The sequence below is a fragment of the Mus caroli genome, unplaced genomic scaffold, assembly GCF_978045245.1.
Source record: "Mus caroli unplaced genomic scaffold, Mus_caroli_1 scaffold_6, whole genome shotgun sequence".
In the NCBI taxonomy this organism is placed as follows: Eukaryota; Metazoa; Chordata; class Mammalia; order Rodentia; family Muridae; genus Mus; species Mus caroli.
Window position 1 is genome coordinate 9459342 of NW_028227261.1, and position 1013592 is coordinate 10472933.

A 1013592-nucleotide genomic window follows, 5' to 3' on the forward strand; every position below is an offset into this window, starting at 1 on the left:
TATGTGAGAGAGAGAGAGAGAGAGAGAGAGAGAGAGAGAGAGAGAGAGAGAGAGAGAGAGAGAGAGAGAGAGAGAGTCATTCTATAAATTGTTACTCTAGGAAATCCAGACTAATATAACAATATTCCTTCTTAAATGCACACACACAAGTACACACTTTTTTTTCCTTTTCTCCTGAAAAATCGCCTGGAGATGCTAGGAAGGAAACTTGTTTAGAATCAGTTTCATGTGCTACTTTCGGGATTGACTTTCTCAGCTTTTACCCTGAGACTGTCTTCTACATGTTTGGCTTGTTCCCGGAAGCAGGTGATGATGTAAGCTGTTGCTAAGTCACTGTTGCTAGGCTCCCAGGAGGAGCCGAGTGGAATTGTCTGTAAGCCAATAAAGGTCACTCATACCTACTCCAGAATAAACTATCTCTTATTCCCTTTAAGATTAGAGCTGTGGTTTTTGCATTGACAATTATGGGTTCTGAGAATGATCTTTCTTTTGGAGGAATCACACGAATGGAAGCCAGGTTCCAGCAAGGACCCATTCTTGGAGTCCAGACAGCCTGATGTTACCTTCTCCGCTGATGTTGGTAAGTACTTCCTGGGTCTCCAGACCTCCGTTGGTTTGGTTGACTATCCATTTTGGAGTTTCTGAGCTGGTTAAGTAGGACTCCCTTTAGATCTGCTCTCTAAGCATGGGGTTTAATGGATCTAGTTTGTTTATTTGCTTTGAAATGTTTGCTCTAGAAAAACTGTTCTAGACATTTAGTTTGGCTTGTTTACTTGCTTGCTTTTGAATCTCCAGAGACAGTTTAGATTCTGGCTGTTTAACTCATTTTTCAGATTTTGTTTGCTTTTGGAACTTTAAAGACATTTTGGTTTTTAAAAAATTTGTCTTAGTTTTCTTTGTCTTTGACATGCATTGATTCATTGTCTTTTGGCCTTTGTCTCCTGACTCTCCTCTTCAAATGCATAGGGATGTGTTTGGAGATGAAACTGCTGTCTGGTACTCCAGTGGCTTATGCGTGATAGTTGCTGACTAACTTGCAAGTATTTGAACAAATGGAAAGATCTAAAGACAATATAAACTTTTACTACCTCCAAACTGGTATATCTCCTGTGCTTAACAATGCCCTAAGGCATTGGTTCTCAACCTGGGGGTCACAACACCTTTGGGTCCCATGTCAGATGTTCTGCATATCCAATATTTACATTATGAATTAAAATCAAAGCAGAATTACAGCTATAAAGTAGCAATGACATAATTTTATGGCTAGGGGGTCTGTCTTAGTCAAGGTTTCTATTCCTGCACGAACATCATGACCAAGAAGCAAGTTGGGGAGGAAAGGGTTTATTCAGCTTACACTTCCATACTGCTGTTCATCACCAAGGAAGTCAGGACTGGAATTCAAGCAGGTCAGGAAGCAGGAGCTGATGCAGAGGCCATGGAGGGACTGCTTCCCCTGGCTTGCTCAGCCTGCTCTCTTATAGAACCAAGAGTACCAGCCCAGAGATGGTACCACCCACAAGGGACCCTCCTGCCTTGATCACTAATTGAGAAAATGCCCCACAGCTGGATCTCATGAAGGCATTTCCCCAACTGAAGCTCCTTTCTTTGTGATAACTCCAGCCTGTGTCAAGTTGACACAAAACTGGCCAGTACAGGGTCACCACATGTGAAACTATATTAAAAGGTCACAGTATTAGGAAGTTTGAGATCCACTGCCCAAAGATTAAAATTTTTAAAGATAAAATAGGAAACATTCTTTAATTAAAATGTGAAACTGGGTGGGCTGCCTTGTCTAGCCTCAATAGGAGAAGACACACTTAGGCCTCCTGCAATTTGATCTGCCAAGGGAGTTGATATCCACAGGAGGCCTCCCCTTCACTGAGGAGAAAGGAAGAGGGTACTGGGGAGAAGGGAGGTGAGGCAGAGGGACTGGGAAAGAAGAGAGAGAGAAAGCTATGATTGGGATGTAAAGTAAATATTAATTAATGAAATATGTAAGTGAACCATAAAAAACTAATAAAATTGGTAATTCATTACAATAAAGAACTCTTTTAAAACTCCATGTGGATTAAGTTATATGCTAAAATAAAAATAATATCTAAAAATGTTTCATTTATACCAAAACTAAGGACAGAATCTACAATACATTCTCATTCTTGACTCTCTCTCTCTCTTTCTTTTTTTCTTTCTTTCTTTCTTTCTTTCTTTCTTTCTTTCTTTCTTTCTTTCTTTCTTTCTTCCTTCCTTCCTTCCTTCCTTCCTTCCTTCCTTCCTTCCTTCCTTCCTTCTTCCCTCCCTCCCTCCCTCCCTCCGTTCCTTCCTTTCTTTTCCTCTCTCTTTCTTATAAAATCTGACACCCCCCCCCCCCCGCCATGTAACTGGTGTGGCAGATACAAGGACATTATAAAGAGACTGTCTGTCAATATGATAATTAGACTGTTGAAAGAATAAAAACTTGCTAAGAATAAAGGAGTTTCCTGTGACTCTCATGTTCAGGGAAAGAAAGAGCAGCAACCAGAGAGTAAACTTGTCTCCCAGAAAGAGACTTCACACAATTCTAGTATCTTGTCAGGCCACAATGGAGGATGAGACTAAAACCTAGACAAGGAAGAGTCAAAGATGGGAGTGACTAGAACTGCTTAGCTGTGGGAATCCTTAGCCCTCTCTTTAAATTGTATGCTCACTTCAGGACCCTAAAAATGGACTTGAAGGGTGTGTTAGACTACTTTGTCCCTCTTCCCAAAGAGACTCCATTGAGTAGATCTCCTTTTTCTGCTTTCCATTTTGAATTTTGGCTCTTTTTATTGGCTTTTTGAGAAGTGGCTGAACCAACCTCCGACTTGGTCACAAGTTGCAATCTCCAAGTGTCACCAGATGCTAACTCAGACCCACTCACAGTGTACAGCCTTTATAGACTTTATTCAAGCTATCTGGGACCATACCCAAGAATCTGGGGATCTAGGTGTGCCAAACCTCAAGAGAGAGCAGGCTGGCCAGCTGGCAGGCCTACCTCCCCAGCTGGGAACCCTCATGTCTCCTGTCTCCTCCCATAGTGCTTCGTCCCTCTCCTCCTTGTTCTCCTCTCTCCTCTTTTCTCTACCCACAATCAGGAAACTCAAAACCTGCCTACCTCTAATCCCTCCAGTAATTGACTGTAGCCATTTTTACTTAGCCAATAGTTTTAAATTCAGAAACAAGGTTTGCACAAGGCCCAGACCTTCAGGTACAGAATTTAGTATTAAATACATAGTAACAGACCAAACATCAAGAGAGAGCAGGAGAGCTGATTCTGCCCCTTGCCAGCTGCAGCACTGGGTGAGCTAGCCAGGGCAGTGCTGGAGAGCTCACCCTGGTGGTGTGGGTGCAGGAGAGCTGGCAGGCTGACTAACTCAGCTATCCCCTAGGTTCAGATCCAGGGCTTTGAGTTGGGCCACTCCAACATCTACCTCACCTCTGAACTGCTGGAGCGTGTGAAAGGGCTGGTCCTGTAGATCAAAGCTATAGCTTACACAATGAGATGTTTTCTATGCTGTATTTATTATTATTATTATTATTTTATTTTATTTTACGGAGGAGGTTGCAAGGGCAGAAAGAAGATATGAAGAGATGGGGAGATGAGTGGAATTGGGGTACATGATGAAATTCACAAAGAATCAATAAAAAGTTTTTAAAAATAATAATAATATATTTGGAAATGTTAAATGTTTCATAAACCTTAAAATGCTTATTGTTTTAAAAATAACATTTGGGCTGGAGAGATGGCTCAGTGGGTAAGAGCACCCGACTGCTCTTCCGAAGGTCCAGAGTTCAAATCCCAGCAACCACATGGTGGCTCACAACCATCTGTAATAAGATCTGACTCCCTCTTCTGGTATGCCTGAAGACAACTACAGTGTACTTACATATAATAAATAAATAAATAAATAAATCTTTTAAAAATAAATAAATAAAAAATAACATTTAAAAAAACTTTAAAAAAGAAGTGGGAGAAAAGAAAAAATAACATTTGTTGGGTCTAGATTTCATTAAGCTATAAAAGTTAATATCATATACATAAAATTGATCAGATTTCCTTCGAAAACAGAATCTAAATATACCTACTAGTTCATCTCATATATATATAAAGAATAACAAAAATTCATATTATTTCTTCAAAATACTCTTGTTTATTTTTTAAGTCTAAGTTTGTTTAATGAATGCTACAACGTTGAGCCAGAGGATTCTCACTCCCATCTGTCTATGCTTTTGACCATTATACACAGCTATCTTGCCTTGAGGACATTGTGGCAGTTTTGCATCATTCATAAATTGTTTTGATGGTTATCCCAGTGATGACTTATCTTATTTCTTTTTTTAAAAAAGATTTACTTATTTATTATATGTAAGTACACTGTAGCTGTCTTTGGACACTCCAAAAGAGGGCATCAGATCTCATTATGGATGGTTGTGAGCCACCATGTGGTTGCTGGGATTTGAACTCAGGACCTTTGGAAGAGCAGTTAGAGCTCTTAACTGTTGAGCCATCTCACCAGCCACCCTTATTGTTTCTTTAACGTTCTAAGTCACTTTTCTACATTTAATATAAAAAGAATAATTGAGTAGGCCAAACTATTCTTAGTATAAAACTGTTAAGTGTATTTATGTTTGTATGTATGTGTTTTTATTTGCTTTTGTACTGGACCATCTATAAATTAATAGATTTACATGTTTACTGAAGATATCTATTTTGTTTCCTTTTCACAATGAGGATTATAGGAAATGTAATACAAACAAATAATAATGTTGAAATTTTTTCTTTCTTTTTTTTTTGGTGGTTTTGATTTTTTTTTTTTTTTTGAGATAGTTTCTGGGATTCTGCCTTCTGGGTGCTAGAATTAAAGCCATGCACCATGGCTGACCACCCAGCTATTAAATGTCTATTATGTATATATATATATATATATATATGGTTATATGTTTTGTTGTTGTTTTCATAATACATGTTGACATAAAACCCAGAGTACTCATCTTAAAGGGACCACATCTTAGAGGGGGACGATTAATATAAGTTTTTAAATTAAAACATTTTCAAGTCTGCTTTTAGGGTAAGATATACATACTCACACAGTACTGGTCTAGATGCTATCTGTTTGATCCTTATCCCACTTCTGGCCTTTATTGCTTGAGGATATACATTAACTTGACCCATATTTCTTGCGGACATACATTAACTTTAAGAGATGGTTGCTCCTTCTGTAGGATATGATGTTCCTGTGCACTCCCTTGAAATACTAAACTCTATACCAAAGATTAAAAGTATGATTTATGCCTGTGCTTTTGTACACATATCACATATATGGGAATATACATATGAATATGAACACTTTGAAGATGTTTATGTGTTTCTTCTTATTACTTCTGCCTCTTTAAAATCAAATGAATGGATTTTTCAAGAACTATGTAAGAGATAACTCTAAATAACTTTTTAAATTATCATTTAAGAACCTACTTTAAGGCTTATACAGATATTTTAGAGTTTTACAGATGATTAATATATTGCAACATAATGATATATTTTTAAATATTAGTTATCCTTGTTATTAGCTTAAAAATGAATAATTAAGTCAAACTCTATCCTGATCTGGATGTCTTATCATACTTTGTTACCTCTTAAGTACAATAAAAGTAAATGCTGTTTCTAACAACAAAACTCCATGTCATCCTACACTGCATAATGGCTTAAATTTTAACACATACTTAATTTAAATTTGGTCACAAAACTACTAATGTATTTTAACTACTTATAACTATTAGATATCTAAAACACCATGTTTTATGTGTTTAGATAAAGCCTCTTGGTCTTCCTTTTTTTTTTTTTTTTTTTTTTTTTTTTGGTTTTTCGAGACAGGGTTTCTCTGTGTAGCCCTGGCTGTCCTGGAACTCACTTTGTAGACCAGGCTGGCCTCGAACTCAGAAATCCGCCTGCCTCTGCCTCCCGAGTGCTGGGATTAAAGGCGTGCGCCACCACGCCCGGCTGGTCTTCCATTTTTTTTTCTTTTTTTATGTTTTTTTAATTGGGTATTTATTCCATTTACACTTCCAATGCTATCCCAAAAGTCCCCCACACGCTCCCCCACCCACTCTCCCACCCATCCACTCCCACTTCTTGGCCCTGTCTTTCCCCTGAACTGAGGCATATAAAGTTTGCATGACCAATGGGCCTCTCTTTCCACTGATGGCCTACTAGGCCATCATCTGATTCATATGCAGGTAGAGACATAAACTCCAGGGGGGTAGGGGTACTGGTTAGTTCATATTGTTGTTCCACCTATAGGATTGCAGATCCCTTTAGCTCCTTGGGTACTTTCTCTAGCTCCACCATTGGGGGCCCTGTGATCCATCCAATAGCTGACAGTGGGCATCCACTTCTGTGTTTGCTAGGCCCTGGCATAGTCTCACAAGAGATAGCTCAATCTGGGTCCTTTCAGCAAAATCTTGCTAGTGTATGCAATGGTGTCAGCCATTGGAAGCTGATTATAGGATGGAACCCGGATATGGCAGTCTCTAGATGGTCCATCCTTTCATCTCAGCTCCAAACTTTACCTCTGTAAATCCTTCCATGGGTGTTTTGTTCCCAATTCTAAGAAGGGGCAAAGTGTCCACACTTTGGTCTTCATTCTTGAGTTTCATGTGTTTAGCAAATTGTATCTTATATCTTGGGTATCCTAAGTTTCTGGGCTAATATCCACCTATCAGTGAGTACATATTGTGTGAGTTCCTTTGTGATTGGGTTACCTCACTCAGGATGATACCCTCCAGGTCCATCCATTTGCCTAGGAATTTCATAAATTCCTTCTTTTTAATAGCTGAGTAGTACTCCATTGTGTAAATGTACCACATTTTCTGTATCTATTCCTCTGTTGTGGGGCATCTGGGTTCTTTCCAGCTTCTGGCTATTATAAATAAGGCTGCTATGAACATAGTGGAGCATGTGTTCTTCTTACTGGTTGGGACATCTTCTGGATATATTCCCAGGAGAGGTATTGCAGGATCCTCTGGTACTACTATGTCCAATTTTCTGAGGAGCCGCCAGACTGATTTCCAGAGTGGTTGTACCAGCTTGCAATCCCACCAAAAATGAAGGAGTGTTCCTCTTTCTCCACATCCTCGCCAGCATCTGCTGTCACCTGAATTTTTGATCTTAGCCATTCTGACTGGTGTGAGGTGGAATCTCAGGGTTTTTGGATTTGCATTTCCCTGATGATTAAGGATGTTGGATATTTTTTCAGGTGCTTCTCAGCCATTTGGTATTCCTCAGGTGAGAATTCTTTGTTCAGTTCTGAGCTCATTTTTTTTTAAAATATTTTTATTACATATTTTCCTCAGTTACATTTCCAATACTATCCCAAAAGTCCCCCATAGCGCCCCCCACTTCCCTACCCACCCATTCCCATTCTTTTGGCCCTGGCATTCCCCTATATTGGGGCATATAAAGTTTGCAAGTCCAATGGGCCTCTCTTTCCATTGATGGCCGACTAGGCCATCTTTCGATACATATGCAGCTAGAGACAAGAGCTCCAGGGTTCTGGTTAGTACATCATGTTGTTCCAACAATAGGGTTGCAGATCCCTTTAGCTCCTTGGGTACTTTCTCTAGCTTCTCCATTGGGAGCCCTGTGATACATCCAATAGCTGACTGTGAACATCCACTCCTGTGTTTGCTAGGCCCCGGCATCGTCTCACAAGAGACAGCTATATTTGGGTCCTTTCAGCAAAATCTTGCTAGTGTATGCAATGGTGTCAGCGTTTAGAAGCTGATTATGGGACGGATCCCTGGATACAGCAGTCTCTAAATGTTCCATCCTTTCATCACAGCTACGAACTTTGTCTCTGTAACTCCTTCCCTGGGTGTTTTGTTCCCAATTCTAAGAAGGTGCACAGTGTCCACACTTTGGTCTTCATTCTTCTTGAGTTTCATGCGTTTATCAAATTGTATCTTATATCTTGGGTATCCTAAGTTTTGGGCTAATATCCACTTATCAATGAATACATATTGTGTGAGTTCTTTTGTGATTGTGTTACTTCACTCAAGATGATGCCCTCCAGGTCCATCCATTTGGCTAGGAATTTCATAAATTCATTCTTTTTAATAGCTGAGTAGTACTCCATTGTGTAAATGTACCATAATTTCTGTATCCATTCCTCTGTTGAGGGACATCTGGGTTCTTTCCAGCTTCTGGCTATTATAAATAGGGCTGCTATGAACATAGTGGAGCATGTGTCCTTTTTACCGGTTGGGACATCTTCTGGATATATGCCCAGGAGAGGTATTGCTGGATCCTCCGGTAGTACTATGTCCAATTTTCTGAGGAACCGCCAGACTGATTTCCAGAGTGGTTGTACAAGCTTGCAATCCCACCAACAATGGAGGAGTGTTCCTCTTTCTCCACATCCTCGCCAGCATCTGCTGTCACCTGAATTTTTGATCTTAGCCATTCTGACTGGTGTGAGGTGGAATCTCAGGGTTGTTTTGATTTGCATTTCCCTGATGATTAAGGATGTTGAACATTTTTTCAGGTGCTTCTCTGCCATTCGGTATTCCTCAGGTGAGAATTCTTTGTTCAGTTCTGAGCCCCATTTTTTAATGGGGTTATTTGACTTTCTGGAGTCCACCTTCTTGAGTTCTTTATATATATTGGATATTAGTCCCTTATCTGATTTAGGATAGGTGAAGATCCTTTCCCAATCTGTTGGTGGTTTTTTTGTCTTATTGATGGTGTCTTTAGCCTTGCAGAAGCTTTGTAGTTTCATGAGGTCCCACTTGTCAATTCTCGATCTTACAGCACAAGCCATTACTGTTCTATTCAGGAATTTTTCCCCCTGTGCCCATATCTTCAAGGCTTTTCCCCACTTTCTCCTCTATAAGTTTCAGTGTCTCTGGTTTTATGTGAAGTTCCTTGATCCACTTAGACTTGACCTTAGTACAAGGAGATAGGAATGGATCGATTCGCATTCTTCTACATGTTAACAACCAGTTGTGCCAGCACCATTTGTTGAAAATGCTGTCTTTCTTCCACTGGATGTTTTTAGCTCCCTTGTCGAAGATCAAGTGACCATAGGTGTGTGGGTTCATTTCTGGGTCTTCAATTCTATTCCATTGGTCTATTTGTCTGTCACTATACCAGTACCATGCAGTTTTTATCACAATTGCTCTGTAGTAGAGCTTTAGGTCCGGCATGGTGATTCCACCAGAGGTTCTTTTATCCTTGAGAAGAGTTTTTGCTATCCTAGGTTTTTTGTTATTCCAGATGAATTTGCAGATTGCACTTTCTAATTCATTGAAGAATTGATTTGGAATTTTGATGGGGATTGCATTGAATCTGTAGATTGCTTTTGGCAAGATAGCCATTTTTACAATGTTGATCCTGCCAATCCATGAGCATGGGAGATCTTTCCATCTTCTGAGATCTTCTATAATTTCTTTCTTCAGAGACTTGAAGTTTTTATTATACAGATCTTTCACTTCCTTAGTTAGAGTCACGCCAAGATATTTTATATTATTTGTGACTATTGAGAAGGGTGTTGTTTCCCTAATTTCTTTCTCAGCCTGTTTATTCTTTGTGTAGAGAAAGGCCATTGATTTGTTTGAGTTAATTTTATATCCAGCTACTTCACCGAAGCTGTTTATCAGGCTTAGGAGTTCTCTGGTGGAATTTTTAGGGTCACTTATATATACTATCATATCATCTGCAAAAAGTGATATTTTGACTTCATCTTTTCCAATTTGTATCCCTTTGATCTCCTTTTGTTGTCGAATTGCTCTGGCTAGGACTTCAAGTACAATGTTGAATAGGTATGGAGAAAGTGGACAGCCTTGTCTAGTCCCTGATTTTAGAGGGATTGCTTCAAGCTTCTCACCATTTACTTTGATGTTGGCTACTGTTTTGCTGTAGATTGCTTTTATCATGTTTAGGTATGGGCCTTGAATTCCTGATCTTTCCAAGACTTTTATCATGAATGGGTGTTGGATCTTGTCAAATGCTTTTTCCGCATCTAACGAGATGACCATGTGGTTTTTGTCTTTGAGTTTGTTTATATACTGGATTACGTTGATGGATTTCCGTATATTGAACCATCCCTGCATCCCTGGGATGAAACCTACTTGGTCAGGATGGATGATTGTTTTGATGTGTTCTTGGATTCGGTTAGCAAGAACTTTATTGAGGATTTTTGCATCAATATTCATAAGGGATATTGGTCTGAAGTTTTCTATCTTTGTTGGGTCTTTTTGTGGTTTAGGTATCAGAGTAATTGTGGCTTCATAGAATGAGTTGGGTAGAGTACCTTCTGTTTCTATTTTGTGGAATAGTTTGTGAAGAACTGGGATTAGATCTTCTTTGAAGGTCTGATAGAACTCTGTACTAAACCCATCTGGTCCTGGGCTTTTTTTAGTTGGGAGACTATTAATGACTGCTTCTATTTCTTTGGGGGATATAGGGCTGTTTAGATCATTAACCTGATCTTGATTCAACTTTGGTACCTGGTATCTGTCTAGGAACTTCTCCATTTCATCCAGGTTCTCCAGTTTTGTTGAGTATAGCCTTTGGTAGAAGGATCTGATGGTGTTTTGGATGTCTTCAGGATCTGTTGTTATGTCTCCTTTTTCATTTCTGATTTTGTTAATTAGGATGCTTTCCCTGTGCCCTCTAGTGAGTCTGGCTAAGGGTTTATCTATCTTGTTGATTTTCTCAAAGAACCAGCTCCTTGATTGGTTGATTCTTTGAATACTTTTTCTTGTTTCCACTTGGTTGATTTCACCCCTGAGTTTGATTATTTCCTGCCGTCTACTCCTCTTGGGTGAATTTGCTTCCTTTTGTTCTAGTGCTTTTAGGTGTGTTGTCAAGCTGCTAATGTGTGCTCTCTCTAGTTTCTTTTTGGAGGCACTCAGAGCTATGAGTTTTCCTCTTAGAAATGCTTTCATTGCGTCCCATAAGTTTGGGTATGTTGTGGCTTCATTTTCATTGAACTCTAAAAAGTCCTTAATTTCTTTCTTTATTCCTTCCTTGACCAAGGTATCATTGAGAAGAGTGTTGTTCAGTTTTCACGTGAAGGTTGGCTTCTATTATTTATTTTGTTATTGAAGATCAGCCTTAGTCCATGGTGATCTGATAGGATGCATGGGACAATTTCAATATTTTTATATCTGTTGAGGCCTGCTTTGTGACCAATTATGTGGTCAATTTTGGAGAAGGTACCATGAGGTGCTGAGAAGAAGGTATATCCTTTTGTTTTAGGATAGAATGTTCTGTAGATATCTGCCAGATCCATTTGATTCATAATTTCTCTTAGTTTCACTGTGTCCCTGTTTAGTTTCTGTTTCCATGATCTGTCCATTGGTGAAAGTGGTGTGTTGAAGTCTCCCACTATTATTGTATGAGGTGCAATGTGTGCTTTGAGCTTTACTAAAGTTTCTTTAATGAATGTGGCTGCCTTTGTATTTGGAGCATAGATATTCAGGATTGATAGTTCCTCTTGGAGGATTTTACCTTTGATGAGTATGAAGTGTCCCTCCCTGTCTTTTTTAATGACTTTGGGTTGGAAGTCAATCTTATCAGATATTAGAATGGCTACTCCAGCTTGTTTCTTCATGCCATTTGCTTGGAAAATTGTTTTCCAGCCTTTCATTCTGAGGTAGTGTCTATCCTTTTCTCTGAGATGAGTTTCCTGTAAGCAGCAAAATGTTGGGTCTTGTTTGTGTAGCCAGTTTGTTAGTCTATGTCTTTTTATTGGGGAGTTGAGTCCATTGATATTAAGAGATATTAAGGAAAAGTAATTGTTGTTTCCTGTTATTTTTGTTGTTAAAGTTGGCATTTTGTTCTTGTGGCTGTCTTCTTTTAGGTTTGTTGAGGGATTACCTTCTTGTTGTTTCTAGGGCGTGGTTCCTGTCCTTGTATTGGTTTTTTTCTGTTATTATCCTTTGAAGGGCTGGATTCGTGGAGAGATAATGTGTGAATTTGGTTTTGTCATGGAATACTTTGGTTTCTCCATCTATGTTTATTGAGAGTTTGGCTGGGTATAGTAGCCTGGGCTGGAATTTGTGTTCTTTTAGTGTCTGTATAACATCCGTCCAGGATCTTCTGGCTTTCATAGTCTCTGGTGAAAAATCTGGTGTAATTCTGATAGGCTTGCCTTTATATGTTACTTGGCCTTTTTCTCTTACTGCTTTTAGTATTCTATCTTTATTTAGAGCATTTGTTGCTCTGATTATTATGTGTCGGGAGGTATTTCTTTTCTGGTCCAGTCTATTTGGAGTTCTGTAGGCTTCTTGTATGTTCATGGGCATCTCTTTCTTTAGATTTGGGAAGTTTTCTTCTATAATTTTGTTGAAGATGTTTGCTGGTCCTTTGAGTTGAAAATCTTCATTCTCATCCACTCCTATTATCCGTAGGTTTGGTCTTCTCATTGTGTCCTGTATTTCTTGGATGTTTTGAGTTAGGATCTTTTTGCATTTTACATTTTCCTTGATTGTTGTGCCGATGTTCTCTATGGAATCTTCTGCACCTGAGATTCTCTCTTCCATCTCTTGTATTCTGTTGCTGATGCTCGTATCTATGGTTCCAGATTTCTTTCCTAGGGTTTCTATCTCCAGTGTTGCCTCATTTTGTGTTTTCTTTATTGTGTCTACTTCCCTTTTTAGGTCTAGTATGGTTTTGTTCATTTCCATCATCTGTTTGGATGTGTTTTCCTGTTTTTCTGTAAGGACTTCTACCTGTTTGATTATGTTATCGTGTTTTTCTTTAAGGATTTGTAACTCTTTAGCAGTGTTCTCCTGCAATTCTTTAAGGGATTTTTGTGCTTCCTCTTTATTGTCTTCTGCCTGTTTAGCAGTGTTCTCTTGCATTTCTTTAAGTGTGTTATTAAAGTCCTTCTTGAAGTCCTCTATCATCATCAGGAGATATGCTTTTAAATCCGTGTCTAGCTTTTCCGGTGTGTTGGGGTGCCCTGGACTGGGCGAAGTGGGGGTGCTGGGTTCTGATGATGGTGAGTGGTCTTGGTTTCTGTTAGTAAGATTATTACGTTTACCTTTCGCCATCTGGTAATCTCTGGGGTTAGTTGTTATCGTTGTCACTGTTTAAAGATTGGAGCAGAAGCTGTGTTCCACTCACCAGCAGTCTCTAAATCGTGCGGCGGGGGTCGTGGGTAGCTGACGGTACCCCGGTGCTGGTCCAGCCGGAAGAGGCCTGTGGTCCTACTCAGGCCGTTTTTCTGCTTCCCTAACTAATGCAGTCTCTGGTCCCGCGTGCAATTGGATTGGAGCAGAAGCTGTGTTCCACTCTCCAGAAGTCTTAAGATCCTGTGGTGGGTGTTGTGGGTAGCTGGTGAGTGTCAGCCGACCCTGCGCCCCAGCTGCCCCGGTGCTTTTCTGACCGGAAGAGGGTTGTGGCCCTATGTAGGCCGGATTTCTCTCTCCCCAACCAGAGCAGTCTCAGGTCCCGCGTGATTGGACTGGAGCAGAAGCTGTGTTCCACTCACCAGCAGTCCCAAAATCCTGCGGCGGGGGTCGTGGGTAGCTGGCGGGTGTCAGGCAACCCTGCGCTCCCGCTACCCCGGCGCTGATCCGGCCAGATGAGGCCTGTGGCCCTACTCAGGCCGGTTTCTGCTTCCCTAACTAATGCAGTCTCAGGTCCCGTGCAATTGGATTGGAGCAGAAGCTGTGCTACCCTCACCAGAAGTCTTAAGATCCTGTGGCGGGTGTTGTGGGTAGCTGGCGAGTGTCAGCAGACCCTGCGCCCCAGCTGCCCCGGTGCTTTTCTGACCGGAAGAGGGTTGTGGCCCTATGTAGGCCGGATTTCTCTCTCCCCAACCAGAGCAGTCTCAGGTCCCGCGTGATTGGACTGGAGCAGAAGCTGTGTTCCACTCACCAGCAGTCCCAAAATTCTGCGGCGGGGGTCGTGGGTAGCTGGCGGGTGTCAGGCAACCCTGCGCACCCGCTACTCCGGCCTGGTCTTCCATTTTTAATTAACTCATTAAAATTGTTTTCTAAATTTCATGATAACAAGAAGAATGTTAAGACTGATGTATATTGTAAAAAATTATTTAAAAACTGGATATATTTGTTAATAAGTTAAAAGTAATATAGTGCTTCTGGTTTCCATCTGCTCCTGGAGCTGACCCTGTGCCACAGCTCTCCAAACCCAAATTCCTCTGGGAGAGAGCTGGTCTTCCAGGAGTGCTGACACACCTGAGAGCACAGGTAAGACCACCACTTCTGCTCAAATACCCAGCCCAAGAGGGATCCTCCTGGAGCCCTCAGGGCACAGGAACTGAGGAGCAGCCTGAGACCAGATGCTTCTAGAATCTATCTGCACCCAGAGCTGACCTTGTGACACAGCTCTCCATACCCAAATCCCACCAGGAGAGAACTGGTCTCCCAGGAGTGCTGACACACAGGCTTACAGGAGGGACAAGCCACAGTCAGAGACAGAAAGGCCAGAAAACACCACAGAAAACCAGATGGCAAGATGCAGGCACAAGAATATAAGCAACAGAAACCAAGGCTACTTGGCATCATCAGAACCCAGTTCTTCCATCTCCCAGCATCTCCCAGATGCTGGCGATCATGTGGAGAAAGAAAAACACTCCTCCATTGCTGCTGGGATTGCAAGCTGGTACAACCACTCTGGATATCAGTCTGGAAGTTCCTCAGAAAATTGGACATAGTGCTACCTGAGGACTCAGCTATACCACTCCTGGGCATATATTCAGAATATGCTTCAAGGTTTAATAAGGACACATGCTCTACTATGTTCATAGCAGCCATATTTATAATAACCAGCAGCTGAAAACAACCTAGATGTCCCTCACCTCAACAGAGGAATGGATACAAAAAATGTGGTACATTTATACAATGGAGTACTACTCAGCTATGAAAAGCAATGTCTTCACAGAATTAACAGGCAAATGGATAGATCTAGAAAATATAATCCTGAGTGAGGTAACTCAGTCACTAACGAACACACATGGTATCTACTCACTGATAAGTGGATATTAGGCAAAGATTGTGGAATACCCATGATACAACTCACATGAAGTTCAAGAGGAAGGAAGGCCAAAGAGTGGATGCTTCAGTCCTATTTAGAAGAAGGAACAATATAATCAAGGGACATAGAGAGTGGGAAGAACTTGGGAGGAAGAGAAGAGAGGGAGGGGAAAAGAGGTGAAGAATCAGGTATGGGAGGAGATGGAGAAGATGTACAGAGGGTCAAGAAATTGAACAGAAGTATGTAGCAATGGGGGGTGGGGAACTGGAGGTTAGCAACTAGAAAGTTCCAGATGCCAGGAAAGCAAGAGCCTCCCAGAACCCCAAGGGAATGATTTTAGCTGAAATACCCCACAAAGGAGGGGGAGAACCTGTAGGTCAAAACATATCCAGAGGTTAGGCAAGCCCCCCCCTCCCGCCCCCAGTTGAGGGATGGGGCCACCCACCCATCTCCATAATTTTAATCCAGAATTGCTCCTGTCTAAAGGAAATACAGGGACAAAGAGCAGAACAGAGACTAAAGGAAAGGCCATCCAGAGGCTGCCCCACCTGGGGATCCATCCCACATGCAGACAACAAACCCAGACACTATTAGCTGATGCCAAGAAGTGCTTGCTGACAGAAGCCTGATACAGCAATCTCCTGAGAGGCTCTGCCAGATCATGACCAATAGAGATGCAGGTGCTTGCAGTCAACCATCAAACTGAACACAGGGACCCAAATGGAGGAGTTAGGGGAAGGGCTGAAAGAGCTGAAGGGACTTTATCTGACATCAGTGTGAGGGGAGGCCCTTGGTCCTGTGATGGCTTGATATCCTAGTGTAGAGGAATGCTAGGGTGGTTAGGTGGGATTGGGGGGGGCACCCTCATAGGAGAAGGGTTGGGGTGGGGATAGGGGAGTTTCAGCGGGGAAACCAGGAAAGGGGATAACATTTGAAATGTAAACAAATAAAATATCCAATTAAAAAAAAAGAAAAAAGAAAAGTCTTTTCTAAGCATGTCATAAGATAAAGGTGGAATACTCCATGGAAAATTAGGGACAATTTGAAAACCTTCGAGAAATGCCCTATAACATTCAGGGCAAAAGTGTCAATACTCATATATATATATATATATATATATATATATATATATATATGAAAATCAATTGGGAAAAATCAATATAAAGAAAACCCAGTAGAAAGTACTATGGTAAAGATAAAATAAACAATACATTTACACTTATCATTACCAGTAACACAGGGAATAAAACTGAAATATTAAGAATAAAATATCCGTTTTTTTTTTTCCTTTCCAGCAGTGCACAATAGCAAGGGGGTTTCTCTCATTACTACACAATTTCTTTATTAAGCTGATCCCTGGTCAACACCTACCCGACAGTGGATCTCTTCACTGACAGCTTGCTGCTTCTTATTTGATCTCTTAACATCAAGAAATTCCACCAGTGGCCGGATGGTTATTCCCTACATGAAAATATGTACATAAGTAAAGGTTAAAATATCCGTTTTCTATATAAAAAAAATATAGAGGTTGTAAAATTTAATTTAATCTAAAACCCTAAGATAAATTTAATGCTTGATTTTTGCATCCATATTCTTAAATATTAATTTGTTCTTAGTAAGATTTACCAAAAACAAAAGAACTTTAAAAACTTTTATTTTATCCTTTTACTAAATGGTCATTTAACACCTGTGTCTCAAGTTAGCTTTTCTTATCCAAATTATACAGAAGTCATCAGTCTAAAAGTCTAATAGCAATATTCACAATGTTTTATAACTTAAGTAGTGATGTTTCTTGATTTAATTAGTATCTAAGCTGTCCTATAATACAATTAGCTAAGATTTAAAAGTTAAACAATTTGTATCTTACTAATAAGAAAGGGGGAAGGATAATGCTACACTGACTTCTCCCAAAGTCCTTTTCTAAACATTTAAATGTGTTAGTTCATATATTACAAATAATTATAAATACAGGGGAAATACAAAGTCAATCTGGTTACAAAGTTTGGTTTTAGACATGTTTCCTTTTTGACCTTCACTCCATTTTATCAAACTGTGTTGTTGATTACTTAATTTAGCTATAGTCATCTTAGCTCACATGTTATGTCAGGTACAGAGAGTATAAAAAATAACTCATGTGCGGATCCTGAAAGAATGGATTGATATGATCCAGGATTTTGTTTCTTAATGGCCTTTGCCAGCTATTCTCTCTCCTGAAAATGCTGTCCTGCCCGCTATTCAGCCTCATCTACATCAGGTCCTATGAATGAGATTCCTAGTTGTGAGGGAACTTATGATATTTAATAAATAACATGTGGCATCGCTCCTGACCAAAATGTGATGCTTTGTAGACAAGGGAATTGTGAATGACAACTCCTGAGAGGAGGCTGTGTCTGAGCAGACCGATTAGATCTGCAATACCATGGAGAGAGAGGAATGGTGCAGGCTAATTACCTTGTCTTGGGCAAGTTTTAGCGAGCCCTCCTCCCAGTAGCCATACCTTACCCACCTCTGTGTCCGAGCTAACATTCTGTGACTAATAGATAAAACCCTTTTGAAATTTACTAACTTAGCAGACTCCTAGCTTCTACCAACCCCAAAGCTACAAATGTCATCCAATTTAATTTGCCTTGATTTTGACTTTCTTTGTTCTGTAAAACTGTGAAATTGCTTTCACATTAGGACATAGAGTCTGGGGTAACTTCAATCTGTGTTCCTGGACAATGGTCACTTGAAATGGCTTCAGAATAAACTGTCCTCTTATTTCCTTAAAGATGAGAGCTGTAGTGTTTTTGCTTTACCATTTTCTCATTATCTGTGAATTTCATTTTTTGAATTGAAGAGATAAGAACTCAGGGGTCGCTGGGCGTGGTGGCGCACGCCTTTAGTCCCAGCACTCGGGAGGCAGAGGCAGGCGGATTTCTGAGTTCGGGGCCAGCCTGGTCTACAAAGTGAGTGCCAGGACAGCCAGGGCTACACAGAGAAACCCTGTCTCGAAAAAAAAAAAAAAAAAAAAAAAAAAAAGAACTCAGGGGTCACTGACTTAGTGGAAGTTTTTTGTGACCATGGGTGTCTGAGACCTTAAATCCTGAATTGAAGTCCATCTGAGGAAAGCTTGCTTCTATCAAACTCAAAGTGTATCTATCCACTTTTCTGAATCAGCAGCAAGCTTCAGCCTTTTCCTACCTCAACATGAGATCCTGGGGGAGATTCCATTTCCTTGATAACCATTTCTTCAATAGTCTGGTATTGAAGATACCTAGAATAGGACGTGTGTTTCTCTGTAGAAGATCTTTGCTTCTTCCAGGACTGCCACACTGCTGCGTGCTCCCAGACAAAATGCTCGCTCTTTCCTTCTTCCTTCCTTTCTTCCTTCCTTCCTTTCTTCCTTTCTTTCTTTCTTTCTTTCTTTCTTTCTTTCTTTCTTTCTTTCTTTCTTTCTTTCTTTCTTTCTTTCTTTCTTCCTTCCTTCCTTCCTTCCTTCCTTCCTTCCTTTCTTTCTTTCCTTTTTTCTTTCTTTCCTTCATTCTTTCTTTATTTCTTTCTTTCCTTTTTTCTTTCTTTTTTTCGTTCTTTCTTTCCTTTCTTTCTTTCTTTCTCTCTCTCTCTCTCTCTTTCTTCTTCTTTTTTTTTTTTTTAGATTTTTAGAGACAGGGTTTCTCTGTGTAGTGCTGGCTGTCCTGGAACTCACTCTGCAGACCAAGCTGGCCTCGAACTCAGAAATCTGTCTGTCTCTGTCACACAAGTGCTGGGATTAAAGGTGTGTGCCACCACTGCCCATCTAGTTTTTCTTCCTTTCTTCCTTCCTTCCTTCCTTCCTTCCTTCCTTCCTTCCTTCCTTCCTTCCTTCCTTCCTTTCCTTCTCTCTCTCTCTCTTTCTTTTAAAATACATTTTTACTTATTGATTCTGTGTGCATATGTATTGGTGTGCACACACTATAATGCATGAGTGGAGTCAGAGAACAACTTGCGAGAGTCAGATCTTTTTCCACCATCTGGGTTCTAGGTATGGAAATTTAGTCATGTAGCATGAACCTTGAACCTTGGTCAAAGTCCACTGAGCCATCTCATCAGCTCCCCGTCTTTTAAAATAAATATTTTTAATTAATTAATTTATTAGGGGTGTGTGTGTGTGTGTGTGTGTGTGTGTGTGTGTTAGAGCACATGCACACATCTGTGCTTGCACCATCCATGTGTTGAGGTCAGAACATAACATTTAGGAGATCTCCCTTTACATAGCTTGAGGCAGGGTTTCTCTTGTTTCTTCTTATATACAATGCTTGATTTGTATTAAACTTGTCTGAAAGGTTTGGGGTTTGGAATGTAAGGGGGCCACTAAGGGAGATTGTCCTTGGTATAAGAGACTTATTTGAAGAATTATTAATTACATGGGTAGGAAGACAAAACATCAGCATGGCAGAAGTTCTGAGCAAGCTCCTTGCCCCAGACACACACACACAGCATGGGTGGGTTCTATGAGAGTTCAGGATCATGAAGCAGAACTGGAGTCCCTTCTTATAGGTCTCAGTGGAAGGGACAGGTCTCATGTCATATGCTTAATGAGTCATCCTCAGTGTGAGCCAAGCTGTCCTTGATTCCCAGGTCACAAGGGAGGTGGCCCTGCGTTCTGGAGAAGGATTGCATGACTCTGAGAATGCTGAAGGGGAAAAGAACATCTAGTTGAGGTGGATCCATTATACCCGTAGCCCTCTGATGTCCTAGGTGTCTGGTAACCTTGGGGAAGTGTAAATGACACTTGCCATTCTCCTGACAGTGGGCACCTGGGAAGTCTGCTACAGGATTAGAGGATTAGAGAGTCATTGACAGCTGTGGCTGTAAGGAGGAAGCTTCTGCCTGTAAGCACAATTAGCTTATACTTATAAAGCTAGCATTGTCTCCATGCAGAAGGGACGTTCTTTGATGCCCAGCGAGTAGTTTCCTTCAGCTCACTTGGTAACCTAGTGGTTTGTGTAAGGATATACTGTTAGATCCCAGCCTCTCTGGACTCCTCTCACAGATACTGACAGTCAGGCTTCTGGTACTTTGTGTGTCACTTGCTAACAGGCTCACTTGGGAAGTGCAACTACACCAAAGACTTGTCACAGTTTGTTCTCCACCCCTTCCTCTGCTTCCTGCCTGGGAATCTGAGAGCCTGACTGTAGACTCTTGTTGTGAGCCCCACTGTATGGGAAGAGGCTTCCTCTTCTGTGCTTAGGGCTCTTATTCTATGAGGTCACTAGTGTTTGAGACCCAAACTCTTCTGAGAGCCCTTGGCATTCTGCTGCTCCTGTCTGTGTGTTCACGGCACGAATAACTCTCATAATAAACTCCTCAGTCCCCAGTCATCGATCTGTGTCCCCTGGAATCACCAACCTCAAATCCAAAACCTATCAGTTTGTGGACTTGGTGGGGAGAAGTGTACAGAGGCGGTAGGATTTGGTCATAAAGATGACATAGTATTAAAGCTGACCACAGAGACTTGGTTAAGGCTTTTTAACTGCATTGAACATTTTTTCCTTTGCTTTGGATTATGTATAGTTTTGATGCTGTAACCAGGAATGCCTGGCAGGAAGAGAATACTTTAAAGACACTTGTGCCTGTCCTTTTGGCTGTCAGACTATTGAAACAATAGCCACGAAGAAATTATAATTTACCTAAGAATCTCTCATGCTGGGAGAAAGAAAAAGGTGAGAGGAAGCCAGGAAGACATTTCAGCTTGACAAAGAACTATCCCCTTGAGCAAGATTTACAACTTCTCAGATGACCCACCAGAAAGCTTAGATCTCAGACAGCAGTGATTGGCCAGACCATTAGGAACCTGAAGCTTGAGTGGGGGAGATCAGGGGGAGTGCGGGGGGCGGGGGGAGTAGCAGGGTGTGTGTGTGTGTGTGTGTGTGTGTGTGTGTGTGTGGTGTCCCGTCCATCCGTCTATGGATTTCTTTGCCCTTCATTCTACGGTATGATTGATTCTCCTTTGCTTTTTTACGTTAGGTTTTTAAATATAGACTTCCTAAGAATGAATAGCTGACCGTCAGTGCAGAGGCTCTGGCCCTAACTGTGATAACAATGCGAGGCCAGATTAAGCAGCTTAGTGGTTGTAGTGAATGACCTTTGGCTTTCTGTACCGCCGCTATAAAACATTCTGTTTATTCTATGAAAAGAAACCGTTATCTCTTTCCTCCCCCCACAGTCTGAGGTATGTAAGTAACTTCAGACATTTCAGAATTCTGTCATCACAGTTTAGGAAAGGACAGTGTGGCATCGCATATTACACATACAGCTCGCCTTTCCTCTTTAAATCCCCGGTGGGCCTTGCAGTGAAACCTAACTCTGGTTTTGCTTTGGTTTTTGTTAGCTTCCTTTTCAAGTGTATCTTCTTCCTGCTTACTTTTTTTTTTTTTTTTTTTTTTTTAAGGAAGCTCCTGCGAAAGGAGAACCCCCTTCCATAGGACTAAGAGACAAGAAGTTTACTCAGGGATAGGGGCGGGGACGGGGAAGCACTGCTAAAATAGGTTTACTTTCTCGGTTCTAAAATACAGTTGCTGTTAAGGCTAAAGATGCTGCTGCCCAGAGCACAAGATATACAAAGATCTCTCTGTCTGGATTTCCTCTTTTCCAGTCTCCTTGCCAGCAACTCCAGAAAAAAACTTCAAAGCTGATAAGAGGGTTTAGGTTGTCTTGAGTTGAAACCCACATTTCTTTCTTGATTCAGGATAACCAGCTAACGACTATGGTCATCCTGAAATTAATTGAGGATATTCATTAATTTCCTAGAAGCTAGATTTTTGGAAAGTCTTGATTTTGCCTGTCTCTTGAGGCAAAACTTATCAACTTTGGGGATTGATAAATCTTCTGTCTTCCTCGTCCTCTCCCTGCTTTTTCTCAACTCCCCCGCAAGCAAGAGTGGACACACTCTTAGGGTGGCTTTTGTGGCAGGCATGGATCCTAGCTGAGCTCTTTCTCCAGTGTACATCATTGCTGCATCTCACTGAGGCCTGAACAGTTCTCCTTTTAACACCTCATCCATCACACATAGCTGAGGAACTTAGGAATGTCATGCAAACGACGTACCTCTTAGCTCTTCTCCCAGACCTGTCTTGTTTTTATATCTTCATGCTAAATGGAGGGGTTTTTTTTGTTTTGTTTTGTTTTGTTTTGACTTATGCATTGACAAATGTGCGATTAGATCTGTACTTTCTACACTTTACTGTGTGAATGAGTCACTGGAGGATCTTATTAACATATAGGATGAGAGTATGGGGGTTTAAAAGTAGTCAGAATGTGTTGCATGCATTCATGTAATCAGCAAAGAATGAATTTAACTAGTTAAAGAAATAAGAACAAGAACTGGAGATGTAACTCAGTAGTTGGTCACTTGCCTAGTATATTTAAGGCTCTGGGTTCATTCACAGTGCCACAAGGAACTGGAAATTAAAAACCCTGCTATTACCCTGAGATTCTATTTTTTTAAATTAGTTTATTTTGTTTTAAAGACATGGTCTCACTGTGTAGCCTTGGTTGGTCTCCACCTGGCTATGTAGACCAGGCTGGCCTCAAACTTGATCTGCTTATCCCCACCTCTTGATGCTAGGATTAAAGTCATGCACCACTGCATTTGACTTAGAATTTTTAAATTTTATCAGGGGTTGAAATCAAATTCAAATTGTGATAGGCTAGCCAGTATCCTACCTCTAAGCTGTATCCCTAGCCCTCAGATTCTGCTTTTTAACAACCTACAAGTTTGTATTCCAGCCTTGAGTAAGTAACAAGTGCTTACGTAACTCTCTAGAGATTTTGCTTTTTAAGAATGGGCTGGAAGGTACAGATGGGACTGGATTTGGCTGAGCGCACGATTAAAGAGCTGAGGAAAACAAAATCAAACAACATCCCTGCCCTGGTTGTCTTTCATTCTGATGTGTTGTCTTTAAATTTAGAAGTTTTTCTCAAGGAGTTCCTAGATGCTGTAAGCCAGGTTAGGGTGTAGGTGTCTCCTTTACTGCATGTTCGTTCATCTTTGAGCAAAGCCCTTTCTTTCTTCTCCACACATCACACATTTATTTACCAGCCCATTCTGCTTTTATTTCACAACACCAGAGAGGAGTGGTGAGAACAGAAGCTACATGCTCAGAAGTCTGAAATAGCTTCTGTTAGATCTTTTACAGGTTTCCCAGCATCCATGACATAGGCAGAGGTACTCTTTACTCTCCAGGTCAGTCGGGCTATGACTCTGGTACTCTTTTTGGCACTGGTGATAGAAGACAGAACCAGAAATCCCTACTTGTTTGGAACGTACCTCATAGATAGATAGATAATAAAGAAGAGGAAAATAAATGTATGAAACAGTGTATAAAAGTTATTCAGGGAGGCAAAAAGGAGGTTTAACAACAAAGTGTTACGGACAGCTATTAGAAGGCAGTCTGAAGAGACAGAGAGAGAGGCAGGCAGTGGAGAAAGGCATGGGTGAAGCAGAAGACCAGTGTGGATGGAGTAATCACTTTATGGTTCCCACAGCTGGGCATTTGTATTCAATAGTTACTGCTGGCTTAAGGCAACAGCTTACACTGCAGTTTAATGGCACCCTCCACAGGCCCATTCACTGTTCTATGAAGTCAGCTTTTTCATCATAATAGGGGTATGTAGTGAATTTTGGGAACATGTGGGTATTTCCAAACCTCATATGCTGTATATATATGCCTGTGGTGAGAAGCAACGTTATGTCAAATACACGACAATATCCTTGTTCTTGTTGCAAGGAAGTGATGTGCAGTGTGATGCTAGATAAAGTATTCTTTAGTGTCATGAACATAATGCAGAGGGTCTGCAGGCCAGACAATTAAACTTCCACCATGAGTGTGAGATTATCCTTGGAAGGATTAAGTTGATCTTCCTTGGATTGGAAAAGTGTACATTTATTGAAGCTAGGGGGACACCTGGTCATCCTGGGTAATTGTATCACAACAATTGCTTAGCATTGGCTTTGGCTGTTGGTAGACTGGGGACACCACAAGAGTGATAGGCAGAGCACCCTGGAAAAGTGAAAAGCATGTTTTAAGTGCAACTGTGTTATCCTTGTACGCTGCCAGAGCCAATTTGTGACATGGAACCATTGATGGACTCTGAGAAAGTCTGGAGAAAAATGTTATGGGCATTCCCAGAGTCAGTTATCTTAGCCATCTGATATTTTTAAATCTCCATAATGGTGTGCTTCAGTGGACATACAAATATCCTTATATTCTGTGTCAGTTGTCAGATTTTCAGTTAGGAATATTTGTTAGGTTAGTGGCTGCATACTGGGTACTAGATGCTATGTTGTCTATACTAAAAATCTTAGTCTTGTGCTGCCTTGGAGATTGGCATTTCAATCTGATTGAGGCTGTAATGATCTAGCAATCTACTTTGTTTTTGTTTCCTCTAAGGAGATGACTTAAATAGGAATTAGGGGAAGGTTCTGGTTATCCTCTCTATTTTTGGAATTAATCTCTGCACTTCTCTTAGGGACACAGTACAGGCTGAGCATCCCTTGATCCAAAATAGTTGGGGCCATAAGTGATTCAGACTTGAGAATGTGTGCATGTATTCCTTAAACTCTGAGGATCAGACCCAAATCTAAGTGCAAAACCTGTTCACACTTCCTTATTCACATACACTTTGCAGTACAGTCTGCAGGGAACTGTACCTGCATTTTTACTGTGATGTGTCACAGAAGGCCACTTGTGCAATGTTCAACATTTTGTTACTCCAAATGTTTCAGACTATGGAATACTTCAGTTTGGGGGCTTTTGGATTTGGGGTTCATACTTGCATTGTTTCTGTGTTCTTGGGTGTAGAAGGGCATGTTCAAGAGAACCCCGTTTAATGCTTGCTCCCATCACAGCTGCCACTCTGCAAGGCCTGCAACCTACATGCTCCTCTGCAAGGCTCAGTCTTTGAATAGTTTCAAGTCAGGCGGACAATTTTAGAGGCCATATCTAATAACCCCTGTAAGTGTGGACTCTTTCCTTGACCAAGAGTCGCCCTGAGTAGATCTCGTTGGGGCAGCATTATCCAACGTGTATTTCTAGACCAGCACTAATTGACAAACTTAGGGTGATTATTACTGGGTATTAATTGCAAATCCACAGACATTATCCTAATCCTATTAAATCAGAATCCTGGAGAGCGGTTTCCTAAATCAGTATTTTCCTTATGGCTCTGTGAGGGGTGGTGTTGCTGCACTTGAACCAGGGTTGTGAGGATGTCTTCCTACTGACCTACACCCTGCTGTTGAGCTAATATACCCTGAGAATTGACATTTACTGAGGCTCACCACATGTAACTATTGATAAATACTTGTTTCTATCAGTAGTTCTCAACCAGGATCAATTGTGCTTCTTATGTAAGATTATTAAATAAAACATACTTTTAAAATATAAGTATCTCCTGTATAATAATTTTTTTTTTTTTGGTTTTTCGAGACAGGGTTTCTCTGTGTAGCCCTGGCTCTGTATAATAATTTTAATCTAAGACTCAGGTTCCATTTGTGTCTGTTAATAATCCCCCCCCTCCCCGCCTGCAAGCAATCCTAATTAAATAAATACAGTGGGACACATATACACCACACGCGCATGCACGCACACACACACACACACATACACAAAAAAATAACCAGAAGGGGGAAGATAAAATTTAGTGGAGGGTGGGAGGAAAGGAGGATAATGAGGAGAAAGATAAAAAAGTATATTTTATATGTGTGTGTGTTCAAAATTGAAAAATAAAAAGAATCACTATAGAAAAAGAAAAATGAAAAACTTCCAATATATGCTCCTCAGAGGGCTCTAAGTCTCTCTCTGCATGGACTTAGTGCTGAGTATTGGGTATAAGGCATGCTTTGACCCCCTAAGTTTCTGCTTCCCTGTGTATGTCATGAGGATCTCAGGCCCATGATTATTGTGCTCTTGCCATAGAGTACAACAACGGGTCAGAGAAGTCTGGTTACCTCTCATCCCTCTAGCTTACCCTGGAAATTGTATCACATTCTCTCTAACAGTCAAGCTGTACCTGCTGGCCTTTGAGGTCACTGCTGTTGCCCTGAGGTTAGGGTATCCATTTCCACATCAATCACACCTACCATTCTGTCTGACCTACAGAGTTCTTCAGATCTAAGTCATCTATTATTATGTCTTCTTTGTGTCTGGCTCACCAAAGCATTTATTAGATGTGAGCCATAGCTACCAGTTTTAAAATATGTATGTATGTATGTATGTATGTATGTATGTATGTATGTGTATATGTGTCTGTCCAAGTGTATGCATTCTTATTGTAAGTACACACATTTATCTACATACATGAAGGCCAGAAGAGAGAGTCATCATACCCACCTTTATTACTCTGTGCCTACTTCTTTGAACCAGGGTCTCTGCCTGAATGTGAAACTCATTTTCTTGGTAGGATGGATGCAATCCCCAGTCATTCTCTTGTCTCTGGCCCGTCTCAGAGTGGGGGTTACAGGCATACATGAGACGTCCAACTTGTAACATAGATGCTGCAATTCAAACTCTGACTTTCATGATTACACAGCAAGCACTCTTAACAGCTGATCCAGTTCTCTAGTTCCAATCTATTCATTTTTAAACATTTATTTGGTTAGGGGTGCATGCAATGATACTATAGAGCATGTGTAGAGGTCAGAGAACAACTTGGAGAAGTTGATTCTCCCCTTCCACCATGTGGGTCCTAGTGATTGATCTTTGGTCATTGTGCTTAACAGCAAGTGTCTTTACCTTCTATGCCACCTGCTAACTCTCATCAGTGAAGTTTTAATGTACTGATGGAAGTATTATCCCAGAGAGTCAAGTTAAAGATGGACATGCCCCATCCCCTGACTGAACATAATGGGCCCATTATTTCTATAAATGTTGCTATCTTTTGTCTAAATTTTGTTAGAGATTTTCTGATTTTTCAATTGCAGACTCTAGAATTTTATCAGCTATCCTTCTCAAACTGTTACTGCCACCTTCATTATTCCACCAACATGCTATATTCTAAATCCTTGGGAATTGTGATCTCATCAATGACTTTGATTTAATTTCTTTGGGTGATTGGGATTCCAAGGCTGGCCTTAAACTTGCTGTTCATCTGACTCAGCCTCCTTAGCGGTGGGATTACAGATATGAGAGGCCATACTTAGCTTTGATGATTACAATGCCCAAGAGCCACACATCCCCAGCTCTTCCTAAATTGACAACTCCTAAAGCAGCATGGTTTTAGGATGAGATCCCTCTCTCTGGAGGAGGCCCAAGTTACTGTCTCTGACCGTTAGTCCACATATCTATTGCTGCCTACAAAACCATCTCACATTTAAGTCAGCAATTTATTACTAATCTCTTTGTTTGAGTAGAGTGGGTTTGAAAGAGAACCCAAGGACAAGACTAGAGAGCTGATGGAATTTGTGGGATTTTTGAAGAGTGTTGTTGTAAAAGAGAGCAGAGCAATAGAACAATTGGAAGGAAATGTGGGATTAAGAGAACAATTGAAAAAACTGAAAATAAAAAAAAGAGAGAGAACGACTGAAGATGGGGTAAATAAATAGCAGCATGTTTATGCTGTGCCAAGTGATCCGGAAGACTTCATATTTATAAGACGACACAGAGGAGAAAGAGGAAAGGGCTGTCACTGAGCAAGGAAAGAAATGGGATTTGATACAAAGCAGCTGCCCTGGCCTTTACTTAGAAAGGTAGACTGTTCCTCTCATTACAATAAAGTGGGCACTGCCAGTAATCTCAAAGTTCCCCTTTGCTTCAATTTTCTCAGTAAAGCAGGAAATGATATTATCACTAGAGAATGATACACACATGTGCATGGGGGGGGGGCGAATATGATTGGGAGAATGAATGAATGAATGAATCAGATGACGATTGAAATAGAAAAATAAGGACAAGGACAGGAGTGGTGTGACATATAGCAAGACTTTCTCTTTCTCCCTCCCCCCCCCCACAGAGAGAGAGAGAGAGAGAGAGAGAGAGAGAGAGAGAGAGAGAGAGAGAGAGAGAGAGAGAGAGAGAGCAAAAGGCTAAGGCTAGCCGCCATACAGTATCAGCTGGATACCAGTGAGACATCAGAATTCTTGACCCTGAATTTAAAATCAGATGAGTCATTATTCTTATATGTTTCCCCCAGTATCATGCAGGATGGAAAAAAATAGAGAAGTTAGAGTTAGTGGGTTTTGTCTAGAGTCTGCCTAGGTAAAAGAGGGAGTTTAGGTGCTCTCGGAGGTGTGAATATAACAAAAGATTGTGGACTGTCAGCAGGCGTGGGAACATGGGAACTAAAGAAGGCCACACAGGATGCAGCACAGTGAGGGAGTGGTGTGCAGCTTCTGGAGGGGCCTCGAGGAAGAATTGGGTTACTAATGGTGTCTTGAAAGGGAGAGAAATTGGGGTGGCAACCCCCAAGACATTACCTGGGAGAACTTTGCAGAAGCAGGGAAGAGTGTTGGGAAGGTCATCTGCGTACTGAGTTACTGAGATCTGAGACAAAAGGCATGCTGGACAGTGTCAAAGATGGCAGTGGTGGTGAGACTCCGATAGTGACAACATTTAAGGATGTGGAATTCAAAGCTGAGGTTTAGTGAGGACTGTTAGATGGTCCACTTTGGAATGTTAATAGTTTATGTTACTTTCTCCTCTAGGAATAAGCAATATCAGAATGTGAATGTCCTAATGCTTTTAGGAAAACTTGTTTGTGTAAAGATGTTTCATGCTTTAATCACCAGAGGGTGCCAGAGTCAAGCAAATGATTTTTCTTCTCTTCATATGTGTATACAATATAGGTTGAGTATATACATACTCTACTGGGCCCCCCTCCAGCCCCTTGAGAACTCACCCCCAGCACATTTTCCCCTCAACTTCATGTCATAAACACACACACACACACACACGAGCACACAAACACACACTTCTGAAACAAATATCCAATTAGTGCTGCTTGTATGTATTTGGGTACTTTTAGTTTTCATCTGTAGCTGAGATAATCTTCAAGTAGTGGAAGGAGGCACTATTTATATTGGAGAGGGGAAATGTGTAAGTGAGAATTTGCCACATAAACTAGGACATGTGTTCTTCTCTCCATACAAATCTCCAACTTCTTATATTTTTGTTTGTAAACCTAGTCTTTAGAGGCTCGGCCATGTCTCCAGCTCCAAAGCTCTAATTCCTATAATTAAAATGAAAACAGGAGAAAGTGGACAAACTGACCTTCACCTTGATGGTGGGGAAACCCTCTCCTCTTTACTCCACCTCCCTAACTATATTTACTGCCCACTTCATGTTTCCCTTTGATATAATGGGACAATGTTTCAAATAAGAGAATTGTTGCATTCAGAAAAGTAGGTAGGGCTTCCAAAACTAGCCTGAAGTATTCTTTAAATTCTAACAGCTTTGGTTTTTGTCGTCTATGGCAGTTCTTCTTAACTTGTCTTAGTTTTAGATATGCCTTTCATGCTAAGTACATTGAAACCCATATGTCCAGACCCCTTTGGAGTGGTGGGGGGTGAGGGGGCTCCTGCCTGGCACTTCTGTAGGTCAGAGGACAACTCTAAGGTATAGATTCTCTTCCTTCCACCTTGTGAGATCCACAGATCAAACTCAGATTGCCAGTCCTGTGACTGTTTGCCTCTACTGGCTGAGTTATCTCAAGACTCCCAAATGATTTTTCTATTTAAGTATTTCTGTTAAATTTTTTATCTTTTAATTAGCCAAAACATTCTCATTCTCTTTCTGTGTCTCTATCCCTCTGTCTGTCTCTGTCTGTCTGTCTGCCTGTCTCTGTCTCTGTCTCTGTCTCTGTCTCTGTCTCTGTCTCTGTCTCTGTCTCTGTCTCTCTCTCTCTCTCTCTCTCTCTCTCCTGAATAAGGAGAAAGCAAGCTAGGCATCAGCATCCATCTCTTTCTGCTTCCTGGATGCAGATGCAGTGTGATCTGCTGTCAAATGTCCCGGCTGCCAAAACTGCCTCTCCATAATGCAATATGCCCTCAAGCTCAGAGACAAATAAACCCTTTCTTCCTAAAGTTTCCTTTGTTAAAGTATTTTATCACAATGTAAGAGAAGTAGCTAATACATATTTTTTTATTTCAAGCAGAGGATATTTAGTTTGTGTGTGATTTAACATTTTAAACGTTTGAAGACCTTCACACGGTGTCACTTATGAGCAGTGTTTAGATTTTCAGAACAGACATGTTTCAGAGATAAAGGACTTATCACCAAGGCAGAAACGCAGGCAACCCTTTCAGTCCTCTTAAAACCCAGGCAAAAAGGCATGTATAATTAGTGAAAATAGCAAATACCAGAAGTTACTGTTTTGCCCTTAAGTTATCTGTGGCAAAGCTGTACTGCTATATTCTCTCATCTTCTCCTTCTCCCTCTCCTCCTCTAACTCCCCCACTCTCCTGCCCCCACTGCATGAGAACACTTGCCATTTGCTTCAGTAAACTAGCTTTGCTTACACTTTTACTTTATTTTTATTTTTATTTTCACTTTATTTTATTAGGCAAGAACACTATGGTACTGGAAACACAAATACCGTGTGGCCCACAGTCTTTCCACAGAATTGGTCAGTATGTGTACCGTTTGTTTCTCTCCACATCCTTAATTTTGCTCTTTCTTTTCTGTAAGGTCTGCCTTTATTTGTTACTTGACCTTTTTCCCTTACAAGTTTTAATATTCTTTCTTTGTTTTATGCATTTGATGTTTTAATTATTATGTGACAGGAGGAATTTCTTTTCTGGTCCAATCTATTTGGAGTTCTGTAGGCTTCTTGTATGTTCATCAGCATCTCTTTCTTTAGGTTAGAGAACTTTTCTTCTATAATTTTATTGAAGATACTTATTGGCTCTTTTAGTTGGGAATCTTCACTCTCTTCTTTACTTATTATCTTTAGGTTTAGTCTTCTCATTGTGTCCTGGATTTCCTGGATGTTTTGGGTTAGGAGCTTTTTGCATTTTGCATTGTCTCTGACTGTTGTGTCAATGTTTTCTATGGTATCTTCTGCACCTGAGATTCTCTCTTCTATCTCTTGTATTCTGTTGGTGATGCTTGCATCTATGACACCTGATCTCTTTCCTAGGTTTTCTAACTCCAGGGTTGTCTCCCTTTGTGCTTTCTTTATTTTTCTATTTTCATTTTTAGATCCTGGATGGTTTTTTTCATTTCCTTCGTCTGTTTGGTTGTGTTTTTCTGTAATTCTTTAAGGGATTTTTGTGTTTCCTCTTTAAGGGCTTCTAGCTGTTTACCCATGTTCTCCTGTATTTCTTTAAGGGAGTTATCTATGTCCTTCTTAAAGTCCTCTCTCCGCATCATGAGAAGTAATTTTAGATCAGAATCTTGCCTTTCCAGTGTGATGGTGTATCCAGGACTAGCTATAGTGGGAGAATTGGGTTCTAATGATGCTGAGTAACTTTGGTTCCTGTTGCTTATACTTTGAGATTTTTAAATTGACTCCAGACTATTTAAAATTAAGGTTTAGCTCAAAGAACATAACAGAAAACAATGTCTGTTTTCTTCTGCAGCTTTGATAGGTTAAATTTGTAGCTACGCTTGTTTCACCAATCGTATTTAAATTTGGTAGAGTGGAGGAGTTTGTATGGAAGTAAGTTTGATAAGAAGTCCCAAGTTGTTGCAGTATGTGCCAGTTAAATGCAAAATATGATTGCACGTTCCATGAAATCAGAAAGATAAGTTGGGCTTGAACAATGCTGGTGGGTCACTGAAGGTGGGCTTAGCTTTCTTATGGTTGCTTCCTCCTTGGCCAGAAGCTCTTTGCTTTTTCCTGAGGCACATCCAGTAGCAGGGACACAAAAGGAAATGTCCAAAGAATCCCTGGAGTTCCCTTTTCTTCAGCTTGCACTGGCAGAAAACCTGAAAACCTTCTCGCTTCTCTAAAGTATAATTACCAAAGACGTTTCAATTTGATTTCTTTAAAAATCATTTAAGGGCTGGAGAGGTGGCTCAGTGGTTAAGAGCACTGGCTGCTCTTCCAGAGGTCCTGAGTTCAATTCCCAGCAAGCACATGGTGGCTCACAACCATCTGTAATGGGATCTGATGCCCTTTTCTGGTGTGTCTGAAGACAGCTATAGTGTACTCATATAAATAAAAATAAATAAATCTTTTAAAAAAATCATTTAAAAGTCTTCACAAAACACCAGCAGGGTACAATGTTTGACTTCACCAACATGTACATTTTCCCAATGGCTATCTGAATTCATGACTCTCAAACGCTTTATTTGGTAAAGTCAAGATTCTAATCTTAAACATTAAATGATATTTATGCCAAGTATATTTTTAGTTATAGTTTCTTTTCTCTCTTCAAACAGAAGAGACCAAACTTTCAACCACTCTTCCTAAATGCACACTGATTCCAATCCAGTTGCTGTTAAAAATAACTAAAAATATAAGTAACACATACACACACACTAATTTTAAAAACTACACCTCTTCTGCTTGCATAAAGATAATATTATCTTTTGCTTATGTTCAACAGTCTCATCATTCCTCCCCTACAATGTTCATGGGGACCTAGAGTCTGCTAAGAATATTCTTTCCTCAAAACTGACTATAGAGTTCCAAGTCTACAACCAGCCTATATACCTAAGGTTAAAAGATTATCATGAAACAAAAATTGGAAAGCTTATAAAAGCCAGAGAGTCAGAATGTCTGATGTGAGATTGTGCTTACTACATGTTACAGCAGTGGTTATCAACCTGTTGGTCACGACCTCTTTGGGGGCAATCCTTTCACAGGTGTTGCCTAAAGCCATCATAAAACACAGATATGTACATTACAGTTCATAACAGTAGCAAAATTGCAGTTATGAAGAAGCAACAAAAACAATTTTATGGTTAGAGATCACCACAACCATATTGAAGAACTGCAACAATAGGAGGGGTAAAAATTACTGTTTGAGATATATACCAAGGTCTTTGAAACAGGGCTTACTTAGGAAAATTGCCTCAGACAAACCTACTCTGTTAATTTTTTTCCTACACTCTAAGGTACTAACATTTTTAAACATAAAATCAAGCCTTTTTTAGTACTCAAATAACTGATATAAGGTAAGCAAATCGAAGGCATATCAGTGTAGTGGCACACACCTCTAACGTCCATTTTTAAGAAGTAGAGGCAGAAACATCAGGTTATTCATTGGCAGCCTGAGACAAAGACCATCTCAAAATAAATGATTAAATTAGTTAGTCAATAAAAACTAAAATAAATAAATTATAAATATGGTTAATCTAAGTTCTCAGTGTCCTACACTAGTATAGCATATGATACCATTCCTGGATAGAAGTGAATGGTTACTCACTTCAGATAGAGAGCTAATGACAGAACAAACTGAAGATGTCACCAAAATTTAACTTGGTGAACCACTGAGTTTACTGAGGTTGCTTACAGAAATATGGATGAGGGGTTACTTACAGGGCAGAAATGACTCGAAGACAACCATTTCTCCAAAATATCATCCCTCATGGAATCTGGAAAATTCTAGTGTACTGCATAGCCTAAAGGTAGGTCTGTATGTCAGAGAGTATCCTTTCCTGCTATATCAGTTGGTCTAAGCCTCTTCCAGATGGCTCAGTTTATATGAGAGTCTTTTAAGCAGCTTGATTTGTTTCTGTGTCTCTCAGGTGGCCTGGCTGGTCTGTGAGTGTCTCTCAGCAGTTTTTAGTGCTTCTATATGCTTCAAGAGGGTGGGGCCTTGTGTGTCTAGTTAGTTTCAGGGACTTCCTGAAACCTATTGTTTATGTCCTGGGCTTAATGAGCTTTCCTGCAGGATGGAAGTTTTTGACCTTCCTTGAGAATATCTGTGTCTTAGTGAGGGTCCTTCTAAGATTGAAGTGACTATGATTAATTCTAAATCTTCCTAGAATGAAAATTGCTTCTCCATTTCAGAAACTGTATGTTACCACTGAGACTTTTGACATCTGGCTTAGAAGCTGACTGAGCTAGTATGGCTTTTCTTACTCTAACCTCAACTTGTGCTTATGAGCAGTGCAATAGTGCTAGGTTTATGGTACATCCCATCTAAATGTGATTGCTGACCAAAGACTACAATTTATTCTCCATTAGTTACTATTAAAGTCTCATTTTCCCCCATGAGAAAATAAATTCTACTGTTATTTTGTGTAAATGTTGACCATCCCCAACAGATTTATCATTTATTTGGGAAACAAGAGTCTTTTTCAGAATTTTCATGTGCAAATTCTGAAAACATCAAAGCTTCTGGGTGATTCTTTCTGAAACCCTCAACCCTGCCAACACTGCTTTAACATTTATGGTCCTCTCAGGGTCTTAGGCCCAGAGACTATAAGAACAACCTCTAGTTCCTAAAGGGCAAGAAAGCACTGTTAACCTTCTAGAGTTTCTCTGAACTTCTAGACCTCGTTGATAAAGATTCTAGTTACCATGTACAAAGGAAAATCCAGAGAAGCAGTGAGAAATTGTATTCTGGGGCTTAGGCACCTCTGCATCCATTTGCTTATGTGCATCATTACACTAAACGTAAGGATTCCAGCCAGAGTTCTGGAAGTTTAGGGGTACCACAGTCTGACTCCAAGACATGGCCTCTGAATAGGCATCTGCACAAGCTGGTTCAGCCATGATGCTGGGAGCAAATGTGTAGGATGCATGGCTGATATGTTCAGGCCTCCTCTTCTCCAGAAATCATTTTATCTAGGGGGCCAGAAAGCCCCATGGAAGACCTGAAGCACAGGCAGGTATCTTTCACCTGTCCCTGACAAGCATCCCCACCACATTTCTGTTTGAAACTCTCATCTAGTTTATTCTGTACTTTGTGGCACCAAAGTGCATGAAAACTCACCTCCTAGAATCGAAATGGCTGACACTTCTTGGTATTTCATGTAACAAACACCACCTTCTTCCTGGCCAAAGAACAGACATTGTGAACCAGTGTTAAGCCTTCCATCTTTCATCTCCTTCCTTGTTTTGTAGTCTTGCCCAGTGTCTGTATTGCACGACTTTTGTACATAAATGTTATCTGATTCTTAGGCAGTCCTTGAGAGTCTAGAAGAGGTGTCTAGGACTTTACCTTAAGTAGGGTTGGTGTTATAAGACTGAGATTTCCTCGATGAAGGGAAGATAGGTGTAAGGGAAGTGGAAGGCAGGTGCAGGATCTGTGATACTTTGGTGATTTGCAGAGGATGGGTGGAGTCACTAGTGCATCTGGTGTCTGTTCATTGCTTAGGGCTGTCCTCCAGTCATAGCAATGGGTAGAGTTGACAAGAAGGAGTTGAGGTGGGAATCTAATTTTCCCAGATATGGATGGGACAAGGGTACTAGGTAGCGGTGGATAGAGTTAGTGGTTCAAATTGAACCTCCCTGTGTGATAGGGAGGCAGAAAGGGACTTAGGAAGATAGGCTGGGCATGTGTTCCTTGGCAGGTCACAGGAATGGGAAGAGCTGCTGGTGTGATTCTAGTAACATCCCTGGAAAGAAGCAGTTCTCAGGTGGTGGGGATGGGTATAACTGGTATCATGAGTCTGGTGTCTAGCTAGATAAGGTACCAGGCTCCCACAGAATGGAGGAGTGGAGCTGGTGGGGTTCATGGATTTAGTGTAGGGGGTGTCTGGGTGCCTTGTCTAGGGATGGGCAAGAAAGAACAGAGCAAGGCAAAGTTGATTAACAAAAGTGCAATTATATTACATATATTAAATAGGTGACGTATAAAAGAAAACTGGGTGGGTGTATAGTGTCTGATATAGTCTTCTCCTTGGCATGAGTGCCAGGTCTGCCTCAATATGGCCCTTTACATACAGACGTGCAAGTGCTGTGCCAGCCTCTATGCCATCCAGCCTATGGCACAGACTGATTTCTGCCTCACAGAACACACATGGCAAGCCTATGGAAGTCAGAAAACTGATGGGGGTTGGTTTTCTCCTTTCACTATGAGGTTCCCAGGGATTAAACTCAGATCTACAAGCTTGGCAGCAAGCACCTTTACCCACTGAGCTATTTCATCAGCCTGTTTTTATGTCTTTGATACAGTGCCTCACATACCTTGGCTGACCTCAAACTTGTTATATAACTCAAAGTGACCTTGAGCTCTTGATTTTTCTGCCTCTGTCCACCAAGGTTTATGCTATCACACTGAGTTTATGCGGAGCTGGCAGTTGAACTCATGCTGGGCAAGTTCTATACCAGATGAGCTACACCCTAGCCTGCCCTAGTTCTAAATGCTAATTTCTATTCTCAACAAAGCAGAAAAACACTTATTTTGATGTCTAAATCAATTCCTGATAAGGTGTTGATTAATCAGAAGTACTTTGTCCTTGATATACTTACAAATCAATCTAGGTAAAAGGCTGAGCCTCACAAAGCAAGTCCAGAAAGTGATTTAAGTATACTTGGGCTAATTAGGTTCATGGTTGCCAACTGGTCATAACTAAGGTCATAGGAAATTAAGGTTGAATCACAGTGGTAATTAGTTGGTTTCATGTGGTACACTCCTAAGAGACACTCATGTTCTCTACACAATCTCTTCCAGGTAACAGTAAAAAAGAGTAGACATGATTGGTAATGACAAATACTTGTATCATCTGTTTCTCCCTAGGAAAAATGTCTTTGGTACCAGGAAATGTCATAGCTCCCCAGTATCTCAAACACTGGTAATTGGGATTAATATTAACTGAAACCATCCAGAAGGTGATTATTCTTTGCTAGGAGTTCTATGCTAGCACAGAACTTCTAAATAGTTATGTTGTGTTTCATAAAACAGCAGTATAATGGGGCAGGACAGAGTACCATGTTGGCCTAGCCAAGGCGTTTCCCTGAAGAATCACCACCATGTGACAGGCCTAGTATAAAAGGAAATTTATTGGGTGAAGGGAAGGGGACTGGAAAATGGGAAGAGGCAGAGAAAGGAGGGGGGACAGAGTAGGATAGAAAGAGAACAGAAAGAAGAGAGGAAGAAGCTGGCCAGGGACACATGGGGAAGAGAGAGAAATGGATATGAGAGCTGGAGTAGCCTAGCAGTTCAGTCCTTATACTTGGCTCCCACCTAGAAGGCAACTATGCAAGCTGTTGCTAGGTAGTTATTGGGCAGAGCCTAGAGGAATTGCCAACAAGTTATTTTCACAAAATACTTGGAGATGAATACTTTGATAGGATAGAAAGTTTGAATAATTTTTAGTCACCTCCACATTAGTAAAACCCAAAGGAGTATTCAAACTCAGAAGTCTTTGAGCTGATCACACACTATCTCAACTCTGTAGTTTCTGTATAAACAAAAAAAAAATAAAAAAATAAAAAATCCCTTTGTGTTAGTACATTATTTTTTTAAAAAATGTTATTTTTAAATTATTTTTAAATCATGTGTCTGTATGGATATGTACTAGTGTACATGTGTGTCCACAATGGTCAGAGGCATCAGACCCCTTGGAGCTGGAGTTAGAGATGCTTGCAAACGTCCTAATGTGGGTGCTGGAAGCCAAACTAGGCTACTTTGCAAGAGCTCTAAGTATACTCTTTATTCAGATAGGGTATTGCAAAATAACTGTAAATCTTTTAATTGTGGTTAAGGCCAACTAATAAAGGTAACTGTGATACTTTTCAATAAAGTGTTATCATGTAAGGATCACTATGTAGCTCAGGCTGGTCCTAAACTCAGGGATTGGTTTACCTCTGCCTCCTCTGCCAACCTCTGGTGGAATTAAAGATGTGTGCCACTATGCCTGGTTTATATGAGAATTTCTGTATAAAGAGATCCTTTTAGGATATAAAAAGGCAGGTTATTTTCACCTAAGAATTTGAGACCAGTCTCGGAAGGATAGCAAGTTATATTGTAATCAGTAACATAAAGTATCTTAAAGTCCGTATGGACTGTCAGAACCCATATCACCCACCATCACTGTTCCTCTTCTTCATTTATTCATTTATTCAAAGTATTCAAGTATTTTGTGAAAATAACTTGTTGGCAATTCCTCTAGCCCCTGCCCAATAACTACCTAGACTCAGGAGCTGACTATGCCCCCAAACATTCATCTTAGAAATTATTTAAACAGAAAAACAAGCAAAGAAACAACAACAACAAAAACAATGAGCATCTGTGCCAAGATTTAGCTACAATTTTCCACCATTCAGCATCATTTACTCTTTTGTGGTTAGGAATCATCATTATGTTTTGACAAACAAAAAGAAAGAAAGAAAGAAAGAAAGAAAGAAAGAAAGAGAGAGAGAGAGAGAGAGAGAGAGAGAGAGAGAGAGAGAAAGAAAGAAAGAAAGAAAGAAAGAAAGAAAGAAAGAAAGAAAGAAAGAAAGAAAGAAAGAAAGAAAGAAAGAAAGAACAACCCTGAGATTCCACCTCACACCAGTCAGAATGGCTAAGATCAAAAATTCAGGTGACAGCAGATGCTGGCAAGGATGTGGAGAAAGAGGAACACTCCTCCATTGTTGGTGGGATTGCAAGCTTGTACAACCACTCTGGAAATCAGTCTGGCGGTTCCTCAGAAAATTGGACATAGTACTACCGGAGGACCCAGCAATACCTCTCCTGGGCATATATCCAGAAGATGTCCCAACCGGTAAAAAGGACACATGCTCCACTATGTTCATAGCAGCCCTATTTATAATAGCCAGAAGCTGGAAAGAACCCAGATGTCCCTCAACAGAGGAATGGATACAGAAATTATGGTACATTTACACAATGGAGTACTACTCAGCTATTAAAAAGAATGAATTTATGAAATTCCTAGCCAAATGGATGGACCTGGAGGGCATCATCTTGAGTGAAGTAACACAATCACAAAAGAACTCACACAATATGTATTCACTGATAAGTGGATATTAGCCCAAAACTTAGGATACCCAAGATATAAGATACAATTTGCTAAACGCATGAAACTCAAGAAGAATGAAGACCAAAGTGTGGACACTGTGCCCCTTCTTAGAATTGGGAACAAAACACCCAGGGAAGGAGTTACAGAGACAAAGTTCGTAGCTGTGATGAAAGGATGGACCATTTAGAGACTGCCTTATCCAGGGATCCATCCCATAAGCAGCTTCTAAACGCTGACACCATTGCATACACTAGCAAGATTTCGCTGAAAGGACCCAAATATAGCTGTCTCTTGTGAGACGATGTCGGGGCCTTGCAAACACAGGAGTGGATGTTCACAGTCAGCCATTGGATGTATCACAGGGCTCCCAATGGAGAAGCTAGAGAAAGTACCCAAGGAGCTAAAGGGATCTGCAACCCTATTGTTGGAACAACACGATGTACTAACCAGAACCCCGGAGCTCTTGTCTCTAGCTGCATATATATCGAAAGATGGCCTAGTCGGCCATCAATGGAAAGAGAGGCCCATTGGACTTGCAAACTTTATATGCCCCAATTTAGGGGAATGCCAGGGCCAGAGGAATGGGAATGGGTGGGTAGGGAAGTGGGGGGCGCTATGGGGGACTTTTGGGATAGCATTGGAAATGTAATTGAGGAAAATATGTAATAAAAATATTAAAAAAAAAGAAAGAAAGAAAGAAAGAAAGAAAGAAAGAAAGAAAGAAAGGGAGAAAGAAAGAAAGAAAGAAAGAAAGAAAGAAAGAAAGAAAGGAGGAAGAAAGGAAAGGAAGCAAGGAAAGGAAGAAAGAAAGAAAGAAAGAAAGAAAGAAAGAAAGAAAGAAAGAAAGAAAAAAAGAAAGAAAGAAAGAAAGGAAGGAAGGAAGGAAGGAAGGAAGGAAGGAAGAAAGAAAGAAAGAAAGAAAGAAAGAAAGAAAGGAAGGAAGGAAGGAAGGAAGGAAGGAAGGAAGGAAGGAAGGAAGGAAGAAAGAAAGAAAGAAAGAAAGAAAGAAAGAAAGAAAGAAAGAAAGAAAGAAAGAAAGAAAGAAAGAAAGAAAGGGAAAGTTGGTGGGCCATTTTAGATAGGTTGAAAGTCCCCTAGAGCCTTCTACCTCTCTTTGTAGATTTTGAATTTACTTTCACCTTATGATGAAAATGAAGTCTGGCCAGGCGTGGTGGCGCACGCCTTTAATCCCAGCACTCGGGAGGCAGAGGCAGGCGGATTTCTGAGTTCGAGGCCAGCCTGGTCTACAATGTGAGTGCCAGGACAGCCAGAGCTACACAGAGAAACCCTGTCTCGAAAAACCAAAAAAAAAAAAAAAAAAAAGAAAAAAAAAAAAAAAGAAAATGAAGTCTGAAAACAGCTTCTGTCATTGACAGGTCAGGTTTTGCTGCCCAATTCAAGTAAATAGCATGCTTTATGTGCACTCTTCTCCAGCTTTGGTTGTGTTGGCAGTACTTAAGGTACTTAAGCCTCATTTGATCTGTGCAGTACTATCTCCATGCCTCCTTAAGGTCTACTCTTAATTCTGCTCTCATCATTCCTTTCTAACTTACCATTACAGACTCCAGATAAATCACTCATTTTTTTCTTTTATTTTTAACTAACTAACTAACTAACTTATTTATTTATTTATTTATTATTACACTCCATAATTTATCCCCCCCCCATCCCATACCACCTCCCCACCTCCTGTCTCCATGTGATGTCTCCACCCTCCATGCCACCTGACCTCTAAACTCCCTGGGGCCTCCAGTCTCTTAAGGGTTAGGTGCATCATCTCTGAATGAACACAGAACTGGCAGTCTTCTGCTGTATGTGTCTTGGTGGACTCATATCAGCTGATATATGCTTCCTGTTTAGTGGTCTAGTGTTTGAGAGATCTCAAGGGTCCAAATTAATTGATCCTGCTGGTCCTCCTACAGGGTCACCCTCCTCCTCAGCTTCTTTCAGTCTTTCCCTAAATCAACAACAGGGATCAGCTGCTTCTGTTCATTGGTTGGGTGCAACTCTCTGCCTCTGATTCTTTCAGCTGCTTCTTGGATCTTCTGGAGTGCAGTTATTCGAGGTCCTTTTTTTTGAGCGTTCCACAGCCTCAGTAATAGTGTCAGGCCTTGGGACTTGCCCTTGAGCTAGATCCCTCTTTGGGTCTGTCACAGGACCTTCTTTTTTTTGTCAGGCTCCTCTCCATTTTTAACCCTGTCATTCTTTCATACAGGAACAATTACAGGTCAGAGTAATAACTGAGGGAGGCACCCCCTTCCTCATTTGATGCCCTGTCTTCCTGCTGGAGGTGGGCTCTGTAAGTGCCCCCCCCCCCCACTGTCCACTTTTCCTCCCAGGTCCCTCCCTTACCCCCTGCCTTGTGGTTGCTTTCTTTTCTCCCAAGTGTGACTGAGACTTCCTCACTTGGCCACTTCAGCTTGTTGACCTTTTTGAGTTCTGTGGAGTGTAACATGGAAATTCTGTACTTTTTTTTTCTAATGTCCACTTATTAGTGAGTACATACCATGCATGTCATTATAGGTCTAAGGTACCTCACTCAGGATGATATTTTCTGGTTCCATCCATTTGCCTGCAGAAATCAGGATATCCTCATTCTTAATAGCTGAGTAGTATTCCATTGTGTAAATGAATGACATTTTCTGTATCCATTCTTCTGTCAGGGGACATCTAGGTTGTTTTAAGGTTCTGGCTATCATACAAAAGGCCATTATAAACATAGGGAACACAGGCCCCTGTGACATGGTGGGGCATCTTTTGGGTATATGCCCAAGAGTGGTGTAGCTGAGTCTTCAGGTGGATCTATTTCCAATTTTCTGAGGAAGCTCCAGATTGATTTCCAGAGTGGTTCTAACCAATTTTCAATCCCACTAGCAATGGAGGAGGGTCTTTTTTCTCGACATCCTCTCCAACATGTGTTGTGACCTGAAGTTTTGATCTATTCATTCTGATTGATGTAAGGTGGAATCTTAGGGTCATTTTGATTTGCATTTCTCTGATCACTAAGGACTTTGAAAATTTCCTTAGGTGCTTCTCAGCCATTCAAGATTCCTCAGTTATGAAAACTCTGTTTAGTTCTATACCCCAATTTTTGATTGGGTTGTTTTTTTTTTTTTTTTTTTTTTTTTTTTTTTTTTTTTTTTTGGTTTTTTTGGTGAATAACTTCTTGAGGTATTTATATATTTTGAATCTTAGCTCTCTATTTATGTAGGGTTAATGAAAAAAAAATTCCCAATCTGCAGTTGGCCGATTTGTCTTACTGACTATTCCCTTTGCCTTACAGAAGCTTTCCAGTTTTATGAGGTCCCTTTTATCAATTCTTGATATTATAGCTTGAGCTATTGGACTTCTGTTTAGGAAATTTACCCCTGTGCCAATAAATTCAAGGATCTTTCCCACATTCTTATCTATTATTTTCAATGTATCTGGTTTTATGCTGTGGTCATGATAAACTTGGACTTGAGCTTTATGCAAGGTGACAAATATTGGTCTATTTTTATTCTTCTACATACAGACAGCCAGTTAGACCAGCACTATTTATTGAAGATGCTTTCCTTTTTTCCATTGTAATTTTTGGCATCTTTGTCAAAGATCAAGTGTCCATAAGTGTGTGGTTTTATATCTGGGTCTTCAATTCTATTCCATTGATCAACATGCCTGTCTCTGTAACAATACCATGGAGTTTTTTTTTAATCACTATTGCTCTGTAGTAAAGCTTGATGTCAGGGATGGTGATTGCTCAAGCTGTCTCACCCAAGAGGAAGAGAAGGCAGGAAATAGTCAAACTCAGGGCAGAAATCAACCAAAGAGAAACAAAGAAAACAATGCAAAGAATCAGAAAACCGAAAGCTGGTACTTTGAGAGAATCAACAAGATTGATAAATCCCTAGCCAAACTATCTAAACAGGCCCATACTGCACAAGGAAATAGAAGAAGTTATTAAAATCCTCCCACCCAAGAGGCAGTATCCAAATTACCAAAATCAGAAATGAAAAGGGAGACATAACAACACAAATGGAGGCAATTCAAAAAAATCTTCAGATCCTATTATAAAAGCCTATACTCAACAAAACTAGAAAATCTAGATGAAATGGGTGGTTTTCTAGACAGATGACACATACCAAAGTTAAATCAAGGGCAGGTAAACTATCTAAACAGGCCCATACTGTACAAGGAAATACAAGTCATTAAAATCCTCCCACCCCAAAAAAGCCCAGGGTTAGATGGATTCAGTACAAAATTCTATTAGACCTTCAAAGAAGACCTGATACCAATTTTCTCAAACTATTCCATAAATCAGAAAGAGAAGGAACACTACCTAACTCATTTTATGAAGCCACAATTACTCTGACATGTAAACCACACAAGGACCTAACCAAAAATGAGAACTTTATAACAATCTTGCTTATGATTATCAATGCAAAAATACTCAATAAAATTCTTGCAACTGAATCCAAGAACATATCAAAACCATCATTCAACATGATTATGTAGGCTTCATCCCAGGGATGCAAGGTTGTTTCAATATATGAAAATCCATCAATGTAATCCACTATGTAAACAAACTCAAAGAAAAAAATCACATTATCATCTTCTTATATGCAGAAAAAGCATTTGACAAAATACAATACCCCTTCATGTTAAAAGTATGGGAGATATCAGGAATTCAAGGCCCATACCTAATCAGAGTAAAAGCAATTTACTGTAAACCAACAGCCAATATCAAATTAAATAGAGACATACTTGAAGCAAACCCACTGAAATTGGGGATAAGATATAGATGTCCACTCTCCCCATACCTATTCAATATAGTACTTGAACTGTTAGCTAGAATAATAACACAACAAAAAGAGATCAAGAGAATTCAAATTGACAAAGAAGAAATAAGGTTATCACTAATGGCATATGGTATGATGGTATACATAAGCGACCCCAACATTTATATCAGAGAACTCCCCCAGCTGATAACTCACTTCAGCAAAGTGGCTGTGTATAAAATTAACTCAAATAAATTAGTAGCCTTCCTTTATACAAATGATAAACAGACTGAGAAAGAAATTAGGGGAACAACTCCCTTCACAATAGCTACAAATAATATAAATTATCTTGCAGAAACTCTAACCAAACAAATGAAAGACCTGTATGACAGTAACTTCAAGTCTCTCAAGAAAGAAATTGAAGGTTCTATGCCCTAGTATAGGGGAATACCAAGGCCAGGAATGGGAGTGGGTGGGTTGGGGAGAAGGGGGAGGGGGAAAGGGATAGGGGATTTTCACAGGGGGAACTAGGAAAGGAGATAACATTTAAAATGTAAATAAAGAAAATATCTAATAAAAAAAGAATAAATACAAAAAAGGAGAAAGAAATTGAAGAATATCTCAGAGAATTGAGAGATCTCTGATGTTCATGGATTGGCAGAATTAACATAGTAAAAATGGCCATCCTACCAAAGGCAATCTATAGATTCAATGTAATCCCCATCAAAATCCTAACACATTTCTTCAAATATATGGAAGGAGCAGGTCTCAAAATCATTTGGAAAGGTGAAAAATCCAGAATAGCGAAAATAATTCTTAACAATAAATCATTCAAATGTAACCATTAGGATTTACTTTTGAGAATGGACACGTGCCATTGACATTTGTCACTTAGTATAAATTTTCTGATAGTTCCATACATTTTCTTGCCAATTTTCTCATTTCAGTTTTCTTTGTAGCTAAATAAAATTCCACTTGGAAGTGCATTACTTTTTCATTAGCCATGTTTCATTCGATAGATCCCAATTCTGGCTGGTCATTGCACCTCCTTTCCCTCAGTCTCTTCTCTATTTTTGTCTCTTCTGTTCTTTTACAGAAACTATTTTGGGTCAGAATCTTTGACTGTTGGATGGCAATCCCATAAGTCCACTTGATGCTGTCTTTCTACTGGAGATGGACTATTTGAGTTTCCTCTACCCACTGTACAGTATTTCATCTAAGGTCTCTCCCTTTGATTTTTGAGATTCTCTCACCTCCAAGGTCTTCAGAACACCCTAGAGGCTCCTTTCTGGCTACCGGAGATGGCCTCTTAAGATATCATATCCCCAAAGAAGTGTCACAGCTAAAGTCACCTCCACTGATTCTTGGGGGCCTTCCTTATACTAGGTCTCTGTCTCATCCTGAACATGCCCCACACCTCCTCACCATAGTCAGTTGCAGATTTCCATTCATTTTCATGGACATCTGGCCATCTCTTCTGTCTTTCCAAACACCTGATTATGATTTGCCCTCCCCAACCCCTCTCCATCCCAGCTCCCTTCCTCCATCTTCCTCTTATGACTATTTTATTCCTCTTTCTAAGTGAGATTCAAACTTCTTCCCTTGGTCCTTCCTTCTTGTTTAGTTTCTTTGGGTCTATGGAATGTAACATGTTACCTGTATTTTTTTTTGGCTAATATCCACTTTTAAGTGAGTACATGTCATCCATGTTGTTTTTGGACTAAGTTACCTCACTCAGGATGATATTCTCAAATTACATCCATTTACCTGCAAAATTCGTGATGTCTGGGTTATTAGTAGCTGAATAGTATCCCATTGTGTAGATGTACCACATTCTCCTTATCTACTCTTCAGTGAGAGACATCTTTCTAGTTTCTGCCTATTATGAATAAAGCTTCTATGACATAGTGTAGCAAGTGTTTTGTGGGATATTGGAGCATCATTTGGGTATATGCCCATTAGTGGTATAGCTGGGTCTTTAGGTAGAACTTCTTCCGTTTTTCTGCGAACACACACACACACACACACACAATTGATTTTCCAAGTGGTTGAATAAATTTTCACTGCCACCAGCAATAAAAGAGTTGTTCCCCTTGCTCCACATCCTCAGCAGCATATTCTAACTTTTTTATCTTAGCCATTCTGATGGGTGTAAGATGGAGGCTGAAAAGGACTTGCTTTTGACAAAAATGTCAAACCCAAACAATGGGAAAAGAAAGTATCTTCAAAAAATGGTGCTGACCTTAATATAAAGCTGGATATACTAAGTCTAACGGAAAAGAATGTGGGGAATAAGCCGGGCGTGGTGGCGCACGCCTTTAATCCCAGCACTCGGGAGGCAGAGGCAGGCGGATTTCTGAGTTCGAGGCCAGCCTGGTCTACAAAGTGAGCTCCAGGACAGCCAGAGCTATAAAGAGAAACCCTGTCTCGAAAAACCAAAAAAAAAAAAAAAAGAATGTGGGGAATAATCTTGAACTCATGGGTATAGGGTATAGGAGACAACTTTCTGAACAGAACACCAATGGCTCAGGTTGTAAGACAAACTATTAATAAGTGGGAACCTTTGAAGCTGAAAGGCTTCTGTAAGGCAACTATATTGTAAATAAGACAAAACAACAGATAACAGAATGGGAAAAGACCTTCACCAACCCTACATATGACAGTGGTCTACTATCCAAAATATATAAAGTACTCGAGAAGTCAGCCACCAACAAACCAAATAACCCAATTTTTAAAATGTGATATAGAGCTAAACAGAATTCTCAACAGAGGTACAACAGTGCACCCATGAGGAGGACCCAGCTCTGCTGTGCTCATGCCATTGGGATTACCTCACTTGCAAGCCCCATATGCAGGGACAGCTCTACTGTGCTGTGAGATGCAGGGCCTGCTGTCTCAGCTGCTAGGAAGGTGAGGATCAGAATCAGCTCTGCTGCTCTCATGACTCCCTTGAAGCCAACTCATCTGCCCCCAGCTAGAATCAAGGGACAGTCTCCTGCCACCTTCTGATCCACCTTCCTTTTATCTGCCCAGTTATCAGCTCTCCTTTATTTTATAAATTTAGGTGGGGAGCTGGTTTACAAGAAATCACCTGAGTGCAGACTCATTCCTTGTTCACAACCACTCACAGGAGAATGGAATTAACATCAAATATAATTAGCTCCGGGGCTATTCATAACATTTCCCCCCTTCTGTCCAATTAAAAGACTATTTTATCTCATATATAATTGAACATAACTATTATTATTTTGTAATTTATAAAGTACTAGAGACCTAACACCCAGTCCATCATCTTTGTTAATTAAACAGAACCTCTGTCATGGATCTTTACTTAAAAGACTTATAATTCTACATCTGGATATATCTTGGCTTATATATCTTGGCTTTATATCTTCTACATCATATATATCTTGGCATATATATATATGAATGCCATCTTAAAACCATCCTCTCAGAACTGTTCCTCTCAAAGTAAAAAACCTGGGTTGGCTAGGAGACTACACAGTTTTTCAACTCCATCAGAAATCCAAGAATGACTGATATTAACTGAAAATATAAAGAAAGCCTAACACAGCTTCCAAAACTTAGCCAATTTACAGAGATCACGGATCACTTGGACAGTCCCTTACTTCAACATGTTGGAGCATTAGTATTTAGCTTATTGCCCAGGGTCATCTGACAGACTTAGAGAAACAGAAATATTTTTTTAAATATTTTTTATTAGATATTTTCCTCGTTTACATTTCCAATGCTATCCCAAAATTCCCCCAAACACTCTCCCCGAGAAACAGAAATATTAAGGAGTAGCTTACTAAGGGGACCCACTTAGTCAACTCAGGTAGCTTATTAGAAAGCTCACTTGAGAAACAGATCCGGATTAAGGGTTGGAGGCGGGTCCTGGGCACTAGCGGTTCCGACCCCGCACCCCGCCCTGCGCGCCGCACCCGAGTGGCCCCCAGCTGAGCGGGCCCCCACTTCTCGGCCCGACCCAGACCCTTCTGCGCCTCCCTTGGCCTTTGTCCGGCGCCAGGAGGCCGGCCCCGCGCTCCCTGCCGGCCGCCGGTGCCCGGGCCCGCGTCAGCCTCCTGGCTCCGTACGCGAGGTCGGGGATCTGCGGCCTCCGTGGCCCCCCTCCCCAGCCCGCCCTGTCGTGGAGGCGGGCGGGCGGCGGCTGCCAGGGCGGGGTTTACGGCGCTCAGGAGAGGCCCCGGCTCCGCCTCGGGCCTGCCCAGGGGGAGAACGGAGCGGTTGGCAGCCGGGTCGGGTCGGGGCCCCTCCCGAGAGGAGAGTGGAGCGGCAGTGGCAGCAGAAATGATGGAAGAACTGCATAGCCTGGACCCACGAAGGCAGGAATTACCAGAGGCCAGGTTCACTGGAGTTGGTGTGAGTAAGGGACCACTCAACAGTGAGTCTTCCAAGCAGAGTTTGTGCAGCGTGGGGTCCTTGAGTGATAAAGAAGTAGAGACTCCTGAGAAAAAGCAGAATGACCAGCGAAATCGGAAAAGGAATGCTGAGCCATGACACTAGCCAAGGGAAAGGCACTTCTAGGGGGACATAAACTTAGTGATTCCTTTGAGTTTGCTGGGGGAAGCGGGCCAGGAACCAGCCCTGGCAGAAGAGTTCCACCAGTTGCATGATCCTCAGAGCAACATTCCTTATCCAATCCCTTACCGCGTCGAGAACAGCCTCTGTATGGTTTAGATGGCAGTGCAGCAAAGGAGGCCTCAGAAGAGCAGTCTGCTCTGCCCACCCTCATGTCAGTGATGTTAGCAAAACTGCGACTTGACACAGAGCAGTTGGCGCCACAGGGAGCTGGCCTCTGCTTCACTTTCATCTCTGCTCAACAAAATAGTCCTTCTTCTATGGGTTCCAGTGTTTGAAAGTGTCCTGTGATTGTGGAAGCTGCAATGATGATACTTTCTTTTTGTTGTTTTGTTTTTTGAGACAGGTTTTTGTTTGTTTGTTTGTTTGTTTCTTTGGTTTTTTGGTTTTTTGAGACAGGGTTTCTCTGTGTAGCCCTGGCTGTCCTGGAACTCACTTTGTAGACCAGGCTGGCCTCGGACTCAGAAATTCCCCTGCTTCTGCCTCCCAAGTGCTGGGATTGAAGGCGTGTGCCACCATTCCCAGCGATGATAATGTCTTTTCTCCATCACATGTTTATTATTGTGTGAAATGTTCAGAGGATTGGCACACCATCACAGAGCATAGATTACTATTGCATCCATACACCTTTGGCATCTCTGGCCTATGGAGACCCTTTGAGAATGGATTTTGCCTATATGCGTCTATGTTTCCCTGCCTTCAGAGGTCTGATTCTTGGGATTTTTGTGAATATCACAGCACCTTCCATTTGGAAAGCCAGTAAGCACCCTCTCATCTACATTCTGCCCATTTCTCTCATCTTCTCTTTCCTTGGCTTCATGATATTCACAGGCCATTCAAACTCAGTCATTTTTATCGTGAGGCAAACCATGTTCATAGGTGCATAGACTGGGATTTTTTTCCCTTAAACTTTTGGCCAAGTAGATCTTGGTCCTGGATTTCAGAGTGGTTTTGTTTTTTTTTTTTTTGTTATTGTTTTGGGTTTTTTTTTGAGACAGGGTTTCTCCTTATACCCTGGCTGTCTTGGACCTTACTTTGTAGACCAGGTTGGCCTCAAACTCAGAAATCTGCCTGCCTCTGCTTCCTGAGTGCTGGGATTAAAAGGCATGCGCCAATATGCCTGGCTCAGAGTGTTCTTTTACTGAAATTTATTCACAGCATGAACATCATCATTAATAGTTCATGTGTAGGCATTAATAGTTGTACCTCACAAATTATAGTCTCAAATTTCGGGTCGTTTCTGCATTTTTCTGTGAAACATTTTGCTGCCTTCTGGTAAAGTATATTCTCTATAGGTCATTATAAATGAAAAACATCAAAAAGCTAAAATTTCAAAGGGAAGAAATTTTGTGCTCTAAACTGAGTTCATTAGTCAGAATGAAATACTATGATTGATGTTTACTGGTTAGGTGATATAAGTATGAGGGTCTCTGCAAATACTAGGTCTGGTAGAATAACAAGTCGTGAGACCAAAAGAAATCTAGTTCAATACCACTCTATAAATATTTCTACACTGGTTGTGGTTGTTTTGTGGGTTATTGCCAATGAAATTCTAGCAGCACTCAGGGAAAATCTTTCCCAGTGAATATGTGAACAGTTCTGAAGTAAAAGGTCTCCTGATAGTCAGAAGCCATGATATACCACAATGTCCCATGGAACAATGAACCACACACAAGAAATTTATTGGGAAAACACTACAGGGAGGCTGCCTATGTTCAGGTGAGAAGCCCAAGAGAAATGAGTGGGAGGCAGGCTTTGCATAGTTTAATTTTTTGGGGTGGGTGTGGGGGAAGGATTTTCAGAATTGGAAATAGCTTTGGTTGGAGATTGCCTGGATTTTATGTTCTGAATTTGAGTAAACTAAGGAGTTTCTGAGTTATTAAAACTGGGAAGTAAACTATAAGTTTTCCCGGTAGACTCAGTTGCCAATGCTGAGTGAAATTTCAAGATTCTGATCTCAGGGTTGTTTATTTTAGGAACAAGTAAGCACAGTATAATTTTGGAAAGAAATTTTTTGGTAATAATTGTGTCAATTGTCTGTATACAATGAAGATGAATGTGTGGCTACTTCAAAGGTCTTTTGCAAAGTACATGTGAGTCTTTCTTTAAAGTTGGATTCTAAAACTAAAGAGCCTAGAGGAGGATCAAGCATACAGTGTAGAGGACACCAAGCTGTAAAGTACATGTCCTATATCCCCCAAGGATGGTTTGTACTGCTGGAGAAACAATGATCTAGGATGATTGTCTGGGACAATTTAATAGTCTGGGACTTCCAGGTGTGGTCTGCCACTACAATCTACCACAGGTCACCAAGCTGCTTACTACATCCACTCTTTTACTTCTGGTTAAAAAAAAAAAAAGTGTACTTCTCTTGCACTGAAGAGAAAACGCTGTGGTTTTACATTCCTGGCTAACTTAGAGCTCATTCTTGACCATAATTTCCTTTTGCCCTCTACAGAAAAAATATATTTTATGGTTGTTTCTAGTTCGTAGGATGTTAATGTTGTGTTAGTGTAAATGGAAAGACAGTCAAAAGATGTTTTCTAGAATATAAATTATGTTGTTGAGATATACAAAGTGTGATTACATTGCTTGACTCTATAGACATAAAACTTGCAAGTGTTGCTGGCATAATCCCAGCAATTAGAACACTGTGGCAGGTGTATTCCTCTTCATTTGAGGTCAGACTACTCTACATCAAAGTGACATTCCAACCTGTGGGCCCCAATTTCCTCTTCTGGCCTGCTTGGATTCTCCACATGTATTGAGGTGAATTTCCTAACCTTTTCAGTGGTGTGTCTGTATTTTCAAATTTTTATTGGCAGAGAACTAAGTGCTAGCTAGCAGGATCTTGATATTGTCATTTCTATGGCCCATCACCAGCTTTACATTTGTAAATACTCCTCTCACCCCTGCTGAGATACTTGAAAGGCAAGCAGCTCTCTATGCCTTGAGGCAATCCAGAGAAGTTCTGGTGATGTTTCACACCTGATTGCTTCTAAGAAAAAACCTGACATCCAATTCCTGGGACAAGAATTGGAGGGCTGAATTTCTGGATATTAAAAGAGATGTAGAGAGGAGAATGCAGATGTAGGAGATTTAGTGGGAGACAGAGAAGAGAACAGCCAAATGAGAACAGAGCAGGAGAGAGGTTAAGTGGTATCTATGTATGAGGTCATAGGCTTGAATTGTCTTAAATCTAAATGATAGCTGGGAGACTGCTCCAATGAAAGTTTTATGCTTCACACTATATAGAAACCTTGTAATTATTTATAACACTGGTGTGTCCACAAACACTCCCAATATACTCATGTCCACACACACTTGTGTATATAGATATATAACATTTAACCAGAGTGCTTTTGGTATTTAAGTCAAATTAGACATAGATTGGTTATTCCCAGTAAATTCATGACATCATTGCCCTAAGCATATTTTGCTGGAAGGAAAAATTGTAGATCAACATCTTTTTGGTTGGTTCTGTGTATATATTTCACCTTCTGTACATTTTAAAGCACCTTCCAGAAGGAGGACACTGGAACATAAAAGTCAATGTTCTTGACACCAGTTTGACCTTTTCATATACAGTGTTTTGTGTCAGCCCTGTCTTTAGCAATGAAGACTTATTGTCAGTTTGTGAAAAGCAACCCCTTTTGTTGTCAGTGGCCAGCATTCTTTGGATATTTTTATGAAACCACTTTGGCTAGCAACTTTCTTGATGTAACACAGTGGAAAAGACAAGATCAACTGGAACTCCATCTCTTTCAGAATTCAGAGACTTCATTTGAAACACCTTCATACACTTATAATCAGCTGGTACTTTAAAAAATTTTTTTTGTTTTGTTTTGTTTTGTGAACATCTTACTAAGACTACAACCAGCAGGACTCCATGGAGTCTTGCTCCATGGTGCTTTCCTATGCATTGGCAGAACCATACGTGTGACAATGTATTATATAAAACATATTACCTTGTAATAGATGGGGAATTTTCCTGGACCTCACAACCAGAATTAAGGCAACTTGAAGAAATTTAAGATTTAAAGCTGTGATCCTACTGTTTATTCAACTTGAGGGTTTAGCCCACATTTCAAAGAACAACGTAAAAACTAACATTGTTCTCTTTGGACTTCTCTTGATATCAACTTTTGAAACCTAACTTGATGCATAGATACAATGGTAATTTATGTACTTTTTCAAGTCCTGCTCAGAAACTGCATGAGTGTCATTTGATGTAAGAATGAAATACAGAGGCTTAAAACATAGTTCAAAAATGCATATATAGTTATGGGTCTTGGTTGATAAAAGTCATGTTTATAAATGTCTGTTGTCTTGACCACTTGGAGCCAGTTACCTAATCCTTTATAAAATATTACTATTCACTATCCCATTCTTTCCCCATGTGATGGTTCCCTTGATGTTCTAGAAGCACTCCAAAGCTTTCTCTCAAGGCCAGTCAGAGAGATACAAACAGACAACAGATTACACAGATAGACACAAACATGGAGACAAAAGGCAGACAGAAAGGGAGAGCTACACAAGCAGCATTCAGGAAGTTACAGATTTAAACTAACTGAACAGACACACAGAGGATGGAAGCACAGGGAACATGAAGTAGAGAATTCAACTTTGTACTCACACTCAGTTTAATGCCTCTGAGGAAAAGGCTTTCATTTCTTTCCTTAACTCAACTCAGATGCATTATTAATCACCAGTATGTTTAATCTATTCACATATGAGGAATCAATTAGCTTGTGACTTTTTTTTTAGTATAAGTACAATATGGGAAAAACTATAATTCACCCCAATGGGAAACAAGTAGCCCTGTCAACTGAAAGGGGTACAGAACCCCGTTCTTTAAAGTTAGACCCCCAGGTTTGGGCTTGTGCTTCTGAGCTCTCACCTCCATGCTGAGCTAGAATCCATTTTAACCTCTCATAATCATCACAACAGGTTTTGAACCTATGAGGTCACATGAGAATTCTGGAACTCATTACAATCATGAAAAGAGTTGACTTCCTAGCAATAGTCTAATGAGACTTGGGTAAATCTCGAGTCTCCTTTCCCCCACTTATACTGACATGCATGGGTGTCATAGAGTGTTACAGGGAACAATCTAACCAGGTATGAATAAACAGTGCAGTATGTATTTTAATTTTGTTCCTGTTTTCTTTCTTTCTTTCTTTCTCTCTCTCCCTCTCTCTCTCTCTCTTGCGCTCTCTCTCTCTCTCTTTCTTCCTTCTTACTTTCTTTCCTTACTTTTTTTTTGACAATGATCAGGACAGTTTCTGAAGGAGTTTCCCTTTATTGCCTCATCCTTCAAGCAGTAAATAATATTGTGCCTTGACCTAACATCATTTTAATTCACCATTTTCTTTGATTGAGGCACCCACCTCCTCTACTTTTTCTTTAAGTCTGATAATCTGTCTCCCACAGGTTCTCTATGTATCATTTTTATTTGCCTCACTGCATTTTCTCTTCAGGTTTTTTTTTTTTTTTTTTTTTTTTTTGGCATTTCTAAGCACCTATTGAATCAATTTTAATATTTTATATTGTCCTTATTTCCTTCAGGCATCTGGTATTATTTTCTTGCCCAAGATTCATTTTGTTCCTGTCTGAGTGGATTCACATGGTTTACAAACTTTAATGTCCTTGATCATGACTGTGGGTTTTCCACTTTGTCTTGGATATCACATAAATTGTGCTCCTTATTGGATACCTCTATGGTTTGTGGTTTGAGCCAAGGACATTTTATCTACGTTTTTGTTTGTTTTGGGTATCTGTTCTGAGCATCAGAATTCAAAGGGACTGCTTAATTTTGTGCATTTTTAGCCCAGAAGGCTACACTCACAATATGAGAAGTTAGACAGGATCCATTGTATCTGAAGGGTTCAGAACCCAGGTGCAGTGTCCTACTACATCCAGCTCTGGTCTAGTCTGGCAGCAACTTTGTGAAGAAGCTGTGCAGAGTAGGCCCTGGGAAGTTGTGTGGAAGGCAGCCTGCAACAGAGTTGGAGGAGTGGTTCCTGATGGGGAGTGTGTGATTCCTGCACGATTAGATGAGTTTAAGAAAAAGAAAAATTAAAAGCAAAGGAACAAGCAAGCAAGCAAGCAAGCAAAAATCCAAAACAACAAAAATTGCCGTGAAGAAGTGGGAAGCTAATTAATTAAAGGGTCCATAAGTAGGTGGGCTTAGAAGAATTCCAGGAAGCTGTTGAATTTTGGGCGGGTCCAAAAGGCGGGGCTAGGCAGAAAGAAGGGAACTTCCGCGGTTTCACCTTTCTTCTTGCACCTTGGTTGCCTCGTGGTCAGGAAGTCCTGGCGGGAGACTAGTGCCTAGTATTTGCGGTACCTGAAAACTTTCTTAAGCAGCAGTTGTTTTGCTGGCCTCGTAGGACATTCAGGAGCTGGTCCTGTCACCTTCCAGGTCAGAGGAGCTGTTGGACTGGGAAACGGGCAGGAGCTTGGCAGGGGTGTGGAGCAGGGGTGCATTTTCTGCCGCCATTCTCACAATTCAGTATTTGCGGACTGGAAAACTTCCTTAAGCTGCAGTTGCCCCTCCTAGGACATTCAGCAGCTGGTCCTGTCACCTTCCAGGTCAGAGGAGCTGTTGGACTGGGAAATGGGCAGGAGCAGGGCAGGGGTGTGGAGCAAGGGTTCATTTTCTGCTGCAACTCTCACAATTCTGTTGTGGCTATCTTACCATTGTCAGGAAGTTTGAGATCCTGTGAATTGGGTTCATGGTCATGCTTTACTCAATCTTATGGTTGCCAGAATATTTTTCTAAAATATCCTCGGAGATCCTTGGCTGCATCTGGAGTTTGTACACCGGGAGGTTTGCCTTTGCAAAAGCCTTTATAAAGCTCCTGTAATCCAATTTCTGTTTTATGGTTAGCATAACTTTGGGGCATTGAGTCAGAAAGATCTTATTATTAAGCCTGTCCCTAAAGGCCTACTTTTTGTTTTTATGTTTCACTTTTTAACTGTCATGTCACTGTACATATTAATATTAACCTAGCAAAGTTATAGTCTCCGTTAGTTTAACACTGAGGTATATGCAGTCTTTGATGTAAATACAGCATTGAGAAATGTGTCTTCATAGGCTCAGTTATTAATGTTACACGTTAGGTTTGAATAAAACATGAAGACAGGATTACAGCAAGGTACAGCTGAGGAGAAGATACATAGTAGGTTCTGTCAACCCTGAGTGTTGCCAGAGAAAAACTAATTGTACCATGTGGGCAAGTTTTATAAAATAATACATCCTGACCAAGAGATGGATTTGGTCACATGCTACAGGCTGTTTAATAGGCCACTGTAGTTTCCCATGAGGCTTTATTATTTTCCTAAGACATGCAACTTGCAGCAATGCACAAAGATACCTGGTTCTTGTGCTGGTGGTGCAGTTAATTTTTGCCATTTCAGTCTGAGGGAGAAAGCATTCAGAGATATCTGGCTGGTTCCAAACTGCACCAGGCCGTCAGGTGGGGGGAGGGGAATTGAGGATGATATGGAGGATAGAGGGGCAGGCCAAGAAATAACCAGGAGCCAAGAAAACACCTACCTAACAATGACTTTATTGATATGTTAACAGACACCCCAGTTAGCCATTCCTCCTGAATTTCTTTGAATCCTTCCAAGGTTCTGCCCAGCATGCTGTGAGAGATTGATTTCAGGCAAAGATATTTTTATAAGTGGAAAACTTACTATGGATTAAGACAAAATTAGACCTTTTGAGTAATTCAATTGCTCACTTACATAAGAAAAATGACTCCTTGCTTCATGAAAAGCCCACGCACACTCATGGTTTGTTGAGTTCTACACTGTGGACTTCTTGCAGGTGTGGGAATGCTTAGACCCTGCACTCAGGGCTTTTTTTCACAGACCTCTTGTTGGAGAAGTCCAACTGTCTGGATTGTGTGGATTAGAATAGTTTACTTCCAGTCTTCCCTGATCCTCTTCTGTGTTGCTTGGAAAATGACTCTGTATGTGTGTTAACTGTGTGACTGACTTACACATCTCTAGGGTAAACTGAAATACTCAGAGAAAAAGAGACATTTTCATAATTTCTTCTCTTTCCTTCATGTTTATCCTTTTATCTGGTATTGACATCTCTCATTTGTGTTCCATGAAATGTTCCAGGTTCATTCTGAATAATATTTTCCCATTTTCAGGTATTCATATGCTCAGCCAAATGTGCATAAGTGTAAATCAACACTAAGAGCACAGGATGTTTAAGGTCAAGGAGATTCTCACAAAGGATCCAGGTATGTTAGAGGTATTGAATGGGGTGGAGTGGGGCTCACCTGTGAGTAGAAAGAGGACATGAATTTGATTTTACCAGATTCTATATCCTTAATGATTCTGGAAAAGAATAATATTAGATGTGATGATATGGATTTCCCATGGTAGGCAGTGCAGTCAGTTGTCACTTGATGTTAATTTAATTAATTTTGATGCTGGAAAATTGCTGTTGCCTATTGTAATCCCTTTTCTTTTACCCAGATTGAAAGCATCATTAGGCTATGGTTGTGACAAGGGCAATTTATACATAGAGCAAATGTCAACAGTAGATTCTCTCCTAGGGCCTGTGACCTTCCTTATGAATTTTCAGGCTAATTTTTACTGTAACCTACTTATTTTTTTTCTTGTGGAGCTTGAACCAGAAAACCTTCTGTTACCCACAGATAGTCTTGCCACTGTCATAAAAATTTCCATGACTTGTCTGACAGATTCAGATTGTAGCAAGCAGGTTGCAAACCTGAGTATGATATTGATAACTCTGTTTCCTGCCCCACTTTGCGTAGCAGTTTTTCTCACTATGAAAGTTCCCAGCAGGGTGTGTAAGATGTCTGCTGAGAGTGAATGGTCTGATATGAGGTGGTTTTCTCCAGATGGTCTACTTGCTTTTTGAATCACCTATTCTGTCCACTCTAAATGTTTTCCTGTCCTTGACCTGTGTTCTTATTGATGTTCTGTGTTGCATTAATCCACATTAGAGTGGAATAATTATTGTTGACCTTCTCTGTCCTGTTTGCTTTAGTTTTGAGTCTGCTTGCCTTATTTCTGAGGTATGTTTCTTGTATTCTTGAGAGCTTTTATACTGAGCAGTGTCTACTTTTTACCACAGGGCTGTATAAGTAAGTTTCATTCTCCTACTGTCATTTTAATTTGGGAGGATTCCTGCCTATATGTATTAACCTAGGCCTAGTCATGTAAGCTTCTACTCTCCATACAGTATTATCTAGGCCTGGTGTGTTTTCAGCCTCTGAAATTTGCTGCTGAATAAGCTCCCCCTTTCTTATTCCTTCTCAATGCTTACCTGGCTGATTCAATTCTGTTTTTCCAGTTCACTCCTCTCCCAGCTGAGTTCTTCTCTCAGACACTGAATTGTTCCACTAGGCCTTAAATTAACTGTCAAAATCTTTTGTAATCCTCTGGTTCCTTCTCTTTCTCCTGCTCATTCTGTCTTTGCCCATGCCTAGCATGTTCTATCTTCAATCTGACTCTGTAAAACTCTCCCAGTAAAACTGTGTCCTTCTCCCTCTCTGTGGTTCTACTCTCTCAACTGTACTGTACTGCAGCCCATGCACTCTACTGTATTCCTTTATTATTCTCTTCTTTGGTTAATGTCTTTCTCTGTCTCAAGTAGCTTCTCTTTCCTCTCTCATTATAGCAAAGTTGGACATATCCTATTCTGTCAGATCTTTCTCTAATATTCCATATTTTCTGTCCTTCAATTAGACATTGCTTTCAAACATGGGTGTGTTCTTCTATACATAAACTGTACTTTTGTTATTTTGGATTAAAGTGAATACTAAGGTCTTGCCTGTACTAAAACCAGAGCGATTAATGTTGTGTGCCTTGGGCAGAACTGCACCCAAAGTCACAACAGGTTCAAGTATCCCTACCCAGTGTGATGTCAGTTTAGTTCTGTATAATTTCTTCTTCTGAAATGAAAACTAAGATCCACATATACTACTCTTCAGTATGTTGATATCTGTTTCATTTTTTCTGACTTCTACTTGGGGTTTTATTATAATGTTCTTTGAAGATCGGTCGATGACATTCTGTTCCTTGTGAGATTATATTCCTTAGGATTTTTAATCTGGGAGATTTTGCTGGCAGTTTAGGTGGCAAAGTATGTTTACTTTGTTCTCAATTCCTTGTGTGGGATAGAGCTTTAATGTGTTGTATATGAGAAATACTTACTAGTTCCCTTGTGTTTGTTCATTCTTAGCCAAAAATTTCTTATTTCCTATGACCTCATGAAAAATTATGTGTTATTTTGTGCATACTTTCATCAGTTCATTTTCTAAGTAGTTTTTTTGTTTGTTTGGTTGGTTTCTTTTTGTTGTTGTTGTTGTTTGGTTTACGAGACAGGGTTTTTTTGTGCAGTCCTGGCTATCCTGGAACTCACTTCATAGACCAGGCTGGCCTCAAACTCAGAAATCCACCTACCTCTGCCTCCCAAGTGCTGGAATTAAAGGCAGGCTCCACCACTGCCCAGCTCTAAGCAGGTTTTTGACTAAAAAACATGTCCTAATGAATTACTACATTCAAATTTACTTTATATACTGTCAATGCTAGTAGCCACTTACTTTGGATTGCCAGTTATTTTCTCTCAGGGCTTGAAAAATATTATTCCATTCACTCCTGCTTTTAACCTATGTATAACTATTTATTACTAATGTATGCTACTGTAATGTCACCACACTGATGGTAAGGGACAGGACAAGACAATAGGAAAAGAGATGTACATGTTATAGCACTTAGATGTGACAAAAGCCAGATACATCTAGGAGTAGAGGAAGCCAATCTGTAATAGCCTTCCCTAGGGAATGCTAAGCTAGAATGCTATGATCTTCTTCTACATAAGAATCCCAGTGTCTGAACACACTACCCATTACTATTATAGTTTGTCCACTTTCAAAATATTGGGATGAAACAAGTGATAGTAAAAATTGACTGCAAGGCTTATAAGGACAGAATTGAGTCTCTTTAGAGTCAGATATGTACTTGAAGAAATGCCAGTGTCAAGTTTTAAAGTCAAAGTCCTACTGTTCTTATTGACTTCTTGGTGGATGTAATACCATGGGTTATTCTTTCCATTTTAGAATGAGCTCTTGTTCAGTCTCCATAAGATGAAATTTGTACTTTTCCTGTTATACACACAGACAAAAATAATTCCACGAAATACCTTCATTCCATGTATTTACTGTTATTGAAACTAAAGCCTAACATATATCAATTGTGCAGGAATTTAAGATCTGTTGCTGAAATGTTGACATTACTTACCCTTTATGTCACAGGCAAGATTCATAAAGTGACATGCTTTGTAAAAATGTCCTGATTATTCCCTGAATATTTATGCATTCCTATGCCCAGTTTTCCTAGCCCATTTGATGTTGTCTTCAAATGCCTGGGTCATAGAGATTTACATATTATAAATTTATGACAGCATTATATTTTTTCCCTATATCTACATTTCTGTTCTACAGAAAGTCCTTTTACCACTCAATTTTCCATCACATGAGTTAGGGATTATCCTCATTTCTTTCATGCATATTACAGCTGTTAGAATATTTACAGGGAAACATTCTGGTAGAGTATTTGTACTATCCATTTTCTTTGCTAATGGAGGTATTTCAAAGCTCCTAAAGTTTTCTTTAATCTGTGCTATTTAAATCTCCTGGTGCTAGCATTTTCAGGTGAATGGCCTTTGTAGGAAATTAGTGTGGAGGCTTTGCACATCCTTGTCTCTCTCTGCTTAGTAGGATAGAAGGATGGCAAATGTCTTCAGTTTTTGTAGTGATAGGTTTAGGATGATGGCTACTATGTTTATTAGACTCAGTGATGGTCTTTCTTTCTTTTTTTTTTTTTTTTTAAGATTTGTTTCTTTTATGTATGTGAGTACACTGTCTCTGTCTTCAGACACACCAGAAGAGGACATCAGATCCCATTAAAGATGGTTATGAACCATGTGGTTGCTGAGAATTGAACTCAGGACCTCTGAGTGATGTTCTTTGTCTTCCACATTCTTCAGAGCTTTCATAGTGATCCACTGTGATATTTTGTCCTAGGCCTTTCTTCGATATATTGACATGGTTGAGAGCCTTCTCCCACTGATTGTATGTACATTGTGCCTTGGGTTATTTGGTTTGTGCTTCTTGAAACAGTCTTGCATCTATGGCATGAAATCAAGTTGAGTTCATTTTCTATATCCATTAGAGAGAATTTTTTTATTATTTTATTCATGCATATTTTTATGGTCATTTGCTTTTGCATCCCGGTACAGACACCTTTGTGTGATGACTGCACAACTTTCCCTTTCTTTCTGTATTCTGCAATATTCTCTGTGCAAGATGATTGAGGGATTTTTTTTTTTTTTAGATTTTTATTTATTTATTATATGTAAGTACACTGTAGCTGTCTTCAGACACTCCAGAAGAGGGAGTCAGATCTTATTACAGATGGTTGTGAGCCACCATGTGGTTGCTGGGATTTGAACTCCGGACCTTCGGAAGAGCAGTCAGGTGCTCTTACCCACTGAGCCATCTCTCCAGCCCCCGGTTGAGGGATTTTCTAACAAAATTTGTGAATTCGGTTCTGCATCTATTTAGTCTCAGACAGTGTTAGAAGACACCCTGCAGGCCTTGATTTCCATACGTGCTTAATGCCTGGCCTAGTGTTAGGACATAGAAAGTTTTCTTGTTCACTTGTTCCTAGGATATCATTTTTTCCCTGGTTAGTTCTCATTAATTGTGTATGACTTTCTATGGTACTCCATCATCTGCTATTTCCCAGTTTCAATATAAACTAATGAGGCAGGGGCATCAAAAGAGACCACCTGTATACCTGTTAAAAGCTAAGAGAAATATTTGACATGAGAGAACTATAAGGTCAATGTAATACAAAAACATGCTGAATATTTGCTTATACCATGGTCATGACAACTTTGTGTAGTAATAGTATCTTGATGTTCAGAATGAGTTCTTATGTTTTTATTCATGCATAAATATGTTTGTGTGTATGTATGTATATATGTATATATGTGTATATATATATATATATATATATATATATATATATATATATATGCATTAGTATTTATTTCAGGACACCCTGTCATACATTCTTACTTTCTTTCTTTTTTTTTTTTTTCCTTTTTCTTGGTTTTTTGAGATAGACATTCTTACTTTCATTTGGAACTACAACATAGTTACCAGATAGAATCTTTGTCTGTATTCCAAGACAACAGGGCACATATAGTACATAGATACACTGTATCTGCCTGGGAGAATGAAATGGAATCTCATCATAGGGTTAGGTGTGGTATTCTAGTAAGATGTCTAATGAAACACTATTCAACTGTAGGCATCATTCATGGTAGGCACTAGCCATTTGCCCTTGACTCTAGTCCCAGGAAGATAAGTTCTCAGTAACAACCCTGATAATAGTGTTTTACAGCCTGGATGCATATGCTCTGTGTTTATACCAGGTGCCCACTGAAGTCAGAAAGAGTCCTCAGATTATACTTATATTCCTTACTACACTAAATATGTCACTCCATGCTCTCATGTCTGTAGAAGTGTTGACAAGATTCTTTGTATCATTTTGCTTTTAATGTCCTTTTATGTGGTTTATTATTGTCTATTACGTAGTTGTAGTAATTTCATTTTTGTATTTTTCAAACCCTGTTGTGAAACTTCAAGAAGAGTTCCAATATTTGAAACTGGGAAAAAAAAAAAAAAGAATGAGTTCTTCTCTGGTTAAAACTCCAGGTCAGTGTGCTGTCCACATTTCTTTGAAAATTCCTTTTTCACTCAAACCATTTTGAGTTTGAAGATCCACAAGTCTCAAAGATAATCTATTGTAAATAATGCTCAAAAAATTTATTGATTGCTAATTTCTACTTTGGATGGAGTTGTGTCCTTTTATATTAGTATGGAAGGAAGTTCTCATGTGTCACTTAATTAGCATTGCAGTCCCTGTGCTCAGTCTGATGGTTATCTGCAAGCACCACAAATGGATTTGTATTGGTCAGACTGTGGCATAGCCTCAGGGGATAGCTATACCAGGCTCCTGTCAGCAAGTGCTTCTTGGCATCTGCAATAGTGTCTGGGGTTGGTGTCTGAAGATGGGATCCCTAGGTGGGGCAGTCTCTGGATGGCCATTTCTTCAGTTTCTGATCCATTCTTTGTCCCTGCATTTCCTTTAGAAAGGAACCATTCTGGGTTAAAAATCTTGAGATGGGTGTGTGGCCCCATTCTTCAACTGTGGTCCTTGCCTATGCACTGGATATGGTCTCTACAGGTTCAGTCCCCAATTTGTTGGGTATTTCAGCTAATGTCATCACAGTTGGGTCCTGGGGAACTCTTGCTTTCTTGACATCTGGGACTTTCTAGTGGCTACAGCCAGTTCCACACCCTGCAGTGCTACACACCTCCATTCAATTTTCTGAAATCTCAGTACTTCTCCCCTGTCTCCTCCAACTCCTGATTCGCCTCTCCCCCCCCCATTCCCCCTCCCTCTCAGGTCCCTCCCTCCCTTTACTTTCCTTCATAATTTTTCTCCTAAGTAAGACTGAAGCTTCCACAGTCCTTCTTGTTAGCCTTCATACGGTCTGTGAGTTGTATCTTGGGTATTCCAAGCTTTGGGGCTAATATCCACTTATCAGTGACTGCATACAATGTGTATCCTTCTTAGGATGATATTTTCTAGTTCCGTCCACTTGCCTGCAAATTTTATGAAGTCATTGTTTTTAATAGCTGTGTGGTACCCCTTTGTGTAAATGTACCACATTATCTATATCAATTCCCGTGTTAAAGGACATCTGGGTTGTTTCCAGCTCTTGGCTTTTATAAATAAGTCTCCTATGAACATAATAGAGCATGTGTACTTGTTATATGTTGGAGCATCTTTTGGATATTTGCTCATGAATGGTATAGCTGGGTCCTCAAGTAGACTATTTCCAGTTTTCTGAGGAACCACCTGAGTCGTCATACCAGCTTGCAATCAATCCCACCAGCAATGGGTTATCTTCCCCTTTCTCCACATCCTAACCAGCATCTGTTGTTACCTGAGTTTTTTTTTTTTATCTATTTGCATTTCCCTGACGACAAAGAATGTCATTTCTTTAGGTGCTTCTCAGCCATTCAAGATTCCTCAGTTGAGAAAGCTTTGTTTATCTATATACCCTATTCTTTTTTTACATTTTTTAAAATATATTTTTATTAGATATTTTCTTCATTTACATTTCAAATGCTATCCCCTTTCCTAGTTTCTTCTCCGAAAATCCCGTATTCCCTTCCCCCTCCGCCTGCTCCGCAAGCCACCCACTCCCTCCCTTTGCAAGAACAAGGGCCTCTCCTCCCATTGATGGCCAACTAGGCCATCACTGTAACATATACAGGTAGAGACACGAGTACAACCTTTGACTGGTGGTTTAGTCCTGGGGAGCTCTGTGGGTACTGGTTAGTTCATATTGTTGTTCCTCCTATAGGGCTGCAGACCCCTTCAGCTCCTTGGGTGCTTTCTCTAGCTCCTTCATTGGGGACACTGTGCTCCATCCAATTGATGACTGTGAACATCCACTTCTGTATTTGCCAGGCACTGGCATATCCTCACAGAGGACAGCTGTATCAGGGTCCTGCCAGCAAACTCTTGTTGACATCTGCAATAGTGTCTGGGTGTGGTGGTTGTTTTGGGGATGGATCCCCGGGTGGGGCAGTCTCTGGTTGGTCCTTCCTTCAGTCTCAGCTCCAAACTTTGTCTCTGTAACTCCTTCCATGGATATTTTGTACCTCCTTCTAAGAAGGATCTAAGTATCCACACTTGGGTCTTCCCTCTTTTTGTGTTTCACGTGCTTTGCAGATTGTATCTTGGATATTCTAAGTTTCTGGGATAATATCTGCTTATCAGTGAGTGCATATCATGTGTGTTTTTTTGTGAATGGATTATCTCACTCAGGATGATATGCTCCAGATGCACCTATGTACCTAAGTATTCCATGAATTCATTCTTTTTTTTGTTTTGTTTTTGGTGATTTTGTTTGATTGTTTGTTGTTTCGAGACAGGGTTTCTCTGTATAGTCCTGGCTTGTCCTAGAACTCATTCTGAAGGCCAGGCTGGCCTCAAACTCAGAAATCCGCCTGCCTCTGCCTCCCAAGTGCTGGGATTAAAGGCGTGCGCCACTATGCCAGGAAATTCATTCTTTTTAATTGCTGAGTAGTCCCCTATCTGATTTAGGGTTGTTACAGATCTTTTCCCAATATGTTGCTGGTCTTTTTGACTTATGGACAGTGTATTTTGCCTTATAGAAGCTTTGCAATTCTATGAGGTCCCATTTGTTAATTCTTGACCTTACAGCACAAGCCATTGCTGTTCTGTTTAGGAATTTTTCCCCTGTGCCCATATCTTCGAGGCTTTTCCCTACTTTCTCCTTTTAATTTCAGTGTCTCTGGTCTTTTTTTTTTTTTTTTAATTAGGTATTTTCCTAGTTTACATTTCCAATGCTATCCCAAAAGTCCCCCGTACCCACCCCCCCAATCCCCTACCCACCCGCTCCCCCTTTTTGGCCCTAGCGTTCCCCTGTACTGGGGCATATAAAGTTTGCAAGTCCAAAGGGCTTCTCTTTCCAGTGATGGCTGACTAGGCCATCTTTTGATACATATGCAGCTAGAGAAGAGAGCTCCGGGGTACTGGTTAGTTCATATTGTTGTTCCACCTATAGGGTTGCAGTTCCCTTTAGCCCCTTGGGTACTTTCTCTGGCTCCTCCATTGGGGGCTGTGTGACCCATCCAATAGCTGACTGTGAACATCCACTTCTGTGTTTGCTAGGCCCCCGGCATAGTCTCACAAGAGACAGCTATATCTGGGTCCTTGCAGCAAAATCTTGCTAGTGTATGCAATGGTGTCAGCGTTTGGCAGCTGATTATGGGATGGGTCCCTGGATATGGCAATCACTAGATGGTCCACCCTTTCGTCACAGCTCCAAATTTTGTCTCTGTAACTCCTTCCATGGGTGTTTTGTTCCCATTTCTAGGAAGGGGCAAAGTGTCCACACTTTGGTCTTCATTCTTCTTGAGTTTCATGCGTTTAGCAAATTGTATCTTATATCATGTTTATCCTAAGTTTCTGGGCTAATAGCCACTTATCAGTGAGTACATATTGTGCGAGTTTCTTTGTGATTGCGTTACCTCCTCACTCAGGATGATGTCCATCCATTTGCCTAGGAATTTCATAAATTCATTATTTTTAATAGCTGAGTAGTACTCCATTGTGTAAATGTACCACATTTTCTGTATCCATTCCTCTGTTGAGGGGCATCTGGGTTCTTTCCAGCTTTTGGCTATTATAAATAAGGCTGCTATGAACATAGTGGAGCATGTGTCCTTCTTACCAGTTGGCACATCTTCTGGATATATGCCCAGGAGAGGTATTGCGGGATCCTCTGGTAGTACTATGTCCAATTTTCTTAGGAACCGCCAGACTGATTTCCAGAGTGGTTGTACAAGCTTGCAATCCCACCAACAATGGAGGAGTGTTCCTCTTTCTCCACATCCTCGCCAGCATCTGCTGTCACCTGAATTTTTGATCTTAGCCATTCTGACTGGTGTGAGGTGGAATCTCAGGGTTGTTTTGATTTGCATTTCCCTGATGATTAAGGATGTTGAACATTTTTTCAGGTGCTTCTCTGCCATTCGGTATTCCTCAGGTGAGAATTCTTTGTTCAGCTCTGAGCCCCATTTTTTAATGGGGTTATTTGATTTTCTGGAGTCCACCTTCTTGAGTTCTTTATATATATTGGATATTAGTCCCCTATCTGATTTAGGATAGGTAAAGATCCTTTCCCAATCTGTTGGTGGTCTTTTTGTCTTATTGACGGTGTCTTTTGCCTTGCAGAAGCTTTGCAATTTTATGAGGTCCCATTTATCGATTCTCGATCTTACAGCACAAGCCATTGCTGTTCTATTCAGGAATTTTCCCCCTGTACCCATATCTTCGAGGCTTTTCCCTACTTTCTCCTCTTAATTTCAGTGTCTCTGGTCTTATGTGGAGGTCTTTGATCCACTTAGACTTGAGCTTTGTACAAGGAGATAAGAATGGATTAATTCGTATTCTTCTACATGATAACCACCAGTTGTGCAGGCACCATTTGTTCAAAATGCTGTCTTTTTCCCACTGGATGGTTTTAGCTCCCTTGTCAAAGATCAAGTGACCATTGGTGTGTCGGTTCATTTCTGGGTCTTCAATTCTATTCCATTGATCTCCCTATCTGTCGCTGTACCAGGACCATCCAGTTTTTATCACAAGTGCACTGTTGTATAACTTTACATCAGGCATGGTGATTCCACCAGAGGTTCTTTTACCATTGAGAAGAATTTCTGCTATCCTTGTTTTGTTTTTTGTTTTTTTTTTTTTTTGTTATTCCAGATGAATTTGCAAATTGCCCTTTCTAATTAGTTGAAGAACTGAGTTGGAATTTTGATGGGGATTGCATTGAATCTGTAGATTGCTTTTGGCAAGATAGCCATTTTTACTATATTGATCCTGCCAATCCATGAACATGGGAGATCTTTCCATCTTCTGAGATCTTCTTTGATTTTTTTCCTCAGAGATTTGAAGTTCTTATCATACAGATCTTTTGCTTCCTTAGTTAGAGTCACACCAAGGTATTTTATATTATTTGTGACTATTGTGAAAGGTGTTGTTTTCCTAATTTCTTTCTCAGCCTGTTTAGCCTTTGTGTAGAGAAAGGCCATTGATTTGTTTGAGTTAATTTTATATTCAGCTACTGCACTGAAGCTGTTTATCAGGTTTAGGAGTTCTGGTGGAATTTTTAGGATCACTTATATATACCATCATATCATCTGCAAATAGTGATATTTTGACTACTTCCTTTCCAATTTGTATCCCCTTGACCTCCTTTTGTTGTCTAATTGCTCTGGCTAGGCCTCCTAGTAATACATTGAATGGGTAGGGAGAAAGTGGGCAGCTTTGTCTAGTCCCTGATTTTAGTGGGATTGGTTCCAGCTTCTCTCCATTTACTTTGATGTTGGCTACTGGTTTGCCGTATATTGCTTTTATTATGTTTAGGTATGGGCCTTGAATTCCTGATCTTTCCAAGCCTTTTATCATGAATGGGTGTTGGATTTTGTCAAATGCTTTCTCAGCATCTAACAAGATGATCATGTGGTTTTTGTCTTTGAGTTTGTTTATGAAGTGGACTATGTTGATGGATTTCCGTATATTAAACCATCCCTGCATCCCTGGAATCAAGCCTACTTGATCATGAGTGATGATTGTTTTGATGTGTTCTTGGATTCTTTTAGTGAGAATTTTATTGAGTATTTTTGAGTCGATATTCATAAAGGAAATTGGTCTGAAGTTCTCTGTCTTTGTTGGGTCTTTATGTGGTTTAGGTATCAGAGTAATTGTAGCCTCCTAGAATGAATTGAGTAAAGTATCTTCTGTTTCTATTTAGTTGAATAGTTTGAGGAGAACTGGAATTAGGTCTTCTTTGAAGGTCTGTTAGAAATTCTGCACTAAGCGCATCTGGACCTGGGTTTTTTTTGGTTGGGAGACTTTTAATGACTGCTTTTATTTCTTTAGGGGTTATGGGATTGCTTATATGATCCTGATTTAACTTTGGTACCTGGTATCTGTCAAGAAGATTGTCCATTTCATCCAGGTTTTCCAGTTTTGTTGACTATAGGATTTTGTAGTAGGATGATTTTTTGGATTTCTTTGGTTTCTGTTGTTATGTCTCCCTTTTCGTTTCTGATTTTGTTAATTTGGTTACTGTCTCTGTGGTGTCTTGTTAGTCTCACTAAGGGTTTATTTATCTTGTTGATTTTTTTTTCAAAGAATCAGCTCCTGTTCTGAGTTTGAGTAAACTAAGGAATTTTTGAGTTATTAAAACTGGCAAGTTAACTCTAAATTTTCCCTGTAGACTCAGTGGTTGAGGCTGAGTGAGACTTTAAGATTCTGATCCCAGGGTTCTTTATTTTAGGATTACTTAAGTATAATTTTGGAAAGAAATTTCTTGGTAATAATTGTCTTAGTCCTCTGTGCACAATGAAGATGAAGGTGTGACTACCTCAAAAGTCTTTTGCAAAGTACATGTGTTTCTTTCTTAAAGTTGGATTCTAAAAATAAGGGCCTAGAGGAGGATCAAGTATACAGTGTAGAGGACACCAAGCTGTAAGGTACATGTCCTATATCCCCCAAGGATGGTTTGTACTGATGGAGAAACAATGACCTAGGATTGTTGTCTGGGACAATTTCATAGTCTGGGACTTTCAGGTGTGGTCTGGCACTACAACTACCACAGGTCACCAAGCTGCTTACTACATCCATTCCTTCACTTCTGGTAAAACAAACAAACAAACAAACAAACAAACAAAAAAACAAGTGTACTTCTCTTGCACTGAAGAGCAAACTCTGTGGTTTTACATTCCTGGTTACCCTAGAGCTTATTTTTATTTATTTATTTATTCATTTATTTATTTAGTTTTTTCGAGATAGGGTTTCTCTGTATAGCCCTGGTTGTCCTGGAACTCACTTTGTAGACCAGGCTGGCCTCGAACTGAGAAATCCGCCTGCCTCTGCCTCCCAAGTGCTGGGATTAAAGGTGTCTGCCACCAAGCCCGGCCTAGAACTTATTTTTGACCATAATTTCCTTTTGTTCTCTACAGAAAAAAAACATTTTATGGATGTATCTAGGTCTTAGGATGTTAATGTTGTATTAGTGTAAATGGAAAGACAATCAAAACATGTTTTCTAGAATATCAATTGTGTTGTTGAGATATACAAAGTGTGATTACATTGTTTGACTTTATAGACATAAAACATGCAAGTGCTGCTGGCATAATTCCAGCCATAAAAAAGCTGTGGCAGTTGTAACCCTAACTCATGTCCACACACACTTGTGTATATAGATATATAACATTTAACCAGAGTGGTTTTGGTATTTAAGTCAAATTAGACATTGATTGTTTATTCCCAGTAAATTCATGACCTCATTGCCTTAAGCATATTTTCTGGGAAGGAAAAATTATAGATAAACGTCTTTTTGGTTGGTTTTGGTATAAATTTTACTTTGTGTACCTTTCAAAGCACCTTCCATAATGAGGACAGTGGAATATAAGAGTCAATGTTCTTACAGGCACCAGTTTGACCTTTTCATATACAGTGTTTGTGTCAGCCCTGTCTTTAGCAATGAAGACTTATTGTCAGTTTGTAAAAAGCAACCCCTTTTGTTGTCAGTGGTCTGCATTCTTTGGGTATTTTTATGAAACCACTTTGGCTAGCAACTTTCTTGATGTAACACAGTGGAAAAGACAAGATCAACTAGAACTCCATCTCTTTCAGTATTCAAAGACTTCATTTAAACCATCTTCATACACTTATAAAGTGGTACTTTTCAAAAAAAATTTTTTTTTTGCAAACATCTTACTAAGAATGTATCCCTCAGAACTCAGTGGAGTCTTGCTCCATGGTCCTTTCCTATGCATTGGCAGAACCGTGAGTGTGACAATATATTATATAAAAGATCTTACCTTCTAATAGATGGAGAATTTTCCTGGACCTCACAGCCAGTTACCGAATCCTTTATAAAACTCTGTTAAAGATTACTGTTCACTATCCCATTCTTTACCCATGTGATGGTTCCCTTAATGTTCTAGAAATATTCCAAAGCTCTTTCTTATGGCCAGCCAGAGAGATACAAACAGACAACAGATTACACAGATAGACACAAACATGGATGCAAAAGGCAGACAGAAAGGGAGATATACACAAGGCAGCCTTCAGGAAGTTACAGATTTACAGACACACAGAGGATGGAAGGCACAGGGAACATGAAGTAGAGAATTCAACTTTGGACTCACACTGAATTAAATGCTCTGAGGGAAAGGCTTTAATTTCTTCCTTAACTCAACTCAGATGCATTATTAATCACCAGTATGTTTATTTAATCTATTCACATATGAAGATTCAATTAACTTGTGACATATTTTTTTGCATAAGTACAATATGGGAAAAACTAAAAGTCACCACAATGGGAAACTAGTAGCTCTGCCATCTGAAAGGTGTCCAATGGGCACAGAACCCTGTTCTTTAAAGACAGAACCCCAGGTCTGGGCTTGTGCTTCTGAGCTCTCACCTCCATGCTGAGCTAGAATCCATCTTAACCTCTCAGGATCATCACAACAGGTTTTGAACCCTGGAGGTTACATGAGAATCCTGGAACTCATTACAATCATGAAAAGAGTTGACTTCCTAGCAATAGTCTAATGAGACTTGGGTAAATCTCGAGTCTTCTTTCCCCAGCTTATGCTGATATGCGTGGGTGTCATAGAGTGTTACAGTGAATAATCAGGAAACCATTTATCAACAAAAAGTGCAGTATGTATTGTAATTTTGTTCTAGTTTTTCTTTCTTTCCTTCTTACTTTCTTTCTTTTCTTCTTTTTTTTTTTTACTTTTTTGACAAAAAACTAGACAGTTTTCCAAAGGAGTTTCTCTTAATTGCCTCACCCTTCAAGCAGTAAATAATATTGTGCCTTGACTTCACATCATTTTAATTCACCATTTTCTTTGACTGAGGCACCCTCCTCCTCTACCTTTTCTTCAAGTCTGATAATCTGTTTCGCACAGGTTCTCTATGTTTTTTGTTGTTGTTGTTGTTTTTTTTTTTTTTTTTACCTCACTGCATTTTCTTTTCAGGTTTGCCTCCACTATCTCAATTCTGTTGTGGATATCTTACCATTATCAGGAAGTTTGAGATCCTGTGAATTGGGTTCATGGTGATGTTTTAATTTATTTTATGGTTGCCAGTATATATGTGTGTGTGTTTGTGTGTGTGTGTGTATAATATATATATATATATATATGTATATGTATGTATATATATATATATATATATATATATATAATATTATTATTCATTTAAATAACTCCGTAGATCCTTGGCCGTCTCTGGAGTTTGTGTACCGGGATGGTTGTCTTTGCAAAAGCCTTAATAGAGCTCCTTGAATTCAAATTCATTCATGCTTTCTTAACTCGCCTGTTCCTCCATTTGCCATTTCATTTCCCTTTCTCCAGGGAACAGAATAGGCATCCCGAGAGAGCTTTGTAGATATTGGTCATATGGGGGACCAGTGCAGATTTGTTCGAATTAGAAAATATTCTTCATAAAGTACCGTCATGTGGCTGTAAATATTAACATTAACTAGCAAAGTTATAGTCTCCGTTAGTTTAACACTGAGGTATATGCAGTCTTTGATGTAAATACAGCATTGAGAAATGTGTCTTCATAGGCTCAGTTATTAATGTTACACGTTAGGTTTGAATAAAACATGAAGACAGGATTACAGCAAGGTACAGCTGAGGAGAAGATACATAGTAGGTTCTGTCAACCCTGAGTGTCGCCAGAGAAAAACTAATTGTACCATGTGGGCAAGTTTTATAAAATAATACATCCTGACCAAGAGATGGATTTGGTCACATGCTACAGGCAGTTTTAGGCCATTGTATTTTCCTGTGAGGCTTTATCATTTTTCTAAGACATAAACCTGCAGCAATGCACGAAGATACCTGGTTTTTGTGCTGGTGGTACAGTTAATTTTTGGCTTTTCAGTCTGAGGGAGAAAGCATTCAGAGATATCTGGTTGGTTCCAAACTGCACCAGGCCATCAGGTGGGGTTGAGGGAAACTGAGGATGAGATGGAGGATAGAGGGGCAGGCCAAGAGATAAGCAGGAGCCAAGAAAGCACCTACCAAAATCCCTATCGTCATTGATATGTTAACAGGCAGCCCAGTTAGCCATTCCTCCTGAATTTCTTTGAATCCTTCCAAGGTTTAGCCCAGCATGTGTGAGAGGATAATTTCAAGCCAAGATACTTTAATAAGTGGGAAGCTTACTGTGGATTAAGACAAAATTAGACAGTACCTTTGGAATAATTATGAATGCTCACTTACCTAAGAAAAATGACTCCCTGCTTCATGAAAAGCAGTCTGCCCATGCACATTCATGGTTTGTTGAGTTCTGCACTGTGGACTTCTTATGGGTATGGTAAGGCTTAGACCCTGCACTCAGGAGTTTTTTCAGAGATCTCTTGTTGGAGAAGTTCAACAGTTTGGATCCTGCATGTCACAGTGGTTTTCTTACATTCTTCCGTGTTCCGCAGTGTTTTTGGGAAAAGGAATCTGTATGTGTGCTAACTGTGTGACTGACTCTCACATCTCTAGGGTAAACTGAAATCCTCAGGGAAAAAGAGACATTCTCATGACATCTTCTCTTTCCTTCATGTTTATCCTTTTGCCTGGTATTGTCTTCTTTCATTTTTTTCACATGAAAAGTTCCAGGTTCTTTTTGAACGATATTTTCCCATTTTCAGGTCTCCATTTCTCAGCCAAATCTGCATAACTATAAATCAAATCTAAGCCCTAAGATGTAAAGGCCAAGGAGACTCTATTGAAGCATCCAGGTGTGTTAGAGGCTTTGAACAAGGAGTGGGGTGGGGCTCACCTGCCAGTACAAAGAGGACATGAATTTGATTTTGCCAGATTCTATTTCATTAATGATTCTGGGAAATTTCACTAAGAATATTAGATGTGATGATATGGATTTTGCATGATAGGCAGTGCTGTCAGCTGTCACTTCATGTCAATATTTAATTAATTTTGATGCTGGGAAATTGCTGTTGCCCATTGAAAACAAAGTTTCTTTTACCCAGACTGAAATCAGCATCAGTTAATATGTTTGAAAAGGGCCATTTACACATGAAGCAGATGTCAGTCCTGGATTCCCTCCCAGGGCCTGTGACCTTCCATATTGGATTTTAGCCAGATTCTCAGTTTAGTCTATGTATGTTTTTCCTGAGGGGCTGGCCTCAGCTTGAACAGGAAAGCCTTTTGTTACCCACAGATAGTCTTGCCACTATGATATTAGAGGCCAAACCTTGCCTAGTAGATTGAGATTGTAGCACACAGGATACAAAATCTGGGTATGGCCTTTGATAACTCTGCCTCCTGCCCCAGTTTGCATAGCAGTTTCTGGACACTGAATGCTACCACCAGAGAGTCCATCCACAGTATTTGTTGGCAGAGTGGATGGTCTGATCTGAGTTGTACTTCAGAAGATGCACTTGCTTTCTGAATCACATCTTCGGTCCAGTCTACACGATTTTAAGTCCTTGAATTGTGTTCACAGTGATGCAGTTTGTTGAATTTGGCTTGCTGACAGGAGGCTGATATAGCTGTGTCCTGAGAGGCTCTATTAGTGCCTGACAAATACAGAAGTGGGTGCTCACAGTCATCCTTTGGACAGTGTACACGGTCCCCAATGAAAGAGCTAGAGAAAGTACCCAAAGACCTGATGGGGTTTACAGCCCCATAGTAGGAACAACAATAGGAACTAACCAGTATCCCTAGAGCTCCCTGAAACTAAACCACCAACCGAAAACAAACAAACAAAAAAATAAACCAAAAAACAAACGAAAACAAAACATATGGTGGGACTCATGGCTCTAGCTGCATATGTAGCTGATGATGGCCTAGTTGCTCATCAATGGTAGGAGAGGCCCTTGGTCCAGTGAAAGTTACATGCCAGAGTATAGGGGAACACAAGGGCCAGGAAGCAGGAGAGGGTGGGTTGTTTGGCAGGGGGAGGGGGGAGAAGATAGGGGATTTTTGAAGAGGAAACCAGGAAAGGGGTTAACATTTGAAATGTAAATAAAGAAAATATCTAATATAAAATGAAAAAAAAAAAGAATGGAATAATGTCTTTTCTGCCTTTTCTGGACTGTTTGGTTTAGTTTCAGGTCTATTTCCATTTGTTTTTTGAGGTGTGTTTCTTCTTTTCTTACATTCTAGAAAGCTTTTATTGTCAGTGGTATTAGATTTTCCACAGGATTCTAAAAGTAACTTGTATTCTCCTATTATAATTGTTGTCTGGGGGGCTCACTGCCTCTGTCTATTTATCTTGGCCTAGTCCTGGAAGCCTCTAGCCGCTAAAGAATCGTAGAGTGTTTTCACCCTCAGAAATTTCCTCCTGAATAAGCTCCCCCTTTGTTCATTTCAAATCTTTTTTTTTTTTTTTTTGGTTTTCGAGACAGGGTTTCTCTGTGTAGAGTCCTGGGTGCCCTACAACTCACTCTGTAGACCAGGCTGGCCTCGAACTCAGAAATATGCTGGGATTAAAGGCATGCGCCACCACATACATTGTTAGACAGGTTGGTATTACAGCACAAGGGTCAGCATCTAGGGAGAACCATTAATGACACCTTACACCCATCAGCCTACAGAGCCCCTTTTAGCAGTTTGTATGCTAAACCAGCATATCCAAGATCCTTTTAGACACTGAGTGGTCTTCTCAGTTATCAGATTATTCTTTAGGAATGTATAAAACCAAATGATATATCTTTTTATATTTTTCTTGTATTCTATAGCGTGTTAAGCATTTTATCAGATTGGATTATTTTCTTGGGATAGTTGCAGGTCTTGATTTAAAGAATTATCTTTCTTGTATTTTGAGAAAACTTGCCTTCCTCATATCCTTATTTGATCATTGGAAATATTCTAAGACTTACTTGCTCTTTGGAAGCACTGCTGTACTGTGATCAATTAACACGGAGGCTCTGTACATCCTTGTTTGTCTTCTGAGTAGAGTAAAATGATGACAGCTGTCTTCAGTTTGTGCAGTGATAGGCTTAGGATGTTGGCTATTATCCTCATTAGACTCAGTAATGTTCCTTCTGTTCCACATTCTTCAGAGCTTGCATAGTGATCCACTGTGAAATTTTGCTGTAGGCCTTTCATAGATATATTGACATATATCTATCAGTGAGCTTTCTCCCACTGATTGTACATAATTTATGCCTTGAGTTGTTTGGTTTGTGCTTGTTGAAACAGTTTTGAGTCTCTGGCATGAAATCAAGTTGAGTTTACTTTCTGAATCTATTAGAGAGAAACTTTTTAAATGTTGCACTGGTGTACCCATACTGTTATTATTTTCTGTGTGCATGTTTTCATGATCATTTGCTTTTGGACCCAGGTAAGGTCAGCTTTGTGTGATGACTGTACCATATTCTCCTTCTTTCTGTATTATGCACTGTTTTCTCTGTAAATTTTTTGTGGGATTTTTCAGAAGAAATTTGTGAATTTGGTGCAGCATTTGATTGTTCCTGAGAAAGTGCTAGAAGGAACACTGAGAGCCTGGGTTTCTGCTCTTGATTATTCCCTGGCCTAGTGTTTATTGTTCCTAGGAAATCAATATTTTACTTGTCAATTCTCATTAATTTTCTATCACTTTCTATGGCACTCGATCATCTGCTTTTTTTCTCATTGTCAATCTATATTTCTGAGGCTGGGGCATTAAAAGAGATTATTCATATGCCTGTTAAATGCCAAGAGAAATATTTGATATGAGAGAAATATAAGGTCAATGAAATACATAAAAGCACTTAATATTTGCTGATATCATGGTCATGACAACTTTCTTCAGTAATAGTATCTACATGTTCAAATGAATTCTTATGTTTGCATTTATGCATAAACATATGTATGTATGTGTGCATATATGTGTTTGTATGTGTATTGGAATGTATGCTAGGAGACCATTATCACGCATTCTTTCTTTCATGTGAACCTATCAGAGTGGTGGCCAGAGATGAAATCTGTAACAGCTAGGCTCTGAAGAGTGTCATTGCATTCACATTTATTACTGATTGGCAACCTGAGAACTGCCTGGAACAATGCCTCAATGCAGATACATGGTTGTTCAGACAGATGTTCCAACTTTGATAGTATTTTAACAGATTTGATATAATGAGGGAATTATTCCAAATGCATTACCCTCAAATGACTCATTTTGTGCATGTGTGTATATATATATATATATATATATATATGTTCTCCCTTGCAGCCACCAGTGAGTTTCTACAATTTCTCCTTCTTGATTTTTTATGTCAATATATTTTATGCAATATGCTCTCAGCATAAAATGTATTCATAGTAACACTATTCATAAAATTGCATATAGAAGTTGTATACAAGTCAAGTGTCATTTTTACACTAAAGACACTTACCTTGAGTTTTTAAATAAAGTTTCTAAAATTTTCTCTGCACCCCATCCCATCCCTCCTCTCCACACCTCCAAGAGGATGTCCCCACACCTCACCATTCCACCAGGCCTCCCCAATCCCTGGCACTTCTAGTCTCTGGAGGGTTAGGTGCATCTTCCTTCACTGAGGTCAGACCAGGCAGTCATCCACTGTTTATTTGTCATGGTCATCATGTCAGCTGCTGTTTGCTGCCTGGTTGTTGGCCCCTTTTCTGAGAGATCTTGGGGGGGGGGGTCCAGTTCAGTTGAGACTGCTGGCATATGGATGGGGCCACCTTCCTCCTCAGCTCCTTCTGACTTTCCCCAATTCAACCACCGGGGTCATTGGTTTCCTTCCATTGGTTGGATGCTAGAATCTGCGTCTGACTCAGCTGCTTGTTGGACCTCTTAGAGGGCAGCCATGCCAGGCTCCTGTCTATAAGCACACCACAGTATGAGTAACAGTGTCACTGCCCTTTGCCTCCCCTTGATATGGATCCTAATTTGGGCCTGTCCATCGGCTTCCTTTGTCTCATGTTCTTCTTCAGTTTTGTCCCTGGAGATCCTTCAAACAGGAACAATTCTGGATCAGAGATTTTGTGTATAAGATTGCAACTCCATCACTCCACTTGATGCCTGTCCCTCCACTGGAGGTGGACTCTACAAGTTCCCCCTCTCCACTGTAGAGCACTTTATCCAAGATCTCTCCCTTTGAGTCCTGGAAGTCTCTCACCGCCTAGGTCTTTGGAACATGCAAAATGGACCTCCATAGCCTACCTCCTGAGGCTGTCTATTTCCATTTTTTCTACTGGTTCTCAGGGCTTCAGTCCTCCCCTGTCCCTCACAATGCCTGATCATGTTTCCCCTTCCCCTCTCTGTTCCTGCTTCCACTCAGTTCTCTCTCCCTTCTTCCCCCATAACTGCTTTCTTCTGTCTCCCAAGTGGGATTGAGACATCCTCACTTGGAACCTTGAGCTTTTTAACCCTCTTTAGTCATTTATGTTTTATTATATACTTTTTTTGGCTGATATCCATTTATTAGTGCGTACATACTATCCATGTCCTTTTTGGGTGTGAGTTACCTCACTCAGGATGGAATTTTCTAGTTCAATCCATTTTCCTCCAAAGCTCCTGATGTCGTTGTTCTTAATAGATGAATAATACTCCATTGTGTAAATGAACCATATTTCAGTATCGATTCTTCCATTGTGGGGCATCTGGGTTGTTTCCAGATCCTGGCTATCACAAGTAAGGCCACTCTGAACATAATGGAATACAAGCCCCTTGTGAGAAACCACATGTGCAGTTGCAGGGTGGTATTGGCTACCTCTGGCCACCATGGATACATAGGCAGTAAAGTTTTTTTGCCATGATGAGGTTTTGAGAATTAACCAATCAGGTGAGAGACAAGTTAACCAATCAGATGAGAGACAAGTTAACCAATCAGATGTAGACATGCAAATGAGGTGGTAAGCATAACCCATGCATAACCAATCAGGGTGTGAGACACGCCTCTCCTAGGCCTATATAAGCAGCACCAGTTCTGGGCTTGGGGTCACTTCGCCTCTGTAATCAAGTTCTCCCAATAAATGTGTGTGGAAGGATCCTGTTGCAGCATCATTATTGCTGGCCAGTCAGGGCGCACACAAGAGCCCCTGTGTCATGGTGCGGCATCTTTTGTGTATATGCCCAAGAGTGGTATAGCTGGGTTTTAAGGTATATCTATTTCTAATTTTTCTGAGGAATCTCCAGATTGATTTCCAGAATAGTTGATCAGTTTTCAATTCCTCCAGGAGTGGTCCTCTTTCTCTACATCCTGGCCAGCATGTGCTGTCACCTGAGCTTTTTATATTAGCCATTCTGATTGGTGGAAGGTGGAATCTCAGTGTTGCTTTGATGTATATGTTTCTGATCACTAAACACTTTTTTTTTTTTTTTTGTTTTTCGAGACAGGGTTTCTCTGTATAGCCCTGGCTGTCCTGGAACTCACTTTGTAGACCAGGCTGGCCTCGAACTCAGAAATCCGCCTGCCTTTGCCTCCCGAGTGCTGGGATTAAAGGCGTGCGCCACCACACCCGGCTTTTTTCTTTTTTTTTTTTTTTTTTTTTTTGGCACTAAACACTTTAAACATTTCTTTTGAAGTTTCTCAACCTTCCACAGTTGCTTCATTGTGAATTGTCTGTATAGGTATCTACCCCATTTTTTGATTGGGATGTTTGGTTTCTTGGTGGTTAGCTTCTTGCATCCTTTATATATATTGGATATTAGCCTTCTATCAAGTGTGGGGATAGAGAAGTTTTTTTTTCCCCTCAATCTGTAGGTTGCCACTTTGTCCTATTTGCTATGTCCTTTGCCTGACAAAAGCTTTCTAGTTTCATGAGGTCCCATTTGTCAATTTGTGAACTTAGAGCCTGAGCCATTTGAGTTCTTTTTAGGACATTTCCCCCTGTGAAAGTCAGTTTAGGGCTGTTTCCCACTTTATCTTCTGTTTCCTTGATTGTATCTTGTTTTATGTTGAGTTCCTTGATGCACTTGAACTTGAGCTTTGTGCAAGGTGACAAATGTGGATCTATTTTCATTTTTCTACATACAGACTGCCAGTTAGACCAGCACTGGTGATTGAAGATGTTTTCTTTTTTCCATTATATATTTTTGGCTTCTTTGTCAAAGATCAATTGTCTGTAAGTGTGTGGTTTAATTTCTGGGCCTTCAGTTCTAGCCCATTGATCAATCTGTCTGTCTCTATTCCAATACCATGCAGTTTTTATCACTATTGCTCTGTAGTAACACTTGAGGTCAGGGATGGTGATTCCTTGTCGAGAATAGTTTTAGCTATTCAGGGTTTTTTGCTTTTCTAGATGAATTTGAGAATTTTTCTACAACTTTGAACAATTGTGTTGGAATTTGGATGGAGATTTCATTAAATCTGTAGATGGCTTTTGGTAGGATGGCCATTTTTACTATGCTAGTTGTACCAGTCCTTCACCATGGGATATCTCTCCATTTTCTCCATTTTTTGTAACTTTTATAAAAAGAAATGAAGTACACTGATTTTTAAACATAGCAGCTCCTATGTAGTTTGCTTGTGTGTGCTTTCTGGTTGCTAAATCTAGATATAGAGGCTAGTTTTAAGTGAGAAATTAGCTTTCTGTTTTTCAGCTCCTTCACAGACTAAGTTTGGCTGTCTTGGAAATATCTTTGTGGATAGATCTTATACACATAGGTGTGTACTGCTCTGTCTCCTGAATCCTGGAGTTAAAGATGTGTCCCATGATACCTGGACCTAACGTTTTCTTCACTAGAACTTGATCTGTTCCAGGCTGTTCTTGGACTTTGAAACCTGCCTGCATTTTCAAACTCAAACCAGAAACTTAACTGGGTGAAATTTTGTCTGAGATCATCACTCTTTCACTTCCTGGTACTCCTTTATTCCTCACACCATGAGCCTTGTTCTTTTAAACCATCCCTTTCCGTTTACTGACTCATTTGTGTAGCTACCTCTGTAATTTTAGGTACTTGGACCCCTTATACAAATCATATTGCATGCTTATAGTTTGCATAGTTGAGAATTTTTGTGCAGTGGGTGCGGGGAATTAAAGGGGATCCCACGTCCCACCAGAGCTCCAGTGCTGTGGGCAAGTGGACAGCAATCTCCTTGAGGCCCAGGTGGGTGTCTGGCTGTGGGAAGCTATGGATCTCCAGTCCACAGGGGTAGAGAGGTTGCAGTTTGTGGTCTCTGGGCCTCACAGAGGCCACAGACCACAGGTCCTCAGTCATGGACATCCCAGATGTCACTGTATGTTGTGGAAGAGCTGAGAACAAAGTGAGGGCCCTGGGAGCAACTCGGTCAGTCCTGGAGCTGAAGGGAGAAGGGACCAGGGGGATAAGGCACTCTGTGGCTCCCAGGATGTGAGAGTCTTTGGTCTACTCTGGTGACTAGAAATGCTGAGAGTCTTTGGTGCTGGAGGTGACATGTGGCTTTTTAGGGTCAGGTTTATTCCATCAGTGAAGAACAGCGGGCTTTGATGAGTGGAGAGATAGTTCCTGGTTTTAAGGTGTTTATTGTAGAAAGTCAGAGAGAGGGAGAGGCATAGGGAAGTAGAAGCCAGCCATGGCCATGTGGAGAGAGGGAGGAAAGGATAGGGAGGAGGAGAACTAGAGATGAGAATAAGAGATTTAAGAGCTTAAGAGAGAGAGGAGGGGCCAAACATCCCCTTTTATAGTGGGCTGGGTTACCTAGCCCTTGCAGCATTACTGCAGGGAGGAGCTGGTAACTGTGAGGTTGGAGTCTAGCCAGAATGCCAGGAGCTTGGGACATTGTCAACGTGACAGATAGTCACATGATTATTTAGTTGTGGGGCTCTGTTCTGTCCCTTGTAGAGTTGTAGCTCACTGTTCTGTCCCTTGTAGTGTTTTCTACTGGGTCTCCAAAGTAAGCTTTGCTCAACTAAAACAAAGGCTGCCTTTCACAGTCCCACAGAGAAATCCTCTAAAGAATGGTTCTTACATTAAATTATATATTCTTCAACTCATGTTTTCATAGTTCTTTCCCACAGCCTTAAAGTCTGTCCTGAAGGTCATAACATTACCATTTTCCTGAGGAATATCTGACACATTGTTGCTTCATGGAATCTTACTGTTTCTGGTCATGTAGACATAAACCTTGGCAGGGAGAACATTCCACTTAGGAGTAACTTGTAATACAGTGTCTATGTTACCATTTGAGCAAGCCTTATGCCTACAGCAGCCATCAGCGCTGGATAAGTCACATATAGTATTGACTCTGCTCCCTTCTATTGCTATCCCAGACCTGGAAGACAGACTTTTTTCTTTAAAGTTTTATTTAACTATAGGCATGTTATTCTCTATGTTTTTATTTTCACTGAATGCCTATATGAAACCAATGGAACCATGAAGTAATCACAAAATGCATCACACAAGATTCAGGTAAAAATCATACCTTATTTTGTGTGTAGAAAGAAAGAATTAGTCTGTATTTCTTTTCATGAACAGCAAGTGCCCTTTACCCCTGAGTCATTTCTCTAGCCAGAGGTTTACATTTCTGCTACAGTTTCATGATAGAGTCTGAATATAACCCTGAGTTCTATTTTTGGAAAAATAAAGGAAGAATCATAAATGATAGTAATCTTTGCCACCCATAATCATGGTAGATGAATGAGCACAAATAATAAAGATAAGAATAGTAATGAAGTTAAAGAATCATAAAAGCATTTGGTCCTTGCAGTCTATAATCATGTTAGATGAGTGATCTCAAATAATAAAGCAAAGAATATTGCTGAAGTCAAAAGATTCAGACTTTAAGTTGGACAGTAATAGATTTATCTGCAGTAATGTATCCACAATTAATGAAGAATTACTATAATTCTTATGCAACTTAAAACATTCCTTTCCATTGTAAAAAATTATTTTACTTTTTCATTTTGTTGTTACATGTAACATTTATTTAATCGGGTTCTCTTAACTATTCTGAAGGGAAACCACTGTGGAATTTATGAAATTATTATCTGTATTTGTTTTGTCATGTATAAGAAAATGGTAAATGACAATAAGGCTACCTAATGCTAATTTTTTGTTTCACTAAATATTCTCAAACTAAATCTATAGTACATATTTTAATTCTTCGTGAAAAGATTTTCTTTTAAGTTATTCTTGTGTTTTACATTCCATACTCTATTTTCTTGTTCTAGAAAGGATGCAGCATTGTATATAGGCCTTAGGATCTCAAGTGAGCATTTTAGACTAAAGTCTGGCTGTTGACACCCAACTGCATACAGGATAGGAACAGGGTCTCCATTTGAGCAAAGCTGACAGGTTTTAGAATTTGTTAGCACAGTTTCACTTACCATCAGTTACCATCTGAGATGTGATACTGGGATCAACAAAGTATTCTTAAAGATACATTCCTGCATCCAGACCGCAAATGTATACTTTATTATGTCTCAATATTTGTTGACTGTAATATGATGTTTATTTCATTTCAGATTGAGGATTCCTTAGAATTTTATATCTCTTGGTTCACTGTCCACAGCCTGCATTATCATAATTATTTCCTTAGTCAATTGCAGGAGTTCTGTTTTCTATCATTCAGTTTGTTCCTGTCCTCTTTGAGTTCCTGTGCTTGTTTCCTCTTTATGTACTTTGACCTCATTGAATGGTGTTTGAATTGTATTTTGAGTTCTGTCTCTTGAGTTTGTTTCATAATTCATTTTGCCATGATGAGCATTGGTATCACATTAGTGATTTGGGGTAGGGAAATTCTATCAACATTATCAAATTGCTTGAGTTCCAGCCTGTATTTTTTTATTCTGTGTGGCATTTGGTCAGGTGGATTTCCATGAGATGTTATGCTTAAGCTTTGATAATCTAGGATGGAGGGCAAGAACTAGTTTGCAGCTTCCTACTAGATTCATCTAAGTTCTGGGCAGGTAGCACTCAAGTGGTGTGGTCTAGAACAGATCCAGAGCATCCTGACAGCTATGTGTATGTCTTCGTTGTACTAATTTGAAGGTTTGGTCAGTATGTGAAGTGTAAATTTGGTTAGGGAAATTTCCTATCTTGTGTAGAGTTAGAGATGAAGCATCCCCTCAAGCACAGACACTGTGGGTTGGGCTGTGGAGTCCCCATCCTCTCAAAGGCTTGAGGGAGTTAAAAAGAACCTCTCTCGAGAACCTCCAGTACCCTCATGATCTGCTTCTGCTTCCAGAGTGCACGGATTAAAGCCCCGAGTCTCTATGTCCAGCTTTTGTATTCATCACCAGGATTCCTTATCAAACCCTATGCATATGTGTAGGCTGTGTGTGAATGAATTTCATTTTAGGTAGATTACAATGAGATTCTGAAAGTATAAAGAACATTTCAAGGAAGCTATCTTTTTTTTTTTTCCTTCATGTGTGTTCTTTCAGAAGTTATTAGGCTCCTTTCCTTATTCCATAATTAATTCAGAAACTGAGTAAAGTACAGTATTGTCACCATGAACTTAAAGTTTCTCTATGCTCTTGAGTTTTGAGTGATCTTTGATTAGAAAGGTGTCTTGCTTTATCCAAGGTAAAATGGTACCTAGATATCAGTCTTAGCTGCATCACTAGCAAGGCTAGCTGGGACCATCTGCCACTTAGGCAGAGCCACCTGCTGTGCTGCTTCTCATTACTCTCCATTGACTACCTGCTACCTGCCTGAGGCTGAACAGGTTCTCTGAGATCTCCCAGAGTTAGCTACAAACTGTGATTTTCAAGGGTTCCTACTAAAAGGCTGATCTGACAACTTCAAAGGAACTTTGTGTGGCTGGGAATGGGCCTCCCCTCTTCTTTATAAAGCATGTTTGCCAACATTAAAGTTGAATCTTGATCAGAATACTGTCTTGACTCCATTATTTCTCTCCCCACCTAGATTCCCTCTTCCAGTTCCAAGATGCCTTCCTTTAGCTGTATTATTGCTCTAGCTCTAACTTGATATAGCATATTGAAGAGATATGGGAAAAGTGGGCAGCCTTGTCCCCAATTTTAGTGGAAATGCTTTAATTTTCTTTATGTTTAATTTGGTACTTGGTAAGGGTTGCTGTATATAACCCATATTGTGTTTAGATATGATCACTCTATCCCTTCTCTCTCCAAGACTTATGAAAAAGGGGTGTTGCATTTTCTCAAACATAATTTTGGCATAAAGTGAGATACTTATGTGAGGTTTTACTTTCCGTGTTTTAAATGGTGTATTATTGTTTTGGCTATTCCTGGCTGTCAACTTGACTACATATAAAATGACTACAATCCAGAAATAGAGGGAATACCCATGATCCAGATCTGAGTCTGTAAGGCACAGGCATCTGACCTGGAACTTGGCATGGAATGACGCATGCTTTTGATCTAGGTCTTGAGGCATGGTGGCCATGAGAAGCTTAGGTGTCAGGAGCCATCAAAGGACAAGTTAATATGTCCTACTATCAGAGGACAAACTGGTGATTTTCCTGAGATTACTTTACTTTAGGCTAGCAAAATTATGAAAGAGCTTCAGTAGGCAAGGTACTGGAGAAAATCACTTTAGGAAAGATTTCTGCTCTTAATGTGCTTTTCCTGTCACTATTAAACATATATAAAAACCACTAGGAATGCTGAACTACAAGATGAACTAACTTGTAGTGATACACTAAAGATATGTAGATGGTTTCTTTATCCTATACAATAATGATCCAAAAGAATTCCTAAGTTGATGTTAATTACTAAGCTTTTTTAATAATAAAATTAATACCATTCTGATAGTCAGAACTGCAGTGAATACTCTGCTATCCTTTAGTCTCACTTCGGAGATAGAAACCAGACATTCTTCAGCTCAGAGGTTGTAAAAGCATTAGTTAGAGGTCATAAAAAGGGAATGAATGATTTATTATAGGTACAAGAACAGAAGAAATAAGATTGGCTAGATTTATATTTGCAAAACTTTACTAATAACTTACTATTTTTAACCCTCTGTGAACCTGTGGACCTGTGATAGGTGAGGAATGTATAACCGTGTAATTACTCTTAATGAATATGCATGTTAACATTCAGTGTTTGAAACTTCTTATTCGATTTATGATTTGAATTCATGCGTAAACTTGTGATCATTTTTTACCATGTGGTCATGTACTCTGGAAGATGTATAAGGGCTGAGGATAAAGTGAGGAGCACACATTTCCCTTGTTCAGCTCAAGATCATACGGCTTTCCCCCCTTTTCTTAGAGAGCTTTCATAGAAAAAATTTACAACTTAGAAATAAACATTAAAATCACTTTTCAAAGTGTCCCCTTTCTTTCCTCCAAATCAAGTAGCAGGCTGTAAGTTTGTGCGCTGCAATTCATGGGAGAAAGCACAGAGGCTGCATTACTTACAATCCTGCTGTTAGGCTACAGGTGGTAATTGCCTAATTGCCTAAGCCAGTAGCTTTTTTACTCTCAGAATAAACAAAAAAAATTATGCCTTTTTAGAAATTATCATCAGGATTCAGTATAGTTAGAAAGTTAAGAGTTTCTGGGAGCCATCATTCTTTGAAGTCACAGCTGAATTCTGTGGTCTGTGTCTCATTTCAAACACTCCAGACTGGGAGCCTCCCAAGAGGCCCCTCATATCCAAATGACCAGAGCAGACCTTTGGGTCCCTACCTGTGGCATGGCCCATCGCACAGGCTCAGGTTGTGGGACAGCTTTTCCTAGCCTCAGCTGATCCGTGTGTCCTTCTCCAAGGCTCGGATTTATATAAGAAAGCATACAGATGCTCAATTTCTTTCACAAAATCACCATGTAACTCGAGGTATCCAGACATGTAAAAGAGAAAATGATTCAGCGTAAGGTCCAGACTAAGGAAGGAGTTCTCTGTAATACTTGTGTAGCCTGAAGGAAGCCATGAGTTCAATCTGCTGCACTCTTAAACCCTGTGTGTCAGCAGAAGGCTATAACCTAGCACTTAGGGAAGTGAGGCAGCAGGATCAGAAGTTAACCTCAGTGAGACACTGAGTCTAAATTCAACCAGGGCTGCTTAAGAAATCCTATCAAAAATGGAACTAGGCAGGCATGGTGATATACAACTTTATCCAGTTCTGGGGAGCTAGAGAAAGGTAGATCTCTGTGAATTCAAGATCAACCTGGTTTACATAGGGAGTTCCATACAAGACTCCACAGTGAGACTCTGTCTCTAAATTGAAAAATAAATAAATAAATAAGCCAAGTTATGTCACATAGCTTCAATCTCAGTTCTGAGGCAGAAGAGGGAGGTTGTCCTAGAACTTTCTGTGCAGACAGGACTTGCCTTGAATTTACAGATATCCCCTCTCTAATTGCATTCTGATTTATAAGAATGCAACACTCTGCCTAGCTTACTCTCTTAGCTCTTTGGGCCTCTAGGATGCTAAAAAGGTTCTTAACTCTGGGGATGCTGAACCCACAAGATAGGAGTCCCCAATCTTACAATGGAAAACTGGAAAACCATTCTAATCTAGCTTGTGAGAAAACACTCCAGAGTGTCATCTACCCAACAAGAGGATGCCTTCCTGTGCCAGGTAGTACACAGAGAGTAATGCATTAATAGGTTTCATCACTTTTCATGAACACTCAATGATATTTTTTACCTTATTGAGCAGACATTATATCCAATACAACCATCACAGTAAAGGCTGATCACTCCTTATCTGAAAATTCAGATTCCAATACATCCTCAAATTTAAAATTCTTACATTACCACAGTGATGCCATCAGCAAAAAAGGTCTGTGGTCTTATGTGATCTCAGTTTTTATTGTCACCTTAACTAAATTTAGAGTCACCTAGGGAACATGATTCTAGACATGTCTATAAGCACATTTCCTCAGAGCTTCAGCTGAGAATGGAATACACAACCTGGATGTGTGCAGCACCAAATAGTGGACTGTGGACCTGGGCCACATAACAAGTAGAAAGCAAGCTGAGCACCACCATGCATCTCTCCTGCTGCTGTAGTGCAGACACAATGTGAACATTCACATTCATGCCATACTTTCCTTGCAAGTCAGGCTTGTATTTCTCTGGATCCAAGAGCCTGTCCTCTTAAAGAAATCCTTGTTTAAGTTGTTTTTGTCAGGACTCTATTCTGTCTGTCTTCTGTCTGTCTATATGTTATTTATCTATCATTCTAGTTGAATGAGTATATGGGCATGAGATTGGAGGTCAAAGAATAACTTGCAGGATGTGCCTCTATGCTTCCACTGAGAGGATCCATGCAATAGAACTCAGGTCACCAGGATTGTGCAGCAAGCACTTTTAGCTGAAGAGCCATTTTATTGGCTCCTGTGTTAGGCTCTCTACCCCATGTATGCATGTGTACAAACACATAAGAATCATGTGTTTGAATTTGTTCCTCATGCAAAGATGTCTCATTATATATGTAAATGTTTGAAAATACTAAACACTAAAGTAGATCTAGTCTCAAGCAGTTCAGACCAGCGACAGTGGTCCTGAAGTAGCTTCCATTGGCCTATGTATGCTATGCCACAACACCAAAAAGTGCAATGATTACCCAACAGAAATCTTACTGCTCCTAGTTCTGTAGGCTGATGTTCACTGTCAGGCACTGTTGGTCTGCCTTCTGAAGGTCTCTTCCTTCTCTTCTAGATAGCCACCCTCTCACAATTGCTGTCTGCTTGTACTTTGATGGAGTCCCCTATTTAGAAGAACAGCAATGTTACTGGAGTAGGGCCAGACTTTTATCTGCTTACCTTCCTAAAAGTCTTGGCCTCCAGACACAGCCATGTGCTGTGGAGTTTAGACCTGGACACACAGGTTGGAGGTAATGGGGGTTATATACAGTTCAAGCTGTGCTGCTCTCTCTTCTCTGCAGGGTGTGGTTCTGATGCGTTGTTTGGGAATCTGCTTGTAAGCACAGTTCCTGTTACCTAGTTAGTTTTTAATCAATCAATGAGGATGCTAACTGCTAATGGCTAAGAAGAGGTGGGAATTCTAGGTTTCCATAGGCAGGCTAAGAGATGCAAGAGGAGCAAAGCAGATTCACCATGCTTTAAAGTGAACAACCAGCCATGAGATGTTACACTTGATCTTAGCCAAAAGGCCGAGAAGCGACACCAATTCTGGCTTGATTCCTCATTGTTAATTCTGGACAGAGAGCACAGGTCAGGCCCCAGCAAGGATATCAAGAGGACAAACCCTTTAGACACTCCAGGAATAAAATCTGCAGCACCCAGTGTTGCTGTGGCCATAGACAGTTGAAGTGAATTACGGCTCTTCAGTTAGTGGCCCTCTTGTAATTCTAAACAGTGACTGTAATATCCACTTCACCTCTCACTGGCATTGACATAGATGATGAAAGCCAGCTCCAGATATCACACAAATATACTCAAGGTCACAATCTGAAACCACTCTGAGGTCTCTCTGTTTAGGCTGAAATGCTCAGAGCAAGATAACAGCCAGGCAGATGAGGATATTAGATGATTGACCTAAAATGTGAATTCCTAGAACATCACAGTATCCCAGATCACTTGTTGCAGAAGACGTACATAATGTTGCAATCCATGCTACATAATGAACTCGGAAGACACATGAAGCAAACCTTCAAAGAAAACATATAGAAATAATCTGGTGATGTGGCACACAGCACAACTTTAATCCAAGCTCTTGAGAGGGTAAGGCAGGAGGATCTGGATGTCAAGTTCAATAGTGGCTTCTACAAATAAAAGAATAGAAAATAAAATAAATGAAATAAATGTTGGTTCAACAAAATATCAACTAACCTGTCCTACAATGGAATATTATCCAACTTCCAAATATGCAAGAAGTTGTGAGTAAATAATGTGTATTCCAGTCTTATTGTTATCTAGTCTCCCTCCCTGCCTCTATGTTTAATAAACTTATTTTCTTTTAGGAAATATAATTATTAAGGAAATTCTCACATATTATACTATGGATGAAAGTTATCGACAGTATATCCAGTGAACTAAGCCTATGAATGAAGTATAGATGTGGCTAGACAGTGCTGGATTTTGCATAACCTGGATTATGAATGATTGTGAGCCACCACCTTGGTACTTTGAACAGAATTCTGGCCCTGGAGAAGAAGTTAGCACTCCTCCCCACATCAGCACCTCTCTAAACCCAAGTCAGAAGAAAATGCTTCTTAAATAAGAGGTGTAATACTGAATAGCGACACGTACTTGGAATTTGAAGGCCATAGCGAGGCTGCCTGCCATGTGCTTGCCTGCCACAGCGTGGAGAATCCAAGGGAGGTCTGAGAAGATGAGCAGAGCAGAGATCTAGGAAGTCACATAGAAAACTCAAAATGATACATTAGTAGGTGAAGTTTCGAAAGCGCTGATCAGTCAGAAACTTGTGGTGTGAGGTCAGGATGAGACCATGACCAGAGTACAGTGCAGGGTGTGGGTTGAACAGTGCAGCTCAGAGTCTGAGAGGATTCAGGGAAAGGTAGGACATATTTTTATAGGATTCATCCTTGATGCTAATAAGTGAGAGGAAGAATGGACAGCAAGAGAGAAGTTGCAAATTTTATAATTGTACTAAGGAAATTTTAGATGTAAAAAATGTAGAAATTAGATGTAAAAAAATGTAGATGTAGAAATTTTAGATGTAAAAATGGGAAAATTCAAGGCATAGCTTGACTTATTAGGTTCATGAGGCTCCCATTTACAAATATAGGAAGAGGGGCTACACTGAGGATGGGGGTTACAAATGAGGACCTAGGCTATTGGTGTATGATTAAGACACTTTCAATATTCCATTTACTTATATATCTTGGTGACTAATTTTTTGTATATTTTATTTTTTTATATTTCAAATGTTATCCTCTTTTCCGGTTCCCCTCCAGAAACCCCCATCACTTCCCTCCTGCTTCTATGAGGGTCCTCCCACATGCCCCCACCTACTCCTGTCTCCATTCCCTGGCATTAATGTACACTGGGCCATCAAGTCTACACAGGACCTAGGACCTCTCCTCCCAGCCATGCCCAACATGACCATCTTCTGTTGCATATGTAGCTGGGGACATGGGTTGCTCCATTTGTACTCTTTGGTTGGTGATTTAGTCCTTGGGAGCTCTGGTGTGTCTGGTTGTTTGATATTTTTGTTCTCCCTATAGGGTTGCAAACCTTTTCAGATCCTTCAGTCCTTTCTCTAACTTCTCCCATATGGACCCTGTGCTCAGTCCATTGGTTGGCTGCAAGCATCTGCCTTTGTACTTTTTAGGCACTGGCAGAGCCTCTCAGGAGACATCTATATCAGGCTCCTGTCAGCAAGCACTAATTGTCATCCACAATAGTGTCTGGGATTGGTGTCTGTATATGGGATGAATTCCCAGGCAGAGCAGTCTCTGGATGGCCTTCAGCATCTGCTTCACACTTTGTTTCCATATTTCTCTTAGACAGGAGAGTGGGGTAAAACAAATTTAATATTTGGGGTTGTGAGGTCTGATCCTAAGAGGACTTACATATCACATGTAATTAATTGGAAGACATATGTGATAAAATGAACTCTAGTGTGAGTTTTCACTGTAGTTCATATAATTCTTGGGTTTCTTTGTTGTGCTTTTATTGTCATTTTAGATATGGTCTCACTAAGAAGTATGTCTGGACAGACACTTGTTATATAGACCGGGCTGGTCTTCAACTAAGAGTCATCTACCTACATGTGCTATTAGTAGTGCTGGGACCAAACGCAAGTGTACCCACCACAGGTTTCCATCTTATTTTACAAAGGTCTCCCTAAATATTCTGTGCTAGCTAGGAAATGAAGACCCCTATGACTCAGCCGAGATACCAAGTGTGAGTGGCCACCTACTCTGTGCCTTTAATTTTATTTTTTTTTTAAACAGGATCTTATTAGGTTTGCCTTATCAAGGGTTGTTGGTGGAGTAATGTGCTACCAACCACTCTCAAACAGAGTAGATGAGATGAGTGGCCTGTTCTCCCATTCTGTTCTCAGTGTTGTTCTTGAAGCCCAGGTGAAGAGGAATGTTAATTTATACAAAGGCCTGAGGAGAGATGACTCAATCACTTAGAGCTGTGGATATTTTTGTAGAGAACCTGTGTTTGATGACCAATACCTACAAGGCATCCAATGCTGTATTATGACAGAGCAAGCAAGACAATGTCTTCAGTCCTCTATCTTGTGTTGTTGTTAAGGCCATTTCAGGTTTAATTTGAATTTGATCTTCTTGATGAATCCTATGGAAATTACTAAAGTTCATTTCTAGAAACCCAAGTTCAAGATATCCTAGATGACTTATCTCAGCCTGTTTGTGCTGGAATCCCCTCTGGCTAACTGCTTATCTTAGATTGTATCAGACACTACTTGCTTCTGTGAGGCTCCCACTTCAGCTGCCTCTTGTGAAAATCTGGTGCTCAGGAAACTCAGTGCCCTTGCTAGCTTAGCCCCCTTACCTAGGATAATGTTTAAGAAGCAATTATTGTGTACAGTTGTCTCCCTATAGGGGTCTGTATGGTTTTTTCAATTTTTTATTAGATGTTTTCTTCATTTACATCTCAAATGCTATTCTGAAAGTCCCCTATACTCTCCTCCAATCCTGCTCCCCTACCCACCCACTTCCAGTTTTTGGCCCTAGCGTTCCCCTGTGCTGGGGCATATAAAGTTTGGAAGACCAAGTTGGCCATCATTGGGAAGAGAGGTCTGTATGTTAACCCTGATATTTGCTATAATAATCTACCTCTACCATTTTGGACCTATTTTAATCCAAGCATGCATTAAATATTAAATACTGATCAAGAGGTGGACCGATGTTAGGAAAATCTCTCCAATTTTCAAGGAAGAATGGACTCAGTCTCATGTTATAGCCGTTTTTTTGTTTTGTTTTGTTTTGTTTTGTTTTAAGTGTTAAAATCAATGAGGCGACCACATGTTCACAGGAGCCTATTTTATTCCTAAAGGACTACACTTCCCAGCATTTGAAGAAGTTATGTGCTTCCTGGGCTGAGGAGGCTTCCAGATTAATTTTGAGTATTATAGATGCAAACTATGTATCTTGATTTCAGGTGGAAGAAGGGGAAGTGCAAACTTGGTGTTCTGAGACTCCCTTAGGTAAGCTTCCAGACTGTACATGGTGAGTACAGGGTCATTGCCCACATCTGGGTGGAGCCGGCTGCTAAGTCTCTGGAGCTGGTGTGGTGTGGAACTGGGTGGTAAGTAGTAGACCGATCTGGCACCTTGTGCAGTCTTATTTAGTTGTACTTATTCCCTGGACCAGACAACCCCGATTTACAACAAGCCAGTAGGCCAACCCCCATTGATAGTTTCTGTGTACTCTGCTGGTGAAATGAACCAATTCAAGAAAGATTAGATTATATTAAGTGCCAGTTCATTTGGAAGCTGCTCTTGGATGAGTTCACTGGCCCCAAGCACCGAGTTAAGGGAATTCCCAAGGTGTGAGGGGGCACAGAAAGGGGGAAGAGAAAGAGAAGAATCAGGCATGTACAGAGAGAGAAGGCAGAAAGAGGGCAAGAGAGAGAGCCTCACAGACAGACACAGAGAGAGACAAAGATGGAGAGACTGACAGAGAAGATTTATTCAATCAGTGTGTAGAGGAATATTAAGCCAGAACAGCAGATATGGCTAGCCTGCAATAGTTCAGGAAGAATTAGAAAAGGTGATATTCTAAGCCTACATAAAATTGTACAGAGACTAGAAACATCCATGATTATGCTAGGTAAGCAGACTGTGGCCATATGCTTCAGAGAAGACAAATACCTCAGGTTAATAAGATTACGTAGACAGAGCTCCTTCTCTAAAGCAAGGAATATGCTTGGGAAAGGTGGTTTTGGTCTGGAGGCAGGACCTTCCGGGAAAGGTTGTGTCCAATCTTGAGAAGCCAACTCTTGCCACCACGTGGGGCTGTGGTTATTAGTCCCAAGTCCACTGTTGGCTTGTTCCGTAATGTTCCTGACATATCCTGTGTTCCCTGCGAACAGCATGGTTTTGATAGACCCTCCGGAGTTTGTTCCATTGTATGACAGTTTCGCTGACTTCACAGAAGTGTCCCCTCTCTTTACCTGTTTCCTCTGTAAGTAGTATACTAGATGCTATTCTTACGAAGCTTACTGCATGATTTGTAGCTGTGCAAGACTCATGTTGCAAGATATCTGATCATGCTCTGAACCCTGAATGTAACAAGATTAAATAAACCATGGGTCAAGAAGTGCCAGAAGCAACCAGCTGACAGGAAGGGAACCTAGGATTATTAAGTAAAAGTCACAGAGAGTAAGAGGGAATTGGGAGCAAAGACAGGGAGATGCACAGGAAGTAGCATTTAGGTACATTCAGTTTGGAGGATGTCATTTGAGAAGATGTGGCAGAAAGAGTTTCCTTCTGGGATTTCACATGAAGAGAAAGGTGATCAGGTACTTTCTCTGCCTCTCTGAGCTAGCAGGCTTCCACCCAGCATCTGGCTCCTGACACTTTCTTGACCAAATTGAATGATTTAGACTTTATTAAAAACAACAGACATCTCAACTGCAGCTTTTATGCTTTCCTTGCTGTTCCATAAAGACTGCAAAGATTTTTCTTAAAGTCAGCTAGAAAGATAGAAATAGGCATCAGAGAGACACATACAGAGTATATACATAGACACACACAGAGAGAGAGAGAGAGAGAGACAGAGACAGAGACAGAGACAGAGAAGACATATACACAGAGAGAGATGCAGAAAGCAGCCTTGGGGTAGTCACACATTCAAACTCATACAACAAACAGACAGGGTGGAATGTACAGGGAACATGAAGTAGAAGTTTCCAATTTAGATGTACTCTTTGTTCAATACCTCTGAGGGAAAGGCTTTCATTTCTTTCCTTAACTCATCTCAGATTCATTATTAATCATCAATGGGTTTAATCTATTCTAATAGGCAGCGTCTATTAGCTGGTGCCATCTTTTTTTTTTTTTTGCATAAGCTTAATGTGGGAAAGTATATAATTCACCATGATGGAAAGCAAGGAGCCCTGCCATCTGAACAATGTCCAAGGTCTCAGAATCATGTACTTTAAGGACAGACCCCCAGGTCTGGGCTTGTATTTCTGGGCTCTCACCTCCATAATGAGCTGGAATCTATTTCAAGCTGTCAAAATCATCACAACAGTTTTTGATCCTCAGAAGTCTTCTGAGACACCTGGGCCTCATTATAATCATGAAAAGAGTTGATTTCCTAGCTAGAATCTCTAAAGAGACTTGGGTAATTCTGGAGACTTCTTCCTCTGCTAATGCAGATGTGCATGTATGTACACTGGGAATTATAGAGCACAATCAGGAATATATTTATGAGCAAATTTTTAAACAGTATCTATTATAGTCCTAAGTCTAGTTGTTGTCTCCTTGTTTGTTTTTAATAAAATCTGGACAGTGTTCCCAAGGTGTTTCTCTATTTTACTCCCCACACATTACAAGCAGGATATGATATTGTGCCATATCCAACATTATTTCACTTCATCATTTTCTTTGACTGAGGTGTTCCAGCAACTCTACAATGTGTTCAAGCCTGATATTTTGTTTCCCACTGGCACTCTTGGTTATTATTTTTACCAAGAGTAAAAATATATATATATTTTTATTTTTAAAAATAAAATATATATATTTTTACTCTTGGTTTTATTTTAGAGAGTACCTATTATTATTTTTCTTTGACTCACAGCATTTTTCATTTCTCTTTTCATTTCATTTTTGTGGGTATTTCTAACTACTCATTAAACTCAATTTTCATATCCGAAGTTGTCTTCATTTCCTTCAGGCATCTGCTATTATTTCTTGTCCATGGATCATTTTGTTCCTGACCTCTCTGAGTTGATTGACATGCATCTCCTGATCCTCACTCTGAGTTTTCAGCTCTGTATCTTGGATATCATATAAATTGCTCTCCTTAGGGGATATATACTATACTTTGAGAGTAGGACATTTTAACATCATAATTTAGAGGAACTATTTTCTTTTTTGAGTTTTTGGCCCAGGAGTCTGGTATTGCAACATGAGAAGTTAGTCAGCATAACTTGGTTTTGAATGGCCCAGAACCCAGGTGCAGTGTCCTACTACATCCAGTTCTGGTCTAGAATTGCAGCAATCTTGTGGGGAAGCTGTGTAGTGTAGGCCCTGGGCATCCTGACAGCTGCAGTTGTGTTGAAGGCACCCTGCAACAGAGTTGGTGGAGTGGTATCTGAGGGGAGGGAGGGCCTGCTTGCCTGATTAGATGCATTTAGGAAAACAACAAAAACAAGCAATGAAGTAAGCAAGCCAGAAAAACCAACCAACCAAACAAACAAACAAAAACAGCTGAGAGGTACTGGGAAGTTAATTCATTAAAAGGGTCCTAAGTCGGTGGGTTTAAAAGAAACATGTAGCAGGAAGCTGCTGTATATTGTGTGGAAGCAGAAGGACTTGTCCCAAGGAACTAGGCCATAGTAACAGGAAATCCCACCACTCCTGCATTCTCTGCATATTCTGGATGTCCTTGTGGTCAGGAAGTCTTGGGGGTGGGGGTGGGGGTGGAGACTAGAGCCAAGTATTAGGGAAACTCAAAAACTTCTTTAGGCTACAGTTGCTGTGTGGGCTTTCTGGGAGAGTCACCAGTGGTACGTCTGTCCTGGAACCTGCCATGTAAGAGGAACTGGCAGGAGTAAAGCAGGTGTGTGGGGCAGGGGTGATTTTCTGCAGCCACTCTCACTATTCTGTTGTGAATATCTTATAATTGTCAGGAAGTTTGAGATCCTATTGAGGTATCAAAATGGAAGCCCGTACATGTAATTTTAGACAAAAAAAAAAAAAAAAAAAAAAAAAAAATCGGGTCTCAAGGTTACACATTTCCAGCCAGCTGCAGCTGCTGAGAGTTACTAGCACTACTACATTTTTTTTTCTGCCTTCTTTCCCCTGAAGAGATAAAATTCCTGGTCGGTCACCTAACGTGCTGCATCAGGGAAGGTTTGCATACCAAGCTGGAATATACACTGGTGTGAAATGCTTCAGAGTTGAGTCCTGGTGGTCTTTGTGGTTTCAATATCTGGGCATAACACTATGAACTGGGGTTCATTGTAATGTTTTAATGACTTTTATGGATTTCAGAATATTCTTCTAAAACAACATTGTAGATCCTATGCAGTATCTCTAGTTTGTACATGGAGATTATCTTTGGTAAAGCCTTAAAGAGCTCTTCAAATTCAAATTCATCCATTCTTTCTTAACACTTGTATTCCTCCATTTGCCATTTTAAGAGAGTACCTATTTGCCAGGACAATGAATTCATATGCCTCCTCAGAGAGCTTTGTAGATATTAATCATATGAAGATACAGTGCAGGTTTGATTAGATTAGAAAATGTATATTATAAAGCACCATCATATGGATTGTGACTTAATGTTTACTGTGTGAAGTTATATTCTCCATTAAACATGAAGATAGGATAGCAGTAAGATATCGCTGAGGAGAAGATCTATTGTAGGTTCTGTTAATCCTGAACATCACCAGAGAAAAACCAACTACAGCATGTGGGCAAGATTTATTAAATATTACATCCTGAGAAAAATATTGACTTTGGACACATGCTACAGGGAGTTTTAAAGATAATCACATAGTTCATTGTAGTTTCCCATCAGTCTTTATGATTTTCCTTTGTCTTGCACATGGCAGCATTCCAGTAAAGTACCTGGTTCGTGGGCAAGTGGTGCTTATTGGTTAATTTGGGGCTTTACAGTCTGAGGGAGAAAAGAGCCAGAGGTATCTGGCTGGGTGTAGACATAACCTGCCCATGAGAAGAGGGGAAGGGGTATAGAGGATGTGAAGAGGGGATAGAGGCCTGGGCAAAAGAGGAACCAGGAGCCAAGAAACCACCTAGCCAACAATGTCTACATGGATATGTTAATAGGCACACCAGTTATCCCTTTGTTCTGAGTTTCTCTGAGACCTAACAAGGTCCTGACCTGCCCTTGTTGCAAAAATATTTTGTTGGAGTTCATGTGCTTAGATTCTGTGGGTCAGAATAGATTTCTTGCAGTCTTCCTTGCTCCTCTTCAGGGTTCCTGGGCAAAGGACTCTGAATGTGTGTGAACTGTGTGAAGGAGTCTCTCATTTCATAGAGAAACTGTAATCTTCAGAGAAAAAGAGACATTTTCTCTGGTATCTTCCCTTTCTTTCCTTCATTTATATCCTTTTGCCGGGTGTTGGCATTTTGATTTTTGACTTATGAAAAGTTCCAAATTCGTTGCGACCACAGTTTTCCCACATTGATATCTCCCTCTGCTTAGCTTAATCTGTTCACACTTAAATCTAAGTAAGAGACCTGGATGGTAAAGAACAAACGATTCAGATGGGATAGAGGGATTCAACAAGGGGTGTGGTAGGTCCTGATGTGTTTATGAAAAGATAAAGAGAGAAATAATATGTTCTATGAGGCTGTGGTGAGGTATGGGGGAAGGGGGTGCCTCAGAGGGCCCATGCCAAGGCATCCCTTTCCCCTGAGGGACCAGCCACAGGATGGTATACTATAGAATAGAGTTTATTCATGGCATTGGGGGGGGGTGGGTGGAGTTAATAGGGTAGTAGAGGCAGAGAACCACAGAGAAAGGGAGAGAGTAGAGAAGTAGAGGCTGGCCATCAACACATGGAGAGAGAGGGAAGGGAAGGTTTAAGGAAAGAGCCCAACAGGGCAATAGAGAAGCAGAGGGAAGCAAGAGATCAAGAGAGCAAGGATGAGGCAAGCAGCTCTTTTTATAGTGGATCAGGCCTACCACTGTTGCCAGTTAACTATGGGGAGGAGCATACCTGGATTTTGGGCGCTGGGAATGGGGAAGCGGGGGGGGGAGTGGGAGAAAACCTTCATCCCACCAGAGTTCTGTTTCTCTGGGCAAGAGTCTGGCTGTGGGAAGCCACAGAATGTCAGCTCACCCGGGTTGGGGCGGTGGCAGGGAAGGTGGGGGGAGTACAAGGGGCAGTCCTAAGTCTCTGGGCCTCATGGAGGCCAGGTTCTCAGTCTCCGACATCCCAGACACCATTGGAGATCACAGAAGAGCTGAGAACAAATGCCCCCCCCCAACCCCCTATCGGCTTGGACAGCCCTTGGGCAGAAGGGAGAGGAGGGCAGGGGGAGAGGGTCACTGGGTGGTTCTCATGCTGGCAAGAGACTTTGGTCTGGTCCATTGCTGGAGCACAGGAAGGCCTTCCAGCTGGAGGTTAGACAGGGCTATTTAGAGGAAAGCCTATCCTATTTTTTAAACATGGAGGACCTTGATGAACAGAGACAGTCTATAGTTTTAGAGCTTTATTGTAGAAAGGCAGAAAGAGAGAATGTAGAAAGAGAGAAAGAGGCTGGCCATGGTCATGTGGAGAGAGGGGGGCACAGAAAGAGAGTAGGACAGCTAGAGATGAGATTAAGAAAGGTAAGAGCTTAAAGAGAGAGAGGAGGGACCAAGCAGCCCCTTTTATAGTGGTCTGGGCTATATGCTGTTGTCAGGTAACTGTGGGGAGGAGCATACCTGACTATAGCCAGGTAACTGTCGGGGTAGAGTTTAGCCAGAATGCCAGGAGCTTGGGACATTGTCTGTGTGACTTATAGTCACAGAAATACGGAGTTGGGGGCTCTGTGGTGTCACGCACCTGTCTTTGGGAATGTGTCACACTGTTCCATCCCTTGTAGAGTTTATTTACTGGGTCACCTGAGCAAGCCTCAATCAACCAAAATAGGCTGCCTTCCATAACCCCACACCTGCCTGTTGCCAGGTAACTATGGGGGTGGAATTTAGACAGAATGCTCACATTCCCCCATTTTCATTTAATTAAAAAAGAAGAAATTAGAAAGAGGTGATGGTAAAGCAGCAATAGGGTCGTCCTAATATCTGACTACTTCCTTCTGGTTTGGGGACGGCAGATCTCTAGGGAACCTAGACGAGTGGGTATGTAGAGTATTTGTCCAGTCTTAGGAGAGTTGGATGTTTCCTGCTGTCCAGAGCTTGTGAAGCTATGTAAGCATAGGTCAGAAGGAAAATATTCAGTAGATCCATCTGTGTCTGTGACAGGAGACTGGAACATCTGGAGGTTGCTTTTCTGGAGCTGTCCTGGACATGGTAAGTGCCTGGACTTGACAAAATGTTGAAACATATTATTGTAAGTAGAGAATAAGATTAAGTGCTTTTGAGAGAAAGAAAAAAATTTTTCTCTTAAGATGTATATTTGAAACCCAGAGGAATCCTACCCTTTCATATAGGTAGTAAGTGGGAAATTTGGTCAAATTTTCTTCCTGGTTAGAGTCTATTTGGTCCATGAGAGGTAGATCTGAATGGGTTTCCTGTAGCTTATAAGTTTACAAAAGAGATAACAATATGAGGTGACAACACTGACCCTTCCGGTCCACTCCAGCACCCGGGTTTCTTGCCCGAGTAGTCTCCAGACCCCCTCAAGGACCCCCACAGGATCCCCCACGGGATCTTAAGACCTCTGGTGAGTGGAACACAACTTCTGCCAACAGGCAGGTTCGAACACCAGATATCTGGGCACCTTCCCTGCAAGAGGAGAGCTTGCCTGCAGAGAGTACTCTGACCAATAAAACTAAGGAGAGAGCTAGTCTCCCAGGTCTGTTGATAGAGGCTAACATAATAACCCGAGGAACAAGCTCTAACCAGAGACAACTATACCAACTAGCTCCAGAGATTACCAGATGGTGAAAGGCAAACATAAGAATCATATTAACAGAAATTAAGACCACTCACCATCATCAGAACGCAGCACTCCCACCCCACCTAGTCCTGGGCACCCCATCACACCCGAAAAGCTAGACCCGGATTTAAAGCATATCTTATGATGATGGTAGAGGACATCAAGAAGGATGTTAATAACTCACTTAAAGAAATACAGGAGAACACAGCTAAACAGGGAGAAGACCTTAAAGAGGAAACACAAAAATCCCTTAAAGAATTGCAGGAAAACAGGACCAAACAGGTGATGGAATTGAATAAAACCATCCAAGACCTAAAAAGGGAAGTAGATACAATAAAAAAAAAACCAAAGTGAGGCAACGCTGGAGATAGAAACCCTAGGAAAGAAATGTGGAACCATAGATGCGAGCATCAGCAACAGAATACAAGAGATGGAAGAGAGAATCTCAGGTGCAGAAGATTCCATAGAGAACATCGGCACAACAATCAAAGAAAATACAAAACACGAAAAGATCCTAACTCAAAACATCTAGGAAATCCAGGACACAATGAGAAGACCAAACCTATGGATAATAGTAGATGAGAATGAAGATTTTCAACTTAAAGGGACAGTAAATATCTTCAACAAAATTATAGAAGAAAGCTTCCCAAACCTAAAGAATGACATGCCCATGAACATACAAGAAGCCTACAGAACTCCAAATAGACTGGACCAGAAAAGAAATTCCTCCCGACACATAATAATAAGAACAACAAATGCACTAAATAAAGAGAGACTATTAAAAGCAGTAAGGGAGAAATGTCAAGTAACATATAAAGGCAGGCCTATCAGAATTACACCAGACTTTTCACCAGAGAGTATGAAAGCCAGAAGAGCCTCGACAGATGTTATACAGACACTAAGAGAACACAAATGCCATCCCAGGCTACTATACCCAGCCAAACTCTCAATTACCATAGATGGAGAAACCAAAGTATTCCACGACAATACCAAATTCACACATTATCTTTTCACGAATCCAGCCCTTCAAAGGATAATAACAGAAAAAAAACCAATACAAGGACAGAAATCACGCCCTAGAAAAAGCAAGAAAGTAATCCCTCAACAAACCAAAAAGAAGACAGCCACAAGAACAGAATGCCAACTCTAACAATAAAAATAAAAGGAAGCAACAATTACTTTTCCTTAATATCTCTTAATATCAATGGACTCAATTCCCCCAAAAAAGACATAGACTAACAGACTGGCTACACAAACAGGACCCAACATTCTGCTGCTTATAGGAAACCCATCTCAGGGAAAAAGACAGACACTACCTCAGAGTGAAAGGCTGGAAAACAATTTTCCAAGCAAATGGTCTGAAGAAACAAGCTGGAGTAGCCATTCTAATATCAAATAAAATTGACTTCCAACCCAAAGTTATCAAAAAAGACAAGGAGGGACACTTCATATTCATCAAAGGTAAAATCCTCCAAGAGGATCTCTCAATTCTGAATATCTACGCTCCAAATGCAAGGGCAGCCACATTCATTAAAGCCACTTTAGTAAAGCTCAAAGCACACATTGTACCTCACACAATAATAGTGGGAGACTTCAACACACCACTTTCATCCATGGACAGATCGTGGAAACAGAAACTAAACAGGGACACAGTGAAACTAACAGAAGTGATGAAACATATGGACTTAACAGATATCTACAGAACATTTTATCCTATCAGCACCTCACGGGACTTTCTCCAAAATTGACCATATAATCGGTCACAAAACAGGCCTCAATAGATACAAAAATATTGAAATTGACCCGTGCATCCTATCAGACCACCATGGACTAAGGCTGATCTTCAATAACAACATAAATAATGGAAAGCCAACATTCAGGTAGAAACTTAACAACACTCTTTTCAATGATAACTTGGTCAAGGAAGTAATAAAGAAAGAAATTAAAGACTTTTTAAGAGTTTAATGAAAATGAAACCACAACATACCCAAACCTATGGGACACAATGAAAGCATTTCTAAGAGGGAAACTCATAGCTCTGAGTGCCTCCAAAAAGAAACTAGAGAGAGCACACACTAGGAGCTTGACAACACACATAAAACTAGAAAAAAAGGAAGAAAATTCACCCAAGAGGAGTAGACGGCAGGAAAAAATCAAGCTCAGGGGCGAAATCAACCAAGTGGAATCAAGAAGAACTAAGAATAGTTCTTTGAGAAAATCAACAGGATAGATAAACCCTTAGCTAGACACACTAGAGGGCACAGGGACAGCATCCTAATTAACAAAATCAGAAATGAAAAGGGAGACATAACAACAGATCCTGAAGTAATCCAAAACACCATCAGATCCTTCTACAAAAGGCTATACTCAACAAAACTGGAAAGCCTGGACAAAATGGACGATTTCTAGACAGATACCAGGTACCAAAGTTAAATCAGGATCAAGTTAACGATCTAAACAGGCCCATATCCCCTAAAGGAATAGAAGCAGTCATTAATAGTCTCCCAACCAAAAAAAGCCTAGGACCAGATGGGTTTAATGCAGAGTTCTATCAGACCTTCAAAGAAGATCTAATTCCAGTTCTGCACAAACTATTCCACAAAATAGAAGTAGAAGGTACTCTACCCAACTCATTCTATGAAGCCACAATTACTCTGATACCTAAACCACAGAAAGATCCAACAAAGATAAAGAACTTAAGACCAATTTCCTTTATGAATATCCATGCAAAAATACTCAATAAAATTCTCACTAACTGAATAAAGAACACATCAAAACAATCATCCATCCTGACCAAGTAGGTTTTATTCCAGGGATGCAGGGATGGTTTAATATACGGAAATCCATCAACATAATCCATTATATAAACAAACTCAAAGACAAAAACTACATGATCATCTCCTTAGACGCAGAAAAAGCATTCGACACTATCTAATACCCATTCATGATAAAAGTCTTGGAAAGATCAGGATTTCAAGGCCCATACCTAAACATGATAAAAGCAATCTACAGCAAACCAGTAGCCAAAATCAAAGTAAATGTTGAGAAGCTAGAAGCAATCCCACTAAAATCAGGGACTAGACATGGCTGCCCACTTTGTCCCTACATATTCAACGTTATACTTGAAGTCCTAGCCAAAGCAATTCAACAACAAAAGGAGATCAAGGTGATACAAATTGGAGAAGAAGTCAAAATATCACTTTTTGCAGATGATATGATAGTATATATAAGTGACCCTAAAAATTACACCAGAGAACTCCTAAACCTGATAAACAGTTTCGGTGAAGTAGCTGGATATAAAATTAACTCAAAAAAGTCAATGGCCTTTCTCCACACAAAGAATAAACAGGCTGAGAAAAAAATTAGGGAAACAACACCCTTCTCAATAGTCACAAATAATATAAAATATCTTGGCGTGACTCTAACTAAGGACGTGAAAGATCTCTATGATAAGAACTTCAAGTCTCTGAAGAAAGAAATTAAAGAAGATCTCAGAAGATGGAAAGATTTCCCATGCTCATGGATTGGCAGGATCAACATTGTAAAAATGGCTATCTTGCCAAAGCAATCTACAGATTCAATGCAATCCCCATCAAAATTCCAACTCAATTCTTCAACGAATTAGAAAGAGTAATCTGCAAATTCTTCTGGAATAACAAAAAACCTAGGATAGCAAAAACTCTTCTCAAGGATAAAAGAACCTCTGGTGGAATCACCATGCCTGACCTAAAGCTTTAATACAGAGCAATTGTGATAAAAACTGCATGGTACTGGTATAGTGACAGACAAGTAGACCAATGGAATAGAATTGAAGACCCAGAAATGAACCCACACACCTATGGTCACTTGATCTTCGACAAGGGAGCTAAAAACATCCAGTGGAAGAAAGACAGCATTTTCAACAAATGGTGCTGGCACAACTGGTGGTTATCATGTAGAAGAATGTGAATTGATCCATTCCTATCTCCTTGTATTAAGGTCAAATCTAAGTGGATCAAGGAACTTCACATAAAACCAGAGACAGTGAAACTTAGAGAGGAGAAAGGGGGGAAATATATGGGCACATATGGGCACAGGGGAAAAATTCCTGAATAAAACGGCAATGGCTTGTGCTGTAAGATCGAGAATTGACAAATGGGACCTCATGAAACTGCAAAGCTTCTGCAAGGCAAAAGACACTGTCAATAAAACAAAAAGGCCACCAACAGATTGGGAAAGTATCTTTACCTATCCTAAATCAGATAGGGGACTAATATCCAATATATATAAAGAACTCAAGAAGGTGGATTCCAGAAAATCAAATAACCCCATTAAAACATGGGCCTCAGAGCTAAACAAAGAATTCTCACCTGAGGAATACTGAATGGCTGAGAAGCACCTGAAAAAATGTTCAGCATCCTTAATCATCAGAGAAATGCAAATCAAAACAATCCTGAGATTCCATCTCACACCAGTCAGAATGTCTAAGATCAAAAATTCAGGTGACAGCAGATGCTGGCGAGGATGTGGAGAAAGAGGAACACTCCTCCATTGTTGGTGGGATTGCAAGCTTGTACAACCACCAATTTTCTGAGGATCTGGAAATCAGTCTGGCAGATCCTCAGAAAATTGGACATGGTACTACTGGAGGATCCCACAATACCTCTCCTAGGCATATATCCAGAAGATGTCCCAACCGGTAAGAAGGACACATGCACCACTAAGTTCATAACAGCCTTATTTATAATAGCCAGAAGCTGGAAAGAACCCAGATGCCCCTCAACAGAGGAATGGATACAGAAAATGTGGTACATTTACACAATGGAGTACTACTCAGCTATTAAAAGGAATGAATTTATGAAATTCCTAGGCAAATAGTTGGACCTGGAGGGCATCATCCTGAGTGAGGTAACACAATCACAAAAGAGCTGAAATGATATGTACTCACAGATAAGTGGATATAAACCCAGAAACTTAGTATACCCAAGATATAAGATACAATTTCCAAAACACATGAAACTGAAGAAGAACGAAGACCAAAGTGTGGACACTTTGCCCCTTCTTAGAATTGGGAACAATCACCCATGGAAGGAGTTACAGAGACAAAGTTTCGAGCTGATACAAAGGGATGGACCATCTAGAGACTGCCATATCCAGGGATCCATCCCATAATCAGCCTCCAAATGCTGTCACCATTGCATACACTAGCAAGATTTTGTTGAAAGGACCCTGATATAGCTGTCTCTTGTGAGACTATACAGGGGCCTAGCAAACACATAAGTGGATGCTCACAGTCAGCTATTGGATGGATCACAGGGCCCCCAATGGAGATGCTAGAGAAAATATCCAAGGAGCTAAAGAGATCTGCAACCCTGTAGGTGCAACAACATTATGAACTAACCAGTATCCCGGAGCTCTTGACTCTTGCATATGTATCAAAAGATGGCCTAGTCAGCCATCACTGGAAAGAGAGGCCCATTGGACATGCAAACTTTATATGCCCCAGTACAGGGGAACGCCAGGGCCAAAAAGTTGGAATGGGTGGGTAGGGGAGTGGGCGGGGAGCATATGGAGGACTTTTGGGATATCATTGCAAATGTAATTGAGGAAAATAAGTAATAAAAAAATATTAAAAAAAAAACACGGACTGTCTTTAAGATGAGCATTTTCGGGGGCAGAAGAAACAATAATTTGTGATGAAAAAGTTGGGTCATATAGTGGAATGTTTCATTAGAGTTAGAACAAGAATAATATTAGGACAGTGACTTATCAAGAAGAGGAATGTAAGGTAGTAACAGATGACATCTGTGAAAGCTTTTTCTAGCTGTCAAGGTATAGTTAGCTGTCAATTTAGTCAGAAGTCTGGGGAAGAATAAATAATAGTCTAGCAGTCATATATTGTTTAAAAACTGACAGAGTCCACTAGCCAATAGTTACCTGTGGTCTCCATGGCAACTTGGGCAGTCTGTCTTTCAAGCACAGAAGACACAGGGCTTTTCTTCTCTGTGTAATGGATACATGTCACATGAGAAATGGCTTTTCTTGATTTAGACAATGTAAGTCATTTGACTCAGGGTATCCAGTTTTGTCCACTGTGTTTTTCAGTGATTATCATATCACAGTCCATGCAGTATCTTGTAGCTGTGTCCACATCTTCTGTGACCTCGTGGGAGAAACTGTTAGAGGCCTTGGGAATTCTGTCATAAACTTAATGATTAGCAGGCTTCTGACATGATTGAGGGCTCTATCAGTTGGTTATAACCGAATAGAATTTAATGGCAGTAGGAAAAATCATCATCTTCCAAGACAGGCTGGGAAGGAGACTCTTAAGTCACTTTGACAGGCTGTGTAAGGAGAGAAAAGTACCTTTTGTATTAGTAACGAAACACGTGTCTAGGAACAGAATAAGAGCTGACAGCAGTGGGTTGAGATTGAATTGTGCTGCCAGGCAAGCCGTGGGAATGGCTTGTCTGTAGAGTGAGGGTCTGGCTGGCACACACCTGTAGTGGGAGTGGAACCTGAAGCAGCTGAAGTAGCATGGTTTCTATCCCAGCAACATGCATGCTGTTCTTGTGGAGTAACTAGCCTTCACTTTATTTATCCTGGGCAGAGAGGGTATGAGAGAAAGAGGTGTGGCCTCCCTTCCCCCAGCCTGAAACCTGCCTGCTCAAGGGTGGAGCTACCGGCTCATTCGTCCTGCCACGCCTACCTACTGCTGGAACCTGCCTCTGCTGCCTGGAGTCACACACGTGTTCGTCCTGCTACTGGACCCTGAGTTACTTGGCGGGAAATTGGGTTCCCTCCCCCTTCCTTTATAAACTGAGTGTCTGGAAATATTAAATTGAGTCTTGATCAGAGTCTTGTCTTGACTCCATTGTTTCTTCCGCCCGTCTAGTTACCTCTCTTTCAGCCTGAACTGCCATTCTCAGTGAACCGTTCGTGTTGTGGACCGCGGGCGGGCCGCAACAGTTGGCGCCCGAACAGGGACCTGAAGAATGGCAGCGGGATGTTAAGAGAAACGACTGCTGTGTGGAGCTCCACAAGAAAGGAAAGGATCTTCGTATTGGAGGAGCATCGGGAGCAACGGACAGGTACACATGCTAGCGCTAGCCTAAAAAATTTCAGTTTTGTAAAGTGTTGCTGAGGATGCGGTAGGATACGAATCAAGTTTGAACCAGTGCTGACCCAACACTGGTTCTGCTTGGGGTCAGCAGTTTCGTTAATCGGAACTAGATAGGGAGACAGGCGGTGTGCCGCAGTTTTTTAGAAAACTGCTTAGGTGGAAGAAAGAAGGGTTCAAAATCATGGATCAGGCGATTGTTTTTAGTTTTCAGGAGTTGCTTAAGGAAAAAGGAGTAAGGCTTGAAGTACAATTAGTAAGAAATTTTTTAGATAAGATAGATAGATGTTGTCCATGGTTCAAAGAAGAAGAAACGATAGATTGTGGAACCTGGGAAAAAGTTGGTGAGGCCCTGAAGCGAGTTAAAGTTTGAGATTAAGCTTCAGAGGCTGAGTCTCTTAAGATATTTCTAGTTTAGATAATGATAAATGTGGTTCCTATCCTAAATAGTAAAATTTAAGATAAGATATAAAGCAATGCCTCTTTATTAAAGCGTTAAAGCTTGCTTTAATAGGTATTCATAGGTATTAATTGATATCCAAACTTCGTAATATGATAGTAATGCTTCTAATATTGATTTTAACAGTGATAAATTGTTTTAAACATAGGTTTTGCTTTCCCAAAGTTGTAGATATTATCCTAACCTTGCACAAAAACTTAAAAATTATGGTTAAAACTGCCATTGTTCCATTAACTGCAGCTTGCAGTTTGATTGCAAATTTAAGATTAATGCTCAGATTAAAAAGTATTTTACCTTTGAGTCAATACAGGGCTCTGGGCAGTCCCAGAGCGGCTTGTGGCCCTTTCTTTTGTTTTGCAAACAATGCCTAAAAAAGTTTTTCCCTGTGTTCAAGAAAATTTCTTTTTAACAGTGTTACAGATCTATTCAGATGTTTAAAATAATGCTTAAATTCAAAGATTTTTGCTTCTAGTAAACTGGTAATCACTAAAAAAATTTTGCCTCTACGTATGGCTAATATAGCTTTACATTATGTAAGAAAAATGTTTATTGTTTCTGCTTCTTTACAAGAAGCCAAAAGTTTTAATCTTTCAGTATATATTGTTTCCTAAGTGGAAAGTATTTTATTAACTAATGCTTCTCAAGGGAAGTTTACCTTAAATCCTTGCTCTCACCCAAAAGATTCAGAGACAGTATCCTTTTGTTATTTGGTGTTTTGGTTTGCTGCAAAAGGTTTTACAAAAAATAAAAAAAAGCTTTTATAATTGTTGTTAATTGGTAATTGAAAATTAGTTGTGCCGAAGACAATTCTTTGGCCAGAAAAAACATTATTGTAAAGTCATTTTTCTCATCCTCCCAGCCGATCGTTAGCCCACGTGGGCCCAACTAGCTGCTGTGGAGCGGAGTCTTAAGACACACAGTTGCCCCTATTCCAGCACAAATAATCTGGTTGTGTGCTGTAGATGGTGTTTTAAAATGCTGAACAATCAAACCTTAATTTATATATTAATAGTCAATGCTATATCTCTGAGCTCATAATTACTTAAAATTGTTCGTCCCTCAGATACTATTAATTCTCAAATTTACAATTGCTTATACATATTTCTAGTTAATAAATAAATAAATTATGCACGTGTGACTCTTAATAACTTTTCTAGCCTTCTAGTTACAACCGTTCCTTAAGAAAAATAATTAAAAGTGCAATTAGTCACTGCCCCTTTACAGCCAAATATTTAAAATGTTTTGTCCAAAAAGTTATTAATTCAAAAGGTTAGATATTGTAAAATTTTAAACTTTAACCTCTTAAAAGACAAAAGAGAAAAATTGTATCCCCATATATACTATTTAGTGCATTTCCATGCACACTATTTAAAACATATCTTTATTTTCAAAATTTGAGATTAAAATGTCAAATTTAATAAATGCTTTTTAGTATCTTAAAAGGATCTACTTATTGGCTTATAAATTGATCCTAAAACAGCTACCTTATTAGGAAAGAGAAAAACAAGTTCTCTCCACAGAACTCTACAGAAGCATATTAATAATTCGTGTGCCGAGCCAACAGGTAAGTTAACTCAGTGTCCTGATTAAAAGGACTAAAAGATTAAATTCATGTTTTAGATCCATCCTTGCTTGTCATTTTTCCAGTTTAGACTAGCTTCTAGCCTTTTAACTTTATGGCAATAGTACATCAGAGACTGTATATTCAGACTTAGTAAAATTAGTCATTTAATAGAGTCATAATGATTTTTCACTCTTCTTCAGTGTGACCAGCCATTCTAACTCAATCTTAGACTGGTCTAATATTCAGTTCAATTATTAGAGATTCCTATATTCTAATTTACCTAGCAAAGTTAATTCAGAGCATATCCCCCAAAGTCACCAAAGGCTCATCTTGCCTTTACCTTATTTGTCCTAAACTTTTTGCAAACTGACATTAAAGGTCAGTCTGCAGCGGAACGCCACTGGCACCCAGTTACTTCTAATTCTTATGCATTGGTAAAATGGAAGGACGCCCTGACTAATAAATGGAAGGGTCCAGATCCAGTTCTAATCTGGGGAAGAGGCTCGGTTTGTGTTTTTTCACGAGATGAAGATGAAGCACGGTGGCTACCAGAGAGATTAATTCGTCAGGTAAACACAGATTCTGTCTCTCCTTATAAGTATCACCTTGAGGACTAAAATTCCTCTTTTGCTTAAAATTCAGCTGGAAACTGAAGCTCCTAAAAAAAAGCTGTTTTCCTGCTACTCTCTGAGCCGGCTCCCCCTACAAGAGGCCGGAGATTAACTTTAGCTTTACAATTTGCATCTAAATAAAGTACCTTGACTTCTCCAAACAGAAAATTTACATTGCTACACTCTCATTGTTTAGAATTCTTCCTTCTCTCAAGCAGGTCAATCTACATTCTCCGGTTCTCCGCCCCGCCCCTAAGAGCAAACAGGTGGTTCTGCTAATCTCCCTTCCAGGGACATCCCAGCATGTGGCTTTTCAGTCTAAGATAAGATCTAGATTTACCAGGAGAGCTAGGGAAGTAGAAATTTCATATATATTTACAAAGATTAGTTCTTATTTTGATAGATATAGGCTTAGTCCCTTAGCTGGCCTCTGGCTTTTCACCCTTGCTGTTACTGCACGGTGTCCTTAGTTCCTCAGGCTACTGGGAATAACAGAGATGAAGAGGAAAGACTTTCAGCTCCTATTTTAACCAAAATTAATGGTGTTAATACTGACATAATTCTTGTTTAGGCCTTGCTAAATCTGAGGTTGACAAGTCTCATATAGAGACCTCGCAATAACTCAGAATTGCGCTACTGATTCATAATCATATGAATACGGTATGGGTACCGCTTGGCGCAGGAAATTACTGCGGAGGGAAGGTCCAGTTTGACCGTTTCTGAGTTCCCTGTGCGACACACCTGATTTGAAGGAGGTTGGTATCCGATTCCAGCTAAAAACCAAAAATACTTAAGGCTCTGCCTCCCCTCCCCAAAAGATACCAAGAGCCACAGATGTGAGTCGTTACAATGCTCACGGGAGGAATCAGGCCAATGTCCACCCAAGTCAAGGTTAAAGGCCCACTCATCTACGGATGATAAAATCATTTGATCACCTCTGTTAAGCATTGCCTATTTAAACTTAATTAATAGGGGGGAGAGAGATTGGAGACCTTGCTGTCGTAAGGGCAAGCCCTTCACTGCCTCCCACCCAAATAAAAAAGCCAATTGGCCTTGTACTAGGAGCCAGCCAGTCTTAACCCCTTCTCCCTGTCCCCCTGCCTTTCACCCAAAATTGTGGATAATTATCAGCTCAGTGTTATTCCAAAAATCGTTTAGCTAAACTCAGCCAGGGTTTCAACGCCCTACTTAAAATGCAAACAGGTAGCTACCTATTCAGCACTAATTAGCATTATAAAGTCAGAGCCTACAGCCCAGTGCTGCTATTCAGTCAGTGCTTTAAAGACAGCCTTAGCCAGATACAGTTTACCATTAGAATAGTTAGGGAATCCCACGGAAATAGGTTTTTTCTTTAGCCCTAGGAACTCAGGCAGAACTATTGAACATAGATAATTTTTCTGCCACAGGCCACCCCCTTTTTTTATTTTTGTTTTGTTATCTAATGGGGGGAAATGTGGCCTCCCTTCCCCCAGCCTGGAACCTGCCTGCTCAAGGGTGGAGCTACCGGCTCATTCGTCCTGCCACGCCTACCTACTGCTGGAACCTGCCTCTGCTGCCTGGAGTCACACACGTGTTCGTCCTGCTACTGGACCCTGAGTTACTTGGCGGGAAATTGGGTTCCCTCCCCCTTCCTTTATAAACTGAGTGTCTGGAAATATTAAATTGAGTCTTGATCAGAGTCTTGTCTTGACTCCATTGTTTCTTCCGCCCGTCTAGTTACCTCTCTTTCAGCCTGAACTGCCATTCTCAGTTGAACCGTTCGTGTTGTGGACCGCGGGCGGGCCGCAACAAGAGGGAGGGAGGGAGGGAGGGAGGGAGGGAGGGAGGGAGGGAGGGAGGGGCTCCCTCACATGCACAGGTGCAGGCAGCCAAGACCTGTGTGGGAGAGAGCATGTGGGAAAGCAAGTCTCAGGCAGGATCTCTTGCAGGATGCAAGTGGCATTGCCAGACCTGCTTTCAGGAGAACCAGCTGAAGAGTGTCTGCAGCAGGCGACAAATAAGGGAGGGGGAGGGGAAAGTCTATACTCTGGGTCACTGGCAGTCAGCAAAAGCCAGACCCATGGGTGAGACACATGGGGACTGGGGATTAATGCTCGGAGCCACTGCTCCTGAGCCACTGAGATAAGTTCTCCAGGCCTGACTCGGAATTCTCGGCCAAAGGAAAGTGTCTCAGAAGTTAAGAGGAAAGTCTCTCGCAAGGGAATAAGTCCTAGAATGAGGATCATGGTAGCACAGGGTTAGCTCCAAGTTCAAGAACTCTTTGGTAGGTCCATGAGGTCATTTACTCTGACCAATGGGGGATGGGGTTTCCCAGGACGGGGCTAGGGAGTGTTGGTCTAGATGCAAACCTACAGAGTTTCTAAATCCCAGTCCTGGTACCACATGATATGTTTATAAAAAGATAAAGAGAGAAAGAATAGGTTCTATGGGTGTGTGTGAGGTATGGGGGAAGGGGGTTTCTCAGTGGGCCTATGCCAAGGCATCCCTTTCCCGTGAGGGACCAGCCACATGATGGTATAGTATAGAACAGAGTTTATTCAGGGCATGGGGAGGGGAGTTAAGAGGGTAGTAGAGGCAGAGATACACAGAGAGAGAGGGAAAGTAGAGTAGAGGCCAGCCATGAACATGTGGAGAGAGGGTGAAGGGAATGGGGAAGGGAGGTGGGATGGAAGAGCCCAAGAGGGCAAGAGAGAAGCAAGAGATCAAGAGAGCAAACAAGGTGCAAGCAGCCCCTTTTGCAGCGGGCCAGGTCTACCTGACTGTTGCCAGATAAATGTGAGGGTGGAGTTTAGACGGAATACTAACAGGTTTCCACTGTCAGTAGAAAGAGGACATGAACTTGGTCTAGGCAGATTCTAATTCAATAATGATTCTAGAAAATTTCGCTTTGAATAATATTAAATGTGATAATATCGACTTCCTGTTAGAGGCAGTACAGTCACCAATGAGTTGATTGCAATTTTCGATTAGTATTGAGTCTCTGAAATAACTGTTGCCCATTGACAATAGTTTCTTTTACCCATACTGAATGCAGCATCAGGATATATGTGTGACAAGGCTCAGGTTTATACATGTAGCAAATGTCAGTGGTAGTTTCCCTCACAGGGCCTGTGTCCTTCCTTATTGAATTTTAGCCAGATTCTCAGTTTAGTCTAAGCAATTTTTCCTGAGGAGCGGGCCTCAGCTTGAACAGGAAAGCCTTTTGTTATCCACAGATAGTCTTGCCACTATGATACTAGTGGCCATGCCTTGCCTGGCAGATTGAGATTGTAGCATACAGGATGCAAATCTGCATATGGCCTTTGATAACTCTGTCTCCTGCCCCAGACACTATGAATGATACTACCAGGCAGTCCAAGATATTTGATGGCAGAGTGAACTGTGTGATCTGAGGGGTTTTTGTTTGTTTGTTTTTTTCAAAAGCTGCACTTGCTTTCTGAATCACATATTCTCTCCACTCTAAATGTTTTCATGTCCTTCAATTGTGTTCTCAGTGGTGCTCGGTGTAGAGTTAGGCCTTATTAGAATGGAAACTCACTGTTGACCTTTTCTGTACTGTTTGCTTTATTTTTGTGTCTGTAGATCTTTATTTTTCTGAGGTATGTTTCTGCTTTTCTTACATTCTTGAGAGGTTTTATACTGAGCAATGTCTAATTTTTACCACAGAGCTATAAAAGTACCTTTTATTCTCATAATGCAATTGTTGTCTGGGAGGATTACTGCCTTTGCCTGTTAAGCTAGGCCTAGTCCTGGAAGCCTCTCATCTCCCTCCCTACAATCTTATCTAGACCTAGAGTGTTTTCAGCCTCTGAAATTTTGCTGCTGAATAAGCTTCCCCTTTCTTGTTCCTTCTCAACTCTTTCTCTTCTTTTTTTTATTAGATATTTTCTTCACTTACATTTCAAATGCTATCCCCTTTCCTAGTTTCCCCCATGAAAATCCACTATACCCTCACCCCTCATCCTGCTCCCCAACCCACCCACTCCTGCTTCCTGGCCTGCCTCAGACAGCACAGTAGGAATTCCACCTAAGTGGTCAGGAACCCAAGGTGACTGGAACCAGGTTGTGAATAGGATCGGCATGACAGACAGACAGGCACTCAGTGGTGAAGCTGCTGCTGCTGCTGCAGCAAAATCTTTACTTCGGGGTTCAGATTATATACACAATCAAGAAGAAACAATTTCCTTTGGCAAATCACACATCTTAGTTCCTCTTTAAACCTAACACAAATATAGCTTACTAGGAAATTAAATCACCCCTCGGCGCCTGCCTGTGGTTTTGCTGCCAGACTGAACTTTCATGTTGACTTAAGGCTCTCATAACCTTTTATTTAGTACTCTAATAATCTCATTCAACAACACATGCGCTCTCAATCTAAACTGTGTAATATTTCTTGCTTATTTTTTTTATTCCCAAATACGAAATACGTCTACTCCTGACCATCTAGAAGTATCTCCAAATGATAGGAAAACATACACCTGCCATCTCAAGGTCCACTGTTGCTCATCTGTTTAGGCACACCATGGAGCCCTACTTCTTATTTTCCATAGACTTAATTCTGAATATCTCATTTTCTTCCCATTTTTCACAGTCCATCTGGCTAACAAGCTACAGCTGGGGTAGCCTCACTAATCACAGACTTAGGTTTCTTCAAAAGAATCATATTGGCAGAAGCGGCCAGCCTGAATAAATCAGGATGGCCTGAATAAAAGTTCCCATCTTTATCTTTATGATACCAAATAGGACTGACCTAAGGAATTGCTTCCTTAGGAATTATAAATCATTACAATCATTTACTCCAGGTTCTCTGTTGATTATTCTATGAGTCAGCATTTTAAAACCTTAGAACCTTTACTCCTAGAAAAGAAAAACAGGACATTTGTTATTGTTTGTTTGTTTTGTTTTGTTTTTAAACATGACAGCTCCTATATATGTTGCTTAGATGCACTTTCTGGACATAGAGATTATTTTATTATTACTCTTCTCTTTTTCTTTCTTCCTTCTCTTCTTTCTTTCTCTCTCTCTCTTTCTCATTCTTTCATTCTTTCTTCCTTCCTTCCTTCCTTCCTTCCTTCCTTCCTTCCTTCCTTCCTTCATTTCATTTTATCCACACTTGTGATTTTATTCCCCTCCCGGTCCATCCTCTGACTCTTCCACCTCCCACACTTCCTGCCCACCTCTATGTCTCCATAAGGATGTCCCCTCCTCCTCCCCACCTGACCAGACCTCTAAACGTCCTGGAGCCTCCAATCTCTCCAGGGGTTAGATGCATGCTCCCTGATTGAACCCAGACCCAGCATTCTTCCACTGCATATGTGCTAGGGGCCTCTTATCAGCAGGTGCATGCTTCCTGGTTGATGATCGAGTGTCTGAGAGATCTTGGGGGTACAGGTTAATTGAGACTGCTGGTCCTCCTACAGGGTGCCCTTCTTCCTCAGCTTCTTCCAGCTTTCCCCTAACTCAACCACAGGGGCCAGGAGCTTCTGTCCATTTGTTGAGTGCAAACATCTGTATCCAACTGCTCTTTGGTGTTTCAGAAGACGGTCATGATAGTCTTTGTGATTGCTCCATAGCCTCAGGTATAATGTTAGGCCTAGGGGCTTCCCCTTGAATGGTGACAAGTTTGGGGGGAATTATAATCTGATACTGGGTGGGGAAAGAGGACTGAAGCCCTAAGGGCCAGCAGAAAGAATGGAAACAGGCAACTTTGGAACTGTTTGGCAACTTTGGGATCCTACTTTGGGCCTGTTATTGGACCTTCTTTTCCTCAGGCTCTTCTCCATTTCCATCAGTGTAATTCTTTCAGACAGAAACAATTATGGGTCAGAATTTTGACTGTGGGATAGCAACCCCATCCCTCACTCAATGCCCTGTCTCTCTGCCCGAGGAGGGCTCCAAAAGTTCTTTCCTGCCACTGTAGGGCATTTAATCCTTCCTTTTGGGTTTCTAGAGTATCTCACCTCCCAGGTCTCTAGTACATTCTGGAGGGTCCCCCAACCTCCTACTTTCCAAGGTTGCCTGTTTCCATTCTTTCTGCTGGCCCTCAGGGCTTCAGTCCTCTTCCCCCACCCAATATCAGATTATAATTTCCCCCAACCCTGTCACCTTTCTCTCCCATGTCACTCTCTCCCTCCCTCCTCACTTTGGCCCTTCATCTTGTTGACCTTTTTGAGTTTTCTGTGGGCTGTATCTTGGGTATTCTGGACATTTTTATGACTGATATCCACTTATTAGTGAGTATACACTATATATATTAGTGAGTCTATGCATGTCCTTTTGGATCTAAATTACCTCACTCAGGATGATAATGTATAGTTCCATCCATTTGCCTAAAATACGTAGGATGTCCTCATTCATTCATGTTAGATGAATGAGCTGAAATAATTAAGAAAAGAATAGGGATGAAGTCAGAGCACCTTAGATGATTCTTTTTTGTGTAATCTATAATCATGTTAGATCAATGAGCTCAAATAATAAAGAAAAGAATATTGCTGAAGTCAAAAGTTTCATATTTTCAGTTGTTCCAGTAATAGATTCATGGGTAATAATATATCCATAATTAATGAAGTGTTAGTATGATTCTTATACATCTTAATATGGTCATTTCCATTATTAAAATAATTCTACTTTATCTTTTTTTTCCCCATATGTCATTTAGTTATACACGTATGTCTAACCATTCTGAAGGAAAACAGCTGTGTAGTTTATGAAATTATTATCTGTATTGATTTTGTCATGGTCAAAAACATTACATTATATTAATGCTACCTAATGCTAACTTTTTATTTATATCATTAAATATTCTCAAATTAATTCTTCATTAAATAATCATTTAACTCTTCTTCATGTAAATATTCTTTTTTTTTTTTTTTTTTTTTTTTGGTTTTTCGAGGCAGGGTTTCTCTGTATAGCCTTGGCTGTACTGGAACTCACTTTGTAGACCAGGCCGGCCATGGAATTAAGAAATCCGCCTGCCTATGCCTTCTGAGTGTTGGGACTAAAGGTGTGCGCCACCACGCCCAGCCATATAAATATTCTTATAAAATCATATCACAAGGTATTTCATTCTATGTCTTGTTTGTATACATTGACTTTAAACTTCCTAACTGCTACAATAGAAAGAAACGTATTTCTTTTAAGTCATTCTTGTATTTGGTGTTCTAACTCTCTTTCTTCTAGAAAGGATGCTCCATTGTATATAGGTTTTACAATCCAAACTGAGCATCTTAGACTAGCTGTTGACACCCAACTTCAGACAAGAGAGATACAGGGTTCCTATCTGGGCAAAACTGACAGTTGTAGAATTTGGAAGCACAGTTTACATTTTACTATCTGTAAACTAGATGTAACACTGGGATTGTTCTTATTTTCAAAAAAGTATTCATAAAGTTATATTCCTGCATCTAGACCTCAAATATATACATTGCAATGTCTAAATGTATGCTGTGAGTCTGAGCCCATTAAGTCATCTACCTTTTACTGGGAGAAGACAACCCAATATGACTATGATAATTTTAGATGATACCATTTCTTAAAATGGCCTCATAGTTCCCATGACCTAACATACTTCCTGTTCTTGATTAGGTTTCAGAATATGACATGAATTCTCTCTCTGAAAGGCAACCTTAAATCCAATCAGAATATGTTTTACTGTAATTGGTTTTGGTCGCCTGCTTTCATAAAGCACCATGTTCAAGAAAATAGAAGAAAAAAGATTACTTGGTATATTGCTTCCAAAGGATAACCATCAACCATGGCAGGCAGGACAGATAAAACATAGCCATGTTGTTGAAGTAGAAAGGTGAAAGATCACATCCCCAACCCCAGTCATTAAAGAGGAAGAGAGAATTAAGATGGCTTGGATCTATTCTTTATTCTCATAGCCAACCCCCTTAATTCAGTGATATTCCAACAACTAAATTCCTCAAAACATTATGACCCACTGAGGATCCAACTTTAAAAGTATTATACAATAGGAGATTTATTCATTCATACCTATATAATCAGTCTTCTAATATCCTTGTACTTTTTAAACGGATTTTGACATCAATATAGAAAACAAAGCTCTAATTTCTTGTATGGGTTTTCTGTTTGTTTGTTTGTTTGTTTGTTTGTAAAACAGGGTCCCACACTCTAGTCCTGATTTTCATGTGTCTTGATATAGAGACCAGAATGGCTTTTAGGTCACATAAATCTGCCTGACTGAGCCCCCTCACAGCTATCATGAAAGACCTTTCATTAACAGGCTGACTTTTTTTTTTTTTTTTTTTTTTGTCTGAATGCTGTATCTTCATATATTGGCCACTGAGTTACCACCAGGCTTACAGAGTTCATTTCTTGTTTAATTTCAGAGTGAGCATTCCTTAGATTTTTATATCTCTGGATAAGATGTTCACTTCCTGCATATGTATAATTATTCTCTTACCCACTTGTAGGAATTCTCTGGAATTTCATTAAGTTTGTTTCTGCCTTCTTTGAATTCCTGTGCTTGTTCCCTCTTTATGTCATTTGTCCACATTGAATGGTGTTCAGATTATATTTTGACTTTTGCCTCTTGAGTTTGTTTCATAATTCATTAGTCATGAGAATTGGTATTGTGTTAGTGATTTGTGGTAGGGAAATTTTATTAACATTGTCAAATTGCTTTAGCTCTAGCGCCTTAATTTTCTTTTGCTGTGTGTCATTTAGGTCAGGTGACAGGGATTTCCATATCAGGTGTTGTGAATAAACTTTGAGAATCTAGGGTGGTGGGCTGGAACTAGGTTACAGTTACAGTCTAAATATATCATTACTTACTTTCATAACTGCACATTGTCAAGATTCCTGGTATCATTTTGCTTTTAATGTTTTTTTTTTATGTATATAATGTAGTTTAGCATTGTCTGTAATGGAGTTGTATTTATTTCGTCTTTGAATCATTCAGACCTTGATGTGAAATTTCAAGAAGAATTCAATCTTTGTTCTTCACAGAGACCCTGGGAGAAGGACAACAACAAGAATGAGTGAGTCTCTGGTAAATACACCACAGGTCAGTGTCCTTTCCACATTTCTTTTTTAAAAAATCTCTTTTTATTCAAGTCATCCAAAAGTTTTAATCTCTATATGTGGAATGGTATCTAAAGGACTTATTTTCTATGATCTATATCTTTTGTAATAATGAGAATTTAATGTTTTTCCCTTTCATGCATATAATGGCTTTATATTTTAACTTGATTTTTATATTGTGAGGATACATAATTCCCTTGGACTAGAGACCTGCATGTCTCAAATAGGATCTATTAGAATGATGCTCAAAGAACAGATTGATGGATATTTTCTACGTTGAATAAATTCTGTCCTTTTGTATTAGTGTTAAGTAAGGTCTCTTGTGCCACATACATTGCATTTCAGGGATGGTCAGGTTTTTAGCTTGTGAATGAGGGTATAGAAATAAGTATAAATTCACATCACTAAAGAAGATATAAAAGAGTAGATTTTGTAGAAGGTAAAATTAAAAGAGACCCACTGTCTTGGATCCTAATAATAAAGATATTATTAGCTCCCTATGGTCACAGATAATGGAAGAACAATCTCTTTCTTTTACCATTATTGTGATTGTGAGCTGATACAGACTTCGGTATTCTCACAACTCTTTTTTCACACCTCATGTCACACAGTAATCACAGTTGACACCTGAAATCTATTTGTCTCAAGAGAGACACTGTCCCTGTGGAAAATTCACAGTATAGAAATAGTTATTTACCTCTCTTTTTGGTTTCAGAAATAAATTTAAGTCCTGTTTTTTTAACCTTGGTATTTCATCACATGAACTATATTAGTAAAATTTTTCTAGTGAGGATAGCTATGGTGTTGTGCCTAAACCATAAATTTACAAATATAAATGAATGTCCTTTCTTATTTATTGTCTCTTTTTCATTAGAAGGGAAAGGCTTTAAACAGTCTATGCTAATCCTCTTCAGCCAAGCTTGCATTACATAGGGAAAACTGAAGGGTTGTGGCAATGTTTCTATTTTTCATTACGATTCTATTTTCATTAAGTACATAAGTTTATATCTGAATGTTTTTATGTACACTGAATGATTCATTATGCCCCTAAAACCATGAGTACAGCACCAACCCCTGGGGACTGAATTCAGACATAATAATAATGAGCTGCAATATATTTTGAGAGAATTAGATTAGTTTTTAAAGTAGAAACAGCAAGTACCTTTACCCTTTAGTCATTTGTTCATGGCATAGGTTTACATTTTTGAGGCGTATTTGCAATAAAGACAATATATAGTCTGTATATTATAATTTTTGATTAAGGAAGAGTGTTAGATCACACTTCTCTATGAAAAGTGCAATTCGTATATACAGATGGTCAAGTTCTGAAGAAAAATAGTTATAATTTGAAGAATGAAATTTTCAGTTAATACAATGAGGAATAATTCTTTACATTTTAATAAACATTTAGTATAATTCTCCCTCATTTTTAAAAACAAAATTTGATCAGAAGATAATTGTACTTCATTGGAATGCACTGCCATATATGATATTTCCTTATCCATACATATCTAATCATTTTTTAGTGAATGACCATTAATGATATTGTAATTATGCATATTGATTATGCCAACATATGTAAAATGTCAAATAATTTTTAATGCTCTCTAATACTGTTTTTTTTTATTTTGTGGTTTTGAATATATTCTCATAAAATAATTTTCAAAAGCATTTCATTTTCTGTGTCATGTGGAACGTTCAGTGCATGCCGTGATGTTACAGTTCTATTGTGTTTAAAGAAAAAACTTTGTCATTTAGTGTATCCATTATTTCTGCATTTTGTATTCTACCTGTTTTTTCTAGAATGTGTGTAGCATTGAACTTAGGTGTCAGATTGTCAAATGGACATGTTGTAATAGAGATGTGAGACACAGCTGCACAGAAGACTAAGCTAGAGTCCATATTTGAACAAAGTGGACATTGTAAAATTTGAAAGCATGTATTTTTATCATAACGACTATCTCTAGTGGGACACTGGGATTCTGTTTGATATCACCCCATATTTCATAAAGGTACATTACTTCATCTAGACATCAAAAGTACATGTTATATTCTATAAATGTTTACTGATTTTGAAATTATATCATGCATTCTCAGAGAAAAAGAAATATAAGGAAGTCTATTAGTAGTTTCGAATGTTTCTTTGAATAAAGTTCAAGTTCATTTTTCATCAATGTATGTTGCTTACATTTACCTGAATGTATGCATCCATATATGCTATGTGGTCCTCTTGTCAGTAGTGTTCAGAAGAGATCTTGGATTTTAAAGAACTGGGTTTAACAATCTACTGCTTAGTGCCACGTGGGTGCTGGAATCAAATTTCATAATAGATGGTATTAAAAGACAGTATACAGTTCAAGCTGCACACTAAAATTTTTGAAAAGAGTGATGGTGGTAAATGTTTCATTTGCTGTGAAGGTCTCAGTAAATCACAGAAAATTCTTGAAGATGAGATCCTGTCTTTTTTCTTTTTTTCTTTCTTCCTTTTTCCTTTTTTTTTTTTTTTAAATTAGAGAGCCTTTCTAACTGTGAGCATTATCGTAAGTCATTCTATAGATGGTCAGTGTAAGAGCAGCAATTCATATCTTTAGACATTAACACTTTTAGAAAACAATTATCCTTCAACCTCATCTGCATCAAGAAAAGGTATCTTGCCGGGCGTGGTGGCGCACGCCTTTAATCCCAGCACTCGGGAGGCAGAGGCAGGCGGATTTCTGAGTTCGAGGCCAGCCTGGTCTACAAAGTGAGTGCCAGGACAGCCAGGGCTACACATAGAAACCCTGTCTCGAAAAACCAAAAAAAACAAAAAACAAAAAAACAAAACTCCCCTTACAACATCTTCTCTTACTACAGCTAGCTTCTACTTACTGCAAGGCCTAAAAAACAAAACTCCTATCCTCCCGCCCACCACCCCACCTCATCCAATCAGAATTCACACACGCTCAGGTCAGGCACCAATAGGCTGACAGGTCCGAATCACAAGGAATAGTTCAGCCTGGCAGGCAGCCCACGCATGCAGCCTCACTGTGCATGCTCAGGCAAGGCAGTGAACAACTTGGCCCATGCGGCCACACCCGCTTCCCACAGAAAAGCTTTTGTTTGTTTGTTTGTTTGTTTGTTTGTTTGTTTGTTTTTTGAGACAGGGTGTCTCTGTAGACCTGTCTGTCCTGGAACTCACTCTGTAGAGCAGACTGGCCTTGAACTCAGAAATCCACCTGCCTGCACCTCCCAATTGCTGGGATTAAAGGCGTGTACCACCACAACTGGCTGAGAAGTATTTTTGTCCAGTATCAAATAGGTAGTTTTCCATTACAGGGTCTGTTAACCTTCAAGGACGTGGCCTTGGACTTCTCACTGGAGGAATGGGAATGTCTCAGTTTTGCTCAGAGGACATTGTACATGGATGTGATGTTGGAGAATTACAATAATCTGTTGTTTGTGGGTAAGAATGAAGTTCTAGTTGAATTCCTGTTTCTTTCTTTGAGTTTTCCTACTATGTGTTTATTTAAATGCTCTGAAATGTCCAGAGACTCCTGAATGAGGGAAATTCTAGTTAAAATTATAAAATTTTCATTGTGTTTCCTTTATATTTCTCTGCTTTCTTTGGAAAAGGAACCAGTGCTATATTCTCTGAGATCACTCCTTATCTCTTATCTAGCTTCAGTGAACTTAAAAATGTTCAATTAAAAATTTAAATATCCAGAACAAGAAATTACATTTCTACACATAAAATAGTTGGAATTGTAAAAATGTTACTATTGCTTTAAAATGTTCCCTTATTTATGAATCTAAAAATATACAAGGTTTCAAGTGGATATAGAGCTGTTGGTTTAGCCAATTTTTTTTATTTTTAACTTTTTGACATTTGATCTTTGTGTTTAGATCTGGGACAACATAATCTTTATCCTAGTGTTTTGGATGTTGAAGCAAATCTATTTAGTGATTTCCCTGAGGCTATCGGTTATATCATAAATTTGTACCTGACCAAGTTTATACCTGATTCAGTGTTACTCTGAATAAAATTATAACCACAAAATTATAGATATATTGTTTAGAATTCTACTTTCGGGAAATTCACTACAGATGGATCATTTATTTGCCCCAGCTTACGCAAAGTACAATTTTCTTTTTTATTTGTCATTTTATTTATTTACATGTCAAATGTTATGCCCCTTCTTCATTTCCTGTCTGGAAACTCTATATCCCACCCCTCCCCCCCAGCATTTATGATGATGTCCCCCACCAATCCACCTACTCCCACCTCATGCCCCTAGGATTCTCCTATGCTGGGATACTGAACCTTCAGAGTACCAAGGGACTCCCCTCCTGTTGATTCCATATAAAAAAATCCTCTGCTATATATAAAGCTGGAGCCATTTGTACTTCCATGTGTACACTTTGGTTGGTGATTTGCCCCTTCGGAGCTTTGTGTGGTCTTGTTGTTTGATATTGTTGTTCCTCCTACACAGTTGCAAAGCCCTTCAGCTTCTTCAGTCCTTCCGTTAACTCCTTCATGTAGCCCCCGTCCTCAGTCTAATGTTTGGCTGCAAGGATCTGCATCTTTTTGGTCCAGTCTCTGGATGTCGTTACCTTCAGCCTCTTTTCCATTCTTTGTCCCTCTTTTTCCTTAAGACAGGAGCAATTCTGGGTTATTATATTTGAGGTGGGTATGATGTCCAATTTGAAACTGAAATTTAACAGGTTATTATCATTTCCAGTCATTTGATAGAGACCATATTTGAGGTTCTTCTGAGGATACATGTAATGATTCAAAAAAAAAAAAAAAGAGAAAAACCTCTCTTGAGAGTACGAATCCATGAGATCACTGATTATTGAATTCCTTACTCCTTGTATAAATAATTCATGTCACTTCTAATTGCCCCTCCCCACTTTTTTTCAGAAAATCATTGCATATGTGGAAAGTATGAGAAGGTCTTGGATCAAGATAGCCAGTACATTGTCCATGAGCACATGAATATTCAAGAGAAGTCTTCTAAATGGAACAAGCTTAGCAATGTGATTCTTGAATCCCCTCAATATACATCTTACAAAACTAATCACACCTCTGATGCTCTTCAATTCTCGAACCAAAAAAGACTTAAGCCCAGGAACACTAAAGAAGTTTGCAAATACAATGACGCTGTAAACAGTGTAACTTTGTTTTCTACCATTAGTCTCAATCAAGGAATCCACATGCAGAAGAAAAAACACAACCGAAATGCAGACTCTGAGAAGGTTTTTATTTCTAAACATAAAGTCATGGTGAAACGAAACAATACTGGAGTGAACCCTTACAAATGCAGTGAATTTGACAAATATCTTACCCAGAGAGACAAACTTCAAAGTCAGCAGAGAATTTATCATGAAAAGAAACCTTACAGAAGTAGTAAAAGTGAAAAATGGTTTACCCATCAGATTTATCTTAGTATCCATCAGGGAATTCATGCAGAAGAGAAACCTTACAAATGTAGTGAATGTGACAAATGCTTTACCCAAAAATCTCATCTTAATATACATCAGAGAATTCATACAGGAGAGAAACCTTACAAATGTAGTGAATGTGACAAATGCTTTACCCAAAAATACCATCTTAATATTCATCAGAGAATTCATAAAGGAGAGAAACCTTACAAATGCAGTGAATGTGACAAATGCTTTACTGAAAAAGGCAGTCTGAGATTTCATCAGAGAAATCATACAGGAGAGAAACCTTACAAATGCAGTGAATGTGACAAATGCTTTACTAGAAAAGGCAGTCTGAGAATTCATCAGAGAATTCATACAGGAGAGAAACCTTACAAATGTAGTGAATGTGAAAAATGCTTTACCCAAAAATACCATCTTAATATTCATCAGAGAATTCATACAGGAGAGAAACCTTACAAATGCAGTGAATGTGACAAATGCTTTACTGAAAAAGGCAATCTGAGAATTCATCAGAGAATTCATACAGGAGAGAAACTTTACAAATGCAGTGAATGTGACAAATGCTTTATTACAAAAGGCAATCTGAGAATTCATCAGAGAATTCATACAGGAGAGAAACCTTACAAATGCAGTGAATGTGACAAATGCTTTACTTTCCAAGTCAGTCTGAGAATTCATCAGAGAATTCATACAGGAGAGAAACCTTACAAATGTAGTGAATGTGACAAAGGCTTTACTGAAAAAGGCTGTCTGAGAATTCATCAGAGAATTCATACAGGTGAGATACCTTACAAATAGTTTGCATGTGACAAATACAGTACTCACAATGTTAGTCTGAGAAATCATCAGTTATTTCATACAGTAGAGAATATTTATAAATGAAGTGAATGAGACAATCCTTTACCAAGATATATCATCTTAAAATTCATTAGAGAATACTTACAGAAGAGAAACTTTTCAATTATATTGTAGGTATGAATCCTTTACTCTTGGCCTATTTCCTAGAATATTAACAGTGAATACTTACAGGCTAGAAACTTAACTCATGCATTGTATGAAGAAATATCTTTGAGTTCATTTCAGGTCAAAGAGAATATCTAAGAACTTTTTAGGGGAAAGTATTTCTGTTCGGGGGAAAAAGTGGTCTGTGGTTTTATTCACGGTGTATTCTTGACAACACTTGAGGCCCCACAATAGAGAATTAGTATTATTATGAAAATCTGGTGAAAACTTTCATGCAATGTTTAAATCTTAAATAATGTCAACTATTTATCTTGAAGAAACTCTGAAAATGTGAAAATATAGAAAGCTTTTCATGACACCTTTTTACTTGTTCACCCTTGAATGTTACAACATGAAGACAAGTTAGGAAGTCAGAAAATTGTATTGTGTAACACATTGAGACAAAAATAATCCATTTCAAAAGGAAACTATTTAAGTTCTTTAATGCAATTCTCAAAATATCTAATAAAACTGGTAAGATTCTGTATATTTAATTCAAATGAGTCAATTGAGAAAAATTATACTTAAAAGAATACCTGGCAAACTGAGCCACCCAGACAGCATATTCTTTATCCTATAAATATGCTTGCAGATGTGAAGTGTGCTTCGAGTATCCAGTAATTATAATTCTTCTCAAATGCTTGTTTCACATTAATAGGATAACAAGTGACTCTGAGTCTCTTGTGATCTGGTCAACAACTCCTTTACTATTGTCCTGTAACTAACTCCAATAAAGATGAAATATTCAACATGTTTGCTTTGCTTGTTTTCAATTTGCACTTGGGATACTCAGATGAATATATGTTGCATCTTCCCAGGAAATGCCCCACATAAAACATATGCAGAAGTCATGAATATTTTTGCAAACCTGTATCATAAAGTTAATAGTAGTGATTTTCAAATGGTGGATAAAAATCCCATTGGGATATAATGACCCTGTCACAGTGGTTGCTTAAAAGTATAGGAAAACACATATTTCCAATTGTCTTAAAACTGAGAAATCATTCATTGAACTGCAGGGTCGTCTGCCCACCTAAGAATAATTTGAATTCAATGTCAGTGTTTAGCATTTAAAAAGTTAGAAACACTGTTTTACATATGGTGATTTGTGTTAACTAAAATAGGTAAGATTCAGTTCAATGTTCCAGGCAAGTATTACTAGGTTAAGATAAAAAGAAACAAGCCTGGCGTGGTGGCACACGCCTTTAATCCCAGCACTCGGGAGACAGAGGCAGGCGGATTCCTGAGTTTGAGGCCAGCCTGGTCTACAAAGTGAGCTCTATGACAGCCAGGGCTATACAGAGAAACCCTGTCTCGAAAAACCAAAAAAAAAAAAAAAGATAAAAAGAAACAGAAAATATGTAGAAGCTTTCAGAGCCTCAGCAAGAAGTCTGCTCTCTCTTTACTTCAAAGAAGTATGAGAGAAAAATCTACAAAAATATATGAAAACATGGCTTCATAATAAAACGAAACAAAATATGTAAAAGCTTTTAGAGCGTCAAGAAGTCTGCTCTCTCTCTTGAGTTCAAAGAACTATGAGAGAAAAATGTACAAAAATAAATGAAAACATGGCTTCATAAATTTCATGGATAGCTATCCAGACTTTGCTGTGTCCGGATGGTTCTGAAGTCATTATTTCCCATTTATTGAACGAATAGTTCTCTGAAAAATGCTGACAGTTGACACATATTACAAGACATTGTGGTGTCTGGTCCTGTTGTGCCTTAATACTCCACTCTACCATAAGGAATAAAATAGATTTCCATTCTTTTCTTAAATCATCTACAGAATGTTAATATTTTGCACATCTCAGAATATACATTCTGAAGAAAAACAACAGCTTTTGTAATATTAATAGCGAAGTCATTAACATATGCTGCAGTGTGTATCCTTTGCACTAAGGACACAGAAGCAATTGCTGTTACCGTAATAGCAGGACAGCCATTCCTGCTAAAATCATGCCTATGGGCCTTTTAGAGCGCAACAACAATTCTGTGGTTGCATGCTCAAGAATTGCTAGACCTTTATCATCATACCAATCCTTAGTTAAATTAACTGGTAAATAAACATAATCAGGTTGCTTAACAATCAAAACATTTCTTAAGGTATAATTAACACAATTATTTATTTGGCAATTAGTACAGTTAACAGTATTATTATCTATCAATAAATTCCCACTCAAAGAGGCCTATGGTTCTGGAACACACGCACGTACAAAAACTTCAGTCTTATTTTGTTCGTCCTGAAATGTCATGATATTCCGGATAGGAATCCAGGTGATGTTAATTCTTTTAACTGTTATCATCCCAAGGGCTGCAATAGCTTTTCATAATGAAGAAAAATAAGTTTCATTATTTTTTGTCCAAATTAATAGGAAGATGATTAGTACAATCCAAAATATTCCAATCACACAGGGTGGTATTAGAGCAAAGGCATGAAATTGTAATATATGTCCATCAGAATACTCTCCTAAATATTTGGTTTTATTGACATAAACAGTAATATCTACAATCTCATCCCAAGTGACGGGATGAATTATAGGTGGATTTGGAACATACGCCCAATAAACTTATGCAGAGCAGCCGCGATATAACATCCAGATAATGCTAATCAACAGGGCAGTCAGCTGCATTTGATCCTGTGCTATCATAGACGTTATCATTCGAGGTTGCTGGCAGTAGCGTTGAAAGGAAAGACGAAACATCTGTCTTTTTAATTTTCCCATCTTGGTTTTCGGCATGGCACACACACTGGGTTGGCAACCAAGGAGGGGAAGGTGCGTCTGATGGGGAAACTAAAACATACCCACGGCCCCATAAAAAAAAAAAAAGTACAGGATCTGGGCCGTGTAATGAGCCGTCCATCGGATCTTTCCAATAGACTAAAGGTTTTGCTTTGTCTTCGGAATGCCAATGCCTGTCAGCTGCAGACAACACATCAGCATCCAAAGTTAAAAAATTTAAAGTAAACAACATATGAGTTAGATGAATTTTATAGGCAGCCGGCGGGCGCGACCCAGCTTCACTCTCGCGGTTCCCGGGGAGGAGCGTGTACCACCAGAGCACGGGGGAGCCAGCAGTCCTGCCGCCCGTGCCTGGGCGACCCCGCGGGGCTGAGACAACGCAGCCTGAGCGCACACCGGGCCTTGACCCAGAGCTCAGAGCTGGGAGCGCAGGCCCCACCCATCCAGACCGCAGCCTTGGCCGAGACCGAGGAGTAGAGACTGGACAACTTCTTCCCCAAGAGGGACAAGAAGAAGAAGGAACGGAGCAGTCGGGAGGCCAACGCTGCGAGCAGCACGGGCGGGAGCAGCGTGGCAGGGGGCTACAGGCGATGACGGGAGCTCGGTCTCAGGTGCCAGGTTGGGCCACTTAGGGAGCCCGGGCTCTGGTGCTAGGTCTGGAGACAGCAGTAGCACGGGCCATAAGGAAGGGCCATAAGGAAGGGCCATAAGGAAGGATGAAAATGAGTGGAAAGAATTTGAGCAAGGAGAGGTTGATTACAGCCGATTAAGAGTTCAGGCAATGCAAATGAGTGAAAAACAAGATGATGATAACGAGAAGAGAGAAGATCCAGGAGATAATTGTGAAGAAGGTAGAGGTGGCAGTGGAGCAGAAAAATCTCCAGGTCCCTGGAATAAAACCATTCAGGTACAAGCGCCTCCTGCTCCAGTAACAGTTACAGAAACCCCGGAGCCAGCAATGCCCAGGGGTGTATTTAGGCCTCCTGAGGCAAGGCTAACCACAACAAGGAAAACACCACAGGACCACCGGAAATATACAGTGACACACAGTTCCCATCCCTGAAGTCCACTGCCAAGCATGTAGAGAGCCGGAAGTATAAAGAAATGGAGAAGAGCTTTGAAGTAGTAAGACACAAAAATAGAGATAGGGAGGAGGTTTCAAAAAACCAGGCCCTTAAACTTCAGCTAGACCACCAGTATGCTGTGCTTGAGAATCAGAAGTACAGCCACACACAGTACAGCTAAGGAATGGTCTTTGCTCAGCCTTCCAAGGCAACTAGACCACAGCTAACCACCAAGAACAGCCATTCATCGTTTTGATTTCTGGATCTACAGTGACTGACTGAAGACCTCAAGTCCAGTGACTGTCCCTGTTGCATTATGGAAGTTTAAGAGTCACAACTGATCTTGATGTGTGTTGGATTTAGGGGTGTTTCATTGTCTTAAGTATTTGTGAATTAGATTCAACAGTGTTTCCATAGAGGAAATAAAAAGGAAAGGATATGGCTTCTCCTAAGTATGGTGAAGTAGAATGTTTCTTATCAAAAGAAAGAGAATAGCTGGACACAGGAACAGTCTACAATGGACAGAACCATGAGCCTCATGAGGAGAGGGAGGAGGCAAAGCCAGACCAAGAGGCCAGGAGGGTAAATGATCAGTAAAAAAGACCAGGTAGCCAAATGCATGCATTACATGAGGAAGAGCAGCTGGGAGGACATTTGCCCAGCCTCTGTGCTAGGGGTCTGGAAAGGACAGCAATGCACTGTAATAGGTAGGGATAGAGGACTGTTGGAGAACCTGGAACCAAGGACTGATTTGATTTGTTAATTAGGCACCTTGGCCTTTTGTTCCAGGGTTTAATATTCAAGATTAGGGAGGACTGAAGAGATTGAAATGATTTAATTGTAATCTCAAAAGTTATTTTAACAAAATGAACTAGTTCTTTTATTTCTTCTCTGCCTAAGTTATCAATGGAGGTAGAAGGAGGGAGGCACTTAAGTGGGAGAAGTGAGAGGGAGGGAAAAAGGGGAGCAGGATGAGTTATGGGTGGGAGACAAGAGAGAGCCCAGAGGGCCAGAAGAATGAATGGAAATATGGAGCAGTAGAATTTGGAGATTGGAGAGAAACCTCTAGAAAGTCTTATAGACCTGGTGTGTGAGAGACTTCCTAGATCATGCCATGTCTCCATATTGATGATAATGGACTGAACCTGTTAGCCATCCCCATTGAAATGTTCTTTTGTCCTTATAAGAGTTGCCTTGGTCACCTTTCTGTTCACAACAGTAAAACCTATGACAGCAATTCTTAATTATAGAGCTTGATGAAAGGCTGAGCTACAAGAGATGTTGCTCTAAACAGACACATGTATGAAAGTAGCTGATCAAAGGAATGAATTTTTTCATGACTGGGAAACATTAGGAATAGATACAAGTAAAAGGTCAAATCAGAGATGCATAAAGATAACAAAATTGAAAGATCAATACCAAGACAATATAATTGAAAAATCCCCAAGGTACAACAACTTAGTTTTGGTAGGAACTTTTCCCTCAAGAATTTGAGAAGTTTAATCATGAGAAAAAGCAATGTAATTGTAACAGGGGGCACAGACTGGGATTAAGGTGAACTGAGCCACCACAGCTTATCTCAGAAACATTTTTGGTTTTTGTTTTTGTTTTTTTGTTTTTTGAGACAGGGTTTCTCTGTGTAGCCCTGGCTATCCTGGAACTCATTCTGTAAACCAGGTAGGCCTCGAACTCAGAAATCTACCTGCCTCTGCCTCCCGAGTGCTGGGATTAAAGGCGTGTGCCACCATGCCTGGCAAATTTTATTTCATTTTTTTTATGAGTACACTGAAGCTGTCTTCAGACACACCGGAAGAGGGCATCAGATCCCATTACAGATGGTTGTGAGTCACCATGTGGTTGCTGGGAGTTGAACTCGGGACCTCTGGAAGAGCAGTCTGTGCTCTTAACCACTGAGCCATCTCTCCAGCCCCCCCAAAAACATTTTTGTAAATATTTATTTTTTTAAAGGGGCTGCAGATGAAGCTGATGGAAATAATATACGTTGCCAGAGTGAAATCACTCCATACACAAGCATAAGATGAATTAAGAAAAGTTGCTTTAGGGATTGTGTGCATTCATGACAGGCTAATTATCAGACTAATCAGCCTAGCATAAATCTGAATTCAACATATGCTGTCAGTCTTAAGTTTCTTTTAGGTTGAGTTCCCAGATTATGCTTTGAACAAGTTAAATATGGACTGGAGACTGCATATGTAGGATCTTAGGTAGATGGAAGGTTTACATAGTACAGATATTATAAGATTCATTTCTTACATAACCATTTTCCTAAAAAAAACCCCACAAAGATAACAGTATATAATTTTCATTTGTACCTAAGATTTATTATTTAAATTGTTTTCTTTTCCTCCATGTTGGGATGACCATATGTTTGTAAAAAAGACAATATTTTGATGTAATTCCTAACCATTTTTTGAACATCTGTTAGAAGGCTCAGAGTGAAATTTCTATAGGGTGCAAATCGAACAACCTGACCTTGATCACTATATAATAAATGTCCATATTTCCTCCCATGAATATTTTGTTCCCCAATCTAGGTAGGACTAAAGTATCCACACTTTGATCTCCCTTATTCTTTTTTTTTTTTTTTTTTTTTTTTGGTTTCTCGAGACAGGGTTTCTCTGTATAGCCCTGGCTGTCCTGGAACTCACTTTGTAGACCAGGCTGGCCTCGAACTCAGAAATTCGCCTGCCTCTGCCTCCCGAGTGCTGGGATTAAAGGCGTGCACCACCACGCCCGGCTGATCTTCCTTATTCTTGAGCCTCATGTGTACTTCAAATTATATCTTGGTTATTCTGAGCTGTGGAGCAGAGAATGACAGAAAAGCCATCCAGACACTGACCCACCTGGGAATCCATCCCATATACAGACATGAAACCCAGATACTAATGTGGATGCCAAGAAGTGCTTGCTGAGAGTAGCCTGATATATCTCTCTCCTGAGAGGCTCTGCCAAAGCCTGACAAATATGGAGGTGGATGCTTGAAGCCACCCATTGGACTGAGCTTGGGTTCCTGATGGAGGAGCTAGAGACAAGACTCAAGGAGCTGAAGGGGTTTGCAACCCATAGGAAGAACAACAATATCAACCAACCAGACACCCCAGAGCTTACAGGGACTAAACCACCATCCAAAGAGTACACATGGAAGGATCCAAGGCTCCATCTGCCTACATAGCAGAGGATGGCCTTATCAGGTATCAATGAGAGGAGAGGCCTTTGGTCATGGGAAGGCTCCATACCCCAGTGTAGGGGAATGTCAGGGTGGGGAGGCAGGAGTAGGTGTGTGTGGGAGCACCTGTACAGAAGCACAGGGAGGGAGGATGGGATAGGGGGCTTCCAGAGGTGAAAACCAGGAAAGGGGATTACATGAAATATAAATAAATAAAATATCAGCATCAACCAACTTTAGCCACTGTGAAAATTCTCTGGCAATTATTTGCGGTTCTGAGAACGAAACAACTATTTAGACTTAAGTATGAACTAATACACTTGAAAAATATATTTGAAGCATAAAAAAATATCCAAAGTAGATTCCACAAAGTTGTGTTCCAATTTGCACATATCTCTCCTGGCCTAAATCCTTGTAAAAATACACACATACACCACACACACACACACACTTACTCATGAATGCATTCATTCCTGTTAATGTTTCTTAAAGCCTAGCTACAGAATTTCTCTTCAGCATGAATTTGTTCATGTAACAGATACCAAGCAACAAGGCTTCAAGTCAGAAAAGTCAATCCTTCCTCAAGAGTAGCATCATAATTTTTGAATAGATTGTTGACCCTTATCAGACTCCTTTCTTCAGAATCAATAGTCTTGTGTGACTGGATATAAGTGTGTTACATAAGAATACTAGCAAATCCTTTATAGACATATATTCCCCTCAGTATGCATTTTTTCAGATGCTCAAAACTACAGTACTATGCAAAATATCTAAGAGGTTCATTATGCACTAAAGTTTGTACTCTTGTGTAAAGGTATCAGGAGGTACAATTCAGGTACAGGTTCAGCTCTTTATTGGACAAGTTAACAGAATCTGTGTAGTAAAAAAAGACCAAAGCCCCTGTCATCTTCGGACTCCTTGGACTCTTCCTTCTTTGCTTCCACTTTCTTCTCCTCAGCTGGGGTGGCAGCAGTGGATGGAGCAGGAACACCAGAAGGTGCCGCTCCAGCAGCTGGAGTGGGCCCAGCAGCCCCAACATTGCAGATTAGGCTACCAGTGTTGACATTGGCCAGAGCCTTTGCAAATGAGCCAGGCCAGAAAGGTTCAATGCTGACACCATCTGCTTTAATGAGGGCATTGATCTTCACTTCCGTGACCATGACCTCATTGTCCTGCAGGATGAGGGCAGAGTAGATGCAGGCGAGCTCAGAGCCGGACACCATGTTATGGACTGCTGGCACGGTGCTAGTCGTTGGATGAAGTGATGTCCTCACCCCAGTGTGGCATTAGCAAACTGAACACATTAACAGGGTTTGTCTGTAGACATCCCAATGGCTATCTTAGGAAGCTGACAGTGACCTATGGGGACCTGTGCTGTCCCATGCCCATGTATGCTTCACCCGTGCAGTGCCTTCCTGGCTGTGTTAAATCACCAGTGCTGTGGACTAGACTCAGCCCCTCAACTCGCAGGGGCCCCTTAAGTGTTGGGAGAATCAGGGTCCTGGTACACAGGCATGAAGGAGTCAGCGGGGTGACAAACAGATGTAAACATAAGAAAGTGTTGATCTGAATGTAATTTCTCAAAGGAAGCATCAGACTTATGATACAGAAGAAAATAAGGAAGTTACGTCACACATCACCCAAGGTACGTTGAGGTTACCCGACGCTTAATGACTCTTTACACAAAGCAGAAGAATGCATACATAAAGACTGAGAGGAACTAAGTAATGTAACAACTGAGACAAAGTCATCTCTATCTAAGGTCAGCTATATACCTAAAAGCCAGTTGTGAGGTCATTATGTTCCCAGGGCAAGTCGTTTCTTGCCCAAGCCATAGTTCTAATTCTGATTTATTGTTTAGCCCACCACCAGCCAGCTCTTAGTAAATACCTAACTATGCTAAGCTTCTGGGCTGGTGAAAGTATGTGCTAGGGAGTTCTGCTCTAGGTAACCTTCTCATGAATAATGCAATACTCTAGTTCCTCCTTAAACCATGTATTAGTCAGGGTTCTCTAGAGTCACAGAACTTATGGATAGTCTCTATATAGTAAAAGAATTTATTGATGACTTACAGTCGGCAGCCCAATTCCCAACAATGGTTCAGTTGCAGCTGTGAATGGAAGTCCAAGGATCTAGCAGTTACTCAGTCTCACACAGCAAGCAGGCGAAGGAGCAAGAGCTAGACTCCCTTCTTCCAATGTCCTTATATTGTCTCCAGCAGAAGGTGTAGCCCAGATTAAAGGTGTGTTCCACCACACCTTTAATCCCAGATGAAAGGTGTAGCCCAGATTAAATCTCCTTAAACTCGGAGATTTAATCTTCTGGAATCCATAGCCACTATGTCTCAAGATCTCCATACCAAGATCCAGATAAGGATCTCCAAGCCTCCAGATAAAGGTCACTGGTGAGCCTTCCAATTCTGGATTGTAGTTCATTCCAAATATAGTCAAGTTGACAACCAAGAATAGCCACTACAATCCACCCCTTGTCAACTTGACACAAATAATATCCCATGTTTACATGAAACAATAACAAGGTTGTGAATACGCCTAACATGATATAACTATCCCTCGTACAATCGCAAACGCATTTGTAAATTTACAATGGGGCATTCATATTACTTTATAATCCTCGTTTCTGCAACTGGTTACGTGGCCTTAATTGGTATTTATAACTACCTTCCTCTACTACCCATTCTGTATTTCCTTCACCTTCGGCCAGCACCTCAGCAGGTCTTGGCTCTTTTCCTGGAGGGTTGACCCATACCTTCATTCCTGATGGGTCTGCGTCCTTTGTCATCCTGCTTGGATTAGGCTGTTGTAGTTTCCCATTGACTTTAATCACAGGACATGGTAGTACTAGGAGACGCCCTAAGGGATCTCCTACACTCCAGACATAATCTTGCTTACCTCCATTGTGAAGAGGTAATCCAATTTCCCCATGGTAATCTGGATCTATCACTCCTCCTAACACGGTTATTCCTTTTTTAGCCTGTTGGTTTAAGGGCATTAGAAGCCCAAAATGACCAGGGGGAAGTCTGAGCTTCCAGTTCAATGGAATGTTTGTTGTAGCTCCTGGTAGGAGCACTCCCCTCTCTGGAGCCAAAACTTCTAGGCCAGCAGAACCTAGAGTTATGGGGACAGGAAGCAAAAATTTTCCTAGAGGGTCACTAGGAGTGATAGTAAGTGGAACTATTCCCTTTTCCACCCCTTGATTCCTGGACCCATGAATCCTAGCTATGGGTGAAACTGTACCATATATCGAGCGCTGATTCAAAGCATATACTGCCTTCTGAAGAACTCTACCCCAGCCTTCCAAGCTTTTACCACTTAATTGGCGCTGTAACTGTGTCTTCAAAAGGCCATTCCATCTCTCTATCAGGCCAGCTGCTTCAGGATGATGGGGAATGTGGTAAGACCAGTGAATTCCATGATCGTGGGCCCACTGTCGTACTTCTCTGGCTGTGAAATGAGTTCCTTGGTCAGAAGCAATACTGTGTGGAATACCATGACGATAGATAAGGCATTCTGTCAGTCCATGAATGGTGGTTTTAGCAGAGGCATTACGTGCAGGAAAGGCAAATCCATAACCAGAATAAGTATCTACTCCAGTAAGAACAAAACGCTGTCCTTTCCATGAAGGAAGGGGTCCAATGTAGTCAACCTGCCACCAGGTTGCTGGCTGGTCACCTCGAGGAATGGTGCCATATCTGGGGCTCAGTGTTGGTTTCTGCTGTTGGCAGATCTGGCAATCAGCAGCAGCTGTAGCCAGGTCAGCCTTGGTGAGTGGAAGCCCGTGTTGCTGAGCCCAAGCATAACCTCCATCTCGACCACCATGGCCACTTTGTTCATGTGCCCATTGAGCAATGACAGGGATGGCTGGGGAGAGAGGCTGACTGTCCACAGAACGGGTCATCTTATCCACTTGATTATTGAACTCCTCCTCGGCTGAAGTCACCTTTTGGTGAGCATTTACATGGGACACAAATATCTTCACATCCTTTGCCCATTTGGAGAGATCTATCCACATACTTCTTCCCCAGATGTCTTTTTCACCAATTTTCCAATTGTGATCTTTCCAAGTCCCTGACCATCCAGCCAATCCATTGGCTACAGCCCATGAGTCAGTGAATAATCGTACATCTGGCCATTTCTTCTTGCAAACAAACTGTAATACCATGTGTACTGCCCGAAGTTCTGCCCACTGTGAAGATTTTCCTTCACCTGTGTCTTTCAGAGTTGTCCCAGAAAGGGGTTGTAATGCTGCAGCTGTCCACTTCTGGGTGGTGCCTGCATAACGTGCAGAGCCATCAGTAAACCAGGCCCTAGTCTTTTCCTCTTCGGTCAGTTGATCATAGGGAACACCCCATGAGGCTATAGGCGCATGCTTGGCAGCAGATGGCATTGTAACAGGAGTAGAAACCATAGGCATTTGAGCAACTTCTTCATGTAACTTGCTTGTGCCTTCAGGACCTGCTCTGGCCCTATCACGTATATACCACTTCCATTTGATAATAGACTGCTGCTGTGCGCGTCCCACTTTATGACTTGCAGGGTCTGATAGTACCCAGCTCATAATGGGTAATTCAGGTCGCATAGTAACTTGGTGTCCTATTGTCAAACGTTCAGTTTCCACTAAGGCCCAATAGCAGGCCAAGAGCTGTTTTTCAAAGGGAGAATAGTTGTCTGCAGATGATGGTAGAGCTTTGCTCCAAAATCCCAAAGGTCTTTTCTGTGATTCACCTACAGGGGCCTGCCAGAGGCTCCAAACAGCATCTCTATCAGCCACAGACACCTCAAGTACCATCGGGTCTGCTGGGTCATATGGTCCAAGTGGTAGAGCAGCCTGCACAGCAGCCTGGACCTGTTGAAGGGCCTTCTCCTGTTCCAGGCCCCACACAAAGCTAGCAGCTTTCCGAGTCACTTGGTAAATAGGCCTAAGTAACACACCCAAGTGAGGGATGTGTTGTCTCCAGAATCCAAATAGACCCACTAAACGTTGTGCTTCTTTCTTGGTTGTAGGAGGGGCCAGGTGCAATAACTTATCTTTCACCTTAGAAGGAATATCTCTGCATGCCCCACACCACTGGACTCCTAAGAATTTCACTGAGGTAGATGGTCCTTGAATTTTGGTTGGATTTATTTCCCATCCTCTGATACGCATATGTGTTACCAATGAGTTCAAAGTGGTTGCTACTTCCCGCTCACTTGGTCCAATCAGCATAATGTCATCAATATAGTGCACCAATGTGATATTTTGTGGAATATCCAAACGATCAAGATCCCTTCTAACTAAATTATGACACAGGGCAGGAGAGTTAATATATCCTTGAGGCAAAACTGTGAAGGTATACTGTTGGCCTTGCCAACTGAAAGCAAATTGCTTCTGGTGGTCCTTATGGACAGGTACTGAGAAGAAGGCATTTGCCAGATCAATAGCCGCATACCAGGTGCCAGGAGATGTGTTAATTTGCTCAAGTAACGAAACTACATCTGGTACAGCAGCTGCAATTGGAGTTACTACCTGATTTAGTTTTCGATAATCAACTGTCATTCTCCATGATCCATCTGTTTTCTGCACTGGCCAGATAGGAGAGTTAAATGGAGATGTAGTGGGAACCACCACCCCTGCATCTTTCAAGTCCTTGATAGTGGCAGTAATTTCTGCAATGCCTCCAGGAATACGATACTGTTTTTGATTCACTATTTTCTTTGGCAGAGGCAACTCTAAAGGCTTCCATTTTGCCTTTCCAACCATAATAGCCCCCACTCTACAGTTCAGGGAACCAATATGAGAATTCTGCCAGTTTCTGAGTATATCTATCCCAATTATACATTCTGGAACTGGGGAAATCACCACAGAATGTGTCCGGGGACCTACTGGACCTACTGTAAGTCGGACATCAGTCAAAACTCCATTAATCACCTGCCCTCCATAGGCCCCTACTTTAACTGGAGGGCCACAATGTTTCTTGGGATCTCCTGGGATGAGTGTCAACCCAGAACCAGTATCCAGCAGACCCCGAAAAGTCTGATTATTTCCTTTTCCCCAGTGTACAGTTACCCTTGTAAAAGGCCGTAGGTCCCTCTGGGGAAGAACTGGAGAAAGGGTAACAGCAAAACCTTTGGGTGTCTTATCAGGATCCTTCCTCAGGGGAACCTGGCCACCCCTTCATTCAAGGGGTTCCGGATCTGCAAACTGGCTCAAGTCTGGAAATTGATTCACTGGCCGAGATTGCTGTTTACCACGATCTAATGTAGCCTTTCTTTCATTTGTTTGAGAATTTTTTTGCTTATACAAATCAAACAAATATGCAGTAGGCTTCTTATGTATTTCATTCCTGGAAACACCATGATTGACTAGCCAGTACCAAAGGTCCAAGCGAGTCATGCCATTATAAATTTCACCTCTCCTGTGCTGACCGTTACTGGGTCTGTCATTATAAACATTCTTTTGCCTACGCTGTCCATTATAATAACTAGGATCACCTTGTCTCCGGAGATTCAATGCTGCCACCTGGCCCTTGTTACCTCGGAATCCAACTAAACCCAGTGAATTTAATTCATCTAATTGAGCAGAAGCATCTCCAATGCTAAGATCTGGCACAAGGAAAAGGGAAAGAACAAAACCCTTCAAATGTGCTGGTGCCCCTCTCACCAATTTGCATCTTATAGAGCTGGTGAAGGGCATATCTTCTGGACCTTCCCATTGTGGACAATTAGGCTTTACACAATATATCCACTCTAGCATTGCAATTTCCCTAAGTCTTAAAATCCCTTCATCAACACTAAGCCATGGAATATCAGGCATCTCCAAGTCATTTCCAGTAGGCCATCTTTTGATAAACACCTCAGCCAACCATTCAAACAAACTTTTGACACCTTTTTTAACCATGCGAGCTTCCGTATTAAACCTAGAATCTCTACTCAGAGGGCCCATATCAATAAACTCAGCCTGCTCTAGTTTTATGTTCCTTCCACCCTTATCCCACACCCTTAAAATCCATTCCCACACATATTCACCATGTTGCTGTTTGAATGAATTAGCAAACTCATTAAGCTCCTTAGTAGTGTAGCGAATTTCCTCATGGACTACACTTTCTACCTCCCCTCTAGGAGCCTGTTTTGCTTTGAGTCTGGTTACAGGTCTAGAAGAAACTATTGGTGGGCCTTGAGAAACATCAGTAGTGAAAGTCATTGCTGGTTTATCAGACTCTGCAAAATTAATTTCCTCATGTTTGGAAGGCATTATTTCAAGGGGTGGGGCTGAGGGTACTACTTCCTCAGGTGGGGCAAACCCTTGAGAATCTGAAGATTCAAAATTCTCAGCTTCAACATGGTCTTCCCACACATCCCCGTCCCAAGTTATAGGATCCCATTCTTTGCCAATTAGTGCCCTTACTTTAACTGTCGACACATTCTGAGGCTGAGACTTAAATTTTCGCTGTAGTTCAGCCAACCTTACAATGAGGGTTTCAGTTTGATTTTCTGCAACTTGAGCTCTATTGCTGCAAGAGAGAAGATTCTCTTCAAGGACACACTTAGCAACTTTTAGATCGTTTACTTGTGTCTGGAGCCTTTCGATTTTATCACACAACTCCTTCCTTTCATTCATCATTTTTTCCCCAGATACTAAGAGCAGCCAGCCAGTAAAATCATTTTCTGATTTTTTCCCCATCTTGTAGAAAGCTTTGTGCACTGAATCACCTAATTCATTAAGAAAATCAAGGGCATTAGCTTCTTTAAGTTTGAAATATAGTTTCAACCATGGGTCTTCAAAATTCTCTGAGCTCCCAGGAGGGAGAGAATCTGGAGAGGTTTCAGTAGTTGAAAGTGCTGGTGACTCAACAAGCCAATTCCAGTATTTTAAAAGATTCATCCTTGTACTTCTGTTACTCTAGAACCACTCCTGGTACCAAATTCTGTATTAGTCAGGGTTCTCTAGAGTCACAGAACTTATGGATAGTCTCTATATAGTAAAAGAATTTATTGATGACTTACAGTCGGCAGCCCAATTCCCAACAATGGTTCAGTTGCAGCTGTGAATGGAAGTCCAAGGATCTAGCAGTTACTCAGTCTCACACAGCAAGCAGGCGAAGGAGCAAGAGCTAGACTCCCTTCTTCCAATGTCCTTATATTGTCTCCAGCAGAAGGTGTATCCCAGATTAAAGGTGTGTTCCACCACACCTTTAATCCCAGATGAAAGGTGTAGCCCAGATTAAATCTCCTTAAACTCGGAGATTTAATCTTCTGGAATCCATAGCCACTATGTCTCAAGATCTCCATACCAAGATCCAGATAAGGATCTCCAAGCCTCCAGATAAAGGTCACTGGTGAGCCTTCCAATTCTGGATTGTAGTTCATTCCAAATATAGTCAAGTTGACAACCAAGAATAGCCACTACAAACCACATCCCTACCTACTTCCTAAACCATTGTAAATTCTTGTAAATGTGAGTGACTGGGCTCTTATTCTAAAAGTGATTTTTGTTGGGGACTTTCTTCTATTAAGTAATGTAGTCTGCCATATATAACTATAATAAGAATTCTAAACTTAATTTGCTAAGCTTGCCCTGAGATTTCTAACTCTATTTAGTAGATAGTAATGCCTGATTTCTTTCACTATCTCTTTTTCAAAACTGGAGGCAATCTGTCTTAATCTGTAACATTCTTATGAAATCCCAAGTCCAGGGTCGGCTCAAGGGCTGGCTAGGACATTGGTGAAGGCCAGGAAGCAAAGTTCAACCTAATTTAGGTATTTGACAAATAATTCCTTGGAGGCACTGATAATAAAGCAGTACTGAAAGAAAGCACACAGACCCATTCACCTATAAACACAAGTTTATAGGAACATCATGCTATGTGATGCCAAGGCTCCAGGAGACTAAGTTTCCATGAAACTTTTTGCCTCAGGAATTCATCCAGCTTTTGGGCTTGCCACACAGAATTCACTGGAGTGGCTCTGGCATACCAGCACCTGGATCTGTAAGGTTCTGCAAAGAAAGGCTTTCCACGTTCACTCTTCTGCCTCACCAGTCTTGATTTCTGAACTTATAAATTTGACCATAAGGTACTTGTGAAGTGAAAGATGTTTAATGGAACAGAAGAATGAGGGCTGGTGATGACTCAAAAGTTAATAGCAGGAGTGGGTGTCGGGGGGTGGGTGTGCAAGGGACATAGCTCAGCGCTTAAGAGTGCTGACTGCTCTTCCAAAAATCCTGAGTTCAATTCCCAGGAACCATATGGTGGCTCACCACCATCTGTAATGGGATCCAATGCCCTCTTCAGGTGTGTCTGAAGAGAGCTACAGTGTACTCATATACATAAATACAAAATTTTAAAAAAAAAAAAGTTAAGAGCACTGGCCTGCTCTTGCAGAAGTCTCAAAATTGATTCCAAGCATCAACATGGTGGCTCCCAAACATCTGCAGGGACCTGATTCCCTCTCCTAACTTCTGAGGGCACCAGAAAACAAGTCGTGTACATATATGCAGGTTGGCAAAATGTTCACACTTGACAATAGACCAGAGAAAGAAATTTGAAAATGGCCAGAAACATAATAATGACACTATTATAATAAATCTTGAAAAATAATAAAGGCTTAGAGGGGAGTCATCACTTCAGGCTCATTTATGAAAGGGGTTACCTGCAGCAGATACCCTCAACAAACTCCGTGGCATATTTCTTACATCACACCAAGAAAACAATACCAGACGTGGCCATGTGTCCCCTAAGAGTTTCACATTGGGCATCAGGGACAGAATGCTCAATACCACAAATGTGTCTGCTTCAGAGCTCTGTCAAGTGAGCTCAGTCGGCGCTTACCTACACACACATCCCATGAGGGATGGGAACACAAAGCAGACTGTTCTCAACTTTGAAATGTCATGTCTTGGAGAGCTGCAGCCAGAGAGCCTGGTTCAAAGGCAACATACTTAGTAAAGCTTGTGGTCTTAGACAAACTCATCCACATACACAAACTCTCCTTCCACATACATGTATGGAGTACTGGTGTGTCCCAAGCACTGAACTAGCCAGGGCACTAGGGAGAGAAATGGTCAAGATCACCATTCCCAAAAGCACGCAGCTGACATGCTCTCTGAAATAGTTTCCCCACCAGGGATGTTATGGTGAGACAAGAAGCCAAGGACAGGTGGCCATAAGGAGCCCAGGAGAAGTTGGGACACTGTCAGTTCACTGAGAGTGAGCTACTGCCACTTCACAAGCCATCTCCAATCTTGTCACCACAGCAGACTCAGTACCATTGCAAAAACAACCTCAGAATAAGTCTCTAGAAAAAGCCTTGCTCAACCCCAAAATATTCTGAAGTGTGAGGGAATTGAATAACAACTTATGTAAGTAGACATATATTTCCCACAGAATATTAAATTTAAGGACATACATTAACATTTTTAAAAATTACATTTATTGTTGGGTATAGTGGCTCATGTCTTTAATGCCAGCACACAAGAGGCAGAGGCAGGTGGATTTCTGAGTTCCAGGCCAGCCTTGTCCATAGAGTTCTAGGACAGCCAGGGCTAAGTAGTAAGATGCTGTCTTGAAAAAAATAATCAAAACAAAACAAAAAAATAACTGAATTTTGAAAAATCTATTTGTGGAGGGGGAACACAGCTTACAGGAGGCCATTTTTTCCTTCCTCCTGGGATCAGGGATCCAGCTGGGGAGTAGGTGCCTTTACCTACCAAACCATCTTGCTGGTTCAGGAAAACATATTTTTAAACATGCTATATATGATTTCACTGTATACATGGAAACAGCAGACATTCCATACAAGACTCTGAACCAAGCACTGCTTTAATCCTTTGGATGATGTTTTTATTTTGTTTTTATTTTAATTTTTATTACTGAGGGTGGGGCTTAGGGTGGAGCTTGCAACCCACAGCCTTATGCATGGTAGACAGGTGCTCTACCACTGAGCAACATCCCCAGTCTTCAAGAGTGAATTTAAGCTCTTCAACTCATATAGACAAACAAATATGCCCAAGCCTTAGGAAGGGCATTGGAATTCTTCTCTTTACAGATGATTAAACTGAGGGGTAAAGCTGACCTTGGTGGTGCACATCTTTAATCCCAGTGCTCAGGTGGAGGGTGCATCTTTGAGTTCAAGTCCATCCTGGTATACAGGGTGAATTCCTGGACAGTCAGGGCTACACAGAGAAATCACGTCTCAAAAAACAAAACAAAAATACTTCATTTTTATTTGTGTGATGTTTCTTTGCATATAAGTCAGTGTACCATATGCATGCCTGGGACTCACAGAGGCTGAAAGAGAGCATCAGTTTCCTAGGAACTGCAGTCATAGTTGGTGGTCATGAGCCACTATGTGTGTACCTGAGAACAACCTTTGGTCCCCTGAAGAGCAGCCAGTGCTCTTAACCTCCAAGTCATCTATCCAGATCCTAGTTCCTCTCTTTAAAATGTAGCTGGCAAAAGGCATCCTTGCTTCACGTGGTGGAGACTTAAATAAACTTTTTATTTCTAAAGCATTTTGAAAAGTGCCTGGCCTCTCTTCTTGATGCTCAGGAGCAAATGCATTATTAGCTGTGAGGTGGGTTCTGATCACTGCATACTGTACAGAGCTGGTGCTTTGTAAATCAAAGCTGGGGGCAGTGACCCCAGAATCCTGGACCACAGTCATTCTTTGCCTCCTTTGTGTTTCAAGAGAGGGTCTTATGCAGCTCAGGCTGGTCTTCCTTAAACTGACTATGTTACAGAGGATGAGCCTGACTGTTTAATCCCTCTGCTTCTACCTCACAAATGCTGAGGAGACTAAAAGCGTGTACCTCCTCAACATGTGATATGCGTCTGAGCTCCGAACAAGGTTTGTGGTGCCAGACTAGCACATTCCCAGCCTGAGTTACTACTTTCCTTTTAAACATTTATCTTATTTTATTGAAAACATTATTTTTTTGTATAAGGTTGTTTTCACCTACATGTGTATCTGTGCCCCATCACATACATGCCTGGTGCCCTCAGAGGTCAGAAGAGGGCATTGTACTTCCTGGAATTGGAGTTTCAGTTCTGATCCACCATGTGAGTCCTGGGAGTTGAACCCTGGTCCTCCACAAGGGCAGCAGAGTGTTTTTAATTACTGAGCTGCCTCCCCAAGCCTCTAAATCACTTCTTAAAATGCAGGAATGTATATAAACCCACTGGTAACATATCCTTGGCAACCTCACTAAAATGTGATATAGCTCCAAATGTCACATGGGATGAGCAATGATAAATACTTACAAAGTTTAAAAAAAAAAAAAGAAAAAGACTGGTGCTGGACACTTAGAGCTAGCTTCAAAGCACAAGGCCCTCTCCTATCCTCTGCAGCTACCTGCACTTGTGTGTGTGTGTGTGTGTGTGTGGCCTTCTTACTGTGTATGCATGTTCATATGTGTGTGGTATATGTGTGTGCACTTTCATGTGTATGTGCAGTGTGTACAGTGTATGTTTGCAGTGTATTAGTGTTGTGGTGTGCATGTGTGCAGTGTATGTTTCTGTGTATATGAATAATAAGTGCAGCATGTATGTGTGTATGTGTACACACATGTATTTGTCTCTAGGTGTGTAACAAAGGTAACAAAAATAAATCTTTTTAAAAAATGAGTTGGGCTGGAAATATGGCTTAGCAGGTGGGAGCACTGACTGTTCTTCAAGAGGTTCTGAGTTGAATTCCCAGCAACCACATGGTGGATCACAACTATTTCTTTTGGGATCTGACATCCTCTTATCATGTGTCTAAAGAGAGTGACTTTGTACACACATACATAAAAGACATAAAATTTTTAAAAATTAGTGAAAATAAATCCTATCTCAAAACTAAAATGTTGTTTTGGGCTGGTGAATGTTTCCGTTGGTAAAGAACCTGGCAAAACCTGACTGCCTGAGGTTTGGATTCTTAGAACCTGCATAAAAAATTCAGGCTAGAGGGATGGCCCACTGGTTATGAGTACCTGTTTCTCCTGCAGAGAACCTGGGTCGACTGTCTGCACTCACATGACTGTTCACAACAGAGGATCTGATGGCCTCTTCTGACCTCCTAACACACTTGCACACATGCAGGTAAAACACATTAATAAACTTCAAAAACCTAAAAAAAAAAAAGAAAGACAGAAAAATTTAAAACCTGGACACACCCACATGCATGTGTGTGTGTGTTATCCCAGTGTTTACTCTCACTCTGGGACTGAGAAAGCACAGCCCTCCAGCAGTCAGGGCAGATCTGACTGGCAAATACCACTAAATTTCAGTGATGTAGGAAAATCACCACATGATCAAAATCTATGACACTGTCCTAAAGTGTTTTTCTTTTTAAAGATCCAGGGTTCACTCATAAAATAACTCATATCAAACATTTAATAACTTCATTAAGCCAGACATTGTGGTGCATGTCTGTCGCCTCAGCCCTCAGAATCCTGAAGCAGGAGGATGACAAGTTTGATGCCAGCTAGTATTAACATAGCAAAAACTTTCTCTAACAAACAAGGTTCTGAAGAGATGACTCAGTGGTTAGAGCACTGGCTGATTTCCCAGAGGACCGGAGTTTGGTTCCCAGCACCCACAAATTCATGCATAAGTATTAACTCCAGTTCCAGGGAATCTAGTGCCCTCTTCTGGTCTCTGTAGGTACTGCATGCACATGGTGCAAGGGGCACATGCAGGCAAAACACCCAAACCCACAAAAAGGGGGAGAAAAAAGTAAATTTATTAAATTGGGCATGGTGGTATGTGCCTGTAAAAAATAAACAAATTCAAATTGACAATGTGTTCAGCATGCAAAGTATACTCCTTAAATAACGTAACACCATACATGATTTTAAACCACAGAGAGACTGGAGAGACAGCTCAGTGTTTAAGAGCACTTGCTGATTTTCTAAAGGACCTGGGTTCGATTCCCAGTATCCACACAGCTCTGGCTCCAAGGGATATGGTGCTCTATTCTGACCTTTGTGGACACCAGAGATTGTCATGGGGCACGTACACAAAATAAAGCTATAGAAAAATATTCAGCTAAATAAAGTTTGAAGATTGAAAAAAAAAGTATATCAAGGCCAAAAGTTATTCCCCCACAAAGACTGCTCAAAGTTTCTGTAAACTGTGCAGGTGAACGTAAGGAACTAAGAGTTGCTGGAGTGACATGAAACAGGCATTTGAACACCCAGACAGAACAGGCAGAACACTGGTCCCCAGACCCACCACATTAACTGTATCCTGAACAGTGTTCACTTAGTCCATGCGTGCTCCATCTCTGCTGTGTGTGTCTAGACAGTATCTGCCTATCTGCACAAGGCACAGCACATAATGATGCAATTAGGTTAAGTATTTCTCCCTTTGACCAGTAACTTGGCTTACTGTCAGCTACCTCGATTATTACAAGAAGAACATGTGCCTGGAGCCACAAAATCTCTAGACTACCAGAACACTTCCTGAGAGGTCCAGTCATCCAGCCAGACTTAAGTTGCTCCCTCTCCAGGCCAGGCTTGTGGACAGTGCACAGCTTGGCCTGCATACCTGCAAAGCACAGCAGTGAAACTTTATCCAGTTCAATGATGTGTGTGGTGTGTGTGGTGGTGGTGGTGGTGGTGGGAGGTCCACCAGCACCATGTTATCCTTCTTGGTGACTCTCCCGTGGTAGGTGGGCTCGAGCCATGGCTTGTGCTTGTTAACTGGTAGGAGAAAAAGGGAAGCAACAGTAACATGCAGATAACTACGTCAGCATTCTTCTGCCTTTGAAGACGATCATGTGTCATCTAGCTTCCACACAAGTGCACATGCACACAGGAAAGCAAAGCCAGAGGTACATAAATCAAAGAGAGCAAAGAGACTGATCATCTGAAAAGGGTGAACTGTGGTTTGATTATGGGAGTGCCCCATGTAAAATCTAACCCAGATCATGAAGACAGAAATTGACTCCTTCCCTCCACAAGAGACTCCTGCAACATGAGCTCTGACAGAGAGACCTCAGGAGGGTATTCATTCCCACCCTCTGTCCCCATGGAGGCAGAATGGGATGGCACAATAGCAGGGATGCCTGAGGGCATTGATGGAATCCAGTAAAGCTCACAGCAGCAAGGGCCAACCTTCATCAAAGGGTTCATGGAACAGAAGACACCTCTACTATGCAATTGGAGATGGGCAAGTCACCCACTGCTGAGATCCTAGTATATTTTATATGAACCACATTAAGAAGGAATTGGGGACAACTCGGGGGATCAGCTCGTGGCAAACTGCTCACAAACAATGAAGACTCAGACACATCTCACCAAGCTCCAGTTTTAGGGTTCTCTCTGTCTCTCTCTTTGTCTCTGTCTCTGTCTTTTTCTCTGTCTCTGTCTGTCTCTTTCCAAGCTAAAAAGTCTAGGCTGGTTTCAAATTTAACCTTCCTGCTTCTGCCTCCCAAACTTCTGGAATCACAGCTGCACACCACTGAACCCCACTTCAGTCTTTCATTTTACAAAGCAAACTATTAATTCAGCTTGCAACTAATAGCAACATTTGATTCAAACTTGTATTAATGCTTTGTTTTGCTAATAAAATTACAAGTATAATAAAATAAAATTGAATTTTATTCCTACATTTGAATCCACAAGACTCTTAGTTTAACAAGATGTCACCTTGTTTTTTCCAGAACCACAGGGATATAAAATAGTAAGCATAGTGAAGTGTGGGGCAGCTGCACTGTCCTAACACAGAATGGGCAGGCTCACTATAACAGAACAGCTACAGCTGAAAATGGTTAACACATTTCAGAAGAGAAAATAACTTTATGGCAATTTATTCTACCGCCATTCCAGTATTCTAATTTTATAATTCACAATTTCTCAATTGCTCCTTTAAGCTAGCAGTATAAGGAGAGATATCGCCATTTCCAGAGGCTGAACTTTTCAATAATTAATGAATGATATTTTTAGTATTTCTTCACATTGCCTGACGTGGTGGCGCACACCTTTAATCCCATCACTCAGGTGGCAGAGGGAGGCGGATTTCTGAGTTCAAGGCCAGCCTGGTCTACAAAGTGAGTTCCAGGACAGCCAGGGCTATACAGAGAAACCCTGTCTGGAAAAACCACATAAAAAAATTCTTCACATTCTATTTGCATTATGAAACACTTATAGAAAGAAGCGACTGATGTTTCTGTAATCATCCTCTCTAAAACCACCGGAAGATTATGGGCGGAAAGTCAAGGACTCTCTCGGGCATCTTGAAGCCCTAGTGCAGCACTCCATTGCATGCCAGAACATCAAAGCCAGCTACATACATAACAGCAAACCTCGGGATCACACCTGTTAGAGTGTGGGTTTTCTGGGGTTACTTTCAGGCAAAAATGATCTTTCTTACTGCAGATCGTAATGATTAGCAACTTTTAGAATCTATGAATGCCAGGCAGCAGTGTTCCATGACTTAATTCCAATGCTGTGAGACAGAGGCAGGTGGATTTCTTAGTTTGAGGCCAGCCTGGTCTTCTGAGCAAGTTCTAAGATAGCCAGGGCCATTCAAGAAAAGCTTGTCTCAGAAAAACAAGAACAATCAGTAAGAACAGTGAAGCTCAGGGTTAACTTCAGGTAGGAAAGTTTATCCCAGCACATCCTAATTCTGTGGGTAAAGAAGGCTGTTCTTCTGCCCAAGTCACATGACCAAGAGATTCTGCCTGGTTATTTTCAGATCCACTATGTGCCACAGAACCCGACACCAATCATACTCGACAAGTCTTCTGCAGTTTTATATCTTTTACGTGAAGAATTCCATCGGCTGAAAGAGAGAATTTGACATATGCTTCCTATATCAGAATACGTATGGTGGCCATACTGTAAGTTTCAACCATCTTTTTTTTTTTTTTTAAGGTTTATGTAAGTACACTGTAGCTGTCCTCAGACACTCCAGAAGAGGTCATCAGATTTCATTACGGATGGTTGTAAGCCACCATGTGGTTGCTGGGATTTGAACTCGGAACATTCGGAAGAGCAGTCGCGCTCTTAACGACTGAGCCATCTCCCCAACCCAAGTTTCAACCATCTTTAAGGCATTTCAAATATAAATGAACCTATAAAATCCCAAGACAAACTGAATCTTGGTCCATCAAAAGGCTCTGCAATCCTGAGATACCGCCATGAGGGGGCAGCAGGTGCTCGGGTTGGGATGTGTGAAATTATGTTTTGATTAAAAAATAACCTCTAGCCCACTCCCTGGCTACTAAAGGTATATCAGCAGCCCACATTGAGATGCTCGGGGTGGAAAAGTACCTGCGACTATGTTCTCTATGTCACATGCCCACAGTCTTCTGCAAATTCAGGAGACAGAAGTAAGAAGATCACAAGTTCCAGGGCAGTGAGGGCTTTGTAGTAAGACTAGTCAAAAATAAGTGAGTACATGTAAAGTCCCTAGCTGACTCTTTCATTCCCCAAATACACTGGAACAGGGCAGGGGCTGGAGAGTCAGCTCAGCGGTTAGGAGCATTTGCTGTTCTTGCAGAGGACCTAGGTTTAGTTCTCAGCACCCACATTGTGGCTCATCCTCTGCGTGGGCACCAGGCACACACATGGTGTGCAGAATGCATGCAGGCAGCACACACACACACACACACATACACACACACACACACACACACATATATATATAAATCCAAAAACAAAGCTGAACACTAAAATAGTTGGTACAGTTTAGAGAGCTAGTGTCCCTTTAAGGCCTGGACGCTCTAACTTGCTCAGCAGCCTGTGGTATCATTGGGAGGTGGCAGAACCTTCAGGAGTTGGGACCGGATGGTAATTTGGTTGGGGGTGTGTTCTCAAACAGAATGGTGACCCCACTCGCTCTGTGTTCTCACTGTTTCCTCTCTGCTTCCCAACCCGAGTGTGTCAGGGGTCACTTCAAATATCCTGCTGATATATCAGTTATTTACAGTAAAATTCATAACAAACAGTAAATTACAGTTATGAGGGAGTAACTAAAGTTTTATGGCTGTAAGTCACCACACCATAAGGAACTGTATTAAAAGGTGACAGCATTAGGAAGATTGAAACCTGTCCTTGTAATGTCTTTCCAGCAAAACACACTCGGACAACCTGATCCTTCTACGGCAAAGCTTTTATTGCTTCATCATAAGGAAGACCTGATCCCAGAAAATGGAACTGCTTAAATACCCCTCCGTGTGACGTGTCAGCTCCTGATTAGCTGCTCACTCATCACCCCACTGCTATGCCCTGAGATGGGCAGTGACATGGCACGAATTTACTCCTGCACCTGCGCACATTACTTGTTTACCAGTTAGGCACTGCGGAAGCCAGCTCCATCTTGTAATGGCGATTGCTCACGGCTCTCCACATCTCCCCCTTTTTATTTTATTAAAATGCAAGCCACTCTTTAATGGATGAAGATAGAGGTCGAATCCCTAGTGTGCAGAAATAGGGGCCATGTACAGGATTGGCTCTTAGGCTCACAGGTTTTTACCCAGAGCAACCCTGACCTGCTCCCATGCAGTTTTTCCTAGGGGAGGGACACTTGGACACTCAACCCTCATGCAAATCGACTTGTCTTCTAGGAGTGCCCAAACCTCTGAGCGACTCCTATGCGGTGCTTAGCCCAACAATCCATAAGAGTTAAAGACCTACTCACTCGTTCCTGTGCAATGAGTCTAGCTTCTAGGGGTGCAAGAGCTGAGTATGGCCTAGGGCGAGCTTTAATTGTTGAGTCTCTCATTTTCCGCAGAACCGAGGAGTGCAAGAGCAGAGAACTCAGATGCCAATTAAGTCTTAAGCATGGATAGCCAAATTTCAGGGGAGGCCCCTTGTTCAATGGCTGCAAGTGCTTGAGCAATAACGACCTTGTCACGGTTTTGTTGGGTTCTGAGCTTACAAACCAACCAGAGCATGAACACAAGCCCACAGCAGATGGCAGCAGCAAATAAAACTACCCCCACCCATTCCTTAAAATAAGAAAATGCAGATGAAATCCAGGAGGAGAGACCCTCTGTCAATGACAGATCCACTCGCGTCGAGTTGATCCTTAGAACGGCCTCTCTCAGGGCCTCAAGGGTCTCATCGAACCCTTCGGACCAAATTCCTGCAAGATATAAAGAAAGCTGTCTAGACAGATTAGCTACATGAGTAAATTTTTCATATTGAACACTGGAAATGCACAGAGCACCCAATTTTCTTTCACAGCCCAACTGGGCCAACTGGTATAGAACACTTATTTGTTCCTCAACCAGATCAAGGCGCTGATTCAAAATCATCAGCCCTCCCTTCAGCTGGGCACTAGCACCTGCCTCATTACTTAGAATCCATTGATAATATGGCCAAATATTTTCTTTTTCTGTAGCATCTCCTTTATCATTCATTACAGCAAAATCTAATGAAGGTGACAAAACAAAACCCTTTGCTATTTACTTCCAAGGAAAAATTTTTTGATTGATAAGGTGAAAAAACTATAGGAAATGCAAGGTCCAGATGACACCAAGGCATGCTGCCTATAGCAGTAGTATTGTCAACAGGCCATCGTGATCTTTTGGGAATAGTCACATTTCCCTTTATCATGATAGTGGTGATGTTTATAGGTGAAGTTATATTATTTCCAACATCACTTGAGCCTGATTGTGCTCCTTGAGCAATTTGCGTTAAAACATTAAATAACACTCCAGAGCTCACTTTATTTTGGCTAATGAAATCTGTCCAATTAGAGATAATCTTTTTCTTTAAAAATATTCAGTTGTCAAAAACAAAGGCAAGGTAGAAGAATTGGAATGTGCTGGTAAAGGTACCAGCCATGATCTTATTATGGCCCACAAAGGTATACTTATCCCTGTCTCAATCACCAGGAGTAAGAATAACAGGATCATCTTGAGATTCATCTTTCTCTTTCACGGTCATTGTTAGTCGCATCAGAACCCAAAGTGGATTATCTTCACCCTGTGGAAAAAACACAAATAGCTCCCCGGGATCTGATTAAGATAGGGTCCAGGCCATACCATTTATTATCAAGGACATTCTTCCACTTGACCATTTCATTGAGCGGTTGAGGCCATTGTCCGTGCCTTTCAGCTGGGGATCTCCCAGCATTATCCAGTTTTAGGAAATTAAGAGTAAATATTATAAGGGATAGAGCCATCTTTGGCGTCATAGCCTCTATCCCCCCCCTTTTGTTTTTGTTTTTTAAAGAAGTTTTAATTCTCCTCGTTACCTAATGACCAGTTTGAGATAGAGGCTTTCATATACATTCCGTGTCCTCCCCAGGACATAGCCTGTGGGAGTCGGTTGCCTTGATGCCAGGTGTAGGTCATGAATGTTTCTGACTAACAAGAACAGAACATTTGTTTCTAGGGTGGCTTTTCAGCTCAGTCATATATACTATTTAGATTTACAAAATAAACAGCTAGGACTTATCTGTTTAGTCTTTTTTTGCCAGTGGCTAATTTCAGCTTAGGAATGTCTCCCTTGAATAGGAGCCAGGTAATGATGTATGTGCTCTAATATGTTGAATATAAAAAGGGTGTTCACGCATCAAATGAGGTGGTTACTGAGGTAACCATCACAGACCTGAGGGCTGGCAGTCCTAAGACACACATGAATAAAAAAATAAACATTAAGAAGACTTAAGCCAAAAAAAAAAAAAGACTTAAGCCAGGTGTTACTCATGATGATATTTCAAATCCATGTATTTATATGCATGGCTCATGTAATGTTTTTAATTAAACAAATGTAGAGATGGTTGATAATGTCACCTGAGGTCTCTAATACTGGAAGGAGGCAGATAGTTCAGTAGGTAACACCACTGCTCTACAAGCACAAGGTCCTGAGGAAAATAGCTGTGTATGGTGGAGAGCACCTGGCTCCACAGCAATAGGAATCCCTGTAGCTTATTAACCAACTATCTGAACTATCTCCAGATTCAGAGAAGGACCCTGTCACATAAGGAGGAGAGTGATAGGTAAAGGCATCTGACATCAGCATCTGGCCTCCCTCAGCCACACATAGCTGCCCATGTGCACATGCTACACACAGAGGTGGGAGATCTGAAGTGCTCAAGTGAGTGTATTGCAGATGATGGCCATGGTGTTGGCCACTGAGGATATTGAGAATAATGCCAGACATGGGCATTATTCATTGTCTCTAAGATAAAGCCTACATGATCTAAGTATTAACATGAGAAGCTCATGGAAGTCTAAGGCTCGCCTAAAAAGCCTGCATAGATCATGAGAGGGTTTAGAGACCTCATAGGGGCTACGCTTACCATAAGCCCAGTCTGGAGTCCAGACGCCTGGGGCATGGTCTGTGCCAGACAAACACATCACCAGTCTTGGACAGGTTGATGTAATTTTCCATGACCCACCTTTATAGTGATCTTGCTCTCCTTTAAAAATAAGGTTAATTTCAATATGACATTTACTTTATGATGGAATCCATTCCTTAAGGAAGAAGAGGCAAGTTCTTCTCAGGAGGTGGTGGGAAGGAGACCTGCCTCTCAGGAAGGTTATAGACTCTCAACTTCCACCACTCTGCTTGGTAAAAGAAAAAGTTCCCCCCAAAAATCATCCAAATTTGCCATGGTTCTGGGTTTTAACACACAGATAAGTATGTCTAAACACACTTGAAGGCCGCTCAAGGGAAATGAATGGCTTATTTCCCTCTCCAGTGGCATGAGTGACACTGGGGGTGAGGTGAACAACATCTAGACAGCCCAGAGTGAGTAAAGACACCCTCCCACCCATGTATGACTCAGTGGACCAGGGAGTCTGTGGAGTTACTCATGGGAGCACGGTGACTCAAAAGCAGCTTCAGCATAGAAAACCCCACCTCAGGGCCAGTGAGGATTCCTAAAGGCTACATGCCTGGAGCTCTCTTCTGGACTTTCATGGGGCTCAGCACAGCATGAAGGCTAATTCTGATTGTCTAGCTGATTGGATCTGGAATTAACTATGAAACACAGAAGTGTTTCTAGGGTGGATGAAGATTCCAGGAGCAGACAGAAGTTCAAGGCAAATATACTGCTGTTTGTTTGCCTAACTTCATTCCTTCCTGGTGAGTGTGCCTATCCCATTTCTTTGAGAAGCCCAGTTTTTCAGCCTTTCAGAATGGGCTGAAGTCAGATACTCTCCAGGATTGCCCAAGGCCTTCCACACCAGATTGGAACTGCTAAGGCATCCAGCATCATGGATAGAGGAACCACTGGGTCCATATCATGGAAGTCAATGCAACCTGTCTTCCTTATCATATATATTATCTTTCAGATCCTCTCCTAAAGAACCCTGACTAACACATGTGTTTATTGTGTGTACTCCTGGAGGGCAGGTGTTCCTGTCTCTGTCTCCCATGTAGGGAGCTGGTATGACTGGGTAGAACCTCCATCTCTGAACTTCTCTGATGCTCTCTTCCAGAGAAACAAATGCCACTATCCTTGAAGCAGACAAGACACTATGACATGACAGAGTAGGCAGCTGCCCTTTAAGATGCAATTTCAGCTACCCCAGAAAAAACACACCTCCACTTCCCACAGCTCCCATACCTACACCTCCAACATCAAAACCTCCCACAACTTCTACTCCTATCTATCCCATGTCTCTACCACCCACACCTCCATCTCCCACACCTTGGTGACCTCCTACAGTCACTTTGGTTCCAGAGCAAGAGGTCAGGTTCCATTTGCAAATCTGACCTGCTTGTAGAGGTGCTCTCCACCTTAGTGTCCCCAGACTGGAAATGCTGGTGACATCTACTCTAACTCCCTTTCTGGAAAATGAGATGGTGGTATTCAGGGTCCCTGCTCCTGGGTTACAATCTCCTCCTTCACCTCTTCCTCCTCCTCTACCTCCTCCTCTTCCTCATGTTTTTCTGTCCTCCTTTTAACTCAAAAGAGATGGAAGACTGACAAGGAGCAAATGAGTCAGAAATAAGGAAGCAGAAAAAGAGAATGATGTTGCCAACTTATCATTCAGAGGTGCTCTCTGAGACGGAGAATCAGAGCAACCCCATCAATCACACAGCAGACGCCCTTGCAGGCAACCTGTGGTGTCAGCCATTGCATGAGCAATTGGGGCTACCTGCTAGCCACCACAGAGGAAGGAGGCTGTGTAGACACAAAAAAAGGGACAATTAGCCCAGAGGTTAGAGAGGACACTGAGAACCTGCTTTGTTGCACAGGTTGGACTCCCTATGAGTCCTACTTGGGCCAGACTCAAAACAGGAAAGAGATGAGGCCAGTAGGCACTCAGTGTGGAACCTGTACCCCTTTGCCACACTGAGGGTGTGAGGGAAACATGAGCTCATCTGACTGGATGGAACCCTAACACACAGCATCTCAGCCAAGGCTCTGCAAGGCGAGTGCATCCTACATGGATGGATATAAGATTGGGAGAGCATGTGAGACATTTTTCCCCTCATATTTTTATTTCTTTTTGCTAGTTTTTTCTTTTCTTTTCTTTTTTTTCTTTTTTTTTTTTTTTTTGGTTTTTTAAGACAAGGTTTCTCTGTATAGTCCTGGCTGTCCTGGAACTCACTCTGTAGAACAGTCATGCCTCGAAGTCAGAAATCTGCCTACCCCTGCCTCCCAAGTGCTGGGATTAAAATCGTGTGCCACCACTGCCTAGCCTATATTTTTATTTCATACTTTAAACTTTACTTTATCATAATTTTGATGTATAGATTATCACTGCACATTAAGTTGTGATTTTTTAATCTCCTTGGGGATTGGTTTTTCTTCATGTACACATAAATTCTTTGCAGAGTCCTGTAAGTATATGAACAGAGCTTCTTCCAGAAAAACATCCAGTCATTTTTATTATCCAGTTAGTAGGTCTGTATTTTATTAGGGGCTAGAAAAGTTTAAAAAATGTACTCATTTATTGGTCTATAAAGTATTATAAGGAAATGAATAATTATAATTTTATTTTGTAATTTGATGTCTATATCTGTTAAGGTTTGATGAGCCTATTCTACAATAGGATGTACCTGTGTATTATAGGGGATGTCAATGGAATATGAGAAACTAAGAGTCAAACACAAAATTTATACGCCTTTTAAGTTTAAACAATGGTATTTTCTGATTTTGAGCCCTTGGCATTATAAACTAATGAAACAAATACTGTATCATATCTTTGAAAGTTTCCCCAGGTTAGGCCAAGGCATAAATAACAATGAGAATTAAGCATACATACATACAGGCATAAAGGCAAACTTTCGAAAAGACAGGACATGTGTAACATTTGTCTGTTTTAAATCCCAGGGATATAGGCTCATCAGGGGTTAACTACCCAAGCTGAGCTAACAGCTTTGCAGGAATGCAGGAGCAGTTTTCTGAGTGCAATGGTGATTTGTAATATAAGATCTTGCTAAGTTACCTTCATAGCAAAATCAACAAGCTGTTGTTAAAAAATTAACTAATCCTTATCTTCATGAATATGACCAAGAAGCATAGAATGAAGTTGAACATGTCCATTAGAGAAAGGCAATTTTTAAATTGAAGCAAGACTTGTAATTCTGAAAGTTGGGGCTAAAATAGTAAAATACCTGTTATACAGTTTAAAAAAGGGGGCTTGTCCTTCATATATAAAAGACAATGTATCTCAGCTGCATCATGGTCAGGAAGTGGTAGTGGGAGAGTAGTCTGGAGTATGTGTGGTACCTCCTTAAGCTGCAGTTGCTGTGCCTTACTCACAGAACATTCAGCAGCTGGTCCTTTCAACTTCAAGGTGAGAGCAGCTGTTGGGCTGGGAAATGTGCAGGAGAAGAACAGGGGTGTGGGCAGGGGTGTATTTTCTCCTGCCACTCTCACAATTCTGTCATGAATATCTTACAATTTGGGGGAAGTTTGAGATACTATGAACCTAGGGTTTTTGGTGCTGTTTTAATTAATTTTATAATTTCCAGAATATTATTCTAAAATAACCTCTTAGATCCTTAGAAGTATCTGTATTTGTACACAGGAATTCTCTATGCTAAAGCCTCAATAAAGCTCCTTGAACTCAAATTCTCCCATCTTTCTTATCTCCCCGTTTTTCTGTTTGCTATTTCATTTCCCTTTCTCCAGGGGACTGAATAGGCATTTCAAGAGAGCTTGTTAGATATTAGTCATATGAGGGATCATTGCAGATTTGATTGAATTAGAAAATGTAGGTTATAAAGCACCATCATATGACTGTAAATATTAACATTTACTGGATAAAGTTACACTCTCCATTAATTTCTCCATTAATATACTGAGGTATATGCAGGCTTTGATCTAAATACACCATTCATAATATGTCTTCACAGGCTTAGATATTAATATTACATCTTAGGTTTGAATGAAAATGAAAACAAGATTGCTGCAAATTATGACTGAGAAGAACATATATTGTAGGTTCTGTTAACCCAGGGTATCACCAGAGAAAAACCAATTCCACCATGTGGGAAGCTTTATTAATATTTATATCGTGACTAAGATACGGACTTTTATCACATGATACAGGGGGCTGCATAGGGCACTGTAATTTCCTATGAGGCTTTATTAGTTTCCTAAGACTTGCAGCCTGCAGAATTCCAAGAAGTTACCTGTTCTTCTGCTGGTGGTGCTTAGAGGTTAATTTTTGGCATTTCAGTCTGAGAGAGAAAGCAGTCTGAGTTCTCTGGTTGGATCCAGAATCAGGAGCCAAGAAAGCACCTAGGCAACAATGTCTGCATTGATATGTTCATAGGCACCCCTGAAAGACCCCCGGAGGGAGACCCTCACTCAAGTCTCGGGACAGCCGCGAACCCAAGAAGACACTGAGACCGAACTCAAGATGTAGAGAGTAAGATTTAATAAAGCAGCAACAAGGAAAGCACATAGACCAGAGCTCTGGGGTCGAAACTCATACACCAAGCATGGTGTAGAGGAGAATCGACGACAGCCCAGAATTTTCACAGGCTTATATAGGAAAAAGCCGGGGGGGGGGGAGCAGGGTAGGAAAAGTACAAGTTTACATAACTAAGGGGTTTTGCCAAGGGTTTTTCCAAGGGACTTTCCAAGGGGCTTTACGTAACCAAGGGGTCGTGTCCTATTTTTTGGCAATGTACCCGATATTCTGGGGTTGTTCCAGGAGGCCCTTATCTCAAAAATGTTCTTGAGGTTGTTCCAGGAAGCCCTTATCTAAAAAATGTTCTTGGAACAGTCCTCAGTTGGGAGGGGGTAGGACTTTGGGTTGAAAAGTTCAGGAATGTATTCTGGGGTGAAGAGTTCAGGAGTGTTCCAGGAATTCTCCAGATGGGAGGGGTCGAACTCTGAGGTGAAGGGTTCAGGTGGTCAGTAATTTTCCTCTTTCATTCCCCACTCCTTTTTGTAAGTAGCTCTAATCTTAGAGCGAGTTCTCGGCCTCCTGGAGGACCTGATATTGTTGCCTTAGTACCATAACCTGCACTGCATTTATTCTTTCTCTAATAAAAGCAACTAACTTATTGAGGATGCAGGGGCCAAAAGTAAGCAAAAGCATAAGTGTAATTAAGGGTCCTGCTATGGTGGAGAGGAGAGTGGTGAGCCAAGGGGACTTATTAAACCAGCTTTCGAACCATCCTTGTTGGCTTTCTCTCTCTCTTTTACGTGTATCTAGGCGTTCTCTGAGTTTGGCCATAGAATCTTTGATTACTCCTGAATGGTCAACATAAAAACAACATTCTTCTTTTAGGGCAGCACAGAGTCCTCCTTCTTTAAGGAATAATAAGTCTAATCCCCTCCTATTTTGCAGCACTACTTCAGACAGGGAAGTTAAAGATTCTTCTAAGTTAGTTATAGACTGTTCTATAGTTTTAAGATCAACATCCATAGCCGCACGTAGTTCTTCATAGTATTGGGGGGCCTTAATTAAGGCAGAGGTTCCTGTACCTACTCCAGCCGCTACTCCTAATCCTAAAAGTACTGCCAAAGTTAAAGTAATGGGTTCTCTTTTCCAGCGGACCCGGTGATCAAATTTGTCTAAAAAGGAGCTATCATCATGATACAGGAGTCTAGGAATAAGTTGAACCAAAATGCAGAAATCTTTGGAACTATTAAAAACAGACATAGACACACAAGGAGTGAGACCTGTGTTGCAAGCCCATACTGTGTCTATGGGGGGCACTAGATACTGACCATCTTTGTTAGACTGGATGTTCTGGGTCTGATTACAGAGGTGCCGTTTATCCTGAGGTGCTTGGCCTAAACAAAGCCCACTCCCTGAAACTGCTGCTAGAGTCAATTTTCTGTTTTCTCCCCAAAGGCATTGAGAATGATCTGAAGTAGTATTATAAGTCCTGATCTGAGCAATTCTTTCATAATAAGGGGGCCTAGAGGCATAGCATAACCAACATGATTGAGTCATATTAGGATTAGTCCTGTTTAAAACCAAAAAAGCTCCTTGGATTAAACTGACCAGACGGCTCTCTGTATCTAGGGGCAGTGGGGTAGCTAAGGTTGACACTATGAAGGGAGTATGAGTCCCTAGGGAGGGTCCCACTGTGTTGGGCTGTGGAGTTGGTAGAGTTGGTACGGCCGGGACTTTTGGGGGAGCCTGTGCGACTGGGGGGTCCTGTTCCATAAGGACCTTGTTGGGCCCTATGGGTGTTACCGCCAATTCTTTTACTGTCAGTCTGATTGTAAAAATGAACCCATGGTCTCTTGGTGTAATATATACTCGCCAACCCCACCTATTTCCTTTTAGCCAACTCAAACGATGTTGTTTCCCTTTTTCAGTGAATTTTATAAGTAGGGGGTTGCAGTATTTACCTTTGCATGGTCCTGGGGGGCTGTTTTTGAAAGCGCACCCACTATCTAGATATTTATAGGGGTTTCTTTCTCCTTGGTTTGACTTGTCATAACCACTACCTCGTTTTACAGTGATTAGGTCCCAGTCAGAGGAAGGCTTCCAGTAGGCATCCCCTGTCGTTTCACATGTCCATTTACCACAAAAGTAATCTGATACCCCTCCACACTCCTGTTGAAGCCTTCCGCTCCGACCCTGACCGGGGCAAACATAAAATTGTGCAGCTCTAAGATTAGCTCGGTAGAACTGCCCCGAACATCCATACGAGTTCCCTATCCCGTTCGGGACACACTGCTGTTCAGAGGGTGGGTTACTAAGATCGGTATGATCGGGGAGGTCCCAATTGGGAGATCCTGCCACTAACTTACAGATGTCAGGTGTGAGATCAGGCCACCAAGTCCAAGGGGGATGGACTGCAGTGGCTGCCCATACAATGTTTCCCTCCTCATTAAGCACTTCCCAGGACTGTTGAATTGGAGCATGAGGGTTGTGGTTCCCTAGGCTTAGGGTGGCACCCGCGACACAAGCGAAGTTTAAGAGGATTGTCAGTAGTTGCCACCGTCCAGTTGTCTTCATGGTCGCCTTTTTCCTGGCTAGGAGCCTTCTTGACGTGGGAGGCATGGATCCAGGCGGCGATTCCGTCTACCTTTACTGCTGTGGGAGTTGTTAACAGCACCAGATATGGTCCTTTCCACCGAGGCTCGAGAGTGCCAGTGCGATGTCGTCTGACAAGGACCGAATCTCCAACTTGGAACCCGTGGGGCACTGCTGTAGTCCCCAGTGTATAAGCTTCTTTGATCTGGTCCCAGATCTGTGTTCTGATAACTTCTAAGGCCTTTAAATGGGTAAACAGAGCAGAGGGTGAGGAAGAGTCAGCACAGGGATCCAATATCCCGCCAGACTCGGTCAAGGGGGGTGGTCCCCCATGTAGAATTTCATAGGGGGTAAGACCGAAACGTCCAGGTGTGTTTCGGACCCTAAGAAGCGCAAAGGGAAGGAGGGTCACCCAGTCTTTACCGCCAGTCTCAATAGCTAATTTAGTTAGGGTCTCTTTTAGAGTCCTGTTCATTCTTTCTACCTATCCTGAGCTTTGGGGTCTATAAGCACAGTGTAATTTCCAATCAGTCCCCAATTGTGTGGCCAATCCCTGACTTACCTGGGCAACAAATGCGGGCCCGTTGTCTGAGCCAATTACCTTGGGGATCTCACACCGGGGTAAGATTTCTTCAAGGATCTTCTTGGTTACTACCTGAGCAGTTTCAGACTTAGTGGGAAAAGCCTCTACCCATCCGGAAAAGGTGTCTATAAATACCAACAGGTACTTGTTACCATACATTCCTGGTTTAATTTCAGTGAAATCCACTTCCCAGTAAACTCCGGGGAGATCGTTGTCTCTTTCCTTGTTCTTTGTAAGGTCGAGCAGCATTGGTGAGAGCACAAGCCTTGCAGGAGTCAATTACCTGCTGTACCACTGAATTGAGTTTCAAAATATAATAATCGGAACCCTTGATCAGCTGTAGGAGTTTATCAGATCCCAGATGAGTCAGTTGATGTAATTTTTGGACATAGTCTCTTCCTTCTTTTGTAGGTAAAATAATGCGCCCATCTACAGTCCGCGCTAGCCCCCTAAAATTGAATTCTTGCGCCTGTTTGCGACAAACCATGGAATCTAATAGTTTAAAATCTTCATCAGAGTAAGTATAGTTAGGACTGGTTGCCGGTGAGGGCTCTGGCAGGGGCCTGCCTTTTTCTACCATGATTGTTACCCCCTGAGCTGCCTGCTTTGCTGCTACATCAGCCATGTGGTTTCCTCGGGCCACAGGATCCTGTCCTTTTTGGTGGCCCGGACAATGAATAATAGCCACTTTCTTTGGCATATGTATAGCCTCTAGGAGGGCCAGAATTTCTTCTTTGTTTTTAATGTCTTTTCCTGTTGAGGTAAGTAGTCCCCTCTGTTGGTAGATGGCCCCATGGATATGGGCTGTAGCGAAAGCATAGTGGCTGTCAGTGTAAATGTTGATCGCCTTACCTTCAGCCAGCCGCAGGGCTTGGGTTAGCGCCAGGAGTTCAGCCTTCTGAGCCGAAGTTCCTTCTGGAAGGCCACTCGCCCAAATTACCTGTTTTCCATCTACCACTGCCGCTCCTGCTCTTCTTTTTCCCTCCACCACAAAACTGCTACCATCTGTGTACCAGGCAGGCACACCTGGCCAAGGCTGATCAGTCAGATCTTTCCTCGTTCCAGTTTCTTCAGCCAGGACATCAGCACATTGATGTACAGGAGTGGAGTCATCCGCCAAGGGGAGGAGGGTGGCAGGATTGAGGATGGCAGGTGGAGCAAAAGTTACTCGATCATTTAGCAACAAGCTCTGGTAGTGGGTCATCCGGGCATTAGTCATCCACCGGTCAGGGGGCTGTCGTACAATACCCTCCAGAGCATGGGGGGCGATTATAGTCACATGCTGGCCCAGAGTAAGCTTGTCAGCGTCTTTAACAAGCAGGGCTACTGCAGCAATGGCTTTTAGGCAGGAGGGCCAACCGCTGGCGACTGGGTCAAGCTTTTTAGATAGGTAGGCCACTGGCCGCTTCCAGGGCCCCAGAGTCTGAGTCAAGACCCCGCGGGCTATTCCAGCCCGCTCATCAACATATAGAGTAAAAGGCTTAGTCAAATCTGGCAAGGCCAGAGCGGGGGCTGCAAGCAAGGCTGCCTTAATGTTGTCAAAGGCTTTTTGGTGTTCCTCAGTCCAGGTGAATGGGACTTTTTCTTTAGTAAGTGGATATAGAGGGGCCGCCAGTGTTGCAAACCCTGGTATCCAGAGTCTGCAAAAGCCCACCGTCCCCAGAAACTCACGTACTTGGCGCGGGGTGGTAGGGGTTGGGATCAGCATCACAGTCTTTTTTCTGGCCTCGGTGAGCCACCGCTTTCCTTCTCGAAGGGTGTATCCTAGGTAGGTCACCTCAGTGCGACATAGCTGAGCTTTCTTGGCCGATACCCGGTACCCCAACTCACCTAGTTCATTCAGGAGCTTCTTGGTTCCTTCAAGGCACAGTTCCTGAGTTGAGGCTGCAACCAGTAAGTCATCTACATACTGTAAGAGAGAAATCTGAGGGTTTTGTGCTCTAAAAGGTGCAAGGTCTACCTATCTTAAATCAGATAAGGGACTAAAAAAAAAAAAAAGGCGCAAGGTCACGGTGGAGCGCTTCATCAAAAAGAGTAGGGGAGTTCTTGAATCCTTGGGGCAACCTCGTCCAGGTTAGCTGGCCCGTATATCCTCCTTCTGGGTCTCTCCACTCGAAAGCGAACAGTGGCTGGCTATTAGGGTGTAGTCGAAGGCAGAAAAAGGCATCTTTTAAATCTAAGACAGTGTACCAAGTCCTCTCTGGCGGGAGGGAACTTAGTAGGTTGTAAGGATTTGGAACGGTAGGGTGAATGTCCTGCACCCTCTTGTTAACTTCTCTCAAATCTTGCACTGGTCGATAATCATTAGTCCCAGGCTTCCGTACTGGCAAGAGAGGTGTGTTCCAAGGGGATTGGCAAGGCACTAGAATTCCTTGCTCTATAGTCTCTGAATATGTGGCCGGATGCCTTCTTTAGCTTCCTTACTCATGGGGTACTGTCTGACCGAGACGGGGGTGGCATCGGCTTTTAACTCTACCACGACCGGTGGTATTTGTTTAGCTAATCCCATCCCTGCCTGCTCAGCCCAGACTTCATAAAAAGCGGATAGCCATTCAGGGTCTGGCAATTGTTTGGGACCCTGCTCATGGAGGCGATACTCTTCTTCTAAATTTAGAACCAAACACGCTATAGGGGTCTCTCCCCAGGTAACTTCTGGTCCCTTTGAAGTGAACTGAACTTGAGCTTTAAGTTTGGTCAACAAGTCTCGTCCCAGAAGGGGCGCAGGGCACTCAGGAATCACAAGAAAAGAGTGAGTTACTTGACTTTTTCCTATTTTTAAAACTCGCTTAGTGGTCCAGGGGTAAAATTTACTGCCAGTGGCTCCCGTCACCATAGTCTTCTTACTTCCTAATTGTCCTAACGGTTTAGTCAAGACTGAATGCTCTGCTCCTGTGTCTATTAAAAAATTAACAGGAGTCCCCTCCACAGAAAGTGTTACCCTAGGCTCAGGGAGGGGGTCCGAGCCCCGACTCCCCTAGTCTTCTTTCATAGTCAGCACCTTGGGTCCTCTTGGCTTTCTTTTGGGGCAATTTCTGGCTCAATGTCCTTTCTCTTTACAGTATGCACACTGGTCTTTTTCAAGTTGAAGTTTCTGTTCTCCTGGAGGTCTTCTTGCCCTGTTGCCCAGGTACCCTGACTGTTCTTTTTCTGCCCTTTTTTCACCTACCACTATGGCCAAAATTCTAGTTAGTTTTCTCTCTTGGCGGCGATCACGCCGATTCTCTCTCGCTTCGATCTCTCTCTTTTCTCTCTCTTGCTTTTCTTCCTCTGTCTCCCTCTTGTGCTACACTTTTTCAGCTTCCTTTACTAGATCCTGTAAAGTATAATCTTGGAGCCCTTCTAGTCTCTGTAACCTTTTCTTGATATCAGAGGCGGACTGACCAATAAAAGCCATAGCCACGGCCGCTTTTTGGCCCTCTGAAGAGGGGTCAAACGGTGTATACCTCCTGTAAGCCTCCATCAGTCGTTCTAAGAAAACGGAGGGCGGCTCTACTGGACCCTGAAGGACCTCTCTTACCTTGGCCAAATTGGTGGGTCGCCGTGCCCCGCCACTAGAGTCCGGTGGTAGACCGTGAGACGCTCCCTACCTTCCGCAGTGTTGTAGTCCCAATTAGGACGGGTCAAGGGGAAGGATTCATCTATAAGATTGGGGAGATTAGTGGGGGTCCCGTCTTGTCCCAGGACGTTCTTCCTGGCTTCCAGCAGGATCCTTTCTCTTTCCTCCGTGGTGAAGAAGACCTGCAAAAGTTGCTGGCAATCATCCCAAGTGGGTTGATGGGAGAACATAAGTGATTCAAGGAGCCCAATAAGCCCAGAGGGGTTTTCTGAGAAAGGAGAGTGGTTAGTTTTCCAATTATATAAATCAGAAGAGGAAAAAGGCCAGTACTGCAGAGGAATGAGATCATTAGGTCCCGGCGCTGGCCCCCCACATGTGCTCTAAGTGGCAAGGCGACTGTTGAATCCGGCCCCCCTTCCTCCCCAGGGCTTCGGCCTCGGCGGCTCCTAGTCCCCCCCGCCGGTCCCTGAGCCCCTCTCACTATTGGTCCCTGTGGCGGGGCGGCCGCAGGCAACTGCTGGGGCAGGGGGTAAGGAGGAGGTTGGGAGTCCATCCAGAGGAGGTCGTCAACCTCTGGATAAATCTTGGGGGGTGCTGAGGGACTGGATTTTCCGGCTGCATCGGACTGGACGACCGCGACCGTCAGTTTTGAAGGATTTGGAATCCAAGGCTTGACCCATGGAGGTGGGAACTGAACAAGATTCTGCCAAGTCACAATGTAGGGGATCTGATCAGGGTGACCTCCTTCTTCCTGAAAAACAATTTGCCTGACGGCGGCAATTAGTGACAAGTCAAAAGCACCTTCTGGTGGCCAGCCCACTCCAAATGTCGGCCACTCAGAGGTGCAGAAGGTCTGCCAAGGACCTTTTCTAACCTCCACCGACTGGTTGTGAGCTCTGGCTCTCACCTCTCCCCAATGCTCCAGAGTTAGAGACAGGGGAGAGGAGGCAGATTGTCCCATTTCTAGAATAATAGCAGACACAACAAGAGCGGACACGAGACTGAGACAAAAAAGAAACCAAAAACGGCGGCGACTTCGCGTCGACCACAGGCAGCTTACAGAATCAGATGGCCTTTCAAAGGCCGACAGATTGAGACCTTCCTGGCCTCCAGAGGGGTCCACCAGGCGTCCCTGGTCCTCCCCTGTTCCTCCTGGGACGTCTCCCAGGGCGAGCGGACGGTGGACACCTGGACACGTCTATCCTTATCCACCCCGCGCCCCCTCCCGGAGCGCGGTCTCACTGTGCACACTGAGCACTGAGCATCTGCAAAACCGAAACTGCGATCGCACCAGATACAGAATCAGATGGCCTCTCAAAGGCCTACAGATTGAGACCTTCCTGGCCTCTAGAAACAGAACACAGACACCAGACCAAGACAGAACAGAAAATCTTACCTTTAAGTGGGTCTAGGACCTCTGGGTGGTCGCGCAAATCCCGGACGAGCCCCCAAATGAAAGACCCCCCGGAGGGAGACCCTCACTCAAGTCTCGGGACAGCCGCGAACCCAAGAAGACACTGAGACCGAACTCAAGATGTAGAGAGTAAGATTTAATAAAGCAGCAACAAGGAAAGCACATAGACCAGAGCTCTGGGGTCGAAACTCATACACCAAGCATGGTGTAGAGGAGAATCGACGACAGCCCAGAATTTTCACAGGCTTATATAGGAAAAAGCCGAGGGGAGAGCAGGGTAGGAAAAGTACAAGTTTACATAACTAAGGGGTTTTGCCAAGGGTTTTTCCAAGGGACTTTCCAAGGGGCTTTACGTAACCAAGGGGTCGTGTCCTATTTTTTGGCAATGTACCGGATATTCTGGGGTTGTTCCAGGAGGCCCTTATCTCAAAAATGTTCTTGAGGTTGTTCCAGGAAGCCCTTATCTAAAAAATGTTCTTGGAACAGTCCTCAGTTGGGAGGGGGTAGGACTTTGGGTTGAAAAGTTCAGGAGTCTACGGCCATACCACCCTGAACGCGCCCGATCTCGTCTGATCTCGGAAGCTAAGCAGGGTCGGGCCTGGTTAGTACTTGGATGGGAGACCGCCTGGGAATACCGGGTGCTGTAGGCTTTAAAAAAAAAAAAAGAAAAGAAAAGTTCAGGAATGTATTCTGGGGTGAAGAGTTCAGGAGTGTTCCGGGAATTCTCCAGATGGGAGGGGTCGAACTCTGAGGTGAAGGGTTCAGGTGGTCAGTAATTTTCCTCTTTCACCCCAGATAGCTTTTCCTCTTGAATTTCTTTGAATACTTCCAAAGTTCAGCCCAGCATGCTTTGAGAGAATGATATCAGGCTAAAATATTTTTACATGTAGACAACTTCCTGTAGATTAAGACAGAATTAGATAGCATTTTTGAATACTTTTGATTGCTCAGTTACATGAGAAAAATGGCTCCTTAGTTCATGAAATGCACTCTGCCTATGCACATTCATGTTTTGTTGAATTCTGCAAAGTGGACTTCTTGCAGGTGTGGGAATGCTTAGACCCTGCACTCAGGGCCTTTTTCAGAGACCTCTTGTTGGAGAAGATCTACGGTCTGCATTCTTTTTTTTTTTTTCAATTTTTATTAGATATTTTCTTCATTTACATTTCAAATGCTATCCTGAAAGTCCCTTATACCCTCCCCCTGCCCTGCTCCCCTACCTGCCCATTCCTACTTCTTGGCCCTGGTGTTCCCCTGTACTGGGGCATATAAAGTTTGCAAGACCAAGGTGCCTCTCTTCCCAATGATGGCAGACTGGGCCATCTTCTGCTACATATGCAGCTAGAGACAAGAGCTCTGGAGGTACTGGTTAGTTCATGTTGTTGTTCCACCTATAGGGTTGCAGACCCCTTCAGTGCCTTGGGTACTTTCTTTACCTCCTCCATTGGGGGCCCTGTGTTCCATCCAATAGATGACTGTGAGCATCCGCTTCTGTATTTGCCAGGCACTGCCATAGCCTCACAAGAGTACTTTCAGCAAAATCTTGCTGGTGTATGCAATAGAGTCTGCATTTGATGCCTGATTATGGGATGGATCCCCGGGCAGGACAGTCTCTGGATGATCCATCCTTTAGTCTCAGCTCCAAACTCTTTCTCTTTAACTCCTTCCACGGTTATTTTGTTCCCTATTCTAAGAAGAAATGAAGCATCCACACATTGGTCTTTCTTCTTCTTGATTTTCTTGTGTTTTGCAAATTGTATCTTGGGTATTCTAATTTTCTGGGCTAATATTGACTTATCAGTGTGTACATATCAAGTGAGTTCTTTGTGATGGGGTTACCTCATTCAGGATGATGTCCTCCAGATTCATCCATTTACCTAAGTATTTCATAAATTCATTGTTTTTAATAGCTGAGTAGCACTCCATTGTGTAAATGTACCACATTTTCTGTATCCATTCCTCTGTCAAGGAACATCTGGGTTCTTTCCAGCTTCTGGCTATAAAAAATTAGGCTAGTATGAACATAGTGGAGCATGTGTCCTTTTTACCAGTTGGAACATCTTCTGTGTATATGCCCAGGAGAGGTATTGCTGGATCTTCTGGTAGTACTATGTACAATTTTCTGAGGAACTGCCAGACTAATTTCCAGGGTGGTTGTACAAGCTTGCAATTTCACAAGCAATGGAGGAGTGTTCCTCTTTCTCTACATTCTCTCCAGTATCTGCTGTCACCTGAATTTTTGATCTTAGCCATTCTGACCGGTGTGAGGTGGAATCTCTGGGTTGTTTTGATTTGCATTTCCCTGATGATTAAGGGTGTTGAACAGTTTTTCAGGTGCTTCTAAACCATTCAGGTTAGGAAGTTGTTCCCTGATCCAAAAAGTTCAAACCTACTCTCCACTTTTTGTTCCATTATATTAAGTATGTCTGGATTTATAATGAGGTCTTTGCTTCACTTGGACTTGAGTATTGTGCAGAGTGTTAAATATGAATCTATATGCTTTTTCCTACATGATGACATCCAGTTAGACCAGCATCACTCATAGAAGATGTTCTCCCCTTTCCATTGTATAGTTTTAGCTTCTTTGCCAAAATTTAAGTGTCTGTAGGTGTGTGGGTCTATTTTTGGAATTCCATTAATCCACCTACTTATTTCTATAACAGTACCATACAAATTTTTATTATTATTTTCTTGCCATACATCTTTAAGTTACAGAAATTGATAGCTCCAGAATTTCTTTTTTGTTGTTCAAGAATATTTTATCTATCCTGTGGGGTTGTTTTGTTTTGTTTGCTGTTCCATACAATGTTGAGAATATTTCTTTCAAGATCTGTGAAGATTTGTGCTAAAATTTTGATGAGAATAGTACTGAATGTCTAGATTCCTTTTTGGTACGATGGACATATTCATTATGTTAATCCTATTGATACATGAACAAGGGAGATCTTTCCACGTTCTGATATCTTCCTGTTTCTTTCTTAAGATACTTTAAGTTCTTCTCCTACAGGTTTTCACTTGCTTGTTTAGAGGTAACTGAAGATATTTTCTTTTGTTTGTGGCTAAAGTGGAGGGTTCTGTTTCCATAACTTCTTTTTCAACCCTTTTCATCAATTGTGAATAGGAGGGCTAAGGCTTTCTTTAAGTCAATTGTGTATGCAGACACTTTGCTAAAATGTTTATCAACTGTAATTTTCTGGTAGAATTTTTTGGTTCACTTATATACATTATCATATCATCTGAATTTCTTCTTTTCCAAATTGTAACCCTTGATCTAATATTTCTAGTACTCTACTGAAGAGATGAGGGGAGAGTGGACAGCTTTTTCTTGTCCCTGATTTTAATGGAAATGCTTAAAATTTCTGTCTATTTAGTTTGATTTGGGGTATTAGATTGCTGAACATTGCCTATATTTTGTTTATGTATACCCCTTGCATTCTGTCCCTCCAAACTTATCATAAAGGGGGGTTGAATTTTCCAAACACATTTTTGGTGTCTGGTGAGATATTTATGTGGGGCTTTTCTTTCACTTTTTTTTCCTATGGTGCATTATTGTGATTGCTTATCCTGGTTGTCAACTTGACTAAACCTGGAATGCACTACCATCAATAAATAGAGGGACTACCTGTGATCGAGATCTGCGGCTTTAAGAAACCGGCTTCTGCCTTCCATCTGGACATCCTTGAGGCCATAGAGGCCATGAGATGGTTAGGCATAGATAACATTGTATATATCTTTAATTTCAGGAGACTAAGGCAAACAGAACTCTGAGATCAAGGCCAGCCCGGTACAGATCAAATTCCAAAGCAAGTCATGGTTGTATACACCATTAATGTAGAGCATACCATCTACTGAAGGCCTGCATAAAGCTGATGAAAGAAGGATGTCTCATTCTTCTTCACCTGCTTGCACTTACTTGCCAGCACCTCTGTTGGAACTTACTTCTTCAGGAATCCTGGTTATACAGAAAACCAAGCAAGACATGTAGCATCATGGGACTGCGCTAGATTCTTGGACTTCTTGTTCACTGGTTTCCATTGTTGGGCTTGTTGGACTGTAGACTGCAAGTTATTAGTATAAACTCTCTTAATATGTAGAGATATTCCATAAGTTCTGTGACTCCAGAAAACCATGAGTAATACAATTATGTTGGTATATTTTTTAAAAGATTAACTTACTTATTGTGTATAATTTTCTGCCTGCGTATATGTCTACACACCACAAGAGAATGCGGAAACACATTATAGATAGTTATGAGCCACCATGTGTGCATTGAACTGAGGATCTCTGGGAGATCAGTCAGTCCTCTTAACCCTCTGAGACATCTCTAGAGCCCTGTGGATTTTTATATATTGAACCATCCCTGCATTCCTGGAAATATTGGCATTAGTTCTTCTTTGATATTCGGTTAGAATTGTGCACTAAAATCATCTAGCCCAGGACATTTCTCTTTTGGTTCGGAGTCTATTAATGACTACTTCTATTCCATTCTATTCCATTAGGGGTTATAAGATAATTCAGATATTTTTCCTTTTCTTGATTAAACTTTGGTAATTGTTGATGTCTAGAAAGTCATCCATTTCCTTCCCAATTTTGTGGAGTATAGGTTTTTCAAGAAAGACATAATTATTTTTTGAACTTCCTCACTGTCCATAGTTATGTCTCTTTTTCAATTTCCAATTTTCTTAATTTGGATACTTTTTTTTTTTAAATTGACTTTTAGTTAGTTTGGCTAAGGGTTTGTGTAAGTTGTTGATTTTTTTTCAAAGAACCATCTCATGGTTTCCTTGATTCTATCTGTTGTTCTTTGTTTCTTTCTCACTACTTTTTTTTTTGCTTTCATTCATTTTATTAATTAACTATTTCATGTATTTTTATTCCAAATATTGGCCCCTCTTCTTAGTCGCCCTTCCATGAATTCTACACTACATAACCTCTAGCCTTTGCTTCTGAGAGTGCTCATCCACCGATCCACCCACTCCTACCTCACACTACTAGCATGCTACATCACTGTGGCATCAAGTATTGAGCCCTCTTTTTTATTTCTTAGTTAGTTTTACAGGCATTTTATAGGCCATTGTAGTTTCCTATGAGGCTTTATTATTTTCCTAAGACATGCAACCTGCAGCACTTCAAGAAGATACCTGGTTCTTGTGCTGGTGGTGAGGTTAATTTTTGTCATTTCAGTCTGAGGGAGAAAACATTCAGAGATATCTGGTTGGGTCCAGACTGAACCAGGCTATCAGGTGGTGGGAGAGGAATTGAGGATGTGATGGAGGATAGTGGGGCAGGTCAAGAGATAACCAGCAGCCCAGAAAGCACCTATCCAACTGTGACTTCATTGATATGTTAACTGGTACCCCAGGTAGCCATTCTTCCTGAATTTCTTTGAATTTTTCCAAGGTTCAGCCCAGCATGCTGTGTGGTGTTGCTTTCAGAAATAGATATTTTAATAAGTGGAAAATTTACTATGGTTTTTTTGTTGTTGGTGTTTTTGTTTGTTTTTTTGTTTTTTGATTATTATTATTATTATTTTTTTTTTGAGACAGGGTTTTCTGTGTAGCCCTGGCTGTCCTGGAACTCACTTTGTAGACCAGGCGGGCCTCGAACTCAGAAATCTGCCTGCCTCTGCCTCCCAAGTGCTGTGATTAAAGGCGTGCACCACCACTGCCCAGCTTTTACTATGGATTAAGACAAAATTAGACAGCATCTTTTGAATAATTTTGAGCACTGATTTACTGGACTACTGTCTGGATTCTGGATCAGAATAATTTTCTTCCAGTCCTCCCTCCTCCTCTTCTGTGTTGCTTGGAAAAAGACTCTGTTTGTGTGTTAACTGTGTGGCTGACTCTCACATCTGTGGGTAACAGAAGGTTTTCTGTTTCAAGCTCCATAGGAAAAAAATCCATAGATTACAGTGAAAATCTGCCTACAAATCCAGTAAGCAAGGTCACAGGCCCTAGGAGGGAATCTACTGCTGACATTTGCTTTATGTATAAATTGCCCTTGTCACACCCATAGCCTGATGCTGCTTTCAATCTGGATAAAAGAAATTTTGATTTCAATGGGCAACAGCAATTTCAGAAAAATAATAATAAAAATTTGTATGGTACTGGTATAGAAAGAAATAAGTAGGGCTGGCGAGATGGCTCAGTGGGTAAGAGCACCCGACTGCTCTTCCGAAGGTCCAGAGTTCAAATCCCAGCAACCACATGGTGGCTCACAACCATCCGTAACGAGATCTGACGCCCTCTTCTGGTGTATCTGAAGACAGCTACAGTGAATTTACATATAATCAATAAATAAATCTTTAAAAAAAAAAAAGAAATAAGTAGGTAGATTAATGGAATTCAATTGGAGACCCAAAAATAGACCCACACACCTACGGACACTTAAATTTTGGCAAAGAAGCGAAAACTATACAATGGAAAGGGGAGAACATGTTCTATGAATGATGCTGGTCTAACTGGATGTCATCATGTAGAAAAAAGCATATAGATCCATATTTAACACTCTGCATAATACTCAAGTTCAAATGAAGCAAAGACCTCATTATAAATCCAGACATACTTAATCTAATGGAACAAAAAGTGGAGAATAGCTTTGAACGTGTTGGATCAGGAAACAACTTCCTAACTGAATGGTTGAGAAGCATCTGAAAAAATGTTCAACATCCTTAATCATCAGGGAAATGCAAATCAAAACAACCCTGAAATTCTACCTCACACTATTCAGAATGGCTAAGATCAAAAATTCAGGTGGCAGCAGATGCTGGAGAGAATGAAGAGAAAGAGGAACACTCCTCAATTGCTGGTGAAATTGCAAGCCTGTACAACGACCCTGGAAATTAGTCTGGCGGTTCCTCAGAAAATTCTACATAGTACTACCAGAAGATCCAGCAATACCTCTCCTGGGCATATACCCAGAAGATGTTCCAACTGGTAAAAAGGACACATGCTCCACTATGTTCATAGAAGCCTAATTTTTAATAGCCAGAAGCTGGAAAGAACCCAGATGTCCCTCAACAGAGAAATGGATACAGAAAATGTGGTACATTTACACAATGGAGTGCTACTCAGCTATTAAAAACAATGAATTTATGAAATTCTTAGGTAAATGGATGTATCTGGAGGACATCATCCTGAGCGAGGTAACCCAATCACAAAAGAACTCACTTGCTATGCACTCACTGATAAGTCAATATTAGCCCAGAAACTTAGAATACCCAGATACAATTTGCAAAACACAAGAAAATCAAGAAGAAGAAAGACCAATGTGTGGATACTTTTTCCTTCTTAGAATAAGGAACAAAATACCCGTAGAAGGAGTTAAAGAGAAAGCGTTTGGAGCTGAGACTAAAGGATGGACCATTCAGAGATTGCCCCATCCGGGGATCCATCCCATAATCAGCCACCAAACGCAGACACTATTGCATACACCAGCAAGATTTTGCTGAAAGGACCCTGATATAGCTGTCTCTTGTGAGGCTATGTCAGTGCCTGGCAAATACAGAAGTGGATGCTCACAGTCATCTATTGGATGGAACACAGGGCCCCCAATGGAGGAGGTAGAGAAAGTACCCAAGGAGCTGAAGGGGTCTGCAACGCTATACGTGGAACAACGGCATGAACTAACCAGTACCTCCAGAGCTCGTGTCTCTAGCTGCATATGTAGCAGAAGATGGCCCAGTCAGCCATCACTGGGAAGAGAGGCCCCTTGGTCTTGCAAACTTTATATGCCCCAGTACAGAGGAACACCAGGGCCAAGAAGTGGGAATGGGTGGGTAGGGGAGCACGGCGGGGGTGGGGGGAGGGTATAAGGGAATTTCAGGATAGCATTTGAAATGTAAATGGAGAAAATATCTAATAAAAATTGAAAAAATAAAGATACAGACAGTTGATCTTCTCCAACAAGAGGTCTCTGAAAAAGGCCCTGAGTGCAGGGTCTAAGCATTCCCACACCTGCAAGAAGTCCACAGTGCAGAACTCAACAAAACATGAATGTGCATAGGCAGAGTGCTTTTCATGAACTAAGGAGCCATTTTTCTCATGTAAGTGAGCAATCAAAATTATTCCAAAATGCTATCTAATTCTGTCTTAATCTACAGGAAGTTGTCTACATATAATAATATTTTAGCCTGATATCATTCTCTCAAAGCATGCTGGGCTGAACTTTGGAAGTATTCAAAGCAATTCAGGAGGAAAAGTTAACTGGGGTGCCTATTAACATCAATGCAGACATTGTTGCCTAGGTGCTTTCTTGGGTCCTGATTCTCCTTTGGCCAGCCCCTCTATCCTCCTTTCTTATTGTCAATACCCCTCACTCACATACCATGGCCTGGTTCAGTCTGGATCCAACCAGAGAACTCAGACTGCTTTCTCCCTCAGACTGAAATGCCAAAAATTAACCTCTAAGCACCACCAGCCTAAGAAACAGGAAACTTCTTGGAATGCTGCAGGCTGCAAGTCTTAGGAAACTAATAAAGCCTCATAGGAAATTACAATGCCCTATACAGCCCCTGTATCATGTGAGGAAAGTCCATCTCTTAGTCAGGATATAAATACTTAATAAAGCTTGCCAAATGGTGGAATTGGATTTTCTCTGGTCTTTTCTTTAAACTCATCAAATTATGCAGGGATCCCACACTCCCCAATCAGGAACCACTCCTCCAACTCTGTTGCAGCCTGTCTTCCACATAACTTCCCAGGACCTACTCTGCACAGCTTCCCCACAAGGTTCCTGCTAGACTAGACAAGAACTGGATATACTAGGACACTGAGATCTGAACCCTTCAGATACAACTAATCCTGTCTAACTTCTCATATTGGTGAGTCTAGCAATCTGGGCTAAAAATGCACACAATTAATCCTTCTGAATTCTGATGCTCAGAACAGATATCCAAAACAAACAGAAACTATGATAAAATGTCCTTGGCTCAAACCACAAACCATATATGTATTCTATAAGGAACACAGTTTACATGATATCCAAGATAAAAATTGAAAATCCATAGTAATGACCAAGGAGATTAAAGTTTGTAAACCATGTAAATCCACTCAGACAGGAACAAAATGAATCATGGGCAAGAAAATAACACCAGATGCCTGAAGGAAATGAGGATACTATAAAATATTAAAATTGAGTTCAATAGGTGCTTAGAAATGCAAAAAAAAAAAAAAAAAAGCTGTGTATGGTGTCACATGCAAGGGGATTTCTGAGTTCGAGGCCAACCTGGTCTACTGAGTGAGTTCCCAAAAGCCAGGGCTATACAGAGCAACCCTGTGTCAAAAAACCAAAAAAAGAAAAAAAAAATAGAACCTGAAAATAAAATGCAGTAAGGCAAATAAAAATAATACAGAGAGAACCTGTGGGAGACAAATTATAAGTCTTGGACAAAATTAACATGATGTTAGGTCAAGGCACAGTATTATTTACTGCTTGAAGGATCAGGTACTAAAGAGAAACTCCTTTGGAAAATTGTCTAGATTTTTGTCAAAAAAGAAAAAGAAAAAAAAGAAAAGAAAAGAAAAGAAAAGAAAGAAAGTATGAAGGAAAGAAGGAAAGAAAACTAGAACAAAATCACAATACATACTGCACTTTGTTCATAAATGGTTTCCTTATTGTTCACTGTAACACTCTATGTACACCCATGCATGTCAGCATAAGCTGGCAAAAGAAGACTCGAGATTTACCCAGGTCTCATTAGACTATTGCTAGGAAGTCAGCTCTTTTTATGATTATAATGAGTTCCAGGATTCTCATGTAACCTCCAGGGTTTAAAATCTGTTGTAATGATTGTGAGAGGTTAAAATGGATTCTAGCTAAGCATGGAGGTGAGAGCTCAGAAGCACAAGTCCAGATCTGCGGGTCTGTCTTTAAAGAACAGGGTTCTGTGCTCATGGACACATTTCAAATGGCAGGGCTCCTTGTTTCCCATTGTGGTGACTTTTAGTTTTTCCCATATTGTACTTATGCAAAAAAAATTTTTACAAGTTAATTGATCCTTCATATGTGACTAGATTAAATAAGCATACTGGTGATTAATAATGCATCTGAGTTGAGTTAAGGAAGAAATTAAAGCCTTTCCCTCAGAGCATTTAACTAAGTGTGAGTCCAAAGTTGAATTCTCTACTTCATGTTCCCTGTGCCTTCTATCCTTTGTGTGTCTGTTCAGTTAGTTTAAATCTTTAACTTCCTGAAGGCTGCCTCATGCATCTCTCCCTTTCTATTTGCCTTTTGTCTCCATGTGTTTGAAAATTTAAGTTTGACCCCCTAGACCAAGTTGGAGCCAAGAAAGAAAAATAGGTGGTCCCTGAAGCACCCTATTCCGAGAATGGCTGACCTCAGAACAGGTAATTACACAAGCCGGTTCAGTGATTTTGTTCCAGGGCCTGACTGATCACAAAAGTTAGATTAAAATCTTGAGAACCTCAATACCTGTGGAGAATCCATGCAGGCCAGAAGAGGAAATTGTGACCCAAAGGTTGGAATGTCACTTTGATGTATACTAGTCTGACTTCAAATGTAGAGGAATACACCTGCCACAGTGTTCTGATTGCTGGGATTATGTCAGCAACACTTGCATGTTTTATGTCTATGAAGTCAAACAATGTAATCACACTCTGTATATCTCAACAACATAATTTATATTCTAGAAAACATCTTTTGATTGTCTTTCTATTTACACTAACACAACATTAACATCCTAAGAAGTAGAAACATCCATAAAATATATTTTTTCTGTAGAGGGCAAAAGGAAATTGTGGTCAAAAATAAGCTCTAGGGTAACCAGGAATGTAAAACCACAGGGTTTTCTCTACAGTGCAAGAAAAAGTACACATTTTTTTTTTTTTACCAGAAGTGAAGGAATGGATATAGTAAGCAGGTTGGTGACCTGTGGTGGATGTAGTGCCAGACCATATCTGAAAGTCCCAGACTATTAAATTGTCCCAGACAATCTTCCCTAGGTCATTGTTTCTCCATCAGTACAAACCATCCTTGGGGGACATGGGACATGTGCCTTACAGCTTGGTGTCCTCTACACTGTATGCTTGATCCTCCTCTAGGCCCTTACTTTTAGAATCCAACTTTAAGAAAGAAACACCTGTACTTTGCAAAAGACTTTTGAGGTAGCCACACCTTCATCTTCACTGTGCACAGATGATTGAGACAATTATTACCAAGAAATTTCATTTTGAAATTATACTGTGCTTACTTCTTCCTAAAATAAACCATCCTTGGATCAGAATCCTGAAGCTTCCGTCAGCATTGGCCACTGAGTCTACAGGGAAAATGTATAGTTTACTTCCCAGTTTTAATAATTCAGAAACTCCTTAGTTTACTCAAACTCAGAACATAAAACCTTAGCAATATCCAACCAGAGATATTTCCAATCCTGAAAATCCTTTACTCCCCATCCCCCTCCCCCAAATGCCTCCCACTCATTTCTCTTCTGCTTCTCACCTGAGCAGAGGCAGTTTCCCTCCAGTGTTATCCCATTAAACCTCTGTGTGTGGTAAAATGTTCCATGGGGCATTGTGGTATATCATGACTTCTGACTGCCAGGAGACCTTTTACTTCAGAGCTATTCACATATTCACTGGGATAGATTTTCCCTGAGTGCTGCAAGAATTTCATTGACAATAACCCACAACACACCCACAACCAGTGCTGAAATACTTATAGAGTGGTATTGAACTAGATTTCTTTTGGTCTCATGGATTGTTATTCTAGCAGACCTAGGGTTTGCAGAGACTGCCATGCTTGTATCACCTAACCAGTAAACATCAATCATAGTCTTTCATTCTGACTAATGAACTCAGTTTTGAGCACAAAATTTCTTCCCCTTTGAAATTTTAGCTATTTGATGTTTTTCATTTATAATGACCCATAGAGAATATACTTTATCAGCAGCCAGCAAAATGTGTCACAGAAAAATACAGAAAAAACAGAAATTTGAGAATAGAATTTGGGAGATACAAGTACTAATGCCTACACATGAAATATTAATGATGATGTTCATAGTGTGAATAAATTTAAGTAAAAGAACACTCTGAAATTGAGAACCATGGTCAATTTGGCCAAAAGTTTGGGGAAAAATATCCTAGTCTATGCACCTACAAACATGGTTTGCTTTGCTATAAAACTGACTGAGTGTGAATGGCCTGTGAATATCATGGAGCCAAAGAAAGAGAAGATGAGGGAAATGCACAGAATGTAGGTGAGAGTGTGCTTACTGGTTTCCAAATGGAAGGTGCTGGGTGATTCACAAAAATCCCAAGAATCAGACCTCTGAAGGCAGGGAAACAGATTTCACAGGTAATAGCCATTCTCAAATGGTCTCCATAGGCCAGAGATGTCACAGGTGTATGGACGCAGTAGTAATCTATGCTCTGTGATGGTGTACCAGGCCTCTGGACACTTCACACACTAATACCCATGTGATAGAGAAAAGAAAGTATCATCACAGGGAGTGGAGGCCCGCGCCTGTAATCCCAACACTTGGGAGGCAGAGGCAGGCGAATCTCTGAGTTCAAGGCCAACCTGGTCTACAGAGTGAGTTCCAGGATTGCCAAGGCTACATAGAGAAACCCTATCTCAAACAAACAAACAACAACAACAACAACAACAACAAAAACCAAAACAGAAAAAAAGGAGGAGGAGCAAGAGCAGGAGGAGGAAGAGAAAGAGCAGCAGCAGGAGGAGGAGGAGGAAGAGGAGGAGGAGGAGGAAAGTATCATCATTGTAGCTTCCACAATCACAGGACACTTTCAGACACAGGTGGGAGATGCTTTGCAACATCCACATCCTCTGCAGCTGAGGATGTAACTGAAGTCACTGTGGTACAGCAACAACTCTAATTCAAAATGTCCATCCCTTTCACTGATTAAAAACTAAGAGATGTATATGTTTAAACTTTATTTACCTATGTGTAAATGTTGCTATGTTATTAATGTTGCTAGAAAAACACATTTCTTTGAATATTTTGGATAATTGAATGGGGTATGCCTTTCAGTCAATCACAGTTCTACTGACTCTGGAAGACTAATAGCTCATTGCTGTCAAAGTAGAACACCTGAAGATCTATGGCCTGTTTGAAAAGTTTTGACAAAACTGTCTGGTCAATATACCAAGCCAGCTCACAAGAAGCTGGGGCAGAAAGTGGATACTTTTGTGCCAGGACATCTGGACATACAGAAGTGTAATCTTGCAATAAACAAAAATTAGTTGTGAAATGGGGTGAGGCAGAGCATTGTTCAGATAGACAGGTTGAAAGCAGGAAGAGGGAGGATTACTTGTTGGGTGGTGGACCACAAACTAATTCAGAGCACCCATAGAAAAGAATCCATAAGATCCTGGCAGCCCAGGAAAAATAATCTATGTCAGCTTCCTGTGCAGAACATGAAAGCCAGGATCCTCCAGCACCATCACAAGACACTTGCTAAGAAGGTGTGTGACTGCTTTAGAAGGCTCAGTTTAATGAAGAATGGATTCCTATTTCCTATCCATATAATTTCATTGGAGCACAGGCTGTATGCTAGCCAGTCAGGACAGGAAGGATCAATGGGAACAGGTGTTTGAGAACTGGTTTTGATACTGTTGCTAGTATTAGAGGCTGTGATGTACAGCAGCTAACATCAGTAGTGGTAAGGTTGTTGTGACCTTTCTGTGGTTAGGGAGTTTAACAATTTTCTTTCCCCTTCCATAGGTACCATTGCATACCTGGAAGGAGTGAAGAATCTGAGACACAAGGAAAGCTCTGCAGTTGTTGTCCTAGCATTCCCACAGCAACTGAGGCAACTTACTCTGGATGTGGAACTCAGTTCTGACTTCTTGTTTTTAAAGAGACAGCTGCTAATTTATAGTAGTTGTTCATTATTTTGATGAAAGATAGATAGATAGATAGATAGATAGATAGATAGATAGATAGATAGATATTCACATTAAAATGTTCAGGCAAATAGATGTACCTAGAAAAAAATTATCTACTTAGGTAAACCAGACACAGGTGGAGAAATATGGAATATATTCACTTATGTGTGGATATTAGCCACTGCTAAAACAATGAACTTGATATTCATAGGCCCATTTTATTCAGAGATATTAAGTATAGAAGAGTTGACTTCAGAGCACACAGTGGCACCCAGATTCCCTGGTGGAAGTAAGTAAAATAGATTCCATGGATGGACTGGAGGCAGATGGGGATGTGAATGGGAAAATGAGGTAGAGAGTGGGAGGGAAGTTAAGGTTGAAGGAGAAAATGCTGAGAGACAGTTGGAATTGAGAGGGGCATTTGAGTAATGATATGGAAAACTACAGTGGTACATACTTCTTAAATGCTATAAAGACAATCAAAATTCAGTAACCTACTAATCTACAACAGAAGTCCCAACTGACCTGGTATTTGCTTCAAATGAGCTTTCTAGTACACTACCTGAGTTTTATTTAATTGAGTTTTTGGCTAAGTGGGTCCCTTGGATCCATAAGCAATCTAGACACTTGATAAGATAACTCTTTTTTCTGTAGAAATTGAGAGCAGTTCTCCATTACCACGCATGCCATCCAGAGAACTCACTGGACGTGGAGAAGTTGAACCTTCCTGACTATATAATATTGTCTTTGTTATGAGAAGTTACTAAACAGGGTAACAAAAGAGAAATGTGAAAATCAACTTAGCTGCCTTCCAAGTGCTGGGATTAAAGGCATGTGTCACCACTGCCTGGCTCAAAAAAGAATTTTTATTGAAGAGAAGTACTACAAATATAAGCAATGTTGTTAGCACCAGGTGCATCTGTGGACAGCTAGAAGTGTCTTTACAGTCAGGTTTTCGACCCAGTGAAGAGGCTCCTCATCTCTAGGCAACAGCACTGCTCCTGCATCTGTTGTCATGGCACACACCATGGCATCACTCCCCTTTCACATGCCTCCCATCCTCATGTACTGAATAAAAGAGTCTTCCCTTGTCCCATAGCCCTTCTTCTTCTTACCTCTCACTCCCTCTCAGAGGCTGCTTCTGCCAATAAAACCTCCCCCGTGAGACCTGAGGCTTGGTGTGATTTGTCCGGGAGTTTGTCTGCCTTCTCTAAAAAATATGAAGAAGCCCTTTCTTTCACACAAATAATATCTCAGAATATATAAAAATTGAATATAGGAGAGAAACCCTATGAATAAGCCATGTGATAAAGCCATCCAATGTTTTAAGTCATGAGAACAACAATACTGCAGAGAAATCCTGTTAAATGTATTCAGTTTGGTGACTTGCCTGCTCCCTTGAGTTCTGGGGGAAAAAAATGCTTGGCAGTCGGAAAATATGCATAACAGCCATGGCCAACTGAAAATAATGGCATAGGCTCAGGAAACATGAACCATTCCCAGGTCATGGTGCTCCTTTTGGATGGGTGTTCCTTCCTTGTAGTTAGACCACATGCTATAAACCAATCAGCTTAAAGGCCAATATTCCTTTATACTCTTACCCAATCACATAATGTTAAAGCTTGGAAAATCCCCCTTATGTTTTTCTTTTTGTCTTTTTCTTTTTTCTCCTTTATAAATGCCATTACCCAAGGGATCACTCTCCTATCTGGTTGTATCAGGTAGGTTTGTGGCCTAAGCTGGAGCTTCAATAAAAAACTCTCATGCATCAGAGTTGTGATTCCTGGTGGTCTCTTTGGGGAATTTGAGATCTGGGCACAGTTGCACATTCAGCCTTTTACAAAAATGTTTCTGTGACATTCTGTCTTCACACAGGTCACCTTGATGACAGTCTGTTGTTCCCCAAGGTAATGGTTTTGATTTTTTTCCTGATTAAACTAATTCTTTAGTTAAAAGGCTATACCACAACATAGTTTTAAAACTGCACATTACAGTTGTGTAATTGTTTCCTGCACCCTACTGAGACCCTTGGGGTGGTGGAAAGAAGGCACAGAATCAAAGAAACAGATTCTGGGAATCAGGCAAGTGGCAAATACAGACTCCTTCATTGCAAGTACTGCACAAACTATTATACTCCCATCTAAGCCTGATCAAACATCGGGCATCTTGAGCCGTGATGGCAGTTAAAAAAATTAGCTAATGAATGTTGTTATCAAAGGCATTTAGAAACTATCTAGGCTATCTATAAACAAGATACAGCAGAGGTTGACAATTTAGCTCTACATCAAGGAGACACTACTGATAAGACACCAACAGCCTTACCATGGAGGTGGTTGAATGACCCACCCATTTGGATTGATTGTATATGACAACTGAAAACCAACAGGCATTAGAACAGCTAGTCCAAGAGCAGCTGGTTGCTCAGCCTATAGAGTAATCCACCAGACCTTGGAATTCTCAGGCAGTTGTCATTTAAAAATATCTGGAAAATGGAGGTTGTTGAGAGGTCTCAGAGCAATTAAAAAGGTTATTCAGCCAATGAGATCCTTGCAGCCAGGAATCCCATTGCATTCTCCTGGAAAGAATGTTTGATGAAATTAAAAAAAAAAAAATCTCGCCTTGCTGGGGATTGCAAATTGCCCCCGAAAAAGATACAAAGAGTGGATTCTATTAATTATCTAGGATACAGAATAAGTCTGCAAAAGGTTAGGCCACAAAAGGTGCAAATCAGGAAAAACCAATTGAGGACTCTTAATGATTTTCAGAAGTTATTAGGAGATATTAACTGGCTGTGGCTTCCAATTGGCTTGGCCACTCAAGATCTAAGCAATTTGTTTCAAATTTATTACAAGGTGATAGAGATATAAATAGCCTGAAGAAATTAACAGCCAAGGATGAGAAGGACTTAGCTCAGGTAGAAAGGAAATTGCAGGATACACAACTAGTTTGTATTGTTCCAAAATGGCCTGCATCTTAGTTATCTTACCTTCTACTCACTCCCCTACAGGAATTTTCATGCAGAGGGAAGATTATGTATTAGAGTGGAAATTCTTAGCACATAAACAGAGTAGGAAATTAAAAACCTACAAGGAGATGGTCTCTGAATTGTCACTAAAAAGTAAAACGAGACTTCAAAAATTAGTTGGGATGAATCCAACTGAATCGTGGTACCTTTTTTTAATGCAGAGATGACTCATTATGGATAAAACATGAACGTTGGTAAAAAGTATGCAGTAATTTCTTGGAGAAATTAACAACAGACACCCTAAAAGCAAGTGACTTTTATAAAATGAACTACTTGGATTTTCCCTCATATTGTAAAAGCAATTCCAATATCTGGAGCCGCTACATTTTACACTGAGGCTAATAAATAAGAAAAGGCAGAAGATTTAAGTAAGGTGACTGATTGTTCCTAGAAATCAGTTCAAAAATCTTAATTATGTGAAATATTCATGGTGTTCTCAGATTTTCAAGAGTCTTAATATAGTAACTGATTCTCAATATACAGAAAGGGTTGTACACATAGAGACTGCTAATCTTATTTAGGATGATTCTGAATTGACTTCACTATTTATTCAGCTACAACAAATTATCAGAAATAAGAGTAATTGACTATATATAAGACATATAAGATCCCATACAGGTCTGCCAGGCTCTCTGGCACAGGGTAATAATGAAATTGACCAGTTATTTATAGGAAGTGTACTCAGGGCTTTGGAATTTCATTAAACAACAACAACAATACCATTTTAACAGCAAAGGTTTCAAGAAAGTATTCTCTATCACAAGAAAAGGCAGTCTCTTCCAAACGCTGATACCATTGCACACATAGCAAGATTTTGCTGAAAGGACCCAGATAGAGCTCTCTCTTGTGAGACTATGCCGGGGCCTAGCAAACACAGAAGTGGATGCTCACAGTCAGCTATTGGATGGATCACAGGGCCCCCAGTGGAGAAGCTAGAGAAAGTACCCAAGGAGCTAAAGGGGTCTGCAACCCTATAGGTGGAACAACAATATGATCTAACCAGTACCCCTGAGCTCTTGACTCTAGCTGCATATGTATCAAAAGATGGCCTAGTCGGCCATCACTGGAAAGAGAGGCCCATTGGTCATGCAAACTTTATATGCCCCAGTACAGGGGAATGCCAGGGCCAAAAAGTGGGAGTGGGTGGGTAGGGGAGTGGGGGGGACTGTATGGGGGACTTTTGGGATAGCATTGGAAATGTAAATGAGGAAAATACCTAATCAAAATATGGAAAAAAAAGTAAAAAGAAAAAAAGAAAAGGCAGTCTCTGCTTCTGTGTCTCTTTCATGTTGTATTAGAAGTTCTAGCTCAGCCGGGCGTGGTGGCGCATGCCTTTAATCCCAGCACTCGGGAGGCAGAGGCAGGTGGATTTCTGAGTTCGAGGCCAGCCTGGTCTACAAAGTGAGTTCCAGGACAGCCAGGACTATACAGAGAAACCCTGTCTCGAAAAAAAAAAACCAAAAAAAAAAAAAAAAAAAAAAAGAAGTTCTAGCTCAAGCAATAAGGCAACTAAAAGAAATCAAGGGGATACAATTTGGAAAGAAAGAAATAGTGAGTTTTCTATTTTTGGCTAATATGATAGTATATATAAGTGAGCCCAAAAAATCCTTCCAGAAATTACATTGATAAACTTTGTAGCAAAGTGTCTGCATACACAATTGACTTGAAGAAATCATTAGCTCTGCCCTACACAAAGTGATAAACAAGCTGAAAAGAAGTTAGGGAAACAGAACACATTATATTAGCCACAAACAAAATAAAATACATTCATCTACCTCTAACTAAGCAAGTAAAAAAGTGAAAGACAAGAAATTCAAGTATCTTAAGAAAGAAACAGAAAGCTCCCAGAAGGTGGAAAAATCACCCTTGCTCATGTATAAATGGAATAGGCACATGAATATGTCCATCTTACCAAAAAGCAATATAGAGATTCAGGGCAATTCCCATCAAAATTCCAGAAAAAAATTTCACAGAACTTTAAAGAAAAAATTCTCAACTTCATATGGAAAAAAAAAAAAAAACCACAGGATAGATAAAATATTCATCAACAACAACAACAACAAAACTTCTGGAGGTATCAATATCTGTAACTTTAAGCTGTACAGCAGAAAAATAGTAATAAAAATTTGCACAGTACTGGTATAGAACTAGATAGGTGAACCAATGGAATTCAATAGAACATCCAATAATAAACACAGTCACCTACAGGTACTTAAATTTTGACAAAGAAGCTAAAACCATACAATGAAAGTGGAGAGCATCTTCTATGAATGATTCTGGTCTAACTGGATGTCTTCATGTTGGAAATGCATATAGATCCATATTTATCCCCCTGCATATCACTCAAGTCCAAATGAATCAAAGACCTCATTATAAATCTATACATACTTAATCTAATACAACAAAAAGTGGGGAATAGCCTTGAACTCATTGGAATAGGAAACAACTTCCTAAACAGAACACTCATGGCTCTGAAACTAACGTCAAGAATTTTTAATAAAAGGAACCTCATGAATGTGAAACGCTTCTGTAAGTCGAAAGACACCGTCTTCAGGATCCCTATAGATTAGGCAAAGATCTTCACTACTTCTACATCGAATAGATAAGGATTCCTGCTACTAAGTAGAATGAGGGGAGACTTGTGTTAGAGGTTACTGAGAGAAGAGGAAGGGCTGATATTGTAATCTAATGTGAATAAATAACTTCAATCTAAAAGATACACATGAAGAATAGGAAGACATTCATTGACATGGAAAACAGAATAGAAACATGACATGTGAATATGCACATACTACTTGCAACATGGAATGAGGAGTGTCTAAAAAAAAAAGAAAGATGAATTGTCCTACTTTTACAATAAATTACAATTATAACAAATAGCGTGTAGTATGTTTATTAACATACATAGAGATATGAATAAAATGGTGATATCGTCATTCATATGCACAGTTCAGTAAATTATAAACCCCACCTAATATTTATTCTTATATAGAAAGTCAATTACATGGTCATTAGGAAAATCTTGAAAATAATAAATGTTGAATAGGAAAGTAATATTTAAAATAGTTTCATACAGAATTGATTATAGGGACAGAACAAAAATGAGCCATATTTTTTCCATATATTTTCAACGATATTTTTTTAAAATTTTAGCTGAGGTTTACCTCTTTACAGAGCATACGTATATACGCTCAGTACTGTTGCTATCTGGACTCAGATAAAGGCATCAGATGTCCCAAACTGACATTTAGGGTGATTGTCAGTTACCATGGGGGTTAGGTATTGAACCAGTTTTCTATTTAAAAGAAAGCAACTCTATTAACTGGTACATCATCACAACAGCCCTCCAAGAGAATATGCCCATGTCAATCCTAGTCTCCTGGAGCCTGATCGTCCCTTTCTCAAAACCTGAAGAATACCTGGAACTTTGTGATAGTCTCCTTTCACTGCACCTGCCAAGGTTCTTATTCAAGAAAACAAACCAAAACCAATCAACAAGCCGGGCGGTGGTGGTGCACGCCTTTAATACCAGCACTTGAGAGGCAGAGGCAGTCAGATTTCTGAGTTCAAGGCCAGCCTGGTCTACAAAGTGATTTCTAGGACAGCTAGGCCTATACAGAGAAACCCTGACTCGAAGAAAAGTAAAAATAAATAAATAAAAAAATAAAACAAAATAAACAACAACAAAAAAACAACAACAACAACAAAACCCCAATCAACAACACACCACCTTAGCCATGTGTGCATGTGTAACCTCCTTCAGCCTAGGCAGGCTGGTTCAGACTGTTTACCACTGAGGCAGGGCCACCTGCTGTGCTGCTTCTCCACTCTACTAGTTTCCTTTGATGTGACACTGTGAGGCTGAACAGGTTCTCCAAGATTTTCTGGAGTTAACTGCAAACTGTGAAATTGGTGAATTTCTGCTAAAAGGCTGTTTTGACAACTTCACATCTCTACATCAAGAAACTTGGCATCACTGGGGATGGGTTTCTCTCTTTATAAGCGCAGACTTTTTTATTAAACATTCGAACCTTGAGCAGACTAGCATGTCTTGGTTCCATTATTTCTCAACCCGCCTAGGTTCCCTCTTCTCTTTCAGCTCCAGGTTGCCTCCCAGGCTCGAACCTGGACATGAGAGCCACAGGCCAGCCCCAACATGCATGAGAACAATGCATTTTTGGATGGAGACAAAAGACAGAATTTTTCAAATAGTTACCTGATTAGTATTATTTAAAAATTCACATGTATTGTTATATTAATTATAATGTTTCTTCAAACTATAAAACATTCTGACCTATTATCATCACACAGGATCATACCTAGGGTATTTTTTTTCACAAGTTAAGGTATAACATTAATAAATCAGAATATGAGAACAAATTAATGAATGCTGTATTTATATCACACAGTTCATATATTTCAGGTTCAATATTAATACAGAGTGTTTTGTTGGTTAATAAATATTTATATAATGATAAATATAAAGACAGCTAAAACTTAAAAAAAAATTGCTAAAATATTGTTTAAGATTCAATCAAAACTCCAGTGGTCCGTATGGGACGAATATCTAAAAAGCTCCCAGTGGATGTATAATCTCCAATGGCAAAGAATCTGACTAGCACAGTGATTAAATAGCAGAGTTAAAAACCATGGGTGGATGTGAATTCTATCAGCTTTGAACCTGCCACCAAAGAAATATATCCATGTTTACAACTGACCAGTCCATCCTCTAAGAAAGTATTACATAAGAATCCAGGCAAGCCGGGAGTGGTGGCGCACGCCTTTAATCCCAGCACTCGGGAGGCAGAGGCAGGCGGATTTCTGAGTTCGAGGCCAGCCTGGTCTACAAAGTGAGTGCCAGGACAGCCAGGGCTACACAGAGAAACCCTGTCTCGAAAAACCAAAAAAAAAAAAAAAAAAAAAAAAAGAATCCAGGCAACAATAAGATGAATAAAAAAAAAAAAAAATCAGGATACACCACAATTACATGGTCAGCAATTTAACAACACAGTTATGAAATGCACACTAGGATTTGAGGATCAGTGCTCTTATGAGCAGCAGAGTAAGGGATTTCAATCATTCTCCAGTTTCTGTCCGTCCACTAGCCTAGCAGCTTCTGTGACCTTGGAGTGTCCAAGTCTTCTGGTTTGCAGTTCCTGCCACTGCTCTGGTGACTGAAAATTTCCCCAAGGCGTAACTAGGGGACAACTGCAGAGGAAGGGAATTTTCACATGGCTGTGTAGACCCCAGGAAGTATTCTCTAGTCCTAGTTCCACACCATGCAGCTCCAAACTCCTACTGACAGGGATGGGCTGATGATCCCACTCTCTTCCTTCAGGCCCTCAGTCCCTCTTCTGAGTTCTCCTGTAACAAAATCAATTTCAACCAAGGAATAACTCTACCTGCTCCATGTGTTTCCCATCCCCAGGCTGTTGTCCTGAAGCTGAAGAGAAGTTTCCTTTCCCTGCAAGGTACTGACATAGACCTAGTGGGTTCCTTAAAATCTAGACGCTGGAAGTTCTAGAAATGCCCATCAGGCTCCTATAGTGTGGCTCTTATTATTTACCTTACAATGCTCTTCCACAAATAGTTAATGTTCCAAGTCCAGTGAGCTTCTGTCTCCATGTTCTTCAAACATGGTATGGCTAATTATACCAAGCCAAGGACTTGCATCTTTATCAATATACACATGCTATCTTCCACAAAACTCAGAGTCTACCTGGACCTATTTTGTCAACCATCACCATATGCTTGCAGTACCATAGATAAGAAGTGTGTGTATAAATGGTTATAGAATGAATATTGTGTGAGGGGTACAAGGTAAGATGTGTCTTCATTGTGTACTTCTAGAAATTTTTCCATGAACCTGGAAGTCACTTCAGATCTGGGTGACTCTGAGTTTCTCTCAGTCATTAAGCAGTGAGGCCTAAATCCACTGAACATGTGCAATGCGAATCAAGAGACTGTCCAACTGGTTGCAATTTCCAGACTAGTAAGAGCTACTCAAGCCACCTAATTTTCATTTGCCTGGTATGTGAGTTTCAACATCCCTGATGAAGCAATTGGCAGATACTAATGATCATCTGAAATCAAGGGCCAGTATCCTTGAAATCTATGAAGCCATGCTTTCATGTATTTTTCTATATTTTTCTCTCATACTTCCTTGAATTCAAGAATTATTTCTGAGGCTCTGAGGGCATCTACATATTTCCTTTTTTGAGCCTTTTTATCTTAACCTAGTAATACTTGCCTGGAACATTGAACTGAATTTTACCTATTTCAGTTAACACAAATCACCATATGTAAAACAGTGTTTCTAACTCTTTTAATGCTAAACACAGACATTGAATTCAAATTATTTTTAGGTGGGCAGACTACCCTGCAGTTCAATGAATGATTTCTCAGTTTTAAGACAATTGGAAAAATGTGTTTTCCTATGCTTTTAAGCAACCACTATGACAGGGTCATTACATCCCAAAGAGATTGTCATCCACCAGTTGAAAATCATTACTATTAACTTTATGATATAGATTTGCAAAAATATTCATGACTTCTCCATATGTTTTATGTGAGGCATTTCCTGGGAAGATGCTACATATATTCATCTGAGTATCCCAAGTGCAAGTTAAAAACAACCAAAGCAAACTTGTAGATTCTTTCAGCTTTATTGGAGTTAGTTACAGGACAATAGGAAAGGAGTTGTTGACCAGATCACAAGAAACTCAGAGTCACTTGTTATCCTAACAAGCATTTGAGAAGAATTATGATTACTGGATACTCGAAGCACACTTCACATCTATAAGCATATTTATAGGATAAAGAATATGCAGTCTGAGTGGCTCAGTTTGCCAGATACTCTTTTAAGTATAACTTTTCTTAATTTTTTTTTTTGGTTTTTTTTTTTTTTTTTTTCTTTTTCGAGACAGGGTTTCTCTGGGTAGCCCTGGCTGTCCTGGAACTCACTCTGTAGACCAGGCTGGCCTCGAACTCAGAAATCCTCCTGCCTCTGCCTCCCGAGTGCTGGGATTAAAGGCGTGCGCCACCACGCCCGGCTCAGTATAAGTTTTCTTAATTGGATCATTTAAATTAAATATACAGAATGTTATCAGTTTTACTAGATATTTTGAGGATTGCATTAAATACCTTACATAGTTTCCTTTTTGTAATGGATTATTTCTGTCTCAATGAAAGTGTTACACAATACTATCTTCTGACTTCCAACTTGTCTTCATCTTGTAATATTTGAGGGTGAACAAGTAAAAAAAAAACTTGTGTCATGAAAAGCTTTCTACATTTTCACATGTTCAGAGTTTCCCCCTGCATAAATAGTTGACATTATCTAAGATTTGAACATTGCATGAAAGTTTTCATAAGATTTTCATAATCATACTAATTCTCTAGTGTGGAGCCTCAAGTGTTGTCAAGAATACACCGTGAATAAAACATATGCCACATTTTCCCCAACAGAAATACTTTCCCTTAAAAAGTTCTTAGATGTTCTCTCTATCCTGAAGTGAAGTCAAAGATATTTCTTCATACAATGCATGCGTTAATTTTCTAGCCTGTAAGTATTCACTGTTACAGTCTAGGAACTAGGCCAAAAGGAAAGGATTAATACCTACAATATATTTGAAAAGTTTGTCTTCTCTAAGTATTCTCTAATGAATTTTAAGATGATGTATCTTGGTAAAGGATTGTCTCGTTCACTTCATTTATAAATATTCTCTACTATATGAAAAAATTCATGATTTCTCAGACTGACATTGTGAGTACTGTATTTGTCACATACAAACTATTTGTAAGGTTTCTCTCCTGTATGAATTTTCTGATGATATTTAAGATGGGATTTTTTGGTAAAGCATTTGTCACATTCACTGCATTTGTAAGGTTTCTCTCCTGTATGAATTCTCTGATGAGTTCTCAGACTGCCTTTTTCAGTAAAGCATTTGTCACATTCACTGCATTTATAAGGTTTCTCTCCTGTATGAATTCTCTGATGAATCCTCAGACTGCCTTTCAAAGTAAAGGATTTGTCACATTCACTGCATTTGTAAGGTTTCTCTCCTGCATGAATTCTCTGATGAGTTCTCAGACTGCCTTTTACAGTAAAGCATTTGTCACATTCACTGCATTTGTAAGGTTTCTCTCCTGTATGAATTCTCTGATGAATCCTCAGACTGCCTTTCAAAGTAAAGGATTTGTCACATTCACTGCATTTATAAGGTTTCTCTCCTGTATGAATTCTCTGATGAGATCTCAAAATAAATTTCTGGGTAAAGCATTTGTCACATTCACTGCATTTGTAAGGTTTCTCTCCTGTATGAATTCTCTGATGAATTCTCAGATGGCCTTTTTCAGTGAAAGATTTGTCACATTCACTGCATTTGTAAGGTTTCTCTCCTGTATGAATTTTCTGATGAATTCTCAGACTGCCTTTTCTAGTAAAGCATTTGTCACATTCACGGCATTTGTAAGGTTTCTCTCCTGTATGATTTCTCTGATGAAATCTCAGATTGCCTTTTTCAGTAAAGCATTTGTCACATTCACTGCATTTGTAAGGTTTCTCTCCTTTATGAATTCTCTGATGAATATTAAGATGGTATTTTTGGGTAAAGCATTTGTCACATTCACTACATTTGTAAGGTTTCTCTCCTTTATGAATTCTCTGATGAATATTAACATAGTATTTTTGGGTAAAGCATTTGTCACATTCACTACATTTGTAAGGTTTCTCTCCTGTATGAATTCTCTGATGAATTCTCAGATTGCCTTTTACAGTAAAGCATTTGTCACACTCAATGCATTTGTAAGGTTTCTCTCCTGTATGAATTCTCTGATGAATTCTCTGATGGCCTTTTATAGTAAAGCATTTGTCACATTCACTGCATTTGTAAGGCTTCTTTCCTGTATGAATTCTCTTATGCCTTCTCAGACTGTATTTGTCAATAAAGCATTTGTCACATTCACTACATTTGTAAGGTTTCTCTCCTGTATGACTTCTCTGATGAGTTCTCAGACTGCCTTTTTCAGTAAAGCATTTGTCACATTCATCGCATTGGTAAGGTTTCTCTTCTGTATGAATTCTCTGATGATATCTCAAAATACATTTTTGGGTAAAGCATTTGTCACATTCACTGCATTCGTAAGGTTTCTCTCCTGTATGAATTCTCTGATGAATTCTCAGCCTGCCTTTTTCGGTAAAGCATTTGTCACATTCACTGCATTTGTAAGGTTTCTCTCCTGTATGAATTCTCTGATGCCTTCTCAGTTTGCCTTTTTCAGTAAAGCATTTGTCACATTCACTGCATTTATAAGGTTTCTTTCCTGTATGAATTCTCTGATGAATATTAAGATGGGATATTTGAGTAAAGCATTTGTCACATTCACTACATTTGTAAGGTTTCTCTCCTTTATGAATTCTCTGATGAATTCTCAGACTGCCTTTTTTAGTAAAGCATTTGTCACATTCACTGCATTTGTAAGGTTTCTCTCCTGTATGAATTCTCTGATGAATTCTCAGACTGCCTTTTTCGGTAAAGCATTTGTCACATTCACTGCATTTGTAAGGTTTCTCTCCTGCATGAATTTTCTGATGAATATTAAGATAGGATTTTTGGGAAAAGCATTTGTCCCATTCAGTACATTTGTGAGGTGTATAATAGGAGGATTCTAGAATCACACTGCTAAGCTTGTTCCATTTAGAAGACTTCTCTTGAATATTCATGTGTTCAAGAACAATGTACTGGCTGTCTTGATCCATGACCTTCTCATACTTTCCATGTATGCAATGATTTTCTGAAAAAAAAAAAAAAACAAAAAAAAAACAACGAATGAAAAATAAAGGCAATTAGAGTTGACATGAATTACTTATATGAGGAGTAAGGGACTCAATAATCAGTGATCTCATGGATTCCTACTCTCAAGAGAGGTTTTCCTCTCTCTCTCTCTCTCTCTCTCTCTCTCTCTCTCTCTCGAATCATTACATGTATCCTAAGAAGAACCCCAAATATGATTTATATCAAATGTCTGGAAATGATAATAGCCTGCTAAATGTTATTTTCAAATTGGACAGCATACCCTCCTCAAATATAATGACCCAGAATTGCTCCTGTCTTAAGGAAAAAGAGGGATAAAGAATGGAAAAGAGACTGAAGGGAAGGCCATGTGGATATCTCAGAGCATTTACATAAACACATAGTAGGAAAACTCAAAGAAAGAAACGGGAATTCTACAAGAAGTTCATTCTTACCCACAAACAACAGATTGTTGTAATTCTCCAACATCACATCCATGTACAATGACCTCTGAGCAAAACTGAGACATTCCCATTCCTCCAGTGAGAAGTCCAAGGCCACGTCCTTGAAGGTTAACAGACCCTGGAATAGAAAACTACCTATCTGATACTGGACAAAAATACTTTTTTACTTTACAAAAAAACTAATTAAGATACCCTTTTGGGGGGCTGGTGAGATGGCTCAGCGGTTAAGAGCACTGACTGCTTTTCCAAAGGTCATGAGTTCAAATCCCTGTAACCACATGGTGGCTCACTACCATCTGTAACTAGATCTAACACCCTCTTCTGGAGTGTCTGAAGACAGCTACAGTGTACTTACATATAATAAATAAATAAATCTTAAGAAAGGAAAAGAAAAGAAAAGAAAAGAAAAGAAAAGAAAAGAAAAGAAAAGAAAAGAAAAGAAAAGAAAAGATATCCTTTTTGGGGCTGGAGAGATGGCTCAGTGGTTAAGAGTCCCGCCTGCTCTTACAAAGGTCCTGAGTTCAAATCTCAGCAAATACATGGTGGCTCACAACCATCCATAATGAGATCCTATGCCCTCGTCTGGTGCATCTGAATAAAGCTACAGTGTATTTAGATATAATAATAAATAAATTTTTAAAAAGATATCCTTTTTGATGCAGATTAGGAAGGAAAATATGAAGAACAAATGTTTTCTAAAAGTGCTATGGAAATGTGTCTATAGATACGAATTGCTGCTCTTCCATAGACAATCTATAGAATGACTTACTAAAATGCTCACATTTAGAAAGGCTCTCTAATTAAGAAAAGAAAAAAAAAGAAAAAGAAAAAAGAAAAAAGAAAGGCTCTTGTCTTCATGAATTTTCTGTGATTTACTGAGACCTTCACAGCACATGAAAGATTTGCCACCATCATTCTTTTCAAAACTTTTGATGTGCAGTTTGGATGATATACTGTCTTTTAATGTCATCTATTATGAAATTTGACTCCCAGCACCACGTGGCACTAAGCAGTAGATTGTTAAACCCAGTTTGTTAAAAATCCAATGATCTTTTCTGAACACTACTGACAGGAGAAATACATAGCACATATGCATACATTCAGGCAAATGTAAGCAACGTATATTGAAGAGAAATTAACTTTATTCAAAGAAACTTTCTAGACTACTAATAAACTTCCTTATATTTCTTTATCTCTGAGAATGCATGATATAATTTCAAAAGCAGTAAGCATTTATAGAATATAACATGTACTTTTGATGTCTAGATGCAGTAATGTAGCTTTATGATATATGGATTGATATTAAACAGAATCTCAGTGTCCCATTAGAGATAGTCAAGTTATGATAAAAAAAATATGCTTTCAAATTTTACAATGTCCACTTTATTCAAATATGGACACCAGCTTAGTCTTATGTGCAGCTGTATCTCACGTCTGTATTACAATATGTCCATTTGACAATCTGAGGTCTAAGTTCAATGCTACACACGTTCTAGAAGAAACAGGTAGAATACAAAATGCAGAAATAATAGATGGACTAAATGACTAAGCTTTTTCATTAAGCACAATAGAACTGCATCATACACTGAACGTTCCATGACACAGAAAATCAAATGGTTTTGGAAATTATTTTATGAAAATATATTCAAAATCATAAAATAGAAAAAAAAACAGTATTAGGGAGCTTTAAAATTATTTAACATTTTACATATGTTGGCATAATCAAATTGCATAATAACAATTTCAATAATACCATATGGTCTTTCACTATAAAATGATTAGATATGTATGTATAAGCACATAACATATGTGACAATGCATTCCAATGAAGTATAATCATTTCTTGATCAAATTGTGTTTTTAAATTCAGGGAGAATTATACTAAATATTCATTAAAATTTAATGACTTATTCATCACTGTATTAACTTAACTGAAAATTTCAATCTTCTAATTATATTTTTTTCTTCAGAATTTAGCCATATGTATATAAGAATTGCATCTTTCATAGAGAAGTATGATTTGTAATTCTACCTTTGTTTATCAAAAATTATAATATACAGACTATATATTGTCTTTATTGCAAATATGCCTTTTTTTTGAGAAAAATGTAACCCTGCGACATGAACAAATAATTAAAGGGTAAAGGGTACTTGCTGTTTCTACTTTAAAAACTAATCTAATTCTCTCTAAATATATTGCAGCTCACTATTATGCCTTAATTCAGTCCCAAAGCGTTTGGGGCTGTACTCATGGTTTTAGGGGCATAATGTATCATTCAGTGTAAATAAAAAACATTCAGATATACACTTATGTACTTAAAGAAGATAGTATTGTAATGAAAAATCGAAACATTGCCACAACCCTTCAGTTTTCCCTATGTAATGCACAGCTTGGCTGAAGCAGATTAGCATAGATTATATCAAGCCTTTCACTTCTAAAGAAAAATAGACAAAAAATAAGAAAGGACATTCCTACCCGGCATGGTGGCACGCGCCTTTAATCTCAGCACTCGGGAGGTACCCAGGCAGGGGGATTTCTGAGTTCGAGGCCAGCCTGGTCTACAGAGTGAGTTCCAAGACAGCCAAGGCTACACAGAGAAACCCTGTCTCGAAAAAAAAAAAAAAAGAAAAAAAAAAGAAAGGACATTCATTTATGTTTGTAAATTGATGGTTTATGTACAGCACCATAGCTATCCTCTCTAGAAAATTTTACTAATATAGTTCATGTGATAAAATACAAAGATGAAGAAAATGGGACTTAAAGTTATTTCTGAAACCAAAAAGAAAGGAAAATAACAATTTCTATATTGAGAATTTTCCACAGGGACAGTGTCTCTCTTGAGACAAATAGATTTCAGGTGTCAACTGTGATTACTGAGTGACATGAGGTGTGAAAAAAGAGTTGTGAGAATACTGAAGTCTGTATCAGCTCACAATCACAGTAATGGTAAAAGAAAGACATTTTCCTTCCATCATCTGTGACCCTAGGGAGCTAATAATATATTTACTATTAGGATTCAAAACAGTGGATCTCTTATAATTTTACCTTCTACAAATTCTACTCTTTCATATCTTCTTTAGTGATGTGAATTTCTATATCCTCATTCACAAGCTAGAAACCTGACCTTCCCTGAAATGCCATTTATGTAGCACAAGAGACCTTACTTCACACTAATACAAAAGGACAGAACTTAATCAACATAGAAAATATCCATCAATATGTTCTTTGAGCATCATTCCAATAGATCCTTTTTGAAACATGCAGGTATCTAGTCCAAGGGAATTATATGTCCTCACAATATAAAATCAAGTTAAAATATAAAGATGATGTATACATGAAAGACCAGAACATTAAATTTTCACTATTACAGAAGAAAATAAAGATCGTAAAAAATAAACCCTTTAGATAATATTCCATATGTGGAGAATAAAACATTTGGATGATTTGAATAAAAAGTTGTTTTTTTTTTTTTTTAAAAAGAAATGTGGAAAGGACACTGACCTGTGGCATGTTTAGCAGAGACACACTCATTCTTTTTGTTGAACTTCTCCCAGGTTCTGTCTGAAGAACAAAGATTGAATTCTTCTTGAAATTTCATATCAAGAATTGAACGATTCAAAGATGAAATAAATACAACTCCATTACAGAAAATGCTAAACCATATTTTTAAAAAATTAAATGCAAAATGATACCAGGAATCTTGACAACGTTTGTACAGCCATGAAAGCAAGTAATGATATATTTAGAGTGTACCTGTAACCTAGTTCCTGCCCACCAACCTAGATTCTCAAAGCTTATTCATAACACCTAATATGGAAATCCCTGCCACCTGACCTAAATGACACATAGTAAAAGAAAATTGAGAGCCTGTAGCTAAAGCAATATGACAATGTTAATAAAATTTCCCTACCCAAATCACTAATACAATAGCAATACTCATGACAAAATGAATTATGAAACAAACTCAAGAGACAGAAGTCAAAATATACTCTGAACACCATTCAGTGTGGTCAAATGACATAAAGAGGGACCAAGCACAGGAACTCAAAGAAGGCAGAAACAAACTTAATGAAAGACCAGAGAACTCCTATGAGTGGCTAAAGGAATATTTATGATAATGCAGGATGTGAACATTGTATCCAGAGGTATAAAAATCTAAGGCATGCTCAATCTGAAATGAAACAGGAAATGAACTCTGTAAGCCTAATGGTAACTCAGTAGAGGGCCAATATATGAAGATACAGCATTCAAACAAACAAACAAAAAATCAGCCTGTCAATGAAACTGAAGGAGCTGGCTCAGTCGAGGAAGTCATACATCACAGAGAGGAACAAAATACTTGTTGCATGTCAGCAGAGATATTGAAAAATAAAAGTTTAATTCAAGCCTGATACAGTGGGGTAGGTCTTTCATCCTAGCTGTCAGGAGGCTCGAGCAATCAGATTTATGTGACCTAAAAGCCATTCTGGTCTCTATATCAGGACACATGAAAGTTAGGACTAGAGTGTGGGACCCTGTTTTACAAACAAACAGGAAACCCAAACAAAAAATGAGAACTTTGTTTTCTACATTCATATCAAAATCAATTTAACAAGTACAAGGATATTAGAAGACTGATTATATAGGTATGAATGAATAAATCTCCTATTGGATAATATTTTTAAAGTCGAATCCTCAGTTGGTCGCAATGTTTAGAGGAATTTAGTTGTTGGAACATTGCTGAAAAAAGTATAACACTGGGGGTTGGCTATGAGAAAAGAGAATAGATCCAAGCCATCTTAATTCTCTCTTCCTCTTTAGTGACTGGGGTTGAGGATGTGATCTTTCACCTTTCTATTTCAACAACATGGCAATGTTCTATCTGTCCTCCCTGCCATGGTTGATGGCTATCTTCTGGAAGCATGACCCAAAGTAGTCTTTTTCTTCTATTAGTTTCCTTGAACATGGTGCTTTATGAAAGCAGGCGACAAGAACCAATTACAGTAAAAGATATTCTGACTGGATTTAAGGTTGCCTTTCAGAGAGAGAATTCATGTCATATTCTGAAACCTAATCAAGAACAGGATGTATGTTAGGTCATGGGAACTATGAGGCCATTTTAAGAAATGATATCATCTAAAATCATCATAGTCTATCTATATTGTGTTCTCTCCTCTCAGTAAAAGTACATGACATAATGGTCTCACAGCATACATTTAGTTATTGTAATGTATACATTTGAGGTCTAGATGCAGGAATTTTTTTTTTCCTTTTGTTTTTCGAGACAGGGTTTCTCTGTGTAGCCTTGGCTGTCCTGGAACTCACTCTATAGAACAGGCTGGCCTCGAACTCAGAAATCTACCTGCCTCTGCCTCCCAAGTGCTGGGATTAAAGGTGTGTGCCACCATGCCCAGCAGGAATATATTTTTAAGAACAGTTTTTTGATAACAAGAATGATCCAAGTGACACATCTCAGATAGTAAAGTCATGTTTAGTAAAACTACCCTTCCAAATTCTACAGGGGTCAGTTTTGCTCAAATATGAACCCTGTAACTATATTGTCTACAATTGGGTGTCAACAGCCTGACTCTAGTCTAAAATACTCAGTTGGGATTGTAATGTTTCTACTATTCTAGAACAAAGAAATAGAGTATGGAAGACCAAATACAAGAATGACTTAAAGGCCAAAAGTAGTGGCACAGCCCTTTAATCCTCTAGCACTTGGGAGGCAGAGGCAGGCAGATTTCTAAGTTCAAGGCCAGCCTGGTCTACAGAGTGAGTTCCAGGACAGCCAGGCCTATACAGAGAAACACTGTCTTTAAAAGAAAAGAAAAGAAAACAAAACAAAAACCAACAACAAAAAAAGAATAGGATACAGAGACAAAGTATTCTCAACTGAGGAATCTTGAATGGCTGAGAAGCACCTAAAGAAATGACATTCTTAGTCATCAGGGAAATGCAAATAGATCAAAACTCAGGTAACAGTAGATGCTGGTTAGGATGTGGAGAAAGGGGAAGATAATGCTGCTCCATTGCTGGTGGGATTTGTTGCAAGCTGGTATGACCACTCTGGAAAACAGTCTGGTGGTTCCTCAGAAAATTGGAAATAGTCTACTTGAGGATCCAGCTATACCAATCATAAGCATATATCCAAAAGATGATCCAACATATGACAAGTATGCATGCTCCAATATGTTCAAAGGAGATTTCTTTATAATAGCCAGGAGCTGGAAACAACCCAGATGTCCTTTAACACGGGAATTGATACAGATAATGTGGTACATTTACAGAAAGGGGTACCACTCAGCTATTTAAAAAAAAATGACTTCATTAAATTTGTAGGCAGGTGGACGGAACTAGAAAATGTCATCCTAAGAAGGATACACATTGTATGCAGTCACTGATAAGTGGATATTAGCCCCAAAGCTTGGAATACCCAAGATACAACTCACAGACAATATGAAACCATATGAAACTTAACAAGGACTGTGGATGCTTCAGTCTTACTTAGGAGAAAAATTATAAAGGGAAGTAAAGGGAGGGAGGGACGGGGATGGGGAGGAGGGGACAGAAATGGGGTGGAGGGAGTATCAGGAGTGGGAGGAGACAGGGGAGAAGTACAGAGAGTCAGAAAATTGAATGGAGGTGTGTAGCACTGCGGGGTGTGGAACTGGGTGTAGCCAATAGAAAGTCCCAGATGCCAGGAAAGCAAGAGTTCCCCAGGACCCAAGTGTGATGACATTAGCTGAAATACCCAACAAAGGGGGTTCTGAACCTGTAGAGACCATATCCAGTGCATAGGCAAGGACCACAGTTGAAGAAAAGGGCCATCCACCCATCTCAAGATTTTTAACCCAGAATGGTTCCTTTCTAAAGGAAATGCAGGGACAAAGAATGGATCAGAAACTGAAGAAATGGCCATCAAGAGACTGCCCCACCTATGGATCCATCCAATCTTCAGACACCAACCCCAGACACTATTACAGATGCCAAGATGCACTTGCTGATAGGAGCCTGGTAGAGCTATCCCCTGAGGCTATGCCACAGTCTGACCAATACAAATGCATTTGTGGTGCTTGCAAATAACCATCAGACTGAGCACAGGAACCCCAAAGCAAATTAAGTTACACATGAGACCTTCCTTCCACACTAATATAAAAGGACAAAACTCAATCCAAAGTGGAAATTCGTAATCGATATATTTTTTGAGCATCATTTACAATAGATTACCTTTGAGATTTGCAGGTCTTCAGTCCATGGAAATTGCACAGAAAATATAATGGTATTATATATGTGAAAAGACCAAACTGTTAAATACTCCTCATCCCAGAAGAAAATGAAGAGCATAGAAAAAAATCCTTATAGATAACATGACCACATGTAGATTACAGAACTATGGAATGGTTTGAATGAAAACGGAGTTTTCAAAGAAATGTGGACAGCACACTGACCTGTGGAGTGTTTACGAGAGAACTCATTCTTTTTCTTTTTCCTCTCCCAGTTTCAAATATTGGAACTCTTCTTGAAGTTTCACAACAGGGTTTGAAAAATACAAAAATGAAATTACTACAACTACGTAATAGACAATAATAAACCACATAAAAGGACATTAAATGCAAGATGATACAAAGAATCTTGTCGACACTTCTACAGACATGAGAGCATGGAGTGACATATTTAGTGTAGTAAGGAATATAAGTATAATCTGAGGACTCTTTCTGACTTCAGTGGGCACCTGGCATAAACACAAAGCATATGCATCCAGGCTGTAAAACACTATTATCAGGGTTGTTATTGAGAACTTATCTTCCTGGGACTAGAGTCGAGGACAAATGGCTAGTTCCTACCATGAATGATGCCTAGAGTTGAATGGTGTTTCATTAGACATCATACTAGAATACAATACCTAATCCTTTGAGGAGATTACATTTCATTCTCCCAGGTAGATACAGTATATCTATGTTCTATGTGTGTCCTGTTGTCTTGGTGCCTCATTAGTTTACATTGAAACTGGGGCATAGCAGATGATGGAATGCTGTAGAAAGTCATACACAATTAATGGGAACTAACAGGGAAAACAATGATATCCTAGGAAGAAGTGAACAAGAAAACTGTCTATGTCCTAACACTAGGCAGGCATTAAGCAAGTGTGGAAACCCAGACCTGCAGAGTGTCTTCTAACACTGTCTGAGAACTAAATAGGTGCAGCACTGAATTCACAAATTTTGTTAGAAAATCCCACAATCATCTTACACAGAGAATATTACAGAATACAGAAAGAAAGGGAATGTGGTGCAGTCATCACACAAAGCTGTCTGTACCGGGATGCAAAAGCAAATGACCATAGAAATATGCATGAATAAAATAATAAAATTCTCTATAATGGATATAGAAAATGAACTCCACTTGATTTCATGCCATAGATGCAATACTGTTTCAAGAAGCACAAACCAAATAACTCAAGGCACAAAGTACATACAATCAGTGAGAGAAGGCTCTCAATCATGTCATTATATCTACAAAAGGCCTACAAAATATCATAGTGGATCACTATGAAAGCTCTGAAGAATGTGGAAGAGAAAGAACATCACTCAGAGGTCCTGAGTTCAATTCCCAGCAACCACATGGTGGTTCATAAACATCTTTAATGGGATCTTATGTCCTCTTTTGGTGTGTCTGAAGACAGTGACAGTGCACACACATACATGAAATAAATAAATCTTTTTTTTAAAAAAGAGCAAGAAAATCACTGAGTCTAATGAACATCATAGCCATCATCCTAATTCTATCACTACAGAAACTGAAGACATCTATCATCATTCTATCCTACTAACTAGAGAGACAAGGATGTGCAAAGCCTCCACACTAATTTTGTACAAACACCATTCACCTGAAAATGCTAGCACCAGGAGAATTAGATAGCAGAGATTAAAGAAATCTTTAGGGGCTTTGTAATATCTGCAATAGCAAAGAAACCAGATAATACAAATACTCTACCAGAATGTTTCCCTGTAAATATTCTAACAGCTGTAATATGCATAAAAAATGTAGATAATCCCTAATTCATGTGATGGAAAATTGAGTGGTAAGAAGAATTTATGTACAACAGAAATGTAGATACGGAGAAAAATATAATGCTGTCCTAAATTCACAATATGTAAATCTCTACAACCCAGGCATTTGAAGACAACATCAAGTGGGCTAGAAAAAGTAGGCATAGGAATGCATAAATATTCAGGGAATAATCAGGACATTTTTGCAGAGCATGTCACTTTATGAATCCTGCCTGTGACATACAGGCTGAGTATTGTCAACTTTACAGCAACAGATCCTAAATTTCTGCCCCAGTAAGAGATGTTGGGCCTTAGTTTCAACAATAATAAAAACATGGAATGAATGTATATCATGGAATTATTTAGTCTATGTGTATAACAGGAAAAGTACATCTTCCATCTCATGGAGACTGAACAAGAGCTCATTCTAGGATGGAAAGAATAACCCATGGTTTCACAGCCACCAAGAAGTTGATAGGAACACTAAGGCTTTGACTTTAAAACTTGACACTGGCATTTCCTCAAATTCACATCTGATTCTGAACAGTCTTTATTCTGTCCTTATCAGCCTTCCAGTCCATTTTTACTATCACTTCTTTCATCCCAATATTTTGAAAGTGGACAAACTATAATAGTAATGTGTAGTGTGTTCAGACCCTGGGACTCTTGAGTACAAGAACATAGCATTCTAGCTTAGCATTCCCTAGGGAAGGCTATTACAGATTGGCTTTCTCTACTCCCAGATGTTTCTGGCTTTTGTCACATCGAAGTGCTATAACAATGTACATCTCTTTTCTTATCGTCTTGTCCTGTCCATTACAATCAATGTTGCAATATTACAGTAGCATACAATACTAATAAATATTTACACATAGATTAGAATCAAGAGTGAATGGAATAATATTTTTCAAGCCCTGAGAGAAAATAACTGGCAATCCAAAGTAAGTGACTACTAGTATTGACAGTATATAAAGTAAATTTGAATGTAGTAATTCATTAGGACATGTTTTTTAGTCAAAAACCTACTTAGAGCCGGGCAGTGGTGGAGCACGCCTTTAATCCCAGCATTTGGGAGGTAGAGGTAGGTGGATTTCTGAGTTTGAGGCCAGCCTGGTCTATGGAGTGAGTTCCAGGACAGCCAGGACTGCAGAGAAACCCTGTCTCATAAAACCAAACAACAACAGCAAAAAGAAACCAAACAAACAAACAAACAAAAAACCTACTTAGAAAATGAACTGATGAAATTATGCACAAAAGAATAAGGCATCCAGGCATGGTGGCACTCACTGTTAATCTCAGCCCTTGGGAGGCAGAGGCAGGCGGATTTCTAAATTCAAGGTCAGCCTGGTCTTCCCAGGACAGCCAGGGCTACGCAGAAAAACCCTGTCTCAAAAACAAAAACAAAAACATAACAAAACAATACAAAAAAAAATAATGCAGACATTTTTCATGAGGTCATAGGAAATAAGAAATTTCTTGGTAAGAATGAATAAATAGAAGGGAACTAGTAAGTATTCCTCATATACAACACAGTAAAGCTCTATCCCACACACAGAATTGAGAACAAAGTGAACCATGCTTTACCACCTACACTGCCAGCAAAATCTTCCAGATTAAAAATCCTAAGGAACATAATCTCATAAAGAACAGAATGTCATCAACCGATCTTCAAAGGACATTATAATAAAGTCCCTAGTAGAAGTCAGAAAAAATGAAACAGATATATTCATACTGAAGAGTAGTATATGTGGATCTTGGTTTTAATTTAAGAAAGAAGAAATTGTATAGAACTAAACTGACATCACACTGGGTAGTATTCACTTTAATCCAAAATAACAAAAGTACAGTTTATATATAGAAGAACAAACACACCCATGTTTGAAAGCAATGTCTAATTGAATGACAGAAAATATGGAATATCAGAGAAAGATCTGACAGACTAGGATATGCCCAACTTTGCTGTAATGAGAGTGCAAAGAGAAGTTACTTGAGACAGAGAAAGACAGTACAGGAAGAAGAGAATAATAAAGGAATACAGTAGAGTGCATGGGCTGCAGTTGAGAGAGTAGAGCCACAGAGAGGGAGAAGGACACAGTTTTACTGGGAGAGTTTTACAGAGGCAGATTGAAGATAGAACATGCTAGGCATGGGCAAAGACAGAATGAGCAGGAGAAAGAGGAGCCAAAGGATTACAAAAATTTTCAACAGTTAATTTAAGGCCTAGTGGAACAATTCTGGGTCTGAGAGAACTCAGCTGGGAAAGGAGTGTGAGGTGGAAAAACAGAATTGAATCAGCCAGGTAAGCATTGAGAAGGAATAAGAAAGGGGGAGCTTATTCAGCAGCAAATTTCAGAGGCTGAAAACACACCAGGCCTAGATAATACTGTATGGAGAGTAGAAGCTTACATGACTAGGCCTAGGTTAATAGATGTACGCAGGAATCCTCCCAAATTACAGTGATGGTAGGAAAATGAAACTTACTTATACAGCCCTGTGGTAAAAAGTAGACACTGCTCAGTATAAAAGCTCTCAAGAATATAAGAAACATACCTCAGAAATAAGGCAAGCAGACTCAAAACTAAAGCAAACAGGACAGAGAAGGTCAACAATAATTATTCCACTCTAATTGGGACTAATGCAACCCAGAACATCAATAAGAACACAGGTCAAGGACAGGAAAACATTTAGAGTGGAGAGAATACGTGATTCAGAAAGCAAGTAGACCTTCTGGAGAAAACCACCTCATATCAGACCATTCACTCTCAGCAGACATCTTACAAACCGTGGCGGTAATTTTCAAAGTAACAAAAACTGCTAGGCAAATTGGGGCAGGAAGCAGAGTTATCAATATCATACTCAGGTTTGCAACCTGCTTTCTACAATCGGAATCTGCCAGACAAGACATGGAAATTTTTATGATACTAGCAAGAATATCTGTGGGTAATATAAGGTTTTATGGTTCAAGGTCCACAAGAAAAAAAAATACATAGGATACAGTGAAAATCTGCCTGAAAATTCATAAGGAAGGTCACAGGCCCTAGGAGAGAATCTACTGCTGACATTTGCTCTATGTATAAATTGCCCTTGTCACAACCATAGCCTAATGATGCTTTCAATCTGGGTAAAAGCAACTTTGATTACAATGGGCAACAGCAATTTCCCAGCATCAAAATTAATTAAATATTGACATCAAGTGAAGCCTGACAGCACTGCCAACCATGGGAAATCCATATCATCACATCTAATACTATTCTTTTCCAGAATCATTAAGGAAATAGAATCTGGCAAAATCAAATTCATGTCCTCTTTCTACTCACAGGTGAGCCCCACTCCACCCCATGTTCAATACCTCTAACATACCTGGATCCTTTGTGAGAGTCTCCTTGACCTTAACCATCCGGTGCTCTTAGTGTTGATTTACACTTATGCACATTTGGCTGAGCATATGAATACCTGAAAATGGGAAAATATTATTCAGAATGAACCTGGAACTTTTCATGAAACACAAATGAGAGATGTCAATACCAGATAAAAGGATAAACATGAGGGAAAGAGAAGAAATTATGAAAATGTCTCTTTTTCTCTGAGTATTTCAGTTTCCCCTAGAGATGTGCAAGTCAGTCACACAGTTAACACACATACAGAGTCATTTTCCAAGCAACACAGAAGAGGATCAGGGAAGACTGGAAGTAAACTATTCTAATCCACACAATCCAGACAGTTGGACTTCTCCAACAAGAGGTCTGTGAAAAAAAGCCCTGAGTGCAGGTTCTAAGCATTCCCACACCTGCAAAAAGTCCACAGTGTAGAACCAACAAACCATGAGTGTGCGTGGGCTTTTCATGAAGCAAGGAGTCATTTTTCTTATGTAAGTGAGCAATTGTAATTACTCAAAAGGTCTGTCTAATTTTGTCTTAATCCATAGTAAGTTTTCCACTTATAAAAATATCTTTGCCTGAAATCAATCTCTCACAGCATGCTGGGCAGAACCTTGGAAGGATTCAAAGAAATTCAGGAGGAATGGCTAACTGGGGTGTCTGTTAACATATCAATAAAGTCATAGTTAGGTAGGTGTTTTCTTGGCTCCTGGTTATTTCTTGACCTGCCCCTCTATCCTCCATATCATCCTCAATTCCCCTCCCCCCACCTGATGGCCTGGTGCAGTTTGGAACCAGCCAGATATCTCTGAATGCTTTCTCCCTCAGACTGAAATGCCAAAAATTAACTGCACCACCAGCACAAGAACCAGGTATCTTTGTGCATTGCTGCAAGTTGCATGTCTTAGGAAAATAATAAAGCCTCATGGGAAACTACAGTGGCGTATTAAACAGCCTGTAGCATGTGACCAAATTCATCTCTTGGTCAGGATGTATTATTTTATAAAACTTGCCCACATGGTACAATTAGTTTTTCTCTGGCGACACTCAGGGTTGACAGAACCTACTATGTATCTTCTCCTCAGCTGTACCTTGCTGCAATCCTGTCTTCATGTTTTATTCAAACCTAACGTGTAACATTAATAACTGAGCCTATGAAGACACATTTCTCAATGCTGTATTTACATCAAAGACTGCATATACCTCAGTGTTAAACTAACGGAGACTATAACTTTGCTAGGTTAATATTAATATGTACAGTGACATGACAGTTAAAAAGTGAAACATAAAAACAAAAAGTAGGCCTTTAGGGACAGGCTTAATAATAAGATCTTTGTGACTCAATGCCCCAAAGTTATGCTAACCATAAAACAGAAATTGGATTACAGGAGCTTTATAAAGGCTTTTGCAAAGGCAAACCTCCCGGTGTACAAACTCCAGATGCAGCCAAGGATCTCCGAGGATATTTTAGAAAAATATTCTGGCAACCATAAGATTGAGTAAAGCATTACCATGAACCCAATTCACAGGATCTCAAACTTCCTGATAATGGTAAGATAGCCACAACAGAATTGTGAGAGTTGCGGCAGGAAATGAACCCTTGCTCCACACCCCTGCCCTACTCCTGCCCATTTCCCAGTCCAACAGCTCCTCTGACCTGGAAGGTGACAGGACCAGCTGCTGAATGTCCTAGGAGGGGCAACTGCAGCTTAAGGAAGTTTTCCGGTCCGCAAATACTGAATTGTGAGAATGGCGGCAGAAAATGCACCCCTGCTCCACACCGCTGCCAAGCTCCTGCCCGTTTCCCAGTCCAACAGCTCCTCTGACCTGGAAGGTGACAGGACCAGCTCCCAAATGTCCTACGAGGCCAGCAAAACAACTGCTGCTTAAGAAAGTTTTCAGGTACCGCAAATACTAGGCACTAGTCTCCCGCCAGGACTTCCTGACCACGAGGCAGCCAAGAGGATTAAACCGCGGAACTTCCCTTCTTTTTGCCTAGCCCCGCCTTTTGGACCCGCCCAAAATTCAACAGCTTCCTGGAATTCTTCTAAGCCCACCTACTTATGGACCCTTTAATTAATTACCTTCCCACTTCTTCAAGGCAATTTTTGTTGTTTTGGATTTTTGCTTGCTTGCTTCCTTGCTTGCTTCCTTGCTTGTTCCTTTGCTTTTAATTTTTCTTTTTCTTAAACTCATCACACACTCCCCATCAGGAACCACTCCTCCAACTCTGTTGCAGGCTGCCTGCCACACAACTTCCCAGGACCTATTCTGCACAGATTCTTCACAAAGTTGCTGCCAGACTAGACCAGAGCTGGATGTAGTAGGACACTGCATCTGGGTTCTGAACCCTTCAGATACAATGGATCCTGTCTAACTTCTCATATTGTGCGTGTAGCCCTCTGGGCTATAAATGCACAAAATTAAGCAGTCCCTTTGAATTCTGATGCTCAGAACAGATACCCAAAACAAACAAAAACGTAGATAAAATGTCCTTGGCTCAAACCACAAACCATAAAGGTATCCAATAAGGAGCACAATTTATGTGATATCCAAGACAAAGTGGAAAACCCACAGTCATGATCAAGGACATTAAAGTTTGTAAACCATGTGAATCCACTCAGACAGGAACAAAATGAATCTTGGGCAAGAAAATAATACCAGATGCCTGAAGGAAATAAGGACAATATAAAATATTAAAATTAAGTTCAATAGGTGCTTAGAAATGCCAAAAAAAAAAAAAATCCTGAAGAGAAAATGCAGTGAGGAAAATAAAAACGATACATAGAGAACCTGTGGGAGAGAGATTATCAGACTTAAAGAAAAAGTAGAGGAGGTGGATGCCTCAATCAAAGAAAATGGTGAATTAAAATGATGTTAGGTCAAGGCACAATATTATTTACTGCTTGAAGGATGAGGCAATAAAGAGAAACTCCTTCAGAAAACTGTCCTGATCGTTGTCAAAAAAAAAAAAGTAAGGACAGGAAGTAAGAAAGAAGAAAGAGAGAGAGAGAGCAAGAGAGAGAGAGAGAAAGAAAGAAAGAAAGAAAGAAAGAAAGAAAGAAAGAAAGAAAGAAAGAAAGAAAGAAAACGGGAACAAAATTACAATACATATGCACTGTTTATTCATACATAGTTAGATTGTTCCCTGTAACACTCTATGACACCCATGCATGTCAGTATAAGTGGGGGAAAGGAGACTCGAGATTTACCCAAGTCTCATTAGACTATTGCTAGGAAGTCAACTCTTTTCATGATTATAATGAGTTCCAGAATTCTCATGTGACCTCATAGGTTCAAAACCTGTTGTGATGATTATGAGAGGTTAAAATGGATTCTAGCTCAGCATGGAGGAGAGCTCAGAAGCACAAGCCCAAACCTGGGGTCTGACTTTAAAGAACAGGGTTCTGTACCCATGGACACCTTTCAGATGACAGGGCTACTTGTTTCCCATTGGGGTGAATTTTAGTTTTTCCCATATTGTAGTTCTGCTAAAAAAAAAGTCACAAGCTAATTGATTCCTCATATGTGAATAGATTAAACATACTGGTGATTAATAATGCATCTGTGTTGAGTTAAGGAAAGAAATGAAAGCCTTTTCCTCAGAGGCATTTAACTGAGTGTGAGTACAAAGTTGAATTCTCTACTTCATGTTCCCTGTGCTTCCATCCTCTGTGTGTCTGTTCAGTTAGTTTAAATCTGTAACTTCCTGAATGCTGCTTGTGTAGCTCTCCCTTTCTGTCTGCCTTTTGTCTCCATGTTTGTGTCTATCTGTGTAATCTGTTGTCTGTTTGTATCTCTCTGACTGGCCTTGAGAGAAAGCTTTGGAGTGCTTCTAGAACATCAAGGGAACCATCACATGGGGAAAGAATGGGATAGTGAATAGTAATATTTTATAAAGGATTAGGTAACTGGCTCCAAGTGGTCAAGTGGTCAAGACAACAGACATTTATAAACATGACTTTTGTCAACCAAAACCCATAACTGTATATGCATTTTTGAACTATGTTTTAAGCCTCTGTATTTCATTCTTTCATCAAATGACACTCATGCAGTTTCTGAGCAGGACTTGAAAAAGTACATAAATTACCATTGTATCTATGCATCAAGTTAGGTTTTAAAAGTTGATATCAAGAGAAGTCCAAAGAGAATAATGTTAGTTTTTACGTTGTTCTTTGAAAAGTGGGCTAAACCCTCAAGTTGAATAAACAGTAGGATCACAGCTTTAAATCTTAAATTTCTTCAAGTTGCCTTAATTCTGGTTGTGAGGTCCAGGAAAATTCCCCATCTATTACAAGGTAAGATGTTTTATATAATACATTGTCACACATATGGTTCTGCCAATGCATAGGAAAGCACCATGGAGCATGGACCCCATGGAGTCCTGCTGGATGTAGTCTTAGTAAGATGTTCACAAAACAAAACAAAACAAAAAAAATTTTTTTAAAGTACCAGCTAATTATAAGTGTATGAAGGTGTTTCAAATGAAGTCTCTGAATTCTGAAAGAGATGGAGTTCCAGTTGATCTTGTCTTTTCCACTGTGTTACATCAAGAAAGTTGCTAGCCAAAGTGGTTTCATAAAAATATCCAAAGAATGCTGGCCACTGACAACAAAAGGGGTTGCTTTTCACAAACTGACAATAAGTCTTCATTGCTAAAGACAGGGCTGACACAAAACACTGTATATAAAAAGGTCAAACTGGTGTCAAGAACATTGACTTTTATGTTCCAGTGTCCTCCTTCTGGAAGGTGTTTTGAAACGTACAGAAGGTGAAATACATACACAGAACCAACCAAAAAGACGTTGATCTACAATTTTTCCTTCCAGCAAAATATGCTTAGGGCAATGATGTCATGAATTTACTGGGAATAACCAATCTATGTCTAATTTGACTTAAATACCAAAAGCACTCTGGTTAAATGCTATATATCTATATACACAAGTGTGTGTGGACATGCGTATATTGGGAGTGTTTGTGGACACAGCAGTGTTATAAATAATTACAAGGTTTCTATATAGTGTAAAGCATAAAACTTTCATTGGAGCAGTCTCCCAGCTATCATTTAGATTTAAGACAATTCAAGCCTATGACCTCATACATAGATACCACTTAACCTCTCTCCTGCTCCGTTCTCATCTATCTGTTCTCTTCTCTGTCTCCCACTAAATCTCCTACATCTGCATTCTCCTCTCTACATCTCTTTTAATATCCAGAAATTCAGCCCTCCAATTCTTGTCCCAGGAATTGGATGTCAGGTTTTTTCTTCAAAGCAATCAGGTGTGAAACATCACCAGAACTTCTCTGCCTCAAGCAGCCTTGAGGCAATCCAGAGAGCTGCTTACCATTCAAGTATGTCAGCAGGGGTGAGAGGAGTATTTACAAATGTAAAGCTGGTGATGGACCATAGAAATGACAATATCAAGATCCTGCTAGCACTTAGTTCTCTGCCAATAAAAATTTGAAAATACAGACACACCCACTGAAAAGGTTAGGAAATTCACCTCAATACATGTGGAGAATCCAAGCAGGCCAGAAGAGGAAATTGGGGCCCACAGGTTGGAATGTCACTTTGATGTAGAGTAGTCTGACCTCAAATGAAGAGGAATACACCTGCCACAGTGTTCTGATTGCTGGAATTATGTCAGCAACACTTGCAAGTTTTATGTCTATAGAGTCAAGCAATGTAATCACACTTTGTATATCTCCACAACATAATTTATATTCTAGAAAACATCTTTTGACTGTCTTTCCATTTACACTAACACAACATTAACATCCTACGAACTAGAAACAACCATAAAATATATTTTTTCTGTAGAGGGCAAAGGAAATTATGGTCAAGAATAAGCTCTAAGTTAACCAGGAATGTAAAACCACAGCGTTTTCTCTTCAGTGCAAGAGAAGTACACTTTTTTTTTTTTTAACCAGAAGTAAAAGAGTGGATGTAGTAAGCAGGTTGGTGACCTGTGGTAGATTGTAGTGGCAGACCACACCTGGAAGCCCCAGACTATTAAATTGTCCCAGACAATCATCCTAGATCATTGTTTCTCCAGCAGTACAAACCATCCTTGGGGGATATAGGACATGTACCTTACAGCTTGGTGTCCTCTACACTGTATGCTTGATCCTCCTCTAGGCTCTTTAGTTTTAGAATCCAACTTTAAAGAAAGACTCACATGTACTTTGCAAAAGACCTTTGAAGTAGCCACACATTCATCTTCATTGTATATAGACAATTGAGACAATTATTACCAAAAAATTTCTTTCCAAAATTATACTGTGCTTACTTGTTCCTAAAATAAACAACCCTGAGATCAGAATCTTGAAATTTCACTCAGCATTGGCAACTGAGTCTACCGGGAAAACTTATAGTTTACTTCCCAGTTTTAATAACTCAGAAACTCCTTATTTTACTCAAATTCAGAACATAAAATCCAGGCAATCTCCAACCAGTGCTATTTCCAATTCTGAAAATCCTTCCCCCACACCCACCCCCAAAAATTAAACTATGCAAAGCCTGCCTCCCACTCATTTCTCTTGGGCTTCTCACCTGAACAGAGGCAGCCTCCTTGTAGTGTTTTCCCAATAAATTTCTTGTGTGTGGTTCATTGTTCCATGGGACGTTGTGGTATATCATGGCTTCTGTCTGTCAGGAGACCTTTTACTTCAAAACTGTTCACATATTCACTGGGAAAGATTTTCCCTGATTGCTGCTAGAATTTCATTGGCAATAACCCACAAAACAACCACAACCAGTGTAGAAATATTTATAGAGTGGTATTGAACTAGATTTCTTTTGGTCTCATGGCTTGTTATTCTACCAGACCTAGTATTTGCAGAGACCCTCATACTTATATCACCTAACCAGTAAACATCAATCATAGTCTTTCATTCTGACTAATGAACTCAGTTTAGAGCACAAAATTTCTTCCCTTTGAAATTTTAGCTTTTTGATGTTTTTCATTTATAATGACCTATAGAGAATATACTTTACCAGAAGGCAGCAAAATGTTTCACAGAAAAATGCAGAAACGACCAGAAATTTGAGACTATAATTTGTGAGGTACAACTATTAATGCCTACACATGAACTATTAATGATGATGTTCATGCTGTGAATAAATTTCAGTAAAAGAACACTCTGAGCCAGGCATGTTGGCCCATGACTTTTAATCCCATCACTCAGGAAGCAGAGGCAGGCGGATTTCTGAGTTTGAGGCCAACCTGGTCTACAAAGTAAGGTCCAAGACAGCCAGGGCTATAAAGAGAAACCCTGTTTCAAAAAAAAAAAAAAACAATAACAAACAAACAAACAAAAAATAACCAAAAAACAAAACCACTCTGAAATCCAGAACCAAGATCTACTTGGCCAAAAGTTTAACGGAAAAAAATCCCAGTCTATGGTTTGCCTCATGATAAAAATGACCGAGTTTGAATGGCCTGTGAATATCATGAAGCCAAGGAAAGAGAAGATGAGAGAAATGGGCAGAATGTAGATGAGAGGGTACTTACTGGCTTTCCAAATGGAAGGTGCTGTGTTATTCACAAAAATCCCAAGAATCAGACCTCTGAAGGCAGGGAAACATAGACGCATATAGGCAAAATCCATTCTCAAAGGGTCTCCATAGGCCAGAGATGTCAAAGGTGTATGGATGCAATAGTAATCTATGCTCTGTGATGGTGTGCCAATCCTCTGAACACTTCACGCAATAATAAGCATGTGATGGAGAAAAGACATTATCATCGCTGGGAATGGTGGCACACGCCTTCAATCCCAGCACTTGGGAGGCAGAAGCAGGGGAATTTATGAGTCCTAGGCCAGCCTGGTCTACAAAGTGAGTTCCAGGACAGCCAGGGCTTTACAGAGAAACCCTGTCTCAAAAAACCAAAAAACCAAAGAAACAAACAAACAAACACACAAAAAACCTGTCTCAAAAAACAAAGAACAACAAAACAACAAAAAGAAAGTATCATCATTGCAGCTTCCACAATCACAGGACACTTTCAAACACTGGAACCCATAGAAGAAGGACTATTTTGTTGAGCAGAGATGAAAGTGAAGCAGAGGCCAGCTCCCTGTGGTGCCAACTGCTCTGTGTCAAGTCTCTGTTTTACTAACATCACTGACATGAGGGTGGGCAGAGCAGACTGCTCTTCTGAGGCCTCCTTTGCTGCACTGCCATCTAAACCATACAGAGGCTGTTCTACTCCACGCGGTAAGGGATTGGATAAGGAATGTTGCTCTGAGGATCATGCATCTGGTGGAACTCTTCTGCCAGGGCTGGTTCCTGGCCCGCTTCCCCCAGCAAACTCAAAGGAATCACTAAGTTTATGTCCCCCTAGAAGTGCCTTTCCCTTGGCTAGTGTCATGGCTCAGCTTTCCTTTTCCGATTTCGCTGGTCATTCTGCTTTTTCTCAGGAGTCTCTACTTCTTTTTCACTCAAGGACCCCACGCTGCACAAACTCTGCTTGGAAGACTCACTGTTGAGTGGTCCCTTACTCACACCAACTCCAGTGAACCTGGCCTCTAGTAATTCCTGCCTTCGTGGGTCCAGGCTATGCAGTTCTTCCATCATTTCTGCCGCCGCTGCCGCTCCACTCTCCTCTCGGGAGGGGCCCCGACCCGACCCGGCTGCCGACCGCTCCGTTCTCCCCCTTTGGCAGGCCCGGGGCGGAGCCGGGGCCTCTCCTGAGCACCGCAAACCCCGCCCTGGCAGCCGCCGCCCCGCCGGGCTCCACGACAGGGCGGGCTGGAGAGGGGGGCCACGGAGGCCGCAGATCCCCGAGCTCGCGTACGGAGCCAGGAGGCTGACGCGGGCCCGGGCACCGTCGGCCGCCAGGGAGCGCGGGGCCGGGCTCCTGGCGCCGGACAAAGGCCAAGGGAGGCGCAGAAGGGTCTGGGTCGGGCCGAGAAGTGGGGGCCCGCTTGGCTGGGGGCCACTCGGATTCGGCGCAGAGGGCGGGATAGGGGTGCGGGGTCGGAACCGCTCGTGCCCAGGACCCGCCTCCAACCCTTAATCCGGATCCGTTCCTCAAGTGAGCTTTCTAGTAAACTACCTGAGTTGGCTAAGTGGGTCCCCTTAGTAAGCTACTCCTTAATATTTCTGTTTCTCGGGGAGAGGGTATGGGGGACTTTTGGGATAGCATTGGAAATGTAAACGAGGAAAATATCTAATAAAAAATATTAAAAAAAATATTTCTGTTTCTCTAAGTCTGTCAGATGACCCTGGGCAATAAGCTAAATACAAATGCTCCAACATGTTGAAGTAAGGGACTGTCCAAGTGATCTGTGATCTCTGTAAATTGGCTAAGTTTTGGAAGCTGTGTTAGGCTTTCTTTATATTTTCAGTTAATATCAGTCATTCTTGGATTTCTGATGGGGTTGAAAATCTGCGTAGTCTCCTAGCCAACCCAGGTTTTTTACTTTGAGAAGAACAGTTCTGAGAGGATGGTTTTAAGATGGCATTCATATATATATGCCAAGATATATATGATGTAGAAGATATAAAGCCAAGATATATAAGCCAAGATATATCCAGATGTAGAATTATAAGTCTTTTAAGTAAAGATCCATGACAGAGGTTCTGTTTAATTAACAAAGATGATGGACTGGGTGTTAGGTCTCTAGTACTTTATAAATTACAAAATAATAATAGTTATGTTCAATTATATATGAGATAAAATAGTCTTTTAATTGGACAGAAGGGGGAAATGTTATGAATAGCCCGGGAGCTAATTATATTTGATGTTAATTCCATTCTCCTGTGAGTGGTTGTGAACAAGGACTGAGTCTGCACTCAGGTGATTTCTTGTAAACCAGCTCCCCACCTAAATTTATAAAATAAAGGAGAGCTGATAACTGGGCAGATAAAGGGAAGGTGGGTCAGAAGGTGGCAGGAGACTGTGCCTTGATTCTACCTGGGGGCAGATGAGTTGGCTTCAAGGGAGTCATGAGAGCAGCAGAGCTGATTCTGATCCTCACCTTCCTAGCAGCTGAGACAGCAGGCCCTGCATCTCACAGCACAGTAGAGCTGTCCCTGCATATGGGGCTTGCAAGTGAGGTAATCCCAATGGCATGAGCACAGCAGAGCTGGGTCCTCCTCATGGGTGCACTGTTGTACCTCTGTTGAGAATTCTGTTTAGTTCTGTATCACATTTTTAAATTGGGTTATTTGGTTTGTTGGTGGCTGACTTCTCGAGTACTTTATATATTTTGGATAGTAGCCCACTGTCATATGTAGGGTTGGTGAAGGTCTTTTCCCATTCTGTTATCTGTTGTTTTGTCTTATTTACAATATAGTTGCCTTACAGAAGCCTTTCAGCTTCAAAGGTTCCCACTTATTAATAGTTTGTCTTACAACCTGAGCCATTGGTGTTCTGTTCAGAAAGTTGTCTCCTATACCCATGAGTTCAAGATTATTCCCCACATTCTTTTCCGTTAGACTTAGTATATCCAGCTTTATATTAAGGTCTTTGATCCCCTTGGATTTGAATTTTGTGCATGGTGGCAGATATGTATCTATTTACATTCTTCCAAATGTTGACATTCAATTAAGTCAGCACCATTTTTTGAAGATACTTTCTTTTTCCATTGTTTGGGTTTGACATTTTTGTCAAAAGCAAGTCCTTTTCAGCCTCCATCTTACACCCATCAGAATGGCTAAGATAAAAAAAGTTAGAATATGCTGCTGAGGATGTGGAGCAAGGGGAACAACTCTTTCATTGCTGGTGGCAGTGAAAATTTATTCAACCACTTGGAAAATCAATTGTGTGTGTGTCTGTGTCTGTGTGTGTGGTGTGTGTGTGTGTGTGTGTGTGTGTGTGTGTGTGTGTGTGTTTGCAGAAAAACGGAAGAAGTTCTACCTAAAGACCCAGCTATACCACTAATGGGCATATGCCCAAATGATGCTCCAATATCCCACAAAACACTTGCTAGACTATGTTCATAGAAGCTTTATTCATAATAGGCAGAACTGGAAAGATGTCTCTCACTGAAGAGTAGATAAGGAGAATGTGGTACATTTACACAATGGAATACTATTCAGCTACTAATAACCAAGACATCATGAATTTTGCAGGGAAATGGATGTAACTTGAGAATATCATCCTGAGTGAGGTAACTTAGTCCAAAAACAACATGGATGACATATACTCACTTAAAAGTGGATATTAGCCAAAAAAAAAAAATACAGGTAACATGTTACATTCCATAGACACAAAGAAACTAAATACGAAGGAAGGACCAAGGGAAGAAGTTTGAATCTCACTTAGAAAGAGGAATAAAATAGTCATAAGAGGAAGATGGAGGAAGGGAGCTGGGATGGAGAGGGGTTGGGGAGGGCAATTCATAATCAGGTGTTTGGAAAGACAGAAGAGATGGCCAGATGTCCATGAAAATGAATGGAAATCTGCAACTGACTATGGTGAGGAGGTGTGGGGCATGTTCAGGATGAGACAGAGACTATAAGGAAGTATAAGGAAGGCTCTCAAGAATCAGTGGAGGTGACTTTAGCTGTGACTTGCTTCTTTGGGGATATGATTTCTTAAGAGGCCATCTCCTGTAGCCAGAAAGGAGCCTCTAGGGTGCTCTCACCTTGGAGGTGAGAGAATCTCAAAAATCAAAGGGAAAGACCTTAGATAAAATACTGTACAGTGAGTGGGTAGAGGAAATTCAAATAGTCCATCTCCAGTAGAAAGACAGCATCAAGTGGACAGACGGGATTGCCATCCAACAGTCAAAGATTCTGACCCAAAATAGTTTCTGTAAAAGAACAGAAGAGACAAAAATAGAGAAGAGACTGAGGGAAAGGAGGTGCAATGACCAGCCATAATTGGGATCTATCGAATGAAACATGTCTAATGAAAAAGTAATGCACTTCCAAGTGGAATTTTATTTAGCTACAAAGAAAACTGAAATGAGAAAATTGGCAAGAAAATGTATGGAACTATCAGAAAATTTATACTAAGTGACAAATATCAATGGCACGTGTCCATTCTCAAAAGTAAATCCTAATGGTTACATTTGAATGATTTATTGTTAAGAACTGTTTTCACTATTCTGGATTTTTCACCTTTCCAAATGATTTTGAGACCTGCTCCTTCCATATATTTGAAGAAATGTGTTAGGATTTTGATGGGGATTACATTGAATCTATAGATTGCCTTTGGTAGGATGGCCATTTTTACTATGTTAATTCTGCCAATCCATGAACATCAGAGATCTCTCAATTCTCTGAGATATTCTTCAATTTCTTTCTCCTTTTTTGTATTTATTCTTTTTTTATTAGATATTTTCTTTATTTACATTTTTAATGTTATCTCCTTTCCTAGTTCCCCCTGAGAAAATCCATTATCCCTTTCCTCCTCCCCCTGCTCCCCAACCCACCCACTCCCCTTCCTGGCCCTGATATTCCCCTATACTAGGGCATAGAACCTTCAATTTCTTTCTTGAGAGACTTGAAGTTACTGTCACACAGGTCTTTCACTTGTTTGGTTAGAGTTTCTGCAAGATAATTTATATTATTTGTAGCTATTGTGAAGGGAGTTGTTCCCCTAATTTCTTTCTCAGTCTGTTTATCATTTGTATAAAGGAAGGCTACTGATTTATTTGAGTTAATATTTTACACAGCCACTTTGCTGAAGTGAGTTATCAGCTGGGGGAGTTCTCTGATATAAATGTTGGGGCCGTTTATGTATACTATCATATCATATGCCATTAGTGATAGCCTTATTTCTTCTTTGTCAATTTGTATTCTCTTGATCTCTTTTTGTTGTGTTATTATTCTAGCTAACACTTCAAGTACTATATTGAATAGATATGGGGAGAGTGGACATCTATATCTTATCCCTGATTTCAGTGGGTTTGCTTCAAGCATGTCTATTTAATTTAATATTGGCTGTTGGTTTACAGTAAATTGCTTTTACTCTGTTTAGGGATGGGCCTTGAATTCCTGATATCTCCCATACTTTTAACATGAAGGGATATTGTATTTTGTCAAATGCTTTTTCTGCATGTAAGGAGACGATAATGTGATTTTTTTTCTTTGAGTTTGTTTACATAGTGGGTTACATTGATGGATTTTCGTATATTGAAACAACCTTGCATCCCTGGGATGAAGCCTACTTAATCATGTTGAATGATGGTTTTGATATGTTCTTGGATTCAGTTGCAAGAATTTTATTGAGTATTTTTGCATTGATAATCAAAAGCAAGATTGTTATAAAGTTCTCATTTTTAGTTAGGTCCTTCTGTGGTTTACGTGTCAGAGTAATTGTGGCTTCATAAAATGAGTTAGGTAGTGTTCCTTCTCTTTCTGATTTATGGAATAGTTTGAGAAAATTGGTATCAGGTCTTCTTTGAAGGTCTAATAGAATTTTGTACTGAATCCATGTAACCCTGGGCTTTTGGGGGGTGGGAGGATTTTAATGACTTGTATTTCCTTATGCAGTATGGGCCTGTGTAGATAGTTTACCTGCTCTTGATTTAACTTTGGTATGTGTCATCTGTCTAGAAAACCATCCATTTCATCTAGATTTTCTAGTTTTGTTGAGTATAGGCTTTTATAATAGGATCTGAAGATTTTTTTGAATTGCCTCCATTTGTGTTGTTATGTCTCCCTTTTCATTTCTGATTTTGGTAATTTGGATACTGCCTCTTGGGTGGGAGGATTTTAATAACTTCTTCTATTTCCTTGTGCAGTATGGGCCTGTTTAGACAGTTTTGGCTAGGGATTTATCAATCTTGTTGATTCTCTCAAAGTGCCAGCTTTTGGTTTTCTGATTCTTTGCATTGTTTTCTTTGTTTCTTTTTGGTTGATTTCTGCCCTGAGTTTGACTATTTCCTGCCTTCTATTCCTCTTGGGTGAGACAGCTTGAGCAATCACCATCCCTGACATCAAGCTTTACTACAGAGCAATAGTGATAAAAAAAACTGCATGGTATTGTTACAGAGACAGGCATGTTGATCAATGGAATAGAATTGAAGACCCAGAAATAAAACCACACACTTATGGATACTTGATCTTTGACAAAGATGCCAAAATTACAATGGAAAAAGGAAAGCATCTTCAATAAATAGTGCTGGTCTAACTGGCTGTCTGTATGTAGAAGAATAAAAATAGACCAATATTTGTCAACTCGCATAAAGCTCAAGTCCAAGTTTATCAAGACCACAGCATAAAACCAGATACACTGAAAATAATAGATAAGAATGTGGGAAAGATCCTTGAATTTATTGACACAGGGGTAAATTTCCTAAACAGAAGTCCAATAGCTCAAGCTATAATATCAAGAATTGATAAAAGGGACCTCATAAAACTGGAAAGCTTCTGTAAGGCAAAGGGAATAGTCAGTCAGACAAATCGGCCAAATACAGATTGGGAATTTTTTTTTCACTAACCCTACATCCAATAAAGAGCTAAGATTCAAAGCATATAAATACCTCAAGAAGTTAATCTCCAACCAAACAAACAACCCAATCAAAAATTGGGGTATAGAACTAAACAGAGTTTTCACAACTGAGGAATCTCGAATGGCTGAGAAGCACCTAAGGAAATTTTCAAAGTCCTTAGTGATCAGAGAAATGCAAATCAAAATGACCCTAAGATTCCACCTTATACCAATCAGAATGACTAAGATCAAAACTTAAGTTAACAACACATGTTGGAGAGGATGATGAGAAAGAAGACCCTCCTAGATTGCTAGTGGGAAAGAAAGAAAGAAGGAAAGAGCGAGGTTTTTGTCTGGGAGCACGCAGCAGTGTGGCAGTCCTGGAAGAAGCAAAGTTCTACAGAGAAACACACGTCCTATTCTAGGTATCTTCAATACCAGACTATTGAAGAAATGGTTATCAAGGAAATGGAATCTCCCCCAGGATCTCATGTTGAGGTAGGAAAAGGCTGAAGCTTGCTGCTGATTCAGAAAAGTGGATAGATACACTTTGAGTTTGATAGAAGCAAGCTTTCCTCAGATGGACTTCAATTCAGGATTTAAGGTCTCAGATACCCATGGTCACACAAAACTTCCACTAAGTCAGTGGCCCCTGAGTTCTTATCTCTTTAATTCAAAAAATGAAATTCACAGATAATGAGAAAATGGTAAAGCAAAAACACCACAGCTCTCATATTAAAGGAAATAAGAGGACAGTTTATTCTGAAGCCATTTCAAGTGACCATTGTCCAGGAACACAGATTGAAGTTACCCCAGACTCTATGTCCCAATATGGAAGCAATTTCACAGTTTTACAGAACAAAGAAAGTCAAAATCAAGGCAAATTTAGTTGGATGACATTTGTAGCTTTGGGGTTGGTAGAAGCTAGGAGTCTGCTAAGTTAGTAAATTTCAAAAGGTTTTTATCTATTAGTCACAGAATGTTAGTTCTGACACAGAGGTGGTTAAGGTATGGCTACTGGGAGGAGGGCTCGCTAAAACTTGCCCAAGACAAGGTAATTAGCCTGCACCATTCCACTCTCTCCATGGTATTGCAGATCTAATCGGTCTGTTCAGACACAGCCTCCTCTCAGGAGTTGTCATTCACAATTCCCTTGTCTACAAAGCATCACATTTTGGTCAGAAGTGATGCCACATGTTATTTATTAAATATCATAAGTTCCCTCACAACTAGGAAGCTCATTCATAGGACCTGATGTAGATGAGGCTGAATAGTGGGCAGGACAGCATCTTCAGGAGAGAGAATAGCTGGTAAAGGCTATTAAGAAACAAAATCCTAAATCATATCAATCCATTCGTTCAGGATCCCCACCTGAATTATTTTTTTTATACTCTCTGTACCTGACATAACATGTGAGCTAAGATGACTATACCTAAATTAAGTAATCAACAACACAGTTTGATAAAATGGAGTGAAGGTCAAAAAGGAAACATGTCTAGAGGCAGGTGGATTTCTGAGTTCGAGGCCAGCCTGGTCTACAAAGTGAGTGCCAGGACAGCCAGGGCTATACAGAGAAACCCTGTCTCGAAAAACCAAAAAAAAAAAAAAAAAAAAAAGGAAACATGTCTAAAACCAAACTTTGTAACCAGATTGACTTTGTATTTCCCCTGTATTTATAATTATTGTAATATATGAACTAACATTTAAATGGTTAGAAAGGGACTTTGGGAGAAGTCAGTGCAGCATTATCCTTCCCCCTTTCTTATTAGTAAGATACAAATTGTTTAACTTTTTAATCTTAGCTAATTGTATTATAGGACTGCTAAGATACTAATTAAATCAAGAAACATCACTACTTAAGTTATAAAACATTGTGAAGGGCTGGTGAGATGGCTCAGTGGGTAAGAGCACCTGACTGCTCTTCCAAAGGTCCGGAGTTCAAATCCCAGCAACCACATGGTGGCTCACAACCATCTGTAACAAGATCTGACTTCCTCTTCTGGAGTATCTGAAGACAGCTACAGTGTACTTACATATAATAAATAAATAAATCTTAAAAAAAAAAGAAGTTTTATAAAAAAAAAGAACATTGTGAATATTTCTACTAGACTTTTAGACTGATGTCTTCTGTATAATTTGGATAAGAAAAGCTAACTTGAGACACAGATTTTAAGTGACCATTTAGTAAAAGGGTAAAATAAAAGTTTTTAAATTTCTTTTGTTTTTGGTAAATATTACTAAGAACAAATTAATATTTAAGAATATGGATGCAAAAAATCAAGCATTAACTTTATCTTAGAGTTTTGGATTAAATTAAATTTTACAACCTCTATATTATTTTTACATAGAAAATGGATATTTAATTCTTAATATTTCAGTTTTATTCCCTGTGTTACTGGTAATGATAAGCAGAAATGTATTGTTTATTTTATCTTTACCATAGTACGTTCTACTGGGTTTTCTTTATATCGATTTTTCCCTATTGATTTTCTTATATATATATATATATAGGAGTATTGACACTTTTGCTATGAATGTTGTAGGGCATTTCTCCAAGGTTTTCAAATTGTCCCTAATTTTTCATGGAGTGTTCCACCTTTATCTTATGACATGCTTAGAAAAGACTTTTCTTTTTTCTTTTTTTTATTGGATATTTTATTTGTTTACATTTCAAATGTTATCCCCTTTCCTGGTTTCCCCACTGAAACTCCCCTATCCCCACCCCAACCCTTCTCCTATGAGGCTACCCCCCCAATACCACCACCCTAGCATTCCTCTACCCTAGGGCATCAAGCCATCTCAGGACCAAGGGCCTCCCCTCACATTGATGTCAGATAAAGTCCCTTCAGCTCCTTCAGTCCTTCCCCTAACTCCTCCACTGGGGTCGTGTGTTCAGTCCGATGGTTGACTGCAAGCATCCGCATCTCTATTGGTCATGATCTGGCAGAGCCTCTCAGGAGATTGCTGTATCAGGCTCCTGTCAGCAAGCACTTCTTGGCATCAGCAATAGTGTCTGGGTTTGTTGTCTACATGTGGGATGGATCCCCAGGTGGGGCTGCCTCTGGATGGCCTTTCCTTTAGTCTCTATTCTGCTCTTTGTCCCTGTATTTCCTTTAGACAGGAGCAATTCTGGATTAAAATTTGGGAGATGGGTGGGTGGCCCCATCACTCAACCGGGGGTGGGATGGGGTGGGGCTTGCCTAACCTCTGGATATGTTTTGACCTACAGGTTCTCCCCCTCCTTTGTGGGGTATTTCACCTAAAATCATTCCCTTGGGGTTCTGGGTGGCTCTTGCTTTCCTGGCATCTGGAACTTTCTAGTTGCTAACCCCCAGTTCCCCACCCCCCATTGCTACATACTTCTGTTCAATTTCCTGACCCTCTGTACATCTTCTCCATCTCCTCCCATACCTGATTCTTCACCTCTTTTCCCCTCCCTCTCTTCTCTTCCTCCCAAGTTCTTCCCACTCTCTATGTCCCTTGATTATATTGTTCCTTCTTCTAAATAGGACTGAAGCATCCACTCTTTGGCCTTCCTTCCTCTTGAACTTCATGTGAGTTGTATCATGGGTATTCCACAATCTTTGCCTAATATCCACTTATCAGTGAGTAGATACCATGTGTGTTCGTTTGTGACTGAGTTACCTCACCCAGGATTATATTTTCTAGATCTATCCATTTGCCTGTTAATTCTGTGAAGACATTGCTTTTCATAGCTGAGTAGTACTCCATTGTATAAATGTACCACATTTTTTTTTGTATCCATTCCTCTGTTGAGGGACATCTAGGTTGTTTTCAGCTGCTGGTTATTATAAATATGGCTGCTATGAACATAGTAGAGCATGTGTCCTTATTAAACCTTGGAGCATATTCTGGATATATGCCCATGAGTGGTATAGCTGGGTCCTCAGGTAGCACTATGTCCAATTTTCTGAGGAACTTCCAGACTGATATCCAGAGTGGTTGTACCAGCTTGCAATCCCAGCAGCAACGGAGGAGTGTTTTTCTTTCTCCACATGATCGCCAGCATCTGCTGTCACTTGAGCTTTTCACCTTAGCCATTCTGACTGGTGTGAGGTCAGTTGTTTTGATTTACATAAGCCTGACAATTAGTGATCTTGAACATTTCTTTAGGTGCTTCTCAGCCATTCGTGTTTCCTCCGTTGAGAATTCTCTGTTTAGTTCTATTCCCCTCCCCCCCCTTTTTTTGATAGGGTTATTTGGCTCTCTGGAGGAGTAACCAGTCTGAGTCTTTTTATTGGGGAATGGAGTCATTGATGTTAAGAGATATTAAGGAGTGGTGATTGTTGCTACCAGTTGTTTTTGTTGATAGAGGTGGAATTATGTTTGTATGGCTAACTTCTTTTGGGCTTGTTGAAAGATGATTACTTTCTTGCTATTTCTAGGGTGGAGTTTCCCTTATTGTGTTGAAGTTTTCCATCTTCTACCTGTTGTAGGGCTGGATTTGTGGAGAGATATTATGTAAATTTGGTTTTGTCATGGAGTATCTTGGTTTCTCCATCTATGATAATTGAGAGTTTTGCTGGCTATATTAGCCTGGGCTGGCATTGTTCTTCTCTCAGGGTTTGTATGACATTGGCCCAGGATCTTCTAGTTTTCATAGTCTGGTGAGAAGTCTGGTGCAATTCTGATAGGTCTGCCTTTATATGTTACTTGACCTTTTCCTCTTACTGCTTTAATATTCTTTCTTTGTTTAGTGCATTTTGTGTTTTGACTATTAAGTGACAGGAAGAATTTCTTTTCTGGTCCAACCTATTTGGAGTTCTGTAGACTTCTTGTATGTTCATGGGTATCTCTTTCTTTAGGTTATGGAAATTTTCTTCTATAATGTTGTTGAAGATATTTACTGGCCCTTTATGTTGGGAATCTCCACTCTCTTCTATACCTATTATCCCTAAGTTTGGTGTTCTCATTGTATCCTGGATTTCCTGGGGTTGTTTTTTGGTTAGGAGCTCTTTGCTTTTTGCATTGTCTCTGACTCTTGTGTCCATGTTTTCTGTGGTATCTTCTGCACCTGAGATTCTCTCTTCTATCTCTTGTATTCTATTGGTGATGCTTGCATCTATGACTCCTGATCTCTTTCCTAGGTTTTTTGTCTCCAAGTTTGTATTCCTTTGTGATTTCTTTATTGTTTCTACTTCCATTTTTAGATCCTGGATGATTTTGTTCAATTCCTTTGCTTGTTTGGTTGTATTTACCTGTAATTCCTTAAGGGATTTTTGTGTTTCCTCTTGAAGGGCTTCTGGCTGTTTATCTGAGTTCTCCTGTATTTCTTTAAGTGAGTTATTTATGTTCTTCTTAAATTCCTTTATCATCACCATGAGAAGTGATTTTAAACAGAGTCTTACTTTTCCTGTGTGTTGGGGTATCCAAGGCTTGCTGTGATGGGAGAACTGGGTTCCGATGATGCCAAGTAGCCTTGGTTACTGTTGCTTATATTCTTGTGCCTGCCTATTGCCATCTCGTTTTCTGTGGTGTTTTCTGGTCTTTCTGTCTCTAACTGTGGCTTGTCCCTCCTGTAAGCCTGTTTGTCAGCACTCCTGGGAGACTGGTTCTCTCCTGGTGGGATTTGGGTATGGAGAGCTGTGGCTCAAGGTCAGCTCCAGATGCATATAGATTCTAGAAGCATCTGGTCTCAGGCTGCTCCTCTGTTCCTGTGCCCTGAGGGCTCCAGGAGGATCCCTCTTGGGCTGGGTATTTGAGCAGAAGTGGTGGTCTTACCTGTGCTCTCAGGTGTGTCAGCACTCCTGGAAGACCAGCTCTCTCCCAGAGGAATTTGGGTTTGGAGAGCTGTGGCACAGAGTCAGCTCCAGGAGCAGATGGAAACCAGAAGCTCTATGTTATTTTTAACTTATTAACAAATATATCCAGTTTTTAAATAATTTTTTACAATATACATCAGTTTTAACATTCTTCTTGCTATCATGAAATTTAGAAAACAATTTTAATGTGTTAATTAAAAATGGAAGACCAAGAGACTTTATCTAAAACACATAAAATATGGTGATTTAGATATCTAATAGTTATAAGTAGTTAGAATACATTAGTAGTTTTGTGACCAAATTTAAATTAAGTATGTGTTAAAATTTAAGCCATTATGCAGTGTAAGAGGACATGGAGTTTTGTTGTTAGAAACAGCATTTACTTTTATTGTACTTAAGAGGTAACAAAGTATGATAAGACATCCAGATCAGGATAGAGTTTGACTTAATTATTCATTTTAAGCTAATAACAAGGATCACTAATTTTTAAAAATATATCATTATGTTGCAATACATTAATAATCTGTAAAGTCTAAAATATCTGTATAAGCCTTAAAGTAGGTTCTTAAATGATAATTTAAAAAGTTATTTAGAGTTATCTCTTACATAGTTCTTGAAAAGCCCATTCGTTTGACTTTAAAGAGGCAGAAGTAGTAAGAAGAAACACATAAACATCTTCAAAGCGTTCATATTCATATGTCTATTCCCACATATGTGATATGTATACAAAAGCACAGGCATAAATCATACTTTTAATCTTTGCAATAGAGTTTAGTATTTCAAGGGAGTGCACAGGAGGATCATATCCTACAGAAGGAGCAACCATCTCTTAAAGTTAATGTATGGCCTCAAGAAATATGGGTCAAGGTAATGTATATCCTCAAGCCATCCAGGCCAGAAGTGGAATAAGGATCAAAGAGATAGCATCTAGACCAGTACAGTGCCAGTATGTATATCTTACCCTAAAAGCAGATTTGAAAATGTTTTATTTAAAAACTCATATTAATCATCCCCCTTTAAGATGTGGTCCCTTTAAGATGAGTACTCTGGGTTTTATGTTGACATGTATTATGAAAACAACAACAAAACATATAACCATATATATATTCATACATAATAGACATTTAATAGCTGGGTGGTTAGTCATGGTGCATGGCTTTAATTCCAGCACCCAGAAGGCAGAGTCCCAGAAACTATCACAAAAAAAAAAAAAAAATCAAAACCACCAAAAAAAAGAAAGACAAAATTTATTTGTTTGTATTACATTTCCTATAATCCTCATTGTGAAAAGGAAACAAAATAGAGATCTTCAGTAAACATATAAATCTATTAATTTATAGATGGTCCAGTACAAAAACAAACAAACAAGCAAACAAAAACAGATACATACAAACATAAATACACTTAACAGTTTTATACTAACAATAGTTTGGCCTACTCAATTATTCTTTTTATATTAAATGTAGAAAAGTGACTTAGACCATTAAAGAAACAATAAGGGTGGCTGGTGAGATGGCTCAACAGTTAAGAGCTCTAACTGCTCTTCCAAAGGTCCTGAGTTCAAATCCCAGCAACCACATGGTGGCTCACAACCATCCATAATGAGATCTGATGCCCTCTTTTGGAGTGTCCAAAGACAGCTACAGTGTACTTACATATAATAAATAACTAAATCTTTATAAAAAAAACAAGAAGAAAAAACAAACAAACAAACAAAAAAAAACAAGAAATAAGATAAGTCATCACTGGGATAACCATCAAAACAATTTATGAATGATGCAAAACTGCCACAATGTCCTCAAGGCAAGATAGCTGTGTATAATGGTCAAAAGCATAGACAGATGGGAGTGAGAATCCTCTGGCTCAAAGTTGTAGCATTCATTAAACAAACTTAGACTTAAAAAATAAACAAGAGTATTTTGAAGAAATAATATGAATTTTATGTTATTCTTTATATATATATGAGATGAAATAGTATGTATATTTAGATTCTGTTTTGGAAGGAAATCCTGATCAATATTATGTATATGACATTAACTTTTATAGCTTAATGAAATCTAGACCCAACAAATGTTATTTTTTCTTTTCTCCCACTTCTTTTTTTAAAGTTTTTTTTAAATGTTATTTTTTAAAACAATAAGCATTTTAAGGTTTATGAAACATTTAACATTTCCAAATATATTATTATTGTTTTAAAAAACTTTTTGATTCTTTGTGAATTTCATCATGTACCCCAATTCCACTCATCTCCCCATCTCTTCATATCTGCTTTCTGCCCTTGCAACCTCCTCCCTAAAATAAAATAATAATAATAATAATAATAATAATAATAATAATAAATACAGCATAGAAAACATCTCATTGTGTAAGCTATAGCTTTGATCTACAGGACCAGCCCTTTCACAGGCTCCAGCTGTTCAGAGGTGAGGTAGATGTTGGAGTGGCCCAACTCAAAGCCCTGGATCTGAACCTAGGGGATAGCTGAGTTAGTCAGCCTGCCAGCTCTCCTGCACCCACACCACCAGGGTGAGCTCTCCAGCACTGCCCTGGCTAGCTCACCCAGTGCTGCAGCTGGCAAGGGGCAGAATCAGCTCTCCTGCTCTCTCTTGAGGTTTGGTCTGTTACTATGTATTTAATACTAAATTCTGTACCTGAAGGTGTGGGCCTTGTGCAAACCTTGTTTCTGAATTTAAAACTATTGGCTAAGTAAAAATGGCTACAGTCAATTACTGGAGGGATTAGAGGTAGGCAGGTTTTGAGTTTCCTGACTGGGGGTAGAGAAATGAGGAGAGAGGAGAACAAGGAGGAGAGGGAGGAAGCACTATGGGAGGAGACAGGAGACATGAGCACAGGGCCAGGAGAAACAGCAAGTGTTTGGGGAACCCCACTGGGGAGGTAGGCAGGCCAGCCAGCCAGCCTTTAGGAAAGTAGATTGGGAGTTATAACCTAGTAATTGTCAAAACCAAATAAGATAACCAAAGTCTGAATCTCGTTCTTTGTAAACTACTCAGGCATAAGTTTAAATTGGTTTAAATACAGCTCTCCTGTCCTCCAAGCAGGTTCACCTGCACTGCTACCCCAGTGCCAGATCAAACTGTGCTGCCCAGGTGAGGTACTGGGTCCGCTCTCCCGAGTGCTTCAGCCAGTGAAGGACAGGGCCAGTTCTCCTGCTCTCATGACCCTGGAGCCACCTCTCTCCATTTCTGAAGGTAGTGAGGGGCAAAGGGAGCGAGGGCATCTTCCTAGTACAAGCAGAAGCAAGCTCTCCCACACTCACGCCCTCGGGGCTGGCTCACCCATACCATGCCACCAGGGCCAGCTCTTGTTTTGCTGGCCAGATGAGGTGCAGGGCTGCTCTCCAGAGTGCTGCCACAGGTAGGAAGTGGGCCCAGTGAGAGGTGGGGCCAGCTCTGAAAACCCCTGGACATCAGTGTGCTCCCAGGCAGAGGCACAGACCAGGGACATTCACATGGTTTTTCAAATATCGATACAGAATCCTGCTGTTGGCGTGGCCATGGACGCAGACCCTCGTGTCTCCAGTTCTACCTCTCTTCACAATGCTCAAAATGTTCTGCTTCTCTTTCTCTACCATCTCTCCACTACATACTTGTACATTGTACTGGCTTCCTCTGAAGTAGGTCCAAGAAGCTGGGGGGCCTCTATGTGTCTACAGCCAGCCAATGTTGTGTGGCTGTGGGCTGGCCTCTGGGTGCCCTCCATTCATCTGTGCCAATGAGTATCGTGGAAGTGGGCAGGACTCTGGGTGTCCTTGGCCCACAAAGCACGGTGTGACCTAGCAGCAGGCAGGTCCCCAAAGATATTATTTTAATGGGTTTAATGGGTTTTTAAAGTACCGAAATATATACAGTAGTATTTTATAAGTGCTTGATATATGATTGCTTGATATATATGATCACACTATTTAAATTTGTGAATATGCATGTGTATTTTAATTGGGCATGAGAAAAGCAATTTTATCACATTAGGAAAATAAATTTTTAAAAAGGAGAACTGAAATGGACAGTTTGTCAAAACAAAAACAAAAACAACTTTTTAACACAAACAACATATGAAAACAACCAAAAACACACTAAAACACTTGTCATGGATACACATGACACAATGACATGAAGCTAGGTACACCCAGTTCAGAAAAAAAAAGTAGAAAGTTTATCTCTGTTTCTTTGAGATGTGAGAGAGGCTTAATAACAGAAGATCAAAAGGTAAAGCTTGTCATGAAGACGAAAGGTAGTTCCTCTCTCTCTCTCTCTCTCTCTCTCTCTCTCTCTCTCTCTCTCTCTCTCTCTCTCTCTCTCTCTCTCTCTTCCCCTTCTTCCTCTTCATTCGCTCCTTCCTTTTGGTATGTATGTGTACCTGTGTGTGTGCCTGTATGTATGCATGAGTTCGTGTGTGTGTGTGTGTGTGTGCATTCATGTGCTTATGTGTATGTAGCTTAAAATGCAGAGGTGTTATCAAATTGTGTGACTGAATAAGAGAGTGCAGAGAGAGGTTCCTCCATCTTTTATTCTTACTGAGGCCATCCCAGGTTTAACATCTGATCTCTTTGATGGAGAATCCCATAGAAGACTACCCAGTCTATTCAAGGAACCAAAGGTCAGGCTACCCGAGCTAACTTATCCTTGGAACCTCCTCCAGCTAACCGTTCATCTTAGCTGCCTGTTTGTGAGCAACCCCCTCCTGCTGGCTAATGCTTATATTAACTTCTGTTAAAACTGCTCAGATTCAATAATTTACTCTGCAAAGCCCACCCTGCAGCTCCTGAGCAAAATTCCTAGACAGGTCTCTGCCATTAGAAACCTGGGTTCTGGACACTTGGTGGCACACCTAGATCCCCAAATTCTTGGGTATGGTCCCAGATAGCTTGAATAAAGTCTATAAAGGCTGTACACTGTGTCTGAGTGGGTCTGAGTTAGTGTCTGGTGACACTTGGAGATCGCAACTTGTGACCAAGTTGGAGGTTGGTGTAGCCACTTCTCAAAAAGCCAATAAAAAGAGCCAAAATAAAAAATGGAAAGTAGAAAAGGGAGATCTACTCAATGGAGCCACTTTGGGAAGAGGGACAAAGTAGTCTAACACACCCCTCAAGTCCGTTTTTAGGGTCCTGAAGTGAGCATACAATTTAAAGAGAGGGCTAAGGATTTCCACAGCTAAGCAGTTCTAGTCACTCCCATCTTTGACTCTTCCTTGTCTAGGTTTTAGTCTCATCCTCCATTGTGGCCTGACAAGATACTAGAATTGTGTGAAGTCTCTTTCTGGGAGACAAGTTTACTCTCTGGTTGCTGCTCTTTCTTTCCCTGAAGATGAGAGTCACAGGAAACTCCTTTATTCTTAGCAAGTTTTTATTCTTTCAACAGTCTAATTATCATATTGACAGACAGTCTCTTTATAATGTCCTTGTATCTGCCACACCAGTTACATGGCAGGGTGTGTGTGTGTGTGTGTGTGTCAGATTTTATAAGAAAGAGAGAGGAAAAGAAAGAAAGGAAGGAAGGGAGGAAGGAAGGAAGGCAGGGAGGGAGGGAGGGAGGAAGGGAGGGAGGGAGGGAGGGAGGGAAGAAGGAAGGAAGGAAGGAAGGAAGGAAGGAAGGAAGAAAGAAAGAAAGAAAGAAAGAAAGAAAGAAAGAAAGAACGAACGAACGAAAGAAAGAAAGAAAGAAAGAGAGAGTCAAGAATGAGAATGTATTGTAGATTCTGTCCTTAGTTTTGGTATAAATGAAACATTTTTAGATATTATTTTTATTTTAGCATATAACTTAATCCACATGGAGTTTTAAAAGAGTTCTTTATTGTAATGAATTACCAATTTTATTAGTTTTTTATGGTTCACTTACATTTTTCATTAATTAATATTTACTTTACATCCCAATCATAGCTTTCTCTCCCTCTTCTCTCCTAGTCCCTCTGCCTCACCTCCCTTCTCCCCAGTACCCTCTCCCTTTCTCCTCAGTGAAGGGGAGGCCTCCTGTGGATATCAACTCCCTTGGCAGATCAAATTGCAGGAGGCCTAACTGTGTCTTCTCCTATTGAGGCTAGACAAGGCAGCCCACCCAGTTTCACATTTTAATTAAAGAATGTTTCCTATTTTATCTTTAAAAATTTTAATCCTTTGGGCAGTGGATCTCAACCTTCCTAATATTGTGACCTTTTAATATAGTTTCACATGTGGTGACCCTGTACTGGCCAGTTTTGTGTCAACTTGACACAGGCTGGAGTTATCACAAAGAAAGGAGCTTCAGTTGGGGAAATGCCTTCATGAGATCCAGCTGTGGGGCATTTTCTCAATTAGTGATCAAGGTGGGAGTGCCCCTTGTGGGTGGTACCATCTCTGGGCTGGTAGTCTTGGTTCTATAAGAGAGCAGGCTGAGCAAGCCAGGGGAAGCAGTACCTCCATGGACTCTGCATCAGCTCCTGCTTCCTGACCTGCTTGAATTCCAGTCCTGACTTCCTTGGTGATGAACAGCAGTATGGAAGTGTAAGCTGAATAAACCCTTTCCTCCCCAACTTGCTTCTTGGTCATGATGTTTGTGCAGGAATAGAAACCTTGACTAAGACAGACCCCCTAGCCATAAAATTATGTCATTGCTACTTTATAGCTATAATTCTGCTTTGATTTTAATTCATAATGTAAATATTGGATATGCAGAACATCTGACATGGGACCCAAAGGTGTTGTGACCCCCAGGTTGAGAACCAATGCCTTAGGGCATTGTTAAGCACAGGAGATATACCAGTTTGGAGGTAGCAAAAGTTTATATTGTCTTTAGATCTTTCCATTTGTTCAAATACTTGCAAGTTAGTCAGCAACTATCACGCATAAGCCACTGGAGTACCAGACAGCAGTTTCATCTCCAAACACATCCCTATGCATTTGAAGAGGAGAGTCAGGAGACAAAGGCCAAAAGACAATGAATCAATGCATGTCAAAGACAAAGAAAACTAAGACAAACTTTTTAAAAACCAAAATGTCTTTAAAGTTCCAAAAGCAAACAAAATCTGAAAAATGAGTTAAACAGCCAGAATCTAAACTGTCTCTGGAGATTCAAAAGCAAGCAAGTAAACAAGCCAAACTAAATGTCTAGAACAGTTTTTCTAGAGCAAACATTTCAAAGCAAATAAACAAACTAGATCCATTAAATCCCATACTTAGAGAGCAGATCTAAAGGGGGTCCTACTTAACCAGCTCAGAAACTCCAAAATGGATAGTCAACCAAACCAACGGATGTCTGGAGACCCAGGAAGTGCTTACCAACATCAGCGGAGAAGGTAACATCAGGCTGTCTGGACTCCAAGAATGGGTCCTTGCTGGAACCTGGCTTCCATTCGTGTGATTCCTCCAAAAGAAAGATCATTCTCAGAACCCAGATTGGGATCCCTAATTGTCAATGCAAAAACCACAGCTCTAATCTTAAAGGGAATAAGAGATAGTTTATTCTGGAGTAGGTATGAGTGACCTTTATTGGCTTACAGACAATTCCACTCGGCTCCTCCTGGGAGCCTAGCAACAGTGACTTAGCAACAGCTTACATCATCACCTGCTTCCTGGAACAAGCCAGGTGCCTCAGCTTATAAGAAGACTGCTACCCCACACTCTCTCTCCTTCACTCTCTCTTTCTTGTCCCCACATGTTCCTGGCTTGCCTCTCCCTCTTCTCCTCTTTTTATCTTTCTCCCCTCCTTTTTCTGCCCCTTTCCAGCCCTCCCCCTGCCCCTAACAGATCTTCTTTATAGGAGGCCTGTTGGATGGTGTGATTCCTCAGAGGGATACCTTGTCTAGGCTCACTAACTGTCCCGTCACCGCCACCACAATCATACCGCAGTATGAAACATAACAACTGTGGTGGTTTGAATATGCTTGTCCTAGGGAGTGGCACTGTTAGGAGGTATGGCTTTGTTGGAGGAAGTGTGTCACTGTGGGGGTGGACAATGAGACCCTCCTCCTAGCTGCCTGGGAGACAGTCTCTCCTGGATGCAGTCAGTTCAAGATGCAGAACTCTCAGTTCCTTCTCCAGCACCTTGTCTGCCTGGATTCTGCCGTGCTACCTGCTGTGATGATAATGGACTGAACCTCTGAAACTGTAAGCTACCCCCAATCAAATGTTTGTCTTTATAAGAGTGGCTTTGGTCATGGTGTCTCTTTACAGCAATGGAAACCCTAACTAAGAAAACACAGCTCAGGAACACAGAATTAGGTTAATCAGGGCACGTTTAAAATACATTGTCTATAAGCCTTAGATGCTGTTTGGTGACACTCCTTAGCTTTGGGGTTGATAGGTGCTAGTGGTTTGCTAAATTAGTAAACTCTAAAGTGTTTTTATCTCTTAGTCACAGGGCATTAATTCAGACGCAGAGGTAGACAAAGGGTGTCTGTTTTGGAAGCTAGAACTAGCTCAACATAAGCTAATTACCCTTTGGGACTGGAACATTCCAATCTTCCCTCAGTACTAAAATTCTAGTCAGTCAATCTCTGGAGACACAGCTGCTAAAGTTAACATTCACAGGATGAAGTTTATTGGTTCACCCAGTTTCTGGAGCATCCTTATATATGTACAAACATGTAGAAGACAGTCTCAGGGTAAAAGCTGAGAAAGTCAATCCTGAAAGTAAAACATGAAACTGATTCTAAACAAGTTTCCTTCCTAGCATCTCCAGGCGATTTTTCAGGAGAAAAGAAAAAAAAAGTGTGTATTTGTGTGTGTGTGTGTGAGCATTTAAGAAGGAATATTGTTATATTAGTCTGGATTTCCTAGAGTAACAATTTATAGAATGACTCTCTCTCTCTCTCTCTCTCTCTCTCTCTCTCTCTCTCTCTCTCTCACACACACACACACACACACACACACACACGATTTATTAGAAGGACTGACAGGTTGTAGTCCATCTAGCCCAACAATGGCTCTATGTGTATGTCTGTATACTGAAGGTCTAAGAATTCAGTAGTTGTTCAGTCCATGAGACTGGATATCTCAGCTGGTCCTCAGTATATACCATAATCCTGAAGAAGTGGGCTCTAATGCCAATGAAGGAGTGGATTTGCAAGGAAGGGATGTAAGAAACAGGGATACATACGTACATACATACATAAATATATACAGAGAGAGAGAGAGAAAGAGAGAATGCTTCCTTCTTCTATGTCCTTTATACAGACTGTCAACAGAAGGTGTGGTCTAAATTAAAGGTGGGTCTTTCCACCACAAAGATTTGACCTTCTCACTTCAAATGACCCAATTAAGCAAAACAAAACGAGACAAAACAAAACAAAGCAAAGCAAAACAAAACAAAAATCCCTCTCAATTGTATCCAGACATTTTGAGTTTTAGTTAATTCCAGATGTAGACAGGTTGATAACCAAGAATAACCATCACAGAAGGTGTTCAAAAGGAAGGAAATATTTAAAGATAAACCACATTCTGGTATTCTAGCCAGTTTTATGGTAATAATTACTAACTTGCAAGTATTTGGGAAAACTGGAGAAACATTTACTCCTCCAAACTGTCTTACTATACTTGCTAAAGAAAGCCGTGCTTATTTATTTTTCATAATATACTTAGTACCAAATTGGCTTATAAGTAAGTGCTCATGTAAACTAAAGTTGTAAACTTGACCCAGATTTATTTTGGCTCCTAATAAAACTGAAATTTAAAAGAACAAAATAATGGTAAATGAGAAAAAGTCTATTTAATTAACGCAACCACATAGGTAAAATAGAGACAGCTAATGGCTCTAAATCTCTTTGGGGAACAATTAACTTGAGTTTTTAAGTTAGAATTTTAAATCTACTTTTAGGGACAAGATATACATACTCACATAGTTCTGGTCTAGATGCTATCTCCTTGATCCTTATTTTAGTTCTGGTTCTACCACATGGCTCAAATTGCTTGAGACATATATGAACTTTAAGAGGTGGTTGCTCCTGCTGCAGGATATATTCTTCCTATGAACAATTGCACTTCCTTGAAATAGTAAACTCTACTCCAAAGGTCAAGAAGACAATTTATGTCTGTGCTTTTGTATATGTTTCATATGTGTGTGAACGTGTATGTGAATACAAACATTAAATTATTCTAAGAAAAATTTTTACCTAACAGTTTTTTTAAGACCCTGATTTTAACAATGCCAATATAAATGCCACCTCTTGAGTATTTTTTTAATTGTCATTTCAAAAACCTACTTGGAGGCTTACTAATACATCTTTAGAGTTTAAATAAGCTTAATGTTAAGTAGCCTAATTAACCCCACAATGATATATTTAAAATTTTTTCTCCTGTTTTTAGGTTAAAAGTGAAAATGATAGTCATAAATGATAAACTTTATCCTACTTTGGATGCTTTATAAACACTAATAAAAGCAAATACTTTTTCTAATAAAAAGTGTTTCAAGGTACTAATCATAATAATTGAAACATTTAACAAGTAATTAACTTAAATTTATTTAAGAAAACAAAAACTACAAATATAATTTACCTGTGTTTATAATTGTTACATATCTAAGATATGATGTGTGTGTGTGTGTGTGTGTGTGTATGTGTGTGTATGTGGTTTAGAAAAAGCCCCCTGAACTTTCATTTTTAAATGACCTTATTAAAATTGTTATCTGCATTTTACTGTTTTGGTATATGGATTTTAAAAACCTATGATTAAGTTTTAGGGTTTTTTCCCCTTCATTGGACAAAGCCTTTTCTTTTTGGAGGGTCACTGGTTTAACAACAACAAACAACAACAACAACAAGATCTGTTTAGAGAATGATACATACGGTAAATGACAGTTTCTGAAAAAAGGTCTGTGTCTGGCTATGAATGACAAATTCCTGAAAAAGTCTGGATTTGCAGAGAAACTGATGTTCCAATTGAAATTTCAATACTGTGGAGAGACTGGAATCTTGCAGTTTTACAGGCTATTTATCTGAGATAGTTTTAGCCTTCCTGAAGAGCCTTCTGTTGCCCTACTCAGACTCTGACATCTTTTGATTATAAATAAGACCGTTTAAAATTATTGACTTAGTATATCATTAGCTCCCACCAACCCCAGAACTAAGCGTGATATCAGATAGCATCTTGGCCTGTAGATTAAGCTCCCCCATCTCCTTGTACCTGCCTCTTTGAACCCACTAATGTGTTTTAAACTTGCTTTGATGTATGACTGTCTTTGTCTTGTAAAACTATAAAAATGTCATGAAACTACTTCTCCATTGGAACAGTTTGTAATGACACAGATATGTTCTCTGGAGACACAGCCACTCAAATGGATCCAAAATAAATTATTACTTATTCCTTTTAAGATAAGAGCTGTAGGGTCTTATAAAAAATTATTTTATGTATATAAGTACACTGTAGCTGTCTTCAGACACACAGAAGAAGGCATCAGATCCTATTACAGATGGCTGTAAGCCACCATGTGGTTGCTAGGAATTGAACTCAGAACCTTTGGAAGAGCAGTCAGTGCTCTTAACCGCTGAGCCATTTCTATAGCTGTAGTTTTTATGTCAACACTACTTAGAAAACTCCTCGTGAATTAAACTTGTAAAACTTGTTTTAATGGACAAATATTTAAATTTGTTTATAAGACTTGGTCTATTAAATAAACTAATAATGTAAACTAATATTGTAAATGACTTTTAACTTTGGTTACTAAAATTCAAAATTACCTACAGAGTCTTTCTCAAAGGGAGGGAGGGAGGGGGAAGTGGGATGGGGGACAAGGCAGGGAGGCAGGGTGGACAAGAATTCATTACTTAAAAGAAAAATAAAATCACACAGAAGATTAATTCTTATTAAAAGAACTGGAGTGTATCCAGATAATTTTAACCCATTTCCTAGAAGACAGTGAGCTTTCTCTCATTGTCTGAGAGCACAGGCATGTGAACTTAAAGTAGCTGGATGGTACTCCTCTTAGCTGACAATTGAGTACCCCAAGAACCAAATGTTTCTCTCAATGTTTATATTTCTTAGATTTTCTTGCGCGCGTCCGACTCGACCAGCAAGAACGACACGGCACACAAGTAGGATCCTTCTGCAGCCAAGCTTTAATGCATCTTGAGAGGGAGAGCATAAGCTTACACACGGATGCGAAGACTCTGAGGAACCCAGCCCTGTGCCTTATATAGAATTTTTGTCCCGCCTCTGACGTGGCGCATCCTCACAGGGCCATTTCCAAACGGACAAGATAACGTACTTAACGGATGTATGTCCTCGCGGACAGGGACTATCCAGAGACATGTGCAGTAAGCCTTTTTACTTGTTCAAACACCCAGCTCATGTGCCATCTTGTAATGGCGAATGTGGGAGCGGCTTTCCACATCTCCTCCTTTTGTTTTAATTTTAAGGCCACCCAAGCAATCGAGAGTGAGGGTGGAGGTCAAATTCCCAGTGTGCAAGATAGGTCTTACACAGGGTCCTCCTCTTAGACTCTTCGCCCAGAGGAACCCTGGCCTGACCCTATGTCGTTTTTCCTGGGAGAAGGAAACTTGGACATATAACCTTCGTATAGATGACACGCCCTCCTGGAAGAGGTTTTAACAGCCGCTTTGCCCCTTCCACTGCAGTGCTTAGCCTCGCAACTCTCCTTGGGCTGCTGAAGCGCACTCACTCTGTCCTGTGCAATGAGACTAGCCTCGTGGGGTGCAAGAGCTGAGTGGCCAGCGACCTTTTACTATACATACTGGGTCCAAGTTCGGCTCCACACTTCTCTAGAAGGTCCCCATCCAAGCCTCATAAGATATGGTAATAGTATCTTTCTTTCTTTCCTGACAAATCTTGAAATTTTGAATGCCCTGTGAGTATTGGCCACGCTCAACCACCGGGACAATCCTATTCAATCCACCCTGCCTCCCACAATCCCTTTCTTCGTTTTTCCTGTCTTCATTCTGAGGTAATTCCAGGTTTCTGCAGCCTCAAGCAATTTCGCAATCAATGCTGGTTATTCTTAATATCCTCTCTCTCATAGGCAGCAATCCTATTTTAGCAACAAATAAAACAGCATCATTTAAAGGCGTTCATACATAGCCATTATCTCAAGCACTTGTACACGTTCCCACAGGAGAGACACCACCTTTTTAAACAGGCAAGATCCTATCATAAGTATCAAAAGAAGCATCACAACTGATCCCACGAGTGTGGAAATCAAAGTTGTCATCCAGGGGGACTGACTGAACCAGCCCTCAAACCATCCTTTATCGGCATCAAAGATTTTTTGTCTCTGTGCAAGGCGAGTTCTCAATTTTGCCATGCTGTATCGCACTAATCCGGTCTTATCAACCCAGAAACAGCATTCTTCTTTTAGGGTGGCACACTTCCAAAGAGGATAAACTCGTCTCTCAATTAGTAATTGATTTTTCAATTTCCTTTATATCCTCATGCATAGCTTGTTGCAAAATTTTGAGCTGATGAATATTATTAAGCGCTACCGCCCCTGTGCCTATACCAGCAGTGATGCCGCCTGTGGCCAGGCCTCCCAATAACACCGCTAAGGTAATAGAAGCGGGATCTCTCTTAAGACGTCGGGGGGCCGGCATTCTCATAGGCTTCCACAACATGACTTATGGGATGATAAATAATCCTAGGCCATAGGGTTACCATAACACAAAGAATACTGGTAAAATTTAAGGTAGCAAGGGAAACGCAGGGGGTAAGGCCAGCACTACAGGCCCAATAAGTCCCTTCTGGCGGGACAAGATAGCCAGAGGACTGGGAATGAGAAGATATATTTGTATAACTTCTACTTATAGAAAAAATGGCGACCGGATCATGACCGGTACGGTACAATCTCAGACCCCAACTTTTTGGGCCATCCCAGTTAGCTTTCTTTCCTGCCTCAGTAAAGGTAATTACCAATGGATTACATCGGCCCCCAGGGGTGGCTCCGATATGGCTAGTTTTTAAAGAATCATAGCAGGGGCCACAATCAACCCTCCTTCCATCCTTCGTGCATTTCCATTTTCCTCTCCCCCCATAAGTATAGCCAGGTGTATTTCCTCTCTTAACAGTAATGAAATCCCATGTAGATGAGGGATTCCAATAAGCATGCCCCGTGGTCTCACACCCCCATACTTTACTATAGCCCTCTGCCGGACCCCCACAATGAGGTGACACCTTATGACCAGGGCAAACATAGATGTCAAATTCTCTGGTAAATTCTCTTTGATTAATATATTGGCATCCATAATCTCCAGATGGATCATGATCAGAGGGATCCCATTCATTACCAACCAGATCACACAAATCTACATAAAGGGTTGGAAAAGCCTCTTTTAGGGCACCCTGCAAAACAGTCTTATTAGCAACAACTCCTGTTAACAAATTAGAACTAGTCCAAGTCACATTATAGATCTGATGTGGGTTACTCCCTGATCTTTGAGTTCCTCCCAGTGTCATCATTTCCAGAAGTAGGATCATCCATGTCCAGCTCCGTCACAATGGGTTCTTCTACCGCCTGATGGATTGTTCTCGTAAGGCGGGCAGGGATCCAAAAAGGATTGGCTTCATCCTGTGGAAAGACACATACGGCTCCCCTGGATCTGATCAATATGGGATCCGGGCCCTTCCATTTGTTATTCAAAACATCTTTCCATTTAACCCTTTCTTTGGGCCTATCTGGCTCTGAGTAATGACGTTCAGCCGCAGTATGGCCATGAGCATCAAGATTTAAAAAATTGAGTGTAAAGAGTGCCATAGACACAGACACTCTTGGTACTCGGGGTAGAGCCTCCTCGACTCCCCCTTTCTGTTTTATTAGATAGGATTTGAGGGTGCGGTGCGCCCGCTCAACAATACCCTGTCCTTGAGGGTTGTATGGAAGTCCAGTCAAGTGGGTCACGTCCATCTGACGGCAGAACTGTTGGAATTTTTGAGATGTATAAGCTGGACCATTATCAGTCTTGAGGAGTTTGGGTTTCCCCCAAGCACTCCGTGCCTCAAAGCAATGTTGAATCACATGTGAGGCCTTTTCTCCAGTTAGGGGAGAAGCAGACATGATACCCGAGCACGTGTCAATGGACACGTGGAGGTACTGAAGTTTGCCAAAGGAGGGGACATGGGTAACGTCCATCTGCCAGACCTGTAGGGGTCGAATGCCACGTGGGTTAATTCCTACGTGGGGTTCTGGCAGAAACTCACAACAGTTTTGACACTGAATGACAATGTCACGGGCCTCCTTTCTTGTCAAGGAGAAGCGACGACGCAGAGTTTCAGCCGTCACATGAAATTTGTTGTGAAACCTCCTGGCAGTTTCTATTGGAGACGATAAGGCTGCAGCCACCATTTTTGTAGCTTTGTCTGCCATATCATTTCCCTGAGCCATGGGCCCAGGCAGGCCCGAGTGGGCCCTGACATGAGTAATATAGACTGGAAATTTTCTGGCTAATAGGACTAGCTGTATTTGCTGAAAAATATGGGCAACCTTGCTAGATGACCTAATCACCCCAGCCACTTCTAAAAGATTTACAGCATTAACCACATAATGAGAGTCAGACACAATATTAAGGGCTCCTGAAAAGGTTTTTAAAACCTCCAGGACCACAAGACACTCCACTACTTGAGGAGAATTCTCACCAAACTGTTTAGAGGTGACCTCCCCATTGTGGACATAGGCACTTATGCCGGTTTTTGACCCATCAGTATATACCACGGCCCCATCTTCAAGTGGGGATTTAGATGTCACACGTGGAAACACAACAGGCTGATTCTGGGCAAACTGTAAGATGGGATGCTTGGGATAATGATTATCTATCTGTCCTTCAAAGGAGGTAACCAAGACTGCCCAGTCATCGGAGGTGGCTGCCAGAGTTTGAACTTGTACAGCGGTGTAAGGCACAATTAAGGTATCTGGGTTTTTTCCAAAGTGGGTAATAGCTGCTTTCAGGCCCCTAAGGGCAAGCTGTGCAACTGCATTAGGATACCATTCTATTATTTTAGCAGGGGAAGCATTTGGGTGGACCCACAGTAGAGGTCCACCCTGCCATAAAACTGCAGTCGGCAATTGGGTTGTCTTAAAAACACACAAATCAAAAGGTTGAGTATCATTAATGCGATGCAATTGGGCCTCCTGCAAAGCCCCCTCAACTGCTCGCAACGCCTGGTCAGCAGCTGGAGTAAGGGCTCTAGGGGAGGAAATATGAGAATCCCCTTCCAATATTTCAAATAAAGGTTTCAACTCCGCCGAGGGGATTTTCAAAAAGGGTCTAAGCCAATTAATATCTCCCAGCAACTTTTGAAAATCATTTAAAGTATGAAGATGGTCCCTCCGTATTTCTATTTTCTGGGGTGCAATCCTGTCTGGGGTAATTTTCGACCCTAGAAACTGTCCTGTATCAGAAACCTGCACCTTTTCTGCAGCTATTTGCAAACCCCACCGTTGAAGAGTGTCCAACAAACAGGGGTATGCCCTTTTTAATAGGCTCAGGTCTTTGTGACACAAAAGAACATCATCCATATAATGTATTAAAATTAAAGAAGGAAATTGTTCCTTTATTGGGCTAAGAGCCCTTTGTACATAAAGCTGACACATGGTGGGACTATTGGACATGCCCTGGGGCAAAACTTTCCATTGATATCTTCTATCTGGTTCCATATGATTGAATGAGGGAACTGTGAAGGCAAAACGAGGCCTATCCTCAGGGCATAATGGTATAAAAAAAAAGCAATCCTTAATATCTATAATAATTAAATTCCATTTTCGCGGCAGGGCAGATAACACCGGCAAACCACGTTGCACGGGGCCAAATAACTTCATTTGTGCATTAATGGCCCTTAAGTCATGAAGCAACCTCCATTTTCCAGATTTCTTTTTAATAACAAATATGGGAGTATTCCAAGGAGAGACAGATGGCTCGATGTGTCCTAAATTTAACTGTTCTTTTATTAATTGTGTTACTGCCTCTAATTTTTCAGAGGATAAAGGCCACTGAGGAACCCACACCGGGTCCTCTGTTTTCCATGGTATAGGTTGTGCTATCTCAGCGGCCCCTAGGAAAAACCCAGTCCCTGTTTTTTATAATTTTCCTTTGGTGCAATAGGCGTTATTCGTCCCTGTCCTTGTGCACCCAGTCCCTCCCCATCTCTATAACCCATCTTGGTCATGATATGCTTTGCTCTATCTGAATAGTTGCCTTCTAAGGAAACTGTCTCATTAGACAAGACGAGACTCATGTGCTGCATGATATCCCTTCCCCAGAGGTTAACCGGGAGCGGGAGCACATAGGGTACAAATTTTCCCTGCTGACCTTCGGGGGATCTCCAGGTTAAAGCAACAGAACTTATAGTGGGACAGGATTGGTATCCCAGACCTTGTAACGAATGAGATGATTCTGTGGTGGGCCAAGTTTTGGGCCACCAATGTGTGGAAATTATACTTTTGTCTGCTCCGGTATCTAGAATGCCCTCGAATTCTTTCCCATTTATCTTAAGGCGGAGCTTAGGTCTGCTATTTAATGATACCACTAAGTAGGCCGAATCACTTCCGGAGGAACCCATTTTCTTCACATCCTGTCCCACAGGCTCCTCTCTGGCGTTATCAGGGAGGAGCAATAGCTGGGCAATCCTGTCCCCTTTGTTAATAGAGAAGACTCCCCGAGGGCTGGAACATAGGACTTGAATCTCAGGAGAGTGTTGGCGATCCACCACTCCTGGGTGTACCACCAAGCCTTGTAAGGTGAGCGAACCTCGACCAAGAATAAGGCCCATGGTCCCCGGGGGCAAAGATAATACAGACTCCACCGGGACCGGTTGAATGTTCATTTGGGGCATTAGTAGGAAGTCGGTGGCGGCACGCAGGTCCACCCTTGAGGGTCTTCCTGGGCCTCCTCTCTGGTTGCTTCCTGGGTCCTGACAAATCGGTTCCCATATCTTTGGGGGCCCTGGGACCGGGGGCCCGGTTTCCCGTTTTTTGTTACACGAGGAAACTCTTTAGTATCATTAGCCTCCTGTGGTGCAAGTAGCCTGCCATTGATATCTCTGACAGACCGACATTGATCTGCCCTATGATAACCCTTACCGCACTTGGTGCATAGGGTAAGGACCCTCCTCTCACGAGGAGGGGCCCTGCAGTCTCTTTTGAGATGGCCAGGCTTGCCACAATTATAACATGTTTTATGTCCCTTTTGTCTTGTTGCTTGCTTTTGCGACTGAAGAATTGCAGCCGCCAGGCCTGCATTAGTAAGGGGTCCCCCCAACTCACGACAAACTCTAAGCCAATCCTGTAAGCCTTTGCTCTTTCTAGGGGCTATAGCTGCTCGGCACTCCTGTGTGGCTTGTTCAAAAATTAACTGTTCTATTAAGGGGTTTGCGGCCTCAGAGTCCCCAAAAATTCTCTCAGCCGCTTCTGTCATTCTTGCCACAAAATTGGAGAAGGGCTCTTGGGGGCCCTGAATAATTTTTGATAATTGTTGATTGGCCTCACCCTTGTTTGATAGAGCTTTCCATGCCCTAATAGCAGAATGTGCAACTTGCGCATAAGCTCCCCATGCATAGTTGTTTTGATCAGCCGCATACAGGCCTTGCCCTGTTAACAGGTCGAAGGTCCAATCGCGTTGCTCTGGGGTGAGTGCTGCCGCATTAAACCTAGCTAGATTTTGGGCTGCCTCATGCCATAGGGCTTTCCATTCCATATACTGTCCCATGGTTGGTAAAACAGCTTTGGTAATCATCTGCCAATCTGAAGGAGTGAGCGGATTTATGGCCAATCTATCTAGTTGCATCAATGTAAAGCTCCCCGTCACCCCATATTTCCTTACCGACTCCGCAAGTTCCTTAATTTGATTATATTCTATGGGTGCATAAACCCTACCTCCTTCCCCATTATCGAAAACGGGGAAGGCTTGTGTCACTTTATGGCGGGTTTTTTCAGAAAGAAGTGAAGAAGATGCGGGTCGTGCCCCATAAGGGGGTGGGGCAGTAGGGGTAAGCTGCATGCGTTGTTGGAGTGGGGGCTGTTTTTTATTTTTATACCTTGGGATCCTTTCATCAGGGTGATACCTCTCTTCTTCATATCTAGCTGCAGCTTCCTCTAAGTCCTCTTCCTCAGAGGAGTCAAGTTCGTCGCTTGAACTTGAGCTAATTTTCAGTTCTTGAAGTTCCCTTACTGGGTAGATACTCTCCCCTTTTTTCTTATTATTAGAAGGGTGATCCAACCTTATAGGTTGACCAGGCTTCTCTCCCCCTTTTTTACCTTTTCCGGGGGGTCCCTTTTCTCTTTTCTTGGATATCCCTTTTGTATGTGCTCGAGCACCCAACCTCTCACTCCGCTCGGTTTCTGACATGCTATCTTGGACTGATTCTAACGTGTGCTGGCCTTCCTGTCTTACTGAACCGCAGGTTTCATCCTCTAGACAGTTGTTAACCATCTTCCAAATGGCCTTGGTCCCAGGGTGAAGATCGTCCTCTAACAGTTTTCTATCTAGATCTTTTCCCAATTTTTTCCACGAGGCGCGGGAAAGTGATCCGGAGCAGGCGTACCATGGCGCCACACGGTCAACTTCCTTCACAAAATTTTTAAGTGTGCGGGGTGCAATCTTAATGTCCCTTTGTTTAAGAAGGTTATCAAGGGCTTGAACCACAGATTGGGACGAACCCATTGTAGATGGTGCCTGCGGTTTATCTACACCCGACTTACGTAGCACGGCAGATTTCTACCTCCTCGCGGCTTATCTACGTCCGTCTGACAGGAGATCTGACAGGAGATTTGACAGGAGATTTGACAGGAGATCAACGGCCGAAATGTCAACGGTCGCAGGGCCGCTTATCTACATCGGACTTATCCGCAACCCTCAACAATACAACACCAGGAAGAAAAGGAAGAAGACTCCGATCACTAACACCGATCACTAACACCGCCGCCTCGGGCAAACCCTCCCAAGGTGGAGACAGTTGAAGACCAAGATTAGAAAAAAATCCGACACACCTCTCCGGGCGGAGTCCACTGCAGTTCTGAATCCACCTCAACGCTGAGGGGTCTCCGGTGGTGCGAACGATGTCTCGAAGTCCCGGGTTTTCGGCACCACTTCTTGCGCGCGTCCGACTCGACCAGCAAGAACGACACGGCACACAAGTAGGATCCTTCTGCAGCCAAGCTTTAATGCATCTTGAGAGGGAGAGCATAAGCTTACACACGGATGCGAAGACTCTGAGGAACCCAGCCCTGTGCCTTATATAGAATTTTTGTCCCGCCTCTGACGTGGCGCATCCTCACAGGGCCATTTCCAAACGGACAAGATAACGTACTTAACGGATGTATGTCCTCGCGGACAGGGACTATCCAGAGACATGTGCAGTAAGCCTTTTTACTTGTTCAAACACCCAGCTCATGTGCCATCTTGTAATGGCGAATGTGGGAGCGGCTTTCCACAAGATTTAATTTTTTTATGATATTTAGTTGTTCCACCAATATATCTTTAAGTGATAAAATAATCTTGGTCTTAGAGAAGTTACAAGTGAAGATATAATGTCCTTTCATTTAATTATGCCTTGTAGCTATGACTGCTAACTTACCCTAAGCCCATACGTTATTCCAAATCTAACATTTAAGAGATCCAAGGTTTTTACTGTCCTATATACACTCATTACACAGTATAGTTTGGATAAAATTTTAAAATCTAGTTTTTAAATATAACTTTAATTCTCTTTACTCTAGCTGTAGATAACCAAAGGTTTAGAATTAGACAAAAGATAGCAATCTTAAATAACAACCCCTATGTTGATTTATACATTAAGTATTGATGTTTCTAGTTTTAACTATTATCTAAAAAGTTCTATAGTGCAATTATCCAGCCTTTTAAAAAATCATTAAAGAATGTTTGTATTTTACAAATAAAAAGGGAAGACAATACTAAAGTGATTGGAGGTGTCATTTCCAGCCACTTAAATATGAGTAAGATAGCTCATACAGTACAAATAACTATAAACACAGGGAAATATAGTCAATCTAGGTAAATATGTACATTTTGGTTATTTTAAATACATCTTTCCTTCATTTGTTAGCTTCGCTCCATTAGGTCAAATTGTGTCTTTAATTATTTGATTGTAGATATAGTCATCCCAGTTCATGTGCTATGTCAGATAAAGAGCATAAGAAAATCATTCAGATCTGCATCATGAGCAGATGGTTTAACATCATCCAGGATTTTGTTTCTTAGTGGCCTTTACCTGTTACAGGATATTTGATTATTGTATGTAGAAATGCTAATTATTAGCAAGATGTCAAAGCTTAAATAGGTATAGCATTATTCAGTTGCTGTTAGGTGTGTTCTGAAGAGATGCAGTTTAGGCGTGCCTCTAAAAGCCTCCATAGATAAGAATGCTAAGGCATGGAAAGTCCCTGTCCATGTTAAGGCAAGTTGCTTGGGAGAAGGCTTGTGTTTCTTGATGTATGACCCCTGACAAAGTCAGCTGGGTGCTCTAGAGCTAACCCGCCATAAACTTGAAATGACTTAGCCACTACTGACTTGGCTTGGAGACTCCCCATCCCCATCCAAGGGTGTAGGGGAGGAGGCAGAGACTTCTTTTATATGTAATTGGACCTTTCATAGTCTGTCTGTCTGTCTGTCTGTCTGTCTCTCTCTCTCTCTCAGAAAAGAGCAACAGAAAAGCAGCTGGCAGGACACAGGCAAAGCACTATTCTAACAAAGAGAACTGAGGAGCCCTTTTGGGTTTGGAGGAGCTCAAGAGAAAGGTAGACTATAGGATAAGGATTGTAAATAGATATTTTGTATGTAATTAAGAAAAGAAAGTTAGCCGGGCGTGGTGGCGCACGCCTTTAATCCCAGCCCTCGGGAGGCAGAGGCAGGCGGATTTCTGAGTTCGAGGCCAGCCTGGTCTACAAAGTGAGTTCCAGGACAGCCAGGGCTATACAGAAAAACCCTGTCTCGAAAAACCAAAAAAAAAAAAAAAAAAAAAAAAAAAAAAAAAAAAAACAGAAAAGAAAGTTACCTTGCTGAGCCTGCTTTATCCTCAGTTTACACTTCTCCTGTCTTTATTGGTATTAATATCAGATAATTTAAAAGGTTACATTACCTATTACCTATTCTTCTTTCCAGAAGATGCTGTCTTGCTCTACTCAGCCTCTACATCAGATCCTAGCAATGAGTTGCTTAGCTATGTGGGAACTTATGATATTTAATAAATAATATGTGACCCCACTCAAAAAATATTTGGTTGGCTAACAAAGAGGACTGCAAAGGAGAGTTTCCAAAAAGCAGCTTTATTTGCAGAAACTGAGTGACTAGAATTTCAGCACTGTGGAAAGACTGGAATGTGGTAGGTCCAGAAGCTAAATACCTTATCTTGGGCAAGTATTAGTCTTGCCATGGTGTCAGAACTAACACCCTGTGTCTAATGGATAAATATTTATTAATTTACCAGACTGCAAGCTTCTACCAACCTCAAAACTAAGCAGGTTATTCAATAGTATCTTGGGCCTATAAAAAAGATTCCTCAATTTCTATGTACCTACTCCTCTGCTATAACTCCACGGTATTTTAAACTTGCTTTGATTTATGACTTTTTGTTCTATAAAGCTATAATACTTCATGAAACTGTTTCTACATTTGAACATGAATTTGAGGTAAAGTCTGTGTTCCTAGGCCATGGTCACCCAAAATGATTTCAGAAAAACTGTCTTTTATTCCCTTAAGGTTAGAGATGTGGTTTTGAGTCAACACTTTTAACCCAAGAAAGAGGAACATTTCTCCAGTTTCCCTATAAGGCCATTGATCATCATGAGGTATTCTCTCAGACACCTCCACATTAATGGTTGAAAGTAACAAAAGCCTCTCATCTTCAGTGTCTTTCTGATCAGATGCTCATAAATTTCCTATGCTAATGGCCCTGCCCCTTGCTGGCTTCAGCATCTGGGAGAGCAGACCCCGCACCTTGCCTGGGGCAGTGTCTTAGAGCTGGCCCTGGTAGACAAGTTAGTAAGCCTCTAGTCCTCTAGTCCTGTAGCATTCCAATCTCTCCAGAGTATTGGAGTTCTGATATGTCAACCCCTTTCTGTAAGCAATCGTCCTTTTTTGGAGGGGGCTGGGAGTGTTGGTTTTTTTGAGACAGGAATTCTCTGTGTAACCCTGGCTTTCCTGGAACAGGTTCTATAGATGGAGCTGGCATTAAACTCAGAGATCCTCTTGCCTTTGCTTCCCGAATACTCAGTTTAAAGAGGTCTGCCACCACATCCAGGCTCCATCAGTCTTTTCAGGAGCTCTTGTTCACAGGAAGAAAAGTTTAAAAAGGCGTTTGTTGTCAGTTTATAGATGTGAGCTTTAGAGAACGAAGCAAGAGGTCTTGAGAAGCAGGGCACCAGCAAACTGCTGGCCTAGGGTCTTTGTGTAAGACTCATGGCAGGAACTGAAGTGGGGCAATGAGGAGGGGGTGGGTTGGCCACTCCAGTTGTCCCAATCATGACCCTGTCCTATTCTACCTTTTAGTCATGTTCTCATATATAGATTGCAAATATGTTCATTTGAGGGAAGAAAGCAATCAAGAAAGCAGAAATCCTTTCTTAAATCCCTGTCTTCTGGCCCAGGCATTGCCTTTCAGCTGCAGTGTTGAAATTAAGCCAAACATGGTGTCTTGTATATAGCAGCAGTTTCTTGCCCAGAAAAAAAAAATCAGATGAAGAAATGGTTGTTCCTATAATAGTTTATATGAAATTAATCATCATGTCTAAGATTCCTTGAATTGATGAGAGAGAGAGAGAGAGGGAGTGGAAGAGAGAGAGAGACAGACATACAGAGACAGACAGACAGACAGACAGACAGAGAGACATAGAGAGACAGACAGACAGAGAGACTGAGAGAGACAGAGAGGGACAGAGATAGAGACAGAGATAGACAGAGACAGAGACAGAGAGGCAGACAGAGAGGGGAGAGGCTTTCGTTGAGTTTCTGTTGCATCTTGGAGATGAAAGGGTTTACTTCATCTGACAGATTCCAGTCTATCACTGAGGGAAGCCAAGGCCAGACCTTAAGGTAGGAGCTTGAAGCAGACGCCACCAAGGAATGCTGCTTGCTGGTTTGCTCCCAGGCCTGCTGAGCTACCCTTTTATAAAACCCAGGTCATAGTACTTCAAATGGTGGGCCTGGGCCTCCTATGTCAACCAGTAATAAAGACAATGCCCCAAATATGCCACAAGCCAATCTGTATAGGCAAATTCTCAATTTATATTCATACTTCCAAGGTGACTGTAGCCTATGTCAAGTTGACAATAAAAACTAGACAGTATACTAATCATTTTCTCCTTTTATTAAAAATACATTTTTCTTACATAATATATCCTGATTATAATTTCTCCTCCCTCTACTCCTCTCAGTTTCTCCCCACCTCCCTTACCATCCACATTCCTTTTTGTCTTTTTTTTTTTTTTTTTTTTTTTGGTTTTGGTTTTGGTTTTTGAGACAGGGTTTCTCTGTGTAGCCCTGGCCGTCCTGGAACTCACTCTGTAGACCAGGCTGGCCTCGAACTCAGAAATCTGCCTGCCTCTGCCTCCCGAGGGCTGGGATTAAAGGCGTGCGCCACCATGCCCGGCCTCCTTTTTGTCTTTTAACAGATAACAGTCGTCTAAAGGGTAATAATATTGTACTGCATTGTATTGCATTGTATTGTACTGTACTGTATTGTATTGTATTATTTTAATGATAAAACAAGACTAATGGATAAGAATAGGACAAAACAAACAAGCCAAAAGAAAAAAAATGAGACCAAGAAAAGGCATAGCACAAGAAATAGATATATACACATCACATACTCAGGAATCCCATAAAAACACTAAGCTGGAAGTCATAATATATGCATAAAAGGACCTAGAGAAGAAACATGGAAAGGCTCCAATACAACTTTATGAGACAAGGAACCTCCAAAGATGCCTTTGAATTTGTTTTCTGCTGGTCATTTACTCCTGGGCATGCAGATTACTCTCAAAGAGTAGTTTGTTTCCCCAGTGATATTCCCTTGGGGAAAAAACCAAACTTTCATTTTAAAGTGGTTATCAACTGGAGGTTGCTAGTAGTGGCTTAGGAATGGGGTCATGTGTTCACTTTCTTTTCAGCTCTAGGACCAAATCTGGTACAGACCTCTGCAGGCCCTGTGCATGCTGCCTCAGTTTCTCTGAGTTCATATGTGTGCAGACATTGTTAGTTTACAGGGTCTTGTTTTCTCAATGTCCCTTACCTCCTCTGTCTCTGTCTTTTTCTCTCTTTTGAAAGATTTATTTATTTATTTAATGTTTGTGAATACTCTTTAGCTGTCTTCAGACACATCAGAAGAGGGCATTGGATTCCACTACAGATGGTTGTGAGCCACCATGTAGTTGCTGGGAATTGAACTCAGGATCTTTGGAAGAGCAGTCAGTGCTCTTAACTGCTGTGCCATCTCTCCAGTAGTCCCCCTCTGTTTCTCTTCTTTCTTTCTTTCTTTCTTTCTTTCTTTCTTTCTTTCTTTCGTTCTTTCGTTCTTTCGTTCTTTCGTTCTTTCGTTCTTTCGTTCTTTCGTTCTTTCTTTCTTTCTTTCTTTCTTTCTTTCTTTCTTTCTTTCTTTTTGTAATACAAACATAGACTCTATTAAATGCTGCTCAATCCCCAGTGAAGATCTCTCATTATAAAACAGTTTTCCATACAACTGCAAGGCAAGTGGCTGGAATGGTACTGGTAACAATAAGTGTGAAAAATACCTGACAGGTAAAAACAGACAAAGCTTCTACATAGTCAACTCTGAGGACACCTGCTGCAGTTCCTTTAAATAAAGCCAGGCAGTGATAGCTAGCAGTCTGCATCACACTGTGGGAGGGACTCAGAGCTCCACCCTGCAGGCAGGCAGGCCTGGGGACTAGCAGGGTGAGGACTGGGAAGGCCCTGCCTCCAGCCTTGGAGGAGAGGAATGAAGGAGGCGAGCCTTGGGTCCACCCGTGGCCTGTGCTGCTCCACACAAGCTCCAGGGTGCTGCTGCTGAAGCGGGGATTTGGGAACATCAGAATTTTGGCTTACTTTCCCCCCAACTTTAATACTTTGTGCTTCAGAAGCCTGGAAATGTCAGATGTTGTAAAACCCAGAGTATGGCAGTGTCTTTAATGAGGCTGGGCTCTTGTCCCCTGCCCACACCTCTCTAGGAGAGGTGAGGGAAGGGCAACACCTCTGCTTATCTTACGAGACTCTTTCCTCAACTACTCTCAAGGTGTGCAGCACCAAGGTGTGCAGCACGGTGAAAACACATGATAAAGGAAGTGTGCAGAGGAGGGCTTCATCTGTGTGTGCAGCACAACTGGGCTCAGGTCGCAACACACGCTTGCCACTCCCACGATCACCTCTCTCAACAGAGACAGTGACACAATCCATGATTAGACAGAGTTTACAATATACTGTGGCCGTGATACAGCACAGGGCTATGTTTTAGTCCATAATTGTTTTGCTTTTACGCTTGCCAGGAAAAACTGGCCTCCTAATTATATTATACTGATGAGGTCTGCTCTGAAGTTTTTATATATTCCAAAAAAAAAAAAAATGTACAAAACTACCAACCAGCAGGGGGAGCTGATCTTTATTTGGCACTGGTACTGCTGCAAATACTGTGCATGTTGTAAGCATTATTCTGTTTCTCTAGAGCCTTCTTCAGCTGCAGCTCTTCTAGTTTTTTCCATAACTCTTCCCGTTCCAGTTCTTTCTTCTCTTGTGGGAAGCCACATATGCCATTACAAGGTGGTGCTAGCTACCACTGGCTACTGCGCATAAGTCTGGGTAAACAACCAATGTGTAAAAGTTTTTCACCAAGTCACTGCCTGGCCCTGGGCATGATAATGAGGCTCAGGTGAGGTACTGAGAGAGAATCACCAATCAGATGAGAGACATGCAAATGAGGTATGATAATGAGGTTCTGTGAGGTACTAAGAGAGTATAACCAATCAGATGAGAGACATGCAAATGAGGTATGATAATGAGGCTCTGTGAGGTACTAAGAGAGTATAACCAATCAGATGAGGGACATGCAAATGAGGTAGAATGCATAACCAATCCGGGTGTGAGACACGCCTCTCCTAGACCTATATAAGTAGCACCAGTTCTGGGCTCTGGGTCTTCTTGCCTATGCAGTCAATGCTCTCCAAATAAACGTGTTGCAGAAGGATCCTGTTGTGGCCTCTGCTTTGCTGGCGAGTAGGGCGCTCACATTCTCTCTCTGTCTTTCGGCTTTGGCTTTGTAGGAACTAGTAACGTCGTCAAAAAGCTTGCCTTTCATCTCCATGAGGGTTTTCAGCACATTACACACCAGTGCTACAATAGGCTGATTCCAGTGTTCTTTGGACATTTTATACAAGCTGGCAAACATGATTGGTAGGATTTTATCAATATTTTCTTCAATCAAACTAAGAATATATTCATTATTCCAGAAGTACAGTGCTCTTTCTGCAACCTGGAAATGAGAGCTGGAGACACATTTGGATATCTGCTTAAAAAGCGGCTCTTCAATTTTTTGAATTGTGTTGGTTCAATGACATCTAAGATATCTTCAATTTCTCCTAAAACATCACCTCTTTTTGACTTCATGTTTTTGGCCAAAATTTCAGCAGTCCTCTGATTACCGGCTCTGTCAGCGTTGTGTCTTTCTCCAGGAACTGCACAACACAGTACGCCAGCTGTGCGTGAAACAAGGCCAATCCTTTTGCAGTATGCATAGGAATAAGAACCTTCATTAGAAACTGCTTATGCTCTGCTTTCACTGGCAATGCAAAGCCATTGATGATACTTTCCAATATTTCAAGGAGCTCAGCCACACCATTGAAATGTTCCGTTTCATATATAAACTTGAGGATAATGTTGTTAATCTGCTTTCTGATGAAAGCTCTCAGGCCAAGGAACTTGCCATAAATCCGATGCAGGATGGGTCTTCAGGAAGTCTCGCTCCCGTGGCTCTTCACTATCAAAAAGCTCCAGGAGCTGTTGGACAAACTTCTGATCAATGTATCACTTTGCAATGCTGGGCTGGAAATCAACACTCTCCAAGAATCTTAAGAAGAATTCATACACCAAGCTGTATGTGAGGCCAAGAGGCCTCAAGTGTGGGGTCATCATTTAAAGTGGCATCTTTGAGCTGGGGCAGGGGGTGCAGCTCCGCCTGGCTGCCCTGGCTGCGGAACTGTGATGAGCCCTGAGAGCGCTTCTGCCTCTGCGCCTTGCGCACCGATTTCCGGGTGAAGCTGTCCACTTTCTCCAAGGCCGAGATAGTGGCGCAGGCAACAGGTGCGGGCGGCGACCGCTACGACATCTCGGCAACCCAGGGGCAATCGGCGGAGGACGGGCACAGCAGGCCTGCGCCCCTGTGTCCCGGGCCCCGGCCGCGCCGCGCTCGTGGTCCGCGAGCTGCTCCTCACCGGACTGCGCCTCACTGCCGCATCCCCGCGCCGCAAGGCCGCCTCCCGGGGCTGGCGGAGGGGAGGGCGGGGGCGCGCGGGCCGCACAAGTTACTGACGCCGGGCGACGAGGGCGGGCGGAGGCGAGCCCGAAGTGACGACCGCTGGGACGAGCGCGCGGGTGCGGACGCCGGGCGCGCCTCACGGCCCCTTAGCGCGCGGAGTCCAAGGTCTTCAGCAGCTGCCGCCCGCGCTGTCCGCCGGGCCGGGAGCCTCCTCCCGGGGCTCTTCCATCGCGGGTCCGCCCGAGCTGCCGCCGAGAGCTCGTTCTCCTGTCAGCGATGGCCCCTCATCGCCCGGGGTGGCCACCCGCACCCCGATCCTTGGATCCATGGAGCGTTGCCCTTGCTCAGCCTCCCGCGCTCACCTGCCGCCCACGGAGCACGCCCGGGAAGCAACTGCTACAACTTGAGAGGGTGGCTGGCTCGGGCGGGGGGGGGGGGGGGGGGGGGAGGGGGGACTCTGTGCGCGTGCGTGCGCGCTCCCGCGGCCCGAAGGTCCTCGCGGGGGGGGTGGGGGTGGGTGGAGGAAGGCGTTGACTGACAACTTCTGCAGGGTCCCACTAGCCTCCCGAGTCTCCAGGCGCCCCCCTCTGTTTCTTAAACTCTTGCTGTCTCCTCTTTCATGGGGTTTCCTAGTGGACTGTCAGTCAAAGAAGATATTGCTTGGTAATTCCTACAAGTTTTGTGTCACCATTTTACTAGCATATCTTGTAAGCAGGGTACCTTTGTAGACAGTGGTGCCGTGGCTGGGTTGATGCTTACAAATCTCTTTTGACAGATTATAGAGTACTTTCCTGTAGTATAGATGCTGTGTTGATTTGAATATGCTTGGTTCATAGGAAATGGCACTATTAGGAGTTGTGGCCTTGTTGGAGGAAGTGTGTCACTGTGTAGGTGGGCTTTGAGGTCTCCTCCTATGCTCAGGCTCTATCCAGTATGAATGAGACCTGGCTGCCTGCATAGAAGAGTTTCCTTCTGGCTGTTTTTTGGATCAAAATGTAGAATTCTCAGTTCCTTCTTCAGCACCATGTTTGCCTGCAGGCTGCCATGCTTCCTGCCATGGTGATAATGGACTAAACCTCTGTATTTAAATTAAATGTTTTTTTAATTAATAAGACCCAATTAAATGTTTTCCTTGATAAGTCTTGGTCATGGTGTCTCTTTATAGCAATAAAACCTTAACTAAGACAAATGTCAAAAAGTGTAGAAGGTCTTTAAGATCATGCAGTAGTCAAAATTAGGGACATGATACTCAGGGGTCAGTTAGTTTTGGATCCTGTTCTTTTTGTATTGGGTTGTTTTTTGTTTGTTTGTTTACCAGTTGTTATTATCTGTTGAGATGAGTTGGGATCTCGCTGACCATATCACTTTAGAAGCACTGAAGCCATTTCTCCATGTTGACTATCCCCTTTGGAGAATGAATGTTGAATAGAGTCAAACATCAGGGTTTCCACAGCTTCTCTGACCAAGGAGACAGAGCTGCAGGACCTTAGGAGAGATTCCTCATGATTTCCTGGGACCTGGTTGACCTTGCAAGGCAAAGATCAGAATACAGTGACTTCCATTTAGTTCTGCTGTCCACATTGGTACAGACCTCCCTCTTAGTTACTTTTGGTTGCTGTAATAAAAGACCATGACAAAGACAACTTACAGAAAAAGAGTTTATTTTGTTTTATGGTCCAGAACGGTAATGTGATGCTTCAAATGAAAATGGCCCACATAGGCTCATCTATTTGAATGTTTGGTCTCCAGTTTACAGAACTATTTGGGGGGACTAGGAGGTATGGTCACTGGAGGTGTGTCACTAGGGTTAGCCTTTCAAGTATTAAAAGCCCACACTATCATAGTTAGCCCCCCTTCTCTCTGCTTCATGCTGGTGAATAAGGATATAAACTCTCAGCTACTGCTCCAGTGCCATGTTTGCCTGCTGCTGCTGTGTTCTGCACCATGATGGTCATGGACTCACCCTCTGAAACTGTAAGCTCCCAATAAGCTCTCTTATTAGTTGCCTTGGTCATGGTGTGTTTTCACAGCAATAGAAAAGTAACTAAGAAAGTTAAATGTTCATATGATGGTGACAGGCAGGGCAGCAGGAGCAGGAAGCAGAGAGCTAATATCTTGAACAACTGCAAGCACAAAACAGTGAGTGAACCATAAGTAACATGGAAATTTTAAACACTCATATTCTGCCTCCCATGTCATATCTTAGAACTCCCCAAACAGAATCAGTAACCGAGAGTATCCAAACATTTGAGCCTGTGGGGGACACTGCTATTCAAACTACTGTATTCCACTTCCTGGCCATATCATAATATTTTCTAGGAGAAGAACGTTCCTCAACACTTTTTGTTTCACAAGTTGTATGCTTAGCTAAGTGGGATTTTGCTCTGAGGACAGCCTTCCCTTTGTTCCAGGGCAGAGCAGGGGCTTATTTATTTATTTGTTTGTTTATTCATTTCTTATTTTAGGTGCATGGGTGTTTTGCCTGCATATATATCCGTGTGAAGGTGTTAGAGTTACAGTTTGGGAGCTTCCATGTGGTTGGTGAGAATTGAACCCCAGTCCTTTGAAGGACATCCAGTGCTCTTAACGGCTGAGCCATCTCACCAGCCCCAGAGATGCTCTTGTTAATAGCACTTATGCTCAGCTCTTGGCTGTAATGCTTAGTTCAGTGGTGATCATGTTCTCTTCAAAACTACATTTGTATTTCCTTTTATTCCACTTGCTCCTTTTCATTTATTGCTAATAATATCCATATTGCAGACTAAATATTATGCTTTCTTAAATTGTTTCCATAAAAAAAAAATAGTGTGTTACTTTAAATTTACTCTCAGACAATTTTTAGGAAAAGTGCAAAAGGCAGCCAAATTCTTTGCCAATCTCACAGGTGTTGTCTCTAGCTCTGCTGCTGAACTTGTTCCCTCTGAAACCTCATTGGGCCTCCATAATCCACATTGCTACCAATATTACTGTCTTTCTGTTTCCTATAAGGATGGCCCAATAACCACTGCTTACATCATTCAACTGCTTTTATTTTCCACAGTTCCAAAATTTCTTCATTCCTCCAGAACCTAATATGGTTAGGTTCACTACAGCAACAATCGATTCTCTGGGTTGAATTCCTATATTATATTTCTGTAATCATTTAAAAACTATTTCTTAACAAAATCGGGATTTACTTTAAATGTTTAGTTTTACTTAAGCTTTACCTAAATGGAATACTAAAGTTAAAAATAAAAGATTGATGTAGCCTTCTGGATGTTGAATAAACAGATTTGGAGGCTGTAAGAGTTTGAATGAGGATGGCCTCTGTAGATCAGAGGTTTGAACACTTGGTTCAAACACATGCCACACCATGACTGTGGCAACTTATACAAAAACAAATAAATGTTTATTTTGGCTTATTGCCCTCAAGTTTGGAGTTCATAATGGTGCGGATGGCATGGCAGCAGCAGGAAGAGGACCATGCACATCTTGAACTGCAACACAAAGCCAAGTGTGGCATGGAATCTTTAAAATCTCAAATCCCTCTCCAGTCTATAGTAACACATTTCCTCCCACAAGGTCGCCATTCCCAAACCTTCCCAAACAGCATCACCAACTGGAGACCAAGTGTTGGAACATCCTTGTTAAGCTTAAACAGAGGTCATCCTTGTTCAAACTATTAAAGCCTCCAAGCATGTCTACTCAACACTGAGAACATCAGTTACATCGATCTTGTACTTTCTAACTGTAGTGTAACATTTGGATAAAGCTTAAGTAGAACCAAACATTTCAAGTAAATCCTGATTTTGTTAAGAAATAGTTTTTCATTATCTTGATTAGACAGTTTTTAAATTTTTAAATCCTTGTAAATGTTTGTAATTGTATCCTTGTAAAAGAATAGATCATAAGAGAAATATACTGATTTAAATAGAACTTTGTTATTAATAAGTTCAGCTTTGATCTCAGAAAATATTATACATACCATATGTTTCATTATTTATATACCTCATGTAACTTACTAAGACCTTCCATGACGTCTTTAGGCTTCCTAGCTTTTTGATTTTGGACGAACACTTACCATATGAGAAATTGAAGGAGCTAGAGGCAGGTGAATTTCTGAGTTCAAGGCCAGCCTGGTCTACAGAGTGAGTTCTAGGACATCCAAGACTACACAGAGAAACCCTGTCTCAAAAACAAACAAACAAACAAACAAACAAACAACAACAACCCCCCCAATTTTATACTTATATACTTTTAAACATTTTCTTCTCTTATTTATTGGCAATATAAGCCATGATTTTCTAAATGAAAAGAGTTGATACAATATAGGAAACATGTAATATAATATAATATAATATAATATAATATAATATAATATAATATAATATAATATCAATACATATTTCCATGTCTGCAATTGAAAGGTCAAACATGCAATATTTGTTCAGTCCCTGAGAGTAGATGTCTCTGCAGTCTCAATCTAGTGCTGGAATCCCAGGGAGGTCCTACAGAGCTGCCAGTTTTCAGTCTGCTCTGGAATCCCAAAGAAGTAGGTTCTAAAACCGGAGACTGAATGGCTCAGGAACAGGATAGATAAACTTGCCAGTGAAAGTGAAGGCCGGCAGGAAAGAGGCAAAGCTTCCCACTTCCATGTTTTAATATGAGCTACCACCAGAAGGTTTATGGTAGGTCTTCTGAATTCAAGTTGTCTGATTAAGGAAATCCCTCGTCGGAATCTTGAATTTTAGTTGCTTTCAGATGCAGTCACATTGACATCAAAGATTAGACTTCATGCCAGGCTTGAGTTTAAAAAAAAAAATAGTGAGAAATGTGGAATAGCCAGGAAAATCAATAGAGCTGAGAATCAGCAGTAGCATACACTCCTCAATTCAAGAACTACTTTGGTTTGTAAGAACCAATTGAAAGCTTCCTGGGAACTAGCATCCTATTCCAGATATACCTTAATGGCAAGGACTCAACTTCCTGACAGGCAAGGTTAGTCCCTCAAAGGATCTAAATCTGGAGAAGTCAAGCTTTACTTTTAAAAAAATGTATTCCTTGACATAACAAAAATAGGATTGTCTATTTCAGATATGGCATCATTTTTTTTTTTCTGTAAGGATTTGGAGCTATCAAGTGCAGTTCCAAAAAGAAAAAAACTGTCTATTCTGACCTATGACTGATAGATAATCCCCTAAATTTCCCTTAGAGCACAGGAGACATATTAAGTAAAATAATCCATCAAAATCAGAAGCCCTATGCTAAATGTAGTGGTTGAAAAAGAAAGGCCTGATAGGCTCTTAGATTTGAATATTTAATCACCAGGCAGTGGCATTATCTGAAAGGCTTAGGAGGGTGGCTTTGTTGGAGAAAGTGTATTATTGGAGATAGGCTTTGATGTTTTAAAAAAACCTAAGGAAGGCCCATTGGCTCTGTCTACCTACTGCCTGCAGAACTGGATATGGAACTCTCAGCTACCATGTTTGCCTGTATGCCACCAGAATCTCTACCATGATAATGTACAAAACCTCTATCTCATTGATTTTCCCAAAGAACCAGTTTCGGGTTTTGTAGATTCTTTGTATAGTTCTTTTTGTTTCTACTTGGTTGATTTTAGCCCTGAATTTGATTATTTCCTGCCTTCTACTCCTCTTGGGTGTATTTGCTTCTTTTTGTTCTAGAACTTTCAGGTGTGCTGTTAAGCTACTAGTGCATGCTCTCTCCAGTTTCTTTTTGGAGGCACTCAGAGCTATGAGTTTTCTTCTTACAACTGCTTTCATTGTGTCCCATAAGTTTTGGGTATGTTGTACCTTCATTTTCATTAAATTGTAAAGTCTTCAATTTCTTTCTTTATTTCTTTCTTGACCAAGTTATCACTGAGTAGAATGTTGTTCAGCTTCTACATGTATGTGGGCTTTCTGTTGTTTTTGTAGCTACTAAAGACCAGCCTTCGTCCATAGTGATCTGATAGGATGCAGGGGATTATTTCAATCTTCTTGGATCTGTTGAGGCCTGTTTTGTGACCGATTATATGGTCATTTATGGAGAAGGTACCATGAGGTGCTGAGGAGAAGGTATATCCTTTTGTTTTAGGATAAAATGTTCTATAGATATCTGTTAAATCCATTTGGTTTATAACTTCTGTTAGTTTCACTGTGTATCTGTTTAGTTTGTGTTTCCATGATCTGCCCATTGCTGAGAGGGGGGTGTTGAAGTCTCCCACTATTATTGTGTGAGGTGTAATGTGTGCTTTAGTAAAGTTTATTTTATGAATGTGAGTGCCCTTGCATTTGAAGCATAGATGTTCAGAATTGAGAGTTCATCTTGGTAGATTTTTCCTTTGACAAGTATGAAGTATCCTTCCTTATCTTTTTTGATAACTTTTGGTTGAAAGTTGATTTTATTTGATATTAGAATGGCTACTCCAACTTGTTTCTTGGGGCCATTTGCTTAGAAATTTGTCTTCCAGCCCTTAACTCTGAGCAAGCATCTGTCTTTGACACTGAGGTGACTTTCCTGTATGCAGCAAAATATTGGGTCCTGTTTACATATCCAGTCTGTTATTCTATGTCTTATATTGGGAAGTTGAGTCCAATAATGTCAAGAGATATTAAGGAAAAGTGCTTGTTGCTTCCTGTTATTTTTAATATTATTTTTTTTGTGTTTGTGTGGCTATCTTCTTATGGGTTTGTTGAAAGGTTGCTTTCTTACTTTTTCTAGGGTGTAGTTTCCCTTCTTGTGTTGGAGTTTTCAATCTTTTATCCTTTGTAGGGCTGGATTTGTGGAAAGGTATTGTGTACATTTGTTTTTGTCATGAAATATCTTGGTTTCTCCACCTATGGTAATTGAGAGTTTTGCTGGGCATAGTAGCCTGGGTTGGTATTTCTGTTCTCTTAGGGACTGTATGACATCGGCCCAGAATATTCTAGCTTTCATAGTCTCTGGTGAGAAGTCTGGTGTAATTCTGATACATCTGCCTTTATGTTACTTGACCTTTTTCCCTTACTGGTTTTAATATTATTTCTTGGTTTTGTACATTTGGTGTTTTGACTATTATGTGATGGGAATTTCTTTTCTGGTTCAATCTATTTGGAGTTCTGTAGGCTTCTTGTATGTTCATGGGCATACATGTCCCTTTCTTTAGGCTAGGGAAGTTTTCTTCTATAATTTTATTGAAGATATTTACTGGCCCTTTAATTTGGAACTCTTCACTCTCTTCTATACCTATTATCCTTAGGTTTGGTCTTTTCATTGTTTCCTGGGTTTCCAGGATGTTTAGTGTTAGCAGCTTTTTGCTTTTTGCATTTTCTTTTCCAGTTGTGTCAATGTTTTCTATGGTGTCTTCTACACCTGAGATTCTCTCTTCTATTCTGTTGGTGATGCTTGTATCTATGACTCCTGATCTCTTTCCTAGGTTTTCTAACTCCAAGGTTATCTCCCTTTGTGATTTCTTTATTGTTTCTATTTCCATTTTTAATCCTGGATGGTTTTGTTCAATCCCTTCCCCTGTTTGGTTGTGTTTTCCTGCTATCTTTAAAGAGAATTTTGTGTTTTTTCTTTACGAGCTTCTACCTGCTAACCTGTGTTCTTCTGTATGTCTTTAAGGTAGTTATTTATATCCTTCTTACAGTCCTCTATCATCATCATGAGATGTGATTTTAAACAGAGTCTTGCTTTTCCTGTGTGTTGGGGTATTCATGGCTCACTGTGGTAGGAGAACTAGGTTCTAATTATGCCAAGTAGCCTTGGTTTTCTGTTGCTTATGTCCTTGCCCTTGCCTCTTGCCATCTGGTTATCTCTAGTGTTAGCTGGTCTTTCTGTCTCTGACTGTGTCTTGTCCCTCCTGCAAGCCTGTGTAACTCCTGGGAGACTAGTTCTCTCTGGGAAAAATTTGGGTAATTGGGGCTATGGCACAGGGTCAGCTCTGGGATGCAGAAGGATCCTGTCCCAGGCTGTGCCTTGGTTCCTGTGTCCTGATCGCTCTGGGTGGGTCGCTCTTGGGCCAGGATTTTGAGCAGACGTTGTGGTCTTCCCTGTGCTCACAGGTGCATTGGCGCTCCTGGGAGTTCAGTTCTTTCCTGACAGTATTTGGGTATGGATCACTGTGGCACAGGATCAGCTCCCAGTGCAGATGGAAACTGGAAGGATCCTGTCCCCGGCTGTTCCTCGGATCCTGTGTCATGAGGGCTCTGGGCTGGTCCCTCTGAGCATAAGTGGTGGTCTTACTTGTGCTCACAGGTGTTTCCACACTCCTGAAAGACCAGTGTTTTCCTGGAGGTATTTGGCTATGGAGCGCTATTGCATCCCTTACATCTTTTAAGATCACCATGGATTAAAGCCTAACTTCAACAACAATAGAAACAACAGAAAATCTACAAATTCATGGAAACTGAATAACTCTCTACTGAATGATTACTGGGTCAAGGAAGAAATAAAGAAGTAAAGTAAATACTTTCTAGAATTTAATGAAAATGAGGGCACAGCATATCCAAACTTATAGAGAGCAATGCTAAGAGGAAAGTTCATAGCACTAAATGCTTTCATTTAAAAAGTGGAGAAAGCTCAACTAACAGTGGCAAACCTGAAAGCTGAAAGCTTTAGAAGAAAAAGAAGCAAACACACTAAAGAGGAGTAGAAGACAAGAAATAATCAAACTCAGGGCTGAAATCAATCAATTAGTAGCAAAGAATCAACAAAGAAAAGAAAAGTAACAAAGAATCTACATAACTAAGAGATGATTCTTTGAGAAAAATCAACAAGATAGATAAACTCTTAGCCAAACCAACTGTAAGGCAGAGAAGAAACAGTATCCAAATTATCAAGATCAGAAATGAAAAGGGAGATATAACAACAGAAACTGAGGAAATTAAAAAAAAAAAAAAAAAAAAAAAAAAAAAAAAAACACCACAAGGTTCAAAAGCCTGTACTCCACAAAACTGGAAAATCTAAATGAAATGGATGATTTTCTAGACAGGTACCATTTACCAAAGTTAAATCAAGATCAGATAAACTAACCAGTCCTATAAGCCCTAAGGAAATATAAACAGTCATTAAAAGTTCCACAAGAAAAATAAAAAAATCCCAGGGTTATAGGGTTTTAGCACAGAATTTTACCAGAATTTCAAAGAAGAGCTAATACCAATTCTCCTCAAACAATTCTACAACATGGAAACAAAAGGAACATGGCCAAATTCATTCTATGAGGCAACAGTCACACTGATACCTAAAGCACACAGACTCAATAAAGAAAATTTCAGACCAATTTCTTTTATGAACATGGATGCAATAACTGAAAGAAAAAAATCATGTGATCATCTCATTAGATGCTGAAAAAGGCTGTGACAAAATATAACACCCCTTCATGTTAAAAGTCTTGGAGAGATCATGAACACAAGATATATACTGAAACATAATAAAAGCAAGACACAGAGCTGGAGGGATGGCTTAGTGGTTAAGACCACCGGCTGCTCTTCTGAAGGTCATGAGTTCAAATCCCAGCAACCACATGGTGGCTCACAACCATCCGTAATGAGATCTGACACCCTCTTCTGGTGCATCTGAAGACAGCTACAGTGTACTTAGATATAATAATAAATAAATCTGAAAAAAAAAGCAAGACACAGCAAGCCAATAGCTAATATCAAATTAAATGGAGAAAACCTTAACGCAATCCCACTAAAATCAGGGACAAGACAAGGCTGCCCACTCACTATCTATTCAATATAGTATTTGATGTTCTAGCTAGAGCAATAAGACAACAAAAATAGATCAAGGGAATATAAATCAGAAAGAAAGAAGCCAAAGTATCATTATTCACTGACGATATGATAGTGTACATAAGCACATCCAACCCCTGCCCACTGAAGTACCAGGGAACTTCTTCAGCTGATAAATACCTTCAGCAAAGGGGCTAGATACAAAATACAAAGAAATCAGTAGAGGTCTATTATACAAATGACAAAAAGTCTGAGAAAGAAATTAGGAAAACAACACCTTTCACAATGGCCACAACTAATATAAACTATCTTTGTGTAACTCTAACCAAGTAAGTGGAAGACCTGTAGAAAAAGAACTTAAAGTTTCTGAAGAAACTTTGTAAAATAGTAAAATGAGCTTCTTGCCAAAAGCAATCTACAGATTCAATGCAATTCCCATCAATTTCAACACAATTTTTTTACAGTCCTTGAAATAGCAATTCTCAACTTTGTATGGAAAAATAAAAAACCCAGGACAGCTAAAACAATATTGAATAATAAAATAACCACCACCCCTGATCTCAAGCTGTACTACAAAGCAATTGTGATAAAAAAAAAAAAAAAAACCTGTAAGGTATTAGTACAGAGACAGACAGGTTGATTAATGGAATCGTATCAAAGACCAGAAATAAACTCACACACCTATGGACACCTGATTTTTGAAAAGGAAGCCAAAACTATGTAATGGATAAGAGAAAGTATCAACAAATCGTGCTCGTCTAACTGAGTGTCTGCATGTAGAAGAATGCAAATAGATCCATATTTATCACCTTACGCAAAACTCAAGTCCAAGTGGATCAAGAATCTCAATGGAAAACAGGATACACTAAATCAAATAGAAGAGAAAGTCGGAAATAGCATTTAACAAACTGGTCAGGAGACTACTTCCTCAACGGAATACTAGTTGCTCAGGCTCCAAGATCAACAATTGATAAATGGGAACTCGTGAAACTGAAAATCTTCTGTAAAGCCTACAGATTGGAAAAAGATCTTTACTAACAGATGTCTGACAGAGGGCTAATATCTAAAATATATAAGAAACTCAAGAAGTTATACTGTAACAAATCAACCCAATTTAAAAATAGAATACAGATCTAAACAGAATTTTCAACAGGGAAATCTTGGATGGACAAGAAGCACCTAAAGAAAAGTTCAACATCCTTAGTCCTCAAGGAAATGCAAATCAAATGACACCAAGATTCTATCTTACAGCAATTGGAATGACTGAGTTCTAAAACTCAAGTGATATCACATGCTAGCAAGGATTTAAAGAAATTGGAACACTCATTTATTGTTGGTGGGAATGCAAACTTGTATAACGACTCTGGAAATCAATCTGGCAGTGGAAGTAGTTCTACCTCAAGACCCAGCTATATGGCTCCTGGGCATTTACTCAAAAGATGATCCCCCATACCACAAGGACATATGCTCTATGATGTTCATAGCAGCTTTATTAGTAATATCCAGAAACTGGAAACAACCCAGATGTCCCTAAAACACCGAGTGGATAAAGAAAATGTGGTTATTTCCACAACTGAATACTACTCTACTATTAAAAACAAGGACATCATGAATTTTTAATGAATAGAACTAAAAAAATATTATCCTGAGTGACCTAGTTTTCCAGACCCAGAAGAACATACATGGTATGTACTTACTAATAATTGTATATTAGCCATAAAGTACAGGATACTCAGGATATACCCCACAGACCCAAAGAAGCTAAACAAGAAGGAAGGCCCATGTGAGGATGCCTGAATCTCAGAATGGGGAATAAAATAGTTATAGGAGGCAGAGGAAGGGAGGGAACTTCGGGGTGGTTTTGCAGGGAAATGGGAGGGTCAGGATTAAGTGTAGGGAGAGACAGGAGAGAGGGCCAGAACATCCAGAGAATGACTTGAAATCTGCAGCTGCCAGTAGTAGAGACTGGAGATTGGGCAGAATCTCAAGGATGAGCCAGAGACCTGGGATAGTAGACGCTCCCAGGAGTTAGTCAGATGACCTTAGTTTAGAAGTATAACAATGGGTATATGGCAGGACCCCCAGTGGAGGGGTAAGGGTACCAACCCACCAAATTTATCCAGTTTACAAGAAATGCAGGGACAAAGATGGAGCAGAGATTGAGGAAATAGTCAACCAATAACTGGCCCAGCTTGAGCCCCATCCATGGGCAAGCACCAGTCCCTGATACTATTAATGATAGTCTGCTATTCTTGCAGATAGGAACCTGGCATAACTGTCCTCTGAGAGGCTCTACGTAGCAGTGGACTAAAACAGATGCAGATACCAACAGCCAAATATTGGACAGAGGTCAGGAACTTTTATGGAAGAGTTGGGGAAGGATTGAAGGTCCTGAAGGGGATAGGAACTCCACAGGAAGAAAAACAGCAAACTAACTTAGACTCTTAGGAGCTTTCAAAGACTGAACCACTAACCAGAGTATACACCGGCGAGACCAAGTCCCCCAGAACCCATACACACACATGTAACAGATGTCTCCATGTGGGTTTCCGAACAACTAGAGCAGAGGCTGTCCCTAAATCTGTTGTCTGGCCTCAGTGTGAGAGGATGAGCCTAACTCTGCAGAGTGGGAGGATACTCAGGGAATGGGGGGCACCCTCTCAAAGGAGAAGGGGAAGGGGCATGAGGGGAGTGACCTTATGGGGGAGGGACTAGGAAGAGGGGACATTTATTGGGATGTAAATTTTTAAAAAAGATATGCATTTACTTTATCACATGACTATAGGAACATCCAGAATACATTTCATAAATATGGTCACCCTTCTTTTTTTTTAATTCGATATTTTCTTTATATACATTTCAAATTTCAAATGCTATCCCAAAAGTTCCCTATACCCTCTCCCTGCCCTGCTCCCCTACCCACCCACTCCTGCTTCTTGTCCCTGGCATTCCCCTATACTGGGGCATATAAAGTTTGCAATACCAAGGGGCTTCTCTTCCCAGTGATGGCCGACTAGGCGATCTTCTGCTACATATGCAGCTAGAGACACAAGCTCTGGGGGTACTTGTTAGTTCATATTGTTGTTCCTCCTATAGGGTTGCAGACCCCTTCAGCTCCTTGTGTACTTTCTCAAGCTCCTTCATTAGGGGCCCTGTGTTCCATCACATTGTGAGCATCCACTTCTGTATTTGCCAGGCACTGGCATAGCCTCATACGAGACAGCTATTCGAGGATCCCTTCATCAAAATCTTGCTGGCATATGCAATAGTATCTGGGTTTGGTGGCTGATTATGGGACGGATCCCCAGGTAGGGTAGTCTCTGGGTAGTCCATCCTCTCATCTTAGCTCCAAACTTTGTCTCGGTAGCCTTCTTCTAAGAAGATGGTCATCCTTCTTCTTAATAAAAGAACACCTGAGTTAGGTTAGCATGCATGTAACAGAAGACATGTGTGCATGGAGCAGGGGCAGGTGGTTGGAAATATATGTCTAAAATAGCTAAGCAGTGAGTCAGAAAGAAACAAGGAATCATCCACGAGAATGAGTTCCATACCATAAAGAACATGAAGATAATCCAAGGCAATGGAAACACTGAAGGAAATGAGGAGGAATAGGAAATATACCCAGTACTTTGCACTGCTCTACTGGGGCATCATGGGGAATGGTGACAGAGCAGAGAGGGTGGGGTGGAGGGAGGCATTGCATATATACTCCATAGTTTGCTCTTATCGCTACTAAAGGGAGGCAGGGATGGGCGAAAATAGGAACCTTTTCCCTCCTTCACAGGAGACAGAGTCAGTTCAAAAGGCTTATATGCCTGAGACAAGACAGAGTGATAAAGCCTGGAGATTGAATCCTCCTAGAGAAAGCTTATTCAGAGAGTATTCACTGTAGGTTTGATCCACCAGCAAGTGCTTACCCACCTAAAGTCCTGGAACAAGATCACCTGCTATATCCCCTGAGAAACGTTTTAATGTCCCTTTATGGTTGTACATGTTACTGGAGAAACTGAGTTTCTTTTCAAAGTTCTTAGTCTTGTTAATAAAGTGAATTAAAAGTGGACTTGTTAGGAAAAGAAAGGGCCCTTTATTAGATCTTGAGAGAAAAATAACAATCAAGCAAGTTGCAAATCTTAGCAGTTGCCAGGGAGAGGGAGATTGAGAGAAAGTCATACCTTTCAAATTAAGCAAGGATGTCAGCAAGCAGCTGCATGGCTGAAGATCAGGTGGGGATTCAGAAGATTTAGAAAGCTCAATGTAGAAGAATGAAAATAGATCCATACTTACTACTTTTCACAAAACTCAACTCCAAATGATTCAAAGACTTTAACATAAAACTAGTTACACTGGGCTGGTGAGATGGCTCAGCGGTTAACAGTGCTGACTGCTCTTCCAAAGGTCCTGAGTTCAAATCCCAGCAACCAAATGGTGGCTCACAACCATCCATAACGAAATCTGATGCCCTCTTCTGGAGTGTCTGAAGACAGCTACAGTATCCTTACATATAATAAATAAATAAATAAATGAATAAATAAATGAATAAATATTTAAAAAAAACTAGTTACACTGAACCTAATAAAAGAGAAAATGGGGACTACCCTTAAAGTCATTGGCACAGTAGAAGTCTATCTGACCAGAACACCATTAGTTTAGGCTCTAAGATCAAGAATTAATAAACAGGACCTCAAAAAATTGAAAACTTTCTGTAAGACAAGGGCACCATCAATCACACCATGTAACAGCCTACATAATGGGAAAAGATTTTTTTTTTAACCAATTCCACATCCAATAGAGGGCTAGTATCTAAAATATATAAAGTAAAATACAAATAAACCAATTAAAAAATGAGAAACAGATCTAAACAGAATTCTCAATAGAGAGATCTCAGATGGTTGAGAAACACCTAAAGAAATGTTCATCATCCTTAGCCATTAAAGAACAAACACAAAACTAATTTAAAATTCTGTCTTAGACTTGTCAGAATGGTTAAGATTAATAACACAAGTGAGAGCATATGATGGCAGAGATGTGGCACAAGAGAAACTTGGAGGAGCCTCCATTGCTGGTGGAGTGCACACTTGCACAGCCATTACGGAAATCAATACGTGGGGTTCCTCTGAAAGATGGGAATCTATCTCAAGACCCAGCTATACCACTCTCAGCCACATACCCAAAGGACACTTCATCCTACCACAAGGACACTTGCTCAACCATTTTCATTGTATCTTTATTCATAATAGCCAGAAAATGGAGATAACCTAGATGTCAACAGATGAATGGATAAAGAAAATATGGTACATTTATACAATAGAGTATTATTCAACTGTTAAAAATGACATCATGAAGTTTGTAAGCAAATAGATAGAACTTGAAAAAAGTCATTCAGAGTGAAGTTACTCAGACCCAGAAAGATAAATATGGTATGTATTTGCTTATATGTAAATATTAGCCATCAAATAAATGCTAATCATAGACCCAGAGAGGAATGTGGGGTTTGAGGAGGGGAAATGGGGTTGAGGAAAGGAATCCAGTGAAAGACAGCTAGAATTGGCAGGCATTTGAGGGACAGTATGGGAACCCAGTTCAGTGACTTTCTAAAATATATGAAGGCCATCCTAAAAAAGTTCCCAAATGATGAGGGAAAAGGAGACTCAACTAGCCATGTCTTGACACCAAATGAAGCTTCCAGTTCTGGGAATGCATCCTGTTGAGTTGTTGGCCAAAAGGGTCCTACAGAAATTCCCAAATAACCCTGGGTGTTGCCAAGACAGTAGGTTGCTCTCTGCAAACTGACAGCAAGCCCTATTGCTGAAGACAACACCTACACAACTCATTAAACTTGGAGAGGGTGAGCTGGTGCCTGCATAGAACCATCGCTCTTAAATTCTAGTGTCTTTGGTGAGAATATATGAGACAAAGTATATTTTTAATAAAAGGGGGTGTTGAGATGAGAAAGTAAGAGAGCGAGAGCTTACACACATGCAAGAGACAGAGACAGAGAGAGAGAGAGAGAGAGAGAGAGAGAGAGAGAGAGAGAGAGAGAGAGAGAGAACCCAGAGTCTCTGGAAAAGCATACTTAAACTTTTGGACAATATCTGAAAGACAGTTACTCAAAAAAAAAAAAAAAAGGAAAAAGAAATGTTGACCCAGATATTAGATAACCTGGACAGTGTTGCCCAGAGGGAAGCTGCATAATGACTATAGGAAGGGAAGGTAACTACTTATGTCATTAAGAGGATAATTACTCCTCCCCTTTCCCAAGCATGTCTTCACATGAATCAGATATTCTGTGGAGAGGACTCCATGCCAGACGCTTGACAGTGAATTAACTCTTAAGGGAGGGAAGAATATTATGTTTCACTCATGGGTCACTTGAGAACGTTACATCTCCATTTAGAGCCATAGGTATTCCACACTTTTGACTAGGATGTCTAAGGAAGACTGGTTATGGTGTTGATCTTTCCAGTTTACCAGGGAAATAGGAGGAAGGGTCCAAAGCCTGTGGGGAGGGGTCTCTCCTCAACAACCGCCCAGGCTCCTAATCCCAGTCTAGCTACTGAATAATGCCAACCAGAAAGAGATTTCACATTGGTCACACATAGGTCTGACAGCTTATCTCAGATGACCTTGCAGGAGACATGGGAGCTGGAATAATGATGTGTGGAATCACAGAACTGAATGTGTGTGTGCAATATGTATGTATGCATGCATGCATGAATGTACGCATGTATGTATATCTCAAGATCTAGAAGGTATTCATATGGTGTGTGGACTCCTGAATTTGTTCCCTTCCCAATGTGTCTAGTTGAATAAATCCCTTTTCTCTGATTTTCACTAGTGCATGCGCCTGTAGTTGGTATACTGAGGACTGGCATGCAAATCTTGCTTTTTAAGGCTGCTAGGGCCCAGGTTTGTACCTTAAACTCTGTTAACATCAGAAGCAGTGCCACGGCAGGGCAATCAGGTCTGTAAACAGTGCAAGTTTATGGAATTTCACAATGCTTCATTGCTAGATATCTCAGACATTGCACTAAAGGGAAAAAAAAAATCACCAAACAGGAAAGTAAAAATTGTCAATATTAAAAAAAAAAAAAAATCCCCAGTGTAACCTGGCATTGTGGTGCAAGCTACTTAGGAATCTGAAGCAGGTCTGTGAGCTACCAGGCCTAGGTCTTTTTTGCTAAGAAAGCAAAAAGCGGTGAAATTAGTGGTTTATCTTAACACACAGCTTCAAGCTGACTTATAAAGAAAAACAAACAAAACTGACCCTTTATCCTTTCTCTATATGTTGAAGATCAACCATCAAGGCCACATCACTTTCTGATTCTGGAACTAACTAAACCAAATACAGCAAACCCTGTAGGAGTGGGGTGTAGTATAGCCCAGGGATTAGAGCACTTGCCTAACATGGAAAAACTCTAGAGTTGGCCTCCACTAAATAGACTTATATATTTTTTTAAAAAATGTACTGTTTTTGTTTTTGTTATGTGACCCAGGATGGCTTCAAATCCAGTAAGTTTCTATGTTAGCTTTGTAAGTGCTTTACAGGCATGGATCACCAAAGTAGGCTTTCTTCAAAGGGGTTTGTTGTTGTTTTGTTTTGTTTTGAAGTTATAATTTTATTATAATATTTTCCCTTTCTATTTCTACCTCCAAACTCTCCCATATTGCCTTCCAACTTCCTACTTGCCTTCAAATTCATAGCCTCTTTGTTTTCCAACTGTTGCTGTATTCATGTAAGTACACATACATACATATCTATGTCTATCCCTATATCATCTCTCTATCTATATATTTGTGTGTGTGTACACACACACACACACACACACACACACACACACGCTACCTGTATATATGTTTTCAGTTTAGAACCAGATTAGCATTTGGGGTGCTCTTGCCTGGAAAAGACAACCTCCCCAACTCCTGACTCACCTGCTATTGAATCCTGAATCACCCCCTAAACTGTATATAAACCGTATCCAGTTGACTGTAGCACTCAGTGTTGAAGCCTCATGGGTTTTTTCGTCTCCATCCTGTTTGGCATGTTTGTTCGTGTCATCCTGGTTTGGTTCCAATTTGGAGAGTCATGTTGATGAGATTATAGGTGTAGATTCTCATGTTACTAGGAGACACAATCTCATAGCAAACTCCCTGACCTTTCTTCTGTAGTGTTTCCTAAACTTTCAGATTGGGAACATTTTGTAGGTGTATCCAATGAGACAAGGCTCCACAACTCTGGGTTTTGATAGGTTGTGTTTTAATTGTGGCAGTGTCTGTATGTTGCAAAAAGAAGTTTCTCTAATGAGGGTGAAAATAAATGTTCATAAACTGTTAGAGATTATGCTGGTTTAGTAAATCTTTGGTTGTATAGATTATCCTCTGGTAACCAGTACTTTACTAGCACTAAGGTGTTAGTTAATTTCCAGCACCAACATGGCCTCCTTGATGAGCAAGTCCTAAATCAAATTAGAGAGCTGTTGGCTACCACCAAGCTATGTGTGGCACTACTTCACCATTGCAGTTATCATGCTATGCTGGTTGTTTATGTGGTTCATAGGTGTCATGGCTGGGAAGGACAATTGGTTGCCTCCATCCTTTGGAAGCTTGTATGATGACTTCTGATGTCATGAAAGCTAGTCCTCAGAGAGGAGACTTTCAGGTCAGTTTCAACTCAGGGGCCTCTGAACCCTGTTTCTCATGTACATGGTGTCTTCATCAAGGTATTTAAATAAAAAAATTCTAATTTGTTATTATTTTGTGTTCTTTGCAGTTGTTTTATTTTTGGGTTCAGCATTTCAGTATGGGTCCCAGACTGCCTTCAAACACAGTAGCTTTCTACCTCTCCCTTGGAAGTACTAGCATTGCTGGCATGTTCCACAAACTTTGGGATTTCTTTGAAGTTTTCAAAGCCGAACATCAGAACTGAACAGGAGGCACTGGGATGTTTTCCTTTTTAACTCTGAGACTAATTGTGTTTGAAGTGGTAGACAAGCTGCTTGAGGGCAGAAAATGAGCGTTGGTGTTACAAGTGGTTGGACTTTGAAACATCAAGGTCACCATGTAGTTTCTGATTCATGTCCAGAATCAGCATGATAGAAAACGGAGTGTACCAGGAGGGCAATTACTCCTTGGTGCTGTGTTCGTTTTGATTACTGTCTCATGGGACTGAAGATATAAATTAGAATATACTATTTTGTATATTTACTTAACAATGCGTTCAAATGTTTGTGTATACCTCTTGTGGCAGAGAAAGTGGTATAAATTAAGGAGCAATTTAAAAATAGTAAAGATGACAGATAGGGGTGTGACCTAGTGCTAGAACTCCTGTCTAACATGTTGGGACTCTAAGTTATATCCCTAGCACTACCAACAAACCAACGAAATCAAATGTAAAAATGAGAATTAATCAGTTACCTAACAGCTAGAATGCATTGTAAATTGGCACACAGTATTATTACAATGGTTAATCTTCATTGTCTACCTGATTGGTTTTAGAATCATCGTGGAGACAAAGTATGTTTATGTGGAGCAATGGGCTGCACATAGACAGCCTGGTCTCCAGTCGAGCATAGGTCTTGAACCCCGGGTAGTGATTTCTACCTATATGGGACGGAAGGCATTCGATCATGTCTTCTGGACCCTCGGCTCCTATCAAAGTTACCACCTCCACAGCCCCCACAAGAGAGGTGTGTGGCTATCAGTCATTTAGGAGCACCACCAAGCCTTCCCACATGCAAATAAGGTTTCCCCCAAACTCTCAGTCCAACCCAATGAGAGGTACCTGCTGTCTAAGCCTGAATCACCCCCAAAACAGCATATAAATTCTATCCAGGAAATTAAAGGTGAGCGAGAACTACTCTGTCCCCTGAGTTTTTTGTTCCAAAAGCTGTAACACTTGAGAAGAGATTTTCTCTCCAGAAGAAGATCTCCCTGAGGTCCTTCCACAGGCCTCACTGGTTTGGCTTCTCGTAGGCTCAGCCAGACAAGACTCAGTGCATGGCCAGCTTGGAGTTACTGAGCGACCTGGAAGAAAAGGCAGAGACTTCATCTCCCTGCCTGCACTCACTTCCCTTCACAGGAACCCTCGCAGCAGGACTGGCCAGAGATCTCTGTGGAAAACCTCTGGTACCCAGGCCCACATGTTTAGGTTTGTCTGGATAGGTTAAATGAGAAGAGAAGACCTAGCTTGAGTGTGGGCAGTCCTGGGCTGGGGCTCCAGGACGAACAAAAAGGAGAAAGTGGGCAGAGCAGCAGCATTCATCTTCTGGCTGTGGCTGTAATGTGATGTAACGTGCCTTTCTTTCCCTGAAATGATGGACTGTATTTTTTAAGGTATATGTGAGAATAACAGCAATAATCATAATATGAGAAAAATGCTTTTTCTTTAAAAGTTGTTTATCAGATATTTGGTCATAGAAATAGGAAAAGATACTATTGCAATATGAGTGATCCAAATTAACAAGTAGGCAGGCATGGTGGTACTCATTCTGTAATGCCAAAGAGTAGGAGGGTTAGGCAGGGGGATTGAAGGCTTAGAGCTAGTTTGTTCTCAATAGCAAGTTCTGAGCAGATCAGACTACATGGCAAGACGTTTTCTAATATAATTATAAGAACAAAAATCAGTCTTTTTTTATATTGGTGCGTGCTCTCTCTCTCTCTCTAATATTTACTATGACTAATATAGTTATATAATAATATACAATACATAATACATAATATATCATATACAACAGATAACATATAGCATATATACCATAATATATATGATATATAATATAAAATATATAACATGTAATATATAAAATAATATAATAATTAATATACTTGATAATATGATATAGAATGTAGAATAGAATATAAAATACAGTGTTACTAGTAAGAGTTACTATAACTAATATAATTATATTAATTACATATATATGTTATATTAGACAAAGGACACTACAGTGATAAATAACCTGAATGCATTTTTGTCTCTTTGAAATGCAATAGAAGTAGGTGTGAATATTCAGAGATTGGAAACTCATTTGTGAAACATAAACAGGGGTGTCACAGATATTACTAGATCCCCCATTCTGTACAGTTAGTATAGCTCACAGAATGCTAAGCCAGTGAGAGAGAGGTATGAAAAGAGGAAATTGAGTCAATCAAAGAAACAGATAAAAACAAAAGCAAAATTGAAATAAAGGAAGGGGGGCATGGAGAGAAACATTTATCACCAAGAAAACAGGATCGGAAGAAAAGAGGGATTCTGTTTGTTTCTTTTGAGATAGAGACTTTCACTGATCTGGAACTTGGTGTGTAGGTTAGGGGCTGATGAACAGGTGCCAAGGATCTGCCTGAGGTTGTTAATATGACCCCAGGCCCTCACGTTTATAAAGAAAGCACTTTACCAACTCCTCATCCCCCATCAAAAGAAGGGCCAAGGAGCATGCTCGGTGATATGGGGTGGGAATGAGGCAGTTATGGATATATGACTGAGTAATCTGACTTTATACTTTAAAGCACTATGTGCGTTACTCTTATGTAGACATGCCATCTCCTAAGAAGATAAGTTCCCATTGTCCTTTAAGACAGTAACAAGCAATTCCCACTTCCTGGCCCTGGCATTCCCCTGTACTGGGGCATATAATCTTCACAAGACCAAGAGCCTCTTCTCCCACTGGTGGACTACCAGGCCATCTTGAGGGAGTGTTAGATGAATAATTCCATTGACTGAAGCACTGTAGACTGTCAAGGCCATCAGGTTGGAGTGAGGAAGCCTGGTTCTGAAGCCAACAAAAAAGAGATCAGATGCTCCTCCTAGGTCTCTGTATCTTCATGCCTTGGTCTATTTCTCACTGTCCTGAGAAATCTGAGCTCAACATGAACAGCTCCTGGAACCACATAGCTGAAAACCTTGTGTCCTTCACTGTATGGCAACTTCTGACCAGCTACTAGTCTCAGATGCAATGAGAAGTCACTTTGTCTTTTATCTAGACTTGGTTTGGCCCTAAGTTGCTCCTGAGTCCTACTGACTTAGAGAAATACTTAAGGAAGAGAAAGAGGATTAAAAGTTCTTTCATCTGTATCGGAACCTTCAGAACAAGTGAGAGTCAGCAGAACCTTTGTGTGTGATAGGGTAGGCAATGAGGTTGCTAAGGCAGCTGCTTGAATGTGTGACCTGGTGTTTGTCTTATGCACGGAACACTCACTGAACAGTGCAGCTAGCCACAGGTGGACAAGCCAGGAGAGAACGAAAGACTTGGGGCTAGAAAGGAGAGGGACAGCATTCTAGAGTCAGGAGAGCTATGAGACTGTCTCCCCCTTCTCCCTGCCTGTGTTTGGCTGGGCTCTTCTTAGTCCTTCACATGCTCCATGATTTCTCAAATATGCTTCCATCATGCTGCAAATTTATTAATGCTTATTCTAATTATTATATTAATTAAATGAGGCCAGAGGTGGCCTGGGTCATAGTAGACTGTCCATCTCCTGATTATGCACTTCTAAGGGTGAAAATGTGTGGCAAAGAGGTGCTTTCCCCAAATCCAATTCAAAGTGTTATAAAAATGTAAGAAGTCAGCCAGCTAGCCAGCCAGTCAATTAGTCCTCTGAGGCTATGCTTCGATTGCTACAATACCATTCTGAAACAACCTCATACCTTCTCTACAGTCATGGGCAGAACTTTATGTCTTCTTTTTCTCTTTATGATGATCATTAGGAGTCTCCTAAAAACTAGCTCTGGATGTCCAGTGTGAAGAAGGGACAGGTGGGACAGCAGTTATCCTCATTTTTGCCACTGAACATCTGTGTGATGTCAACAAGTCACAAAGCCTTCCTAGGCTTTAACTTTCTCATTTGAAGAGTGAAGAGGAAGATGGATGGATGATTCTGTGCATCTCAGGAGCAGTACTCTCCTAGGCTCCTTGATGGCTTTGAGCAGACTTCTGCTGAGACCCAGCTCTGGGATGTCACCTAAATTGTGACCTTTCAGGACACTAGCACTGCAGCCAACCAACAGTGGATAGAGGGTGGGAAGAGGAGTCTACCCCACTAGGCTGCTGTTCTGCAACTCGCAGTTTTGAGATCCAGAGTGTGCATCAAGAGTTGTCTGAGCCATATGCTCCAAATGGTCTCAGCAAATTTGATCCCAGCACTAGGGCTTAAGAAGATGCTTCTATCAAGGCCAGGTCCAACCAGGGGTTTTAAAGCAGGGAGGGACCTGAGAGACAGACGTGTAAAGCAGGAGTTGGTGTCCCTGGGAGGACATTAGCAATCTGACCAGTTCCCAGACTGGAAGTGGTCACGTGGCTCTTGGCTTATTACCAAAGTCAGGAAGGACATTCTTTTCCATGAGGCAGAAGACTCCTGGGAGGTGGAGACTTTCAGAGGCAGCTCTTTCTTTGCTATTTGTGTGCATGATTTCTCTTTCAGAAATGCCAGGAGGCTTCATGTACGGCTTGGCTTGATAAGCCATGTTAGAATGAGAGGAATTAGAAACGCTCGCCATTGTCACTATGCCATCATTATTATGGTAATGCAATCAGTAAAATATATCTGCCTCTTGAGGTCTAGTGTAATTGGATTCTGCTGAATTGATGCAATTAAAAGAATTAGGGAGCCCATTAGGTGATTTATGTTTTCTATAAAAAATTTCTCTAGTCTAACACTCCACCTCCTGGAGAAACACTACATAGTATTTAAGACTCCAGATAGTTTAAAAACTAAGAAGACTGTCTAGCATCAACAAATCTGTAAAATTAAAAAAATAAATATCCATAAATGAGAGGAGAAATTCTTACTTTATAGTTGATTTAGTAGCATTTCCTTAATAGCATTAGCTTCAAAGACGTGTGTAGCATGAATGTGCCAAACATTACATAATTGCAAAGAAATTAGTCAGAAAAAAAAATGAATGCCTTTAGGTTTGTGTCTTTGACTTACAAACGAAAATTCAGAAGCTATTTACAGAGTTTGAAGCAATGATGTCTGGACCAGTGTCTAGTATATTTAATATTATTTCTTAGAATTTAAATTAACTTAAATAGCTATTGACTGAAGTCATCATACATAAGAAGCATTTTAGACAGTGACTGACATAAGCATCAATGAATTAATTTCTGTCCTGTTTTCCCTGAAGAGCTCAAGGCAAAACCCGTTTTGATGACTTGGGAATAAAAACAAATGTATGAGGGGAAAGGAAACTCAGAAGAGGAATAAAATCTAAAATCAGGTGGTGTGGCTTATGAAAACTGGTACTAGTAGATATACCATTTGTACTGGCTGGTTTTATGTGTCAACTTGACACAAGCTGAAGTTATCACAGAGAAAGGAGCTTCAGTTGAGGAAATGCCTCCATGAGATCCAGCTATGGGGCATTTTCTCAATTAGTGATCAAGAGGAAAGGCCCCTTGTGGGTGGTGCCATCTCTGGGTCTTAGGTTCTATAAGAGAGCAGGCTGAGCAAGCCAGGGGAAGCGAGTAAAGAACATCCCTCCATGGGCTCTGAATCAGCTCCTGCTTCCTGACCTGCTTGAGTTCCAGTCCTGATATCCTTTGGTGATGAACAGCAATGTGGAAAGTGTAAGCTGAATAAACCCTTTCTCCCCAACTTGCTTCTTGGTCATGATGTTTTGTTCAGGAATAGAAACCCTGACTAAGACAGAGTGTTTCAGTGTATCTCTTCCCACACATTGCTAAGGCCACAGAAGTTCTCAAGATGGATCAGTAGATGGCTATAAGGCAGACACTGAGTGGCTTTTGGAGCTCTACAGGGATCCTCTTGGCACAGTAAGGACTTTCTGCCTGAGAGAAAGTGTACTTCTGGGGTGATGAGTCTTGGAACTCACTTTCTGTGAGGAGGAATACTGTCTTTTCTTTCTATACTACCTTTTAGCTTTTCTTCCATCTTCCCTCAGGGAAGGCAGGGCTGTTCTAATCATTGAAGGGCAACTGTGTTATATCCTATGATAGGGGACAGCTGGAGGCACGTCTTTCTAGCACCTATGGGTGCAATTCCTATGCACAATTTTTTCTTTGTTGTTCGAAATGCTTCTAAAATCTGCCTTCCTCTTCTAAGTTCATGGCTCTTTCAGGGTTCTCATAGCCATCATGCCTCCCCGACTTCACTGGAACTGTATTCTGTTCTGGGGGAGATTCCCCACCCGCTGCCCTAACAGTAGGACTTGACTACAGCCCATTTCTCATGTTCTTCTTCCCCACCATGGAATGAGCACTGGATCCAAGCCAGGCTCAAATGGATTCTCTGGAGGGTTAAAATAAGAACCAAGAAAATAGGACCCCCTTTTTTTCTGGTAGAAAAATTGGAGAGGCATGAGTCCACGGCTCTACCGCCAACTCTAACCTATAATACATGAAAGATGGCACATGGGTTAACCTAGACCTCATTGAGAGGTACAACAGCAGAGAGATGAGGAAGGATAGAGTAGGTATGGCTAAGGAAAGTTGGGAAGAGAGAAAAAGAAAGGAGGGAGGAAAAAATAATTAGGGAGACCCAATGACATTTCGATAATTTTAATCTTCCTAAGTGTCTTAGTCAGTGTTCTATTGCTGTGAAGAAACACCAATATCATAACAATTCTTAAAAAGGAAAGCATTTAATTGTGGCTGGCTTACAGTTTTAGAGGTTTAGTTCATTGTCATCATGGCTAGGAAGCATGGTAGCCTGTGCAAAGACATTGTGGTACGGGAAAAATGAGAGTTCTATATTCAGATCCACAAGCATCGGGAAAATAGAGTCACTGGGCCTGGCTTGGGCTTCTGAAACTCTAAAGTCCACCCCTAGTGACACACTTCCTCCAGCAAGGCCATACCTCCGAATCTCTTTAAGTAGTGACACTCCCTAATGACCAAGCATTCAAATATTTGAGCCTTGTGGGGGCCATTCCTATTCAAATTACCATACAGTTTTGGTTTTTTCTCTTAAGTTCTATAATTCTACAATATAGTCTAGAAATCTCTATCCAGTGGATTAATTCTGAACTGAGTTTTCTTTTCATTTACAGTCTAAAGAACCTAGAACAAGAGAACTGAACTCTGCCTACCATTTCAGTATTCTGGTTTCCCTGTGTTTTCAGCTGCACAGACATGGCTGGCTCTCAGAGTCCCAGGAACCTCAGGTTCTTATGCTGCCTGAGACTGTCCCTTTTCAGGCTAATCTCTAATTCACTGTTGCAGTATTAGACTAACTATAAACGTAGTAGGAATTGGTTAGTCTTTGTACTGTTCTTATAGCTAGTTGTTTAGCTCTACAATTGCTAGGATCTTATAACAGAGAAGTGGCAAGATAAACCACTTTCTTTTTTAAATTGTTTATTTATTATTATTGTTGTTATTGATTTTTTTTTGTTTCTTCAAGACAGGGTTTCTCTGTGTAGCCTTGGCTATTCTGAGATTTGCTGCATATACCAGGTTGTCCTCAAACTCAAAAGGTCTGCTTGTCTCTGATTTGGGATTAAAGGTATGTGCTGCCATGTCCTGGCTGCTTTTTTTTTTGGGGGGGGGGTTGGTTTTGGTTTGTTTGTTGTTGTTTTGTTTGTTTTGTTTTTGTTTCTGTTTTTGTTTTGATTTTCAAGACAGGAGTTCTCTGTGTAGCCCTAGCTGTCCTGGAATTCACTCTGTAGAACAGGTTGGCCTTGAACTCAGAAATCCGCCTACCTCTGCCTCCCAAGTGCTGGGATTAAAGGTATGCGCCACCACTGCCCAGCTACGACTGTATTTTTATTTCATTCAGAGACAACAACATTTTAAGTTTCCACCAAGAATAGGCATGTAGCAATGTTTTAACTTTGCTTTTACAGTTTGGCTGACAATTGTTATTTTTGTTTTCTGATAATAGCCATTTTTATTTTATTATTATTTTTTTAATTAGGTATTTACTTCATTTACATTTCCAATGCTACCCCAAAAGTCCCCCAAACCGTTCCACCCCACTCCCACTTCTTGGCCCTAGTGTTCCCCTGTACTGAGGCATATAAAGTTTGCAAGACCAATGGGCCTCTCTTTCCACTGATGACTGACTAGGTCATCTTCTGATACATATGCAGCTGGAGACATGAGCTCCAGGGGGTACTGGTTAGATCATATTGTTGTTCCACCTATAGGGTTGCAGACCCCTTTAGCTCCTTGGGTACTTTCTCTAGCTCCTCCATTGGGGGCCCTGTGATCCATCCAATAGCTGACAGTGAGCATCCACTTCTGTGTTTGCTAGGCCCCGGCAAAGTCTCACAAGAGACAGCTATATCTGGGTCCTTTCAGCAAAATCTTGCTAGTATATGCAGTGGTGTCAGCGTTTGGAAGCTGATTATGGGATGGATACCCGGATATCCATCTCTATATGGTCCATCCTTTCGTCTAAGCTCTGAACTTTGTCTCTGTAACTCCTTCCATGGGTGTTTTGTTCCCAGTTCTAAGAAGGGGTGGATTGTCCACACTTTGGTCTTCGTTCTTCTTGAGTGTCATATGTTTCGCAAATTGTATGTTATATCTTGGGTATCCTAAGTTTCTGGGCTAATATCCACTTATCAGTGAGTACATATTGTGTGAGTTCTTTTGTGATTGGGTTACCTCACTCAGGATGATGCCCTCCAGGTCCATCCATTTGCCTAGGAATTTCATAATTCATTCTTTTTAATAGCTGAATAGTACTCCGTTGTGTAAATGTACCACATTTTCTGTATACATTCCTCTGTTGAGGGGCATCTGAGTTCTTTCCAGCTTCTGGCTATTACAAATAAGGCTGCTATGAACATAGTTGAGCATGTGTCCTTCTTACCGGTTGGAACATCTTCTGGATATATGCCCAGGAGAGGTATTGTGGGATCCTCCGGTAGTACTATGTCCAATTTTCTGAGGAACCGCCAGACTGATTTCCAGAGTGGTTGTCCAAGCTTGCAATTCCACCAAAAGTAGAGGAGTGTTCCTCTTTCTCCACATCCTCGCCAGCATCTGCTGTCACCTAAATTTTTGATCTTAGCCATTCGGGCTGGTGTGAGGTGGAATCTCAGGGTTGTTTTGATTTGCATTTCCCTGATGATTAAGGATGCTGAACATTTTTTCAGGTGCTTCTCACTGGCTGCTTACTTTAAAAATTATATATCTATGTATATATTTGAATGTGGGCTTGTGCACTTAAGTACCCAAGAAGGCCAAAAGAGAGCATTGAATCTCCTGGAGCTGTTTAGATGGTTGTGAGCCATGCCATGTGGTTGCTGTGGTTAAAACTCAGGTCCCCTGTAAGAGCAGCGAGTGATCTTAGCCACTGAGCCATTTCTCTAGTATATAAGCTAAGTCATTTTCTTTAACAAATGTGATGGATTGGGTAGTTTAAAATAAGAGAAAAATTAATTACATGTATTATGTATGTATGGTTACAGTTGGAGTCAGAGACAAGGGGCAGACGATGGCATCCTGTGGGCTGAGGGGCAGCAATAAACCATGATGGCAATAGAGGATCTGAGATGATGAGGACAGACACTTGAGCTGAGGAAGCAGTGCTATCCACTGTCTTCCTCCTCTCAAGGATGTAGGTAATGTGGGAAGATGGAGGGCTGACAGCAGATGCTTGTAGGTGATTCCCAGGGAAGTGTCTGAGAAACACGTTCGGCTACTTTCCCAAAGCTAAGTGTTTCCAAAGATGCTTGAAACAGTTGTGTAGAGAACAGGATGGACCAAACTAGGAGATGACTGAGCAACTGATGTCCCTTGTGATTCTCAGAGTGCCATGAGGTGAGCCCTCTGTGACATCACAGGGTAAATCCCTGCCTTAGTAATAGCAGAGTGCTTAGCCTGAGGATAACTCAGAGTCTAGCAAGGAGGGCTGGGATTCCCACTGAGCACGTGTGTCTGCCTAGACTTGGGCTGTTTTCTGGGATGGACTACCTGAAATTCATCACGTGAGTAGCTCACTCAGTGCGAGGCACTTCTTCACTGGGGTCTTAAGTGGGGGAGGCAGAAATAGGGAGAGGGACTTAAAGTGTTTCTGATTGAAGACAGCTCTAAGACTGTCTTCAAGAGAGCTAAGGGGAGCTAGAAACAGATCAGAAGTCTCACAGTAGTGGGAATGGCCACTCAAGACTGTAGGAAGAAGAACCCCTCACTCACCAGGAGGAGAGGCCTTGGAAAGAAGCCATATATATATATGGACATGGACTTGAGCCCCCAGCCTAGACCAGGAAGGAGGGAACAGTGCTTTTGCCACACCCATATTTGACCATCACACATAGCTTGTCCAGGGAAGGAGGCAGAGCATCCCTGACACTGGTATCTGATCTTCCCTGGTGACTTCAGTCCCTGGCAGTAGCAATCTTTGCATGTGTACTCAGAGAGCTGCCACAATATGAGTCAAACATCAATGCCAGTATCATGGGAAACGCCATGACAGCACCTTCCTCTCTCATTCTATACTTAAATACATGTTTTCATTTTGTAGGTGTGTTGTATACGTTTTTACGTATGTGCTCATGTCTGCAGGTCCACATCCATATGTGTGAAAGTGCATGAGGAGGACATGGAATGATGCCACATATCTTGCTACAAATAAGTATAAACAGTTGCTGTAAGTATCAGAAAGGTGTGTGTGTGTGTGTGTGTGTGTGTGTGTGTGTATGTGTGTGTGTGTGTGTGTCTGTGTGTCTGTGCATATGCGCATGCTAAAGAACTTGCCAAACAAGTACTCAGACAACACCTACAGCTCACCAGTTGTAGTTACACAAGTCAGGGTACTTTATGTTAAGAGAGAAAGCACGGTCGTTCCTCATGTTACATCTAGGCACATGGGAAGAAGCTGGAGAGAGGTATGGTCAGCCTCTGTTACCTCATATAGCCTGTTGCCATGGTTAAAGGCTGTGGTATTGGTGTGAGGGAGCTCAGAGATGGGATGGGATCTGGAAGGAACTGAAGGTTTGTTGGGCTGTATGTTGGGAGAAATATATACAGATCCCCATGATGAAGTCCTGACTAAACCTCATTGTGCTGTACTGGGAGATAGGAGTGAGGAAGTGTATGAAGCCTAATGTGGTCCTTGAAGTGACCTTTAGCAGGGCCTGTGCTAAAGCAGTAGAAACTGTTGCAGTATCAGCAGGGTGTGTGTGTGTGTGTGTGTGTGTGTGTGTGTGTGCATATGCACATGCTAAAGAACTTGCCAAACAAGTACTCAGGGAGACAACACCTACAACTCACCAGAAATAAGCCTAGGGAATGGTCACACCCAGCTTGTACCACATGAAAAGACTCTAGGTTCCAGACTAGTGCAGGATGAAGCTCGGATGTTGTGCCCTAAGCCATGGACAACTATCAGCTATGGCAGTCCATTGTGTCCAGGGTCCTACTCTAGGCTTCTGAAAGGACTTTGCTTCTTCACAGTAATAATCTTGTCTTGTATGTCCAGGGGTTGTCTCCAGCATGACCGAAAGCAGGTACTCAACAGGTGTGGGAACTAAAAGAGAGGCTGGGGAAGGGGGGGAGGGAGGATAGCCCACGTCCCGCCAGAGTTCTACCTATGCTCTGGGCAGGCAGACATGGGAGGGCTGCCAGACACTTTCCACTCGGCCCCAGGTGGGCATTTAAGCCACTGACCCCACTCAATAGGGGGTGGACAAGGGGCAGCCCCCAACAAGGGGCCCTGGAGTAACACCCTGTAGCCCCGGGGTTATGGGAGTGAGGGCTGAGGGAGAGAGGTTCCCACACAGGTGAGAGTCTGTGCAGCGGGCCTTGATGAGCAGAGACAGTCTATGGTTTAAGACCTTTATTATAGAAAGGCAAGGAGAAAGGATAGAAGGTAAAAGAGAGAGAGACCGGCCATGGTCAAGAGGAGACAAAGGGGGAAAGGGAGATAGAGAAGAAAGTCTAGAGAGTAAGAGGGAGAGAGACAAAGAGAGAGGAAAGAAGAGAGGAGAGTAAGGAGATTAAGAGCAAGAGGAGTCAGAGAGTGAGGAGGGGTCAAACAGCCCTTTTTATGGTATGCTGTTATCTTTACTGTTGCTAGGTAACTGGGGATGAGTCTAGCCTGAAGGTTAGAAGCTTGGAACATTGCCTATATGACTACTAACCATGCTTCTCCTGTGTGGGCTGAGGGGACGGTAACTTTGACATGAGCCAGAGTTCCAGGAGACATGAGAGAATTCCCTCCATCCCATGTAGGTGAATTATCACCACCGGGTCCCAGAGTTCAGACCTCAGCTTGACTGGAGACCAGACTGTTTGTGTATAGCCCATCGTCCCACAAACAGGATATATTATTCCAGCACTCTTCCTAACCCTACACACTATACATAATTATGTTTAAATTGTATGTTAGTGTGCATGGTCTGGAAGTGTATATACAGGAGTACATGTGCCTTCAGGTATAAAGGCATGCAGGAAAGAGCAGGAGCAAGGACCTGAATGGCAGTCACAAGGGCTCTGTGAAGTTCTTGAGGTGTTCCTTATTTGACACAACAGGAGTTCTGTTAAGCCAGAACAGCAGTAAATACAAGGGTGCCTGTCATGCTATATATAGTCTCAACGAGAAGACACCATACACGTGCCAGGAAGGGAGGCCTCTGGAAGAAACTGTCAAGTCAGTACCTGCTTTTAAGACTCAAAACTCACGCTCATAAGTGATCAACTACTTACATTGCCCCCTATGCCATTATTTCAGGGAACATATGTTACACAGGTCCATAAGGAAGTGCTTTCCAGGACCTTCTCTGTGTTTTCTTTCAAACATGTAAACCTTCCTAGAAATCTTTATTTTCAACTCATAGGCCATTTCCTGCATGGCCACAGACATTGATATCACATCCCTTCTTCATCTACTTAACATATTTATATTTATGTCTGTTAATGTATTTGTGAATGAGTCTGTGTGTGTGTGTGTGTGTGTGTGTGCGTGTGTGTAGGATCATATCAGTTGTTTCTTTAGTGACATTCTCAGAAGTCATCAACTATCATGATGAGGCCCAGGAGGGAAACTTCCTGAAATGCTGCTTTCTGGGAAATCCTATTACAAGCTGTGTTTAATGGTGGTGAAGAGACAGGCTAGAGGCCAAAATTTCAATCAATTTGATACCAGTCCAAAAGGCACCTGTGTACCTGGACACCCTTTGAGCTTTCCTAAACAGAGTGAGGCTTGGCCTCTGTGACCTCACAGAAGGGTTCACTGTCATGGTTATGGGTGTACCCTAGTTCTGAGGGCAGCAGAGTCCAATGCCTTAGGGGTTTCTGGACTGTTTAGATAGTTTACCTCATCTTGATTTAACTGGACACAATATATCTATCTAGAATATCATCTGTTTCTTCTAGATTGCTGCAGTGTTGTTGAGTATATGCTTTTCTAGTAAGATCAGATGACCCTGAGATTCTACCATACACCAATTAGAATTGCAAAGATCAAGAACTCAAGTGACAACACATGGTGACAAGGGTGTGGAGAAAGAGTTACACTCCACTATTGCTTCTGGGATTGCAAACTGGTACAACCACTCTGGAAATCAATCTGGCAGTACCTCAGAAAATTGGAAATAATTCTACATGAAGACCCAGATATTCCACTACTGGGCATATACACAAAAGAAGATACACAATAACACAAGGACACATGCTCCACTATGTCCATAACTGCCATATTTGTATTAGCCAAAATCTGGAAACAACCAGATGTTCTTCAACCAAGGAATGGATGTAGAAAAAATGTGGTTCAATAACACAATGGAATACTGCTCATCTATTAAAACTGAGAACATCATGAAATTTGCAGGCAAATGGAGAGAACTAGAAAATGTCATCCTGAGTGAGGAACCCAGGCTCAAAAGGACATACATGTTATGTCCTCATTGATAAGTAGTTATTTGGCAAAAAGATCAGAATACCATTATACACAACTCACAGACCACATAAAATTTAATTAGAAGGAATGCCAAATTGTGGATACTTCAATTCCACATAGAAGGAGAAACAAAATAATCCCAGGAGGCAGAAGAAGGGAGGGATGTGGATAAAAGAGGGAGAATCAGGGACAATCGGGGGCAGGATCAGGTATGTGGGGAGACAGGAGAGAAGGCCAGAGGGCCTGGAGTATTAATAGAAACATACAACAGTGTGGGAATGAAGAGCAGGGCAAATATCTAGATAGTCCCAGACAAGATGGATGTGGAAGTCTCCCAAACCTCATTGGGGATGACCTTAGCCGAAATGTTCAAGAGTGGGTAGACGGAACCTAAATAGAATATCTCCAGTAGAAAGCATGGCCCCTATTTGAGGCATGGGGGCACCCGACCATCTTCAAAATTTGGACCCAGAATTGTTCATATCTAATTGTATGTAGTGACAAAAGTGGAGCAGAGACTGAAGAAAATGCCATCCACTGCCTTGATCAATCCATCCTATGGGCAGGAAAAAAAAAAAAAAACACCTTGACACTATTACTGAAGCCATGTTGTGCTCAGAAAGAGCCTGACATGACTGTCCACTGACAGACTCTATCAGGAGCTTATTGACACTGTTGCAGATACGTAGAGGCAACCACTGAGCTGAAGTCCAGGAGTGTTTTGTTGTTTAAGCCATATTTATACAACCACAACTTAAAGACAGGTAAAACTGAAAAGAAATTGCTAAAATATTGCTTGAGATTCAATCAAAATTCAAATAGTCCTTAAGAGAATAATATTTAAAGACATCATGGGAATGCATAATCTCCAATAATCTTGACTAGGAAAGTGATACAATAGAAGAGTTAGAAACCATGGATGGATGTGAATAATACCAGCTTTGTTCCAACCACCAGGGAAATATAACCATGATAAAAAAAAAATGAAAAAAAAAAAAAAAAAAAAGACAAGTTCATCCTCTTAGAAATTACTCTGGAAATATCCACACAATAGGATAAATGAAAAATATCAGGACAAGTCAAGCATACACAGTCAGCAATTTACCAACACAGTTAAGAAATGCCCAGTAGAATTTGAGGGTCAGAGTTCTTATGAGCAGCAGAGAAAGTGGACTCAATCGTGGTGCAATGCCTTTCTGCCCACTAGCCTAGCAATTCCTTTGACCTGGGAGTTTCCATGACTTCTTGGTTGCAGTTCCTGCCACTGCTCTAGTGACTGAAAAAAATTCCTAAGGCCTAAACTGGCAACAGTGCAGATGAAGGGAATTTTTACATTGTTGTGAGACCCATGGCAGTGTGCTCTACTCCTAGTTCCACACCTTGCAGCTTGCAGACTCCTGACAAGGAGGGGATTCTGATCCCACTCCATTTCCTTCAGTCCCTCAGTTTCTCTGAGGAATCCTCCTGTTAAAAAAGCAGTTTCAATCAAGAAATGATTCTTCCCACCTACTCCTAATGTTTCCCATCCCCATGTTCTCCCACCAGTTGTCCTGCTGCTAAAGAGATATTTTCTTTCCATGCAAGGTACTGCCCTAGTCCTGCTGGGTTACTAAAATTGTAGCCACTGGAAGGTCTTCTGGGAATGTCCATTAGTCTTCTGTAGTGTGGCTCTAATTGTGTATCTTACAATGCTCATCCACAAATAGTGAATGTTTCCAAATTTGGTGAGCCTGTTTTCTTGGTCTTCAAACATGATATTATTAATTTCCCTAAGCCAATGACTTTCATCTTTTTCAATCTGCACATGTCTTCTACATAATTCCAACAGTGAGTCTACCTGAACCTATGTTGTACACCCTCACCATATTCTTGTTGTACCATAGACAAGAAGCAGGTGTATAAATGTTTATAGAATGAAGACAATCATATTGTATGAGGGGCAAAAGGTAAGTTGTGTATTTGCTGTGCACAATTTGGAACTTTACACTGACACTGGAAATATCTGAAGATTTGGGATAAGGATCTCTAAGGCATCAGGCAGTGGGGCCTAGAATCATGCAACATAAGAAACGGGAATATCCAGAGATTGTCCAGGTGGTTGTAATTTCCTGACTGTTAAGGGCTATTTCAGAAGCCTAAATTTAAATTGCCTGGTGTGTGAGCATCAGCATCCCTGATGCAGCACTTGATAGAAAATACCAATGATCATTTGAAAACAAGGGCCTCTAAAGTGTCTATTAGTAGTTTGATCCTACTAAGGAAGAGGTCAACAATTTCCAATACTAAGAATAACATATTGTTTTCACTAAGTTTCTCAAAAGTTGAGAATTTCCCTTATTTTTTTTAAATCAAGGAAAAATGTGTAGTGATATAGATTTGTTCAACAATTTCCACTACTGAGAATAACATAGTTATCACTAAGTTTCTCACAAGTTGAAATTTGTCCTTATTATGTTTAGATCAAGGAAAATGTGTAGTGATAATAGATTTGTTCATTTTAACATATGACATTTTCTTAGATCCTAATTTTCTGAGTCTTCCTGAATTTACTATAAATGTTCTAATAAAATGCTTTTGCTTGGCATAAATATTTTTCATCTTTTTTCAGTATTTCCAAATGTATTTCCTGGAGGTTTGGATTTCTAAACTGTGCATGAGATTTTACCTCATCTACCATACAAAGGGTACTTCTTTTAAGATTTACAGATTCATGCTATTTGTATGGATAAACTCACATATGAAATAAAAAGGAGATTAATACCTTAATAGTGAGTTGTTGTATTTTTCTCCAAAATGTACATTCTAAGGTGTGTAAAATGTGAGCATCTCCTAAATGATTTAGGACAAGAATGGAAATCTTAGTCAGTCCTTGAGGTAGAGTGGAGTATGAGGAACAATAGGACAGGACACCATAATGACTTGTTATACGTGTCCCTGGAGAGAGCTTTGGAGTTGTGCAGGGACATAGCACAGTCAGGATGGATATCCCTGAAAACTATGAAGCTATATTTTCATTTATTTTTGGTAGTATTTTATCTCATATTCCCTTGAGTCAAGAGAGAGAGAAAGAGAGAGAGAGAGAGAGAGAGAGAGAGAGAGAGTAGAGAGAGAGTGCAGACTTACTGTTGAGGTTCTAAATGCCTTTACATGTTTTTTGTTTCCTGTTTTGTTGTTTGGTTTTGTTTTTTTGTTGTTGTCTTTGATTGTTTGTTTGTTTTAATAAACCTAGTACTGATTGCGCAGTAAGCCTGGAATATTGCATAGAATCTTCCGTTTTAAGTTAACACAAATCATCATCTCTAATACACTGTTGTTAAATTTTCTAATGCTAAACACTTATATACAATTCATATTATTCATTTGTGGGTCAAGGTTGTTATTGACCAGCTGAAAATCACAAGTATTAAGTTTAAGTTACAGGTTTACAGAAAATATTCATGACTTCAGCAAATACTTTATGAGAAATAGTTCCAGCGATGATGCAACATTTATTCATCTAATTATCGTAAGTGCAAACTGAAAACAGCCAAGTCAACCTTATTAAAATATTCAGCTTTATTTACAGGGCAATGAGGAAGGAGATGTTGACAGAGCATAAGGGACTCATAGTCAGTTACTATCCTGAAACGTGAAACCAATAAATCATTTGTCACATTGACGTGATAAGAATAATGAATACTGGATACTCAAAGCACACTTCACATCTGTAGGTATATTATAGGATTAAGAACATGCAGTCATGGTGGCTCAGATTGTCAAATATACTATCAAGTATAATTTGTGTCAATTTCTTCATTTGAATTAAATATACAACATGCTGCCAGTTTTATTAGATATTTTGAAGGCAATAGTACACTCTTTATTTAGTTTCCTTTTGGAATGGATCATTTCTATCTCCATGAATTGTTGCACAACATCATATTCTTCTGGCTTTCACACCTGACTTCATCATATAATATTTGAGGGTGAACAAGTAAAAGTTTAATGAAAATATTTCTTCATTATCATATATTCAGTTACTGCCAGCTTCATAATTGACATTATCTAAGATTTGAACATTGCATGAAGGTTCTCAAAAGTTTTCAGATTCATAATATTTCTCTAGTGTGGAGCACTAACTGTTGAAAAGAATATTACCCGTGTGAAACATATGCCACATTTCCCCAGGAGAACTATTTTTCCCATAAAATTTTTTTTTACATATTTTTTCTGCACTGAAATGAAGTCAAAGATATTTCAGCATTTATTTTATTTGTTAAGATTCTTGCCTATATACATTATCTGTTACATTCTAAGAGATAGGCCAAAATAAAGGATTCAAACAGTCAATGTATTTGAAAAATTTCCCTTTTGGAAGAATTCTCCAATGAATTTTAAGATGATATTTCTTGTTAAAGGATTATCTCATTCATTTCATTTATAATGTTGCTCTACTGTTTGAAATATCTGTTGATTTGTCAGACTGATGTTGTGGGTACTGCATTTATCACGTACAAAATACTTGTAAGGTTTTTTTCAAAATTTATAAATTATCTGATTCTCAGTCTGCCTTTATTAGTAAAGCATTTATCACATTCACTGCATTTTTGTAAGTTTTCTCTACTGTATGAATTCTCTGATGCATTCTCAGACTCAGTTTGTGGGAAAATCATTTGTCACATTGACTGCATTTGTAAGGTTTCTTTAATGTATGAATTCTGTGATTAAAAACAAGATAGGATTTCTGGGCAAACCATTTGTCACATTCAATACATTTGTAAGAATTCTCCCCTGTATGAGTTCTCTGATGCCTTCTCAGATTGACTTTCTCAGTAAAGCATTTGTCAAATTCACTACATTTGTAAGGTTTCTCTCCTGTATGAATTCTCTGATGAGTACTAAGATGTGATTTTCAGGTAAATCATTTGTCACATTCATTACATTTGTAAGGTTTCTCTCCTGTATGAATTCTCTGATGCCTTCTCAGACTGTGTTTTCCAGTAAAGCATTTGTCACATTCACTGCATTTGTAAGGTTTCTCTCCTGTATGAATTCTCTGATGCCTTCTCAGTTTGCCTTTTTCAGTAAAGCATTTGTCGCATTCATTGCATTTGTAAGGTTTCTCTCCTGAATGAATTTTCTGATGAATACTAAGACGGCATTGTTGGGTAAAGCATTTGTCACATTCACTGCATTTGTACGGTTTCTCTCCTGTATGAATTCTCTGATGAATACTGATATGATTTTTGGGTAAAGCATTTGTCACATTCACTGCATTTATAAGGTTTCTCTCCTGTAAGAATTCTCTGATGCCTTCGCAGACCGAAATTGTCAGTAAAACATTTGTCACATTCACTACATTTGTAAGGTTTCTCTCCTGAATGAATTCTACGATGAATACTAAGATGGGATGGTTGGGTAAACCATTTGTCACACTCACTGCATTTGTACGGTTTCTCTCCTGTATGAATTCTCTGATGAACTCTCAGACTGCCTTTGTCAGTAAAGCATTTGTCGCATTCACTACATTTGTAAGGTTTCTCTCCTGAATGAATTCTACGATGAATACTAAGATGGGATGGTTGGGTAAACCATTTGTCACACTCACTGCATTTGTACGGTTTCTCTCCTGTATGAATTCTCTGATGAACTCTCAGACTGCCTTTGTCAGTAAAGCATTTGTCGCATTCACTACATTTGTAAGGTTTCTCTCCTGAATGAATTCTACGATGAATACTAAGATGGGATGGTTGGGTAAACCATTTGTCACACTCACTGCATTTGTACGGTTTCTCTCCTGTATGAATTCTCTGATGAACTCTCAGACTGCCTTTGTCAGTAAAGCATTTGTCGCATTCACTACATTTGTAAGGTTTCTCTCCTGAATGAATTCTACGATGAATACTAAGAGGGAATGGTTGGGTAAAGCATTTGTCACACTCACTGCATTTGTACGGTTTCTCTCCTGTATGAATTCTCTGATGAGCTCTCAGATAGCCTTTGTCAGTAAAGCATTTGTCACACTCACTGCATTTGTAAGGTTTCTCTCCTGTATGAATTCTCTGATGAACTCTCAGACTGCCTTTGTCAGTAAAGCATTTGTCGCATTCACTACATTTGTAAGGTTTCTCTCCTGAATGAATTCTATGATGAATACTAAGATGGCAAGGTTGGGTAAAGCATTTGTCACTTTCACTATATTTGTAAGATTTCTTTCCTGGATAAATTCTGTGCTGACTTTGAAGACTGACACTCTGAGTAAAGCATTTGTCAAATTCACCACTAGTGTAAGTGTTCATTTCACTTTTGTTTTGTCTCACAACGGGTTTATGTTTAGAAACCAAAACCTCATCAAGATTTTTATTTCTGTTGTGTTCTTTCTTCTCTATGTGGGTTCCTTGATTGAGACTAATGATAGAAGACCCCTTTAAACAGTCTACACAGTCTTTATATGTGCAAACTTCTTTAGTGGTCCCAGTTTTATGTCTTTTTAGGTTTGAGGATTGGAGAGTGGCATCTCTTTGCTTAGTGTTATAAGGTGTACTTTCGGAGGATTCATGAATCACATTTCTAAGCTCATTACATTTAGAAAACTTCTTTCGGATATGCCCATGCTCATTGACAATGTGCTGTATGTCTTGATCCAAGACTGACTCATTTTTTCCACAGATGCGTTGATTTTCTGAAAAAAGTGGGAATTAGGGATAATAGGGATTACTTATATGAGGAGTAAGTATGATTCAATAATCAGTGTTCTAATGTATTCATACTCTCAAGAGAGGTTTCTCCTTTTTTTTTTTTTTTTAATCATTGCATGGATCCTCAGATGTCCCTCAAATCTGATATATATCAAATGTCAAGAATTGATAATAGTCTTCTAAGTGTTACTTTAAAATGGTAACAGCAACCCATATAAAAAAGGTTAACGCAGAATTGCTCCTATCTAAAGGAAATGCAGGGGTAAAGAGTGGAGCAGAGACTGAAGGAAAGGCCATCCAGAGACTGCCCCACCTGGGGATTAATCCCATCTATAGACATCAAACAGTGATATTATGGCTGATGCCGTAAAATGCTTCTTAACTGAAACGTGATATAGCTGACTCCTGGAGAGGCTCTGCCAGAACCTGACCAAAATAAATGCAGATGCTTGCAGCCAACCATCAGATGGAGCAGAGTGACCCCAAAGTAAAGTTATGTGAAGGACTGAAGGAGCTGAAGGTGTTTACAACCTCATAGAAAGAACAACAATATCAACCAACCAGATACCCCAAAGCACTCAAGAACTAAACAACCTGCCAAAGACTACACATGGAGTGGCCAATGGCTCCAGCAGCTTACATAATACAGCATCGCCTTATCTGTCATCAATTGGAAGAGAGGCCTTTGGACCTCTAAAGGCTAGATGCCCCAGCATAGAAGAATCCTAGGGCAGTGAAGCTGTTGTGGATGGGTGAAGCACCCTCATACAAGCATGGAGTAGGGTGGATAGAATAAGTGGTTTGTAGAAGGGGAACTGCAAGGGGTATATCATTTGTAATGTAATAATTAAAATAACATTTAAGAAAAAAATATTGTACTTTGCAGAAACTAGGATATGTAAGTGATCCATCTGTAATGAAATGTCAGAAAGTAGATCTCTGAACAATACAGCTCTAATTTTAAAGTTACAATAGGTTTCAGAGTGATACTTTATAGCTTTGGTCAGGTATGAATTTATGATGCAAATGAAATTGTCCTTAGAAACCACTATATAGTCCTGTTTCAACATCCAAAATGTTAGGATAAAGATCCGGTTGTCCCAGAACAAAACACAGAGACCAAATGTCAAACAGATAATAATAATAATAATAATAATAATAATAATAATAATAATAAAATCTCCACACAAACAATATATCCACTTGAAATCTTGTGCATTTTTTAAAATCATAAGTAAGAGAATAGTATAAAGCAGTGGTAAGAATAAAATACTCCAATTATTATATGTATAAAAATACAATTCCTTATTCTGATTGCTTAATTTTTCTTGAAAGTGAAAGTCTTGACTGGAGCTAGATAAGTGGGGAGGAGAGACCTCAGAGAATAGAGCACTGGTTACTTTCCCAAAGTAATCAGAGAAATGTAAATGAAACAATGAAAATTATGATTTTTACTATAATTTCCCTCATTTGGGGGGTCTCTAGATATTTCAGAGAGTTTATATAAACACAAAGTAGGAAAATTCAAAGAAAGAATCAGGAATTCAACAAGAAGTGCATTCTTACCAACAAATAACAGATTGTTGTAATTCTCCAACATTACTTCCATGTACAATGTCCTCTGAGCTAAATTGAGACATTCCCATTCCTCCAATGAAAAGTTCAAAGCCACATCGTTGAAGGTTAACAGATCCTGTAACAGAAAACTTCTTAGGTGCTATGGACAAAATTGCTTTCGTATGTTAAAAAGGAACTAATTAAGATACACCTTGTGATATAAATGAGGCAAGAAGATATTGATCGACAAATGTATTCTAAAAGTTCATGGAGTTGTGTCTGAAGATATGAATTATTGCGTTACCACAGACAACCTATAGAATGATTTAGCGTACTGCTTGCATTAAAAAAGGCTCTCATATTCTTCAATTTTCTTTGGTTACTGAGACCTTAGTGGCAGCAAATGAAAGGTTTGCTACCATAACCTTGTTCAAAAGTATTGTGGGCAGTTTGGAATGTATCATATCTTTTCAAGTCCTCTATTATGAAAATTGTTTCCCGGGCTGGTGAGATGGTTCAGTGGGTAAGAGCACCCGACTGCTCTTCCAAAGGTTCAGAGTTCAAATCCCAGCAACCACATGGTGGATCACAACCATCCGTAACGAGATCTGACTCCCTCTTCTGGAGTGTCTGAAGACAGCTACAGTGTACTTACTATAATAAATAAATAAATAAATAAATGAATAAATAAATAAGTCTTAAAAAAAAAAAGAAATTTGTTTCCCAGCACTCACATGGCACTAAATAGTAGATGGTTAAAACCAATCCTTTAAAAATCCAGTGATCTCTACTGAGTACTACATAGCACATATGCATACATTCCGGCAAATGTAACCAACATATATTGAAGAAAAACAAACTTTAACTTTAATAACAGATAAATTCTATAATACTCATAGACTTTTTTAGATTTATCTTTCTCTGAGAATGATTGATATAACAATGTCAAAATCAGTAAACATTTACAGAATATAAGATGTACATTTGATGTCTAGATGCCATAATGTACATTTATAAAAGATAGGCTGATATAAAAAAGAATCATAGATCATCAATTATGATGACAAAAAATATGTTTTCAAATTTTACAATATCTACCTTTATCAAATATGGAGACTAGCTGAGTCCTTGTGCAGCTGTGTCTTCCATGACTGTAGTATATCATATCTATTTGACAATCTGATGCCTAACTACAAAGCTACATCCTTTCTAGAGCAAACAGGTAGAATCAGAATATGAAATGCAGAATTAATGGATGGACTGAATGTCAGAGGTTTTGTGTTAAACAACATAAAACTGCAACAACAGAGCACTGAACATTCTGTATGACACAGAGAACCAAATGCTTTGGGAAGTTATTTTTGGAAAATATATTCAAAACCATAAAGTAGAAAAACCAGTATTTGTGAGCATTAAAATCACTTCATACTTTATGTAAGTTGGCATGAGCAATACACAGCATAACAATTTCATAACTGCCATATGGCCTTTCACTGAAGAATGATTAGTTATGGGTGTGTAAGCAAATGTCATAGGTGGCAATGCATTCCAATGAACTACAATCATTTTCTTTGCTCAAATTGTGTTTTCAAATTGATGAAGAATTATTCTAACTCTTCATGAATATTAAATAACTGAAATTTTTAATCCCCCAATTTTAACTTTCTTTTCGTCAGAATTTGACCATTTGTGTATCAGAATTTGAGATTGCATAGAGAAGTATGATTTACATTTCTTGCTTTGTTTATCAAAAACTAAAATACACAGGTTATATACTGTCTATTGTACAAATGAGCCTCAAATTATAAACCTAGGGCATGAAAAAAAAAATACCAAGATGTAAAGGTACTTGCTGTTTCTGTATAGAAACCTAATTTAATTCTCTCTCTCTCTCTCTCTCTCTCTATATATATATATATATATATATATATATATATAGATAGATAGATAGATACTGTCCCTGTGACATGTTTATTTTCCTTTTGTTTTTGTACCAGTCCTTAGAAGTAGTGTAAGTCCTGGGGTCTTGACCTTTGTAGTTCATCACATGAAATACATTTGAAACATTTTTCTAGAGAGGATAGCCTTGGTGCTGTGCATAAACCATCAATTTTCAAGTGTAAGTGAATGTCCTTTCTATTTTTTGTTTCCTTTTCTTTAGAAGGAAGACAGGTTGATATACCCTATGTTATTCCTCTTCAGCCAAGCAATGCATTACATAGGGAAAGCTGAAGGGCTGTGGCAATGTTTCTATTTTTATTGCAATACTATTTTCTGTAGGTATATACATGTTCATCTGAATGTTTTTATGTGTATAGAATTGCACATTCTGCCCGTAAAACATTGAGTTCAGCACCAAACCTTGGAGACTGAAGTCAGGTATAATAGTGAGCTGCAATATATTTTGAGAGAGCCGGGCGTGGTGACGCACGCCTTTAATCCTCTGCCTCCCTCGGGAGGCAGAGGCAGGTGAATTTCTGAGTACGAGGCCAGCCTGGTCTACAGAGTGAGTTCCAGGACATCCAGGGCTACACAGAGAAACCCTATCTTGAAAAAAAAAAAAGAAAAGAAAATTCAAGACGGTGGGCCTCATATAATTTTATGCGACTACAAATTCTACTCTTCCATATATTGCTTAGTGATGTGAGTTTCTACATATTTACATATCCACATTCATAAGCTTGTGTCTGAAAACCTGACCATTCCTGTATTGCAATTTATGTGGGACAAGAGACTTTACTTCCAGACTAATATAACTTTATCCAACGTAGGAAATAGTCATCAATATATTTTTTGAGCATCATTTCCAATAGATGCTCTTTGAGACATGCAGTTTGATCGTAATTATATGTCTTCACAGTATATAAACCAGTGAAAATATAAAGCTATTATATACGTGAGAAACCAAATACTTAAATTTTCATTATCACTCAGGAAAATGAAGAGCATAGAAAATAATCCCCTTAGATAATATTCAACATACAGATAATAAAACTCTTGAATGTTCTTAATGTAAAAGGGATTTTAAAAAGATATGAAGACAGGATACTGACCTGTGGAGGGTTTACCAGAGAGGCACTCATTCTTTTAGTTGTTCTTCTCCCAGATCCTTGGTGAGGAGCAAACATTCAAATTCTTCTTAAATTTCACATCAAGGATTAAATAATGAAATAAATTAAATGCCATTAGAGACCATGCTAAACCACATTAAAAAAATAAAGCAAAGTAATACCAGGGCTCTTGCCAATGTTTCTACCGACATGATACATTTTGACTGATAAAGAATATGAGTATAATCTGAGGATGATTTCTAATTTCAGGAGTCGTCAGGCACAAACACAGAGCACATGGATACCTGCTATAAAGTACTGATACTCAGGGTTATTAGTGAAAACTTATATTTCTGGACTAGAGTCAAAGACTAAGGGCTAGTAGATGCCAATTAATGAGAATTGATGAGGAAAATTAGGATTTCTTAGAAAAAAACTTTCTAGGTAGTGACACTAGGCCACGTAATAGAAAATGTTGACACCCAGGTCCTAAGTGTTTCTTCAAACACTGCATGAAAACTAAATAGATGTATCTCAGAATTCACAAGTTGATTTAGAAAATCCCACAATAATCTTGCAAAGAGACTAAACTATTGCAGAAGACAGAAAAGGGGGTATATTGTACAGTCATCACAAAAAGCTGGCTTTATTTGGTTCCAAAACAAATGACCATAAAATATGTACAAAGGAAAAAGTAACAGTCAAGGTGCATCAATGTCCATGGAAAAAAGAATCTTTCGGGTGGATGCAGAAAGTGAACTCTACTTGATTTCATGCCAGAGATGCAAGACTATTCCAACAGGCATAAACAAAACAAGTCATAGCACAATGTATGTACAGTGAGAGAAGGCTCGTAACCATGAAGATACAGTTACAAAAAGCCTGGGGAAAAATATCACAGTGGATCACCTTGAAAGCTCTGGGTATTGTGAGAACAAAAGGAATATTCCTCAGTCTAAGGAAGATAATAGCCAACATCCTACATCTCTCGCTACAAAAGATAAAGACAGCTGTCATCATTCTACTCCTTTTTTCAGAAAAGAGACCAGGATGTGCAAAGCCACCACACTACCTTTTCACAGTGCAGTAGTGCTTACAAATAATACCTGGAAGATTTTCAATGTGTCAAATAAGGATACAGAGAAGGTACGTTTTCTCAAATTACAAGAAACATAATTCTTCAACTCAAGAACTACAAATATTTAAAGAGAACACTTCAATCTGATAATACACTTAATAAGCTACTGAAAATACAAGAAAATATCACTTGGCTTTATATTTTCATGGAGAATAATCTGATATATCAGAAGACTCCTCATTGTCTAAAAAGGACTTGGACATGCTGCTGTGGCATACAACCTAATAAAAGACCTCTCTTGTCTGCTAGGTGTAAGGAGTCATCATTCGCTCTCCCTACACGCTGATCTTTGTGCTGAAATACCAATCTGTCTGGCAATGTATATCTACCAGTGTACCCATGGTTTTAAATGCTTCCTCCATGAAGTCATGAGGAAAATACAGCTTCTACGTTAAAACTTGAAACTGACATTTCCTCAAATACACACCTTTTTCTGAATAGGCATAATTCTTCACTTTTTAGCCTTCCAGATAAGTTTACTATGACTTGTTACATCAAATATTTTTAAAGCAGACAAAGGTCAAATAGCTATATGAGGTGGTCACACAAGGCCATAACATTCTCATCTAGTGTTCATGAGGAATGTCTCTATACATTTGGTTTCTTCAGCTCCCAGATGTACCCCCAGCTATTGTCACATCTACGTGATATAACCATGTGCATCTTATTCCAGTTGTCTTGTCCTATCCCTTATCACCAAAATAGGCTACATTGTGATACCATACAGTAGTAATAAATACTTATTCATTGATTAAATCCCTTAACACCAAAATAGGCTACATTGTGATACCATACAGTAGTAATAAATACTTACTGATTAAAATCAATGGAGCAGGGAATTATATTTTTTCAAGCCCTGAATGAAAACACCTGCAAAATCTGTTACTTTCTGGAAAAGTGGCTACTCATATTGACAGTGTTTAAGGAACATATGAATGTAGTAAATTATTAAAGACTAGTTCTTAAGTCAGCTATCTTAGATAATAAATATATGAAAATATGAACAAAGGAAGTAGATAATGAAGTTTGTATGAAGGCAGAAGAAATAAGAGAGTTCTTGTGAGGAATAAATCAATATAAGAGAACTCATGTACAACACAGGAAAACTATGTACCACAGAAGTAACAGAGAACAATGTGAAACATATATACTACCCACAATACAAGAAAAATGTTTTAGAGTAAAGTCCTAAGGAATAAAATCTCAGAAATATCATTACTTCATCCAGCAATCTTCTGAAAACTTCACTATAAAATCCATATTACAAGTCATATTAGATGAAACATATCTATATAATGGAGAGTATTAATTGTGAATCCTGGTTTTCTGTTCAAGAAAAAGAAACTGTGCAGAACCAAACAGACAGCATAACAAGACAAAGGTTCACAGTCTTCTCAATTGAACTTAATATATTTCTAATCTACCTACAGGGGATGGAGTGAGGATTACTGTTTAGGAGCACTGTGTCTTCCAGGTGACTGGAGTCTCATAACAACACACAAATGGCAGCTCTCAAGCCAGAGTATTCAATGCCTTCTTCCATACTCTGCAGACCCAGCCCCTGTGTGATTCACCAACATGCATGCAGACTAATCACTCATATACATGAAAGAACAAGAAAACAAAACAAATGAAAACAAGACAACTGGCTATAGACATTTGAGAAACACAAAGAAAACAGAAACAATTTTAGAAAAGGAAGAAATTTAATTTAAATTTTTCAATAATGGTGTGTTGCATAAATAAACAAAATGCACAAGCAGAATCTTTGTTCTTGGCAAATTCTTTTGATATTGAAGAACTCATGATTTAAAATTCTGAATTGCACATGGGAGGCAGAGGAAGGCAGATTTCTGAGTTTGAGGCCAGCCTGGTCTAGAAAGTGAGTTTCAGGACAGCCAGGGCTACACAGAGAAACCCTGTCTTGAAACAAACAAACAAGCAAAGAAAAGCCGGGCATAGTGACTTTAATCCCAGCTCTCGGGAGGCAGAGGCAGGCAGATTTCTAAGTTCGAGGCAAGCATGGTCCACAAAGTGAGTTATAGCACAACCAGGGCTATACAGTGAAACTTTGTCTAGAAAAAAAAAATTCTGAATCACTATATATATATATATATATATATATATATATATATATATATATATACACACACACACACACACACATATGAATCACTAAATATATACATATATATGTATACACATACATATGAATGATAATCTTCAGAAAGTACCTGCATTTTTAACAAAGTACAGGTCTCAGTAGATAAAGAGAAAAAAAAAGAGAGAGAATGCTACAAACAGTTTCCTAAGGATGATACAATTAAGACTGATATTTAGGTAGCATTTTAGGTTGGATAACATGAGACCCACTTCCAATCAGAGCTCACTCAAAACTCAGAGGCATAGAGAAACGTTAAGTTCATGGTGACAGTATTTTACCCTGATCAGTTCCTGAATTAATCATGGAACAAAAATGAAAGGAACCTAACAACTTCCAAAAGGACATGCATGAAGAAATAAAACCATAGCTTCCTTGAAATCTTCTTTATATTTTCAGCATTTCACTGTAAGCTCTCTAACACAAAATTCATTCACAGACAGCCTGCACATATGAGCAAAGTTTGATAAGGAATCCTGGCAGTGAATACAAAACTGGGCATAGAGACTCTGGGTTTTATTCCCTGCACTCTGGAGACAGAGGCACAGCTTGTGGATACTGGAGGTTCCTTAGGAGAGACTCTTTTTTAAGTCCCTCAAGACTTTGAGGGCATGGGGACTCCACAAGCACAACCCAAAATGTCTGTGTTTAAGGTTATGTTTCATCTCTAACTCTGCCCAGACTAGGAAATTCAACAAACCAATTTTACACAGCACACCCAGACCTATTCTTCCCACTCAGCTCAAGCAGACTTCCAAATAGCTGCCAGGATGTTCAAGGCCTGTTCTACACCAACGCATGTTTGCTACCTGCATAGAACAGAACTGGACTTAGTAAGAAGCTGTAAAAAAGTTCCTGTCCACCATATTAGATTTTCAATGATTAACCATAACATCTCAGATGGATATCCCTGCCAACTGACCTAATGCCACACAGCAAAAGGAAACTTAGAGGCTGGAACTAAAGCAATTTGACAATGGTAATAGAACTTACCTACCCCAAATCAAAAATGCAATACCGTTGCTCATGACAAGAAGAATGATGAAACAAACTCAAGAGACAGAAGAAAAAATACAATTTGAACACCATTCAATGAGGTCAATGGACATAAAGAGGAAACAAGCACAGGAACTCAAAGAGGACAGGAACTAACTGAATGAAAGACAAGAGAAGTCCTGCAAGTGGCTAAGGAAATAATTTTGATAATGCAGGATGTTAACATTGCACCCAGTCATATAAACATCTAAGGAATCCTCAATATGAATGAAATGAGAAATGAACTCTAAGCAGGATGGTAACTCAATGGAGGGCCAATTCACAAAGATAGAGCATGCAGAAGACAAACATCAATGTTCCAATGGAAGCTGAAAGAGCTGCCTCAGTCAATCAAGTAAGTTAGGTGACACAAATGAACAAAATTCTTGTTGCATGTTAGCAGAAATATTAAAAGATAAATGTTTGATTAAAGCCTAATATAGTGGGGAAGGTCTTTCATCCTAGCACTCAGGGTGCTCAGGCAGGCAAATTTATGTGAGCTAGAAGCCATTCTTGTCTCTATATCAGGATACATGAGAGTCAAGTCTGAAGAGTGAGATTCTGTCTCACAAACAAACACACTAACTAACTAACCAAACAGGAAACCCAAACGAGAAATTAAAGTTATATTTACTATGTTGATATCAAAACTGGCTAAAATGTGAGAGAATGTTAGAAGACTGCTGATATAGTTCTGAATGAATATGTCTCACTTTTGAAGTTGGAACCCCAATTGGTCACAATGTTTTCAAAAATTTAGTTGTGGAACCTTACTGAATAAAGAATGACACTGGTGGTAGGCTCTGAGAAAAAGAGTAGACCAAAGCCATCTTAGTTCTCTCTTCCTCCTTAATGACTGGAGGTGAGGATGTGATCTCTCAGCTGTCTATTTCAAAAACATGGTTATTTGCTGTCAGGCCTTCTTACCATGGTGGATAGTTATCCTCTGGAAGCATTACCCAACGTGGTCTTTTTCTTCAATTACTTTCCTTGATCATGGTGCTTTAGGAAAGCAGCAGATGAAAATATAGAAAAACATATTATGATTGGATTTAAGGTTCCCTTTTAGAGGAAAAAACAAATCATGTCATATTCTGAAAGCTAATCAAGAACAGAATATATGTTAGGTCATAAGAATTATAAGGCCATTTTAAGAAATGATATCATCTAAAATCATCATAATCTATATTGTGTCTCTACTTTTAGTGAAAAGTAGGTGACATAATGGCCTCACATTCAGCAAATATTGAGATATAATAAAGTACACATTTGAGGTCTGGATGCAGGAATATCTTTAAAAACACTTAATAGACATCTTTAAGAAGACTTTTTTAATAACAATATTGATCACAGTATCACATCTCAGATCATAAATGATGGTGACTAAAAATATCTACAACTGTCAGCTTTGATCAAATGTGGACCCTGTATCTATCCTGTATGCAGTTGGGTGTCAACAGTCAGACTCTAGTCTCAAATGCTCAGTTGAGATTTGAAGGCCTATATACAATGCTGTATCCTTTCTAGACCAAAGAAATAGAGTATGGGGGTCAAAATTCAAGGATTACTTAAAAGAAATAATTTTCTTTCTATCTAAGCAGATAAAAACTGTAAAATCAGAGTATAAAATGGCCATTAGAAGCAAGACATAGAATAATATACCTTGTGATACAATTCCATAAGCATATTTTCATGAAGAATTGAAATATGTATTGAAGAATTAATTTGAGAATATTTAGTGAAATAAATAAAAATATTAAGCCGGTCATGGTGGCTCATGCCTTTAATTTCAGCACTCAGGAGGCAGAGGCAGGAAGATTTCTGAGTTGGAGGCCAGCCTGGTCTACAGAGTGAGTTACAGGACAGCCAGGGCTATACAGAAAAACCCTATCTCAAAAAAACAAACAAGAGGCAGAGGCAGGCGGATTTCTGAGTTCGAGGCCAGCCTGGTCTACAAAGTGAGTTCCAGGACAACCAGAGCTATACAGAGAAACCCTGTCTCAAAAAACCAAAAAAAAAAAAAAACAAACAAACAAAAACAAAAAACAAACAAAAAAAAAAACAAAACATTTTTGTAGCATTAATATTATGCACCATTTTCTAATACATGACAAAAGTAAAACAGATAATAATTTCGTAAATTCCACACGTGTTTACCTTCAGAATACTTAGAAGTATACGAGTAAATAAATGGGTTATGTGACAACACAATGGTAATATAGAGTGCTGTTTTATAATGGAAAGGAACGTTTTAGGTTGTATAATTATTATACTAATTATTCATTAATTATGGATACATTATTGTTCATAAATCTATGACTGTCCAACTTGAAGTCTAGGTCTTTTGACTCCAGAATTATTCTTTGCTTTATCATTTGAGCTTACTCATCTAACATTATTATAGGCTACAAGGATCAGAACCATTTATGATTCTTTGACTTGATCACTATTCTTATCTTTATTATTTGAGCTCATTCATCTAACATGATTATGGATGGCACAGATTACTATTATTTCTGACTCTTCCTTCATTTTTTAATAAAAAATAGAACTCAGGGTTATATTCAGGTTCTATCATAAAACTGTAGCAGAAATGTAAACCTCTGGGCTGGAGAGATGACTCAGGGGTAAAGGGCACTTGCTGTTCATGAAAAGAAACACAGACTAATTCTTTCTTTCTACACACAAAACAAGGTATGATTTTTGTCTGAATCCTGTGTGATGCATTTTGTGATGACTTCTGGGCTCCACTGGTCTCATATAGGCATGCAGAAGAACACACCTATAGTTAAATAAAAGTTTAAAGAAATAAATAAAAGTCTGTCTGCCAGGTCTGTCATAGAAATCGAATGGAGTAGGTTCAACAGTAAAAGTCTGACGGCCAGGTCTGTCATAGAAATCGAATGGAGTAGGTTCAACAGTATGTGAGATTTCTCAGGTTCAGATGGCTCCTGTAGGCATAAGGCTTGTACTCCCTGCCTATGTTATTGGGGAATGTTCTCCCTGCCAAGGGAGATTCCATGAAGCAAAAATTTGTCTGTTATTCCTCAGAAAAACGGTAATGCTATGGCCTTCAGGTCAGCCCTTAAGGCTGTGGGAAAGAACTATGAAAACATGAGTTGAAGATTATATAATTTAAAATAAAAGCTATTCTTTAGAGCTTTTCTCTGTGGGACTGTGAAAGGCAGCCTGTGTTCTAATTGAGCAAAGCTTACTTTGGAGACCCAGTAGAAAACTCTACAAGGGATAGAACAGTGAGCTACGTTCCCAGACACAGGTGTCTGACAACACGGAACCCACAACTCAATAATCCTGTGACTATCTGTCATATTGACAATGTCCCAAGTCCCTGGCATTCTGGCTAAACTGCACCCTCACAGTTACCTGACAATAGCCAAGTATGCTCCTCCCCACAGTATACTGCAACAGCTAGGTAGGTAACCCAGCCCGCTATAAAAGGGGCTGTTTGGCCCCTCCTCTCTCTCTCCTTAAGCTCTTAAATCTCTTAATTCTCATCTCTAGCTCTCCTCCTCCCTATCCTCTCCTCCATCTCTCCACATGGCCATGGCTGGCTTCTATTTCCCTACTCTTCTTCCTCTTTCTGACTTTCTACAGTAAACACTTTAAAACCAGGGACCATCTCTCTGCTCATCAAGACCCGCTGTTCTTCAATGATTGGAATAGGCCTGACCCTAAAGAGCCACGTGTCACCTCCAGCAGCAAAGCCTCTCAGTGTTTCCAGTCACCAGACCAGACTAAAGACTCTCACATCCTAGGAAACACTGAGTGCCTTATACCCCTGCTCCCTTCTCCCTTCAGCCCCCAGGATGACCCAGTTATCCCCAGGGCCCTCACTTCGTTCTCAGCTCTTCCACAACATACAGTGACATCTGGGATGTCCATGACAGAGGTCCTGTTGTCTGTGGCTTCTGTGAGGCCCAGAGACAACAAACTGCTCCCTCTCTACCCCTGCAGACTGGAGACCCATGGCTTCCCACAACCAGACACCCAACTGGGCCTCATAGAGAGTGCTGTCCACTTGCCCAGAGCACTGGAGCTCTGGTGAGACAGGGGATTCCCCTTTAATTCCCTGCACCCACTGCCCAACATTCCTCAACTATGCAAAATATGAACATGCAATATGATGTGTATAAGGGGCTCCAAGTACCTAAAATTACAGAGGTAGCTACACTAATGAGTCAGTAAAGGGGAAGGGATGGTTTAAAAAACAAGACTCATGGTGTGAGGAATAAAGGAGTACCAGGAAGTGAGAGAGTGATGATCTCAGACAAAATTTGACCCACTTAAGATTCTGGTTTGAGTTTGAAAATGCAGGCAAGTTTCAAAGTCCAAGAACAACCTAGAACAGATCAAGTTCTAATGAGGAAAATGTTAGGTCCAGGTATCATGGGACACATCTTTAACACCAGGATTCAGGAGATAGAGCAAGACACACCTATGTGTACAAGATCTATCCACAGAGATATTTCCAGGCAGCCAAATTTAGTCTGTGAAGGAGTTGAAAAACAGAAAGGTAATTTCTCACTTAAAACTAGCCTCTATATCTAGATTTAGCAACCAGAAAGCACACACAAGCAAACTACATAGGAGCTGCTATGTTTAAAAAACAGTGCACTTCATTTCTTTTTATAACGTTACAGGTTACTACAGAGCAATAGTGATAAAAACTGCATGTACTGGTACAGAGACAGACAGATTGATCAATGGATAGAACTTAAGGCCCAGAAATTAAACCACACACTTACAGACAATTGATCTTTGACAAAGAAGCCAAAAATATATAATGGAAAAAAGAAATCATCTTCAATAAACAGTGCTGGTCTAACAAGCAGTCTGTATGTAGAAAAATGAAAATAGATCCACATTTGTCACCTTGCACAAAGCTCAAGTTCAAGTGGATCAAGGAACTCAACATAAAACAAGATGCAATCAAGGAAATAGAAGATAAAGGTGGGGGGTGACTGGAGAGATGGCTCGGAAGTTAAGAGCACTGCTCTTCCAAAGGCCCTGAATTCAAATCCCAGCAACCACATGGTGGCTCACAACCACCCATAATGAGATCTGACGCCCTCTTCTGGTGTATCTGAAGATAGCTACAGTGTACTTAGATATAATAAATAAAATCTTAAAAAAAAAAAAGAAAAAATGGGAAAGAGCCTCAAACTTACTGTCACAGGAGGAAATTTCCAAAAAGAACTCCAATGGCTCAGGCTCTAAGATCACGAATTGACAAATGGGACCTCATGAAACTAGAAAGCTTTTGTAAGTCAAAGTTCATAGTAAATAGGACAAAGTGGCAACCTACAGATTGGGAAAAAATTCTTCTCTATCCCCACACTTGATACAGGGCTAATATCCAATATATATAAAGGACTCAAGAAGCTAACCACCAAGAAACCAAACAACCCAATCAAATAAAGGGGTAGATACCTAAACAGAGAATCCACAATGGAGCAACTGTGGAAGGCTGAGAAACTTCAAAAGCAATATTCAAAGTCCTTAGTGATCAGAAAAATATAAATCAAAGCAACACTGAGATTCCACCTTCCACCAATCACAATGGCTAAGATCAAAAACTCGGGTGACAGGCTGGCGAGATGGCTCAGTGGTTAAGAATGCCGACTGCACTTCCGAAGGTCCCGAGTTCAAATCCCAGCAACCACATGGTGGCTCACAACCATCCTTAATGAAATCTGATGCCCTTTTCTGGAGTATCTGAGGACATCTACAGTGTACTTACATATAATAAATAAATAAATCTTAAACAAAAAACAAAAAACTCGGGTGACAGCACATGCTGGCCAGGATGTGGAGAAAGAGGACCAATCCTCCATTGCTTGTGGAATTGCAAACTGGTCAACTATTCTGGAAATCCATCTGGAAATTCCTCAGAAAATTGGAAATAGATATACCTTAAAACCCAGCTATACCACTCTTAGGTATATACACAAAAGATGCTCCACCATGACATAGAGGCTTCTGTTCCACTATGTTCAGAATGGCCTTATTTGTGATAGCCAGGAGCTGGAAACAACCCATATGCTCCACAATGGAAGAATCGATACTTAAACATGATTCATTCACACAAAGGAATATTATTCATCTATTAAGAACAATGACATCAGGAGGTTTGGAGGAAAATGGATTGAACTAGAAAATTCCATCCTGAGTGAGGTAACTCAGAACCAAAAAGGACATGCATAGTATGTACACACTAATAAATGGATATAAGCCAAAAAAAAGTATATAATACAACGTAAATAATTAAAAAGGGTTAAATGCTCAAGGAACCTAGTGAGGATGTCTCAATCCCACTTGGGAGAGAAGAAAGCAGTCATGGGGGAAGAAGAAGGGAGGGACCTGATTGGGAGCAGGGACAGAGAGGGGAAGGGGAAACATGATAAGGCATTATTAGGTATGGGGGGAGGACAGAAGCCCCGAGAACCAGTTTAAAAAAATGGAAATAGACAGCCTCAGGAGGTAGGCTGTGGAGGTCCATGTCACATGTTCCAAAGACCTAGGAGGTGAGAGACTCCCAGGACTCAAAGGGAGAGACCTTGGATAAAGTGCTCTACAGTGGAGAGGGGGAACTTGTAGAGTCCACCTCCAGTGGAGGGACAGGCATCAAGTGGAGTGATGGAGTTGCAATCCTATACACAAAACCTCTGATCCAGAATTGTTCCGGTTTGAAGGATATCCAGGGACAAAACTGCAGAAGTACATGAGAGAAAGGAGGTCCATGGACAGGCCCAAATAAGGATCCATATCAAGGGGGAGGCAAAGGGCAGTGACACTGTTATTCATACTGTGGTGTGCTTATAGACAGGAGCTTGGCATGGCTGCCCTCTAAGAGGTTCAACAATCAGGTGAGTCAGATGCAGATTCTAGCACCCAACCAATGGATGGAAGCCAATGACCCCTGTGGTTGAATTGGGGAAAGGCCAGAAGAAGCTGAGGAGGAGGGTGGCCCCATCCATATGCCAGCAGTCTCAACTGAACTGGACCCCCCCAAGATCTCTCAGAAAAGGGCCCAACAACCGGGACATATACAGCAGCTGATATGATGACCATGATAAATAAACAGTGGGTGACTGCCTGGTCTGACCTCAGTGAAAGAAGATGCACCTAACCCTCCAGAGACTTGAAGTGCCAGGGATTGGGGAAGCCTGGTGGAATGGTGAGGTGTGGGGACATCCTCTTGGTAGGGTGGGGAGGAGGGATGGGATGGGGTGCAGAGAAAATTTTAGAAACTTTACTTTAAAAATCAAGTTAAGGGTCTTTAGTGTAAAAATGACAATTGACTTGTATATAACTCCTATATGCAATTTTATGAATAGTGTTACTATGAATATATTTTATGCTGAGAGCATATTGCATAAAATATATTGACATACAAAATCACAGAGGAGACATGGTAGAAACTCACTGATGGCTGCCAGGGAGAATATATATACACAGGGATAAAATGAATCATTTGAGGGTAATGTCCTTGGAACGATTCCTTCATTATACCAATCTGTTAAAATATTATCACAGTTGGAACATCTTACTGAATAAGCATGGATCTGCATTGTGGCATTGTTCCAGGTAGTTCTCAGGTTCCCAATCAGTAATAAATATGAATACAATGACAATCTTCGGAGCCTAGCTGTTACAGATTTCATCTCTGGCCACCACTCTTGTAGGTAGGTTCACATGAAAGACAGAAAGTGTGATAATGGTCTCCTGGCATACATACCAATACACATACAAACACATGTATGCACAAATACATAAATATGTTTATGCATTAATAAAAGCATAAGAATTCACTTGGGCCGGGCATGGTAGCACACGCCTTTAATCCCAGCACTCTGGAGGCAGAGGCAGAGGCAGGTGGATCTCTGAGTTCAAGACCAGCCTGGTCTACAGAGTGAGTTCCAGAACAGCCAGGCCTACACAGTGAAACCCTGTCTCGATAAACTAAAAAAAAAAAAAAAAAAAAAAAAAAAAGAATTCATTCTGAACATGGAGATACTATTACAGAAGAAAGTTGTCATGACCATGATATCAGCAAATATTTAGTGCTTTTTATGTATTTCATTGACCTTATATTTCTCTCATGTCAAATATTTCTCTTGGCATTTAACAGGTGTATGAATGATCTCTTTCAACGCCCCGGCCTCAGAAGTATAGATTGACGATGAGAAAAAGCAGATTACCGAGTACCATGGAATGTCAGAAAATGAATGAGAATTGACAAGGGAAATATTGATTTCCTAGGAACAATAAACACTAGGCCAGGGAATAATCAAGAGCAGAAACCTAGGCTCTCAGTGTTCCTTCTAGCACTTTCTCAGGAACAATCAAATGCTGCACCAAATTCACAAATTTCTTCTGAAAAATCCCACAAGAAATTTGACCAGAAAGTGCAGAACACAGAAAGTAGGGGAATATGGTACAGCCATCACACAAAGCTGACCTTACCTGGGTCCAAAAGCAAATGACCACGAAAACATGCACACAGAAAATAATAACAGTATGGGTGCGCCAGTGTAAGTTTTAAAATGTTTCTCTCTAACAGATGCAGAAAGTTAACTCAACTTGATTTCATGACAGTGACTCAAAACTGTTTCAACAAGCACAAACCAAACAACTCAAGGCATAAATTATGTACAATCAGTGGGAGAAAGCTCACTGATAGATATATGTCAATATAGCTATGAAAGGCCTAGGGCAAAATATCACAGTGGATCACTATGAAAGCTCTGAAGAATGTGGAACAGAAGGAACATTACTGAGTCTAATGAGGATAATAGCCAACATCCTAAGCCTATCATTACACACACTGAAGACAGCTGTCATCATTCTACTCTACTCAGTAGACAAACAAGGATGTGCAAAGCCTCCACAATAACTTATCACAGTACAGCAGTGCTTGCACAGAGCAAGTAAGACTTAGAATGTTTTCAGTGTTCAAATAAGGATATGAGGAAGACAATTTTTCTCAAATTTCAAGATATATAATTCTTCAACTCAAGACATGCAAGTATCCCAAGAAAATAATCCAATCTGATAAAACACTTAACATGCTATAGAATAATACAAGAAAAATACAAAAAAATATATGATTTGGATTTATACATTCCTAAAGAATAATCTGATAAGTGAGAAGACCACTCAGTGCCTAAAAGGATCTTGGATGTGCTGGTTTAGCATACAAACTGCTAAAGGGGGCTCTGTAGGTTGATGGGTGTAAATTGTCATTATGGTTCTCCCTAGATGCTGACCTTTGTGCTGTAATACCAACCTATCAATGTATGTTGACCAGCGCAGTAGTGACAGGTAGGTAACAGAAACTTTACTGGTTTGAACTGAGGTCAACCTACAAAGGAAATACAGACATGGCACTGGAAGCTGGTCAAAAGTTGCTCTAAAGATCACAGTCTGAAAAGTGAATTTATAACTGACATACTGCTATATGTAGAAATACGGAAACATTTAAGTTGTTGGTGCTTTCAGCCTAAGTCAGACAAACATGGTTTGTAAAGGAAAACTGCCAATTCAGAGAGAGCTGAATAAAAAGCCAGCAGTGGGGTAAAGGAAAGACTGTAAAAGAAGGAGGAAGTGGAGTTATAGAAACCCATGCTGTCATTTACCATGGAACATGGAATTATGAATATATGACAGCATGGATACCCATCTAAAACCTTCTTCAGAACATACATGAAACACAAGGATAGGATGAAAACATGAATAACAAGGGGTGAGACAGGGATAGAAGAGATGGTAACTGTGTAAGCACTCTGGGACACTTCATGTGCAAAGGCCATTCACCTGAAAAAGCAAGCACTAGGAGATTTAGTTAGCACAGATTAGAGTAAACTCTAGGAACTCTGTAATATCTGCAAAACCAAAGAAACCAGGTAATGCAAATCCTCTACCAGAATGTTGCTCTGTGAATATTCTAACAATTGTAATATGCATGAAATGAGTATAATCCCTAATTCGTGTGATGGAAAATTTACTGACAACAGGAATTTCTGTAAAACAGAAATTGGAGATGCAGGGAAAATTACATTGCTGTCATAAATTTACAATACTCAAAACTTGATGCCCTGGGCATTTGCAGACAGCATCAAGTGTGTAATAAAAATGGGCATAGGAACACATGAATTTTCAGGGAGAAATGAGGACATTTTTCAAAGTATGTCACTTCATGACTCTTACCTGTGACATACAGGCTGAGTATCGTTGTCATTTCAACCAACAACAGACCATAAATTCCTGCTCCAGTGACAGATGCTGTACTTTAAATTCAAAGGAAGAAATACATAAAATAAATGTGTGTCCTGGAATTGTTTTGTCTAATTGTATAACAGGAAAAGCACATCTTCCATTTCATGGAGACTGAACAAGAGCTCATTCTAGAATGGGAAGAATAACCCATGGAATACCTACTTCCACCATGAAGTCAATATGAACACTAGGGCTTCGACTTTAAATCTTGCAACTGACTTTTCCTCAAATACATACCTGATTCTGAATAGACACAATTCCACACGCTTGAGCCTTCCAGTCAGTTTACTATCACTTGTTTCTTCACAACCTTTCTTTTTTTTTTGGTTGGTTTTTTTCGAGACAGGGTTTCTCTGTGTAGCCCTGGCTGTCCTGGAACTCACTCTGTAGACCAGGCTGGGCTCGAACTCAGAAATCCGCCTGCCTCTGCCTCCTGAGTGCTGGGATTAAAGGCATGCACCACCACGCCCGGCTTTCACAACCTTTTCAAAGTAGATAAATTCAAATAGCAACATGCAGTGTTCAGACATTGGGACTCTTGAGTACTAGAAGGCCATAGCATTCTAGTCTAGCATTTCCTAGGAAAGTCTCTTAAATATTGGATTCCTGTACTCCCACTTGTATCTTCCTATTGTCACATCTAAGTGCTGTAACAATGTTTATCTCTTTAAAGCTGTCTTTTCCTATCCCTTACCATTAAAAGAGATGATTATATTAGCATACAGTAGTACTAAATATTTATCCATACATTAAAATCAGAAGAACATGGAATCATATTTTTCAAGCCCTGAGAGAAAATAACTGGCAACTTTAATGTGAAATCCAGAAAAGTGGCTACAAGTATTGACAGTGTAAAACATACATTTGAACATAGTAATATATTAAGACACCTTTTTTACTCAAAAAACTACATAGAAAATAAACTAATGAAAATATGCACAAAAGAATAAGACATAAAATTTTCATGAGAACTTAGGAAATAAGACATTTATTGTGAAGAATGAATGAATGAATATAAGAAAAGTAGGAAATATTCCTCATGTACAACATAGTAAAGCTCTCTCCCATACAAGGAATGGAGAACAATATGAACCAGATTTTGCCACTCACAATGCCCGCAAACCTTCTAGATCGCATATGCTAAGGAATGCAATCTCACAAAGAACAGATTTTCATTGACCTATCATCAAAGAAGTTCACAATAAAAATCTTAGTAAAAGTCAGAATAGATAACACAGCTATCTACATAATTAAGTCTATTATTTGTGAATCTTGGTTTTCAGTCCAGGAAGAAGAAGAATGCCAAACGAAAATGACATCATATTGTATAGGGATATTCAAGGCTGTTCCGACTTAGGGTGTGGTCCAGCACAAGGCACACAACTTTCCTCACTGTGGTTGGAATACAAGCAAGCCTTTAGGATTCGCTTCAATCCCAAACAACAAAAGTACATTTACTAAGAAGAAGGAGGTTCACATTTTTAAAGTATTATCAAATTGAATGGCAGAACATGTGAAATATTAGAGAAAGATCTTAGAGAACAGGATATGTCCAACACTCCTGAGGTGAGAGAGGAGGGGTAAGCTACTTGAGGAAGAGAAAGACCGTACAGGAAAAAGAGAATGGTAACGGAATACAGTAGAATGTATGGGCAGCAGTACAGTACAGTTGAGAGAGTACAGCCACAGAGAAGGAGAAGGACACAGTTTTACTGGGAGAGTTTTACAGACTCAGGCTGAAGAGAGAACATGCTAGGCACAGGTAAAGACAGAATGAGCAGGAGAAAGAGAAGGAGCCAGAAGATTTAAAAAAGATTGCTACAGTTAATTTAAGGCCAAGCAGAGCAATTCTGTGTCTGCGAGAAGAACCAGGCTGAATGAGTCACCTGGGAGAGTAGTTTGAGCCTGAACAGTGAGTTGAACCAGACAGTTAAGAGTTGAAATGAAGCCGGGCGTGGTGGCGCACGCCTTTAATCCCAGCACTCGGGAGGCAGAGGCAGGCGGATTTCTGAGTTCGAGGCCAGCCTGGTCTACAAAGTGAGTGCCAGGACAGCCAGGGCTACACAGAGAAACCCTGTCTCGAAAAACCAAAAAAAAAAAAAAGAGTTGAAATGAGGTCAGGCAGTGGTGGCACATGCCTTTAATCCCAGCATATTTCTGAGTTCGAGGGCAGCCTGGTCTGCAGAATGAGTTCCAGGGCACCCAGGACTCTACACAGAGAAACCCTGTCTCGAAACCAAAACAAAAAACAAAAAAACAAAAAAAACAAGAGTTGAAATGAACAAACAAAGGGGAGCTTATTCAGCAGGAAATTTCTGAGGGTGAAAACACTCTATGACCAGATAAGATTGTTTAGGGGCTAGAGGCTTCTAGGACTAGGCCAAGGTAAGTAGACGGAGGCAGTAAGCCTCCCAGACTACAATTATAATAGGAAAATACAAGTTACTTTTAAGGTCCTGTGGAAAATCTAATACCACTCACTATAAAAGCTTTCTAGAATGTAAGAAGAGAAGAAACACACCTCAGAAAACAAATGGAAAGAGACTTGAAACTAAACCAAACAGTCCAGAAAAGGCAGGAAAGTCATTATTCCATCCTTTTTTTTTCCATTTTGTATTAGATATTTTCTTTATTTACATTTCAAATGTTAATCCCTTTCCTAGTATCCTCTCCAAAAATCCTCTATCCTCTCCCCCTCCCCATTCTAAAGAACCCATCCTCTCCTGTTTCCTGGCCCTAGTGTTCCCCTATACTCTGGCATAGAACTTTCACAGGTCCAAGGGCCTCTCCTCCCATTGATGATCGACTAGGCCATCATCACCTACATATGCAGCTAGAGCCATGAGTCCCACAATATGTTTTGGGTTTTTTTGTTGTTGTTGTTTTTTGGGTTTTGGTTTTTTGTTTTGTTTTGTTTTTCGGTTGGTGGTTTAGTTTCAGGGAGCTCTAGGGATACTGGTTAGTTCCTATTGTTGTTCCTACTATGGGGCTGTAAACCCCATCAGGTCTCTGGGTAATTTCTCTAGCTCTTTCATTGGGGACCCTCTACACTGTCCAATGGATGACTGTGAGAACCCACTTCTGTATTTGTCAGGCACTAATAGAGCCTCTCAGGAGACAGCTATATCAGCCTCCTGTCAGCAAGCTCTTGTTGGTATCCCCAATATAATAAGGCCAAATTCAACCAACTGCATCAGTGTGAACACAATTCAAGGACTTAAAATCATGTAGATTGGACCGAAGATGTGATTCAGAAAGCAAGTGCATCTTCTGGAGAAGAACAACTCAGATCAGACCATTCACTCTGTCAACAAATACTGTGGATGGACTCTCTGGTGGTAGCAATCAGTGTCCAGAAACTGCTATGCAAACTGGGGCAGGAGGCAGAGTTATCAATGGCCATACCCAGATTTGTATCCTGTATGCTACAATCTCAGTCTGCCAGGCAAGGCATGGCCTTCAGTATCATAGTGGCAAGACTATCTGTGTGTAACAAAAGGCTTTCCTGTTCAAGCTGAGGCTGGCTCCTCAGGAAAAACATACATAGACTAAACAGAGAATCTGGCTAAAATCCAATAAGGAAGGTCACAGGCCCCGGGAGGGAATCCAGGATTGATATCTGCTTCATGTGTAAATGGCCCTTTTCAAACACATTAACTGATGCTGATTTCAGTCTGAGTAAAAGAAACTTTGAGAGCCGGGCGTGGTGGCCCACGCCTTTAATCCCAGCACTCGGGAGGCAGAGGCAGACGGATTTCCGAGTTCGAGGCCAGCCTGGTCTACAAAGTGAGTTCCAGGACAGCCAGGGCTACACAGAGAAACCCTGTCTCAAAAAACCAAAAAAAAAAAAAAAAAAAAAAAAAAAGAAACTTTGATTTCAATGAGCAACAGCAATTTCCCAGCATCAAAATTAATTAAATATTGACACGAAGTGACAGCTGACAGCACTGCCTACCATGGGAAATCCATATCATCACATCAAATATTCTTAGTGAAATCTTTCACTAAGACGAATCACTGAATGCTGTATTTACATCAAAGAGTGCATATGCCTCAGTGTGAAACTAATGGAGACTATAACTTTGCTAGGTTAATGTTAATATTTACAGCCGTGGACTAGAGAGATGGCTTAGTGGTTAAGAGCACTGACTGCTCTTCCGAAGGTCCTGAGTTCAAATCCCAGCAACCACATGGTGGCTCACAACCATCCATAATGAGATCTGATGCCCTCTTCTGGTGCATCTGAAGACAGCTACAGTGTACTTGGATATAATGAATAAATTTAAAAAAAAAAAAAAAAAGGGCTGGTGAGATGGCTCAGTGGGTAAGAGCACCCGACTGCTCTTCCGAAGGTCCAGAGTTCAAATCCCAGCAACCACATGGTGGCTCACATCCATCCGTAACGAGATCTGACGCCCTCTTCTGCTGAGTGTCTGAAAGATAGCTACAGTGTACTTGCATATAATAAATGAATAAATCTTTAAAAAAATATTTACAGCCATATGATGGTGCTTTATAACTTAAATTTTCTCATTCAATCAAATCTCCACTGATTGCCATATGGCAAATATCTACAAAGCTCTCTAAGGATGCCTACTCAGTTCCCTGAAGAAAGGGAAATGAAATGGCCATTGGAGGAACGGGGGAGTTAAGAAAGCATGAACGAATTTGAATTACAGGAGCTTTATAAAGGCTTTTGCAAAGACAAACCTCCCAGTATACAAACTCCAGATGCAGCCAAGGATCTACAGGGATACTTTAGAAAAATATTTTGGCAACCAGAAAATTGATTAAAACATCACCATGAACCCAATTCACAGGATCTCAAACTTCCTGACAATGGTAAGATATCCACAACAAAATTGTGAGAGTAGCGACAGAAAATGCACCCCTGCTCCACAAGCCTGCCCTGCTCCTGCCCATTTCCCAGTCCAACAGCTCCTCTGACCTGGAAGGCGACAGGACCAGCTGCTGAATATCCTAGGAGGCCAGCACAGCAACTGCAGCTTAAGGAAGTTTTCAGGTTCCCCACACACTAGGCACTAGTCTGCCTCTAGGACTTCCTGACCACGAGGCAGCCAAGGTACAAGGAGAATGCTGAAAAGGCGGGACTTCCTGTCATTTCTGCCTGGCTCCTCAGAGCCCCTCCTTCTGAACCCACCCAATATTCAGCAGCTTCCTGCAATTCTTCTAAGCCCACCTACTTCAGAACCTTTTAATTAATTAGCTTCCCAGTTCTTCACAGCAATTTTTATTGTTTTGGATTTTTGCTTGCTTGCTTGCTTACTGAATTCATTGATTGATTGGTTGATTCTTCGTTTTTATTTTGTCTTTTTCTTAAACTTATTTAATCATGCATGAAGCCCACCCTCCCCAGCAGGAACCACTCCTCCAACTCTGTTGCAGGCTGCCTTTCACACAACTTCTCTGGACCTACTCTGCACAGCTTCCCCACAATGTTGCTGCCAGAAAAGACAAGAGCTGGATGTACTAAGACACTGCACGTGAGTTCTGAAAGTTTTACAGTATCAGAGTGAAGAGAGAACATGCTAGGAACAGGTAAAGACAGAATTAGCAGGAGAAAGAGAAGGAGCCAGAAGATGAGAAAAGATTTCTACAGTTAATTTAAGGCCAAGTGGAACAATCCAGTGTCTGAGAGAAGAACTCAGCTTGGAGAGGAGTTTGAGCTGGAAAAACCGAGTTGAATCAGCTAGTTAAGCATTGAGAAGGAATAAGAAAGGGGGAGCTTGCCAGGCTTGGTGGCACACGCCTTTAATCCCAGCACTTGGGAGGCAGAGGCAGATGGATTTCTGAGTTCGAGGCCAGCCTGGTCTACAGAGTGAGTTCCAGGACAGCCAGGGCTACACTGAGAAGCCCTGTCTCGAAAAACCAAAAAGAAAGAAAGAAAGAAAGAAAGAAAGAAAGAAAGAAAGAAAGAAAGAAAGAAAGAAAGAAAGAAAGAAAGAAAGAAAGAAAGAAAGGGAGAGAGAGAGAGAGAGAGAGAAAGGCGGAGCTTATTCAGCAGCAACTTTCAGAGGCTGAAAACACACTAGGCCTAGATAATACTGTATGGAGACTAGAAGCTTACATGACTAGACCTAGGTTAATAGATGTAGGCAGGAATCCTCTCAAATTACACTGACAATAGGAGAATGAAACTTACTTATACAGCCCTGTGGTAAAAAGTAGACACTGCTCAGTATGAAAGCTCTCAAGAATAGAAGAGAAGAAACATACCTCAGAAATAAGGCAAACAGACTCAAAACTAAAGCAACCAGTACAGAGAAGGTCAAAAATAATTATTCCACTCTAATGTGGATTAATGCAACACAGAACATCAATAAGAACACAGGTCAAGGACAGGAAAACATTTAGAGTGGACAGAATAGGTGATTCAGAAAGCAAGTACACCTTCTGGAGAAAACCACCTCATATCAGACACTGTCAGCAGACATCTTAGACACCCTGGTGGTAACTTCCATAGTGACAAAAACTGCAAGGCAAATTGGGGCAGGAAGCAGAGTTATCAATGTCTTACTCAGGTTTGCAACCTACTTGCTGCAATCTGAATCTGCCAGACAAGGCATGGAAATTTTTATGATACTGGCAAGACTATCTGTGGGTAACAGGTTTTCTGTTTCAAGTTCCACAGGAAAAAAAATTCATAGATTACAGTGAAAATCTGCCTAAAAATCCAGTAATGAAGGTCACTGGCCCTAGGAGGGAATCTACTGATGATATTTGCTTTATGTATAAATTGCCCTTGTCACACCCATAGCCTGATGCTGCTTTCAATCTGGGTAAAAGAAACTTTGATTTCAATGGGCAGCAGCAATTTCCCAGGATCAAAATTAATTAAATATTGACATCAAGTGACAGCTGACAGCACTGCCTTCCATGGTAAATCCATATCATCACATCAAATATTATTCTTTTCCAGAAATCATTAAGGAAATAGAATCTGGCAAAATCAAATTCATGTCCTCTTTGTACTGGCAGGTGAGCCCCACTCCACCCCTTGTTCAATACCTCTAACATACCTGGATCCTTTGTGAAAGTCTCCTTGACCTTAACGATCCAGTGCTCTTAGTGTTAATTTACAGTTATGGAGATTTGACTGAGCATATGGAGACCTGGAAATGAGAAAATATAGTTTAGAATGAACATGGAACTGTTCATGGAACAAAAATGAAAGACGTCAATGCCCGAGAAAAGGATAAATATGAAGGAAAGAGAAGATATCATGAGAATACCTATTTTTCTCCGAGTATTCCAGTTTACCCTAAAGATGTGAGAGTCAGTCACACAGTTAACACACAAACAGAGTCTTTTTCCAAGCAACACAGAAGAGGAGGAGGGAAGACTGGAAGAAAATTATCCTGATCCAGAATCCAGACAGTAATCCAGTAAGTAAGTGATCAAGATTATTCAAAAGATGTTGTCTAATTTTGTCTTATTCCATAGTAAAAGCCTGGCGGTGGCACGCCTTTAATCCCAGCACTTGGGAGGCAGAGGCAGGCAGATTTCTGAGTTCGAGGCCAGCCTGGTCTACAAAGTGAGTTCCAGGACAGCCAGGGCTACACAGAGAAACCCTGTCTCGAAAAAAATCAAAAACAAAAAGAAAAAGAATCCATAGTAAATTTTCCACTCATTAAAATATCTATTCCTGAAAGCATCACTGCAGAGCATGCTGGGCTGAACCTTGGAAAAATTCAAAGAAATTCAGGAAGAATGGCTACCTGGGGTACCTGTTAACATATCAATTAAGTCATAGTTGGATAGGTGCTTTCTTGGCTGCTGGTAATCTCTTGACCTGCCCCTCTATCCTCCAACACATCCTCAATTCCCCTCCCTCCACCTGATAGCCTGGTTCAGTCTCAACCCAACCAGATATCTCTGAATGCTTTCTTCCTCAGACTGAAACATCAAAAATTAACCTCACCACCAGCCCAAGAACCAGGTATCTTCTTGAAGTGCTGCAGGTTGCATGTCTTAGGAAAATAATAAAGCCTCATAGGAAACTACAGTTGCCTATAAAATGCCTGTAGCATTTGACCAAAGTCTATCTCTTGGTCGCGATGTATTATTTGATAAAGCTGGCCCACATGGTGGAATTGGTTTTTCTCTGGTGACACTCAGGGTTAACAGAACCTACTATATATCTTCAAGTCTGATAATCTGTCTCACACACATTCTCTATGAATGATTATTATTTACCTTACTGCATTTTCTTTTCAGGGTCTTCTTTCTTTTCTTTTCTTTTGTATTTATAACCACCTACTGAATTCAATTTTCATATCCTATGTTATCCTCATTTCCTTAAGGAAATTTCTCCTCACAAGTACCTTGCTGCAATCCTGTCTTCATGTTTTATTCAAACCTAAGGTATGACATTAATAACAAAGCATACGGAGACACATTTCTCAATGATGTATTTACATCAAAGTATGCATATACCTCTGTGTTCAGCTAACGGAGACTATAACTTTGCTTGGTTAATGTTAATATTTACAGCCATATGATGGTGCTTTATAAGGAATATTTTCTAATTCGATCAAATCTGTACTTGTCCCCATATGACAAATACCTACAAAGCTCTCTCCGGATGCCTACTCAGTTCCCTGGAGAAAGGGAAATAAAATGGCAAATGGAGGAACAGGGGAGTTAAGAAAGCATGAACGAATTTGAATTCGAGGAGCTTTATTAAGGCCTTTGCAAAGACAACCCTCCCAGTATACAAAGTCCAGAGAGGGCCAAGGATCTACAGGGTTGTTTTAGAAAAATATTCTGGCAACCATAAAATTAAAACATCACCATAAACTCAATTCACAGGAACTCAAACTTCCTGATAATGGTAAGATATCCACAACAGAATTGTAAGGGTGGCAACAGAAAATGCACCCCTGCTCCACACGCCTGTCCCGCTCCTACCCATTTCCCAGCCCAACAGCACCTCTGATCTGGCAGGTGACAGGACCAGCTGCTGAATATCCTAGGGGGCCAGCACAGCAACTGCAGCTTAAGGAAGTTTTCAAGTTCTGCAAACACTAGACACTAGTCTCCTTCCATGACTTCCTGACCACGAGGCAGCCGAGATACATTGAGAATGCTGGAATGGCGGAAATTCCAGTCACTTCCTCTTGGTTCCTCAGAGCCACTCCTTCTGGACACGCCCAATACTCAGCAGCTTCCTGCTGTTCTTCTAAGCCCACCTCCTTCAGGAATTTTTAATTAATTAGCTTCCCAGTTCTTCAGAGCAATTTTTGTTGGTTTGGACTTTTGCCTCCTTGCTTGCTTATTTAATTCATTGATTGATTTTTTGATTGATTGATTCTTTGTTTTTATTTTGTCTTTTTCTTAAACTTAACTAATCATGCAGGAGGCCCACCCTCACCATCAGGAACCACTCCTCCAACTCTGTTGTGGAAACACAACTTCTCAGGACCTACTCCGCTCAGCTTCCCACAAGGTTGCTGCCAGGCTAGACCAGAATTGAATGTAGTAGGACACTGCACCTGGGTTCTGAATCCTTCAGATACAATAGATCCTGCCTAACTTCTCACATTATGAGTCTAGTCTAAAAATGCACACAATTAAGCAGTCCCTCTGAATTCTTATGCTCAATACCCAAAACAAAGTAAAACTAAGATAAAATGTCTTTGGCTCAAAGTATCAACTGTGTATGTATCTTATAAGGAGAGCAATTTACATGATATCCTAGGTAAAGAATTGAAAACCCAGAGTCATGATCAAAGAGATCAAAGTGTGTAAGCCACGTAAATCAACTGAAAGAGGACAGGAACAAAATGATTCGTGGGCAAGAGAATAATAGCAAAAGCCTGAAGGCAAGGAGGACAACATAGGATATGAAAATTGAGTTCAATATGTGCTTAGAAATAAACAAGGAAAAGAGCCTAAAAGAAAATGCAGTAAGACAAATAATAATAACTCATAGAGAACGAGTGAGAGACAGATTATTAGACTTGGACAAAAGGTAGAGGAGCTGGATACCTTAGTCAAAGAAAATGATGAATTAAAATGATGTCAGCTTTAGGCACAATATTATTTACTGCTTGAAGGGTGAGGCAATAAAGAAAAATTTCTTTGAATAAGCGTCTAGATTTTTGTCAAAAGAAAGAATAAAGAAAGGAAAGAAGGAAGGGAGGAAGAGAGGAAGGAAGGAAGGAAGGAAGGAAGGAAGGAAGGAAGGAAGGAAGGAAGGAAGGAAAGAAGGAAGGAAGGAAATAGAAAAAGACCTACAATACATACTGCACTATTTAGCCATTTGTTCATAGAAGATTCCCTGACTGTGCTCTATAATACTCTATGTACACCCATGCATATCTTCATAGGCTGGGAAAAGAAGACTCAAGAATTACCAAAGTCCCCTTAGAGAATATGGTATGAGGTCAACTCTTTTCATAAAAGTAATGAGTTCCAGGATTTTCTTGTGACTTCTGAGGTTCAAACACTTTGTGTTGACAGTGAGAGTTAAAATGGATTCTAGGCCAGCATGGAAGTGAGAGCTCAGAAGCACAAGCCCAGACCTGATGGTCTTTCTTTAGAGAACAGGGTTCTGAGCCCGTGGACACCTTCCAGAATGCAGGGCTACTTGTTACCCATTGTGGTGAGTTTTATATTTTCCCATATTGTGCTTATGCAAAAAAAAAAGAGAGAGAGAGAGAAAAATTATGTCACAAGTTAATTGATTCTGCATATGTGAACAGATTAAATACACTGGTAATTAATAATGCATCTGAGTTAAGGAAAGAATCAATAGCCTTTCCCTCAGAGGTAATTTAACTAACTGTGAATCCAAAGTTGTATTCTCTACCTCCTCTTATCAGAGCCTTCCATCCTGTGTGTCTATTCAGTTAATTTAAATCTGTAACTTGATGAATACTGCCTTGTGTATCTCTCTCTTCGTGTGTGTCTGCCTTCTGTCTCCATGTTTGTGTCTATCTGTGTACTTTGTGTGTATGTCTGTTGGCTTTTGTATCTCCATTGCTGGTCTTAAGAAAGACCTTTGCAATATTTTCAGGAACATCAAGAAAACCCCATTATGTGGGGAAGGAATGGTATAGTATACAGAAATCTTTAACAGAGTTTTAAAAAAGGATGAGGTAACTGGCTCCAAGTGATTACAGACATCACCGTTTATCAATCAGTACACATAATGGTATATTCATTTTGGAAAGTTATGCTAAGCCTCTGCATTTCATGCTTTCAGCAAATGACACTCAGGCAGTTTCTGAACATGCCTTGAAAAAGTACATAAATTACCATTGTATCAATAAATCATCATTGCACCAATGCATCACGTTTGGTTTTAAAAGTTGATAACAAGAGAAATACAAGGAAAATAACGTTTGTTTTTACATAGTTCTTTGAAAAAAATGCTAAAACCATAAAGTTGAATACACAGTAGAACTGGAGTTTTAAATCTTAAATTTCTTCAAGTTGCATTAACTCTGGTTGTAAGGTCCAAGAAAATCACCATCTATTAGAAGGTAAGAACTTTTGTACACTGCATTGCCACACTTGTGGCTCTGCCAATGCATAGAAAAGCACCATGGTACAAGACTCCATGGACTTTGGCTGGCTGTATTCTTAATAAGATGTTTGGAATTAAAAAAAAAAAAAAAAAAACACGAATCAGCTTATAAGTGTATGAAAGTGATTCTAATGAAGTCTATGAATTCTGACAGAGATGGAGCTCCAGTTGATCTTGTCTTTTCCACTGGGTTTTATCAACTGAGTTGTTCTACAAAGTGGTTTCATAAATATAAGCAAACACTGCAGGGCATTGACAATAAAGGTGTTGCTTTTTTAGAAACTGAAAATAAGTCTTCATTGTTAACAAGCAGACTCACACAACTCATTGTGTATGAAGAGGTCAAGCTGGTGCCTCCAAGAACTTTGGCTCTTATGTTCCACAGTCCTCATTATGAAAAGAGCTTTGCAAGGTACAAAAAGTGAAATATTATACACAGAACAAACAAAAAAAAATTGATCTAAAATTTGTCCTTCCTCCAAAATATGTCCTTCCTCCAAAATATGTCCTTCCTCCAAAATATATATATATATATATATATATATATATATATGCACATTGCATATGTACGTGAGTGTAATGGGAGTACTTGTGCACACACCAGTGTTATAAATTATGTGAAGGAGTTTTCTATATAATTTAAAGCATAGGCCTTTCATTGGAGCAGTCTACCAACGATCATTTAAATTTCAGACTATTCAAGCCTATGACCTCATGTGTAGCTTGCTCTTAACCTCTCTGTTCCTGTTCCGACTTATCTGTTCTCTTCTCTGTCTCACACTAAATCTGTTCCACCTGCTTTTTCTTCCCTACATCACTTTTTCCATCCAGAAATTCCACCCTCCAATTCATGTCCCAGGAATTGAATGTTAGGTTTTTTCTTACAAGCAATCAGGTTTGAGACATCTCCAGAATTCTGTGGAATACCTATAGGCATAGAGAGCTGCCTGCCATTAAAATATCTCAGCAGGTGTGGAGACAAGTATTTACAAATGTAAGCCTGGTGATGGGCTATAGAAATGACAATAACAAGATCCTGCTAGCACTTAGTTCTCTACCAATATAGCAGTAAACATTTAAAAATACACAGACACACCTGCATAAAAGTTTGGAAAATTAACTTCAACCCATGTGAAGAGTTCAGAAAGGCCAAAAGAGGAAATTGGGGCCCACAGGGTGGAAAGTCACTTTGACATAGAATAGTCTGGCCTCAAATAAAGAATAATACACCTACCCCAATGTTCTGATTGCTGGGATTATGCCAGCAGCACTTGCATGTTTGATGTCTATAGAGTCAAGCAATGTAATCACACTTTGTATACCTGAACAACATAATTTATATTCTTTAAAAATATTTGACTGGGCTGGTGAGATGGCTCAGTGGGTAAGAGCACCCGACTGCTCTTCCGAAGGTCAGGAGTTCAAATCCCAGCAACCACATGGTGGCTCACAACCATCCGTAACGAGATCTGACTCCCTCTTCTGGAGTGTCTGAAGACAGCTACAGTGTACTTACATATAATAATAAATAAATAAATCTTTAAAAAAAAATATTTCACTATCTTTCTATTTACTCTAACACAACATTAACATCTTAAGAACTAGAAACATCCATAAAATATATTTTTTCTGTAGAGAGCAAAAGGACCTTGTGGTCAAAAATAAGCTCTAAGTTAACCAGGAATATAAAACCCCAGAGTTCTCTCTTCAGGGGAAGAGAAGTACACTTTTTTTCTGACCAGAAGTGAGGGAATGTAGGTAGCAAGTAGCATGGTGAGCTGTGCTAGATGTAGTGCCAAAAAACACCTGAAGGTCCCAAACTATGAAATTGTCCCAGTCAATCTTCCCTTGATCATTGTTTCTCAGGCAATACAAACCAGCCTTGCAGGAGATGTGACATGTACCTTGTAGCTTGGTGTCCTCAACACTGTATGCTTGATCCTCCTCTAGGCCCTTTAGTTTTAGAATCCAACTTTAAGAAAGACTCACATGTACTTTGCAAAAGACTTTTGAGGTAGTCACACTTTCATCTTCACTGTGCACAGAGGATTGAGACAATTATTACCAAGAACTTTCTTTCCAAAATTATACTGTGCTTAATTATTCCTAAAAATAAGCCACCCTGGGGTCAGAATCTAAAGTTACACTCAACATTGTCTACAGGGAGAATGGATAGCATACTTACTGGTTTTAACTACTCAGAAATCCCTGAGTTTGCTCAAGCTCAGGACACAAAATACCAGCAATCTCCAACCACAGATATTTCCAATCCTGAAAATCCATCACCTACAACTAAACCCTATACAAAGCCTGCCTCCCACTCATTTCTCTTCTGCTTACCACCTGAGCAGGGGCAGGCTCTCTCCAGTGTTCTTCCCAGTCATTATCTTGTGTGTGGTTAATTGTCCCATGGGGCTTTGTAGTTTATCTTGACTTTTGAGTACCAGGAGACTTTTTACTTCAGATGTTAACACAGGTAATGGGAAAGATTTTCTCTGTGTGCTGTAGGAATTTCATTGGCTATAACCCACAACCAGTGCTGAAATAATTACAGAGTGGTATTGAACTAGATTTCTTTTTTGTCTCATGGGTTGTTACTCTACCAGAACTAGTGTTTGCAGAGACTCCCACATTTTTTTTTGTTTGTTTGTTTTTGTTTTTGTTTTTCGAGACAGGGTTTCTCTTTATAGCTCTGGCTGTCCTGGAGCTCACTTTGTAGACCAGACTGGCCTCGAACTCAGAAATCCGCCTGCCTCTGCCTCCCGAGTGCTGGGATTAAAGGCGTGCGCCACCACACCCGGCTGAGACTCCCACATTTATATCACCTATCCAGTAAACATCAATCGTAGGCTTTCATTCTGACTAATGAACTCACAGCTGAGTCAAAAAACTTCTTCCCCTTTGAAATGTTAGCTTCTTGATATCTTCACTTATAACGACCCATAGAAAATATACTTTATCAGCACCCAGCAAAATGCTTCAAACAAAGTTGCCCAAATATATACCAGAAATTTGCAACTAGAATTTGTGATGTACAAATACTAATGCCTGCACCAGTTCTTTTGAAATATATTATAACTTTTACCTTGGATTTTGGGGGGCAGATTTGTTAATTAGTGAGTCTATGGATTTTTTTTGTTTGTTTTTTGTTTGTTTGTTTGTTTTCCTACTGAGAGACAGAAAGGGGTTTGATCCAGAACAAAGGAAAAGTAGACAGGAACTGAGAAGAGTAGAGGGAATGAAAACTCTTCAAGATATATTGGATGAGAAAACAATCTTCATCATTTTGGATAGATTCTTAGTGATGTTTTCTGGATTCAGTATTTGAGTATTGTGTTGAATATTTTGCATCAATGCACAAGGGTAATTGTTCTGAAAGTGTTCACAATGACATGAGCATACTTCAGCCTCTCAAACTAGGATTGTGAGAGTTACTAATGTGCAAAACATGATTTTGCAACAGTACTGCGTGAGTCACAAGGGTTACAAATATTAAATTTTGCACATGAGGAGCATTCCACCTCTGTTAAGGAGTCTGTTTGTTGTTGTTATTGAAACTCATTTTATCAATGCTGTATATTTTTTTTTAAAGATTTATTTATTTATTATATGTAAGTACACTGTAGCTGTCTTCAGACACTCCAGAAGAGGGCGCCAGATCTCGTTACGGATGGTTGTTAGCCACCATGTGGTTGCTGGGATTTGAACTCTGGACCTTTGGAAGAGCAGTCGGGTGCTCTTACCCACTGAGCCATCTCACCAGCCCCTCAATGCTGCATATTAATGGAAGTTTGCATAAAACATTTGAGCTTCCTTTAAGTCGACATTCCCAAGGAAAAGAGAATGTGTTCATCTGCATCTGCCTTTGCATTTCCCTCAGACAAATGTCCTACAAGATTAGACTGGGACACAATATGAAAAAAAAAAAAAAACTGGTCTCTAGAGTCTACAAAAAGAAAAGAATTCACACTAAAGCCAAACCGTATAAAAGTAATCAATGCATGTGGAGAGCTGTGCTGTGAGCAATCGCCATTATAAGATGGTGCTGGCTTCCACTGCGCCTAACTAGTAAACAAGCCTTATGCGCAAGTGCAAGAGTGAATTCACGCCTAGTCACTGCCCATTTCAGGGAGTAGTAATGGGGTGATGGGCTAGCAATGAATCAGGAGCTGTCACGCCACATCAGGTGCTGAAGCGTCACGCTGCGGGCTATATAAGCAGCGCCATTTTCTGGGTTCGGGGTCTTCCTCCTGAGAAGTAAGCAATAAAGCCTTTTGCTGCAGAAGATTCCGGTTGTCCTGAGTGTGTTCTTGCCGGCGGGGACAAAAGCTCAGGATAAATGCAGTAAAGCCTTTTCATGTCACTATCACAAAAATGTCATAAAAGAGCTTATATTGAAGAGAAATCCTACAAATAAAAGCAATGTGCATCAGGTGCATCTGTGGACAGCTAGAAGTGTCTTTACAGCCATCTTCTAGACCCAGTGAGGACACTCCTCATCTGTAGGCAACAACACTTCCTCTGCATCTGTTAACATGGCACCACTTCTCTTTCACATGCTTCCCATTCTCATGGACTGAATAAAAGAGTGTTCCCTCGTCGCACAGACACTTCTGTTCTTCTGACCTCTCACCATTCTCAGAGGCTGCTTCTGCCAATAAATCCTCCCACATGGCACCTGAAGCTTGGTGTGATATGTCCGGGATTTTGCCTGCCTGTTCTAACAAATATGAAGAAATGATTTCTGTTACCCTTGTGACTCATGCAGTATTGTTTCTGTTACACTAACAAATTCATGATAAAGAAAAATTCTGTAAGTAAGCTTTTAGATGCCTTAACAGGAATGAATGCATTCACAAGTAAATGTACGAAGAACTCACACAAGAGAAAAACACTATTCATGTGACCTTTTGATGAAGACTAAACATCATAGTTGTCTCTCGTGATCATTAATAGTTGTGGGAGTTTGTATTTTGAAATATTTGAAGCCGATTTTAAAGTTTAACGTATATGAGGGAAATTAATTCACAAAACTTTATTAGGCCATTGTTATATTTCTTCTGTGGATCTTGGTCATCTTCTTTTGCATTTTCACTTGGTGATCCCCGGCCCCAATGTATAGCATGCATGCTGATCATCTCTGTCATCCACTGTTTATTTAAATATCAGACTGTGTATACTCATACTTTCCAAGTAAGGTGTTTGTGAAGGGTGTTGTGTGGTTGTTCCTGGTTTTGTTTTTCAGATTTTCACAAAATCCCTAGAGATGATGCTTGCTATCCAGGCTGATTTGGATGTCAATCATTAGGCAAGGCTACCTTTGAACTCTATTTTCATGTGTCAGCCTCCTGAGTACATGTCCAATGGTAGAAGATGTAACCCTAACATTTACCGTTTTGTCAACATATTTAACAATGTTAATGTTCAGATGTTTAATAGAAGAGAATATCAAAAACATTAAATAGCTCATCAATCAGAGATGGAACCAAGGAGAATAATCAGCAATCAACTGCATATTTCACAATATACCTCACTTGCTATGGCTATGTGAATATTATTTGATACTTCATGTTTCTTCATGTTCCCATTAGTTATGTTTTGGCACTGCATCTTCAAATCGTGACTTCTAAGGGAATTATCTAGAGATGGTAGATACTGTAACAGCAATAAAATTAAAAGGAAACATTTATGGGGTGTGTGTGTGTGTGTGTGTGTGCCCGCGTGCAAGTGTATGCGTTTGTATGGTATTAATACAGTGATTTTGGCCATTAGTGATATAAGAGAGAGAGAGAGAGAGAGAGGTAGAGAGAGAGGTAGAGAGACACAGAGAGACAGAGAGACAGAGAGAGAGAAAGACAGAGAGACAGAGATACTCATATTTTTACAGTGATTTACGCCATAACTGATACATGCAGATTGGAAGACAACTTTGTGCAGTCTACATTGGACATTTTGTTAAAGATTTATTCATTTTATGTATATGAAAACACTATAGCTCTCTTTAGACACACCAGAAGAGGGCATCAAATCCCATTACAGATGGTTGTGAGCCACCATGTGGTTGCTGGGAACTGAACTCATAACCTCAGGAGGAGTATTCAATGTTCTTACCCACAGAGCCATAACTCTAGCCCCTGCATATTTTTTACATATTGATCAAGGTCAGTCAGCTTTCTAGCTTTGCATCCTACAGAAATTTCACACTGAGCCTTCTCACAGATGCTCAAACAAGCTTAGTCTTTACATCAATAAATAATGTCTTCTTTCTCCTTGGAAAGATATTGTCATTTCAAGATGTACTAAAAGAACAATTTGAATAATAAATCTTATTTGAAAATAAGATTGTTTCTCTGTATAGCACTGGCTGTCCTAGAACTCACTCTGTGGAACAGGCTGTCCTCAAACTCAGAAATCCACTGCCTCTGCCTCCCAAGGGCTGGGATGAAAGGTACGTGTCACCACTACCTGGCTTATTTTAATTTTTGATAGCACAATAGGAGTCAGAGTTTTTTGGCCCCACCTCAGATGTCCTTCCATATGGTTGATTATGTGTGTCTTATTTTTGAGCTGCCAAAAAGTTTCTTACCCTTCATTGACTACCAGCCCTGAAAGGACAGCCATCCCAGAGGGCATATCAGGGTGTAAGGAGGGAACCTAAACAGAACCCTGAGAATTTCTATGAGCTAAGCTATAATAGCCTCTCTGGGTAGGCCTTAGTCTAGATACTCAAAAACCATCAGTAGTTGAAGCATACCTATGCAAATAGAGCATTGCCAAGAGATGTGTTGTACAAGACACTTAAGCAATACTAATTATTATTCTTATTATTATCATTATTCCCATTATAGCATAAGATACCATCCAGGATGTGTCAAAAGACCTTTTTAAGTTGTCCCAAACTTTTCCAATGAACCCCATATCAAAAGCAAGAATGGAAACCCTGCTCTCATTGAGCAAGGATATACTTTTTCTGAGAGTACTGAATCATTTAAGACTATGTTAGCTCCTTGCTGAAATGGGACAGTTTGTTCATAGGCCTGGGAAATATTTTGTACTTAATAGTGTATAAAGCAAATGGTATGAATACAGGGATCACAGACAAGTAGAGACTTATCTCCTACAAGTGCAGCCTCCTCACGCAAAAGTTCTGAGGAGGAGCAGGGTTCGTCCCTTTTCTACTTTTCCCTGGATGGTTGGGTGTCCCATACTGCCATTCATCCTGGTGTTGTGGATTCCTGGGGAAAAACACAAACATATCCTCAGCCCTGTGTCAGCAAGGGAACAGGTGACTGACATTATGAGGTTAGGGTACCACTCCACTATACTAATGGAAGGGGGTTTTGCTGGGTAGGAAAGCCCAATGTTTATAGACAGGGTTTAGTCCCTGATCATCAAAGCTGAGGAATTTTAGGAGAAACAAAGCCTCTACCTGAGTAAGTTAAGGATCACATTTGGACTCAGGGGAATGAGGCCCTGCATAGACAGCAGTCCTTACAATTGTGGGTGATCCCCTTTTAAAGCCTCGGGTCAGGTCCTGTGGGCCTAAAGAGGTAGCTGCAAGGCAGGAGATTGTTGGAGCCCGACCAGAGGAGGCTGCGAAATTGAGGAAAGATTCTTAAGTGTGGGAAGGCAGAATTATCCCTGGCACAAAGTTCATGCCATGCATCCTGTGGAGGTCGGAGGCTTGCAGTTAATACCAAGCATTCAGATGCCTTCAAATGATTTCACTCATTCTCATCACCATCCAATGAGTCTGCCAAGGCTAAGATGGCTGGAGAAGAGGCAGTTATGGACACATATACACTTGCCTATTTCTAACAATATTTATTGTGAGTAGCAACAACTTCCTCTATGGAAAAAATTAAATTAGTAATGATGTCAAAAGAATCAGAACTAAAGAGGTGGTGGGGAACTATACCATAATGCCACACCCACTCCAGTAAAAACTGCATGACAGGCCCAAAAGCTTGGCCTCAGTCCTGAGGCATATTGTTTCAAGGAAACTTGTCTCTTGGAACGATTCTGGCATCCCATAAACAGATTTGTTTCAGATTCATCCTTGTAATAGTTGGTGAATGGTTCTGTGTGCTTTCTTTCAGTATTGTTCTATTATAGGTGCCTCCACGGAATGATTTCTCAAATACTTAATTAGGTTGAACTCTGCGTCCTGGCCTTCATCAATGTCCTAGGCAGTCCTTGAGCCTACACTGGGCTTGGAATTTAGTAACTATGACCTATACAGAAGAATTGACTCCAGTATTGAAAGAGAGATATTGAAAGAAATAAAGCATTACTATCTACTATATGTAGAGTTAGGGATTTCAGAGCAAGCTTAACAAAGTAAGTTTAGAATTCTTATTATAGTTATGTATGGCAGACTACATTACTTAATAGAAGAAAGTCCCCCACAAAATCACTTAGAATAACAGCCAAGTCACTCCCATATTCAGGAATTTACAATGGTTTAGGAAGAAGATCCTGCTGTGGTTTTAGGAGGAACTAGAGTATTCATGAGAACATTAGCTAGACCAGAATTCCCTAGCACATACTTTCACTAGCCCAGAGGAATAACATAGCTAGGTATTTACTAAGAGCTGGTAGGTGGTGGGATAAACAATAAATCAGAATTAGAACTATGGCTTGCACATGAAAGCCCTTGCCCCAGGAGTGTAATGACTTCACACCTGGCTTCTAAGAATATAGCTGACCTTAGATAGAGCTGACTTTGTCTCAGTTGTTACATTGCCTAGATCCTGCCAGTCTTTATGTATACATTCTTCTGTTTTGTGTAAAGAGTCATTAAGAATAGAGTAACCTCAATGTACCGTGAGTGATGTGTCACCTCACTTCCTTTTTTTCTTCTGTATTATAAGGCTGACGCTCACTTTGAGAACTTACATTCAGATCAACACTCCCTTGTACTCTTGTCTGATTGACACTCAACACCGACTCCTTGCCACCTGAATACTGAAACTTTGATTCTCCTGCCGGTTGAGGGACCACCTGAGTTCAGTCTGTGTCACCCGAATTCACCATGAATTTCTTGGCTTGAAAGAAAACCCTCATCCATGTATCAGGGTCTCAAATGTTCTCAGAACAAAATGTATGGGGATAGAACTCCTGCCTCAGTCCAGGTTTCCAGAACAGAGAAACTTATATTCATGCCACTGATGAAAAGGAAGAACCTAAGGGATTTTATTTGGGGAGACTAACACAATCAACAAGCTAGATGCTATATACACCTGATGTTTATGTCTCTGTATATAGAGACAGCTCTGGAACTGGCTTTGACTAAAATGTCTATACACACCCAATAACCCTTACTGGGTACAAAATTCTCATGACTTTTTACATACCATCCTTTAAGATGGCATGAATGGACATGTATATTGTAGTTTGACTATGTGGTCAAACTAATCTCTGAAGAAAGGCAGTTGTCTTCCTTTATTGATCTTAACTAATCAGTCTGTGCACCCTGCATGCTCCATATGAACGTCTTTCCAGAATTATATGTTGCTTGTAAGTTTTGTATAGTGCAGGATGAAAGAAGAGAAAGACAGCACTGATAAGATCCACACTCCAGGATGCTGAGATTATGCAACCTTCCATTCTGTCTCCTTGTTTGATTCTACCTCAAGTACATTGAAGCTGTTTCTTCTAAATAGTTGTTTCCAAAACTTTTCAAGAATATCTAGATCACCTGTTCAGCCTTTCAGAATGCCATAGTCAAGATTTCATCTAAGCGATGAACTTTCTCAGCACATAATGCCTGGAAGGCAAATGACACTAACTAGTCCTCCTTTGACCAAACCAATTTTCCTGTTTTGTCCCTTCAGCCCACAGAAGGGATTTTTTCACCTCAATGCAGCTATAAGCAGACAAAAGAAGATCATCGTATCAGATCTTATGTTGTGGTGGATGGTTCTGGTTATTTTATGAATCATAGATATGTTATCATTTTTAGGAATATTTTACAAATATTGTAGATTTAGACAGGGAGGGAGCTAGAGAGCTTAGACTCAGGGACGTCTATCTTTCCTTTCCCCTTCTCTATCCTTCCTTCTTTGTAAATAAAAGTGGTAGGGAAGATAAAGATGGGATATAGTAATATAGAAATTAGAATACTAGACAAATAAGAATAGGTTGTCAACTTTACTCTTAAAAACACTGCATGGCCATATCTTACAGTGATAGAAATCCTTATAATTGATGTAGTATTGAACTTATAATTTCTTACATTTCTACAGAATTTATTTCAATACAGTTAAGGTTTTCAATGGTATGAAATTCATAGATTAATGTAAAAATTGGGAGTAATATTATTGTTATTAGATAGGATTTGTACCCATGTAACACGTTTAAGAATACAAAGCTTAGACTGGGTCCTTCTATGTCTGCTATTACAAACTATTTTTAGATGATTGAAAATACAAGTTAAGGGTCAGGTAACAGAATCATAGTCCTGAGTTAATTATAAAGGTTTTTTTGAGATATTTCAATCAGAAATGGTTGAGAGTTGTCAAGCTTAACAGTTCAGATATACTTTGCATAGATAAATAGTTTTCAAGGCATCAGAATCCCACAGAATACGACAATAAGGCAATTTCATTTTTAAATATCATTTGACTAGACACATGTCTGCTCCTGACAACATCCCATTCTTTGTATAAACATGAAATGCACAACTGTGGAGTTGCTCCAGTTGTGGTGAGATAGCCACCAGAGAAGAATTGCCTCACTTCATCTACAGACAGAAGTCCCATCCGGGAAAAGGACATACTATGTTGAAGAGCAACTAATAAATCTGCCAAGACAGGATAAGCAGTCCTTCAAAATTCTGCTTTACAAAGTTCTGACAGATGATCCTGGCCAGAAGGCTGAAGACTGATGCTCCCCCATTTTGAGGAATGAGGGACTGTCCAGGTTGTCAACTGTGTCCACAGTTTGGTTGGGTTTTGGAAGCTATGTTTTATGCTTCCTATATTTTCAGGTAATATTTAGGACATGCTTGGATTTCTTTCTTACAGGTGCTGAAGACTTGTTGTACACTCATAGCTAACTCAAGATGTTTAGCATTGACTGACATGATATATATTTGAGAGGATGGTTTTCAGATACAAGTTAAAACCAGGAAATAATTCAGGTATAGAATTGTAAGCCTTTCAAGTTAGGATAGATGGTAGAGCTTTATCTAAATGGAGAAGATGGATGGTCTGGGTGTTTAGGGTACTTTTACTTTTAAATTTTCATAATTAAAGAGTTGTGCTCAATTTATATGTGAGAGAAAAGATCCTTTTAGTTGAACAAAAGGGATTGAACACAATGTGGATTGCCCTGGTGCTATTTTTACTTTAATGCTTATTCTGCTTCCTCAAGAGGGGCTGCCCCAATGAACAGTAGAATATACTTATGTAATTTCATGTGAACCTTCACTCCATTTTAATTGATTGCATAAAGGCCAGAGTTTGTGATTGGGCAATAGAAGGGGAATGTGGGGCTGGAGATTTTAGAGAGGGAAAGACAGAAAAAGAAGGGGCAGACAAGGAGATGAAGGAGGCAGGGGAAGTTAGAGGAAGAAAGGGTGGAAGAAAGATGGAGAAGAACACATGGACCTGAGAAGCCACAGATAGCAAGGGGTCTAAAAGCTGGAGAATACAATAGTGTAGTGGAATATCTGCCCAAGTCATGCAGGTTTTAAATATTGTAACTGAGTTCTGTGTTATTTGCTGGGCTATTGGTGTTGGAGTTTTACTGAAACAAGTCCTTAGTACCATCTCCGGAATGGTCAGTCCTAATGGGGAGATGCCAGGAGGAATGAAAATAAAACAGAATGTATGAGACAAATGACATTAAGAAATAAAAAAGAGGGCTCCATACTTGATGCCCCAGTGATGTAGCATGCTAGTAGTATGAGGTAGGAGTGGGTGGATCGGTGGGTGAGCACTCTCAGATGCAAAGGCTAGGGTTTATGTAGTGTAGAATTCATGGAATGGGGTCTAAGAAGAGGGGCCAATATTTGGAATGTAAATACATGAAATAGTTAATTAATAAAATGAATGAAAGCAAAAAAAAAAAAAAAAACAGTAGCGAAAAAGAAACAAAGAACAACAGAAAGAATCAAGGAAACCACGAGCTGGTTCTTTGGAAAAAAAAAAAAAAAATCAACAACTTACACAAACCCTTAGCCAAACTAACTAAAAGTCAGAGAGACAGTATCCAATTTAAGACAATTGGAAATTGAAAAACAGACATATCTATGGACAGTGAGGAAGTTCAAAAAATAATTATGTCTTTCTTGAAAAACCTATATTCCACAAAATTGGGAAGGAAATGGATGACTTTCTAGACATATAACAATTACCAAAGCTTAATCAAGAAAAGGTAAAATACCTGAATTAACTTATAACCCCTAATGCAATAGAAGAAGTCATAAATAGTCTCCGAACCAAAAGAGAAATGTCCTGGGCTAGATGATTTTAGTGCACAATTATAACCGACTGTCAAAGAAGAACTAATACCAATATTTCCAGGAATGCAGGGGTGGATCAATATATAAAAATCCACAGGGCTCGAGAGATAGCTCAGAGGGTTAAGAGAACTGACTGCTCTCCCAGAGATCCTCAGTTCAATTCCCAGGAAACAATGGGTCATAACCATCTATAATGTGATCTGGCACCCTCTTGTGGTATGCAGGCATATATGCAGACAGAAAACTATACACAATAAATAAGTTAATCTTTTTAGAAAATATACCAACATAATTGTATTACTCATGGTTTTCTGTAGTCACAGAACTTATGGAATATCTCTATATATCAAGAGAGTTTATACTAATAACTTGCAGTCTACAGTCCAACAAGCCCTACAATGGAAATCAGTGAACAAGAAGTACAAGAATTTAGCGCAGTCCCATGATGCTATATGTCTTGCCTGGTCTTCTGAATAACCAGGATTCCTGAAGAAGTAAGTTCCAACAGATGTGCTGGCAAGTAAGTGCAAGCAGGTGAAGAAGAGTGAGACATCCTTCTTTCATCAGCTTTATGCAGGCCTCCAGCAGAAGGTATGCTCTACATTAATGGTGTATACAACCATGACTTGCTTTGTAATTTGATCTGTGTCAGGCTGGCCTTGATCTCAGAGTTCTCCTTGCCCTAATCTCCTGAAATTAAAGACATATACAATGTTATCTAAGCCTAACCATCTCATGGCCTCTATGGCCTCAAAGTCCAAATAAAAGTGTTTTCATCCCATTTCACGATGGAAGGCAGAAGCCTGTTTTTTAAAGCCACAGATCTTGATCACAGGTATTCCCTCTATTTATCGATGGTAGTGCATTCCAGGTTGAGTCAAGTGGACAACCATGATAAGCAATCACAATAATGCATCATAGGAAAAAAAAAAGTGAAAGAAAAACACCACATAAATATCTCACCAGACGCCAAAAATGTGTCTGGAAAATTCAACACCCCTTTATGATAAGTTTGGAGGGACAGAACGCAACAGGTATACCTAGACAAAATATAGGCAATGTTTAGCAATCTAATACCCAAAATCAAACTAAATAGAGAGAAATTTCAAGCATTTCCATTAAAATCAGGGACAAGAAAAGGCTGTCCACTCTCCCCTCATCTCTTCAGTAGAGTACTAGAAATATTAGCTCAAGCAATAAAGCAGCTTAAGAGATCAAGGGGATACAATTTGGAAAAGAAGAAATTCAGATGATATGATAGTGTATATAAGTGAGCCAAAAAATTCTACCAGAAAATTACAGTTGATAAACATTTTAGCGAAGTGTCTGCATACACAATTAACTTAAAGAAAGCCTTAGCCCTCCTAAACACAATTAATTAAAAGGGTTGAAAAAGAAGTTATGGAAACAGAACCCTCCACTTTAGCCAAAAACAAAAGAAAATATCCTCAGTTACCTCTAAACAAGCAAGTGAAAACCTGTATGAGAAGAACTTAAAGTATCTTAAAAAAGAAACAGGAGCCGGGCGTGGTGGCGCACACCTTTAATCCCAGCACTCGGGAGGCAGAGGCAGGCGGATTTCTGAGTTCAAGGCCAGCCTGGTCTACAAAGTGAGTTCCAGGACAGCCAGGGCTACACAGAGAAACCCTGTCTCAAAAAACCAAAAAAAAAAAAAAAAAAAAAAAAGAAACAGGAAGATATCAGAACGTGGAAAGATCTCCTTGTTCATGTATCAATAGGATTAACATAATGAATATGTCCATCTTACCAAAAAGCAATCTAGACATTCAGTACAATTCTCATCAAAATTTTAGCACAAATCTTCACATATCTTGAAAGAAATATTCTCAAAGTTGTATGGCACAACAAAGAAAACAAAAACAAAAACAAAAACAAAAAAAAACCCCACAGGATAGATAAAATATTCTTGAAGAACAAAAAAGAAATTCTGGAGCTTTCAATTTCTGTAACTTAAAGCTGTATGGCAGAAAAATAGTAATAAAATTTGTATGATACTGGTATAGAAATAAGTAGGTGGATTAGTGGAATTCAATAGGAGACCCAAAAATAGATCCACACACCTACGGACACTTAAATTTTGGCAAAGAAGCTAAAACTATACAACGGAAAAGGGAGAACATCTTCTATGAATGATGCTGGTCTACCTGGATGTCAGCAAGTAGAAAAAAGCATATAGATCCGTATTTACCACTCTGCATAATACTCAAGTCCAAGTGAAGCAAAGACCTCATTATAAATCCAGAAATACTTAATCTAATGGAACAAAAAGGGGAGAATAGCTTTGAATTTGTTGGATCAGGAAACAACTTCCTAAACTGAATGGTTGAGAAGCACCTGAAAAAATGTTCAACATCCTTAATCCTCAGGGAAATGCAAATCAAAACAACCCTGAAACTCCACCTCACACCAGTCAGAATGGCTAAGATCAAAAATTCAGGTGAAAGCAGATGCTGGCAAGAATGTAGAGAAAGAGGAACACTCCTCCATTGACGGTGAAATTGCAAGTTTGTACAACCACTCTGGAAATTAGTCTGGTGGTTCCTCAGAAAATTGTACACAGTACTACCAGAAGATCCAGCAATACCTCTCCTGGGCATATACCCACAAGATAGTCCAACTGGTAAAGAGGACCCATGTTCCACTATGTTCATAGCAGCCTATGACATGTTCCACTATGTTTAATAGCCATAAGCTGAAAGGACCCAGATGTCCCTCAACAGAGGAATGGATACAGAAAATGTGGTACATTTACAAGATGGAGTGCTACTCACCTATTAAAAACAATGAATTTATGAAATTCTTAGGTAAATGGATGTATCAGAAAAATATCATCCTGAGTGAGGTAACCCCATCACAAAAGAAGTCACTTGAGGTGCTGGTGAGATGGCTTAGTGGGTAAGAGCACTGACTGCTCTTCGGAAGGTCCTGAGTTCAAATCCCAGCAACCACATCGTGACTCACAACCATTTGTAATGAGATCTGACACCCTCTTCTGGTATGTCTGAAGACAACAACAGTGTACTTAATTATAATAATTAAATCTCTTTTTTAAAAAGTTATTGCCGGACGTGGTGGCCCACACCTTTAATCCCAGCACTCGGGAGGCAGAGGCAGGCGGATTTCTGAGTTCGAGGCTAGCCTGGTCTACAAAGTGAGTGCCAGGACAGCCAGGGCTACACAGAGAAACCCTGTCTCAACCCCCCCCCCAAAAAAAGTTATTAAACTATCTCAAGATGATTTAAAAAAAAAAAAACAACTCACTTGATATGCACTCACTGATAAGTCAATATTAGCCCAGAAACTTAGAATACCCAAGATACAATTTGCAAAACACAAGAAAATCAAGAAAAAGAAAGACTAACACGTGGATACTTCATTCCTTCTTAGAATAAGAAAGAAAATACCCGTGGAAGGAGTTAAAGAGAAAGAGTTTGGAGCTGAGACAAAAGGATGGACCATTCAGAGATTGCCCCATCTGGGGATCCATCCCATAATCAGCCACCAAACAAAGACACTATTGCATATGCCAGCAAGATTTTGCTGAAAGAACCCTGATATAGCTGTCTCTTTTGAGGCTATGGCAGTGCCTGGCAAATACAGAAGTGCGTGCTCACAGTCATCTATTGGATGGAACACAGGGCCCCCCATGGAGGAGGTAGAGAAAGTACCCAAGGAGCTGAAGGGGTCTGCAACCCTATAGGTGGAACAACAACATGAACTAACCAGTAACCCCAGAGCTTGTGCCTCTAGCTGCATATGTAGCAGAAGACGGCCTAGTCGGCCATCATTGGGAAGCGAGGCACCTTGATTGGTCTTGCAAACTTTATATGCCCCAGTACAGGGGAACACCAGGGCCAAGAACACCAGGGAATGGGTGAGTAGGGGAGAAGGGGGGCGGGAGGGTATAAGGGACTTTCGGGATTGCATTTGAAATGTAAATGAAGAAAATATCTAATAAAAATTGAAAAAGAAAAGAATGCAGACAGTTGATCTTCTCCAACAAGAGGTCTCTGAAAAAGACCCTGAGTGCAGGGTCTAAGCATTCCCACATCTGCAAGAAGTTCACATTGCAGAATTCAACAAAACATGAATGTGCATAGGCAGAGTGCTTTTCATGAACTAAGGAGCAATTTTTCTCATGTAAGTGAGCAATCAAAATTATTTTAAAATGCTATCTAATTCTGTCTTAACCTACAGGAAGTTGTCTACATGTAAAAATATTTTAGCCTGATATCATTCTCTCAAAGCATGCTGGGCTGAACTTTGGAAGTATTCAAAGAAATTCAGGAAGAAAAGCTATCTGGGGTGCCTGTTCACATATCAATGCAGACATTGTTGCCTAGGTGCTTTCTTGGCTCCTGATTCTCCTTTGGCCAGCCCCTCTATCCTCCTTTCTTATTGTCAATACCCCTCACTCACATACCATGGTCTGGTTCAGTCTGGATCCAACCAGAGAACTTAGACTGCTTTCTCCCTCAGACTGAAATGCCAAAAATTAACCTCTAAGCACCACCAGCCTAAGAAACAGGAAAGTTCTTGGAATGCTGCATATTGCAAGTCTTAGGAAAATAATAAAGCCTTGAAAAAGTAAAACGGAAAAACAAAATTCTAGGCCTTTAGGCCCAGGCTTGGGAATGTGACCTTTGTGACTCAATGCTCCAAGGTATGCTAATCATAAAACAGATAGCGACATTCCTCCACCCACCTGCTTCCTGGGTTCAAAGAGTGTTCATTCGAAGAATGTGCTATTGTTAGGGGCTCTTAGAAACTGTCTTAAAAGTTAACCTGAACAATTACCAGGTATTCCTTGTGACACTTGTGACTTTGCACTTCCTTGTGACTCTTAACTAGTATCTTTGGTATCTTCCAACAACGCCCTCCCCACTTCCTTGAGTTGTGGTTTCTTCCTTTAAATACCCCCTTATCCAGCTACTCGGGGTGCCACAGTCCTCTACCCCTGCGTGGCGTATGACTGTGAACCCGAGAGAGCTCTTGAATAAAAATCCTCTTGCAGTTTGCAGCAAGACCATTTCTTGTGGGTGATTTTGGGGTGTCGCCTCTCTTGAGTCAGAACGTGGGGGAGTCCTCACGTTGTGGGCCTTTCAGCCTCATAGGAAATTACAACGCCCTATACAACCCCCTGTAGCCTGTGATGAAAGTCCATATCTTAGTCACAATATAAATATTAATGAAGTTTGTCACATGGTGGAATTGGTTTTGCTCTGGTGATACTCTGGGTTAACAGAACATACAATATATGTTCTTCTCAGTCATAATTTGCAGCAATCTTGTTTTCATTTTCATTCAAACCTAAGATGTAACATTAATATCTAAATCTGTGAAGACGTATTCTGAATGGTGTATTTACATCAAGGCCTGCGTATACCTCAGTGTAAAATTAATGGAGAGTGTAACTTTATTCAGTAAATGTTAATATTTACAGTCATATGATGGTACTTTATAACCTACATGTTCTAATTCAATCAAATCTGCAATGGTCCCTCATATGACTAATATCTAAAAAGCTCTCTTGGGATGCCTATTCAGTCCCCTGGAGAAAAGGAAATGAAATAGCAAAAGGAGAAACAGGGGAGTTAAGAAAGATGGGAGAATTTGAGTTCAAGGAGCTTTATTAAGGCTTTAGCAAAGAGAACTCCTGTGTACAAAATACAGATACTGCCAAGGATCTAAGAGGTTATTTTAGAAAAATATTCTGGAAATTATAAAATTAATTAAAACATCACCCAAAACCCCAGGTTCATAGTATCTCAAACTTCCCAAAAATGGTAAGATATCCTCAACAGAATTGTGAGAGTAGTAGCAGAAAATGCACCCCTGACCACACCCCTGTTCTGCTTCTGCCCATTTCCCAGCCCAACAGCTGCTCTGACCTTGAAGTTGAAAGGACCAGCTGCTGAGTGTTCTGTGAGTAAGGCACAGCAACTGCAGCTTAAGGAGGTACCACAAATACTCCAGACTACTCTCCCACTACCACTTCCTGACCATGATGCAGCTGAGATACATTGTCTTTTATATATGAAGGACAAGCCCCCTTTAAAAAAAACTGTATAAGGGGCTGGTGAGATGGCTCAGTGGGTAAGAGCACCCAACTGCTCTTCCGAAGGTCCAGAGTTCAAATCCCAGCAACCACATGGTGGCTCACAACCATCCGTAACGAGATCTGGTGCCCTCTTCTGGAGTGTCTGAAGACAGCTACAGTGTACTTACATATAATAAATAAATAAACCTTTAAAAAAAAAAACCAAAAAACTGTATAACAGGTATTTTACAACTTTAGCCCCACCTTTCAGAATTACAAGCCTTGCTTCAATTTAGAAATTGCCTTTCCTCTAATGGACATGTTCAAGTTCATTCTATGCTTCTTGGTCACATACATGAAGGTAAGGATTAGTTTAATTTTTTAACAACAGCTTGTTGCTTTTCCTATGAAGATAACTTAGCAAGATCTTACATTACAAATCACCATTGCACTCAGAAAACTGCTCCTGCATTCCTGCAAATCTGTTAGCTCAGCTTGGGTAGTTAACCCCTGATGAGCCTATATCCTTGTGATTTAAAACAGACAAATGTTACACATGTCCTGTCTTTGGAAAGTTTGCTTTTATTCCTGTATGGATGTACACTGAATTCTCATTGTTATTTATGTCTTTGCCTAACCTGGGGAAACTTTCAAAGATATGATACAGTATTTGTTTCATTAGTTTATAATGCCAAGACCTCAAAATCAAAAAATACCATTGTTTAAACTTAAAAGGTGTATTAAAATTGGTGTTCGACTCTTAGTTTCTCATATTCCACTGACATCCCCTATAATTCACAGGAACAGACTATTGTAGAATGAGCTCATCAAACCTTAACAGATATAGACATCAAATTACAAAATAAAATTATAATTATTGATCTCCTTATAATACTTCATATAACAATAAATGAGTACATTTTTTAAACTATTCAAGCCCCTAATATAATAAAGACCTACTAACTGGATAATAAAAATGACTGGATATTTTTCTGGGAGAACCTCTGTTCATATACTTACAGGACTCTGCAAAGAATTTGTGTGTACATGAGGAAAAACCAGTCCCCAAGGAGATTATTAAATAGAAATATAGGCTGGGCAATGGTGACACACGCCTTTAATCCCAGCACTTGGGAGGCAGAGGTAGGCAGATTTCTGAGTTCAAGGCATGCCTGTTCTACAGAGTGAATTCCACGACAGCCAGGGCTATACAGAGAAACCTTGTCTTGAAAAATCAAAAACCAAAAAAAGGAAAATAGAAATAAAAATATGAGGAGGAAAAACGTCTCACATGCTTGCCCAATTTTATATCCATCCATCTAGGATGCACTCGCCTTGCAGAGCCATGGCTGAGATACTGTGTGTTAGGGCTCCATCCAGTCAGATGAGCTCATTTTTCCCTCCCACCCTCAGTGTGGCAAAGGGGTACAGCCTCCAGACTGAGTGTCTACTGGCTTCATCTCTCTCCTGATTTGAGTCTGGCCCAAGTAGAACTCACAGGGAGTCCAACCTGTGCAACAAAGCAGGTTCTGAGTGTCCTCTCTAACCTCGGGGCTAATTGTCCCCCTTTTTTTGTGTCTACACAGCTTCCTTCCTCTGTGGTGGCTAGCAGGTAGCCATAGGCTCCTGGTCCAATTGCTCATGCAATGGCTGACACCACAGATCGCCTGCAAAGGCGTCTGCTCTGTGATTGATGGGGTTGCTCTGATTCTCGGTCTCAGAGAGCACCTCTGAATAATAAGTTGGCAACATCATTCTCTTTCTGCTTCCTTATTTCTGACTCATTGGCTCCTTGTCAGTCATCCATCTCTTTTGAGTTGAAAGGAGAACAGAGAAACATGAGGAAGAGGAAGAGGAGGTGGAGGAGGAGGAGAAGGCTGTAATCCAGGAGCAGGGACCCTGAGTACCACCTTCTCATTTTCCAGAGAGGGAGTTAGAGTAGCTGTCACCAGCATTTCCAGTCTGGGGACACTAAGGTGGAGAGCATCTCTACAAGCAGGTCAGATTTGCAAATGGAACCAGAACTCTTGCTCTGGAACCATAGTGACTGTAGGAGGTCACCGAGGTGTGGGAGGTGAAGGTGTGCGTGGTAGAAACATGGGATATACAGGAGTGGAAGTTGTGGGAGGTTTTGATGTTGGAGGTGTAGGTATGGGAGCTGTGGGAAGTAGAGGTGTGTTCTTTCTGGGTAGCTGAAATTGCATCTTAAAGGGCAGCTACCTACTCTGTCATGTAATACTGTCTTGTCTGGATAAAGAAACTTTGATTACAATGGGCAACAGCAATTTCCCAGCATCAAAATTCATTAAATATTGACATCAAGTGACGACTGACAGCACTGCCAACCATGGGAAATCCATATCATCACATCTAATATTATTCTTTTCCAGAATCAATAAGGAAATAGAATCTGGAAAAATCAAATTCATATCCTCTTTCTACTAACAGGTGATCCCCACTCTACCCCTTGTTCAATACCTCTAACATACCTGGATCCTTTGTGAGAGTCTCCTTGACCTTAACCATCCAGTGCTCTTAGTGTTGATTTACAGTTATGCACATTTGGCTGAGCATATGAATACCTGAAAATGGGAAAATATTATTCAGAATGAACCTGCAACGTTTCTTGGAACACAAATGAGAGATATCAATACCTGATAAAAGGATAAACATGAGGGAAAGAGGAGAAATTATGAAAATGTCTCTTTTTCTCTGAGTATTTCAGTTTACCCTAGAGATGTGCAAGTCAGTCACACAGTTAACACACATGCAGAGTCCTTTTCCAAGTAACAAAGAAGAAAAGCAGGGAAGAATGGAAGAAAATTATTCTGATCCACACAATCCAGACAGTTGGACTTCACCAACAAGAGGTCTGTGAAAAAAAGCCCTGAGTGCAGGGTCTAAGCATTCCCACACCTGCAAGTCCACAGTGCAGAACTCATCAGACCATGAGTGTGCGTGGGCTTTTCATGAATCAAGGAGTCATTTTTCTTATGTAAGTGAGCAATCATAATTACTCAAAAGGTGCTGTCTAATTTTGTTTTACACCGTAGTAAGTTTTCTACTTATTAAAATACCTGAAATCATTCTCTCACAGCATGCTGGTCTGAACCTTGGAAGGATTCAAAGAAATTCAGGAGGAATGGCTGACTGGGGTGCCTGTTAACATATCAATGACGTCAGAGTTGGGTAGGTGTTTTCTTGGCTCCTGGTTATCTCTTGGCCTGCCCCTCTATCCTCCATCTCACCCTCAATTCCCCTCCCCCACCTGATGGCCTTGTTCAGTTTGGAACCAGCCAGATATCTCTGAATGCTTTCTCCCTTAGACTGAAATGCCAAAAATTAACCCAACCACCAGCACAAGAACCAGGTATCTTCTTGCATTACTGCAGGTTGCATGTCTTAGGAAAATAATAAAGCCTCATAGGAAACTACAGTGGCCTATAAAATGCCTGTAGCATGTGACCAAATCCATCTCTTGGTCAGAATGTATTATTTTATAAAACTTGCCCACATGGTACAAATTAGTTTTTCTCTGCGGACACTCAGGGTTGACAGAACCTACTATGTATCTTCTCCTCAGCTGTACCTTGCTGCAATCCTGTCTTCATGTTTTATTCAAACCTAAGGTGTAACATTAATAACTAAGCCTATGAAGACACATTTCTCAATTCTGTATTTACATCAAAGACTACATATACCTCAGTGTTAAACTAACGGAGATTATAACTTTCCTATGTTAATATTAATATTTACAGCCACATGACAGTTAAAAAGTGAAACATAAAAACAAAAACTAGGCCTTTAGGCCCAGGCTTAAGAATAAGGCCTTTGTGACTCAATGCCCCAAGGTATGCTAATCATTAAACAGATAGTGACATTCCTCCACCCACCTGCTTCCTGGGTGTTCATACAAAGAAAGTCACAGTGACCCACCCTGACCACTCCTGGAACCCACTATGCAAACGCGCTATTGTTATTGATGCTCATAGACAGCAGTCTTGACTTTCCCCTTAACTGGTACTTTTGGTATTTTCCAACAACGCCCTCCCCACCCCCTTGACTTGTGGTTTCTTCCTTTAAATACCCCCTTACCCAGCTACTCTGCACACCACAGTCCTCTAGCCCTGCATGGTGTATGAATGTGGGCCCGAGAGCTCTCTTGAAATAAAAGTCCTCTTGCAATTTGCATCAATACCGTTTCTCACGAGTGATTTGGGGTGTTGCCTCTCCTGAGTCAGAACGTGGGAGAGTCCTCACGTTTTGGGTCTTTCAACGGTACTTTATAGCGAATATTTTCTAATTCAATCAAATCTGCACTGTTCCCCATATGACCAATATCTACAATGGTCTCTCAGGATGCCTACTCAATTCCCTGGAGAAAGGGGAATGAAATGGCAAATGGAGGAACAGGGGAGTTAAGAAATCATGAATGAATTTGAATTCGAGGAGCTTTATTAAGGCTTTTGCAAAGACAACCATCCCGGTAGACAAACTCCAGAGACGGCCAAGGATCTACGGGGTTATTTAAAAAAAAAAGAAAAAGAAAAAAAAAGAGAAAAAAAGATTCTGACAACCATAAAATTAATTTAAACATCACCATGAAACCAAGTCACAGAATCTCAAACTTCCTGATAACGGTAAGATACCACAACAAAATTTTGAGAGTGGAGTCTGAAAATGCACCCCTGCTCCACACGCCTGCCCTACTCCTGCTCATTTCCCAGTACAGCAGCTCCTCTGACCTGGAAGGTGACAGGACCAGCAGATGAATGTCCTAGGAGGCCAGTACAGCAACTGCAGCTTAAGGAAGTTTTCAGGTTCCGCAAACACTGAATTGTGAGAATGTCGACAGAAAATGCACCCCTGCTCCACACGCCTGCCCATTAACCAGTACAACAGCTCCTCTGACCTGGAAGGTGACAGGACCAGCTGCTCAATGTTCTAGGAGGCCAACGTAACCACTGCTGCATAAGAAAGTTTTCAGGTTCCGCAAATACTAGGCACTAGTTTCCTCCATGACTTCCTGACCACGAGGCAGCCTAGATCCAAGGAGAATGATGAAACCGCGGAATTTCCCTTCACTTCTGCCTAGCCCCGCCTTCTGGACCCGCCCAATATTCAGCAGCTTCCTGCAGTTCTTCTAAGCCCGCCTACTTCGGCACCTTTTAATTAGTTAGCTTCCCAATTCTTCACAGCAATGTGAAGGTTTGGATTTTTGCTTGCTTGCTTGCCTCCTTGCTTGCTTGCTTGCTTGCTTGCTTGCTTGTTCCTCTGCTTTTAATTTGTCTTTTTCTGAAACTCATCTAATCATGCAGGAATCACACATTTCCCATCAGAAACCACTCCTCCAACTCTGTTGCAAGCTGCCTTCCACAAAACTTCCCAGGACCTACTCTGCACAGCTTCCCCACTAGGTTGCTGCCAGACTAGACCAGAACTGGATGTAGTAAGACACTGCACCTGGGTTATTAACCCTTCAGATACAATGGATCCTGTCTAACTTCTCATATTGTGAGTCCAGTCCTCTGGGCTAAAAATGCACACAATTAAGCAATCCCTCTGAATTCTGATGCTCAGAACAGATACCGAAAACAAACAGAAACTTAGATAAAATGTCCTTGGCTCAAACCGCAAACCATATAGGTATCCTATAAGGAGCACAATTTATGTGATATCCAAGACAAAGAATTGAAAACCCACAGTCATGATCAAGGACATTAAAGTTTGTAAACCATGTAAATCCACTCAGACAGGAACAAAATAAATCATGGGCAAGAAAATAATACCAGATGCCTAAGGAAATAAGGACAATATAAAATATTAAAATTGAGTTCAATAGGTGCTTAGAAATGCAAAAAAAAAAAAAAAAAATCCTGAAGAGAAAAATGCAGTAAGGCAAATAAAAATGATACATAGAGAACCTGTGGGAGACAGATTATCAGACATAAAGAAAAAGTAGAGGAGGTGGATGCCTCAATCAAAGAAAATGATGAATTAAAATGATGTTAGGTCAAGACACAATATTATTTACTGCTTGAAGGGTGAGGCAATAAAGAGAAACTCCTTTGGAAAACTGTCTTGATCTTTGTCAAAAAAAAAAAAAGGAAGGAAAGGAAGTAAGAAGGAGAGAAAGAAAGAAAGAAAGAAAGAAAGAAAGAAAGAAAGAAAGAAAGAAAGAAAGAAAGAAAGAAAGAAAGGAAGAAAGGAAGAAAGGATGAAAGAAAGGATGAAAGAAAGGATGAAAGAAAGAAAACTAGAATAAAATTACAATACATACTGCACTGTTTGTTCATAAATGGTTTCCTGATTGTTCACTGTAACACTCTATGTACACCCATGCATGTCAGCATAAGCTGGGGAAAGGAGACCCAAGAGCTACCCAAGTCTCATTAGACTATTGCTAGGAAGTCAACTCTTTTCATGATTGTAATGAGTTCCAGGATTCTCATGTGACCTCATAGGTTCAAAACCTGTTGTGATGATTATGAGAGGTTAAAATGGAATCTAGCTCAGCATGGAGGTGAGAGCTCAGAAGCACAAGCCCAGACCTGGGGGTCTCTCTTTAAAGAACAGGGTTCAGTGCCTATTGGACATCTTTCAGATGGCAGGGCTACTTGTTTCCCATTGTAGTAAGTTTTAGTTTTCCCCATATTGTACTTATGCAAAAACAAACAAACAAACAAAAAAAAAAACCAAAAACTACGTCACAAGTTAATTGAATCTTCATATGTGAATAGATTAAACATACTGGTGATTAATAATGCATCTGTGTTGAGATAAGGAAAGAAATACAAGCCTTTCCCTCAGAGCATTTAACTAAGTGTGAGTACAAAGTTGAATTCTCTACTTCATGTTCCCTGTGCCTTCCATCCTCTGTGTGTCTGTTCAGTTAGTTTAAATCTGTAACTTCCTGAAGGCTGCTTTTATAGCTCTCCCTTTCTGTCTGCCTTTTGTTTCCATGTTTGTGTTTATCTGTGTAATCTGTTGTCTATTTGTATCTCTCTGACTAGCCTTAAGAGAGAGCTTTGGAGTGTTTCTAAATCATCAAGGGAAACATCACATGGGGAAAGAATGGGATAGTGAAAGGATTAGGTAACTAGCTTCAAGGGGCCAAGTGATCAAGACAACAATATTTATAAACATGACTTTTTATCAACCAATACCCATAACTGTATATGGATTTTTGAACTATGCTTTAAGCCTCTGCATTTCATGCTTTCATCAAATGACACTCATGCAGTTTCTGGGCAGGACTTGAAAAAGTACATAAATTACCATTGTATCTATGCATCAAGTTAGGTTTTAAAAGTTGATATCATGAGAAGTCCCAGGAAAATAATGTAAGTTTTTATACTGTTCTTTGAAAAGTGTGCTAAACCCTCAATTGAGTAAACAGGATCACAGCGCTAAATCTTAAATTTTTCAAGACACATTAATTCTGGTTGTGAGGTCCAGGAAAATTCCCCATCTATTAGAAGGTAAGATTTTTTTTTATATAATACATTGTCACACTTATGGTTTTGCCAATGCATAGGAAAGCACCATGGATCAAGACTCCATGGAGTTATGCTGGATGTAGTCTTAGTAATATATCCCCCACCCCAAAATTTTTTTTAATGTACCAGCTTATAAGTGTATGAAGGTTTTTCTTTTTCTTTTTTTTTTTTTTTTTTTTCTTTTTGGTTTTTCAAGACAGGGTTTCGCTGTGTAGCCCTGGCTGTCCTGGAACTCACTCTGTAGACCAGGCTGACCTCGAACTCAGAAATCCGCCTGCCTCTGCCTCCCGAGTGCTGGGATTAAAGGCATGCGCCACCACGCCCAGCTTGAAGGTTTTTCAAATGAAATCTCTGAATTCTGAAAGAGATGGAGTTCCAGTTTATCTTGTCTTTTCCACTGTGTTACATCAAGAAAGTTGCTAGCCAAAGTGGTTTCATAAAAATACCCAAAGAATGCTGGCCACTGACAACAAAAGGGGTTGCTTTTCACAAACTGACAATAAGTCTTCATTGCTAAAGACAGGGCTGACACAAAACACTGTATATGAAAAGGTCAAACTGATGCCTGCAAGAACATTGACTCTTATGTTCCAGTGTCCTCCTTATGGAAGGTGCTTTGAAAGGTACATAAAATGAAATATATACACAGAACCAACCAAAAAGATGTTGATCTATAATTTTTTTCTTCCCCCAAAATATGCTAAGGGCAGTGATGTCATGAATTTACTGGGAATAACCAATCATTGTCTAATTTGACTTAAATACCAAAAGCACTCTGGTTAAATGTTATATATCTATATACACAAGTGTGTGTGGACATGAGTATATTGGGAGTGTTTGTGGACACACCAGTGTTATAAATAATGAGAAGGAGGTTTCTATATAGTGTAAAGCATAAAACTTTCATTGGAGCAGTCTCCCAGCTATCATTTAGATTTAAGACAATTCAAGCCTATGACCTCATACATAGATACCTCTTAACCTCTCTCCTGCTCCGTTCTCATCTATCTGTTCTCTTCTCTGTCTCCCACTAAATCTCCTACATCTACATTCTCCTCTCTACATCTCTTTTAATATCCAGAAATTCAGCCCTCCAATTCTTGTCCCAGGAATTGGTTGTCAGGTTTTTTTCTTACAAGCAATGAGGTGTGAGACATCAGGAGAACTTCTCTAGATAGCCTTTAGGCATAGAGAGCTGCTTGTCATTCAAGTATCTCAGCAGGGGTGAGAGGAGTATTTACAAATGTAAAGCTCATGATGGTCCATAGAAATGTCAATATCAATATCCTGCTACCAGACGGGCATGGTTGGCTCATGCCTTTAATCCCAGCATTCGGGAGGCGGATTTCTGAGTTCGAGGCCAGCCTGGTCTACAGAGTGAGTTCCAGGACAGCCAGGGCTATACAGAGAAACCCTGTCTCGAAAAACCAAAAAAAAAAAAAAAAAAAAAAAAAAAAATCCTGCTAGCACTCAGTTCTCTGCCAATAAAAATTTGAAAATACAGACATACCCACTGAAAAGGTTAGGAAATTCACCTCAATACATGTGGAGAATCCAAGCAGGCCAGAAGAGGAAATTGGGGCCCACAGGTTGGATTGTCACTTTGATGTAGACTAGTCTGACCTCAAATGAAGAGGAATACACCTGCCACAGTGTTCTGATTGCTGGGATTATGCCAGCAGCACTTGCAAGTTTTATGTCTATAGAGTCAAGCAATGTAATCACACTTTGTATATCTCCACAACATAATTTATATTCTAGAAAACATCTTTTGACTGTCTTTCCATTTACACCAACACAACATTAACATCCAAAGAACTAGATACATCCATAAAATTTTTTTTTTTCCTGTAGAGAACAAAAGGAAATTGTGGTCAAAAATAAACTCTAGGGTAACCAGGAATGTAAAATCACAGAGTTTGCTCTTCAGTGCAAGAGAAGTACACTTGTTTTTTTGTTTGTTTGTTTGTTTGTTTGTTTACCAGAAGTGAAGGGATGGATGCAGTAAGCAGCTTGGTGACCTGTGGTAGTTGAAGTGCAGGACCACACCTGAAAGTCCCAGACTATTAAATTGTCCCAGACAACAATCCTAGGTCATTGTTTCTCCATCAGTACAAACCATCCTTGGGGGACATGGGACATGTGCCTTACAGCTTGGTGTCCTCTACACTGTATGCTGGATCCTCCTCTAGGCCCTTATTTTTAGAATCCAACTTTAAGAAAGAAACACCTGTACTTTGCAAAAGATTTTTGAGGTAGTCACACCTTCATCTTCATTGTGCACAGAGGACTAAGACAATTATTACCAAGAAATTTCTTTCCAAAATTATACTTAAGTAATCCTAAAATAAACAACCCTGGGATCAGAATCTTTTTTTTTTTTTTTTTTTTTGGTTTTTCGAGACAGGGTTTCTCTGTGTAGCCCTGGCTGTCCTGGAACTCACTTTGTAGACCAGGCTGGCCTCGAACTCAGAAATCCGCCTGCCTCTGCCTCCCGAGTGCTGGGATTAAAGGCGTGCGCCACCACGCCCGGCAAGATTTATTTATTTATTATATGTAAGTACACTGTAGCTGTCTTCAGACACTCCAGAAGAGGGCGCCAGATCTCGTTACGGATGGTTGTGAGCCACCATGTGGTTGCTGGGATTTGAACTCTGGACCTTCGAAAGAGCAGTCGGGTGTGCTCTTACCCATTGAGCCATCTCACCAGCCCGGGATCAGAATCTTGAAGTTTCCCTCAGCCTCAACCACTGAGTCTACAGGGAAAATTTAGAGTTTACCTGCCAGTTTTAATAACTCAAAAATTCCTTAGTTTACTCAAACTCAGAACATTAAATCCCAGCAATCTCCAACCAGAGATATTTCTAATCCTGAAAATCCTACCCCGTCCCCTCCCCCGCCCCCCCGCCCCCCGCCCCCCCACAAAATACCCTAAGCAAAGCATGCTTCCCTTTCAGATTTCTTCTGCTTCTCACCCGAGCAGAGGCAGTCTCCCTCCAGTGTTTTTCCCATTAAATCTCTTCTGTGTGGTTAATTGTTCCATGGGGCATTGTGGTATATCATGACTTCTGACTGCCAGGAGACCTTTTACTTCAGAGCTGTTCACATATTCACTGGGATAGATTTTCCCTGAGTGCTGCAAGAATTTCATTGGCAATAACCCACAACACACCCACAACCAGTGCTGAAATACTTATAGAGTGGTATTGAACTAGATTTCTTTTTTTTTTTTTTTTTTTTTTTTTGGTTTTTCGAGACAGGGTTTCTCTGTGTAGCCCTGGCTGTCCTGGAACTCACTTTGTAGACCAGGCTGGCCTCGAACTCAGAAATCCGCCTGCCTCTGCCTCCCGAGTGCTGGGATTAAAGGCGTGTGCTACCACAACCAGCTTTGAACTAGATTTCTTTTGGTCTCAGTCCTAGTGTTTGCAGAAACCCCCATACTTTTATCACCTAACCAATAAACATCAATCATAGTCTTTCATTCTGACTAATAAACTCAGTGGTGAGCACAAAATTTCTTCCCTTTGAAATTTTAGCTTTTTGATGTTTTTCATTTATAATGACCCATACAGAATATACTTTATCAGCAGTCAGCAAAATGTTTCACAGAAAAATACAAAAAAGAAAAGACCAGAAATTAGAGACCAGAATTTTTGAGATACAAATTCTAATGCCTACACATGAAGTATTAATAATGATGTTCATAGTGTGAATAAATATCAGTAAAAGAACACTCTTGACATCCAGAACCACAGACAATTTGGCCAAAAGATTAGGAAAAAAATCCCAGTCTATGCACCTACAAACATGGTTTGGCTCACGATAAAAGTGACTGAGTTTGAATGGCCTGTGAATGTCAAGGAGCCGAGGAAACAGAAGATGAGGAAAATGCGCAGAATGTAGGTGAGAGGGTGTTTACTGGCTTTCCAAATGGAAGGTGCTGGGTGATTCACAAAAATCCCAAGAATCAGTTCTCTGAAGGCAGGGAAACATAGATACACACAGTCAAGCGCCATTCTCAAAGGGTCTCCATAGGCCAGAGATGTCACAGATATATGGACACAGTAGTAATCTATGCTCTGTGATGGTGTGCCAGTCACTAATACATATGTGATGGAGAAGAAAGTATCATCATTGCAGCTTCCACAATCACAGGTCATAGGTGACTTCAGACATAGGCGAGAATCGCTATACAACATCCACATCCTTTACAGCTGAGGATGGAACAGAGGTCACTGTGGTACAGCAGCAATTCTAATTCAAAGTGCCCATCCCATTCATTGATTAAAAACTAAGATATGTTATTAATGTTGCTAGAAAAAAGAATGCTTCTTTGAGCATTCTGGACAACTGAATAGGGTATGCCTCCCAGTCAATCACAGTTCTACTGACTCTGGAAGGCCAATAGCTCATTGCTCTCACAGTAGAACACCTGAAGAGGTATGACCTGTATGAAAAGTTTTGCCAAAACTGTCTGGTCAATATACCAAGCCAGCTCACGAGAAGCCGGGGTAGAAAGTGGATAATTTTGTGTCAGGACATCTGGACATACAGAAGTGTAATCTTGCAATGAACAAGAATTAGTTGTGAAATGGGGTGAGGCAGAGCATGGTTCAGATAGACAGGTTGGAAGCAGGAAGGGAAAGGATTAATTCTCTGGTGGTGGAACACAAGCTACTCATCTTCAGGGCACCCATAGAAAGGAATCCATATGATCCTGGCAGCCCAGGAAAAATAACCTATGTCAGCTTCCTGTGCAGAACATGAAAGCCAGGATCCTCCAGCACCATCACAAGACACTTGCTAAGACGGTGCATGACTGCTTTAGAAAGCTGAATTTAATGAAGAATGGATTCCTGTTTCATATCTATATGATTTCAGACAAGCACAGGCTGTATGCTAGACAGTCAGGACAGGAAGGGTCAATGGAAACAGGTGTTTGAGAACTGGTTTTGATACTGTTGCTAGTATTACAGGCTGTGATGTACAGCAGTTAACATCAGTAGTGGTAAGGTTGTTGTGACCTTTGTGTGGTTAGGGAGTTTAACAATTTCCTTTCCCCTTTCATAGGTACCATTGGATACCTGGAGGGAATGAAGAATCTGAGAAACAAGGAAAGCCCTGCAGTTTTTGTCCTAGCATTCCCACAGCAACTGAGGCCACTTACTCTGGATGTGGAACTCAGTTCTGACTTCTCTGTTTTTAGAAAGACAGCTACTAGTTAATAGCAGCTGTTCATTATTTTGATGAAAGATAGATAGATAGATAGATAGATAGATAGATAGATAGATAGATATTCACATTAAAAATGTTCAGGCAAGCCAGACTGTGGTGGTGCACACCTTTAATCCCAGCACTTGGGGGGAGGCAGAGGCAGGCAGATTTCTGAGTTCAAGGCCAGCTTGGTCTACAAAGTGAGTTCCAGGACAGCCAGGACTATACAGAGAAAACCTGTCTTGAAAGACAATACAAAACAAAACAAAACAAAGCAAAACAAAAATCTTCAGGCAAACAGATGTACCTAGAAAAAAATTATCTACTGACGTAAGCAAGACACAGGTGGAGAAATATGGAATATATTCACTTATGTGTGGATATTAGCCAATGCTAAAATAATAAACTGGCAAATCATAGGCCCATTGTATTCAGAGATATTACGTATAGAAGAGTTGACTTCAGAGCACACAGTGACACACAGATTCCCTGGTGGAAGTAAATAAAATAGATTTCATGGATGGACTGGAGGCAGATGGGGATGTGAATGGGTAAATGAGGTAGAAAGTGGGAGGGAAGTTAAGGTTGAAGGAGAAAATGCTGAGAGACAGTTGGAATTGAGAAGGGCATTTGAGTGATGATATGGAAATGTACAGTGGTATATACTTCCTAAATGCTATAAAGACAATCAAAATTCAGTGACCTACTAATGGGGGTGAAGAAGACCCAACTGACCTGGTATTTGCTTCAAATGAGCTTTCTAGTACATTACCTGAGGGTTTTGTTTGTTTGTTTGTTTTGGTTTTGGTTTTTCGAGGCAGAGTTTCTCTGTGTAATCCTGGCTGTCCTGGAACTTACTCTGTAGATCAGGCTGGCCTCGAACTCAGAGATCCGACTGCCTCTGCCTCCCAAGTGCTGAGATTAAAGACATGTGCCACCAGTGCACGGCACTACCTGAGTTTTATTGAATTGAGTTGTTGGCTAAGTGTGTCCCTTGGATCCCTAAGCAACCTAGGCACTTGCTAAGATAACTCTTTGTTCTGTTAAAATTGAGAGCAGCTAGCCGGGTATGGTGGCAAACGCCTTTAATCCCAGCACTTGGGAGGCAGAGGCTGGCGGGTTTCTGAGTTCGAGGCCAGCCTGGTCTACAAAGTGAGTTCCAGGACAGCCAGGGCTACACAGAAAAACCCTGTCTCGAAAAAACAAAAAAAAAAAAACAAAAAAAAAAAAATGAGAGCAGTTCTCCATTACCAAGCATATCATCCAGAGAACTCAATGGAAATGGAGAAGTTGAACCTTCCTCCCTATATAATATTGTCTTTGTTATGTGAAGTTACCAAACAGGCTAACAACGAGAAACGTGAAAAGCAACCTAGCCTCAAAACCTTTGGCTAAAATCTTGTCTACCTGCCAGATATGCTAGGGGAATGATGGCACAAACCATGCAAGAAAAGCTAACCAATGTCTCTTTTGACTTAAATCCTACTCTGCAAGCTGAAACTCATACCCAATTCTGTATGAGTAGCTAGGAACCACACAGTAGATAAAATAAAGACCCAGGGGAAAAACACACATTACCACTCAAGGAAAAATATCAATAATGTGATCGCTGATGATATTATGTTATACTCAAGACCAGTGTCTTAATCTGTCACCATCCAAGACGCTTCCTCCTGCGTCAGGCAGGAAGAGATGCAGACACCTACCCACAGATGTTAAGTAAAGACAAGAGTCATTAGAACACAGACCTTTAAATCAGACATCCCCAAAAATAGGTCAGGCAACTGCATGTGAGAAAGAGTGAAATAGCCACATGGCATAAGAGACCCAAGGAGAAAAGGCTATCTGAATCAAATGAACCAGGTTCATGTGAACTTACAGAGAATAAAGCAATAAGCATAGGGTCTGTATAGGTTTGAGCCTTGTCCTCTGGCATATAGTATAACTTTTACCTTAGTTTTTGGAGCAGATTTGTCAATGAGTGGGTCTCTGAGGTTTTCCTCCTGAGAGACAGAAAGGGCTTTGATGCAGAAAGGATGGAAAGTGGGGAGGATCTGAGAGGAGTGGAGGGAATGGAAACTCTCTAAGATATATGGGATGAGAAAAAAGAATCATTATTTTGGATGGGTTTTTAGTGATATTTTTTGGACTCAGTACTTAGGTAATTTATTGATTATGTTTGTATCAATGTCCATAAGGGAAATTTTTCTGAAAGTGTCCACAATGACATGAACATACTTCAGCCTCTCAAAATAGGGTCATGAGTATTATCAATGCATCAAACATGATTTTGCAGCAATACTGCATGAATCACAATGGTCACAAATATTAAATTTTACACATGAAGGGCATTCCTCAGCTGCTAATCGAGTCTGTTTGTTATTATCAATGTTGTTGTTGTTACTGAAAAAACATTTTATCAATACTGCATTTTAATTAAAGCTTACATGAAATTATTGTGGTTCCTTTAGGTTGATATTTTCTGGTAAAAGAGACTGTGTTAAACTGTATCTGCCTTTGCATCTCTCTCAGACAATTGTCCTAGAAGATTAGATTGTGACACAATATGGAAAAAATAAACTGGTCTCTAGAGTCTTCAAAAAGAAAACAATTCATACTGAAGACACACCCTATAAAAGTAATCAATGCGGTAAAACCTTTGCATGTCACTATGATCTAAATGTCAAAAAAGAATTTATACTGAAGAGAAATCCTACAAATGTAAACAATGTTGTTAGCACCAGGTGCATCTGTGGACATCTAGAAGTGTCTTTACATTCAGGTTTCTGACCCAGTGAAGAGGGTCCTCATCTGAATGCAACAGCATTGCTCCTGCATCTGTTGCCATGGCACCACTCCCCTTTCACATGCTTCCCATCCTCATGGACTGAATAAAAGAGTCTTCCCCTGTCCCAAAGCCCCTTCTCTTCTTCTCACCTCTCACCACCTCTCAGAGGCTGCTTCTGCTAATAAAACCTCCCACATGAGACCTGAGGCTTGGTGTGATTTGTCTGGGATTTTGCCTGCCTGTTCTAACAAATACGAAGAAGCCTCTGCACAAAAATAACATCTCAGCATATATAAAAATGCATATTGGAGAGAAACCCTATGAATCAGCAATGTGATAAACCCTTCAAATGTTGTTAGAAATCATGAGAAAAGCAATACTGCAGAGAAATCCTGTTAATGTATTCAGTTTGGTAATGTATTGCACTTCCTGGTACCTTTATTCAAGAGTACAAACTTTAATGTGTAATGAATCTGTTAGAGATTTTGCATATCCCTGAAGTATGGAGGATCTGAAAAAATTCACACTGTAGCAAAGAAATGTCTATAAAAGATTTGGTAATATCTTAAGATAACATAGTTACATCCAGTCACACAAAATTATTGATTCTGGAGAAAAAAATGTCTGATAAGTGTCAACAATCTATTCAAATATTATGATGTCACTCTAGATTTTGTTTGCACTTGCAAACTCATAGAAAAAAACACCCTAGGAATTTAAACAAGAAGGTAACACTTTTAGGTTTTACAATAGTCTTCAATTACATGAAATAACTCATCCATGTGTGAAGCTTTATGCATTTAGAGTATTTTCTGTTGCAGTGATAAGACTCAATGTCTAACGCAACATATAATAGTGTTTGCCTTCTTGCTGAAATTCCTAGGGCGTTTTTCCAAATGAGTTTGCAGGTGCAAACAAAATCAAGAGTGAGATCATAATATTTGAATAGATTGCTGTTTCTTATAAACTTTTTTTTCTCCAGAATCAATAATTTTGTGTGACTGGATTTAACTATGTTACCTTAAGATATTACCAAATCCTTGGCTTAGTGTTGAGAGGAATATATAGTCACCAAGAAGGTCACATCACAAGTGTCATATAGCAGCTAAAACAGGATCGTCAGAGATGATATGCAAACCTAAAAAATGAAGCAGAGAGTGGGACCTGGAAATGGTGTATGGATATAAAACCTCAAGCCCACTCCAAGTGATATATTGCATCCAGCAAGACAGTATTTCCTAAATCTTACCAAATGATACTACCAACAATGAAGGATTGACTTTTCTGACTTGAAGCCCACTTGCTTGGTTTCTGTTACATGAACAAATTCATGATGAAGAAAAATTCTATAGGTAGACCCCTTGATGTCTTAACAAGAAAGAATGTATTCACCACAAGTAAATGTAGGAAAGAGCTCACACAAGAGAAAAACACTATTCATGTGACCTTTTGATACAGACTTTAAAGATCACAGTTGTCTTTAATTTCCAGAAAAAATATCTTGCTCCTTGTTTTTGTCAACATGGCTTTGAAGGAAGAATATGGTTTACCATGTTCACTCAGTGTAGTGAAGGTGATCACCATTTGTTGTGGGAGTTTGTACTTTGAAATATTTGAAGTAGATATTAAAGTTTAATGTATAGAAGATAATCTATTCACAAATCTTTATTAGGCCATTATATGCATTCTATGAATTTTGGTTATCTTCTTTTGTATTTTCACTTGGAGATCTGTATTTTTTGCTGCAATGTATAGCATGGATGCTGATCATCTATGTAGTCCATTGTTTATTTAAATATCAGACTGTATAAACTAATACTTTTCAAGTAAGGGTTTTTGTGAAGTCTGTTGTGTAGTTGTTCTTGAAAGTAAATTCTTTCTGTGGCTAGAGTTGGTTGCTGCTGAACCTGATGTCCTTAGCTCAGAATCGTTGAGACCCACATTACTCCTTCAAACTTTTCTCTTTTATTGACACTTGGGCTGTGGCATGTGGATACTCACACACCAGCACATAAATAAAAAAAAAATTAACCCAAATATGGCCAAATGATTTCACTTGAAACAAAACATGCCATGGTTTTCATCTCTAGAACTCACATAGTATAGGCAGACAATAGACACCAATGAGTTTTTCCTCTCACTGCCACATACACAACATGGAACAGGTATATAAATAAACAGTTCAAACACTTTTAATTTTTGTTTTTTAATTATTTCATACATTTTTCATGTATACAACGTTCTGACTGCAGCAGGTACGAGTGCATGGACAGAAAAGGGCAGCAGAACTCAGTACAGATGATTATGAGCCATCATGTGGATAACTGTTTATCTTAGCTTCTATTAGAGAATGCTTGCTTCTGTGAGGACCCCACTTCAGCTGCCTGATGGGAAAAAGTGGTCCTCTGGACACCCATGGAGCCTGGCAGCTCAAGTCAGTTCTCCAGTATTTGGCTTGAAGAGCAAATTTAGGGTAGAGATACCGCGGTAAGGGTGTCTATATGTCAATCCTGATTTTTACCAGAAAACCAACTGACCAATTTGGGCCATATATAAAGTAATCATTTGTTATATATTAAATACAGACCAAGAGATGGAACTTCATCAGGAAAATTCCCGAGAATTTCCAGTTGGAAGGGGCCAGTCACATATGCAGGGGCATATATATAAAAAATGAATTATGTCACCATATTTACCCATTAGGCTTTCTTATTTCCACAGAACTACAAATCTCAACATTCCCACCAGTAACCTGGTTCCCGGGGATCTGAACTATATAAGGTAATTTTGGGAATTACATATACAACTTCTCTATTTTGATTTCAGGAGGAAGAAGCAGAAGTGCCTACTGAGTGCTGTCAGTAGAGCTCAGGCAATCTCAGAAGTAGCAAGCAACATGTTGAGCCCAGGGTGACTGCCCACAATAGGGAGGAGAAGGCAGCTTAAGAGCTGGAGGTTGTGTATTGGGTCCACCCTGGGTGTAGGTGGTAAGTGGAAGCCAGATGTGGTCTCCTAAGAGATGTTTTGTTTTGTTTTGTTTTGTTTTGTTTTGTTCTGGTCATTCCCTGGAATCAAAGGTAGGCTCTGCAGGGCGGCATAGGCACAGAACATTTGGAGCAGGTGGTTTTATAGAAAATTCCTTGGTAGGATGCAAAATTTAGAGAACCGTGGTATTTCTAACTATCTTCTACAAGTTGTGCCCATAGTATTTTACATTTAGGAGTAAGATCCTTTTGTAGTTAATTTGGTGGAGGTTGCAAAAAGGTATCTCATGAGTTGGATAACACTCAAATAATAAGTGTGATGTCCAAGAGTACAATTGATTTGTAAAGGTTTTACAAATGCTTAGATAATAGTTGCTGGCTCCTTGTCAGCAGTTCCAGGGAGAGGAGAGAGGTCCTGCTTCTGCAGGGGCTGAAACCAGGGCCAAAATGGAATCCAACAGTGACAACACGTAGAATGTAGTAGAGGGAGGACTACCTATAAAACACCACACAGATAAGTAGTATGCTAATCAGGCCTGGTAGATATTAGAATGCTGAAATACACAGTGGTTCACCAGAATTCTCACAAAATTTGACTCCAACCAATAACAAATGAGACAGCCCTGATTTATATCCAGACACTAGAGCCATCACCATATCAAAAACCAGGCCTCTAAATAGCTGCTCAAGGGGGCAAAACAGGGTCACACCCAACATTAGGCCTGCTATGCCATAATGGTCCAATTTTCCTCTTAAGAAAATCATAGTCTGCCACAAGAGCGACTATATGCTGTTGTCAAGTATTTGCAAAGGAAAAGCACCATTCAGGTGAGGTCTAGCCTGATCAAACAAGGCTTTCCATGAGGCTCTCACACATGGAGCATGACTTAGCTCATTTTCAACCCAAGAATATGCTTGGCTGAGCCAGTAGCAGCATGGGGCCTAAGCCTTATGGGCACTCACTAAGGACCCAATGTATTGACAATAAAATAGAACTCAGTTGCAGGATATTTGATCACATAGGGAAACTAGCGATTATGATCTAGTGTGGCTCAGCCCTTAGCACATGCCTTCAATCCTGCCTGGATTATAGATTTGCCCTTTGTACACAAGGAATGTCAAGTTAGATTGGAAAAAGAAGCACCCAAGTTTGAAAGTGATGCTTAATTTAGTGGCAGATATAGTGACAAATCAGAGAGAGATTTTACAGAATTGGATATGCTCAACTGTCCAGAAAAGACAGAGGAAAGGAAAATTACTTCATGGAGAACAGTACAGAGAAAGGGGCAGTTTTCCCAGGAGAGTTTTACAGAGACAGGTAGAAGAGGGGACAAGCTAGACACAGGTGAAGACAGAACAAGCCAGAGAATGATAAGTCAATAGAAGATTGGAACATATTGCCAGAGTTCTTATGAGGCCAAGCAGAGTGATGGAAATCAAAGCTGAGAGAAGCCAATTTGAATTCCATCATTAGAGAGGAGTTTGAGCCTGAACAGCTGGGTTGAACCTTGGAAGGATTCAAAGAAATTCAGGAGGAATGGATAACTGGTGTGCCTATTAACATATCAATGTAGACATTGTTGTCTAGGTGCTTTCTTGGATCTTGATTCTCCTTTGGCCAGTCCTTCTATCCTCCCTTTTCATCCCCAATACCCCTCACCCACATCTCATGGCCTGGTTCAGTCTGGCCCCAACCAGAGAACTCTGACTGCTTTCTCCCTCAGACTGAAATGCCAAAAATTAACCTCTAGCACCACCAGCCCAAGAAACAGGTGTCTTCTTGGAATGCTGCATGTTGCAAGTCTTAGGAAAATGATAAATCCTCATAGCCTATACAACCCTCTGTAGCATGTGACCCAAGTCCATCTCTTAGTCAGAATGTAATATCTAATAAAGCTTGCCCACATGGTGGAATTCGTTTTTCTATGGCAATTCTCTGGTTAAACAGAACCGACAATATATCTTCTCCTCAGCCATACTGTGCAGCAATCTTGTCTTTGTTTTCCATTCAAACCTAAGGTGTAACATTAATACCTAAGCCTATGAAGACACATTTTGAATGGTGTATTTACAACAAAGCCTGCATATACCTCAGTGTAAAATTAATAGAGACTGTAATTTTACTCAGTAAATGTTAATATTTACAGCCATTTGATGGTGCTTTATAACCTACATTTTCTAATTCGGTGAAATCTGCAATGGTCCCTCATATAACTAATATCTACAAAGCTCTTTTGGAATGTCTATTCAGTCCCCTGTTAAAAGGGAAATGAAGTAGCAAACAGAGAAACAGGGGAGTTAAGAAACATGGGAGAATTTGAGTTCAAGGAGCTTTATTGAGGCTTTAGCAAAGAGAACTCCTGTGTACAAACTACAGATACTGCCAAGAATCTAAGAGGTTATTTAGAAAAATATTCTGGCAAGTATAAAATTAATTCAAGCATCAGCAAAGCCCCCAGGTTCATAGAATCTCAAACTTCCTAAAAATGGTAAGATACCCATAACAGAATTGTGAGTGTGGCAGGAGAAACTGCACCCCTGCTCCACACCCCTGCTCTGCTCCTGCCCATTTCCCATCCCAACAGCTCTACTGACCTTGAAAGTGAAAGGACCAGCTGCTGAATGCTCTGGGAGTAAGGCACAGCAGCTGCAGCTTAAGGAGGTACCTCAAATACTCTCCGAATACAACTTCCTGAACACTAGGCATCTGAGATACATTGTGTTTTAAATATGAAGGACAAGCCCCCTTTTAAAAACTGTGGAACAGATATTTTACAATTTTCAGAACCCCAACTTACAGAATTGCAAGTCTCACTTCAGATTAGAAATTGTCTTTTCTCTACTGGATATGTGCAAGGTCATTCTATGCTTCCTGATCAGATACATGAAGGTAAGGATTAGTTTAATTTCTTAACAAAAGCTTGTTGCTTTTCCTATGAAGATAACTTAGCAAGATCTTACATTACAAATCACCATTGCACTCAGAAAACTGCTCCTGCATTCCTGCAAAGCTGTTAGCTCAGCTTGGGTAGTTAACCCCTGATGAGCCTATATCCCTGTGATTTAAAACAGACAAATGTTACACATGTCCTGTCTTTGGAAAGTTTGCTTTTATTCCTGTATGGATGTACACTGAATTCTCATTGTTATTTATGTCTTTGCCTAACCTGGGGAAACTTTCAAAGATATGATACAGTATTTGTTTTATTAGTTTATAATGCCAAGACCTCAAAATCAAAAAATACCATTGTTTAAACTTAAAAGGCATATTAAAATTGGTGTTTGACTCTTAGTTTCCCAAATTCCACTGACATCCCATATAATTCACAGGGACTGGCTATTGTAGAATGAGCTCATCAAACCTTAAAAGACATAGACATCTAAATTACAAAGTAAAATTATAATTATTGATCTCCCTATAATACTTTATATAACAATAAATAAGTCAATTTTTTAAACTTTTCTAGCCCCTAATAAAATAAAGACCTATTAACTATTAATAAAAATGACTGATGTTTTTCTGGCAGAAGCTCTGTTTATATATTTACAGGACTCTGCAAAGAATTTGTATGTACATGAAGAACAACTTGTCCTCAAGAAGATTAAAATCACAACTTAATATTCAGTGATAACCTATACATCAATATTAGGATAAAGTAAAGTTTAAAGTATGAAATAAAAATATAAGCAGAAAAAAAATCTCACATGCTCTCTCAATTTATATCTAACCATCTAGGATGCACTCGCCTTGCAGAGCCACAGCTGGGATACAGAGTGTTAGGGCTCCATCTTCTCAGATGAAGTCATGCTTCCATCCCACCTCAGTGTCCTCTCTGACCATTGGGCTAAATGTCCCTTTTTTTGTGTGTACACAGCAGTCTCCTTCCTCTGTGGTAGCTAGCTGGTAGCCTGAGGCTCCTGGACTGCTTGCTTACACAATGGCTGTTGGCTGACACCACAGATCTCCTGCCCAGGTATCTGTTGTGTGAATGATAGGGTTGCTCTTATTCTCTGTCTCAGAAAGCACCTTTGAATAATAACTTAGTAAAATCGTTCTCTTTTTCTGCTTCCATATCTCTGACTCATTTGCCCTTTGTAAGTCATCCATCTCTTTTGGGTTAAAAGGAGGATGGAGAAACATGGGAGGAGGAGGGAGGAGGAAGAGGGAGGAGGAGGAGGAGGTTGTACGCAAGGAGGGACCCTGTGTACCACCTTCTCTTATTCGAGAGAGTGAGTTAGAGTAGCTGTCCCCAACATTTACAGTCTGGGGACAGAAAGGTGGAGATCACCTCTGCAAGCAGGTCAGATTTGCAAATGGAACCAGACCTCTTGCTCTGGAACCAAAGTGACTATGGGAGGTTACCAAGGTGTGGGAGGTAGAGGTGTGGATGGTAGAGACATGAGAGATACAGGAATGGAAGTTGTGGGAGGTTTTGGAGTGGGAGGCATAGGTATGGGAGCTGTGGGAGGTAGAGGTGTGTTACTTCTGGGGAGGCTGAATTTGCATCTTAAAGGGCAGCTGCCTACTCTGTCATGTCATACTTTCTTGTCTGATTCAAGGATAGTGGCATTTGTTTCTCTGGAAGAGAGCATCAGAGAAGTTCAGAGATGGAGGTTTCAGCCAGTCATACCAGCTCCCTACATGGGAGACAGAGACAGGAACACCTGCCCTCCAGGATTTCACACAATAACACATGTGTTAGTCAGGGTTCTTTAGGAGAGGATCTGAGACAGAATACATATGATAAGGAAGACAGGTTGCATTGACTTCCATGATATGGACCCAGTGGTTCCTCTATCCATGATGCTGGATGCCTTAGCAGTTCCAATCTGGTGTGGAAGGCCTTGGGCATTCCTGGAGAGTATCTGACTTCAGCCCATTCTGAAAGGCTGAAAAACTGGGCTTCTCAAAGGAATGGGATAGGCACACTCACCAACAAGGAATGAAGGTAGGCAAACAAATAGCAGTATATTTGCCTTGAACTTCTGTTTGCTTTAGGAATCTTCATCCACCCTAGAAACACCTCTATAGACCCACACAGAGGTGTGTCTCATAGTTAATTCCAGATCCAACCAACTAGAAAATCAGAATTAGCCTTTATGCTGTGCTGAGCCCCCTCCAAGCCCAGAAAAGAGCTCCAGGCACATAGCCTTTAGGGATCCTCACTGACCCTGGGGTGGGGTTTTCTATGGTGAAGCAGCTTTTGAGTCACCGTGCTCCCATGAGTAACCCCAAAAACTCCCTGGTCCACTGAGTCTTACCTGGGTGGGAGGGTGTCTTTGTTCTGTTGGTGGTACTCTTTATGGGCTGTCTAGACATTGTTCATCTCTCCCCAGGAGTCACCCAGTAGCAGTGATGACTTCATGCCACTGGAGAGGGAAATAAGCCAATCACTTCCCGTGAACGGCCTTCAAGTGTGTTTAGACAAACTTATCTGTGTGTTAAAACTCAGATCCAGGCAAATTTGGATGTTTTTTGGGGGAACTTTTTCTTTTAACAAGCAGAGTGGTGAAAGTTGGGAGTCTGGAAGCTTCCCTGAGAGACAGGTCTCCTTCCCACCACCTCCTGCTGTGAACTTGCCTCCTCTGCCTTAATGAATGGATTCCATCATAAAGTAAATGTCTCTTATGTCTCCTTGAAATTAACCTTATTTTTAAAGGAGAGCAAGATCACTATAAATGTGGGTCATGAAAAGTTACATCAACCTGTCTGAGACTGGTGATGTGTTTGTATGGCACAGACCATGCCCCAGGCGTCTGGACTCCAGACTGGGCTTATGCTAAGCTTAGTCCGTATGAGGTCTCTAAGCCCTCTCATGATCTATGCAGGCTTTTTAGGCGAGCCTTAGACTTCTATGAGCTTCTCATGTTAATACTTAGATCATGTAGGCCTGGGCCTAGAGATAATGAATAATGCCCATGTCTGGCATTATTCCCAATGCACTGGGTGATCAACCCCATCGCCATTATCTGAAATACACTCACTTGAGCACTTGAGATCTCCCACCTCTGTGTGTAGCATGTGCACATGGGCAGCTATGTGTGGCTGAGGGAGGCCAGATGCTGATGTCAGATGCCTTTCCCTATCACTCTCCTCCTTATGTGACAGGGTCCTTCTCTGAATCTGGAGACAGTTCAGTTAGTTGGTCAATAAGCTCCATGGATTCCCAGTGTACTGGGGGTGTGGGGGGGGGAGGTGCACCCCACCATACATAGCTATTTTCCTCAGATCCTTGTGCTTGTGAAAGATCCTGAGAGAGAGTGAAATATTATTTAAGCCTCTAGACCTGTGTCCAAAATAGGCCTCACTAATGGCAGGGAGTAGAACTTGCCCCATTGTTCCAGGATGCCATGTGTTTGCGGTTTTTGCCTTTCTAAAGGTTTTTGCCTTTCTCTTGCAGTTTGCATCAAGACCATTTCTAATGAGTGATTTGGGGTGTCACCTATCCTGAGTCAGAACGTGGGGAGTCTTCATATTGTTGGTCTTTCACTTGTACAGCAGTGACATTACCTACTGAGCTATCTCCCTCCTTCCAGTATTAGAGATCTCAGGTGACATTACCAATCATCTCTACATTTGTTTATTTAAAAAGTATTACATGAGCCATGCATAAATACATGGATTTAAAATATCATCATGAGAAACGCTTGGCTTAAGTCTTCTTAATGTTTTGTTTTGTTTTTGTTTTTGTTTTTGTTTTATTCATGTGTGTCTTAGGGCTGCCAGCCCTCAGGTCTGTGGTGGTTACCGAGGTAACCACCGCATCACTCACTCCCAGCACTGCTTAGCATCCTGAGACCCTGGGTACCAAAACACCTCTGCAGAAAAAAAAAGAAGGAAAAAATCTGGCACCCTTCCCTCTTTACCCCACTCCATGCAGTTCCACCAGGCTGAGCAGAATTCGGCCACTACCCCATCCATTCCTACCCCAGGGCTCCTGCTTCTTCTGACCTCCTGCTCTTTGTAATGTTTTAGTTCTGGCGTGGCAGTATTTGCCTTTAATCCCAGCATTCACTGTGTTGTGCCATTCTGACTGGCCTGGAGCTCATGATCAGATCAGGCAAGCTACAAACCCACAGTAAGTGCTTCTCTGGAGGGAGAGATCTTGCTTTGCTCTGCTTGACCTTGGTATTGGAGTGGTCACGTTTGTGTTGGCAGCTGCCTATGTGTGTTGGTCCTCACTGTGAAGTAACACTCACTGTGTGCAGGCTCACTACCACACTGGTGGCAGAGACACTGATGAGCAGAGCTCACGTGGATTGGAGTGCATTTGGAGTTGATGTTTGGGTTCTACCCAGGTGTTCTGAGAGCCCAGCACCTAGTAGCTTTCCTTCTGCACAGGAGGTAGAAGATTGCCTGCAGCACACAGCTATGAGAAATTAAGGATCTCTGACACTCAGCTGGCTAGGGGCCCACAAGGTCTGAACTGGACAGAATTTATACATGGAGACAATACTAAGTCTGAGAGTCTTTTAATTTTTCCTTACTTTATATTTTTAAAAAAGAATTATTTATATATTTTTATGTATATGAGTACACTGTTGCTGTCTTCAGACACTCCAGAAGAGGGCATCGCATCCCATTACAGATGGTGGAATTGACATCAGGACCTCTCGAAGAGCAGTCAGTGTTCTTACCTGCTGAGCTATCTCTCCAGCCCATTGTCTTTTTTATTTTATTTTATTTTATTTTATTTTATTTTATTTTTTGGTTTTTCGAGACAGGGTTTCTCTGTATAGCCCTGGCTGTCCTGGAGTTCACTTTGTAGACCAGGCTGGCCTTGAACTCAGAAATCTGCCTGCCTCTGCCTCCCAAGTGCTGGGATTAAAGGCGTGCGCCATCTTTTTTATTTTTACATTTTATAGTTACGGTTATTATTGGTGTGTGTGTGTGCAAGTGCATGTGAGTACGCACCCCATTGTGCATATGGAGGTCAAAGGATAGCTTGCTGGGATTTGTCCCCTCCTCCACTGTGGGTTCCTGGGCTGAGACTCAGGCTGTCAGGCTTGGCAGCAAGTGCTTCTATCTGCTAAACTATGTTGGTGGCCTGAGAATGTCTCTTCTTTTTAAAGGTTTGTTTTTTATTATTTTAAACTATGTCTCTGTGTGTTTTTGTATGTGGGTCTGTGTTGGGACAGAAAATGCTTCAAACCAAATTTCGGTCCTCTGCAAAAGCAATACTTGAACCTTATGGCTGAGCCATCTCCAGCCCCAAGAGTGGGCCTTTCCAGTTTGGATCTCTGCAGACATCCTTCTGCTTTCCTTTTTTTAAAATTTTTTTTAAAGATTTATTTATTCATTATATGTAAGTACACTATAGTTGTCTTCAGACACTTGAGAAGAGAGAGGCAGATTTCGTTATGGATGGTTGTGAGCCATGATGTGGTTGCTGGGATTTGAACTCAGTATCTTTGGAGGAGCAGTCAGTGCTCTTAACCACTAAAGCATCTCTCCAGCCCCCTTCTGTCAGGTTTCTGTTGCTGTGAAAAGTATGTGAGAAAATCACCCTAAATGAGGAAAGGTGCACTGGCATATAGGTTCAGAGTTGCGGTCTGCCGTCCATTGGCTCTTCTTTCTGAGCCTTGCTGATTATATCACTGCCTAGGGCCTGTCCTGGAGGCTGTTGACCTTCTAGGGCTGTGGTTTTCAATCTTCTTAATGCTGTCACCCTTTAATACAGTTCCTCATGGTTTGGTAACTTACAGCCATAAAACTTCAGTTGCTCCCTCATAACTGTAACTTTACTGTTTGTTATGAACCGTACTGTAAATAACTGATACATCAGCAGCATATCTGAAGTGACCCCCCCTCACACACGGGTTGGAAAACAGAGAGGAAACAGTGAGGACACAGAGGGAGTGGGGCCACCATTCTGTTTGAGAACACACCCCCAAATTACCATCCAGTCCCAACTCCTGAAGGTTTTGCCACCTCCCAATGATACCACAGGCTGATGAGCAAGTTAGAGCATCCAGACCTTAAGGGGATACTCGCTCTCCAAACAGTACCAACCTGTTTTAGTGTTCAGCTTTGTTTTTGGATTTATATATTTGTGTGTTTGTGTGTGTGCTGCCTGCATGCATTCTGCACACCATGTGTGTGCCTGGTGCCCACGCAGAGGATGAGCCACCATGTGGGTGCTGAGAACTAACTAAACCTAGGTCTTCTGCAAGAACAGCAAATGCTCCTAACCACTGAGCTGACTCTCCAGCCCCTGCCCTGTTCCAGTGTATTTTGGGCAATAAAGAGTCAGCTAGAGACCTTACATGTACTCACTTGTTTTTGACTAGACTTGCTTTAAAGCCCTTGCTGCCCTGAAACTTGTGATCCTCTTGCCTCTGCCTCCTGAGATTGCAGAAGATTGTGGGCATGTGACGCTATGCCTAAATAGGAATTTAGAACATATTTACTGGTACTTTTCCACCCTTAGCATCTCAACTGGGGCTGCTGATACTCCTTTAGGAGCCAGGGGGTGGGCTACAGGTTATTTTTTAATCAAAGCATAATATCAAGCATGCACACACAAGCACCTGCTGCCCCCTGGTGGCAGTATCCCAGGATTGCAGAGCCTTTAGATGGACCAAGATTCAGTTTGTCTTGGATTTTATAGGTTCACTTATAGTCGAAATGCATTAAAGATGGTTGAAACTTACAGTATGGTCAGCATAGGTATTCTGATACAGGAAGCACTGTCAATGTCTTTATTTCAGCCGATGGATTCCTACACATAAAAGGTATAAAGGGGAAGAAGAAGGAAGACATGTCGTGAGTGATTGGTGTCAGGCTCTGTGGCACATTGTGGATCTGAAAATAACCTGTCAGAATCTCTTGCTTGTGTGACTTGGGCAGAAGAACAGCCTTCTTCAGCCCACAAAACTAGGATGTGCTGGGATAAACTTTCCTATTTGAAGTTAACCCTGATGTTCACTGTTCTTGCTGATTGTTTTTTGTTTTTCTGAGACAAGGTTTTCTTGAGTGACCCTGGCTATATTAGAACTTGTTCTGTAGACCAGGCCACAAGTATTGAGATTAAGGCATGCACCACTGCCGCCTGGCATTCATAGATTCTAAAATCAAGTTTCTAATCATTAAGATCTGTAGTCACAAAGATCATTTTTGCCTGAGAGTAAACCCAGAAAACCCACACTCTAACAGGTGTGATCGCTAGGTGTGCTGTTAGGAATGCAGCTGGCTTTGATGTTCTGGCATGCAGTGGAGTGAGGCCCTAGGGCTTTGAGATGGCCAATGTGGTCCTTGACTTTCAGCCCATAATCTTCTGGTGGTTGGAGAGAGGATGATTACAGAAATATCACACTTGTTTCTATAAATGTTTCATAATGTAAATTGAATGTGATGAGATATTAAAATATACTTCATTAATTATTGAAAAGTTCAGCCTCTGGAAATGGCAATATCTCTCCTTATACTGCCAGCTTAAAGGAAAAATTGAGAAATTGTGAATTACAAAATTGGAATCCCAGAATGGTGGTGAAATGAATTGCCATAAAGTTATTTTCTGCTCTGAAATTTGTTAACCATTTTCAGCTGTAGCCTTTCTGTTACAGTGAGCCTGCCCATTCTGTTTTAGGACAGTGCAGGTGCCCCACAATTCACTATGCTTACTATTTTTATATCCTTGTGATTCTGGAAAAAACAAGGTGACTTAATGTTAAACTAAGAGTCTTATGGACTCAAATGTTGGACTAAAATTCAGTTTTATTTTATTATGCTTGTAATTTTATTAGCAAAACAAAGCATCGATACAAGTTTGTATCAAATGTTGCTATTAGTTACAAGCCGAACTAATAGTTTGCCTTGTAAAATGAAAGACTGGAGTGGGTTTCCGTGGTGTGCAGCTGAGATCCCAGCAGTTTGGAAGGCAGAAGCAGGAAGGTTAAATTTGAAGCCAGCCTAGGGTTTTTACCTTGGAGAGAGAGAGAGAGAGAGAGAGAGAGAGACAGAGAGAGAGAGAGAGAGAGAGAGAGAGACAGAGAGACAGAGACAGACAGAGACAGACAGAGAGAGACAGACAGACAGACAGACAGAGACACAGAGAGAGACAGAGAGAGACAGAGACAGAAAGAGAGAGACACACAGAGAGACAGAGATAGAGACAAACAGACAGAGAGAGACAGAGAGAGACAGAGAGAACCCTAAAACTAGAGCATGGTGAGATGTGTCTGAGTCTTCATTGTTTGTGAGCAGTTTGCCTCGGGTTAATCCCCTGAGTTGTCCCAGCTTCCTTCTTAGTGTGGTTCATATAAAATATACTGGGGTCTCAGCAGTGGATGAGTTGCCCATCTCCCATTGCATATTTGAGGTGCCTTCTGTTCCATGAACCCTTTGATGAAGACGGGCCCTTGCTGCTGTGAGATTTACCAGATTCTGTCAATGCCCTCAGGCATCCCTGCTACTGTGCCATCCCATTCTGCCTCCATGGGGACAGAGGGTGGGAATGATGACCCTCCTGAGGTCGCTCTGTCAGAGCTCATGTTTCAGGAGTCTCTTGTGGAGGGAAGGAGTCAATTTCTGTATTCATGATCTGGGTTAGATTTTACATGATTCACTCCCATAATCAAACCACAGTTTGCCCTTTTCAGATGATCAGTCTCTTTGCTCTCCTTGATTTATGTGCCTGGCTTTGCTTTCCTGTAAGTGTGTGCACTTGTGCAGAAGCCAGATAACACATGATCATCTTCAAAGGCAGCAGAACACTGAAGCAGCGATTTCAATCTTACTGTTTTTTCCCTTTTTCTCCCAATAGAGTTAACAAGCATTAGCCATGGCTCAAGCCCACCTACCACGGGAGAGTCACCAAGAAGGATAACATGGTGCTGGTGGACCTCCCACCACCACCACCACCACCACACACACACCATCGCACTGGATAAAGTTTCACAGCTGTGGTTTGCAGGTTCGCAGGCCAAGCTGTGCACTGTCCACAAGCCTGGCCTGGAGAGGGAACAACTTAAGTCTGGATGGATGACTAGACCTCTCAGGAAGTGTTCTGGTAGCCTAGAGCTGTTGTGGCTCCAGGCACCACATGTTCTTCTTGTAGTAGTTGAGGTAGCTGAAAGTAAGCCATGTTTCTGGTCAAAGGGAGAAATGCTTTAGCTAATTGCATCATTATGTGCTCTGCCTTGTGTGGATAGGCAGATACTGTCTAGACACACACAGCACAGACTGAGCACACATAGACTACATGAACACTGCTCAGGACAGAGTGGTGTGGTGAGCTTGGGGACCCGGGATCTGCCTGTTCACTTACGTCCGGGTATTCAAATGCCTGTTTCACATCACTCCGACAACTCTTAGTTCCTTCCATTCACCTGAACAGACTTTAGAAACATTGAGCAGTCTTTGTGGGGTAATAACTTTTGGCCTAGATTTACTTTTTTTTTTCAATCTTTAAATTTTATTTAGCTAAATCTTTTTCTATAGTTTTATTTTGCATATGTGCACCGTGTGAATGTCTGATGTCCACAGAGGTCAGAAGAGAGCATCATATCCCTTGGAGCCAGAGCTGTGTGGATACTGGGAGTCAAACCCAGGTCCTTTGCAAAGGCAGCAAATGCTCTTAAACATTGAGCTGTCTCTCCAGTCTCTCATTTTGTGGTTTAAAATCAGGTATGGTGTTGCGTTATGTAAGAAGTATACATTGCATGCTGAACACATTGTCAGTTTGTATTTGTTTATATTTTACAGACATGTACCACCATGCCCAATTTAATGAATTTACTTTTATTTTCCTTTTTGTGTGTATGGGTGTTTTGCCTGCATGTGCCTGTGCACCATGTGTGCATGCAGTACTCACAGAGACCAGAAGAGGGCACCAGATTCCGTGGAACTGTGCATGACCTTGTGGGTGCTAGGAACCAAACCCAGGTCCTCTGGTAAATCAGCCAGTGCTCTAACCAGAGTCATATCCTCAGATCCTTGTTTTTTAAGTGAAAGTTTTTGCTATGTTAATGCTAGCTGGCATCAAACTTGTCATCCTCTTGCCTCAGCCTTCTTAATAAAGTTATTAAAAGTTTAATATGAGTTATTTTATAAAATTGCATCCTACATCTTTGCAAAGAAAACCCCTTTAGAACAGTGTCATAGATTTTGATCATATGGTGATTTTCCTACATCACTGAAATTTAGTGGTGTTTGCCATGCAGATCTGCCCTGACTGCTGGAGGGCTGTGCTTTCTCAGTCCCAGAGTGAGAGTAAACACTGGGATAACACACACACACACACACATGCGTGTGGCTGTGTCCAGGTTTTAAATTTTTCTTTAATTTTTTTCTTTTGTTTTTTTAAAGTTTATGAATGTGTTTTACCTGTACGTGTGCAGGTGTGTTAGGAGGTTAGAAGAGGCCATCAGGTCCCCTGTTCTGAACAGTCACGTGAGTGCAGAGAGTCCACCCAGGTTCTCTGCAGGAGCAACAGGTACTCTTAACCCGTGGGCCATCTCTCCAGCGTGGGTCCAGCCTTTTATGTAGGTTCTGGGAATCTGAACCTCAGGCAGTTAGGTTTTGCCAGGCTCTTTACCAATAGAACCATTCCCCAGCCCAAAAGAAAACTTTTTAGTTTTGAGATAGGATTTATTTTCACTTAGTTTTTTAAAGATTACTTTATTTTATGTATGTGTGTATACTGTCACTCTCTTCAGATACACCATAAGAAGATATCAGGTCCCATTACAGATGGTTATGAGCCACCATACGGTTGCTGGGACTTGAATTCAGAATCTCTTGAAGAACTGTCAGAGGTCCCACCCACTGAGCCATATCTCCAGCCCAACTCATTGTTTAAAAAGATTTATTTATTTATTTATTTATTTATTTATTTTTTTGGTTTTTTTTTCGAGACAGGGTTTCTCTGTGTAGCCCTGGCTGTCCTGGCACTCACTTTGTAGACCAGGCTGGCCTCGAACTCAGAAATCCGCCTGCCTCTGCCTCCCAAGTGCTGGGATTAAAGGCGTGCGCCACCACGCCCGGCTAAAAGATTTATTTTTGTTACCTTTGTTATACACACAGGGATACATACACGTGTGAATGCATACAGACACACAAGCTGCACATAATATACATACACACACAAACATACATGCACACATGCACACCACACTGCTAATACACATGCAAACATACACTGTACACACTGCACATACACATGTAAGTGCACACACATATGCCACACACATACGAACATGCATACACAGTACGAATGCCACACACACACACACACACACACACACACACACACACAAACACACACAAGTGCAGGTAGCTGCAGAAGCCAGAAGAGGACCTTGTGCTTTGAAGCTAGCTCTAAGTGTCCCACTCCAGTCTTTTTTTTTTTTTTTTGTAAGTATTTATCATTGCTCCTCCTGTGTGACATTTAGAGCTACATCACAGTTTTAATGAGGTTGCCGAGGATATGTTGCCAGTGGGTTTATATACATTTCTGCATTTTAAGAAGTGATTTAGAGGCTTGGGGAGATAGCTCAGTAATTAAAAACACACTGCTGCCCTTGTGGAGGACCAGGGTTCAACTCCCAGGACACATAGGGTAGATCAGAATTGAAACTCTAGTTCTAGGAAGTACAATGCCCTCTTCTGACCTCTGTGGGCACCAGGCATGCATGTGGTGGGGCACAAACACACATGTAGGCGAAAACACCCGTATACATAAAAATAAAATGTTTTGAATAAATTAAGAATAAACCCTTAAAAGGAGAGTAGTAACTCAGGCTGGGAATGTGCTAGTCTGTCACCACAAACCTTATGTTCAGAGCTCAGAGCCATGTCACGCTTTTAGTCCCTTCAGCATTTGTGAGGTGGAAGCAGAGGGATTAAACAGTCAGGCTCATCCTCTGTAACATAGTCAGTTTGAGGAAAACCAGCCTGAGCTACATGAGACCCTCTCTTAAAACACGAGGAGGCCAAAAATGACTGGTCCAGGATTCTGGGATCACTGCCCCCAGCCTTGATTTACAAAGCACTAGGTGTGTGCAGTCTGTGGTGCTCAGAACCCACCTCACAGCTAATAATGCATTTGCTCCTGAGCATCAAGAAGAGACGCCAGGTACTTTTCCAAATGCTTTAGAAATAAAAATTTGTATTTAATTCCCCACCACTCAAAGTAAGGAAGCTTTCTGCTAGCCCCATTTTAAAGAGAGGAACCAGGAACTGGAGTGATGCCTTGGTGGTTAAGAGCACTGGCTGGTGTATGCAATGGTGTCAGCATTTGGAAGCTGATTATGGGATGGATACACTAGCAAGATTTTGCTGAAAGAACCCAGATATAGCTGTCTCTTGTGAGACTATGCCGGGACCTAGCAAACACAGAAGTGGTTGCTCACAGTCAGCTATTAGATGAATCACAGGGCCCCCAGTGGAGGAGCTAGAGAAAGTACCGAAAGAGATAAAGGGATCTGCAATCCTGTAAGTGGAACAACAATATGAACTAACCAGTACAGGGGAACGCCAGGGCCAAGAAGTGGGAGTGGGTGGGTGGGGGAGTGGGTAGGGGAGCGTGTGGGGGACTTTTGGGATAGCATTGGAAATGTAAATGAAATAAATACCAAAAAAATTATTACAATTAAAATACGACCTCTTTTGAAAAAAAAAAAAAAAGAGCACTGGCTGCTCTTCAGGGGACAAAAGTTTGTTCTCAGGTACACACATACATAGTGTCTCATGACCACCAACTATAACTGCAGTTTCCAGGGATCTGATGCTCTCTTTCAGCCTCTGTGAGTACCAGGCACGCATAAGGTACACTGATATATGTGCAAAGAAACATCACACATAAATAAAAATAAAGAAGTTTTTTCATTTTGTTTTTTGAGACAGGGTTTCAAAAACCCTGTGTAGCCCTGACTGTCCCGGCACTCACTCTGTAGACCAGGCTTGCCTTGAACTCAGAGATTCACCTGCCACATGAGCACTAGGATTAAAGGCGTGCACTCCCACGGCCAGATTTACTCCTCAGTGTCATCATCTGTAAACACAAGAATTTCAATGCCCTTCCTAAGGCTTGGGCATATTTGTTTGTCTATATGAGTTGAAGAGCTTAAGTTTACTCTTGAAGACTGGGGATGTTGCTCAGTGGTAGAGCACCTGTCTACCATGCATAAGGCTGTGGGTTGCAAGCTACACCCCAAGCCCCACCCTCAGTAATAATAATTAAAATAAACACAAAATAAAAATATCATCCAAAGGAGTAAAGCAGTGCTTGGTTCAGAGTCTTGTATGGAATGTCTGCTGTTTCCATGTAAACAGTGGAATTATATGTAGCATGTTTAAAAATATGTTTTCCTGACCCAGCAAGATGGTTTGGTGGGTAAAGGTACCTACTCCCCAGCTGGATCCCTGATCCCTGGAGGAAGGAAAAATGGCCTCCTGTAAGCTTTGTCCCCCCTCCAAAAATAGATTTTTAAAAATTCAGTTTAGGTTTGTTTCGTTTTGATTTTTTTTTTTTTTCAAGTCAGGGTCTTACGACTTAGCCCTGGTTGTCCTAGAACTCTATAGACCAGACCGGCCTCAAACTCAGAAATCCACCTGCCTCTGCCTCTTGTGTGCTGGCATTAAAGACATGAGCCACTATACCCAACAATAAATGCAATTTTTAAAAATGTTAATGTATGTCCTTAAATTTAATATTCTGTGGGAAATATGTGTCTACTTACATAAGTTGTTATTCAATTCCCTCACACTTCAGATTATTTTTTGTTGAGCAAGGCTTATTCTGGAGACATATTCTGAGGTTGTTTTTGCAATGGTACTGAGTCTGCTGTGGTGACAAGATTGGAGATGGCTTGTGAGGTGGCAGTAGCTCACTCTCAGTGAACTGACAGTGTCCCAACTTGTCCTGGGCTCTTTATGGCCACCTGTCCTTGGCTTCTTGTCTCACTATAACATCCCTGGTGGGGAAACTAGTTCAGAACATGTCAGCTGCCTGCTGTGAGGAATGGTGATCTTGTCCACTTCTATCCCTAGTGCCTTGGCTAATTCAGTGCTTGGGACACACCAGTACTACATACATGGATGCAGAAGGACAGATGAGTTTGTCTAAGACCACAGGCTTTACTAAGTATGTTGCGTTTGAACCAGGCTCTCTGGCTACAGCTCTCCAAGAGGTGAGATTTCAAAGTTGAGAACAGTCTGCTTTGTGTTCCCATCCCTCATGGGATGTGTGTGTAGGTAAGCGCTGACCGAGCTCACTTGACAGAGCTCTGAAGCAGACACATTTGTGGTATTGAGCATTTTGTCCCTGATGCCAAATGTCAGACTCTTAGGGGACACATGGCCAAGTCTTGATTGTTTTCTTGGTGTGATGTAAGAAAATGTACCAGGGAGTTTGTTGAGGGTATCTGCTGCAGGTATCCCCCTTCATAGATGAGCCTGAAGCGGTGACTCCCCTCTCAGCGTTTATTCTTATATATTTCAAGATTTATTATTATTAGTGTTATTATTATGTTTCTGGCCACTTTCAAATCTCTTTCTCTGGTCTATTTTCAAGTGTGAACATTTTGCCTACCTGCATATATGAACACCATTTGGTGTCTGGTGCCCTCAGTGGTTACGAGAGGGTATCAGGTACCTGCAGATGCTTGGGAGCCACCATGATGATGCTTGGAATCAATTTTGAGTCTTTTGCAAGAGCCGGCCAGTGCTCTTAACTTTTTTTTTTTAATTTTGTATATATGTATATGAGTACATTGTAGCTCTCTTCAGACACACCAGAAGAGGGCATCGGATCCCATTTACAGATGGTTGTGAGCCACCATGTAGTTGCTGGGAATTGAACTCCGGATCTCTGGAAGAGCAGTCAACACTCTTAACTGCTGAGCTATCTCCCCAGCACCCCACACCCCACCCCTGCTCTTAACTTCCGAGTCATTGCCAGCCCACATTCTTCTGTTCAATTAAACATCTTTTACTTCACAAGTAGCTTATGGTCAAATTTATAAGTTCAGAAGTCATGGCTGGTGAGGCAGAAGAGGGAATGTGGAAAGCCTTTCTTTCAGAGCCTTACAAACCTAGGTGCTGGTGTGCCATAGCCACTCCAGTAAAGTCTCTGTGGCAAGCCCAAAAGCTTGGGAAAAGTCCTAAGGCAAAAAGTTTCATGGAAACTTAGTCTCCTGGAGCCTTGGCATCCCATAGCATGAATGTTCTAAACTTGTCCTTGTGTTGATAGGTGAATGGATCTATGTGCTTTCTTTCAGTATTGTTTTATTATCAGTGCCTCCAAGGAATGATTTGTCAAATACCTAAATTAGCTTGAACTTTGCTTCCTGGCCTTCACCAATGTCCTAGCCAGCCCTTGAGCAGGCCCTGGGCTTGGAATTTCATAAGAATGTTACCGATTAAGAGGAATTACCTCCAGTATTGAAAAAGAGTGAACGAAATCAAGCATTACTATCTACTACATAGAGTTAGAAATCTCAGGGCAAACTTAGCAAAGTAATTTAGAATTCTTATTATAATTATATATGGCAGACTACATTACTTAATAGAAGAAAGTCCCTGACAAAATCACTTAGAATAACAGCCCAGTCATTCACATATACAGGAATTTACAATGGTTTAGGAAGTAGGTAGGGATGAGGTTTAAGGAGGAAGTAGAATATTGCATTATTCATGAGAAGGTTAGCTAGAGCAGAACTCCCTAGCACATACTTTCACTAACCCAGAAGCATAGCATAGTTAGGTATTTACTAAGAGCTGGCTGGTGGTGGGCTAAACAATAAATCAGAATTAGAACTATGGCTTGGGCAAGAAAGTACTTGCCCTGGGAACATAACGACCTCACGCCTGGCTTTTAGGAATATAGCTGACCTTAGATAGAGATGACTTTGTCTCAGTTGTTACATTACTTAGTTCCTCTCAGTCTTTATGTATGCATTCTTCTGTTTTGTGTAAAGAGTCATTAAGCATCGGGTAACCTCAACGTACCTTGGGTGATGTGTCACCTAACTTCCTTATTTTCTTCTGTATCATAAGTCTGATGTTTCCTTTGAGAAATTACATTCAGATCAACACTCTTTTATGTTTGCATCTGTTTGTCACCCTGCTGACTCCTTCATGCCTGTGTACCAGGACCCTGATTCTCCAGACAGTTAAGGGGCCCCTGAGAGTTGAGGGTCTGACTGAATCTAGTCCACAGCACTGGTGATTTAACACAGCCAGGAAGGCACTGTATGGAAGAAGCATACATGGGCATGGGGCAGAACAGGTCCCTATAGGTCACTGTCACCTTACTAAGATAGCCATTGGGATGTCTACAGAGAAACCCTGCTAATGTGTTCAGTTTGCTAATGCTGCATTGGGGTGAGGCCCTCACTTCATCCGGTGACTGGCACCGTGCCAGCAGTCCACAACATGGTGTCCATCTCCGAGCTTGCCTGCATCTACTCTGCCCTCACCCTGCAAGACAACAAGGTGATGGTCATGGAAGTTAAGATCAATACCCTCATTAAAGCAGCGGTTGTCAGCATTGAACCTTTCTGGCCTGGCTCGTCTGCAAAGGCTCTGGCCAATGTCAACATTGGTAGCCTCATCTGCAATGTTGAGGCTGATGGGCCTGCTCCAGCTCCTGGAGCTGCACCTTCTGGTGGTCCTGCTCCATCCACTGCTGCCGCCCCAGCTGAAGAGAGGAAAGTGGAAGCAAAGAAGGAAGAATCCGAGGAGTCCGAAGACGACAGGGGCTTTGGTCTTTTTGACTAAACTGCTTTTGTTAACTTATCCAATAAAGAGCTGAACCTGTACCTGAATTGTACCTCCTGATACCTTTACACAAGAGTACAAACTTTAGTGCATAATGAACCTGTTAGATATTTTGCATATTACTGTAGTATTGAGCATCTGAAAAAAATGCATACTGAGTGGAATACATGTCTATAAAGGATTTGCTAGTATTCTTATGTAACACACTTATATCCAGTCACACAAGATTATTGATTCTGAAGAAACGAGTCTGATAAGGGTCAACAATCTATTCAAAAATTATGATGCCACTCGTGAGGAAGGATTGACTTTTCTGACTTGAAGCCTTGTTGCTTGGTATCTGTTATATGAATAAATTCATGCTGAAGAGAAATTTTGTAGATAGGCTTTAAGAAACCTTAATAGGAATGAATGTATTCATGAGTGTGTGTGTGTGTGTGTGTGTGTGTGTGTGTGTGTGTGTATTTTCACAAGGATTTAGGCCAGGAGAGATATGTGCAAATTGGAACACAACTTTGTGGAATCTACTTTGGACATTTTTTTATGCTTCAATTATATTTTTATGCATCAAATATATTTTTCAAGTGTATTAGTTCATACTTAAGTCTAAATAGTTGTTTCATTCTCAGAACCACAAATGAATGCCAGAGAATTTTCACAGTGGCTAAAGTTGTTTGACGCTGATATTTTATTAATTTATATTTCATGTAATCCCCTTTCCTGGTTTGTCCCTCTGGAAGCCCTGTATTCCATCCTCCCTCCCTGTGCTTCTGTACAGGTGCTCCCACACACACCTACTCCTACCTCCCAACCCTGACATTCCCCTGCACTGGGGTATGGAGCCTTCCCATGACCAAGGGCCTCTCCTCTCATTGATATCTGATAAGGACATCCTCTGCTACGTAGGCAGATGTAGCCTTGGATCCTTCAGTTCCTTGAGTCTTTTCTCCAGCTCCTCCATTGGGAACACAAGCTCATTCCAACTCCAGTGGAGTCTGTGTAGCAATGAAAGAAAAATTCATTGAATGGCTACCAGACCCGAGGTTTGTGCTCTGTGGAGCTAGGCCTCCTGGAAGTCCCTGGCAGTCTGCCTGTCCCTCCCATGTCCCCTTCTGGGATGACAAAGAATGTCCTTGGCATGCTTGCCTGGATGGCAGTTGCTGATACAAAGAACTTTGTGATTTGGAAAGATGTATCTTTAGATGTTTTAGGAATTGAAAATACTAGCCAGGAAACTGTGCTGGGTGCTTCGACCACAGTGTCCACAACCATGGCGCCAGTGTCTGTAGCAAAAATAGATGAGAGCCTGACTCAATTTGCCCGCAATGTCATCCCACCAGAGACTTTGTCTGAAGCAGCACAATTGATTTTGCAGATCTTGCAAAGAGAAAACATGATTTTGGGCACTGACATTAATTTAATACAACAATTAGAATTAGGCATTAATAAACTTGTCAGAAGTAAAAGAGAGGGGGCTGGTGAGATGGCTCAGTGGGTAAGAGCACCCGACTGCTCTTCCGAAGGTCAGGAGTTCAAATCCCAGCAACCACATGGTGGCTCACAACCATCCTTAACAAGATCTGACTCCCTCTTCTGGAGTGTCTGAAGACAGCTACAGTGTACTTACATATAATAAATAAATAAATCTTTAAAAAAAAAAAAAAAGAAGTAAAAGAGAAACTATACAGGACGAAGAAATCCAGAATTTACAGGAATTAGGATTAACAGTGAAGAGGGGGAATTAAGTCAGTTCTAGGGAAGCTGAGTAGAGGATGGTGGGAAGAACCTAGATATCGTGGCCCTTATAAGTTTAACCCAACAGATACTCCACTTCTCTGGACTGGAAGTTAAGATAAGAACGTAGTCAGATGGATTGTGAAAAAGGGGAAGAAAATGACATATTCAGAATTAAGTCTATGGGAAAGAATAAGAAGAAGTAGGGCTCCTTGGTGTGCCTAACAGATGAGCAACAGTGGACCTTGAGATGGCAGGTGTATGTTTTCCTATCATTTGGAGATACTTCTAGATGGTCAGGAGTAGACATATTTGGGAATAAAAGAAATAAGCAAGAAATATTACAAAGTTTAGATTAACAATGCATGTGTTGTTGAATGAGATTATTAGAGTAGTAAATAAAAGGTTATGAGAGCCTTGAGTCAATATGAAAGTTCAGTCTGGCAGCAAAACCACAGGCGAGTGCCGAGGGGTGATTTAATTTCCTAGTAAGCTATATTTGTGTTAGGTTTAAAGAAGAACTACGGGGGCTGGTGAGATGGCTCAGTGGGTAAGAGCACCCGACTGCTCTTCTGAAGGTCCAGAGTTCAAATCCCAGCAACCACATGGTGGCTCACAACCATCCGCAACGAGATCTGGCACCCTCTTCTGGAGTGTCTGAAGACAGCTACAGTGTACTTGCATATAATAAATAAATAAATCTTAAAAAAAAAAAAAAAAAAAGAAGAAGAAGAAGAACTACGATGTGTGATTTGCCAAGAGAAAATTGTTTCTTCTTGATTGTGTATATAATCTGAACCCTGAAGTAAAGATTTTGTAGCAGCAGCAGCAGCTTCACCAATGAGTGCCTGTCTGTCTGTCATGCCGATCCTATTCCCAACCTGGTTCCAATCACCTTGGGTTCCTGACCACTTAGGTGGAATTCCTACTGTGCTGTCTGAGGCAGGCCAGGAAGCAGGAGTGGGTGGGTTGGGGAGCAGGATGAAGGGTGAGGGTATAGTGGATTTCCATGGGGGAAACTAGGAAAGGGGATAGCATTTGAAATGTAAGTGAAGAAAATATCTAATAAAAAAAAGAAGAGAAAGAGTTGAGAAGGAACAAGAAAGGGGGAGCTTATTCAACAGCAAATTTCAGAGGCTGAAAACACTCTAGGTCTAGATAAGATTGTAGGGAGGGAGATGAGAGGCTTCCAGGACTAGGCCTAGCTTAACAGGCAAAGGCAGTAATCCTCCCAGACAACAATTGCATTATGAGAATAAAAGGTACATTTATAGCTCTGTGGTAAAAATTAGACATTGCTCAGTATAAAACCTCTCAAGAATGTAAGAAAAGCAGAAACATACCTCAGAAAAATGAAGATCTACAGACACAAAAAACCCCTCAGATCACACAGTTCACTCTGCCATCAAATATCTTGGACTCCCTGGTGGTAGCATTCATAGTGTCTGGGGCAGGAGGCAGAGTTATCAAAGGCCATATGCAGATTTGCATCCTGTGTGCTACAATCTCAATCTGCCAGGCAAGGCATGGCCACTAGTATCATAGTGGCAAGACTATCTGTGGATAACAAAAGGCTTTCCTCTTCAAGCTGAGGCCCGCTCCTCAGGAAAAATTGCTTAGACTAAACTGAGAATCTGGCTAAAATCCACTAAGGAAGGACACAGGCCCTGTGAGGGAAACTACCACTGACATTTGCTACCTGTATAAACCTGAGCCTTGTCACACATATAGCCTGAGGCTGCTTTCAGTATGGGTAAAAGAAACTATTGTCAATGGGCAACAGTTATTTCAGAAACTCAAAACTAATCAAATATTGCAATCAACTCATTGGTATCTGTACTGCCTCTAACAGGAAATTGAAATTACCACATTTAATATTATTCAAAGTGAAATTTTCTAGAATCATTATTGAAATAGAATCTGTCTAAACCAAATTCATGTCCTCTTTCTACTGACAGTGGAGAACTGTTAGTAGTCTGTCTAAACTCCACCCTCACATTTATCTGGCAACAGTCAGGTAGGCCTGGCCCGCTGCAAAAGGGGCTGCTTGCACCATCCTTGGTCTCTTGATCTCTTGCTTCTCTCTTGCCCTCTTGGGCTCTTCCTTCCCCCGTCCCTTCCCCATTCCCTTCCCCTTTCTTCACATGTTCATGGCTGGCCTCTACTTCTCTACTTTCTCCCTTTCTCTGTATTTCTCTACCTCTACTACTTTCTTAACTCCCCTCCCCATGCCCTGAATAAACTCTGTTCTATACTATACCATCATGTGGCTGGTCCCTCAGGGGAAAGGGATGTCTAGGCATAGGCCCATTGAGACACCCCCTTCTCCCATACCTCACACACACCCATAGAACCTATTCTTTCTCTCTTTATCTTTTTATAAACACATCATGTGGTACCAGGACTGGGATTTAGAAACTCTGTAGGTTTGCATCTAGACCAACACTCCCTAGCCCCGTCCTGGGAAACCCCATCCCCCATTGGTCAGAGTAAATGACCTCATGGACCTACCAAAGAGTTCTTGAACTTGGAGCTAACCCTGTGCTACCATGATCCTCATTCTAGGACTTATTCCCTTGCGTGAGACTTTCCTCTTAACTTCTGAGACACTTACTTTCCTTTGGCTGAAAATTCCAAGTCAGGCCTGGACAACTTATCTCAGTGGCTCAGGAGCACTGGCTCCAAGCATTAATCCCCAGTCCCCATGTGTCTCACCCATGGGTCTGTCTTTTGCTGACTGCCAGTGACCCAGAGCATAGACTTTCCCCTCCACCTCCCTTATTTGGGGCCTGCTGCAGCCACTCTTAAGCTGGTTCTCCTGAAAGCAGGTCTGGCAAAGCCCCTTGCATCCTTCCAGAGATCCTGCCTGAGACTTGCTTTCCCACATGCTCTCTCCCACACAGGTCTTGGCTGCCTGCACCTGTGCATGTGAGAAAGCCCCTCCCTCCCTCTTTCTCTCATACCCTCTCTGCCTAGGATATATAAAGTGAAGGCTAGTGACTCCACAAGAATAGCATGCATGTTGCTAGGATACAAAACATGCTACTTCAGGTGTTTCACGTTCCACTCCCACTACAGGTGTGTGCCAGCCAGTCCCTCACTCTACAGACAAGCCATTCCCACGGCTTGCCTGGCAGCACAATTCAATCTCAACCCACTGCTGTCAGCTCTTATTCTGTTCCTAGACACGTGTTTCGTTACTAATACAAAAGGTACTTTTCTCTCCTTACACAACCTGTCAAAGTGACTTAAGAGTCTCCTTCCCAGCCTGTCTTGGAAGATGATGATTTTTCCTACTGCCATTAAATTCTATTTGGTTATAACCAATTGATAGAGCCCTCAATCATGTCAGAAGCCTGCTAATCATTAAGTTTATGACAGAATTCCCAAGGCCTCTAACAGTTTCTCCCACGAGGTCACAGAAGTTGGTGACACAGCTACAAGATACTGCACGGATATGATAATCACTGAAAAACACAGTGGACAAAACTGGATACCCTGAGTCACATGACTTACATTGTCTAAATCAAGAAAAGCTGTTTCTCATGTGACATTTATCCATTCCAGAGAGAAGAAAAGCCCTGTGTCTTCTGTGCTTGAAAGATAGACTGCCCAAGTTGCCATGGAGACCACAGGGAACTATTGGCTAGTGTATGACTGCTAGAGTATTGTTTATTCTTCCCCAGACTTCTGACTACATTGACAGCTAAGATAACTATACCTTGACAGCTAGAAAAAGCTTTCACAGATGTCATCCGTTACTACCTTACCTACCTCTTCTTGACAGGACACTGTCCTAATATTATTCTTGTTCTAACTCTAATGAAACATTCCACTATATGACCCAACTTTTTCATCACAAATTATTGTTTCTTCTGCCCCGAAAATGCTCATCTTAAAAACTGTCCGTGTTGTTAACTCATATTGTTATCTCTTTTGCAAACTTATAAATTACAGGAAACCCATTCAGATCTACCTCTCATGGACCAAATAGACACTACCCAGATAAGAAAATCTGACCAAATTTCCCACTTACTACCTATTTCAAAGGGTGGGATTCCTCTGGGTTTCAAATATACATCTTAAGAGAAATTTTTTCTTTCTCTCAAAAGCACTTCATCTTATTCTCTACTTACAATAATGTGTTTCAACATTTTCTCAAGTCCAGGCACTTACCATGTCCAGGACAGCTCCTGAGAAGCAACCTCCAGATGCTCCAGTCTCCTGTCACAGACACAGATGGATCTACTGGATATTTTCCTTCTGACCTAGGCTTACATAGCTTCACAAGCTCTGGACAGCAGGAAACATCCAACTCTCCTAAGACTGGACAAATACTCCACATACCCACTTGTCTAGGTTCCCTAGAGATCTGCCGTCCCCAAACCAGCCGGAAGTAGTCAGATATTACGATGACCCTATTGCTGCTTTACCATCACCTCTTTCTAATTTCTTCTTCTTTAATTAAACCAAAATGGGGGAATGTAAGCATTCTGTCTAAATTCCACCCCCACAGTTACCTGGCAACAGGCAGGTGTGGGGCTGTGGAAGGCAGCCTATTTTGGTTTATTGAGGCTTGCTCAGGTGACCCAGTAAATAAACTCTACAAGGGATGGAACAGTGAGCCACTTTCCCAGAGAAAGGTGCCTGACACCACAGTGCCCCCAACTCCATAATTCTGAGACTATAAGTCACACAGACAATGTCCCAAGCTCCTGGCATTCTGGCTAGACTCCACCCCGACAGTTTCCTGGCTATGGTCAGGTATGTTCCTCCCCACAGTTACCTGACAACAACATATAGCCTAGCTCACTGTAAAAGGGACTACTTAGCCCCTCCTCTCTCTCTTTAAGCTCTTACCTTTCTTAATCTCATCTCTAGCTGTCCTACTCTCTTTCTGTGCCCCGCTCTCTCCACATGACCATGGCCAGCCTCTCTCTCTCTCTTTCTACCTTCCTACAATAAAGCTCTAAAACTAGAGACTGTCTCTGTTCATCAAGGCCCTCCATGCTTAAAAAATAGGATAGGCTTTCTTAATCCCAGCACTCGGGAGGCAGAGGCAGGCGGATTTCTGAGTTTGAGGCCAGCCTGGTCTACAAAGTGAGTTCCAGGACAGCCAGGGCTATACAGAGAAACCCTGTCTCAAAAAAACAAACAAAAAAAAAAAAACCAAAAAAAAAAAAAAAAATAGGCTTTCCTCTAAATAGCCCTGTCTAACCTCCAGCTGGAAGGCCTTCCTGTGCTGCCATGGACCAGACCAAAGTCTCTTGCCAGCATGGGAACCACCCAGTGACCTCTCCCCCTGCCCTCCTCTCCCTTCTGCCCAAGGGCTGTCCAAGCCGACGGGGGCTGAGGGGGGGGGGATTTTGTGCTCAGCTCTTCTATGATCTCCAATGGTGTCTGGGTTGTTGGAGACTGAGAACCTGGCCTCCATGAGGCCCAGAGACTTAGGACTGCCCCTTGTACTCCCTCCACCTTCCCTGCCACCGCCACACCCCGGGCGAGCTGACATCCCGTGGCTTCCCACAGCCAGACTCTTGCCTAGAGAAACAGAACTCTGGTGAGATGAAGTTTTTTTTTCTCCCCCCCCCCCCTTTTCCCCATGCCCAGTGCCCAAAATCCAGGTAGCTCCTCCCCATAGTTACCTGGCAACAATGGTAGGCCTGACCCACTATAAAAAGGGCTGCTTGCCTCATCCTTGCTCTCTTGATCTCTTGCTCTCTTGCTTCCCTCTGCTACTCTATTGCCCTGTTGGGCTCTTTCCTTAAACCTTCCCTTCACCAATCCCTTCCCTCTCTCTCCATGTGTTGATGGCCAGCCTCTAGTGGCTGGTCCTTCAGGGGAAAGGGGTAGGAAGCCGTGATAATACGTGCCTTCACTAGATGCCAATAAAGCTCCATTGTGCGCATGTGCCGGAGCAAATGCCCACCAAGTCACTAGTCCGTCCCCGGGGACATTTGAGACTGTGGGTGGAACCGCCAGTAGTATTAACACGTCACACCTGTGGGTATATATAGCAACACGTTTCTATCCTTCTTTGTTCTACCTCACGATTATGAATAAAGTGTAACCACGAAAGGTCTTGACTTGTGTCCTGTGTGCGTTCCTGCGGGACGGGAATAACCCAGGACAGAAAGGGATGCCTTGGCATGGGCCCTCTGAGGCACCCCCTTCCTCCATACTTCACCACAGCCTCATAGAACATATTCTTTCTCTCTTTATCTTTTCATAAACACATCAGGACCCACCCCACCCCTTGTTAAATCCCTCTATCACATCTGAATCGTTTGTTCTTTACCATCCAGGGCTCGCTCTTAAATTTAAGTGTGAGCAGATTAAGCTAAGCAGAGGGAGACCTGAATGTGGGAAAACTATGGTCGCAAAGAATGTGGAACTTTTCATAAGTCAAAATCAAAATGCCAACACCTGGCAAAAGGATATAAATGAAGGAAAGGGAAGATACCACAGAAAATGTCTCTTTTTCTCTGAAAATTTCAGTTTCTCTATGAAATGTGAGACTCCTTCACACAGTTCACACACATTCAGAGTCCTTTGCCCAGGAACCCTGAAGAGGAGCAAGGAAGACTGCAAAAAATCTATTCTGACTCACAGAATCTAAGCACATGAACTCCAACAAGACCTCTTTGCAACCAGGGCAGGTCAGGACCTTGTTAGGTCTCAGAGAAACTCAGAACAAAAGGACAACTGGTGTGCCTATTAACATAGCCATGTGGACATTGTTGGCTAGGTGGTTTCTTGGCTCCTGGTTCCTCTTTTGCCCAGGCCTCTATCCTCTCTTCACTTCCTCCATACCCCTTCCCCTCTGCTCATGGGCTGGTTATGTCTACACCCAGCCAGATAGCTCTGGCTCTTTTCTCCCTCAGAATGTAAAGCCTCAAATTAACCAATAAGCAACACTTGCCCACGAACCAGGTACTTTACTGGAATGCTGCCATGTGCAAGACAAAGGAAAATCATAAAGACTCATGGGAAACTACAATGAACTATGTGATTATCTTTAAAACTCCCTGTAGCATGTGTCCAAAGTCTGTCTTTTCTCAGGATGTAATATTTAATAAATCTTGCCCACATGCTGTAGTTGGTTTTTCTCTGGTGATGTTCAGGGTTAACAGAACCTACAATAGATCTTCTCCTCAGCGATACCTTACTGCTATCCTATCTTCATGTTCAATGGAGAATTTAACTTCACACAGTACATTTTAATAGCCACAATCCATATGATGGTGCTTTATAATGTAAACTTTCTAATCCAATCAAACCTACACTGTATCTTCATATGATTAATATCTACAAAGCTCTCTGAGGAGGCATATAAATTCATTGTCCTGGCAAATAGGTACTCTCTTAAAATGGCAAATGGAGGAATACAGGTGTTAAGAAAGAATGGATGAATTTGAATTCGGAGAGCTCTTTAAGGCTTTACCAAAGAGAATCTCCATGTACAAACTACAGATACTGCATAGGATCTACAATGTTGTTTTAGAAGAATGTTCTGGAACCCATAAAAGTCATTAAAACATTACAATGAAACCCAGTTCATAGTGTTATGCCCAGATATTGAAACCACAAAGACCACCAGGACTCAACTCTGAAGCATTTCACACCAGTGTATATTCCAGCTTGGTATGCAAACCTTCCCTGATGCAGCACGTTAGGTGACTGACCAGGAATTTTATCTCTTCAGGGGAAAGAAGGCAGAAAAAAAAATGTAGTAGTACTAGTAACTCCCAGCAGCTGCACCTGGCTGGATATGTCTAACCTTGAGACCCGATTTTTTTTTTTCTTGTTTTGGTTGTTTCTTGTTCTTGTTTTTCGCTTGTTTTGGTTGTTTTCCTAAATGCACCTAATCAGGCAAGTAGGCCCTCCCTCCCCTCAAATACCACTCCACCAACTCTGTTGCAGGGTGCCTTCCACACAACTGCAGCTGTCAGGATGCCCAGGGCCTACACTACACAGCTTCCCCACAAGATTGCTGCCATTCCAGACCAGAACTGGATGTAGTAGGACACTGCACCTGGGTTCTGGGCCATTCAAACCAAATTATGTTGACTAACTTCTCATGTTGCAATACCGGACTCCTGGGCCAAAAACTTAAAATTATGATGTTAAAATGTCCTACTCTCAAAGTATAGTATATATTCCCTAAGGAGAGCAATTTATATGATATCCAAGATACAGAACTGAAAACTCAGAGTGAGGATCAGGAGATGCATGTCAATCAACTCAGAGAGGACAGGAACAAAATGATTCATGGACAAGAAATAATAGCAGATGCCTGAAGGAAATGAAGACAACTCAGGATATGAAAATTGAGTTCAATAAGTAGCTAGAAATACCCACAAAAATGAAATGAAAAAAGAAATGAAAAATGCTGTGAGTCAAAGAAAAATAATACCAAGAGTTCCTGTGGGAAACAAAATATCAGGCTTGAACACATTGTAGAGTTGCTGGAACACCTCAGTCAAAGAAAATGATGAAGTGAAATAATGTTGGATATGGCACAATATCATATCCTGCTTGTAATGTGTGGGGAGTAAAATAGAGAAACACCTTGGGAACACTGTCCAGATTTTATTAAAAACAAACAAGGAGACAACAACTAGACTTAGGACTATAATAGATACTGTTTAAAAAATTGCTCATAAATATATTCCTGATTGTGCTCTATAATTCTCAATGTACATTCATGCACATCTGCATAAGCAGAGGAAGAAGTCTCCAGAATTACCCAAGTCTCTTTAGAGATTCTAGCTAGGAAATCAACTCTTTTCACGATTATAATGAGGCACAGGTGTCTCAGAAGACTTCTGAGGATCAAAAACTGTTGTCATGATTTTGACAGGTTGAAATAGATTCCAGCTCATTATGGAGGTGAGAGCTCAGAAACACAAGCCCAGACCTGGGGGTCTGTCCTTAAAGTACATGATTCTGAGCCCTTGGACAACGTTCACATGGCAGGGCTCCTTGCTTTCCATCATGGTGAATTATATACTTTCCCACATTAAGCTTATGCAAAAAAAAAAAAAAAATGATGGCACCAGCTAATAGATACTGCCTATGAGAATAGATTAAACACATTGATGATTAATAATGAATCTGAGATGAGTTAAGGAAAGAAATGAAAGCCTTTCCCTCAGAGGTATTGAACAAAGAGTACATCTAAATTGGAAACTTCTACTTCATGTTCCCTGTACATTCCACCCTGTCTGTTTGTTGTATGAGTTTGAATGTGTGACTACCTCAAGGCTGCTTTCTGAATCTCTCTCTGTGTATATGTCTTCTCTCTCTCTCTCTCTCTCTCTCTCTCTCTCTCTCTCTCTCTCTGTGTGTGTGTGTGTGTGTGTGTCTATGTATATACTCTGTATGTGTCTCTCTCATACCTATTTCTGTCTTTCTAGCTGACTTTAAGAAAAATCAGTCTTTATGGAACAGCAAGGAAAGTATCACGTGGGAAAGGAATGGGATACTGTACAGAGAAATCTCTAAAGGGTTATGTGACTGCCTTCAACTGATCAAGATAGCAGACACTTACAAACATCACTGTTTATCAACCAATATCCATAACAGCATATTATTTTAGAAGGATGATTTAAGCATCTAGATTTGACGCTTTCAGCAAATGATATACATGCAAATCCTGGTTAGCCCACTTAGAAAATTATATAAATTAAGGTTATAGCTATGCATTAATTTAGATTTTAAAAGATGATAATATGAGATGTCCAGATAAATAATTTTGCCTTTGTAATTGTTCTTTGAAAATTATTTTAAACAATCAAGTTGAGTACTAGACTGTAGGATAGCATGTTTAAAGCTTAAAATTTCTCACGCTATATTAAATATGGCTGTAAGCTTAAGCAAAAGCACCAGTTTATTACAATGCAAGATCTACTTGTGTATATATGGACTACAGAAGGCAATTCCAACCACTTAGGCAGATGGGAGATTCCCACAGCAAAGATATTTCCAGAATCACTTCATAAGTACAACAATGTTCTAAACATCAGATAATTCTTCAGTGACAGGCTCCTAAGCAGAAAGTCCCAGAAGATGAGAAAATTAGCAAAAGTCGAAGATGGAAAATATAAAAGCTGCAGTTGAGATGTCTGTTGTTTTTAATAAATTGTAAATCATTCGATTTGGTCAAGGAAGTGTCAGGAGCCAGATGCTGGGTGGAAGCCGGGTAGCGCAGAGAGGCAGAGAAAGTACCTGATCACCTTTCTCTTCATGTGAAATCCCAGAAGGAATCTCTTTCTGCCACACCTTCTCAAATGACATCCTCCAAACTGAATGTACCTAAATGCTGCTTCCTGTGCATCTCTCTGTCTTTGCTCCCAATTCCCTTTTACTCTCTGTGACTTTTACTTAATAATCCTAGGTTCCCTTCCTGTCAGCTGGTTGCTTCTGGCACTTCTTGACCCATGGTTTATTTAATCTTGTTACACACAGAGTTCAGAGCATGATCAGATATCTTGCAACATGAGTCTTGCACAAGCTACATATCATGCAGTAAGCTTCATAAGAATAGCATCTTGTATACTACTTACAGAGGAAACAGGTAAAGAGAGGGGACACTTCTGTGAAGTCAGCGCAACTGTCATACAATGGAACAAACTCCGGAGGGTCTATCAAAACCATGCTGTTCGCAGGGAACACAGGATATGTCAGGAACATTACGGAACAAGCCAACAGTGGACTTGGGACTAATAACCACAGCCCCACGTGGTGGCAAGAGTTGGCTTCTCAAGATTGGACACAACCTTTCCCCGAAGGTCCTGGCTCCAGACCATAACCACCTTTCCCAAGCATATTCATTGCTTTAGAGAAGGAGCTCTGTCTACGTAATTTTATTAACCTGAGGTATTTGTCTTCTCTGAAGCATATGGCCACAGTCTGTTTACCTAGCATAATCATGGAAGTTTCCAGTCTCTGTACAATTTTATGTAGGCTTAGAATATCACCTTTTCTAATTCTTCCTGAACTCTTGCAGGCTGGCCATATCTGCTGTTCTGGCTTAATATTCCTCTGCACACTGATTGAATAAATCTTCTCTGTCAGTCTCTCCATCTTTGTCTCTCTTTGTGTCTCTGTGAGTCTCTCTCTCTTGCCCTCTTTCTCCCTTCTCTCTCTGTACATGCCTGATTCTTCTCTTTCTCTTCCCCCTTTCTGTGCCCCCTCACACCTTGGGACTTCCTTTAACTCGGTGCTTGGGGCCAGTGAACTCATGCAAGAGCAGCTTCCAAATGAACTGGCACTTAATATAATCTAATCTTTCTTGAATTGGTTCATTTCACCAGCAGAGTACACAGAAACTATCAATGGGGATTGGCCTACTGGCTTGTTGTAAATCGGGGTTGTCTGGTCCTGGGAATAAGTACAACTAAATAAGACTGCACAGGGTGCCAGATCGGTCTACTCCTTACCACCCAGATCCACACCACACCAGCTCCAGAGACTTAGCAGCCGGCTCCACCCAGATGTGGGCAATGACCCTGTACTCACCATCTAGCAGTCTGGAAGCTTACCTAAGGGAGTCTCAGAACACCAAGTTTGCACTTCCCCTTCTTCCACCTGAAATCAAGATACATAGTTTGCATCTGTAATACTCAAAATTAATCTGGAAGCCTCCTCAGCCCAGGAAGCACATAAGTTCTTCAAATGCTGGGAAGTGTAGTCCTTTAGGAATAAAATAGGCTCCTGTGAACATGTGGTCGCCTAATTGATTTTAACACTTAAAACAAAACAAAACAAAACAAAACAAAAAAACGGGTATAACATGAGACTGAGTCCATTCTTCCTTGAAAATTGGAGAGATTTTCCTAACATCGGTCCACCTCTTGATCAGTATTTAATATTTAATGCATGCTTGGATTAAAATAGGTCCAAAATGGTAGAGGTAAATTATTATAGCAAATATCAGGGTTAACATACAGACCTCTCTTCCCAATGATGGCCAATTTGGTCTTCCAAACTTTATATGCCCCAGTACAGGGGAACGCCAGGGCCAAAAACTGGAAGTGGGTGGGTAGGGGAGCAGGATTGGAGGAGAGTATAGGGGACTTTCAGGATAGCATTTGAGATGTAAATGAAGAAAACATCTAATAAAAAATTGAAAAAACCATACAGACCTCTATAGGGAGACAACTGTACACAATAATTGCTTCTTAAACATTATCCTAGGTAAGGGGGCTAAGCTAGCAAGGGCACTGAGTTTCCTGAGCACCAGATTTTCACAAGAGGCAGCTGAAGTGGGAGCCTCACAGAAGCAAGTAGTGTCTGATACAATCTAAGATAAGCAGTTAGCCAGAGGGGATTCCAGCACAAACAGGCTGAGATAAGTCATCTAGGATATCTTGAACTTGGGTTTCTAGAAATGAAGTTTAGTAATTTCCATAGGATTCATCAAGAAGATCAAATTCAAATTAAACCTGAAATGGCCTTAGCAACAACACAAGATGGAGGACTGAAGGCATTGTCTTGCTTGCTCTGTCATAATACAGCATTGGATGCCTTATAGGTATTGGTCATCAAACACAGGTTCTCTACAAAAATATCCACAGCTCTAAGTGATTGAGTCATCTCTCCTCAGGCCTTTGTATAAATTAACATTCCTCTTCACCTGGGCTTCAAGAACAACACTGAGAACAGAATGGGAGAACAGGCCACTCATCTCATCTACTCTGTTTGAGAGTGGTTGGTAGCACATTACTCCACCAACAACCCTTGATAAGGCAAACCTAATAAGATCCTGTTTAAAAAAAAAAATAAAATTAAAGGTACAGAGTAGGCGGCCACTCACACTTGGTATCTCGGCTGAGTCATGGGGGTCTTCATTTCCTAGCTAGCACAGAATATTTAGGGAGACCTATGTAAAATAAGATGGAAACCTGTGGTGGGTACACTTGTGTTTGGTCCCAGCACTACTAGTAGCACATGTAGGTAGATGACTCTTAGTTGAAGACCAGCCCGGTCTATATAACAAGTGTCTGTCCAGACATACTTCTTAGTGAGACCATATCTAAAATGACAATAAAAGCACAACAAAGAAACCCAAGAATTATATGAACTACAGTGAAAACTCACACTAGAGTTCATTTTATCACATATGTCTTCCAATTAATTACATGTGATATGTAAGCCCTCTTAGGATCAGACCTCACAACCCCAAAGATTAAATTTGTTTTACCCCACTCTCCTGTCTAAGGGAAATATGGAAACAAAGTGTGGAGCAGATGCTGAAGGCCATCCAGAGACTGCTCTGCCTGGGGATTCATCCCATATACAAACACCAATCCCAGACACTATTGTGGATGACAATTAGTGCTTGCTGACAGGAGCCTGATATAGATGTCTCCTGAGAGGCTCTGCCAGTGCCTAAAAAGTACAAAGGCAGATGCTTGCAGCCAACCAATGGACTGAGCACAGGGTCCATATGGGAGAAGTTAGAGAAAGGACTGAAGGAGCTGAAAAGGTTTGCAACCCTATAGGGAGAACAAAAATATCAAACAACCAGACACACCAGAGCTCCCAAGGACTAAATCACCAACCAAAGAGTACAAATGGAGCAACCCATGTCCCCAGCTACATATGTAACAGAGGATGGTCATGTTGGGCATGGCTGGGAGGAGAGGTCCTAGGTCCTGTGTAGACTTGATGGCCCAGTGTACATTAATGCCAGAGAAGGGAGACAGGAGTAGGTGGGGGCATGTGGGAGCACCCTCATAGAAGCAGGAGGGAAGTGATAGGGGGTTTCTGGAGGGGAACCGGGAAAGGGGATAACATTTGAAATATAAATAAAATATACAAAAAATTAGTCACCAAGATAAATAAGTAAAATGGAATATTGAAAGTGTCTTAATCATACACCAATAGCCTAGGTCCTCATTTGTAACCCCCATCCTCAGTGTAGCCCCTCTTCCTATCTTTGTAAATGGGAGCCTCATGAACCTAATAAGTCAAGCTATGCCTTGAATTTGCCCCTTTTTACATCTAAAATTTCTACATCTACAGTTTTTACATCTAATTTCTACATTTTTTACATCTAAAATTTCCTTAGTACAATTATAAAATTTACAACTTCTCTCTTGCTGTCCATGCTTCCTCTCACTTATTAGCATCAAGGATGAATCCTATAAAAATATGTCCTACCTTTCCCTGAATCCTCTCAGACTCTGAGCTGCACTGTTCAACCCACACCCTGCCCTGTACTCTGGTCATGGTCTCATCCTGACCTCACACCACAAGTTTCTGACTGATCAGCGCTTTCGAAACTTCACCTACTGATGTATCATTTTGAGTTTTCTATGTGACTTCCTAGATCTCTGCTCTGCTCATCTTCTCAGACCTCCCTTGGATTCTCCACGCTGTGGCAGGCAAGCACATGGCAGGCAGCCTCGCTATGGCCTTCAAATTCCAAGTACGTGTCGCTATTCAGTATTACACCTCTTACTTGAGAAGCATTTTCTTCTGACTTGGGTTTAGAGAGGTGCTGATGTGGGAAGAGTGCTAACTTCTTCTCCAGGGCCAGAATTCTGTTCAAAGTACCAAGGTGGTGGCTCACAATCATTCACAATCCAGGTTATGCAAAATCCAGCACTGTCTAGCCACATCTATACTTCATTCATAGGCTTAGTTCACTGGATATACTGTCAATAACTTTCATCCATAGTATAATGTGTGAGAATTTCCTTAATAATTATATTTCCTAAAAGAAAATAAGTTTATTAAACATAGAGGCAGGGAGGGAGACTAGATAACAATAAGACTGGAATACACATTATTTACTCACAACTTCTTGCATATTTGGAAGCTGGATAATATTCCATTGTAGGACAGGTTAGTTGATATTTTGTTGAACCAACATTTATTTCATTTCATTTATTTTATTTTCTATTCTTTTATTTGTAGAAGCCACTGTTGAACTTGACATCCAGATCCTCCTGCCTTACCCTCTCAAGTGCTGGGATTAAAGTTGTGCTGTGTGCCACATCACTAGATTATTTCTATATGTTTTCTTTGAAGGTTTGCTTCGTGTGTATTCCGAGTTCATTATGTAGCATGGACTGCAACATCATGTACGTATTCTGCAACAAGTGATCTGGGATACTGTGATGTTCTAGGAATTCACATTTTAGGTCAATCATCTAATGTCCTCATCTGCCTGGCTGTTATCTTGCTCTGAGCATTTCAGCCTAAACAGAGAGACCTCAGAGTGGTTTCAGATTGTGACTTTGAGTATATTTGTGTGATATCTGGAGCTGGCTTTCATCATCTATGTCAATGCCAGTAAGAGGTGAAGTGGATATTACAGTCACTGTTTAGAATTACAAGAGGGCCACTAACTGAAGAGCCATAATTCACTTCAACTGTCTATGGCCACAGCCACACTGGGTGCTGCAGATTTTATTCCTGGAGTGTCTAAAGGGTTTGTCTTCTTGATATCCTTGCTGGGGCCTGACCTGTGCTCTCTGTCCAGAATTAACAATGAGGAATCAAGCCAGAATTGCTGTCGCTTCTCGGCCTTTTGGCTAAGATCAAGTGTAACATCTCATGGCTGGTTGTTCACTTTAAAGCATGGTGAATCTGCTTTCCTCCTCTTGCATCTCTTAGCCTGCCTATGGAAACCTAGAATTCCCACCTCTTCTTAGCCATTAGCAGTTAGCATCCTCATTGATTGATTAAAAACTAACTAGGTAACACGAACTTCTGTGCTCACAAGCAGATTCCCAAACAACGCATCAGAACCACACCCTGCAGAGAAGAGAGAGCAGCACAGCTTGAACTGTATATAACCCCCATTACCTCCAACCTGTGTGTCCATGTCTAAACTCCACAGCACATGGCTGTGTCTGGAGGCCAAGACTTTTAGGAAGGTAAGCAGATAAAAGTCTGGCCCTACTCCATTAACATTGCTGTTCTTCTAAATAGGGAACTCCATCAAAGTACAAGCAGACAGCAATTGTGAGAGGGTGGCTATCTAGAAGAGAAGGAAGAGACCTTCAGAAACCAGACCAACAGTGCCTGACAGTGGACATCAGCCTACAGAACTAGGAGCAGTTAAGATTTCTGTTGGGTAATCATTGCACTTTTTGGTGTTGTGGCATAGCATACATAGACCAATGGAAGCTACTTCAGGACCACTGTCGCTGGTCTGAACTGCTTGAGACTAGATCTACTTTAGTGTTTAGTATTTTCAAACATTTACATATATAATGAGACATCTTTGCATGAGGAACAAATTCAAACACATGATTCTTATGTGTTTGTACACATGCATACATGGGGTAGAGAGCCTAACACAAGAGCCAATAAAATGGCTCTTCAGCTAAAAGTGCTTGCTGCACAATCCTGGTGACCTGAGTTCTATTGCACGGACCCTCTCAGTGGAAGCATAGGGGCACATCCTGCAAGTTATTCTCTGACCTCCAATCTCATGCCCATATTCTCATTCAACTAGAATGATAGATAAATAACATACAGACAGACAGCAGACAGACAGAATAGAGTCCTGACAAAAACAACTTAAACAAGGATTTCTTTAAGAGGACAGGCTCTTGGATCCAGAGAAATACAAGCCTGACTTAAGGAAAGTACGGCATGAATGTGAATGGTCACATGGTGTCTGCACTACAGCAGCAGGAGAGATGCACGGTGGTGCTCAGCTTACTTTCCACTTGTTACGTGGCCCAGGTCCACAGTCCACTATTTGGTGCTGCACACATCCAGGTTGTGTATTCCATTCTCAGCTGAAGTTCTGAGGAAATGTGCTCATAGACATGTCTAGAATCATGTTCCCTAGGTGACTCTAAATTTAGTTAAGGTGACAATAAAAACTGAGATCACATAAGACCACAGACTTTTCTTGCTGATGGTATCACTGTGGTAATGTAAGAATTTTAAATTTGAGGATGTATTGGAATCTGAATTTTCAGATAAGGAGTGATCAGCCTTTACTGTGATGGTTGTCATGGATATAATGTCTGCTCAATAAGGTAAAAAATATCATTGAGTGTTCATGAAAAGTGATGAAACCTATTAATGCATTACTATCTGTGTACTACCTGGCACAGGAAGGCATCCTCTTGTTGGGTAGATGATACTCTGGAGCGTTTTCTCACAAGCTAGATTAGAATGGTTTTCCAGTTTTCCATTGTAAGACTGGGAACTCCTATCTTGTGGGTTCAGCATCCCCAGAGTTAAGAACCTTTTTAGCATCCTAGAGGCCTAAAGAGCTAAGAGAGTAAGCTAGGCAGAGTGTTGCATTCTTATAAATCAGAATGGAATTAGAGAGGGGATGTCTGTAAATTCAAGGCAAGTCTTGTCTGCACAGAAAGTTCTAAGACAACCTCCCTCTTCTGCCTCAGAACTGAGATTGAAGCTATGTGACATAACTTGGCTTATTTATTCTTTTTTTTTTTTTCAATTTAGAGACAGAGTCTCACTGTGGAGTCTTGTCTGGAACTCCCTATGTAAACCAGGTTGATCTTGAATTCACAGAGATCTACCTTTCTCTAGCTCCCCAGAACTGGATAAAGTTGTATATCACCATGCCTGCCTAGTTCCATTTTTGATAGGATTTCTTAAGCAGCTATGGTTGAATTTAGACTCAGCGTCTCACTGAGGTTAACTTCTGATCCTGCTGCCTCACTTCCCTAAGTGCTAGGTTATAGCCTTCTGCTGACACACAGGGTTTAAGAGTGCAGCAGATTGAACTCATGGCTTCCTTCAGGCTACACAAGTATTACAGAGAACTCCTTCCTTAGTCTGGACCTTACGCTGAATCATTTTCTCTTTTACATGTCTGGATACCTCGAGTTACATGGTGATTTTGTGAAAGAAATTGAGCATCTGTATGCTTTCTTATATAAATCCGAGCCTTGGAGAAGGACACACGGATCAGCTGAGGCTAGGAAAAGCTGTCCCACAACCTGAGCCTGTGCGATGGGCCACACCACAGGTAGGGACCCAAAGGTCTGCTCTGGTCATTTGGATATGAGGGCCTCTTGGGAGGCTCCCAGTCTGGAGTGTTTGAAATGAGACACAGACCAGAGAATTCAGCTGTGACTTCAAAGAATGATGGCTCCCAGAAACTCTAACTTTCTAACTATACTGAATCCTGATGATAATTTCTAAAAAGGCATAATTTTTTTTTTTATTCTAAGAGTAAAAACTACTGGCTTAGGCAATTACCACCTGTAGCCTAACAGCAGGATTGTAAGTAACTCAGCCTCTGTGCTTTCTCCCATGAATTGCAGCGCACAAACTTACAGCCTGCTGCTTGATTTGGAGGAAAGAAAGGGGACACTTTGAAAAGTGATTTTAATGTTTATTTCTAATTTGTAAATATTTTCTATGAAAGCTCTCTAAGAAAAGGGGGGAAAGCCTTATGATCTTGAGCTGAACAAGGGAAATGTGTGCTCCTCACTTTATCCTCAGCCCTTATACATCTTCCAGAATACATGACCACATGGTAAAAAATGATCACAAGTTTACACATAAATTCAAATCATAAATCGAATAAGAAGTTTCAAACACTGAATGTTAACATGCATATTCATTAAGAGTAATTACAGGGTTATACATTCCTCACCTATCACAGGTCCACAGGTTCACAGAGGGTTAAAAATAGTAAGTTATTAGTAAAGTTTTGCAAATATCAATCTAGCCAATCTTATTTCTTCTATTCTTATACCTATAATAAATCATTCATTCCCTTTTTATGACCTTTAACTAATGCTTTTACAACCTCTGAGCTGAAGAATGTCTGGTTTCTATCTCCGAAGTGAGACTAAAGGATAGCAGAGTTTTCACTGCAGTTCTGACTATCAGAACGGTATTAATTTTATTATTAAAAGAGCTTAGTAATTAACATCAACTTAGGAATTCTTTTGGATCATTGTTGTATAGGATAAAGAAACCATCTACATATCTTTAGTGTATCACTACAAGTTAGTTCATCTTGTAGTTCTGCAGAGATCTGCTCAACCTTGTGAACTGATTCCTAGTGGTTTTTATATATGTTTAATAGTGACAGGAAAAGCACATTAAGAGCAGAAATCTTTCCTAAAGTGATTTTCTCCAGTACCTTGCCTACTGAAGCTCTTTCATAATTTTGCTAGCCTAAAGTGAAGTAATCTCAGGAAAATCACCAGTTTGTCCTCTGATAGTAGGACATATTAACTTGTCCTTTGATGGCTCCTGACACCTAAGCTTCTCATGGCCACCATGCCTCAAGACCTAGATCAAAAGCATGCGTCATTCCATGCCAAGTTCCAGGTCAGATGCCTGTGCCTTACAGACTCAGATCTGGATCATGGGTATTCCCTCTATTTCTGGATTGTAGTCATTTTATATGTAGTCAAGTTGACAGCCAGGAATAGCCAAAACAATAATACACCATTTAAAACACGGAAAGTAAAACCTCACATAAGTATCTCACTTTATGCCAAAATTATGTTTGACAAAATGCAACACCCCTTTTTCTAAGTCTTGTACCAAATTAGACATAAAGAAAATTAAAGCATTTCCACTAAAATTTGGGACAAGGCTGCCCACTTTTCCCATATCTCTTCAATATGCTATGTAAAGTTCTAGCTAGAGCAATAATACAGCTAAAGGAAGGCATCTTGGAACTGGAAGAGAAGAGGGAATCTAGGCGGGGAGAGAAATAATGGAGTCAAGACAGTATTCTGATCAAGATTCAACTTTAATGTCTGCACACATGCTTTATAAAGAAGAGGGGAGGCCCATTCCCAGCCATGCAAAGTTCCTTTGAAGTTGTCAGATCAGCCTTTTAGTAGGAACCCTTGAAAATCACAGTTTGTAGCTAACTCTGGGAGATCTCAGAGAACCTGTTCAGCCTCAGGCAGGTAGCAGATAGTCAATGGAGAGTGATGAGAAGCAGCACAGCAGGTGGCTCTGCCTAAGTGGCAGATGGTCCCAGCCAGCCTTGCTAGTGATGCAGCTAAGACTGATATCTAGGTACCATTTTACCTTGGATAAAGCAAGACACCTTTTTAATCAAAGATCACTCAAAACTCAAGAGCATAGAGAAACTTCAAGTTCATGGTGACAATACTGTACTTTACTCAGTTTCTGAATTAATTATGGAATAAGGAAAGGAGCCTAATAACTTCTGAAAGAACACACATGAAGGAAAAAAAAAAGATAGCTTCCTTGAAATGTTCTTTATACTTTCAGAATCTCATTGTAATCTACCTAAAATGAAATTCATTCACACACAGCCTACACATATGCATATGGTTTGATAAGGAATCCTGGTGATGAATACAAAAGCTGGACATAGAGACTCAGGGCTTTAATCTGTGCACTCTGGAAGCAGAAGCAGATCATGAGGGTACTGGAGGTTCTCCAGAGAGGTTCTTTTTAACTCCCTCAAGCCTTTGAGAGGATGGGGACTCCACAGCCCAACCTAAAGTGTCTGTGCTTGAGGGGATGCTTCATCTCTAACTCTACACAAGATAGGAAATTTCCCTAACCAAATTTACACTTCACATACTGACCAAACCTTCAAATTAGTACAATGAAGACATACACATAGCTGTCAGGATGCTCTGGATCTGTTCTAGACCACACCACTTGAGTGCTACCTGCCCAGAACTTAGCTGAATCTAGTAGGAAGCTGCAAACTACCCTCCATCCTAGATTATCAAAGCTTAAGCATAACATCTCATGGAAATCCACCTAACCAAATGCCACACAGAATAAAAAAATACAGGCTGGAACTCAAGCAATTTGATAATGTTGATAGAATTTCCCTACCCCAAATCACTAATGTGATACCAATGCTCATCATGGCAAAATGAATTATGAAACAAACTCAAGAGACAGAACTCAAAATACAATTCAAACACCATTCAATGAGGTCAAAGTACATAAAGAGGAAACAAGCACAGGAACTCAAAGAGGACAGGAACAAACTGAATGATAGAAAACAGAACTCCTGCAATTGACTAAGGAAATAATTATGATAATGCAGGCTGTGGACAGTGAACCAAGAGATATAAAATTCTAAGGAATCCTCAATCTGAAATGAAATAAACATCATATTACAGTCAACAAATATTGAGACATAATAAAGTATACATTTGCGGTCTGGATGCAGGAATGTATCTTTAAGAATACTTTGTTGATCCCAGTATCACATCTCAGATGGTAACTGATGGTAAGTGAAACTGTGCTAACAAATTCTAAAACCTGTCAGCTTTGCTCAAATGGAGACCCTGTTCCTATCCTGTATGCAGTTGGGTGTCAACAGCCAGACTTTAGTCTAAAATGCTCACTTGAGATCCTAAGGCCTATATACAATGCTGCATCCTTTCTAGAACAAGAAAATAGAGTATGGAATGTAAAACACAAGAATAACTTAAAAGAAAATCTTTTCATGAAGAATTAAAATATGTACTATAGATTTAGTTTGAGAATATTTAGTGAAATAAAAAATTAGCATTAGGTAGCCTTATTGTCATGTACCATTTTCTTATTCATGACAAAACCAATACAGATAATAATTTCATAAATTCCACAGTGGTTTCCCTTCAGAATAGTTAAGAGAACCCGATTAAATAAATGTTACATGTAACAACAAAATGAAAAAGTAAAATACTTTTTTACAATGGAAAGGAATGTTTTAAGTTGCATAAGAATTATAGTAATTCTTCATTAATTGTGGATACATTACTGCACATAAATCTATTACTGTCCAACTTAAAGTCTGAATCTTTTGACTTCAGCAATATTCTTTGCTTTATTATTTGAGATCACTCATCTAACATGATTATAGACTGCAAGGACCAAATGCTTTTATGATTCTTTAACTTCATTACTATTCTTATCTTTATTATTTGTGTTCATTCATCTACCATGATTATGGGTGGCAAAGATTACTATCATTTATGATTCTTCCTTTATTTTTCCAAAAATAGAACTCAGGGTTATATTCAGACTCTATCATGAAACTGTAGCAGAAATGTAAACCTCTGGGCTAGAGAAATGACTCAGGGGTAAAGGGCACTTGCTGTTCATGAAAAGAAACACAGACTAATTCTTTCTTTCTACACACAAAATAAGGTATGATTTTTACCTGAATCTTGTGGGATGCATTTTGTGATTACTTCATGGTTCCATTGGTTTCATATAGGCATTCAGTGAAAATAAAAACATAGAGAATAACATGCCTATAGTTAAATAAAACTTTAAAGAAAAAAGTCTGTCTTCCAGGTCTGGGATAGCAATAGAAGGGAGCAGGGTCAATACTATATGTGACTTATCCAGCGCTGATGGCTGCTGTAGGCATAAGGCTTGCTCAAATGGTAACATAGACACTGTATTACAAGTTACTCCTAAGTGGAATGTTCTCCCTGCCAAGGTTTATGTCTACATGACCAGAAACAGTAAGATTCCATGAAGCAACAATGTGTCAGATATTCCTCAGGAAAATGGTAATGTTATGACCTTCAGGACAGACTTTAAGGCTGTGGGAAAGAACTATGAAAACATGAGTTGAAGAATATATAATTTAATGTAAGAACCATTCTTTAGAGGATTTCTCTGAGGGACTGTGAAAGGCAGCCTTTGTTTTAGTTGAGCAAAGCTTACTTTGGAGACCCAGTAGAAAACACTACAAGGGACAGAACAGTGAGCTACAACTCTACAAGGGACAGAACAGAGCCCCACAACTAAATAATCATGTGACTATCTGTCACGTTGACAATGTCCCAAGCTCCTGGCATTCTGGCTAGACTCCAACCTCACAGTTACCAGCTCCTCCCTGCAGTAATGCTGCAAGGGCTAGGTAACCCAGCCCACTATAAAAGGGGATGTTTGGCCCCTCCTCTCTCTCTTAAGCTCTTAAATCTCTTATTCTCATCTCTAGCTCTCCTCCTCCCTATCCTTTCCACCCTCTCTCCACATGGCCATGGCTGGCTTCTACTTCCCTATGCCTCTCCCTCTCTCTGACTTTCTACAATAAACACCTTAAAACCAGGAACTATCTCTCCACTCATCAAAGCCCGCTGTTCTTCAATGATGGAATAAACCTGACCCTAAAGAGCCACATGTCACCTCCAGCACCAAAGACTCTCAGCATTTCTAGTCACCAGAGTAGACCAAAGACTCTCACATCCTGGGAGCCACAGAGTGCCTTATCCCCCTGCTCCCTTCTCCCTTCAACTCCAGGACTGACCGAGTTGCTCCCAGGGCCCTCACTTTGTTCTCAGCTCTTCCACAACATACAGTGACATCTGGGATGTCCATGACTGAGAACCTGTGGTCTGTGGCCTCTGTGAGGCCCAGAGACCACAAACTGCTCCCTCTCTACCCCTGTGGACTGGAGATCCATAGCTTCCCACAGCGAGACACCCACCTGGGCCTCAAGGAGATTGCTGTCCACTTGCCCACAGCACTGGAGCTCTGGTGGGACGTGGGATCCCCTTTAATTCCCCGCACCCACTGCACAAAAATTCTCAACTATGCAAACTATAAGCATGCAATATGATTTGTATAAGAGGTCCAAGTACCTAAAATTACAGAGGTAGCTACACAAATGAGTCAGTAAACGGAAAGGGATGGTTTAAAAGAACAAGGCTCATGGTGTGAGGAATAAAGGAGTACCAGGAAGTGAAAGAGTGATGATCTCAGACAAAATTTCACCCAGTTAAGTTTCTGGTTTGAGTTTGAAAATGCAGGCAGGTTTCAAAGTCCAAGAACAGCCTGGAACAGATCAAGTTCTAGTGAAGAAAACGTTAGGTCCAGGTATCATGGGACACATCTTCAACTCCAGGATCCAGGAGACAGAGCAATACACACTTATGTGTATAAGATCTACCCACAAAGATATTTCCAAGACAGCCAAACTTAGTCTGTGAAGGAGCTGAAAAACAGAAAGCTAATTTCTCACTTAAAACTAGCCTCTATATCTAGATTTAGCAACCAGAAAGCACACACAAGCAAACTACATAGGAGCTGCTATGTTTAAAAATCAGTGTACTTCATTTCTTTTTATAAAAGTTACAAAAAATGGAGAAAATGGAGAGATATCCCATGGTGAAGGACTGGTACAACTAGCATAGTAAAAATGGCCATCCTACCAAAAGCCATCTACAGATTTAATGAAATCTCCATCCAAATTCCAACACAATTGTTCAAAGTTGTAGAAAAATTCTCAAATTCATCTAGAAAAGCAAAAAACCCTGAATAGCTAAAACTATTCTCGACAAGGAATCACCATCCCTGACCTCAAGTGTTACTACAGAGCAATAGTGATAAAAACTGCATGGTATTGGAATAGAGACAGACAGATTGATCAATGGAATAGAACTGAAGGCCCAGAAATTAAACCACACACTTACAGACAATTGATCTTTGACAAAGAAGCCAAAAATATATAATGGAAAAAAGAAAACATCTTCAATCACCAGTGCTGGTCTAACTGGCAGTCTGTATGTAGAAAAATGAAAATAGATCCACATTTGTCACCTTGCACAAAGCTCAAGTTCAAGTGGATCAAGGAACTCAACATAAAACAAGATACAATCAAGGAAACAGAAGATAAAGTGGGAAACAGCCCTAAACTGACTTTCACAGGGGGAAATGTCCTAAAAAGAACTCAAACGGCTCAGGCTCTAAGTTCACAAATTGACAAATGGGACCTCATGAAACTAGAAAGCTTTTGTCAGGCAAAGGACATAGCAAATAGGACAAAGTGGCAACCTACAGATTGGGGGGGGGGGGGAAACTTCTCTATCCCCACACTTGATAGAAGGCTAATATCCAATATATATAAAGGATGCAAGAAGCTAACCACCAAGAAACCAAACATCCCAATCAAAAAATGGGGTAGATACCTATACAGACAATTCACAATGAAGCAACTGTGGAAGGTTGAGAAACTTCAAAAGAAATGTTTAAAGTGTTTAGTGATCAGAAACATATACATCAAAGCAACACTGAGATTCCACCTTCCACCAATCAAAATGGCTAATATAAAAAGCTCAGGTGACAGCACATGCTGGCCAGGATGTAGAGAAAGAGGACCACTCCTGGAGGAATTGAAAACTGATCAACTATTCTGGAAATCAATCTGGAGATTCCTCAGAAAAATTAGAAATAGATATACCTTAAAACCCAGCTATACCACTCTTGGGCATATACACAAAAGATGCCTCACCATGACACAGGGGCTCTTGCGTGTGCCCTGACTGGCCAGCAATAACGATGCTGCAACAGGATCCTTCCACACACATTTATTGGGAGAGCTTGATTACAGAGGCGAAGTGACCCCAAGCCCAGAACTGGTGCTGCTTATATAGCCCTAGGAGAGGCGTGTCTCACACCCTGATTGGTTATGCATGGGTTATGCTTACCACCTCATTTGCATGTCTACATCTGATTGGTTAACTTATCTCTCATCTGATTGGTTAACTTGTCTCTCACCTGATTGGTTAATTCTCAAAACCTCATCATGGCAAAAAAACTTTACTGCCTATGTATGCATGGTGGCTAGCGGTAGCCAACACCACCCTGCCTGCAACTGCACATGTGGTTTCCCACAAGGGGCTTGTGTTCCATTATGTTCAGAGTGGCCTTACTTGTGATAGCCAGGATCTGGAAACAACCCAGATGCCCCACAATGGAAGAATCGATACTGAAATATAGTTCATTTACACAATGGAGTATTATTCATCTATTAAGAACAACGACATCAGGAGCTTTGGAGGAAAATGGATTGAACTAGAAAATTCCATCCTGAGTGAGGTAACTCACACCCAAAAAGGACATGGATAGTATGTACACACTAATAAATGGATATCAGCCAAAAAAGTATATAATAAAACATAAATGACTAAAGAGGGTTGAAAAGCTCAAGGTTCCAAGTGAGGATGTCTCAATCCCACTTGGGAGACAGAAGAAAGCAGTTATGGGGGAAGAAGGGAGAGAGAACTGAGTGGAAGCAGGGACAGAGAGGGGAAGGGGAAACATGATCAGGCATTGTGAGGGACGGGGGAGGACTGAAGCCCTGAGAACCAGTAGAAAAAATGGAAATAGACAGCCTCAGGAGGTAGGCTATGGAGGTTCATTTTGCATGTTCCAAAGACCTAGGCGGTGAGAGACTTCCAGGACTAAAAGGGAGAGATCTTGGATAAAGTGGTCTACTGTGGAGAGGGGGAACTTGTAGAGTCCACCTCCAGTGGAGGGACAGGCATCAAGTGGAGTGATGGAGTTGCAATCTTATACACAAAATCTCTGATCCAGAATTGTTCCTGTTTGAAGGATCTCCAGGGACAAAACTGAAGAAGAACATGAGACAAAGGAAGCCCATGGACAGGCCCAAATTAGGATCCATATCAAGGGGAGGCAAAGGGCAGTGACACTGTTACTCATACTGTGGTGTGCTTATAGACAGGAGCCTGGCATGGCTGCCCTCTAAGAGGTCCAACAAGCAGCTGAGTCAGACGCAGATTCTAGCATCCAACCAATGGAAGGAAGCCAATGACCCCTGTGGTTGAATTGGGGAAAGTCAGAAGGAGCTGAGGAGGAAGGTGGCCCCATCCATATGCCAGCAGTCTCAACTGAACTGGACCTCCCAAGATCTCTCAGAAAAGGGGCCAACAACCAGGCAGCAAACAGCAGCTAACATGATGACCATGACAAATAAACAGTGGATGACTGCCTGGTCTGACCTCAGTGAAAGAAGATGCACCTAACCCTCCAGAGACTAGAAGTGCCAGGGATTGGGGAGGCCTGGTGGAATGGTGAGGTGTGGGGACATCCTCTTGGAGGAGTGGAGAGGAGGGATGGGATGGGGTGCAGAGAAAATTTTAGAAACTTTATTTAAAAACTCAAGGTAAGGGGAATGCCAGGGCCAAAAGAATGGGAATGGGTGGGTAGGGAAGTGGGGGGCGCTATGGGGGACTTTTGGGATAGCATTGGAAATGTAATTGAGGAAAATATGTAATAAAAATATTAAAAATCAAAAAAAAAAAAACCTCAAGGTAAGTGTCTTTAGTGTAAAAATGACACTTGACTTGTATACAACTTCTATATGCAATTTTATGAATAGTGTTACTATGAATACATTTTATGCTGAGAGCATATTGCATAAAATATATTGACATACAAAATCAAGAAGGAGAAATGGTAGAAACTCACTGGTGGCTACCAGGGCAAATATATATATATATATATATGTATATATATATATATATATATATACACACATGCACAAAATGAGTCATTTGAGGTTAATGCCCTTGGAATGATTCCCTCATTATATCAAATCTGTTAAAATACTATCAAAGTTGGAACATCTGTCTGAACAACCATGTATCTGCATTGAGGCATTGTTCCAGGCAGTTCTCAGGTTGCCAATCAGTAATAAATGTGAATGCAATGACACTCTTCGGAGCCTAGCTGTTACAGATTTCATCTTTGGCCACCACTCTGATAGGTTCACGTGAAAGAAAGAATGCATGATAATGGTCTCCTAGCATACATTCCAATACACATACAAACACATATATGCACACATACATACATATGTTTATGCATAAATACAAACATAAGAATTCATTTGAACATGTAGATACTATTACTGAAGAAAGTTGTCATGACCATGATATCAGCAAATATTAAGTGGTTTTATGTATTTCATTGACCTTATATTTCTCTCATGTCAAATATTTCTCTTGGCATTTAACAGGCATATGAATAATCTCTTTTAATGCCCCAGCCTCAGAAATATAGATTGACAATGGGAAAAAAAAGCAGATGATCGAGTGCCATAGAAAGTGATAGAAAATTAATGAGAATTGGCAAGGAAAATATTGATTTCCTAGGAACAATAAACACTAGGCCAGGGAATAATCAAGAGCAGAAACCCAGGCTCTCAGTGTTCCTTCTAGCACTTTCTCAGGAACAATCAAATGCTGCACCAAATTCACAAATTTCTTCTGAAAAATCCCACAAAAAATTTACAGAGAAAACAGTGCAGAATACAGAAAGAAGGGGAATATGGTACAGTCATCACACAAAGCTGACCTTACCTGGATCCAAAAGCAAATGACCATGAAAACATGCACACAGAAAATAATAACAGTATGGGTGCACCAGTGCAACATTTAAAAAGTTTCTCTCTAGCCGGGCGTGGTGGCGCACGCCTTTAATCCCAGCACTCAGGAGGCAGAGGCAGGCGGATTTCTGAGTTCGAGGCCAGCCTGGTCTACAGAGTGAGTTCCAGGACAGCCAAGGCAACACAGAGAAACCCTGTCTCGGAAAAAAAAAAAAAAAAAAAAAAAGTTTCTCTCTAATAGATTCAGAAAGTAAACTCAACTTGATTTCATGCCAGAGACTCAAAACTGTTTCAACAAGCACAAACCAAACAACTCAAGGCATAAATTATGTACAATCAGTGGGAGAAAGCTCACTGATAGATATATGTCAATATATCTATGAAAGGCCTACAGCAAAATTTCACAGTGGATCACTATGAAAGCTCTGAAGAATGTGGAACAGAAGGAACATTACTGAGTCTAATGAGGATAATAGCCAACATCCTAAGCCTATCCCTACACAAACTGAAGACAGCTGTCATCATTCTACTCTACTCAAAAGACAGAAAAGGATGTACAAAGCTTCCACACTAAGGTATCACAGTACAGCAGTGCTTCCAAAGAGCAAGTAAGTCTTAGAATATTTCCAATGATCAAATAAGGATATGAGGAAGGCAAGTTTTCTCGAAATACAAGAAAGATAATTCTTTAAATCAAGACCTGCAACTATCCCAAGAAAATAATCCAATCTGATAAAATGCTTAACACGCTATAGAATACGAGAAAAATATAAAAAGATATATCATTTGGTTTTATACATTCCTAAAGAATAATCTGATAACTGAGAAGACCACTCAGTGTCTAAAAGGATCTTGGATATGCTGGTTTAGCATACAAACTGCTAAAAGGGGCTCTGTAGGCTGATGGGTGTAAGCTGTCATTAATGGTTCTCCCTAGATGCTGACCCTTGTGCTGTAATACCAACCTGTCTAACAATGCATATGGTGGCGTATGCCTTTAATCCCAGCATATTTCTGAGTTTGAGGCCTGCCTGGTCTGCAGAGTGAGTTGCAGGGCACCCAGGACTCTACATAGAGAAACCCTGTCTCGAAAACAAAAAAAAAAAAAAAAAAAAAAGAGTTGAAATGAACAAAGGGGGAGCTTATTCAGCAGGACATTTCTGAGGGTGAAAACACTCTAGGATTCTTTAGGGGCTAGAGGCTTCCAGGACTAGGCCAAGGTAAATAGACAGAGGCAGTGAGCCTCCCAGACAACAATTATAATAGGAGAATACAAGTTACTTTTAGAATCCTGTGGAAAATCTAATACCACTGACAATAAAAGCTTTCTAGAATGTAAGAAAAGAAGAAACACACCTCAGAAAACAAATGGAAATAGACCTGAAACTAAACCAAACAGTCCAGAAAAGGCAGAAAGTCATTATTCCATCCTTTCTTTTTTCCATTTTATATTAGATATTTTCTTTATTTACATTTCAAATGTTAACCCCTTTCCTGGTTTCCTCTTCAAAAATCCCCTATCTTCTCCCCCCTCCCCCTGCCAAACAACCCACCCTCTCCTGCTTCCTGTCCCTTGTGTTCCCCTATACTCTGGCATGTAACTTTCACTGGACCAAGGGCCTCTCCTACCATTGATGACCAACTAGGCCATCATCAGCTACATATGCAGCTAGAGCCATGAGTCCCACCATATGTTTTGTTTTCGTTTGTTTTTTGATTTTTTTTTTTGTTTGTTTGTTTGTTTTCAGTTGGTGGTTTAGTTTCACGGAGCTCTAGGGATACTGGTTAGTTCCTATTGTTGTTCCTACTATGGGGCTATAAACCCCATCAGGTCTTTGGGTACTTTCTCTAGCTCTTTCATTGGGGACCGTGTACACTGTCCAAAGGATGACTGTGAGCACCCACTTCTGTATTTGTCAGGCACTAATAGAGCCTCTCAGGACACAGCTATATCAGCCTCCTGTCAGCAAGCCAAATTCAACAAACTACATCACTGTGAACACAATTCAAGGACTTAAAATCGTGCAGACTGGACCGAAGATGTGATTCAGAAAGCAAGTGCATCTTCTGAAGAACAACTCAGATCAGACCATTCACTCTGTCAACAAATATTGTGGATGACTCTCTGGTGGTAGCATTCAGTGTCCAGAAACTGCTATGCAAACTGGGGCAGGAGGCAGAGTTATCAAAGGCCATACCCAGATTTTGTATCCTGTGTGCTACAATCTCAATCTACCAGACAAGGTTTGGCCTCTAATATCATAGTGGCAAGACTATCTGTGGGTAACAAAAGGCTTTCCTGTTCAAGCTGAGGCCAGCCCCTCAGGAAAAACATACATAGACTAAACTGAGAATCTGGCTAAAATCCAATAAGGAAGGTCACAGGCCCTGGGAGGGAATCCAGGACTGACATCTGCTTCATGTGTAAATGGCCCTTTTCAAACATATTAACTGATGATGATTTCAGTCTGGGTAAAAGAAACTTTGTTTTCAATGGGCAACAGCAATTTCCCAGCATCAAAATTAATTAAATATTGACATGAAGTGACAGCTGACAGCACTGCCTATCATGCAAAATCCATATCATCACATCTAATATTCTTAGTGAAATTTCCCAGAATCATTAATGAAATAGAATCTGGCAAAATCAAATTCATGTCCTCTTGGTACTGGCAGGTGAGCCCCCCCCCCCTTGTTCAAAGCCTCTAACACACCTGGATCCTTCAATAGAGTCTCCTTGGCCTTTACATCTTAGGGCTTAGATTTGATTTATAGTTATGCAGATTTGGCTGAGAAATGGAGACCTGAAAATGGGAAAATATCGTTCAAAAAGAACCTGGAACTTTTCATGTGAAAAAAAATGAAAGAAGCCAATACCAGGCAAAAGGATAAACATGAAGGAAAGAGAAGATGTCATGAGAATGTCTCTTTTTCCCTGAGGATTTCAGTTTACCCTAGAGATGTGAGAGTCAGTCACACAGTTAGCACACATACAGATTCCTTCTCCCAAAAACACTGCGGAACACGGAAGAATGTAAGAAAACCATTGTGACATTGGCAGGATCCAAACTGTTGAACTTCTCCAACAAGAGATCTCTGAAAAAACTCCTGAGTGCAGGGTCTAAGCCTTACCACACCCATAAGAAGTCCACAGTGCAGAACTCAACAAACCATGAATGTGCATGGGCAGACTGCTTTTCATGAAGCAGGGAGTCATTTTTCTTAGGTAAGTGAGCATTCATGATTATTCCAAAGGTACTGTCTAATTTTGTCTTAATCCACAGTAAGCTTCCCAATTATTAAAGCATCTTGGCTTGAAATTATCCTCTAAAAGCATGCTGGGCTAAACCTTGGAAGGATTCAAAGAAATTCAGGAGGAATGGCTAACTGGGCTGCCTGTTAACATATCAATGAAGACAGGGATTTTGGTAGGTGTTTTCTTGGCTCCTGCTTATCTCTTGGCCTGCCCCTCTATCCTCCATCTCATCCTCAATTCCCCTCCCCCCACCTGATGGCCTGGTGCAGTTTGGAACCAACCAGATATCTCTGAATGCTTTCTCCCTCAAACTGAAAAGCCAAAAATTAACTGCACCACCATCACAAAAACCAGGTATCTTCGTGCATTGCTGCAGGTTTATGTCTTAGAAAAATGATAAAGCCTCATAGGAAACTACAATGGCCTATAAAATGCCTGTAGCATGTGACCAAATCCATCTCTTGGTCACGATGTACTATTTTATAAAACTTGCCTACATGGTACAATTAGTTTTTCTTTGGTGACACTCAGGGTTGATAAAACCTACTATATATCTTCTCCTCAGCTGTACCTTGCTGAAATCCTGTCTTCATGTTTTATTCAAACCTAAGGTGTGACATTAATAACTAAGACTATGAAGACACATTTCTCAATGCTGTATTTACATCAAAGACTGCATATACCTCAGTGTTAAACTAACGGAGACTATAACTTTGCTAGTTAATGTTAATATTTACAGCCACATGACGGTACTTTATAAAGAATATTTTCTAATTCGAACAAATCTGCACTGGTCCCCCATATGACCAATATCTACAAAGCTCTCTCAGGATGCATATTTAGTTCCCTGGAGAAAGGGAAATGAAATGGCAAATGGAGGAACAGGCGAGTTAAGAAAGAATGAATGAATTTGAATTCGAGCTCTATTAAGGCTTTTGCAAAGACAACCATCCCGGTACACAAACTCCAGAGACAGCCAAGGATCTATGGAGTTATTTAAATGAATAATAATATTATATATATATATATATATATATATATATATATATATATATATACACACACACACACACACACACACACACACACACACAAACACACACACATATATACTGGCAACCATAAAATTAATTAAAACATCACCATGGGCGCGCGGGATCTGAGACTGCATTAGTTAGGGAAGCAGAAACCGGCCTGAGTAGGGCCACAGGCCTCATCCGGCCGGACCAGCACCGGGGTAGCTAGATCGCAGGGTCAGCTGACACCCGCCAGCTACCCACGACCCCCGCCACAGGATTTTGAGACTGCTGGTGAGTGGAACACAGCTTCTGCTCCAGTCCAATCACGCGGGACCTGAGACTGCTCTGGTTGGGGAGGCAGAAATCCGGCCTTCATAGGGCCACAAGCCTCTTCCGGTCAGAAAAGCACAGGGGTATCTAGGGCGCACGGTCGGTTGACACTCGCCAGCTACCCACAACACCCGCCACAGGATCTTAAGACTTCTGGTGAGTGGAACACAGCTTCTGCTCCAAATCAATTGCACGCGGGACCTGAGACTGCATTAGTTAGGGAAGCAGAAACCGGCCTGAGTAGGGCCACAGGCCTCATCCGGCCAGACCAGCACCGGGGTAGCTAGAGCGCAGGGTCGGCTGACACCCGCCAGCTACCCACGACCCACGCCACAGGATTTTGAGACTGCTGGTGAGTGGAACACAGCTTCTGCTCCAGTCCAATCACGCGGGACCTGAGACTGCTCTGGTTGGGGAGGCAGAAATCCGGCCTACATAGGGCCACAAGCCTCTTCCGGTCAGAAAAGCACAGGGGTATCTAGGGCGCACGGTCGGTTGACACTCGCCAGCTACCCACAACACCCGCCACAGGATCTTAAGACTTCTGGTGAGTGGAACACAGCTTCTGCTCCAAATCAATTGCACGCGGGACCTGAGACTGCATTAGTTAGGGAAGCAGAAACCGGCCTGAGTAGGGCCACAGGCCTCATCCGGCCAGACCAGCACCGGGGTAGCTAGAGCGCAGGGTCGGCTGACACCCGCCAGCTACCCACGACCCCCGCCACAGGATTTTGAGACTGCTGGTGAGTGGAACACAGCTTCTGCTCCAATCTTTAAACAGTGACAACGACAACAACTAACCCCAGAGATTACCAGATGGCAAAAGGTAAACGTAAGAATCTTACTAACAGAAACCAAGACCACTCACCATCATCAGAACCCAGCACTCCCACTTCGCCCAGTCCAGGGCACCCCAACACACCGGAAAAGCTAGACACGGATCTAAAAGCATATCTCCTGATGATGGTAGAGGACTTCAAGAAGGACTTTAATAACACACTTAAAGAAATACAAAGGAACACTGGTAAACAGGTAGAAGACAGTAAAGAGGAAGCACAAAAATCCCTTAAAGAATTGCAGGAGAACACTGCTAAAGAGTTACAAATCCTTAAAGAAAAACAGGATAACATAATCAAACAGGTAGAAGTCCTTAATGAAAAACAGGAAAACACATCCAAACAGATGATGGAAATGAACAAAACCATACTAGACCTAAAAAGGGAAGTAGACACAATAAAGAAAACACAAAATGAGGCAACACTGGAGATAGAAACCCTAGGAAAGAAATCTGGAACCATAGATACCAGCATCAGCAACAGAATACAAGAGATGGAAGAGAGAATCTCAGGTGCAGAAGATTCCATAGAGAACATCGGCACAACAATCAAGGAAAATGTAAAATGCAAAAAGATCCTAACTCAAAATATCCAAGAAATACAGGACACAATGAGAAGACCAAACCTACGGATAATAAGAGTGGATGAGAATGAAGATTTTCAACTCAAAGGACCAGCAAACATCTTCAACAAAATTATAGAAGAAAACTTCCCAAATCTAAAGAAAGAGATGCCCATGAACATACAAGAAGCCTACAGAACTCCAAATAGACTGGACCAGAAAAGAAATACCTCCCGACACATAATAATCAGAACAACAAATGCTCTAAATAAAGATAGAATACTAAAAGCAGTAAGAGAAAAAGGCCAAGTAACATATAAAGGCAAGCCTATCAGAATTACACCAGATTTTTCACCAGAGACTATGAAAGCCAGAAGATCCTGGACGGATGTTATACAGACACTAAAAGAACACAAATTCCAGCCCAGGCTACTATACCCAGCCAAACTCTCAATTAACATAGATGGAGAAACCAAAGTATTCCACGACAAAACCAAATTCACACATTATCTCTCCACGAATCCAGCCCTTCAAAGGATAATAACAGAAAAAAACCAATACAAGGACAGGAACCACGCCCTAGAAACAACAAGAAGGTAATCCCTCAACAAACCTAAAAGAAGACAGCCACAAGAACAGAATGCCAACTTTAACAACAAAAATAACAGGAAACAACAATTAATTTTCCTTAATATCTCTTAATATCAATGGACTCAACTCCCCGATAAAAAGACATAGACTAACAAACTGGATACACAAACAAGACCCAACATTTTGCTGCTTACAGGAAACTCATCTCAGAGAAAAAGATAGACACTACCTCAGAATGAAAGGCTGGAAAATAATTTTCCAAGCAAATGGTATGAAGAAACAAGCTGGAGTAGCCATTCTAATATCTGATAAGATTGACTTCCAACCCAAAGTCATTAAAAAAGACAGGGAGGGACACTTCATACTCATCAAAGGTAAAATCCTCCAAGAGGAACTATCAATCCTGAATATCTATGCTCCAAATACAAAGGCAGCCACATTCATTAAAGGAACTTTAGTAAATCTCAAAGCACACATTGCACCTCATACAATAATAGTGGGAGACTTCAACACACCACTTTCACCAATGGACAGATCGTGGAAACAGAAACTAAACAGGGACACAGTGAAACTAACAGAAGTTATGAATCAAATGGATCTGGCAGATATCTACAGAACATTCTATCCTAAAACAAAAGGATATACCTTCTTCTCAGCACCTCATGGTACCTTCTCCAAAATTGACCACATAATTGGTCACAAAACAGGCCTCAACAGATACAAAAATATTGAAATTGTCCCATGCATCCTATCAGATCACCATGAACTAAGGCTGATCTTCAATAACAAAATAAACAATAGAAAGCCAACCTTCACGTGGAAACTGAACAACACTCTTCTCAATGATACCTTGGTCAAGGAAGGAATAAAGAAAGAAATTAAGGACTTTTTAGATTTCAATGAAAATGAAGCCACAACATACCCAAACTTATGGGATGCAATGAAAGCATTTCTAAGAGGAAAACTCATAGCTCTGAGTGCCTCCAAAAGGAAACTAGAGAGAGCACACATTAGCAGCTTGACAACATACCTAAAAGCACTAGAACAAAAGGAAGCAAATTCACCCAAGAGGAGTAGACGGCAGGAAATAATCAAACTCAGGGGCGAAATCAACCAAGTGGAAACAAGAAGAACTATTCAAAGAATCAACCAATCAAGGAGCTGGTTCTTTGAGAAAATCAACAAGATAGATAAACCCTTAGCCAGACTCACTAGAGGGCACAGGCAAAGCATCCTAATTAACAAAATCAGAAATGAAAAAGGAGACATAACAACAGATCCTGAAGACATCCAAAACACCATCAGATCCTTCTACCAAAGGCTATACTCAACAAAACTGGAGAACCTGGATGAAATGGAGAAGTTCCTAGACAGATACCAGGTACCAAAGTTGAATCAAGATCAGGTTAATGATCTAAACAGCCCTATATCCCCCAAAGAAATAGAAGCAGTCATTAATAGTCTCCCAACTAAAAAAAGCCCAGGACCAGATGGGTTTAGGGCAGAGTTCTATCAGACCTTCAAAGAAGATCTAATCCCAGTTCTTCACAAACTATCCCACAAAATAGAAACAGAAGGTACTCTACCCAACTCATTCTATGAAGCCACAATTACTCTGATACCTAAACCACAAAAAGACCCAACAAAGATAGAAAACTTCAGACCAATATCCCTTATGAATATTGATGCAAAAATCCTCAATAAAGTTCTTGCTAACCGAATCCAAGAACACATCAAAACAATCATCCATCCTGACCAAGTAGGTTTCATCCCAGGGATGCAGGGATGGTTCAATATACGGAAATCCATCAACGTAATCCAGTATATAAACAAACTCAAAGACAAAAACCACATGGTCATCTCGTTAGATGCGGAAAAAGCATTTGACAAGATCCAACACCCATTCATGATAAAAGTCTTGGAAAGATCAGGAATTCAAGGCCCATACCTAAACATGATAAAAGCAATCTACAGCAAACCAGTAGCCAACATCAAAGTAAATGGTGAGAAGCTTGAAGCAATCCCTCTAAAATCAGGGACTAGACAAGGCTGTCCACTTTCTCCATACCTATTCAACATTGTACTTGAAGTCCTAGCCAGAGCAATTCGACAACAAAAGGAGATCAAAGGGATACAAATTGGAAAAGATGAAGTCAAAATATCACTTTTTGCAGATGATATGATAGTATATATAAGTGACCCTAAAAATTCCACCAGAGAACTCCTAAACCTGATAAACAGCTTCGGTGAAGTAGCTGGATATAAAATTAACTCAAACAAATCAATGGCCTTTCTCTACACAAAGAATAAACAGGCTGAGAAAGAAATTAGGGAAACAACACCCTTCTCAATAGTCACAAATAATATAAAATATCTTGGCGTGACTCTAACTAAGGAAGTGAAAGATCTGTATAATAAAAACTTCAAGTCTCTGAAGAAAGAAATTATAGAAGATCTCAGAAGATGGAAAGATCTCCCATGCTCATGGATTGGCAGGATCAACATTGTAAAAATGGCTATCTTGCCAAAAGCAATCTACAGATTCAATGCAATCCCCATCAAAATTCCAAATCAATTCTTCAACGAATTAGAAAGTGCAATCTGCAAATTCATCTGGAATAACAAAAAACCTAGGATAGCAAAAACTCTTCTCAAGGATAAAAGAACCTCTGGTGGAATCACCATGCCGGACCTAAAGCTTTACTACAGAGCAATTGTGATAAAAACTGCATGGTACTGGTATAGTGACAGACAAATAGACCAATGGAATAGAATTAAAGACCCAGAAATGAACCCACACACCTACGGTCACTTGATCTTCGACAAGGGAGCTAAAAACATCCAGTGGAAGAAAGACAGCATTTTCAACAAATGGTGCTGGCACAACTGGTTGTTAACATGTAGAAGAATGCAAATCGATCCATTTCTATCTCCTTGTACTAAGGTCAAGTCTAAGTGGATCAAGGAACTACACATAAAACCAGAGACACTGAAACTTATAGAGGAGAAAGTGGGGAAAAGCCTTGAAGATATGGGCACAGGGGAAAAATTCCTGAATAGAACAGTAATGGCTTGTGCTGTAAGATCGAGAATTGACAAGTGGGACCTCATGACACTGCAAAGCTTCTGCAAGGCTAAAGACACCATCAATAAGACAAAAAAACCACCAACAGATTGGGAAAGGATCTTCACCTATCCTAAATCAGATAAGGGACTAATATCCAATATATATAAAGAACTCAAGAAGGTGGACTCCAGAAAGTCAAATAACCCCATTAAAAAATGGGGCTCAGAACTGAACAAAGAATTCTCATCTGAGGAATACCGAATGGCAGAGAAGCACCTGAAAAAATGTTCAACATCCTTAATCATCAGGGAAATGCAAATCAAAACAACCCTGAGATTCCACCTCACACCAGTCAGAATGGCTAAGATCAAAAATTCAGGTGACAGCAAATGCTGGCGAGGATGTGGAGAAAGAGGAACACTCCTCCATTGTTGGTGGGATTGCAAGCTTGTACAACCACTCTGGAAATCAGTCTGGCGGTTCCTCAGAAAATTGGACATAGTACTACCGGAGGATCCAGCAATACCTCTCCTGGGCATATATCCAGAAGATGTCCCAACCGGTAAAAAGGACACATGCTCCACTATGTTCATAGCAGCCCTATTTATAATAGTCAGAAGCTGGAAAGAACCCAGATTTCCCTCAACAGAGGAATGGATACAGAAATTATGGTACATTTACACAATGGAGTACTACTCAGCTATTAAAAAGAATGAATTTATGAAATTCCTAGCCAAATGGATGGACCTGGAGGGCATCATCTTGAGTGAAGTAACACAATCACAAAAGAACTCACACAATATGTATTCACTGATAAGTGGATATTAGCCCAAAACTTAGGATACCCAAGATATAAGATACAATTTGCTAAACGCATGAAACTCAAGAAGAATGAAGACCAAAGTGTGGACACTGTGCCCCTTCTTAGAATTGGGAACAAAACACCCAGGGAAGGAGTTACAGAGACAAAGTTCGTAGCTGTGATGAAAGGATGGACCATTTAGAGACTGCCGTATCCAGGGATCCATCCCATAAGCAGCTTCTAAACGCTGACACCATTGCATACACTAGCAAGATTTTGCTGAAAGGACCCAAATATAGCTGTCTCTTGTGAGAAGATGCCGGGGCCTAGCAAACACAGGAGTGGATGTTCACAGTCAGCTATTGGATGTATCACAGGGCTCCCAATGGAGAAGCTAGAGAAAGTACCCAAGGAGCTAAAGGGATCTGCAACCCTATTGTTGGAACAACATGATGTACTAACCAGAACCCCGGAACTCTTGTCTCTAGCTGCATATGTATCGAAAGATGGCCTAGTCGGCCATCACTGGAAAGAGAGGCCCATTGGACTTGCAAACTTTATATGCCCCAATATAGGGGAATGCCAGGGCCAAAAGAATGGGAATGGGTGGGTAGGGAAGTGGGGGGCGCTATGGGGGACTTTTGGGATAGCATTGGAAATGTAATTGAGGGAAATATGTAATAAAAATATTAAAAATTTAAAAAAAAACTACAAAAATAATCAGTTTAACAAATATTCAGCAATGAGCTACTGTTCTTAAGGTTTCTGATAGGCAAAAAAAAAAAAAAAAAAAAAATCACCATGAACCCAATTCACAGGATCTCAAACTTCCTGATAATGGTAAGATATCCACAACAGAATTGAGATAGTGGAGGCAGAAAATGCAACCATGCTCCACACGCCTGCCCTGCTCCTGCCCATTAACCAGTACAACAGCTCCTCTGACCTGGACGGTGACAGGACCAGCTACTCAATGTCCCAGGAGGCCAGCATAGCAACTGCTGCTTAAGGAAGGTTTCATGTTCCACTGATACTAGGCAGGAGTCTCCCTCCAGGACTTCCTCACCACAAGGCAACCAAGATGCAAAGAGAAAGATAAAACCTCAGAACTTCCCTCACTTCTGCCTAGCCCCGCCTTCTGGACCCGCCCAGTATTCAACAGCTTCCTGCAATTCTTCTAAGACCGCCTACTTTGGGAACTTTTAAGGCATTAGCTTCCCACTTCTTCACACTAATTTTTGTTGTTTTGGATTTTTGTTTGCTTGCTTACTTGCTTGCTTTTTCCTTTGCTTTTAAGGTGTCTTTTCCTTAAACTCATCAATTTAGGCAGGAATCTCACACTCTCCATCAGGAACCCCTCCCCCAAATCTGTTGCAGGCTGCCTCTCACACAACTTCCCATGACCTACTCTGCACAGCTTCCCCACAAGGTTGCTGCCAGACTAGACCAGAGCTGGATGTACTAGGACACTGAACCTGGGTTCTGAACCCTTCAGATACAACTAATCCTGTCTAACTTCTCATATTGTGAGTCTAGCAACCTAGGCTAAAAATGCACACAATTAAGCAATACCTCTGAATTCTGACGCTAAGAACAGACATCCAAAACAAACAGAAACTATGATAAAATGTCCTTGGCTCAAACTGCAAACCATATATGTATCCTATAAGGAGCACAATTTACGTGATATCCAAGATAAAGAATAGAAAACACACAGTCATGATCAGGGAGATTATAGTTTGTAAACCATGTAAATCCACTCAGACAGGAACAAAATGAACCATGAACAAGAAAATAATACCAGATGCCTGAAGGAAATGAGGACAATATGAAATATTAAAATTGAGTTCAATAGGTGCTCAGGAATGCAAAAAAAAAAAAAAAAAAAAAAAAAAAAAAAAAAAAAAACCACACACACGAAAACCTGAAAAGAAAATGCAGTGAGGTAAAAAAAAAAAAAAAACAAAAACAACAACAACAAAAAACATAGAGAACCTGTGGGAAACAGATTATCAGACTTGAAGAAAAGGTAGAGGAGGTGGGTGCCTCAGTCAAAGAAAATGGTGAATTAAAATGATGTGAAGTCAAGGCACAATATTATTTACTGCTTGAAGGGTGAGGCAATTAAGAGAAACTCCTTTGGAAAACTGTCTAGTTTTTTGTCAAAAAATTAAAAAAAAAAAAGAATAAAAGAAAGAAAGTAAGAAGGAAAGAAAGAAAAAGTAGAACAAAATTACAATACATACTGCACTTTTTGTTGATAAATGGTTTCCTGATTGTTCACTGTAACACTCTATGACACCCACGCATATCAGCATAAGCTGGGGAAAGAAGACTCGAGTTTTACCCAAGTCTCATTAGACTATTGCTAGGAAGTCAACTCTTTTCATGATTGTAATGAGTTCCAGGATTCTCATGTAACCTCCAGGGTTCAAAACCTGTTGTGATGATCCTGAGAGGTTAAAATGGATTCTAGCTCAGCATGGAGGTGAGAGCTCAGAAGCACAAGCCCAGACCTGGGGTTCTGTCTTTAAAGAACAGGGTTCTGTGCCCATTGGACACCTTTCAGATGGCAGAGCTACTAGTTTCCCATTGTGGTGACTTTTAGTTTTTCCCATATTGTACTTATGCAAAAAAATATGTCACAAGTTAATTGAATCTTCATATGTGAATAGATTAAATAAACATACTGGTGATTAATAATGCATCTGAGTTGAGTTAAGGAAGAAATTAAAGCCTTTCCCTCAGAGCATTTAATTCAGTGTGAGTCCAAAGTTGAATTCTCTACTTCATGTTCCCTGTGCCTTCCATCCTCTGTGTGTCTGTAAATCTGTAACTTCCTGAAGGCTGCCTTGTGTATATCTCCCTTTCTGTCTGCCTTTTGCATCCATGTTTGTGTCTATCTGTGTAATCTGTTGTCTGTTTGTATCTCTCTGGGTGGCCATAAGAAAGAGCTTTGGAATGTTTCTAGAACATTAAGGGAACCATCACATGGGTAAAGAATGGGATAGTGAACAGTAATCTTTAACAGAGTTTTATAAAGGATTCGGTAACTGGCTGTGAGGTCCAGGAAAATTCTCCATCTATTAGAAGGTAAGATCTTTTATATAATATATTGTCACACTCACGGTTCTGCCAATGCATAGGAAAGGACCATGGAGCAAGACTCCACTGAGTTCTGAGGGATACATTATTAGTAAGATGTTTGCAAAAAAAAAATTTTTTTTTGAAAAGTACCACTTTATAAGTGTATGAAGATGGTTTAAATGAAGTCTTTGAATACTGAAAGAGATGGAGTTCTAGTTGATCTTGTCTTTTCCACTGTGTTACATCAAGAAAGTTGCTAGCCAAAGTGGTTTCATAAAAATACCCAAAGAATGCAGACCACTGACAACAAAAGGGGTTGCTTTTTACAAACTGACAATAAGTCTTCATTGCTAAAGACAGGGCTGACACAAACACTGTATATGAAAAGGTCAAACTGGTGCCTGTAAGAACATTGACTCTTATATTCCACTGTCCTCATTATGGAAGGTGCTTTGAAAGGTACACAAAGTAAAATTTATACCAAAACCAACCAAAAAGACGTTTATCTATAATTTTTCCTTCCCAGAAAATATGCTTAAGGCAATGAGGTCATGAATTTACTGGGAATAAACAATCAATGTCTAATTTGACTTAAATACCAAAACCACTCTGGTTAAATGTTATATATCTATATACACAAGTGTGTGTGGACATGAGTTAGGGTTACAACTGCCACAGCTTTTTTATGGCTGGAATTATGCCAGCAGCACTTGCATGTTTTATGTCTATAAAGTCAAACAATGTAATCACACTTTGTATATCTCAACAACACAATTGATATTCTAGAAAACATGTTTTGATTGTCTTTCCATTTACACTAATACAACATTAACATCCTAAGACCTAGATACATCCATAAAATGTTTTTCTTCTGTAGAGAACAAAAGGAAATTATGGTCAAAAATAAGTTCTAGGCCGGGCTTGGTGGCTGACACCTTTAATCCCAGCACTTGGGAGGCAGAGGCAGGCGGATTTCTCAGTTCGAGGCCAGCCTGGTCTACAAAGTGAGTTCCAGGACAACCAGGGCTATACAGAGAAACCCTATCTCGAAAAAACTAAATAAATAAATGAATAAATAAATAAATAAAAATAAGCTCTAGGGTAACCAGGAATGTAAAACCACAGAGTTTGCTCTTCAGTGCAAGAGAAGTACACTTGTTTTTTTGTTTGTTTGTTTGTTTGTTTGTTTTACCAGAAGTGAAGGAATGGATGTAGTAAGCAGCTTGGTGACCTGTGGTAGTTGTAGTGCCAGACCACACCTGAAAGTCCCAGACTATGAAATTGTCCCAGACAACAATCCTAGGTCATTGTTTCTCCATCAGTACAAACCATCCTTGGGGGATATAGGATATGTACCTTACAGCTTGGTGTCCTCTACACTGTATACTTGATCCTCCTCTAGGCCCTTATTTTTAGAATCCAACTTTAAGAAAGAAACACATGTACTTTGCAAAAGACTTTTGAGGTAGTCACACCTTCATCTTCATTGTGCACAGAGGACTAAGACAATTATTACCAAGAAATTTCTTTCCAAAATTATACTTAAGTAATCCTAAAATAAAGAACCCTGGGATCAGAATCTTAAAGTCTCACTCAGCCTCAACCACTGAGTCTACAGGGAAAATTTAGAGTTTACTTGCCAGTTTTAATAACTCAAAAATTCCTTAGTTTACTCAAACTCAGAACAGGAGCTGATTCTTTGAAAAAAAAATCAACAAGATAAATAAACCCTTAGTGAGACTAACAAGACACCACAGAGACAGTAACCAAATTAACAAAATCAGAAACGAAAAGGGAGACATAACAACAGAAACCAAAGAAATCCAAAAAATCATCCTACTACAAAATCCTATAGTCAACAAAACGGGAAAACCTGGATGAAATGGACAATTTTCTTGACAGATACCAGGTACCAAAGTTAAATCAGGATCATATAAGCAATCCCATAACCCCTAAAGAAATAAAAGCAGTCATTAAAAGTCTCCCAACCAAAAAAAGCCCAGGTCCAGATGCGCTTAGTGCAGAATTTCTAACAGACCTTCAAAGAAGACCTAATTCCAGTTCTCCTCAAACTATTCAACTAAATAGAAACAGAAGATACTTTACTCAATTCATTCTAGGAGGCCACAATTACTCTGATACCTAAACCACATAAAGACCCAACAAAGACAGAGAACTTCAGACCAATTTCCCTTATGAATATCGACTCAAAATACTCAATAAAATTCTCACTAAAAGAATCCAAGAACACATCAAAACAATCATCAATCATGATCAAGTAGGCTTGATTCCAGGGATGCAGGGATGGTTTAATATACGGAAATCCATCAACATAGTCCACTTCATAAACAAACTCAAAGACAAAAACCACATGATCATCTTGTTAGATGCTGAGAAAGCATTTGACAAAATCCAACACCCATTCATGATAAAAGGCTTGGAAAGATCAGGAATTCAAGGCCCATACCTAAACATAATAAAAGCAATATACGGCAAACCAGTAGCCAACATCAAAGTAAATGGAGAGAAGCTGGAACCAATCCCACTAAAATCAGGGACTAGACAAAGCTGCCCACTTTCTCCCTACCCATTCAATGTATTACTAGGAGGCCTAGCCAGAGCAATTAGACAACAAAAGGAGGTCAAGGGGATACAAATTGGAAAGGAAGTAGTCAAAATATCACTATTTGCAGATGATATGATGGTATATATAAGTGATCCTAAAAATTCCACCAGAGAACTCCTAAACCTGATAAACAGCTTCAGTGCAGTAGCTGAATATAAAATTAACTCAAACAAATCAATGGCCTTTGCCTACACAAAGGCTAAACAGGCTGAGAAAGAAATTAGGAAAACAACACGCTTCACAATACTCACAAATAATATAAAATACCTTGGTGTGACTCTAACCAAGGAAGTGAAAGATCTGTATGATAAGAACTTCAAATCTCTGAAGAAAGAAATCAAAGAAGATCTCAGAAGATGGAAAGATCTCCCATGTTCATGGATTGGCAGGATCAATATAGTAAAAATGGCTATATTGCCAAAAGCAATCTACAGATTCAATGCAATCCCCATCAAAATTCCAACTCAGTTCTTCAACTAATTAGAAAGGGCAATTTGCAAATTCATCTGGAATAAAAAAAAAAAAAAAAACAAGGATAGCAGAAATTCTTCTCAATGGTAAAAGAACCTCTGGTGGAATCACCATGTCTGATGTAAAGTTATACTACAGTGCACTTGTGATAAAAACTGGATGGTCCTGGTACAGCGACAGATAGGGAGATCAATGGAATAGAATTGAAGACCCAGAAATGAACCCACACACCAATGGTCACTTGATCTTTGGCAAGGGAACTAAAACCATCCAGTGGGAAAAAGACAGCATTTTGAACAAATGGTGCCTGCACAACTGGTGGTTATCATGTAGAAGAATATGAATTAATCCATTCTTATCTCCTTGTACAAAGCTCAAGTCTAAGTGGATCAAAGACCTCCACATAAGACCAGAGACGCTGAAATTAAGAGGAGAAAGTAGGGAAAAGCCTCGAAGATATGGGTACAGGGGGAAAATTCCTGAATAGAACAGCAATGGCTTGTGCTGTAAGATCGAGAATCGATAAATGGGACCTCATAAAATTGCAAAGCTTCTGCAAGGCAAAAGACACCGTCAATAAGACAAAAAGACCACCAACAGATTGGGAAAGGATCTTTACCTATCCTAAATCAGATAGGGGACTAATATCCAATATATATAAAGAACTCAAGAAGGTGGACTCCAGAAAGTCAAATAACCCCATTAAAAAATGGGGCTCAGAGCTGAACAAAGAATTCTCACCTGAGGAATACCGAATGGCAGAGAAGCACCTGAAAAAATGTTCAACATCCTTAATCATCAGGGAAATGCAAATCAAAACAACCCTGAGATTCCACCTCACACCAGTCAGAATGGCTAAGATCAAAAATTCAGGTGACAGCAGATGCTGGCGAGGATGTGGATAAAGAGGAACACTCCTCCATTGTTGGTGGGATTGCAAGCTTGTACAACCACTCTGGAAATCAGTCTGGCGGTTCCTAAGAAAATTGGACATAGTACTACCAGAGGATCCCGCAATACCTCTCCTGGGCATATATCCAGAAGATGTCCCAACCGGTAAAAAGGACACATGCTCCACTATGTTCATAGCAGCCTTATTTATAATAGCCAAAAGCTGGAAAGAACCCAGATGCCCCTCAACAGAGGAATGGATACAGAAAATGTGGTACAATTACACAATGGAGTACTACTCAGCTATTAAAAAGAATGAATTTATGAAATTCCTAGGCAAATGGATGGACATCATCCTGAGTGAGGTAACCCAATCACAAAGGAACTCGCACAATATGTACTCACTGATAAGTGGCTATTAGCCCAGAAACTTAGGATACACATGATATAAGATACAATTTGCTAAACGCATGAAACTCAAGAAGAATGAAGACCAAAGTGTGGACACTTTGCCCCTTCCTAGAAATGGGAACAAAACACCCATGGAAGGAGTTACAGAGACAAAATTTGGAGCTGTGATGAAAGGATGGACCATCTAGTGATTGCCATATCCAGGGACCCATCCCATAATCAGCTGCCAAATGCTGACACCATTGCATACACTAGCAAGATTTTGCTGCAAGGACCCAGATATAGCTGTCTCTTGTGAGACTATGCCGGGGGCCTAGCAAACACAGAAGTGGATGTTCACAGTCAGCTATTGGATGGGTCACACAGCCCCCAATGGAGGAGCCAGAGAAAGTACCCAAGGCGCTAAAGGGAACTGCAACCCTATAGGTGGAACAACAATATGAACTAACCAGTACCCCGGAGCTCTCTTCTCTAGCTGCATATGTATCAAAAGATGGCCTAGTCAGCCATCACTGGAAAGAGAAGCCCTTTGGACTTGCAAACTTTATATGCCCCAGTACAGGGGAACGCTAGGGCCAAAAAGGGGGAGCGGGTGGGTAGGGGATTGGGGGGGGTGGGTACGGGGGACTTTTGGGATAGCATTGGAAATGTAAACTAGGAAAATACCTAATTTAAAAAAAAAAAGACCAGAGACACTGAAATTAAAAGGAGAAAGTAGGGAAAAGCCTCGAAGATATGGGCACAGGGGAAAAATTCCTAAACAGAACAGCAATGGCTTGTGCTGTAAGGTCAAGAATTAACAAATGGGACCTCATAGAATTGCAAAGCTTCTATAAGGCAAAATACACTGTCCATAAGTCAAAAAGACCAGCAACATATTGGGAAAAGATCTGTAACAACCCTAAATCAGATAGGGGACTACTCAGCAATTAAAAAGAATGAATTTCCTGGCATAGTGGCGCACACCTTTAATCCCAGCACTTGGGAGGCAGAGGCAGGTAGATTTCTGAGTTTGAGGCCAGCCTGGCCTTCAGAATGAGTTCCAGGACAAGCCAGGACTATACAGAGAAACCCTGTCTCGAAACAACAAACAATCAAACAAAATCACCAAAAACAAAACAAAAAAAAGAATGAGTTCATGGAATACTTAGGTACATGGATGCATCTGGAGCATATCATCCTGAGTGAGATAATCCAATCACAAAAAAAACACACATGATATGCACTCACTGATAAGCAGATATTATCCCAGAAACTTAGAATATCCAAGATACAATCTGCAAAGCACGTGAAACACAAAAAGAAGGAAGAAGCAAGTGTGGATACTTGGATCCTTCTTAGAAGGAGGTACAAAATATCCATGGAAGGAGTTACAGAGACAAAGTTTGGAGCTGAGACTGAAGGAAGGACCAACCAGAGACTGCCCCACCCGGGGATCCATCCCCAAAACAACCACCACACCCAGACACTATTGCAGATGTCAACAAGAGTTTGCTGGCAGGACCCTGATACAGCTGTCCTCTGTGAGGATATGCCAGTGCCTGGCAAATACAGAAGTGGATGTTCACAGTCATCAATTGGATGGAGCACAGTGTCCCCAATGAAGGAGCTAGAGAAAGCACCCAAGGAGCTGAAGGGGTCTGCAGCCCTATAGGAGGAACAACAATATGAACTAACCAGTACCCACAGAGCTCCCCAGGACTAAACCACCAGTCAAAGGTTGTACTCGTGTCTCTACTTGTATATGTTACAGTGATGGCCTAGTTGGCCATCAATGGGAGGAGAGGCCCTTGGTCTTGCAAAGGGAGTGAGTGGGTGGCTTGCGGAGCAGGCGGAGGGGGAAGGGAATATGGGATTTTCAGAGAAGAAACTAGGAAAGGGGATAGCATTTGAAATGTAAATGAAGAAAATATCTAATAAAAATATATTTTTAAAAATGTAAAAAAAGAATAGGGTATATAGATAAACAAAGCTTTCTCAACTGAGGAATCTTGAATGGCTGAGAAGCACCTAAAGAAATGACATTCTTTGTCATCAGGGAAATGCAAATAGATAAAAAAAAAAAACTCAGGTAACAACAGATGCTGGTTAGGATGTGGAGAAAGGGGAAGATAACCCATTGCTGGTGGGATTGATTGCAAGCTGGTATGACGACTCAGGTGGTTCCTCAGAAAACTGGAAATAGTCTACTTGAGGACCCAGCTATACCATTCATGAGCAAATATCCAAAAGATGCTCCAACATATAACAAGTACACATGCTCTATTATGTTCATAGGAGACTTATTTATAAAAGCCAAGAGCTGGAAACAACCCAGATGTCCTTTAACACTGGAATTGATATAGATAATGTGGTACATTTACACAAAGGGGTACCACACTGCTATTAAAAACAATGACTTCATAAAATTTGCAGGCAAGTGGACGGAACTAAAAAATATCATCCTAAGAAGGATACACATTGTATGCAGTCACTGATAAGTGGATATTAGCCCCAAAGCTTGGAATACCCAAGATACAACTCACAGACCGTATGAAGGCTAACAAGAAGGACTGTGGAAGCTTCAGTCTTACTTAGGAGAAAAATTATAAAGGAAAGTAAAGGGAGGGAGGGACCTAAGAGGGAGAGCGGAGGGGGGGAGGGGGGGGAGAGGCGAATCAGGAGTGGGAAGAGACAAGGGAGAAGTACTGAGATTTCAGAAAATTGAATGGAGGTGTGTAGCACTGCAGGGTGTGGAACTGGCTGTAGCCACTAGAAAGTCCCAGATGTCAAGAAAGCAAGAGTTCCCCAGGACCCAACTGTGATGACATTAGCTGAAATACCCAACAAATTGGGGACTGAACCTGTAGAGACCATATCCAGTGCATAGGCAAGGACCACAGTTGAAGAATGGGGCCACACACCCATCTCAAGATTTTTAACCCAGAATGGTTCCTTTCTAAAGGAAATGCAGGGACAAAGAATGGATCAGAAACTGAAGAAATGGCCATCCAGAGACTGCCCCACCTAGGGATCCCATCTTCAGACACCAACCCCAGACACTATTGCAGATGCCAAGAAGCACTTGCTGACAGGAGCCTGGTATAGCTATCCCCTGAGGCTATGCCACAGTCTGACCAATACAAATGCATTTGTGGTGCTTGCAGATAACCATCAGACTGAGCACAGGGACTGCAATGCTAATTAAGTGACACTTGAGAACTTCCTTCCATACTAATATAAAAGGACACAACTCCATCCAAAGTAGAAATTAGCAATCAATAAATTTTTTGAGCATTATTTACAATAGATTATCTGTGAGACTTGTGGGTCTTCAAACTCAAAATGGTTTGAGTGAAAAAGGAATTTTCAAAGAAATGTGGACAGCACACTGACCTGGAGTTTTAACCAGAGTAGAACTCATTCTTTTTTTTTTTTTTCCCAGTTTCAAATATTGGAACTCTTCTTGAAGTTTCACAACAGGGTTTGAAAAATACAAAAATGAAATTACTACAACTACGTAATAGACAATAATAAACCACATAAAAGGACATTAAAAGCAAAATGATACAAAGAATCTTGTCGACACTTCTACAGACATGAGAGCATGGAGTGACATATTTAGTGTAGTAAGGAATATAAGTATAATCTGAGGACTCTTTCTGACTTCAGTGGGCACCTGGCATAAACACAGAGCATATGCATCCAGGCTGTAAAACACTATTATCAGGGTTGTTACTGAGAACTTATCTTCCTGGGACTAGAGTCAAGGGCAAATGGCTAGTGCCTACCATGAATGATGCCTACAGTTGAATAGTGTTTCATTAGACATCTTACTAGAATACCACACCTAACCCTATGATGAGATTCCATTTCATTCTCCCAGGCAGATACAGTGTATCTATGTACTATATGTGCCCTGTTGTCTTGGAATACAGACAAAGATTCTATCTGGTAACTATGTTGTAGTTCCAAATGAAAGTAAGAATGTCTATCTCAAAAAACCAAGAAAAAGGAAAAAAAAAAAAAAAGAAAGAAAGTAAGAATGTATGACAGGGTGTCCTGAAATAAATACTAATGCATATATATATATATATATACACACACATATATACATACATACACACAAACATATTTATGCATGAATAAAAACATAAGAACTCATTCTGAACATCAAGATACTATTACTACACAAAGTTGTCATGACCATGGTATAAGCAAATATTCAGCATGTTTTTGTATTACATTGACCTTATAGTTCTCTCATGTCAAATATTTCTCTTAGCTTTTAACAGGTATACAGGTGGTCTCTTTTGATGCCCCTGCCTCATTAGTTTATATTGAAACTGGGAAATAGCAGATGATGGAGTACCACAGAAAGTCATACACAATTAATGAGAACTAACCGGGGGAAAAAATGATATCCTAGGAACAAGTGAACAAGAAAACTTTCTATGTCCTAACACTAGGCCAGGCATTAAGCACGTATGGAAATCAAGGCCTGCAGGGTGTCTTCTAACACTGTCTGAGACTAAATAGATGCAGAACCGAATTCACAAATTTTGTTAGAAAATCCCTCAACCGGGGGCTGGAGAGATGGCTCAGTGGGTAAGAGGACCCGACTGCTCTTCCGAAGGTCCAGAGTTCAAATCCCAGCAACCACATGGTGGCTCACAACCATCTGTAATAAGATCTGACTCCCTCTTCTGGAGTGTCTGAAGACAGCTACAGTGTACTTACAAATAATAAATAAATAAAAATCTAAAAAAAAAAAAAATCCCTCAGTCATCTTGCACAGAGAATATTGCAGAATACAGAAAGAAAGGGAAAGTTGTGCAGTCATCACACAAAGGTGTCTGTACCGGGATGCAAAAGCAAATGACCATAAAAATATGCATGAATAAAATAATAAAAAAATTCTCTCTAATGGATATAGAAAATGAACTCAACTTGATTTCATGCCATAGACGCAAGACTGTTTCAAGAAGCACAAACCAAATAACCCAAGGCATAATGTACATACAATCAGTGGGAGAAGGCTCTCAACCATGTCAATATATCGAAGAAAGGCCTAGGACAAAATATCACAGTGGATCACTATGAAAGCTCTGAAGAATGTGGAAGACAAAGAACATCACTCAGAGGTCCTGAGTTCAATTCTCAGCAACCACGTGGTTCATAACCATCTTTAATGGGATCTGATGTCCTCTTCTGGTGTGTCTGAAGACAGAGACAGTGTACTCACATACATAAAGGAAACAAATCTTAAAAAAAAAAAAAGAAAGAAAGAAAGAAAGACCATCACTGAGTCTAATAAACATAGTAGCCATCATCCTAAACCTATCACTACAAAAACTGAAGACATTTGTCATCCTTCTATCCTACTAAGCAGAGAGAGACAAGGATGTGCAAAGCCTCCACACTAATTTCCTACAAAGGCCATTCACCTGAAAATGCTAGCACCAGGAGATTTAAATAGCACAGATTAAAGAAAACTTTAGGAGCTTTGAATTACCTCCATTAGCAAAGAAAATGGATAGTACAAATACTCTACCAGAATGTTTCCCTGTAAATATTCTAACAGCTGTAATATGCATGAAAGAAATGAGGATAATCCCTAACTCATGTGATGGAAAATTGAGTGGTAAAAGGACTTTCTGTAGAACAGAAATGTAGATATAGGGAAAAAATATAATGCTGTCATAAATTTATAATATGTAAATCTCTATGACCCAGGCATTTGAAGACAACATCAAATGGGCTAGGAAAACTGGGCATAGGAATATTCAGGGAATAATCAGGACATTTTTACAAAGCATGTCACTTTATGAATCTTGCCTGTGACATAAAGGGTAAGTAATGTCAACATTTCAGCAACAGATCTTAAATTCCTGCACAATTGATATATGTTAGGCTTTAGTTTCAATAACAGTAAATACATGGAATGAAGGTATTTCGTGGAATTATTTTTGTCTGTGTGTATAACAGGAAAAGTACAAATTTCATCTTATGGAGACTGAACAAGAGCTCATTCTAAAATGGAAAGAATAACCCATGGTATTACATCCACCAAGAAGTCAATAAGAACAGTAGGACTTTGACTTTAAAACTTGACACTGGCATTTCTTCAAGTACATATCTGACTCTAAAGAGACTCAATTCTGTCCTTATCAGCCTTGCAGTCAATTTTTACTATCACTTGTTTCATCCCAATATTTTGAAAGTGGACAAACTATAATAGTAATGGGTAGTGTGTTCAGACACTGGGATTCTTATGTAGGAGAAGATCATAGCATTCTAGCTTAGCATTCCCTAGGGAAGGCTATTACAGATTGGCTTCCTCTACTCCTAGATGTATCTGGCTTTTGTCACATCTAAGTGCTATAACAATGTACATCTCTTTTCCTATTGTCTTGTCCTGTCCCTTACCATCAGTGTGGTGACATTACAGTAGCATACATTAGTAATAAATAGTTATACATAGGTTAAAAGCAGGAGTGAATGGAATAATATTTTTCAAGCCCTGAGAGAAAATAACTGGCAATCCAAAGTAAGTGGCTACTAGCATTGACAGTATATAAAGTAAATTTGAATGTAGTAATTCATTAGGACATGTTTTTTAGTCAAAAACCTGCTTAGAGCTGGGCAGTGGTGGAGCATGCCTTTAATTCCAGCACTTGGGAGGCAGAGGTAGGTGGATTTCTGAGTTTGAGGCCAGCCTGGTCTATGAAGTGAGTTCCAGGATAGCCAGGACTGCACAAAGAAACCCTGTCTCGTAAACCAAACAACAACAACAACAAAAAGAAACCAAACAAACAAACAAAAAAACTACTTAGAAAATGAACTGATGAAAGTATGCACAAAATAACAGATAATTTTTCATGAGGTCATAGGAAATAAGAAATTTTTGGCTAAGAATGAACAAACACAAGGGAACTAGTAAGTATTTCTCATATACAACACATTAAAGCTCTATCCCACACAAGGAATTGAGAACAAAGTAAACATACTTTGCCACCTAAACTGCCAGCAAAATCTCCCAGATTAAAAATCCTAAGGAATATAATCTCACAAGGAACAGAATATCATCGACCGATTTTCAAAGAACATTATAATAAAACCCCAAGTAGAAGTCAGAAAAAATGAAACAGATATCAACATACTGAAGAGTAGTATATGTGGATCTTAGTTTTCATTTCAGAAGAAGAAATTATACAGAACTAAACTGACATCACACTGGGTAGGGATACTTGAACCTGTTGTGACTTTGGGTGCAGTTCTGCCCAAGGCACACAACATTAATCGCTCTGGTTTTAGTACAGGCAAGACCTTAGTATTCACTTTAATCCAAAATAACAAAAGTAGAGTTTATGTATAGAAGAACACACCCATGTTTGAAAGCAATGTCTAATTGAACGACAGAAAATATGGAATATTAGAGAAAGATCTGACAGAATACGATATGCCCAACTTTGCTATAATGAGAGAGGAAAGAGAAGCTACTTGAGACAGAAAAAGACATTACACAAAGAAGAGAATAATAAAGGAATACAGTAGAGTGCATGGGCTGCAGTACAGTACAGTTGAGAGAGTAGAACCACAGAGAGGGAGAAGGACACAGTTTTACTGGGAGAGTTTTACAGAGTCAGATTGAAGATAGAACATGCTAGGCATGGGCAAAGACAGAATGAGCAGGAGAAAGAGAAGGAGCCAGAGGATTACAAAAGATTTCGACAGTTAATTTAAGGCCTAGTGGAACAATTCAGTGTCTGAGAGAAGAACTCAGCTGGGAGAGGAGTGAGCTGGAAAAACAGAATTGAATCAGCCAGGTAAGCATTGAGAAGGAATAAGAAAGGGGGAGCTTATTCAGCAGCAAATTTCAGAGGCTGAAAACACACCAGGCCTAGATAATACTGTATGGAGAGCAGAAGCTTACATGACTAGGCCTAGGTTAATACATATAGGCAGGAATCCTCCCAAATTACAATGACAGTAGGAGAATGAAACTTACTTATACAGCCCTGTGGTAAAAAGTAGACACTGCTCAGTATAAAAGCTCTCAAGAATATAAGAAACATACCTCAGAAATAAGGCAAGCAGACTCAAAACTAAAGCAAACAGGACAGAGAAGGTCAACAATAATTATTCCACTCTAATTGGGACTAATGCAACACAGAACATCAATAAGAACACAGGTCAAGGACAGGAAAACATTTAGAGTGGACAGAATACGTGATTCAGAAAGCAAGTAGACCTTCTGGAGAAAACCACCTCATATCAGACCATTCAATCTCAGCAGACATCTTACACACCCTGGTGGGAACTTTCATAGTGAGAAAAACTGCTACGCAAAGTGGGGCAGGAAACAGAGTTATCAATATCATACTCAGGTTTGCAACCTGCTTGCTACAATCTGAATCTGTCAGACAAGGCATGGAAATTTTTATGACAGTGGCAAGACTATCTGTGGGTAACTGAAGGTTTTCTGGTTCAAGCTCCACAAGAAAAAAAATACGTAGGTTACAGTAAAAATTAGCCTGAAAATTCATAAGGAAGGTCACAGGCCCTAGGAGAGAATCTACTGTTGACATCTGCTCTATGTATAAATTGCCCTTGTCACAACCATAGCCTAATGATGCTTTCAATCTGGGTAAAAGAAAAGGGATTACAATAGGCAACAGCAATTTTCCAGCATCAAAATTAATTAAATTAACATCAAGTGACAACTGACTGCACTGCCTACCATGGGAAATCCATATCATCACATCTAATATTATTCTTTTCCAGAATCATTAAGGATATAGAATCTGGTAAAATCAAATTCATGTCCTCTTTCTACTCACAGGTGAGCCCCACTCCACCCCATGTTCAATACCTCTAACATACCTGGATCCTTTGTGAGAGTCTCCTTGACCTTAAACATCCTGTGCTCTTAGTGTTGATTTACACTTATGCACATTTGGCTGAGCATATGAATACCTGAAAATGGGAAAATATTATTCAGAATGAACCTGGAACTTTTCATGGAACACAAATGAGAGATGTCAATACCAGATAAAAGGATAAACATGAGGGAAAGAGAAGAAATTATGAAAATGTCTGTTTTTCTCTGAGTATTTCAGTTTACCCTAGAGATGTGCAAGTCAGTCACACAGTTAACACACATACAGAGTCATTTTCCAAGCAACACAGAAGAGGATCTGGGAAGACTGGAAGTAAACTATTCTAATCCACACAATCCAGACAGTTGGACTTCTCCAACAAGAGGTCTGTGAAAAAAAGCCCTGAGTGCAGGTTCTAAGCATTCCCACACCTGCAAGAAGTCCACAGTGTAGAACTCAACAAACCATGAGTGTGCGTGGGCTTTTCATGAAGCAAGGAGTCATTTTTCTTATGTAAGTGAGCAATTGAATTACTCAAAAGGTCTAATTTTGTCTTAATCCATAGTAAATTTTCCACTTATAAAAATATCTTTGCCTGAAATCATTCTCTCACAGCATGCTGGGCAGAACCTTGGAAGGATTCAAAGAAATTCAGGATGAATGGCTAACTGGGGTGTCTGTTAACATATCAATAAAGTCATAGTTGGGTAGGTGCTTTCTTGGCTCCTGCTTATCTCTTGGCCTGCCCCTCTATCCTCCATCTCATCCTCAATTCCCCTCAACCCCACCTGATGGCCTTGTTAAGTTTGGAACCAACCAGATATCTCTGAATACTTTCTCCCTCAGACTGAAATGCCAAAAATTAACCCAACCACCAGCATAAGAACCAGGTATCTTCATGCATTGCTGCGGGTTGCATGTTTTAGGAAAATAATAAAGCCTCATAGGAAACTACAGTGGCCTATAAAACTGCCTGTAGCATGTGACCAAATCCATCTCTTGGTCAGGATGTATTATTTTATAAAACTTGCCCACATGGTACAATTAGTTTTTCTCTGGCGACACTCAGGGTTGACAGAACCTACTATGTATCTTCTCCTCAGCTGTACCTTGCTGTAATCCTGTCTTCATGTTTTATTCAAACCTAAGGTGTAACATTAATAACTGAGCCTATGAAGACACATTTCTCAATGCTGTATTTACATCAAAGACTGCATATACCTCAGTGTTAAACTAACGGAGACTATAACTTTGCTAGGTTAATATTAATATGTACAGTGACATGACAGTTAAAAAGTGAAACATAAAAACAAAAAGTAGGCCTTTAGGGACAGGCTTAATAATAAGATCTTTGTGACTCAATGCCCCAAAGTTATGCTAACCATAAAACAGAAATTGAATTACAGGAGCTTTATAAAGGCTTTTGCAAAGGCAAACCTCCCGGTGTACAAACTCCAGATGCAGCCAAGGATCTCCGAGGATATTTTAGAAAAATATTCTGGCAACCATAAGATTGAGTAAAGCATGACCATGAACCCAATTCACAGGATCTCAAACTTCCTGACAATGGTGAGATAGCCACAACAGAATTGTGAGAGTTGCAGCAGAAAATGAACCCTTGCTCCACACCCCTGCCCTGCTCCTGCCCATTTCCCAGTCCAACAGCTCCTCTGACCTGGAAGGTGACAGGACCAGCTGCTGAATGTCCTAGGAGGGGCAACTGCAGCTTAAGGAAGTTTTCCGGTCCGCAAATACTGAATTGTGAGAATGGCGGCAGAAAATGCACCCCTGCTCCACACCCCTGCCAAGCTCCTGCCCGTTTCCCAGTCCAACAGCTCCTCTGACCTGGAAGGTGACAGGACCAGCTCCTGAATGTCCTACGAGGCCAGCAAAACAACTGCTGCTTAAGAAAGTTTTCAGGTACCGCAAAAACTAGGCACTAGTCTCCCGCCAGGACTTCCTGACCACCAGGCAGCCAAGAGGCTTAAACCGCGGAAGTTCCCTTCTTTCTGCCTAGCCCCGCCTTTTGGACCCGCCCAAAATTCAACAGCTTCCTGGAATTCTTCTAAGCCCACCTACTTATGGACCCTTTAATTAATTAGCTTCCCACTTCTTCACGGCAATTTTTGTTGTTTTGGATTTTTGCTTGCTTGCTTCCTTGCTTGCTTGCTTGTTCCTTTGCTTTTAATTTTTCTTTTTCTTAAACTCATCTAATCGTGCAGGAATCACACACTCCCCATCAGGAACCACTCCTCCAACTCTGTTGCAGGCTGCCTGCCACACAACTTCCCAGGGCCTACTCTGCACAGCTTCTTCACAAAGTTGCTGCCAGACTAGACCAGAGCTGGATGTAGTAGGACACTGCACCTGGGTTCTGAACCCTTCAGATACAATGGATCCTGTCTAACTTCTCATATTGTGAGTGTAGCCTTCTGGGCTAAAAATGCACAAAATTAAGCAGTCCCTTTGAATTCTGATGCTCAGAACAGATACCCAAAACAAACAAAAACGTAGATAAAATGTCCTTGGCTCAAACCACAAACCATAAAGGTATCCAATAAGGAGCACAATTTATGTGATATCCAAGACAAAGTGGAAAACCCACAGTCATGATCAAGGACATTAAAGTTTGTAAACCATGTGAATCCACTCAGACAGGAACAAAATGAATCTTGGGCAAGAAAATAATACCAGATGCCTGAAGGAAATAAGGACAATATAAAATATAAAAAATTGAGTTCAATAGGTGCTTAGAAATGCCAAAAAAAAAAAAAAAATCCTGAAGAGAAAATGCAGTGAGGCAAATAAAAATGATACATAGAGAACCTGTGGGAGACAGATTATCAGACTTAAAGAAAAAGTAGAGGAGGTGGGTGCCTCAATCAAAGAAAATGGTGAATTAAAATGATGTTAGGTCAAGGCACAATATTATTTACTGCTTGAAGGATGAGGCAATAAAGGGAAACTCCTTCAGAAAACTGTCCTGATCGTTGTCAAAAAAAAAGTAAGGAAAGGAAGTAAGAAAGAAGAAAGAGAGAGAGAGAGCAAGAGGGAGAAAGAAAAAGAAAGAAAGAAAACGGGAACAAAATTAAAATACATACTTCACTGTTTATTCATACATGGTTAGATTGTTCCCTGTAACACTCTATGACACCCATGCATATCAGTATAAGTGGGGGAAAGGAGACTCGAGATTTACCCAAGTCTCATTAGACTATTGCTAGGAAGTCAACTCTTTTCATGATTATAATGAGTTCCAGAATTCTCATGTGACCTCATAGGTTCAAAACCTGTTGTGATGATTATGAGAGGTTAAAATGGATTCTAGCTCAGCATGGAGGAGAGCTCAGAAGCACAAGCCCAAACCTGGGGGTCTAACTTTAAAGAACAGGGTTCTGTACCCATGGACACCTTTCAGATGACAGGGCTACTTGTTTCCCATTGGGGTGAATTTTAGTTTTTCCCATATTGTACATATACTAAAAAAAAGTCACAAGCTAATTGATTCCTCATATGTGAATAGATTAAACATACTGGTGATTAATGATGCATCTGTGTTGAGTTAAGGAAAGAAATAAAAGCCTTTTCCTCAGAGGCATTTAACTGAGTGTGAGTACAAAGTTGAATTCTCTACTTCATGTTCCCTGTGCTTCCATCCTCTGTGTGTCTGTTCAGTTAGTTTAAATCTGTAACTTCCTGAATGCTGCTTGTATAGCTCTCCCTTTCTGTCTGCCTTTTGTCTCCATGTTTGTGTCTATCTGTGTAATCTGTTCTCTGTTTGTATCTCTCTGACTGGCCTTGAGAGAAAGCTTTGGAGTGCTTCTAGAACATCAAGGGAACCATCACATGGGGAAAGAATGGGATAGTGAATAGTAATATTTTATAAAGGATTAGGTAACTGGCTCCAAGTGGTCAAGACAACAGACATTTATAAACATTACTTTTGTCAACCAAAACCCATAACTGTATATGCATTTTTGAACTATGTTTTAAGCCTCTGTATTTCATTCTTTCATCAAATGACACTCATGCAGTTTCTGAGCAGGACTTGAAAAAGTACATAAATTACCATTGTATCTATGCATCAAGTTAGGTTTTAAAAGTTGATATCAAGAGAAGTCCAAGGAGAATAATGTTAGTTTTTACGTAGTTCTTTGAAATGTGGGCTAAACCCTCAAGTTGAATAAACAGTAGGATCACAGCTTTAAATCTTAAATTTCTTCAAGTTGCCTTAATTCTGGTTGTGAGGTCCAGGAAAATTCCCCATCTATTACAAGGTAATATGTTTTATATAATACATTGTCACACGTATGGTTCTGCCAATGCATAGGAAAGCACCATGGAGCAAGACTCCATGGAGTCCTGCTGGTTGTAGTCTTAGTAAGATGTTCACAAAACAAAACAAAACAAAAAAAATTTTTTAAAGTACCAGCTTATTATAAGTGTATGAAGGTGTTTCAAATGAAGTCTCTGAATTCTGAAAGAGATGGAGTTCCAGTTGATCTTGTCTTTTCCACTGTGTTACATCAAGAAAGTTGCTAGCCAAAGTGGTTTCATAAAAATATCCAAAGAAGCCGGGCGTGGTGGCGCACGCCTTTAATCCCAGCACTCGGGAGGCAGAGGCAGGGGATTTCTGAGTTCGAGGCCAGCCTGGTCTACAAAGTGAGCTCCAGGACAGCCAGAGCTATAAAGAGAAACCCTGTCTCGAAAAACCAAAAAAAAAAAAAAAAAAAAAAAAAAAAAAAAAAATATCCAAAGAATGCTGGCCACTGACAACAAAAGGGGTTGCTTTTCACAAACTGACAATAAGTCTTCATTGCTAAAGACAGGGCTGACACAAAACACTGTATATGAAAAGGTCAAACTGGTGTCAAGAACATTGACTTTTATGTTCCAGTGTCCTCCTTCTGGAAGGTGCTTTGAAATGTACAGAAGGTGAAATATATACACAGAACCAACCAAAAAGACGTTGATCTACAATTTTTCCTTCCAGCAAAATATGCTTAGGGCAATGATGTCATGAATTTACTGGGAATAACTAATCTATGTCTAATTTGAGTTAAATACCAAAAGCACTCTGGTTAAATGTTATATATCTATATACACAAGTGTGTGTGGACATGAGTATATTGGGAATGTTTGTGGACACACCAGTGTTATAAATAATTACAAGGTTTCTATATAGTGTGAAGCATAAAACTTTCATTGGAGCAGTCTCCCAGCTATCATTTAGATTTAAGACAATTCAAGCCTATGACCTCATACATAGATACCACTTAACCTCTCTCCTGCTCCATTCTCATCTAGCTGTTCTCTTCTCTGTCTCCCACTAAATCTCCTACATCTGCATTCTCCTCTCTACATCTCTTTTAATATCCAGAAATTCAGCCCTCCAATTCTTGTCCCAGGAATTGGATGTCAGGTTTTTTCTTAGAAGCAATCAGGTGTGAAACATCTCCAGAACTTCTCTGTATTGCCTCAAGGCATAGAGAGCTGCTTGCCTTTCAAGTATCTCAGCAGGGGTGAGAGGAGTATTTACAAATGTAAAGCTCATGATGGGCCATAGAAATGTCAATATCAATATCCTGCTAGCAGCCAGGCTTAGTGGTGCACTCCTTTAATCCCAGCACTCAGGAGGCAGAGGCAGGTGGATTTCTGAGTTCGAGGCCAGCCTGGTCTACAGAGTGAGTTCCAGGACAGCCAGGGCTATACAGAGAAACCCTGTCTCGAAAAACCAAAAAAAAAAAAAAAAAAAAAAAAAAAAAAAGTCCTGCTAGCACTCAGTTCTCTACCAATAAAAATTTGAAAAGACAGACACACCCACTGAAAAGGTTAGGAAATTCACCTCAATACATGTGGAGAATCCAAGCAGGCCAGAAGAGGAAATTGGGGCCCACAGGTTGGAATGTCACTTTGATGTAGAGTAGTCTGACCTCAAATGAAGAGGAATACACCTGCCACAGTGTTCTAATTGCTGGGATTATGCCAGCAGCACTTGCAAGTTTTATGTCTATAGAGTCAAGCAATGTAATCACACTTTGTATCTCAACAACATAATTTATATTCTAGAAAACATCTTTTGACTGTCTTTCCATTTACACTAACACAACATTAACATCCTACGAACTAGAAACAACCATAAAATATATTTTTTCTGTAGAGGGCAAAAGGAAATTATGGTCAAGAATAAGCTCTAAGTTAACCAGGAATGTAAAACCACAGCGTTTTCTCTTCAGTGCAAGAGAAGTACACTTTTTTTTTTTAACCAGAAGTAAAAGAGTGGATGTAGTAAGCAGCTTGGTGACCTGTGGTAGATTGTAGTGGCAGACCACACCTGGAAGTCCCAGACTATTAAATTGTCCCAGACAATCATCCTAGATCATTGTTTCTCCATCAGTACAAACCATCCTTGGGGGATATAGGACATGTACTTTACAGTTTGGTGTCCTCTACACTGTATGCTTGATCCTCCTCTAGGCTCTTTAGTTTTAGAATCCAACTTTAAAGAAAGACTCACATGTACTTTGCAAAAGACCTTTGAAGTAGCCACACATTCATCTTCATTGTATACAGACAATTGACACAATTATTACCAAAAAATTTCTTTCCAAAATTATACTGTGCTTACTTGTTCCTAAAATAAACAACCCTGAGATCAGAATCTTGAAGTTTCACTCAGCATTGGCAACTGAGTCTACCGGGAAAACTTATAGTTTACTTCCCAGTTTTAATAACTCAGAAACTCCTTATTTTACTCAAATTCAGAACATAAAATCCAGGCAATCTCCAACCAGAGCTATTTCCAATTCTGAAAATCCTTCCCCCACACCCACCCCAAAAAATTAAACTATGCAAAGCCTGCCTCCCACTCATTTCTCTTGGGCTTCTCACCTGAACAGAGGCAGCCTCCCTGTAGTGTTTTCCCAATAAATTTCTTGTGTGTGGCTCATTGTTCCATGGGACATTGTGGTATATCATGGCTTCTGACTATCAGGAGACCTTTTACTTCAGAACTGTTCACATATTCACTGGGAAAGATTTTCCCTGAGTGCTGCTAGAATTTCATTGGCAATAACCCACAAAACAACCACAACCAGTGTAGAAATATTTATAGAGTGGTATTGAACTAGATTTCTTTTGGTCTCACGGCTTGTTATTCTACCAGACCTAGTATTTGCAGAGACCCTCATACTTATATCACCTAACCAGTAAACATCAATCATAGTCTTTCATTCTGACTAATGAACTCAGTTTAGAGCACAAAATTTCTTCCCTTTGAAATTTTAGCTTTTTGATGTTTTTCATTTATAATGACCTATAGAGAATATACTTTACCAGAAGGCAGCAAAATGTTTCACAGAAAAATGCAGAAACGACCAGAAATTTGAGACTATAATTTGTGAGGTACAACTATTAATGCCTACACATGAACTATTAATGATGATGTTCATGCTGTGAATAAATTTCAGTAAAAGAACACTCTGAGCCAGGCATATTGGCGCATGCCTTTTAATCCCAGCACTCAGGAAGCAGAGGCAGGCGGATTTCTGAGTTTGAGGCCAACCTGGTCTACAAAGTAAGGTCCAAGATAGCCAGGGTTATAAAGAGAAACCCTCTCTCAAAAAAAAAAAAAAAAAAAACCCAAAACAATAACAAAAAAAAAAAAAAACAAAAAAAAAAACAAAACCACTCTGAAATCCAGAACCAAGATCTACTTGGCCAAAAGTTTAAGGGAAAAAAATCCCAGTCTATGCACCTATGAACATGGTTTGCCTCACGATAAAAATGACTGAGTTTGAATGGCCTGTGATTATCATGAAGCCAAGGAAAGAGAAGATGAGAGAAATGGGCAGAATGTAGATGAAAGGGTGCTTACTGGCTTTCCAAATGGAAGGTGCTGTGTTATTCACAAAAATCCCAAGAATCAGACCTCTGAAGGCAGGGAAACATAGACGCATATAGGCAAAATACATTCTCAAAGGGTCTCCATAGGCCAGAGATGCCAAAGGTATATGGATGCAATAGTAATCTATGCTCTGTGATGGTGTGCCAATCCTCTGCACATTTCACGCAATAATAAACATGTGATGGAGAAAAGACATTATCATCGCTGGGAATGGTGGCACACGCCTTCAATCCCAGCACTCGGGAGGCAGAAGCAGGGGAATTTCTGAGTCCGAGGCCAGCCTGGTCTACAAAGTGAGTTCCAGGACAGCCAGGGCTACACAGAGAAACCCTGTCTCAAAAAATCAAAAAACCAAAGAAACAAACAAACAAACAAACAAACAACAAAAAAAAAACCTGTCTCAAAAAACAAAGAACAACAAAACAACAAAAAGAAAGTATCATCATTGCAGCTTCCACAATCACAGGACACTTTCAAACACTGGAACCCATAGAAGAAGGACTATTTTGTTGAGCAGAGATGAAAGTGAAGCAGAGGCCAGCTCCCTGTGGTGCCAACTGCTCTGTGTCAAGTTGCAGTTTTGCTAACATCACTGACATGAGGGTGGGCAGAGCAGACTGCTCTTCTGAGGCCTCCTTTGCTGCACTGCCATCTAAACCATACAGAGGCTGTTCTACTCCACGCGGTAAGGGATTGGATAAGGAATGTTGCTCTGAGGATCATGCATCTGGTGGAACTCTTCTGCCAGGGCTGGTTCCTGGCCCGCTTCCCCCAGCAAACTCAAAGGAATCACTAAGTTTATGTCCCCCTAGATGTGCCTTTCCCTTGGCTAGTGTCATGGCTCAGCTTTCCTTTTCCGATTTCGCTGGTCATTCTGCTTTTTCTCAGGAGTCTCTACTTCTTTATCACTCAAGGACCCCACGCTGCACAAACTCTGCTTGGAAGACTCACTGTTGAGTGGTCCCTTACTCACACCAACTCCAGTGAACCTGGCCTCTAGTAATTCCTGCCTTCCTGGGTCCAGGCTATGCAGTTCTTCCATCATTTCTGCCGCCGCTGCCGCTCCACTCTCCTCTCGGGAGGGGCCCCGACCCGACCCGGCTGCCGACCGCTCCGCTCTCCCCCTGGGCAGGCCCGGGGCGGAGCCGGGGCCTCTCCTGAGCGCCGCAAACCCCGCCCTGGCAGCCGCCGCCCCGCCGGGCTCCACAACAGGGCGGGCTGGGGAGGGGGGCCACGGAGGCCGCAGATCCCCGACCTCGCGTACGGAGCCAGGAGGCTGACGCGGGCCCGGGCACCGGCGGCCGGCAGGGAGCGCGGGGCCGGCCTCCTGGCGCCGGACAAAGGCCAAGGGAGGCGCAGAAGGGTCTGGGTCGGGCCGAGAAGTGGGGGCCCGCTCGGCTGGGGGCCACTCGGGTGCGGCGCGGAGGGCGGGGTGCGGGGTCGGAACCGCTAGTGCCCAGGACCCGCCTCCAACCCTTAATCCGGATCCGTTCCTCAAGTGAGCTTTCTAGTAAGCTACCTGAGTTGGCTAAGTGGGTCCCCTTAGTAAGCTACTCCTTAATATTTCTGTTTCTCGGGGAGAGTGTTTGGGGGAATTTTGGGATAGCATTGGAAATGTAAACGAGGAAAATATCTAATAAAAAATATTAAAAAAATATTTCTGTTTCTCTAAGTCTGTCAGATGACCCTGGGCAATAAGCTAAATACTAATGCTCCAACATGTTGAAGTAAGGGACTGTCCAAGTGATCCGTGATCTCTGTAAATTGGCTAAGTTTTGGAAGCTGTGTTAGGCTTTCTTTATATTTTCAGTTAATATCAGTCATTCTTGGATTTCTGATGGAGTTGAAAAACTGCGTAGTCTCCTAGCCAACCCAGGTTTTTTACTTTGAGAGGAACAGTTCTGAGAGGATGGTTTTAAGATGGCATTCATATATATATATGCCAAGATATATATGATGTAGAAGATATAAAGCCAAGATATATAAGCCAAGATATATCCAGATGTAGAATTATAAGTCTTTTAAGTAAAGATACATGACAGAGGTTCGGTTTAATTAACAAAGATGATGGACTGGGTGTTAGGTCTCTAGTACTTTATAAATTACAAAATAATAATAGTTATGTTCAATTATATATGAGATAAAATAGTCTTTTAATTGGACAGAAGGGGGGAAATGTTATGAATAGCCCCGGAGCTAATTATATTTGATGTTAATTCCATTCTCCTGTGAGTGGTTGTGAACAAGGAATGAGTCTGCACTCAGGTGATTTCTTGTAAACCAGCTTCTCACCTAAATTTGTAAAATAAAGGAGAGCTGATAACTGGGCAGATAAAGGGAAGGTGGGTCAGAAGGTGGCAGGAGACTGTCCCTTGATACTAGCTGGGGGCAGATGAGTTGGCTTCAAGGGAGTCATGAGAGCAGCAGAGCTGATTCTGATCCTCACCTTCCTAGCAGCTGAGACAGCAGGCCCTGCATCTCACAGCACAGTAGAGCTGTCCCTGCATATGGGGCTTGCAAGTGAGGTAATCCCAATGGCATGAGCACAGCAGAGCTAAGTCCTCCTCATGGGTGCACTGTTGTACCTCTGTTGAGAATTCTGTTTAGCTCTATATCACATTTTAAAAATTGGGTTATTTGGTTTGTTGGTGGCTGACTTCTCGAGTACTTTATATATTTTGGATAGTAGACCACTGTCATTTGTAGGGTTGGTGAAGGTCTTTTCCCATTCTGTTATCTGTTGTTTTGTCTTATTTACAATATAGTTGCCTTACAGAAGCCTTTCAGCTTCAAAGGTTCCCACTTATTAATAGTTTGTCTTACAACCTGAGCCATTGGTGTTCTGTTCAGAAAGTTGTCTCCTATACCCATGAGTTCCAGATTATTCCCCACATTCTTTTCCATTAGACTTAGTATATCCAGCTTTATATTAAGGTCTTTGATCCCCTTGGATTTGAATATTGTGCATGGTGGCAGATATGTATCTATTTACATTCTTCCAAATGCTGACATTCAATTAAGTCAGCACCATTTTTTGAAGATACTTTCTTTTTCCATTGTTTGGGTTTGACATTTTTGTCAAAAGCAAGTCCTTTTCAGCCTCCATCTTACACCCATCAGAATGCCTAAGATAAAAAAAGTTAGAATATGCTGCTGAGGATGTGGAGCAAGGGGAACAACTCTTTCATTGCTGGTGGCAGTGAAAATTTATTCAACCACTTGGAAAATCAATTGTGTGTGTGTGTGTGTGTGTGTTCGCAGAAAAACGGAAGAAGTTCTACCTAAAGACCCAGCTATACCACTAATGGGCATATACCCAAATGATGCTCCAATATCCCACAAAACACTTGCTACACTATGTCATAGAAGCTTTATTCATAATAGGCAGAAACTAGAAAGATGTCTCTCACTGAAGAGTAGATAAGGAGAATGTGGTACATCTACACAATGGGATACTATTCAGCTACTAATAACCAAGACATCACGAATTTTGCAGGTAAATGGATGTAATTTGAGAATATCATCCTGAGTGAGGTAACTTAGTCCAAAACAACATGGATGACATGTACTCACTTAAAAGTGGATATTAGCCAAAAAAAATACAGGTAACATGTTACATTCCATAGACCCAAAGAAACTAAACAAGAAGGAAGGACCAAGGGAAGAAGTTTGAATCTCACTTAGAAAGAGGAATAAAATAGTCATAAGAGGAAGATGGAGGAAGGGATCTGGGATGGAGAGGGGTTGGGGAGGGCAAATCATAATCAGGTGTTTGGAAAGACAGAAGAGATGGCCAGATGTCCATGAAAATGAATGGAAATCTGCAACTGACTATGGTGAGGAGGTGTGGGGCATGTTCAGGATGAGACAGAGACCTAGTATAAGGAAGGCCCCCAAGAATCAGTGGAGGTGACTTTAGCTGTGACTCACTTCTTTGGGGATATGATATCTTAAGAGGCCATCTCCGGTAGCCAGAAAGGAGCCTCTAGGGTGTTCTGAAGACCTTGGAGGTGAGAGAATCTCAAAAATCAAAGGGAGAGACCTTAGATGAAATACTGTACAGTGGGTAGAGGAAACTCAAATAGTCCATCTCCAGTAGAAAGACAGCATCAAGTGGACAGACAGGATTGCCATCCAACAGTCAAAGATTCTGACCCAAAATAGTTTCTGTAAAAGAACAGAAGAGACAAAAATAGAGAAGAGACTGAGGGAAAGGAGGTGCAATGACCAGCCATAATTGGGATCTATCGAATGAAACATGGCTAATGAAAAAGTAATGCACTTCCAAGTGGAATTTTATTTAGCTACAAAGAAAACTGAAATGAGAAAATTGGCAAGAAAATGTATGGAACTATCAGAAAATTTATACTAAGTGACAAATGTCAATGGCACGTGTCCATTCTCAAAAGTAAATCCTAATTGTTACATTTGAATGATTTATTGTTAAGAATTATTTTCGCTATTCTGGATTTTTCACCTTTCCAAATGATTTTGAGACCTGCTCCTTCCATATATTTGAAGAAATGTGTTAGGATTTTGATGGGGATTACATTGAATCTATAGATTGCCTTTGGTAGGATGGCCATTTTTACTATGTTAATTCTGCCAATCCATGAACATCAGAGATCTCTCAATTCTCTGAGATATTCTTCAATTTCTTTCTCCTTTTTTGTATTTATTCTTTTTTTATTAGATATTTTCTTTATTTACATTTTAAATGTTATCTCCTTTCCTAGTTCCCCCTGCGAAAATCCCCTATCCCTTTCCCCCTCCCCCTTCTCCCCAACCCACCCACTCCCATTCCTGGCCCTGGTATTCCCCTATACTAGGGCATAGAACCTTCAATTTCTTTCTTGAGAGACTTGAAGTTACTGTCATACAGGTCTTTCATTTGTTTGGTTAGAGTTTCTGCAAGATAATTTATATTATTTGTAGCTATTGTGAAGGGAGTTGTTCCCCTAATTTCTTTCTCAGTCTGTTTATCATTTGTATAAAGGAAGGCTACTAATTTATTTGAGTTAATTTTATACACAGCCACTTTGCTGAAGTGAGTTATCAGCTGGGGGAGTTCTCTGATATAAATGTTGGGGTCGCTTATGTATACCATCATATCATATGCCATTAGTGATAACCTTATTTCTTCTTTGTCAATTTGTATTCTCTTGATCTCTTTTTGTTGTGTTATTATTCTAGCTAACAGTTCAAGCACTATATTGAATAGGTATGGGGAGAGTGGACATCTATATCTTATCCCCAATTTCAGTGGGTTTGCTTCAAGTATGTCTCTATTTAATTTGATATTGGCTGTTGGTTTACAGTAAATTGCTTTTACTCTGATTAGGTATGGGCCTTGAATTCCTGATATCTCCCATACTTTTAACATGAAGGGGTATTGTATTTTGTCAAATGCTTTTTCTGCATATAAGGAGATGATAATGTGATTTTTTTCTTTGAGTTTGTTTACATAGTGGATTACATTGATGGATTTTCATATATTGAAACAACCTTGCATCCCTGGGATGAAGCCTACATAATCATGTTGAATGATGGTTTTGATATGTTCTTGGATTCAGTTGCAAGAATTTTATTGAGTATTTTTGCATTGATAATCATAAGCAAGATTGTTATAAAGTTCTCATTTTTGGTTAGGTCCTTGTGTGGTTTACATGTCAGAGTAATTGTGGCTTCATAAAATGAGTTAGGTAGTGTTCCTTCTCTTTCTGATTTATGGAATAGTTTGAGAAAATTGGTATCAGGTCTTCTTTGAAGGTCTAATAGAATTTTGTACTGAATCCATCTAACCCTGGGCTTTTTTGGGGTGGGAGGATTTTAATGACTTGTATTTCCTTGTACAGTATGGGCCTGTTTAGATAGTTAGTTTACCTGCCCTTGATTTAACTTTGGTATGTGTCATCTGTCTAGAAAACCACCCATTTCATCTAGATTTTCTAGTTTTGTTGAGTATAGGCTTTTATAATAGGATCTGAAGATTTTTTTGAATTGCCTCCATTTGTGTTGTTATGTCTCCCTTTTCATTTCTGATTTTGGTAATTTGGATACTGCCTCTTGGGTGGGAGGATTTTAATAACTTCTTCTATTTCCTTGTGCAGTATGGGCCTGTTTAGATAGTTTGGCCAGGGATTTATCAATCTTGTTGATTCTCTCAAAGTACCAGCTTTCGGTTTTCTGATTCTTTGCATTGTTTTCTTTGTTTCTCTTTGGTTGATTTCTGCCCTGAGTTTGACTATTTCCTGCCTTCTCTTCCTCTTGGGTGAGACAGCTTGAGCAATCACCATCCCTGACATCAAGCTTTACTACAGAGCAATAGTGATTAAAAAAAAACTCCATGGTATTGTTACAGAGACAGGCATGTTGATCAATGGAATAGAATTGAAGACCCAGATATAAAACCACACACTTATGGACACTTGATCTTTGACAAAGATGCCAAAAATTACAATGGAAAAAAGGAAAGCATCTTCAATAAATAGTGCTGGTCTAACTGGCTGTCTGTATGTAGAAGAATAAAAATAGACCAATATTTGTCACCTTGCATAAAGCTCAAGTCCAAGTTTATCATGACCACAGCATAAAACCAGATACATTGAAAATAATAGATAAGAATGTGGGAAAGATCCTTGAATTTATTGGCACAGGGGTAACTTTCCTAAACAGAAGTCCAATAGCTCAAGCTATAATATCAAGAATTGATAAAAGGGACCTCATAAAACTGGAAAGCTTCTGTAAGGCAAAGGGAATAGTCAGTAAGACAAATCGGCCAACTACAGATTGGGAATTTTTTTTTTCATTAACCCTACATAAATAGAGAGCTAAGATTCAAAATATATAAATACCTCAAGAAGTTATTCACCAAAAAAAAAAAAAAAAAAAAAACAAACAAAAAAAAAAACAACCCAATCAAAAATTGGGGTATAGAACTAAACAGAGTTTTCACAACTGAGGAATCTTGAATGGCTGAGAAGCACCTAAGGAAATTTTCAAAGTCCTTAGTGATCAGAGAAATGCAAATCAAAATGACCCTAAGATTCCACCTTACATCAATCAGAATGAATAGATCAAAACTTCAGGTCACAACACATGTTGGAGAGGATGTCGAGAAAGAAGACCCTCCTCCATTGCTAGTGGGATTGAAAATTGGTTAGAACCACTCTGGAAATCAATCTGGAGCTTCCTCAGAAAATTGGAAATAGATCCACCTGAAGACTCAGCTACACCACTCTTGGGCATATACCCAAAAGATGCCCCACCATGTCACAGGGGCCTGTGTTCCCTATGTTTATAATGGCCTTTTGTATGATAGCCAGAACCTTAAAACAACCTAGATGTCCCCTGACAGAAGAATGGATACAGAAATGTCACTCATTTACACAATGGAATACTACTCAGCTATTAAGAATGAGGATATCCTGATTTCTGCAGGCAAATGGATGGAACCAGAAAATATCATCCTGAGTGAGGTACCTTAGACCTAAAATGACATGCATGGTATGTACTCACTAATAAGTGGACATTAGAAAAAAAAAAGTACAGAATTTCCATGTTACACTCCACAGAACTCAAAAAGGTCAACAAGCTGAAGTGGCCAAGTGAGGAAGTCTCAGTCACACTTGGGAGAAAAGAAAGCAACCACAAGGCAGGGGGTAAGGGAGGGACCTGGGAGGAAAAGTGGACAGTGGGGGGGGGGGCACTTACAGAGCCCACCTCCAGCAGGAAGACAGGGCATCAAATGAGGAAGGGGGTGCATCCCTCAGTTATTACTCTGACCTGTAATTGTTCCTGTATGAAAGAATGACAGGGTTAAAAATGGAAAGGAGCCTGACAAAAAAAAGAAGGTCCTGTGACAGACCCAAAGAGGGATCTAGCTCAAGGGCAAGTCCCAAGGCCTGACACTATTACTGAGGCTGTGGAACACTCAAAAAAAGGGACCTCGAATAACTGCACTCCAGAAGATCCAAGAAGCAGCTGAAAGAATCAGAGGCAGAGAGTTGCACCCAACCAATGAACAGAAGCAGCTGATCCCTGTTGTTGATTTAGGGAAAGACTGAAAGAAGCTGAGGAGGAGGGTGACCCTGTAGGAGGACCAGCAGGATCAATTAATTTGGACCCTTGAGATCTCTCAAACACTAGACCACTAAACAGGAAGCATATATCAGCTGATATGAGTCCACCAAGACACATACAGCAGAAGACTGCCAGTTCTGTGTTCATTCAGAGATGATGCACCTAACCCTTAAGAGACTGGAGGCCCCAGGGAGTTTAGAGGTCAGGTGGCATGGAGGGTGGAGACATCACATGGAGACAGGAGGTGGGGAGGTGGTATGGGATGGGGGGGGGGATAAATTATGGAGTGTAATAATAAATAAATAAATAAATAAATAAATAAATAAATAAGTTAGTTAGTTAGTTAGTTAAAAATAAAAGAAAAAAATGAGTGATTTATCTGGCGTCTGTAATGGTAAGTTAGAAAGGAATGATGAGAGCAGAATTAAGAGTAGACCTTAAGGAGGCATGGAGATAGTACTGCACAGATCAAATGAGGCTTAAGTACCTTAAGTACTGCCAACACAACCAAAGCTGGAGAAGAGTGCACATAAAGCATGCTATTTACTTGAATTGGGAAGCAAAACCTGACCTGTCAATGACAGAAGCTGTTTTCAGACTTCATTTTCTTTTTTTTTTTTTTTTTTTTTTGGTTTTTCGAGACAGGGTTTCTCTGTGTAGCTCTGGCTGTCCTGGCACTCACATTGTAGACCAGGCTGGCCTCGAACTCAGAAATCCGCCTGCCTCTGCCTCCCGAGTGCTGGGATTAAAGGCGTGCGCCACCACACCCGGCCAGACTTCATTTTCATCATAAGGTGAAAGTAAATTCAAAATCTACAAAGAGAGGTAGAAGGCTCTAGGGGACTTTCAACCTATCTAAAATGGCCCACCAACTTTCCCTTTCTTTCTTTCTTTCTTTCTTCCTTCCTTCCTTCCTTTCTTTCTTTCTTTCTTTCTTTCTTTCTTTCTTTCTTTCTTTCTTCCTTCCTTCCTTCCTTCCTTCCTTCCTTTCTTTCTTTCTTTCTTTCTTTCTTTCTTTCTTTCTTTCTTTCTTTCTTTCTTTCTTTCTTTCTTTCTTCCTTTCCTTGCTTCCTTTCCTTTCTTCCTCCTTTCTTTCTTTCTTTCTTTCTTTCTTTCTTTCTTTCTTTCTTTTTTTTAATATTTTTATTACATATTTTCCTCAATTACATTTCCAATGCTATCCCAAAAGTCCCCCATAGCGCCCCCCACTTCCCTACCCACCCATTCCCATTCCTCTGGCCCTGGCATTCCCCTAAATTGGGGCATATAAAGTTTGCAAGTCCAATGGGCCTCTCTTTCCATTGATGGCCGACTAGGCCATCTTTCGATATATATGCAGCTAGAGACAAGAGCTCTGGGGTTCTGGTTAGTACATCGTGTTGTTCCAACAATAGGGTTGCAGATCCCTTTAGCTCCTTGGGTACTTTCTCTAGCTTCTCCATTGGGAGCCCTGTGATACATCCAATAGCTGACTGTGAACATCCACTCCTGTGTTTGCTAGGCCCCGACATCGTCTCACAAGAGACAGCTATATTTGGGTCCTTTCAGCAAAATCTTGCTAGTGTATGCAATGGTGTCAGCGTTTAGAAGCTGCTTATGGGATGGATCCCTGGATACGGCAGTCTCTAAATGGTCCATCCTTTCATCACAGCTACGAACTTTGTCTCTGTAACTCCTTCCCTGGGTGTTTTGTTCCCAATTCTAAGAAGGGGCACAGTGTCCACACTTTGGTCTTCATTCTTCTTGAGTTTCATGCGTTTAGCAAATTGTATCTTATATCTTGGGTATCCTAAGTTTTGGGCTAATATCCACTTATCAGTGAATACATATTGTGTGAGTTCTTTTGTGATTGTGTTACTTCACTCAAGATGATGCCCTCCAGGTCCATCCATTTGGCTAGGAATTTCATAAATTCATTCTTTTTAATAGCTGAGTAGTACTCCATTGTGTAAATGTACCATAATTTCTGTATCCATTCCTCTGTTGAGGGACATCTGGGTTCTTTCCAGCTTCTGGCTATTATAAATAGGGCTGCTATGAACATAGTGGAGCATGTGTCCTTTTTACCGGTTGGGACATCTTCTGGATATATGCCCAGGAGAGGTATTGCTGGGTCCTCCGGTAGTACTATGTCCAATTTTCTGAGGAACCGCCAGACTGATTTCCAGAGTGGTTGTACAAGCTTGCAATCCCACCAACAATGGAGGAGTGTTCCTCTTTCTCCACATCCTCACCAGCATCTGCTGTCACCTGAATTTTTGATCTTAGCCATTCTGACTGGTGTGAGGTGGAATCTCAGGGTTGTTCTTTCTTTCTTTCTTTCTTTCTTTCTTTCTTTCTTTCTTTCTTTCTTTCTTTCTTTCTTTCTTTCTTTCTTTTTGTTTGTCAAAACATAATGATGATTCCTAACCACAAAAGAGTAAATGATGCTGAATGGTGGAAAATTGTAGCTAAATCTTGGCACAGATGCTCATTGTTTTTGTTGTTGTTGTTTCTTTGCTTGTTTTTCTGTTTAAATAATTTCTAAGATGAATGTTTGGGGGCATAGTCAGCTCCTGAGTCTAGGTAGTTATTGGGCAGGGGCTAGAGGAATTGCCAACAAGTTATTTTCACAAAATACTTGAATACTTTGAATAAATGAATAAATGAAGAAGAGGAACAGTGATGGTGGGTGATATGGGTTCTGACAGTCCATACGGACTTTAAGATACTTTATGTTACTGATTACAATATAACTTGCTATCCTTCCGAGACTGGTCTCAAATTCTTAGGTGAAAATAACCTGCCTTTTTATATCCTAAAAGGATCTCTTTATACAGAACTTCTCATATAAACCAGGCATAGTGGCACACATCTTTAATTCCACCAGAGGTTGGCAGAGGAGGCAGAGGTAAACCAATCCCTGAGTTTAGGACCAGCCTGAGCTACATAGTGATCCTTACATGATAACACTTTATTGAAAAGTATCACAGTTACCTTTATTAGTTGGCCTTAACCACAATTAAAAGATTTACAGTTATTTTGCAATACCCTATCTGAATAAAGAGTATACTTAGAGCTCTTGCAAAGTAGCCTAGTTTGGCTTCCAGCACCCACATTAGGACGTTTGCAAGCATCTCTAACTCCAGCTCCAAGGGGTCTGATGCCTCTGACCATTGTGGACACACATGTACACTAGTACATATCCATACAGACACATGATTTAAAAATAATTTAAAAATAACATTTTTTTAAAAAATAATGTACTAACACAAAGGGATTTTTTATTTTTTTATTTTTTTTTTTTGGTTTATACAGAAACTACAGAGTTGAGATAGTGTGTGATCAGCTCAAAGACTTCTGAGTTTGAATACTCCTTTGGGTTTTACTAATGTGGAGGTGACTAAAAATTATTCAAACTTTCTATCCTATCAAAGTATTCATCTCCAAGTATTTTGTGAAAATAACTTGTTGGCAATTCCTCTAGGCTCTGCCCAATAACTACCTAGCAACAGCTTGCATAGTTGCCTTCTAGGTGGGAGCCAAGTATAAGAACTGAACTGCTAGGCTACTCCAGCTCTCATATCCATTTCTCTCTCTTCCCCATGTGTCCCTGGCCAGCTTCTTCCTCTCTTCTTTCTGTTCTCTTTCTATCCTACTCTGTCCCCCCTCCTTTCTCTGCCTCTTCCCATTTTCCAGTCCCCTTCCCTTCACCTAATAAATTTCCTTTTATACTAGGCCTGTCACATGGTGGTGATTCTTCAGGGAAACGCCTTGGCTAGGCCAACATGGTACTCTGTCCTGCCCCATTATACTGCTGTTTTATGAAACACAACATAACTATTTAGAAGTTCTGTGCTAGCATAGAACTCCTAGCAAAGAATAATCACCTTCTGGATGGTTTCAGTTAATATTAATCCCAATTACCAGTGTTTGAGATACTGGGGAGCTATGACATTTCCTGGTACCAAAGACATTTTTCCTAGGGAGAAACAGATGATACTATTTGTCATTACCAATCATGTCTACTCTTTTTTACTGTTACCTGGAAGAGATTGTGTAGAGAACATGAGTGTCTCTTAGGAGTGTACCACATGAAACCAACTAATTACCACTGTGATTCAACCTTAATTTCCTATGACCTTAGTTATGACCAGTTGGCAACCATGAACCTAATTAGCCCAAGTATACTTAAATCACTTTCTGGACTTGCTTTGTGAGGCTCAGCCTTTTACCTAGATTGATTTGTAAGTATATCAAGGACAAAGTACTTCTGATTAATCAACACCTTATCAGGAATTGATTTAGACATCAAAATAAGTGTTTTTCTGCTTTGTTGAGAATAGAAATTAGCATTTAGAACTAGGGCAGGCTAGGGTGTAGCTCATCTGGTATAGAACTTGCCCAGCATGAGTTCAACTGCCAGCTCCGCATAAACTCAGTGTGATAGCATAAACCTTGGTGGACAGAGGCAGAAAAATCAAGAGCTCAAGGTCACTTTGAGTTATATAACAAGTTTGAGGTCAGCCAGGGTATGTGAGGCACTGGATCAAAGACATAAAAACAGGCTGATGAAATAGCTCAGTGGGTAAAGGTGCTTGCTGCCAAGCTTGTAGATCTGAGTTTAATCCCTGGGAACCTCATAGTGAAAGGAGAAAACCAACCCCCATCAGTTTTCTGACTTCCATAGGCTTGCCATGTGTGTTTTGTGAGGCAGAAATCAGTCTGTGCCATAGGCTGGATGGCATAGAGGCTGGCACAGCACTTGCACGTCTGTATGTAAAGGGCCATATTGAGGCAGACCTGGCACTCATGCCAAGGAGAAGACTATATCAGACACTATACACCCACCCAGTTTTCTTTTATACGTCACCTATTTAATATATGTAATATAATTGCACTTTTGTTAATCAACTTTGCCTTGCTCTGTTCTTTTTTTTTTTTTAATAGAATCCCCTAAACAGCACAGATTGTCCTGGAATTAAAGGTCTCCCTGTCTCAGAGCTCTTGCCCATCCCTAGACAAGGCACCCAGATACCCCCTACACTAAATCCATGAACCCCACCAGCTCCACTCCTCCATTCTGTGGGAGCCTGGTACCTTATCTAGCTAGACACCAGACTCATGATACCAGTTACACCCATCCCCACCACCTGAGAACTGCTTCTTTCCAGGGATGTTACTAGAATCACACCAGCAGCTCTTCCCATTCCTGTGACCTGCCAAGGAACACATGCCCAGCCTATCTTCCTAAGTCCCTTTCTGCCTCCCTATCACACAGGGAGGTTCAATTTGAACCTCCCACTCTATCCACTGATACCTAGTACCTGTGTCCCATCCATATCTGGGAAAATTAGATTCCCACCTCAACTCCTTCTTGTCAGCTCTACCCATTGCTGTGACTGGAGGACTGCCCTAAGAAATGGACAGACACCAGATGCACTAGTGACTCCACCCATTCTCTGCAAATCACCAAAGTATCACAGGTCCTGCACCTGCCTTCCACTTCCCTTACACCTATCTTCCCTTCAGCGAGGAAATCTGAGTCTTATAACACCAACCCTACTTAAGGTAAAGTCCTAGACACCTCTCCCAGACTCTCAAGGACTGCCTAAGAATCAGATAACATTTATGTACAAAAGTTGTGCAATATGGTCACTGGGCAAGACTACAAAACAAGGAAGGAGATGAAAGATGGAAGGCTTAACACTGGCTCTCAATGTCTGTTCTTTGGCCAGGAAGAAGGTGGTGTTTGTCACATGAAATACCAAGAAGTGTCAGCCATTTAGATTCTAGGAGGTGAGTTTTCATGCACTTTGGTGCCACAAAGTACAGAAAAAACTAGATGAAAGTTTCAAACAGAAATGTGGTGGGGATGCTTGTCAGGGACAGGTGGAAGATACCTGCCTGTGCTTCAGGTCTTCCATGGGGCTTTCTGGCTCCCTAGATAAAATGATTTCTGGAGAAGAGGAAGCCTGCATTCTGCACATTTGCTCCCAGTGTCATGGCTGGACCAGCTTGTGCAGATGCCTATTCAGAGGCCATGTTTTGGAGTCAGACTGTGGTACCCCTAAACTTCCAGAACTCTGGCTGGAATCCTTACATTTAGTGTAATGATGCACATAAGCAAATGGATGCAGAGGTGCCTAAGCCCCAGAATACAATTTCTCACTGCTTCTCTGGATTTTCCTTTGCACATGGTAACTAGATTCTTTATCAACGAGGTCTAGAAGTTCAGAGAAACTCTAAAAGGTTAACAGTGCTTTCTTGCCCTTTAGGAACTAGAGGTTGTTCTTATGCTCTCTGGGTCTAAGACCCTGAGGGGACCATAAATGTTAAAGCAGTGTTGGCAGGGTTGAGGGTTTCAGAAAGAATCACCCAGAAGCTTTGATGTTTTCAGAATTTGCACATGAAAATTCTGAAAAAGACTCTTGTTTCCCAAATAAATGATAAATCTGTTGGGGATGGTCAACATTTACACAAAATAACAGTAGAATTTATTTTCTCATGGGGGAAAATGAGACTTTAATAGTAAGTAATGGAGAATAAATTGTAGTCTTTGGTCAGCAATCACATTTAGATGGCATGTACCATAAACCTAGCACTATTGCACTGCTCATAAGCACAAGTTGAGGTTAGAGTAAGAAAAGCCATACTAGCTCAGTCAGCTTCTAAGCCAGATGTCAAAAGTCTCAGTGGTAACATACAGTTTCTGAAATGGAGAAGCAATTTTCATTCTAGGAAGATTTAGAATTAATCATAGTCACTTCAATCTTAGAAGGACCCTCATTAAGACACAGATATTCTCACGGTAGGTCAAACTTTCCATCCTGCAGGAAAGATAATTAAGCCCAGGACATAAACAATAGGTTTCAGAAAGTCCCTGAAACTAACTAGACACACAAGGCCCCACCCTCTTGAAGCATATAGAAGCACTAAAAACTGCTGAGAGACACTCACAGACCAGCCAGGCCACCTGAGAGACACAGAGACCAATCAAGCTGCTTAAAAGACTCTCATATAAACTCAGCCATCTGGAAGAGGCTTAGACCAACTGATATAGCAGGAAAGGATACTCTCTGACATACAGACCTACCTTTAGGCTATGCAGTACACTAGAATTTTCCAGATTCCATGAGGGATGTTATTTTGGAGAAGTGGTTGTCTTCGAGTCATTTCTGCCCTGTAAGTAACCCCTCATCCATATTTCTGTAAGCAACCTCAGTAAACTCAGTGGTTCACCAAGTTAAATTTTGGTGACATCTTCAGTTTGTTCTGTCATTAGCTCTCTATCTGAAGTGAGTAACCATTCACTTCTATCCAGGAATGGTATCATATGCTATACTAGTGTAGGACACTGAGAACTTATATTAACCATATTTATAATTTATTTATTTTAGTTTTTATTGACTAACTAATTTAATCATTTATTTTGAGATGGTCTTTGTCTCAGGCTGCCAATGAATAACCTGATGTTTCTGCCTCTACTTCTTAAAAATGGACGTTAGAGGTGTGTGCCACTACACTGATATGCCTTCGATTTGCTTACCTTATATCAGTTATTTGAGTACTAGAAAAGGCTTGATTTTATGTTTAAAAATGTTAGTACCTTAGAGTGTAGGAAAAAAATTAACAGAGTAGGTTTGTCTGAGGCAATTTTCCTAAGTAAGCCCTGTTTCAAAGACCTTGGTATATATCTCGAACAGTAATTTTTACCCCTCCTATTGTTGCAGTTCTTCAATATGGTTGTGGTGATCTCTAACCATAAAATTGTTTTTGTTGCTTCTTCATAACTGCAATTTTGCTACTGTTATGAACTATAATGTACATATCTGTGTTTTATGATGGCTTTAGGCAACACCTGTGAAAGGATTGCCCCCAAAGAGGTCGTGACCAACAGGTTGATAACCACTGCTGTAACATGTAGTAAGCACAATCTCACATCAGACATTCTGACTCTCTCTGGCTTTTATAAGCTTTCCAATTTTTGTTTCATGATAATCTTTTAACCTTAGGTATATAGGCTAGTTGTAGACTTGGAACTCTATAGTCAGTTGTGAGGAAAGAATATTCTTAGCAGACTCTAGGTCCCCATGAACATTGTAGGGGAGGAATGATGAGACTGTTGAACATAAGCAAAAGATAATATTATCTTTATGCAAGCAGAAGAGGTGTAGTTTTTAAAATTAGTGTGTGTGTATGTGTTACTTATATTTTTAGTTATTTTTAACAGCAACTGGATTGGAATCAGTGTGCATTTAGGAAGAGTGGTTGAAAGTTTGGTCTCTTCTGTTTGAAGAGAGAAAAGAAACTATAACTAAAAATATACTTGGCATAAATATCATTTAATGTTTAAGATTAGAATCTTGACTTTACCAAATAAAGCGTTTGAGAGTCATGAATTCAGATAGCCATTGGGAAAATGTACATGTTGGTGAAGTCAAACATTGTACCCTGCTGGTGTTTTGTGAAGACTTTTAAATGATTTTTTTTAAAAGATTTATTTATTTTTATTTATATGAGTACAATATAGCTGTCTTCAGACACACCAGAAAAGGGCATCAGATCCCATTACAGATGGTTGTGAGCCACCATGTGCTTGCTGGGAATTGAACTCAGGACCTCTGGAAGAGCAGCCAGTGCTCTTAACCACTGAGCCACCTCTCCAGCCCTTAAATGATTTTTAAAGAAATCAAATTGAAACGTCTTTGGTAATTATACTTTAGAGAAGCGAGATGGTTTTCAGGTTTTCTGCCAGTGCAAGCTGAAGAAAAGGGAACTCCAGGGATTCTTTGGACATTTCCTTTTGTGTCCCTGCTACTGGATGTGCCTCAGGAAAAAGCAAAGAGCTTCTGGCCAAGGAGGAAGCAACCATAAGAAAGCTAAGCCCACCTTCAGTGACCCACCAGCATTGTTCAAGCCCAACTTATCTTCCTGTTTTCATGGAACTTGCAATCATATTTTGCATTTAACTGGCACATACTGCAACAACTTGAGACTTGTTATCAAACTTACTTCCATACAAACTCCTCCACTCTACCAAATTTAAATACGATTGGTGAAACAAGCGTAGCTACAAATTTAACCTATCAAAGCTGCAGAAGAAAACAGACATTGTTTTCTGTTATGTTCTTTGAGCTAAACCTTAATTTTAAATAGTCTGGAGTCAATTTAAAAATCTCAAAGTATAAGCAACAAGAACCAAAGTTATTCAGCATCATTAGAACCCAATTCTCCCACTATAGCTAGTCCTGGATACACCATCACACTGGAAAGGCAAGATTCTGATCTAAAATTACTTCTCATGATGCGGAGAGAGGACTTTAAGAAGGACATAGATAACTCCCTTAAAGAAATACAGGAGAACATGGGTAAACAGCTAGAAGCCCTTAAAGAGGAAACACAAAAATCCCTTAAAGAATTACAGAAAAACACAACCAAACAGACGAAGGAAATGAAAAAAACCATCCAGGATCTAAAAATGAAAATAGAAAAATAAAGAAAGCACAAAGGGAGACAACCCTGGAGTTAGAAAACCTAGGAAAGAGATCAGGTGTCATAGATGCAAGCATCACCAACAGAATACAAGAGATAGAAGAGAGAATCTCAGGTGCAGAAGATACCATAGAAAACATTGACACAACAGTCAGAGACAATGCAAAATGCAAAAAGCTCCTAACCCAAAACATCCAGGAAATCCAGGACACAATGAGAAGACTAAACCTAAGGATAATAAGTAAAGAAGAGAGTGAAGATTCCCAACTAAAAGAGCCAATAAGTATCTTCAATAAAATTATAGAAGAAAAGTTCTCTAACCTAAAGAAAGAGATGCCGACGAACATACAAGAAGCCTACAGAACTCCAAATAGATTGGACCAGAAAAGAAATTCCTCCTGTCACATAATAATTAAAACATCAAATGCATAAAACAAAGAAAGAATATTAAAACTTGTAAGGGAAAAAGGTCAAGTAACAAATAAAGGCAGACCTTACAGAAAAGAAAGAGCAAAATTAAGGATGTGGAGAGAAACAAACGGTACACATACTGACCAATTCTGTGGAAAGACTGTGGGCCACACGGTATTTGTGTTTCCAGTACCATAGTGTTCTTGCCTAATAAAATAAAGTGAAATAAAGTAAAAGTGTAAGCAAAGCTAGTTTACTGAAGCAAATGGCAAGTGTTCTCATGCAGTGGGGGCAGGAGAGTGGGGGAGGTAGAGGAGGAGAGGGAGAAGGAGAAGATGAGAGAATATAGCAGTACAGCTTTGCCACAGATAACTTAAGGGCAAAACAGTAACTTCTGGTATTTGCTATTTTCACTAATTATACATGCCTTTTTGCCTGGGTTTTAAGAAGACTGAAAGGGTTGCCTGCGTTTCTGCCTTGGTGATAAGTTCTTTATTTCTGAAACATGTCTGTTCTGAAAATCTAAACACTGCTCATAAGTGACACCGTGTGAAGGTCTTTAAATGTTTAAAATGTTAAATCACACACAAACTAAATATCCTCTGCTTGAAATAAAAAAATATGTATTAGCTACTTCTCTTACATTGTGATAAAATACTTTAACAAAGGAAACTTTAGGAAGAAAGGGTTTATTTGTCTCTGAGCTTGAGGGCATATTGCATTATAGAGAGGCAGTTCTGGCAGCCGGGACATTTGACCGCAGATCACACTGCATCTGCATCCAGGAAGCAGAAAGAGATGGATGCTGATGCCTAGCTTGCTTTCTCCTTATTCAGGAGAGAGAGAGAGACAGAGACAGAGACAGAGACAGAGACAGAGACAGAGACAGAGACAGAGACAGAGACAGAGACAGACAGACAGAGACAGACAGTCAGAGACAGACAGAGGGATAGAGACACAGAAAGAGAATGAGAATGTTTTGGCTAATTAAAAGATAAAAAATTTGACAGAAATACTTAAATAGAAAAATCATTTGGGAGTCTTGAGATAACTCACCCAGTAGAGGCAAACAATCACAGGACTGGCAATCTGAGTTTGATCTGTGGATCTCACAAGGTGGAAGGAAGGGAATCTATACCTTAGAGCTGTCCTCTGACCTACAGAAGTGCCAGGAAGGACCCCCCTCACCCCCCACCACTCCAAAGGGGTCTGGACATATGGGTTTTAATGTACTTAGCATGAAAGGCTTATCTAAAATTAAGACAAGTTCAGAAGAATTGCCATAGACGACAAAAACCAAAGCTGTTAGAATTTAAAGAATACTTCAGGCTAGTTTTGGAAGCCCTACCTACTTTTCTGAATGCAACAATTCTCTTATTTGAAACATTGTCTCATTATATCAAAGGGAAACATGAAGTGTGCAGTAAAGATAGTTAGGGAGGTGGAGTAAAGAGGAGAGGGTTTCCCCACCATCAAGGTGAAGGCCAGTTTGTCCACTTTCTCCTATTTTCATTTTAATTATAGGAATTAGAGCTTTGGAGCCGGAGAGATGGCCGAGCCACTAAAGACTAGGTTTACAAACAAAAATATAAGAAGTTGGAGATTTGTATGGAGAGAAGAACACATGTCCTAGTTTATGTGGCAAATTCTCACTTACACACTTCCCCTCTCCAATATAAATAGTGCCTCCTTCCACTACTTGAAGTTTATCTCAGCTACAGATGAAAACTAAAAGTACCCAAATACATACAAGCAACACTAATTGCATATTTGTTTCAGAAGTGTGTGTTTGCGCGCGCGTGTGTGTGTGTGTGTGTTTATGACATGAAGTTGAGGGGAAAATGTGCTGGGGGTGAGTTCTCAAGGGGCTGGAGGGGGGCCCAGTAGAGTATGTATATACTCAAACTATATTGTATACACATATGAAGAGAAGAAAAATCATTTGTTTGACTCTGGGACCCTCTGGTGATTAAAGCATGAAATATCTTTACACAAACAAGTTTTCCTAAAAGCATTACGACATTCATATTCTGATATTGCTTATTCCTAGAGGAGAAAGTAACACAAACTATTAACATTCCAAAGTGGACCATCTAACAGTCCTCACTAAACCTCAGCTTTGAATTCCACATCCTTAAATGTTGTCACTATCGGAGTCTCACCACCACTGCCATCTTTGACACTGTCCAGCATGCCTTTTGTCTCAGATCTCAGTAACTCAGTACGCAGATGACCTTCCCAACACTCTTCCCTGCTTCTGCAAAGTTCTCCCAGGTAATGTCTTGGGGGTTGCCACCCCAATTTCTCTCCCTTTCAAGACACCATTAGTAACCCAATTCTTCCTCGAGGCCTCTCAAGAAGCTGCACACCACTCCCTCACTGTGCTGCATCCTCTGTGGCCTTCTTTAGTTCCCATGTTCCCACGCCTGCTGACAGTCCACAATCTTTTGTTATATTCACACCTCCGAGAGCACCTAAACTCCCTCTTTTACCTAGGCAGACTCTAGACAAAACCCACTAACTCTAACTTCTCTATTTTTTTCCATCCTGCATGAAACTGGGGGAAACATATAAGAATAATGACTCATCTGATTTTAAATTCAGGGTCAAGAATTCTGATGTCTCACTGGTATCCAGCTGATACTGTATGGCAGCTAGCCTTAGCCTTTTGCGCTCTCTCTCTCTCTCTCTCTCTCTGTGGGGGGGGGGAAGGAGGGGGGAGAGGGAGAAAGAGAAAGTCTTGCTATGTGCCACCACTCCTGTCCTTGTCCTTATTTTTCTATTTCAATCGTCATCTGATTCATTCATTCATTCATTCTCCCAATCATATTCGCCCCCCCCATGCACATGTGTGTATCATTCTCCAGTGATAATATCATTTCCTGCTTTACTGAGAAAATTGAAGCAAAGGGGAACTTTGAGATTACTGGCAGTGCCCACCTTATTGTAATGAGAGGAGCTGTCTACCTTTCTAAGTAAAGTCCAGGGCAGCTGCTTTGTATCAAATCCCGTTTCTTTCCTTGCTCAGTGACAGCCCTTTCCTCTTTCTCCTCTGTGTCGTCTTATAAATATGAAGTCTTCCGGATCACTTGGCACAGCATAAACATGCTGGTATTTATTTACCCCATCTTCAGTCGTTCTCTCTCTTTTTTTTATTTTCAGTTTTTTTCAATTGTTCTCTTAATCCCACATTTCCTTCCAATTGTTCTATTGCTCTGCTCTCTTTTACAACAACACTCTTCAAAAATCCCACAAATTCCATCAGCTCTCTAGTCTTGTCCTTGGGTTCTCTTTCAAACCCACTCTACTCAAACAAAGAGATTAGTAATAAATTGGTGACTTAAATGTGAGATGGTTTTGTAGGCAGCAATAGATATCTGGACTAACTGTCAGAGACAGTAACTTGGGCCTCCTCCAGAGAGAGCGATCTCATCCTAAAACCATGCTGCTTTAGGAGTTGTCAATTTAGGAAGAGCTGGGGATGTGTGGCTCTTGGGGGTTGTAATCATCAAAGCTAAGTATGGCCTCTCCTATCTGTAATCCCACCGCTAAGGAGGCTGAGTCAGATGAACAGCAAACAGCAAGTTTAAGGCCAGCCTTGGAATCCCAATCACCCAAAGAAATTAAATCAAAGTCATTGATGAGATCACAATTCCCAAGGATTTAGAATATAGCATGTTGGTGGGATAATGAAGGTGGCAGTAACAGTTTGAGAAGGATAGCTGATAAAATTCTAGAGTCTGCAATTGAAAAATCAGAAAATCTCTAACAAAATTTAGACAAAAGATAGCAACATTTACAGAAATAATGGGCCCATTATGTTCAGCCAGGGGATGGGGCATGCCCATCTTTAACTTGACTCTCTGGGATAATACTTCCATCAGTACATTAAAAATTCACTGATGAGAGTTAGCAGGTGGCATAGAAGGTAAAGACACTTGCTGTTAAGCACAATGACCAAAGATCAATCACTAGGACCCACATGGTGGAAGGGGAGAATCAACTTCTCCAAGTTGTTCTCTGACCTCTACACATGCTCTATAGTATCATTGCATGCACCCCTAACCAAATAAATGTTTAAAAATGAATAGATTGGAACTAGAGAACTGGATCAGCTGTTAAGAGTGCTTGCTGTGTAATCATGAAAGTCAGAGTTTGAATTGCAGCATCTATGTTACAAGTTGGACGTCTCGTGTATGCCTGTAACCCCCACTCTGAGACGGGCCAGAGACAAGAGAATGACTGGGGATTGCATCCATCCTACCAAGAAAATGAGTTTCACATTCAGGCAGAGACCCTGGCTCAAAGAAGTAGGCACAGGGTAATAAAGGTGGGTATGATGACTCTCTCTTCTGGCCTTCATGTATGTAGATAAATGTGTGTACTTACAATAAGAATGCATACACTTGGACAGACACATATACACATACATACATACATACATACATACATATTTTAAAACTGGTAGCTATGGCTCACATCTAATAAATGCTTTGGTGAGCCAGACACAAAGAAGACATAATAATAGATGACTTAGATCTGAAGAACTCTGTAGGTCAGACAGAATGGTAGGTGTGATTGACGTGGAAATGGATACCCTAACCTCAGGGCAACAGCAGTGACCTCAAAGGCCAGCAGGTACAGCTTGACTGTTAGAGAGAATGTGATACAATTTCCAGGGTAAGCTAGAGGGATGAGAGGTAACCAGACTTCTCTGACCCGTTGTTGTACTCTATGGCAAGAGCACAATAATCATGGGCCTGAGATCCTCATGACATACACAGGGAAGCAGAAACTTAGGGGGTCAAAGCATGCCTTATACCCAATACTCAGCACTAAGTCCATGCAGAGACTTAGAGCCCTCTGAGGAGCATATATTGGAAGTTTTTCGTTTTTCTTTTTCTATAGTGATTCTTTTTATTTTTCAATTTTGAACACACACACATATAAAATATACTTTTTTATCTTTCTCCTCATTATCCTCCTTTCCTCCCACCCTCCACTAAATTTTATCTTCCCCCTTCTGGTTATTTTTTTGTGTATGTGTGTGTGTGTGCGTGCATGCGAGTGTGGTGTATATGTGTCCCACTGTATTTAATTAGGATTGCTTGCAGGCGGGGGGGGGGGATTATTAACAGACACAAATGGAACCTGAGTCTTAGATTAAAATTATTATACAGGAGATACTTATATTTTAAAAGTATGTTTTATTTAATAATCTTACATAAGAAGCACAATTGATCCTGGTTGAGAACTACTGATAGAAACAAGTATTTATCAATAGTTACATGTGGTGAGCCTCAGTAAATGTCAATTCTCAGGGTATATTAGCTCAACAGCAGGGTGTAGGTCAGTAGGAAGACATCCTCACAACCCTGGTTCAAGTGCAGCAACACCACCCCTCACAGAGCCATAAGGAAAATACTGATTTAGGAAACCGCTCTCCAGGATTCTGATTTAATAGGATTAGGATAATGTCTGTGGATTTGCAATTAATACCCAGAAATAATCACCCTAAGTTTGTCAATTAGTGCTGGTCTAGAAATACACGTTGGATAATGCTGCCCCAACGAGATCTACTCAGGGCGACTCTTGGTCAAGGAAAGAGTCCACACTTACAGGGGTTATTAGATATGGCCTCTAAAATTGTCCGCCTGACTTGAAACTATTCAAAGACTGAGCCTTGCAGAGGAGCATGTAGGTTGCCGACCTTGCAGAGTGGCAGCTGTGATGGGAGCAAGCATTAAACGGGGTTCTCTTGAACATGCCCTTCTACACCCAACAACATAGAAACAATGCAAGTATGAACCCCAAATCCAAAAGCCCCCAAACTGAAGTATTCCATAGTCTGAAACATTTGGAGTAACGAAATGTTGAACATTGCACAAGTGGCCTTCTGTGATACATCACAGTAAAAATGCAGGTACAGTTCCCTGCAGACTGTACTGCAAAGTGTATGTGAATAAGGAAGTGTGAACAGGTTTTGCACTTAGATTTGGGTCTGATCCTCAGAGTTTAAGGAATACATGCACACATTCTCAAGTCTGAATCACTTATGGCCCCAACTATTTTGGATCAAGGGATGCTCAGCCTGTACTGTGTCCCTAAGAGAAGTGCAGAGATTAATTCCAAAAATAGAGAGGATAACCAGAACCTTCCCCTAATTCCTATTTAAGTCATCTCCTTAGAGGAAACAAAAACAAAGTAGATTGCTAGATCATTACAGCCTCAATCAGATTGAAATGCCAATCTCCAAGGCAGCACAAGACTAAGATTTTTAGTATAGACAACATAGCATCTAGTACCCAGTATGCAGCCACTAACCTAACAAATATTCCTAACTGAAAATCTGACAACTGACACAGAATATAAGGATATTTGTATGTCCACTGAAGCACACCATTATGGAGATTTAAAAATATCAGATGGCTAAGATAACTGACTCTGGGAATGCCCATAACATTTTTCTCCAGGCTTTCTCAGAGTCCATCAATGGTTCCATGTCACAAATTGGCTCTGGCAGCGTACAAGGATAACACAGTTGCACTTAAAGCATGCTTTTCACTTTTCCAGGGTGCTCTGCCTATCACTCTTGTGGTGTCCCCAGTCTACCAACAGCCAAAGCCAATGCTAAGCAATTGTTGTGATACAATTACCCAGGATGACCAGGTGTCCCCCTAGCTTCAATAAATGTACACTTTTCCAATCCAAGGAAGATCAACTTAATCCTTCCAAGGATAATCTCACACTCATGGTGGAAGTTTAATTGTCTGGCCTGCAGACCCTCTGCATTATGTTCATGACACTAAAGAATACTTTATCTAGCATCACACTGCACATCACTTCCTTGCAACAAGAACAAGGATATTGTCGTGTATTTGACATAACGTTGCTTCTCACCACAGGCATATATATACAGCATATGAGGTTTGGAAATACCCACATGTTCCCAAAATTCACTACATACCCCTATTATGATGAAAAAGCTGACTTCATAGAACAGTGAATGGGCCTGTGGAGGGTGCCATTAAACTGCAGTGTAAGCTGTTGCCTTAAGCCAGCAGTAACTATTGAATACAAATGCCCAGCTGTGGGAACCATAAAGTGATTACTCCATCCACACTGGTCTTCTGCTTCACCCATGCCTTTCTCCACTGCCTGCCTCTCTCTCTGTCTCTTCAGACTGCCTTCTAATAGCTGTCCGTAACACTTTGTTGTTAAACCTCCTTTTTGCCTCCCTGAATAACTTTTATACACTGTTTCATACATTTATTTTCCTCTTCTTTATTATCTATCTATGAGGTACGTTCCAAACAAGTAGGGATTTCTGGTTCTGTCTTCTATCACCAGTGCCAAAAAGAGTACCAGAGTCATAGCCCGACTGACCTGGAGAGTAAACAGTACCTCTGCCTATGTCATGGATGCTGGGAAACCTCTGCTGTAAAAGATCTAACAGAAGCTATTTCAGACTTCTGAGCATGTAGCTTCTGTTCTCACCACTCCTCTCTGGTGTTGTGAAATAAAAGCAGAATGGGCTGGTAAATAAATGTGTGATGTGTGGAGAAGAAAGAAAGGGCTTTGCTCAAAGATGAACGAACATGCAGTAAAGGAGACACCTACACCCTAACCTGGCTTACAGCATCTAGGAACTCCTTGAGAAAAACTTCTAAATTTAAAGACAACACATCAGAATGAAAGACAACCAGGGCAGGGATGTTGTTTGATTTTGTTTTCCTCAGCTCTTTAATCGTGCGCTCAGCCAAATCCAGTCCCATCTGTACCTTCCAGCCCATTCTTAAAAAGCAAAATCTCTAGAGAGTTACGTAAGCACTTGTTACTTACTCAAGGCTGGAATACAAACTTGTAGGTTGTTAAAAAGCAGAATCTGAGGGCTAGGGATACAGCTTAGAGGTAGGATACTGGCTAGCCTATCACAATTTGAATTTGATTTCAACCCCTGATAAAATTTAAAAATTCTAAGTCAAATGCAGTGGTGCATGACTTTAATCCTAGCATCAAGAGGTGGGGATAAGCAGATCAAGTTTGAGGCCAGCCTGGTCTACATAGCCAGGTGGAGACCAACCAAGGCTACACAGTGAGACCATGTCTTTAAAACAAAATAAACTAATTTAAAAAAATAGAATCTCAGGGTAATAGCAGGGTTTTTAATTTCCAGTTCCTTGTGGCACTGTGAATGAACCCAGAGCCTTAAATATACTAGGCAAGTGACCAACTACTGAGTTACATCTCCAGTTCTTGTTCTTATTTCTTTAACTAGTTAAATTCATTCTTTGCTGATTACATGCATGCATGCAACACATTCTGACTACTCTTAAACCCCCATACTCTCATCCTATATGTTAATAAGATCCTCCAGTGACTCATTCACACAGTAAAGTGTAGAAAGTACAGATCTAATCGCACATTTGTCAATGCATAAGTCAAAACAAAACAAACAAAACAAAAAAAAAAAAAACCCCTCCATTTAGCATGAAGATATAAAAACAAGACAGGTCTGGGAGAAGAGCTAAGAGGTACGTCGTTTGCATGACATTCCTAAGTTCCTCAGCTATGTGTGATGGATGAGGTGTTAAAAGAAGAACTGTTCAGGCCTCAGTGAGATGCAGCAATGATGTACACTGGAGAAAGAGCTCAGCTAGGATCCATGCCTGCCACAAAAGCCACCCTAAGAGTATGTCCACTCTTGCTTGCGGGGGAGTTGAGAAAAAGCAGGGAGAGGACGAGGAAGACAGAAGATTTATCAATCCCCAAAGTTGATAAGTTTTGCCTCAAGAGACAGGCAAAATCAAGACTTTCCAAAAATCTAGCTTCTAGGAAATTAATGAATATCCTCAATTAATTTCAGGATGACCATAGTCGTTAGCTGGTTATCCTGAATCAAGAAAGAAATGTGGGTTTCAACTCAAGACAACCTAAACCCTCTTATCAGCTTTGAAGTTTTTTTCTGGAGTTGCTGGCAAGGAGACTGGAAAAGAGGAAATCCAGACAGAGAGATCTTTGTATATCTTGTGCTCTGGGCAGCAGCATCTTCAGCCTTAACAGCAACTGTATTTTAGAACCGAGAGAGTAAACCTATTTTAGCAGTGCTTCCCCGTCCCCGCCTCTATCCCTGAGTAAACTTCTTGTCTCTTAGTCCTATGGAAGGGGGTTCTCCTTTCGCAGGAGCTTCCTTAAAAAAAAAAAAAGTAAGCAGGAAGAAGATACACTTGAAAGGAAGCTAACAAAAAACCAAAGCAAAACCAGAGTTAGGTTTCACTGCAAGGCCCACTGGGGATTTAAAGAAGAAAGGCGAGCTGTATGTGTAATGTGCGATGCCACACTGTCCTTTCCTAAACTGTGATGACAGAATTCTGAAATGTCTGAAGTTACTTACATACCTCAGACTGTGGGGGGAGGAAAGAGATAACGGTTTCTTTTCAGAGAATAAACAGAATGTTTTATAGCGGCGGTACAGAAAGCCAAAGGTCATTCACTACAACCACGAAGCTGCTTAATCTGGCCTCGCATTGTTATCACAGTTAGGGCCAGAGCCTCTGCACTGACGGTCAGCTATTCATTCTTAGGAAGTCTATATTTAAAAACCTAACGTAGGGGCCTAGCAAACACAGGAGTGGATGTTCACAGTCAGCTATTGGATGTATCACAGGGCTCCCAATGGAGAAGCTAGAGAAAGTACCCAAGGAGCTAAAGGGATCTGCAACCCTATTGTTGGAACAACATGATGTACTAACCAGAACCCCGGAGCTCTTGTCTCTAGCTGCATATGTATCGAAAGATGGCCTAGTTGGCCATCAATGGAAAGAGAGGCCCATTGGACTTGCAAACTTTATATGCCCCAATATAGGGGAATGCCAGGGCCAAAAGAATGGGAATGGGTGGGTAGGGAAGTGGGGGGCGCTATGGGGGACTTTTGGGATAGCATTGGAAATGTAATTGAGGAAAATATGTAATAAAAATATTAAAAATCAAAAAAAAAAAAGAATATCAGAGAGGAGTGTGTTAGCCACATGAAGGTTCAAGAGTAGCCTAGCCATTGAGCTAGTAGGGGAATTCCAGGGCAGGAAGAAGGGAGTGGATGGGTGGGTGGGTAGGGGAGCACCCTCATAGAGGCAGGAGGAGGGGAGATGGGATAGGGGTTTTCTGAAGGGGATACCTGAAAATGGGAAAACACTTGAAATGTAAATAAAGAAAATGTCCAATTAAAGTAAGATAAAAAAAACAAAAACAGAAAAAGAGTTTATTTTGTTTTATGGTCCAGAACGGTAATGTGATGCTTCAAATGAAAATGGCCCACATAGGCTCATCTATTTGAATGTTTGGTCTCCAGTTTACAGAACTATTTGGAGGGACTAGGAGGTATGGTCACTGGAGGTGTGTCACTAGGGTTAGCCTTTCAAGTATTAAAAGCCCACACTATCATAGTTAGCCCCCCTTCTCTCTGCTTCATGCTGGTGAATAAGGATATAAACTCTCAGCTACTGCTCCAGTGCCATGTTTGCCTGCTGCTGCTGTGTTCTGCACCATGATGGTCATGGACTCACCCTCTGAAACTGTAAGCTCCCAATAAGCTCTCTTATTAGTTGCCTTGGTCATGGTGTGTTTTCACAGCAATAGAAAAGTAACTAAGAAAGTTAAATGTTCATATGATGGTGACAGGCAGGGCAGCAGGAGCAGGAAGCAGAGAGCTCACATCTTGAACAACTGCAAGCACAAAACAGTGAGTGAACCATAAGTAACATGGAAATTTTAAACACTCATATTCTGCCTCCCATGTCATATCTTAGAACTCCCCAAACAGAATCAGTAACCAAGAGTATCCAAACATTTGAGCCTGTGGGGGACACTGCTATTCAAACTACTGTATTCCACTTCCTGGCCACATCATAATATTTTCTAGGAGCAGAACGTTCCTCAACACTTTTTGTTTCACAAATTGTATGCTTAGCTAAGTGGGATTTTGCTCTGAGGACAGCCTTCCCTTTGTTCCAGGGCAGAGCAGGGGCTTATTTATTTATTTGTTTGTTTATTCATTTCTTATTTTAGGTGCATGGGTGTTTTGCCTGCATATATATCCGTGTGAAGGTGTTAGAGTTACAGTTTGGGAGCTTCCATGTGGTTGGTGAGAATTGAACCCCAGTCCTTTGAAGGACATCCAGTGCTCTTAACGGCTGAGCCATCTCACCAGCCCCAGAGATGCTCTTGTTAATAGCACTTATGCTCAGCTCTTGGCTGTAATGCTTAGTTCAGTGGTGATCATGTTCTCTTCAAAACTACATTTGTATTTCCTTTTATTCCACTTGCTCCTTTTCATTTATTGCTAATAATAACCATCTTGCAGACTAAATATTATGCTTTCTTAAATTGTTTCCATAAAAAAAAAACATAGTGTGTTACTTTAAATTTACTCTCAGACAATTTTTAGGAAAAGTGCAAAAGGCAGCCAAATTCTTTGCCAATCTCACAGGTGTTGTCTCTAGCTCTGCTGCTGAACTTGTTCCCTCTGAAACCTCATTGGGCCTCCATAGTCCACATTGCTACCAATATTACTGTCTTTCTGTTTCCTATAAGGATGGCCCAATAACCACTGCTTACATCATTCAACTGCTTTTATTTTCCAGAGTCCCAGAATTTCTTCATTCCTCCAGAACCTAATATGGTTAGGTTCACTACAGCAACGATCGATTCTCTGGGTTGAATTCCTATATTATATTTCTGTAATCATTTAAAAACTATTTCTTAACAAAATCGGGATTTACTTTAAATGTTTAGTTTTACTTAAGCTTTACCTAAATGGAATACTAAAGTTAAAAATAAAAGATTGATGTAGCCTTCTGGATGTTGAATAAACAGATTTGGAGGCTATAAGAGTTTGAATGAGGATGGCCTCTGTAGATCAGAGGTTTGAACACTTGGTTCAAACACATGCCACACCATGACTGTGGCAACTCATCCAAAAACAAATAAATGTTTATTTTGGCTTATGGCCCTCAAGTTTGGAGTTCATAATGGTGTGGATGGCATGGCAGCAGCAGGAAGAGGACCATGCACATCTTGAACTGCAACACAAAGCCAAGTGTGGCATGGAATCTTTAAAATCTCAAATCCCTCTCCAGTCTATAGTAACACATTTCCTCCCACAAGGTCGCCATTACCAAACCTTCCCAAACAGCATCACCAACTGAAGACCAAGTGTTGGAACATCCTTGTTACGCTTAAACAGAGGTCATCCTTGTTCAAACTATTAAAGCCTCCAAGCATGTCTACTCAACACTGAGAACATCAGTTACATCGATCTTGTACTTTCAACTGTAGTGTAACATTTGGATAAAGCTTAAGTAGAACCAAACATTTCAAGTAAATCCTGATTTTGTTAAGAAATAGTTTTTCATTATCTTGATTAGACAGTTTTTAAAATTTTAAATCCTTGTAAATGTTTGTAATTGTATCCTTGTAAAAGAATAAATCATAAGAGAAATATACTGATTTAAATAGAACTTTGTTATTAATAAGTTCAGCTTTGATCTCAGAAAATATTATACATACCATATGTTTCATTATTTATATACCTCATGTAACTTACTAAGACCTTCCATGACGTCTTTAGGCTTCCTAGCTTTTTGATTTTGGACGAACACTTACCATATGAGAAATTGAAGGAGCTAGAGGCAGGTGAATTTCTGAGTTCAAGGCCAGCCTGGTCTACAGAGTGAGTTCTAGGACATCCAAGACTACACAGAGAAACCCTGTCTCAAAAACAAACAAACAAACAAACAAACAAACAACAACAACCCCCCCAATTTTATACTTATATACTTTTAAATATTTTCTTCTCTTATTTACTGGCAATATAAGCCATGATTTTCTAAATGAAAAGAGTTGATACAATATAGGAAACATGTAATATAATATAATATAATATGATATGATATAATATAATATAATATAATATCAATACATATTTCCATGTCTGCAATTGAAAGGTCAAACATGCAATATTTGTTCAGTCCCTGAGAGTAGATGTCTCTGCAGTCTCAATCTAGTGCTGGAATCCCAGGGAGGTCCTACAGAGCTGCCAGTTTTCAGTCTGCTCTGGAATCCCAAAGAAGTAGGTTCTAAAACCGGAGACTGAATGGCTCAGGAACAGGATAGATAAACTTGCCAGTGAAAGTGAAGGCCGGCAGGAAAGAGGCAAAGCTTCCCACTTCCATGTTTTAATATGAGCTACCACCAGAAGGTTTATGGTAGGTCTTCTGAATTCAAGTTGTCTGATTAAGGAAATCCCTCATCGGAATCTTGGATTTTAGTTGCTTTCAGATGCAGTCACATTGACATCAAAGATTAGACTTCATGCCAGGCTTGAGTTTAAAAAAAAATAGTGAGAAATGTGGAATAGCCAGGAAAATCAATAGAGCTGAGAATCAGCAGTAGCATACACTCCTCAATTCAAGAACTACTTTGGTTTGTAAGAACCAATTGAAAGCTTCCTGGGAACTAGCATCCTATTCCAGATATACCTTAATGGCAAGGACTCAACTTCCTGACAGGCAAGGTCAGTCCCTCAAAGGATCTAAATCTGGAGAAGTCAAGCTTTACTTTTAAAAAAATGTATTCCTTGACATAACAAAAATAGGATTGTCTATTTCAGATATGGCATCATTTTTTTTTCTGTAAGGATTTGGAGCTATCAAGTGTAGTTCCAAAAAGAAAAAAACTGTCTATTCTGACCTATGACTGATAGATAATCCCCTAAATTTCCCTTAGAGCACAGGAGACATATTAAGTAAAATAATCCATCAAAATCAGAAGCCCTATGCTAAATGTAGTGGTTGAAAAAGAAAGGCCTGATAGGCTCTTAGATTTGAATATTTAATCACCAGGCAGTGGCATTAAATGAAAGGCTTAGGAGGGTGGCTTTGTTGGAGAAAGTGTATTATTGGAGATAGGCTTTGATGTTTTAAAAAAACCTAAGGAAGGCCCATTGGCTCTTTCTACCTACTGCCTGCAGAACTGGATAATGAACTCTCAGCTACCATGTTTGCCTGTATGCCACCAGAATCTCTACCATGATAATGTACAAAACCTCTATCTCATTGATTTTCCCAAAGAACCAGTTTCTGGTTTTGTTGATTCTTTGTATAGTTCTTTTTGTTTCTACTTGGTTGATTTTAGCCCTGAATTTGATTATTTCCTGCCTTCTACTCCTCTTGGGTGTATTTGCTTCTTTTTGTTCTAGAACTTTCAGGTGTGCTGTTAAGCTACTAGTGCATGCTCTCTCCAGTTTCTTTTTGGAGGCACTCAGAGCTATGAGTTTTCTTCTTACAACTGCTTTCATTGTGTCCCATAAGTTTTGGGTATGTTGTACCTTCATTTTCATTAAATTGTAAAGTCTTCAATTTCTTTCTTTATTTCTTTCTTGACCAAGTTATCACTGAGTAGAATGTTGTTCAGCTTCTACATGTATGTGGGCTTTCTGTTGTTTTTGTAGCTACTAAAGACCAGCCTTCGTCCATAGTGATCTGATAGGATGCAGGGGATTATTTCAATCTTCTTGGATCTGTTGAGGCCTGTTTTGTGACCGATTATATGGTCATTTATGGAGAAGGTACCATGAGGTGCTGAGGAGAAGGTATATCCTTTTGTTTTAGGATAAAATGTTCTATAGATATCTGTTAAATCCATTTGGTTTATAACTTCTGTTAGATTCACTGTGTATCTGTTTAGTTTGTGTTTCCATGATCTGCCCATTGCTGAGAGGGGGGTGTTGAAGTCTCCCACTATTATTGTGTGAGGTGTAATGTGTGCTTTAGTAAAGTTTATTTTATGAATGTGAGTGCCCTTGCATTTGAAGCATAGATGTTCAGAATTGAGAGTTCATCTTGGTAGATTTTTCCTTTGACAAGTATGAAGTATCCTTCCTTATCTTTTTTGATAACTTTTGGTTGAAAGTTGATTTTATTTGATATTAGAATGGCTACTCCAACTTGTTTCTTGGGGCCATTTGCTTAGAAATTTGTCTTCCAGCCCTTAACTCTGAGCAAGCATCTGTCTTTGACACTGAGGTGACTTTCCTGTATGCAGCAAAATATTGGGTCCTGTTTACATATCCAGTCTGTTATTCTATGTCTTATATTGGGAAGTTGAGTCCAATAATGTCAAGAGATATTAAGGAAAAGTGCTTGTTGCTTCCTGTTATTTTTAATATTTTTTTTTTGTGTTTGTGTGGCTATCTTCTTATGGGTTTGTTGAAAGGTTGCTTTCTTACTTTTTCTAGGGTGTAGTTTCCCTTCTTGTGTTGGAGTTTTCAATCTTTTATCCTTTGTAGGGCTGGATTTGTGGAAAGGTATTGTGTACATTTGTTTTTGTCATGAAATATCTTGGTTTCTCCACCTATGGTAATTGAGAGTTTTGCTGGGCATAGTAGCCTGGGTTGGTATTTCTGTTCTCTTAGGGATTGTATGACATCAGCCCAGAATATTCTAGCTTTCATAGTCTCTGGTGAGAAGTCTGGTGTAATTCTGATACATCTGCCTTTATGTTACTTGACCTTTTTCCCTTACTGGTTTTAATATTATTTCTTGGTTTTGTACATTTGGTGTTTTGACTATTATGTGATGGGAATTTCTTTTCTGGTTCAATCTATTTGGAGTTCTGTAGGCTTCTTGTATGTTCATGGGCATACATGTCCCTTTCTTTAGGCTAGGGAAGTTTTCTTCTATAATTTTATTGAAGATATTTACTGGCCCTTTAAGTTGGGACTCTTCACTCTCTTCTATACCTATTATCCTTAGGTTTGGTCTTTTCATTGTTTCCTGGGTTTCCAGGATGTTTAGTGTTAGCAGCTTTTTGCTTTTTGCATTTTCTTTTACAGTTGTGTCAATGTTTTCTATGGTGTCATCTACACCTGAGATTCTCTCTTCTATTCTGTTGGTGATGCTTGTATCTATGACTCCTGATCTCTTTCCTAGGTTTTCTAACTCCAAGGTTATCTCCCTTTGTGATTTCTTTATTGTTTCTACTTCCATTTTTAATCCTGGATGGTTTTGTTCAATCCCTTCCCCTGTTTGGTTGTGTTTTCCTGCTATCTTTAAAGAGAATTTTGTGTTTTTTCTTTAAGAGCTTCTACCTGTTAACCTGTGTTCTTCTGTATGTCTTTAAGGTAGTTATTTATATCCTTCTTACAGTCCTCTATCATCATCATGAGATGTGATTTTAAACAGAGCCTTGCTTTTCCTGTGTGTTGGGGTATTCATGGCTCACTGTGGTAGGAGAACTAGGTTCTAATTATGCCAAGTAGCCTTGGTTTTCTGTTGCTTATGTCCTTGCCCTTGCCTCTTGCCATCTGGTTATCTCTAGTGTTAGCTGGTCTTTCTGTCTCTGACTGTGTCTTGTCCCTCCTGCAAGCCTGTGTAACTCCTGGGAGACTAGTTCTCTCTGGGAAAAATTTGGGTAATTGGGGCTATGGCACAGGGTCAGCTCTGGGATGCAGATGGAAACCAGAAGGATCCTGTCCCAGGCTGTGCCTTGGTTCCTGTGTCCTGATCGCTCTGGGTGGGTCGCTCTTGGGCCAGGATTTTGAGCAGACGTTGTGGTCTTCCCTGTGCTCACAGGTGCATTGGCGCTCCTGGGAGTTCAGTTCTTTCCTGACAGTATTTGGGTATGGATCACTGTGGCACAGGATCAGCTCCCAGTGCAGATGGAAACTGGAAGAATCCTGTCCCCGGCTGTTCCTCGGATCCTGTGTCATGAGGGCTCTGGGCTGGTCCCTCTGAGCATAAGTGGTGGTCTTACTTGTGCTCACAGGTGTTTCCACACTCCTGAAAGACCAGTGTTTTCCTGGAGGTATTTGGCTATGGAGCGCTATTGCATCCCTTACATCATTTAAGATCACCATGGATTAAAGCCTAACTTCAACAACAATAGAAACAACAGAAAATCTACAAATTCATGGAAACTGAATAACTCTCTACTGAATGATTACTGGGTCAAGGAAGAAATAAAGAAGTAAATTAAATACTTTCCAGAATTTAATGAAAATGAGGGCACAGCATATCCAAACTTATAGAGAGCAATGCTAAGAGGAAAGTTCATAGCACTAAATGCTTTCATTTAAAAAGTGGAGAAAGCTCAACTAACAGTGGCAAACCTGAAAGCTGAAAGCTTTAGAACAAAAAGAAGCAAACACACTAAAGAGGAGTAGAAGACAAGAAATAATCAAACTCAGGGCTGAAATCAATCAATTAGTAGCAAAGAATCAACAAAGAAAAGAAAAGTAACAAAGAATCAACATAACTAAGAGATGATTCTTTGAGAAAAATCAACAAGATAGATAAACTCTTAGCCAAACCAACTGTAAGGCAGAGAAGAAACAGTATCCAAATTATCAAGATCAGAAATGAAAAGGGAGATATAACAACAGAAACTGAGGAAAAAAAAAAAAAAACACCACAAGGTTCAAAAGCCTGTACTCCACAAAACTGGAAAATCTAAATGAAATGGATGATTTTCTAGACAGGTACCATTTACCAAAGTTAAATCAAGATCAGGTAAACTAACCATTCCTATAAGCCCTAAGGAAACATAAACAGTCATTAAAAGTTCCACAAGAAAAATAAAAAAATCGCAGGGTTATAGGGTTTTAGCACAGAATTTTACCAGAATTTCAAAGAAGAGCTAATACCAGTTCTCCTCAAACAATTCTACAACATGGAAACAAAAGGAACATGGCCAAATTCATTCTATGAGGCAACAGTCACACTGATACCTAAAGCACACAGACTCAATAAAGAAAATTTCAGACCAATTTCTTTTATGAACATGGATGCAATAACTGAAAGAAAAAAATCATGTGATCATCTCATTAGATGCTGAAAAAGGCTGTGACAAAATATAACACCCCTTCATGTTAAAAGTCTTGGAGAGATCATGAACACAAGATATATACTGAAACATAATAAAAGCAAGACACAGGGCTGGAGGGATGGCTTAGTGGTTAAGACCACCGGCTGCTCTTCTGAAGGTCATGAGTTCAAATCCCAGCAACCACATGGTGGCTCACAACCATCCGTAATGAGATCTGACACCCTCTTCTGGTGCATCTGAAGACAGCTACAGTGTACTTAGATATAATAATAAATAAATCTGAAAAAAAAAAAAGCAAGACACAGCAAGCCAATAGCTAATATCAAATTAAATGGAGAAAACCTTAACGCAATCCCACTAAAATCAGGGACAAGACAAGGCTGCCCACTCACTATCTATTCAATATAGTATTTGATGTTCTAGCTAGAGCAATAAGACAACAAAAATAGATCAAGGGAATATAAATCAGAAAGAAAGAAGCCAAAGTATCATTATTCACTGACGATATGATAGTGTACATAAGCACATCCAACCCCTGCCCACTGAAGTACCAGGGAACTTCTTCAGCTGATAAATACCTTCAGCAAAGGGGCTAGATACAAAATACAAAGAAATCAGTAGAGGTCTCTTATACAAATGACAAAAAGTCTGAGAAAGAAATTAGGAAAACAACACCTTTCACAATGGCCACAACTAATATAAACTATCTTTGTGTAACTCTAACCAAGTAAGTGGAAGACCTGTAGAAAAAGAACTTAAAGTTTCTGAAGAAACTTTGTAAAATAGTAAAATGAGCTTCTTGCCAAAAGCAATCTACAGATTCAATGCAATTCCCATCAATTTCAACACAATTTTTTTACAGTCCTTGAAATAGCAATTCTCAACTTTGTATGGAAAAATAAAAAACCCAGGACAGCTAAAACAATATTGAATAATAAAATAACCACCACCCCTGATCTCAAGCTGTACTACAAAGTAATTGTGATAAAAAAAAAAAACAAAAACCTGTACGGTATTAGTACAGAGACAGACAGGTTGATTAATGGAATCGTATCAGAGACCAGAAATAAACTCACACACCTATGGACACCTGATTTTTGAAAAAGAAGCCAAAACTATGTAATGGATAAGAGAAAGTATCAACAAATCGTGCTCGTCTAACTGAGTGTCTGCATGTAGAAGAATGCAAATAGATCCATATTTATCACCTTACGCAAAACTCAAGTCCAAGTGGATCAAGAATCTCAATGGAAAACAGGATACACTAAATCAAATAGAAGAGAAAGTCGGAAATAGCATTTAACAAACTGGACAGGAGACTACTTCCTCAACGGAATACTAGTTGCTCAGGCTCCAAGATCAACAATTGATAAATGGGAACTCGTGAAACTGAAAATCTTCTGTAAAGCCTACAGATTGGAAAAAGATCTTTACTAACAGATGTCTGACAGAGGGCTAATATCTAAAATATATAAGAAACTCAAGAAGTTATACTGTAACAAATCAAATAACCCAATTTAAAAATAGAATACAGATCTAAACAGAATTTTCAACAGGGAAATCTTGGATGGACAAGAAGCACCTAAAGAAAAGTTCAACATCCTTAGTCCTCAAGGAAATGCAAGTCAAATGACACCAAGATTCTATCTTACAGCAATTGGAATGACTGAGTTCTAAAACTCAAGTGATATCACATGCTAGCAAGGATTTAAAGAAATTGGAACACTCATTTATTGTTTGTGGGAATGCAAACTTGTATAACGACTCTGGAAATCAATCTGGCAGTGGAAGTAGTTCTACCTCAAGACCCAGCTATACGGCTCCTGGGCATTTACTCAAAAGATGATCCACCATACCACAAGGACATATGCTCTATGATGTTCATAGCAGCTTTATTAGTAATATCCAGAAACTGGAAACAACCCAGATGTCCCTAAAACACCGAGTGGATAAAGAAAATGTGGTTATTTCCACAACTGAATACTACTCTAATATTAAAAATAAGGACATCATGAATTTTTAATGAATAGAACTAAAAAAATATTATCCTGAGTGACCTAGTTTTCCAGACCCAGAAGAACATACATGGTATGTACTTACTAATTGTATATTAGCCATAAAGTACAGGATACTCAGGATATACCCCACAGACGCAAAGAAGCTAAACAAGAAGGAAGGCCCATGTGAGGATGCTTGAATCTCAGAATGGGGAATAAAATAGTCATAGGAGGCAGAGGAAGGGAGGGAACTTGGGGGTGGTTTTGCAGGGAAATGGGAGGGTCAGGATTAAGTGTAGGGAGAGACAGGAGAGAGGGCCAGAACATCCAGAGAATGACTTGAAATCTGCAGCTGCCAGTAGTAGAGACTGGAGATTGGGCAGAATCTCAAGGATGTGCCAGAGACCTGGGATAGTAGAAGCTCCCAGGAGTTAGTCAGATGACCTTAGAAGTATAACAATGGGTATATGGCAGGACCCCCAGTGGAGGGGTAAGGGTACCAACCCACCAAATTTATCCCGTTTACAAGAAATGCAGGGACAAAGATGGAGCAGAGATTGAGGAAATAGTCAACCAATAACTGGCCCAGCTTGAGCCCCATCCATGGGCAAGCACCAGTCCCTGATACTATTAATGATAGTCTGCTATGCTTGCAGATAGGAACCTGGCATAACTGTCCTCTGAGAGGCTCTACCTAGCAGTGGACTAAAAGAGATGCAGATACCAACAGCCAAATATTGGACAGAGGTCAGGAACTCTTATGGAAGAGTTGGGGAAGGATTGAAGGTCCTGAAGGGGATAGGAACTCCACAGAAAGAAAAACAGCAAACTAACTTAGACCCTTAGGAGCTTTCAAAGACTGAACCACTAACCAAAGAGCATACACGGGTGAGACCAAGTCCCCCAGACCCCATACACACACATGTAACAGATGTCTCCATGTGGGTTTCCGAACAACTAGAGCAGAGGCTGTCCCTAAAGCTGTTGTCTGGCCTCAGTGGGAGAGGATGAGCCTAACTCTGCAGAGTGGGAGGATACTCAGGGAATGGGGGGCACCCTCTCAAAGGAGAAGGGGAAGGGGCATGAGGGGAGTGACCTTATGGGGGAGGGACTAGGAAGAGGGGACATTTATTGGGATGTAAATTTTTAAAAAAGATATGCATTTACTTTATCACATGATTATAGGAACATCCAGAATACATTTCATAAATATGGTCACCCTTCTTTTTTTTTAATTCGATATTTTCTTTATATACATTTCAAATTTCAAATGCTATCCCAAAAGTTCCCTATACCCTCTCCCTGCCCTGCTCCCCTACCCACCCACTCCTGCTTCTTGTCCCTGGCATTCCCCTATACTGGGGCATATAAAGTTTGCAATACCAAGGGGCTTCTCTTCCCAGTGATGGCCGACTAGGCGATCTTCTGCTACATATGCAGCTAGAGACACAAGCTCTGGGGGTACTTGTTAGTTCATATTGTTGTTCCTCCTATAGGGTTGCAGACCCTTTCAGCTCCTTGTGTACTTTCTCAAGCTCCTTCATTAGGGGCCCTGTGTTCCATCACATTGTGAGCATCCACTTCTGTATTTGCCAGGCACTGGCATAGCCTCATACGAGACAGCTATTCGAGGATCCCTTCATCAAAATCTTGCTGGCATATGCAATAGTATCTGGGTTTGGTGGCTGATTATGGGACGGATCCCCGGGTCGGGTAGTCTCTGGGTAGTCCATCCTCTCATCTTAGCTCCAAACTTTGTCTCGGTAGCCTTCTTCTAAGAAGATGGTCATCCTTCTTCTTAATAAAAGAACACCTGAGTTAGGTTAGCATGCATGTAACAGAAGACATGTGTGCATGGAGCAGGGGCAGGTGGTTGGAAATATATGTCTAAGATAGCTAAGCAGTGAGTCAGAAGGAAACAAGGAATCATCCACGAGAATGAGTTCCATACCATAAAGAACATGAAGATAATCCAAGGCAATGGAAACACTGAAGGAAATGAGGAGGAATAGGAAATATACCCAGTACTTTGCACTGCTCTACTGGGGCAGCATGGGGAATGGTGACAGAGCAGAGAGGGTGGGGTGGAGGGAGGCATTGCATATATACTCCATAGTTTGCTCTTATTGCTACTAAAGGGAGGCAGGGATGGGCGAAAATAGGAACCTTTTCCCTCCTTCACAGGAGACAGAGTCAGTTCAAAAGGCTTATATGCCTGAGACAAGACAGAGTGATAAAGCCTGGAGATTGAATCCTCCTAGAGAAAGCTTATTCAGAGAGTATTCACTGTAGGTTTGACCCACCAGCAAGTGCTTACCCACCTAAAGTCCTGGAACAAGATCACCTGCTGTATCCCCTGAGAAACGTTTTAATGTTCCTTTATGGTTGTTCATGTTACTGGAGAAACTGAGTTTCTTTTCAAAGTTCTTAGTCTTGTTAATAAAGTGAATTAAAAGTGGACTTATTAGGAAAAGAAAGGGCCCTTTATTAGATATTGAGAGAAAAATAACAATCAAGCAAGTTGCAAATCTTAGCAGTTGCCAGGGAGAGGGATATTGAGAGAAAGTCATACCTTTCAAATTAAGCAAGGATGTCAGCAAGCAGCTGCATGGCTGAAGATCAGGTGGGGATTCAGAAGACTTAGAAAGCTCAATGTAGAAGAATGAAAATAGATCCATACTTACTACTTTTCACAAAACTCAACTCCAAATGATTCAAAGACTTTAACATAAAACTAGTTACACTGGGCTGGTGAGATGGCTCAGCGGTTAACAGTGCTGAATGCTCTTCCAAAGGTCCTGAGTTCAAATCCCAGCATCCACATGGTGGCTCACAACCATCCATAACGAAATCTGATGCCCTCTTCTGGAGTGTCTGAAGACAGCTACAGTGTCCTTACATATAATAAATAAATAAATAAATATTAAAAAAACCCCAAAAAACTAGTTACACTGAACCTAATAAAAGAGAAAATGGGGACTACCCTTAAAGTCATTGGCACAGTAGAAGACTATCTGACCAGAACACCATTAGTTTAGGCTCTAAGATCAAGAATTAATAAACAGGACCTCAAAAAATTGAAAACTTTCTGTAAGACAAGGGCACCATCAATCAGACCATGAACAGCCTTCATAATGGGAAAAGATTTTTTTTTTAACCAATTCCACAGCTAATAGAGGGCTAGTATCTAAAATATATAAAGAACTCAAGGAACAATATACTTTTTAAAATACAAATAAACCAATTAAAAAATGAGGAACAGATCTAAACAGAATTCTCAATAGAGAGATCTCAGATGGCTGAGAAACACCTAAAGAAATGTTCATCATCCTTAGCCATTAAAGAACAAACACAAAACTAATTTAAAATTCTGTCTTAGACTTGTCAGAATGGTTAAGATTAATAACACAAGTGAGAGCATATGATGGCAGAGATGTGGCACAAGAGAAACTTGGAGGAGCCTCCATTGCTGGTGGAGTGCACACTTGCACAGCCATTACGGAAATCAACACGTGGGGTTCCTCTGAAAGATGGGAATCTATCTCAAGACCCAGCTATACCCCTCTCAGCCACATACCCAAAGGACACTTCATCCTACCACAAGGACACTTGCTCAACCATTTTCATTGTATCTTTATTCATAATAGCCAGAAAATGGAGATAACCTAGATGTCAACAGATGAATGGATAAAGAAAATGTGGTACATTTATACAATAGAGTATTATTCAGCTGTTAAAAAATGACATCATGAAGTTTGTAAGCAAATAGATAGAACATGAAAAAAGTCATTCAGAGTGAAGTTACTCAGACCCAGAAAGATAAATATGGATGTATTTGCTTATATGTAAATATTAGCCATCAAATAAATGCTAATCATAGACCCAGAGAGGAATGTGGGGTTTGAGGAGGGGAAATGGGGTTGAGGAAAGGAATCCAGTGAGAGACAGCTAGAATTGGCAGGCATTTGAGGGACAGAATGGGAACCCAGTTCAGTGACTTTCTAAAATATATGAAGGCCATCCTAAAAAAGTTCCCAAATGATGAGGGAAAAGGAGACTCAACTAGCCATGTCTTGACACCAAATGAAGCTTCCAGTTCTGGGAATGCATCCTGTTGAGTTGTTGGCCAAAAGGGTCCTACAGAAATTCCCAAATAACCCTGGGTGTTGCCAAGACAGTAGGTTGCTCTCTGCAAACTGACAGCAAGCCCTATTGCTGAAGACAACACCTACACAACTCATTAAACTTGGAGAGGGTGAGCTAGTGCCTGCATAGAACCATTGCTCAAGTGTCTTTGGTGAGGATATATGAGACAAATTATATTTTTAATAAAAGGGGGTGTTGAGATGAGAAAGTAAGAGAGCGAGAGCTTGGACACATGCAAGAGACAGAGAGAGAGAAAGAGAGAGAGAGAGAGAGAGAGAGAGAGACAGAGAGAGAGAGAGAGACAGAGAGAGAGAGAGAGAGAGAGAGAGAGAGAGAGAGAGAGAGGAGAGAACCCAGAGTCTCTGGAAAAGCATACTTAAGCTTTTGGACAATATCTGAAAGACAGTTACTCAAAAGAAAAAAAAAAGGAAAAAGAAATGTTGACCCAGATATTAGATAACCTGGACAGTGTTGCCCAGAGGGAAGCTGCATAATGACTATAGGAAGGGAAGGTAACTACTTATGTCATTAAGAGGATAATTACTCCTCCCCTTTCCCAAGCATGGCTTCACATGAACAGATATTCTATGGAGAGGACTCCATGCCAGACGCTTGACAGTGAATTAACTCTTAAGAGAGGGAAGAATATTATGTTTCATTCATGGGTCACTTGAGAACGTTACATCTCCATTTAGAGCCATAGGTATTCCACACTTTTGACTAGGATGTCTAAGGAAGACTGGTTATGGTGTTTATCTTTCCAGTTTACCAGGGAAATAGGAGGAAGGGTCCAAAGCCTGTGGGGAGGGGTCTTTCCTCAACAACCGCCCAGGCTCCTAATCCCAGTCTAGCTACTGAATAATGCCAACCAGAAAGAGATTTCACATTGGTCACACATAGGTCTGACAGCTTATCTCAGATGACCTTGCAGGAGACATGGGAGCTGGAATAATGATGTGTGGAATCACAGAACTGAATGTGTGTGTGCAATATGTATGTATGCATGCATGCATGAATGTATGCATGTATGTATATCTCAAGATCTAGAAGGTATTCATATGGTGTGTGGACTCCTGAATTTGTTCCCTTCCCAATGTGTCTAGTTGAATAAATCCCTTTTCTCTGATTTTCACTAGTGCATGCATCTGTAGTTGGTATACTGAGGACTGGCATGGTAACCTTGCTTTTTAAGGCTGCTAGGGCCCAGGTTTGTACCTTAAACTCTGTTAACATCTGAAGCAGTGGCACAGCAGGGCAATCAGGTCTGTAACACAGTGCAAGTTTATGGAATTTCACAATGCTTCATTGCTAGATATCTCAGACTTTGCACTAAAGGGAAAAAAAATCACCAAACAGGAAAGTAAAAAAAAATGTCAATATTTAAAAAAAAAAAATCCACAGTGTAACCTGGCATTATGGTGCAAGCTACTTAGGAATCTGAAGCAGGTCTGTGAGCTACCAGGCCTAGGTCTTTTTTGCTAAGTAAGCAAAAAGCAGTGAAATTAGTGGTTTATCTTAACACACAGCTTCAAGCTGACTTATAAAGAAAAACAAACAAAACTGACACTTTATTCTTTCTCTATATGTTGAAGATCAACCATCAAGGCCACATCACTTTCTGATTCTGGAACTAACTAAACCAAATACAGCAAACCCTGTAGGAGTGGGGTGTAGTATAGCCCAGGGATTAGAGCACTTGCCTAACATGGAAAAACTCTAGAGTTGGCCTCCACTAAATAGACCTATATATTTTTTTAAAAAAATGTCCTGTTTTTGTTTTTGTTATGTGACCCAGGATGGCTTCAAATCCAGTAAGTTTCTATGTTAGCTTTGTAAGTGCTTTACAGGCATGGATCACCAAAGTAGGCTTTCTTCGAAGGGGTTTGTTGTTGTTGTTTTGTTTTGAAGTTATAATTTTATTATAATATTTTCCCTTTCTATTTCTACCTCCAAACTCTCCCATATTGCCTTCCAACTTCCTACTTGCCTTCAAATTCATAGCCTCTTTGTTTTCCAACTGTTGCTGTATTCATGTAAGTACACGTACATACATATCTATGTCTATCTCTATATCATCTCTCTATCTATATATTTGTGTGTGTGTACACACACACACACACACACACACACACACACACACACACACACGCTACCTGTACATATGTTTTCAGTTTAGAACCAGACTAGCATTTGGGGTGCTCTTGCCTGGAAAAGACAACCTCCCCAACTCCTGACTCACCTGCTATTGAATCCTGAATCACCCCCTAAACTGTATATAAATCGTATCCAGGTGACTGTAGCACTCAGTGTTGAAGCCTCATGGGTTTTTTGGTCTCCATCCTGTTTGGCATGTTTGTTCGTGTCATCCTGGTTTGGTTCCAATTTGGAGAGTCGTGTTGATGAGATTATAGGTGTAGATTCTGATGTTACTAGGAGACACAATCTCATAGCAAACTCCCTGACCTTTCTTCTGTAGTGTTTCCTAAACTTTCAGATTGGGAACATTTTGTAGGTGTATCCAATGAGACAAGGCTCCACAACTCTGGGTTTTGATAGGTTGTGTTTTAATTGTGGCAGTGTCTGTATGTTGCAAAAAGAAGTTTCTCTAATGAGGGTGAAAATAAATGTTCATAAACTGTTAGAGATTATGCTGGTTTAGTAAATCTTTGGTTATATAGATTATCCTCTGGTAACCAGTACTTTACTAGCACTAAGGTGTTAGTTAATTTTCCAGCACCAACATGGCCTCCTTGATGAGCAAGTCCTAAATCAAATTAGAGAGCTGTTGGCTACCACCAAGCTATGTGTGGCACTTCTTCACCATTGCAGTTATGCTATGCTGGTTGTTTATGTGGTTCATAGGTGTCATGGCTGGGAAGGACAATTGGTTGCCTCCCTCCTTTGGAAGCTTGTATGATGACTTCTGATGTCATGAAAGCTAGTCCTCAGAGAGGAGACTTTCAGGTCAGTTTCAACTCAGGGGCCTAGGAACCCTGTTTCTCATGTACATGGTGTCTTCATCAAGGTATTTAAATAGAAAATTTCTAATTTGTTATTATTTTGGGTTCTTTGCAGTTGTTTTATTTTTGGGTACAGCGTTTCAGTATGGGTCCCAGACTGCCTTCAAACACAGTAGCTTTCTACCTCTCCCTTGGAAGTACTAGCATTGCTGGCATGTTCCACAAACTTTGGGATTTCTTTGAAGTTTTCAAAGCCAAACATCAGAAGTGAACAGGAGGCACTGGGATGTTTTCCTTGTTAACTCTGAGACTAATTGTGTTTGAAGTGGTAGACAAGCTGCTTGAGGGCAGAAAATGAGCGTTGGTGTTATAAGTGGTTGGACTTTGAAACATCAAGGTCACAATGTAGTTTCTGATTCATGCCCAGAATCAGCATGATAGAAAATGGAGTGTACCAGGAGGGCAAGTACTACTTGGTGCTGTGTTCGTTTTGATTACTGTCTCATGGGGCTGTAGATATAAATTAGAATATTCTATTTTGTATATTTACTTAATAATGCGTTCAAATGTTTGTGTATACCTCTTGTGGCAGAGAAAGTGGTATAAAGTAAGGAGCAATTTAAAAATAGTAAATATGAAGGATAGGGGTGTGACCTAGTGCTGGGACTCCTGTCTAACATGTTAGGACTCTAAGTTATATCCCTAGCACTACCAACAAACCAACAAAATCAAATGTAAAAATGAGAATTAATCAGTTACCTAACAGCTAGAATGCATTGTAAATTGGCACACAGTATTATTACAATGGTTAATCTTCATTGTCTACCTGATTGGTTTTAGAAGTATGTTTATGTGGAGCAATGGGCTGCACATAGACAGCCTGGTCTCCAGTCGAGCATAGGTCTTGAACCCCGTGTAGTGATTTCTACCTATATGGGACGGAAGGCATTCGATCATGTCTTCTGGACCCTCGGCTCCTATCGAAGTTACCACCCCCACAGCCCCCACAAGAGAGGTGTGTGGCTATCAGTCATTTAGGAGCACCACCAAGCCTTCCCACATGCAAATAAGGTTTCCCCCAAACTCTCACTCCAACCCAATGAGAGGTACCTGCTGTCTAAGCCTGAATCAGCCCCAAAACAGCATATAAATTCTATCCAGGAAATTAAAGGTGAGCGAGAACTACTCTGTCCCCTGAGTTTTTTGTTCCAAAAGCTGTAACACTTGAGAAGAGATTTTTCTCTCCAGAAGAAGATCTCCCTGAGGTCCTTCCACAGGCCTCACTGGTTTGGCTTCTCGTAGGCTCAGCCAGACAAGACTCAGTGCATGGCCAGCTTGGAGTTACTGAGCGACCTGGAAGAAAAGGCAGAGACTTCATCTCCCTGCCTGCACTCACTTCCCTTCACAGGAACCCTCGCAGCAGGACTGGCCAGAGATCTCTGTGGAAAACCTCTGGTACCCAGGCCCACATGTTTAGGTTTGTCTGGATAGGTTAAATGAGAAGAGAAGACCTAGCTTGAGTGTGGGCAGTCCTGGGCTGGGGCTCCAGGACGAACAAAAAGGAGAAAGTGGGCAGAGCAGCAGCATTCATCTTCTGGCTGTGGCTGTAATGTGATGTAACGTGCCTTTCTTTCCCTGAAATGATGGACTGTATTTTTTAAGGTATAAGTGAGAATAACAGCAATAATCATAATATGAGAAAAATGCTTTTTCTTTAAAAGTTGTTTATCAGATATTTGGTCATAGAAATAGGAAAAGATACTATTGCAATATGAGTGATCCAAATTAACAAGTAGGCAGGCATGGTGGTACTCATTCTGTAATGCCAAAGCGTAGGAGGGTTAGGCAGGGGGATTGAAGGCTTAGAGCTAGTTTGTTCTCAATAGCAAGTTCTGAGCAGATCAGACTACATGGCAAGATGTTTTCTAATATAATTATAAGAACAAAAATCAGTCTTTTTTTATTTTGGTGCGTGCTCTCTCTCTCTCTCTAATATTTACTATGACTAATATAGTTATATAATAATATACAATACATAATACATAATATATCATATACAACAGATAACATATAGCATATATACCATAATATATATGATATATAATATAAAATATATAACATGTAATATATAAAATAATATAATAATTAATATACTTGATAATATGATATAGAATGTAGAATAGAATATAAAATACAGTGTTACTAGTAAGAGTTACTATAACTAATATAATTATATTAATTACATATATATGTTATATTAGACAAAGGACACTACAGTGATAAATAACCTGAATGCATTTTTGTCTCTTTGAAATGCAATAGAAGTAGGTGTGAAAGTTCAGAGATTGGAAACTCATTTGTGAAACATAAACAAGGGTGTCATAGATATTACTAGATCCCCCATTCTGTACAATTAGTATAGCTCACAGAATGCTAAGCCAGTGAGAGAGAGGTATGAAAAGAGGAAATTGAGTCAATCAAAGAAACAGATAAAAACAAAAGCAAAATTGAAATAAAGGAAGGGGGGGCATGGAGAGAAACATTTATCACCAAGAAAACAGGATGGGAAGAAAAGAGGGATTCTGTTTGTTTCTTTTGAGATAGAGACTTTCACTGATCTGGAACTTGGTGTGTAGGTTAGCGGCTGATGATCAGGAGCCAAGGATCTGCCTGAGGTTGTTAATATGACCCCAGGCCCTCACGTTTATAAAGAAAGCACTTTACCAACTCCTCATCCCCCATCAAAAGAAGGGCCAAGGAGCATGCTCGGTGATATGGGGTGGGAATGAGGCAGTTATGGAGATATGACTGAGTAATCTGAGTTTATACTTTAAAGCACTATGTGCGTTACTCTTATGTAGACATGCCATCTCCTAAGAAGATAAGTTCCCATTGTCCTTTAAGACAGTAACAAGCAATTCCCACTTCCTGGCCCTGGCATTCCCCTGTACTGGGGCATATAATCTTCACAAGACCAAGAGCCTCTTCTCCCACTGGTGGACTACCAGGCCATCTTGAGGGAGTGTTAGATGAATAATTCCATTGACTGAAGCACTGTAGACTGTCAAGGCCATCAGGTTGGAGTGAGGAAGTCTGGCTCTGAAGCCAACAAAAAAGAGATCAGATGCTCCTCCTAGGTCTCTGTATCTTCATGCCTTGGTCTATTTCTCACTGTCCTGAGAAATCTGAGCTCAACATGAACAGCTCCTGGAACCACATAGCTGAAAACCTTGTGTCCTTCACTGTATGGCAACTTCTGACCAGCTACTAGTCTCAGATGCAATGAGAAGTCACTTTGTCTTTTGTCTAGACTTGGTTTGGCCCTAAGTTGCTCCTGAGTCCTACTGACTTAGAGAAATACTTAAGGAAGAGAAAGAGGATTAAAAGTTCTTTCATCTGTATCGGAACCTTCAGAACAAGTGAGAGTCAGCAGAACCTTTGTGTGTGATAGGGTTGGCAATGAGGTTGCTAAGGCAGCTGCTTGAATGTGTGACCTTGTGTTTGTCTTATGCACGGAACACTCACTGAAGAGTGCCGCTAGCCACAGGTGGACAATCCAGGAGAGAACGAAAGACTTGGGGCTAGAAAGGAGAGGGACAGCATTCTAGAGTCAGGAGAGCTATGAGACTGTCTCCCCCTTCTCCCTGCCTGTGTTTGGCTGGGCTCTTCTTAGTCCTTCACATGCTCCATGATTTCTCAAATATGCTTCCAGCATGCTGCAAATTTATTAATGCTTATTCAAATTATTATATTAATTAAATGAGGCCAGAGGTGGCCTGGGTCATAGTAGACTGTCCATCTCCTGATTATGCACTTCTAAGGGTGAAAATGTGTGGCAAAGAGGTGCTTTCCCCAAATCCAATTCAAAGTGTTATAAAAATGTAAGAAGTCAGCCAGCTAGCCAGCCAGTCAATTAGTCCTCTGAGGCTATGCTTCGATTGCTACAATACCATTCTGAAACAACCTCATACCTTCTCTACAGTCATGGGCAGAACTTTATGTCTTCTTTTTCTCTTTATGATGATCATTAGGAGTCTCCTAAAAACTAGCTCTGGATGTCCAGTGTGAAGAAGGGACAGGTGGGACAGCAGTTATCCTCATTTTTGCCACTGAACATCTGTGTGATGTCAACAAGTCACAAAGCCTTCCTAGGCTTTAACTTTCTCATTTGAAGAGTGAAGAGGAAGATGGACGGATGATTCTGTGCATCTCAGGAGCAGTACTCTCCTAGGCTCCTTGATGGCTTTGAGCAGACTTCTGCTGAGACCCAGCTCTGGGATGTCACCTAAATTGTGACCTTTCAGGACACTAGCACTGCAGCCAACCAACAGTGGATAGAGGGTGGGAAGAGGAGTCTACCCCACTAGGCTGCTGTTCTGCACCTCAGAGTTTTGAGATCCAGAGTGTGCATCAAAAGTTGTCTGTGCCATATGCTCCAAATGATCTCAGCAAATTTGATCCCAGCACTAGGGCTTAAGAAGATGCTTCTATCAAGGCCAGGTCCAACCAGGGGTTTTAAAGTAGGGAGGGACCTGAGAGACAGACGTGTAAAGCAGGAGTTGGTGTCCCTGGGAGGACATTAGCAATCTGACCAGTTCCCAGACTGGAAGTGGTCACGTGGCTCTTGGCTTATTACCAAAGTCAGGAAGGACATTCTTTTCTATGAGGCAGAAGACTCCTGGGAGGTGGATACTTTCAGAGGCAGCTCTTTCTTTGCTGTTTGTGTGCATGATTTCTCTTTCAGAAATGCCAGGAGGCTTCATGTACGGCTTGGCTTGATAAGCCATGTTAGAATGAGAGGAATTATAAACGCTCGCCATTGTCACTATGCCATCATAATTATGGTAATGCAATCAGTAAAATATATCTGCCTCTTAAGGTCTAGTGTAATTGGATTCTGCTGAATTGATGCAATTAAAAGAATTAGGGAGCCCATTAGGTGATTTATGTTTTCTATAAAAAATTTCTCAAAGTAGCAGAAAAGGAAAAGATTAGGCTTCACCCGTGGCTTTGCTTTCTCTAGTCTAACACTCCACCTCCTGGAGAAACACTACATAGTATTTAAGACTCCAGATAGTTTAAAAACTAAGAAGACTGTCTAGCATCAACAAATCTGTAAAATTAAAAAAATAAATATCCATAAATGAGAGGAGAAATTCTTACTTTATAGTTGATTTAGTAGCATTTCCTTAATAGCATTAGCTTCAAAGACGTGTGTAGCATGAATGTGCCAAACATTACATAATTGCAAAGAAATTAGTCAGAAAAAAAATAATGAATGCCTTTAGGTTTGTGTCTTTGACTTGCAAACGAAAATTCAGAAGCTATTTACAGAGTTTGAAGCAATGATGTCTGGACCAGTGTCTAGTATATTTAATATTATTTCTTAGAATTTAAATTAACTTAAATAGCTATTGACTGAAGTCATCATACATAAGAAGCATTTTAGACAGTGACTGACATAAGCATCAATGAATTAATTTCTGTCCTGTTTTCCCTGAAGGGCTCAAGGCAAAACCCGTTTTGATGACTTGGGAATAAAAACAAATGTATGAGGGGAAAGGAAACTCAGAAGAGGAATAAAATCTAAAATCAGGTGGTGTGGCTTATGAAAACTGGTACTAGTAGATATACCATTTGTACTGGCTGGTTTTATGTGTCAACTTGACACAAGCTGAAGTTATCACAGAGAAAGGAGCTTCAGTTGAGGAAATGCCTCCATGAGATCCAGCTATGGGGCATTTTCTCAATTAGTGATCAAGAGGAAAGGCCCCTTGTGGGTGGTGCCATCTCTGGGTCTTAGGTTCTATAAGAGAGCAGGCTGAGCAAGCCAGGGGAAGCGAGTAAAGAACATCCCTCCATGGGCTCTGAATCAGCTCCTGCTTCCTGACCTGCTTGAGTTCCAGTCCTGATATCCTTTGGTGATGAACAGCAATGTGGAAAGTGTAAGCTGAATAAACCCTTTCCTCCCCAACTTTCTTCTTGGTCATGATGTTTTGTTCAGGAATAGAAACCCTGACTAAGACAGAGCGTTTCAGTGTATCTCTTCCCACACATTGCTAAGGCCACAGAAGTTCTCAAGATGGATCAGTAGATGGCTATAAGGCAGACACTGAGTGGCTTTTGGAGCTCTACAGGGATCCTCTTGGCACAGTAAGGACTTTCTGCCTGAGAGAAAGTGTACTTCTGGGGTGATGAGTCCTGGAACTCACTTTCTGTGAGGAGGAATACTGTCTTTTCTTTCTATACTACCTTTTAGCTTTTCTTCCATCTTCCCTCAGGGAAGGCAGGGCTGTTCTAATCATTGAAGGGCAACTGTGTTATATGCTATGATAGGGGACAGCTGGAGGCATGTCTTTCTAGCACCTATGGGTGCAATTCCTATGCACAATTTTTTCTTTGTTGTTCGAAATGCTTCTAAAATCTGCCTTCCTCTTCTAAGTTCATGGCTCTTTCAGGGTTCTCATAGCCATCATGCCTCCCCGACTTCACTGGAACTGTATTCTGTTCTGGGGGAGATTCCCCACCCGCTGCCCTAACAGTAGGACTTGACTACAGCCCATTTCTCATGTTCTTCTTCCTCACCATGGAATGAGCACTGGATCCAAGCCAGGCTCAAATGGATTCTCTGGAGGGTTAAAATAAAAACCAAGAAAATAGGATCCCCCTTTTTTTCTGGTAGAAAAATTGGAGAGGCATGAGTCCACGGCTCTACCGCCAACTCTAACCTATAATACATGAAAGATGGCACATGGGTTAACCTAGACCTCATTGAGAGGTACAACAGCAGAGAGATGAGGAAGGATAGAGTAGGTATGGCTAAGGAAAGTTGGGAAGAGAGAAAAAGAAAGGAGGGAGGAAAAAATAATTAGGGAGACCCAATGACATTTCGATAATTTTAATCTTCCTAAGTGTCTTAGTCAGTGTTCTATTGCTGTGAAGAAACACCACTATCATAACAATTCTTAAAAAGGAAAGCATTTAATTGTGGCTGGCTTACAGTTTTAGAGGTTTAGTTCATTGTCATCATGGCTAGGAAGCATGGTAGCCTGTGCAAAGACATTGTGGTACGGGAAAAATGAGAGTTCTATATTCAGATCCACAAGCATCGGGAAAATAGAGTCACTGGGCCTGGCTTGGGCTTCTGAAACTCTAATGTCCACCCCTAGTGACACACTTCCTCCAGCAAGGCCATACCTCCGAATCTCTTTAAGTAGTGACACTCCCTAATGACCAAGCATTCAAATATTTGAGCCTTGTGGGGGACATTCCTATTCAAATTACCATACAGTTTTGGTTTTTTCTCTTAAGTTCTATAATTCTACAATATAGTCTAGAAATCTCTATCCAGTGGATTAATTCTGAACTGAGTTTTCTTTTCATTTACAGTCTAAAGAACCTAGAACAAGAGAACTGAACTCTGCCTACCATTTCAGTTTTCTGGTTTCCCTGTGTTTTCAGCTGCACAGACATGGCTGGCTCTCAGAGTCCCAGGAGCCTCAGCTTCTTATGCTGCCTGAGACTGTCCCTTTTCAGGCTAATCTCTAATTCACTGTGGCAGTATTAGACTAACTGTAAACGTAGTAGGAATTGGTTAGTCTTTGTACTCTTCTTATAGCTAGTTGTTTAGCTCTTTACAATTGCTAGGATCTTATAACAGAGAAGTGGCAAGATAAACCACTTTCTTTTCTAAATTGTTTATTTATTATTATTGTTGTTATTGATTTTTTTTGTTTCTTCAAGACAGGGTTTCTCTGTGTAGCCTTGGCTATTCTGAGATTTGCTGCATATACCAGGTTGTCCTCAAACTCAAAAGGTCTGCTTGTCTCTGATTTGGGATTAAAGGTATGTGCTGCCATGTCCTGGCTGTTTTTTTTGGGGGGGGGGGTTGGTTTTGGTTTATTTGTTGTTGTTTTGTTTTTTGTTTTTGTTTCTGTTTTTGTTTTGATTTTCAAGACAGGAGTTCTCTGTGTAGCCCTAGCTGTCCTGGAATTCACTCTGTAGAACAGGTTGGCCTTGAACTCAGAAATCCGCCTACCTCTGCCTCCCAAGTGCTGGGATTAAAGGTATGCGCCACCACTGCCCAGCTAAGACTGTATTTTTATTTCATTCAGAGACAACAACATTTTAAGTTTCCACCAAGAATAGGCATGTAGCAATGTTTTAACTTTGCTTTTACAGTTTGGCTGACAATTGTTATTTTTGTTTTCTGATAATAGCCATTTTTATTTTATTATTATTTTTTTAATTAGGTATTTACTTCATTTACATTTCCAATGCTACGCCAAAAGTCCCCCAAACCCTTCCACCCCACTCCCACTTCTTGGCCCTAGTGTTCCCCTGTACTGAGGCATATAAAGTTTGCAAGACCAATGGGCCTCTCTTTCCACTGATGACTGACTAGGTCATCTTCTGATACATATGCAGCTGGAGACATGAGCTCCAGGGGGTACTGGTTAGATCATATTGTTGTTCCACCTATAGGGTTGCAGACCCCTTTAGCTCCTTGGGTACTTTCTCTAGCTCCTCCATTGGGGGCCCTGTGATCCATCCAATAGCTGACTGTGAGCATCCACTTCTGTGTTTGCTAGGCCCCGGCAAAGTCTCACAAGAGACAGCTATATCTGGGTCCTTTCAGCAAAATCTTGCTAGTATATGCAGTGGTGTCAGCGTTTGGAAGCTGATTATGGGATGGATACCCGGATATCCATCTCTATATGGTCCATCCTTTCGTCTAAGCTCTGAACTTTGTCTCTGTAACTCCTTCCATGGGTGTTTTGTTCCCAATTCTAAGAAGGGGTGGATTGTCCACACTTTGGTCTTCGTTCTTCTTGAGTGTCATGTGTTTCGCAAATTGTATGTTATATCTTGGGTATCCTAAGTTTCTGGGCTAATATCCACTTATCAGTGAGTACATATTGTGTGAGTTCTTTTGTGATTGGGTTACCTCACTCAGGATGATGCCCTCCAGGTCCATCCATTTGCCTAGGAATTTCATAATTCATTCTTTTTAATAGCTGAGTAGTACTCCGTTGTGTAAATGTACCACATTTTCTGTATACATTCCTCTGTTGAGGGGCATCTGAGTTCTTTCCAGCTTCTGGCTATTACAAATAAGGCTGCTATGAACATAGTTGAGCATGTGTCCTTCTTACCGGTTGGAACATCTTCTGGATATATGCCCAGGAGAGGTATTGTGGGATCCTCCGGTAGTACTATGTCCAATTTTCTGAGCAACCGCCAGACTGATTTCCAGAGTGGTTGTCCAAGCTTGCAATTCCACCAACAATGGAGGAGTGTTCCTCTTTCTCCACATCCTCGCCAGCATCTGCTGTCACCTAAATTTTTGATCTTAGCCATTCGGGCTGGTGTGAGGTGGAATCTCAGGGTTGTTTTGATTTGCATTTCCCTGATGATTAAGGATGCTGAACATTTTTTCAGGTGCTTCTCACTGGCTGCTTACTTTAAAAATTATATATCTATGTATATATTTGAATGTGGGCTTGTGCACTTAAGTACCCAAGAAGGCCAAAAGAGAGCATTGAATCTCCTGGAGCTGTTTAGATGGTTGTGAGCCATGCCATGTGGTTGCTGTGGTTAAAACTCAGGTCCCCTGTAAGAGCAGCGAGTGATCTTAGCCACTGAGCCATTTCTCTAGTATATAAGATAAGTCATTTTCTTTAACAAATGTGATGGATTGGGTAGTTTAAAATAAGAGAAAAATTAATTACATGTATTATGTATGTATGGTTACAGTTGGAGTCAGAGACAAGTGGCAGACGATGGCATCCTGTGGGCTGAGGGGCAGCAATAAACCATGATGGCAATAGAGGATCTGAGATGATGAGGACAGACACTTGAGCTGAGGAAGCAGTGCTATATACTGTCTTCCTCCTCTCAAGGATGTAGGTAATGTGGGAAGATGGAGGGCTGACAGCAGATGCTTGTAGGTGATTCCCAGGGAGGTGTCTGAGAAACACTTTCAGCTACTTTCCCAAAGCTAAGTGTTTCCAAAGATGCTTGAAACAGTTGTGTAGAGAACAGGATGGACCAAACTAGGAGATGACTGAGCAACTGATGTCCCTTGTGATTCTCAGAGTGCCATGAGGTGAGCCCTCTGTGACATCACAGGGTAAATCCCTGCCTTAGTAATAGCAGAGTGCTTAGCCTGAGGATAACTCAGAGTCTAGCAAGGAGGTCTGGGATTCACACTGAGCATGTGTGTCTGCCTAGACTTGGGCTGTTTTCTGGGATGGACTACCTGAAATTCATCACGTGAGTAGCTCACTCAGTGCGAGGCACTTCGTCACTGGGGTCTTAAGTGGGGGAGGCAGAAATAGGGAGAGGGACTTAAAGTGTTTCTGATTGAAGACAGCTCTAAGACTGTCTTCAAGAGAGCTAAGGGGAGCTAGAAATAGATCAGAAGTCTCATAGTAGTGGGAATGGCCACTCAAGACTGTAGGAAGAACCCCTCACTCACAGGGGGAGAGGCCTTGGAAAGAAGCCATATATATATATGGACATGGACTTGAGCCCCCAGCCTAGGCCAGGAAGGAGGGAACAGTGCTTTTGCCACGCCCACATTTGACCATCACACATAGCTTGTCCAGGGAAGGAGGCAGAGCATCCCTGACACTGGTATCTGATCTTCCCTGGTGACTTCAGTCCCTGGTAGTAGCAATCTTTGCATGTGTACTCAGAGAGCTGCCACAATATGAGTCAAACATCAATGCCAGTATCATGGGAAACGCCATGACAGCACCTTCCTCTCTCATTCTATACTTAAATACATGTTTTCATTTTGTAGGTGTGTTGTATACATTCTTACGTATGTGCTCATGTCTGCAGGTCCACATCCATATGTGTGAAAGTGCATGAGGAGGACATGGAATGATGCCACATATCTTGCTACAAATAAGTATAAACAGTTGCTGTAAGTATCAGAAAGGTGTGTGTGTGTGTGTGTGTGTGTGTGTGTGTGTGTGTGTGTATGTGTGTGTGTGTGTCTGTGCATATGCTCATGCTAAAGAACTTGCCAAACAAGTACTCAGGGAGACAACACCTACAGCTCACCAGTTGTAGTTACACAAGTCAGGGTACTTTATGTTAAGAGAGAAAGCACGGTCGTTCCTCATGTTACATCTAGGCACATGGGAAGAAGCTGGAGAGAGGTGTGGTCAGCCTCTGTTACGTCATATAGCCTGTTGCCATGGTTAAAGGCTATGGTGTTGGTGTGAGGGAGCTCAGGGATGGGATGGGATCTGGAAGGAACTGAAGGTTTGTTGGGCTGTATGTTGGGAGAAATATATACAGATCCCCATGATGAAGTCCTGACTAAACCTCATTGTGCTGTACTGGGAGATAGGAGTGAGGAAGTGTATGAAGCCTAATGTGGTCCTTCAAGTGACCTTTAGCAGGGCCTGTGCTAAAGCAGTAGAAACTGTTACAGTATCAGCAGGGTGTGTGTGTGTGTGTGTGTGTGTGTGTGCATATGCACATGCTAAAGAACTTGCCAAACAAGTACTCAGGGAGACAACACCTACAACTCACCAGAGAATAAGCCTAGGGAATGGTCACACCCAGCTTGTACCACATGAAAAGACTCCAGGTTCCAGACTAGTGCAGGATGAAGCTCGGATGTTGTGCCCTAAGCCATGGACAACTATCAGCTATGGCAGTCCATTGTGTCCAGGGTCCTACTCTAGGCTTCTGAAAGGACTTTGCTTCTTCACAGTAATAATCTTCTTGTCTTGTATGTCCAGGGGTTGTCTCCAGCATGACCGAAAGCAGGTACTCAACAGGTGTGGGAACTAAAAGGGAGGCTGGGGAAGAGGGGGGAGGGAGGATAGCCCACGTCCGGCCAGAGTTCCACCTATGCTCTGGGCAGGCGGACATGGGAGGGCTGCCAGACACTTTCCACTCGGCCCCAGGTGGGCATTTAAGCCACTGACCCCACTCAATAGGGGGTGGACAGGGGCAGCCCCCAACAAGGGGCCCTGGAGTAACACCCTGTAGCCCCGGGGTTATGGGAGTGAGGGCTGAGGGAGAGAGGTTCCCACACAGGTGAGAGTCTGTGCAGCGGGCCTTGATGAGCAGAGACAGTCTGTGGTTTAAGACCTTTATTATAGAAAGGCAAGGAGAAAGGATAGAAGGTAAAAGAGAGAGAGACTGGCCATGGTCAAGAGGAGACAAAGGGGAAAGGGAGATAGAGAAGAAAGTCTAGAGAGTAAGAGGGAGAGAGACGAAGAGAGAGGAAAGAAGAGAGGAGAGTAAGGAGATTAAGAGCAAGAGGAGTCAGAGAGTGAGGAGGGGTCAAACAGCCCTTTTTATGGTATGCTGTTATCTTTACTGTTGCTAGGTAACTGGGGATGAATCTAGCCTGAAGGTTAGAAGCTTGGGACATTGCCTATAGGACTACTAACCATGCTTCTCCTGTGGGGGCTGAGGGAACGGTAACTTTGACATGAGCCAGAGTTCCAGGAGACATGAGAGAATTCCCTCCATCCCATGTAGGTGAATTATCACCACCGGGTCCCAGAGTTCAGACCTCAGCTTGACTGGAGACCAGACTGTTTGTGTATAGCCCATCGTCCCACAAACAGGATATATTATTCCAGCACTCTACCTAACCCTGCACACTATACATAATTATGTTTAAATTGTATGTTAGTGTGCATGGTCTGGGAGTGTATATACAGGACTACATGTGACTTCAGGTATAAAGGCATGCAGGAAAGAGCAGGAGCAAGGACCTGAATGGCAGTCACAAGGGCTCTGTGAAGTTCTTGAGGTGTTCCTTATTTGACACAACAGGAGTTCTGTTAAGCCAGAACAGCAGTAAATACAAGGGTGCCTGTCATGCTATATATAGTCTCAACGAGAAGACACCATACACGTGCCAGGAAGGGAGGCCTCTGAAGAAACTGTCAAGTCAGTACCTGCTTTTAAGACTCAAAACTCACGCTCATAAGTGATCAACTACTTACATTGCCCCCCATGCCATTATTTCAGGGAACATATGTTACACAGGTCCATAAGGAAGTGCTTTCCAGGACCTTCTCTGTGTTTTCTTTTAAACTTGTGAACCTTCCTAGAAATCTTTATTTTCAACTCATAGGCCATTTCCTGCATGGCCACAGACATTGATATCACATCCCTTCTTCATCTACTTAACATATTTATATTTATGGCTGTTATTGTATTTGTGAATGAATCTGTGTGTGTGTGTGTGTGTGTGTGTGTGTGTAGGATCATATCAGTTGTTTCTTTAGTGACATTCTCAGAAGTCATCAACTATCATGATGAGGCCCAGGAGGGAAACTTCCTGAAATGCTGCTTTCTGGGAAATCCTATTACAAGCTGTGTTTAATGGTGGTGAAGAGACAGGTTAGAGGCCAAAATTTCAATCAATTTGATACCAGTCCAAAAGGCACCTGTGTACCTGCACACCCTTTGAGCTTTCCTAAACAGAGTGAGGCTTGGCCTCTGTGACCTCACAGAAGGGTTCACTGTCATGGTTATGGGTGTACCCTAGTTCTGAGGGCAGCAGAGTCCAATGCCTTAGGGGTTTCTGGACTGTTTAGTTTACCTCATCTTAATTTAACTGGACACAATATATCTATCTAGAATATCATCTGTTTCTTCTAGATTGCTGCAGTGTTGTTGAGTATATGCTTTTCTAGTAAGATCAGATGACCCTGAGATTCTACCATACACCAATTAGAATTGCAAAGATCAAGAACTCAAGTGACAACACATGGTGACAAGGGTGTGGAGAAAGAGTTCACTCCACTATTGCTTCTGGGATTGCAAACTGGTACAACCACTCTGGAAATCAATCTGGCAGTACCTCAGAAAATTGGAAATAATTCTACATGAAGACCCAGATATTCCACTACTGGGCATATACACAAAAGAAGATACACAATAACACAAGGACACATGCTCCACTATGTCCATAACTGCCATATTTGTATTAGCCAAAATCTGGAAACAATCCAGATGTTCTTCAACCAAGGAATGGATGTAGAAAAAATGTGGTTCAATAACACAATGGAATACTGCTCATCTATTAAAACTGAGAACATCATGAAATTTGCAGGCAAATGGAGAGAACTAGAAAATGTCATCCTGAGTGAGGAACCCAGGCTCAAAAGGACATACATGTTATGTCCTCATTGATAAGTAGTTATTTGGCAAAAAGATCAGAATACCATTATACACAAATCACAGACCACATAAAATTTAATTAGAAGGAATGCCAAATTGTGGATACTTCAATTTCACATAGAAGGAGAAACAAAATAATCCCAGGAGGCAGAAGAAGGGAGGGATGTGGATAAAAGAGGGAGAATCAGGGACAATCGAGGGCAGGATCAGGTATGTGGGGAGACAGGAGAGAAGGCCAGAGGGCCTGGAGTATTAATAGAAACATACAACAGTGTGGGAATGAAGAGCAGGGCAAATATCTAGATAGTCCCAGACAATATGGATGTGGAAGTCTCCCAAACCTCATTGGGGATGACCTTAGCCGAAATGTCCAAGAGTGGGTAGACGGAACCTAAATAGAATATCTCCAGTAGAAAGCATGGCCCCCATTTGAGGCATGGGGGCACCCGACCATCTTCAAAATTTGGACCCAGAATTGTTCATATCTAATTGTATGTAGTGACAAAAGTGGAGCAGAGACTGAAGAAAATGCCATCCACTCCCTTGATCAATCCATCCTATGGGCAGAAAAAAAAAAAAAAAAAAAAAAAAAAAAAAAAAAAAAAAAAAAAAAACCTTGACACTATTACTGAAGCCATGTTGTGCTCAGAAAGAGCCTGACATGACTGTCCACTGACAGACTCTATCAGGAGCTTATTGACACTGTTGCAGATACGTAGAGGCAACCATTGAGCTGAAGTCCAGGAGTGTTTTGTTGTTTAAGCCATATTTATACAACCACAACTTAAAGACAGGTAAAACTGAAAAGAAATTGCTAAAATATTGCTTGAGATTCAATCAAAATTCAAATAGTCTTTAAGAGAATAATATTTAAAGACATCATGGGAATGCATAATCTCCATAATCTCCAATAATCTCGACTAGGAAAGTGATACAATAGAAGAGTTAGAAACCATGGATGGATGTGAATAATACCAGCTTTGTTCCAACCACCAGGGAAATATAACCATGATAAAAAAAAAATGAAAAAAAAAAAAGACAAATTCATCGTCTTAGAAATTACTCTGGAAATATCCACACAATAGGATAAATGAAAAATATCAGGACAAGTCAAGCATACATAGTCAGCAATTTACCAACACAGTTAAGAAATGCCCAGTAGAATTTGAGGGTCAGAGTTCTTATGAGCAGCAGAGAAAGTGGTCTCAATCGTGGTACAATGCCTTTCTGCCCACTAGCCTAGCAATTCCTTTGACCTGGGAGTTTCCATGACTTCTTGGTTGCAGTTCCTGCCACTGCTTTAGTGACTGAAAAAAATTCCTAAGGCCTAAACTGGCAACAGTGCAGATGAAGGGAATTTTTACATTGTTGTGAGACCCATGGCAGTGTGCTCTACTCCTAGTTCCACACCTTGCAGCTTGCAGACTCCTGACAAGGAGGGGATTCTGATCCCACTCCATTTCCTTCAGGCCCTCAGTTTCTCTGAGGAATCCTCCTGTTAAAAAAGCAGTTTCAATCAAGAAATGATTCTTCCCACCTACTCCTAATGTTTCCCATCCCCATGTTCTCCCACCAGTTGTCCTGCTGCTAAAGAGATATTTTCTTTCCATGCAAGGTACTGCCCTAGTCCTGCTGAGTTACTAAAATTGTAGCCACTGGAAGATCTTCTGGGAATGTCCATTAGTCTTCTGTAGTGTGGCTCTAATTGTGTATCTTACAATGCTCATCCACAAATAGTGAATGTTTCCAAATTTGGTGAGCCTGTTTTCTTGGTCTTCAAACATGATATTATTAATTTCCCTAAGCCAATGACTTTCATCTTTTTCAATCTGCACATGATGTCTTCCACATAATTCCAACAGTGAGTCTACCTGAACCTATGTTGTACACCCTCACCATATTCTTGTTGTACCATAGACAAGAAGCCGGTGTAGAAATGTTTATAGAATGAAGACAATCATATTGTATGAGGGGCAAAAGGTAAGTTGTGTATTTGCTGTGCACAATTTGGAACTTTACACTAACACTGGAAATATCTGAAGATATGGGATAATGATCTCTAAGGCATCAGGCAGTGGGGCCTAGAATCATGCAACATAAGAAACTGGAATATCCAGATTGTCCAGGTGGTTGTAATTTCCTGACTGTTAAGGGCTATTTCAGAAGCCTAAATTTAAATTGCCTGGTGTGTGAGCATCAGCATCCCTGATGCAGCACTTGATAGAAAATACCAATGATCATTTGAAAACAAGGGCCTCTGAAGTGTCTATTAGTAGTTTGATCCTACTAAGGAAGAGGTCAACAATTTCCAATACTAAGAATAACATATTGTTATCACTAAGTTTCTCAAAAGTTGAGAATTTTCCTTATTTTTTTTAAATCAAGGAAAAATGTGTAGTGATATAGATTTGTTCAACAATTTCCACTACTGAGAATAACAATGTTATCACGAAGTTTCTCACAAGTTGAAATTTGTCCTTATTTTTTTTTATATCAAGGAAATTGTGTAGTGATAATAGATTTGTTCATTTTAACATATGACATTTTCTTAGATCCTAATTTTCTGAGTCTTCCTGAATTTACTATAAATATTCTAATAAAATGCTTTTGCTTGGCATAAATATTTTACATCGTTTTCAGTATTTCCAAATGTATTTCCTGGATGTTTGGATTTTTAAACTGTGCATGAGATTTTACCTCATCTACCATACAAAGGGTACTTCTTTTAAGATTTACAGATTCATGCTATTTGTATGGATGGACTCACATATGAAATAAAAAGGAGATTCATACCTTAATAGTGAGTTGTTGTATTTTTCTCAAAAATGTACATTCTAAGGTGTGTAAAATGTGAGCATCTCCTAAATGATTTAGGACAAGAATGGAAATCTTAGTCAGTCCTTGAGGTAGAGTGGAGTATGAAGGTTCAGAGTGGAGTATGAGGAACAATAGGACAGGACACCATAATGACTTGTTATACGTGTCCCTGGAGAGAGCTTTGGAGTTGTGCAGGGACATAGCACAGTTAGGATGGATATCCCTGAAAACTATGAAGCTATATTTTCATTTATTTTTGGTAGTATTTTATCTCATATTCCCTTGAGTCAAGAGAGAGAGAAAGAGAGAGAGAGAGAGTAGAGAGAGAGTGCAGACTTACTGTTGAGGTTCTAAATGCCTTTACATGTTTTTTGTTTCCTGTTTTGTTGTTTGGTTTTGTTTTTTGTTGTTGTCTTTGATTGTTTGTTTTAATAAACCTAGTACTGATCGCGCAGTAAGCCTGGATTATTGCATAGAATCTTCCGTTTTAAGTTAACACAAATCATCATCTCTAATACAATGTTGTTAAATTTTCTAATGCTAAACACTTATATACAATTCATATTATTCATATGTGGGTCAAGGTTGTTATTGACCAGCTGAAAATCACAAGTATTAAGTTTACGTTACAGGTTTACAGAAAATATTCATGACTTCAGCAAATACTTTATGAGAAATAGTTCCAGCGATGATGCAACATTTATTCATCTAATTATTGTAAGTGCAAACTGAAAACAGCCAAGTCAACCTTGTTAAAATATTCAGCTTTATTTACAGGGCAATGAGGAAGGAGATGTTGACAGAGCATAAGGGACTCATAGTCAGTTACTATCCTGAAACGTGAAACCAATAAATCATTTGTCACATTGATGTGATATGAATAATGAATACTGGATACTCAAAGCACACTTCACATCTGTAGGCATATTGTAGGATTAAGAACATGCAGTCTTGGTGGCTCAGTTTGTCAAATATACTATCAAGTATAATTTGTGTCAATTTCTTCATTTGAATTAAATATACAAAATGCTGCCAGTTTTATTAGACATTTTGAAGGCGATAGTACACTCTTTATTTAGTTTCCTTTTGGAATGGATCATTTCTAACTCCATGAATTGTTGCACAACATCATATTCTTCTGGCTTTCACACCTGCCTTCATCATATAATATTTGAGGGTGAACTAGTAAAAGTTTAATGAAAATGTTTCTTCATTATCATATATTCAGAGTTACTGCCAGCATAATAGTTGATATTATCTAAGATTTGAACATTGCATGAAGGTTTTCAAAAGTTTTCAGATTCATAATAATTCTTTAGTGTAGAGCACTAACTGTTGAAAAGAATATGGCCAGGAGAACTACTTTTCCCATAAAAATTTTTTTACAAATTTTCTCTGCCCTGAAATGAAGTCAAAGATATTTCAGCATATATTATATTTGTTAAGATTCTTGCCTGTATACATTTTCTGTTACATTCTAAGAGATAGGCTAAAATAAGGATTCAAACCGGCAATGTATTTGAAAATTTCCCCTTTTGGAAAAATTCTCCAATGAATTTTAAGATGATATTTCTTGTTAAAGGATTATCTCATTCATTTCATTTATAATGTTGCTCTACTGTTTGAAATATCTGTTGATTTGTCAGACTGATGTTGTGGGTACTGCATTTATCACGTACAAAATACTTTGAAGGTTTTTTTTTAATTTATGAATTATCTGATTAATTCTCAGTCTGCCTTTATTAGTAAAGCATTTATCACATTCACTGCATTTTTGTAAGTTTTCTCTTCTGTATGAATTCTCTGATGCCTTCTCAGACTAAGTTTGTGGGAAAATCATTTGTCACATTGACTGCATTTGTAAGGTTTCTTTAATGTATGATTTCTGTGATTAAAAACAAGATAGGATTTCTGGGCAAAACATTTGTCACATTCAATACATTTGTAAGAATTCTCCCCTGTATGAGTTCTCTGATGCCTCCTCAGATTGACTTTCTCAGTAAAGCATTTGTCACATTCACGGCATTTATGAGGTTTCTCTCCTGTATGAATTTTCTGATGCCTCCTCAGATTGGATTGTCGGGTAAACCATTTGCCACATTCACTGCATTTGTAAGGTTTCTCTCCTGTGTGAATTCTCTGATGCCTTCTCAGACTGCATTTGTCAGTAAAGCATTTGTCACATTCACTACATTTGTAAGGTTTCTCTCCTGTATGTATTCTCTGATGCGTTCTCAGAGTGTGTTTGTCAGTAAAGGATTTGTCGCATTCATTGCATTTGTAAGCTTTCTCTCCTGAATGAATTTTCTGATGAATACTAAGATGGTATTGTTGGGTAAAGCATTTGCCACATTCACTGCATTTGTAAGGTTTCTCTCCTGTATGAATTCTCTGATGAATACTAAGATGTGATTTTCGGGTAAAGCATTTGTCACACTCACTGCATTTGTACGGTTTCTTTCCTGTATGAATTCTCTGATGAATTCTCAGACTGCCTTTGTCAGTAAAGCATTTGTCGCATTCACTACATTTGTAAGATTTCTCTCCTGAATGAATTTTCTGATGGATACCAAGATAGAATTTTTGTGTAAAGCATTTGTCACTTTCACTATATTTGTAAGATTTCTTTCCTGGATAAATTCTCTGCTGACTTTGAAGATTGTCACTCTGAGTAAAGCATTTGTCAAATTCACCACAAGTGTAACTGTTCATTTCACTATTGTTTTGTCTCACAATGGGTTTATGTTTAGAAACTAAAACCTCATCAAGATTTTTATTTCTGTTGTGTTCTTTCTTCTCTATGTGGGTTCCTTGATTGAGACTAATGATAGAAGACACCTTTAAACCGTTTACACAGTCTTTATATGTGCAAACTTCTTTAGTGGTCCCAGTTATATGTCTTTTTAGGTTTGAGGATTGGAGAGTGGCATCTCTTTGGTTAGTGTTATAAGGTGTACTTTCGGAGGATTCATGAATCACATTTCTAAGCTCATTACATTTAGAAGACTTCTTTCGGATATGCCCATGCTCATTGACAATGTGCTGTATGTCTTGATCCAAGATCGACTCATTTTTTCCACATATGCGTTGATTTTCTGAAAAAAGTGGGAATTAGGGATAATAGGGATTACTTATATGAGGAGTATGATTCAATAATCAGTGTTCTAATGTATTCATACTCTCAAGAGAGGTTTCTCCTTTTTTTTTTTAAATCATTGCATGGATCCTCAGACATACCTCAAATTTGATCTATATCAAATGTCAAGAAGTGATAATAGTCTTCTAAGTATTACTTTAAAATTGTAACAGCAACTCATATAAAAAAGGTTAACACAGAATTGCTCCTATGTAAAGGAAATGCAGGGGTAAAGAGTGGAGCAGAGACTGAAGGAAAGGCCATCCAGAGACTGCCCCACCTGGGGATCAATCCCATCTATAGACATCAAACACTGATATTATGGCTGATGCCGTAAAATGCTTCTTGACTGAAACGTGATATAGCTGACTCCTGAGAAGCTCTGCCAGAACCTGACCAAAATAAATGCAGATGCTTGCAGCCAACCATCAGATGGAGCAGAGTGACCCCAAAGTAAAGTTATGTGAAGGACTGAAGGAGCTGAAGGAGTTTAGAACCTCATAGAAAGAACAACAATATCAACCAACCAGATACCCCAAAGCACTCAAGAACTAAACAACCTGCCAAAGACTACACATGGAGTGGCCAATGGCTCCAACAGCTTACATAATACAGCATCGCCTTATCTGTCATCAATTGGAAGAGAGGCCTTTGGACCTCTGAAGGCTAGATGCCCCAGCATAGAAGAATCCTCGGGCAGTGAAGCAGTTGTGGATGGGTGAAGCACCCTCATACAAACATGGAGTAGGGTGGATAGAATAAGTGGTTTGTGGAAGGGGAACTGCAAGGGGTATATCATTTGTAATGTAATAATTAAAATAACAAATTTAAGAAAAAAATTGTACTTTGCAGAAACTAGGATATGTAAGTGATCCATCTGTAATGAAATGTCAGAAAGTAGATCTCTGAACAATATAGATCTAATTTTAAAGTTATAATAGGTTTCAGAATGATACTTTATAGTTTTGGTCAGGTATAAATTTATGATGCAAATGAAATTGTCATTAGAAACCACTATATAGTTTTGTTTCAACATCCAAAATGTTAAGATAAAGATCAGGTTGTCCCAGAACAAAACACAGAGACCAAATGTCAAACAAATAATAATAATAATAATAATAATCTCCACACAAACAATATATGCACTTAAAATCTTATGCATTTTTTAAAATCGTAAGAGAATAGTTTAAAGCAGTGGTAAGAATAAAATACTCCAAATATTATATGTATAAAAACAGAATTCCTTATTCTGATTGCTTAATTTTTCTTGAAAGTGAAAGTCTTGACTAGAGCTAGATAAGTGGGGAGGAGAGACCTCAGAGAATAGAGCACTGGTTACTTTCTCAAAGTAATCAGAGAAATGTAAATGAAACACAATGAAAAGTATGATTTTTACTCTAATTTCCCTCATTTGGGGGTCTCTAGATATTTCAGAGAGTTTATATAAACACAAAGTAGGAAAATTCAAAGAAAGAATCAGGAATTCAACAAGAAGTGCATTCTTACCCACAAATAACAGATTGTTGTAATTCTCCAACATTACTTCCATGTACAATGTCCTCTGAGCAAAATTGAGACATTCCCATTCCTCCAGTGAAAAGTTCAAAGCCACGTCGTTGAAGGTTAACAGATCCTGTAACGGAAAACTTCTTAGAAAACTTCTTAGGTGCTACTGGACAAAAATGCTTTCTTATGTTAAAAAGGAATTAATTAAGATACACCTTGTGATGATATAAATGAGGCAAGAAGATACTGAATGACAAATGTATTCTAAAAGTTTATGGAGTTGTGTCTGAAAATATGAATTGCTGCGTTACCACAGGCAACCTATAAAATGATTTAGCGTACTGCTTGCATTAAAAAAGCCTCTCATATTCTTCAATTTTCTTTGGTTACTGAGACCTTAGTGGCAGCAAATGAAAGGTTTGCTACCATAACCTTGTTCAAAAGTTTTGTGGGCAGTTTGGATTGTATCATATCTTTTCAAGTCCTCTATTATGAAATCTGTTTCCCGGGATGGTGAGATGGCTCAGTGGGTAAGAGCACCCTACTGCTCTTCCAAAGGTTCAGAGTTCAAATCCCAGCAACCACATGGTGGATCACAACCATCCATAACGAGATCTGACTCCCTCTTCTGGAGTGTCTGAAGACAGCTACAGTGTACTTACATATAACAAATAAATAAATAAATCTTAAAAAAAAGAAATTTGTTTCCCAGCACTCACATGGCACTAAACAGTAGATGGTTAAAACCAGTCCTTTAAAAATCCAGTGATCTCTACTGAGTACTACATTGCACATATGCATGAAAGATGGGCTGATATAAAAAAGAATCATAGATCATCAATTATGATGACAAAAAATATGTTTTCAAATTTTACAATATCTACCTTTATCAGATATGGAGACTAGCTGAGTCCTTGTGCAGCTGTGTCTTCCATGACTGTAGTATATCATATCTATTTGACAATCTGATGCCTAACTACAAAGCTACATCCTTTCTAGAGCAAACAGGTAGAATCAGAATATGAAATGCAGAATTAATGAATGGACTGAATGTCAGAGGTTTTGTGTTAAACAACATAAAACTGCAACAACAGAGCACTGAACATTCTGTATGACACAGAGAACCAAATGCTTTGGGAAGTTATTTTAGGAAAATATATTCAAAACCATGAAGTAGAAAAACCAGTATTTGTGAGCATTAAAATCACTTCATACTTTATGTAAGTTGGCATGAGCAATACACAACATAACAATTTCATAACTGCCATATGGCCTTTAACTGAAGAATGATTAGTTATGGGTGTGTAAGCAAATGTCATAGGTGGCAATGCATTCCAATGAACTACAATCATTTTCTTTGCTCAAATTGTGTTTTCAAATTGATGAAGAATTATTCTAACTCTTCATGAATATTTAATAATTTATTCCTCATGGTATCATCTTAACTGAAATTTTCAATCCCCTAATTTTAACTTTCTTTTCATCAGAATTTGACCATTTGTGTATCAGAATTTGAGATTGCATAGAGAAGTATGATTTACATTTCTTGCTTTGCTTATCAAGAACTAAAATACACAGGTTATATACTGTCTATTGTACAAATGAGCCTCAAATTATAAACCTAGGGCATGAAAAAAATACCAAGATGTAAAGGTTTCTTGCTGTTTCTGTATAGAAACCTAATTTAACTCTCTCAAAATATATTGCATCTCACTATTATGCCTGACTTCAATCTTCAAGGTTTGGTGCTGAACTCAATGTTTTAGGGGCATAATGTGCAATTCTATACACATAAAAACATCCAGATGAACATGTATATACCTACAGAAAATAGTATTGCAATAAAAAATAGAAACATTGCCACAACCCTTCAGCTTTCCCTATGTAATGCATTGCTTGGCTGAAGAGGAATAACATAGGGTATATCAACCTGTCTTCCTTCTAAAGAAAAGGAAACAAAAAATAGAAAGGATATTCACTTACACTTGAAAATTGATGGTTTATGCACAGCACCAAGGCTATCCTCTCTAGAAAAATGTTTCAAATGTATTTCATGTGATGAAATACAAAGGTGAAGACCCCAGGACCTACACTACTTCTAATGACTGGTACAAAAACAAAAGGAAAATAAACATGTCACAGGGACAGTATCTCTCTTGAGTCCAATTTTTGATGTCAACACTAAAATGATTACTGTGTGACTTAAAATGTTAAAAAGAATTGTCAGAATACTGAAATCTGCATCAGCTCAAATTACATCAATGAAAAAAGAAAGACAATTTTCTTCCATCATCTGTGTTTCTAGGGAGCTAATACATTTACTATTAAGATTCAAGACAGCTGGACTTGGTGGCGCAGGCCTTTAACCCCAGCACTCGGGAGGCAGAGGCAGGCAGATCTCTGAGTATGAGGCCAGCCTGGTGAGTTCCAGGACAGCCAGGGCAATACAGAAAAACCCTGTCTTGAAAAAAAAAAAAAAGGAAAAGAAAAGAAAAATTCAAGACGGTGGGCCTCATATAATTTTATGCGACTACAAATTCTACTCTTCCATATATTGCTTAGTGATGTGAGTTTCTACATATTTACATATCTGCATTCATAAGCTTGTGTCTGAAAACCTGACCATTTCTGTATTGCAATTTATGTGGGACAAGAGACTTTACTTCCAGACTAATACAACTTTATCCAACATAGGAAATAGTCATCAATATATTTTTTGAGCATCATTTCCAATAGATGCTCTTTGAGACATGCAGTTTGATCATAATTATATGTCTTCACAGTATAAAAACCAGTGAAAATATAAAGCTATTATATACGTGAGAAACCAAATACTTAAATTTTCATTATCACTCAGGAAAATGAAGAGCATAGAAAATAATCCCCTTAGATAATATTCAACATACAGATAATAAAACTCTTGAATGTTCTTAATGTAAAAGGGATTTTGAAAAGATATGAACACAGGATACTGACCTGTGGAGGGTTTACCAGAGAGGCACTCATTCTTTTAGTTGTTCTTCTCCCAGATTCTTGGTGAGGAGCAAACATTCAAATTCTTCTTAAATTTCACATCAAGGATTGAGTAATAAAATAAATGAAATGCCATTAGAGACCATGCTAAACCACATTAAAAAATAAAGCAAAGTAATACCAGGGCTCTTGCCAATGTTTCTACCGACATGATACATTTTGACTGATAAAGAATATGAGTATAATCTGAGGATGATTTCTAATTTCAGGAGTCGTCAGGCACAAACACAGAGCACATGGATACCTGCTATAAAGTACTGATACTCAGGGTTATTAGTGAAAACTTATATTTCGGGACTAGAGTCAAAGACTAAGGGCTAGTAGATGCCAATTAATGAGAATTGATGAGGAAAATTAGGATTTCTTAGAAAAAAACTTTCTAGGTAGTGACACTAGGCCACGTAATAGGAAATGTTGACACCCAGGTCCTAAGTGTTTCTTCAAACACTGCATGAAAACTAAATAGATGTATCTCAGAATTCACAAGTTGATTTAGAAAATCCCACAATAATCTTGCAAAGAGACTAAACTATTGCAGAAGACAGAAAAGGGGGTATATTGCACAGTCATCACAAAAAGCTGGCTTTATTTGGTTCCAAAACAAATGACCATAAAATATGTACAAAGGAAAAAGTAACAGTCAAGGTGCATCAATGTCCATGGAAAAAAGAATCTTTCGGGTGGATGCAGAAAGTGAACTCTACTTGATTTCATGCCAGAGATGCAAGACTATTCCAACAGGCATAAACAAAACAAGTCATAGCACAATGTATGTACAGTGAGAGAAGGCTCATATCCATGACCATACAGTTACAAAAAGCCTGGGGAAAAATATCACAGTGGATCACCTTGAAAGCTCTGGGTATTGTGAGAACAAAAGGAATATTCCTCGGTCTAAAGAAGATAATAGCCAACATCCTACATCTCTCGCTACAAAAGATAAAGACAGCTGTCATCATTCTACTCCTTTTTTCAGAAAAGAGACCAGGATGTGCAAAGCCACCACACTACCTTTTCACAGTGCAGTAGTGCTTACAAATAATACCTGGAAGATTTTCAATGTGTCAAATAAGGATACAGAGAAGGTACGTTTTCTCAAATTACAAGAAACATAATTCTTCAACTCAAGAACTACAAATATTTAAAGAGAACACTTCAATCTGATAATACACTTAATAAGCTACCGAAAATACAAGAAAATATCACTTGGCTTTATATTTTCATGGAGAATAATCTGATATATCAGAAGACTCCTCATTGTCTAAAAAGGACTTGGACATGCTGCTGTGGCATGCAACCTAATAAAAGACCTCTCTTGTCTGCTAGGTGTAAGGAGTCATCATTCGCTCTCCCTACACTCTGATCTTTGTGCTGAAATACCAATCTGTCTGGCAATGTATATCTACCAGTGTACCCATGGTTTTAAATGCTTCCTCCATGAAGTCATGAGGAAAATACAGCTTCTACGTTAAAACTTGAAACTGACATTTCCTCAAATACACACCTTTTTCTGAATAGGCATAATTCTTCACTTTTTAGCCTTCCAGATAACTTTACTATGACCTGTTACATCAAATATTTTTAAAGCAGACAAAGGTCAAATAGCTATATGGGGTGGTCACACAAGGCCATAACATTCTCATCTAGTGTTCATGAGGAATGTCTCTATACATTTGGTTTCTTCAGCTCCCAGATGTACCCCCCAGCTATTGTCACATCTACGTGATATAACCATGTGCATCTTATTCCAGTTGTCTTGTCCTATCCCTTATCACCAAAATAGGCTACATTGTGATACCATACAGTAGTAATAAATACTTACTCATTGATTAAATCCCTTAACACCAAAATAGGCTACATTGTGATACCATACAGTAGTAATAAATACTTACTGATTAAAATCAATGGAGCAGGGAATGATATTTTTTCAAGCCCTGAATGAAAACACCTGCAAAATCTGTTACTTTCTGGAAAAGTGGCTACTCATATTGACAGTGTTTAAGGAACATATGAATGTAGTAAATTATTAAGACTAGTTCTTAAGTCAGCTATCTTAGATAATAAATATATGAAAATATGAACAAAGGAAGTAGATAATGAAGTTTGTATGAAGGCAGAAGAAATAAGAGAGTTCTTGTGAGGAATAAATCAATATAAGAGAACTCATGTACAACACAGGAAAACTATGTACCACAGAAGTAACAGAGAACAATGTGAAACATATATACTACCCACAATACAAGAAAAATGTTTTAGAGTAAAGTCCTAAGGAATAAAATCTCAGAAATATCATTACTTCATCCAGCAATCTTCTGAAAACTTCACTATAAAATCCATATTACAAGTCATATTAGATGAAACATATCTATATAATGGAGAGTATTAATTGTGAATCCTGGTTTTCTGTTCAAGAAAAAGAAACTGTGCAGAACCAAACAGACAGCATAACAAGACAAAGGTTCACAGTCTTCTCAATTGAACTTAATATATTTCTAATCTACCTACAGGGGATGGAGTGAGGATTACTGTTTAGGAGCACTGTGTCTTCTTCCAGGTGACTGGAGTCTCATAACAACACACAAATGGCAGCTCTCAAGCCAGAGTATTCAATGCCTTCTTCCATAGTCTGCAGACCCAGCCCCTGTGTGATTCACCAACATGCATGCAGACTAATCACTCATATACATGAAAGAACAAGAAAACAAAACAAATGGAAACAAGACAACTAGCTATAGACATTTGAGAAACACAAAGAAAACAGAAACAATAGAAAAGGAAGAAATTTAATTTAAACTTTTCAATAATGGTGTGATTGCATAAATAAACAAAATGCACAAGCAGAATCTTTGTTCTTGGCAAATTCTTTTGATATTGAAGAACTCATGATTTAAAATTCTGAATTGCACATGGGAGGCAGAGGAAGGCAGATTTCTGAGTTTGAGGCCAGCCTGGTCTAGAAAGTGAGTTTCAGGACAGCCAGGGCTACACAGAGAACCCTGTCTTGAAACAAACAAACAAGCAAAGAAAAGCCGGGCATAGTGACTTTAATCCCAGCTCTCGGGAGGCAGAGGCAGGCAGAATTCTAAGTTCGAGGCAAGCATGGTCCACAAAGTGAGTTATAGCACAACCAGGGCTATACAGAGAAACTTTGTCTAGAAAAAAAAATTCTGAATCACTATATGTATATATATATATATATATATATATATATATATATATACACACACACACACACACACACATATGAATCACTAAATATATACATATATATGTATACACACACATATGAATGATAATCTTCAGAAAGTACCTGCATTTTTAACAAAGTACAGGTCTCAGTAGATAAAGAGAAAAAAAAAAAGAGAGAGAATGCTACAAACAATTTCCTAAGGATGATACAATTAAGACTGATATTTAGGTAGCATTTTAGGTTGGATAACATGAGACCCACTTCAGAGCTCACTCAAAACTCAGAGGCATAGAGAAACGTTAAGTTCATGGTGACAGTATTTTACCCTGATCAGTTCCTGAATTAATCATGGAACAAAAATGAAAGGAACCTAACAACTTCCAAAAGGACACGCATGAAGAAATAAAACCATAGCTTCCTTGAAATCTTCTTTATATTTTCAGCATTTCACTGTAAGCTCTCTAACACAAAATTCATTCACAGACAGCCTGCACATATGAGCAAAGTTTGATAAGGAATCCTGGCAGTGAATACAAAACTGGGCATAGAGACTCTGGGTTTTATTCCCTGCACTCTGGAGACAGAGGCACAGCTTGTGGATACTGGAGGTTCCTTAGGAGAGACTCTTTTTTAAGTCCCTCAAGACTTTGAGGGCATGGGGACTCCACAAGCACAACCCAAAATGTCTGTGTTTAAGGTTATGTTTCATCTCTAACTCTGCCCAGACTAGGAAATTCAACAAACCAATTTTACACAGCACACCCAGACTTATTCTTCCCACTCAGCTCAAGCAGACTTCCAAATAGCTGCCAGGATGTTCAAGGCCTGTTCTACACCAACGCATGTTTGCTACCTGCATAGAACAGAACTGGACTTAGTAAGAAGCTGTAAAAAAGTTCCTGTCCACCATATTAGATTTTCAATGATTAACCATAACATCTCAGATGGATATCCCTGCCAACTGACCTAATGCCACACAGCAAAAGGAAACTTAGAGGCTGGAACTAAAGCAATTTGACAATGGTAATAGAACTTACCTACCCCAAATCAAAAATGCAATACCGTTGCTCATGACAAGAAGAATGATGAAACAAACTCAAGAGGCAGAACAAAAAATACAATTTGAACACCATTCAATGAGGTCAACGGACATAAACAGGCAACAAGCACAGGAACTCAAAGAGGACAGGAACTACCTGAATGAAATACAAGAGAACTCCTGCAAGTGGCTAAGGAAATAATTTTGATAATGCAGGATGTTGACATTGCATCCAGACATATAAACATCTAAGGAATCCTCAATCTGAATGAAATGAGAAATGAACTCTAAGCAGGATGGTAACTCAATGGAGGGCCAATTCACAAAGATAGAGCATGTAGAAGACAAACATCAATGTTCCAATGGAAGCTGAAGGAGCTAGCTCAATCAAGTAAGTCATAGGTGACACAAATGAGCAAAATTTTTGTTGCATGTTAGCAGAAATATTAAAAGATAAATGTTTGATTCAAGCCTAATACAGTGGGGGAAGTCTTTCATCCTAGCACTCAGGGTGCACAGGTAGGCAAATTTATGTGAGCTAGAAGCCATTCTTGTCTCTATATCAGGATACATGAGAGTCAAGTCTGCAGAGTGAGACTCTGTCTCACAAACTAACTAACTAACTAACTAACTAACTAACTAACTAACTAACTAACCAAACAGGAAACCCAAACGAGAAATTAAAGTTATATTTACTATGTTGATATCAAAACTGGATAAAATTTGAAAGGATGTTAGAAGACTGCTGATATAGTTCTGAATGAATATGTCTCACTTTTGAAGTTGGAACCCCAGTTGGTCACAATGTTTTAAAAAATTTAGCCGTGGAACCTTACTGAATAAAGAATGACACTGGTGGTAGGCTCTGAGAAAAAGAATAGACCAAAGCCATCTTAGTTCTCTCTTCCTCCTTAGTGACTGGAGGTGAGGATGTGATCTCTCAGCTGTCTATTTCAAAAACATGGCTATTTGCTGTCAGGCCTCCTTACCATGGTGGATAGTTATCCTCTGGAAGCATTACCCAACGTGGTCTTTTTCTTCTATTACTTTCCTTGATCATGGTGCTTTAGGAAAGCAGCAGACGACAATATAGAAAAACATATTATGATTGGATTTAAGGTTCCCTTTTAGAGGAAAAAACAAATCATGTCATATTCTGAAAGCTAATCAAGAACAGAATATATGTTAGGTCATAAGAATTATGACGCCATTTTAAGAAATATCATCTAAAATCATCATAGTCTATATTGTGTCTCTACTTTTAGTAAAAAGTAGGTGACATAATGGCCTCACATTCAGCAAATATTGAGATATAATAAAGTACACATTTGAGGTCTGGATGCAGGAATATCTTTAAGAACACTTAATAGACATCTTTAAGAACACTTTTTTAATAACAATATTGATCACAGTATCACATCTCAGATCATAAATGATGGTGACTAAAAATATCTACAACTGTCAGCTTTGATCAAATGTGGACCCTGTATCTATCCTGTATGAAGTTGGGTGTCAACAGTCAGACTCTAGTCTAAAATGCTCAGTTGAGATTTGAAGGCCTATATACAATGCCGTATCCTTTCTAGACCAAAGAAATAGAGTATGGGGGTCAAAATTCAAGGATTACTTAAAAGAAATAATTTTCTTTCTATCTAAGCAGATAAAAACTGTAAAATCAGAGTATAAAATGGCCATTAGAAGCAAGACATAGAATAATATACCTTGTGATACAATTCCATAAGCATATTTTCATGAAGAATTGAAATATGTATTGAAGAATTAATTTGAGAATATTTACTGAAATAAATAAAAATATTAAGCCGGTCGTGGTGGCTCATGCCTTTAATTTCAGCACTCAGGAGGCAGAGGCAGGAGGATTTCTGAGTTGGAGGCCAGCCTGGTCTACAGAGTGAGTTACAGGACAGCCAGGGCTATACAGAAAAACCCTATCTCAAAAAACCAAAAAAAAAAAAAAAAAAATTTTGTAGCATTAATATTATGCACCATTTTCTAATACATGACAAAAGTAAAACAGATAATAATTTCATAAATTCTACACAGGTTTACCTTCAGAATACTTAGAAGTATACGAGTAAATAAATGGGTTATGTGACAACACAATGGTAATATAGAGTGCTGTTTTATAATGGAAAGGAACGTTTTAGGTTGTATAATAATTATACTAATTATTCATTAATTAGGGATACATTATTGTTCATAAATCTATGACTGTCCAACTTGAAGTCTAGGTCTTTTGACTCCAGAATTATTCTTTGCTTTATCATTTGAGCTTACTCATCTAACATTATTATAGGCTACAAGGATCAGAACCATTTATGATTCTTTGACTTGATCACTATTCTTATCTTTATTATTTGAGCTCATTCATCTAACATGATTATGGATGGCACAGATTACTATTATTTCTGACTCTTCCTTCATTTTTTAATAAAAAATAGAACTCAGGGTTATATTCAGGTTCTATCATAAAACTGTAGCAGAAATGTAAACCTCTGGGCTGGAGAGATGACTCAGGGGTAAAGGGCACTTGCTGTTCATGAAAAGAAACACAGACTAATTCTTTCTTTCTACACACAAAACAAGGTATGATTTTTGTCTGAATCCTGTGTGATGCATTTTGTGATGACTTCTGGGCTCCACTGGTCTCATATAGGCATGCAGAAGAACACACCTATAGTTAAATAAAAGTTTAAAGAAATAAATAAAAGTCTGTCTGCCAGGTCTGTCATAGAAATCGAATGGAGTAGATTCAACAGTAAAAGTCTGACGGCCAGGTCTGTCATAGAAATCGAATGGAGTAGGTTCAACAGTATGTGAGATTTCTCAGGTTCAGATGGCTCCTGTAGGCATAAGGCTTGTACTCCCTGCCTATGTTATTGGGGAATGTTCTCCCTGCCAAGGTTTATGTCTACATAACCAGAAACAGTAAGATTCCATGAAGCAAAAATTTGTCTGTTATTCCTCAGAAAAAATGGTAATGCTATGGCCTTCAGGTCAGCCCTTAAGGCTGTGGGAAAGAACTATGAAAACATGAGTTGAAGATTATATAATTTAAAATAAAAGCTATTCTTTAGAGCTTTTCTCTGTGGGACTGTGAAAGGCAGCCTGTGTTCTAATTGAGCAAAGCTTACTTTGGAGAACCAGTAGAAAACTCTACAAGGGATAGAACAGTGAGCTACGTTCCCAGACACAGATGTCTGACAACACGGAACCCACAACTCAATAATCCTGTGACTATCTGTCATATTGACAATGTCTCAAGTCCCTGGCATTCTGGCTAAACTGCACCCTCACAGTTACCTGACAATAGCCAAGTATGCTCCTCCCCCACAGTATACTGCAACAGCTAGGTAGGTAACCCAGCCCGCTATAAAAGGGGCTGTTTGGCCCCTCCTCTCTCTCTCCTTAAGCTCTTAAATCTCTTAATTCTCATCTCTAGCTCTCCTCCTCCCTATCCTCTCCTCCATCTCTCCACTTGTCCATGGCTGGCTTCTACTTCCCTACTCTTCTTCCTCTTTCTGACTTTCTACAGTAAACACTTTAAAACCAGGGACCATCTCTCTGCTCATCAAGACCCGCTGTTCTTCAATGATTGGAATAGGCCTGACCCTAAAGAGCCACGTGTCACCTCCAGCAGCAAAGCCTCTCAGTGTTTCCAGTCACCAGACCAGACTAAAGACTTTCACATCCTAGGAAACACTGAGTGCCTTATACCCCTGCTCCCTTCTCCCTTCAGCCCCCAGGATGACCCAGTTATCCCCAGGGCCCTCACTTCGTTCTCAGCTCTTCCACAACATACAGTGACATCTGGGATGTCCATGACAGAGGTCCTGTTGTCTGTGGCCTCTGTGAGGCCCAGAGACAACAAACTGCTCCCTCTCTACCCCTGCAGACTGGAGACCCATGGCTTCCCACAACCAGACACCCAACTGGGCCTCATAGAGAGTGCTGTCCACTTGCCCAGAGCACTGGAGCTCTGGTGAGACAGGGGATTGCCCTTTAATTCCCCGCACCCACTGCCCAACATTCCTCAACTATGCAAAATATGAACATGCAATATGATGTGTATAAGGGGCTCCAAGTACCTAAAATTACAGAGGTAGCTACACTAATGAGTAAGTAAAGGGGAAGGGATGGTTTAAAAAACAAGACTCATGGTGTGAGGAATAAAGGAGAACCAGGAAGTGAGAGAGTGATGATCTCAGACAAAATTTGACCCACTTAAGATTCTGGTTTGAGTTTGAAAATGCAGGCAAGTTTCAAAGTCCAAGAACAACCTAGAACAGATCAAGTTCTAATGAGGAAAATGTTAGGTCCAGGTATCATGGGACACATCTTTAACACCAGGATTCAGGAGATAGAGCAAGACACACCTATGTGTACAAGATCTATCCACAGAGATATTTCCAGGCAGCCAAATTTAGTCTGTGAAGGAGTTGAAAAACAGAAAGGTAATTTCTCACTTAAAACTAGCCTCTATATCTAGATTTAGCAACCAGAAAGCACACACAAGCAAACTACATAGGAGCTGCTATTTTTAAAAAACAGTGCACTTCATTTCTTTTTATAAACGTTACAGGTTACTACAGAGCAATAGTGATAAAAACTGCATGTACTGGTACAGAGACAGACAGATTGATCAATGGATAGAACTTAAGGCCCAGAAATTAAACCACACACTTACAGACAATTGATCTTTAACAAAAAAGCCAAAAATATATAATGGAAAAAAGAAATCATCTTCAATAAACAGTGCTGGTCTAACAAGCAGTCTGTATGTAGAAAAATGAAAATAGATCCACATTTGTCACCTTGCACAAAGCTCAAGTTCAAGTGGATCAAGGAACTCAACATAAAACAAGATGCAATCAAGGAAATAGAAGATAAAGGTGGGGGGTGACTGGAGAGATGGCTCGGAAGTTAAGAGCACCGACTGCTCTTCCAAAGGCCCTGAATTCAAATCCCAGCAACCACATGGTGGCTCACAACCACCCATAATGAGATCTGACGCCCTCTTCTGGTGTATCTGAAGATAGCTACAGTGTACTTAGATATAATAAATAAAATCTTAAAAAAAAAAAGAAGGGGCTGAGGAGATGGCTCAGTGGTTAAGAGCGCCGACTGCTCTTCCGAAGGTCCCGAGTTCAAATCCCAGCAACCACATGGTGGCTCACAACCATCCGAAACGAAATCTGATGCCCTCTTCTGGAGTATCTGACGACAGCTACAGTGTACTTACATATAATAAATAAATAAATCTTTAAAAAAAAAAAAAAAAAAAAAAAAAAAAAAAAAGAAGATAAAATGGGAAAGAGCCTCAAACTTACTGTCACAGGAGGAAATTTCCAAAAAGAACTCCAATGGCTTAGGCTCTAAGATCACGAATTGACAAATGGGACCTCATGAAACTAGAAAGCTTTTGTAAGTCAAAGTTCATAGTAAATAGGACAAAGTGCAACCTACAGATTGGGAAAAAATTCTTCTCTATCCCCACACTTGATACAGGGCTAATATCCAATATATATAAAGGACTCAAGAAGCTAACCACCAAGAAACCAAACAACCCAATCAAATAAAGGGGTAGATACCTAAACAGAGAATCCACAATGGAGCAACTGTGGAAGGCTGAGAAACTTCAAAAGCAATATTCAAAGTCCTTAGTGATCAGAAAAATATAAATCAAAGCAACACTGAGATTCCACCTTCCACCAATCAGAATGGCTAAGATCAAAAACTCGGATGACAGGCTGGCGAGATGGCTCAGTGGTTAAGAATGCCGACTGCACTTCCGAAGGTCCCGAGTTCAAATCCCAGCAACCACATGGTGGCTCACAACCATCCTTAATGAAATCTGATGCCCTTTTCTGGAGTATCTGAGGACATCTACAGTGTACTTACATATAATAAATAAATAAATCTTAAACAAAAAACAAAAAACTCGGGTGACAGCACATGCTGGCCAGGATGTGGAGAAAGAGGACCAATCCTCCATTGCTTGTGGAATTGCAAACTGGTCAACTATTCTGGAAATCCATCTGGAAATTCCTCAGAAAATTGGAAATAGATATACCTTAACACCCAGCTATACCACTCTTAGGTATATACACAAAAGATGCTCCAACATGACACAGAGGCTTGTGTTCCACTATGTTCAGAATGGCCTTATTTGTGATAGCCAGGAGCTGGAAACAACCCATATGCTCCACAATGGAAGAATCGATACTTAAACATGATTCATTCACACAACGGAATATTCATCTATTAAGAACAATGACATCAGGAGGTTTGGAGGAAAATGGATTGAACTAGAAAATTCCATCCTGAGTGAGGTAACTCAGAACCAAAAAGGACATGCATAGTATGTACACACTAATAAATGGATATAAGCCAAAAAAAGTATATAATACAACGTAAATAATTAAAAAGGGTTAAATGCTCAAGGAACCTAGTGAGGATGTCTCAATCCCACTTGGGAGAGAAGAAAGCAGTCATGGGGGAAGAAGAAGGGAGGGACCTGATTGGGAGCAGGGACAGAGAGGGGAAGGGGAAACATGATAAGGCATTATTAGGTATGGGGGGAGGACAGAAGCCCCGAGAACCAGTTTAAAAAAATGGAAATAGACAGCCTCAGGAGGTAGGCTGTGGAGGTCCATGTCACATGTTCCAAAGACCTAGGAGGTGAGAGACTCCCAGGACTCAAAGGGAGAGACCTTGGATAAAGTGCTCTACAGTGGAGAGGGGGAACTTGTAGAGTCCACCTCCAGTGGAGGGACAGGCATCAAGTGGAGTGATGGAGTTGCAATCCTATACACAAAACCTCTGATCCAGAATTGTTCCGGTTTGAAGGATATCCAGGGACAAAACTGCAGAAGTACATGAGAGAAAGGAGGTCCATGGACAGGCCCAAATTAGGATCCATATCAAGGGGGAGGCAAAGGGCAGTGACACTGTTATTCATACTGTGGTGTACTTATAGACAGGAGCTTGGCATGGCTGCCCTCTAAGAGGTTGAACAAGCAGGTGAGTCAGATGCAGATTCTAGCACCCAACCAATGGATGGAAGCCAATGACCCCTGTGGTTGAATTGGGGAAAGGCCAGAAGAAGCTGAGGAGGAGGGTGGCCCCATCCATATGCCAGCAGTCTCAACTGAACTGGACCCCCCCCCAAGATCTCTCAGAAAAGGGCCCAACAACCGGGACATATACAGCAGCTGATATGATGACCATGATAAATAAACAGTGGGTGACTGCCTGGTCTGACCTCAGTGAAAGAAGATGCACCTAACCCTCCAGAGACTTGAAGTGCCAGGGATTGGGGAAGCCTGGTGGAATGGTGAGGTGTGGGGACATCCTCTTGGTAGGGTGGGGAGGAGGGATGGGATGGGGTGCAGAGAAAATTTTAGAAACTTTACTTAAAAAATCAAGTTAAGGGTCTTTAGTGTAAAAATGACAATTGACTTGTATATAACTTCTATATGCAATTTTATGAATAGTGTTACTATGAATATATTTTATGCTGAGAGCATATTGCATAAAATATATTGACATACAAAATCACAGAGGAGACATGGTAGAAACTCACTGATGGCTGCCAGGGAGAATATATATACACAGGGATAAAATGAATCATTTGAGGGTAATGTCCTTGGAACGATTCCTTCATTATACCAATCTGTTAAAATATTATCACAGTTGGAACATCTTACTGAATAAGCATGGATCTGCATTGTGGCATTGTTCCAGGTAGTTCTCAGGTTCCCAATCAGTAATAAATATGAATACAATGACAATCTTCGGAGCCTAGCTGTTACAGATTTCATCTCTGGCCACCACTCTTGTAGGTAGGTTCACATGAAAGACAGAAAGTGTGATAATGGTCTCCTGGCATACATACCAATACACATACAAACACATGTATGCACAAATACATAAATATGTTTATGCATTAATAAAAGCAAAAGAATTCACTTGGGCCGGGCATGATGGCACATGCCTTTAATCCCAGCACTCTGGAGGCAGAGGCAGAGGCAGGTGGATCTCTGAGTTCAAGACCAGCCTGGTCTACAGAGTGAGTTCCAGAACAGCCAGGCCTACACAGTGAAACCCTGTCTCGATAAACTAAAAAAAAAAAAAAAAAGAATTCATTCTGAACATGGAGATACTATTACAGAAGAAAGTTGTCATGACCATGATATCAGCAAATATTTAGTGCTTTTTATGTATTTCATTGACCTTATATTTCTCTCATGTCAAATATTTCTCTTGGCATTTAACAGGTGTATGAATGATCTCTTTCAACGCCCCGGCCTCAGAAGTATAGATTGACGATGAGAAAAAGCAGATTACCGAGTACCATGGAATGTCAGAAAATGAATGAGAATTGACAAGGGAAATATTGATTTCCTAGGAACAATAAACACTAGGCCAGGGAATAATCAAGAGCAGAAACCCAGGCTCTCAGTGTTCCTTCTAGCACTTTCTCAGGAACAATCAAATGCTGCACCAAATTCACAAATTTCTTCTGAAAAATCCCACAAGAAATTTGACCAGAAAGTGCAGAACACAGAAAGTAGGGGAATATGGTACAGCCATCACACAAAGCTGACCTTACCTGGGTCCAAAAGCAAATGACCACGAAAACATGCACACAGAAAATAATAACAGTATGGGTGCGCCAGTGTAAGTTTTAAAATGTTTCTCTCTAACAGATGCAGAAAGTTAACTCAACTTGATTTCATGACAGTGACTCAAAACTGTTTCAACAAGCACAAACCAAACAACTCAAGGCATAAATTATGTACAATCAGTGGGAGAAAGCTCACTGATAGATATATGTCAATATAGCTATGAAAGGCCTAGGGCAAAATATCACAGTGGATCACTATGAAAGCTCTGAAGAATGTGGAACAGAAGGAACATTACTGAGTCTAATGAGGATAATAGCCAACATCCTAAGCCTATCCCTACACACACTGAAGACAGCTGTCATCATTCTACTCTACTCAGTAGACAAACAAGGATGTGCAAAGCCTCCACAATAACTTATCACAGTACAGCAGTGCTTGCACAGAGCAAGTAAGACTTAGAATGTTTTCAGTGTTCAAATAAGGATATGAGGAAGACAATTTTTCTCAAATTTCAAGATATATAATTCTTCAACTCAAGACATGCAAGTATCCCAAGAAAATAATCCAATCTGATAAAACACTTAACATGCTATAGAATAATACAAGAAAAATACAAAAAAATATATGATTTGGATTTATACATTCCTAAAGAATAATCTGATAAGTGAGAAGACCACTCAGTGCCTAAAAGGATCTTGGATATGCTGGTTTAGCATACAAACTGCTAAAGGGGGCTCTGTAGGTTGATGGGTGTAAATTGTCATTATGGTTCTCCCTAGATGCTGACCTTTGTGCTGTAATACCAACCTATCAATGTATGTTGACCAGCGCAGTAGTGACAGGTAGGTAACAGAAACTTTACTGGTTTGAACTGAGGTCAACCTACAAAGGAAATACAGACATGGCACTGGAAGCTGGTCAAAAGTTGCTCTAAAGATCACAGTCTGAAAAGTGAATTTATAACTGACATACTGCTGCTATATGTAGAAATATGGAAACATTTAAATTGTTGGTGCTTTCAGCCTAAGTCAGACAAACATGGTTTGTAAAGGAAAACTACCAATTCAGAGAGAGCTGAATAAAAAGCCAGCAGTGGGGTAAAGGCAACACTGTAAAAGAAGGAGGAAGTGGAGTTATAGAAACCCATGCTGTCATTTACCATGGAACATGGAATTATGAATATATGACAGCATGGATACCCATCTAAAACCTTCCTCAGAACATACATGAAACACAAGGATAGGATGAAAACATGAACAACAAGGGGTGAGACAGGGATAGAAGAGATGGTAACTGTGTAAGCACTCTGGGACACTTCAAGTGCAAAGGCCATTCACCTGAAAAAGCAAGCACTAGGGGATTTAGTTAGCACAGACTAGAGTAAACTCTAGGAACTCTGTAATATCTGCAAAACCAAAGAAACCAGGTAATGCAAATCCTCTACCAGAATGTTGCTCTCTGAATATTCTAACAATTGTAATATGCATGAAATGAGTATAATCCCTAATTCGTGTGATGGAAAATTTACTGACAACAGGAATTTCTGTAAAACAGAAATTGGAGATGCAGGGAAAAATACATTGCTGTCATAAATTTACAATACTCAAAACTTGATGCCCTGGGCATTTGCAGACAGCATCAAGTGTGTAATAAAAATGGGCATAGGAACACATGAATTTTCAGGGAGAAATGAGGACATTTTTCAAAGTATGTCACTTCATGACTCTTACCTGTGACATACAGGCTGAGTATCATTGTCATTTCAACCAACAACAGACCATAAATTCCTGCTCCAGTGACAGATGCTGTACTTTAAATTCAAAGGAAGAAATACATAAAATAAATGTGTGTCCTGGAATTGTTTTGTCTAATTGTATAACAGGAAAAGCACATCTTCCATTTCATGGAGACTGAACAAGAGCTCATTCTAGAATGGGAAGAATAACCCATGGAATACCTACTTCCACCATGAAGTCAATATGAACACTAGGGCTTCGACTTTAAATCTTGCAACTGACTTTTCCTCAAATACATACCTGATTCTGAATAGACACAATTCCACAGGCTTGAGCCTTCCAGTCAGTTTACTATCAATTGTTTCTTCACAACCTTTCTTTTTTTTGGTTGGTTGGTTTTTTTCGAGACAGGGTTTCTCTGTGTAGCCCTGGCTGTCCTGGAACTCACTCTGTAGAACAGGCTGGGCTCGAACTCAGAAATCCGCCTGCCTCTGCCTCCTGAGTCCTGGGATTAAAGGCATGCACCACCACGCCCGGCTTTCACAACCTTTTCAAAGTAGATAAATTCAAATAGCAACATGCAGTGTTCAGACATTGGGACTCTTGAGTACTAGAAGGCCATAGCATTCTAGTCTAGCATTTCCTAGGAAAGTCTCTTAAATATTGGATTCCTGTACTCCCACTTGTATCTTCCTATTGTCACATCTAAGTGCTGTAACAATGTTTATCTCTTTAAAGCTGTCTTTTCCTATCCCTTATTATTAAAAGAGATGATTATATTAGCATACAGTAGTACTAAATATTTATCCATACATTAAAATCAGAAGAGCATGGAATCATATTTTTCAAGCCCTGAGAGAAAATAACTGGCAACTTTAATGTGAAATCCAGAAAAGTGGCTACAAGTATTGACAGTGTAAAACATACATTTGAACATAGTAATATATTAAGACACCTTTTTTACTCAAAAAACTACATAGAAAATAAACTAATGAAAATATGCACAAAAGAATAAGACATAAAATTTTCATGAGAACTTAGGAAATAAGACATTTATTGGGAAGAATGAATGAATGAATATAAGAAAAGTAGGAAATATTCCTCATGTACAACATAGTAAAGCTCTCTCCCATACAAGGAATGGAGAACAATATGAACCAGATTTTGCCACTCACAATGCCCGCAAACCTTCTAGATCGCATATGCTAAGGAATGCAATCTCACAAAGAACAGATTTTCATTGACCTATCATGAAAGAAGTTCACAATAAAAATCTTGGTAAAAGTCAGAATAGATAACACAACTATCTACATAATTAAGTCTATTATTTGTGAATCTTGGTTTTCAGTCCAGGAAGAAGAATTCTGCCAAACGAAAATGACATCAAATTGTATAGGGATATTCAAGGCTGTTCCGACTTAGGGTGTGGTCCAGTACAAGGCACACAACTTTCCTCACTGTGGTTGGAATACAAGCAAGCCTTTAGGATTCACTTCAATCCCAAACAACAAAAGTACATTTACTAAGAAGAAGGAGGTTCACATTTTTAAAGTATTATCAAATTGAATGGCAGAACATGTGAAATATTAGAGAAAGATCTTAGAGAACAGGATATGTCCAACACTCCTGAGGTGAGAGAGGAGGGGTAAGCTACTTGAGGAAGAGAAAGACCGTACAGGAAAAAGAGAATGGTAAAGGAATACAGTAGAATGCATGGGCAGCAGTACAGTACAGTTGAGAGAGTACAGCCACAGAGAAGGAGAAGGACACAGTTTTACTGGGAGAGTTTTACAGACTCAGGCTGAAGAGAGAACATGCTAGGCACAGGTAAAGACAGAATGAGCAGGAGAAAGAGAAGGAGCCAGAAGATTTAAAAAAGATTGCTACAGTTAATTTAAGGCCAAGCAGAGCAATTCTGTGTCTGAGAGAAGAACCAGGCTGAATGAGTCACCTGGGAGAGTAGTTTGAGCCTGAACAGTGAGTTGAACCAGACAGTTAAGAGTTGAAATGAGGTCAGGCAGTGGTGGAACATGCCTTTAATCCCAGCATATTTCTGAGTTCGAGGGCAGCCTGGTCTGCAGAATGAGTTCCAGGGCACCCAGGCCTCTACACAGAGAAACCCTGTCTCGAAACCAAAAAAAAAAAAAAAAACAAAAAAAAAAACAAAAAAACAAAAAAAACAAGAGTTGAAATGAACAAACAAAGGGGAGCTTATTGAGCAGGAAATTTCTGAGGGTGAAAACACTCTATGACCAGATAAGATTGTTTAGGGGCTAGAGGCTTCTAGGACTAGGCCAAGGTAAGTAGACGGAGGCAGTAAGCCTCCCAGACTACAATTATAATAGGAAAATACAAGTTACTTTTAAGGTCCTGTGGAAAATCTAATACCACTCACTATAAAAGCTTTCTAGAATGTAAGAAGAGAAGAAACACACCTCAGAAAACAAATGGAAAGAGACTTGAAACTAAACCAAACAGTCCAGACAAGGCAGGAAAGTCATTATTCCATCCTTTTTTTTCCATTTTGTATTAGATATTTTCTTTATTTACATTTCAAATGTTAATCCCTTTCCTAGTATCCTCTCCAAAAATCCTCTATCCTCTCCCCCTCCCCATTCTAAAGAACCCATCCTCTCCTGTTTCCTGGCCCTAGTGTTCCCCTATACTCTGGCATAGAACTTTCACAGGTCCAAGGGCCTCTCCTCCCATTGATGATCGACTAGGCCATCATCACCTACATATGCAGCTAGAGCCATGAGTCCCACAATATGTTTTGGGGTTTTTTTTTTGTTGTTGTTGTTTTTGGGTTTTGGTTTTTTGTTTTGTTTTGTTTTCGGTTGGTGGTTTAGTTTCAGGGAGCTCTAGGGATACTGGTTAGTTCCTACTGTTGTTCCTACTATGGGGCTGTAAACCCCATCAGGTCTCTGGGTAATTTCTCTAGCTCTTTCATTGGGGACCCTCTACACTGTCCAATGGATGACTGTGAGAACCCACTTCTGTATTTGTCAGGCACTAATAGAGCCTCTCAGGAGACAGCTATATCAGCCTCCTGTCAGCAAGCTCTTGTTGGTATCCACAATATAATAAGGCCAAATTCAACCAACTGCATCAGTGTGAACACAATTCAAGGACTTAAAATCATGTAGACTGGACCGAAGATGTGATTCAGAAAGCAAGTGCATCTTCTGGAGAAGAACAACTCAGATCAGACCATCCACTCTGTCAACAAATACTGTGGATGGACTCTCTGGTGGTAGCATTCAGTGTCCAGAAACTGCTATGCAAACTGGGGCAGGAGGCAGAGTTATCAATGGCCATACCCAGATTTGTATCCTGTGTGCTACAATCTCAATCTGCCAGGCAAGGCATGGCCGCCAGTATCATAGTGGCAAGGCTATCTGTGGGTAACAAAAGGCTTTCCTGTTCAAGCTGAGGCTGGCTCCTCAGGAAAAACATACATAGACTAAACAGAGAATCTGGCTAAAATCCAATAAGGAAGGTCACAGGCCCTGGGAGGGAATCCAGGATTGATATCTGTTTCGTGTGTAAATGGCCCTTTTCAAACACATTAACTGATGCTGATTTCAGTCTGGGTAAAAGAAACTTTGATTTCAATGGGCAACAGCAATTTCCCAGCATCAAAATTAATTAAATATTGACATGAAGTGACAGCTGACAGCGCTGCCTACCATGGTAAATCCATATCATCACATCTAATATTCTTAGTGAAATCTTTCACTAAGACGCATCTCTGAATGCTGTATTTACATCAAAGAGTGCATGTGCCTCAGTGTGAAACTAACGGAGACTATAACTTTGTTAGGTTAATGTTAATATTTACAGTCATATGATGGTGCTTTATAACGTAAATTTTTTTTTTTAAGATTTATTATATGTAAGTACACTGTAGCTGTCTTCAGACACTCCAAAAGAGGGCGCCAGATCTCATTACGGATGGTTGTGAGCCACCATGTGGTTGCTGGGATTAGAACTCTGGACCTTTGGAAGAGCAGTCGGGTGCTCTTACCCACTGAGCCATCTCACCAGCCCATAACGTAAATTTTCTAATTCAATCAAATCTCCACCGATCGCCATATGACAAATATCTACAAAGTTCTCTCAGGATGCCTACTCAGTTCCCTGGAGAAAGGGAAATGAAATGGCAATTGGAGGAACAGGAGAGTTAAGAAAGCATGAACGAATTTGAATTACAGGAGCTTTATAAAGGCTTTTGCAAAGACAAACCTCCCAGTATACAAACTCCAGATGCAGCCAAGGATCTACAGGGATACTTTAGAAAAATATTCTGGCAACCAGAAAATTGATTAAAACATCACCATAAACTCAATTCACAGGAACTCAAACTTCCTGACAATGGTAAGATATCCACAACAGAATTGTGAAGAGTAGGGACAGAAAATGCACCCCAGCTCCACAAGCCTGCCCTGCTCCTGCCCATTTACCAGCCCAACAGCTCCTCTGACCTGGAAGGCGACAGGACCAGCTGCTGAATATCCTAGGAGGCCAGCACAGCAACTGCAGCTTAAGGAAGTTTTCAGGTTCTGCAAATACTAGGCACGAGTCTCCCTCCAGGACTTCCGGACCACGAGGCAGCCAAGGTACAAGGAGAATGCTGAAAAGGCGGGACTTCCTGTCATTTCTGCCTGGCTCCTCAGAGCCCCTCCTTCTGAACCCGCCCAATATTCAGCAGCTTCCTGCAATTCTTCTAAGCCCACCTATTTCAGGACCTTTTAATTAATTAGCTTCCCAGTTCTTCACAGCAATTTTTATTGTTTTGGATTTTTGCTTGCTTGCTTACTGAATTCATTGATTGATTGGTTGATTTTTCGTTTTTATTTTGTCTTTTTCTTAAACTTATTTAATCATGCATGAAGCCCACCCTCCCCAGCAGGAACCACTCCTCCACCTCTGTTGCAGGCTGCCTTTCACACAACTTCTCTGGACCTACTCTGCACAGCGTCCACAAAATGTTGCTGCCATACTAGACCAGAGCTGGATGTACTAGGACACTGCACGTGAGTTCTGAGAGTTTTACAGAATCAGACTGAAAAGAGAACATGCTAGGAACAGGTAAAGACAGAATGAGCAGGAGAAAGAGAAGGAGCCAGAAGATGAGAAAGATTTCTACAGTTAATTTAAGGCCAAGTGGAACAATCCAGTGTCTGAGAGAAGAACTCAGCTCGGATAGGAGTTTGAGCTGGAAAAACCGAGTTGAACCAGCTAGTTAAGCATTGAGAAGGAATAAGAAAGGGGGAGCTTGCCAGGCTTGGTGGCACACGCCTTTAATCCCAGCACTTGGGAGGCAGAGGCAGATGGATTTCTGAGTTCCAGGCCAGCCTGGTCTACAGAGTGAGTTCCAGGACAGCCAGGGCTACACTGAGAAACCCTGTCTCGAAAAACCAAAAAGAAAGAAAGAAAGAAAGAAAGAAAGAAAGAAAGAAAGAAAGAAAGAAAGAAAGAAAGAAAGAAAGAAAGAAAGAAAGAAAGAAAGAAAGAAAGAAAGAAAGAAAGAAAGAGAGAAAGAGAGAAAGAGAGAGGGAGAGAGAGAAAGGGGGAGCTTATTCAGCAGCAAATTTCAGAGGCTGAAAACACACTAGGCCTAGATAATACTGTATGGAGACTAGAAGCTTACATGACTGGGCCTAGGTTAATAGATGTAGGCAGGAATCCTCCCAAATTACAGTGACAATAGGAGAATGAAACTTACTTATACAGCCCTGTGGTAAAAAGTAGACACTGCTCAGTATGAAAGCTTTCAAGAATAGAAGAGAAGAAACATACCTCAGAAATAAGGCAAACAGACTCAAAACTAAAGCATCCAGTACATAGAAGGTCAAAAATAATTATTCCACTCTAATGGGGATTAATGCAACACAGAACATCAATAAGAACACAGGTCAAGGACAGGAAAACATTTAGAGTGGACAGAATAGGTGATTCAGAAAGCAAGTAGACCTTCTGGAGAAAACCACCTCATATCAGACCATTCACTCTCAGCAGACTTCTTAGACACGCTGGTGGTAATTTTCATAGTGACAAAAACTGCTAGGCAAATTGGTGAAGGAAGAAGGGTTATCAATGTATATACTCAGGTTTGCAACCTACTTGCTGCAATCTGAATCTGCCAGACAAGGCATGGAAATTTTTATGATACTGGCAAGACTATCTGTGGGTAACAGGTTTTCTGTTTCAAGCTCCACAGGAAAAAAAATCCATAGATTACAGTGAAAATCTGCCTAAAAATCCGGTAATGAACGTCACAGGCCCTAGGAGGGAATCTACTGATGATATTTACTTTATGTATAAATTGCCCTTGTCACACCCATAGCCTGATGCTGCTTTCAATCTGGGTAAAAGAAACTTTGATTTCAATGGGCAGCAGCAATTTCCCAGGATCAAAATTAATTAAATATTGACATCAAGTGACAGCTGACAGCACTGCCTTCCATGGTAAATCCATATCGTCACATCGAATATTATTCTTTTCCAGAATCATTAAGGAAATAGAATCTGACAAAATAAAATTCATGTCCTCTTTGTACTGGCAGGTGAGCCCCACTCCACCCCTTGTTCAATACTTCTAACATACCTGGATCCTTTGTGAGAGTCTCCTTGACCTAAACCATCCAGTGCTCTTAGTGTTGATTTACAGTTATGGAGATTTGACTGAGCATATGGAGACCTGAAAATGAGAAAATACAGTTTAGAATGAACATGGAACTGTTCATGGAACAAAAATGAAAGATGTCAATTCCCGAGAAAAGGATAAATATGAAGGAAAGAGAAGATATCATGAGAATACCTATTTTTCTCCGAGTATTCCAGTTTACCCTAAAGATGTGAGAGTCAGCCACACAGTTAACACACATACAGAGTCTTTTTCCAAGCAACACAGAAAAGGAGGAGGGAAGACTGGAAGAAAATTATTCTGACCCAGAATCCAGACAGTAATCCAGTAAGTAAGTGATCAAGATTATTCAAAAGATGTTGTATAATTTTGTCTTAATCCATAGTAAAAGCCTGGTGGTGGCACGCCTTTAATCCCAGCACTTGGGAGGCAGAGGCAGGCAGATTTCTGAGTTCCAGGCCAGCCTGGTCTACAAAGTAAGTTCCAGGACAGCCAGGGCTACACAGAGAAACCCTGTCTCGAAAAAAACCAAAAATCAAAAAAAAAAAAAAAAATCCATAGTAAATTTTCCATTTATTAAAATATATACTCCTGAAATCATCACCGCACAGCATGCCGAGCTGAACCTTGGAAAAATTCAAAGAAATTCAGGAAGAATGGCTACCTGGGGTATCTGTTAACATATCAATTAAGTCATAGTTGGATAGGTGCTTTCTGGGCTGCTGGTTATCTCTTGACCTGCCCCACTATCCTCCATCACATCCTCAATTCCCCTCCCCCCACCTGATGGCCTGGTTCAGTCTGGACCCAACCAGATATCTCTGAATGTTTTCTCCCTCAGACTGAAACCTCAAAAATAACCTCACCACCAGCACAAGAACCAGGTATCTTCTTGAAGTGCTGCGGGTTGCATGTCTTAGGAAAATAATAAAGCCTCATAGGAAACTACAGTTGCCTATAAAATGCTTGTATCATTTGACCAAAGTCTATCTCTTGGTCGCGATGTATTATTTGATAAAGCTGGCCCACATGGTGGAATTGGTTTTTCTCTGGTGACACTCAGGGTTAACAGAACCTACTATATATCTTCAAGTCTGATAATCTGTCTCACACACATTCTCTATGAATGATTATTATTCACCTCACTGCATTTTCTTTTCAGGGTCTTCTTTCTTTTCTTTTCTTTTGTATTTATAACCACCTACTGAATTCAATTTTCATATCCTATGTTGTCCTCATTTCCTTAAGGAAATTTCTCCCCACAAGTACCTTGCTGCAATCCTGTCTTCATGTTTTATTCAAACCTAAGGTATGACATTAATAACAAAGCATATGTAGACACATTTCTCAATGATGTATTTACATCAAAGTATGCATATACCTCTGTGTTCAGCTAACGGAGACTTAACTTTGCTTGGTTAATGTTAATATTTACAGCCATATGATGGTGCTTTATAAGGAATATTTTCTAATTCGACAAATCTGTACTGGTCCCCATATCACAAATACCTACAAAGCTCTCTCGGGATGCCTACTCAGTTCCCTGGAGAAAGGGAAATAAAATGGCAAATGGAGGAACAGGGGAGTTAAGAAAGCATGAATGAATTTGAATTCGAGGAGCTTTATTAAGGGCTTTGCAAAGACAACCTTCCCGGTATACAAAGTCCAGAGAGGGCCAAGGATCTACAGGGTTGTTTTAGAAAAATATTCTGGCAACCATAAAATTAATTAAAACATCACCATAAACTCAATTCACAGGAACTCAAACTTCCTGATAATGGTAAGATATCCACAACAGAATTGTATGGGTGGCAACAGAAAATGCACCCCTGCTCCACACGCCTGTCCCGCTCCTACCCATTTCCCAGCCCAACAGCACCTCTGATCCGCAGGTGACAGGACCAGCTGCTGAATATCCTAGGAGGCCAGCACAGCAACTGCAGCTTAAGGAAGTTTTCAGGTTCCCCACACACTAGGCACTAGTCTCCTTCCATGACTTCCTGACCACGAGGCAGCCGAGATACATTGAGAAGGCTGGAATGGCGGAAATTCCAGTCACTTCCTCTTGGTTCCTCAGAGCCACTCCTTCTGGACCCGCCCAATACTCAGCAGCTTCCTGCTGTTCTTCTAAGCCCACCTCCTTCAGGAATTTTTAATTAATTAGCTTCCCAGTTCTTCAGAGCAATTTTTGTTGGTTTGGATTTTTGCCTCCTTGCTTGCTTATTTAATTCATTGATTGATTTTTTGATTGATTGATTCTTTGTTTTTATTTTGTCTTTTTCTTAAACTTAACTAATCATGCAGGAGGCCCACCCTCACCATCAGGAACCACTCCTCCAACACTGTTGTGGAAATACAACTTCTCAGGACCTACTCTGCTCAGCTTCCCACAAGGTTGCTGCCAGACTAGACCAGAACTGAATGCAGTAGGACACTGCACCTGGGTTCTGAATCCTTCAGATACAATAGATCCTGCCTAACTTCTCACATTATGAGTTTGGTCTAAAAAATGCACACAATTAAGCAGTCCCTCTGAATTCTGATGCTCAATACCCAAAACAAAGTAAAGCTAAGATAAAATGTCTTTGGCTCAAACTATCAATTCTGTATGTATCTTATAAGGAGAGCAATTTACATGATATCCTAGGTAAAGAATTGAAAACCCGTAGTCATGATCAAAGAGATCAAAGTGTGTAAGCCACATATGTCAACTGATGAGGACAGGAACAAAATGATTCGTGGGCAAGAGAATAATAGCAAAAGCCTGAAGGCAAGGAGGACAACATAGGATATGAAAATTGAGTTCAATATGTGCTTAGAAATAAACAAGGAAAAGAGCCTGAAAAGAAAATGCAGTAAGACAAATAATAGTAACTCATAGAGAACGTGTGAGAGACAGATCATTAGACTTGGACAAAAGGTAGAGGAGCTGGATACCTTAGTCAAAGAAAATGATGAATTAAAATGATGTCAGCTTTAGGCACAATATTGTTTACTGCTTGAAGGGTGAGGCAATAAAGAAAAATTCCTGTGAATAAGTGTCTAGATTTTTGTCAAAAGAAAGAAAGAATAAACAAAGGAAAGAAGGAAAAAAGAGAGGAAGAGAGGGAGGAAGGAAGAAAGGAAGGAAGGAAAGAAGGAAGGAAGGAAGGAAGGAAGGAAGGAAGGAAGGAAGGAAGGAAGGAAGGAAGGAAGGACGGAAGGAAAGAAGGAAGGAAGGAAGGAAGGAAGGAAGGAAGGAAGGAAGGAAGGAAGGAAGGAAGGAAGGAAGGAAGGAAATAGAAAAAGACCTACAATACATACTGCACTATTTAGCCATTTGTTCATAGAAGATTCCTTGACTGTGCTCTATAATACTCTATGTACACCCATGCATATCTTCATAGGCTGGGGAAAGGAGACTCGAGCATTACCCAAGTCGCCTTAGAGAATATGGCTGGGAGTGAACTCTTTTCATAAAAGTAATGAGTTCCAGGATTCTCTTGTGACCTCTGAGGTTCAAAACCTGATGTGATGACTGTTAGGCTAAAATGGATTCTAGGCCAGCATGGAAGTGAAAGCTCAGAAGCACAAGCCCAGACCTGATGGTCTTTCTTTAGAGAACAGGGTTCTGAGCCCATGGACACCTTTCAGAATGCAGGGCTACTTGTTACCAATTGTGGTGAGTTTTATATTTTTTCATATTGTGCTTATGCAAAAAAAAAAAAAAAGAAAAAGAAAAACTATGTCAAAAGTTAATTGATTCTGCATATATGAATACATTAATAACACTCGTGATTAATAATGCATCTGAGTTAAGGAAAGAATCAATAGCCTTTCCCTCAGAGGTAATTTAACTAACTGTGAGCCCAAAGTTGAATTCTCTACCTCCTCTTATCTGAGCCTTCCATCCTGTGTGTGTCTATTCAGTTAATTTAAATCTGGAACTTGTTGAATACTGCCTTGTGTATCTCTCTCTTCGTGTGTGTCTGCCTTCTGTCTCTGTGTTTGTGTCTATCTGTGTACTCTGTATGTATGTCCGTTGGCTTTTGTATCACCATTGCCAGTCTTAAGAAAGACCTTTGCAATATTCTCAGGAACATCAAGAAAACCCCATTACATGGGGAAGGAACGGTATAGTATACAGAAATCTTTAACAGAGTTTTTAAAAGGATGAGGTAACTGGCTCCAAGTGATTATAGACATCACCATTTATCAATCAGTACACCTAATGGTATATTCATTTTGGAAGGTTGTGCTAAGCCTCTGCATTTCATGCTTTCAACAAATGACACTCAGGCAGTTTCTGGACATGCCTTGAAAAAGTACATAAATTACCATTGTATCAATAAATTATCATTGCACCAATGCTTCACGTTAAGTTTTAAAAGTTGATAACAAGAGAAATACAAGGAAAATAATGTTTGTTTTTACATTGTTCTTTGAAAAAAAATGCTAAACCATAAAGTTGAGTACACAGTAGAACTGCAATATTAAATCTTAAATTTCTTCAAGTTGCATTAAGTCTGGTTGTAAGGTCCAAGAAAAATCACCATCTATTGGAAGGTAATAACTTTTATACACTGCAATGCCACATTTGTGGTTCTGCCAATGCATAGAAAAGCACCATGGTACAAGACTCCATGGAGTTCGGCTGGCTGTATTCTTAGTAAGATGTTTGGAAATTTTTTTTAAAACAAACCAGCTTATAAGTGTATGAAGGTGATTCTAATGAAGTCTCTGAATTCTGAGAGAGATGGAGTTCCAGTTGATCTTGTCTTTTCCACTGGGTTTTATCAACTGAGTTGTTCCACAAAGTGGTTTCATAAAAATAAGCAAATACTGCAGGGTATTGACAACAAAAGGTGTTGCTTTTTACAAACTGACAATAAGTCTTCACTGCTAATGAGCAGACTTACACAACTCACTATGTATGAAGAGGTCAAGCTGGTGCCTCCAAGAACATTGGCTCTTATATTCCACAGTCCTCATTATGTGAAGGGCTTTGCAAGCTACAAAAAGTGAAAATTATACACAGAACCAACCAAAAAGACATTGATCTAAAATTTGTGCTTCCTCCAAAATATGCTAGGTCAATGATTCATGAATATATTGTGAATAACCAATCAATATCTAATTTGACTTAAATACTCAAACTACCCTTGTTAAAAGTTATATATATACATATATACATATATATATACATATATATATGTATATATATACTCACATATATATGTATGTGTGCATATATATACACATGTATATATCTGTGTGTGTACATATATATATATATATATGTATACAATATGGATATATATATATGTACCTGTTGTCTATGTATGTGAGTATAGTGGGAGTACTTGTGCAAACACCAGTGTTATATATAATGAGAAGAAGGTTTCTATATAGTTTAAAACATAGGCCTTTCATTGGAGCAGTTTACCAACGATCATTTAAATTTCAGACTATTCAAGCCTATGACCTCATGTGTAGCTTGCTCTTTACCTCTATGCAACTGTTCCCATTTATCTGTTCTCTTCTCTGTCTCCCACTAAATCTCTTCCACCTGCTTTCTCTTCCCTACATCACTTTTTCCATCCAGAAATTCCACCCTCCAATTCTTGCCCCAGGGATTGGATTTTAGGTTTTTTTCTTAGAAGCAATCAGGTGTGAGACATCTCCAGAATTCTGTGGATTACCTCTAGGCATAGAGAGCTGCCTGCCATTCAAATATCTCAGCAGGTGTGGAGACAAGTATTTACAAATGTAAGCCTGGGGCTGGTGAGATGGCTCAGTGGGTTAGAGCACCGGACTGCTCTTCCGAAGGTCCAGGGTTCAAATCCCAGCAACCACATGGTGGCTCACAACCATCTGTAATGAGATCTGATGCCCTCTTCTAGAGTGTCTGAAGACAGCTACAGTGTACTTACTTATATAATAAATAAATAAATAAATAAATCTTAAAAAAAAAACAAAAAACAAATGTAAGCCTAGTGATGGGCCATAGAAATGACAATATCAAGATCCTGCTAGCACTTAGTTCTCTACCAATATAGCAATAAACATTTAAAAATACACAGACACACATGCATAAAAGTTTTGAAAATTAACTTCAACCCATGTGGAGAGTTCAGAAAGGCCAAAAGAGGAAATTGGGGCCCACAGGATGGAAAGTCACTTTGATTTAGAATAGTCTGGCCTCAAATGAAGAATAATACACCTGCCCCAATGTTCTGAGTGCTGGGATTATGCCAGCAGCACTTGCATGTTTGATGTCTATAGAGTCAGCAATGTCATCACACTTTATATATCTGAACAACATAATTTATATTCTTTAAAAATATCTGTCTTAGGCAGGGCGTGGTGGCACACGCCTTTAATCCCAGCACTCAGGAGGCAGAGGCAGGCGGATTTCTGAGTTTGAGACCAGCCTGGTCTACAAAGTGAGTTCCAGGACAGCCAGGGCTATACAGAGAAACCCTGTCTCGAAAAACAAAAAAAAAAAAAAAACAAAACAAAACAAAAAAAATCTGTCTTTCTATTTACACTAACACAGATTAATATCCTAAAAACTAGAAACATCCATAAAATATATTTTTTCTCTAGAGAGCAAAAGGACCTTGTGGTCAAAAATAAGCTCTAAGGTAACCAGGAATATAAAACCCCAGAGTTCTCTCTTCAGGGGAAGAGAAGTACACTTTTTTTCTGACCAGAAGTGAGGGAATGTAGGTAGCAAGTGGCATGGTGAGCTGTGCTAGATGTAGTGCCACAAAACACCTGAAGGTCCCAATCTATATAATTGTCCCAGACAATCTTCCCTTGATCATTGTTTTTCAGGTAATACAAACCAGCCTTGCAGGAGATGTGATATGTATCTTGTAGCTTGGTGTCCTCTACACTGTATGCTTGATTCTCCTCTAGGCCCTTTAGTTTTAGAATCCAACTTACAAAAGACTCACATGTACTTTGCAAAAGACTTTTGAGGTAGTCACACTTTCATCTTCACTGTGCACAGAGGATTGAGACAATTATTACCAAGAACTTTCTTTCCAAAATTATACTGTGCTTAATTATTACTAAAATAAGCCACCCTGGGGTCAGAATCTAAAGTTAGACTCAACATTGTCTACAGGGAAAATGGATAGCATACTTACAGGTTTTAACTGCTCAGAAATCCCTGAGTTTGCTCAAGCTCAGAACATAAAATACCAGCAATCTCCAACCGCAGATATTTCCAATCCTGAAAATTCATCACCCACAACTAAACCCTATCAAAGCCTGCCTCCCACTCATTTCTCTTCTGCTTCTCACCTGAGCAGAGGCAGGCTCCATCCAGTGTTGTTCCCAGTCATTATCGTGTGTGTGGTTAATTGTCCCATGGGGCTTTGTAGTTTAACTTGACTTCTGACTAACAGGAGACTTTTTACTTCAGATGTTAACACAGGCACTGGGAAAGATTTTCTCTGAGTGCTGTAGGAATTTCATTGACTATAACCCACAACACACCCACAACTAGTGCTGAAATAATTATAGAGAGGTATTGAACTAGATTTCTTTTTTTTGTCTCATGGATTGTTACTCTACCAGAACTAGTGTTTGCAGAGACTCCCACATTTATATCACCTAGCCAGTAAACATCAATCATAGTCTTTCATTCTGACTAATGAACTCAGAGCTGAGCCAAAAAATTTCTTCCCCTTTGAAATTTTAGCTTTTTGATATCTTCACTTATAATGACCCATAGAAAATATACTTTATCAGCACCCAGCAAAATGCTTCACACACAATTGCCCAAATATATACCAGAAATTTGAGACTAGAATTTGTGATGTACAAATACTAATGCCTGCACTAGTTCTTTTGAAATATATTATAACTTTTACCTTGGCTTTTTGGGGGCAGATTTGTCAATTAGTAAGTCTGTGGATTTTTTATTTTTTATATTTTTGTTTGTTTGTTTGTTTTCTTACTGAGAGACAGAAAGGGGTTTGATCCAGAACAAAGGAAAAGTGGACAGGAACTGAGAAGAGTAGAGGGAATGGAAACTCTTCAAGATATATTGGATGAGAAAACAATCTTCATCATTTTGGATAGATTCTTAGTGATGTTTTCTAGATTCAGTATTTGAGTATTTTATTAAATATTTTGCATCAATGTACATAAGGGTAATTGTTCTGAAAGTGTCCACAATGACATGAGCATACTTCAGCCTCTCAAACTAGGTTCGTGAGTATTACTAATGTGCAAAATATGATTTGCAACAGAAATGCGTGAGTCACAAGGGTTACAAATATTAAATTTTGCACATGAGGAGCATTCACCTCTGTTAAGGAGTCTGTTTGTTGTCATTGTTGTTATTGAAACTCATTTTATCAAGGCTGCACATTAATTTAAGTTTGCATAATACTTTTGTGCTTCCTTTTAAGTCGACATTTCCAAGGAAAAGAGAATGTGTTAATCTGTATCTGCCTTTGCATTTCCCTCAGACAAATGTCCTACAAGATTAGACTGGGACACAATATGAAAAAAAAACTGGTCTCTACAGTCTACAAAAAGAAAAGGATTCACACTAAAGCCAAACCCTATAAAAGTAATGAATCCAGTAATGTTATGGCCACCTGTCCTTGGTTTCTAGTCTCACCATACCATCCTTGGTGGGGAAACTATTACAGACCATGTCAGCTGCATGCCACTGGGAATGGTGATCTTGTCCATTCCTCTCCCTAGTGCTCTGGCTAGTTCTGTGCTTGGGACACACCAGTACTACATGCATGCATGTGGAAGGACAGATGAGTTTGTCTAAGACCACAAGCTTTAACGTATGTTGACTTTGAACCAGGCTCTCTTGCTGTAGCTCTCCAAGAGGTGAGATTTCAAAGTTGAGAACAGTCTGTGTTTTGTTCCCATCCCTCATGGGGTGTGTGTGTAGGTAAGCGCTGACTGAGTTTACTTGACAGAGCGCTGAAGCAGACACATTTGTGGTATTGAGCATTCTGTCCCTGATGCCCCATGTCAAACTCTTGTTGGACACATGGCCAAGTCTGGAGTGTTTTCTTGGTGTGATGTAAGAAAATGTACCAGGGAGTTTGTTGAGGGTATCTGCTGTAGGTATACCTCTTCATAAATGAGCCTGAAGTGATGACTCCCCTCTCAGCCTTTATTCTTATATTTTTCAAGATTTATTATATTAGTGTTATTATTATGTTTCTGTCCATTTTCAAATTTCTTTCTCTGGTCTATTGTCAAGTGTGAACATTTTGCCAACCTGCATATATGTACACCACTTGGTGTCTGGTGCCCTCAGGAGTTAGGAGAGGGAATCGGGTCCCTGCAGGTGCTTGGAAGCCACCATGTTGATGCTTAGAATCAATTTTGAGTCTTCTGCAAGAGAAGGCCAGTGTTCTTAATGTGGTATAAGGAGGAACTAGAGTATTGCATTATTCATGAGAAGGTTAGTTAAAGCAGAACTCCCTAGCACATACTTTCACTAGCCCAGAAGCAGAGCATAGTTAGGTATTTACTAAGAGCTGGCTGGTGGTGGGCTAAAGAAAAATCAGAATTAGAACTATGACTTGGGCAAGAAAGGACTTGCCCTGGGAACAAAATGACCTCACACCTGGCTTTTAGGATTATAACTGACCTTAGATAGAGATGACTGTCTTTACCTTTTCCTAGCATGTTCTTTCCTCAGTCTGATTCTGTAAAACTCTCAGAACCCACGTTCAGTGTCCTACTACATCCAGCTCTGGTCTAGTCTGGCAGCAACTTTGTGGAGAAGCTGTGCAGAGTAGGTCCTGGGAAGTTGTGTGGAAGGCAGCCTGCAACAGAGTTGGAGGAGTGGTTCCTGATGGGGAGTGTGTGATTCCTGCACGATTAGATGAGTTTAAGAAAAAGACAAATTAAAAGCAAAGGAACAAGCAAGCAAGCAAGGAAGCAAGCAAGCAAAAGTCCAAAACAACAAAAATTGCTGTGAAGAAGTGGGAAGCTAATTAATTAAAAGGTCAGAAGTAGGTGGGCTTAGAAGAACTGCAGGAAGCTGCTGAATATTGGGCGGGTCCAGAAGGTGGGGCTAGGCAGACTGAAGGGAAGTTCTGCGGTTTCATCTTTCTTCTTGCTTCTAGATTGTCTCGTGGTCAGGAAGTCATGGAGGGATACTAGTGCCTATTATTTGAGGAACCTGAAAACTTTCAAAGCAGCAGTTGTTGTGTTGGCCTCCTAGGACATTGAGCAGCTGGTCCAGTCACCTTCCAGGTCAGAATCGCTTTTGTACTGGGAAACGGGCAGGAGCTGGGCAGGGGTGCATTTTCTGCCGCCATTCTCACAATTCAGTATTTGCTGAACCTGAAAACTTCCTTAAGCTGCAGTTGCCCCTCCTAGGACATTGAGCAGCTGGTCCTGTCACCTTCCAGGTCAGAGGAGCTGTTGGACTGGGAAATGGGCAGGAGTTGGGCAGGGGTGTGGAGCAGGGGTGCATTTTCTGTCGCTACTCTCACAATTCTGTTGTGGCTATCTTACCATTGTCAGGAAGTTTGAGATCCTGTGAATTGGGTTCATGGTGATGTTTTAATCAATTTTATGGTTGCCAGAATATTATTCTAAAATATCCTCGTAGATTCTTGGCTGCATCTGGAGTTTGTATACCTGGAGGTTTGCCTTTGCAAAAGCCTTTATAAAGCTCCTGTAATTCAAATTCTTTCATGCTTTCTTAACTCCCCTTTTCCTCCTTTTGCCATTTCATTTTCCTTTCTCCAGGGAATTGAGTGGGCATCCGCAGAGAGCTTTGTAGGTATTTGTCATATGGGGACCAGTGCAGATTTGATTGAATTCGAAAATATTCGTTATAAAGTATTGTTGAAAGACCCAAAACGTGAGGACTCTCCCTCATTGGGACTCAGGAGAGGCGACACCCTAAATCATTTGCAAAAAAGGGTCTTGATGCAAATTGCAAGAGGACTTTTATTTCAAGAGAGCTCTCAGGTCCACAGTCCTACACCATGCAGGGCTAAACCACAAGTCAAGGGGATGGGGAGGGCGTTGTTGGAAAATACCAAAAATAGGAGTTAAATGGAAAGTCAAGACAGTTGTCTATGAGTCTCAATAACAACAGCACATTTGCATAGTGAGTTCTGGAGTGGTCAGGGTGAGTCAAGGTGACTTTCTTTGATAACACACCTTAGAAATGGGTGGGTGGAGGAATGTTGCTATCTGTTTTATGATTAGCATACCTTGGGGGCACTTAAGCCTGGCCCTAAAGGCTTTCTTTTTGTTTTTAACGTTTCAATTTTTAACTGTCTTGTGGCTGTAAATATTAATATTAACCTAGCAAAGTTATAGGCTCTGTTAGTTTAACACTGAGGTATATGCAGTCTTTGATGTAAATACAACATTGAGAAATGTGTCTTCATAGGCTTACTTATTAATGTTACACCTTAGGTTTGAATAAAACATGAAGACAGGATTTCAGCAAGGTACAGCTGAGGAGAAGATATATTGTAGATTCTGTCAACCCTGAGTGTCGCCAGAAAAACACTAATTGTACCATGTGGGCAAGTTTTATAAAATAATACATCCTGACCAAGAGATGGATTTGGTCACATGCTACAGGCAGTTTTATAGGCCACTGTAGTTTCCTATGAGGCTTTATTATTTTCCTAAAACATGCAACCCGCAGCAATGCATGAAGATACCTGGTTCTTATGCTGGTGGTTGGGTTAATTTTTGGCATTTCAGTCTGAGGGAGAAAGTATTCAGAGATAATCTGGTTGGTTCCAAACTTAACAAGGCCATCAGGTGGGGTTGAGGGGAATTGAGGATGAGATGGAGGATAGAGGGGCAGGCCAAGAGATAAGCAGGAGCCAAGAAAGCACCTACCCAACTATGACTTTATTGATATGTTAACAGACACCCCAGTTAGCCATTCCTCCTGAATTTCTTTGAATCCTTTCAAGGTTCTGCCCAGCATGCTGTGAGAGAATGATTTCAGGCAAAGATATTTTTTTTAATTTTATTTTATTTTTAAAAATATTTTTTGAGACAGGGTTTCTTTGTATAGCCCTGGCTGTCCTGGAACTCACTTTGTAGACCAGGCTGGCCTCAAACTCAGAAATCCACCTGCCTCTGCCTCCCAAGTGCTGGGATTAAAGGCGTGCACCACCACGCCCAGCAGAAATTTTTATAAGTGGAAAACTTATTATGGATTAAGAGAAAATTAGACAGCACCTTTTGAGTAATTATGATTGCTCACTTACATAAGAAAAATGACTCCTTGCTTCATCAAAAGCCCATGCGCATTCATGGTCTGATGAGTTCTGCACTGTGGACTTCTTGCAGGTGTGGGAATGCTTAGACCCTGCACTCAGGGCTTTTTTTCACAGACCTCTTGTTGGTGAAGTCCAACTGTCTGCATTGTGTGAATCAGAGTAATTTTCTTCCAGTCTTCCCTGCTCTTCTTCCTTGTTACTTGGAAAAGGACTCTGTATGTGTGTTAACTGTGTGACTGACTTGCACATCTCTAGGGTAAACTGAAATACTCAGAAAAAAAAAGACATTTTCATAATTTCTTCTCTTTCACTCATGTTTATCCTTTTATCATGTATTGACATCTCTCTTTTGTGTTCCATGAAAAGTTCCAGGTTCATTCTGAATAATATTTTCCCATTTTCAGGTCTCCATATGCTCATCCAAATGTGCATAACTGTAAATCAACACTAAGAGCACTGGATGGTTAAGGTCAAGGAGACTCTCACAAAGGATCCAGGTATGTTAGAGGTATTGAACAAGGGGTGGAGTGGGGCTCACCTGTTAGTAGAAAGAGGATATGAATTTGATTTTTCCAGATTCTATTTCCTTAATGATTCTGGAAAAGAATAATATTAGATGGGATGATATGGATTTCCCATGGTAGGCAGTGCTGTCAGGCTTCACTTGATGTCAATATTTAATTAATTTTGATGCTGGGAAATTGCTGTTGCCCATTGTAATCAAAGTTGCTTTTACCCAGATTGAAAGCAGCATCAGGCTATGGTTGTGACAAGGGCAATTTATACATAAAGCAAATGTTAGCAGTAGATTCTCTCCTAGGGCCTGTGACCTTCTTTATGATTTTTCAAGCAGATTTCCACTGTAACCTATGTATTTTTATTTTCTTGTGGAACTTGAACCTTCTGTTACCCACAGATAGTCTTGCCAGTATCATAAAAATTTCCATGCCTTGTCTGACAGATTCAGATTTTAACAAGCAGGTTGCAAACCTGAGTAAGACATTGATAACTCTCCTTCCTGCCCCAATTTGCCTAGCAGTTTTTGTCACTTTGAAAGTTCCCACCACAGTATGTAAGATGTCTGCTGAGAGTGAATGGTCTGATATGAGGTGGTTTTCTCCAGATGGTCTACTTGCTTTTTGAATCACCTATTCTGTCCACTCTAAATGTTTTCCTGTCCTTGACCTGTGTTCTTATTGATGCTCTGTGTTGCATTAGTCCCCATTAGAGTGGAATAATTATTGTTGACCTTCTCTGTACTCTTTGCTTTAGTTTTGAGTCTGTTTGCCTTATTTTTGAGGTATGCTTCTTCTCTTATATTCTTGAGAGTTTTATACTGAGCAGTGTCTACTTTTTACCACAGGGCTGTATAAGTAAGTTTCATTCTCCTATTGTCACTGTAATTTGGGAGGATTCTTGCCTACATCTATTAACCTAGGCCTAGTCATGTAAGCTTCTACTCTCCATACAGTATTATCTAGGCCTGGTGTGTTTTCAGCCTCTGAAATTTGCTGCTGAATAAGCTCCCCCTTTCTTATTCCTTCTCAATGCTTACCTGGCTGATTCAATTCTGTTTTTCCAGCTCACACTCCTTTCCCAGCTGAGTTATTCTCTCAGACACTGAATTGTTCCACTAGGCCTTAAATTAACTGTCGAAAATTTTTGTAATCCTTTGGCTCCTTCTCTTTCTCCTGCTCATTCTGTATTTGCCCATGCCTAGCATGTTCTATCTTCAATCTGACTCTGTAAATCTCTCCCAGTAAAACTGTGTCCTTCTCCCTCTCTGTGGCTCTACTCTCTCAACTGCAGCCCATGCACTCTACTGTATTCCTTTATTATTCTCTTCTTCCTGTACTGTCTTTCTCTGTCTCAAGTAACTTCTCTTTGCACTCTCATTACAGCAAAGTTGGGCATATCCTAGTCTGTCAGATCTTTCTCTGATATTCCATATTTTCTGTCATTCAATTAGACATTGCTTTCAAACATGGGTGTGTTTGTTCTTCTATATATAAACTGTACTTTTGTTATTTTGGATTAAAGTGAATACTACCCAGTGTGATGTCAGTTTAGTTCTGTACAATTTCTTCTTTCTTAAATGAAAACCAAGATCCACATATACTACTCTTCAGTATGAATATATGTTTCATTTTTTCTGACTTCTACTAGGGACTTTATTATAATGTCTTTGAAGATCGGTCGATGACATTCTGTTCTTTATGAGATTATGTTCCTTAGGATTTTTAATCTGGAAGATTTTGCTGGCAGTGTAGGTGGTAAAGCATGGTTCACTTTGTTCTCAATTCTGTGTGTGGGATAGAGCTTTACTGTGTTGTATATGAGGAATACTTACTAGTTCCCTTGTATTTATTCATTCTTACCAAGAAATTTCTTATTTCCTATGACCTCATGAAAAATGTCTGCATTATTTTTTTTTTTGTATTGTTTTGTTATGTTTTTGTTTTTTGTTTTTTGGTTTTTTTTTTTTTTTTTTGAGACAGTGTTTTTCTGCGTAGCCCTGGCTGTCCTGGGAAGACCAGGCTGACCTCGAACTTAGAAATCCGCCTGCCTCTGCCTCCCAAGGGCTGAGATTAACAGTGAGTGCCACCACGCCTGGATGCCTTATTCTTTTGTGCATAATTTCATCAGTTCATTTTCTAAGTAGGTTTTTTGTTTGTTTGTTTGTTTGGTTTCTTTTTGCTGTTGTTGTTTGGTTTTATGAGACAGGGTTTCTCTGCAGTCCTGGCTATCCTGGAACTCACTCCATAGACCAGGCTGGCCTCAAACTCAGAAATCCACCTGCCTCTACCTCCCAAGTGCTGGGATTAAAGGCGTGCTCCACCACTGCCCGGCTCTAAGTAGGTTTTTGACTAAAAAACATGTCCTAATGAATTACTACATTCAAATTTACTTTATATACTGTCAATACTAGTAGTCACTTACTTTGGATTGCCAGTTATTTTCTCTCAGGGCTTGAAAAATATTATTCCATTCACTCTTGATTCTATGTGTAAATATTTATTAGTATTGTATGCTACTGTAATATTGCAACATTGATTGTAAGGGACAGGACAAGACGATAGGAAAAGAGATGTACATTGTTATAGCACTTTGATGTGACAAAAGCCAGAAACATCTGGGAGTAGAGAAAGCCAATCTGTAATAGCCTTCCCTAGGGAATGCTAAGCTAGAATGCTATGTTCTTGTACTCAAGAGTCCCAGGGTCTGAACACACTACACATTACTATTATAGTTTGTCCACTTTAAAAATATTGGGATGAAAGAAGTGATAGTAAAAATGGACTGGAAGGCTGATAAGGACAGAATAAAGTCTGTTCAGAATCAGATGTGAATTTGAGGAAATGCCAGTGTCAAGTTTTAAAGTCAACGCCATAGTGTTCCTATCAACTTCTTGGTGGCTGTGAAACCATGGGTTATTCTTTCCATCCTAGAATGAGCTCTTGTTCAGTCTCCATGAGATGGAAGATGTACTTTTCCTGTTATACACATAGACTAAATAATTCCATGATATACATTCATTCCATGTTTTTACTATTGTTGAAACTAAAGCCCAACATCTCTTACTGGGGCAGAAATTTAGGATCTGTTGCTGTAAAGTTGACAATACTCAGCCTGTATGTCACAGGCAGGATTCATAAAGTGACATGATCTGCAAAAATGTCCTGATTATTCCCTGAATATTTATGCATTCCTATGCCTACTTTTTCTAGCCCACTTGATGTTGTCTTCAAATGCCTGGGTCGTAGAAATTTACATATTGTGAATTTAGGACAGCATTATATTTTTCTCTGTATCTACATTTCTGTTGTACATAAATTCTTCTTACCACTGAATTTTCCATCACATGAATTAGGGATTATCTACATTTTTTATGCATATTACAGCTGTTAGAATATTTACAGGGAAACATTCTGGTAGAGTATTTGTATTATCTGTTTTCTTTACTATTGCAGATATTACAAAGCTCCTAAAGTTTTCTTTAATCTCTGCTATCTAATTCTCCTGGCGCTAGCATTTTGCGGTGAATGGTGTTTGTACAAAATTAGTGTGGAGGCTTTGCACATCCTTGTCTCTCTAGTTAGTAGGATAGAATGATGATAGATGTCTTCAGTTTCTGTAGTGATAGAATTAGGATGATGGCTATGATGTTCATTAGACTCAGTGATTTTCTTGCTCTTTTTTAAAAAAAAGATTTATTTATTTCATGTATGTGTGTGCACTGTCACTGTCTTCAGACACACCAAAAGAGGACATCAGATCCCATTAAAGATGGCTATGAACCACCATGTGGTTGCTGGGAATTGAACTCAGGACCTCTGAGTGATGTTCTTTCTCTTCCACATTCTTCAGAGCTTTCATAGTGATCCACTATGATATTTTGTAGGCCTTTTGTAGATATAATGACATGATTGAGAGCCTTCTCCCACTGATTGTATGTACTTTGTGCCTTGAGTTATTTGGTTTGTGCTTCTTGAAACAGTATTGCATCTATGGCATGAAATCAAGTGGAGTTCATTTTCTATATCCATTAGAGAGAATTATTTTATTATTTTATTCATGCATATTTTTATGGTCATTTGCTTTTGGATCCCGGTACAGACAGCTTTGTGTGATGACTGCACCACATTCCCTTTCTTTCTGTATTCTGCAATATTCTCTGTGCAAGATGATTGTGGGATTTTCTAACAAAATTTGTGAATTCAGTGCTGCACCTATTTAGTTCTCAGACAGTGTTAGAAGACACTCTGCAGGTCTGGGTTTCCACACTTGCTTAATGCCTGCCTAGTGTTAGGACATAGACAGTTTTCTTGTTCACTTCTTCCTAGGATATCATTGTTTTCCCTTTAGTTCTCATTAATTGTGTATGACTTTCTACAGCATTCCATCATCTGCTATGCCCCAGTTTCAATGTAAACTAATGAGGCACCAAGACAACAGGACACACATAGAACATAGATATACTGTATCTGCCTGGGAGAATGAAATGTAATCTCCTCAAAGGATTAGGTATTGTATTCTAGTATGATGTCTAATGAAACACCATTCAACTCTAGGCATCAATCATGGTAGGCACTAGCCATTTGCCCTCGACTCTAGTCCCAGGAAGATAAGTTCTCAATAACAACCCTGATAATAGTGTTTTACAGTCTGGATGCATATGCTCTGTGTTTATGTCAGGTGCCCACTGAAGTCAGAAAGAGTCCTCAGATTATACTTATATTCCTTACTACACTAAATATGTCACTCCATGCTCTCATGTCTGTAGAAGTGTTGACAAGATTCTTTGTATCATCTTGCTTTTAATGTCCTTTTATGTGTTTTATTATTGTCTATTACGTAGTTGTAGTAATTTCATTTTTGTATTTTTCAAACCCTGTTGTGAAACTTCAAGAAGAGTTCCAATATTTGAAACTGGGAGAGGAAAAAGAAAAAGAATGAGCTCTCTCGTAAACACTCCACAGGTCAGTGTGCTGTCCACATTTCTTTGAAAACTCCGTTTTCATTCAAACCATTCCATAGTTCTGTAATCTACATGTGGTCATGTTATCTATAAGGATTTTTTTCTATGCTCTTCATTTTCTTCTGGGATGAGGAGTATTTAACGGTTAGGTCTTTTCACATATATAATACCATTATATTTTCTGTGCAATTTCCATGGACTGAAAACCTGCAAATCTCAAAGGTAATCTATTGTAAATGATGCTCAAAAAATATATCGATTACGAATTTCCACTTTGGATTGAGTTTTGTCCTTTTATATTAGTGTGGAAGGAAGGTCTCATGTGTCACTTAATTTGTTTTGAGGTTCCTGTGCTCAGTCTGATGGTTATCTGCAAGCACCACAAATGCATTTGTATTGGTCAGACTGTGGCATAGCCTCAGGGGATAGCTCTACCAGGCTGCTATCAGCAAGTGCGTCTTGGCATCTGCAATAGTGTCTTGGTTTGGTGCCTGAAGATTGGATGGATCCCAAGGTGGGGCAGTCTCTGGATGGCCATTTCTTCAGTTTGTGATCCATTCTTTGTCCCTGCATTTCCTTTAGAAAGGAACCATTCTGGGTTAAAAATCTTGAGATGGGTGGATGGCCCCTTTCTTCAACTGTGGTCCTTGCCTATGCACTGGATATGGTCTCTACAGGTTCAGAACCCCCTTTGTTGGGTATTTCAGCTAATGTCATCACACTTGGGTCCTGGGGAACTCTTGCTTTCCTGGCATCTGGGACTTTCTATTGGCTACACCCAGTTCCACACCCCGCAGTGCTACACACCTCCATTAAATTTTCTGACTCTCTGTACTTCTCGCCTGTCTCCTCCCATTCCTGATACTCCCTCCACCCCATTTCTCTCCCCTCCTCCCCGTCCCCGTCCCTCCCTCCCTTTACTTCCCTTTATAATTTTTCTCCTAAGTAAGACTGAAGCATCCACAGTCCTTCTTGTTAAGTTTCATATGGTTTCATATGGTCTGTGAGTTGTATCTTGGGTATTCCAAGCTTTGGGGCTAATATCCACTTATCAATGACTGCATATAATGTGTATCCTTCTTAGGATGACATTTTCTAGTTCCGTCCACCTGCCTACAAATTTAATGAAGTCATTTTTTTTTAAATAGCTGAGTGGTACCCCTTTCTGTAAATGTACCATTTAATGTACCATTATCTGTATCAATTCCTGTGTTAAAGGATATCTGGGTTGTTTCCAGCTCCTGGCTATTATAAAGAAGTCTCCTTTGAACATATTGGAGCATGCATACTTGTCATATGTTGGATCATCTTTTGGATATATGCTTATGATTGGTATAGCTGGATCCTCAAGTAGACTATTTCCAATTTTCTGAGGAACCACCAGACTGTTTTCCAGAGTGGCCATACCAGCTTGCAACAAATCCCACCAGCAATGGAGCAGCATTATCTTCCCCTTTCTCCACATCCTAACCAGCATCTGCTGTTACCTGAGATTTTGATCTATTTGCATTTCCCTGATGACTAAGAATGTCATTTCTTAGGTGCTTCTCAGCCATTCAAGATTCCTCAGTTGAGAATACTTTGTCTCTGTATCCTATTCTTTTTTTGTTGTTGGTTTTTGTTTTGTTTTGTTTTGTTTTGTTTTTTCTTTTAAAGACAGTGTTTCTCTATATAGGCCTGGCTGTCCTGGGACTCACTCTGTAGACCAGGCTGGCCTTGAATTTAGAAATCTGCCTGCCTCTGCCTCCAGAGAGCTGGGATTAAAGGGGTGGGCCACCTAACCCAGCTCATTTACATTTCAAATGCTCTCCCCTTTCCTAGTTTCCTCTCTGATAATCCTCTATCCTCTCAGACCTCCCTCTGTTCCCCAAACCACCCACTCCCTCTTCCTGGCCCTGGCATTCCTCTATACTGGGGCATAGAATCTTTGCAAGACCAAGGGCCTCTCCTCACACTAAGCCATCCTCTGTTACATATTCAGCTAGAGACATGGTCCAACCATGTGTTTTCTTTGACTGGTGGTTTAGTCCAAGGGAACACTGTTTGTACTAGTTACTTCATATTGGTGTACCTCCTATGAGGCTGCAGACCTCTTCATCTCCTTGGGTACTTTCTGTAGTTCCTTCATTTGGGACTCTGTGTTCCATCCAATAGATGACTGTGAACATCCTCTCTCTTTCTTTCTTTCTTTCTTTCTTTCTTTCTTTCTTTCTTTCTTTCTTTCTTTCTTTCTTTCTTTCTTTCTCTCTTTCTCTCTTTCTCTCTTTTTCTTTCTTCTCTTCTCTTCTCTTCTCTTCTCTTCTCTTCTCTTCTCTTCTCTTCTCTTCTCTTCTTTTCTTTTCTTTTCTTTTCTAGACAGGGTTTCTCGGTATACCCCTGGCTGTCCTGGAACTCACTTTGTGGACCAGGCTGGTCTCAAACTCAGAAATCCTAATGCGTCTACCTCCCAAGTGCTGGGGTTAAAGGCATGCTCCATCACCTCCTGGTTGAAAATCCAGTTTATTTGCCAGGAACTCGCGTAGCTTCAGAGGAGCCAAGCATATCAGGATCCTGTCAGCAAAATCTTGTTGACAGTTGAAATAGTGTCTGGGTTTGGGGGTTATTTATGGGATGGATCCCTGGGTAGGGTAGTCTGTGGATGGCCCTTCCTTCAGTCTCAGCTCCAAACTTTGTCTCTGTAACTCCTTCCATGGCTGCATACCCTATTTTTAATAGGGTTATTTGGTTCTCTAGAGTCTAACTTCTTTTTTTTTTTTTTAAAGATTTATTTATTTATTATATGTAAGTACACTGTAGCTGTCTTCAGACACTCCAGAAGAGGGCATCAGATCTTTGTTACAGATGGTTGTGAGCCACCATGTGGTTGCTGGGATTTGAACTCCGGACCTTCAGAAGAGCAGTCGGGTGCTCTTACCCACTGAGCCATCTCACCAGTCCCGAGTCTAACTTCTTGAGTTCTTTGTATAGAGTGGACATTAGCCCTCTGTCAGACAGAGGAATGGTTAAGATCTTTTACCATTCCGTAGGTTGCTATTTTGTCCTATTGACAGTGTTTTTTTTTTTTTTTTTTTTTTTGTGCCTTACAGAAGTTTTTCAATTTTATGAGATTCCATTTGTCCATAGTTGACCTTTGAACTTGAGCCATTTCTGTTCTATTCAGGAAAATTTACCCTTTGCAGATGTGTTGAAGGTTTTTTTTTTTTTCCCCCTTTCTCTACTATTAGATTCAATATATATGGTTTTATGTGGAGGTTCTTGATCCACGTTGACTTGATCATTGTACAAGGCGGTAAGAGTGAATCAATTGGCATTCTTCTAAATGTGTACTGACACTTGAACCAGCACCATTTGTTGAATATGCTGTCTGTTTTTCACTGGAAGTCTTTGGCCATATATTTTCTTCTGTTTATCTGTTTGTAGTGTAGATGTACACCAACTTTGTATGATGTCTTTCTAGTGTTTCTCTTCTTTGCCTTTTACACAATATTATCCTTTTGGCATTAGTATAAGGTTTGCCTAAGGAAAGAAGAATTCCATGCTAATCTGTGCAGTCCTCAGATACTGTCAGAGGAAACTCTTCCTGCTTCAATCTGACCCATGATATCAATGCTATCTAAAGCTAACTTCCTTATTATTTCATTAAATATTCTCAAATTAATTCTTCATTAAGTATTATTAATTCTTCTTTATGAAAATATCTTATGAAATCACATCACAATATTTGATTCTATGTCTTGTTTTAAATTTTGGGTGTAGACACTGATTTTACACTTCTTTACTGGTACAATAGAAAGAAAACTATTTCTTTTGAGTCATTCTTTTTTTTTTTTTTTGATTTTTGTTTTTTTGAGACAAGGTTTCTCTGTGTAGCCATGGCTGTCCTAGAACTCACTCTGTAGAACAGTCTGGCCTCGATATCAGAAATCTGCCTGCCTCTGCCTCCCAAGTGCTAGAGGATTAAAGGGCTGTGCCACTACTTTTGGCCTTTAAGTCATTCTTGAATTTGGTCTTCCATACTCTATTTCTTTGTTCTAGAATGGTAGAAACATTACAATCCCAACTGAGTATTTTAGACTAGAGTCAGGCTGTTGACACCCAACTGTAGACAATATAGTTACAGGGTTCATATTTGAGCAAAACTGACCCCTGTAGAATTTGGAAGCATAGTTTTACTAAATATGACTTTACTATCTGAGATGTGTCACTTGGATCATTCTTGTTATCAAAAAACTGTTCTTAAAAATATATTCCTGCTGGGCATGGTGGCACACACCATTAATCCCAGCACTTGGGAGGCAGAGGCAGGTAGATTTCTGAGTTCGAGGCCAGCCTGTTCTATAGAGTGAGTTCCAGGACAGCCAAGGCTACACAGAGAAACCCTGTCTCGAAAAACCAAAGGAAAAAAAATATTCCTGCATCTAGACCTCAAATGTATACATTACAATAACTAAATGTATGCTGTGAGACCATTATGTCATGTACTTTTACTGAGAGGAGAGAACACAATATAGACTATGATGATTTTAGATGATATCATTTCTTAAAATGGCCTCATAGTTCCCATGACCTAACATACATCCTGTTCTTGATTAGGTTTCAGAATATGACATGAATTCTCTCTCTGAAAGGCAACCTTAAATCCAGTCAGAATATCTTTTACTGTAATTGGTTCTTGTCGCCTGCTTTCATTAAGCACCATGTTCAAGGAAACTAATAGAAGAAAAAGACTACTTTGGGTAAGGCTTCCAGAGGATAGCCATCAACCATGGCAGGGAGGACAGATAGAACATTTCCATGTTGTTGAAATAGAAAGGTGAAAGATCACATCCTCAACCCCAGTCACTAAAGAGGAAGAGAGAATTAAGATGGCTTGGATCTATTCTCTTTTCTCATAGCCAACCCCCAGTGTTATACTTTTTTCAGCAATGTTCCAACAACTAAATTCCTCTAAACATTGTGACCAACTGAGGATTCGACTTTAAAAATATTATCCAATAGGAGATTTATTCATTCATACCTATATAATCAGTCTTCTAATATCCTTGTACTTGTTAAATTGATTTTGATATGAATGTAGAAAACAAAGCTCTCATTTTTTGTTTGGGTTTCCTATTTGTTTGTAAAATAGGGTCCCACACTCTAGTCCTAACTTTCATGTGTCCTAATATAGAGACCAGAATGGCTTTTAGGTCACATAAATCTCATTGCTCGAGCCCCCCTGACAGCTAGGATGAAAGACCTACCCCACTGTATCAGGCTTGAATTAAACTTTTATCTTTCAATATCTCTGCTGACATGCAACAAGTATTTTGTTCCTCTCTGTGATGTATGACTTCCTCGACTGAGCCAGCTCCTTCAGTTTCATTGACAGGCTGATTTTTTTGTTTGTTTGTTTGAATGCTGTATCTTCATATATTGGCCCTCTACTGAGTTACCATTAGGCTTACAGAGTTCATTTCGTGTTTCATTTCAGATTGAGCATGCCTTAGATTTTTATACCTCTGGATACAATGTTCACATCTTGCATTATCATAATTATTCCTTTAGCCACTCATAGGAGTTCTCTGGTCTTTCATTAAGTTTGTTTCTGCCTTCTTTGAATTCCTGTGCTTGGTCCCTCTTTATGTCATTTGACCACACTGAATGGTGTTCAGAGTATATTTTGACTTCTGTCTCTTGAGTTTGTTTCATAATTCATTTTGTCATGAGTATTGCTATTGTATTAGTGATTTGGGTAGGGAAATTTTATTAACATTGTCATATTGCTTTAGCTACAGCCTCTCAATTTTCTTTTACTATATGTCATTTAGGTCAGGTGGCAGGGATTTCCATATTAGGTGTTATGAATAAGCTTTGAGAATCTAGGTTGGTGGGCAGGAACTAGGTTATAGGTACACTCTAAATATATCATTACTTGCTTTCATGGCTGTACAAACGTTGTCAAGATTCCTGGTATCATTTTGCATTTAATTTTTTAAAAATATGGTTTACCAACTAAAGAAGGGTAAGGCAGAGTAGCCATGGGGGCGCACCTGACCCGGCGCTATCTGTGGGATGCCTCGGTGGAGCCTGACCCCGAGAAGATACCCAGCTTCCCTCCGGACCCCAGCTTTCCGGATCTCAAGGAGCGAGTGATGGTGGCCACACAACAAGAGATGATGGATTATCAGTTGACACTGCAGCAACGTGACTACTGTGCCCACTACCTCATCCAGCTGCTGAAATGCAAGCGAGACAGCTTCCCCAACTTCCTGGCCTGCAAGCACGAGCAGCACGACTGGGATTACTGTGAGCACCTGGATTACGTGAAACGCGTGAAGGAGTTTCAACGGGAGCAGCGAATGCTCCAAAGGAAGAAGCGGGTAGCCCAAGGCCAGGGAGAAGGAGAGGTGGGCCCTGAGGTGGCCCTGTAGGGATTACCCGCCAGCCTGTGGACCTAGTGAAATAAAAGCTTTGGGTCACCTACCTAAAAAAAAAAAAAAAAAAAAAAAAAGGTTTACCATTTTCTGTAATGGAGTTGTATTTATTTCATCTTTGAATCGTTCAATTCTTGATGTGAAATTTTAAGAAGAATTAAATCTTTGTTCTTCACATAGAACCTGGGAGAAGTTCAACAAAAAGAATGAGTGTATCTCTGCTAAACATGCCACAGGTCAGTGTCCTTTCCACATTTCTTTTTTTTTTAAAAAAAAAAAAACAACTTTTTATTCAAATCATCCAAATGTTTTATTCTCCACATATGGAATATTATCTAAAGGGCTTTTTTTTTTTTTTACGATCTTTATTTTCTTCTGTAATAGTGAAAATTTAATGTTTTGGTCTTTCATGTATACATCATCTTTATATTTTAACTTGATTTTATATTGTGAGGACATATAATTCCCTTGGACTAGATACCTGCATGTTTCAAAAAGGATCTATTGGAATGATGCTCAAAGAACAGATTGATGGGTATTTTCTATGTTGAATAAGTTCTGTCCTTTTGTATTAGTGTAAAGTAAGGTCTCTTGTGCCACATAAATGGCATTTCAGGGAAGGTCAGGTTTCTAGCTTGTGAATGAGGATATAGAAATTCACATCACTAAAGAAGATATGAAAGAGTAGAATTTGTAGAAGGTAAAATTATAAGAGATCCACTGTTTTGAATCCTAATAGTAAATAAATCATTAGCTCCCTAGGGTCACAGATGATGGAACGAAAATGTCTTTCTTTTACCATTATTGTGATTGTGAGCTGATACAGATTTCAGTATTCTAACAACATTTTTTTCACGGCTCATGTCACACAGTAATCACTGTTGACACCTGAAATCTATTTGTCTCAAGAGAGATACTGTCCCTGTGGTAAATTCTCAATATAGAAATTGTTATTTTCCTCTCTTTTTGGTTTCAGAAATAACTTTAAATCCTGTTTTCTTCACCTTTGTATTTCATTACATGAACTATATTAGTAAAATTTTCTAGAGAGGATAGCTATGGTGCTGTACATAAACCATCAATTTACAAACATAAATGAATGTTCTTTCTTTTTTTTTTTCGAGACAGGGTTTCTCTGTGTAGCCTTGGCTGTCTTGGAACTCACTCTGTAGACCAGGCTGGCCTCAAACTTAGAAATCCGCCTGCCTGGGTACCTCCCGAGTGCTGAGATTAAAGGCGTGTGCCACCATGCCAGGCAGGAATGTCCTTTCTTATTTTTTGTCTATTTTTCGTTAGAAGGGAAAGACTTGAATCAGTCTATGCTAATCCTCTTCAGTCAAGCTGTGCATTACATAGGGAAAACTGAAGGGTTGTGGCAATGTTTCGATTTTTTATTACAATACTATCTTCTTTAAGTACATAAGTGTATATCTGAATGTTTTTTATGTACACTGAATGATACATTATGCCCCTAAAACCATGAGTACAGCCCCAAACCCTTTGGGACTGAATTCAGACATAATAGTGAGCTGCAATATATTTAGAGAGAATTAGATTAGTTTTTAAAGTAGTAACAGCACGTACCTTTAACCTTTAGTCATTTGTTCATGTCGCAGGCTTACATTTTTTGAGGCATATTTGTAATAAAGACAATATATAGTCTGTATATTATAATTTTTGATAAACAAAAGAAGAATTACAAATCATACTTCTCTATGAAAGATGCAATTCTTATATACATATGGTCAAATTCTGAAGAAAAAAATATAATTAGAAGATTGAAATTTTCAGTTAAGTTAATACAGTGATGAATAAGTCATTAAATTTTAATGAATATTTAGTATAATTCTCCCTGAATTTAAAAACACAAAATGATCAAGAAATGATTATACTTCATTGGAATGCATTGTCACATATGTTATGTGCTTATACATACATATCTAATCATTTTATAGTGAAAGACCATGTGGTATTATTGAAATTGTTATTATGCATATTGATTATGCCAACATATGTAAAATGTTAAATAATTTTAAAGCTCCCTAATACTGTTTTTTTTTTCTATTTTATGATTTTGAATATATTTTCATAAAATAATTTCCAAAACCATTTGATTTTCTGTGTCATGGAACATTCAGTGTATGATGCCCTGATGTTTGTTGCAGTTCTATTGTGCTTAAAGAAAAAGCTTAGTCATTTAGTCCATCCATTATTTCTGCATTTTGTATTCTACCTGTTTCTTCTAGAACGTGTGTAGCATTGAACTTAGGCCTCAGATTGTCAAATGGACATGTTGTAATACAGACGTGAGATACAGCTGCACATAAGACTAAGCTGGTGTCCATATTTGAACAAAGTGGACATTGTAAAATTTGAAAGCATATTTTTTTATCATAACTTGACTATCTCTAATGGGACACTGAGATTCTGTTTAATATCAACCCATATATCATAAAGCTACATTACTGCATCTAGACATCAAAAGTACATGTTATATTCTATAAATGTTTACTGCTTTTGAAATTACATCATGCATTCTCAGAGAAAAAGAAATATAAGGAAGTCTATTAATAGTCTAGAAAGTTTCTTTGAATAAAGTTAATTTCTCTTCAATATACGTTGCTTACATTTGCCTGAATATATGCATATGTGCTATGTATTTCTCCTGTCAGTAGTGTAGTGTTCAGAAGAGATCATTGGATTTTTAACAAACTGGGTTTAACAATCTACTGTTTAGTGCCACGTGGGTGCTGGGAGTCAAATTTCATAATAGATGACATTAAAAGACAGTATACCATCCAAACTGCACACCAAAAGTTTTGAAAAGAATGATGGTGGCAAATCTTTCATGTGCTGTGAAGGTCTCAGTAAATCACAGAAAATTCATGAAGACAAGAGCCTTTCTTTTTTCTTTTTTTCTTTTTCTTTTTTTTTCTTTTCTTAATTAGAGAGCCTTTCTAAATGTGAGCATTTTAGTAAGTCATTCTATAGATTGTCTGTGGAAGAGCAGCAATTCGTATCTATAGACACATTTCCATAGCACTTTTAGAAAACATTTGTTCTTCATATTTTCCTTCCTAATCTGCATCAAAAAGGATATATTTTTAAAAATTTATTTATTATTATATCTAAATACACTGTAGCTTTATTCAGATGCACCAGAAGAGGGCATAGGATCTCATTATGGATGGTTGTGAGCCACCATGTGTTTGCTGAAATTTGAACTCAGGACCTTTGTAAGAGCAGGCGGGACTCTTAACCACTGAGCCGTCTCTCCAGCCCCAAAAAGGATATCTTTTCTTTTCTTTTCTTTTCTTTTCTTTTCTTTTCTTTTCTTTTCTTTTCTTTTCTTTTCTTTTCCTTTCCTTTCCTTTCCTTAGATTTATTTATTTATTATATGTAAGTACACTGTAGCTGTCTTCAGACACTCCAGAAGAGGGTGTTAGATCTAGTTACAGATGGTAGTGAGCCACCATGTGGTTACTGGGATTTGAACTCATGACCTTTGGAAAAGCAGTCAGTGCTCTTAACCGCTGAGCCATCTCACCAGCCCCCCAAAAGGGTATCTTAATTAGTTTTTTTGTAAAGTAAAAAAGTATTTTTGTCCAGTATCAGATAGGTAGTTTTCTATTCCAGGCTCTGTTAACCTTCAAGGACGTGGCCTTGGACTTCTCACTGGAGGAATGGGAATGTCTCAGTTTTGCTCAGAGGTCATTGTACATGCATGTGATGTTGGAGAATTACAACAATCTGTTGTTTGTGGGTAAGAATGAACTTCTTGTAGAATTCCCGTTTCTTTCTTTGAGTTTTCCTACTATGTGTTTATGTAAATGCTCTGAGATATCCAGATGGCCTTCCCTTCAGTCTCTTTTCCATTCTTTGTCCCTCTTTTTCCTTAAGACAGGAGCAATTCTGGGTCATTATATTTGAGGTGGGTATGCTGTCCAATTTGAAAATAACATTTAGCAGGCTATTATCATTTCCAGACATTTGATATAAATCATATTTGGGTTCTACATGTAATGATTCAAAAGAGAGAGAGAGAGAGAGACAGAGAGACAGAGAGAGACAGAGAGAGGAAAACCTCTCTTGAGAGTAGGAATCCATGAGATCACTGATTATTGAGTCCCTTACTCCTTATATAAGTAATTCATGTCACCTCTAATTGCCCTTATTTTTTATTCTTTGTTTTTTGTTTCAGAAAATCATTGCATACATGGAAAGTATGAGAAGGTCATGGATCAAGACAGCCAGTACATTGTTCTTGAACACATGAATATTCAAGAGAAGTCTTCTAAATGGAACAAGCTTAGCAATGTGATTCTAGAATCCTCCGATTATACACCTCAGAAATGTATTGAATGGGACAAATGCTTTTCCCAAAAATCCCATCTTAATATTCATCAGAAAATTCATGCAGGAGAGAAACCTTACAAATGCAGTGAATGTGACAAATGCTTTACTGAAAAAGGCAGTCTGAGAATTCATCAGAGAATTCATACAGGAGAGAAACCTTACGAATGCAGTGAATGTGACAAATGCTTTACTGAAAAAGGCAAACTGAGAAGGCATCAGAGAATTCATACAGGAGAGAAACCTTACAAATGTAGTGAATGTGACAAATGCTTTACTGAAAAAGGCCATCTGAGAATTCATCAGAGAATTCATACAGGAGAGAAACCTTACAAATGCAGTGAATGTGACAAATGCTTTATTGACAAATACAGTCTGAGAAGGCATCAGAGAATTCATACAGGAGAGAAGCCTTACAAATGCAGTGAATGTGACAAATGCTTTACTGAAAAAGGCAAACTGAGAAGGCATCAGAGAATTCATACAGGAGAGAAACCTTACAAATGTAGTGAATGTGACAAATGCTTTACTGAAAAAGGCCATCTGAGAATTCATCAGAGAATTCATAAAGGAGAGAAATCTTACAAATGTAGTAAATGTGACAAATGTTTTAACCAAAAATCATCTCTTAATAATCATCAGAGAATTCATACAGGAGAGAAACCTTACAAATGCAGTGAGTGTGACAAATGCTTTACTGTAAAAGGCCATCTGAGAATTCATCAGAGATATCATAAAGGAGAGAAACCTTACGAATGCAGTGAGTGTGACAAATGCTTTACTGAAAAAGGCCATCTGAGAATTCATCAGAGAATTCATAAAGGAGAGAAACCTTACAAATGTAGTGAATGTGACAAATGCCTTACCCAAAAATACCATCTTAATATTCATCAGAGAATTCATAAAGGAGAGAAACCTTACAAATGCAGTGAATGTGACAAATGCTTCACTGAAAAAGGCCATCTGAGAATTCATCAGAGAATTCATAGAGGAAAGAAGACTTACAAATGCAATGAATGTGACAAATGCTTTACTAGAAAAGGCAGTCTGAGAATTCATCAGAGAATTCATACAGGAGAGAAACCTTACAAATGCAGTGAATGTGACAAATGCTTTACCACCAAATCCCATCTTAAATATCATCTGAAAATTCATACAGGAGAGAAACCTTACAAATAGTTTGTATGTGACAAATACAATACTCACAATGTCAGTCTGAGAAATCATGAATTTTTTCATACAGTAGAGAATATTTATAAATGAAGTGAACGAGACAATCCTTTACCAAGACATATCATCTTAAAATTCATTAGAGAATACTTAGAGAAGACAAACTTTTCAAATATATTGTAGGTATGAATCCTTTCCTTTTGGCCTAGTTCCTAGACTGTAACAGTGAATACTTACAGGCTAGAAACTTAACGCATGCATTGTATGAAGAAATATCTTTGACTTCACTTCAGGATAGAGAGAACATCTAAGAACTTTTTAAGGGAAAGTATTTCTGTTGGGGAAAATGTGGCATATGTTTTATTCACGGTGTATTCTTGACAACACTTGAGGCTCCACACTAGAGAATTAGTATGATTATGAAAATCTTTCATTTTATTCATTGCATGAAAACTTTCATGCAATGTTCAAATCTTAGATAATGTCAACTATTTATGCAGGGAGAAACTCTGAACATGTGAAAATGTAGAAAGCTTTTCATGACACAAGTTTTTTTTTTACTTGTTCACCCTCAAATATTACAAGATGAAGACAAGTTGGGAAGTCAGAAGATAGTATTGTGTAACACTTTCATGGAGACAGAAATAATCCATTTAAAAAGGTAACTATTTAAGGTCTTTAATGCAATCCTCAAAATATCTAATAAAACTGATAACATTCTGTATATTTAATTTAAATGATCCAATTAAGACAAGTTATACTTAAAAGAGTACCTGGCAAACTGAGCCACCCAGAGAGCATATTCTTTATCCTATAAATATGCTTACAGATGTGAAGTGTGCTTCGAGTATCCAGTAATCATAATTCTTCTCAAATGGTTGTTAGGATAACAAGTGACTCTGAGTTTCTTGTGATCTGGTCAACAACTCCTTTCCTATTGTCCTGTAACTAACTCCAATAAAGCTGAAAAAATCTACAAGTTTGCTTTGGTTGTTTTTAACTTGCACTTGGGATACTCAGATGAATATATGTAGCATCTTCCCAGGAAATGCCTCACATAAAACATACGCAGAAGTCATGAATATTTTTGCAAACCTATATCATAAAGTTAATAGTAATGATTTTCAACTGGTGGATAACAATCTCTTTGGGATGTAATGACCCTGTCATAGTGGTTGCTTAAAAGCATAGGAAAACACATTTTTCCAATTGTCTTAAAACTGAGAAATCATTCATTGAACTGCAGGGTAGTCTGCCCACCTAAAAATAATTTGAATTCAATGTCCGTGTTTAGCATTAAAAGAGTTAGAAACACTGTTTTACATATGGTGATTTGTGTTAACTGAAATAGGTAAAATTCAGTTCAATGTTCCAGGCAAGTATTACTAGGTTAAGATAAAAAGGCTCAAAAAAGGAAATATGTAGATGCCTTCAGAGCCTCAGAAATGACTCTGGAATTCAAGGAAGTATGAGAGAAAAATATAGAAAAATACATGAAAGCATGGCTTCATAGATTTCAAGGATAGCTATCCAGACTTTGCTGTGTCTGTGCATGGTTCTAAAGTCATTAATACCCACTTATTGAACAAAAGTCCTATAAGTCTCAGAAAAATGCTGCCCATTGACACATATTACAAAACATTGTGGTGTCTGGTCCTGTTGTGCCTTAATACTCCAATCTACCATAAGGAATGAAATAGATTTCCATTCTTTTTTAAATCATCTACAGAATGTTAATATTTTGCACATCTCAGAATATACATTCTGAACAAAACCTCAACAACTCACTATTAAGGTATTATCTTCATCTTAATTTCATGTATGAGTTCATTCATACAAATATCATGAATCTGTAAATCTTAGAGAAAAATCCTTTTTAGAGTAGATGAGGTGCATACTCATGCACAGTTTAGAAATCCAACCATCCTGGAAATACATTGGGAAGTTCTGGGAAACATACTATTACTCCAAGTTCAAGTATTATATTAGAATATTTATCCTAAATTCAGGAAGTTTCAGTAAATTAGGATCTAAGAAAAAAGTCAAATGGGACAATGAACAAATCCATTATCACTCCATGTATTTTCCTTGAGTTTAAAAAAAAAAACAAGGAAATTGTTCAACTTGTGTGAAACTACTGAATGATAACTTTTCATTGGTCTCAATATTGGAATATGATGGAACAGGACCTACTCATTAGTAGAATCTAAGTACAAGAAGATGCAATAGTGGCCCTTGATTTCAGATGATAATTAGTATTTTCTGCCAATTGCTTCAGCAGGGATGTTGAAACTCACATACCAGGCAAATGAAAATTAGGTGGCTTGAGTAGCTCTTACTAGTCTGGAAATTGCAACCAGTTGGACAGTCTCTCTTCATTCTCATTGCACATGTTCAGTGGATTTAGGCCTCACTGCTTAATGACTGAGAGATCATTACCCAGATCTGAAGTGACTTCCAGGTTCATGGAAAAATTTCTAGAAGTACACAATGAAGACACATCTTACCTTGTACCCCTCACACAATATTCATTCTATAACCATTTATACACACACTTCTTATCTATGGTACTGCAAGCATATGGTGATGGTTGACAAAATAGGTCCAGGTAGACTCTGTTTGAGTTGTGTGGAAGATAGCATGTGTATATTGATAAAGATGCAAGTCCTTGGCTTGGTATAATTAGCCATACCATGTTTGAAGAACATGGAGACAGAAGCTCACTGGATTTGGAACATTAACTATTTGTGGAAAAGCATTGTAAGGTAAATAATAAGAGCCATACTATAAGAGCCTGATGGGCATTTCTAGAACTTCCAGCATCTAGATTTTAAGGAAACCACTAGGTCTATGTCAGTACCTTGCAGGGAAAGGAAACTTCTCTTCAGCTTCAGGACAACTGATGGGACAGCCTGGGGATGGGAAACGCATGGAGCAGGTAGAGTTATTCCTGGGTTGAAATTGATTTTGTTACAGGAGAACTCAGAAGAGGGACTGAGGGCCTGAAGGAAGAGAGTGGGATCATCAGCCCATCCCTGTCAGTAGGAGTTTGGAGCTGCATGGTGTGGTACTAGGACTAGAGAATACTTCCTGGGGTCTACACAGCCATGTGAAAATTTCCTTCCTTTGCAGTTGTCCCCAAGTTACGCCTTGGGGAAATTTTCAGTCACCAGAGCAGTGGCAGGAACTGCAAACCAGAAGACTTGGACACTCCAAGGTCACAGAAGCTGCTAGGCTAGTGGACAGACAGAAACTGGAGAATGATTGAAATCCCTTACTCTGCTGCTCATAAGAGCATTGATCCTCAAATCCTAGTGTGCATTTCATAACTGTGTTGTTAAATTGCTGACCATGTAAGTGTGGCATATCCTGATTTTTTTTTTTATTCATCTTATTGTTGCCTGGATTCTTATGTAATACTTTCTCAGAGGATGGACTGGTTAGTAGCAAACATGGTTATATTTCTTTGGTGGCAGGTTCAAAGCTGATACAATTCACATCCATCCATGGTTTTTAACTCTGCTATTTAATCACTGTGCTAGTCAGATTCTTTGCCATTGGAGATTATACATCCACTGGGAGCTTTTTAGATATTCGTCCCATACGGACCACTGGAGTTTTGATTGAATCTTAAACAATATTTTAGCAATTTTTTTAAAGTTTTAGCTGTCTTTATATTTATCATTATATAAATATTTATTAACCAACAAAACACTCTGTATTAATATTGAACCTGAAATATATGAACTGTCTGATATAAATACAGCATTCATTAATTTGTTCTCATATACTGATTTATTAATGTTATACCTTAGCTTGTGAAAAAAAAATACCCTAGGTATGATCCTGTGTGATGATAATAGGTCAGAATGTTTTATAGTTTGAAAAAACATTATAATTAATATAACAATACATATGAATTTTTAAATAATACTAATCAGGTAACTATTTGAAAAATTCTGTCTTTTGTCTCCATCCAAAAGTGCATTGTTCTCATGCATGTTGGGGCTGGCCTGTGACTCTCATGTCCAGGTTCAAGCCTGGGAGGCAGCCTGGAGCTGAAAGAGAAGAGGGAACCTAGGCGGGTTGAGAAATAATGGAACCAAGACATGCTAGTCTGCTCAAGGTTAGAATGTTTAATAAAAAAGTCTGCATTTATAAAGAGAGAAACCCATCCCCAGTGATGCCAAGTTTCTTGGTGTAGAGATGTGAAGTTGTCAAAACAGCCTTTTAGCAGAAATTCACCAATTTCACAGTTTGCAGTTAACTCCAGAAAATCTTGGAGAACTGGTTCAGCCTCACAGTGTCACATCAAAGGAAACTAGTAGAGTGGAGAAGCAGCACAGCAGGTGGCCCTGCCTCAGTGGTAAACAGTCTGAACCAGCCTGCCTAGGCTGAAGGAGGTTACACATGCACACATGGCTAAGGTGGTGTGTTGTTGATTGGGTTTTTTTTTTTTTTTTTTGGTTTTTTGTTGTTGTTGTTTATTTTATTTAATTATTTTTAATTTTCTTCGAGACAGGGTTTCTCTGTATAGGCCTAGCTGTCCTAGAAATCACTTTGTAGACCAGGCTGGCCTTGAACTCAGAAATATGACTGCCTCTGCCTCTCAAGTGCTGGGATTAAAGTCATGCACCACCACCACTTGGCTTGTTGATTGGTTTTGATTTTTTTTATTGAATAAGAACCTTGGCAGGTGCAGTGAAAAAAGACTATAACAAAGTTCCAGGTATTCTTCAGGTTTTGAGAAAGGGACGATCAGGCTCCAGGAGACTAGGATTGACATGGGCATATTCTCTTGGAGGGCTGTTGTGATGATGTACCAGTTAATAGAATTGCTTTCTTTTAAATAGAAAACTGGTTCAATACCTAACCCCCATGGTAACTGACAATCACCCTAAATGCAGTTTGGGACATCTGATGCCTTTATCTGAGTCCAGATAGCAACAGTACCGAGCGTATATACGTATGCTCTGTAAAGAGGTAAACCTCAGCTAAAATAAAAAAAAAAAAATCGTTGAAAATGTATGGAAAAAAATATGGCACTTTTTTTCTGTCCCTATAATCAATTCTGTATGAAACTATTTTAAATATTATTTTCCTATTCAACATTTATTATTTTCAAGATTTTCCTAATGACCATGTAATTGACTTTCTATATAAGAATAAATATTAGGTGGTTTATAATTTACTGAACTGTGCATATGAATGACGAGATCACCATTTTATTCATATCTCTATGTATGTTAATAAACATACTACACGCTATTTGTTATAATTGTAATTTATTGTAAAAGTAGGACAATTCATCTTTCTTTTTTTTTTTTAGACACTCCTCATTCCATGTTGCAAGTAGTATGTGCATATTCACATGTCATGTTTCTATTCTGTTTTCCATGTAAATGAATGTCTTCCTATTCTTCATGTGTATCTTTTAGATTGAAGTTATTTATTCACATTAGATTACAATATCAGCCCTTCCTCTTCTCTCAGTAACCTCTAACACAAGTCTCCCCTCATTCTACTTAGTAGCAGGAATCCTTATCTATTCGATGTAGAAGTAGTGAAGATCTTTGCCTAATCTATAGGGATCCCGAAGATGGTGTCTTTTGACTTACAGAATCATTTCACATTTATGAGGTTCCTTTTATTAAAAATTCTTGACGTTAGTTTCAGAGCCATGAGTGTTCTGTTTAGGAAGTTGTTTCCTATTCCAATGAGTTCAAGGCTATTCCCCACTTTTTGTTCTATTAGATTAAGTGTGTATATATTTATAGTGAGGTCTTTGATTCATTTGGACTTGAGTGATATGCAGGGGAATAAGTATGGATCTATATGCATTTCCAACATGAAGACATCCAGTTAGACCAGAATCATTCATAGAAGATGCTCTCCACTTTCATTGTATGGTTTTAGCTTCTTTGTCAAAATTTAAGTACCTGTAGGTGACTGTGTTTATTATTGGGTGTTCTATTGAATTCCATTGGTTCACCTATCTAGTTCTATACCAGTACTGTGCAAATTTTTATTACTATTTTTCTGCTGTACAGCTTAAAGTTACAGATATTGATACCTCCAGAAGTTTTGTTGTTGTTGTTGTTGAGGAATATTTTATCTATCCTGTGTTTTGTTTTGTTTTGTTTTGTTTTTCTTTTCCATATGAAGTTGAGAATTTTTTCTTTAAAGTTCTGTGAAATTTTTTTCTGGAATTTTGATGGGAATTGCCCTGAATCTCTATATTGCTTTTTGGTAAGATGGACATATTCATGTGCCTATTCCATTTATACATGAGCAAGGGTGATTTTTCCACCTTCTTGTAGCTTTCTGTTTCTTTCTTAAGATACTTGAATTTCTTGTCTTTCACTTTTTTACTTGCTTAGTTAGAGGTAGATGAATGTATTTTATTTTGTTTGTGGCTAATATAATGTGTTCTGTTTCCCTAACTTCTTTTCAGCTTGTTTATCACTTTGTATAGGGCAGAGCTAATGATTTCTTCAAGTCAATTAATTGTGTATGCAGACACTTTTCTACAAAGTTTATCAATGTAATTTCTGGAAGGATTTTTTGGGCTCACTTATATATACTATCATATTAGCCGAAAATAGAAAACTCACTATTTCTTTCCAAATTGTATCCCCTTGATTTCTTTTTTTTGTTTGTTTGTTTGTTTTAAGATTTATTTATTGATTATATGTAAGTTCACTGTAGCTGTCTTCAGACACACCAGAAGAGGGAGTCAGATCTTGTTACAGATGGTTGTGAGCCACCCTGTGGTTGCTGGGATTTGAACTCCAGACCTTCAGAAGAGCAGTCAGGTGCTCTTACCCACTGAGCCATCTCACCAGCCCCTTGATTTCTTTTAGTTGCCTTATTTCTTGAACTAGAACTTCTAATACAATATGAAAGAGACACAGAAGCAGAGACTGCCTTTTCTTTTTTTCTTTTTTCTTTTTTTCTTTTTTCTTTTTTTTTTTTACTTTTTTAATATTTTTATTAGGTATTTTCCTCATTTACATTTCCAATGCTATCCCAAAAGTCCCCCATATACTCCCCCCCACTCCCCTACCAACCTACTACCACTTTTTGGCCCTGGCATTCCCCTGTACTGGGGCATATAAAGTTTGCATATCCAATGGGCCTCTCTTTCCAGTGATGGCCAACTAGGCCATCTTTTGATACATATGCAGCTAGAGTCAAGAGCTCAGTGGTACTGGTTAGTTCATAATGTTGTTCCACCTATAGGGTTGCAGATCCCTTTAGCTCCTTGGGTACTTTCTCTAGCTCCTCCATTGGGGGCCCTGTGATCCATCCAATAGCTGACTGTGAGCATCCACTTCTGTGTTTGCTAGGCCCCGGCATAGTCTCACAAGAGACAGCTATATCTGGGTCCTTTCAGCAAAATCTTGCTAGTGTGTACAATGGTATCAGCGTTTGGAAGAGACTGCCTTTTCTTGTGATAGAGAATACTTTCTTGAAACCTTTGCTGTTAAAATGGTATTGTTGTTGTTGTTGTTTAATGAAATTCCAAAGCCCTGAGTACACTTCCTATAAATAACTGGTCAATTTCATTATTACCCTGTGCCAGAGAGCCTGGCAGATGTGTATGGGATCTTATATGTCTTATATATAGTCAATTACTCTTATTTCTGATTATTTATTGTAGTTGAATAAATAGTGAAGTCAATTCAGAATCATCCTAAATAAGATCAGCAGTCTCTGTGTAAAACAACCCTTTCTGTATATTGAGAGTCAGTTACTATATTAAGACTCTTGAAAATCTGAGAACACCATGAATATTTCACATAATTAAGATTTTTGAACTGATTTCTAGGAACAATCAGCCACCTTACTTAAATCTTCTGCCTTTTCTTATTTATTAGCCTCAGTGTAAAATGTAGCGGCTCCAGATATTGGAATTGCTTTTACAATATGAGGGAAAATCCAAGTAGTTCATTTTATAAAAGTCACTTGCTTTTAGGGTGTCTGTTGTTAATTTCTCCAAGAAATTACTGCATACTTTTTACCAACGTTCATATTTTATCCAAATGAGTCATCTCTGCATTAAAAAAAAGGTACCACGATTTCAGTTGGATTCATCCCAACTAATTTTTGAAGTCTCGTTTTACTTTTTAGTGACAATTCAGAGACCATCTCCTTGTAGGTTTTTAATTTCCTACTCTGTTTATGTGCTAAGAATGTCCACTCTAATACATAATCTTCCCTCTGCATGAAAATTCCTGTAGGGGAATGAGTAGAAGGTAAGATAACTAAGATGCAGGCCATTTTGGAACAATACAAACTAGTTGTGTATCCTGCAATTTCCTTTCTACCTGAGCTAAGTCCTTCTCATCCTTGGCTGTTAATTTCTCCAGGCTATTTATATCTCTATCACCTTGTAATAAATTTGAAGCAAATTGCTTGGATCTTGAGTGGCCAAGCCACAGCCAGTTAATATCTCCTAATAACTTTTGAAAATCATTAAGAGTCCTCAATTGGTTTTAGACTTATTCTGTATCCTAGATAATTAATAGAATCCACTCTTTGTATCTTTTTCAGGGGCGATTTGCAATCCCTAGCAAGGCGAGATTCTTTTTTTTTTTAAATTTCATCAAACATTCTTTCCAGGAGAATGCAATGGGATTCCAGGCTGCAAGGATCTCATTGGCTGAATAACCTTTTTAATTGCTCTGAGACCTCTCAACAACCTCCATTTTCCAGATATTTTTAAATGACAACTGCCTGAGAATTCCAAGGTCTGGTGGATTACTCTATAGGCTGAGCAACCAGCTGCTCTTGGACTAGCTGTTCTAATGCCTGTTGGTTTTCAGTTGTCATATACAATCAATCCAAATGGGTGTGTCATTCAACCACCTCCATGGTAAGGCTGTTGGTGTCTTATCAGCAGTGTCTCCTTGATGTAGAGCTAGATTGTCAACCTCTGCTGTATCTTGTTTATAGATAGCCTAGATAGTTTCTAAATGCCTTTGATAACAACATTCATTAGCTAATTTTTTTAACTGCCATCACGGCTCAAGACCCCAGATGTTTGATCAGGCTTAGATGGGAGTATAATAGTTTGTGCAGTACTTGCAATAAAGGAGTCTGCATTTGCCACTTGCCTGATTCCCAGAATCTGTTTCTTTGATTCTGTGCCTTCTTTCCACCACCCCAAGGGTCTCAGTAGGGTGCAGGCAACAATTCCACAACTGTAATGTGCAGTTTTAAAACTATGTTGTGGTATAGCCTTTTAACTAAAGAATTTGGGAAGTTTAATCAGGAAAAAAATCAAAGCCATTACCTTGGGGAACAACAGACTGTCATCAAGGTGACTTGTGTGAAGACAGAATGTCACAGAAACATTTTTGTAAGAGGCTGAATGAGCAATTGTTCCCAGATCTCAAATTCCCCAAAGAGACCACCAGGAATCACAACTCTGATGCATGAGAGTTTTTTATTGAAGCTCCAGCTTAGGCCACAAACCTACCTGATACAACCAGATAGGAGAGTGATCCCTTGGGTAATGGCATTTATAAAGGAGAACAAAGAAAAAGACAAAAAGAAAAACATAAGGGGGATTTTCCAAGCTTTAACATTATGTGATTGGGTAAGAGTATAAAGGAATATTGGCCTTTAAGCTGATTGGTTTATAGCAAGTGGTCTAACTACAAGGAAGGAACACCCATCCAAAAGGAGCACCATGAGCTGGAAATGGTTCATGTTTCCTGAGCCCAGCCCATTATTTTCAGTTGGCCATGGCTGTTATGTATATTTTCGACTGCCAAGCATTTTTCCCCCAGAACTCAAGGGAGCAGGCAAGTCACCAAACTGAATACATTTAACAGGATTTCTCTGCAGTCTTGTTGTTCTCATGACTTATAACATTTGATGGCTTTATCACATGGCTTATTCATAGGGTTTCTCTCCTATATTCAATTTTTATATATTCTGAGATATTATTTGTGTGAAAGAAAGGACTTCTTCATATTTTTTAGAGAAGGCCGGCAAACTCCCGGACAAATCACACTAAGCCTCAGGTCTCACGGGGGAGGTTTTATTGCCAGAAGCAGCCTCTGAGAGGGGGTGAGAGGTAAGAAGAAGAAGGGCTGTGGGACAGGGGAAGACTCTTTTATTCAGTACATGAGGATGGGAAGCATGTAAAAGGGGAGTGACTCCATGGTGTGTGTCATGACAACAGATGCAGGAGCAGTGCTGTTGCCTAGAGATGAGGAGCCTCTTCACTGGGTCGAAAACCTGACTGTAAAGACACTTCTAGCTGTCCACAGATGCACCTGGTGCTAACAACATTGCTTATATTTGTAGTACTTCTCTTCAATAAAAATTCTTTTTTGAGCCAGGCAGTGGTGACACATGCCTTTAATCCCAGCACTTGGAAGGCAGCTAAGTTGATTTTCACATTTCTCTTTTGTTAGCCTGTTTAGTAACTTCTCATAACAAAGACAATATTATATAGTCAGGAAGGTTCAACTTCTCCACGTCCAATGAGTTCTCTGGATGGCATGCATGGTAATGGAGAACTGCTCTCAATTTCTACAGAACAAAGAGTTATCTTAGCAAGTGTCTAGATTGCTTATGGATCCAAGGGACCCACTTAGCCAAAACCTCAATTAAATAAAACTCAGGTAGTGTACTAGAAAGCTCATTTGAAGCAAATACCAGGTCAGTTGGGACTTCTTCACCCCCATTAGTAGGTTACTGAATTTTGATTGTCTTTATAGCATTTAAGAAGTATGTACCACTGTAGTTTTCCATATCATCACTCAAATGCCCCTCTCAATTCCAACTGTCTCTCAGCATTGTCTCCTTCAACCTTAACTTCCCTCCCACTCTCTACCTCATTTTCCCTTTCACATCCCCATCTGCCTCCAGTCCATCCATGGAATCTATTTTACTTACTTCCACCAGGGAATCTGGGTGCCACTGTGTGCTCTGAAGTCAACTCTTCTATACTTAATATCTCTGAATAAAATGGGCCTATGAATATCAAGTTCATTGTCTTAGCATTGGCTAATATCCACACATAAGTGAATATATTTCATATTTCTCCACCTGTGTCTGGTTTACCTCAGTAGATAATTTTTTTCTAGGTACATCTATTTGCCTGAACATTTTAATATGAATATCTATCTATCTATCTATCTATCTATCTATCTATCTATCTATCTTTCATCAAAATAATGAACAACTACTATAAATTAGCAGCTGTCTCTCTAAAAACAGAGAAGTCAGAACTGAGTTCCACATCCAGAGTAAGTTGCCTCAGTTGCTATGGGAATGCTAGGACAACAACTGCAGAGCTTTCCTTGTGTCTCAGATTCTTCTCTCCTTCCAGGTATGCAATGGTACCTATGGAAGGGGAAAGGAAATTGTTAAACTCCCTAACCACAGAAAGGTCACAACAACCTTACCACTACTGATGTTAGCTGCTGTACATCACAGCCTCTAATACTAGCAACAGTATCAAGACCAGTTCTCAAACACCTGTTCCCATTGATCCTTCCTGTCCCGACTGGCTAGCATACAGCCTGTGCTCCACTGAAATTATATGGATAGGAAATAGGAATCCATTCTTCATTAAACTGAGCCTTCTAAAGCAGTCACACACCTTCTTAGCAAGTGTCTTGTTATGGTGCTGGATGATCCTGGCTTTCATGTTCTGCACAGGAAGCTGACATAGATTATTTTTCCTGGGCTGCCAGGATCTTATGGATTCTTTTCGATGGGTGCTCTGAATTAGTTTGTGGTCCACCACCCAACAAGTAATCTCCCTCTTCCTGCTTTCAACCTGTCTATCTGAACCATGCTCTGCCTCACCCCATTTCACAACTAATTTTTGTTTATTGCAAGATTACACTTCTGTATGTCCAGATGTCCTGGCACAAAAGTATCCACTTTCTGCCCCAGCTTCTCGTGAGCTAGCTTGGTATATTGACCAGACAGTTTTTTCAAAACTTTTCAAACAGGCCATAGATCTTCAGGTGTTCTACTTTGACAGCAATGAGCTATTCGTCTTCCAGAGTCAGTAGAACTGTGATTGACTGAAAGGCATACCCCATTCAATTACCCAAAATATTCAAAGAAATGTGTTTTTCTAGCAACATTAATAACATAGCAACATTTACACTCAGGGAAAATCTATCCCAGTGAGTATGTGAATAGCTCTGAAGTAAAAGGTCTCCTGGCAGTCAGAAGTCATGATATACCTAACACAATGCCCCATGGAACATTTTACCACACACAGAGGTTTAATGGGATAACACTGGAGGGAGACTGCCTCTGCTCAGGTGAGAAGCAGAAGAGAAATGAGTGGGAGGCAGGCTTTTCAAAGGGTTTTATTTGAGGGGGGGATGGGGAGTAAAGGATTTTCAGGATTGGAAATATCACTGGTTGGATATTGCTGGGGTTTTATGTTCTGAGTTTGAGTAAACTAAGGAGTTTCTGAATTATTAAAACTGGGAAGTAAAGTATAAAATTTCCCTGTAGACTCAGTGGCCAATGCTGACGGAAGCTTCAAGATTCTGATCCCAGGATGGTTTATTTTAGGAACAAGTAAGCACAGTATAATTTCGAAATGAAATTTCTTGGTAATAATTGTCTCAATCATCTGTGCACAGTGAAGATGAAGGTGTGGCTACCTCAAAAGTCTTTTGCAAAGTACAGGTGTTTCTTTCTTAAAGTTGGATTCTAAAAGTAAGGGCCTAGAGGAGGATCAAGCATACAGTGTAGAGGACACCAAGCTGTAAGGTACATGTCCTATGTCCCCCAAGGATGGTTTGTACTGATGGAGAAACAATGACCTAGGATTGTTGTCTGGGACAATTTAATAGTCTGGGACTTTCAGGTGTGGTCTGGCACTACATCTACCACAGGTCACCAAGCTGCTTACTATATCCATCCCTTCACTTCTGGTTAAAAAAAATGTGTACTTTTTCTTGCACTGTAGAGAAAACCCTGTGGTTTTACATTCCTGGTACCCTAGAGTTTATTTTTGACCACAATTTCCTTTTGCCTTCTACAGAAAAAATATATTTTATGGTTGTTTCTAGTTCTTAGGATGTTAATGTTGTGTTAGTGTAAATGGAAAGACAATCAAAAGATGTTTTCTAGAATATAAATTATGTTGTTGAGATATACAGAGTGTGATTACATTGTTTGACTTCATAGACATAAAACATGCAAGTGTTGCTGACATAATCCCAGCAATCAGAACACTGTGGCAGGTGTATTCCTCTACATTTGAAGTCAGACTAGTATACATCAAAGTGACATTCCAACATTTGGGTCACAATTTCCTCTTCTGGCCTGCATGGATTCTCCACAGGTATTGAGGTTCTCAAGATTTTAATCTAACTTTTGTGATCAGTCAGGTCCTGGAACAAAATCACTGAACCGGCTTGTGTAATTACCTGTTCTGTGGTCAGCCATTCTCAGAACACAGTGCTTCAGGGACCACCTATTTTTCTTTCTTGGCTCCAACTTGGTCTAGGGGGTCAAACTTAAATTTTCTACCTTACACATGGAGACAAAAGGCAGATAGAAAGGGAGAGATGCATGAGGCAGCCTTCAGGAAGTTAAAGATTTAAACTAACTGAACAGACACACAAAGGATGGAAGGCACAGGGAACATGAAGTAGAGAATTCAACTTTGGACTCACACTTAGTTAAATGCTCTGAGGGAAAGGCTTTAATTTCTTTCCTTAACTCAACTCAGATTCATCATAAATCACCAGTATGCTTATTTAATCTATTCACATATGAAGGATCAATTAACTTGTAAAATTTTTTTTTTTGCATAAGTACAATATGGGAAAAACTAAAAGTCACCACAATGAGAAACTAGTAGCTCTGCCATCTGAAAGGTGTCCAATGGGCACAGAACCCTGTTCTTTAAAGACAGACCCCCAGGTCTGGGCTTGTGCTTCTGAGCTCTCACCTCCATGCTTAGCTAGAATCCATTTTAACCTCTCACAGTCATCACAACAGATTTTAAACCCTGGAGGTTACATGAGAATCCTGGAACTCATTATAATCATAAAAAGAGCTGACTTCCTAGCAATAGTCTAATGAGACCTGGGTAAATCTCGAGTCTTCTTTTGCCAGCTTATGCTGACATGCATGGGTGTACATAGAGTGTTACAGTGAACAATAAGGAAACCATTTATGAACAAAGTGTAGTATGTATTGTAATTTTGTTCTAGTTTTCTTTCCTTCTTTCCTTCATACTTTCTTTCTTTTCCTTTATTTTTTTCTTTTCTTTTCTTTTTCTTGACAAAAATCTAGACAATTTTCCAAAGGAGTTTCTCTTTAGTGCCTGATCCTTCAAGCAGAAAATAATATTGTGCCTTGACCTAACATCATTTTAATTCACCATTTTCTTTGATTGAGGCATCCACCTCCTCTACTTTTTCTTTAAGTCTGATAATCTGTCTCGCACAGGTTCTCTATGTATCATTTTTATTTGCCTCACTGCATTTTCTCTTCAGGATTTTTTTTTTTTTTTTTTTGGCATTTCTAAGCACCTATTGAACTCAATTTTAATATTTAATATTTTATATTGTCCTTATTTCCTTCAGGCATCTGGTATTATTTTCTTGCCCAAGATTCATTTTGTTCCTGTCTGAGTGGATTCACATGGTTTAGAAACTTTAATGTCCTTGATCATGACTGTGGTTTTTCAATTCTTTGTCTTGGATATCACATAAAATGTGCTCCTTATAGGATACCTCTATGGTTTGTGGTTTGAGCCAAGGACATTTTATCTACGTTTTTGTTTGTTTTGGGTATCTGTTCTGAGCATCAGAATTCAAAGGGACTGCTTAATTTTGTGCATTTATAGCCCAGAGGGCTACACTCACAATATGAGAAGTTAGACAGGATCCATTGTATCTGAAGGGTTCAGAACCCAGGTGCAGTGTCCTACTACATCCAGCTCTGGTCTAGTCTGGCAGCAACTTTGTGGAGAAGCTGTGTAGAGTAGGTCCTGGGAAGTTGTGTGGAAGGCAGCCTGCAACAAGTTGGAGGAGTGGTTCCTGATGGGGAGTGTGTGATTCCTGCACAATTAGATGAGTTTAAGAAAAAGAAAAATTAAAAGCAAAGGAACAAGCAAGCAAGCAAGAAGCAAGCAAGCAAAAATCCAAAACAACAAAAATTGCTGTGAAGAAGTGGGAAGCTAATTAATTAAAAGGTCCATAAGTAGGTGGGCTTAGAAGAATTCCAGGAAGCTGTTGAATTTTGGGCGGGTCCAGAAGGCGGCGCTAGGCAGAAAGAAGGGAAGTTCCGCGGTTTCATCTTTCTTCTTGCATCTCGGCTGCCTCGTGGTCAGGAAGTCCTGGCGGGAGACTAGTGCCTAGTATTTGCGGAACCTGAAAACTTTCTTGAGCAGCAGTTGTTTTGCTGGCCTCGTAGGACATTCAGGAGCTGGTCCTGTCATCTTCCAGGTCAGAGGAGCTGTTGGACTGGGAAACGTGCAGGAGCTTGGCAGGGGTGTGGAGCAGGGGTGCATTTTCTGCCGCCATTCTCACAATTCAGTATTTGCAGACCGGAAAACTTCCTTAAGCTGCAGTTGCCCCTCCTAGGACGTTGAGCAGCTGGTCCTGTCACCTTCCAGGTCAGAGGAGCTGTTGGACTGGGAAATGGGCAGGAGCAGGGCAGGTGTGTGGAGCAAGGGTTCATTTTCTGCCGCAACTCTCACAATTCTGTTGTGGAAATCTTACCATTGTCAGGAAGTTTGAGATCCTGTGAATTGGGTTCATGGTGATGCTTTACTCAATTTTATGGTTGCCAGAATATTTTTCTAAAATATCCTGGGAGATGCTTGGCTGCATCTGGAGATTGTATACCGGGAGGTTTGCCTTTGCAAAAGCCTTTATAAAGCTCCTGTAATTCAATTTCTGTTTTATGGTTAGCATAACTTGGGGGCAATGAGTCACAAAGATCTTATTATTAAGCCTGTCCCTAAAGGCCTAGTTTTTGTTTTTATGTTTCACTTTTTAACCATCATGTGGCTGTAAATATTAATATTAACCTAGCAAAGTTATAGTCTCCGTTAGTTTAACACTGAGGTATATGTAGTCTTTGATGTAAATACAGCATTGAGAAATGTGTCTTCATAGGCTCAGTTATTAATGTTACACGTTAGGTTTGAATAAAACATGAAGACAAGATTGCAGCAAGGTACAGCTGAGGAGAAGATACATAGTAGGTTCTGTCAACCCTGAGTGTCGCCAGAGAAAAACTAATTGTACCATGTGGGCAAGTTTTATAAAATAATACATCCTGACCAAGAGATGGATTTGGTCACATGCTACAGGCAGTTTAATAGACCACTGTAGTTTCCCATGAGGCTTTATTATTTTCCTAAGACATGCAACTTGCAGCAATGCACAAAGATACCTGTTTCTTGTGCTGGTGGTGTAGTTAATTTTTGGCATTTCAGTCTGAGGGAGAAAGCATTCAGAGATATCTGGCTGGTTCCAAACTGCACCAGGCCATCAGGTGGGGGGGAGGGGAATTGAGGATGAGATGGAGGACAGAGGGGCACTCCAAGAAATAAACAGGAGCCAAGAAAACACCTACCCAACTATGACTTTATTGATATGTTAACAGACACCCCAGTTAGCCATTCCTCCTGAATTTCTTTGAATCCTTCCAAGGTTCTGCCCAGCATGCTGTGAGAGAATGATTTCAGGCAAAGATATTTTAATAAGTGGAAAACTTACTATGGATTAAGACAAAATTAAACAGCACCTTTGGAATGATTATGGTTGCTCACTTACATAAGAAAAATGACTCCTTGCTTCATCAAAAGCCCATGCGCATTCATGGTCTGTTGAGTTCTGCACTGTGGACTTGCAGCTGTGGGAATGCTTAGACCCTGCACTCAGGGCTTTTTTTCACAGACCTCTTGTTGGTGAAGTCCAACTGTCTGGATTGTGTGGATCAGAATAATTTTCTTCCAGTCTTCCCTGCTCTTCTTCTTTGTTACTTGGAAAAGGACTCTGTATGTGTGTTAACTGTATGACTGACTTGCACATCTCTAGGGTAAACTGAAATACTCATAGAAAAAGAGACATTTTCATAATTTCTTCTCTTTCACTCATGTTTATCCTTTTATCATGTATTGACATCTCTCTTTTGTGTTCCATGAAAAGTTCCAGGTTCATTCTGAATAATGTTTTCCCATTTTCAGGTATTCATATGCTCATCCAAATGTGCATAGCTGTAAGTCAACACTAAGAGCACCAGATGGTTAAGGTCAAGGAGATTCTCACAAAGGATCCAGGTATGTTAGAGGTATTGAACAAGGGGTGGAGTGGGGCTCACCTGTTAGTAGAAAAAGGACATGAATTTGATTTTGCCAGATTCTATTTCCTTAATGATTCTGGAAAAGAATAATATTAGATGTGATGATGTGGATTTCCCATGGTAGGCAGTGCTGTCAGTCGTCACTTGATGTTAATATTAAATTAATTTTGATTCTGGGAAATTGCTGTTGCGCATTGTAATCCAAGTTTCTTTTACCCAGATTGAAAGCGTCATCAGGCTATGGTTATGACAAGGGCAATTTATACATAAAGCAAATGTCAGCAGTAGATTCTCTCCTAGGGCCTGTGACCTTCCTTATGATTTTTCAAGCAGATTTCCACTGTAACCTATGTATTTTTATTTTCTTGTGGAGTTTGAACCTTCTGTTACCCGCAGATAGTCTTGCCAGTATCATAAAAATTTCCATGCCTTGTCTGACAGATTCAGATTTTAACAAGCAGGTTGCAAACCTGAGTAAGACATTGATAACTCTCCTTCCTGCCCCAATTTGCCTAGCAGTTTTTGTCACTTTGAAAGTTCCCACCACAGTATGTAAGATGTCTGCTGAGAGTGAATGGTCTGATATGAGGTGGTTTTCTCCAGATGGTCTACTTGCTTTTTGAATCACCTATTCTGTGCACTCTAAATGTTTTCCTGTCCTTGACCTGTGTTCTTATTGATGCTCTGTGTTGCATTAGTCCCCATTAGAGTGGAATAATTATTGTTGACCTTCTCTGTACTCTTTGCTTTAGTTTTGAGTCTGTTTGCCTTATTTTTGAGGTATGCTTCTTCTCTTATATTCTTGAGAGTTTTATACTGAGCAGTGTCTACTTTTTTCCACAGGGCTGTATAAGTAAGTTTCATTCTCCTATTGTCACTGTAATTTGGGAGGATTCTTGCCTACATCTATTAACCTAGGCCTAGTCATGTAAGCTTCTACTCTCCATACAGTATTATCTAGGCCTGGTGTGTTTTCAGCCTCTGAAATTTGCTGCTGAATAAGCTCCCCCTTTCTTATTCCTTCTCAATGCTTACCTGGCTGATTCAATTCAGTTTTTCCAGCTCACACTCCTTTCCCAGCTGAGTTCTTCTCTCAGACACTGAATTGTTCCACTAGGCCTTAAATTAACTGTCGAAAATTTTTGTAATCCTTTGGCTCCTTCTCTTTCTCCTACTCATTCTGTCTTTGCCCATGCCTAGCATGTTCTATCTTCAATCTGACTCTGTAAAACTCTCCCAGTAAAACTGTGTCCTTCTCCCTCTCTGTGGCTCTACTCTCTCAACTGTACTGTACTGCAGCCCATGCACTCTACTGTATTCCTTTATTATTCTCTTCTTCCTGTACTGTCCTTCTCTTTCTCAAGTAACTTCTCTTTGCACTCTCATTACAGCAAAGTTGGGCATATCCTAGTCTGTCAGATCTTTCTCTGATATTCCATATTTTCTGTCATTCAATTAGACATTGCTTTCAAACATGGGTGTGTTTGTTCTTCTATATATAAACTGTACTTTTGTTATTTTGGATTAAAGTGAATACTACCCAGTGTGATGTCAGTTTAGTTCTGTACAATTTCTTCTTTCTTAAATGAAAACCAAGATCCACATATACTACTCTTCAGTATGAATATATCTGTTTCATTTTTTCTGACTTCTACTAGGGACTTTATTATAATGTCCTTTGAAGATCGGTTGATGACATTCTGTTCTTTATGAGATTATGTTCCTTAGGATTTTTAATCTGGAAGATTTTGCTGGCAGTGTAGGTGGTAATGCATGGTTCACTTTGTTCTCAATTCTGTGTGTGGGATAGAGCTTTACTGTGTTGTATATGAGGAATACTTACTAGTTCCCTTGTATTTATTCATTCTTACCAAGAAATTTCTTATTTCCTATGACCTCATGAAAAATGTCTGCATTATTCTTTTTTTTTTTGTATTGTTTTGTTATGTTTTTGTTTTTTTTTTTTTTTGAGACAGTGTTTTTCTACGTAGCCCTGGCTGTCCTGGGAAGACCAGGCTGACCTCGAACTTAGAAATCCGCCTGCCTCTGCCTCCCAAGGGCTGAGATTAACAGTGAGTGCCACCACGCCTGGATGCCTTATTCTTTTGTGCATATTTTCATCAGTTCATTTTCTAAGTAGGTTTTTTGTTTGTTTGTTTGGTTGGTTTCTTTTTGCTGTTGTTGTTTGGTTTTATGAGACAGGGTTTCTCTGCAGTCCTGGCTATCCTGGAACTCACTCCATAGACCAGGCTGGCCTCAAACTCAGAAATCCACCTGCCTCTACCTCCCAAGTGCTGGGATTAAAGGCGTGCTCCACCACTGCCCGGCTCTAAGTAGGTTTTTGACTAAAAAACATGTCCTAATGAATTACTACATTCAAATTTACTTTATATACTGTCAATACTAGTAGTCACTTACTTTGGATTGCCAGTTATTTTCTCTCAGGGCTTGAAAAATATTATTCCATTCACTCTTGATTCTATGTGTAAATATTTATTAGTATTGTATGCTACTGTAATATTGCAACATTGATTGTAAGGGACAGGACAAGACGATAGGAAAAGAGATGTACATTGTTATAGCACTTCGATGTGACAAAAGCCAGAAACATCTGGGAGTAGAGAAAGCCAATCTGTAATAGCCTTCCCTAGGGAATGCTAAGCTAGAATGCTATGTTCTTGTACTCAAGAGTCCCAGGGTCTGAACACACTACACATTACTATTATAGTTTGTCCACTTTAAAAATATTGGGATGAAAGAAGTGATAGTAAAAATGGACTGGAAGGCTGATAAGGACAGAATAAAGTCTGTTCAGAATCAGATGTGAATTTGAGGAAATGCCAGTGTCAAATTTTAAATTCAAAGCCTTAGTGTTCCTATCAACTTCTTGGTGGCTGTGAAACCATGGGTTATTCTTTCCATCCTAGAATGAGCTCTTGTTCAGTCTCCATGAGATGGAAGATGTACTTTTCCTGTTATACACATAGACTAAATAATTCCATGATATACATTCATTCCATGTTTTTACTATTGTTGAAACTAAAGCCCAACATCTCTTACTGGGGCAGAAATTTAGGATCTGTTGCTGTAAAGTTGACAATACTCAGCCTGTATGTCACAGGCAGGATTCATAAAGTGACATGCTCTGCAAAAATGTCCTGATTATTCCCTGAATATTTATGCATTCCTATGCCTACTTTTTCTAGCCCACTTGATGTTGTCTTCAAATGCCTGGGTTGTAGAGATTTACATATTGTGAATTTAGGACAGCATTATATTTTTCTCCGTATCTACATTTCTGTTGTACATAAATTCTTCTTACCACTCAATTTTTCATCACATGAATTAGGGATTATCTTCATTTTTTATGCATATTACAGCTGTTAGAATATTTACAGGGAAACATTCTGGTAGCGGATTTGTATTATCTGTTTTCTTTGCTATTGCAGATATTACAAAGCTCCTAAAGTTTTCTTTAATCTCTGCTATCTAATTCTCCTGGTGCTAGCATTTTCAGGTGAATGGTGTTTGTACAAAATTAGTGTGGAGGATTTGCACATCCTTGTCTCTCTAGTTAGTAGGATAGAATGATGATAGATGTCTTCAGTTTCTCTAGTGATAGAATTAGGATGATGGCTATGATGTTCATTAGACTCAGTGATTTTCTTGCTCTTTTTAAAAAAAAAGATTTATTTATTTCATGTATGTGTGTGCACTGTCACTGTCTTCAGACACACCAAAAGAGGACATCAGATCCCATTAAAGATGGTTATGAACCACCATGTGGTTGCTGGGAATTGAACTCAGGACCTCTGAGTGATGTTCTTTCTCTTCCACATTCTTCAGAGCTTTCATAGTGATCCACTATGATATTTTGTAGGCCTTTTGTAGATATAATGACATGATTGAGAGCCTTCTCTCACTGATTGTATGTACTTTGTGCCTTGAGTTATTTGGTTTGTGCTTCTTGAAACAGTATTGCATCTATGGCATGAAATCAAGTGGAGTTCATTTTCTATATCCATTAGAGAGAATTATTTTATTATTTTATTCATGCATATTTCTATGGTCATTTGCTTTTGCATCCCGGTACAGACAGCTTTGTGTGATGACTGCACCACATTCCCTTTCTTTCTGTATTCTGCTATATTCTCTGTGTAAGATGATTGTGGGATTTTCTAACAAAATTTGTGAATTCAGTGCTGCACCTATTTAGTTCTCAGACAGTGTTAGAAGACACTCTGCAGGTCTGGGTTTCCACACTTGCTTAATGCCTGCCTAGTGTTAGGACATAGACAGTTTTCTTGTTCACTTCTTCCTAGGATATCATTGTTTTCCCTGTTAGTTCCCATTAATTGTCTATGACTTTCTACAGCATTCCATCATCTGCTATGCCCCAGTTTCAATGAAAACTAATGAGGCACCAAGACAACAAGACACACATAGAACATAGATATACTGTATCTGCCTGGGAGAATGAAATGTAATCTCCTCAAAGGATTAGGTATTGTATTCTAGTATGATGTCTAATGAAACACCATTCAACTCTAGGCATCATTCATGGTAGGCACTAGCCATTTGTCCTCGACTCTAGTCCCAGGAAGATAAGTTCTCAATAACAACCCTGATAATAGTGTTTTACAGCCTGGATGCATATGCTCTGTGTTTATGTCAGGTGCCCACTGAAGCCAGAAAGAGTCCTCAGATTATACTTATATTCCTTACTACACTAAATATGTCACTCCATGCTCTCATGTCTGTAGAAGTGTCGACAAGATTTTTTGTATCATCTTGCTTTTAATGTCCTTTTATGTGTTTTATTATTGTCTATTACGTAGTTGTAGTAATTTCATTTTTGTATTTTTCAAACCCTGTTGTGAAACTTCAAGAAGAGTTCCAATATTTGAAACTGGGAGAGGAAAAAGAAAAAGAATGAGCTCTCTCGTAAACACTCCACAGGTCAGTGTGCTGTCCACATTTCTTTGAAAACTCCGTTTTCATTCAAACCATTCCATAGTTCTGTAATCTACATGTGGTCATGTTATCTATAAGGATTTTTTCTATGCTCTTCATTTTCTTCTGGGATGAGGAGTATTTAACGGTTAGGTCTTTTCACATATATAATACCATTATATTTTCTGTGCAATTTCCATGGACTGAAGACCTGCAAATCTCAAAGGTAATCTATTGTAAATGATGCTCAAAAAATATATCGATTACGAATTTCCACTTTGGATTGAGTTTTGTCCTTTTATATTAGTGTGGAAGGAAGGTCTCATGTGTCACTTAATTTGCTTTGGGGTTCCTGTGCTCAGTCTGATGGTTATTTGCAAGCACCACAAATGCATTTGTATTGGTCAGACTGTGGCATAGCCTCAGGGGATAGCTCTACCAGGCTCCTATCAGCAAGTGCATCTTGGCATCTGTAATAGTGTCTGGGGTTGGTGTCTGAAGATTGGATGGATCCATAGGTGGGGCAGTCTCTTGATGGCCATTTCTTCAGTTTCTGATCCATTCTTTGTCCCTGCATTTCCTTTAGAAAGGAACCATTCTGGGTTAAAAATCTTGAGATGGGTGGATGGCCCCTTTCTTCAACTGTGGTCCTTGCCTATGCACTGGATATGGTCTCTACAGGTTCAGAACCCCCTTTGTTGGGTATTTCAGCTAATGTCATCACACTTGGGTCCTGGGGAACTCTTGCTTTCCTGGCATCTGGGACTTTCTATTGGCTACACCCAGTTCCACACCCCGCAGTGCTACACACCTCCATTCAATTTTCTGACTCTCTGTACTTCTCGCCTGTCTCCTCCCATTCCTGATACTCCCTCCACCCCATTTTTCTCCCCTCCTCCCCGTCCCCGTCCCTCCCTCCCTTTACTTCCCTTTATAATTTTTCTCCTAAGTAAGACTGAAGCATCCACAGTTTTTCTTGTTAAGTTTCATATGGTTTCATATGGTCTGTGAGTTGTATCTTGGGTATTCCAAGCTTTGGGGCTAATATCCACTTATCAGTGACTGCATACAATGAGTATCCTTCTTAGGATGATATTTTCTAGTTACGTCCACCTGCCTACAAATTTAATGAAGTCATTTTTTTAAATAGCTGAGTGGTACCCCTTTCTGTAAATGTACCACATTATCTGTATCAATTCCCGTGTTAAAGGACATCTGGGTTGTTTCCAGCTCCTGGCTATTATAAAGAAATCTCCTTTGAACATATTGGAGCATGCATACTTGTCATATGTTGGATCATCTTTTGGATATATGCTTATGATTGGTATAGCTGGATCCTAAAGTAGACTATTTCCAATTTTCTGAGGAACCACCAGACTGTTTTCCAGAGTGGTCATACCAGCTTGCAACAAATCCCACCAGCAATGGAGCAGCATTATCTTCCCCTTTCTCCATGTCCTAACCAGCATCTGCTGTTACCTGAGTTTTGATCTATTTGCATTTCCCTGATGACTAAGAATGTCATTTCTTTAGGTGCTTCTCAGCCATTCAAGATTCCTCAGTTGAGAATACTTTGTCTCTGTATCCTATTCTTTTTTTGTTGTTGGTTTTTGTTTTGTTTTGTTTTGTTTTTTCTTTTAAAGACAGTGTTTCTCTGTATAGGCCTGGCTGTCCTGGAACTCACTCTGTAGACCAGGCTGGCCTTGAACTTAGAAATCTGCCTGCCTCTGCCTCCAGAGTGCTGGGATTAAAGGGGTGGGCCACCTAACCCAGCTCATTTACATTTCAAATGCTCTCCCCTTTCCTAGTTTCCTCTCTGATAATCCTCTATCCTCTCAGACCTCCCTCTGTTCCCCAAACCACCCACTCCCTCTTCCTGGCCCTGGCATTCCTCTATACTGGGGCATAGAATCTTTGCAAGACCAAGGGCCTCTCCTCACACTAAGCCATCCTCTGTTACATATTCAGCTAGAGACATGGTCCAACCACGTGTTTTCTTTGACTGGTGGTTTAGTCCAAGGGAGCACTGTTTGTACTGGTTACTTCATATTAGTGTACCTCCTATGAGGCTGCAGACCTCTTCATCTCCTTGGGTACTTTCTGTAGTTCCTTCATTTGGGACTCTGTGCTCCATCCAATAGATGACTGTGAACATCCACTTTCTTTCTTTCTCTCTTTCTTTTTCTTCTCTTCTCTTCTCTTCTCTTCTCTTCTCTTCTCTTCTCTTCTCTTCTCTTCTCTTCTCTTCTCTTCTCTTCTCTTCTCTTCTCGACAGGGTTTCTCGTTATAGCCCTGGCTGTCCTGGAACTCACTTTGTAGACCAGGCTGGCCTCGAACTCAGAAATCCCAATGCGTCTACCTCCCAAGTGCTGGGGTTAAAGGCATGCTCCATCACCTCCTGGTTGAACATCCAGTTTATTTGCCAGGAACTGACGTAGCTTCAGAGGAGCCAGGCATATCAGGATCCTGTCAGCAAAATCTTGTTGACAGTTGAAATAGTCTCTGGGTTTGGGGGTTGTTTATGGGATGGATCCCTGGGTAGGGTAGTCTGTGGATGGCCCTTCCTTCAGTCTCAGCTCCAAACTTTGTCTCTGTAACTCCTTCCATGGCTGCATACCCTATTTTTAATAGGGTTATTTGGTTCTCTAGAGTCTAACTTCTTGAGTTCTTTGTATAGAGTGGACATTAGCCCTCTGTCAGACAGAGGAATGGTTAAGATCTTTTACCATTCCGTAGGTTGCTATTTTGTCCTATTGACAGTGTTTTTTGTTTTTTGTTTTTTGTTTTTTTGTTTTTTTTTTTTTTTTTTTTTTGTGCCTTACAGAAGTTTTTCAATTTTATGAGATCCCATTTGTCCATAGTTGACCTTTGAACTTGAGCCATTTCTGTTCTATTTAGGAAAATTTACCCTTTGCAGATGTGTTGAAGGCTTTTTTTCCCCCTTTCTCTACTATTAGATTCAATATATATGGTTTTATGTGGAGGTTCTTGATCCACGTTGACTTGATCATTGTACAAGGCGGTAAGAGTGAATCAATTGGCATTCTTCTAAATGTGTACTGACACTTGAACCAGCACCATTTGTTGAATATGCTGTCTGTTTTTCACTGGAAGTCTTTGGCCATATATTTTCTTCTGTTTACCTGTTTGGAGTGTAGATGTACACCAACTTTGTATGATGTCTTTCTAGTGTTTCTCTTCTTTGCCTTTTACACAATATTATCCTTTTGGCATTAGTATAAGGTTTGCCTAAATAAAGAAGAATTCCATGCTAATCTGTGCAGTCCTCAGATACTGTCAGAGGAAACTCTTTCTGCTTCAATCTGACCCATCATATTAATGCTATCTAAAGCTAACTTCCTTATTATTTCATTAAATATTCTCAAATTAATTCTTCATTATTATTAATTCTTCTTTATGAAAATATCTTATGAAATCACATCACAATGTATTTGATTCTATGTCTTGTTTTTAAATTTGGGTGTAGACACTGATTTTACACTTCTTTACTGGTACAATAGAAAGAAAACTATTTCTTTTGAGTCATTCTTTTTTTTTTTTTTAATTTTTTGTTTTTTGTTTTTTCAAGACAAGGTTTCTCTGTGTAGGCATGGCTGTCCTGTAACTCACTCTGTAGAACAGTCTGGCCTCGAAATCAGAAAGCACTGCCTCCAAGTGCTAGAGGATTAAAGGGCTGTGCCACTACTTTTGGCCTTTAAGTCATTCTTATATTTGGTCTTCCATATTCTATTTCTTTGTTCTAGAATGGTAGAAACATTACAATCCCAACTGAGTATTTTAGACTAGAGTCAGGCTGTTGACACCCAGCTGCAGACAATATAGTTACAGGGTTCATATTTGAGCAAAACTGACCCCTGTAGAATTTGGAAGCATAGTTTTACTAAACATGACTTTACTATCTGAGATGTGTCACTTGGATCATTCTTGTTATCAAAAAACTGTTCTTAAAAATATATTCCTGCTGGGCATGGTGGCACACACCTTTAATCCCAGCACTTGGGAAGCAGAGGCAGGTAGATTTCTGAGTTCGAGGCCAGCCTATAGAGTGAGTTCCAGGACAGCCAAGGCTACACAGAGAATCCCTGTCTCGAAAAACCAAAGGAAAAAAAAATATTCCTGCATCTAGACCTCAAATGTATACATTACAATAACTAAATGTATGCTGTGAGACCATTATGTCATGTACTTTTACTGAGAGGAGAGAACACAATATAGACTATGATGATTTTAGATGATATCATTTCTTAAAATGGCCTCATAGTTCCCATGACCTAACATACATCCTGTTCTTGATTAGGTTTCAGAATATGACATGAATTCTCTCTCTGAAAGGCAACCTTAAATCCAGTCAGAATATCTTTTACTGTAATTGGTTCTTGTCGCCTGCTTTCATTAAGCACCATGTTCAAGGAAACTAATAGAAGAAAAAGACTACTTTGGGTAAGGCTTCCAGAGGATAGCCATCAACCATGGCAGGGAGGACAGATAGAACATTTCCATGTTGTTGAAATAGAAAGGTGAAAGATCACATCCTCAACCCCAGTCACCAAAGAGGAAGAGAGAATTAAGATGGCTTGGATCTATTCTCTTTTCTCATAGCCAACCCCCAGTGTTATACTTTTTTCAGCAATGTTCCAACAACTAAATTCCTCTAAACATTGTGACCAACTGAGGATTCGACTTTAAAAATATTATCCAATAGGAGATTTATTCATTCATACCTATATAATCAGTCTTCTAATATCCTTGTACTTGTTAAATTGATTTTGATATGAATGTAGAAAACAAAGTTCTCATTTTTTGTTTGGGTTTCCTGTTTGTTTGTAAAACAGGGTCCCACACTCTAGTCCTAACTTTCATGTGTCCTGATATAGAGACCAGAATGGCTTTTAGGTCACATAAATCTGATTGCTCGAGCCTCCTGACAGCTAGGATGAAAGACCTACCCCACTGTATCAGGCTTGAATTAAACTTTTATTTTTCAATATCTCTGCTGACATGCAACAAGTATTTTGTTCCTCTCTGTGATGTATGAGTTCCTCGACTGAGCCAGCTCCTTCAGTTTCATTGACAGGCTGATTTTTTGTTTGTTTGTTTGAATGCTGTATCTTCATATATTGGCCCTCTACTGAGTTACCATTAGGCTTACAGAGTTCATTTCCTGTTTCATTTCAGATTGAGCATGCCTTAGATTTTTATACCTCTGGATACAATGTTCACATCCTGCATTATCATAATTATTCCTTTAGCCACTCATAGGAGTTCTCTGGTCTTTCATTAAGTTTGTTTCTGCCTTTTTTGAGTTCCTGTGCTTGGTCCCTCTTTATGTCATTTGACCACACTGAATGGTGTTCAGAGTATATTTTGACTTCTGTCTCTTGAGTTTGTTTCATAATTCATTTTGTCATGAGTATTGCTATTGTATTAGTGATTTGGGTAGGGAAATTTTATTAACATTGTCATATTGCTTTAGCTACAGCCTCTCAATTTTCTTTTACTATATGTCATTTAGGTCAGGTGGCAGGGATTTCCATATTAGGTGTTATGAATAAGCTTTGAGAATCTAGGTTGGTGGGCAGGAACTAGGTTACAGGTACACTCTAAATATATTATTACTTGCTTTCATGGCTGTACAAACGTTGTCAAGATTCCTGGTATCATTTTGCATTTAATTTTTTAAAAATATGGTTTAGCATTTTCTGTAATGGAGTTGTATTTATTTCATCTTTGAATCGTTCAATTCTTTTTTTTTTTTTTTTTAAGATTTATGTATTTTTATTATATCTAAGTACACTGTAGCTGTCTTCAGACACACCAGAAGAGGGTGTCAGATCTCATTACAGATGGTTGTGAGCCACCATGTGGTTGCTGGGATTTGAACTTCAGACCTTAGGAAGAGCAGTCAGGTGCTCTTACCCACTGAGCCATCTCACCAGCCCCCCGTTCAATTCTTGATATGAAATTTCAAGAAGAATTCAATCTTTGTTCTTCAGACAGAACCTGGGAGAAGTTCAACAAAAAGAATGAGTGTGTCTCTGCTAAACATGCCACAGGTCAGTGTCCTTTCCACATTTCTTAAAAAAAAAAAAAACAAAAAAAAAAAACCAACTTTTTATTCAAATCATCCAAATGTTTTATTCTCCACATATGGAATATTATCTAAAGGGCTTATTTTTTATGATCTTTATTTTCTTCTGTAATCGTGAAAGTTTAATGTTCTGGTCTTTCATGTATACATCATCTTTATATTTTAACTTGATTTTATATTGTGAGGACATATAATTCCCTTGGACTAGATACCTGCATGTTTCAAAAAGGATCTATTGGAATGATGCTCAAAGAACATATTGATGGATATTTTCTATGTTGAATAAGTTCTGTCCTTTTGTATTAGTGTGAAGTAAGGTCTCTTGTGCTACATAAATGGCATTTCAGGGAAGGTCAGGTTTCTAGCTTGTGAATGAGGATATAGAAATTCACATCACTAAAGAAGATATGAAAGAGTAGAATTTGTAGAAGGTAAAATTATAAGAGATCCACTGTTTTGAATCCTAATAGTAAATATATTATTAGCTCCCTAGGGTCACAGATGATGGAAGGAAAATGTCTTTCTTTTACCATTACTGTGATTGTGAGCTGATACAGACTTCAGTATTCTCACAACTCTTTTTTCACACCTCATGTCACACAGTAATCACAGTTGACACCTGAAATCTATTTATCTCAAGAGAGACACTGTCCCTGTGGAAAATTCTCAATATAGAAATTGTTATTTTCCTCTCTTTTTGGTTTCAGAAATAACTTTAAGTCCCATTTTCTTCACCTTTGTATTTCATCACATGAACTATATTAGTAAAATTTTCTAGAGAGGATAGCTATGGTGCTGTACATAAACCATCAATTTACAAACATAAATGAATGTCCTTTCTTTTTTTTTCTTTTTTTTTTTTTTTTTTTTTTTTTCGAGACAGGGTTTCTCTGTGTAGCCTTGGCTGTCTTGGAACTCACTCTGTAGACCAAGCTGGCCTCGAACTCAGAAATCCGCCTGCCTGGGTACCTCCCGAGTGCTGAGATTAAAGGCGCGTGCCACCATGCCGGGTAGGAATGTCCTTTCTTATTTTTTGTCTATTTTTCTTTAGAAGTGAAAGGCTTGATATAATCTATGCTAATCTGCTTCAGCCAAGCTGTGCATTACATAGGGAAAACTGAAGGGTTGTGGCAATGTTTCGATTTTTCATTACAATACTATCTTCTTTAAGTACATAAGTGTATATCTGAATGTTTTTTATTTACACTGAATGATACATTATGCCCCTAAAACCATGAGTACAGCCCCAAACGCTTTGGGACTGAATTAAGGCATAATAGTGAGCTGCAATATATTTAGAGAGAATTAGATTAGTTTTTAAAGTAGAAACAGCAAGTACCCTTTACCCTTTAATTATTTGTTCATGTTGCAGGCTTACATTTTTCTAAAAAAAAAGGCATATTTGCAATAAAGACAATATATAGTCTGTATATTATAATTTTTGATAAACAAAGGTAGAATTACAAATCATACTTCTCTATGAAAGATGCAATTCTTATATACATATGGTCAAATTCTGAAGAAAAAAATATAATTAGAAGATTGAAATTTTCAGTTAAGTTAATACAGTGATGAATAAGTCATTAAATTTTAATGAATATTTAGTATAATTCTCCCTGAATTTAAAAACACAAAATGATCAAGAAATGATTATACTTCATTGGAATGCATTGTAACATATGTTATGTGCTTATACATACATATCTAATCATTTTATAGTGAAAGACCATATGGTATTATTGAAATTGTTATTATGCATATTGATTATGCCAACATATGTAAAATGTTAAATAATTTTAAAGCTCCCTAATACTGTTTTTTTTTCTATTTTATGATTTTCAATATATTTTCATAAAATAATTTCCAAAACCATTTGATTTTCTGTGTCATGGAACGTTCAGTGTATGATGCAGTTCTATTGTGCTTAATGAAAAAGCTTAGTCATTTAGTCCATCCATTATTTCAGCATTTTGTATTCTACCTGTTTCTTCTAGAACATGTGTAGCATTGAACTTAGGCCTCAGATTGTCAAATGGACATGTTGTAATACAGACGTGAGATACAGCTGCACATAAGACTAAGCTGGTGTCCATATTTGAACAAAGTGGACACTGTAAAATTTGAAAGCATATTTTTTTATCATAACTTGACTATCTCTAATGGGACACTGAGATTCTGTTTAATATCAACCCATATATCATAAAAGCTACATTACTGCATCTAGACATCAAAAGTACATGTTATATTCTATAAATGTTTACTGCTTTTGAAATTATATCATGCATTCTCAGAGATAAAGAAATATAAGGAAGTCTATTAGTAGTCTAGAAAGTTTCTTTGAATAAAGTTAATTTCTCTTCAATATACGTTGCTTACATTTGCCTGAATGTATGCATATGTGCTATGTATTTCTCCTGTCAGTAGTGTTCAGAAGAGATCATTGGATTTTTAACAAACTGGGTTTAACAATCTACTGTTTTAGTGCCACGTGGTGCTGGGAGTCAAATTTCATAATAGATGACATTAAAAGACAGTATACCATCCAAACTGCACACCAAAAGTTTTGAAAAGAATGATGGTGGCAAATCTTTCATGTGCTGTGAAGGTCTCAGTAAATCACAGAAAATTCATGAAGACAAGAGCCTTTCTTTTTTCTTTTTTTCTTTTTCTTTTTTTTTCTTTTCTTAATTAGAGAGCCTTTCTAAATGTGAGCATTTTAGTAAGTCATTCTATAGATTGTCTGTGGAAGAGCAGCAATTCGTATCTATAGACACATTTCCATAGCACTTTTAGAAAACATTTGTTCTTCATATTTTCCTTCCTAATCTGCATCAAAAAGGATATCTTTTTAAAAATTTATTTATTATTATATCTAAATACACTGTAGCTTTATTCAGATGCACCAGAAGAGGGCATAGGATCTCATTATGGATGGCTGTGAGCCACCATGTGTTTGCTGAGATTTGAACTCAGGACCTTTGTAAGAGCAGGCGGGACTCTTAACCACTGAGCCATCTCTCCAGCCCCAAAAAGGATATCTTTTCTTTTCTTTTCTTTTCTTTTCTTTTCTTTTCTTTTCTTTTCTTTTCTTTTCTTTTCTTTTCCTTTCCTTAGATTTATTTATTTATTATATGTAAGTACACTGTAGCTGTCTTCAGACACTCCAGAAGAGGGTGTTAGATCTAGTTACAGATGGTAGTGAGCCACCATGTGGTTACTGGGATTTGAACTCATGACCTTTGGAAAAGCAGTCAGTGCTCTTAACCGCTGAGCCATCTCACCAGCCCCCCAAAAGGGTATCTTAATTAGTTTTTTTGTAAAGTAAAAAAGTATTTTTGTCCAGTATCAGATAGGTAGTTTTCTATTCCAGGCTCTGTTAACCTTCAAGGACGTGGCCTTGGACTTCTCACTGGAGGAATGGGAATGTCTCAGTTTTGCTCAGAGGTCATTGTACATGGATGTGATGTTGGAGAATTACAACAATCTGTTGTTTGTGGGTAAGAATGAACTTCTTGTAGAATTCCCGTTTCTTTCTTTGAGTTTTCCTAGTATGTGTTTATGTAAATGCTCTGAGATATCCAGATGGCCTTCCCTTCAGTCTCTTTTCCATTCTTTGTCCCTCTTTTTCCTTAAGACAAGAGCAATTCTGGGTCATTATATTTGAGGTGGGTATGCTGTCCAATTTGAAAATAACGTTTAGCAGGCTATTATCATTTACATACATTTGATATAAATCATATTTGGGGTTCTTCTTAGGATACATGTAATGATGAGAGAGAGAGAGAGAGAGAGAGAGAGAGAGAGAGAGAGAGAGAGAGGAAAACCTCTCTTGAGAGTAGGAATCCATGAGATCACTGATTATTGAGTCCCTTACTCCTCATATAAGTAATTCATATCACCTCTAATTGCCCTTATTTTTCATTCGTTGTTTTTTTTTTTTTTTTTCAGAAAATCATTGCATACATGGAAAGTATGAGAAGGTCATGGATCAAGACAGCCAGTACATTGTTCTTGAACACATGAATATTCAAGAGAAGTCTTCTAAATGGAACAAGCTTAGCAGTGTGATTCTAGAATCCTCCTATTATACACCTCACAAATGTACTGAATGGGACAAATGCTTTTCCCAAAAATCCCATCTTAATATTCATCAGAAAATTCATGCAGGAGAGAAACCTTACAAATGCAGTGAATGTGACAAATGCTTTACCGAAAAAGGCAGTCTGAGAATTCATCAGAGAATTCATACAGGAGAGAAACCTTACAAATGCAGTGAATGTGACAAATGCTTTACCGAAAAAGGCCGTCTGAGAATTCATCAGAGAATTCATAAAGGAGAGAAACCTTACAAATGTAGTGAATGTGACAAATGCTTTACTCAAATATCCCATCTTAATATTCATCAGAGAATTCATACAGGAGAGAAACCTTATAAATGCAGTGAATGTGACAAATGCTTTACTGAAAAAGGCAAACTGAGAAGGCATCGGAGAATTCATACAGGAGAGAAACCTTACAAATGCAGTGAATGTGACAAATGCTTTACCGAAAAAGGCAGTCTGAGAATTCATCAGAGAATTCATACAGGAGAGAAACCTTACGAATGCAGTGAATGTGACAAATGCTTTACCCAAAAATGTATTTTGAGATCTCATCAGAGAATTCATACAGAAGAGAAACCTTACCAATGCGATGAATGTGACAAATGCTTTACTGAAAAAGGCAGTCTGAGAACTCATCAGAGAAGTCATACAGGAGAGAAACCTTACAAATGTAGTGAATGTGACAAATGCTTTATTGACAAATACAGTCTGAGAAGGCATCAGAGAATTCATACAGGAGAGAAGCCTTACAAATGCAGTGAATGTGACAAATGCTTTACTATAAAAGGCCATCAGAGAATTCATCAGAGAATTCATACAGGAGAGAAACCTTACAAATGCAGTGAGTGTGACAAATGCTTTACCCAAAAATACCATCTTAATATTCATCAGAGAATTCATAAAGGAGAGAAACCTTACAAATGTAGTGAATGTGTCAAATGCTTTACCCAAAAATACCATCTTAATATTCATCAGAGAATTCATAAAGGAGAGAAACCTTACAAATGCAGTGAATGTGACAAATGCTTTACTGAAAAAGGCCATCTGAGATTTCATCAGAGAAATCATACAGGAGAGAAACCTTACAAATGCCGTGAATGTGACAAATGCTTTACTAGAAAAGGCAGTCTGAGAATTCATCAGAAAATTCATACAGGAGAGAAACCTTACAAATGCAGTGAATGTGACAAATGCTTCACTGAAAAAGGCCATCTGAGAATTCATCAGAGAATTCATACAGGAGAGAAACCTTACCAATGCAGTGAATGTGACAAATGCTTTACCCAGAAATTTATTTTGATATCTCATCAGAGAATTCATACAGGAGAGAAACCTTATAAATGCAGTGAATGTGACAAATCCTTTACTTTGAAAGGCAGTCTGAGGATTCATCAGAGAATTCATACAGGAGAGAAACCTTATAAATGCAGTGAATGTGACAAATGCTTTACTGTAAAAGGCAGTCTGAGAACTCATCAGAGAATTCATACAGGAGAGAAACCTTACAAATGCAGTGAATGTGACAAATGCTTTACCAAAAAATCCCATCTTAAATATCATCAGAAAATTCATACAGGAGAGAAACCTTACAAATAGTTTGTATGTGACAAATACAATACTCACAATGTCAGTCTGAGAAATCATGAATTTTTTCATACAGTAGAGAATATTTATAAATGAAGTGAACGAGACAATCCTTTACCAAGATACATCATCTTAAAATTCATTAGAGAATACTTAAAGAAGACAAACTTTTCAAATATATTGTAGGTATGAATCCTTTCCTTTTGGCCTAGTTCCTAGACTGTAACAGTGAATACTTACAGGCTAGAAACTTAACGCATGCATTGTATGAAGAAATATCTTTGACTTCACTTCAGGATAGAGAGAACATCTAAGAACTTTTTAGGGGAAAGTATTTCTGTTGGGGAAAATGTGGCATATGTTTTATTCACGGTGTATTCTTGACAACACTTGAGGCTCCACACTAGAGAATTAGTATGATTATGAAAATCTTATGAAAATTTTCATGCAATGTTCAAATCTTAGATAATGTCAACTATTTATGCAGGGAGAAACTCTGAACATGTGAAAATGTAGAAAGCTTTTCATGACACAAGTTTTTTTTTTACTTGTTCACCCTCAAATATTACAAGATGAAGACAAGTTGGAAGTCAGAAGATAGTATTGTGTAACACTTTCATTGAGACAGAAATAATCCATTTCAAAAAGGAAACTATGTAAGGTCTTTAATGCAATCCTCAAAATATCTAGTAAAACTGATAACATTCTGTATATTTAATTTAAATGATCCAATTAAGAAAAGTTATACTTAAAAGAGTATCTGGCAAACTGAGCCACTCAGACTGCATATTCTTTATCCTATAAATATGCTTATAGATGTGAAGTGTGCTTCGAATATCCAGTAATCATAATTCTTCTCAAATGCTTGTTAGGATAACAAGTGACTCTGAGTTTCTTGTGATCTGGTCAACAACTCCTTTCCTATTGTCCTGTAACTAACTCCAATAAAGCTGAAAGAATCGACAAGTTTGCTTTGGTTGTTTTTAACTTGCACTTGGGATACTCAGATGAATATATGTAGCATCTTCCCAGGAAATGCCTCACATAAAACATACGCAGAAGTCATGAATATTTTTGCAAACCTATATCATAAAGTTAATAGTAATGATTTTTAACTGGTGGATAACAATCTCTTTGGGATGTAATGACCCTGTCATAGTGGTTGCTTAAAAGCATAGGAAAACACATTTTTCCAATTGTCTTAAAACTGAGAAATCATTCATTGAACTGCAGGGTAGTCTGCCCACCTAAAAATAATTTGGATTCAATGTCCGTGTTTAGCATTAAAAGAGTTAGAAACACTGTTTTACATATGGTGATTTGTGTTAACTGAAATAGGTAAAATTCAGTTCAATGTTCCAGGCAAGTATTACTAGGTTAAGATAAAAAGGCTCAGAAAAGGAAATATGTAGATGCCTTCAGAGCCTCAGAAATAACTCTTGAATTTAAGGAAGTATGAGAGAAAAATATAGAAAAATACATGAAAGCATGGCTTCATAGATTTCAAGGATACTGGCCCTTGATTTCAGATGATAATTAGTATTTTCTGCCAATTGCTTCTTCAGGGATGTTGAAACACATACCAGGCAAATTAAAATTAGGTGGCTTGAGTAGCTCTTACTAGTCTGGAAATTGCAACCAGTTGGACAGTCTCTTGATTCGCATTGCACATGTTCAGTGGATTTAGGCCTCACTGCTTAATGACTGAGAGATCATTACCCAGATCTGAAGTGACTTCCAGGTTCATGGAAAAATTTCTAGAAGTACACAATGAAGACACATCTTACCTTGTACCCCTCACACAATATTCATTCTATAACCATTTATACACACACTTCTTATCTATGGTACTGCAAGCATATGGTGATGGTTGACAAAATAGGTCCAGGTAGACTCTGTTTGAGTTGTGTGGAAGATAGCATGTGTATATTGATAAAGATGCAAGTCCTTGGCTTGGTATAATTAGCCATACCATGTTTGAAGAACATGGAGACAGAAGCTCACTGGATTTGGAACATTAACTATTTGTGGAAGAGCATTGTAAGGTAAATAATAAGAGCCACACTATAGGAGCCTGATGGGCATTTCTAGAACTTCCAGCGTCTAGATTTTAAGGAACCCACTAGGTCTATGTCAGTACCTTGCAGGGAAAGGAAACTTCTCTTCAGCTTCAGGACAACTGATGGGACAGCCTGGGGATGGGAAACAAATGGAGCAGGTAGAGTTATTCCTGGGTTGAAATTGATTTTGTTACAGGAGAACTCAGAAGAGGGACTGAGGGCCTGAAGGAAGAGAGTGGGATCATCAGCCCATCCCTGTCAGTAGGAGTTTGGAGCTGCATGGTGTGGAACTAGGACTAGAGAATACTTCCTGGGGTCTACACAGCCATGTGAAAATTCCCTTCCTCTGCAGTTGTCCCCAAGTTACGCCTTGGGAAAATTTTCAGTCACCAGAGCAGTGGCAGGAACTGCAAACCAGAAGACTTGGACACTCCAAGGTCACAGAAGCTGCTAGGCTAGTGGACAGACAGAAACTGGAGAATGATTGAAATCCCTTACTCTGCTGCTCATAAGAGCATTGATCCTCAAATCCTAGTGTGCATTTCATAACTGTGTTGTTAAATTGCTGACCATGTAAGTGTGGCGTATCCTGATTTTTTTTTTTTTATTCATCTTATTGTTGCCTGGATTCTTATGTAATACTTTCTCAGAGGATGGACTGGTCAGTTGCAAACATGGTTATATTTCTTTGGTGGCAGATTCAAAGCTGATAGAATTCACATCCACCCATGGTTTTTAACTCTGCTATTTAATCACTGTGCTAGTCAGATTCTTTGCCATTGGAGATTATACATCCACTGGGAGCTTTTTAGATATTCGTCCCATACGGACCACTGGAGTTTGATTGAATCTTAAACAATATTTTAGCAATTTTTTTAAAGTTTTAGCTGTCTTTATATTTATCATTATATAAATATTTATTAACCAACAAAACACTCTGTATTAATATTGAACCTGAAATATATGAACTGTCTGATATAGATACAGCATTCATTAATTTGTTCTCATATTCTGATTTATTAATGTTATACCTTAACTTCTGAAAAAAAATACCCTAGGTATGATCCTGTGTGATGATAATAGGTCAGAATGTTTTATAGTTTGAAAAAACATTATAATTAATATAACAATACATGTGAATTTTTAAATAATACTAATCAGGTAACTATTTGAAAAATTCTGTCTTTTGTCTCCATCCAAAAATGCATTGTTCTCATGCATGTTGGGGCTGGCCTGTGGCTCTCATGTCCAGGTTAGAGCCTGGGAGGCAACCTGGAGCTGAAAGAGAAGAGGGAACCTAGGCGGGTTGAGAAATAATGGAACCAAGACATGCTAGTCTGCTCAAGGTTCGAATGTTTAATAAAAAAGTCTGCGCTTATAAAGAGAGAAACCCATCCCCAGTCATGCCAAGTTTCTTGATGTAGAGATGTGAAGTTGTCAAAACAGCCTTTTAGCAGAAACTCACCAATTTCACAGTTTGCAGTTAAGTCCAGAAAATCTTGGAGAACCGGTTCAGCCTCACAGTGTCACATCAAAGGAAACTAGTAGAGTGGAGAAGCAGCACAGCAGGTGGCCCTGCCTCAGTGGTAAACAGTCTGAACCAGCCTGGCTAGGCTGAAGGAGGTTACACATGCACACATGGCTAAGGTGGTGTGTTGTTGATTGGGTTTTTTTTTTTTTTTTTTTTGGTTTTTTGTTGTTGTTGTTTATTTTATTTAATTATTTTTACTTTTCTTCGAGACAGGGTTTCTCTGTATAGGCCTAGCTATCCTAGAAATCACTTTGTAGACCAGGCTGGCCTTGAACTCAGAAATATGACTGCCTCTGCCTCTCAAGTGCTGGGATTAAAGTCATGCACCACCACCACTTGGCTTGTTGATTGGTTTTGATTTTTTTTATTGAATAAGAACCTTGGCAGGTGCAGTGAAAGAAGACTATAACAAAGTTCCAGGTATTCTTCAGGTTTTGAGAAAGGGACGATCAGGCTCCAGGAGACTAGGATTGACATGGGCATATTCTCTTGGAGGGCTGTTGTGATGATGTACCAGTTAATAGAATTGCTTTCTTTTAAATAGAAAACTGGTTCAATACCTAACCCCCATGGTAACTGACAATCACCCTAAATGCAGTTTGGGACATCTGATGCCTTTATCTGAGTCCAGATAGCAACAGTACCGAGCGTATATACGTATGCTCTGTAAAGAGGTAAACCTCAGCTAAAATAAAAAAAAAAAAATCGTTGAAAATGTATGGAAAAAAATATGGCACTTTTTTTCTGTCCCTATAATCAATTCTGTATGAAACTATTTTAAATATTATTTTCCTATTCAACATTTATTATTTTCAAGATTTTCCTAATGACCATGTAATTGACTTTCTATATAAGAATAAATATTAGGTGGTTTATAATTTACTGAACTGTGCATATGAATGACGAGATCACCATTTTATTCATATCTCTATGTATGTTAATAAACATACTACACGCTATTTGTTATAATTGTAATTTATTGTAAAAGTAGGACAATTCATCTTTCTTTTATTTTTAGACACTCCTCATTCCATGTTGCAAGTAGTATGTGCATATTCACATGTCATGTTTCTATTCTGTTTTCCATGTAAATGAATGTCTTCCTATTCTTCATGTGTATCTTTTAGATTGAAGTTATTTATTCACATTAGATTACAATATCAGCCCTTCCTCTTCTCTCAGTAACCTCTAACACAAGTCTCCCCTCATTCTACTTAGTAGCAGGAATCCTTATCTAATCGATGTAGAAGTAGTGAAGATCTTTGCCTAATCTATAGGGATCCCGAAGATGGTGTCTTTTGACTTACAGAATCATTTCACATTTATGAGGTTCCTTTTATTAAAAATTCTTGACGTTAGTTTCAGAGCCATGAGTGTTCTGTTTAGGAAGTTGTTTCCTATTCCAATGAGTTCAAGGCTATTCCCCACTTTTTGTTCTATTAGATTAAGTGTGTATATATTTATAGTGAGGTCTTTGATTCATTTGGACTTGAGTGATATGCAGGGGAATAAGTATGGATCTATATGCATTTCCAACATGAAGACATCCAGTTAGACCAGAATCATTCATAGAAGATGCTCTCCACTTTCATTGTATGGTTTTAGCTTCTTTGTCAAAATTTAAGTACCTGTAGGTGACTGTGTTTATTATTGGGTGTTCTATTGAATTCCATTGGTTCACCTATCTAGTTCTATACCAGTACTGTGCAAATTTTTATTACTATTTTTCTGCTGTACAGCTTAAAGTTACAGATATTGATACCTCCAGAAGTTTTGTTGTTGTTGTTGTTGAGGAATATTTTATCTATCCTGTGTTTTGTTTTGTTTTGTTTTGTTTTGTTTTGTTTTTCTTTTCCATATGAAGTTGAGAATTTTTTCTTTAAAGTTCTGTGGAATTTTTTTCTGGAATTTTGATGGGAATTGCCCTGAATCTCTATATTGCTTTTTGGTAAGATGGACATATTCATGTGCCTATTCCATTTATACATGAGCAAGGGTGATTTTTCCACCTTCTTGTAGCTTTCTGTTTCTTTCTTAAGATACTTGAATTTCTTGTCTTTCACTTTTTTACTTGCTTAGTTAGAGGTAGATGAATGTATTTTATTTTGTTTGTGGCTAATATAATGTGTTCTGTTTCCCTAACTTCTTTTCAGCTTGTTTATCACTTTGTATAGGGCAGAGCTAATGATTTCTTCAAGTCAATTAATTGTGTATGCAGACACTTTTCTACAAAGTTTATCAATGTAATTTCTGGAAGGATTTTTTGGGCTCACTTATATATACTATCATATTAGCCGAAAATAGAAAACTCACTATTTCTTTCCAAATTGTATCCCCTTGATTTCTTTTTTGTTTGTTTGTTTGTTTGTTTTTTTTTGTTTGTTTTAAGATTTATTTATTGATTATATGTAAGTTCACTGTAGCTGTCTTCAGACACACCAGAAGAGGGAGTCAGATCTTGTTACAGATGGTTGTGAGCCACCATGTGGTTGCTGGGATTTGAACTCCGGACCTTCAGAAGAGCAGTCAGGTGCTCTTACCCACTGAGCCATCTCACCAGCCCCTTGATTTCTTTTAGTTGCCTTATTTCTTGAACTAGAACTTCTAATACAATATGAAAGAGACACAGAAGCAGAGACTGCCTTTTCTTTTTTTCTTTTTTCTTTTTTTTTTTTTACTTTTTTAATATTTTTATTAGGTATTTTCCTCATTTACATTTCCAATGCTATCCCAAAAGTCCCCCATATACTCCCCCCCACTCCCCTACCAACCCACTACCACTTTTTGGCCCTGGCATTCCCCTGTACTGGGGCATATAAAGTTTGCGTATCCAATGGGCCTCTCTTTCCAGTGATGGCCAACTAGGCCATCTTTTGATACATATGCAGCTAGAGTCAAGAGCTCAGTGGTACTGGTTAGTTCATAATGTTGTTCCACCTATAGGGTTGCAGATCCCTTTAGCTCCTTGGGTACTTTCTCTAGCTCCTCCATTGGGGGCCCTGTGATCCATCCAATAGCTGACTGTGAGCATCCACTTCTGTGTTTGCTAGGCCCCGGCATAGTCTCACAAGAGACAGCTATATCTGGGTCCTTTCAGCAAAATCTTGCTAGTGTGTACAATGGTATCAGCGTTTGGAAGAGACTGCCTTTTCTTGTGATAGAGAATACTTTCTTGAAACCTTTGCTGTTAAAATGGTATTGTTGTTGTTGTTGTTTAATGAAATTCCAAAGCCCTGAGTACACTTCCTATAAATAACTGGTCAATTTCATTATTACCCTGTGCCAGAGAGCCTGGCAGATGTGTATGGGATCTTATATGTCTTATATATAGTCAATTACTCTTATTTCTGATTATTTATTGTAGTTGAATAAATAGTGAAGTCAATTCAGAATCATCCTAAATAAGATCAGCAGTCTCTGTGTAAAACAACCCTTTCTGTATATTGAGAGTCAGTTACTATATTAAGACTCTTGAAAATCTGAGAACACCATGAATATTTCACATAATTAAGATTTTTGAACTGATTTCTAGGAACAATCAGCCACCTTACTTAAATCTTCTGCCTTTTCTTATTTATTAGCCTCAGTGTAAAATGTAGCGGCTCCAGATATTGGAATTGCTTTTACAATATGAGGGAAAATCCAAGTAGTTCATTTTATAAAAGTCACTTGCTTTTAGGGTGTCTGTTGTTAATTTCTCCAAGAAATTACTGCATACTTTTTACCAACGTTCATATTTTATCCAAATGAGTCATCTCTGCATTAAAAAAAAGGTACCACGATTTCAGTTGGATTCATCCCAACTAATTTTTGAAGTCTCGTTTTACTTTTTAGTGACAATTCAGAGACCATCTCCTTGTAGGTTTTTAATTTCCTACTCTGTTTATGTGCTAAGAATGTCCACTCTAATACATAATCTTCCCTCTGCATGAAAATTCCTGTAGGGGAATGAGTAGAAGGTAAGATAACTAAGATGCAGGCCATTTTGGAACAATACAAACTAGTTGTGTATCCTGCAATTTCCTTTCTACCTGAGCTAAGTCCTTCTCATCCTTGGCTGTTAATTTCTCCAGGCTATTTATATCTCTATCACCTTGTAATAAATTTGAAGCAAATTGCTTGGATCTTGAGTGGCCAAGCCACAGCCAGTTAATATCTCCTAATAACTTTTGAATATCATTAAGAGTCCTCAATTGTTTTTTCCTGATTTGCACCTTTTGTGGCCTAACCTTTTGCAGACTTATTCTGTATCCTAGATAATTAATAGAATCCACTCTTTGTATCTTTTTCAGGGGCGATTTGCAATCCCTAGCAAGGCGAGATTCTTTTTTTTTTTTAAATTTCATCAAACATTCTTTCCAGGAGAATGCAATGGGATTCCAGGCTGCAAGGATCTCATTGGCTGAATAACCTTTTTAATTGCTCTGAGACCTCTCAACAACCTCCATTTTCCAGATATTTTTAAATGACAACTGCCTGAGAATTCCAAGGTCTGGTGGATTACTCTATAGGCTGAGCAACCAGCTGCTCTTGGACTAGCTGTTCTAATGCCTGTTGGTTTTCAGTTGTCATATACAATCAATCCAAATGGGTGGGTCATTCAACCACCTCCATGGTAAGGCTGTTGGTGTCTTATCAGCAGTGTCTCCTTGATGTAGAGCTAGATTGTCAACCTCTGCTGTATCTTGTTTATAGATAGCCTAGATAGTTTCTAAATGCCTTTGATAACAACATTCATTAGCTAATTTTTTTAACTGCCATCACGGCTCAAGACCCCAGATGTTTGATCAGGCTTAGATGGGAGTATAATAGTTTGTGCAGTACTTGCAATAAAGGAGTCTGCATTTGCCACTTGCCTGATTCCCAGAATCTGTTTCTTTGATTCTGTGCCTTCTTTCCACCACCCCAAGGGTCTCAGTAGGGTACAGGCAACAATTACACAACTGTAATGTGCAGTTTTAAAACTATGTTGTGGTATAGCCTTTTAACTAAAGAATTTGGGAAGTTTAATCAGGAAAAAAATCAAAGCCATTACCTTGGGGAACAACAGACTGTCATCAAGGTGACTTGTGTGAAGACAGAATGTCACAGAAACATTTTTGTAAAAGGCTGAATGAGCAACTGTTCCCAGATCTCAAATTCCCCAAAGAGACCACCAGGAATCACAACTCTGATGCATGAGAGGTTTTTTTTTTTTTTTTTTTTGTTTGTTTTTTTTTTTAATATTTATTTATTTTTATTATATGTAAGTACACTGTAGCTGTCTTCAGACACTCCAGAAGAGGGAGTCATATCTCATTTCGGGTGGTTGTGAGCCACCATGTGGTTGCTGGGATTTGAACTCTGGACCTTCGGAAGAGCAGTCGGGTGCTCTTAACCGCTGAGCCATCTCACCAGCCCGCATGAGAGTTTTTTATTGAAGCTCCAGCTTAGGCCACAAACCTACCTGATACAACCAGATAGGAGAGTGATCCCTTGGGTAATGGCATTTATAAAGGAGAACAAAGAAAAAGACAAAAAGAAAAACATAAGGGGGATTTTCCAAGCTTTAACATTATGTGATTGGGTAAGAGTGTAAAGGAATATTGGCCTTTAAGCTGATTGGTTTATAGCAACTGGTCTAACTACAAGGAAGGAACACCCATCCAAAAGGAGCACCATGACCTGGGAATGGTTCATGTTTCCTGAGCCCATCCCATTATTTTCAGTTGGCCATGGCTGTTATGTATATTTTCGACTGCCAAGCATTTTTCCCCCAGAACTCAAGGGAGCAGGCAAGTCACCAAACTGAATACATTTAACAGGATTTCTCTGCAGTCTTGTTGTTCTCATGACTTATAACATTGGATGGCTTTATCACATGGCTTATTCATAGGGTTTCTCTCCTATATTCAATTTTTATATATTCTGAGATAGTATTTGTGTGAAAGAAAGGACTTCTTCATATTTTTTAGAGAAGGCCGGCAAACTCCCGGACAAATCACACTAAGCCTCAGGTCTCACGGGGGAGGTTTTATTGCCAGAAGCAGCCTCTGAGAGGGGGTGAGAGGTAAGAAGAAGAAGGGCTGTGGGACAGGGGAAGACTCTTTTATTCAGTACATGAGGATGGGAAGCATGTAAAAGGGGAGTGATTCCATGGTGTGTGTCATGACAACAGATGCAGGAGCAGTGCTGTTGCCTAGAGATGAGGAGCCTCTTCACTGGGTCGAAAACCTGACTGTAAAGACACTTCTAGCTGTCCACAGATGCACCTGGTGCTAACAACATTGCTTATATTTGTAGTACTTCTCTTCAATAAAAATTCTTTTTTGAGCCAGGCAGTGGTGACACATGCTTTTAATCCCAGCACTTGGAAGGCAGCTAAGTTGATTTTCACATTTCTCTTTTGTTAGCCTGTTTAGTAACTTCTCATAACAAAGACAATATTATATAGTCAGGAAGGTTCAACTTCTCCACGTCCAATGAGTTCTCTGGATGGCATGCATGGTAATGGAGAACTGCTCTCAATTTCTACAGAACAAAGAGTTATCTTAGCAAGTGTCTAGATTGCTTATGGATCCAAGGGACCCACTTAGCCAAAACCTCAATTAAATAAAACTCAGGTAGTGTACTAGAAAGCTCATTTGAAGCAAATACCAGGTCAGTTGGGACTTCTTCACCCCCATTAGTAGGTTACTGAATTTTGATTGTCTTTATAGCATTTAAGAAGTATGTACCACTGTAGTTTTCCATATCATCACTCAAATGCCCCTCTCAATTCCAACTGTCTCTCAGCATTGTCTCCTTCAACCTTAACTTCCCTCCCACTCTCTACCTCATTTTCCCTTTCACATCCCCATCTGCCTCCAGTCCATCCATGGAATCTATTTTACTTACTTCCACCAGGGAATCTGGGTGCCACTGTGTGCTCTGAAGTCAACTCTTCTATACTTAATATCTCTGAATAAAATGGGCCTATGAATATCAAGTTCATTGTCTTAGCATTGGCTAATATCCACACATAAGTGAATATATTTCATATTTCTCCACCTGTGTCTGGTTTACCTCAGTAGATAATTTTTTTCTAGGTACATCTATTTGCCTGAACATTTTAATATGAATATCTATCTATCTATCTATCTATCTATCTATCTATCTATCTATCTATCTATCTTTCATCAAAATAATGAACAACTACTATAAATTAGCAGCTGTCTCTCTAAAAACAGAGAAGTCAGAACTGAGTTCCACATCCAGAGTAAGTTGCCTCAGTTGCTATGGGAATGCTAGGACAACAACTGCAGAGCTTTCCTTGTGTCTCAGATTCTTCTCTCCTTCCAGGTATGCAATGGTACCTATGGAAGGGGAAAGGAAATTGTTAAACTCCCTAACCACAGAAAGGTCACAACAACCTTACCACTACTGATGTTAACTGCTGTACATCACAGCCTCTAATACTAACAACAGTATCAAGACCAGTTCTCAAACACCTGTTCCCATTGATCCTTCCTGTCCCGACTGGCTAGCATACAGCCTGTGCTCCACTGAAATTATATGGATAGGAAATAGGAATCCATTCATCATTAAACTGAGCCTTCTAAAGCAGTCACATACCTTCTTAGCAAGTGTCTTGTTATGGTGCTGGATGATCCTGGCTTTCATGTTCTGCACAGGAAGCTGACATAGATTATTTTTCCTGGGCTGCCAGGATCTTATGGATTCTTTTCGATGGGTGCTCTGAATTAGTTTGTAGTCCACCACCCAAAAAGTAATCCTCCCTCTTCCTGCTTTCAACCTGTCTATCTGAACCATGCTCTGCCTCACCCCATTTCACAACTAATTTTTGTTTATTGCAAGATTACACTTCTGTATGTCCAGATGTCCTGGCACAAAAGTATCCACTTTCTGCCCCAGCTTTTCGTGAGCTGGCTTGGTATATTGACCAGACAGTTTTGTCAAAACTTTTCAAACAGGCCATAGATCTTCAGGTGTTCTACTTTGACAGCAATGAGCTATTCGTCTTCCAGAGTCAGTAGAACTGTGATTGACTGAAAGGCATACCCCATTCAATTATCCAAAATATTCAAAGAAATGTGTTTTTCTAGCAACATTAATAACATAGCAACATTTACACATAGGTAAATAAAATTTAAACATATACATCTCTTAGTTTTTAATCAGTGAAGGGGATGGACATTTTGAATTAGAGTTGTTGCTGTACCACAGTGACTTCAGTTACATCCTCACCTGCAGAGGATGTGGATGTTGCAAAGCATCTCCCACCTGTGTCTGAAAGTGTCCTGTGATTGTGGAAGCTACAATGATGATACTTTCCTCCTCCTCCTCCTCCTCCTCTTCCTCCTTCTCCTCCTCCTCCTTCTGCTGCTGCTGCTCTTTCGCCTCCTCCTCCTGCTCTTGCTCCTCCTACTTTTTTTCTGTTTTGGTTTTGTTTGTTTGTTTGGTTTTTTTTTTTTTTTTTTTTTTTTTTTTTTTTTTTTTTTTTTTTTTTTTTTTTTAGATAGGGTTTCTCTATGTAGCCTTGGCAATCCTGGAACTCACTCTGTAGAACAGGTTGACTTTGAACTCAGAAATTCGCCTGCCTCTGCCTCCCAAGTGTTGGGATTACAGGCGTGGGCCACCACTCCCTGTGATGATACTTTCTTTTCTCTATCACATGAGTATTAGTGTGTGAAGTGTTCAGAGGCCTGGTACATCATCACAGAGCATAGATTACTACTGCGTCCATACACCTGTGACATCTCTGGCCTATGGAGACCATTTGAGAATGGCTATTACCTGTGAAATCTGTTTCCCTGCCTTCAGAGGTCTGATTCTTGGGATTTTTGTGAATCACCCAGCACCTTCCATTTGGAAAACCAGTAACCACACTCTCACCTACATTCTGTATATTTCCCTCATCTTCTCTTTCTTTGGCTCCATGATATTCACAGGCCATTCACACTCAGTTTTATAGCAAAGCAAACCATGTTTGTAGGTGCATAGACTAGGATACTTTATTTCCCAAACTTTTGGCCAAATTGACCATGGTTCTCAATTTCAGAGTGTTCTTTTACTTAAATTTATTCACACTATGAACATCATCATTAATATTTCATGTGTAGGCATTAGTACTTGTATCTCCCAAATTCTATTCTCAAATTTCTGGTCTTTTCTGCATTTTTCTGTGACACATTTTGCTGGCTGCTGATAAAGTATATTCTCTATGGGTCATTATAAATGAAAAACATCAAAAAGCTAAAATTTCAAAGGGGAAGAAATTTCGTGCTCAAAACTGAGTTCATTAGTCAGAATGAAAGACTATGATTGATGTTTACTGCTTAAGTGATACAAGCATGGCGGTCTCTGCAAACCCTAGGTCTGCTAGAATAACAATCCCTGAGACCAAAAGAAATCTAGTTCAATACCACTCTATAAGTATTTCAGCACTGGTTGTGGGTGTGTTGTGGGTTATTGTCAATGAAATTCTTGCAGCACTCAGGGAAAATCTATCCCAGTGAATATGTGAATAGCTCTGAAGTAAAAGGTCTCCTGGCAGTCAGAAGTCATGATATACCTAACACAATGCACCATGGAACATTTTACCACACACATAGATTTAATGGGATAACACTGGAGGGAGACTGCCTCTGCTCAGGTGAGAAGCAGAAGAGAAATGAGTGGGACCCATTTGGGGGAGGGGGATGGGGAGTAAGGATTTTCAGGATTGGAAATATCACTGGTTGGATATTGCTGGGGTTTTATGTTCTACGTTTGAGTAAACTAAAGAGTTTCTGAATTATTAAAACTGGGAAGTAAAGTATAAAATTTCCCTGTAGACTCAGTGGCCAATGCTGACTGAAGCTTCAAGATTCTGATCCCAGGATGGTTTATTTTAGGAACAAGTAAGCACAGTATAATTTCGAAATGAAATTTCTTGGTAATAATTGTCTCAATCATCTGTGCACAGTGAAGATGAAGGTGTGGCTACCTCAAAAGTCTTTTGCAAAGTACAGGTGTTTCTTTCTTAAAGTTGGATTCTAAAAGTAAGGGCCTAGAGGAGGATCAAGCATACAGTGTAGAGGACACCAAGCTGTAAGGTACATGTCCCATGTCCCCCAAGGTTGGTTTGTACTGATGGAGAAACAATGACCTAGGATTGTTGTCTGGGACAATTTAATAGTCTGGGACTTTCAGGTGTGGTCTGGCACTACATCTACCACAGGTCACCAACCTGCTTACTATATCCATCCCTTCACTTCTGGTTAAAAAAAAAAAGTGTACTTTTTCTTGCACTATAGAGAAAACCCTGTGGTTTTACATTCCTGGTTACCATAGAGCTTATTTTTCACCATAATTTCCTTTTGCCCTCTACAGAAAAAATATATTTTATGGTTGTTTCTAGTTCTTAGGATGTTAATGTTGTGTTAGTGTAAATGGAAAGACAATCAAAAGATGTTTTCTAGAATATAAATTATGTTGTTGAGATATACAGAGTGTGATTACATTGTTTGACTTCATAGACATAAAACATGCAAGTGTTGCTGACATAATCCCAGCAAACAGAACACTGTGGCAGGTGTATTCCTCTACATTTGAGGTCAGACTAGTATACATCAAAGTGACATTCCAACCTTTGGGTCACGATTTCCTCTTCTGGCCTATATAGATTCTCCACAGGTATTGAGGTTCTCAAGACTTTAATCTAAGTTCTGTGGTCAGTCAGGTCCTGGAACAAGATCACTGAACCGGCTTGTGTAAATTACCTATTCTGAGGTCAGCCATTCTCGGGAACAGGGTACTTCAGGGACCACCTATTTTTCTTTCTTGGCTCCAACTTGGTCTAGGGGGTCAAACTTAAATTTTCTATCTTACACATGGAGACAAAAGGCAGATAGAAAGGGAGAGATGCATGAGGCAGCCTTCAGGAAGTTAAAGATTTAAACTAACTGAACAGACAGACAAAGGATAGAAGGCACAGGGAACATGAAGTAGAGAATTCAACTTTGGACTCACACTTAGTTAAATGCTCTGAGGGAAAGGCTTTAATTTCTTTCCTTAACTCAACTCAGATTCATTATAAATCACCAGTATGCTTATTTAATCTATTCACATATGAAGAATCAATTAACTTGTGACATATTTTTTTTGCATAAGTACAATATGTGAAAAACTAAAAGTCACCACAACGGTAAACAAGTAGCCCTGCAATTTGAAAGGTGTCCATGAGCCCAGAACCCTGTTCTTTAAAGACAGACCCCCAGGTCTGGACTTGTGCTTCTGAGCTCTCACTTCCATGCTTAGCTAGAATCCATTTTAACCTCTCACAGTCATCACAACCCTGGAGGTTACATGAGAATCCTGGAACGCATTTTAATCATAAAAAGAGTTGACTTCCTAGCCTTCCTAGATCTAATGAGACCTGGGTAAATCTCAAGTCTTCTTTTCCCAGCTTATGCTGATATGCATGGGTTTACATAGAGTATTAATTACAGTGAACAATCAGGAAATCATTTATGAACAAACAGTACAGTATGCATTGTAATTTTGTTCTAGTTTTCTTTCCTTCTTTCCTTCATATTTTCTTTTTTTTCTTTTCTTTTTCTTTTTTTTTTTTGACAAAAATCTAGACAGTTTTCCAAAGGAGTTTCTCTTTAGTGCCTGACCCTTCAAGCAGTAAGTAATATTGTGCCTTGACCTAACATCATGTTAATTTTCTGCAAGAATTATAATTTGTCTCCCACAGGTTCTCTCTGTATTATTTTTATTTGCCTTACTGCATTTTATTTTCAGTGATTTTTTTTTTTTGAGACAGGGTTTCTCTGTATAGCCCTGGCTTTCGGGAACTCACTCAGTAGACCAGTAGACCAGGTTGGCCTCAAACTCAGAAATCCCCCTGCCTCTGCCTCCCAAGTGCTGGGAATAAAGGCATGCGCCACCACACCCAGCTTTTTTTGGGGGGGGGGCATTTCTAAGCACCTATTGAACTCAATTTTAATATTTTATAGTGTCCTCATTTCCTTCAGGCATCTGGTGTTATTTTCTTGCCCATGATTCATTTTGTTCCTGTTTGAGTGGATTTACATGTTTAAAAACTTTAATCTCCTTGGTCATTACTATAGGTTTTCAATTTTTATCTTAGATATCATGTAAACTGTGCTCCTTATAGGATACATATATGGTTTGTGGTTTGAGCCAAGGACATTTTATCATAGTTTCTGTTTGTTTTGGGTATCTGTTCTGAGCATCAGAATTCAGAAGGATTGCTTAATTGTGTGCATTTTTAGCTCAGATTGCTAGACTCACAATATGAGAAGTTAGACAGGATTAGTTGTATCTGAAGGGTTCAGATCTCAGGTGCAGTGTCCTACAACATCCAGTTCCTGTCTAGTCTAGCAGCAACCTTGTGGGGAAGCTGTGCAGAGTAGGTTCTGGGAAGTTGTGTGGAAGACAGGCTGCAACAGAGTTGGAGGAGTGGTTCCTGATTGGGGAATGTGGGATTCCTGCATGATTTGATGATTTTAAGGAAAAGACAAATTAAAAGCACATGAACAAGAAAGCAAGCAAGCAAGCAAAAATCCAAAACAACAAAAATTGCTGTGAAGAATTGGGAAGCTAATTAATTGAAAGATCCCCAAGTAGGTAGGCTTAGAAGAATTGCAGGAAGCTGCTGAATATTGGGCAGGTCCAGAAGGAGGGGCTAGGCAGAAGTGAAGGGAAGTTCCACCATTTCAGCATTCTCCTTGTATCTCTGCTGTCTTGTGCCTTGAATTCCTGATCTTTCCAAGACTTTTATCATGAAGGGGTGTTGGATTTTTAAAATGCATTCTCAGCATCTAACGAGATGATCATGTGGTTTTTGTCTTTGGGTTTGTTTATATAGTGGATTACATTGATGGATTTCCCTATATTAAACCATCCCTGCATTCCTGGGTTGAAGCCTACTTGGTCATGTTCGATGATTGTTTTGATGTGTTCTTGGATTCCGTTTGGGAGGATTTTATTGAGTATTTTTGCATCGATATTCATAAGGGAAATTGGTCTGAAGTTCTCTTTCTTTGTTGGATCTTTGTGTGGTTTAGGTATCAGAGTAATTGTGGATTTATAGAATGAATTGGGTAGAGTACCTTCTGTTTCTATTTTGTGGAACAGTTTGAGGAGAGTTGGAATTAGGTCTTCTTTGAAGTTCTGATAGAACTCTACACTAAACCCATCTGGTCCTGGGCTTTTTTTTTGTTGGGAGAATATTGATGACTGCTTCTATTTCTTTAGGGGAAATTGGGACTGTTTAGATCATTAATCTGATCCTGGTTTAACTTTAGTACCTGGTATCTGTCTAGGAAGTTGTCCATTTCATCCAGGTTTTCTAGTTTTGTTGAGTATAGCCTTTTGTAGTAGGATCTGATGATGTTTTGGATTTTCTCAGGTTCTGTTGTTATGTCTCCTTTTTCATTTTTGATTTTGTTAATTAGGATACGGTCTCTGTGGCCTCTAGTTAGTCTGGCTAAGGGTTTATCTATCTTGTTGATTTTCTCAAAGAACCAGCTCCTGGTTTGGTTGATTCTTTGAATAGTTCTTCTTGTTTCCACTTGGTTGATTTCAGCCCTGAGTTTGATTATTTCCAGCCGTCTACTCCTTTTGGGTGAATTTGTTTCCTTTAGTTCTAGAGCTTCTAGATGTGCTGTCAGGCTGCTAGTGTATGCTCTCTCTAGTTTCTTTTTGGAGGCACTCAGGGCTATGCGTTTTCCTCTTAGGACTGCCTTCATTTTGTCCCATAAGTTTGGGTATGTTGTGACTTCATTTTCATTAAACTCTAAAAAGTCTTTAATTTCTTTCTTTATTTCATCCTTGACCAAGGAATCATTGAGTAGAGTGTTGTTCAGTTTCCACGTGAATGTTGGCTTTCTATTATTTATGTTGTTATTGAAGATCAGATGGGATGCATGGGATAATTTCAATATTTTTGTATCTGTGGAGGCCTGTTTTGTGACCAATTATATGGTCAATTTTGGAGGAGGTACCATGTGTTGCTGAGAAGAAGGTGTATCCTTTTGTTTTAGGATAAAATGTTCTGTAGATATCTATTAAATCCATTTGTTTCATAACTTCTGTTAGTGTCCATGTGTTTCTGTTTAATTTCTGTTTCCAGGATCTGTCCATTGGTGAGAGTGGGGTGTTGAAGTCTCCCACTATTATTGTGTGAGGTGCAATGTGTGCTTTGAACTTCACTAAAGTTTCTTTAATGAATGTGGCTGCCCTTGTCTTTGGAGCATAGATATTCAGAATTGAGAGTTCATCTTGGTAGATTTTACCTTTAATGAGTATGAAGTGCCCCTCCTTGTCTTTTTTGATAACTTTGGGTTGGAAGTCAATTTTATCCGATATTAGAATGGCTACTCCAACTTGTTTCTTTGGACCATTTGCTTGGAAAATTGTTTTCCAGCCTTTCACTCTGAGGTAGTAGTGTCTGTCTATTTCCCTGAGGTGGGTTTCCTGTAAGTAGTAAAATGTTGTGTCCTGTTTGTGTAGCCAGTCTATTAGTCTGTGTCTTTTTATTGGGGAATTGAGTCCATTGATCTGATTTTATACTTTTTATTTGCTTAGATACAAAGAAAATTATTTCTTTTAAGTAATCCTTGAATTTTGACTCCATACTCTATTTCTTTGGTGTAGAAAGGATGCAGCATTATATATCGTCCTTAGGATCTCAACTGAGCATTTTAGACTAGAGTCTGCCTGTTGACACCCAACTGAATACAAGATAGATACAGGGTCCACATTTGATCAAAGCTGACTGTTGTAGTTTTTTTTAGTCACCATCATTTATAATCTGATGTGTGGTACTGTGATCAATATTGTTATTAAAAAAGTGTTCTTAAAGATATATTACTGCATCCAGACCTCAAATATATACTTTATTATGTCTCAATATTTCCTGACTGTGAGGCCATTATGTCACCTACTTTTTTAAAAATATTTTTATTAGGTATTTTCCTCATTTACATTTCCAATGCTATCCCAACAGTCCCCCATACACTCCCCCCGACTCCCCTACCCACCCCTCCCACTTTTTGGCCCTGGTGTTCCCCTGTACTGGGGCATATAAAGTTTGCAAGTCCAATGGGCCTTTCTTTCCAGTGATGGCCGACTAGGCCATCTTTTGATACATATGCAGCTAGAGTCAAGAGCTCAGGGGTACTGGTTAGTTCATAATGTTGTTCCACCTATAGGGTTGCGGGTCTCTTTAGCTCCTTGGGTACTTTCTCTAGCTCCTCCATTGGGGGCCCTGTGATCCATCCAATAGCTGACTGTGAGCATCCACTTCTGTGTTTGCTAGGCCCCGGCATTGTCTCACAAGAGACAGTTATATCTGGGTCCTTTCAGTAAAATCTTGCTAGTGTATGCAATGGTGTCAGCATTTGGAAGGTCACCTACTTTTTACTGAAAGAAGAAGACACAATAAATGCTACGATGATTTTAGATGATATCATTTTTTAAAATGGCCTCATAATTCTTATGATCTAACATATATTCTGTTCTTGATTAGCTTTAAGAATATGACATGAATTTTTTTCTCTGAAAGGTAACCTTAAATCCAATCATATGTTTTTCTATATTTTCGTCTGCTGCTTTCCTAAAGCACCATGATCAAGGAAAGTAATTGCAGAAAAAGACCACTTTGGGTAATGCTTCCAGAGGATAACTATCCACCATGGTAAGGAGGCCTGACAGCAAATAGCCATGTTATTGAAATAGAAAGCTGAGAGATCACATCCTCACCTCCAGTCCCTAAGGAGGAAGAGAGAATTAAGGTGCCGTTGGTCTACTCTTTTCCTCAGAGCCTATCACCAGTGTCATTCTTTATTCAGTAAGGTTCCACAGCTAAAATTTTGAAAACATTGTGACCAACTGGGGATCCAACTTCAAAAGTATAAGCCAATGTGAGACATATTCATTCAGAGCTATATAGGCAGTCTTCTAATATCCTTTCACGTTTTAGCCAGTTTTGATATCAATGTAGTAAATATATATTTAATTTCTTGTTTGTGTTTTCTGTTTGTTTGTTTGTTTGTTTGTGAGACAGAGTCTCACTCTGCAGACTTGACTCTCATGTATCCTGATATAGAGACTAGAATGGCTTCTAGCTCATAAATTTGCCTGCCTGTGCACCCCGAGTGCTAGGATGAAAGACCTTACCCACTGTATTAGGCATGAATCAAACATTTATATTTTAATATTTCTGCTAACATGTAACAAGAATTTGTTCATTTGTGTCACCTATAACTTACTTGATTGACTGAGGCAGCTCCTTCAGTTTGCACTGAAACACTAATGTTTGTCTTCTGCATGCTCTATCTTTGTGAATTGGCTCTCCATTGAGTTACCATCAGGCTTACAGAGTTCATTTCTCATTTCATTCACATTGAGGATTCCTTAGATGTTTATATCTCTGGATGCAATGTCAACATCCTGCATTATCATAATTATTTCCTAAGCCACTTGCAGGAGTTCTCTTGTATTTCATTCAGGTAGTTCCTGTCCTCTTTGAGTTCCTGTGCTTGTTTCCTCTTTATGTCCTTTGACTTCATTGGATGGTGTTCAAGTTGTGTTTTGAGTTCTGTCTCTTACATTTGTTTCATCATTCATCTTGTCATGAGCATTGGTATTGCATTAGTGATTTGGTGTAGGGAAATTCTATCAACATTGTCAAACTACTTTAATTCCAGCCTCTCAATTTTCTTTTGCTTTGTGGCGTTCAGTCAGTTGGCAGAGATTTCCTTATAAGATGTTATGGTTAATCTTTGAGAATCTAAGATGGTGGACAGGAACTTGGTTACAGCTTCTTACTAAGTCCAGTTTCGTTCTAGGCAAGTAGCAAACATGTGGGGTGTTGGGGTGTGCAGTGTAAAATTGGTTTGTTGAATTTCCTAGTCTGGGCAGAGTTAGAGATGAAACATAACCTTAAACACAGACATTTTGGATTGTGCTTGTGGAGTCCCCATGCCCTCAAAGTCTTGAGGGACTTAAAAAAGAGTCTCTCCTGAGGAGCCTCCAGTATCCACAAGCTGTGCCTCTGTCTCCAGAGTGCAGGGAATAAAACCCAGAGTCTCTATGCCCAATTTTGTATTCATTGCCAGGATTCCTTATCAAACTTTGCTCATATGTGCATGCTGTGTGAGAATGATTTTTGTGTTTGATTCCTTACAGTGATATTCTGAAAATATAAAGAACACTTCAAAGAGAAAGCGAGAGCCTGATGGGCACTGGGCGACTCTGTGCCTCGCGGAAGAAAATCAACTAAACATGGGCAAAAGAGATCCTAAGAAGTTGAGAGGCAAAATGTCTTCATATGCTTTATTTTTGCAAACCTGCTGGGAGGAACACAAGAAGAAGCACCTGGATGCTTCTGTCAACTTCTCAGAGTTCTCCAAGAAGTGCTCAGAGAGGTGGACGACCATGGCTGCTAAAAAAAGGGGGAAATTTGAAGTTATGCCGAAGACTGACAAGGCTCATTATGAAAGAGAAATGAAAACCTACATCCCCCCCCCAAAGGGGAGACCAAAAAGAAGTTCAAGGACCCCAATGCACCCAAGAGGACTCCCTCGGCTTTCTTCTTGTTCAGGTCTGAGTACTACCCCAAAATCAAAGGCGAGTGTATCCTGGCTTATCTATTGGTGATGTTGCAAAACAATGAGGAGAGATGTGGAACAACACTGCAGTGTATGACAAGCAGCCCTATGAGAAGGCTGCCAAACTGAAAGAGAAGTACAAGAAGGATATTGCTGCCTACAGAGCTAAAGGAAAATGTGATGCAGTGAAAAGGGGGTGGAAAAGAGCAAGAAAAGAAGGAGGAGGAAGATGATGAGGAGGATAAAGAGGATGAGGAAGAGGAGGAGGAAGAATTAGATGAAGATGAAGAAGATAATAATGATGAATAAGTTGGTTCTGGCACAGTTTTATTTTCTTATCTATAAAGCACTTAACCTCCTTGTACACAACTCACTTCTTTTAAAGAAAAATTTGAAATGTAAAGCTGTCTAAGATTTGATTTTAAATTGTACAGTGTCAGGGTTGGGGATTTAGCTCAGTGGTAGAGCACTTGCCTCGCAAGCACAAGGCCCTGGGTTCAGTCTTCAGCTCTGGGGGAAAAAAAAGACAAAATAACAATAAACTGTACAATGTCTTTTTTCTGTATAGTTAACACACTACCGACTGTGTCTTTTTTTTTTTTTTTCTCCCCGAGACAGGGTTTCTCTGTGTAGTCCTGGCTGTCCTGGAACTCACTTTGTAGACCAGGCTGGGGGGCTGGTGAGATGGCTCAGTGGGTAAGAGCACCCGACTGCTCTTCCGAAGGTCCAGAGTTCAAATCCCAGCAACCACATGGTGGCTCACAACCATCCGTAACGAGATCTGGCGCCCTCTTCCAGAGTGTCTGAAGACAGCTACAGTGTACTTACATGTAGACCAGGCTGGCCTCGAACTCAGAAATCCACCTGCCTCTGCCTCCCAAGTGCTGGGATTAAAGGCGTGTACCACCACCACCCGGCCGAATGTGTCTTTAGATAGCCCTGTCCTGGTAGTATTTTCAATAGCCACTAACCTTGCCTGGTACAGTCTGGGGGTTGTAAATTGGCATGAAAATTTAAAGCAGGTTCTTGTTGGTGCACAGCACATATTAGTTATATATGGGGACAGTAGTTTGGTTTTGTTCCTTTGGTTTTTTTTTCTTTTGGTTTTATTTTTGGGTTTTTCTTTTTCATCTTCAGGTGTCTCTCTTGCAGCTTATACAAAGATAACTGTTGTTCTGTTAACTGAATACCACTCTGTAATTGAAAAAAAAAAATCACAGCTGTTTTGTTGACATTCTGAATGCTTTTAAGTAAACACATTTTTTAAATTAGTATTGTCCTTTTCATAGCTCTGAAAGTTTTCTTTGGGGGGGCGGGGGCAGGTAGTCTTTTGCTTTTGCCCATTTTGGGTCACATGGATTACCACAGTGTGTATCTTTTCATCTAGTTAGCTGGAAGAGAGCTTTTGTTTACAAACCCTGCTATTGTGGTAGGGGTAACATTTTCATCCATAGTTGAAGAATCTCCTAAATCGTCATCAGTTGGATAAGAGATTGGAGGCCCGAAGAAGTTATAGGTCAGGTGGGGTGGGAGATGGGGGGGTGGGGACATCCTTGTGGAGATGGGGGTGGGAAAGAGGTAATGGATGTGGAACAGTTAAGAGTTGGAAGGTGGATGACGGGGGAGGGGGTTGGCTATAAAATTTGGAGTGTAAAAATAAATTAATAAATAAATTTTAAAAAGAAAGAAAATACATTAAAGACAAGGCAAAACAAAACAAAAACCCAAAATTACCTTGAAGTCATTATGAGCTAAGTACAGCAAGACAGGAAAAAAAAAAAAAGCAAAACAATGTATCATGGTAATTTTCTTTCTTTCTTTTGATTCTATTTTATTATTAGATATTTTCTTTATTTACATTTAAAATGCTATCCCAAAAGTTCCCTATACCCTCCCCCCACCTTGCTCCCCTACCCACGCACTTCCACTTCTTGGCCCTGGCATTCCCCTGTACTGGGGCGTATAAAGTTTGCAAGACCAAGGGGCCTCTCTTTCCAATGATGGCTGACTAGGCCATCTTCTGCTACATATGCAGCTAGAGACACGAGCTCTGGGGGTACTGGTTAGTTCATATTGTTGTTCCACCTATAGGGTTGCAGACCCCTTCAGCTCCTTGGGTGCTTTCTCTAGCTTCTCCATTCGAGGCCCTGTGTTCCATCCTATATATGACTTGTAGCATCCACTTCTGTATTTGCCAGGCACTTGCACAGCCTCATATGAGACAGCTATATCAGGGACCCTTCAGAAAAATCTTGCTGACATGTTCAACATATTTAATCATCAGGGAAATGCAAATCAAAACAACCTTGAGATTCCACCTCATACCAGTGAGGATGGCTAAGATCAAAAATTCAGGTAACAGCAGAAGCTGGTGAGGATGTGGAGAAAGAGGAACACTCCTCCATTGCTGGTGGGATTGCAAGCTTGTACAACCACTCTGGAAGTTAGTCTAGCAGGTCCTCAGAAAATTGGACATAGTACAACTGGAAGATCCAGCAATACCTCTCCTGGGCATATACGCAGAAGATGTTCCAACTGGTAATAAGAACTCATGGTAAGTTTCTAATGCTCCAATTTAGTTTCACTAAGGTTTACCTTGTATTTCAGTTATGGTTAGTAGAGCCTCATTTACTGCCTTGGGAAGGCTTAGTCTTTGCTGGATTATGTATGAGTATAAAAGAAAACAAGAATTTAGACTAAAATACCACCTGTTCTAGAATATAGCCCATCATTGCCTATATGAAAGAAAAATAAGGTTTTAGGTTCACTTCCCAGCCCCATAAACAAACAACTAGACAAACAAAAACCCAGTTTTAGACATACTTCATACTTAGAAATTATGAACTGTTACGTCAGCAACCTTATCTTTCCTTCCTTGACATACTTTTCTACCTTTAAACTCCACCTAAACTTCTGTTCCACCACACCAGATTTAGCAGCATATGTAGACACCTGATCCACTGAGGATGAAGCAACACTAGTTTAGGAAATCTAGTTCCTAAAGAAAAGTGATTTCAGGGATAATGTGCTGCGTATGAAGTTCCCTTAACTGTGGAAAATACCATATTCCTAGAGAGGAGGTTAGGAGTTAGGGTTCTAAATTAGAATTAGAATAATTAATCTCAGTTTAAAATAATTTATTATTTAGAATTCATGAACAGAGCCAGCAGATCTGCAGTCCCTTTCATATGTTGACATAATTGAAGGAAGTGAGATGGAAGGGATCTTGTTGGCTGTAGGAAGCATGAAATGGGGGGAATGGGAAAATCGCCTTAATTACAATTCAAATCTTATTCTGATCTGGTATGTATTTCCTCCAATGAAAAGTTTTTATGTGAGAATCCACCATATTTTATTTTGCAATATGGGAGCTGGGCAGATATCTAAAAGTTCATCCTGATAGGGAATTGGCGTTTGGAACTGAGTGTTTATTGGCTCATTGATTAATTTTTCCTCCACTAAAATGATAAAGAGTTTGCTAGATATGACCTGAATGTCTTTTTACCCCACTCCAAAAACCTGAACAGTTTTGTTGGCTTTACAGAAAATGCATTGATATATGAAATTGTTTTTTTTTTTATTAGGTATTTTCCTCAATTACATTTCCAATGCTATCCAAAAAGTCCCCAATACACTCCCCCCCCCCCCAGTCCCCTACTCACCCACTCCCACTTTTTGGCCCTGGCATTCCCCTGTACTGGGGCATATAAAGTTGGCAAATCCAATGGGCCTCTCTTTCCAGTGATGGCCGACTAGGCCATCTTTTGATACAAATGCAGCTAGAGTCAAGAGCTCTGGGGTACTGGTTAGTTCATAATAATGTTCCACCTATGGGGTTGCAGTTCCCTTTAGCTCCTTGGGTACTTTCTCTAGCTCCTCCATTGGGGGCCCTGTGATCCATCCAATAGCTGACTGTGAGCATCCACTTCTGTGTTTGCTAGGCCCCGGCATTGTCTCACAAGAGACAGCTATATCTGGGTCCTTTCAGCAAAATCTTGCTCGTGTATGCAATGGTGTCAGCGTTTGGAAGCTGATTATGGGATGGATCCCTGGATATGGCAGTCTTTAGATGGTCCATCCTTTCTTCACAGCTCCAAACTTTATCTCTGTAACTTTTTCCATGGGTGTTTTGTTCCCAATTCCAAGAAGGGGCACAGTGTCCATACTTTGGTCTTCGTTCTTCTTGAGTTTCATGCGTTTAACAAATTGTATCTTATATCTTGGGTATCCTAAGTTTTTGGGCTAATATCCACTTATCAGTGAGTACATATTGTGTGAGTTCCTTTGTGAATATGTTACCTCATTCAGGATGATGCCCCCCAGATCCATCCATTTGCCTAGGAATTTCATAAATTCATTCCTTTTAATAGCTGAGTAGTACTCCATTGTGTGAAATTGGGGTTTTTAATAATCATTTTTATTAACTATCTAATTTTGTTTTGCAGTTTCTTTCATTTTCTAGAACTGCATGTTGAACCCTGGGAACCATGAGCAACTACAATGTGTCATTGGTCGGCCCAGCTCCTTGGGGTTTCTGGTTCCAAAGTGGCAAGGATTTCAACATACCTCTGACAATCTCTAGTGTAAGCAATCTCGACAGATGTTATTACAAATGCTCATTCACTGTCTGGCCCTGGGAACCGCAGGAGTGGATCCTTGAATTCTATTTTGACCTGTGTTAGCTTGTTAATGAAAGAACCTAGTGGGGAAACCCCCACTCAATTCCCGATTCAGCGTGCACCCAAGAATCACGAACAGACGACCATCTTGATGTAAAAACACGAGTTAGTTTAATGGTGGAGCTCCGGATCAAAATGTATCTCATGCAGGAGACAGTGGTTTCGACCCCAAGGCTTGGAAGCTAGGGGTTTTTATAGAAAAGGGGTGGGGTTGGGGGAGGAATTGTCGAGGTTTCACATGATTGGTTCATTTAAACTTCAGCAGGGAGGAATTGGCGTGGTTTCACATGATTGGTCCATTTAAACATTAGCAGCCTGTTAACATTTAACTTAGGTCAGAAGGGTGGGAGATAGGGAGGTGCTGGGCCAGTCAGGCATGTCTGGCATGTCATTCTCTTTATCTTTAAGGCTAAGTAGCCTCAGGAATGTCTTAACGACAGGCCTGCCCGGGCATGTCCTGGCCTGTTCTGCTATGTTCTCAGCCCCAGGTTTCAAAGCTCACAAACAACTCTTTGGGCTATTTGACATAAATTACATGATCACAGGTCTCAAGTTGTATTTTCTTTCATTACCATGTGGGGTTCTTGTTTTTCTCCTCTTACCAGGTTTGGCTGTCTAATAAAGATGTAGAGGGAAGGCACTTGACAAGGACAGCTTGTTTAGTTCAGCTTGTTTTCAGTTTCTCCAGTAATGACAGAGTAAAATAGAAAACATCTAACTGAGGAGCCAGTTCTACGGTTTTGAATAGCCCCTAGTATGAGAAAATCTCTGAGGTATAATTTCTTCGAAAGTATTTTCATGGCATTGTACTATCATGTTTTAATGACCCTTTATTTTTTTCAGTTCCAAAAACTGTTAACACTAGTGACCATGAGTAAGATGGGAAAAAGCTACTTAGGTCTGTGGAGAGGAGAAGGGTGAGGCTCTGCAGCTAGATGGTCAGCCTCTGAGTAATTGAGATTTGACTTTTTACTAGGTTGGGGCTTTAGTTGAATATTGTGTGTGTGTGTGTGTGTGTGTGTGTGTGTGTGTGTGTGTGTAGACACAGAGAGAGGGAGAATGAAAAGGAGAGAGGGGAGTCGGGCAAGACTGACACTGTGTAGCTCTGGATGATCTGAAACTTGCTATGTAAACCAGACTGGCTTTGAACTCACAGAGACATCCTGCTTCTACCTCCCCAGTGCTGAGAGTAGAGGTGTGTATCATCATGTCTGGGCTTAGGATGTCTTGATGATTTTGAGAAGGGGATAATTGTGATCAGGCCCAGTTTCACTCACCAAGAGGTGATTATTACTATTATTTATTTGTATGACTTCCTCTGTCTCTCTCTCTCTCTCTCTCTGTGTGTGTGTGTGTGTGTGTGTGTGTGTGTGTGTGTGTGTCCTTGCAGACGGTCTGAGGTGCTAGTCTTGGGTTGTGATTCTGATAAGAGGGAACACTGTGTACACACATGCATGCTCTTCCCAGGCACAGAGAAATGCTTTCTTTCCTTGTGTAGACAGAGTGCTAATTAAAGCATTTTGAACATACTGATTAAAAGCAGCCATCCTAACTAAGCTGCTCAGTTATTTCTCTTCTCTTACAAATGTGTCTACCATCTCCTGTGATCTTTTTTGGGCCTGTCCAGTAGGGCATGCAATTCATTCTGGACTGGACAGGATTGGGAGGGGAGAAGAGAAGGGAATGGTGGCTCAATTGGGCAGCTAGGATCTTGGCCTGTTAGTAGCCTTATTTTTAACCCCTTAACTGGTATAGTTTAAACTTGTCCAATAACAGTGTCCAATGAAAATTTGTGCCTCAAAATATTTATATTATGTCAAGATTATTGTTTCCAATGCCATGCTTATTTTAATTACCTCTATGATCATGCGTATTCTGCTTTTTATATAGAATGGTTGGAATAATTTTCAGTGATCATCAGGTTCTTTAATTAGTAGTATTAAGAAGCAGTTAAAACCTGATGGTGTGGGGCTGGTGAGATGGCTCAGTGGGTAAGAGCACCGGACTGCTCTTCCAAAGGTCCGAAGTTCAAATCCCAGCAACCACATGGTGGCTCACAATCACCCGTAATGAGATCTGATGCCCTCTTCTGGTGCGTCTGAAGACAGCTACAGTGTACTTACATATAATAAATAAATAAAATAATTCTTTAAAAAAAAAAAACCTGATGGTGTGCCTTAAAATGTGTAATTAAATGGTTGTCTTATGTAATGATACCTGTGAAAATTCTATCAAAGTTTGGTACATTAAAATCTCTCAATTATTTATTATCTTTTGTAATAATATATAATAAAAAAAGAAAGGCTTGAAACATTTAGTCCCTCAGTTTTAGGGAATATGGCAATCATTATTATATTGTTAAAGGGCCTAGAGGAGGATCCAGCATACAGTGTAGAAGACATCAAGCTGTAAGGTACATGTCATGTATCCCCCAAGGACGGTTTGTACTGATGGAGAAACAATGACCTAGGGAAGATTGTCTGGGACAATTTAATAGTCTGGGACTTTCAGGTGTGGTCTGGCACTACATTTATCACAGGTCACCAAGCTGCTTACTACATCCATTCCTTCACTTCTGGTTAAAAAAAAAATGTACTTTTTCTTGCACTGAAGAGAAACCCTGTGGTTTTACATTCCTGGTTACCACAGAGCTCATTTTTGACCATAGTTTCCTTTTGCCCTCTACAGAAAAAATATTTTTTATGGATGTATCTAGTTCTTAGGATGTTAATGTCGTGTTAGTGTAAATGGAAAGATAGTCAAAAGATGTTTTCTAGAATATAAATTATGTTGTTGAGATATACAAAGTGTGACTACATTGCTGACTCTATAGACATAAAACATGCATGTGCTGATGGCAGAATCCCAGCAATCAGAACACCGTGGCAAGAATAGTCCTCTTCATTTGAGGTCAGACTCTACATCAAAGTGACATTCCAACCCGTGAGCCCCAATTTCTGCTTCTGGCCTGCATGGATTCTCCACATGTATTGAGTTGAATTTCTTACCCTTTTCTGCAGCTGTGTCTGTGTATTTTCAAATTTTTATTGCTATATTGTCAGAGAACTAAGTGCCATCAGGATCTTTTTTTTCTTTTTTTCTTTCTTTTTTTTTTTTTTTTTTTTTTTGGTTTTTCGAGACAGGGTTTCTCTATATAGCTCTGGCTGTCCTGGAACTCACTTTGTAGACCAGGCTGGCCTCGAACTCATAAATCCTCCTGCCTCTGCCTCCCAAGTGCTGGGATTAAAGGCGTGAGCCACCACGCTCAGCGATATTGTCATTTCTATGGCCCATCACCAGCCTTATATTTGTAAATAGTTGTCCTTCAACACAGGCTGAGATGCTTGAAGTGCAGGCAGCTCTCTATGCCTAAAGGCAATCCACAGAAATTCTGGTGATGTCTCACACCTGATTGCTTGTAAGAAAAAAACCTGACATCCAATTCCTGGGACAAGAACTGGAGGGTGGAATTTCTAGATATAAAAAGAGATGTAGGAGCCGGGCGTGGTGGCACACACCTTTAATTCCAGCACTTGGGAGGCAGAGGCAGGCGAATTTGTGAGTTTGAGGCCAGCCTGGTCTACAGAGTGAGTTCCAGGACAGCCAGGGCTATACAGAGAAACCCTGTCTCGAAAAACCAAAAAAAAAAAAAGAGAGAGAGATGTAGGGAGGAGAATGCAGATGTAGGAGATTTAGTGGGAGATAGAGAAGATAACAGATAGATGGGAACAGAGCCACTGAGAGGTTAAGAGGTATCTATGTATGAGGTCATAGGTTTGAATTGTCTTAAATTTAAATGATAGCTAGGAGACCGCTCCCATGAAAGTTTTATGCTTTACACTATATAGAAACCTCCTTCTCATTATTTATAACACTGGTGTGTCCACAAACTCTCCCAGTAGTCATGTCCATACACCCTTGTTTATCATAGATATATAACATTTAACCAGAGTGCTATTGGTATTTAAGTCAAATTAGACTTTGATTGGTTATTCCCAATAAATTCATGATATCGTTGACCTAGCATATTTTGGAAGAAGGAGAAAATATAGATCAAAGACTTTTTGGTTGGTTCTGTGTATATATATTTCACTTTGTGTAGCTTGCAAAGCACCTTCCCATAACGAGGACACTGGAATATAAGAGTCAATGTTCTTGGAGGCACCAGTTTGACCGCTTCATATACAATGAGTTGTGTCAGTCCTGTCTTTAGCAATGAACACTTATTGTCAGTTTATAAAAAGCAAGCCCTTTCTTTTGTTGTCAGTGTCCTGCAATCTTTGGGTATTTTTATGAAACCACTTTGGCTAGCAGCTCACTTTATGTAACACAGTGAAAAATACAAGATCAACTGGAACTCCATCTGCTTCAGTATTCAAAGACTTCATTTGAATCATCTTCATACACTTATAAAGTCGTACTTTTCAAAAAAAAATTTTTTTTGCAAACATCTTACTAAGAATACATCGAGCAGAACTCCATGAAGTCTTGCTCCATGGTGCTTTCCTATGCATTGGCAGAACCATAAGTGTGGCAATGTATTATATAAGAGATCTAACTTGATGTGTTGATAAATGGTAATTTATGTACTTTTTCATGTCGTGCCCAGAAACTGCATGTGAGTCATTTGCTGAAAGCATAAAATACAGAGGCTTAAAGCACATTTCAAAATGCATATACAGTTACGGGTATGGTTGATAAAAGTCATGTTTATAAATGTTTGTTGTCTTGATCATGTGGACCCAGTTACCTAATCCTTTATAAAACTCTGTTAAAGATTATTTTTCACTATCCCATTCTTTCCCTCATGTGATGGTTCCCTTGATGTTCTAGAAACACTCCAAAGCTCTCTATTAAGGTCAGTCAAAGAGATACAAACAGACAACAGATTACACAGATAGACACAAAAATGGAGACAAAAGGCAGACAGAAAAGGAGAGCTATACAAGCAGCATTCAGGAAGTTACAGATTTAAACTAACTGAACAGACACAGAGGATGGAAGGCACAGGGAACATGAAGTAGAGAATTCAACTTTGGACTCACACTTAGTTAAATGCTCTGAGGGAAATGCTTTAATTTCTTTCCTTAGCTCAGATGCATTATTAATCACCAGTATGCTTAATCTATTCACTTATGAAGAATCAATTAACTTGTGACTTTTTTGTTCTGCATAAGTACAATATGGGAGAAACTAAAAGTCACCATAATGGGAAACAAGTAGCCCTGCCATTTGAAAGGTGTTCATGGGCTTCGAACCCTGTTCTTTAAAGACAGTCACCAAGGTCTGAGTTTGTGCTTCTGAGCTCTCACCTCCATGCTTAGCTAGAATCCATTTTAACCTCTCACAGTCATCAAAACAGATTTTAAACCCTGGAGGTTACCTGAGAATCCTGGAACTCATTAAAATCTTGAAAAGAGTTGACTTCCTAACAATAGTCTAATGAGACTTGGGTAAATCTCGAGTCTTCTTTCCCCAGCTTATACTGATATGCATGGATGTACATACAGTGTTACAGTGAACAATCAGGAAACCATTTATGAACAAACAGTGCAGAATGTATTGTAATTTTACTAGTTTTTTCTTTCTTTCATTTTTACTTTCTTTTCTTTTCTTTTTTTTTCTATGTTGACAAAAATCTAGACAATTTTTCAAAGGAGTTTCTCTTTATTGTCTCACCCTTCAAGCAGTAAATAATATTGTGCCTTGACCTAACATTTTAATTCATCATTTTCTTTGACTGAGGGAGGCATCCATCTCCTCTACCTTTTCTTTAAGTCTGATAATCTGTCTCCCACAGGTTCTCTAAGTATTATTTTTATTTGCCTTACTGCATTTTCTTTTCAGGGTCTTTTGGGGAGGACATTTCTAAGCACCTATTGAACTCAATTTAAATATTTTATATTGTCGACATTTCCTTCAGGAATCTTGTATTATTTTCTTGTTCATCATTCATTTTATTCCTCTCTGAGTGGATTTTCATGGTTTACAAACTTTAATCTCCTTGATCATGACTGTGGCTTTTCAATTCTTTATCTTGGATATCATGTAAATTGTGCTCCTTATAGAGTACATATATGGTTTGCAGTTTGAGACAAGGACATTTTATCATAGTTTCTGTTTGTTTTCGGTTCTGAGCATCAGAATGTAGAGGAATTGCTTAATTGTGTGTATTTTTAGTCCAGAGGGCTAGACTCAAAATATGAGAAGTTAGGCAGGATCCGTTGTATCTGAAGGGTTCAGAACCCAGGTGCAGTGTCCTACTACATCCAGCTCTGGTCTAGTCTGGCAGCAACTTTGTGGAGAAGCTGTGCAGAGTAGGTCCAGGGAAGTTGTGTGGAAGGCAGCCTGCAACAGAGTTGGGGGAGGGGTTCCTGATGGAGAGTGTGTGATTCCTGTGAAAGACCCATAACGTGAGGACTCCCCCATGTTCTGACTCAGGAGAGGCGACACCCCAAAATCACCCACAAGAAACGATCTTGCTGCAAATTGCAAGAGGATTTTTATTCAAGAGCGCTCTTGGGCCCATGGCCATATACCACGCAGGGGTAGAGGACCATGGCGCCCCGAGTAGCTGAGAAAGGGGGTATTTAAAGGAAGAAACCACAACTCAAGGAGGTGGGGAGGGCGTTGTTGGAAAATACCAAAAATACCAGTTAAGAGTCACAAGGAAGTATAAAGTCACAAGTGTCAGGTTATATCTCAAGACAGTTTCTAAGAGCCCCTAACAATCTAAGAGCCCCTAAAGATAGCACATTTGCATTGCAGGTTCCAGTAATGGTCAGGGTGCCATTCTTTGAAAGAACACTCTTTGAACCCAGGAAGCAGGTGGGTGGAGGAAGGAATGTCGCTATCTGTTTTATGACCAGCACCTGGAGCACTAAGCCACAACTGACACACTCCCAAGCCTGAGCCCAAAAGCCTCGAATTTTGTTACTTCTTCACCTGCATGAATTGATGAGTTTAAGGAAAAGACAAATTAAAAGCAAAGGAAAAACAAGCAAGCAAGCAAACAAGCAGAAATCCAAAACAAGAAAAATTGCTGTGAATAACTGGGAAGCTAATGAAATAAAAGGCCCGGAAGTAGGTGGGCCTAGAAGAATTTCAGGAAGCTGTTGAATATTGGGCGGGTCCAGAGGAGGGGCTAGGCAGAAGTGAAGGGAAGTTCGGCCATTTCATCATTCTCTTTGTTTCTCGGCTGCCTCACGGTAAGGAATTCCTGGAGGGAGACTCATGGCCAGTATTTGCAGCACCTGAAAACTTCCTTAAGCAGCAGTAGTTGTGCTGGCCTCCTAGGATATTCAGCAGCTGGTCCTGTCACCTTCCAGGTCAGAGGAGCTGCTGGGCTGGGAAATGGGCGGGAGCAAGGCCAGCATGTGGAGCAATGGTGCATTTTCTGCTGCCACTCTTACAATTTTGTTGTGGATATCTTACCATTGTCAGAAAGTTTGAGACCCTGTGAATTGGGTTCATGGTGATGTTTTAATAAATTTTATGATTGCCAGAATATTTTTTTTAATAACCCCATAGATCCTTGGCCGTCTCCGTAGTTTTAAATAGGGATGTAAATGTATATAGGGAAATGTAAATGAGGAAAATACCTAATAAAAATATTAAAAAAAAAAAAGAAAGTTACCGTGAGGGTGTCTTAAGATGTTTGTTGAGAGTGAATTATCTGATATGAGGTGGTTTTCTCCAGAAGGTCTACTTGCTTTCTGAATCACCTATTCTGTCCACTCTAAATGTTTTCCTGTCCTTGACCTGTGTTCTTATTGATGCTCTGTGTTGCATTAATCCCCATTAGAGTGGAATAATTATTTTGACCTTTTCTGTACTGTTTGCTTTAGTTTTGAGTCTGATTGCCTTATTTCTGAGGTATGTTTCTTCTCTTCTATCCTTGAGAGCTTTTATACTGAGCAGTGTCTACTTTTTTACCACAGGGCTGTATAAGTAAGTTTCATTCTCCTACTGTCACTGTAATTTGGGAGGATTCTTGCCTACATCTATTAACCTAGGCTTAGTCATGTAAGCTTCTAGTCTCCATACAGTATTATCTAAGGCCTAGTGTGTTTTCAGCCTCTGAAATTTGCTGCTGAATAAGCTCCCCGCTTTTTATTCCTTCTCAATGCTTACCTGGCTGATTCAAATCAGTTTTTCCAGCTCTAACTCCTCTTCCAGCTGAGTTCTTCTCTCAGACACTGAATTGTTCCACTAGGCCTTAAATTAACTGTCGAAATCTTTTCTAAGCTTCTGACTCCTTCTCTTTCTCCTGTTCATTCTGTCTTTACCTATGCCTAACATGTTCTATCTTCAATTTGACTCTGTAAAACTCTCCCAGTAAAACTGTGTCCTTCTCCCTCTCTGTGGCTCTACTCTCTCAACTGTACTGTACTCTAGCTCATGCACTCTACTGTATTCCTTTATTATTCTCTTCTTTGTGTAATGTCTTTCTCTGTCTCAAGTAGCTTCCCTGTCCTCTCATTACAGCAAAGTTGGGCATATCCCATTCTGTCAGATCTTCCTCTAATATTCCATATTTTCTCTCATTCAATTAGACACCGCTTACAAACACGGGTGTGTTCTTCTACATATAAACTGTAGTTTTGATATTTTGGATTAAAGTGAATACTAAGATCTTGCCTGTACTAAAACTAGAGTGATTAATGTTGTGTGCCTTGGGCTGAACTGTACCCTAAGTCACAACAGGTTCAAGTATCCCTACCCAGTGTGATGTCAGTTTACTTCTGTACAATTTCTTCTTCCTGAAATGAAAACCAAGATCCACATATGCTACTCTTCATTATGTTGATATCTGTTTCTTTTTTTCTGACTTCTACTAGGGACTTTATTATAATATTCTTTGAAGATTGGTAGATGACATTCTGTTCTTTATGAGATTATGTTCCTTAGGATTTTTAATTTGGAAGATTTTGCTGGCAGTGTAGGTGGCAAAGTATGGTTCACTTTGTTCTCAATTCCTTGTGTGCAATAGAGCTTTACTGTGTTGTATATGAGGAATACTTACTAGTTCTCTTGTATTTATTCATTCTTAGCAAGAAATTTCTTATTTCCTATGACCTCATGAAAAATGTCTGCCTTATTCTTTTTTTTGTTTTGTTTTTGTTTTTTCGAGACAGGGTTTCTCTGTATAGTCCTGGAACTCATTTTGAAGATGAGGCTGGCCTTGAACTCAGATATGCCCCTGCCTCTGCCTCCCAAGTGCTGGGATTAAGGGCGTACACCACCACGCCCATCTGTCTTATTCTTTTGTGCATACTTTCATCAGTTCATTTTCTAAGTAGGTTTCTTTGTTTGTTTTTTCGTTTGGGTTATTTTTGTTCTTGTTTGGTTTTATGAGACAGGGTTTCTCTGCAGTCCTGGTTATCCTGGAACTCACTCCATAGACCAGGCTGACCTCAAACTCAGAAATCTACCTGCCTCTGCCTCCCAAGTGCTGGGATTAAAGGCCTGCTCCACCACTGCCTGGATCTAAGTAGGCTTTTGACTAAAAAACATGTCCTAATGAATTACTACATTCAAGTTTACTTTATATACTGTCAATACTAGTAGCCTCTTACTGTGGGTTGCCAGTTATTGTCTCTCAGGGCTTGAAAAATATTATTCCATTCACTCCTGATTCTAATCTATGTATAACTATTTATTACTAATGTATGCTACTGTAATGTCACCACACTGATGGTAAGGGACAGGACAAGACAATAGGAAAAGAGATGTACATTGTTATAGCACTTAGATGTGACAAAAGCCAGATACATCTGGGAGTAGATAGAGCCAATCTGTAATAGCCTTCCCGAGGGAATGCTAAGCTAGAATGCTATGTTCTTGTACTCAAGAGTCCCAGTGTCTGAACACACTACCCATTAATATTATAGTTTGTCCACTTTCAAAATATTGGGATAAAAGAAGTGATAATAAAAATGGACTGGAAGGCTGATAAGGACAGAATAAAGTCTGTTCAGAATTAGATGTGAATTTGAGGAAATGCCAGTGTCAAGTTTTAAAGTCAAAGCCCTAGTCTTCCTATTGACTTCTTGGTGGCTGTGAAACCATGGGTTATTCTTTCGATCCTAGAATGAGCTCTTTTTCAGTCTCCATGAAATGGAAGATGTACTTTTCCTGTTATACACATAGACTAAAAAATTCCCTGATATACATTCATTCCATGTATTTACTATTGTTGAAACTAAAGCCCAACATCTCTCACTGGTGCAGGAATTTAGGATCTGTTGCTGTAAAGTTGACAATACTCAGCCTGTATGTCTTAGGCAAGATTCATAAAGTGACATGCTCTGCAAAAATGTCCTGATTATTCCATGAATATTTATGCATTCCTATGCTTAGTTTTTCTAGCCCACATAATGTTGTCTTCAAATGCCTGGGTCGTAGAGATTTACAATTATAAATTTATGACAGCATTATATTTTTCTCCAAATCTACATTTCTGTTGTACAGAAATTCTTTTTTTTTCTTTTTTTGATTTATGTATTTATTAATATGTAAGTACATTGTAGCTGACTTCAGACACTCCAGAAAAGGGCGTCAGATCTCGTTACGGATGGTTGTGAGCCACCATATGGTTGCTGGGATTTGAACTCATGACATTAAAGAGCAGTCAGTGCTCTTACCTGCTGAAAGATCTCACCAGCCCCAGAAATTCTTCTTGCCACTTAATTTTCCATCACATGAATTAGGGATTATCTTCATTTTTTATGCATATTACAGCTGTTAGAATATTTACAGGGAAACATTCTGGTAGAGTATTTGTATTATCTGGTTTCTTTGCTATTGCAGATATTACAAAGCTCCTAAAGTTTTCTTTAATCTGTGCTATCTAATTCTCCTGGTGCTAGCATTTTCAGGTGAATGGTGTTTGTACAAAATCAGTGTGGAGGCTTTGCACATCCTTGTCTCTCTCTACTTAGTAGGATAGAATGATGACAGATGTCTTCAGTTTTTGTAGTGATAGGTTTAAGATGATGGCTACTATGTTTATTAGACTGAGTGATATTCTTTTTCTCTCTTTTTAAAAGATTTATTTATTTCATGTATGTGAGTACACTGTCACTGTCTTCAGACACACCAGAAGAGGACATCAGATCCCATTAAAGATGGTTATGAACCACTATGTGGTTGCTGAGAATTGAACTCAGGATCTCTGAGTGATGTTCTTTCTCTTCCATATTCTTCAGAGATTTCATAGTGATCCACTGTGATATTTTGCCCTAGGCCTTTCATAGATACACTGACATGGTTGAGAGCCTTCTCTTACTGATTGTATGTACTTTGTGCCTTGAGTTATTTGGTTTGTGATTCTTGAAACAGTCTTGCATCTATGGCAAGAAATCAAGTTGAGTTCATTTTCTGTATCCATTAGAGAGAATTTTTTTATTATTTTATTCATGCATATTTTTATGGTCATTTGCTTTTGCATCCAGGTACAGACAGCTTTGTGTGATGACTGCACCACATTCCTTTTCTTTTTGTATTCTGCAATATTCTCTGTGCAAGATGATTGTGGGATTTTCTAATGAAATTTGTGAATACAGTGCTGCATCTATTTAGTTCTCAGACAGTGTTAGAAGACACTCTGCAGGCCTGGGTTTACACACTTGCTTAATGCCTGGCCTAGTGTTAGCACATAGAAAGTTTTCTTGTTCACTTCTTCCTAGGATATCATTGTTTTCCCTGTTAGTTCTCATTAATTGTGTATGACTTTCTACTGCATTCCATCATCTGCTATGTCCCAGTTTCAATGTAAACCAATGAGGCATCATTACAACAGGACACAAATAGAACATAGATACACTCTATCTGCCTGGGAGAATGAAATGGAATCTCATCAAAGGGTTAGGTATTGTATTCTAGTATGATGTCTAACACCATTCAACTCTAGGCATCATTCATAGGTAGGCACTAGCCATTTGTCCTTGACTTTAGTCCCAGGAAGATAAGTGCTCAATAACAACCCTGATAATAGTGTTTTACAGCCTGGATGCATATGCTCTGTGTTTATGCCAGGTGCCCACTGAAGTCAGAAAGAGTCCTCAGATTATACTTATATTCCTTACTACACTAAATATGTTACTGCATGCTCTCATGTCTGTAGAAGTGTTGACAGGGTTCCTTGTATCATTTTGCTTTTAATGTCCTTTTATGTGGTTTATCATTGTTTATTACATAGTTGTAGTAATTTCATTTTTGTATTTTTCAAACCCTGTTGTGAAACTTCAAGAAGAGTTCCAATATTTGAAACTGGGAGAAAAAGAATAAAAAAAAAAGGATGAGTTCTTCTCTGGCAAACACTCCACAGTTTAGTGTGCTGTCCATATTTCTTTGAAAAATCCTTGTTTCATCCAAACCATTCCATAGTTCTGTTATCTATATGTGGTCATATTATCTAAAGGGATTTTTTTCTATGCTCTTCATTTTCTTCTGGGATGAGGAGTATTTAATGGTTAGGTCTTTTCACATATATAATACCATTATATTTTCTGTGCAATTTCCATGGACTGAAAACCTGCAAATCTCAAAGGCAATCTATTGTAAATGATGCTCAAAAAATATATCGATTGGGAATTTCCACTTTGGATTGAGTTTTGTCCTTTTATATTAGTGTGCAAGGAAGGTCTCATGTGTCACTTAATTTGCATTGGGGTTCCTGTACTCAGTCTGATGGTTATCTGCAAGCACCACAAATGCATTTGTATTGGTCAGTCTCTGGCATAGCCTCAGGATAGCTATACCAGGCTCCTATCAGCAAGTGCTTCTTGGCATATGTAATAGTGTCTGGGGTTGGTGTCTGAAGATGAGATGGATCCCTAGGTGGGGCAGTCTCTGGATGGCCATTTACAGAAGCTTTACAATTTTATGAGGTTCCATTTGTTGATTCTTGATCTTACAGCACAAGCCATTGCTGTTCTCTTCAGGAATTTTTCATGTGTGCCCATATCTTCGAGGCTTTTCTACACTTTCTCCTCTATAAGTTTCACTGTCTCTGGTTTTATGTGGAGTTCCTTGATCCACTTAGATTTGACCTTAGTACAAGGAGATAGGAATGGATCAATTCACATTCTTCTACATGATAACCACCAGTTGTGCCAGCACCATTTGTTGAAAATGCTGTCTTTTTTCTACTGGATGATTTTAGCTCCCTTGTCAAAGATCAAGTGACCATAGGTGTGTGGGTTCATCTCTGGGTCTTCAATTCTATTCCATTGGTCTACTTGTCTGTCACTCTACCACTACCATGCAGTTTTTATCACAATTGCTCTGTAGTACAGCTTTAGGTCAGGCATGGTGATTCCACCAGAGGGTCTTTTATCCTTGAGAAGAGTTTTTGCTATCCTAGGTATTTTGTTATTCCAGATGAATTTGTAGATTGCCCTTTCTAATTCGTTGTAGAATTGAGTTGGAATTTTGATGGAGATTGCATTGAATCTGTAAATTGCTTTTGGCCAGATAGCCATTTTTACTATATTGATCCTGCCAATCCATGAGCATGGGAGATCTTTCCATCTTCTGAGATCTTCTTTAATTTCTTTCTTCGGAGACTTAAAGTTCTTATCATACAGATCTTTCACTTCCTTAGATAGAGTCATGCCAAGGTATTTTATATTATTTGTGACTATTGAGAAGGGTGTTCTTTCCCTAATTTCTTTCTCAGCTTGTTTATCCTTTATGTAGAGAAAGGTCATTGACTTGTTTGAGTTAATTTTATATCCAGCTACTTCACCAAAGCTGTTTATCAGGTTTAGGAGTTCGCTGGTAGAATTTTTAGGGAAACTTATATATACTATCATATCATCTGCAAAAAGTGATATTTTGACTTCTTCCTTTCCAATTTGTATTACCTTGATCTCCTTTTGTTGTCTAATTTCTCTGGCTAGGACTTCAAGTACAGTGTTGAATAGGTGGGAGAAAGTGGGCAGCCTTGTCTAGTCCCTGATTTTAGTGGGAATGCTTCAAGCTTCTCGCCATTTACTTTGATGTTGGCTACTGGTTTGCTGTAGATTTCTTTTATCATGTTTAGGTATGGGCCTTTAATTCCTGATCTTTCCAAGACTTTTATCATGAATGGGTGTTGGATTTTATCAAATGCTTTCTCCGCATCTAAGGAGATGATCATGTGGTTTTTGTCTTTGGGTTTGTTTATATAGTGGATTGCATTGATGGATTTCCATATATTAAACCATCCCTGCATCCCTGGAATGAAACCAACTCGGTCAGGATGGATGATTGTTTTGATGTGTTCTTGGATTCAGTTTTATTGAGGATTTTTGAATCGATATTCATAAGGGAAATTGGTCTGAAGTTCTCTATCTTTGTTGGGTCTTTCTGTGGATTAGGTATCAGAGTTATTGTGGCTTCGTAGAATCAGTTAGGTAGAGTTCCTTCTACTTCTATTTTGTGGAATAGTTTGTGCAGAACTGTAATTAGATCTTCTTTGAAGGTCTGGTAGAACTCTGCACTAAACCCATCTGGTCCTGGGCCTTTTTAGGTTGGGAGACTATTAATGACTGCTTCTATTTCTTTAGGGGATATGGGACTGTTTAGATCGTTAACTTGATCTTGATTTAACTTTGGTACCTGGTATCTGTCTAGAAACTTGTCCATTTCATCCAGGTTCTTCAGTTTTGTTGAGTATAGCCTTTTGTAGAAGGATCTGATGTTATTTTGTATTTCTTCAGGATCTGTTGTTATGTCTCCCTTTTCATTTCTGATTTTGTTAATTAGGATGCTGTCCCTGTGCGCTCTAGTGAGTCTGGCTAAGGGTTTATCTATCTCGTTGATTTTCTCAAAGAACCAGCTCCTCATTTGGTTGATTCTTTGAATATTTCTTCTTGTTTACACTTGGTTGATTTCGCCCCTGAGTTTGATCATTTCCTGCCGTCTACTCCTCTTGGGTGAATTTGCTTACTTTTTTTTTTTTAATAGCTTTTAGGTGTGTTGTCAAGCTGCTAGTGTGTGCTCTCTCTAGTTTCTTTTTGGAGGCACTCAGAGCCATGAGTTTCCCTATTAGAAATGCTTTCATTGTGTCCCATAAGTTTGGGTATGTTGTGGCTTCATTTTCATTAAACTCTAAAAAGTCTTTAATTTCTTTCTTTATTTCTTCCTTGACCAAGGTATCATTGAGAAGAGTGTTGTTCATTTTCCACGTGAATGTTTGCTTTCCATTATATTTGTTGTTATTGAAGATCAGCCTTAGTCCATGGTGGTCTGATAGGATGCATGGGACGATTTCAATATTTTTGTATCTGTTGAGGCCTGTTTTGTGACCATGGTCAATTTTGGAGAAGGTACCATGAGGTGTTGAGAAGAAGGTATATCCTTTTGTTTTAGGATAAAATGTTCTGTAGATATCTGTTAAATCCATTTGTTTCATAACTTCTGTTAGTTTCACTGTGTCTCTGTTTAGTTTCTGTTTCCACAATCTGCCCATTGATGAAAGTGGTGTGTTGAAGTCTCTCACTATTAATGTGTGAGGTGCAATGTGTGCTTTGAGCTTTACTAAAGTTTCTTTAATGAATGTGGCTGCCTTTGAATTTGGAGCATAGATATTCAGAATTGAGAATTCCTCTTGGAGGATTTTACCTTTGATGAAAATGAAGTGTCTCTCCTTGTCTTTTTTGATAACTTTGGGTTGGAAGTCGATTTTATTCGATGTTAGAATGGCTACTCCAGCTTGTTTCTTCAGACCATTATATTTGTTGTTATTGAAGATCAAAGCAAAATTGTTTTCCAGCCTTTCATTCTGAGGTAGTGTCTGTCTTTTTCCCTGAGGTGGGTTTCCTGTAAGCAGCAAAATGTTGGGTCCTGTTTGTGTAGCCAGTCTGTTAGTCTATGTCTTTTTATTGGGAAATTGAGTCCATTGATATTAAGAGATATTAAGGAAAAGTAATTGTTGCTTCCTATTATTTTTGTTGTTAGAGTTTGCATTATGTTCTTTTGGTTGTCTTCTATTAGGTTTGTTGAAGGATTACCTTCTTGCTTTTTCTAGGGTGTGGTTTCTGTCCTTGTATTGTTTTTTTTTTTTCCTGTTATTATCCTTTGAAGGGCTGGATTTTTGGAAAGATAATGTGTGAATTTGGTTTTGTCATGGAATAGTTTGGTTTCTCCATCTATGGTAATTGAAAGTTTGGCTGGGTATAGTAGCCTGTGCTGGCATTTGAGTTCTCTTAGTGTCTGTATAACGTCTCTCCAGGATCTTCTGGCTTTCATAGTCTCTGGTGAAATGTCTGGTGTAATTCTGATAGGTCTGCCTTTATATGTTACTTGACCCTTTTCCCTTACTGCTTTTAAAATTCTCTATTTAGTGCATTTGCTCTTCTGATTATTATGTGCCGGGAGGAATTTCTTTTCTGGTCCAGTCTATTTAGAGTTCTGTAGGCTTCATGTATGTTCATGGGTATCTCTTTCTTTAGGTTAGGGAAGTTTTCTTCTATAATTTTGTTGAAGATATTTGCTGGCCCTTTAAGTTGAAAATCTTCATTCTCATCTGCTCCTATTATCCGTAGGTTTGGTCTTCTCATTGTGTCCTGGATTTCCTGGATGTTTTGAGTTAGGATCTTTTTGCATTTTGCATTTTCTTTGATTGTTGTGCCGATGTTCTCTATGGAATCTTCTGCACCTGAGATTCTCTCTTCCATCTCTTGTATTCTATGGTTCCAGATTTCTTTCCTAGGGTTTCTATCTCCAGCATTGCCTCACTTTGGGTTTTCTTTATTGTGTCTACTTCCCTTTTTAGGTCTAGTATTGTTTTGTTCATTTCCATCACCTCTTTGGATATGTTTCCCTGTTTTTCTACACGGACTTGTAACTCTTTAGCAGTGTTCTCCTGTAGTTCTTTAAATGAGTTATTAAAGTCCTTCTTGATGTCCTCTGCCATCATCATGAGATATGCTTTTAAATCTGGGTCTAGCTTCTCGGTTGTGTTGGGGTACCCAGGACTGGGCGAGGCGGGAGTGCTGCATTCTGATAATGGTGAGTGGTCTTGGTTTCTGTTAGTAAGATTCTTACGTTTGCCTTTCGCCATCTAGTAATCTCTGGAGTTAGTTGTTATAGTTGTCTCTGGTTAGAGATTGTTCCTCTTGTGATTCTGTTAGCCTATATCAGCAGACCTGGGAGACTATCTCTCTCTTCTGAGTTTCAGTGGTCAGAGCACTCTCTGCAGGCACGATCTACTCTTACAGGGAAGGTACACAGATACCTTTTGTTCAGACCTCCCTCCTGGCAGAAGATGAAGGCCTGAAACAGGACCTGTCCCAGAAGCTGTGTTGCTTCGGCCTGTCACAGAAGCTGTTTGCCTCTGTAGTCCACACTCTCACCTGCATAGACTAGTCTCAGAGGTGCTCCAGCAAAGCCCTCCCAGACAGAGTGGACACCTCTCCTCTGGCAGGGAAGGTGTCTGGATGTCTGGAGCCCAAAACGGGGTCTGTCTCAGAAGCTGTCCTCTAGGGACCTTGGGGGTGTCCGCCGACTCTGTACCCAGGTGATCAAGTGCTGGCAACGACCAGAAGGGACTTGTGACCCTGGTCAGGCTGGGTTTCCTGCTTCTCTAATGCTGTCTCAGGTCCCAAATGATTGGATTGGAACAGAAGTTGTGTTCCACTCACCGGTGGTCCTAAGATCGCATGGAGAATCTTCTAGGGGGCCTTGGGGGTGTCCGCTGACTCCGCGCCCAAGGTGACCCGGTGCTGGCACAGACTGGAAGGGAATTGGGACCCTGGTCAGGCCCTGTTGTTTTTTTTAAGACAGGGTTTCTCTGTATAGCCCTGGCTGCCCTGGAACTCACTCTGTAGACCAGGCAGTCCTTGAACTCAGAAATCCACCTACATCTGCCTCCTGCGTGCAATTAAAGGCATGCACAACCATGCCCGGCTCTATTCTTTTTTTTTTTTAACACACACACACACACACACACACACACACACACACACACACACACATATATATATTCTTCATTTACATTTCTTTTTTCTTTCTTTTTTTTGTTTTTGTTTTTTGTTTTGTTTTGTTTTGTTTTGTTTTTGAGACAGGGTTTCTCTGTGTAGCCCTTGCTGTCCTGGAACTCACTCTGTAGACCAGGCTGGCTTTGAACTCAGAAATCTGCCTGCCTCTGCCTCCAGAGTGCTGGGATTAATGGTGTGGGCCACCTAGCCTGGCTCATTTACATTTACATTTCAAATGCTATCCCCTTTCCTAGTTTCCTCTCTGAAAACCCTCTATCCCCTCCCACCTCACTCTGCTCCCCAAACCACCCACTCCCTCTTCCTGGCCCTGGCATTCCTCTATACTGGGGCATAGAATCTTTGCAAGACTAAGGGCCTCTCCTCACACTAAGCCATCCTCTGTTACATATGTAGCTAGAGACACAGTCCAACCATGTGTTTTCGTTGACTGGTGGTTTAGTCCAAGGGAGCACTGTTTGAACTGGTTTGTTCATATTGTTGTTTCTCCTATAAGGCTGTAGACCCCTTCATCTCCTTGGGTAGATTCCATAGCTCCTTCATTTGGGACTCTGTGCTCCATCCAGTAGACTTCTTTCTTTCTTTCTTTCTTTCTTTCTTTCTTTCTTTCTTTCTTTCTTTCTGTCTTTCTGTCTTTCTGTCTTTCTGTCTTTCTCTTCTCTTCTCTTCTCTTCTCTTCTCTTCTCTTCTCTTCTCTTCTCTTCTCTTCTCTTCTCTTCTCTTCTCTCCTCTCCTCTCCTCTCCTCTCCTCTCCTCTCCTCTCCTCTCCTCTCCTCTCCTCTCCTCTTATTGACACAAGAAGCAGTCCAGGAAAAAGAATGAGAGGAAATGTGAAGCCTGAATATGTTACAGGTTATCTGACCCTTCATATCAATATTTTAACAATTAGGAATGACCCCTATGTATGATAAATGATATGTGTACATGGAGCCCAGTGCTGGAGACTCTTATTTGTTAATTGTAATGTGAGAAAAGAAGATTTATCCTATCGATGATGTATTTAGGTATTAACTTTTATGAGGAGGCACCCTAATTGTGAAGGAATTTATAATACAGGAAAATGCTGTTATCCAGCATCCCATCAACCAAGAAATCTGCTCCAGAAGGAAAGTTAATTGTATCAGATTCCACCATTTTCTTACTGTAATGTGTAACCATGGGACCTAGATCTAAATCCTCATTACTGATCATTCAGGTGTGATGTAGAAAGGACATGATCCCACTCTAAATAGTTCATGGTCAGTAAACAAGACTCATTCATTAGTAAAAGAAGTTGGATTACATGTGCAGAGATGTCTGAGATATGAAGAGAAGTTGTTGCTTTTGCAGAGGAACAGGATTAGATTGCTAGCACCACATCATGTTCCATAACTACTTATACTTACAGTTTGTGGGTATCTGACCTCCTCTTCTGATCTCCATTGATACTAAGCATGCAAGTGAGGCACATACATATACATGCAGGAAGAACAGTCACAAATAAAGCAAAACTGTAGCCTTCCCTCCCCAGCCTGAAACCTGCTTGCTCAGGGGTGGAGCTTGCCACTCAATCGTTCTGCCAGGCCCACTGCTGGAGCCTGCAGCTTTGCTGTTCTGAAGCCATCACATGTTCACCTGCAACCTTATTCCAAGATTATTTGGCGTGAATCGGGCCCCTCCCCCTTTTTCATAACGGAGTGTCAGAATAGTAAAATTGAACCTTGAGCAGAGCCTTGTCTTGGTTCTGTCTTTATCTCGTGCCACCTAGCCCCTCTTCTCTTGCAGGTTTCTAAGATGCCTTTCCAGACTAGAACCCAGACATGTGAGCTGATGGCCGGACACAACACAAAACAAACTAAAATAAAAGGAGTGAATTTAATTTTAAAATTGTCTAAATACAGTTTAAAAGAACAGTATGACATGCTTCTGCATATATATGGGAAGGTCTTTCCACAAGGCATAGGGAATTGAAGCTTTTTTTTTTTTTTCCTAATCAGCTAAGAGTCCATTTATTAGCTCATAATGGTTCTGTTTGTTGGAAGATTGTAGAGGAATCAGGAAGAAAGCAGATCTAAGAGAGGATATAATCACTAGGACATGATTAACAGGATGCTTTTTGGTGCTATAAGGTCCTGAACATTATTTTCTCTCTGGCACGCAGTAGTAGGATTCTCCTATACTTCCAACATGATCAGTATGTATTAATGTTGTCTACAATGGTTTAGCACTCAAATGAAGTATTAAACAGATTTTTATTATCTGAGTTGTAACATTCTACCTTTTAAATTGGTTCAAGTAAGTTTCAATTGATAAATGATCTCACACAAAGTTTTTGCTGTGTGACAGAATTAGACTATGTTTCCTTTTAGGAATAACAAGTGCCCTTTTCCTCTGAGTCATCGCCTCACTCCAGGGGTTTACATTTCTGGTGCACTTTTATGATAGAACCTAAATATAACACTGAGTTCTGTTTTTTTGAAAAAAAAAAGGGGGGGAATTCCTAAATAATACTTATCTGTGCAGCCTCCAACCATGTTAGATGGATGAGCTCAAACAATAAAGAAAATAATAGTGATGAAGTCAGTGAATCATAGATGGTTCTTATCTGTGTAGATATAATCATGTTAGATCATTGAGCTCAATAAAGAAAAGAATATTGCTGAAATCAAAAGTTTCATATTTTCATTTAGGCCAGTAATACATTCATGAGCAATAATGTATCCATAAATAATGAAGAGTTAGTATAATTCTCATATGTCTTAATATGGTCGTTTCCATTATTAAAAATCATTCTACTTTATCACTGTTTTCTCATATGACATTTATACATGTGCTTCTAAGCAGTCTGAAGGGAAACCATGGTCTAATTTATGAAACCATTATCTGTAGTAGTTTGTCACGTAGCAGAAAATGTTACATGATATTAATGCTATCTAAAGCTAACTTCCTTATTTATTTCATTAAATATTCTCAAATTAATTCTTCATTACGTATTATTAATTCTTCTTTATGAAAATATCTTATAAAATCACATCACAATGTATTTGATTCTATGTCTTGTTTTTAATTTTGGATGTAGACACTGATTTTACACTTCTTAACTGGTACAATAGAAAGAAAACTATTTCTTTTGAGTCATTCTTTTTTTTTTTTTTTGATTTTTGTTTTTTTGTTTTTTTGTTTTTTTTTTTTGAGACAGGGTTTCTCTGTGTAGCCATGGCTGTCCTGTAACTCACTCTGTAGAACAGTCTGGCCTCGAAATCAGAAATCTGCCTGCTTCTGCCTCCCAAGTGCTAGAGGATTAAAGGGCTGTGCCACCACTTTTGGCCTTTAAGTCATTCTTGTATTTGGTCTTTCATACTCAATTTCTTTGTTCTAGAATGGTAGAAACATTGTATATAGACCTTACAATCCCAACTGGGTATTTTAGACTAGATTCAGGCTGTTGACAGCCAACTGCAGACAATATAGATACAGGGTTCATATTTGAGCAAAACTGACCCCTGTAGAATTTGGAAGGATAGTTTTACTAAACATGACTTTACCATCTGAGATGTGTCACTTGGATCATTCTTGTTATCAAAAAACTGTTCTTAAAAATATTTTCCTGCTGGGCATGGTGGCACACGCCTTTAATCCCAGCACTTGGGAGGCAGAGGCAGGTGGATTTCTGAGTTCGAGGCCAGCCTGGTCTACAGAGTGAGTTCCAGGACAGCCAAGGCTACACAGAGAAACCCTGTCTTGAAAAACCAAAAAAAAAAAAAAAAAAAAAAAAGTCAAAAAATACATTCCTGCATCTAGACCTCAAATATATACATTACAATATCTAAATGTATGCTGTGAGACCATTATGTCATGTACTTTTTCTGAGAGAAGAGAACACAATATAGACTATGATGATTTTAGATGATATCATTTCTTAAAATGGCCTCATAGTTCCCATGACCTAACATACATCCTGTTCTTGATTAGGTTTCAGAATATGACATGAATTCTCTCTCTGAAAGGGGACCTTAAATCCAATCAGAATATGTTTTACTATATTTGGTCTGTATTTTTGTCTATTTCTTTCATTAAGCATCATGTTCAAGGAAGCTAATTGAAGAAAAAGACTACTTTGGGTAATGCTTCCAGTGGATAACCATCAACCATGGCAGGGAGTACTGATAGAACATAGCCATGTTGTTGAAATAGAAAGGTGAAAGATCACACCCTCAACCCCAGTCATTAAAGAGGAAGAGAGAATTAAGATGGCTTGGATCTATTCTATTTTCTCATAGCCAACCCCCAGTGTCATATTTTATTCAGTAATGTTCCAACAACTAAATTCCTCAAAACATTGTGACCAACTGAGGATATGACTTTAAAAATATTATCCAATAGAAGAGTTATTCATTCATACCTATATAATCAGTCTTCTAATATCCTTGTATGTTGTGTTTGACCAGCGGCTCACATGTCTGGGTTCTGTTCTGGGAAGGCATCTTGGAATCTGGAAGAGAAAAGGGAGCTAGGCAGACGAGAGAAAGATGAAGCTAAGACAAAAATTCTGATCAAAGTTCAATTTTACTAATTCGTGCACCGAGTTATGAAGGAGGGGAAGGGGGCCAATTCCCGCCAAATCATCTTGGAGTAAGGTTTCAGGTGAACACCAGATAGCTCCAGAACAGCTAGTTGGCAGGCAGTGGCAGTGGGAGTGGCAGGACGATAGGGCAGCAAGCTCCGCCCTGATGCTCTCTAACAGTGAAACCTGAGCAAACAGGTTTCAGGCTGGGGAGGGGAGGTTACACTTGTACTTGTTAAATTGATTTTGATATCAATGTAGAAAACAAACCTCTCGGTTTTTTGTTTAGGTTTCCTGTTTGTTTGTAAAACAGGGTCCCACACTCTAGTCCTAACTTTCATGTTCTGAGATAGAGACCAGAATGGCTTTTAGGTCACATAAATCTGCCTGCCTGAGCCCCGTGACAGCTAGTCTTGCGCGCGCCTGACTGGGCGCCTAACTGGCCAGCAAGAACGACGCTGCAACAGGATCCTTCTGCACACGGTTTATTGGAAGAGCTTGATTGCAGAGGCGAAAAGACCCCAAGCCCAGAACTGGTGCTGATTATATAGGCCTAGAAGAGGCATGTCTCACACCCGGATTGGTTGTGCTTGGGTTATGCTTATCACCTCATTTGCATGCCTACATCTGATTGGTTAACTTCTCTCTCATTTTGGCAAAAGATCCTTTACTGCCTATGTATGTGTGGTGGCCAGCAGTAGCCAACTGCCACTCTGTAACTGCCACTCTGCATCGGCTTCCCACAAGCTAGGTTGAAAGACCTACCCCACTGTATCAGGCTTGAATTAAACTTTTATCTTTCAATATCTCTACTGACATGCAACAAGTATTTTGTTCCTCTCTGTCAGCTAGGACTTCCTCGACTGAGCCAGCTCCTTCAGTTTCATTGACAGGCTGATTTTTTTGTTTGTTTGTTTGAATGCCTTATCTTCATATATTGGCCCTCCATTGAGTTACCATTAGGTTTACAGAGTTCATTTCTTGTTTCATTTCAGATTGAGCAATCCTTAGATTTTTATACCTCTGGATACAATGTTCACATCCTGTATTATCATAATTATTCCTTTAGCCACTCATAGGAGTTCTCTGGTCTTTCATTAAGTTTGTTTCTGCCTTCTTTGAATTCCTGTGCTTGGTCCCTCTTTATGTCATTTGACCACATTGAATGGTGTTCAGAGTATATTTTGACTTCTGTCTCTTGAGTTTGTTTCATAATTCATTTTGTCATGAGTATTGCTATTGTATTAGTGATTTGGGTAGGGAAATTTTATTAACATTGTCATATTGCTTTAGCTCCTGGCTCTCAAATTTCTTTTACTATGTGTCATTTAGGTCAGGCGGCAGGGATTTCCATATTAGGTGTTATGAATAAGCTTTGAGAATCTAGGTTGGTGGGCAGGATTAAATATATCATTACTTGCTTTCATGGCTGTACAAACGTCATTATTCCTGGTATCATTTTGCATTTAATTTTTTTAAAATATGGTTTAGCATTGTCTGTAATGGAGTTGTATTCATTTAATATTTGAATCGTTCAATTCTTGATGTGAAATTTCAAGAAGAATTCAATCTTTGTTCTTCACATAGAACCTGGGAGAAGTTCAACAAAAAGAATGAGTGTGTCTCTGCTAAACATGCCACAGGTCAGTGTCCTTTCCACATTTCTTTTAAAAAAAAAAAAAACTTTTTATTCAAATCATCCAAATGTTTTATTCTCTATATATGGAATGTTATCTAAAGGGCTTATTTTCTATGATCTTTATTTTCTTCTGTAATAATGAAAATTTAATGTTTTGGTCTTTCATGTATATTACATCTTTATATTTTTACTTGATTTTATATTGTGAGGACATATAATTCCCTTGGACTAGCTACCTGCATGTCTCAAAAAGGATCTATTGGAATGATGCTCAAAGAACATATTGATGGATATTTTCTATGTTGAATAAATTCTGTTCTTTTTTTTTTTAAGATTTATTTATTGATTATATGTAAGTACACTGTAGCTGTCTTCAGACACTCCAGAAGAGGGAGTCAGATCTCGTTACAGATGGTTGTGAGCCACCATGTGGTTGCTGGATTTGAACTCTGGACCTTCGGAAGAGCAGTTGGGTGCTCTTACCCACTGAGCCATCTCACCAGCCCTAAATTCTGTTCTTTTATATTTGTGTAAAATAAGGACTCTTGTGCCATATAAATTGCATTTCAGGGATGTTCAGGTTTCTAAACACAAGCTTGTGAATGAGGATATAGAAATAAGTATAAATTCACATCACTAAAGAAGATATGAAAGAGTAGAATTTGTAGAAGCTAAAATTATATGAAATCCACTGTTTTGAATCCTAATAGTAAATATATTATTAGCTCCCTAGGGTCACAGATGATGGAAGGAAAATGTCTTTCTTTTACCATTATTGTGATTGTGAGCTGATACAGATTTCAGTATTCTGACAACATTTTTATCACGCCTCGTGTCACACAGTAATCACTGTTGACACCTGAAATCTATTTGTCTCAAGAGAGACACTGTCCCTGTGGTAAATTCTCAATATAGAAATTGTTATTTTCCTCTTTTTTTGGTTTCAGTCCTGTTTTCTTCACCTTTGCATTTCATCACATGAACTATATTAGTAAAAATTTTCTAGAGATGATAGCTATGGTGCTGTGCATAAACCATCAATTTACAAACATAAATGAATGTCCTATCTTTTCTTTTTTTGTTTTTTCGAGACAGGGGTTCTCTGTGTAGCCTTGGCTGTTTGGAATTCACTCTGTATGCCAGGCTGGCCTCGAACTCAGGAAAACGCCTGCCTGTACCTCCCGAGTGCTGGAATTAAAGGCATTTGCCACCACGCCCGGCCATGAATGTCCTTTCTTATTTTTTGTCTATTTTTCTTTAGAAGTGAAAGTCTTGATATAATCTATGCTAATCTGCTTCAGCCAAGGTGTGCATTACATAGGGAAAACTGAAGGGTTGTGGCAATGTTTCGATTTTTCATCACAATAATATTTTCTTTAACTACATAAGTGTATATCTGAATGTTTTTTATTTACACTGAATGATACATTATGCCCGTAAAACCATGAGTACAGCCCCAAACCCTTTGGGACTGAATTCAGACATAATAGTGAGCTGCAATATATTTAGACAGAATTAGATTAGTTTTTAAAGTAGAAAGAGCAAGTACCTTTACTCTTTTGTCATTTGTTCATGGTGCAGGTTTACATTTCTGAGCCATATTTGCAATAAAGACAATATATAATTCTTGTTGAATTCCTATTTGTTTCTCTGAGTTTTCCTACTATGTGTTTATGTAAATGCTCTGAGATATCCAGAGACTCCTGAATGAGGGAAATTCTAGTTAAAATCATAACTATTTCATTGTGTTTCCTTTACATTTCTCTGCTTTTTTTTGGAAAAGTAACCAGTGCTATATTCTCTGAGATCACTCCTTATCACTTATTAAGCTTCAGTCAAGATAAAAAAGTTCAAGTAAAAATTTAAATATCCAGAACAAGAAATTATATTTCTATACATATAATAGTTGCAATTTTAAAATCTTACTATTGCTTTAAAATGTTCCCTTATTTATGAATCTAAAAATATACAAGGTTTCAAGTGGATATAGAGCTGTTGGTTTGGCCATTTTTTTTTTTTTTATTTAACTTTTTGAGATTTGATCTCTGTTTAGATCTTGGACAATGTGATCTTTATCCTAGCATTTTGGATGTTGAAACAAATCTATTGAGTGATTTCCCTGACACTATCAGTTATATCATAAATTTATACCTGACCAAATTTATACCTCATTCAGTGTCACTCTGAATCAAATTGTAACCATAAAATTAGAGATGTATTGTTTAGAGTTCTACTTTCTGAAAATTCACTACAGATAGATCATTTATTTGTCCCAACTTATGCAAAGTACAATTTTCTTTTTTATTGGTCATTTTATTTATTTACATGTCAAATGTTAATGCCCCTTCTCCATTCCCTGTCTGGAATCTCTATATCCTACCCTCCCCCCGGGCTTTTATGATGATTCCCCTCTCACCGATCCACCTATTCCCACCTCATGCCCCTAGGATTCTCCCATGCTGGGATATTGAACCTTCATGGTACCTAGGGACTCCCCTCCTGTTGATGCCACATAAGGAAATCCTCTGCTATATATATAAAGCTTCAGACATTTGTACTTCCATGTGTACACTTTGGTTGCTGATTTAACCCTTGGGAGCTTTGTGTGGTCTTGTTGTTAGATATTGTTGTTCCTCCTCCACAGTTGCAAAGCCCTCAGCTTCTTCAGGCCTTCCCTTAACTCCTTCATTGTGGTCCCCTTGCTCAGTCCAATGGTTGGTTGCAAGGATCTGCATCTCTTTGGACGCGTCTCAGGATGGCCTTCCCTTCAGCCCCATTTCCATATTTTGTCCCTCTTATCTTAAGAGAGGAGCAATTCCAGGTTATTATATTTGAGGTGGGTATGATGTCCAATTTGAAAATAGAATTTAGCAGGCTTTTATTATTTCCAGTCATCTGATATAAATCATATTTGAGGTTCTTCTGAGGATACATGTAATGATTCAAAAAGAGAAAAAAAAAAGAGAGAGAAACCTCTCTTGAGAGTACAAATCCATGAGCTCATTGATTATTGAATCCCTTACTCCTTATATAAATAATTGATGCCACCTATAATTACCTTTTTTTTCTTTTTTTTTTCAGAAAATCATTGCATATGTGGAATGTATGGGAAGGTCATGGATAAAGCAGCCAGTACATTGTTCTTGAACACATAAATATTCAAGAGAAGTCTTCTAAATGGAACAAGCTTAGCAATGTTATTCTTGAAACCCCCCATTATGTACCTCACAAATGTAGTGAATGGGACAAATGCTTTTCCCAAAAATCACATCTTAATATTCATCAGAAAATTCATGCAGGAGGGAAACCTTACAAATGCAGTGAATGTGACAAATGCTTTACTGATAAAGGCCATCTGAGAATTCATCAGAAAATTCATACAGGAGAGAAACCTTACAAATGCAGTGAATGTGACAAATGCATTACCCAAAAATTTGATTTGAGATCTCATCAGAGAATTCATACAGGAGAGAAACCTTACAAATGTAGTGAATGTGACAAATGCTTTACTGATAAAGGCAATCTGAGAAGGCATCAGAGAATTCATACAGGAGAGAAACCTTACAAATGTCATGAATGTGACAAGTGCTTTTCCCAAAAATCCCATTTGAGTATTCATCACAGAATTCATAAAGGAGAGAAACCTTACAAATGTAGTGAATGTTACAAATGCTTTACTGAAAAAGATATACTGAGAACTCATCAGAGAATTCATACAAGAGAGAAACCTTACAAATGTAGTGAATGTGACAAATGCTTTAACCAAAAATCCCATCTTAGTATTCATTGGAGAATTCATACAGGAGAGAAGCTTTACAAATGTAGGGAGTGTGACAAATGCTTTATTGACAAAGGCTGTCTGAGAATTCATCATAGAATTTATACAGTAGAGAAACCTTACAAATAGTTAGTATGTGCCAAATACAATCCTCACAATGTCAGGCTGAGAAATCATCAGTTATTTCATACAGTAGAGAATCTTTATAAATGAAGTGAATGAGACAATCCTTTACCAAGATATATCATTTTAAAATTTATTAGAGAATACTTACAGAAGAGAAACTTTTTAAATATGTTGAAGGTATGAATCCTTTACTCTTGGCCTATTTCCTTGAATGTAAGAGTTAATACTTACAGGCTAGAAACTTAACGCATGCATTATGTGAAAAAATATTCTTGACTTCATTTCAGGTCAGACAAAACATCTAAGAACTTTTTAAGGGAAAGTATTTCTGTTGGGAAAAATGTGGCATATATTTTATTCACGGTGTATTCTTGGCAACACGACTCCACACTAGAGAATTAGTATGATTATGAAAATCCTGTGAAATTTTTCATGCAATGTTCAAATCTTAGGTAATGTCAACTATTTATTCTGTGAGAAACTCTGAACATGAGGAAATGTAGAAAGCTTTTCATGACACCTTTTTACTTGTTCATCCTCAAATGTTACAAGATGAAGACAAGTTGGGAAGTCAGAAGATAGTATTGTGTAACACTTTCATTGAGACAGAAATAATCCATTTCAAAAGGGAACTATTTAAGGTCTTTAATACAACCCTCAAAATATCTAATAAAACTGATAACACTCTGTGTATTTAATTCAAATGAGCCAATTCAGAAAAATTATACTGAAAAGAGTATCTGGCAAACTGAGCCACCCAGAGAGCATATTCTTTATCCTATAAGTATGCTTACAGATGTTGAGTGTGCTTCGAGTATCCAGTAATCATAATTCTTCTCAAATGTTTGTTTACCATTATAGGATAGCAACTGACTATGATTCTCTTGTGATCTGGTCAACAAGTCCTTTCCTATTGTCCTGTAACTAACTCCAATAAAGCTGAAAAAATCTACAAGTTTGCTTTGGTTGTTTTCAACTTACACTTGGGATAATATTTTTGCAAGGTTGTGACATGAAGTTAATAGTTATTTTCAACTGATTGATAACAATTCCTTTGGGGTGTAAAGACCCTTTCACAGTGGTTGCTTAAAAGCGTAGGAAAGCTCGTATTTCCTATTGTCTTAGAACTGAGAAATCATTCATTGAACTGCAGGATAGTCTGTCCACCTAAGAATAGTTTGAATTCAATGTCAGTGTTAAAAAAGTTAGAAACACTGTTTTAGATATGGTGATTTGTGTTAACTAAAATAGGGAAGTTTCAACTAGGCTAAGATAAAAACGCTCAAAAAAGGAAATATGTAGACACTTTCAGAGCCTCAGCAAGAAGTCTGCTCTCTTTTGAATTCAAGGATATATGAGAGAAAAATACATGAAAGTATGGCTTCATAGATTTCAGGCATAACTATCCAGACTTTGCTGTGTCTCTGCATGGTTCTGAAGTCATTAATACCCACCTACTGAATAAAAGTCCTATAAGTCTCAGAAAAATGCTGCCCATTGACACATATTAAAAAACATTGTGGTGACCATAAGGAATGAATTAGATTTCCATTCTTTTCTTCACTTGATCTTAGCCAAAAGACCGCGAAGCAGAATTTAGGAATTTATCTTAAATAGAGGAAGTTTCAGTAAATTAAGATTTAAGAAAAAAATCAAATGGTACAATGAACAAATCCATATCACTCCATATATTTTCCTTGATTTAAAAAAAAGGAAATTGTTCAGCTTGTGTCAAACTATTGAATGATAACATTTCATTGGTGTCAACATTGGAATTTGATGAAACAGGACCTCCTCATTGGTAGAATCTAAGTACGAGTAGAAGCAATAGTGGCCCTTGATTTCAAATGATCATAGGCATTTTCTGCCGATTGCTTCATCAGGGATGTTGAAACTCACACATCAGGCAAATGAAAGTTAGGTGGCTTGAGTAGCTCTTATCAGTCTGGAAATTGCAACCAGTTGGACAGTCTCTCTTGATTCTCATTGCACATGATCAGTGGATTTACACCTCAGTGCTTAATGACTTCAAGATCATTACCCAAATCTGAAGTGACTTCAAGGTTCATGAAAAAATTTTCTAGAAGTACACAATGAAGACACATTTTACCTTGTACCCCTCACACAATGATTGTATTCATTCTATAACCATTTATACACACACTTCTTGTCTATGGTACAGCAATCATATGGCGATGGTTGACAAAATATGTCCAGGTAGACTCACTGAGTTATGTGGAAGACAGCATGTGTATATTGATAAAGATGCAAGTCCTTGGCTCAGGAGAATTAACCATATCATGTTTGAAGAACATGGAGACTGAAGCTCCACTATTTGTGGAAGAGCATTGTAAAATGCTTAATAAGAGCCACACTATAGGAGCCTGGTGGGCATTTCTAGAAGAACTTCCAGTGGCTAGATTTTAAGGTACCCACTTGGTCTATGTCAGTACCTTGCAGGGAAAGGAAACTTCTCTTCAGCTTTAGGACAACTGATGGGACAGCCTGTGGATGGGAAACACATGGAGCAGGTGGAAAGTGTTATTCCTTGGTTGTAATTGATTTTGTTACAGGAGAACTCAGAAGAGGGACTGAGGACCTGAAGGAAGAGAGTGGGATCAGCAGCCCATCCTTGTCAATAGCTGCAAGGAGTCTGGAGCTGCATGGGGTGGAACTAGGACTAGAGAATACTGCCTGGAGTCTCACAGCCATGTAAAAATTCCCTTCCTCTGCAGTTGTCCCCAAGTTAAACCTTGTGGAAATTTTCAGTCACTAGAGCAGTGGCAGGAACTGCAAACAAGAAGACTTGGACACTCGTAGGTCATAGTCGCTACTAGGCTAGTGGACAGACAGGCAATGGACCATGACTGAAGCCCCTTACTCTGCTGCTCATAAGAACACTGATCTTCAAATTCTATTGTGCATTTCATAACTGTGTTGTTAAATTGCTGACTATGTAAATGTGACTTATCCTGATTTTTTTTTTATTCATCTTATTGTTGTCTGATACTTACATAATAATTTCTGAGAGGATGGGCTTGTTGGATGCAAACATGGTTATATTTCTCTGGTGGCAGGTTCAAGCTGGTACAATTCACATCCACCCATGGTTTTTAACTCTGCTATTTAATCACTGTGCTAGTCAGATTCTTTGCCATTGGAGATTATACATCCACTGGGAGCTTCTTAGATATTCGTCCCATACGGACCACTGGAGATTTGAATGAATCTTAAACAATATTTTAGCAATTTTTTTTTAAGTTTTAGCTGTCTTTAGATTTATCATTATATAAATATTTATTAAGCAACAAAACACTCTGTATTAATTTGTACCTGACATAAATGAACTGTCTGATATAAATACAGCATTCATTAATTTGTCCTCATATACTGATTTATTAATGTTATACCTTAGCTTCTGAAAAAATACCTTATGTATGATCTTGTGTGATAATAGGTCACAATATTTTATAGTTTGAAAATACATTATAGATTAATATAACAATAGATATCAATTTTTAAATAATACTCATCAGGTAACTATGAGAAAAATTCTGTCTTTTGTCTCCATCCAAAGAAGTGCATTGTTCTCATGCACACATGGCTAAGGTGCTGCGCTGTTGATTGTTTTTGTTTGTTTCTTTTGTTTCTTGTTTTTTGAGACAGGGTTTCTCTGTATAGTCCTAACTGTTCTGGAACTACTTTGTAGACCAGGCTGACCTCGAACTCAGAAATCTGAGTGCCTCTGCCTCCCAAGTGCTGGGATTAAAAGCATGGTCCACCACCGCCTGGCTTGTTGATTGGTTTTGGTTTGTTTTATTGAATAAGAACCTTGGCAGGTGCAGTGAAAGGAGACTATAACAAAGTACCAGGTATTCTTCAGGTTTTGAGGAAGGGACGATCAGGCTTCAGGAAGCTAGGATTGAAATTGGCATATTCCCTTGGTGGGCTGTTGTGATGATGTACCAGTTAATAGAGTTGCTTTCTTTTAAATAGAAAACTGGTTCAATACCCAAACCCCATGGTGGCTGACAATCACCCTAAGTGTCAGTTTTGGGACATCTGATGCCTTTATCTGAGTCCAGTTAGCAACAGTACCGAGCGGATATACGTATGCTCTGTAAAGAGGTAAACCTCAGCTAAAATTAAAAAAAAAAAATCATTGAAAATGTATGGAAAAAATATGGCACAATTTTTTTCTTCTATTCTCTATAATCAATTCTGTATGAAACTATTTTAAATATTATTTTCCTATTCTACATTTATTATTTTCAAGATTTTCCTAATGACCATGTAATTGACTTTCTATATAAGAATAAATATTAGGGACTTTATAATTTACTGAACTGTGCATATGAATGATAAGATCACCATTTTATTCATATTTCTATGTATGTTAATAAACATCAAACACTAATTGTTATAATTGTAATATATTGTAAAATAGGACAATTCATTTTTCTATATTTTTTTGGTCTCAAATATTTGGAGAATTCTTTAGATGCTCCTCATTTCAAGGTGCAAGCAGTATATACATATTCACATATCATGTTTCTACTTTCTGTTTTCCATGTATATGAATGTCTTCCTATTCTTCATATGTATCTTTTTAACGGAAGTTATTTATTCATATTAGATCCCAATATCAGCCCTTCCTTTTCTCTCAGTTACCCCTCACTTAAGTCTCCCCTCATTACACTTAGAAGCAGGAATCCTTGTCTATTGGATGGAGAACTAGTGAAGATTGTTGCCTAATCTATAGGTATGCTGAAGATGATGTCTTTTGACTTACAAAAGGGTTTCACATTTATGAGGTTCCATTTATTAATTCTTGACCTTATTGTCAGAGCCATGGGTGTCCTGTTTAGGAAGTTGTTTCCTATTCCAACAAGATCAAGGTTATTTCCCACTTTTTGTTCTATTAGATAAAGTGTGTATAGCTTTATAATGAGGGTTTGGATTCATTTGGACTTAAGTGATATGCAGGGTGATAAATATTGATCTATATGAATTTTTCTACATGAAGATGTCCAGTTAAACTATCATCATTTGTAGAAGATGCTCTCACCTTTCAGTGTACAGCTTTAGCTTCTTTGCCAAAAATTAAGTGTCTGTAGGTGAGTGGGTTTATTATTGGGTGTTCTATTGAATTCCGTTGATCCACCTATCTAATTCTATACCAGTTCCATGCAAATTTTTATTACTTATTTTTCTGCTGTACAGGTTAAAGTTACAGATATTGATACCTCCAGAAGTTCTTTTAGTTGTTCAGGAATATTTTATCTATCCTGTGTGTTTTTGCTTTTCCATATGAAGTTGAGAATTTTTCTTTCAAGATCTGTGAAGAATTGTGCTAGAATTTTGATGGGAATTGCACTGAATCTTTAGATTTTTTTTAGTAAGATGGACATATTCATATGCTTATCCCATTGATACATGAGCAAGGGAAATCTTTCCACCTTCTGATATCTTCCTGTTTCTTTCTTCAGATACTTGAATTTCTTGTCATGCAGTTTTCCACTTTCTGAGTTAGAAGAAATTGAATGTATTTTATTTTGTTTGTGGCAAATATAAACTGTCTGTTTCCCTGCCTTTCGCATTCGCAGTAAATGCTCTCCCAATAAACGTGTTGCAGAAGGATCCTGTTGTGGTGTCTTTCTTGCTGGTGAGTCAGGCGTCTACAAAGTGGTGCTGAAACCCGGGAAAATAAACATCGTCAGGCACAAGCGAAGACTCCCTGTTACAGGGAGGATTCAGAAGTGTATCACTGGGATTGAGCAGTTAATGAAGTGTTCCCATAAAGCAAACTGTTGAGAAGGATTCAACTGTGTGGATTCAGTATTCTTTAGCTGGGGAACAGTGGTACCGGTAAGCAAAATTAATTAATGTAAGTCTCTGAGAGGTATGCTTTCTTATGGAATAGATCCGGTAATTGTTGCTGGGGTTGTGTTGCTTGCTTTCTTTCTTGCCTTGATATTATGACATTGCCTTAATTGCCATCGCCCTGGACATGAGTGTATCTGCTGGGAATAGCTAGGCAGATACAAAAGATCATAAAACAAGTGTAGATAAACTCATGAGTCGACCTTGGGGCTAAGAACCTCACATAGATAAGTGAGTATCTCAACGATGCTTCAGTCCAGGACGAGTATGGGTACCGGCCAGTCTATGCCGTTAGTGGGGCTGGTGCAAGCCTTGCTCAAAGAATGAGGTTTAAAGATTTCTGAAAGTACAGTGAGAGGATTCTTAAAAGAGATAGACAGACTCGCTCCTTGGTTTACCCCCACTGGGTCGCTGACGCTACCTAGTTGGGAAAAGCTAGGGAGAGATATTATGAGAGAGGAGGCAGAAGGGAAAGTGAAAGCAGGAACAAGGCCATTATGGAAGCTGATTAAGGCTTATATCCAGGTCAAGAAATGTGAGCAGCTGTTAAGGAAGGGCAGTGACTTTTGCAGGAGCACCAGGAAAGTATGTCAGAAACAGAGAGACATGAAAAAGAAGGCAAGCACAGAAAAATAAGTAAAATAAGAGATATAAAAAGAAAAAAAAAGAAAAGAACCTAAAATATAAAGATACAAAAGATAATATAAAGAATGAAGACCAAAAAATTAAGTCAATTTACCCTCCTCTTGAGGACTTTGAGTTACTAGAATTATCTAGCTCTGAGGACTCGGAATTATCAGCAGGGGAGGAGGAAGATTTGGAGGAGGCTGCTGCAGAGTATGAGGCAGAAAGATATGGTCCAATAGGGAGGAGTCTCAGTGTTCCCCCACCGCCTCCGCCTTATACAGAAAAGAAAACAATTGGCAGTGGCCACTCCTTTTGCACTCCTAAAGGATTGCATAAAATATGTCAGGCTTTTCCTGTTTTTCAGGATCAAGCTCAACAGTGATATTATGAGTCAATATCGCATAAACAAGTGAAAGATTAAGCAGAATCAGTAAGGACTTATGGAGTCAATGCCTCGTTTACTCAGTCTCAAATTAATAGACTGGCTCACCATGCCATGACTCCTTCTGATTAGATGAGTGTGGTAAAGGCATGTCTTACGATGGGACAGTATCTAGACTGGAAGTCTATATGGCATGATCTGTGTTTGAGTCAGGCCCGTGCTAATGCTACTGCAGGGCAACAAGCATGGAGCTTTGAGATGCTTACAGATCAGGGTATATGGACAAACAATCAATTAGGATACCCAGTGCAGGTCTATGATCAAATCAATCAGGCAGCAGTGAAAGCTTGGAAAGCATTGCCTAATCGAGGAGAGGTATCTGGTAATCTGACAAAAATTATTCAGGGAGCTAATGAGCCGTTCTCTGAATTTGTGGCTCGCATGATGGAAGCAGTAGGACGCATATTTGGTGATTCTGAGGCCGTAATGCCGCTAATTGAACAATTAGTTTATGAGCAATGTACCAAAGAATGCAGAAATGCTATTACACCTTGGAAAGGGAAAGGACTTCAGGCATGGATGAAGGCCTGTAGAGAAATAGGAGGACCCCTTTCAAATGCAGGGCTGGCTGCCGCAGTTTTGATGACGCAAACAAAAGGAATAACCTGCTATAATTGTGGACAAACAGGTCATATACAAAAGCAATGTACAAAGAATGGAAAGAATAGGTTTTAAAAGAAACTGCCAGGCATTTGCTCAAAATGTGGGAAAGGAAGACATTGGGCAAATGAATGCAGATCAACCAGAGATGTAACAGGAAGGCCAATACCTCAGTTTAAAGTGAAACAGCCAAAAAATGGAGTGAGGGGCCCCCGTCCCCAGGGCCCCCAAATGTGTGGGGCACTCCAGACCACAGTGTCCATGAGGCCACCCAAAGACCGAGGAGAGCCACTCCAGGTTCAACAGGATTGAACATCTGTGCCACCTCCAGAGTAATTCTTACACCTCAAATGGGGTGCCAACATAATTCCTCAGATTTTAGAGGTCCCTTACCAAAGGATACAGTGGGCCTACTGTTGGGTAGTTCCTCTTCTGCCTTGAAAGGATTGGTAATACATCCTGGAGTTATAGACTCAGATTATGAGGGACACGTTAAAATTACGTGTTCTGCACCCCGAGGTATCATGGCCATTTCTCCTGGAGATCACATTGCTCAATTGCTGATTCTTCCTAGTTTGCATAACATGTTCTCTAGTGGCCAGGATCCCCAAAGGGATAAGGGACTTGGTTCTACAGGAACTAATGTGGCCTACATATCTTTAGATTTGGATAATCGTCCCACTTTACAATTACAAATAGAAGGAAAAACCTTTCAAGGAATAATGGATACAGGAATGGATAAAAGCATTGTATCCAGTAACTGGTGGCCTGCTTCTTAGCCTGTTAATCAATCATCACATAGCCTACAAGGATTAGGATACCCCAGCTATAAGTGCAAAATCCTTACAATGGAAGGATAAAGAAGGAAGGACAGGGCTTTTCAACCTTATATACTCCCTTTACCTGTAAATCTATGGGAAAGAGATGTATTGTCAGCTATGAACTTTATACTGACTAATGATTACTCTCAGAAAAGCAAGGAAATGATGAAAGGAATGGGATATATACCTTGACTAGGTCTTGGAAAAAATTTACAAGGCAGAGTTTCACCAGTTAAAGCCACTGAAAAAGCAGATAAGAAAGGGCTGGGTTTTTTCTAGGGGCCGCTGGGGAGCCTTTGCCCATTCCATGGTGTATGGAGGACATGGTGTGGGTGCCTCAGTGGCCTTTACCCTCTGAGAAGTTAAAAGCAGCTAAAGAATTAGTTCAAGAACAATTAGACCTTGGGCATGTGGAACCCACGCAGTCACCCTGGAATACCCCTATTTTTGTTGTAAAGAAGAAGTCAGGTAAATGGAGATTGTTGCATGACCTAAGAGCCATTAATGCACAAATGCAAGTTATGGGTCCTGTACAAAGAGAACTCCCCCTACTCTCAGATCTACCTAAGGACTGGAAAATTATAGTAGTGGATATTAAGGAGTGTTTCTTTTCCATCCCATTAAATAAAAAAGATAAACCTAGATTTGCATTTACCTTGCCTTCTATTAATCATATGGAGCCTGATAAAAGGTATCAATGGCGGGTATTACCCCAAGGAATGGCAAATAGCCCTACCATATATCAGTTATATGTAGGAAAAGCTTTTCAACCAGTTAGAGATGGTTTCCCCTCCTTAAAAATCTGTCACTATATGGATGACATTTTGACTTGTGGACCTAAAGAAGAAAGTATACAGCAAGCCTATGGCTTGCTTAATGAAACTTTAAAAAATAATGGCTTGATTATTGCACCAGAAAAGGTACAGCAGTCTAGTGTTAGTCATTTTTTGGGAGCCACTATTACTTTACGGTGTGTTACCCCACAAAAGACATTAAATGATTTTCAAAAATTATCAGGAAATATAAATTGGATTAGACCTTATTTAAGGATCCCTACTTCAGAATTAAAACCTTTATTTCAAATTTTAGAAGAAGAATCACATATTACCTCATTGAGACAATTAACACCTGAGGCTTCTGATGTTCTTAGGAAGGTAGAAAAAGGCACAGTTAAATCATATAAATGAGCAAGAACATTTGTGCCTATGCATATTACGAACCATAAATTTGCCAACTGCTGTGTTATGGCAAGATGGCCCTTTGGTATGGATACATCCACATATATCCCCTAATAAGACTATAGAGCATTATCCCACCATGGTGGCAAATATGGCCCATAAAGGTATAAAAAGTTCAATTACTCACTTTGGAAAAATGCCTGATAGCATAATTATTCTATATACTGCCGCACAAATGCAAATATTGTGTGCTACCATAGATGAATGGGCCATTCTAAGATGCATTTATTCTGGTTTAATTGATAATCATTATCCTAAACATCCTTTATTACATTTTATGTTATTGCATCCAGTGATATTTCCAAAGTTGACGGCTAATACCCCTATAAAGGGAGCCATTGATATTTATACAGATGGATCCAAAACAGGAATTGGAAGTTATGTGATTAATGAATAGGCTGTACGGTTGCAATTTACACCAGGAGCCCCTCAATTGGTGGAATGTTTGGTGGTTTTAGAAGTTTTTAAAAGATTCCTTATGCCCATAAATATTATCTCTGATTCTGTTTATGTAGTTAATGCTGTACTAGCATTAGAGACTGCTGGAAATTTTAAGCAGTCTAGTCCAGTAACTGAAATTTTGATGAAAATACAAGATTGTATTTTGATGCGTGAGCATCCCTTTTATATTCAACATATTAGAGCACATACATCATTACCTGGACCTATGGTTAAGGGAAATTTAATTGCTGATTCAGCCACCAGAGATATGGTTTTGCTATCACAAAGTTCTATAGAAGATGCTAAGAATTTTCATCAACTTTATCATGTCCCTGCTTCTACACTGCAACAGAAGTTTAAGCTCACATGAACAGAAGCTCGAGATATGGTCTTACAGTGTGGTAAATGTGTAGAATTTATTAATGCAACTTCAGTGGGCATTAATCCTCGCGGATTGAGACCCCTAGATGTTTGGCAGATGGATGTCACACATATCCCAGCTTTTGGTAAATTACAATATATACATGTGTCCATTGATAACAGTTCTGGTGTCCTACATGCCTCTCCCTTTACAGGGGAAAAGGCAGTTCATTTCATATCCCACTGCTTAGAGGCTTGGGCTGCATGGGGCAAGCCCCTGGTACTAAAGACAGATAATGGTCCTGCATATACTTCTTCTAAATTTAGTCAATTTTGCAAACAAATGCAAGTGAAACATATTACTGGATTGCCCTATAATCCACAGGGCCAAGGCATTATTGAAAGAGCCCATTGTACTTTGAAACAATATTTACAAAAACAAAAAGGCAGAATAGAGGCTATTACGCCAAAGATGGCTCTATCCCTTGCAATTTTTACTCTTAATTTTTTAAAATTGGATGATGCTGGAAGATCACCTGCCGAAAGGCACGGAGAATGGCCTCAACTGCCCAATGAAATGGTTAAGTGGAAAAATGTCCTTGATAACAAATGGTATGGCCCAGATCCCATATTAATCAGATCCAGGGGAGCTGTTTGTGTTTTTCCACAGAGTGAAGATAATCCACTTTGGGTTCTGACGCAACTGACAAGGACTGTGAAAGATCAAGATGAACCCCAAGATGATCCTGTTATTCTTACTCCTGATGATTAAGACGGGGATAAGTATACCAGATACAGATCCTGAACCTTAATGGAACCAGAGTGGAACCAGTGACCCTTGGAGACTTTACCTCTTGGCTTACCTCTGCATTTTCTTACTTTAAGGAATGGGTGGGAGTGATTTTGTTTTGAGCTGCCATATGCTGTGGACTGGCATTCATGCTTTGGTTGGTTTGCAAATTCAGAACCCAACAAAAACCTGACAAGGTGATTATAACTCAGGCACTTTTAGCCATTGAAAACGGCACCTCCCCTGAAGTTTGGATATCTATGCTCAAGAATTAGTCGGCATCTGAGTTCTCTGCTCTTGCACCCCACAGATTTAAGGATCCATTGCACTGGGATGAGAGAGACTCAACAATCATTGATCAGCCCTTACACATCTCTGAGGTTTCCTCATTCCATGCGGTAGGGTGATCATGATTTCCCTGCTAATTCATTTCCTTAAAACTTGGCCGGCCTCTTTTGTAGAGTTCACCCTAGGTCATTTAGCAGTTACTGTCACACAGCACTGCGGTATCCAAAGACGGGTACCTCATGCACAGACCAACCTAAGACACGGGGCCTGGTGGCAATAGGGTTACCCTATGACGGGTAAGGCTGTGACACAGAGGAACGACCTAAAACAGGAGCCGTGGTGGATGGCCATAATTGCACAGGCCTAGTCCAGCATCATCTTATTAAAACAAAAAGGGGGAGATGTGGGAAGCCACATATGCCATTACAAGATGACACTGGCTACTGCTGGCCACCACCCATGAATATGGGTAAACAACCAATGTGCACATGTTCAAAAGAGTTTTTTGCTGAGTCACTGCCTGGCCCGAGGCATGTTAATGAGGTACTGAAAGCATAACCAATCAGGTGTAGACATGCCTCCCCTAGGCCTATATAAGCAGCACCAGTTCTGGGGCTCGGGGTCTTTCGTATTCGCAGTAAATGCTCTCCCAATAAATGTGTTGCAGAAGGATCCTGTTGTGGCGTCTTTCATGCTAGCAAGTCAGGCGTCTACACTGTATGGGATCATATATGTCTTATATATAGTCAATTACTCTTATTTCTGATTATTTATTGTAGTTGAATAAATAGTGAAGTCAATTCAGAATCATCCTAAATAAGATCAGCAGTCTCTATGTGTAAAACAACCCTTTCTGTATATTGAGAGTCAGTTACTATATTAAGACTCTTGAAAATCTGAGAACACCATGAGTATTGCACATAATTAAGATTTTTGAACTGTTTTCTAGGGACTCTCAGCCACCTTACTTAAATCTTCTGCCTTGGCTGATTTATTAGCCTCAGTGTAAAATGTAGCAGATCCAGATTGGAAGTCCCTCTAGTGTATGAGGGAAAATTCAAGTTGTTCATTTTATGAACTGAAGTCACTTGCTTTCAGGGTATCTGTTGTTAATAACTCCAAGAAACTACTGCATGCTTTTTTTTTACCAACAGTCATGTTGTGTCCATAGTGAGTCAGTATCTGCATTAATAGAGGCACTACGATTTCAACTGGATCCATTCGAACTAATTTTTGAAGTCGCCTTTTTCTTTTTAGTAACAATTCAGAGACTATCTCCATGTAGGATTTTAATTTCTTACTCTGTTTATGTTTTAAAAATATCAACTCTAATATATAATCTTCCTTCTGCATGAGAATGCCTGTAGGGGAATGAGTAGAAAGTAAGGTAACTAAGATGCAGGCCATTTTGGAACAATACGAACTAGTTGTTTATCCTGCAATTTTCTTTCTACCAGAGCTAAGTCCTTCTCAGCCTTGGCGGCGGGCTCCAGGCCGGGCGACGGCGGAAGCTTGGGCTCCGGTGCCAGGTCCAGAGACGGAGGGAGCACGGGCCCGGAGGGCAAGGCCATAAAGAAGGATGAAAATGAGTGGAAAGAATGGATCACAGGGCCCCCAATGGAGGAGCTAGAGAAAGTACCCAAGGAGCTAAAGGGATCTACAATCCTATAGGTAGAACAACAATATAAACTAACCAGTAACACCCCCCCCCCCAGCTCGTGTCTCTAGCTGCATATGAATAAGAAGATGGCCTAGACGGCCATCAGTGGAAAGAGAGGCCCATTGGTCGTGCAAACTTTATATGCCTCAGTACAGGGGAACGACAGGGCCAAGAAGTGGGAGTGGGTGGGTTAGCGTGTGGGGGACTTTTGGGATAGCATTGGAAATGTAAATGAAATAAATACCCAATTTAAAAAAAAAGAATTTGAGCAAGGAGAGGTTGATTACAGCGGATTAAGAGTTCAGGCAATGCAAATAAGTGAAAAGGAAGATGATGATAAATAGAAGAGAGTAGATCCAGGAGATAATTGGGAAGAAGGTGGAGGTGGCAGTGGAGCAGAAAAATCTTCAGGTCTCTGGAATAAAACGGTTCAGGTACAAGTGCCTCCTGCTCCAGTAACAGGTACAGAAACCCCGGAGCCAGCAATGCCCAGTGGTGTATTTAGGCCTCCTGGGGCAAGGCTAACCACAACAAGAAAAATGCCACATGGACCACCGGAAATATACAGTGACACACAGTTCCCATCCCTGCAGTCCACTGCCAAGCATGTAGAGAGCCGGATGATAAAGAAATGGAGAAGAGCTTTGAAGTAGTAAGACACAAAAATAGAGATAGGGAGGAGGTTTCAAAAAACGAGGCCAGCCGGGCGTGGTGGCGCACGCCTTTAATCCCAGCACTGGGGAGGCAGAGGCAGGCGGATTTCTGAGTTCGAGGCCAGCCTGGTCTACAAAGTGAGTGCCAGGACAGCTAGGACTACACAGAGAAACCCTGTCTCAAAAAACCAAAAAAAAAAAAAAAAAAAAAAAACGAGGCCCTTAAACTTCAGCTAGACAACCAGTATGCTGTACTTGAGAATCAGAAGTACAGCCACACACAGTACAGCTAAGGAATGGTCTTTGCTAAGCCTTCCAAGGTAACTAGAGCACAGCTAACCACCCAGAACAGCCATTCGTCGTTTTGATTTCTGGATCTACAGTGACTGACTGAAGACCTCAAGTCCAGTGACTGAAAGAACTCAAGTCCTGTTGCATTATGGAAGTTCAAGAGTCACGACTGATCTTGATGCGTGTTGGATTTAGGGGTGTTTCATTGTCTTAAATATTTGTGAATTAGATTCAACAGTGTTTCCACAGTTGCTCTGCGTATAAAACCAAACCTGCAGCCAGTGGTCATTCAAACATCTTTATGTTCAGATACTGAGCCTTTTAAAGGTTGACTACCTCAGATTTGCTGCCCTTAGTTGTGTATTTCATGTGGATCACATCTTCTACATAAGGTCACAGCTACTAGTGCCTGTGTGAACCTTGAAACCAACTCTACTGGATTCCTGTCAGAAAGCCTTTAGAAGTCAGCCATCTGGGTTCTGATCCACTATAAAAATTGTAGAGTTAAGTGACCTTAATTAACCTGTTCTGTGCCCCATCCTAATGCATACTCTGTAGGCTGTGGCTATGTTACACTCCCTGGAACAAGCCACTGTCAGAAATGATTTAAGTTTTTAGTTGTATGAGGTAACTCTCAATTTAATTCAACCAAACTTGGGTACACCAAATGGGGAGTGAGTGGGGTGTAGTCTTATTTCTTTGAATAATTTTTCATTCAGATAGTGCTTGCTCGGTTCCACATTAAGGCCTTGCTTTGACATGGAGTAAGTTTTTTAAGGGCATATTGTGTGGAGAAATAGTCTGAAAGAAGCATTGGAATTGTGAAATGCCCTATAATTTGCCAATCCTTAGGTGGAACCAGATAGCCTTTGATGCATATAAAGGACAGTGGATCCGCTGCACTCCAGGTGGTGCTCAAGTCTCCTAATCAGGTCTGATTGAACTGCTGTGGACAGAGTATGGTGTCTGCACACTGCTGTTGACAGAGTGTGGCATCTGCTCAGGAGGAGAGGGTTTCACTGACCTGGCTTTTAACAGTTCAAAGTAACAGGAGCAAAACACCCATGTTGCACAAGAATCTGCCATGGTGTCTGATAAATCCTTGTGTGTGCCCCAAATGTGAAGGTCTATTCTGTAGATCCATTCATTGTTTAGCCAGCTCTTGACATTCACCTTGGGAATATGTTTGGTAATCACTTGGAGACGCAGAGGAATAGCCAGTAATGTAGCATTTCTGTTGTTAGTAATTTCAATTTAACTATCTAGTAGTACTTGGCTCTCAGAAGAGGTTACTGCTAAATTTCTTTCTACCTAATGAAATAGCCTGTCAGTTACCTACAGATGGTTCAGTACACATACTCTGTTGACATATGACTATGTGATATGATAGTAGTGCCTGGGTTTCTCTCTGTAAATGAATCCCTTTGCCAAACACAGTTCATACTTCCTTACTACTGACAAGATCGAACAGGAAATGTATGTTTTCCCAGCTTGAGAGCATGTTTAGTGGATTTAGGGCAGCAGTGTGGGAAGCAGGAGGTGGAGGCCAGTGTCTCCTACCAGTCTGTATTCCACTTCTGGGCAATAATGTTGGTATGATCTGAACCAGCCAGGAGGAGGTGGGGTGATTAGAGACTTGAGATTCTTAGTTAAACTGAAGAGTTCATTTGGGCACCAGAAACCTTAACAAATAATCTAACACCTTGAGCCACAAACTTCCCTTAAAGTATGCTTTACCCCAGTGTGACACACAAACACACATTCTGTTTGGGTTTATGGTTTAAGACGTGAACAGAAAGAAGATAAAGTTTGTTTAATGGCATACTGTACTGGAACACTGAAGACCTGCAGCAGATGTAAATTCCAAGTCTTGTTATTTTTTAAGATTGTGAAATTATCAAAATGCATATGAATCAAGTTTTAATACACTGTCTGGGTGGATGAGGCTGTCCATTGCACCATTTCTTTCTTTGGGTTCTCAGGCATGGTTCCTACAGTGTAAGAACTCTGTAACATTTAACAATGAATAAACAGTAAACCTATGGGGGGGAAAAAAAAAGAAATGAAATAAAAAGGAAAGGATATGGCTTCTCCTAAGTATGGTGAAGTAGAATGTTTTTTTTTTTTTTTTTTTGGTTTTTCGAGACAGGGTTTCTCTGAGCCCTGGCAGAATGTTTCTTATCAAAAGAAAGAATAGCCAGACACAGGAACAGTCTACAATGGGCAGAACTATGAGCCTCATGAGGAGAAGGAGGAGGAAAAGCCAGATCAAGAGGCCAGGAGGGTAAATGATCAGTAAAAAAGACCAGGTAGCCAAATGCATGCATTACATGAGGAAGAGCAGCTGGGAGGACATTTGCCCATCCTCTGTGCTAGGGGTCTGGAAAGGACAGCAATGCACTGTAATAGGTAGGGATAGAGGATTCTTTGGAGAACCTGGAACCAAGGACTGATTTGATTTGTTAATTAGGCACCTTGGCCTTTTGTTCCAGGGTTTAATATTCAACATTAGGGAGGACTGAAGAGATTGAAATGATTTAATCATAATCTCAAAAGTTATTTTTTTAAAAAAATGAACTAGTTCTTTTATTTCTTCTCTGCCTAAGGAGGGACTTAGGTGGGAGAAGTGAGAGGGAGGGAAAAAGGGGAGCAGGATGATTTATGGGTGGGAGACAAGAGAGAGCCCAGAGGGCCAGAAGAATGAATGGAAATATGGAGCAGTAGAATTTGGAGATTGGAGAGAAACCTCTAGAAAGTCTTGTAGACCTGGGGTGTGAGAGGCTTCCTAGATCCTGCCATGTCCCCATATTGATGATAATGGACTGAACCTCTGAACCTGTTAGCCATTCCCATTGAAATGTTCTTTTGTCCTTATAAGAGTTGCCTTGGTTACCTTTCTATTCACAACAGTAAAACCTATGACAGCAATTCTTAATTATAGAGCTTGATGAAAGGCTGAGCTACAGGAGATGTTGCTCTAAACAGACACATGTATGAAAGTAGCTGATCAAAGGAATGAAATTTCTCATGACTGGGAAACATTAGGGATAGAAACAATTAAGAGGTCAGATCAGAGATGCATAAAGGTAACAAAATTGAAAGATCAATACCAAGACAATATAATTGAAAAATCCCCAAGGTACAACAACTTAGTTTTGGTAGGACCTTTTCCCTCAAGAATTTGAGAAGAAATTGAGAAGTTGCTGTTTCATGTGAAAACTCGCCATCATTTATCTGCCTTCATCTGCTGCCATTGTAACAGGGCAGCACGTCTTCTGCCTTAACTTGAACTTGACAAACACCGAACTCTCTAAACGAAGCCGACTGAAGGAGCGAACACGCAGACTTTTTAATTCTGAGGTGATTTTTTCCTCTCAGAAGTCCAACGTCACTTAACGTCACGTCCGTGAGCGAAGGCAGCAGGACGACAAAGGCCAGCCCAGGCCTTTGCTCCTTGCCTAACAGTCGCGCCGTTCCCAAGAGCGGCGGGAGACAGGGAGCCGAGCCGTTAAGGGAGCGCTGAAGACCCAGCTCCAGTCACTTGGAGGAGCGAAGGCGCAAAGCACCGCCGTTGCCCTTCCTCGAGACCCCGCCCACTCGGCTCCACAGCCTGCTAGAGGCCTGGAGGAGGCGGGGCCAAAGAGGAGCATGCGCACGCGCCCTCGCGAGCCGGCCTTCTAAGGGGGAATGAGCGATCTCGCGAGGGTTGAGAGCGGGTGGCGTAGGTAGCTGTCCTGGTTGGATGGAGAAGAGAATCCACTCCCGGAGAGGAGAAGGCGCCGTGAGGCCTCTGAGAACCTTCCGTTTTCCTTTCCCTTTCCTTCGGCCCTCCGCCTCCTCAGAGTCAGCCCGCCTTCCCTGACCTCCGTGACCCCGCTGGCCCCGCCCACTCCCGTCGACGTGATTCCCGCCGTGAGGTAGACGCCAGTGGAGCAAAGTCCCGAGGAAGAGGACGGCGAGGCGAGCGAGCCGGGGTGGCGAAGCCCTTACGCGTGAGAGCTTCCGGGCGCGTCTTGCTCCTCCGGTGGCCCGGGCGCCAGTGTCGCGCAGGCCCAAGCCGCTTCCCTCGGCGCCGCGCCTGCCCGTGGCCGTGGCGGGTAACGCAGCCGGAACACATCGTCCGCGGTGGAGCCTCCGCCGCTCCCGCCTCCCGAGAGCGCGCCTTCCAAGGAGCAGCAGCGGCAACAAAGGCAGCCCCGAGGGCTGCGCGGCGCCCGCGGCTCCGGCCCCGGCCCCGCGGACACCGAGATGGAGGAAGTATTTGATCATGGATCACCTGGAAAGCAAAAAGAAATCCAAAAACCAGATCCTATATATGAAGAAAAAATGCAAACTGACCGAGCAAATAGATTTGAGTATTTATTAAAGCAGACAGAGCTGTTCGCACATTTCATTCAGCCTGCTGCTCAGAAGACTCCAACCTCACCCTTGAAAATGAAACCAGGGCGCCCACGGGTAAAAAAGGATGAAAAACAGAATTTGCTTTCAGTTGGAGATTACCGACACCTTAGAACAGAGCAAGAGGAGGATGAAGAGCTATTAACAGAAAGTTCCAAAGCAACTAATGTTTGTACTCGATTTGACGATTCTCCATCATATATAAAATGGGGTAAACTGAGATTATCAGGTGCGAGGATTGAATTGGCTCATCTCTCTGTATGAGAATGGCATCAATGGGATCCTTGCAGATGAAATGGGTTTGGGAAAGACACTTCAAACAATTTCTCTTCTTGGATACATGAAACACTATAGAAACATTCCTGGTCCTCATATGGTTTTGGTTCCCAAGTCTACATTGCACAACTGGATGAGTGAATTCAAGAGATGGATACCAACACTTAGGTCTGTTTGCTTGATAGGAGATAAAGAGAAAGCTGCATTTGTCAGGGATGTTTTATTACCAGGAGAGTGGAATGTGTGTGTCACATCTTATGAAATGCTTATTAAAGAGAAGTCTGTGCTCTTCAGAACAACTTGCATGAGTTCTGGTCACTTCTAAACTTTTTGTTACCAGATGTGTTTAATTCAGCTGATGACTTTGACTCCTGGTCTGATACAAATAATTGCCTTGGGGATCAAAAGCTAGTTGAGAGGCTTCATATGGTTTTGAGTCCATTCCTCTTTCGTCGAATTAAAGCTGATGTTGAAAAGAGTTTGCCTCCAAAAAAAAGTAAAAATCTATGTGGGTCTTAGCAAAATGCAAAGAGAATGGTATACTCGGATATTAATGAAAGATGTAGACATATTAAACTCAACAGGGAAGATGGACAAAATGAGGCTATTGAACATTTTGATGCAGTTGAGGAAATGCTGCAATCATCCGTATCTCTTCGATGGAGCTGAACCTGCTCCACTGTACACAACAGATATGCATCTAGTTACCAACAGTGGCAAGATGGTGGTGTTAGACAAGTTACTCCCTAAACTGAAAGAACAAGGTTCAAGAGTACTAATCTTTAGTCAGATGACAAGAGTATTAGACATCTTGGAAGATTATTGCATGTGGAGAAATTATGAGTACTGCAGGTTGGATGGACAGACACCCCATGATGAGAGACAAGACTCCATCAATCCATACAATGAACCAAATAGCACAAAGTTTGTATTTATGCTAAGCACACTTTCAGGTGGTCTGGGCATCAATCTTGCAACTGCTGATGTAGTAATTTTATATGATTCAGATTGGAATCCTCAAGTTGATCTTCAGGCTATGGACCGTGCCCATAGAATTGGACAAAGGAAGACTGTCCGAGTGTTTTGCTTTATAACTGATAATACTGTGGAAGAAAGAATAGTGGAACGTGCTGAGATGAAACTTAGGCTGGATTCGATAGTAATTCAACAAGGGAGGCTTGTAGATCAGAACCTGAACTAAATTGGGAAAGATGAAATGCTTCAAATGATTCGACGTGGTGCCACACATGTGTTTGCTTCAAAAGAAAGTGAAATCACTGATGAGGATATTGATGGTATTTTAGAAAGAGGTGCAAAGAAGACTGCAGAAATGAATGAAAAGCTCTCTCCAAGCGGGGTGAAAGTTCACTTAGAAACTTTACGATGGATACAGAGTCCAGCGTTTATAACTTTGAAGGAGAAGACTATAGAGAAAAACAAAAGATTGCATTCACAGAGTGGATTGAACCACCAAAAAGAGAAAGAAAAGCCAACTATGATATTGATGCATATTTCAGGGAAGCTCTCCGTGTTAGCCTAAAGCACCCAAGGCACCTCGACCTCCAAAACAACCAAATGTTCAGGATTTCCAGTTCTTTCCTCCGGGTTTATGTGAATTACTGGAAAAAGAAATTCTGTATTACAGGAAAACTATTGGGTATAAGGTACCTCGGAGTCCTGATCTACCTAATGCAGCACAGGCACAGAAAGAACAGCTAAAAATTGATGAAGCAGAGCCCCTCAATGATGAGGAGTTAGAGGAAAAAAGAGAAGCTTCTGACACAGGGGTTTACAAATTGGAATAAGAGAGATTTTAACCAGTTTATCAAGGCTAATGAGAAGTGGGGTCTTGATGATATTGAAAATATAGCCAGAAAAGTAGAAGGAAAAACTCCAGAAGAAGTCATTGAATACTCAGCTGTGTTCTGGGAAAGAAGCAATGAGCTTCAGGACATAGAGAAGATTATGGCTCAGATTGAAAGGGGAGAGGCAAGAATTCAAAGAAGAATAAGTATCAAGAAAGCACTAGATACAAAGATTGGACGGTACAAAGCACCCTTTCATCAGCTAAGAATATCATATGGTACTAACAAAAGAAAAACTATATTGAAGAAGAGGATCATTTTCTCATTTGTATGCTGCACAAGCTTGGCTTCGACAAGGAAAATGTGTATGATGAATTATGACAATGCATCCGAAACTCCCCTCAGTTTAGATTTCATTGGTTTCTCAAGTCCAGAACTGCGATGGAGCTCCAGAGGAGGTGTAATACCTTAATTACTTTGATTGAAAGAGAAAATATGGAACTAGAAGAAAAGGAGAAGGCAGAGAAAAAGAAAAGAGGACCAAAACCTTCCACACAGAAATGTAATATGGACGGTGCCCTTGATGGCCGTGGAAGAAGAAAGAAGCTGAAACTATGAATGCATTTTTGTCTTATAATCACTAACTAGTAGTTCTTTAATTTACGGGTCTTCATAAGATGTGCTGGCATCACATCCATCAGGTCCATCTGCTTACTGAGCTAGAAACATAGTATGTAGTTTCACTTTTTTAAAATGCAACAGCTCTGCTGAAATTTTTTTATCATTAACAATTGAAGTAATAAAACAGGCTTCATTTATTAAAAAAAAAAGAATTTGAGAAGTTTAATTATGAGAAAAACCAATGTCATTGTAACAGGGGGCACAGACTGGGATCAAGGTGACCTGAGCCACAGCTTATCTCAGAAATATTATTGTAAATATTTCTTTTTGTAAAAAGACTGCAGATAAAGCTGATGGAAATAATATACGTTGCCAGAGTGAAATCACTCCATACACAAGCAGAAGATGAATTAAGAAAAGTTGCTTTAGTGACTGTTTGCATTCATGACAGGCTAATTATCAGACTAATCAGCCTAGCATAAATTTGAATTCAACATATGCTGTCAGTCTTAAGTTCCTTTTAGGTTGAGTTCCCAGATTATGCTTTGAACCAGTTAAATATGGACTGGAGACTGCATATCTAGGCTCTTAGGTAGATGGAAGGTTTACATAGTACAGATATTGTAAGACTCATTTCTTACATAACCATTTTCCAAAAAAAAAAAACCCACAAAGATAGCAGTATATAATTTTCGTTTGTACCTAAGATTTATTATTCAAATAGTTTTGTTTTCCTCCATGTTGGGATGACCATATGTTTGTAAAAAAGACTATATTTTGATGTAATTCCTAACCATTTTTGAACATCTGTTAGAAGGCTCAGAGTGAAATGTCTATAGGGTGCAAATCGAACAACCTGACCTTGATCACTATATAAAAAATGTCCATATTTCCTCCCTTGAATATTTTGTTCCCCAATCTAGGTAGGACTAAAGCATCCACACTTTGATCTTCCTTATTCTTGAGCTTCATATGTACTGTAAATTATATCTTGGTTATTCTGAGCTGTGGAGCAGAGAATGACAGAAAAGCCATCCAGACACTGACCCACCTGGGAATCCATCCCATATACAGACATCAAACCCAGATACAAATGTGGATGCCAAGAAGTGCTTGCTGAGAGGAGCCTGATGTATCTCTCTCCTGAGAGGCTCTGCCAAAGCCTGACAAATACAGAGGTGGATGCTTGAAGCCACCCATTGGACTGAGCTTGGGTTCCTGATGGAGGAGCTAGAGACAAGACTCAAGGAGCTGAAGGGGTTTGCAACCCATAGGAAGAACAACAATATCAACCAATCAAACCCTCCAGAGCTTACAGGGACTAAACCACCATCCAAAGAGTACACATGGAAGGATCCAAGGCTCCATCTGCCTATGTAGCAAATGGAAGGCCTTATCAGGCACCAATGAGAGGAGAGGCCCTTGGTCCTGTGAAGGCTCCATACCCCAGTGTAGGGGAATGTCAAGGTGGGGAGGCAGGAGTCGGTGTGTGGGGGAGCACTTGTACAGAAGCACAGGGAGGGAGGATGGGATAGGGGGCTTCCAGAAGGGAAAATCAGGAAAGGGGATTACATGAAATATAAATAAATAAAATATCAGCATCAACCAACATTAACCACTGTGAAAATTCTCTGGCAAACATTTGCGGTTCTGAGAATGAAACATCTATTTAGAATTAAGTATGAACTAATACACTTGAAAAAAATATATTTGAAGCATAAAAATATAATTGAAGCTTAAAAAAATATCCAAAGTAGATTCCACAAACTTGTGTTCCAATTTGCACATATCTCTCCTGGCCTAAATCCTTGTAAAACTACACACACACACACACACACACACACACTTACTCATGAATGCATTCACTTCTGTTAAGGTTTCTTAAAGCCTATCTGCAGAATTTCTCTGCAGGATGAACTTGTTCATGTAACAGATACCAAGCAACAAGGCTTCAAGTCAGAAAAGTCAATCCTTCCTCAAGAGTGGCATAATATTTGAATAGATTGTTGACCCTTATCAGACTCTTTTCTTCAGAATCAATAATCTTGTGTTACTGGATATAAGTGTGTTACCTAAGAATATGTGCAAATTCTTTATAGACATATATTCCCCTCAGTATGCATTTTTTCAGATGCTCAAAACCACAGTAATATGCAAAATATCTAACAGGTACATTATGCACTAAAGTTTGTACTCTTGTGTAAAGGTATCAGGAGGTACAATTCAGGTACAGGTTCAGCTCTTTATTGGACAAGTTAACAAAAGCAGTTTAGTCAAAAATACCAAAGCCCCTGTCATCTTCGGACTCCTCAGCCTCTTCCTTCATTGCTTCCACTTTCTTCTCCTCAGCTGGAGTGGCAGCAGTGGATAGAGCAGGACCACCAGAAGGTGCAGCTCCAGCAAGTGGAGCGGGCCCAGCAGCCCAATCATTGCAGATGAGGCTACCAGTGTTGACATTGGCCAGAGACTTTGCAAAGGAGCCAGGAAAGAAAGGTTCAATGCTGATACCAGCTGCTTTAATGAGGGCATTGATCTTAACTTCCGTGACCATCACCTCGTTGTCTTGCACGATGAGGGCAGAGTAGATGCAGGCGAGCTCGGAGACAGACACCATGTTGTGGACTGCTGACATGGTGCTAGTCCTTGGATGAAGTGAGGGCCTCACCCCAGTGGCATTAGCAAACTGAACACATTAACAGGGTTTGTCTGTAGACATCCCAATGGCTATCTTAGGAAGCTGACAGTGACCTATGGGGACCTGTGCTGCCCCATGCCTATGTATGCTTCACCTGTGCAGTGCCTTCCTGGCTGTGTTAAATCACGAGTACTGACTGGACTCAGCCCCTCAACTCGCAGGGGCCCCTTAAGTGTCGGAAGAATCAGGGTCCTGGTATAGAGGCATGAAGGAGTCAGCAGGGTGACAAACAGATGCAAACATAAAAGAGTGTTGATCTGAATGTAATTTCTCAATGGAAGCATCAGACTTATGATACAGAAGAAAATAAGGAAGTTAGGTGACACATCACCCAAGGTACGTTGAGGTTACCCGATGCTTAATGACTCTTTACACAAAACAGAAGAATGCATACATAAAGACTGACAGGAACTAAGTAATATAAAAATTGAGACAAAGTCATCTCTATCTAAGGTCAGCTATATTCCTAAAAGCCAGATGTGAGGTCATTATGTTCCCAGTGCAAGTCCTTTCTTGCCCAAGCCATAGTTCTCATTCTGATTTATTGTTTAGCCCACCACCAGCCAGCTCTTAGTAAATACCTAACTATGCTATGCTTCTGGGCTAGTGAAAGTATGTGCTAGGGAGTTCTGCTCTAGGTAACCTTCTCATGAATAATGCAATACTCTAGTTCCTCCTTAAACCACATCCCTACCTACTTCCTAAACCATTGTAAATTCTTGTATATGTAAGTGACTGGGCCATTATTCTGAGTGATTTTGTAGGGGACTTTCTTCTATTAAGTAATGTAGTCTGCCATATATAACTATAATAAGAATTATAATCTTACTTTGCTAAGATTGTCCTGAGAATTCTAACTCTATTTAGTAGATGATAATGCCTGCTTTCTTTTACTATCTCTTTTTCAATACTGGAGGCAATCTGTCTTAATCTGTAACATTCTTATGAAATCCCAAGTCCAGGGCTGGCTCAAGGGCTGGCTAGGACATTGGTGAAGGCCAGGAAGCAAAGTTCAACCTAATTTAGGTATTTGACAAACCATTCCTTGGAGGTACTGATAATAAAACAATACTGAAAGAAAGCACACAGACCCATTCACCTATTAACCAACTTTATAGGAACATCATGGTATGGGATGCGAAGGATCCAGGAGACTAAGTTTCCATGAAAGTTTATGACTCAGGACTTTTCCCAAGCTTTTGGGCTTGCTACACAGATTTCACTGTAGTGGCTATGACGCACCAGCACCTGGATCTGTAAGGTTCTGCAAAGAAAGGCTTTCCATGTTCACTCTTCTGCCTCGCCAGTCTTGATTTTTGAACTTATAAATTTGACCATAAGCTACTTGTGAAGTAAAAGATGTTTAATGGAACAGAAGAATGAGGGCTGGTGATGACTTAAAAGTTAATAGCAGGGGTGGGTGTGGGGGTGGGTGTGCAAGGGACAAAGCTCAGCGGTTAAGAGTGCTCACTGCTCTTCCAAAAATCCTGAGTTCAATTCCCAGAAACCACATGGTGGCTCACCACCATCTGTAATGGGATCCAATGCCCTCTTCAGCTGTGTCTGAAGAGAGCTACAGTGTACTCATATACATAAATATAAAATAAAAAAGTTATGAGCACTGGCCTGCTCTTGCAGAAGACTCAAAATTGATTCCAAGCATTAACATGGTGGCTCCCAAACATCTGCAGGGACCTGACTCCCTCTCCTAACTTCTGAATGCACCAGGCACTAAGTGGTGTACATATATGCAGGTTGGCAAAATGTTCATACTTGACAATAGACCAGAGAAAGAAATTTGAAAATGGCCAGAAACATAATAATAACACTAATATAATAAATCTTGAAAAATAATAAAGGCTGAGAGGGGAGTCATTCCTTTAGGCTCATTTATGAAGGGGGATACCTGCAGCAGATACCCTCAACAAACTCCCTGGCACATTTTCTTACATCACACCAAGAAAACACTCCAGACTTGGCCATGTGTCCCCTAAGAGTTTGACATTGGGCATCAGAGACAGAATGCTCAATACCACAAATGTGTCTGCTTCAGAGTTCTGTCAAGAAAGCTCAGTCAGTGCTTACCTACACACACATCCCATGAGGGATGGGAACACAAAGCAGACTGTTCTCAACTTTGAACTGTCATGTCTTGGAGAGCTGCAGCCGAAGAGCCTGGTTCAAAGGCAATATACTTAGTAAAGCTTGTGGGCTTAGACAAACTCATCTGTCCTTCCACATACATGTATGGAGTACTGGTGTGTCCCAATCACTGAACTAGCCAGGGCACTAGGGAGAGAAATGGACAAGATCACCGTTCCCAACTGCATGCAGCTGACATGCTCTGAAATAGTTTCCCCACCAGGGATGATATGGTGAGACTAGAAGCCAAGGACAGTTGGCCATAAAGAGCCCAGGAGAAGTTGAGACACTGTCAGTTCACTGACAATGAGCTACTGCCACCTCACAAGACATCTCCAATCTTGTCAACACAGCAGACTCAGTACTATTGCAAAAACAACCTCAGCATAAGTCTCCAGAATAAGCCTTGCTCAACCCCAAAATAATCTGAAGTGTGTGGGAATTGAATAACAACTTATGTAAGTAGACATATATTTCCCACAGAATATTAAACTTAAGGACATACATTGACATTTTTAAAAATTACATTTATTGTTGGGTATAGTGGCTCATGTCTTTAATGCCAGCACGCAAGAGGCAGAGGCAAGTGGATTTCTGAGTTCCAGGCCAGCCTGGTCCATAGAGTTCTAGGAAAGCCAGGGCTAAGTAGTAAGATGCTGTCTTGAAAAAAATAATCAAAACAGAACAAAACAAAAATAACTGAATTTTTAAAAATCTATTTGTGGAGGGGGAACACAGCTTACAGGAGGCCATTTTTTCCTTCCTCCTGGGATCAGGAATCCAGCTGGGGAGTAGGTGCCTTTACCCAGCGAACCATCTCGCTGGGTCAGGAAAACATATTTTTAAACATGCTACATATGATTCCACTGTTTACATGGAAACAGCAGACATTCCATACAAGACCCTGAACCAAGCACTGCTTTAATCCTTTGGATGATGTTTTTATTTTGTTTTTATTTTAATTATTATTAGTGAGGTTGGGGCTTGGGGTGTAGCTTGCAACCCACAGCCTTATGCATGGTAGACAGGTGCTCTACCACTGAGCAAAATCCCCAGTCTTCAAGAGTGAACTTAAGCTCTTCAACTCATATAGACAAACAAATATGCCCAAGCCTTAGGAAGGGCATTGGAATTCTTCTCTTTACAGATGAAGAAACTGAGGGGTAAAGCTGACCTTGGTGGTGCACGTCTTTAATCCCAGTGCTCAGGTGGAGGGTGCATCTTTGAGTTCAAGGCCAGCCTGGTATACAGGGTGAATTCCTGGACAGTCAGGACAACACAGAGAAATCATGTCTCAAAAAACAAAACAAAATTACTTCGTTTTTATTTATGTGTGATGTTTCTTTGCATATAAGTCAGTGTACCATATGCATGCCTGGGACTCACAGAGGCTGAAAGAGAGCATCAGTTCCCTAGGAACTGCAGTCATAGTTGGTGGTCATGAGCCACTATGTGGGTAACTGAGAACAACCTTTGGTCCCCTGAGGAGCAGCCAGTGCTCTTAACCACCAAGTCATCTATCCAGATCCTAGTTCTTCTCTTTAAAATGTGGCTGGCAAAAAGCATCATTACTTCAAGTGGTGGAGAATTAAATACATATTTTTATTTTTAAAGCATTTGGAAAAGTGCCTGGCCTTTCTTCTTGATGCTCAGGAGCAAATGCATTATTAGCTGTGAGGTGGGTTCTGATCACTGCATACTGTACAGAGCTGGTGCTTTGTAAATCAAAGCTGGGGGCAGTGACCCCAGAATCCTGGACCATAGTCATTCTTTGCCTCCTTTGTGTTTCAAGAGAGGGTCTCATGTAGCTCACACTGGTCTTCCTCAAACTGACTATGTCACAGAGGATGTGCCTGACTCTTTAATCCTTTGGCTTCCACCTCACAAATTCTGAGGGGACTAAAAGCGTGTACCTCCTCAACATGTGACATGGATCTGAGCTCTGAATGCACGGTTTGTGGTACCAGGCTAGCACATTCCCAGCCTGAGTTACTACTTTCCTTTTAAACATTTTTCTCATTTTATTGAAAACATATTTTTTTTTTGTATAATGGTGTTTTCGCCTACATGTGTATCTGTGCCCCATCACATACATGCCTGGTGCCCTCAGAGGTCAGAAGAGGGCATTGTACTTCCTGGAATTGGAGTTTTAGTTCTGATCCACCATGTGCATCCTGGGAGTTGAACCCTGGTCCTCCACAAGGGCAGCAGAGTGTTTTTAATTACTGAGCTGCCTCCCCAAGCCTCTAAATCACTTCTTAATATGCAGGAATGTATATAAACCCACTGGCAACATATCCTTGGCAACTTCACTAAAACTGTGATATAGTTCCAAATGTCACACAGGATGAGCAATGATAAATACTTACAAAGTTTAAAAAAAAAAAGAAAAAGAAAAAGACTGGAGCTGGACACTTAGAGCTAGCTTCAAAGCACAAGGCCCTCTCCTGTCCTCTGCAGCTACCTGCACTTGTGTGAGTGTGTGTGTGTGTGTGTGTGTGTGTGGCCTTCGTACTGTGTATGCATGTTCGTATGTGTGTGGTATATGTGTGTGCACTTTCATGTGTATGTGCAGTGTGTACAGTGTATGTTTGCAGTGTATTAGTGGTGTGGTGTGCATGTGTGCAGTGTATGTTTCTGTGTATATGAATAATATGTGCAGCATGTATGTGTGTATGTGTACACACATGTATTTGTCTCTAGGTGTGTAACAAAGGTAACAAAAACAAATCTTTTTAAAAAATGAGTTGGGCTGGAAATATGGCTTAGCAGGTGGGAGCACTGACTGTTCTTCCAGAGGTTCTGAGTTCAATTCCCAGCAACCACATGGTGGATTACAACTATTTCTTTTGGGATCTGACATCCTCTTATCATGTGTCTAAAGAGAGTGACTTTGTACACACATACATAAAAGAAATAAATTTTTAAAAAATTAGTCAAAATATGTCCTATCTCCAAACTAAAAAGTTGTTTTGGGCTGGGGAATGATTGCGTTGGTAAAGAACCTGACAAAACCTGACTGCCTGAGGTTTGTATTCTTAGAACCTGCATAAAAGGCTGGATCCAGGCTAGAGGGATGGCCCACTGGTTATGAGTACCTGTTTCTCCTGCAGAGAACCTGGGTCGACTGTCTGCACTCACATGACTGTTCACAACAGAGGATCTGATGGCCTCTTCTGACCTCCTAACACACTTGCACACATGCAGGTAAAACACATTAATAAACTTAAAAACCTAAAAAAAAAAAAAAAAAGAAAAAGAAAAAAAGAAAGAAAGACAGAAAAATTTAAAACCTGGACACAGCCACATCCATGTGTGTGTGTTATCCCAGTGTTTACTCTCATTCTGGGACTGAGAAAGCACAGCCCTCCAGCAGTCAGGGCAGATCTGACTGGCAAACACCACTAAATGTCAGTGATGTAGGAAAATCACCACATGATCAAAATCTATGACACTGTTCTAAAGGGTTTTTCTTTTTAAAGACCCAGGGTTCACTCATAAAATAACTCATATCAAACATTTAATAACTTTATTAAGCCAGACATTGTGGTGCATGTCTGTCGCCTCAGCCCTCAGAAACCTGAAGCAGGAGGATGACAAGTTTCATGCCAGCAAGTATTAACATAGCAAAAACTTTCTCTAACAAACAAGGGTCTGAAGAGATGACTCAGTGGTTAGAGCACTGGCTGATTTCCCAGAGGACCGGAGTTTGGTTCCCAGCACCCACAAATTCATGCATAACTATTAACTCCAGTTCCAGGGAATCTACTGCCCTCTTCTGGTCTCTGTAGGTACTGCATGCACAAGGTACACGGGGCACATGCAGGCAAAACACCCAAACCCACAAAAAGAGGGGGGGGGGGGAGTAAATTCATTAAATTGGGCATGGGGGTATGTGCCTGTTAAAAATAAACAAATACAAATACAAATCGACAATATGTTCAGCAGGCATACATGATTTTAAAACAAAGAGAGACTGGAGAGACAGCTCAGTGTTTAAGAGCACTTGCTGACTTTCCAAAGGACCTGGGTTCGATTCCCAGTATCCACACAGCTCTGGCTCCAAGGGATATGGTGCTCTATTCTGACCTTTGTGGACACCAGAGATTGTCATGGGGCACGTACGCAAAATAAAGCTATAGAAAAATATTCAGCTAAATAAAGTTTGAACATTGAAAAAAAAAGTATATCAAGGCCAAAAGTTATTCCTCCATAAAGACTTAAGTTGCTCCCTCTCGAGGCCAGGCTTGTGGACAGTGCACAGCTTGGCCTGCGCACCTGCAAACCACAGCAGTGAAACTTTATCCAGTGCGATGGTGTGTGGTGGTGGTGGTGGTGGGAGGTCCACCAGCACCATGTTATCCTTGGTGACTCTCCCGTGGTAGGTGGGCTCGAGCCATGGCTTGTGCTTGTTAACTGGTGGGAGAAAAAGGGAAGCAACAGTAAGATGCAGATCACTGCTTCAGTGTCCTGCTGCCTTTGAAGATGAACATGTGTCGTATAGCTTCCACACAAGTGCACATGCACAGAGGAAAGCAAAGCCAGAGGCACATAAATCAAAGAGAGCAAAGAGACTGATCATCTGAAAAGGGTGAACTGTGGTTTGATTATGGGAGTGCTCCATGTAAAATCTAACCCAGATCATGAAGACAGAAACTGACTCCTTCCCTCCACAAGAGACTCCTGAAACATGAGCTCTGACAGAGAGACCTCAGGAGGGTATTCATTCCCACCCTCTGTCCCCATGGGGGCAGAATGGGATGGCACAGTAGCAGGGATGCCTGAGGGCATTGACAGAATCAAGTAAAGCTTACAGCAGCACGGGCCAACCTTCATCAAAGGGTTCATGGAACAGAAGACACCTCTACTATGCAATTGGAGATGGGCAAGTCACCCACTGCTGAGACCCCAGTATATTTTATATGAACCACATTAAGAAGGAATTGGGGACAACTCTGGGGATCAGCTCCTGGCAAACTGCTCACAAAAAATGAAGACTCAGACATATCTCACCATGCTCTAGTTTTAGGGTTCTCTCTGTCTCTCTCTTTGTCTCTGTCTCTGTGTTTTTCTCTATCTCTGTCTGTCTCTTTCCAAGCTAAAAAGTCTAGGCTGGTTTCAAATTTAACCTTCCTGCTTCTGCCTCCCAAACTTCTGGAATCACAGCTGCACACCACTGAACCCCACTTCAGTCTTTCATTTCACAAAGCAAACTATTAATTCAGCTTGCAACTAATAGCAACATTTGATTCAAACTTGTATTAATGCTTTGTTTTGCTAATAAAATTACAAGTATAATAAAATAAAATTGAATTTTATTCCTACATTTGAATCCACAAGACTCTTAGTTTAACAAGATGTCACCTTGTTTTTTTCCAGAACCACAGGGATATAAAATAGTAAGCATAGTGAAGTGTGGGGCAGCTGCACTGTCCTAACACAGAATGGGCAGGCTCACTATAACAGAACAGCTACAGCTGAAAATGGTTAACACATTTCAGAAGAGAAAATAACTTTATGGCAATTTATTCTACCGCCATTCCAGTATTCTAATTTTATAATTCACAATTTCTCAATTGCTCCTTTAAGGTAGCAGTATAAGGAGAGATATCGCCATTTCCAGAGGCTGAACTTTTCAATAATTAATGAATGATATTTTTAGTATTTCTTCACATTGCCCGACGTGGTGGCGCACACCTTTAATCCCATCACTCAGGTGGCAGAGCTAGGCAGATTTCTGAGTTCGAGGCCAGCCTGGTCTACAAAGTGAGTTCCAGGACAGCCAGGGCTATACAGAGAAACCCTGTCTCGAAAAACCACATAAAAAAAATTCTTCACATTCTATTTGCATTATGAAACATTTATAGAAAGAAGCAACTGATGTTTCTGTAATCATCCTCTCTAAAACCACCGGAAGATTATGGGCGGAAAGTCAAGGACTCCATCGGGCATCTTGAAGCCCTAGTGCAGCACTCCATTGCTTGGCAGAACATCAAAGCCAGCTACATATGTAACAGCAAACCTCGGGATCACACCTGTTAGAGTGTGGGTTTTCTGGGGTTACTTTCAGGCAAAAATGTTCTTTGTGACTGCAGATCGTAATGATTAGCAACTTTTAGAATCTATGAATGCCAGGCAGCAGTGTTCCATGACTTAATTCCAATGCTGTGAGGCAGAGGCAGGTGGATTTCTTAGTTTGAGGCCAGCCTGGTCTTCTGAGCAAGTTCTAAGATAGCCAGGGCCATTCAAGAAAAGCTTGTCTCAGAAAACCAAGAACAATCAGTAAGAACAGTGAAGCTCAGGGTTAACTTCAAATAGGAAAGTTTATCCCAGCACATCCTAATTCTGTGGGTAAAGAAGGCTGTTCTTCTGCCCAAGACACATGACCAAGAGATTCTGCCAGGTTATTTTCAGATCCACTATGTGCCACAGAGCCCGACACCAATCATACTCGACAAGTCTTCTGCAGTTTTATATCTTTTACGTGAAGAATTCCACCGGCTGAAAGAGAGAATTTGACATATGCTTCCTATATCAGAATACGTATGGTGGCCATACTGTAAGTTTCAACCATCTTTTTTTTTTTTTTTTTTAAGGTTTATGTAAGTACACTGTAGCTGTCCTCAGACACTCCAGAAGAGGTCATCAGATTTCATTACGGATGGTTGTAAGCCACCATGTGGTTGCTGGGATTTGAACTCGGAACATTCAGAAGAGCAGTCGCACTCTTAACGACTGAGCCATCTCGCCAACCCAAGTTTCAACCATCTTTAAGGCATTTCAAATATAAATGAACCTATAAAATCCCAAGACAAACTGAATCTTGGTCCATCAAAAGGCTCTGCAATCCTGAGATACCGCCATGAGGGGGCAGCAGGTGCTCGGGTTGGCATGTGTGAAATTATGTTTTGATTAAAAAATAACCTCTAGCCCACCCCCTGGCTACTAAAGGTATATCAGCAGCCCACATTGAGATGCTCGGGGTGGAAAAGTACCTGCGACTATGTTCTCTATGTCACATGCCCACAGTCTTCTGCAAATTCAGGAGACAGAAGTAAGAAAATCACAAGTTCCAGGGCAGTGAGGGCTTTGTAGTAAGACTAGTCAAAAATAAGTGAGTACATGTAAAGTCCCTAGCTGACTCTTTCTTTCCCCAAATACACTGGAATAGGGCAGGGGCTGGAGAGTCAGCTCAGCGGTTAGGAGCATTTGCTGTTCTTGCAGAGGACCTAGGTTTAGTTCTCAGCACCCACATTGTGGCTCATCCTCTGCGTGGGCACCAGGCACACACATGGTGTGCAGAATGCATGCAGGCAGCACACACACACACACACATACACACATATATATATATAAATCCAAAAACAAAGCTGAACACTAAAATAGTTGGTACAGTTTAGAGATCTAGTGTCCCTTTAAGGCCTGGACGCTCTAACTTGCTCAGCAGCCTGTGGTATCATTGGGAGGTGGCAGAACCTTCAGGAGTTGGGACCGGATGGTAATTTGGGGGTGTGTTCTCAAACAGAATGGTGACCCCACTTGCTCTGTGTTCTCACTGTTTCCTCTCTGCTTCCCAACCCGAGTGTGTCAGGTGTCACTTCAAATATCCTGCTGATATATCAGTTATTTACAGTAAAATTCATAACAAACAGTAAATTACAGTTATGAGGGAGTAACTAAAGTTTTATGGCTGTAAGTCACCACACCATAAGGAACTGTATTAAAAGGTGACAGCATTAGGAAGATTGAAACCTGTCCTTGTAATGTCTTTCCAGCAAAACACACTCGGACAACCGGATCCTTCTACGGCAAAGCTTTTATTGCTTCATCATAAGGAAGACCTGATCCCAGAAAATGGAACTGCTTAAATACCCCTCCGTGTGACGTGTCAGCTCCTGATTAGCTGCTCACTCATCACCCCACTGCTATGCCCTGAGATGGGCAGTGACATGGCACGAATTTACTCCTGCACCTGCGCACATTACTTGTTTACCAGTTAGGCACTGCGGAAGCCAGCGCCATCTTGTAATGGTGATTGCTCACGGCTCTCCACACCTCCCCCTTTTTATTTTATTAAAATGCAAGCCACTCTTTAATGGATGAAGATAGAGGTCGAATCCCTAGTGTGCAGAAATAGGGGCCATGTACAGGATTGGCTCTTAGGCTCACAGGTTTTTACCCAGAGCAACCCTGACCTGCTCCCATGCCGTTTTTCCTAGGGGAGGGACACTTGGACACTCAACCCTCATGCAAATCGACTTGTTTTCTAGGAGTGCCCAAACCTCTGAGCGACTCCTATGCGGTGCTTAGCCCAACAATCCATAAGAGTTAAAGACCTACTCACTCGTTCCTGTGCAATGAGTCTAGCTTCTAGGGGTGCAAGAGCTGAGTATGGCCTGGGGCGAGCTTTAATTGTTGAGTCTCTCATTTTCCGCAGAACCGAGGAGTGCAAGAGCAGAGAACTCAGATGCCAATTAAGTCTTAAGCATGGATAGCCAAATTTCAGGGGAGGCCCCTTGTTCAATGGCTGCAAGTGCTTGAGCAATAACAACCTTGTCACGGTTTTGTTGGGTTCTGAGCTTACAAACCAACCAGAGCATGAACACAAGTCCACAGCAGATGGCAGCAGCAAATAAAACTACCCCCACCCATTCCTTAAAATAAGAAAATGCAGATGAAATCCAGGAGGAGAGACCCTCTGTCAATGACAGATCCACTCGCGTCAAGTTGATCCTTTGAACGGCCTCTCTCAGGGCCTCAAGGGTCTCATCGAACCCTTCAGACCAAATTCCTGCAAGATATAAAGAAAGCTGTCTAGACAGATTAGCTACATGAGTAAATTTTTCATATTGAACACTGGAAATGCACAGAGCACCCAATTTTCTTTCACAGCCCAACTGGGCCAACTGGTATAGAACACTTATTTGTTCCTCAACCAGATCGAGGCGCTGATTCAAAATCATCAGCCCTCCCTTCAGCTGGGCACTAGCACCTGCCTCATTACTTAGAATCCATTGATAATATGGCCAAATATTTTCTTTTTCTGTAGCATCTCCTTTATCATTCATTACAGCAAAATCTAATGAAGGTGACAAAACAAAACCCTTTGCTATTTCTTTCCAAGGAAAAATTTTTTGATTGATAAGGTGAAAAAACTATAGGAAATGCAAGGTCCAGATGACACCAAGGCATGCTGCGTATAGCAGTAGTATTGTCAACAGGCCATCGTGATCTTTTGGGAATAGTCACATTTCCCTTTATCATGTTAGTGGTGATGTTTATAGGTGAAGTTATATTATTTCCAACATCACTTGAGCCTGATTGTGCTCCTTGAGCAATTTGTGTTAAAACATTAAATAACACTCCAGAGCTCACTCTATTTTGGCTAATGAAATCTGTCCAATTAGAGATAATCTTTTTCTTTAAAAATATTCAGTTGTCAAAAACAAAGGCAAGGTAGAAGAATTGGAATGTGCTGGTAAAGGTACCGGCCATGATCTTATTATGGCCCACAAAGGTATACTTATCCCTGTCTCAATCACCAGGAGTAAGAATAACAGGATCATCTTGAGATTCATCTTTCTCTTTCACGGTCCTTGTCAGTCACGTCAGAACCCAAAGTGGATTATCTTCACCCTGTGGAAAAAACACAAATAGCTCCCCGGGATCTGATTAAGATAGGGTCCAGGCCATACCATTTATTATCAAGGACATTCTTCCACTTGACCATTTCATTGAGAGGTTGAGGCCATTGTCCGTGCCTTTCAGCTGGGGATCTCCCAGCATTATCCAGTTTTAGGAAATTAAGAGTAAATATTATAAGGGATAGAGCCATCTTTGGCGTCATAGCCTCTATCCCCCCTTTTTGTTTTTGTTTTTTAAAGAAGTTTTAATTCTCCTCATTACCTAATGACCGGTTTGAGATAGAGGCTTTCATATACATTCCGTGTCCTCCCCAGGACATAGCCTGTGGGAGTCGGTTGCCTTGATGCCAGGTGTAGGTCATGAATGTTTCTGACTAACAAGAACAGAACATTTGTTTCTAGGGTGGCTTTTCAGCTCAGTCATATATACTATTTAGATTTACAAAATAAACAGCTAGGACTTATCTGTTTAGTCTTTCTTGCCAGTGGCTAATTTCAGCTTAGGAATTTCTCCCTTGAATAGGAGCCAGGTAATGATGTATGTGCTTTAATATGTTGAATATAAAAAGGGTGTTCACGCATCAAATGAGGTGGTTACTGAGGTAACCATCACAGACCTGAGGGCTGGAAGCCCTAAGACACACGTGAATAAAAAAATAAACATTAAGAAGACTTAAGCCAAAAAAAAAAAAAAAAAGACTTAAGCCAGGTGTTACTCATGATGATATTTCAAATCCATGTATTTATATGCAGGCTCATGTAATGTTTTTAATTAAACAAATGTAGAGATGGTTGATAATGTCACCTGAGTTCTCTAATACTGGAAGGAGGCAGATAGCTCAGTAGGTAACACCACTGCTCTACAAGCACAAGGTCCTGAGGAAAATAGTTGTGTATGGTGGGGAGCACCTGGCTCCACAGCAATAGGAATCCCTGTAGCTTATTAACCAACTATCTGAACTATCTCCAGATTCAGAGAAGGACCCTGTCACATAAGGAGGAGAGTGATAGGGAAAGGCATCTGACATCAGCATCTGGCCTCCCTCAGCCACACATAGCTGCCCATGTGCACATGCTACACACAGAGGTGGGAGATCTGAAGTGCTCAAGTGAGTGTATTGCAGATGATGGCCATGGTGTTGGCCACTGAGGATATTGAGAATAATGCCAGACATGGGCATTATTCATTGTCTCTAGGATAAAGCCTACATGATCTAAGTATTAACATGAGGAGCTCATGGAAGTCTAAGGCTCGCCTAAAAAGCCTGCATAGATCATGAGAGTGTTTAGAGACCTCATAGGGGCTACGCTTAACATAAGCCCAGTCTGGAGTCCAGATGCCTGGGGCATGGTCTGTGCCAGACAAACACATCACCAGTCTTGGACAGGTTGATGTAATTTTTCATGACCCACCTTTATACTGATCTTGCTCTCCTTTAAAAATAAGGTTAATTTCAATGAGACGTTTACTTTATGATGGAATCCATTCCTTAAGGTAGAAGAGGCAAGTTCTTCTCAGGAGGTGGTGGGAAGGAGACCTGCCTCTCAGGGAAGCTTCCAGACTCTCAACTTCCACCACTCTCCTTGGTAAAAGAAAAACTTCCCCCCCAAAATCATCCAAATTTGCCATGGATCTGGGTTTTAACACACAGATAAGTGTGTCTAAACACACTTGAAGGCCGCTCAAGGGAAATGAATGGCTTATTTCCCTCTCCAGTGGCATGAGTAACACTGGGGGTGAGGTGAACAACATCTAGACAGCCCAGAGCAAGTAAAGACACCCTCCCACCCATGTATGACTCAGTGGACCAGGGAGTCTGTGGAGTTACTCATGTGAGCACGGTGACTCAAAAGCAGCTTCAGCATAGAAAACCCCACTTCAGGGCCAGTGAGGATTCCTAAAGGCTACATGCCTGGAGCTCTCTTCTGGACTTTCATGGGGCTCAGCACAGCATGAAGGCTAATTCTGATTGTCTAGCTGATTGGATCTGGAATTAACTATGAAACACAGAAGTGTTTCTAGGGTGGATGAAGATTCCAGGAGCAGACAGAAGTTCAAGGCAAATATACTGCTGTTTGTTTGCCTAACTTCATTCCTTCCTGGTGAGTGTGCCTATCCCATTTCTTTGAGAAGCCCAGTTTTTCAGCCTTTCAGAATGGGCTGAAGTCAGATACTCTCCAGGATTGCCCAAGGCCTTCCACACCAGATTGGAACTGCTAAGGCATCCAGCATCATGGATAGAGGAACCACTGGGTCCATATCATGGAAGTCAATGCAACCTGTCTTCCTTATCATATATATTATCTTTCAGATCCTCTCCTAAAGAACCCTGACTAACACATGTGTTTATTGTGTGTACTCCTGGAGGGCAGGTGTTCCTGTCTCTGTCTCCCATGTAGGGAGCTGGTATGACTGGGTAGAACCTCCATCTCTGAACTTCTCTGATGCTCTCTTCCAGAGAAACAAATGCCACTATCCTTGAATCAGACAAGACAGTATGACATGACAGAGTAGGCAGCTGCCCTTTAAGATGCAATTTCAGCTACTCCAGAAAAAACACACCTCCACTTCCCACAGCTCCCATACCTACACCTCCAACATCAAAACCTCCCACAACTTCTACTCCTATCTATCCCATGTCTCTACCACCCACACCTCCATCTCCCACACCTTGGTGACCTCCTACAGTCACTTTGGTTCCAGAGCAAGAGGTCAGGTTCCATTTGCAAATCTGACCTGCTTGTAGAGGTGCTCTCCACCTTAGTGTCCCCAGACTGGAAATGCTGGTGACATCTACTCTAACTCCCTTTCTGGAAAATGAGATGGTGGTACTCAGGGTCCCTGCTCCTGGGTTACAACCTCCTCCTTCACCTCTTCCTCCTCCTCTACCTCCTCCTCTTCCTCATGTTTTTCTGTCCTCCTTTTAACTCAAAAGAGATGGAAGACTGACAAGGAGCAAATGAGTCAGAAATAAGGAAGCAGAAAAAGAGAATGATGTTGCCAACTTATCATTCAGAGGTGCTCTCTGAGACGGAGAATCAGAGCAACACCATCAATCACACAGCAGACGCCCTTGCAGGCGACCTGTGGTGTCAGCCATTGCATGAGCAATTGGGGCTACCTGCTAGCCACCACAGAGGAAGGAGGCTGTGTAGACACAAAAAAAGGGACAATTAGCCCAGAGGTTAGAGAGGACACTGAGAACCTGCTTTGTTGCACAGGTTGGACTCCCTATGAGTCCTACTTGGGCCAGACTCAAAACAGGAAAGAGATGAGGCCAGTAGGCACTCAGTGTGGAACCTGTACCCCTTTGCCACACTGAGGGTGTGAGGGAAACATGAGCTCATCTGACTGGATGGAACCCTAACACACAGCATCTCAGCCAAGGCTCTGCAAGGCGAGTGCATCCTACATGGATGGATATAAGATTGGGAGAGCATGTGAGACATTTTTACCCTCATATTTTTATTTCTTTTTTTCTAGTTTTTTCTTCTTTTTTTTTTTTTTTTTTTTTGGTTTTTTTAAGACAAGGTTTCTCTGTATAGTCCTGGCTGTCCTGGAACTCACTCTGTAGAACAGGCATGCCTCGAAGTCAGAAATCTGCCTACCTCTGCCTCCCAAGTGCTGGGATTAAAATCGTGTGCCACCACTGCCTAGCCTATATTTTTTTTTTATTTTTTATTTTTTTTTTTGATTTTTAATATTTTTATTACATATTTTCCTCAATTACATTTCCAATGCTATCCCAAAAGTCCCCCATAGCGCCCCCCACTTCCCTACCCACCCATTCCCATTCTTTTGGCCCTGGCATTCCCCTATATTGGGGCATATAAAGTTTGCAAGTCCAATGGGCCTCTCTTTCCAGTGATGGCCGACTAGGCCATCTTTCGATACATATGCAGCTAGAGACAAGAGCTCCGGGGTTCTGGTTAGTACATCATGTTGTTACAACAATAGGGTTGCAGATCCCTTTAGCTCCTTGGGTACTTTCTCTAGCTTCTCCATTGGGAGCCCTGTGATACATCCAATAGCTGACTGTGAACATCCACTCCTGTGTTTGCTAGGCCCCGGCATCGTCTCACAAGAGACAGCTATATTTGGGTCCTTTCAGCAAAATCTTGCTAGTGTATGCAATGGTGTCAGCGTTTAGAAGCTGATTATGGGATGGATCCCTGGATACGGCAGTCTCTAAATGGTCCATCCTTTCATCACAGCTCCAAACTTTGTCTCTGTAACTCCTTCCCTGGGTGTTTTGTTCCCAATTCTAAGAAGGTGCACAGTGTCCACACTTTGGTCTTCATTCTTCTTGAGTTTCATGCGTTTATCAAATTGTATCTTATATCTTGGGTATCCTAAGTTTTGGGCTAATATCCACTTATCAATGAATACATATTGTGTGAGTTCTTTTGTGATTGTGTTACTTCACTCAAGATGATGCCCTCCAGGTCCATCCATTTGGCTAGGAATTTCATAAATTCATTCTTTTTAATAGCTGAGTAGTACTCCATTGTGTAAATGTACCATAATTTCTGTATCCATTCCTCTGTTGAGGGACATCTGGGTTCTTTCCAGCTTCTGGCTATTATAAATAGGGCTGCTATGAACATAGTGGAGCATGTGTCCTTTTTACTGGTTGGGACATCTTCTGGATATATGCCCAGGAGAGGTATTGCTGGATCCTCCGGTAGTACTATGTCCAATTTTCTGAGGAACCGCCAGACTGATTTCCAGAGTGGTTGTACAAGCTTGCAATCCCACCAACAATGGAGGAGTGTTCCTCTTTCGCCAGCATCTGCTGTCACCTGAATTTTTGATCTTAGCCATTCTGACTGGTGTGAGGTGGAATCTCAGGGTTGTTTTGATTTGCATTTCCCTGATGATTAAGGATGTTGAACATTTTTTCAGGTGTTTCTCTGCCATTCGGTATTCCTCAGGTGAGAATTCTTTGTTCAGTTCTGAGCCCCATTTTTTAATGGGGTTATTTGACTTTCTGGAGTCCACCTTCTTGAGTTCTTTATATATATTGGATATTAGTCCCTTATCTGATTTAGGATAGGTGAAGATCCTTTCCCAATCTGTTGGTGTTTTTTTTGTCTTATTGATGGTGTCTTTAGCCTTGCAGAAGCTTTGTAGTTTCATGAGGTCCCACTTGTCAATTCTCGATCTTACAGCACAAGCCATTACTGTTCTATTCAGGAATTTTTCCCCTGTGCCCATATCTTCAAGGCTTTTCCCCACTTTCTCCTCTATAAGTTTCAGTGTCTCTGGTTTTATGTGAAGTTCCTTGATCCACTTAGACTTGACCTTAGTACAAGGAGATAGGAATGGATCGATTCGCATTCTTCTACATGTTAACAACCAGTTGTGCCAGCACCATTTGTTGAAAATGCTGTCTTTCTTCCACTGGATGTTTTTAGCTCCCTTGTCGAAGATCAAGTGACCATAGGTGTGTGGGTTCATTTCTGGGTCTTCAATTCTATTCCATTGGTCTATTTGTCTGTCACTATACCAGTACCATGCAGTTTTTATCACAATTGCTCTGTAGTAGAGCTTTAGGTCCGGCATGGTGATTCCACCAGAGGTTCTTTTATCCTTGAGAAGAGTTTTTGCTATCCTAGGTTTTTTGTTATTCCAGATGAATTTGCAGATTGCACTTTCTAATTCGTTGAAGAATTGATTTGGAATTTTGATGGGGATTGCATTGAATCTGTAGATTGCTTTTGGCAAGATAGCCATTTTTACAATGTTGATCCTGCCAATCCATGTGCATGGGAGAACTTTCCATCTTCTGAGATCTTCTATAATTTCTTTCTTCAGAGACTTGAAGTTTTTATTATACAGATCTTTCACTTCCTTAGTTAGAGTCACGCCAAGATATTTTATATTATTTGTGACTATTGAGAAGGGTGTTGTTTCCCTAATTTCTTTCTCAGCCTGTTTATTCTTTGTGTAGAGAAAGGCCATTGATTTGTTTGAGTTAATTTTATATCCAGCTACTTCACCGAAGCTGTTTATCAGGCTTAGGAGTTCTCTGGTGGAATTTTTAGGGTCACTTATATATACTATCATATCATCTGCAAAAAGTGATATTTTGACTTCATCTTTTCCAATTTGTATCCCTTTGATCTCCTTTTGTTGTCGAATTGCTCTGGCTAGGACTTGAAGTACAATGTTGAATAGGTATGGAGAAAGTGGACAGCCTTGTCTAGTCCCTGATTTTAGAGGGATTGCTTCAAGCTTCTCACCATTTACTTTGATGTTGGCTACTGTTTTGCTGTAGATTGCTTTTATCATGTTTAGGTATGGGCCTTGAATTCCTGATCTTTCCAAGACTTTTATCATGAATGGGTGTTGGATCTTGTCAAATGCTTTTTCCGCATCTAACGAGATGACCATGTGGTTTTTGTCTTTGAGTTTGTTTATATACTGGATTACGTTGATGGATTTCCGTATATTGAACCATCCCTGCATCCCTGGGATGAAACCTACTTGGTCAGGATGGATGATTGTTTTGATGTGTTCTTGGATTCGGTTAGAAAGAACTTTATTGAGGATTTTTGCATCAATATTCATAAGGGATATTGGTCTGAAGTTTTCTATCTTTGTTGGGTCTTTTTGTGGTTTAGGTATCAGAGTAATTGTGGCTTCATAGAATGAGTTGGGTAGAGTACCTTCTGTTTCTATTTTGTGGAATAGTTTGTGAAGAACTGGGATTAGATCTTCTTTGAAGGTCTGATAGAACTCTGCACTAAACCCATCTGGTCCTGGGCTTTTTTTAGTTGGGAGACTATTAATGACTGCTTCTATTTCTTTGGGGGATATAGGGCTGTTTAGATCATTAACCTGATCTTGATTCAACTTTGGTACCTGGTATCTGTCTAGGAACTTCTCCATTTCATCCAGGTTCTCCAGTTTTGTTGAGTATAGCCTTTGGTAGAAGGATCTGATGGTGTTTTGGATGTCTTCAGGATCTGTTGTTATGTCTCCTTTTTCATTTCTGATTTTGTTAATTAGGATGCTTTCCCTGTGACCTCTAGTGAGTCTGGCTAAGGGTTTATCTATCTTGTTGATTTTCTCAAAGAACCAGCTCCTTGATTGGTTGATTCTTTGAATACTTTTTCTTGTTTCCACTTGGTTGATTTCACCCCTGAGTTTGATTATTTCCTGCCGTCTACTCCTCTTGGGTGAATTTGCTTCCTTTTGTTCTAGTGCTTTTAGGTGTGTTGTCAAGCTGCTAATGTGTGCTCTCTCTAGTTTCCTTTTGGAGGCACTCAGAGCTATGGTTCCAGATTTCTTTCCTAGGGTTTCTATCTCCAGTGTTGCCTCATTTTGGGTTTTCTTTATTGTGTCTACTTCCCTTTTTAGGTCTAGTATGGTTTTGTTCATTTCCATCATCTGTTTGGATGTGTTTTCCTGTTTTTCTGTAAGGACTTCTACCTGTTTGATTATGTTATCGTGTTTTTCTTTAAGGATTTGTAACTCTTTAGCAGTGTTCTCCTGCAATTCTTTAAGGGATTTTTGTGCTTCCTCTTTATTGTCTTCTGCCTGTTTAGCAGTGTTCTCCTGCATTTCTTTAAGTGTGTTATTAAAGTCCTTCTTGAAGTCCTCTATCATCATCAGGAGATATGCTTTTAAATCCGTGTCTAGCTTTTCCGGTGTGTTGGGGTGCCCTGGACTGGGCGAAGTGGGGGTGCTGGGTTCTGATGATGGTGAGTGGTCTTGGTTTCTGTTAGTAAGATTATTACGTTTACCTTTCGCCATCTGGTAATCTCTGGGGTTAGTTGTTATCGTTTTCACTGTTTAAAGATTGGAGCAGAAGCTGTGTTCCACTCACCAGCAGTCCCAAAATCCTGTGGCGGGGGTCGTGGGTAGCTGGCGGGTGTCAGGCAACCCTGCTCTCCCGCTACCCCAGCGCTGATCCGGCCAGATGAGGCCTGTGGCCCTACTCAGGCCGGTTTCTGCTTCCCTAACTAATGCAGTCTCAGGTCCCGCGCAATTGGATTGGAGCAGAAGCTGTGCTCCACTCACCAGAAGTCATAAGATCCTGTGGCGGGTGTTGTGGGTAGCTGGCGAGTGTCAGCCGACCCTGCGCCCCAGCTGCCCCGGTGCTTTTCTGACCGGAAGAGGGTTGTGTCCCTATGTAGGCCGGATTTCTCTCTCCCCAACCAGAGCAGTCTCAGGTCCCGCGTGATTGGACTGGAGCAGAAGCTGTGTTCCACTCACCAGCAGTCCCAAAATCCTGCGGCGGGGGTCGTGGGTAGCTGGCGGGTGTCAGGCAACCCTGCGCTCCCGCTACCTCGGCGCTGATCCGGCCGGATGAGGCCTGTCCTAGCCTATATTTTTATTTCATACTTTAAACTTTACTTTATCATAATTTTGATGTATAGATTATCACTGCACATTAAGTTGTGATTTTTTAATCTCTTTGGGGATTGGTTTTTCTTCATGTACACATAAATTCTTTGCAGAGTCCTGTAAGTATATGATCAGAGCTTCTTCCAGAAAAACATCCAGTCATTTTTATTATCCAGTTAGTAGGTCTGTATTTTATTAGGGGCTAGAAAAGTTTAAAAAATGTACTCATTTATTGGTCTATAAAGTATTATAAGGAAATGAATAATTATAATTTTATTTTGTAATTTGATGTCTATATCTGTTAAGGTTTGATGAGCCTATTCTACAATAGGATGTACCTGTGTATTATAGGGGATGTCAATGGAATATGAGAAACTAAGAGTCAAACACAAAATTTATACGCCTTTTAAGTTTAAACAATGGTATTTTCTGATTTTGAGCCCTTGGCATTATAAACTAATGAAACAAATACTGTATCATATCTTTGAAAGTTTCCCCAGGTTAGGCCAAGGCATAAATAACAATGAGAATTAAGCATACATACATACAGGCATAAAGGCAAACTTTCGAAAAGACAGGACATGTGTAACATTTGTCTGTTTTAAATCCCAGGGATATAGGCTCATCAGGGGTTAACTACCCAAGCTGAGCTAACAGCTTTGCAGGAATGCAGGAGCAGTTTTCTGAGTGCAATGGTGATTTGTAATATAAGATCTTGCTAAGTTACCTTCATAGGAAAATCAACAAGCTGTTGTTAAAAAATTAAACTAATCCTTACCTTCATGTATATGACCAAGAAGCATAGAATGAAGTTGAACATGTCCATTAGAGAAAGGCAATTTCTAAATTGAAGCAAGACTTGTAATTCTGAAAGTTGGGGCTAAAATAGTAAAATACCTGTTATACAGTTTAAAAAAGGGGGCTTGTCCTTCATATATAAAAGACAATGTATCTCAGCTGCATCATGGTCAGGAAGTGGTAGTGGGAGAGTAGTCTGGAGTATGTGTGGTACCTCCTTAAGCTGCAGTTGCTGTGCCTTACTCACAGAACATTCAGCAACTGGTCCTTTCAACTTCAAGGTGAGAGCAGCTGTTGGGCTGGGAAATGTGCAGGAGAAGAACAGGGGTGTGGGCAGGGGTGTATTTTCTCCTGCCACTCTCACAATTCTGTCATGAACATCTTACAATTTGGGGGAAGTTTGAGATACTATGAACCTAGGGTTTTTGGTGCTGTTTTAATTAATTTTATAATTTCCAGAATATTTTTCTAAAATAACCTCTTAGATCCTTAGCAGTATCTGTATTTGTACACAGGAATTCTCTATGCAAAAGCCTCAATAAAGCTCCTTGAACTCAAATTCTCCCATCTTTCTTATCTCCCCGTTTTTCTGTTTGCTATTTCATTTCCCTTTCTCCAGGGGACTGAATAGGCATTTCAAGAGAGCTTGTTAGATATTAGTCATATGAGGGACCATTGAAGATTTGATTGAATTAGAAAATGTAGGTTATAAAGCACCATCATATGACTGTAAATATTAACATTTACTGGATAAAGTTATACTCTCCATTAATTTCTCCATTAATATACTGAGGTATATGCAGGCTTTGATCTAAATACACCATTCATAATATGTCTTCACAGGTTTAGATATTAATATTACATCTTAGGTTTGAATGAAAATGAAAACAAGATTGCTGCAAATTATGACTGAGAAGAACATATATTGTAGGTTCTGTTAACCCAGGGTATCACCAGAGAAAAACCAATTCCACCATGTGGGAAGCTTTATTAATATTTATATCGTGACTAAGATAGGGACTTTTATCACATGATACAGGGGGCTGCATAGGGCACTGTAATTTCCTATGAGGCTTTATTAGTTTCCTAAGACTTGCAGCCTGCAGAATTCCAAGAAGTTACCTGTTCTTCTGCTGGTGGTGCTTAGAGGTTAATTTTTGGCATTTCAGTCTGAGAGAGAAAGCAGTCTGAGTTCTCTGGTTGGATCCAGAATCAGGAGCCAAGAAAGCACCTAGGCAACAATGTCTGCATTGATATGTTCATAGGCACCCCAGATAGCTTTTCCTCTTGAATTTCTTTGAATACTTCCAAAGTTCAGTCCAGCATGCTTTGAGAGAATGATATCAGGCTAAAATATTTTTACATGTAGACAACTTCCTGTAGATTAAGACAGAATTAGATAGCATTTTTGAATACTTTTGATTGCTCAGTTACATGAGAGAAATGGCTCCTTAGTTCATGAAAAGCACTCTGCCTATGCACATTCATGTTTTGTTGAATTCTGCAATGTGGACTTCTTGCAGGTGTGGGAATGCTTAGACCCTGCACTCAGGGCCTTTTTCAGAGACCTCTTGTTGGAGAAGATCTACGGTCTGCATTCTTTTTTTTTTTTCCAATTTTTATTAGATATTTTCTTCATTTACATTTCAAATGCTATCCTGAAAGTCCCTTATACCCTCCCCCTGCCCTGCTCCCCTACCTGCCCATTCCTACTTCTTGGCCCTGGTGTTCCAGGGCATATAAAGTTTGCAAGACCAAGGTGCCTCTCTTCCCAATGATGGCAGACTGGGCCATCTTCTACTACATATGCAGCTAGAGACAAGAGCTCTGGAGGTACTGGTTAGTTCATGTTGTTGTTCCACCTATAGGGTTGCAGACCCCTTCAGTGCCTTGGGTACTTTCTTTACCTCCTCCATTGGAGGCCCTGTGTTCCATCCAATAGATGACTGTGAGCATCCGCTTCTGTATTTGCCAGGCACTGCCATAGCCTCACAAGAGACAGCTATATCAGGGTACTTTCAGCAAAATCTTGCTGGTGTATGCAATAGAGTCTGCATTTGGTGCCTGATTATGGGATGGATCCCCGGGCAGGACAGTCTCTGGATGATCCATCCTTTAGTCTCATCTCCAAACTCTTTCTCTTTAACTCCTTCCACGGTTATTTTTTCCCTATTCTAAGAAGAAATGAAGCATCCACACATTGGTCTTTCTTCTTCTTGATTTTCTTGTGTTTTGCAAATTGTATCTTGGGTATTCTAATTTTCTGGGCTAATATTGACTTATCAGTGTGTACATATCAAGTGAGTTCTTTGTGATGGGGTTACCTCATTCAGGATGATGTCCTCCAGATTCATCCATTTACCTAAGTATTTCATAAATTCATTGTGTTTAATAGCTGAGTAGCACTCCATTGTGTAAATGTACCACATTTTCTGTATCCATTCCTCTGTCAAGGAACATCTGGGTTCTTTCCAGCTTCTGGCTATAAAAAATTAGGCTGGTATGAACATAGTGGAGCATGTGTCCTTTTTACCAGTTGGAACATCTTCTGGGTATATGCCCAGGAGAGGTATTGCTGGATCTTCTGGTAGTACTATGTACAATTTTCTGAGGAACCGCCAGACTAATTTCCAGGGTGGTTGTACAAGCTTGCAATTTCACAAGCAATGGAGGAGTGTTCCTCTTTCTCTACATTCTCTCCAGTATCTGCTGTCACCTGAATTTTTGATCTTAGCCATTCTGACCGGTGTGAGGTGGAATCTCTGGGTTGTTTTGATTTGCATTTCCCTGATGATTAAGGATGTTGAACAGTTTTTCAGGTGCTTCTAAACCATTCAGGTTAGGAAGTTGTTCCCTGATCCAAAAAGTTCAAACCTACTCTCCACTTTTTGTTCCATTAGATTAAGTATGTCTGGATTTATAATGAGGTCTTTGCTTCACTTGGACTTGAGTATTGTGCAGAGTGTTAAATATGAATCTATATGCTTTTTCCTACATGATGACATCCAGTTAGACCAGCATCATTCATAGAAGATGTTCTCCCCTTTCCATTGTATAGTTTTAGCTTCTTTGCCAAAATTTAAGTGTCTGTAGGTGTGTGGGTCTATTTTTGGAATTCCATTAATCCACCTACTTATTTCTATAACAGTACCATACAAATTTTTATTACTATTTTCTTGCCATACATCTTTAAGTTACAGAAATTGATAGCTCCAGAATTTCTTTTTTGTTGTTCAAGAATATTTTATCTATCCTGTGGGGTTGTTTTGTTTTGTTTGCTGTTCCATACAACGTTGAGAATATTTCTTTCAAGATCTGTGAAGATTTGTGCTAAAATTTTGATGAGAATAGTACTGAATGTCTAGATTGCTTTTTGGTAAGATGGACATATTCATTATGTTAATCCTATTGATACATGAACAAGGGAGATCTTTCCACGTTCTGATATCTTCCTGTTTCTTTCTTAAGATACTTTAAGTTCTTCTCCTACAGGTTTTCACTTGCTTGTTTAGAGGTAACTGAAGTTATTTTCTTTTGTTTGTGGCTAAAGTGGAGGGTTCTGTTTCCATAACTTCTTTTTCAACCCTTTTCATCAATTGTGAATAGGAGGGCTAAGGCTTTCTTTAAGTCAATTGTGTATGCAGACACTTTGCTAAAATGTTTATCAACTGTAATTTTCTGGTAGAATTTTTTGGTTCACTTATATACATTATCATATCATCTGAATTTCTTCTTTTCCAAATTGTAACCCTTGATCTAATATTTCTAGTACTCTACTGCAGAGATGAGGGGAGAGTGGACAGCTTTTTCTTGTCCCTGATTTTAATGGAAATGCTTAAAATTTCTGTCTATTTAGTTTGATTTGGGGTATTAGATTGCTGAACATTGCCTATATTTTGTTTATGTATACCCCTTGCATTCTGTCCCTCCAAACTTATCATAAAGGGGGGTTGAATTTTCCAAACACATTTTTGGTGTCTGGTGAGATATTTATGTGGGGCTTTTCTTTCACTTTTTTTTCCTATGGTGCATTATTGTGATTGCTTATCCTGGTTGTCAACTTGACTAAACCTGGAATGCACTACCATCAATAAATAGAGGGACTACCTGTGATCGAGATCTGCGGCTTTAAGAAACCGGCTTCTGCCTTCCATCTGGACATCATTGAGGCCATAGAGGCCATGAGATGGTTAGGCATAGATAACATTGTATATATCTTTAATTTCAGGAGACTAAGGCAAACAGAACTCTGAGATCAAGGCCAGCCCGGTACAGATCAAATTCCAAAGCAAGTCATGGTTGTATACACCATTAATGTAGAGCATACCATCTACTGGAGGCCTGCATAAAGCTGATGAAAGAAGGATGTCTCATTCTTCTTCACCTGCTTGCACTTACTTGCCAGCACCTCTGTTGGAACTTACTTCTTCAGGAATCCTGGTTATACAGAAAACCAAGCAAGACATGTAGCATCATGGGACTGCGCTAGATTCTTGGACTTCTTGTTCACTGGTTTCCATTGTTGGGCTTGTTGGACTGTAGACTGCAAGTTATTAGTATAAACTCTCTTAATATGTAGAGATATTCCATAAGTTCTGTGACTCCAAAAAACCATGAGTAATACAATTATGTTGGTATATTTTTTAAAAGATTAACTTACTTATTGTGTATAATTTTCTGCCTGCGTATATGTCTACACACCACAAGAGAATGCGAAAACACATTATAGATAGTTATGAGCCACCATGTGTGCATTGAACTGAGGATCTCTGGGAGATCAGTCAGTCCTCTTAACCCTCTGAGACATCTCTAGAGCCCTGTGGATTTTTATATATTGAACCATCCCTGCATTCCTGGAAATATTGGCATTAGTTCTTCTTTGATATTCGGTTAGAATTGTGCACTAAAATCATCTAGCCCAGGACATTTCTCTTTTGGTTCGGAGTCTATTAATGACTACTTCTATTCCATTCTATTCCATTAGGGGTTATAAGATAATTCAGATATTTTTCCTTTTCTTGATTAAGCTTTGGTAATTGTTATATGTCTAGAAAGTCATCCATTTCCTTCCCAATTTTGTGGAGTATAGGTTTTTCAAGAAAGACATAATTATTTTTTGAACTTCCTCACTGTCCATAGTTATGTCTCTTTTTCAATTTCCAATTTTCTTAATTTGGATACTTTTTTTTTTTAATTGACTTTTAGTTAGTTTGGCTAAGGGTTTGTGTAAGTTGTTGATTTTTTTTCAAAGAACCATCTCATGGTTTCCTTGATTCTATCTGTTGTTCTTTGTTTCTTTCTCACTACTTTTTTTTTTGCTTTCATTCATTTTATTAATTAACTATTTCATGTATTTTTATTCCAAATATTGGCCCCTCTTCTTAGTCGCCCTTCCATGAATTCTACACTACATAAACCCTAGCCTTTGCATCTGAGAGTGCTCACCCACCGATCCACCCACTCCTACCTCACACTACTAGCATGCTACATCACTGGGGCATCAAGTATGGAGCCCTCTTTTTTATTTCTTAGTTAGTTTTACAGGCATTTTATAGGCCATTGTAGTTTCCTATGAGGCTTTATTATTTTCCTAAGACATGCAACCTGCAGCACTTCAAGAAGATACCTGGTTCTTGTGCTGGTGGTGAGGTTAATTTTTGTCATTTCAGTCTGAGGGAGAAAGCATTCAGAGATATCTGGTTGGGTCCAGACTGAACCATGCCATCAGGTGGTGGGAGAGGAATTGAGGATGTGATGGAGGATAGTGGGGCAGGTCAAGAGATAACCAGCAGCCCAGAAAGCACCTATCCAACTGTGACTTCATTGATATGTTAACAGGTACCCCAGGTAGCCATTCTTCCTGAATTTCTTAGAATTTTTCCAAGGTTCAGCCCAGCATGCTGTGCGGTGATGCTTTCAGGAATAGATATTTTAATAAGTGGAAAATTTACTATGGATTTTTTGTTGTTGGTGTTTTTGTTTGTTTTTTTGTTTTTTGATTTTTTTTTTTTTTTTTTTTTTTTTGAGACAGGGTTTTCTGTGTAGCCCTGGCTGTCCTGGAACTCACTTTGTAGACCAGGCTGGCCTCGAACTCAGAAATCTGCCTGCCTCTGCCTCCCAAGTGCTGTGATTAAAGGCGTGCACCACCACTGCCCAGCTTTTACTATGGATTAAGACAAAATTAGACAGCATCTTTTGAATAATTTTGAGCGCTGATTTACTGGACTACTGTCTGGATTCTGGATCAGAATAATTTTCTTCCAGTCTTCCCTCCTCCTCTTCTGTGTTGCTTGGAAAAAGACTCTGTTTGTGTGTTAACTGTGTGGCTGACTCTCACATCTGTGGGTAACAGAGGTTTTCTGTTTCAAGCTCCACAGGAAAAAAATCCATAGATTACAGTGAAAATCTGCCTAAAAATCCAGTAAGCAAGGTCACAGGCCCTAGGAGGGAATCTACTGCTGACATTTGCTTTATGTATAAATTGCCCTTGTCACACCCATAGCCTGATGCTGCTTTCAATCTGGATAAAAGAAATTTTGATTTCAATGGGCAACAGCAATTTCAGAAAAATAATAATAAAAATTTGTATGGTACTGGTATAGAAAGAAATAAGTAGGGCTGGCGAGATGGCTCAGTGGGTAAGAGCACCCGACTGCTCTTCCGAAGGTCCAGAGTTCAAATCCCAGCAACCACATGATGGCTCACAACCATCCGTAACGAGATCTGACGCCCTCTTCTGGTGCATCTGAAGACAGCTACAGTGAATTTACATATAATCAATAAATAAATCTTAAAAAAAAAAAAAAGAAAGAAGTAGGTAGATTAATGGAATTCAATTGGAGACCCAAAAATAGACCCACACACCTACGGACACTTAAATTTTGGCAAAGAAGCGAAAACTATACAATGGAAAGGGGAGAACATGTTCTATGAATGATGCTGGTCTAACTGGATGTCATCATGTAGAAAAAAGCATATAGATCCATATTTAACACTCTGCATAATACTCAAGTTCAAATGAAGCAAAGACCTCATTATAAATCCAGACATACTTAATCTAATGGAACAAAAAGTGGAGAATAGCTTTGAACGTGTTGGATCAGGAAACAACTTCCTAACTGAATGGTTGAGAAGCATCTGAAAAAATGTTCAACATCCTTAATCATCAGGGAAATGCAAATCAAAACAACCATGAAATTCTACCTCACACTAGTCAGAATGGCTAAGATCAAAAATTCAGGTGGCAGCAGATGCTGGAGAGAATGTAGAGAAAGAGGAACACTCCTCAATTGCTGGTGAAATTGCAAGCCTGTACAACCACCCTGGAAATTAGTCTGGCGGTTCCTCAGAAAATTGTACATAGTACTACCAGAAGATCCAGCAATACCTCTCCTGGGCATATACCCAGAAGATGTTCCAACTGGTAAAAAGGACACATGCTCCACTATGTTCATAGAAGCCTAATTTTTAATAGCCAGAAGCTGGAAAGAACCCAGATGTCCCTCAACAGAGAAATGGATACAGAAAATGTGGTACATTTACACAATGGAGTGCTACTCAGCTATTAAAAACAATGAATTTATGAAATTCTTAGGTAAATGGATGTATCTGGAGGACATCATCCTGAGCGTGGTAACCCAATCACAAAAGAACTCACTTGCTATGCACTCAGTGATAAGTCAATATTAGCCCAGAAACTTAGAATACCCAGATACAATTTGCAAAACACAAGAAAATCAAGAAGAAGAAAGACCAATGTGTGGATACTTTATTCCTTCTTAGAATAGGGAACAAAATACCCGTAGAAGGAGTTAAAGAGAAAGAGTTTGGAGCTGAGACTAAAGGATGGACCATTCAGAGATTGCCCCATCCAGGGATCCATCCCATAATCAGCCACCAAACGCAGACACTATTGCATACACCAGCAAGATTTTGCTGAAAGGACCCTGATATAGCTGTCTCTTGTGAGGCTATGGCAGTGCCTGGCAAATACAGAAGTGGATGCTCACAGTCATCTATTGGATGGAACACAGGGCCCCCAATGGAGGAGGTAGAGAAAGTACCCAAGGAGCTGAAGGGGTCTGCAACGCTATACGTGGAACAACGGCATGAACTAACCAGTACCTCCAGAGCTCGTGTCTCTAGCTGCATATGTAGCAGAAGATGGCCCAGTCAGCCATCACTGGGAAGAGAGGCCCCTTGGTCTTGCAAACTTTATATGCCCCAGTACAGAGGAACACCAGGGCCAAGAAGTGGGAATGGGTGGGTAGGAGAGCACGGCGGGGGTGGGGGGAGGGTATAAGGGAATTTCAGGATAGCATTTGAAATGTAAATGGAGAAAATATCTAATAAAAATTGAAAAAATAAAGATACAGACAGTTGATCTTCTCCAACAAGAGGTCTCTGAAAAAGGCCCTGAGTGCAGGGTCTAAGCATTCCCACACCTGCAAGAAGTCCACAGTGCAGAACTCAACAAAACATGAATGTGCATAGGCAGAGTGCTTTTCATGAACTAAGGAGCCATTTTTCTCATGTAAGTGAGCAATCAAAATTATTCCAAAATGCTATCTAATTCTGTCTTAATCTACAGGAAGTTGTCTACATATAATAATATTTTAGCCTGATATCATTCTCTCAAAGCATGCTGGGCTGAACTTTGGAAGTATTCAAAGAAATTCAGGAGGAAAAGCTAACTGGGGTGCCTGTTCACATTATCAATGCAGACATTGTTGCCGAGGTGCTTTCTTGGCTCCTGATTCTCCTTTGGCCAGCCCCTCTATCCTCCTTTCTTATTGTCAATACCCCTCACTCACATACCATGGCCTGGTTCAGTCTGGATCCAACCAGAGAACTCTGACTGCTTTCTCCCTCAGACTGAAATGCCAAAAATTAACCTCTAAGCACCACCAGCAGAAGAACAGGTAACTTCTTGGAATTCTGCAGGCTGCAAGTCTTAGGAAACTAATAAAGCCTCATAGGAAATTACAATGCCCTATACAGCCCCTGTATCATGTGAGGAAAGTCCATATCTTAGTCACGATATAAATACTTAATAAAGCTTGCCACATGGTGGAATTGGATTTTCTCTGGTGATACTCTGTGTTAACAGAACTATAATATATGTTCTCCTCAGTCATAATTTGCAGCAATCTTGTTTTCATTTTCATTCAAACCTAAGGTATAACATTAATGCCAAAACCTGTGAAGACACATCCTGAATGGTGTATTTACATCAAAGCCTGGATATGACTCAGTGTAAAATTAATGGAGAGTGTAACTTTATTCAGTAAATGTTAATATTTACAGTCATATGATGGTGCTTTATAACCTACATGTTCTAATTCAATCAAATCTGCAATGGTCCCTCATATGACTAATATCTAAAAAGCTTGCTTGCTTTCTTATTCCTGTGCTTTTAATTAGTCTTTTCTTTAAACTCATCAAATTATGCAGAGATCCCACACTCCCCAATCAGGAACCACTCCTCCAACTCTGTTGCAGCCTGTCTTCCACATAACTTCGTAAAACCACAGGGTTTTCTCTACAGTGCAAGAAAAAGTACACATTTTTTTTAACCAGAAGTGAAGGGATGGATATAGTAAGCAGGTTGGTGACCTGTGGTAGATGTAGTGCAGGACCACACCTGAAAGTCCCAGACTATTAAATTGTCCCAGACAACAATCCTAGGTCATTGTTTCTCAATCAGTACAAGCCATCCTTGGGGGACATGGGACATGTACCTTACAGCTTGGTGTCCTCTACACTGTATACTTGATCCTCCTCTAGGCCCTTATTTTTAGAATCCAACTTTAAGAAAGAAACACCTGTACTTTGCAAAAGACTTTTGAGGTAGCCACACCTTCATCTTCACTGTGCACAGATGATTGAGACAATTATTACCAAGAAATTTCATTTCGAAATTATACTGTGCTTACTGCTTCCTAAAATAAACCATCCTGGGATCAGAATCTTGAAGCTTCCGTCAGCATTGGCCACTGAGTCTACAGGGAAATGTATAGTTTACTTCCCAGTTTTAATAATTCAGAAACTCCTTAGTTTACTCAAACTCAGAACATAAAACCCCAGCAATACCCAACCAGAGATATTTCCAATCCTGAAAATCCTTTACTCCCCATCCCCCTCCCCCAAATGCCTCCCACTCATTTCTCTTCTGCTTCTCACCTGAGCAGAGGCAGTCTCCCTCCGGTTTTATCCCATTAAATCTCTGTGTGTGGTTAAATGTTCCATGGGGCATTGTGGTATATCATGACTTCTGACTGCCAGGAGACCTTTTACTTCAGAGCTATTCACATATTCACTGGGATAGATTTTCCCTGAGTGCTGCAAGAATTTCATTGACAATAACTCACAACACACCCACAACCAGTGCTGAAATACTTATAGAGTGGTATTGAACTAGATTTCTTTTGGTCTCATGGATTGTTATTCTACCAGGCTTAGGGTTTGCAGAGACTGCCATGCTTGTATCACTTAACCAGTAAACATCAATCATAGTCTTTCATTCTGACTAATGAACTCAGTTTTGAGCACAAAATTTCTTCCCCTTTGAAATTTTAGCTTTTTGATGTTTTTCATTTATAATGACCCATAGAGAATATACTTTACCAGAAGCCAGCAAAATGTTTCACAGAAAAATGCAGAAAAAAACAGAAATTTGAGAATAGAATTTGGGAGATACAAGTACTAATGCCTACACATGAAATGTTAATGATGATGTTCATAGTGTGAATAAATTTAAGTAAAAGAACACTCTGAAATTGAGAACCATGGTCAATTTTGCCAAAAGTTTGGGAAAAAATATCCTAGTCTATGCACCTACAAACATGGTTTGCTTCGCTATAAAACTGACTGAGTGTGAATGGCCTGTGAATATCATGGAGCCAAAGAAAGAGAAGATGAGGGAAATGCACAGAATGTAGGTGAGAGTGTGGTTACTGGTTTTCCAAATGGAAGGTGCTGGGTGATTCACAAAAATCCCAAGAATCAGACCTCTGAAGGCAGGGAAACAGATTTCACAGGTAATAGCCATTCTCTCTTTTTTTTTTTTTTTTTTTTTTTTTTTTTTTGGTTTTTCGAGACAGGGTTTCTCTGTATAGCCCTGGCTGTCCTGGAACTCACTTTGTAGACCAGGCTGGCCTCGAACTCAGAAATCCGCCTGCCTCTGCCTCCCGAGTGCTGGGATTAAAGGCGTGCGGCACCACGCCCGGCTTGGTAATAGCCATTCTCAAATGGTCTCCATAGGCCAGAGATGTCACAGGTGTATGGACGCAGTAGTAATCTATGCTCTGTGATGGTGTACCAGGCCTCTGGACACTTCACACACTAATACCCATGTGATAGAGAAAAGAAAGTATCATCACAGGGAGTGGAGGCCCACGCCTGTAATCCCAACACTTGGGAGGGAGAGGCAGGCGAATCTCTGAGTTCAAGGCCAACCTGGTCTACAGAGTGAGTTCCAGGATTGCCAAGGCTACATAGAGAAACCCTATCTCAAAAAAAAAAAACAAACAACAACAACAAAAACCAAAACCAAAACAGAAAAAAAGGAGGAGGAACAAAAGCAGGAGGAGGAGGCAAAAGAGCAGCAGCAGCAGAAGGAGAAGGAAGAGGAGGAGGAGGAGGAGGAGGAGGAGGAGGAAGAGGAGGAGGAAAGTATCATCATTGTAGCTTCCACAATCACAGGACACTTTCAGACAAAGGTGGGAGATGCTTTGCAACATCCACATCCTCTGCATCTGAGGATGTAACTGAAGTCACTGTGATACAGCAACAACTCTAATTCAAAATGTCCATCCTCTTCACTGATTAAAAACTAAGAGATGTATATGTTTAAATTTTATTTACCTATGTGTAAATGTTGCTATGTTATTAATGTTGCTAGAAAATCACATTTCTTTGAATATTTTGGATAATTGAATGGGGTATGCCTTTCAGTCAATCACAGTCCTACTGACTCTGGAAGTCGAATAGCTCATTGCTGTCAAAGTAGAACACCTGAAGATCTATGGCCAGTTTGAAAAGTTTTGACAAAACTGTTTGGTCAATATACCAAGCCAGCTCACAAGAAGCTGGGGCAGAAAGTGGATACTTTTGTGCCAGGACATCTGGACATACAGAAGTGTAATCTTGCAATAAACAAAAATTAGTTGTGAAATGGGGTGAGGCAGAGCATGGTTCAGATAGACAGGTTGAAAGCAGGAAGAGGGAGGATTACTTGTTGGGTGGTGGACCACAAACTAATTCAGAGCACCCATCGAAAAGAATCCATAAGATCCTGGCAGCCCAGGAAAAATAATCTATGTCAGCTTCCTGTGCAGAACATGAAAGCCAGGATCCTCCAGCACCATCACAAGACACTTGCTAAGAAGGTGTGTGACTGCTTTAGAAGAATCAGTTTAATGAAGAATGGATTCCTATTTCCTATCCATATAATTTCAGTGGAGCACAGGCTGTATGCTAGCCAGTCGGGACAGGAAGGATCAATGGGAACAGGTGTTTGAGAACTGGTCTTGATACTGTTGCTAGTATTAGAGGCTGTGATGTATAGCAGCTAACATCAATAGTGGTAAGGTTGTTGTGACCTTTCTGTGGTTAGGGAGTTTAACAATTTTCTTTCCCCTTCCATAGGTACCATTGCATACCTGGAAGGAGTGAAGAATCTGAGACACAAGGAAAGCTCTGCAGTTGTTGTCCTAGCATTCCCACAGCAACTGAGGCAACTTACTCTGGATGTGGAACTCAGTTCTGACTTCTCTGTTTTTAAAGAGACAGCTGCTAATTCATAGTAGTTGTTCATTATTTTGATGAAAGATAGATAGATAGATAGATAGATAGATAGATAGATAGATAGATAGATAGATAGATATTCACATTAAAATGTTCAGGCAAAAAGATGTACCTAGAAAAAAATTATCTACTGAGGTAAACCAGACACAGGTGGAGAAATATGGAATATATTCACTTATGTGTGGATATTAGCCACTGCTAAAACAATGAACTTGATATTCATAGGCCCATTTTATTCAGAGATATTAAGTATAGAAGAGTTGACTTCAGAGCACACAGTGGCACCCAGATTCCCTGGTGGAAGTAAGTAAAATAGATTCCATGGATGGACTGGAGGCAGATGGGGATGTGAATGGGAAAATGAGGTAGAGAGTGGGAGGGAAGTTAAGGTTGAAGGAGAAAATGCTGAGAGACAGTTGGAATTGAGAGATGATATGGAAAATGATGATGTGGAAATGAATGATGATATGGAAAACTACAGTGGTACATACTTCTTAAATGCTATAAAGACAATCAAAATTCAGTAACCTACTAATGGGGGGTGAAGAAGTCCCAACTGACCTGGTATTTGCTTCAAATGAGCTTTCTAGTACACTACCTGAGTTTTATTTAATTGAGTTTTTGGCTAAGTGGGTCCCTTGGATCCATAAGCAATCTAGACACTTGATAAGATAACTCTTTTTTCTGTAGAAATTGAGAGCAGTTCTCCATTACCACACATGCCATCCAGAGAACTCACTGGATGTGGAGAAGTTGAACCTTCCTGACTATATAATATTGTCTTTGTTATGAGAAGTTACTAAACAGGCTAACAAAAGAGAAATGTGAAAATCAACTTAGCTGCCTTCCAAGTGCTGGGATTAAAGGCATGTGTCACCACTGCCTGGCTCAAAAAAGAATTTTTATTGAAGAGAAGTACTACAAATATAAGCAATGTTGTTAGCACCAGGTGCATCTGTGGACAGCTAGAAGTGTCTTTACAGTCAGGTTTTCGACCCAGTGAAGAGGCTCCTCATCTCTAGGCAACAGCACTACTCCTGCATCTGTTGTCATGGCACACACCATGGAATCACTCCCCTTTTACATGCCTCCCATCCTCATGTACTGAATAAAAGAGTCTTCCCCTGTCCCACAGCCCTTCTTCTTCTTACCTCTCACTCCCTCTCAGAGGCCGCTTCTGCCAATAAAACCTCCCCCGTGAGACCTGAGGCTTAGTGTGATTTGTCCGGGAGTTTGCCTGCCTTCTCTAAAAAATATGAAGAAGCCCTTTCTTTCACACAAATAATATCTCAGAATATATAAAAATTGAATATAGGAGAGAAACCCTATGAATAAGCCATGTGATAAAGCCATCAAATGTTATAAGTCATGAGAACAACAATACTGCAGAGAAATCCTGTTAAATGTATTCAGTTTGGTGACTTGCCTGCTCCCTTGAGTTCTGGGGGAAAAAATGCTTGGCAGTCGGAAAATATGCATAACAGCCATGGCCAACTGAAAATAATGGGATGGGCTCAGGAAACATGAACCATTCCCAGGTCATGGTGCTCCTTTTGGATGGGTGTTCCTTCCTTGTAGTTAGACCAGTTGCTATAAACCAATCAGCTTAAAGGCCAATATTCCTTTACACTCTTACCCAATCACATAATGTTAAAGCTTGGAAAATCCCCCTTATGTTTTTCTTTTTGTCTTTTTCTTTTTTCTCCTTTATAAATGCCATTACCCAAGGGATCACTCTCCTATCTGGTTGTATCAGGTAGGTTTGTGGCCTAAGCTGGAGCTTCAATAAAAAACTCTCATGCATCAGAGTTGTGATTCCTGGTGGTCTCTTTGGGGAATTTGAGATCTGGGCACAGTTGCACATTCAGCCTTTTACAAAAATGTTTCTGTGACATTATGTCTTCACACAGGTCACCTTGATGACAGTCTGTTGTTCCCCAAGGTAATGGTTTTGATTTTTTTCCTGATTAAACTAATTCTTTAGTTAAAAGGCTATACCACAACATAGTTTTAAAACTGCACATTACAGTTGTGTAATTGTTGCCTGCACCCTACTGAGACCCTTGGGGTGGTGGAAAGAAGGCACAGAATCAAAGAAACAGATTCTGGGAATCAGGCAAGTGGCAAATACAGACTCCTTTATTGCAAGTACTGCACAAACTATTATACTCCCATCTAAGTCTGATCAAACATCGGGGGTCTTGAGCCGTGATGGCAGTTAAAAAAATTAGCTAATGAATGTTGTTATCAAAGGCATTTAGAAACTATCTAGGCTATCTATAAACAAGATACAGCAGAGGTTGACAATTTAGCTCTACATCAAGGAGACACTACTGATAAGACACCAACAGCCTTACCATGGAGGTGGTTGAATGACCCACCCATTTGGATTGATTGTATATGACAACTGAAAACCAACAGGCATTAGAACAGCTAGTCCAACAGCAGCTGGTTGCTCAGCCTATAGAGTAATCCACCAGACCTTGGAATTCTCAGGCAGTTGTCATTTAAAAATATCTGCAAAATGGAGGTTGTTGAGAGGTCTCAGAGCAATTAAAAAGGTTATTCAGCCAATGAGATCCTTGCAGCCAGGAATCCCATTGCATTCTCCTGGAAAGAATGTTTGATGAAATTAAAAAAAAAAAAAATCTCGCCTTGCTGGGGATTGCAAATCGCCCCCGAAAAAGATACAAAGAGTGGATTCTATTAATTATCTAGGATACAGAATAAGTCTGCAAAAGGTTAGGCCACAAAAGGTGCAAATCAGGAAAAACCAATTGAGGACTCTTAATGATTTTCAGAAATTATTAGGAGATATTAACTGGCTGTGGCTTCCAATTGGCTTGGCCACTCAAGATCTAAGCAATTTGTTTCAAATTTATTACAAGGTGATAGAGATATAAATAGCCTGAAGAAATTAACAGCCAAGGATGAGAAGGACTTAGCTCAGGTAGAAAGGAAATTGCAGGATACACAACTAATTTGTATTGTTCCAAAATGGCCTGCATCTTAGTTATCTTACCTTCTACTCACTCCCCTACAGGAATTTTCATGCAGAGGGAAGATTATGTATTAGAGTGGAAATTCTTAGCACATAAACAGAGTAGGAAATTAAAAAACTACAGGGAGATGGTCCCTGAATTGTCACTAAAAAGTAAAACGAGACTTCAAAAATTAGTTGGGATGAATCCAACTGAATCGTGGTACCTTTTTTTAATGCAGAGATGACTCATTATGGATAAAACATGAACGTTGGTAAAAAGTATGCAGTAATTTCTTGGAGAAATTAACAACAGACACCCTAAAAGCAAGTGACTTTTATAAAATGAACTACTTGGATTTTCCCTCATATTGTAAAAGCAATTCCAATATCTGGAGCCGCTACATTTTACACTGAGGCTAATAAATAAGAAAAGGCAGAAGATTTAAGTAAGGTGACTGATTGTTCCTAGAAATCAGTTCAAAAATCTTAATTATGTGCAATACTCATGGTGTTCTCAGATTTTCAAGGGTCTTAATATAGTAACTGACTCTCAATATACAGAAAGGGTTATTTTACACGTAGATACTGCTGATCTTATTTAGGATGATTCTGAATTGACTTCACTATTTATTCAACTACAATAAATAATCAGAAATAAGAGTAATTGACTATATATAACACATATAAGAACCCATACAGGTCTGCCAGGCTCTCTGGCACAGGGTAATAATGAAATTGACCAGTTATTTATAGGAAGTGTACTCAGGGCTTTGGAATTTCATTAAACAACAACAACAACAATACCATTTTAACAGCAAAGGTTTCAAGAAAGTATTCTCTATCACAAGAAAAGGCTGTCTCTTCCAAACGCTGATACCATTGCACACACTAGCAAGATTTTGCTGAAAGGACCCAGATAGAGCTCTCTCTTGTGAGACTATGCCGGGGCCTAGCAAACACAGAAGTTGGATGCTCACAGTCAGCTATTGGATGGATCACAGGGCCCCCAATGGAGGAGCTAGAGAAAGTACCCAAGGAGCTAAAGGGATCTGCAACCCTATAGGTGGAACAACATTTTGAACTAACCAGTACCCCTGAGCTCTTGACTCTAGCTGCATATGTATCAAAAGATGGCCTAGTCGGCCATCACTAGAAAGAGAGGCTCATTGGTCATGCAAACTTTATATGCCCCAGTACAGGGGAATGCCAGGGCCAAAAAGTGGGAGTGGGTGGGTAGGGGAGTGGGGGGGAGTGTATGGGGGACTTTTGGGATAGCATTGGAAATGTAAATGAGGAAAATACCTAATAAAAATATGGAAAAAAAAGTAAAAAGAAAAAAAGAAAAGTCAGTCTCTGCTTCTGTGTCTCTTTCATGTTGTATTAGAAGTTCTAGCTCAAGCAATAAGGCAACTAAAAGAAATCAAGGGGATACAATTTGGAAAGAAAGAAATAGTGAGTTTTCTATTTTTGGCTAATATGATAGTATATATAAGTGAGCCCAAAAAATCCTTCCAGAAATTACATTGATAAACTTTGTAGCAAAGTGTCTGCATACACAATTGACTTGAAGAAATCATTAGCTCTGCCCTACACAAAGTGATAAACAAGCTGAAAAGAAGTTAGGGAAACAGAACACATTATATTAGCCACAAACAAAATAAAATACATTCATCTACCTCTAACTAAGCAAGTAAAAAAGTGAAAGACAAGAAATTCAAGTATTTTAAGAAAGAAACAGAAAGCTACCAGAAGGTGGAAAAATCACCCTTGCTCATGTATAAATGGAATAGGCACATGAATATGTCCATCTTACCAAAAAGCAATATAGAGATTCAGGGCAATTCCCATCAAAATTCCAGAAAAAAATTTCACAGAACTTTAAAGAAAAAATTCTCAACTTCATATGGAAAAGAAAAAAAAAAATAAAACAAAACACAGGATAGATAAAATATTCCTCAACAACAACAACAACAACAAAACTTCTGGAGGTATCAATATCTGTAACTTTAAGCTGTACAGCAGAAAAATAGTAATAAAAATTTGCACAGTACTGGTATAGAACTAGATAGGTGAACCAATGGAATTCAATAGAACACCCAATAATAAACACAGTCACCTACAGGTACTTAAATTTTGACAAAGAAGCTAAAACCATACAATGAAAGTGGAGAGCATCTTCTATGAATGATTCTGGTCTAACTGGATGTCTTCATGTTGGAAATGCATATAGATCCATATTTATCCCCCTGCATATCACTCAAGTCCAAATGAATCAAAGACCTCACTATAAATCTATGCACACTTAATCTAATAGAACAAAAAGTGGGGAATAGCCTTGAACTCATTGGAATAGGAAACAACTTCCTAAACAGAACACTCATGGCTCTGAAACTAACGTCAAGAATTTTTAATAAAAGGAACCTCATGAATGTGAAACGCTTCTGTAAGTCGAAAGACACCATCTTCAGGATCCCTATAGATTAGGCAAAGATCTTCACTACTTCTACATCGAATAGATAAGGATTCCTGCTACTAAGTAGAATGAGGGGAGACTTGTGTTAGAGGATACTGAGAGAAGAGGAAGGGCTGATATTGTAATCTAATGTGAATAAATAACTTCAATCTAAAAGATACACATGAAGAATAGGAAGACATTCATTGACATGGAAAACAGAATAGAAACATGACATGTGAATATGCACATACTACTTGCAACATGGAATGAGGAGTGTCTAAAAAAAAAAAAGAAAGATGAATTGTCCTACTTTTACAATAAATTACAATTATAACAAATAGCGTGTAGTATGTTTATTAACATACATAGAGATATGAATAAAATGGTGATATCGTCATTCATATGCACAGTTCAGTAAATTATAAACCACCTAATATTTATTCTTATATAGAAAGTCAATTACATGGTCATTAGGAAAATCTTGAAAATAATAAATGTTGAATAGGAAAGTAATATTTAAAATAGTTTCATACAGAATTGATTATAGGGACAGAAAAAAAATGTGCCATATTTTTTCCATATATTTTCAACGATTTTTTTTTTAACTTTAGCTGAGGTTTACCTCTTTACAGAGCATACGTATATACGCTCAGTACTGTTGCTATCTGGACTCAGATAAAGGCATCAGATGTCCCAAACTGACATTTAGGGTGATTGTTGGTTACCATTGGGGTTAGGTATTGAACCAGTTTTCTATTTAAAAGAAAGCAACTCTATTAACTGGTACATCATCACAACAGCCCTCCAAGAGAATATGCCCATGTCAATCCTAGTCTCCTGGAGCCTGATCGTCCCTTTCTCAAAACCTGAAGAATACCTGGAACTTTGTGATAGTCTCCTTTCACAGCACCTGCCAAGGTTCTTATTCAATAAAACAAACCAAAACCAATCAACAAGCCTGGCGGTGGTGGTGCACGCCTTTAATCCCAGCACTTGAGAGGCAGAGGCAGTCAGATTTCTGAGTTCAAGGCCAGCCTGGTCTACAAAGTGATTTCTAGGACAGCTAGGCCTATACAGAGAAACCCTGACTCGAAGAAAAGTAAAAATAAATAAATAAAATAAAATAAACAACAACAAAAAAACAACAACAACAAAAAACCCCAATCAACAACACACCACCTTAGCCATGTGTGCATGTGTAACCTCCTTCAGCCTAGGGAGGCTGGTTCAGACTGTTTACCACTGAGGCAGGGCCACCTGCTGTGCTGCTTCTCCACTCTACTAGTTTCCTTTGATGTGACACTGTGAGGCTGAACCGGTTCTCCAAGATTTTCTGGAGTTAACTGCAAACTGTGAAATTGGTGAATTTCTGCTAAAAGGCTGTTTTGACGACTTCACATCTCTACATCAAGAAACTTGGCATGACTGGGGATGGGTTTCTCTCTTTATAAGCGCAGACTTTTTTATTAAACATTCGAACCTTGAGCAGGCTAGCATGTCTTGGTTCCATTATTTCTCGACCCGCCTAGGTTGCCTCTTCTCTTTCAGCTCCAGGTTGCCTCCCAGGCTTGAACCTGGACATGAGAGTCACAGGCCAGCCCCAACATGCATGAGAACAATGCACTTTTGGATGGAGACAAAAGACAGAATTTTTCGAATAGTTACCTGATTAGTATTATTTAAAAATTCACATGTATTGTTATATTAATTATAATGTTTTTTCAAACTATAAAACATTCTGACCTATTATCATCACACAGGATCATACCTAGGGTATTTTTTTTTCACAACCTAAGGTATAACATTAATAAATCAGTATATGAGAACAAATTAATGAATGCTGTATTTATATCAGACAGTTCATATATTTCAGGTTCAATATTAATACAGAGTGTTTTGTTGGTTAATAAATATTTATATAATGATAAATATGAAGACAGCTAAAACTTAAAAAAAATTGCTAAAATATTGTTTAAGATTCAATCAAAACTCCAGTGGTCCGTATGGGACGAATATCTAAAAAGCTCCCAGTGGATGTATAATCTCCAATGGCAAAGAATCTGACTAGCACAGTGATTAAATAGCAGAGTTAAAAACCATGGGTGGATGTGAATTCTATCAGCTTTGAACCTGCCACCAAAGAAATATAACCATGTTTGCAACTGACCAGTCCATCCTCTAAGAAAGTATTACATAAGAATCCAGGCAACAATAAGATGAATAAAAAAAAAAAAAATCAGGATACGCCACACTTACATGGTCAGCAATTTAACAACACAGTTATGAAATGCACACTAGGATTTGAGGATCAGTGCTCTTATGAGCAGCAGAGTAAGGGATTTCAATCATTCTCCAGTTTCTGTCCGTCCACTAGCCTAGCAGCTTCTGTGACCTTGGAGTGTCCAAGTCTTCTGGTTTGCAGTTCCTGCCACTGCTCTGGTGACTGAAATTTTCCCCAAGGCGTAACTTGGGGACAACTGCAGAGGAAGGGAATTTTCACATGGCTGTGTAGACCCCAGGAAGTATTCTCTAGTCCTAGTTCCACACCATGCAGCTCCAAACTCCTACTGACAGGGATGGGCTGATGATCCCACTCTATTCCTTCAGGCCCTCAGTCCCTCTTCTGAGTTCTCCTGTAACAAAATCAATTTCAACCCAGGAATAACTCTACCTGCTCCATGTGTTTCCCATCCCCAGGCTGTCCCATCAGTTGTCCTGAAGCTGAAGAGAAGTTTCCTTTCCCTGCAAGGTACTGACATAGACCTAGTGGTTTCCTTAAAATCTAGACGCTGGAAGTTCTAGAAATGCCCATCAGGCTCCTATAGTGTGGCTCTTATTATTTACCTTACAATGCTCTTCCACAAATAGTTAATGTTCCAAATCCAGTGAGCTTCTGTCTCCATGTTCTTCAAACATGGTATGGCTAATTATATCAAGCCAAGGACTTGCGTCTTTATCAATATACACATGCTATCTTCCACACAACTCAGAGTCTACCTGGACCTATTTTGTCAACCATCACCATATGCTTGCAGTACCATAGATAAGAAGTGTGTGTATAAATGGTTATACAATGAATATTGTGTGAGGGGTACAAGGTAAGATGTGTCTTCATTGTGTACTTCTAGAAATTTTTCCATGAACCTGGAAGTCACTTCAGATCTGGGTAATGATCTCTCAGTCATTAAGCAGTGAGGCCTAAATCCACTGAACATGTGCAATGCGAATCAAGAGACTGTCCAACTGGTTGCAATTTCCAGACTAGTAAGAGCTACTCAAGCCACCTAATTTTAATTTGCCTGGTATGTGAGTTTCAACATCCCTGAAGAAGCAATTGGCAGAAAATACTAATTATCATCTGAAATCAAGGGCCAGTATCCTTGAAATCTATGAAGCCATGCTTTCATGTATTTTTCTATACTTTTCTCTCATACTTCCTTGAATTCAAGAGTTATTTCTGAGGCTCTGAAGGCATCTACATATTTCCTTTTTTGAGCCTTTTTATCTTAACCTAGTAATACTTGCCTGGAACATTGAACTGAATTTTACCTATTTCAGTTAACACAAATCACCATATGTAAAACAGTGTTTCTAACTCTTTTAATGCTAAACACGGACATTGAATTCAAATTATTTTTAGGTGGGCAGACTACCCTGCAGTTCAATGAATGATTTCTCAGTTTTAAGACAATTGGAAAAATGTGTTTTCCTATGCTTTTAAGCAACCACTATGACAGGGTCATTACATCCCAAAGAGACTGTTATCCACCAGTTGAAAATCATTACTATTAACTTTATGATATAGGTTTGCAAAAATATTCATGACTTCTGCGGAAGTTTTATGTGAGGCATTTCCTGGGAAGATGCTACATATATTCATCTGAGTATCCCAAGTGCAAGTTAAAAACAACCAAAGCAAACTTGTAGATTCTCTCAGCTTTATTGGAGTTAGTTACAGGACAATAGGAAAGGAGTTGTTGACCAGATCACAGCATTTGAGAAGAATTATGATTACTGGATACTCGAAGCACACTTCACATCTGCAAGCATATTTATAGGATAAAGAATATGCTGTCTGGGTGGCTCAGTTTGCCAGGTACTCTTTTAAGTATAACTTTTCTCAACTGGATCATTTAAATTAAATATACAGAATGTTATCAGTTTTATTAGATATTTTGAGGATTGCATTAAAGACCTTAAATAGTTTCCTTTTGAAATGGATTATTTCTGTCTCAATGAAAGTGTTACACAATACTATCTTCTGACTTCCCAACTTGTCTTCATCTTGTAATATTTGAGGGTGAACAAGTAAAAAAAAAACTTGTGTCATGAAAAGCTTTCTACATTTTCACATGTTCAGAGTTTCTCCCTGCATAAATAGTTGACATTATCTAAGATTTGAACATTGCATGAAAGTTTTCATAAGATTTTCATAATCATACTAATTCTCTAGTGTGGAGCCTCAAGTGTGGTCAAGAATACACCGTGAATAAAACATATGCCACATTTTCCCCAACAGAAATACTTTCCCCTAAAAAGTTCTTAGATGTTCTCTCTATCCTGAAGTGAAGTCAAAGATATTTCTTCATACAATGCATGAGTTAAGTTTCTAGCCTGTAAGTATTCACTGTTACAGTCTAGGAACTAGGCCAAAAGGAAAGGATTCATACCTACAATATATTTGAAAAGTTTGTCTTCTCTAAGTATTCTCTAGTGAATTTTATGATGTATCTTGGTAAAGGAATGTCTCGTTCACTTCATTTATAAATATTCTCTACTGTATGAAAAAATTCATGATTTCTCAGACTGACATTGTGAGTATTGTATTTGTCACATACAAACTATTTGTAAGGTTTCTCTCCTGTATGAATTTTCTGATGATATTTAAGATGGGATTTTTTGGTAAAGCATTTGTCACATTCACTGCATTTGTAAGGTTTCTCTCCTGTATGAATTCTCTGATGAGTTCTCAGACTGCCTTTTACAGTAAAGCATTTGTCACATTCACGGCATTTGTAAGGTTTCTCTCCTGTATGATTTCTCTGATGAAATCTCAGATTGCCTTTTTCAGTAAAGCATTTGTCACATTCACTGCATTTGTAAGGTTTCTCTCCTTTATGAATTCTCTGATGAATATTAAGATGGTATTTTTGGGTAAAGCATTTGTCACATTCACTACATTTGTAAGGTTTCTCTCCTTTATGAATTCTCTGATGAATATTAAGATGGTATTTTTGGGTAAAGCATTTGTCACATTCACTACATTTGTAAGGTTTCTCTCCTGTATGAATTCTCTGATGAATTCTCAGATTGGCTTTTACAGTAAAGCATTTGTCACACTCACTGCATTTATAAGGTTTCTCTCCTGTATGAATTCTCTGATGAATTCTCAGATGGCCTTTTACAGTAAAGCATTTGTCACACTCACTGCATTTGTAAGGTTTCTCTCCTGTATGAATTCTCTGATGAATTCTGAGATTGCCTTTTGCAGTAAAGCATTTGTCACACTCACTGCATTTGTAAGGTTTCTCTCCTGTATGAATTCTCTGATGAATATGAAGATGTGATTGTTGGTTAAAGCATTTGTCACATTCACTACATTTGTAAGGCTTCTCTCCTGTATGAATTCTCTGATGCCTTCTCAGACTGTATTTGTCAATAAAGCATTTGTCACATTCACTACATTTGTAAGGTTTCTCTCCCGTATGAATTCTCTGATGAGTTCTCAGACTGCCTTTTTCAGTAAAGCATTTGTCACATTCATCGCTTTGGTAAGGTTTCTCTTCTGTATGAATTCTCTGATGAGATCTCAAAATACATTTTTGGGTAAAGCATTTGTCACATTCACTGCATTCGTAAGGTTTCTCTCCTGTATGAATTCTCTGATGAATTCTCAGACTGCCTTTTTCGGTAAAGAATTTGTGACATTCACTGCATTTGTAAGGTTTCTCTCCTGCATGAATTTTCTGATGAATATTAAGATGGGATTTTTGGGAAAAGCATTTGTCCCATTCAGTACATTTGTGAGGTGTATAATAGGAGGATTCTAGAATCACATTGGTAAGCTTGTTCCATTTAGAAGACTTCTCTTGAATATTCATGTGTTCAAGAACAATGTACTGGCTGTCTTGATCCATGACCTTCTCATACTTTCCATGTATACAATGATTTTCTGAAAAAAAAAAAAAAACAACGAATAAAAAATAAGGGCAATTAGAGGTAACATGAATTACTTATATAAGGAGTAAGGGACTCAATAATCAGTGATCTCATGGATTCCTACTCTCAAGAGAGGTTTTCCTCTCTCTCTCTCTCTCTTTTGAATCATTACATGTATCCTAAGAAGAACCCCAAATATGATTTTTATCAAATGTCTGGAAATGATAATAGCCTGCTAAATGTTATTTTCAAATTGGACAGCATACCCACCTCAAATATAATGACCCAGAATTGCTCCTGTCTTAAGGAAAAAGAGGGACAAAGAATGGAAAAGAGACTGAAGGGAAGGCCATCTGGATATCTCAGAGCATTTACATAAACACATAGTAGGAAAACTCAAAGAAAGAAACAGGAATTCTACAAGAAGTTCATTCTTACCCACAAACAACAGATTGTGGTAATTCTCCAACATCACATCCATGTACAATGACCTCTGAGCAAAACTGAGACATTCCCATTCCTCCAGTGAGAAGTCCAAGGCCACGTCCTTGAAGGTTAACAGACCCTGTAATGGAAAACTACCTATTTGATACTGGAAAAAATACTTTTTTACTTTACAAAAAAACTAATAAAGATATCCTTTTGGGGGGCTGGTGAGATGGCTCAGCGGTTAAGAGCACTGACTGCTTTACCAAAGGTCATGAGTTCAAATCCCAGTAACCACATGGTGGCTCACTACCATCTGTAACTAGATCTAACACCCTCTTCTGGAGTGTCTGAAGACAGCTCCAGTGTACTTACATATAATAAATAAATAAGTCTTAAGAAAGGAAAAGAAAGGAAAAGAAAAGAAAAGAAAAGAAAAGAAAAGAAAAGAAAAGAAAAGAAAAGAAAAGAAAGGATATCCTTTTTGGGGCTGGAGAGATGGCTCAGTGGTTAAGAGTCCCGCCTGCTCTTACAAAGGTCCTGAGTTCAAATCTCAGAAAACACATGGTGGCTCACAACCATCCATAATGAGATCCTATGCCCTCTTCTGGTGCATCTGAATAAAGCTACAGTGTATTTAGATATAATAATAAATAAATTTATAAAAAGATATCCTTTTTGATGCAGATTAGGAAGGAAAATATGAAGAACAAATGTTTTCTAAAAGTGCTATGGAAATGTGTCTATAGATACGAATTGCTGCTCTTCCACAGACAATCTATAGAATGACTTACTAAAATGCTCACATTTAGAAAGGCTCTCTAATTAAGAAAAGAAAAAAAAAGAAAAAGAAAAAAAGAAAAAAGAAAGGCTCTTTTCTTCATGAATTTTCTGTGATTTACTGAGACCTTCACAGCACATGAAAGATTTGCCACCATCATTCTTTTCAAAACTTTTGGTGTGCAGTTTGGATGGTATACTGTCTTTTAATGTCATCTATTATGAAATTTGATTCCCAGCACCACGTGGCACTAAACAGTAGATTGTTAAACCCAGTTTGTTAAAAATCCAATGATCTCTTCTGAACACTACTGACAGGAGAAATACATAGCACATATGCATACATTCAGGCAAATGTAAGCAACGTATATTGAAGAGAAATTAACTTTATTCAAAGAAACTTTCTAGACTACTAATAGACTTCCTTATATTTCTTTTTCTCTGAGAATGCATGATATAATTTCAAAAGCAGTAAACATTTATAGAATATAACATGTACTTTTGATGTCTAGATGCAGTAATGTAGCTTTATGATATATGGGTTGATATTAAACAGAATCTCAGTGTCCCATTAGAGATAGTCAAGTTATGATAAAAAAATATGCTTTCAAATTTTACAGTGTCCACTTTGTTCAAATATGGACACCAGCTTAGTCTTATGTGCAGCTGTATCTCACGTCTGTATTACAACATGTCCATTTGACAATCTGAGGCCTAAGTTCAATGCTACACACGTTCTAGAAGAAACAGGTAGAATACAAAATGCAGAAATAATGGATGGACTAAATGACTAAGCTTTTTCATTAAGCACAATAGAACTGCATCATACACTGAACGTTCCATGACACAGAAAATCAAATGGTTTTGGAAATTATTTTATGAAAATATATTCAAAATCATAAAATAGAAAAAAAAACAGTATTAGGGAGCTTTAAAATTATTTAACATTTTACATATGTTGGCATAATCAATATGCATAATAACAATTTCAATAATACCATATGGTCTTTCACTATAAAATGATTAGATATGTATGTATAAGCACATAACATATGTGACAATGCATTCCAATGAAGTATAATCATTTCTTGATCAAATTGTGTTTTTAAATTCAGGGAGAATTATACTAAATATTCATTAAAATTTAATGACTTATTCATCACTGTATTAACTTAACTGAAAATTTCAATCTTCTAATTATATTTTTTTCTTCAGAATTTAGCCATATGTATATAAGAATTGCATCTTTCATAGAGAAGTATGATTTGTAATTCTACCTTTGTTTATCAAAAATTATAATATACAGACTATATATTGTCTTTATTGCAAATATACCTTTTTTTTTTGAGAAAAATGTAAGCCTGCGACATGAACAAATAATTAAAGGGTAAAGGGTACTTGCTGTTTCTACTTTAAAAACTAATCTAATTCTCTCTAAATATATTGCAGCTCACTATTATGCCTTAATTCAGTCCCAAAGCGTTTGGGGCTGTACTCATGGTTTTAGGGGCATAATGTATCATTCAGTGTAAATAAAAAACATTCAGATATACACTTATGTACTTAAAGAAGATAGTATTGTAATGAAAAATCGAAACATTGCCACAACCCTTCAGTTTTCCCTATGTAATGCACAGCTTGGCTGAAGCAGATTAGCATAGATTATATCAAGCCTTTCACTTCTAAAGAAAAATAGACAAAAAATAAGAAAGGACATTCCTACCCGGCATGGTGGCATGCGCCTTTAATCTCAGCACTCGGGAGGTACCCAGGCAGGCGGATTTCTGAGTTCGAGGCCAGCCTGGTCTACAGAGTGAGTTCCAAGACAGCCAAGGCTACACAGAGAAACCCTGTCTCGAAAAAAAAAAGAAAAAAAAAAAAAGAAAGGACATTCATTTATGTTTGTAAATTGATGGTTTATGTACAGCACCATAGCTATCCTCTCTAGAAAATTTTACTAATATAGTTCATGTGATGAAATACAAAGGTGAAGAAAATGGGACTTAAAGTTATTTCTGAAACCAAAAAGAAAGGAAAATAACAATTTCTATATTGAGAATTTTCCACAGGGACAGTGTCTCTCTTGAGACAAATAGATTTCAGGTGTCAAGTGTGATTACTGAGTGACATGAGGTGTGAAAAAAGAGTTGTGAGAATACTGAAGTCTGTATCAGCTCACAATCAACAGTAATGGTAAAAGAAAGACATTTTCCTTCCATCATCTGTGACCCTAGGGAGCTAATAATATATTTACTATTAGGATTCAAAACAGTGGATCTCTTATAATTTTACCTTCTACAAATTCTACTCTTTCATATCTTCTTTAGTGATGTGAATTTCTATATCCTCATTCACAAGCTAGAAACCTGACCTTCCCTGAAATGCCATTTATGTAGCACAAGAGACCTTACTTCACACTAATACAAAAGGACAGAACTTATTCAACATAGAAAATATCCATCAATATGTTCTTTGAGCATCATTCCAATAGATCCTTTTTGAAACATGCAGGTATCTAGTCCAAGGGAATTATATGTCCTCACAATATAAAATCAAGTTAAAATATAAAGATGATGTATACATGAAAGACCAGAACATTAAATTTTCACTATTACAGAAGAAAATAAAGATCATAAAAAATAAGCCCTTTAGATAATATTCCATATGTGGAGAATAAAACATTTGGATGATTTGAATAAAAAGTTGTTTTTTTGTTTTTTTTTTTAAAGAAATGTGGAAAGGACACTGACCTGTGGCATGTTTAGCAGAGACACACTCATTCTTTTTGTTGAACTTCTCCCAGGTTCTGTCTGAAGAACAAAGATTGAATTCTTCTTAAAATTTCATATCAAGAATTGAACGATTCAAAGATGAAATAAATACAACTCCATTACAGAAAATGCTAAACCATATTCTTAAAAAATTAAATGCAAAATGATACCAGGAATCTTGACAACGTTTGTACAGCCATGAAAGCAAGTAATGATATATTTAGAGTGTACCTGTAACCTAGTTCCTGCCCACCAACCTAGATTCTCAAAGCTTATTCATAGCACCTAATATGGAAATCCCTGCCACCTGACCTAAATGACACACAGTAAAAGAAAATTGAGAGCCTGTAGCTAAAGCAATATGACAATGTTAATAAAATTTCCCTACCAAAATCACTAATACAATAGCAATACTCATGACAAAATGAATTATGAAACAAACTCAAGAGACAGAAGTCAAAATATACTCTGAACACCATTCAGTGTGGTCAAATGACATAAAGAGGGACCAAGCACAGGAACTCAAAGAAGGCAGAAACAAACTTAATGAAAGACCAGAGAACTCCTATGAGTGGCTAAAGGAATATTTATGATAATGCAGGATGTGAACATTGTATCCAGAGGTATAAAAATCTAAGGCATGCTCAATCTGAAATGAAACAGGAAATGAACTCTGTAAGCCTAACGGTAACTCAGTAGAGGGCCAATATATGAAGATACAGCATTCAAACAAACAAACAAAAAATCAGCCTGTTAATGAAACTGAAGGAGCTGGCTCAGTCGAGGAAGTCATACATCACAGAGAGGAACAAAATACTTGTTGCATGTCAGCAGAGATATTGAAAAATAAAAGTTTAATTCAAGCCTGATACAGTGGGGTAGGTCTTTCATCCTAGCTGTCAGGAGGCTCGAGCAATCAGATTTATGTGACCTAAAAGCCATTCTGGTCTCTATATCAGGACACATGAAAGTTAGGACTAGAGTGTGGGACCCTGTTTTACAAACAAACAGGAAACCCAAACAAAAAATGAGAGCTTTGTTTTCTACATTCATATCAAAATCAATTTAACAAGTACAAGGATATTAGAAGACTGATTATATAGGTATGAATGAATAAATCTCCTATTGGATAATATTTTTAAAGTCGAATCCTCAGTTGGTCACAATGTTTAGAGGAATTTAGTTGTTGGAACATTGCTGAAAAAAGTATAACACTGGGGGTTGGCTATGAGAAAAGAGAATAGATCCAAGCCATCTTAATTCTCTCTTCCTCTTTAGTGACTGGGGTTGAGGATGTGATCTTTCACCTTTCTACTTCAACAACATGGCAATGTTCTATCTGTCCTCCCTGCCATGGTTGATGGCTATCTTCTGGAAGCATGACCCAAAGTAGTCTTTTTCTTCTCTTAGTTTCCTTGAACATGGTGCTTTATGAAAGCAGGCGACAAGAACCAATTACAGTAAAAGATATTCTGACTGGATTTAAGGTTGCCTTTCAGAGAGAGAATTCATGTCATATTCTGAAACCTAATCAAGAACAGGATGTATGTTAGGTCATGGGAACTATGAGGCCATTTTAAGAAATGATATCATCTAAAACCATCATAGTCTATATTGTGTTCTCTCCTCTCAGTAAAAGTATATGACATAATGGTCTCACAGCATACATTTAGTTATTGTAATGTATACATTTGAGGTCTAGATGCAGGAATTTTTTTTTCCTTTTGTTTTTCGAGACAGGGTTTCTCTGTGTAGCCTTGGCTGTCCTGGAACTCACTCTATAGAACAGGCTGGCCTCGAACTCAGAAATCTACCTGCCTCTGCCTCCCAAGTGCTGGGATTAAAGGTGTGTGCCACCATGCCCAGCAGGAATATATTTTTAAGATCAGTTTTTTGATAACAAGAATGATCCAAGTGACACATCTCAGATAGTAAAGTCATGTTTAGTAAAACTATGCTTCCAAATTCTACAGGGGTCAGTTTTGCTCAAATATGAACCCTGTAACTATATTGTCTACAGTTGGGTCTCAACAGCCTCACTCTAGTCTAAAATACTCAGTTGGGATTATAATGTTTCTACCATTCTAGAACAAAGAAATAGAGTATGGAAGACCAAATACAAGAATGACTTAAAGGCCAAAAGTAGTGGCACAGCCCTTTAATCTTCTAGCACTTGGGAGGCAGAGGCAGGCAGATTTCTGATTTCGAGGCCAGACTGTTCTACAGAGTGAGTTCTAGGACAGCCATGGCTACACAGAGAAACCTTGTCTTGAAAAAACAAAAAACAAAAAATTAAAAAAAAAAAAAAGAATGACTCAAAAGAAATAGTTTTCTTTCTATTGTACCAGTAAAGAAGTGTAAAATCAGTGTCTACACCCAAATTTAAAAACAAGACATAGAATCAAATACATTGTGATGTGATTTCATAAGATATTTTCATAAAGAAGAATTAATAATACTTAATGAAGAATTAATTTGAGAATATTTAATGAAATAATAAGGAATTTAGCTTAAATAGCATTAATATGATGGGTCAGATTGAAGCAGGAAGAGTTTCCTCTGACAGTATCTGAGGACTGCACAGATTAGCATGGAATTCTTCTTTATTTAGGCAAACCTTATACTAATGCCAAAAGGATAATATTGTGTAAAAGGCAAAGAAGAGAAACACTAGAAAGACATCATACAAAGTTGGTGTACATCTACACTCCAAACAGGTAAACAGAAGAAAATATATGGCCAAAGACTTCCAGTGAAAAACAGACAGCATATTCAACAAATGGTGCTGGTTCAAGTGTCAGTACACATTTAGAAGAATGCCAATTGATTCACTCTTACCGCCTTGTACAATGATCAAGTCAACGTGGATCAAGAACCTCCACATAAAACCATATATATTGAATCTAATAGTAGAGAAAGGGGGAAAAAAAGCCTTCAACACATCTGCAAAGGGTAAATTTTCCTGAATAGAACAGAAATGGCTCAAGTTCAAAGGTCAACTATGGACAAATGGGATCTCATAAAATTGAAAAACTTCTGTAAGGCACAAAAAAAAAAAACAAAAAAAACAAAAAACAAAAAACAAAAAACACTGTCAATAGGACAAAATAGCAACCTACGGAATGGTAAAAGATCTTAACCATTCCTCTGTCTGACAGAGGGCTAATGTCCACTCTATACAAAGAACTCAAGAAGTTAGACTCTAGAGAACCAAATAACCCTATTAAAAATAGGGTATGCAGCCATGGAAGGAGTTACAGAGACAAAGTTTGGAGCTGAGACTGAAGGAAGGGCCATCCACAGACTACCCTACCCAGGGATCCATCTCATAAACAACCCCCAAACCCAGAGACTATTTCAACTGTCAACAAGATTTTGCTGACAGGATCCTGATATGCCTGGCTCCTCTGAAGCTACACCAGTTCCTGGCAAATAAACTGGATGTTCAACCAGGAGGTGATGGAGCATGCCTTTAACCCCAGCACTTGGGAGGTAGACGCATTGGGATTTCTGAGTTCGAGGCCAGCCTGGTCTACAAAGTGAGTTCCAGGACAGCCAGGGCTATACCGAGAAACCCTGTCTAGAAGAGAAGAGAAGAGAAGAGAAGAGAAGAGAAGAGAAGAGAAGAGAAGAGAAGAGAAGAGAAGAGAAGAGAAGAGAAGAGAAGAGAAGAAGAAATAGAAAGAAAGAAAGAAAGAAAGAAAGAAAGAAAGAAAGAAAGAAAGAAAGAAAGAAAGAAAGAAAGTGGATGTTCAGTCATCTATTGGATGGAGCACAGAGTCCCAAATGAAGGGACTACAGAAAGTACCCAAGGAGATGAAGAGGTCTGCAGCCTCATAGGAGGTACACCAATATGAAGTAACCAGTACAAACAGTGCTCCCTTGGACTAAACCGCCAGTCAAAGAAAACACGTGGTTGAACCATGTCTCTAGCTGAATATGTAACAGAAGATGGCTTAGTGTGAGGAGAGGCCCTTGGTCTTGCAAAGATTCTATGCCCCAGTATAGAGGAATGCCAGGGCCAGGAAGAGGGAGTGGGTGGTTTGGGGAACAGAGGGAGGTCTGAGAGGATAGAGGATTATCAGAGAGGAAACTAGGAAAGGGGATAGCATTTGAAATGTAAATGAGCTGGGTTAGGTGGCCCACCCCTTTAATCCCAGCTCTCTGGAGGCAGAGGCAGGCAGATTTCTAAATTCAAGGCCAGCCTGGTCTACGGAGTGAGTCCCAGGACAGCCAGGCCTAAATAGAGAAACACTGTCTTTAAAAGAAAAAACAAAACAAAACAAAACAAAAACCAACAACAAAAAAAGAATAGGATACAGAGACAAAGTATTCTCAACTGAGGCATCTTGAATGGCTGAGAAGCACCTAAGAAATGACATTCTTAGTCATCAGGGAAATGCAAATAGATCAAAATCTCAGGTAACAGCAGATGCTGGTTAGGATGTGGAGAAAGGGGAAGATAATGCTGCTCCATTGCTGGTGGGATTTGTTGCAAGCTGGTATGGCCACTCTGGAAAACAGTCTGGTGGTTCCTCAGAAAATTGGAAATAGTCTACTTGAGGATCCAGCTATACCAATCATAAGCATATATCCAAAAGATGATCCAACATATGACAAGTATGCATGCTCCAATATGTTCAAAGGAGACTTCTTTATAATAGCCAGGAGCTGAAAACAACCCAGATATCCTTTAACACAGGAATTGATACAGATAATGTGGTACATTTACAGAAAGGGGTACCACTCAGCTATTTAAAAAAAAAAAATGACTTCATTAAATTTGTAGGCAGGTGGACGGAACTAGAAAATGTCATCCTAAGAAGGATACACATTGTATGCAGTCACTGATAAGTGGATATTAGCCCCAAAGCTTGGAATACCCAAGATACAACTCACAGACCATATGAAACCATATGAAACTTAACAAGAAGGACTGTGGATGCTTCAGTCTTACTTAGGAGAAAAATTATAAAGGGAAGTAAAGGGAGGGAGGGACGGGGACGGGGAGGAGGGGAGAGAAATGGGGTGGAGGGAGTATCAGGAATGGGAGGAGACAGGCGAGAAGTACAGAGAGTCAGAAAATTTAATGGAGGTGTGTAGCACTGCGGGGTGTGGAACTGGGTGTAGCCAATAGAAAGTCCCAGATGCCAGGAAAGCAAGAGTTCCCCAGGACCCAAGTGTGATGACATTAGCTGAAATACCCAACAAAGGGGGTTCTGAACCTGTAGAGACCATATCCAGTGCATAGGCAAGGACCACAGTTGAAGAAAGGGGCCATCCACCCATCTCAAGATTTTTAACCCAGAATGGTTCCTTTCTAAAGGAAATGCAGGGACAAAGAATGGATCACAAACTGAAGAAATGGCCATCCAGAGACTGCCCCACCTTGGGATCCATCCAATCTTCAGGCACCAAACCAAGACACTATTGCAGATGCCAAGACGCACTTGCTGATAGCAGCCTGGTAGAGCTATCCCCTGAGGCTATGCCACAGTCTGACCAATACAAATGCATTTGTGGTGCTTGCAGATAACCATCAGACTGAGCACAGGAACCTCAAAACAAATTAAGTGACACATGAGACCTTCCTTCCACACTAATATAAAAGGACAAAACTCAATCCAAAGTGGAAAGTCGTAATCGATATATTTTTTGAGCATCATTTACAATAGATCACCTTTGAGATTTGCAGGTTTTAGGTCCATGGAAATTGCACAGAAAATATAATGGTATTATATATGTGAAAAGACCTAACCGTTAAATACTCCTCATCCCAGAAGAAAATGAAGAGCATAGAAAAAAATCCTTATAGATAACATGACCACATGTAGATTACAGAACTATGGAATGGTTTGAATGAAAACGGAGTTTTCAAAGAAATGTGGACAGCACACTGACCTGTGGAGTGTTTACGAGAGAGCTCATTCTTTTTCTTTTTCCTCTCCCAGTTTCAAATATTGGAACACTTCTTGAAGTTTCACAACAGGGTTTGAAAAATACAAAAATGAAATTACTACAACTACGTAATAGACAATAATAAAACACATAAAAGGACATTAAAAGCAAGATGATACAAAGAATCTTGTCAACACTTCTACAGACATGAGAGCATGGAGTGACATATTTAGTGTAGTAAGGAATATAAGTATAATCTGAGGACTCTTTCTGACTTCAGTGGGCACCTGACATAAACACAGAGCATATGCATCCAGACTGTAAAACACTATTATCAGGGTTGTTATTGAGAACTTATCTTCCTGGGACTAGAGTCGAGGACAAATGGCTAGTGCCTACCATGAATGATGCCTAGAGTTGAATGGTGTTTCATTAGACATCATATTAGAATACAATACCTAATCCTTTGAGGAGATTACATTTCATTCTCCCAGGCAGATACAGTATATCTATGTTCTATGTGTGTCCTGTTGTCTTGGTGCCTCATTAGTTTACATTGAAACTGGGGCATAGCAGATGATGGAATGCTGTAGAAAGTCATACACAATTAATGAGAACTAACAGGGAAAACAATGATATCCTAGGAAGAAGTAAACAAGAAAACTGTCTATGTCCTAACACTAGGCAGGCATTAAGCAAGTGTGGAAACCCAGACCTGCAGAGTGTCTTCTAACACTGTCTGAGAACTAAATAGGTGCAGCACTGAATTCACAAATTTTGTTAGAAAATCCCACAATCATCTTGCACAGAGAATATTGCAGAATACAGAAAGAAAGGGAATGTGGTGCAGTCATCACACAAAGCTGTCTGTACCGGGATCCAAAAGCAAATGACCATAAAAATATGCATGAATAAAATAATAAAATAATTCTCTCTAATGGATATAGAAAATGAACTCCACTTGATTTCATGCCATAGATGCAAGACTGTTTCAAGAAGCACAAACCAAATAACTCAAGGCACAAAGTACATACAATCAGTGGGAGAAGGCTCTCAATCGTGTCATTATATCTACAAAAGGCCTACAAAATATCATAGTGGATCACTATGAAAGCTCTGAAGAATGTGGAAGAGAAAGAACATCACTCAGAGGTCCTGAGTTCAATTCCCAGCAACCACATGGTGGTTCATAGCCATCTTTAATGGGATCTGATGTCCTCTTTTGGTGTGTCTGAAGACAGTGACAGTGCACACACATACATGAAATAAATAAATCTTTTTTTAAAAAAAGAGCAAGAAAATCACTGAGTCTAATGAACATCATAGCCATCATCCTAATTCTATCACTACAGAAACTGAAGACATCTATCATCATACTATCCTACTAACTAGAGAGACAAGGATGTGCAAATCCTCCACACTAATTTTGTACAAACACCATTCACCTGAAAATGCTAGCACCAGGAGAATTAGATAGCAGAGATTAAAGAAAACTTTAGGAGCTTTGTAATATCTGCAATAGCAAAGAAAACAGATAATACAAATACTCTACCAGAATGTTTCCCTGTAAATATTCTAACAGCTGTAATATGCATAAAAAATGTAGATAATCCCTAATTCATGTGATGGAAAATTCAGTGGTAAGAAGAATTTATGTACAACAGAAATGTAGATACAGAGAAAAATATAATGCTGTCCTAAATTCACAATATGTAAATTTCTACGACCCAGGCATTTGAAGACAACATCAAGTGGGCTAGAAAAAGTAGGCATAGGAATGCATAAATATTCAGGGAATAATCAGGACATTTTTGCAGATCATGTCACTTTATGAATCCTGCCTGTGACATACAGGCTGAGTATTGTCAACTTTACAGCAACAGATCCTAAATTTCTGCCCCAGTAAGAGATGTTGGGCTTTAGTTTCAACAATAGTAAAAACATGGAATGAATGTATATCATGGAATTATTTAGTCTATGTGTATAACAGGAAAAGTACATCTTCCATCTCATGGAGACTGAACAAGAGCTCATTCTAGGATGGAAAGAATAACCCATGGTTTCACAGCCACCAAGAAGTTGATAGGAACACTATGGCGTTGACTTTAAAACTTGACACTGGCATTTCCTCAAATTCACATCTGATTCTGAACAGACTTTATTCTGTCCTTATCAGCCTTCCAGTCCATTTTTACTATCACTTCTTTCATCCCAATATTTTTAAAGTGGACAAACTATAATAGTAATGTGTAGTGTGTTCAGACCCTGGGACTCTTGAGTACAAGAACATAGCATTCTAGCTTAGAATTCCCTAGGGAAGGCTATTACAGATTGGCTTTCTCTACTCCCAGATGTTTCTGGCTTTTGTCACATCGAAGTGCTATAACAATGTACATCTCTTTTCCTATCGTCTTGTCCTGTCCCTTACAATCAATGTTGCAATATTACAGTAGCATACAATACTAATAAATATTTACACATAGAATCAAGAGTGAATGGAATAATATTTTTCAAGCCCTGAGAGAAAATAACTGGCAATCCAAAGTAAGTGACTACTAGTATTGACAGTATATAAAGTAAATTTGAATGTAGTAATTCATTAGGACATGTTTTTTAGTCAAAAACCTACTTAGAGCCGGGCAGTGGTGGAGCACGCCTTTAATCCCAGCACTTGGGAGGTAGAGGCAGGTGGATTTCTGAGTTTGAGGCCAGCCTGGTCTATGGAGTGAGTTCCAGGATAGCCAGGACTGCAGAGAAACCCTGTCTCATAAAACCAAACAACAACACCAAAAAGAAACCAACCAACCAAACAAACAAAAAACCTACTTAGAAAATGAACTGATGAAATTATGCACAAAAGAATAAGGCATCCAGGCATGGTGGCACTCACTGTTAATCTCAGCCCTTGGGAGGCAGAGGCAGGCGGATTTCTAAGTTCGAGGTCAGCCTGGTCTTCCCAGGACAGCCAGGGCTACGCAGAAAAACACTGTCTCAAAAAACAAAAACAAAAACATAACAAAACAATACAAAAAAAAAAGAATAATGCAGACATTTTTCATGAGGTCATAGGAAATAAGAAATTTCTTGGTAAGAATGAATAAATACAAGGGAACTAGTAAGTATTCCTCATATACAACACAGTAAAGCTCTATCCCACACACAGAATTGAGAACAAAGTGAACCATGCTTTACCACCTACACTGCCAGCAAAATCTTCCAGATTAGAAATCCTAAGGAACATAATCTCATAAAGAACAGAATGTCATCGACCGATCTTCAAAGGACATTATAATAAAGTCCCTAGTAGAAGTCAGAAAAAATGAAACATATATTCATACTGAAGAGTAGTATATGTGGATCTTGGTTTTCATTTAAGAAAGAAGAAATTGTACAGAACTAAACTGACATCACACTGGGTAGTATTCACTTTAATCCAAAATAACAAAAGTACAGTTTATATATAGAAGAACAAACACACCCATGTTTGAAAGCAATGTCTAATTGAATGACAGAAAATATGGAATATCAGAGAAAGATCTGACAGACTAGGATATGCCCAACTTTGCTGTAATGAGAGTGCAAAGAGAAGTTACTTGAGACAGAGAAAGACAGTACAGGAAGAAGAGAATAATAAAGGAATACAGTAGAGTGCATGGGCTGCAGTTGAGAGAGTAGAGCCACAGAGAGGGAGAAGGACACAGTTTTACTGGGAGAGTTTTACAGAGTCAGATTGAAGATAGAACATGCTAGCATGGGCAAAGACAGAATGAGCAGGAGAAAGAGAAGGAGCCAAAGGATTACAAAAATTTTCGACAGTTAATTTAAGGCCTAGTGGAACAATTCAGTGTCTGAGAGAAGAACTCAGCTGGGAAAGGAGTGTGAGCTGGAAAAACAGAATTGAATCAGCCAGGTAAGCATTGAGAAGGAATAAGAAAGGGGGAGCTTATTCAGCAGCAAATTTCAGAGGCTGAAAACACACCAGGCCTAGATATTACTGTATGGAGAGTAGAAGCTTACATGACTAGGCCTAGGTTAATAGATGTAGGCAAGAATCCTCCCAAATTACAGTGACAATAGGAGAATGAAACTTACTTATACAGCCCTGTGGTAAAAAGTAGACACTGCTCAGTATAAAACTCTCAAGAATATAAGAGAAGAAGCATACCTCAAAAATAAGGCAAACAGACTCAAAACTAAAGCAAAGAGTACAGAGAAGGTCAACAATAATTATTCCACTCTAATGGGGACTAATGCAACACAGAGCATCAATAAGAACACAGGTCAAGGACAGGAAAACATTTAGAGTGCACAGAATAGGTGATTCAAAAAGCAAGTAGACCATCTGGAGAAAACCACCTCATATCAGACCATTCACTCTCAGCAGACATCTTACATACTGTGGTGGGAACTTTCAAAGTGACAAAAACTGCTAGGCAAATTGGGGCAGGAAGGAGAGTTATCAATGTCTTACTCAGGTTTGCAACCTGCTTGTTAAAATCTGAATCTGTCAGACAAGGCATGGAAATTTTTATGATACTGGCAAGACTATCTGTGGGTAACAGAAGGTTCAAGCTCCACAAGAAAATAAAAATACATAGGTTACAGTGGAAATCTGCTTGAAAAATCATAAGGAAGGTCACAGGCCCTAGGAGAGAATCTACTGCTAACATTTGCTTTATGTATAAATTGCCCTTGTCACAACCATAGCCTGATGCTGCTTTCAATCTGGGTAAAAGCAACTTTGATTACAATGGGCAACAGCAATTTCCCAGCATCAAAATTAATTAAATATTGACATCAAGTGAAGCCTGACAGCACTGCCTACCATGGGAAATCCATATCATCCCATCTAATATTATTCTTTTCCAGAATCATTAAGGAAATAGAATCTGGAAAAATCAAATACATGTCCTCTTTCTACTAACAGGTGAGCCCCACTCCACCCCTTGTTCAATACCTCTAACATACCTGGATCCTTTGTGAGAGTCTCCTTGACCTTAACTATCCAGTGCTCTTAGTGTTGATTTACAGTTATGCACATTTGGATGAGCATATGGAGACCTGAAAATGGGAAAATATTATTCAGAATGAACCTGGAACTTTTCATGGAACACAAAAGAGAGATGTCAATACATGATAAAAGGATAAACATGAGTGAAAGAGAAGAAATTATGAAAATGTCTTTTTTTTTTCTGAGTATTTCAGTTTACCCTAGAGATGTGCAAGTCAGTCACACAGTTAACACACATACAGAGTCCTTTTCCAAGTAACAAGGAAGAAGAGCAGGGAAGACTGGAAGAAAATTACTCTGATTCACACAATGCAGACAGTTGGACTTCACCAACAAGAGGTCTGTGAAAAAAAGCCCTGAGTGCAGGGTCTAAGCATTCCCACACCTGCAAGAAGTCCACAGTGCAGAACTCATCAGACCATGAATGCGCGTGGGCTTTTGATGAAGCAAGGAGTCATTTTTCTTATGTAAGTGAGCAATCATAATTACTCAAAAGGTGCTGTCTAATTTTGTCTTAATCCATAATAAGTTTTCCACTTATAAAAATTTCTGCTGGGCGTGGTGGTGCACGCCTTTAATCCCAGCACTTGGGAGGCAGAGGCAGGTGGATTTCTGAGTTTGAGGCCAGCCTGGTCTACAAAGTGAGTTCCAGGACAGCCAGGGCTATACAAAGAAACCCTGTCTCAAAAAATATTTTTAAAAATAAAATAAAATTAAAAAAAATATCTTTGCCTGAAATCATTCTCTCACAGCATGCTGGGCAGAACCTTGAAAGGATTCAAAGAAATTCAGGAGGAATGGCTAACTGGGGTGTTTGTTAACATATCAATAAAGTCATAGTTGGGTAGGTGCTTTCTTGGCTCCTGCTTATCTCTTGGCCTGCCCCTCTATCCTCCATCTCATCCTCAATTCCCCTCAACCCCACCTGATGGCCTTGTTAAGTTTGGAACCAACCAGATATCTCTGAATACTTTCTCCCTCAGACTGAAATGCCAAAAATTAACCCAACCACCAGCATAAGAACCAGGTATCTTCATGCATTGCTGCGGGTTGCATGTTTTAGGAAAATAATAAAGCCTCATAGGAAACTACAGTGGCCTATAAAACTGCCTGTAGCATGTGACCAAATCCATCTCTTGGTCAGGATGTATTATTTTATATAACTTGCCCACATGGTACAATTAGTGTTTCTCTGGCAACACTCAGGGTTGACAGAATCTGCAATATATCTTCTCCTCAGCTGTACCTTGCTGCAATCCTGTCTTCATGTTTTATTCAAACCTAACGTGTAACATTAATAACTGAGCCTATGAAGACACATTTCTCAATGCTGTATTTACATCAAAGACTGCATATACCTCAGTGTTAAACTAACGGAGACTATAACTTTGCTAGGTTAATATTAATATTTACAGCCACAAGACAGTTAAAAATTGAAACGTTAAAAACAAAAAGAAAGCCTTTAGGGCCAGGCTTAAGTGCCCCCAAGGTATGCTAATCATAAAACAGATAGCAACATTCCTCCACCCACCCATTTCTAAGGTGTGTTATCAAAGAAAGTCACCTTGACTCACCCTGACCACTCCAGAACTCACTATGCAAATGTGCTGTTGTTATTGAGACTCCTAGACAACTGTCTTGACTTTCCACTTAACTCCTATTTTTGGTATTTTCCAACAACGCCCTCCCCATCCCCTTGACTTGTGGTTTAGCCCTGCATGGTGTAGGACTGTGGACCTGAGAGCTCTCTTGAAATAAAAGTCCTCTTGCAATTTGCATCAAGACCCTTTTTTGCAAATGATTTGGGGTGTAGCCTCTCCTGAGTCCCAATGAGGGAGAGTCCTCACGTTTTGGGTCTTTCAACAATACTTTATAACGAATATTTTCGAATTCAATCAAATCTGCACTGGTCCCCATATGACAAATACCTACAAAGCTCTCTGCGGATGCCCACTCAATTCCCTGGAGAAAGGAAAATGAAATGGCAAAAGGAGGAAAAGGGGAGTTAAGAAAGCATGAAAGAATTTGAATTACAGGAGCTTTATAAAGGCTTTTGCAAAGGCAAACCTCCAGGTATACAAACTCCAGATGCAGCCAAGAATCTACGAGGATATTTTAGAATAATATTCTGGCAACCATAAAATTGATTAAAACATCACCATGAACCCAATTCACAGGATCTCAAACTTCCTGACAATGGTAAGATAGCCACAACAGAATTGTGAGAGTAGCGACAGAAAATGCACCCCTGCTCCACACCCCTGCCCAACTCCTGCCCATTTCCCAGTCCAACAGCTCCTCTGACCTGGAAGGTTACAGGACCAGCTGCTCAATGTCCTAGGAGGGGCAACTGCAGCTTAAGGAAGTTTTCAGGTTCAGCAAATACTGAATTGTGAGAATGGCGGCAGAAAATGCACCCCTGCCCAGCTCCTGCCCGTTTCCCAGTACAAAAGCGATTCTGACCTGGAAGGTGACTGGACCAGCTGCTCAATGTCCTAGGAGGCCAGCACAACAACTGCTGCTTTGAAAGTTTTCAGGTTCCGCAAATACTAGGCACTAGTATCCCTCCATGACTTCCTGACCACGAGACAATCTAGAAGCAAGAAGAAAGATGAAACGCAGAACTTCCCTTCAGTCTGCCTAGCCCCGCCTTCTGGACCCGCCCAATATTCAGCAGCTTCCTGCAGTTCTTCTAAGCCCACCTACTTCTGACCTTTTAATTAATTAGCTTCCCACTTCTTCACAGCAATTTTTATTGTTTTGGACTTTTGCTTGCTTCCTTGCTTGCTTGCTTCCTTGCTTGCTTGCTTGTTCCTTTGCTTTTAATTTGTCTTTTTCTTAAACTCATCGTGCAGGAATCACACACTCCCCATCAGGAACCACTCCTCCAACTCTGTTGCAGGCTGCCTTCCACACAACTTCCCAGGACCTACTCTGCACAGCTTCTCCACAAAGTTGCTGCCAGACTAGACCAGAGCTGGATGTAGTAGGACACTGAACCTGGGTTCTGAGAGTTTTACAGAATCAGACTGAGGAAAGAACATGCTAGGAAAAGGTAAAGACAGTCATCTCTATCTAAGGTCAGTTATAATCCTAAAAGCCAGGTGTGAGGTAATTTTGTTCCCAGGGCAAGTCCTTTCTTGCCCAAGTCATAGTTCTAATTCTGATTTTTCTTTAGCCCACCACCAGCCAGCTCTTAGTAAATACCTAACTATGCTCTGCTTCTGGGCTAGTGAAAGTATGTGCTAGGGAGTTCTGCTCTAACTAACCTTCTCATGAATAATGCAATACTCTAGTTCCTCCTTAAACCACATTAAGAACACTGGCCTTCTCTTGCAGAAGACTCAAAATTGATTCTAAGCATCAACATGGTGGCTTCCAAGCACCTGCAGGGACCCGATTCCCTCTCCTAACTCCTGAGGGCACCAGACACCAAGTGGGTACATATATGCAGGTTGGCAAAATGTTCACACTTGACAATAGACCAGAGAAAGAAATTTGAAAATGGACAGAAACATAATAATAACACTAATATAATAAATCTTGAAAAATATAAGAATAAAGGCTGAGAGGGGAGTCATCACTTCAGGCTCATTTATGAAGAGGTATACCTACAGCAGATACCCTCAACAAACTCCCTGGTACATTTTCTTACATCACACCAAGAAAACACTCCAGACTTGGCCATGTGTCCCCCAAGAGTTTGACATGGGGCATCAGGGACAGAATGCTCAATACCACAAATGTGTCTGCTTCAGCACTCTGTCAAGTAAACTCAGTCAGCACTTACCTACACACACACACCATGAGGGATGGGAACAAAACACAGACTGTTCTCAACTTTGAAATCTCACCTCTTGGAGAGCTACAGCCAGAGAGCCTGGTTCAAAGCCAACATACGTTAAAGCTTGTGGTCTTAGACAAACTCATCTGTCCTTCCACATGCATGCATGTAGTACTGGTGTGTCCCAAGCACAGAACTAGCCAGAGCACTAGGGAGAGGAATGGACAAGATCACCATTCCCAGTGGCATGCAGCTGACATGGTCTGTAATAGTTTCCCCACCAAGGATGGTATGGTGAGACTAGAAACCAAGGACAGGTGGCCATAACATTACTGGATTGATTACTTTTATAGGGTTTGGCTTTAGTGTGAATCCTTTTCTTTTTGTAGACTCTAGAGACCAGTTTTTTTTTTTCCATATTGTGTCCCAGTCTAATCTTGTAGGACATTTGTCTGAGGGAAATGCAAAGGCAGATACAGATTAACACATTCTCTTTTCCTTGGAAATGTCAACTTAAAGGAAGCACAAAAGTATTATGCAAACTTAAATTAATATGCAGCCTTGATAAAATGAGTTTCAATAACAACAATGACAACAAACAGACGCCTTAACAGAGGTGAATGCTCCTCATGTGCAAAATTTAATATTTGTAACCCTTGTGACTCACGCATTTCTGTTGCAAAATCATGTTTTGCACATTAGTAATACTCACGAACCTAGTTTGAGAGGCTGAAGTATGCTCATGTCATTGTGGACACTTTCAGAACAATTACCCTTATGTACATTGATGCAAAATATTTAATACAATACTCAAATACTGAATCTAGAAAACATCACTAAGAATCTATCCAAAATGATGAAGATTGTTTTCTCATCCAATATATCTTGAAGAGTTTCCATTCCCTCTACTCTTCTCAGTTCCTGTCCACTTTTCCTTTGTTCTGGATCAAACCCCTTTCTGTCTCTCAGTAAGAAAACAAACAAACAAACAAAAAAATAAATAATAAAAAATCCACAGACTTACTAATTGACAAATCTGCCCCCAAAAAGCCAAGGTAAAAGTTATAATATATTTCAAAAGAACTGGTGCAGGCATTAGTATTTGTACATCACAAATTCTAGTCTCAAATTTCTGGTATATATTTGGGCAATTGTGTGTGAAGCATTTTGCTGGGTGCTGATAAAGTATATTTTCTATGGGTCATTATAAGTGAAGATATCAAAAAGCTAAAATTTCAAAGGGGAAGAAATTTTTTGGCTCAGCTCTGAGTTCATTAGTCAGAATGAAAGACTATGATTGATGTTTACTGGTTAGGTGATATAAATGTGGGAGTCTCTGCAAACACTAGTTCTGGTAGAGTAACAATCCATGAGACAAAAAAAGAAATCTAGTTCAATACCTCTCTATAATTATTTCAGCACTAGTTGTGGGTGTGTTGTGGGTTATAGAGAATGAAATTCCTACAGCACTCAGAGAAAATCTTTCCCAGTGCCTGTGTTAACATCTGAAGTAAAAAGTCTCCTGTTAGTCAGAAGTCAAGTTAAACTACAAAGCCCCATGGGACAATTAACCACACACACGATAATGACTGGGAACAACACTGGATGGAGCCTGCCTCTGCTCAGGTGAGAAGCAGAAGAGAAATGAGTGGGAGGCAGGCTTTCTATAGGGTTTAGTTGTAGGTAATGGATTTTCAGGATTGGAAATATCTGCGGTTGGAGATTGCTGGTATTTTATGTTCTGCGCTTGAGCAAACTCAGGAATTTCTGAGCAGTTAAAACCTGTAAGTATGCTATCCATTTTCCCTGTAGACAATGTTGAGTCTAACTTTAGATTCTGACCCCAGGGTGGCTTATTTTAGTAATAATTAAGCACAGTATAATTTTGGAAAGAAAGTTCTTGGTAATAATTGTCTCAATCCTCTGTGCACAGTGAAGATGAAAGTGTGACTACCTCAAAAGTCTTTTGCAAAGTACGTGTGAGTCTTTTGTAAGTTGGATTATAAAACTAAAGGGCCTAGAGGAGAATCAAGCATACAGTGTTGAGGACACCAAGCTACAAGATACATATCACATCTCCTGCAAGGCTGGTTTGTATTACCTGAGAAACAATGATCATGGGAAGATTGTCTGGGACAATTTTATAGCTTGGGACTTTCAGGTGTTTTGTGGCACTACATCTAGCACAGCTCACCATGCCACTTGCTACCTACATTCCCTCACTTCTGGTCAGAAAAAAAGTGTACTTCTCTTCCCCTGAAGAGAGAACTCTGGGGTTTTATATTCCTGGTTACCTTAGAGCTTATTTTTTACCACAAGGTCCTTTTGCTCTCTACAGAAAAAATATATTTTATAGATGTTTCTAGTTTTTAGGATATTAATCTGTGTTAGTGTAAATAGAAAGACAGATTTTTTTTTTTTTTTTTTTGGTTTTTTGAGACAGGGTTTCTCTGTATAGCCCTGGCTGTCCTGGAACTCACTTTGTAGACCAGGCTGGTCTCAAACTCAGAAATCCGCCTGCCTCTGCCTCCTGAGTGCTGGGATTAAAGGCGTGTGCCACCACGCCTGGCCTAAGACAGATATTTTTAAAGAATATAAATTATGTTGTTCAGATATATAAAGTGTGATGACATTGCTGACTCTATAGACATCAAACATGCAAGTGCTGCTGGCATAATCCCAGCAATCAGAACATTGGGGCAGGTGTATTATTCTTCATTTGAGGCCAGACTATTCTAAATCAAAGTGACTTTCCACCCTGTGGGCCCCAATTTCCTCTTTTGGCCTTTCTGAACTCTCCACATGGGTTGTAGTTAATTTTCAAAACTTTTATGCATGTGTGTCTGTGTATTTTTAAATGTTTATTGCTATATTGGTAGAGAACTAAGTGCTAGCAGGATCTTGATATTGTCATTTCTATGGCCCATCACTAGGCTTACATTTGTTTTTTGTTTTTTTTTAAGATTTATTTATTTATTTATTTATTTATTATATAAGTAAGTACACTGTAGCTGTCTTCAGACACTCCAGAAGAGGGCATCAGATCTCATTACAGATGGTTGTGAGCCACCATGTGGTTGCTGGGATTTGAACCCTGGACCTTCGGAAGAGCAGTTGGGTGCTCTTACCCACTAAGCCATCTCACCAGCCCCAGGCTTACATTTGTAAATACTTGTCTCCACACCTGCTGAGATATTTGAATGGCAGGCAGTTCTCTATGCCTAGAGGTAATCCACAGAATTCTGGAGATGTCTCACACCTGATTGCTTCTAAGAAAAAAACCTAACATCCAATCCCTGGGGCAAGAATTGGAGGGTGGAATTTCTGGATGGAAAAAGTGATGTAGGGAAGAGAAAGCAGGTGGAAGAGATTTAGTGGGAGACAGAGAAGAGAACAGATAAATGGGAACAGTTGCATAGAGGTAAAGAGCAAGCTACACATGAGGTCATAGGCTTGAATAGTCTGAAATTTAAATGATCGTTGGTAAACTGCTCCAATGAAAGGCCTATGTTTTAAACTATATAGAAACCTTCTTCTCATTATATATAACACTGGTGTTTGCACAAGTACTCCCACTATACTCACATACATAGACAACAGGTACATATATATATGCATATTGTATACATATATATATATATATGTACACACACAGATATATACATGTGTATATATATATATATATATGTATATATGTATATATATAACTTTTTTGTGTGTGTGTGTGTGGTTTTTTTTGAGACAGGGTTTCTCTGTGTAGCTCTGGCTGTCCTGGAACTCACTTTGTAGACCAAGCTGGCCTCGAACTCAGAAATCAGCCTGCCTCTGCCTCCCGAGTGCTGGGATTAAAGGCGTGTGCCACCACGCCCGGCTATATATAACTTTTAACAAGGGTAGTTTGGGTATTTAAGTCAAATTAGATATTGATTGGTTATTCACAATATATTCATGAATCATTGACCTAGCATATTTTGGAGGAAGCACAAATTTTAGGTCAATGTCTTTTTGGTTGGTTCTGTGTATAATTTTCACTTTTTGTAGCTTGCAAAGCCCTTCACATAATGAGGACTGTGGAATATAAGAGCCAATGTTCTTGGAGGCACCAGCTTGACCTCTTCATACATAGTGAGTTGTGTAAGTCTGCTCATTAGCAGTGAAGACTTATTGTCAGTTTGTAAAAAGCAACACCTTTTGTTGTCAATACCCTGCAGTGTTTGCTTATTTTTATGAAACCACTTTGTGGAACAACTCAGTTGATAAAACCCAGTGGAAAAGACAAGATCAACTGGAACTCCATCTCTCTCAGAATTCAGAGACTTCATTAGAATCACCTTCATACACTTATAAGCTGGTTTGCTTAAAAAAAAAAATTCCAAACATCTTACTAAGAATATAGCCAGCCGAAGTCCATGGAGTCTTGTACCATGGTGCTTTTCTATGCATTGGCAGAACCAATGTGGCTTTGCAGTGTATAAAAGTTATTACCTTCCAATAGATGGTGATTTTTCTTGGACCTTACAACCAGACTTAATGCAACTTGAAGAAATTTAAGATTTAATATTGCAGTTCTACTGTGTACTCAACTTTATGGTTTAGCATTTTTTTTCAAAGAACAATGTAAAAACAAACATTATTTTCCTTGTATTTCTCTTGTTATCAACTTTTAAAACTTAACGTGAAGCATTGGTGCAATGATAATTTACTGATACAATGGTAATTTATGTACTTTTTCAAGGCATGTCCAGAAACTGCCTGAGTGTCATTTGTTGAAAGCATGAAATGCAGAGGCTTAGCACAACCTTCCAAAATGAATATACCATTATGTGAACTGATTGATAAATGGTGATGTCTATAATCACTTGGAGCCAGTTACCTCATCCTTTTAAAAACTCTGTTAAAGATTTCTGTATACTATACCGTTCCTTCCCCATGTAAAGGAATTTTTCTTTATTGCCTCAACCTTCAAGCAGTAAACAATATTGTGCCTAAACCTAACATCATTTTAATTCATCATTTTCTTTGATTAAGGTATCCAGCTACTCTAACTTTTGTCCAAGTCTAATAATCTGTCTCTCACACGTTCTGTATGAGTTACAGATGTTCTTGATGTTCCTGAGAATATTGCAAAGGTCTTTCTTAAGACTGGCAATGGTGATACAAAAGCCAACGGACATACATACAGAGTACACAGATAGACACAAACATGGAGACAGAAGGCAGACACACAGGAAGAGAGAGATACACAAGGCAGTATTCAACAAGTTCCAGATTTAAATTAACTGAATAGACACACACAGGATGGAAGGCTCAGATAAGAGGAGGTAGAGAATTCAACTTTGCACTCACAGTTAGTTAAATTACCTCTGAGGGAAAGGCTATTGATTCTTTCCTTAACTCAGATGCATTATTAATCATGAGTGTTATTAATGTATTCACATATGCAGAATCAATTAACTTGTGACATAGTTTTTCTTTTTCTTTTTCTTTTTTTTTTTTTTTTTTTTTGCATAAGCACAATATGGGAAAATATAAAACTCACCACAATGGGTAACAAGTAGCCCTGCATTCTGAAAGGTGTCCATGGGCTCAGAACCCTGTTCTCTAAAGAAAGACCATCAGGTCTGGGCTTGTGCTTCTGAGCTTTCACTTCCATGCTGGCCTAGAATCCATTTTAGCCTAACAGTCATCACATCAGATTTTGAACCTCAGAGGTCACAAGAGAATCCTGGAACTCATTACTTTTATGAAAAGAGTTGACTCCCAGCCATATTCTCTAAGGCGACTTGGGTAATGCTCGAGTCTCCTTTCCCCAGCCTATGAAGATATGCATGGGTGTACATAGAGTTATTATAGAGCACAATCAGGGAATCTTCTATGAACAAATGGCTAAATAGTGCAGTATGTATTGTATTGTAGGTCTCTTTCTATTTCCTTCCTTCCTTCCTTCCTTCCTTCCTTCCTTCCTTCCTTCCTTCCTTCCTTCCTTCCTTCTTTCCTTCCTTCCTTCTTTCCTTCCTTCCTTCTTTCCTTCCTTCCTTCCTTCCTTCCTTCCTTCCTTCCTCCCTCTCTTCCTCTCTTTTTTCCTTCTTTCCTTTGTTTATTCTTTCTTTCTTTTGACAAAAATCTAGATGCTTATTCAAAGGAATTTTTCTTTATTGCCTCAACCTTCAAGCAGTAAACAATATTGTGCCTAAACCTAACATCATTTTAATTCATCATTTTCTTTGATTAAGGTATCCAGCTACTCTAACTTTTGTCCAAGTCTAATAATCTGTCTCTCACACGTTCTGTATGAGTTACTATTATTTGCCTTACTGCATTTTCTTTTCAGGCTCTTTTCTTTTCTTTTTTTTTTTTTTCTTTTTTTTTTTTTTTTTTTTCGAGACAGGGTTCCTCTGTGTAGCCCTGGCTGTCCTGGCACTCACTTTGTAGACCAGGCTGGCCTCGAACTCAGAAATCCGCCTGCCTCTGCCTCCGGAGTGCTGGGATTAAAGGCGTGCGCCACCACGCCCGGCTCAGGCTCTTTTCCTTGTTTATTTCTAAGCACATATTGAACTCAATTTTCATATATAAGTTGTCCTTCTTTCCTTCAGCCATTTGCTATTATTCTCTTGCCCACGAATCATTTTGTTAGTGTCCTCTTTCAGTTGATATATGTGGCTTACACACTTTGGTCTCTTTGATCATGACTCTGTTTTCTATTCTTTACCTAGGATATCATGTAAATTACTCTCTTTTTAAGATACATACATAGTTGATACTTTGAGCCAAAGACATTTTATCTTAGTTTTACTTTGTTTTGGGTATTGAGCATCAGAATTCAGAGGGACTGCTTAATTGTGTGCATTTTTAGCCCTGGAGTCTAGACTCCCAATGTGAGACGTTAGGCAGGATCCCTTGTATCTGCAGGGTTCAGAACCCAGGTGCAGTGTCCTACTACATTCAGTTCTGGTCTAGCCTGGCAGCAACCTTATGGGAAGCTGAGCAGAGTAGGTCCTGAGAAGTTGTGTTTCCACAACAGAGTTGGAGGAGTGGTTCCTGATGGGCAGGTTGGGCCTCCTGCATGATTAGATAAATTTAAGAAAGAGACAAAATAAAAACAAAGAATCAATCGATAAAAAAAAATGAATCGATGAATTAAGTAAGCAAGCAAGCAAGCAATAATCCAAACTAACAAAAATTGCTCTGAAGAACTGGGAAGCTAATTAATTAAAAAGTCCTGAAGGAGGTGGGCTTAGAAGAATGGCAGGAAGCTGCTGAGTATTGGGCGGGTCCAGAAGGAGTGGCTCTGAGGAACCAAGAGGAAGTGACTGGAAGTTCCGCCATCCCAGCATTCTCGATGTATCTCGGCTGCCTCGTGGTCAGGAAGTCATGGAAGGAGAATAGTGCCTAGTGTTTGCAGAACCTGAAAACTTCCTTAAGCTGCAGTTGCTGTGGTGGCCTCCTAGGACATTCAGCAGCTGGTCCTGTCACCTGCCAGGTCAGAGGAGCTGTTTGGCTGGGAAAAGGGTAGGAGCAGGGCAGGCGTGTGGAGCAGGGGTGCATTATCTGTTGCCACCCTTACAATTCTGTTGTGGATATCTTACCATTATCAGGAAGTTTGAGTTCATGTGAATTGAGTTCATGGTGATGTTTTAATTGATTTTATGGTTGCCAGAATATTTTTATAAAACAACCCTGTAGATCCTCAGCCCTTTCTGGAGTTTGTATACCAGGAGGGTTGTCTTTGCAAAGGCCTTAATAAAGCTCCTCGAATTCAAATTCGTTCATGCTTTCTTAACTCCCCTGTTCCTCCATTTGCCATTTCATTTCCATTTCTCCAGGGAACTGAGTAGGCATCCGGAGAGAGCTTTGTAGATATTTGTCATATGAGGACCAGTGCAGATTTGATCGAATTAGGAAATATTCCTTATAAAGCACCAACGTATGGCTGTAAATATTAACGTTAACCAAGCAAAGTTATGTTTTCTGTTAGCAGAACACAGAGGTATATGTAGTCTTTGATGTAAATACATCATTGAGAAATGTGTCTACATATGCTTTGTTATTCATGTCACACCTTAGGTTTGAATAAAACATGAAGACAGGATTGCAGCAAGGTACTTGTGAGGAGAAATTTCCTTAAGGAAATGAGGACAACATAGGATATGAAAATTGAATTCAATAGGTGGTTATAAATACAAAAGAAAAGAAAAGAAAAGAAAGAAGACCCTGAAAAGAAAATGCAGTAAGGTGAATAATAATCATTCATAGAGAATGTGTGTGAGACAAGTTATCAGACTTGAAGATATATAGTAGGTTCTGTTAACCCTGAGTGTCACCAGAGAAAAACCAATTCCATCATGTGGGCCAGCTTTATCAAATAATACATTCTGACCAAGACATAGACTTTGGTCACATGCTACAGGCATGTTATATGCCATTGTAGTTTCCTATGAGGCTTTATTATTTTCCTAAGACATGCAACCTGCAGCAATGCACGAAGATACCTGGTTCTTGGGCTGGTGGTGAGGTTAATTTTGGCATTTTAGTCTGAGGGAGAAAGAATTCAAAGATATCTGGTTGGGTCCAGACTGAACCAGGCCATCAGGTGGGGGGGGGGGGGGCATTGAGGATGTGATGGAGGATAGAGGGGCAGGTCTAGAGATAACCAGCTGCCAGGAAAGAATCTATCCAACTCTGAATTAATTGATATGTTAACAGGTACCCCAGGTAGCAATTCTTCCTGTATTTCCTTGAATTTTTCCTAGGTTCATCCCAGCATGCTGTGCGTTGATGATTTCATGAGTAGATATTTTAATAAATGGAAAATTTACTATGGATTTTTTTTTTTTTTTTTTTTTTTTTTTTTGGTTTTTGATTTTTTCAAGACAGGGTTTCTCTGTGTAGCCATGGCTGACCTGGAACTCACTTTGCAGACCAGGCTGTCCTCGAACTCAGAAATCTGCCTGTCTCTGCCTCTCAAGTGCTAGGATTAAAAGGGTGTGCCACCACCAGCCGGCTTTTACTATGGATTAAGACAAAATTAGATAGCATCTTTTGAATAATTTTGATTACTTACTTACTGGATTACTGTCTGGATTCTGGATCAGGATAATTTTCTTCCAGTCTTCCCTCCTCTTCTGTGTTGCTTGGGAAAAGACTCTGTTTGTGTGTTAACTGTGTGGCTGACTCTCACATCTTTAGGGTAAACTGGAATACTTGGAGAAAAATAGGCATTCTCATGACATCTTCTCTTTCCTTCACGTTTATCTTTTTCTCTAGTATTGACATCTTTCATTTTTGTCCCATGAACAGTTCCATGTTCATTCTAAACAATGTTTTCCCATTTCCAGGTCTCCATGTGCTCAGTCAAATCTCCGTAACCGTAAATCAACACTAAGAGCACAGGATGGTTTAGGTCAAGGAGACTCTCACAAAGGATCCAGGTATGTTAGAGGTATTGAACAAGGGGTAGAGTGGGGATTACCTGTTAGTAGAAAGAGGACATGAATTTGATTTTGCCAGATTCTATTTCCTTAATGATTCTGGAAAAGAATATTAGATGTGATGATATGGATTTCCCATGGTAGGCAGTGCTGTCAGCTGTCACTTGATGTCAGTATTTAATTAATTTTGATCCTGGGAAATTGCTGTTGCCCATTGAAATCAAAGTTTCTTTTATCCAGATTGAAAGCAGCATCAGCCTATGGTTGTGAGAAGGGCAATTTATACATAAAGCCAATATCATCAGTAGATTCCCTCCTAGGGCCTGTGACCTTCCTTACCGGATTTTTAGGCAGATTTTCACTGTAATCTATGGATTTTTTTAACCTATGGAACTTGAAACAGAAAACCTGTTACCCACAGATAGTCTTGCCAGTATCATAAAAATTTCCATGTCTTGTCTGGCAGATTCAGATTGCAGCAAGCAGGTTGCAAACCTGAGTATAGAAATTGATAACTCTCCTTCTTGCCCCAATTTCCCTAGCAGTTTTTGTCACTATGAAAGTTACCACCAGGGTGTCTAAGATGTATGTTGAGAGTTAATGGTCTGATATGAAGTGGTTTCTCCAGGTCTACTTGCTTTCTGAATCACATATTCTGTCCACTCTAAATGTTTTCCTGTCCTTGACCTGTATTCTTATTGATGTTCTGTGTTGCATTAATCCCCATTAGAGTGGAATAATTATTTTTGACCTTCTCTGTACTGGTTGCTTTAGTTTTGAGTCTGCTTCCCTTATTTCTGAGGTATGTTTCTTCTCTTCTATCCTTGAGAGCTTTTATACTGAGCAGTGTCTACTTTTTCCACAGGGCTGTCTAAGTAAGTTTCATTCGCCTATTGTCAGTGTAATTTGGGAGGATTCCTTCCTACATCTATTAACCTAGGCCTAGTCATGTAAGCTTCTACTCTCCATACAGTATTATCTAGGCCTAGTGTGTTTTCAGCCTCTGAAATTTGCTGCTGAATAAGCTTCCTCTTTCCTTTTCTCTCTTCCTTCCTTCCTTCCTTCCTTCCTTCCTTCCTTCCTTCCTTCCTTCCTTCCTTCCTTCCTTCCTTTCTCTTTCTTTCTTTCTTTCTTTCTTTCTTTCTTTCTTTCTTTCTTTCTTTCTTTCTTTCTTTCTCCCTCTCTCTCTCTCTTTCTCTCTCTCTCTCTCTTTCTTTCTTTCTTTCTTTCTTTCTTTCTTTCTTTCTTTCTTTCTTTCTTTCTTTCTTTCTTTCTTTCTTTCTTTCTTTTTTGTTTTTCCACACAGGGTTTGTCACTGTAGCCCTGGCTGTCCTGGAACTCACTCTGTAGACCAGGCTTGCCTGGAACTCAGAAATCCATCTGCCTCTGACTCCCAAGTGCTGGGATTAAAGGCGTGTGCCACCACGCTTGGCAAGCTCACCCTTATTTCTTTTCAATGCTTAAATAGCTGATTCAACTCAGTTTTTCTAGCTCAAACTCCTCTCCGAGCTGAGTTCTTCTCTCAAACACTCAATTGTTCCACTTGACCTTAAATTAACTGTAGAAATCTTTTCTCATCTTCTGGCTCCTTCTCTTGCTCCTGCTCATTCTGTCTTTACCTGTTCCTAGCAGGTTCTCTCTTCAGTCTGATTCTGTAAAACTCTCAGAACTCAGGTGCAGTGTCCTAGTACATCCAACTCTTGTCTAGTCTGGCAGCAACATTGTGGGGAAGCTCTGCAGAGTAATTCCAGAGAAGATGTGTGAAAGGCATCCTGCAACAGAGTTGGAGGAGTGGTTCCTAATGAGGAGGATGGGCTCCATGCATGATTAGATAAGTTTAAGAAAAAGACAAAATAAAAACGAAGAATCAGCCAATCAATCAATGAATTAATTAAGCAAGCAAGCAAAAATCCAAAACAATAAAAATTGCTGTGAAGAACTGGGAAGCTAATTAATTAAAAGGTCCTGAAGTAGGTGGGCTTAGAAGAATTGCAGGAAGCTGCTGACTATTGGGCGAGTTCAGAAGGAGGGGCTCCAAGGAGCCAAACAGAAGTGACAGGAAGTTCCACCTTTTCAGCATTCTCCTTGTACCTTGGCTGCCTCGTGGTCCGGAAGTCCTGGAGGGAGACTAGTTTCTAGTATTTGCAGAACCTGAAAACTTCCTTAAGCTGCAGTTGTTGTGCTGGCCTCCTAGGACATTCAGCAGCTGGTCCTGTCATCTTCCAGGTCAGAGGAGCTCTTGGGCTGGGAAAAGGGTAGGAGCAAGGCAGGCTTGTAGAGCAGGGGTGCATTTTCTGTCCCTACTCTCACAATTCTGTTGTGGATATCTTACCATTGTCAGGAAGTTTGAGATCCTGTGAATTGGGTTCATGGTGATGTTTTAATCAATTTTATGGGTGCCAGAATATTTTTCTACAGTATCCTTGTAGATCCTTGGCTGCATCTGGATGTTTGTGAACCGGGTGGTTTGTCTTTGCAAAAGCCTTTATAAAGCTCCTGTAATTCAAATTCATTCATGCTTTCTTAACTCTCCTGTTCCTCCATTTGCCATTTCATTTCCCTTTCTCCAGGGAACTGAGTAGGCATCCTGAGAGAGCCTTGTAGATATTTGTTATATGGGGGATCGGTGGAGATTTGATTGAATTAGAAAATTTACGTTATAAAGCACCATCACATGGCTGTAAATATCAACATTAACCTAACAAAGTTATAGTCTCTGTTAGTTTCACACTGAGGTATATATAGTCTTTGATGTAAATACAGCATTCAGAGATGCGTCTTCATAGTCATAGTTATTAATGTTACACCTTAGGTTTCATTGAAGCATGAAGACAGGATTGCAGCAATGTACAATTGAGGAGAAGATATATAGTAGGTTCTATTAACCCTGATTGTCGTCAGAGAAAAACCAATTCTACGATGTTGGAAAGCTTTTTAAAATAGTACATCTTGACCAAGAGATGGACTTTGGTCACTTCCTACAGCCAGTTTTATATGTCCTTGTCATTTCTCTGTGAGGCTTTATTATTTTCCTAAGACATGCAACCTGCCTAGCTGCTAGAAGATACCTATTTCTTGGGCTGGTGGTGGGGTTAATTTTTGGCATTTCAGCATGAGGGAGAAAGAATTCATAGTTATCTCTTTGGGTCCAGACTGAACCAGTTTATCAGGTGTGGGGAAGGGAATTGAAGATGAGAAGAAGAATAGAGGTTAGGCCAAGAGTTAACCAGGAGCCAAGAAAGCACCATCCCAATCCCTGACTTCATTGATATGTTAATAGTTACCCCAGTTAGCCTTTCCTCCTGAATTCTTTGAATCCTCCCAAGGTTCAGCCCAGCATGCTGTGAGAGGATGACTCTAGGCCAAGCTATTTTTATAAATAGAAAACTTACTATGGATTAGGACAAAATTAGACAGCACCTTTGAAATAATTATGATTACTCACTTTCTTAAGGAAAATGACTCCTTGTTTCATGAAAAGCACTTTGCCCATGCACAGTCATGGTTTGTTGAGGGCTGCACTGTGGAGGTCTTGCAGGTGTGGTAATGCTTAGACCCTGCATTCAGGGCTTTTTTCAGCGATTTCTTGTTGGAGAAGTTCAACAGTTTAGATCCTGCTTGTCACAATAGTTTTCTCACATTCTTCCTTGTTCCTCAGTGATTCTGGGAAAAGGACTCTGTGTGCTAACTGTGTGACTGACTCTAGGGTAAACTGAAATCCTCAGGGAAAAAGAGACATTCTCATGATATCTTCTCTTTCCTGTTTATCCTTTTGCCTGGTGTTGGTGTCTTTCATTTTTGTCACATGAAAAGTTCCAGGTTCTTTTTGAAAGATACTTTCCCATTTTCAGGTCTCCATTTTCTCAGCCAAATCTGCATGAATATAAATCAAATATAAGAGCACTAGATGGTAAAGGCCAAGGAGACTCTATGGAAGGATCCAGGTGTGTTAGAGGCTTTGAACAAGGGGTGGGGTGGGGCTCACCTGCCAGTACAAAGAGGTTATGAATTTAGTTTTGCCAGCTTCTATTTCATTAATGATTCTGAAAGATTTCACTACGAATATTAGATGTGATGATATGGATTTCCCATGGTAGGTAGTGCTGTCAGCTGTCACTTCATGTCAATATTTAATTAATTTTGATGCTGGGAAATTGCTGTTGCCCATTGAAATCAAAGTTTCTTTTACCCAGACTGAAATCAGCATCAGTTAATATGTTTGAAAAGGGCCATTTACACACGAAGCAGATGTCAGTCCTGCATTCCCTCCCAGGGCCTGTGACCTTCCTTATTGGATTTTAGCCAGATTCTCAGTTTAGTCTATGTATGTTTTTCCTGAGGAACCGGCCTCAGCTTGAACAGGAAAGCCTTTTGTTACCCACTGATAGCCTTGCCACTATGCTATTAGAGGCCAAGCCTTGCCTGGCAGATTGAGATTGTAGCACACAGGATACAAATCTGGGAATGGCCTTGGATAACTCTGCCTCCTGCCCCAGTTTGAATAGCAGTTTCTGGACACTGAATGCTACCACCATAGTCCATCCACAATATTTGTTGACAGAGTGAATGGTCTGATCTGAGTTGTTCTTCTCCAGAAGATGCACTTGCTTTCTGAATCACATCTTCGGTCCAGTCTACATGATTTTAAGTCCTTGAATTGTGTTCACACTGATGCAGTTGGTTGAATTTGGCCTTATTATATTGTGGATACCAACAAGAGCTTTCTGACAGGAGGCTGATATAGCTGTCTCCTGAGAGGCTCTATTAGTGCCTGACAAATACAGAAGTGGGTGCTCACAGTCATCCATTGGACAGTGTACAGGGTCCCCAATGAAAGAGCTGGAGAAATTACCCAAAGAGCTGAAGGGGATTACAGCCCCATAGTAGGAACAAAAATATGGACTAACCAGTTTCCTAGAGCTCTTTGAGACTAAACCACCAACCAAAGAAAACATATGGTGGGACTCATGGCTCTACCTACATATATAGCTGATGATGGCCTAGTCTGTCATCAATGAGAGGAGAGGCCCTTGGTCCTGTGAAAGTTCTATGCCAGAGTAAAGGGGAACACCAGGGCCAGGAAGCTGCAGAGGGTGGGTTGGTTAGTGGGGGGAGGGGCAATAGGATAGGGGATTTTTGGAGAGGAAAGTAGGAAAGTGTATTACATTTGAAATGTAAATGAAGAAAATATGAAATAAAAAATGAAAAAAAGAAGGATGGAATAATCACTTTCCTGCCTTGTCTGGACTGTTTGGTTTAGTTTCAAGTCTCTTTCCATTTGTTTTCTGAGGTGTGTTTCTTCTCTTCTTACATTCTAGAAAGCTTTTATAGTGAGTGGTATTAGATTTTCCACAGGACTGTAAAACTAACCTTTATTTTCCTATTATATTTATTGTCTGGGAGGCTGACTGCCTCTGTCTAAATACCATGGCCTAGTCTTGTAAGCCTCTAGCCTCTAAATAATCTTATTTAGTCCTATAGTGTTTTCAGCCTCTGAAACTTCCTGCTGAATAAGCTCCCCCTTTCTTGTTTGTTCATTTCAACTCCTTTTTTCAAAAAAAAAAAAATATTTTTTTTGTTTTCCCAACAGGGTTTCTCTGTGTAGAGTCCTGGCTGCCCTGGAACTCACTCTGTAGACCAGGTTGGCCTCGAACTCAGAAAAGTGCTGGGATTAAAGGCATGCACCACAACTGCCCAGCCTCATTTCAACTCTTAACTGGATGGATCAGCTCACTGTTCAGTCTCAAACTACTCTCCCAGCTGACTCATTCAGCCTGGTTCTCAGACACTGAATTGCTCTGCTTGTCCTTAAATTAACTGTAGCAATCTTTTTTTTTAAATCTTCTGGCTCCTTCTCTTTCTCCTGCTCATTCTGTCTTTATCTGTGCCTAGCATGTTCTCTCTTCAATCTGACTCTGTAAAACTCTCCCAGTAAAACAGTTTCCTTCTCTCTCTATGTGGCTCTACTCTCTCAACTGTACTGTACTGCTGCCCATGCACTCTATTGTATTCCTTTACCATTCTCTTCTTCCTGTACTGTCTTTGTCTCCCTTAAGTAGCTTCCCCTTCTTCTCTCACCTCAGGAGTGTTTGGCATATCCTGTTCTCTAAGATCTTTCTCTGATATTTCACATTTTCTGCCATTCAATTAGACAACACTTTCAAACATGTGCACCTCCTTCTACTTAGTAAATGTACTTTCGTTGTTTGGGATTAGAGCAAATCCTAAAGGCTTGCTTGTATTCCAACCACAGTGAGGAAAGTTGTGTGCCTTGTGCTGAACCACTCCCTAAGTCAGAACAGCCTTGAATATCCCTACACAATAGTTTAGTTTGGGAGAATTTCTTCCTGAACTGAAAACCAAGATTCACAAATAATAGTCTTCATTATGTAGATAGCTGTGCTATCTATTCTGACTTCTACCAAGAGTTTCATTGTGAACTTCTTTGATGATTGGTCAATGAAATCTTGTCTTTGTGAGACTGTATTCCTTAGTATTTGCAATCTAGAAGGTTTGCAGGCATTATGAGTGGCAAAAATATGGTTCATAATGTCTCCATTCTTTGTATGGGAGAGAGCTTTATGATGTAGTAGATGAGGAATATTTCCTAGTTTTCTTACATTCATTCATTCTTCACAAAAAAAAAAAGTCTTATTTCCCAAGTTCTCATGGAAATGTTATGTCTTATTCTTTTGTGCATATTTTCATTAGATTATTTTCTATGTAGGGTTTTGAGTAAAAAGGTGTCTAATCTCATATATATATATATATATATATACACACACACACACACACACACACTATGTTCAAGTATATGTTTTACACTGTCAATACTTGTAGCCACTTTTCTGAATTTAACATTACAGTTGCCAGTTATTTTCTGTCAGGGCTTGAAAAATATGATTCCATGCTCTCCTGATTTTAAGCTATGGATAAATATTTATTACTACTATATGCTAATATAATATCACCTCTTTTGATGGTAAGGGCTAGGACAAGACATCTGGAAAGAGATAAACATTGTTACAGCACTTAGATGTGACAATAGGCAGATACACCTGAGAGTACAGCAACCAATATCTGAGAGACTTTCCTAGGGAATGCTAAGCTACAATGCTATGGTCTTCTAGTACTCAAAAGTCCCAATGTTTGAACACTGCATGTTGCTTTTTGAGTTTATCTACTTTAAAACGATGTGATGAAACAAGTGATAGTAAACTTTGATTGGAAGGCTCAAGCGTGTGGAATTGTGTCTATTCAGAATCTGGTGTGTATTTAAGGTAATGTCAGTTGCAAGATTTAAAGTCGAAGCCCTAGTGTTCATATTGACTTCATGGTGGAAGTAGGTAAACCCATGGGTTATTCTTCTCATTCTAGAATGAGCTCTTGTTCAGTCTCCATGAAATGGAAGATGTGCTTTTCCTGTTATACAATTAGAGAAAACAATTGCAGGACACACATTTTTTTTAATGTATTTCTTCCTTTTGAATTAAAAGTATAACATCTGTCACTAGAGCAGGAATTTATGGTCTGTTGCTGGTAGAAATGACAACAATATTCAGCCTGTATGTCACAGGTAAGAATCATAAAGTGACATACTTTGAAAAATGTCCTTATTACTCCCTGAAAATTCATGTATTCCTATGCCCATTTTTTTTAAACACTTGATGCTGTCTACAAATGCCCAGGACATCAAGTTTTACATATTGTAAATTCATGACAGTAATGTATTTTTTCCATGCATCTCCAATTTCTGTTTTACAGAAATTCCTGTTGTCAGTAAATTTTCCATCACATGAATTAGGGATTATACTTATTTCATGCATATTATAATTGTTAGAATATTCACAGAGAAACATTCTGGTAGAGGATTTGCATTATCTGGTTTCTTTGGTGTTGCAGATATTACAGAGCTCCTAGAGTTTACTCTGCTCTTTGCTCTCTAAATCCCGTAGTGCTTGCGTTTTCAGGTGAATGGCCTTTGCACATGAAGTGTCCCAGAGTGCTTACACAGTTAGCATCTCTTCTTTCCCTGTCTCATCCCTTGTTATTCATGTTTTCATCCTATCCTTGTGTTTCATGTATGTTCTGAGGAAGGTTTTGGATGGGTATCCATGCTGTCATATATTCATAATTCCATGTTCCATGGTAAATGTCAGCATGGGTTTTCATAACTCCACTTCCTCCTTCTTTTACAGTGTTGCCTTTTCCCCACTGCTGGCTTTTTATTCAGCTCTCTCTGAATTGGCAGTTTCCCTTTACAAACTATGTTTGTCTTACTTAGGCTGAAAGCACCAACAATTTAAATGTATTTCCGTATTTCTACATATGGCAGTATGTCAGTTATAAATTCACTTTTTCGGCCTGAGCTTCCAGTGCCATGTCTGTTTTTCTTTTGTAGGCTGACCTGAGTTCAAACCAGTAAAGTTTCTGTTACCTACTTGTCACTACTACATTGGTCATCAGACAGGATGGTATTGCAGCACAAGGGTCAGCACCTAGGGAGAACCATTAATGACACCTTACATCCCTCAGCCAACAGAGCCCCTTTTTAGCAGTTTGTATGCTAAACCAACATATCCAAGATCCTTTTAGACACTGAGTGGTCTTCTCAGTTATCAGATTATTCTTTAGGAATGTATAAAACCAAATGATATTTTTTTGTATTTTTCTTGTATTATTCTATATTGTGTTAAGTATTTTATCAGATTGGATTATTCTTTTGGGGTACTTGCAGGTCTTGAGTTGAAGAATTATGTTTCTTGTAATTTGAGAAAGCTTGTCTTCCTTATATCCTTATTTGAACATTGAAATTACAAGTCTTACTTGCTCTTTGTAAGCACTGCAGTACTGTGATAAGTTAGTGCGGAAGCTTTGCACATCCTTGTCTGTCTTCTGAGTAGAGTAGAATGATGACAGCTGTCTTCAGTGTGTGTAATGATAGGCTTAGGATGTTGGCTATTATCCTCATTAGACTCAGTAATGTTCCTTCTGTTCCACATTCTTCAGAGCTTTCATAGTGATCCACTGTGATATTTTGCCCTAGGCCTTTCATAGATATATTGACATATCTATCAGTGAGCTTTCTCCCACTGATTATACATAGTTTATGCCTTGAATTGTTTGGTTTGTGCTTGTTGAAACAGTTTTGAGTCACTGTCATGAAAACAAGTTGAGTTAACTCTCTGCATCTATCAGAGAGAAACTTTTTAAAAGTTATCCTGGTGCACCCATACTGTTATTATTTTCTGTGTGCATGTTTTTGTGGTCATTTGCTTTTGGACCCAGGTAAGGTCAGCTTTGTGTGATGACTGAACCATATTCCCCTACTTTCTGTATTATGCACTGTTTTCTGTGCAAGTTTTTTGTGGTTTTTTTTTAGGAGAAATTTGTGAATTTGGTGCAGCACTTGATTATTCCCTGGCCTAGTGTTTATTGTTCTTAGGAAATCAATATTTCCCTTTTTCCCATTGTCAATCTATACTTCTGAGGCCGGAGCATTGAAAGAGATCATTCATATACCTCTTAAATGCCACGAGAAATATTTGACATGAGAGAAATATAAGGTCAATGAAATACATAAAAAGCACTGAATATTTGCTGGTATCATGGTCATGACATGATTTCTTCAGTAATAGTATCTCCATGTTCAGAATGAATACTTATATTTTTATTTATGCATAAACATATGTATGTATGTGTGCATATATGTGTTTGTATGTGTATTGGTATGTATCCCAGAAGACCATTATCGCATATTCTGTCTTTCATGTGAACCTACAAGAGTGGTGGCCAGAGATGACATCTGTAACAGCTAGGCTCCGAAGAGTGTCATTGCATTCATATTTATTACTGATTGGGAACCTGAGAACTGCCTGGAACAATGCCACAATGCAGATACATGCTTGTTGAGGAAGATGTCCAACCGTGATAGTATTTAACAGATTTGATATAATGAGGGTATCATTCCAAGGGCATTATCCTCAAATAACTCATTTTGTGCATGTGTATATATATATATATATATATATATATATATATATATATATTCTGCCTGGCAGCCACCAGTGAGTTTCTACCATTTCTCCTTCTTGATTTTGTATGCCAATATATTTTATGCAATATGCTCTCAGCATAAAATATATTCATAGTAACACTATTCATAAAATTGCAAATAGAAGTTGGATACAAGTCAAGTGTCATTTTTACACTAAAGACACTTACCTTGATTTTTTTTTTTAATGAAGTTTCTAAAATTTTCTCTGCACCCTATCCCATCCCTACCCTCCACTCCTCTAAGAGGATATCCCCACACCTCACCATTCCACCAGGCCTCCCCAATCCCTGGCACTTCAAGTCTCTGGAGGGTTAGGTGCAACTTCTTTCACTGAGGTCAGACCAGGCAGTCATCCACTGTTTATTTTTCATGGTCATCATGTCAGCTGCTGTATGCTGCCTGGTTATTGGCCCCTTTTCTGAGAGATCTTGTGGGGGTCCCGTTCAGTTGAGACTGCTGGTATATGGATGGGGCCACCCTCCTCTCAGCTGCATGTGACTTTTCCCCAATTCAACCACAAGGGTCATTGGCTTCCATCCATTGGTTGGGTGCTAGAATCTGCATCTGACTCAGTTGCTTGTTAGACTTCTTAGAGAGCAGCCATGCCAGGCTCCTGTCACACCACAGTATCAGTAACAGTGTTAGGGCCCTGTACCTCCCCTTCCTTGATCTGAATCCTAATTTGGGTCTGTCCATGGACCTCCTTTTTCTCATGTTCTTCTCAAGTTTTGTCCCTGCAGGTCCTTCAAATAGGAACAATTCTGGATCAAAGATTATGGGTATAAGACGGCAACTCCACTTGATACCTGTCCCTTCACTGGAGGTGGACTCTACAAGTTCCCCCTCGCCACTGTAGAGCACTTTATCCAAGGTCTCTCCCTTTGAGTCCTGGGAGTCTCTCACCTCCTAGGTCTTTGGAACCTACGAGATGGACCCTCGTAGCCTATCTCCTGAGGCTGTCTATTTCCATTTTTTCTACTGGTTCTCAGGACTTCAGTCCTCCCCCGTCCCTCACAATGCCTGATCATGTTTCCCCTTCTCCTCTCTGTCCCTGCTCCCACTCAAGTTCCTCCTTCCTTTTTCCCCCATGACTGCATTCTTCTTTCTCAAGTGGGATTGAGACATCCTCACTTGGAACCTTGAACTTTTTAACCTCCTTTAGTCATTTAGGTTGTATTATATACCTTTTTTGCTGATATCCATTTATTAGTGAGTACACACTATGCATGTCCTTTTGGGTCTGAGTTACCTCACTCAGGATGGAATTTGGTAGTTCAGTCCTTTTGCCTGCAAAGCTCATGATGTCATTGTTCTCAATAGATGAATAATATTCCATTGTGAAAATGAACCATATTTCTGTATCAGTTCGCCCACTATGGGGTATCTGGTTTGTTTCTAGCTTCTGGCTATCACAAACAAGGCAACTTTGAACATAGTGGAACACAAGCCCCTGTGTCATGGTGGGGTATCTTTTGTGTATATGCCCAAGAGTGGTATAGCTGGGTTTTCGGGTATATCTATTTCCAATTTTCTGAGGAAGCTCCAGATTGATTTCCAGAATGGTTTTACCAGTTTTCAATTCCACAAGCAATGGAATGGTCCTCTTTCTCCACATTTTGGCCAGCATGTGCTGTCACCTGAGTTTTTATCTTAGCCATTCTGATTGGTGTAAGGTGGAATCTCAGTTTTGCTTTGATTTATATTTTCCTGATCTCTAAGGACTTGGAACATTTCTTTTGAAGTTTCTCACCCTTCTACAGTTGGTACATTGTGAATTCTCTGTTTAGGTATCTACCCCATTTTTTGATTGGGTTATTTGGTTTCTTGGTGGCTAGCTTCTGTGTCTTTTATATATATTCGATATTAGCCCTCTGTCAAGTGTGGGGATAGAGAAGATTTTTTTTCCCAATCTGTAGGTTGCCACTTTGACCTATTTACTATGTCCTTTGCCTTACAAAAGTTTTCTAGTTTCATGAGGTCCTATTTGTCAATTCCTGACCTTAGACCCTGAGCCATTGGAGTTTTTTAGAAAATTTCCCCCTGTGACAATAAATTTGAGGCTCTTTCCTACTTTATCTTCTATTTCCTGGATTGTGTCTTGTTTTATTTTGAGGTCCTTGATCCACTTGAACTTGAGCTTTGTGCAAGGTGTCAAAATGTGGATCTATTTTCATTTTTCTACATGCAGACTGCCAGTTAGACCAGCACTGGTTATTGAAGATGTTTTCCTTTTTTTCTATTTTCGAGTGACTCATTTTCATGCTTGTAAGGCCTCACGTACATAATTATGTGAAAATGTCTTTCACAACCAGTGTCCCACTGCAAAATTTCTCAAAATATCTTTTTCACCTCACTTATGTGCAAGTGTCTTTCCTGACTGTGCTGGCACTTACCCTGACACTCTAAGAAGGTAGCCTTCATGCTCCATGAATCCTGTCCCAATATTTATTGATTTATGTCTCCACAGCAGCTAATTGAGAATCAAAGATGTGGCTCTCCAGTTAAGGGCACTTCTTCTTGCACTATGTAGGTCCAGAATATCTTTTACCATTGTCTGGGTGCTATAGCTTCTGCATTTCTGAAGTCTACAGAGCTACATGCAGTCAAAGATCATGTTCCCTAAAAAATTGAAATAAATAATCTTTATTTAAAATTTAAAAATGACCTGGAGGTGTTGTATAGGACACAAGAAACAGTACAGGAAAGAGAGTGAGAGGAAATATGAAGCCTGGATATGTTAAAGGACAGCTGGCCCTTCATATCAATATTTTACCAGTTAGGAAGGATCCCTATGTATGATAAAAATATTTTGTAGCCATGGAACCCAGAGCTGGGGACTCTTATATGTTCATTGTAATGTGAGAAAAGAAGGTTTATCCTATTGATGAAGTATTTAGGTATTAACTTTTATGAGGAGGCACCCTAATTGTGAAGGAATTTATAATACATGAAAATGCTGTTATCCAGCATCCCATCAACCAAGAAATCTGGTGCAGAAGGAAAATGAATTGTATCAGATTCCACCATTTTCCTAATGTAAGGTATAAGCATGAGACTCAGATCTTAATCCTCACCACTGATTAGTCATGTTCCCACACTATAAAACAGTTCATGGTTATTAAACAAGAACCATTCACTAATATAAATTGGGTTATATGTTACATGTTTAGAGATGGATGAAATTTGAAGAGAAGTTGTTGCTCTTGCAAAAGAACAGGATTAGATTGTTAGCACCACATCACGTTCTATAACCACCTATACTTCCAGTTTGTGGGAATCTGACCTCCTCTTCTGATGTCCACTGAGAGAAAGCATGCAAGCATGGCACACTCATATACATACAGGAAGAACATTCATAAATAAGGCTAAACAAAATAAAATGAACAATTTAATATTAAAATTGTCTAAAATCAGTCTAGAAGAATAGTATGGCATGCTTCTGCATGTGTATGGGAAGGTCTTTCCACAAGGCATAGGGAATTGAAGAATTGTTTAGCCTAATCAGTTAAGAGTCCATGTGTTAGCTCATAATGGATCTGCTTGTTGGAAGCTTGTAGAGAAAGCAGGAAGCAGATCTAAGAGAGGATCTAGTCACAGGGACAAGCTTAAGAGGATGCTCTTTGGTGTTATAAGATCCTGAACACTAATTTTTCTCTGGCACTCAGTAGCTGGATTGTCCTATACATCCAACAATGATTTAGCATTCAAATGAAGTTTTAATCAGATTTTTATGAGATGAATTGTAATATTCTACCTTTTAATTAGCCCAGGTAAGATTCAATTGATAAATGACCTCACACCAAGTTTTGCATGCGAGTAAAGCAGAAACAAGTCCATCTTGAAGGAGGAGTAAGTTAGAAAGCTACACTTTTCTTCTCAACAGTGTGCATTAGACAGTGATATGAGTGGTTATAAGTAAATATGATGACAAGTTTATCATATTGAAGAAATCCATGATATTTGCCATTTAGATTGAGTCATTGCATGATGTGGTTTTCTGCAAAAAAGTACAACACAATAAATACATGTACTGTTTCTGCAGGTCAAATGAAATAACGTGAATTCTAAGCATGTTCTATGAGTTAGAAATGCTCCCAGCAATTTTCAGACAGGCTTTAAGCATTCTGATTGCTCTCTCTGTGTTGTATCGTGTGGTTTATATCAGTAAGAATTTTCTATAGATGTTGATGGGATACTGTGCTGAAGACTCCTATTCAAAAGCATTAAGGAATATCCCATTTAATGACTTTGCTCTTTTATTTTGGAGTTATAAGGCTCTCCTACTCCATGTTTTTCCCCTTCCTGTAGCTATGGTTCATGTAGGTTGAGATTCTGAAGAGCAATCATGGTGGACAGATGCAGAGAACCTGCCTTAGGTGGGAAAGAGTCCTAAGGAGCTAATGGGAGTGGTGGGAGAATGACTTGTTATTAATGATGGATGCAAGCTGACAGCTCTGTACTCTGTGGAGACAAGTCTCTAAATAGCTCTTTGCAGATGAAACCTACTTTGCATGAGCTACTTCCTTAGGAATTACAAATCATTACAATCATTTACTCCAGGTTCTCTCTTGATTATTCTAAGTCAGCATTTTAAAACCTTAGAACCTTTACTCCTAGGGGAAAAAAAAAAAAAAAAAACAGAAGTACATTTGTTTTTGTTTGTTTGTTTTGTTTTGTTTTTAAACATAGTAGCTCCTATGTATGTTGCTCGGATGCACTTTCTGGACATAGAGATTATTTTATTACTACTCTTTTCTCTTTCTTCCTTCCTTCCGTTCAAGAATCCTTCCTTCCTTTCATTTTTTCCACACTCTAGATTTTATTGTCCTCCTGGTCCATCCTCTTAACTATTCCACATCCCACACTTCCTGCCCACCTGTCTGTCTCCATAAGGATGTCCCTTCCTCCTCCGCACCTGACCAGACCTCTAAACACCCAGGAACCTCCAATCTCTCCAGGGGTTAGATGCATGCTCCCTTATTGAACCCAGAACCAGCATTCTTCCACTGCATATGTGCTAGGGGCCTCTTATCAGCAGGTGCATGCTTCCTGGTTGATGATTGAGTGTCTGAGAGATTTTGGGGGTACAGGTTAATTGAGAATGCTGGTCCTCCTACAGGGGGGCCCTTCTTCCTCAGCTTCTTCCAGGTTTCCCCTAACTCAACCACAGGGGTCAGGAGCTTCTGTCCATTTGTTGGGTGCAAACATCTGTATCCAACTGCTCTTGGGTGTTTCAGAAGACAGTCATGATTGTCTTTGTGATTGCTCCATAGCCTCAGCAATAATGTTAGGCCTAGGGGTCTCCCCTTGAAAGGTTACAGGGTTGGGGGGAATCATAATCTGATATTGGGTCGGGGAAGAAGACTGAAGCCCTGAGGGCCAGTAGAAAGATTGGAAACAGGCAACTTTGGGCCTCTTTAGCAAATTTGGGATCCTACTTTGGGCCTGTTATTTGACCTTCTTTTCCTCAGGCTCTTCTCCATTTCCATCACTGTAAATCTTTTTTTTTTTTTTTTTTTTGGTTTTTCGAGACAGGGTTTTTCTGTATAGCCCTGGCTGTCCTGGAGCTCACTTTGTAGACCAGGCATTTAATCTAGGGTCCCTTCTTTTGGGTTCCTTGAGTACCTAACCTACCAGGTCTCTAGTACATTCTGGAGGGTCCCCCATCTCCTATTTCCCAAAGTTGCCTGTTTCCATACATTCTTCTGGCCCTCTGGGCTTCAGTTCTCTTCCCTCAACCAATATCAGATTATGATTCCCCCTAACCCTGTCACCTTTCTCTCCCTCCTCACTTTGGCTCTTCATCTTGTTGACCTGCTTGAGTTCTGTGGGCTATATCTTGGGTATTCTGGACTTTTTTAATGACTAATATCCACTTATTAGTGAGTATTTACCATGCATGTCCTTTTGGGTCTGAGTTACCTCACTCAGGATGATAATGTCTAGTTCCATCCATTTGCCTAAAAAACTTAGGATATCCTCATTCTTAATAGCTGAGTAATATTCCATTGTGTAAATGAACTACAGTTTCTGTATCTATTCTTTTGTCATGGGACATATGGATTTTTTCCAGCTTCTGGTTATCACAGATAAGGCCACTATGAATATCGTGGAAAACAAGCCCCTGTGACATGGTGGGGCATCTTTTGGGTATATCCCAAGAATGGTATTGCAGGGACTTCAGATTCTGAGGAAACTCCACATTGATTTCCAGAGTAGTTGTAGAGGTTTGCAATTCCACCAGCAATGGAGGAGTGTTCCTCTATCTCCGCATCCCCTCCAACATAGTTGTGACCTGAGGTTTTGATCTTAGTCATTTTGTTTGCTGTAAGGTGGAATCTCAGGGTCATTTTGATTTGCATTTCTCTTATCACTAAGGACTTTGAACATTTCTTTAAGTGGTTTTCAGCCATTGGGGTGTCCTTAGTTGTGAATTCTCAGTTTAGTCATACACACCATTTTTTGATTGGGTTGTTTGGTTTTTTGGTGGTTATCTTCTTAAGTTCTTAATATATTTTGGATATTAGCCCTCTATTGGATATGGTGATTTTTTTTCCCCCAATCTGTATGTAGGTTGTTGATTTCCCTTATTGACTATGTTGCTTGCCTTAAAGAAGCTTTCTAGTTTCAGGAGGTCGCATTTATCAACTCTTTTTTGTTTTTTTTTGTTTGTTTGTTTTTTGTTTTTTGAGACAGGGTTTCTCTGTATAGCCCTGGCTGTCCTGGAACTCACTTTGTAGACCAGGCTGGCCTCGAACTCAGAAATCCGCCTGTCTCTGCCTCCCAAGTGCTGGGATTAAAGGCGTGCACCACCACCGTCCTGCTCAATTCTTGATCTTAGAGCATGAGATATTTGAGTTCTATTTAGGAAAATATCCCTTGGTGCCTAATGAGTTCAAGGCTTTTTCCCACTTTCTCTTCTTTTAGGTTGTGTGTATTTGATTTTATGTTGAGGTCCTTGATTAACTTGGCCTTGGGCTTTGTGCAAGGTAACAAATATGGGTCTATTTCCATTTTTCTACATACAGACAGCCAAATCAGACTAGCACCATATCTTGAAGATGCTTCCTTTTTTCCATTGTATATTTTTGACTTCTTTGTCAAAAAAACCACGTGTGTGTAAGTATGTGGTTTTATTTCTGGGTCTTCAATTCCATTTCATTAATCAACTTGTCTGCCTGTGTTCCAATACCATGCTGTTTTTTTAACTATTGCTATGAAGACAGAATTAGACTGTTTCCTTTCAGGAATAGCAAATACCATTTGCCCCTGAGTCATCTCTTCAGTCCAGGGATTTACATTTCTGGTACACTTTCATGATAGAGCCTGAATATAATCCTGAGTTCTGTTTTTTAGAAACTGAGTGAATTATTCTAAATGATACTTATATGCCCAACTGCTAACCATGTTAGATGGATGAGCTCAAATAATTAAGAAAAGAACAGGAGGGCCCACAATGGAGGAGCTAGAGAAAGTACCCAAGGAGCTAAAGGGATCTGTAACCCTATAGGTGGAACAATAATATGAACTAACCAGTACTTCTGGAGCTCGTGTCTCTAGCTGCATATGTATCAGAAGATGGCCTAGTTGGCCATCATTGGGAAAAGAGGCCTCTTGGTCTTGCAAACTTTATATGCCTCAGTATGGGGGGGGGGGGAACGCCAGGGCCAAGAAGTGGGAGTGGGGGGTCTGGGGGACTTTTGGGATAGCATTTGAAATGTAAATTAAGAAAATACCTAATAAAAAAATAAAATAAAAAGAAAAGAATAGGGATAAAGTCAAAGAACCTTAGATGATTCTTTTTTGTGTAATCTATAATCATGTTAGATCAATGAGCTCAAATAATAAAGAGAATAATATTGCTGAAGTCAAAAGTTTCATATTTTCAGTTGTGCAAGTAATAGATTCATGAGTAATAATGTATCCATAAAAAATGAAGTGTTAGTATGATTCTTATACATCTTAATATGGTCATTTCCATTATAAAAATCATTCTACTTTATCACTTTTTTTCACATATGTCATTTAGTTATTCATGTATGTCTAACCATTCTGAAGGGAAACCACTGTGTAAGTTATGAAATTATTATCTGTATTGATTTTGTCATATAGTCAAAAACATTATATTATATTAATGATACCTATTGCTAACTTTTTATTTATATCATTAAATATTCTCAAATTAATTCTTCATTAAATAATCATTTAACTCTTCTTCATGTAACATTCTTATGAAATCATATCACAAGGTATTTGATTCTATGTCTTGTTTGTAATTTTGTTTGTATACACTGACTTTACACTTCCCAACTCTACAATAGAAAGAAACATATTTCTTTTAAGTCATTCTTGTATTTGGTGTTCTAACTCTCTTTCTTTCTTCTAGAAAGGATGCTCCATTGTATATAGGTCTTACAATCCAAACTGAGTATCTTAGACTACCTGTTGACACCCAACTTCAGACAAGAGAGATACAGGGTTCCTATCTGAGCAAAACTGACAGTTGTAGAATTTGGAAGCACAGTTTTACTCACCATCACTTTACTATCTGTAAACTAGATGTAACACTGGCATTGTTCTTTTTATCAAAAAAAAAGTTCATAAACATATATTCCTGGATGTAGACCTCAAATATATACATTACAATGTCTAAATTATGCTGTGAGTCTGAGTCCATTAACTCATCTACGTTTTACTGAGAGAAGACAACACAATATGACTATGAAAATTTTAGATGATATCATTTCTTAAAATGGCCTCATAGTTCTCATGACCTAACATACTTCCTGTTCTTGATTAGGTTTCAGAATATGACATGAATTCTCTCTCTGAAAGGCAACCTTAAATCCAATTAGAATATGTTTTACTGTAATTGGCTCTTGTCGCCTGCTGCTTTCATAAAGCACCATGTTCAAGGAAACTAAGAGAAGAAAAAGACTACTTTGGGGAATGCATCCAGAGGATAGCCATCAACCATGGCAGGGAAGACAGATAGAACATTGCCATGTTGTTGAAGTAGAAAGGTGAAAGATCACATCCTCAACCCCAGTCACTAAAGAGGAAGAGGGAATTAAGATGCCTTGGATCTATCTATTCTTTTTTCTCATAGCCAACCCCCAGTGTCATACTTTATTCAGTAATGTTCCAACAACTAAATTCCTCAAAACATTGTGACCCACTGAGGATCCAACATTAAAAGATAAAAGTATTATCCAATAGGAGATTTATTCATTCATACCTAATAATCAGCCTTCTAATATCCTTGTACTTTTTAAATTGATTTTGATATCAATGTAGAAAACAAAGCTCTAATTTCTTGTATGGGTTTCCTGTTCGTTTGTTTGTTTGTAAAACAGGGTCCCACACTCTATTCCTGACTTTCACATGTCCTGATATAGAGACCAGAATGGCTTTTAGGTTACATCCCTGACAGCTAGGATGAAAGACCTTTCAATTACGAGCTTATTTTATTTTATTTTATTTTATTTTATTTTATTTTATTTTATTTTATTTGGTCTGAATGCTGTATCTTTATATATTGGCCACTGAGTTACCACCAGGCTTACGGAGTTCATTTCTTGTTTCATTTCAGAGTGAGCATTCCTTAGATTTTTATATCTCTGGATAAGATGTTCACTTCCTGCATATGTATAATTATTCTCTTACCCACTTGTAGGAATTCTCTGGAATTTCATTAAGTTTGTTTCTGCCTTCTTTGAATTCCTGTGTTTGTTCCCTCTTTATGTCATTTGTCCACATTGAATGGTGTTCAGATTATATTTTGACTTTTGCCTCTTGAGTTTGTTTCATAATTCATTAGTCATGAGAATTGGTATTGCATTAGTGATTTGGGGTAGGGAAATTTTATTAACATTGTCAAATTGCTGTAGTTACAGCCTCTCAATTTTCTTTTGCTGTGTGTCATTTAGGTCAGGTGGCAGGGGTTTCCATATCAGGTGTTGTGAATGAACTTTGAGACTCTAGGGTGGTGGGAGGAACTAGGTTACACTTACAGTCTAAATATATCATTACTTACTTTCATGACTGCACATTGTCAAGATTCCTGGTATCATTTTGCTTTTAATGTTTATATATATAAATGTGGTTTAGCATTGTCTGTAATGATGTTGTATTTATTTCATCTTTGAATCATTCAGACCTTGATGTGAAATTTCAAGAAGAATTGAATCTTTGTTCTTCACAGAGACCCTGGGAGAAGGACAAAAACAGGAATGAGTGAGTCTCTGGTAAATACACCACAGGTCAGTGTCCTTTCCACATTTCTTTTTTAAAAAATCTCTTTTTATTCAAGTCATCCAAAAGTTTTAATCTCTACATGTGGAATGGTATCTAAAGGGCTTATTTTCTATGATCTATATCTTTTGTAATAATGAGAATTTAATGTTTTTTCCTTTCATGCATATAATGGCTTTATATTTTAACTTGATTTTTATATTGTGAGGATATATAATTCCCTTGGACTAGAGACCTGCATGTCTCAAATAAGATTTATTAGAATGATGCTCAAAGAACAGATTGATGGATATTTTCTATGTTGAATAAGTTCTGTCCTTTTGTATTAGTGTGAAGTAAGGTCTCTTGTGCCACATAAATTGCATTTCAGAGATGGTCAGGTTTCTAAACACAAGTTTGTGAATGAGGATATAGAAATAAGTATAAATTCACATCACTAAAGAAGATATGAAAGAGTAGAATTTGTAGAAGCTAAAATTATATAAGATCCACTGTTTTGAATCCTAATAGTAAATAAATTTATTAGCTTCCTAGGGTCACAGATAATGGAAGGAAAATATCTTTCTTTTACCATTATTGTGATTGTGAGATGATACATATTTCAGTATTCTAAAAACACTTTTTTCACACCTCATGTCACACAGTAATCACAATTGACACCTGAAATCTATTTATCTCAAGAGAGATACTGTCCATGTGGAAAATTCACAATATATTGTTATTTATCCCTCCTTTTGGTTTCAGAAATAATTTTAAGTCCTGTTTTCTTCACCTTTGTATTTCATCACATGAACTATATTAGTAAAATTTTTCTAGAGAGGATAGCTATGGTGCTGTGCATAAACCATCAATTTTCAAAAATAAATGAATGTCCTTTCTTATTTTTCGTCTCTTTTTCTTTAGAAGAGAAAGGCTTGAATCAGTCTATGCTAATCCTCTTCAGCCAAGCTGTGCATTACATAGAGTAAAATGAAGGGTTGTAGCAATGTTTCTATTTTTCATTACGATACTATTTTCTTTAAGTACATAAGTGTATATCTGAAGGTTTTTATGTACACTGAATGATACATTATGCCCCTAAAACCATGAGAACAGCACCAAACCCTGGGGAATGAATTCAGACATAATAGTGAGCTGCAATATATTTAGAGAGAATTAGATTAGTTTTTAAAGTAGAAACAGCAAGTACCCTTTACTCTTTAGTCATTTGTTCATGGAGCAGGTTTACATTTTTGAGGCATATTTGCAATAAAGACAATATATAGTCTGTATATTATAATTTTTGATAAACAAAGGAAGAATGATAGATCACACTTCTCTATGAGAAGTGCAATTCTGATATACCTATGGTCAAATTCTGAAGAAAAAAAGTTAAAAGTAGGATACTGAAATTTTCAGTTAGGTTAATACAATGAGAAATAATTTACTAAATTATTTTTTTTTTTTTTTTTTTTTTTTGGTTTTTCGAGACAGGGTTTCTCTGTATCGCCCTGGCTGTCCTGGAACTCACTTTGTAGACCAGGCTGGCCTCGAACTCAGAAATCCGCCTGCCTCTGCCTCCTGAGTGCTGGGATTAAAGGCGTGAGCCACCACGCCCGGCCAATTTACTAAATTTTAATGAATATTTAGTATAATTCTCCCTCAATTTAAAAAACACAATTTGATAAAAAATTATTATACTTCATTGGAATACATTGCCATATATGATATTTGCTTATACATACATATCTAATCATTTTATAGTGAAAGACCATATGGTATTAATGAAATTGTTATTAAGCATATTTATTTATGTCTCCACAGGAGCTAATTAAGAGTCCAAATGTGGCTCTGCAGTTAAGGTGTCTTCTTCTTGCAGTATTCAGATTCAGTTTTCTGTACCTGCCTGGGGACTTCTTTTCCTTCTAGAACTCTTTTTTTTTTCAAGAATATCTTTTACCGTTGCCTGCGTTTCTCATGTGCACAGAGCTACATGCCAGCAAAAACAACATTCCATATGAAATTAAAGTCAGTAAACATTATTTAAAAATTATAAATGATCTGGAAATATTGCATACGACACAAGAAACCATCCAGGAAAGAGAATGAGAGCAAATGTGAAGCCTGAATGAGTTTCAGGACGGCTGACCCCTTATATCAACATTTTAAGAATTAGGAATGATCCCTATGTATGATAAAAATGTTTTGTATTTGTGGAACCCAGAGCTGGAGACTCTTATGTGTTCATTGTAATATGGGAAGAGATTTATCCCACCAGTGCTGTATTTAGGTATCAACTTTTATGAGGAGGAACCATAATTGTGAATGAATTTATAATACAGGAAAATGCTATTATCTGACCCGTCCAGCAGGTCCAGTTTTTTAGGGTCTCGAGGGGACCTTCTCCTAAGAACCAAATGGCGGGAGGGAGAGACGGACACCAAGTGCAAGAAACGACACGGAATCAGTCTGAGTAGTATCAAGGTGTCACTGTATTCAGCAAGGCTCAAGGCTTAAATGCACAAGCAAAAGGGGAAGTACTTCTCAGCAGGAGGGGTGGGGCAGTGGAAATGTATAAGCAAAAGGGGAAGTACAAGTACTTCTCAGCAGGAGGGGTGGGGCAGTGGAAATTTTTCTTTTGGCAGCTACATGGGAAGCAGGAACTTGGTATCAGGATGTGGTCAGGACATCTGGTGCTGACTTAGGGCTGGAACATTCTGTGGTTGTTCTCGAACAGTGCGTCGGTGGCCCACTTTTGACCCCCTTTTCTTCTCGCAGGGGAGAGGCCCAATTCAGAGATCAGGACAATTGTGTTGTCTTTATACTCCCAACAGTTACCCAGCATCCTATCAAACAACAAATCTGCTCCAGAAGGAAAGTGAATTGTATCAGATTCCACATTTTTTAAAATATTTTATTTATTTATTATATGTAAGTGCACTGTAGTTGTCTTCAAACACTCCAGAAGAGGGCATCAGATTTCATTACGGATGGTTGTGAGCCACCATGTGGTTAAATAATTTTAAAGCTCTCTAAAACTGTTTATTTCTATTTTATGGTTTTGAATACATTCTTATAAAATAATTTCCAAAAGCATTTGATTTTCTGTGTCAAGGAACGTTCAGTGTATGATGCCCTGATGTTGCAGTTCTATTGTGTTTAAAGAAAAAAACTTAGTCATTTAGTCCATCTATTATTTCTGCATTTAGTATTCTACCTGTTTCTTCTACAACGTGTGTAGCATTGAACTTAGGCCTCAGATTGTCAAACGGACATGTTGTTATACAGATGTAAGACACAGCTGCACATAGGACTAAGCTAGTGTCCATATTTGAACAAAGTGGACATTGTAAAATTTGAAGGGATATTTTTTTATCATATCTTGACTATCTCTAATGGGACACTGAGATTCTGTTTGTTATCAACCCATATTTCATAAAGGTACATTACTGCATCTAGCGATCAAAAGTACATGTTATGTTCTATAAATGTTTACTGCTTTTGAAATTACATCATGCATTCTCAGTGAAAAAGAAATATAAGGAAGTCTATTAGTAGTCTAGAAAGTATCTTTGAATAAAGTTAATTTCTCTTCAATATACGTTGCTTACATTTGCCTGAATGTATGCATATGTGCTATGTATTTCTCCTGTCAGTAGTGTTCAGAAGAGATCATTGGATTTTAAAGAACTGGGTTTAACAATCTACTGTTAATTGCCACGTGGCTGCTTGGAATCAAATTTCATAATAGATGACATTGAAAGACAGTATACAATCCAAACTGCACACCAAAATTTTTGAAAAGAGTGATGGTAGCAAATCTTTCATTTGCTGTGAAGGTCTCAGTAAATCACAGAAAAGTCTTGAAGATTAGAGCCTTTCTGATTTTTCTTTCCTTTTCTTTTTTTTATTTAGAGAGCCTTTCTAAATGTGAGTCTTAAATTAAGTCATTCTATAGATTGTCAGTGGAAGAGCAGAAATTTGTATCTTCAGACACATCTCAATCACACTTTCAGAAAAATTTATCCTTCAATATTTTCCTTCCTCATCTGCATCAAAAAAGAATATCTTTTTTTGTTGTTGTTGTTGTTTTCGAGACAGGGTTTCTCTATGCATCTCTGGCTATCCTATCCTGGAACTCACTCTGTAGACCAGGCTGGCCTCGAACTCAGAAATCCGCCTGCCTCTGCCTCTCAACTGCTGAGATTAAAGGCATTTGCCACCACACCCAGCAAAAAAGGATATCTTAATTACTTCTTTTTTTAAAGTAGAAAAGCATTTTTGTCCAGTATCAAGTAGGTAGTTTTCCATTACAGGGTCTGTTAACCTTCAAGGACGTGGCCTTGGACTTCTCACTGGAGGAATGGGAATGTCTCAGTTTTGCTCAGAGGACATTGTACATGGATGTGATGTTGGAGATTTACAACAATCTGTTGTTTGTGGGTAAGAATGAACTTCTTGTTGAATTCCTGTTTCTTTCTTTGAGTTTTCCTACTATGTGCTTATGTAAATGCTCTGAGATGTCCAGAGACTCCTGAATGAGAGAAATTCTAGTTAAAATCATAACTTGTTCATTGTGTTTCCTTTACATTTCTCTGCTTTCTTTTGAAAAGTAACCAGTGCTATATTCTCTGAGATCACTCCTTATCTCTTATCTAGCTGCAATCAACTTAAAAAAGTTCAAGTAAAAATTTTAAGTATCCAGAACAAGAAACTATATTTCTATACATATAATAGTTGCAATTGTAAAAATCTTACTATTGCTTTTAAATGTTCCCTTATTTATGAATCTAAAAATATACAAGGTTTCAAATGGATATAGAGCTGTTGGTTTGGGCATTGTTTTTTATTTAACTTTTTGACATTTGATCTCTGTGTTTAGATCTGGGACAGCATAATCATTATCCTAGCATTTTGGATGTTGAAACAAATCTATTTAGTGATTCCCTGACACTGTTGTTAAATTTATACCTGACCAAAATTATACCTGATTCAGTGTCACTCTGAATCAAATTGTAACCATAAAATTAGAGATGTATTATTTAGAGTTCTACTTTCGGGAAATTCACTACAGATGGATCCTTTATTTATTCCAGCTTACGCAAAGTACAATTTTCTTTTTTATTTGTCATTTTATTTATTTACATGTCAAATGTTATGCCCCTTCTTCATTTCCTGTCATGAATCTCTATATCCCACCCCTCCCCCTGGCTTTTATGATGATTCTCCCACCACTGATCCACCTACTCCCACCCCATGCCCCTAGGATACTCCTATGCTTGGATACTGAACCTTCACAGTACCAAGGGACTCCCCTCCTGTTGATGCCACATAAGGCAATCCTCTGCTATATATAAAGCTGGAGCCGGGCTGGTGAGATGGCTCAGTGGTAAGAGCACCCGACTGCTCTTCCGAAGGTCCGGAGTTCAAATCCCAGCAACCACATGGTGGCTCACAACCATCTCTAACGAGATCTGACTCCCTCTTCTGGAGTGTCTGAAGACAGCTACAGTTTACTTACATATAATCCATAAATCTTACAAAAAAAAAAGCTGGAGCCATTTGTACTTCCATGTGTACTCTTTATTTGGTGATTTGACACTTGAGAGCTTTGTGGGTCTTGATATTATTGTTACTCCTACACAGTTGCAAAGCCCTTCAGGTTCTTCAGTCCTTCCCTTAACTCCTTCATTGTAGTCCCCCTGCTCAATCTAATGGTTGGCTGCAAGGATCTACATCTCTTTGGTCCAGTCTTTGGATGGCCTTCCCATCATCCTCTTTTCCATTCTTTGTTCCTCTTTTTCCTTAAGACAGGAGCAATTCTGGGTTATTATATTTGAAGTAGTATGATGTTTAATTTGAAAATAAAATTTAGCAGGCTATTATCATTTCCAGTCATTTGATATAGATCATATTTGAGGTTCTTCTGAGGATACATGTAAAGATTAAAAAAGAGAAAGAGAGAGAGAGAGAGGAAAACCTCTCTTGAGAGTACGAATCCCTGAATTCACTGGTTATTGAATCCCTTACTCCTTATATAAGTAATTCATGTCACCTCTAATTGCCCCTCCCCACTTTTTTTCAGAAAATCATTGCATATGTGGAAAGTATGGGAAGGTCTTGGATGAAGACAGCCAGTACATTGTCCATGAACACATGAATATTTAAGAGAAGTCTTCTAAATGGGACAAGCTTAGCCAGGTGATTCTTGATTCCCCCCAATGTACACCATACAAAACTTATCACAGCTCTCTTCAATACTCGAACCAAAAAAAACTTAAGCCCAGGAGCACTAAAGAAATTTGCAAATACAATGACTCTGTAAACGGTTTAAATTTGTTTTCTACCATTAGTCTCAATCAAGGAATCCACATGCAGAAGAAAAAACACAAGCGAAATGCAGAATTTGAGAAGGTTTTTGTTTCTAAATATAAAGTCATGGTGAAACAAAACAATACTGGAGTAAACCCTTACAAATACAGTGAATTTCACAAATATCTAACCCAGAGAGAAAAACTTCAAAGTCAGCAGAGAATTTATCATGGAAAGAAACCTTACAAAAGTAGTAAAAGTGACAAATGCTTTACCCATCAAATCCATCTTAGTATTCATCAGGGAATTCATGCAGAAGAGAAAATTTACAAATGTAGTGAATGTGACAAATGTTTTAAACACAAATTCAATCTTAGTGTGCATCAGAGAATTCATACAGGAGAGACACCTTACAAATGCAGTGAATGTGACAAATGCTTTACTAAAAAAGGCAGTCTGAGGATTCATCATAGAATTCATACAGGAGAGAAACCTTACAAATGCAGTGAATGTGACAAATGCTTTACTGGAAAACACAGTCTGAGAATTCATCAGAGAATTCATATAGGAGAGAAACCTTACAAATGTAGTGAATGTGACAAATGCTTTACTCAAAAATCCCATCTTAATATTCACCAGAGAATTCATACAGGAGAGAAACCATATAAATGCAATGAATGTGACAAATGCTTTACTGAAAAAGGCAAACTGAGAAGGCATCAGAGAATTCATACAGGAGAGAAACCTTACAAATGCAGTGAATGTGACAAATGCTTTACTGGAAAACACAGTCTGAGAATTCATCAGAGAATTCATATAGGAGAGAAACCTTACAAATGTAGTGAATGTGACAAATGCTTTACTCAAATATCCCATCTTAATATTCATCAGAGAATTCATACAGGAGAGAAACCTTATAAATGCAGTGAATGTGACAAATGCTTTACTGAAAAAGGCAAACTGAGAAGGCATCAGAGAATTCATACAGGAGAGAAACCTTACAAATGCAGTGAATGTGACAAATGCTTTAGTAAAAAAGGCAGTCTGAGAATTCATCAGAGAATTCATACAGGAGAGAAACCTCACAAATGTAGTGAATGTGACAAATGCTTTACCCACAAATCCCATCTTAATAATCATCAGAGAATTCATACAGGAGATAAACCTTACAAATAGTTTGCATGTGACAAATACAATACTCATAATGTCAGTCTGAGATATCATCAGTTATTTCATACAATAGAGAATCTTTATAAATGAAGTGAACGAGACAATCCTTTGCCAAGATATATCATCTTAAAATTCATTAGAGAATAGTTACAGAAGAGGAATTTTTCAAATATATTGTAGCTATGAATCCTTTCCTTTTGGCCCATTTCCTAGAATGTAACAGTGAATATACTTTCAGGCTAGAAACTTAACTCATGCATTGTATGAAGAAATATCTTTGACTTCACTTCAGGACAGAGAGAACTTTTTAGGGGAAAGTATTTCTGTTGGGGAAAATGTGGCATATGTTTTATTCAAGGTGTATTCTTGACAACACTTGAGTCTCCACTCTAGGGAATTAGTATAATTATGAAAATCTTGTGAAAACTTTCATGCAATGTTCAAATCTTAGATAATGTCAACTAATTATGCTGGGAGAAACTCTGAAATTGTGAAAATGTAGAAAGCTTTTCATGACACCTCTTTACTTGTTCACCCTCAAATGTTACAAGATGAAGACAAGTTGGGAAGTCAGAAGATAGTATTGTGTAACACATTCATTGAGACAGAAATAATCCATTTCAAAAAGGAAACTATGTAAGGTCTTTAATGCAATCCTCAAAATATCTAATAAAACTGATAACATTCTGTATATTTAATTTAAATGATCCAATTAAGAAAAGTTATACTTAAAAGAGTATCTGGCAAACTGAGCCACTCAGACTGCATATTCTTTATCCTATAAATATGCTTATAGATGTGAAGTGTGCTTCGAGTATCCAGTAATCATAATTCTTCTCTAATCCTTGTTTGTCATTATAAGATAACAAGTGACTCTGAGTCTCTTGTGATCTGGTCAACAACTCCTTTTCTATTGTCCTGTAACTAACTCCAATGAAGCTGAAATATTCAACAAGTTTGCTTTGGTTGTTTTCAATTTGCACTTGGGATACTCACATGAATATATGTTGCATCTTTCCAGGAAATGCCTCACATAAAACATACGCAGAAGTCATAAATATTTTTGCAAACCTATATCATAAACTTTTAGTAGTGATTCTCAACTGGTGGATAACAATCTCTTTGGGATGTAGTGACCCTGTCATAGTGGTTGCTTAAAAGCATAGGAAAACACATTTTTCCAATTGTCTTAAAACTGAGAAATCATTCATTGAACTGCAGGGTAGTCTGCCCACCTAAAGATAATTTGAATTCAATGTCAGTGTTTAGCATTAAAAGAGTTAGAAACACTGTTTTACATATGGTGATTTGTGTTAAGTGAAATAGGTAAGATTCAGTTCAATGTTCCAGGCAAGTATTACTAGGTGAAGATAAAAAGAAACAGAAAATACGTAGAAGCTGTCAGAGCCTCAGCAAGAAGTCTGCTTTCCCTTTTGAGTTCAAAGAAATATGAGAGAAAAATCTACAAAAATTAATGAAAACATGGCTTCATAGATGTCAAGGATAGCTATCCAGACTTTGCTGTGTCTCTGCATGGTTCTGAAGTGATGAATTCCCATTTATTGAACAAAAGTCCTATAAGTCTCAGAAAATGCTGAGAATGGTGAGCATTGTTTTAGGTGATTCTCAGCTATTTGATATTCCTGAGTTGAGAATTTTTTGTTTAGCTCTGTGCCCCATATTTTCATGAGGTTATTTGATTTTCTGGAGTCCACCTTCCTTAGTTCTTTATATATATTGGATATTAGTCCCCTATCTGAATTACGGTTGGTAAAGATCCTTTCCCAGTCTGTTGGTGGCCTTTTTGTCAACACATTGACAGTGTCTTTTGCCTTACAGAAGCTTTGCAATTTTATGAATCCCGTTTGTCAATTCTTGATATTACAGCACAAGCCATTGCTGTTCAATTCAGGAATTTTTCCCCTGTGCTCATATTTTCGAGGCTTTTCCTAAACATAGTAAAAGCAATCTACAGCAAACCAGTAAACAACATCAAAGTAAATGGAGAGAAGCTGGAAGCAATCCCACTAAAATCAGGGACTAGACAAGGCTGCCCACTTCTCCCTACCTATTCAATATAGTACTTGATGTCCCATTCAGAGCAATTAGACAACAAAAGGAGGTCAAGGGGATACAAATTGGAAAGGAACAAGTCAAAGTATCACTATTTACAAATGATATGATAGTGTATATAAGTGACCCTAAAAATTCCACCAGAGAACTCCTAAACCTGATAAACAGCTTCAGTGAAGTAGCTGGATATAAAATTAACTCAATCAAATCAATGGCCTTTCTCTACACAAAGGATAAACAGGCTGAGATAGAAATTAGGGAAATAATACCCTTCCCAATAGTCACAAATAATAGAAAATACCTTGGTGTGACTCTAACTAAGGAAGGGAAAGATCTGTATGATCAGAACTTCAAGTCTCTTAAGAAAGAAATCAAAGACGATCTCAGAAGATGGAAAGATCTCCCATGCTCATGGATTGGCAGGATCAATATAGTAAAAATGGCTGTCTTGCGGAAAGCAATCAGATTCAATGCAATCCCCAGCAAAATTCCAACTCAATTCTTCAACGAATTAGAAAAGGCAATCTGCAAATTCATCTGGAATAACAAAAAACCTAGCATAGCAAAAACTCTTCTAAATGATAAAAGAATCTCTGATGGAATCACCATGCCTGACCTAAAGATATAGTACAGAGCAATTGTGATAAAAACTGCATGGTACTAGTATAGTGACAGACAGGTAGACCAATGGAATAGAATTGAAGACCCAGAAATGAACCCACACACCAATGGTCACTTGACCTTTGACAAGGGAGCTAAAACCATCCAGTGGAAAAAAAGACAGCATTTTCAACAAATGGTGCTGGCACAACTGGCAGTTAACATGTAGAAGAATGCGAATTGATCCATTCCTATCTCCTTGTACTAAGGTCAAATCTAAATGGATCAAGGAACTCCACAGAAAACCAGAGACAGTGAAACTTGTAGAGGAGAAAGTGGGGAAAAGCCTCGACGATATGGGCACAGGGAAAAAATTCCTGAATAGAACAGCAATGGCTTGTGCTATAAGATTGAGAATTGACAAAAGGAAAAACAGACAGCACTTTCAACAAATGGTACTGGCACAACTGGCAGTTATCATGTAGAAGAATGTGAATTGATCCATTCTTATCTCCTTGTACTAAGGTTAAGTCTATGTGGATCAAGGAACTCCACATAAAATAGGAGACACTGAAACTTATAGAGGAGAAAGTGGGGAAAAGCCTCGAAGATACAAACATTTATTAAGCAACGAAACACTCTGTATTAAGTTTGTACCTGAAATGTATGAACTGTCTGATATAAATATAAATATCCCCTTGATCTCTTTTAGTTGCCTTATTGCTTGAGCTAGAACGTCTGATACTGTACGAAAGAGTCATGAGGACAGTCGACAGCCTTTTCTTGTGATAGAGAATTCTTTCTTGAAAACTTTGCTGTTAAAATGGTGGGTTTTTTTTTTAAATGAAATTCCAAAGCGCTGAGTACACTTCCTATAAATAACTGGTCAATTTCTCTATTACCCTGTGCCAGAGAGCTTGGCAGACCTGTATGAGATCTTATATGTGTTATATATAGTCAATTACTCTTATTTCTGATTATTTATTGTAGTTGAATAAATAGTGAAGTCAATTCAGAATCATCCTAAATAAGATCAGCAGTCTCTATGTGTAAAATAACCCTTTCTGTATATTGAGAGTCAGTTACTATATTAAGACCCTTGAAAATCTGAGAACACCATGAGTATTGCACATAATTAAGATTTTTCAACTCATTTCTAGGGACTCTCAGCCACCTTACTTAAATCTTTTGCCTTTTTAATTTAGTAGTCTCAGTGTAAAATGTAGTGGCTCCAGATATTGGAATTCCCTTTAGTATATGAGGGAAAATCCAAGTAGTTCATTTTATGAACTGAAGTCACTTGCTTTTAGGGTATCTGTTTTTATCCAAGAAATTACTGCAAGCTTGTTTATCAACATTCATGTTGTGTCCATAGTGAGTCAATCTCTGCATTAATATATGGTACCACGATTTCAGCTGGATCCATTCCAACTAATTTTTGAAGTCTCTTTTTTCCTTTTAGTAACAATTCAGAGACCATATCCATGTAGCTTTTTAATTTCTTACCCTGTTTATGTGCTAAAAATATCCACTCTAATATACAATCTTCCCTCTAAATGAGAATTCCTGTAGGGGAATGAGTAGAAGGTAAGATAACTAAGATGCTAGCTATTTTGGAACAATACAAACTAGTTGTGTATCCTGCAATTTCCTTTCTACCAGAGCTAAGTCTTTCTCAGCTGTTTCTGGTAATTTCCTCAGACTATATATTTATCACCCTCTATCATTTGAAATAAATTGCTTAGCACTTGAGTGACCAAGCCAATTGTAAACCACTACCAGTTAGTATCTCCTAATAATTTCTGAAAATCATTAAGAGTCTTTAATTTGACAGCCGGGCGTGGTGGCGCACGCCTTTAATCCCAGCACTCGGGAGGCAGAGGCAGGCGGATTTCTGAGTTCGAGGCCAGCCTGGTCTACAAAGTGAGTGCCAGGACAGCCAGGGCTACACAGAGAAACCCTGTCTCGAAAAACCAAAAAAAAAAAAAAAAAGAATCTTTAATTTGTCTTTCCTGATTTGCACCTTTTGTGGCTTAACCTTTTGCAGACTTATTCTATACCCTCCATAATTAATAGAGTCCACTCTTTATATTTTTTCAGGGGCGATTTGCAATCCCTAGCAAGGCAAGATTTTTTTTTTTCAACTTCATCAAACATTCTTTCCAGGATATTTATATCTGAATCAGCCAATAGAATGTCATCTATATAATGACAGATAATGGATTGGGGAAATTGTTTGCAAATCATCAATAATGGCTGTTGTACAAAATATTGACACATGTAGGGCTATTTAACATTCCTTGTGGCAGGATATTTCAGTGATACCCTTTTATTGGGCAACCTCTATTGAAGGTAGGTATTGAGAAAGCAAACTTTTTCTTACCATATTCATGTAGAGGAATTGTGTAAAAGCAATCTTATAGATTAATCACTATAATACACCATTCCTTCACCAACAAAGGTGACAATGGGATTCCAGGCTGCAAGGAACTCATTGGCTAAATAATCTTTGTAATTGCTCTGAGATCTCTCAACAACCTCCATTTTACATATTGTTTTAATCACACCTATGGGAGAATTCCAAGGACTGGTGGACTCCTCTATAGGCTGAGTGTCCTAGACTAGTTGTTCTATTGCCTGTTGGTTTTCTCTTGTCATACATCATTGATCAATCTACGTGGGTAGGGCAGTCAATCACATTAGTGGTAAGGCTGTTGGTGTCTTATCAGCAGTGGCTGCTTCATGTAGAGTTAAATTGTTAGCCTCTGCTGTATCTTGTTTATGGATACCCTAGATAGTCTCTAAATGCCTTTGATAACATTCCTTAGCTAATTTTTTTATCTGCCAGCATGGCTAGAGACCCCTGATGTTGGATCAGGCTGGGATGGGAGTATAAAATTTTGCCCAGTACCTGCAATAAAGGAGTCTGCTTTTACCACTTGCCTGACTTCCAGAGTCCATATCTTTGATTCTACACCTTTTCCCCTCCACCCCAAGGGTCTCTGTTGGGGTCACAACCAGGAATTACACAACTGAAATGTGCAGTTTTAAAATTTTGTTGTGAAATAGCCTTTTAACTAAAGTTTTTGGGAAGTTTAATCGGGAAAAAAATCAAAGCCATTGCCTTGGGGAACAACAGACTGTCATCAAGGTAACCTGTGTGAAGACAGCACGTCAGAGAAACAAGGCTGAAGATGCAACTGTGCCCAGGTCTCATTACATGTTGCCAGAGAGAAATCACTTGATACACAAGCATAAAATGAATCAAGAAAATTTGCTTTAGTGACTGTGTGCATTCATGACAGGCTAATTATTAGACTAATCAGCCTAGCATACATTTGAATTCAACATATGCTGTCAGCCTTAAGTTTCTTTTAGGTTGAGTTCCCAGATTATGCTTTGAATAATTGGACTGGAGACTGAAAATCTAGGCATTTAGGTAGATGGATGATTTACATAGTATAGACATTGTGAGAGTCATTTCTTTTCTTTTTTCTTTTCTTTTTTTTTTTTTTTTTTTTTTGTTTTTTGTTTTTCGAGACAGGATTTCTCTGTATAGTCTTGGCTGTCCTGGAACTCACTTTGTAGACCAGGCTGGCCTCGAACTCAGAAATCCCCCTGTCTCTGCCTCCCAAGTGCTGGGATTAGAGGCGTGCGCCACCACCGCCCTGCATGAGAGTCATTTCTTACATAACCATTTTCCTAACAAAACCCACAAAGATATCAGTATATAATTTTCATTTGCACATAAGTTTTATTATTCAAACTGCTTTGTTTTCCTCCATGTTGGGATGACCATATGTTTGGAAAGAAGACAATATTTTGGTGTAATTCCTAACCATTTTTGAACATGTGATAGAAGACTCAGTGTGAAATGTCTGTAGGGTGCAATTCTAACAACATGACCTTGATCATCATATAAAAAATGTCCATATTTCCTCCCTTGAATATTTTGTTCCCCCTTCTAGGAAGGACTGAAGCATCCACACTTTGATCTTCCTTCTTCTTGAGCTTCATGTGCACTGTGAATTATATTTTGGGTATTCTTAGCTGTGGAACAGAGACTGACAGAAAAGCCATCCAGAGACTGCCCCACCTTGGGATTCATCCCATATACAGACATCAAACATAGATACTAGTGTGGATGCCAAGAAGTGCTTGCTGACAGGAGCCTGCTATAGCTGTTTCCTGAGAGGCTCTACCAGAGCCTGGCAAATACAGAGGTGGATGCTCGCAGCCAACCATTGTACTGAGCTTGGGTTCCCGATGGAGTAGCAAAAGACAAGACTCATGGAGCTGAAGGGATTTGCAACCTATAGGAAGAAAAACAATATCAACCAACCAGACCCCCCAGAGCTTACAGGGACTAAACCACCAACCAAAGGGTGCACATGGAAGGATCCAAGGCTCCATCTGAAAGACTCCAAAACTCCCAAAGGGAGGCACTTACTCAAGCCTCGGGTCAGCCGCGCACCCAAGAAGACACTGAGACCGGTACTTAAGATGTATAGGGAGTAAGATTTAATACAGCAACGACAAGAAAGCAAACAAAACAAACAAAAAGCACATATACCAGATATCTGGGGTCGGACCTCATGCAGCCTGCAAGGTGCAGAGGAGATCCGGCCCCTAGCCCAAATTTTCACAAGCTTTTATAGGAGAGGCAAGGGGGGAGCAGGGCAGGGAAAATACAGTTTTTACGTCACTAAGTGATTCAACCAAGGGTTTTTCCAAAGTGCTTTTGCAACCGCGTCCCACACTTTGGCCATGTACTTGATTCATTAGAACTGAGGTTTTTACTCACACCCTTATCTCAAAAATGTCCCTGGCACAGTCCTTAGTTGGGAGGGGTAGGACTGGGTTCGTTCCAGGAAACCCTTATCTCAGAAATGTCCCCGGAACAGTTTTCATTTGAGAGGGGGTCTGACTCTGGTGTGAGAGTTCAGAATGTACTCTGGGGTGAGAAGTTCTGGTGGTCAGTAATTTTCCTCTTTCACATCCACCTATGTAGCAGAGGATGGCCTTATTGGGCATCAATGGGAGGAGAGGCCCTTGGTCCTGTGAAGGCTCCATGCCCCAGTGGAGGGGAATGTCAGGGTGGCAAGGCAGGAGTAGATTGTGTGTGGGAGTACCTGTACAGAAAAGCACAGGGAGGGAGGATGGGATAGGGGGCTTCCAGAGTGGAAAGCCAGGAAACGGGATTACATGAAATATAAATAAATAAAATATCAGCATCAACCAACTTTAGCCACGGTGAAAATTCTCTGGCATTCATTTGTGGCTCTGAGAATGAAACAACTATTTAGTCTTAAGTATGAACTAATACACTTGAAAATATATATTTGAATCATAAAAATATAATTGAAGCATAAAAAATGTCCAAAGTAGATTCCACAAAGTTGTGTTCCAATTTGCACATATCTGTCTTGGCCTAAATCCTTGTAAAAATACACACACACACACACACACACACACACACACACACACACACACTTGTTCATGTAACTGATTCCAAGCAACAAGGCTTCAAGTCACAAAAGTCAATCCTTCCTCCAGAGTGGGATCATAATATTTGAACAGATTGTTGACCCTTATCAGACTCCTTTCTTCAGAATCAATAACCTTTGTTACTGGATGTAAGTGTGTTACCTAAGAATATTAGCAAATCCTTTATAGATATATATTCCCCTCAGTATGCATTTTTTCAGATGCTCAATACTACAGTAATATGCAAAATATCTAACAGGTTCATTATGCACTAAAGTGTGTACCCTTGTGTAAAGGTATCAGGGGAGTAGAATTCAGGTACAGGTTTAGCTCTGTATTGGACACGTTAACAAAAGCAGTTGAGTCAAAAAGACCAAAGCCCATGTCATCTTCGGTCTCCTCGGACTCTTCCTTCTTTGCTTCCAATTTCTTCTCCTCAGCTGGAGCGGCAGCAGTGGATGGAGCAGGACCACCAGAAGGTGCAGCTCCAGGAGCTGGAGCAGGCCCACCAGCCCCGACATTGCAGATGAGGCTACCAGTGTTGACATTGGCCAGAGCCTTTGCAGACGAGCCAGGCCAGAAAGGTTCAATGCTGACACCAGCTGCCTTAATGAAGTAATTGATCTTATCTTCCATGACCATCACCTCATTGTCGTGCAGGATGAGGACTGAGTAGATGCAGGCGAGCGCGGAGACTGATGCCATGTTGTGGACTGCTGGCACGGTGCTAGTCACCGGATGAAGTGAGGGCCTCACCCCAACTCGGCATTAGCAAACTGAACACATTAACAGGGTTTCTCTGTAGACACCTCAATGGCTATCTTAGGAAGCTGACAGTGACCTATGGGTACCTGTGCTGCCCATGGCCATGTATGCTTCACCCGTGCAGTGCCTTCCTGACTGTATTAAATCACCAGTGCTGTGGACTGGACTCAGTCAGTCCCTCAACTCGCAGGGGCCCCTCAACTCTCAGGAGAATCTGGGTCCTGGTACCCAGCCGTGAAGGAGTTGGCAGGGTGAAAAACAGATGTTAACACAAGAGAGTGTTGATCTGAATGTAATTTCTCAAAGGAAGCATCAGACTTATGATACAGAAGAAAATAAGGAAGTTAGGTAACACATTACCCAAGGTACGTTGAGGTTACCTGATGCTTAATGACTCTTTACACAAAGCAGAATGCATACATAAAGACTGACAACTGAACAACTGAGACAAAGTCATCTCTATCTAAGGTCAGTTATATTCCTAAAAGCCAGGTGTGAGGTCGTTATGTTCCCAGGGCAAGTCCTTTCTTGCCCAAGCCATAGTTCTAATTCTGATTATTGTTTAGCCTACCACCAGCCAGCTTTAGTAAATACCTAACTATGCTATGCTTCTGGGTTAGTGAAAGTATGTGCTAAGGAGTTCTGCTCTAGCTAACCTTCTCATGAATAATGCAATATTCTACTTCCTCCTTAAACCTCATCCCTACCTACTTCCTAAACCATTGTAAATTCCTGTATATGTGAATGACTGGGCTGTTATTCTAAGTGATTTTGTCAGGGACTTTCTTCTATTAAGTAATGTAGTCTGCCATATATAATTATAATAAGAATTCTAAATTACTTTGCTAAGTTTGCCCTGAGATTTCTAACTCTATGTAGTAGATAGTAATGCTTGATTTCTTTCACTATCTCTTTTTCAATACTGGAGGCAATTCCTCTTAATTGGTAACATTCTTATGAAATTCCAAGCCCAGGGCCTGCTCAAGGGCTGGCTAGGACATTGGTGAAGGCCAGGAAGCAAAGTTCAAGCTAATTTAGGTATTTGACAAATCATTCCTTGGAGGCACTGATAATAAAACAATACTGAAAGAAAGCACATAGATCCATTCACCTATTAACACAAGGACAAGTTTAGAACATTCATGCTATGGTATGCCAAGGCTCCAGGAGACTAAGTTTCCATGAAACTTTTTGCCTCAGGACTTTTCCCAAGCTTTTGGGCTTGCCACAGAGACTTTACTGGAGTAGCTATGGCACACCAGCACCTAGGTTTGTAAGGCTCTGAAAGAAAGGCTTTCCACATTCCCTCTTCTGCCTCACCAGCCATGACTTCTGAACTTATAAATTTGACCATAAGCTACTTGTGAAGTAAAAGATGTTTAATTGAACAGAAGAATGTGGGCTGGCAATGACTCGGAAGTTAAGAGCAGGGGTGGGGTGTGGGGTGCTGGGGAGATAGCTCAGCAGTTAAGAGTGTTGACTGCTCTTCCAGAGATCCGGAGTTCAATTCCCAGCAACTACATGGTGGCTCACAACCATCTGTAATGGGATCCGATGCCCTCTTCTGGTGTGTCTGAAGAGAGCTACAATGTACTCATATACATATATACAAAATTAAAAAAAAAAAAGTTAAGACCACTGGCCTGCTCTTGCAGAAGACTCAAAATTGATTCCAAGCATCACCATGGTGGCTCCCAAGCATCTGCAGGGACCTGATACCCTCTCGTAACCACTGAGGGCACCAGACACCAAATGGTGTTCATATATGCAGGTAGGCAAAATGTTCACACTTGAAAATAGACCAGAGAAAGAGATTTGAAAGTGGCCAGAAACATAATAATAACACTAATAATAATAAATCTTGAAATATATAAGAATAAACGCTGAGAGGGGAGTCACCGCTTCAGGCTCATCTATGAAGGGGGATACCTGCAGCAGATACCCTCAACAAACTCCCTGGCACATTTTCTTATATCACACCAAGAAAACATTCCAGACTTGGCCATGTGTCCCCTAAGAGTCTGACATTTGGCATCAGGGACAAAATACTCAATACCACAAATGTGTCTGCTTCAGAGCTCTGTCAAGTGAGCTCAGTCAGTGCTTGCCCACACACACACATCCCAGGAGGGATGGGAACACAAAGCAGACTGTTCTCAACTTTGAAATGTCATGTCTTGGAGAGCTGCAGCTGGAGATCCTGGTTCAAAAGCAACATACTTAGTAAAGCCTGTGGTCTTAGACAAACTCATCTGTCCTTCTGCATCCATGTATGTAGTACTGGTGTGTCCCAAGCACTGAATTAGCCAGGGCACTAGGGAGAGAAGTGGACAAGATCACCATTCCTCACAGCAGGCAGCTGACATGTTCTGAACTAGTTTCCCCACCAGGGATGGTATGGTGAGACAAGAAGCCAAGGACAGGTTGCCATAAAGAGCCCAGCAGAAGTTGGGACACTGTCAGTTCACTGAGAGTGAGCTACTCCCACCTCACAAGCCATCTCCAATCTTGTCACCACAGCAGACTCAGTACCATTGCAAAAACAACCTCAGAATATGTCTCCAGAATAAGCCTTGCTCAACACAAAATAATCTGAAGTGTGAGGGAATTGAATAACAACTTATGTAAGTAGACACATATTTCCCACAGAATATTAAGTTTAAGGACATACATTAACATTTTTAAAAATTGCATTTATTGTTGGGTATAGTGGCTCATGTCTTTAATGCCAGCCTGCAAGAGGCAGAGGCAGGTGGATTTCTGAGTTTGAGGCTGGTCTGGTCTATAGAGTTCTAGGACAAACAGGGCTAAGTCGTAAGACCCTGTCTTGAAAAAAAATCAAAACGAAACAAACCTAAACTGAATTTTTAAAAATCTATTTGTGGAGGGGGGACAAAGCTTACAGGAGGCCATTTTTCCTTCCTCCAGGGATCAGGGATCCAGCTGGGGAGTAGGTGCCTTTACCCAACAAACCATCTTGCTGGGTCAGGAAAACATATTTTTATACATGCTACATATACATATACTACACATACACATATACTACATATACTACATATACATATATATACATATATTGTTTACTTGGAAACAGCAGACATTCCATACAAGACTCTGAACCAAGCACTGCTTTACTCCTTTGGATGATATTTTTATTTTGTGTTTATTTTAATTATTATTACTGAGGGTGGGGCTTGGGGTGTAGCTTGCAACCCACAGCCTTATGCATGGTAGACAGGTGCTCTACCACTGAGCAACATCCCCAGTCTTCAGGAGTAAACTTAAGCTCTTCAACTCATAGACAAACAAATATGCCCAAGCCTTAGGAAGGGCATTGGAATTCTTGTGTTTACAGATGATGACACTGAGGAGTAAATCTGGCCGTGGGGGTGCATGCCTTTAATCCTAGTGCTCCTGTGGCAGGTGAATCTCTGAGTTCAAGGCAAGCCTGGTCTACAGAGTGAGTGCTGGGACAGTCAGGGCTACACAGGGTTTTTGAAACCCTGTCTCAAAAAACAAAATGAAAAAACTTCTTTATTTTTATTTATGTGTGATGTTTCTTTGCACATATATCAGTGTACCATATGCGTGCCTGGTACTCACAGAGGCTGAAAGAGAGCATCAGATCCCTGGAAACTGCAGTTATAGTTGGTGGTCATGAGACACTATGTGTGTACCTGAGAACAAACTTTTGTCCCCTGAAGAGCAGCCAGTGCTCTTTTTTTTTTTTTTTTCAAAAGAGGTCGTATTTTAATTGTAATTTTTTTTTGGTATTTATTTCATTTACATTTCCAATGCTATCCCAAAAGTCCCCCACACGCTCCCCTACCCACTCCCCCACCCACCCACTCCCACTTCTTGGCCCTGGCGTTCCCCTGTACTGAGGCAGATAAAGTTTGCACGACCAATGGGCCTCTCTTTCCACTGATGGCCGACTAGGCCATCTTCTGATTCATATGCAGCTACAGACATGAGCTCCGAGGGGTACTGGTTAGTTCATATTGTTGTTCCACTTACAGGATTGCAGATCCCTTTAGCTCTTTGGGTACTTTCTCTAGCTCCTCCACTGGGGGCCCTGTGATTCATCTAATAGCTTACTGTGAGCAACCACTTCTGTGTTTGCTAGGCCCCGGCATAGTCTCACAAGAGACAGCTATATCTGGGTTCTTTCAGCAAAATCTTGCTAGTGTATCCATACCATAATCAGCTTCCAAACGCTGACACCATTGCATACACCAGCCAGTGCTCTTAACCACCAAGGCATCACTCCAGTTCCTGGTTCCTCTCTTTAAAATGGGGCTAGCAGAAAGCTTCCTTACTTTGAGTGGTGGGGAATTAAATACAAATTTTTATTTCTAAAGCATTTGGAAAAGTACCTGGCGTCTCTTCTTGATGCTCAGGAGCAAATGCATTATTAGCTGTGAGGTGGGTTCTGAGCACCACAGACTGCACACACCTAGTGCTTTGTAAATCAAGGCTGGGGGCAGTGATCCCAGAATCCTGGACCAGTCATTTTTGGCCTCCTCGTGTTTTAAGAGAGGGTCTCATGTAACTCAGGCTGGTTTTCCTCAAACCGACTATGTTACAGAGGATGAGCCTGACTGTTTAATCCCTCTGCTTCCACCTCACAAATGCTGAAGGGACTAAAAGCGTGACATGGCTCTGAGCTCTGAACACAAGGTTTGTGGTGACAGACTAGCACATTCCCAGCCTGAGTTACTACTCTCCTTTTAAGGGTTTGTTCTTAATTTATTCAAAACATTTTATTTTTATGTATACGGGTGTTTTCGCCTACATGTGTGTTTGTGCCCCACCACATGCATGCCTGGTGCCCACAGAGGTCAGAAGAGGGCATTGTACTTCCTAGAACTAGAGTTTCAGTTCTGATCTACCCTATGTGTCCTGGGAGTTGAACCCTGGTCCTCCACAAGGGCAGCAGTGTGTTTTTAATTACTGAGCTATCTCCCCAAGCCTCTAAATCACTTCTTAAAATGCAGAAATGTATATAAACCCACTGGCAACATATCCTCGGCAACCTCACTAAAACTGTGATGTAGCTCTAAATGTCACACAGGAGGAGCAATGATAAATACTTACAAAAAAAAAAAAAAGACTGGAGTGGGACACTTAGAGCTAGCTTCAAAGAACAAGGTCCTCTTCTGGCTTCTGCAGCTACCTGCACTTGTGTGTGTTTGTGTGTGTGTGTGTGTGTGTGTGTGTGTGTGTGTGGCATTCGTACTGTGTATGCATGTTCGTATGTGTGTGGCATATGTGTGTGCACTTACATGTGTATGTGCAGTGTGTACAGTGTATGTTTGCATGTGTATTAGCAGTGTGGTGTGCATGTGTGCATGTATGTTTGTGTGTGTATGTATATTATGTGCAGCTTGTGTGTCTGTATGCATTCACACGTGTATGTATCCCTGTGTGTATAACAAAGGTAACAAAAATAAATCTTTTTAAACAATGAGTTGGGCTGGAGATATGGCTCAGTGGGTGGGACCTCTGACAGTTCTTCAAGAGATTCTGAATTCAAGTCCCAGCAACCGTATGGGTGGCTCATAACCATCTGTAATGGGACCTGATATCTTCTCATGGTGTATCTGAAGAGAGTGACAGTATACACACATACATAAAATAATCTTTAAAAAACTAAGTGAAAATAAATCCTATCTCAAAACTAAAAAGTTTTCTTTTGGGCTGGGGAATGGTTCTATTGGTAAAGAGCCTGGCAAAACCTAACTGCCTGAGGTTCAGATTCCCAGAACTTACATAAAAGGCTGGACCCAGGCTGGAGAGATGGCCCACGGGTTAAGAGTACCTGTTGCTCCTGCAGAGAACCTGGGTGGACTCTCTGCACTCACATGACTGTTCAGAATAGGGGATATGATGGCCTCTTCTGACCTCCTAACACACCTGCACACGTACAGGTAAAACACATTCATAAACTTTAAAAAAACAAAAGAAAAAAAAGAAAGAAAAATTTAAAACCTGGACACAGCCACACGCATGTGTGTGTTTTATCCCAGTGTTTACTCTCACTCTGGGACTGAGAAAGCACAGCCTTCCAGCAGTCAGGGCAGATCTGTATGGCAAACACCACTAAATTTCAGTGATGTAGGAAAATCACCATATGATCAAAATCTATGACACTGTTCTAAAGGGGTTTTCTCTGCAAAGATGTAGGGTGCAATTTTATAAAATAACTCATATTAAACTTTTAATAACTTTATGAAGAAGGCTGAGGCAAGAGGATGACAAGTTCGATGCCAGCTAGCATTAACATAGCAAAAACTTTCACTTAAAAAACAAGGGTCTGAGGATATGACTCTGGTTAGAGCACTGGCTGATTTACCAGAGGACCTGGGTTTGGTTCCTAGCACACACAAGGTCATGCACAGTTCCACGGAATCTGGTGCCCTCTTCTGGTCTCTGCGAGTACTGCATGCACATGGTGCACAGGCACATGCAGGCAAAACACCCATACACAGAAAAAGGAAAATAAAAGTAAATTCATTAAATTGGGCATGGTGGTACATGTCTGTAAAATATAAACAAATACAAACTGACAATTTGTTCAGCATGCAATATATACTTCTTACATAACGCAACACCATACCTGATTTTAAACCACAAAATGAGACACTGGAGAGACCGCTCAATGTTTAAGAGCACTTGCTGCCTTTGCAAAGGACCTGGGTTTGACTCCCAGTATCCACACAGCTCTGGCTCCAAGGGATATGATGCTCTCTTCTGACCTCTGTGGACATCAGACATTCACATGGTGTACATATTAGTTCATACTTAAGACTAAATAGTTGTTTCATTCTCAGAGCCACAAATGAATGCCAGAGAATTTTCACCGTGGCTAAAGTTGGTTGATGCTGATATTTTATTTATTTATATTTCATGTAATCCCGTTTCCTGGCTTTCCCCTCTGGAAGCCCCCTATCCCATCCTCCCTCCCGGTGCTTTTCTGTACAGGTACTCCCACACACAACCTACTCCTGCCTTGCCACCCTGGCATTCCCCTCCACTGGGGCATGGAGCCTTCACAGGACCAAGGGCCTCTCCTCCCATTGATGCCCAATAAGGCCATCCTCTGCTACATAGGTGGATGGAGCCTTGGATCCTTCCATGTGCACCCTTTGGTTGGTGGTTTAGTCCCTGTAAGCTCTGGGGGGTCTGGTTGGTTGATATTGTTTTTCTTCCTATAGGTTGCAAATCCCTTCAGCTCCATGAGTCTTGTCTTTTGCTCCTCCATCGGGAACCCAAGCTCAGTCCAATGGTTGGCTGCGAGCATCCACCTCTGTATTTGCCAGGCTCTGGTAGAGCCTCTCAGGAAACAGCTATAGCAGGCTCCTGTCAGCAAGCACTTCTTTTATTTTTTATTTGGTTTTTCGAGACAGGGCAGCAAGCACTTCTTGGCATCCACACTAGTATCTATGTTTGATGTCTGTATATGGGATGAATCCCAAGGTGGGGCAGTCTCTGGATGGCTTTTCTGTCAGTCTCTGTTCCACAGCTAAGAATACCCAAAATATAATTCACAGTGCACATGAAGCTCAAGAAGAAGGAAGATCAAAGTGTGGATGCTTCAGTCCTTCCTAGAAGGGGGAACAAAATATTCAAGGGAGGAAATATGGACATTTTTTATATGATGATCAAGGTCATGTTGTTAGAATTGCACCCTACAGACATTTCACACTGAGTCTTCTATCACATGTTCAAAAATGGTTAGGAATTACACCAAAATATTGTCTTCTTTCCAAACATATGGTCATCCCAACATGGAGGAAAACAAAGCAGTTTGAATAATAAAACTTATGTGCAAATGAAAATTATATACTGATATCTTTGTGGGTTTTGTTAGGAAAATGGTTATGTAAGAAATGACTCTCATGCAGGGCGGTGGTGGCGCACACCTCTAATCCCAGCACTTGGGAGGCAGAGACAGGGGGATTTCTGAGTTCGAGGCCAGCCTGGTCTACAAAGTGAGTTCCAGGACAGCCAAGACTATACAGAGAAATCCTGTCTTGAAAAACAAAAAACAAAAAACAAAAACAAAAAAAAAAAAAAAGAAAAAAGAAAAGAAAAGAAAAGAAATGACAGCCGGGCGTGGTGGCGCACACCTTTAATCCCAGCACTCGGGAGGCAGAGGCAGGCGGATTTCTGAGTTCGAGGCCAGCCTGGTCTACAAAGTGAGTGCCAGGACAGCCAGGGCTACACAGAGAAACCCTGTCTCGAAAAACAAAAAAACAAACAACAAAAAAAAAAAAAAAAAGAAAAGAAAAGAAATGACTCTCACAATGTCTATACTATGTAAATCATCCATCTGCCTAAATGCCTAGATTTTCAGTCTCCAGTCCAATTATTCAAAGCATAATCTGGGAACTCAACCTAAAAGAAACTTAAGGCTGACAGCATATGTTGAATTCAAATGTATGCTAGGCTAATTAGTCTGATAATTAGCCTGTCATGAATGCACACAGTCACTAAAGCAAATTTTCTTGATTCATTTTATGCTTGTATATCAAGTGATTTCTCTCTGGCAACATGTAATGAGACCTGGGCACAGTTGCATCTTCAGCCTTGTAGAAAATGTTTCTCTGACGTGCTGTCTTCACACAGGTTACCTTGATGACAGTCTGTTGTTCCCCAAGGCAATGGCTTTGATTTTTTTCCCGATTAAACTTCCCAAAAACTTTAGTTAAAAGGCTATTTCACAACAAAATTTTAAAACTGCACATTTCAGTTGTGTAATTGCTGGTTGTGACCCCAACAGAGACCCTTGGGGTGGAGGGGAAAAGGTGTAGAATCAAAGATATGGACTCTGGAAGTCAGGCAAGTGGTAAAAGCAGACTCCTTTATTGCAGGTACTGGGCAAAATTTTATACTCCCATCCCGGCCTGACCCTACATCAGGGGTCTCTAGCCATGCTGGCAGATAAAAAAAAATTAGCTAAGGAATGTTATCAAAGGCATTTAGAGACTATCTAGGCTATCCATAAACAAGATACAGCAGAGGCTAACAATTTAACTCTACATGAAGCAGCCACTGCTGATAAGACACCAACAGCCTTACCACTAATGTGATTGACTGCCCTACCCACGTAGATTGATCAATGATGTATGACAAGAGAAAACCAACAGGCAATAGAACAACTAGTCTAGGACACTCAGCCTATAGAGGAGTCCACCAGTCCTTGGAATTCTCCCGTAGTTGTGATTAAAAAAATATGTAAAATGGAGGTTGTTGAGAGATCTCAGAGCAATTACAAAGATTATTTAGCCAATGAGTTCCTTGCAGCCTGGAATCCCATTGTCACCTTTGTTGGCGAAGGAATGGTGTATTATAGTGATTAATCTATAAGATTGCTTTTACACAATTCCTCTACATGAATATGGTAAGAAAAAGTTTGCTTTCTCAATACCTACCTTCAATAGAGGTTGCCCAATAAAAGGGTATCACTGAAATATCCTGCCACAAGGAATGTTAAATAGCCCTACATGTGTCAATATTTTGTACAACAGCCATTATTGATGATTTGCAAACAATTTCCCCAATCCATTATCTGTCATTATATAGATGACATTCTATTGGCTGATTCAGATATAAATATCCTGGAAAGAATGTTTGATGAAGTTGAAAAAAAAATCCTTGCCTTGCTGGGGATTGCAAATCACCCCTGAAAAAATATAAAGAGTGGACTCTATTAATTATGGAGGGTATAGAATAAGTCTGCAAAAGGTTAAACCACAAAAGGTGCAAATCAGGAAAGACAAATTAAAGACTCTTAATGATTTTCAGAAATTATTAGGAGATACTAACTGGCTGTGGTCTACAATTGGCTTGGCCACTCAACTGCTAAGCAATTTATTTCAAATGATAGAGGGTGATAAATATATAGTCTGAGGAAATTACCAGAAACAGCTGAGAAAGACTTAGCTCTGGTAGAAAGGAAATTGCAGGATACACAACTAGTTTGTATTGTTCCAAAATAGCTTGCATCTTAGTTATCTTACCATCTACTCATTCCCCTACAGGAATTCTCATTTAGAGGGAAGATTGTATATTAGAGTGGATATTTTTAGCACATAAACAGGGTAAGAAATTAAAAAGCTACATGGATATGGTCTCTGAATTGTTACTAAAAGGAAAAAAGAGACTTCAAAAATTAGTTGGAATGGATCCAGCTGAAATCGTGGTACCATATATTAATGCAGAGATTGACTCACTATGGACACAACATGAATGTTGATAAACAAGCTTGCAGTAATTTCTTGGATAAAAACAGATACCCTAAAAGCAAGTGACTTCAGTTCATAAAATGAACTACTTGGATTTTCCCTCATATACTAAAGGGAATTCCAATATCTGGAGCCACTACATTTTACACTGAGACTACTAAATCAGGAAAGGCAAAAGATTTAAGTAAGGTGGCTGAGAGTCCCTAGAAATGAGTTGAAAAATCTTAATTGTGTGCAATACTCATGGTGTTCTCAGATTTTCAAGGGTCTTAATATAGTAACTGACTCTCAATATACAGAAAGGGTTATTTTACACGTAGATACTGCTGATCTTATTTAGGATGATTCTGAATTGACTTCACTATTTATTCAACTACAATAAATAATCAGAAATAAGAGTAATTGACTATATATAACACATATAAGATCCCATACAGGTCTGCCAAGCTCTCTGGCACAGGGTAATAATGAAATTGACCAGTTATTGATAGGAAGTATACTAAGGGCTTTGGAATTTCATCAAAAAGAAAACACCATTTTAACAGCAAAGTTTTTCAAGAAAGAATTCTCTATCACAAGAAAAGGCTGTCGACTGTCCTCATGACTCTTTCGTACAGTATCAGACGTTCTAGCTCAAGCAATAAGGCAACTAAAAGAGATCAAGGGGATATTTATATTTATATCAGACAGTTCATACATTTCAGGTACAAACTTAATACAGAGTGTTTCGTTGCTTAATAAATGTTTGTATCTTCGAGGCTTTTCCCCACTTTCTCCTCTATAAGTTTCAGTGTCTCCTATTTTATGTGGAGTTCCTTGATCCACATAGACTTAACCTTAGTACAAGGAGATAAGAATGGATCAATTCACATTCTTCTACATGATAACTGCCAGTTGTGCCAGTACCATTTGTTGAAAGTGCTGTCTGTTTTTCCTTTTGTCAATTCTCAATCTTATAGCACAAGCCATTGCTGTTCTATTCAGGAATTTTTTCCCTGTGCCCATATCGTCGAGGCTTTTCCCCACTTTCTCCTCTACAAGTTTCACTGTCTCTGGTTTTCTGTGGAGTTCCTTGATCCATTTAGATTTGACCTTAGTACAAGGAGATAGGAATGGATCAATTCGCATTCTTCTACATGTTAACTGCCAGTTGTGCCAGCACCATTTGTTGAAAATGCTGTCTTTTTTTTCCACTGGATGGTTTTAGCTCCCTTGTCAAAGGTCAAGTGACCACTGGTGTGTGGGTTCATTTCTGGGTCTTCAATTCTATTCCATTGGTCTACCTGTCTGTCACTATACCAGTACCATACAGTTTTTATCACAATTGCTCTGTACTACATCTTTAGGTCAGGCATGGTGATTCCATCAGAGATTCTTTTATCATTTAGAAGAGTTTTTGCTATGCTAGGTTTTTTGTTATTCCAGATGAATTTGCAGATTGCCTTTTCTAATTCGTTGAAGAATTGAGTTGGAATTTTGCTGGGGATTGCATTGAATCTGATTGCTTTCCGCAAGACAGCCATTTTTACTATATTGATCCTGCCAATCCATGAGCATGGGAGATCTTTCCATCTTCTGAGATCGTCTTTGATTTCTTTCTTAAGAGACTTGAAGTTCTGATCATACAGATCTTTCCCTTCCTTAGTTAGAGTCACACCAAGGTATTTTCTATTATTTGTGACTATTGGGAAGGGTATTATTTCCCTAATTTCTATCTCAGCCTGTTTATCCTTTGTGTAGAGAAAGGCCATTGATTTGATTGAGTTAATTTTATATCCAGCTACTTCACTGAAGCTGTTTATCAGGTTTAGGAGTTCTCTGGTGTAAGTTTTAGGGTCATTTATATATACTATCATATCATCTGAAAAAAGTGATATTTTGACTTGTTCCTTTCCAATTTGTATCCCCTTGACCTCCTTTTGTTGTCTAATTGCTCTGAATGGGACATCAAGTACTATATTGAATAGGTAGGGAGAAGTGGGCAGCCTTGTCTAGTCCCTGATTTTAGTGGGATTGCTTCCAGCTTCTCTCCATTTACTTTGATGTTGTTTACTGGTTTGCTGTAGATTGCTTTTACTATGTTTAGGAAAAGCCTCGAAAATATGAGCACAGGGTAAAAATTCCTGAATTGAACAGCAATGGCTTGTGCTGTAAGATCAAGAATTGACAAACGGGATTCATAAAATTGCAAAGCTTCTGTAAGGCAAAAGACACTGTCAATGTCTTGACAAAAAGGCCACCAACAGACTGGGAAAGGATCTTTACCAACCGTAATTCAGATAGGGGACTAATATCCAATATATATAAAGAACTCAGGAAGGTGGACTCCAGAAAATCAAATAACCTCATGAAAATATGGGGCACAGAGCTAAACAAAAAGTTCTAACTGAGGAATATCAAATGGGTGAGAATCACCTAAAACAATGCTCACCATTCTCAGCATTCTCTGAGACTCATAGGACTTTTGTCAATAAATGGGAATTCATCACTTCAGAACCATGCAGAGACACAGCAAAGTCTGGATAGCTATCCTTGACATCTATGAAGCCATGTTTTCATTCATTTTTGTAGATTTTTCTCTCATATTTCTTTGAACTCAAAAGAGAAAGCAGACTTCTTGCTGACACTCTGACAGCTTCTACGTATTTTCTGTTTCTTTTTATCTTCACCTAGTATTACTTGCCTGGAACATTGAACTGAATCTTACCTATTTCACTTAACACAAATCACCATATGTAAAACAGTGTTTCTAACTCTTTTAATGCTAAACACTGACATTGAATTCAAATTATCTTTAGGTGGGCAGACTACCCTGCAGTTCAATGAATGATTTCTCAGTTTTAAGACAAATGGAAAAATGTGTTTTCCTATGTTTTTAAGCAACCACTATGACAGGGTCACTACATGCCAAAGAGATTGTTATCCACCAGTTGAAAATCACTACTAAAAGTTTATGATATAGGTTTGCAAAAATATTTATGACTTCTGCGTATGTTTTATGTGAGGCATTTCCTGGAAAGATGCAACATATATTCATGTGAGTATCCCAAGTGCAAATTGAAAACAACCAAAGCAAACTTGTTGAATATTTCAGCTTCATTGGAGTTAGTTACAGGACAATAGAAAAGGAGTTGTTGACCAGATCACAAGAGACTCAGAGTCACTTGTTATCTTATAATGACAAACAAGGATTAGAGAAGAATTATGATTACTGGATACTCGAAGCACACTTCATATCTGTAAGCATATTTATAGGATAAAGAATATGCAGTCTGAGTGGCTCAGTTTGCCAGGTACTCCTTTAAGTATAACTTTTCTTAATTGGATCATTTAAATTAAATATACAGAATGTTATCAGTTTTATTAGATATTTTGAGGATTGCATTAAAGACCTTACATAGTTTCCTTTCTGAAATGGATTATTTCTGTCTCAATGAATGTGTTAAGCAATACTATCTTCTGACTTGTCTTCATTTTGTAACCTTTGAGGGTGAACAAGTAAAAAGGTGTCATGAAAAGCTTTCTACATTTTCACATTTTCAGAGTTTCTCCCAGCATAATTAGTTGAGATTATCTAAGATTTGAACATTGCATGAAAGTTTTCACAAGATTTTCATAATCATACTAATTCCCTAGAGTGGAGACTCAAGTGTTGTCAAGAATAAAACATATGCCACATTTTTCCCAACAGAAATACTTTCCCCTAAAAAGTTCTCTCTGTCCTGAAGTGAAGTCAAAGATATTTCTTCATACAATGCATGAGTTAAGTTTCTAGCCTGAAAGTATATTCACTGTTATATTCTAGGAAATAGGCCAAAAGGAAAGGATTAATACCTACAATATATTTGAAAAGTTCCTTTTCTGTAACTATTCTCTAATGAATTTTAAGATGATATATCTTGGCAAAGGATTGTCTCGATCACTTCATTTATAAAGATTCTCTATTGTATGAAATAACTGATGATATCTCAGACTGACATTGTGAGTATTGTATTTGTCACATGCAAACTATTTGTAAGGTTTCTCTCCTGTATGAATTCTTTGATGATTATTAAGATGGGATTTGTGGGTAAAGCATTTCTCACATTCACTACATTTGTGAGGTTTCTCTCCTGTATGAATTCTCTGATGAATTCTCAGACTGCCTTTTTTACTAAAGCATTTGTCACATTCACTGCATTTGTAAGGTTTCTCTCCTGTATGAATTCTCTGATGAATATTAAGATTGAATTGTTTGGCAAAGCATTTGTCACATTCACTGCATTTGTAAGGTTTCTCTCCTGTATGAATTCTCTGATGAATACTAAGATTGAATTGTTTGGCAAAGCATTTGTCACATTCACTGCATTTGTAAGGTTTCTCTCCTGTATGAATTCTCTGATGAATTCTCAGACTGCCTTTATCAATAAAGCATTTGTCACATTCACTGCATTTGTAAGGTTTCTCTCCTGTATGAATTCTCTGATGAATTCTCAGACTGTGTTTACTAGTAAAGCATTTGTCACATTCACTGCATTTATAAGGTTTCTCTCCTGTATGAATTCTCTGATGAATATTAAGATGGGATATTTGAGTAAAGCATTTGTCACATTCACTGCATTTGTAAGGTTTCTCTCCTGTATGAATTCTATGATGAATCCTCAGACTGCCTTTTTCAGTAAAGCATTTGTCACATTCATTGCATTTATATGGTTTCTCTCCTGTATGAATTATCTGATGAATATTAAGATGGGATTTTTGAGTAAAGCATTTGTCACATTCACTACATTTGTAAGGTTTCTCTCCTATATGAATTCTCTTATGAATTCTCAGACTGTGTTTTCTAGTAAAGCATTTGTCACATTCACTGCATTTGTAAGGTGTCTCTCCTGTATGAATTCTCTGATGCACACTAAGATTGAATTTGTGTTTAAAACATTTGTCACATTCACTACATTTGTAAATTTTCTCTTCTGCATGAATTCCCTGATGAATACTAAGATGGATTTGATGGGTAAAGCATTTGTCACTTTTACTACTTTTGTAAGGTTTCTTTCCATGATAAATTCTCTGCTGACTTTGAAGTTTTTCTCTCTGGGTTAGATATTTGTGAAATTCACTACATTTGTAAGGGTTCACTCCAGTATTGTTTCGTTTCACCATGACTTTATATTTAGAAACAAAAACCTTCTCAAATTCTGCATTTCGCTTGTGTTTTTTCTTCTGCATGTGGATTTCTTGATTGAGACTAATGGTAGAAAACAAATTTAAACCGTTTACAGAGTCATTGTATTTGCAAACTTCTTTAGTGCTCCTGGGCTTAAGTCTTTTTTGGTTCGAGTATTGAAGAGAGCTGTGATAAGTTTTGTACGGTGTACATTGGGGGGAATCAAGAATCACCTTGCTAAGCTTGTCCCATTTAGAAGACTTCTCTTGAATATTCATGTGTTCATGGACAATATACTGGCTGTCTTCATCCAAGACCTTCCCATACTTTCCACATATGCAATGATTTTCTGAAAAAAAGTGGGGAGGCAATTAGAGGTGACATGAATTACTTATATAAGGAGTAAGGGATTCAATAATCAGTGAATTCAGGGATTCGTACTCTCAAGAGAGGTTTTCCTCTCTCTCTCTCTCTCTTTTTTTTTTAATCTTTACATGTATCCTCAGAAGAACCTCAAATATGATCTATATCAAATGACTGGAAATGATAATAGCCTGCTAAATTTTATTTTCAAATTAAACATCATACTACCTCAAATATAATAACCCAGAATTGCTCCTGTCTTAAGGAAAAAGAGGGACAAAGAATGGAAAAGAGGATGAAGGGAAGGCCATCCAAAGACTGGACCAAAGAGATGTAGATCCTTGCAGCCAACCATTAGATTGAGCAGGGGGACCACAATGAAGGAGTTAAGGGAAGGCCTGAAGAACCTGAAGGGCTTTGCAACTGTGTAGGAGGAACAACAATATCAAGACCCACAAAGTTCTCATGGGTCAAATCACCAAATAAAGAGTACACATGGAAGTACAAATGGCTCTAGCTTTTTTTTTTTTTTTTTAAGATTTATGGATTATATGTAAGTAAACTGTAGCTGTCTTCAGACACTCCAGAAGAGGGAGTCAGATCTCGTTAGAGATGGTTGTGAGCCACCATGTGGTTGCTGGGATTTGAACTCCGGACCTTCGGAAGAGCAGTCGGGTGCTCTTACCACTGAGCCATCTCACCAGCCCGGCTCCAGCTTTATATACAGCAGAGGATTGCCTTATGTGGTATCAACAGGAGGGGAGTCCCTTGGTACTGTGAAGGTTCAGTATCCCAGCATAGGAGTATCCTAGGGGTATGGGGTGGGAGTAGGTGGATCAGTGGTGGGAGAATCATCATAAAAGCCAGGGGGAGGGGTGGGATATAGAGATTCATGACAGGAAATGAAGAAGGGGCATAACATTTGACATGTAAATAAATAAAAGACCAATAAAAAAGAAAATTGTACTTTGCGTAAGCTGGACAAATAAATGATCCATCTGTAGTGAATTTCCCGAAAGTAGAACTCTAAATGATACATCACTAATTTTATATTTACAATTTGATTCAGAGTGACACTGAATCAGGTATAATTTTGGTCAGGTATAAATTTATGATATAGCCAAGAGTGTCAGGGAAATCACTAAATAGATTTGTTTCAACATCCAAAATGCTAGGATAATGATTATGCTGTCCCAGATCTAAACACAGAGATCAAATGTCAAAAAGTTAAATAAAAAACAATGCCCAAACCAACAGCTCTATATCCATTTGAAACCTTGTATATTTTTAGATTCATAAATAAGGGAACATTTAAAAGCAATAGTAAGATTTTTACAATTGCAACTATTATATGTATAGAAATACAGTTTCTTGTTCTGGATACTTAAAATTTTTACTTGAACTTTTTTAAGTTGATTGCAGCTAGATAAGAGATAAGGAGTGATCTCAGAGATTATAGCACTGGTTACTTTTCCAAAGAAAGCAGAGAAATGTAAAGGAAACACAATGAACAAGTTATGATTTTAACTAGAATTTCTCTCATTCAGGAGTCTCTGGATATCTCAGAGTATTTACATAAGCACTTAGTAGGAAAACTGAAAGAAAGAAACAGGAATTCAACAAGAAGTTCATTCTTACCCACAAACAACAGATTGTTGTAAATCTCCAACATCACATCCATGTACAATGTCCTCTGAGCAAAACTGAGACATTCCCATTCCTCCAGTGAGAAGTCCAAGGCCACGTCCTTGAAGGTTAACAGACCCTGTAATGGAAAACTACCTACTTGATACTGGACAAAAATGCTTTTCTACTTTAAAAAAAGAAGTAATTAAGATATTCTTTTTTGCTGGGTGTGGTGGCAAATGCCTTTAATCTCAGCAGTTGAGAGGCAGAGGCAGGCGGATTTCTGAGTTCGAGGCCAGCCTGGTCTACAGAGTGATTTCCAGGATAGGATAGCCAGAGATGCATAGAGAAACCCTGTCTTGAAAACAACAACAACAAAAAAAGATATCCTTTTTTGATGCAGATGAGGAAGGAAAATATTGAAGGATAAATTTTTCTGAAAGTGTGATTGAGATGTGTCTGAAGATACAAATTTCTGCTCTTCCACTGACAATCTATAGAATGACTTAATTTAAGACTCACATTTAGAAAGGCTCTCTAAATAAAAAAAAGAAAAGGAAAGAAAAATCAGAAAGGCTCTCATCTTCAAGACTTTTCTGTGATTTACTGAGACCTTCACAGCAAATGAAAGATTTGCTACCATCACTCTTTTCAAAAATTTTAGTGTGCAGTTTGGATTGTATACTGTCTTTCAATGTCATCTATTATGAAATTTGATTCCAAGCAGCCACGTGGCAATTAACAGTAGATTGTTAAACCCAGTTCTTTAAAATCCAATGATCTCTTCTGAACACTACACTACTGACAGGAGAAATACATAGCACATATGCATACATTCAGGCAAATGTAAGCAACGTATATTGAAGAGAAATTAACTTTATTCAAAGAAACTTTCTAGACTACTAATAGACTTCCTTATATTTCTTTTTCACTGAGAATGCATGATGTAATTTCAAAAGCAGTAAACATTTATAGAATATAACATGTCCTTTTGATTGCTAGATGCAGTAATGTACCTTTATGAAATATGGGTTGATAACAAACAGAATCCCAGTGTCCCATTAGAGATAGTCAAGATATGATAAAAAAATATCCCTTCAAATTTTACAATGTCCACTTTGTTCAAATATGGACACTAGCTTAGTCTTATGTGCAGCTGTGTCTCACATCTGTATAACAACATGTCCTTTTGACAATCTGAGGCCTAAGTTCAATGCTACACACGTTGTAGAAGAAACAGGTAGAATACTAAATGCAGAAATAATAGATGGACTAAATGACTAAGTTTTTTTCTTTAAACACAATAGAACTGCAACATCAGGGCATCATACACTGAACGTTCCTTGACACAGAAAATCAAATGCTTTTGGAAATTATTTTATAAGAATGTATTCAAAACCATAAAATAGAAATAAACAGTTTTAGAGAGCTTTAAAATTATTTAACCACATGGTGGCTCACAACCATCCGTAATGAAATCTGATGCCCTCTTCTGGAGTGTTTGAAGACAACTACAGTGCACTTACATATAATAAATAAATAAAATATTTTAAAAAATGTGGAATCTGATACAATTCACTTTCCTTCTGGAGCAGATTTGTTGTTTGATAGGATGCTGGGTAACTGTTGGGAGTATAAAGACAACACAATTGTCCTGATCTCTGAATTGGGCCTCTCCCCTGCGAGAAGAAAAGGGGGTCAAAAGTGGGCCACCGACGCACTGTTCGAGAACAACCACAGAATGTTCCAGCCCTAAGTCAGCACCAGATGTCCTGACCACATCCTGATACCAAGTTCCTGCTTCCCATGTAGCTGCCAAAAGAAAAATTTCCACTGCCCCACCCCTCCTGCTGAGAAGTACTTGTACTTCCCCTTTTGCTTATACATTTCCACTGCCCCACCCCTCCTGCTGAGAAGTACTTCCCCTTTTGCTTGTGCATTTAAGCCTTGAGCCTTGCTGAATACAGTGACACCTTGATACTACTCAGACTGATTCCGTGTCGTTTCTTGCACTTGGTGTCCGTCTCTCCCTCCCGCCATTTGGTTCTTAGGAGAAGGTCCCCTCGAGACCCTAAAAAACTGGACCTGCTGGACGGGTCAGATAATAGCATTTTCCTGTATTATAAATTCATTCACAATTATGGTTCCTCCTCATAAAAGTTGATACCTAAATACAGCACTGGTGGGATAAATCTCTTCCCATATTACAATGAACACATAAGAGTCTCCAGCTCTGGGTTCCACAAATACAAAACATTTTTATCATACATAGGGATCATTCCTAATTCTTAAAATGTTGATATAAGGGGTCAGCCGTCCTGAAACTCATTCAGGCTTCACATTTGCTCTCATTCTCTTTCCTGGATGGTTTCTTGTGTCGTATGCAATATTTCCAGATCATTTATAATTTTTAAATAATGTTTACTGACTTTAATTTCATATGGAATGTTGTTTTTGCTGGCATGTAGCTCTGTGCACATGAGAAACGCAGGCAACGGTAAAAGATATTCTTGAAAAAAAAAAGAGTTCTAGAAGGAAAAGAAGTCCCCAGGCAGGTACAGAAAACTGAATCTGAATTCTGCAAGAAGAAGACACCTTAACTGCAGAGCCACATTTGGACTCTTAATTAGCTCCTATGGAGACATAAATAAATATGCTTAATAACAATTTCATTAATACCATATGGTCTTTCACTATAAAATGATTAGATATGTATGTATAAGCAAATATCATATATGGCAATGTATTCCAATGAAGTATAATAATTTTTTATCAAATTGTGTTTTTTAAATTGAGGGAGAATTATACTAAATATTCATTAAAATTTAGTAAATTATTTCTCATTGTATTAACCTAACTGAAAATTTCAGTATCCTACTTTTAACTTTTTTTCTTCAGAATTTGACCATAGGTATATCAGAATTGCACTTCTCATAGAGAAGTGTGATCTATCATTCCTCCTTTGTTTATCAAAAATTATAATATACAGACTATATATTGTCTTTATTGCAAATATGCCTCAAACATGTAAACCTGCTCCATGAACAAATGACTAAAGAGTAAAGGGAACTTGCTGTTTCTACTTTAAAAACTAATCTAATTCTCTCTAAATATATTGCAGCTCACTATTATGTCTGAATTCATTCCCCAGGGTTTGGTGCTGTTCTCATGGTTTTAGGGGCATAATGTATCATTCAGTGTACATAAAAACCTTCAGATATACACTTATGTACTTAAAGAAAATAGTATCGTAATGAAAAATAGAAACATTGCTACAACCCTTCATTTTACCCTATGTGATGCACAGCTTGGCTGAAGAGGATTAGCATAGACTGATTCAAGCCTTTCTCTTCTAATGAAAAAGAGACGAAAAATAAGAAAGGACATTCATTTATTTTTGAAAATTGATGGTTTATGCACAGCACCATAGCTATCCTCTCTAGAAAAATTTTACTAATATAGTTCATGTGATGAAATACAAAGGTGAAGAAAACAGGACTTAAAATTATTTCTGGCCGGGCGTGGTGGCGCACGCCTTTAATCCCAGCACTCGGGAGGCAGAGGCAGGCGGATTTCTGAGTTCGAGGCCAGCCTGTTCTACAAAGTGTGTGCCAGGACAGCCGGGGCTACACAGAGAAACCCTGTCTCGAAAAACCAAAAAAAAAAAAAAAAAAAAAAAAAAAAAAGAAAAAAATTATTTCTGAAACCAAAAGGAGGGATAAATAACAATATATTGTGAATTTTCCACATGGACAGTATCTCTCTTGAGATAAATAGATTTCAGGTGTCATTGTGATTACTGTGTGACATGAGGTGTGAAAAAAGTGTTTTTAGAATACTGAAATATGTATCATCTCACAATCACAATAATGGTAAAAGAAAGATATTTTCCTTCCATTATCTGTGACCCTAGGAAGCTAATAAATTTATTTACTATTAGGATTCAAAACAGTGGATCTTATATAATTTTAGCTTCTACAAATTCTACTCTTTCATATCTTCTTTAGTGATGTGAATTTATACTTATTTCTATATCCTCATTCACAAACTTGTGTTTAGAAACCTGACCATCTCTGAAATGCAATTTATGTGGCACAAGAGACCTTACTTCACACTAATACAAAAGGACAGAACTTATTCAACATAGAAAATATCCATCAATCTGTTCTTTGAGCATCATTCTAATAAATCTTATTTGAGACATGCAGGTCTCTAGTCCAAGGGAATTATATATCCTCACAATATAAAAATCAAGTTAAGGGGCTGGTGAGATGGCTCAGCGGTTAAGAGCACTGGCTGCTCTTCCAGAGGTCCTGAGTTCAATTCCCAGCAACCACATGTTGGCTCACAACCATCTGTAATTGGATCCAATGCCTTCTTCTGGTGTGTCTGAAACAGTGACAGTGTACTCATATACAATAAATAAATCTTAAAAAAAAAATCAAGTTAAAATATAAAGCCATTATATGCATGAAAGGAAAAAACATTAAATTCTCATTATTACAAAAGATATAGATCATAGAAAATAAGCCCTTTCGATACCATTCCACATGTAGAGATTAAAACTTTTGGATGACTTGAATAAAAAGAGATTTTTTTAAAAAGAAATGTGGAAAGGACACTGACCTGTGGTGTATTTACCAGAGACTCACTCATTCTTGTTGTTGTCCTTCTCCCAGGGTCTCTGTGAAGAACAAAGATTGAATTCTTCTTGAAATTTCACATCAAGGTCTGAATGATTCAAAGATGAAATAAATACAACATCATTACAGACAATGCTAAACCACATTTATATATATAAACATTAAAAGCAAAATGATACCAGGAATCTTGACAATGTGCAGTCATGAAAGTAAGTAATGATATATTTAGACTGTAAGTGTAACCTAGTTCCTCCCACCACCCTAGAGTCTCAAAGTTTATTCACAACACCTGATATGGAAATCCCTGCCACCTGACCTAAATGACACACAGCAAAAGAAAATTGAGAGGCTGTAACTACAGCAATTTGACAATGTTAATAAAATTTCCCTACCCCAAATCACTAATGCAATACCAATTCTCATGACAAAATGAATTATGAAACAAACTCAAGAGGCAAAAGTCAAAATATAATCTGAACACCATTCAATGTGGACAAATGACATAAAGAGGGAACAAGCACAGGAATTCAAAGAAGGCAGAAACAAACAATGAAATTCCAGAGAATTCCTACAAGTGGGTAAGAGAATAATTATACATATGCAGGAAGTGAACATCTTATCCAGAGATATAAAAATCTAAGGAATGCTCACTCTGAAATGAAACAAGAAATGAACTCTGTAAGCCTGGTGGTAACTCAGTGGCCAATATATAAAGATACAGCATTCAGACCAAATAAAATAAAATAAAATAAAATAAGCTCGTAATTGAAAGGTCTTTCATCCTAGCTGTCAGGGATGTGACCTAAAAGCCATTCTGGTCTCTATATATCAGGACATGTGAAAGTCAGGAATAGAGTGTGGGACCCTGTTTTACAAACAAACAAACGAACAGGAAACCCATACAAGAAATTAGAGCTTTGTTTTCTACATTGATATCAAAATCAATTTAAAAAGTACAAGGATATTAGAAGGCTGATTATTAGGTATGAATGAATAAATCTCCTATTGGATAATACTTTTATCTTTTAATGTTGGATCCTCAGTGGGTCACAATGTTTTGAGGAATTTAGTTGTTGGAACATTACTGAATAAAGTATGACACTGGGGGTTGGCTATGAGAAAAAAGAATAGATAGATCAAAGGCATCTTAATTCCCTCTTCCTCTTTAGTGACTGGGGTTGAGGATGTGATCTTTCACCTTTCTACTTCAACAACATGGCTATGTTCTATCAGTCCTCCCTGTCATGGTTGATGGCTATCCTCTGGAAGCCTTACCCAAAGTAGTCTTTTTCTTCTATTAGTTTCCTTGAACATGGTGCTTTATGAAAGCAACAGACAAAAACCAATCACAATAAAACATATTCTAATTGGATTTAAGGTTGCCTTTCAGAGAGAGAATTCATGTCATATTCTGAAACCTAATCAAGAACAGGAAGTATGTTAGGTCATGAGAAATATGAGGCCATTTTAAGAAATGGTATCATCTAAAATTTTCATAGTCATATTGTGTTGTCTTCTCTCAGTAAAAGGTAGATGAGTTAATGGACTCAGACTCACAGCATAATTTAGACATTTTAATGTATATATTTGAGGTCTACATCCAGGAATATATGTTTATGAACATTTTTTTTTTGATAAAAAGAACAATGCCAGTGTTACATCTAGTTTACAGATAGTAAAGTGATGGTGAGTAAAACTGTGCTTCCAAATTCTACAACTGTCAGTTTTGCTCAGATAGGAACCCTGTATCTCTCTTGTCTGAAGTTGGGTGTCAACAGCTAGTCTAAGATGCTCAGTTTGGATTGTAAGACCTATATACAATGGAGCATCTTTTCTAGAAGAAAGAAAGAGAGTTATAACACCAAATACAAGAATGACTTAAAAGAAATACGTTTCTTTCTATTGTAGAGTTGGGAAGTGTAAAGTCAGTGTATACAAACAAAATTACAATCAAGACATAGAATCAAATACCTTGTGATATGATTTCATAAGAATTTTACATGAAGAAGAGTTAAATGATTATTTAATGAAGAATTAATTTGAGAATATTTAATGATATAAATAAGTTAGCAATAGGTATCATTAATATAATGTTTTTGACTATATGACAAAATCAATACAGATAATAATTTCATAACTTACACAGTGGTTTCCCTTCAGAATGGTTAGACATACATGAATAACTAAATGACATATGTGAAAAAAAGTGATAAAGTAGAATGATTTTTATAATGGAAATGACCATATTAAGATGTATAAGAATCATACTAAAACTTCATTTTTTATGGATACATTATTACTCATGAATCTATTACTTGCACAACTGAAAATATGAAACTTTTGACTTCAGCAATATTCTTCTCTTTATTATTTGAGCTCATTGATCTAACATGATTATAGATTACACAAAAAAGAATCATCTAAGGTTCTTTGACTTTATCCCTATTCTTTTCTTTTTTATTTTATTTTTTATTAGGTATTTTCTTAATTTACATTTCAAATGCTATCCCAAAAGTTCCCCAGACCCCCCCCACTCCCACTTCTTGGCCCTGGCGTTCCCCCCCCATACTGAGGCATATAAAGTTTGCAAGACCAAGAGGCCTCTTTTCCCAATGATGGCCAACTAGGCCATCTTCTGATACATATGCAGCTAGAGACACGAGCTCCAGAAGTACTGGTTAGTTCATATTGTTGTTCCACCTATAGGGTTACAGATCCCTTTAGCTCCTTGGGTACTTTCTCTAGCTCCTCCATTGTGGGCCCTCCTGTTCTTTTCTTAATTATTTGAGCTCATCCATCTAACATGGTTAGCAGTTGGGCATATAAGTATCATTTAGAATAATTCACTCAGTTTCTAAAAAACAGAACTCAGGATTATATTCAGGCTCTATCATGAAAGTGTACCAGAAATGTAAATCCCTGGACTGAAGAGATGACTCAGGGGCAAATGGTATTTGCTATTCCTGAAAGGAAACAGTCTAATTCTGTCTTCATAGCAATAGTTAAAAAAACAGCATGGTATTGGAACACAGGCAGACAAGTTGATTAATGAAATGGAATTGAAGACCCAGAAATAAAACCACATACTTACACACACGTGTTTTTTTGACAAAGAAGTCAAAAATATACAATGGAAAAAAGGAAGCATCTTCAAGATATGGTGCTAGTCTGATTTGGCTGTCTGTATGTAGAAAAATGGAAATAGACCCATATTTGTTACCTTGCACAAAGCCCAAGGCCAACTTAATCAAGGACCTCAACATAAAATCAAATACACACAACCTAAAAGAAGAGAAAGTGGGAAAAAGCCTTGAACTCATTAGGCACCAGGGGATATTTTCCTAAATAGAACTCAAATATCTCATGCTCTAAGATCAAGAATTGAGCAGGACAGTGGTGGTGCACGCCTTTAATCCCAGCTCTTGGGAGGCAGAGACAGGCGGATTTCTGAGTTCGAGGCCAGCCTGGTCTACAAAGTGAGTTCCAGGACAGCCAGGGCTATACAGAGAAACCCTGTCTCAAAAAACAAAAACAAAAAAACAAAAAAGAGTTGATAAATGCGACCTCCTGAAACTAGAAAGCTTCTTTAAGGCAAGCAACATAGTCAATAAGGGAAATCAACAACCTACATAAAGATTGGGAAAAAAAAATCACCATATCCAATAGAGGGCTAATATCCAAAATATATTAAGAACTTAAGAAGATAACCACCAAAAAACCAAACAACCCAATCAAAAAATGGTGTGTATGACTAAACTGAGAATTCACAACTAAGGACACCCCAATGGCTGAAAACCACTTAAAGAAATGTTCAGTCCTTAGTGATAAGAGAAATGCAAATCAAAATGACCCTGAGATTCCACCTTACAGCAAACAAAATGACTAAGATCAAAACCTCAGGTCACAACTTTGTTGGAGGGGATGCGGAGATAGAGGAACACTCCTCCATTGCTGGTGGGATTGCAAACCTCTACATCTACTCTGGAAATCAATGTGGAGTTTCCTCAGGATCTGAAGTCCCTGCAATACCATTCTTGGGAATATACCCAAAAGATGCCCCACCATGTCACAGGGGCATGTTTTCCACGATATTCATAGTGGCCTTATCTGTGATAAGCAGAAGCTGGAAAAAATCCATATGTCCCATGACAAAAGAATAGATACAGAAACTGTAGTTCATTTACACAATGGAATATTACTCAGCTATTAAGAATGAGGATATCCTAAGTTTTTTAGGCAAATGGATGGAACTAGACATTATCATCCTGAGTGAGGTAACTCAGACCCAAAAGGACATGCATGGTAAATACTCACTAATAAGTGGATATTAGTCATTAAAAAAGTCCAGAATACCCAAGATATAGCCCACAGAACTCAAGCAGGTCAACAAGATGAAGGGCCAAAGTGAGGAGGGAGAGAAAGGTGACAGGGTTAGGGGGAATCATAATCTGATATTGGTTGAGGGAAGAGAACTGAAGCCCAGAAGGCCAGAAGAATGTATGGAAACAGGCAACTTTGGGAAATAGGAGATGGGGGACCCTCCAGAATGTACTAGAGACCCGGTAGGTTAGGTACTCAAGGAACCCAAAAGAAGGGACCCTAGATTAAATGCCCTACAGTGGCAAGAAAGAACTTTTGGGGCCCACCTCCAGCAAAGAGACAGGGCATTGAGTGAGGGATGGGGTTGCCATCCCACAGTCAAAATTCTGACCCATAATTGTTCCTGTCTGAAAGAATTACAGTGATGGCCGGGCGTGGTGGTGCACGCCTTTAATCCCAGCACTCGGGAGGCAGGGGCAGGCGGATTTCAGAGTTCGAGGCCAGCCTGGTCTACAAAGTGAGCTCCAGGACAGCCAGGGCTATACAGAGAAACCCTGTCTCGAAAAACCAAAAAAAAAAAAAAAAATAGATTTACAGTGATGGAAATGGAGAAGAGCCTGAGGAAAAGAAGGTCAAATAACAGGCCCAAAGTAGGATCCCAAATTTGCTAAAGAGGCCCAAAGTTGCCTGTTTCCATTCTTTCTACTGGCCCTCAGGGCTTCAGTCCTCTTCCCCGACCCAATATCAGATTATGATTCCCCCCAACCCTGTAACCTTTCAAGGGGAGACCCCTAGGCCTAACATTATTGCTGAAGCTATGGAGCAATCACAAAGACAATCATGACTGTCTTCTGAAACACCCAAGAGCAGTTGGATACAGATGTTTGCACCCAACAAATGGACAGAAGCTCCTGACCCCTGTGGTTGAGTTAGGGGAAAGCTGGAAGAAGCTGAGGAAGAAGGGCCCCCCTGTAGGAGGACCAGCATTCTCAATTAACCTGTACCCCCAAGATCTCTCAGACACTCAATCATCAACCAGGAAGCATGCACCTGCTGATAAGAGGCCCCTAGCACATATGCAGTGGAAGAATGCTGGTTCTGGGTTCAATAAGGGAGCATGCATCTAACCCCTGGAGAGATTGGAGGTTCCAGGGTGTTTAGAGGTCTGGTCAGGTGCGGAGGTGGAAGGGACATCCTTATGGAGACAGACAGGTGGGCAGGAAGTGTGGGATGTGGAATAGTTAGAGGATGGACCAGGAGGACAATAAAATCTAGTGTGTGGAAAAAATGAAAGGAAGGAAAGATTCTTGACCGGAAGGAAGGAAGAAAGAGAAAAGAGTAGTGATAAAATAATCTCTATGTCCAGAAAGTGCATCCGAGCAACATACATAGGAGTTACTATGTTTAAAAACAAAACAAAACAAACAAACAAAAACAAATGTACTTCTGTTTTTTGTTTTTTTTTTTTTCCCTAGGAGTAAAGGTTCTAAGGTTTTAAAATGCTGACTTAGAATAATCAAGAGAGAACCTGGAGTAAATGATTGTAATGATTTGTAATTCCTAAGGAAGTAGCTCATGCAAAGTAGGTTTCATCTGCAAAGAGCTATTTAGAGACTTGTCTCCACAGAGTACAGAGCTGTCAGCTTGCATCCATCATTAATAACAAGTCATTCTCCCACCACTCCCATTAGCTCCTTAGGACTCTTTCCCACCTAAGGCAGGTTCTCTGCATCTGTCCACCATGATTGCTCTTCAGAATCTCAACCTACATGAACCATAGCTACAGGAAGGGGAAAAACATGGAGTAGGAGAGCCTTATAACTCCAAAATAAAAGAGCAAAGTCATTAAATGGGATATTCCTTAATGCTTTTGAAAGGAGTCTTCATCACAGTATCCCATCAACATCTATAGAAAATTCTTACTGATATAAACCACACGATACAACACAGAGAGAGCAATCAGAATGCTTAAAGCCTGTCTGAAAATTGCTGGGAGCATTTCTAACTCATAGAACATGCTTAGAATTCACGTTATTTCATTTGACCTGCAGAAACAGTACATGTATTTATTGTGTTGTACTTTTTTACAGAAAACCACATCATGCAATGACTCAATCTAAATGGCAAATATCATGGATTTCTTCAATATGATAAACTTGTCATCATATTTACTTATAACCACTCATATCAGTGTCTAATGCACACTGTTGAGAAGAAAAGTGTAGCTTTCTAACTTACTCCTCCTTCAAGATGGACTTGTTTCTGCTTTACTCGCATGCAAACCTTGGTGTGAGGTCATTTATCAATTGAAACTTACCTGGGCTAATTAAAAGGTAGAATATTACAATTCATCTCATAAAAATCTGATTAAAACTTCATTTGAATGCTAAATCATTGTTGGATGTATAGGACAATCCAGCTACTGAGTGCCAGAGAAAAATTAGTGTTCAGGATCTTATAACACGAAAGAGCATCCTCTTAAGCTTGTCCCTGTGACTAGATCCTCTCTTAGATCTGCTTCCTGCTTTCTCTACAAGCTTCCAACAAGCAGATCCATTATGAGCTAACACATGGACTCTTAACTGATTAGGCTAAACAATTCTTCAATTCCCTATGCCTTGTGGAAAGACCTTCCCATACACATGCAGAAGCATGCCATACTATTCTTCTAGACTGATTTTAGACAATTTTAATATTAAATTAAAATTTAAATATTAATTCGCTCTCTCTGGCTCCCTTCTCCACTGGCTCCTGATGGGGTAAGCAATAAAGTTTGTGCTGCAGAAGATTCCGGTTGCCCTGAGCGTGTTCTTACCAGGGGAACAAAAGCGCGGGCAATAAATGGTGCCGGAACCCGGAGAAGGAGCGGTTAATGAAGTGTTCCCGGAAACAGACTGTTGAGAAGGATCCGGTGTGGGTTCAGAACTCTACAGCTGGGGAACTGTGGTAATGAAGTGTTCCCGGAAACAGACTGTTGAGAAGGATCCAGCGTAGATTCAGAACTCTTCAGCTGGGGAACGGATGCGCGTTCGTTACAGCTTTACAAGGTATGTCTGGTCTTGAACTTTCTCTAGTGTTAAAAGCCCTTTTATTTCTTTTCATATGTCAACAAGCAGTTAAGACAGGGTGGAGAATTCTGGACAAAATTCAAGACAGTCTATCAGAAGTAAAGCGGGGAGAGAGAGCAGGAAAAAAGAGAAAGCATGGCGCGCGAAATAAGTATACAGGCCTTTCCACGGGTCTTGAACCCGAGGAAAAGTTAATGTCAGGGAAAAATACCTGGGGAGAGATTAGAAGGAAAGAGGAGAAAAAAACAAAGGAAAAAAGAAAAGTTAATGTCAGGGAAAAATACCTGGGGAGAGATTAGAAGGAAAGAGGAGAAAAGAGATGAGTTTAAAGAGCCAGTTCTTAGTAGCTGTGAATCAGATGAAAAAATTAGCCCTTCTGAGAAAACAGACTTGGAGGAGGGAGCAGCTCGTTATGAGAAAGAAATTCAAGCTTTTAAGTCAAGAAAAAAGCCAAAAGCGGCTGGCAAAGGCCAGCTTGCTGCTTGGCCTCAGGGCAGTCGGCTTCAGGGTCATAGTGCACCTCCGCCCTATGCGGAGCCCCCGCCCTGCATAGTGTGTCGGCTGTGTGCAGAGCAGCAGTGCGCAGACTCGTTCATTCCAAGAGAGGAACAAAGGAAGATGCAACAGGCATTTCCGGTCTTTGAAGGAGCCGAGGGTGGGCGTGTTCACGCTCCGGTAGATTATACACAGGTTAAAGAGCTTGCTGAATCGGTCCGTAAATATGGAGCCAATGTTAATTTTACTTTGGTGCAGTTAGACAGGCTTGCCGGCATGGCACTAACTCCTGCCGACTGGCAAATGATTGCAAAAGCCACTCTCCCCAATATGGGCAAATATATGGAATGGAGAGCTCTATGGCAAGAGGCTGCACAAACGCAGGCCCGAGCAAACGCTGCTGCTTTGACTCCAGAGCAGAGAGATTGGACTTTTGACAGGTTCAAATCTTGGCAGCCACATCCAATGATTGGGCAGTTTTAGTTACCTCCTTTTCAGGACAAATAGATAACCATTATCCAAAACATCCAATTTTACAGTTTGCCCAAAATCAATCTGTTGTGTTTCCACAAATAACAGTAAGAAACCCACTTAAAAATGGGATTGTGGTATATACTGATGGATCAAAAACTGGCATAGGTGTCTATGTGGCTAATGGTGAAGTAGTATCCAAACAATATAATGAAAATTCACCTCAAGTGGTAGAATGTTTAGTGGTTTTAGAAGTTTTAAAAACCTTTTTAGAACCCCTCAATTTTTAGAAATGGCTGGAGTGATTAAGCCTTCCAGTAAAGTTGCCAATATTTTTCAGTAGATACAATTAGTTTTGTTTGCCTCTCCTTTAACTGGAGAAAAGGCCTCACATGTGATTCAACATTGCCTTAAGGCATGGAGTGCTTGGGGAAAACCCAAACTACTTAAGACTGATAATGGACCAGCTTATACATCTCAAAAATTCCAACAGTTCTGCCGTCAGATGGACGTGACCCACCTGACTGGACTTCCATCTAATAAAACAGAAAGGGGGAGTCGAGGAGGCTCTACCCCGAGTACCAAGAGTGTCTGTGTCTACAGCACTTTTTACACTCAATTTTTTAAATCTTGATTCTCATGGCCATACCGCGGCTGAACGACATTGTTCAGAGCCAGATAGGCCCAAAGAGATGGTTAAATGGAAAGATGTTTTAAATAACAAATGGAAAGGCCCGGATCCTATTTTGATAAGATCCAGGGGAGCTGTTTGTGTTTTTCCACAGAATGAAGACAACCCATTTTGGATACCAGAAAGACTCACCCGAAAAATCCAGACTGACCAAGGGCATACTGATGTCCCTCGCCTTGGTGATGTCCAGTGTGCTGACAACAAAGGGAAAGCAGCATTCGGAGATACAGAATTGGACGGCTAAATTTGAACAGACCCTTTGAAAATTGAGACTTGCCCCACGCACTTGGACCTGTCCCTGACCTAAGGACTATCTTTTCAACATTTTCCTTCTTTAAAGAATGGGTGGGGGTGGAATTATTTGGAGCTGTTCTTTGCTGTGTATTAGTGTTGCTTCTTTGATTGGTCTGTAAGCTTAAGGCCCAAACTAGGAGAGACATGGTGATTATTTCCCAGGCGCTTGCAGCACTAGAACATGGTGCTTCCCCTGATATATGGTTATCTATGCTTAAGCAATAGGTCGCTGGCCACTCAGCTCTTGCACCCCACGAGGCTAGTCTCATTGCACGGGATAGAGTGAGTGTGCTTCAGCAGCCCGAGAGAGTTGCATGGCTAAGCACTGCAGTAGAAGGGCTCTGTGGCATATATGAGCCTATTCTAGGGAGACATGTCATCTTTCAAGAAGGTTGAGTGTCCAAGTGTCCTTCCCCCAGGAAAAACGACAGGGGAGCGGACCAAGACCCCTTTGGGTGATGAGCCTGGGAGGAGGTTTTGTGTAAAGCCCCTATTTTACACACTGGGGATTTGACCTCTATCTCCACTCTCATTAATGGGTGGCCTATTGCTCTTATATAAAAGAAAAGGGGGAGATGTAAGGAGCCGCCTTCACATTCGCCATTACAAGATGGCGCTGATGGCACTGACACCCGTGTTCTAAGTAGTAAACAAGCAAGCTGAGCATGTGCCGGGGTAGCTTTCCACGCCATGTGCTCTGCCTTTCCCGTGACGACAACTCTGGCTGATGGGCTGCAGCCAATCAGGGAGTGACACGTCCTAGGCGGAGGACAGTCCTCCATAAAAGGGAGGGGGCTCCGCCATCTCTCGCTCTCTCTGGCTCCCTTCTCCACTGGCTCCTGATGGGGTAAGCAATAAAGTTTGTGCTGCAGAAGATTCTGGTTGCCCTGAGCGTGTTCTTACCAGGGGGAACAAAAGCGGCGAGCAATACCCATCCGAAACCTTCCTCAGAACATACATGAAACACAAGGATAGGATGAAAACATGAATAACAAGGGATGAGACAGAGAAAGAAGAGATGCTAACTGTGTAAGCACTCTGGGACACTTCATGTGCAAAGGCCATTCACCTGAAAACGCAAGCACTAGGGGATTTAGAGAGCAAAGAGCAGAGTAAACTCTAGGAGCTCTGTAATATCTGCAACACCAAAGAAACCAGATAATGCAAATCCTCTATCAGAATGTTTCTCTGTGAATATTCTAACAATTATAATATGCATGAAATAAGTATAATCCCTAATTCATGTGATGGAAAATTTACTGACAACAGGAATTTCTGTAAAACAGAAATTGGAGATGCAGGGAAAAAATACATTACTGTCATGAATTTACAATATGTAAAACTTGATGTCCTGGGCATTTGTAGACAGCATCAAGTGTTTAAAAAAAATGGGTATAGGAATACATGAATTTTCAGGGAGTAATAAGGACATTTTTCAAAGTATGTCACTTTATGATTCTTACCTGTGACATACAGGCTGAATATTGTTGTCATTTCTACCAGCAACAGACCATAAATTCCTGCTCTAGTGACAGATGTTATACTTTTAATTCAAAAGGAAGAAATACATTAAAAAAAATGTGTGTCCTGCAATTGTTTTCTCTAATTGTATAACAGGAAAAGCACATCTTCCATTTCATGGAGACTGAACAAGAGCTCATTCTAGAATGAGAAGAATAACCCATGGGTTTAACTACTTCCACCATGAAGTCAATATGAACACTAGGGCTTCGACTTTAAATCTTGCAACTGACATTACCTTAAATACACACCTGATTCTGAATAGACACAATTCCACACGCTTGAGCCTTCCAATCAAAGTTTACTATCACTTGTTTCATCACATCCGTTTTAAAGTAGATAAACTCAAAAAGCAACATGCAGTGTTCAAACATTGGGACTTTTGAGTACTAGAAGACCATAGCATTGTAGCCTAGCATTCCCTAGGAAAGTCTCTCAGATATTGGTTGCTGTACTCTCAGGTGTATCTGCCTATTGTCACATCTAAGTGCTGTAACAATGTTTATCTCTTTCCAGATGTCTTGTCCTAGCCCTTACCATCAAAAGAGGTGATATTATATTAGCATATAGTAGTACTAAATATTTATCCATAGCTTAAAATCAGGAGAGCATGGAATCATATTTTTCAAGCCCTGACAGAAAATAACTGGCAACTGTAATGTTAAATTCAGAAAAGTGGCTACAAGTATTGACAGTGTAAAACATATACTTGAACATAGTGTGTGTGTGTGTGTGTGTGTGTGTGTATATATATATATATACATATATATATATATGAGATTAGACACCTTTTTACTCAAAACCCTACATAGAAAATAATCTAATGAAAATATGCACAAAAGAATAAGACATAACAAGCCGGGCGTGGTGGCGCACGCCTTTAATCCCAGCACTCGGGAGGCAGAGGCAGGCGGATTTCTGAGTTTGAGGCCAGCCTGGTCTACAAAGTGAGTTCCAGGACAGCCAGGGCTACACAGAGAAACCCTGTCTCGGAAAACCAAAAAAAAAAAAAAAAAAAAAAAAAAAAAAAAAAAAAAAAGAATAAGACATAACATTTCCATGAGAACTTGGGAAATAAGACTTTTTTTTTTTTTTGTGAAGAATGAATGAATGTAAGAAAACTAGGAAATATTCCTCATCTACTACATCGTAAGGCTCTCTCCCATACAAAGAATGGAGACATTATGAACCATATTTTTGCCACTCATAATGCCTGCAAACCTTCTAGATTGCAAATACTAAGGAATACAGTCTCACAAAGACAAGATTTCATTGACCAATCATCAAAGAAGTTCACAATGAAACTCTTGGTAGAAGTTAGAATAGATAGCACAGCTATCTACATAATGAAGACTGTTATTTGGGAATCTTGGTTTTCAGTTCAGAAAGAAATTCTGCCAAACTAAACTATTGTGTAGGGATATTCAAACCTGTTCTGACTTAGGGTGTGGTCCAGCACAAGGCACACAACTTTCCTCACTGTGGTTGGAATACAAGCAAGCCTTTAGGATTTGCTCTAATCCCAAACAACGAAAGTACATTTACTAAGTAGAAGGAGGTGCACATGTTTGAAAGTGTTGTCTAATTGAATGGCAGAAAATGTGAAATATCAGAGAAAGATCTTAGAGAACAGGATATGCCAAACACTCCTGAGGTGAGAGAAGAAGGGGAAGCTACTTAAGGGAGACAAAGACAGTACAGGAAGAAGAGACTGGAAAAGGAATACAGTAGAGTTCATAGGCAGCAGTACAGTACAGTTGAGAGAGTAGAGCCACAGAGAGAGAGAGAGAGAAAGAAACTGTTTTACTGGGAGAGTTTTACAGAGTCAGATTGAAGAGAGAACATGCTAGGCACAGATAAAGACAGAATGAGCAGGAGAAAGAGAAGGAGCCAGAAGATTTAAAAAAAAAAGATTGCTACAGTTAATTTAAGGACAAGCAGAGCAATTCAGTGTCTGAGAACCAGGCTGAATGAGTCAGCTGGGAGAGTAGTTTGAGCCTGAACAGTGAGTTGATCCATCCAGTTAAGAGTTGAAATGAGGCTGGGCAGTTGTGGTGCATGCCTTTAATCCCAGCACTTTTCTGAGTTCGAGGCCAACCTGGTCTACAGAGTGAGTTCCAGGGCAGCCAGGACTCTACACAGAGAAACCCTGTTGGGAAAACAAAAAAAATATTTTTTTTTTTGAAAAAAGGAGTTGAAATGAACAAACAAGAAAGGGGGAGCTTATTCAGCAGGAAGTTTCAGAGGCTGAAAACACTCTAGGACTAAATAAGATTATTTAGAGGCTAGAGGCTTACAAGACTAGGCCATGGTATTTAGACAGAGGCAGTCAGCCTCCCAGACAATAATTATAATAGGAAAATAAAGGTTAGTTTTACAGTCCTGTGGAAAATCTAATACCACTCACTATAAAAGCTTTCTAGAATGTAAGAAGAGAAGAAACACACCTCAGAAAACAAATGGAAAGAGACTTGAAACTAAACCAAACAGTCCAGACAAGGCAGGAAAGTGATTATTCCATCCTTCTTTTTTTTCATTTTTTATTTCATATTTTCTTCATTTACATTTCAAATGTAATACACTTTCCTACTTTCCTCTCCAAAAATCCCCTATCCTATTGCCCCTCCCCCCACTAACCAACCCACCCTCTGCAGCTTCCTGGCCCTGGTGTTCCCCTTTACTCTGGCATAGAACTTTCACAGGACCAAGGGCCTCTCCTCTCATTGATGACAGACTAGGCCATCATCAGCTATATATGTAGGTAGAGCCATGAGTCCCACCATATGTTTTCTTTGGTTGGTGGTTTAGTCTCAAAGAGCTCTAGGAAACTGGTTAGTCCATATTTTCGTTCCTACTATGGGGCTGTAATCCCCTTCAGCTCTTTGGGTAATTTCTCCAGCTCTTTCATTGGGGACCCTGTACACTGTCCAATGGATGACTGTGAGCACCCACTTCTGTATTTGTCAGGCACTAATAGAGCCTCTCAGGAGACAGCTATATCAGCCTCCTGTCAGAAAGCTCTTGTTGGTATCCACAATATAATAAGGCCAAATTCAACCAACTGCATCAGTGTGAACACAATTCAAGGAATTAAAATCATGTAGACTGGACCGAAGATGTGATTCAGAAAGCAAGTGCTTCTTCTGGAGAAGAACAACTCAGATCAGACCATTCACTCTGTCAACAAATATTGTGGATGGACTATGGTGGTAGCATTCAGTGTCCAGAAACTGCTATTCAAACTGGGGCAGGAGGCAGAGTCATCAATGGCCATTCCCAGATTTGTGTCCTGTGTGCTACAATCTCAATCTGCCAGGTAAGGCTTGGCCTCTAATAGCATAGTAGCAAGGCTACCTGTGGGTAACAAAAGACTTTCCTGTTCAAGCTGAGGCCGGTTCCTCAGGAAAAACATACATAGACTAAACTGAGAATCTGGCTAAAACCCAATAAGGAAGGTCACAGGCCCTGGGAGGGAATCCAGGACTGATATCTGCTTCGTGTGTAAATGGCCCTTTTCAAACATATTAACTGATGCTGATTTCAGTCTGGGTAAAAGAAACTTTGATTTCAATGGGCAACAGCAATTTCCCAGCATCAAAATTAATTAAATATTGACATGAAGTGACAGCTGACAGCACTACCTACCATGGGAAATCCATATCATCACATCTAATATTCGTAGTGAAATCTTTCAGAATCATTAATGAAATAGAAGCTGGCAAAACTAAATTCATAACCTCTTTGTACTGGCAGGTGAGCCCCACCCCACCCCTTGTTCAAAGCCTCTAACACACCTGGATCCTTCCATAGAGTCTCCTTGGCCTTTACCATCTAGGGCTCTTATATTTGATTTATATTCATGCAGATTTGGCTGAGAAAATGGAGACCTGAAAATGGGAAAGTATCTTTCAAAAAGAACCTGGAGGCCGGGCGTGGTGGCGCACGCCTTTAATCCCAGCACATGGGAGGCAGAGGCAGGAGGATTTCTGAGTTCGAGGCCAGCCTGGTCTACAGAGTGAGTTCCAGGACAGCCAGGGCTATACAGAGAAACCCTGTCTTGAAAAAACAAAAAAAAAAACAAAACAAAAAAAAGAACCTGGAACTTTTCATGTGACAAAAATGAAAGACACCAACACCAGGCAAAAGAATAAACAGGAAAGAGAAGATATCATGAGAATGTCTCTTTTTCCCTGAGGATTTCAGTTTACCCTAGAGTCAGTCACACAGTTAGCACACAGAGTCCTTTTCCCAGAATCACTGAGGAACAAGGAAGAATGTGAGAAAACTATTGTGACAAGCAGGCTCTAAACTGTTGAACTTCTCCAACAAGAAATCGCTGAAAAAAGCCCTGAATGCAGGGTCTAAGCATTACCACACCTGCAAGACCTCCACAGTGCAGCCCTCAACAAACCATGACTGTGCATGGGCAAAGTGCTTTTCATGAAACAAGGAGTCATTTTCCTTAAGAAAGTGAGCAATCATAATTATTTCAAAGGTGCTGTCTAATTTTGTCCTAATCCATAGTAAGTTTTCTATTTATAAAAATAGCTTGGCCTAGAGTCATCCTCTCACAGCATGCAGGGCTGAACCTTAGGAGGATTCAAAGAATTCAGGAGGAAAGGCTAACTGGGGTAACTATTAACAAATCAATGAAGACAGGGATTGGGATGGTGCTTTCTTGGCTCCTGGTTAACTCTTGGCCTAACCTCTATTCTTCTTCTCATCTTCAATTCCCTTCCCCACACCTGATAAACTGGTTCAGTCTGGACCCAAAGAGATACTATGAATTCTTTCTCCCTCATGCTGAAATGCCAAAAATTAACCCCACCACCAGCCCAAGAAATAGGTATCTTCTAGCAGCTCTGCAGGTTGCATGTCTTAGGAAAATAATAAAGCCTCACAGAGAAATGACAAGGACATATAAAACTGGCTGTAGGAAGTGACCAAAGTCCATCTCTTGGTCAAGATGTACTATTTTAAAATGCTTTCCAACATCGTAGAATTGGTTTTTCTCTGACGACAATCAGGGTTAACAGAACCTACTATATATCTTCTCCTCAATTGTACATTGCTGCAATCCTGTCTTCATGCTTCAATGAAACCTAAGGTGTAACATTAATAACTATGACTATGAAGACGCATCTCTGAATGCTGTATGTACATCAAAGACTATATATACCTCAGTGTGAAACTAACGGAGACTATAACTTTGTTAGGTTAATGTTGATATTTACAGCCATGTGATGGTGCTTTATAACGTAAATTTTCTTTTTTTTTTTTTTTTTTTTTTTTTTTTTTGGTTTTTCGAGGCAGGGTTTCTCTGTGTAGCCTTGGCTGTCCTGGAACTCACTTTGTAGACCAGGCTGGCCTCGAACTCAGAAATCCGCCTGCCTCTGCCTCCCGAGTGCTGGGATTAAAGGCGTGCGCCACCACGCCCGGCTTATAACGTAAATTTTCTAATTCAATCAAATCTCCACCGATCCCCCATATAACAAATATCTACAAAGCTCTCTCGGGATGCCTACTCAGTTCCCTGGAGAAAGGGAAATGAAATGGCAAATGGAAGAACAGGAGGGTTAAGAAAGCATGAATGAATTTGAATTACAGGAGCTTTATAAAGGCTTTTGCAAAGACAAACCACCCGGTTCACAAACATCCAGATACAGCCAAGGATCTACAAGGATACTGTAGAAAAATATTCTGGCACCCATAATATTGATTAAAACATCACCATGAACCCAATTCACAGGATCTCAAACTTCCTGACAATGGTAAGATATCCACAACAGAATTGTGAGAGTAGCGACAGAAAATGCACCCCTGCTCTACAAGCCTGCCTTGCTCCTACCCTTTTCCCAGCCCAAGAGCTCCTCTGACCTGGAAGGTGACAGGACCAGCTGCTGAATGTCCTAGGAGGGGCAACTGCAGCTTAAGGAAGTTTTCAGGTTCTGCAAATACTAGAAACTAGTCTCCCTCCAGGACTTCCTGACCACGAGGCAGCCAAGGTACAAGGAGAATGCTGAAAAGGCGGAACTTCCTGTCACTTCTGTTTGGCTCCTTAGAGCCCATCTTTCTGAACTCGCCCAATATTCAGCAGCTTCCTGCAATTCTTCTAAGCCCACCTACTTCAGGACCTTTTAATTAATTACCTTCCCAGTTCTTCACAGCAATTTTTATTGTTTTGGAGTTTTGCTTGCTTGCTTAATTAATTCATTAATTGATTGGCTGATTCTTCGTTTTTATTTTGTCTTTTTCTTAAACTTATCTAATCATGCATTGAGCCCATCCTCCTCATCAGGAACCACTCCTCCAACTCTGTTGCAGGATGCCTTTCACACATCTTCTCTGGAATTACTCTGCAGAGCTTCCCCACAATGTTGCTGCCAGACTAGACAAGAGTTGGATGTACTAGGACACTGCACCTGGGTTCTGAGAGTTTTACAGAATCAGACTGAAGAGAGAACATGCTAGGAACAGGTAAAGACAGAATGAGCAGGAGCAAGAGAAGGAGCCAGAAGATGAGAAAAGATTTCTACAGTTAATTTAAGGTCAAGTGGAACAATTGAGTGTTTGAGAGAAGAACTCAGCTCAGAGAGGAGTTTGAGCTAGAAAAACTGAGTTGAATCAGCTATTTAAGCATTGAGAAGAAATAAGGGTGAGCTTGCCAAGCGTGGTGGCACACGCCTTTAATCCCAGCACTTGGGAGGCAGAGGCAGATGGATTTCTGAGTTCCAGGCAAGCCTGGTCTACCGAGTGAGTTCCAGGACAGCCAGGGCTACAGTGAGAAACCCTGTGTCGAAAAACAAAAAAGAAAGAAAGAAAGAAAGAAAGAAAGAAAGAAAGAAAGAAAGAAAGAAAGAAAGAAAGAAAGAAAGAAAGAAAGAGAGAGAGCAAGAGAGAGAGAAAGAGAGAGAGAGAGAGAAAGAAAGAAAGAAAGAGAAAGGAAGGAAGGAAGGAAGGAAGGAAGGAAGGAAGGAAGGAAGGAAGGAAGGAAGGAAGGAAGGAAGAGAGAAAAGGAAAGAGGAAGCTTATTCAGCAGCAAATTTCAGAGGCTGAAAACACACTAGGCCTAGATAATACTGTATGGAGAGTAGAAGCTTACATGACTAGGCCTAGGTTAATAGATGTAGGCAGGAATCCTCCCAAATTACACTGACAATAGGGGAATGAAACTTACTTAGACAGCCCTGTGGAAAAAGTAGACACTGCTCAGTATAAAAGCTCTCAAGGATAGAAGAGAAGAAACATACCTCAGAAATAAGGGAAGCAGACTCAAAACTAAAGCAACCAGTACAGAGAAGGTCAAAAATAATTATTCCACTCTAATGGGGATTAATGCAACACAGAACATCAATAAGAATACAGGTCAAGGACAGGAAAACATTTAGAGTGAACAGAATAGGTGATTCAGAAAGCAAGTAGACCTGGAGAAACCACTTCATATCAGACCATTAACTCTCAACATACATCTTAGACACCCTGGTGGTAACTTTCATAGTGACAAAAACTGCTAGGGAAATTGGGGCAAGAAGGAGAGTTATCAATTTCTATACTCAGGTTTGCAACCTGCTTGCTGCAATCTGAATCGGCCAGACAAGACATGGAAATTTTTATGATACTGGCAAGACTATCTGTGGGTAACAGGTTTTCTGTTTCAAGTTCCATAGGTTAAAAAATCCATAGATTACAGTGAAAATCTGCCTAAAAATCCGGTAAGGAAGGTCACAGGCCCTAGGAGGGAATCTACTGATGATATTGGCTTTATGTATAAATTGCCCTTGTCACACCCATAGCCTGATGCTGCTTTCAATCTGGATAAAAGAAACTTTGATTTCAATGGGCAACAGCAATTTCCCAGGATCAAAATTAATTAAATACTGACATCAAGTGACAGTTGACAGCACTGCCTTCCATGGTAAATCCATATCATCACATCTAATATTATTCTTTTCCAGAATCATTAAGGAAATAGAATTTGGCAAAATCAAATTCATGTCCTCTTTCTACTAACAGGTGAGCCCCACTCCACCCCATGTTCAATACCTCTAACATACCTGGATCCTTTGTGAGAGTCCCCTTGACCTTAACCATCCAGTGCTCTTAGTGTTGATTTACAGTTATGGAGATTTGACTGAGCACATGGAGACCTGAAAATGGGAAAATATAGTTTAGAATGAACATGGAACAGTTCATGGAACAAAAATGAAAGACGTCAATGCCCGAGAAAAGGATAAACGTGAAGGAAAGAGAAGATGTCATGAGAATGCCTATTTTTCTCCCAGTATTCCAGTTTACCCTAAAGATGTGAGAGTCAGCCACACAGTTAACACACAAACAGAGTCTTTTTCCAAGCAACACAGAAGAGGAGGAGGGAAGACTGGAAGAAAATTATCCTGACCCAGAATCCAGACACTAATCCAGTAAGTCAGCGATCAAAGTTATTCAAAAGATGCTGTCTAATTTTGTCTAAATCCATAGTAAAAGCTGGGTGGTGGTGGCACACCCTTTTAATCCTAGCACTTGAGAGGCAGAGGCAGGCGGATTTCTGAGTTCCTGGACAGCCTGGTCTGCAAAGTGAGTTCCAGGTCAGCCATGGCTACACAGAGAAACCCTGTCTTGAAAAAATCAAAAACCAAAAAAAAAAAAAAAAATCCATAGTAAATTTTCCATTTATTAAAATATCTACTCATGAAATCATCAACGCACAGCATGCTGGGATGAACCTTGGAAAAATTCAAAGAATTACAGGAAGAATGGCTACCTGGGGTACCTGTTAACATATCAATTAATTCATAGTTGGATAGATTCTTTCCTGGCAGCTGGTTATCTCTAGACCTGCCCCTCTATCCGCCATCACATCCTCAATTCCCCTCCCCCCACCTGATGGCCTGGTTCAGTCTGGACCCAAACAGATATCTCTGAATTCTTTCTCCCTCAGACTAAAATGCCAAAATTAACCTCCCCACCAGCACAAAAAACAGGGATCTTCTTGAAGTGCTGCAGGTTGCATGTCTTAGGAAAATAATAAAGCCTCATAGGAAACTACAATGGCATAAAAAATGCCTGTAGCATGTGACCAAAGTCTATCTCTTGGTCAGGATGTATTATTTGATAAAGCTGGCCCACATGATGGAATTCGTTTTTCTCTGGTGACACTCAGGGTTAACAGAACCTACTATATATCTTCAAGTCTGATAATCTGTCTCACACACATTCTCTATGAATGATTATTATTCACCTCACTGCATTTTATGTTCAGGGTCTTTTTTCTTTCCTTCTCTTTTATTCTCTTTGTATTTATAACCACGTATTGAATTCAATTTTTATATCCTATGTTGTCCTCATTTCCTTAAGGAAATTTCTCCTCACAAGTACCTTGCTGCAATCCTGTCTTCATGTTTTATTCAAACCTAAGGTGTGACATGAATAACAAAGCATATGTAGACACATTTCTCAATGATGTATTTACATCAAGGACTACATATACCTCTGTGTTCTGCTAACAGAAAACATAACTTTGCTTGGTTAACGTTAATATTTACAGACATACGTTGGTGCTTTATAAGGAATATTTCCTAATTCGATCAAATCTGCACTGGTCCTCATATGACAAATATCTACAAAGCTCTCTCCGGATGCCTACTCAGTTCCCTGGAGAAATGGAAATGAAATGGCAAATGGAGGAACAGGGGAGTTAAGAAAGCATGAACGAATTTGAATTCGAGGAGCTTTATTAAGGCCTTTGCAAAGACAACCCTCCTGGTATACAAACTCCAGAAAGGGCTGAGGATCTACAGGGTTGTTTTATAAAAATATTCTGGCAACCATAAAATCAATTAAAACATCACCATGAACTCAATTCACATGAACTCAAACTTCCTGATAATGGTAAGATATCCACAACAGAATTGTAAGGGTGGCAACAGATAATGCACCCCTGCTCCACACGCCTGCCCTGCTCCTACCCTTTTCCCAGCCCAACAGCTCCTCTGACCTGGCAGGTGACAGGACCAGCTGCTGAATGTCCTAGGAGGCCAGCACAGCAACTGCAGCTTAAGGAAGTTTTCAGGTTCTGCAAACACTAGGCACTATTCTCCTTCCATGACTTCCTGACCATGAGGCAGCCGAGATACATAGAGAATGCTGGGATGGCGGAACTTCCAGTCACTTCCTCTTGGTTCCTCAGAGCCACTCCTTCTGGACCCGCCCAATACTCAGCAGCTTCCTGCCATTCTTCTAAGCCCACCTCCTTCAAGACTTTTTAATTAATTAGCTTCCCAGTTTTTCAGAGCAATTTTTGTTGGTTTGGATTATTGCTTGCTTGCTTGCTTACTTAATTCATCGATTCATTTTTTTATCGATTGATTCTTTGTTTTTATTTTGTCTTTTTCTTAAACTTATCTAATCATGCAGGAGGCCCAACCGGCCCATCAGGAACCACTCCTCCAACTCTGTTGTGGAAACACAACTTCTCAGGACCTACTCTGCTCAGCTTCCACAAGGTTGCTGCCAGGCTACACCAGAACTGAATGTAGTAGGACACTGCACCTGGGTTCTGAACCCTTCAGATACAATGGATCCTGCCTAACGTCTCACATTGGGAGTCTAGACTCCAGGGCTAAAAATGCACACAATTAAGCAGTCCCTCTGAATTCTGATGCTCAATACCCAAAACAAAGTAAAACTAAGATAAAATGTCTTTGGCTCAAAGTATCAACTGTGTATGTATCTTTTTTTTTTTTTTTTTGGTTTTTCGAGACAGGGTTTCTCTGTATAGCCCTGGCTGTCCTGGAACTCACTTTGTAGACCAGGCTGGCCTGGAACTCAGAAATCCGCCTGCCTCTGCCTCCGGAGTGCTGGGATTAAAGGCATGAGCCACCACGCCCGGCCCTGTGTACGTATCTTAAAAAGAGAGTAATTTACATGATATCCTAGGTAAAGAATAGAAAACAGAGTCATGATCAAAGAGACCAAAGTGTGTAAGCCACACATATCAACTGAAAGAGGACAGGAACAAAATGATTCGTGGGCAAGAGAATAATAGCAAATGGCTGAAGGAAAGGAGGACAACTTATATATGAAAAGTGAGTTCAATATGTGCTTATAAATAAACAAGGAAAAGAGCCTGAAAAGAAAATGCAGTAAGGCAAATAATAGTAACTCATACAGAACGTGTGAGAGACAGATTATTAGACTTGGACAAAAGTTAGAGTAGCTGGATACCTTAGTCAAAGAAAATGATGAATTAAAATGATGTTAGGTTTAGGCACAATATTGTTTACTGCTTGAAGGTTGAGGCAATAAAGAAAAATTCCTTTGAATAAGCATCTAGATTTTTGTCAAAAGAAAGAAAGAATAAACAAAGGAAAGAAGGAAAAAAGAGAGGAAGAGAGGGAGGAAGGAAGAAAGGAAGGAAGGAAGGAGGGAGGGAGGGAGGGAAGGAAGGAAGGAAGGAAGGAAGGAAGGAAGGAAGGAAGGAAGGAAGGAAGGAAGGAAGGAAATAGAAAGAGACCTACAAAACATACTGCACTATTTAGCCATTTGTTCATAGAAGATTCCCTGATTGTGCTCTATAATACTCTATGTACACCCATGCATATCTTCATAGGCTGGGGTAAGGAGACCCGAGAATTACCCAAGTCGCCTTAGAGAATATGGCTGGGAGTCAACTCTTTTCATAAAAGTAATGAGTTCCAGGATTCTCTTGTGACCTCTAAGGTTCAAAACCTGATGTGATGACTGTTAGGCTAAAATGGATTCTAGGCCAGCATGGAAGTGAAAGCTCAGAAGCACAAGCCCAGACCTGATGGTCTTTCTTTAGAGAACAGGGTTCTGAGCCCATGGACACCTTTAAGAATGTAGGGCTACTTGTTACCAATTGTGGTGAGTTTTATATTTTTTCATATTGTGCTTATGCAAAAAAAAAAAAAAAAAGAAAAAGAAAAACTATGTCACAAGTTAACTGATTCTGCATATGTGAATACATTAATAACACTCGTGATTAATAATGCATCTGAGTTAAGGAAAGAATCAATAGCCTTTCCCTCAGAGGTAATTTAACTAACTGTGAGTGCAAAGTTGAATTCTCTACCTCCTCTTATCTGAGCCTTCCATCCTCTGTGTGTCTATTCAGTTAATTTAAATCTGTAACTTGTTGAATACTGCCTTGTGTATCTCTCTCTTCCTGTGTGTCTGACTTCTGTCTCTGTGTTTGTGTCTATCTGTGTACTCTGTATGTATGTCCGTTGGCTTTTGTATCACCATTGCCAGTCTTAAGAAAGACCTTTGCTATATTCTCAGGAACATCAAGAAAACCCCATTACATGGGGAAGGAATGGTATAGTATACAAAAATCTTTAACAGAGTTTTTTAAAGGATGAGGTAACTGGCTCCAAGTGATTATAGACATCACCATTTATCAATCAGTACACCTAATGGTATATTCATTTTGGAAGGTTGTGCTAAGCCTCTGCATTTCATGCTTTCAACAAATGACACTCAGGCAGTTTCTGGACATGCCTTGAAAAAGTACATAAATTACCATTGTATCAATAAATTATCATTGCACCAATGCTTCATGTTAAGTTTTAAAAGTTGATAACAAGAGAAATACAAGGAAAATAATGTTTGTTTTTATATTGTTCTTTGAAAAAAAATGCTAAACCATAAAGTTGAGTACACAGTAGAACTGCAATATTAAATTTAAATTTCTTCAAGTTGCATTAAGTCTGGTTGTAAGGTCCAAGAAAAATCACCATCTATTGGAAGGTAATAACTTTTGTACACTGCAATGCCACACTTGGGGTTCTGCCACATAGAAAAGCACCATGGTACAAGACTCCATGGAGTTCGGCTGGCTGTATTCTTAGTAAGATGTTTGGAATTTTTTTTTTTAAAGCAAACCAGCTTATAAGTGTATGAAGGTGATTCTAATGAAGTCTCTGAATTCTGAAAGAGATGGAGTTCCAGTTGATCTTGTCTTTTCCACTGGGTTTTATCAACTGAGTTGTTCTACAAAGTGGTTTCATAAAAATAAGTAAACACTGCAGGGCATTGACAACAAAAGGTGTAGTTTTTTACAAACTGACAATAAGTCTTCATTGCTAACGAGCAGACTTACACAACTCACTGTGTATGAAGAGGTCAAGATGGTGCCTCCAAGAACATTGGCTCTTATGTTCCACAGTCCTCGTTATGGGAAGGGCTTTGCAAGCTATAAAAAGTGAAATATATACACAGAACCAACCAAAAAGACATTGATCTAAGATTTGTGCTTCCTCCAAAATATGCTAGGTCAATGATTCATGAATATATTGTGAATAACCAATCAATATCTAATTTGACTTAAATACCCAAAGTACCCTTGTTAAAAGTTATATATATATATATACATATATATGTATATATATACTCACATATATATGTATGTGTGCATATATATACACATGTATATATCTGTGTGTGTACATATATATATGGATACAATATGCACATATACAATATGCACATATATATACATACATATATATATATATATATATATATATATATATATATATATATATACCTGTAGTCTATGTATGTGAGTATAGTGGGAGTACTTGTGCAAACACCAGTGTTATATATAATGAGAAGAAGGTTTCTATATAGTTTAAAACATAGGCCTTTCATTGGAGCAGCTTACCAAGGATCATTTAAATTTCAGACTATTCAAGCCTATGACCTCATGTGTAGCTTGCTCTTTACCTCTCTGCAACTGTTCCCATTTATCTGTTCTCTTCTCTGTCTCCCACTAAATCTCTTCCACCTGCTTTCTCTTCCCTACATCACTTTTCCATCCAGAAATTCCACCCTCCAATTCTTGCCCCAGGGATTGGATGTTAGGTTTTTTTCTTAGAAGCAATCAGGTGTGAGACATCTCCAGAATTCTGTGGATTACCTCTAGGCATAGAGAGCTGCCTGCCATTCAAATATCTCAGCAGGTGTGGAGACAAGTATTTACAAATGTAAGCCTGGGGCTGGTGAGATGGCTCAGTGGGTAAGAGCACCCTACTGCTCTTCTGAAGGTCCAGGGTTCAAATCCCAGCAACCACATGGTGGCTCACAACCATCTGTAATGAGATCTGATGCCCTCTTCTGGAGTGTCTGAAGACAGCTACAGTGTACTTACTTATATAATAAATAAATAAATAAATCTTAAAAAAAAATGTAAGACTGGTGATGGGCCATAGAAATGACAATATCAAGATCCTGCTAGCACTTAGTTCTCTACCAATATAGCAATAAACATTTAAAAATACACAGACACATATGCATAAAAGTTTCGAAAATTAACTTCAACCCATGTGGAGAGTTCAGAAAGGCCAAAAGAGGAAATTGGGGCCCACAGGGTGGAAAGTCACTTTGATTTAGAATAGTCTGGCCTCAAATGAAGAATAATACACCTGCCCCAATGTTCTGATTGCTGGGATTATGCCAGAAGCACTTGCATGTTTGATGTCTATAGAGTCAGCAATGTCATCACACTTTGTATATCTGAACAACATAATTTATATTCTTTAAAAATATCTGTTTTAGGCCCGGCGTGGTGGCACACGCCTTTAATCCCAGCACTCCGGAGGCAGAGGCAGGCAGATTTCTGAGTTCGAGGCCAGCCTGGTCTACAAAGTGAGTTCCAGGACAGCCAGGGCTATACAGAGAAACCCTGTCTCGAAAAAACCAAAAAAAAAAAAAAAAAAAAAAAATCTGTCTTTCTATTTACACTAACACACATTAATATCCTAAAAACTAGAAACATCCATAAAATATATTTTTTCTGTAGAGAGCAAAAGGACCTTGTGGTCAAAAATAAGCTCTAAGGTAACCAGGAATATGAAAACCCCAGAGTTCTCTCTTCAGGGGAAGAGAAGTACACTTTTTTTCTGACCAGAAGTGAGGGAATGTAGGTAGCAAGTGGCATGGTGAGCTGTGCTAGATGTAGTGCCACAAAACACCTGAAAGTCCCAAGCTATAAAATTGTCCCAGACAATCTTCCCTCGATCATTGTTTCTCAGGTAATACAAACCAGCCTTGCAGGAGATGTGATATGTATCTTGTAGCTTGGTGTCCTGTACACTGTATGCTTGATTCTCCTCTAGGCCCTTTAGTTTTAGAATCCAACTTACAAAAGACTCACATGTACTTTGCAAAAGACTTTTGAGGTAGTCACTTTCATTTTCACTGTGCACAGAGGATTGAGACAATTATTACCAAGAACTTTCTTTCCAAAATTATACTGTGCTTAATTATTACTAAAATAAGCCACCCTGGGGTCAGAATCTAAAGTTAGACTCAACATTGTCTACAGGGAAAATGGATAGCATACTTACAGGTTTTAACTGCTCAGAAATTCCTGAGTTTGCTCAAGCTCAGAACATAAAATACCAGCAATCTCCAACCGCAGATATTTCCAATCCTGAAAATCCATCACCCACAACTAAACCCTATACAAAGCCTGCCTCCCACTCATTTCTCTTCTGCTTCTCACCTGAGCAGAGACAGGCTCCATCCAGTGTTGTTCCCAGTCATTATATTGTGTGTGGTTAATTGTCCCATGGGGCTTTGTAGTTTAACTTGACTTCTGACTAACAGGAGACTTTTCACTTCAGATGTTAACACAGGCACTGGGAAAGATTTTCTCTGAGTGCTGTAGGAATTTCATTGACTATAACCCACAACACACCCACAACTAGTGCTGAAATAATTATAGAGAGGTACTGAACTAGATTTCTTTTTTTGTCTCATGGATTGTTACTCTACCAGAACTAGTGTTTGCAGAGACTCCCACATTTATATCACCTAACCAGTAAACATCAATCATAGTCTTTCATTCTGACTAATGAACTCAGAGCTGAGCCAAAAAATTTCTTCCCCTTTGAAATTTTAGCTTTTTTATATCTTCACTTATAATGACCCATAGAAAATATACTTTATCAGCACCCAGCAAAATGCTTCACACACAATTGCCCAAATATATACCAGAAATTTGAGACTAGAATTTGTAATGTACAAATACTAATGCCTGCACCAGTTCTTTTGAAATATATTATAACTTTTACCTTGGCTTTTTGGGGGCAGATTTGTCAATTAATAAGTCTGTGGATTTTTTATTTTTTATTTATTTTTTTTGTTTGTTTGTTTTCTTACTGAGAGACAGAAAGGGGTTTGATCCAGAACAAAGGAAAAGTGGACAGGAACTGAGAAGAGTAGAGGGAATGGAAACTCTTCAAGATATATTGGATGAGAAAACAATCTTCATCATTTTGGATAGATTCTTAGTGATGTTTTCTAGATTCAGTATTTGAGTATTGTATTAAATATTTTGCATCAATGTACATAAGGGTAATTGTTCTGAAAGTGTCCACAATGACATGAGCATACTTCAGCCTCTCAAACTAGGTTCGTGAGTATTACTAATGTGCAAAACATGATTTTGCAACAGAAATGCGTGAGTCACAAGGGTTACAAATATTAAATTTTGCACATGGGGAGCATTCACCTCTGTTAAGGAGTCTGTTTGTTGTCATTGTTGTTATTGAAACTCATTTTATCAATGCTGCATATTAATTTAAGTTTGCATAATACTTTTGTGCTTCCTTTAAGTCGACTTTTCCAAGGAAACGAGAATGTGTTAATCTGTATCTGCCTTTGCATTTCCCTCAGCCAAATGTCCTACAAGATTAGACTGGGACACAATATGGAAAAAAAAACTGGTCTCTAGAGACTACAAAAAGAAAAGAATTCACACTAAAGCCAAACCGTATAAAAGTAATCAATCCAGTAATGTTATGGCCACCTGCCCTTGGCTTCTAGTCTCACCATACCATCCATGGTGGGAAAACTATTTCAGACCATATCAGCTGCATGCCACTGGGAATGGTGATCTTGTCCATTTCTCTCCTGAGTTCCCTGGCTAGTTCAGTGCTTGGGACACACCAGTACTACATGCATGCATGTGGAAGGACAGATGAGTTTGTCTAAGACCACAAGCTTTAACGTATGTTGGCTTTGAACCAGGCTCTCTTGCTGTAGCTCTCCAAGAGGTGAGATTTCAAAGTTGAGAACAGTCTGTGTTTTGTTCCCATCCCTCATGGGGTGTGTGTGTAGGTAAGCGCTGACTGAGTTTACTTGACAGAGCGCTGAAGCAGACACATTTGTGGTATTGAGCATTCTGTCCCTGATGCCCCATGTCAAACTCTTGTTGGACACATGGCCAAGTCTGGAGTGTTTTCTTGGTGTGATGTAAGAAAATGTACCAGGGAGTTTGTTGAGGGTATCTGCTGTAGGTATACCTCTTCATAAATGAGCCTGAAGTGATGACTCCCCTCTCAGCCTTTATTCTTATATTTTTCAAGATTTATTATATTAGTGTTATTATTATGTTTCTGTCCATTTTCAAATTTCTTTCTCTGGTCTATTGTCAAGTGTGAACATTTTGCCAACCTGCATATATGAACAACACTTGGTGTCTGGTGCCCTCAGGAGTTAGGAGAGGGAATCTGGTCCCTGCAGGTGCTTGGGATCCACCATGTTGATGCTTAGAATCAATTTTGAGTCTTCTGCAAGAGAAGGCCAGTGTTCTTAACTTTTTTAAAAATTTTGTATTTATGTATATGAGAATACTGTAGTTCTCTTCAGACACACCTGAAGAGGGCATCAGATCTCATTACAGATGGTGGTGAGCCACCATGTGGTTCCTGGGAATTGAACTCAGGATTTTTGGAAGAGCAGTCAGCACTCTTAACCACTGAGCTATGTCCCCTGCACACCCACCCCTGTTCTTAACTTCTGAGTCATCACCAGCCCTCATTCTTCTGTTCGATTAAATATCTTTTACTTCACAAGTAGCTTATGGTCAAATTTATAAGTTCAGAAATCAAGATTGGTAGGCAGAAGAGTGAACATGGAAAGCCTTTCTTTACAGAACCGTACAGATCCAGGTTCTGGTGTGCCATAGCCACTCCAGTGAAATCTGTGTGGCAAGTCCAAAAGCTTGGACGAAGTCCTGAGGCAAAAACTTTCATGGAAACTTAGTTTCCTGGAGCCTTGGCATCCCATAGCATGAATGTTCCAAACTTGTCCTTGTGTTAATAGGTGAATGGGTCTCTGTGGTTTCTTTCCGTATTGTTTTATTATCAGTGCCTCCAAGGAATGATTTGTCAAATACCTAAATTAGGTTGGACTTTGCTTCCTGGCCTTCACCAATGTCCTAGCCAGCCCTCGAGCAGGACCTGGGCTTGGGATCTCATAAGAATGTTATCAATTAAGACGAATTGCCTCAAGTATTGAAAAAGAAATAGTGAAAGAAATCAGGCATTACTTTCTACTAAATAGAGTTTAAAAATCTCAGGACAAGCTTTGCAAAGTAAGTTTAGAAATCTTATAGTTATATATGTCAGACACTTTACTTAATAGATGAAAGTCCCGGACAAAATCACTTAGAATAACAGCCCAGTCACTCTCATATACAAGAATTTACAATGGTTTAGAGAGTAGGTCTGGATGTGGTTTAAGGAGGAACTAGTGTATTGCATTATTCATGAGAAGGTTAGCTAGAGCAGAACTCCCTAGCACATACTTTCACTAGCCCAGAAGCAGAGCATAGTTAGGTATTTACTAAGAGCTGGCTGGTGGTGGGCTTAAGAAAAATCAGAATTAGAACTATGGCTTGGGCAAGAAAGGACTTGCCCTGGGAACAAAATGACCTCACACCTGGCTTTTAGGAATATAATGACCTTAGATAGAGATGACTGTCTTTACCTTTTCCTAGCATGTTCTTTCCTCAGTCTGATTCTGTAAAACTCTCAGAACCCAGGTTCAGGTTCCTACTACATCCAGCTCTGGTCTAGTCTGGCAGCAACTTTGTGGAGAAGCTGTGCAGAGTAGGTCCTGGGAAGTTGTGTGGAAGGCAGCCTGCAACAGAGTTGGAGGAGTGGTTCCTGATGGGGAGTGTGTGATTCCTGCACGATTAGATGAGTTTAAGAAAAAGAAAAATTGTGCTGGTGAGATGGCTCAGTGGTTAAGAGCGCCGACTGCTCTTCCAAAGGTCCCGAGTTCAAATCCCAGCAACCACATGGTGGCTCACAACCATCCATAAGGAAATCTGGTGCCTTCTTCTGGAGTGTCTGAAGAAAGCTACAGTGTACTTACATATAAAAAATAAATGAATCTTTAAAAAAAAAAAAAAGAAAAATAAAAATTAAAAGCAAAGGAACAAGCAAGCAAGCAAGCAAAAATCCAAAACAACAAAAATTGCTGTAAAGAAGTGGGAAGCTAATTAATTAAAAGGTCAGAAGTAGGTGGGCTTAGAAGAACTGCAGGAAGCTGCTGAATATTGGGCGGGTCCAGAAGGCGGGGTTAGGCAGAATGAAGGGAAGTTCCATGGTTTCATCTTTCTTCTTGCTTCTAGGTTGCCTCGTGGCCAGGAAGTCATGGAGGGATACTAGTGCCTAGTATTTGTGGAACCTGAAAACTTTCAAAGCAGCAGTTGTTGTGCTGGCCTCCTAGGACATTGAGCAGCTGGTCCAGTCACCTTCCAGGTCAGAATCGCTTTTGGACTGGGAAACGGGCAGGAGCTGGGCAAGGGTGCATTTTCTGCCGCCATTCTCACAATTCAGTATTTGCTGAACCTGAAAACTTCCTTAAGCTGCAGTTGCCCCTCCTAGGACATTGAGCAGCTGGTCCTGTCACCTTCCAGGTCAGAGGAGCTGTTGGACTGGGAAATGGGCAGGAGTTGGGCAGGGGTGTGGAGCAGGGGTGCATTTTCTGTCGCTACTCTCACAATTCTGTTGTGGATATCTTACCATTGTCAGGAAGTTTGAGATCCTGTGAATTGGGTTCACGGTGATGTTTTAATCAATTTTATGGTTGCCAGAATATTATTCTAAAATATCCTCGGAGATCCTTGGCTGCATCTGGAGTTTGTATACCCGGAGGTTTGCCTTTGCAAAAGCCTTTATAAAGCTCCTGTAATTCAAATTCGTTCATGCTTTCTTAACTCCCCTTTTCCTCCATTTGCCATTTCATTTTCCTTTCTTCAGGGAACTGAGTAGGAATCCGCAGAGCGCTTTGTAGGTATTTGTCATATGGGGACCAGTGCAGATTTGATTGAATTCGAAAATATTTGTTATAAAGTATTGTTGAAAGACCCAAAACGTCAGGACTCTCCCGAGTTCGGACTCAGGAGAGGCGACACCCCAAATCATTTGCAAAACAGGGTCTTGATGCAAATCGCAAGAGGACTTTTATTTCAAGAGAGCTCTCAGGTCCACAGTCATACACCATGCATGGCTAGAGGACTGTGGTGTGCAGAGTAGGTGGGTAAGAGGGTATTTAAAGGAAGAAACCACAAGTCAAGGGGGTGGGGAGGGCATTGTTGGAAAATACCAAAAGTACCAGTTAAGTGGAAAGTCAAGACAGTTGTCAACAAGTCTCAATATCAATAGCACATTTGCATAGTGAGTTCTGGAGTGGTCAGGGTGAGTCAAGGTGACTTTCTTTGACCTTAGAAATGGGTGGGTGGAGGAATGTTGCTCTCTGTATTATGATTACCATACCTTGGGGGCACTTAAGCCTGGCCCTAAAGGCTTTCTTTTTGTTTTTACGTTTCAATTTGTAACTGTCTTGTGGCTGTAAATATTAATATTAACCTAGCAAAGTTATAGGCTCTGTTAGTTTAACACTGAGGTATATGCAGTCTTTGATGTAAATACAACATTGAGAAATGTGTCTTCATAGGCTTGCTTATTAATGTTACACCTTAGGTTTGAATAAAATATGAAGACAGGATTGCAGCAAAGTACAGCTGAGGAGAAGATATATTGTAGATTCTGTCAACCCTGAGTGTTGCCAGAAAAACACTAATTGTACCATGTGGGCAAGTTTTATAAAATAATACATCCTGACCAAGGGATGGATTTGGTCACATGCTACAGGCATTTTTATAGGCCACTGTAGTTTCCTATGAGGCTTTATTATTTTCCTAAGACATGCAACCTGCAGCAATGCATGAAGATACCTGGTTCTTATGCTAGTGGTTGGGTTAATTTTTGGCATTTCAGTCTGAGGGAGAAAGTATTCAGAGATATCTGGTTGGTTCCAAACTTAACAATGCCATCAGGTGGGGGGAGGGGAATTGAGGATGAGATGGAGGATAGAGGGGCAGGCCAAGAGATAAGCAGGAGCCAAGAAAGCACCTACCCAACTATGACTTTATTGATATGTTAACAGACACCCCAGTTAGCCATTCATCCTGAATTTCTCTGAATCCTTTCAAGGTTCTGCCCAGCATGCTGTGAGAGAATGATTTCAGGCAAAGATATTTTTTTAAATTTTATTTTATTTTTAAAAAAAATTTTGAGACAGGGTTTCTTTGTATAGCCCTGGCTGTACTGGAACTCACTTTGTAGACCAGGCTGGCCTCAAACTCAGAAATCCACCTGCCTCTGCCTCCCAAGTGCTGGGATTAAAGGCGTGCACCACCACGCCCGGCAGAAATTTTTATAAGTGGAAAACTTATTATGGATTAAGACAAAATTAGACAGCACCTTTTGAGTAATTATGATTGCTCACTTACATAAGAAAAATGACTCCTTGCTTCATCAAAAGCCCATGCACATTCATGGTCTGATGAGTTCTGCACTGTGGACTTATTGCAGGTGTGGGAATGCTTAGACCCTGCACTCAGGGCTTTTTTTTTTTCACAGACCTCTTGTTGGTGAAGTCCAACTGTCTGCATTGTGTGGATCAGAGTAATTATTTTCCAGTCTTCCCTGCTCTTCTTCCTTGTTACTTGGAAAAGGACTCTGTATGTGTGTTAACTGTGTGACTGACTTGCACATCTCTAGGGTAAACTGAAATACTCAGAAAAAAAAAGACATTTTCATAATTTCTTCTCTTTCCCTCATGTTTATCCTTTTATCATGTATTGACATCTCTCATTTGTGTTCCATGAAAAGTTCCAGGTTCATTCTGAATAATATTTTCCCATTTACAGGTCTCCATATGCTCAGCCAAATGTGCATAACTGTAAATCAACACTAAGAGCACTGGATGGTTAAGGTCAAGGAGATTCTCACAAAGGATCCAGGTATGTTAGAGGTATTGAACAAGGGGTTGGGTTGGGGCTCACCTGTTAGTAGAAAGAGGACATGTATTTGATTTTTCCAGATTCTATTTCCTTAATGATTCTGGAAAAGAATAATATTAGATGGGATGATATGGATTTCCCATGGTAGGCAGTGCTGTCAGGCTTCACTTGATGTCAATATTTAATTTATTTTGATGCTGGGAAATTGCTGTTACCCATTGTAATCAAAGTTGCTTTTACCCAGATTGAAAGCAGCATCAGGCTATGGTTGTGACAAGGGCAATTTATACATAAAGCAAATGTTAGCAGTAGATTCTCTCCTAGGGCCTGTGACCTTCCTTATGATTTTCAAGCAGATTTCCACTGTAACCTATGTATTTTTATTTTCTTGTGGAGCTTGAACCTTCTGTTACCCACAGATAGTCTTGCCAGTATCATAAAAATTTCCATGCCTTGTCTGACAGATTCAGATTTTAACAAGCAGGTTGCAAACCTGAGTAAGACATTGATAACTCTCCTTCCTGCCCCAATTTGCCTAGCAGTTTTTGTCACTTTGAAAGTTCCCACCACAGTATGTAAGATGTCTGCTGAGAGTGAATGGTCTGATATGAGGTGGTTTTCTCCAGATGGTCTACTTGCTTTCTGAATCACCTATTCTGTCCACTCTAAATGTTTTCCTGTCCTTGACCTGTGTTCTTATTGATGCTCTGTGTTGCATTAGTCCCCATTAGAGTGGAATAATTATTGTTGGCCTTCTCCGTACTCTTTGCTTTAGTTTTGAGTCTGTTTGCCTTATTTTTGATGTATGCTTCTTCTCTTATATTCTTGAGAGCTTTCATACTGAGCAGTGTCTACTTTTTAACACAGGGCTGTATATGTAAGTTTCATTCTCCTATTGTCACTGTAATTTGGGAGGATTCTTGCCTACATCTATTAACCTAGGCCTAGTCATGTAAGCTTCTACTCAGTACATACAGTATTATCTAGGCCTGGTGTGTTTTCAGCCTCTGAAATTTGCTGCTGAATAAGCTCCCCCTTTCTTATTCCTTCTCAATGCTTACCTGGCTGATTCAATTCTGTTTTTCCAGCTCGCACTCCTTTCCCAGCTGAGTTCTTCTCTCAGACCCAGAATTGTTCCACTAGGCCTTAAATTAACTGTCGAAAATTTTTGTAATCCTTTGGCTCCTTCTCTTTCTCCTACTCATTCTGTCTTTGCCCATGCCTAGCATGTTCTATCTTCAATCTGCCTCTGTAAAACTATCCCAGTAAAACTGTGTCCTTCTCCCTCTCTGTGGCTCTACTCTCTCAACTGCAGCCCATGCCCTCTACTGTATTCCTTTATTATTCTCTTCTTCCTGTACTGTCTTTCTCTGTCTCAAGTAACTTCTCTTTGCACTCTCATTACAGCAAAGTTGGGCATATCCTAGTCTGTCAGATCTTTCTCTGATATTCCATATTTTCTGTCATTCAATTAGACATTGCTTTCAAACATGGGTGTGTTTGTTCTTCTATATATAAACTGTACTTTTGTTATTTTGGATTAAAGTGAATACTACCCAGTGTGATGTCAGTTTAGTTCTGTACAATTTCTTCTTTCTTAAATGAAAACCAAGATCCACATATACTACTCTTCAGTATGAATATATGTTTCATTTTTTCTGACTTCTACTAGGGACTTTATTATAATGTCTTTGAAGATCGGTCGATGACATTCTGTTCTTTATGAGATTATGTTCCTTAGGATTTTTAATCTGGAAGATTTTGCTGGCAGTGTAGGTGGTAAAGCATGGTTCACTTTGTTCTCAATTCTGTGTGTGGGATAGAGCTTTACTGTGTTGTATATGAGGAATACTTACTAGTTCCCTTGTATTTATTCATTCTTACCAAGAAATTTCTTATTTCCTATGACCTCATGAAAAATGTCTGCATTATTTTTTTTTTTTGTATTGTTTTGTTATGTTTTTGTTTTTTGTTTTTTGGTTTTTTTTTTTTTTTTTTTTTGAGACAGTGTTTTTCTGCGTAGCCCTGGCTGTCCTGGGAAGACCAGGCTGACCTCGAACTTAGAAATCCGCCTGCCTCTGCCTCCCAAGGGCTGAGATTAACAGTGAGTGCCACCACGCCTGGATGCCTTATTCTTTTGTGCATAATTTCATCAGTTCATTTTCTAAGTAGGTTTTTTGTTTGTTTGTTTGGTTGGTTTCTTTTTGCTGTTGTTGTTTGGTTTTATGAGACAGGGTTTCTCTGCAGTCCTGGCTATCCTGGAATTCACTCCATAGACCAGGCTGGCCTCAAACTCAGAAATCCACCTGCCTCTACCTCCCAAGTGCTGGGATTAAAGGCGTGCTCCACCACTGCCCGGCTCTAAGTAGGTTTTTGACTAAAAAACATGTCCTAATGAATTACTACATTCAAATTTACTTTATATACTGTCAATACTAGTAGTCACTTACTTTGGATTGCCAGTTATTTTCTCTCAGGGCTTGAAAAATATTATTCCATTCACTCTTGATTCTATGTGTAAATATTTATTAGTATTGTATGCTATTGTAATATTGCCACATTGATTGTAAGGAACAGGACAAGACGATAGGAAAAGAGATGTACATTGTTATAGCACTTCGATGTGACAAAAGCCAGAAACATCTGGGAGTAGAGAAAGCCAATCTGTAATAGCCTTCCCTAGGGAATGCTAAGCTAGAATGCTATGTTCTTGTACTCAAGAGTCCCAGGGTCTGAACACACTACACATTACTATTATAGTTTGTCCACTTTCAAAATATTGGGATGAAAAAAGTGATAGTAAAAATGGACTGGAAGGCTGAAAAGGACACAATAAAGTCTGTTCAGAATCAGATGTGAATTTGAGGAAATGCCAGTGTCAAGTTTTAAAGTCAAAGCCATAGTGTTCCTATCAACTTCTTGGTGGCTGTGAAACCATGGGTTATTCTTTCCATCCTAGAATGAGCTCTTGTTCAGTCTCCATGAGATGGAAGATGTACTTTTCCTGTTATACACATAGACTAAATAATTCCATGATATACATTCATTCCATGTTTTTACTATTGTTGAAACTAAAGCCCAACATCTCTTACTGGGTCAGAAATTTAGGATATGTTGCTGTAAAGTTGACAATACTCAGCCTGTATGTCACAGGCAGGATTCATAAAGTGACATGCTCTGCAAAAATGTCCTGATTATTCCCTGAATATTTATGCATTCCTATGCCTACTTTTTCTAGCCCACTTGATGTTGTCTTCAAATGCCTGGGTCGTAGAGATTTACATATTGTGAATTTAGGACAGCATTATATTTTTCTCCGTATCTACATTTCTGTTGTACATAAATTCTTCTTACCACTCAATTTTCCATCACATGAATTAGGGATTATCTTCATTTTTTATGCATATTACAGTTGTTAGAATATTTACAGGGAAACGTTCTGGTAGAGTATTTGTATTATCTGTTTTCTTTGCTATTGCAGATATTACAAAGCTCCTAAAGTTTTCTTTAATCTCTGCTATCTAATTCTCCTGGTGCTAGCATTTTCAGGTGAATGGTGTTTGTACAAAATTAGTGTGGAGGATTTGCACATCCTTGTCTCTCTAGTTAGTAGGATAGAATGATGATAGATGTCTTCAGTTTCTGTAGTGATAGAATTAGGATGCTGGCTATGATGTTCATTAGACTCAGTGATTTTCTTGCTCTTTTTTTAAAAAAAGATTTATTTATTTCATGTATGTGTGTGCACTGTCACTGTCTTCAGACACACCAAAAGAGGACATCAGTTCCCATTAAAGATGGTTATGAACTACCATGTGGTTGCTGGGAATTGAACTCAGGACCTCTGAGTGATGTTCTTTCTCTTCCACCTTCTTCAGAGCTTTCATAGTGATCCACTATGATATTTTGTAGGCCTTTTGTGGCTATAATGACATGATTGAGAGCCTTCTCTCACTGATTGTATGTACTTTGTGCCTTGAGTTATTTGGTTTGTGCTTCTTGAAACAGTATTGCATCTATGGCATGAAATCAAGTGGAGTTCATTTTCTATATCCATTATAGAGAATTTTATTATTTTATTCATGCATATTTCTATGGTCATTTGCTTTTGCATCCCGGTACAGACAGCTTTGTGTGATGACTGCACCACATTCCCTTTCCTTCTGTATTCTGCAATATTCTCTGTGTAAGATGATTGTGGGATTTTCTAACAAAATTTGTGAATTCAGTGCTGCACCTATTTAGTTCTCAGACAGTGTTAGAAGACACTCTGCAGGTCTGGGTTTCCACACTTGCTTAATGCCTGCCTAGTGTTAGGACATAGACAGTTTTCTTGTTCACTTCTTCCTAGGATATCATTGTTTTCCCTGTTAGTTCCCATTAATTGTGTATGACTTTCTACAGCATTCCATCATCTGCTATGCCCCAGTTTCAATGAAAACTAATGAGGCACCAAGACAACAAGACACACATAGAACATAGATATACTGTATCTACTTGGGAGAATGAAATGTAATCTCCTCAAAGGATTCGGCATTGTATTCTAGTATGATGTCTAATGAAACACCATTCAACTCTAGGCATCATTCATGGTAGGAACTAGCCATTTGTCCTCGACTCTAGTCCCAGGAAGATAAGTTCTCAGTAACAACCCTGATAATAGTGTTTTACAGTCTGGATGCATATGCTCTGTGTTTATGTCAGGTGCCCACTGAAGTCAGAAAGACTCCTCAGATTATACGTATATTCCTTACTACACTAAATATGTCACTCCATGCTCTCATGTCTGTAGAAGTGTCGACAAGATTCTTTGTATCATCTTGCTTTTAATGTCCTTTTATGTGGTTTATTATTGTCTATTACGTAGTTGTAGTAATTTCATTTTTGTATTTTTCAAACCCTGTTGTGAAACTTCAAGAAGAGTTCCAATATTTGAAACTGGGAGAGGAAAAAGAAAAAGAATGAGTTCTCTGGTAAACACTCCACAGGTCAGTGTGCTGTCCACATTTCTTTGAAAACTCCTTTTTCATTCAAACCATTCCATAGTTCTGTAATCTACATGTGGTCATGTTATCTAAAAGGAATTTTTTCTATGCTCTTCATTTTCTTCTGGGATGAGGAGTATTTAACGGTTAGGTCTTTTCACATATATAATACCATTATATTTTCTGTGCAATTTCCATGGACTGAAAACCTGCAAATCTCAAAGGTAATCTATTGTAAATGATGCTCAAAAAATATATCGATTACGAATTTCCACTTTGGATTGAGTTTTGTCCTTTTATATTAGTGTGGAAGGAAGGTCTCATGTGTCACTTAATTTGCTTTGGAGTTCCTGTGCTCAGTCTGATGGTTATCTGCAAGCACCACAAATGCATTTGTATTGGTCAGACTGTGGCATAGCCTCAGGGGATAGCTCTACCAGGCTCCTATCAGCAAGTGCGTCTTGGCATCTGCAATAGTGTCTTGGTTTGGTGCCTGAAGATGAGATGGATCCCAAGGTGGGGCAGTCTCTGGATGGCCATTTCTTCAGTTTCTGATCCATTCTTTGTCCCTGCATTTCCTTTAGAAAGGAACCATTCTGGGTTAAAAATCTTGAGATGGGTGGATGGCCCCTTTCTTCAACTGTGGTCCTTGCCGATGCCTTGGATATGGTCTCTACAGGTTCAGAACCTCCTTTGTTGGGTATTTCAGCTAATGTCAGCACACTTGGGTCCTGGGGAACTCTTGCTTTCCTGGCATCTGGGACTTTCTATTGGCTACACCCAGTTCCACACCCCGCAGTGCTACACACCTCCATTCAATTTTCTGACTCTCTGTACTTCTCCCCTGTCTCCTCCCACTCCTGATACTCCCTCCACCCCATTTCTCTCCCCTCCTCCCTGTCCCCGTCCCTCCCTCCCTTTACTTCCCTTTATAATTTTTCTCCTAAGTAAGACTGAAGCATCCACAGTCCTTGTTAAGTTTCATATGGTTTCATATGGTCTGTGAGTTGTATCTTGGGTATTCCAAGCTTTGGGGCTAATATCCACTTATCAGTGACTGCATACAATGTGTATCCTTCTTAGGATGACATTTTCTAGTTCCGTCCACCTGCCTACAAATTTAATGAAGTCATTTTTTTTAAATAGCTGAGTGGTACCCCTTTCTGTAAATGTACCACATTATCTGTATCAATTCCCGTGTTAAAGGACATCTGGGTTGTTTCCAGTTCCTGGCTATTATAAAGAAGTCTCCTTTGAACATATTGGAGCATGCATATTTGTCATATGTTGGATCATCTTTTGGATATATGCTCATGATTGGTATAGCTGGGTCCTCAAGTAGACTATTTCCAATTTTCTGAGGAACCACCAGACTGTTTTCCAGAGTGGTCATACCAGCTTGCAACAAATCCCACCAGCAATGGAGCAGCATTATCTTCCCCTTTCTCCACATCCTAACCAGCATCTGCTGTTACCTGAGATTTTGATCTATTTGCCTTTCCCTGACGACTAAGAATGTCATTTCTTTAGGTGCTTCTCAGCCATTCAAGATTCCTCAGTTGAGAATACTTTGTCTCTGTATCCTATTCTTTTTTTGTTGTTGGTTTTTGTTTTTGTTTTTGTTTTTTTTCTTTTAAAGACAGTGTTTCTCTGTATAGGCCTGGCTGTCCTGGAACTCAGTCTGTAGACCAGGCTGGCCTTTAACTTAGAAATCTGCCTGCCTCTGCCTCCAGATTAAGCTAATGTCCTCTGCTGGGATTAAGCGGGTGGGCCACCTAGCCTGGCTCATTTACATTTCAAATGCTATCCCCTTTCCTAGTTTCCTCTCTGATAATCCTCTATCCTCTCAGACCTCCCTCTGCTCCCCAAACCACCCACTCCCTCTTCCTGGCCCTGGCATTCCTCTATACTGGGGCATAGAATCTTTGCAAGACCAAGGGCCTCTCCTCACACTAAGCCATCCTCTGTTACATATTCAGCTAGAGACATGGTCCAACCATGTGTTTTCTTTGACTGGTGGTTTAGTCCAAGGGAGCACTGTTTGTACTAGTTACTTTATATTGGTGTACCTCCTATGAGGCTGCAGACCTCTTCATCTCCTTGGGTACTTTCTGTAGTTCCTTCATTTGGGACTCTGTGCTCCATCCAATAGATGACTGTGAACATCCTCTTTCTTTCTTTCTTTCTTTCTTTCTTTCTTTCTTTCTTTCTTTCTTTCTTTCTTTCTTTCTTCCTTTCTTTCTTTCTCTCTTTCTCTCTTTCTCTCTTTTTCTTTCTTCTTCTCTTCTCTTCTCTTCTCTTCTCTTCTCTTCTCTTCTCTTCTCTTCTCTTCTCTTCTTTTCTTTTCTAGACAGGGTTTCTCGGTATACCCCTGGCTGTCCTGGAACTCACTTTGTAGAGCAGGCTGGTCTCAAACTCAGAAATCCTAATGCGTCTACCTCCCAAGTGCTGGGGTTAAAGGCATGCTCCATCACCTCCTGGTTGAAAATCCAGTTTATTTGCCAGGAACTCACGTAGCTTCAGAGGAGCCAAGCATATCAGGATCCTGTCAGCAAAATCTTGTTGACAGTTGAAATAGTGTCTGGGTTTGGGCGTTATTTATGGGATGGATCCCTGGGTAGGGTAGTCTGTGGATGGCCCTTCCTTCAGTCTCAGCTCCAAACTTTGTCTCTGTAACTCCTTCCATGGCTGCATACCCTATTTTTAATAGGGTTATTTGGTTCTCAAGAGTCTAACTTCTTTTTTTTTTTTTTTAAAGATTTATTTATTTATTATATGTAAGTACACTGTAGCTGTCTTCAGACACTCCAGAAGAGGGCATCAGATCTTTGTTACAGATGGTTGTGAGCCACCATGTGGTTGCTGGGATTTGAACTCCGGACCTTCAGAAGAGCAGTCGGGTGCTCTTACCCACTGAGCCATCTCACCAGTCCCGAGTCTAACTTCTTGAGTTCTTTGTATAGAGTGGACATTAGCCCTCTGTCAGACAGAGGAATGGTTAAGATCTTTAACCATTCCGTAGGTTGCTATTTTGTCCTATTGACAGTGGTTTTTTTTTTTTGTGCCTTACAGAAGTTTTTCAATTTTATGAGATTCCATTTGTCCATAGTTGACCTTTGAACTTGAGCCTTTTCTGTTCTATTCAGGAAAATTTACCCTTTGCAGATGTGTTGAAGGTTTTTTTTTTTTTCGCCCTTTTTCTACTATTAGATTCAATATATATGGTTTTATGTGGAGGTTCTTGATCCACGTTGACTTGATCATTGTACAAGGCGGTAAGAGTGAATCAATTGGCATTCTTCTAAATGTGTACTGACACTTGAACCAGCACCATTTGTTGAATATGCTGTCTGTTTTTCACTGGAAGTCTTTGGCCATATATTTTCTTCTGTTTATCTGTTTGTAGTGTAGATGTACACCAACTTTGTATGATGTCTTTCTAGTGTTTCTCTTCTTTGCCTTTTACACAATATTATCCTTTTGGCATTAGTATAAGGTTTGCCTAAGGAAAGAAGAATTCCATGCTAATCTGTGCAGTCCTCAGATACTGTCAGAGGAAACTCTTCCTGCTTCAATCTGACCCATGATATCAATGCTATCTAAAGCTAACTTCCTTATTATTTCATTAAATATTCTCAAATTAATTCTTCATTAAGTATTATTAATTCTTCTTTATGAAAATATCTTATGAAATCACATCACAATGTATTTGATTCTATGTCTTGTTTTTAATTTTGGGTGTAGACACTGATTTTACACTTCTTTACTGGTACAATAGAAAGAAAACTATTTCTTTTGAGTCATTCTTTTTTTTTTTTTTTTTGATTTTTGGTTTTTTGAGACAAGGTTTCTCTGTGTAGCCATGGCTGTCCTAGAACTCACTCTGTAGAACAGTCTGGCCTCGATATCAGAAATCTGCCTGCCTCTGCCTCCCAAGTGCTAGAGGATTAAAGGGCTGTGCCACTACTTTTGGCCTTTAAGTCATTCTTGAATTTTGTCTTCCATACTCTATTTCTTTGTTCTAGAATTGTAGAAACATTACAATCCCAACTGAGTATTTTAGACTAGAGTCAGGCTGTTGACACCCAACTGTAGACAATATAGTTACAGGGTTCATATTTGAGCAAAACTGACCCCTGTAGAATTTGGAAGCATAGTTTTACTAAATATGACTTTACTATCTGAGATGTGTCACTTGGATCATTCTTGTTATCAAAAAACTGTTCTTAAAAATATATTCCTGCTGGGCATGGTGGCACACACCATTAATCCCAGCACTTGGGAGGCAGAGGCAGGTAGATTTCTGAGTCCGAGGCCAGCCTGTTCTATAGAGTGAGTTCCAGGACAGCCAAGGCTACACAGAGAAACCCTGTCTCGAAAAACCAAAGGAAAAAAAAATATTCCTGCATCTAGACCTCATATGTATACATTACAATAACTAAATGTATGCTGTGAGACCATTATGTCATGTACTTTTACTGAGAGGAGAGACACAATATAGACTATGATGATTTTAGATGATATCATTTCTTAAAATGGCCTCATAGTTCCCATGACCTAACATACATCCTGTTCTTGATTAGGTTTCAGAATATGACATGAATTCTCTCTCTGAAAGGCAACCTTAAATCCAGTCAGAATATCTTTTACTGTAATTGGTTCTTGTCGCCTGCTTTCATTAAGCACCATGTTCAAGGAAACTAATAGAAGAAAAAGACTACTTTGGGTAAGGCTTCCAGAGGATAGCCATCAACCATGGCAGGGAGGACAGATAGAACATTTCCATGTTGTTGAAATAGAAAGGTGAAAGATCACATCCTCAACCCCAGTCACTAAAGAGGAAGAGAGAATTAAGATGGCTTGGATCTATTCTCTTTTCTCATAGCCAACCCCCAGTGTTATACTTTTTTCAGCAATGTTCCAACAACTAAATTCCTCTAAACATTGTGACCAACTGAGGATTCGACTTTAAAAATATTATCCAATAGGAGATTTATTCATTCATACCTATATAATCAGTCTTCTAATATCCTTGTACTTGTTAAATTGATTTTGATATGAATGTAGAAAACAAAGCTCTCATTTTTTGTTTGGGTTTCCTATTTGTTTGTAAAATAGGGTCCCACACTCTAGTCCTAACTTTCATGTGTCCTAATATAGAGACCAGAATGGCTTTTAGGTCACATAAATCTCATTGCTCGAGCCCCCCTGACAGCTAGGATGAAAGACCTACCCCACTGTATCAGGCTTGAATTAAACTTTTATTTTTCAATATCTCTGCTGACATGCAACAAGTATTTTGTTCCTCTCTGTGATGTATGACTTCCTCGACTGAGCCAGCTCCTTCAGTTTCATTAACAGGCTGATTTTTTTGTTTGTTTGTTTGAATGCTGTATCTTCATATATTGGCCCTCTACTGAGTTACCATTAGGCTTACAGAGTTCATTTCGTGTTTCATTTCAGATTGAGCATGCCTTAGATTTTTATACCTCTGGATACAATGTTCACATCCTGCATTATCATAAATATTCCTTTAGCCACTCATAGGAGTTCTCTGGTCTTTCATTAAGTTTGTTTCTGCCTTCTTTGAGTTCCTGTGCTTGGTCCCTCTTTATGTCATTTGACCACACTGAATGGTGTTCAGAGTATATTTTGACTTCTGTCTCTTGAGTTTGTTTCATAATTCATTTTGTCATGAGTATTGCTATTGTATTAGTGATTTGGGTAGGGAAATTTTATTAACATTGTCATATTGCTTTAGCTACAGCCTCTCAATTTTCTTTTACTATATGTCATTTAGGTCAGGTGGCAGGGATTTCCATATTAGGTGTTATGAATAAGCTTTGAGAATCTAGGTTGGTGGGCAGGAACTAGGTTATAGGTACACTCTAAATATATCATTACTTGCTTTCATGGCTGTACAAACGTTGTCAAGATTCCTGGTATCATTTTGCATTTAATTTTTTAAAAATATGGTTTACCAACTAAAGAAGGGTAAGGCAGAGTAGCCATGGGGGCGCACCTGACCCGGCGCTATCTGTGGGATGCCTCGGTGGAGCCTGACCCCGAGAAGATACCCAGCTTCCCTCCGGACCCCAGCTTTCCGGATCTCAAGGAGCGAGTGATGGTGGCCACACAACAAGAGATGATGGATTATCAGCTGACACTGCAGCAACGTGACTACTGTGCCCACTACCTCATCCAGCTGCTGAAATGCAAGCGAGACAGCTTCCCCAACTTCCTGGCCTGCAAGCACGAGCAGCACGACTGGGATTACTGTGAGCACCTGGATTACGTGAAACGCGTGAAGGAGTTTCAACGGAGCAGCGAATGCTCCAAAGGAAGAAGCGGGTAGCCCAAGGCCAGGGAGAAGGAGAGGTGGGCCCTGAGGTGGCCCTGTAGGGATTACCCGCCAGCCTGTGGACCTAGTGAAATAAAAGCTTTGGGTCACCTGCCTAAAAAAAAAAAAAAAAAAAAAAAAAAAAAAAAAAAAAAAGGTTTACCATTTTCTGTAATGGAGTTGTATTTATTTCATCTTTGAATCGTTCAATTCTTGATGTGAAATTTTAAGAAGAATTAAATCTTTGTTCTTCACATAGAACCTGGGAGAAGTTCAACAAAAAGAATGAGTGTATCTCTGCTAAACATGCCACAGGTCAGTGTCCTTTCCACATTTCTTTTTTTTTTTTTTAAAAAAAAAACAACTTTTTATTCAAATCATCCAAATGTTTTATTCTCCACATATGGAATATTATCTAAAGGGCTTTTTTTTTTTACGATCTTTATTTTCTTCTGTAATAGTGAAAATTTAATGTTTTGGTCTTTCATGTATACATCATCTTTATATTTTAACTTGATTTTATATTGTGAGGACATATAATTCCCTTGGACTAGATACCTGCATGTTTCAAAAAGGATCTATTGGAATGATGCTCAAAGAACAGATTGATGGGTATTTTCTATGTTGAATAAGTTCTGTCCTTTTGTATTAGTGTAAAGTAAGGTCTCTTGTGCCACATAAATGGCATTTCAGGGAAGGTCAGGTTTCTAGCTTGTGAATGAGGATATAGAAATTCACATCACTAAAGAAGATATGAAAGAGTAGAATTTGTAGAAGGTAAAATTATAAGAGATCCACTGTTTTGAATCCTAATAGTAAATAAATCATTAGCTCCCTAGGGTCACAGATGATGGAAGGAAAATGTCTTTCTTTTACCATTATTGTGATTGTGAGCTGATACAGATTTCAGTATTCTAACAACATTTTTTTCACGGCTCATGTCACACAGTAATCACTGTTGACACCTGAAATCTATTTGTCTCAAGAGAGATACTGTCCCTGTGGTAAATTCTCAATATAGAAATTGTTATTTTCCTCTCTTTTTGGTTTCAGAAATAACTTTAAATCCTGTTTTCTTCACCTTGTATTTCATTACATGAACTATATTAGTAAAATTTTCTAGAGAGGATAGCTATGGTGCTGTACATAAACCATCAATTTACAAACATAAATGAATGTTCTTTCTTTTTTTTTTTCGAGACAGGGTTTCTCTGTGTAGCCTTGGCTGTCTTGGAACTCACTCTGTAGACCAGGCTGGCCTCGAACTTAGAAATCCGCCTGCCTGGGTACCTCCCGAGTGCTGAGATTAAAGGCGTGTGCCACCATGCCGGGCAGGAATGTCCTTTCTTATTTTTTGTCTATTTTTCGTTAGAAGGGAAAGACTTGAATCAGTCTATGCTAATCCTCTTCAGTCAAGCTGTGCATTACATAGGGAAAACTGAAGGGTTGTGGCAATGTTTCGATTTTTTATTACAATACTATCTTCTTTAAGTACATAAGTGTATATCTGAATGTTTTTTATGTACACTGAATGATACATTATGCCCCTAAAACCATGAGTACAGCCCCAAACCCTTTGGGACTGAATTCAGACATAATAGTGAGCTGCAATATATTTAGAGAGAATTAGATTATTTTTTAAAGTTTTAACAGCACGTACCTTTAACCTTTATTCATGTCGCAGGCTTACATTTTTTGAGGCATATTTGTAATAAAGACAATATATAGTCTGTATATTATAATTTTTGATAAACAAAAGAAGAATTACAAATCATACTTCTCTATGAAAGATGCAATTCTTATATACATATGGTCAAATTCTGAAGAAAAAAATATAATTAGAAGATTGAAATTTTCAGTTAAGTTAATACAGTGATGAATAAGTCATTAAATTTTAATGAATATTTAGTATAATTCTCCCTGAATTTAAAAACACAAAATGATCAAGAAATGATTATACTTCATTGGAATGCATTGTCACATATGTTATGTGCTTATACATACATATCTAATCATTTTATAGTGAAAGACCATGTGGTATTATTGAAATTGTTATTATGCATATTGATTATGCCAACATATGTAAAATGTTAAATAATTTTAAAGCTCCCTAATACTGTTTTTTTTTTCTATTTTATGATTTTGAATATATTTTCATAAAATAATTTCCAAAACCATTTGATTTTCTGTGTCATGGAACGTTCAGTGTATGATGCAGTTCTATTGTGCTTAATGAAAAAGCTTAGTCATTTAGTCCATCCATTATTTCTGCATTTTGTATTCTACCTGTTTCTTCTAGAACTTGTGTAGCATTGAACTTAGGCCTCAGATTGTCAAATGGACATGTTGTAATACAGACGTGAGATACAGCTGCACATAAGACTAAGCTGGTGTCCATATTTGAACAAAGTGGACATTGTAAAATTTGAAAGCATATTTTTTTATCATAACTTGACTATCTCTAATGGGACACTGAGATTCTGTTTAATATCAACCCATATATCATAAAGCTACATTACTGCATCTAGACATCAAAAGTACATGTTATATTCTATAAATGTTTACTGCTTTTGAAATTACATCATGCATTCTCAGAGAAAAAGAAATATAAGGAAGTCTATTAGTAGTCTAGAAAGTTTCTTTGAATAAAGTTAATTTCTCTTCAATATACGTTGCTTACATTTGCCTGAATGTATGCATATGTGCTATGTATTTCTCCTGTCAGTAGTGTAGTGTTCAGAAGAGATCATTGGATTTTTAACAAACTGGGTTTAACAATCTACTGTTTAGTGCCACGTGGGTGCTGGGAGTCAAATTTCATAATAGATGACATTAAAAGACAGTATACCATCCAAACTGCACACCAAAAGTTTTGAAAAGAGTGATGGTGGCAAATCTTTCATGTGCTGTGAAGGTCTCAGTAAATCACAGAAAATTCATGAAGACAAGAGCCTTTCTTTTTTCTTTTTTCTTTTTCTTTTTTTTTCTTTTCTTAATTAGAGAGCCTTTCTAAATGTGAGCATTTTAGTAAGTCATTCTATAGATTGTCTGTGGAAGAGCAGCAATTCGTATCTATAGACACATTTCCATAGCACTTTTAGAAAACATTTGTTCTTCATATTTTCCTTCCTAATCTGCATCAAAAAGGATATCTTTTTATAAATTTATTTATTATTATATCTAAATACACTGTAGCTTTATTCAGATGCACCAGAAGAGGGCATAGGATCTCATTATGGATGGTTGTGAGCCACCATGTGTTTGCTGAGATTTGAACTCAGGACCTTTGTAAGAGCAGGCGGGACTCTTAACCACTGAGCCGTCTCTCCAGCCCCAAAAAGGATATCCTTTCTTTTCTTTTCTTTTCTTTTCTTTTCTTTTCTTTTCTTTTCTTTTCTTTTCTTTTCTTTTCCTTTCCTTTCCTTTCTTAAGATTTATTTATTTATTATATGTAAGTACACTGTAGCTGTCTTCAGACACTCCAGAAGAGGGTGTTAGATCTAGTTACAGATGGTAGTGAGCCACCATGTGGTTACTGGGATTTGAACTCATGACCTTTGGAAAAGCAGTCAGTGCTCTTAACCGCTGAGCCATCTCACCAGCCCCCCAAAAGGGTATCTTAATTAGTTTTTTTGTAAAGTAAAAAAGTATTTTTGTCCAGTATCAGATAGGTAGTTTTCTATTCCAGGCTCTGTTAACCTTCAAGGATGTGGCCTTGGACTTCTCACTGGAGGAATGGGAATGTCTCAGTTTTGCTCAGAGGTCATTGTACATGGATGTGATGTTGGAGAATTACAACAATCTGTTGTTTGTGGGTAAGAATGAACTTCTTGTAGAATTCCCGTTTCTTTCTTTGAGTTTTCCTACTATGTGTTTATGTAAATGCTCTGAGATATCCAGATGGCCTTCCCTTCAGTCTCTTTTCCATTCTTTGTCCCTCTTTTTCCTTAAGACAGGAGCAATTCTGGGTCATTATATTTGAGGTGGGTATGCTGTCCAATTTGAAAATAACATTTAGCAGGCTATTATCATTTCCAGACATTTGATATAAATCATATTTGGGTTCTACATGTAATGATTCAAAAGAGAGAGAGAGAGAGAGAGACAGAGAGAGACAGAGAGAGGAAAACCTCTCTTGAGAGTAGGAATCCATGAGATCACTGATTATTGAGTCCCTTACTCCTTATATAAGTAATTCATGTCACCTCTAATTGCCCTTATTTTTTATTCTTTGTTTTTTGTTTCAGAAAATCATTGCATACATGGAAAGTATGAGAAGGTCATGGATCAAGACAGCCAGTACATTGTTCTTGAACACACGAATATTCAAGAGAAGTCTTCTAAATGGAACAAGCTTAGCAATGTGATTCTAGAATCCTCCGATTATACACCTCAGAAATGTACTGAATGGGACAAATGCTTTTCCCAAAAATCCCATCTTAATATTCATCAGAAAATTCATGCAGGAGAGAAACCTTACAAATGCAGTGAATGTGACAAATGCTTTACTGAAAAAGGCAGTCTGAGAATTCATCAGAGAATTCATACAGGAGAGAAACCTTACGAATGCAGTGAATGTGACAAATGCTTTACTGAAAAAGGCAGTCTGAGAACTCATCAGAGAATTCATACAGGAGAGAAACCTTACAAATGTAGTGAATGTGACAAATGCTTTATTGACAAATACAGTCTGAGAAGGCATCAGAGAATTCATACAGGAGAGAAGCCTTACAAATGCAGTGAATGTGACAAATGCTTTACTGAAAAAGGCAAACTGAGAAGGCATCAGAGAATTCATACAGGAGAGAAACCTTACAAATGTAGTGAATGTGACAAATGCTTTACTGACAAAGGCAATCTGATAAGACATCAGAAAATTCATACAGGAGAGAAATCTTACAAATGTAGTAAATGTGACAAATGTTTTAACCAAAAATCATCTCTTAATAATCATCAGAGAATTCATACAGGAGAGAAACCTTACAAATGCAGTGAGTGTGACAAATGCTTTACTGTAAAAGGCCATCTGAGAATTCATCAGAGAATTCATAAAGGAGAGAAACCTTACAAATGCAGTGAATGTGACAAATGCTTTACTAGAAAAGGCAGTCTGAGAATTCATCAGAAAATTCATACAGGAGAGAAACCTTACAAATGCAGTGAATGTGACAAATGCTTTACTAGAAAAGGCAGTCTGAGAATTCATCAGAAAATTCATACAGGAGAGAAACCTTACAAATGCAGTGAATGTGACAAATGCTTCACTGAAAAAGGCCATCTGAGAATTCATCAGAGAATTCATAAAGGAGAGAAACCTTACAAATGCAATGAATGTGACAAATGCTTTACCCAAAAATACCATCTTAATATTCATCAGAGAATTCATAAAGGAGAGAAACCTTACAAATGCAGTGAATGTGACAAATGCTTTACTAGAAAAGGCAGTCTGAGAATTCATCAGAGAATTCATACAGGAGAGAAACCTTATAAATGCAGTGAATGTGACAAATGCTTTACTGAAAAAGGCAGTCTGAGAACTCATCAGAGAATTCATACAGGAGAGAAACCTTACAAATGCAGTGAATGTGACAAATGCTTTACCACCAAATCCCATCTTAAATATCATCTGAAAATTCATACAGGAGAGAAACCTTACAAATAGTTTGTATGTGACAAATACAATACTCACAATGTCAGTCTGAGAAATCATGAATTTTTTCATACAGTAGAGAATATTTATAAATGAAATGAACGAGACAATCCTTTACCAAGATATATCATCTTAAAATTCATTAGAGAATACTTAGAGAAGACAAACTTTTCAAATATATTTTAGGTATGAATCCTTTCCTTTTGGCCTAGTTCCTAGACTGTAACAGTGAATACTTACAGGCTAGAAACTTAACGCATGCATTGTATGAAGAAATATCTTTGACTTCACTTCAGGATAGAGAGAACATCTAAGAACTTTTTAAGGGAAAGTATTTCTGTTGGGGAAAATGTGGAATATGTTTTATTCACGGTGTATTCTTGACAACACTTGAGGCTCCACACTAGAGAATTAGTATGATTATGAAAATCTTATGAAAACTTTCATGCAATGTTCAAATCTTAGATAATGTCAACTATTTATGCAGGGAGAAACTCTGAACATGTGAAAATGTAGAAAGCTTTTCATGACACAAGTTTTTTTTTACTTGTTCACCCTCAAATATTACAAGATGAAGACAAGTTGGGAAGTCAGAAGATAGTATTGTGTAACACTTTCATTGAGACAGAAATAATCCATTACAAAAGGAAACTATTTAAGGTCTTTAATGCAATCCTCAAAATATCTAATAAAACTGATAACATTCTGTATATTTAATTTAAATGATCCAGTTAAGAAAAGTTATACTTAAAAGAGTACCTGGCAAACTGAGCCACTCAGACAGCATATTCTTTATCCTATAAATATGCTTGCAGATGTGAAGTGTGCTTCGAGTATCCAGTAATCATAATTCTTCTCAAATGCTTGTTAGGATAACAAGTGACTCTGAGTTTCTTGTGATCTGGTCAACAACTCCTTTCCTATTGTCCTGTAACTAACTCCAATAAAGCTGAAAGAATCTACAAGTTTGCTTTGGTTGTTTTTAACTTGCACTTGGGATACTCAGATGAATATATGTAGTATCTTCCCAGGAAATGCCTCACATAAAACATACGCAGAAGTCATGAATATTTTTGCAAACCTATATCATAAAGTTAATAGTAATGATTTTCAACTGGTGGATAACAATCTCTTTGGGATGTAATGACCCTGTCATAGTGGTTGCTTAAAAGCATAGGAAAACACATTTTTCCAATTGTCTTAAAACTGAGAAATCATTCATTGAACTGCAGGGTAGTCTGCCCACCTAAAAATAATTTGAATTCAATGTCCGTGTTTAGCATTAAAAGAGTTAGAAACACTGTTTTACATATGGTGATTTGTGTTAACTGAAATAGGTAAAATTCAGTTCAATGTTCCAGGCAAGTATTACTAGGTTAAGATAAAAAGGCTCAAAAAAGGAAATATGTAGATGCCTTCAGAGCCTCAGAAATAACTCTTGAATTCAAGGAAGTATGAGAGAAAAATAAAGAAAAATACATGGAAGCATGGCTTCATAGATTTCAAGGATACTGGCCATTGATTTCAGATGATAATTCGTATTTTCTGCCAATTGCTTCATCAGGGATGTTGAAACACATACCAGGCAAATGAAAATTAGGTGGCTTGAGTAGCTCTTACTAGTCTGAAAATTGCAACCAGTTGGACAGTCTCTCTTCATTCTCATTGCACATGTTCAGTGGATTTAGGCCTCACTGCTTAATGACTGAGAGATCATTACCCAGATCTGAAGTGACTTCCAGGTTCATGGAAAATTTTCTAGAAGTACACAATGAAGACACATCTTACCTTGTACCCCTCACACAATATTCATTCTATAACCATTTATACACACACTTCTTATCTATTGTACCGCAAGCATATGGTGATGGTTGACAAAATAGGTCCAGGTAGACTCTGTTTGAGTTGTGTGAAAGATAGCATGTGTATATTGATAAAGATGCAAGTCCTTGGCTTGGTATAATTAGCCATACCATGTTTGAAGAACATGGAGACAGAAGCTCACTGGATTTGGAACATTTACTATTTGTGGAAAAGCATTGTAAGGTAAATAATAAGAGCCATACTATAGGAGCCTGATGGGCATTTCTAGAACTTCCAGCGTCTAGATTTTAAGGAACCCACTAGGTCTATGTCAGTACCTTGCAGGGAAAGGAAACTTCTCTTCAGCTTCAGGACAACTGATGGGACAGCCTGGGGATGGGAAAAACATGGAGCAGGTAGAGTTATTCCTGGGTTGAAATTGATTTTGTTACAGGAGAGCTCAGAAGAGGGACTGAGGGCCTGAAGGAAGAAAAGTGGGATCATCAGCCCATCCCTGTCAGTAGGAGTTTGGAGCTGCATGGTGTGGAACTAGGACTAGAGAATACTTCCTGGGGTCTACACAGCCATGTGAAAATTCCCTTCCTCTGCAGTTGTCCCCAAGTTATGCCTTGGGGAAATTTTCAGTCACCAGAGCCGTGGCAGGAACTGCAAACCAGAAGACTTGGACACTCCAAGGTCACAGAAGCTGCTAGGCTAGTGGACAGACAGAAACTGGAGAATGATTGAAATCCCTTACTCTGCTGCTCATAAGAGCACTGATCCTCAAATCCTAATGTGCATTTCATAACTGTGTTGTTAAATTGTTGACCATGTAAGTGTGGCGTATCCTGATTTTTTTTATTCATCTTATTGTTGCCTGGATTCTTATGTAATACTTTCTTAGAGGATGGACTGGTCAGTTGCAAACATGGTTATATTTCTTTGGTGGCAGGTTCAAAGCTGATACAATTCACATCCACCCATGGTTTTTAACTCTGCTATTTAATCACTGTGCTAGTCAGATTCTTTGCCATTGGAGATTATACATCCACTGGGAGCTTTTTAGATATTCGTCCCATACGGACCACTGGAGTTTTGATTGAATCTTAAATAATATTTTAGCAATTTTTTTTAAGTTTTAGCTGTCTTCATATTTATCATTATATAAATATTTATTAACCAACAAAACACTCTGTATTAATATTGAACCTGAAATATATGAACTGTCTGATATAGATACAGCATTCATTAATTTGTTCTCATATACTGATTTATTAATGTTATACCTTAGCTTGTGAAAAAAAATACCCTAGGTATGATCCTGTGTGATGATAATAGGTCAGAATGTTTTATAGTTTGAAAAAACATTATAATTAATATAACAATACATGTGAATTTTTAAATAATACTAATCAGGTAACTATTCGAAAAATTCTGTCTTTTGTCTCCATCCAAAAATGCATTGTTCTCATGCATGTTGGGGCTGGCCTGTGACTCTCATGTCCAGGTTCAAGCCTGGGAGGCAACCTGGAGCTGAAAGAGAAGAGGCAACCTAGGCGGGTCGAGAAATAATGGAACCAAGACATGCTAGTCTGCTCAAGGTTCAAAAGTTTAATAAAAAAAGTCTGCGCTTTTAAAGAGAGAAACCCATCCCCAGTCATGCCAAGTTTCTTGATGTAGAGATGTGAAGTTGTCAAAACAGCCTTTTAGCAGAAATTCACCAATTTCACAGTTTGCAGTTAACTCCAGAAAATCTTGGAGAACCGGTTCAGCCTCACAGTGTCACATCAAAGGAAACTAGTAGAGTGGAGAAGCAGCACAGCAGGTGGCCCTGCCTCAGTGGTAAACAGTCTGAACCAGCCTGCCTAGGCTGAAGGAGGTTACACATGCACACATGGCTAAGGTGGTGTGTTGTTGATTGGGGTTTTGTTTTTGTTTTTTGTTTGTTGTTGTTGTTTATTTTATTTATTTACTTATTTATTTATTTATTTATTTATTTATTTATTTATTTTTACTTTTCTTCGAGACAGGGTTTCTCTGTATAGGCCTAGCTGTCCTAGAAATCACTTTGTAGACCAGGCTGGCCTTGAACTCAGAAATCTGACTGCCTCTGCCTCTCAAGTGCTGGGATTAAAGGCGTGCACCACCACCGCCCGGCTTGTTGATTGGTTTTGGTTTGTTTTATTGAATAAGAACCTTGGCAGGTGCAGTGAAAGGAGACTATAACAAAGTTCCAGGTATTCTTCAGGTTTTGAGAAAGGGACGATCAGGCTCCAGGAGACTAGGATTGACATTGGCATATTCTCTTGGAGGGCTGTTGTGATGATGTACCAGTTAATAGAGTTGCTTTCTTTTAAATAGAAAACTGGTTCAATACCTAACCCCCATGGTAACTGACAATCACCCTAAATGTCAGTTTGGGACATCTGATGCCTTTATCTGAGTCCAGATAGCAACAGTACTGAGCGTATATACGTATGCTCTGTAAAGAGGTAAACCTCAGCTAAAATTTAAAAAAAAAATCGTTGAAAATATATGGAAAAAATATGGCACATTTTTTTCCTGTCCCTATAATCAATTCTGTATGAAACTATTTTAAATATTACTTTCCTATTCAACATTTATTATTTTCAAGATTTTCCTAATGACCATGTAATTGACTTTCTATATAAGAATAAATATTAGGTGGTTTATAATTTACTGAACTGTGCATATGAATGACGATATCACCATTTTATTCATATCTCTATGTATGTTAATAAACATACTACACGCTATTTGTTATAATTGTAATTTATTGTAAAAGTAGGACAATTCATCTTTCTTTTTTTTTTTTAGACACTCCTCATTCCATGTTGCAAGTAGTATGTGCATATTCACATGTCATGTTTCTATTCTGTTTTCCATGTCAATGAATGTCTTCCTATTCTTCATGTGTATCTTTTAGATTGAAGTTATTTATTCACATTAGATTACAATATCAGCCCTTCCTCTTCTCTCAGTAACCTCTAACACAAGTCTCCCCTCATTCTACTTAGTAGCAGGAATCCTTATCTATTCGATGTAGAAGTAGTGAAGATCTTTGCCTAATCTATAGGGATCCTGAAGATGGTGTCTTTCGACTTACAGAAGCGTTTCACATTCATGAGGTTCCTTTTATTAAAAATTCTTGACGTTAGTTTCAGAGCCATGAGTGTTCTGTTTAGGAAGTTGTTTCCTATTCCAATGAGTTCAAGGCTATTCCCCATTTTTTGTTCTATTAGATTAAGTGTGTATAGATTTATAATGAGGTCTTTGATTCATTTGGACTTGAGTGATATGCAGGGGGATAAATATGGATCTATATGCATTTCCAACATGAAGACATCCAGTTAGACCAGAATCATTCATAGAAGATGCTCTCCACTTTCATTGTATGGTTTTAGCTTCTTTGTCAAAATTTAAGTACCTGTAGGCGACTGTGTTTATTATTGGGTGTTCTATTGAATTCCATTGGTTCACCTATCTAGTTCTATACCAGTACTGTGCAAATTTTTATTACTATTTTTCTGCTGTACAGCTTAAAGATACAGATATTGATACCTCCAGAAGTTTTGTTGTTGTTGTTGTTGTTGAGGAATATTTTATCTATCCTGTGTTTTGTTTTGTTTTGTTTTGTTTCTTTTCCAAATGAAGTTGAGAATTTTTTCTTTTAAGTTCTGTGAAATTTTTTTTCTGGAATTTTGATGGGAATTGCCCTGAATCTCTATATTGCTTTTTGGTAAGATGGACATATTCATGTGCCTATTCCATTTATACATGAGCAAGGGTGATTTTTCCACCTTCTGGTAGCTTTCTGTTTCTTTCTTAAGATACTTGAATTTCTTGTCTTTCACTTTTTTACTTGCTTAGTTAGAGGTAGATGAATGTATTTTATTTTGTTTGTGGCTAATATAATGTGTTCTGTTTCCCTAACTTCTTTTCAGCTTGTTTATCACTTTGTGTAGGGCAGAGCTAATGATTTCTTCAAGTCAATTGTGTATGCAGACACTTTGCTACAAAGTTTATCAATGTAATTTCTGGAAGGATTTTTTGGGCTCACTTATATATACTATCATATTAGCCAAAAATAGAAAACTCACTATTTCTTTCTTTCCAAATTGTATCCCCTTGATTTCTTTTAGTTGCCTTATTGCTTGAGCTAGAACTTCTAATACAACATGAAAGAGACACAGAAGCAGAGACTGCCTTTTCTTTTTTTCTTTTTACTTTTTTTCCCATATTTTTATTAGGTATTTTCCTCATTTACATTTCCAATGCTATCCCAAAAGTCCCCCATACACTCCCCCCCACTCCCCTACCCACCCACTCCCACTTTTTGGCCCTGGCATTCCCCTGTACTGGGGCATATAAAGTTTGCATGACCAATGGGCCTCTCTTTCCAGTGATGGCCGACTAGGCCATCTTTTGATACATATGCAGCTAGAGTCAAGAGCTCAGGGGTACTGGTTAGTTCATAATGTTGTTCCACCTATAGGGTTGCAGATCCCTTTAGCTCCTTGGGTACTTTCTCTAGCTCCTCCATTGGGGGCCCTGTGATCCATCCAATAGCTGACTGTGAGCATCCAACTTCTGTGTTTGCTAGGCCCTGGCATAGTCTCACAAGAGAGAGCTCTATCTGGGTCCTTTCAGCAAAATCTTGCTAGTGTGTGCAATGGTATCAGCGTTTGGAAGAGACAGCCTTTTCTTGTGATAGAGAATACTTTCTTGAAACCTTTGCTGTTAAAATGGTATTGTTGTTGTTGTTTAATGAAATTCCAAAGCCCTGAGTACACTTCCTATAAATAACTGGTCAATTTCATTATTACCCTGTGCCAGAGAGCCTGGCAGACCTGTATGGGTTCTTATATGTGTTATATATAGTCAATTACTCTTATTTCTGATTATTTATTGTAGTTGAATAAATAGTGAAGTCAATTCAGAATCATCCTATATAAGATCAGCAGTATCTACGGGTAAAAGAACCCTTTCTGTATACTGAGAGTCAGTTACTATATTAAGACCCTTGAAAATCTGAGAACACCATGAGTATTGCACATAATTAAGATTTTTGAACTGATTTCTAGGAACAATCAGTCACCTTACTTAAATCTTCTGCCTTTTCTTATTTATTAGCCTCAGTGTAAAATGTAGCGGCTCCAGATATTGGAATTGCTTTTACAATATGAGGGAAAATCCAAGTAGTTCATTTTATAAAAGTCACTTGCTTTTAGGGTGTCTGTTGTTAATTTCTCCAAGAAATTACTGCATACTTTTTACCAACGTTCATGTTTTATCCATAATGAGTCATCTCTGCATTAAAAAAAGGTACCACGATTTCAGTTGGATTCATCCCAACTAATTTTTGAAGTCTCGTTTTACTTTTAGTGATAATTCAGAAACCATCTCCCTGTAGTTTTTTAATTTCCTACTCTGTTTATGTGCTAAGAATGTCCACTCTAATACATAATCTTCCCTCTGCATGAAAATTCCTGTAGGGGAATGAGTAGAAGGTAAGATAACTAAGATGCAGGCCATTTTGGAACAATACAAACTAGTTGTGTATCCTGCAATTTCCTTTCTACCTGAGCTAAGTCCTTCTCATCCTTGGCTGTTAATTTCTCCAGGCTATTTATATCTCTATCACCTTGTAATAAATTTGAAACAAATTGCTTAGATCTTGAGTGGCCAAGCCAATTGGAAGCCACAGCCAGTTAATATCTCCTAATAACTTCTGAAAATCATTAAGAGTCCTCAATTGGTTTTTCCTGATTTGCACCTTTTGTGGCCTAACCTTTTGCAGACTTATTCTGTATCCTAGATAATTAATAGAATCCACTCTTTGTATTTTTTTAATTTCATCAAACATTCTTTCCAGGAGAATGCAATGGGATTCCTGGCTGCAAGGATCTCATTGGCTGAATAACCTTTTTAATTGCTCTGAGACCTCTCAACAACCTCCATTTTCCAGATATTTTTAAATGACAACTGCCTGAGAATTCCAAGGTCTGGTGGATTACTCTATAGGCTGAGCAACCAGCTGCTCTTGGACTAGCTGTTCTAATGCCTGTTGGTTTTCAGTTGTCATATACAATCAATCCAAATGGGTGGGTCATTCAACCACCTCCATGGTAAGGCTGTTGGTGTCTTATCAGTAGTGTCTCCTTGATGTAGAGCTAAATTGTCAACCTCTGCTGTATCTTGTTTATAGATAGCCTAGATAGTTTCTAAATGCCTTTGATAACAACATTCATTAGCTAATTTTTTTAACTGCCATCACGGCTCAAGACCCCCGATGTTTGATCAGGCTTAGATGGGAGTATAATAGTTTGTGCAGTACTTGCAATAAAGGAGTCTGCATTTGCCACTTGCCTGATTCCCAGAATCTGTTTCTTTGATTCTGTGCCTTCTTTCCACCACCCCAAGGGTCTCAGTAGGGTGCAGGCAACAATTACACAACTGTAATGTGCAGTTTTAAAACTATGTTGTGGTATAGCCTTTTAACTAAAGAATTAGTTTAATCAGGAAAAAAAATCAAAACCATTACCTTGGGGAACAACAGACTGTCATCAAGGTGACCTGTGTGAAGACAGAATGTCACAGAAACATTTTTGTAAAAGGCTGAATGTGCAACTGTTCCCAGATCTCAAATTCCCCAAAGAGACCACCAGGAATCACAACTCTGATGCATGAGAGTTTTTTATTGAAGCTCCAGCTTAGGCCACAAACCTACCTGATACAACCAGATAGGAGAGTGATCCCTTGGGTAATGGCATTTATAAAGGAGAAAAAAGAAAAAGACAAAAAGAAAAACATAAGGGGGATTTTCCAAGCTTTAACATTATGTGATTGGGTAAGAGTGTAAAGGAATATTGGCCTTTAAGCTGATTGGTTTATAGCAAGTGGTCTAACTACAAGGAAGGAACACCCATCCAAAAGGAGCACCATGAGCTGGAAATGGTTCATGTTTCCTGAGCCCAGCCCATTATTTTCAGTTGGCCATGGCTGTTATGTATATTTTCCGACTGCCAAGCATTTTTTCCCCCAGAACTCAAGGGAGCAGGCAAGTCACCAAACTGAATACATTTAACAGGATTTCTCTGCAGTATTGTTGTTCTCATGACTTATAACATTTGATGGCTTTATCACATGGCTTATTCATAGGGTTTCTCTCCTATATTCAATTTTTATATATTCTGAGATATTATTTGTGTGAAAGAAAGGGCTTCTTCATATTTTTTAGAGAAGGCAGGCAAACTCCCGGACAAATCACACCAAGCCTCAGGTCTCACGGGGGAGGTTTTATTGGCAGAAGCAGCCTCTGAGAGGGGGTGAGAGGTAAGAAGAAGAAGGGCTGTGGGACAGGGGAAGACTCTTTTATTCAGTACATGAGGATGGGAGGCATGTGAAAGGGGAGTGATACCATGGTGTGTGTCATGACAACAGATGCAGGAGCAGTGCTGTTGCCTAGAGATGAGGAGCCTCTTCACTGGGTCGAAAACCTGACTGTAAAGACACTTCTAGCTGTCCACAGATGCACCTGGTGCTAACAACATTGCTTATATTTGCAGTACTTCTCTTCAATAAAAATTCTTTTTTGAGCCAGGCAGTGGTGACACATGCCTTTAATCCCAGCACTTGGAAGGCAGCTAAGTTGATTTTCACATTTCTCTTTTGTTAGCCTGTTTAGTAACTTCTCATAACAAAGACAATATTATATAGTCAGGAAGGTTCAACTTCTCCACGTCCAGTGAGTTTTCTGGATGGCATGCGTGGTAATGGAGAACTGCTCTTAATTTCTACAGAAAAAAAGAGTTATCTTATCAAGTGTCTAGATTGCTTATGGATCCAAGGGACCCACTTAGCCAAAAACTCAATTAAATAAAACTCAGGTAGTGTACTAGAAAGCTCATTTGAAGCAAATACCAGGTCAGTTGGGACTTCTTCACCCCCATTAGTAGGTTACTGAATTTTGATTGTCTTTATAGCATTTAAGAAGTATGTACCACTGTAGTTTTCCATATCATCACTCAAATGCCCCTCTCAATTCCAACTGTCTCTCAGCATTTTCTCCTTCAACCTTAACTTCCCTCCCACTCTCTACCTCATTTTCCCATTCACATCCCCATCTACCTCCAATCCATCCATGAAATCTATTTTACTTACTTCCACCAGGGAATCTGGGTGCCACTGTGTGCTCTGAAGTCAACTCTTCTATACTTAATATCTCTGAATAAAATGGGCCTATGAATATCAAGTTCATTGTTTTAGCAGTGGCTAATATCCACACATAAGTGAATATATTCCATATTTCTCCACCTGTGTCTGGTTTACCTCAGTAGATATTTTTTTTCTAGGTACATCTATTTGCCTGAACATTTTAATGTGAATATCTAACTATCTATCTATCTATCTATCTATCTATCTATCTATCTATCTATCTTTCATCAAAATAATGAACAACTACTATAAATTAGCAGCTGTCTCTTTAAAAACAGAGAAGTCAGAACTGAGTTCCACATCCAGAGTAAGTTGCCTCAGTTGCTGTGGGAATGCTAGGATAACAACTGCAGAGCTTTCCTTGTGTCTCAGATTCTTCACTCATTCCAGGTATGCAATGGTACCTATGGAAGGGGAAAGAAAATTGTTAAACTCCCTAACCACAGAAAGGTCACAACAAACTTACCACTATTGATGTTAGCTGCTGTACATCACAGCCTCTAATACTAGTAACAGTATCAAGACCAGTTCTCAAACACCTGTTCCCATTGATCCTTCCTGTCCCGACTGGCTAGCATACAGCCTGTGCTCCACTGAAATTATATGGATAGGAAATAGCAATCCATTCTTCATTAAACTGAGCCTTCTAAAGCAGTCACACACCTTCTTAGCAAGTGTCTTGTGATGGTGCTGGAGGATCCTGGCTTTCATGTTCTGCACAGGAAGCTGACATAGATTATTTTTCCTGGGCTGCCAGGATCTTATGGATTCTTTTCTATGGGTGCTCTGAATTAGTTTGTGGTCCACCACCCAACAAGTAATCCTCCCTCTTCCTGCTTTCAACCTGTCTATCTGAACCATGCTCTGCCTCACCCCATTTCACAACTAATTTTTGTTTATTGCAAGATTACACTTCTGTATGTCCAGATGTCCTGGCACAAAAGTATCCACTTTCTGCCCCAGCTTCTTGTGAGCTGGCTTGGTATATTGACCAAACAGTTTTGTCAAAACTTTTCAAACAGTCCATAGATCTTCAGGTGTTCTACTTTGACAGCAATGAGCTATTCGTCTTCCAGAGTCAGTAGAACTGTGATTGACTGAAAGGCATACCCCATTCAATTATCCAAAATATTCAAAGAAATGTGTTTTTCTAGCAACATTAATAACATAGCAACATTTACACATAGGTAAATAAAATTTAAACATATACATCTCTTAGTTTTTAATCAGTGAAGAGGATGGACATTTTGAATTAGAATTGTTGCTGTACCACAGTGACTTCAGTTACATCCTCAGCTGCAGAGGATGTGGATGTTGCAAAGCATCTCCCACCTTTGTCTGAAAGTGTCCTGTGATTGTGGAAGCTACAATGATGATACTTTCCTTCTCCTCCTCCTCCTCCTCCTCTTCCTCCTCCTCCTCCTCCTCCTCCTCCTCCTCCTTCTGCTGCTGCTCTTTCGCCTCCTCCTCCTGCTTTTGCTCCTCCTCCTTTTTTTCTGTTTTGGTTTTGGTTTTTTTTGTTGTTGTTTGTTTTCTTTTTTTGTTTTTTTGTTTTTTTTTTTTTGAGATAGGGTTTCTCTATGTAGCCTTGGCAATCCTGGAACTCACTCTGTAGACCAGGTTGGCCTTGAACTCAGAGATATGCCTGCCTTTGCCTCCCAAGTGTTGGGATTACAGGCGTGGGCCACCACTCCCTGTGATGATACTTTCTTTTCTCTATCACATGAGTATTAGTGTGTGAAGTGTCCAGAGGCCTGGTACACCATCACAGAGCATAGATTACTACTGCGTCCATATACCTGTGACATCTCTGGCCTATGGAGACCATTTGAGAATGGCTATTACCTGTGAAATCTGTTTCCCTGCCTTCAGAGGTCTGATTCTTGGGATTTTTGTGAATCACCCAGCACCTTCCATTTGGAAAACCAGTAACCACACTCTCACCTACATTCTGTGCATTTCCCTCATCTTCTCTTTCTTTGGCTCCATGATATTCACAGGCCATTCACACTCAGTCAGTTTTATATCGAAGCAAACCATGTTTGTAGGTGCATAGACTAGGATATTTTTTCCCAAACTTTTGGCAAAATTGACCATGTTTCTCAATTTCAGAGTGTTCTTTTACTTAAATTTATTCACACTATGAACATCATCATTAATATTTCATGTGTAGGCATTAGTACTTGTATCTCCCAAATTCTATTCTCAAATTTCTGTTTTTTTCTGCATTTTTCTGTGAAACATTTTGCTGGCTTCTGGTAAAGTATATTCTCTATGGGTCATTATAAATGAAAAACATCAAAAAGCTAAAATTTCAAAGGGGAAGAACTTTTGTGCTCAAAACTGAGTTCATTAGTCAGAATGAAAGACTATGATTGATGTTTACTGGTTAGGTGATACAAGCATGGCAGTCTCTGCAAACCCTAAGCCTGGTAGAATAACAATCCCTGAGACCAAAAGAAATCTAGTTCAATACCACTCTATAAGTATTTCAGCACTGGTTGTGGGTGTGTTGTGGGTTATTGTCAATGAAATTCTTGCAGCACTCAGGGAAAATCTATCCCAGTGAATATGTGAATAGCTCTGAAGTAAAAGGTCTCCTGGCAGTCAGAAGTCATGATATACCACAATGCCCCATGGAACATTTAACCACACACAGAGATTTAATGGGATAACACCGGAGGAAGACTGCCTCTGCTCAGGTGAGAAGCAGAAGAGAAATGAGTGGGAGGCATTTGGGCGAGGGGGATGGGGAGTAAGGATTTTCAGGATTGGAAATATCTCTGGTTGGATATTGCTGGGGTTTTATGTTCTGAGTTTGAGTAAACTAAGGAGTTTCTGAATTATTAAAACTGGGAAGTAAACTATACATTTTCCCTGTAGACTCAGTGGCCAATGCTGACTGAAGCTTCAAGATTCTGATCCCAGGATGGTTTATTTTAGGAAGAAGTAAGCACAGTATAATTTCAAAATGAAATTTCTTGGTAATAATTGTCTCAATCATCTGTGCACAGTGAAGATGAAGGTGTGGCTACCTCAAAAGTCTTTTGCAAAGTACAGGTGTTTCCTTCTTAAAGTTGGATTGTAAAAGTAAGGGCCTAGAGGAGGATCAAGCATACAGTGTAGAGGACACCAAGCTGTAAGGCACATGTCCCATGTCCCCCAAGGATGGTTTGTACTGATGGAGAAACAATGACCTAGGATTGTTGTCTGGGACAATTTAATAGTCTGGGACTTCCAGGTGTGGTCTGGCACTACATCTACTACAGGTCACCAAGCTGCTTAGTATATCCATTCCTTCACTTCTCGTTAAAAAAAAATGTGTACTTTTTCTTGCACTGTAGGGAAAACCCTGTGGGTTTACATTCCTGGTTACCCTAGAGCTTATTTTTGACCACAATTTCCTTTTGCCCTCTACAGAAAAAATATATTTTATGGATGTTTCTAGTTCTTAGGATGTTAATGTTGTGTTAGTGTAAATGGAAAGACAATCAAAAGATGTTTTCTAGAATATAAATTATGTTGTTGAGATATACAGAGTGTGATTACATTGCTTGACTTCATAGACATAAAACATGCAAGTGTTGCTGACATAATCCCAGCAATCAGAACACTGTGGCAGGTGTATTCCTCTACATTTGAAGTCAGACTACTCTACATCAAAGTGACATTCCAACCTGTGAGCCCCAATTTCCTCTTCTGGCCTGCTTGGATTCTCCACAGGTATTGAGGTTCTCAAGATTTTAATCTAACTTTTGTGATCAGTCAGGTCCTGGAACAAAATCACTGAACCGGCTTGTGGAAATTACCTGTTCTGAGGTCAGCCATTCTCGGGAACAGGGTGCTTCAGGGACCACCTATTTTTCTTTCTTGGCTCCAACTTGGTCTAGGGGGTCAAACTTAAATTTTCTACCTTACACATGGAGACAAAAGGCAGATAGAAAGGGAGAGATGCATGAGGCAGCCTTCAGGAAGTTACAGATTTAAACTAACTGAGAAGACAGACAAAGGATGGAAGGCACAGGGAACATGAAGTAGAGAATTCAACTTTGGACTCACACTTAGTTAAATGCTCTGAGGGAAAGGCTTTAATTTCTTTCCTTAACTCAGCTCAGATGCATTATTAATCACCAGTATGCTTATTTAATCTAGTCACATATGAAGGATCAATTAACTTGTAAAATTTTTTTTTGCATAAGTACAATATGGGAAAAACTAAAAGTCACCACAATGGGAAACAAGTAGCCCTGCCATCTGAAAGGTGTCCATGGGCACAGAACCCTGTTCTTTAAAGACAGACCCGCAGATCTGGACTTGTGCTTCTGAGCTCTCACCTCCATGCTTAGCTAGAATCCATTTTAACCTCTCACAATCATTACAACAGATTTTAAACCCTGGAGGTTACATGAGAATCCTGGAACTCATTATAATCATAAAAAGAGCTGACTTCCTAGCAATAGTCTAATGAGACCTGGGTAAATCTCGAGTCTTCTTTTGCCAGCTTATGCTGACATGCATGGGTGTACATAGAGTGTTACAGTGAACAATAAGGAAACCATTTATGAACAAAGTGCAGTATGTATTGTGATTTTGTTCTAGTTTTCTTTCCTTCATACTTTCTTTCTTTTCTTTTCTTTTCTTTTCTTTTCTTTTCTTTTCTTTTCTTTTCTTTTCTTTTTCTTTTTTGACAAAAATCTAGACAATTTTCCAAAGGAGTTTCTCTTTAGTGCCTGATCCTTCAAGCAGTAAATAATACCGTGCCTTGACCTAACATCATGTTAATTTTGTCCAAGACTTATAATTTGTCTCCCACAGGTTCTCTCTGTATTATTTTTATTTGCCTTACTGCATTTTATTTTCAGGTTCTATTTTTTTTTCTTTTTTTGGTTTATTGAGACAGGGTTGCTCTGTATAGCCCTGGCTTTTGGGAACTCACTCAGTAGACCAGGTTGGCCTCGAACTCAGAAATCCCCTTGCATGTGACACCATACACAGCTTTTTTTTTTTTTTTTTTTTTTTGGCATTTCTAAGCACCTATTGAACTCAATTTTAATATTTTATAGTATCCTCATTTCCTTCAGGCATCTGGTGTTATTTTCTTGCCCATGATTCATTTTGTTCCTGTCTGAGTGGATTTACATGGTTTACAAACTTTAATCTCCTTGGTCATTACTATGGATTTTCAATTTTTATCTTGGATATCATGTAAACTGTGTTCCTTATAGAATACATATATGGTTTGTGGTTTGAGCCAAGGACATTTTATCATAGTTTCTGTTTGTTTTGGATATCTGTTCTGAGCATCAGAATTCAGAAGGATTAATTGTGTGCATTTTTAGCCCAGATTGCTAGACTCACCAATATGAGAAGTTAGACAGGATTAGTTGTATCTGAAGGGTTCAGATCTCAGTGTCCTAGTATATCCAGTTCTTGTCTAGTCTAGCAGGAACCTTGTGGGGAAGCTGTGCAGAGTAGGTCCTGGGAAGTTGTGTGGAAGACAGGCTGCAACAGAGTTGGAGGAGTGGTTCCTGATTGGGGAGTGTGGGATCCCTGCATAATTTGATGAGTTTAAAGAAAAGACTAATTAAAAGCACAGGAATAAGAAAGCAAGCAAGCTTTTTAGATATTAGTCATATGAGGGACCATTGCAGATTTGATTGAATTAGAACATGTAGGTTATAAAGCACCATCATATGGCTGTAAATATTAACATTTACTGAATAAAGTTACACTCTCCATTAATTTTACACTGAGTCATATGCAGGCTTTGATGTAAATACACCATTCAGGATGTGTCTTCACAGGTTTTGGCATTAATGTTATACCTTAGGTTTGAATGAAAATGAAAACAAGATTGCTGCAAATTATGACTGAGGAGAACATATATTATAGTTCTGTTAACACAGAGTATCACCAGAGAAAATCCAATTCCACCATGTGGCAAGCTTTATTAAGTATTTATATCCTGACTAAGAGATGGACTTTCCTCACATGATACAGGGGCTGTATAGGGCATTGTAATTTCCTATGAGGCTTTATTATTTTCCTAAGACTTGCAGCCTGCAGAATTCCAAGAAGTTTCCTGTTTCTTAGGCTGGTGGTGCTTAGAGGTTAATTTTTGGCATTTCAGTCTGAGGGAGAAAGCAGTCTGAGTTCTCTGGATGCGGCCAGACTGAACCAGGCCATGGGATATGAGTGAGGGGTATTGACAATAAGAAAGGAGGATAGAGGGGCTTGCCAAAGGAGAATCAGGACCCAAGAAAGCACCTAGGCAACAATGTCTGCATTGATATGTGAACAGGCACCCCAGTTAACTTTTCCTCCTGAATTTCTTTGAATACTTCCAAAGTTCAGCCCAGCATGCTTTGAGAGAATGATATCAGGCTAAAATATTATTATATGTAGACAACTTCCTGTAGATTAAGACAGAATTAGATAGCATTTTGGAATAATTTTGATTGCTCACTTACATGAGAAAAATGGCTCCTTAGTTCATGAAAAGCACTCTGCCTATGCACATTCATGTTTTGTTGAGTTCTGCACTGTGGACTTCTTGCAGGTGTGGGAATGCTTAGACCCTGCACTCAGGGCCTTTTTCAGAGACCTCTTGTTGGAGAAGATCAACTGTCTGTATCTTTATTTTTTCAATTTTTATTAGATATTTTCTCCATTTACATTTCAAATGCTATCCTGAAATTCCCTTATACCCTCCCCCCACCCCCGCCGTGCTCCCCTACCCACCCATTCCCACTTCTTGGCCCTGGTGTTCCTCTGTACTGGGGCATATAAAGTTTGCAAGACCAAGGGGCCTCTCTTCCCAGTGATGGCTGACTGGGCCATCTTCTGCTACATATGCAGCTAGAGACACGAGCTCTGGAGGTACTGGTTAGTTCATGCCATTGTTCCACGTATAGCGTTGCAGACCCCTTCAGCTCCTTGGGTACTTTCTCTACCTCCTCCATTGGGGGCCCTGTGTTCCATCCAATAGATGACTGTGAGCATCCACTTCTGTATTTGCCAGGCACTGCCATAGCCTCACAAGAGACAGCTATATCAGGGTCCTTTCAGCAAAATCTTGCTGGTGTATGCAATAGTGTCTGCGTTTGGTGGCTGATTATGGGATGGATCCCTGGATGGGGCAATCTCTGAATGGTCCATCCTTTAGTCTCAGCTCCAAACTCTTTCTCTTTAACTCCTTCTACGGGTATTTTGTTCCCTATTCTAAGAAGGAATAAAGTATCCACACATTGGTCTTTCTTCTTCTTGATTTTCTTGTGTTTTGCAAATTGTATCTGGGTATTCTAAGTTTCTGGGCTAATATTGACTTATCACTGAGTGCATAGCAAGTGAGTTCTTTTGTGATTGGGTTACCACGCTCAGGATGATGTCCTCCAGATACATCCATTTACCTAAGAATTTCATAAATTCATTGTTTTTAATAGCTGAGTAGCACTCCATTGTGTAAATGTACCACATTTTCTGTATCCATTTCTCTGTTGAGGGACATCTGGGTTCTTTCCAGCTTCTGGCTATTAAAAATTAGGCTTCTATGAACATAGTGGAGCATGTGTCCTTTTTACCAGTTGGAACATCTTCTGGGTATATGCCCAGGAGAGGTATTGCTGGATCTTCTGGTAGTACTATGTAGAATTTTCTGAGGAACCGCCAGACTAATTTCCAGGGTGGTTGTACAGGCTTGCAATTTCACCAGCAATTGAGGAGTGTTCCTCTTTCTCTACATTCTCTCCAGCATCTGCTGCCACCTGAATTTTTTCTTAGCCATTCTGACTAGTGTGAGGTAGAATTTCAGGGTTGTTTTGATTTGCATTTCCCTGATGATTAAGGATGTTGAACATTTTTTCAGATGCTTCTCAACCATTCAGTTAGGAAGTTGTTTCCTGATCCAACACGTTCAAAGCTATTCTCCACTTTTTGTTCCATTAGATTAAGTATGTCTGGATTTATAATGAGGTCTTTGCTTCATTTGAACTTGAGTATTATGCAGAGTGTTAAATATGGATCTATATGCTTTTTTCTACCTGATGACATCCAGTTAGACCAGCATCATTCATAGAACATGTTCTCCCCTTTCCATTGTATAGTTTTAGCTTCTTTGCCAAAATTTAAGTGTCCGTAGGTGTGTGGGTCTATTTTTGGGTCTCCAATTGAATTCCATTAATCTACCTACTTCTTTTTTTTTTTTTTTTTTTAAGATTTATTTATTGATTATATGTAAATTCACTGTAGCTGTCTTCAGATGCACCAGAAGAGGGCGTCAGATCTCGTTACGGATGGTTGTGAGCCACCATGTGGTTGCTGGGATTTGAACTCTGGACCTTCGGAAGAGCAGTCGGGTGCTCTTACCCACTGAGCCATCTCACCAGCCCTACTTATTTCTTTCTATACCAGTACCATACAAATTTTTATTATTATTTTTCTGAAATTGCTGTTGCCCATTGAAATCAAAATTTCTTTTATCCAGATGGAAAGCAGCATCAGGCTATGGGTGTGACAAGGGCAATTTATACATAAAGCAAATGTCAGCAGTAGATTCCCTCCTAGGGCCTGTGACCTTGCTTACTGGATTTTTAGGCAGATTTTCACTGTAATCTATGGATTTTTTTCCTGTGGAGCTTGAAACAGAAAACCTTCTGTTACCCACAGATGTGAGAGTCAGCCACACAGTTAACACACAAACAGAGTCTTTTTCCAAGCAACACAGAAGAGGAGGAGGGAAGACTGGAAGAAAATTATTCTGATCCAGAATCCAGACAGTAGTCCAGTAAATCAACGCTCAAAATTATTCAAAAGATGCTGTCTAATTTTGTCTTAATCCATAGTAAAAGCTGGGCAGTGGTGGTGCATGCCTTTAATCACAGCAGTTGGGAGGCAGAGGCAGGCAGATTTCTGAGTTCGAGGCCAGCCTGGTCTACAAAGTGAGTTCCAGGACAGCCAGGGCTACACAGAAAACCCTGTCTCAAAAAAAAAAAAAATAAATAATCAAAAAACAAAAAAACAAACAAAAACACCAACAACAAAAAATCCATAGTAAATTTTCCACTTATTAAAATATCTATTCCTGAAAGCATCACCGCACAGCATGCTGGGCTGAACCTTGGAAAAATTCAAAGAAATTCAGGAAGAATGGCTACCTGGGGTACCTATTAACATATCAATGAAGTCACAGTTGGATAGGTGCTTTCTGGGCTGCTGGTTATCTCTTGACCTGCCCCACTATCCTCCATCACATCCTCAATTCCTCTCCCACCACCTGATAGCCTGGTTCAGTCTGGACCCAACCAGATATCTCTGAATGCTTTCTCCCTCAGACTGAAATGACAAAAATTAACCTCACCACCAGCACAAGAACCAGGTATCTTCTTGAAGTGCTGCAGGTTGCATGTGTTAGGAAAATAATAAAGCCTCATAGGAAACTACAATGGCCTATAAAATGCCTGTAAAACTAACTAAGAAATGAAAAAGAGGGCTCCATACTTGATGCCCCAGTGATGTAGCATGCTAGTAGTGTGAGGTAGGAGTGGGTGGATCGGTGGGTGAGCACTCTCAGATGCAAAGGCTAGGGCTTATGTAGTGTAGAATTCATGGAAGGGCGACTAAGAAGAGGGACCAATATTTGGAATAAAAATACATGAAATAGTTAATTAATAAAATGAATGAAAGCAAAAAAAAAGTAGTGAGAAAGAAACAAAGAACAACAGATAGAATCAAGGAAACCATGAGATGGTTCTTTGAAAAAAAATCAACAACTTACACAAACCCTTAGCCAAACTAACTAAAAGACAATTTAAAAAAAAAAAGTATCCAAATTAAGAAAATTGGAAATTGAAAAAGAGACATAACTATGGACAGTGAGGAAGTTCAAAAAATAATTATGTCTTTCTTGAAAAACCTGTACTCCACAAAATTGGGAAGGAAATGGATGACTTTCTAGACATCAACAATTACCAAAGCTTAATCAAGAAAAGGAAAAATATCTGAATTATCTTATAACCCCTAATGGAATAGAATGGAATAGAAGTAGTCATTAATAGACTCCGAACCAAAAGAGAAATGTCCTGGGCTAGATGATTTTAGTGCACAATTCTAACCGAATATCAAAGAAGAACTAATGCCAATATTTCCAGGAATGCAGGGATGGTTCAATATATAAAAATCCACAGGGCTCTAGAGATGTCTCAGAGGGTTAAGAGGACTGACTGCTCTCCCAGAGATCCTCAGTTCAATGCACACATGGTGGCTCATAACTATCTATAATGTGTTTTCGCATTCTCTTGTGGTGTGTAGACATATACGCAGGCAGAAAATTATACACAATAAGTAAGTTAATCTTTTAAAAAATATACCAACATAATTGTATTACTCATGGTTTTCTGGAGTCACAGAACTTATGGAATATCTCTACATATTAAGAGAGTTTATACTAATAACTTGCAGTCTACAGTCCAACAAGCCCAACAATGGAAACCAGTGAACAAGAAGTCCAAGAATCTAGCACAGTCCCATGATGCTACATGTCTTGCTTGGTTTTCTGTATAACCAGGATTCCTGAAGAAGTAAGTTCCAACAGAGGTGCTGGCAAGTAAGTGCAAGCAGGTGAAGAAGAATGAGACATCCTTCTTTCATCAGCTTTATGCAGGCCTTCAGTAGATGGTATGCTCTACATTAATGGTGTATACAACCATGACTTGCTTTGGAATTTGATCTGTACCGGGCTGGCCTTGATCTCAGAGTTCTGTTTGCCTTAGTCTCCTGAAATTAAAGATATATACAATGTTATCTATGCCTAACCATCTCATGGCCTCTATGGCCTCAATGATGTCCAGATGGAAGGCAGAAGCCGGTTTCTTAAAGCCGCAGATCTCGATCACAGGTAGTCCCTCTATTTATTGATGGTAGTGCATTCCAGGTTTAGTCAAGTTGACAACCAGGATAAGCAATCACAATAATGCACCATAGGAAAAAAAAGTGAAAGAAAAGCCCCACATAAATATCTCACCAGACACCAAAAATGTGTTTGGAAAATTCAACCCCCCTTTATGATAAGTTTGGAGGGACAGAATGCAAGGGGTATACATAAACAAAATATAGGCAATGTTCAGCAATCTAATACCCCAAATCAAACTAAATAGACAGAAATTTTAAGCATTTCCATTAAAATCAGGGACAAGAAAAAGCTGTCCACTCTCCCCTCATCTCTTCAGTAGAGTACTAGAAATATTAGTGCAAGCAATAAAGCAGCTTAAGAGATCAAGGGTTACAATTTGGAAAAGAAGAAATTCAGATGATATGATAATGTATATAAGTGAACCAAAAAATTCTACCAGAAAATTACAGTTGATAAACATTTTAGCAAAGTGTCTGCATACACAATTGACTTAAAGAAAGCCTTAGCCCTCCTATTCACAATTGATGAAAAGGGATGAAAAAAAAGTTATGGAAACAGAACCCTCCACTTTAGCCACAAACAAAAGAAAATATCTTCAGTTACCTCTAAACAAGCAAGTGAAAACCTGTAGGAGAAGAACTTAAAGTATCTTAAGAAAGAAACAGGAAGATATCAGAACGTGGAAAGATCTCCCTTGTTCATGTATCAATAGGATTAACATAATGAATATGTCCATCTTACCAAAAAGCAATCTAGACATTCAGTACTATTCTCATCAAAATTTTAGCACAAATCTTCACAGATCTTGAAAGAAATATTCTCAACGTTGTATGGAACAGCAAACAAAACAAAACAACCCCACAGGATAGAGAAAATATTCTTGAACAACAAAAAAGAAATTCTGGAGCTATCAATTTCTGTAACTTAAAGATGTATGGCAAGAAAATAGTAATAAAAATTTGTATGGTACTGTTATAGAAATAAGTAGGTGGATTAATGGAATTCCAAAAATAGACCCACACACCTACGGACACTTAAATTTTGGCAAAGAAGCTAAAACTATACAATGGAAAGGGGAGATCATCTTCTATGAATGATGCTGGTCTAACTGGATGTCATCATGTAGGAAAAAGCATATAGATTCATATTTAACACTCTGCACAATACTCAAGTCCAAGTGAAGCAAAGATCTCATTATAAATCCAGACATACTTAATCTAATGGAACAAACAGTGGAGAGTAGGTTTGAACTTTTTGGATCAGGGAACAACTTCCTAACCTGAATGGTTTAGAAGCACCTGAAAAACTGTTCAACACCCTTAATCATCAGGGAAATGCAAATCAAAACAACCCAGAGATTCCACCTCACACAGGTCAGAATGGCTAAGATCAAAAATTCAGGTGACAGCAGATACTGGAGAGAATGTAGAGAAAGAGGAACACTCCTCCATTGCTTGTGAAATTGCAAGCTTGTACAACCACCCTGGAAATTAGTCTGGCGGTTCCTCAGAAAATTGTACATAGTACTACCAGAAGATCCAGCAATACCTCTCCTGGGCATATACCCAGAAGATGTTCCAACTGGTAAAAAGGACACATGCTCCACTATGTTCATACCAGCCTAATTTTTTATAGCCAGAAGCTGGAAAGAACCCAGATGTTCCTCGACAGAGGAATGGAAACAGAAAATGTGGTACATTTACACAATGGAGTGATACTCAGCTATTAAAAACAATGAATTTATGAAATACTTAGGTAAATGGATGAATCTGGAGGACATCATCCTGAATGAGGTAACCCCATCACAAAGAACTCACTTGATATGTACACACTGATAAGTCAATATTAGCCCAGAAAATTAGAATACCCAAGATACAATTTGCAAAACACAAGAAAATCAAGAAGAAGAAAGACCAATGTGTGGATGCTTCATTTCTTCTTAGAATAGGGAACAAAATAACTGTGGAAGGAGTTAAAGAGAAAGAGTTTGGAGCTGAGACTAAAGGATGGATCATCCAGAGACTGCCCTACCCGGGGATCCATCCCATAATCAGGCACCAAATGCAGACTCTATTGCATACACCAGCAAGATTTTGCTGAAAGTACCCTGATATAGCTGTCTCTTGTGAGGCTATGGCAGTGCCTGGCAAATACAGAAGCGGATGCTCACAGTCATCTATTGGATGGAACACAAGGCCCCCAATGGAGGAGGTAAAGAAAGTACCCAAGGCACTGAAGGGGTCTGCAACCCTATAGGTGGAACAACAACATGAACTAACCAGTACCCCCAGAGCTCTTGTCTCTAGCTGCATATGTAGCAGAAGATGGCCCAGTCTGCCATCATTGGGAAGAGAGGCACCTTGGTCTTGCAAACTTTATATGCCCCAGTACAGGGGAACACCAGGGCCAAGAAGTAGGAATGGGCAGGTAGGGGAGCAGGGCAGGGGGAGGGTATAAGGGACTTTCAGGATAGCATTTGAAATGTAAATGAAGAAAATATCTAATAAAAATTGAAAAAATAAAGATACAGACAGTTGATCTTCTCCAACAAGAGGTCTCTGAAAAAGGCCCTGAGTGCAGGGTCTAAGCATTCCCACACCTGCAAGAAGTCCACATTGCAGAATTCAACAAAACATGAATGTGCATAGGCAGAGTGCTTTTCATGAACTAAGGAGCCATTTTTCTCATGTAACTGAGCAATCAAAAGTATTCCAAAATGCTATCTAATTCTGTCTTAATCTACAGGAAGTTGTCTACATGTAAAAATATTTTAGCCTGATATCATTCTCTCAAAGCATGCTGGGCTGAACTTTGGAAGTATTCAAAGAAATTCAAGAGGAAAAGCTATCTGGGGTGCCTGTTCACATTATCAATGCAGACATTGTTGCCGAGGTGCTTTCTTGGCTCCTGATTCTCCTTTGGCCAGCCCCTCTATCCTCCTTTCTTATTGTCAATACCCCTCACTCACATACCATGGCCTGGTTCAGTCTGGATCCAACCAGAGAACTCAGACTGCTTTCTCCCTCAGACTGAAATGCCAAAAATTAACCTCTAAGCACCACCAGCAGAAGAACAGGAAACTTCTTGGAATTCTGCAGGCTGCAAGTCTTAGGAAACTAATAAAGCCTCATAGGAAATTACAATGCCCTATACAGCCCCTGTATCATGTGATGAAAGTCCATATCTTAGTCACGATATAAATATTAATAAAGCTTCCCACATGGTGGAATTGGTTTTTCTCTGGTGATACCCTGGGTTAACAGAACCTACAATATATGTTCTTCTCAGTCATAATTTGCAGCAATCTTGTTTTCATTTTCATTCAAACCAAAGATGTAATATTAATATCTAAGCCTGTGAAGACATATTATAAATGGTGTATTTAGATCAAAGCCTGCATATACCTCAGTATATTAATGGAGAAATTAATGGAGAGTGTAACTTTATCCAGTAAATGTTAATATTTACAGTCATATGATGGTGCTTTATAACCTACATTTTCTAATTCAATCAAATCTTCAATGGTCCCTCATATGACTAATATCTAACAAGCTCTCTTGAAATGCCTATTCAGTCCCCTGGAGAAAGGGAATTGAAATAGCAAACAGAAAAACGGGGAGATAAGAAAGATGGGAGAATTTGAGTTCAAGGAGCTTTATTGAGGCTTTAGCATAGAGAATTCCTGTGTACAAATACAGCTACTGCTAAGGATCTAAGAGGTTATTTTAGAAAAATATTCTGGAAATTATAAAATTAATTAAAACAGCACCAAAAACCCTAGGTTCATAGTATCTCAAACTTCCCCCAAATTGTAAGATCTTCATGACAGAATTGTGAGAGTGGCAGGAGAAAATACACCCCTGCCCACACCCCTGTTCTTCTCCTGCACATTTCCCAGCCCAACAGCTGCTCTCACCTTGAAGTTGAAAGGACCAGTTGCTGAATGTTCTGTGAGTAAGGCACAGCAACTGCAGCTTAAGGAGGTACCACACATACTCCAGACTACTCTCCCACTACCACTTCCTGACCATGATGCAGCTGAGATACATTGTCTTTTATATATGAAGGACAAGCCCCCTTTTTTAAACTGTATAACAGGTATTTTACTATTTTAGCCCCAACTTTCAGAATTACAAGTCTTGCTTCAATTTAGAAATTGCCTTTCTCTAATGGACATGTTCAACTTCATTCTATGCTTCTTGGTCATATACATGAAGGTAAGGATTAGTTTAATTTTTTAACAACAGCTTGTTGATTTTCCTATGAAGGTAACTTAGCAAGATCTTATATTACAAATCACCATTGCACTCAGAAAACTGCTCCTGCATTCCTGCAAAGCTGTTAGCTCAGCTTGGGTAGTTAACCCCTGATGAGCCTATATCCCTGGGATTTAAAACAGACAAATGTTACACATGTCCTGTCTTTTCGAAAGTTTGCCTTTATGCCTGTATGTATGTATGCTTAATTCTCATTGTTATTTATGCCTTGGCCTAACCTGGGGAAACTTTCAAAGATATGATACAGTATTTGTTTCATTAGTTTATAATGCCAAGGGCTCAAAATCAGAAAATACCATTGTTTAAACTTAAAAGGCGTATAAATTTTGTGTTTGACTCTTAGTTTCTCATATTCCATTGACATCCCCTATAATACACAGGTACATCCTATTGTAGAATAGGCTCATCAAACCTTAACAGATATAGACATCAAATTACAAAATAAAATTATAATTATTCATTTCCTTATAATACTTTATAGACCAATAAATGAGTACATTTTTTAAACTTTTCTAGCCCCTAATAAAATACAGACCTACTAACTGGATAATAAAAATGACTGGATGTTTTTCTGGAAGAAGCTCTGTTCATATACTTACAGGACTCTGCAAAGAATTTATGTGTACATGAAGAAAAACCAATCCCCAAGGAGATTAAAAAATCACAACTTAATGTGCAGTGATAATCTATACATCAAAATTATGATAAAGTAAAGTTTAAAGTATGAAATAAAAATATAGGCTAGGCAGTGGTGGCACACGATTTTAATCCCAGCACTTGGGAGGCAGAGGTAGGCAGATTTCTGACTTCGAGGCATGCCTGTTCTACAGAGTGAGTTCCAGGACAGCCAGGACTATACAGAGAAACCTTGTCTTGAAAAACCAAAAAAAAAAAAAAAAAAAAAAAAGAAAAGAAAAGAAAAGAAAAAACTAGAAAAAAGAAATAAAAATATGAGGGGAAAAATGTCTCACATGCTCTCCCAATCTTATATCCATCCATGTAGGATGCACTCGCCTTGCAGAGCCTTGGCTGAGATGCTGTGTGTTAGGGTTCCATCCAATCAGATGAGCTCATGTTTCCCTCACACCCTCAGTGTGGCAAAGGGGTACAGGTTCCACACTGAGTGCCTACTGGCTTCATCTCTTTCCTGTTTTGAGTCTGGCCCAAGTAGGACTCACAGGGAGTCCAACCTGTGCAACAAAGCAGGTTCTCAATGTCCTCTCTAACCTCTGGGTGAATTGTCCCTTTTTTTTGTGTCTACACAGCCTCCTTCCTCTGTGGTGGCTAGCAGGTAGCCCCAATTGCTCATGCAATGGCTGACACCACAGGTTGCCTGCAAGGGCGTCTGCTGTGTGATTGATGGGGTTGCTCTGATTCTCCGTCTCAGAGAGCACCTCTGAATGATAAGTTGGCAACATCATTCTCTTTTTCTGCTTCCTTATTTCTGACTCATTTGCTCCTTCTCAGTCTTCCATCTCTTTTGAGTTAAAAGGAGGACAGAAAAACATGAGGAAGAGGAGGAGGTAGAGGAGGAGGAGGAGGAAGAGGTGAAGGAGGAGATTGTAACCCAGGAGCAGGGACCCTGAGTACCACCATCTCATTTTCCAGAAAGGGAGTTAGAGTAGATGTCACCAGCATTTCCAGTCTGGGGACACTAAGGTGGAGAGCACCTCTACAAGCAGGTCAGATTTGCAAATGGAACCTGACCTCTTGCTCTGGAACCAAAGTGACTGTAGGAGGTCACCAAGGTGTGGGAGATGGAGGTGTGGGTGGTAGAGACATGGGATATATAGGAGTAGAAGTTGTGGGAGGTTTTGATGTTGGAGGTGTAGGTATGGGAGCTGTGGGAAGTGGAGGTGTGTTTTTTCTGGGGTAGCTGAAATTGCATCTTAAAGGGCAGCTGCCTACTCTGTCATGTCATACTGTCTTGTCTGCTTCAAGGATAGTGGCATTTGTTTCTCTGGAAGAGAGCATCAGAGAAGTTCAGAGATGGAGGTTCTACCCAGTCATACCAGCTCCCTACATGGGAGACAGAGACAGGAACACCTGCCCTCCAGGAGTACACACAATAAACACATGTGTTAGTCAGGGTTCTTTAGGAGAGGATCTGAAAGATAATATATATGATAAGGAAGACAGGTTTCACTGACTTCCATGATATGGACCCAGTGGTTCCTCTATCCATGATGCTGGATGCCTTAGCAGTTCCAATCTGGTGTGGAAGGCCTTGGGCAATCCTGGAGAGTATCTGACTTCAGCCCATTCTGAAAGGCTGAAAAACTGGGCTTCTCAAAGAAATGGGATAGGCACACTCACCATGAAGGAATGAAGTTAGGCAAACAAACAGCAGTATATTTGCCTTGAACTTCTGTCTGCTCCTGGAATCTTCATCCACCCTAGAAACACTTCTGTGTTTCATAGTTATTTCCAGATCCAATCAGCTAGACAATCAGAATTAGCCTTCATGCTGTGCTGAGACCCATGAAAGTCCAGAAGAGAGCTCCAGGCATGTAGCCTTTAGGAATCCTCACTGGCCCTGAAGTGGGGTTTTCTATGCTGAAGCTGCTTTTGAGTCACCGTGCTCTCATGAGTAACTCCACAGACTCCCTGGTCCACTGAGTCATACATGGATGGGAGGGTGTCTTTACTTGCTCTGGGCTGTCTAGATGTTGTTCACCTCACCCACAGTGTTACTCATGCCACTGGAGAGGGAAATAAGCCATTCATTTCCCTTGAGCGGCCTTCAAGTGTGTTTAGACACACTTATCTGTGTGTTAAAACCCAGATCCATGGCAAATTTGGATGATTTTGGGGGGGGGGGGACTTTTTCTTTTACCAAGCAGAGTGGTGGAAGTTGAGAGTCTGGAAGCTTCCCTGAGAGGCAGGTCTCCTTCCCACCACCTCCTGAGAAGAACTTGCCTCTTCTACCTTAAGGAATGGATTCCATCATAAAGTAAACGTCTCGTTGAAATTAACCTTATTTTTAAAGGAGAGCAAGATCACTATAAAGGTGGGTCATGAAAAATTACATGAACCTGTCCAAGACTTGTGATGTGTTTGTCTGGCACAGACCATGCCCCAGGCGTCTGGACTCCAGACTGGGCTTATGTTAAGCATAGCCCCTATGAGGTCTCTAAACCTTCTCATGATCTATGCAGGCTTTTTAGGTGAGCCTTAGACTTCCATGAGCTTCTCATGTTAATACTTAGATCATTTAGGCTTTATCCTAGAGACAATGAATAATGCCCATGTCTGGCATTATTCTCAATATCCTCAGTGGCCAACACCATGGCCATTATCTGCAATACACTCACTTGAGTACTTCAGATCTCCCACCTCTGTGTGTAGCATGTGCACATGGGCAGCTATGTGTGGCTGAGGGAGGCCAGATGCTGATGTCAGATGCCTTTACCTATCACTCTCCTCCTTATGTGACAGGGTCCTTCTCTGAATCTGGAGATAGTTCAGATAGTTGGTTAATAAGCTACAGGGATTCCTATTGCTGTGGAGCCAGGTGCTCCCCACCATACACAGCTATTTTCCTCAGGACCTTGTGCTTGTAGAGCAGTGGTGTTACCTACTGAACTATGTGCCTCCTTCCAGTATTAGAGACCTCAGGTGACATTATCAACCATCTCTACATTTGTTTAATTAAAAACATTACATGAGCCATGCATATAAATACATGGATTTGAAATATCATCATGAGTAACACCTGGCTTAAGTCTTTTTTTTTTTTTTTGGCTTAAGTCTTCTTAATGTTTATTTTTTTATTCATGTGTGTCTTAGGGCTGCCAGCCGTCGGGTCTGTGATGGTTACCTCAGTAACCACCTCATTTGATGCGTGAACACCCTTTTTATATTCAACATATTAGAGCACATACATCATTACCTGGCTCCTATTCAAGGGAGAAATTCCTAAGCTGAAATTAGCCACTGGCAAGAAAGACTAAACAGATAAGTCTTAGCTGTTTATTTTGTAAATCTAAATAGTATATATGACTGAGCTGAAAAGCCACCCTAGAAACAAATGTTCTGTTCTTGTTAGTCAGAAACATTCATGACCTACACCTGGCATCAAGGCAACCGACTCCCACAGGCTATGTCCTGGGGAGGACACGGAATGTATATGAAAGCCTCTATCTCAAACCGGTCATTAGGTAACGAGGAGAATTAAAACTTCTTTAAAAAACAAAAACAAAAAGGGGGGATAGAGGCTATGACGCCAAAGATGGCTCTATCCCTTATAATATTTACTCTTAATTTCCTAAAACTGGATAATGCTGGGAGATCCCCAGCTGAAAGGCACGGACAATGGCCTCAACCGCTCAATGAAATGGTCAAGTGGAAGAATGTCCTTGGTAATAAATGGTATGGCCCGGACCCTATCTTAATCAGATCCCGGGGAGCTATTTGTGTTTTTTCCACAGGGTGAAGATAATCCACTTTGGGTTCTGATGCGACTAACAAGGACTGTGAAAGAGAAAGATGAATCTCAAGATGATCCTGTTATTCTTACTCCTGGTGATTGAGACAGGGATAAGTATACCTTTGTGGGCCATAATAAGATCATGGCTGGTACCTTTACCAGCACATTCCAATTCTTCTACCTTGCCTTTGTTTTTGACAACTGAATATTTTTAAAGAAAAAGATTATCTCTAATTGGACAGATTTCATTAGCCAAAATAAAGTGAGCTCTGGAGTGTTATTTAATGTTTTAACGCAAATTGCTCAAGGAGCACAATCAGGCTCAAGTGATGTTGGAAATAATATAACTTCACCTATAAACATCACCACTATCATGATAAAGGGAAATGTGACTATTCCCAAAAGATCACGATGGCCTGTTGACAATACTACTGCTATACGCAGCATGCCTTGGTGTCATCTGGACCTTGCATTTCCTATAGTTTTTTCACCTTATCAATCAAAAAATTTTTCCTTGGAAAGAAATAGCAAAGGGTTTTGTTTTGTCACCTCCATTAGATTTTGCTGTAATGAATGATAAAGGAGATGCTACAGAAAAAGAAAATATTTGGCCATATTATCAATGGATTCTAAGTAATGAGGCAGGTGCTAGTGCCCAGCTGAAGGGAGGGCTGATGATTTTGAATCAGCGCCTCGATCTGGTTGAGGAACAAATAAGTGTTCTATACCAGTTGGCCCAGTTGGGCTGTGAAAGAAAATTGGGTGCTCTGTGCATTTCCAGTGTTCAATATGAAAAATTTACTCATGTAGCTAATCTGTCTAGACAGCTTTCTTTATATCTTGCAGGAATTTGGTCCGAAGGGTTCGATGAGACCCTTGAGGCCCTGAGAGAGTCCGTTCTAAGGATCAACTCGACTCGAGTGGATCTGTCATTGACAGAGGGTCTCTCCTCCTGGATTTCATCTGCATTTTCTTATTTTAAGGAATGGGTGGGGGTAGTTTTATTTGCTGCTGCCATCTGCTGTGGGCTTGTGTTCATGCTCTGGTTGGTTTGTAAGCTCAGAACCCAACAAAACCGTGACAAGATCGTTATTGCTCAAGCACTTGCAGCCATTGAACAAGGGGCCTCCCCTGAAATTTGGCTATCCATGCTTAAGACTTAATTGGCATCTGAGTTCTCTGCTCTTGCATTCCTCGGTTCTGCGGAAAATGAGAGACTCAACAATTAGCTCGCCCTAGGCCATACTCAGCTCTTGCACCCCTAGAAGCTAGACTCATTGCACAGGAACGAGTGAGTAGGTCTTTAACTCTTATGGATTGTTGGGCTAAGCACCGCATAGGAGTCGCTCAGAGGTTTGGGCACTCCTAGAAGACAAGTCGATTTGCATGAGGGTTGAGTGTCCAAGTGTCCCTCCCCTAGGAAAAACGGCATGGGAGCAGGTCAGGGTTGCTCTGGTTAAAAACCTGTGAGCCTAAGAGCCAATCCTGTACATGGCCCCTATTTCTGCACACTAGGGATTCGACCTCTATCTTCATCCATTAAAGAGTGGCTTGCATTTTAATAAAATAAAAAGGGGGAGATGTGGAGAGCCGTGAGCAATCGCCATTACAAGATGGAGCTGGCTTCCGCAGTGCCTAACTGGTAAACAAGTAATGTGCACAGGTGCAGGAGTAAATTCGTGCCATGTCACTGCCCATCTCAGGGCATAGCAGTGGGGTGATGAGTGAGCAGCTAATCAGGAGCTGACACGTCACACGGAGGGGTATTTAAGCAGTTCCATTTTCTGGGATCAGGTCTTCCTTATGATGAAGCAATAAAAGCTTTGCCATAGAAGGATCCGGTTGTCCGAGTGTGTTTTGCTGGAAAGACATTACAAGGACAGGTTTCAATCTTCCTAATGCTGTCACCTTTTAATACAGTTCCTTATGGTGTGGTGACTTACAGCCATAAAACTTTAGTTACTCCCTCATAACTGTAATTTACTGTTTGTTATGAATTTTACTGTAAATAACTGATATATCAGCAGGATATTTGAAGTGACCCCTGACACACTCGGGTTGGGAAGCAGAGAGGAAACAGTGAGAACACAGAGCGAGTGGGGTCACCATTCTATTTGAGAACACACCCCCAACCAAATTACCATCCGGTCCCAACTCCTGAAGGTTCTGCCACCTCCCAATGATACCACAGGCTGCTGAGCAAGTTAGAGCGTCCAGGCCTTAAAGGGACACTAGCTCTCTAAACTGTACCAACTATTTTAGTGTTCAGCTTTGTTTTTGGATTTATATATATATGTGTGTGTGTGTGTGTGTGTGTGTGTGTGTGTGTGCTGCCTGCATGCATTCTGCACACCATGTGTGTGCCTGGTGCCCACGCAGAGGATGAGCCACAATGTGGGTGCTGAGAACTAACCCTAGGTCCTCTGCAAGAACAGCAAATGCTCCTAACCGCTGAGCTGACTCTCCAGCCCCTGCCCTGTTCCAGTGTATTTGGGGAAAGAAAGAGTCAGCTAGGGACTTTACATGTACTCACTTATTTTTGACTAGTCTTACTACAAAGCCCTCATTGCCCTGGAACTTGTGATCTTCTTACTTCTGTCTCCTGAATTTGCAGAAGACTGTGGGCATGTGACATAGAGAACATAGTCGCAGGTACATTTCCACCCCGAGCATCTCAATGTGGGCTGCTGATATACCTTTAGTAGCCAGGGGGTGGGCTAGAGGTTATTTTTTAATCAAAACATAATTTCACACATGCCAACCCGAGCACCTGCTGCCCCCTCATGGCGGTATCTCAGGATTGCAGAGCCTTTTGATGGACCAAGATTCAGTTTGTCTTGGGATTTTATAGGTTCATTTATATTTGAAATGCCTTAAAGATGGTTGAAACTTGGGTTGGCGAGATGGCTCAGTCGTTAAGAGCGCGACTGCTCTTCCGAATGTTCCGAGTTCAAATCCCAGCAACCACATGGTGGCTTGCAACCATCCATAATGAAATCTGATGACCTCTTCTGGAGTGTCTGAGGACAGCTACAGTGTACTTACATAAACTTTAAAAAAAAAAAAGATGGTTGAAACTTACAGTATGGCCACCATAGGTATTCTGATATAGGAAGCATATGTCAAATTCTCTCTTTCAGCCGATGGAATTCTTCATGTAAAAGATATAAAACAGCAGAAGACTTGTCGAGTATGATTGGTGTCGGGCTCTGTGGCACATAGTGGATCTGAAAATAACCAGGCAGAATCTCTTGGTCATGTGACTTGGGCAGAAGAACAGCCTTCTTTACCCACAGAATTAGGATGTGCTGGGATAAACTTTCCTATTTGAAGTTAACCCTGAGCTTCACTGTTCTTACTGATTGTTCTTGTTTTTCTGAGACAAGCTTTTCTTGAATGGCCCTGGCTATCTTAGAACTTGCTCAGAAGACCAGGCTGGCCTCAAACTAAGAAATCCACCCGCCTCTGCCTCACAGCATTGGAATTAAGTCATGGAACACTGCTGCCTGGCATTCATAGATTCTAAAAGTTGCTAATCATTACGATCTGCAGTCCAAAGAACATTTTTGCCTGAAAGTAACCCCAGAAAACCCACACTCTAACAGGTGTGATCCCGACGTTTCTGTTACATATGTAGCTGGCTTTGATGTTCTGCCATGCAATGGAGTGCTGCACTAGGGCTTCAAGATGCCCGATGGAGTCCTTGACTTTCCGCCCATAATCTTCCGGTGGTTTGAGAGAGGATGATTACAGAAACATCAGTCGCTTCTTTCTATAAATGTTTCATAATGCAAATAGAATGTGAAGAATTTTTTTATGTGGTTTTTTGAGACAGGGTTTCTCTGTATAGCCCTGGCTGTCCTGGAACTCACTTTGTAGACCAGGCTGGCCTTGAACTCAGAAATCCGCCTCCCTCTGCCACCTGAGTGCTGGGATTAAAGGTGTGCGCCACCACGTCCGGCAATGTGAAGAAATACTAAAAATATCATTCATTAATTATTGAAAAGTTCAGCCTCTGGAAATGTCGATATCTCTCCTTATACTGCTAGCTTAAAGGAGCAATTGAGAAACTGTGAATTATAAAATTAGAATCCTGGAATGGTGGTAGAAATAATCGCCATGAAGTTATTTTCTCTTCTAAAATATGTTAACCGTTTTCAGATGTAGCTTTTCTGTTATAGTGAGCCTGCCCATTCTGTGTTAGGACAGTGCAGCTGCCCCACACTTCACTATGCTTACTATTTTTATATCCCTGTGGTTCTGGAAAAAACAAGGTGACATCTTGTTAAACTAAGAGTCTTGTGGATTCAAATGTAGGAATAAAATTCAATTTTATTTTATTATACTTGTAATTTTATTAGCAAAACAAAGCATTAATACAAGTTTGAATCAAATGTTGCTATTAGTTACAAGCTGAATTAATAGTTTGCCTTGTAAAATGAAAGATGAAGTGGGGTTCAGTGGTGTGCAGCTGTGATTCCTGAAGTTTGGGAGGCAGAAGCAGGAAGGTTAAATTTAAAACCAGCCTAGACTTTTTAGCTTGGAAAGAGACAGACAGAGATAGAGAAAAAGACAGAGACAGAGACAAAGAGAGAGACAGAGAGAACCCTAAAACTAGAGCATGGTGAGATGTGTCTGAGTCTTCATTGTTTGTGAGCAGTTTGCCAGGAGCTGATCCCCCGAGTTGTCCCCAATTCCTTCTTAATGTGGTTCATATAAAATATACTGGGATCTCAGCAGTGGGTGAGTTGACCATCTCCAATTGCATAGTAGAGGTGTCTTCTGTTCCATGAACCCTTTGATGAAGGTTGGCCCGTGCTGCTGTAAGCTTTACTTGATTCTGTCAATGCCCTCAGGCATCCCTGCTACTGTGCCATCCCATTCTGCCTCCATGGGGACAGAGGGTGGGAATGAATACCCTCCTGAGGTCTCTCTGTCAGAGCTCATGTTTCAGGAGTCTCTTGTGGAGGGAAGGAGTCAGTTTCTGTCTTCATGATCTGGGTTAGATTTTACATGGAGCACTCCCATAATCAAACCACAGTTCACCCTTTTCAGATGATCAGTCTCTTTGCTCTCTTTGATTTATGTGCCTCTGGCTTTGCTTTCCTGTGTGCATGTGCACTTGTGTGGAAGCTATACGACACATGTTCATCTTCAAAGGCAGCAGGACGCTGAAGCAGTGATCTGCATCTTACTGTTGCTTCCCTTTTTCTCCCACCAGTTAACAAGCACAAGCCATGGCTCAAGCCCACCTACCACGGGAGAGTCACCAAGGATAACATGGTGCTGGTGGACCTCCCACCACCACCACCACCACACACCATCGCACTGGATAAAGTTTCACTGCTGTGGTTTGCAGGTGCGCAGGCCAAGCTGTGCACTGTCCACAAGCCTGGCCTGGAGAGGGAGCAACTTAAGTCTTTGTGGAGGAATAACTTTTGGCCTTGATATACTTTTTTTTTTCAATGTTCAAACTTTATTTAGCTGAATATTTTTCTATAGCTTTATTTTGCGTACGTGCCCCATGACAATCTCTGGTGTCCACAAAGGTCAGAATAGAGCACCATATCCCTTGTAGCCAGAGCTGTGTGGATACTGGGAATCGAACCCAGGTCCTTTGGAAAGTCAGCAAGTGCTCTTAAACACTGAGCTGTCTCTCCAGTCTCTCTTTGTTTTAAAATCATGTATGGTGTTATGTTATTTAAGGAGTATACTTTGCATGCTGAACATATTGTCGATTTGTATTTGTTTATTTTTAGCAGGCACATACCCCCATGCCCAATTTAATGAATTTACTCCCCCCCCCCTCTTTTTGTGGGTTTGGGTGTTTTGCCTGCATGTGCCCCATGTACCTTGTGCATGCAGTACCTACAGAGACCAGAAGAGGGCAGTAGATTCCCTGGAACTGGAGTTAATAGTTATGCATGAATTTGTGGGTGCTGGGAACCAAACTCCGGTCCTCTGGGAAATCAGCCAGTGCTCGAACCACTGAGTCATCTCTTCAGACCCTTGTTTGTTAGAGAAAGTTTTTGCTATGTTAATACTTGCTGGCATGAAACTTGTCATCCTCCTGCTTCAGGTTTCTGAGGGCTGAGGCGACAGACATGCACCACAATGTCTGGCTTAATAAAGTTATTAAATGTTTGATATGAGTTATTTTATGAGTGAACCCTGGGTCTTTAAAAAGAAAAACCCTTTAGAACAGTGTCATAGATTTTGATCATGTGGTGATTTTCCTACATCACTGACATTTAGTGGTGTTTGCCAGTCAGATCTGCCCTGACTGCTGGAGGGCTGTGCTTTCTCAGTCCCAGAATGAGAGTAAACACTGGGATAACACACACACATGCATGTGGCTGTGTCCAGGTTTTAAATTTTTCTGTCTTTCTTTTTTTCTTTTCTTTTTTTTTAGGTTTTTAAGTTTATTAATGTGTTTTACCTGCATGTGTGCAAGTGTGTTAGGAGGTCAGAAGAGGCCATCAGATCCTCTGTTGTGAACAGTCATGTGAGTGCAGACAGTCGACCCAGGTTCTCTGCAGGAGAAACAGGTACTCATAACCAGTGGGCCATCCCTCTAGCCTGGATCCAGCCTTTTATGCAGGTTCTAAGAATACAAACCTCAGGCAGTCAGGTTTTGTCAGGTTCTTTACCAACGCAATCATTCCCCAGCCCAAAACAACTTTTTAGTTTTGAGATAGGACATATTTTGACTAATTTTTTAAAAATTTATTTCTTTTATGTATGTGTGTACAAAGTCACTCTCTTTAGACACATGATAAGAGGATGTCAGATCCCAAAAGAAATAGTTGTAATCCACCATGTGGTTGCTGAGAATTAAACTCAGAAGCTCTGGAAGAACAGTCAGTGCTCCCACCTGCTAAGCCATATTTCCAGCCCAACTCATTTTTTAAAAAGATTTATTTTTGTTACCTTTGTTACACACCTAGAGACAAATACATGTGTGTACACATACACACATACATGCTGCACATATTATTCATATACACAGAAACATACACTGCACACATGCACACCACACCACTAATACACATGCAAACATACACTGTACACACTGCACATACACATGAAAGTGCACACACATATACCACACACATATGAACATGCATACACAGTACGAAGGCCACACACACACTCACACAAGTGCAGGTAGCTGCAGAGGACAGGAGAGGGCCTTGTGCTTTGAAGCTAGCTCTAAGTGTCCAGCTCCAGTCTTTTTCTTTTTCTTTTTTTTTTAAAACTTTGTAAGTATTTATCATTGCTCATCCTGTGTGACATTTGGAACTATATCACAGTTTTAGTGAAGTTGCCAAGGATATGTTGCCAGTGGGTTTATATACATTCCTGCATATTAAGAAGTGATTTAGAGGCTTGGGGAGGCAGCTCAGTAATTAAAAACACTCTGCTGCCCTTGTGGAGGACCAGGGTTCAACTCCCAGGATGCACATGGTGGATCAGAACTGAAACTCCAATTCCAGGAAGTACAATGCCCTCTTCTGACCTCTGAGGGCACCAGGCATGTATGTGATGGGGCACAGATACACATGTAGGCGAAAACACCATTATACAAAAAAAAAATATGTTTTCAATAAAATGAGAAAAATGTTTAAAAGGAAAGTAGTAACTCAGGCTGGGAATGTTCCAGCCTGGTACCACAAACCGTGCATTCAGAGCTCAGATCCATGTCACATGTTGAGGAGGTACACGCTTTTAGTCCCCTCAGAATTTGTGAGGTGGAAGCCAAAGGATTAAAGAGTCAGGCACATCCTCTGTGACATAGTCAGTTTGAGGAAGACCAGTGTGAGCTACATGAGACCCTCTCTTGAAACACAAAGGAGGCAAAGAATGACTATGGTCCAGGATTCTGGGGTCACTGCCCCCAGCTTTGATTTACAAAGCACCAGCTCTGTACAGTATGCAGTGATCAGAACCCACCTCACAGCTAATAATGCATTTGCTCCTGAGCATCAAGAAGAAAGGCCAGGCACTTTTCCAAATGCTTTAAAAATAAAAATATGTATTTAATTCTCCACCACTTGAAGTAATGATGCTTTTTGCCAGCCACATTTTAAAGAGAAGAACTAGGATCTGGATAGATGGCTTGGTGGTTAAGAGCACTGGCTGCTCTTCAGGGGACCAAAGGTTGTTCTCAGTTACCCACATAGTGGCTCATGACCACCAACTATGACTGCAGTTCCTAGGGAACTGATGCTCTCTTTCAGCCTCTGTGAGTCCCAGGCATGCATATGGTACACTGACTTATATGCAAAGAAACATCACACATAAATAAAAACGAAGTAATTTTGTTTTGTTTTTTGAGACATGATTTCTCTGTGTAGTCCTGACTGTCCAGGAATTCACCCTGTATACCAGGCTGGCCTTGAACTCAAAGATGCACCCTCCACCTGAGCACTGGGATTAAAGACGTGCACCACCAAGGTCAGCTTTACCCCTCAGTTTCTTCATCTGTAAAGAGAAGAATTCCAATGCCCTTCCTAAGGCTTGGGCATATTTGTTTGTCTATATGAGTTGAAGAGCTTAAGTTCACTCCTGAAGACTGGGGATGTTTGCTCAGTGGTAGAGCACCTGTCTACCATGCATAAGGCTGTGGGTTGCAAGCTCCACCCCAAGCCCCACCCTCAGTAATAATAATTAAAATAAAAACAAAATAAAAACATCATCCAAAGGATTAAAGCAGTGCTTGGTTCAGAGTCTTGTATGGAATGTCTGCTGTTTCCATGTAAACAGTGGAATTATATGTAGCATGTTTAAAAATATGTTTTCCTGACCCAGCAAGATGGTTCGCTGGGTAAAGGCACCTACTCCCCAGCTGGATTCCTGATCCCAGGAGGAAGGAAAAAATGGCCTCCTGTAAGCTGTGTTCCCCTCCACAAATAGATTTTTAAAAATTCAGTTATTTTTGTTTTGTTCTGTTTTGATTATTTTTTTCAAGACAGCATCTTACTACTTAGCCCTGGCTGTCCTAGAACTCTATGGACCAGGCTGGCCTGGAACTCAGAAATCCACTTGCCTCTGCCTCTTGTGTGCTGGCATTAAAGACATGAGCCACTATACCCAACAATAAATGTAATTTTTAAAAATGTCAATGTATGTCCTTAAGTTTAATATTCTGTGGAAAATATATGTCTACTTACATAAGTTGTTATTCAATTCCCTCACACTTCAGATTATTTTGGGGTTGAGCAAGGCTTATTCTGGAGACTTACGCTGAGGTTGTTTTTGCAATAGTACTGAGTCTGCTGTGGTGACAAGATTGGAGATGTCTTGTGAGGTGGCAGTAGCTCACTCTCAGTGAACTGACAGTGTCTCAACTTCTCCTGGGCTCTTTATGGCCACCTGTCCTTGGCTTCTAGTCTCACCATATAATCCCTGGTGGGGAAACTATTTCAGAGCATGTCAGCTGCATGCAGTTGGGAACGATGATCTTGTCCATTTCTCTTCCTAGTGCCCTGGCTGGTTCAGTGATTGGGGCACACCAGTACTCCATACATGTATGTGGAAGGACAGATGAGTTTGTCTAAGACCACAAACTTTACTAAGTATATTGCCTTTGAACCAGGCTCTTCGGCTGCAGTTCTCCAAGACATGACAGTTCAAAGTTGAGAACAGTCTGCTTTGTGTTCCCATCCCTCATGGGATGTGTGTGTAGGTAAGCACTGACTGAGCTTTCTTGACAGAGCTCTGAAGCAGACACATTTGTGGTATTGAGCATTCTGTCTCTGATGCCCAATGTCAAACTCTTAGGGGACACATGGCCAAGTCTGGATTGTTTTCTTGGTGTGATGTAAGAAAATGTGCCAGGGAGTTTGTTGAGGGTATCTGCTGCAGGTATCCCCCTTCATAAATGAGCCTGAAGGAATGACTCCCCTCTCAGCCTTTATTATTTTTCAAGATTTATTATATTAGTGTTATTATTATGTTTCTGGCCATTTTCAAATTTCTTTCTCTGGTCTATTGTCAAGTATGAACATTTTGCCAACCTGCATATATGTACACCACTTAGTGCCTGGTGCACTCAGAAGTTAGGAGAGGGAGTCAGGTCCCTGCAGATGTTTGGGAGCCACCATGTTGATGCTTGGAATCAATTTTGAGTCTTCTGCAAGAGCAGGCCAGTGCTCATAACTTTTTTATTTTATATTTATGTGTATGAGTACACTGTAGCTCTCTTCAGACACACCTGAAGAGGGCATTGGATCCCATTACAGATGGTGGTGAGCCACCATGTGGTTTCTGGGAATTGAACTCAGGATTTTTGGAAGAGCAGTGAGCGCTCTTAACCGCTGAGCTATGTCCCTTGCACACCCACCCCCCACACCCACCCCTGCTATTAACTTTTAAGTCATCACCAGCCCTCATTCTTCTGTTCCATTAAACATCTTTTACTTCACAAGTAGCTTATGGTCAAATTTGTAAGTTCAAAAATCAAGACTGGCGAGGCAGAAGAGTGACCGTGGAAAGCCTTTCTTTGCAGAACCTTACAGATCCAGGTGCTGGTGCGTCATAGCCACTCCAGTGAAATCTGTGTAGCAAGCCCAAAAGCTTGGGAAAAGTCCTGAGTCATAAACTTTCATGGAAACTTAGTCTCCTGGATCCTTCGTATCCCATACCATGATGTTCCTATAAACTTGGTTAATAGGTGAATGGGTCTGTGTGCTTTCTTTCAGTATTGTTTTATTATCAGTGCCTCCAAGGAATGGTTTGTCAAATACCTAAATTAGGTTGAACTTTGCTTCCTGGCCTTCACCAATGTCCTAGCCAGCCCTTGAGCCAGCCCTGGACTTGGGATTTCATAAGAATGTTACAGATTAAGACAGATTGCCTCCAGTATTGAAAAAGAGATAGTAAAAGAAAGCAGGCATTATCATCTACTAAATAGAGTTAGAATTCTCAGGACAATCTTAGCAAAGTAAGATTATAATTCTTATTATAGTTATATATGGCAGACTACATTACTTAATAGAAGAAAGTCCCTGACAAAATCACTCAGAATAATGGCCCAGTCACTTACATATACAAGAATTTACAATGGTTTAGGAAGTAGGTAGGGATGTGGTTTAAGGAGGAACTAGAGTATTGCATTATTCATGAGAAGGTTAGCTAGAGCAGAACTCCCTAGCACATACTTTCACTAGCCCAGAAGCATAGCATAGTTAGGTATTTACTAAGAGCTGGCTGGTGGTGGGCTAAACAATAAATCAGAATGAGAACTATGGCTTGGGCAAGAAAGGACTTGCACTGGGAACATAATGACCTCACATCTGGCTTTTAGGAATATAGCTGACCTTAGATAGAGATGACTTTGTCTCAGTTGTTATATTACTTAGTTCCTGTCAGTCTTTATGTATGCATTCTTCTGTTTTGTGTAAAGAGTCATTAAGCATCGGGTAACCTCAACGTACCTTGGGTGATGTGTCACCTAACTTCCTTATTTTCTTCTGAATCATAAGTCTGATGCTTCCTTTGAGAAATTACATTCAGATCAACACTCTTTTATGTTTGCATCTGTTTGTCACCCTGCTGACTCCTTCATGCCTGTGTACCAGGACCCTGATTCTCCCGACACTTAAGGGGCCCCTGCGAGTTGAGGGGCTGAGTCCAGTCAGCACTCGTGATTTAACACAGCCAGGAAGGCACTGCACAGGTGAAGCATACATAGGCATGGGGCAGCACAGGTCCCCATAGGTCACTGTCAGCTTCCTAAGATAGCCATTGGGATGTCTACAGACAAACCCTGTTAATGTGTTCAGTTTGCTAATGCCACTGGGGTGAGGCCCTCACTTCATCCAAGGACTAGCACCATGTCAGCAGTCCACAACATGGTGTCTGATTCCGAGCTCGCCTGCATCTACTCTGCCCTCATCGTGCAAGACAACGAGGTGATGGTCACAGAAGTTAAGATCAATGCCCTCATTAAAGCAGCTGGTGTCAGCATTGAACCTTTCTTTCCTGGCTCCTTTGCAAAGGCTCTGGCCAATGTCAACACTGGTAGCCTCATCTGCAATGATTGGGCTGCTGGGCCCGCTCCACTTGCTGGAGCTGCACCTTCTGGTGGTCCTGCTCTATCCACTGCTGCCACCCCAGCTGAGGAGAAGAAAGTGGAAGCAAAGAAGGAAGAGGCTGAGGAGTCCGAAGATGACAGGGGCTTTGGTATTTTTGACTAAACTGCTTTTGTTAACTTGTCCAATAAAGAGCTGAACCTGTACCTGAATTGTACCTCCTGATACCTTTACACAAGAGTACAAACTTTAGTGCATAATGTACCTGTTAGATATTTTGCATATTACTGTAGTATTGAGCATCTGTAAAAATGCATACTGAGGGGAATATATGTCTATGAAGAATTTGCACATATTCTTAGGTAACACACTTATATCCAGTAACACAAGATTATTCATTCTGAAGAAAAGAGTCTGATAAGGGTCAACAATCTATTCAAATATTATGCCACTCTTGAGGAAGGATTGACTTTTCTGACTTGAAGCCTTGTTGCTTGGTATCTGTTACATGAACAAGTTCATCCTGAAGAGAAATTCTGCAGATAGGCTTTAAGAAACCTTAACAGAAATGAATGCATTCATGAGTAAGTGTGTGTGTGTGTGTGTGTGTGTGTGTGTGTGTGTGTGTGTGTGTGTAGTTTTACAAGGATTTAGGCCAGGAGAGATATGTGCAAATTGGAACACAAGTTTGTGGAATCTACTTTGGACATTTTTTTATGCTTCAATTATATTTTTATGCTTCAAATATATTTTTTCAAGTGTATTAGTTCATACTTAATTCTAAATAGATGTTTCATTCTCAGAACCGCAAATGTTTGCCAGAGAATTTTCACAGTGGTTAATGTTGGTTGATGCTGATATTTTATTTATTTATATTTCATGTAATCCCCTTTCCTGATTTTCCCTTCTGGAAGCCCCCTATCCCATCCTCCCTCCCTGTGCTTCTGTACAAGTGCTCCCCCACACACCGACTCCTGCCTCCCCACCTTGACATTCCCCTACACTGGGGTATGGAGCCTTCACAGGACCAAGGGCCTCTCCTCTCATTGGTGCCTGATAAGGCCTTCCATTTGCTACATAGGCAGATGGAGCCTTGGATCCTTCCATGTGTACTCTTTGGATGGTGGTTTAGTCCCTGTAAGCTCTGGAGGGTTTGATTGGTTGATATTGTTGTTCTTCCTATGGGTTGCAAACCCCTTCAGCTCCTTGAGTCTTGTCTCTAGCTCCTCCATCAGGAACCCAAGCTCAGTCCAATGGGTGGCTTCAAGCATCCACCTCTGTATTTGTCAGGCTTTGGCAGAGCCTCTCAGGAGAGAGGTACATCAGGCTCCTCTCAGCAAGCACTTCTTGGCATCCACATTAGTATCTGGGTTTGATGTCTGTATATGGGATGGATTCCCAGGTGGGTCAGTGTCTGGATGGCTTTTCTGTCATTCTCTGCTCCACAGCTCAGAATAACCAAGATATAATTTACAGTACATATGAAGCTCAAGAATAAGGAAGATCAAAGTGTGGATGCTTTAGTCCTACCTAGATTGGGGAACAAAATATTCAAGGGAGGAAATATGGACATTTTTTATATAGTGATCAAGGTCAGGTTGTTCGATTTGCACCCTATAGACATTTCACTCTGAGCCTTCTAACAGATGTTCAAAAATGGTTAGGAATTACATCAAAATATAGTCTTTTTTACAAACATATGGTCATCCCAACATGGAGGAAAACAAAACTATTTGAATAATAAATCTTAGGTACAAACGAAAATTATATACTGCTATCTTTGTGGGGTTTTTTTTAGGAAAATGGTTATGTAAGAAATGAGTCTTACAATATCTGTACTATGTAAACCTTCCATCTACCTAAGAGCCTAGATATGCAGTCTCCAGTCCATATTTAACTGGTTCAAAGCATAATCTGGGAACTCAACCTAAAAGAAACTTAAGACTGACAGCATATGTTGAATTCAAATTTATGCTAGGCTGATTAGTCTGATAATTAGCCTGTCATGAATGCAAACAGTCACTAAAGCAACTTTTCTTAATTCATCTTCTGCTTGTGTATGGAGTGATTTCACTCTGGCAACGTATATTATTTCCATCAGCTTTATCTGCAGTCTTTTTACAAAAAGAAATATTTACAATAATGTTTCTGAGATAAGCTGTGGCTCAGGTCACCTTGATCCCAGTCTGTGCCCCCTGTTACAATGACATTGGTTTTTCTCATAATTAAACTTCTCAAATTCTTTTTTTTTTTTAATGAATGAAGCCTGTTTTATTACTTCAATTGTTAATGATAAAAAAATTTCAGCAGAGCTGTTGCATTTTAAAAAAGTGAAACTACATACTATGTTTCTAGCTCAGTAAGCAGATGGACCTGATGGATGTGATGCCAGCACATCATATGAAGACCCGTAAATTAAAGAACTACTAGTTAGTGATTATAAGACAAAAATGCATTCATAGTTTCAGCTTCTTTCTTCTTCCACGGCCATCAAGGGCACCGTCCATATTACATTTCTGTGTGGAAGGTTTTGGTCCTCTTTTCTTTTTCTCTGCCTTCTCCTTTTCTTCTAGTTCCATATTTTCTCTTTCAATCAAAGTAATTAAGGTATTACACCTCCTCTGGAGCTCCATCTCAGTTCTGGACTTGAGAAACCAATGAAATCTAAACTGAGGGGAGTTTCGGATGCATTGTCATAATTCATCATACACCACATTTTCCTTGTCGAAGCCAAGCTTGTGCAGCATACAAATGAGAAAATGATCCTCTTCTTCAATATAGTTTTTCTTTTGTTAGTACCATATGATATTCTTAGCTGATGAAAGGGTGCTTTGTACCGTCCAATCTTTTTATCTAGTGCTTTCTTGATACTTATTCTTCTTTGAATTCTTGCCTCTCCCCTTTCAATCTGAGCCATAATCTTCTCTATGTCCTGAAGCTCATTGCTTCTTTCCCAGAACACAGCTGAGTATTCAATGACTTCTTCTGGAGTTTTTCCTTCTACTTTTCTGGCTATATTTTCAATATCATCACGACCCCACTTCTCATTAGCCTTGATAAAAAAAAAGAATTTGAGAAGTTTAATTATGAGAAAAACCAATGTCATTGTAACAGGGGGCACAGACTGGGATCAAGGTGACCTGAGCCACAGCTTATCTCAGAAACATAAAATCTCTCTTATTCCAATTTGTAAACCACTGTGTCAGAAGCTTCTCTTTTTCCTCTAACTCCTCATCATTGAGGGGCTCTGCTTCATCAATTTTTAGCTGTTCTTTCTGTGCCTGTGCTGCATTAGGTAGATCAGGACTCCGAGGTACCTTATACCCAATAGTTTTCCTGTAATACAGAATTTCTTTTTCCAGTAATTCACATAAACCCGGAGGAAAGAACTGGAAATCCTGAACATTTGGTTGTTTTGGAGGTCGAGGTGCCTTGGGTGCTTTAGGCTAACACGGAGAGCTTCCCTGAAATATGCATCAACAGCATAGTTGGCTTTTCTTTCTCTTTTTGGTGGTTCAATCCACTCTGTGAATGCAATCTTTTGTTTTTCTCTATAGTCTTCTCCTTCAAAGTTATAAACGCTGGACTCTGTATCCATCGTAAAGTTTCTAAGTGAACTTTCACCCATCTTGGAGAGAGCTTTTCATTCATTTCTGCAGTCTTCTTTGCACCTCTTTCTAAAATACCATCAATATCCTCATCAGTGATTTCACTTTCTTTTGAAGCAAACACATGTGTGTCACCACGTCGAATCATTTGAAGCATTTCATCTTTCCCAGTTTAGTTCAGGTTCTGATCTACAAGCCTCCCTTGTTGAATTACTATCGAATCCAGTCTAAGTTTCATCTCAGCACGTTCCACTATTCTTTCTTCCACAGTATTATCAGTTATAAAGCAAAACACTCGGACAGTCATCCTTTGTCCAATTCTATGGGCACGGTCCATAGCCTGAAGATCAACTTGAGGATTCCAATCTGAACCATATAAAATTACTACATCAGCAGTTGCAAGATTGATGCCCAGACCACCTGAAAGTGTGCTTAGCATAAATACAAACTTTGTGCTATTTGGTTCATTGTATGGATTGATGGAGTCTTGTCTCTCATCATGGGGTGTCTGTCCATCCAACCTGCAGTACTCATAATTTCTCCACATGCAATAATCTTCCAAGATGTCTAATACTCTTGTCATCTGACTAAAGATTAGTACTCTTGAACCTTGTTCTTTCAGTTTAGGGAGTAGCTTGTCTAACACCACCATCTTGCCACTGTTGGTAACTAGATGCATATCTGTTGTGTACAGTGGAGCAGGTTCAGCTCCATCGAAGAGATACGGATGATTGCAGCATTTCCTCAACTGCATCAAAATGTTCAATAGCCTCATTTTGTCCATCTTCCCTGTTGAGTTTAATATGTCTACATCTTTCATTAATATCTGAGTATACCATTCTCTTTGCATTTTGCTAAGACCCACATAGATTTTTACTTTTTTTTGGAGGCAAACTCTTTTCAACATCAGCTTTAATTCGACGAAAGAGGAATGGACTCAAAACCATATGAAGCCTCTCAACTAGCTTTTGATCCCCAAGGCAATTATTTGTATCAGACCAGGAGTCAAAGTCATCAGCTGAATTAAACACATCTGGTAACAAAAAGTTTAGAAGTGACCAGAACTCATGCAAGTTGTTCTGAAGAGCACAGACTTCTCTTTAATAAGCATTTCATAAGATGTGACACACACATTCCACTCTCCTGGTAATAAAACATCCCTGACAAATGCAGCTTTCTCTTTATCTCCTATCAAGCAAACAGACCTAAGTGTTGGTATCCATCTCTTGAATTCACTCATCCAGTTGTGCAATGTAGACTTGGGAACCAAAACCATATGAGGACCAGGAATATTTCTATAGTGTTTCATGTATCCAAGAAGAGAAATTGTTTGAAGTGTCTTTCCCAAACCCATTTCATCTGCAAGGATCCCATTGATGCCATTCTCATACAGAGAGATGAGCCAATTCAATCCTCGCACCTGATAATCTCAGTTTACCCCATTTTATATATGATGGAGAATCGTCAAATCGAGTACAAACATTAGTTGCTTTGGAACTTTCTGTTAATAGCTCTTCATCCTCCTCTTGCTCTGTTCTACGGTGTCAGTAATCTCCAACTGAAAGCAAATTCTGTTTTTCATCCTTTTTTACCCGTGGGCGCCCTGGTTTCATTTTCAAGGGTGAGGTTGGAGTCTTCTGAGCAGCAGGCTGAATGAAATGTGCGAACAGCTCTGTCTGCTTTAATAAATACTCAAATCTATTTGCTCGGTCAGTTTGCATTTTTTCTTCATATGTAGGATCTGGTTCTTGGATTTCTTTTTGCTTTCCAAGTGATCCGTGATCAAATACTTCCTCCATCTCGGTGTCCGCGGGGCCGGGCCCGAGCCCGCAGCACAGGAAGCCGCGGGCGCCGCGCAGCCCTCGGGGCTGCCTTTGTTGCCGCTGCTGCTCCTTGGAAGGCGCGCTCTCGGGAGGCGGGAGCGGTGGAGGCTCCACCGCGGAGGACGTGTTCCGGCTGCGTCACCCGCCACGGCCACGGGCAGGCGCGGCGCCGAGGGAAGCGGCTTGGGCCTGAGCATAACTGGCGTCCGGGCCACTGGAGGAGCGAGACGCGCCCGGAAGCTCTCACGCGCGAGGGCTCCGCCACCCCTACTTTCTCGCCTCGCCGTCCTCTTCCTCGGGACTCTGCTCCACTGGCGTCTACCTCACGGCGGGAATCGCGTCGACGGGAGTGGGCGGGGCCAGCGGGGTCACGGAGGTCAGGGAAGGCGGGCTGACTCTGAGGAGGCGGAGGGCCGAAGGAAAGGGAAAGGAAAACGGAAGGTTCTCAGAGGCCTCACGGCGCCTTCTCCTCTCCGGGAGTGGATTCTCTTCTCCATCCAACCAGGACAGCTACCTACGCCACCCGCTCTCAACCCTCGCGAGATCGCTCATTCCCCCCTTAGAAGGCCGGCTCGCGAGGGCGCGTGCGCATGCTCCTCCTTGGCCCCGCCTCCTCCAGGCCTCTAGCAGGCTGTGGAGCCGAGTGGGCGGGGTCTCGAGGAAGCGCGACAGCGGTGCTTTGCGCCTCGGCTCCTCCAAGTGACCCCAGCTGGGTCTTCAGCGCTCCGTTAAGCGCTCGGCTCGCTGTCTCCCGCTGCGCTAGGGCTCCCTCTTGGGAACTGCGCGACTGTTAGGCAAGGAGCAAAGGCCTGGGCTGGCCTTCGTCGTCCTGTTGCCTTCGCTCACGGACGTGACTTTAAGTGACGTTGGACTTCTGAGAGGAAAAATCACCTCAGAATTAAAAAGTCTGCGTGTTCGCTCCTTCAGTCGGCTTCGTTTAGAGAGTTCGGTGTTTGTCAAGTTCAAGTTAAGGCAGAAGACGCGCTGCCCTGTTACAATGGCAGCAGATGAAGGCAGATAAATGATGGCGAGTTTTCACATGAAACAGCAACTTCTCAATTTCTTCTCAAATTCTTGAGGGAAAACTAAGTTGTTGTACCTTGGGGATTTTTCAATTATATTGTCTTGGTATTGATCTTTCAATTTTGTTACCTTTATGCATCTCTGATCTGACCTCTTAATTGTTTCTATCCCTAATGTTTCCCAGTCATGAGAAATTTCATTCCTTTAATCAGCTACTTTCATACATGTGTCTGTTTAGAGCAACATCTCCTGTAGCTCAGCCTTTCATCAAGCTCTATAATTAAGAATTGCTGTCATAGGTTTTACTGTTGTGAATAGAAAGGTAACCAAGGCAACTCTTATAAGGACAAAAGAACATTTCAATGGGGATGGCTAACAGGTTCAGAGGTTCAGTCCATTATCATCAATATGGGGACATGGCAGGATCTAGGAAGCCTCTCACACCCCAGGTCTACAAGACTTTCTAGAGGTTTCTCTCCAATCTCCAAATTCTACTGCTCCATATTTCCATTCATTCTTCTGGCCCTCTGGGCTCTCTCTTGTCTCCCACCCATAAATCATCCTGCTCCCCTTTTTCCCTCCCTCTCACTTCTCCCACCTAAGTCCCTCCTTAGGCAGAGAAGAAATAAAAGAACTAGTTCATTTTTTTAAAAAAATAACTTTTGAGATTACGATTAAATCATTTCAATCTCTTCAGTCCTCCCGAATGTTGAATATTAAACCCTGGAACAAAAGGCCAAGGTGCCTAATTAACAAATCAAATCAGTCCTTGGTTCCAGGTTCTCCAAAGAATCCTCTATCCCTATCTGTTACATACAGTGCATTGCTGTCCTTTCCAGACCCCTAGCACAGAGGCTGGGCAAATGTCCTCCCAGCTGCTCTTCCTCATGTAATGCATGCATTTGGCTACCTGGTCTTTTTTACTGATCATTTACCCTCCTGGCCTCTTGATCAGGCTTTTCCTCCTCCCTCTCCTCATGAGGCTCATGGTTCTGCCCATTGTAGACTGTTCCTGTGTCTGGCTATTCTCTTTCTTTTGATAAGAAACATTCTACTTCACCATACTTAGGAGAAGCCATATCCTTTCCTTTTTATTTCATTTCTTTTTTTTTTCCCCCATAGGTTTACTGTTTATTCATTGTTAAATGTTACAGAGTTCTTACACTGTAGGAACCATGCCTGAGAACCCAAAGAAAGAAATGGTGCAATGGACAGCCTCATCCACCCAGACAGTGTATTAAAACTTGATTCATATGCATTTTGATAATTTCACAATCTTAAAAAATACCAAGACTTGCAATTTACATCTGCTGCAGGTCTTCAGTGTTCCAGTACAGTATGCCATTAAACAAACCTTATCTTCTTTCTGTTCACGTCTTAAACCATAAACCCAAACAGAATGTGTGTTTGTGTGTCACACTGGGGTAAAGCATACTTTAAGGGAAGTTTGTGGCTCAAGGTGTTAGATTATTTGTTAAGGTTTCTGGTGCCCAAATGAACTCTTCAGTTTAACTAAGAATCTCAAGTCTCTAATCACCCCACCTCCTCCTGGCTGGTTCAGATCATGCCAACATTATTGCCCAGAAGTGGAATACAGACTGGTAGGAGACACTGGCCTCCACCTCCTGCTTCCCACACTGCTGCCCTAAATCCACTAAACATGCTCTCAAGCTGGGAAAACATACATTTCCTGTTCGATCTTGTCAGTAGTAAGGAAGTATGAACTGTGTTTGGCAAAGGGATTCGTTTACAGAGAGAAACCCAGGCACTACTATCATATCACATAGTCATATGTCAACAGAGTATGTGTACTGAACCATCTGTAGGTAACTGACAGGCTATTTCATTAGGTAGAAAGAAATTTAGCAGTAACCTCTTCTGAGAGCCAAGTACTACTAGATAGTTAAATTGAAATTACTAACAACAGAAATGCTACATTACTGGCTATTCCTCTGCGTCTCCAAGTGATTACCAAACATATTCCCAAGGTGAATGTCAAGAGCTGGCTAAACAATGAATGGATCTACAGAATAGCCTATAACCTTCACATTTGGGGCACACACAAGGATTTATCAGACACCATGCCAGATTCTTGTGCAACATGGGTGTTTTGCTCCTGTTACTTTGAACTGTTAAAAGCCAGGTCAGTGAAACCCTCTCCTCCTGAGCAGATGCCACACTCTGTCAACAGCAGTGTGCAGACACCATACTCTGTCCACAGCAGTTCAATCAGACCTGATTAGGAGACTTGAGCAGCACCTGGAGTGCAGCGGATCCACTGTCCTTTATATGCATCAAAGGCTATCTGGTTCCACCTAAGGATTGGCAAATTATAAGGCATTTCACAATTCCAATGCTTCTTTCAGACTATTTCTCCACACAATATGCCCTTAAAAAACTTACTCCATGTTAAAGCAAGGCCTTAATGTGGAACGGAGCAAGCACTATCTGAATGAAAAATTATTCAAAGAAATAAGACTACACCCCACTCACTCCCCATTTGGTGTACCCAAGTTTGGTTGAATTAAATTGAGAGTTACCTCATACAACTAAAAACTTAAATCATTTCTGACAGTGGCTTGTTCCAGGGAGTGTAACATAGCCACAGCCTACAGAGTATGCCTTAGGATGGGGCACAGAACAGGTTAATTAAGGTCACTTAACTCTACAATTTTTATAGTGGATCAGAACCCAGATGGCTGACTTCTAAAGGCTTTCTGACAGGAATCCAGTAGAGTTGGTTTCAAGGTTCACACAGGCACTAGTAGCTGTGACCTTATGTAGAAGATGTGATCCACATGAAATACACAACTAAGGGCAGCAAATCTGAGGTAGTCAACCTTTAAAAGGCTCAGTATCTGAACATAAAGATGTTTGAATGACCACTGGCTGCAGGTTTGGTTTTATACGCAGAGCAACTGTGGAAACACTGTTGAATCTAATTCACAAATATTTAAGACAATGAAACACCCCTAAATCCAACACGCATCAAGATTAGTCGTGACTCTTGAACTTCCATAGTGCAACAGGGACAGTCACTGGACTTGAGGTCTTCAGTCAGTCACTGTAGATCCAGAAATCAAAATGACGAATGGCTGTTCTGGGTGGTTAGCTGTGCTCTAGTTACCTTGGAAGGCTTAGCAAAGACCATTCCTTAGCTGTACTGTGTGTGGCTGTACTTCTGATTCTCAAGTACAGCATACTGGTTGTCTAGCTGAAGTTTAAGGGCCTCGTTTTTTGAAACCTCCTCCCTATCTCTATTTTTGTGTCTTACTACTTCAAAGCTCTTCTCCATTTCTTTATCATCCAGCTCTCTACATGCTTGGCAGTGGACTGCAGGGATGGGAACTGTGTGTCACTGTATATTTCCGGTGGTCCTTGTGGCATTTTCCTTGTTGTGGTTAGCCTTGCCCCAGGAGGCCTAAATACACCACTGGGCATTGCTGGCTCCGGGGTTTCTGTACCTGTTACTGGAGCAGGAGGCACTTGTACCTGAACCGTTTTATTCCAGGGACCTGAAGATTTTTCTGCTCCACTGCCACCTCCACCTTCTTCCCAATTATCTCCTGGATCTACTCTCTTCTATTTATCATCATCTTCCTTTTCACTTATTTGCATTGCCTGAACTCTTAATCCGCTGTAATCAACCTCTCCTTGCTCAAATTCTTTTTTTTTTTAAATTGGGTATTTATTTCATTTACATTTCCAATGCTATCCCAAAAGTCCCCCACACGCTAACCCACCCACTCCCACTTCTTGGCCCTGTCGTTCCCCTGTACTGAGGCATATAAAGTTTGCACGACCAATGGGCCTCTCTTTCCACTGATGGCCGACTAGGCCATCTTCTTATTCATATGCAGCTAGAGACACGAGCTGGGGGGGGGGGTGTTACTGGTTAGTTTATATTGTTGTTCTACCTATAGGATTGTAGATCCCTTTAGCTCCTTGGGTACTTTCTCTAGCTCCTCCATTGGGGGCCCTGTGATCCATTCTTTCCACTCATTTTCATCCTTCTTTATGGCCTTGCCCTCCGGGCCCGTGCTCCCTCCGTCTCTGGACCTGGCACCGGAGCCCAAGCTTCCGCCGTCGCCCGGCCTGGAGCCCACCGCCAAGGCTGAGAAGGACTTAGCTCTGGTAGAAAGGAAATTGCAGGATATACAACTAGTTCGTATTGTTCCAAAATGGCCTGCATCTTAGTTACCTTACTTTCTACTCATTCCCCTACAGGCATTCTCATGCAGAAGGAGGATTATATATTAGAGTTGATATTTTTAAAACATAAACAGAGTAAGAAATTAAAATCCTACATGGAGATAGTCTCTGAATTGTTACTAAAAAGAAAAAGGCGACTTCAAAAATTAGTTGGAATGGATCCAGTTGAAATCGTAGTGCCTCTATTAATGCAGATACTGACTCACTATGGACACAACATGACTGTTGGTAAAAAAAGCATGCAGTAGTTTCTTGGAGTTATTAACAACAGATACCCTGAAAGCAAGTGACTTCAGTTCATAAAATGAACAACTTGAATTTTCCCTCATACACTAGAGGGACTTCCAATCTGGATCCACTACATTTTACACTGAGGCTAATAAATCAGCCAAGGCAGAAGATTTAAGTAAGGTGGCTGAGAGTCCCTAGAAAACAGTGAAAAAAAACTTAATTATGTGCAATACTCATGGTGTTCTCAGATATTCAAGGGTCTTAATATAGTAACTGACTCTCAATATACAGAAAGGATTGTTTTACACATAGAGACTGCTGATCTTATTTAGGATGATTCTGAATTGACTTCACTATTTATTCAACTACAATAAATAATCAGAAGTAAGAGTAATTGACTATATATAAGACATATATGATCCCATACAGTATAGACGCCTGACTTGCTAGCAAGAAAGACGCCACAACAGGATCCTTCTGCAACACATTTATTGGGAGAGCATTTACTGCGAATGCGAAAGACCCCGAGCCCCAGAACTGGTGCTGCTTATATAGGCCTAGGAGAGGCATGTCTACACCTGATTGGTTATGCTTTCAGTACCTCATTAACATGCCTCAGGCCAGGCAGTGACTCAGCAAAAAACTCTTTTGCACATGTGCACATTGATTGTTTACCCATATTCATGGGTGGTGGCCAGCAGTAGCCAGTGTCATCTTGTAATGGCATATGTGGCTTCCCACATCTCCCCCTTTATGTTTTAATAAAATGATGCTGGACTAGGCCGGTGCAATTATGGCCATCCACCACGGCTCCTGTTTTAGGTCGTTCCTCTGTGTCACAGCCTTACCCGTCATAGGGTAACCCTATTGCCACCAGGCCCCGTGTCTTAGGTTGGTCTGTGCATGAGGTACCTGTCTTTGGATACTGCAGTGCTGTGTGACAGTAACTGCTAAATGACCTAGGGCGAACTCTACAAAAGAGGCCAGCCAAGTTTTAAGGAAATGAATTAGCAGGGAAATCATGATCACCCTACCGCATGAAATGAGGAAACCTCAGAGATGTGTAAGGGCTGATCAATGATCGTTGAGTCTCTCTCATCCCAGTGCAATGGATCCTTAAATCCGTGGGGTGCAAGAGCAGAGAACTCAGATGCCAACTAATTCTTGAGCATAGATATCCAAACTTCAGGGGAGGTGCCGTTTTCAATGGCTAAAAGTGCCTGAGTTATAATCACCTTGTCAGGTTTTTGTTGGGTTCTGAATTTGCAAACCAACCAAAGCATGAATGCCAGTCCACAGCATATGGCAGCTCAAAACAAAATCACTCCCACCCATTCCTTAAAGTAAGAAAATGCAGAGGTAAGCCAAGAGATAAAGTCTCCAAGGGTCACTGGTTCCACTCTGGTTCCATTAAGGTTCAGGATCTGTATCTGGTATACTTATCCCTGTCTTAATCATCAGGAGTAAGAATAACAGGATCATCTTGGGGTTCATCTTGATCTTTCACAGTCCTTGTCAGTCGCGTCAGAACCCAAAGTGGATTATCTTCACTCTGTGGAAAAACACAAACAGCTCCTCTGGATCTGATTAATATGGGATCCGGGCCATACCATTTGTTATCAAGGACATTTTTCCACTTAACCATTTCATTGGGCAGTTGAGGCCATTGTCCGTGCCTTTCGGCAGGTGATCTTCCAGCATCATCCAATTTTAAAAAATTAAGAGTAAAAATTGCAAGGGATAGAGCCATCTTTGGCGTAATAGCCTCTATTCTGCCTTTTTGTTTTTGTAAATATTGTTTCAAAGTACAATGGGCTCTTTCAATGATGCCTTGGCCCTGTGGATTATAGGGCAATCCAGTAATATGTTTCACTTGCATTTGTTTGCAAAATTGACTAAATTTAGAAGTATATGCAGGACCATTATCTGTCTTTAGTACCAGGGGCTTGCCCCATGCAGCCCAAGCCTCTAAGCAGTGGGATATGAAATGAACTGCCTTTTCCCCTGTAAAGGGAGAGGCATGTAGGACACCAGAACTGTTATCAATGGACACATGTATATATTGTAATTTACCAAAAGCTGGGATATGTGTGACATCCATCTGCCAAACATCTAGGGGTCGCAATCCGTGAGGATTAATGCCCACTGAAGGTGCATTAATAAATTCTACACATTTACCACACTGTAAGACCATATCTCGATCTTCTGTTCGTGTGAGCTTAAACTTCTGTTGCAGTGTAGAAGCAGGGACATGATAAAGTTGATGAAAATTCTTAGCATCTTCTATAGAACTTTGTGATAGCAAAACCATATCTCTGGTGGCTGAATCAGCAATTAAATTTCCCTTAACCATAGGTCCAGGTAATGATGTATGTGCTCTAATATGTTGAATATAAAAGGGATGCTCACGCATCAAAATACAATCTTGTATTTTCATCAAAATTTCAGATACTGGACTAGACTGCTTAAAATTTCCAGCAGTCTCTAATGCTAGTACAGCATTAACTACATAAACAGAATCAGAGATAATATTTATGGGCATAAGGAATCTTTTAAAAACTTCTAAAACCACCAAACATTCCACCAATTGAGGGGCTCCTGGTGTAAATTGCAACCGTACAGCCTATTCATTAATCACATAACTTCCAATTCCTGTTTTGGATCCATCTGTATAAATATCAATGGCTCCCTTTATAGGGGTATTAGCCGTCACCTTTGGAAATATCACTGGATGCAATAACATAAAATGTAATAAAGGATGTTTAGGATAATGATTATCAATTAAACCAGAATAACGGCATCTTAGAATGGCCCATTCATCTATGGTAGCACACAATATTTGCATTTGTGTGGCAGTATATGGAATAATTATGCTATCAGGCATTTTTCCAAAGTGAGTAATTGAACTTTTTATACCTTTATGGGCCATATTTGCCACCATGGTGGGATAATGCTCTATAGTCTTATTAGGGGATATATGTGGATGTATCCATACCAAAGGGCCATCTTGCCATAACACAGCAGTTGGCAAATTTATGGTTCGTAATATGCATAGGCACAAAGGATCTTGCTCATTTATACGATTTAACTGTGCCTTTTTCTACCTTCCTAAGAACATCAGAAGCCTCAGGTGTTAATTGTCTCAATGAGGTAATATGTGATTCTTCTTCAAAAATTTGAAATAAAGGTTTTAATTCTGAAGTAGGGATCCTTAAATAAGGTCTAATCCAATTTATATCTCCTAATAATTTTTGAAAATCATTTAATGTCTTTTGTGGGGTAACACATCGTAAAGTAATAGTGGCTCCCAAAAAATTACTAACACTAGACTGCTGTACCTTTTCTGGTGCAATAATCAAGCCATTATTTTTTAAAGTTTCATTAAGCAAGCCATAGGCTTGCTGTATACTTTCTTCTTTAGGTCCACAAGTCAAAATGTCATCCATATAGTGACAGATTTTTAAGGAGGGGAAACCATCTCTAACTGGTTGAAAAGCTTTTCCTACATATAACTGATATATGGTAGGGCTATTTGCCATTCCTTGGGGTAATACCCGCCATTGATACCTTTTATCAGGCTCCATATGATTAATAGAAGGCAAGGTAAATGCAAATCTAGGTTTATCTTTTTTATTTAATGGGATGGAAAATAAACAATCCTTAATATCCACTACTATAATTTTCCAATCCTTAGGTAGAGCTGAGAGTAGGGGGAGTTCTCTTTGTACAGGATCTATAACTTGCATTTGTGCATTAATGGCTCTTAGGTCATGCAACAATCTCCATTTACCTGACTTCTTCTTTACAACAAAAATAGGGGTATTCCAGGGTGACTGCGTGGGTTCCACATGCCCAAGGTCTAATTCTTCTTGAACTAATTCTTTAGCTGCTTTTAACTTCTCAGAGGGTGAAGGCCACTGAGGCACCCACACCATGTCCTCCGTACACCATGGAATGGGCAAAGGCTCCCCAGCGGCCCCTGGAAAAAACCCAGCCCTTTCTTATCTGCTTTTTCAGTGGCTTTAACTGGTGAAACTCTGCCTTGTAAATTTTTTCCAAGACCTAGTCAAGGTATATATCCCATTCCTTTCATCATTTCTTTGCTTTTCTGAGAGTAATCATTAGTCAGTATAAAGTTCATGTCTGACAATACATCTCTTTCCCATAGATTTACAGGTAAAGGGAGTATATAAGGTTGAAAAAGCCCTGTCCTTCCTTCTTTATCCTTCCATTGTAAGGATTTTGCACTTATATCTGGGGTATCCTAATCCTTGTAGGCTATGTGATGATTGATTAACAGGCTAAGAAGCAGGCCACCAGTTACTGGATACAATGCTTTTATCCGTTCCTGTATCCATTATTCCTTGAAAGGTTTTTCCTTCTATTTGTAATTGTAAAGTGGGACGATTATCCAAATCTAAAGATATGTAGGCCACATTAGTTCCTGTAGAACCAAGTCCCTTATCCCTTTGGGGATCCTGGCCACTAGAGAACATGTTATGCAAACTAGGAAGAATCAGCAATTGAGCAATGTGATCTCCAGGAGAAATGGCCATGATACCTCGGGGTGCAGAACACATAATTTTAACGTGTCCCTCATAATCTGAGTCTATAACTCCAGGATGTATTACCAATCCTTTCAAGGCAGAAGAGGACCTACCCAACAGTAGGCCCACTGTATCCTTTGGTAAGGGACCTCTAAAATCTGAGGAAGTAGGTTGGCACCCCATTTGAGGTGTAAGAATTACTCTGGAGGTGGCACAGATGTTCAATCCTGCTGAACCTGGAGTGGCTCTCCTCGGTCTTTGGGTGGCCTCATGGACACTGTGGTCTGGAGTGCCCCACACATTTGGGGGCCCTGGGGACGGGGGCCCCTCACTCCATTTTTTGGCTGTTGCACTTTAAACTGAGGTATTGGCCTTCCTGTTACATCTCTGGTTGATCTGCATTCATTTGCCCAATGTCTTCCTTTCCCACATTTTGAGCAAATGCCTGGCAGTTTCTTTTTAAACCTATTCTTTCCATTCTTTGTACATTGCTTTTGTATATGACCTGTTTTTCCACAATTATAGCAGGTTATTCCTTTTGTTTGTGTCATCAAAACTGCGGCAGCCAGCCCTGCATTTGAAAGGGGTCCTCCTATTTCTCTACAGGCCTTCATCCATGCCTAAGTCCTTTCCCTTTCCAAGGTGTAATAGCATTTCTGCATTCTTTGGTACATTGCTCATAAACTAATTGTTCAATTAGTGGCATTACGGCCTCAGAATCACCTAATATGCGTCCTACTGCTTCCATCATTTGAGCCACAAATTCAGAGAACGGCTCATTAGCTCCCTGAATAATTTTTGTCAGATTACCAGATACCTCTCCTCGATTAGGCAATGCTTTCCAAGCTTTCACTGCTGCCTGATTGATTTGATCATAGACCTGCACTGGGTATCCTAATTGATTGTTTGTCCATATACCCTGATCTGTAAGCATCTCAAAGCTCCATGCTTGTTGCCCTGCAGTAGCATTAGCACGGGCCTGACTCAAACACAGATCATGCCATATAGACTCCCAGTCTAGATGCTGTCCCATCGTAAGACATGCCTTTGCCACACTCATCTAATCAGAAGGAGTCATGGCATGGTGAGCCAGTCTATTAATTTGAGACTGAGTAAACAAGGCATTGACTCCATAAGTCCTTACTGATTCTGCTTAATCTTTCACTTGTTTATGCGATATTGGCTCATAATATCACTGTTGAGCTTGATCCTGAAAAACAGGAAAAGCCTGACATATTTTATGCAATCCTTTAGGAGTGCAAAAGGAGTGGCCACTGCCAATTGTTTTCTTTTCTGTATAAGGCGGAGGCGGTGGGGGAACACTGAGACTCCTCCCTATTGGACCATATCTTTCTGCCTCATACTCTGCAGCAGCCTCCTCCAAATCTTCCTCCTCCCCTGCTGATAATTCTGAGTCCTCAGAGCTAGATAATTCTAGTAACTCAATGTCCTCGAGAGGAGGGTAAATTGACTTAATTTTTTGGTCTTCATTCTTTATTTTATCTTTTGTATCTTTATATTTTAGGTTCTTTTCTTTTTTTCTTTTTATATCTCTTATTTTACTTATTTTTCTGCGCTTGCCTTCTTTTTCATGTCTCTCTGTTTCTGACATACTTTCCTGGTGCTCCTGCAAAAGTCACTGCCCTTCCTTAACAGCTGGCTCACATTTCTTGACCTGGATACAAGCTTTAATCAGCTTCCATAATGGCCTTGTTCCTGCTTTCACTTTCCCTTCTGCCTCCTCTCTCACTATATCTCTCCCTAGCTTTTCCCAACTAGGTAGCGTTGGGAGATGTGGTTTCCCTTCCCCCAGCCTGGAACCTGCTTGCTCAAGGGTGGAGTTTCCCGCTCATTCGTTCTGCCACGCCCACTGCTGGACCCTGTCGGCTTAGGTGCTTGGAGGCACACACGTGTTCGTCCTGCTACTGGATCCCGAGTTACTTGGCGGGAAATTGGGTTCCCTCCCCCTTCCTTTATAACTGAATGTTGGAATTAAAAAGGCGGGCTTTGAACATGAAATCGTCTTAGCCCCGTTCTTTCTTCTGCCCCGTCTAGATTCCTCTCTTTTCAGCTCGAACTGCCATTCTCAGTTGAACCGTTCGTGTTGTGGACTGCGGGCAGGCGACCCAGTGGGGGTAAACCAAGGAGCGAGTCTGTCTATCTCTTTTAAGAATCCTCTCACTGTACTTTCAGAAATCTTTAAACCTCGTTCTTTGAGCAAGGCTTGCACCAGTCCCACTAACGGCATAGACTGGCCGGTACCCATACTCGTCCTGGACTGAAGCATCATTGAGATACTCACTTATCTATGTGAGGTTCTTAGCCCCAAGGTCGACTCATGAGTTTATCTACACTTGTTTTATGATCTTTTGTATCTGCCTAGCTATTCCCAGCAGATACACTCGTGTCCAGGGCGATGGCAATTAAGGCAATGTCATAATATCAAGTCAAGAAAGAAAGCAAGCAACACAACCCCAGCAACAATTACCGGATCTATTCTATAAGAAAGCATACCTCTCAGAGACTTACATTAATTTCTTTTTGCTTACCGGTACCACTGTTCCCCAGCTAAAGAATACTGAATCCACACAGTTGAATCCTTCTCAACAGTTTGCTTTATGGGAAAACTTCATTAACTGCTCAATCCCAGTGATACACTTCTGAATCCTCCCTGTAACAGGGAGTCTTCGCTTGTGCCTGACGATGTTTATTTTCCCGGGTTTCAGCACCACTTTGTAGACGCCTGACTCACCAGCAAGAAAGACACCACAACAGGATCCTTCTGCAACACGTTTATTGGGAGAGCATTTACTGCGAATGCGAAAGGCAGGGAAACAGACAGTTTATATTTGCCACAAACAAAATAAAATACATTCAATTTCTTCTAACTCAGAAAGTGGAAAACTGCATGACAAGAAATTCAAGTATCTGAAGAAAGAAACAGGAAGATATCAGAAGGTGGAAAGATATCCCTTGCTCATGTATCAATGGGATAAGCATATGAATATGTCCATCTTACTAAAAAAAAAATCTAAAGATTCAGTGCAATTCCCATCAAAATTCTAGCACAATTCTTCAGAGATCTTGAAAGAAAAATTCTCAACTTCATATGGAAAAGCAAAAACACACAGGATAGATAAAATATTCCTGAACAACTAAAAGAACTTCTGGAGGTATCAATATCTGTAACTTTAACCTGTACAGCAGAAAAATAAGTAATAAAAATTTGCATGGAACTGGTATAGAATTAGATAGGTGGATCAACGGAATTCAATAGAACACCCAATAATAAACCCACTCACCTACAGACACTTAATTTTTGGCAAAGAAGCTAAAGCTGTACACTGAAAGGTGAGAGCGTCTTCTACAAATGATGATGGTTTAACTGGACATCTTCATGTAGAAAAATTCATATAGATCAATATTTATCATCCTGCATATCCCTTAAGTACAAATCAATCCAAAACCTCATTATAAATCTATACACACTTTATCTAATAGAACAAAAAGTGGGAAATAACCTTGATCTTGTTGGAATAGGAAACAACTTCCTAAACAGGACACCCATGGCTCTGACAATAAGGTCAAGAATTAATAAATGGAACCTCATAAATGTGAAACCCTTTGGTAAGTCAAAAGACACCATCTTCAGGATACCTATAGATTAGACAAAGATCTTCACTAGTTCTCCATCCAATAGACAAGGATTCCTGCTTCTAAGTGGAACAAAAGGAGACTTGAGTGAGGGGTAACTGGGAGAAGAGGAAGAGCTGATATTGGGATCTAATATGAATAAATAACTTCAGTTAAAAAGATACATATGAAGAATAGGAAGACATTCATATACATGGAAAATAGAAACATGATATGTGAATATGTATATACTGCTTGCACCTTGAAATGAGGAGCATCTAAAGAATTCTCCAAATATTTGAGACCAAAAAAATATAGAAAAATGAATTGTCCTATTTTAGAATACATTACAATTATAACAATTAGCGTTTAATGTTTATTAACATACACAGAGATATGAATAAAATGGTGATCTTATCATTCATATGCACAGTTCAGTAAATTATAAAGTCCCTAATATTTATTCTTATATAGAAAGTCAATTACATGGTCATTAGGAAAATCTTGAAAATAATAAATGTAGAATAGGAAAATAATATTTAAAATAGTTTCATACAGAATTGATTATAGAGAATAGAAGAAAAAAATTGTGCCATATTTTTCCATACATTTTCAATGATTTTTTTTTTAATTTTAGCTGAGGTTTACCTCTTTACAGAGCATACATATATTCGCTCGGTACTGTTGCTAACTAGACTCAGATAAAGGCATCAGATGTCCCAAAACTGACACTTAGGGTGATTGTCAGCCACCATGGGGGTTGGGTATTGAACCAGTTTTCTATTTGAAAGAAAGCAACTCTATTAACTGGTACATCATCACAACAGCCCTCCAAGGGAATATGCCAATTTCAATCCTAGTTTCCTGAAGCCTGATCGTCCCTTTCTCAAAACCTGAAGAATACCTGGTACTTTGTTATAGTCTCCTTTCACTGCACCTGCCAAGGTTCTTATTCAATAAAACAAACCAAAACCAATCAACAAGCCAGGCGGTGGTGGACCATGCTTTTGATCCCAGCACTTGGGAGGCAGAGGCACTCAGATTTCTGAGTTCGAGGCCAGCCTGGTCTACAAAGTAGTTCCAGGACAGTTAGGACTATACAGAGAAACCCTGTCTCAAAAAACAAGAAACAAAAGAAACAAACAAAAGCAATCAACAGTACAGCACCTTAGCCATGTGTGCATGAGAACAATGCACTTCTTTGGATGGAGACAAAAGACAGAATTTTTCTCATAGTTACCTGATGAGTATTATTTAAAAATTGATATCTATTGTTATATTAATCTATAATGTATTTTCAAACTATAAAATATTGTGACCTATTATCACACAAGATCATACATAAGGTATTTTTTCAGAAGCTAAGGTATAACATTAATAAATCAGTATATGAGGACAAATTAATGAATGCTGTATTTATATCAGACAGTTCATTTATGTCAGGTACAAATTAATACAGAGTGTTTTGTTGCTTAATAAATATTTATATAATGATAAATCTAAAGACAGCTAAAACTTAAAAAATATTGCTAAAATATTGTTTAAGATTCAATCAAAACTCCAGTGGTCCTTATGGGACTAATATCTAAAAAGCTCCCAGTGGATGTATAATCTCCAATGGCAAAGAATCTGACTAGCACAGTGATTAAATAGCAGAGTTAAAAACCATGGATGGATGTGAATTGTACCAGCTTGAACCTGCCACCAGAGAAATATAACCATGTTTGCATCCACCAAGCCCATCCTCTCAGAAATTATTATGTAAGTATCAGACAACAATAAGATGAATAAAAAAAAAATCAAGATAAGTCACATTTACATAGTCAGCAATTTAACAACACAGTTATGAAATGCACAATAGAATTTGAAGATCAGTGTTCTTATGAGCAGCAGAGTAAGGGGCTTCAATCATGGTCCATTGCCTGTCTGTCCACTAGCCTAGTAGCGACTGTGACCTACAAGTGTCCAAGTCTTCTTGTTTGCAGTTCCTGCCACTGCTCTGGTGACTGAAAATTTCCACAAAGTTTAACTTGGGGACAACTGCAGAGGAAGGGAATTTTTACATGGCTGTGAGACTCCAGGCAGTATTCTCTAGTCCTAGTTCCACCCCATGCAGCTCCAGACTCCTTGCAGCTATTGACAAGGATGGGCTGCTGATCCCACTCTCTTCCTTCAGGCCCTCAGTCCCTCTTCTGAGTTCTCCTGTAACAAAATCAATTACAACCAAGGAATAACACTTTCCACCTGCTCCATGTGTTTCCCATCCACAGGCTGTCCCATCAGTTGTCCTAAAGCTGAAGAGAAGTTTCCTTTCCCTGCAAGGTACTGACATAGACCTAGTGGGTACCTTAAAATCTAGCCACTGGAAGTTCTTCTAGAAATGCCCACCAGGCTCCTATAATGTGGCTCTTATTAAGCATTTTACAATGCTCTTCCACAAATAGTGGAGCTTCAGTCTCCATGTTCTTCAAACATGATATGGTTAATTCTCCTGAGCCAAGGACTTGCATCTTTATCAATATACACATGCTGTCTTCCACATAACTCAGTGAGTCTACCTGGACATATTTTGTCAACCATCGCCATATGATTGCTGTACCATAGACAAGAAGTGTGTGTATAAATAGTTATAGAATGAATACAATCATTGTGTGAGGGGTACAAGGTAAGATGTGTCTTCATTGTGTACTTCTAGAAAATTTTTTCATGAACCTTGAAGTCACTTCAGATCTGGGTAATGATCTCTCAGTCATTAAGCAGTGAGGCCTAAATCCACTGATCATGTGCAATGAGAATCAAGAGAGACTGTCCAACTGGTTGCAATTTCCAGACTGATAAGAGCTACTCAAGCCACCTAACTTTCATTTGCCTGATGTGTGAGTTTCAACATCCCTAATGAAGCAATCGGCAGAAAATGCCTATGATCATTTGAAATCAAGGGCCACTATTGCTTCTACTCGTACTTAGATTCTACCAATGAGGAGGTCCTGTTTCATCAAATTCCAATGTTGACACCAATGAAATGATATCATTCAATAGTTTGACACAAGCTGAACAATTTCCTTTTTTTTAAATCAAGGAAAATATATGGAGTGATATGGATTTGTTCATTGTACCATTTGATTTTTTTCTTAAATCTTAATTTACTGAAACTTCCTCTATTTAAGATAAATTCCTAAATTCTGCTTCGCGGTCTTTTGGCTAAGATCAAGTGAAGAAAAGAATGGAAATCTAATTCATTCCTTATGGTCACCACAATGTTTTGTAATATGTGTCAATGGGCAGCATTTTTCTGAGACTCATAGGACTTTTATTCAGTAGGTGGGTATTAATGACTTCAGAACCACGCAGAGACACAGCAAAGTCTGGATAGTTATGCCTGAAATCTATGAAGCCATACTTTCATGTATTTTTCTCTCATATATCCTTGAATTCAAAAGAGAGCAGACTTCTTGCTGAGGCTCTGAAAGTGTCTACATATTTCCTTTTTTGAGCGTTTTTATCTTAGCCTAGTTGAAACTTCCCTATTTTAGTTTACACAAATCACCATATCTAAACCAGTGTTTCTAACTTTTTTAACACTGACATTGAATTCAAACTATTCTTAGGTGGACAGACTATCCTGCAGTTCAATGAATGATTTCTCAGTTCTAAGACAATAGGAAATACGAGCTTTCCTACGCTTTTAAGCAACCACTGTGAAAGGGTCTTTACACCCCAAAGGAATTGTTATCAATCAGTTGAAAATAACTATTAACTTCATGTTACAACCTTGCAAAAATATTATCCCAAGTGTAAGTTGAAAACAACCAAAGCAAACTTGTAGATTCTTTCAGCTTTATTGGAGTTAGTTACAGGACAATAGGAAAGGACTTGTTGACCAGATCACAAGAGAATCATAGTCAGTTGCTATCCTATAATGGTAAACAAACATTTGAGAAGAATTATGATTACTGGATACTCGAAGCACACTCAACATCTGTAAGCATACTTATAGGATAAAGAATATGCTCTCTGGGTGGCTCAGTTTGCCAGATACTCTTTTCAGTATAATTTTTCTGAATTGGCTCATTTGAATTAAATACACAGAGTGTTATCAGTTTTATTAGATATTTTGAGGGTTGTATTAAAGACCTTAAATAGTTCCCTTTTGAAATGGATTATTTCTGTCTCAATGAAAGTGTTACACAATACTATCTTCTGACTTCCCAACTTGTCTTCATCTTGTAACATTTGAGGATGAACAAGTAAAAAGGTGTCATGAAAAGCTTTCTACATTTCCTCATGTTCAGAGTTTCTCACAGCATAAATAGTTGACATTACCTAAGATTTGAACATTGCATGAAAAATTTCACAGGATTTTCATAATCATACTAATTCTCTAGTGTGGAGCCGTGTTGCCAAGAATACACCGTGAATAAAATATATGCCACATTTTTCCCAACAGAAATACTTTCCCTTAAAAAGTTCTTAGATGTTTTGTCTGACCTGAAATGAAGTCAAGAATATTTTTTCACATAATGCATGCGTTAAGTTTCTAGCCTGTAAGTATTAACTCTTACATTCAAGGAAATAGGCCAAGAGTAAAGGATTCATACCTTCAACATATTTAAAAAGTTTCTCTTCTGTAAGTATTCTCTAATAAATTTTAAAATGATATATCTTGGTAAAGGATTGTCTCGTTCACTTCATTTATAAAGATTCTCTACTGTATGAAATAACTGATGATTTCTCAGCCTGACATTGTGAGGATTGTATTTGGCACATACTAACTATTTGTAAGGTTTCTCTACTGTATAAATTCTATGATGAATTCTCAGACAGCCTTTGTCAATAAAGCATTTGTCACACTCACTACATTTGTAAAGCTTCTCTCCTGTATGAATTCTCCAATGAATACTAAGATGGGATTTTTGGTTAAAGCATTTGTCACATTCACTACATTTGTAAGGTTTCTCTCTTGTATGAATTCTCTGATGAGTTCTCAGTATATCTTTTTCAGTAAAGCATTTGTAACATTCACTACATTTGTAAGGTTTCTCTCCTTTATGAATTCTGTGATGAATACTCAAATGGGATTTTTGGGAAAAGCACTTGTCACATTCATGACATTTGTAAGATTTCTCTCCTGTATGAATTCTCTGATGCCTTCTCAGATTGCCTTTATCAGTAAAGCATTTGTCACATTCACTACATTTGTAAGGTTTCTATCCTGTATGAATTCTCTGATGAGATCTCAAATCAAATTTTTGGGTAATGCATTTGTCACATTCACTGCATTTGTAAGGTTTCCCTCCTGCATGAATTTTCTGATGAATATTAAGATGTGATTTTTGGGAAAAGCATTTGTCCCATTCACTACATTTGTGAGGTACATAATGGGGGGTTTCAAGAATAACATTGCTAAGCTTGTTCCATTTAGAAGACTTCTCTTGAATATTTATGTGTTCAAGAACAATGTACTGGCTGTCTTGATCCATGACCTTCCCATACATTCCCCATATGCAATGATTTTCTGAAAAAAAAAAAAGAAAAAAAAGGTAATTATAGGTGACATCAATTATTTATATAAGGAGTAAGGGATTCAATAATCAATGAGCTCATGGATTTGTACTCTCAAGAGAGGTTTCTCTCTCTCTCTTTTTTTTTTCTCTTTTTGAATCATTACATGTATCCTCAGAAGAACCTCAAATATGATTTATATCAGATGACTGGAAATAATAAAAGCCTGCTAAATTTTATTTTCAAATTGGACATCATACCCACCTCAAATATAATAACCTGGAATTGCTCCTCTCTTAAGATAAGAGGGACAAAATATGGAAATGGGGCTGAAGGGAAGGCCATCCTGAGACGCGTCCAAAGAGATGCAGATCCTTGCAACCAACCATTGGACTGAGCAAGGGGACCACAATGAAGGACTTAGGGGAAGGCCTGAAGAAGCTGAGGGCTTTGCAACTGTGGAGGAGGAACAACAATATCTAACAACAAGACCACACAAAGCTCCCAAGGGTTAAATCAGCAACCAAAGTGTACACAAGGAAGTACAAATGTCTGCAGCTTTATATATATAGCAGAGGATTTCCTTATGTGGCATCAACAGGAGGGGAGTCCCTAGGTACCATGAAGGTTCAATATCCCAGCATGGGAGAATCCTAGGGGCATGAGGTGGGAATAGGTGGATCGGTGGGAGGAGAATCATCATAAAAGCCCGGGGGGAGGGTAGGATATAGAGATTCCAGACAGGGAATGGAGAAGGGGCATTAACATTTGACATGTAAATAAATAAAATGACCAATAAAAAAGAAAATTGTACTTTGCATAAGTTGGGACAAATAAATGATCCATCTGTAGTGAATTTTCAGAAAGTAGAACTCTAAACAATACATCTCTAATTTTATGGTTACAATTTGATTCAGAGTGACACTGAATGAGGTATAAATTTGGTCAGGTGTAAATTTATGATATAACTGATAGTGTCAGGGAAATCACTCAATAGATTTGTTTCAACATCCAAAATGCTAGGATAAAGATCACATTGTCCAAGATCTAAACAGAGATCAAATCTCAAAAAGTTAAATAAAAAAAAAATGGCCAAACCAACAGCTCTATATCCACTTGAAACCTTGTATATTTTTAGATTCATAAATAAGGGAACATTTTAAAGCAATAGTAAGATTTTAAAATTGCAACTATTATATATATAGAAATATAATTTCTTGTTCTGGATATTTAAATTTTTACTTGAACTTTTTTATCTTGACTGAAGCTTAATAAGTGATAAGGAGTGATCTCAGAGAATATAGCACTGGTTACTTTTCCAAAAAAAAGCAGAGAAATGTAAAGAAAACACAATGAAATAGTTATGATTTTAACTAGAATTTCCCTCATTCAGGAGTCTCTGGATATCTCAGAGCATTTACATAAACACATAGTAGGAAAACTCAGAGAAACAAATAGGAATTCAACAAGAATTATATATTGTCTTTATTGCAAATATGGCTCAGAAATGTAAACCTGCACCATGAACAAATGACAAAAGAGTAAAGGTACTTGCTCTTTCTACTTTAAAAACTAATCTAATTCTGTCTAAATATATTGCAGCTCACTATTATGTCTGAATTCAGTCCCAAAGGGTTTGGGGCTGTACTCATGGTTTTACGGGCATAATGTATCATTCAGTGTACATAAAAACCATTCAGATATACACTTATGTAGTTAAAGAAAATAGTATTGTGATGAAAAATCGAAACATTGCCACAACCCTTCAGTTTTCCCTATGTAATGCACACCTTGGCTGAAGCAGATTAGCATAGATTATATCAAGACTTCCACTTCTAAAGAAAAATAGAAAAAAAATAAGAAAAGACATTCATGGCCAGGCGTGGTGGCGAATGCCTTTAATTCCAGCACTCGGGAGGTACAGGCAGGCGTTTTCCTGAGTTCGAGGCCAGCCTGGTATACAGAGTGAATTCCAAACAGCCAAGGCTACACAGAGAACCCCTGTCTCGAAAAAACAAAAAAAGAAAAGATAGGACATTCATTTATGTTTGTAAATTGATGGTTTATGCACAGCACCATAGCTATCATCTCTAGAAAATTTTTACTAATATAGTTCATGTGATGAAATGCAAAGGTGAAGAAAACAGGACTGAAACCAAAAAAAGAGGAAAATAACAATTTCTATATTGAGAATTTACCACAGGGACAGTGTCTCTCTTGAGACAAATAGATTTCAGGTGTCAACAGTGATTACTGTGTGACATGAGGCGTGATAAAAATGTTGTCAGAATACTGAAATCTGTATCAGCTCACAATCACAATAATGGTAAAAGAAAGACATTTTCCTTTCATCATCTGTGACCCTAGGGAGCTAATAATATATTTACTATTAGGATTCAAAACAGTGGATTTCATATAATTTTAGCTTCTACAAATTCTACTCTTTCATATCTTCTTTAGTGATGTGAATTTATACTTATTTCTATATCCTCATTCACAAGCTTGTGTTTAGAAACCTGAACATCCCTGAAATGCAATTTATATGGCACAAGAGTCCTTATTTTACACAAATATAAAAGAACAGAATTTAGGGCTGGTGAGATGGCTCAGTGGGTAAGAGCACCCGACTGCTCTTCCGAAGGTCCAGAGTTCAAATCCCAGCAACCACATGGTGGCTCACAACCATCTGTAACGAGATCTGACTCCCTCTTCTGGAGTGTCTGAAGACAGCTACAGTGTACTTACATATAATCAATAAATAAATCTTAAAAAAAAAGAACAGAATTTATTCAACATAGAAAATATCCATCAATATGTTCTTTGAGCATCATTCCAATAGATCCTTTTTGAAACATGCAGGTAGCTAGTCCAAGGGAATTATATGTCCTCACAATATAAAATCAAGTAAAAATATAAAGATGTAATATACATGAAAGACCAAAACATTAAATTTTCATTATTACAGAAGAAAATAAAGATCATAGAAAATAAGCCCTTTAGATAACATTCCATATATAGAGAATAAAACATATGGATGATTTGAATTAAAAAGTTTTTTTTTTTTTAAAGAAATGTGGAAAGGACACTGACCTGTGGCATGTTTAGCAGAGACACACTCATTCTTTTTGTTGAACTTCTCCCAGGTTCTATGTGAAGAACAAAGATTGAATTCTTCTTGATATTTCACATCAAGAATTGAACGATTCAAATATTAAATGAATACAACTCCATTACAGACAATGCTAAACCATATTTTAAAAAAATTAAATGCAAAATGATACCAGGAATAATGACGTTTGTACAGCCATGAAAGCAAGTAATGATATATTTAATCCTGCCCACCAACCTAGATTCTCAAAGCTTATTCATAACACCTAATATGGAAATCCCTGCCGCCTGACCTAAATGACACATAGTAAAAGAAATTTGAGAGCCAGGAGCTAAAGCAATATGACAATGTTAATAAAATTTCCCTACCCAAATCACTAATACAATAGCAATACTCATGACAAAATGAATTATGAAACAAACTCAAGAGACAGAAGTCAAAATATACTCTGAACACCATTCAATGTGGTCAAATGACATAAAGAGGGACCAAGCACAGGAATTCAAAGAAGGCAGAAACAAACTTAATGGAAGACCAGAGAACTCCTATGAGTGGCTAAAGGAATAATTATGATAATACAGGATGTGAACATTGTAACCAGAGGTATAAAAATCTAAGGATTGCTCAATCTGAAATGAAACAAGAAATGAACTCTGTAAACCTAATGGTAACTCAATGGAGGGCCAATATATGAAGATAAGGCATTCAAACAAACAAACAAAAAAATCAGCCTGTCAATGAAACTGAAGGAGCTGGCTCAGTCGAGGAAGTCCTAGTTGACAGAGAGGAACAAAATACTTGTTGCATGTCAGTAGAGATATTGAAAGATAAAAGTTTAATTCAAGCCTGATACAGTGGGGTAGGTCTTTCAACCTAGCTTGTGGGAAGCCGATGCAGAGTGGCAGTTACAGAGTGGCAGTTGGCTACTGCTGGCCACCACACATACATAGGCAGTAAAGGATCTTTTGCCAAAATGAGAGAGAAGTTAACCAATCAGATGTAGGCATGCAAATGAGGTGATAAGCATAACCCAAGCACAACCAATCCGGGTGTGAGACATGCCTCTTCTAGGCCTATATAAGCAGCACCAGTTCTGGGCTTGGGGTCTTTTCGCCTCTGCAATCAAGCTCTCCCAATAAACCGTGTGCAGAAGGATCCTGTTGCAGCGTCGTTCTTGCTGGCCAGTCAGGCGCCCAGTCAGGCGCGCGCAAGACTAGCTGTCACGGGGCTCAGGCAGGCAGATTTATGTGACCTAAAAGCCATTCTGGTCTCTATCTCAGAACATGAAAGTTAGGACTAGAGTGTGGGACCCTGTTTTACAAACAAACAGGAAACCTAAACAAAAAAACCGAGAGGTTTGTTTTCTACATTGATATCAAAATCAATTTAACAAGTACAAGTGTAACCTCCCCTCCCCAGCCTGAAACCTGTTTGCTCAGGTTTCACTGTTAGAGAGCATCAGGGCGGAGCTTGCTGCCCTATCGTCCTGCCACTCCCACTGCCACTGCCTGCCAACTGGCTGTTCTGGAGCTATCTGGTGTTCACCTGAAACCTTACTCCAAGATGATTTGGCGGGAATTGGCCCCCTTCCCCTCCTTCATAACTCGGTGTACGAATTAGTAAAATTGAACTTTGATCAGAATTTTTGTCTTAGCTTCATCTTTCTCTCGTCTGCCTAGCTCCCTTTTCTCTTCCAGATTCCAAGATGCCTTCCCAGAACAGAACCCAGACATGTGAGCCGCTGGTCAGACACAACATACAAGGATATTAGAAGACTGATTATATAGGTATGAATGAATAACTCTTCTATTGGATAATATTTTTAAAGTCATATCCTCAGTTGGTCACAATGTTTTGAGGAATTTAGTTGTTGGAACATTACTGAATAAAATATGACACTGGGGGTTGGCTATGAGAAAATAGAATAGATCCAAGTCATCTTAATTCTCTCTTCCTCTTTAATGACTGGGGTTGAGGGTGTGATCTTTCACCTTTCTATTTCAACAACATGACTATGTTCTATCAGTACTCCCTGCCATGGTTGATGGTTATCCACTGGAAGCATTACCCAAAGTAGACTTTTTCTTCAATTAGCTTCCTTGAACATGATGCTTTATGAAAGAAATAGACAAAAATACAGACCAAATATAGTAAAACATATTCTGATTGGATTTAAGGTCCCCTTTCAGAGAGAGAATTCATGTCATATTCTGAAACCTAATCAAGAACAGGATGTATGTTAGGTCATGGGAACTATGAGGCCATTTTAAGAAATGATATCATCTAAAATCATCATAGTCTATATTGTGTTCTCTTCTCTCAGAAAAAAAGTACATGACATAATGGTCTCACAGCATACATTTAGATATTGTAATGTATATATTTGAGGTCTAGATGCAGGAATGTATTTTTTGACTTTTTTTTTTTTTTTTTTTTTTTGGTTTTTCGAGACAGGGTTTCTCTGTGTAGCCTTGGCTGTCCTGGAACTCACTCTGTAGACCAGGCTGGCCTCGAACTCAGAAATCCACCTGCCTCTGCCTCCCAAGTGCTGGGATTAAAGGCGTGTGCCACCATGCCCAGCAGGAAAATATTTTTAAGAACAGTTTTTTGATAACAAGAATGATCCAAGTGACACATCTCAGATGGTAAAGTCATGTTTAGTAAAACTATCCTTCCAAATTCTACAGGGGTCAGTTTTGCTCAAATATGAACCCTGTAACTATATTGTCTGCAGTTGGCTGTCAACAGCCTGAATCTAGTCTAAAATACCCAGTTGGGATTGTAAGGTCTATATACAATGTTTCTACCATTCTAGAACAAAGAAATTGAGTATGGAAGACCAAATACAAGAATGACTTAAAGGCCAAAAGTGGTGGCACAGCCCTTTAATCCTCTAGCACTTGGGAGGCAGAAGCAGGCAGATTTCTGATTTCGAGGCCAGACTGTTCTACAGAATGAGTTACAGGACAGCCATGGCTACACAGAGAAACCCTGTCTCAAAAAAAAAAAATCAAAAAGAAAAGAATGACTCAAAAGAAATAGTTTTCTTTCTATTGTACCAGTTAAGAAGTGTAAAATCAGTGTCTACATCCAAAATTAAAAACAAGACATAGAATCAAATACATTGTGATGTGATTTTATAAGATATTTTCATAAAGAAGAATTAATAATACGTAATGAAGAATTAATTTGAGAATATTTAATGAAATAAATAAGGAAGTTAGCTTTAGATAGCATTAATATCATGTAACATTTTCTGCTACGTGACAAACTACTACAGATAATGGTTTCATAAATTAGACCATTGTTTCCCTTCAGACTGCTTAGAAGCACATGTATAAATGTCATATGAGAAAACAGTGATAAAGTAGAATGATTTTTAATAATGAAAACGACCATATTAAGACATATGAGAATTATACTAACTCTTCATTATTTATGGATACATTATTGCTCATGAATCTATTACTGGCCCAAATGAAAATATGAAACTTTTGATTTCAGCAATATTCTTTTCTTTATTGAGCTCAATGATCTAACATGATTATATCTACACAGATAAGAACCATCTATGATTCACTGACTTCATCACTATTATTTTCTTTACTGTTTGAGCTCATCCATCTAACATGGTTGGAGGCGGCACAGATAAGTATTATTTAGGAATTCCCCCCCCCTTTTTTTTTCAAAAAAACAGAACTCAGTGTTATATTTAGGTTCTATCATAAAAGTGCACCAGAAATGTAAACCCCTGGAGTGAGGCGATGACTCAGAGGAAAAGGGCACTTGTTATTCCTAAAAGGAAACATAGTCTAATTTTGTCACCCAGCAAAAACTTTGTGTGAGATCATTTATCAATTGAAACTTACTTGAACCAATTTAAAAGGTAGAATGTTACAACTCAGATAATAAAAATCTGTTTAATACTTCATTTGAGTGCTAAACCATTGTAGACAACATTAATACATACTGATCATGTTGGAAGTATAGGAGAATCCTACTACTGCGTGCCAGAGAGAAAATAATGTTCAGGACCTTATAGCACCAAAAAGCATCCTGTTAATCATGTCCTAGTGATTATATCCTCTCTTAGATCTGCTTTCTTCCTGATTCCTCTACAATCTTCCAACAAACAGAACCATTATGAGCTAATAAATGGACTCTTAGCTGATTAGGAAAAAAAAAAAGCTTCAATTCCCTATGCCTTGTGGAAAGACCTTCCCATATATATGCAGAAGCATGTCATACTATTCTTTTAAACTGTATTTAGACAATTTTAAAATTAAATTCACTCCTTTTATTTTAGTTTGTTTTGTGTTGTGTCCGGCCATCAGCTCACATGTCTGGGTTCTAGTCTGGAAAGGCATCTTAGAAACCTGCAAGAGAAGAGGGGCTAGGTGGCACGAGATAAAGACAGAACCAAGACAAGGCTCTGCTCAAGGTTCAATTTTACTATTCTGACACTCCGTTATGAAAAAGGGGGAGGGGCCCGATTCACGCCAAATAATCTTGGAATAAGGTTGCAGGTGAACATGTGATGGCTTCAGAACAGCAAAGCTGCAGGCTCCAGCAGTGGGCCTGGCAGAACGATTGAGTGGCAAGCTCCACCCCTGAGCAAGCAGGTTTCAGGCTGGGGAGGGGAGGCTACAGTTTTGCTTTATTTGTGACTGTTCTTCCTGCATGTGTATGTATGTGCCTCACTTGCATGCTTAGTATCAATGGAGATCAGAAGAGGAGGTCAGATACCCACAAACTGTAAGTATAAGTAGTTATGGAACATGATGTGGTGCTAGCAATCTAATCCTGTTCCTCTGCAAGAGCAACAACTTCTCTTCATATCTCAGACATCTCTGCACATGTAATCCAATTTCTTTTACTAATGAATGAGTCTTGTTTACTGACCATGAACTATTTAGAGTGGGATCATGTCCTTTCTACATCACACCTGAATGATCAGTAATGAGGATTTAGATCTAGGTCCCATGGTTACACATTACAGTAAGAAAATGGTGGAATCTGATACAATTAACTTTCCTTCTGGAGCAGATTTCTTGGTTGATGGGATGCTGGATAACAGCATTTTCCTGTATTATAAATTCCTTCACAATTAGGGTGCCTCCTCATAAAAGTTAATACCTAAATACATCATCGATAGGATAAATCTTCTTTTCTCACATTACAATTAACAAATAAGAGTCTCCAGCACTGGGCTCCATGTACACATATCATTTATCATACATAGGGGTTGTGATGGTTTGTATATCCTTGGATCAGGGAGTGGCACCATCTGAAGGTGTGGCCTTGTTGGAATAGGTGTGACCTGGTTGGAATGGGTGTGTCACTATGGGTGTGGGTATAAGATCCTCACCCTAGTTGCCTGGAAGTCAGTCTTCCACTAGCAGCTTTTGGATGAAGACATAGAACTCTCAGCTCCTCCTGTGCCATGCCTGCCTGGATACTGCCATGCTCCCACCTTGATGATAATGGACTGAACCTCTGAACCTGTAAGCCAGCCCCAATTAAATGTTGTTTTTTATAAGACTTGCCTTGGTCATAGTGTCTGTTCACAGCAGTAAAACCCTAACTAAGACAGGGGTCATTCCTAATTGTTAAAATATTGATATGAAGGGTCAGATAGCCTGTAACATATTCAGGCTTCACATTTCCTCTCATTCTTTTTCCTGGACTGCTTCTTGTGTCAATAAGAGGAGAGGAGAGGAGAGGAGAGGAGAGGAGAGGAGAGGAGAGGAGAGGAGAGACGAGACGAGACGAGAAGAGAAGAGAAAGACAGAGAGAAAGAAAGAAAGAAAGAAAGAGAGAGAGAAAGAAAGAAAAAGAAAGAAAGAAAGAAAGAAAGAAAGAAAGAAAGAAAGAAAGAAAGAAAGAAATCTATTGGATGGAGCACAGAGTCCCAAATGAAGGAGCTATGGAATCTACCCAAGGAGATGAAGGGGTCTACAGCCTTATAGGAGAAACAACAATATGAACAAACCAGTACAAACAGTGCTCCCTTGGACTAAACCACCAGTCAACGAAAACACATGGTTGGACTGTGTCTCTAGCTACATATGTAACAGAGGATGGCTTAGTGTGAGGAGAGGCCCTTAGTCTTGCAAAGATTCTATGCCCCAGTATAGAGGAATGCCAGGGCCAGGAAGAGGGAGTGGGTGGTTTGGGGAGCAGAGTGAGGTGGGAGGGGATAGAGGGTTTTCAGAGAGGAAAGTAGGAAAGGGGATAGCATTTGAAATGTAAATGTAAATGAGCCAGGCTAGGTGGCCCACCCCATTAATCCCAGCACTCTGGAGGCAGAGGCAGGCAGATTTCTGAGTTCAAAGCCAGCCTGGTCTACAGAGTGAGTTCCAGGATAGCAAGGGCTACACAGAGAAACCCTGTCTCAAAAACAAAACAAAACAAAACAAAAAACAAAAACAAAAAAAAAAAAAAGAAAGAAAAAAGAAATGTAAATGAAGAATATATATGTGTGTGTGTGTGTGTGTGTGTGTGTGTGTGTGTGTGTGTGTGTAAAAAAAAAAAAAGAATAGAGCCGGTTGTGCATGCCTTTAATTGCACTCGGGAGGCAGATGTAGGTGGATTTCTGAGTTCAAGGACTGCCTGGTCTACAGAGTGAGTTCCAGGGCAGCCAGGGCTATACAGAGAAACCCTGTCTTAAAAAAAACAACAGGGCCTGACCAGGGTCCCAAGTCCCTTCCAGTCTGTGCCAGCACCGGGTCACCTTGGGCGCGGAGTCAGTGGACACCCCCAAGGCCCCCTAGAAGATTCTCCATGCGATCTTAGGACCACCGGTGAGTGGAACACAACTTCTGTTCCAATCCAATCATTTGGGACCTGAGACAGCATTAGAGAAGCAGGAAACCCAGCCTGACCAGGGTCACAAGTCCCTTCTGGTCGTTGCCAGCACTTGGTCACCTGGGTACAGAGTCGGCGGACACCCCCAAGGACCCTAGAGGACAGCTTCTGAGACAGACCCCGTTTTGGGCTCCAGACATCCAGACACCTTCCCTGCCAGAGGAGAGGTGTCCACTCTGTCTGGGAGGGCTTTGCTGGAGCACCTCTGAGACTAGTCTATGCAGGTGAGAATGTGGACTACAGAGGCAAACAGCTTCTGTGACAGGCCGAAGCAACACAGCTTCTGGGACAGGTCCTGTTTCAGGTCTTCATCTTCTGCCAGGAGGGAGGTCTGAACAAAAGGTATCTGTGCACCTTCCCTGTAAGAGTAGAGCGTGCCTGCAGAGAGTGCTCTGACCACTGAAACTCAGAAGAGAGAGATAGTCTCCCAGGTCTGCTGATATAGGCTAACAGAATCACAAGAGGAACAATCTCTAACCAGAGACAACTATAACAACTAACTCCAGAGATTACTAGATGGCGAAAGGCAAACGTAAGAATCTTACTAACAGAAACCAAGACCACTCACCATTATCAGAATGCAGCACTCCCCCCTCGCCCAGTCCTGGGTACCCCAACACAACCGAGAAGCTAGACCCAGATTTAAAAGCATATCTCATGATGATGGCAGAGGACATCAAGAAGGACTTTAATAACTCACTTAAAGAACTACAGGAGAACACTGCTAAAGAGTTACAAGTCCGTGTAGAAAAACAGGGAAACATATCCAAACAGGTGATGGAAATGAACAAAACAATACTAGACCTAAAAAGGGAAGTAGACACAATAAAGAAAACCCAAAGTGAGGCAATGCTGGAGATAGAAACCCTAGGAAAGAAATCTGGAACCATAGAATACAAGAGATGGAAGAGAGAATCTCAGGTGCAGAAGATTCCATAGAGAACATCGGCACAACAATCAAAGAAAATGCAAAATGCAAAAAGATCCTAACTCAAAACATCCAGGAAATCCAGGACACAATGAGAAGACCAAACCTACGGATAATAGGAGCAGATGAGAATGAAGATTTTCAACTTAAAGGGCCAGCAAATATCTTCAACAAAATTATAGAAGAAAACGTCCCTAACCTAAAGAAAGAGATACCCATGAACATACATGAAGCCTACAGAACTCTAAATAGACTGGACCAGAAAAGAAATTCCTCCTGGCACATAATAATCAGAAGAGCAAATGCACTAAATAGAGAATTTTAAAAGCAGTAAGGGAAAAGGGTCAAGTAACATATAAAGGCAGACCTATCAGAATTACACCAGACTTTTCACCAGAGACTATGAAAGCCAGAAGATCCTGGAGAGACGTTATACAGACACTAAGAGAACTCAAATGCCAGCACAGGCTACTATACCCAGCCAAACTTTCAATTACCATAGATGGAGAAACCAAACTATTCCATGACAAAACCAAATTCACACATTATCTTTCCAAAAATCCAGCCCTTCAAAGGATAATAACAGGAAAAAAAAAAAAAAAAACAATACAAGGACGGAAACCACACCCTAGAAAAAGCAAGAAGTTAATCCTTCAACAAACCTAATAGAAGACAGCCAAAAGAACATAATGCAAACTCTAACAACAAAAATAATAGGAAGCAACAATTACTTTTCTTTAATATCTCTTAATATCAATGGACTCAATTTCCCAATAAAAAGACATAGACTAACAGACTGGCTACACAAACAGGACCCAACATTTTGCTGCTTACAGGAAACCCACCTCAGGGAAAAAGACAGACACTACCTCAGTATGAAAGGCTGGAAAACAATTTTGCTTTGATCTTCAATAACAACAAATATAATGGTCTGAAGAAACAAGCTGGAGTAGCCATTCTAATATCGAATAAAATCGACTTCCAACCCAAAGTTATCAAAAAAGACAAGGAGGGACACTTCATTTTCATCAAAGGTAAAATCCTCCAAGAGGAATTCTCAATTCTGAATATCTATGCTCCAAATTCAAAGGCACCCACATTCATTAAAGAAACTTTAGTAAAGCTCAAAGCACACATTGCACCTCAGACATTAATAGTGAGAGATTTCAACACACCACTTTCATCAATGGGCAGATTGTGGAAACAGAAACTAAACAGAGACACAGTGAAACTAACAGAAGTTATGAAACAAATGGATTTAACAGATATCTACAGAACATTTTATCCTAAAACAAAAGGATATACCTTCTTCTCAGCACCTCATGGTACCTTCTCCAAAATTGACCATGGTCACAAAACAGGCCTCAACAGATACAAAAATATTGAAATCGTCCCATGCATCCTATCAGACCACCATGGTCTAAGGCTGATCTTCAATAACAACAAATATAATGGAAAGCAAACATTCACGTGGAAAATGAACAACACTCTTCTCAATGATACCTTGGTCACGGAAGAAATAAAGAAAGAAATTAAAGACTTTTTAGAGTTTAATGAAAATGAAGCCACAACATACCCAAACTTATGGGACACAATGAAAGCATTTCTAATAGGGAAACTCATGGCTCTGAGTGCCTCCAAAAAGAAACTAGAGAGAACACACACTAGCAGCTTGACAACACACCTAAAAGCTATTAAAAAAAAAAAAGTAAGCAAATTCACCCAAGAGGAGTAGACGGCAGGAAATGATCAAACTCAGGGGCGAAATCAACCAAGTGTAAACAAGAAGAAATATTCAAAGAATCAACCAAACGAGGAGCTGGTTCTTTGAGAAAATCAACAAGATAGATAAACCCTTAGCCAGACTCACTAGAGGGCACAGGGACAGCATCCTAATTAACAAAATCAGAAATGAAAAGGGAGACATAACAACAGATCCTGAAGAAATACAAAATACCATCAGATCCTTCTACAAAAGGCTATACTCAACAAAACTGGAGAACCTGGATGAAATGGACAAGTTTCTAGACAGATACCAGGTACCAAAGTTAAATCAAGATCAAGTTAACGATCTAAACAGTCCCATATCCCCTAAAGAAATAGAAGCAGTCATTAATAGTCTCCCAACCTAAAAAGGCTCAGGACCAGATGGGTTTAGTGCAGAGTTCTACCAGACCTTCAAAGAAGATCTAATTACAGTTCTGCACAAACTATTCCACAAAATAGAAGTAGAAGGAACTCTACCTAACTGATTCTACGAAGCCACAATAACTCTGATACCTAATCCACAGAAAGACCCAACAAAGATAGAGAACTTCAGACCAATTTCCCTTATGAATATCGATTCAAAAATCCTCAATAAAACTGAATCCAAGAACACATCAAAACAATCATCCATCCTGACCAAGTTGGTTTCATTCCAGGGATGCAGGGATGGTTTAATATACGGAAATCCATCAATGCAATCCACTATATAAACAAACCCAAAGACAAAAACCACATGATCATCTCCTTAGATGCGGAGAAAGCATTTGACAAAATCCAACACCCATTCATGATAAAAGTCTTGGAAAGATCAGGAATTAAAGGCCCATACCTAAACATGATAAAAGCAATCTACAGCAAACCAGTAGCCAACATCAAAGTAAATGGCGAGAAGCGTGAAGCATTCCCGCTAAAATCAGGGACTAGATAAGACTGCCCACTTTCTCCCACCTATTCAACACTGTACTTGAAGTCCTAGCCAGAGCAATTAGACAACAAAAGGAGATCAAGGGAATACAAATTGGAAAGGAAGAAGTCAAAATATCACTTTTTGCAGATGATATGATAGTATATATAAGTTTCCCTAAAAATTCTACCAGTGAACTCCTAAACCTGATAAACAGCTTCGGTAAAGTAGCTGGATATAAAATTAACTCAAACAAGTCAATGACCTTTCTCTACATAAAGGATAAACAAGCTGAGAAAGAAATTAGGGAAAGAACACCCTTCTCAATAGTCACAAATAATATAAAATACCTTGGCATGACTCTATCTAAGGAAGTGAAAGATCTGTATGATAAGAACTTTAAGTCTCCGAAGAAAGAAATTAAAGAAGATCTCAGAAGATGGAAAGATCTCCCATGCTCATGGATTGGCAGGATCAATATAGTAAAAATGGCTATCTGGCCAAAAGCAATTTACAGATTCAATGCAATCTCCATCAAAATTCCAACTCAATTCTACAACGAATTAGAAAGGGCAATCTACAAATTCATCTGGAATAACAAAATACCTAGGATAGCAAAAACTCTTCTCAAGGATAAAAGACCCTCTGGTGGAATCACCATGCCTGACCTAAAGCTGTACTACAGAGCAATTGTGATAAAAACTGCATGGTAGTGGTAGAGTGACAGACAAGTAGACCAATGGAATAGAATTGAAGACCCAGAGATGAACCCACACACCTATGGTCACTTGATCTTTGACAAGGGAGCTAAAATCATCCAGTGGAAAAAAGACAGCATTTTCAACAAATGGTGCTGGCACAACTGGCGGTTATCATGTAGAAGAATGTGAATTGATCCATTCCTATCTCCTTGTACTAAGGTCAAATCTAAGTGGATCAAGGAACTCCACATAAAACCAGAGACAGTGAAACTTATAGAGGAGAAAGTGTAGAAAAGCCTCGAAGATATGGGCACACAGGAAAAATTCCTGAATAGAACAGCAATGGCTTGTGCTGTAAGATCAAGAATCAACAAATGGGACCTCATAAAATTGTAAAGCTTCTGTAAATGGCCATCCAGAGACTGCCCCACCTAGGGATCCATCTCATCTTCAGACACCAACCCCAGACACTATTACAGATGCCAAGAAGCACTTGCTGATAGGAGCCTGGTATAGCTATCCAGAGGCTATGCCAGAGACTGACCAATACAAATGCATTTGTGGTGCTTGCAGATAACCATCAGACTGAGTACAGGAACCCCAATGCAAATTAAGTGACACATGAGACCTTCCTTGCACACTAATATAAAAGGACAAAACTCAATCCAAAGTGGAAATTCCCAATCGATATATTTTTTGAGCATCATTTATAATAGATTACCTTTGAGATTTGCAGGTTTTCAGTCCATGGAAATTGCACAGAAAATATAATGGTATTATATATGTGAAAAGACCTAACCATTAAATACTCCTCATCCCAGAAGAAAATGAAGAGCATAGAAAAAAATCCCTTTAGATAATATGACCACATATAGATAACAGAACTATGGAATGGTTTGAATGAAACAAGGATTTTTCAAAGAAATATGGACAGCACACTAAACTGTGGAGTGTTTGCCAGAGAAGAACTCATCCTTTTTTTTTTATTCTTTTTTTCCCAGTTTCAAATATTGGAACTCTTCTTGAAGTTTCACAACAGGGTTTGAAAAATACAAAAATGAAATTACTACAACTATGTAATAAAAAATGATAAACCACATAAAAGGACATTAAAAGCAAAATGATACAAGGAACCCTGTCAACACTTCTACAGACATGAGAGCATGGAGTGACATATTTAGTGTAGTAAGGAATATAATTATAATCTGAGGACTCTTTCTGACTTCAGTGGGCACCTGGCATAAACACAGAGCATATGCATCCAGGCTGTAAAACACTATTATCAGGGTTGTTATTGAGCACTTATCTTCCTGGGACTAAAGTCAAGGACAAATGGCTAGTGCCTACCTATGAATGATGCCTAGAGTTGAATGGTGTTAGACATCATACTAGAATACAATACCTAACCCTTTGATGAGATTCCATTTTATTCTCCCAGGCAGATAGAGTGTATCTATGTTTTATTTGTGTCCTGTTGTAATGATGCCTCATTGGTTTACATTGAAACTGGGACATAGCAGATGATGGAATGCAGTAGAAAGTCATACACAATTAATGAGAACTAACAGGGAAAACAATGATATCCTAGGAAGAAGTGAACAAGAAAACTTTCTATGTGCTAACACTAGGCCAGGCATTAAGCAAGTGTGGAAACCCAGGCCTGCAGAGTGTCTTCTAACACTGTCTGAGAACTAAATAGATGCAGCACTGTATTCACAAATTTCATTAGAAAATCCCACAATCATCTTGCACAGAGAATATTGCAGAATACAAAAAGAAAGGGAATACACAAAGCTGTCTGTACCTGGATGCAAAAGCAAATGACCATAAAAATATGCATGAATAAAATAATAAAAAAATTCTCTCTAATGGATACAGAAAATGAACTCAACTTGATTTCATGCCATAGATGCAAGACTGTTTCAAGAATCACAAACCAAATAACTCAAGGCACAAAGTACATACAATCAGTAAGAGAAGGCTCTCAACCATGTCAGTGTATCTATGAAAGGCCTAGGGCGAAATATCACAGTGGATCACTATGAAATCTCTGAAGAATGTGGAAGAGAAAGAACATCACTCAGAGATCCTGAGTTCAATTCTCAGCAACCACATAGTGGTCCATAACCATCTTTAATGGGATCTGATGTCCTCTTCTGGTGTGTCTGAAGACAGTGACAGTGTACTCACATACATGAAATAAATAAATCTTTTAAAAAGAGAGAAAAAGAATATCACTCAGTCTAATAAACATAGTAGCCATCATCTTAAACCTATCACTACAAAAACTAAAGACATCTGTCATCATTCTATCCTACTAAGTAGAGAGAGACAAGGATGTGCAAAAGCCTCCACACTGATTTTGTACAAACACCATTCACCTGAAAATGCTAGCACCAGGAGAATTAGATAGCAGAGATTAAAAAAAAACTTTAGGAGCTTTGTAATATCTGCAATAGCAAAGAAAACAGATAATACAAATCCTCTACCAGAATGTTTCCCTGTAAATATTCTAACAGCTGTAATATGCATAAAAAAGGAAGATAATCCCTAATTCATGTGATGGAAAATTAAGTGGCAAGAAGAATTTCTGGGGCTGGTGAGATCTTTCAGCAGGTAAGAGCACTGACTGCTCTTTAATGTCATGAGTTCAAATCCCAGCAACCATATGGTGGCTCACAACCATCTGTAACGAGATCTGACGCCCTTTTCTGGAGTGTCTGAAGTCAGCTACAATGTACTTACATATTAATAAATACATAAATCAAAAAAAGAAAAAAAAAGAATTTCTGTACAACAGAAATGTAGATTTGGAGAAAAATATAATGCTGTCATAAATTTATAATTGTAAATCTCTACGACCCAGGCATTTGAAGACAACATTATGTGGGCTAGAAAAACTAGGCATAGGAATGCATAAATATTCATGGAATAATCAGGACATTTTTGCAGAGCATGTCACTTTATGAATCTTGCCTAAGACATACAGGCTGAGTATTGTCAACTTTACAGCAACAGATCCTAAATTCCTGCACCAGTGAGAGATGTTGGGCTTTAGTTTCTACAATAGGAAATACATGGAATGAATGTATATCAGGGAATTTTTTAGTCTATGTGTATAACAGGAAAAGTACATCTTCCATTTCATGGAGACTGAAAAAGAGCTCATTCTAGGATCGAAAGAATAACCCATGGTTTCACAGCCACCAAGAAGTCAATAGGAAGACTAGGGCTTTGACTTTAAAACTTGACACTGGCATTTCCTCAAATTCACATCTAATTCTGAACAGACTTTATTCTGTCCTTATCAGCCTTCCAGTCCATTTTTATTATCACTTCTTTTATCCCAATATTTTGAAAGTGGGCAAACTATAATATTAATGGGTAGTGTGTTCAGACACTGGGACTCTTGAGTACAAGAACATAGCATTCTAGCTTAGCATTCCCTAGGGAAGGCTATTACAGATTGGCTCTATCTACTCCCAGATGTATCTGACTTTTGTCACATCTAAGTGCTATAACAATGTACATCTCTTTTCCTATTGTCTTTTCCTGTCTCTTACCATCAATGTGGCGACATTACAGTAGCATACAATACTAATAAACATTTACACATAGATTAGAATCAGGAGTCACTGGAATAATATTTTCAAGCCCTGAGAGACAATAACTGGCAACCCAAAGTAAGAGGCTACTAGTATTGACAGTATATAAAGTAAACTTGAATGTAGTAATTCATTAGGACATGTTTTTTAGTCAAAAACCTACTTAGATCCAGGCAGTGGTGGAGCAGGCCTTTAATCCCAGCACTTGGGAGGCAGAGGCAGGTAGATTTCTGAGTTTGAGGTCAGCCTGGTCTATGGAGTGAGTTCCAGGATAGGCAGCACTGCAGAGAAACCCTGTCTCATAAAACCAAACAAGAACAAAAATAACCCAAACGAAAAAAACAAACAAAGAAACCTACTTAGAAAATGAACTGATGAAAGTATGCACAAAAGAATAAGACAGATGGGCGTGGTGGTGTACGCCCTTAATTCCAGCACTTGGGAGGCAGAGGCAGGGGGATATCTGAGTTCAAGGCCAGCCTCATCTTCAAAATGAGTTCCAGGGCTATACAGAGAAACCCTGTCTCAAAAAACAAAAACAAAACAAAAAAAAGAATAAGGCAGACATTTTTCATGAGGTCATAGGAAATAAGAAATTTCTTGCTAAGAATGAATAAATACAAGAGAACTAGTAAGTATTCCTCATATACATCACAGTAAAGCTCTATTGCACACAAGGAATTGAGAACAAAGTGAACCATACTTTGCCACCTACACTGCCAGCAAAATCTTCCAAATTAAAAATCCTAAGGAACATAATCTCATAAAGAACAGAATGTCATCTACCAATCTTCAAAGAATATTATAATAAAGTCCCTAGTAGAAGTCAGAAAAAAAGAAACAGATATCAACATAATGAAGAGTAGTATATGTGGATCTTGGTTTTCATTTCAGGAAGAAGAAATTGTACAGAAGTAAACTGACATCACACTGGGTAGGGATACTTGAACCTGTTGTGACTTAGGGTACAGTTCAGCCCAAGGCACACAACATTAATCGCTCTAGTTTTAGTACAGGCAAGATCTTAGTATTCACTTTAATCCAAAATATCAAAACTACAGTTTATATGTAGAAGAACACACCCATGTTTGTAAGCGGTGTCTAATTGAATGAGAGAAAATATGGAATATTAGAGGAAGATCTGACAGAATGGGATATGCCCAACTTTGCTGTAATGAGAGGACAGGGAAGCTACTTGAGACAGAGAAAGACATTACACAAAGAAGAGAATAATAAAGGAATACAGTAGAGTGCATGAGCTAGAGTACAGTACAGTTGAGAGAGTAGAGCCACAGAGAGGGAGAAGGACACAGTTTTACTGGGAGAGTTTTACAGAGTCAAATTGAAGATAGAACATGGTAGCCATAGGTAAAGACAGAATGAACAGGAGAAAGAGAAGGAGTCAGAAGCTTAGAAAAGATTTCGACAGTTAATTTAAGGCCTAGTGGAACAATTCAGTGTCTGAGAGAAGAACTCAGCTGGAAGAGGAGTTAGAGCTGGAAAAACTGATTTGAATCAGCCAGGTAAGCATTGAGAAGGAATAAAAAGCGGGGAGCTTATTCAGCAGCAAATTTCAGAGGCTGAAAACACACTAGGCCTTAGATAATACTGTATGGAGACTAGAAGCTTACATGACTAAGCCTAGGTTAATAGATGTAGGCAAGAATCCTCCCAAATTACAGTGACAGTAGGAGAATGAAACTTACTTATACAGCCCTGTGGTAAAAAAGTAGACACTGCTCAGTATAAAAGCTCTCAAGGATAGAAGAGAAGAAACATACCTCAGAAATAAGGCAATCAGACTCAAAACTAAAGCAAACAGTACAGAAAAGGTCAAAATAATTATTCCACTCTAATGGGGATTAATGCAACACAGAGCATCAATAAGAACACAGGCCAAGGACAGGAAAACATTTAGAGTGGACAGAATAGGTGATTCAGAAAGCAAGTAGACCTTCTGGAGAAAACCACCTCATATCAGATAATTCACTCTCAACAAACATCTTAAGACACCCTCACGGTAACTTTCTTTTTTTCTTAATATTTTTATTAGGTATTTTCCTCATTTACATTTCCCTATATACATTTACATCCCTATTTAAAACTACAGAGATGGCCAAGGATCTATGGGGTTATTAAAAAAATATTCTGGCAATCATAAAATTTATTAAAACATCACCATGAACCCAATTCACAGGGTCTCAAACTTTCTGACAATGGTAAGATATCCACAACAAAATTGTAAGAGTGGCAGCAGAAAATGCACCATTGCTCCACATGCTGGCCTTGCTCCTGCCCATTTCCCAGCCCAGCAGCTCCTCTGACCTGGAAGGTGACAGGACCAGCTGCTGAATATCCTAGGAGGCCAGCACAGCAACTGCAGCTTAAGGAAATTTTCAGGTGCTGCAAATACTGGGCATGAGTCTCCCTCCAGGAATTCCTTACCATGAGGCAGCCGAGAAACAAAGAGAATGATGAAATGGCCGAACTTCCCTTCACTTCTGCCTAGCCCCTCCTTCTGGACCCTCCCAATATTCAACAGCTTCCTGAAATTCTTCTAGGCCCACCTACTTCCGGGCCTTTTATTTCATTAGCTTCCCAGTTATTCACAGCAATTTTTCTTGTTTTGGATTTCTGCTTGTTTGCTTGCTTGCTTGTTTTTCCTTTGCTTTTAATTTGTCTTTTCCTTAAACTCATCAATTCATGCAGGTGAAGAAGTAACAAAATTCGAGGCTTTTGGGCTCAGGCTTGGGAGTGTGGCTGTTGTGGCTTAGTGCTCCAGGTGCTGGTCATAAAACAGATAGCGACATTCCTTCCTCCACCCACCCGCTTCCTAGGTTCAAAGAGTGTTCATTCAAAGAAAGGCACCCTGACCATTACTGGAACCTGCAATGCAAATGTGCTATCTTTAGGGGCTCTTAGATTGTTAGGGGCTCTTAGAAACTGTCTTGAGAGATAACCTGACACTTGTGACTTTATACTTCCTTGTGACTCTTAACTGGTATTTTTGGTATTTTCCAACAACGCCCTCCCCACCTCCTTGAGTTGTGGTTTCTTCCTTTAAATACCCCCTTACTCAGCTACTCGGGGCGCCATGGTCCTCTACCCCTGCGTGGTATATGGCCATGGGCCCGAGAGCGCTCTTGAATAAAAATCCTCTTGCAATTTGCAGCAAGATCGTTTCTTGTGGGTGATTTTGGGGTGTCGCCTCTCCTGAGTCAGAACGTGGGGGAGTCCTCATGCTATGGGTCTTTCACAGGAATCACACACTCTCCATCAGGAACCCCTCCCCCAACTCTGTTGCAGGCTGCCTTCCACACAACTTCCCTGGACCTACTCTGCACAGCTTCTCCACAAAGTTGCTGCCAGACTAGACCAGAGCTGGATGTAGTAGGACACTGCACCTGGGTTCTGAACCCTTCAGATACAACGGATCCTGTCTAACTTCTCATATTGCGCGTGTAGCCCTCTGGGCTATAAATGCACACAATTAAGCAATTCCTCTACATTCTGATGCTCAGAACCCAAAACAAACAGAAACTATGATAAAATGTCCTTGTCTCAAACTGCAAACCATATATGTACTCTATAAGGAGCACAATTTACATGATATCCAAGATAAAGAATTGAAAAGCCACAGTCATGATCAAGGAGATTAAAGTTTGTAAACCATGAAAATCCACTCAGAGAGGAATAAAATGAACGATGAACAAGAAAATAATACAAGATTCCTGAAGGAAATGTCGACAATATAAAATATTTAAATTGAGTTCAATAGGTGCTTAGAAATGTCCTTCCCAAAAGACCCTGAAAAGAAAATGCAGTAAGGCAAATAAAAATAATACTTAAAGAACCTGTGGGAGACAGATTATCAGACTTAAAGAAAAGGTAGAGGAGATGGATGCCTCCCTCAGTCAAAGAAAATGATGAATTAAAATGTTAGGTCAAGGCACAATATTATTTACTGCTTGAAGGGTGAGACAATAAAGAGAAACTCCTTTGAAAAATTGTCTAGATTTTTGTCAACATAGAAAACAAAAAGAAAAGAAAAGAAAGTAAAAAGGAAAGAAAGAAAAAACTAGTAAAATTACAATACATTCTGCACTGTTTGTTCATAAATGGTTTCCTGATTGTTCACTGTAACACTGTATGTACACCCATACATATCAGTATAAGCTGGGGAAAGAAGACTCGAGATTTACCCAAGTCTCATTAGACGATTGTTAGGAAGTCAACTCTTTTCAAGATTTTAATGAGTTCCAGGATTCTCATGTAACCTCCAGGGTTTAAAATCTGTTTTGATGAATGTGAGAGGTTAAAATGGATTCTAGCTAAGCATGGAGGTGAGAGCTCAGAAGCACAAACTCAGACCTTGGTGACTGTCTTTAAAGAACAGGGTTCGAAGCCCATGAACACCTTTCAAATGGCAGGGCTACTTGTTTCCCATTATGGTGACTTTTAGTTTCTCCCATATTGTACTTATGCAGAACAAAAAAGTCACAAGTTAATTGATTCTTCATAAGTGAATAGATTAAGCATACTGGTGATTAATAATGCATTTGAGTTGAGATAAGGAAAGAAATTAAAGCTTTTCCCTCAGAGCATTTAACTAAGTGTGAGTCCAAAGTTGAATTCTCTACTTCATGTTCCCTGTGCCTTCCATCCTCTGTGTCTGTTCAGTTAGTTTAAATCTGTAACTTCCTGAATGCTGCTTGTATAGCTCTCCTTTTCTGTCTGCCTTTTGTCTCCATGTTTGTGTCTATCTGTGTAATCTGTTGTCTGTTTGTATCTCTCTGACTGACCTTAATAGAGAGCTTTGGAGTGTTTCTAGAACATCAAGGGAACCATCACATGAGGGAAAGAATGGGATAGTGAACAATAATCTTTAACAGAGTTTTATAAAGGATTAGGTAACTGGGTCCACATGATCAAGACAACAAACATTTATAAACATGACTTTTATCAACCATACCCATAACTGTATATGCATTTTGAAATGTGCTTTAAGCCTCTGTATTTTATGCTTTCAGCAAATGACTCACATGCAGTTTCTGGGCACGACATGAAAAAGTACATAAATTACCATTTATCAACGCATCAAGTTAGATCTCTTATATAATACATTGTCACACTTATGGTTCTGCCAATGCATAGGAAAGCACCATGGAGCAAGACTTCATGGAGTTCTGCTCGATGTATTCTTAGTAAGATGTTTGCAAAAAAAAATTTTTTTTTGAAAAGTACGACTTTATAAGTGTATGAAGATGATTCAAATGAAGTCTTTGAATACTGAAGCAGATGGAGTTCCAGTTGATCTTGTATTTTTCACTGTGTTACATAAAGTGAGCTGCTAGCCAAAGTGGTTTCATAAAAATACCCAAAGATTGCAGGACACTGACAACAAAACAAAGGGCTTGCTTTTTATAAACTGACAATAAGTGTTCATTGCTAAAGACAGGACTGACACAACTCATTGTATATGAAGCGGTCAAACTGGTGCCTCCAAGAACATTGACTCTTATATTCCAGTGTCCTCGTTATGGGAAGGTGCTTTGCAAGCTACACAAAGTGAAATATATACACAGAACCAACCAAAAAGTCTTTGATCTATATTTTCTCCTTCTTCCAAAATATGCTAGGTCAACAATATCATGAATTTATTGGGAATAACCAATCAAAGTCTAATTTGACTTAAATACCAATAGCACTCTGGTTAAATGTTATATATCTATGATAATCAAGGGTGTATGGACATGACTACTGGGAGAGTTTGTGGACACACCAGTGTTATAAATAATGAGAAGGAGGTTTCTATATAGTGTAAAGCATAAAACTTTCATGGGAGCGGTCTCCTAGCTATCATTTAAATTTAAGACAATTCAAACCTATGACCTCATACATAGATACCTCTTAACCTCTCACTGGCTCTGTTCCCATCTATCTGTTATCTTCTCTATCTCCCACTAAATCTCCTACATCTGCATTCTCCTCCCTACATCTCTCTCTCTCTCTCTTTTTTTTTTTTTTTTTTTTGGTTTTTCGAGACAGGGTTTCTCTGTATAGCCCTGGCTGTCCTGGAACTCACTCTGTAAACCAGGCTGGCCTCAAACTCACAAATTCGCCTGCCTCTGCCTCCTAAGTGCTGGAATTAAAGGTGTGTGCCACCACGCCCGGCTCCTACATCTCTTTTTATATCTAGAAATTCCACCCTCCAGTTCTTGTCCCAGGAATTGGATGTCAGGTTTTTTTTTACAAGCAATCAGGTGTGAGACATCACCAGAATTTCTGTGGATTGCCTTTAGGCATAGAGAGCTGCCTGCACTTCAAGCATCTCAGCCTGTGTTGAAGGACAACTATTTACAAATATAAGGCTGGTGATGGGCCATAGAAATGACAATATCGCTGAGCGTGGTGGCTCACACCTTTAATCCCAGCACTTGGGAAGCAGAGGCAGAAGGATTTATGAGTTCGAGGCCAGCCTGGTCTACAAAGTGAGTTCCAGGACAGCCAGAGCTATATAGGGAAACCCTGTCTCGAAAAACCAAAAAAAAAAAAAAAAAAAGAAAGAAAGAAAGAAAGAAAAAATGAAAAAAAAGAAATGACAATATCAAGATCCTGATGGCATTTAGTTCTCTGACAATATAGCAATAAAAATTTGAAAATACACAGACACAGCTGCAGAAAAGGGTAAGAAATTCAACTCAATACATGTGGAGAATCCATGCAGGCCAGAAGCAGAAATTGGGGCTCACGGGTTGGAATGTCACTTTGATGTAGAGTCTGACCTCAAATGAAGAGGACTATTCCTGCCACGGTGTTCTGATTGCTGGGATTCTGCCATCAGCACATGCATGTTTTATGTCTATAGAGTCAGCAATGTAGTCACACTTTGTATATCTCAACAACATAATTTATATTCTAGAAAACATCTTTTGACTATCTTTCCATTTACACTAACACGACATTAACATCCTAAGAACTAGATACATCCATAAAAAATATTTTTTTCTGTAGAGGGCAAAAGGAAACTATGGTCAAAAATGAGCTCTGTGGTAACCAGGAATGTAAAACCACAGGGTTTTCTCTTCAGTACAAGAAAAAGTACATTTTTTTTTAACCAGAAGTGAAGGAATGGATGTAGTAAGCAGCTTGGTGACCTGTGGTAGTTGAAGTGCAGGACCACACCTGAAAGTCCCAGACTATTAAATTGTCCCAGACAACAATCCTAGGTCATTGTTTCTCCATCAGTACAAACCATCCTTGGGGGATACATGACATTTACCTTACAGCTTGGTGTCCTCTACACTGTATGCTGGATCCTCCTCTAGGCCCTTTAACAATATAATAATGATTGCCATATTCCCTAAAACTGAGGGACTAAATGTTTCAAGCCTTTCTTTTTTTATTATATATTATTACAAAAGATAATAAATAATTGAGAGATTTTAATGTACCAAACTTTGATAGAATTTTCACAGGTATCATTACATAAGACAACCATTTAATTACACATTTTAAGGCACACCATCAGGTTTTTTTTTTTTAAAGAATTATTTTATTTATTTATTATATGTAAGTACACTGTAGCTGTCTTCAGACGCACCAGAAGAGGGCATCAGATCTCATTACGGGTGATTGTGAGCCACCATGTGGTTGCTGGGATTTGAACTTCGGACCTTTGGAAGAGCAGTCCGGTGCTCTTACCCACTGAGCCATCTCACCAGCCCCACACCATCAGGTTTTAACTGCTTCTTAATACTACTAATTAAAGAACCTGATGATCACTGAAAATTATTCCAACCATTCTATATAAAAAGCAGAATACGCATGATCATAGAGGTAATTAAAATAAGCATGGCATTGGAAACAATAATCTTGACATAATATAAATATTTTGAGGCACAAATTTTCATTGGACACTGTTATTGGACAAGTTTAAACTATACCAGTTAAGGGGTTAAAAATAAGGCTACTAACAGGCCAAGATCCTAGCTGCCCAATTGAGCCACCATTCCCTTCTCTTCTCCCCTCCCAATCCTGTCCAGTCCAGAATGAATTGCATGCCCTACTGGACAGGCCCAAAAAAGATCACAGGAGATGGTAGACACATTTGTAAGAGAAGAGAAATAACTGAGCAGCTTAGTTAGGATGGCTGCTTTTAATCAGTATGTTCAAAATGCTTTAATTAGCACTCTGTCTACACAAGGAAAGAAAGCATTTCTCTGTGCCTGGGAAGGGCATGCATGTGTGTACACAGTGTTCCCTCTTATCAGAATCACAACCCAAGACTAGCACCTCAGACCGTTGCAAGGACACACACACATACACACACACACACACACACACACACACACACACATACACACACATTGAAAGAGAGACAGAGGAAGTCATACAAATAAATAATAGTAATAATCACCTCTTGGTGAGTGAAACTGGGCCTGATCGCAATTATCCCCTTCTCAAAATCATCAAGACATCCTAAGCCCAGACATGATGATACACACCTCTACTCTCAGCACCGGGGAGGTAGAAGCAGGATGTCTCTGTGAGTTCAAAGCCAGTCTGGTTTACATAGCAAGTTTCAGATCATCCAGAGCTACACAGTGTCAGTCTTGCCCGGCTCCCCTCTCTCCTTTTCATTCTCCCTCTCTCTGTGTCTACACACACACACACACACACACACAATATTCAACTAAATCCCCAACCTGGTAAAAAGTCAAATCTCAATTACTCAGAGGCTGACCATCTAGCTGCAGAGGCTCACCCTTCTCTCCACAGACCTAAGTAGCTTTTTCCCATCTTACTCATGGTCACAAGTGTTAACAGTTTTTGGAACTGAAAAAAATAAAGGGTCATTAAAACATGATAGTACAATGCCATGAAAATACTTTCGAAGAAATTATACCTCAGAGATTTTCTCATACTAGGGGCTATTCAAAACCGTAGAACTGGCTCCTCAGTTAGATGTTTTCTATTTTACTTCTGTCATTACTAGAGAAACTGAAAACAAGCTGAACTAAACAAGCTGTCCTTGTCAAGTGCCTTCCCTCTACTTCTTTATTAGACAGCCAAACCTGGTAAGAGGAGAAAAACAAGAACTCCACATGGTAATGAAAGAAAATACAACTTGAGACCTGTGATCATGTAATTTATGTCAAATAGCCCAAAGAGTTGTTTGTGAGCTTTGAAACCTGGGGCTGAGAACATAGCAGAACAGGCCAGGACATGCCCTGGCAGGCCTGTCGTTAAGACATTCCTGAGGCTACTTAGCCTTAAAGATAAAGAGAATGACATGCCAGACATGCCTGACTGGCCCGGCACCTCCCTATCTCCCACCCTTCTGACCTAAGTTAAATGTTAACAGGCTGCTAATGTTTAAATGGACCAATCATGTGAAACCTTGACAATTCCTCCCCCAACCCCACCCCTTTTCTATAAAAACCCCTAGCTTCCAAGCCTTGGGGTCGAAACCACTGTCTCCTGCATGAGATATATTTCAATCCGGAGCTCCACCATTAAACTACCTCATGTTTTTACATCAAGATGGTCGTCTGTTCGTGATTCTTGGGTGCACGCTGAATCAGGAATTGAGTGGGGGTTTCCCCACTAGGTTCTTTCATTAACAAGCTATCACAGGTCAAAAGAGAATTCAAGGATCCACTCCTGAGGTTCCCAGGGACAGACAGTGAATGAGCATTTGTAGTAACGTCTGTCGAGATTGCTTACACTAGAGATTGTCAGAAGTATGTTGAAATCCTTGCCACTTTGGAACTGGAAACCCCAAGGAGCTGGGCCTACCAATGATACATTGTAGTTGCTCATGGTTCCCAGGGTTCAACATGCAGTTCTAGAAAACGAAAGAAACTGCAAAACAAAATTAGATAGTTAATAAAAATGATAATTAAAAACCCCAATTTCACACAATGGAGTACTACTCAGCTATTAAAAGGAATGAATTTATGAAATTCCTAGGCAAATGGATGGATCTGGGGGGCATCATCCTGAGTGAGGTAACATATTCACAAAGGAACTCACACAATATGTACTCACTGATAAGTGGATATTAGCCCAAAAACTTAGGATACCCAAGATATAAGATACAATTTGTTAAACGCATGAAACTCAAGAAGAACGAAGACCAAAGTGTGGACACTGTGCCCCTTCTTGGAATTGGGAACAAAATGACCATGGAAAAAGTTACAGAGATAAAGCTTGGAGCTGTGAAGAAAGGATGGACCATCTAAAGACTGCCATATCCAGGGATCCATCCCATAATCAGCTTCCAAACGCTGACACCATTGCATACACGAGCAAGATTTTGCTGAAAGGACCCAGATATAGCTGTCTCTTGTGAGACAATGCCGGGGCCTAGCAAACACAGAAGTGGATGCTCACAGTCAGCTATTGGATGGATCACAGGGCCCCCAATGGAGGAACTAGAGAAAGTACCCAAGGAGCTAAAGGGAACTGCAACCCCATAGGTGGAACATTATTATGAACTAACCAGTACCCTAGAGCTCTTGACTCTAGCTGCATTTGTATCAAAAGATGGCCTAGTCGGCCATCACTGGAAAGAGAGGCCCATTGGATTTGCCAACTTTATATGCCCCAGTACAGGGGAATGCCAGGGCCAAAAAGTGGGAGTGGATGAGTAGGGGACTGGGGGGGGGGGGGAGTGTATTGGGGACTTTTTGGATAGCATTGGAAATGTAATTGAGGAAAATACCTAATAAAACAAAAAACAAAACAAACAAAAAAAAACCAATTTCATATATCAATGCATTTTCTGTAAAGCCAGCAAAACTGTTCAGGTTTTTGGAGTGGGGTAAAAAGACATTCAGGTCATATCTAGCAAACTCTTTTTTCATTTTAGTGGAGGAAAATTTAATCAATGAGCCAATAAACACTCAGTTCCAAATGCCAATTCCCTATCAGGATGAACTTTTAGATATCTGCCCAGCTCCCATATTGCAAAGTCAAATATGGTGGATTCTCACATAAAAACTTTTCATTGGAGGAAATACATACCAGATCAGAATAAGATTTGAATTGTAATTAAGGCGATTTTCCCATTCCCCCCCATTTCATGCTTCCTACAGCCAACAAGATCCCTTCCATCTCACTTCCTTCAATTATGTCAACATATGAAAGGAACTGCAGATCTGCTGGCTCTGTTCATGAATTCTAAATAATAAATTATTTTAAACTGAGATTAATTATTCTAATTCTAATTTAGAACCCTAACTCCTAACCTCCTCTCTAGGAATATGGTATTTTCCACAGTTAAGGGAACTTCATACGCAGCACATTATCCCTGAAATCACTTTTCTTTAGGAACTAGATTTCCTAAACTAGTGTTGCTTCATCCTCAGTGGATCATGTGTCTACATATGCTGCTAAATCTGGTGTGGTGGAACATAAGTTTAGGTGGAGTTTAAAGGTAGAAAAGTATGTCAAGGAAGGAAAGATAAGGTTGCTGACGTAACAGTTCATAATTTCTAAGTATGAAGTATGTCTAAAACTGGGTTTTTGTTTGTCTAGTTGTTTGTTTATGGGGCTGGGAAGTGAACCTAAAACCTTATTTTTCTTTCATATAGGCAATGATGGGCTAAATTCTAGAACAGGTGGTATTTTAGTCTAAATTCTTGTTTTCTTTTATACTCATACATAATCCAGCAAAGACTAAGCCTTCCCAAGGCAGTAAATGAGGCTCTACTAACCATAACTGAAATACAAGGTAAACCTTAGTGAAACTAAATTGGAGCATTAGAAACTTACCATGAGTTCTTATTACCAGTTGGAACATCTTCTGCGTATATGCCCAGGAGAGGTATTGCTGGATCTTCCGGTTGTACTATGTCCAATTTTCTGAGGAACTTCTAGACTGACTTCCAGAGTGGTTGTACAAGCTTGCAATCCCACCAGCAATGGAGGAGTGTTCCTCTTTCTCCACATCCTCACCAGCTTCTGCTGTTACCTGAATTTTTGATCTTAGCCATCCTCACTGATATGAGGTGGAATCTCAAGGTTGTTTTGATTTGCATTTCCCTGATGATTAAAGATGTTGAACATGTCAGCAAGATTTTTCTGAAGGGTCCCTGATATAGCTGTCTCATATGAGGCTGTGCAAGTGCCTGGCAAATACAGAAGTGGATGCTACAAGTCATATATAGGATGGAACACAGGGCCTCGAATGGAGAAGCTAGAGAAAGCACCCAAGGAGCTGAAGGGGTCTGCAACCCTATAGGTGGAACAACAATATGAACTAACCAGTACCCCCAGAGCTCGTGTCTCTAGCTGCATATGTAGCAGAAGATGGCCTAGTCAGCCATCATTGGAAAGAGAGGCCCCTTGGTCTTGCAAACTTTATACGCCCCAATACAGGGGAATGCCGGGGCCAAGAAGTGGGAGTGTGTGGGTAGGGGAGCAGGGTGGGGGAGGGTATAGGGAACTTTTGGGATAGCATTTTAAATGTAAATAAAGAAAATATCTAATAATAAAATAGAATCAAAAGAAAGAAAGAAAATTACCATGATACATTGTTTTGCTTTTTTTTTTTTTTCCTGTCTTGCTGTACTTAGCTCATAATGACTTCAAGGTAATTTTGGGTTTTTGTTTTGTTTTGCCTTGTCTTTAATGTATTTTCTTTCTTTTTAAAATTTATTTATTAATTTATTTTTACACTCCAAATTTTATAGCCAACCCCCTCCCACGTCGTCCACCTTCCAACTCTTAACTGTTCCACATCCATTACCTCTTTCCCACCCCCATCTCCACAAAGATGTCCCCACCCCCCCCCATCTCCCACCCCACCTGACCTATAACTTCTTCGGGCCTCCAATCTCTTATCCAACTGATCATGATTTAGGAGATTCTTCAACTATGGATGAAAATGTTACCCCTACCACAATAGCAGGGTTTGTAGACAAAAGCTCTCTTCCAGCTAACTAGATGAAAAGATACACACTGTGGTAATCCATGTGACCCAAAATGGGCAAAAGCAAAAGACTACCTGCCCCCGCCCCCCTCCAAAGAAAACTTTCAGACCTATGAAAAGGACAATACTAATTTAAAAAATGTGTTTACTTAAAAGCATTCAGAATGTCAACAAAACAGCTGTGATTTTTTTTTCAATTACAGAGTGGTATTCAGTTAACAGAACAACAGTTATCTTTGTATAAGCTGCAAGAGAGACACCTGAAGATGAAAAAGAAAAACCCAAAAATAAAACCAAAAGAAAAAAAAAACCAAAGGAACAAAACCAAACTACTGTCCCCATATATAACTAATATGTGTTGTGCACCAACAAGAACCTGCTTTAAATTTTCATGCCAATTTACAACCCCCAGACTGTACCAGGCAAGGTTAGTGGCTATTGAAAATACTACCAGGACAGGGCTATCTAAAGACACATTCGGCCGGGTGGTGGTGGTACACGCCTTTAATCCCAGCACTTGGGAGGCAGAGGCAGGTGGATTTCTGAGTTCGAGGCCAACCTGGTCTACATGTAAGTACACTGTAGCTGTCTTCAGACACTCCGGAAGAGGGCGCCAGATCTCGTTACGGATGGTTGTGAGCCACCATGTGGTTGCTGGGATTTGAACTCTGGACCTTCGGAAGAGCAGCCGGGTGCTCTTACCCACTGAGCCATCTCACCAGCCCCCCAGCCTGGTCTACAAAGTGAGTTCCAGGACAGCCAGGACTACACAGAGAAACCCTGTCTAGGGGAGAAAAAAAAAAAAAGACACAGTCGGTAGTGTGTTAACTATACAGAAAAAGACATTGTACAGTTTATTGTTATTTTGTCTTTTTTTTCCCCCAGAGCTGAAGACTGAACCCAGGGCCTTGTGCTTGCGAGGCAAGCGCTCTACCACTGAGCTAAATCCCCAACCCTGACACTGTACAATTTAAAATCAAATCTTAGACAGCTTTACATTTCAAATTTTTCTTTAAAAGAAGTGAGTTGTGTACAAGGAGGTTAAGTGCTTTATAGATAAGAAAATAAAACTGTGCCAGAACCAACTTATTCATCATTATTATCTTCTTCATCTTCATCTAATTCTTCTTCCTCCTCTTCCTCATCCTCTTTATCCTCCTCATCATCTTCCTCCTCCTTCTTTTCTTGATCTTTTGCACCCCCTTTTCACTGCATCACGTTTTCCTTTAGCTCTGTAGGCAGCAATATCCTTCTTGTACTTCTCCTTCAGTTTGGCAGCCTTCTCATAGGGCTGCTTGTCATACACTGCAGTGTTGTTCCACATCTCTCCTCATTGTTTTGCAACATCACCAATAGATAAGCCAGGATACACTCGCCTTTGATTTTGGGGTAGTACTCAGACCTGAACAAGAAGAAAGCCGAGGGAGTCCTCTTGGGTGCATTGGGGTCCTTGAACTTCTTTTTGGTCTCCCCTTTGGGGGGGGGGATGTAGGTTTTCATTTCTCTTTCATAATGAGCCTTGTCAGTCTTCGGCATAACTTCAAATTTCCCCCCTTTTTTAGCAGCCATGGTCGTCCACCTCTCTGAGCACTTCTTGGAGAACTCTGAGAAGTTGACAGAAGCATCCAGGTGCTTCTTCTTGTGTTCCTCCCAGCAGGTTTGCAAAAATAAAGCATATGAAGACATTTTGCCTCTCAACTTCTTAGGATCTCTTTTGCCCATGTTTAGTTGATTTTCTTTCGCGAGGCACAGAGTCGCCCAGTGCCCATCAGGCTCTCGCTTTCTCTTTGAAGTGTTCTTTATATTTTCAGAATATCACTGTAAGGAATCAAACACAAAAATCATTCTCACACAGCATGCACATATGAGCAAAGTTTGATAAGGAATCCTGGCAATGAATACAAAATTGGGCATAGAGACTCTGGGTTTTATTCCCTGCACTCTGGAGACAGAGGCAGAGCTTGTGGATACTGGAGGTTCCTTAGGAGACTCTTTTTTAAGTCCCTCAAGACTTTGAGGGCATGGGAATGCCACAAGCAAAACCTGAAATGTCTGTGCTTAAGGTTATGTTTCATCTCTAACTCTGCCCAGACTAGGAAATTCAACAAACCAATTTTACACTGCACACCCCAACACCCCACATGTTTGCTACTTGCCTAGAACGAAACTGGACTTAGTAAGAAGCTGTAACCAAGTTCCTGTCCACCATCTTAGATTCTCAAAGATTAACCATAACATCTTATAAGGAAATCTCTGCCAACTGACTGAACGCCACAAAGCAAAAGAAAATTGAGAGGCTGGAATTAAAGTAGTTTGACAATGTTGATAGAATTTCCCTACACCAAATCACTAATGCAATACCAATGCTCATGACAAGATGAATGATGAAACAAACGTAAGAGACAGAACTCAAAACACAACTTGAACACCATCCAATGAAGTCAAAGGACATAAAGAGGAAACAAGCACAGGAACTCAAAGAGGACAGGAACTACCTGAATGAAATACAAGAGAACTCCTGCAAGTGGCTTAGGAAATAATTATGATAATGCAGGATGTTGACATTGCATCCAGAGATATAAACATCTAAGGAATCCTCAATGTGAATGAAATGAGAAATGAGCTCTATAAGCCTGATGGTAACTCAATGGAGAGCCAATTCACAAAGATAGAGCATGCAGAAGACAAACATTAGTGTTTCAGTGCAAACTGAAGGAGCTGCCTCAGTCAATCAAGTAAGTTATAGGTGACACAAATGAACAAATTCTTGTTGCATGTTAGCAGAAATATTAAAATATAAATGTTTGATTCATGCCTAATACAGTGGGTAAGGTCTTTCATCCTAGCACTCGGGGTGCACAGGCAGGCAAATTTATGAGCTAGAAGCCATTCTAGTCTCTATATCAGGATACATGAGAGTCAAGTATGCAGAGTGAGACTCTGTCTCACAAACAAACAAACAAACAAACAAACACACAAACAAACAAACAGAAAACACAAACAAGAAATTAAATATATATTTACTACGTTGATATCAAAACTGGCTAAAACGTGAAAGGATATTAGAAGATTGCCTATATAGCTCTGAAAGAATATGTCTCACATTGGCTTATACTTTTGAAGTTGGATCCCCAGTTGGTCACAATGTTTTAAAAAATTTAGCTGTGGAACCTTACTGAATAAAGAATGACACTGGTGATAGGCTCTGAGGAAAAGAGTAGACCAACGGCACCTTAATTCTCTCTTCCTCCTTAGGGACTGGAGGTGAGGATGTGATCTCTCAGCTTTCTATTTCAAAAACATGGCTATTTGCTGTCAGGCCTCCTTACCATGGTGGATAGTTATCCTCTGGAAGCATTACCCAAAGTGGTCTTTTTCTTCGATTACTTTCCTTGATCATGGTGCTTTAGGAAAGCAGCAGACGAAAATATAGAAAAACATATGATTGGATTTAAGGTTCCCTTTCAGAGAAAAAAATTCATGTCATATTCTGAAAGCTAATCAAGAACAGAATATATGTTAGATCATAAGAATTATGAGGCCATTTTAAAAAATGATATCATCTAAAATCATCGTAGCATTTATTGTGTCTTCTTCTTTCAGTAAAAAGTAGGTGACCTTCCAAACGCTGACACCATTGCATACACTAGCAAGATTTTACTGAAAGGACCCAGATATAACTGTCTCTTGTGAGACAATGCCGGGGCCTAGCAAACACAGAAGTGGATGCTCACAGTCAGCTATTGGATGGATCACAGGGCCCCCAATGGAGGAGCTAGAGAAAGTACCCAAGGAGCTAAAGAGACCCGCAACCCTATAGGTGGAACAACATTATGAACTAACCAGTACCCCTGAGCTCTTGACTCTAGCTGCATATGTATCAAAAGATGGCCTAGTCGGCCATCACTGGAAAGAAAGGCCCATTGGACTTGCAAACTTTATATGCTCCAGTACAGGGGAACACCAGGGCCAAAAAGTGGGAGGGGTGGGTAGGGGAGTGGGGGGGGAGTGTATGGGGGACTGTTGGGATAGCATTGGAAATGTAAATGAGGAAAATACCTAATAAAAATATTTTTAAAAAAGTAGGTGACATAATGGCCTCACAGTCAGGAAATATTGAGACATAATAAAGTATATATTTGAGGTCTGGATGCAGTAATATATCTTTAAGAACACTTTTTTAATAACAATATTGATCACAGTACCACACATCAGATTATAAATGATGGTGACTAAAAAAAACTACAACAGTCAGCTTTGATCAAATGTGGACCCTGTATCTATCTTGTATTCAGTTGGGTGTCAACAGGCAGACTCTAGTCTAAAATGCTCAGTTGAGATCCTAAGGACGATATATAATGCTGCATCCTTTCTAGACCAAAGAAATAGAGTATGGAGTCAAAATTCAAGGATTACTTAAAAGAAATAATTTTCTTTGTATCTAAGCAAATAAAAAGTATAAAATCAGATCAATGGACTCAATTCCCCAATAAAAAGACACAGACTAATAGACTGGCTACACAAACAGGACACAACATTTTACTACTTACAGGAAACCCACCTCAGGGAAAAAGACAGACACTACTACCTCAGAGTGAAAGGCTGGAAAACAATTTTCCAAGCAAATGGTCCAAAGAAACAAGTTGGAGTAGCCATTCTAATATCGGATAAAATTGACTTCCAACCCAAAGTTATCAAAAAAGACAAGGAGGGGCACTTCATACTCATCAAAGGTAAAATCTACCAAGATGAACTCTCAATTCTGAATATCTATGCTCCAAAGACAAGGGCAGCCACATTCATTAAAGAAACTTTAGTGAAGTTCAAAGCACACATTGCACCTCACACAATAATATTGGGAGACTTCAACACCCCACTCTCACCAATGGACAGATCCTGGAAACAGAAATTAAACAGAGACACATGGACACTAACAGAAGTTATGAAACAAATGGATTTAATAGATATCTACAGAACATTTTATCCTAAAACAAAAGAATACACCTTCTTCTCAGCAACACATGGTACCTCCTCCAAAATTGACCATATAATTGGTCACAAAACAGGCCTCCACAGATACAAAAATATTGAAATTATCCCATGCATCCCATCTGATCTTCAATAACAACATAAATAATAGAAAGCCAACATTCACGTGGAAACTGAACAACACTCTACTCAATGATTCCTTGGTCAAGGATGAAATAAAGAAAGAAATTAAAGACTTTTTAGAGTTTAATGAAAATGAAGTCACAACATACCCAAACTTATGGGACAAAATGAAGGCAGTCCTAAGAGGAAAACGCATAGCCCTGAGTGCCTCCAAAAAGAAACTACAGAGAGCATACACTAGCAGCCTGACAGCACATCTAGAAGCTCTAGAACTAAAGGAAACAAATTCACCCAAAAGGAGTAGACGGCTGGAAATAATCAAACTCAGGGCTGAAATCAACCAAGTGGAAACAAGAAGAACTATTCAAAGAATCAACCAAACCAGGAGCTGGTTCTTTGAGAAAATCAACAAGATAGATATACCCTTAGCCAGACTAACTAGAGGCCACAGAGACCGTATCCTAATTAACAAAATCAAAAATGAAAAGGAGACATAACAACAGAACCTGAGAAAATCCAAAACATCATCAGATCCTACTACAAAAGGATATACTCAACAAAACTAGAAAACCTGGATGAAATGGACAACTTCCTAGACAGATACCAGGTACTAAAGTTAAACCAGGATCAGATTAATGATCTAAACAGTCCCAATTTCCCCTAAAGAAATAGAAGCAGTCATCAATATTCTCCCAACCAAAAAAAGCCCAGGACCAGATGGGTTTAGTGTAGAGTTCTATCAGACCTTCAAAGAAGACCTAATTCCAACTCTCCTCAAACTGTTCCACAAAATAGAAACAGAAGGTACTCTACCCAATTCATTCTATAAATCCACAATTACTCTGATACCTAAACCACACAAAGATCCAACAAAGAAAGAGAACTTCAGACCAATTTCCCTTATGAATATCGATGCAAAATACTCAATAAAATCCTCCCAAACGGAATCCAAGAACACATCAAAACAATCATCCAACATGACCAAGTAGGCTTCAACCCAGGAATGCAGGGATGGTTTAATATAGGGAAATCCATCAATGTAATCCACTATATAAACAAACCCAAAGACAAAAACCACATGATCATCTCGTTAGATGCTGAGAATGCATTTTAAAAATCCAACACCCCTTCATTATAAAAGTCTTGGAAAGATCAGGAATTCGAGGCACAAGACAGCAGAGATACAAGGAGAATGCTGAAATGGTGGAACTTCCCTTCACTTCTGCCTAGCCCCTCCTTCTGGACCTGCCCAATATTCAGCAGCTTCCTGCAATTCTTCTAAGCCTACCTACTTGGGGATCTTTCAATTAATTAGCTTCCCAATTCTTCACAGCAATTTTTGTTGTTTTGGATTTTTGCTTGCTTGCTTGCTTTCTTGTTCGTGTGCTTTTAATTTGTCTTTTCCTTAAAATCATCAAATTATGCAGGAATCCCACACTCCCCAATCAGGAACCACTCCTCCAACTCTGTTGCAGCCTGTCTTCCACACAACTTCCCAGAACCTACTCTGCACAGCTTCTCCACAAGGTTGCTGCTAGACTAGACAAGAACTGGATGTTGTAGGACACTGCACCTGAGATCTGAACCCTTCAGATACAACTAATCCTGTCTAACTTCTCATATTGTGAGTCTAGCAATCTGAGATAAAAATGCACACAATTAAGCAATCCTTCTGAATTCTGATGCTCAGAACAGATACCCAAAATAAACAGAAACTATGATAAAATGTCCTTGGCTCAAACCACAAACCATATATGTATCCTATAAGGAGCACAGTTTACATGATATCTAAGATAAAAATTGAAAACCTAAAGTAATGACCAAGGAGATTAAAGTTTTTAAACATGTAAATCCACTCAAACAGGAACAAAATGAATCATGGGCAAGAAAATAACACCAGATGCCTGAAGGAAATGAGGACACTATAAAATATTAAAATTGAGTTCAATAGGTGCTTAGAAATGCCCCCCCAAAAAAAGCTGGGTGTGGTGGCACATGCCTTTATTCCCAGCACTTGGGAGGCAGAGGCAGGGGGATTTCTGAGTTTGAGGCCAACCTGGTCTACTGGTCTACTGAGTGAGTTCCCGAAAGCCAGGGCTATACAGAGAAACCCTGTCTCAAAAAAAAAAAAATCACTGAAAATAAAATGCAGTAAGGCAAATAAAAATAATACAGAGAGAACCTGTGGGAGACAAATTATAATTCTTGCAGAAAATTAACATGATGTTAGGTCAAGGCACAATATTACTTACTGCTTGAAGGGTCAGGCACTAAAGAGAAACTCCTTTGGAAAACTGTCTAGATTTTTGTCAAAAAAAAAAAAAAAAGAAAAGAAAGAAAATATGAAGGAAAGAAGGAAAGAAAACTAGAACAAAATTACAATGCATACTGTACTGTTTGTTCATAAATGATTTCCTGATTGTTCACTGTAATTAATACTCTATGTAAACCCATGCATATCAGCATAAGCTGGGAAAAGAAGACTTGAGATTTACCCAGGTCTCATTAGATCTAGGAAGGCTAGGAAGTCAACTCTTTTTATGATTAAAATGCGTTCCAGGATTCTCATGTAACCTCCAGGGTTGTGATGACTGTGAGAGGTTAAAATGGATTCTAGCTAAGCATGGAGGTGAGAGCTCAGAAGCACAAGTCCAGACCTGGGGGTCTGTCTTTAAAGAACAGGGTTCTGGGCTCATGGACACCTTTCAAATGGCAGGGCTACTTGTTTACCGTTGTGGTGACTTTTAGTTTTTCCCATATTGTACTTATGCAAAAAAATATGTCACAAGTTAATTGATTCTTCATATGTGAATAGATTAAATAAGCATACTGGTGATTAATAATGCATCTGAGCTGAGTTAAGGAAAGAAATTAAAGCCTTTCCCTCAGAGCATTTAACTAAGTGTGAGTCCAAAGTTGAATTGTCTACTTCATGTTCCCTGTGCCTTCTATCCTTTGTGTGTCTGTTCAGTTAGTTTAAACCTTTAACTTCCTGAAGGCTGCCTCATGCATTTCTCCCTTTCTATTTGCCTTTTGTCTCCATGTGTAAGGTAGAAAATTTAAGTTTGACCCCCTAGACCAAGTTGGAGCCAAGAAAGAAAAATAGGTGGTCCCTGAAGTACCCTGTTCCCGAGAATGGCTGACCTCAGAACAGGTAATTACACAAGCCGGTTCAGTGATCTTGTTCCAGGACCTGACTGACCACAGAACTTAGATTAAAGTCTTGAGAACCTCAATACCTGTAGAGAATCTATGTAGGCCAGAAGAGGAAATTGTGACCCAAATGTTGGAATGTCACTTTGATGTATACTAGTCTGACTTCAAATGTAGAGGAATACACCTGCCACAGTGTTCTGTTTGCTGGGATTATGTCAGCAACACTTGCATGTTTTATGTCTATGAAGTCAAACAATGTAATCACACTCTGTATATCTCAACAACATAATTTATATTCTAGAAAACATCTTTTGATTGTCTTTCCATTTACACTAACACAACATTAACATCCTAAGAACTAGAAACAACCATAAAATATATTTTTTCTGTAGAGGGCAAAAGGAAATTATGGTGAAAAATAAGCTCTATGGTAACAAGGAATGTAAAACCACAGGGTTTTCTCTATAGTGCAAGAAAAAGTACACTTTTTTTTTTTTTTTACCAGAAGTGAAGGGATGGATATAGTAAGCAGGTTGGTGACCTGTGGTAGTTGAAGTGCAGGACCACACCTGAAAGTCCCAGACTATTAAATTGTCCCAGACAACAATCCTAGGTCATTGTTTCTCCATCAGTACAAACCATCCTTGGGGGACATGGGACATGTACCTTACAGCTTGGTGTCCTCTACACTGTATGCTTGATCCTCCTCTAGGCCCTTACTTTTAGAATCCAACTTTAAGAAAGAAACACCTGTACTTTGCAAAAGACTTTTGAGGTAGCCACACCTTCATCTTCACTGTGCACAGATGATTGAGACAATTATTACCAAGAAATTTCATTTGAAATTATACTGTGCTTACTTGTTCCTAAAATAAACCATCCTGGGATCAGAATCTTGAAGCTTCAGTCAGCATTGGCCACTGAGTCTACAGGGAAATTTTATACTTTACTTCCCAGTTTTAATAATTCAGAAACTCTTTAGTTTACTCAAACTTAGAACATAAAACCCCAGCAATATCCAACCAGAGATATTTCCAATCCTGAAAATCCTTACTCCCCATCCCCCTCCCCCAAATGTGTCCCACTCATTTCTCTTCTGCTTCTCACCTGAGCAGAGGCAGTCTCCCTCCAGTGTTATCCCATTAAATCTATGTGTGTGGTAAAATGTTCCATGGTGCATTGTGTTAGGTATATCATGACTTCTGACTGCCAGGAGACCTTTTACTTCAGAGCTATTCACATATTCACTGGGATAGATTTTCCCTGAGTGCTGCAAGAATTTCATTGACAATAACCCACAACACACCCACAACCAGTGCTGAAATACTTATAGAGTGGTATTGAACTAGATTTCTTTTGGTCTCAGGGATTGTTATTCTAGCAGACCTAGGGTTTGCAGAGACCGCCATGCTTGTATCACTTAACCAGTAAACATCAATCATAGTCTTTCATTCTGACTAATGAACTCAGTTTTGAGCACGAAATTTCTTCCCCTTTGAAATTTTAGCTTTTTGATGTTTTTCATTTATAATGACCCATAGAGAATATACTTTATCAGCAGCCAGCAAAATGTGTCACAGAAAAATGCAGAAAAGACCAGAAATTTGAGAATAGAATTTGGGAGATACAAGTACTAATGCCTACACATGAAATATTAATGATGATGTTCATAGTGTGAATAAATTTAAGTAAAAGAACACTCTGAAATTGAGAACCATGGTCAATTTGGCCAAAAGTTTGGGAAATAAAGTATCCTAGTCTATGCACCTACAAACATGGTTTGCTTTGCTATAAAACTGAGTGTGAATGGCCTGTGAATATCATGGAGCCAAAGAAAGAGAAGATGAGGGAAATATACAGAATGTAGGTGAGAGTGTGGTTACTGGTTTTCCAAATGGAAGGTGCTGGGTGATTCACAAAAATCCCAAGAATCAGACCTCTGAAGGCAGGGAAACAGATTTCACAGGAAATAGCCATTCTCAAATGGTCTCCATAGGCCAGAGATGTCACAGGTGTATGGACGCAGTAGTAATCTATGCTCTGTGATGATGTACCAGGCCTCTGAACACTTCACACACTAATACTCATGTGATAGAGAAAAGAAAGTATCATCACAGGGAGTGGTGGCCCACGCCTGTAATCCCAACACTTGGGAGGCAGAGGCAGGCGAATTTTTGAGTTCAAAGTCAACCTGGTCTACAGAGTGAGTTCCAGGATTGCCAAGGCTACATAGAGAAACCCTATCTAAAAAAAAAAAAAAAAAAAACCAAACAAACAAACAACAACAACAAAAAAACAAAAACAAAACAGAAAAAAAGGAGGAGGAGCAAGAGCAGGAGGAGGAGGCGAAAGAGCAGCAGCAGCAGAAGGAGGAGGAGGAGGAGGAGGAGGAGGAGGAGGAGGAGGAGGAGGAGAAAAGTATCATCATTGTAGCTTCCACAATCACAGGACACTTTCAGACACAGGTGGGAGATGCTTTGCAACATCCACATCCTCTGCAGCTGAGGATGTAACTGAAGTCACTGTGGTACAGCAACAACTCTAATTCAAAATGTCCATCCCCTTCACTGATTAAAAACTAAGAGATGTATATGTTTAAATTTTATTTACCTATGTGTAAATGTTGCTATGTTATTAATGTTGCTAGAAAAACACATTTCTTTGAATATTTTGGATAATTGAATGGGGTATGCCTTTCAGTCAATCACAGTTCTACTGACTCTGGAAGACGAATAGCTCATTGCTGTCAAAGTAGAACACCTGAAGATCTATGGCCTGTTTGAAAAGTTTTGACAAAACTGTCTGGTCAATATACCAAGCCAGCTCACAAGAAGCTGGGGCAGAAAGTGGATACTTTTGTGCCAGGACATCTGGACATACAGAAGTGTAATCTTGCAATAAACAAAAATTAGTTGTGAAATGGGGTGAGGCAGAGCATGGTTCAGATAGACAGGTTGAAAGCAGGAAGAGGGAGGATTACTTGTTGGGTGGTGGACTACAAACTAATTCAGAGCACCCATCGAAAAGAATCCATAAGATCCTGGCAGCCCAGGAAAAATAATCTATGTCAGCTTCCTGTGCAGAACATGAAAGCCAGGATCCTCCAGCACCATCACAAGACACTTGCTAAGAAGGTATGTGACTGCTTTAGAAGGCTCAGTTTAATGATGAATGGATTCCTATTTCCTATCCATATAATTTCAGTGGAGCACAGGCTGTATGCTAGCCAGTCGGGACAGGAAGGATCAATGGGAACAGGTGTTTGAGAACTGGTCTTGATACTGTTGCTAGTATTAGAGGCTGTGATGTACAGCAGCTAACATCAGTAGTGGTAAGGTTGTTGTGACCTTTCTGTGGTTAGGGAGTTTAACAATTTCCTTTCCCCTTCCATAGGTACCATTGCATACCTGGAAGGAGAGAAGAATCTGAGACACAAGGAAAGCTCTGCAGTTGTTGTCCTAGCATTCCCATAGCAACTGAGGCAACTTACTCTGGATGTGGAACTCAGTTCTGACTTCTCTGTTTTTAGAGAGACAGCTGCTAATTTATAGTAGTTGTTCATTATTTTGATGAAAGATAGATAGATAGATAGATAGATAGATAGATAGATAGATAGATAGATAGATGTTCACATTAAAATGTTCAGGCAAATAGATGTACCTAGAAAAAAATTATCTACTGAGGTAAACCAGACACAGGTGGAGAAATATGGAATATATTCACTTATGTGTGGATATTAGCCAATGCTAAGACAATGAACTTGATATTCATAGGCCCATTTTATTCAGAGATATTAAGTATAGAAGAGTTGACTTCAGAGCACACAGTGGCACCCAGATTCCCTGGTGGAAGTAAGTAAAATAGATTCCATGGATGGACTGGAGGCAGATGGGGATGTGAAAGGGAAAATGAGGTAGAGAGTAGGAGGGAAGTTAAGGTTGAAGGAGACAATGCTGAGAGACAGTTGGAATTGAGAGGGGCATTTGAGTGATGATATGGAAAACTACAGTGGTACATACTTCTTAAATGCTATAAAGACAATCAAAATTCAGTGACCTACTAATGGGGGTGAAGAAGTCCCAACTGACCTGGTATTTGCTTCAAATGAGCTTTCTAGTACACTACCTGAGTTTTATTTAATTGAGTTTTTGGCTAAGTGGGTCCCTTGGATCCATAAGCAATCTAGACACTTGCTAAGATAACTCTTTGTTCTGTAGAAATTGAGAGCAGTTCTCCATTACCATGCATGCCATCCAGAGAACTCATTGGACGTGGAGAAGTTGAACCTTCCTAACTATATAATATTGTCTTTGTTATGAGAAGTTACTAAACAGGGTAACAAAGGAGAAATGTGAAAATCAACTTAGCTGCCTTCCAAGTGCTGGGATTAAAAGCATGTGTCACCACTGCCTGGCTCAAAAAAGAATTTTTATTGAAGAGAAGTACTACAAATATAAGCAATGTTGTTAGCACCAGGTGCATCTGTGGACAGCTAGAAGTGTCTTTACAGTCAGGTTTTCGACCCAGTGAAGAGGCTCCTCATCTCTAGGCAACAGCACTGCTCCTGCATCTGTTGTCATGACACACACCATGGAATCACTCCCCTTTTACATGCTTCCCATCCTCATGTACTGAATAAAAGAGTCTTCCCCTGTCCCACAGCCCTTCTTCTTCTTACCTCTCACCCCCTCTCAGAGGCTGCTTCTGGCAATAAAACCTCCCCCGTGAGACCTGAGGCTTAGTGTGATTTGTCCGGGAGTTTGCCGGCCTTCTCTAAAAAAATATGAAGAAGTCTTTTCTTTCACACAAATAATATCTCAGAATATATAAAAATTGAATATAGGAGAGAAACCCTATGAATAAGCCATGTGATAAAGCCATCCAATGTTATAAGTCATGAGAACAACAATACTGCAGAGAAATCCTGTTAAATGTATTCAGTTTGGTGACTTGCCTGCTCCCTTGAGTTCTGGGGGAAAAATGCTTGGCAGTCGAAAATATACATAACAGCCATGGCCAACTGAAAATAATGGGATGGGCTCAGGAAACATGAACCATTCCCAGGTCATGGTGCTCCTTTTGGATGGGTGTTCCTTCCTTGTAGTTAGACAACTTGCTATAAACCAATCAGCTTAAAGGCCAATATTCCTTTATACTCTTACCCAATCACATAATGTTAAAGCTTGGAAAATCCCCCTTATGTTTTTCTTTTTGTCTTTTTCTTTTTTCTCCTTTATAAATGCCATTACCCAAGGGATCACTCTCCTATCTGGTTGTATCAGGTAGGTTTGTGGCCTAAGCTGGAGCTTCAATAAAAAACTCTTATGCATCAGAGTTGTGATTCCTGGTGGTCTCTTTGGGGAATTTGAGATCTGGGAACAGTTGCTCATTCAGCCTTTTACAAAAATGTTTCTGTAACATTCTGTCTTCACACAAGTCACCTTGATGACAGTCTGTTGTTCCCCAAGGTAATGGCTTTGATTTTTTTCCTGATTAAACTTCCCAAATTCTTTAGTTAAAAGGCTATACCACAACATAGTTTTAAAACTGCACATTACAGTTGTGTAATTGTTGCCTGCACCCTACTGAGACCCTTGGGGTGGTGGAAAGAAGGCACAGAATCAAAGAAACAGATTCTGGGAATCAGGCAAGTGGCAAATGCAGACTCCTTTATTGCAAATACTGCACAAACTATTATACTCCCATCTAAGCCTGATCAAACTTCGGGGGTCTTGAGCCGTGATGGCAGTTAAAAAAATTAGCTAATGAATGTTGTTATCAAAGGCATTTAGAAACTATCTAGGCTATCTATAAACAAGATACAACAGAGGTTGACAATTTAGCTCTACATCAAGGAGACACTGCTGATAAGACACCAACAGCCTTACCATGGAGGTGGTTGAATGACCCACCCATTTGGATTGATTGTATATGACAACTGAAAACCAACAGGCATTAGAACAGCTAGTCCAAGAGTAGCTGGTTGCTCAGCCTATAGAGTAAACCACCAAACCTTGGAATTCTCAGGCAGTTGTCATTTAAAAATATCTGGAAAATGGAGGTTGTTGAGAGGTCTCAGAGCAATTAAAAATGTTATTCAGCCAATGAGATCCTTGCAGCCTGGAATCCCATTGCATTCTCCTGGAAAGAATGTTTGATGAAATTTAAAAAAAAAAAAAGAATCTCGCCTTGCTAGGGATTGCAAATCGCCCCTGAAAAAGATACAAAGAGTGGATTCTATTAATTATCCAGGATACAGAATAAGTCTGCAAAAGGTTAGGCCACAAAAGGTGCAAATCAGGAAAAACCAATTGAGGACTCTTAATGATTTTCAGAAGTTATTAGGAGATATTAACTGGCTGTGGCTTATGATTACTGGATACTCGAAGCACACTTCACATCTGCAAGCATATTTATAGGATAAAGAATATGCAGTCTGAGTGGCTCAGTTTGCCAGGTACTCTTTTAAGTATAACTTTTCTTAATTGGATCATTTAAATTAAATATACAGAATGTTATCAGTTTTACTAGATATTTTGAGGATTGCATTAAAGACCTTACATAGTTTCCTTTTTGAAATGGATTATTTCTGTCTCAATGAAAGTGTTACACAATACTATCTTCTGACTTCCAACTTGTCTTCATCTTGTAATATCTGAGGGTGAACAAGTAAAAAAAAAAAAAAAAACTGTGTCATGAAAAGCTTTCTACATTTTCACATGTTCAGAGTTTCTCCCTGCATAAATAGTTGACATTATCTAAGATTTGAACATTGCATGAAAATTTTCATAAGATTTTCATAATCATACTAATTCTCTAGTGTGGAGCCTCAAGTGTTGTCAAGAATACACTGTGAATAAAACATATGCCACATTTTCCCCAACAGAAATACTTTCCCCTAAAAAGTTCTTAGATGTTCTCTCTATCCTGAAGTGAAGTCAAAGATATTTCTTCATACAATGCATGAGTTAAGTTTCTAGCCTGTAAGTATTCACTGTTACAGTCTAGGAACTAGGCCAAAAGGAAAGGATTCATACCTACAATATATTTGAAAAGTTTGTCTTCTCTAAGTATTCTCTAATGAATTTTAAGATGATGTATCTTGGTAAAGGATTGTCTCGTTCACTTCATTTATAAATATTCTCTACTGTATGAAAAAATTCATGATTTCTCAGACTGACATTGTGAGTATTGTATTTGTCACATACAAACTATTTGTAAGGTTTCTCTCCTGTATGAATTTTCTGATGATATTTAAGATGGGATTTTTTGGTAAAGCATTTGTCACATTCACTGCATTTGTAAGGTTTCTCTCCTGTATGAATTCTCTGATGAGTTCTCAGACTGCCTTTTACAGTAAAGCATTTGTCACATTCACTGCATTTATAAGGTTTCTCTCCTGTATGAATTCTCTGATGAATCCTCAGACTGCCTTTCAAAGTAAAGGATTTGTCACATTCACTGCATTTGTAAGGTTTCTCTCCTGTATGAATTCTCTGATGAATTCTCAGATGGCCTTTTTCAGTGAAGCATTTGTCACATTCACTGCATTTGTAAGGTTTCTCTCCTGTATGAATTTTCTGATGAATTCTCAGACTGCCTTTTCTAGTAAAGCATTTGTCACATTCACGGCATTTGTAAGGTTTCTCTCCTGTATGATTTCTCTGATGAAATCTCAGATGGCCTTTTTCAGTAAAGCATTTGTCACATTCACTGCATTTGTAAGGTTTCTCTCCTTTATGAATTCTCTGATGAATATTAAGATGGTATTTTTGGGTAAAGCATTTGACACATTCACTACATTTGTAAGGTTTCTCTCCTTTATGAATTCTCTGATGAATATTAAGATGGTATTTTTGGGTAAAGCATTTGTCACACTCACTGCATTTGTAAGGTTTCTCTCCTGTATGAATTCTCTGATGAATTCTCAGATTGCCTTTTACAGTAAAGCATTTGTCACATTCACTGCATTTGTAAGGTTTCTCTCCTGTATGAATTCTCTGATGAATTCTCTGATGGCCTTTTATAGTAAAGCATTTGTCACATTCACTGCATTTGTAAGGCTTCTCTCCTGTATGAATTCTCTGATGCCTTTTCAGACTGTATTTGTCAATAAAGCATTTGTCACATTCACTACATTTGTAAGGTTTCTCTCCTGTATGACTTCTCTGATGAGTTCTCAGACTGCCTTTTTCAGTAAAGCATTTGTCACATTCATCGCATGGGTAAGGTTTCTCTTCTGTATGAATTCTCTGATGAGATCTCAAAATACATTTTTGGGTAAAGCATTTGTCACATTCACTGCATTCGTAAGGTTTCTCTCCTGTATGAATTCTCTGATGAATTCTCAGACTGCCTTTTTCGGTAAAGCATTTGTCACATTCACTGCATTTGTAAGGTTTCTCTCCTGTATGAATTCTCTGATGCCTTCTCAGTTTGCCTTTTTCAGTAAAGCATTTGTCACATTCACTGCATTTATAAGGTTTCTCTCCTGTATGAATTCTCTGATGAATATTAAGATGGGATATTTGAGTAAAGCATTTGTCACATTCACTACATTTGTAAGGTTTCTCTCCTTTATGAATTCTCTGATGAATTCTCAGACGGCCTTTTTCGGTAAAGCATTTGTCACATTCACTGCATTTGTAAGGTTTCTCTCCTGTATGAATTCTCTGATGAATTCTCAGACTGCCTTTTTCGGTAAAGCATTTGTCACATTCACTGCATTTGTAAGGTTTCTCTCCTGCATGAATTTTCTGATGAATATTAAGATGGGATTTTTGGGAAAAGCATTTGTCCCATTCAGTACATTTGTGAGGTGTATAATAGGAGGATTCTAGAATCACACTGCTAAGCTTGTTCCATTTAGAAGACTTCTCTTGAATATTCATGTGTTCAAGAACAATGTACTGGCTGTCTTGATCCATGACCTTCTCATACTTTCCATGTATGCAATGATTTTCTGAAAAGAAAAAAAAACAACAAATGAAAAATAAGGGCAATTAGAGGTGATATGAATTACTTATATAAGGAGTAAGGGACTCAATAATCAGTGATCTCATGGATTCCTACTCTCAAGAGAGGTTTTCCTCTCTCTCTCTCTCTCTCTCTCTCTCTCTCTCTCTCTCTCTCTCTCTCTCTTTTGAATCATTACATGTAGAACCCAAATATGATTTATATCAAATGTCTGGAAATGATAATAGCCTGCTAAATGTTATTTTCAAATTGGACAGCATACCCACCTCAAATATAATGACCCAGAATTGCTCCTGTCTTAAGGAAAAAGAGGGACAAAGAATGGAAAAGAGACTGAAGGGAAGGCCATCTGGATATCTCAGAGCATTTACATAAACACATAGTAGGAAAACTCAAAGAAAGAAACAGGAATTCTACAAGAAGTTCATTCTTACCCACAAACAACAGATTGTTGTAATTCTCCAACATCACATCCATGTATAATGACCTCTGAGAAAAACTGAGACAATCCCATTCCTCCAGTGAGAAGTCCAAGGCCACGTCCTTGAAGGTTAACAGACCCTGGAATAGAAAACTACCTATCTGATACTGGACAAAAATACTTTTTTACTTTACAAAAAAACTAATTAAGATATCCTTTTGGGGGGCTGGTGAGATGGCTCAGCGTTTAAGAGAACTGACTGCTTTTCCAAAGGTCATGAGTTCAAATCCCAGTAACCACATGGTGGCTCACTACCATCTGTAACTAGATCTAACACCCTCTTCTGGAGTGTCTGAAGACAGCTACAGTGTACTTACATATAATAAATAAATAAATCTTAAGAAAGGAAAAGAAAAGAAAAGAAAAGAAAAGAAAAGAAAAGAAAAGAAAAGAAAAGAAAAGAAAAGAAAAGAAAAGAAAAGAAAGGATATCCTTTTTGGGGCTGGAGAGATGGCTCAGTGGTTAAGAGTCCCGCCTGCTCTTACAAAGGTCCTGAGTTCAAATCTCAGCAAACACATGGTGACTCACAGCCATCCATAATGAGATCCTATGCCCTCTTCTGGTGCATCTGAATAAAGCTACAGTGTATTTAGATATAATAATAAATAAAATTTTAAAAAGATATTCTTTTTGATGCAGATTAGGAAGGAAAATATGAAGAACAAATGTTTTCTAAAAGTGCTATGGAAATGTGTCTATAGATACGAATTGCTGCTCTTCCACAGACAGTCTATAGAATGACTTACTAAAATGCTCACATTTAGAAAGGCTCTCTAATTAAGAAAAGAAAAAAAAAGAAAAAGAAAAAAAGAAAAAAGAAAGGCTCTTGTCTTCATGAATTTTCTGTGATTTACTGAGACCTTCACAGCACATGAAAGATTTGCCACCATCATTCTTTTCAAAACTTTTGGTGTGCAGTTTGGATGGTATACTGTCTTTTAATGTCATCTATTATGAAATTTAACTCCCAGCACCACGTGGCACTAAAACAGTAGATTGTTAAACCCAGTTTGTTAAAAATCCAATGATCTCTTCTGAACACTACTGACAGGAGAAATACATAGCACATATGCATACATTCAGGCAAATGTAAGCAACGTATATTGAAGAGAAATTAACTTTATTCAAAGAAACTTTCTAGAGTACTAATAAACTTCCTTATATTTCTTTATCTCTGAGAATGCATGATATAAATTCAAAAGCAGTAAACATTTATAGAATATAACATGTACTTTTGATGTCTAGATGCAGTAATGTAGCTTTATGATATATGGGTTGATATTAAACAGAATCTCATTGTCCCATTAGAGATAGTCAAGTTATGATAAAAAATATGCTTTCAAATTTTACAATGTCCACTTTGTTCAAATATGGACACCAGCTTAGTCTTATGTGCAGCTGTATCTCACGTCTGTATTACAACATGTCCATTTGACAATCTGAGGCCTAAGTTCAATGCTACACAAGTTCTAGAAGAAACAGGTAGAATACAAAATGCAGAAATAATGGATGGACTAAATGACTAAGCTTTTTCTTTAAGCACAATAGAACTGCATCATACACTGAACGTTCCATGACACAGAAAATCAAATGGTTTTGGAAATTATTTTATGAAAATATATTCAAAATCATAAAATAGAAAAAAAAAACAGTATTAGGGAGCTTTAAAATTATTTAACATTTTACATATGTTGGCATAATCAATATGCATAATAACAATTTCAATAATACCACATGGTCTTTCACTATAAAATGATTAGATATGTATGTATAAGCACATAACATATGTGACAATGCATTCCAATGAAGTATAATCATTTCTTGATCATTTTGTGTTTTTAAATTCAGGGAGAATTATACTAAATATTCATTAAAATTTAATGACTTATTCATCACTGTATTAACTTAACTGAAAATTTCAATCTTCTAATTATATTTTTTTCTTCAGAATTTAGCCATATGTATATAAGAATTGCATCTTTCATAGAGAAGTATGATTTGTAATTCTACCTTTGTTTATCAAAAATTATAATATACAGACTATATATTGTCTTTATTGCAAATATGCCTTTTTTTTTTGAGAAAAATGTAAGCCTGCGACATGAACAAATAATTAAAGGGTAAAGGGTACTTGCTGTTTCTACTTTAAAAACTAATCTAATTCTCTCTAAATATATTGCAGCTCACTATTATGCCTTAATTCAGTCCCAAAGCGTTTGGGGCTGTACTCATGGTTTTAGGGGCATAATGTATCATTCAGTGTAAATAAAAAACATTCAGATATACACTTATGTACTTAAAGAAGATAGTATTGTAATGAAAAATCGAAACATTGCCACAACCCTTCAGTTTTCCCTATGTAATGCACAGCTTGGCTGAAGCAGATTAGCATAGATTATATCAAGCCTTTCACTTCTAAAGAAAAATAGACAAAAAATAAGAAAGGACATTCCTACCTGGCATGGTGGCACACGCCTTTAATCTCAGCACTCGGGAGGTACCCAGGCAGGCGGATTTCTGAGTTCGACGCCAGCTTGGTCTACAGAGTGAGTTCCAAGACAGCCAAGGCTACACAGAGAAACCCTGTCTCGAAAAAAAAAAAAAAAAAAAAAAAGGGGCTGGTGAGATGGCTCAGTGGGTAAGAGCACCCGACTGCTCTTCCAAAGGTCCAGAGTTCAAATCCCAGCAACCACATGGTGGCTCACAACCATCCGTAACGAGATCTGGCGCCCTCTTCTGGAGTGTCTGAAGACAGCTACGGTGTATTTACATATAATAAATAAATAAATCTTTAAAAAAAAAAAAAAAAAGAAAGGACATTCATTTATGTTTGTAAATTGATGGTTTATGTACAGCACCATAGCTATCCTCTCTAGAAAATTTTACTAATATAGTTCATGTGATGAAATACAAAGGTGAAGAAAATGGGACTTAAAGTTATTTCTGAAACCAAAAAGAGAGGAAAATAACAATTTCTATATTGAGAATTTTCCACAGGGACAGTGTCTCTCTTGAGACAAATAGATTTCAGGTGTCAAGTGTGATTACTGAGTGACATGAGGTGTGAAAAAAGAGTTGTGAGAATACTGAAGTCTGTATCAGCTCACAATCACAGTAATGGTAAAAGAAAGACATTTTCCTTCCATCATCTGTGACCCTAGGGAGCTAATAATATATTTACTATTAGGATTCAAAACAGTGGATCTCTTATAATTTTACCTTCTACAAATTCTACTCTTTCATATCTTCTTTAGTGATGTGAATTTCTATATCCTCATTCACAAGCTAGAAACCTGACCTTCCCTGAAATGCCATTTATGTAGCACAAGAGACCTTACTTCACACTAATACAAAAGGACAGAACTTATTCAACATAGAAAATATCCATCAATACGTTCTTTGAGCATCATTCCAATAGATCCTTTTTGAAACATGCAGGTATCTAGTCCAAGGGAATTATATGTCCTCACAATATAAAATCAAGTTAAAATATAAAGATGATGTATACATGAAAGACCAGAATATTAAACTTTCACTATTACAGAAGAAAATAAAGATCATAAAAAATAAGCCCTTTAGATAATATTCCATATGTGGAGAATAAAACATTTGGATGATTTGAATAAAAAGTTGTTTTTTGTTTTTTTGTTTTTTTAAAGAAATGTGGAAAGGACACTGACCTGTGGCATGTTTAGCAGAGACACACTCATTCTTTTTGTTGAACTTCTCCCAGGTTCTGTCTGAAGAAAAAAGATTGAATTCTTCTTGAAATTTCATATCAAGAATTGAACGATTCAAAAATGAAATAAATACAACTCCTTACAGAAAATGCTAAACCATATTTTTAAAAAATTAAATGCAAAATGATACCAGGAATCTTGACAACGTTTGTACAGCCATGAAAGCAAGTAATAATATGTTTAGAGTGTACCTGTAACCTAGTTCCTGCCCACCAACCTAGATTCTCAAAGCTTATTCATAACACCTAATATGGAAATCCCTGCCACCTGACCTAAATGACACATAGTAAAAGAAAATTGAGAGCCTGTAGCTAAAGCAATATGACAATGTTAATAAAATTTCCCTACCCAAATCACTAATACAATAGCAATACTCATGACAAAATGAATTATGAAACAAACTCAAGAGACAGAAGTCAAAATATACTCTGAACACCATTCAGTGTGGTCAAATGACATAAAGAGGGACCAAGCACAGGAACTCAAAAAAGGCAGAAACAAACTTAATGAAAGACCAGAGAACTCCTATGAGTGGCTAAAGGAATAATTATGATAATGCAGGATGTGAACATTGTATCCAGAGGTATAAAAATCTAAGGCATGCTCAATCTGAAATGAAACAGGAAATGAACTCTGTAAGCCTAATGGTAACTCAGTAGAGGGCCAATATATGAAGATACAGCATTCAAACAAACAAACAAAAAATCAGCCTGTCAATGAAACTGAAGGAGCTGGCTCAGTCGAGGAACTCATACATCACAGAGAGGAACAAAATACTTGATGCATGTCAGCAGAGATATTGAAATATAAAAGTTTAATTCAAGCCTGATACAGTGGGGTAGGTCTTTCATCCTAGCTGTCAGGGGGCTCGAGCAATCAGATTTATGTGACCTAAAAGCCATTCTGGTCTCTATATCAGGACACATGAAAGTTAGGACTAGAGTGTGGGACCCTGTTTTACAAACAAACAGGAAACCCAAACAAAAAATGAGAGCTTTGTTTTCTACATTCATATCAAAATCAATTTAACAAGTACAAGGATATTAGAAGACTGATTATATAGGTATGAATGAATAAATCTCCTATTGGATAATATTTTTAAAGTCGAATCCTCAGTTGGTCACAATGTTTAGAGGAATTTAGTTGTTGGAACATTGCTGAAAAAAGTATAGCACTGGGGGTTGGCTATGAGAAAAGAGAATAGATCCAAGCCATCTTAATTCTCTCTTCCTCTTTAGTGACTGGGGTTGAGGATGTGATCTTTCACCTTTCTATTTCAACAACATGGAAATGTTCTATCTGTCCTCCCTGCCATGGTTGATGGCTATCCTCTGGAAGCCTTACCCAAAGTAGTCTTTTTCTTCTATTAGTTTCCTTGAACATGGTGCTTAATGAAAGCAGGCGACAAGAACCAATTACAGTAAAAGATATTCTGACTGGATTTAAGGTTGCCTTTCAGAGAGAGAATTCATGTCATATTCTGAAACCTAATCAAGAACAGGATGTATGTTAGGTCATGGGAACTATGAGGCCATTTTAAGAAATGATATCATCTAAAATCATCATAGTCTATATTGTGTTCTCTCCTCTCAGTAAAAGTACATGACATAATGGTCTCACAGCATACATTTAGTTATTGTAATGTATACATTTGAGGTCTAGATGCAGGAATATTTTTTTTCCTTTGGTTTTTCGAGACAGGGTTTCTCTGTGTAGCCTTGGCTGTCCTGGAACTCACTCTATAGAACAGGCTGGCCTCGAACTCAGAAATCTACCTGCCTCTGCCTCCCAAGTGCTGGGATTAAAGGTGTGTGCCACCATGCCCAGCAGGAATATATTTTTAAGAACAGTTTTTTGATAACAAGAATGATCCAAGTGACACATCTCAGATAGTAAAGTCATGTTTAGTAAAACTATGCTTCCAAATTCTACAGGGGTCAGTTTTGCTCAAATATGAACCCTGTAACTATATTGTCTGCAGTTGGGTCTCAACAGCCTGACTCTAGTCTAAAATACTCAGTTGGGATTGTAATGTTTCTACCATTCTAGAACAAAGAAATACAGTATGGAAGACCAAATACAAGAATGACTTAAAGGCCAAAAGTAGTGGCACAGCCCTTTAATCCTCTAGCACTTGGGAGGCAGAGGCAAGCAGATTTCTGATTTCGAGGCCAGACTGTTCTACTGAGTGAGTTCTAGGACAGCCATGGCTACACAGAGAAACCTTGTCTTGAAAAAACAAAAAACAAAAAATTAAAAAAAAAAAAAAAAGAATGACTCAAAAGAAATAGTTTTCTTTCTATTGTACCAGTTAAGAAGTGTAAAATCAGTGTCTACACTTGGGAGGTAGACGCATTAGGATTTCTGAGTTCAAGGCCAGCCTGGTCTACAAAGTGAGTTCCAGGACAGCCAGGGCTATACCGACAAACCCTGTCTAGAAGAGAAGAGAAGAGAAGAGAAGAGAAGAGAAGAGAAGAGAAGAGAAGAGAAGAGAAGAGAAGAGAAGAGAAGAGAAGAAAAAGAAAGAGAGAAAGAAAGAAAGTGGATGTTCACAGTCATCTATTGGATGGAGCACAGAGTCCCAAATGAAGGAACTACAGAAAGTACCCAAGGAGATGAAGAGGTCTGCAGCCTCATAGGAGGTACACCAATATGAAGTAACCAGTACAAACAGTGCTCCCTTGGACTAAACCACCAGTCAAAAAAAACACATGGTTGGACCATGTCTCTAGCTGAATATGTAACAGAGGATGGCTTAGTGTGAGGAGAGGCCCTTGGTCTTGCAAAGATTCTATGCCCCAGTATAGAGGAATGCCAGGGCCAGGAAGAGGGAGTGGGTGGTTTGGGGAACAGAGGGAGGTCTGAGAGGATAGAGGATTATCAGAGTGGAAACTAGGAAAGGGGATAGCATTTGAAATGTAAATGAGCTGGGTTAGGTGGCCCACCCCTTTAATCCCAGCACTCTGGAGGCAGAGGCAGGCAGATTTCTAAGTTCAAGGCCAGCCTGGTCTGCAGAGTGAGTTCCAGGACAGCCAGGCCTATACAGAGAAACACTGTCTTTAAAAGAAAAAACAAAACAAAACAAAACAAAAACCAACAACAAAAAAAGAATAGGATACAGAGACAAAGTATTCTCAACTGAGGAATCTTGAATGGCTGAGAAGCACCTAAAGAAATGACATTCTTAGTCATCAGGGAAATTCAAACAGATAAAAACTCAGGTAACAGCAGATGCTGGTTAGGATGTGGAGAAAGGGGAAGATAATGCTGCTCCATTGCTGGTGAGATTTGTTGCAAGCTGGTATGACCACTCTGGAAAACAGTCTGGTGGTTCCTCAGAAAATTGGAAATAGTCTACTTGAGGATCCAGCTATACCAATCATAAGCATATATCCAAAAGATGATCCAACATATGACAGTATGCATGCTCCAATATGTTCAAAGGAGACTTCTTTATAATACCCAGGAGCTGGAAACAACCCAGATGTCCTTTAACACGGGAATTGATACAGATAATGTGGTACATTTACAGAAAGGGGTACCACTCAGCTATTTAAAAAAAAAAAATGACTTCATTAAATTTGTAGACAGGTGGACGGAACTAGAAAATGTCATCCTAAGAAGGATACACATTGTATGCAGTCACTGATAAGTGGATATTAGCCCCAAAGCTTGGAATACCCAAGATACAACTCACAGACCATATGAAACCATATGAAACGTTATTAACAAGAAGGACTGTGGATGCTTCAGTCTTACTTAGGAGAAAAATTATAAAGGGAAGTAAAGGGAGGGAGGGACGGGGACGGGGAGGAGGGGAGAGAAATGGGGTGGAGGGAGTATCAGGAATGGGAGGAGACAGGCGAGAAGTACAGAGAGTCAGAAAATTGAATGGAGGTGTGTAGCACTGCGGGGTGTGGAACTGGGTGTAGCCAATAGAAAGTCCCAGATGCCAGGAAAGCAAGAGTTCCCCAGGACCCAAGTGTGCTGACATTAGCTGAAATACCCAACAAAGGGGGTTCTGAACCTGTAGAGACCATATCCAGTGCATCGACAAGGACCACAGTTGAAGAAAGGGGCCATCCACCCATCTCAAGATTTTTAACCCAGAATGGTTCCTTTCTAAAGGAAATGCAGGGACAAAGAATGGATCAGAAACTGAAGAAATGGCCATCAAGAGACTGCCCCACCTATGGATCCATCCAATCTTCAGACACCAACCCCAGACACTATTACAGATGCCAAGATGCACTTGCTGATAGGAGCCTGGTAGAGCTATCCCCTGAGGCTATGCCACAGTCTGACCAATACAAATGCATTTGTAGTGCTTGCAAATAACCATCAGACTGAGCACAGGAACCCCAAAGCAAATTAAGTGACACATGAGACCTTCCTTCCACACTAATATAAAAGGACAAAACTCAATCCAAAGTGGAAATTCGTAATCAATATATTTTTTGAGCATCATTTACAATAGATTACCTTTGAGATTTGCAGGTCTTCGGTCCATGGAAATTGCACAGAAAATATAATGGTATTATATATGTGAAAAGACCTAACCGTTAAATACTCCTCATCCCAGAAGAAAATGAAGAGCATAGAAAAAAATCCTTATAGATAACATGACCACATGTAGATTACAGAACTATGGAATGGTTTGAATGAAAACGGAGTTTTCAAAGAAATGTGGACAGCACACTGACCTGTGGAGTGTTTACGAGAGAACTCATTCTTTTTCTTTTTCCTCTCCCAGTTTCAAATATTGGAACTCTTCTTGAAGTTTCACAACAGGGTTTGAAAAATACAAAAATGGGGCTGGTGAGATGGCTCAGTGGGTAAGAGCACCCGACTGCTCTTCCAAAGGTCCAGAGTTCAAATCCCAGCAACCACATGGTGGCTCACAACCATCCTTAACGAGATCTGGCGCCCTCTTCTGGAGTGTCTGAAGACAGCTACAGTGTGTACTTACATATAATAAATAAATAAATCTAAAAAAAAAAAAAAAAAAAAAAAAAAAAAAAAAGAAAAATACAAAAATGAAATTACTACAACTACATAATAGACAATAATAAACCACATAAAAGGACATTAAATGCAAGATGATACAAAGAATCTTGTCGACACTTCTACAGACATGAGAGCATGGAGTGACATATTTAGTGTAGTAAGGAATATAAGTATAATCTGAGGACTCTTTCTGACTTCAGTGGGCACCTGACATAAACACAGAGCATATGCATCCAGGCTGTAAAACACTATTATCAGGGTTGTTACTGAGAACTTATCTTCCTGGGACTAGAGTCAAAGACAAATGGCTAGTTCCTACCATGAATGATGCCTAGAGTTGAATGGTGTTTCATTAGACATCATACTAGAATACAATACCTAATCCTTTGAGGAGATTACATTTCATTCTCCCAGGCAGATACAGTATATCTATGTTCTATGTGTGTCCTGTTGTCTTGGTGCCTCATTAGTTTACATTGAAACTGGGGCATAGCAGATGATGGAATGCAGTAGAAACTCATACACAATTAATGGGAACTAACAGGGAAAACAATGATATCCTAGGAAGAAGTGAACAAGAAAACTGTCTATGTCCTAACACTAGGCAGGCATTAAGCAAGTGTGGAAACCCAGACCTGCAGAGTGTCTTCTAACACTGTCTGAGAACTAAATAGGTGCAGCACTGAATTCACAAATTTTGTTAGAAAATCCCACAATCATCTTACACAGAGAATATTGCAGAATACAGAAAGAAAGGGAATGTGGTGCAGTCATCACACAAAGATGTCTGTACCGGGATGCAAAAGCAAATGACCATAGAAATATGCATGAATAAAATAATAAAATTCTCTATAATGGATATAGAAAATGAACTCCACTTGATTTCATGCCATAGATGCAATACTGTTTCAAGAAGCACAAACCAAATAACTCAAGGCACAAAGTACATACAATCAGGGAGAGAAGGCTCTCAATCATGTCATTATATCTACAAAAGGCCTACAAAATATCATAGTGGATCACTATGAAAGCTCTGAAGAATGTGGAAGAGAAAGAACATCACTCAGAGGTCCTGAGTTCAATTCCCAGCAACCACATGGTGGTTCATAACCATCTTTAATGGGATCTGATGTCCTCTTTTGGTGTGTCTGAAGACAGTGACAGTGCACACACATACATGAAATAAATAAATCTTTTTTTAAAAAAAGAGCAAGAAAATCACTGAGTCTAATGAACATCATAGCCAGCATCCTAATTCTATCACTAGAGAAACTGAAGACATCTATCATCATTCTATCCGACTAACTGGAGAGACAAGGATGTGCAAATTCTCCACACTAATTTTGTACAAACACCATTCACCTGAAAATGCTAGCACCAGGAGAATTAGATAGCAGAGATTAAAGAAAACTTTAGGAGCTTTGTAATATCTGCAATAGCAAAGAAAACAGATAATACAAATCCTCTACCAGAATGTTTCCCTGTAAATATTCTAACAGCTGTAATATGCATAAAAAATGAAGATAATCCCTAATTCATATGATGGAAAATTCAGTGGTAAGAAGAATTTATGTACAACAGAAATGTAGATACGGAGAAAAATATAATGCTGTCCTAAATTCACAATATGTAAATCTCTACAACCCAGGCACTTGAAGACAACATCAAGTGGGCTAGAAAAAGTAGGCATAGGAATGCATAAATATTCAGGGAATAATCAGGACATTTTTGCAGAGCATGTCACTTTATGAATCCTGCCTGTGACATACAGGCTGAGTATTGTCAACTTTACAGCAACAGATCCTAAATTTCTGCCCCAGTAAGAGATGTTGGGCTTTAGTTTCAACAATAGTAAAAACATGGAATGAATGTATATCATGGAATTATTTAGTCTATGTGTATAACAGGAAAAGTACATCTTCCATCTCATGGAGACTGAACAAGAGCTCATTCTAGGATGGAAAGAATAACCCATGGTTTCACAGCCACCAAGAAGTTGATTGGAACACTATGGCTTTGACTTTAAAACTTGACACTGGCATTTCCTCAAATTCACATCTGATTCTGAACAGACTTTATTCTGTCCTTATCAGCCTTCCAGTCCATTTTTACTATCACTTCTTTCATCCCAATATTTTTAAAGTGGACAAACTATAATAGTAATGTGTAGTGTGTTCAGACCCTGGCACTCTTGAGTACAAGAACATAGCATTCTAGCTTAGCATTCCCTAGGGAAGGCTATTACAGATTGGCTTTCTCTACTCCCAGATGTTTCTGGCTTTTGTCACATCGAAGTGCTATAACAATGTACATCTCTTTTCCTATCGTCTTGTCCTGTCCCTTACAATCAATGTTGCAATATTACAGTAGCATACAATACTAATAAATATTTACACATAGAATCAAGAATGAATGGAATAATATTTTTCAAGCCCTGAGAGAAAATAACTGGCAATCCAAAGTAAGTGACTACTAGTATTGACAGTATATAAAGTAAATTTGAATGTAGTAATTCATTAGGACATGTTTTTTAGTCAAAAACCTACTTAGAGCCGGGCAGTGGTGGAGCACGCCTTTAATCCCAGCACTTGGGAGGTAGAGGCAGGTGGATTTCTGAGTTTGAGGCCAGCCTGGTCTATGGAGTGAGTTCCAGGATAGCCAGGACTGCAGAGAAACCCTGTCTCATAAAACCAAACAACAACAGCAAAAAGAAACCAAACAAACAAACAAACAAAAAACCTGCTTAGAAAATGAACTGATGAAATTATGCACAAAAGAATAAGGCATCCAGGCGTGGTGGCACTCACTGTTAATCTCAGCCCTTGGGAGGCAGAGGCAGGCGGATTTCTAAATTCGAGGTCAGCCTGGTCTTCCCAGGACAGCCAGGGCTACGCAGAAAAACACTGTCTCAAAAAAAAAAAAAAATAACAAAACAATACAAAAAAAAAGAATAATGCAGACATTTTTCATGAGGTCATAGGAAATAAGAAATTTCTTGGTAAGAATGAATAAATACAAGGGAACGAGTAAGTATTCCTCATATACAACACAGTAAAGCTCTATCCCACACACGGAATTGAGAACAAAGTGAAACATGCTTTACCACCTACACTGCCAGCAAAATCTTCCAGATTAAAAATCCTAAGGAACATAATCTCATAAAGAACAGAATGTCATCGACCGATCTTCAAAAGAAATTATAATAAAGTCCCTAGTAGAAGTCAGAAAAAATGAAACAGATATATTCATACTGAAGAGTAGTATATGTGGATCTTGGTTTTCATTTAAGAAAGAAGAAATTGTACAGAACTAAACTGACATCACACTGGATAGGGGTACTTGAACCTGTTGTGACTTAGGGTGTGGTTCAGCCATAGGCACACAACATTAATCACTCTGGTTTTAGTACAGGCAAGACCTTAATATTCACTTTAATCCAAAATAACAAAAGTACAGTTTATATATAGAAGAACAAACACACCCATGTTTGAAAGCAATGTCTAATTGAATGACAGAAAATATGGAATATCAGAGAAAGAGCTGACAGACTAGGATATGCCCAACTTTGTTGTAATGAGAGTGCAAAGAGAAGTTACTTGAGACAGAGAAGGACAGTACAGGAAGAAGAGAATAATAAAGGAATACAGTAGAGTGCATGGGCTGCAGTTGAGAGAGTAGAGCCACAGAGAGGGAGAAGGACACAGTTTTACTGGGAGAGTTTTACAGAGTCAGATTGAAGATAGAACATGCTAGGCATGGGCAAAGACAGAATGAGCAGGAGAAAGAGAAGGAGCCAAAGGATTACAAAAGATTTCGACAGTTAATTTAAGGCCTAGTGGAACAATTCAGTGTCTGAGAGAAGAACTCAGCTGGGAGAGGAGTGAACTGGAAAAACTGAATTGAATCAGCCAGGTAAGCATTGAGAAGGAATAAGAAAGGGGGAGCTTATTCAGCAGCAAATTTCAGAGGCTGAAAACACACCAGGCCTAGATAATACTGTATGGAGAGTAGAAGCTTACATGACTAGGCCTAGGTTAATACATATAGGCAGGAATCCTCCCAAATTACAGTGACAATAGGAGAATGAAACTTACTTATACAGCCCTGTGGTAAAAAGTAGACACTGCTCAGTATAAAACTCTCAAGAATATAAGAGAAGAAGCATACCTCAAAAATAAGGCAAACAGACTCAAAACTAAAGCAAAGAGTACAGAGAAGGTCAACAATAATTATTCCACTCTAATGGGGACTAATGCAACACAGAGCATCAATAAGAACACAGGTCAAGGACAGTAAAACATTTAGAGTGGACAGAATAGGTGATTCAAAAAGCAAGTAGACCATCTGGAGAAAACCACCTCATATCAGACCATTCACTCTCAGCAGACATCTTACATACTGTGGTGGGAACTTTCAAAGTGACAAAAACTGCTAGGCAAATTGGGGCAGGAAGCAGAGTTATCAATGTCTTACTCAGGTTTGCAACCTGCTTGTTAAAATCTGAATCTGTCAGACAAGGCATGGAAATTTTTATGATACTGGCAAGACTATCTGTGGGTAACAGAAGGTTCAAGCTCCACAAGAAAATAAAAATACATAGGTTACAGTGGAAATCTGCTTGAAAAATCTTAAGGAAGGTCACAGGCCCTAGGAGAGAATCTACTGCTGACATTTGCTTTATGTATAAATTGCCCTTGTCATAACCATAGCCTGATGATGCTTTCAATCTGGGTAAAAGAAACTTGGATTACAATGCGCAACAGCAATTTCCCAGAATCAAAATTAATTTAATATTAACATCAAGTGACGACTGACAGCACTGCCTACCATGGGAAATCCACATCATCACATCTAATATTATTCTTTTCCAGAATCATTAAGGATATAGAATCTGGCAAAATCAAATTCATGTCCTTTTTATACTAACAGGTGAGCCCCACTCCACCCCTTGTTCAATACCTCTAACATACCTGGATCCTTTGTGAGAATCTCCTTGACCTTAACCATCTGGTGCTCTTAGTGTTGACTTACAGCTATGCACATTTGGATGAGCATATGAATACCTGAAAATGGGAAAACATTATTCAGAATGAACCTGGAACTTTTCATGGAACACAAAAGAGAGATGTCAATACATGATAAAAGGATAAACATGAGTGAAAGAGAAGAAATTATGAAAATGTCTCTTTTTCTATGAGTATTTCAGTTTACCCTAGAGATGTGCAAGTCAGTCACACAGTTAACACACATACAGAGTCCTTTTCCAAGTAACAAAGAAGAAGAGCAGGGAAGACTGGAAGAAAATTATTCTAATCCACACAATCCAGACAGTTGGACTTCACCAACAAGAGGTCTGTGAAAAAAAGCCCTGAGTGCAGGGTCTAAGCATTCCCACAGCTGCAAGTCCACAGTGCAGAACTCATCAGACCATGAATGCGCATGGGCTTTTGATGAAGCAAGGAGTCATTTTTCTTATGTAAGTGAGCAACCATAATCATTCCAAAGGTGCTGTTTAATTTTGTCTTAATCCATAGTAAGTTTTCCACTTATTAAAATATCTTTGCCTGAAATCATTCTCTCACAGCATGCTGGGCAGAACCTTGGAAGGATTCAGAGAAATTCAGGAGGAATGGCTAACTGGGGTGTCTGTTAACATATCAATAAAGTCATAGTTGGGTAGGTGTTTTCTTGGCTCCTGTTTATTTCTTGGACTGCCCCTCTGTCCTCCATCTCATCCTCAATTCCCCTCCCCCCACCTGATGGCCTGGTGCAGTTTGGAACCAGCCAGATATCTCTGAATACTTTCTCCCTCAGACTGAAATGCCAAAAATTAACTGCACCACCAGCACATGAAACAGGTATCTTTGTGCATTGCTGCAAGTTGCATGTCTTAGGAAAATAATAAAGCCTCATGGGAAACTACAGTGGTCTATTAAAATGCCTGTAGCATGTGACCAAATCCATCTCTTGGTCAGGATGTATTATTTTATAAAACTTGCCCACATGGTATAATTAGTTTTTCTCTGGCGACACTCAGGGTTGACAGAACCTACTATGTATCTTCTCCTCAGCTGTACCTTGCTGCAATCCTGTCTTCATGTTTTATTCAAACCTAACGTGTCACATTAATAACTGAGCCTATGAAGACACATTTCTCAATGTTGTATTTACATCAAAGACTGCATATACCTCAGTGTTAAACTAACAGAGCCTATAACTTTGCTAGGTTAATATTAATATGTAAAGCGAAATGACAGTTAAAAAGTGAAACATAAAAACAAAAAGTAGGCCTTTAGGGACAGGTTTAATAATAAGATCTTTGTGACTCAATGCCCCCAAGTTATGCTAACCATAAAACAGAAATTGAATTACAGGAGCTTTATAAAGGCTTTTGCAAAGGCAAACCTCCTGGTATAAAAACTCCAGATTCATCCAAGGATCTCCGAGGATATTTTAGAAAAATATTCTGGCAAAGAAAATCACCTTGACCCACCGTGACCACTCCAGGAACTCACTGTGCAAAAGTGCTATTGTTATTGAAACTAATAGACAACTGTCTTGACTTTCCACTTAACTGGTACTTTTGGTATTTTCCAACAATGCCCTCCCCATCCCCTTGACTTATGGTTTCTTCCTTTAAATACCCCCTTACCCAGCTACTCTACACACCACAGTCCGCTAGCCCTGCATGGTGTATGACTTTGGGCCTGAGAGTTCTCTTGAAATAAAAGTCCTTTTGCAATTTGCATCAAGACCCTTTCTTGCAAGTGATTTGGAGTGTCGCCTCTCCTGAGTCAGAAAGTGGGAGAGTCCTCACGTTTTGGGTCTTTCAAAGATACTTTATAACGAATATTTTCGAATTCAATCAAATCTGCACTGGTTCCTATATGACAAATACTTACAAAGCTCTCTCGGGATGCCTACTCAGTTCCCTGGAGAAAGGGAAATGAAATGGCAAATGGAGGAACAGGGGAGTTAAGAAAGCATGAACGAATTTGAATTACAGGAGCTTTATTTTTCTTTTTTTTTTTTTCTTTTTTTTTTTTTTTGTTTTTTTTTTTTTTTTTTTGGTTTTTCGAGGCAGGGTTTCTCTGTGTAGCCTTGGCTGTCCTGGAACTCACACTGTAGACCAGGCTGGCCTCGAACTCAGAAATCCGCCTACCTCTGCCTCCCTAGTGCTGGAATTAAAGGCGTGCGCCACCACGCCCCGCTTACAGGAGCTTTATAAAGGCTTTTGCAAAGGCAAACCTCCCGGTATACAAACTCCAGATGCAGCCAAGGATCTCCGAGGATATTTTAGAAAAATATTCTGGCAACCATAAAATTGAGTAAAGCATCACCATGAACCCAATTCACAGGATCTCAAACTTCCTGACAATGGTAAGATTTCCACAACAGAATTGTGAGAGTTGTGGCAGGAAATGAACCCTTGCTCCACACAACCTGCCCTGCTCCTGCCCATTTCCCAGTCCAACAGCTCCTCTGACCTGGAAGGTGACAGGACCAGCTGCTGAATGTCCTAGGAGGAGCAACTGCAGCTTAAGGAAGTTTTCCGGTCTGCAAATACTGAATTGTGAGAATGGCGGCAGAAAATGCACCCCTGCTCCACACCCCTGCCAAGCTCCTGCCCGTTTCCCAGTCCAACAGCTCCTCTGACCTGGAAGATGACAGGACCAGCTCCTGAATGTCCTACGAGGCCAGCAAAACAACTGCTGCTTAAGAAAGTTTTCAGGTTCCGCAAATACTAGGCACTAGTCTCCCGCCAGGACTTCCTGACCACCAGGCAGCCGAGATGCAAGAAGAAAGATGAAACCACGGAACTTCCCTTCTTTCTGCCTAGCGCCGCCTTCTGGACCCGCCCAAAATTCAACAGCTTCCTGGAATTCTTCTAAGCCCACCTACTTATGGACCTTTTAATTAATTAGCTTCCCACTTCTTCACAGCAATTTTTGTTGTTTTGGATTTTTGCTTGCTTGCTTCTTGCTTGCTTGCTTGTTCCTTTGCTTTTAATTTTTCTTTTTCTTAAACTCATCTAATCGTGCAGGAATCACACACTCCCCATCAGGAACCACTCCTCCAACTTGTTGCAGGCTGCCTTCCACACAACTTCCCAGGACCTACTCTACACAGCTTCTCCACAAAGTTGCTGCCAGACTAGACCAGAGCTGGATGTAGTAGGACACTGCACCTGGGTTCTGAACCCTTCAGATACAATGGATCCTGTCTAACTTCTCATATTGTGAGTGTAGCCCTCTGGGCTATAAATGCACAAAATTAAGCAGTCCCTTTGTATTCTGATGCTCAGAACAGATACCCAAAACAAACAAAAACGTAGATAAAATGTCCTTGGCTCAAACCACAAACCATAGAGGTATCCTATAAGGAGCACATTTTATGTGATATCCAAGACAAAGAATTGAAAACCCACAGTCATGATCAAGGACATTAAAGTTTGTAAACCATGTGAATCCAATCAGACAGGAACAAAATGAATCTTGGGCAAGAAAATAATACCAGATGCCTGAAGGAAATAAGGACAATATAAAATATTAAAATTGAGTTCAATAGGTGCTTAGAAATGCCAAAAAAAAAAAAAATCCTGAAGAGAAAATGCAGTGAGGCAAATAAAAATGATACATAGAGAACCTGTGGGAGACAGATTATCAGACTTAAAGAAAAAGTAGAGGAGGTGGATGCCTCAATCAAAGAAAATGGTGAATTAAAATGATGTTAGGTCAAGGCACAATATTATTTTCTGCTTGAAGGATGAGGCAATAAAGAGAAACTCCTTCAGAAAACTGTCCTGATCTTTGTCAAAAAAAAAAAAGTAAGGAAAGGAAGTAAGAAGGAAAGGAAGAAAGAAAGAAAGAAAGAAAGAAAGAAAGAAAGAAAGAAAGAAAGAGACAGACAGAGAGAAAGAGAAGAAAGAAAGAAAGAAAGAAAGAAAGAAAGAAAGAAAGAAAGAAAGAAAGAAAGAAAGAAAGAAAGAAAGAAAGAAAGAAAGGAAGGAAGGAAGGAAGAAAGGAAGGAAGGAAGGAAACTGGAACAAAATTACAATACATACTGCACTGTTTGTTAATAAATGGTTTCCTGATTGTTCCCTATAACACTCTATGTACACCCATGCATGTCAGTATAAGTGGGGGAAAAGAGACTAGAGATTTACCCAAGTCTCATTAGACTATTGGTAGGAAGTCAACTCTTTTCATGATTATAATGAGTTCCAGGATTCTCATGTGACCTCTTAGGTTCAAAACCTGTTGTGCTGATTATGAGAGGTTAAAATGGATTCTAGCTCAGCATGGAGGAGAGCTCAGAAGCACAAGCCCAAACCCGGGGGTCTGACTTTAAAGAACAGGGTTCTGTGCCCATGGACACCTTTCAGATGACAGGGTTACTTGTTTCCCATTGGGGTGAATTTTAGTTTTTCCCATATTGTACTTACGCCAAAAAAAAAAAAAAAAAAAAAAAAGTCACAAGCTAATTGATTCCTCATATGTGAATAGATTAAACATACTGGTGATTAATAATGCATCTGTGTTGAGTTAAGGAAAGAAATAAAAGCCTTTTCCTCAGAGGCATTTAACTGAGTGTGAGTACAAAGTTGAATTCTCTACTTCATGTTCCCTGTGCTTCCATCCTCTGTGTGTCTGTTCAGTTAGTTTAAATCTGTAACTTCCTGAATGCTGCTTGTGTAGCTCTCCCTTTCTGTCTGCCTTTTGTCTCCATGTTTTTGTCTATCTGTGTAATCTGTTGTCTGTTTGTATCTCTCTGACTGTCCTTGATAGAGAGCTTTGGAGTACTTCTAGAACATCAAGGGATCCATCACATGGGGAAAGAATGGGATACTGAATAGTAATATTTTATAAAGGATTAGGTAACTGGCTCCAAGTGGCAAGTGGTCAAGACAACAGACATTTATAAACATGACTTTTATCAACCAATACCCATAACTGTATATGCATTTTTGAACTATGTTTTAAGCCTCTGTATTTCATGCTTTCATCACATGACACTCATGGTGTTTCTGAGCAGGACTTGAAAAACTACATAAATTACCATTGTATCTATGCATCACGTTAGGTTTTAAAAGTTGATATCAAGAGAAGTCCAAGGAGAATAATGTTAGTTTTTACATGTTAGTTTTACATTGTTCTTTGAAAAGTGTGCTAAACCCTCAAGTTGCGTAAACAGTAGGATCACAGCTCTAAATATTAAAATTCTTCAAGTTGCCTTAATTCTGGTTGTGAGGTCCAGGAAAATTCCCCATCTATTAGAAGGTAATATGTTTTATATAATACATTGTCACACGTGTGGTTCTGCCAATGCATAGGAAAGCACCATGGAGCAAGACTCCATGGAGTCCTGCTGGATGTAGTCTTAGCAAGATGTTCACAAAACAAAACAAAAAAAATTTTTTTAAAGTATCAGCTTATAAGTGTATGAAGGTGTTTCAAATGAAGTCTCTGAATTCTGAAAGAGATGGAGTTCCAGTTGATCTTGTCTTTTCCACTGTGTTACATCAAGAAAGTTGCTAGCCAGCGTAGTTTCATAAAAATATCCAAAGACTGCTGGCCACTGACAACAAAAGGGGTTGCTTTTCACAAACTGACATTAAGTCTTCATTGTAAAGACAGGGCTGACACAAAACACTGTATATGAAAAGGTCAAACTGGTGCCAAGAACATTGACTTTTATGTTCCAGTGTCCTCCTTATGGAAGGTGATTTGAAAGGTACACAAGGTGAAATATACACACAGAACCAACCAAAAAGATGTTGATCTATAATTTTTCCTTCCAGCAAAATATGCTTAGGGCAATGATGTCATGAATTTACTGGGAATAACCAGTCAATGTCTAATTTGACTTAAATACCAAAAGCACTCTGGTTAAATGTTATATATCTATATACACAAGTGTGTGTGGACATGAGTATACTGGGAGTGTTTGTGGACACACCAGTGTTATAAATAATTAAAAGGTTTCTATATAGTGTAAAGCATAAAACTTTCATTGGAGCAGTCTCCCAGCTATCATTTAGATTTAAGACAATTCAAGCCTATGACCTCATATATAGATACCTCTTAACCTCTCTCCTGCTCCGTTCTCATCTATCTGTTCTCTTCTATGTCTCCCACTAAATCTCCTACATCTATCTCTTTTAATATCCAGAAATTCGGCCCTCCAAATCTTTTTTTTTTTAAGATTTATTTATTTATTATATGTAAGTACACTATAGCTGACTTCAGACACTCCAGAAGAGGGTGCCAGATCTCATTACGGATGGTTGTGAGCCACCATGTGGTTGCTGGGATTTGAACTCTGGACCTTCGGGAGAGCAGTCGGGTGCTCTTACCCACTGAGCCATCTCACCTGCCCCCGCTCTCCAATTCTTGTACCAGGAATTGGATGTCAGGTTTTTTCTTAGAAGCAATCAGGTGTGAAACATCACCAGAACTTCACTGTATTGCCTCAAGGCATAGAGAGCTGCTTGCCATCCAAGTATCTCAGCAGGCCTGAGAGGAGTATTTACAAATGTAAAGCTGGTGATGGGCCATAAAAATGACAATATCAAGATCCTGCTAGCACTTAGTTCTCTGCCAATAAAAATTTGAAAATACAGACACACCCACTGAAAAGGTTAGGAAATTCACCTCAATACATGTGGAGAATCCAAGCAGGCCAGAAGAGGAAATTGGGGCCCACAGGTTGGAATGTCACTTTGACGTAGAGTAGTCTGACCTCAAATGAAGAGGAATACACCTGCCACAGTGTTCTGATTGCTGGGATTATGCCAGCAGCACTTGCAAGTTTTATGTCTATAGAGTCAAGCAATGTAATCACACTTTGTATATCTCAACAACATAATTTATATTCTAGAAAACATCTTTTGACTATCTTTCCATTTACACTAACACAACATTAACATCCTACGAACTAGAAACAGCCATAAAATATATTTTTTTATGTAGAGGGCAAAAGGAAATTATGGTCAAGAATAAGCTCTAAGTTAACCAGGAATGTAAAACCACAAACCACAGCCTTTTCTCTTCAGTGTAAGAGAAGTACACTTTTTTTTTTTTTTTTTTTTTTTTTTTTTTACCAGAAGTAAAGGAATGGATGTAGTAAGCAGCTTGGTGACCTGTGGTAGATGTAGTGCCAGACCACACCTGGAAGTCCCAGACTATTAAATTGTCCCAGACAATCATCCTAGATCATTGTTTCTCCATTAGTACAAACCATTCTTGGGGGATATAGGACATGTACCTTACAGCTTGGTGTCCTCTACACTGTATGCTTGATCCTCCTCTAGGCTCTTTAGTTTTAGAATCCAACTTTAAAGAAAGACTCACATGTACTTTGCAAAAGACCTTTGAAGTAGCCACACATTCATCTTCATTGTATACAGACAATTGAGACAATTATTACCAAAAAATTTCTTTCCAAAAATTTACTGTGCTTACTTGTTCCTAAAAAAAACAACCCTGAGATCAGAATCTTGAAGTTTCACTCAGCATTGGCAACTGAATCTACTAGGAAAACTTATAGTTTACTTCCCAGTTTTAATAACTCAGAAACTCCTTAGTTTACTCAAATTCAGAACATAAAATCCAGGCAATCTCCAACCAGAGCTATTTCCAATTCTGAAAATCCTTCCCCCACACCCACCCCAAAAAATTAAACTATGAAAAGCCTGCCTCCCGCTCATTTCTCTTCTGCTTCTCAATTGAACAGAGGCAGCCTCCCTGTAGTGTTTTCCCAATAAATTTCTTGTGTGTGGTTAATTGTTCCATGGGACATTGTGGTATATCATGGCTTCTGACTGTCAGGAGACCTTTTACTTCAGAACTGTTCACATATTCACTGGGATAGATTTTCCCTGAGTGCTGCTAGAATTTCATTGGCAATAACCCACAAAACACCCACAACCAGTGTAGAAATATTTATAGAGTGGTATTGAACTAGATTTCTTTTGGTCTCCTGGCTTGTTATTCTATCAGACCTAGTATCTGCAGAGACCCCCATACTTATATCACCTAACCAGTAAACATCAATCATAGTCTTTCATTCTGACTAATAAACTCAGTTTTGACCACAAAATTTCTTCCCTTTGAAATTTTAGCTTTTTGATGTTTTTCATTTATAATGACCTATAGAGAATATACTTTACCAGAAGACAGCAAAATGTTTCACAGAAAAATGCAGAAAAGACCAGAAATTTGAGGCTATAATTTGTGAGATACAACTATTAATGCCTACACATGAACTATTAATGATGATGTTCATGCTGTGAATAAATTTCAGTAAAAGAACACTCTGAGCCAGGCATGTTGGCCCATGACTTTTAATCCCAGCACTCAGGAAGCAGAGTCGGGCGGATTTCTGAGTTTGAGGCCAGCCTGGTCTACAAAGTAAGGTCCAAGACAGCCAGGGTTATAAAGAGAAACCCTGTCTCACAAAAAACAAAACAACAACAAAAACAAAAAACAAAAAACAAAACCACTCTGAAATCCAGAACCAAAATCTACTTGGCCAAAAGTTTAGGAGAAAAAAATCCCAGTCTATGCACCTATGAACATGGTTTGCCTCACGATAAAAATGACTGAGTGTGAATGGCCTGTGAATATCATGAAGCCAAGGAAAGAGAAGATGAGAGAAATGGGCAGAATGTAGATGAGAGGGTGCTTACTGGCTTTCCAAATGGAAGGTGCTGTGTTATTCACAAAAATCCCAAGAATCAGACCTCTGAAGGCAGGGAAACATAGATGCATATAGGCAAGATCCATTCTCAAAGGGTCTCCATAGGCCAGAGATGTCAAAGGTGTATGGATGCAATAGTAATCTATGCTCTGTGATGGTGTGCCAATCCTCTGAACATTTCACGCACTAATAAACATGTGATGGAGAAAAGACATTATCATCGCTGGGAATGGTGGCACACGCCTTCAATCCCAGCACTTGGGAGGCAGAAGCAGGGGAATTTCTGAGTCCGAGGCCAGCCTGGTCTACAGAGTGAGTTCCAGGACAGCCAGGGCTTTACAGAGAAACCCATCTCAAAAAAAACAAAAACAAACAAACAAACAAACAAAAAACAAAAACAAAGAAAAAAAACCTGTCTCAAAAAAAACAAACAAAGAACAACAAAACAACAAAAAGAAACTATCATCATTGCAGCTTCCACAATCACAGGACACTTTCAAACACTGGAACCATAGAAGAAGGACTATTTTGTTGAGCAGAAAGTGAAGCAGAGGCCAGCTCCCTGTGGTGCCAACTGCTCTGTGTCAAGTCGCGGTTTTGCTAACATCACTGACATGAGGGTGGGCAGAGCAGACTGCTCTTCTGAGGCCTCCTTTGCTGCACTGCCATCTAAACCATACAGTGGCTGTTCTACTCCACGCGGTAAGGGATTGGATAAGGAATGTTGCTCTGAGGATCATGCATCTGGTGGAACTCTTCTGCCAGGGCTGGTTCCTGGCCCGCTTCCCCCAGCAAACTCAAAGGAATCACTAAATATATGTCCCCGTAGAAGTGCCTTTCCCTTGCCTAGTGTCATGGCTCAGCATTCCTTTTCCGATTTCGCTGGTCATTCTGCTTTTTCTCAGGAGTCTCTACTTCTTTATCACTCAAGGACCCCACGCTGCACAAACTCTGCTTGGAAGACTCACTGTTGAGTGGTCCCTTACTCACACCAACTCCAGTGAACCTGGCCTCTAGTAATTCCTGCCTTCCTGGGTCCAGGCTATGCAGTTCTTCCATCATTTCTGCCGCCGCTGCCGCTCCACTCTCCTCTCGGGAGGGGCCCCGACCGACCCGGCTGCTGACCGCTCCGCTCTCCCCCTGGGCAGGCCCGGGGCGGAGCCGGGGCCTCTCCTGAGCGCCGCAAACCCCGCCATGGCAGCCGCCGCCCCGCCAGGCTCCACGACAGGGCGGGCTGGGGAGAGGGGCCACGGAGGCCGCAGATCCCCGAGCTCGCGTACGGAGCCAGGAGGCTGACGCGGGCCCGGGCACCGGCGGCCGGCAGGGAGCGCGGGGCCGGCCTCCTGGCGCCGGACAAAGGCCAAGGGAGGCGCAGAAGGGTCTGGGTCGGGCCGAGAAGTGGGGGCCCGCTCGGCTGGGGGCCACTCGGGTGCGGCGCAGAGGGCGGGGTGCGGGGTCGGAACCGCTAGTGCCCAGGACCCGCCTCCAACCCTTAATCCGGATCTGTTCCTCAAGTGAGCTTTCTAGTAAGCTACCTGAGTTGGCTAAGTGGGTCCCCTTAGTAAGCTACTCCTTACTATTTCTGTTTCTCGGGGGGGGGGGGGAGGTTATGGGGGACTTTTGGGATAGCATTGGAAATGTAAATGAGGAAAATACCTAATACAAGAGAACTCCTAAACGCAATTGTGAGAGTGGCAGCAGAAAATGCACCCCTGCCCACATGCCTGCCCTGCTCCTGCCCATTTCTTCTGAGCTGGAAGGTGACAGGATCAGCTGTTGAATGTCCTAGGAGGCCAGCACAACTGCAGCTTAAGGAAGTTTTCAGATTCCACAAATACTAGGCACTAGTCTCCCTCCAGGACTTCCCGAACACAAGACAGCAGAGATACAAGGAGAATGCTGAAATGGCTGAACTTCCCTTCACTTCTGCCTAGCCCCGCCTTCTGGACCCGCCCAATATTCAGCAGCTTCCTGCAATTCTTCTAAGCCTACCTACTTCGGGACCTTTTAATTAATTAGCTTCCAATTCTTCACAGCAATTTTTGTTGTTTTGGATTTTTGCTTGCTTGCTTGCTTGCTTGCTTGCTTGCTTGCTTGCTTGCTTGCTTGCTTGTTCCTGTGCTTTTAATTAGTCTTTTCCTTAAACTCATCAAATTATGCAGGAATGCCACACTCCCCAATCAGGAACCACTCCTCCAACTCTGTTGCAGCCTGTCTTCCACACAACTTCCCAGGACCTACTCTGCACAGCTTCCCCACAAGGTTCCTGCTAGACTAGACAAGAACTGGATATACTAGGACACTGAGATCTGAACCCTTCAGATACAACTAATCCTGTCTAACTTCTCATATTGGTGAGTCTAGCAATCTGGGCTAAAAATGCACACAATTAATCCTTCTGAATTCTGATGCTCAGAACAGATATCCAAAACAAACAGAAACTATGATAAAATGTCCTTGGCTCAAACCGCAAACCATATATGTATTCTATAAGGAACACAGTTTACATGATATCCAAGATAAAAATTGAAAATCCATAGTAATGACCAAGGAGATTAAAGTTTGTAAACCATGTAAATCCACTCAGACAGGAACAAAATGAATCATGGGCAAGAAAATAACACCAGATGCCTGAAGGAAATGAGGACACTATAAAATATTAAAATTGAGTTCAATAGAACCTGAAAATAAAATGCAGTAAGGCAAATAAAAATAATACAGAGAGAACCTGTGGGAGACAAATTATAAGTCTTGGACAAAATTAACATGATGTTAGGTCAAGGCACAATATTATTTACTGCTTGAAGGATCAGGCACTAAAGAGAAACTCCTTTGGAAAATTGTCTACATTTTTGTCAAAAAAAAAGAAAAAGAAAAGAAAAGAAAAGAAAAGAAAAAAAGAAAGGAAAAGAAAGAAAGTATGAAGGAAAGAAGGAAAGAAAACTAGAACAAAATTACAATACATACTGCACTGTTTGTTCATAAATGGTTTCCTTATTGTTCACTGTAACACTCTATGTACACCCATGCATGTCAGCATAAGCTGGCAAAAGAAGACTCGAGATTTACCCAGGTCTCATTAGACTATTGCTAGGAAGTCAGCTCTTTTTATGATTATAATGACTTCCAGGATTCTCATGTAACCTCCAGGGTTTAAAATCTGTTGTGATGACTGTGAGAGGTTAAAATGGATTCTAGCTAAGCATGGAGGTGAGAGCTCAGAAGCACAAGCCCAGACCTGGGGGGTCTGTCTTTAAAAAACAGGGTTCTGTGCCCATTGGACACCTTTCAGATGGCAGAGCTACTAGTTTCTCATTGTGGTAACTTTTAGTTTTTCCCATATTGTACTTATGCAAAAAAAAAAAATTTACAAGTTAATTGATCCTTCATATGTGAATAGATTAAATAAACATACTGGTGATTTATAATGCACCTGTGTTGAGTTAAGGAAAGAAATTAAAGCCTTTCCCTCAGAGCTTTTAACTAAGTGTGAGTACAAAGTTGAATTCGCTACTTCATGTTCCCTGTGCCTTCCATCCTTTGTGTCTGTTCAGTTAGTAACTGAACAGACTGTAACTGTAACTTCCTGAAGGCTGCCTCATGCATCTCTCCCTTTCTATTTGCCTTTTGTCTCCATGTGTAAGGTAGAAAATTTAAGTTTGACCCCCTAGACCAAGTTGGAGCCAAGAAAGAAAAATAGGTGGTCCCTGAAGCACCCTGTTCTGAGAATGGCTGACTACAGAACAGGTAATTACACAAGCCGGTTCAGAGATTTTGTTCCAGGACCTGACTGATCACAAAAGTTAGATTAAAATCTTGAGAACCTCAATACCTGTGGAGAATCCATGCAGGCCAGAAGAGGAAATTGTGACCCAAATGTTGGAATGTCACTTTGATGTAGAGTAGTCTGACCTCAAATGTAGAGGAATACACCTGCCACAGTGTTCTGTTTGCTGGGATTATGTCAGCAACACTTGCATGTTTTATGTCTATGAAGTCAAACAATGTAATCACACTCTGTATATCTCAACAACATAATTTATATTCTAGAAAACATCTTTTGATTGTCTTTCCATTTACACTAACACAACATTAACATCCTAAGAACTAGAAACAACCATAAAATATATTTTTTCTGTAGAGGGCAAAAGGAAATTGTGGTCAAAAATAAACTCTAGGGTAACCAGGAATGTAAAACCACAGGGTTTTCTCTACAGTGCGAGAAAAAGTACACATTTTTTTTTTTACCAGAAGTGAAGGAATGGATGTAGTAAGCAGGTTGGTGACTTGTGGTAGTTGAAGTGCAGGACCACACCTGAAAGTCCCAGACTATGAAATTGTCCCAGACAACAATCCTAGGTCATTGTTTCTCCATCAGTACAAACCATCCTTGGGGGACATGGGACATGTGCCTTACAGCTTGGTGTCCTCTACACTGTATGCTGGATCCTCCTCTAGGCCCTTATTTTTAGAATCCAACTTTAAGAAAGAAACACCTGTACTTTGCAAAAGACTTTTGAGGTAGCCACACCTTCATCTTCACTGTGCACAGATGATTGAGACAATTATTACCAAGAAATTTCATTTCGAAATTATACTGTGCTTACTTCTTCCTAAAATAAACCATCCAGGGATCAGAATCTTGAAGCTTCCGTCAGCATTGGCCACTGAGTCTACAGGGAAAATGTATAGTTTACTTCCCAGTTTTAATAATTCAGAAAATCCTTAGTTTACTCAAACTCAGAACATAAAACCCCAGCAATATCCAACCAGAGATATTTCCAATCCTGAAAATCCTTTACTCCCCATCCCCCTCCCCCAAATGCCTCCCACTCATTTCTCTTCTGCTTCTCACCTGAGCAGAGGCAGTCTCCCTCCAGTGTTATCCCATTAAATCTCTGTGTGTGGTAAAATGTTCCATGGTGCATTGTGTTAGGTATATCATGACTTCTGACTGCCAGGAGACCTTTTACTTCAGAGCTATTCACATATTCACTGGGATAGATTTTCCCTGAGTGCTGCAAGAATTTCATTGACAATAACTCACAACACACCCACAACCAGTGCTGAAATACTTATAGAGTGGTATTGAACTAGATTTCTTTTGGTCTCATGGATTGTTATTCTACCAGGCTTAGGGTTTGCAGAGACTGCCATGCTTGTATCACCTAACCACTAAACATCAATCATAGTCTTTCATTCTGACTAATGAACTCAGTTTTGAGCACAAAATTTCTTCCCCTTTGAAATTTTAGCTTTTTGATGTTTTTCATTTATAATGACCCATAGAGAATATACTTTACCAGAAGCCAGCAAAATGTTTCACAGAAAAATGCAGAAAAAAACAGAAATTTGAGAATAGAATTTGGGAGATACAAGTACTAATGCCTACACATGAAATATTAATGATGATGTTCATAGTGTGAATAAATTTAAGTAAAAGAACACTCTGAAATTGAGAAACATGGTCAATTTTGCTAAAAGTTTGGGAAAAAATATCCTAGTCTATGCACCTACAAACATGGTTTGCTTCGCTATAAAACTGACTGAGTGTGAATGGCCTGTGAATATCATGGAGCCAAAGAAAGAGAAGATGAGGGAAATGCACAGAATGTAGGTGAGAGTGTGGTTACTGGTTTTCCAAATGGAAGGTGCTGGGTGATTCACAAAAATCCCAAGAATCACACCTTTGAAGGCAGGGAAACAGATTTCACAGGTAATAGCCATTCTCAAATGGTCTCCATAGGCCAGAGATGTCACAGGTGTATGGACGCAGTAGTAATCTATGCTCTGTGATGGTGTACCAGGCCTCTGGACACTTCACACACTAATACCCATGTGATAGAGAAAAGAAAGTATCATCACAGGGAGTGGAGGCCCACGGCTGTAATCCCAACACTTGGGAGGCAGAGGCAGGCGAATCTCTGAGTTCAACGCCAACCTGGTCTTCAGAGTGAGTTCCAGGATTGCCAAGGCTACATAGAGAAACCCTATCTCAAAAAAAAAACAACAACAACAACAAAAACCAAAACCAAAACAGAAAAAAAGGAGGAGGAGCAAAAGCAGGAGGAGGAGGCGAAAGAGCAGCAGCAGCAGAAGGAGAAGGAAGAGGAGGAGGAGAAGGAGGAGGAGGAGGAGGAGGAGGAGGAGGAGGAGGAGGAGGAAAGTATCATCATTGTAGCTTCCACAATCACAGGACACTTTCAGACAAAGGTGGGAGATGCTTTGCAACATCCACATCCTCTGCATCTGAGGATGTAACTGAAGTCACTGTGGTACAGCAACAACTCTAATTCAAAATGTCCATCCTCTTCACTGATTAAAAACTAAGAGATGTATATATTTAAATTTTATTTACCTATGTGTAAATGTTGCTATGTTATTAATGTTGCTAGAAAAACACATTTCTTTGAATATTTTGGATAATTGAATGGGGTATGCCTTTCAGTCAATCACAGTTTTACTGACTCTGGAAGACGAATAGCTCATTGCTGTCAAAGTAGAACACCTGAAGATCTATGGCCTGTTTGAAAAGTTTTGACAAAACTGTTTGGTCAATATACCAAGCCAGCTCACAAGAAGCTGGGGCAGAAAGTGGATACTTTTGTGCCAGGACATCTGGACATACAGAAGTGTAATCTTGCAATAAACAAAAATTAGTTGTGAAATGGGGTGAGGCAGAGCATGGTTCAGATAGACAGGTTGAAAGCAGGAAGAGGGAGGATTACTTGTTGGGTGGTGGACCACAAACTAATTCAGAGCACCCATAGAAAAGAATCCATAAGATCCTGGCAGCCCAGGAAAAATAATCTATGTCAGCTTCCTGTGCAGAACATGAAAGCCAGGATCCTCCAGCACCATCACAAGACACTTGCTAAGAAGGTATGTGACTGCTTTAGAAGGCTCAGTTTAATGATGAATGGATTCCTATTTCCTATCCATATAATTTCAGTGGAGCACAGGCTGTATGCTAGCCAGTCGGGACAGGAAGGATCAATGGGAACAGGTGTTTGAGAACTGGTCTTGATACTGTTGCTAGTATTAGAGGCTGTGATGTACAGCAGCTAACATCAGTAGTGGTAAGGTTGTTGTGACCTTTCTGTGGTTAGGGAGTTTAACAATTTCCTTTCCCCATCCATAGGTACCATTGCATACCTGGAAGGAGAAAAGAATCTGAGACACAAGGAAAGCTCTGCAGTTGTTGTCCTAGCATTCCCATAGCAACTGAGGCAACTTACTCTGGATGTGGAACTCAGTTCTGACTTCTCTGTTTTTAAAGAGACAGCTGCTAATTTATAGTAGTTGTTCATTATTTTGATGAAAGATAGATAGATAGATAGATAGATAGATAGATAGATAGATAGATATTCACATTAAAATATTCAGGCAAATAGATGTACCTAGAAAAAAATTATCTAGACAATAAATAAACCAGACACAGGTGGAGAAATATGGAATATATTCACTTATGTGTGGATATTAGCCACTGCTAAAACAATGAACTTGATATTCATAGGCCCATTTTATTCAGAGATATTAAGTATAGAAGAGTTGACTTCAGAGCACACAGTGGCACCCAGATTCCCTGGTGGAAGTAAGTAAAATAGATTCCATGGATGGACTGGAGGCAGATGGGGATGTGAATGGGAAAATGAGGTAGAGAGTGGGAGGGAAGTTAAAGTTGAAGGAGAAAATGCTGAGAGACAGTTGGAATTGAGAGGGGCATTTGAGTGATGATATGGAAAACTACAGTGGTACATACTTCTTAAATGCTATAAAGACAATCAAAATTCAGTAACGTACTAATGGGGGTGAAGAAATCCAAACTGACCTGGTATTTGCTTCAAATGAGCTTTCTAGTACACTACCTGAGTTTTATTTAATTGAGTTTTTGGCTAAGTGGGTCCCTTGGATCCATAAGCAATCTAGACACTTGATAAGATAACTCTTTTTTCTGTAGAAATTGAGAGCAGTTCTCCATTACCACGCATGCCATCCAGAGAACTCACTGGACGTGGAGAAGTTGAACCTTCCTGACTATATAATATTGTCTTTGTTATGAAAAGTTACTAAACAGGGTAACAAAAGAGAAATGTGAAAATCAACTTAGCTGCCTTCCAAGTGCTGGGATTAAAGGCATGTGTCACCACTGCGTGGCTCAAAAAAGAATTTTTATTGAAGAGAAGTACTACAAATATAAGCAATGTTGTTAGCACCAGGTGCATCTGTGCACAGCTAGAAGTGTCTTTACAGTCAGGTTTTCGACCCAGTGAAGAGGCTCCTCATCTCTAGGCAACAGCACTGCTCCTGCATCTGTTGTCATGGCACACACCATGGTATCACTCCCCTTTCACATGCCTCCCATCCTCATGTACTGAATAAAAGAGTCTTCCCCTGTCCCACAGCCCTTCTTCTTCTTACCCCTCACTCCCTCTCAGAGGCTGCTTCTGCCAATAAAACCTCCCCTGTGAGACCTGAGGCTTAGTGTGATTTGTCCGGGAGTTTGCCTGCCTTCTCTAAAAAATATGAAGAAGCCCTTTCTTTCATACAAATAATATCTCAGAATATATAAAAATTGAATATAGGAGAGAAACCCTATGAATAAGCCATGTGATAAAGCCATCAAATGTTATAAGTCATGAGAAGAACAATACTGCAGAGAAATCCTGTTAAATGTATTCAGTTTGGTGACTTGCCTGCTCCCTTGAGTTCTGGGGGAAAAAATGCTTGGCAGTCGGAAAATATACATAACAGCCATGGCCAACTGAAAATAATGGGCTGGGCTCAGGAAACATGAACCATTTCCAGCTCATGGTGCTCCTTTTGGATGGGTGTTCCTTCCTTGTAGTTAGACCAGTTGCTATAAACCAATCAGCTTAAAGGCCAATATTCCTTTACACTCTTACCCAATCACATAATGTTAAAGTTGGAAAATCCCCCTTATGTTTTTCTTTTTGTCTTTTTCTTTTTTCTCCTTTATAAATGCCATTACCCAAGGGATCACTCTCCTATCTGGTTGTATCAGGTAGGTTTGTGGCCTAAGCTTGAGCTTCAATAAAAAATTCTCATGCATCAGAGTTGTGATTCCTGGTGGTCTCTTTGGGGAATTTGAGATCTGGGAACAGTTGCACATTCAGCCTTTTACAAAAATGTTTCTGTGACATTCTGTCTTCACACAGGTCACCTTGATGACAGTCTGTTGTTCCCCAAGGTAATGGTTTTGATTTTTTTTCCTGATTAAACTAATTCTTTAGTTAAAAGGCTATACCACAACATAGTTTTAAAACTGCACATTACAGTTGTGTAATTGTTGCCTGCACCCTACTGAGACCCTTGGGGTGGTGGAAAGAAGGCACAGAATCAAAGAAACAGATTCTGGGAATCAGGCAAGTGGCAAATACAGACTCCTTTATTGCAAGTACTGCACAAACTATTATACTCCCATCTAAGCCTGATCAAACATCGGGGGTCTTGAGCCGTGATGGCAGTTAAAAAAATTAGCTAATGAATGTTGTTATCAAAGGCATTTAGAAACTATCTAGGCTATCTATAAACAAGATACAGCAGAGGTTGACAATTTAGCTCTACATCAAGGAGACACTACTGATAAGACACCAACAGCCTTACCATGGAGGTGGTTGAATGACCCACCCATTTGGATTGATTGTATATGACAACTGAAAACCAACAGGCATTAGAACAGCTAGTCCAAGAGCAGCTGGTTGCTCAGCCTATAGAGTAATCCACCAGACCTTGGAATTCTCAGGCAGTTGTCATTTAAAAATATCTGGAAAATGGAGGTTGTTGAGAGGTCTCAGAGCAATTAAAAAGGTTATTCAGCCAATGAGATCCTTGCAGCCAGGAATCCCATTGCATTCTCCTGGAAAGAATGTTTGATGAAATTAAAAAAAAAAAAAAAAAAAATCTCGCCTTGCTGGGGATTGCAAATCGCCCCCGAAAAAGATACAAAGAGTGGATACTATTAATTATCTAGGATACAGAATAAGTCTGCAAAAGGTTAGGCCACAAAAGGTGCAAATCAGGAAAAACCAATTGAGGACTCTTAATGATTTTCAGAAGTTATTAGGAGATATTAACTGGCTGTGGCTTCCAATTGGCTTGGCCACTCAAGATCTAAGCAATTTGTTTCAAATTTATTACAAGGTGATAGAGATATAAATAGCCTGAAAATTAACAGCCAAGGATGAGAAGGACTTAGCTCAGGTAGAAAGGAAATTGCAGGACACAAAACTAGTTTGTATTGTTCCAAAATGGCCTGCATCTTAGTTATCTTACCTTCTACTCATTCCCCTACAGGAATTTTCATGCAGAGGGAAGATTATGTATTAGAGTGGACATTCTTAGCACATAAACAGAGTAGGAAATTAAAAAACTACAGGGAGATGGTTTCTGAATTATCACTAAAAGTAAAACGAGACTTCAAAAATTAGTTGGAATGAATCCAACTGAAATCGTGGTACCTTTTTTTAATGCAGAGATGACTCATTATGGATAAAACATGAACGTTGGTAAAAAGTATGCAGTAATTTCTTGGAGAAATTAACAACAGACACCCTAAAAGCAAGTGACTTTTATAAAATGAACTACTTGGATTTTCCCTCATATTGTTAAAGCAATTCCAATATCTGGAGCCGCTACATTTTACACTGAGGCTAATAAATAAGAAAAGGCAGAAGATTTAAGTAAGGTGACTGATTGTTCCTAGAAATCAGTTCAAAAATCTTAATTATGTGCAATACTCATGGTGTTCTCAGATTTTCAAGGGTCTTAATATAGTAACTGACTCTCAGTATACAGAAAGGGTTGTTTTACCCGTAGATACTGCTGATCTTATATAGGATGATTCTGAATTGACTTCACTATTTATTCAACTACAATAAATAATCAGAAATAAGAGTAATTGACTATATATAACACATATAAGAACCCATACAGGTCTGCCAGGCTCTCTGGCACAGGGTAATAATGAAATTGACCAGTTATTTATAGGAAGTGTACTCAGGGCTTTGGAATTTCATTAAACAACAACAACAATACCATTTTAACAGCAAAGGTTTCAAGAAAATATTCTCTATCACAAGAAAAGGCTGTCTCTTCCAAACGCTGATACCATTGCACACACTAGCAAGATTTTGCTGAAAGGACCCAGATAGAGCTCTCTCTTGTGAGACTATGCCAGGGCCTAGCAAACACAGAAGTTGGATGCTCACAGTCAGCTATTGGATGGATCACAGGGCCCCCAATGGAGGAGCTAGAGAAAGTACCCAAGGAGCTAAAGGGATCTGCAACCCTATAGGTGGAACAACATTATGAACTAACCAGTACCCCTGAGCTCTTGACTCTAGCTGCATATGTATCAAAAGATGGCCTAGTCGGCCATCACTGGAAAGAGAGGCCCATTGGTCATGCAAACTTTATATGCCCCAGTACAGGGGAATGCCAGGGCCAAAAAGTGGGAGTGGGTGGGTAGGGGAGTGGGGGGGAGTGTATGGGGGACTTTTGGGATAGCATTGGAAATGTAAATGAGGAAAATACCTAATTAAAATATGGAAAAAAAAGTAAAAAGAAAAAAAGAAAAGGCAGTCTCTGCTTCTGTGTCTCTTTCATGTTGTATTAGAAGTTCTAGCTCAAGCAATAAGGCAACTAAAAGAAATCAAGGGGATACAATTTGGAAAGAAAGAAATAGTGAGTTTTCTATTTTTGGCTAATATGATAGTATATATAAGTGAGCCCAAAAAATCCTTCCAGAAATTACATTGATAAACTTTGTAGCAAAGTGTCTGCATACACAATTGACTTGAAGAAATCATTAGCTCTGCCGTACACAAAGTGATAAACAAGCTGAAAAGAAGTTAGGCAAACAGAACACATTATATTAGCCACAAACAAAATAAAATACATTCATCTACCTCTAACTAAGCAAGTAAAAAAGTGAAAGACAAGAAATTCAAGTATCTTAAGAAAGAAACAGAAAGCTACCAGAAGGTGGAAAAATCACCCTTGCTCATGTATAAATGGAATAGGCACATGAATATGTCCATCTTACCAAAAAGCAATATAGAGATTCAGGGCAATTCCCATCAAAATTCCAGAAAAAAATTTCACAGAACTTTAAAGAAAAAATTCTCAACTTCATTTGGAAAAGAAACAAAACAAAACAAAACACAGGATAGATAAAATATTCCTCAACAACAACAACAACAACAACAAAACTTCTGGAGGTATCAATATCTGTAACTTCAAGCTGTACAGCAGAAAAATAGTAATAAAAATTTGCACAGTACTGGTATAGAACTAGATAGGTGAACCAATGGAATTCAATAGAACACCCAATAATAAACACAGTCACCTACAGGTACTTAAATTTTGACAAAGAAGCTAAAACCATACAATGAAAGTGGAGAGCATCTTCTATGAATGATTCTGGTCTAACTGGATGTCTTCATGTTGGAAATGCATATAGATCCATACTTATTCCCCTGCATATCACTCAAGTCCAAATGAATCAAAGACCTCACTATAAATATATACACACTTAATCTAATAGAACAAAAAGTGGGGAATAGCCTTGAACTCATTGGAATAGGAAACAACTTCCTAAACAGAACACTCATGGCTCTGAAACTAACGTCAAGAATTTTTAATAAAAGGAACCTCATGAATGTGAAACGCTTCTGTAAGTCGAAAGACACCATCTTCAGGATCCCTATAGATTAGGCAAAGATCTTCACTACTTCTACATCGAATAGATAAGGATTCCTGCTACTAAGTAGAATGAGGGGAGACTTGTGTTAGAGGTTACTGAGAGAAGAGGAAGGGCTGATATTGTAATCTAATGTGAATAAATAACTTCAATCTAAAAGATACACATGAAGAATAGGAAGACATTCATTGACATGGAAAACAGAATAGAAACATGACATGTGAATATGCACATACTACTTGCAACATGGAATGAGGAGTGTCTAAAAAACAAAAAGAAAGATGAATTGTCCTACTTTTACAATAAATTACAATTATAACAAATAGCGTGTAGTATGTTTATTAACATACATAGAGATATGAATAAAATGTTGATATCGTCATTCATATGCACAGTTCAGTAAATTATAAACCACCTAATATTTATTCTTATATAGAAAGTCAATTACATGGTCATTAGGAAAATCTTGAAAATAATAAATGTTGAATAGGAAAGTAATATTTAAAATAGTTTCATACAGAATTGATTATAGGGACAGAAAAAAAATGTGCCATATTTTTTCCATATATTTTCAACGATTTTTTTTTTTTAATTTTAGCTGAGGTTTACCTCTTTACAGAGCATACGTATATACGCTCAGTACTGTTGCTATCTGGACTCAGATAAAGGCATCAGATGTCCCAAACTGACATTTAGGGTGATTGTCAGTTACCATGGGGGTTAGGTATTGAACCAGTTTTCTATTTAAAAGAAAGCAACTCTATTAACTGGTACATCATCACAACAGCCCTCCAAGAGAATATGCCCATGTCAATCCTAGTCTCCTGGAGCCTGATTGTCCCTTTCTCAAAACCTGAAGAATACCTGGAACTTTGTTATAGTCTCCTTTCACTGCACCTGCCAAGGTTCTTATTCAATAAAACAAACCAAAACCAATCAACAAGCCTGGCGGTGGTGGTGCACGCCTTTAATCCCAGCACTTGAGAGGCAGAGGCAGTCAGATTTCTGAGTTCAAGGCCAGCCTGGTCTACAAAGTGATTTCTAGGACAGCTAGGCCTATACAGAGAAACCCTGTCTCCAAGAAAAGTAAAAATAAATAAATAAATAAACAAACAAACAACAACAACAAACAAAAAACAAAAAAAAACCCCAATCAACAACACACCACCTTAGCCATGTGTGCATGTGTAACCTCCTTCAGCCTAGGGAGGCTGGTTCAGACTGTTTACCACTGAGGCAGGGCCACCTGCTGTGCTGCTTCTCCACTCTACTAGTTTCCTTTGATGTGACACTGTGAGGCTGAACCAGTTCTCCAAGATTTTCTGGAGTTAACTGCAAACTGTGAAATTGGTGAATTTCTGCTAAAAGGCTGTTTTGACAACTTCACATCTCTACATCAAGAAACTTGGCATGACTGGGGATGGGTTTCTCTCTTTATAAGCGCAGACTTTTTTATTAAACATTCGAACCTTGAGCAGACTAGCATGTCTTGGTTCCATTATTTCTCGACCCGCCTAGGTTGCCTCTTCTCTTTCAGCTCCAGGTTGCCTCCCAGGCTTGAACCTGGACATGAGAGTCACAGGCCAGCCCCAACATGCATGAGAACAATGCACTTTTGGATGGAGACAAAAGACAGAATTTTTCGAATAGTTACCTGATTAGTATTATTTAAAAATTCATGTTATATTAATTATAATGTTTTTTCAAACTATAAAACATTCTGACCTATTATCATCACACAGGATCATACCTAGGGTATTTTTTTTCACAAGCTAAGGTATAACATTAATAAATCAGTATATGAGAACAAATTAATGAATGCTGTGTTTATATCAGACAGTTCATATATTTCAGGTTCAATATTAATACAGAGTGTTTTGTTGGTTAATAAATATTTATATAATGATAAATCTAAAGACAGCTAAAACTTTAAAAAAATTGCTAAAATATTGTCTAAGATTCAATCAAAACTCCAGTGGTCCGTATGGGACGAATATCTAAAAAGCTCCCAGTGGATGTATAATCTCCAATGGCAAAGAATCTGACTAGCACAGTGATTAAATAGCAGAGTTAAAAACCATGGATGGATGTGAATTCTATCAGCTTTGAACCTGCCACCAAAGAAATATAACCATGTTTGCAACTGACCAGTCCATCCTCTTAGAAAGTATTACATAAGAATCCAGGCAACAATAAGATGAATAAAAAAAATCAGGATACGCCACACTTACATGGTCAGCAATTTAACAACACAGTTATGAAATGCACATTAGGATTTGAGGATCAGTGCTCTTATGAGCAGCAGAGTAAGGGATTTCAATCATTCTCCAGTTTCTGTCTGTCCACTAGCCTAGCAGCTTCTGTGACCTTGGAGTGTCCAAGTCTTCTGGTTTGCAGTTCCTGCCACTGCTCTGGTGACTGAAAATTTCCCCAAGGCGTAACTTGGGGACAACTGCAGAGGAAGGGAATTTTCACATGGCTGTGTAGACCCCAGGAAGTCCTAGTTCCACACCATGCAGCTCCAAACTCCTACTGACAGGGATGGGCTGATGATCCCACTTTTCTTCCTTCAGGCCCTCAGTCCCTCTTCTGAGTTCTCCTGTAACAAAATCAATTTCATCCCAGTAATAACTCTACCTGCTCCATGTTTTTCCCATCCCCAGGCTGTCCCATCAGTTGTCCTGAAGCTGAAGAGAAGTTTCCTTTCCCTGCAAGGTACTGACATAGACCTAGTGGGTTCCTTAAAATCTAGACGCTGGAAGTTCTAGAAATGCCCATCAGGCTCCTATAGTATGGCTCTTATTATTTACCTTACAATGCTTTTCCACAAATAGTTAATGTTCCAAATCCTGTGAGCTTCTGTCTCCATGTTCTTCAAACATGGTATGGCTAATTATACCAAGCCAAGGACTTGCATCTTTATCAATATACACATGCTATCTTCCACACAACTCAAACAGAGTCTACCTGGACCTATTTTGTCAACCATCACCATATGCTTGCAGTACCATAGATAAGAAGTGTGTGTATAAATGGTTATAGAATGAATATTGTGTGAGGGGTACAAGGTAAGATGTGTCTTCATTGTGTACTTCTAGAAAATTTTCCATGAACCTGGAAGTCACTTCAGATCTGGGTAATGATCTCTCAGTCATTAAGCAGTGAGGCCTAAATCCACTGAACATGTGCAATGAGAATGAAGAGAGACTGTCCAACTGGTTGCAATTTCCAGACTAGTAAGAGCTACTCAAGCCACCTAATTTTCATTTGCCTGGTATGTGTTTCAACATCCCTGATGAAGCAATTGGCAGAAAATACTAATTATCATCTGAAATCAAGGGCCAGTATCCTTGAAATCTATGAAGCCATGCTTTCATGTATTTTTCTTTATTTTTCTCTCATACTTCCTTGAATTCAAGAGTTATTTCTGAGGCTCTGAAGGCATCTACATATTTCCTTTTTTGAGCCTTTTTATCTTAACCTAGTAATACTTGCCTGGAACATTGAACTGAATTTTACCTATTTCAGTTAACACAAATCACCATATGTAAAACAGTGTTTCTAACTCTTTTAATGCTAAACACGGACATTGAATTCAAATTATTTTTAGGTGGGCAGACTACCCTGCAGTTCAATGAATGATTTCTCTGTTTTAAGACAATTGGAAAAATGTGTTTTCCTATGCTTTTAAGCAACCACTATGACAGGGTCATTACATCCCAAAGAGATTGTTATCCACCAGTTGAAAATTATTACTATTAACTTTATGATATAGGTTTGCAAAAATATTCATGACTTCTGCGTAAGTTTTATGTGAGGCATTTCCTGGGAAGATGCTACATATATTCATCTGAGTATCCCAAGTGCAAGTTAAAAACAACCAAAGCAAACTTGTAGATTCTTTCAGCTTTATTGGAGTTAGTTACAGGACAATAGGAAAGGAGTTGTTGACCAGATCACAAGAAACTCAGAGTCACTTGTTATCCTAACAAGCATTTGAGAAGAATTATGATTACTGGATACTCGAAGCACACTTCACATCTGCAAGCATATTTATAGGATAAAG

General features: G+C 39.7%; 11 protein-coding genes, 2 long non-coding RNA genes, 1 other non-coding gene and 15 pseudogenes across 35 annotated transcripts; 15 read left to right on the forward strand and 14 right to left on the reverse strand.

Annotated features, from left to right (window-relative positions):
* Positions 1-47685: 47685 nt before the first annotated feature.
* On the forward strand, positions 47686-565513 carry LOC110287984 (uncharacterized). The gene is made up of 8 exons (XM_085838625.1): positions 47686-47978; positions 56369-56461; positions 91834-91879; positions 98841-98888; positions 118182-118239; positions 121572-121698; positions 123157-124461; positions 564402-565513. Exons 5-8 carry the CDS (start codon positions 118210-118212, stop codon positions 565511-565513), a joined length of 2574 nt encoding a protein of 857 aa, XP_085694751.1. The 5' UTR covers positions 47686-47978; positions 56369-56461; positions 91834-91879; positions 98841-98888; positions 118182-118209.
* On the forward strand, positions 128210-128800 carry LOC110287983 (protein CDV3 pseudogene; annotated as a pseudogene).
* On the reverse strand, positions 132543-132902 carry LOC110287982 (large ribosomal subunit protein P1 pseudogene; annotated as a pseudogene).
* LOC147004079 (5S ribosomal RNA) lies at positions 166107-166225 on the forward strand. Its single transcript, XR_015047472.1, has one exon. It is a non-coding gene; the product is annotated as a 5S ribosomal RNA (ribosomal RNA).
* Positions 190262-196259, reverse strand: LOC147004080 (uncharacterized). Of its 5 annotated transcripts, XM_085838637.1 has the most exons (5): positions 196230-196259; positions 192719-192845; positions 191575-192264; positions 191073-191322; positions 190262-190910 (listed from the first exon to the last, which is right to left on the reverse strand). In XM_085838637.1, exons 1-5 carry the CDS (start codon positions 196257-196259, stop codon positions 190262-190264), a joined length of 1746 nt encoding a protein of 581 aa, XP_085694763.1. The 5 variants fall into 5 exon arrangements, with proteins under 5 accessions (XP_085694763.1, XP_085694761.1, XP_085694762.1 ...); XM_085838635.1 differs by having other exon boundaries at positions 190262-191874; positions 192025-192264; XM_085838636.1 differs by having other exon boundaries at positions 190262-191238.
* LOC147004081 (serine/threonine-protein phosphatase 2A 56 kDa regulatory subunit alpha isoform-like) lies at positions 252378-254034 on the reverse strand (annotated as a pseudogene).
* LOC147004082 (uncharacterized) lies at positions 282204-286175 on the forward strand. The gene is made up of 3 exons (XR_015047286.1): positions 282204-282293; positions 282871-282955; positions 285682-286175. It is a non-coding gene; the product is annotated as an uncharacterized LOC147004082 (long non-coding RNA).
* LOC147004083 (uncharacterized) lies at positions 290006-439385 on the reverse strand (annotated as a pseudogene). Its single transcript, XR_015047283.1, has 10 exons — positions 438911-439385; positions 437070-437162; positions 393694-393739; positions 370345-370412; positions 344695-344787; positions 330814-330910; positions 319162-319254; positions 297492-297576; positions 294448-294574; positions 290006-292865 (listed from the first exon to the last, which is right to left on the reverse strand). The product of XR_015047283.1 is annotated as an uncharacterized LOC147004083 (transcript).
* LOC147004084 (large ribosomal subunit protein P1 pseudogene) lies at positions 380069-380413 on the forward strand (annotated as a pseudogene).
* Positions 500106-504141, forward strand: LOC110302824 (uncharacterized). Its single transcript, XR_015047285.1, has 3 exons — positions 500106-500196; positions 500770-500854; positions 503569-504141. It is a non-coding gene; the product is annotated as an uncharacterized LOC110302824 (long non-coding RNA).
* On the reverse strand, positions 508636-514555 carry LOC147004085 (uncharacterized). Its single transcript, XM_085838495.1, has 5 exons — positions 514526-514555; positions 511550-511676; positions 509859-510002; positions 508814-509528; positions 508636-508729 (listed from the first exon to the last, which is right to left on the reverse strand). Exons 1-5 carry the CDS (start codon positions 514553-514555, stop codon positions 508636-508638), a joined length of 1110 nt encoding a protein of 369 aa, XP_085694621.1.
* LOC147004086 (NADH dehydrogenase [ubiquinone] 1 beta subcomplex subunit 7 pseudogene) lies at positions 559568-559978 on the forward strand (annotated as a pseudogene).
* A 28310-nt stretch (positions 565514-593823) lies between the features above and the next one.
* LOC147004087 (uncharacterized) lies at positions 593824-599587 on the forward strand. Of its 5 annotated transcripts, none has more exons than XM_085838652.1 (4): positions 593824-593853; positions 597259-597385; positions 597837-599198; positions 599367-599587. In XM_085838652.1, the coding sequence occupies exons 1-4, from the start codon at positions 593824-593826 to the stop codon at positions 599585-599587; spliced, it is 1740 nt and encodes a 579-aa protein (XP_085694778.1). The 5 variants fall into 5 exon arrangements, with proteins under 5 accessions (XP_085694778.1, XP_085694779.1, XP_085694777.1 ...); XM_085838653.1 differs by having other exon boundaries at positions 597837-598445; positions 598779-599587; XM_085838651.1 differs by having other exon boundaries at positions 597837-598076; positions 598227-599587.
* Positions 599588-620446: 20859 nt separating this feature from the next.
* On the forward strand, positions 620447-621081 carry LOC147004088 (high mobility group protein B1 pseudogene; annotated as a pseudogene).
* Positions 621082-666951: 45870 nt separating this feature from the next.
* Positions 666952-667620, forward strand: LOC147004089 (protein CDV3-like; annotated as a pseudogene).
* Positions 667621-671851: 4231 nt separating this feature from the next.
* Positions 671852-674832, forward strand: LOC147004090 (SWI/SNF-related matrix-associated actin-dependent regulator of chromatin subfamily A member 5 pseudogene; annotated as a pseudogene).
* A 2155-nt stretch (positions 674833-676987) lies between these two features.
* Positions 676988-677350, reverse strand: LOC147004091 (large ribosomal subunit protein P1-like). Of its 3 annotated transcripts, none has more exons than XM_085838622.1 (2): positions 677258-677332; positions 676988-677185 (listed from the first exon to the last, which is right to left on the reverse strand). In XM_085838622.1, the coding sequence occupies exons 1-2, from the start codon at positions 677330-677332 to the stop codon at positions 676988-676990; spliced, it is 273 nt and encodes a 90-aa protein (XP_085694748.1). The 3 variants fall into 3 exon arrangements, with proteins under 3 accessions (XP_085694748.1, XP_085694747.1, XP_085694746.1); XM_085838621.1 differs by having other exon boundaries at positions 676988-677091; positions 677158-677332; XM_085838620.1 differs by having other exon boundaries at positions 676988-677350.
* Positions 677351-721439: 44089 nt separating this feature from the next.
* LOC147004092 (uncharacterized) lies at positions 721440-726743 on the reverse strand. Of its 3 annotated transcripts, none has more exons than XM_085838671.1 (4): positions 726714-726743; positions 723196-723322; positions 722576-722770; positions 721440-722482 (listed from the first exon to the last, which is right to left on the reverse strand). In XM_085838671.1, the coding sequence occupies exons 1-4, from the start codon at positions 726741-726743 to the stop codon at positions 721440-721442; spliced, it is 1395 nt and encodes a 464-aa protein (XP_085694797.1). The 3 variants fall into 3 exon arrangements, with proteins under 3 accessions (XP_085694797.1, XP_085694796.1, XP_085694799.1); XM_085838673.1 differs by having other exon boundaries at positions 721652-721702; positions 721872-722770; XM_085838670.1 differs by having other exon boundaries at positions 721440-722770.
* A 44401-nt stretch (positions 726744-771144) lies between these two features.
* Positions 771145-778633, forward strand: LOC147004093 (uncharacterized). Its single transcript, XM_085838668.1, is given in 3 exon segments — positions 771145-771174; positions 775462-775588; positions 777231-778633. Coding segments are annotated over 3 exon segments (1560 nt in total).
* Positions 778634-787051: 8418 nt separating this feature from the next.
* LOC147004094 (large ribosomal subunit protein P1 pseudogene) lies at positions 787052-787504 on the reverse strand (annotated as a pseudogene).
* A 14306-nt stretch (positions 787505-801810) lies between these two features.
* Positions 801811-809593, reverse strand: LOC147004095 (uncharacterized). 2 transcript variants are annotated; one of them, XM_085838665.1, is made up of 4 exons: positions 809564-809593; positions 804950-805076; positions 801967-803297; positions 801811-801882 (listed from the first exon to the last, which is right to left on the reverse strand). In XM_085838665.1, the coding sequence occupies exons 1-4, from the start codon at positions 809591-809593 to the stop codon at positions 801811-801813; spliced, it is 1560 nt and encodes a 519-aa protein (XP_085694791.1). The 2 variants fall into 2 exon arrangements, with proteins under 2 accessions (XP_085694791.1, XP_085694790.1); XM_085838664.1 differs by having other exon boundaries at positions 801811-803297.
* A 43950-nt stretch (positions 809594-853543) lies between these two features.
* On the forward strand, positions 853544-854018 carry LOC147004096 (NADH dehydrogenase [ubiquinone] 1 beta subcomplex subunit 7 pseudogene; annotated as a pseudogene).
* A 158-nt stretch (positions 854019-854176) lies between these two features.
* Positions 854177-859553, forward strand: LOC147004097 (uncharacterized). Its single transcript, XM_085838666.1, has 3 exons — positions 854177-854206; positions 857580-857706; positions 858139-859553. The coding sequence occupies exons 1-3, from the start codon at positions 854177-854179 to the stop codon at positions 859551-859553; spliced, it is 1572 nt and encodes a 523-aa protein (XP_085694792.1).
* Positions 859554-901031: 41478 nt separating this feature from the next.
* Positions 901032-901394, forward strand: LOC147004098 (large ribosomal subunit protein P1-like). 3 transcript variants are annotated; one of them, XM_085838676.1, is made up of 2 exons: positions 901050-901224; positions 901291-901394. In XM_085838676.1, the coding sequence occupies exons 1-2, from the start codon at positions 901050-901052 to the stop codon at positions 901392-901394; spliced, it is 279 nt and encodes a 92-aa protein (XP_085694802.1). The 3 variants fall into 3 exon arrangements, with proteins under 3 accessions (XP_085694801.1, XP_085694802.1, XP_085694803.1); XM_085838677.1 differs by having other exon boundaries at positions 901050-901124; positions 901197-901394; XM_085838675.1 differs by having other exon boundaries at positions 901032-901394.
* A 2249-nt stretch (positions 901395-903643) lies between these two features.
* On the reverse strand, positions 903644-906651 carry LOC147004099 (SWI/SNF-related matrix-associated actin-dependent regulator of chromatin subfamily A member 5-like; annotated as a pseudogene).
* A 4186-nt stretch (positions 906652-910837) lies between these two features.
* LOC147004100 (protein CDV3 pseudogene) lies at positions 910838-911326 on the reverse strand (annotated as a pseudogene).
* Positions 911327-925078: 13752 nt separating this feature from the next.
* On the reverse strand, positions 925079-925786 carry LOC147004101 (uncharacterized; annotated as a pseudogene).
* Positions 925787-957715: 31929 nt separating this feature from the next.
* On the reverse strand, positions 957716-958405 carry LOC147004102 (high mobility group protein B1 pseudogene; annotated as a pseudogene).
* A 13703-nt stretch (positions 958406-972108) lies between these two features.
* On the reverse strand, positions 972109-978064 carry LOC147004103 (uncharacterized). 6 transcript variants are annotated; one of them, XM_085838649.1, is made up of 6 exons: positions 978035-978064; positions 974308-974434; positions 973590-973859; positions 973170-973505; positions 972776-973085; positions 972573-972627 (listed from the first exon to the last, which is right to left on the reverse strand). In XM_085838649.1, the coding sequence occupies exons 1-6, from the start codon at positions 978062-978064 to the stop codon at positions 972573-972575; spliced, it is 1128 nt and encodes a 375-aa protein (XP_085694775.1). The 6 variants fall into 6 exon arrangements, with proteins under 6 accessions (XP_085694772.1, XP_085694771.1, XP_085694773.1 ...); XM_085838646.1 differs by having other exon boundaries at positions 972109-973469; positions 973620-973859; XM_085838645.1 differs by having other exon boundaries at positions 972109-973085; positions 973170-973859.
* Positions 978065-1013592: the final 35528 nt, after the last annotated feature.

What these genes read in the sequence shown, in the direction of transcription:
- LOC147004095 (XM_085838664.1), bottom strand. Translation starts at nt 809,593, where the DNA reads ATGAGTGAGTCTCTGGTAAATACACCACAG. An exon ending in CTCTGGTAAATACACCACAG is followed by an intron (nt 805,077 to 809,563) that starts GTCAGTGTCCTT and finishes TTTCCATTACAG; the next exon opens with GGTCTGTTAACCTTCAAGGA. An exon ending in CAACAATCTGTTGTTTGTGG is followed by an intron (nt 803,298 to 804,949) that starts GTAAGAATGAAC and finishes ACTTTTTTTCAG; the next exon opens with AAAATCATTGCATATGTGGA.
- LOC147004080 (XM_085838634.1), bottom strand. Translation starts at nt 196,259, where the DNA reads ATGAGTGTGTCTCTGCTAAACATGCCACAG. An exon ending in CTCTGCTAAACATGCCACAG is followed by an intron (nt 192,846 to 196,229) that starts GTCAGTGTCCTT and finishes TTTCTATTCCAG; the next exon opens with GGTCTGTTAACCTTCAAGGA. An exon ending in CAACAATCTGTTGTTTGTGG is followed by an intron (nt 192,265 to 192,718) that starts GTAAGAATGAAC and finishes TTTTTTTTTCAG; the next exon opens with AAAATCATTGCATACATGGA.
- LOC147004103 (XM_085838644.1), bottom strand. Translation starts at nt 978,064, where the DNA reads ATGAGTGTGTCTCTGCTAAACATGCCACAG. An exon ending in CTCTGCTAAACATGCCACAG is followed by an intron (nt 974,435 to 978,034) that starts GTCAGTGTCCTT and finishes TTTCTATTCCAG; the next exon opens with GGTCTGTTAACCTTCAAGGA. An exon ending in CAACAATCTGTTGTTTGTGG is followed by an intron (nt 973,860 to 974,307) that starts GTAAGAATGAAC and finishes TTTTCTTTTCAG; the next exon opens with AAAATCATTGCATACATGGA.
- LOC147004097 (XM_085838666.1), top strand. Translation starts at nt 854,177, where the DNA reads ATGAGTGTATCTCTGCTAAACATGCCACAG. An exon ending in CTCTGCTAAACATGCCACAG is followed by an intron (nt 854,207 to 857,579) that starts GTCAGTGTCCTT and finishes TTTCTATTCCAG; the next exon opens with GCTCTGTTAACCTTCAAGGA. An exon ending in CAACAATCTGTTGTTTGTGG is followed by an intron (nt 857,707 to 858,138) that starts GTAAGAATGAAC and finishes TTTTTGTTTCAG; the next exon opens with AAAATCATTGCATACATGGA.
- LOC147004085 (XM_085838495.1), bottom strand. Translation starts at nt 514,555, where the DNA reads ATGAGTGCCTCTCTGGTAAACCCTCCACAG. An exon ending in CTCTGGTAAACCCTCCACAG is followed by an intron (nt 511,677 to 514,525) that starts GTCAGTATCCTG and finishes TTTCCGTTACAG; the next exon opens with GATCTGTTAACCTTCAACGA. An exon ending in AAATGTTTTGCCCAGAAATC is followed by an intron (nt 508,730 to 508,813) that starts CTATCTTGTTTT and finishes TTCCCACAAACT; the next exon opens with TAGTCTGAGAAGGCATCAGA.
- LOC147004098 (XM_085838675.1), top strand. Translation starts at nt 901,032, where the DNA reads ATGTCAGCAGTCCACAACATGGTGTCTGATTCCGAGCTCGCCTGCATC.
- LOC147004091 (XM_085838620.1), bottom strand. Translation starts at nt 677,350, where the DNA reads ATGTCAGCAGTCCACAACATGGTGTCTGTCTCCGAGCTCGCCTGCATC.
- LOC147004092 (XM_085838670.1), bottom strand. Translation starts at nt 726,743, where the DNA reads ATGAGTGTGTCTCTGCTAAACATGCCACAG. An exon ending in CTCTGCTAAACATGCCACAG is followed by an intron (nt 723,323 to 726,713) that starts GTCAGTGTCCTT and finishes TTTCCATTACAG; the next exon opens with GGTCTGTTAACCTTCAAGGA. An exon ending in CCACAATCTGTTGTTTGTGG is followed by an intron (nt 722,771 to 723,195) that starts GTAAGAATGAAC and finishes TTTTTTTTTCAG; the next exon opens with AAAATCATTGTATACATGGA.
- LOC110287984 (XM_085838625.1), top strand. Translation starts at nt 118,210, where the DNA reads ATGAGTGAGTCTCTGGTAAATACACCACAG. An exon ending in CTCTGGTAAATACACCACAG is followed by an intron (nt 118,240 to 121,571) that starts GTCAGTGTCCTT and finishes TTTCCATTACAG; the next exon opens with GGTCTGTTAACCTTCAAGGA. An exon ending in TCATCAGAGAATTCATACAG is followed by an intron (nt 124,462 to 564,401) that starts GTGAGATACCTT and finishes AAATTCATGCAG; the next exon opens with GAGAGAAACCTTACAAATGC.
- LOC147004087 (XM_085838650.1), top strand. Translation starts at nt 593,824, where the DNA reads ATGAGTGTGTCTCTGCTAAACATGCCACAG. An exon ending in CTCTGCTAAACATGCCACAG is followed by an intron (nt 593,854 to 597,258) that starts GTCAGTGTCCTT and finishes TTTCTATTCCAG; the next exon opens with GCTCTGTTAACCTTCAAGGA. An exon ending in CAACAATCTGTTGTTTGTGG is followed by an intron (nt 597,386 to 597,836) that starts GTAAGAATGAAC and finishes TTTTTTTTTCAG; the next exon opens with AAAATCATTGCATACATGGA.